The following is a 922,400-nucleotide window of genomic DNA, read 5'->3' on the forward strand; positions in this document are numbered from 1 at the left end:
ATGTTTCATATTTAATTAAAACATTCTTTCCTAAATGGATCTTTTCTACCTGTTATGAATTGTAATTAAAAATGTTTTGTTCAACAAAAAACGGTCAAAAAAATTTAGATTAATGGGAGATTACGGTGATTTTTTTCATTTTTAGTTTATAACTATTTAAGAAAACGGAAAAATCAGTGTAAAGTATTTCCAAGGTCTAGAACTGGTATAAATTGAGCAGCAAGATGCAACAACTCACCGAGTGCACGAACGTACGCGTTTATACTGGTCCGGCAGCAGTAAATGACCCAGAGACACTCACTGCTACTTGACTGGTATTAGATTACTTGAAAATAATCTTTAGAAACTTTAAACGCGTTTTACTCAAACTGTATATGTGACCTGGACAGTTAAAAGGGACCTGTTGTTCGAAAAAATTAATTTTTTATTGATTGGTGATTCTGATAGAAAAAAATTTTCTCTATCAGAAACACCAATCAATAAAAAATCGATTTTTTCGGACAAAAGGTCCCTTTTAACTGTCCAGGTCACATATTTTTAAATTTTGTCACACTTTTATTTTAAAACTGTTCAACCAATTAACTTCAAATTTAGACATGTGACCCTGCATGTGTAGTTTTCGTGTAAACTAGGATTTTTAAAATCCATTAATATTTTTAAAAGTTATAAACAAATTTAAGTTGCAAAATTCTTGTCGAAAAATTAAAAAAGTCTGCTTATCGTTTTTTAAAATAAATATTTCTGATTCTAGTTTACACGATAATCAAAATAGTACAGATTTAAAAAAATTTTGGTTTTTTCATTTGAGATTGAAGAGTATTTGAATTTGAATTGTATTTGAAGTGTATCACTTTTGACAGACATTTTTTAATAGATTATTTAAAAAAGAAATTGTTCTCGACCCTTTAAGATGTATATTTTATTATAAAAAATTGTAACTAATAAATATTTTTTTTATTATAAAAAAAACATTTTGAAATAAACCTCAAAATCACCGTAATCTGCCCTTAAGTATATAAATATAGGATAATACTTTATATATATATATTTCTAATACTTTATTATTTTATAATAATTATAAAAATTTTATATTAACCTCTTTATTTCCTGTTGCGTTTTTTACTGATATAACGGCATATTTTTCATATTGAATATTATCGTTATCATCGGAAAAATCTAAAGAATATTGATTATTATTCATAAATACTAAACAAATTAATTTTAAAGTATATGGAAAGACCGTCTACGTGAAAGAAATTTTTAACTTTTGTTTATAATTTTCGTTGTAGGAAAAATTTCGCTTCTGATAATATATGACAGAAAAGATTTGTCAAAATGCAATGTTTTTGCTATATATTGGAAAATAATTGAACAAAAAATTAATAAGTTATACGTATTCCAAAAAATGAAAAAATTCCTCCAGATTGAAAATTTTTGTCATAGGATGAGGCAACGTAGAGAATTAATGAGATAGGGGGAAAAATGATTAAAATGGACCTGAAGAATGACAAAAAAGGATGCAATATCTTAAAACTGCGATATCGAATCATAAATTTGAAATAAAAAAGCCTTTTGTGTCAATTTTTTAATCACGTTAGCAAAATTAAAATTTCCGATGTCTGTTTCCGTTTGAATAATGAATTTTTCTAAAAAGTTAAATAAATTTAATATTTATTTTTTTCATTGAAAACGACGTTTTTGATACATCTAATGGCAAAACAATAATTTTATAAGTCAGGGTTTAAGTTAGATGTGTTGCAACACTCCATTACTTCTTAAATGATTATTGAATTCATATACTCCTTCCAGGGTTAATAAAAACAAAATATTTTTTGCTTCAAAGCAAATAGAGAAATATTTGAAAATTGATTAATTTCAGGGTTATATAGAAATTTTTTTAATGGAATTTTTGTGAAAGTTTAAAAATGTTAAGAAAATAATTTTTTAAAGAAAGTTTTATTTTTTCTGAATGCCTGTAAAATTTTTTTTCAGATTAAATATAAGTATTATTATTTAAGGTAGTATTACAGTTTTCAAGCAGGAAAAAAAGAATGAAACAAAAATTTGTTTCTCGTTAATTACTTTATTTAAAGGAAAGAAACCTTCTGTACAATATTAAGAACAAATAGTTCTTCATGAAAAAATTTTATTCGATCTTTCTGGTCATCAGAGGGCACTGAAGTTTTGGTCAAATTTATTTATTATTTGGATGAATTGAACCCGAGTTATGTTGTCCGCCAATTTTAATAATATTGTTCCCAAAAATCGCGTTGATTTGAAAAATGAAAATTCAAGAAAAAAATCGTTTTATTTGTCGGTATAAAGTGTAATACTACCTTAAAAAGAAAATGTATTTGACATTAAAAAATATTCGTCAAATTATTTTCTCAAAATAAGAAAAGCTAATAAAAGCTTACCAGGTTCACTTAAAATTTCTGTATTTATTTTAAAATTTTTTTTCTTTTCTAATTTTGATTCAGAGTCACAATTTTTTCTCTTTTTTTGTTTTTTTGTGGGAATATTTTCTATTGAAGTATCTAAAAGTAAATATCTATTAGTGATTATCATTTAAAAAGCCTAATTTTTACATTACTAATAATATTGATGGTTAACCCACACGGAGAAAATTTGTTCCGGATATTTTACTGAATTTTAACTGAAAGTTGGGATATAGTTGCACAAAAGGAATTTTTCAAAATATTTTTTTATTTTTTGTAGTGATGATAGTTAAAACTTGATATGATATTTTAATTTATTACAAGCTAGTACTGTAAATATATGAAAAATTTGAATCATTAAACATTGGTTTATATTACGATAACTATAGCCAGCTCTCCTGAGTATTTCCTTTCTGTGCACTACATAATTCAAGTCCAGTTCGGTAAAACTTATGTACAATTCTAATCGTATTTGTTTTCAGGATTGAAGTACTTTTTTATGAACTTATACCTTGTATTTATATATATATATATATATATATATATATATATATATATATATTATTATTATTATTATTATTACACAGTCTTTTTTCAATTTTTTAGAAAACATAATAAAAATTATTTTAATTCATTAACTATTATTAGAGGTGAAATAAACAAAAAATTGAATTTTGCTCAGATGTATTTTCAAACTAAATCATATTTTTAAATTAAATTTTAGGGAAAATAATTTATTTTTAATATACAAAGAAAATAATTTTTTTTCATTAATTTGTTTCTATTTAAATCACAAATAAATTTTAAATAAAAATTTCAGAAAAAATGAATTAATTATTTAAAAAAATAAGTTTGCTTCCTAATTTTGTCATATGTAGTCTTAAAATTAGTTGTCATATTCAGAAATAATTGAATCTAAATTATTTTATTTTTTTTATAATAAATTGTTTGAACGTTTCTCACAAGCGGTAAACTAAAATCCTGGTTAATATATAAGGACAGGTCAAACCTTCTGAAGCAATGTAAAGCGAGCGATTATATATGTATGCGTTTAGTATGTATTACGTTAAATAAAAATGTGTTGCGTGTATTAGGTGTAAGGTTAACATGATGTACTGTTTCAATTCGTATATGTGAGTATCAAATTGTAAACCATCAGAGAATCATTAAAGTAGGTGAATTGAGATTTCCAGTAATGGTAATATTTATTTTTTATATTTCTGCCTGAAGTTTTACTGAACTCTTCATTAATAATTTAAATAATTTATGAAATTTCAATTCTGATTTATCAAAAACGGACCTTAATATTCTTAGCTATTGTTCTAGTTTATGTACTGCCAGTACCTTACGGTTTCCCGAACTGAACTTGAGACACTAATATATGTGTTATAATATTTTATGCTTTTGCATTACAGTTTTATGAAATTCATTTTACTGTACTAATTATTGAAAATTACCGTTTTGCTGTTTTATCCCAATTTTACCGAACTAAGTTCAGTAAAACTCTCAGAACAAATTTTCTCCGTGCACAATAGTATATTTCGATACAAGTTGCAAAACGTTCCTGAGCCCTGCTTAAAATGTCGGATAAGAACAGGACACAAAAGTCGGATAACATTTAAGACAGAACCACATAAAATAGTCTGAATTTTGTCCGCTTTTTTGAGGTTTTGTCTGTCTTTAATCTGGCTAAGAAATTTAGAATTAATTTATAAAAACGACATTTGAACGGTTTTGCACGAATCCTATCCGTCAGTAAAATTAAAAAAAGAGAATAAAACGATGCTCATCAGAAACTATCCGCAGTTAATACGTTCTTGCTCGAAAGCTATACTTCTTTTGTCCGAATTTTGAACGATCTTATCTGAAAAGTAACCAGACTTTTGTGTCAGTTTCTTATCCGAAATTTAAAGCAGGGAGGCTACGTGTATCAAACTATATATTTCATAATAAATGCAGGCATAACCTCGTTTGAAAATCACTTACAGCTATTCAAAATGTCCGACTCTCTCACACGCATGGACGATGAGCAAAATATTTTGCACACTGTTACATGGTGCGCAAAATGAGCAAAGTTGCTATTTTAGATAGCTGAAAGTGGTTTGCAAATAAGAGTTTTGCAGGCATGAATAAAGAAAATGAATTTTTTTGTCTTTCTTCAACCCTTAGTTGAATTTTAAAAGCAAGATTCATATTTCTCAGTAAAAAGCGAAAAACTAAAAATTGAAAATTTTTTCGAATTCTTCTGAATTGAAGTCTTTTCAATTGTTTTGTATCTATTTGGAAAGACTGAAAATAAGTTTAGTTCAATTCTTGTAAATTATAGGCCCCAAGGCTAGTATTTACTAAAAATACATCCAAGTACTTAGCTTAAATGTAATTCAAAAAGATTTAAAAATTTACTCCTTTCTATGGAAAGATAAAAATATTAAATTCTGTAAATTTCTCGTTTTTTACTGTGTTAATAATTATGATTATAATATTTAAGTAAGTATTTAAGTTGAAACATTTAAACTATAGTTATATTATTATTCATTTTACCATAACCAAATTCTTACCATGGCTAGACGTATCAGATAAAATATCCTCTTGCATTCCTATATAAAAATTAATAAGTAATTATTAAGCTTAGAAAAAGAATGATGGATAAAAAATTTCTGTGCGGCAGAAGAAAATACCCTACCCCCATACTTATATTTTGGTGTACTGAACATGAATCTGCAGTCAAATTTGTTCTTTAATATAAAGATTTTTAACATTAAAGAACATGGCTGATTTTATTCTCTACTGATGAATGTGTTTAAAGTTTGATGGATTTACATGAAAGTTAGAGTCTAGATGTTGTTTGAGGTCGCTGAACACGATTATAATGTCAGATTACGAATGTTTAAAATGAGGGTTCATACAGCGCGCGAGTTTTTTTTTAAATTATTATATTTTTAAAAAATTTAGTATCTACCTTGTGGGCAAAAAACCATGTTCGTTTAAAAAACGTTTCATGTCTGCCAAATAATGTTCTAGAACATTATTTGAACATCTATGTTCTTAAAATCTTTCAGAACGTTATTTGACAGACATGAAACGTTCTTAAAACGAACATGGTTTTTGCCTACTGTGTAGAAAAAGGCGATCTAATAAAATTTGATTATTTGAACTCCGGTATTATTTATTATTATTATTTTAACTCCACTCAGAAATAAATTATCCCAATTTCCTCTAGAAATAAAGGTTTATGAATGTAATTTTTTTGGTTTTTCAACCTAATTTTATTAGATTTCCATATTAATTTTAAAAAATTTGGCTTTAAGCGTAAAAGAATTAGACGTTCCTATAAAATCTGCCATGTTTTTCGAACTAAGAAAAATTCTGATGCAGTCGAGAGAATCTCACTTTTTATTGTTCTCTATACCATAATACTTGGAGTAGGATACTCTTCTCTGCATCGCAGAGTGATTTTTTTGAGACTGTAATTGTCAGAATTTTACAAATTTTTCATCCAAAGCGAATTTTAATGTAAAATATTGAAATTAAAGAAGTTGTTCTTTTATATAATTAAGTGTTAAATTCATACCATTATTTGGTTCAAAAGCATTGTAACCTCCGTGATCATCTGTATTACATTTTTTCAAATCTAAGTAATATTTGTTTATTAGTTATGGAAATTAAAACAGAAAAAGGGTCATGTCGTGAGATTAGCTTACTTTATTTTATTAGTTTTTCTGTGGATGTTTCCTAATGAACTTTGTCCTTAATTATCTACTATCGTTTTCTATCTTTGAATTTAAGTTACTTTAGAAAGCTACTTAAAGTATCTCAGATTAAGATGTATGTTGCGTTCCAAAATATTTTGTTAATAAAACACTTGTTTTATATACACTGAGAAAAATAATATCGTAATAATAAGAAAATAATTTAGTTAAGCATTTTTAGTTGGCCTTACTAAAGTATGGTTGGCACAACAGAAAAGAAAGTGGCAATCAATCGAAAAATTTAGTTTGCTCTACCAAAAAATATTTTTGAAGGTTTCATGTCTACGAACTAAACAGTTTGGTTCTCCGTACTAAATCGCTGGCACGCAGAATTGCGCACGCGCTGTTCTCGTAAATGTGGCGTCAGTCGTGGACCTCTTCCGCGTTATGCTTATCCGATCATTTATGTCATGTGTTTTTATTGTTCGGCTGGTCTATTATCGTAGCAGTGTCATTAAAGTTTTATAAATATATATTTTTTAAAAGTGTACTGAAAGTGTTTCTTTTATTTCGAAAGAATGGCTGACGAAGTGACAAAACGTTTGCTAAGAGAATGGGGGTTAGAATGCCTCGTGGCAACATTTAACATATGTTAAATCAGTATTTATTTAAATTTTTTTGGAAAATGGATTTATGTATCAACTTTTGAAAACTTGCTCCTCAATTTTATGCGATATCATTTTGAGATATTTCATGAAACGCGCGTAGTGTGTACTTACGGGAAGATAAATTATTTTTGTAATGTCTAAGCATAATGAATTTAATAAAGTTATATTATTAATCTCATCTCTCTTGAATTAAAATACCTTATTTTTTATGCAAAATCGTAAAAAAGACCAAAGAAACTATTTTAGATAAAATAAATTATTTAGTTATTTCTACAAAAAAATTTTTTTTAAACAACGAAAACAGTAAGTTGAAATAACTAAATTTTATTTACGTCAACAGCACATTTTTTTTCATTCTAATAAATGTATTTATTACGTAGACTAAATTATTTGGTTACACCTACTAAATAATTCAATTGAGCGAAATTTAACGGTTGGACAAAAAAATTTAGTACTCCCAACCAAACGGTTTAGTTGCACATATATCAAATAAAAAATTTGGTAGGGAAAACCAAACTTTGATACATGATACCAAACAGTTTTCTCAGTGTATAAATAACTAAATAATGGATAACCAAAAAAAATTTGTTATGAAAAGTATCCCGAGTCAAAATTTAAGCCCTATTTTGAACCAGAATTTTGAAAGTCCTTAAGTTTTCCATAGGTTTAAAAGTTGTAACGTAGGTTTTAACTTTATGGGTATGTGGGAATCTCCCACGTGACCTAGTATGGGAAAATGTGGTTTGGTAGTATACATCTTACTCTAAAATAAGAAAAGATTTTTGTCTAAAATTTTGAGGGATGATAGATTTGGGTACAAGGAATATCGCTGTTCTCCGAAAAATACATAATTTTGCGTTAAATTATTAAAAAATGAAGTTTAAAAAGTGTCATTTTTAAACGAAAATGAAAATAGACATGGCTGCGCATACACAGACGTTGCTTGAGTGTGTCAGTGCTTCATTAAATAGCGCCAATTTGAGTAAGTGGCCGCTGAATGAACTATGATAAAAAACATTATTTTACTATTTATTGCTTTATTTTTATTATTTTTGCGTTATGTTACAGTAAATAAGAAGAACAGCGAGATTCCTTGCACCAAACAAAATCATTTTTCCAACATATTAACCCGAAATTATTTTTTATTTTAAAGAAAGTTTCAAACCACAAAAAACGTCCTTTGCCCACATACCCTTAATGCAATTTAGATTTAGATACTTTTCATGAAAATTATTTTTTAGTTATCCATTTTTTTGTTTTTTTATATATATAAAGAAGTGTTTTATTAACTAAACATCTTGGGATTTGAAACATCTTCTATTTATTAAAAAAGGAGTTAATCATAGTGAATGTTCTAACATACATAGGTAAGTAAAATATAATGCAAAATGAAGAATTAATAAAAATTCTAATATTTTCCAGAAGAACAGTCCAAAAAAATTATAATTTATGGACTATTTCTGCATTAGAAAGAACTTAAAATACTGCAAAATATTTAGTAAAATCCATACAATAAGTTTTAATTGCAAAGTAATTTAAAAATTCCTTAACTTCCAGTGAAGAAATTTAATACTTAGTTATAATATTATTGATTATTTTAAACATTATATGTATAAAATTAAATAAAGAATCAATAATTATATATTATTTCAGACTTATCACACGATACAACCCCCTAAATAATGTAATTAAATTATTGAAATATGAGTAAAATTTAATATTGTAATACTGAAAGTATTGCATTTACACCAGTTGAAATTTTAAACTCTTTATAAAGTCTCCAAAGACCTGCTTTTAGCTTTTTTTATTTCATTTGGACAATTATTAGCCTTTTTATTACTCTAAATATACATATTCTAACCAGAATGGAAAACTGGGGTGGTTTGGAACCGCACGCAAAGTTTAAGGTGCGATCACGACCTAACCACTATTGTTTTTGGTTCGGAATCCTAACCATAATTCATTTTATACATCTGACAATTGATTTTGGCGGGTTAGAGCGATAGATATGTTTCTGGAAGTGATTGGAGCGTCATTTTTCCTTAATTTTCGTCGCTTAATTTTTTTTTAAATTTTATATTTTTAAGTAATGCAAACGTCAATATTTCATATTTAAAATGTCTCTATTCATCTTTTGAAAACTGCTGAATATTTCGAAATTTTAAAAGATAAATTTTGCAAAATTTTTTTTTCCTGTCTTTTTAGGTTTTTGCATCATTTTTATAATTTCTTTCCACTTTACTAGAAATGCATTATGTCATTGCCTTCCTTATTAAAAAACGAAAAAAATCTACTATATAAAAGTTGTTTTCATTAAAATAGAAACCTTACACACATGTTATAAATCTGGAGTGCCAAACCACCCCGTTTTTCCATAAGAGGGTAAAAAAATAATATTTCCATTTTACGGTTAAAAATATCTACTATATTCGAGGATAAAAATTGTAAAATAGGAGTCAAGAGACATGGTACCGGCTCGGTGGTAAAGTTGCACTAATACCGGTTCCGGCAATGTGGTAACGGGCCAGATACTGTAAAACGACCGGTATGATACCGGCTCGGTGAAAAAAATATTTTATCGGTGTCGATATACTGGTGCCGGGCCGGTTGAAAAAAAATAACTTTTAAATAACAGGTCCGATACTCAAGTTTGAATTTCTCTTTTATACCGCCAAATGAGTTAAGCCAAATGATGTATGTTTACCAGACCAATACCTGCCGGTGGATTATTAGTATCGGCCTGGTATCTCACCGGTGATGTAGCCAGTATAAACATGTATTTAGGCTTCATGTTATGTTTTAATAGCCCTGTAAAAGCTACAAATACTGGTTTCAACAAAACAATTTGGGAGAATACAAAATGCAAATTTTTAATTTTGTCTAAGTTTTTAACCCCCTTGTCAATCTGAAAACTACGCAGGAAACGAACTTCAAGCTACTCAAAATGAATCTATCGTGGTTCAAATCGAGTTTGCTTAGAAAAATTAAAAATATAGAATTTATTAAATTTTATTATACCAGAATTGTCAGCAAATTTTAAACTACTCGTCGAGGGAATTTTTTGTATTTCCCTGGAGATGGGATCATCGTTGTCATCCGATAATACAGAACTTTCTGTAAAAATGTATTTATATTATGAATAATTTTTGTTATAAACATAGTGGGGTATGTTTCTTAATGTTTAAGATAAACTTACTAGCTTCTCTAGTCGATTGTAGGAAAACAGAATTCTGATCTAATTCGGTTAATATTAGTATTGATTTAGCTCAAGAAGAGTAGAGATAGGGGAGTCAACTTCGGTATTTCTCCACAGGGAGCTTGGAGTTGCATTGTGATACCGCTTGGGTGTGACTGTATAGAAACCTATGCTGCGTCAAAAGCACTTATGGTTTCTGCGCAGTCTGTTCACGTGTGATCAGTGAATGACAACAACTTTCAGCTGACAGCTGTTTTTCATAAAGCGATTGAAAGCAAAATAATTGATCATTTTTAATCATTTTCAAAATATAATTTTAAGAATAGTGAAAATCCATTTAAAGTGTTGTAGAATGTTATTGTGAAATTAATCGTGAAACACAATTATTGTGAGTAATAAATAAAAATAAAGATCTCACAACAACTTTAATTAATTTGCAATTAGGATGACATGAAAACATGACTGTATATGTATATAATTTTTCACTTTTGCACTAAGTTTATATACACATGTAAATTGCACGTGTTACATGTTGCACGAAATTTCGAATTTGTATTATATGCGCAGAACGCCAAAACAAGGCATTAAGCGCAGGCTAGGTTACGAGATGCCGCCCAAGCGGTATTCCATTTCTAGTTCATCTCCACCCCATTACTTGACTCTCCTGTCTCTAGTCTTCTTGGTTTAGCTAAATGAAAAATATTGATATTAATCGATAAAATATGATGAAATAAAATATTAGAAATTATAACTAAACTTTTTGAGAGTTGATTTATGGAATAATTAGGATAAATTAAGACGTAATTAATTAAGAAAAAGTATTAACACTTTTATACATATTATTAAATAATTATTAATAGACTGTTCCTAATTATTGCAAAAATTAACCTCTCGAATATACATTCTCAATAGTTTATTTTACTGATTAACATCAATAATTTACCCAAGTAGCACGATATATCAACCAGATGTCACGGTGATATCACCGGGGAATGTCACCGTGACATCAGGAAAATGTCAAAATGTCCGCCTTACGGTGATATCACACGGTGACATCGAGGTGATATCATGGTGACATCAAGGTGATATCACAGTCATATCACGGTGATATCATGGTGATATCATGTTGATATTTTACAAGGACTTAAAATTTTTAAAAAATTATTATTTTTTTTTTTATTTTTTTTATTTATTATTATTTTTTAAATTATTAAAAATTTTAAGTCCCTGTAAAATATCAACATGATATCACCATGATATCACCGTGATATGAATGTGATATCACTGTGATATCACCTCGATGTCACCGTGTGATATCACCGTAAGGCGGACATTTTGACATTTTCCTGATGTCACGGTGACATTCCCCGGTGATATCACCGTGACATCTGGTTGATATATCGTGCTACTTGGGTACACTCAACCGAATATTGTCCGATTCAGTTCCCTTACAGCCTGGGATATCCCTGAGATAACCTACATAGGATATCTAAATTTCCGTTCTGTGTGACATCGCACGGAATATCCCTGAAATTTCCACACAGCTGACAAGATGTATACAGTGTAAAAGTTTCCGGATCGTCTTTCCAAAAATACTTAATGTAAATCATTTAAAATATTTATATATTTGATGGACAGAGAATTTAATAAAAAGTATTATGATTATAATTGTGCATTTCATAATTTTGTTATTTCAATTTTAGAAAATTTAAAAAGCTCAATTTATTTTAGATAGTCTTTATGAAATATCCAATGTGAGATATTCCGTTTCAAATACTGCGGTAAATCCCCTATAAGATATCCTTGGTATATACAGCACGAATTACCCACGGGATGGAAATTTTAATATCCGTGGGATATCCTTTTGATGTGTGGGATCAGAATTCAGTTAACACAACCTGCCACAAGTGCCATAGTTTAAGGTACTACACTGGAACGTCGCTCGAGCGGAATTCAGGGGTTGTCGGATCAAAACATAGCTTTTCTTCAACCTGTCACCAATAAAGTATTGTTGAGGTATTGGTCGCTCGTACGGACTACACCCACGAACATTTCGCATGAGCGGCGTTATAGTGTAATTAGAAATATAAAGTAACATATTATAAGGATTCATTAGAATTTATTATACCAAGATTGTTAGCAGTTCTTCTAAATTTGCTTGATGGGGGAGTTTTCTCAATTCCTCTGCAGCTGATATCATCATTATCGTTATCATCATTATCCGATGATTCAGAACTTTCTACAAAAATTTATTAATATTGTAAGCAATTTTTTTTGTAAATATTTCACAGAAAACTTTTTTAATTTCTAATACAAACTAACAAGTTTTCTATAATTAAGTATTTTTTGAATCTATGAAGTAGCTTCATAAAAAATCATTTAATTTTATGATATATATATATATACTAGGGGGGCTCCGCCCCCCTGCGCGCTTCGCGCGCCAACCCCCTGTTTTAATCATTTCTTTTTAAATTTTCCGTTGATCTTATTTTTCCAAATGAACCACCTATTTCAAAGAATTATTATTACAAATTCATTGAAATCTGAATAAATATTATTAAAATTAAAATTATTAAATTTTAATTAATAAATTAATTAAATTAATAATAAATAAATAATTAAATAAATTAAAATCGACATTAAGAAATTATTTTTAAAAATAATTTTAATGAAATTGCCTAAAAACCAATAAATTATTAAAAAGTCTTGAAACGAACATAACCTTTAAATTCAAGTCATTTTTGGCGGGAACTCCACCTCCATTTGCGGCTATATTGAAAGTCTTGAAATTTTTATAACCTCAAAAGTTATGTCATTTTTGGCGGGAAATACGGTGACAGTTTACCTCCATGAAGTTGGCGCCGACGCTCAGCGTTGAAAATTATTTTTTATGGGATCAAGAATATGAAATTTTATTTTTAAAAAGGTTTTGGGTCAAAATAATACTTTGAAAAATATTTCTCAAGGCATTATTTGGACCAAAAATTATTTTTTGAAAATAATTTTACATTTTTGGTCCTGTGAAAAACAATTTTCGGCGCTGAGCGTCGACGCCAACTTCATGGACGTGACAGTTGAGGGAAGGGGGAAGGACTTACTGCTTTATTCAGAGTCTTAAAGCAAACATAACCTCAAAATTTAGGTCATTTTTGGCGGAGGAGGGGAAATGAGAGGAGGGTGGGGGGACTTGCGGCTATATTTAGAGCCTTGAAACGAACATAACCTCAAAAATTATTTTCATTTCAAGCGGGGGAGGGGAGGGGACTTGCGGCTATATTCAGAGACTTGAAGCGAACATAACCTCAAAATGTAGGCCATTTTGGCGGAGGAGGGGAAATGAGAGGAGGGAGGGGGGACTTGCGGCTATATTCAGAGCCTTGAAACGAACATAACCTCAAAATTTAGGTCATTTCAAGCGGGGGAGGGAAGGGGGCTTGCGGCTATATTCAGAGACTTGAAGCGAACATAACCTCAAAATTTAGGCCATTTTTGCGGAGGAGGGGAAATGAGAGGAGGGAGGGGGGACTTGCGGCTATATTCAGAGCCTTGAAACGAACATAACCTCAAAATTTAGGTCATTTCTGGCGGGGGAGAGGAGGGGACTTGCGGCTATATTCAGAGTCTAGAAACGTACATAACCCCAAAATTTAGGAGGGGGGACTCCCCCCCCTCCTAGGTCAAAATTTCTGAAACAGCGGCGGCGAAATTTTATGAAAGAAAACTTTCTCGTCGTGCATCAATACACTGTAAAAATAGTCAACTCAGTTGATATCTTAAAGTAATATGCAATGTTGAAAAATTAGTATCTTCTATCTTAGAACAAGATGTTTTGAAATGTGTCTTATTAATATCTAAGATGTTTCATACAAGATGTTGAGTTAATAAGAAATTTGTGAATCATAAGATAGATCAGAATATTAATTCATTAAAGTACAAAATACATAAAGTAATTTACATAAGGCCCAATAATTAACTTTAATATGAGATATTTCAAATAACTAAAAAAGGACTATCAGAATGTCTTAAATAAGATACTTCTTTTTTGCAATGTAACGGCAACCAACCTGGTAAGAAGGAGTGAATTAAAATCGATAAACGTGAATTCAAATTGTTATGAAATTTAACACATTTTAATTCTAATGAATGTCGTTTTTGTCCAGTTTCATTTCAATTCATTTTCTGGTAAAACGACTGTTATCTTAATAGCGTAAACTGAAATCAGTTTAAAACCGTAGAGTTCTGTAAAATTACTACAAAAGTTAAAATTATTTTAATTCTTGTGATCAAAATACGAATTGTAGCAAAGAAATCTAATTTAATATTGAAATAAATTTTATGACATAACTGTAAGAGAAAATGTAATCAAATTAATCGCATTAAAATTGAGTTTGTTTTAATTGCTTTAAAAAAATAAGATAGAAAAAAGTATAGTAAAATCAACCACTAAATTTATGGTAAAAATGACCATGTTTGTCATTTCAAAGAGGAATTGCAGTATCACTTGTGTTGCGTGTCGTAGGGACATCGTGTTGTGTTTAGTACTTAATTATCAAAGTAAAACATTAAAACTCGAAGAATTGTCCTTAAAAATGAACACGTCGTGGTTAGAAATCGTGCTTTTATTACGTGAAATGCTTTTAGTAAAAGAATATTTTACCTTACTTTCTTTTGGTACATTGTGGAGTGTTTTTACTTGTTTTTTGCATCGGAGTGAAATAGTTTCTTAATTTTATATTTCAAATTAAAGAAAATAAGTCATTAAATGTTTATTTCGACTTATGTAAATAATTTATTTTGAATAAATACTGAAATACCTGAACCATAACTATAATATTTATTGTGACTCATTTTGAACAGGTTAATTATACTTATTTTTGTGGGTAGCATTTACCAAGTTTTCACTGGTATATCACCATTGGTATAGAAGTCGTTCTTTCACTGGGGATTAAATATGATAAATAATAAATATATAATATGTAATAAATTTAAAAAATATAATAATTTATGCATAATTATATTTTTTTAAGGATTAATGGTAACTTTTAAGAAATTTTAAATTAAATTTACAAATACTATTTGTACTCTATTAAAAATCCCTGTACAAGATCTTTTACAAGGAAGTGTACATGTTCAGCACCTGAACTTGTACAATTTCGGCACCAGACTATGGAACAAGTTCTTGTTCTTGCGCAATAATTTTTGGCATGCATCAGTAAAAGGTTTTAATGATTCTAAATTATTAAAATCTCAAATTTAAAAAAAAATTTTTAATGCACTTCTACAAGAACATGTACATTTTGTTGTATACAAATATTAAATTCTGGTGCTGAAATTGTACAGGATCGTGTACATGTTCTCACCAGAACAGGTACAAGTTCAGCTGCTGAACATGTTCATTTTCTTGTACAGGGTTTTTCAATAGAGTATTCTATTGCAATGACTGTTAGCATTTTAATGTCATCTAATTCCTGATTTTTCTCTATTTGGAATTCATCGGTTTGTGGACAACAACGACATTAAACTAGATAGAAGCGTTTCTCTCCTATTCAATCCACTCCTTTTTATCGGGAAACTATTTATCCAAACTGTATAATTACAGTATTTTACAAAATAAATAACACGAAATACTTTATTAATTAAGTAATGTTTGATGTAAAAATTTTTAACCATAGTCTATTATACTATGTGTTTCAAACCCTGAAGAAAAATTATAAGAACTTATGATATGAATTTTATTTTACCAAAATTGTCAGCAGATCTTTTTATTATGCTCGGAGAGGGAGTTTTTTCAATTCTCCTGGAGCCAGAATCATCATTGTCATCAGATGAATGAGAACTTTCTAGAAAAATTTATTTGTGTTATGAAAATAGACATTTTGACAACATTTTCGGACAGGGGAATGTACAACTACAGAGAACCACCATTTTATACTCTTCTTTTCTTAATAAATAATAATTTTATTATTACGTATTACAGTAGCAATACTGATACGCCAATACTAGACCAGTATTGGTTTCTAGTATTGCACGAACTGCGGCAACAAATATTGGTAAAACGTTGTCATCACAGTTTTCATGAAAGTATCAAATTGATACCGAAATTTGTATCAATTTTTTATTTCATCTACATTTTGGGTATCAATTTCTCTTTAGGAATCAGTGTTGGGTAAGTTACTTTTTTAGTAAGTAGTTACAGTCACTCTTATAAAAAAGTAACTACCCAGATAGCACGGCATTTTTCAGAAAATTTGTGGCAAATTTGCGGTGCAAAATTCGCATGTTTTCACGGCAAGTTTGCGGCAAATAGCAAAATGTCGTTGGGTGGCAAGTTTGCAATGCAAACTTGCGACAAATTTTAGTGGCAAAGTTAAATTTGCAATTGATGCGCAGTAGTTTTCTATGGCAGATAGGGCTGCGCAATAAATTTTGCTAGCTTTCCCTACGGCACAGCAATTCAGGTATCTAATTACATAAATATGGAGAACAAAGAAAATTTTTAATTTGCTCCGAAACTTTGCTGCAAGTTTTCTGCAAGTTTGCATTGCAAATTTGCCACCAAACGACATTTTTCTATTTGCTGCGAGTTTGCTGCAAACTTGCTAGAAACTTTCCTAAAAATGTCGTGCTATCTGGGTAGTTACAGTTACTTTTAAAAGAAGTTACTCGTTACTTTCAAATTACTTACAATTATTGTAGTACATGTAGGGTAGAAGTAGGGTAAGAGGTTTGGTTGTGGGCATCCCTGCGTAACTTTTGATAAAAAAATAAATGAATCATGATAATAAATAAATGACTGCAAAATTTGTTTGTAGGCACCTAAATTGATTTGGTTGTTTTTTTACAAATCGTAAAATATCGTCATAAGTAATTTTTTGTGCTTTAATAATGTTTTTATGCGTTATTAGCTACCAATGCCATTGAATGCATTGATTGCGATTTGTGTGTGCATTTAAAGCGTAAGAGAGTCTGTCAGGAGAACAGCCTAAGTACGATCGACTTTCCTGACGCAAGAAACACTATCTGCGGACAATCTAATAAGTTTACTTCTTCAATTTTTAAAAAAATTGCATTACAGTATACATTTTTGATTAAAAGTCATTAAAATGCGCTTTTTAATGTCTAACAAAAAAAGCCTACAAAGGTAAACCTCAAAAAACAAATCTACGTAGTTATGTTTCTTTAATTAGGAAATAACTGGTCAGTCGACCTGAAATCCTCATAAACTTGTAGATGTGTTGTAGATGTATTTTTATCATCAAGATTTGTTGGAAATTAATTAATTAAGATTAATAATTCTAATTAGCACAGAAAAATGCGTCTTTTTTTACGAATCTAACGATATAAAAAAATCATTTTCCATAAAATATATAGATAGTGTCTTTTTAAATCAGGACGGCAGAGTAGTAGCTACACATAGTGTTGTCAAATTATTTCAGAATTCTATAAATGTACATGGCTCATTTCATTTAAATTGTCATATTCAGCTTCCAAAAAAGTTGAGTTGGAAAATTTTGATTTTAAGGTTGAAACTCATTTTTTTATACAGTTTAAAATGTTAAATTAACAAAATAAATAGTGGTCACAAAATTAAAGTCATATATTTCTTATGGCAGACGGTTTTTTTTGTCAGAAATCGTCATATCTTATAAAAAAAATTTTCTGTCAATTTTTGATAAAATAATAATACTAAATATAATTCGATTTGACTGATGATAACTATACTAAGGTTTTTGGGGTCGCTGAATCCGAATTTAAAATATTCAAAATGGCGGACCCAAAATGGCGACCATGAAAATTTAAAAGTTGATTCGATTCGCTTGAAACTCGTTACTTAGGGGTTTTTGGGTCGCTTATTACGAATATGACGTCAGATTTTAAAAATTTTAAATGGTTTCTCGGGGGTTTTCGGGGTCGCTGAATTCGAATTTGATGACAGATGAACCCAAAAATCTTAAATACGATGAAATCAAATTTTTTTGGAAGCTCTGTTTAGAACCTTATTAGGCCTATAAGTGATTTTTAACTGGACTTCGAAGGGGTTAAAAATAATATAGGCAAAATGCAAAATTTATGTCCTTAAACATTATAAACATAAAACAAATAAACATCTATTTATTTCGCCGAAAAATTTTTTAAAAAAAATTTTCGGGGGGGGGTATATTTTATTGAAAAAAGTTAGAGGGGAGGGTTGCGTGTACCGGTCATGTACACGATTTAAGCTTTAATTGAAGACTTTTTTGAAGTTTTTATCAAGTCAGGTTAAAGAGTAAAATCATTAAACACCCATAAAAACACGTTTTTTGGGGTTTTTACCCCCCACTTTTTTCAAAATCCTCACATGCTAGGCAATTTTGAGACCCGGGATCGTGTTGAGCGCCCAAAAATACATTAGAAACCATTCTGATATCAAGATAAAAGAAAAAAGTTTAATTTTGTAGGCCTCTGTGATTTATTACGTTAACTGAAGCCATATATACAAATTTGCATTACACTTATGACCATTACACTGTTGACATTTTGCTCGTTTTTCGATTATAAAATGAAAACGGTTATACTTATATCAACGGGGTTGGTCTCATTCGAAAGAGAATCCAAAAATACATTAAATTTCATACCGATATAAAATTTAAAATATTTACTTTCCATTTTCAAGGCGTTACACTGTTGACAGAATTTCAATTACGAAATTGTTTCGGCTTCTTCTGCCTCCATGACAAACGAGCAGATTTATACTTATATCGTTTTTTTCACACACTTCGTTGTTGTGTTCTGCTGCTTATGCGATAGTAAAGAAATTTTTTTGCTCATAAGGTAATTTAAATAGCAGGTAAAAGTAGGAAATTCTTCCGGCAAAAAAAATACAAAAGTGAGAGCCACGTCATTTTCATTTTCTGGAAATTGTATAAAATAAAGTTTAATTACCAACACTTGATTTTCCTTAAATATAGGACTAATATTTCACGAAAATTTTTTTTAATCTTGTTTAAAAACTCTATTTTTGACATTTCATTCATTTAAACATTGAAAATGTCTCCGGGGACGCATTACACTTATGACATTTTGCCTGCTTTTTGTTCTGCCAATATTATGAAAATCACTTTTATGTCCTTGTAAGTAGAAAAATTATTGAAAATTATTGCATTTTACTGTATAAACAAATTAATTTCAACTAAGGTTATATTAAATAATTTTTTTTGGCAAGGGACACGAATATGACAATTTAAATGAAATGAGCCACATATGATGTAATTGTAACATCAGAAAATTTCATAATATCAAAATAAATCTGAAAGTGGCCAGAAACGGTGCAGTGACCACAAATGGTACATCTACTGAATTATTAAGTTTTCAAAGCAAGGAAAAAAGCACAAAGCAAATAACGAAATAATTTAAAGTTAAACAGTTACTAAATCGGATTCCCGCTTATATCGGATTTTATACCGTTCCCTTAAAATCCGATACTTGTGAATTTCACTGTATTAAAATAGTAACTCAGTTACGTTAAAAGTTAATTTTAAAAAAAGGAACTAAGTTACGTTATAAGTTACAAGTAACGTGTCTTTTTCAGTAACTAGTTACTACCCAACACTGTTAGGAATACAATATTAAAAATGTTTATAGTAAATTTATAAATTAACAACATTTTTACTTTGGGATTCTCTATTTCACAATGGAATTTTTTGACAAATGATTCTACTCGTGTAGAAATTGACATTATAGTCCCTGATATTAATAGGGTGCTTATATGGCCCGCAAGATTTTTCCTCAACAATAAAAATGTATCATGATCTTCCTCGGGCCCGATGTGGCTCAAATTAGTTGCCTAGATAACCTGATTGTGGCACATAATATAAACCTTCTGTAACGGTTCCAGTCAGCGTCGATAAAGTACCTAATCGTATACAACATAACCTTCGAATCTTCAAGATTTATTTTTCTTGTTCAACAGTATTATGAATTATTTCAATATATATATATATATATATATATAATTATATACTATTTTTAACTACTTGAATATTAATATTTATGTCCCAGTAAGTATCACATAAAAAATTTCAATTATATATGTAAGTAAATACGTATATGATTTTAATATAATTTTCAGTGTTAATATTGATTGTGTTTAATTTTAGAGTTTTTAATATCAAGATACTAATTTTTAACTAAATTGAATTCGAATATTTATTTATCGGTAAGTACACACAAAAAATTGAATTATCTACATAAGTATGTAAATCTGTATACGATTTCAACATAATTTTTGGCGTTAATAAAGTATGTGTGTAATTTTAGTGTTTTCAGTAGGGCCGAATGGGGAGTTGTGCACCGGATTTTGTTTCTTTGATCAAAACTATCCCAAATAGCACGGGAATATTCCATTCACATTCCTGGAATATTCCATTGGAACATTGGGAATATTCCAAAGGAATATTCCAGGAATATTCCGGGAATGAAAAAATGTCCGACTACTGGAACATTCCATTTTTACATTCCCGGAATATTCCAGTGGAATATTCAAAAATATTTTTAAAAAAACGAATATTCTCATAGAATATACCAAGAATATTCCTGTGGAATATTCCAAGAATATTTCTGTGGAATATTCCAAGAATATTCCTGTGGAATATTTCAAGAATATTCCTGCGGTATATTCCAAGAATTTTCCTGGGGAATATTCCAAAAATATCCCTACGGAAAATTCCAAAAAATATTCCTTTGGAATATACTAGGTATATTCTTAAGGAATGTACGAAGAATATTTTTGTAAAATATACACTAATTTTTTTTTCAATATAAAGATATATTAATATATTATATATTATATAGATATATAAGCATAGTTAAATATATGAAATTGTAATTATTTATTTTATTGTTTAATAGTTTTTCTTTTTAATAATACAAAATATAACAATGTATTATTTTTAATTTTTATAAAATAAGTTAAATAATAATTATCAAAATATTGAAATATTTAAATTTAAAGAACACAATTAAATTTCTTCATTCTTCATCGTCCGCATCGTTATTCAAAGGGGCTTGGCCTTCATCTTCGGGCTCATCCTCATCGTTCGAAACTTCGTCTTCGATTGCATTTTTTTTATTTCTGTTATACATGTAACGAAGTTAAATATATAGATATATACGTATTATATTTCTAACTTCCTAATATGTTATAATTTTTTTTGCAAAATATATATTTAAATTGATTTTTTAATTTAATTTCATAAAAATGACCAATTAATTTATTTAACCCTTTAAGAGATAAATTGTTTTTTCAACAATCATATTTATTACTTCAAAAATTTTTTATCTAAAGCTTTTAAATGAAGTTTGTTATTATAGAAATTTCTTTTACTAACTCTTCGCGATTCATTCTCTTTTTTGCGGCCGCAAACCATTTCGACACCAATTCAACAATTTCCTGATCTGTGGCTCTAGGCTTGTTTACACGAACTGCAGCTAAAAGTGATTCCAAGATTTTTGATTTTCAATTTATTGATAAATTAAAAAAAACTACGCGGTTATAAAATATTTTAATTTATCACAATTATTCAATTTTTAAAATTAAAATCAATTACTCGAGAGACATATAATTTCTAATTATTTACCCATTATTAATTTGTCCACATTCGTTTTCTTCAAAGGCAATTTTGGCTTTATACGCCCCGACCAGCTGTAATTTATAGCCACTGAATTACTGACTAATTTCTCGCAGATATTATTTGTTATACTTGCGAGATCTTTTCCTCCAATTTTGCCAAATGCATCAGCCTATATTGAAAATATTACGTAATAATAATAAATGTAATATTTCCCTAGAAATTTCAAGAATTTTTAATAATTTTTATCCTTATAAAAATTATTAAAAATTGCTAAAATTGATGGGGGAATACACCCTTGTATTTTTATAAGAAATATATAATTTTAAAAGACACGTACAGCTTTAGCCAAAAATCGTTTGCTCGTCAGTTTTTCGATCAATTCATCAAATTTCTCTTTGGTTGGAATTGGAAATTCCGGACACTTGTCAGATTCAAAAAAGTTATCAACATTGCTTGATGTTGGATTTATTGATAAGTCATCAAGACGTGCGACCACAATTTGTTGTGTAATGATCACTTCATTTACTTTATTTAACATCAATCGTTCGAAAGTTAAACCTATATTTATACGATTATTATTATTTTATTATTATTATTATTATTATTATTATTATTATTATTATTATTATTATTATTATTATTATTATTATTATTATTATTATTATTATTATTATTATTATTAGTTTTCATTATTTAATTTTTTATTTTTCTATTAAGACAAATAAAAAATAATGCCTCATATATATTTTATAAGTTTACATTTTGCCTACTCTCTAAATCTGAATAAGCGAAATTTCGCTGATTCAAAGCGATAAAGTATACCGCTAATAGCAATTAGCGTATATACGCTGAAGAATTATTGAAATTTCGCTTATTCAGATTTAGAGAGTAGATGATATTTCGGAATTAATTTTACCTGAATTATTATCACGCGCAGCCATTTTTGCCATACATTTATCCATATTAGGTTTAAGCGGTTTCAGCTTTTCTTTACTTTCTGCTGTGGGATTTAAAAAAAATTAAGAAAAATTTATTAACAACAGTTTTTGAATAAATTAAAAATTTTGTTAATGACAATAATTGAATTTTAAATTTAATTTTACTCGATTTTCTGTCATGAACAGCAGTGTTTGACGATTTGTCCCCATTATGTTTAATCAACTTCTTTCTCACACCTCCTTTACTTTCATCTGCAGAATCTTAAAAATCGAAATAAAATATTTGTACATTTATTCCAAGTTATGTAAATTAACATTAGTTCAAACTATTATTTTCAAAAATTATTTTTAATTAAATTTTATAAAAGCATTGGCAAGATATAATTTTGATAATTTTTTATTTATAAAAAATGGTTTTTTTATTTTATTTTTTATTTTTTATGATTCAAGATAAGTTATTTATAAACAATATTTGTTCACATTTATACCTTTGTCTATTTTACTACCATGATTAGTGCTCTGTTGTAAATGGACTGGAGCAAGATTACTTCCAACAGCTAAATTAATAATATTTTTAAAATAAAATTCTTTTTGTTATTTAATTAGTTTATTTAAAATTATTTAATTAGTAATTTTAGTTTGCCTGAATGTTTATCGCCTGGTACATTTCCTGTCGCTTGCAACCCATAGACATCATTAGCATTTTGTGAATTTACTGAATCTTCATTATCTATTTAATTGAAAATAATTATAATTTAATTACATTCTTTATAAAAAGAATGTCAATTATGTTAACCTTTATAGCTGCTAACCTGAATATTGAATATCATCTAATGCATTTCTCGATGCTTGCTTTCCAGAATTTCGTGAATGAACCGGAGCTAGATTTTCAGTTATGATATATATTTATTATTTTTTTAAATAAATATCATTTGTAATTTTAAAAATTCTACTTCATTAAATTACCTAATTGTTCTATTTCAGGTGATAAACTTTTCATTCGTTTATTTTCAGATTCAAATACTAAAAAAATTTTTTTTCAACAATTAGAATACAATATAAAATTAAATATCCTAAGCTGTTTATATTTTAATTAAAAATTTTTTATTACAACAAAATGAAACGCTTTTTGAAAATTTTTAAAACAACTGTACTTATAACACTTTTTATCTGTTTAAATTAAAAATATACAATATTTTTAATTTTCTATGACTCTAATTAAAATTTGTTAAAATTATTACCATTATTTTTCTGTATTACTATTTTTTCACTTTCTTCACGCTCTGCTGGTCGTTTGGAGCATGGAAATATCAGTGAATTGCATGCGATATTCGAAACAATCGTTGGTTTTCTGCTTTTAATTTGGCCCTTTTTAAAAACATAATTTTTAAATAAAATTTAACCATTAAGAACTCATATAGGAAATTCAAAACATTAAAAACATGTATTTAAACATGAAGGAATAAAAATAAATTCATTAGTTTATTTTAATTGTTCAATTTTTATAAAGTTTTTAAAATGTAAATAATAACCTATAAAAATTATAAAAAATATTTTTAGTTTCAAAATGAATTATTCAAAATAGTTGATGACGTATTTTTATATTTAAAAATAACCTGCAAATTTGGAAAGAGAGGATTGAACAGTGCAGTTGACTTTGATGGTCTTTGAAAACTTGGTCCTGGCATAGAAGGAAAGATAGCTGTCTCTGATTTTACTTCTTTCGAAATTGAAGTATTTTTAACAGAGTTTGGTGTCAAATTTTGGGATGCTCGATTTTTACGCGTTCGTTTCAAAAATTCTGTATCGTAGTCACTCATTTGACTGTCTATGTCTGAATGGAGGAGAGCTTCGAGCAGCTTATCTTTGCCTTTCGCAAAATCATCTGTTAAGAGAATTAGTTAATTAGTTAATAATAAATAATTAGTTAATTACTTTTTGACATTTAAAAAATTATTTGAGTCAGATGAGTGAAATTTAATTTTTAAATTTAGACAGCTCAATTTATTTTTCGACATTTAAAATTATAATGTATTTTGAACAATTAAAAAAATAATTATTTGTTAATTTTTTAAATAAAAATTTAAATTCTTAAAAAATAAAAAATTTAAACTTCTGATTCTTTTTATTATTTTTCACTATAAATATTTTATTCAAGTTTTTCATGATTTCTTGAAATTCATTTTTTCTTTAAACTTTTTATCATTTTTATTCATCAAGAATTTTTAAAATATTTTTTTCATGATTGTAAATAATAGATCGTAAATGATAAAAAAAATTTCAATTTTCCCTGAAAGCACTCAAATCTATAATCCGTGTAATTCAAGCTTTGGATCGAATAAGTAATAATTAAGTCAATTTAAGATTACAAAATAATTAATTAAAATCTTTTTAATGAATTCAATCCACTTGCACTTAAATTTAAATTAAGAAATTTTAGGCCAATAAATAATGTCAAATGAGAAGAAGAGAGAATATATACTTTCAAAGCATAGATAATTTTGTATTACTAAAGGTTATACCTGTCTGATACTTTATTTTCAAGACGAGTTTACTATTCCACGATTTTTCCACTTCTTTGAGCTTAAATAAAGCAGAGTTGAATTTCATTTTATCCTCATCTGAAGGCAAAAAGCAGTAAACCGTTTGGTCTTCGTATTCTACCATCCATTTGGAGACAACTAATCGTGGTTTGTCCTCACCCTCTAACCAAATCACACTATAATCTGGAGCAGATTTTTCCATGGCATCCAAATTTTTATAAATAAAAATAATACTGTCAACTATCAAGAAAACTTTTTTCAGATATCAGTAAAATAAAAATAAATTTTACTATAAGTGTCAGATATCAGCTTCTTTTTTAAAAACAAATGATACTATAGTAAATAAGAATTTGTTTAAATTGAAGTGTGTAACGTTAGCAACGAATTTTTTTTCAAATAGAAATGTCAATGGTAATTTTCGTAAATTGAGGTAACAGAATTTTTCGAAAAAATTCGACATTACGTTTTGTGTTTATATATATTATATTTTTAATTTCTATTTGGGAATAATTATGAAGATCATTTGTCAATGATGGATTCAATTTATAATGCGTGAGAGTCTTAAAAAAATCAAAATGTTTATATGTATAGTGTATCAAGATTTTTTCATTATTTGGTCGAAATAATATTTTCGAAGAAATAAATTATACAATTGTATTTAACGTGATATAGATATTGATTATGGAATATTTCAAAACAATATTATGTTCAAGGTAAGTGACATTTTTCTTTGTAAATTATGCTTAAATAATTCTAATAATATAATTGAAACCTTTATTTTCTTTTTTATAAAAACAAAAATAACTAATCCGAAATTTCTGTCTTTCAACTATCAATATTCTTTTTATTAAATTATTTATTCATGTTATTTCATTTTTTTCAACCTTTAAAAAAATTTTAAACAATATTTTTGTCTACTGTAGAAATTATATATTTTTCGGCAAAAAATTTTTATTGAAAAGTAATAAAAATTGCGGCCAAATATAAATTTTTAAAGATTCACTATTAAGATTAAAACTAATCATTTAGAGGTGATAATTTTTTAAAAATATTTTTTCAAAACTAGAAACAATTTTTTTTTCTAAAAAATCAGAAATTTTTTTTTATAATTTTTTAAAATATACGATTATTTGTTTAAAATCATAAAGAAAGTTTTTGAGATACAGGCAAAAGATAATAGAAACTAAAATGATGTTTAAATTTTGAAAATAATTTTCGAGTTTTATTACAAAAATGATTAAATTATTTTTATTTTTTTATATTATTCGTAAATTTGAATACTCATCATTATGAGAAAAAAGTGACACCCTAAAACATCGTAGATTTTGATAGGTTGAAATTTCACTGGTCCTTCTCAAAAATTTACTAAAACTTACTACAATATATTATATTTAAATTTTAAAATTAACATGTTTATACATTTTCAACAGATTTTCATCAATTAAACGCATAAGCAACGATAAACGTCGTTTTTATTTATGTCATGAACGGAACGTTTATCTACCATCAGAGTTACCAATCAATGTATAAATTTAAATATTATTGTAAGTATAAATACATAAAAACATTATTTTAAATTATCAATTACTGAAAATTTTTTAATAATCAAAAGTCGTTGATGTGTGACACGCCTCACATGTACAGTAAGGACTTAAAAAATTAAACAAAAATTTATTTCAATTATTGTGATAATTCCTGATAAGTTATTAAATTTATTTATTATTATTATTCATTTAACAAATATATTTTCAGAATATCCTAATTTCCCGATATCCTTAGGACTTTGATACGATATTCTGAATATCCCGATAAGTTTTGTGTAATATCAAGACTAAAAAAAATTATTTTACAGAGATACGAATTTATTCTTTTATTGATTGAAATAATGCCGAAGTTCAAATCATCTTTTTGTACAAGAAGACATATTCGTCGACTACGAGACGAGCAATCTAACTTAGATTTGAAGCTGCTAACTTCCGGTCATTTAACTGAAGAATCCAGTGATGATGATATCAGTGACGTAGAAAACAAAGCAAACGAAGAGGTGGATTTGAAAAATATTTTTCAGGAAATATTATTTGATGATTCATTGATTGAAATCGATTCGGATAATGAGCAAGATTCAAGAGAAGCAATTAATAAAAATCAAGAAAATCAACAAAAAATATTACATGAAACAATGATTGAAATTAATTCAGACAATAAACATGAAGATTCTGGTTCAAATCAAGATTATAATTTAAAACAGCAAGAAGATTTAACTGACGTTGAAACAAAAATTGAAGAAGAATCGGAAAGTGAGATAGAATTTGATTTTGAAGAAGAAATGATCAAAAATATAGATTCTGACAGTGATGAAGAAGAATTGAGCAGTTCTGAAACAGAAGAATCTGATGAAGAGTTTTCATCTGAAAAACACGAATCAAAATTCGTAAAAGCATTAAGAGCTTGGGCTTTGTATTATAAAGTATCGATTGTGGTTTTAACAGCGTTGCTTCTTTTGTTAACACAATTTACAAATTTTGTGTTACCCCGCGATGCTAGAACTATTCTGCGAACACCGCGAACTACACCTATAAAAATTTTATCTGATGGCGGCGAGTACCATCATTTTGGTTTAAAACGTGCTCTTAATTCAATGTTAAAGAATTACAAATTAAATCAACACACAGTTGAGTTAATAATTAATATTGACGGTTTACCGATATGTAAATCACCTGCTAAATCATTGTGGACAATCATGTGCTCAGATTTTAACACAAAAAATGTCTATTTAATAGGAGCATATCATAGTTCTCATCACCCTGGAGATTCCAACGAATTTTTGCAAGAATTTACCGATGAAATGACCATCTATTGCACCAATGGTTTCAATTATAAAGGTAGAAAATACAATGTCGATTTTTCAGCATTAGTGTGTGATGTACCTGCCAAGAAATTAATTTTAAAAATCAAAGGTCATACAGGCTATGATAGTTGTTCGACATGTGTGATTAAAGGAGAAGGACTTCGACCTAAAAATTGGAATAAAAAGAAGAAAAAAAAGAAAAAAAGAGTATGTTTTCCAGGTACGGGTCCTTTCAATTTGAGAACAGACGAAAAGTTTAAAAGTCATGGTTACAAAGGCAACTATCAAGAAAGCACGCAAACAATTTTAAACGACATTCCTAGATTTGGACCAGTATCCAATGTTCCACGTGACTATATGCATCTGGTATTGCTAGGGATAGTAAAAAAATTGATTTGGCTATGGATATTTGGTCCTAGTGATGTTAGACTGGGAGAAGAAAAGATAGATCGAATTACGGAAAAACTTTTAGAATTAAGAAAAACGCAACCATCAGATTTCAACAGGCAAGCTAGATCAATTCGAGATTTTCATAATTGGAAAGCTACCGAATTCAGGACTTTTTTACTATACAGTGGGCCAGTTGTATTGCAAGGAATTTTGGATCAACGAATGTATAACAACTTCTTGTCACTTCATGTAGCTATTACTATACTTTCGAGTCCGATTTACATCAAAATTGCCGGTAACATTGACTATGCTGATCAACTTTTGAAGTATTTTATAGAAAGTTTTCAAGAAATTTATGGTAAGATATTTATGTCTCATAACTTTCACAATGTTCTGCATCTCTGTCTTGACGTGAAGAAGTACGGACACTTGGATTCTTTTAGTGCTTTCCGATTTGAAAATTACATGACTACTATCAAACGACAATTGAGAAAAAAAGACAAACCATTGCAACAACTGGCTAGGAGATATGCTGAAATGGAAAGTTGTGAAAATATGAGTTCTTCTACGAAAGTTCCAAAACATCAATTAAAACGCGCTCATTCGAGAGGACCACTAAGCAACAAATTGGAAAATGTTAACAAACAGTATAAACGGATAGAATTAAAAGATTTCTCCATTGACTGTGACACGTCAAGAAATAATTGTATTCTACTTGAAAATGGACGCGGTGCTTGCATTGTTAACATTGTAGAATGTAATGATAAAAGTATTTTCCTAATTGGGAAAGAAATTTTGGCAACTGGAGACTTATACGAAGAACCTCTAAATTCAAGTTTGCTTAACATTCGATTAGTGTCAAAAGAAACAACTAATCTTTCACTCTGGCGTTTAGAGGAAGTGAAAGCAAAATTGTGGAGAATTAAAAGAAAAAACACGTCTATTATTTTTCCACTACTTCATACAGAATTGGAAAATTAATTTCTGTTTTGAAAAATAAGGTATTTACAAAACATTGCAAATATTTTTATTTAAAAGAATATAATATACTCTATCTACAATACTAATAATAATTACATACTGTTATTTATTTTACAGGCTGATCATTATGTAGCGAATTTCTTAAATTTTTCAAAATGATTTTTTTATGTTTAAAAACCGAGAAAAATTGAATTAATGAAAAAAAATTTGGAAATTCGAAACGCAATGTTTACTCTACATATTTATAAATTATAATTAATTATATTATAATAATCTTTATTCTTATTATTTAGCATAGATAGATGTCCTGTGATCTATAAATAAAAGGAAAATAATTTAACCCTACAAGTGTACAGTGAGCTGAAAATTAGTTTTCATGTGGTATATAAATGGAAAACAAAATATTTTAGCCTTAGAAGTGAGCTGAGATGAACTTCTGTCATCATATTGTAAATAACTTTTCTAGATCCACTGTATTTTATGTCTAAACTAACAAATAGTTTAATGTAATTCGTTATTAAATTTATTTTAATTTTTCAATACAATTAAAACAATGAAAAATATTTACTGAATTGTATCAATTAAAAACTCGTTATTACAATTTAAATAAACATAATAAAAATGTACATAAAAAGTTAAGAATAAAAATAAAAATAAATTCTTATTATTAGTTAATACGATCATCAGTCTTCCTACTATTATTAAAACATTTTTTATTTTGTTCAAATCTATAAATTAAACAAAGTGAAATATTACTGTTAAATTGTATAATTTTCAAGGTGCGTGCTTAAAAAATAATTAAAAATCATTTTCGTTATAAACAAAAAAGAAGTCTTTGTGACTCATGATAAGGTAATATTTTTCAAAATTCATAAAATAAAAATTTTTATAATTTCTAGAAATATATTCCTGGAATTTTCCGAGGATTATTCTCAGCTTATTCCACATGAGTATTCCTCGTATATTCATTATGAATATTCCTAGTATATTCCACAAGAATATTTTTTGGAATTTTCCATAGGGATATTCTTGGAATATTCCACAGGAATATTCCAAGAATATACCGCATGAATATTCTTGGAATATTCCACAGGAATATTCTTGGTATATTCTATGAGAATGTTCGTTTTTTTAAAAATATTTTTGAATATTCCACTGGAATATTCCGGGAATGTAAAAATGGAATGTTCCAGTAGTCGGACATTTTTTCATTCTCGGAATATTCCTGGAATATTCCTTTGGAATATTCCCAATGTTCCAATGGAATATTCCAGGAATGTGAATGGAATATTCCGTGCTATTTGGGATTATATAATTTTTTTTACTATTCTATTACATAAAACTTTTAGTACGCGTCCAAACACAACTTTTGGCATAATCAATTAATTGAAATTCAAAACGGATATAAAAATTTTGCTTATTTTCAGAAAATAATCATTTTATGACTTTTCAAAAAACGTGGGGAGTTATGCTACACCGTTGAAAATTGAAGAAAAAACAGATTGTTTAGAATATACTTTATTTAAATTATGAAATGTAAAAAAGTAAGATAATTTACATAAAATAAAGTAATTGATAAGATGATAAAATATTAATTTTAGATAATTTAGATAAAATTTAATTATTTTAAAAATAATTGAAATAAACTAATTGTAAGTAATTGACACATCGAATGTTTATGCGAAATTTTTTTTACGACGAAAAGTTATTAATTACTGCTAATTTTTATGCACCTTGAAAACATTAGTGGAAATGACACGAAGAGTAAAAAAAACTTTAAAAATGATTTTAACTCACCATCTGGAAAAACACGAAAAATGTTCGCAAAGATCCCAAGCAGCACGGTATATCCCCTGAATATCCCTTGAATACCACCGTGGAATATTCCCATGATCTTCCAGGAAAATCAAAATATCCGCATCATGGGAATATTCCACAGTGACATTCAGGGTATATTCCAGTGACATTGAGGGTAATATTAAAGGAATATTCCAGTGATATTGAGGGAATATTCCACGGTTATATTGAATTTTTTTAATGTTGAAATAATAGAAATATGTTATAAATTGTTATTTGAATAAGCAGGAAGATTAAAAACACATTTTAAAAAAAATTCAATGTAACCGAGGAATATTCCCTCAATATCACTGGAATATTTCCACAATATCACCTGAATATCCCCTTAATGTCACTGTAATATTCCATGAATGTCACCGAGGAATATTCCCTCAATGTCACTGGAATATACCCTGAATGTCACTGTGGAATATTCCCATGATGCGGACATTTTGATTTTCCCAGAAGATCATGAGAATATTCCACTGTGGTATTCAACGGATATTCAGGGAATATACCGTGCTGCTTGGGATGACGGGTACCACTTAAAAAGTTAGTTGTTAAGGAGAAAAAAATATGACCATAGTTGAAATTTGACATATTAATTGTCATAATAAAAAAAATTAACGTGGAACACGACTCTCCATGAGGCACAACTCTCAAATCTCCCTAATTTTTTTAGGTTATGAATCTATACAATTGACATTATAATACTCTTTTTGAAATATATTTTTCTTATTTTAATCCTTTATTTATTTTTGATTGTAAAAGCAATACGAAACAAGGAGGGGGTCCTTTATGTTTATTTCATAAACATTATGCTTCCTCATTGTGTGAAGCAAAAAATTCGCTTCCTCGTGAAGGAAGCAATGAATTTGTCCAATTCAATTGATTGATTTAAAAAATTTCGAGTTAAAAATGTTTTAAATTAATTAAATTTTTTGAAAAATAAAGAAAATTTTAATTAATTTTGAGTGTAACATAAACTTTATATATACGAATCGATTCGTTTTAATGCAAGGAATACAATTATTTTATTCATCAACTTGAATTTTAAAAAAAAACAAAATTTTTTAGCTAAAATATGAATTTTCGATTTTTCAATTTTTATTAATTCTCAAATTTTAAATCAAATCTATACTTTATATATACCAACCAATTCGTTTCAATGCAGGGAATAAAATTATTTCATATATAAACATGAATTTAAATAAACACATCATTTTTTAGCTAAAATGAGAATTTTTGATTTTTTAACTTTCTTTAATTCTTTAAATTTCAATCAAATCTATACTTTATATATATCAATCGATTCATCTTGACATAAAGAAGACGATTATATTATATATTACCTTAAATTTTTCGATTTAAAAATTTTTCAATTAAAAAAAAATTTTTGGAAAAAAGACGATAAAATTTTTTTTTTGGGGTATTTTTAAAAATCCTCTCGTCATTTTTGAGAGATTAATGTGTTAAATAAGCCTACCAAATTTTATCCAAATCCATTAAAACCTGTTAAAGATATCGTGTTCACAAAAACGATCCACACACACATACACACACACACACACACACACACACATACACACACACATACATACATCCGGACAATTGATCAGGATCTCATATAACATGTTTCTATATAGAGGAAAATTTGTTTTCACCATTTTTAAAAAGTTTATAAACGAAAGGACTACATAGCTTCCTCCACGAGGAAGCAAAATTAATTAAAGAATACTTTTAATGTTATAAAAATATATAATTAAAATAATTTTATCTAGTTGAAATGGATGGTGGTGAGATAATTAAGCGCAAGTTGGCTGATCAGGCTCGTATCATGATAAAAAAAGAACTCCGCACAAAATGTACAGAAAATGGATCCCTGTCGATTTTGATTAAACTTTGGGAAATTGTTGCTTTTGTAGTAGCAAACAAAAAAGTCTTATGACAAAATCCAAAAAAAATGGACAGATTTTTTGTTAATTAATGTTTAAGTTAACAATTCACAGTGTAAAAGTCGGTGACTCATTTGCTGGTCGTTATTAATGATACTTTCTTCAGTATAATAATATGTACGAATTAGTTTTTATTATCAGTTATCGATAGTCAACATTGGTTACCAATCCTTAATGACCATCATGACTATTGCTATTGTTTGTGTTTAATCATTTGCTCGTCGTTTACTGGAGTATCTTATTCCACATGATTTGTTGTTTTGAAAAACGGTAATTGGATTCTTAATCAGCGACCCCAAAAACCCCCGGGTAACGAGTTTCAAATGAATTCGATGAATTTTCAAAAAAGTCATACGCCATATTGGATCAGACATTTTGAATTTTCAAAAACGGATTTGAGATTCGTAATTAGGGACCCCAAAAACCCCCAAGTAACGAGTTTCAAGCGAATTCAATGAATTAAAAAAAACCATCCCCCATATTGTGTTCGCCATTTTGAATTTTTGAAATCTGACTGTAGACTCGTAATCAGCGACCCCGAAAACCCCCGCGCAACAATTTCCCAAAGTTTAATCAAAATCGACAGGGATCCATTTTCTGTACATTTTGTGCGGAGTTCTTTCGTTTGAGAAAAAAGAATGTAATTGAAGAGTTATCATTTTTCAATGGTAGTGATTCTTCCTCTTCGATTGATATTCTATCAAACAATGAAAATTCATATTCTTAACAACAGTATTTTTTCTTATGTCATTCAAAAATTTATATTTAATTTACAAAAATATTTGTCAATATTGTCGACAGTATGAAGTATGAGTGTGTATTGTAAAGAGTGGGGACTATTGCATACTCCTTTAAAACTAATGCATAAACAGGTATGGTCAGGTAAATTAGTCGCTACTTAAAGTGATAGCACGATTTGTATATTGTCTTCTACAAAGACTCAGTGAAGTTTTATAAGAATTGATTATTCTCTCCATAATTACGTAGTTGAGGAGAGAAAAATTGTGTGGAGGTTTTATCAGCTACACATTTTGAGAATTTAGAGGTACAAGTATTTTAAGAGTGCTAATAGGGTTCTAATTGGGGCCACTGTAATAACTAAGAAAATAAAAGGTGTATCTGTTACGAGCCACATCAATTTTCCACTGACGGTCCCTGCAATATTTTGGATAGTGAAACGAATAGGGGACATAATAAATCACTATATTAAGTCCCTAATAATATAAGGGCAAACATTAACGGCCTGCAATAATGCCACAATGCAATTTCTACACGGGTAGAAAAAAAATAAATCAAATCCATACCTAGACTGAGCACGTCATTATCTTCTTCTGAGAAAGGCATCTTGTTCTGTTTTGAAACTGTATAAATACATTATTAATTAATTATCAAAACTATAGCAGTAATTAGAGACAACCGCCGACGCTGAGGCATTTTTAACTTTTTCCTATTATTTTTATTGAAGGGCAAACTTTAAGTATTATAGTATATGGTTGTCAAAATGTAATGTTTTTGGTGTACATCGTAAAATATTTTGATAAAATGTTTAGAAGTTATGAGCATTTAAAAAAGTCTTGTAGGTTGAATTTTTTCCCCTAGGTTAAGTGGCCTTTTAGTCATTTTTAGTCATCATTTCATATTTATATTCATTAATGGGTACATTTTTGATATTCCTAATGTAAAAAAATCATTTTCTGTATTAAAACGCATACTAACAAATCAATGCAATCAAATCATTTTTAAAAAATTTTCTAGAAGCGATATAACAAAAAATTTACACTATGCAAATTGTATAAACAAATAAATATTCTAAATTTTATATTTTTTCTTGAAAATTGATATCTCATCTTTTAGATGGTGCAATTAATAATATTATTTTAATTTTTTAAATGTTAATTAATCATTGTTTTCTTGATGTTTGCATTTTCGTGGATAAACGTCCTTAAATCACTATATGTAACGTCAATAGTTTTCTGTATTGGTAATAAGTTTTCCCACCGAAAGAACTAAAAGCTCTAGTATGATAAAGCGAAAAAAGCGTTCTGATTCAACCTAGGGGATTCCCCAACGTAGGCGTTTCTCCCCTATTATTTTGCAAACATGCAATATATGTGTATAAAAGGAAGATAACTTTATTTTAAATTTTTTTAGGATAATTAAGTATTAATAATAATTATTTAATATTTTTAATTTATTAATTTAAATATTTATAAGAATGAGACTTTTAAATAACTAAACAGCAGTTTAATTATTTACTAAAAGACAATAATATATAATAATTACTAACAAATTATCCTGCTAAAGTTTTATTTCTCATAAGAGGCACTTTACACTGAAAACAAAGTCTTAAAATCCAGATAAGGTACTTTTAACCTTTGCCGCATTTTAAGAACAGTAACTTAATAAAAATCTTAAGAGAAACTACTTTTCAGCTCCTTTAAAGTCTGACAAACGGCATTGATGCACGCTTGCGCAATGTCTAAAATGCTTAATGGTTTTCAAATAGAAATACTTCTGCAAATTTTCGTTAACTTAAAATTTAGTGTAAAAGCTGATAATCTGATAATAAATATTGTACCGTTAGGGCATATTTAATAGCTTAATACTTCTAATTATATGAAAATTATATAATGATAAATATATTCGGATTTATGGTCTAAACAGTTTTGTGTAGCGAAATTTTGTTTTAAATTTTCTAACAGTGAGGGATAAAGATGTTTGTGAATAATTGTTTGTGCCTTTGGGTTTCACGAGTTTAGACTTTTTTAAGACTTCGTTTTACTTTGAAATAATAAAAATTACCAGAAATGCGCAGAAATTCTCATTAGTTTATGGTTTACTATGATAGTAAGAAAAATTACTTCATATTTTTTTCCGTGTATCGAAAAAATCATTAATGTTTTTTCAAGGTTACACTTCTGGTCCGTGCTACCATGTTTCATAAAACTAAAACTTTTACTTGATCCATTTTTGACCACAAGCAATAACAATAAAAAATCAAATAAAATTTATGTGCAAAATTTAAAAAAATTTTAATTATTGGAAATTGTAGTTAAAATCCTAAGTAAAGTATGTGATGTGTAATGTTTTATTTAAACTTGCCCTATCTCTATATAAATTATCATACTGTATTTCATGCAACAGTTTTTTTATTTCCATTAAATATAATCAATAAAAAAATTTTAACTATTGGATGCAGTATGTATATCTCTTTAAATTTAAATTTTTATAAAATTGTTTTATATCATTTTCCAGAAAATTAAAGTGACTTCTGTTTCTTACTCTCCAAAACATGAAAATTCTCCTGTAAAATTTGCTAATCTACAGCTGAACATGCACAAAAATTCAAAATAATTTAAATTGTACATAAAACTATGATATTCTATTTTTTTAAATTATTTTCACCAAATTTAAATGTATAAATGCTTTTAAATAAATTAGTTTCTTACCTATTAAATACAGTGCTATATATTTTAATAATTAATTTTTTATTTACCTATTTTATCATACTGTTCTTCTTCTTTGGCTTTCTCCAAAGCTTCAAGCTGTTTTTTCAATTCTAATATTTGTGCATCTTTACTAGCAGACTGTTGTTTTGTTAAATAACTCGTATCTGATACTGATGCCTTCTTTCTCATGAAAATATTTCTTTCCAATTTTTGTTTCTCTTTCGAAATAATTACATTCATAGCCTGTATTAAACATATACTATTCAGTAAAATTTTTAATGTTAACACGAGTTAGATTTTGCATCCTTTCAGAAATAATTTTTGAAATACTAAATTCAAATACAAAAGGGAAAATAATGTTTAAAGTGATAGAGGATGATAGAGAAATGTAAAGTGTGGTATACAGAAAGTAATAAAGTCAGATGATAATCTAAATAGCTTAAGTTATAAAAATAAACTTCTATATAAGTGAGGTTAAGTAATATATTCAGTTTGATCTAAATTGCTAGGATTAATGTACACAAGTTAATAAATATTGAAAAGTTTGATGACAGATATATAATATTTCATTAGTAATAATTATAAATATTGTTTGTTTTTATTTATTTTTATGATTATTTTTATATTGTTAGTATCAATATATTTATATTGCTTACAATATTTTTTATTATACTGTTTATATTAATAATTTTTGTGGTAATTAATTATTATCCTATTTATTTTGCATTATGTTATATAATGATTTTTTTTATTATTATATTGTTTTTATATTTATATTGTTTATCATATTGTTTTCATTATAATATTTTTAATAATTTAATAAAATACCTTATCTTTTAATTTCTTATTTTTTTCTTCAATTTCCATAATCTGTTTGGAATCTCTTCCTGAAGGAATGCTGTGTCTTGCGGGAGCAATAATAATGCGTTTATTTTTCTTTCTATAATCATCTAATTTTTTGTTAATTCCCTTTCGACTTCCTGTAAATAAATAGTCATATATCTCGTGAAGAACTGAGATGAGTTAAAATCTAATGTGTCATATGTTCATAGGTTAAAAATTTTAATAAAATATTTAATTCACAATAATCATTGCAGAATAATAAAAAATAAAATAATTATAATAAAATAAATAAAACAATAATATAATAAATAAAATGTTACGGAATGCAAAATTAACAAATTTTTAAAGATGCTTTAGTTAAAAGTAAATTATGTTTACTTACCAGCAAGAAACACAATTTGACCAGGATAATATTTACCGTCTTCCCACTTGACATTGTAAGTTTTCTCTTTCTGGAAGTCGTCAACATTCTTACACTGAAAATTTTCAATATTTTCTATTTTGCAAACATAAAATTGCTTGTCCAAAAATCGCACATAAGCATACGTAGCCATTTTTAGTACTGCTATTTGTTATTTTTCTTGTCAATTCATTTGTTGTTTCCAAGGAGAGTAAAAAACAAATGTGGATTGTAAGAATCTGTTTGATAAATTATAAATGATTGCAAAATTTTTTTTCGAGAAAAATTACATTCATGAATTAGGAAAAGAAAATAGTTTACTAAATAAAATGTAGATCTTAAAATTTTAATGTTTCATATTTGAAAGACAATTATTTTGATATCAGTTTTTCACAAAATTTATTATATCTTAAAGATTCTATTTACGAAAAAATAAATGTATATCATCAAAAAAGTATATTCTTTAAAACTGTTTCCTACCTCTAACAATAAAATACTGAAACTAAATTTACACTACAACAAAATTTCTCTTTTATCACTTTTTTTATTTGTTTGTGAAATAATATTTTACTTTATATCTTAGAAAAACCTAGATATCCCCTGAAAAATCCACGTAAAGGCCTAAGCATAATTGCTTCGCGAACAGGAAGCATAAGGGTACAGCCACAGCTTATTTATTTAAGGGTACGGTCACATCTCGATAGATAGCGAGGCAACCTGCACTCCTGGTCGTATATGCCTTCACTTTTTTGTGCTTTTCTAACTCACAAGTTGGCATGGCAATACATGCGTTAGAAAAGGACAAATATGTGTAGGTATATCTAGCCACGAGTGTCCCTAAAATATAAAATAACGTATAATGGAGCATTTACACCCTTTGGTAACAAAAATTTTTTACTTTGATTTTCCGAAATGCAAAAATCTGATTGGTTGTTCATTATCAATCACATTGTAAACAACCAATCAAGTTTGAGTATTTCGGAAAATGCAAAAAAAAAATTTTTTACCAAAGGTGTAAATGCTTCATAACGGTGAGAGAAATAAGAACACTTTTTATTTTTCTCATTCTTAAGGCACAACTGAGTGGGGTACGCAAGTCGAATATGGGATACGAAGTTCTCGCAACTGTCTTTATTATGCGTTAAAAAAACTGTTGCGATAATGTTCCCCGCAACCGTTTCTCAACGCAAAATTTAATACGGTTGCGGGAACTTACATATCCCGTATCCGACTTGCCTTGCTTTTATACGTTATATTATAAATAGGGGTTGGTTTCTATTGTTCAACCTCGCCATTTGTCATAATTCTCGTCAACTTCCGCCCCCTTCTTTAGTGAAAATTTAGTGACTTTATTGTTAAAATTAAAAGTTACTATAAAGTTACTAAATTTTCACTAGAGCAGGGTGCGGTAGTTGATGAGAATTATGTCATATGGCGAATGGGGACAATAGACCAACGTACAATAGGTTCGCGAACGAGATGCATGATATAGAAAAGGATACGAATATATCTCTGTCCTCTTCTAACTCATGTTTCACGTTCGCGAACGTCTTTCGCAAAGCTATTCTGCTTATGGCTAATGAAAACTAACCATGGGTAGCTTCGCTATCTATCGTGGTGTGACTACGGAAGCTTCTACGTGCCACCTTGTAACGAGGTGAAACCAACTTATGCTCGTTTCATATTTGGCATACAGAACATCCATGTTTCAATGCTCTTGTCGTAAAAAACACACAAGTTGGTTCGGTGGTTCGATGTTTCGATATTGCTCATTATAAAATCATTATAAGATGAAATATTTCTTACGTTGAATAATATGATTAAATTTTTTTATTTTAAATAGAGAGAATATCGTTATTTTAAAGTGAGTTGGATTCTTGTGTTTTTATATGATATAAAATAATATAATATATAGATTCATTTTTATATAAGGTTATGTTTAAATATATACAGGATGTTCAAAAAGTATGGAAACTGGCAACTTTTTGAACACCCTGTATATAAATTTATATTTATTCATTTACTTTAATATTTTTAATAATAATTATAGTTATATTAATATTAAATAATTCATTGCAATTATTATACATATAGATTATTTAAATACAACAAATTTCATCTTATAATTTAAAGATAAATGGATTTATCGAACCATCGAACCAACTTGTGTGTTCTTTACGACAAGAACATTGAAATATGGATGTTCAGTTTGTTAAATATGAAACGAGCATAAGTTGTTTTCGCTTCGTTACGAGGTGGTGCGTAGAAGCTTCCGTATGTGACCGTACCCTAAGGTCCATTCCACAATAGCTAAACACAAAGTTAAAGCGCACGCAAAGATGACGCGCGCGTTGGTTTGATTGGTTAGAACCAACGCGCGCGTCATCTTTGCGCGCGCTTTAACTTTGCGTTTAGCTATTGTGGAATGGACCTAAAGGCCTTTCTCCAATAGGATCCTAAACTCTTGCGTTGCGTATGCATTGCGTCGGTTGCTATTGGCAACCAATGCTAAAATCAACGCGTCAGTCACGCAACGCAAAAGTTTAGGTTCCTATTGGAGAAAGGCCTTAACGACCCTACTTAGGGTACGGTCACACCTCGGTAGATAGCGAGGCTACCTGTCTATCCTATAATATAACGTATAAGAGTGAGAGAAATAAAAAATTAAAAAAATGTTCTTGTTTCTCTCACCCTTATACGTTATATTACAGGATAAACAGGTAGTCACGCTATCTACCGAGGTGTGACCTTACCCTTAGATAGCTGTGTTGAGGCCGTACACTAAATTAGAAAAGGAAAGAAATATATCTTTAAATATATATGTCCTTTTCTATCTATTGTATTTCGTTCGCTAACGACTGTCGCAAAGCTTGGTCTTAACTAATCGCGCAATTCGATTTCTCGAATTTTTCGCAACTAAGTTCAGTGTTCTTAATTCTTTGAGAAGTTTTGAGAGATCTTCGTAACCTAGGTAACCTATAACTTTCAATTAAAATAACACTTTGCAATTAAATTTATTTAAGATGGAATCAGTTGTCGAAAGCGAGGTAAGAAATAATTATTTTTAAATTAACAAATTAAAAGTTTCATATTTTACTTAATTTAAATTCGTAGATTATTGTTACACAAAGTTAAAAAATTTCAAGTAAAGAAACCATTGATGATAAATATTTATTGTTTTACTGTGATTTTAATTAGAGTAAAAATAATGTCCAAAATACTTATACTATCAATTTTATATAGAAATTATATATTTTTAAATTGAATTCGAAAATATTTATTTTAATAGGAAAGTAATAAAGATGAATACATCAGATTTCTTGAAGAAAAAATAGGACAATTGGAGAAACAAAAAGTGGAGAAAACTGTAGATATTTTATAAAAATGTTAATTCTAATTTATGGAATTTTTAAAAATAGAATCAATAGTGATTATTTTTAAGTATTTATCAGATTAAAAATTTTTGAAACATGTCAACATTAACATTTTTTTCAATTTTAAAATTTGATCATCAATAATAATTTTAAAACTTGATGTCGAATTAACTGATGATTTTTCATTTGAAACAAATTATACTATTTTACATTTTTTAAAATCGTTACTGTTATTATTTATGTTTACAGACAAATGGCAATTTGTCGCAAATGAAAGGATCTGATAATAGTGAGTTTAAAACTTTAAAATAATATATGTATCTATAAAAATGTATCTACAAAAAACGAATTAAATTACTCAAGATTTTATTAATTTAGATGCAGAGAATTCTAGTGCTCCTGCATCTATGAAGTTGATTCCAGATGATTTTAATAAAGTAAAGAAAATTAATTCCAATATCAAAAAATCGCAAAATACTAAAAAATCTAGTGCTACTACTTTGAATCAAGCAAATCAAGTGGATTTAACTGGGTTGAATAAATATAACCTAAATAAAAAGCAATTGCAAAATGGTTAGTTAAAGATTTGTAAAAATCTTGATATTTGATCGAGAAATTTTAAGATATTTATGTTTTGAGTCTGAAAATCTGAAAATTTTAACGTAATTTTGTTTGACTACATGTACGAATTTCCGCGCGAAAAGGAAAAACATGTATATGCGATTTATACAAAATCCGCACGAATTTTCGCACGATAAAAATGCTACAAAAAGACACACTAATTTCAATCGAAGTTTTCTGCGAAATCTGCACTGTTTGATTGATTTGAAATCAGTAAAGATTTACTTATTGAATTGTCTAATTAAATGAAATAAATTTTCTTTTTACTGGAAATTTTAGAGCACTCTTCTTTTCAAAATTTTTTTAAAACCTAAATTCTCACAGCTCTAAAAAATAAATAATTTTTATAATAAATAATTATAAAATCTAATGCAGGCAATGGTGTTCATAAACAAAGAGCAGGAAGATGGGTGAAAGCAAGAAAGTGGCATGCAAAAGAAACAAAAGTAAAAAATTTTATTAGATTCCTCATGAGATTATCCGAAGAAACATACGGATGTAACAGATATCCCGGATACAGAGGAAATAATAATGTCCGACAGTGCCAAAATGGAAATGGACAATACCAAAATAGAAATTGGCTACGCCAAAGCCAAAATCGCCAAAGCCGTAATATATATCCGGATAAACGTCGCAGTCGAAGCAACTGCATTTAATAAAAATTAAAATGATTAATTTAAGACTTTTGCTTTATAATATTTGACTAATGCTTTAACAAGGTATTCATGTTGTTTTATTTATATTTAATAAATGTTAAATTTAATTATATAATTTATTTCAATGATTTTTTTTTAATTTACAGTTAAATGAGTTAATGTAATATGTAGTTACGATTTTTGAAAATAATACCATATTAACCCCATTATTTTAATAACCGTTAATTCAATTTTTTTTAAAAATTAGTTTTAACCTTATAAAGATACTCCATGTCTGAGAGGCGTACGGCGTTTAAAAATATTATTAGATATATCTTTTAAAAAAAAAGATCTAATGGAGTTGCCATTATTAGAGACATAGTTTCATGTGATGTTCGTTTTATTTATTTCTATTAACAAAATGTTTATTTATTACATCAACTTTATAAAAAAAATTAATACCATATTTTTAAAGAATTAACACAATAAACAGTGTAGCTTACGTCTTTCGCAAGCAGACATATAATAAATGTTAAGGGGGTACCTGAAAGCAACAGTGTGCCAAGTGCATTTTCAGAGTGTTTAAAAATTGTTTTAATTTAGTGCAATAAAAAAACCATTTTCATTGTATTATTTTTGGAAGAGAATTTTTAAAACAATATTTTATACTTTGAAAAATTTTATTGTCATCAAACAAATTTTTTATTTATTAAAAAATACATCAACGATGTAAGCCATTGAGTTTATAATCATACTTTTTCCGACGTTAACATCATTTTTGTTAAAATTCAAACAAATATTAATATTTTATTACTTTACCTCTCCTAAGAAGGGCAGAAATGCTGCTGCTATTATTATTATTTTTTAATCCTGACGCCAAGTCATCAATCAATAGTATACAACTTAACAATCAAGAAAAAAGTTAGTATGGCATTGACAACAATTTTTAAAAAATGAATATTGTCAACAGAAGGTTAATAATTAATAAAATTAAGTCTTCGAAGATAGACTGTTTTATTGTATAAAATAAAGTTGAAATTTTTAAGAAAAACTTTTAAAAAACTAATTTAAGTTTCTGTTTAATAAAAGTCTAATAACTTCTCTTTCATAAACTAATTTTTTTATTTATATAATTAAAAATACAATTTACTCAAAGAAGAAATCATTTAATTTATAAATCCAAAAATATTGTGTAAGTATTAGAAGAATCCTGCAAATTTTACTTCAAAATAAGAAATTACAATTTTTTTAAACTGTTGAAAAAAACAATAAAATTTCTTAACATTAAAAGTTAATACATTAAAAAATTTTACTTTTTATTTAAAAAAAGGTTAAAAAAAATGTTATTATTTTGTTTATTATTTCTTATTAAATAAGCAAGAATTAAATGCTAAATGATAAATAAGAAATTTTACAAGAGAAGATCATATTTTAATTAAATTTTTATTTAATTTTATTCTTTTCAAAATTACCATACTTAAATTATCCTGAAATTCGATATTATCAATCAATGTAAGATTCATTTATTATATTTTTTGACAGTTAACAAATGTCAGTTGGAGCAATTTAACATTCGTATGTATGTTGGATTTAAAAGTGAAAAAGATAAAAATAATTTTGAATATAGAACTTTTAATTTCTAAATATATTTGTATTTTAAATTAAAAGAACGCAAACAAATATATTAATAATTGCAAGAATCTAAAAAACGTTTTAAAAAGCCATAATTTAACGCTTTCTAACCCAATCTACAAATAGGAAACGTAAATTTGAATCAAGTAAATTAAATTAATAATTATAATAACTTTTTATTGATAATATTAAGAATAATAAAAATAATTGAACAAAAAATTATAATTTTAAAAAGTTCGTTATTATTAAGAACTGTTTTGCTAGAATAAATTATAAAAAAATAACTAATGTTTCTTTCTGATAATCAAGTTTAATGTCAATACAATAATCATTACACTTTCTTGATAACTTCATATGTTACCTTTTTAATTGAGAAAACTTTTAGTGACTTTTAATTATTTATGTAATTTAATTAAATGTTGCTCTCTTAATCTGAAAGAGTGAAAATTTTCATTAATTTCAATTCATTGATCCCGGGAGTTAGGTGTTAAAGAATTTATTAATTCTTATAAATTAAATTTATATATGATGTATTCCACGCCAAAGTGTAAGTCCATCTGCAATAGCATCTCCGATTTTTTGACATTTTTTTTCTTTTAGTACTAATTGAGACTAACTTCCATGAATTTTTTTTTTAATTTTTTTAGCAAGCCGTTTTCGAGTTATGAAAATGACTTTTAATGTTTGAATGCTCATAACTTCCTTAAAAATGCATCAATTTTAAAAGTCTTTTTTTGAAATGTGTGTTTTCAAACGTAGTATTTAAAAAAATCGAAAATTTTTTTAAACGATATTACTATTAAATTTTTGAGTTTTAATGATAAAAAGTCATTTTTCTCATTTAACGTACTGATCGATTTTTTCAAAATTTTTGGGTGTTGTCACTATGATTTTCGTAATCCGCGCATAAAAATACAGAAAAGTACGTAGTTTAAAAAAAACCAAAAATATTTTTAAAAAATTAAAAATTTTTTGAAAAATTTCGAAAATATTGTAAAAATTGGTTGCCCATTATCGGGCTAGGCTTAAAAGTTTCGTAAAAAGTAGTTTTTTTGAAAAAGTCGATCAGTAAGTCAAATGAGAAAAATGACTTTTTATCATTTAAACTCAAAAATTTAATAGTAATATCGTTTAAAAAAATTTTCGATTTTTTTTAAATACTACGTTTGAAAACACACATTTCAAAAAAAGACTTTTAAAATTGATGCATATTTAAGGAAGTTATGAGCATTCAAAAATTAAAAGTCATGAAAATTCTCCAATTTTCAAAATTCCATAACTCGAAAACGGCTTGCTAAAAAATGTGAAAAAATTCATGGAAGCTAGGCTCAATTAGTACTAAAAGAAAAAAAATCGGATATGCAATTGCAGATGGACTTACACTTTGGCGTGGAATACATCATATATATGTAATAAATAAATAAATAAATATTCTAAAAATATGAAATCAAATTTATTTAATAAAATGCATTTTATATTATGATCTTATTATTTATATTATTCGAAAAGAGATATAGTAGCAATTATTTTTGATCTGTAACTTAGTAATTGTATTTTAGAAAAATGTCAGAAAAAAGGAAAAGAGGCTATAAATTGTGGTTAGACCGTGAGGAGGAGGATATACCTAGTTCCAGCATACTCAATTATCGAAAAATGTCTCAAAAAATGGTATAAGATTTAAAAAATGTTGTGTTTCGAAAAAATTTTTTTTTATTTCAACTTGCACTGATAAGAAAATTTTTTTCATGAAAAATGTTGCAATAAATAGACATGGGTGAATATAAATTGATAAAATTTTTTATCACTTATTCAATGCTATAAAATTATAAAAATTGGATTATAAAATGTTTTGTACATTAAAGCACCTGATGAAGGCTGGAATTAAAAAGAATTAAAAATATCTTATATTAGATAAAAAATTAAATTTATTTAATTTCGAAAATTTCCTCTTTTTTAATACCCTCAAACAGATTAGAGTTTTGACAAATTTTATTCTTTTCTAATCCAAATGCAAGTTGTATTACATTTAGGCAAATATAAAATAAATTTTTAATCTCAAAAAATAATTGTTGATTCTTACACGGAAAAAAAAGAAAAAGTAATTTTTACTAATTTCGGAGTAAAACGGGAACTGTCTGAAGGTTTTGCGCATCTTTGGCAACTTTTACTCCAAAAATAGTAAAATTTACTCCAGAAATAGTAAAAATTACTAAGGAAACAGTAAAATTTACTACAGAAATAGACAATTTTACTAATTTTGGAGTAAAAGTTGACAGTGATGCGCAGAAACTTCGGACAGTTCCCGTTTTACTCTGAAAGTAGTAAAAATTACTTTTTATTATTCTCCGTGTATTTTCGTTAAAAGAAAAGATTCACGATTTTTTTTATCGCAAATAATTCCATTCCGAAATGGTGGATGTTAAAAAATTTCTTTTAAAAAAGTGAAATTGAGTGTAACTTTTTAATTTTTTTTATGTCATAGTAAAAAATTTCTGCCTTTCTGAATTATCGACACATGAGAATCAAAGTTTAATTTTGCTGACAGAAATATTTTTCGACTTTTTTCAATCCCGTTGATTGGTTACCTTTATAGACTTATAGCGATAAGACCTTGGTTTGATTCCTATTTTTCTTATTTTCCTTGAATGGGATTAAAAAAAAAGAAAAATTCATAAATTAAAAATAATTAAAAATTTTTATTTCCTTTACTTCCAGCCGTATTGACAAGCAACTATTCATATATTATCTAGCAGTTCTTTTAAAAAAAATAATTACAATTTTAATTGTATCAAAATGAAATAAATCAATTCGTTATTTCTTAATAAAATATTATCGTTTCTTATGAAAACAGTGCTAATTACATCAAATTAACATTACATTTTGACCTTAATGCAACCTAATGTACTTTCGTACTTTGATTAATTTCTATTATTTCCAAAAATAAGTAATTATTTCAAAGTAATTTCTATTCAATACATAAGTTTAAGCTTTCTATTGAATTTTAAAGAATATTTATAATTTTAATTTGGTAAATCAATGTTGATATCCTGAAAATGTCCTGTCCAAATATTGTCAAGATATTTGGAATTTGCGTTAAATATACTGAGAATGTCCTACAGATATCCTGAGAATGTCCTATTTATTCTAAAGATATGCTCAGGATAATAAAGAATTTAAAAATCACATGGATATCTATAGGATATCCTGAAGATATAGACATGGAGAAAACAAAGTTGAGACAACTAATACAATGGTTACGAATACCATTTTGATTAGTAAACTATACTGTTGCTAATTCGATGGTCAGAGTTACCATTTATAATAGTAAAAAGTTAAATAGTTGTCGTTACAATTTTATTACTAAGCTGGGTAACTTACTTTTGTTAGTACCAACAACTAATAATAATTATTGCAACAGATAGCATTTAGTTAGAGAACCTTACTAATAGAATTTAGGTAAGCTTACTAATAAAATAGGCAATTCAATATAAGGGGTAAAATACCTGCAGCGAAGTAAGTGAAAAAAAAAGTTAATCGGATAAAGCTGTAACTTGCACATAGTTTAGCCCTAGGGGTGAGTAATTTAACCACGAAGTGATGTTAGGTTTTTTCAAAAACTGTCGGAGAGGGAGGAGGTTGAATTTTTTTGAAAAATTTAAACAGTGAATTTTTGAAGACTTGTAACTTTTAAACAGAAGGAAGAAAAAAAATTGTCCTATATGTTTTCAAAAGGTTTTTTCCTGCTCTTTCGAATGGTGCAAAAAAAATTTCAAAAAATTTAAATTTTGACCCTTTTTTTGAAAATTAAAGCATTTTTCGAATTTTTTTTAACTTAGGTTCTTTTTATTTTTTTTATTTATTTTTTTTTTGAAAGCTAAAAATGTGTATTTTTACCACAAAAAATATTGAGATGTCCTTTTTTGTTATTTTCGAGATATTAATGAATTAATTAATTAATGTTAATAAAAAATAAAATATTTCACAAATAAATAATGTTTATTGCAAACCTGAAGGTACCAATTGAAAGCTGACGTAATTCCGCATGCAACGAGCCCTATATGGACTATTTTGAATTAGCGGATTTTTTATAAACAATTGCCATGTTAGCCAATTGTTTATTAACAATCCACTTACCCAAAGTACTTCATATAGGGCTCGTTGGATGCGGAATTTTATCAATTTTTATTTAGTAACGTCAGAATTACGATAATTTTATTTGTTTATAAAATATATCGTTTTTTATTAACCTTAATAGTTAATTAATTAACTAAAAATTGTAAATTTTATATAAGTAGATAAAAAAATGTTGACATATATGTTTTCTAAATGTTTTTTTGTGCTCTTTCGATTGGTGAAAAAAACATTTTCTTAAATTCAAAAATCAAATATTTTTTTGACTTTTTTTAAGTTTGGCCCTTTTAATTTTTTTTATTAAATTTTTTTTGAAAGCTAAAAATGTGTATTTTCACCACAAAAAATATTGAAATGTCCTTTTTTGTTATTTTTGAGATATTAATTAATTCCAAATTAGAACGAAAACAGCAGGAAAAAAGTATTATTTGTGACCTGGTCTATGAAAAGGAACCTTACGTACGAATACAAGTTTTCGAGAAAACAGCAGTTAAAGTTTAAACTTAGAAAAACCCTTGTAACTTTTTCAAATATTAATATTTTTTAATCAAGTTTAGCTTATTTTCTTCAGTATGGATTACAGTATCAAAATAATAAATATACAAATAATGAAAAAAAATTTAACATGATTTTTCGTATAAATTAATAACAAAATCCCCAAAAATAGAAAAAACAATCCAAGTTTTCCAAATAGCAACAAAATGTATAAATAAGTGATACATGTTTGTAAGAGTTTTTGTGGCCGCTAATTACTAATATGATGTCAAATTGACCAATTGACAGCTGTCAAAGAAACTGTCAATTTTTCTAAATAATAACGGTTTTTAACAAAAATGACAACAGGGTTTTCGGGGTCGCTGATTACGAATATGATGTCAAATTTGAATTTTGACAGTTGACGGCTGTCAAAAAATCTGTCAACTTTTCTAAATAATAACGGTTTTCAACGAAAAAAAATGAGAGTTACTTTAATTTGTATGATAACAAAAAAATCGTTCTTGTACTTTTGTTTCTCTTGACTTTAAACAAACTTTGAAACAACTTCTAAACAAATTATGACATTTTGGTTTTCACCACCTTAAAGAGCGTTTCAAGCTCGATCCGAATCAACAAAAAAGTGAAAAATGATTTTTTGACACATAAGGTCCCTTTTCATGGTTCAGGTCTCATTTGTATAATTTTGATAAAAAATATCAAAAATGAATTTAAATTCAATGTCATGGAGGTTAGACAATCATATAATGCAAAATGCTATTAAATAATTATTTAATCGTTATTAGACGTTCATTCTGACTTTTTCACATCTACTACTTCTAAAAATCAACTTTACTTAATTAAGCTAACATTCTTGGTTGGTCAATGACTGTTTTTTAAATGATCGCCGACTTTACCCCGCATTTCAGTGAAAAGTCGGCGACACTAAAAGGGCGTATAAATATTTTTCTGAAAAATAAATAAATTTTTTTATGTAATGATATTAAAGAAGAGGAGTGAGAGTTTATATATTAAAAGTATTAAAGTTATATTTTATGTTCTGCTTCCTCGTGGAGGAAGCTTTGTAGTCCTTTAGTTTATAAAATTTTTAAAAATGGTGAAAACAAATTTTCCTCTATATAGAAACATGTTATATGAGATCCTGATCAATTATCCGGATGTATGTATATGTGTGTGGATCGTTTTTGTGAACACGATATCTTTAACAGGTTTTACTGGATTTGGATAAAATTTAGTAGACTTATTTAGCACATTAATCTCTCAAAAATGACAAGAGGATTTAAAAAAAAAAACCCAAAAAAAAATTTTATCGTCTTTTTTCCAAAAATTTTTTTTTAATTAAAAAAATTTTTTAATCGAAGAATTTAAGCTAATATATAATATAATCGTCTTCCTTATGTTAAGATGAATCGATTGATATATATATATAAAGTATACTTTTGATTGAAATTTAAAGAATTAATGAAAGTTAAAAAATCAAAAATTTACATTTTAGCTAAAAAATGTTGTGTTTATTTAAATTTATGTTTATATATGAAATAATTTTATTCCCTGTATTGAAACCAATTGGTTGGTATATATAAAGTATAGATTTGATTTATAATTTGAGAATTAATAAAAATCGAAAAATCATATTTTAGCTAAAAAATTTTGTGTTTTTTAAAATTCAAATTAATGAATAAAATAATTGTATTCCTTGCATTGAAACGAATCGATTCGTAGATATAAAGTATATGTTACACCCAACATTAATTAAAATTTTCTTAATTTTTCAAAAAATTTAATTAATTTAAAACAGTTTTCAACTCGAAATATAAAAGTCACGACTTTTTAAAAAATCCACTTCATATTTGACCAAAATTTTAATCCTCTCTTTCCTCTACAATTTTTGATAAAAATTTATAAAAATGTATATATATGGGTGAAGTACTTATTCAGTAGAGCTTATTTTGATAAATAACTTTGAACTGATTCGAGCTACATCGTGGCCCACGAAGGATCATGATATAATAGAGGAAAATTATTGCGGACCATATAAACATAAAATTAAAATAAACTGACTTCAAGTGAAGTTAAGGTAAGTAGAAAGTGTCCGCCATTCGTAAGCTTACAGTGTAAGATTGTAGTCAGCTTATAGTTAAGCTTACTATAATTTTACTGCCTAAGCTTAATGTAAACTTCATTTAAAGTTACACTACTGTTAATTAATATTAATAAATATTATTTATTAATATTTAACTATTTTTTCACACCAAATAATATATATTTAGAAGTAGGATATACAACCCTAACGGGAATGGTTGGTTAACATCTACTACACAGACGTAGAAGCTATAATAAACCACTGCGCATGAATAATTGTTTAATTTATTTATTAATATTTATTAATAATAATGTAAGCTTACTATAAGCTGACACGAAGCTTACTGTAAATCTATAACTTGCGCTGCGTAAGCTTACAAATAGCGGACCTTAATCTCACCTTAACCTCACTCTGTAATCTTACGAATCTTAGATTCAATCTCAAGAGAAGCTTAAAGCAAGATGCCTGAGCTATTTTATGTTCTTCAAATGGAATTATAACGTTTCTTCTATCTAAGAATGAAAGTTACTTAGGAAAATCAGGCCTGATTAAAGTTTAAAATACACAAAGTAACTATCATAAGGCCCAATTATTATAGTTAACTTCAAAAAAATTTTCCTGAAAAATATGTACATCGTTGTTGCAAAGATACTAACAACATCTTGAAGTAGGATATTTCAAATAACTAAAAAGTGACTACCAAAACATCTTAAACTTTGAAATTTCTTTTAACAGTCTGCCAATTATTGACATGGTATAAATATGTTTGTACTGGTATTACACAAAAATAATATCGGCTTTATACTGCACCAGTATTTAATAAGATTTGAATAACTTTTTTCTACCTGGTTACTTATTATTATATTACATTTTTCTTGTGATATAGGATGTAACTGACAATTTTCAATTGATGGATTCAAATGAAGAGTCATATGATGAAGTTGAGGTAAATTATAGTGCTTTATATTTTTCCTTTGTTATTCTACACTGATAAAAAATATTATTGAAATATAATAGTTCACATATTAGCACACGTTCAAAAGCAAACGTAATTTACTTAAAGAGATATTTAGTTAATTTTATATCACTGCTTTTGACACAGAAAAGTCGAAAGAGAGAAAAAAAGGCGTCAAAGGTGTAAGTTTTCGATTTAACTGCAATGCTATAAAATTAATTACCCGTATAGATAAATCTTGGGAAACCGATAGGGTGCTTATCAGATCATCAGCCTTTAAGTCTGTTGCTAACCAGACTAAAAGTCAGTAGAATTTTACATGCCATGGTTTAATCAAACGAGTTATTTCTGAACTAAGCAACAGCGCTAGTAATATCAAAATTATCTTACTTAAAAATACACGACAATTATTATATTAAAAAATTTATTTTTCGGGTGTATTTATGGTCATATTTAGGATCCAAATTATAACCGTAATTATGACGGTAATTATTTAATGAAATATACTATCCTGTCATTTAATAGGCATTAAATTTTGTCAGATTTTTCGCACCAGAACTGTAATAAACCATACCTTCTATAGGAGCGACTCTAGACACGATCTAAAAATTACAAAATTAAAAAATTTAGTTATCAAGTACTTCTGGACAGTGCTACAGTTAGACCTTTTGGGCCAGCGACGAAAGCAACTGTCTGTCTAATATGTGAACAACATCATAATTGTGCAAACTAGATCTTCCAGACTAGAGATGCTAGACCTTTCACAGAAAAAAGTTGTACTCATATTTGTTGCATCTCAAAATAAATTTATGTTAAATGACATAGAACGTGGCGCCATCTTCCTGTCTCATTTTCGATGCGTATTAAATTGAGTATAAATTTTGTACTCAATTTGATATTAGGTTTTTTCTGTGTTCTTAGCTTGGACCCCACTTCATTCTAGATGTCCAAAAAAATTTCTACACTCTATGTTTGGGCCAATGGGGTAAAAAACATGTTTTTTCGCCATTGACATGAAAAAGTGTCTTTTTTGTGCCTGTTTTGGGCAGATAAAGTAGCACTTTTTAAGGCAGTTTGGGCCAACTGCCTAAAAAAGACTTTTTTAGGCAGTTGTTAATTTTTGCATAATTTTTTTTTGCTTTTATTTTATTTATCAATTTTTATTATTTTTTTTCTTTAAAATTGTTTCACTTTTTCATAACAATGGCGAAAAAAATAGCGTATGTGGCTCGCACGTAGTAATTTTTAGGTTCGGATGATTTCAATACTCGCTGTCTGTGCCACTTCGGTTCGACTCGGCTCGCTTTCGGCTCGTCTTCGTCTCACCTGCGTCGCACTAACGACAGCTCGTATTGAAAATTACATCCTCACCTAAAAAGTACTACTTTACGTGCTTGCCACATAATATACTATTCTATACAGCTTAGAATTTTGGTTAAACGTAGAACTGAAAACTTGCAATTTTTGTATAACAATAATCTCAGTTATGCATAATAAAAAAATGTTAAGTTAATTTAATACGTAGTTTAGAAACGGTAGAGCTTTTAAAGGTAAACAAACTTTGAAGACCCAAATTGTCCTTCCACAGTGAGCAAAAAAATCTTGTTCGTTCCAAAAACGTTCTTAAAACGTTATTAGAACGTTTCATGGCAGCCAAAAAATGTTCTTGAATATTATTTGAACATCCGTGTTCTTAAAATGTTTTAGAACATTATTTGGCGGACATGAAACGTTCTTAAACGTTTTTAGAACGATCACGGGTTTTTGCCCACTGGGTCGTGATTGAAAAAATAGGTGCGTGCTTCAAGGTTTAATTTGCGTTAGACAAGGTCAAATTTTAAAATAATTCAAATAAAAAATGTTTAATAAAATAAGTAAAAATTCATTTTTTTTTAAGAATGTAGTTATAAAATTATTTAAGGGGTCTACTACATTTAAAATCTTCAAGAAATCAATTTTTTTATTTTATTTTTTGAAAGTGGACGTATCATACAAAATTTTTGCGTTACAAATAATTTGCGTTTTTTTTTGAAACAGTGTTTTTCGACGCCTTGTTGATAAAATCTCCGAAAAAACCGATCCTTACCAAATTTAAAAAATGTTTGATTTTAACTATTTTTTCAAATTTTTCAAAAATCGTATGATTTTTGCTATTGCTATTAACATAGTGAATCTAATCCCGTTTCATTTTTTGTTTCTGACCATCCGATTCAAAGATTTTATTAACAGCGCAGACCCCTCTATTTTTGACTTTTTTCAAATACCATTTTTATATGTTAAATTTTTTTAAAAAATTTACTTCTAGAGTATGTTTATTAAGGGAGAGTGACACCTTTAACCGGAAAAAATCGATTTTTTTGCTTAAATGATACTTTATGATGTGTAGAATAGAAATTATATCATGAGAAGTGATTTTGAAGTTATTTTATGTGAAAAAAATCGAAATCTGCAGAAGGTGTCCAAGAGCATTTCAAGTGCTTGTCAAAACTTTAAACGTGTTTTTCTCGAAATGAAATTTTTCGAAACGGTGGGCAGTCTGGCTCGAACAGTTTTGATCGGATTGACTTAGCCCAAAGTTTTTTTGATCGTCATTTATTAATTCTTTAGAGTACGTAACGAATTTTTCTTGGTTTGTTTGTTTTTTTTCAAATAGATTTTTTATAAAAATTTCGCCCTAAAAATCGACTTTTACCTTCAAACAGCTGCCAAATTCATAAAAATGAATATTTTTAAAATATCCTACGCACTCTAAAGCTAAATCTATCACAGATTCAGAAAAACTTTAAATTTTTGTTATATATTAAACAGTCTAACCGGAATCATGCCCACCGATTTGCCCTGCAGAGAACCGAGACCAACATTGGCTCCCTCTATAGGCAACAAATTGAAACTTCTTTTAAGTATATATATACTCTCCCTTAAGTATAACACCTTATATATCAATATTTATAATTTAAAGCTTTCAAAAAAATTCACGAGAATAGCCTTTTTTAGTGCATCTAAATGTAGTAGACCTCTTAAAATGAAATACAATTTATGATAATTATATTATATTAAACTATAGATTGTAACTAATAATTGTGAAGAAATGGATGTCGTCACAAGAACCTCTGATGAAGATGAGGTAAAAAAATATTTTTTGAATTACTTTTTCTTTTTAAATCCTACCTTAATATACATTTTCATCACTTTTTTCATCGAAAACGTTATGTGATATATGGGAAGTTTTGACCCCAGATTATCGTGTTCTGTTCAACCAATTTATTAGAAAAAATTTCCTTTCACTAGAGAATTAATGTTCCTGAATCCTTCTGTACCAAACTTACGGAACAGAAAGTTTCAAATTAATAAAGAACAATTCTGGAGCTACAAGACCTGCTACTAAATTTTTTATAGAGAAATGCAATTTTGAAAAATGACCTTCTCGTGATTTTCGTCGACAATGAATTCATTATTAAGGTTCCGTACATCTTCGGTGTACGGACGGAACCCTTATATAAAGACTCATGCGTCTGTCCCAGCTATGTGTCCCTTTGCCCACTGGGTCAATTGCATGTTCTTTCCGGATCCCTTTTCATTTTACAATAATAATTATATATGAAGCTCATTATATCTTCCTAAACAATTTGCTATTTAAAACTTTTAATAATATTTATTTTTGAATGAGATATCCATGTTTGAAGTTTTCGTTTCAAAAAACTCTATAAGGTTTTTTTTAGATATCACAGTGGTTGCCAATGTAATTTTTTGTGCTAAACACGATGCCGGGTTGCAAAATTGTGTATCACGTCAAGATTTTGAAAAAGTGGAGGTAAATATCCCAAAAAACTATTTTTGACGGTTTCCAGTATTCCCTTCACGCAGTGAACCGAAACGGAACCCTTATGGTTTCACTCATGTCCGTCCACAAAATCCTGTCCCCCCTCTAAAATCTAGCCATTTTAACCGATTGGGCTCAAATTTGGTATACATACGTATTTTCGCGAGTAGATTAAAGGGAAATTATAGCGAACCCGATTGGAATTGAATTTAATATAGTTATAGTACAAGAACTCGAAATTTCGGAGAAGAGCGTGTCTCCCATTAACTTTTAAAGTTTTGGAGCTAGGATGTTCAAATTTGGTATACATACGTAATTTTTCAAGGAGATTAAAGAAAAACCGATTATAGAGAAACCGATTGGAATTTAATTGAATATTGTTATATTCCAAAAATTCCAAATTTCGAAAAAAACGTATCCTTCCCCGCTTTAACTTTTACAGTTTTGGAGCTAAGAAGCTGCAACTTGGTACACATATTTAATTTCACGTGGAGATTTCACGAAAAATATAGCCAACCCCTTTAAAATATTATATTTAAATTTAAATAATCGTGAACGGAACCCTGGGTAAGTGAGTGTAACTTGTACTTGACCAATTTTTTATCCTTAACCTGGCGGACTAGAGACTTCTATATACACGGAGAAAAAAAGAGCCTTTACAGCATAGACCTATGTTATTAGAACAAACATGGTTTTTTGCCCACTGGGTATACACTACCGTCGGAAATTGTCGGCACGGCTGACGTTCGAGGAGTGGAAATTCAGCGCTGACTTTAAAGCAAGATATTTCAAGTTAGAAAAATGTTAAAGACTTCTAACTTAGATGGTTGGAAAGCTGATAAAATTCTGCTTCTGAATGTACTCCCAGCATAATCTAGAATAATGTATGGAAAAATTTGATAATTTTACAACATAATCTTTAGAGTCTTAGCATTAATTTGCATTTTTGAAACCTAAAAATTGTTTTGTGGTTCCTGAAATATGTTAAAAAAGGTCCGAGCATGTTTTTCTACAACTCAGCCGTCGATCATCACTTTTCGCCGCCTCGCTGCTGGGTTGTTGAAACACAAACTTAAACATTTAAGATTTAATTTAATTATGCCGGGAGTCAAAAACATCAGTACGAAAGTACGAAAATTGCATAATTTTTTCTTGAAATCCTTTCGGTGTTATAAATACAAAAAAAAAAGAAAAAAATGTTCTTGATATACATTCAGAAGCAGAATTTTATCAGCTTTCCAACCATCTAAGTTAGAAGTGTCTAACATTTTTCTATCTTGAAATATCTTGCTTTAAAGTCAGCGCCGAATTTCCAGTCCTCGAACGTTAGCCGTACCGACAATTTCCGACGGTAGTGTATGTTATTGCATAAGTATACAATATGCCCTTTTTGAAGTGAAAAAGATGTCAAAGACAACCTCTAACCAGTGGACATAAGACTCGACCACTGCAAACAAACTGTAAAGAAAAAGACGATATTTGGCTACTGGCGAGTTATTAAAAATAGTCTAAAACGTCACACGGAAAAAATTAAATGACTGCAGATGTTAACTGATGATTGTTGTCAATTCCTTCAAAATTAATAACCACAGCCAACCCTGTGGGCAAAAAACCATGTTCGTTCTAAAAACATGTCATGTTCATGTCCGCCAAATAATGTTCTGGAACATTTTAAGAACATGGATGTTCAAATAATGTTCTAGAACATTATTTGGCGGACATGAAACGTTCTAAGAACGTCCTTAAAACGTTATTAGAACGAACATGGTTTTTTGCCCACAGGGAAGTTATTTGCTATGATAAATATGAATATAATGAGTATGATTAAAAAATTTAAATTTTCTGTCACAGCAAGCTTTTAGTCTCTTACAGCAAATTTGATCCCTGTCCATATTTTAGAGAACGTAATTCAATGTGGGAACAATTATTATGCTACCACAGCAAACTTTTCCTATGTGTGCAGTTGTAAAAATTTGAATTCTCATAAAATTTGAAGTGGTGTGTCTTGTCACTCCAACATTCTTATTTATTAATGTGGAATTAAACTTTTTAACTCAAACAGTGTATATCATTCATATAAACATTTTTCTTATGTTAAAATTAATAATGGAATTTTTTTAGACCTATTCCCACTCAGAAAATGACGATTCAATTGATGAAATTCCAAATGGCGATGCTGACATTAATGAATACAATGATTTACCCGCAGGACCTAACGAGGGAAATATTACTCATAAAGAATTGTTTAAAAAATTGCAATCTCCTGAAATTCGGAATGTTATTACAACACCGATTGTTGTAAGCGAAGGAGAACTACTATCGATGTTTCTGAAGTTCGCTATTTTTGCGGAATTAAGTCACACCGCAGTTACTGAATTATTCAAGGGCATCAATTGTATGTTTGCGTCGAATGTTTTGCCTAATACATCCTACTTCATTGACAAATTATTCTTTTCAACAGAGTTTGTGAATTATCATTGCATTTGTCCTCACTGTGACTCTTATGTTGGTACATTTGTACGATCTGATAGAGAAAAACAATGTAGTATATGTCAAAAAATAGTTCATGTCAATGGTAAAAACAATAACAGCTTTTTTGCAACATTTGATGTTAAGCATAATATCAAAACCTTGTTAGAAAAAAATGATCAATATTACAATCATGTAATGAAAAATAGAATTCATGAAGAAGGAATTTATAGTGATATTTATGATGGAAAAGAGTACCGTAACTTTGTGGAAAGTCTTCCCAATGATGAAAAAGAAAGTTATGCAACATTCACCTTTAATTGTGATGGAGCACCAACTTTTGAAAGTAGCACATACTCGATATATCCAATACAATTGATAATTAACGAATTACCACTGGAAGAAAGAATTCAAGAAACGATTGTATGTGCATTATGGTTTGGAAAATCAAAACCAGACATGAATGTTCTTTTAAAAGGATACGTTGATTGCATGAATGATTTAACAGATTCAGGAGTAGAATGTATCATAGAAGGTGAGACAAAGTTAGTTAAGCCTTATGCAATTTGCTGCTGTGTCGATGCAGTTGCTCGTGCTCCTATGCAAGGCCTTAAACAATACAATGGACATTATTCATGTCCTTGGTGTATTCACCCTGGTGAATACGTAAGAAATGATGCAAATACAGGAGGTTGTATTAAATTTCCTGTCATGGAAAAGACGCCTGAAAAAAGAACTGAAGAGCACTTTTTGAATTGCTTAAATTTTATATCGACCCTGGATTGCTCAACTGATATGGATCAAGGTCCTCATATCGAACATGACAATCCAGAAGATATTGTAGAAGTAGATCAAATTGAATCTGCAGATGAGAGTCAATTCGAAGATAATTCTAATTCTAAAAATAAAAAGAAAGAACGTGCGTTTGGACTAAAACACGTTTCACCTTTAAATAATTTATACAGGTTTAAAATGATCAAAGGATTTATACAAGAAGACATGCACTTTGCTAGATTAGGCCTCGGAGAAAGGTTTACAGATTATTGGATTAATAGTAAAACATCGCCTCTGTCTAAAACATTGTCTTCTGCAGATGTGAAGAATATAGATAAACTGTTAGAATCAATTTCGGTTCCACATCAAGCAATGCGTTTAACAAGATCTTTAAGTGACAGAGCCTATTGGAAAGCAAAAGAATGGGAAAATTGGATACTGTTTTTCAGTCTCCCATTGATGGAGCTGTATTTAGAAAAAAAATTATTCAGGCATTGGGCTCTTTTTGTTGAAGCATTTTACTTGTCATTGCAACCTATTATAAGTAGAGCGGACATAAAAAGAATTGATTCCCTAATGCAACAGTTTCAACTTTTTACGGAGAAGTTGTACACAAAATCAGCCATGACCTCTAACGTTCACACAGGAGGACACTGGGCAGACGGACTAGACGATTGGGGTCCATCATGGGCACATAATGCTTTTCCTTTTGAATCTGGAAATGGCTCATTATTAAAAATGATTAAAGCTGCTAATGGTGTAACCCATCAAATATGCAGAAAATTATCTATGAAACAGTGTGATTTACTTCTATCAAATCGCATACTTCCTGAATCATCACATCGTGTGCAAATGTATTGCTCTAACCTAGTGAATAAAACTGCACAAAAAACATGTAAAATTAATTTTGGAAGATATTTTGGAACTGCTAAAATTCCCAAAGCCGAATGGGTACAAAAACTTCAACTTTCACCTCACGCACTTTCTTACAAAAAATTAGTAAAAGATAAATGTCTTTATTCTTCAACTGTCAGGCAGAATGAACGATCAAATAACAGTTATGCTGAAACAAGCAATGGATCGTTTGTGAAGCTAGTAGAATTTATTGTAGATGAACATTTAGAAAAAGAATATGCAGTTGTTAAATATCTTATTACGGAGGACGCATACAGAAATAGGTGTCCATTTATTAAGAATGTTCTTAGATTGGAAAAAACTGTAAAGGCAATACCCGTAGAAAATTTAAAAAAGGTTTCAGTCTTCCTGCAAATAAAGAAAAAAGAATATATTTGCTCGGTACCCAATTTATTTTATTACTAGGTAGAAAATGCAATAGCAATGAAATGCTTTTAACAATAAATTCTTAGTAAATGAATCACGTTGAGTGAAAAATTATTTTCTACAATGTTGATAATACTTAAAATGTGAACATGGATAAGTTAGGCTTTTGAGCCACGTAACTTTTTATGAGATTTAAAGAAACAATATCAGATAATAAATAACTTTTTTACAAAACTAACCAAGCAAGTTCTGGTGTTTTAGTGTTACAAAAATTATTTAATATGACACTTGTATAACCAACGATTTTGCACACTTGTATCATTTCGCCTTCTTTTTAAAGTTGTTTATTCTAGAAATCACTTAAAAAGAAATTTTTCTTAAAGTATATTTAGCATATATAACATAATATATATAATTCATTTTATAACATTTTCCTACCATTTTTGTAAATTTAAATCTCATTTAAAGTGTAAATCGTACTATATTAAAATAAAAATTATATAAGTGCTTTATAGCCACGTATTTTTTATGGCATAGAACGTATTAAACTAAAAACTATTGAAATTGCTGTCAATTACAGTCACCCACACAGCACATTATCCTGCTGTAATCTGACTAATTTTTGTTTATACTTTCTATTTCATATAAAATGTAAATCGTTCCAAATGCAAATACAGTGCTTTATAGCCACGTAGGTTTGCATTACATACAAAGTAATATTATTAATAAAAATTATAAAACTTTATTTTTATATTTGAAAAATATGAGCAATATTGATACTAGTAGTGTAAAAGATTAGAATTCTTTTAAATCAATTCAATCTTTTCTAAAAAGGATACGGTTTAATAATTTTCAATGGCTTCATTACTTGAATGTTTAATGTTACAAATTCAATGTTTTCAAGTTTTTTTAATTTCAATGTGCTACCTTAAAAATTGATAGTCAAAATATTACTCAAAATCCAAAAGAAATTTCGCTGCTTTCAATAAAACTAAATAATATTTAATAAGTGGTTTTTCATTTTATTTCAAAATTACCTTTTATTCTCTTGACTCTGAGTAATGTAAAGTATTTTGTAAATCGCAGATGTACACTTTGTTCAGTAATTTTAAAATTAACAAAATGGACATTCTAGCGTAAAATGAAATAAAGAAAGAAAAAGTGCATTCAAATATAAAAAATTAAAAATTGGCTCAAATATGTCTGATAAATTTTTACAAATCAAAAATATGTATTTTTAAAAGACTAAATATTCTTTGGTTTTTAAGATGCTTATTCTTAATATATTTTGAATTTCAAAATAAGAGATTTGACACTAATCTCACAAAAACATACTTTTTCAATATTTAATATGTAAAACTTCACAAAAGTTCATGTTATCGAAAATATTACCAAGATGCAAATAACAAAATATTAACGGTCCACTTATAAAAAACATAAATTCAAGATGAAATGTCAGCTACTGTAATAAAACAAAGACAATTCATCTAACTAATAAAGGCATGCATGACAACAATTTTAAACTATGCATTTATTAAAAGCAAGAATTAAAGTGTTTTCAACCAAGAAAGATAAGACAATTTTGTCCAGCCGAAGGAGGTATAGATGAATATACGAATGCAGTAAATGAAAAAGTTTAAAGATCCATCGCAAAGTAACAAGACAAAATTTTCACCTGAACAATAATGATAAGATGGAACGTTTATTTAACTATTGAAGAAAGAATCATAATTTTACTCAGGCAATGAAATAAAAAAGAAACATCTACATCGACCTTGAAAACAAGACAAAAAATTACTTTGTACAATATAATCAAGATTGTCAATCTAATTAATGAAGACAAATTAAAAAATTTTAATTCTTAAAATATATAATCCTCTCTACATTTGTTAACATATTTCAATTTAAAACATTAAGAATAATTAACTAAATAAACCTAAGAATATCTAGTTTTTTGAAAATGTGCTGATTTTTAGTAATATTTATGTGCGACATTTTGTATAAATGTTGATTTTTATACTTGTATTCTCTTTTTGCTTGCACAATGACCCATAAAATGATAATTTTTCGGACTAAGAAACTTACTTTTAGTAGATATATTTTGGGTACACCCTCTAAAATTTAACACATATATTTTTAAAAAATACAAAACATTTCTATTAAAAATAAAAAATCACATATTAAATTTTTTTTCTTTCATATAAGCACAATAAGTTTTACTTCGATTAGCCTTGTCATAAAATGAATATGATATAAAGACTACATCAATATACAAGAATTCTTCACAAGCATTTGATTCAAAAAAATTGATTTAGAGAAAAAAACATTTACGTAGACAATTCACCTTTTAAACCTAGGTTTAAAATTTGTTAAAAATCAAGAAATTTATTAAATAAAAAAATAAAGACTTTGTATGTTCTGTAAAGTATAATTCGTTTACAAATTTTAAAAAGCTTTTTGGCTACGTAACTTATAAATTAATTGGAAAAGAAGATAAAAAATTTAGACACTTTTTAATACATCCAAAATTACAATTTATTTCACATATTAATATTAAAAATTAATATATAATGAGATCGGTTCTAATTAATTCATCTTTTTTATAATTTTTTTTATATATTCCAATTTCACTTACTTTTTAAGTAGAAATCGTACAAGATAACCATGTTCAAAAATTTTCCCAAGGCAATCCTCAGCTACTGGGCGGGTCGCAGGTGGCGGATAGCGAATGCCCTTACAGAATTATCATTTTATAAATATAATGTATAATAAGGACATAATCTCAAATTGTTAAATAATTCAATTATAACTTTTTAAAATTGTATTTTTTAATATAATTATTATAAGTATAATATAAATTCGTACTCAATAATATTAGTTTCATTAAGGGTTTAATACACTTTAGATGCTCAAAAAATATAATTTAGTAGTTCTTACGATTCCTAATGAATACATTATATAACTATTTTTTTTGTGCGCGGAACAAAAAGCAATGATGTCGCATATGCATAATAGAACAAAATTGAGAGAAATTTTTAACCGAACTGCACACCCAGCACTTTATATTTTCTAAATATTTCCCGAATATTTCATTGAAAGATTTAAAATATTTCAATGCAAGGTCTATGGAAAGTTGATGAAAACAGGAAAATGTCTGCCTATAAGAAATATTACCATGCAACTTTGCTGACATACTACACTTTCAAACTCCTGCAATATTACAACTTACTTACAAATTTTGACTAATGAAATGAATCATTATTTTCTAACATGTTCAACGTCCACCGGATCCTAAAAAACTGAAAACAACTGCGTAGCTGTACATGTCATAGAAAATGCAATCGACCAGTGCTCATCATTTAAGTTAAAAATTTCCAAAATATTTCAATGAAACACTTATTCAACGAACGCTGGAAAAATTTTAATGAAATATTTTATAAATATTTAAGAAATATTATGTGCTGTGTGGGTGCTAACTGACGTAACTTTCTTTTCACTAAATTTTTAAATTATTAAATTTTACATTAACCCTTACATGCGCATATTAATTTGAGATGACCAAAAATTGTTTAAAGTCTGTAAACATGTTGCTAAGGTTTTCTTTATGTTTTAAAAATTTGTTTTTTCTTTGGTACGAATTTTTTTTACATCTGGACTCGACAAATTACTGCTAACGACTAACTGCTTCCCAGCTGAATGTTTCTGTACAGAATCCTAAAAATATGCCTAGAAGTTCCTATATAGTATCCATAAAGGTTCCCTGAGGGAAAATTCCTATACATGAACCTCCACAGGATCCCATGCAGGAACCTTTGCTACTGAATGTTAACAACTTTACTTTTTGCGCATTAAGTTTCTATAGCTCTTACGTCTGCACAAAGGATTTTTTAATTATGTGCATAAATATATATTCATCACAAAATTAAAAAAACATTTTTATTGTACTTGAAAAAATACACCCTAGACCCTGCGTGGGATCCTCTTATGCTTCCTACAAATGTTCATTGGCATGAAAAGAAAGTGAAATATTTTCCTGTACAGAATCATACAATTGAATACCCGGATCAAATAACTCGACCGACGCTCGGACGCACGCTCTAATGGTAGTCGGGAAGCAGTGAGCCGCCCACAGGCTGTCACTGCTACTTGACTGGTAATAGAGCGTTCGTCCGAGCGTCGGTCGAGTTATTTGATCCGGGTATTCAATTATTCCTATGTAGGAACACGGAGAAAATCTGAAAGCACTAAGTATTTTTTCTCACAGCACTGGTTACTGTGTAAACCAAAAAATTAAATTCCAAAACACTGAATGTTCTCTGCACAGCACTCAATGCTCTGAAGAAAATAATCACTAATTTTTTGACAGTAATCAGAATTTCGGTTTATATTAATGGACAACAGAGTTTTCAAAGCTATGAATATAGCAATAAATTCTTCGCTCGAAATCGTGACTGCTTACCTCACAGCTCTGAGTACTGTGTAGAATTATTTTTTAGGACTAAAAAAATAAAAGAACATTTAACCTTTAATAAAAAATAAATAACAATTTAAAACAAGCGTTCAAGACAATTTTAATGAATTTTAGATGTTTTCTAATATTTTTATGAAAAACAGATTATTTGACTAAAATTATTTATATTTAATTAAATAAAAAGTAATAAACTTTAATAATATTAAACAAATTACTTTTTATTAATAAACGAAAGAAATAATAATTTTTTTTATTTCACGAGATAAATATTTAAAATAATAATGTTGAAACTTAATATTTTTTAATCATAATTATCTATAAATTTAGATTAGGTTGTAATTTGATATTAGCTAAGAAATCTTAAAATCTCAAAACTTGTGAAATAAAAATAAATATTCAAAATGTACATATAATAATTCATTTTAAAAATAATTATTTATTATTTCATTATTATATAATAACTTTATTTGCTATATAACTGAAAAATTTAAAAAAAACGATAGTTTTTAAAAAGACTTTCTAAAGTTTTCATTTCTTTACTTCTGTTATTCATTAACTGAATATAAACATGTCAATGAATATTTGAAAAAAATAACCATGGCTATCTTCTTTTTAATTGACGTTAAACTTTCCTTTGTTTTCTAAATTCTAAAAAATAATTCTACATAGTACTCAGAGCTGTGAGAACAGCAGTCACGACTTCGGGCAAAAAATTTATTTCTACATTCGTAGTTGTGAATAATCTGTTGTCAACTAATATGAAACGAAACTCTGATTACTTAAAAAAAAAAGTTGTGATTATTTTCTGCAGACCATTCAGTGCTGTGTGATTAACATTCAGAGTTTTGCAATTTAATATTTTGGTTTACACAGTAGCCAGTACTGTGAGAAAAAAATACTCAGTGCTTTCAGATTTTCTCCGTGAACCTTTGAATGAAATTATTTTTAATAAACTTTCTTGTACAGGAGTCTGCAAAGGAACCTTATCTTACAACGGGTCCTAGTGGGATCCTGCGTAGGATTCTCAACAAAATCCCTCAGGGAACCTTCAAGGATCCTGTGCAGGAATTTTTAATTGGGTTATTGTAACAAAAAACAAAAAAAAGCTGCAGAAATTTTGAAAAAGTGATCAACCAGCTGTTCTTACTATAGTTTCAACAATACCTATATATTCGATGAAATATGTGGTTAAAATTTTGTATAAGTAGTCAGACTAGTAGTTTTGAAAAAAATAATCATCTTGTTTTTTTATTTATATCGATACCTCCATTAATAACTGGTATCTGAAGATTGTAAAATTATTAATGGCGGTATCGATATAATATACATCTATAACTGCTTTTGTGTGTAATATGAACAGCTGTATATATATTTTTTGCCCTTCTGGTTTTATTCTGCGCATCGTTTTTAAAAAAATTTTAATCCGCATAACTAATTTTTATAAAACTTTCTTACAGTTTTTAAAAAAAATTTCTTTTTGCATCAGCGAAAAACAAAAAATCAAATTTTTGAAGTTGCCAAAATGTAATGAACCCTTAATATCTATTTTTTATTAAACTTTTTGAGCATTATATATATACAGCGAAACCCATGTATATCGGATTTCAAGGAACCGGAAAAAATCCAATGTAAGCGGGGATCCGAATTATGCGGGTCCGATATACGTAGGTTTCACTGTATAATATAAAATATATATAAATATATATTTATATAAATTTATATATATTTATATATATATATATATAAAATGTTACATTCTTTAGGGTAGCTGTGAATAAAAATAATTAATAAATTAATGTAATTATCTATATAGTAATAAAATTTTTTTGATTATGTTCGGTTACTTATCTTTTCACTGGTAAATTTTTTTTATTTTTGCAGTTTAGAAAAAAAAGTACGGAGAAAATGATATCAAACTGTGCGTCATTTATAAAGACGATTCTAAAATTGCCTTTATGTTAAAATATACTTTCATATTCTGAGAAATGTTCCACATTATATGTAATTTTTCATTGAAAAATGAACCTTATCAAAAAAATCATTTTTTTGTCTTTGTAGATGTAACATATAATTTTGCTAAACGATAAGTAACGCAACTATAAAAATGGCATTCTTTTCCTATAAAGATCTTTTCATTAATTTAAGAATTATTTCAATAAGCAGTCCCGGACCGAGGATTAATAGTATGTCTGTGATTGTAAGCAACGTTATCTCAATAATGTTAATTTTGTCGTAAATTTAGACTTAAAATATTGAATGAAATAATTTGAGAATTTATAAAGTCTAAATTATGAAGAGAAAAAATTATCACGATGCTTATAATATCGGTATATTGATATTCCTTGGAACGTCTTAACATCCATTATCCTCTCTAATATCCAGGTGTTAGGGAAATTAATTAAATAATTAATATTGATAACCATTAAACATTTATTATTATTATTGTAAATAATATTAATTGTAAATAATAATACTCTTACTTACTCACTACTTACCTACTTAATCACTTACTAATTTACTTACTGTTCGGGTGTTCTATCAATTTCTAAGTATTTTATAATAATTCAAAGAAATAAAATTTTTTGAATCTTAAAATACTTTTCCTATAAATTCTCAGATCAATAGATTCGATATTTAAAAACTAAAGTTGAGAACAAAATTGGCGTAATGATGTCACCTAACAATAACATGCTCTAAAAAACATAATTTTTAGTATTTCAAAAAATTTATAAAAAAAATAATAAACTTTACAGAGTAGACTGGGACGAGATAGAGAGCTTAGGTTATCTGAGAAATTAATTTATTAAATCACTGGTTGTCGGTACGGTAGAAGCACGGGCACAAACTGACTACATAGCACTATGTTCGCCTTTTCAATCAAATATATTATTGTTGATACGACGTTATTTCTTAACAGCGTAATTTTCTGTAAATAATTGTCTTATTTTGTCAGTGTTATAAGAAACAATTAAATTGCAACAAATAAACCACGTGAGTATATTCATACGTGGAATTCATAGCTGAAGACGAATATCGTTTGATATTGTCAATTTACTAAGTTTTCTTAAAAATCGTGAAATTCGCCCAAACTTTCGAGAATTAATACCGCTTTTTGTGTCAATTTAAAAATTTCGTGGATTCTTTGAAGATTTTTGAAAAACAGAAGAAAAAATTAAAGTAGTATGTCCTCGTGGATTTTTGAAAAACAAACAAAAAAAATTAAAGTACTAACTCCTCATGGATTCCCTGAGGATTTATGGAACTCAGACCAAAAAAATTAGAGTACAAAATTCTTGTGTATTCTGCAAGGATTTTTAAAAAACCAGACAAAAAGTTAAAGTGCAATATCATCGTGTATTCCGCGTGGATTTTTGAAAAACAGAAAAAAATAAAAGGGCAATATCCCCGAGGAATCTTCGTGGATTTTTGAAAAAACGAAAAAAAAATTGAAGTACTAAGTCCATGTGGATTCAGCGAGGATTTTTAAAAAATAGAAAAAAATTAAAGTGTAATATCCTCATGTATTCCGCGTGGATTTTTGAAAAACAGAAAAAAATAAAAGGGCAATATCCTTGTGGATTCCGCGAGAATTTTTGAAAAACAGATAAAAAAGTTAAAGTTCAAAGTCTTCGTGGATTCCCTGAGGATTTTTGAAACTCAGAAAAAAAATGAGAGTATTTTAAGTCTTCATGGATTCCCTGAGGATTTATGGAACTTAGACAAAAAATTAAAGTACTAAGTCCTTGTGGATTCCGCGAGGATTTTAGAAAAAAAGAAAAAAATTAAAGTGCAATATCCTCGTGGAATCCTCGTGGATTTTTGAAAAAAAGAAAAAAAAATTAAAGTACTAAGTCTTCATGGATTCCCTGAGGATTTATGGAACTTAGACAAAAAATTAAAGTACTAAGTCCTTGTGGATTCCGCGAGGATTTTAGAAAAAAAGAAAAAATTAAAGTGCAATATCCTCGTGGAATCCTCGTGGATTTTTGAAAAAAAGGCAAAAAATTAAAGTGCAATATCCCCGTGTATTCTGCGTGGATTTTTAAAAAAAGAAAAAAATTAAAGTACTAAGTCCTTGTGGATTGCGCGTGGAGTTTTGAATGAAAAAATATTAAAGTGCAATATCCTCATGTATTTCGCGTTGATTTTTGAAATACAGACAAAAAAAGAGGACAAAATCCTCTTGGATTATCTGAGGATTATTGAAATACAAAAAAAGTAAATTATAAAATCCTTATGGAAATCATAAAAAAGTTAAAAAAAATTTTGTATTATATTATTTTACGAAAAATATGATAAGAAAAAAATTCCAAAAATGTTAATGTTACAGTTGTTTGAAAATTAAAAAAAAAATTTGAGGAATTGTCGAGGATTCCTCGTTTATTCCCTGCCCAAATTAACTCGCGGAATCCTCGTGTAAGTACGCGAGGATTCCACATGAATTACACGCGGATTTCCTCGCGGATTTTTTTGATAGGGGATTTATTGGATTGATTAACTTTTACCGAAAAAGCATACCGAACGCGGCCCGAATGCGGGAACCGTTGAATTCCTACCTCCATGACTCAAAAAAGAATGATAAGCGTGAAGTTGTGTGGACTCCATTAGCGGAGGCAGCTTTTGAAAAGTGCCGTCATAGTTTAGCAAATGCAACTTTGTTGGTACATCCATCTTGCAACGCCCCAATTCGTGTCATTTCCGATGCTTCTGACACAGGAATGGGTGCATCCCTTGAACAGTACCAGAAGGGTACATGGAAACCCTTAGCTTTTTTTTCCCGAAGTTTTACACCCACGCAAAGACGTTATAGTACGTATGATAGGGAGTTGACCGCGAGTTTCGAAGCAGTAAATTTTTTTAGAAATGATCTCGAGTGTAGAGAGTTTCACATAGTAACGGATCATAAACCCCTGACATACGCTTTCACACAAAAATCGGACAAAGCCTCCCCTCGACAACAAAGACAATTGTCTTTCTTGTCACAATTCACCACTGATGTAAGATACATTCCTGGTATTGAGAATGTTGTGGCCGATAGTTTGTCACGCGTGAATATGATTCGAATAGCATCGGACATTAGTCTAAGTGAGTTGTCTGAGGCTCAAAATGGCGATCTGGAACTAGAATCTCTAATAAAAGATAATTCAACATCTCTAAATCTTAAACGCATGTTACGGGGTCCTGATCACACCCCAATAATATGTGATATTTCAGGAGAGATTTTTCGACCTTATGTTCCAATGTTATTTGGTAAGCGAATTTTTGATATATTTCATGACCAGTCACACCCGAGCGCGAAAATTACAGGAAGGATGATACGAAAGAGTTACGTTTGGATGAATGTAAATAGAGACATTAAGGAGTGGTGTCGGAGTTGTTTGTCATGTCAAAGGTCAAAAATATCGCGCCATAACATTTTGATGCCTTCACATTTTGTCGCCCCTGAACAGCGATTTTCACATGTCCACATAGACATTATTGGTCCGTTACCAAATTGTGATGGATATAAATACTGCCTCACAATTATAGACAGATTTTCGCGTTGGAGGGAAGCCGTTCCCTTAAAGAACATTGAGGCGAGAACTATTTACAGAGCGTTTGTCGACAATTGGTTATCCCGTTTCGGAACTCCTTCCAAAATAACAACGGATCAGGGTAAACAGTTCGAATCTAAAATATTTGCATCCTTATTACATCTTGCAGGTTGCCATCGTTTACGAACAACGGCATATCACCCAGCGTCGAACGGGATGATCGAACGTTGGCATCGAACGCTGAAGGCTGCCATCATCTGCCATTCGGGCGAGAGATGGATACATGTTTTGTCCACGGTTTTACTTGGTTTAAGGACGACTGTCCTTGATTCGGGCGCGTCTCCTGCCGAATATGTTTATGGTACCACCCTTAAAATTCCAGGTGAATTTGTCTTACCGGACGAATTTAGAGCAAATCCTCAAATTTTTTTAGAGGAGTTTCGAGAGCATATGCGCCTTGTAAAACCCGTACCAGTAACTCATAAACATAAAATTTCAATGTTCGGTCGGTAAAACAGTTTCCTACCTTATCGGTCGAGTTGAAATTTTTGTCAGATTCCTACCTTACCAACTGCTGATAAAGTAGAAATCTGCATTACCGACCGAGAAGTTACCGACTGCAGATACTTAGCCAAGATCAGAACCTGGGCCAAAACCCTCTTGCTATACTACTAATAAATGACGTGAACTTCAAATTAGTGCTTGTAAACTAAATTAATATTTATTTTGACAATTAGAGGTTAAATTCGTTGAAGAAATTTACAGGGAATAGGTATAGCTCGATTTTGTACTGGGAACAATAAAGTAGTTTAATTTCAAGCTTTTATTTTAACTTCCGTTATAAATTTACTGAGAAATGACTTGAACTTCAAATTAGTACTTGTAAACTTTTAAAATATTTATTTTGACAATTTTAATTTAAATAATTTGAAGAAATTTACAGAGATTAGTTAAAGCTCGATTTTGTACTGGGAACAATAAAGTCCGTTAATTTCAATCTTTGAGGTTAACTTTCGTTAAACATTTACTGATTAATGACGTGAACTTTAAATTAGTGCTTGTAAACTAAATTAATATTTTTAACAATTTGAGGTTGGTTTTGATTCTTTATACTTACTTTTTCCTCTCAACAAACTGAAAATTTTTCTGCTTCTTTTCCTTTTGGCGAACAAAATATGAAGGTGATTCCAAAAGATTTAGGAGAACAAAAACTAAGGAGCACAAACAACGAGTAGATTGAATCTCGGTTGACTTACGAAAGACGAATAAGGCAGATGATTGAAAATGGCTTGCGATAGAGAAGCTCCGCGTCGGTGGTCAAAATTCGTCCTAAATATAATGAATCACTTTTGTCCTTTTCACAGCTTCAGAAACATATTTTCTTCAATTAATGCAACAATTAAGTGTCAAAAAAAGGAATTGTAAGAAAAATTCAAGATAAATTGCTTATTTTGAAAAAGAAAAGTAGTAAAATTGGTTACGATCTTGACTCAAATGTCACGCGGAAGTGAAATTCATAAGGCGAAGTGGCGTGAAATATAAAATTCGGAATAAGTAGAAGATTTTTGTTTTAATTCCGTTTTATATCCATAAAAATATGAACAGATTAATTCCTATCTTTATTATTACCATACTAACAATATTTTTTTAGAGTGGTAAAATTACTTTTGTAGAATATTAATAAATTACAAATGTCAAATGTTTTTAAATTAAATGTTTAAATTATGAATATTTTTATTCATATCACAAAATAAGTGTTAAGTATAAATAAAAATTTTACTTAGTTAAAAAAGCGACTGTGAGTTAGGTAATTCACAAACACATTTTCCATCAGGATCTAAAGGCACTTGCACATCTCTAGTGATCAGCTGTTAGAGATGCGCGCGTTTTTTAAAAACAATTTCCTATATACAATGTTTTGACGTAAATATTAATTAAATTTTTATTTATAACTATAAATAATTGAATTTATCACTCGGTTTTCTTAGTTAAAGGAAGGAAATTGAATAAATCGATCACTCCGAGTCAGGCTTTAAAAATTAAAACAATTTCTTTACGTTTCGACAGCGCAGCTGTCATCTTCAGAAACGGAGAGAAACGAAAATCAACATCTATGTCGTTCAGCTGTTGATTTATAACGTTGTATTTAAACAAAATAATACATTTCATAAATAAATATGAAGAAGATATTTATTATTAATAAATTTTCAATTGTCGAATGAGCGTGCGCACTGGTTTGACCAGTGGTTGAGCTGCGGCATAGTAGCGTGTGTTTGTCTATCTGTGTGTATCGCACATGACTGTTTCGACTTGAGCCGAGTTTCTGCCTGCTGCCTGTTTTTTCGTATATGGTTAAATACATGGTTATTTATCAAAATTATGATATTTTGTGAATAGTGTTAAAAAAATTAATAAGAATAAGTGATAATAATTAAAAAAGAGGACTTAAAATTATAAATACACATACTGCCAGTTTCTCGTGTATTAAGAATGCACAGAACAACACGAATTTAATAAGGTAAGAAATTTACTATAATAAAGAATAGAATTTTTAATATTTTTCGAAAATATAAGAGAATTACCTAAAAATAATGAATTAAAAACATATAAATTTTATTTCTGAATCTTTTGTTTGTGTACATATCTGAACCATAACCTATAAATGTACTTTCATAATTATTTTTACGACTTTTCGGTATATTCTTACTTAAAGAAGGATTAACTATATAAAAGCGATAAAAAAGTGTTAGTATAGATTAGAAGTAAATATAAAACGAATTATTAAAATATGTATTTGACTTCTTTCAGGTTCATGTTCTCACAATCGCTTTACTCTTTTTCGCTCATTGAGCATTTCTTCGATTTTATGGACAAAGAAAATCGCATACAGTGTTTAGATGATTTGAGACTTAATGGTTAAACATCGTTGGACAATCAAATGGAGTTCGGACAAAGTTTAAATCGACCTGGCTAAATATACAAATTGTATTAATCGTATTAACGACAGCTTGAGATTTGGAAATTAATTTGACGGCAGTCAATCAGATGGTTATTTTCGATGCCAGTTGAGATCCTTCTATTCGCACGATTTGCATAGTATTTTTAGAATACATATAGGTAAGTCCTATTTATTATTTTGTATCAAATTTTTATCAACACCTATTACAGTGTATTAATCATATATTAAGTTTTCAATATTTCCATATACTTATTTTTTAGTGTGCCTTGCAAAATATTTATAATTGTACTAGATTTTTTTTCCATTTGAAAACCTAGAATTTTTTTACTTTAAAAATTTGGAATCATCTAGAAATTTAAAAACGAAACTTTGAATTATTAACATTTTATAAAATGGTATATCTTTTATTTTTCAGTTTTCCAAAAATAAATAATAAGATAAATATTTGTAATATTTATTTTTACCGAAAAGTTTATTGATTTTTATTAAATAGTTCTAATTTAATAAATTATTAATTAATCACTTTTAAATTGCAGTAATCCTTCTTACTTCTGCTTAAAGTTTTGGTCAGAACAAGCACAACATTTAACGATTCATGGCGAAAAGATGGATGAAAGAAAATATTTAAATCCGACAAGAGAAAAAATTTGGTTTACAGTAACCACGATCATGATTCTCTTTTGGAAAGTCAGGTTAGTAAATATATCTTCCAAATAATCTTAAAATATTTTTAAGTAATTAATTAATTATAAAATAATTAATTTTATTAATTAACTTTTAATTATTAACTATAATAATCTTGGTATTCATTCATTCATTCATTCATTCATTCCGTCCGGACCCCTGCTGGGTTTTCGGTGACAGAGAAAAGAACAAGTTATGGAGAGAAAAAGGTATATCTTTATTTTGCAAATGAGGGTTAGCTTGACCTGCAATCTGTTAAGAAGGATTAATTAATAACTCTGAGGACCCAGGTAATTATTTCTTTCTCCCTTTATCACGTGAAAAAGCTATAAAGAAAGTGTAAAACTGAATAGGTAACGCATACCTTTCTTTCTTACACCAAGAAATATAACATAAGTACTTCTTTGTTTAACATTGCGTTTCTCTATCTAGACGATTGAAAATGGCATAAGAACATCATTGTCTAAAATCTTAATCTTCTTCCATTTTTGTTTTAAAAATAAAAAAAAATATTCATTTATATGTATATATGTATGTAGGGGAGAGTGACAAACAGTGGAACACTTTTTTTCAAAGAGATATTAATATGTCAATTTTATATATTTTTGGACACTTTTTGGTACTACCATAAAATTTCAAGTTTTTGGAACTTGATACATTTTTCTTGTTTTTAAGGTTTGTGTTAAACAGTGGGACACCTATTATTAATTATTAAATAATGAATAATTGTTTCAATAATAATATTCTGCTTCATACTTTGTAAATACATATACATGTTTTGCATTAAATAACGTTAACAAATGTTTCAAAACACTCATAATTTAATAATATTTTAAATTTTTATAATTTTTTATTACATTTCATTATGTACTCCGAGTTAATCTTCATTAACAAAGGTTCTATTGGCCAAGGGTTGGTACATCTTTATTTTTGTATATAATAAATGTGAAAAAATAAATTATTACCTGGGTCCTCAGAGTTAATCCTCATTAACAAAGGTTCTATTGTCCAATGGTTGGTTCTTTTGTGGTATTTGTTCCGGGGTTTTAATACAGGTATAAATACGTATATATGTCATTTATAATGAACTACTGATTACTCATATAAGAGTGTCCTTTTTGCACTTAGTGGCTGATCAGTAGTTACTGATTCATAGTTACTCATAGTTCTCTCATTCTTTTGGATATTTGGTACTTTTATTGGATAAAAGGCAAAATTAATTATATTGGATTAAAGTAAAAATTGGTTATATTGAATTAAAGGAAAAATTAGTTATATTTAGTAAAAGGTAAAATTAGTTGTATTGAATTAAAGAAAAAATTGGTTATATTTAATAAAAGGCAAAATTGGTTATATTAGAGAAAGTGAGCAAAACGGTTAAAGATATTTAGATTTTCATGCATCAAAAATAAAACTAAACGAAGTATAATATGGCCAACATAAAAGAGTATGTTATTTTAAGTGATAAAGATTTAAAAATTATTGAAAATAGAAATAAATTGTTAAATTACATGCATATGTACAAATATGAAGATTTATTAAGAAAAGATTCCAATTCTTTTTTTAATATGCAAAGTGCTTTGTATGTACAAATTCTTGATTTTATTGTCCCAATTAGAGACGGTGATAAACATATTTAAATACTTTTTAGCGGTAATAACAATTATGGTCACTGAATTTATGTCTATTACTATAGAGTAAGGCTTTATATTTTTGATAGCCTTAATAAGGGGTGTTTAAATGTGCAGCAAATAAAATATTTAATTAGATTGTTCCCTTTTAAACCAACAGTAGTTTTTGAAGCTGTTGATCAACAACCTTTTGGTAGTGTTGAGTGTGGAGTACATGCAATAGCATTTGCAACATCTATATTATTTAACGTAATGCCAAACCGTGTAAATTATGAAACTGATAATAACAAAATGAGAAACCATTTTAAGTCAATGTTTGAAAATAATTGCTTAAATCATTTTCCGACAGTAAGAACGTCTCACAATAGGAATTCGATAATAGAGAATGATTAGAACCGTCTTTTCATAAATTGAACTCAGGAACATAAAAATTATATTTTAAACTATTGTTCTGTTTTTAATACTTTTCCCAGTAATAATATTAACAGAGTTCTATTAACACAAGAGTTAAAAATTAAACATTCTTTAAATGACACTAGTGAAAAGAAAATAATTCGTACAACTTATAATACTGTGAACAAAATTTTACCACATGAATATTTAACAATGAAAACTTTTCTGAGTAAAGAAAATGATAAAAAGATAAATCGAGCAATTAAAGAGAAGGGAAGAAAAAGGAAGGCAAGGCGCGAAGTTACATATGAGCAGTAAATAATAAGACAGGAGAATGAGAGATTGAGAAAACGTAATCGTAATAAAACAGAAATAAAAAAGAAAGAGCGCAAAAAAAATTTGACATGCAAAAAAAAGAAATTATCTATAAAAACTGAAGATGGAAAGAAAATACGCAAGGATAAAAATTTGGCATGTAGGAAAAGAAAAATATCAATGGAAACTCAAGATGAAAAGAAAGTGCGTCAAGAAAATAATTTGTCATGTAAGAAGAAAAAATTTTCTACGGCAACGGAAGATGAAAAGAATGTGTGAAGAAAAGAATTTGACATGTAAAAACGATAATCGGAATAAAAAAAGTGCAGGAGTTGCAATAATGTCTTTTGAAGATTTAGATGAAAGTAAAGTACCACAGAATTATTTAGGTTTAATAAATGTAGAATGTAAGTTTTGTAACGCGTTACATTTTTTGTGTGAAAGACCGTAACATAAATACATCACGGAGGAATGTCCCCGTGAAAAGGACATTATGATATGTTAATTATCTGAGCCAATAATGACAGCGCGATTCTGATAAAAGATATTAAAACACTTTAATGAAATGAAAAGAAACTTGTTTATTATTAGAAACATTAAAAATAGTACAAAAGCAAAAAAATACTCTCCGTGCGCACTCGTCACGAGACAAAACAGTTTTATAGATAAAACAATCGTAGTACAGAAACTACTTAGCGACGACAGCGCCACTGGCTGTTCAGTAAACTGATTCAAACAAATGACAAAATACTAAATTGCATCTTTTTCAACATGATATCGCCTGAATGTCACAAGAATATTCCCGGTTGATATCAGCTTGACATTCAAGGAATATTCCGTGCTACTTGGGTGGTAGATCCAATATAAAGAAATTTTTTTTTACATTTCTAATATTAAATTTTTTTGAAAAAAAATGAATAAAAAATATGGTTAATGCATACTAGCAACGTAGTCGACCGCTTGCGGACGACAAAGTTGCTAGTTAATTTTATAATTAGGAATTCAAAAAAGGGGTAAATTGAAACAATTTTGCAGCTATATCTTAGATTGAAGGAATTTTATTGTTACAGCCAATTAACACTTTTTACCATTTTTGATACATTAAAAAAGAGAAAATATATTTTAACATAAACCCAAAGCAAGAATTTCGCGATGATTATTACACTAGTTTTAAAGATATTAATTTTTAAAAATTGCACATTTTTGCAGATTAATGCAAATTGAATTAACTTCAACTTTATAAGATTGCCCGTATTATAACATGTAAAAAGTGTACAATTTTTAAAAATTAATATCTGTGAAATTAGTATAATAAGCCTCTCGAAATTTTTGGTGTGGTTTTATTTACTTACTAATTTATAATATTCTTTTATTTCTCTGCATAAAAGTTATTAATGTCCAAAACTTGCGAAAGTCATCCAAGTAGAAATTTTATACTCTTAATTTTTTATAAGTTTGAATTAAAAGAAAAATCGGACAAGTGCGAGTTACACTCGCATTAAAACCGAGGGTTCCGTAGCATTGAACCTAAAATTTAAGGGAGTAAAAGTGTGAAGGCAGGTAAAAAAATTCCAATTTTGCTTAATTTTTTCTGTAATGTGAGCATGAAAACACATAGATAGACACATAGTCACATATATCGAAAATTATCAGTTTTTCCTTGAAAACTCTATGATTATCAACTCCAATCATGCTCACTATGTTTCTTGTAAGCTACACGTAAAAATGTATAAATTTGAATCCCTTAAAATAAAATTTTCTTCTTTTTTTATTCGAAAAATCCATGATTTTTTCTAAAAATATGAGTTTTCCTTAAAAACAATATGATCATAAATTCCAATCGTGCTCGCTATATTTTTCCTGTAATCTATACGCAAAAATACACATGTATACCAAGTATGAATTGTCTTCCCGTGTGGAAAAATTTTGTGGAAGTCTAGCGTCTAGAAATAATCTTACCAGTCATAGGCAAGCCCGTCTAAACTAGTCGGTCTTGCTATTCGCTAAGAAGCGTTTCAATAGACGTAGTCGAGTTCGTCTTATCTAGACCGTTTTTCAAGACTCAAGCCAGCGACTTTACAGCGCTACTTGACAAACGTGTAGGTTATGGTCGTTTGCGGTTGTCATCGTACTTTTACAGTTGTTGCACTTTTGTGAAATTCTTTTCTTTGTAAAATGCTTTTGTAAAATGCTTTTGTAAAATACTTTTGTGAAATACTTTTGCGAATTACTTTTGTAATTGTGTACAAATATTTTTAAATAATATATTTTTTACAATTTTTACTAATTACAATTTAATATATTTTATAATTAGTAATTAATATTATTTAAATTATATTTATATATTGCTGTTAATTTCAATAAAAATATTCTTTTGTTTTTTTTATAGATTTTTGAAATTTATTTTTTTAATCGAAGAAAAAACTTTGTCACGAATTTATTTATTTTTATATTATATATCCATTTACATAACCTCAAACTAAAAAGTAGTTTTTAACAAAACTAAAAATATATTTAAAATTTATTACACCCAAATTCGACATATCCAATTGTACAATATATATTAATTTAAATAATATTAATTACTAATTATGAAATATATTAAATTGTAAAAAATATATTATTTAAAAATATTTGTACACAATTACAAAAGTAATTCGCAAAAGTATTTCACAAAAGTATTTTACAAAAGCATTTTACAAAAGCATTTTACAAAGAAAAGAATTTCACAAAAGTGCAACAACTGTAAAAGTACGATGACAACCGCAAACGACCATAACCTACACGTTTGTCAAGTAGCGCTGTAAAGTCGCTGGCCTGAGTCTTGAAAAACGGTCTAGATAAGACGAACTCGACTACGTCTATTGAAACGCTTCTTAGCGAATAGCTAGACCGACTAGTTTAGATGGGCTTACCTATGACAATAAAGGCAATGGATATGGCTTTTATATAAATAGAAATAATTTTATAATTATATTAAAAATATATGTAATTTAAGAATAAAAACATTTTGAATTTAGCATAAAGGCGCGCCAAAAACATCACCGATATTAACAGATTGTCGCCAAGTAGCCAGCGTGGCTCCGTGGTTAGCGTTGTAGGTTTGCGAGTGTTAGGTCGTGGGTTCGGTGCCCAGTGCGAGCGAGATTTTTCAAATTAGATTAGGTGTTATTTCCACAGGTGTTGTTAATTAATCTTAACTAATGAAACAAAAATTGTAAAAAAATTCGGATTAAATTAATTAAATAATAATAAATTTTTTTTGAAATTACTAATAATAATTAAATGAGGAGATAAGTTGTCTTGGCTTATAAGATTCCAATACAACTTATCTCCTTATTATTAATAAATTAAAATCATATTATTAATGAATACTAATGTTATTTTAATTTTATCTATAAATATAATAATACGTAATATTAATAGGATTATTATTATTATTACTATTATTATTAAGAATTATTGAATTATTGAATAATAATGAAAATAAAATTAGAAGCTTATTTTTTATAAATTTATAGACTTTATGTTCTACTTAATTAACATGTGCGTTAGTTATTAAAAACAAAAGAATTTTGCTCAATTTGTTCAATAATAAATTAATATTGACAAATAAATATATACAACGTTATAAAAACATATCAAATAATATTGTATAAGGATATTGTTTGAAATAAAAAGTAGTGGATGTGATTTATTTTACGATTTGCGACAGGATTTTTGACAGCTGAAATGTATTTCAGACATTTTATTTTATGTTCCGTCCTTTTCACAAAGAAAAAAAACTTATTTCTATTGATTGAAAATTAGAGTTTATAAAAACAGTGTATACGTCGCAAGCATATCTGAAAGATCAGATGTGTAAAAATTTTTTTATAACAATAGTCATATTTTCCATAATATGAAACTTGTCACGTATTTTCCGTAAATGTTTCAACCATATTTAAAAGGATTTATTTAAATTTTTGTAATAAACAGCTTACGTATTTATATAAACAATTATATGGTTGAATTATTAGAGGACGTTAATAAATGATTATAAAATTTGTCGCAGAATTCTTGACAGCTTAAAATTATTTCAGAATTTATTTATTTACTACTCTCTAAATTTGAATTAGCGAAAATTTCACTGTTTGAATCAGCGAATAAAGTTTTCACTACAAATCAGCGGTTACAGCTAATAAAATAGCGAAACACGAATCGGCGAACGTCGGTCATTTTCGTCGGAATATAAATTTATTTTAAAATGGAGTATTCCGCTGATTGAAATAGTTGTTAGTCGCTGATTCGCAGCTGCATACTTATAGCTTTTTCAATCAGCGACTATTCGCTGCCAATCAGCGGATTTTAGCTGATTCAAATTTAGAGAGTAATTGGTCCAGCTGTAAAGAAAACTAAAAATTTATGCCTATGCAACAAATAGCTAAACCTGCAGAATTTACGTGTACGGCTCATCTGTTTGCAATAGCATTAGAATTAATTACACTGTTATGTAAATGTAAAAATATTTTTCATCATGAAATTTTACAAAATTTAATAAAGTAAACAAATTTTAAAAACTCCATTGAAAGTTTAAAAAAGTAGAATGATAATTCACTTGAATGAACCAATTATTTACACTGACATTTAAATTAGAATTTACAAAAACAGTGTATGGGTAGCAAGCATTTCTGAAAAATATTAGATATGTAAATATTTTTTATAATAACAATCATATTTTCAAATAGTATGCAACTTGTCACGTATTTTCCGTGCACGTTTTAATCATAATGTCAAGAAGTTTTTTTAATTTATTCAATAAATAGTCATCATATTGTTATAAAAAATTGAATGGCTAAATGGAGGATGTAAATAATCTGTTACACGATTTTTCATAGAATAAGGATCCCCCGAAAATCAATAAATTTTTAAATTCTACACAGTAAAGTTCTAAATGAAAAACTCTCCACGATTAATTAGAATTTTTTAGATTCTACACAGTTAATATGGCAACTCTATTAACATAAAAAAGAGTTGCCATATTGACTGTGTAGAATCTAAAAAATTCTAATTAACCGTGGAGAGTTTCTAGTTTAGAATTTTATTGTGTAGAATTTTATTTGCAAAATTAGTGGTGTAGAATTATTTTATGTGCAATTTATCTTGTAGGATTATTAAAAATAATTTTTTTATTTTAGAATTTTATTCTGGTTATTATTAAGGTGCAGAATCTTCTTGTGCAGAGTTAATCGTGTAGGGTTTTCCTGAGTGCAATTTAATTTGTATGGTTATATTTTGTAGTATTTAATCGTTTAGAATTTTTATTATTTGTTTTAAAATTTTATTCCGCATATTATTGTGTAGAATTTTTTTTCATAATTAACGGTGTAGGGTTTTCCTGTGTGCAATTGAATGTGTAGAATAAAATTATGTTTGATTTAATTGTGTAAAGTAAAAAATTGTTAATTAATTTTATTTTGCTTATTGTCCAAGTGTAGGATTTTTTTTTGTAAAATTATCGGTGCGCAATTTTCTCGTGTAGGGTTTATTTGTGTAGAATCTATACCGCCCCATATTTTTAGAATTTTTTAAGTAAAATAAAAAAATATTTCTAAGCAAAAAATGCCTAATCATGTTTATTAATATTATTTTATTATTATTAATTATTAATAAAAACATGCATGATTATAATTTTATGATTTTTACAGGATTCTTGACGTCTGAAATATTTTCAAAACTTATAAATTTTATAATTTGTCTTATTGTCAAAGGAAAAATTTTTTTTATTTCTTCGAAAAAAATTTTTTACGCTGCTCGTCAATATTATAATTATTTATTTGCAATATTGAAATGTATAATACAGTATTACTGAATAGTAATTACTCTATTTTATATCATATATAATTTATTTATATACGTTAGTGTGCAAAAAAGAAATTTTATTTCACAATAAATGTGAGAAAATTCATCCTAATAAATCCACTGTATATATGTTACACTAACAACAAGAATTCATACAATATGTAACAATGGATCTAAAATTATAATTAAAATTCATCAATTTAGTGAAATGAAAATTTTCAGGAATGGACTTACGATAAAAAAATAATTAAAATTTATGATAGAAAAGATATTTAAAATTGCATTTGCGATTGATTGTCAAAATAATACATATATAAAATTATACACGAAAAATCCGATTTTATTTTAAATTTTCATAAGCAAAATCATCAAACTGTAAAAAAATATAAACAAGATAATTTTTATTTATAATTAGCAAATACAATCCCGAAAAAATAACAAAAAACCACTGAAATGTTTTGACAGGTGAGGTTATATTCTTTACTATAAAATGAAAAAATCAATCATTTTGACAGTCCACTTTTATTAGAATAAAAAACAAAGAAATTATGTATTTCTGGGTTTTGCACATTTCGCATTTCACACTAAGAAATTATATAAATAATAATCTGTCGTTCCCCTTTTGAGCGAATCAGAAGTCCCAGAGTGTGACTGTGTAAGTATCTGGAAGGAGCAGAAAAATGTGTTACCTGCACTAATTCGTAGTGAATAGAATTCGCAGCGCCATCTGACAGAAACGCACGAACAATTATCTACGTTGATTACTGTCGATAATCATCTATTATTTCTATTTCAGAAAAAATTATTATTTAATTATTTTTAATACTTACTTACCGTTTGTTGACATTTTCCTCAATAACAAGAAATTGTTTACATTCGAAAATGCACCTTGGACATAGCCTTAAGTATTATGAATAAGTCATATGTATAAGTCTTAAGTCGTAAGTTTTATGCATAAGTCATAAGTCGTAAATCGTAAGTCGTAAGTCTTAATTCTTATGCTTAATTCTTAACAGCGGTTCCACATGGGAGCAAAAGCGGTGCGACGAGGCGACTGCCTTACCCCCACTGCGCCATCTAACTAATGCTTTCCCCTTCGTGACGTCAGAAGGGGAAAGCATTAGTTAGATGGCGCGGTGGGGGTAAGGCAGTCGTCTCGTCGCGGCGATTTTGCTCCCATGTGGAACCGCTGTAAGTCTTAAGCATAAGACTTAAGACATAAGACTTCAGAACTACGGACGAACGCCCGTCTCTCGCTATAAGGCTTTCGGGCCTGGGCTACGAAACCCTTAAAATGAATTTCTCGAATTAAATTTGACATTGAAATAAATTTAAATTTGACGTCAGAATCAAATCAAATTACATAATCGACACACTGTATTTATTTTTTAACGTCCTTTTAACCCGGCATCATTGAACTTACGTTATCATACTCAAAAAATTGTTTCACTTTTAATATGGATTACTCCGAAAAACTATTGCCTTTAGAAATATTTATATAAAACACATAAAAGTTAAATATTTTATATTTAAATGAATTATTCTAATTTTCTAGTGCAAAAAAAAAATCATAAATTTAAAACAAAACGTTTTTGCTTCCTCGTGGAGGAAGCTTTGTAGTCCTTTCGTTTATAAAACTTTTCAAAGTGGCGGAAAAAAATTTTTTTCTTTATAGAAACATGTTATATGAGATCCTGATCAATTGTCCGGATGTATGTGTGTGTGTGGATCCCTTTTTTGTTTAGAAGATAACTTTAACAGGTTTTAATGGATTTAGATAAAATTTGATAGGCTCATTTATTATATTAATATCTCAAATCTGACCAAAGGATTTTGAAAAATACCCCAAAAGAAAATTTTATCGACTTTTTTCCAAAAATTTTTTTTTAATCGAAAAAATTTTTAACCCCTTGACTGTGATGGTACGTCTATAGACGTACATTCGAAAAAGGGCTCAGACATATACGTTTTCTAGGGTATTTTGAACGCTGAAACCGAATTTGGGGTCAAATTTTGAAAATTCGAAAACCAAAATCCAATATGGCTGCCAAAGAGTTGACAGTTTTGAAGGCTATTTTTAATAATTATAATCTCAGTGACATCCATCGTTTTCTTGAAACTAATTTCACAAAAAATGAAATCAAAGTGCTTTTGACATTGCTGATTACAAATCCTACGTTATATTTTCAAAATTCAAAATGGCGGACTATTTTTCCAAAATTTTAGAAAATTAACCCAATTGACTTGAAACTTATCACTTAGGGGTTTTTGGGGTTGCTGATTACGAATCTGAATTCAGATTTCCAAAATTCAAAATGGCGGATCCAATATGGCGGACTATTTTTCAAAAATTTTAGGAAATTAACCCAATTGGCTTGAAACTTATCACTTAGGGGTTTTTGGGGTTGCTGATTACGAATCTGGATTCAGATTTCCAAAATTCAAAATGGCGGATCCAATATGGCGGACTATTTTTCAAAAATTTTAGGAAATTAACCCAATTGGCTTGAAACTTATCACTTATGGGTTTTTGTTGTTGCTGATTACGAATCTGCATTCAGATTTTCAAAATTCAAAATGGCGGATCCATTATGGCGGAAGACATTTTGAAAATCAACTGCAATTTGATTGAAACTTGTTACTCGGGGGTTTTCGGGGTCGCTGATTACGAATTCGATTAAAAATTGGAAAATTGAAAATGTCGGACTTAATATGGTGGGCGAAAAATTGGGAAAGGGGTGATTAAAATTTCGTAACGAAACTCATGTAGAATAGATAAAAAATAAAGTATCTTTGGATTTTTAAGGTTCCTAATTAGGATTCTAAAACCAATTTTAAAAATTTCAAAATAGTGGGTCCAATATAACGACCAGCGACCCCGAAAACCCCCGAGTAACAAGTTTCAATCAAATTGCAGTTGATTTTCAAAATGTCTTCCGCCATATTGGATCCGCCATTTTGAATTTTGAAAATCTGACTTTTGATTCGTAATCAGCGACCCCAAAAACCCGCGAGTAACAAGTTTTAAGCAAATTCGGTTAATTTTTTATTTTTTTCGTCCGCCATATTGGATCCGCCATTTTGAATTTTGAAAATCTGACTTCTGATTCGTAATCAGCGACCCCGAATACCTAAGTCCACCCATTTTCACAAATTTTTGTCGTTAAAAAATTTCTTAACATTTTGGGCCCACATTCAAGATTTTAGTCCTCACAGCGAAGGGGTTAAATAGAAAAATTTAAGGTTATATATAATAAAATCGTATTCCTTACGTCAAGACGAATCGATCGATATATATAAAGTATACATTTGAAGTAAATTTAAAGAATTAATGAAAGTTAAAAAATCAAATTTCACATTTTGGCTATAAAATTTTGTGATTTTTTAAATTGAAGTTTATATATGAAATAATTGTATTCCTTACGTCAAGACGAATCGATCGATATATATAAAGTATACATTTGAGGTAAATTTAAAGAATTAATGAAAGTTAAAAACTGTATCCACTTCTGATTTTGACATCACACGCAATGAGTTTGCTAGAATGGACAATGAAAATGTCTTTGACAATGTTTCAATTCCACATGTTGAGTGAGTTATATAATATAACCAATATATTTTGTAATATATTCCTCAAATATTCTATATGTGTGACGCGTCGAGAAGGGACTCTCAGGTCCCTTTAATTTTCATTTGTTGCTTAAAAAATAGATTAAATTAAGAATAGATTCCCTTGGTACATTTTTAATTTTTAAATTTCAAACATGATAAAATTTTGAGACACTTAATGAGGTCACTTTCTTCGCGACGCGTCACATCCTTTGGATTTGAGAAAATGATTTCTGTAATAATTTTTTTTATCAAAAATTAATATTGTCATGACTTTCGTGATTTTATAATTTAAATTATGAAATAATTTTTTGCAGATTTGCACCGAATATAGAGAACACTTCGTCTCCTTTATCAGAAAATCTCTCTTTGTCCGAAGAATCATTCAAGTAATCATTATTTTTATTATAATTATTATATTATAAATAATATCATTTATATATATATATATACATTGTACAACCTCAATAAAATAATATCCAAATAATTTTTTTCCAGTAGGTAATAATTTAGACTTTTAGATAGATATGTGGATGATAGGAATTAAAATTAAAATTTTAATTAAGTTAAAACTAAAGTTACCAAGAAAAATTTCATGAAATAAAGAACAAAAGTTATATATATAAAATATAGTTTCACTTAGTAATAATTACCAATTTTAAATTATTTTAGTGACGACTCGCAGACAGAATATGACTCAGACGAAATAAAGGAAATTGAAAAAAACTTTGTCGAAAATTGCAAACTAGAAAAAAACGATTTAAAAAATAATGATGATATGGAAGAAACTCAAAATACCCTGCAAGAAAAGATTCGAAAGTGGGCAAACGAGCACGTCAGTCACATAACAAGAACTGCATTAACTGAATTGTTAAAAATCCTCATGGTCACTCTGAGTTACCAAAGTCCGCCGAAACGTTGCTAATAACAAAAAGGACAAAAGGGAAAGTGAAATTAGTCAAGTCAAAACGAGGAACAGATGGATCGTATATATATTGTGGAATAGCAAACACGTTAATGAGCATTTTTTCTAAAGAAATTACATTTCCTGATGATGTAATTCAACTTTTAGTAAACGTTGACGGCTTGCCTTTATTGATAAAAGTATGGCACATTCTTGTTCAAATTTTACAGCCGAATTATTATTGTAAGCCTTACTTAGCTGGACTTTTTGCGGAGACTCAAAGCCTGCTGACGTAGAAGAATTTTTTGAAGATTTTGTTCAAGAAGCTTCTGAAATAATTGAAAATGGAGTGGAGGTTGACAATAAAAAATATGACTTAAAAATTACAGGAATGGTCTGCGATACACCTGCCCGAACATTTCTTAAATGCACGAAATCACACACTGGATTTTATTCATGCGAAAGATGTGAGGTAAATTTGAAGCATTATATGTATTAATAAGTAACTAATGCATGCAATGGATGTATGAAATTTCTGTTGGAAAGGTGGCTTGGACAAAAAATACGAAAAGGAAAGCTCAAATCAGGTGCTCGACAGAAATTGATAAAAATATTATCAGAACTGACAGGCTCCATTCCTGCAGAATTTCAAAGAAAAACCTTTGATGGATCCGAAGTTTCAAAGTGGAAAGCTACCCAGTATAGGTCTTTTTTGTTATATGCTGGATTCGTAGTTCTTCGACTAGTTCTTTCTAAAGAACTATATTCAAATTTTTTAAAATTGTCCGTTGCTTCTCGCATCTTGTGCCACCCGATTTTAGCTCTTACTCATGTAAGCGAAGCTCGAAAGCTCTATAGAGAATTTTTCTCCAAACTGCCAGGATTATACGGAGAAGATGTCCAAGTTCTGAATTTCCACAACACAATACATATTGCTGACGATGTTGAAAAAATGCAAGTCCTGTTGACTGCAATTTCAGCTTTCCCTTTTGAGAATTTTTTGGGGTTAATTAAAAAATTGGTAAGAACACCAAAAAATCCGCTACAGCAAATAGTCCGCCAATTGTCTGAAGTGAGTACCCCAAATATTATAAAAAAAATTACACCAGTATTAAGGTAAAATCCTTTCACGTAAGCGTGAATTATCCGAATGATCTCGTGCAAATAATATCAGGTGACTTTGTGAAGATTCAGAGAATTTTTTGCAATTAATTGCAAAAACTCGTGTCTTCGAAACGTCTTATTTAAAGACATTAAACGTTTTGAAAACGTCTATACTAGAATAAATGTCTAATTTATCTGTCTTCAATATAAAGTGTCTAGAAATTTCAGACACTTTTTGCGTCTAATGAATAAAATCAAGTCACTTTAGTGTTTTATAATCTGAGACATAAAATGTAGACGGTAAAAGTGTTTAAATATAAGTCGTTTTAGCTCATTTGAGACATTTTCGCGTTGAGACACTTTGCAAAGAAGACGTTTTGTGGATTCGGGTAACCTCGGGAATATTCGTCTCGTCTCGATCGTCTCGATATTTGAATCTATGGTGGTCGCTGTCTAACATAACCTAGCTTTTTCACGTGGTTCCATCGTGAGAGTGTCACGAATTTTGTGATCTGTTTGTAAGCGATTGGATAAAACATATATCAAGATGAGTGAAAAAGTTGTGTATTGTTGTATAAACGAAAGGTGCAAAAAAATTAAATTTAAAACAAATAAACAAGATTCCAAATTAAACTGTTTACTATGTGAATTAAATAATTAAATAATGTCTGCAATGAAGACACTTCTGGCGTCTTGAAAAAAGTCACTCAAAGCGTCTTTCTAAAAGACATCCCAAAACGTCTTAAAATTGAGGACAAAAGTGTCTCAAATGAAGACACCCGTTTTTGCAGTGATTCTTCTGACAAGAGTAAAGTTTTTCTTCAGGGTAGAAAACTTAAAAAGGAAAATCTATTTGAACATCCAATGTCGTCGTCTGAATTGGGATTATTTATTCAGAAATCAGTACAACTTTCTTTAGACACTTACTCTACGAATGTAATTGCGAGAAAAGCCTTCTGTATGACAGTTAATGAAACTACTTTCTTGTTCAACGTTTTACACGAGTAGATATTTAAGATGTTCTTTTAACTTTTACATAATTTTAGAATAAATGACTTCTATTATGAAATAAAATTAATAAATATGTTTATATACATATAAACATATTTATTAATTTTATTTCATAATAGAAGTAAAGTAAAGTAATAGAAGTACTGTAAATAACTACATTTGTGAATTGTTTGTTGTAAATTGTATACATGTATACAATTTACAACAAACAATTCACAAATGTAGTTATTTACAGTGGGAAAAAAACTTTTTGGTCAGATAACATTTCTTTCATTAAAAAAATACAGCTGAAAATATCTAATTTAAAGAATTCGTTATTTGTTTCATAAAAACATTTTTATATTACAAATATATTTTTAGTTTAAAAAAATGAAAACAAATTCATATATTTATAATTATTATTTTATTATTATTATTAATTATTTGATTTATTAGCTCTAATTTAGAGTAAAAATAAATACAAAGTCAGATACTTGGGACGTTAGTGCGCCAATACTGGTACGAGATTCGGGTTAGTTATAGCTAAACTCGAGTAACTGAGAATCGGTGCCAATATTGGCCGAGTGATGGGCCGAGCTTCGTCTCGTTGTTGGCAATCTCAATTCGCCAGTATAGATCCGATACTTGGGACGTTAGTGCGCCAATACTGGGACGAGATTCCAGCCAATTCTGGCAGAGTAGAAAAATTGAGTGTTGGTGCCAATACTGGCACACTATTGGACGAGTTGTTAGCCAATATTGGTCCATTGCATACTTCGGCAGACATTACTGTACTATTATTGGGCCGTATTGGCAATCTTGGCATTTCGCACATGGGTGTAAGTGATTCAAAAACGAACAATTCTTTAAAAAATCTTAAGAGCATTTGAACCTTCGTGACGTCACAAATCATGGCGCATGACACGAAAACTTCTCAGGTATGTGAAAAGCACAATTTTGAATATTTTTTAAAAAAACCTTTTGGAAAATGTTCAGAATAACATAGACTCTGTCTGTTATGTGCGGAAAATTCAAAATTTTGCGTTTAAAACGTTTTTTAAACAATGTTAAGGTCACAAATCATGGCGCATATGACACGCAAACTTCTCAGGTATGTGAAAAACACAATTTTGAATATTTTTTAAAAAAACCTTTTGGAAAATGTTCAGAGAAACATAGACTATGTCTGTTATGTGCGAAAAATTCAAAATTTTGCGTATAAAAAGTTTTTTATACAATGTTTAAGTTGGTTGTCACAAGTAAGGAAAAATACACGAATTGCTTATATGTAGGCATTGTTTAAAAAACGTTTTAAACGCAAAATTTTGAATTTTTCGCACATAACAGACAGAGTCTGTGTTATTCTGAATATTTTCCAAAAGGTTTTTTTAAAAAATATTCAAAATTGTGTTTTTCACATACCTGAGAAGTTTGCGTGTCATGCGCCATGATTTGTGACCTTAACATTGTATAAAAAACGTTTTAAACGCAAAATTTTGAATTTTCCGCACATAACAGACAGAGTCTATGTTATTCTGAACATTTTCCAAAAGGTTTTTTTAAAAAATATTCAAAATTGTGCTTTTCACATACCTGAGAAGTTTTCGTGTCATGCGCCATGATTTGTGACGTCACGAAGGTTCAAATGCTCTTAAGAAAATTGTTCCTTTTTGTATTACTTACATTATTTGACATACAAAACTTCTATTTTTTAAACGTATGTTTTTATACCAAATAAGTTCGCTTCGTGTACGGAACCCTCGATTTGGCCTATTTTATTTTCAATTAAAATAAACATTTTCTTTAAAAAAAATGTGAAAAGAATATCGAATTAAAAAAGGAAGAATAGGAGGAAAAGAAAAAAATTAGAAAAAAATAAATAGAACAGAGAAACGAATAAAAAACTTATGGGAAATATCCACTTTTTTCAAAAAAAATTTCTTTTTCGAAAAAAACTTAATTAAAACAACTTCTTATCATGTTTTTTAAATTATTTCTATAATCTACACACAAAAATGCGCGAAAATGAATAAATTTTAAGCCCTTTAGATAAAATTTTCTTCGTTTTTGGGACAAAATTCATGATTTTTACATTCTCATCATAATGAGAAGGTATTACATTTGGGCGATTTTGAGCATTCTCTAATTTCAGTGAATCTCGACGTTTTGAGACTTTCTGATGCCGAAAAATGGGTCTTAAAAAAATGTTTGTCTGTATGTATGTCAGTATGTATGTCTGTAGACAAATTTTGTCCGACGATAACTCGAACAAATTTTAATGAATCGACTTCAAATTTGGTATACACTTTAAGTGTACCAAAATCTCGCCTGAGTTCGTTGGCCAAATGATTTCATCAAAAATCAACAAAATTATTCAAATTTTGAGTTTTTAAAAATTTCAAAAATTCGCATTGAAACATTTTTGACGCGATATTTTTAGCATTTAAATGTAATCTGAAGGGATAAGATTTGAAAAAATTATAAAAACTGAACAAAAATTCTAAAAAAATCTTTTTTTTAATGCTTGTAAATTGTTTATTTAAAAATTTTCGGTTCTTTTAGTACACTATTTGATAGAGCCTCAAAGTACCTGTAAAAATTTCGTTAATGGGTTAATGCATTTTCCTATTGTATGTTTCTAATTTTCGAGCGTGAAACGCGAGTACCGTGATGAGAATGTTATCCTTAAAGTCAAAGTACTTTAAGAAAATGAAATTTAATTTATAAAAACCGAAAATTTCACTTATATAAATTGTACAAAAAAATTTTTTTGAATAAGAACATGAGGGCAAAACCTCATATAATAAATTTGTTCCTTTAAAAATGCATTTAAAGTTCTTTTGCTTCCTCGTGGAGGAAGCTTTGTAGTCCTTTCGTTTATAAAGCTTTTCAAAGTGGCGGAAACAAATTTTTTTCTTTATAGAAACATGTTATATGAGATCCTGATCAATTGTCCGGATGTATGTATGTGTGTATGAGTGTGTGGATCCCTTTTTTGTTTAGAAGATAACTTTAACAAGTTTTAATGGATTTAGATAAAATTTGGTAGGCTCATTTATCATATTAATATCTCAAATCTGACCAAAGGATTTTGAAAAATACCCAAAAAAAAAATTTTATCGTCTTTTTTCCAAAATTTTTTTTTTTAATCGAAAAAGTTTTAATTAGAAAAATTTAAGGTTATATATAATAAAATCGTATTCCTTACGTCAAGACGAATCGATCGATATATATAAAGTATACATTTGAGGTAAATTTAAAGAATTAATGAAAGTTGAAAAATCAAAAATTCACATTTTAGCAATAAAATTTTGCTTTCTCCACGAGGAAGCAAATTTTTTTGCTGATCGTAAAGAGGAAGCAAAATGTTCATGTAATGAACATCTGAATTTACAACTTGTTTTTAATGTATTTAAATTTTCAATTAATTTTTTCTTTTACTCAATTGAAATTAGTTCGAAGCGGAATATCTTATTTTAGTAAATAATTTGGTTTGTCGATTTTCCTTAATTACAAAGACCTGGTCAATCCACGGCGCAAAATTAAGGAACAAGTTTGAAACAACTACAAAATCTCATTCTACCAAATGGATTCTTGGGTCATTCAACTACTTTCTGGTAGTATAATTAATACAATTTTTAAATTTAATTGAAAACTCAAACTATCGAGCTCCTACGCGCGAAGCGCGTGATGAGAATGTGGCCTCCCCCGCAGGGGGCTGCCGGATTTTTTTTTATTAGGGGAGACCGAGGAGGAAAGTAACAAAGCTTATAACTTTTAAACAAATTATCGGATAGACATGGTTCAAACATATTTTTAGTCGGCACTGTTCCCCCTTCCTCCTCCATAGTGTGTCCGAGCCTGACAGGAAAGGTTAGGTCTGATTCCTGTGTGACGTGCAGAAAAAACGTCAAAAGTAAGTTTTCGTTCAAATTTTCAAATTCTCGTATTTCTTTAATTTTATTGTTTTTCAAAATGTGCCTTTCGTTATTTTGTAGCCTTATTATCTGTCTTTAAGTTGTGCTTAAACAAACAATTTAACAGTTGTGTAGTTTTAACTTTTTTGTTGACATACAAGAAAAAATCGACCGAGGAGGAAAGTAACACGCTACTTTTCTCCTGTTGTCGATATTGTCCATGTTTTAATTAATGATTGAAGCAAATCGTATTTAATTTTACGAATAACAGAGATTTATTTAAGAAAAACCTGTGATCTAGGTAAGCATAAAATATCTTTAAGAAAAAAAATGAGCTAAATTCATAAAATGTTCGAAATATGTGCTAAATATGTCCCAAATATGTGCCAAATAAGTATAAAGTGTACTTAAACTTTTATGTGTTCCTAATAAAAATATTTCTAATTAATAATAGTCATTAGTCTAAAGAATTTTACATAATTTTATACTGTTACTTTCCCCCTAGGAGCTTGTTACTTTCCTCCTCGGGGGTGAGGAGGAAGGTAACAGATGAAGAGCTTGCGTAAAAGTTATACTGTGAACTGTCAATTTATTATAAATGTTTAATTCAAATTTTATTTAAAAGGTGAATGTCCAAGCTTTCATTTAATATATTGGACAAATTTATCCGACAAATATTTTTAATGCTAGCATAAAAAAACTGATTTTTGTTACTTTCCTCCTCGGTCTCCCCTATTATCAGTTCTTTCCTGACAGCACCAGGACCATCAACTCCAATCGTCCTCGCTATATTTTATTGTAATCTACACGTAAAAATATATAAAATTAAATTACTTTAGATAAAATTTTCTTAGTTTTTGGTCGAAAAATACATTTCTTTCCCTAAAATTATCATTTTTCTTTAAAAATTTGATAAAAATTAATCATTAACTACAATAGTGCTCACATCTTTTTCCCTGTAATTTTCACGCAAAAATACATTTACACACTAAATATGAACTGTCTGGGTTGAATATTGTGTGCGCTAGGGGGATAAAACCGTTTTTTTTCGAAATTTTTTATTTTTCTTTGACGACGCTATGTAAATCGATCCGAATGAAGTTCGCTATATTTTCTCTGTAATTTTCACGTAAAAATACATAAGTGTACCAAATTTGAGGTCTCTATGTCAAAAGATGTGGCTGCTAGAGGGGGGGGGGTACATAGTCATTTTTCTTAAAAATTCATGGTTTTTTCCATCCCAATCAAGTTTGCTATATTTTTCTTGTAATCTACACACGAAAATACATATGTCTACTAAATTTCAGCCCTCCAGATAAATTTGTGTGGCCGCTAGGGGGGGGGGGGGTATACGATTTAAAAAAAACTGATATTAATAGGGTTCTGAACCGAGTACGGAACCCTAAAATGTCAAAAATGTTTTTAAATTTGAAAAAGAGGAGGAAATTTTGAATTTTTTAAAAAAAATTTTGCACCATTCGAAAGAGCAGGAAAAAACCTTTCGAAATCATATAGGTCAAAATTTTGTTCATCCTTTTATACAATAGTTATGATTTTTGAAAAAATGCAATGCTCACATTTTGGCAATTGGATCACTTCAGGAATTTCGCCCCATATATATTTATAAGATTGTAAATAATATACAAGTTCAGTTTTATAACTTAAACAACAATTTTCTTTGCTGTTGTATTGACTGTTTTTATTACGCATGTTGATAGAGATTTGTACGCTTCCCCCTTGTCGTAGGAAATCACCCTCATGCTGTTGGTTTCCAAGACCCTCTAGCTACTTTACTCGTCATGGTAGCTTGCGCCATTTTGAAAGTTTTCTGACGCAGTGACCCACCCAGTGCTAGCAGCACAAATAGTGCTAACATTGCCAATAGTACCTAGCAGTAAGGCAACGTGATCGCGCCGGGGTAATTTTTCGTGATCAGACGTATGTTTTTTCATCAGTGATTGATTGTCGCTCGCAGTGGTAACAGACTAAATTTAAAACTACTTTATATAAAAACAGTTTTCGCATGTGGAGCTGAAATTTCTAGAAATTGACATTCTTTAAGTGAAGAAGTGTATGATAAGTTTTTCGTGAAAAATGAAAGAGATAATTAAGTTAGTTTTAGCGCTTGGATTCTTTATTGTTCAAATAAAGGTAACAAAATAAAAAAATATATTACTCAACTTTCAATATTAAAAAATCAATAAGCATTTTTCAGAAATGTTTTCTTTTTTTACCTTAGATTAGTGAATTATTTAATTCCTTAGATGCTCATTATTTTATCTGTAAATATTTAAAAAATGTAATTTATTTAAAATTGTTATTTTATACAAAATAACCAGAATTTAATTCCATTTGAGCTGTACTTTTTATGAAAAAATTAAAATATTTACACAACTAATATTGTCATTATTAGCAACATTATTTTTTATTGATAATATTTGCGTTATTAAAGTTATACTTATTGTTAAATTTCTAAGAATATAAATAAATTTTTTTTCTCGAGGACAACGTAGTCATTTTGAAAATCATCCCCTTTGAAATCAATAAGTCGGTTGTGGACTGTAGATGTTAGTCAGAAGTAAGAAATATTATTTAAAGAATGAATTGAATAAGTACAAAGTTCTCATAAAAATTATGTCATTTAATTTTCCAGTACCATTTACAAAAAATGTTTTTAAATACATAGCATGTGAATTTCATTTTATACGAATTTTTTTACAGCTCTATAAATATTTTTAATGTTACACTGAAAAAAAAAATTATTTGAAACAAGTAATTCAAGTTATTTGAAAAATAAGTTCTTGTTTCAAATAGGTACTTTATATTTGGATCCAAAAATATGTATTTGATTCAAATAACTTAAATTATTTCAAACATATTTCAACCAAATAAATCGTACTTAGTTCAAGTAAGTAATTAACTGAATCTAACAAAGGAATTTATTAAAAAAAAAAATATTCATAACTATTTATTTATTTATTTATTTGAAACAAGTATTTGATTTTTTAATACAAATAAAAATTATTTGACACAATAAATTTAATTTATTGATTCTAATACACTAAATTATTTAATACGAATAATGCATTATTTAATACTAATAGATTATATTATGAAAAAAAATTAAAAAATATTTCGATCAAATAAATATTTATTTGAAACGCAAATAGTGAGTTTTTTGAAACTATTCATTTATTTAATTCACTCAAATATTTGGTTTTATAATACAAATAAAAATTATTTGACACAATAAATTTATTTTATTAATTCAACTAAATTAAATTATTTATTTTAAATAACGCAGTATTAAATGCTAATTATTTATGTTACGAAAACAAATAAAAAATATTTGGATCAAATAAATTGTTTATTTATATGTAAAAATTATCAAAAATAAATATTTCCAAAAACCTTTTTTTCAGTAATATTAAAAAAAAATATAATTTCAACAATAATTTATTTTAATAATTATTAAAGCAATAAATAAGGCATTCTATCTCATACCTTTCCACCTTCAAAAGAAGATCGCTAGTAAGGCGTTTTTTTTAATTTAATTTTTTCATATAAAAAAGGAATAACACAAGCCTGCAAAATTTCGCTTCATTCTGTAACAAAAAAAGGGGAAGATGATTAATGTAGGTTTTTTCACGTAGAATCCGAATCTCACCTCCAAAATGGCCCATCACGTCAGGATTTTTTTATAATATTAGTTTAAGGGACTAAAAAAATGTCCATTTTCGGGAATTTTTTGTGGCTAACCAAATTTTTATTTCATTTTACGAAATTGTATCGTATAGTACTACTCTTAAGCTTCAAAACCTATGTTTGCAAAGTGTTTAATGATTTTTTTAAAAAAAGTTATGTACATTTCAATTTTTTTTCATTTCGTTAAGGGGACTTTCTTGTTTAAAATTGACAAAAAAGTCACGTTTGTTGTAAGAAGAGTATTAAATAAATTGCAAAAATTCTTTTTGGACATTGTTTCACATTACATAGACCAATAATATATAATAATATATGGGCATATCTCTAGAACTTTTAAACTTTGAGATATTAGAAAAATATATTTTTTTTTCAGGGCACATTCGTGAAACAAATTTTATTGTCTTCAGTATTGATCAAATACTATAAAAAAATTTGCGTAACTCATTTTTACACATTGTTACGCGACACAGTGGGCCTTATTGCAAAAAACATGCCCAAAATCTCTAGATGTGTTTAAAACTAACTGAAATTTGTTACTCGCGGATTTTTTTGGTCGCTGATTACAAATCCGACGTTAGTTTTTCAAAATTCAAAATGGCGGATCCAATATGGCGGACGACTTTTAAAAAAATTGATCGAATTTGGCTGAAATTTGTTACTCGGGGGTTTTTTGGGTCGCTGATTACGAATTTGATCTTAGTTTTTCAAAATTCAAAATGGCGGATCCAATATGGCGGACAACTTTTTAAAAAAAATTGATCCAATTGGCCTGAAATTTGTTACTTGGGGGTTTTCGTAGCTTAGTTTTTGTAACCATGTACATAAAATTTAAAGTTTCATTACTAATATTTAAAATGGTGTATCAAATATGTCAGAAAGATATTTTTCAATTATTCAATTTTTTAAAAAATTTTGTTTGCAATTTTGGATCCACCATTTTGAATTTTGAAAAATTAAGTTCAGATTCGTAATCAGCGACCCCATAAACCCCCGAGTAACAAATTTTAGGCCAATGGGATCAATTTTGTAAAAAGTCATCCGCCATATTGAAAAAACTAAGTTCAGATTCGTAGTCAGCGACGCAAAAAACCCCCGAGTAACGAATTTCAGGCCAATTGGATCAATTTTTTTAAAAGTCATCCGCCATATTGGATCCGCCATTTTGAATTTTGAAAAACAAAGTTCAGATTCATAATCAGCGACCCAAAAAACCCCCGAGTAAGAAATTTGAGGCCAATGGGATCACTTTTTTAAAAAGTCGTCCGCCATATTGGATTCGCCATTTTTAATTTTGGAAAATTTAAAATTCAGATTAGTAGTCGCAGTGACCCCAAAAACCTTTGAGTGAGAAATATCAGCCAGATTTAAACACATCTATTAGTTAATACTTACTTTTCTTCACAAACTATGCGTCGGACAGTTTAGGTTTATATTCATTATTAATTATAAAGTTTTAATGAAGTGTGCAAAGGTTAACGATTTTTCTGTAGACTTTTATAATGCATGAGAAGAGATTACAATGAGTTGGGAGCATTTAGAAGCAAAATTCAACATGTGCTTTCAAATATGTGGTTTTTTTATATGAGTTACGTTTTAAAATTTAATGTTTGAAGTCATTGCATTCTTTGTGTAAAGGAGGCACACATTCCTGTATGGGTTCAAATTACTTCTTATTAGGTAGATAATATAATCCCGTTGTGCTGTTACTCAAAAACCTTCGTTAAAAAAGTTATATTAGTTTAACTGCTAACTTGTAGAAATTTTGAAAAAGTTGTCTCGCAAGTTTGAAGCTACATAGTTTTTATTCAATTTGAGGCACATCATTGTTTCATGGATTTTTTAGTTCTTCACACTCCCACCTACTTCTATTGCAAGCCACAAGACACACAATGTTTCGTTAAAAAAGTTACAGTCTATAAACTAAAAAAAACAGTCAATATCACACACTAGAAACTGTCGATTTCACCACTTTAACTTACGTTCGTCATTTCCTACATAATTAAAAAAATTATATAACGCATGATACATTTAAAAAGCCCTATAATTGGTCAAATTATGGTATTGAAAAATTATTAAAAAAATTCTTAAGGTATCATAATGAGCGATAACATAAAGTTTAAAAGTTCTAGAGATATGCACATATAAATTCAAATTTCAAACGCAAATCTCTTCATAAGGGTTTATTATAGACAATAAACCTAAAAAACGATTTTTTAGAAGGTTTTTTTTTATTTTTTATTAACAATTTTTTCAAAAATTCGAAAAAACGCCTTGTTTTTGGGGCAATTTACTCCCGTATAAAAAAACAGGGGGTAGAAATATGAGATTTTAAAGGTTTAATCTCTAGTTTTTTAACTGAGGAATTGAATGGTTTTTGGTTTTTTAAAAACGGTTCAGTAGATTTCGAGAAAAGCCGTGCTCCAATTTGAAAAATGTGTTTTCGAGAAAAACGCGTTTAAAGTTTTCATAAAATAATACATTGAGCCAGGACTATCAAACAATTGTTGACTACAACTTTTGTTTTTTTACATATTTTTTAAAAAAAACGTTATGGGACAGTAATTTTATAATACTAAGGAACATTTTCAACCAAAAAAATCGATTTTTGTGGAATTCTGAACCAGAAAGTCCCCTTAAAAATTTACATATCAAACTATGAAGGCTGAGGTATACAACGGGTAATAATAAAACAATAACTCAATTTTTAATGAAGACACATATAATAATTATTTCTTACATTGCAAATTAATTGCAACAAAATATTTAAACAATTTTTATAAACAAATTAGGATACATAAATTTTTTTGAAAGACATTTATTACGTTATTCTATACGTATTAATACCAGAAAGACAGATATTACACTTGTTTTAATAATTCTTTTGGCATTTAAAAGAAAAATATAATTATATCTTCCTTTTTAATGTGCTTAACACACTATTTCAAAATTAACTATCTTTCAATTGGTTTTAACAATTTCCTTAATTTCTCACAATTTCATAAAAAAATTCCGTTTTTAAATATAAAACTCTTAAGGGGGGGGGGTATAGTTAATTCGGTGAAAATAATGCATACTTTTAAGAATTTTTTTTGGCGATACAAAGAAAGTTAATATATTTATTAAATTTTTATATAATAGTATAACATTTGAACAGTATTTCACCAAATTTTCATTACAAAATATTGCGAATTGAGCGAGTAAGAGCAAATCTCCTCAGGCGCTTGCAAAAAAAGTTATTTTACGGTGTACACTCTAACTCGCAACAGAATCATCTAAAACAAAAAAACCAAGATGCATTAGTCAAAGGAGATGTTTGTCGAGGTAACGCTGGGAGGATTTTTTTTTTTTTCATTTTTCGATTTTTCGTAACACATAAAAGCCAAAAAACCGATTTTCTCTATAAAAAATCGACGAATTTGTTATTGTAAAATGAGTAATTTTTTAAAAAACAAAAAAAGCTCCCAGGGTTACCTCGAGAAACATCTCCTTTGACTAATGCATCTTGGTTTTTTTGTTTTAGATGATTCTGTTGCGAGTTAGAGTGTACACCGTAAAATAACTTTTTTTGCAAGCGCCTGAGGAGATTTGCTCTTACTCGCTCAATTCGCAATATTTTGCAATGAAAATTTGGTGAAATACTGTTCAAATGTTGTACTATTATATAAAAATTTAATAAATATATTAACTTTCTTTGTATCGCCAAAAAAAATTCTTAAAAGTGTGCATTATTTTCACCGAATTAACTATACCCCCCCCCTTAATATCTTGTAACTTACGTGAAAATAAAGCTTAATTTTTCTATTATTTAAAACATTTGACACGAAGCATAAAGTTGAAAACAGCCTTCACGAGAGTAGAATTTCATTTTTTGAATCAATAATAATAACCTAAATGTTTCTTCCGATAATAATAATCGTACTTTATTTTAAACCAAATTAATTTGAAGAATAAATTTGAAATTAATAATATATAAAAATCACTTTAAAGTACTTTATTAGAATAAACGCTAATTTTTATTGTCTCTTTATAGAAAATTTTTATTCCTGTATAGGTTGTGGTCAAATTTTTCAAAAATACATATTTTAAATCAACTTTTCTGTAAATCCTGAAAATTGTCCATAATAAATCACACGGAATTGGAAACTAGACAAACTAAGCTTTCTTTGCACGTAAGTTACAATATTAAATTTCAAAATTGAATTTCTTTATGAAATTGTGAGAAATTACAGAAAATGTTAAGACTAATCGAAAAATCGTTAAATTTTCTTTCTAAATAGTGTAACATTATATAGATAAAAATTAACTCCTAAGTAGCACGATATATCAACTAGATGTCACGGTGACATTCCCCGGTGACATCAGGAAAATGTCAAAATGTCCGCCTTACGGTGATATCACACGGTGACATCGAGGTGATATCATGGTGACATCAAGGTGATATCACAGTCATATCACAGTGATATCATGGTTGATATTTTACAGGGACTTAAAATTTTTAAAAAATTATTATTTTTTTTTTTATTTATTATTATTTTTTAAATTATTAAAAATTTTAAGTCCCTGTAAAATATCAACATGATGTGATATCACCGTGATATGACTGTGATATCACCTTGATGTCACCATGATATCACCTCGATGTCACCGTGTGATATCACCGTAAGGCGGACATTTTGAAATTTTCCTGATGTCACAGTGACATTCCCCGGTGATATCACCGTGACATCTGGTTGATATATCGTGCTACTTAGGCTGAAAAGACGCTCTGGTATAGCGATCGTCCTTTGAAGGTGGAATTGTTTGAGATAGAATGCCTCAAATATAGGACTACTATTTTTTTCTATTGTGAGCAGATTAATAAAGTTTAATTATATGTAATTCGAAAATATGTCTTAATAATTAAGAAAAGCTTGCACTTCTTAAATCAAGTTAATTCGATAGCCATGGTTCTTAACCCTCAGGGAACTTATTATAAAAAAGTAACAAATGTTAATGTCTGGGTTAATCTAACCCCGTAATTTTGACCGACTGTATTTTGGACTCAAATTATTAAAAAAATAAATTTTTTTTAAATCGATCGAAAATTTTCTGAGAAATGTGATGGTTTTTTACTCGGGTACCTCTATCATTTCATGCATATAAATGTAGAAATTTCTATTAAAAAGTTATGAAAAATTACATTAAACAATTTTTATTAATTTTTATAGTAGGTAATGCACATAATTTTTTTATAAAATATGTAATTTAGTTACTATAGTTAAATAATAATATTCATTAAGAAATCAACAGTTTTTAACTTAAAAATTACCATAAAAATGAAGTTTAAATAGAAATTCTTAATTTGTATTAAAAATGAATTTTAAATAATAAAAAATAAATTTCTTACATTTTTATATTGTTATTTCATAAATAATCTGCCTAAATATGTGCCTGTTTTGCAATCGAGCAAAAAGTATATACACGGATACTATTCAATGAAAGATCAATGAAATTCTGAATGTATACAAAATACTTAATACGTAATGGACAGTTTTTTAATAATCAACTAATAGTTATAATTTTTTATTAGCAATGTTTATGAATTGAACTGCTCATTTTGATACAAAATTGTCAATAAATGAAAAACAGGTACCCGGGTGCCTCGTCCGGCCATAGAGGTGCTTTTTTCCTTAGTCCCATAAAGATTAAACAATTTATATTGTTTGTTTATGTTATACTCATTAATTTTATCTAAATGAAATGTTTTCTGCGTTATAAAAAATTTTTTTTTACGAAATTTGTGATAAATTTTTTGATAGAATTTTTTTTGCTTCATTAACCTTTATGGGACTGAGGAAAAAAACATTCTATGGCCAGACAAGGCACCCGGGTACCTATGTTTCATTCATTGAAGATTTTGTATTAAAATGAGCAGTTCAATTCATAAACATAGCTAATAAAAAATTACCATTATTAGTTAATTATTAAAAAACTGTCCATTACGTATGAAGTATTTTGTATACATTCAGAATTTAATTGATCTTTCATTGAATAGTATCCGTGTATATACTTTTTGCTCGATTGCAAAACAGGCACATATTTAGGCAGATTATTTATGAAATAACAATATAAAAATGTAAGAAATTTATTTTTTATTATTTAAAATTCATTTTTAATACAAATTAAGAATTTCTATTTAAACTTCATTTTTATGGTAATTTTTAAGTTAAAAACTGTTGATTTCTAATGAATATTATTATTTAACTATAGTAACTAAATTACATATTTTATAAAAAAATTATGTTCATTACCTTCTATAAAAATTAATAAAAATTGTTTAATGTAATTTTTCATAACTTTTTAATAGCTGCATGAAATGTATAGAGGTACCCTAGTACCTTATCCACCCTTTTAAGGGTGAAAAAACTTTGTTTATTACTTCCAAATAAATAAATAAAAAGGTACATTATAAATAATACTAAACCACTTTGTATGGATAAATTTGATATGTCAGAAAACCTTAGGTCGATATGATTTTAAAAGTTTTGAAAAAAATCAATTCGAAAATGCAAAAGGTACCTGGGTACCTCGTCAGTCCCATAAAGGTTAAACATATTTATTATGTTAATAATTTATCAAAAGGTTAAATTACAATAAAATTATTATTATTTTTCAAAATCGTGAAATTTCAATACATACGAGAAATTATGTCGGGAATAATGCGATCTCTGCTATTTCAATGTCAATATAACTTTAATATCTTAAAAAATATTGTAACTAAAATTTTTTCGTTTACACCTTTTAAAGACTAATAAAATTCTAAAAAAATTGCAATTTAATTTAAAAAAAAAAATTTGACCCAAGTTATACGGCTTGCTAAGGCTAAGGAAGAACGTTTACATAAATTGTTTTGAATAATATAAATTTTATGAAAAAATACAATTCCAATGAGTTCAAGAACCATAAAAAATATTTGTTTTTTATAGAGAAATAATAAATAGTAAAAACACTAAAAATTGGATTTTTTTAGATATCTAATTGAAAAATTAACGTTTTCTCTTTATCGAGATACCATTTCTTTCAAGATTTTATTAACATCGACTTTTTTAGAAATAGCATAACCATGGAGTAGTATAAGTAGCACTCAGGGACCATACTTTAATTACGTAACGCTTCACAGGGGACCCCATTAAAAATTCCTGTGAAGGAACACACATAGAATCCTATTTCAAGTTCCTTCGTAAGTTCCCTCGTATGTTCATATGTGGTTTACCACGCAGGATCTTTTACAAAAGGATACTGTAAGGAACTTGTGTGTGAACTATCATGATTTCCCACATGTTGAAAATAATTACAACAAGGGATCTCACGATTTTTCCTGTGTAAGACCATGTACAAGTTCTTTTATAATCAACTTTTAATGTAAGATCCTACGTAGGATCTGAAAGATGATCTTGCGTGTGTTTCTTCACGAAATCCTTTTTACGAAATGTTGTATAAAAGTGTTCCTTCGCAGTACTCTTAAAGTGTTCCTAAATAGATTCCTGCATGGTAACCTTAAAAAGATTATTTACAAATTTGTACGTACCTTTTTGTTGCTAAATCATGAGTGTTTCTACGTGGTATTCTTTGATGTTTCTTTCACAAGTTCGTACCTACAGTACTCTTTATTAGTGTGTTACTATGTGGTATCCTTTGAAGTTTCTTTCACAAGTTTCTACGTACCTTGCTCTTGGTAAACAACATGTGTTCCTACGTAGAAGCTTTTAAAGTTTCCTTAACGAGTTCGTTCTACATCGTTACTAGAATATATATTCCCACGTGTGATCCTTGGTATGTTGACCCTATTGAAAATTCCTATAAAGTTTCCCACATGTGATCCTTTAAAACGAATCTATTGGGATATAGTTTATATAGTTTCCTACGTAGGATCCTACAAAGGATGTCACAAAAAATAAAAATTAAAAAAAAATTTGATTATTTTTTTTTATTTATGTCATTGTTGAACATACGAGGAAACTTAGGAAGGAACTCGAAATAAGATCCTATGTGTGTTCCTTCACAGGAATTTTCAATAAGGGGGTGGGTCACGCTATTTGTTACATACAACAAAAAAATGGCGCTAATCCATACAAAAATCTGTTACATGGGGGGAGAGGGTTCAAATTTCAAAGAAAAAGCGTTACGTAATTAAAGTATGGCCCCTCACTGTTGTTAAAAACATAGCCTGATTTTAGGATAATTAATTGATCCGAAATTGCAAGTCACCGATTATGACGCCTCTAGCGGAAAAGCGGTGAACGTAGGACTTTCAAAATTAACTTTATTATTTTTTAACATTTATGGGACTGAGAGGGAGGACCCTCCAGGCTTTCTATGGCCGGACAAGGCACCCGGGTACCTATGTTTCATTTATTGAAGATTTTGTATCAAAATGAGCAGTTCAATTAACTTTAAGTGTAGTGGACGTTTTAATGAAAGTAATAATCACATAATATCAATATTCATATTATGTAAAAAGAAAGTCTTATTTTAAGGCCGAAAAGAGCCCAGCAAACACGTTCTATAAATGTTATATAACAGTGAGGACGCAGTATCATAGAACATTTGTTACAAGCTGGTTATGAATCTGTTATATAACCTCATTGTAACAGAATTCTAGAACATTGTTACAAGGGAGTTACCGATCTATTCTTTATTATGCTAACTTCACAGTTCTGTAACAATGTAATGTGCCAAGGCACGGAACGAAAACAAGTGTATATTCAGTTCTGCGCCGAGGCACGAAACGAAAATGGTTATATATTTAGTTCCGTGCCAAGGCACGAAACGAAACTGGATATATATATATATATATATATTCGGTTCTGTACCAAGGCACGGAACGAAAATAGTTGTATTTTCAATTCCGTGCCGAGGCACGAAACGAAAATATAGAGGCATTTATTTTCGTGCTATAAGCACAGAATGAAATTAATTATTTGAGAATTTTATTTCGTTCCAAATTCGTAACCAACAATAAATGGGACCAGATTGACGGGCCTGTTTACATTAAGTCTCCTTGCACACAAGGATATTATCTCACAAATTTAAGAAAATATTATTCATTAGATATAATATATTACATATTATATGTTATATATTATATATTATATATTTTATATTATATATTATATATTATATATTATATATTATATATTATATATTATATATTATATATTATATATTATATATTATATATTATATATTATATATTATATATTATATATTATATATTATATATTATATATTATATATTATATTCAAAGATTTCATAGGAATTGGAAATTTTTATATATAGTAAATAAATAAAATAAATAAATCGTATACAGTAAAAATTGTTTATCAACACATTGACAGTCTATTGGATGTTAAATAAGATTTCCGAGAAATTCAATTAAAATTAAATAGATATAGACTAAATATACAGGGTGTATCATAACCGGGTACTATCAGGAAAATATATAAATCATAAAATATTCTTGAACTTTTTACTCAATTATAATTCCCTAACAACATCCGGATATTAAAGATATCCTATGGACGTACTACAGACATCCACTGGATATTCTGAAGGTATCTATAGATATCTTGAGGCCATCCTAGAGATATCCAATTTTCCGGATATCTGTAGGACTTTCACAGGATATCTTGAATATCCGGATGCTCTTTGGGTTATAAATCACGTACATTATAGAAAATAATTAATATACAACAGATTTAATCAAAATATTCATATTAATAATGAATAACATTTTGAAAAATTATTCGCCATATTGGATCCGCCATTTTGAATTTTTAAAACTGATATCGGATTCGTAATCAGCGACCCCAATAACCATTAAGTAACGAGTTTTATGTAAATCCGTTAATTTAAAAAAAAATATTGGTTCCGCCATTTTGAATTTTTAAAAAACTGATATCGAATTCTTAATTATTGACCCAAAGAACCCTTAAGGGTATAATGATCTGTAAATTTTGTTCAGTAGAAAAATATGTGGGCATTGTTCTAGAAATTTTAAACTTTATGTTGTTGCTCATTATGATATCTTAAAAAATTTAAATATACCTAACTTTTCAACACCACAGTTCAACAAATTTTTGTTCGTTTTACATGTAACTAGTATTTATTACTTATTATGAATATGTAAAAAACAATGAGAGTAAATAAAAGTAGTAAATTTGCCTGTTTTTAGTGGGCGAACACACTACATTTTTTCAGTTTTAACGCTGAAACTTTTTTACAATTTTTTATGGTCTGTGGTTTTTTGTGGATGTATTTGGGGATGTAAACAAATGAAAAATCCTTAAATTAATTATGTGCCTCACCGAGGAATAAAATTATATACCTTCAAACTTGCGAGATAACTTTTTTTGTAGTTGACAATTCAGCAATCAACCTTAGATAATTTTTTTAGCATTGGTTTTTAAGAAACCACACAACAGGGGTACATTACCTATATGATAAGAAGTAATTTGAACTTTTGCCCGAATGTGTGCCACCTATACATAAAAAATGGGACCACGTCTATCTTTAAATTTCCAAGCGAAACTCATTTTAAAAAGTCGAATTTTTTAATGGCACATCTTCAATTTAGCTTCTAAGTACTTTTGAATTATTGTGATCCTTTCTCCTATCTCATGAAAGTATATAAAAAAATCGTTAACTTTCACACTATCTGTAGAAAGTATATAAGTGATAAAAAATATGATAAAAATAAAAAATATACATATTGTTACTGAAGAGAAACAATTAATACATTGACGGATTTTCTTGAAATTGACATTGTGTACGATTTTTGAGTTTTAATTACAAATTTTAAGTTAATGTGAAAAAATTATCGATAGACTATTGATAATTTTTGGAGAGTGACTATCGATAGTCACTATTGAAAAAAACGATAATTTATCAATAGTGCAACTATTGAAAACAATTAATTTTTTGGTAAACTCGTAAAACCTGTTTTTATTCTCTGCACATCCAGGAAGACTCAGGGTGTTCCTCCGATGTCCAGGACATTAACCAGCGTCTTCCTCGGGAAAGTTGGCCCTGGTTTTTGTCTCTGCACATCCAGGAAGGCTCCGGGCGTCCCTCCGATGTCCAGGACATTAACCAGCGTCTTCCTCGGGGAAGATGGCCCTGGTTTTTATCTCTGCACATCCAGGATGACTCAGTGTGTTCCTCCGATGTCCAGGACATTAACCAGCGTCTTCCTCGGGGAAATTGGCCCTGTTTATAACATTTAATAATAATAATTATAGTGTTTAATGTTTAATAATAATAATAATATTTTATTGAATATTGAATAATATCATTGAAAATTGCATTAAATAATTATAAGATTAATTTTTTGATGATTTTGATTGCATCTCTCGCAGTTTGCAACGAAGACTAGCTTTGACAGATTGGTTATTGTGAACTGTCCACTGTGCATGCTTTGCTGTTGCCCTGGCATATTCTGAAATATAATAGAGAATATAATTCTTTTGTAGTAAAATTTATTGTCTTTTCTATTCTGTAGAAAATTTAACAATGACATTTTTTTATAATTTGAGATACTGACAAAATTTTAAAAAATTTATTTTTTGAAAGTCGTATGTTCGTTTTAATTTTTCTCATATTCCAGAGATACCTAGCGTCAAAAACTCGACCAAATCGCAGTTTTGGACGCAAAATGTTATAAAAAACTATGTGTGGGGCATGGGTGATAATAAGAGATTCTCTACTCTTATGTGATTGCCTCACTCGCATCGATCGTGCGACAAACTCACATGAGTTTTGATCGCGCTACTTTTTGCGCCCTTACCACACAAAGTACTATTTTATTAAGTTTTAATTTATTTTTTAAAATTTAATTTATTTTAATTTTACTTACTTTTGAAGCAATTCTAATACATTGATCAAATTTCTGGTTATGCGCAGTGCCACGTCTGCTTTCTTTTCGATTCTGAATATAGCAGAATTTTCATATGACTCTTCATCTAGAGACTTCAGAATCTCTTTGCTGCTAAGAACATTTGCTTCTCTTTTTAATCGTTTTTCTAAAAATGCATAGGATTGTAATACATTAAATACATGAATAAATAAATGACATATAAACATAAATTCGATAAAACATCACTATATACCTTTTTCGCGTTTTCCTTCTTTTTCGACTCTTCATCCTCTTTGTTACCTTCCTTCAATGCTTCTGTTGCTTTCCTCTTTCTACTTTGACGAGTAGATACTTTTCTGTCTGTTCCATTGTCCTGTCATTCTACATTCTCTTTGTTTAATTCTGTTAGGTCTTCTTTGGCCTTCCTTTTCTTTCGAGAAATTTTACTCTCATTTAACCTTTTTTGTTGCAATTTTGTCAACTCTGATTCATTATCTAAAATCATAAGCAAGAAATATTAAACATTTTTCAAACAATATTTCAGAGTGCAATTTGTAAATTTTTTTTGAAAAAAATAATAATAATAAATAAAATAAATAACAATTATTTTTTCATTTTTTTTACTATTTAATTTAACATATTAAGTACATTTTTTTTTTATTCTTAATTATGACTTATTTTTTAAAATTATTTTTTTATCGTTTTTATTATTTTTTATACTGTTTATTATAAAGAAAATAAACATTATCAATATAAATTACAAAAGGCTTCCGTTTCCGGTACCGGTATAGAGTACACGCGGTTTTGACGGGATCTTAAATTTTTATTAATAAAGTAAAGTTAATAAGTAAAGGGAGGGCTGAGTGAATATAAAAGTGGATAAGTGAAGTGTATGGTTGTTTTTGGATATATTGAGAGCGAGTGAAATTGGAGTGAACAGGGCGAAAAAGGGCAGTGTGAAAGCGTGAGTGTTTGAAGGTTAGGCGAAAGTGGGTGGTATTGTGGGGGTGTTTGTCGAGTGAAAGAGGGAGTGTTAGGGTGAGAAGTGCTGAGGATATTTAAGTAAGGGTGGTTTGGGCATAAGTGTTAAAAAGATAAGAAAAGTTAAAGTGAAATTGAATAAGGAAATTGTATGTGTGATATATAGTTTACGAGTTGCATGTGATTAGAGTAGTGGGTGGATAAAGTAGGAATGGCTTTTGTGGTGAGATCGCCAAAGGAAAAACAGAGTGGGCTTGGTGGGAGTGATCGGCCGAGTGACAGTGTGATGACGGGGGGAGTAGTCGCGGAGCAAGAGGCTAGTGGGCAGCAGGTGACAGGGGAATGCAAGAGAGACGAAGAGAAGGAGGAAAAGAGAGAGAGAGAGGGCAGTCAGGGACGGACGATGATAGCGAGGAGGAGTGCTTTGGAACCCCGAAAGCCGGTAGAAGTCAGTCTTTGACTGACTGCGCGGATTTTAGTGCTCGGAGAAGGGTTGGAAGGCGGACAAATGCAGAGAAAGAGATAGAAAGGTTGAAGCAGAAAAAGGAAAAGTGGTTTATGGCTTCATGGCAGGATAAAGTAAGAAGGGCGAAAGAGGAAAAAAAGGGGGAAGAGGAAGAGATGACGTTGGACGGGTTGGCACAGCTCATGATTGGTCTCGGAGAAGAAACAAATAAAAAGTTAAAAAGTATGAGCCAAGAATTAAATGAGTTGAGAGAAGAAGGAAATAGAAAGGAGGAGGCAAGGGACAGAAAGTTGGATGAAATAAGAGGAGAGGTGGGAGAAATAAAGAATAGGTGGGAACAGTGGGAAGAGTCATGGAGAGGAGAAAAAGAAAGGATGATGTTGAAACTCGAAACATTAGAGATCAAACACGGACAGGTAGAAAGAGAGGAGAAGGAAAGGGAAGAAAGTTATGTGAGGTTAGAGAGAAGATTGGAAAAATTGGAGAAGAAGGAAAGGGATGAAAGGAATAGTGCTGAGCAGATAGTAGGAACGGAAAAAGAAAGGGAAATGGAGAGAAAAGTGGCGGTGTTAACGAGGCAGGTTGAGCAATGGGAAAAGGAGAAGAGAAAATGCGGAATAGTTATTAGAGGGTTAAAGGCAGGGAAGGAAGAGGGTAGGGTAAAGGTCGAGAAACTGCTATCAGACATAGGGGCTAAGGTGAATATCAGAAATGTAAGAGGTATAGAAGGAAGAGATAAGGAGAAGCCAATGACGTGGGTGGTACAGTTGAGCAGTGAAGAAGAGAAAAGAGAGGTAATGAGGTTAAAAAGCAAATTAAAGGGTCAAACAGAAAGGATAGACGAAGACAAAACGTGGGAGGAAAGAAAGAAGGAGTGGATGTTAAGAAGTAAAGCTTGGCAGGAGAGAAGTAGGGGCAATGTTGTCAACTTAAGGAGAGACTGTGTTTGGATAAATGGAGTGAAATGGTGGATAGAAGGGGATGAGTGGATACAGGCAGGGGTAGGTAGGGATGAGGGGTTTGGAGAAATAAGGCAGGAGAAAGAACAGGAGGAGATAGACAAAGAAAAGGAAGAGTAGGAGGGAGAAGAAGGACGGGAAGCAAGGAGGAAGAAGGAAAAAGGTCAATAAAAATAGGATATTGGAATATTGGAGGTTGGAAAAATAAAGATGAAGGATTTTGGAAGACGCTAGAGAAATGGGAAGTTATATTTCTAATGGAAACGTGGGTAGAAAGTAAGGATTGGAGAAGAATGAAAGGAAAGTTACCAAGAGGATATAAGTGGAAAATGCAAGGGGCAAAACGGACGTATGATATTGGAAGAAGCGCGGGGGGAATGATCTCGGGGGTGAAGGTGGGGATTAACGAGGGTAGGGGAATTGGAGGTATGAATGAAACAGATGGTTGTATGGTGAGAACTTTGAAAATTGGAAGAGAGAAAGTCGACGTGGTGGGGGTATATAGAAGAAGAGGAGAAGATGAAGGATGGGCGAACGTAGAAGAATGGATGGATATAGGTAGGGATAGAATGGTGCTAATTGGAGGGGATCTGAATGCATGGACGGGGGAATTAGGAGGAGGAGAATGGAATGAGGAAACGAAAAAGTATGAAAGGGTATCTAAACATAAGGAAGTGGATGCAGATGGAAGAAGATTGATTGAGATGTTAGAGGAGAGAGGATGGATGATATGCAATGGTAATACAAAGGGAGACGAGGGAGGGGAGTTCACGTTTGGTAAAAAGGGGGATACGGTGATCGATTATGTATTGGCTGAAGAAAAGATGAGAGAAAGGATAAGAAGAATGAAAGTAGGGAGAGAGACTGGGGCAGATCATTTCCCGGTGATAGTGGAAGTAGAAGGGATAAGCAGAAGGAAAAATGTCAGGGAGTGGAAGGAAAAAGAGGAGAAAATAAAAATGGGAAAGTGGGAAGTGGAAAAATTAATGGAGTTTGAAAGGAGAGTGCAGGATGAATGGACGAGGGGTAGTGAGAGTGAAAGTATAGATGAGAGAATTGCGAGAATGAAGAATAATATAGAAAGGTTAAGGAATGAATTGGGACAAGAAGGTAAAGAAAAAACAAAAAGAAAGGGATGGTGGGATGAAGAGTGTGAACGGAGTAAAGAATGGATGAGAGAGAATATCAAGGAATGGAGAGAAGGACGGATTAATAGATTGGAATATAAGAGACGGCAGAAGGAACACGAACATCTGATTGGAAAGAAAAAAGAGGAAGAGAAGAAGAGGTTCATAGAGGAAGTAGAGAAAGCGGTGAGAGAAGGAAGAGAGTGGGAGGTAATTAATAGAGAGAGGAAGAGAAGAGAGATGATAAATAGAAATATTAGCATGCAAGAATGGACGAGTTACTTTAAAGGCCTAAGTGGGGGGGTGGAATATAGAGTAGTGGGGGAGCAGAGAAGGGAAATTGAGAATGAAGAAGTGAACGAGATAAGTATGGAAGAAGTGGAAGGTGCAATTAAGAGATTAAAAAGGAATAAGGCGGCGGGGCATGACGGGATCGAGGCGGAAAGTATGATTTATGGAGGAGATGTGGTGAAGCATGAGATGTGGGTTATTATCAATAAGGTATGGAGAGGAGAAGGATGGCCAGAAGACTGGAAAACGGGGTTGATTGTTCCTTTGGCAAAGAAAGGAGAAGCAAAGAAGGTAGATGAGCATAGAGGGATTACTTTAATGCCGGTAGGTTATAAGGTTTATGCAGAAGTGATAAGGAAAAGGTTGGAAGAGAATGTGGAGAGAGTGGGAGGAATACCACATAATCAAGCTGGATTTCGGAAAGGAATGGGAACAATGGACCACATTTACACCTTGAATTACCTGATAAATAGGAATCTAAGTAGGAAAGCGGGTAAATTGGTAGGATTGTTCGTAGATTTTAAGGCTGCTTTCCCATCTGTAAATAGAGGAATATTGTGGAGAACCTTAAAGGAGAGAGGAATAGAGGACGGGCTCGTGGAGAGAATTAAAGAGCTTTATGTCGATGTGAGAGCCAGGGTGAGAGTAGGAGAACAATTAGGGAATTGTATATGGATGGGTAGAGGTCTAATGCAAGGGTGCCCACTTAGCCCACTCTTATTCAGTTTATTAATGGCGGATATGGAAGAAAAAATGGAAAAAAGAGGAAAAGGAGGGGTAGTGCTGGGAAAAGGGAGATTGTATTCTTTAGCATATGCGGATGATGTGGTTTTATTAGCAGAGAGTGAAAGTGGTATGAGGTTGTTAATGAGAGAATTTGAGTTGTATGCGAAAGAAAAGGATTTGTGGGTGAATGTGGGGAAAACGAAAATGGTGAGATTCAGGAATAGAAAGAGTGGGGATGAGGAAGTGTGGAAATTGAATGGGAGTGTGGTTGAGGAAGTAGATGAGTTTTGTTATTTAGGATTTTGGCTAAAGTATAATGGGGGTTACGAGTTGCATGTGAGTAAGAGAATTGAGAAAGCGGGGAGGATAATGGGGCAAGTGTGGGGAATTGGAAAGAGAAGGTTTAAGAATGAATGGAAAAAGAGAATGTGGTTGTTTGATGCGTTAGTATGGGCAGTGTTGTGTTATGGGGTAGAGATATGGGGATGGAAGGAGAGAGGAAGAGTAGAAAGAATGAATGAAAGGTATATGAGATGGACAATGGGAGTAAGCGCAAGTTGTCCTGGGTACATGTTGAGAGAGGAAATAGAGAGGGAGAAAATGGCAGTACGGCAGAGAGGGAGAGCATGGGGGTTTGAGGAGAGATTGAAACAAGGAAAAGGGAATGAATGGGCTCAATTGTGTAGAGAATGTATTAGAGAGAGAGAGAGAGAATAGGAAAGAATGTACAATCGAAGTGGGAAAAAGAAAGGACGGATGCTTTGGAATGTTGGGGAAAGAATGACAGGGGTTGGTATGGTGTAAAAGAGACATGGAAAGAAAGAGATGGTAAGGATAGATGGGAAAAAATTGGAGTGTCTAAGTATAATAGATGGTATAAAATGGTGAAGAATGTGGGACAGCCGAGATATTTAGAGAAACTGAGGAAAGAAGCGAAATGGCAAAGAATGGTGAGATATAAAATGGGGGAGGGAATGAGAGAATGTAGGTATTGGATGAGGAAAGAGGAGAAGCTGTGTAGAGTGTGCGAGTTTGATGTAGAGGACTGGGAACATGTATTAGAGAGGTGTGTGAAAGAAACGAGTGGGATGAATGAGGATTGGGGTAAAGAGGCTAAGGTGCGATGGATATTGGATGAGAATGGGCAAGGGGAGGAATGGATGAGAAAATTGGATGAAAGGAGGGGAGAAAAGATGAGAGGAAGAGGATTGAATGAGAGGTGAGAATGGAAATATAAGGGAAGGGCGTAATAGGGGACGAAGCCAGTATGGGCAAAAAAGAACTGGAAACGGAAGCCCGGGCACTGGCGGATAGAATTAGTTAAGTTAAGGTTAAGATAAGTTAGTTAAGATAAGGAAAATTGTATTAGTATTTAAGGATAGTATGTAACTAGGTTAAGAAAATTGTATTTGGTTCCTCGAACTTTGCCGTAGGCAAGGAGAGTAAAATAAAATTGAATATAAATTACAAAATTTATATTATAAAAAAAATATATTGTAAAAATCTCTCAAAATTAAAAAAAAGCACAAGATTATATTTATATTATATATTTGAAAATAAACATTTTAATTTAAATATAAACAAAATGTTATTAAATCTTAAAAATTCGAATTATTTGTAAAAATAATAAAAATGTTTTTTTAAATTGTAGCAAAAGGTTAAATTAAACAACAAATTAATGAAAATATTTATTATGTTTATCTCTTTTTTTGTTAAATTTTATTTATAATTTTTTTGGTGTTAAAACACTTTAACACGTGATTAAATTAATTAATATATAAATATATGTTTTTATAATAAAATTAAATTTTATTTTTGGATTTAACCACCTAATTTGATCAGGTGCTGTTGAAATAAAATAATAGTTTTAGAAACAGTAAATATTTAAAACAATTTTAAATTTTATGTGTTTTTTTGTACTTAAAAAGATAATAATAATGTAATTGAAATAAACCATATTAACCTTACTCCTTTTATTAATTATTTCAATTTTACATCGAAAAGAAGATTAAATTATGCATCAAGTACAATATTTTTCTTTTTTATTCAGACAAAGTTTATTTTATTAATTTCATGATATCAGTTCAGATATCATGATATCATGAGTTCAGATATCAGTTTCTTTAAATTGAAAATAATATGCATTATAATTAAATCGATGTTGCTGTTCCCGAATGGAATTTGAATTTATTCAAAAACATATATATATACATATATATTATATTATATATTAAATTAATTGAATCGTTTTTCAAAAAATTGCTTTAATTAAATAAAAAATTTTCTTAAATCAAAATAGATTTATTTTAAATAAATAAATATATTTCATTTCATTTTTTTATTTTACGTTATTTAGGATGAAAATTATTTACAATCAAATTCATCGTCGGAGGTTTTCTGGGATACTTCTTCATCCATTTCAAGTGTAAACGACGGAGAAGATGGATTTTTTGGCTCTTCTTTTGCTTCTTCATCAATTTCAAGTCATGACGTGCTTTCTGGTTTCTCATCTACTCTTTCATTCACTTCAAGTGTTAACTTTAATGAAGAAGATACAAATTGGGTACCACAGATTTCTTCTTCTTCCAACGTGTCTTCAATTTCAAGTAATAATTTTGTTGAAAGCATGGATGAGATTTCCGATTTCTCCAGCACTTCTTCCAGTTCAAGTTTAAATTTTAACGAAAATATGGATGACGATTCCAAAATAGAAAGGCTTTTTGAACCGCCCTACGTTGGATCAAGTAGTTTGAATGGGGATATTTTAGTTCAAATTCTCGATATTTTTGTAAACAGCGCTGTAACAAAACAGGCTCTCGATAAAACTATTAAACTCGTGCAATCTGTAACGCCACTGGGTGCGAGTAACTTTCCGAAAACAAGGTATTTCCTACTACAATTATTAAAAAAATTGATGCCTCATTCTTTTTCCGAAACGGTAATAAGACATAAGATTTGCGACCTCTGCTTTAGATATCTAGAAAAATTTAATGTAGAACCACCAATTACCGTTTGTGATGTTTGCTCCAATCCCGATTTAAATGGAATGGTTATTCAATTTAGTATTAGCGCTGCGTTACAAGACGCTTTCGAAATTTGCAGCATTATATTGACGAATATAAAATAGAACGTAACGTTAATCAACATGAACATTTAATATATGATGTCATTTCCGGAAGTGAATTTAAACAACTACAAGATACAGTTATGTTTGGAGATTACGATTTGTGTTTGCTCTGGAATGGGGATGGAATACAGACTGATAACGACAATGGTGAAATGTGGGCCATTCAGGCCCAAATCTTGAATGTTAAACCAAGAAGTAGACGAAGGTTTCAAATGCTTTGTGGCGTGTATTATAGCAATGTGAAATCCAAGCGTAAACCTGAAATGGCGGCGTTTTTAAAGCCATTTACGGAGGAACTAAGGAATTTGTCAATCAGAGGATTCAAATGGAAACAAAAAGGTACAGGTAATATCATAACATCTATAGTGATTGCTCCAGTCGCCACATTGGGTGCTCCAGCTAGATGCGTGGCACAGAATATAATGCAGCACAACGGAGAATTTAGCTGTTCAACGTGCGAACAACGTGGAGAAACTTGCTTCACTGGAGCGGGTCATAATCATGTTTTTCCCTTAGAAGAAGATTCTCCCCTAAGAACAAGGGAAAGGATGTTAAAACAAGGAAGAGAAGCTAATGATAAAGGAGTAGAGCATAAAACAGGTATAAAAGGCCCTTCCATAACAGCACAGATGCCTCATTTCGACACAGCAAAAGGTTTCGTTCCTGATTACATGTACGCCGTACTATTAGGTGTTGCTTTGACATCTTAAGTCTTTGGTTTAGTCCTTCAAGTAACGATAAAGCTTTTTACATCAAGAAATTGCTAAGGGAAGAAATTGACAAACTATTGCTGAAAGTAAAACCTCCGGATTACATCACGCGAGTACTAAGGTCAATAGATTTAATATCACACTGGAAAGCATCTGAAATTCGAGCCTTTCTTTTGTATTATGGTCCGATTCTTTTAAAAAACCGACTTCATGATCTTTATTACAATCACTTTTTACTACTGGTGAAGGCAATATATATATTATCCCAAGATGTCATCAAGCCGGGGGAAATCGATTTAGCTGACACTTTGCTTCGCATTTTTGTATCTGACGTGGAAGGTTTATATGGACTTGAAAAATGTTCTTTCAACGTGCACCAGCTTTTACATCTTGCTGCTTATGTTCGAATGTGGGGTCCACTTTGGTCCGGGTCTGCTTTCCCATTTGAAGATGGAAAAAGCTATTTAATAAGAATGATACATGGGACAAGAAAGTTAGATCTAGAATTGGCTAATACTATGCGCTATGTAAATGTATTACATTTAGTAAGCGATTTGATTAAGAATTCAGAAATTAACTTTCATTTTAATACGAGTATCATTCCTGTGCGCGACTCATACATTATAAAAGTATTACCAATCGAAGAAATTGAAGGCAAACTTTTATGTGTAGAGAATTACGTTTGCTTCGTTCCGAATCGATTTGAACGCAAATAAATTAAATGTTAAAAATATTGATCGGTTTAAAACATAAGTTTTTAATTTGTTATATTGAATCTTCTTAAAAATAAAACTTCTTTTCTGTAGCTGAAATGTTCTTTCACTGCATCTTTTATTAAAAACTTTAAAAATAATTACTACTTTTATAAAATGTTCAAAAATAATTTTTCAAGCAACTAAGTTACAAAAATTTCTTAAATTTTTTACAACTTTAATTTATTCTCTAATTCCATTGTTTAAACAGTTTACAATTCATCAAATAAGTTGTTGATAAGCGACTCTCATCATAAGAATTGTAGACAACATTCCGAAAATTACAAAGAAGGAAAAACTTACCGCAAATTTTGTGAAGAATACGATGGTGAATGTCCTGGCCATCAGAGGGACGCCCGGAGCCTTCCTGGTTGTGCAGAGACAAAAACCAGAGCCAACTTCCCCGAGGAAGACGCTGGTTAACGTAATGGACATCGGAGGGACACCCTGAGCCATCCTGGATGTGCAGAGACAAAAACCAGGGCCAACTTCCCCGAGGAGGACGCTGGTTAACGTAATGGACATCGGAGGGACACCCTGAGCCATCCTGGATTTGCGGAGAATAAAAACAGGTTGTACGAGTTTACCAGAAAATTAATTTTTTTCAATAGTCGCACTATTGATAAATTATCGTTTTTTTCAATAGTGACTATCGATAGTCACTCTCCAAAAATTATCAATAGTCTATCGATAATTTTTTCACCTGGCATGTACCACAATTAAAAAAACAAAAAAAAGATGTTAGTTAAAAGACTAATAATGAAAATAGTCAAATAAGAACTCGCTCTTCGACAAGAAATTCTACTCTGAGATAAAATGTTTCATTTGTAATTTATTTTATTTCTTATTTTTCATTTATAATTCTTGTATTTTTTGAATAAAACAAAAAACACACTTTTTCACAATAATAAAATGATTATTCCTTATAAATCGTTTTAATTTTTTGGTGTCCTTAATATTAAATCATATATTTGGATTTCAAATTTTAATGAAAAGTAAGTTTGCATTTGTAATCAGTGGCCTTAAAAACCCTAACACATCAAATTTTCTAAAAATCAAAGAAATTTTGTAAAAAAAGTCCCCCATATTTAATCCACTTTTTCAAATTTCAAGAACTAGACTTATAATTTTATAAACTACCTTCTAAAAACGAGGCCATAAGCAAAAGAACTAATTTCTTATATAAATTATACGTTACAAATCTAAAAACTAATTTTACGAGTAACGTAACACGTTATATTAAAAATAAAAATAACATTGTGTAAAAATGAATCACGCAAAGTTTTTTCTGCCATTTGATCAATTCTAAAGCCAATAAAATTAATTTCAAGAATGTGCCTCAAAAAAAAAATCAATTTTCTTCAACCTCAAAGTTTAAAAGTTCTAGAATAATGCCCATTTAACTGAAAGGGTTAATATTAAGTGTTAATATTATTAATATTATTATAATTCATTTATGATGTGAATATTCATTTATTGTTTATATAGTATTTTATTTAATCTTAGTAATGAAGTAAACTGTAGAATTAGATAAACATTCATTTCTCGGAATTCATGAGATTGTAATGTTTACATAATGTTGAATAGAGTGTTTAGAATCAAAACAAAATCCGAGTCTATTTAGTAACGTGTCAGGACACGTAAATGTATTACTATATATTTCTGGTTTTGAGCTTGGAACGAAATAAGATTTCTATATATTTCTGTTTTTGAGCTTGGAACGAAATAAGATTTATATCTATTTTTGTTTCGTTCCTCGACACGAAATATAATTACCTCTTATTTTGTATCGTGTCGGGACAATAAACAAATTCCTTAAAGCGCGTTCCACACTTAAACTTTTCGGGCGTCCGACACGACACACGTGCCCCCTCTTCTCCATCTACCAAATGCATTCCCCTCCTGACGTAGGAGAAGTTAGTATTGAAGAGGGGGTACGTGTGTCGTGTCGGACGCCCGAAAAGTTTAAGTGTGGAACGCGCTTAAGTAATTTAGTTTCATGCCTGTGGCACGGAACGGAACAAAATTATAATTAATTTTAGTTCCCTGTTTCTAAGGCAGCCTTGCTGAATTTACGCAATGCATTTTCCATTATAACTACTAGCACTGATTTTAAGACTTATCTTAAAATAGGATTTTCTTTTTACTGTGTACATAAACATTGCTAATGAAAAATTATCATTACAATTTTTTTGTATGACGTTTACAAAGGAATAAAAATTATTGTAGTAATATTAAACATTTTTAAAACGATGTACCACATGAACTGTAATCCTTCGCTTTTCTGCTAGGGTTGTTAGTATCGGCAATATGTAAATGTTTTTATTAAATACGAAAATGCTGAGGCAGGAATTTCCGAAACAGCCTATGAAGGGAGTGCTCCTTATACTACTTCATTAGAGATCCTCAAGGGAGAGTTGACGCAAGTCGAGCTGAACTGTGATTGGTAGAGGGTAACCGGAATCGGAAGTTAATTCAAAATTTATTTGATTGGTTCGAAATGAGCGCGATTGTTTGAAATGGTTTTTATTAAAGGCATTTTAATTTCACTTGAGTTACACTAACCCAGTCAGTATCCTGAGGGTTAAGTGCTTAGAGTTAGGTTTAGATTAGGATCGTTAGGGTTCAATCCCTGTAAGGTTCGAATTTTAATTTAATTTTTAGAAATTAATTTATTAATAAATTAAATAATTTCTATTTTAAGGGGACTTTCTGGTTTAGAATTTCAAGAAAATCGATTTTTTTTTTGCTTAAAAATGTTCCATAGTATCATAGAATTACTGTCCCAAAACGTTTTTTAAAAAATATGTACAAAAACAAAAGTTATAACAATATTTATGACGGTATGTATTTCAACAACAATCTACAGTTATCTTATTTACATATTTGGTGTTCCTCTTTTATTGATATTAGCTTGAAACATGTTACTCGAGGGTTTTTGGGGTCGCTGATTACGAATTTGATGTCAGTTTTTGAAAATACAAAATGGCGGATCCAATATGGCGGACGAAAAAATAAAAATTCAACCGGATTTGCTTAAAACTTGTTACTCGGGGGTTTTTGGGGTCGCTGATTACGAATTTGATGTCAGTTTTTGAAAATACAAAATGGCGGATCCAATATGGCGGACGAAAAATAAAAATTCAAGCGGATTTGCTTAAAACTTGTTACTCGGGGGTTTTTGGGGTAGCTGATTACGAATTTGATGTCAGTTTTTGAAAATACAAAATGGCGGATCTAATATGGCGGACAAAGATTAAGAAATTAATTAAATTTAGTTGAAAATGGTTACTTGTGGCCTTTTGAGATTGCTAGTTATGAATATAGGCACAAAACATTAACGTTCTAGGAACGTTTTAATTAATTAAAAAAGTTAATTTTTTATTTTGTAGTCCGCCATATTGGATCCGCCATTTTGAATTTTCAAAAACTGACATCAAATTCATAATCAGCGACCCCAAAAACCCCCGAGTGACAAGTTTTAAGCAAATTCGGTTCAATTTTTATTTTTTGTCCGCCATATTAGATCCGCCATTTTGTATTTTCAAAAACTGACATCAAATTCGTAATCAGCGACCACAAAAACCCCCGAGTAACAAGTTTTAAGCAAATTCGGTTGATTTTTTATTTTTTTCGTCCGCCATATTGGATCCGCCATTTTGAATTTTGAAAAACGGACATCAAATTCGTAATCAGCGACCCCAAAAACCCCCGAGTAGCAAGTTTTAAGCAAATCCGGTTGAATTTTTATTTTTTCGTCCGCCATATTGGATCCGCCATTTTGAATTTTCCAAAACGGACATCAAATTCGTAATCAGCGACCCTAAAAACAGCGGGATACGAAGTTCTGTTGTAATAAAAAGTTGTTTGATATTCATGACTCAATGAACTATGTTATGAAAACTTTGAACGCGTTTTTCTCGAAAACTCATTTTTCAAACTGGTACAGAGCTTTTCTCGAAATCTACCGAACCGATTTTGAAATCCCAAAAATTTTTCGATTCTTTATTTAAAAAACTGGGGCCTAAACCTCTAAAAACTCATATTTCTACCCCCTGTGTTTTTATATGGAGGTAAATTGACCCAAAAACACGGCGTTTTTGCGAGTTTTTGAGAAAAATGTACATAAAAAATAAAAAAACCTTTAAAAAAAATCGTTTTTGAGGTTTAGGCCCCAGAATAAATCCTTATGAAGAGATTCCCGTTTGGAACTTGAATTTATGTATTACAGGTTGCCCGGAAACTAACGTACCAAAAAAAAGGTATCTTTTGGAAGACGCCACCTACAGCTATGAAATTGAACTAAATACACTCAAACATATTTTTTAAATTTTCTCTACGCAATGTGCTACAATGTCCAAAAATAGTTTTTACAATTTCTTCAATACTGTTCTTACAATAAAAGTTTTAAAACCTTCCTTTTTTGTCAATTCTAAACCAGAAAGTCCCCTTAAATCAAATTTCGATTTATTTCGATCAAAAAATTTTTTGTTTTGATGCAAATAAATTGTGCACTTGAATTTAATAAAGTACTATTTTCCGCCATTAAAGAATCTTTAGTTTCAATTAAATCAATTACTCATGTTGAATAATTAAGCTGCAGCGTGCAATAACAACACCAACGCTCGGGCTGTGGGTCCCAATAACAATATTTATTTCCAATTGCGCGATGGAAACTAGAGCAGGCCAATAAGGCATGGTAAAAGCGTACGTGTTGTTATTGCACGCTGCGGCGCAATTGAAAATTTGGTTCAAGAATTTTTTTTTATTATTTCAAAGAAATATTTTCTTCATGCAAATAAGTATTTATTTAAACTAAAATTCATGCGGTATTGAATGAAATAATTTTCATAATTGATTTCAATTAATATTTATAAGCTTGAATTATTCCATATCTTTGATTTAAGTAATTTGTATTTGATACTAATTTCTATTTATTTGATACGATATTAAAACACTTGTCTACTAAATATTTATTATAAATAAATTATTTACTTGGACAAAGAAATTTTTATTTGATCCAAGTAATTATTTTTTACAGTGTAAATAATCTCTTGTACACGGAAAGAAAATCCTTTGCAATAAATGTTAAAAATCGGACAAGTGGGAGTTACACTCGCATTAATTCAAGGGTTCCGTACACCAACAATAATAAACTCTTTTTTATATGAATAAATAAAGATATATAAGGGTGATTCTCCGCGTAGCGCACAACTTGCTTTTTTTCATGTTGTGAAAGAAAAATCACAAATAATATTCACATAATATTTCGATTCCAATTTAAAAAGATAATATCTGTGACTACAAACAAAAACCAATAGTTATTTTTGTATTTAACATTATAATTTTTCGTGAAAAGTGGTTTTTAAGGCTGAAAACGTCAAAATTTCACCTGTCCCCACAGGATGTTTAAACAAAAAAGTTAATATTTTTAGCAATGTGCACTAATAAATACAATTTCTATTGCTATTTTAGTATTGTATATTGTAGTAGAATTGAATAAAAAAAACGTTTGAACAAAAAAAAAATTATTTTCTTTTTTTTTTGCTATTTATACTTGACTGCACTTTTGTGTGTTATTCTGCGTTTTATTATTAAACATTGAATTATTTAAATAAAAGTTAAATGTTAATATAGTTCTACTTTAGTAACAGCAAAAGTTATATTCCTTAAGTTGATCCATGAAGAAAATAATCAATTTTCTAATTGATTTATCCTTTTTTTACACATTTTAAGATTCAAATTTGTATAGGGCATCACAAAATCGTCACCACCGGCATCCACCGACCCTTCAATATTATTTAAAAAAATAGAATATAATTAAATAATAAAGGTTAAATAAAGTGTAGTTATATTATTTTAGTCTATATATATGTGAAACATATGAAACCGATTAAAAATAATTGATAATTTTCTCAAAAAAAAAAATTATTAACATCAGTTCCACCGGTTCGACCGACCCCAGCGTCTCCACCCGCCACAAAATTTCGACCGTCACTAGTCCAAGTTTAATACACAATGAAACAAACGAAATTAAAAATACTTATTATAAACTATCATAGCTCCGGTAAGTTTACTATAACTTACCAAATAAATTTCTATAAATTACCGTATAAATTTCCATAAATTACCGCATAAATTTCCATAAATTACCAAAATAAAATTTTTAATTGTCGTTCGCACTATATATATTTTTGTAAACCACGAAATTTTTCATAAATTACCGAAATTAAATTCTTTAATTAAGATTTATGCTTTAGGGTAAGTCCGGGGGAGTTGGCCATGCGGGAGAGATGGCCAATTCAAATATTTTATAGAATTTGCTGCTATGTATCGCTTATTAAAGATTAGTTCGCTTTGTTTTGTGGCAAAACACAATTAAAAGAAAAAACTTCACAAAAAATATTGAAAAAGTAAGTAAAAATCTGATTTGTTGTTTTGACTAGTTCGGAAAAAAGTGATGAGTTTACGTTTCTCACTGGTGTTATGTTATTTTATAGAATAATTTTGAATTTCATGTTTTTTTGTAAAGTACATGACCCAAGGTTTGTCATAACTTTACATTTATTCAAAAAATTTATTTATTTATTTATATTTTAGTTGTGTCAATTTGTCTCCTGACATTAGGAGAGATGGCCATGTTTTTTCGAGGTGAGATGGCCATACTGTTTAAGTTATTGGCACCCTTGAGATTCGTGTGTTCGCTAAAAAAACATTAATTCTGTAGCAAATGACATTTTTTATGACATATATTACAACAAGACACTCCAACAAAGATTTTCAAATTTAAATATGATCAAATAAAATAATCACTATTGTGTAATTAAATCTTAAAAACGTTTATAAACAATCATAACACACGTATACAAAATAAGACTTTTTTATATATGGGGCGCTCTACGTGAAGCGGACAACCCCAACCTTGTCATGTAAAAAACGTAATTTTTGAAATGCTGCTATTTCCATTAAAATGAATGAAATAAAAAAAAGTACGGGTGTATTTTGTAGTAAATTTAACGGTCTTTAAAGTAGTGGAGTTAGTTTTTAAAATAATTTTAATTTTCATTGAAAAAAGTAAAAATGAAATTTTCAAATTCATTTTTCACGACGTTCGACCATTTTAATTTTTTTTTAAATTGCTTAAAAAATTGTTTAAAGTATGTTGATTATGTGTGCCAAATTGCAGAATGGCATCTTTTGTCGTTTAATACTTATTTAATTTTAACAGTCGATGTGTTTCAAACAGAAAATTAGTGATTGTCGATTATGGGTTAGGCGACTTCAATATATGCAACTGAGTTCACGGTAGTGTTTAAACAAGTGACACAAAATGTAATATTTTGAATTTATTCTTTCAAGGTATAACGGTAAAAATATATATTTTTTAAAATGAAAAATGTAAACAAATAAATCGAGACTCTATTAAATAGAATTGAAGGACAACTACATTAAAAAGTTTTTACTAATTCAAGATTTTTAATACCGTGTTTTTTTACTAGAAAACAAAATAACCTTTATTTTTTTTAATCATTGAGTCAATTTTTTTATTTATAAGATAGATTTTAATTTTTTTATTTATTTTTTAATTTATTAAATTATTATATTTATTAATTAATTTCTTTTATTTATTTTTTTTTGATTTGTTAATTTTTTAATTAAGTTTGATTATTAATTGATTTTTAACTAATTTTAAAACAATACAGATTCAAAATTATAAGAACTACACGAATTAGAATATATAAATGAAACAGATTTTGTTTCGAGAAAACAGTTTAATTAACTTTAATACAAAATCGTCTTGTATTAATTATTGAAAGTACTGTAGCATTCGACAAAAAAGATTCTACTTAAAAACTTGCATCAGTTTACTCGTAGCGCTATTGATAGTTTTCTTAACTAGAATGCCATCCGGAGTTGGAATGAATGCATGGAACATCTTTGTACCGGGGATAGTTACAGCAGCATTGAAACGTGGCTTTAAATTATTTCTTTGCTGATCAATTTCTTCTTTGCTGCAAAAATAAACATTTGTCTCTGATAAAGACTTCTTTGCCCAATTATATAATCGTCTGGGAGTCGTGATCGCTCTTTCAATAGGCACCTGAAGACTTGCTCTAGATGCCAAACGTTTGAGATTGCCTCCAAGTCCGTCACATGGCCCTTTACCATGCGCAGTGGCGTGAAAATGAAATTCGACATCGATTCCAAAATCTTCCATATAGACCGAAAGATTTGCAAAGTTAAATCTATTTTTAAATTGCTGTGGTGCTCCATCTGTCACATAAATGATTTTTGAAATTTGCAAATCCTTGTCTCGAAGATGCTGGTGAAGAATTCGTTGAAAGGTGTAAAAACTGACAGTATCGTGTTTCAGATCATCAGAAATCATGACGATGCTTTCATGCTCTAATTTTTGTTCATTTCTGTAATAAAATACCGACGTCAGAAGAGTGGCTTGATCATTATTCCAATGGAACGCCTGTGCAGCATCTTGCACTACGAAACTGTAATTTTCAGCGAAATCGCATTGAACTATTATTTCCCCTTCACTGATTGTCTCTTTGAGATTCTTGAAATAAAGTGCTTGTTGATCAGCAATGTATGCGTGCGGTCTTAAGACGTCAAGGCTCTTGCAAAAACTATCTATAAAGTATAACTATCTTTTAGTCGCAATTGAAAAGCGCTCGTTGCCAACCCATGATTCAAATTGAACTGTAGAGATATTATTGACATCAAAGACCATTCTCAGGTGTTCTGCAAGAGCATCAGTTCCAGGACAAGAATTACAGCGTTCACTTGAAGGTGATTTTTTGGTCATCAAATGGCAATTTGGAGAGGGATTGGCACACATAATTTTTTGCAGACATTCTTTATATGATGGCAAGGGCATTTCGGTTTCGGCGGTAAGAGACGGAATATTTGCTCCTGTCAACATTAATTTTACATTTTGGTGATAGGTACAGGTACACACAAGATGTGTACCTGAATCACCAGCAAGTACACACTGCTTAGGTCGCAACGAATAAAATTTTGCTAATCCTATTTTTATTTCAGGGTACTCTTGCTTAAACAGTTCATAGAGCTCTTCAATGTTGCACAGGAGAAATTGTTTTTGTATATTACACCTGGTACCGTCTTCTAGTTTTACCGATACAAAATCTTTTTTTCCAGGTATCATTCGGCTATTATCTTCTCTAAGATAAAATGCTTTTACCAGGTTTTCAGTTTCAACTGATAACCGCTGTCCAATTCGAGGAGTTGGTGATGATAAAATGCCATATTTTTCAACTAATTTCTTTGCATTTTTCGCCTGCCTTCTAGATGTTCCAAACTCTTTGGAAAGTTTATTCTCACTCCAAGATTTAGGTGCACAAGTAAGAATCATTGTTTTTACACTTTTTGACGTAGTCGGGTCATTAAATTTTTCTTTGAGTTGGTCCAAAATTTCCGAATCTACTGTTATTGCCTCTTCAACAGTAAGCTTATCCCCCCTTAACTCAGGTTGATTATTCGTATTTTCGTCTCTCATTTCATAATCATTATTTATTAGATCATCAACTTTTGACTGAAGTGGTTCCCTTTGGAGTCGATTTCTACATGAAGAACACACGTAAACGTCCTTCAAAAAGTTCCATTTCATCGATAAATTCTTTGAAATCTTTCGAATCCCTATATAAAATATCGAATTAAGTTATAAATAAATAATTTCGCAGTCAAGGTTAATTTTTTTGAATTTTTTTCCAGAATAAAAAATTGTGTTGCATTAAATATAATTAACCTTAATTATAATTAACCATAATTAGATATAAAAAAATTAATAAATTTAATTCAATAGAAGAATAATATTTTAAACAAATTTTTTAGTTAATATGTAAACACATATAATTTTTTTTAATAAGATAAAACGTATTTTGAATATTTTGAAATACCCCTAGCTTTTCGATGTCGAGCTATGTGGAACGGATTAAAACATCGGTCACCTAGAGGCGCCATTTAGTTAATATTAGAATTCTTTATTTAAAATGATAAATATGAAATAATATTTATAATTAAAAGATGAAATTTAAAAAATAATACGATTTTTTGTGGTTATAAACTGAAGTAAATTCTTGTCTCTTAATTTAACAATAGCGTGAACTCAGTTGCATATATTGAAATCGTCTAACCCATAATTGACATTCACTCATTTTCTGTTTGAAACACAACGGCTTTTAAAATTAAATAAGTATTAAACGACAAAAGATGCCATTCTGAAATTTGGCACACATAATCAACATACTTTAAACAATTTTTTAAGCAATTTAAAAAAAATTAAAATGGTCGAACGTCGTGAAAAATGAATTTGAAAATTTCATTTTTACTTTTTTTAATGAAAATTAAAATTATTTTAAAAACTAACTCCACTACTTTAAAGACCGTTAAATTTACTACAAAATACACCCGTACTTTTTTTTATTTCATTCATTTTAATGGAAATAGCAGCATTTCAAAAATTACGTTTTTTACATGACAAGGTTGGGGTTGTCCGCTTCACGTAGAGCGCCCCATATATATAGCGGAGTGGTTTCCAATGAATTTTTGTGTGCTGAACCCGATTCCGGGTTCCAAAATTGCGTATCACATCAGGATTTTGAATAAAGTGGAGGTAAAGTCTCCAAAAACAGTGATTTTTAAGGGTTTTCATTATTTTTTTATTCCTTAACCAGACGTGCTAGATACTTCTATATATGCTTAAATTAAAGCTTAGATCGTACACTTTAAGACTCATTTACGCAGGTAAAAAAATTTGAAATTTTGAAAAAAATGAGGGTAAATACCCCAAAAATCTTTTTAGGTGACTTGAACCTAATTTTTTTTCAAAATTTCAAATTTTTTTTCTTTGCGCATATGAGTCTTAAAGTGTAAGATATAAGCTTTAATTTAAGCCTATATAGAAGTCTCTATCACGTCAGGTTAAGGAGAAAAAAATACTGAAAACCCTCAAAAACACGGGTTTTGGAGACTTTACCCCCACTTTACTCAAAATCTAGACGTGATACGCAATTTTGGAACCCGGAACCGTGTTCAGGACACAAAAATAAATTGGAAACCACTCTGATATCTCCAAAAAATACCTTGTACACTTGTTGTGTTGGTGAGACAGACAAACAGAGAGCGCTTATAGAAGACTGGATTCAGTGCAATGATTGTCACCTTTGGCTTCATGAAAATTGCACTGAATTTAATGATAAATGTTCGAAATGTGGTCAGAAGAAGAAAAGAAGACATTAATCACTTTAAATAAAGAATTCTGATAAAGCGAAAAGCCAAAGAATGATTTTAAAGTATTGGCCATCTCCCCCGTACATTCCGGGAGAGATGGCCAAACGTGTTTTTTTAAAAATATTAATTTTAAGATTGTTTACATTTAAAAAATTTATCATTTCTATTATTATTTGTAAGTTAAATGTTCAATGTTTAATTAGCAATAAAATTAATACATAAATCACTTTCTTCTTATTTTTACAAGCCTTTAAAAAAACTATGGCCAACTCCCCCGGACTTACCCTACATATTTTTATGAATTATAGTCAAAATTTCTATAAATTACCATAAATTACCGCATAAATTTCCATAAATTACTGAAATAAAATTTTTAATTGTCGTTCGCGCTATATATGTTTTTGTGAATTACCGCGAAAATTTCCATAAATTACAGCGGAAATTTCCGTAAATTACCAAAATAATAATTTTTAATTGTGATTTATGCTTTACATATTTTTATGAATTTTAGACAAAATTTCTATAAATTACCGTATAAATTTCCATAAATTACCTCGAAAATTTCCGTAAATTACCGAAATCAAAATTTTTAATTGTCGTTCGCGCTATATATATTTTTGTGAATTACCCCAAAAATTTCCTTAAACATTTTAAATCAAATTTCAACTATTTTATAGAATTCAACAAGCAAAGAATTTTTTTTTAATTTGTTTAAAAAAATTAAAAAATTATAAAAAAATTTTCCGGCCCACCATGGATATTTATTTCTTGACACTTTATCTTCAAAAATATGTATTGATATTTATCATTTCGATAAAAAAATATTTTTAAAGTTTCAGACACCAAATCGTGCGCTACGCGGAGGATCACCCATAAATAAAGAAACACATTTAAATATCTACTTTGTATAACATTTATTTCTGAGACTTTCACTCAATGTGAAAGGACCCCGCACAAAATACATTAACAATCCCTTTCGGTCAAATTGGTTGAAACTTCGTGACAGTGATGTTCAAGTGATTCTAAGCAAAAGCTCTCTGGGTCACAACCCCACTTTCCGGGCTAAATTACCCGCTACAAGCTTTTAAAGGTCAAAAGAAGTAAGTTACTTTTTGCAACCGTTATACCTGTAAAATGCAATCATGTGCGTCTACGCGCGTTTCTTTTAACTAGTGTAATATATTTGTGATCGCACTCTGCCAACTAAGTGCCACTGTTGGACGAAAAACACGGTCGTGCACAAATTAACATAGATCCTACTTTCAACCGACTTTGACGTTCTTGGTCTTGTTTTAAAGATAATAAAATTCTGCATAACACCTTTGATTTTGTTTTTTGAAAAAATCTTTTTTAAATTGTTTATTTAATGATGAAGTTGAAAATTTAGTTTTCCTCAAAAAAAAGGGCGAAAAATACAAACAAAGTATTCAAATCAAATAAATGGAATATTCAAAGGTAATAAATAATTATTTGAATCAGTTATGAAAATTATTTAATTTAATACTGCATGTTTTTTCATTAAAATAAATATTTATTTGCATAAATAAAATATTTATCTTGAAAAAAATAAAAATTTTCTTGAAATAAATAAATCTAATGCATGGGGGGGAATCGAACCTACGGACTATGAGTCTAACGCTTTACTATCTACGTTACGTGACATCAAATGTTAACTTCAACAAGACTAGAAACAGGAGGTCAAACTTGCCTGTTTCTACACAGTTAAAAGTTGGCATACTCAATCAGTGTTGCCAGACCGTATCATAATTGTGTAATCGTACTATAATTTGACCCTTTGTTCCACGTACCATCCATAGTTTGTCGTGTACCATAATTTTGAGTCAGTCATTATTTTCAAAAAAATCGAATAACACTGTGCATGCATGCAGAAACATTTGGCCGGTCACACTTCAACGAAATCTAGTGAATGTTTAGTAACTTTCTAGTTACAACTGAAATTTTTAGAAAATTACTAGAAAGTTACTAAACATTTACTAAATTTCGGTGAACTGTGACCGGCCAAATGTTTCTGACCGTACCCTCACTGTACATAAAATATGAAGGCCCCATCAGATGACAGCGTAAATTTAAAGTAAAAGAGCGTGAAACCAATAAGAACGCTCTATTAGAGTAACACAACAAAACATTTGAATGAAAATAAGGAATCTAATGGTAGTCAGTCTGAAAATGGGCAAACATGTGATATTACGTTTGATTCAAATTAGAATTTTCAATTTGTTCAATTTTAAGATTTTATATTACATTAAAAGATACTTTTTAACTCAAGTTGAACTAATTTTAAAAGTTTTGCCAATAAATATTTTAAGTTTAGAACTATCAATTAATAAGAGCATAATACTGTTAATTTATTATTAATATTTATTTTAAAAATTTGAAAATCTACGGAACTGAATTTTTTTTCTTTAAAAATTTTAATTAACAAGAACACAATATTGTTAATTTATTATTAATATTTATTTAAAAATGTATAAAAATAAAAACATTTTATTCTTGAGTAGCTGAGCATGCGCATTGGACCTCAATTTTGACAGATGAAAAGTGTGGTTATGCGATATACATATATGTCACAAAAAAAATCTTAGTGTTCAGTGTTTATTTCAGAAATTTTATTTACTATTGCGATATTGTATCTCCAAAATCATGTGTAAGTATATAATTATGTATGCTATTGGAATATTTAAAGTGTCAATAAATTGAAGTAATTATTAAAAGAATAATGGAGCCATAGTAATTATAAACATATTATTTATTATGTATGTCATGAAAAAGATTTTTCTTACCAAGAAATTATTAGTTTTCAATTTAATTGTCAAATATTAACACAATAACATATAACAATAACACATAACCCCTTCATCACAACACGCATGGAAGACTTGAGAAATATACGTCAGCCAGATCTCACTCGCACACTTTTTGCGAGAGAAAGAGATAGCACATGGCTAATGCGCATGCTCAGCTACTTTGGTGGTTGAGTAAAATGCAGTGAAACTGGCATTTATCGTACATGTTTTTCTGACATTTTCAGAAGCGCTACTACAGCAAGATCGGTCTCCTTACTATTCCTCCGTGCATAACGCATTTTCTCTTGCCTTGAAAAAAGCAAGGCCAGAAGAGAGGAAGAAACTCCACGCCTCTTTTTTTGTCACAATCTGACTTACCCCTACCACTGTAGTTTGACGGTAAACTGTGATACAGTACACATCGTGTCCAAAGTATAGCAAAGTTTTCGTGGTTAAATCGTTGAATCGTGAGTTGAATCGTGTATAGTTCGACAACGGTATATGAACAGACTCGTATTTCCTTGAAAAGTACCTCGGTATTCTTGTGCTTCTGGCACAATCGCCAACCGACTCGGCGCTACGCGTCTCCCGTCGGCCGTGCCGGCCATTTTGCTTGATTCAGGTATCGTTTTTATACAGTCTAATTATTATTTACATTGTCTTGGCATAAACATATCTTAAATGGAGGCTTAACCTCCTACTCATCGAGCATGAGTATGAACACAGGAGAGGGTTTTAAAGACCCTCCACTTCCTCCTTCATCGGAAACTCATATGGATGTTGTAGATGCTGCACAAAGCTTACTACAATTTAGCCCTAATCTTGCATCGAGCCAAGAAGACTTGAACTCGAATGCAAAAAAACACTGTTCTGAAAAACACAAAAATGACCAAATTTCAGCACACCACAACCCATCTTCTCAACAACAACAAACCAACACACAACATAAATCTAATGATCCAACAAAACAAACAAATCCTCTCAACCAATACGACGATTCCTTGAGATCCAATTGCACAGTTTTCTTACAGCGTGACCCGAAATCACCCGATGCAAAAAAAGACCTCAACAATATGTCGGTAGGACGTCTCCTTCATTCCACTTTTCCAGGTAAAATCGTTGATATTCACCGCAGCGGCTTCGCTAAAGTGCGAGTCATCTTGAACTCGGGCAGAGCTGCCAATCAACTTCTAAACGATCCGTCAATTCGAGCTAAAGGCTTAATCGCATTGATCCCGTCGAGTTTTGTATCCTGTCAGGGCGTTATGAATAACGTGCCTGTAGATATTTCAATCGAGGAAATTCTCGCAAACACTGAAATCTTGGGTCCTCAAGTCAGAAGCACTAAAATCCTCCAAGCTCGTCGTATGAACAAGAAATCTTTCGACGAAAACACTCAAACTGACAAGTACACACCAAGTACTTCCGTCCTTCTCACATTTTCAGGTACTATCCTTCCTCAAAGGGTAGCGATCTACAAAGCATCAAGCGAAATTCGTCCTTACATCACAGATCCTCGCATGTGCGCAAAATGTTGTCGATTCGGACATATTGCCAAGTTTTGTCGGTCCAATTCACGTTGCCAAATTTGTGCAACAGAGGTCGTCCACACTGCTACAAATCCTTGTCCAGGTCCTGGAGAAACAAAAAAGTGCTTAAACTGTCCAAAATCATCAAATCATTCAACTAGATCGAAGGAATGCCCGGAATTTATATTCCAAAAAAATCTCCGCACTCACGCTACTATTAACAAGCTCTCTTTCAATGAGTCGAAGAAAATTCTTCGCCCACCCAAAAAATCGAATTCAAATCCACAGAATTTTAATTTTTCCGGTTTTCCTGGATTAGGAGATGTTCCTGGTCCTTCTTTCAATGCACCCGATATCACTCCTGAACCTCTTTACTCTGAAGTGTCCAACGGCTCAAAGCAGTACCAAAGAAATTCAACTTCGCCTTCTGCAAAACCTAAACCGACGCAAACCCGAAAAAGATCTGCAAATAATTCTTTTTATGCATCTCAATGGAACAATGGAAGAGAGTATAACGCCTTTCCAAACGGCTCTGCTTTAACATCTCGTTCCACTCATCATCCTTCTCCAACTACCGATAACCAACCACCCTTAAACACCGATCCACTTTCAACATTCATCACCTGGCTTAGTGCTCAGGTTTCTCAAATTTACTCAGACAAAACTCCAGAATTTACAAAAGATATGCAGAACAACATTGCTAAAATCACAGAAAGTGTACACTCTCTTCTTAAACCGGCAAATTCTGATCATGGCCAACCTCGATAATTTGAACATAATGCAATGGAACTGTCGTGGTGTCACCAATAAGACACCCGAATTACTAAAATTATCTAATCAATTTGATATACTTCTCTTAAGCGAAACATTTCTCAAATCTAACAAAAGAGATAACCTTAATTCCCTCAAACAATTTAACATTATTAGATCCGATAGAGCAATAAATAAGGGTGGCGGTTTAGCTATTGCCATCCGTAAAAATATAACCTTCTCTAGAATCCAAACCATTTTTTCCCAAGAAGATGAGTTAGAAACACTTGCTGTTTCTATCAATTCATCTAGAGGCGAAATTTTAATAATTTCTGTTTACAGAGTACCTGGAAAACAAACTCCCACAAATCAATGGAAACTTTTCTTCGATTCAATAAAAAATTCAGGCATTAATTCAGTCTTTATAGGAGGTGACTTCAATAGTCACAACACTCTTTGGGGTAGCTCCCACAATTGCACTAATGGACACAACTTTTGCAATGAACTAGACAACTCTAACTTCATTGTCTTAAATGATGGTACTCCAACCCACATGGGTCGACCACCAAACCCCAATTCAGCTCTGGATCTTACTCTCGTTTCTTCAAATCTCTACCTCGTCTTGTCTTGGAATGTTCACGACGATTTAATGGGTAGCGATCATTTTCCAATTTTTACTTCACTAGGCATAACAATACCAATTTCTACTTTTTCTTCACACAAATATAATCTCAGAACAATGAATTGGGAAATATTTTCTACAAATCTTTGTTCATCAGTAGAATCCAATCTTGATCTTTTAAACACATCAGATCCGGTTTCTGATTATAACCATCTAGTAGATCTCATTAACCAGTCAGTCAATTTTGCTTGTCCTCAACGCAAATCTACTCAAAATCCACACCCAGCTTCCAAAACTTCTAGAGAACCTTTTGTTCCAGCCCCTTGGTGGAACAGTGAGTGTGATAATGTCATAAAAACTAGAAAATCAGCTTTATCTACCTATAGAAGAATACCTAACTACGAAAATTTTATCGAACTTAAAAAATCTGAAGCTATAGTCAAAAGAACTCTTAATGAAGCTAGACGTCAATCTTTCAGAAATTTTTGCGATACACTAGACAGAAATACCCCTCTCACCAAAATTTGGTCGGTAATAAAATGTTTTAAAAACCGATTCACGCAACCAACAACATCTTCCTGCTCAGCAGACAATGCAGTCATAGAAAAGCTCCATTCCTTAGTGGAGGAAACTTGCCCTCCTACTGCTCTCCATGATAACTTTCCGAATAATTTCAATCACGATACTTTTCTAGAATCCCCCTTCACTTTAACAGAACTCACAATAGCAATCAACTCTTCCAAAACAAAATCCTCACCCGGCCTCGACAAAATAGATTTTAATATTATTCAACATCTACCCAAACAAATTCTGCCTATTCTCCTTTCAATCATCAATAGAATTATCTCCAGCGGTGTTTTTCCGTCGTCTTGGAACAACTACCTTATCTTCTTTCTTCCAAAATCCTCACCCGGTAAATTTAGACCGATTTCATTAGCCTCATGCCTTTTTAAAATCGTGGAAAAGCTTATTTACAATAGATTGGTTTGGCTTATTGAACGAGATAAAATTCTTAGTCCCTACCAATTTGGCTTTAGAAAAAGCAAATCATGTGCTGATAACATAGCGTTACTCTCTACAGAAATTTGGACTGGCCTTGCTGAGCATCAATTTACAGGTGCTTTATTTCTTGATTTAAAAGGTGCATTCCCTAGAGTAATTCCTAACATTCTCATTGAAGATCTTCGTACAATAGGAATCCCCGAAACAATAGCAAAATTTATTTACAATTCATTTAAATGTAAAAATATATTTTTCAAAATTAACGGCGAAATAATTGGACCTCGAACAAGCACTGTTGGTCTTCCACAAGGCAGTATTCTCAGTCCAGTAAATTATGCAATCTATACTAGAGAACTTAATCTTTATATCCCTGCAGATTGTATTATACTCGAATTCGCAGATGACTTAACCGTCACTTGTCGTTCTCCTAACCTTAATCAAATAATTACCTCTCTTCAATCCTGCCTCGAAAATATTTCTGTCTTTTTGTCTAATAGAGGTTTGGATATCTGTCCAGAAAAAACTAAATTAGTCATCTTCAGTAATAAAAAACTAAATCTAGACGATCCAACTCTTACACTTTCACTAAACGGTACCACTATTAAACCATCTCCTTCAGCTACATACCTCGGTATTCAATTTCACCAATCAGCATCTTCCGATGTTCACTTTAATTATCTATGCGACAAGGGCAGAAAGATTTTAAATATTTTTAAAGTCCTTAGAGGCACATGGTGGGGAGCCGATCCTTACGTACTCGTTCGAATCTATGATTCTCTCTTTAGAAGTAAAATAGATTATTGTTCACAAGGTTCAAATTTTAAGTCCCACAAAAATTTTTCTAAATTGGAAAAAATCCGCAATCAAATGTTAAGATTAGCCGTAGGCTATAGAAACAGCACACCTATCAACGTAATCTTGGCTGAGTGTTGCGAATCTCCTCTAAGAACTAGATTCAATTTTTTAGCAAAAAAATACCTTATAAAAATTTATTCGAACTCCTCTCACATTTTGCCGGACAAACTCTCAACTCTTTCTTGTCTTACTATCAACTCTAATGTGAAATACAATTATCCATTGCTAATTGCATATGAAAAATCGAAAAATTGCAGCGAACTAATCAGAAAAAGGGAATTTGATCCCTTTTTCGAATTCCTTTATGATGATCATATATTCACTCCACAAGTTATCCCAGACTGGGGACTTTTAATACAAGCTTCACCAAATCCATCACTCTTGTTCAACGATCTTGCAAACCAGGACTTTCCTAATCACACATACTTCTTCACTGATGGCTCCAAATCAGATTCAGAACATCTGGCTGGATGCGCAGTCGTTTGCCCCTCTTTAAATGTAACATTAAAATATAAAATTTCAAACTTTTCTTCTATTTTTTCGCTTGAAGCATTTGCCATATTATTTTCCTTAGATTATATAATTAATAATAAACTACCCAATACAGTTATTTTTACAGATTCACTCAGTGTCCTAAAAAACCTAAAATCCAAAAACATCTACAAGATTAAATCATATATAATCCTCGCAATTAGAAACCGATTAAGAATTCTCTCCGATTTGAACTGTCCAACAATTTTGGCCTGGATCCCTGGTCACAAGGGCATTGATGGCAACGAACAAGCTGATGAAGCTGCTAAAGATGGCTCTTCTAATTCTGAACTTCTTGACATTGAACTTCCTTTTTCAGATTTTTTCCCTCTCGCTCGCAAACAATTAGATGAAAGTTGTGCTTCATTTTTCCGTGAGGTCGGCAAAAATAAAGGTTCCCACTATAAACAAATTTACTATAAACCTAGTAGAAAGCCATGGTTTGCAAATTTCGTCGCTCGTAGAGAGTGGATTGTATCCATTTGCAGAGCAAGAAGCAATCATTATAATCTCAATGCCAGTTTGGCCAGAAAAAATTATATAACTTCCGGTAACTGTCCTAACTGCACCGGTGTTGAAGAGGACCTTGACCATATCCTATGGTCATGTCCCAGATTTAATGCGTTTCGTCCTAATTTACTAAAAGCTCTTACAAGAGCTCTAAAATGTCCTGCACCATTCTGCAGCGTCCAATTTCTTACAAATCCCTCTCCTAGAATCATTTCTCATGTTTTTCGCTTTTTAAAATTAGCTAATATTAAAATTTAAAATTAACTTATTTATTTATTTATACGTAATATGTTACTCTCTTTTCGCGCATTCTTTATATACTTGAATCTATGCTTTGGCTTTCGGGAATATTCTCCGAGAGCAAATGTGAATCGAGCTTAAACGCTCGCCAATCTATAACTTTACCTGGTCATGGCCGGATATACAAGAGCGCAACGCCAGTATAGTGCCAACGAATAAATATAATACTACTACTACTACTGTAGTTTGACCTCCTGTTTCTAGTCTTCTTGGTTAACTCCTTGATTCCCTTTAAACTTGCAAAATACCTAACTCAGAAAAGTGCTTAACATCATTTAGTTAAAGTTCAGATATTAAATTATATTTCCCAATTTATAAAATATAATTAATTATATGCTTTATGATTATCATGAATCATCCCATGTGAATTTTCAAAAAAGTGTAAATATATTTTTTTTAAAAGAACGTTTTTTGTTGTTCCTAATCATTGTAAACATTAATTTCTTGTTGATGAAAAAATATTTGACTTTTGGACTTAGAATATTAAATAATATATATAAATATATATGAATAGTATCAAATAACTCATTATTCTCAATACACTTAAATATTTAATTGATCAAAATATTTTATTATCCTTTTATAAAATAGTGTATTAACATTAAATTACCCCAAGTAGCACGATATATCAACCAGATGTCACGGTGATATCACCGGAGAATGTCACCGTGACATCAAGAAAATGTCAAAATGTCCGCCTTACGGTGATATCACACGGTGACAACGAGGTGACATCAAGGTGATATCATGTTGATATTTTACAGGGACTTAAAATTGTTAAAAAATTATTATTTTTTATTATTTTTTTATTTATTATTATTTTTTAAATTATTAAAAATTTTAAGTCCCTGTAAAATATCAACATGATATCACCTCGATGTCACCTTGTGATATCACAGTAAGGCGGACATTTTGACATTTTCCTGATGTCACGGTGACATTCCCCGGTGATATCACCGTGACATCTGGTTGATATATCGTGCTACTTGGGACGGATTATTTATATCAAATAATTTAGTTGATTAGAATCAATAAAATAAAGTTATTGTATCAAATACTTTTTATTTGTTTCAATAAAACGAAATATTTGAGTGAAATAAAGAAATGAATAGTTTCAAGTAACTCATTATTTGTATTTATTAAATTCAATTAATTATTTACTTGAACCAAATACGATTTATTATGTTCAAATAAGTGTGATTCAAATAATTCAAGTTATTTGAATTAAATACATATTTTTTGAATCGAAATAAAAAATATTTTTCAAATAACTTGAAGTATTTGAATCAAATAAATTTTTTTTCAGTGCAGTGGGACGAAAAACACGATCGTGCACAAATAAACATAGAGCCTACAAATTTCAACCAAATTTTGACGTTCTTGGTCTTGTTTTAAAGGTATAAGGGGAAAGGCACGATTTTCATTGTCCCCTCTCGCAGCCGAAAATTATTTGCATGCGCAAAAACGCTTTAAACGTTTAAGCGTATTTTCTGTAAAGGCACTTATGATTTTCAACTGTAAATGATTATTTTGTGTAAATATTTTTTTTTAATTGTGTAGTTCGTGTTATAAAGATTTATTTCTTTTTCCTAATTTTTTGTTGACAATTTTTTTTAAAGTATTGTTTATATTACAAAGTCAATTTACTTATTTATTTATCTTTTTTGATAATTAATTTCTTGTGTTTGAAGAAATTCTTTTTCTGGATTAAAATTGTTATTTTTAAAGCAGGTAACAGAATTTTTGTAATTTATATATAATTATCTACATATGTCTATAATTTCATGAATTATCTGAAATTTATGAATTAAGAAATCCTGTCGAACAAAGAAAGGTATGTCACTTTAAGTAAAGAAGATTTTAAAATTATAGAGGATGAGAAAGGATGGTTTTAATCCGCCACTTTAAGCTTGAAACTTTAAAGACGGAAATCGTGATTCTCTATCTCGGAATCGTAATTTTAGAGAACTACGGTTGACTACATGTATGAATTTGAAAAATTGTTGAAAAGAGTTTCAAATTCGACATTTAATATGCAATGTACTTTTTTTATATATGTATATACTTTTGAGTGGTAATCGCATTTGTGTTCATTGGATTTGTACATATTTCGATAGAGAAAGACTATATTTTTGTTAATCTAAATGATATACCAAGTTTATCCAGTCAATTATTTCTACGAGGGGCGAGGGTCCCAAAATGGAAAGAGCCATTTTTATTTCAGTTAGTAAAATTATCTAAATTTTTTATTTCAAATTGAGATTGTCAGCCTAGTGACTTTTACCTACTTTGTCAGACATTTTGGTTTGTATTCTCTTTCTATTGTGTTAATTAAAGCAAGGCAAAAAAGGAAAATGGTTGTCAGAAGTACCCAGTAAAAAATAAAAGATACAAGAACGGCAAGATTCCGGTTACAAGCTCAATAGCTTGTAAACGAATCCTATTCATGAGAATCTCGGATACAAGCACTTTTCGGTATCCGACATTATAATAAGCTTGTAAATGCACTGAAACGGACATCCGAAAGAACGTGAAAAATAAGCAACTTTTCTCTTCTCAAATTTTTATCCGACCACATGTTTTTGCAAAAAGTTACCCCTATTTTTTCTTTTTACAAAATAATTTGTTTATGTAATATGTTTAAACAATTTAATAAAATTTTTTTGATTTTTATAAAACTAATATTTCCATTCGAAAGAACGTGGAAAAATAAGCAACTTTTCTTTTTACAACTTTTTAATCCAGCCTCAATCTTCTGCAATAAATAATTGTAAACAATTAGCATGACTGAAGTGCCTTTCAGAGCATGCTAAGCTTATCTTGTTTATTTTTCATTTTATTTTTTTAATTTTTATTATTGATGCATGTTTTGAATCGATGACATTAATGTAGTTTATTTTTGATTTTCGTTATGCCCTGCGATATATGGGCCTCTTTGTTCATAATTATTTACTGCAAAAAGGTGTGGTCATATAAAAAAGTTGTAAAGAGAAAAGTTGCTTATTTTTTCACGTTCTTTCGAATGGCTGTATTCGATTTTTAAAAATCAAATTTTTTAATTAAATTGTTTAAACAAATTATTTTGTAAAAAGAAAAAATAGAGGTAACTTTTTTTCGTTGATGCTATGAACCCAATACTTAGTTTTGATTTTTTTCCAATTCTCAGAGCATAGGCTAATTGCTAATGCTTGCTTGCTTTTTTGCTAATTGTTTATAATTATTTATTGCAAAAAGGTGTGGTCATATAAAAAAGTTGTAAAGAGAAAAGTTGCTTATTTTTTCACGTTCTTTCGAATGGCTTTATTCGATTTTTAAAAATCAAATTTTTTAATTAAATTGTTTAAACAAATTATTTTGTAAAAAGAAAAAAAAAAGGTAACTTTTTTTTCGTTGATGCTATAAACCCAATACTTAGTTTTGATTTTTTTCCAATTCTCAGAGCATAGGCTAATTGCTAATGCTTGCTTGCTTTTTTGCTAATTGTTTATAATTATTTATTGCAAAAAGGTGTGGTCATATAAAAAAGTTGTAAAGAGAAAAGTTGCTTATTTTTTCACGTTCTTTCGAATGGCTGTATTGGTTTTGTAAAAATCGATTTTTTTTATTAAATTGTTTAAACAAATTAGATAAACAAATTATTTTGCAAAAACAAAAAATAGGGGTAACGTTTTTTTCGGTTATGCTATGAATCCAATAATTTTTTTCGATGTTTTTGCAAAACCCAGAGCATTGGCTGTATCGATCTTTTTTTTACTATTTGTTTATAATTATTTATTTGCAAAAAGGTGTGGTTGGATATAAAAGTCGTAAAGAGAAAAGTTGCTTATTTTTCCACGTTCTTTCGAATAGAAATATTAGCTTTATAAAAATCAAAAAAAAATTTATTGAATTGTTTAAACAAATTATTTTTAAAAAAGAAAATAGGTGTATCTTTTTTTGGTTATGCTGTGAATGCAATAGTTCGTTTCACGTTAGGAACGTTGTGTAACCTATGGGCCTTAATGGGTTAATCAAGAAAAAGCAATTAAATGGATGCAGAAACGATGAGAAATTAAATTAGAAGCAAAAATAAATAATTATTTATTAAAGAAACGTTCATTAAAACAAAAAACAATTATTCTTACTAATTCTAACTTTTGCATTAAAAACATTGTAAAAACAGTTTTTTGTTAGTAATTATACCTTGCTATTCGGAATATATGGTTTTCTACCTTACCGACATTGGATATTAATTTAACGCGGGTTTTTCGATTTTCCAATTGTACTTCGCTGCCTCGTCCTCAAGATCAAATATGTGTAGTTCGCCAGTACTATCCGTTCCGTCACAGTTTTGTTTAAATTCAAAGTTTTTTCCCTCCCTTTTCCGCGCGTGGCGTCTCATCCGTCGTCTTCCGGTAGCCATCATGGTTTAGTCATTACGTCTTTGTGTGCGTTCCGTGACAGATCACAAACGAAAACGAAATCGCGAAAAGTGAAAGAAATAGAAAATGAGTTCATCCGAATCCGAGCCCAAAGGGAAGAGGAAGAGACGACACACATCCGAGGAAAAAATATTTAAAACTTTTAACAAGTTAAAGCGTAAAATTAAAAAAAAGAAGAAAAGTCGCAAGAGAGACAGGTCCACATCATCGTCTTATTCCAGCAGCTCTGAAAAGTCACCCATACCACGCAAATCGCGCAGTCGTAGCAGAAGAAGACATGAAAGATCCAATACCTACGATAGTGATCGTTATATAAGGCAAAGATCTAATAAGTCACCTTTTAACGGAAGTGTTGAGCGATCTGCGAGGCACGTCTCACGAAGTAATAATCCAGTCACAAGGAAACAAAGACTCTGAGGAAGGCGTCCTTACTGAGTCGGTAAGGAAGAGCGCTGTGAATAACCCGAAAACTGTTGATAAAGAAGATTCGATAATTGAATTGATCGGCGGAGATCTTTTTGCAGAATCCGTAGATAAACAAAAAAATAAACGAAACTCTTGCGCAAATGTGGACTAAAATTATTTCGACAGGTCTCTCCGAACAAATTCGAAAGGAGTTAATAGAGAAATACCCTCCATCGGAAAACTGTCCAACAATGAAAGCACCAACAATAAATCCAGAACTTAAATCGATTATGGGTATAACTGGTTTAAAAGGAGACTCTTACCAAAATGCAACACAAAATCAATTAGGTGCAGCATTAAGTGCACTTGGTCAAGGCTTGACACGTATGTTAGAAGAGAAAAAATCAAAAAGGAGCATTAAAAACTTGCTCACATTCTGAAGGCGAGTTTCTTTCTCCTTATTTTCTGAGAGAAAAAAGCAACGGTGATGACAGATTTATCTTAAATTTAAAAGGCTTAAATAAATTTATAATTCCCTTGCATTTCAAAATGGAAAATATAAAAACCGCTATGAAGTTCATGTCCCGCGGATGTTTTCTAGCATCAATAGATTTGACAGATGCATACCTTCTAATCCCCGTTGCTAACGAATTTTGAAAATATTTGAGATTTTCATTTGATAAAACTTTATATGAATTTACCTGCCTTCCCTTCGGGTTATGCACAGCACCCTACCTATTCACAAAACTCCTCAAGCCAATTGTCCGTGAACTTAGAGAACAGGGAGTAGAATTGGTTTACTATATCGACGACATGTTACTACTAGCAAAATCGCAAGAAGAATGTGAGGCAAATGTTAAACTGGTTATTAAAATAATGGAATCACTAGGATTCATAATAAATGAAAAAAAGTGCCCTTACACCATCTAAAAAATGTAAATTTTTAGGTTTTTTACTAAATAGTGAATCTTTTTGCATAAAACTCCCTACAGAGAAAAAAGAAGTCATTAGAAAATTATCAGAAAAATTCCTTAAAGTAAAAGTATGTAAAATAAGAGAGCTTGCTCAATTCATTGGCACTTTAGTAGCTGCTTGCCCAGCAAATTGCTATGGTTGGGTACATATTAAACAGTTAGAGAGAGAGAAATTTCTTGCGTTAAGAAAACATGACAATAATTTTAACAAATATTTAATACTTTCCGATAAAGTCAACGATGATTTGCAATGGTGGATAGAAATGTCAACTTTATCAGCTAATCCAATCAAAGACTCTAAGTACAAGCAAACTATCTTTACTGATGCTTCTTTATCTGGCTGGGGTGGTTACTGCGAAGGTAAAAAAGCCAACGGATGGTGGAGTGCACAAGAAAGAGAATTTCACATCAACCAGTGCTTTGCCAGTGATCTCCAAAATTGACAAATTTTAATGCGTATTGATAATACGACTGCAATATCCTACATCAATAAGATGGGAGGAATTCATATATCCTAACTTGAATCAAATAACTAGGGATATTTGGAAATGGTGTGAACAAAGACATATTTGGATCCACGCCTCTTACATACAGTCAAAAGAAAATAAAGAAGCTGAATTCTGCCCCCTGAAACTGAGTGGGAATTAGCAGATCATTCACTTCAACAAATTGTTGAAGAATTTGGGATTTTTGAGATCTATCTGTTTGCATCAACTCTGAACAATAAGTGTCCCAAATATGTCTCTTGGAAAAGAGATCCTAACTCCTTAGCAACTGACGCATTCACACTAGACTGGTCCGATCTCAATTTTTACGCATTTCCACCTTTCTCCTTGATTCTGCAAGTTTTACAAAAAATTAGAAAAAGCGGAAGGCAAAAACACTTTCCCTGGTTGCAGCGAAACTATCAGGCAGTCATACATCGCAAGGGGAATTACAGCGGAAGCAGCAGAAATAATGTTAGCCTCTTTATCTGAAAAAACAGTAAAACAGAATAAAAAAGGACTAGAAAAATGGTAGCAATTTTGCCAAGTAAATAAAATCCCTGTCTTCAGCAATTCAAACACAAAGATCTTACAGTTTTTCACAGAGGCTATGACACATACAAAATCCTACAGTGCACTCAATTATATAGAGCAGCCATCTCTTTAATTATGGGTAATGAACTTGGATGTGATGCTCAGATCTCCCGATTTTTTAAAGGAGTCTCAAAATTAAGACCTCAGAGACCGAGATATCAATCAACCTGGGATCTAGAACCAGTCCTTCAATATCTGGAATCATTGCAGTCAAACAAAGAGATGTCTTTAGAAAATCTAACGAAGAAGCTGGTAACTATTCTAGCACTCTGCACAGCTCAAAGAGCACAGACGCTTTGGAATATCGAGATCGACAATATAACTGAAACCGAGAACGTTGTGGAAATAAGAATCCCAGCTCCTACAAAAACATCAGGCCTCAATAATCACCAACCGATTCTCAAATTGACTGTATTTACTCAACGTCTAAATCTATGCGCAGCATCAACACTCAGTGAGTATATTAAAAGAACACCGGAAATTAGAAAAAATGAAAAAAAACTGTTTCTTACAATTAAAAAACCACATCAACAAGCGTCAATTCAGTCTATTAGTCGATGGAAAAAACAAACTCTACAGGAAAGTGGAATAGACACAAACAAATTTTTGGCCCACAGCACAAGACATGCCTCCACATCTGCAGGCGCTACGAAGTGAATCAGTATAGAGGTGATAAGACAAATAGCAGGTTGGAGCTCGAATTCGTCTGTCGTTGACAGATTTTACAACAGGCCAATTGACCAGTAAACTGGTTTTGCAGCCGCAGTATTCGACGCATAACACAAAAAAAAATCTTTAATTTCTTTAATTATTAATTTTAACTGTGTTCTAATTCTAAAATAAAAATTCTCTAAACAATAATTTTGCTTTCTTTTCAAATTGAGCTCTTTAAACATCTACACATATTTGATCTTGAGGACGAGACAGCGAAGTACAATTGAAATATTGAACGAACTTACCTGAAGTGAAATTCAATCTTAATTGTGCGAGCTGCCTTGTCCCAAAAGATCAAACTCGCCCATCCCAAAACCTATGAAACACAATTTAAAAAGAAAAAAGCTTTAAAATACAATGACTGAACCATGATGGCTACCGGAAGACAACGGATGAGACGCCACACGCGGAAAAGGGAAGGAAAAAACTTTGAATTTAAACAAACAATTTAAACAAAACACAAACTTACATTTTAATTTGGTTGAAGTAAATCTGTGATTTTAGCAATTTATTTATTTATAACAAAAATCTTAAATTGTAAAAGTAAATTGTAAGTTGTAAAAATGACAGATTTAATATTTTCTAAGTTGATTTTTTTTGTTATCTTGCGATACTTTTAATTAGTAATCTTAGTGAAATTTAATGATTTTATAAGAAGTAAATAAAGTTTTCAATGATAAAATTTTAAGGTTATGTTTTGACATTAAACGGAAAAAGAGAATGTTTATAATAAAAGACTAATATTATTTTATAATTAATTGTATAACATTTTTTACAAAAAGACGTCTTATTGTGAAGCTATTTGAATATATAACATTTATCAAATTCTTTTGCACTTGTGTGAAATTTCTAGAACCGCTGATACTGTGTATACAAACCAACTTGTATAAAACAATTTTGAAAAATGTCTATGTGCTATTTTACATAGCCACATGATATCTTTACACGTGCGAGAACCCATTCGCATGAGTGAAACCCTAATGTTAATCACTATACATGCACTAGTGCAGCCATCACTTCGTGAATGCGATATGCGTCCGTGATAACACGCATTGACTGACTCGCACGTCAAGTGCGTAATGTGCGTCGCACGATTGTTATATGGGTCAATACTGTATTTATAAATAACTTTTATTGGCGTCCAGAGACTGGTGTTATTTGTCCTAAGATGGACAGTTTAGTTTTTTGTTTTCCAGTCAAACGAAATAAACTTCAATTAGTTATTCAATTTGTTTAATGTTAAAATCTTGCGTTATGGGGTGTTGTGGGGTGATGTGCAACCTTCTTTTTATTAATCGGAAAACACCTTTAAAAATTAATTTTTTAATATGTTATGGTTCTATTGATTAGAGGAAGTGAAATACTGTAAATCTGAATTATAAGATTTTCAGAATTTTGTTTTGCCCTCAAGTTTTTTCGAATTTTCAAAATCGTCCGTTTTGTCATTTTCAAAATTTTTTTAGGTGATGTGCAACATAGGTAAAATTTAAGTTAAACTAGGTGTTCATTTCATGACCATTTAGCTACCTCATCATGATACACTTATATTCAAGATTAAAAGAAAGATTGCAACTAAAATAGCGATCAATTTTATAAATATTAGTAAATGTGAACTTTATATACCTCAATCGATTCGTTTTTATGCCAGGAATACAATTTTGACAAGAATTAATTAAAATTTTTATATCAGAAAAAGTTATTTTAAAAAACACAAAAAACGATTATTTTCAAAAATTCAAAAAAATGATTTAATCTATAGATTTTAGTAAAATATGAACTTTAAATAGGCTAATCGACTCATTTTAATGCAAGAAATAAGTTTTTTTACTCAACAAAATTAAATTTACAAAAAAAAAATATTAAAAAATTTTTTTTTTTTAAATTTTGAAAAAATTGTAAAAAATAAAATATTGTGAATATATTCGGAAATCCATCTGTCAAATTTTAGGAATTAATGATTACAATAAGCATATAAAATTTCAGGATAATCCGTTAAAACGTTTCTGAGATAATTTGTACACAATATTTTATGACATACACACACACATACATCTGGACATTTGCTCAGGATTTCATATATATTATTTCTAAATGAAAATGAGTCCATATAACCCAATTTTAAAAAATCGAAAAACGTCACGAATGCAAAGCTTCCTCATGAGGAAGCAAAATGAATAACTGTCGAAATAATTCGCATTAAATGTTAAATTTGGTCATCTAAACTTACAATGAATTGAAATCGAGTAAAAAAATTTAATATTATGTAACTGACAACTGAAAATTTAGAAGTTGATTAGTAGAACTCTTTGCTCTCTCCTATGTCTTCGAATAAACCAAGTGTCGGTTCTATGATCCAGCTTCTTAATTAAAAATTCCATACAAGAAAATCTTTTTTTACTTGATTTTTTATTTATTTTTTTTCTTATACACAAATTAAATCACAAAATACCGATAAATTATCAAAAAGAGAATGTTGCACATCCCCTAAACACGCTATTTTGCTCGGTAGTGCGTGACACCCACATATTGTAAATAAATCACAAAATCTTTTCAGAATATCAAAAAAACTTAAGAAACTAACTATGTAAATATATTTAGCTATAAAATGATTAAAAACAATGCGTGAAATACCCACGAATGTAAAGCGCAAAAAGAAACTTTCAACATGAGAAATGTCACTCGCCTTTCGTATAGTAAACCAGAGGGCGTGTTATCTCGTGTTATATATAAAAAACAAGCTTCTAATCTTCTTAGAGGAAGACAAATCTTTCATTCAATTTTTAAATTTCCTATATTAGTAAATAAAAATTTAACATGCAATATAAGTGGAATATCAAAACACGCTGAACATTTGAGAAGTGCCAAAATTATTTGCAATAAAATGACAATGGCTTTCACAGGATCTGATTTCTGATGGAAATTTAATTGAAGAATTATATTTATATATATAACTCATTTCATTTAAATTGTCATATTCGTGTCCCTTGCCAAGAAAAATTATTTGATATAACCTTAGTTGAAATTCATTTGTTTATATAGTAAAATGCAATAATTTTCAATAATTTTTCTACTTACAAGGACATAAAAGTGATTTTTATAATATTGACCGAACAAAAAGCAGGCAAAATGTCATAAGTGTAATGCGTCCCCGAAGACATTTTTAAGGTTTAAATAAATGATATATTGAAAATATAATGTTTAAACAAGATTAAAAAATGTTTCGTGAAGTATTAGTATTTTTAGTATTTTTTTTATTAGTATTTTTCTCTTTAACCTGACGTGGCCCCCCTAATTTTTTTCAATAAAATATACCCGCCCTCACAAAAAATTTTTTTAAAAATATTTTTGGCGAAATGAGTAAATGTTTATTTGTTTTATGTTTATAATGTTTAAGGACATAAATTTTGCATTTTGCCTGTATAATTTTTAACCCCTTCGCAGTCCAGTTAAAAATCACTTATAAGCCTAATAAGGTTCTAAACAGAGCTTCCAAAAAATTTGATTTCATCGTATTTAAGATTTTTGGGTTCATATGTCATCAAATTCGAATTCAGCGACCCCAAAAACCCCCGAGAAAAAAATTTCGACCGAATCCCATCATTCTTGAAATTATCTGCCATATTGGGTCGCCAAATTAAATACACCATTTTAAATTTTGAAAATCTGACGTCATATTCGTAATTAGCGACCCAAAAAACTCGTAAGTAACGAGGTACAAGCGAATCGAATCATCTTTTAAATTTTCATGGTCGCCATTTTAGGTCCGCCATTTTGAATATTTTAAATCTGATTTCAAATTTGGATTCAGCGACCCCAAAAACCTTAATATACTAATCACCAGTCAAATCAAATTATATTAAGTATTATTATTTTATCAAAAATTGACAGAAAAAATTTTTTATAAGATATGACGATTTCTGCCAAAAAAAACCGTCTGCCATAAGATATATATGACTTTAATTTTGTGACCACTATGTATTTTGTTAATTTAACATGTTAAACTGTATAAAAAAATGAGTTTCAACCTTAAAATCAAAATTTTCCAACTTAACTTTTCTGGAAGCTGAATATGACAATTTAAATGAAATGAGCCATATATACGTAGATATAATTTCTTATAGGTAATATTCATCCATTGGATTTAACCACAATCATACTCGAAAATTGTATTTAATTTGTCAGAATTTGACGGTATGTAGTTTTTTTCACATCTGAAATAATTTATTTTTAAAAAACAAATAATTTTCCATTCATTTATATAATAAGAGATTATTAATTCTGATGAGGAAACAGGTACCAGTTTCGAAACGTTAAAGATGTTTTTTATATATCTTTCCTATGTCCTAAAAAATTGCCAAAATTTTAAAGAAATTATAATTTATTATTAATTGGGACAAGACATCAATGAAGATATATCAACATATCTAAATAATGTATTAGTATACTCAGCATGTATTCGTTCTTTAACTAACTCTGAAGTGCTAGATATGAATAAATGTATTGTGTCGAAATAAGAAGTTCAAGTAGTAGTATATTATATTTTTAAAAACGCCCTATTAAAAATTCCTGTACAAGATATTGTACAAGAAAATCGACGTCTCCTAATGATAAAGTGTTTATTTAAATTTCAGTGTAATAAAGTGTTAACTCAGAGAATTGGGTTATATGGTGTCTATTGAAAATTTCGTGCAATATAGTTCTTATTCATTTGTTTGTGGAATATAGTAATAGTACAAGTTGCAAGTAATAAAATGTTTATTTAATTGTCAATACAATATAAAGCTTATATTCAAATAAATTTTTATTTTATTATTGAAACTGTTTAAAAAACATAATAATATTATAATTACATGAATTTCTAAAATTGAATGAATAATATAAGATCCTTTATAGAAAATATGTTTATAAATTATTTGAATAAGCTATATATTGAATTGACGATTAAATAAACATTTTATTACCCGCGAACTGAAACTATGACTATATTCCACAAACAATTGAATAAGAACTATATTGCACGAAATTTTCAATAGTCACCATATAACCCAATTATCTGGGTTAACACTTTATTGCACTAAAATTTGAATAAACACTTTAACGTTAGGAGACGTCGAAATGTACCTGTTTAGCACCTGAACTTGTAACAGTTCTGATAAGAAAATGTACAATTTTAGCAGCTTAATTTGGAACAAGTTCTTGTATTAGAACTTCTTATACAAGACAACATAACAAACAAATAACAACTGAGTTTCTTAATGCGTACGTGCATGGTTTTTAATTATCCTTAGTTTAATGTGCATCATGATGCTCGATGGACACTAAATAACACTTAGTAAGCTTAGTAGACTTCGGTTAAAATTTTATCACATTTGTAATTTTCATTCGTGTAAATTGTTTTTTAGTTTTCATTTGTTCGTTAACGATACATACACCAAATAAAACATCACTTACGTAATACAAAGCTTAAGTGTAGTCCATTGTTTAATCTACATTTTACTAGAAAAAAAAACAAGTTGTGACGAAGTAATAATGTCAAAATGCAGTTTTTCGACTTACGTTGGTTTGGAGTTTTGCGCGACGATTGTAATCAGTTGATTAAATGATATCGTTATAAAGTATATCAAAAATTCCAAATGTAAATTAAACGCGACAAATCATGTATTAAAAAAAATTTAATGTTCTTTCTAGTAATGAAAAAAAATGTAAATGTATAAATTTCATTTTAAATGTTATGCTGTAAATAAAAAATGCTTAAAAAAATATTGCGAGGTTAGAGAAAAAAAAGAAGTCTGGTTGCTTTAAAAGGACATATTAAGAGCGGTTCTTTTACATGACAATCGCCAGAATGGTTTGTTTGGAATGGAAGTACCGATGTATATTTTAAATTTCTAAATTTCCTTAAACTAATTAACCTAGCCTCTTTTTCGGAAAAGTTTGCAAGAACTACACGAGATAATAAAATACGATTTGTTGAAATTTATTCTAACACTTAAACTCTAAAAATATAGTTTTAATTAATATTAATACACACGCGACCTTAATGCGTTCTTGAGTGCGAGCCCACAATAATTCTGCTACCAACTTTTTGGTAAGACTTTTTCAATTTGAATTGCCTGAATCATAAGAATTAAATATAATTTTATGTGTTATTACAATCTGTAGATATAGACACGAGCTTTTTTAAAAAAATTAAATATCTCATTTTAACAATCTTCCTTCTAAAAGTAATTTACTTTTAATTATTTTTTTGAGCTTATAAATGTAGGGGAGATGTATGCAGGTTGAGACGGGTTTTGTTTTTTGGGAAAATTTTTAAACCAAAAACATTTAACAAAATGTCTTATATGCCGTTCAAAAAGTACTGTCCAGGGCTACATCTTTGCCTAAGAAAGTTGTAATTTTTTTCAAAAATAAAATGTTTACGTCTGATTTTCCGAATATGGTATTTCTGTCCATAAAGTAATTTGACATGCAGGTTGAGACAAACCTAGTAATTGTGAAATGATTAAAAGAAAATAAATAACCAGGTCATTTTTTAAAAGTTTCTTATTTATTTATTTGTATTAAAGGTATTGAAGAATAAAAAAGTTTAAAAATTTATTAATTTTTGTCAAAATTGGCATCTGAGTGACAATTTTGTCTTAAAATTTTCTAATATCCTCGGTGCTTATAAAAAATTTTTTAGTTAAATTGTCCCACAGTTTCTGCAAATTTATTCAAATGTTTAGTAGAGCCTGTTGTCATTTTTTATTTTTTTTTCTTACAATTACTAATATTTTACCTAAACGTTCATTAGGGGATGATTGTTAGTGGTTGATTTTGATCCTATTGGGGTTGATAGTAATTGGAAAGTATTCTTAAAAATTTGTAATGTCCTCCTCATAAATAAAATTTAGTTTATTTGTTTCACCGTTACTGACAATTTATTAAAATGTTTAGTGGGATGATCGTTAAGGGTTGATTTTTATCCTTTTCGGGTTGATAGTAATTGAAATAAATTCAACGAGATTTCTAGTATTTATGGAATTTAATAAAACTTTTAGTCTTAGAATAACTGCCAAGTTGTCGAAATAAAGTCTAGTGACTCTCCGCGTCTCAACCTGCATGTCCGAATGTGTCTCAACCTGCATACATCACTGTTATATTTTGATAACATGAAATTTTTTTATTGGTGTTAAGGGGTTACACTTTAATTACGTAACGCTTTTGAGAGCTAGTTTTAAACCCCTCCTTCCCCATGTAACAATTCGTAACACAACAGTAAAACCCCCTCCTTCTGTCATTGTACGTAATTATTTTATTAAATATTGCCTATTATTCTATTAAAAAAATAAAGATTAGAATAGGTTAAATATAGGTTTACACGATATTTTTTTTATTTTTATGCTTATCCTTTATTTCTGTTTATATTAATATAAAATTTTAAACATAGGTTTATTTAATTTTCGTATATATCTTCCGTCCAAGGTGTATGCATCCAATGTTCTAATGAAGAAATAATTGGAATTTGGGTTTCTTGACTAGTTGTGCTTTCATTACTAATTTCCTCAGTCTCAAAGTTATCTTCAATATTTTCTATTTCTACCCATTCCACTTCTTCGCCAAAATGTAAATCTAAGCGACAGAGAAATTCTTTTTCTCCACGTATAATTACGCATCTAGGTCGAATTTTTGAAGTTTCAAGAGGTTCTCTTTTAGGATGCATCGCTTTACAGTGTTTTTTTGCACCATTTTTTGAAGACATATAAAAGCCACAATGTTCGCATACTCTACTTTCCAGCGTAGATCGAACTAATGGACATTAAAAGTCAAATGGGAGAATTGGAAATTGATTTTGCTCTGGTCTCATATTTAACAAAAGCCTTAATAGTAACGGTGCAAATTTTGTATCATCTTGTTCTTCAGCTAGAGGTATTTGAAAACCTGAGAAACTTTGTTTCAATGGAAATGGCGGCGGTAGGAATTCTTCCTTGTGGAAGAATTTTTTCAAATCACTTCTGGATTTTGAGCAGAAATTAATGTTTTCACATTTTACAATCTAAAAAATTTGTTTTATAGTTTGAAAAATAGTTATATGTTAAGAAAATAATAAATAGTAAAGTTTACATTTTATTTTTGTCAGACTTATTAATTTTACCTATTTTTGTTTAATTAAATTTAAATAATGATTAAATTACTTGTATCATTATTATTAGGATTATTTACAAACCTGCAAATAGTACTGGCTCTCAAAAACATGTCGTCAAAACCAATTTGCACTCGGAAGCTCTGTAGAACTTGTTAGTTCATTTAAAGGAGAAATATATTCTGCATGCACTGAGTATCCATCAATTTCTACACTATTCCACACTTCACATAGAACATCTCCTGCGTATTCGAAATTGTTTAATTCTAAGTCATGATTCGTTAATTCATTTGCATCATTTAAATGTGATCCAAAGTGATCATTAAGTAAAAATCAGGCCAGAGAGTTCTTTACTTAAAGGAGCCATCCTTCTCTCCACACTATTAAAAGCACTTCGTCCGGGTGCATTTGTGAAGATAAACAGTGCATCTAAGTCATATTTTTGAAAATGCCTTATTGCCTGAGATATTACTTTCTCGTATCTACAATATTTTTTAAATTATAAAAAGCATATTTTTATCTTAATAACAGAAGTCATTAATATAATTTCAAAACGAATACTTTATACTGATCTGATGAAAAAATATTATTTAAGAATAGAATTATTACCTTGGATTTTTATCAGGACCTCCGTCAACTGATATCATCCAAACAGGTTTTGGTTGTCCATTGTAATTTTTCATAACAGTTTGAAAGCTTCAGAGTTCCAAGAGTCGTTCCACATCAGTAGCATGACTTGAAGCTGTGGAGAAGCTATGCTTACTACTTCTTAGAGCCATATAAGTAGGACCTGAATACAAAACGTCATGCACATCTCCAATACTATCATTTTTTATGACGATACCTGCATACACGGAATGGATCAGAACTAAGAAGTAATTTCATAATTATGGCGCATTATCATTTAAAGAGTCGACTGTATTATATTAAAATATTGTTTTATTTTGTCATTGATTCAAGTTATAAACATTTATCTGATCAGGTCCGAGGATTGAACCTAAAGTCTCTAAACTTCTTATTGTAGCCATACAAAAATTTTGATCAATGTGACTTTTATGAAGATCTGCTTGAGGTCAGAAAGTTTTTTTTTAATTTTGCATACTTTACCTAATAAACGAAAAAAACCATAAATTTTGGGAATTTTTTATGATTTTTACCATAAAAATCAAATTATTGGGTATTGTCACTGTGATTTTCGTAATCAGTGTATCAAAATACATAAAAGTATGTAGTATAAAAAAAACCAAAAATATTTTTAAAAAATTCAAAATTCACAAGTTTTTGAAAAATTCCGAAAATATTGTAAAAATCGTTTGCCCATTATCGGGCAAACGAAACGAAGTTTTGTAAAAAGAAGTAGTTTTTTTGAAAAAAAATCGATCAGTACGTCAAATCAGAAAAATGACTTTTTATCATTAAAACTCAAAAATTTGATAGTAATATCGTTTAAAAAAAATTTTCGATTTTTTTTTAAAAGTACCTTTAAAAACACACATTTTGAAAAAGAAGACTTTTAAAATTGATGCATTTTTAAGGAAGTTATGAGCATTCAAAAATTAAAAGTCATGGAAATTCTCCAATTTTTAAAATTCCATAACTCGAAAACGGCTTGCTAAAAAAATTTGAAAAAATTCATGGCAGCTAGTCTCAATTAGTACTAAAAGAAAAAAAAATCTCAAAAAATTCGGAGATGCAATTGCAGATCAATTGACAGGATATATACTTGAAACAATCAAGAAGTAGTAATAATAATTTTCTTCTTCCCACTGATGATGGGTACTTCAATATAATTCAAACGAAGATTCGAGAGTTTATCTGTTATCATTCAAAAAGAAATTCTACTAAGAATTTTAGATACAATTGAATTGTTTCAAGGCAAAAGAGACAAATAATAAATGTTTGATTCTCTTAGATATTATAATAACAAATTTTTTTAAAGGATTTTAAGTAAAACTAACCCAAATGTCTATGAATAAATGTTTAATTTCTTCTGATACTTTAAAAAGTGTTTATAATTTTTCTTGCGTTTTAAAGCTTTTTAAAAGAAAACGTCCAAGAAGTTTTGGAATGAATGTTTCATTCTCCGCAATGTTCAAGTCGGAAGACCAATTAAACTTTTATTAAGTTTTTTAATATAAAACTATAAGACAAAAATATATATGGGGTAAAATTCCTGTAGCGTACTAAGTAAAAAAAAGTTGATCGGACCGGGGTTGAATTTTTTTTGAAAAATTTAAACAGTGAATTTTTGAAGACTTGTAACTTTTAAACAAAAAGATGAAAAAAAATTTGACCTATATGTTGTCGAAATGTTTCTTCCTGTTCATTTAAATCGTACAAAATTTGTTTTAAAAAAATCAAAATTTGACCCTTTTTTTGAAATATCAAAAAAAAATTTGACTTTTTTTAAGTTCGATATTTTTTTTAAATTTTTTTATATTTTTTTGAAAGATAAAAATGTTTATTTTCACCACAAAAAAATTGTGATGTCCTTTCTTGTTATTTTCGAGATTTTAATTAATTAATTAATGTTAATAAATAATGAAATATTTTACAAATAAATAAAGTTATTGCAATTCTGAAGCTATCAATAGAAATCATACAACGAGCCCTATATGAACTATTTTGGATTAGAGGATTTTTTATAAACAAATTCAATGTTAGCCAATTGTTTATTAACAATCCACTAACCCAAAATAGTTCATATTAAGCTCGTTGGATGCGGAATTACGCCAGCTTTCAATTAGTAGCTTCAGAATAGAAATAACTTTATTTGTTTGTAAAATATTTCATTTTTTATTAAGATTAATTATTTAATTAATATCTCGAAAATAGCAAAAAGAGACATCTCAATTTTTTTGTGTTGAAAATACACATTTTTAACTTTCAAAAAAAATAAAAATTATAAAAAAACCGAACTTTAACAAAAATTCAAAAAAAATTTTGATTTTCAAAAAGTCAAATTTTGTCACTGACACTCAAAACAGCTGAAGTTGTGAAGCTACTATTTTCCAAATTTTAATTATCACTTTATGACTCCAGCAGTAATTGTCAACATCAAAATATTTCGTGTGACACGATAATTCTCGAGAAAAAGTAAAGAAAGATCTTCCTGAATAAATACCGGCGAATTTGATAGAGCCCAGTCGAAAATCCTACGCTATGTTAAGCTGAACAAAAAGTTGTTTTGAAGTATTGAGATAACCATTAGAGAATTGTGAGACAGTAGATAACTAGCTATAGAAAACTTTCAGGAAGCCTGTTATGGCCGATTTTTCGCTTCCACGGAAAGCTTGAAAATAACAAATTTTGTACGTTTTAAACAAAGCATTCAAGTAGCTTTGAGAGAGTTATCAAAGAGTTGCAGGATTTTGCATATATAAAAAGAAAGCGTTCAGGTGGCGAAAATTAAATGAAGCGTCATGGATGTTTCAGGAAACAGCGGAAAAATGACAATGATCAAAAATTAAATTTAACCTTTCTTTCCATCTTTATTTATCTCGTAAAAATATTATGTATTAGATTATTATATTTAAATATTGAAGAATTAAAGAAAAATTATTTACGTCAGACTCGGTATTTTAACTTTTAGTACATTGTTGTCAACCAAAATTTGTAAATAAAAATACGCTGTTAAATTCATTTTCATAAATTATGAAATTCTAAAAGAATAAAGAATATATTATTTATAAAAAATATTCATAAATATCAAGTATAAAAATAATAATCTTTTTTTTAAGGTAGTATTACACTTTATACCGACCAAAAAATCGATTTTTTTTTTTTGCATTTTCGTGTTCCAAATCATCTTAGGAGGGTAATCCTCAATTTCCAGATCAAAATTTGAAAAAATAAAAAAGTTGCACAACAAAATGTAGCGCAATGCACTTTTGCGCTCAGTGCAAAAATTTATGTATTTTGTTTAAAAAACAAGTGTCATTTGTTTATTTAAAATTTTCAACAATTTTTGTTTACACCATTCGAAAGAGTATTTTTTGGCACACAAGAAATGTCTATTCCAAAATTTTTTTTATAGATTTAAAGTGTAAAAAGCCAGTGTCAAACTCTGACAAAATTGTTTGCTTTCGGAAGATAAATGTTTAATCGAGTTTTTCTCGAAACGTTGTTTTTGAAACTGGCGGACAGCATAACTCGAGTTCTAATGAACCAATTTTTTTGAAAAAAATATCATTTTTTTCGTAATTAAATTCTTTAAGCATCCCCCCTAAATCCAATTATCTATTTCTTTTTGGATTTTAGCTACAATCCAAAAACTAACCAAAAAAGACCTAATTTTTGACATTTTTTTTTAAATCGCTGCCATTTCGTTAATTTTCAATATTTTTTATCGGGGTTAGGGGGGATGCTTAATGACATGTCTCAGATTCAAAACGGTTTTTTGTTTTTTTAGATCCGATGTCCCTGAGAGGCTGTAGCCTGTCCGCCGATTGCCCAAATTTTTTTTTTGCCTTGACTTTAAGGCCCTCTAGTGACCAAAGAGAGATAATAAAAAAATTTTATTTTATTTATTATAAAAGTTTTAATGCCATATAATGTTATAAAAAAAATTTGTTCCTTTAAATAAATTAAGAAGCGAGAAAATTTTTTTTTTCTAAACCCGTTTTTTACTGCTTGAAAAGTGTAATACTACCTTAAATATTAAATATTTTGTCTTTTTTTTAAGAAATTGTATTCATTATTCAATATAAAAGGTTTTCACCGTGTTCGTATTCCTAACCCCAAATTTTGCTCAAGTTATATATAATCTTCTTCGTATATAATTTAAGTGTTTAAAAATAAACGTTTTCTTTGAAAAGTAATTTTTATATAATATATAAAGAATAATTATTAATTGTATAAAACGGATTTACAAATTACTATAGAATTTTTATAATTTTTCGATTTAGTTTAATTTAATGAAATTATTCTAGTTTTCAGGAAGTGTAAAAAAGGTAATTAAATTACATATTAATTTGCAACTTGTGAAAAGCAAATAGAATTGCTTTCTTACACATTAAACCAGGCATTAGGAAAGCATTCACCAAGCAAACTGGTAGACCTTTTGCTAGAAGCTGTCCACAGATATTCAACAAGCTGTAGAAAAAGCTTCCGGTTAAGAAGTCAGAAAGCAAATATCACAGAATTTTAGGTCTAATGTATAAATAGTTGCCATGAAGCTTTTGAAACCTTCATAACAGTTACCTGAAGGCCATGTGAACCCTTTAGGGAAACTTACGATTTTCGACTGGGAGTGAAGGAATAAGTGAAATTAAAATAATAAAGCGACAAGATTGATAATAATTATCGCTATGAAGCAATTTTGTAATTCGAAAATGTTTGTAAATTCGTGCATCATTAATGCATGTATTAGAAAATTTTGTAGGTTAGAAAATATTTTTCTTTTCTTTCTCTTGAATTTCATTAATGTAATTTAATTGTGCTATCAAAATATTATGTAAATAATTTTCAAAATATATTCGTAAATAAATATTAGGGAAATATAAGAATTTAAGTAAAATAGATTTTTATCATTGAATAATGTCTAAGGTGTTGTTATTTTCTCTTGTTTTTTAGCTTTTTCTGTAGTACTTTAGTGAATTTTCTTCGAATCTTATTAGCAGTTATCGTAAATAATATAATTAAATTTATTTTTAAAAAGAGTAATTTTTATGTACAATTTTTAATAAAAATAGATAATCAAATATTAAATTAAGATAGATAATAAATTCACTTTTCAAAAACGTACTTTTTTCTAAAAACTAATTTTTAAAAATATAGAATATATATTACTTAAATAGTTTTTTTATACATATAGTATAATAGTGTAATAATTACATTAATGTATCATTGAAATACATTTTTAAAAATGAACATATTTAAAGTAAGAAATGGTATAATAAAAATGAGATAATATGTATGACAAGAAAAAATAATTTATGTTTAAAGGTGTTTAATAAATTATTTGGCAATAAGTTTTAATGTTATTATTTCTTCTCAATATTCATTAAGTTAGTTAATATTTAAAAATATACAAATAATTTATTTCCAGCTTGAAAATATTATATTAATTAAGATTTTATTAAAAAAATAATTTCTTGTAATTACGTATAATATTTATTCGCATTTAGTCGCATTCATGTCAATGTAGAGTCAGCTTGAGATTGTCTTACGTCGCGTCGACTTGTGAGTATGCGTTTGGCTTGTCGATGATCTGCATCCAGCATACTGCTCCGTCTTTTTTTATGCGAGTACACATAACCCTAGTATGGAAAACTGGGGTGGTTTGTAACCCCACGCGAAGTTGAAGAACGCGATCACTACTTAACCACTGGTGTTTTTGTTCGGGATCCTAACCATAATTCATTTTATACATCTGACAACCAATTTTGGTGAGTTTGAGCTATGGATATGTTTCTGAAAGGGATTGGCGTGTCAATTTTCTTCGCTTAATTTTTAAAAAAATTTTATATTTTCAAGTAATGCAAAAGTCAATATTTTATTCTTAAAGTGTCTCTATTCATCTTTTAAAAACTGCTGGATATTTCGAAATTAGCCATATTGTTCCTTTTTGTATCACTTATATTATTTGTCATACAACACATATTTTTTAAACATTTGTTTTTATACCAAATAAGTTCGCTTCGAGTTCGGAACCCTTGATTTCAGTGCGAGTTCAACTCGCACTTGTCCAATTTAATTTTCAATTAAAATAAACATGTCCTTTAAAAAAAATTTGAATAGAATATCGAATTAAAAAAGAAAGAATAGGAGAAAAAGAAAAAAATTCGAAAAAATAAATAGAATACAGAAACGCTTAAAAAGCTTATGGGAAAAGTCCACTTTTTTCAAAAAAATTTTCTTTTTCGAAAAAAAACTTAATTAAAACAACTTCTTATCATGTTTTTAAAATTATTTCTATAATCACTCTATGTCAAAAAAGATGTGAAATAATTTAACCGATTATTTTTAAAACTTGATTTCACCCTGCATTAAGACTTTCAAAAATATGAAGCCTTACTCCATCGTAATAGACACAAATCCAATTACCAAAATCTCATTATCGCTACAAACTATTTGAATATGTTTATTACCTTCTCTAATATAAACAATTAACTGAAGTATTTGTAAATACAGATTTTCAAAATTTTTTTAATTCAAAATGCTGTATCCAATATGGCGGACAACTTCATTAAACAAGGAGGGGGTCCTTTATGTTTATGTCATAAACATTTCGCTTCTTCATTGTGTGAAGCAAAGAATTTGCTTCCTCATGAAGAAAGCAATGAATTTATCCAATTCAAATGATTGTTTTCGACTTGAAAATTGTTTTAAATCAATTAAATGTTTTGAAAAATTAAGAACATTTTAATTATTTTTGGGTAAAACATATACTTTATATATATAAATCGATTCGTTTCATTGCAAGAAATAAATCTTATAATAAGTCTATTACGATGGAGTAAGACTTCATATTTATTTATTGTTATTGTGTTAAAAAAAAACTATCCGCACACATACATACATACATTCGGACAATTTATTAGGATCTCATATAACATATTTCAATATAGAAGAAAAATTGTTTTGACCATTTTTAAAAATTTTATAAACGAAAGAAATACAAAGCTTCCTCCACGAGGAAGCAAAATCGATTCAATCCGAAATATTGGATACACCATTTTTAATTTTGAAAATCTAACATCATATCCCTAATCGACGACCTCGAAAACCCCCGAATGACAAATTCCAAGCGAATCCAAGTATTTTATAAAATAGTTGTATTTACGAACAGTTGTGAGTTACTTTTTATGCTTGACAACTTAAAAAAACCATTTTTGACAGCTCATTTATTTTGTTGTTGTGAATATCGATATATCGTCGTAAAGTATAAGGTTCAAGCTTTCATTTGACTCCTATGACAAGTCACTAGCACGTCGGATTTACCCCGTAGAAATTTTCAAAAACTTACAAAAACGTGAATCCGCATGCTAAAAATGTCCTAGAAAATCAGTAAATTTTCGTTTTCTTTGTTTTATTGGATTTAGACTATTCAATATTGATATATCAAGTCACGGAGGAAAAGTAAGGAGACCGATCTTGCTGTAGTAGCGCTTCTGAAAATGTCAGAAAAACATGTACGATAAATGCCAGTTTCCCTGCATTTTACTCAACCACCAAAGTAGCTGAGCATGCGCATTAGCCATGTGCTGTCTCTTTCTCTCGCAAAAAGTGTGCGAGTGAGATCTGGCTGACGTATATTTCTCAAGTCTTCCATGCGTGTTGTGATGAAGGGGTAATGTGTTATTGTTATAGGGTGCAGTTCCGAATAGCACATACCTCTGATTTCGATAAAACTTGGTATCCCTACGTAATTTGGTGCGCTGATTACGAAAATCATAGTGAAAATTGGCGGAAATTTAATTATCATGGTAAAAACCATAAAAAACACCATAAAATCATGGTTTTTTTCGATTATCTCGTAAAAAACAAAAAACTTCGAAAAAAGTTTTAGACGAAAGTTGTAGATCTCTAAAAAACACACATTTCATGTTTTATGCATTTTTTACCAAAAGTCATTATTTTTCGAGAAAAACGCAAAATAGTAAACACGGCCTTCGGCCGCGTAAGGTACTGCTCGCTTCTCTTTTTAAGAAATCTTGGCGAGAGGGGGTGGATGTGTCCGAAAGTAATTTGCAGAAATTATCATATTCACCATTACTCAGGATCCAACGAATTCCGCAAAATACTTTCGGCCATATCCACCCCCTCTCGCCAAGGTTTTTTTAAAAAGAAAAGCGAGCAGTACCTTACGCGGCCGAAGGCCGTGTTTACTATTTTGCGTTTACCGCTGCTGTAGACTCCACCCCACAATTTCTGCAAATTACTTTCGGACACATCCACCCCCTCTCGCCAAGATTTCTTAAAAAGAGAAGCGAGCAGTACCTTACGCGGCCGAAGGCCGTGTTTACTATTTTGCGTTTTTCTCGAAAAATAATGACTTTTGGTAAAAAATGCATAAAACATGAAATGTGTGTTTTTTAGAGATCTACAACTTTCGTCTAAAACTTTTTTCGAAGTTTTTTGTTTTTTACGAGATAATCGAAAAAAACCATGATTTTATGGTGTTTTTTATGGTTTTTACCATGATAATTAAATTTCCGCCAATTTTCACTATGATTTTCGTAATCAGCGCACCAAATTACGTAGGGATACTAAGTTTTATTGAAATCGGAGGTATGTGCTATTCGGAACTATTACAAAACATGTTGTTAATACTTGATACACGGAGGAATAGTAAGGAGACCGATCTCTGCGTTTGAAAATGTCAGAAAAACATGTACGATAAGTACCAGGTTCAGTGCATTGTACTCAACTACCAAAGTAGCTGAGCATGCGCATTGGACCTCAATTTTGACAGATGAAAAGTGTGGTTATACGATATACATATATGTCACAAAAAAAACTTAGTGTTCAGTGTTTATTTCAGAAATTTTATTTACCATTGCGATATTGTATCTTCAAAATCATGTGTAAGTATGTAATAATGTATGGTATTGGAATATTTAAAGTGTCAATAAATTGCAGTAATTATTAAAAGAATAATGGAGCCATAGTAATTATAAATATATTATTTATTATGTATGTCATGAAAAAGATTTTTCTTACCAAGAAATTATTACCCTATTGAAAAAAACACGTATAATTATACGTATAATAATACGTATAAATATACGTATAATAATACGTACTATTATACGTATAATAAGACATACGAATTTGAAACAAGAATTGGGTGCAGTTCCGAATAGCACATACCTCTGATTTCGATAAAACTTGGTATCCCTACGTAATTTGGTGCGCTGATTACGAAAATCATAGTGAAAATTGGCGGAAATTTAATTATCATGGTAAAAACCATAAAAAACACCATAAAATCATGGTTTTTTTCGATTATCTCGTAAAAAACAAAAAACTTCGAAAAAAGTTTTAGACGAAAGTTGTAGATCTCTAAAAAACACACATTTCATGTTTTATGCATTTTTTACCAAAAGTCATTATTTTTCGAGAAAAACGCAAAATAGTAAACACGGCCTTCGGCCGCGTAAGGTACTGCTCGCTTCTCTTTTTAAGAAATCTTGGCGAGAGGGGGTGGATGTGTCCGAAAGTAATTTGCAGAAATTGTGGGGTGGAGTCTACAGCAGCGGTAAACGCAAAATAGTAAACACGGCCTTCGGCCGCGTAAGGTACTGCTCGCTTTTCTTTTTAAAAAAACCTTGGCGAGAGGGGGTGGATATGGCCGAAAGTATTTTGCGGAATTCGTTGGATCCTGAGTAATGGTGAATATGATAATTTCTGCAAATTACTTTCGGACACATCCACCCCCTCTCGCCAAGATTTCTTAAAAAGAGAAGCGAGCAGTACCTTACGCGGCCGAAGGCCGTGTTTACTATTTTGCGTTTTTCTCGAAAAATAATGACTTTTGGTAAAAAATGCATAAAACATGAAATGTGTGTTTTTTAGAGATCTACAACTTTCGTCTAAAACTTTTTTCGAAGTTTTTTGTTTTTTACGAGATAATCGAAAAAAACCATGATTTTATGGTGTTTTTTATGGTTTTTACCATGATAATTAAATTTCCGCCAATTTTCACTATGATTTTCGTAATCAGCGCACCAAATTACGTAGGGATACCAAGTTTTATCGAAATCAGAGGTATGTGCTATTCGGAACTGCACCCAAAATATTGACAAGTATAATTATACGTATAAATATACGAATAATTATACGTATTATTATACCTATAATAGTACGTATAATTTTACGTATAACAATACGTATAATTATACGTATTATTATACGTATAATTATACTTGTCAATATTTTATAATATTTAGGTATATATTAATAAACAAAAATATATTCCATATTTATATATTCCTAAATATTAAAAATTATAGACACGTACAATTATACGTATAATTATACGTATAATTCTTGTTTCAAATTCGTATGTCTTATTATACGTATAATAGTACGTATTATTATACGTATATTTATACGTATTATTATACGTATAATTATACGTGTTTTTTTCAATAGGGTAATAATTTCTTGGTAAGAAAAATCTTTTTCATGACATACATAATAAATAATATATTTATAATTACTATGGCTCCATTATTCTTTTAATAATTACTGCAATTTATTGACACTTTAAATATTCCAATACCATACATTATTACATACTTACACATGATTTTGAAGATACAATATCGCAATGGTAAATAAAATTTCTGAAATAAACACTGAACACTAAGTTTTTTTTGTGACATATATGTATATCGTATAACCACACTTTTCATCTGTCAAAATTGAGGTCCAATGCGCATGCTCAGCTACTTTGGTAGTTGAGTACAATGCACTGAACCTGGTACTTATCGTACATGTTTTTCTGACATTTTCAAACGCAGAGATCGGTCTCCTTACTATTCCTCCGTGTATCAAGTATTAACAACATGTTTTGTACATTTTCTAAATATCAATTATTGCATTAAAATTCGTCTGCACTAGAATCTGAGGTTTAAGGCCAGGTCCAAGTCGTGTCAGCTGTTCCATTGAAACTTCAAAGGAACAGCTGACTCGACTTGGACCTGGCCTTAACCAATTTTCTTCAGGCGATCACCAATTTCTTGGTCAATTAGCTTTGTTTTCTATATATAATTACGCACCATTATGTATATCAACCTAAAAAGAACAATTAAACTTTTTTTTATAATTTGCAGTCGCATTAGCAGGATTTTATCGAACCGTAATAGCTCTAACTATCCCAGGGACTTTTCTTAAATATAATTTTTTTATTACAAAATTTATTTTATTTACTTCAAACTTTTTATACCTAAAAGAACTATTAAAAAAAATTTATTCCTTATTTATTATGGATTATCTTGCTGTCATGGTCGCCTGAAAATACCCCTACTTGTGATTGGCGGACACGATATTTCCAATTCAGGTCATCGAAAAATAAAATTTTTGATATTTTCATGAAAAGTAAGCTCGTTGCAATCGTCGAAACTACAATCAACCAATTTCAATAAAATAAAACAAAATGGCGGACTTTTTTATTTTTGACCTTGTTTTTTTCAACTTAAATTGTTTAAAAAAAGGTTAAATGAGGAGCTGGAAAGTAAAACTCGCTCTCCGCTCGGATGGACTCCGTAGAGCCAGTCAAACATTTGAAAAAGTGATGAAAATTGAAATTCAAAATTTTGAATTTTGAAAAGTACTACATTATAGGAAATTAAAAGGCGCATCTTTTTTTCCTTTGAAATTTTTTTATAAAACGAATATTTTAGTTTCTAGAGACCAAAAACTGAGAAATTTAAATTGTTAAATTTAATTAAGTTTTAAAACATAAATCATCGTATCTCCGACAATTATTAATGAATTTGATTCAAATTTGAAAGTTCCCTCAGACTTTTTGTCGATGAAAGTAAGAAAACGTTATTATCAACTGGTCACAATTTTTATTAAAAAAAATTTAAACAATTAATGATTTTTTAATTTTTCATTATTTTGTCGCCTTTAGTAGACCCTATTACGTGTACATCTCAAATTTGAATCAAATTCATTAATAATTGTCGGAGATACGATGATTTATGTTTTAAAACTTAATTAAATTTAACAATTTAAATTTCTCAGTTTTTGGTCTCTAGAAACTAAAATATTCGTTTTATAAAAAAATTTCAAAGGAAAAAAAGATGCGCCTTTTAATTTCCTATAATGTAGTACTTTTCAAAATTCAAAATTTTGAATTTCAATTTTCATCACTTTTTCAAATGTTTGACTGGCTCTACGGAGTCCATCCGAGCGGAGAGCGAGTTTTACTTTCCAGCTCCTCAAATATTAATGAAAAATTATGATTCTTGTTCTGACGATAGCGGTATACGTGTAGAATAAGACATAAAAATTTGAGCTTAATCGGTGCAATATTTTTTCTATTATGATGTTCGCCTGATTAAAAAACGTTGTTTTGAGAAAAATCGAATTTAGGAAAACATGTCCTTTTTCAGAAAATACACCCTTACTCGATAGGATACATTATATAAAAAATAATAAATTCCTGTAGCGAACTAAGTGAAAAAAAAGTTGATCGGATCGGGCTATAACTTGTACATAGTTTAGCCCAAGGGGTAAGTAATTTAACCATGAAGTGTTGTTAGGTTTTTTCAAAAACCTTCAAAGAGAGAGGGGGTTAAATTTTTATGAAACATTTAAACAGTGAATATTAAAGACTTGTAACTTTTAATCTGAAAGAAGAAGAAAAATTAGTCCTATATGTTTTTGAAAGGTTTTTTCCTGCTTCTTCCAATGGTACAAAAAAATTTTCAAAAAATTAAAAATTTGACCTTTTTTTGAAAATTAAACATTTTTTCGAATTTTTTTTTTTAAGTTCGGAATTTTTTATTTTTTTATTTATTTTTTTTTTGAAAGATAAAAATGTGTATTTTCACCAAAAAAAATATTGAGATGTTCTTTTTTTGTTATTTTCGAGATATTAATTAATTAGTTAATTAATGTTAATAAAAAATGAAATATTTCAAAAATAAATAAAGTTATTGCAATCCTGAAGGTGCCAATTAAAGCTGACGTAATTCCGCATCCAACGAGCCTTATATGGACTATTTTGGATAACAGGATTTTTTATAAACAATTGACATGAACAATCCACTAACCCGAAGTACTTCATATAGGGCTCGTTGGATGCGGAATTATGTCAACTTTCATTTAGTATTGTCAGAATTACGATACCTTTATTCGTTTATAAAATATATAAATTTTTATTAACATTAATTAATTAATTAAATAATATCTCGAAAATAACAATAAAAGGACATCTCAATATTTTTTGAGGTAAAATTGCACATTTTTAACTTACAAAAAAAATTAATTAATTAAAAAAAAGACTGAACTTAAAAGAAAGTCAAAAAAATTTTTGATTTTCAGAAAAAAGTGTCAAATTTTTAATTTTTTAAACTTTTTTTTTCACTAATTGCAAGAGCACAAAAAAATTTTGGAAATCATATATGGGTGATTCTCCGCGTAGCGCACAACTTGCTTTTTTTCATGTTGTGAAAGAAAAATCACAAATAATATTCACATTATATTTCGATTCCAATGTAAAAAGGTAATTTCTGTGACTACAAACAAAAACCAATAGTTATTTTTGTATTTAACATTATAATTTTTCGTGAAAAGTGGTTTTTAAGGCTGAAAACGTCAAAATTTTGTAGTGGAATTGAATTAAAAAAACGTTTGATCAAAAAAAAAATTATTTTCTTTTTTTTTTACTGCACTTTTGTGTGTTATTCTGCGTTTTATTATTAAACATTGAATTATTTAAATAAAAGTCAAATGTTAATATAGTTCTACTTCAGTAACAGCAAAAGTTATATTCCTTAAGTTGATCCATGAAGAAAGTAATCAATTTTCTAATTGATTTCTCCTTTTTTTACACATTTTAAGATTCAAATTTGTACAGGGCATTACAAAATCGTCTCCACCGGCATCCACCGACCCTTCAATATTATTTAAAAAAATAGAATATAATTAAATAATGAAGGTTAAATAAAGTGTAGTTATATTATTTTAGTCTATATATGTGGACGTCCAAATGAAAAGGTACCACTTTGTCGGTTCTAGATTCCGAGATAATCGCGATTTACTAATTTCGAAGGAAAAAATCGAATTTTTTTTATTAATCTACAGGGTCTTACCTGTCGAATTATGTAGTTTTCATAAATTTATTGCTACTTTAAGTATTTTATTTCATCGTTTGAAAAAAAGAGAAAAGGTACCACATTGTCGGTTATACGTTATTTTCGAGGTTATTTTAAAAATGGAGGGGGGGGGAATTCTAAACCTATTGATTTTTCATCTTTAAGGTGTTCTTGAACTAAAACAACTCTCATCTGAATAACTTCCCAGAAAAACCAAAGATATTCGCATTATAGTCTTCAATTTCGTTTTTATGAAAATGATAATTTCGATATTTTTTAAATTTTTTCATAAATAAGTCAGTTAAAAAAATTTTTTTTGTCTACTTTTTCTTTTTTTTTCTTTAAATGACTCAATAAAGTGACACACAATTATTAACTTAAAAAAAATCGATTTATTAATTAAAAATCGTATTTTTAGAAAAGGTACCACTTTGTCGGTTATGCATTATTTTGAAAATGGAGGGGGGGGGGGAATTCTAAACCTATTGATTTTTCATCTTTAAGGTGTTCTTGAATTAAAACAACTCTCATCTGAATAACTTCCCAGAAGAATCAGAGATATTTGAATTTCAATCTTTGATTTCGTTTTTCTCGAAATGGTGTTTTTGGCACTCTGAACTTTAAAATTCTGTAACTCAGCGAATTTTGCACCAAAATGGACGTAAGACCCCTCAAAATTTTCCAAATTTAACCACTTGAGCGTCATGGCGTTCCAACTGGCGTCGTGCGCGGCAGTGACAGAAGCGTCAAAAATGCATAAATGGCGTTCCTACTTGAATTCAATTTGTAAAGTCTGTAGACATAATTAACTAACTATAACTTACTTTTTATATGTTTTGAGATTAAACAAGACGTATGTGACACGAAAAAATTATTTTTTTAAACATTCAAACAGTTTTTTCGAAATTTAAAGTCGACAATTTTTGGTATTTTTTTGCGAATGGCGTTCTAACATTTACTCAATAAAATTATATTTCTGCTTCCAAAAACTGTGCAAACCACCCAAATCTTGTTACTCGGGGATTTTCGGGATCGCTGAACATGAATTTGATGCCAATTTGACAGTTGACAGCTGTCAATTCAACTGTCAACTTCTATAAAAAACAATTATTATTTATGAAAATAACTGTATAAGAGTTTTCGGGGTCGCTGATTACGAATATGAGATCGAATTGACAATTTGACAGTTGACAGCTGTCAATTCAACTGTCAACTTCTATAAAAGACAATTATTTTTTATGAAAATAACTGTATAAAGGTTTTTGGGGTCGCTGATTACGAATATGAAATCAAATTGACAATTTGACAGTTGACAGTTAAATTGACAGCTGTCAATTCTCAAATTGTCAATTTGACCACATATTCGTATTTATCGACCTCGAAAACCCTTATACTATTATTTTCATTAAAATTAATCACTTTTTATAAATTTGACAGTTGATTTGACAGCTGTCAAATTGTCAATTTGATCTCATATTCGTAATTTCGTAATTGTCGACTTTAAATTTCGAAAAAACTGTTTGAATGTTTAAAAAAATAATTTTTTCGAGTCACATACGTCTTGTTTAATCTCAAAAAATATAAAAAGTAAGTTATAGTTAGTTAATTATGTCTACAGACTTTACAAATTGAATTCAAGTAGGAACGCCATTTATGCATTTTTGACGCTTCTGTCACTGCCACGCACGACGCCAGTTGGAACGCCATGACGTGCCAAAATGGTACCTTTTCATTTGGACGTCCACATATATATGTGAAACATATGAAACCGATTAAAAATAAATGATAATTTTCTCAAAAAAAAAATAAAAATTATTAACGTTCGTTCCACCGGTTCGACCAACTCCAGCGTCTCTACCCGCCACAGAATTTCGACCGTCACTAGTGCAAGTTTAATACACAATGAAACAAACGAAATTAAAAATATTTATTATAAACTATCATAGCTCCGGTAAGTTTACTATAACTTACCAAATAAATTTCTATAAATTACCGTATAAATTTCCATAAATTACCGCATAAATTTCCATAAATTACCAAACTTAAATTTTTAATTGTCGTTCGCGCTATATATATTTTTGTAAATTACCACGAAATTTTTCATAAATTACCGAAATTAAAATCTTTAATTGCGATTTATGCTTTACATATTTTTATGAATTATAGCCAAAATTTCTATAAATTACCATAAAAATTACCACAAATTACCTCCAAAATTTCCGTAAATTACCGAAATAAAAATTTTTAATTGTCGTTCGCGCTATATATATTTTTGTGAATTATCCCAAAAATTCCCATAAACATTTTAAATCAAATTTCAACTATTTTATAGAATTCAAAAAGCAAAGAATTTTTTTTTAATTTGTTTAAAAAAATTAAAAAATTATAAAAAATTTTTCCGGCCCACCGTGGATATTTATTTCTTGAAACTTTATCTTCAAAAATATGTATTGATATTTATCATTTCGATAAAAAAATATTTTTAAAGTTTCAGACACCAAATCATGCGCTACGCGGAGAATCACCCATATATCAATATTTTTTTTGTTTACTTACATAATATTTACAATTTTTAGTTAATTAATTTACTACTAAGGTTAATAAAAAATGATATATTTTACAAACAAATAAAGTTTTCGTAATTATGACGTTACTAAATGAAAGTTGACATAATTCCGCATCCAACGATTCCTATATGAAGTACTTTGGGTTAGTGGATTGTTAATAAACAATTGACTAACATGGCAATTGTTTATAAATAATTCTCTAATCCAAAATAGTCCATATAGGGCTCGTTGGATGCGGAATTACGTCAGCTTTAATTGGCACCTTCAGGATTGCAATAACTTTATTTATTTTTGAAATATTTCATTTTTTATTAACATTAATTAACTAATTAATTAATATCTCGAAAATAACAAAAAAGGACATCTCAATATTTTTTGTGGTCAAAATACACATATTTAGCTTTCAAAAAAAATAAATAAAAAAATAAAAAAGACCGAACTTAAAAAAAATTCGAAAAAATGTTTAATTTTTTAAAAAAGGGTCAAAATTTGAATTTTTTAAAAAAAGTTTTGCAGCATTCGAAAGAGCAGGGAAAAACCTTTGGAAAACATATAGGACAAATTTTTCTGTTTCTTCCTGTTTAAAAGTTACAAGTCTTCAAATATTCACTGTTTAAATTTTTAAAAAAAATTCAACCCCCTCCCTCTTCGACAGTTTTTGAAAAAACCTAACAATACTTCATGGTTAAATTACTTACCCCTAGGGCTAAACATGTACAAGTTATAGCCCAATCCGATCAACTTTTTTTTCACTTAGTTCGCTACAGGAATTTTACCCCATAGGTATATAATTAAAAAAGTATACATTGTACTCGCGAAGAGTACTCTCCATGAGAGCGTGACTTTTACATTGTACCCCGTTTTTCGGAATGTTACCGAAGTTTCCAACCAAAGTAATAGTTTCCATAGCATTTCTACATATATCTACTTCAAGACTATGCAGTTTTTAGAAAATCGATTTTCTTGAAAAAAGATGTGGTACTAACCCCTTATTTTGAAAATAAATACGATATTCGTGTTCAGTAGAAACTACTACTCCGGAAAATACTTACGAAAATGAATATTCGGAAGTACTAATATAGAAAACAATATGATAAAAACTACGTTGACATTTTAGCAAAACAGACTTTTTACAAAACTAAACTCCTGACTCTGCAAATGGTGGCAGATTGACTTCCAATTTTTACTATCATCTATTGGTGTTAAGACGCAAATATACCATGAATGACGCGATTTTTGAGCAAGCCGTCTAAGCATAACAGCAACTAACATCCATGCCCCATCCTCCCCTACAAAGTGAAAAATGAGTTTATGTATAGTAAATAATTAAGTAGCTGGATGATATAAATGGATACGTGCCACGTTAAATAAATGGCGCCTATTTTTTATTTAAAACTAAAAAATTTTGTTTCTAATAAAAATTATTTTTGTAGTTCCAAAAGAAATTATTTTATAAAATATTTAGGGTAAATATACTACACTTTGAATACGTTATATTTGTTTATTAATAAGTGGTTAATAACCGCATAATATTATATAAATCAACTTAAAAATTAATAATATATATTTCTTGATAGCAATTTAACCAATATTTCAATTATTTTTTGCAAAATATTGGCTCAAACCCAAACAAACCGACAGTTGACCGAGCTCAGTCAACTTCTAGGTTCATAAAATCCACCAGGATAAGAAAACAAGACTCATCCATGTAGGATGCCATGACACCTTACGTGTCTTAGGCGTGTATCGCTTATTTTTGAAACTCTACCAAATAATGTAAACTATTTATTTTGTTTTTATTAAATTTAAAAGTGTAATTAATAATAATAATGATATTTAATTTATAATTTTTTTTATAAAAAATATAATTTACTATATAATTTCACAATAATATCAGTGAATTATTACCAAAAATAACCAAGAACAAATTTAAATTAATTTATTTATAACATGTTTTTATTAAATAATTGGTTAAATGCTACCACATTTACATGAAAGATATTTATTATAACTTTTTTTACTATTCTGTGCATGTATTGAAACTCAATTTACAAGAGCAATTTGTTGTTGACATATTATTTTTAATATTGTGATTATAGAAACATAAAAATCGTGAATGTAAAAATATCGAAAATTTAAGGACAAAGTTTAGTGACGTTTAGTAAACAATAAATAAACAGTATAGAATAAACCAATACACATAAATGTAAAAAGTCTAATAATATTAAAGATTACATTAGCAGATTTTTGCTTTTTTAATAATTTTTTTTTAAAAACAGATAAAAAAAGTACAATAACTGGGTGGGGGACATGACACGGTAGTGACATTTGAGGACTGTTTTATGTGATTACACTGATAATCTTAAAAATAAACAACTTTCTTATGTGGGTCCACTCAGAATAACGAGTCCAAAATATAGTCCATATGATGCAGAACGTTAATTTTTTAATACGCAACTGATATACGTTAGGGGCATAAAAATCACAGTTTGTGGAAAATCACCCAGTGGGGTGAAAAAGACACTTTTTTTTAATCTGTAAAATCGATATTAATTTTTTTTTTCGAAATTCCAATTAGTTCTGAAAGTTTAGTTCTTCAGCTTCCAAATCCTCGTCGGACAATCTTCGTATCCTATGAAAGGATAAAGTTATGTAACTTTTACCAGAGCACTGCAAATGGCTTTTTTACACCACTGGTGGGGTAAAAATCAACTTTGCGATTCGAGCAAAATATATTAACATTTTTTATTTTTTCAAGTTTTTTCTTCATTTATATAACAAATAATGTTATTTTAATAAATTTTAAAGAATATTAATATTAAATCTAATGTAACAATAATATAAAATATAAAAAAAAATTTACCAGTTTTTGAGGTTAAAAAAAGACGACGTTACGAATACCAGAAAACAAATGAATATTATAAATACGATGGTCAAACTAGAATCAAAAGTTGCGTATTACCTAATTAAATTTATATTCTAAATGGCTGATAAAACTGTTTAATAGTTTTAATATAAAACCCAAATGGATTTTTCTCCCCTGGCTTTTTCACCCCACTCTACTCTCTATATAATATATAATCCAATAATAATGAGAAATTTCAAGTGCAAGTAATTGTAAATCTTGGTTTTAATGCAATAGTTATTTTCAAACACATAACGTCTTCAAGGCAATACTTTTTTGTATCGAAAACTTTAAACGTGTTTTTTGCACGCCGTGCAATGCAGCTCTAACATTTTTTAACCGATTTTCATGAAATTACCAGAAATCTTCTTTAACTTACTGGCTATTGCAGGACCAGTTGTTTTAAAAAAATTTAAACAATATGATTGTAGATTGTTTATAAAATTTTTTTTTTTACAAAATAGTTCTAAATGAATATTCGTGTTAAAGACGGAAGTGAATTAACAAAATAAAATAAAATAGGTAATTTGACGAGAAAATAATAAAGATAGAAATAATACTAATTTTTATTATTAACAATTCCGCTTATTTGGAAAGCGTAAATTGCTCTTCGCTAACAAAGTTAGATTAAGGTAGTGGACTGTCACTTAGAATATTATTTATTCAATAAACCCGGATAGACGGTATTTTAGTGAAAATGATCAAAAAGCGAGATATAATATAGACATCGAAAAGGTGATTGAGTAAATAGAAACGTAATTATCACAACAAAAGAAATCTGTTTATTCATTCAACCCCCAAAGTATTTACATTCAATTCCCCAATTGATTTTTAATAAAAATGTTTACAATTAAAACGGCTATTACGTTAAGCTACTTGAATTAGCAATTCAAGTCTCACAAAAATATCATTTATTGCAAGCACAATAAAGAGATCAATAATAAAAGAAAGATTTTAACAACAAGAAAATAATTCGTTTATTTGAAGTAAGTGTGATAGTGTTTGGTTTATGAAATTCTGTAATTTTCAGATAGTGTATATAAATTCAAAGAAACTCACCTAAATAATAATAATTAAAATGATACAGCAAAGTATCAAATTACTTTTCTAATTCTTAGGAGTTTAAAAACTCTTGTCTGTCATACGACTCTGAGGTATGCGGAAGTCGTTCTTTTTACCTTCCTTTAATTTATATTGCTTCCTCGTGGAGGAAGCTTTGTAGTCCTTTCATTTATAAAACTTTTCAAAGTGGCGGAAACAAATTTTTTTCTTTATAGAAACATGTTATATGAGATCCTGATCAATTGTCCAGATGTATGTATGTGTGTGTGTGTATGTGTGTGTGTGTGTGGATCCCTTTTTTGTTTAGAAGATAACTTTAACAGGTTTTAATGGATTTAGATAAAATTTGGTAGGCTCATTTATCATATTAATATCTCAAATCTGACCAAAGGATTTTGAAAAATATCCAAAAAAAAAAATTTTATCGTCTTTTTTCCAAAAATTTTGTTTTAATCGAAAAAATTTTTAAATAGAAAAATTTAAGGTTATATATAATAAAATCGTTTTCCTTACGTCAAGACGAATCGATCGATATATATAAAGTATACATTTAAGGTAAATTTAAAGAATTAATGAAAGTAAAAAAATCAAAATTTCACATTTAGTCTATAAAATTTTGTGATTTTTTAAATTGAAGTTTATATATGAAATAATTGTATTCCTTACGTCAAGACGAATCGATCGATATATATAAAGTATACATTTGAAGTAAATTTAAAGAATTAATGAAAGTTAAAGAATCAAAAATTGACATTTTGGCAATAAAATTTTGCTTTCTCCACGAGGAAGCAAATTTTTTTGCTGATCGTAAAGAGGAAGCAAAATGTTCATGTAATGAACATCTGAATTTACAACTTGTCTTTTCTGATAACACACTTGTATTATTGCCCCACACAGCACAACATCTTACACCAGGCCTACAGCAGGCTTACATGTAAGGTTTGTAAGGTAACATCGTAAGCCCATAGTAGACTTACAGTAAACCAAAAATGTCCGCCTTACAGTAAGCTTACATGGTAGGGTCGAGGTAAGCTTACATGGTAGGGTCGAGGTAAGCTTACACGGTAAGGTCGAGGTAAGCTTACACGGTAAGGTCGAGGTAAGCTTACATGGTTGGGTCGAGGTAAGCTTACATGGTAGGGTCGAGGTAAGCTTACACGGTAAGGTCGAGGTAAGCTTATAAGTAAAGGCTGTGGTAAGGTTATTATTAAGTTGTAAGGTTGAGGTAAGGTTGTGGTAAGCTTACAAGGTAAGGCAAGTTATATTCAAATAATAATATTAATAATAAATAAATATTCAATAAAAAAATTTTTCTTTTGCCTTATTCTATTTTGGGAACCTATCATTTCGCAGAAAGTTTTGAAAACAAATTTGGGAGGAGTAGGATTCGAACCCGGGACCGAAGTATATACCTAACAACCTAACCAACTGAGCTAAACGGGGAACTGACAATGAGAAAAGTAATCTTACTTTTAAAGTGGAACCAAGAAGATAATCAACTCCTTAAAAGCAAGATTACTTTTCTCATTGTCAGTTCCCCGTTTAGCTCAGTTGGTTAGGTTGTTAGGTATATACTTCGGTCCCGGGTTCGAATCCTACTCCTCCCAAATTTATTTTCAAAACTTTCTGCGAAATGATAGGTTCCCAAAATAGAATAAGGCAAAAGAAAAATTTTTTTATTGAATATTTATTTATTATTAATATTATTATTTGAATATAACTTGCCTTACCTTGTAAGCTTACCACAACCTTACCTCAACCTTACAACTTAATAATAACCTTACCACAGCCTTTACTCATAAGCTTACCTCGACCTTACCGTGTAAGCTTACCTCGACCCTACCATGTAAGCTTACCTCGACCCTACCATGTAAGCTTACCTCGACCCTACCATGTAAGCTTACCTCGACCTTACCGTGTAAGCTTACCTCGACCTCACCGTGTAAGCTTACCTCGACCCTACCATGTAAGCTTACTGTAAGGCGGACATTTTAGGTTTACTGTAAGTCTACTATGGGCTTACGATGTTACCTTACAAACCTTACATGTAAGCCTGCTGTAGGCCTGGTGTAAGATGTTGTGCTGTGTGGGTGATTGTCTTTGAACAATTATTACAATATTTCAAATTCTGTTTATTAAAAATTCAGAATGTTGGGTTCACCAAACCTGAATTTTTAAACAGTTAAGTTGAGATATCAACAATTGTGTTGATAATAAATACTTTTAAAAATAAGAAAAGATTCTGCACTTTTTACATTTATAACATTTCAACCCTTACTGCGGGGAATAAACAATAAACTCAACCACTCTCAGTGAGAGTAAAACTTAATAATCATCCGCCTTTTTGCGGGAAACACATCCGCTCTGCGGGAAAAACAAATTAAGACTCCCCAAAGAATAATTCGGTGGCAACGATCACACCATGTTTGTATGTTATTTTAAATATTGGGAGGGTTGATTTTGCAATCAACACCTCGTTGTTTCCATGCGAGTTTTAGCAAAACTTGCATTTTAATCGTGGAGTGATCGGTTCAACCACCTGAGTTACCTTTGTAATTTATATATATTTCCTAATTTTCCAGACTAATGTGGCAACTTCCATACATTGTAAGTCCCACAAATAGCGAAATCGATCCACTATTTAGTTCGTGTTATTTCGCAATATGAAGTTGAATAATCTCAAATCATTTGCGAAATAACCATTTATTTCAAAATTAAAATAAATGAAAAATAAAATTATAAATAGTTATTAAATTAATTTGAAATATTATTTGAATATTTTAGTATCAGAAAATTTATATGTGTGTGTGTTGTGTATGTTGTTGATGTATAATTTACAACATTTTTGTAGTATTAATTAACAAATATTGTTTGTAATAAATAATATTTAAGAAAACAAGTAGGGTGTCCTTTATGTTCATTTCATGAACATTTTGCTTCCTCATCCCTGTTGAAAATTCCGACCTCGTTTACGACGTCGTATTCTAAGTAGTTTGTGACGTAGTAAACGACGTAGTAAACGACGTAGAAAACGACATAGTAAACGACGTCGTAAATGAAAGCGGAATTTGGGATAGTAAATGACGTCGTTTACTACGTCGTTTACGATGTCGTTTACTACGTCGTTTACGATGTCGTTTACGATGTTGCAAAAATTATTTTAATATTATTTATTTAGTAATTTAGTAAGTCCAATATCCAATATTAAAAATTTGAATAATAATTTAAAAAATCAATAATTTAAAAAAAAATTTATTTTTATTATTTTTTAATAGTTATTATTATTATTATTTTATTTTTAATATTTAAATTAAAATAAAAAAATGGTCATCAAAATATTAGTGAAACCATTTCTTCCAAAAAAGAATTTGTCTCAAATCCAATAAATAGGTAGGAGAGACATCGGGCAGAAAAAAATTTCGACAAGAAAAAAATTTTCGATCACTGCTTATATACCAATCTAATGGCACCTCAACTGCGAGAAACAGTTATGATGTTCGCCCTCCCTGTGGCGTTGAGCGAACTTAAGTCCAGAGCTGAGCCATCAGCGCAGCGCGGAAACATTTGAAAAATTTGATTTTATTAGATATTTTATTTTATTTTAAATATGACAAATAATTAACTTAATAAATAACTAATGTCATGAATAATTATTAATAACATAATGTCATACTTAATAATTCGTTAATTAATTATTTTTAACGAAAATTTGACAAAAAAAAAATTGTTGGCCAAAAAAAATATTACCATTAAAAAATAATTTTTTTGTTAAATTTTTGTAGTAAAAAAAATTTTTTCAAGACAATTATTTGTGACCTAAAAAAATATCACGATGAGAATATAATTAACAAAAAAAATTACTCGTAGCACAGAAAAAATTTCACCATGAGAAAATAATTTTTTTAAAATTTTATTTGTAAAAAATTTATTGGTAGCTCAAAAAAAATATCACGATGAGAAAATAATTTTTTGTCAAATTTTCTCTGTAAATAAATTAATTAACTAAATAACGTACCGTAAAACAGGGTTATTTCGCTCATTGCGGGTAAATTCGCTCACCCACTTTTATGCTTTATTTCAGCATTAAAATAAAGTTTAATACCTTTATTACCAGGTTAAAATGTTAAATTTGTTAATAGAAATACTAAATTTTAGTTTAAATCAAATTTAAAGCAAAAAAATGGGTGAGCGACTTTACCCGCATTGAGCGAAATAACCCTGTTTTACGGTAATTATTAGTTACTTCATTTTTTTACTACGAAAATGTAACAAAAAAATATTTGTAGCACAAAAATAATATTAAGATGAGAAATTTAATCAGTTTTAAATTTTCTCTGTAAAAAAATCTTTTGTGGCCTAAAAAAATTATCACGATAAGGAAATAACTTTTTTGTCATATTTTCTCTCCAAAACAATTAATTCACTAAATACCGTAATAAATCGTTTATTATTTTTACTACGAAAATTTACCAAAAATTTATTCGTAGCACAAAAGAATATCAGAATAAGAAAATAATAATTTTTTTCAAATTTTCTTTGAAAAAAAAATTCGTGTTTTTAAAAAAAATTACGATGAAAAATAATTTTGTTGTAAAAATTTCTCTGTAAAAAAATTTAACAAAAAAATTATACGTAGCACAAAAAAATATTACGATGAGAAATTTACTTATTTTTAAATTTTCTCAGTAAGAAAATTATTTGTGGCCCAAATAAAATATCAAGATGAAAAAATAATTTTTTTTGTCAAAATTTCTCTGTAAAAAAAATTAATTAAATAGTGAGCTTAATAATTAGTTAATTAATTTTTTTACTACGAAAATTTAACCTGGTAATAAAGGTATTAAACTTTATTTTAAAGCTGAAATAAAGCATAAAAGTGGGTGAGCGAATTTACCCGCAATGAGCAAAATAACCCTGTTTTACGGTACGTTATTTAGTTAATTAATTTATTTACAGAGAAAATTTGACAAAAAATTATTTTCTCACCGTGATATTTTTTTTGAGCTACCAATAAATTTTTTACAAATAAAATTTTAAAAAAATTATTTTCTCATGGTGAAATTTTTTCTGTGCTACGAGTAATTTTTTTTGTTAATTATATTCTCATCGTGATATTTTTTTAGGTCACAAATAATTGTCTTGAAAAAATTTTTTTTACTACAAAAATTTAACAAAAAATTATTTTTTAATGGTAATATTTTTTTTTGGCAACAATTTTTTTTTTGTCAAATTTTCGTTAAAAATAATTAATTAACGAATTATTAAGTATGACATTATGTTATTAATAATTATTCATGACATTAGTTATTTATTAAGTTAATTATTTGTCATATTTAAAATAAAATAAAATATCTAATAAAATCAAATTTTTCAAATGTTTCCGCGCTGCGCTGATGGCTCAGCTCTGGACTTAAGTTCGCTCAACGCCACAGGGAGGGCGAACATCATAACTGTTTCTCGCAGTTGAGGTGCCATTAGATTGGTATATAAGCAGTGATTGAAAATTTTTTTCTTGTCGAAATTTTTTTCTGCCCGATGTCTCTCCTACCTATTTATTGGATTTGAGACAAATTCTTTTTTGGAAGAAATGGTTTCACTAATATTTTGATGACCATTTTTTTATTTTAATTTAAATATTAAAAATAAAATAATAATAATAATAACTATTAAAAAATAATAAAAATAAATTTTTTTTTAAATTATTGATTTTTTAAATTATTGTTCAAATTTTTAATATTGGATATTGGACTTACTAAATTACTAAATAAATAATATTAAAATAATTTTTGCAACATCGTAAACGACGTAGTAAACGACACCGTAAACGACGTAGTAAACGACATCGTAAACGTCGTAGTAAACGACATCGTAAACGACGTAGTAAACGACGTCATTTAATATCCCTAATTCCGCTTTCATTTACGACGTCGTTTACTATGTCGTTTTCTACGTCGTTTACTACGTCGTTTACTACGTCACAAACTACTTAGAATACGACGTCGTAAACGAGGTCGGAATTTTCAACAGGGATTATATGATGCAAAAAATTTGCTTCCTCATGGAGGAAGCATTAACACTGAAATTAATATACATAAAAAAATTGTGTTTGTTTAAATTCAAGTTTAAACATAAAATTATTGCATTCCTTGCATTATAATAAATCGATTGGTATGTATGATATATATTTAAATTATTATTATTATTTAAATTGAAAGAGTTAATGAAAGTTTAAAAAAAGGAATACAATTATTTTATATTTGAACATGAATTTAAATAAACACAAAATTTCTTTGTTAAAATGTAAATTTTTTATTTTTTAACTTTCATTAATTGTTTTAATTTAACGCAAATGTATACTTTATACATACCAGTCGATTCGTTTCAATGCAAGGAATACAATTATTTTATGTTTAAACTTGAATTTAAATAAAAACACAATTTTTTAGCTAAGACGTAAATTTTTTATTTCTTAAATTTCATTAATTTTTTTAATTTTATTCAAATGTATACTTTCTATATACTAATTGATTTGTTTCAATGCAAGGAATAAAATTATTTCATATATAAACTTGAATTTAATCAAACACATCATTTTTTAGCTAAAATGAGAATTTTTGATTTTTTAACTTTCCTTAATTCTTTAAATTTCAATCAAATCTATACTTTATATATATCAATCGATTCATCTTGACATAAAGAAGACGATTATATTATATATTACCTTAAATTTTTCGATTTAAAAATTTTTTCAATTAAAAAAAAAATTTTGGAAAAAAGACGATAAAATTTTTTTTTTGGGGTATTTTTAAAAATCCTCTCGTCATTTTTGAGAGATTAATGTGTTAAATAAGCCTACCAAATTTTACCCAAATCCATTAAAACCTGTTAAAGATATCGTGTTCACAAAAACTATCCACACACACATACACACACACATACATACATCCGGACAATTGATCAGGATCTCATATAACATGTTTCTATATAGAGGAAAATTTGTTTTCACCATTTTTAAAAATTTTATAAACGAAAGGACTACATAGCTTCCTTCACGAGGAAGCAAAAAAACTAAAAATTTACGGAAATCCGTCCGTAACAATTCGAAATTCAAAAAATTTTCTTAATTTTTTTAAAAAACAATAATTTTTGTTCTTTAAATAATAATAATAATATAATATAATATATATTATATAATATAATAAATATAATAATAATATAATAAATATAATAATAATATAATATAATATAATAATATATTAATAATAATAATAGTTTGTAGAAAATTTCTGTTGAAGGATTAAAATTTTAACCCGAATTTTATTGCTTAAAAAATTTATAATTTTAATAACTCAACTTTAAAAAATATATATTGAGATTCGTTAATATTTCCAGATTATGAATATCTAAAATTTATCAAAAAATAATTACATTTAAAAAAGTTATAATTTATCTCGTATACCTTAAGTTTGACAAAAAAATGGACTTAATTTTTGAATTTAGCTGACAAAGAACATAAGTGCATTAATTACGACGAGAGCATCAATTACGGGTCGTTCATAAAAAATAACTATTATTACTATTATATTTAAGGGGGCACTCGCAGTTGTAGCGCCAAACAATAGACATTTGTCATGAATTTTTTTCTCGTAAACCATTAAGTGTTTTTAAAATATCGATTTATTAACTAAAAGTACATAATTTAAACTTGAATTTAAAAAAAGATAAAAATATTGAATATTTCCAAAATTATGTTTCGTCAAAGTGACGTCCATCTAAAAAACGTGGTTTGCGGTGACTAACACTATGGAAATCTGATTCGTCTTAAATCAAAAATTGAAACGGTTATACATTTACTGAAAGATTATCTAGTCTTTAATCGAAGGATTTAAAAAAAATATATTTGACAAAATGGCGACCTGTCAGAGTTGAACGTTCGTTTTTCATTTAAAAAAACGGTCGTTTTTCAGCTGTAAAAAGAAAAGTTTTGCATCCTTCGATTAAAGACTAGATTATTATATATTGAAAAAGTATGTTAAATTGCAGGACAATCGGTTCAGTAGTTTTTAAGTAAGAGTGGTCACCGACTTCGAAAATTTAGTTTTGAGAAAATCGTGTTTAAAGTTTTAACTTACATTTACGTAAAAATGAAATTTTTTTGGAAATCAGATAGAATCATCAATTCCGGGTCCATATAAAAGTTCTTTAGCAGATGAAGCTGCTTCGAAAATCCCAATTCAAATATAAAGGTATAAAGACCCACACGGCCGTTAGCCTGTTCTCGACCGACCTGACGCGGCTCCCTTTCTGCCAGTATATCTCATTTAATTTTCACCGCATCATTTTAAAATTTTGTAGACACATTTCTGACAACATATACTCTAAGAAAACGCAAGACAAAAAAAATCGATTTTTTGAAAGTTACAACTGCGAGTGCCCCCTTAATATAACTGTTGCAAAATGATTAAAAATAGTTATTTGTGTGGCAAGGGCGGAAAAGTAGGGGAATCGAGACTGGCGTGACACGAGTCGAGATTCCCCTATTTCCGCCCGCACAACACACAATATTTTCTGTAAACAGGAGCGTCAAAAACAAGATAAATACAGAATCAGTGTCAAAGAGAAAAAAAAGCCAAACTCAAAATATTAATTAAATTTACTTACATTTACAAGAAAGCCATGATTTTCGTAAAAAATTTTTTTTACGAGGGAAGGGGAAAATCTTCATAACCCTGGAGGCCTACTTCCAAGTCATTCCAGGTATCTGCAGATACCTGGAGCCCGTACTCTCAGTACCTTTGCTCTCAGTCCTAAATCCTTAACTGAGTGCCAGCGCAAGAAGAAGGAGAGCCAGTTAAGGTCTCCCCCGTCTTGCGCGTGCACCCAGCTGAGCAGCAGGATTTCTCCAAGTTATCCTCCTCATTCGTCCTCATTATTTTTGTAATGAAGGACTCGACGCTCCTCCAAGAGTCAGTGCTCTGCAACATAACAGAGACCATGTTTTTAGCTATGACTTCAATGCCCACAACCAAGAACATGGTTTGCCTAAGTTCACGCCAGTGCCCGCAGAAAAAGAGCGTGTGCTCTGCATCGTCAGTGTGTATTGCTTCGTCGACGCCTGAACCTTTGTAATACACACATCTCACGTCTGCTTCCATTTTAAAACGATAAACGTACTGTCCAAAACAACCATGACCTGACAACGCTTGTGTAAGGTAGTAGCCAACTTCACCATGTTTCCTATCTAACCATGTGGCGAGGAGGGGAATCAGGCGGTAGGTCCACCTACCTTTAGACTCCCCATCTCTCCTGCCATTACTGAACGAGTCTACTTCTGGACACTCTGCGTATCGCTATCCTCTGAAGTACCTGCCAGATCTTTGTTAAGATGGAAGATCTCCTTCCTTTCCATCGCCAATAAATCTATTGGCGGTAATCCAGCGAGTACCAGAACAGCGCAAGTAGACACCGTTCTGAAGGCTGACACAATTCTCTGTGCCGGGTCTCTCTGGACCGCGAGGAGCCTGTCAGAGATGCTGTGGAACTTTAGGGCCGAAGCCCAAACAGGGTCAGCATAAAGCTGCTTTGATTGAACCACAGTCGCCACTAGTCTATGTTTCTTTTCCTTGGGGCCACTGATATTGGGCATCATCCTCGAGAGGTTTCCCATGCATTCGGTGGCTTGGAGTGACGAGATGTTAATATGTTGGCCAAAACTCAAGCGTTTGTCCAACATCACTCCCAGGTGCTTCAGTTTTGTCCCCCTGAAACTACAGATCCTCCAATTTCTAACCGCGGGAATCGGAAGTCTCTCCGGTCTGTGACGAGCATAACCTCGGTTTTCTCGGCAGCAATTTTCAGGGCATGTCGGTCCAACTAAAACCCTATTCGTCGCAGACTATCATCGAGTTTTATCTGTAAAAGTTTTATCTCGTCCGCACAGCACACCAAAATTACGACATCCGCGAACCCGGTTAGAAACGTATCTTCCAGTAAGTCCAACCTCAGGAAACCGTCATACATGACGTTCCATATGGTTGCACCCACTTTCGATCCTTGGGGAGCTCCGCATGTACCAGCCCGTCAGTGATCACCCTACTTATAAAAGAAAATAATAAATTTCTCTTTTTAAAAACGTAAATAACAATATTATTTCAAATGTTTTGAAATTTCTTTTAAAGAACACGATAAATATAACTTATTTAATTTTAACTTTGGACGAGGAACTGAACAAATATAATTTTCTATATTATAATATCCGTGAGAATCCATGTTTATAACGTTTAATATTTGGTTTTTTACTATCTTAAACCACGAACACAAACTACCTAAGCCTCGTGCATTTTGTTTCGGTATAATTACAGAAGCAGATATCTTACTGTACTCGATTTTTTCTACTTATTCCAGTAAAGTAGCTAAAAGCTAAAATTCGGTCAATTACTAATGAATCATCTTCGATACCGCCACCTATGGCAAAGTTGTTATACTTCGGCATCAACTCCCGCGCTACATTGGAATTAGTGTTTAAAATTTTTACTTATTTTAACATTTTTTGGTTTGATTTTCTTTAAATTTTTTAAGGTATTACACCATAAAACCACAATATTACAAGTATTACATGGTATTACACAATAATACTTATTATTACAAGACATTACAAAATATTACAGGTATTACCGAGTATTACCTGGCAAGTGTACACTTGACTACCAGAGTAAATTCCCCTCGCATAGTGTGTAACATGACCTTTTCATTATAAAATTAATTAAAATTGTAATATTTCGCGGAAAATCACTGATACAAACTAATTTCCATGATTAGTTTTCTAAATTAATTTAATTAAATTTTAATAAATTTACTTATTTTGTTTTATAGGGCATTTCGGAGAGGCTTGAACTAGCATCTGTCGGAGGAAGGTTTGAACCACAGGTGAGTCGAAAAAGTTGAATTTAATTTAAAGAAAAAATACTGCTAAGTATAAAATTCGAGCTTCTACTCTACAATTTTTTCACTTTGTAAGTACTATTAGATTGAAATAATGAACTATCATTTTTAACATCAGGAATCCAAAAATAATATTTTTAAAAAATGTTATGCCGTATGTGAGTTTATATATGTCGTACGCCTTTACAACAATCTGCTGTATAGCAAAATGGTTGTGCTCTGATGGATACACACACGCTTTCTATATGTAACAGCAGAAGCAAAAGTTGTTGTGGATTAAAGACAACGAAGTGAAGTCATCCACACACATAGGGTGTACACCATTAAAGATTTTAGTACACGCTCGAGTTTGCCGCATGGAGACAATTAACCTAAAAATTAAATAATTCTCTTAACTTTTTCGTGCATAACAATGTTTTCGTCTGATAGTTTCGCAGATGAAGAGGAAGTTTTTAGTATTTCTGTGTTTCAATTACAGGTATTTTCAATGCATGCCCACGACCAGCAACACCCGCTTCTCTCGTGCTGGCAAATGTCGGGTAACCATCGATAAAAATCTTTCTGATTGTAAGATAGAGATAGAGAAAACTATAATGCTTTGCGAGTGTCCGATTGGCGATTCAAACAGCTACACTAGCGCCACAGTTGAACTAACGTAAGCGTGACTCGCTCTAAAGCAGTCTCTGTTTTGACAGTTTATTTCAAATTATTTAATTATTCTGATATTTTTATTGCGTTTGTAAAATAATTTTTAAGCGTTAAATAAAAAAAAATAATTTAAAACACATGGAGTGCTACACAGCGAGTCATGCTTAAGTTAGTTCAACTGTGGCGCTAGTGTAGCTGTTTGAATCGCCAATAGAGGAGTTGAAGCGAGGATCAAAAGGTTAACATATCCGTCAATAGTAACTCGATTGCAATGTTTTAAATAATTGAATTAAGGTCTCTTTTAAACCTGTTTTTCATGACTTATTTCATTCGACTTTATCAGCAAAGTGACATCTATTAGATGTCATTTAAACTCCTTGGTTCGGAGTTAGGTGTTTCATGTGATAATTATATCGATATTATTTGTCGACAAGTAATTATCAATTTTTGAATTAATTTTGATCTGAAAAAATAAGCTGATAAAGTCGAATTCTTCAATTTCGTATTTTTCAAAATTCTTAATCAGCGAAAAATATAGTATTTCTATATAAAATATATCTAACATTAACTATAGCTCTTGACTAGTTATGGGCTTGATCTGAGAATATAAGAGGCTTGGTCATTCAGGCTGTGTGGGCATGGTGCATTAGTCGGCAGAAGTCCCGCGTTAGGCAGCAACTAAGGAGGTTTGAGTCCTCACAGATGCACAGTGTACTCGAGCACGCAGCTTATTTTTTCAGATCAAAATTAATTCAAAAATTGATAATTATTTGTCGACAAATAATATCGATATAATTATCACATGAAACACCTAACTCCAAACCAAGAAGTTTAAATGACATCTAATAGATGTCACTTTACTGATAAAGTCGAATTCTTCAATTTCGTAATTTTTAGTAAATTTATTATTATAAGTATTAGTATTGAGATCCATTTTTTCATCCTCTCCTCTACTAGTTTCGTTTGTACATGCCTAAAATATTTAATCTTTATATACCTAACAGAGAAAAATCCCGAAACGCTGGGATTGAACGCACGTCCCTAACATTCGCAAGCCGACAACTTAACCAACTAACCACGCACGCACGCTAGGATGGCTTGCATGATATTTGAGGACATCCTTGTCACTATCCAGTTAATTTTACTATCAAATGTAAATTAAAAAAATTATTAATATTTTATCCAATGTAATTTGCTACTTTTAATAGATATTATCTTCTTTTAATTAATACTTCTCAAACTTTATTTAAATTTTTTTTTTTGCGCCATCGTTCTGAAAAATGTGTCAATACCGTGGTAACTATGCAGAATTCCATACTTAGGGAATTTAACAGGAACCCATAAGAAAATTTAGTAATAAGAAATAAATTATTATTTAAAATCGAAATCATTTAACTAATTTACAATAACATTTTTGCGAAATGTTAACTTTAAATACTTAATTAGTTTTAATTTTTTTAAACCAGGAAAAATGAAAAAGCCCTTGACCAGGACATATATGGAATACCCTAGTAGGGGTTTTGGTCGGGAATTCTGGTCAAAACACTAAAATAAAAAAATATCTAAAATTATTGTAAAACGATTTTATTTTATTGTTAATAACACTTTATGAACGAAAAATTTAATTTGTTCACATTGTACTCAAATAGGGAAAATTGATAAGGCTGTTACCAATGCCTTACTTTAAATAGGGCAAAGTCAGGCAATTTCTGCATGGGATTTGTTAACTTTTTAAGTTTACGAAAATATATTTGTATTTAAAAAAAGTTTCAATTTGTTGTCTATAGAGGCCTCTATAAAAGGGAAAAAGACGATTTTTATGGAGAAATTTTTTCAAAAAAACTATTGACAAAAATATACAAACAAACCAAAAAAAATCCGCTACATACTCCAAAGCATTAGAAAATGACGATCAAAAAAAACTTTGTCCGAAGTCAATCCGATCAAAACTGTTTAATCTAGACTGTTCACCGTTTTGAAAAATATCATTTCGAGAAAAACGCGTTTAAAGTTTTGACATATGAAAACTTATAAAAAAATGAACTCAACGTTAATCTATGATGCCAGCACCGTATAATTCGCCTTGTACATTAATATTGGCTTCAACTTCAGCCAATTGAGCGGCTATGAGCGTAAAAGAACGCACTTATTATTACGGTAAAAGAGAAAATAGCGATAGCGCTGTTAGACACCTACTGCATATTTCGGTTTTATTCACATAAAATAACTTCGAAATCGCTTTTGATGATATAATTTCTATTCTACATATCATAAAGTATAGTTTAAGCAAACAAAAAAATCGATTTTTTCGGGTCAAAGGTGACACTCTTCCTTAATAATAGTATATTATAATACTAGGCCAGAAAGATGGATTTCCTGGCGGGCGTAAATATACGGCCGAGGCTTTATATATTTCGCTCACCAGGGTATACATTTTTAGGTCCGTGTCTCCTATATAATTTTTCTTTATCTCCAACCGAAAGTCCATTACATTATTGATATTTATTAATAAAATTGCATTAGAACGTATAGCTTGCGCGTTCAACCATCTAATCCTTTTAACACCTGTGTCAACCTACTCGAAAATAAAATTCGATTGAATGAGAATTTTGGTAAATTAAAATTCGATTTAACCCATTAAGCCCCAAATGCACTGAAATTTTAGTCTAACTTCAAGGAATGATATATAAACAATTGTTCTGACAGCTATCAAGTATATAAATCGTACACTCGATTGTTAAACTTCAAAAAAAGAAATATTCCCCCTCTTCTCCAGACTTTTATTTCTCCAAAATGGTATCGAATAGTTCAAGAAATCAATTTGAATGTGCCAAATTTTTTAAGCTGTGTCCAAATTAGCTGAAAATGTTTACTCGGGGGTTTTCGGGGTCGCTGATTACGAATTTGATGTCAGAATTAAAAAAATTAAAATGGCGTATCCAATATGTCGACCAAACATTTTTAAAGTCGACGAATTTTAAAATTTTTTTTTGTTTTTTTGAAATATTTTTTTTTTCTCTGGCGAGAAAACCCAATGACGGGTGGTTCAGGCAAATGCGAGTACTCCTATCTTCGAAAGTCGCACTGTAGGCGCATTAGGTTAAAAATTTGCAAAAATTTGTAAAATGGTTATGCTTCATCCATAAAAAGTATTTCTCGGGGACTCTTGTCGAGTGCGTAATATGCCAATAGGGCAGGAGTATAAACGAAAAAAAAAAAAAAAATTTAATAAATTAAATTAAAAATAAATAATAAATTAAAATAAATAATAAATAAAAAGAATAAATAAATAATAAATTAAAATAAATAATAAATAAAAAGAATAAATAAATAATAAATTAAATTTAATTAAATTAAATTAATTTCTTTAAAATTTTAAAAAATTGTGAATTTTTTACATTTTTTTATTGTTCTAGTTGGAAGACATAGTTAGCGTTTGTAAATAATAATATTAATGATAATATCTACCGTTTACGCAAAGTTTCAACTAATTATCTTTCAAGCTGTGAGTGTGCAATAAAAAATTACCGCTGAAAGCACAAAATGAAAAAATCTCTGTAACTTTCAGTTATTCAAAAATGTGAGTGACACTTTTTGAATTGTTGCCATTTGGATTTAATTAAGTGCACATGTTTTTTCGGATTGTAATATATTTTTCATCATCAAAATTTTCATTTATCATGAGTTTTAGATGATTTCCTCTTACGCTGAAAAAAATATGCTCATGAAAGTCGAAAAAGTTACCACAATAACAAGTCGAACTTGACCTTTTAAGCTCTTAAATGATTTTTTATTTCACAAGAGCAGTATGAAAATTATGATTTTAGTAGCTTTTTCTGTTAAATATATTATGAAAAAGATATTGATGCCAAGAAAAAATTATATAATGTGATTAAAATAATTTAAACCAGAAGTAACATGAAATCGTACGGTTCCGTGGATTTGCCCATATATATATATATTATATTAATAATGTTATTAAAAAACGAAAAGCAATTCACAACATCTAAGTATTATCATAACTATTACTTTAAAAGTGACAAATGAGGTATATTTACTTTTATAAGCAAAAGTGAGAAAAATTGTATTTGTTTCATTTTCAAATTTGAAAAACTACTGGTTTTTTTTATTTTTTATTTTGAGTGCTTTTGTTTAATTTTTAAAAATGTAAATTTGCACAAAAAAATATAACATCACAAGTTTGTGTACTTATACATTATAGAGTACTTTTGTTGCTTTCAAAGCGGGTCCATTTTCTTACCTACTTGGAATCTCACACAAAAGCAATTTAATTTTGTACTATTACAACGTTCTGTTCTTTTACCACTAAGAAAAAATTGTATTCACCTCTATCCCCGAAATTCTCTCACATCCCTGCTTAACCATTCCTAATTAAGCTAATTAATAACTAATCTTAATTAATAAGTGTGATATATGGTAATAATATTATTATATTAGATTACAGTTTGTTAATATAATATGTTACAAATACACATATGTATATGTAATATATTACATATTGACTATAAGTTAACAATATAATATTATCCATATTAAACACACACACACACACACATATATATATATATATATATATATATATATATAACATTATAAATTACAAATAGATTATAAATAATTATAACAATAATATTCATAATTAACAATTAACAAATTATAATTGTTGCAATAAGAATCATAATTAATAATTAGATAATAATAATTTATTATGATATAATAATTATTTATAACAATTATAAGTTACATATGATATATAAGGTTTTAAACCACATCTAACTTCGAACATAACCTTTTATTTAAATAAATAATTGAAAATTCGACTTGGAAAAGTATCCGGCGAACAGGAGGTTAAAAGAAGTGGCGCGAGGAAAGCACAGGGCCTGTTGCGTTGAGAGTGGGAGGTGTAAGGTTGAATGGAAATGGGCCGTGCGGCGAAAGTAGGGAGAGCGAATAGGGAAAAGAGTGGAAAGCGTGGAGTGAAAAGGGGTGCGCCGATAGGATATTTGGAAAAGTGTAGAAAAACACGTTACCAATGACTGAGCTAAGGACAAGAATTCATGAAGATGTAGCAAAGTTTTTGCATTCTTCATGAATTCTCGTTACCCCATCAGTGACTTCATACATATTAATTCTAGATAAAAATTAGTCCATATAACCCAATTTTAAAACATCGAAAATCTTCATGAATGCAAAGCTTTCTCATCAGGAAGGAAACAACATTTTTCGTGATTTTTACTTGTTTTACAATTGTTTATTAGTTAAAAGTACTAAATAATTATTTATTACTTAACCAAACATCATTGATACCTGTAGAGTGCGAATAATAATATAAAAGAATTTATTTTACAATTTAAATAGAAAATTTAATTTATTTTATGTTAAGTTGATCACGATACAAAGTATGTGTCGCTGACAGTGAAGGGGTTAATGGCAATTTCCGATTAGACAGTTTTCTAGTATTATAACATAACATTAACTAGGTTATGAAATAACAAAAATGTATTATATCATGAATAATAAAATATTATTCTGTTAAGGTTGCTACTTTGTGTGAATCTGATGACGTCTATATGGCTCAACACATGGGAGAACAAGGAAGGTGGATTTCATCAAATGATCAAACAAGTTGTCTGAAGAGTAACTTAGAAATACTTAAATACTGCAAAAAGGTGAGTCTATTAAGGAAGAACTCTCCCTGCATAGTTAGTCAAAACAACAATCATTTAAGTTTTCATTTAAACAAATCAGTACTTACGCAACGCTTAACAACATTGTATTCGTTTCTTCCTCATTTTTCTTCGTGTCGTCTGGAAATGTTTTGATTATCATATTAGAATTGAATTTATGAGAAAAAAAATTCTGTAAAATCATCAATTAATTACTATTGGAAGGGTAAAAAATTTACCCAAAAAGTTTATAAGAACCCCTATAGGCTGCAGGAGGTAGGAAAAAACCTTCGTCTTATTTATGGAATTAGAAATAAAGAAAGAATCTAAAACTTAAAAATGAATACAGTTGACAGAGTGAAGGCAGACGAAAAATTATTCCTCTGAAAAGCTTATCGGAACAATTGTTTTGTGCTTAGTAACTGCTAATTCATAAAGAAGGTGATTTTTATACAAAATAATTAAATTTAATGTCTCATATGTAAGGTCCGACAATTTTTTGGAAATTATTTAAACATCGATTATTATTTCATACATGAGAGATTCTTTTTCAATCGCCCCAGCCCAAAAAGTCAATGTTCTGGGATTGGCTTCATACTTTGGTAAATTCTTGTCCTATATGATAGTAATAAATAACTAAAATATAAATTCATTAAAAAAATATTTGTAGAAAGTAGAGGGGGTTGAAGTTTTGACGTTAAGGGTAACATTGTCATTTTCAAATACGTATAACTATGAGAAAAGTTAATGGATTTTAATTTATCTATAATGAATTTTAATGCATTTTTCACGTACTTTTCAAAAATGTATACGAAATTAAAAAAAAAATGGGTGTACTTCCGAAAAGGTCCCCCCTTTAAATTTAATAAAACACGGGTATTCTTACGTATTTTGGTGCATAGATTACGAAAATCATAGTGAAAATTGGCGCAAATTTGATTATCATGGTAAAAACCATAAAAAAACCCATAAAATAATGGTTTTTTACTATTATCTCGTAAAAAACAAAAAATTTCGAAAAAAGTTTTAGACAAAAGTTGTAGATCTCAAAAAAACACACATTTTATGTTTTATGCATTTTTTACCAAAGGCCATTATTTTTCGAGAAAAATCCAAAAAACGAAAAACACCATGATAATGAAAACATATACAGCAGTCATGGTTAGACATATTATTTGACTCGTATATAGTATCATATTCACCATTAGTCAGGATCTAACGAATTCCGCAAAATACTTTCGGCCATATCCACCCCCTCTCGCCAAGGTTTTTTTTAAAAAGAAAAGCGAGCAGTACCATACCTGGCCGAAGGCCGTGTTTACTATTTTGCGTTTACCGCAGCTGTGAACTCCACCCCACAATTTCCGCAAATTACTTTCCGACACATCCACCCCCTCTCGCCAAGATTTCTTAAAAAGAGAAGAGAGCAGTACCTTACGCGGCCGAAGGCCGTGTTTACTATTTTGCATTTACCGCTGTTGTAGACTTCACCCCACAATTTCCGCAAATTACTTTCGGACCATTTTTCTCGAAAAATAATGAATTTTGGTAAAAAATGCATAAAACATAAAATGTGTGTTTTTTGAGATCTACAACTTTTGACTAAAACTTTTTTCGAAATTTTTTGTTTTTTACGAGATAATCGTAAAAAACCATTATTTTATGGGGTTTCTTATGGTTTTTACCATGATAATCAAATTTGCGCCAATTTTCACTACGATTTTCGTAATCTACGCACCAAAATACGTAAGAATACCTATGTTTTATTAAATTTAAAGGGGGGACCTTTTCGGAAGTATATCCAAAAAAATTTTCACCACCTTTTTTTCAAAATCAACCCTTATTTTCCGATTTTCACCCCTTCGGGTATTTTTTTTATTTTCATTGGAAAGCTGAGGTTTTTTCCCATGAGCTATGTAAATATGAAAGTGGGACAACAATCATTTTGTGAGAAAAATAATATTAAAGTAGGCGGTGCCTACCTAAATCCCCGAAGATGATCTCCAGGTATACCCGTTATCGGCACCGCCTACTTTAATATTATGTTTCTCACAAAATTATTATTGTCCCACTTTCATATTTTCATAGCTCATGGGAAAAAACCTCAGCTTTCCAATGAAAATAATAAAAAAAAATACCCGAAGGTGTGAAAATCGAAAAATAAGGGTTGAATTTGAAAAAAAAGTGGTGAAAAATTTTTTTTTTAAATTTCGTAAACATTTTTGAAAAGTACGTGAAAAATGCATTAAAATTCATTATAGATAAATTAAAATCCATTAACTTTTGTCATAGTTATACGGATTTGAAAATGATAATGTTACCCTTAACGTCAAAACTTCAACCCCCTCTACTTTCTACAAATATCTTTTTAATGAATTTATATTTTAGGGATTTATTACTATCATATGGGCATATCTTTGAAACCTTTAACTTTTCAATAAGAAAAATTTTTTTTTTTTTTTTGAGCACAGTATTGAAACTTTGTCTACATAAACTTAAAGAACTAAGCTTTCCAATTATACAAGGGGACAGATAAAACAAGTTGTCTTCAAAAAGTTATAAATATTTAAAATTGAGAATTATTTTTAACCTGTAACAAAAAAATATTCAACAGGTGTTTGCTTTTTAGGATAAAAAACAGTTGAAGGGAATTTTCTAAGGGGTTATAATTTTAAAAAGCAATAAAATTCGTTTAATATTTTCAATATTTATATGAATAATAAAATATTGAAATAATGCACTGGGTATAAAAGCATGTGTCAAAAATTAACTAGATATATAAATTTTTTATTTGAATATTTACATTACATTTTAAAATAGATTTTTATTATAGTGAATTGTTTTAAAAATGTAAAATTGTAATTTTTAAAATTTACTATACGATTTTCATAGACTTTTTTCTATTTAAATTTAATATTCGTAAACTTTCCAATTTCTTTTCTCTTTTTTCCTTTTCTATTTTTCTTTTCTCTCGCATCTTATCTTTTTTCAGAATGAATTTTTTTGGATCCATTTTTGTGTCTCGAAATAATCATTAAAACTTAACCTTCAGGTTTTAATAATTAATGACAGTTTCCATAAAAAAAATTATAATCGGCAACTTCGTACATAACAATTTCTTTCTAAAAAATTTCGGTCGATTACGGTCGACCATAATTGATGAATATTTTTTTACATTATCTTTGCAATAAAGTATTTTTTCTCGAAGCACATTCACGGGATGTTAAATGGCACATGTGAAAATATATACAAGTACTTTTCGAATACTTTTATATGATTTTCATGAAGTATCACTCGTATTACGGTTGTTTTCAAATTTTGTCCACGCGTGTTTTCGTTTATTTAACTTATAATAGTTTTTTGAAGACATGAAGCACATCAATTTATTATGTCTCAAAATAATTATAGTAACTTGATCTTTGATTTCCCATAAGTTATTTTAACGTGCCGCTTGTCTTATAAAAGAAAAATCATAAATACGATGATTACGGTCGAAAAGGTTAAAAGTGAGGGACAACTTTTAAAAGCTTATAAATTTTTTCACAATTAATAAAATATTAATTTCCCAGCGAAAATGTGTTCACCGATTAATTAACATTGAAAAACCATATTTCAGAATTAGTAATTTTTATTAAATCTAAAACTATATCGTTTAAAGCATCAGAAAATATGGTTAAGGACAAGTAGACATTGTTAAAAATCGCGTATTAAAATTGAAATAATTATTTATGTATTTAATAAATTAAAGTGGAATCTTTTGGAAATGATAGATTGTATCAAGCATTAATATTTCCAACAAAAACCAACGAAAAATTTATTAAAATTACCAAAATATATGCGAGGGACATTAAAGTTAAAAGTTCTAGAGATATGCCCATATAGGACAAGAATTTACCAAAGTATGAAGCCAATCCCCGAACATTGACTTTTTGGCTGGGGAGATTGAAAAAGAATCTCTCATATATGGTTTATTTAAAAAAAACATGTTTAGTTAAATGTGTGGGTTTATTAGAGCTAGATCTTTTTTTTGTTCTCTAATGTCGAACAAAGGGAAAAGTAACTATAATTGATTGACGTCAAGCTCTGGTTTCTTCAAAAAACTTGAATTTTTCTCTACTTAATTTTGCCGGAAGTGTGTAGCCACTTGGGCAAGTGAGTGGGTTTATACAACGATATTGTTTAAATTACGGAAATTAATTTTTAAATTAGACTTTGAACGCTGAGTGAAGGTCTTTTAAAAAATAACACAAGACCACAAAGGGAAATTGAGATGGACATGTTCTAAGCGTAGGTGACAGTTATGTTTTTGGGGTCGCTGATGACGATGCCGGTGTCCGTATGACGCCATCACGTCAGCATGAATGTCAACTTAAGGTCAAACACCGTAATTCAAAATATGTAATTGGAAAATTAGGCATGTCGTGTTCCTTTTCTTGCAAAAGATCTTTTGAAAGATTTTCTTTTGTGTACATTTGATGTATCTCTTTTGAATGACTTTTGTTTGACTTTTCTTTTGTTCTTCTCCTTGTGGACTTTACCAGTGACTCGTTGCCCGCCGTCACTACATGGAGATGCCTTGGGAGTAGGCCCAAATATGTCACTTCAAGATAAGTGATGCATGTAAACGAGATATCGTCTTAACAGGTCTCTAAGAAATTAGAATATCTTCCACTCAGCGACCACAAAATCATTAAGAGCAGCTGTTCTAAAACCAATTCCTAGCTAAAATTCTGGCCGAAAAATTAAAAAAAGGACCTCTAGATGACCTAGAATTGACCTTGAAATGTTGGTTCATAAAAAAAGTATAAACGTATTCGAAAGTAAAATTTTTCGTTGTTTTTAAAACTAGGGTCAAAAAAATTAAATATTTAAAATTAAGGTGTTTCGACCTTGAAGCTGACGTGATAGGGTAATACGAACACCGGCATCGTAATCAGCGACCCAAAAAACATAAAGATCAACTGTTCAAAAACTCATTTCCAGCTAACCCTCACAACAAAAGGATATTCAGGATATCCTTGGGACGTCCTGGGGATATCGATTTGTTTTCGGCGGTTTGGATATCCCTGGAATATCTTAGAGATGTCCATGGATATCCAGAGGATATCTTAGGGATATCCGAATCGCCAAAAGCAAATGGATATCCCCAGGACGTCCCAGGGATATCCTGAATATCCTTGTGTTGTGAGGGAACATTCCGGCCACGAGATTAAAAGATTTTTACCTTGTAACATAGGTTACATAATTATGGGCCTGACAGGAATCTGACGATTGACACCGGAACTATTCGGAAGTTCCCGAAGGGCCAATCGTCAGATCCTCGTGCAGGCGCCGCACCTGTTTCTTGTCCACGCTTATAAATTGTACGCTGCGCGACAACTTATTATATTATCCCATCTTTATTTCTTTTGTATTTAGTAATACCGGAAAATTTGCGGAAACAGATAGTAATCGAAAATCATCATAACATAAGGGCAGGACACTTAGGTATAGAAAAAACATACCATAGAATATCAGAAAAATATTTTTGGCCTGGTATGTACTCGGAACAAACCGAAAATTGGACTGATGGGTAAGCGAATTATTAAAGAACCGTGGACGATGGTTGCTTCTGACATAATTGGTCCGTTACCTTTGTCAAAAAGTAGAAATAAATACATTCTAGTTTTTATTGATTTAATCACGAAATGGTTAGAAATAATATCGATAAAAAAAACCTGATGCGAAAACAATTCAGAGCGAGTGTCACAAAAAGATTATTTCGAAATGGGGTACATCTCGAATTTTGATTTCCGATAACGGAACCGAATATGCGAACGAAATTATTCAAGAATTAGCGGAAAAATACGGTATTAGGCTTTCCTTTACTCCTAAATTAATATTTAGCAAGCAAATCCTACTGAAAGATCAAATAAATTAATTAAACCCGCTCTAAAAGCGTATTTGAACAAAGAACAAAATCTTTGCGATCAAAATATCGACGATTTTCAATTTGCATTGAACACATCCAAACATTCCTCCACAGGGTTCACCCCAGCCTTTTTAAATTTAAAAAGAGAGCTTCAACCCTTTCAAACCCTTAAAAATGATATTGAAAATCCCTACGAATTTCAGTTTCAAGAAGTAGATAAATGGACAGAAAGATTATGAAAGTTACAAGTAATTAAAGACGAGGTCCAGAAAAATCTTGATTTAGCAAGCAAAAGGCAAATTAATTATTATAATGTACGTCCGAAAAATTTTGAATTTTCAGTAGGCGATTTAGTGCTAAAAAAAGATAACTCTTTATCGAATAAAGATTTAGATATCGCGAAGAAATTGAAAATTCATTGAAAATCGATGGGCATTTGTAATATAAATGATTTGCGAAAATATATAGAAAATTAATCGAAAATTCAGAAAATGAGTTCGAAAACAAACGCAAAAATTAAGGAAAATAGCTGAAAATGTTAGAAAATTTAAACAATTTGAGTAAAAATAGGGAAAGTTATGAAAATTATAATAAAGTTATTTATAAAAAATTAGCAGAAAATTGGTGACAGAACGACAAATACGAAAAATCCTTTCATTGACGTAATGAAGGAAAAGACTTAATAATTATTTTATTTTTCAGAAAATGTCTATAAACAAACAGTGAGAAATAGATATAATAGATCGATTAATGAGCAAACAAAAAGGATTGAAAGATAAAATTGATGAAGAACTGGACAACTTAAGAACGATGAAAAGAGAATATAATGAGAGGAAAAATTCGATTCAAGATTTATATAAACAACATGCGAAACTTGAAAAAAAATTGGAAACAAGAAATTTAAAGGAAATTGAGACAAGAGGAAAATGAATCAGAGACAGAATCAGAATCAAAACCGAGAAAGAAATAAAAAAGGAGGAACAAAAAGCAGAAAAAGAAAATATTAACTTCTCACAAACAAGAGAAGAAGCGTGAGAAGGGAAAGAAAAACTAAAAATAAATATTGCCCGATCAAAGAGCAAGAAATTTTTCTAAAAACCAGAAAATGGATATGCGACGGAGAAAAATAATGAAGGAACATACGGCAGAAAAGGAAAGGCAGGACAGAGAATGAAAAGAAGAGCGAGAAAAGAGAATGAGAGAATTGGAGGAATATATGAAAAAATTACACGATAAACAATAAAAAAAATATATCCAAATTAAATAAATACAAATTTCTATTTTTTCAAAAAATAATTTATGATTTTCTTTAGTGAAAAAATCATTATGTTCACAATTTTCTATATTCAAAAAAAAATTTTTTTGTTTCTTCTTCTTATTTTTATTTCACCTTAAATTTGTAATTTTCCTTCTTAATCGTAATTTGTAAAATGGCTTCATCCAAATAAAACTACTTGAAAATAAAATAATAAAAACTTAATAAAATAAAAAGCAAATTGACTATTTTCTTTCTAAGAACTAAACAATAGATAAAAATTAAAATAAAATGAAGGAATAATTTGTTTTCACTAATAATATTTGTAGAATTTCGATTAGTATTTTTTTGTGAATTTTTCAAAAAATGGAGCGAAATACTTGGACATGTCGTTTTTGCAAAAAGGAAATTAAAAAACCATGCTACAAAATTCTCGATAAGTTATGCTACCAACGGGACTTGAAGAGCAGAATAGCTTACTGCGAACCAGCGAAAAATGGAAGAAAATACCTCAGAGCAAATTGAGATAATCAAGGGAAAAATTGAAGGAGTTTCTAAAATTCAGTATCGTGGAAAATACCAGGGAAAATCAGCAACCTGAAAAGGCGAAAATGAAGATGGGTCAGAAGTGTTAGATTTAAACACTAATTACGATAAATTGTCGGAAAATTGAGGTTCTTATTTTGCATCGGTTTACACTTCGTCCCAAAGAGGAGAAAGGGGGTGTAACATAGTTACATAATTACGGGCCTCACAGAAATCTGACGATTGAAACATTGAACTATTCGGAAGTTCCCGAAGGGCCAACCTTACTGTTAATTCCCATATCAGATCCTTTATAAGATCGCTCACGGTTTCTTATATGAGATTCTATACGAAATCTTACAAGGACATCTCGTAAGAAGAATCTCGTCAGTGTCCATACAGGATTCCATATAGGATCCCATATGGGGTCAAAATTTGAAAAATAAAACTTGTGAATATCTCAAAAACGGTAAGAAATACGCAAAATCGGATAAAATTTTTAGTTCATTTTATATAAAGCAAAAATATTTTGTGTTTAAAACCTAAAACATGTCTCATTTAAAAAAAAAAATAACTACCACATATTCCCAAGTGGGATCCTATGTGAGATCTCATATAGAATTCTATATGGACACTTATGAGATTTTTCTCATGAGTTTCCATATAGAATGGTCGTAAGATCTCGTGTAGTGTCTGATATGGGAAAACAAGTGATCTTATACGGGATCTCATACGGGAATTTACAATAAGGAATTGTCCAGTGTTGGGTAAGTTACTTTCTTTTAAGTAACTCGTTACATTTAAGTTACTTAATGAAAAAAAGTAACCAGTTACTGTTACAGTTACTTTTATAAAAAAGTAACTCGTTACAGTTACTTACAAAGTAACTTAAGTTACATTTCAAGTTAATGAAAAATTATTTTAAAATTCGTCTTATCTAAATTCAATTTTTTTTATCAAATAGGAATCAAATTAAAATGTGAAATATAATTGTAATACATGTATTTATTCAAGTTCTTCACATAGATTTGGTCAGAATTTTTCAAACGGATCACGTAAAATTCAGAAATTTTTTTTTAATCAAAAATAATTTTTTTTGACTCCTTACATGGTAAAAATAAGTCCCTCAAATTTTTAAGTCAAAAAAAATTTTTTGTTAAAGTTATAAACAATTGAAATTTTTTGCAGTCTTATTTTAAAAAATTTTTTTCTCGAGTTCCTGTTCACCAATTAAAAAAAAAAGTTTTTCTCGTCTTAAAATGTAGTTTCTAAATATAATTTTTATTTTGAAAAAAGTTCATATTTAATAGATTTTTATATTATTTATTTATAAAATGTTATCAAAAAATAGTGTTCCTGACGTCCTACAGAAAATTAAATTTTTTTTTTGAATTCCCCACACAATTTTGTGCAAGAAACCGTTGCGAAAAAAAATGAGACTCATTTAGAAAAAAAGTTATTTATTAATAATTGCCGCTGTGCGATGTGCAACTCTGGTCGCGCGTGCACGTCCCTATTGCACTAGCGCTACGTATCTACACAGTTTAAATCATTAGGTAGTTCAGTTAACATGAATAATAAAAAAGCAAAGTTTTTAATTAGTTAACAAAATTAATATTTTTTTTTAATAATCTTGAACTATTTAAAATTATACATAATAATATTATATATATATATGAGGCATTTCATATGAGAATACGGGGTCATGTCTCAGACTTTTCACAAAATTCAATAAATTGTAGTGATAGTGGTGCTAAATAAGTGTACAAATTTTGAATTTGAATTTTTTAATATTATTCGAGATATTTACAATAACAAATTTGAGCAATATTTTTTTGCTTTACTTATAACTGTTTTCCTATTAAAAATAGAGAAAAATGTTGTAAATGTTTTTTACGCGAATGATATTATTTTAAAAAAAAATTAATTTAAAAAAAAATTAATTTTTAAACAATTTGTTTAAAAAATAAAAGTTGTTTATAACTTTTAAACATGTTCTCCCTCATTTAGAAGCGCGAAAAAAATCATGAATATTATTTAAGTCATAATAAATCGATGGTTAAATTTTTGAGATGGCATTATTTTTTGTTTTCGAGATATTAATTAATTAACTAACAAAAGTTAATAAAAAATGAAATATTTTACGAACAAATAAAATTAGAGTAATTTTAAAAACACCATTAGAATGCTTATCAAAATCCGCATCCAACGAGCTTTATATGAACTATTTTGGATAAACGGGTGTTTAATTAATAATAAAAATTATTTAAATAATTAATAACGTTTAAGGAAATGAAGATAAACCATCAATTCTTTTTTTATTTGGAAGATCATCTAATTCTGTGTCAAAAAAAGATTATTAAGTATTACTAAGAATCAAAAATTAATTATAAAATGTTATTTAGAAAAAGACTGAAAAATACCATGCCGAGTAGGTAGGCAGCCCCCTCCAACTTTTGTCGTAGGGTGCGGAAACCTCAATTTTCAATAATCATCTGTTAATAATTTAGATTTGCTAAAAATGTTATTTACACTGGTTTTATTTAACACAGAATTAGATAATCTTCTAAATAAAAAAGAATTGACGGTTTATTTTTATTTTCTTAAACGTTTTTAATTATTGAAATAATTTTTATTATTAATTATTAATTAAACACCCGTTTATCCAAAATAGTTCATATAAGGCTCGTTGGATACGGATTTTGGTAAGAATTCTAATTGTGTTTTTAAAATTACTCTAATTTTATTTGTTCGTAAAATATTTCATTTTTTATTAACTCTTGTTAGTTAATTAATTAATATCTCGAAAAATATTAAAAATTTCAAATTCAAAATTTGTACACTTATTTAGCACCACTATCACTACAATTTATTGAATTTTGTGAAAAGTCTGAGACATGACCCCGTATTCTCATATGAAATGCCTCATATATATGGGCAAATCCACAGAACCGGCCGATTTTTACTTATCAAGATGAAAATTTTCCAAATAGCAAGCACACCTTTTATTTATGGTTTACTTTCTTTAAAATATATTCAAGAACAATTATCTTCTTGCGTGATTCATTTTATTTTAATGCCGTTTGAGTTAAAAGCCAAAAACGAAAATATTATTTTTCTTCTGGAAATTATAATTAAAAATGGCATTTCTTTGTTTTTTTTTATATATTATTTGAAATATGTGCAAAACATTTTGAATAATAAAATATGATAAAATACAAATAATTAATTTTTTAATTATCAAAAATAAATTATTTATATTTTATCATATTTTATTATATATTTTATTTATTAGCATTTAATTTTTTATTTCTGTAAATTAAATTGTTTACTTACTAATTTTGATATTAACTATTTTAACCAACAAACTGACATTATTGACATCGATTTTGATATAACTTTGAAAATAAAACAAATTAAAGGATAATTCATTTTTCACGATTAACTAGTTAAATTTCGATAAATTTTTTTTATTTTTAATTTTTAGACGTTATAAATTGAAAATATAATTTGTCGTTTGCATACAAGAATTATAATAATGTCTTTATATAATCACACATGTTTTCAACTCATCATATTTTATCCTGTAGTTGTGCTACTGAAAAAAGGCTAAGTTGAAAATGGTTCACGCTTAAACATAGAGTGATAATTATTGGAATATTTTCTTTAATTCTGATTGCACTCTATTCTATGATACATACATTTGTTCGTCTGTTCACAAGCAATAAGCTCCAATTTGAAAAATTCAAATCGAATAATCGCCGCAAAAGATATTTACAAAAATGTATAGACATTTCATTATTATAAAATAATGAGTAACGCTACTTTCAACGACTATCATTTCTTTTTATTTAAGAACACATATTTTTTATTACTTTCAAAACATTCTTCAATAAGTAAACTATAATTCACCACAGTTTGGAATTGTTCGGATCTATGCCGAACAAGTTATACCTATAAGAATTAAAATTTATACCTGGAGTAACACCGTAAATTTCATTTTTTAAGTTACTTAATTCGATTTAATTTTTTATAAAAGACTAGAAGGTTCACATTTATTCAATTTTCTTATTTCAATAGGTTCTCAGAGATATTACAAAATGGTTGAAGTATGAAAATAATTAATATAATACTTCTAAAATAGAAAAATATGTGAGTAACATGAAATCGGCCGGTTCTGTGGATTTGCCCATATATATAATATTATTATGTATAATTATAAATAGTTCAAGATTATTAAAAAAAAAATTAATTTTGTTAACTAATTAAAAACTTTGCTTTTTTATTACTCATGTTGACTGAACTACCTAATGATTTAAACTGTGTAGATACGTAGCGCTAGTGCAATAGGGACGTGCACGCGCGACCAGAGTTGCACATCGCACAGCGGCAATTATAAATAAATAACTTTTTTTCTAAATGAGTCTCATTTTTTTTCGCAACGGTTTCTTGCACAAAATTGTTTGGGGAATTCAAAAAAAAATTTTTATTTTCTGTAGGACGTCAGGAACACTATTTTTTAATAACATTTTATAAATAAATAATATAAAAATCTATTAAATATGAAATTTTTTCAAAATAAAAATTATATTTAGAAACTACATTTTAAGACGAGAAAAACCCTTTTTTTAATTGGTGAACAGGAACTCGAAAAAAAATTTTTTTAAAATAAGACTGCAAAAAATTTCAATTGTTTATAACTTTAACAAAAAATTTTTTTTGACCTAAAAATTTGAGGGACTTATTTTTACCATGTAAGGAGTCAAAAGAAATGATTTTTGATTAAAAAAAAATTTCTGAATTTTAGGTGATCCGTTTGAGAAATTCTGACTCATTATCATTTTTAGAAAATTAGTTTTTATAATCATGGATTTTGTTTGCCATTTTAAGAATTAATTTACAAATCAATTAATAAGGTACAATTCATTCACATTTTCTTAGCACTTAAAATTTCTCGTTATTATTAGATTATGTATACATATATAGGGTGTCCCAGTCCTGGGTGTACATATTAAAGGTACATATTCTTCGGGAAAAATAAGACAAAAAGTCTTCTACAGTTTTTCAAAATTTTTTATAGTTTTTGCGGAAATTTTAACTACTCTTTTTTTTACTTTGAAAAATACATAATGTATGAATTTTCCAAAGGATTTTTTTAACTAATCGCGTAAACTCTACATGCCCACGACTGGAAAATCAGAATAGTTCCGTCGCGCTATGCCTCGCCCACCAGCCCACTGAGATCGCGCGGCCAATCACCACGAGTAATTATTAAATTTTCAATTGCAATTTACGCAAAAACTATCAAAATTTTTGAAAAACTGTAGAAAACTTTTTGTCTTATTTTTTTCCGAAGAATATGTAGCTTTGATATGTACACCCATGACTGGGACACCCTGTATATCTTTGCTTTGATAATGAGGGTTCTCGAGTATTTCTACTTGCAATTTGTTTCGTCAAAAACAGCCTTCGGTTGAGGGTTTATTTTCTATTATTGTTTATATAAGATGGTCGATGATCGTTTAATGACTGTCCTGTAAGGGGAAGTGGTGTCCCTCATCTTATTAGCCGCGCCAGAGTTATAACCATGTGCTTATACTGGAGAATTAAAATGAAGTAGAAAATCTTTGGTGCCAGCACCTTTGGGTTAAATTGGTTTAAAACACATCGTATAGGTTTATTGTACCAAAATTATAAAACTTTTGAATATTAACATTTATATTTGGAACAACATATGCTCGTAATCGTGAAATTCTGAGAAATATGTTAAAATAAATTAAAAAATGTTTATATTTAAAAATTTAGATGAAAAACTCATTGAGCGTTATAAAATAATATTGTCATTAAGCCTGAGAACGCCACACAGGCCCCCCGCTGTAATTGACTTACTTGAGGTCCAAGCTCGGGTCAAGCCTATTGAGCAGGAGTACACCAGTTCCCTTTACAGGACGCAATCCGTGATCGCCCGTTTTATCCACACAGCTTTGGGTTGAGGGAAATTTGTTTTCTATTATTGTATACGTGACATAGGTGATGACCGCTTAATTCAGGTGAGTGGAAGTGGTGAACCCATACTTTACTTACCAATGGCTATGCCCGATTACGCCACTCAGGCCTGCCGCAATGTCTGCCTTATGCGAGGTCCTAAAATAGGCCCAGTCCAGTAGGAGTATAGGGGTATAACACTTTTCCTCACAGAAGTGGAACGGCTACTAAAGAAAACTTGTATATATACTTTTTATTCCCAGTAAAAAAAAATTGGGAGTAAGCGAAAAGAATTGGTGGTAACTTAAGCTGAATTCGGTTTGGCGAAAAAACTGAATTGGAACGTTACGAAGAATTATTTTTTTCTTACCGTGAATTCTTTTCTGTTGAACATTTGATTTGATGTTTGTTTATTTGAGTTTGGATTATAAATAAATAGAATAAATGTTTCGAAGTGTAAAAAAGTCGATTTGGACTAAGAAATATATAATTTTTTAAAAAGAAATAAAAGCGAAGTGTGACAGATCCTCCGACAATTTTATCAAGTGTGTAGTGTTCATATGATAAATTTATCATATTATATTATCATTTATTTATCATATTTAAGTCACATTTACTGTGCAATAATAGGTATTATATTATTATAACACCATAATGTTGAAATAGTAATACAGTAACGATTTCAAAAATAACATTATTAATTTTGTGAGATCAAAATTCCAACTTTTTATCAAATAAAAATAAATTTTAAATTTTTTATAAAAAAGTATAGATACCACGCGCGTTTCTTTTAGCTAGTTATTTTTATAAACTCTTAAATAAAAGTCTATATAAATCTTCCGAATACAAATAAATTAATTAATTAAAATCTTATTTTAAAAAATATTGTACACTGTGTAAATTATGCAGTTAAATCCCCTATATTGCAACAGTAAACCAAACGAATACGATGGAACACGAGCACATGAAAAACAGAATGTAAACACTCGGTACAATGCGCAGCATGTGAGCGCAGAGGCTATGTTCTTTTGCTATCACTTTGCGCGCTTTTTTTGAAATACGAAATTATTAAGTTTTTAAAGCAATAAAAAAGTGCAAAGAAACTAATGAAATAACTTAAAATTAAAAGTTACTATTAAAATAGTAACTAAGTTACGTTACAAGTTACTTTTAAAAAAAAGTAACTTAGTTACGTTATAAGTTACAAGTAAAGTAACTTTTTCAGTAACTTAGTTACTAATAACTAGTTACTACCCAACACTGGAATCGTCAAATCCTCAAGTCGCGAGAAAGTTATTATCCTTCGCCTATTTAATCATCTGTGATTGTGATCTCGCTGCTTCTCTTAGAGTTTTATACACATCCAGTGAATCATAACATTTTGGGATTATCGGCGTTCTTCATTTATTGTAAGTTAAATAAATTTTAAGTTAAACTGACTATGTTAAATGATTTCCCTTTCCGCTATTCCCATTTTCTGTATAAACAATCAGCAATTATTCGGGGCCGCTGGTTATACACTATATGGTTTACATTAGATTTATCAATACAAACAAAAAATAATACTTGTATAATTTGAAAAAAAAAAAAAAATGACAAAAAAATAGGTAAAGTAGTAAGAAGGAAGAAAAAATGTGTTAGAAAAAAAAAATAAATAAACAAAAAAAGGATATTATCTTAATTGTAAGATGCATTTAAGTTACGCAAACTGTCAACTTAAAAAAATTGTAAATAGGCATATCTATATTCGTTGGCATTAAAAAGGTTGACCCATGAGTCGGTCATTTTTTAACTATATTTTGGGGATTTTTTTTGAAGAGCGATTAAACCTTAGAACTTTAAATTTTTTACTATATATTTCCGGTCAACTGAATGATCAGAAATCAAAAAGCAAAAATGTATTTTAATATGTGTCACTGTAGCTACAAGATGAACTAGGATTATTTTAAAATATTGAAAAATAAAAATTTTACACCACTTTGAATTTTTATTTTTAAAAAATCAATTTTGAGCCTACTTTGTTGTATAAAATAAAAATGATGTGACCTTTTTTAATTATCCTAGTTCAGCTTGTTCCCCCACATGTACTGAACATACCCTATAAATTTCAAGGCGATCGGTGAAGTCATTTTTGAGATATCATGGCGACCAGTTGAAAAAAGTGATTTCGAGAAAAACGCGTTAAAAAGTTCAAGTACGAATCACATCTTTGTCTTAATTATTGATTGAGTTAGCTTAGTTTAAAGATAGGTATGTTTTCTATTGTGCTCGGTGTCGCCGTACCGACAATTTCCGCCGGTAGTATATGTATATGAGAGATTCCTTTTCAATCGCCCAAGCCCAAAAAGTCAATGTTCTGCGATTGGCTTCATACTTTGGTAAATTATTGTCCTATATGATAGTAACAAATCCCTAAAATATAAACTCATTAAAAAAATATTTGTAGAAAGTAGAGGGGGTTGAAGTTTTGACGTTAAGGGTAACATTGTCATTTTCTAATCCGTATAACTATGACAAAAGTTAATGCATTTTAATTTATCTATAATGAATTTTAATGCATTTTTCACGTACTTTTCAAAAATATTTACGAAATTAAAAAAAAAATTTCACCCCTTTTTTTCAAAATCAACCCTTATTTTTCAATTTTCACCCCTTCGGGAATTTTTTATTTTTTTATTTTCATTGGAAAGCTGAGGTTATTTTCTTTTATTTTTATTTATTTTGTATATTTTATTATTCTTTTATTTAAACAATATATTCTCATTCTATATTCAGAGTCTTGAAACGAACATAACCTCAAAATTTAGGTCATTTTTGACGGAGGAGGGGAAATGAGAGAAGGGAGGGGGACTTGCGGCTATATTCAGAGCCTTGAAACGAACATAACCTCAAAATTTAGGTCATTTCTGGCCGGGGAGGGGAGGGGACTTGCGGCTATATTCCGAGTCTTGAAACGAACATAACCTCAAAATTTAGGTCATTTTTGACGGAGGAGGGGAAATGAGAGGAGGGAGGGGGACTAGCGGCTAAATTCAGAGCCTTGAAACGAACATAACCTCAAAATTAAGGAGGGGGACCCCCCCTCCTAGGTCAAGAATTCTTGAAAATGCGGAGGCGGCGGCGATATCTTTTTGTAATATAGGAAGATATATAATATATAATATGTAATATATAATATAATTAAAAATTTGATTATTGGCAATCTTTTTGGAACTCAGTAAAAGACAAAAACATATCTTTGACGTTTCGAGATCGGTACCGAACTCCTCATCAGAATTTATTAGTCTAGAATACAATATAATTCACTAAATAATATAATGCAGTTACACTTTAATAAAAAGAAAGATAGAAATTTACATACCAATTGATTCTGATCATAACTCAAATATTAATCCTTAGTCAGACTACGGCTACGCTATAATGATAAGATATCTATAAAGAAGTATATATTGAGTATTGTTAGAAAGGATGAGAGTTATTATAAATTTTGTTTTAAACTATTACCTGTTCATTAGAATTATTCTAAAAATTAAAAATGTTTTGAAATTAAATTCTAATGAAACCATCATTATAAATGGCAATCGCTGACTGACAGCAGTAATTTCATGCACTTGACCCAGATGGCAGGTTCATTGCGGAATCAAACTTAACAAAACGAAGAATCGCTGAAATGTTTTACATAAAAAAAGAACAAGAAAAATGTATAAACAAAATGACAGATTTAGAAAATTTAGATTCCTCGTACAATAAATTAATTAAATTATTATAAAAATTTTTCTGTAAAATTTAAAATTAGTATATGTCGGTAACTCACGTTTGATTTTATGTATCATTACGCCAAGTTGTGAATTTCGTCCGCAATGAACCTGCCATCTGGGTCAAGTGCATGAAATTACTGCTGTCAGTCAGCGATTGCCATTTATAATGATGGTTTCATTAGAATTTAATTTCAAAACATTTTTAATTTTTAGAATAATTCTAATGAACAGGTAATAGTTTAAAACAAAATTTATAATAACTCTCAACCTTTCTAACAATACTCAATATATACTTCTTTATAGATATCTTATAATTATAGCGTAGTCGTAGTCTGACTAAGGATTAATATTTGAGTTATGATCAGAATCAATTGGTATGTAAATTTCTATCTTTCTTTTTTATTAAAGTGTAACTGCATTATATTATTTAGTGAATTATATTGTATTCTAGACTAATAAATTCTGATGAGGAGTTCGGTACCGATCTCGAAACGTCAAAGATATGTTTTGTCTTTTACAGAGTTCCAAAAAGATTGCCAATAATCGAATTTTCAATTATATATTAATTGGAACATCTGAAATATTTAGTAATATATAATATTATATATTTATTATTATAATTACATTTTTTTTTTTGCTTAGGGACTATTGGGAAAATCTGTATACAGATACCTTGGCTTCCGCATGCCAAGGCTATGTGGGGTTGGTAAAAAAAGGAGAACAATAAACATGTAACGAAAGTATTTTATTTAAAATATTAATTTGAAACGAAAGTATTTTATCAGCATATTATTTCAAATTATTACAATGCTCTCAGCTCGACAGCCAGGAGGAGAGTACCGAACGCGCACACTTTGCCGCGCAGCACGTGGCCTCTCTCACTTCGCGCCATAGCTCCCTGTAGAAACGTCAAGCGCTATATACTTGCTTGCACGTACAGTTTCCTCAGTTCGCCGTCGACCGGACTCGAGGCACGTCTCGAGGCTGTACGACAGCAGCTCTCTCCTTTCCTCCTACTCTCTTCCTTTCGAATCTATCGCCGAGGGTGAGGTACGTCTCATTCCCGAGGAATGAGATCATCCTCCCCAGGGCAAGCGGACCACAGGTACATCTGTGCTGCTAGCCCTGCCTACCTCATCCTCGAGGACGGTATCTCAGGTACATCTGGGGCCGACCTGGTGGATGTATTCCTACAGAAGGAGTAGTACTCAGGCACCTTGCTGCAGTAGTAACTCCCTTCGCATTCCATCTTCTCTTACCTGCCGCGCATGGTCTGACCAGGGGTACATCCGTGGAAGGCTGACGCGATCCTGACCCGCCATTCCTGGAGAACCGACCCTGTGAAGACGAGGTACATCTCGCTCTTCGCCGAGTTGATGCACCAGGTATTATTCTTCAACTCGAGGTACATCTGGAGGGAAGAATAACCTGTAACTTTCCTCTCTCTCTCTTTCCGCACTAGCTTCGCGTAGAGTATGAATGTCGTACGGAAACGGCATCTAGAAATATTGATTAAAAATAATCACTAGTCGTGCACGAAACCTAGTTTTCGCTCGTCTCGTAGCAAGGGGCGAAATTCTAGAATCTCCCTCGCGGAAATAATTATTGAGCATTCCACTCGAGGAAAAATACAAAATGGCGAGAACTAAATATTGTTTCTTTACAGTATTGCGGCGGATCAAACTCAGCACTAGTGCAGCACCACAGCGGCGTACCGTCTCGTTCTTTTCTCTCTCATTTCTTTATTCTCTATTCTTTTATTCTTCTAAATTCTTCTATCATCTTACTTCTTTTAAAATTCTTTATTCTTTTCCACTTCTTTCATTTACAATTAAGTTAGTTAGTTAGTTTCGCATTTATTTTATTATTGTTAATTTAGTTAGTTTAGGATTTCTTTATTTTTGTATTATTATATATTTTTTGAGAGTTATCGAGCAGTTTGATTTTAGTCATTTATTTTATTGTTATTTTCTTTTATATTGTTTATTATTTCTTTTCTTTACATTTGTTTAAATAAAAACTGCTTTCGAAGGTTTAAATCATCGCCTCGTTATTGACTTTACCTACCTGTATATCGCGATAATACCATTTATGTTGATGATGGTTCCCTGGCTACCCCGCGTACGAAGTCCTCTGTCGGGTTGAGGCAGCCCAAAAAAAGATTAAAAATCTCGACTCATCTTCTTAAACATGTATTCCCCGACATGATCGTCGGTGAAGACCTAGTTGCTCAGAAAAATAGTATTCTAAAACTATCTAAGGATGAGCAAAAAGATTTCCTAGAAACCTGCTTCTATAATCGTCGCCCGATTGACCTCGGTACCCTGACGAGTATTGTATGTAGTCTAACTCAACCCTATGATCGTACCAAGAACTGTTGGCGCTGCGGTCAACGAGGACATCGCCGGGTAGACTGTAAAAACCCCCAAAAACAATTCTGCTACATCTGTGGTGTCGGCCCTATTTGGGCCCGATACTGCTGCCTAAGGGAAAGAAAATAAAATTTTTTTTCTTTTCTCTCTTTTTTTCCCCCTTTTCTCTCTCTTCTCGGGTAAGGCTAGACGCCCTAATACCCTTCCACCTCCATCTTCTGGAAGGAGTAGGGAGCGATCAACTAGTATAAGAAGAGCAACGGATCATCCCTAATCACATTAATTCACTTAAACTCACTGAGTAAACACCTTAACAAAATCTTACGCTTCCAATTTCTTTTAACCATTCAAAATGGGAGTAAAATGGATATACGGTTTGTCAAAGAGCGACTTAATCGCGCAGATGGAAAACTACATGATCGATACCAGAGGAACACTAGCAGAGCTTCGACAACGCTTTGTAGCCTTTGTAAAAACACAACCGGAACTGCTGCATAAAACGAAGGATCCAGAAAGATACAAATAAGATGAAGATATCTCTCGAGACACCTCTGCATTAGAAGATCCTAATTTGATTAACGACTTCGCAACCGGCTCGCAACATCAACCTACAGCACCACCACAAGATCAAATAGAACAGGTAGACGTCGAACTAAATCATCAAATTCGACTACCTAGAACATCTAGAACATCATCACCACATGAGGGCTATTCCGATACCTTTGTGCTGGAAAGGATGAGAAAATGGGGCTGTCAGTTTGATGGCAAAGATGTCTACACATTCTTAGAACGAGTAGAAGAATTGCAGGCCGCATACGGATTTACGGACCAACAACTGTTGAGAGGATTTCCGGAATTGTTGAAAGACGATGCCCAACTTTGGTATCGCAACGAGATAAGATATATTAGAACCTATGAAGAATTAAAATCAGCTCTTAGAAAATGTTATCTCTCTCCGAGCGAATTCAGACACCTGGAATCGCAAATAGTGAGGAAACTCCAAACTAAATCAGAATCTATAAGAGAATTTTCAACTGCCTTGAGGACCATGATGAGGAGACACGGAGGTTACGACATTGTTCGTGAGCTAGATACCATCTATTGGAATATGCAACCAAGGTATAGATTGCATATAAGGAGACACGAACTAGACTCTGTGAATACCTTAATTCAGAGAGTTGAAGAAATCTCGGAGATTCTACAAGCAGTCAACACCAAAGAAGTAGTTTATCATCCAGTAGCAGAGATTTCCAAGCCTTATGATCCGAAAAAGGATTGCTGGCGCTGTGGGAAATCAGGACATCGACGCATGAGCTGCAGGAGCAGGCCAAAGAAGTTCTGTTCATTCTGTGGAAAGGACAACGTACTAACCAGAGATTGCCAGTGTGAGAAGCCGGGAAACGCAAAAAAGGTCGAACAATCGGAGTAAGTTAGACCTCATCATCTCCCGACTCCAGAATCTTCATCAATTGTAAATGTGAAGATTTAACCATCCCAGCCCTAGTGGATACAGGAGCAGCAGGCTCATTCATAGACATCCACACAGCAAATAATCTAATTGCTCAAGGGGGAGTCGCAAACTTAGAAGAAATTATTGTGGCCTTGGCCAATGGCACACAATACACAGTTAAAACAAGTTTTGACATGAAGATCGCAGCAGGGAAAACTAAGGTAAAACATAAGTTCTTGGTATTACCTGGTTTATCACAACCAATGCTCATAGGTATGGATTTGTTAAAAAAATTCAACTTTTCTCTGCTAATTAACAATCAAGATATACGATTGTTAACTAACTCGTTTAAAGTTGATATTTGCGAAATTGGAACATCAGGATTAACAACATTGGACAAGGATCAAGAAAAGGAATTAAACACCTTTATTGAAAAACAGAAACTTTTATTTGCAAACATAAAAGGACAAACTCCACTCCTGAAACACGAAATTCGCCTTGAAGAATCCACACCAATTAAGCAACGTTACCAGCCAAGAAATCCAGCAACACAGGAACTTATGCGTCAAGAAGCCCTGGAAATGTTAAAACAAAAAGTAATTAGAAAATCTCGAAGCCCTTGGAGCTCACCAGTAGTGCTAATTAAAAGGAAAAATGGAAAACTACGATTTTGCATTGACTTTCGCAAACTAAACAAAATTACAAAAAAAGATGCTTACCCCCTCCCCCGCATCAATAGTATATTGGACCAATTAAAAGGTGCCAAATACTTATCTACGCTTGATTTAAAGAACGGGTATTGGCAAGTTGAGTTAACCGAAGATAGTGCGCCCCTTACAGCCTTCACAGTACCAGGATTGGGATTATTTGAATTTGTAGTCATGCCCTTTGGACTACATTCCGCACCAGCAACATTTCAACGACTCATCGATCTAGTAATTCCCGCTGAACTAGCTCCAAACGTCTTTTCATATCTCGATGATATCGTTATTACCTCAGAAACGTTTGAATCACATCTCAAACTCCTGGAAGAAGTATTTGTAAGATTAAGTGAACCTAAACTAGTACTTAACTGGGAAAAATGTTTTTTCGCCAGAACCCAACTCACTTACCTCGGACATCTAATAGATAAAGATGGACTGCATCCCGACCCCGATAAAGTCGACGCCATTTTGAAACTACCACCTCCAACCAACCTGAAAGAGTTGAGAAAATTTTTGGGTATGGTATCGTGGTACCGTCGATTTGTTAAAGACATTTCTGTATTAATGTCCCCCCTAATTGATTTGTTGAAAAAGAAGACAACTTGGCATTGGAATGAAGAAAAACAAGCAGCTTTCGACAAGATAAAAAAAACATTAACTGAAGCACCTGTATTAGCCTGTCCCGACTGGTCGCAGACATTTTATTTACAAACTGATGCCAGCCTGGAAGATCTTGGAGCGGTTTTGACTCAGAAAATTGGAACTTCTGAAGTTGTTATCGCCTACGCCAGCCGAACTTTAAAATCATCTGAAAAAAACTACTCAGCGACGGAGATAGAATGCCTAGCTGTAAAATGGGGCATTTGGAAAATGAGACACTATCTAGAAGGCTACCATTTTATAGTTGTCACTGATCATCAAGCTCTCAAATGGCTGAATAGCATCATCACTCCGTCAGGAAGACTCGCAAGATGGATTATGGAATTGGCACAATGGGACTTTGAAGTTCAATATAAGAAAGGCTCCGAAAATTGTCTCCCAGATTACTTGTCAAGATTGCCCCTAGCAGTTTCTACAATTGACAAACAACCATCTTGTCAATGGTATCAACGCCAATTTAAAACAACCTCCGAGAATCCAGAAAGAAATCCAGACTACAAAATTGAAGATGGAAAATTATTTCACCACATACTTCACTCGCTGGACTTCAAAGACACACCCTATGAAGATCAATGGAAGTTGTGTATCCCGAAAGAAGATAGAGAGAAAATCTTACACAAAGTACACGACGAAACAACAGCTGGACATTTGGGCGTTGCTAAAACCTTAGCTAGACTTGGAGATTTTTTTTTCTGGCCTGGAATGCTTCGTGATGGAGCCGAATATGTAAAAAACTGCCAGAATTGTCAACGTAATAAAAGCACACAACAGGCTGCAGCAAATTTAATGCATGCAACCTTCGTAGATAATCCGTGGGAAATGATTTCTATTGACTTCGTCGGACCACTGCCTAGAACAACTTCAGGAAACTCAATTCTTTGCGTAATACAAGATCGGTTTACGAAATGGATTGAATTGAAACCGTTAAGAAAAGCAACTTCAGTATTAGTTATTTCTATACTAAAAGAAATGTTCTATCGTTATGGTTGTCCCAAAACAATTGTCTCGGATAATGGTAGACAATTTATTAGCAAAGAATTTAAATCTTTCTTGGAAGATTTTGGTGTAATTCATCGCCTTACGCCACCCTACTCACCACAATGTAATCCAGTAGAAAGAGTAAATAAAGTAGTAAAGACGATGATTAGACAATACCTCGACGCCAAGAAACCAGACTGGGACCGCCATCTGTTGGAACTTCAATTTGCTTACAACACGGCCAAGCACACTTCGACCGGTTTCACACCTGCCTATCTTACCGCCGGCCGAGAGTTTCTCCCACCAGGCTTTCAAGACACGCACTTGAATTCAAACACAACCACCGCTTCAAAGACAAGGATAGAAAAACTTCAAAATGCCCTCGAATTAGTTAGAATTAACCTTGCCAAAAGTTTCAAAACTCAACAAAAACACTACAATTTACGAAAAAGAGAATGGAAACCCAATGTAGGAGATAAGGTTTTAAAAAGAAATTTTCATTTGTCAAACAAAATGAAAAAAGAAAATGCGAAATTATTAGAAAAGTTTAGTGGCCCATTTACAATAAAGAAAAAAATTTCTCCAGTAATTTATGATGTTGTAAATGAACAGGGGAAAATTTTGCGTCATGTTCATTTAAAGGACCTGAAGAACTTCGTTGACGACATTTCCAACCAATAATAAAATTTTCCCCCCAAAATTCTAAAGTCAAAGACCTCTAAAGAAAAATAAATCTTATTTCTTAGAATTAGGAGTATAGTTCCTCAAAGTCACCCGCGATGGAAACATTGAAACGTTTAGCACAGCTCGAGCGCGAGAAAATAAAAGAAGACGCGTTAGACCTAAATAATTTAAATATTTCCATCTACGAATTCGACATCGCTTACCAAAAAATGTTCGACGAGAAAAAATCGGTTGTAGATATAATTAAACCAGAAAAAACTATCGCTCCATTACAACCGTATTCAGGACGAATCACCGAAAAATGTAAAGTCCTAGCTCCAACACAAAAACCACCACGTTTTCAACTCGAAAGAAAAATTGTTGAAATACCGCCGTCCATCCATAAAGGAAATTTCGAAAACACCATGCTGAATATCTGCAAAAAAGAAGAAGAGAGGATTAATATTGAAAAGTACGAGAAAATTAAGAAAAAAATTCAAAATTCAAAACTACCTATTTTAAGCATTCCAAAGTTAGTTGTACCCGCGAAACCTACCCCCAAAAAGAGTGGAAAAATTACCAAGCGAACCCCAACACAATTATCGTCGATGAAATTAACAGCAAAAAAGAAAATAATGAAACAGATGAAAAGTCCGAAGAAAATTAACCCGCTACACACTGCACCTAAAAAAGAAAAATTACAAATTATTAAAAATAGAAAAATTAACAAACCAAATATTATTTCCGACGTTTTACTTACAACTCCAATAATTGTAAAGAAAAACAAACCTTCTCCAAAACCACTATCTTCAGATTGCCCGAAGTCGTTTGAAGAATTATTCAATAGTCTGCAAAACACCATCAACGAAGTCGATCTAAATAATAACACTGCCGAAAATTCTAAGGAAAATCCAATTCCTCTAGTAAAGGAACTTTCAAAACTTCCGTTCAAAATTTCTAAACTTCCTGGAGGACCATGGATTAAAGTTCCGATTGGCCCCGCTCGTTATCGGTTGCCCGTCAACGACGGCAAATGGATCTTAAGACTGGATAGAACCAACGGATTCATCAAAAAAGCCAGAAAAATTTTGTAAGTGGTACTGAAAATCTTTTTTTTTTTTTATATATATATTTTTGTATATTACATTCCCCTAGACGCTCATTAGAATTCGCTTTTTTTAGTAGGGGGGATGTAACGAAAGTATTTTATTTAAAATATTAATTTGAAACGAAAGTATTTTATCAGCATATTATTTCAAATTATTTCAATGCATGAATATATATCTATACGGTTGAGCTCTCAGCTCGACAGCCAGGAGGAGAGTACCGAACGCGCACACTTTGCCGCGCAGCACGTGGCCTCTCTCACTTCGCGCCATAGCTCCCTGTAGAAACGTCAAGCGCTATATACTTGCTTGCACGTACAGTTTCCTCAGTTCGCCGTCGACCGGACTCGAGGCACGTCTCGAGGCTGGACGACAGCAGCTCTCTCCTTTCCTCCTACTCTCTTCCTTTCGAATCTATCGCCGAGGGCGAGGTACGTCTCATTCCCGAGGAATGAGATCATCCTCCCCAGGGCAGGCGGACCACAGGTACATCTGTGCTGCTAGCCCTGCCTACCTCATCCTCGAGGACGGTATCTCAGGTACATCTGGGGCCGACCTGGTGGATGTATTCCTACAGAAGGAGTAGTACTCAGGCACCTTGCTGCAGTAGTAACTCCCTTCGCACTCCATCTTCTCTTACCTGCCGCGCAAGGTCTGACCAGGGGTACATCCGTGGAAGGCTGACGCGATCCTGACCCGCCATTCCTGGAGAACCGACCCTGTGAAGACGAGGTACATCTCGCTCTTCGCCGAGTTGATGCACCAGGTATTATTCTTCAACTCGAGGTACATCTGGAGGGAAGAATAACCTGTAACTTTCCTCTCTCTCTCTTTCCGCACTAGCTTCGCGTAGAGTATGAATGTCGTACGGAAACGGCATCTAGAAATATTGATTAAAAATAATCACTAGTCGTGCACGAAACCTAGTTTTCGCTCGTCTCGTAGCAAGGGGCGAAATTCTAGAATCTCCCTCGCGGAAATAATTATTGAGCATTCCACCCGAGGAAAAATACAAAATGGCGAGAACTAAATATTGTTTCTTTACAGTATTGCGGCGGATCAAACTCAGCACTAGTGCAGCACCACAGCGGCGTACCGTCTCGTTCTTTTCTCTCTCATTTCTTTATTCTCTATTCTTTTATTCTTCTAAATTCTTCTATCATCTTACTTCTTTTAAAATTCTTTATTCTTTATTCTTTTCCACTTCTTTCATTTACAATTAAGTTAGTTAGTTAGTTTCGAATTTATTTTATTATTGTTAATTTAGTTAGTTTAGGATTTCTTTATTTTTGTATTATTATATATTTTTTGAGAGTTATCGAGCAGTTTGATTTTAGTCATTTATTTTATTGTTATTTTCTTTTATATTGTTTATTATTTCTTTTCTTTACATTTGTTTAAATAAAAACTGCTTTCGAAGGTTTAAATCATCGCCTCGTTATTGACTTTACCTACCTGTATATCGCGATAATACCATTTATGTTTTTATAAGAGCGCAATGAACTCAAGAGTTCCTAAAATTTAAGACCCGGACTCATCCGGCGAGCAAATCTTTTGGCTTAATAAATTCAGATCATTACAAACAAAATAAGCTGGCGAACTACTACCAGCCCCGACCCACCAAAAACCCGTCAACCCTTCTTGGGAGCCCTTTTATCCACCCTCGGTACTGTCGTGAAGACTTTTGCCTTCGAGGGTGGCGCTCCAACTCTGTCGCAAAAGCGACTTTGTCCATTCCTGCGGACATCCTGCGTTATCAATTTTAAAATAAAACTATAATCAGTGTCAGGCGTAATCAACAGCACACCAGAAAAGAAAACAATAAAAAGTCAAGAAATAAAATAAAAGTAAATTAAACAAAGTCAAAGATAAAATTGTAAAAAGACAGATGAACAAACAAAATATAACATAAAACTGTAAAAAGACTAAAATAAATAAATAAATAAACAGAAAATTGTAAACAGACAATAAAAGGACAAAATAAATAATAAAATGAACAAATAAATAAATAAAAAATAAAAACTTTATGCTGTTAATTACGCCTTTCTGCGGCCATCGAGATCCTTTCTTATCATAACAGAGATGATAAAGGACTCGATGAGCCGCTAGTTTTCCTGGGACTGGATCATCAGCGCTACCATGTTCTCCGGTGTAACTGTAGCGTTTACACCGGTGAACATGGCCTGCCTCTCCAAGTCCCATCGACTGCAGGCGAAAAGGGTGTGCTCTGCGTTGTCCACAGGGAACTGGCAGTAAGCACACTCCTCGCTGTCTATCTCTTTAAAGCGCTGCAGGTACGAATTAAAACATCCGTGACCTGTCAGCGCTTGTGTCAAATAGTAGGAGACCTCTCCATGGTTCCTACTTAACCAAGTGGCGAGTGTCGGTATAAGGCGATAAGTCCATCGACCTTTTACCTCCCCGTCCCATCTTTTTTGCCATTTTTCGACGAGCCTGTGCCTCGCTTCGAAGCGGATGCGGTCCTTGCTGGGTCGATCTTCCTCTTCAGAGGAATTCGCCTCTTTGAGAAGGAGGATAATTTCCTCCCTCTCAAGCGCCAAAAGATCTGCTGGCGGGACACTTGCAAGGACCTGCACAGCGCTCGTAGATACTGTCCGATAAGCAGAGGCGATACGTGAAGTAATGCACCTCTGCGTGGACAGCATCTTTTTACAGATGGTTGAACATCTGTTTGTTCTCAGGGAGGGGGCCCACGCTGGTGCTGCATAAAGCAGCTTAGCGTGGGCGACACTCGCCACCAGTCTCCTTCTCTTCTCACGGGGGCCTCCAACATTTGGCATCACCCGTGTTAATTTAGCCGCACATTCGATCGCCTTGTTTGACGCCGTAGCCATGTGGTAATGGAAGTTTAATATTCCATCCAGTTCCACACCAAGGTACTTTATCTGTCTCCTCCACTTGACCTCGAATTCGTCTATCACGATTCGTGGGGATTTATAACCACGTCTGTCTGTGACCAGCAATGCTTCGGTCTTTTCCAGGGCCATTTGAAGACCTCTGGTTTCCAGCCAGCATTTTGCTAGCCGCAGACATTCGTTCACCAATGTCCCGAGAACTTCCGCCGAGTCGGCAGCGCACACGATCAACTTTTAAAGGAGAAATTTGACATTACTTTTAACAATGGTATCATAACGTCACTTAAGTCTTCCGTAAAATAGAGTCGAATTAATGAATAATGCCGCACTAGATATTTTTACGAAATGTAAAGAGACTAAATATTTTTAATGTTAAAATAAATTATCACTGATAAAACAGCGTCAGCCGAGAAACGTAATTGCATACTGCATCCTTTGCTAATATTTTCAATTCGTGTCTTTTTCAGCGTCAATCTCCAAGAATATAACACAAGACTCTACTCTCTTGATTCAGATTTTTAAAAAATAAAAGGTTGTAATTTAGATTAAGTACCGGGTATCAATAACTCGAACCTCAGCACAAGAATATCTCTACTGAGTAGAATAAATAGCGAAGTAATACTCCAACAAATTTTATTTTTAATGCACCATCTCAAATATTATCAGAATTGGAAAAAATTTTTCTTGAGGTTTTGAGTAACATATTAAATTTTACAAAATAATCTAAACAACTAGATTTATCATTATTTATTAATAAAAAATAAATGTTCAGTTGGTAATGAAGTTTTGGAATGACTATTGACATAACATTTTAATAATTCTTCTAATCTGTGTCTTATTGTCTGTTTTAGGCTTATCCAAAAAGGGATATTACCAATATTGTAGAATCGTCTCATTACATCAGAATAAGTGGGTGGTGTAAACCAGGAAAATCCAAATGCAAATTATCTCGATGGATAAAGCCTTATAGATGTCTAGGTAATAAAAAAATAAATATTTAATTATTTCTTTAATTCTTGCATTAATGTCGGATTACAACATTTCAGGATGTCCGCAAAATCTCATTTTCAAAATTCCCTGATTTTTCCCTGAATAATTTTTCTTATTCCTTAGTTAAAATTTTTTTGAACAATATAAAACAATCTCTTACTTTCCCCCCAAAAAAAATAACAAACAAAAAAATAATTTTTTTAATATTAATTTATGTCTAGGCTGATTAATACTAATTAATAATGTAATTTACTAATAAGGGCTTATTATAAAATTAATAACAAAATAAAAGAGAACTTGCTTTCTATTATTTAATTAATTCCTGCTAATTAAAAAAGAAAATTTTTATATATTTTATTAAAAAATAAAAAAGCATCGTACTTTAGTGGCTTGGCGGGTACGTTAACCATCGAAAGGAAAACAACCTCACAAAATAAACAGAAAATTAATTTATTTTCATCTTTCCCTCTTAAGCGGGTCAGATCAAGTAAGATAGTTTCTGGCAGCTTGGTGCCTCTGACAACCATTTAAATTTTATTCCTTTACCTTCACTACGAATAAATGGACAGACATTAAAGAGGGAAATTAATCTTTGTTAAACAAAGAAAATAAAGGTTCAATTTTATCTGGGTTTGTAACACTTATTATTTTTAATTTAGAGAATTGTTGCTCTCATACATTGTAAATGATTTTTATCTGTAACTTGCATACACAGTTTATTCCTAATGAGTGAGTACTTTAATCACGAAATATTATTGGGTTTTATCAAAAACCCAATAGGGGTTGAATTTTTGAAGAGTTATTACTTTAAAAAATATTTTGTTTATATAAAATTGTTATTAAAAAAATAAAAATTATTTAATTAATTTTTCATTTTCTTAAATGTTATAAAAAAATTATATTTCAAGAAACTTAAGAAAAACCAAATCTGTAACTTGTAAAAACAGCGGTACGTGTATTCGTTAATTAAGGGTTGTTTAAAAAATGCTATGTGTAAAAATTAATTAAAGTAGGTATTAATCGTTTACCTTGACTCGCACAATATATCATTAATTTCGTAATTAGGAACTGAAGTCGATGAAATGGATTATAAAAATTGTTTAAACAATTAAAAATCATTAATTTATAATAACTACTGAACTGGTAATTGCTTTTGGATCACAAATACAACAAATTATGTATGTGGCTTTCAATTACTAAAAGTTAAAATCAAACTATTTGCAATTAATCGGGTTTTGAACAATTTTATTTTTTTTTAAACTTTAACATTAAATAAACAATTGGAATTTTTTTTGTAAAAATAAAATCAGAGGTGTTATGCAGAATTTTATTATCTTAGAAACAAGACCAAGAACGTCAAAATCAGTTGAAATTTGTAGGCTCTATGTTAATTTCTCCACGGCCGTATTTTTTGTCCCACTGTGCGCCGCGTCATGAGCTACTCATATAACTTGTGCGCGTTGAGACTAAAAATTCCGTAACTTCTAAAGTTAAAGAGGATCCCACTTTTTTATTTTTTGATTGGAATCATGAAAAGTCCCTCTTCATAATTCTATTAAAAAATTGACAAAATCGATTGTGAACATTGTTTATTTATAAAATTAACAATTAAAAATATACTTTGTTTAAACAAATTATACTTTTTATGTTCTATAAATTTATGAAAAGTACGTTTCCTTATCTTTCACGAAACCAGTTTTATTGGAATTCGTTCAGCCAATTTCAGGATATTCAATTTTTTCTAAATCAATGCAAAAAAGTTCAATTGTTTATAACTTTTACAAAAATTAAAATTTTGAAAAATTGTTTGGGGGTCTTATTAATGATATAATTGACAATCAAAATATATATAGTATTGTTTTTTTTTACCTAAAAATAATTAGAGGGCCACTTCAGGAATTCTTACCCTTTTATTACTTTATTTATCAATATTTAAACTAATGTAAAATGATATTTCATTTATATATTATTTATTTTTTTGTTAGTATTTTTTTATTATGTTATATTGATTAAATTTGTTCTTCCTATACTCTTTTACTTTTTAGAATTTTTATATAGTTTAGATATTTACACATATGATGTATTCCACGCCAAAGTGTAAGTAGCAAGCCGTTTTCGAGTTATGGAATTTCGAAAATTGGAGAATTTTCATGACTTTTAATTTTTGCATGCTCATAACTTCCTTAAAAATGTATCAATTTTAAAAGTCTTTTTTTCAAAATGTGCGTTTTTACACGTACTTTTCAAGAAAAAATCGAAATTTTTTTAAAACAATATTACTATCAAATTTTTGAATTTTAATGATAAAAGTCATTTTTTTTAATTATTTACGAAACTTTTAAGCCTAGCCCGATAATGGGCAAACGGTTTTTACAATATTTTCAGAATTTTTCAAAAATTTTTGAATTTTGAATTTTTTAAAAATATTTTTTTTATACTACGTACTTTTATGTATTTTGATGCGCTGATTACGAAAATCATAGTGACAATATCAAAAATTTGATTTTTATGGTGAAAACCATAAAAACGTCACAAAATTTATGGTTTTTTTCGTTTGTTGGGTAAAATATGCAAAATTAAAAAAATGCATAAGATATAAAAAATGTATTTTAATAAGGTCTATAACTTTTGTTTGAATGTTTTTTTTTAGTTTTCATATTTTACCCAATAAACGGAAAAAACCATAAATTTAGGGACTTGTTTAATGGTTTTCACCATAAAAATCAAATTTTTAGGTATTGTCACTATGATTTTCGTAATCAGCGCATCAAAATACTTAAAAGTGCGTAGTATAAAAAAAACCAAAAATATTTTTAAAAAATTCAAAACTTAAAAATTTTTGAAAAATTCGGAAAATATTCTAAAAATCGTTTGCCCATTATCAGACTAGGCTTAAAAGTTTCGTAATAAGTAGTTTTTTTTAAATTTTGAAAAAAATCGATAAGTACGTCAAATGAGAAAAATGACTTTTTATCATTAAATCTCAAAAATTTGATAATAATATCGTTTAAAAAATTTTTTAGATTTTTTGTTTGAAAAGTACGTTTAAAAATGCACATTTAAGAAAAAAGACTTTTAAAATTGATGCATTTTTAAGGAAGTTATGAGCATTGAAAAATTAAAAGTCATGAAAATTCTCCAATTTTCGAAATTCCATAACTCGAAAACGGCAATATTAATTAGAAGGTTTCGTATGAATTTTATATCCACTGTCGGTAAGGTAGAGCAACTTATGTTCAGAAGAAGCATTACCGATATAACATTTTTCATTGCTTCCATATTTCATGAATAAAGTTGCAATTCTTTAGAAAAATGTGCACTTCTCTTATTAAAAATGCTTTGTTATACTTTTTAAATAAGTTTTAATTTACTTTTATGTCCATTTAAGTGTTTTTTTATCTTTAAATAACTCTACAAATGTCGTCAGTATTACAAGCTTCTGATAATTCCATATACCAGTAATAGCTGGTATATGAAATTATTCACATTCCATATACCAGTCATCGAGCTGGTATACTGAAATCAGGAGTCTTGTATATAATCTTTTTTACTGTGAAATTAATTCACGTTATTCCTTAAAATTTAGAAAAAACTGAAATATGGGCTCATGGGGCAACAATAGTTAGAGCTATTACGGCTCGATACAATCCTGCTAATGCGACTTGTTAATACTTGATATATCAATATTGAATAGTCTAAATCCAATAAAATAAAGAAAACGAAAATTTATTGATTTTCAATGACATTTTTATCTTTCGTATTCTTTTAACTATCTTTGCCCCGGTACTGGGGCAAGGATAGTTAATTTTTTTTTTACTTTTTCATTCGTATCTCGTAGTGATTTCAGTCTACAGCAAAATAATACATAGCAAAATTATAGCCAAAAAACCAGGCTTTCCAAAAATACTACTCGTTTGCAGATACAAATTCAGGTTTGGTCGCTAGATTCGAAAACTTCTTACCTAACTATTCTTGCCCCATTCTCCCCTAGTATTGTCAACTTGACCTTTTAAAATTTACTCGATTCAAATACGGCAAATTAATTTTTGAAAAAATATTTTATAAAATTCCCTGACATTCCCAGGTATTTTCTGACCGTAGAAACCCTGGTTTATATCCCAAGGGGGATAGAGTGAAATTTTATTTATTTATTTAATATTCTTTATTTTATTTTATTATTATATTTGTTTTATTAATATCAGTTTCGAAAGCTTTTTTGATGCTCTTTGGATTGGTAATATGCATTTTTGAAAAAAAATATTTGTCAAAAAAAATTAAACTCAAAAATTCAGCTTTCGGTTAAAAAAACATACCTTTCACCCCAAAAAAGTTTAATTTATTTTTGAGTTTTATGTTTTTGGTCAAAATTTTTTTTCAAAAATGCATATTACTAATCAAAAGAGTATCAAAAAATCGGACAAATGCGGAAATAATAATAAAATAAAGTAAGTATTAATAGTTTTTATGGTAAAATCATTACATATATTTTAAATTGATGTTATTACAAATTAAATTCGTGCATAGAGACTTTTGTTTGGTTTTATTTTAAAAAGGGGCTTCTGATTTCAAATTATGGGTCGTGTGCGTCCCATCAGGACTTAAAAGTCCGGAAAAGCAAAAGTTGCAAGGTAAATGAAATTCTTTATTTTATTGTTTTTATGCATACCACCTGAAACCAGAATAATTTTAAAAGCAAAATGCATTTTTGTTCGTACATTTTTGTTATTCCACTGAAAAAACTATTCAAAAATACTAACTCAGAATATTATTTTAAAAAACAAGAAAATAAAGGTATGTTCTATTTTTAGTAGCTATTTTTAATAAAAACTTCATAAAATATACACTGAAAAACTATTGGTTCAACAGCTGCCCCAAACGAAAAATTTCTACATCCAGTTAACTTTACTCATATAAAAACACATGGCAAATATTAGGTGTTAAGTTAATTAAATATAGAAATTTTTCGTTTGGGGCAGCTGCTGCACCAAAATTTTTTCAGTGATATAATTGTTGATTTTTTTAATTTCTGCAACGACTGAAAATTTTTACCCCAAAAGACCTTGTGGGACTTCCAAGTTCCATAACAAAAAATAGTAAATTTAACGTTTTTATTTATTTCCAACAATTTTCCTCCAAATCCGAAGCATAAAGTAGATAAATTAAAACCTTAAAAAAATTAAATGATAACTTGAAAACACTCGGCATTAGAGGGTTAAAATCATAAACAAATACATTCAAATATCTGCTTTGCATAACATTTATTTTTAACACTTCCACTTAATGTGAAAATTGTGTTACAAATTCAGCCCGAAATATTGTTTCCTATAGTCATGTAGGCTGATTACGAATCTGAAGTTAGTTTTTAAAAATTCAAAATAGCCGATCCAATATGGCGGATTATTTTCTAATAATTTATCGGATTCAACTAATAATTCTTACTCGGGGGTTTTTGGGGTCGCTGATTACGAATCTGAAGTTAGTTTTCAAAAATTCAAAATGTCGGATCCAATATGGCGGAATATTTTTTAAAAATTTATCGAATTTGGATTAAATTCTTACTCGTGGATTTTTGGGGTCGCTGATTATTTTTTTATTTTAAAATCGGTTAATATTTAATGGTGCCGCCAGGGCTTTGAAGTTACCCATGTATGTTATATGGGAAAAAGCTGCTTTTTCGTAAAATTGTAATAATTTCGTTAAAACTTAATATTTTTTTAATCGGTCTACGATGTTTCTCTTCAGGAGTGTTCAAATTATGAAGTTCTAATAATTATTTAAAAAAAATTAAATTTACTATTTTTTACAAGGCAGCAAAAAACCCCATAAATGTAAAAAAAGGTAAAATACATGTTTAAAAGTGTTTCAAATGATTTTATCGATATTTTTCGCAAAGGTTATTTTTTTTACTGAGAAAAAATTTGTTAAAACCAAAGTTGTTAAAAAAAATTGTTTAAACAAATTATTATTTTTTTCGAAATATAGATACAAACTTGCATTTTTTTCTGAATATTAAAACTTACCTTGTTGACTGCACCATACAACCAGTAGAAAGTGATTATCAAAAATTAACAATAAGATTTGTTTAAAAAAATTATTGTTTTCATTTATTTAATATTTAAAATAACAGTTAAAAAACTAGTTGTTTTTCCTGAAAGTTAAATGTTTTCTGACTACCATCACTAAAACAAATTAACTCCAAGTTCATAAGTTTATGTTTAAAAAATGAATAAATAACAACAAGTTAGGTGTAATTTACAGAAAAAACTGCAGTTTTATATCTTTATTTTGAAAAAAATACCAATAATTTGTTTAAACAAATTTTTTTAACAACTTTGGTTTTAACAAATTTTTTCTCAGTAAAAAAATAACCTATGCGAAAAATATCGATAAAATCATTTGCAACACTTTTAAACATGTATTTTACCTTTTTTTGCATTTATGGGGTTTTTGGATACCTTGTAAAAAATAGTAAATTTAATTTTTTTTAAATAATTATTGGAACTACATAATTTGAACACTCCTGAAGAGAAACATCGTAGACCGATTAAAAAATATTAAGTTTTAACGAAATTATTGCAATTTTACGAAAAAGCAGCTTTTCCCTATATAAAATACATGGGTAACTTCAAAGGCCTGGCGGCACCATTAAATATTGACCGATTTTAAAATAAAAAAATAGGGATTTCTTTTTTTTCCATTTGGAACAATTCTAGATTGCGGCAGCAAGAAAACTATAAAAAACTAATTTTCTTGTGTATTTTTGGGCCACCCTGATAAGAACAGATAATTTTTGAGATTAAAATATTACGAAATTGCGTTCTTTTTCAGGTATGTGGATTTTTTTCATTCAAACCGTATACATCAGTTGTTTTTCAAGACAAACAAATAATAAAACTTTAAAATTATATCAACCAGCCATTTTCAAGGCTAAAAAAATAACACTTTAAAAACTATATAAATTGTCCTTTTTAAAAGCCACAAAATAATAATATTATTATTATTTTTGAATTTTTAAAAACTAACTTCAGATTCTTAATCAGCGACCCCAAAAACACACGAGTAAGAATTTAATCCGAAAATTTTTTAAAAAACATTCCGCCATATTGGATCCGCCATTTTGAATTTTTGAAAACTAACTTTAGATTCATCATCAGCGACCCCAAAAACCCCCAAATAAATAGTTTTAACTGATTTTGAGCATTTTTTAAAAATTTCGTACACGAGATTGTTATATTAAAAAATTGCCTTTTGGTCAAAATTTTTCATCCGACATTTTGAATTTCAAGCAAATAAGCTTCACCATCTGAAAGCTTGAACATTTTGGACGCGATATTTCAAGGTTTTACAAACTTCTTCGGACTCAGTGCCTTCGAAAAAAAATTCATTTTCGAAAAAAAATTTCCAAAAACAGCGTTTTTTCCAAAAAGAAGCGGTTGTAAGTTTTTGAATTTTTTTAATTTTAAATAAAGATTTTGAAAAAGCGATGTCCAAGACGTAAGAAATAGCTCTCATGAATTTTTTAAACCCCTGGTCGAGAAAATTAGAATCAAAAATTGTCTCTAAAATGTGTCTGTCCCGTCCTTAAAAGTAGATAGGCTAGGGGAGTTCTGGATAGTAGGAATCTTTTACCGACATTACCGACACTTTTTTAGCGAAAAAATTAGGGTTGCGGAATTGAAAGGAATGCTTAGTATTTCCTGTTTGTCATTTTTGGAGGGTGCATTCTTTATCGATGACGTATTTCAGGTTCTTTGTTATCACGTATTAATTGTTTAAACATTTGCGCGATTAGAAATGTTATAAACAATATGTTGACAAGTTTATAACTTCCTGCAATCTTTATCTGTTTTTGTTTCCTTTTTTCTCAGAATTTTTTTTAAAAAGTATCCCTTGTATATTGAAATAAGAGTATATGACGTCATTTGTTATTACTCTACCTTTTGCTTTTTATAGATTATGATGATTCATAAGGGCATTGTTTTGGTTAATTATAGTTATTGTCTCATCATGTTGGAATTTGATGAGTAATTTTTCGGTATATAAGTTGTGTTCTCCATGGGTTTTTTAATCAGTCTTGAATTAAATTTTGAAAACGATTCAAATGCCAAACAGTGTAAAAAGAGAAGAGTTACATTTTCGAATAAACAGCCTTTTGAAGGAAATTCAAGGAATAAAACACAGCATTGAAAGTGTACAAATATCTCGTCGTTTAGAAAGAGATTTTGAAAAATTAAATATAAGTAAAAATGAGCTTCGCTAAATTAAACAGTGCTGGTGAAGCAAAAAGCTTTCTTCCAACAAAGAAATTAAGTGAATTGGGAGAGAATCAATTGTACAACGTTTCGAATGTGAAAAAAGTGCAAACCAGATTTGGACTCAGGGTTGTCGTCGAATTTGAAAAGTAGTTTCAAGCGTTTTTACCGACGAGAATTGCGGATGTGATTAGTGAAGAAGACACTTTATTGCCATATTTAAAAGAATTAACGGCACAGCAAAAATTGGCTATTAAATACTTGGGAGGGCCTCATAATTTTATTGAATTTGTCGAACTCTGAAAAAAGTTTAAAATGGATTGTGTGCCAAAAAATCATCTAATTTTCTCAAATTCATTCAACCTGAATTCATGTTTCACAAAACAACTGACAATAGGAGTCGAATTTTCAGCAACTGGAGAATTAATCAATGTTGTAAAATTTGTGTCAAGTAATCCGCGAAGTAATATTTCTTTTGATTTTGAAGATTGGAAAATTTTGAAACATCATATTAGGATTATAGGAGCATATTTTAATGGTGAAGAAACTCCTCGAGAAATAAAATGCGGTAATTTTCACCTACGATTTGGAATTTTATATGGAGAAAATGCAGTTGCACTAGAGGATAGAAGAGACAGACAGTTTTATTACCCGTTTATTTTTAAAGAAGTATCTTTTAAAATTTTTGAGAATCTTATTCCATGTGTTGATCAGCGACTTCAATATTTATTTTCTATGCGTTTAAAAGAAGTGTACAAGTTAATTGTAAAATCTATTGTGGAAATTTTATTTTATAGACATATTTTAAATGCAAAAGAAATTGTAGTTTTTATTAAAAAAATTATAAAGTGTTAATGATAAGACTTGAAAGAAAAAATGACTTTTCATTCAGTTTAGAATTTAAGACTTTATTTGTTGATATAATTACTTTTAATCTGAAACATTTGTCAAGAACTATTTGTGAAGTTATTCGTAGAGTTGGTAGCATTGGACATAGTGTAATATAAACAACTTGTGTAGAGGCAGGCTGCAAAGAAGTAAGTGAGCTTGATGTGTGAGATGATATGTGAGATGACGTCATTACATAATACAGATATATTGTACTTGATTCGTGAAAAACTAATTGATTTGAATTTCAATCTATGGAACGATGATGATTACGATAAATTAATGTTAGCTATAATCTGAAGCATTTTCTTTGCGGTATTTGAAATCAGATTTAAAATTTAAAAAAAAATTATACCTGACGATTATTGTATTTATTCATTAATGTATAGTGATTATAAGTTTTCGAATCATTTTTTAGAATTTTTTCAAGAAATTTTTGATTGGACAACAATATGTTGTTTTGAATTGAGAGATATAGATAAGGATCTTCTGATCAGAATTTCACCTGACAAATTAGAATGGCAATGTTTATGTAGTGACTTACAATTGTATGAAGAACTATGTAAAAAAATGTAAGAATGTGAGAAGAGGAAAAATAAATGTGAAGTAATGAAAAATCAGCTTTTTTATTTTTTTAACCTTCCTTTATTTATAAAATTTTATTAAAATACATTATAAATCTGAATCATTTATCCAACTATTCTGAGTATTATCAAAGCCTAACCATTTTAAAAATAATTTTTTACCTTGTTTTTTAAGTATTTTTTCTACTAAATAAATATTTGAATATTTGACTTTTGAAAGTTCCTGCTCATAAAAGCTACCACTAATTGGATTTTCTTGGTAATCTTTAAGAAGGTAAGTTATGGGTTCTGTATTTTTTATATGACTAACAGTAAAAATTTCTGTAGTCCAATTCGGAGTATATCCTTTTTCAAAAACATGCTTAAATTTACTTATACGCACTTTATCTCCTACATTAAATTTGAATTTTTTCTTTATTACAGAAAAATTTTTCTTTTTGTAAATATTAATTAATAATTGTTTTTCATTTTGTGCAGTTACATTTTTTGGTTTCATTTTTATAGTTTGATGTTTAGTATTATTGTAAGAAGATATTAAATTAGATAATATATCTATCCACTTGTAATTACCGTGCAAACTGAATTGCATCCACATTTTATTTTTTAAAGTACGATTAAACCGTTCACAAATTGATGCTTTCAAATTGCTATAAGTAGAGTACATATGAATATTATAATTTTTCATAAGATTTACAAAATGTGAATTATAAAATTCTTTTCCTTTATCTACTTGTAAATTTTTCGGTACGCGTTTTTTACTTAAAACATATTTCATTGCCGCAGTCACATCTTCACCTTTCTTGGACTTTACTAAAACAGCCCAGGCAAATTTGGAGAATACATCAATGATGGTTAACATATATTTGTAGCCTTTATTTTGTCGCTCATATGATTGCATTTCAACGAGATCAGCTTGCCACGTCTCGTCGATACCCCGAATGTCGACATTTCTTCGTTTATAATTTTTTCTCGCTGGTTTGTGTAACTCTTTCACCAACTGTAGTTTTTCATTTTCCATTTTTATAAATCTGGATTTCCTACTGGTGTTTGCAATCTGCTGTCTAATCGAGAAATAATCTATTCATATATAACAACTTTTCTTCAATATGCATTTTAAGATTTTCAAAATTTCTTGTTGTAGTATCTTCTAATGTTGAAATTCTTACATTATTGTCAGTTCTTAAAGATTCTATTATATCATAGATGGCGCTTTCTTTAGTTTCTATAAATTTGTTTACCGTATTCATATTCACTGCATCACCGTTACTCAAGTCCTGGAGGACCGCGATTTGGAGTTTCTGCACTCCTAAACTGACGACCGAATATATCGATGCTCATCTTGCAAATGATATAAAATTAAATATGTTAATGATTAAAAAATAACTCTAGCCTCCCGTAATTCTTCAATAATTGATAATATCTCATTATTATGGCTAGGATTTCCAGCAGCTTTAGAAGCTAAAAGTAATCTTAAACGATCGACTAATTCATTAGGATCATCCCAATAAATATAATCAATATTTTTGTCCTTTCGATCAATCATATAATGTGGAATTAGACCTTTACCAGAATGTGTGTCTATTAATTTTCCTTGAGTTAATTTCCTAACACCATATACATTGTCTAAGTCCTTTTTTTGTTATCTAATAATTTAAGGTACACATTTATGATATTTTCTTTTAAAAAATTTTTTGGAGAACTTAAATCTTTTGACGTGTTATATTCAATATTTTTATTATCAGCTGTTCTAAATGAAATGTCATTATCATTATCTTCATTTTTAATTTGCAAATTTGCATAAAAATCGTTATCATTGTTTACATCAATGAAATCAGAATTTTCTTCATTCAATTCTTGTTTGTATTCATCTTTTGTTTCTACTTTTGTTGGATGAATATGTTTCACTATTTCAATATCGTCTACTAACTTTTGAATAGGTGTTACTATTGGTTTAAAAGTATCATTTAAAGACTGTTCAATTTGTTCCCTGCCTAATTTTAGTAATCTATGTTTCCGTCGAATCGCTTCACTCGCTTTAGCAATTTCTCCAAGAATATTTTTTTGCTGTCTTAAATTTTCTACTTGTACATAAGGCATGTTGTTAGTTCAATGATTAAAATTATACTGTCGTTTCATGGTATTAATCTTCTAATTTTATAAAACAATCAAAGCATTTTCTGTATCTCCCTTGATTAAATTCACGATCTTTGTCAATAACTATGAAATCATGTATATTTTTCCAACAAGAACTACACATTTCTTTAAATTGCGTAAACGTCATGTCAGTATTTACATGAGCATCGTAAATGTGCTTAAGATTCATTTCATCTTGCCTAAATAATACTAATAAATTAACATTATCACGAATTAAATGTTTCAGAATTCGCGCGTAAGTTTGGCATAAATAAAAACAGTCAACTGCTTTATGTCTTCCCATAGCAAAAAAGGCCTTAATATTATCTTGTTTCTCACAAGCTACATCATCAAATATAAATATTGAATTAGGTCGCGCATCGTTTGGTGTTATAACATCTGCATGCTCATTAAATGCAAAATATTCAACGCCATCTACAGGTCGCAGATACTTTCCAAAAATTTATATTTTGGTTGATATAATGATTTTGAGTAGATATATATATTTTCAAATCTTAAACCGTTTGGTTGTATTAACAGTGCAAGTAATGCATTTGTTTAACCACAATTAGACGGTCCACAAAATATCGCTCGCACACTATTTGGTAATAAATCCCTATGACGCTTTTCTTGTTTTTTATCACACTTTTGAGTAAGAGTGTCAAAATTAAAAACAGGTAGTTTAGAAGACTGTTCTTTAAACTCCATCTTGATATATACTGAGTTAAAAAATTATAAATAATAGGTTTTTATTAGTTTTTGTGTCAGTTCATGTAAAGCTTTTAATGGCGTAGGTTGTCCAATTTTTTTAAAGTGACGTCTGTAATGTGATGTCAATTGTTAATTCTTTCATACTTTGTGCAAGGTCAACATTCGACTTTGGTTTCGGGAGATTCCCATTAGAACCGACTGTAGGAGGCTTCATTTTATCCGTCCGTCAAATTATTAACTATTAGCTTCATAACAGGTTGTGTTAATTCGCTATTGCTGCTGCTGTTGTTGTTGCTGTCAGTGGTTGCCTATGAACTGACGGAAAACTGTATAAATACCTTGCTTTTATACATTTTCACATTAGTCTTAAAAGTTGTCTTCATAAAGAATGTATGAAATATTGTATTGTTTTTTATACTTTTTCATTTTATTCTACAAAATATCAAAGCAAATATTTAAACATGCCTATAAAGAAAAAATCAAACAGTTGTAAGAAGCATGTCAAACGTGGCAGAGGTATCTTAAATAAAATTATCAACAATTTGCCTGTTGAATTACATATTCCTGGCTACCAATATTGTGGTCCGGGGACAAAGGTAGCAAAAAGAGTATCGAGAGGTGATCCTGGAATCAATCCTCTTGACGCAGCGTGTAAAGAGCACGATATTTCTTACTCGAAAAATAGGGGAAATATTGGGGCGCGAAACGCTGCAGATAAAGTTCTTCAAGAGAAAGCTTGGCAACGTGTATTTGCAAGAGACGCTAGTGTTGGTGAAAAGCTTTCTGCTTACGCAATAACTAACGCAATGAAGGTAAAATCAAAATTTGGAATGGGATTGAAAAGAAAAAAAGGTATGAAAAAGCGGAAAAACAGAAAGAAAAAATCTACACTGAGGAATATTCTAGCGGCTGCTAAATCGTCTATGAAAATAGGTTCAGCAGCACAATCAACCATCAAATCAGCTCTTAGAGGGGAACGTATAGCTGTAAAAAACGCTGGTGGCAAGCGTAATATAAATAAGCCTCGAATTTTACCAATATCTTCTAAGGTTGGAGGTGTTTTACCTTTTCTTATACCTTTGTTTGCGGGTTTAAGTGCTACAGGGGCATTGGCAGGAGGGGCAGCGGGAATTGCAAAAGCTATAAATGGTGCAAATTCCGTAAAACGTCAGCTTGAGGAAAGTAAACGTAACAATGAGACAATGGAATCAATTGCCTTAGGAAAAGGACTGTACTTGAAACCATACAAAACTGGACTAGGACTTTATCTCAAACCCTATAAAACAGGAAAAGGATGGAAATCAAAAAACTTAAAATGAAACTACCACACCGAGCCTTAACAGATTTAGATTTAATAAAATTTGCAAAACAGTTAAAAATTCCATTTTTTCGAGGAGTTTTTATGCGGAATGAACTACCTATTCATGGATCTAATAAAAATGAATCTGCAATAATTAATTTGGATGATTAAAATGGTCCTGGTACACATTGGTGTGCTTATAAAAAAAATAATAATAAAATTATTTATTTTGATAGTTTCGATAGTTGATAGTTTGATAGTTTTATTTTGATTTTTTCTTTCTAATCTTCGACCACCTTTAGATTTTATTAAATAATTCGGTGTTGGTAGCATAATGTATAATTATGAAAAATATCAAAATTATGATTCATTTAACTGTGGTCATTTATGTCTTAAATTTTTATGCAATCAGTGCAATCATGCAAATATAAATGATAAATAAATTAAATATTCCATTCAGTTAATACTTAGATTTCAACATGGACGATTCACTTATATTAACATTATCAGGAAATAGTTCCATCTTAGAATCTCAATTTTTCCCCCCAATTGAGTTGTCTCATTTTAAAAATTATTCTCTGGGTCTTGTTGAATTTTTAACTTTTAATTCTATTCCTAATATAGATGTTGGAAGAAATAAGTTTCATGTTGATAATGAAGAAATTATTATACCTACAGGAAGTTATGAAATTAGTGACCTGGATCAGGTTTTGCATTTTATTTTGAAAAATAAAGGAATTACTTTCAGAATTAAACCAAATAACAGTACTTTAAAATGTACAATTTATTGTGATAATGAAATTAATTTTCAACCTAAAGATTCCATAGGTAGTTTGCTTGGGTTTTCTGCACGAAAATTAAAAGCTAAAGAATACCATGAATCTGATCAACCGGTATCCATTATTAAAATTAATTCCCTAAGAGTAGAGTGTAATATAACTACTGGTTTATATATCAATGGGAAAAAAGTGCATACAATCCATGAATTTTTTCCTGTTGTGCCACCAGGATATAAAATAGTAGAAGTGCCAAATCACGTCATTTACCTGCCAGTCGCTGTCAAGACAATAGATCTTATTCAGCTAAGAATTGTTGATCAAGACGGACATTTGATAAATTTTCGAGGAGAAACCATTACGATTAGACTTCATATCAAATCTTCACAATAATGGGCATCGTTTTTGATAATAAAAAGAAAATAATTGGTTTTGGTTATAAAAATAATACACCATGCCAAAATCAAATCAGTCAGCGACGAATCCTGAAGAGGCTAACACCTCAAAACCTACAATTATTCCAAAGTCTCGGTCTAAAAGTCGTAAAGAAAAAAGGATAAAACGATTTAAGATCTTTTGCAATTGTATTTGTATATTTGTCTACCGACGTATTATTTGCCATGGAAGGGGAAATTTTAAATATTGATTCACCAATCATTTTTGATGAATCAATTGCTCATTACGAAGTGCATGCGCAGCAGCCATATACATCATCAACGTATAATAATAGTGATGAAATACGTATAACTGTTCAAAATCAGGATCATTGTCTTCTTCCAAGCTAAAGTTATATTCATGTGAGCGGAAAACTAATAAAAAATAATGGAAACGCAGTAGAGCGCACAAAATTAGTTTCTAATGGCATTTGTCATTTATTTGATGAGGCGAAATATGAACTGAATGGTGTAGAAATAGATAAAAATAAAAATGTCGGTCTTACAAGTTTAATGAAAAACTATGTTTCTTTTGATGCAAGACAAAATAAATTTCTTGATAATGTTGGTTTGTTAGAATTTGGTGATAATCCAACATTAACCAATAATAATGGTTATTTTGATGTTTGTATACCGCTAAATATGATTTTTGGCTTTGCTGAAGATTATCATAAAGTTATTATTAATGCTAAACATGAGCTCATTCTAACCAGATCAAGAACTGATTTAAATGCAGTTATACAAACAGCACCTCTTGAAGAATTCAAAATAGTAATTGAAAAATTTGATTGTGTGTTAGGTTACATAAAATTATCAGATGCTCGAAAATTTAAACTGTTAAAGTATATTGAAAAGGATCCATCTATTCCTATCAGTTTTCGAACTTGGGAATTGTATGAGTATCCTTTATTACCTGTAACTCCTAAGCATATTTGGAGTGTGAAAACTTCAACACAACTGGAAAAACCTAGATTTATTGTGTTGGGGTTTCAAAGAAGTAGAAAAAATAATACAACACTAAATTCAAGTTATTTTGATCATTCTAATATCTCTGATGTTAAGTTATTTTTAAATTCTCAATGTTATACATATGGAAATATGAATCTCGACATTGACAAAAACCAATATTCTACTTTGTATGAAATGTTCACTAATTTTCAAGCTACATATTATGGTAAAGAATCACAACCAATCTTAACAAAAAAAGAAGTTTTAGAGTACGCTCCTTTAGTTGTAATAGATTGCTCAAAACAAAATGAATCACTGAAAAGTGGACCTGTTGATATCCGCTTAGAATTTGAATCAAAAGAAAATTTCCTTGCAAATACTTCCGCCTATTGTTTAATTTTATACGATAGAATTGTTGAATATAAACCAATTAGCGGAATTGTGAGAAATATGTGTAAATTAAAAAAAATTTATTTATTATAATTCAATTTTTTCCCAATAATTATTAATTATTATTAGTATTAAATTATAATTATTTATAATTAGTACTAGTAATAATTTATAATTATTAATAATTAGTACTAGTAATAATTTATAATTATTAAAAATTATTACTAGTAATAATTTATTATTATTATATATATAATTATTATTAATAATTCATAAATATATATTATTACTAGTTATAATTAAATTGCATATGAATAAAATTGTATTTGAGAGAGACAGTCACTGCAGCCCACTCAACCTTGTCAAGAATTTGTACTAGATCAGTTATAAGAGGCTCATAAAGAAAAATTCGCTTAATTCATTGACACGTGTAAGAGTGGAAGTTCCCCCCTTCCCCCTTCAAAGCTAGTGCCTCGGCTGTGTGAAAGAAAATACACTTATGCATAGCTTTTACGCTCTACATTTATTCCTCTTTTAGAATAATAATTTTGTAGATTCCGAAATGCAGTACATACTAGATGTTCAAGGATTCAAATTGCCAATTAATGAATTTCTTTTAAAAGAATTGGCTATAGTTTCTATAAATAATAATGATTCCCATCCAGTGCATATGATTTTTCAACCTCCGTGTCCGTGGAATTGTATTTCGAAGAAATACAAGAGTATTAATCAGTGGTTAGAAAAGAATTTCCATAGTATTTCTTGGAATGCCGGTGATGTGTCGTATATTTATATAAACGAAATATTAAAAAATACGCTTAAAGAAGCGAGCAAAATTTATGTAAAAGGATACGAGAAAAAAAAATGGTTACAAGAATTAATTGATGAAAATGTTACTATAATTATCGATATGGATAATTTGAACTGCGTTTCAATAAAAAAATTAAGAGATCAAGCTTTTGTAGTTACCTGTTTACATCATTCAATTAATGAAAAAACTTTTACTTGCGCTCTTTAAAATGTAATGAATTTAAAAAATTGGTTATGTAAAATAAATTACTGTATAACAATATTTTTTAAATAAATTATACATATATTCTAATTTCAGTGTTTTATTTACTGCATCTACCCTGCTTTATTTTTTTTATTTATAGTTTTAACATAAAAGTAAATCTTTTTTAATAATGCAAAAAAATTAGTATTAAAAATTATTTTTATTTTTAAAAATATCATTAAAATTTTGTATATTATAAATTTTTTTTTAATATTTACATGTTTTAAAAATAAAGGATATAGGATGGAGTGGCAAAATAAGCATGATTTTATTCTTATTGATAAAGATCGTGAAATTAATCAAGGTAGATATAGAAAATGTTTTGACTGCTTTATAAAATTAAAACATTAATATAATAGAACAGTAGTATAATTTTAAACATTGAACTAACAACATGCCATCTATACGAGTAGAAAATTTGCAACAACAAAAAAATATTCTTGGTGAAATTGCTAAAGCGAGCGAAGCGATTCGTCGTAAACATAGAATATTAAAATTGGGCAATGAACAAATTGACAGATAACACAGGCACACACAAAAAAAAAAGTTGTCTGTTTCTTGAACTAGACATATATTTCCTATAGTATTTTGGGCCGCTGAAACCGAATCTGAGCTCAGAATTGCTCCATCACCCTCAGTTTTTTTTTAAATCGACCAAAACCACCCTTAAACGGACAAATTCACACTTCGGAGATAAAAAACAAATCAACTTAATTTTTAAAAAAACCGAATTTTACATCTACGAAACTTTGCTCCACTAACTCAAAAACAAAGCCGGCATTGATCCAGCACCCCCTGAATTTTTTTAATTGAAAAAACTACCCCTAATCTGAAGAATCAAATTCAGGAGATAAAACAATAAAATAACTGATTGACAAATTTTATAACCAGAAATTTTTACTCCAGCAAGGCAGAAACAAAGCCAGAAATACTCCCTCACCCTCTAAATTTTTTTTAAATCGAAAAACCACCCTTAAATAGTAAAATTTAAATTTAAGAAGTAAAAAAATATTATATTACCGGCTTTTTTTAAATACAGAACCTTACATGTATGTAGTTTTGCTCTACTAACTCAAAAAATAAAGCCAGCATTGATCCATCACCCTCTGAATTTTTTTAAATGGAAAAAACTACCCCTAATCTGAAGAATCAAATTCAGGAGGTAAAACAATAAAATAACTGATTGACAAATTTTATAACCAGAAATTTTTACTCCAGCAATGCAGAAACAAAGCCAGAAATGCTCCCTCACCCCCTAAATTTTTTTTAAATCGAAAAACCACCCTTAAATAGTAAAATTCAAATTTAAGAAGTAAAAAAATATTATATTACCGGCTTTTTTTAAATACAGAACCTTACATGTATGTAGTTTTGCTCTACTAACTCAAAAAATAAAGCCAGCATTGATCCATCACCCTCTGAATTTTTTTAAATGGAAAAAACTACCCCTAATCTGAAGAATCAAATTCAGGAGGTAAAACAATAAAATAAGTGATTAAAAAAGTTTATAACCAGGTATTTTTACTCCAGCAATGCGGAAACAAAGCCAGAAATGCTCATTGCTGGAGTAAAAATACCTGGTTATAAACTTTTTTAATCAGTTATTTTATTGTTTTACCTCCTAAGTTTGATTCTTCAGATTAAGGGTAGTTTTTTTTATTAAAAAAATTCAGAGTGTGATGGATCAATGCTGGCTTTTTTTTGAGTTAGTAGAGCAAAACTAGTTACATGTAAGGTTCTGTATTTAAAAAAAGCCGGTAATATAATATTTTTTTACTTCTTAAATTTGAATTTTACTATTTAAGGGTGGTTTTTCGATTTAAAAAAAATTTAGAGGGTGAGGGAGCATTTCTGGCTTTGTTTCTGCATTGCTGGAGTAAAAAATTTCTGGTTATAAAATTTGTCAATCAGTTATTTTATTGCTTTATCTCCTGAATTTAATTCTTCAGATTAGGGGTAGTTTTTTCAATTAAAAAAATTCAGGGGGTGCTGGATTGAAATTAATTATTAATTATTACACAGGCACACAAAAAAAAAGTTGTCTGTTTCTTGAACTAGACATATATTTCCTATAGTATTTTGGACCGCTGAAACCGAATCTGAGCTCAGAATTGCTCCATCACCCTCAGTTTTTTTTTAAATCGACCAAAACCACCCTTAAACGGACAAATTCACATTTCGGAGATAAAACATAAATCAACTTATTTTTTAAAAAAACCGAATTTTACATCTACGAAACTTTGCTCCACTAACTCAAAAACAAAGCCAGCATTGATCCAGCACCCCCTGAATTTTTTTAATTGAAAAAACTACCCCTAATCTGAAGAATTAAATTCAGGAGATAAAACAATAAAATAACTGATTGACAAATTTTATAACCAGAAATTATTACTCCAGCAATGCAGAAACAAAGCCAGAAATACTCCCTCACCCTCTAAATTTTTTCTAAATCGAAAAACCACCCTTAAATAGTAAAATTCAAATTTAAGAAGTAAAAAATATTATATTACCGGCTTTTTTTAAATACAGAACCTTACATTATGTAGTTTTGCTCCACTAACTCAAAAACAAAGCCGGCATTGATCCAGCACCCCCTGAATTTTTTTAATTGAAAAAACTACCCCTAATCTGAAGAATCAAATTCAGGAGATAAAACAATAAAATAACTGATTGACAAATTTTATAACCAGAAATTTTTACTCCAGCAAGGCAGAAACAAAGCCAGAAATACTCCCTCACCCTCTAAATTTTTTTTAAATCGAAAAACCACCCTTAAATAGTAAAATTTAAATTTAAGAAGTAAAAAAATATTATATTACCGGCTTTTTTTAAATACAGAACCTTACATGTATGTAGTTTTGCTCTACTAACTCAAAAAATAAAGCCAGCATTGATCCATCACCCTCTGAATTTTTTTAAATGGAAAAAACTACCCCTAATCTGAAGAATCAAATTCAGGAGGTAAAACAATAAAATAACTGATTGACAAATTTTATAACCAGAAATTTTTACTCCAGCAATGCAGAAACAAAGCCAGAAATGCTCCCTCACCCCCTAAATTTTTTTTAAATCGAAAAACCACCCTTAAATAGTAAAATTCAAATTTAAGAAGTAAAAAATATTATATTACCGGCTTTTTTTAAATACAGAACCTTACATGTATGTAGTTTTGCTCTACTAACTCAAAAAATAAAGCCAGCATTGATCCATCACCCTCTGAATTTTTTTAAATGGAAAAAACTACCCCTAATCTGAAGAATCAAATTCAGGAGGTAAAACAATAAAATAAGTGATTAAAAAAGTTTATAACCAGGTATTTTTACTCCAGCAATGCGGAAACAAAGCCAGAAATGCTCATTGCTGGAGTAAAAATACCTGGTTATAAACTTTTTTAATCAGTTATTTTATTGTTTTACCTCCTAAGTTTGATTCTTCAGATTAAGGGTAGTTTTTTTTATTAAAAAAATTCAGAGTGTGATGGATCAATGCTGGCTTTTTTTTGAGTTAGTAGAGCAAAACTAGTTACATGTAAGGTTCTGTTTTTAACGAAACCGGTAATTTAATATTGTTTACTTATTAAATTTGTATTTTTCTATTTAAGGGTGTTTCTTTCGATTTAAAAAAAATTTAAAGGGTGAGGGAGTATTTCTGGCTTTGTTTCTGCCTTGCTGGAGTAAAAATACCTGGTTATAAAATTTTTTAATCACTTATTTTATTGTTTTACCTCCTGAATTTGATTCTTCAGATTGGGGTAGTTTTTTCCATTTAAAAAAATTCAGAGGGTGATGGATCAATGCTGGCTTTATTTTTTGAGTTAGTAGAGCAAAACTACATACATGTAAGGTTCTGTATTTAAAAAAAGCCGGTAATATAATATTTTTTTACTTCTTAAATTTGAATTTTACTATTTAAGGGTGGTTTTTCGATTTAAAAAAAATTTAGAGGGTGAGGGAGCATTTCTGGCTTTGTTTCTGCATTGCTGGAGTAAAAAATTTCTGGTTATAAAATTTGTCAATCAGTTATTTTATTGCTTTATCTCCTGAATTTAATTCTTCAGATTAGGGGTAGTTTTTTCAATTAAAAAAATTCAGGGGGTGCTGGATTGAAATTAATTATTAATTATTACACAGGCACACAAAAAAAAAGTTGTCTGTTTCTTGAACTAGACATATATTTCCTATAGTATTTTGGACCGCTGAAACCGAATCTGAGCTCAGAATTGCTCCATCACCCTCAGTTTTTTTTTAAATCGACCAAAACCACCCTTAAACGGACAAATTCACATTTCGGAGATAAAACATAAATCAACTTATTTTTTAAAAAAACCGAATTTTACATCTACGAAACTTTGCTCCACTAACTCAAAAACAAAGCCAGCATTGATCCAGCACCCCCTGAATTTTTTTAATTGAAAAAACTACCCCTAATCTGAAGAATTAAATTCAGGAGATAAAACAATAAAATAACTGATTGACAAATTTTATAACCAGAAATTATTACTCCAGCAATGCAGAAACAAAGCCAGAAATACTCCCTCACCCTCTAAATTTTTTCTAAATCGAAAAACCACCCTTAAATAGTAAAATTCAAATTTAAGAAGTAAAAAATATTATATTACCGGCTTTTTTTAAATACAGAACCTTACATTATGTAGTTTTGCTCCACTAACTCAAAAACAAAGCCAGCATTGATCCAGCACCCCCTAAATTTTTTTAATTGAAAAAACTACCCCTAATCTAAAGAATCAAATTCAGGAGATAAAACAATAAAATATCTGATTGACAAATTTTATAACCAGAAATTTTTACTCCAGCAAGGCAGAAACAAAGCCATAAATACTCCCTCACCTTCTAAATTTTTTTTAAATCACAAAACCACCCTTAAATAGTAAAATTCAAAATTAAGAATTAAAAAAATATTATATTACCGGCTTTTTTAAATACAGAACCTAACATGTATGTAGTTTTGCTCTACTAACTCAAAAAATAAAGCCAGCATTGATCCATTACCCTCTGAATTTTTTTAAATGGAAAAAACTACCCCTAAAATCTGAAGAATCAAATTCAGGAGGTGAAACAATAAAATAACTGATTAAAAAATTTTATAATTAGGTATTTTTACTCCAGCATGGCAGAAACAAAGCCAGAAATACTCAAAAAAAAGCCAGCATTGATGCATCACACTCTGAATTTTTTAATAAAAAAAACTACCCTTAATCTGAAGAATCAAACTTAGGAGGTAAAACAATAAAATAACTGATTGACAAATTTTATAACCAGAAATTATTACTCCAGCAATGCAGAAACAAAGCCAGAAATACTCCCTCACCCTCTAAATTTTTTCTAAATCGAAAAACCACCCTTAAATAGTAAAATTCAAATTTAAGAAGTAAAAAATATTATATTACCGGCTTTTTTTAAATACAGAACCTTACATTATGTAGTTTTGCTCCACTAACTCAAAAACAAAGCCAGCATTGATCCAGCACCCCCTAAATTTTTTTAATTGAAAAAACTACCCCTAATCTAAAGAATCAAATTCAGGAGATAAAACAATAAAATATCTGATTGACAAATTTTATAACCAGAAATTTTTACTCCAGCAAGGCAGAAACAAAGCCAGAAATACTCCCTCACCTTCTAAATTTTTTTTAAATCACAAAACCACCCTTAAATAGTAAAATTCAAAATTAAGAATTAAAAAAATATTATATTACCGGCTTTTTTAAATACAGAACCTAACATGTATGTAGTTTTGCTCTACTAACTCAAAAAATAAAGCCAGCATTGATCCATTACCCTCTGAATTTTTTTAAATGGAAAAAACTACCCCTAAAATCTGAAGAATCAAATTCAGGAGGTAAAACAATAAAATAACTGATTAAAAAATTTTATAATTAGGTATTTTTACTCCAGCATGGCAGAAACAAAGCCAGAAATACTCAAAAAAAAGCCAGCATTGATGCATCACACTCTGAATTTTTTTAATAAAAAAAACTACCCTTAATCTGAAGAATCAAACTTAGGAGGTAAAATAATAAAATAACTGATTAAAAAAGTTTATAACCAGGTATTTTTACTTCAGCAATGAGCATTTCTGGCTTTGTTTCCGCATTGCTGGAGTAAAAATACCTGGTTATAAACTTTTTTAATCAGTAATTTTATAGTTTTACCTCCTGAATTTGATTCTTCAGATTTTAGGGGTAGTTTTTTCCATTTAAAAAAATTCAGAGGGTAATGGATCAATGCTGGCTTTATTTTTTGAGTTAGTAGAGCAAAACATACATGTAACATACATGTAAGGTTCTGTATTTAAAAAAAGCCGGTAATGTAATATTTTTTTACTTCTTAAATTTGAATTTTACTTTTAAATGGTGGTTTTACGATTTAAAAAAAATTTAGAGGGTGAGGGAGTATTTCTGGCTTTGTTTCTGCCTTGCTGGAGTAAAAATACCTGGTTATAAATTTTTTTAATCAGTTATTTTATTGTTTTACCTCCTGAATTTGATTCTTCAGATTAGGGGTAGTTTTTTCCATTTAAAAAAATTCAGAGGGTGATGGATCAATGCTGGCTTTATTTTTTGAGTTAGTAGAGCAAAACTACATACATGTAAGGTTCTGTATTTAAAAAAAGCCGGTAATATAATATTTTTTTACTTCTTAAATTTAAATTTTACTATTTAAGGGTGGTTTTTCGATTTAAAAAAAATTTAGAGGGTGAGGGAGTATTTCTGGCTTTGTTTCTGCCTTGCTGGAGTAAAAATTTCTGGTTATAAAATTTGTCAATCAGTTATTTTATTGTTTTATCTCCTGAATTTGATTCTTCAGATTAGGGGTAGTTTTTTCAATTAAAAAAATTCAGGGGGTGCTGGATCAATGCCGGCTTTGTTTTTGACTTAGTGGAGCAAAGTTTCGTAGATGTAAAATTCGGTTTTTTTAAAAAATAAGTTGAATTATTTTTTATCTCCGAAGTGTGAATTTGTCCGTTTAAGGGTGGTTTTGGTCGATTTAAAAAAAAACTGTGGGTGATGGATATATTCTGAGCTCAGATTCGGTTTCAGCGGCCCAAAATACTATAGGAAATATATGTCTAGTTCAAGAAACAGACAACTTTTTTTTGGTGTGCCTCTGTTATTATTATTTTTTTTATAACAAAAATGTTACGGTGACGTGACACCTCCCCCCAAATCGAGCATGGTTGTGAAACGAAATGCAACAACATGGTCGACAATTTTGTTTACATATATTAGAAGATTTTTTTTTAGTTTGTTTACATAAATTATTTAAATGAAAGTAAGTATATTCGTAGATTTATTAATTACATTGTGATCGTGATTAAATTCCTTTTTTGTTTTTCTTTGTTTAAATGAGCTTATAAATAGAGATGAGTCCTTTCATATCGAAGTACTAATTTAGAGAAGTTTTACATTAATTTTTTGTTTAATTTTAACCATACATAATAATTAGGTAACGATGTTACTAATATCTAAACATTTTATGCAGAGACATCGTAATTTTATTTGATACAGAGTTATAAATTTTATGTTATTACAATATAAATTTGCCTGTCTTGATAATCTATCGTTAATTCAATATTATGTATATGAAAAAAATATTATCCATATTATTATTATTCGTTTTTTAATGAGAAAAAAAAATTAGAATTCTTTTTAAATTTTATCTTTAAATAAATGTTAACCTTTTTACTTCAAATTGAAGGTTTCTATAATTGTAAATTAATTTTGAAGTTGCAACGAAATATTTCGTATAATTTTTAATTTAGAATGGCATTTTATTTTATTTTTTTACTTTTTATTATGTTATTTATGTATTTATTTATATTTTAAAAAAAATTTTTTTTTTATTTATATATTTTTTGTGTTTTTCTTCAAATTATTATAATCGATGAGTGATTTGAATGTAGGGTGATAGGTGGAATATCTAAAATATATATTCGTGCATATGTTATTGAAATTAAATAATGGCAATATATGGATTCCCTGTCAAAAACCCGAAAACATGTATGAGTGATATATATTAAAAAGGCTGTTTTTCATCCATAATATTGTGATTTTGGTAAGTATTTATTTTCATTATTTTATTGAGTAACATTTTTTTATTGTTATTATTGAATTTATTACAGTATTTTTAATTTATTTCGGAAAAAAGGCATGTTTGGATGACTGTATTTTCAGTAAGTTTGTAAAGAATATTAGGAGTTGATAATTAAAAGATTTTGATAGTAAATAAAAAATAATGTTACCATAGAGAAATTTATCCTCTTTTTTTGTTTGGTTTTTCTGAAAAATTAAATATATTTTATATTCCTTTTCTTGATTACCTGGCAATGGTAAATCAAGTTATGATGGTGTTAGCCTAAACTAGAACAGAAAATTATATTAGTTTTTATTCTGTAATTTTGATTTTGTAAGTCTGTTTACGTGTACTATTTTGGGTTATTTTTTATTTCAATTTTAATATTTCCTTTTCCTGGGATTTCTAAAACTTAATGGGGTCCAGTATATTGATCATCAAATTTCTTTGTTTTGTGTCCGCTTAATAAAAATACTTCGTCATCTATGTTGAAATTTTGTGGGTTTATTTTTTTTGTCATAATTTGATTTTGATTTTTCTTTTGCGGTAATTAGATGTTCTCTAGCTATTCCTCTGATTTCATGTTAACGAGTTATTATTTTTATTAAATAATCATCGTATGTTTTAAGTTTTTCATGATCTGCTGGAGATTCACTAGATGGTTGTCTGGCTAATTTGCCGAAAACTAATCCGTAGGTGGTGCAACGTGTTCCTTCATGAATACTAGTATTAAACGAAAAGGTCGCTAATTCAAGCCAGTCGTCCAATTGAGAATTTTTATTTACAAATTGTTTTAAATATTCGGCAAGAACATGATGTGATATTAATTTTTTAATAATAGCATCTGCTATTGTACTTGCTAGTTGATTAGGTAGTGCTATAGCTTAAGCTAAATATTATATAATAATATAATATAATGTAAGGTGTATACCTTATACATTGCGTATGTATGAGTGTCTGTTTGTGTGTCTGTTGACGATTATGTAATGAGTCAGATAGTCAGTCTGTACTCGGGTGTGCGTGGAGAAGGTTCAACTTTTAATAAAATATAATTTTAATTGTATTTGTATTAGTCTACCGCTCATTTACCATCCTCTCACAATAATATATAATATATAGCTATATAATAATATATATAAATAATATATATAAGCTAATAGCCAAAGAATATTTAGTAAAATTATCTTGTATAGTTAATATATATATATTCATTTTCTTTTTCTGTTACAGGTAATGGCCCTACTATATCCATGGAGACCTTTTCAAACGCTGTACCTGGAGTATCTGTGATAACCATAGGATTTTTAGTATTTACGCGCACCAATTTTTTTATTTGGCATTTAAGACAAGATTGTATATATTTTTGTATGTCAAATTTCATATTTTGCCAATAAAAATTTTGACGAATTCTGTTGTACGTTTTTGATACTTTCTTATGTCCTCCTAACGCTGAAGAATGTGCTTCTTCAATCAAATCTTTTTGTTTCTCTTTGGATGGGAATTGGGTTATTCGCAAACAATTAATAATTTTTAATGAAAAATCGGAAAAAACGTCATTTATGATATTTAAAATTTCATTCCAGGATATATGGTTTATTTCTGCAGTTTTTGATATACTGATTGAATGTAATTTTAATTCTCCCGCTTTTACATATAATGAGTTTATAGCTGATTTAATAAAATTTAGTTTATATGTAAGGTTTAGTTTTATATTTGAATCAATTGGTAATACTAAGTGATATTTATTACCACGGTGATATTCCTTGACTTGTCCTAAGGTTAAATTTTGGCAATTCGTTTTTTTGAAAAAGTAATTTTGATCCTGTACCTCTAGGTTCACCTGTTATCGAAGTAAAATAAGCGTAATTATCTTTTCGCATTGTAAGTTGGTCTCTACATTCTATCATGTTTCGTTTTTTAGGTAATTGTTCGACCGACGGAATTTCTTGAGAAGGAGGTGCACTGAAAAAGTCTTAAGCGATCAGCAGTTCCAACAGTGGAAATGCAGTAGCTCTTTGCTTTGGAGTGTCTGGAGCATGATTTTGAGCAACCTCTATGCTAAATGTTGGGCGAGCAGATGTTCCACGTTATTGTTACCAAGATTTGGTGATGCTGCAGCATCAGACTTGGGCACTCAGAGCACCCAAGATGGGAAACAGTTAGCCCCACAATGAAGTTGTGCAGAATCTCTTTATTTGGTGCTTCTCATACATGCGTTGGGAATTCTAAACGCCCAAGACTTTTTCAGTGTGGCTCCGGTGGGGGTCGAGATTTATTATCTGTTGCTTGATGTTTTGTTTTTTTCCATTTCTGGATTAATTTTAGGTAAAAATATTTCTTCTACGGACTCACTTTCGGTTTCATCTGTAAAAAATTCTTTGTCACTGGAACTAGTGTCATAATTTTCTTCATTTTTATTAATATATTCTGGGTCAGAAGAATCATTGCATTTATTTTTTTCATGATTTTGTTTCTTGGGTCTCCCTCTTTTTCTTTGAAGGGGAGCTTTTCTTTTAATAATTTTTGTTTGTTTTTTAGTATTTTTAAATACTTCTACAGATTCACTAGTTTCTCTTCTTGTCTTATTCTTCTTTTTCTTAACATTTTTCCATTTTATTTCTTAATTGAATTCAATTTTCTTATTTTCTTCGAGATTTTCATTATAATTTTTCCTTGCCTAACATTTAGAAAAATGTTGAAAAAAACTAAAGGTGCCGTTTTTTCAAAAATTGATTTTTAATTTTTGAAATTTTCAGAAAAAAATTATTTTTCACTATTTTTTTGTGTGTTACTTTTAATCAAAAATACACTTCAAACGAAAGAATTCCTTTTTGAGAATCTAAAATAGGTTAATTAGAACTAAAGTTACATATCTTTAAAAAAAGTGAAAAAATTTTCAAAATGACATATTTTCGTTCATTTAAAAAATTTTTTAAAAATATTTGGGGAAGATGTTAGTCACTGCTAAAGTAATGAATTAACAAAAGTACAGCCAAATCCCATTTAATTAAAAAATTAGCGTGATGAACGAACGTGGAATCCACTATTTACCTCAGCTTAAACTTCGTCTATGTATTTATGTCATTATATTATGATTTTAAATAAATATAATAAAATTCAAACTTTTACTTCCAGAAGGACCGTTTCAAAGTGATGCTCTACTTGTTCCGGAAGGATGTCTTTTTGATCACCTTCATAACCAAACAAAATGTTGGGAATCCCATAGGTAAAATATAAGTGTAATAATTTTAATCTATATATATATAATCAGACTTTTGTCTGTACACTGCTCAGAATTCAAAATTTTTTGTATATTTTTTCTTATTATACACTAAAAAATCCGAAAATGACAAAGAAAAAAAATGTCTAGATATGTTTGTCTGTCTGTCAACAAAATTTTCACCGCGCATCACGCGTAAACGGTTTGGTCGATTTACTTGAAACTTGGTAGAATTTTAGGTGTTGGTTCAATTTAAAATCCTAAATTTACAGAACTCAAAAATATTCAAAAGAACCGGAATATTACGAACGAATTTCGTAACTTTTTAAAATTTTCAATTTTAAATAAAAGATACTTAAATTCAATTAATAATTGTAAGATTTAAACACGGAGAGAAGTAGATAGTCGATTGAACTCAGCGCATAGTCATGACATTTTCGTTCAACAAAACAAAGAGTAAGCTTCACTAAACGGCCGTTTAGTTAGCAGGACTGCCAACGTGAAACGTATCGTTTACGATATGAACTGTAACAGCATTTATGTCAGATTTAAATAAAATGTGAGAAAATAACTTTAATAATTAAAATAATAATAACCTAAAAATAAGTATCATAACAATTAAAGTTTTGAAAATTGATATTTTATCTCGATTTCGTTTGATTTTTTTGATAGCATAGAATAATTGTTTAAAAATTGTTTTACACTATAGTTACTTAAATTAAACATTGTCAAATTTGTAATGTGATTGAAAAACATTATAATTTTTTGAAAATAAATATTTATTGATAGTTATTACGCTGACATACAAATACATAAACATAATCAAATATGATTTCGCAAATTTCTATAAATTGAATTAATTACACAGCATATCTGACTGCAATAGCATCTTGACCGTTGGGGAGACGATAATGTATTACAACATGTGGGTGCAACAAATTTTCAATTGATAAAAACGTAATATCATTTAAAAATAAAACTGTGTATGCCTGAAGCTCTGAACTAAATGATTCTGCTTTGGCCTTCTCACACACAAAAAATATTTTTTGATTTTCGCTGATCTCGATATTCAAAATTTTTCCGAATTATAACCATCGCAATCTACGTCTAGGATGATAAAGGAGTTAGATTTGTATTTAACTCCATTAAACTTTATCCATGAAACATCTAAGCAAGGTCCTGATAATAACATACTAGGAAGGGATTCGCAATGTAATATTTCATTTACAGACAGTGAAAAAATTGATTCCAAACTAGAAGTTCCTCCATACTCAAAATCAGAAACGAGTCCTTGGTTTGATAAAAATCGATAACATAATCGTAGTTGTTCTTTTATGGCGATTGTATGGCACGGGTTTTTTCTAGATGTTGTGGACAAGATCATGGTCTTCAATACTCGATGCTTGGATTCAAATCGTAGAAGACTGAGATGAGACAAAGGTCCTGACATTCTGATAGCGAGCGAAAAATGTTTTATATTGTGAAACTTCGGTTTTAACGTGTCGTTGAAAAGTTTTATATACAAATCATGGTGTCGAGTCACAAGCGTATCCAAAAGATCCAATGTTTCTATTCTCAAAGATTTGGCAAAACATATATCCATAATCTGTCTTAATAATGCGAAAAGCTGCCAAATTCCCTTCTTCATATCAATTCCACCCTTAATTAAGTCACTGCAAATAATTGGAAAAATTAAAATAGAGGTACGCATTTCGCTGGCGCTCATGTGTAACTTTTTATTCTTCACTTCGTCAGCTTTTATAGGAGGTGGCTTATTGGTAAATCCATTTTTTTCATAATTGAATGACAATAATTTTTCATTTAATGCATCAAGATTCAACGATTTCTCTTTTCCATAAATTAATTCATACAAAATATGCTGCATGTCATATTTGCAGACGCCTTCAAGAAGATCATGGGCTAAATCGAAAAAGAAGTTGTATACAATGTGGAACAGCAAGACGAGATTATAAATTGAATTTTCTTTTACGCCTGTCTCCTTTGGGTTTTGAAAACCATCCTCTTCGTATTGTTGAAGAGTTCGCAAAAGGTCATCTCGAAGGGGACAATTCTTGTGATTTTCAGCTTTCGTCATTTTACATACTCTGCAATAGCGTATCGCATTGGGACCTTCCTGGAAACCGCCAGAACTTTTAAAAGCTTCATTATCACCTAATAACAAACCTAAAACAAAAATCTACTTTAGTAATTGGTCCTTCTACATTCAATTCAACTTCACTTTCAAAAAGGAAATTCAACTCCTCTACGACTATCCCAAAAACTGTATCATTCCCTTCCTGAAGAGATTTTCTGTCATTTGCGTTAAATAAACCAGTTGTAAAAATGTTTTCAACCTTTCCACGAAATTCAGGAGGAAGACACGGTATTGAGTAATAAATGACTCCAATCTTGTTTACTCCAGCATGAGAACTTAGGGGATTGTTAATCTCAAAATCGTCATAATAGACAAATAATGGCAGAACAAATTTGTCACCAAAATCTTTTTTCTTTTTGTGCCATAGTTCGCCTTTTACAAAGTTTGATATTATGCCACTTTCTTTTTCTTCTTCAAGGTACTTCAAGTAATCTGTAATTTTAGGTAATACATCTGGCATTGACAAAAAATTTTTTAAAACATCTCCTATTGGGATAAATTCAGCTGTAACACTGGTCCTCTCTTTAATGACTCTGCCTTGATGGAAAATATTTTCAAAGCGATCACCGATAACATAATCTCTAGCTTGAACATATTTTTCTGTTTTTTCAATGGCTCGCATTCTCAGATATTCAGTTGACAAAGTGCTTTGAAATGGTTTCATTACTGCATCCGTGACTTTTTTAAAATGCAATTCATACTTTTCTGGATTTTCTGTCGATTTTAAATACGGTTTAATCGTAGAAAAAATATTTGTTAATAGTTCGCTAATTTCTTCAACTTGTTTTTGAACGTGGCTACGATTTAATTTTGGATCAGCGTACAATTTACAAACATAATTTAAAGCAATTTTTTCTACTGTTTTTTCAATATCTAAAGAAAAATCAGTTGGTAACGAAGTCTCTAGCCTGATGGGAATGTCGTTTTCTTTTTATTTCGGAAGACACATTCTACTTTGGAGAAGTGTACATTTACTGTGGGCTCAAGGTTTTCTTCAACTAAATGGTCAGATTGAATTTCAGATTTGTGGTCTTTTATCAAGTGCTTACGAAAATCTCCCCAATATTTATAAACTCGGTAACAATCATTCTCTTTACATTTGAACAAATCATTATAATTTTTATGAAATATCTTCAAATGTAACTTTAAACTATCAACAGTTTGTTTTGTTTCTTCGTAAATAGTACACCGTGGCATTTTCAACAAACGAAAAAATTAAAATAGAATTAAAAATGAAAACGTGATTAAAATAAATCTTAACCAAAATAATCGAAATTTTTGAGTAACTTTTCGACTGCGCTGCTGGATGGATCCCATGGGGTATTTATTCCATAAACAACTTTTTGGAATAGAAGCCAAATAGGTCCTACGATGATTGCAAAGGGCGAGATGTGTAATTTATTAGCTACAGCTCGATTAATCAGTCTGTCAATCTCAGTCTTAAAAGAATCATTACTCTGAAAAAAATATTAATTATCAAATTTAAAATATTGACAATCATAAAAATCTGTATTAAACATTATCTTAAAAAGAATTTTTTTCAAAATTTACTTTCACATGGAGAATGAAAACTTCTTTCATTTCTTCGCTATTTGCAACCCACGTTTTGCAAACTCGCTTGGACTTCTGTACTGATGTAACTATGTTACAGAATTTTACGAGTACCTCTCCATCACTAGAATCTGAAAAAAGTTAAATTAGAACTAATTATATGAATAAATTTTGTAATTTAATGTTATGTTTTTCATTTATATTTTATTTTACTGTTGATTTTATATTATATATTTTTTTTATTATGTATTATTTATTTTAGCAACTAATTAAAATTTTTTTCTTTAAAATAATATGAGATTAGAAAAAATTATTAAATTACTGGTTTCATTAGTTTCCCCAGATAATTGAAGAACTTTTCTTTTAAAATCTGTCCACTTTTCAAACAGTTTGTTACTATAGGCAGGATACTTTGTCAAAAAATCTTCTTCTAACTATAAATAATTAAAACTTGTAACAACTTTTTCAATAAAATATATTTTAACAATAATATTTCCAGCAAGTGTCCTCCCGGTTGCCTTAAAAATGGATACTTGACAAAGTAATTATTAAGGGGACTTTCTGGTTTAGAATTGACAAAAAAGGAAGGTTTTAAAACCTTTATTGTAAGAACAGTATTAAATAAATTGTAAAAACTATTTTTGGACATTGTAGCACATTGCGTAGAGAAAATTTAAAAAATATGTTTGAGTGTATTTAGTTCAATTTCATAGCTGTAGGTGGCGTGTTCCAAAAGATACCTTTTTTTTGGTACGTTAGATTCCGGGCAACCTGTAATACATAAATTCAAGTTCCAAACGGGAATCTCTTTATAAGGATTTATTCTTGTGCCTAAACCTCAAAATCGATTTTTTTTAAAGGTTTTTTTATTTTTTATGTACATTTTTCTCAAAAACTCGCAAAAACGCCGTGTTTTTGGGTCAATTTACCTCCATATAAAAACACAGGGGGTAGAAATATGAGTTTTTAGAGGTTTAGGCACCAGTTTTTTAAATAAAGAATCGAAAAATTGTTGGGATTTCAAAATCGGTTCGGTAGATTTCGAGAAAAGCTCTGTACCAGTTTGAAAAATGAGTTTTCGAGAAAAACGCGTTCAATGTTTTCATAACATAATTCATTGAGTCATGAATATCAAACAACTTTTTATTACAATAGAACTTCGTATCCCGCTGTTTTTGGGGTCGCTGATTACGAATTTGATGTCCGTTTTGGAAAATCCAAAATGGCGGATCCAATATGGCGGACGAAAAAATAAAAATTCAACCGGATTTGCTTAAAACTTGTTACTCGGGGGTTTTTGGGGTCGCTGATTACGAATTTGATGTCCGTTTTTGAAAATTTAAAATGGCGGATCCATTATGGCGGACGAAAAAATAAAAATTCAACCGTATTTCATTAAAACTTGCTATTCGGGGGTTTTTGGGGTCGCTGATTACGAATTTGATGCCATTTTGTATTTTCAAAAACTGACATCAAATTCGTAATCAGCGACCCCAAAAACCCTCGAGTAACATGTTTCAAGCTAATATCAATAAAAGAGGAACATCAAATATGTAAATAAGATAACTGTAGATTGTTGTTGAAATACATACCGTCATAAATATTGTTATAACTTTTGTTTTTGTACATATTTTTTAAAAAACGTTTTGGGACAGTAATTCTATGATACTATGGAACATTTTTAAGCAAAAAAAATCGATTTTTTTTGAAATTCTAAACCAGAAAGTCCCCTTAATCAGGCATTGTCCAGATCTTCTGATGATCGTACCGCGTTGAATTTGATCATCGAGCAGCAAATTTAATCTTTGCCTCGAGGTTTTCTTCCATCTCTGTTTTACAGTTTCTGTAATCTCTCTTTGTCCTTCTAGCCAAAGAAGACATCCATTTACGGACTCAAGACCAGCAGTAGCTGTGAGCAAAGAAAAAAAATTAATAATAATAAATAATATAAAATAATTTCTGTACTAAAAGGAAAATTAATCAAAATTTTAAACTCACATTGATTCGAACTGCTTGGTACTGAAGTGTTTTTTCGTGTTGATAAGCGCAATCCGTCACGTCTCAGAGTTTTACAAGAATTTGTATATTTCCACCACTGTTTTCCTTTGGCGCTATATTTTTTAACTACTTTTCCGTTTACTCTTACAGAAGAATAAGGAACATAATAAATTCCCTGTAAATATCCAAAAATTTGAAAAATTATTTAAGTATATTACACTTATTTCAATTCAAAGACGATTTATTCTAACCTGCTTTTCATTAGAAAATATTTGTTCTATAAACTTAGCTAACTGCTTCAATCCAGAAGTATTAATCCTACAAGCACAATAAAATAATTATTGTTATTTTTTAAAGAGTAGCAAATGTTAAACAAAATAGTCAAAATCAAAAAGAATAATTACTCAGTGTTAGCAGTTTTCAACTCATTATCGATTATTAATTCCGCTAATAAACTTTGATTATATTCGTCCAAATACTGCTTTTCAGGTGGTTTACCATTTGTTTTAATTTGTCTAAATTTAAAAAGGAATCTGTTAAGTTTTAAAATAAAAAAATTGAATTACACAATTTAACAAAGATTTAAAATTACAAATTAAAAAAAAAATTAATTAAAAAAATTTTTAATTAAGAAAAAAATTTAAATTATGCTAACAAAATTAATATCAAAATAATAAATTAAAAATTATCAGTAAAGTCGTCGAAGTAAAAAACTTTATTCATTTGAAAAGAAACAGTTAATAGTTGTACCTATTTTCCAAATTTAAATATATCTGCAGAAATAGAATTTTAATATTTTTTGCTCATAACTTTCTGACAATTCACCTTGAGTCAGAAAAAATTCTTTTTGACAGTAACATTTTTTAAATTAGATTTTTGCAATCAAAAATCATAAAAGAAAAGTTATAATATTTAAGATTGAGAAGTAACAAAATATTATTAGGAAACATTACCTAGTTAGTCATAAATTTGAGGTTAATATTATTTTTTCAAAATTAATTTTTGTTAAATTTATATTAAAAAATTAGGTTTAAATAATTAATGTTTTAATACTGACATCCGCTGGCACATCGATTTCAGTTGGTACTGAATTTGAGTTTTCATCAGGAGTAGGATTCGCAATTATAATTTCAACTGGGTTTGGATCTGTCAAAGGTTTCGGAATGGCGTTAAGCAAAGAATTATCAGCGATATTGTTAAAATCTTGATTTTTGTCTACTTCATCAACAAACACCTGAGAATTATATGAAAATTTATTTATATAAAACATAAAATTTTATTAATATACTTATTAATTTTTTTACTTACTTGAAACTTGTTCTGTAATTTAGCAACTTCATGCAAAAATTTTATCCTTTCTCCTATGGGAGAAATTAACGAACCCAAAGTGTCAAAAGTTAATAATGGCAAGGAAAAGGAGTCAATTTTATTTGCTGAAAAATATAACAAAAATATAAATAAATGCATATTACTTTAAAGTTTAATTTATACAATATTATGTTTACGTGGTATCTGTTTTAAATATTGAACCTGAAATTACACGTGCTTTTGTAATTTATTACGAACTTACCTTCAAAGACATGAATATATTTCACGAGCCCACAACTTTTTAACAGTTGTTTAAGATCCATCTCGCACATTTTAAAACACAGATGTCAAAACCATGTTAAGATTGACGGCAAGAACCGGTATAGTTTGCTTTACTAAGCAGACAGTTTAGGGTTGCTTAAAGTGTTGATTGTAAAAGAATTTTCTCAGTGGAGAAATCCTTTTAGTTGGATTGAATCATTGATTATTGAGATATTGATTACACAGGCACGCAAAAAATAAAAAGCTGTTTGGCCGAGACACTACACTAGTCTATTTCCATGTATTTTTTCACGCTGAATCCGAATCCAAAGTCAGAATTATCAGATTGGCTTTTATTTTTAAGATAAACTCAAAAATCTGCTCAGAAAGAAAAATAAAATCAAAAAGTTAAAAAATTTTTGAATGTCACTGCGATAGTGTAATTCCATGTATTTTTTGTCGCTGAATCCGAATCCAAAGTCAGAATTGTTATATTTGCTCAAATTTTTGAGATAATTGTAAAAAAACGCAAGTAACAAAAAACTCAAAATACTCAAAATCAGTTTTTTGGAATTATCTTCAAAATTTGATCCAATCTGTCAATCCTGACTTCGAATTCGGATTCAGCGTGAATAAATACATGAAAATGCACGATCGTAGTGTTTCGGCAAAAAAAATTATCTGTGCGCTAAAATCGCCAAAAACTGATAAAAATTCTGAATTAGGGGCACAGATAATTTTTTTTGCCGAAACACTACGATAGTGCATTTTCATGTATTTTTTCACGCTGAATCCGAATTCAATGTCAGAATTGACAGATTGGATCAAATTTTGAAGATAATTCCAAAAAACTGATTTTGAGTATTTTGAGTTTTTTGTTACTTGCGTTTTTTTTGCAATTATCTCAAAAATTTGAGCAAATCTAACAATTCTGACTTTGGATTCGGATTCAGCGACAAAAAATACATGGAATTACACTATCGCAGTGACATTCAAAAATTTTTTAACTTTTTGATTTTCTTTTTCTTTCTGAGCAGATTTTTGAGTTTATCTCAAAAATAAAAGCCAATCTGATAATTCTGACTTTGGATTCGGATTCAGCGTGAAAAAATACATGGAAATAGACCAGTGTAGTGTCTCGGCCAAACAGCTTTTTATTTTTTGTGTGCCTGTGTTATTGAATATTGATTTGTGAAGTATTGATTCGTGGAGTATTGAATTATTAAATATTGGTTTATTTATTATTGATATGTTGAATATTGATTTGTGATTTATTGAATATCGATATATTGATTTATTGAATATTGATTATTGAATTAAGGATTATTGCATTTTGGAATATTTAATATTGATTATTTAATCTACCGAATATTGATTGATTATTTAGGAATGTCGATTTGTTATTGATTTGAATATTATTAATTTGGTTTAATTCTAAATGATAGAATGGTCGTAGAAGGTTTTTTTTTTGTTTTATGATTGATTTCTATAAAAACCTAAAACCTTTTCCAATCATATTCTAACCCTAACACACAGATACGTTATTTTTTTTAAAAATGCTAAAAATAAAAAATTTTTCATTTTTTGGTAGATTGTTACTAAATTTACCTACTTTATCAGCGCCACTATGCCGCATTTTAACATATTATTTTTGACGTAATTACTGGTAGATCAAAAGAATTTAAAAAATTTAATTTTTAAACTTCACAAACTTGTGAAATAAATATTTTTTAGATTGTCAATTAAAATTTTATAGAATTAATGTATATAATCCTTGATTCACAATATTTTTTTAGAATTATAAAATAAAAGTAAAAATCTACATATGTGACACAATAATTCAATATTTTTTGAAATTGAAATGGGATTTTAAGCGTTTTGTAATTAATATCTCAAAATACCAGTAAAAAATACAGATAATATTAGTGGAAATTATAGTGAGTTTTAGAAAAAAAATAAAAACTGTATATTATAATAATAGATTTAGTTTAAATTCATTTAATTAAAAGTTTTTAATTTTTGTTTGAGATGCACGATTGGTTACCTCCACTTTGTCGTCTTGGAACCAATGTCCTTGAAAATTTTTTAAGAATTTAAAATTTCAAATTATAATTGGCTAAATACTAATCTAAATCATTACATTTAATATTTCAAATCCGGAACTAATAGAATGACAATCTTCTATTATATTAAGTTAACAAATTTGCAAAAGTGACACCGACAACGTGACCTCGACACCGTCCTTGGAAAATCTATTTTCACTTATTTTCAAACAAATCAAAATACTTTGCCATATGCTTTTAGAAAATCTTACATACTTTTTTTTGTAACATGTTTTTTCAATTTTAAACCGAAAAAGGGTTATTTTGCATTTTCATCCCAAAACGGGTTATTTTGCAATTTTATGCAATTTTTTACGAATTTTTGGATATATACCTTTAAAATTACTCTATTTTTAAAAAGTTACTTATAAACTATTTTTTTCAATTTTTTAACCCAAAAAAGGTATATTTTGCATTTTCATCTCAAAAAAGGGTTATTTTGCAATTTCATGCAATTTTTTTACGAATTTTTGGATATATACCTTTAAAATTACTCTATTTTTAAAAAGTTACTTATAAACAATTTTTTACCAATTTTTATGGTTTTTTTATTATTTATTCTTGTTTTTTAAATTTTTAGTTAGGAACCTATAATATTGTGCCTAATTTTAAAAGTCATTGAAATCAATTCTTTTTAAATTAATAATTTTAACATTTCTTATTTTAAAACGAAACATCTTCTATTATATTAAGTTAACAAATTTCCAAAAGCGACACCGACACCGTCCTTGGAAAATCTATTTTCACTTATTTTTAAATAAATCAAAATACTTTGCCATATGCTTTTAAAAAATCTTACATACTTTTATTTGTAACATGTTTTTTTCAATTTTAAACCGAAAAAGGGTTATTTTGCATTTTCATCCCAAAAAAGGGTTATTTTGCAATTTATTCAATTTTTTTTACGAATTTTTATCTGCTAGGTGGCTACTTCTGAACACGTTTTCGCTTGTGGCTCAGTATACTTTTTTAAATAAATTTTTCCGAGTTTGGTTCGGCTTGAGTGTTTTCGGTCAATCTGGTTGTTTGTTTTGGTGCCTACAATTTGTTACTGTTTTTATTTATTTTGTCTTTCTCTTAATCATTGAGGACCGTACTTATAGTTTTCTAACCTCAAAATTGACTTTCATATAAAATGTGTGACTCAAAATTAAATACTGGTGATAAATTTTGTGTTCGTTGTGGCAAAAAAGTTGTAGACGCTATCAAAGAGTTCATTGGTTGTCATGCTCCGTACCACTCCTCATGTGCATCCAGGTCAGTGCTGCTAGAAAATGGTTCTTATTCGCGATGTTGTGGCCCACCACGTGCGAATTCACGCATCAGCCTTGATGTTCCCCCTCATCTTCTCAAGTGCAAACTGCAGTTACTGTATCTGATATTGAGCGAATAGTGAATAATGCAATGTCTGCCTTAAACAATAAATTAGACACAATGTCTGCCTCAATAAAAGATATAAAAAACGATATAGGAAACATCACTTCTGATGTACATGATATAGTTGAGGATTGGAACGCCTTGCACACTACAGTTGGTGGCACTGTCAAAAGAGTTGACAATTTGACTGAGAGAGTTACGATTATTGAAGGTAATTTACACGATTTATCGAATAACACATCTACAAAATTAGATCGCTTTTCTCAAATTAATAATTGTTTATCTGAATTTGAGGACATAATAAAACGAAAATGTAATCTAATACTGTTTGGGCTTTCTGAATCGAGTGTCACTACTTGTGACAATGATGATAAAAAAACTGATGAACTTAATACACTCAAACTTATTTCAACATTTTTGGATTCTTCCTCAATAGCTGGTACTAATATTCATAGAATTGGGAATTTTAAACAGGGCAACCAGAAACCAAGACCAATAATGCTGGTGCTGAAAAACGAAACTTTAGCGAAGTCACTTCACATAGAATTTATAAGAGCAAAGAAGGCTGCACTGGACAACACACTACAAGGGATATCACTGCATCCAGAAAAAACGAAAAAACCAGTTAGAGGAATTAATATCACTGAAAAAGCAGTTGGAACATCGAATTTCCCAGGGAGAGAAAGATCTCCATTTAGATTCCCTGTCATTTCCCCGAATGCAAGTTCCCCGACAACCGTTTCCCCGAAGCCGATTCCCCGAAAAAGGATTTTTAATAATTCCCCGAAAAATATTTAGTAAATGTACAAAATTTAGAAGATTTTGAATGTCTATCGTTGAAAAAAATTAAAACTGATTTGTTAACATGTACGAATCATTCTCTTTATAATGATAATTGTGTTGTAAAAAATGTAAAGATTCTTCGCGATTGATTTTTGATCCTCCAAATCAATAGATAAGTGCTATTGTTAAAGAAACTGGTGATGAAGTTGATCCCACGTTTACTAATTTAAAATCTTTTTATGAAAATTGTGAATATATTTAATAAGTTTTTTTAAAAAAATAAATATTAATTTTGAATTTAAATATAAGTCTCTGTTAAGTTTAAGAACCCTATCCCTTTAATATTTTAATTAATTTAACCTTTATGGGACTGAGGAAAAAACACTTTCTACTGGCGGACGAGGCACCCAGGTACCTATTTTAAATTTATTGAAGATTTTGTATCAAAATGTTTAATTAACTTTAAGTGTAGTGGACATTTCAGTAAAAGTAATAATCACATAATATGAATACACTGTAAAAAGAAAGTCTTATTTTAAGGCCGAAAAGAGGTCTTATTTTAAGAGGCAACATTTTTAAGACAGCTTTGCTGAATTTACGTAATGCAATTTCCATTATAACTACTAGCGCTGATTTTAAGACTCATCTTAAAATAAGATTTTCTTTTTACTGTGTACATAAAAATTACTAATAAAAAATTATCATTATTAGTTGATTATTAAAAAACTGACCATAACCTATGAAGTATTATGTATATATTCACAATTTCATTGATCTTTCACTTAATAGTATTCGTGTATATACTATTTGATAAGTTGCAAAAGAGGTACATATTGAGGCAGATTATTTATGAAATCAAATATAAAAATGTAAACATACTGTCTAAATTTTCAGTTAATTGGTTGAATAGTTTTAAAATGAGAGTGTGACAATGTTGAAAATATGCAGTTTTCAGAACAACGCGTTTAAAGTTTTTCAAGTTTTTTAAGCAAAAAAAGTGATTCTTACTCAATAGGCGATACCGCCTACATACATAGACCCTTCTTTGACTTCTAGAAGATCATTTTCAAGTAATCTATTGCCAGTTAAGTAGCAGTGAGTGCATCTGAGCCGTTTACTGCTACCCGACCGGAATAAAAGCGTGCGTTCGCGCGCTTAGTGAGTTATTGCATGTTGCTACTTAATTTATATCAGTTCTAGACCATGTAAATACTTTAGACTAATTATTCCGTGTTCTTAAATAGTTATACTGTGGGGAGTCCGCCTTTAGGTCGTCGTAAATATTGTAAACTAGTAGCAAACTTGTGATACCGTCTTAAGGACTTCTCCCGCGTACCTCTTGAGTGACGCTAGGTAGAGAATCCCCGAACGTGAGAGAGTGCGGACGTACTTATTTGTTGCTATTCGACATATAGTTATTTATCTGTGATATTATATATAACAATAGAAAAAATATACCAATTTATATATTCCTGACATAAGTGTCCAGTGTTTATTTAACCTGACCTAATTAGCACTTATTTTAATCCTTCTGAAAGGCATGTTGGAAGCCTTGTAGTCTCACAATACTTGGAGTCATAATTCCCGCCTAGTGCAGCTACTCAGTATTTCCACACTGGTGACCCCGAAACTACGCAAAAAGTGCTAAATAAAAACCGGGATAAAAAGTATCACAGTGAAAAAGTGAAATTCCTCAGTAAAAACGTGAACTTTCACTACACCAAAAAGGCCGGAAAGCGTCGGTCACTAAACGACGCCATATCGATTAGTGTACGTCCCACGTTATATCTCATCAAGTTCGATATCTCTCCGTTGGGAAACAATTTGAGGTGTTTCACTATTGCACCTCAAATAAAAAGATTGCCAAAAACCATTCAGTCATCAACGAGAAGGAAGTCGAGGAGCAGCCAGTGAACCTGCCGGAAATAAGGGGAAAAATCAGCAATTTAAGTGTTGGGAAAAGTGTGTGAAAGCAAGCGGAAAATTCCAGATCCCGCCAAAAACAGCGTCACACCCCCACCAAACATCTGTGTGCGGAGCTCAGCAGCAAAAATTCAGTGCTCGCCATATTGGATTTTAACAACCCCCACCGCAGTGCCAAGTAGGTAGCAGAGGACAGTGCGCAGCTCAACTCGACACCCACTCAGCGGGCTGGTTGCCCAATATAACGAGAGGTGAGACAGATACAGGAACAACGCGCAGGTGCGTGTCAATCAACCCATCTTCAGTACAGCGGGCTGGTTGCCCACCAAATACCGCTCTACGAAGAGATCAACTGATAGCGCGCAGGAGCGCAACATTCATCTCACCCCCCGCACAGCTGGCTGGTTGCCGGCAAAGGACGAGAGAAACAAGCAACTCAACGTCCAGAAATTCTCCAACGACCAGAAAATAATTGTATGTAAGTCTGAGTAAAAAATTATGTTTGTGACAGAAATGTCATGTATTGTAAGTGTATGTATACTTGTCTGTGTATGTCCCATATTATGAATCAGATTATGACACATATCTTTGAGATAACATTTGCAGTACTTGCTTATGCAATTTAATAACAATAAAATATTTTTCTTCTGTAATAAAACAATTATTTTAAGAAATGAATTTTAAATAATTTAAAGCTGAATCTTGTGTCATTCCGGGTACGGTCATTGAAGTGAAAAAATTTTCTCTATTTTACATTTTATCAATTTCTGAGTTTAAAAAATAATCTTAAAATAACCCGAAAACAATAATCTTGTGGTGGTGTTTCCCCGGCGGTTACGTCGCGTGAGTAATGGTAGTTACCCGCGGTCAAGAAAAAGGAAACGAGTTTAAAGGATTCCCATCAACAGCAAATCCAACGAGCGACTCTCAATCAACAAGTGGGGAAAGCCCGGAAGAAATTTCTGCCGAATACGACCCCTCGAATACCGAACCGTTACGCAGATCAAACAAAACCGCACGCACCCCACCCAAAAAATTACCAACCCCAGAACCGCGCTCGCAGGACAATCTTGAGGGGAACTCACAACCAAGCTTGCTTGACACGTTTAACGAATATACCATTCACGGGAGTGGAACAAGTGTATCTAACTCCGCGACATCAAGTGAAAGAAGTGACACCCCACCAGTAACATTAACTCCTGTGTCACAAACGAGTCACCTACCCCCGCTAGTCACTATGTCTCAAGATGAAAAACAATTCAATCGCAATTCGGTTATTCGGTTACCCCCATTTAATAAAAACGATCCAGATTTAAGATTTAATCAGGTTGAAAGACTTTTAAATAGACATAAGGTCGAAGTAGAAAAGGATAAAGCCGACGTTTTAGTGGCCGCGATCGACTCAGAAATTTTAACTTGTGTTCGATGCATAGTTTTACTAGACCCTCCACCCGAGAATGTTTATTCGCAAATTAAAAAAGGTATTCTCGAGAATTTCGGCACGAGTAACGAACATCGCCTGCGACAATTATTAAAAGGGGAAGTTTTAAACGGCAAACCTTCGTTTATTCTTAGTCAAATGCGTAATACCGCGAACGGTCAGTGCAGCGAGGAAGTATTACGTTCCCTATTTATGGAACATTTACCAACGTTACACCGACAAATTTTAACTCTAAGTTCTACAAAGGATTTAGCGGAACTCGCGAAAATGGCAGATAAAATTACGGAAGAAATGCAAGGACAAGGAAAAACCGAGCAACCTACCAGTATCGCTGCGATAGAAAATTCCACCCCCGAGATTTTAACGAGAATCGACGCGATCACCGCAGAATTAGCGAATTTACATAAAAAAATTAACAACGCGAATAGAGGACGGAACCAATTCCGAGGACAAAAACGTAATAAATCACAAAATCGGTCGCGATCAAATTCACGTCGTGAGAAATCTCGAAATCGACCCCGTTACGATAACTCGCAGGACGTGTGCTGGTATCATTGGAAATTTCAGGACAAATGCCTTCCAAATAAATGCACAGCACCATGCAACTGGGCAAAGAAACAGGACTCGGGAAAATAAACAAGCCTCACCGAATCGACGCAATTGGTGACCCAAAAGGCTCGAAGCGTCTTCACGTTTTTGATAAAAACTCGCGTTTAATGTTTTTAATCGACACGGGGTCCGATATTTCTATTATTCCACGTATCGGAAATTTAAATGTCACCCCGGCGGAACTAACTCTTTTCGCGGCAAACAACTCTCGCATTCCAACATACGGTACTAAACGCCTGAATCTCAATCTCGGATTACGTCGTGACTTCGCATGGGAATTTTGTGTAGCGGATGTTCCATACCCCATTATTGGTGCAGACATGTTAGCCCATTATGGACTCCTTGTGGATCAACGCGCCCGAAAAATAACAGACTCATGTACAAATTTGCAAATTAACGCAACTCTCAAACATGCAAATTTTCGCAATGTCAGCCTCATAGATCGCTCTTCAGAGTAGGCAAAAATATTGGACGAATTTCCGGAAATCACCAATCTTCAAGACTCGACAAATATATCGAACTGCAGCACGGTGCACCACATAATAACAACCGGATATCCAATAGCACAACGTGCACGGCGACTAGACCCAGAAAAACTAAATATTGCGAAAACGCAATTTCAACAAATGATTGAGGCAAAAATTTGCAGACCATCCAGTGGTTCTTGGGCTTCACCCATTTTAAGGAAATTAAAAAAAGATGGAACCTGGAGGATATGCGGAGATTTCAGACGCGTTAATGCGGTAACGGAACCGGACAAATTCCAAGCTTTGGGCGATCTAGACTATGTTTATGCATACATCGATGACATCCTGATAGCATCAAGGGATCCGGAAGAACACAAAAAACATTTGAGAGAGGTTTTCAGTCGTTTAAAAAAATTCGGTCTACGTTTAAACCCATCAAAATGTCAATTTGGACAACCCGAAATTGAGTTTCTAGGTTTCGTGATAAACAGCGAGGGATCCAAACCAACTCCGGAAAAAATCGAAGCGATCACAAAGTGGCCCAAACCGGTTATGAACAATGATCTCAGACGTTGGCTCAGACTGGTAAACTTTTATCGGAGAAGTTTACCACATGCCGCGAGATGGCAAGCACCTCTTCACGAACATCTTCGCGACGTACGCAAAAATGACAAACGAAAAGTCGCGTGGAACGAAGAATCGGAAATCGCATTCGAAAAAATCAAACATGATTTAGCTTCAGTGGTCACATTGGCTTATCCATGCAGCGATGCCGAATTGCGCCTAGTTACGGACGCATCGGACACCGGAATGGGAGCCGCATTGGAGCAAAAAACAAAAGATCACTGGGAACCGCTGGGATTCTTCTCAAGAAAATTCACACCCACGCAACAACGTTACAGCACGTACGACAGCGAATTAACCGCGATTTACGAAGCGATAATTCACTTTAAACATTCATTGCAGTTCAGGGAATTTACTGTGGTAACAGACCACAAACCCCTCATCTACGCGTTAACTCAAAAAGCCGACAAAATTTCGAAGAGACAACAACATCAGATCAGCACAATCTCTCAGTTCACAAATAGAATCCAGCATATATCAGGTGAAGAGAATGTGGTCGCAGACGCGTTGTCTCGCGTAGATACAATCAACATGCCCACTGCAATAACATTTGAACAAATTGCGAATGAACAACGTAACGATAATGACTTGAAACGTATCCTCAAATCGGGTAGTTCATCTCTAAAGTTGCGGAAAATAAGTTTAGGCGACGAAAACGCGGAAATCTGGTGTGACACATCCGAAGAAAATATTCGACCAATCATCCCAAAAAATTTAAGATTCCAGGTGTTTCAGTTGTTCCATAACCCATCTCATCCCAGTTCCAGGGCAACAACTCGCCTAATCAAGCGGAAATACACATGGCCGTCTATCAATAAAGATCTCAAATCGTGGGCAAGAGGCTGTCTACAGTGTCAGCGTGCCAAAACGGGGAGACACGTTCACATGCAACCCGCAAATTTTGCACTCCCCTCAGGTCGTTTTAAGCACATACACATGGACATAATAGGACCACTGCCCGATTGCGAAGGATACCGCTACTGTCTCACTCTTATTGACAAGTTTTCGCGATGGCCCGAGGCAATCCCCCTAAAAAACATCAGCGCCCAGACAGTTTGTCGTGCGTTTGTGGACAACTGGATCACACGCTTCGGGAGCCCAGAAACATTGACAACCGATCAGGGCACACAATTTGAAGCTAGATTATTCTCAGAACTCAGGCGCGTGATTGGCTGCGACAGAATTCGAACAACGTCTTATCACCCCGCATCGAATGGTCTTGTGGAAAGGTCACACAGGACATTGAAAGCCGCAATAATGTGCCACGCGGAAAACGACTGGATTCACGTCATTTCAACAGTGCTTCTGGGCATGCGAATTTACGTTACGGACAACGGAGCATCACCGGCCGAATATGTGTACGGTACGACTTTACGCATACCGGGCGAACTAATTGTCCCCGAGAACGAGTCAGCTGACCCCAACCATTTCCTTCTGAGTTCCGTCGCCATATGCATCAAGTGCGTGCAGTGCCGGTGGAGCGCCACGACAGGAGAAAAGTTTTCGTTCATAAAGAACTGAAAGACTGCACTCATGTATTCTTGCGTGCACCCCCAAACAAAAGGTCACTTCAATGCCCGTATTCAGGTCCGCATAAAATAATCAAACGAGTTTCCGAAAGAGTTTATGAAATAGATGTAAACGGGAAAAGCAAAATCGTTTCGATAGAAAATGTCAAACCGGCTCACTTTATTCCACAAGAAGAGTGGATAATGATACGCGGTAACGATAACAAAAAAACGGTCAACGAAAGAACCAATGTTAAAATATCGAACAAAATCGGTCCAGCGCTTACCGGAAACCCAATATTTAACATCGAAAGATATGCAACGCATATCGGGAATAACTCGAACAATTCGGATAATTCGGCTCAAAGAAACGTGATTCAGCAACCAGAACAAATAAATTTAAATTTAGGTAACTTTGAAAACCCAGACGAACCAAGCACTTCGAATCGCGATATTAAGGTTAAAATTTCGACTAAAGTAAACAAAACTGTGATAATTCCAAACGAGCGGATCGAGAAACGCGTGAGGTTTGTCCAAGATAATCTAATAAGTTTAAATAAAAATTCTCAAAAATCTAGTCAAAGTACTGCAAATGTCCGAGAAAGGAACACTTTCGCGGATATTGTCAAAAAGCCCAATAATGAGGCACAAAGTCAAAAACGCACTAAATTCATACCAGCAATTTTGCGTAGGAACATGAATCCAAATAAATAAAATAAAAAAAAATCTTGTTTAATAAAGTGCGAACCTACAAGGTTACAGTAAAAAAAAAAAAAAAAGACAAGTTTGTAAAATACTTTTCAATGACAAGTTTGATTCATAAATTCAAAAACTCAATATTGATTAATCGTTCCTTCCTCGAGAAATCTCGTTGTCACTTGGGGGGGAGTGTGTGGGGAGTCCGCCTTTAGGTCGTCGTAAATATTGTAAACTAGTAGCAAACTTGTGATACCGTCTTAAGGACTTCTCCCGCGTACCTCTTGAGTGACGCTAGGTAGAGAATCCCCGAACGTGAGAGAGTGCGGACGTACTTATTTGTTGCTATTCGACATATCATTATTTATCTGTGATATTATATATAACAATAGAAAAAATATACCAATTTATATATTCCCGACATAAGTGTCCAGTGTTTATTTAACCTGACCTAATTAGCACTTATTTTAATCCTTCTGAAAGGCATGTTGGAAGCCTTGTAGTCTCACAATACTTGGAGTCATAATTCCCGTCTAGTGCAGCTACTCAGTATTTCCACAATACTAACCAAAAATGAAAAAAAAAATAATTTCGATTTTTTGAAAAAAAATCACCGTAATCTTTAATTTAAAACTGACGATTTCAAATAAATACTATACATAAATACTATACTATAAATACTATTATTTAACTGTAGTAACTAAATTACATATTTTATAAAAATTATATTCTATAAAAATCAATAAAAATTGTTTAATGTAGTTTTTCGTAATTTTTTTAATCGAAATTTCTACATTTATCTGCACGAAATGTATAGAGGTACCCGGGTACCTTGTCCGCCTTTTAAGGGTGAAAAAACTTTGTTTATTATTTCCGAAAAAATAAAAAAAGGTACATTACAAATACTATTAAAACACTTTGTATGGATAAATTTGAGATGTCAAAAAACCTTAGGTCGACACGATTTTAAAAATTATGAAAAAAATCAATTTGAAAATGCAAAAGGTACCCGGGTACATCGACAGTCCCATAAAGATTAAATTTTATTTCATATTTCCTGAAAATAAAGTTCTTCTATTTCATAAAATTAACTTATATTAAGTAAAAGAATATTATATATTAACAATTTTTTAATAAATATATATACAATTCTTTATTTCAAAAATTGAAATTCAACAATATTGTATGTTCCTCCAAGATATTTCATTTGAAACTGCTTGGCTATTGCCGCTTTCTGCATCATTTCCAGAGAGCTGGGTTCTTCTTTAAAGTGTTTGTCGAATCTTGATAATAAATAGGTGATGAAACCAGCATTCACTTCTACAATGATTCTCGGTCCATATTTGGTTTGCACCTTCTTCATTTTTGTAACATAATTTAGCCCATTCTTTGTCATCTCGGATAGAGATTTCGTCGGCAAGTATCTTTCAAAACGTTCAACTGAGTTGACTTTTTCAAGATCTATTTTTTAGTAGCTGTTGTAGAAAAGAAAACCTAAATAAAAATAAAAAATCTAAAATTAAAATATAAATCTGCAACAGAAAAGATTAAAGAAGTGAAAAGAATAAGACCTGAAAAAAACAAGGCCTAAAAAGAAAACAAAGCCTGAAAGAGAAAATAGCTCGAAGAGAGAAATTCACCTGAAACGCTTGGAGATAAAAGGAAAAATGACTGTTGTGGCTGGCGTGCTGTACTCTATACCAGCGATCCCCACTACAACGCGCCTTACTACTCAAGCGACGCGCGCAACCAATCAGGCCTTCCTCTGCACGCTCCGCTGTAGGCATGGCAAAGAGTTCCAGGCTGAGCTCACATCGATGCGGTGAGAAACGGAACTTTGCATATGAACCCGGCGCGGGCTGCGGGATAGACGCAGCCAGAAAGGGGGAACCGTCTCGATGTTTTTTCCATACAGGTTCAGATAAAAACATATTCTATTATATACATTGAAATTTTAAAATTTGAATTAACTTTAAATTAGGTAAAAAAATAATTGGCGCCATCTTGCGGTGGCAGCCGGAACTAACTCAATCGGTAATTTGAGTGGTAAATTTAAAACCCCCACTCCAAAACACTTTAAATTGTTTAATAATAATTTTCCATATTGAAAGCCATTTTAAATTTAGCGCGAAAATAAAGTGGCGCCATCTAGCGGTGACAGCCAAAACTAACGCGATCGGTAATGAAGAAAACCAAGCCACTTTAACATAAAAATTTTTAATTCCCGCCAAGAGGGTTTGAGTTGTTCGGTAATCGTAAGTGACGCCATCTATTGAAGACAGCCTAAACTAACTCGGTCGGAAAAGAAGAACGCCAAGCCACTTTAAAAAAAAGTTTTAAAAATTCAAACTTCCCGTAAAGCGGGTTTAAATAGGCCAAAAATTAATAAATTTTTAAACTTTTTTATTCTTTAATACATTCAATACAAATAAATAAAAAACTTTGAAAAAATGACGTGGTAATTATGAACGTTGCTCACAAGAAAGAACGAAATTTGTACCAACGTTGATACAATGGCAATTGCAAGTGAGAGGAAAAGACGCAAAAATGCAGAGAGAATCAGGAGAGAAAAATCGAACTTACCAGTACATGGATACGCAAAGAGAATCCAATAGGCTGCTCTCGTAATGTTCGCTTGAATATAATGAAAGTACAAACTGCAAAAATGTCTTTAGGTTAACGAGAAATAAGTGCTGTGTCCACGCGGTCTTGTCGTCTGCTTGGTCGACTACCAAGTGCGCCATCTACGACATTCACACGGGAATGTTCAAATAACATATATGTAATAATACTAATATGAGGGACGAGTAGTAAAGATATATTTAATTAAATAAGAGTAAAAATAATTTTTGTTAATCGTTACACATTTTACAATCACTAGATGTGTCTCACCTGCATGTCAAATCATTTCATGAACAGAAATACCATATTCGAACAATCAGACGTAAATTTTTTATTTTTAAAAAAATTACTACTTTCTTAGGCAACATTGTAGCCCTGGTCAGAACTTTTTGAACAGCATATAAAACTTTTTGTTAAAAGTTTTCCCAAAAAACAAACATCGTCTCAACCTGCATACACCTCCCCTATTATTATTTTCCCCAATTTATCTTATTTATATACTTTAATTACTTCAGGTATTATATGTTTGTCATATTTTTCAATTTAATAATAAAAATTTTATTAACTAATAGAATTTCTGTTTTTGATTTGAATATTTTATTCTTTTCCCAGAAACAAAAATTTTAAATATTGCGTGCTCAAAACTTTGACACGCGAAATGCTGTGTTACCAGACGTTGCAAGTTGTCCTCTCTGTATAGTCTTTAAATATACAAACTTTGATCAATATCTCTTTGTTAAATTATTTGTAGTTCGAAAATATAGGTGTGTGACAAAGAATCAATGGCAAACAGTGAAAAAATAAATCGAACATAACTGTTATTTCAAGACCCTACAGGTCTAAAAAACTTAACTACAAATTTTAGAAGTTTTATCTAGTAGTACACCAAGTTTTGTCAAAATATGTTTGTTTAATCGATTATTAATAGAACTTCCTTAAAAATATTGTAAGTAACACGGATCCAAAGGCAACCAATTGTTTACGTTGACGTTTGTAATCACTTGTTAAGTCTCGACTATTACTCGTGTTGCAAACGTCAACGTAAACAATAGTTGCCTTTGGACTTTTGTTGTTTAATATACTATTTATTTATAAAGTAAAATATTTTTTGACAGCTTGATCGGATAGATGCTTTACAGTTAAAATTTAAAAAACTGATATTTGGTCTTTGTTTCCGCCGCAAGACATCTTTTTTAGTATTTTAGTATGTAAATAATAATATGATATTTAATAATACAATAGAATATATTTTTTTGTGCGACAACTACAAGCTGAGGTAATTAATATTTTTTTAGGTGGAATTCTACAGCAGCAGATACTTGCAATGAACGAAATATGAACTTAAGAAGTTTTGCAATGTTACTACCTTGTGGAATATCACTTTTTGCAGGAGTTGAGTTTGTGTGCTGTCCAAAATACCCTGAAGGTAGTACGATCTTTTTATTTTACTGCATAGTAAGAATATTTGGTTCCAAGCTCCTAAAATATATCTATTATATTATATTACCTATGATATATTTTCTTACAAACAATAATACCTTACACTAAACGCTATTCTTAAATTAAGCAGACTCCTGTAGAAATGTTGCCATAGCCCAATCTTGGCCAAATCTGGTTAATTAAGTGGTTACATACCTTTATATTGGTCAAAAAATCGATTTTTTGTTATTGCATACATCAAAAGTACATACTCTTGAGATTGTTTTAATCCGCTACTTCTCAAAACAGAGAATATATGCTAGAAACTTTAAAGGGATTTTTATGAACTACCGTTACAGTGACTACGATTTTTCCAAAACCGCTAAATCGATCGGGCTGAAATTTTCAGAGATTCTTTATACAATAGCTAGTACGTGAACGAAGGAATCTTAATTTGATCCAAAATTTATGTGATTTGTTTATTTTAAATTTGAAACTAAAATCACGATTTTTAAGGAAAAATCATCGCCATTTCTAGAAAAATTTTTTTCCCAAAACCCTTCATTCTCGCACGGATGATGTAATAACTGAGGCATTTCATATGAGAATATGGGGTCATGTCTCAGACTTTTCTTGAAATTCGGAAAATTGTAGTGATAGTAGTGCTAAATAAGTGTACAAATTTTAATTTGAAATTTTTAATATTTTTCGAGATATTTACAATAACAAATTTGAGCAATATTTTTTTGCTTTACTTATAACTTTTTTCCTATTAAAAATAGAGAAAAATGTTGTAAATGTTTTTTACGCAGAAGACCTTAAACTTTTAGAAAAAAATTATTTTTTTAAAAAAATATCAATTTTTAAACAATTTGTTTATAACTTTAAACATGTTCTCCCTCATTTAGAAGCGCGAAAAAAATCATGAATATTGTTTAAGTCATAATAAATCGATGCTTAAATTTTTGAGATGGCATTATTTTTTGTTTTCGAGATATTAATTAATTAACTAACAAAAGTTAATAAGAAATTAAATATTTTACGAATAAATAAAATTGGAGTAATTTTAAAAACACCATTAGAATGATTATCAAAATCACCATCCAACGAGCCCTATATGAAATATTTCTAATAAACGGGTGTTAAATTAATAACACAGGCACACAAAAAATAAAAAGCTGTTTGGCCGAGACACTACACTGGTCTATTTCCATGTATTTTTTCACGCTGAATCCGAATCCGAAGTCAGAATTATCAGATTGGCTTTTATTTTTGAGATAAACTCAAATAACTGCTCAGAAAGAAAAATAAAATCAAAAAGGTACAAAATTTTTGAATGTCACTGCGATAGTGTAATTCCATGTATTTTTTGTCGCTGAATCCGAATCCAAAGTCAGAATTGTTAGATTCGCTCAACTTTTTGAGATAATTGCAAAAGAACGTAAGTAACAAAAAACTCAAAATACTCAAAATCAGTTTTTTGGAATTATCTTCAAAATTTGATCCAATCTGTCAATTCTGACTTCGAATTCGGATTCAGCGTGAAAAAATACATGGAAATAGACCAGTGTAGTATCTCGGCCAAACAGCTTTTTATTTTTTGTGTGCCTGTGTAATTAATAATAAACAATATAAACATTTTGAACATTTTTCTCTATTTTTAGTAGGAAAAAAGTTAAAAGTAAATAAAAAAAATATTACTTAAATTTGTTAGGTATAGTAAATATCTCGAAAAATAATAAAAGTTTCAAATTCAAAATTTGTACACTTATTTAGCACCACTATCACTACAATTTACCGAATTTTGAAAAAATCCGAGACATGACCCCGTATTCTCATATGAAATGCATTAACTAACAAAATTTCTGTTTTTTAATTTTAGTTCAAACAAATAGCCATATTTTTGAAACGGCTTGCTTGTTTGGAAATCCTCACGGTGAAATTGTAGAAAATCATTTTCTGAAGAAAATAAGTCATATTTCATTGAAATCGAATCATTTCCCTGGCGGATTGCATGATGCGAATGTTCCACCAAATTCGTGGAACATGAGGTTGGAATTAAAATTTTGTGTAAAATCTGTAAAAAATGATGAATTTGATAGTTTAAGGGGTTAGTACCACATCTCAGTGACTTTTCTTAAACATTTTTTTTATTACAAAATTTATTTAAATTACAGTACAAGTCCGATAAGTTTCCGTCCGTTAAGTTCCCTTCCCTTTATCCCGTTCACTCACACTCACACTTGATTTTTAAATTTACCAGCAAATGCAGATGGACCAATTTAACCACGAAGTATTGTTCGGTTTTTTCAAAAACTGTCGAAGAGAGAGGGGGTTGAATTTTTTTTTAAAAATTTAAACATTGAATTTTTGAAGAATTTTAAACACTTTTAAACAGAAAGAAGAAGAACAATTTGTCCCATATGTTTTCGAAAGGTTTTTTCCTGCTCTTTCGAATGGTGCAAAACTTTTTTTAAAAAATTCAAATTTTGACCCTTTTTTTGAAAATTAAACGTTTTTTCAAATTATTTTTTAAAGCACGCTTTACTTTAATTTAATAAACTTTACCAGTTTTTTAAAAAAAATTCCTGAAAAACGTGCATTTAAACCAGTTTCTCCCCTTAAATAACTTAGCGAGTGGAACAATTTCTTTAAAAGATATATCTCTACTTTCAATTTGACTCGTAACAGAATCTTACGTTCCAAATAAAGCCATAAGATTATTTACAGAAAATAAATTTGTTGATATATATGAGGCACTCCACGTCAAGTGATCCGGGTCTAAATTTTAATTACCTGGGATCAAGTTTAAAGTTTGCTTAAACTTTAGTCCTACTAGATACAACTTCAAGTACCAAAGATTATTAATTTATTTAAACAATTGTAAAAAGTGGAGGGAGTCAAAGTTTTAATTTTTTGCTCTACATCGTATATTTCAAAAATCTGCATTTCCTTTAAAACATAACAAAAGAATGTTTATTATATATGAATTTATTTGCATTTTTTACGCACTTTCTAATGGTATAAACAATTTTTCGAAAAAAAATTTTTTTGACCTTGAAAAAATAAAATTTTGATTTTTGAAAAAAAGACATCTTTTTTTAACTTTTTTATTTTTTTTCATAAAGTTAAGATAATTTCCAAAAAAAAATATATAGGGCAAAAAGTGGGACGAGAACTTTTAAAGGGTAAAATTTAGCGATGATTTCTGCGGTGCGACATTGTCGTGCCCTGACAGTGTTTGCTTAGTTTTGATATAGTTCTTTCTGCATCCGCTAGGTGTCGACAAGAATGTATATGTGTGGGGATTTATGTACTTCGACGTTGCCCCCACATATAGTAATTTTAGTTATTTTTGTATTTCCTCTAGGAGTCTAGTAACCCTAATTTGGTAATGTGTTTCCGCGCGAAAAGAGATAGAACTTATTTGGCTGTAATAGAGTGTAGTCATATTTGTCTTACCTCATAAGTGTAATATGGAAAATATATTGAATTTATATTATTAATATTATCTTGAGTTGTCCGTTATTTAGTGACACGTAAAAATATGGGAAACCTTCTGGAGTCATAAATAAATAAATTAATTATAATTTCCCATAGTGGTGACCCCGACGTGATTTTTCGCGTCGGACATTGAGGTTTTCTTAGTGCAAAAAAAATATATATATATTATCCGAGAAAATCCGTCGTAATATTTGCAATCAAAATGCAGTTTTAATTTTATTTTGTTGAGAAAATTTTTCTCTTTTAATCCTCGTCATTTTCGTTTTGAAAATGGTTGATTTTATTTCAACTTTATGGAAATGAAAATTTTGCCATGCGGTGCTTATACACGAGGTCGACATAATGGATTTCTCACCACTCTTAAAGGATTAAAATATCAGCCAACAATTTGTCAATTATTACTCCAAACGAGAGGAAGTTTCGACAAGAATTTTATTTTAATGACGATACTTCGAGGATTATTTGTTGCTGCGATTACTTTCTGCATTGACTTCTTACCGGTTTCGTGACAGCTAGGTCACTTTGATTGCAGTCATCTTGTTTTTCAATGCTTTTTGAAACGGCGCATAGGCATATCACTCCTGCCTATGCAACAGGTATGCGTATTTTCATTCCTGTGTGCAAATTAACAGTTTCTGGACTTTTCTGTCCCTTGATGAATTTTTCTTTTTTTTTATAAATTTACATCTGGTCTATGAGAGTTCATCGTTCTGATTTTTTCCTGTTAACTCTGGATATTGACCAATTCTTGGGAAATTCATCTTAAATTGCGAAAACGGATGGAGCTGTACATCACACTCACCGGTTACATAGTCTATGAAGGATGTTTCATCGCCTATACATGTTTTATTATGTTTGTTTGTTTTTTGACATATCTGTTGTCATAAAAATTGTAAGTCATTTTCTTTTATAATTTATTTATATTAATTAATTTTTAAAAAATTGAACTCAAAAGTTAATTTTAGTTTTGAATAATTTTAATAGTAATTGAGAAGCATATTTATATTGTGTGTTTACGCGCGCTATTATATTACATGTTTTGAACGTAAGTCATTATAAAGTATATATTTTGAAGGTTAAAATCTTATATTAATAGGTTTTAGAAATTGAAATGATTTTCTTTTATAACTTTTAAATATTTTGATTCTGTCAGATACTTTGATTATCGACAACTTATAATGTGATTATTTTTACTATGAAGATAGTTTTAACTACTCCTTTGTGGGTTGACAATTTGATTTTTTTTGTATTGATTTACGTAATTATGTTACTATTTCGTTACTTTACGTCATATGTTTAAAAGTGACAAATTCTTTTATTATTTCACTTTTTATTTTTTTGGAGTGATATTGACTATAATATTAAGTAAATTTTTTTTTGTCGATTTGTCTTATTGTTTGACATGTGTGGAATTTCGAGTGATATCTCGACTTCTTGTTTCGGTCATGATTATTATTGATCGTTAAATTTCGAAATTTTTTATTCGTGTGTTTTAAAAAATTTTTTTTTTGGCATATCCTCTGAGGTTCTGAATATATATATATATATATATATATATATATATATTTATAATATAAAATTTTTTATTGTATAATTGAAATATTCATTTTTCGCTTGTGTTTTTGTTTATCATTTTTCACAATGGCTACTCAGGAGCAAATTGATAATTTAAAGGTTGAGCTTAATGAGGCCGTCGCGCTTATTAACGAGCTTCAGAGCGAGAATAATCGGGTTGATAGTTACCGTGTTCCAAAAATTCCAAAATTCTTCATGAACGATCCAGGATTATGGTTCATACAGCTGGAATCAGCTTTTTCAAATGCGAGAATTACAAATGATAAAACTAAAGCTAATTATGTGATAGCAGAATTAGACCATGAAGTTATTATAAGCATTTGTGACTTACTTAATACTGTACCTCGCCCGGATGATTTTTATGACAAAATTAAAACCCGAATAATGGATCATTTTTCTGTCTCTTCCGAATCGAGTTTACGGCAGTTATTGAAGGGTGATGTTTCTTCTGCAGGGAAACCATCGCAAATTCTAAGTAGACTAAATAATTTAAATGATAATCGGTGTAGTACAGATATCATTAAATCTATTTTTCTAGACCAATTGCCAATTCAACATCGTGCTATTTTAATAGCTACTCGGATTGATGATCTGCCTACTCTTGCCAATATGGCTGACAAGATTTCTGAAACAGTTGAATTGACAACCGTTAACGCGATTTCGTCTCAGGTTGAAGGGATGCATACTTCGAACCTTGAGAAGAAAATTGATTCTTTAATAGCTAGGATTGCTTCAATTGAAGGTCATTTCCGGGGGTTACCGTGAGAGTCGTTCGTCTAATCGATCTAGATCTAAATCACGCCAGAGAAATCATTCAAAGTCTTCGAAATCTGATAAGAGATGTTTTTATCACAAGAATTTTGGAAAGAAGGCTAAGAAGTGCGTTGAACCGTGTTCATGGGTTGACTATGGGAAAAGCGAGAAAGAGAGTGTATCGGAAAACTAAATTCCCATCTTCGTGAGGAGACTATCGGGATGGGGGTTCTTTCAAAACGTCTCCATGTTGTCGATGTTGAATCTAAAGTGAAGTTTCTCATTGATACTGGTTCTGACATTTCTCTTTTGCCTGTTGACAAAAAAATTAAAATTGAACCTTCAAAGCTCGTTTTGTTTGCCGCAAATGATACTCGAATACCTACATTTGGGAAAAAAAACTTAAAATTAAATATTGGTTTAAGACGTGTTATTTCATGGAATTTTTGCGTAGCAGCAGTTCCTTACCCTATTATAGGGGCAGATTTGTTGTCTCATTATGGTTTGGTGGTAGACTTGCGTCGTCGTAAAATAATTGACCCTCTTACTCAAGTTGAGACTGTTGGTTTCTTAAAAAACGCATCTCTTTTTGATATTGCTACCACAGATCGTAAATCATCTTTTTCAAGCATTTTATCCGATTTTCCTGAAATAACCGGTTTGTCTCAGCCTCATCGACTATCATCTTGTGACGTATATCATCATATTATTACTCAGGGTCAACCTGTGTTTTCTCGTGCTCGTCGACTTCCGCCTGATAAGTTTAAAGCAGCTAAGTCTCGTTTTAAACAATGGGAGGAGTCTGGAATTTGCCGTCGTTCTTCAGCCAATTGGGCATCCCCAATTCATATGGTTCCGAAGGGTTTTGATGATTGGAGGATTTGTGGTGATTATCGTGGTCTAAACTCGATCACCGTCCCTGATAGATACCCGGTTCCACACCTCCACGATTTTTCGGTTCATTTGCAAGGGAAAAGAATTTTTTCGAAGCTTGATTTGGAGACTGCATACCATCAAATCCCAGTTGCACCCGAGGACATTCCAAAAACAGCAGTCATTACCCCATTTGGACTCTTTGAGTTTTTGGTAATGACTTTCGGGTTGCGTAATGCTGGTCAAACCTTTCAGAGGTATATCCATCGTGCTCTTGGTGATCTCGAATTTGTTTTTGCCTACATTGATGATGTACTTATTGCATCCACATGCAGGGAAGAGCATGAAAAACATCTTAGGATTGTATTCCAGCGTCTTAAGGATTTTGGGCTTCGGATTAATTTCTCGACATGTGTTTTTGGCAAAGAAGAACTGGAGTTTCTTGGGTATTTGATCTCTGATCAGGGTTCTAGGCCTATTCCGGAAAAGGTTAAAGCAGTCATCGACTTTCCTAAACCAAAAACTATTATGGAGCTTCGCAGATTTTTGGGACTCGTCAATTTTTACAGGCGCAGTCTTCCTGGTGCTGCTCGTGTTCAACAGCATTTAAATTGTTTCTTGAGGGATTCGAAGAAGAATGATAAGCGTGTTGTTCCTTGGAATTCTCGGGCTGATGAGGCATTTGAGCAGATAAAGCGGGATCTGGTAAACGCAACTATGTTGAGCCATCCTTCTTCTGATTCAAAAATACGTTTGGTTGCAGATGCATCAGACATTGGAATGGGTGCAGCTCTCGAGCAGTTTGTCGACAATGAGTGGAAGCCTCTAGCATTTTTTTCGCGCAAGTTTAGCTCTGCACAGATGAATTATAGTACTTATGACAGAGAGCTGACTGCTATTCATGACTCTGTCAAGTACTTTCGAGATTTTCTTGAGGGTCGTGATTTTTGCATTTTATCAGATCATAAGCCACTCGTTTATGCTTTCTCACAACGTTTGGATAGGGCATCTCCTCGTCAGCGACGCCAATTGTCTTTTATATCTCAATTCTCAACTTCTATCGAGCATCTTTCAGGTAGTGAAAATGTTGTCGCTGACGCCTTGTCTCGAGTTGAGTCAATAATAATTCCAACTCAAATACAGCTTTCTGAACTTTCTGAAGCACAGGGGACGGATGAAGAATTGAAGGCTATTCTTCAATCATCTGATCTTTCCTTAAAATTGCAGAAGCTTTCTTGGGGTCCAAATGGTTGTGTGATATATTGTGAGTTGGGAGGTGGAACTCTTCGTCCATTTATTCCTAAGGTCTTTAGGCAGAGGATTTTTAAATTATTACATGATCCTGCTCATCCCGGCTCGAAAGTCACAGATAGAATTATTAGGAAGCGCTATGTTTGGCCAAAAATGAGTAAGGATATAAAGGAGTGGTGTCGGACATGTATTGAGTGTCAGCGCTCGAAGGTCTCGAGACACACAATTCTCAATCCAGCTCAATTTGTCGCTCCAGAATCTCGATTCAGGCATGTCCATATGGACATAGTTGGTCCTCTTCCTCTTGATAACGGTTATCGTTATTGTCTCACTATCATCGATCGCTTTTCGCGATGGCCTGAGGCGGTCCCGTTGAAGGATATTGAGGCTAACACAGTTTGTCGAGCTTTTGTTGATAACTGGGTTGCTCGGTTTGGATCCCCGGAAACTTTGACAACCGATCAGGGTAGCCAGTTTGAGTCAAAGTTGTTTCAGGCTCTCCTTAAGCTTACTGGTTGCAAGAGAATTAGGACGACTGCTTATCATCCTGCTGCCAACGGTCTGGTTGAGCGCTGGCACCGATGTCTTAAGGCTGCGATAATGTGTCACTCTTCTCGTGAATGGTCTCGAATTTTGTCGACAGTCCTTTTAGGGCTGCGAAATAATGTTTTGGAATGTGGTTCATCTCCTGCTGAGTTCGTTTATGGAGCAACCTTACGTATTCCTGGCGAGTTTGTTTTGCCTGATGATTTTTCTCCTAACCCTCAAGTGTTTCTCGAAGAGTTTAGAGAGCACATGAGGGAGGTCCGTCCGATACCTGTTGAGCATAAGCATAGGCGAAAAGTTTTTGTTTATAAAGAATTACCAAGTTGTAGTCATGTTTTTCTTCGAGCTATGGCTCGGAAGTCGCTTGAAAGTCCATATTCTGGACCTCACAGGATTGTCAGTAGACTCTCAGATCGTGTTTATGAGATCGACGTGGATGGTACTCATCGGAATGTTTCAGTCGAGATTGTAAATAGACAGCTTGGTTTGAGAACCTATTCTCGTAAAAAGAAAGAAGTTACTTTTGCTGTTTAAATTTTTATGTATTTATATTTATACGTAGTATCAATTATGTCGTCTATATTTATGTATAATAGTATACGATAGAATATTTTACTTTTACTGCATTTTCGAGTTAAAAATTTTTTTGTACGCTATGTTTATTAATTTTAGATTTTATTGTAATAGAGAATGCTTAAGATTATGAATGATTGAACGAATTTTTGGGTTAAGGTTTTCAGCCAAATTTTAAAGATAATATTTATTTTTCATACAAAGAAAGTATTATTAAAATAATTATTTTTTTTTTCTAAGCATATATCGGCATATCTCTAGAACTTTTAAACTTTGAGATATTAGAAAAATTAATTTTTTTTCAGGGCACATTCGTGAAACAAATTTTATTGTCTTCAGTATTGATCAAATACTATAAAAAAATTTGCGTAACTCATTTTTACACATTGTTAGGCATCACAGTGGGCCTTATTGCAAAAAACCTGCCCAAAATCTCTACATGTGTTTAAAACTGACTGGAATTTGTAACTCGCGGATTTTTTTGGTCGCTGATTACAAATGCGACGTTAGTTTTTCAAAATTCAAAATGGCGGATCCAAAATGGCGGACGACTTTTAAAAAAATTGATCGAATTTGTCTGAAATTTGTTACTCGGGGGTTTTTTGGGTCGCTACCACCTTTAAAATGATTTAATGCTACAGTTTCGAAAATTTTATGGCCTATTGCTTATTAAGTCATAAGTAAATGTAGTTTATAACAATTTTTGAATTTTTAAAAATTTTTTAAAAAATTTTGTTTGCAATTTTGGATCCACCATTTTGAATTTTGAAAAATTAAGTTCAGATTCGTAATCAGCGACCCCATAAACCCCCGAGTAACAAATTTTAGGCCAATGGGATCAATTTTGTAAAAAGTCATCCGCCATATTGAATCCGCCATTATGAATTTTGTAAAACTAAGTTCAGATTCGTAGTCAGCGACGCAAAAAACCCCCGAGTAACGAATTTCAGGCCAATTGGATCAATTTTTTTAAAAGTCATCCGCCATATTGGATCCGCCATTTTGAATTTTGAAAAACAAAGTTCAGATTCATAATCAGCGACCCCAAAAACCCCCAAGTAACAAATTTGAGGCCAATGGGATCACTTTTTTAAAAAGTCGTCCGACATATTGGATTCGCCATTTTGAATTTTGGAAAATTTAAAATTCAGATTAGTAGTCGCAGCGACCCCAAAAACCTTCGAGTGAGAAATATCAGCCAGATTTAAACACATCTATTAGTTAATACTTACTTTTCTTCACAAACTATGCGTCGGACAGTTTAGGTTTATATTCATTATTAATTATACAGTTTTAATGAAGTGTGCAAAGGTTAACTATTTTTCTGTATACTTTTATAATGCATGAGAAGAGATTACAATGAGTTGGGAGCATTTAGAAGCAAAATTCAACATGTGCTTTTCAAATATGTGGTATTTTGATTTGAGTTACGTTTTAAAATTTAATGTTTGAAGTCATTGCATTCTTTGTGTAAAGGAGGCACACATTCCTGTATGGGTTCAAATTACTTCTTATTAGGTAGATAATATAATCCCGTTGTGCCGTTACTCAAAAACCTTCGTTAAAAAAGTTATATCAGTTTAACTGCTAACTTGTAGAAATTTTGAAAAAGTTGTCTCGCAAGTTTGAAGCTACATAGTTTTTATTCAATTTGAGGCACATCATTGTTTCATGGATTTTTTAGTTCTTTACACTCCCACCTACTTCTATTGCACGCCACAAGACACACAATGTTTCGTTAAAAAAGTTACAGTCTATAAACTAAAAAAAAACAGTCAATATCACACACTAGAAACTTTCGATTTCACCACTTTAACTTACGTTCGTCATTTCCTACATAATTAAAAAAATTATATAACGCATGATACATTTAAAAAGCCCTATAATTGGTCAAATTATGGTATTGAAAAATTATTTAAAAAATTCTTAAGGTATCATAATGAGCGATAACATAAAGTTTAAAAGTTCAAGAGATATGCCCATATATGTTTATATATTGAAATACTTATTTTTTATATATAATATGTTTTTATTTTATGAATGATACAAAGTTATGAGTTTATTGTTAAAAATTTTTTTTTTAAGTAAAAAATGTTTATACTCCGGGGGGAGTACTGTGGGGATTTATGTACTTCGACGTTGCCCCCACATATAGTAATTTTAGTTATTTTTGTATTTCCTCTAGGAGTCTAGTAACCCTAATTTGGTAATGTGTTTCCGCGCGAAAAGAGATAGAACTTATTTGGCTGTAATAGAGTGTAGTCATATTTGTCTTACCTCATAAGTGTAATATGGAAAACATATTGAATTTATATTATTAATATTATCTTGAGTTGTCCGTTATTTAGTGACACGTAAAAATATGGGAAACCTTCTGGAGTCATAAATAAATAAATTAATTATAATTTCCCATATATGAAATTCTCTTGCTGGTGAGATTGAAACTAATAAGTATAAGTATAGAAGACTAAGAAAACCAATTATTTTAAAATCAAGAGTCTTCTATACTTATACTTATTAATTTCAATCTCCCCAGCAAGAGAATTTCATATACATTCTTGTCGACACCTAGCGGATGCAGAAAGAACTATATCAAAACTAAGCAAACACTGTCAGGGCACGACAATGTCGCACCGCAGAAATCATCGCTAAATTTGACCCTTTAAAATTTCTCGTCCCACTTTTTGCCCTATATATTTTTTTTTGGAAATTATCTTAATTTTATGAAAAAAAAATAAAAAAGTTAAAAAAAAATGTCTTTTTTCAAAAGTCAAAATTTTATTTTTTCAAGGTCAAAAAATTTTTTTTCGAAAAATTGTTTATACCATTAGAAAGTCCGTAGTATATTTTGGGGCACCACAGCTCCCAAAATCAAATTTTAGGGCACAGATTCCAAATTAAAATTTTGGGTCCCCACAGATCCCAAATTAAACTTTTGGGGCACCACAGATCCAAAATTCGAATTTTGGGCAAACATAGCTTCCAAATTCGAATTTTGGGGCACCACAGATCCCAAATTCGAATTTTGGGCAAACATAGCTTCCAAATTCGAATTTTGGGGCACCACAGATCCCAAATTCAAATTTTGGGGCCCCACAGATCTAAAATCTCCATTTACTGAATGGACATTTTCCCGAATGGACATTACGTGAATGGATATTACATGTCCCATTAGTTAACATGCCCCTACAATTGACATGTCCCAATAGTTGACCTGTCTCAGTAATTGACATGTCCCAATAGTTGACATGTCGCAATAGTTGACATGTCCATATAGTTGACATGTCCAAGAGTTGACATGTCTTAATAGTGGACATTATCGAATGGACATTTTACCTAATGTTTTAGGTAAATTTATAAAATAAATTTTACTATTTATTTTTAAATTATTTATTTTTAAATTATTTATTTTTGATTTATTTTTTTTTTAATTAAAATTTAAAGCGCCACGAAACCCTAGATGTAGGCGCAATTGCGCCTAGTTGTTTTCCTATTTTTGAAATATACGATGTAGAGCAAAAAATTAAAACTTTGACTCCCTCCACTTTTTACAATTGTTTAAATAAATTAATAATCTTTGGTACTTGAAGTTGTATCTAGTAGGACTAAAGTTTAAGCAAACTTTAAACCTGATCCCAGGTAATTAAAATTTAGACCCGGATCACTTGACGTGGAGTGCCTCATATAATGAAAAAAATTAAAGAAAATAGTAATTAATGTTATCATTCTAATTTTTATCTTGTAATCATTCTTGGTAATAAAATTGATATAAAAAAAATTAAATATTTGCAAAAAATTATGAAAAATAAAAGTAGAATTTAATGTGCTGGATTTTCTTATAAATTAAATTTAAAGTTTGAAAAAAATGATGGCACACCATCAATATTATATTTAGACTTTTATAAAGAGACTGTAGGATCTAATAGTCGTCGCGCTTATAAAGAATTTATGGTAAAAAGTAATATAGCACCAAATCTGGTTCCCATAATTAAATCTTCAGTTCCAATTAATATAAATGAAAGAATGGGAATAATAAGAAAACAATTCCCTTTAATTCCGGCTGAAGCTATAACCGTGCATAAAAGTCAAGGCCAAACATACAATGAATTTCAAAACAGTTATCGACTTACTAGATCTATGATTTATGTTGCACTTAGTAGAGTCTGCCATTTAAATAATTTGTATATTTTAGGCAATTTGAATTTTTTGAACAACTTAAAGAAAGATGAAACTTTAAATTCTGAAATGCATAAACTGCGAACAAACAAAAATTTAAAATTGTCTTACATAAATAACATTGATGGAGATCTCAAAATTATATATCAAAACGCATGTTCTTTAAAAAAGAATATTAAGCATATAGAATGCGATACATGGTATAAACAAGCCGATGTATTAATTTTTTCATTCAAAAGAATAGATGATTCTATTAAAATGCGAGTCTTAGACACAAGTCGGTGGCTAGAAGATATTGAAATTGATATTTTCATGAATATAATAACTTTACAAGCTGAATATACCCCTATTACAGTTTTATCAATTCAAAATATTGATGGAATAAAAGGAATTATTGATAACAAAAAAGATATTCAAATTATAGGTGGACTAATTACATCACCACATTGGCGTTGTATTTATTTTGACGGAAATAACTTAAAATTATTTGTTTATATAATTTGCATAGGATAAAACTTTTCTGTCATATCGCTTCTACAGAATTTTTTAAAAATGATTAAATTTCAATGTAATATGGCTTATTTTCTTCAGAAAATGATTCTCTACAACTTTACCGAGGGGATTTTTAAACAAGCAAGCCGTTTGGAAAACATGGCTATTTGTTTAAAATAAAAATTTAGATTTTTTTAAACAAATACTCATATTTTCCAAACGGCTTGCTTGTTTTAAAATCCCCACGGTGAAATTGTAGAGAATCATTTTCTGAAGAAAATCCAATCATTTTTAAAAAATTTTGCACGGAATTAAAATCCTTTGCAATAAATGTTAAAAATGATACAAAAATTTAGTATATTCTTTAGCAAGTCATGGAAACTAAGGCTATTTATTAAAAATTAATATATTTTTAGCAAAAGCTTTGTAGAAACAATTTTAACAGAAATTAAAATTACTATTCCAAAATTCATAAGAAAGTTTTCTTATTTTTACTAAAACTATATGAAAAAGGGAAGCGGAATTAAAAAGCGCGCATTTCGTTTGCTAAAACTATACGGAAAATTGAAAACGACGTTAAAATTAAAGAAAAAAATTTTTCATTATTTGCAACCTGTCAAAGGATTAGGTCATCGCTGTTAATTGTTCTCTATTGTAGCTTTATATACACAACTACACACGCACGCAGGTTCGCTTTGATTTCCTTAACATATATCCCTACCTCACTTATCGAAAATACGCATATACAAAAACGCAGAATATCGCAACGCAGAATATCGTATATTATATACATGTTTCACGAAGGTAGAAAATTTCCTTATATACTAAGAAAATAGAATTTAATGCACTTGCGAGAAACGCTTTATTTATTAGTTTAAATTATATGCGCTATTATTTTTTAATATTCATAAGAAAACAATAACTAACTTAAACTAACGTTTAAGAGGTCATTTTTTTAAAGTAACAATGATCATGAATTTCTTATGATTTCTTATAAAATTCTTGATAATCTAAAAAACCAGTACTCCTAATTTAATTAGTTAGTGAATTAAGTAAATATTTAAAACTTTATTAGCAAATTTTGAGAAATGTTTTTACTTTTAAAAATTAATTACTACTCGTTATGTAAACTTTTAAGTTGCTCGGTTATAAGATTCACATTCAATTCAGTTTAATCTTATTAATGATTAAAGAAATACAATACATATTTTACATAAATTCGAAAAACAAATCATTTTAATAACTATAACTGAAATAGAATGAATGGAAAAAATAGCCAAATACAGGAGTAATCATCGTGACTTTTTGTTAGCAATCTTTTCTGAAATTTTCGTATCGGCTATACCAAAATATAAAAATATTGAAGCAATTAACGTAATCATTTTATAATGATATTTCTAAAATTCTTAATAAAAATTGTCATTTGAGTTTCCTATAGTAAAATTTTAATTTTTCAAATAACTTCAATAATTTTTATTATCTAACTATATTTTATAATATTATTTTTATTTCAGGCTTTCTTAAAAGTGATAATAATAATTAATGAAATCCGTTAGTTTCTATTACATGCTACCGACTATAGTAAAAATTGATTTAAAAATATTATTAGAACTAGCAACTTTGTCGTCCGCAAGCGGCCGATTACGTTGCTAGTGTGCATTAACCATATTTTTTATTCATTTTTTTTCAAAAAAATTTAATATTAGAAATGTAAAGAAAATTTATTTATATTGGATCTACCACCCAAGTAGCAAGGAATATTGCTCGAATGTCAAGCTGATATCAAGCGGCAATATTTTTGTGACATTCAGGCGATATCATAATGTCCTCTTCACGGGGACATTCCTCGGTGATGTATCTATATGATCTATGTGACGGTCTTTCACACAAAAAATGTAACGCATTACAAAACTTACATTCTACATTTATTAAACCTAAATAATTCTGTGGAACTTTACTTTCATTGAAATCTTTAAAAGACATTATTGCAACTCCTGCAGTTTTTTTATTCAAATTATTGTTTTTACATGCCAAATTCTTTTCTTGACGCACTTTCTTTTCATCTTCCGTTTCCGTAGAAAATTTTTTCTTCTTACATGACAAATTATTTTCTTGACGCACTTTCTTTTCATCTTGAGTTTCCATTGATATTTTGCTTTTCCTACATGCCAAATTTTTATCCTTGCGTATTTTCTTTTCATCTTCAGTTTTTATAGATAATTTCTTTTTTTTGTATGTCAAATTTTTTTTTGCGCTCTTTCTTTTTTATTTCTGTTTTATTACGATTACGTTTTCTCAATCTCTCATTTTCCTGTCTTATTATTTTCTGCTCATATGTAACTTCGCGCCTTGCCTTCCTTTTTCTTCCCTTCTCTTTAATTGCTCGAATTATCTTTTTATCATTTTCTTTACTCAGAAAATTCTTCATTTTTAAATATTCATGTGGTGAAATTTTGTTCACATTATTATCAGTTGTTCGAATTATTTTCTTTTCACTAGTGTCATTTAGAGAATGTTTAATTTTTTAATGTTGTGTTAATAGAACTCTGTTAATATTATTACTGTGCAAAGTATTAAAAACAGAACAAGAGTTTAAAATATAATTTTTATGTTCCTAAGTTCAATTTATGAAAAGACGGTTCTAATTATTCTCTATTATCGAATTCCTATTGTGAGACGTTCTTACTGCCAGAAGATGATTTAAGCGATTATTTTCAAACATTAACTTAAAATGGTTTCTCATTTTGTTATTATCAGTTTCATAATTTACACGGTTTGGCATTACGTTAAATAATACAGATGTTGCAAATGCTATTGCATATACTCCACACTAAACACTACCAAAAAGTTGTTGATTAACAGCTTCAAAAACTACTGTTGGTTTAAAAGGGAACAATCTAATTAAACATTTTATTTGATGCACATTTAAACACCCCTCATTAAGGCTATCAAAAATATAAAGCCTTACTCTATCGTAATAAACATAAATTCAGTGACCATAATTGTTATTACCGCTAAAAAGTATTTGAATATGTTTATCACCTTCTCTAATTGGGACAATAAAATCAAGCATTTGTACATACAAAGTACTTTGCACATTGAAAAATGAATTGGAATCTTTTCTTAATAATTCTTCAAATTTGTGCATATGCATGTAATTTAATAATAATTTATTTCTATTTTCAATAATTTTTAAATCTTTATCACTTAAAATAACATACTCTTTTATGTTGGCCATAGTATACTTCGTTTAATTTTATTTTTGATTGATGAAAATCTAAATATCTTTAACCCTTTTGCTCACTCTCTCTAATATAACCAATTTATCCTTTTATTAAATATAACCAATTTTGTCTTTAATTCAATACAACCGATTTTACCTTTTATTAAAAATAATCAATTTTTCCTTTAATTCAATACAATTCATTTTACCTTTTACTAAATATAACCAATTTTTCCTTTAATCCAATATAACCAATTTTTACTTTAATCCAATAAAACTACCAAATATCCAAAAGAATGAGAGAACTATGTGTAACTATGAATCAGTAACTACTGATCAGCCAATAAGTGCAAAAAGGACACTCTTATATGAGTAGTCAGTAGTTCATTACAAATAACATATATATGTACGTATTTATACCTGTATTAAAACCCAGGAACAAATACCACAAAAAAACCAACCATTGGACAATAGAACCTTTGTTAATGGGGATTAACTCTGAGGACCCAGGTAATAATTTCTTTTTTCACATTTATTATATAGAAAAATAAAGATGTACCAACCCTTGGCCAATAGAACCTTTGTTAAGGAAGATTAACTCTGAGTACATAATGAAATGTACAGTAGGTTTACATTGACATCGGCACGTCCGACGTCTCGAAATTTTTTCCGTGTATTATCACAAGGAAATATAAAGATAAAAGTCAAAAACTGAAGAGGTAATGTATATCTTTCTTTCTCACATCAAGGAATATAACATATAATTTTCATTTAATATTGCATTTCTCTATCTAGAGGATTCAAAATAACATAAGAATATCTTCGCCTAAAAATCTTACTCTTCTTTCTTTCTGTTTTAAAAATAAAAAAAATATGTATATACCAGTATTAGACTCTCAGAACAATTACCACAAACAATACCAATCCTTGGACAATAGAGCCTTTGTTAATGAAGATTAATTCTGAGGGGCCAGGTAATAATTTTTAAATTTTTTTATTAAAATTTTCTGGGGCTCTAATACAGGTAGGGGAGAGTGATAAACAGTGGGACAGTTTAAACAGTAGGTCACTTTAATTTTCTGAAAAACTACTTAAAGAAACTCGACCAAAATTTAAATGTAAACCATGTTTATGACAACACACTATCTATACGCATGCGCATTTATACTTACACAGCGACTAAAAATGTGATTTTTTTATGCTAAAAAACATTAAAAAATTCAAAATTTATAATTATTACAATTATTGTTCGGCAACATTTGAAAAATAACACTTGATCAGAGAACGACTATTCAAATTTTCCTCCAAATTGTTTTTATGTTATGACCAAATTATGACGTATGATCAGCAGTACTGTAAACGTAAAAAAAATAATAACAATTTTTTATATGAAACTTGACATCGTATTATAAAAATGTAAAATATTATTAAAATATAAGTGTTTTGCAACATTTGTTAACGTTATTTAATGCCAAACATATATATTTATAAAGTATGAAGCAGAATATTATTATTGAAACAAATATTCATTATTTAATAAATAGGTGTCCCACTGTTTAACACAAACCTTGAATACAAGAAAAATGTATCAAGTTCCAAAAACTTGAAATTTTTCTATTTAATCACAATATAATTTAAATAGAATATATAATTATGTGAAAAAGAGTTCAAACTTTATGGTAATACCAAAAAGTGGACAAAAATATATAAAATTGAAAAAAAGTGTTCTTATGCCATTTTGAATTGTCTAGATAGAGAAACGCAATGTTAAACGAAGAAGTACTTATGTTATATTCCTTGGTGTAAGAAAGAAAGGTATGCGTTACCTATTCAGTTTTAGACTTTCTTTAAAGTTTTTTCACGTGATAAAGGGAGAAAGAAATTATTACCTGGGTCCTTAGAGTTATTAATTAATCCTCTTTAAAAGATTGCAGGTCAAGCGAACCCTCATTTGCAAAATAAAGATATATCTTTCTCTCTCCATAACTTGTTCCTTTCTCTGTCACCGAAAACCCAGCAGGGGTCCGGACGGAATGAATGAATGAATGAATGAATGAATACCAAGATTATTATAGTTAATTTTTCTTTTCCGTGTGTAGAAGCGATGTGACTGAAAATTTTTATCCTATGCAAATTGTATAAACAAATAAATTTTTTTCTTGATAATGGATATTTCTTCTTTCAGAAAGTACAATTAATAATATTATTTTAATTATATAAATGTAAATTAATTTTTTTCTGGAGGTCTGCAATTCCGTGGATAAACGTCCTTAATTTTATCAAAATTATTTACAAAATTGATGCCAATTCGGAGAAAATAAAAATTTTAGCATTTCTCAAAAAAAGCGTGCAACTTAAAGACAAAATATGACAAATATAATTTGTAATTTTTATTACAAAATAATTATAAATTTTATTGTCTATCGATTTGAAGGAGATGAAGATGTTGATACAACAAATCCTTCTCATTAAAACAAGTACTAATGAAAGTTAATTGTTTTATTTTATTATTCACAGAGAATGTTAAATCAAAACAGTACTATGAAGTTCCAATTTCTAGAAGTTTTGATGAAGATCTCACAGATAATAATGATGATGAAGACGAAGATGATGATAATAATGAAGAAGATGAAATTGATGGTCAAGATACATTAATTCCTGGCAATGCTGAAGACTCTGATTCCAGTTCTGTTGCAGAGATAGGAATGGAAGACATACTTAGTGACCAATCTGATGATCCAGATAGTGAAGAGTATTTGGAAGATTACGATACTGTAACCAGGTAATAAATAAAATTACATTCAAGAATAAAAAACTATTTATTTTGTTATCAGAAAGTGATTTCGCGAATACAGTCAACCATCCCAGTAATCCCTCTCTCAGTAAAGCCCACTGCTATACCGAAAAACTTTCCGGCGCGCTGCCATCTCAGTGGTCGTAGCGCTACTTTCTCTTACGTAAAGTAACACTGCGCACCCATTGGATCATGCTGCACATCGGTTCTCGGGCTCGCTGCCAGCTTTCGAGAGCTGTCAGTGATCCCGCAGAGACGAGAAGCTGGCATGCCCACATTTTGAGATCGATGCGAGCTTGCTGTCTGCTTTCGTGGGCGCGCAGCATGCTCTCGAGAGCAAGACGCCGAACCGAGGAGCGAGAACGCAGCTGCCATCTACTTTGGTTTGCTGCGAGCTTCACCGGTCAGGCAGCGCGCTGGAAAGTTTTTCAGTGTAGTGTCTCTCAAATTTTATATACTTTGATGTCAGTAGTGCCTGGGTATATTAGACATTATTACCAGCGAGTCGAAACTGGGGGAATCCCAGTTCTTGGAAAAACATTGCTCCTTTCCGCGTTGACCGGATTTACTGAGATGGTTGACTGTATTTCATTTAGATATTATAAAAAGACTGTCATTTTAATGAGAAAAAATTTTATGTTTGCTTAGATTTGTAAAAAATTTTTAAATTTCACGGGGGTGGAGGTTATAATCTCAAAACCTTACTATGTTACTTGTGGGGGGCATGTAAATGTGTCCCCTAGATTCGCGACAGAAATTATAATACAATAATAAACTTCTTTTCGCTATTTTCATTTTAAAAATGTATTTTTAATGGCGAAAATATTCAATGCTTATACACTTTAACCCAAAAGTTCTTTCACTGTAAAATTTCTTTTATATCTTAAATCTGGACACTTTTCTGAGAATTTTGTGAAAAAATTTAAAATCTTTCATCGAGCCGTTTTTGAGAAAATCGATTTTTTAGGTTAAAAATTGAATTTTTCGATTTCTTTGAGAAACATTATGTAATTTCATAACGTCCTGGAAAATTACACAGCCACACAAAAGAAGAAAAAAGTTCTGGCCTGTAGTTCTGACTATGTTCACTGCACGTTTTTGGGGTCGCTGAATCCGAATCCGGGGTCCATTTGACCCCATCACACCAGGAATTTTACATAACCTCAAAAAACCAATATGGCGGACATTTTATAGAAAAATTCATCAGATTTTCTTGAAACTTCTTACTCGGGGGTTTTCGGGGTCGCTAATTACGAATATGATATTATTTTTTCAAAACTCAAAATAGTGACTCGAATATGGCGGAAAGTTATTGAAAAAAATCATCGGATTTGCTTGAAACTTCTTACTAGGTGGTTTTCGGGGTCGCTGATTATGAATTTAAGGTGTTCTAATTCCAATTTTTAGTTCACCTGGAATTACCCTATATCTTGTGTGTGTCTGCATCCAAGGCACCTCTCCGTGATGACGGCGGGGAACGGAGAAAACCCGTGAGCCGGTTAAGTCCCTGGATGACGGCTTTAATGCCGTTATGGCAAACACACGTAGGAAACGTTTTACGATGCAGGGTTTCGGATCCCTAGTATCGGCCGTTAGTCAGGGTGCGAAAGCGGGCACGCAGTCGTCGTCATCCAACGACCGCAGCTCTACATTGATTTGTGACTTGGCTAATGTGGAGTTTAATGCTACAAAAAAAAAGACAAACACGTCTCACAATTACATAACTGTGATTCGGATCGTAACATCTTTTGTTACAATTGCTCGAAATTCCAAGTTAGTTCTTTGCGGAAAAAGGTCAATGATGATATTCGTGAAACTTACAAAGAAATTTTTAATTTGAAAATGGATAACCCTGAAAAAATTAACTGGGTTCCCAATATTATCTGCAATAGTTGCAGAAAGATGCTGAATCGTTGGAAAAAGGATAAAGATACAGAGCATACCAAAAACTCTGTTCCAACTATTTGGAGACGTCCTCGCTGTAAAAAAGATTGCTTCTTTTGTTGTAATCAAGTTAAAGGTTTTAACGCTAACAATAAAAACAAAATCGTTTACATCAGTATTGTGTCAATAACTGCTCCCATTTTTTTACCAAGAGAATTGGTATCGCAGCTTGAATTAAATGATCTTATACGAAATTTAGGTTTACCTAAAGACGGTTCCGAGTACTCAGCTTCATTTTTAAACAGGAAAATTCTTCAAGAGCCGAATACAAAAGTATCTATTTACCGAAATAGAGAATCACAATATCGCAAATACTTTATGAAAGATCCAGATTCATCTTCAGTATTTTGCACTGAAGTTGAAGGTCTTATTAACGAATTTAAAGCGAATTGTTATGATGCCAAAGATTGACAACTTCTTGTAGATTCATCAAAACGAAGTATAAAAGCTGTTTTACTGCATAATACTAATGTATTTGCCCCAATTCCACTCTACAGTGGAGATTTAAAAATATAGCGAACATGATTCGGATCGATTTACATAGCGTTGTCAAGGAAAAATCAAAATCAAAAACCACAAACGACTTGATCTAGCGAAACGGCCAGACATGTGAATTTTTTTTGGGTCCCAGTTTCCAAATATATTGGATTTTTTTGTGGGTCCAAAATCGTGTCGGACGGTGTAATATTTATTATTTCAAAAAATGTTTGCTTTATGTTTTATATTTATATATTTTTTTATATTTTTTATATTCTTCCCCAAAAGTATGGCTCTTTTCTTTTGGAACCTAACACAAGTTCACATTTTGTGGCAATTTTTAAATTATGAACCAATGAAAATTATAGTTTCAACACTGAAAAAAATGATATCGGTACTGTTCCTATAAATATATTGCTGGATAAATATAAGTACGTTTGCAATACGTTAATGGGGGGAAACTGGATTGTTGTGATATAAAAATGGTTTAGCTATTAGACACAGAAAATTTATGAGAAAGATTTAAGACTTCTGGCTATACTGTCTAGCAGTCTTACTAATACAGTTTCACATAAACAGTTCTGGTAGAAAGTTTGGGTGACATGGCTATATAGTATTATACTGCGCAAAATCACTGCTACGGTATTAGTTTTCCCGCTTTATAACCTATCAAACCTATCATACAAGCGTGTTGCAAGCGTGGGCAAAAGCGAGTTATTTTCCAATGTTTTTCGACTTCAGTTTTATTATATTAAAAAAGCAGTTTGTGCAATAATGTTTGATGAAGATGTTCTAAATCTTAAGGACGTATTAATTACGTGGGGTTTAGATGAATAATACGACAGATTTTGCGGTAAGTACAATTTCTTTGTAAGTTGATTATTTTTTATTATAGCTTAAAAAAAGTAAAAATTTCAGTTTATCATAAGTAGTGTATATAAAAATTTCATATTATAAATAACTTTATACAAGATTTATGTTTTTATGGTTTCTCAAATGCATTTGAAATAGCTTTGAAAAAATTGTAGGTTATGTTTGTAATTAGAAAAATCTATTCTATAATTATATTATTTTGAATTCAAAATCGGCACATCTTCTATAATTTATTTAGAAAATATATATTTATTAAATTTTTTAGCTCAAAAAATTGATTTAGATGAATTAAGCCAATTGCATTTACCTGAATGGTCAGGAGTTTTAGAAAATCTAATACCTGTGGCAGGTCACAGGATTAGATTTGTAAAAAAAAATTACAGAGCTATTCGCACCTGATAATTTATTGAAGGTAGGTTTTTTACAATAAATTTATAAAATTAAAACTATGTAACAAATTTACAATAAATATAAAATACAAAAATTAAAAATAAAATTAATGTTAATTCATTTAAAGAAGAATGAAAATTTATTTTATTTTTAAACTTAAAAATTTTTGTATTTTAAAAATTATTTAAACATAAAAAATTTAGAAACTTAAAAATTCCAGACATTTTCTATGATTTTCTAGGCCTCGAATTGTATTATATTTTCGATTTTTGTCAGTGAATGCGACTTTTTTGATTTATTTTAATAAAATGCTACTTTTCAATTTATTTAATATAAAATGAGATTTCATTCGGCTTTTAGGGCGTAAGAAATAAAAAAAATTATGAGTTTAAAATCTGAAAATAATTTCCATAAATTTACTTTAAATCAATAAATAAACAAATAAGTAAGATTTCAAAAATTGTTAAGAAAAAAGAATCTTCCAATTTTTTTAAATCTCAAATCTAAAATTTTTAATCTAAACCTTGAAAATATTTTACAGTTTAATAACAGTTTAATATCAATAAATAATAATAGTTATTAATATATTTAAAACGCTTTATAATAGTTAATAAAAAAATTATTATATAACCAATTAAATCTGTAAAATTACAAAATCGACATTTTCGATTCTTTTTGTAAAGTAATACGACTAAAGCGACTTTTTTATGTTTTCAAGTCGATTCGAGGCCTGTTTCCAGAAACTTTTAATAAACTTCTATACCTTTTCCATTATTTCCAGATTCTATCAGATAACCCGAAAGATTTTATTGGAATTCAATTATATTATTTTAAAATAATTAAAAACATGTTTCTTTTTTCATATCAGGACTTGCGCAGTCTTTTGAGTAAATCTGGTAGGGGTAAGCGGTACAGTTGTTGCCCCCCTCACAATGATTGCCACCATTACATTACAAACAGAAATAATAACGAAATTTACATATAATATTTTGTTTTATTTATTTATATAAATTCTGCAGAATTTTCTGCTAATAGTGTAAAAAGATTTTTATTCTTCGACTCACTATTATGAAAATAATAGCGCTTTTCGAGAACAGTATCCTTAGCTCTTTGAAATTTTGTCAATTTAGTTGTAAATTTGCAAGGTTAGTGGTGATACTTTCTTTGACTTTTTAACGAAAAAATTATACATATCATTATTATTTTTTAATTATATGCATGAAAATAAGTTTAATAATAAGTAAAAAAATTTGTTTTAACGTAATTTGACTCGATTTACCGAATATTATAGAGAACAACTACTATCTTGCAATTAATAACAAATAACAGTCATTGCCCTCCCCGGACAATGTTTAATTTTTGGTTATTATGTCATTTTTCAGTGATTAACCGTTTATTTTCAAGACTTTTTTGAGATAAGTATTTTTAATTTTTGGACGTTTTTTCATATTTGGTGAATTAATTTTTTAAAATAAAGATGTAATTAGAGCCGCAGCATGTATTAGAATGATTTGTAATATTTTATTAACAATTTTTTAATATGAAGTATGATTTTAGGCTATCGAAAAAATGCCGAAGGTAAAAAAAGGTGTTTCGTATATGCTTCTTTAAGCAATGAAAAACTTCAAAATCATCTAATCATTATATCAAATCAAAATAGCCAAAAATAATTTTTATTTTTACAATTGAGTCAGATTCGACAATTTTCCAAATTTTTTAGGTTAATAGTATTATTTACACTTAAAAGTCATATTTAATGAATCTTATTATTCTTAATAAAAGAAAATTATTTTAAAAATTACTTCTTCTTTATTAATTTCAAATTATATTCATTCATTAATAAATTATGCAAAATTTATAATTTACATTACTATTTTATGTCCAGTGGGCAATCATTGTAAAACACAGGCACACAAAAAAAAAAGTTATCTGTTTCTTGAACTAGACATATATTTCCTATAGTAATTTGGCCCGCTGAAACCGAATCTGTGCTCAGAATTGCTCCATCACCCTCAGTTTTTTTTAAATCGACCAAACCACCCTTAAATGAACAAATTCACACTTCGGAGATAAAAAAAAAATCAACTTATTTTATTAAAAAATCGAATTCTACATCTAAGAAACCTTGCTCCACTAACTCAAAAAAATAAAGCCAGCATTGATCCAGCACCCCCTGAATTTTTTTAATTGAAAAAACTACCCCTAATCTGCAGAATCAAATTCAGGAGATAAAACAATAAAATAACTGATTGACAAATTTTATAACCAGGTATTTTTACTCCAGCAAGGCAGAAACAAAGCCAGAAATGCTCCCTCACCCACTAAATTTTTTTTTTTAATCGAAAAACCACCCTTAAATAGAAAAGTTTAAATTTAGGAAGTAAAAAAATATTAAATTACCGGCTTTTTTCCAAAACAGAACCTTACATGTATGTAGTTTTGCTCTACTAACTCAAAAAAATAAAGCCAGCATTGATCCAGCACCCCCTGAATTTTTTTAATTGAAAAAACTACCCCTAATCTGCAGAATCAAATTCAGGAGATAAAACAATAAAATAACTGATTGACAAATTTTATAACCAGGTATTTTTACTCCAGCAAGGCAGAAACAAAGCCAGAAATGCTCCCTCACCCACTAAATTTTTTTTTTTAATCGAAAAACCACCCTTAAATAGAAAAGTTTAAATTTAGGAAGTAAAAAAATATTAAATTACCGGCTTTTTTCCAAAACAGAACCTTACATGTATGTAGTTTTGCTCTACTAACTCAAAAAAATAAAGCCAGCATTGATCCACCACCTTCTGAAATTTTTTTAAATCGAAAAAACTACCCCTAATCTGAAGAATCAAATTCAGGATGTAAAACAATAAAATAACTGATTAAAAAATTTTATAACCAGGTATTTTTACTTCAGCAAGGCAGAAACAAAGCCAGAAATGCTCCCTCACCCACTAAATTTTTTTAAATCGAAAAAACCACCCTTAAATAGAAAAATTCAAATTTAAGAAGTAAAAAATATTATATTACCGGTTTCTTTAAAAACAGAACCTTACATGTATGTAGTTTTGCTCTACTAACTCAAAAAAATAAAGCCAGCATTGATCCACTACCCTCTGAATTTTTTTAAATTGAAAAAACTACCCCTAATCTGAAGAATCAAATTCAGGAGGTAAAACAATAAAATAACTGATTGACAAATTTTATAACCAGGTATTTTTACTCCAGCAAGGCAGAAACAAAGCCAGAAATGCTCCCTCACCCACTAAATTTTTTTTTAATCGAAAAACCACCCTTAAATAGAAAAATTTAAATTTATTAAGTAAAAAAATCTAAAATTACCGGCTTTTTTTCAAAACAGAACCTTACATGTATGTAGTTTTCAATTTCAATTTCATTTATTAACGGGACATGTCCTTTCGTACAAAAGTGCTCCTAAATTCTAATAGTTACGTAAGTAACAATACAAAATATAAAATATTAACTAAATCTAGGTAGGCGCTATAATGGTTAAAGTTCAGTATAAGTTTGTACAGTAAAGAATAACATAAATCAAATCAAAGGAGAAGATTAATTTTGATAAATTGAATCTGCTTTACTATTATATCAATTAATTTCAAAAATAATTGTTTTTGTTCAATAATACTGATTTTCTCTAAATCACAATGTCTACATTCCTTAAATCACTTTCATAGATAGAAATAAAATAAGTTTATCTCAAGGAAGGGACACAACCTTGGGCACCAAGTGGGGAAATCACTATAGATTCTCCTTACACGCATCTATTTGGACTGTAAGAGTCGATGTGCGATTTCTAGGGGGGATTTTAATTATGGTAGGGATTCCACGCCGGTAGACCATTGACACATTCATTTCTCCGTCTAATCGACGCGTCTCTAGTTCCTCCCTCACTCTCTTAATCTCCTCCCTCTGCATAACCGTCCTGTCATTCGACATCCAAAGATCTTCCAACTCCCTTGAACGTGTTGAGTCTCTTTTGACACTTACAAATTTTTTTAAAATTACTTGTGCCTTCTCTTCCGTCTCACATACAATCTTAACAGGGCGAGGCTTACGAGAAACCTGCGCATTAGAACCAATTCTAAATGTGCGTATATTTTCAAGATCATCTGTTTGAATGAATTTTTTTAATTTAGTCGTAACCACAGATTTTAAAGAACAACTATTATTTGACGAAGTGTCATATTCTGGACACACTTGGCTTCAAGTAGATTTAGGTTTTGCAAAAATGGTGACGAAATCGGGAAGTGGCATGTTATTCCTCTTTATTTAAAGGTTTAAAAAACGTAAAGACCAAAATCTTAGCTGATCCTTTTCTCAAGTTATTGTCAAATTAAAATTTTTTTAACGAAATTTATAAAAGATAATAAGAGAATAATTATTGCACATTAGTTTAATTAAAAAATTTAATGTTTTAGTAACAATTAACTATCTTAAAAATAACAACGAAGATATTTTTCTTAATTATTTTAGTTTTAATTAACAAATTTAACACATTGGAATCATCGACAATTTTCTCAAAGGCGTTTTGAAGAGAACTCGATTACTGCTTTTTTGAATCGAATTAAATAGGTAGGATGGTCAATCAAATTAATTTTGTAACGCTCCCAAAACTTTAAAAATTCTCGGTGAATTGATTCACCAGCTTGTTCTGACCACAAATCTAAACCACGATTTCCTAAAAAACTCAAACTTTCTTGAATGTGTGATGTTTTTGCAAAACCTAAATCTACTTGAAGCCAAGTGTGCTTCGGGTACGGAAGCTACCGAAACTTTAAAAATCCATGTCGCAGTATCACACATTCAAGAAAGTTTGAGTTTTTTAGGAAATCGTGGTTTAGGTTTGTGGTCAGAACAGGCTGGTGAATCAATTCACCGAGAATTTTTAAAGTTTTGGAAGCGTTACAAAATTAATTTGATTGACCATCCTACCTATTTAATTCGATTCAAAAAAGCAGTAATCGAGTTCTGCCGTCCCAACAAGAGTAGCAGTAACTACATTTTGGTTAAGTCACTTATTGGTGGCAGTGGCAGTGGCAAGTAGGTGACTCATCCTAAATGCAGATACGGTTATTCTTGTTGGGGCGGCAGAGTTCTCTTCAAAACACCTTTGAGAAAATTGTTGATGATTCCAATGGGTTAAATTTGTTAATTAAAACTAAAATAATTAAGAAAATATATCTTCGTTGTTATTTTTAAGATAGTTAATTGTTACTAAAACATTAAATTTTTTAATTAAACTAATGTTCAATAATTATTCTCTTATTATCTTATATAAATTTCGTTAAAAAAATTTTAATTTGACAATAACTTGAGAAAAGGATCAGCTAAGATTTTGGTCTTTACGTTTTTTAAACCTTTAAATAAAGAGGAATAACATGCCACTTCCTGATTTCATCACCATTTTTGCAAAACCTAAATCTACTTGAAGCCAAGTGTGTGGAAGATTGAATAAAACAAGATTATTCTTTCTTTCATTACGATCAACAAGTTCATTTATACAGACATTAGTTACTGAATTAGAATCAATCTTTGTAGAACCATTTGCCTCAGATTTATCAAGTCTCTCTTCGACAACATTAAGACGCTCTGTCAAATCAACAACTCTGCTTTCCATATTATTCAGCCTACACAGTGTGTCATCGAGTTTTTTGTTGATATCTGACATGTTTTCAGTCATATTGGCAAAATTATCAGAAACTGTTGTTGATAAAACCTTAATAGCTCTCAAAATACTATCCAAGTTAACAGAGGTTTGTGAAGATTGAGAATTATTTGAAGGAGACAATGACCTAGGTTTACAACATTTGCTGAACGACCCATCAGGCAAAGTAGACAGCTGTAACGCACAGCTGGGATGATAAGGAAGATTACACTTCCTACACAAAGTAGGAATAGCACGTGTAATATCTTTACCACATTAGTTGCTCTACTAACTCAAAAAAATAAAGCCAGCATTGATCCACCACCCTCTGAATTTTTTTAAATCGAAAAAACTACCCCTAATCTGAAGAATCAAATTTAGGAGGTAAAACAATAAAATAACTGATTAAAAAAGTTTATAACCACGTATTTTTACTCTAGCAATGCGGAAACAAAGCCAGAAATGCTCCTGCACCGTCTAAAATTTTTTTAAATCGAAAAAACCACCAAAGAATCAAACTTAGAAGGTAATTTAATATAATTATATTGTGTTACCTCCTATGTTTGATTCTTCAGGTTAAGGGTAGTTTTTTTGATTAAAAAAAATCAGAGGGTGATGGATCAATGCTGGCTTTGTTTTTGAGTTAGTGGAGCAAAACTACAAACATGTAAGGTTCTGTTTTTAAAGAAACCGGTAATTTAATATTTTTTTACTTCCTAAATTTAAACTTTTCTATTTAAGGGTGGTTTTTCGATTAAAAAACAAAATTTAGTGGGTGAGGAAGCATTTCTGGCTTTGTTTCTGCCTTGCTGGAGTAAAAATACCTGGTTATAAAATTTGTCAATCAGTTATTTTATTGTTTTACCTCCTGAATTTGATTCTTCAGATTAGGGGTAGTTTTTCGATTTAAAAAAATTCAGAGGGTGGTGGATCAATGCTGGCTTTATTTTTTTTGAGTTAGTAGAGCAAAACTACATACATGTAAGGTTCTGTTTAAAAAAAAAGCCGGTAATTTTATATTTTTTTACTTCCTAAATTTGAATTTTTCTATTTAAGGGTGGTTTTTTCGATTTAAAAAAAAATTTAGTGGGTGAGGGAGCATTTCTGGCTTTGTTTCTGCCTTGCTGAAGTAAAAATACCTGGTTATAAAATTTTTTAATCAGTTATTTTATTGTTTTACATCCTGAATTTGATTCTTCAGATTAGGGGTAGTTTTTTCGATTTAAAAAAATTCAGAGGGTGGTGGATCAATGCTGGCTTTAGTTTTTTGAGTTAGTAGAGCAAAACTATATACATGTAAGGTTCTGTTTTTAAAGAAACCGGTAATTTAATATTTTTTACTTCTTAAATTTGAATTTTTCTATTTATGGGTGGTTATTTCGATTTAAAAAAAATTTAGAGGGGAGGGAGCATTTCTGGCTTTGTTTCTGCCTTGCTGGAGTAAAAATACCTGGTTATAAAATTTGTCAATCAGTTATTTTATTGTTTTACCTCCTGAATTTGATTCTTCAGATTAGGGGTAGTTTTTCGATTTAAAAAAATTCAGAGGGTGCTGGATCAATGCTGGCTTTGTTTTTGAGTTAGTGGAGCAAAGTTTCGTAGATGTAAAATTCGATTTTTTAAAAAAATAAGTTGATTTATTTTTTATTTCTGAAGTGTGAATTTGTCCATTTAAGGGTGGTTTTGGTCGATTTAAAAAAAAACTGAGGGTGATGGAGCAATTCTGACCTCAGATTCGGTTTCAGCGGGTCAAAATACTATAGGAAATATATGTCTAGTTCAAAAAACAGGCAACTTTTTTTTTGTGCATGTGTAATGAATTGTTTATTTAATATTAGTATAAATTTAAAAAAAATCTTCACATGACAGAAAAAATAGTCATTGTCATTATTTTTACAGTAATTGACCATCAATTTTACAATGATTGCCCACTAGACATAAAATAGTAATGTAAATTATAAATTTTGCATAATTTATTAATGAATGAATATAATTTGAAATTAATAAAGAAGAAGTAATTTTTAAAATAATTTTCTTTTATTAGAATAATAAGATTCATTAAATATGACTTTTAAGTGTAAATAATACTATTAACCTAAAAAATTTGGAAAATTGTCGAATCTGACTCAATTGTAAAAATAAAAATTATTTTTGGCTATTTTGATTTGATATAATGATTAGATGATTTTGAAGTTTTTCATTGCTTAAAGAAGCATATACGAAACACCTTTTTTTACCTTCGGCATTTTTTCGATAGCCTAAAATCATACTTCATATTAAAAAATTGTTAATAAAATATTACAAATCATTCTAATACATGCTGCGGCTCTAATTACATCTTTATTTTAAAAAATTAATTCACCAAATATGAAAAAACGTCCAAAAATTAAAAATACTTATCTCAAAAAAGTCTTGAAAATAAACGGTTAATCACTGAAAAATGACATAATAACCAAAAATTAAACATTGTCCGGGGAGGGCAATGACTGTTATTTGTTATTAATTGCAAGATAGTAGTTGTTCTCTATAATATTCGGTAAATCGAGTCAAATTACGTTAAAACAAATTTTTTTACTTATTATTAAACTTATTTTCATGCATATAATTAAAAAATAATAATGATATGTATAATTTTTTCGTTAAAAAGTCAAAGAAAGTATCACCACTAACCTTGCAAATTTACAACTAAATTGACAAAATTTCAAAGAGCTAAGGATACTGTTCTCGAAAAGCGCTATTATTTTCATAATAGTGAGTCGAAGAATAAAAATCTTTTTACACTATTAGCAGAAAATTCTGCAGAATTTATATAAATAAATAAAACAAAATATTATATGTAAATTTCGTTATTATTTCTGTTTGTAATGTAATGGTGGCAATCATTGTGAGGGGGGCAACAACTGTACCGCTTACCCCTACCAGATTTACTCAAAAGACTGCGCAAGTCCTGATATGAAAAAAGAAACATGTTTTTAATTATTTTAAAATAATATAATTGAATTCCAATAAAATCTTTCGGGTTATCTGATAGAATCTGGAAATAATGGAAAAGGTATAGAAGTTTATTAAAAGTTTCTGGAAACAGGCCTCGAATCGACTTGAAAACATAAAAAAGTCGCTTTAGTCGTATTACTTTACAAAAAGAATCGAAAATGTCGATTTTGTAATTTTACAGATTTAATTGGTTATATAATAATTTTTTTATTAACTATTATAAAGCGTTTTAAATATATTAATAACTATTATTATTTATTGATATTAAACTGTTATTAAACTGTAAAATATTTTCAAGGTTTAGATTAAAAATTTTAGATTTGAGATTTAAAAAAATTGGAAGATTCTTTTTTCTTAACAATTTTTGAAATCTTACTTATTTGTTTATTTATTGATTTAAAGTAAATTTATGGAAATTATTTTCAGATTTTAAACTCATAATTTTTTTTATTTCTTACGCCCTAAAAGCCGAATGAAATCTCATTTTATATTAAATAAATTGAAAAGTAGCATTTTATTAAAATAAATCAAAAAAGTCGCATTCACTGACAAAAATCGAAAATATAATACAATTCGAGGCCTAGAAAATCATAGAAAATGTCTGGAATTTTTAAGTTTCTAAATTTTTTATGTTTAAATAATTTTTAAAATACAAAAATTTTTAAGTTTAAAAATAAAATAAATTTTCATTCTTCTTTAAATGAATTAACATTAATTTTATTTTTAATTTTTGTATTTTATATTTATTGTAAATTTGTTACATAGTTTTAATTTTATAAATTTATTGTAAAAAACCTACCTTCAATAAATTATCAGGTGCGAATAGCTCTGTAATTTTTTTTTACAAATCTAATCCTGTGACCTGCCACAGGTATTAGATTTTCTAAAACTCCTGACCATTCAGGTAAATGCAATTGGCTTAATTCATCTAAATCAATTTTTTGAGCTAAAAAATTTAATAAATATATATTTTCTAAATAAATTATAGAAGATGTGCCGATTTTGAATTCAAAATAATATAATTATAGAATAGATTTTTCTAATTACAAACATAACCTACAATTTTTTCAAAGCTATTTCAAATGCATTTGAGAAACCATAAAAACATAAATCTTGTATAAAGTTATTTATAATATGAAATTTTTATATACACTACTTATGATAAACTGAAATTTTTACTTTTTTTAAGCTATAATAAAAAATAATCAACTTACAAAGAAATTGTACTTACCGCAAAATCTGTCGTATTATTCATCTAAACCCCACGTAATTAATACGTCCTTAAGATTTAGAACATCTTCATCAAACATTATTGCACAAACTGCTTTTTTAATATAATAAAACTGAAGTCGAAAAACATTGGAAAATAACTCGCTTTTGCCCACGCTTGCAACACGCTTGTATGATAGGTTTGATAGGTTATAAAGCGGGAAAACTAATACCGTAGCAGTGATTTTGCGCAGTATAATACTATATAGCCATGTCACCCAAACTTTCTACCAGAACTGTTTATGTGAAACTGTATTAGTAAGACTGCTAGACAGTATAGCCAGAAGTCTTAAATCTTTCTCATAAATTTTCTGTGTCTAATAGCTAAACCATTTTTATATCACAACAATCCAGTTTCCCCCCATTAACGTATTGCAAACGTACTTATATTTATCCAGCAATATATTTATAGGAACAGTACCGATATCATTTTTTTCAGTGTTGAACCTATAATTTTCATTGGTTCATAATTTAAAAATTGCCACAAAATGTGAACCTGTGTTAGGTTCCAAAAGAAAAGAGCCATACTTTTGGGGAAGAATATAAAATATATAAAAAAACAAGGAGGGGGTCCTTTATGTTTATTTCATAAACATTATGCTTCCTCATTGTGTGAAGCAAAAAATTCGCTTCCTCGTGAAGGAAGCAATGAATTTGTCCAATTCAATTGATTGATTTAAAAAATTTCGAGTTAAAAATGTTTTAAATTAATTAAATTTTTTGAAAAATAAAGAAAATTTTAATTAATTTTGAGTGTAACATAAACTTTATATATACGAATCGGTTCGTTTTAATGCAAGGAATACAATTATTTTATTCATCAACTTGAATTTTAAAAAAACACAAAATTTTTTAGCTAAAATATGAATTTTCAATTTTTCAATTTTTATTAATTCTCAAATTTTAAATCAAATCTATACTTTATATATACCAACCAATTCGTTTCAATGCAGGGAATAAAATTATTTCATATATAAACATGAATTTAAATAAACACATCATTTTTTAGCTAAAATGAGAATTTTTGATTTTTTAACTTTATTTAATTCTTTAAATTTCAATCAAATCTATACTTTATATATATCAATCGATTCATCTTGACATAAAGAAGACGATTATATTATATATTACCTTAAATTTTTCGATTTAAAAATTTTTTCAATTAAAAAAAAATTTTTGGAAAAAAGACGATAAAATTTTTTTTTTGGGGTATTTTTAAAAATCCTCTCTTCATTTTTGAGAGATTAATGTGTTAAATAAGCCTACCAAATTTTATCCAAATCCATTAAAACCTGTTAAAGATATCGTGTTCACAAAAACGATCCACACACACATACATACATCCGGACAATTGATCAGGATCTCATATAACATGTTTCTATATAGAGGAAAATTTGTTTTCACCATTTTTAAAAAGTTTATAAACGAAAGGACTACATAGCTTCCTCCACGAGGAAGCAATATATAAATATAAAACATAAAGCAAACATTTTTTGAAATAATAAATATTACACCGTCCGACACGATTTTGGACCCACAAAAAAATCCAATATATTTGGAAACTGGGACCCAAAAAAAATACACATGTCTGGCCGTTTCGCTAGATCAAGTCGTTTGTGGTTTTTATGAGTGGAAACAACCCCTAAATGAAAAGTGACAAGACATCTTTTAAACTAGGTGTTCATTTGATGACCATTCAGCTTCGTCATAATGATACACTTATACATATTCAAGATTAAAAGTAGGATTTCAACTAAAATAGCAATCAATTTTATAATTATTGGTAAAAAGTAAACTTTATATACACATCCATCGATTCGTTTTCATGCCAGGAATTCAATTTTGACAAGAATTAATTAAAATTTCTATACAAGAAAAAGTTATTTCAAAAAATACAAAAAACGATTTTTTTTCAAAAAATCCAAAAAATGATTTAATCTATAGATTTCAGTAAAATATGAACTTTAGACAGGTTAATCGATTCGTTTTAATGCAAGAAATAAGTTTTTTTTACTAAACAAAATTAAATTTACAATAAAATAAATTTAAAAAGAAAATTTTTCAAATTTTAAAAAAGTTGAAAAATATGGGAATATATTTGGAAATCCTTATGTCAGATTTTTGGTATTAATGATTACAATAAGACTACAAAATTTCAGGACAATCCGTTGAAACGTTTCTGAGATAATTTGTACACAATATTTTGTGACATACACACACTCATACACACACACATACACTTGAATTTTGAAAATTTAACATCAGATTCGACATCAGCAACCCCAAAAACCCCTAGGTACCAAATTTTATAAAAAATTAATAACTTCTTAAAATTTTGACCGCCATATTGGATCCGCCATTTTTAATTTTGAAAATCTGACATCAGATTAATAATCAGAGACCCAGAAAACCCCCGGATACCAAATTTTATAAAAAATTAATAATTTTTAAAAGATATTTTGTCACTTTTCATTTAGGGGTTGATATCACCCCTAAAGACCACAAACGGCTTGATCTAGCAAAACGGACAGACACGGGTAATTTTTTTTGGTTCTAGTTTCTGAAAATGTATGATTTTTTTTGGGTCAAAAAAAAGTTGAATTTTGTCGGACGATGTTACAAATAAAGATGTGAATCCATTAAAAATATAAATAAACTTTTAAATTGATGCGAAACGCTTTCGTCAAGATTGGGTAGCTACTTTCATTTAAATCTTTTCTTCAAGGCGTACTTTTACCATTTTTGCTTCCTCGTGGAGGAAGCTATGTAGTCCTTTCGTTTATAAAATTTTTAAAAATGGTGAAAACAAATTTTCCTCTATATAGAAACATGTTATATGAGATCCTGATCAATTGTCCGGATGTATGTATGTGTGTGTGGATAGTTTTTGTGAACACGATATCTTTAACAGGTTTTAATGGATTTGGATAAAATTTGGTAGGCTTATTTAACACATTAATCTCTCAAAAATGACGAGAGGATTTTTAAAAATACTCCAAAAAAAAAATTTTATCGCCTTTTTTCCAAAAATTTTTTTTTAATTGAAAAACTTTTTAAATCGAAAAATTTAAGGTAATATATAATATAATCGTCTTCTTTATGTCAAGATGAATCGATTGATATATATAAAATATAGATTTGATTGAAATTTAAAGAATTAATGAAAGTTAAAAAATCAAAAATTCTCATTTTAGCTAAAAAATGATGTGTTTATTTAAATTCATGTTTATATATGAAATAATTTTATTTCCTGCATTGAAACGAATTGGTTGGTATATATAAAGTATAGATTTGATTGAAAATTTGAGAATTAATAAAAATTGAAAAATCGAAAATTCATATTTTAGCTAAAAAATTTTGTGTTTTTTTAAAATTCAAGTTGATGAATAAAATAATTGTATTCCTTGCATTAAAACGAATCGATTCGTATATATAAAGTTTATGTTACACTCAAAATTAATTAAAATTTTCTTTATTTTTCAAAAAATTTAATTAATTTAAAACATTTTTAACTCGAAATTTTTTAAATCAATCAATTGAATTGGACAAATTCATTGCTTCCTTCACGAGGAAGCGAATTTTTTGCTTCACATAATGAGGAAGCATAATGTTTATGAAATAAACATAAAGGACCCCCTTCTTTTTTATAAGTCCAGCCATTTTTTGTTTTTATCATGTTGTTTCGATTACAGTTTCCAGTTTATATAATCACGAATGTCTAGAAAAAAAAAATTTATACAACATATGCATAATTTGTTGGTGATTACAGTGTTATCAATATTCATGATAATTTTTTTTAGAAAAAATTGAGAAGAAACTAATTCTATTTAATGACATATATTTATGACTTTATTTAATTATTTTATAAAGAGTCTAGGTAAAAAATGCCCCTTTTTCGTACATCGAATTTTAAAACTTTTAGAAAAAAATTATTTATTTAAAAAAATATTAATTTTTAAACAATTTGTTTAAAAAATAAAATTTGTTTATAACTTTTAAACATGTTCTCCCTCGTTTAAAAGCGCGAAAAAAATCATGAATATTGTTTAAGTCATAATAAATCGACGGTTAATTTTTTGAGATGGCATTATTTTTTGTTTTCGACATATTAATTAAATAACTAACAAAAGTTAATAAAAAATGAAATATTTTACGAACAAATAAAATTAGAGTAATTTTAAAAACACCATTAGAATGCTTATCAAAATCCGCATCCAACGAGCCTTATATGAACTATTTTGGATAAACGAGTGTTTAATTAATAATTAATAATAAAAATTATTTCAATAATTAATAACGTTTAAGGAAATGAAGATAAACCGTCAATTCTTTTTTTATTTGGAAGATCATCTAATTCTGTGTTAAATAAAACCAGTGTTAATAACATTTTTAACAAATCTAAATTGTTCACAGATGATTATTGAAAATTGAGGTTTCCGCACCCTACGACAAAAGTTGGAGGGGGCTGCCTACCTACTCGGCATGGTATTTTTCAGTCTTTTTCTAAATAACATTTTATAATTAATTTTTGATTCTTAGTAATACTTAATTATCTTTTTTTGACACAGAATTAGATGATTTTCCAAATAAAAAAAGAATTGATGGTTTATCTTCATTTCCTTAACCCCTTCGCAGTCGAGACCTAAATCTCATAAGTGGGCCCAAAATGTCACTAAATTTTTAAAAAACTAAAATTTGTGCAAACGAGTAATATATATAATATATTATATATATTATTATATTATAATAATTAATATATTATTAATGTATTATATAATATATTTGAGGTTGCTGATTGCCAATCTCATATCAGATTTCAAACATTCAAAATGGCGGATCCAATATGGTGGACGAATATTATTGAGGTGTCATCACGAATATAATGTCGATTTTCAAATTTTTAAAATATCAGATCCAATATGAGAACTAAAATATTTGAAATTTGACTAGATTTGTTTGCATTTTGTTAGTCAAGAGTTTCTGAATTTTCAAAAACTGTAATTAATTTCATAATCAGCGACCCCAAAAACCACCGAGTAACAAGTTTCTATTGACTCAGATAAATTTTTGAAAGGTAACATCGGATCCGTAATTAGCGACCCAGAAAACACCCAAGTAACAAGTTTTAAGTGCATCCAATCAATTTTTGAGAAAGTCGTCCGCCATATTGGATCCGCCATTTTGAATTTTTTAAAGGTAACATCGGATTCGTAATCAACGACATAGAAAACCCCCAAGTAACAATTTTGGGACAAATATGTTGGTTAATCTAGCCAAAAATCTGCTTGCGTGTATACACGTCATCAACAGTTGGAGCACACTTATTTCATGACGTGTACACACGTCATCGACTGCCAGGGGGTTAAACGTTATTAATTATTTAAATAATTTTTATTATTAATTATTAATTAAACACTCGTTTATCCAAAATAGTTCATCTAAGACTCGTTGGATGCGGATTTTGATAAGCATTCTAATGATGTTTTTAAAATTACTCTAATTTTATTTGTTCGTAAAATATTTCATTTTTTATTAACTTTTGTTAGTTAATTAATTAATATGTCGAAAACAAAAAATAATGCCATCTCAAAAATTTAACCATCGATATATAATGACTTAAACAATATTAATGATTTTTTTCGCGCTTCTAAATGAGGGAGAACATGTTTAAAAGTTATAAACAAAATTTATTTTTTAAACAAATTGTTTAAAAATTAATATTTTTTTAAAAAAATAATTTTTTTCTAAAAGTTTAAGATCTTTTGCATAAAAAACATTTACAACATTTTTCTCTATTTTTAATAGGTAAAAAGTTATAAGTAAAGCAAAAAAATATTGCTCAAATTTGTTATTGTAAATATATCGAAAAATATTAAAAATTTCAAATTAAAATTTGTACACTTATTTAGCACCACTATCACTACAATTTACCGAATTTTGAGAAAAGTCTGAGACATGACCCCGTATTCTCATATAAAAAAGAACGTGCAATATTATCGAATAATAATGTTAAACAAAATCAGACGAAATGGTTCCATCAAGATTTTCGTCTGCTGATTACGAATTTGAAGTCCGTTTTCAAAAATTCAAAATGACGGATCCAATATGGCGTAAAACAATTTTAAAAATCCATCCAATTGACTTGAAAATAGTTACTCGGGGGTTTTTGGGGTTTCTGATTACGAATATAAGGTCCGTTTTTAAAAATTCAAAATGACGGAAAACAATTTCAAAAATCCATCCAATTTACTTGAAAATTGTTACTCGGAGGTTTTTGGGGTCGCTGATTATGAATCTATGGTCCGTTTTTAAAAATTCAAGATGGAGGATCCAATATATCCAATAAAGTGTACACGGAGAGAAATAATTGGTTAGGCTATGCTAAGTATTGGATAAGGTAGCAATTTTTGTTAGGCTCTATAGCGCGATCAAATTAGTTTGCTGGTGCAACTATTTCTGTTGCATACTCTCAAGTTAGATACTGTAACAAATTTCGATAGCTAGTATATACATTCCGTTGAATGCCTCATCCATCTATCTTGCGCACAGTTACCTTTAATTTTGTTAGTACAACTATTTTGATTGGTAGGATACCCTGTGGGCAAAAAACCATGTTCGTTCTAAAAACGTTTTAAGGACGTTCTTAGAACGTTTCATGTCCGCCAGATAATGTTCTGGAACATTTTAAGAACATGGATGTTCAAATAATATTCCAGAACATTATTTAGTGGACATGAAACATGGTTTTTTGCCCACAGGGTATCTATCCCTTTTTTAATAATATTTAGAAAAAAATAGATTTAATTTAAAAAAAATATCTTTCATACACAATACGATAACAAATGTTTTTTTACTATAAAAACAAACATTTACTTGACCGGATATGAAATTTTTTTATTTGATTCCATTTATATAGTCACTTATATGGTAAATAATAATTCATTTATAGACAGCAGTGAAATTATAATAAGTGAAAATTTATTTTCATTTCTCTTTTATTATATACTGAATAATGTAAACATAATAATGGCGTTAAATATATAAGAAATCGTATGGAAATCAATTTATTCAAAAATAATAATTTGGGAAAATAAAGCTGTTTCTCTCACACGATAATTCGATAACACAAGACATGCTGTTTATATATCAAGTCACTCGAATGAAAACTTTCTTAAATGCTATTTTTACGAAAAGCAAATTCTTGAGAATAAAATTTTCAGAAAAAGAATTTCTACCAAATAACATTCATAAAATAAATACAATGATAAATATCATTTTAGATAGATGTTACAACAAATTCTCTGTTATTCAATAAAAAATGGATGCATTAGACAACCATTTTTCTCCGTGTAGATGTAATGCCGAATCCAGCTTGCAAAGGCAAGATGTGATAATTCAACCAACAAAGGTAAGATGGAATAATGTAAACAACGAAGACAAGATGTAATCTGCAACCCGATCAACAAAGATAAGGTATAATGATCCAAACGACAAAGGTAACACGTCGTAATCCAACCAACAATGTCAAGATGTAATCGACAACCCGATCAGCAAAGATAAGGGATAATAAAAATTTCAGACTATTAAAACTAAAATTAGTTTTCTTATATCACATTCTCAAGCTCACATTCAAATAATAATAATAAACCAAAAATGATTAGTGCTTTTTAATGTGAGTTCACAATCAGATTTGGGTTCACCGATCTCGAACACCCCTAATTTTGAAGCTAATTATATAGTTTTAAAAGATAGTCATCCCCCATTTTGGATCCGCCATTTTGAATTCTTAAAAACGGACCTTAGATTCGTAATCAGCGACCCCAAAAATCCACGAGTAACGATTTTCAAGTAAATTGGATGGATTTTTAAAATTGTCCACCATATTGTATCCGCCATTTAAATTTAAGAAAAAGGACCTAGTTTTCGTAATCAGCGATCCCGAAAACCCCCGAGTAGGCATTCTTAAGTGGATTGAATTAAATTTTACTTTTTTGTCCGCCATATTGGATCAGCCATTTTGAATTTTTAAAATATGATAGCATTTTCGTAATCAGTGACCCTGAAAATCTCCGAGTAGGCATTTTTAAGAGGATTGACTTATATTTAACTTTTTTCTCTGCCATATTGGATTCGAGGTACGAAAAAGGGGAATTTTTTGCTTGGGGCTTGCCGAGCCTCTTTCCTGACACTAATCCCAGTGGGCACACTTGTTCCCAAGACGTCCTGAAGATGTCTTTTTGCGGACGTTTTTTGGACTTCGATTAAAGACGTCTTTTGGACGTCTTTAATTTGGCCTCGTATGGTATATCTTAACAACGTGAATAATATGTATGAGTTACGTCCAAAAAGGTTCTATATCTGTTCATAAAGATGTCTTTATCACGTCTAAAAGACGTGTTTTTCATATTTTGAAAATAGAAAATTTTTCATAAAAATAACTTTTATATTTGATTTTCTAAGTTCAACGTAAAGATCGAAGTAGTTTAAGATAAATGTTATAAAAAATTTTTAAGTTCGATTCATTTCATTGAAAAATAAATTCGTAAACTTTGTAAAGGATTTTATCTGTCTCTGATAGCTCAGACGCTTAAGGCATTAAGTTTGAACCCAACGTATCGCAGGTTCTATCCCAGGTCCGGGAGAATTTTTTCAATCCTGGTTTCTGTATAAGGCAGAAAAGAACAAATACTGAATTAAGAAAAAAAGTTTAAAACTGTTATGACTACTGCTATTTGAAGAGAAGGACCTAAATAAATCTCTAAAATACGTTGTTACGATCTTTATAAAATTATTATATTATCTTTATATAATTATTGTTTAATGTAAAATAAATGTTTAATATTTTTTCGCCTATACAATGACCAAATCCGTTTAAATCTTGGTACACGGGGGTTTTTGGGGTCGCTGAACACGAATCCGGTATTAGTTTTTAAAAATTCAAAATGGCGGATCCAATACGGCGAACAACAATTTTAAAAATTCATCCAATTCACTTGAAAATCGTTACTTAGGGGTTTTTGGGGTCGCTGATTACGACTAGGGAATCAGTTTTAAAAAATTCAAAATGGCGGACAACTATCTTTTAAATCTATTTAATTGGCTTCAAAATCGTTAATTAGGGGTTTTCGAGGTCAGTAAACCCAAATCTGAAGGTGAACTGATATTGAAATAATCCCTTATCTTTGTTGATCGGGTTGTCGATTACATCTTGCCTTTGTTGGTTGGATTATTATCCCTTATCTTTGTTGATCGGGTTGTCGATTACTTCTTGCCTTTGTTGGTCGGATTACTACCTATTACCTTTGTTGTTTGAATCATTACACCTTATATTTGTTGATCCGGTTGCAGATTACATCTTCGTTCTTGGTTGGGTTATTCCATCTAGCCTTTATTGGATACAATACCGATCTCGCGCTACAGCGCGCGTGTTTTGCCCCTTTGTTAAGCAAATATAAATTTACTTGATATATAAGAAACACAGAGCTTTACTTCACTGTTCATTTCATCCACATCAACATTTCGTGCAGACAATAGTGCATCTTTTGCTAAATCATTGTATTTTCGTCTCGTTATTAATTCTGTGAAAATTGTATGTACTAAATCATTATTTTGTACGCAATGTTCTGGAGCAACTAAATTATTATTACTATCATTTAAAAGTACTGTCTCCAATTGCTAATAAGTATTTTGCAATTTCAACTTCTTCAGGTAAAATTCGCATAAGTTGTGATAATGTAAAAGTTTTAAAATAATTTCATAAAGTACAGATTTTAATAGATAAATTAATATGACAACATTTAAAATTTCATCAACAATATCCTCCTGATTATAATTCAACTGAAAATATTGAATTTCACCAATGTCTTTATGCTGCTGCAATTAAATTTTGTTATTAATATCATTATCCACAACAATATTTATATAATTTAATTGTGGCATTTTCTTAAAATTTGGAATATCAGATCCTTCATGACGAAGAAAATTACATATTTCAATATATGCTCTTTCATAAGCTTCAAAAGATGCATAAGTTCGTCGAAAACCATAGTTTATTTGGGTTAACTGGATGACAGTATATTAAAATGCGTTCAAATAAATGTTTTAATTGACGGGCATCATCCATACTTCTCCTTCAGTCAAAGCTCGATCCAATTCTCTATCTTCTTCGATAAGACCTAACGCCAAACATGCAATTCGAAAAGTTTCATGGGTTCTGTTATCAACTGTACACAAATGTTTAAAACTTGTAGCACCCTTAACTACTATTAACAATAAACGGAGATGAAATAGTTCAGCTTGACTAATACTAATTCTATTACTAATAGAATAAATCCGTCTAATGCCAATAAAAAATTTTTCATGTCATAACCATTTGAATGTACTTTCACCACGTTCCTTCTTGAAAACATAAAGACTTGGAAATTCTGCATATGTAAATTGCCTCGCTTCTGCATCACGTTCTTTTAAAGCAAAGTATTCTAATAACATTGTCCTCTCCTGCAAAGCGGATCTTATAGCACCGTCATTAGCTTCTTCGATAATAGTAACGATATGTTCATTACGTAAATGAACATGTAATCGGGTAAAAGAATGACTTTTATTCTATATTGTTCTTCCAAAAATTCTATCACACGCTTCAAGAAGACTTACATATCGAGTTTCAAGGAAAATTCGAATTTCATCACATTCTACAGAAGTTGCACTACTCACTGTCGGTTATTACAATGGCAGCAGCATCATGTCTCTTAGAAATATATTTATACCGTTATTTTGTTGATTTAATGCTAGAAACAACTTCTACATTAATATGTCATTTAAATAGTAGTAATAATATAGGGTTGTATGGAACAATGTACTAATTAGCTGCTGCTCCTCCATTAGGTCGATTCAATTTTCCGGTATTGCGACGACGATACGTCGACTATCCATATTGCAAATTTTTAGTCCTTTTATTATACAAAGTTACGTATGATTCTAGAATATTACCATCTGCAGTTGTAGTAAAAATTGCAGCAACTTCATTAACGTTTTGTACATTGTATCGTCTACAATCCATCCCAGGTTTCAATGAAAATAATAATTGCATCTCAGGCTCAATGGTTATGTTATTTTCAGTAATTGTTTTTTATTTCTTCATGCATTATACGGTAGGATTGTGCGAATATGTTACAATCCATAAGAGAATTGTCAATTGCATTAATAATATCCCAGTTTAATGTCTGAAATTGTATACATCGAATGTCTGTGGATTCGTTTAGATCAACGATAAATAATTGAGGAGCTGATAGTAAAAGAGGGTTTTAATTTAAATGTGAGTAAAAATGGGGTAAAAGCCTTGCAAGCAAAAACGGGTTAAAATATTTTGATTAATTTATCCATTTGGAAGGGATATTGATGATCACTTTTCTTTTACAATTATTATTTAAATAAACATTATAAACCTGAAATTACTATAAAAAAGTATAAATGTTTTTACTAAATAGATTAATTAATTTTAATTAAAATATTTTAACCGATTTTTGCTCGCAATATTTTTATCCCACTTTTGCTTGCACTTAAACTTTAACCCGCTTTTGCTATCAGCCTCTCAATTGTCTAAATGAATGACTATCGTTACCTTTTGCATATAAAGATGTATTCATTTGATAATATATCTGAGCATGTATTTTAAAACAAAAAGGTCCAAGACGTGTATTATTAAAATCTACTAAATTTACATTAAAAGATGCAAATGCAACTGAATTATTCTAACATTGAACACGTTGATAAAAATGATTTTATAGTTTATGTGTTCCATACAATAAACTCTACAATATTGGTGGTAGCTTAGGGAAATCTCCCAGAATAACTTCACCATGCTTACAACAATCATTAAACGAATTTTTATCTTCCCAATAAGCACGTAATATTACAATAATATTAAAACGTCCGCCTCATGGTAATATTACTGGTTAATATTACGTGCTAGTTGGGCTTAGTTAGTTACCTATTACAAATTTCTAGAAAAAGTAAATATTGCATTTTCAAGCTTATAAACCAACGAATCTCATGCGTTTTATCTGATTGAGTATGATATTTTATACCTGATATATTTATTTTTTAAAAATATTTTAACACAACACAACAATTACAAGCACTTAAAAGAAATTTTTCAATAACAAAATACAGTCTTCTCTTTTTTAATAATCAAACAATTTTATTATAATGCAATTTTACATTTTTAATTTCACTTTCATTAATAAAATGAAAATTATAACTTTTTTTACTATTCCTTTTACAGAAATAAAATTGAAATATTATTTTTAAAAAATAAAAATATTATTGCTAATCGATTTTTCACCAAAAAAAGAAATATGACATTCAGTTATACACATTAGAGTAAAAAGACAAATGGTAAATGTGCTTTTTCACTTTCATCGCATTTATCACTATTTCACTATTTTTTTTTAAAGAAAAAGAATTTTAAAAATATGATATAACAATTGTCACATTTTCCACTATTTCTTTCTGTACTGACACAGAAGTGTACAAATATTATTTTTTCGCGATTTTACAAATATGTGTTATCAAAAATTGTCGCAATGGCGTAATACAACTAATAGAAAAAGTGCCTCTTCAAGAAAATATTTATATATTTTAATAATGAAAGATATCTACACTTGAAGTTAGCTGCAATTTACCAGTCGTTATTTCTAACAAATCTGATTTCATGAATTTGATTTTAACCCATTAACGGCTGAATGCACTGAATTTTTGGTCTGATTTCAAAATCTGTTATTTCTTTAAAAACTAGACTAGCTTTTTTGGAAACGACTATTTTTATGTATTAAAGGGTCCTCTATCCAAATATGTTGTCAAAAATTGAATAAAAAATTGTTTAACAATATTTTTTGGCATATAATTAAAAAATTGCTCGATTTTTTCATGACTTTTTATTAAAAATGCTTAAATTTCTACAGCAAAAAAATTTTTTCAACAGCTGGCAAGCTCATAAATCGTGCACTCGATTGCCAGACTATAAAAAAATTGCGACTTTTTGAATATAAACTTTTTTTTTCAAAATGGCGCATGAAAACTCAAAAAATTATGAAAATTTTTAATTCATGGTTCGATACATAATTCTTTAGATAAATTTGTCTTTAAATTGATTTCTCGGGGATTTTTGAGGTCGCTGAATACGAATATGCTATTGGATTTTAAAAATTCAAAATGGCGAATCCAATATGGCAGACAAAAAAGTTCAATTTCATTCAATCCTCTTGAAAATGCCTACTCGGGGGTTTTCAGAGTCGCTGATTACGAATTTGATGTCAGTTTTTCGAAATTCAAAATGGCGGATCCAATATGGCGGACAAAAAAAGTTAAATGTTATGAACATCTTTAGCCATCAGTTGCTAAACTGATGTTTCGAATTCTCTCCGTGTGGAGGTAGATGATCAACGAGAATCTTATTTTTTTTATTTTTGTTTTAAATTTTTTTGTTTTTTATTTTTTTTTGTTTTTAAAACTTTTTAAATACTTTACGTTTTATAAACTAATAAATTAGATTGATGTGATGTTTGAAAATTGTTAGTTCGCCTCATGTGCCTTTTTAAAGCATTTATCATAGAAGTATTTAAGACAGGTTCTACAAAATTTTCGGGCTCTTATAGAACAATCATTTTTAGAGCAATATTTTTGTAAATTATTTCTTTTTAGAATAGGTTTCGTACGGTTCCTGTTTAGCAAATAACTCTTGCTAATGCTTATAGCAAATTCTTTAATTTCCATTTTTTTGGATTCACTGTTTACAGTGTTGCTTAAAATTACCGCATTCGTTATGGCGAATTGAATTAGTCGCTCAAATATTACCCAACTCAATTTTTTCTATCTAATGATAAGTAATACGCGACTGTAATACTAGTCGTGAATATCAACACCCCTCATGAATTTATTATAATTGCTAAAAGTATTAGGAAAAGAGATGTCAACCTTTTCTTTTACCTCTTTACTGTAGCGTCTTACTGAATTTAAAGGAGTTACTTCTGTCGCTGTAGATAAAATTGCTTGCTTCGAATCTTGTACCGTAATAAAATTTATCCCACTGTTTTGCTTCCTCGTGGAGGAAGCTTTGTAGTCCTTTTGTTTATAAAAATTTTCAAAGTGTCGGAAACAAATTTTTCTCTATATAGAAACATGTTATATGAGATCCTGATCAATTGTCCGAATGTATGTATGAGTGTGTGTATGTGTGTGCGTGGATCCCTTTTTTGTCTAGAAGATAACTTTAATAGGTTTTAATGGATTTAGATAAAATTTGGTAGGCTTATTTATCATATTAATATCTCAAAACTGACCAAAGGATTTTAAGAAATATAAAAAAAAAAATTTATCGTCTTTTTTCCAAAATTTTTTTTAATCGAAAAAATTTTTAAATAGAAAAATTTAAGGTTATGTATAATAAAATCGTATGCCTTACGTCAAGACAAGTCGATCGGTATATATAAAGTATAGTTTTAATTTAAATTTAAAGAATTAATGAAAGTTAAAAATCATAAATTCACATTTTGGCAATGAAATTTTGTGATTATTTAAATTTAAGTTTATAGATGAAATAATTGTATTCCTAGCATGAAAACGAATCGATTGGTATATATAAAATTTACATTTGAGGTAAATTTAATAAATTAATGAAAGTTGAAAAATAGAAAATTCACATTTTAGCTGAAAAATTTTGTATTTATTTAGATTCAAGTTTAAATACAAAATAATTGTGTTCCTTTCGTTGAAACGAATCGATATAATTGTAAATATTTATATATTATTTTTCATTAATATTTAGAAATTTTGGGTAAAATGTGAATTTTTGATTTTTTAACTTCCATTAATTCTTTAAGTTTGAGTAATAGTTTCTTAAGTATAGGTACTGAAATGTTTATATTATTATATTACTAGCTAAAAGAAACGCGCGTAAACGCGCGAGATATCTGCAATTTTTTATGAAAAATTAAAAATTTATTTTTATTTGACGGACACTTTTTGGAATTTTGATCTTACAAAAATAATAATATTATTTTTGTAATCGTTACTGTATTACTATTTCAACATTATGGTGTTATAATAATATAATACCTATTATTGCCCAGTCAATATGACCTTTAAATTTTGTACTCAAATAAAGATTATACAATGCTACGATCGTCGAATTGTCAGCAATACATTTAAATGACCCATCTCAGGATCCATGCAGGGTGAATTCCTATTTTGTTTACCACAAGGCCCATGAACTTAAAATCGCTTTACAATGTTAAAAAGTTCTGGATTCTTTATTTCGTCTGTGATTTCAGCACATATCATTTTATTTAAAGTTTCTGAATCGCAAATTTGTGTACGTAAACAAATAGTTAAACGCACATGTGTCAATCCACGCTTTTTTCTTCTCTATGAAAGACGATACATATAAAATTGTAAATGAATAAAATTACAAGTACCTTGAGTATGCTTAAGGTTAACAGTCCATCCAGGATCACCATAAGGAAACATTGTAGGATATGTCATAGGATCAAAATTTTCCCTAACAATAAGACTAGAAATTATTTTCTTATTATTTTCTGTTGTGCATACTGAATTTACATCAACATGTAAATCCCTCTTCAATTTCTGTAGATAATTTCTTCATCTTACAGGACAAACTTTTTTCTTTGGGTATTTTCTTTTCATTCTCAGTTTCAGTAGACAGAACTCTGTTGTCATTTTTACTGGGAAAAGTCTTTAAAAAATATGAAAGGTTTAGTTCACCATTTTGAACTTCTTTAGCTCGATTTATGAAAAGACAATTCCAATCATTCTCTACAAATCGAAATCCTAATATTAGACATTCTAACTGCCGGAAAATTATTTAATTAATTGTTTTCAAAAAATGATATCAAATGCTTGCTCATTATATTATTATCAGTTTCATAAATTAATCTTTTAATTTACACTGTTAACCAATACAGATGTTGCAAATGCTATTGCATTATACTTTACACTTAACTGTACCAATCGGTTGTTGATCAACATCTACAAAAAATTCTGTTGGTTTAAAAGGGAGCAATCTAATTAAATATTCTATTTGGTGAATATTCAAACACCCTGCATTAAGGCTATCAAAAATATAAAGTCTTACTCCATCGTAATAAACACAAATCCAATGACCAGAATTGTTATTACCGCTAAAAACTATTTGAATATGTTTAACTCTTTCTCTAATTGGAACAATTAAATCAAGCATTTGTAAATACAAAGTACTTTGCATAATGAAAAAAGAATTTGAATCATTTTTTGATAATTCTTGAAATTTATACATGTGCATATCATTTAACATTTCATTTACATTTTCAATAATTTTAAAATCTTCATTACTTAAAATAAAATACTCTTCTATGTTCGACATGGTATCCTTCTTCAACTTTCAAACTGTTGATAAAGCCAATTTTCAAAACAAATCGTTTATTTTAGTTTATTGCTTTAAAAAATTTACTTACATGTGTTTCACCTATAAAATATTGCATTAACTATAATTCAGCTAACTAATGCAACAATGATAGTCTTTTATGAACGTGAATTAGCGTTGTTTAATCTTTTTCCACATTACATCATTTTCGATAATGATTATTATTGAACTTATTTTCCTCTGCACTTTTTATTAATATTCAAATCAATATTCAACTCACAAACTATTATTTAACCCTTCAAACAATATTCAAACCTCTTTCTATTTATTTAAATACTTTTCCAAAAGCCAGCATCCTCTATTCTCAAACAGTCAATATTTTTTTTTCAATATCGAAATATATTCAATGCCAATGTTATCCAATATCATATTTTATTATCCTCAAAATCCAAATATCTTTAATGCCAAAATTACCCAATACCAAAAAATTTTTCCAAAAGACAGCTTCCACTATTATAAAACAATCAATATTTTTGTTGCATTATTAAAATATATTCAATACTAATGTTATCCAATATCTTTCTTTATCCTCAAAATCGTAATATCTTTAATGCCAATGTTATTTAATACCAAAAAAACTAAATGGATTGAAGTATTTTTTATATGAAACATTTAAGACAACCAAAAAAAACAAATATCTTCAATACCAATATCATGCCATATCCATATTTATCTTTAAAATACATAAATAATTATTAATACTATACAAAAATAGGAATATATTTTTTGGGCCCAATACAAAAATGAAAAAGACAAATATAATATAAGAAGATTCAACACCTGCAGTAAGTTATTGATCGACAAATTGCAGAAAAATATTATAAACTTTATAATAATCAAGTTAAGTTACCTGAGACTATTAGAATCTTTTTTTAGCAACACTACTACAATGTTGTTGAAACGGTAGTCGGTTGCTCTATGTTTATCTTACATCAGCAGTAGCCGTTTCACTCCATTGAGGAGAAGTGTTATACCCCCACTCTACCAATCTGGGCCTATATTAAGTTCTCGCGAGTGGCAGATATTACGGTAGGCCTGAGTGGCATCCTCGGGGATAGGTGTTGGTAAGTTAAGTATGAATACACCACTTCCACTCACTGGGATTAAACGGTTATCATCTATATCGCATATACAATAATAAAAAAATTTCCCTCAACCCAAGACTGTTAGGACGAATCGAGCGATCACGGATTGGGTCCTGAAAAGGGAAGTGGTATATCCTCACTCTATCGGCCTGTCCCGGGCTCAGACCTCGAGTAAGTCAATTACAGCGGGGGCCTGTATGACGTTCTCGGGCTTAATGACAATATTATTTTATGACGCTTAATGAGTTTTTCAAAAAAATTATAAAATTTTTAAATATAAACACTGTTTAATTTATTTTGACATATTCGTTTTCCTCAGAAGTTCACGATTACGATCATATATTGCTCCAATAATAACACAGGCACAAAAAAAAATTCAGTTCCCAAAAAACACAACCCCATATTCCTATGTTTTTGGGGTCGCTGAAACCGAATATGACCATTAACAATTTTTTTGACGACCCATTTTCCCGCAACCACCCCTTGCACCTACTCACGGGGGTTGGAGTTTCAAATTAAAAAAAAATTGAGTATGGTGTCTATTCCAATGTTTTTTTGGGTCGCTTCATCCCAAAAACACCATTGAAAACAAATCCTTTCTTTCCTTAACCCCGTACAACCCTCTGGGAGGGGGTTAAAATTTTAAATTTCACAAAAAGTCAAGTTCGGTGTCTAATCCTACGTTTCTTGGGGCGCTGAAATCAAAAAACACCACCAAAAACAAATTATTTACCCCCTTAACCCGCTAGAACCCCTGGGAGGGGGTTGGAATATCATTTTTTACGGCGCTAAGTGTAGAAAAATAAATTTCCTTAAGACTTTGTAGGTGCGTATTTGTGTAATCATAGGTAACTTTCTAGAAAACTTTATTGTTGGTGATGTTTTTTGGTTTCAGCGACCCAAAAAACATAAGATTAGACACCGTACTCGACTTTTCGTGAAAAATGAAATTCCAACCCCCTCCAGGGGTTGTAGGGGGTTAAAAGGGTAAAGAATGTGTTTTTGTTGGTGTTTTTTGATTTCAGCGACCAAAAAAACATAAGAATAGATACCGTACTCGACTTTTTGTAAAAATTGAAATTCCAACCCCTTCTCAGGGGGTTATAGGGGGTTAAGGATTTGTTTTTAGTGGTATTTTTCGGATTAAGCGACCCAAAAAACATTGGAATTGACACACTACTCGATTTTTTTGTTTTTAGTGGTATTTTTCGGATTAAGCGACCCAAAAAACATAGGATTAAACACCGTACTCGACTTTTCGTGAACAATGAAATTCCAACCCCCTCCAGGGGTTGTAGGGGGTTAAAAGGGTAAAGAATGTGTTTTTGTTGGTGTTTTTTGATTTCAGCGACCAAAAAAACATAGGAATAGATACCGTACTCGACTTTTTGTAAAAATTGAAATTCCAACCCCTTCTCAGGGGGTTGTAGGGGGTTAAGGATTTGTTTTTAGTGGTATTTTTCGGATTAAGCGACCCAAAAAACACCGTACTCGACTTTTCGTGAACAATGAAATTCCAACCCCCTCCCAGGGGTTGTAGGGGGTTAAGGATTTGTTTTTAGTGGTATTTTTCGGATTAAGCGACCCAAAAAACATTGGAATTGACACACTACTCGATTTTTTTTTTTGAAACTCCAACCCCCGTGAGTAGGTGCAAGGAGGTGGTTGCGGGAAAATGGGTCGTCAAAAAAAATTTTCATGGTCATATACGGTTTCAGCGACCCCTTTCATTACAGTATTTAAAAGGTCATCGACCATCTTATGAACCCTCAACCAAAAGCTGTTTTGACAACAAAAATTTCAGGTAGAAACCGTCGAGAACCCTAATTATCAAAGTAAAGATATATATGTATATATAATCTAATAATAATGAGAAAATTCAAGTACTAAGAAAATGTGAATGAATGACGGAATGAATACAAAGATTATTATACTATAATTTTTGTATGTTTATTTCAATGTTAATGCTTTCTCCATGAGGAAGGAAATTTTTTTGCTGATCGTAAAGAGGAAGCAAAATGTTCATGTAATGAACATCAGAATTTACAACTTGTTTATCATGTTTGGCATCGTGCGTTCCTCTAGAGGCATTTTTCGGAATATCATTTTTTTTCTTTTATTCTGTTATCCCGGACTGTACCAGTTGCACGAAGAGCTGCGTTTTTTAAGTGCCCCAGTAAGTCGGGACAACAGAACAGGTGGTCAAAATAAATATGATAATTTAATAGTTTTTTTGGAGAGATTTTAAATAAAAGAGGTTCAAGCATCTGAAGAACCAAGCGACTCTTCAAGGCACAATTTGACAAAACCTCATTCTTACTCAAATTTTTCCCACAACAGATGTCACAGTTAAATAAATAACCAGATGCACTGCACAAAGCCTACATTTTAATTCTAAATTTAATGGGTTTCGTTTTAATGAATTGTTTTAGAATACTTCTGCCGTAGTATTTGAGCATCATTTCATTAATTGATACAGCTGTGGAAAAAATTCCGAATTGTACCAGGCTTTTGCGGAATATTTTAAACATTGGTCGCACTCTCCAGACTCTATCATTTTTGTTATTTGAATCTTCAGGCTCATGATATTTTATTTCTGATTTGATTCTTTCAAATCAATCTCTGCTCATTGCAGATGGAATAATATCAGTTCCTCAGAATGAATCCTTCGACTAATAATCTCTTTGAGATAATCTTTTATTGAAAGTTGTAAAGATAATAATTCCTACAAATTTATCAAATTCTTCTGATGATAAATCTAATCCATTGGCAATAGTACTTTCAATTATATAGTTTTTTAACGCTTTAGAGAAAAAAAATTCAAAAATTTCCAAGGGTGTATTTCCTAATATTTTCTTTTTATCATTATCTAATAAAAGTATATCATTTTCTTAAGTTTTATTATAGTTTCTCTCACCCTTTACCCAATCATAAACATGATTAATTTCAAGTTTTTTTGTGAAATAGAATAACTGCCGTACTTTTAGAAATAAGATGTGTCCTCTTCACAACTTTCATTATCACTTAAATCAACCTCTTCATCATTGACTTCATTTTCCGATTCACCAGAATCATATGCCTCAAGAATAAAAATCGCGTCAAAATTGTTTTCAGCTTCTTCAAGTTCAATAGATTCTGATATATTTCGCATTAAGCGTCTTGTTCTTCGCGACGGTAACAGTGAATTATCCGAGGATACAACTTTTTTTCTTTTTGAAGGCATTATATTACAAATTTTAAATTGAAAAAAATACAACAAAAAACTAAATGGAAAAAAAGAATTTATACTTACCTTTGCAAATACCTTTCAAAAATTTGTAATGCTTTAATCATAAAAGTCTTCTGTTCTCATATATTTCAGAACGCGTCTTATTAGTGAGAAGAATGCGACTTCGCCACCTTGCGGACAAAAAGCAAACTATAACGAAAGCGCGCGAATTTGTCAAAACTATAAAAACTGTACATTTAACAAAATGCAAAATTAAATTAAATTAACATCACGGAAAAACCTAATTTCAAATTGAGTACGTAATTCATACTCAATTTGATACTCATCAAGAATGGGATTGAATGAAATTTAACATTTTTTTCCGCTATATTGGATCCGCCATTTAAAATTTTTAAAATCCGATAGTATATTCGTATTTAGCAACCACGAAAAAAAACCCCGAGTAAGCATTTTCAAGAGGATTGAATGAAATTTAACTTTTTTGTCCTCTATTTTGGATCCGCTATTTTGAATTTTTAAAATCTAATAGCATATTTGTATTCAGGGACCCTAAAAACCCCCCGAGAAATCAATTTAAAGCCAAATTTATAAAAAGAATTATGTATTTCTTTACGGGATCCTTTTTACGAAATCTTGTATAAAAGTGTTCCATTACAGTACCCTTAAAGTGTTCCTAAATAGGTTACTGCATGGTAACCTTAATAAGATCATTTACAAATTTATACGTACCTTTTTGTTCCTAAATAATGAGTGTTCCTACAAGGTATCCTTCGAAGTTTCTTTCACAAGTTCGTACGTACTTTGCTCTTGGTAAGTAGTGTGTGTTCCTACATGATATCCTTTGAAGTTCCCTTTATTAGTTCGTACCTACAGTACTGTTTATTTGTGTGTATCTGTGTGGTATCATTTGAAGTTATTTTCACAAGTGTCTACGTACATTGCTCTTAGTAAGTAAAAATGTCATTGTTACCTACTTGTTTTAATTTTTAGTATTCTGGAGAAATATTTAAAAATAAATTTTGAGGGACTAGAGATTGAACTCGGGTTCGATGCGCGCTAGCTAAAGACCCTATACACTAACCTAAACACCGACTACAGCTGAAAAAAAAATCTTTTTCATACGCTGCAATCTATAGTTTCTACTTACAGAGTATGAGGAAGATTTTTTTTTCTCTCCAGTCGGTGTTTAGGTTAGTGTATAGGGTCTTTAGCTAGCGCGCGTCGAACCCGGGTTTAAACCCCAGTCCCTCTAAATTTATTTTCAAATATTTCTTCAGAATACTAGAAATTGAAAAAAGGCAACAATGATATAAATAAAAAAAATAATCAAAAATGTTTTTTATATTTATTTTTTGTGACATCTATTGTAGGATCCTACGTAGGAAACTATGTAGAAAACTATATGAACTATATCCTAATAGATTCGTTTTAAAGGATCACACGTGGAAAACTTTATAGGAATTTTCAATAGGGTGAACATACTAAGGATCACACGTAGGAATATATACTAGTAACGATGTAGGAACAAACTCGTTAAGTAAACTTTAAAGTTTCTACGTAGGAACACATTTTTACTTACTAAGAGCAATGTACGTAGACACTTGTGAAAAGAACTTCAAATGATACCACACAGTAACACACAAATAAACAGTATTGTAGGTACGAACTAATAAAGGAAACTTCAAAGGATATCATGTAGGAACACACACTACTTACCAAGAGCAAGGTACGTACGAACTTGTGAAAGAAACTTCGAAGGATACCTCGTAGGAACACTCATTATTTAGGAACAAAAAGGTACGTACAAATTTGTAAATGATCTTATTAAGGTTACCATGCAGTAACCTATTTAGGAACACTTTAAGGGTACTGTAAAGGAACACTTTTATACAACATTTCGTAAAAAGGATCCCGTAAAGAAACACACGAAAATCTTGAAGGAACGATTTCGTCTGATTGTTTTTAACATTATTATTCGATAATTTTGCATGTTCTTTTTTTTGACATGTTCCCCTTTGACCCTTCGTATTTCCGAAAGGGGCATATGGGCATATCTCTAGAACTTTTAAACTTTATGTTATCGCTCATTATAATACCTTAAGAATTTTTTTAATAATTTTTCAATACCATAATTTGACCAATTATAGGGCTTTTTAAATGTATCACGCGTTATATAATTTTTTTAATTATGTAGGAAATGACGAACGTAAGTTAAAGTGGTGAAATGGACAGTTTCTAGTGTGTGATATTGACTGTTTTTTTTAGTTTATAGACTGTAACTTTTTTAACGAAACATTGTGTGTCTTGTGGCTTGCAATAGAAGTAGGTGAAAGTGTAAAGAACTAAAAAATCCATGAAACAATGAGGTGCCTCAAATTGAATAAAAACTATGTAGCTTCAAACTTGCGAGACAACTTTTTCAAAATTTCTACAAGTTAGCAGTTAAACTGATATAACTTTTTTAACGAAGGTTTTTGAGTAACAGCACAACGGGATTATATTATCTACCTAATAAGAAGTAATTTGAACCCATACAGGAATGTGTGCCTCCTTTACACAAAGAATGCAATGACTTCAAACATTAAATTTTAAAACGTAACTCATATAAAAAAATCACATATTTGAAAAGCACATGTTGAATTTTGCTTCTAAATGCTCCCAACTCATTGTAATCTCTTCTCATGCATTATAAAACTATACTAAAAAATCGTTAACCTTTGCACACTTCATTAAAACTGTATAATTAATAATGAATATAAACCTAAACTGTTCGACGCATAGTTTGTGAAGAAAAGTAAGTATTAACTAATAGATGTGTTTAAATCTAGCTGATATTTCTCACTCGAAGGTTTTTGGGGTCGCTGCGACTACTAATCTGAATTTTAAATTTTCCAAAATTCAAAATGGCGAATCCAATATGGCGGACGACTTTTTAAAAAAGTGATCCCATTGGCCTCACATTTGTTACTCGGAGTTTTTTGGGGTCGCTGATTATGAATCTGAACTTTGTTTTTCAAAATTCAAAATGGCGGATCCAATATGGCGGATGACTTTTAAAAAAATTGATCCAATTGGCCTGAAACGCGTTACTCGGGGGTTTTTTGCGTCGCTGACTACGAATCTGAACTTAGTTTTACAAAATTCATAATGGCGGATTCAATATGGCGGATGACTTTTGACAAAATTGATCCCATTGGCCTAAAATTTGTTACTCGGGGGTTCGTGGGGTCACTGATTACGAATCTGAACTTAATTTTTCAAAATTCAAAATGGTGGATCCAAAATTGCAAACAAAATTTTTTAAAAAATTTTTAAAAAATTAAATTTTTAAAAATTCAAAAATTGTTATAAACTACATTTACTTATGACTTAATAAGCCATAGGACATAAAATTTTCGAAACTGTAGCATTAAATATTTCAATATTAAATTACACATTTTGATTCTTAAAATTTTATTTTATATTATAATAATATATTTGGGTTTTAAAATAAGTTCAGATTCGTAATCAGTGACCTCAGAAAACCTTAGGCATAAATTTTTATAAAAATTGAATAATTGAAAAATATCTTTGTGACAAATTTGTTACACCATTTTAAATATTACACTGAGAGACCTTTTGCACCGTAACAGACTTTCGACAGACGGCTGCGGAGCATTCTAGCGGTCAGCTATGAAACTACGTTTTTGGTCTGCAGCCGTACAATTTTTGGAGCGTAGCTGTCCAAAAAATTGACGGCCGAAAGGTTCATTTTCATTTTTGGGCAGTCACGATACAAAATTTAGAATGCAGCGCACCAAAACCTATAGTGGCGCTGCAGTCACACACGTAGTTCTGATGCGGTGCAAAAGGTCTCTCAGTGTAGTAATGAAACTTTAAATTTTATGTACATGGTTACAAAAACTAAGCTACGAAAACCCCCAAGTAACAAATTTCAGGCCAATTGAATCAATTTTTTTAAAAGCTGTCCGCCATATTTTATCCGCCATTTTGAATTTTAAAAAAGTAAGTTTAGATTCGTAATCAGCGACCCAAAAAACCCCCGAGTAACAAATTTCAGTCAAATTCGATCAATTTTTTTAAAAGTCGTCCGCCATATTGGATCCGCCATTTTGAATTTTCAAAAAATAACGTCGGATTTGTAATCAGCGACCAAAAAAATCCGCGAGTAACAAATTTCAGTCAGTTTTAAACACATCTAGAGATTTTGGGCAGGTTTTTTGCAATAAGGCCCACTGTGCTGCGTAACAATGTGTAAAAATGAGTTACGCAAATTTTTTTATAGTATTTGATCAATACTGAAGACAATGAAATTTGTTTCACGAATGTGCCCTGAAAAAAAAATTAATTTTTCTAATATCTCAAAGTTTAAAAGTTCTAGAGATATGCGCATATGCTGATCTTGAAATTTTGCAGGGATTATTGGTCATCATATGTTACCATTTACCATAAAGAAAGTTTAAAAATTCGAGGTACGAAAAAGGGGCATTTTTAGGGTTCCGTACACTTTCGGTGTACGGACGGAACTCTTATGAAAAGACTCTTGCGTCAGTCCCAGCTTTGTGTCCCTCCCCCCTACATTTTTGTATATGAAGAACTGCAATTTAGTACACTTACGTATTTTTACGTGTAGATTACAAGAAAAATATAGCGAGACAGATTAGATTTGATGGCAACGAGCTAGAAGAAAAGAAATCGGTTATTTCGAAAAAATTGCAAATACTAACACTGCCCCCCCTGAACTTTTACATTTTTGTATATGAAGAACGGTAATTTAGTACATATACGTATTTTCACGAGAAGATTACACGAAAAATATATCGAGACAGATTGGATTTGATAGCAACGATCTAGAAAGGAAAGAAATCGGTTTTTTTTCGAAAAAATTGCAAAAAATGACCCTACCCCCCCCCCTGAACTTCTACATTTTGGTATATGAAGAACAGCAACTTAGTACATATACGAATTTTCACGTATAGATTACAGAAAAATATATCCAGACAGATTGGATTTGATGGCTACGATATAGAAAGAAAAGAATTTTTTTCTTTAAAAAAAATTGCAAAAAATGACCATGTCCTCCCCTTTAACTTCCACATTTTGTTATATGAAAAACTGCTGTTTAGTACACATCCGTATTTTCACGAGTAGATTACAGGATAAATATAGCGAGACAGATTAGATTTGATGGCCACGAGCTAGAAGGAAAGAAATCGGTTTTGTTCGAAAAAATTGCTAGAAATGACCATGTCCCCCCCCCTTAACTTCTACACTTTTGTATATGAAGAACTGCAATTTAGTACACATACGTATTGTTAGCTGTAGATTACAGGAAAAATATAGCGAGACCGATTAGATTTGATAGCAACGAGCTAGAAAGGAATGAAACCGGTTTTTTCGAAAAAATTGCAGTAAATTACACTTTCCCCCCTTAACTTCTACATTTTTCTATATGAAGAACTGCCATTTTGATGATAGAAAGAAAAAACGAACCATTTTGTGAATTGTGACACCAGAATTTGGATTCAGCGACCCAAAATACGTGAGAAATGACTAGTCTTGTTCGCCGGACAAAAAATTTTTTTGGTGGGGCTGTGTTTTTTTTTCATACTCCTGTGGTTGAAGTGGGCAAATTCGGTAGCGCGGATAGACACCCGTCACAAAACTGAAATCGTCCGTTCAAATTTACAAAAGTTGTTGTAAGTCGGTTAATTATTAACTGATTTTAATCTTTTTTTTTAATTTCATGGTATTTTTTCTCCTGTTTTCAAAAAGGGAATTATATTTATAATAAAAAAATTTTTTTATCAATATTTAAACAATTTTTTTATAATAACAAAATTTTCTCATTAATTCAAACATTTTTATACTTTTTCTGTTTATTGTTTAAATATTGATAAAAACATTTTTTTATTATAAATATAATTTCCTTTTTGAAAAGAGGAGAAAGAATACCACACGGAGAAACTTTGTGTATCACTTTTTGTTAAACTCATATGTATTTTTAGTAAATTGACTACTAAAGTGGGGAAAAAACGGGAAAAAGACGAAATTTCTTATTTAATACCCATGTCAAGAAGACTAGAACCAGGAGGGGAAACTCCGTTGTAAAGATGCGGCGTGACAAACAAGCCACTAGAAGGCGTGGCTTATCGTTCGTGCTTTGCTATTCAGACGAATTTCAGTGTTCTGCGCATACTTTCTTGACACTGATATTTGAAATGTAGCAGACGCTGTTTTTAAGTTTCTGTTTATGCGGTTATGGCAAATGGTTTACCCATAAATTTTTTGATGCGATTATATTTAATTAATTATATTTAACTAGCAAAAATAAACGCGCGCAAGCGCGCCAAATTGAGTGTTTAATTGTTTGTTATAAAGAAATTAAAGATTAATATTATCAATAATAATTTAATTTATTAGAATATTATTACATATTAAATGATAATAATGAAAATTATATGTTTACAAGCCTCGGATTATACGACTTTTTCTGACTTTTTTCAAAAATAAGACTTTTATCGACTTCTTTTAATAAAATGCGACATTTTTTTTAACATTTGAAAAAAATGTAAATAAAATACATTTTTCTAGTATAAAATGTAGATCTTCATCATATCTTCTTCAATTAAATTATTTAACAAATTTTAAACTAAAATGATTCTTCACTACATTCATTATTTTTAATAATTTTAATGAAATACATCACAAATTTAATTATATCAAAATTATTTTTCAATTAAAATTTTTATGAAATTTAACAATTGTTTATAATTTTTAAAAAAAAATATCACAATAAAATTTAATTATTTTTTAAAAATTTCAATTCAAAATAAACTAAAATTCAATTATTACCCAAAATTTTAATTCAAAATCAATTAAAAATCCAATAATTATCCAAAATTTTCAATTTAAAATTTAATTATTTACCAAGTTTTCAATTTAAAATGAAATAAAATTCAATTATTTTCTAAAATTTCTATTCAAAATTAATTAACCAAATTTTCAATCAAAAATGAACTTAAATTAAATTATTATCCAAAATATCAATTAAAATTTAATTATTTACCAAGTTTTCAATTTAAAATGAAATAAAGTTCAATTATTTTCTAAAATTTCTATTCAAAATTAATTATCCAAATTTTCAATCAAAAATGAACTTCAATTAAATTATTATCCAAAATTTCAATTAAAATTCAATTATTTCTCAAAAATTTTCAATTTAAAATCAAATATAATTTCATTATTCTCAAAATTGGAATTCAAAATTAATTGAATTTTCAATAATTTTAATTTAAAAGCATCTAAAATTTAATTATTTCTAAAATTTTACATCGAAATTTTTTTTTTTTGAAATTTAATAATTTTAATTATAACTCTAAGGAAATTCAATTATTTTTAACTATTTTAATAATATTCTTTGAAAATTCAACTATCTGAAACCATTTTTCAAATTATTGTATTTTGTCCGCATTTTCTAATAAATTTTTAGTGAAATCATCTAAAATTTTAATTACAAAACACTTAAAGTTTCAATTAATTTCAAAAATCTCAATTTTAAATCTTTGAAAATTCAATTAAATTTAAATAATGTTTTCCAAAAATTGTTTGATAAATTATTTTCAGTTCTGGAAAATTTAATAATTGTTTGAAAATTAACAATATCTTTGAAATTTAATTATTTCTAAAAATTTCAATTTTAACCCTTCGAAAAGGATTATTATTAAAAAAAAAAAAAAATTTTATTTAAAAATCTGTAAAATATTTTTGTTAAAATAAAAAACAAATCCACTTTTTTTTGGAATATAAATCGACTAAAACGACTTTTTTGTGTCTTTAAGTTGATTCGAGGCCTGTGTTTTTATAATTAATATTTAATAGGTATTCGTTGGCCCCTGGTACCTTAAAAATTAATTTTTAAAAATAAATGTTTTTCAAATTACTATCTTATACGAAATTTCCTGGCGCATCTTTTTTCTCATCATACATTTTTTGTACAATTTTTGAATCAATATACAACTTTAAAAAGAATTTCGTTGGTAAACGTTGTGTACTTCAGCTTCGTGAATTGAATTTTCGAATTTGGAATTTTAAAGAAACTTATTCCGAAATTTGGAAACACAATTATACAACTTTGGCAAAAATAAGAAAAAGAATTGTCAAAATTTGACACGTCATAAGATTACTATTCAAAAAACACGTGAAATCAGAAAAGGCCAACTTCAAGTTAGGACAGAAGGACAGACCAAGCATTTTATTATTATATAATTTACCTAACCAAGCAGACGCAAACATTTGCAGCTGCTTGCTACGAAATTTCCCCTTCAAAACCTACATGGATAGTATGCGCAGAATTCGTAAATTCGTTCTATTAGCAGTGCACGAACTTAAACGACACGCCCACCGTGTGCACGCTTACCATGCCACTACTCACTGCGGTAAAGCGTGGAAGTTTCACCTCCTGGTTCTAGTCTTCTTGACCCATGTGAAAGGAATTCCGGAAAATTTCCAGAAGGGACGTTTTTGAAAAATTTTCAATTGCTTTCGGAAATTCTTTGAAATTGACAGCTTTTGCCTGTTATTTATGGTTAAATTTTTCGAGGAATTCAAATTCATTGTTATTTTTAAAATTCAAAGTGATTTTTGAGGAATATTATTTAACGAAATTTAAAAATTTTTTAAATCTGAATAAACTGATCGCTCAGGGATTTCTAAATATTGTGGTCTGAGTCACAGTTAGACAACTCACAGAGAAATCAGTTAGTGTTACTAGACGTTGTTTATAAAAAGTAGGACAAATAACTCCTAAAAGAAGACAATGAAAATAAATTTTATTTTAAAAAAAGATTAAGAGCAGATTATTATAAATTTGCATTTTAAAAAAATATTAATGTTCATAATTAACATTATTAAAATAGTCTTATTAATCCCAAACATTAATTTTACACTTTTAAACACAAGTTGTTTAAAAAATTTCAATTGTATCATTATATAAAGGAGAATAAATACTCTGCAGCATTGCTGTAAACAACAAATTATAATAATGCTATAACATTTAATTTTTATGGTAAAAAATAACAAACAATCAATGGCAAATTATATTGTACAATTTATCATGCTTTTAAGATTTAAAAAAATCTAAATTCTTAATTTTTAAACTCTGCAGATGTCACAGTAAATGAAAATGAATACAAGGTTCCACAAATCACAAACTCGGCTGGGGTTGTGTTTGCTACGTGTTAAAATAAAAAAAATTTAAATTAGTAATTTGAGTATTCGATACATTATGTATATTTTCTTTTTATTAATCAAATTTGCCGTTTTAAACATCCTTTTTATATTAATTTAACGATACTTACATAAATAATTATCAACTCTATATAATAGTAAATATTTGCAAGTAAAAATTCAGATAAAACAATATATCACTAATTAATATAAAAATTACAAATGAATATTATACTGGAAATAATATTAAAATTTCAAATTAAATTGTTAACGTTTCATAAATAAATTTCTTATATATTTTAACATGCGTGATTATTTTTTTTTTTAATTCAGTCATTTTTTACGGAGACTCCCCAGCAAACACTGTTATATATCTGTTCTAGAACTGTTACAAATTTCTTGAGAACATGTTCTGTAACTGGTTAAGAACGTGTGAGTCACTGGTTACGCAAAACGTCGTACTCAGCAGGTATGTTCAGATATGTAACAAATCTAGAACGCGGTTACAAAGTCATTTGTAACAGTTCTAGAACTGTGTTGTAACAACTATGAAAAGTGGTATGTAACCAGTAAGGAACAGAGTTCTGTATTTGTTACATAACTAAATTACGTAACAGGGATAAAAAAAATATTATGAGGCATTTTTTGTCAACGCGGACACCCCCCTCTCGCCCAAATTCTTTTCATTTTAAATTCATGTTTAATGGCTTAAATTTTAGTTAAAGGAATATACTTTTGAAATCTGAGTGGCATATTTCCAAATACAAAGGGCTAAAAAGGCCTCAAGCATTACTTTTTGGATTGTTCAAAATGAATTAGAGTAACTTTTTATTGGTAAATTTAAAGAATAACCTTTATATTGGATCCTATATTTTGTTTTTGGATATTTGCCACTCAGATTTCAAAAGTATATTCCTTTAACTAAAATTTAAGCCATTAAACATGAATTTAAAATGAAAAGAATTTGGGCGAGAGGGGTGTCCGCGTTGACAAAGAATGCCTCTATATATGTGTTACGTAAACGTATCACAGTGTAGGAACAAAAATCTATATTTGTGACATAACATTGTTTCAGTATGAATATATATCATAGTTCTTTAAATGAGAAGAACAGTAACACAGAAAATTAAAAGGTATTAAAATAAGCTGCAACGCTTCTTATTTTAATCCATTTTTACTTATTTTAATACCAAAATGGATTAAAATAAGAAGCGTTGCAGCTTATTTTAATACCTTTTAGTTTTCTGTGAATGTAACAACGATCTAGTGTTGTTATACATGTTGTCCCGAAATTTCCAAGACATTTGGGTATTTTGTAACGATCTTATTTTTGAGAAAAAGAAACTTAAATGAAAGATTGTTCAGAATAACAAAATCAAAGTGCACATTTTAACATATTTTGCTATTCTGAACAAATTTTTAAATTTTTTTGTCAAAAAGGCTATTATTACGAGATATCCAGACATCCCTAAAATTTTAGGACACCCTGTACTATTGTGGTGCATAATAAAGTTGTTATTAAGTTATATAATTTATATTTAACACATTCTTATGTCATTAAAAAATTAAATGTAAATGTTTATATCGAGTTAATTTGATTTGACTTTATATATTATTATTATTATATTATATACTTTATATATATTTAAGACAAAGGACAGCTACATAACATTGTTCCTACACAGTTCTAGAACTACGTTGGAACATCACTTGCAGATCATTTGTGACTGTCGTGTTATAGACATGTTACATAACATTGTTATAGAACTGTGACGTTATCATAATATAGAACAGTTCTGTCACTCTTTTGTAACAATGTTCTAGAATTCAATGACAATGAGGTTATATAACAGATTCGTAACCAACTTGTAACAACTGTTCTGTAAAACTGTGACATCACTGTTATAGAACATTTATAGAACGTGTTTGCTGGGTCTCCTTCACCTGGACATCATCATGCACTTTCCAATTTGATTTCTTTGCCGTGACACGGGCAAAAGCTGTAAAAGGAAATATGGTTTCGGATTTATTCACTTTTTTTATTAAATAATTAAGTTAATATCGATTATTCAAACAGTTCTCAAATTTAGATTGAATTAGTTGAGTGCCCTACTGAAAATCCTCGTACAAGACGTACAAGATCATGTTCTTACGTATGATCTGGTACCAGATATTTTACAAGAATTATCAGAAAGTTGATAAACGATGTGATTTTTATATATGAAATAATTCATTTTTTAATAGTTTCATTTTAATTACAGTCAACTCTCGACAAAACAAACTCAAAGGAAGATCAAAAATATTTTGAGTTATCGAAAAATTTGAGTTATGAAATATTGAAATTACCTATAAAGAATGGTTAAGACCCAAGAATTACATTGAGTTACCAAAAAATTTGAGTAATTGCGCTTTGTGTTATTGAGAGTTTACTGTATTATTATATTGTTATTAAATTAATAATTTTAGTTTTACTCAAAATGGTATCAACTGCAGTCTTTGGAAGAAATGGTAGGCTGTTCGATTTATGACCTTTTCCACTCAAACTGTGCTCTACCAGAGCTTTTTCTTTAAATACCGCAAGTAGAAGAGATCGTGCCAATGATGTATGAGTATTTCCCCGATCAGATTTGATTGCTTTTAAAGTTGCCTTGTCGACGTACACTTCACTTCCCTGAATTAATTCAACTGTCTAAAATTAAAAATTTTAATATATTCTTGGTTATATAATTTTTTATAAATAAAAATAATTTATCAGAAAACTCATAAATATGGATGTAGAACTAGTGGTCAAACATAATAGCTTCCAATAGTGAAACTTTTGGATAATATAGTAAATTTATTCATTGAGTTATAAAAATAATGTGACACATAGGTCTTTAATTTTTTCTAATCTTATTTTCAAATTAAAATTTTGACCATTATTTTTAAAAATTAGAAATAGTTTTGATTTTTTTTAAATTGACAATTTTTGGAATTCTGTATTTAAATATCGCTTAAAATGTGTACAATACAGAACTTCTAGAATATACGTGAAATCTGCAAAAAATGTAAATATTAGCACAATTATAAATACCCTGTTTTCTGGGAAATATCAGAGAATATTTCTGAATCTCAGAAAATTTTTTAAATACATCAGGGTGACCGCAAGTCAAGAAGTAACGAGAAATCAGATAAATGCCAATAAAGAAAAAATAAAACAAAAATTAAAAAATTTTTTGAGTGAATTAAAATATGCTTAATTAAATATTGAAATTTTAACCCAGTTAATATTATAGGAGAATTTCAGACGAATCGGTTAAGAACTATGGGCTCCAGGTGTGAGAAAATATTTAAAATTCATAAATTTTTGTGTTTTTTCAGCCTAATTTTCTTTATTTATTAAAAACATTAAAAAATTTTTAACAAAAGTTATTTTTTTGATATTTTTTACTTGACAAAAGAAGTTTAAATGAAATAGATAAAGAACTTTTTGAGATATCCAATTTTGATCGAAAAATGCCGAAATTTTGAGAAAATATATTCGCAGTTTGAAAAAGTTACTTGGCGTCGATTCTCTAGCGCGAATCTTGACTAAAATGTGAGTTAACGACATTCAATATTAAATTATACTCTCTAAATTTGAATCAGTGAAATGTCACTGATGAAATAGCTAGAATTTAGCGACTTAAGCAATCAGTGAGTTTTTCACTGAAATTCAGTCATATCTCACTGAAAATCAATGAGATTTATCTGCTTTATCATTGAACGGTAAAGCAGATTTGACTGTTTCAATCAGTAGAATTTACTAATTTTCAGTGAAATATAACTGAATTTCAGTGAAAAACTCACTGATTGCTTCAGTCGCTAAATCCTAGCTATTTCAACAGTGAAATTTCACTGATTCAAATTAAGAGAGTAGAAAGTTTAGTAGCAATATGTCACAAATTGAAAAATTTCAGTTTCCGATTTTTTGAATTTTTTGAAATCTATTTTATTATTTATTATTTTCAAATCTATTTTGTAAACCTAACTTGAATTAATATCTCACATATTGGAATGTTTCATTTAAATTGGTTATTCCGCTTATGTGTGAAGGGCATACTAAGTTTTGTGACAGATATATAGGTACAAGGAAATTTTACTGTCAATTTTGGAGTCCTTGATGTTTTAATGACTATTTCTGTAGAAAATATTGAAGTTTTGAGCAATGACCTGACAAGAAGTCTGATTTTATTTATCTAAATAAAATAAACTTACATCACTGTTTTTTGAAGTTTGAAATATTTCATTATTGGTTGGTCCAGTTTGAAGTCTCTCTCCCTCCTCGTTTGCCACAGTGTTCAAATTGCTGTTGTCATTTTGGTTCGCTGCTGTTTCTTCTTCGTTCACGGTCTGTTCCGAATAAGTGAAACGAAAAGGTTCTCCTATTACTTCTACCGGCTGTGTGTCTAGTGTTGATCGCATTGGTGAATCATCAAGAAGAAATTCCAGGTTTGGATTTAGCAGGATAGTAGCCACCGATTCCAAGTTTGGAACTCTAGTTTCGGGAAGGTCTATTTCATAAATTTGTGTATTAATCCTTTTTTCTTCATTATTACCTTCTGGCTCAACGGCAGTATGTTCAATAGCTTCTGTCCATTGACTTGGATGTTCCAAGATCTAAACCAATTTAATATTTTATAAATTCTTTACTTTGAATTTAACGTTCTTTTAAAATGGAATATGCAAACTTTAAACTTTGTTCAAATTAAACATTTTTTAACTTATAAATTTATTTATTACCCATAAGTAATGAGAAACATTTCTAAAAAGATTTGCTGTTGTCTTGATGACTTTATTTATAAAAATAACTTGTTTATTCAAAACAATACGTTTTTTTTTAATTTTTAAATCAAAGTGTTTATTATACATACTTTTATTTTCTCACCTTCAAGTATAGTGTGGAAAGTGAAATAGTAAAAAGTCCTAGTAGTTAGAAACTCTTTAGTTTAAAAAATAAGAAAGATAAAAAAAGTATTCTTTAAAAATATATTATTATTGAATAAGAAGTTTTATTAGGGTCACTCTAAAACTTATGCTAAATATTTTAATTGCTTTTAAGTAAGAAACAAAGCTAACAAATAAAAAACACACAAATGAAAAAATGAATTTGTAAATTAATATAATAATATTATTCTTCTTAAATAAAAAGCTAAAAATTTTTTTTTAAACATGTAACATTCAAAGGAAAACAGAAGTTTTTTTTACGTAAAATTTTTCAAAATAAAATACTTTAAAATTATAAATTATTGAAAATGTCTAAACTTTTAAGAAGTGTAAATTTTGAAAATTTGAACATATCTATAAAAAAAATAAAAACACGTACACCTTTTTTCTATACGGAACAAACAAAATGTTTAGCCAAAATACGAATTACATTAAAAATAAAAGAAATTCTATCGTAAATTATTTACTAACGTCTTTTAACTCCAACAACTTGTTTTTTAACGCATCATTGGTAACTAGAACCTCATCTACTTTTTTCAACAAAACTCCTGAGGCAGAAATAGAAAACAGCTGCTTCTGTATAATAATGATTAAGAGAGGTTAAAAAGTTATAGCCTTCGCAAAGTAAATTATTTATATTTATAATAAATAATCATTGTGACGCGATTGACAAACATATAAATTTCCATTAGCTTTAACAAAAAAAATTTTGTAATCAAATTATTAAAAGAAGTTTATTTTTAGGAGGAAAGAAAGTGATTTTACGTTGAAAAATAATTAGTTATTAAATGTTAGGAATAAGAAAACTTGATTATAATTGTTTGTTTAATTGTATTAGTGAATTATTTTCTATACGTGACTGACATAATTGTATCATACTTTTATTAAAAATTTTTATATTAAAACAAAATAAAAATAATTTTAAAGACACTTACTAACAATTTTAATGACTTGTTTTTTTTATTTTTATTTTATTAATATATGTGCCTAACCTTTCTTGAAGATTCATCACCTGCTGTTTCATTCTTCTCATTTGATCTTTTCTTGCTTCTTCTTGCAGCATTTTTTTTTCGGCTCGTATTTTTGCCAATTCGTTTTCATCAGCTTATTGAAAAATAAAAGAATCAATATATTAATATTTTTTTAAGGCAAATTATTTTATATTTTAAAAAATTATAATAACACATTACAGATAATTAATAAAGAAAATATAGTTTATATACTCACATGAGATTGCTATTATGGTACCAGTAAAACATTTTTTTTGAGCACTGTCTTCTGGCTATAAGTATTCAATTGATGATCCAACCTTTAAATTCGGCATTTTTGAATTGAATTTTATTGAACTTTTATAAAGAATTGTGTAGCAGCCATCCCCTTCAATTAAAACTTGTTCTTCACTCATGTTTTTAGAAAAATTTGATTACTTTTGAAATATAACTCGAATGAATAAATTTTAATGTTTTATGTTGTCATAACAACGAGTATAAAGTGAGATAAAAATTAAACTTTTGTTTTATTTATTTTTAATCTTTTGCTTTACAATTTAAATTCTAGATAAACCTTTATTTTTAAATTAAATTTTATTTTTTATTTATTAAAATTATAATTTTTATTAAGAATGATGTAAACGGCCCTACTACAAATCCTTAACCTTTTGAAAATCCTCGTACATGATATGGTACAAGTTTATGCGTAAAAATGTGAACAAAAAAAGGAGACATACATACTTATACACGTACCCAAATTTTTGAATTTTGAATAAAGAACATGTACAAGAACATGCACAAGTTAATGCAGAAGCAAGTGGCGAGTTTTTTTGATGAATTAAAGTTCCCGGTAATTTCCTGTTAAATTTTCTTGATTTTTTCTAAAAAAAATTTGTTTAATTTTTAATGACACGATGTATTTGTATAAAAAATTTTTCTTTATAGATTCAATAAATTTTTTTAATATCCAAAAAAATTCACACATTAACGATAATTTTCTCGGTTATTTATTAATTTTAGAAACCTGGTAACTCAACACTCGGGCAAGTTAACAAGTAAAAAATTTCTTTCTTGTGTATACATGGAAAAAATAAGTCAGCAAAACTTTCATAAACTAGTATTTCACTTTTGGACGGGAACGAGAGTTGTTCAAAAAGTATAGACACAGTTTATTAAGAAAACAAAACTAATTATAAAAATGTGAACTGTGTATACGAGCCGATGCTCAATGTGCTCTGATGTTTCGGAATCAGTTTATCAAACTTTCATAAACTCTCAGCTAGAACTTAAGTACGTGCACCAAAGATTTCGTAACACTTATATGCATAAAAATTCGACGACAGTCAACCAAACGCTTGTAAACTCACAAAAAATTTAGAAAAATTAAAAAAAATTTCACATTCAGGGGTATTTTTTGGTATTTTTTACTTAATTTGTACATCACTTGAAACACAATTATTAATATCTTATATACGCACTATACACAATTTTATTGACATTAAAATTCGGAATTCGCTTCCGCGGGATTCGAACCTACCTAATCAAGATATATAACGCATTTTGTCTTAGCAACTAACCGCCGCGGCTATCGAGAGCCACGCGAACGAAGAAGTTAATTTCACTGATCAACACTGACCAAGCTACTAACTGCGCATGTTTGGAATTTTAGAAAAAGTCTACGATTCTTTCGTTGACTGCTGTCTTAACTACTCTCTTTTATGTTTCAAACTTTCGAACCTCAATTATTACAATGTTGTAAAACTTTTTATAGAAATTCGACAATCTTTAAACAATATTATTAAAAACTGTTCAATATAGATTAACAAACTGATCTTTCTATACAGTTTGTAAATAATTTCTTGACTCTGTTTCACTTTTTCGGTAAAGTTTATGCTTCATTACTAAAAAGTGTATGAAACGTTTAAAAATTTGTGCCCCGTCCAAAAGTGAAATACTAGTATACGAAAGTTTTGCTGACTTATTTTTTCCGTGTATAATAAAAATTTTAAAAAAATTTTTCAAGTGTTTATAATGGGGAAAAAATTATGACAGAGGCATGAATCAACGTATGACACTCCGTAATTTGTTTTTAGTCAATAAAAAAAAACGAAAATTTGAACCATTTTTAGAAAAACGCGATTATCTCGGAAACTAGACCGGACAAAGTGGGAAATTTTCATGCTGACATCTACATATATATTTTATTCAATATTTTGCATAATTATAATAAAGATTTAAACATAAATATAGATTGTACTGTCTTTGTTTATTTTAACACCAAATCGCAAATGTAAAATAATAGATTTGTGAAACTCGTTCGTGAGCATAATGTGAAGAATCAAGATGATTCGTACAAAATAGGGATCTAATTAGTTAACTTTTTAATTGAGTCCGCGTGACGAGATATTATTTGATGATTTCTTCAAAAAGCATATAACATTTTAGAAAATTAACTCTTTATTTATATTTTTTACTATTATTAAGCTCATTTTTTGGAAAAAACGGTTTTCAAAAAATTGAAATTAAAAAATTTTTAGTAAACAATAAAAAACATATAATACCTATATATTATGTATACTTGCCTGATTCCATTATAAGTTCTCCTTTTCGAATTTTTATTTCTCCCTTTTTGTCAGGGAATTCAAATTGCATTAAAACTCCCAGTTTAATTTCGGAATCGTCAGTGATTAATAACGCCTTTTTATCAATAATATAAAACCATCCGTCCTCAGTAAAAGCATCTACTAAAAATTTTCGTTCTTGATCTTCATCGTTTGACATTTCTTTAAAAATAACCAATTAAAAAACCAATAAAAATAACCATAACCAAGTCGGATAAAAATGAGTAGAGATAAAGCACCCAGGTGACACGGCCTATGTTACCAAACGAAAAAAATGGAACGACTATTCAAAGTGTTTATCGTAGCGCTAGCAGTACTTTGGCCTGCTAAATTGAGAACATAATTTTTATAAAAATACAGATACACCACAAAATGTCTATATAAATAAATCAGGATTTATTAAATTTTTTGTTTTATTCATATTTTACTTCTATTTATCGTCGTTTCATTTATTTCTCTTTAACATTTTATTTTCAAGTCAGGCATACTTTCAAGTATAGGGATCTGAAATCGCAGAGAATTATGGGAAAATTGAGCCAGTTGCGTCAGACATCTTGGTTATCTATCTCTTTTCTGAACGTAATGTTAAAAAGAGACAGAACGAAAAATGGCTGACACAACTGGGTCGACACCAGATGGCGTATCGCAGTTCTGCAGTTCCCTATACCTTTAACAAGTATGCAAAAATCCCAATTCAGAAACGTCCTAATATGTGACGCCGCAGGAGAAAAGGGACCTATCGCCAAAATTATGAAATTTGAGTTATTGATAATATTTAATAGATTTTTTATTGCCCTTTCACATAAAAAAGTCAAATTTTGTTTATATCTATTATTTTTTGTGCAATTATTTATTAAACATGGTCATGTTTTGTGTTTACAAAGTCAGCTGTGAGGCAGTCAAGAAAACCGGCCCCTCTACTTCTCACACTATTGTATTCACTATGTCCGTGTGACTCGCTTTTTTCGTTCAACTTCGGTTATGTCCGCTCGCTTTGTTTAAGGCTGGATATTCACGAAAATCTCTCGAATATAACCAAAGTTGCACGAAGTAACTTTATCTGAGTCGATCTCACGAATATGCGCAAATATCGGGGGTTTTCGGCAGCCGCTTAAAAGTGTTCCAGAACATTTTGTAATTGGCTGGATCCAGTAGAATCATAATGGTGATTGGATACTTGAGGGTTCCGGAACACTTTTTAGCAGCTACCATCAATGTAGTAGTGAGGTAGTAGGGATGAATTTCGATGGATCATCTCCACCAATCAGAACGTCCAACTTCAAATGCCTTTCCTGTAATATTCATGGTTTATAGGCGATAGGTCTCTTTTCTCCTGCGGCGTCACATATGTGAAGGAGCTTCTACAATAGGTCCAAGAGGCAAGTCCAAATCCAACATCCCTTGGAGTTGGATACGCGCGCAATGTATTCTCAGCTGTTGAATTTTTTAATGATCTTAATTACTCATAATTAACAAGTTTTAATTACTAATTATTAATAAAATAATTAGTAAATAGGTTATTAATTAATAATTAGTAATTAAAACTAATGAATTATGAGTAATTATAAGTTTATTGAAAAATGCAAAAGTTGAAAATACATTGCGCGCGCATCCTACTCCAACCGACTTGGAGTTGGACTTGGAATTGCCTTTCGGAGTTATTGTAGAAGCTCCTACATCCGCACTAGGGGAATACGTGGCTCTGCGTTACGAATACGTTGGGTCGGTTGCTATGGGCAACACATGCTAAATTTGACGCAACGCATTAGCAACGCAGAGCTTAGGCTGCAGTTCCATGTAAGCGTTTTGTCACAAGGCCCCTCCCCCTAAACCTTATTGGGACACGTGGTTTAAACGTTTAATTTTATTTTATATTGTCGAAGCACTGTACATATACGAATATCAGTATTTAATTTTTACATTCTCATCATATTAAGAAAGTATTACATTTGCCCGATTTTGACCAATCTCTAATTCTTGTAAATCTCCACGTTTCAAGACTACCTCATGCCAAAAAATAAGTTTTAAACAAATGTCTGTCTGTATGTAATTATTTAATTTAATTTGCACTTTAAGTACACCAAAATTTCGCCTAAGTTCGTTGGACAGACTATTTCGTTCAAAAACAAAAAAATTATTTAAATTTTTAATTTTCAACAATTTTGATTTTTCAAGAAAAATTTTTTTTCAATTTTGTTTTATTTGTTTATTTATTTACAGGACTTCAAAAATAAAGTACCCTTTAAATACAAATTGTATAATATACCTATATGTATAACGCTGCTATTTAGGTAAGAAAGAAACTAATTATTAAATAATAGATTACGCAGTGATGTACTAAATGCGTCTAACTTAATATTTAAAAAATCAATGTCATTAGCAACCTCATTCGCTTTTATAGATAATCTGTCAATGACAGAGTTAATTCCGTAATTTGTACGATGGTATTGTATTTGAAACAGTACATAATGTCTGGAATGACGTTTTGGAATAGAAAATTTAATGAGTGATAGTAGGGGGGGCAATCAATGTATCCCGTTAAAGATTTAAAAAAGAAAAGTAAATCAAAATAGTCAAATCTAGATGTAAGTCTGGGTATGTTTGACAATGAACGTAAGCTGTCATATTCATATCAAAATCTGTAAAAACGAACATTAGTTTGTCTAGAAAAGAACCGAAGGAAACGATTTTGAACTCGTTCGATTCTAATAATGTGAAGCACGAGCTAAAGCCAAGCCTCGAGCCATACGTAAGCCTTGAGCCTAACGTGATCCTCGAGCCAAACTTAAGCCTTGAGCCATACATGAGCCTCGAGCGAAACTCTAGCCTTGAGCTTAACGTGAGCCTCGAGCCAAACTCAAGCCTTGAGCCTAATGTGAGCCTCGAGCCAAACTTAAGCCTTGAGCCATACGTGAGCCTCGAGCCAAACTGAAGTCTTGAGTCTAACTCAAGCCTTAAGCCAATGCCAAACCATGAGCCTAAAACTTAGTTTTTTTGTCACTTTTTAAGCTTTCAACATGGTGTAGCTCAGAAGGACTTGATTCTTGGAGGTTTTGACCTCAATATTTTTTGTTCTGGAGGTGATAATCTACAAAACTGCAAAGTTTAAAAAAATTTGACTGAAAATTTTTTTTTCCTATAGCGTGTGCGGGGTCCTTTAGCCGACCGTCGGCCCGACTTGAGCCGACCATTAAGAAGTGGGTTTCTTAATATTTTGGCTGCCACAGTTTTATTAATCACCATTTTGTTTAAAGTATATCCCAACTGTGATTGCTAAATCACAAGTCATGTCAACCGACGATCTCATATTCGGCCCAAATAGGGCGACCAAGGTTGGCCCAACTGTGGCTGCCCAAGTCATGCCGACCATTGTCCCTCAAAGTTGGCCCAACTAGGGCTGCCGACCGTCGTGCCGGATGGTTGGCCCAACTATGGCAGCCACAGTTGGCCTGACTATGGGGGACTATGCTGACTGTATTTTTAGAAATTTTAAATAAGAATTAAAATTTTAATTATCATAAATTAATATAATAATAATAATTAATATTATAGTATTAACAAAATAATTCTTTAAAAAAATTACCTATTTCAAATTATTTAATAAATATTCTATTTTATAATAAAATAATAATGAACAATTTATTTCATATCGAATCACTTTGGCGTTGGCAAAAAATTATTATAAAAATAAAACTTATTTAGATAAGAAAATTAATCAACCGTCGTCTCCAACGGTTGGCCCAACTATGGCAGCCTAGGTCATGCCGACCATAGTTCCCCATAGTCGACCCAACTGTGGGTGCCTTAATCATGCCGGCCATTGTTTTCCATAGTTAAACCCACTAGGGCTGCCAAGGTTGGTCTAACTGTGGCTGCCGACCGTCGTGCCAGATGGTCGGCCCAACTAGGGCTGCCGACGTTGGCAGCCATAGTCGGGCCACCTTTGCGTGACAATATTTACCATGCTCGGCCCAACTAGGGCGGACGACTCTCGTGCAGCCCTAGTTGGGCCGACCATGGGCGAACCAACCATCGGGGTTTTTGGAGTCTATGAATCCAAATTTTGAATTTGTTAAATCTGTCCTTAAATTTGTATTCACCGTCTCCAAAAACCCCATATCACCGAATTTTGAACGAACCGAATCAATTTTAAATTTTTCTGTCATGTTGGGTGGCCATATTGTGTCCACCATTTTGGTTTTTTTAAATCTGACCTTAAATTTGGATTTAGCGACCCCAAAACTTTTAATACAATGATTTGATATTTTTTGGAAACTTTTTTTTTACTGTTTTGGGCCCACAAACGATTTTTCTACTAGAATTTGAATGGTTTAAAATTAAAATAATTTTTTAATTAATTTAGGAGTCTGTTCTAGACTAGAATTTTTGTCATTGTGTTTTTTTATATTTATTCAAATTACTTTGAATTAACACAAATAAATATAATTCACTCAAAAAATTAGAAATTTTTTTTGGCGTGTTTTTTGTACATAATAATTTACAAATAAATAAAGTTATCATATTTCGGAAGTTATCAATTGAAGGTTTACGTGCGAAAACAAGATTTTGAGAAAAAGTTAACAAGTTAATATTGATAATCAAAATTTTTTTTAATGCATTTGCAGACAAAAAAAATTCAAATAGTAGGAGGTGTCAGGGAAAACTCATAAAATTGACCATTTTCTATCTCCCAAAATTTCAAAAAAGTCAAAAAATTTTTTGGGGTGATTTTACTATCTAGAAGGACAACAATTTCCTTAATTTTCACTTTTTTTTCGAGAAATCAATTTTTTAACTCAGGACATTACACGTAAAATGCCTCTTACATAAATTGTACGAGAAAATTTTTTAGGAATAAAAACATGAGGGCGGAACCTCACATAAATTAAAAATTTTTCATAATTCATTTACTTTAAAGTTATTTTTTTTAAATTTTCAATTATTTTTTTCTTTTACTCAATTGAAAGTATTTCGAAGGGGAATAACTTATTTTATTAAAAAAATTTTGTTCGTTGATTTTCGTTACCTAATTACAAGGTCTAGACAATCCACGGCGCAAAATTAAAGAACTAAGTTTGAACAGCAGTAGCGCCGCTTTTCTCTTTTTTTGTTGAATAAAAAATGTATTTTAATACATTTAAGCCTTGTTTATATAATTTAACTCATTTTTATAAAGACTATTAGATCTACTTTCTGATAGTATAATTAATACAATCCTTTAATGTAATCGAGGAATTTTTTAATTATACAGGGTAGATAAAAAGTAATTAATGATACTAGGTTTTTTAATTGTAATAGACAAACGGAGCGCGTAGCGCGACGTTACGACAATGTGCGCGAAGCGCACATTAATATCAAACCGCGAAGCGGGGCGACTGTCCTTCGCGCGCCCCTGGGCGCTCTCAAACTAGCGAGCGAAGCGCGTGATGAGAATGTGGCCGCCCCCGCAGAGGGCTACCAGATTCTTTTTATTTTAAGTGAAGAGTGCCGGTTGTGGGCACCCCTACATAATTTTTGACAGCAAATAGATATTGCTGATCTGAATATAGTCAATTTTGAAACAGTGAGCAGAATCAAAATATCTTGAAAAAATGAAGGAAAAAGTGATTTTCTACTTTTTTTCAAGTGTGTTAAATAGGTGTAAATTATTAAAAAAAAGGTGAATGCAATTTTTTTGTTCCCTCGCACACAGCACATAAAATTTCCTGAATTTGTCCTGAATATTTCATTGAAAGATTCGAAATATTTCAATGAAAGGTCCATGAAATTTTGATGCAAGCAATGAAATGTCCGCCTATAAGAAATATTGCAGTTTCGATTGTGCGAAAAATTTCAGCGAAATGTTCAGGAAATGTGAGGATGAAAAATTACTGACATATTATTTTTTAATTTTTGCAAAATAAAAAAATGAAATACGTTACAAATTTTTAAGTGAAATATTTTGAAAAGATTATTCATTAAAATTCTAGAAATATCGAAAGGAAATTTTTCTAAATTGTTAAAAATACATATTTAGGCAATAAGATCCGGATATATTTGTGAAAAATATAAAAATGAATTACAGAAATAAATTGCGGTAGTGATTGTGAAAATATGTGACAAAATTAGTTGACCGATAGTAAACCTTTGTAAAAGAAAAAAATTTTCGATAATGATGCCTTAAATTATAACTTACAAATGAATCTTAAATTTAACATATCTCAAAATGTCTTAAATCGACGTATGCCGTCTTTCCGGCGATCGGTTCATATGTACATTTTGTCATTTGCAATTTTAGACAAATTAAATTTTAAACATTTGAATACTCTGAAAAATAGAAATGTTCTCAAATGACAATTCTGCGAAACAAATTTTTTGTTCAATAATAATTATGCAGTAAATTAAGAATTCAATTAAAAAGTTACGAATATTGAAAGTCTAGTCAAGTAAAATTTGTAACAAATTGACTTTTATAGTATATTCTTGCGTACCTCAGCGGATCTTATTTATTTTAAGTATTCTATTTTTATACTTACTGTTCATATATATTAATTCGCTTGTTGCATCTTACGTGTAATAATTTCTTTATAATAAATAAATTGTCACTATTTAACTAAATAAACAAATTTTGTCACATATTTTCACAATCACTACCGCAATTTATTTCTGTAATTCATTTTTATATTTTTCACAAATATATCCGGATCTTATTGCCTAAATATGTATTTTTAACAATTTTGAAATATTTCCTTTCGATTGTAATGATTTTCACAATGAATACAAGAAATAAATGCGATTAATCAACCAATAAATTTACTTTGATAATAATTAATCTTACTAAATTGTTTTTACAATTTGTATAAAAATTTCATTTAGAATTTACCTATAAGACATAAAATTATCTGACTGCCAATCCTTCCATTTACTAAATTTAAACAAAGTTATACAATTTCATACACATACGCACACATTGATAGACACACATAAGACAAGACCCAACGCTTTAAACAGTATATATGCGAATTTCGTCAATAAGTATATATATAGCAACTATGCGCACCTACGCATATCAATGCTCAAGAAAATAATCAAATTATAATTATTCCTTCTCACCACAAAGTTAAATCGAGCCGATGATCGCTCGCCAAATTAGTGGTCCTATTTTTTACTCCTGGAATAAAATAGCGCCACGATTTTGGAAATAGGAATGGTTGTAGTTTATCCTTCCTTAGGCGATACGGATGAATCGATGAGCAGATATTTAATTTTTCGTTCACCGATAAAAATATTCAGCATCGATTATCCGTCCACTTAATTCTTAATTCCAATTGCAGCACTATCCAACTTTATGCTGGATAAGAGAATCATGGGGATTCAATTCTCCCTTTTATCCAAAGCGTAACAAAAAAACCACGCTGCAACATAACCGCTGCGTTAAATATTATAATTTAAATATAAAAAATTCAATTAAACGCTGATTTACCTAATATCGTGGTTGTATACATATAAGGTGCTAATCGCTGTCCTCAAATAATTATCAATATCACATATATATCTAAACACTTATAACGGTCTTTACTATAATCTTTTCAATTTTATACTGCCACTCGAATTAACAAAATTCACAAAATTTCTTTTCTCCACTTAATTGAATCCCCACTTATACTAAGCACACTCATTCATACCTTCACACATACATTCTAACACTCACATACATTAATCTCGCTACACGATATTTCTAGAATTTTAATGAATAACCTTTTCAAAATATTTCACTTAAAAATTTGTAACATATTTCATTTTTTTATTTTGCAAAAATTAAAAAATAATATGTCAGTAATTTTTCATCCTCACATTTCCTCAACATTTCGCTGAAATTTTTCGCACAATCGGAACTGCAATATTTCTTATAGGCGGACATTTCATTGCTTGCATCAAAATTTCATCTTTCTATCGAAGAAGAGTCATATAAAACTATCCTTTACAGCTGATCCAGCCCGGACAGTATAAACGAATGAAAGAATTCAAAGATTATTATAGTAATTTTGTGGTTTAATTTTGAATTTTACCAAAAAATCAAAACCACATAAATTGTTGGTCTTTTTAAAAAAAAGGTGCATGTTCCGGTTGTGGGCACCCTTGTTTTTTTCAATTAATGCAGTTCAAAAATTCCATATATTTTTTATAATATTAAGTTCATAGTGCAGGTATGTGCTTTACAGGGATTGTAGTTGTAATTTAAAACTAAAATTAATTCCAAGAAAATGGCTCTATCAAATTTTCTTTCATTGTTAAAAATACTCAATTATTGTCAATAACGCGAGTTTTCTTATCATTTGACCTCTTTTTCTCAAAAATAATAGCTTAGGATAACTTTTAATTTATGGATTTAAAAAAATCTTAAAAAGATTAAAAATTAAATCTTCCATAAATAGATTCGACACTTTCTGCACAAAAATCAGTGCTCTCCTATGTAATCAATAAAAATATTATAATTTTATTCTTTAAGTTTATTTGAGTTCTCCTTGGTCGATTTTTTCTTTTATGCTTTTAAATAATTGAGGTATCATTGAAAAAATATTTAAAAAATTGAAAGTGAAAAAACTTTTGAATTGGACTGAGTTAAAGCTCATTATGGAGAGTAATATTTATTTTTTCAGGAAAATTTCAACGTCAGTTTCATCAGTAGAAAAAAAATACTATGAGACGACAGTACTGTTTCCTGTAAGTACAGTTATTTCAACGACTCCTCAAATACAAGGCACTCAGGACCCATACATGACTAATTTTGATCCAAGATCAGAACATAAAAGTTACAAACAGGCGCAAATGAGATTAGAAGAGGTTCATAAAGAAAAAGTAACTAAGGTAATAAATATATGTTTTTTGTTAAAACTGGTTGTTGAGCAACATTAATAAAATGAAAAGGCTTAGAACATTTGTTTGTGATTTTAAATTATATTGTGACAACACTACGCGAGATTTTATATTAATAATCATAATAATTGTTTTTACGTGAGTACGATTCACGAAGGAAGCACATTTAATGGTCATAACTAAGTTAACCCCTTGGGTGTCGATGACGTGTATACACGTCATGGAATAGGTGGGCTCAAAGTGTCGATGACGTGTATATATACGCACATAAATTTTGAGAACAATAATAAGACGGAATTGGCCTAAAATTTGTTACTCGGGGGTTTTTGGGGTCTCTAATTCCGAATTTGATGTCAGAATTACAAAATTTCAAAATTCAAAATGGCGGATCCAATATGGCGACCAAAAATTTTGAAAATTGACCATATTCGTTTGAAACTCGTTACTCGGGGGTTTTTGGGGTCTCTAATTCCGAATTTGATGTCAGAATTACAAAATTTGAAAATTCAAAATAGCGGATCCAATATGGCGACCAAAAATTTTTAAAATTGACCATATTCGCTTGAAACTCGTTATTCGGGGGTTTTTGGAGTTTTTAATTCCGAATTTGGTGTCAAATCGGAAAAATTACAAATGGCGTATCCAATATGGTGATCAAATATGTTGACAATTGACCAAATTTGTCTGAAACTTATTAGTCACAATGTTTTGTCATTCATTTTGTTTATTCTTATTTATGTCATATTCGCTTAACGTGTTTGTCAATTGTTTTATTATCAGCACTGTTTAAGTGATGACAGTCTTTTTATTTCGTTTCCTTTTCCTTCAGAGACCATCAGTGCTCTGTTTTACGCGATTAGTTAGCAATTGTTTTTTCTCATCTCCATCCCGGCTTGTCCTGTTATTTGGGTCTTGCCTCCAAAGTACTGTCACTGTCATTTATGTTTAACGCGATTGTCAATTGTTTTATTCTTTACGCTGTTTAAGTGGTGACTCTGCCATATTGGCTCCGCCATTTTGAATTTTTGAAATCTGACTTTAGATTCGTAATCAGAGACCCCAAAAACCCCCGAGTAACAATTTTTAAGTATTTTAAAATCATTTTTGCCATTTTTTGAAAAATCGTCCACATTGGCTCCGCCATTTTGAATTTTTTAAATCTGACTTTGGAATCGTAATCAGCGACCTTAAATACCATAGTATACATATTTGTACAAATTTTGGTCATTAAAAAATTTACTGACATTTTGGGTCCACTTATGAGATTTTGGCCTCGACTGCGAAGGGGTTAAAGGTCAAAGAAAAAAAAAATATGGGTCATTCCATGTGAAAAGGCAAATGGATTTGTCCACTCGTGGTTTAAAGCAATCGCAAAGTCTTAGGGCTTAAAATTTAGCATTTTTTATGTAGAATCGAATACCGAGTGGCTGATTTTAAAATTTTCAAAATGGCGGCCACCACAGGCTGGAATGTGACGTAAAAAAAGCTTTTTTTTATTTAAATTGGAAAAACTTTTACATTTTCAGAACAAAATTATTCAAAACAACTACTTTTCATATTTGTGAGTTGACAGAACACAAACATATGGTCAGAACTAAAAAATCCAAAATGGCGGAACCAAGATGGCGGATTAATTTTTGAAAATTCAATAAATTCAACTGAATTCAGTTGAATGGTGTTAATCGGGGGTTTTCGGGGTCGCTGATTACAAATCTGATGTCAGAATTGAAAAATTCAAAATGGCGGATCCAATATGGCGGCCGAAATATAAAAAAATGAGTCAATTCGCTTGAAACGTGTTACTCGGGGGTTTTCGGGGTCGCTGATTACGAATCTGAAATCCATTTTTGAAAATTCAAAATGGCGGATCCAATATGGTGTACGAAAAAATTAAAAATCACTTGAATTGAAACGAAATTCGTTACTCAGGGGTTTTCGGGGTCGCTGATTACGAATCTGAAGTCAGAATTAAAAAATTCAAAATGGCGGACCTAATAGGGCGTATGATTAATAAAAAAAACCATTAGAAATGTTTAAAACTTGTTACTCTGGAGATTTTTAAGTTGTAGATCACGAATTTGTCAGCGGAGATTAAAGAAGAAAAATATTAATTAAAAAAAGCGCTGAATACGAATCAAAGGTCGGAATTAAATAATTTTAAAATATCGGATCCTATATGGCGGAAGATTTTTTCAAAAAATGGCTAAGGACTTTGGCTTAATACTATATTTATCAAAAGAAAAGTCCTGAAAAGGACTGATTAAAATTGGTTTTAATGCTATTTCTCAAAATAAAAGTCCTAAAAAGGAATGATTGAAATTGGTTTTAATGCTATTTATCAAAATAAAAGCCCTGAAAAGGACTGATTGAAATTAGTTTTAATGCTATTTATCAAGATAAAAGTCCTAAAAAGGACTGATTGAAATTAATTTAAAAATTTTAGACTCTGCAAAAGTTTTTAAAATTCTTTAGAATGTAGAAAAAAATTTATTAAAAGAGAAGACGAAAATGAAATAAAGATATAAGGAAAAATAAATGAATGAAAAGGAATTAAGTAGATTCTACTGTAAGTATATCGGATCTAGACTGTATTTATTAACGTTGAGAAAAAGTATTTTCTAGTATGGTGATAACTGCACAACCGTAGTCGTAGTGAGATAGTAATAGTAAATAGTTTGATGTTCTGTCCGTCCTCTGTAGCTCCGTGTGGAGGGGGCAACTGCATGATGGCGTCGATTAGAGGGCTGATTGGCTCAAGCTATCACGTGAGAATCGCGCAGGCGCACAGTGGTAAGGAATGCAAAGTTTTGTACAAAATTCTGCTGACAATAGAAATCTTGACCATTTTCAATTTTTTTCGAAATACTGAAGAAGGATTTTGCTACAAGCCTTTTGCAACATAGCCTCATAAAATTGATTTAATATCTTGAATAATCAATCCTACCTAAAAAAGCATGATCAAGAAGTCACGATTTAAAGAATTTAATACTCTCGAAATTTTTTTTTCTAGGTCAGAAATTAAAGAGGGCTTAATGCTCTTTAAGATTTTACCATTGTGAATTTTTATTATAAATTTTTAATAACCAGCGTATATACCCGACCGCATCAGAAAACCATATTTTTAAGAAAGTCCGTTAAAATTCGAATTTGGCGATCCCCAACCTACGAGAAAGAATATTCATTTTTTTAGTCATTTTTTGAAAAAAGTTTCCGCCATATTGGATACACCATTTTGAATTTTTTATTTCTGACCTTTGATTCATATTCAGCGACCCCAAAAACCATTGAGTAGCAATATTCAGTTTATTTAATCGATTTAAAAAAAATCTTCTGCCATATTGGATCCGCCATTTTGAATTCTGACCTTTGATTCGTATTCAGCGATTTTTTTTATTAATATTTTTCTTCTTTAATCTCTGCTGACAAATTCGTGATCTACAACTTAAAAAACTCCAGAATAACAAGTTTTAAACATTTCTAATGGTTTTTTTTATTAATCTTACGCCCTATTAGGTCCGCCATTTTGAATTTTTTTAATTCTGACTTCAGATTCGTAATCAGCGACCCCGAAAACCCCCGAGTAACGAATTTCATTTCAATTCAAGTGATTTTTAATTTTTTCGTACGCCATTTTGGATCCGCCATTTTAAATTTTCAAAAATGGATTTCAGATTCGTAATCAGCGACCCCGAAAACCCCCGAGTAACACGTTTCAAGCGAATTGACTCATTTTTTTATATTTCGGCCGCCATATTGGATCCGCCATTTTGAATTTTTCAATTCTGACATCAGATTTGTAATCAGCGACCCCGAAAACCCCCGAGTAACACCATTCAACTGAATTCTGTTGAATTTATTGAATTTTCAAAAATTAATCCGCCATCTTGATTCCGCCATTTTGGATTTTTTAGTTCTGACCATATGTTTGTGTTCTGTCAACTCACAAATATGAAAAGTAGTTGTTTTGAATAATTTTTGTCTAAAAATGTAAAAGTTTTTCCAATTTAAATTAAAAAACAGCTTTTTTTACGTCACATTCCAGCCTGTGGTGGCCGCCATTTTGAAAATTTTAAAATCAGCCACTCGGTATTCGATTCTACATAAAAAATGCTAAATTTTAAGTCCTAAGACTTTGCGATTGCTTTAAACCACGAGTGGACAAATCCATTTGCCTTTTCACGTGGAATGACCCATATATATAATTCTTGGTTTACCCAGGTCGACCTAGTTCAAAAATCAAAATTTGAATTCTTAGTCCTCAAGTCATTTCCGGGAACTGCTGCACAGCCTCACTTAGCAGCGTGAAACTCGACACCCACACAGAATGAATTTTGAGACGTCTGCTGTGCGGACGCTTCGAGAACTACGTGGCATGGGATGTCCCTTCACTATGCACATGTGGTGTGCATTTTCGAGACATCAAACGTTCTGGTTTCGGCGCAACTGTTAGTTCGGGCCTATGCTCACGTGGTGTCTTTCTACTCGGTGACGCAAACGCACGATCCTCATGCGAACGAAACTTCTCTTGTCTTGACTTATGCACATGAGACGTGCATTTTTTCGAGACAGGTGATATCCCCCACTTTCATACATCTGTTCGCGCGATTCCTGTATATCAGGTGACTGGGACTAGAAGTACAAGTCATGCGCGGTAAGCGACATAGCAGACGTCTCGAAATTCTTTCCGTGCATATTACATTTAATAAGTCAGCAAGTCATTAAACGTTGAGTTTTGACTCGACCTAAGTCGAATATAAACTATTATATTTATATGTTATTTTCTTTCTTCCTTTACTTTCCTCTCTTTCCATTCTTTTCTTTCCTTTTTGCGGTCATATTTGTTAAATGGCGCAACATATTTGCAGCCTCTTCCCGATTTATATAAAATATATGTGGTGCCATAGGCGACAATTCTTAATAATGAATCATTTTCTCTTATGAAAGTACCGTTAAACTGTTAAGGGGACCTTGCGGCAATTTTCCCAATCAAAAGAGTACACACAGTAACTGCCAACACTGTAAGTGTTGCAAGGGCATGAGTAACTAGAGTCTAAATTTTTTTTATGCCTATTTGTTTTGATTGTTAATCAGAAGAGAGCGTAATATGTGTGAAGACGAAAATGTCATTATGACCAAACGCAAAATGTCAAAAGGAAAATCATTATATGCATTGGATGGAATGACTACTTGGGAATTAGATAAAACATGATTAAGCAAATATCTCGAGCCGTGGGTCCAATATGTATTGGACGGTAATGGTAATATACGCACTAAGGGACTCTCCGTCTCTGAGTACTAATATAGCTATGAGGCCTGTGCTACGGACACACATGCAACCTATTGTACGCAACAACGTTACACCAACACATCGCATGCCTCCACTTGTTGCATTGGTTTTCTCTCTTCCCCTCTCCACTGAAAGCTACCGGCCTACGGACTACAGCGTTTGAAAACAAACGCACGTGCGTTCAAAACCGATAACTTACTGCTGGTACATAAATGCACTATGCCAAAATGTATGCTACGAAATAGACATTAGCCCAAAATAATTTAAACTTTTATTGCAACTCCCAGTTGACAATAAAATGTCGGAGGAATGTGAGTTGCGGGTATATTCAATATAAATGTGTACTTGTAACTTACATTAATACAAGTGTGATTCGTATGATCACATTAAATTAAAATATAACAAAAAAATGAGCCACAGTTGTGAATTAATAAAATACATGATATATTGTGGTTTATAATTTAGTGGAAGAATAAATACACAAAATGTTAGTTTCTAGTAGCATTTCCGTTCCTACGGAGACCAGAGTGAGATTCAAAAACGTCAGCAAAATGCGACGTCCAATGAGCCGCGTGCATCTTCCCTTTTCTCAATTGTTTAGTACCCCCAAAGTCCTAATTATCTCACCTAGACCATAAGGCAGGGACTAGAGGCATGTCGCGAAATTTCCATAAATGTAGCCCATAACTTGGGCTACACACTTTCGATTAACTTTAAATTTTGTCAGCTTGGTGCCTCCCCTAACCTCAAAATTGATAATTTTACTTTAATTAATTTTCCGGTTTGTAACAGTGTGCTGTTTCGAAGGAAACATTTACAACATGACAAAATATATTTAGAACATCTAGCTTAAACAGTTATTTTATTGCGATTTTTTGTATAATTTTTTTGTGAAGCATACGTTTTTCTTTTTGAAACATACGTTTTTTATTCTCAATTTACTCAATATGTTATTCGAAATATTTTTTCCAAAATATATTACTGAAAATAAATCGAATAAAGAAAATTTCATTTTAAAAATATTTTATTACTTGACTTATAATTCTACAGACGTATTGTAGGACTGCTAAGGAATCTTAAAATGTGATGCTCCTACTTTAAATTTTGCTTATTTTGATTTTGCTCATCTCTTCCCTGTCTGTGTTTGTTGTCACTTCTCTGAATGCTAACATCTGAATGGTCACCTTGGTTTCTAATGAAATGTAGGATAAACATTATACAGTACTTAAGCTTCGTATTATGTGAGTTATGTTTTATTTGGTGTATATATCGTTAATAAACAAGCGAAAACTAAAAGAAAAAATTTACACAAATGTAAATTACAAATGTGATAATATATTAATCGAATAATTAATAATATATTAATAATATATTATTTATATATAAGAAAATTTTATATTAGATAATTATTATTATCCTCGGAAAACTTTTTAGCCCTAGGAACTGCAATTATTAAATAAAAATAAATAAAATATTAATTAATATATTATATTAATTATTACCTGTTTACTAAATGTTATTTAGTGACTATCATTATAATAAATATAATAATTTCTTAGAAGATATTCAGAAGAAGTTCCTTAAATAGAATTATAGTTTTTAAAATCGATAAAAGATAGCCGTTTCGCGGTCAAGATTACAATAAACTATGTTTGCGTTTTAGTTATCTTGTGAATAAATAAATTTGAGACCCATTTAATAGTTCAAAAAAAATATATTTTGTAAGAATAACATAAACATAGAAAGGCGCCTGCAACAAATTAAATAAATGAACAAATACATAACTTAAAAAATTAAATTTATTTAGTAACAAAAGAAATTGAACCTTAACACTCCTCCTTAATTAATTTACTTCGTAATTTGATAAAGATTTTACGAGTCAGGGGTTTTGCGAGGATGTCGGCGAGTTGATCTGAGCTTTACACATGTTGCAGTTGAACTGTTTTTCCAATGTGTTCTTGAAGGAATTTTCTTTGTATTTCGATGTGTTTTATACCTTTTGTAATTTTTTCTTCGTCCGTATTTTCCAACATGTGTATTGAGCGAATGGCTAGGAATGGGACACAAGCGGTTCCTTAAGTAACAGTTAGCAAGCGATATACCGTAGGTGGATTATCAGGAAACGGAGACCACAGTATTCGTTGTAGATCCTGATCTTCCGGGTGTACAAGAATCTGTCGGAACATCTTAACAATGTTTGCGGTACATACAAAACGATTCATTTCATTTTCCTTTGTAGAAACTGGCGCCATTTTGTAAGACTTTTACCTTAAGTACATAGAAAAGTTATGATTTAAAACGATGCGGAAAGCCAAATTATTGTATTACAAATATTAACGGAAGACGAAACAACTTTGAACACGCGAGTCACTCGGTGCAAATAATTAATAATTTTTAAAATAAAACTCGAAATTTTCAAAAACTAAAACTTTAAACTTCTGTCACAATTTTTATTATTTTTCATTGATGATTTTTTAATACACTTTCTTCAAGATTCTGAACAATCAACCTTATGGATTTTGAAAAATTCTATTTTTTAAAAAATAAAATTTTTGTAAAACAAAAAAAATGCAGTTAAAAATAACATTTTTTCATAGTGAAATATGATTTCAGGTTTTAAAAAAATTGTTACCCCTAAACCAAACCAATTATGTTTGGTTTCAATTTGATCCTTAAAAATTCAACTTTATCCCATTCCAACAGCACAAGGATCCCTAGGAAGTGGTACCCGAAGGTCCTACATCAGGTAGGATTATGTCTAACTAATTATCGACGACGATCAACGGACCTATCTCCGGTTCGAAGAGGAAAATTGGAAGGGATGCCGATCAACTGCAGCTTTTCATGCTTGCCATGTTAAGATTAATGTAACCGGAGTAGGGATGATGAAGTTAGTCCCAGGATGTTCCGTGCAGACCAAAGATGTCACCATTCCATCTACATCGCAGCAGAGAGGTCAAACATCACTAATTTATAAAACTGAGTTGCACGTAGACGTCATGCAGGTTTCACCCATGCTGACCTCGCAATAGCTCTCGAAAACCGGCGAGTAGAAGAGAGCAACGCTGAATCAAAAATGTCTAATTTCGAAGCTACCTCGAAAACACTTGATGAATTGAAACAAGAGCTACAAGACTTTCCTATTCAGAGGTAGGCCACGGACAGACAAACGACCCTAGTCTATGAGTCGTACTGTGGCTCGATGCTGATCATCATATGCATCTTGGTGTACCTATGCCGAAATCCTATTTCGAGTGGAACCAGCCGTCTCTCAAACATCCTAAGGCCTAAAAAGAAGCAGCGTGAATGAGGTAGCTGCTAATTGCCGGTTCGAGTCAACAGGAAACTATGCTGTGATCTCAAGTCCCAAGGTCAACTGCTCGGCATCATCTCGGTGTCCTACCATCAACGAGATCAAAGATTCCACAGTAAACTGTGCAGGATCATTGAAAGAACATCATCCAATCGACATGGGGTCTTGTGATACCCCACTGTCTTCAACATCACGACAAGCGGAATTACAATTAAATTCAGTACGAAGAACATCTTGAGCAACGCTAACGCCGCCAGCAGCAACCCCGAGACCAGGCGTTCCTTTACCGACGCAACACCTACAACCATCGTAGCAAGTTAGATTAGGGTATAAAGCGATTAAGATTACATAACGGTACAGTAAACAAGTAACAATGATTTTGTGCCGGAGAGAAAAATCCGCAACTTGGAATATTAATATCCCATAAGTAATAAGAGGAACATGCGAAGGTCTTAACGATAAACCCTAAGGGTTTATTAATGGGTTACACCACTTTGACCCGCCCAAAAAATACGTTTTTTCAACAATTTTTATTGAACAATAGAAATTTTTTTAAGAAAATTAAAATACAGTAGAGTATTATACTACTCTTGAACTAAAAAAACATTTGTTTTTGTTGTTTTATCAAAAATGTCGGTCTAATAAATGATATAGCGAAGTGCTTCAAAAATGGATTGTAATCAGCTACGCCAGGTGCAAATAGCATGTCATTTCTATGCCTATAAGGTGTACTTTAAGCAAAAAAAATTTTCTGATTTTTTAAAAATTTCAAAGTGGTGTAACCCCTTAACGTTACTTAGTAATAAAATACTTGAAAATAGTTAGAAAATGTGGGGTTAGGTGCGCCAGATTTTCTAACAACTTTATACTTTTTGTTGACGAAATTCAGGTGAAATGAAAAGCACACTAAGTATTTAATAGAGAAATCTAATGTAATCAGAAAAAAGTAAATACAAAAGCGTACAACCAAAAATGGTAATGCACAATTCAAGAGACAAAAGACTGACTGACTGACTTGTGTGAATGTGTAAGTGTATAAAGAACAGTCTCTCGCGGACACCACCTAGCGCCGAAGGCTAGAGGTTGGATCAAAATTCGTCATAGATGAATTCTCAACACTTCCCCTTGGGACAACCTCTGATGCTCCTGATCCTTCCAATCCCAAAGAAAGAATGCATCGCTGATGTTTTGGTTTGGTCAGAGCCTTGGTGAGAATATCGGCAGGCATATGCTCCGATGACATGTGCTCGAGTCGAATCTCCCCTGATTTGATGACCTCTCGTACAAAGTGATGCCGAACATGAATATGCTTCGTTCGGCTGTGGAAGACTGGAAACGTTGCCAACTTTTGTACGCTGAAGTTGTCGATATACAACTTAATGGTCGACAAGTTTAAATGCCCGAGTTCTTTCAAAAATCGGCTCAGATGAAGTGCTTCTTTGGCCGCTTCGCTCAAGACCATGTACTCTGCTTCGGTGGTCGATAATGCGACGGTCTGTTGCTTCCTCGAATCTCATAGTATGGCACCGCCGCAAATCGTGAAATCGAATCCAGTAAATGATCGTCTGTCGTCAATAGATCCCGCCCAATCCGCGTCCATATGACCCATCACTTCTTTCTTGTTATGAGTGAGGAGAATCCCGAGATCGCCAGTTCCCTTTAGGTACCTCATTACTCTCCTGGCTGGATTCCATTCGGCAACTCCATATAGACCTCTTCCTCCAACTCACCGTTAAGGTATGCAGTCGTCACGTCGTATTGGCGAATGAACATTCCTGAGCTGCTACTGCAATCATGGTGCGAATGGAACAGAGATGGGCCACTGGTGCGTAGGTTTCATGGTAATCTCTTCCGTACTCTTGAGTATACCCCTGGGCAATAATTCGGGCCTTCCTTCTTTCCAATAGACCGTTCGAGCCGTACTTTTCGCCAAGTATAAATCGACTGCCGATTGTTTCCTTTGTTTCCGGTCTCTTCACCAGGTCCCAAGTATTTTTGTTTAGGATTAATTTTACTTCTTCTCCCATGGCTGACATCCACTCGCGGGATTCCGGAGCAGTTAATGCACGTTTAATTGGTATTTCTGTCAAGAGAGCAGTATCATCCTCGATTGCATTGTTGACTGCCAGGTAGGCTTTTCGCGGTCTGCCTGGAAGTCCGGTGCGTATTATTCGTTTTCTTTCCCGTCGTGGTCTAACTTCAGCTTCCCCTGGCGAAAAACCTCGGAAATCTTCTTCGTCTTTGTCATCGCTCGTTTCTCCGGTATTTGAATTGTCGCATAGATCGATTTCGATGAATGGTTCCTCGTTGGGTTTTTTCTCACAATTTTCCGAAATTGAATGTATTTGTAAAGAGACATATTCGGGAAATGGATTTTTGTCTGCTTCCTTGCAGGGAAAATAATTCTTCTGGATGAACTTTACGTCCCTGGATACGTCAACTTTTCTCTTCTCTGACACCCAAATCCTGTAGGCCTTCGATTCTTCACTGTATCCCAGAAAGATCCCATGTCCAGCTCGCGGTTCGAGTTTCCCTTTTCCTGGCTGCCTGTCCATGATATAAACCTCATTTCCGAAGCTTTTGAGATTGCTGAGATCTGGAGCACTTCCATGTCAAGTTTCATATGGAGTCAGATGGCAGTTCGTCGCGGGAGGACATCGCACATCTGAAATTTTCGAAGCTTCCTGTAAGCTTCCCAAATCATCAAGGCCAATAGATCCTTATTTGTCTCCACTGCCATTTCTTCTAGTTTGTCCACCAGGTCAAAGAATGATCGCATGTGTTCCCGTGCATCCTCACCATCGTGCATTCTCCAGGACATGAGTGTGTTCAGTAATGCAGCTTTCCGCGCCGGGCCATTGGATTGATAAATCCCTTCTAATTTGGTCCAAATCGCGCGGGCAGTTTCGCATCCTTTTATCTGCTTCATTTCCGAGGGGTTTATGGCAAGTACTATATCTGATTGTGATTTTAGGTCAGCTTCGATCCACTTGTTCGAAGCTTCCGCCGAAGCTGCATCGCCTGCCACCACCGCGGGTTTTGCGATGTTGCCACTAACATACCCCCACATCATCTACCTTTAATTGGTTATACCGTCTATGTCTTCGAGTATTAGGCATCGTGCCGAGTCCATCAGTTTCTGTTAGACAGTCGTTGGAAGTAGACAGTGAATACATTTAGCCTCATTCACTTTAAAAAAAATGTACTTTTTAAAAGGATTATATTGTATATTATACTGAAGTATGGACCATCTAGGGTTAATAACAATTTGTAAAAAGAAAGTAGCGGTATATTTTCCAGTCTCTTCTGGAAAATATCGGCAATTAGGACGGAACGATCCCATAAATTCAAACAAGGTTCTTCAGGCCTTTGCAGTTTGGACTTTCGAGAACCTCTGAAATTTAAGCCATCTTAAAAGCCCGGTGTGTTGTTATAATTATTTTTAATAATAATTATCTCAAAATAAATAATGTATTTTACATTCTTTTGCATTTATGAAGTTTTCTGTTGCCTCGTAAAAAATAGTTAATTTAATTTTTTTTAAATAATTATTAGAACTGCATAGTTTTAATAATTCTAAAAGGCGGCAGCAAGAAAATTCCAAAAAATTTATTTTCCTGTGCATTTTTGATTGGTAGACAGTTTTCCCATGGACATTTTTCCCAAAAACGAGTCGTTTTTCCCAATAAGAAATTTTCTTACAAAAGCTAATGATAAAAAAATACATCCATAAGAAAACGAATCACAAAATAATTTATTATTGTGATTAAAAACATGCAAATAAAAAAGTGTAGATGTTATGTAGTTAGTATTGATAAATTTTGAAAATAATGTCTTAATTGATTTAAAGTTTTATGTAGTGTACTATTGTTTTTAAATAACTAAATATGTTATCGCGTTGTGCATATTCGTTGTACTGTTCCACAATGTTTAAAATTTTCTCTTTTGTTTCCCTTCTTCACTTATCTAATCCTTTTCTTATTCGCTGTCCAATTTGTAGTTGACGCAGCATGATTTCCGTGTCTGCCTGTTCTTTTCGTAATTCATCGAAAAAAACATACATTGTCAAAAAAATACACATTCGTCCTTCTTTTTGCAGTTCCAATATATTCGACCGAGTTTATAATTTGTTGAATGTTTGTAGTACAAAAATCCCGAAATACTAAGTCTGACACATCTATTGGTAGTGATTATTTGTAAATTTGCTTCAGCCATAAAATAAAATTTAATTTTTTTCACTTGAAATTTTGATAGAAGTTTAATCCAACGCAACGGTTATGAATAACAAATTACTTTCATTATACAGGGTGTTCCAAAAGTATGGAAACTTGCAAATATCTCGAAAAGTACGAATTTTTGTAAAAAATGATCAAGACAAAAGTTGTTCCAAACAAAAAGATGTACATCTTTGAAACCAAAAAATTGGGCCGGGAGCCCAATGTTGGGCCCTACAATGAAAAAAGTAGTTTTCTTAAATAAGACCACTAATTTTCAGTATCAAATTCGTAATCCCCATGAAATTCTGCGTTCAGACATGTGGTATAAGTGCCCAAAATATTGGGCCCAATCCAAGATATTGGGTCCAAAATTTATCAACAGATAAATAAATTTTAAAAAATCGCATCTTGGAGAGATTTTGAGATCACAGGATTAGAAATTGGAAGCTAATTTTCAAATTGGGCATAGAGCCCAATGTAAGATTCCGCCGCCCAATGTGAGGGCCCAATATTTTTGGAATTTGTACCACAAGTCTAAGCCCAGAATTTCAGAACGATTACGAAATGGAAGGAAACTAATTTTTTTACTGTAGGCCTCACATTGGGCTGCGGAATCTTACATTGGGCTATGTGCCCAATTTGAAAAGTAGCTTTGAATTTTTAATCCTGTGACCCCAAAAACTCCAAAAGATGCGATTTTATAAATTTATTTATTTGTCAAAAAATGTTCAGCCCAATCCCAGACATTGGGCCCAATATTTTTTGGCTTTTGTACTACAAGTTTAAACCCAGAATTTCATAACGATTCTTAAATGGATACTGAAAATTAGTGGGTTTTATTTAAACAACTAATTTTTTTTAATGTGGGCCTTACATTGGGCTCTATGTCTAATTTGAAAATTAGCTTCCAATTTCTAATCCTGTGATCTCAAAATCTCTCCAAGATGCGATTGTTTAAAATTTATTTATCTGTTGATAAATTTTGGACCCAATATCTTGGATTGGGCCCAATATTTTGGGCACTTATACCACATGTCTGAACGCAGAATTTCATGCGGATTACGAATTTGATACTGAAAATTAGTGGTCTTATTTAAGAAAACTACTTTTTTCATTGTAGGGCCCAACATTGGGCTCCGGGCCCAATTTTTTAGTTTCAAAGATGTATATCTTTTTGTTTGGAACAACTTTTGTCTTAAACATTTTTTACAAAAATTCGTACTTTTCGAGATATTTGCAAGTTTCCATACTTTTGAAACACCCTGTATACAATAATGAAGTTAGTCTTGGAAACGATTGCAATTGTTTATTGTGATAAAAAATTTAAAAATTATTCTCATTGGGAAAAATGTCCATTGGGAAAAAATTTTTGAGAAAAATGACCATTGGGAAAAATGTTCATTGGGAAAAACGGATTGGGAAAACTGTCCCCCTACCGCATTTTTGAACCACCCTATTACCCATATTGCATGCGCCATTTTGAATTTTGAAATAATAACTCCAGATTCATAGCCAGCGACCCTAAAAACTCATGAGTAACGATTGTCAAGCGAATATGTTTAATTTTTAAAAATTCTTGAGCCATATTGGATCCGCCATTTTGAATTTAGTAAAACGGACACCAGATTTTTAATCAGCGATCCCGAAAACTCCCGAAAATAACTCTTTTTACATAAAACTTTTTTTCTGAACATGTTTAAGATTTTTTAGCGAAGCAACAATAAATATGCGACATTTACCTTGATTTCACAAATACTACGAATACCACAAATATGAGAACTACAAAATAATGTATTAGAGCGAGTTGTACATAAAAAATGCTTCCATATTGTTAAAAATATACGAACCGTTCGCTGGAAAAACGGCTTAAGTCGACTTAAGCCGTTTTTTTTAAATTGTTTCTATCGTGTTATTGATTATATAAAGTATAATAATCAATGAAAATTGTTGATATACTAATCATTTTAAAGTTTTAATTCGTATTTCAAACTACGCGCCGACTGAATGTCGCGTTGCAGCTTACTACTGTTACATATTTATAAAATATTTGAATTAATAACGTGAAAAGCGAGGAAACTCACTCTAAAAAAAACTCCCGAGTAAGGAGTTTAAAATCGTACTGCAACTATTTTTAGGGAAACTGCAGACGTCTCTATTGACTACACAAGCCTGCAAAAAAATAAAAACCTCCCATCGCGTCAGGATTTTGAGAAAAATGGAGGTAAATGTCCCAAAATTCACGTTTTCAGCAGTTTTTTGAACATTTCTACCTGGTAAATCTGACGTGCTAGAAATTTGTCATGGAATTTTTATTAAATCTTTAACCCTGTACTCTACGACGATATAGCGGTATTGACAACAACAAAATAAATTAGCTGTCAAAAATGGTTTTTTTAAATTGGTAATCATGAAAATTTACTCACACTGTTCAGAAATATAACTATTTGAAGAAATACTTTGATTCGTTTGGAATTTGTCACTCGGGGGTTTTCGGGATCACAGATTACGAATTTGACTCCATGACAAGTCTCTATCACGTCGGATTTACCCGGTAGAAATTTTCAAATACTACCGAAAAAGTGATTGTTGGCACATTTACCCCCACTTATCTCAAAATTTTGACGTGATGGAAGGTTTTCGTTGCCAGATGCGGATTCAGCGCATCAAAAACTAGTGGAAATGACTTCTCGATCTCTGACAACAGAAATTTTATTTTTTTGCAGGCTTGTGCTGTTATAAATAAATAATTAATAAATTTATTTTAATATGTAATAGAAATTAAATGACATTGATGATATTTTACAATGAATCCGGGAAAATATTAGCTGCGGGGGCACTTTTTGCATGCATGCAAAAAGTGCATAGGGTAAAGGGGTATAGGGTATAGGGGGTTAAGCATGCTTAACCCCCTATACCCTTTGCTATTTTCACTAAAATCGGTGCGTTTTTTTAAAATAAATAATTGCAAACGAAAGCTGAGGTTTTTTTCCGATCTTCGTTTAGGCACCCCGTGACCCTTTATGTTTAATTATAGAAAATCAAGGTCAAAATTAAAAAAAATCATCATTGGAAAGAGCATGAAAAAACCTTCAAAAAACATACTTGCCAAAATTTTTTTATTGCATTTATAGACAGAAAAAAATTCAAATAGTAGGCGGTGTCAGGGAAAACTGATAAAATTGACCCCTTCTATCTCCCCTCAAATTTCAAAAAAGTCAAAAATTTTTTTGGGGATATTTTACTATCAGGTAGGGCAGCAATTTCCCCAAGTTTCACTTTTTTTCGAGTAATCAATTTTTTAAGTCATGACATTACACGTAAAATGCCTCATATGCATTGCGTTAGTGACGCGCTGTCTTTTGTGTATATTGACATTTGAAATATAGAGCATTATATTGATTAAAAATATTAGCATTCAAGTTATTGTGATGAATACGTCTTCTAGTATCACAACAGAAAGAAGTTCATCTTTATCAGGATGTACCGGATTAAAAAAACGTGTGCGAACCGATAAATGGAAAAAATAAGAAGAAAATAAAAAGAAATCAAAGAAGAGGTTATGTTTCAAGTGGTGGAAATAAAATTTCTCGTAAAATCTTTAAACGTATTACTTACTGCTGTAAATGTAACTATCGTGAAAAATTTAGTCGACAAGAACAAAAGGATGATTTTCAAAAGTTTTGGACTCTTCTTTCAAAAGCAGAACAAGACACGTTTTAACTTCGTTGTGTGCTTCGAAAAAATACTAAAACTACAAAAACTAATCCTATAAATAAAAATAGACAACATTCTTGGAAATACTCAGTAAGAAAAGCCGGTTCAGATTTATATTATTTGTAAATTTTTTTTGGAAAGATGGATGCAGATTACTGAGAGAAGGTTGAAAACTATTCATCAGTATAGCAATAAAGGTTTTTCGTTTTATTATTATACAACATATTGACTCAAATATAAAAAATATATTTACTAATCTAAATATTTTTATTGTAGTTTCCAATTTTTTTATTTAAATAAAATTTCAAGTTTTCTTGTTGCTATAGAAACTCATGGAATAGCACCAAGCCCTAAAAAAATACCAAACGTTGTGTGGGTATCAGTAAAAGAACACTGAGGTACCTCACAAGACATCATATTATAAATGTCAGAATACGAAAAGGAAGTTTTTTGATAACACAGAACTTACCATTTTGAAATTACATTCAGAAGAAAACAGAAATTCGGCTTGATTTGATTGTTTCAGCTTATCAAGAATATCATGGTAGTCCAAAAAACTTTCAAGTCTTTAAATCTTCCACCAATTGGGATTAGCGATACCAAGAAGAAGGATCTTTAGTCTCTCTCTCGTTTTTTAAAACCAATCACTGGAAGGTTTTATGAAAAAATTTTGAATTCTACGGATATTAATAATAACAAAAATTTAGACACGACAAGCGATGAATATTAATTAATTTATATTAACTTTTTATATAATGTCTTGTAAAACCTTGTGTTAGCGCAAAATCTAACACTTAAACTCACAGGGCTAAATAAAAGGGACACACAAATAAAAGATATAAGAATTAAGTTTATTCAGAAAGTTTTATATTAGACTAGTCCTCTCAAGAACACTATACTGAGATTATAGAGAGTAATTTGCCACTAATGGCCTAACAAAAGGTAACAATTCCGATAACTACAAATCCATGCACATGACTATCTTTTGACCGACCAAAGCCAACTGCCACATTCAGCATCGGCGTAACGCTCGCCACACACGGCACTATTGCCAACCCAATTTACTAGGGACAAACCCGACAATTGCGAAATCCCTAAACAATAATTCAAATTACATATGTTCCTAATACTCGGCCATCCTACGCTTTACTTGGTCTCCAAGTAACAAAGATGCTCTGAGATCCATAGTCGTATATAAAAAAAAATAAAATAAAAAAAAATTGTTATTATCAATTAAAGTGATCATTCAGTTCACAAAACACACAAAAAAATTACGTTATCAACTCACATCATAAAGAAACAAACTCAATTGTAATTCAGCTTAACAAAAAAAATTATTTGGAGTAATTAACTTTCACAGTTGGCTAAATGTACTCCCAATTTTTATACAAAAAATTCGTTGAAGCGTTGTGGTTTCTGACGTATTCTATTGCTACGTCTAACTATGTTCTCGTCTTGATTTATCGAAGAATCGTTCTTATTTATTTTTACAACGTCGTTATGGTTGTCTAGTTCGCTATCGTCTTCCGTCTGGTCCTCACTGTCTTCGTCGCTATCATTGTTTTCATATCCTTTCCAGATTCGGAGTTGACTCACGTGCGCTGTTGTTTTGGTCCGAGACCCACTGCCTTGAAAAGCCAATCCTTGAACACGATAAGTATCCGACGGAAGGATTTGTGTGATTACGAGTGGCCCTTTATTACGGGGCTGTAATTTTGTTGACTGACCTGTGCTTTCTGAATTTTTGTTCATAAATACGATATCGCCTACATTGTATTTTATATTCTTTAACCGGTTTGCGTCGTACCTATCTTTTGACAATCGTTGTTCAGTTTCAATTTTTTCTCGCGCTTCTATCCAGAGTTCTTCTGGAAGACGGTAACTTTCTGAGTTCTCTGTTAATTGCCTAGCAAGACCCTCGCGGAATAGAGGAATATAACCAAAAACCATCTCAAATGGAGTGCGACCGGTGCTTTTGCAAATGGCAGAATTTAAATCACGTTCTAAATCTTTTATTTCTAGGTCCCAGTGATGACCCTGTAAATCCGACAGATTTGACATTAACGCAGGAAGAATGGTTCTATTTAGCCTCTCCACTTGCCCGTTCGTCAATTTTTCGAATAGTTGTCGATGATTTTTCGTCACGAACTGGGAACAAATTTAGTCAAATTACAAATTAGGGCTAAGATATATTTATTTCCCTTTCTCGACGAAATGAAAATGAAATGCTAAGAGGCATTCTACGCACGAATCTATGTGTCGTTTGATATATTTTCGCATACCGGGAAAGTAGTAAAATTGAGCAATACGGTTCATTGTTCTCTCTACACTGAAATGACTGTCAAGGTCATGGTTTTTAATCACGACCGCTTTACGCATGACCTTTGGAATAACATATCGTTCATTATCGTCGATTTTTTTAAACAACAATCCATCGCGTAAAACGAAATCTTTAATTTCGCCAATTTCTCTTCGAGAACGTTCATTTACTGGTTTCTTCAAAATCGAAATTTTTCGCGCTAAATTTTCGTCACTATACTGAAACATTAATATTTCGTCTTCTCTTACTGTCACATTAAAAACCGAACCGATATCGATGTCTTCATCATTCTCGACTGAAGCACGTGACAATGCGTTTACGTGTTTCATCCGCTCTTCTTTGCGATGAAAAATGTCAAAATCAAATTCAGAGATTGAATTTAGCCAACGAATGATTTGGGGATTTTTTGTGCTCATCGTACGAATGTAGATTAATGCTTGGCAATCAGTGAAAACCACGAAATGTAATCCTATCAGAAATTGTCTCAGACGATCCATGGCCCAAACAATAGCAGTCAGTTCGAGTTTACTCGAGTGGTACGCTCGCTCTACATCAGAAGTTCGCCTGCTGATCGCATAGACCAAATGTAATTCGCCTGACTCGTTTTTCTGAAAGAGCATCGCGCCCAGCCCGTCCGACGAGGCATCGGTGTGTAACTCTGTATGTGTCGCTTTTGGGTTATAATATGCTAGAACTGGACGGACGTCAATAATTGTTTAATTTTTTCAAAGGCTTCAGTTTGTCGTTATTCCATGAGAATTTGCCATTCTGTTTAAATAATTCTATTATTGGTGCCATGATCGCCGCGAAATGGGAAATGAACCGCCGAAAATAACTGGCCAACCTGTGAAATCTTCGTGCCTCGTGAAGGTTAGTTGGAGTTGGAAACTCCTCGACTGCCCGCAACTTTCGCATACCGGGGCTCATTCCATTTCCTCCAAAAACAAATCCCAAGTATTCAACCTGATTCAAACCGAATTTGCATTTTTTAAGGTTTAAAATTAGACCCGCATCTTTAAGTAGAATTAAAACTTTTTCTAGCTTACACAAAAGCTCTTCCCATGAACGCGCATGTATGAGAATGTCGTCGAAGTACGTTAGTGCTAAACTGGGACCGAAAGGGCCAAAAATCATTTTCATCAATTTTGCGAAGTAGAATGGGGCATTTATTAGGCCGAACATCGTGCGCTCAAATTGGCCAGTTTCGTCCGGCGTAATGAAAGCCGTCTTCTCCTTGGCTCTCTCTGTGAGAGGGATCTGAAGATATCCTAACGCCAGATCAAGTATAATGAAAATGACTGCACCGTGCAATTCTTCCAAACCATCGTCGATGTTAGGGAGTGGAAAATTTATTCTGACAGTATTTTTGTTTAATCGTTGAAAATCCGTGACCCTGCGATAAGTGCCATCTGATTTCGTAACTAATAGACAAGGGCTCGCGTATTTACCGGTTGTAGGTTTAACTATATTAGCTGGTCTCCACTCGCTAACTTTATCTTTCATTACCTCTCTACGTTCCGCGTTTGTTTTATACGGTTTTGCGAAAACAGGAGCACTGCCTGGTTTCTCTTCGATGTCCATTTCGATTAGGTGTGTACATCCCAACTCGGATAAGTTCATATCAATGCAAACGCGATATTTATTTAAAAGTTCTAACAGTTAATCTCTTCGCTCTTGACTAATTGATTCATGAGTCACGAAATCTTCGTGTGTAATAGGGATTCTGCGAGGCTCTAAGACAGGCACACTTCCTTCAACCGACAATATTACATTATCTAATTTTTTTCCGCTTTCAAGCTTCGCATCAAATTTATCATTTAAATTTCGAATTGGCAATTCAAAAAGACTTTCGTAAATCTTGACTTGAACGAAATTAATAGTACCACGGGGGATATTAATTGAATTCATTATTTCCGCTTTTTCAAAACTAGGCTTTTGAGTTTCTACTAAAGGGTAATTTTGAAAAATAAAGTCATTTTTGTAAACAAACTCTAAACGATCATTAATTTTAAAATACACAATTTCGGGAAGCTCGGTAAAATTGCGTCCTACGATAATGTCACTCTGCTGTGCGTCGTCTGGTACGACTCTAAATCGAATTTTATCAACACAACAAACGTCGACTTTAAGACTTTCATGAATAACTCCACTTGAAATAGTTTCGCCCCCACCGAAACCCAACAAAACACTGATTGCCGGGGAAAATTGGAATCCGTGACTCAATACAGCTGACGCCTTGATTAAGCAATCGGAACTGCCTTGATCGATAATTGCAGAGAACTCTTTGTCACCTAAAAAAATTTTTTTAATATATTTTGCATTCGAATTGTCATTTATAATATCCGAATTTATTTTATTAATTTCGGCTTTCGGCATAGCCTTAGGTTTAATACAATTTCGCGCTATATGTCCCACAGATTTACAATTAAAGCATCTTACCTCTCTTTTTTGAGGACAATCCTTTGCGAGATGTCCTATATTTTCGCATCTATAACACTTACGATCTTTATAAACAACATTAATGTCCTTATTTACTGACGAATCTTGCTGGCTAGTGGTACTGCTTCTTGTTGACAGGTTTCGATGCTCTCCTTCTTTGGAAAATGGTCGACGCTCCTTTGGATTTTTCATCTCTCTTGATTGGCTGATCCGCTGCTTTCTTGTTTCCTCCAAGGTTTCCAGTTCTACGATGCTCCTTAACAATTCGTCTAAGTCGAAATAAGTACGAGTTGAAACGGCTGTGCTAATTTCCCTAGACCACAGGCTTACTGCAATTTGTCTTTTTGTCTCGTCCAGGTCCATGTTCAAAGCTTTGCATAACCTAACTTTGTCGAAAAAAAATTCCTTAGTATTCTCGCCAAAGCGGTGCACTCGATTTTGCATATCCTGCCACTTTTCTGTTAAGGATTTTTCTACCATAAAGGTGTTCTGAAAGGCGTTTCTAAATGATTGCCAGTCGGAAATTGTGTCCACATTCGCCAAGTACCAGTTCTTAGCGGCCCTGGTTAAGTGGCTTCTAGCAGTCTCAAAGGCTATTGCTACAGTCCATCGATGGAGGTTTGCGGTAGTTTCTAGTTGCTTCAACCATACTTTTGCGTTAGCAGGACCTGACAAACCGTCGAATTCTGCAATATTGTGTGAAAATCAAATCCTTAAACAATAATTCAAATTACATATGTTCCTAATACTTGGTTAATTCAAATAAAAAATTGTTTAGTTTTATAAATTTTAAATAAAGACTATATGAAATCAACAAAAAATTATTTGTGACATATTTATTTAACCTTTATGGGCATTTTCAAATTGATTTTTTTCATAATTTTTAAAATCATATAGAGCTAAGGTTTTTTGACAACTCAAATTTATCCATACAAAGTTTTTCACAAAACTGAATATTTTCAACTTTGTCACACACTCATTTTAAAACTATTTAACCAATTAACTTCAAATTTAGACAGTATGTTCCTTGCATGTGTAGTTTTCGTGTAAACTAGGATTTAAAAAATCCATTAATATTTTTAAAAGTTATAAACAATTTAAGTTGCGAAATTGTTGTGGAAAAATGAAAAAAGTCTGCCAATCGTTTTGTTTTCAATAAATATTTCTCATTCTAGTTTACACGATAGCCAAAATAGTATAGATTAAGAAAAATTTTGGTTTTTTTATTTTAGATTAACTATTCCAGAGAAAAAGTTTGACAAACTTTTAAAATGTACCACTTTCTGCAGCCATTTTTTATTAGATTGTTTAAACAGAAAAAGAAACAAAAATTGTTTTCGACTCTTTAAAATGAATATTTTATCATAAAAATTGTGACTAATAAATATTTTTTTTACTTTAAAAAAAAATCTTTTAAAATAACCTCAAAATCACCGTAATCTTCCCTTAACTTAAAAATTACCATAAAAATGAAGTTTGAATAGAATTAATTTGTCTTAAAAATGTATTTTAAATAATAAAAATAAATTTCTTACATTTTTATATTTGATTTCATAAATAATCTGCCTAAATATGTACCTGTTTTGCAATCTAACAAATAGTATATACACGGATACTATTTAATGAAAAATCAATGAAATTGAGAAAATATGCATAATACTTCATTCGTAATGGGCAGTTTTTTAATAATCAACTAATAATGGTAATTTTTTATTAGCAATTTTTATATACACAGTAAAAAGAAAAATTTGTTTTTGCCATTTTGAAAATTTTTATAAACTAAAGGACTACAAAGCTTTCTCCTCGAGGAAGCAAAAAAGATTTAAATTAATGAAAAGTTGTAAATAAATTATAAATAAATAGGTCATACAATTTTATTTTTTAGTTAATATTTGATTTACATTGTGTAGAATTTAAAAATAAATAAATAAAAAAAATTCAATAATTAAATCTTAAAGTTAATTCTTTAACTCTTTAAATCTACATTAGCTAAAATTTCTTGTATCGATTAAATAAAATAATAAAACATTATTTTATTTAAATATATTTTTGTTTCTTGCATCGAAGTTAACAAAATAAAAATTTTACAAACGAAAGTCAGCTTTTTTTCATTAAAGTTTTGATTTTTGGCGTTAACGAACAGTTAACCGAGGAGTTAGGCCCCATTAAACACAGAATTGAATTATTGTTCAATCGGTTTCGATGTTTTCGGATTATTAATAAGCTTCTCGAGAAAAGTCGTTCTGAATGAACGGACGATGCTGGAATAGACAAAAATCTCTAGACATGCGAGCAACTTTAGGATACTGCATTGCATGGTCCTTCCGCCACTTTAAGACGTCAGTATATTCGAAGATGCATCGTCTTCTAAATTATACATTAATATTTCTTTTTCCCAAGTGTTCTCTTTGAACTCATAGAAGACTCTTCATTTTGCTTCCTCGTGGAGGAAGCTTTGTAGTCCTTTCGTTTAATCTCTCAAAAATGACGAGAGGATTTTTAATAATACCCCAAAAAAAATTTTATCGTCTTTTTTCCAAATTTTTTTTTTATTTGAAAAAATTTTTAAATAGAAAAATTTAAGGTTATATATAATATAATCGTCTTTCTTACGCCAAGACGAATAGATTGGTATATATAAAGTATAAATTTGATTAAAATTAAAAAATTAATGAAAATTAAAAAATTCACATTTTAGATACAAATTTTGTGTTTATTAAAATTTAAGTTTGTATATGAAATAATTTTATTCCCTGCATTAAAACGAATCGATTCGTATATATAATGTATTTGTTACACCCAAAATAAATTAAAATTTTCTTAATTTTTGAAAAAATTTAATTAATTTAAATCAGTTTTTAACTCGAAATGTTTGAAGTCAATCAATTGAATTAGAGAAATTCATGGCTTCCTCCACGAGGAAGCAAATTTTTTGCTTCACACAATGAGGAAGCAAAATTTTTATGAAATAAACATAAAGGATCCTCTCCTAGTTTATTATATAATGATAATATATCAATAACACCGTCAGTTTCCAAAAATTGCTCTGCTTCAGTTAAAACTGGGTTATATTTATAAATATGTAAAATATTTTATTATTTTGTATTGCACACTTTTTATACTAATATTCTAATCTCTGTTTTCTTGAAAGTATTAAATTCAACAAATTGACTACAAAATTTGAAGAAAAAAAATTATTTATAAAATATTTTATATTTGAAAAAGCACTTATTTCTGCAATGTTAATGACTATTTAATTTATTATATTTTAACTTAAATTTTGAACGTTAAGAAAATTTCAAAAATGATTTTAGTTAACCTCCTGTGTTGAACCTTCATAATACTCATTTTTGAAAATATTTTTAACCTTTATGGGACTGACGAGGTACCCGGGTACCTTTTGCACTTTCAAATTGATTTTTTTCACAATTTTTAAAATCGTATCGACCTTTTATATTTATTTATTTAGAAATAATAAATAAAGTTTCATCACCCTTAAAAAGCGGACAAGGTACCCGGGTACCTCTATACATTTCATGCAGATAAATGTAGAAATTTCTATTAAAAAATTATGAAATATATCATTAAACAAATTTTTTTTAATTTTTATAGTAATGCACATAATTTTTTTTTTAAATATGTAATTGAGTTACTATAATTAAATAATGATATTTATAAGAAACAGTCAGTTTTGTTGTTGTACAATTGTTGTATAATTAATTTGTATTAAAAATGTATTTTAAATAATTAAAAATAAATTTCATACATTTTTATATTTGATTTCATAAATAATCTGCCTAAATGTGCACCTGTTTTGCAATCTAACAAATAGTATATGGCTCATTTCATTTAAATTATCATATTCGTGGCCCTTGCCAAGAAAAATTATTTGATATAACCTTAGTTGAAATTAATTTGTTCATATAGTAAAATGCAATAATTTTCAATAATTTTTCTACTTACAAGGACATAAAAGTGATTTTTATAATATTGACAGAACAAAAAGCAGGCAAAATATCATAAGTGTAATGCGTCCCCGCAGACATTTTCAAAGTTTAAATAAATAATATGTTGAAAATATAGTGTTTAAACAAAATTAAAAAAATGTTTCGTGTAGTATTAGTTCTATATTTAAGGAAAATCAAGTGTTGGTAATTAAACTTTATTTTATACAATTTCCAGAAAATGAAAATGACGTGTCCCTCACTTTTTTATTTTTATGTTTTGCCGGAAGAATTTTCTCCTTTAACCTGCTATTTAAATTACCTTATGAGCAAAAAATTTTCTTTACCATCGCATAAGCAGCAGAACACAACAACGAAGTGTGTTAAGAAAACGAAAACAATATAAGTATAAATCTGCTCGTTTGTCATGGAGGCAGAAAAAGCCGAAACACTGTCGTAATTGAATTTCTGTGAACAGTGTAACGCCTTGAAAATGGAAAGTAAATATTTTGAATTTTACATCGGTATGAAATTGAATGTATTTTTGGATTCTCTTTCGAATGAGACCAACCCTGTCGATATAAGTATAAACGGTTTCATTTTATAAGCGAAAAACGAGCAAAATCTCAACAGTGTAATGGTCATAAATGTAATGCAAACTTGTATATATATGGCGTCAGTAAAGGTAATAAATCACAAAGGCCTACAAAATATAACTTTTTTCTTTTATCTTTATATCAAAATGGTTTCTAATGTATTTTTGAGCGCTGAACACGATCCCGGCCTAGCATGTCAGGATTTTAAAAAAAGTGGGGCTTAAAACTCGCAAAAAACGTGTTTTTATGGGTGTTTAATATGATATATTTCTTTAAACTGACGTGGTAAAAATTTCAAAAAAGTCTTAAATTAAAGCTTAAATCGTGTACATGACATGACCCCCCTAATAAGGTTCTAAACAGAGCTTCCAAAAAATTTGATTTCATCCTATTTCAGATTTTTGGGTTCATCTGTCACCAAATTCGAATTCAGCGACCCCGAAAACCCCCAAGAAACAAATTTCGACCGAATCGCATTAGTTTTGAAATTATCCGCCATATTGGGTCGCCATATTGGATCCACCATTTTAAATTTTGAAAATCTGACGTCATATTTGTCATTAGCAACCCAAAAAACCCCTAAGTAACGAGTTTCAAGCGAATCGAATCAACTTAAATTTTCATGGTCGCCATTTTATGTCCGCCATTTTGAATATTTTAAATTTGATTTCAAATTCGGATTCAGCGACCCCAAAAACCTTAGTATACTTATCACCAGTCAAATCAAATTACATTTAGTATTATTATTTTATCAAAAATTGACAGAAAAAAATTTTTATAAGATATGACGATTTCTGCCAAAAAAAACCGTCTGCCATAAGAAATATATGACTTTAATTTTGTGACCACTATTTATTTTGTTAATTTAACATGTTGAACTGTATAAAAAAATTAGTTTCAACCTTAAAATCAAAATTTTTCAACTCAACTTTTCTGGAAGCTGAATATGACAATTTAAATGAAATGAGCCATATACAAATTTGCATTACACTTATGACCATTACACTGCTGACATTTTGCTCGTTTTTCGCTTATAAAATGAAACCGTTTATACTTATATCGACAGGGTTGGTCTCATTCGAAAGAGAATCCAAAAATACATTCAATTTCATACCGATGTAAAATTCAAAATATTTACTTTCCATTTTCAAGGCGTTACACTGTTCACAGAAATTCAATTACGACAGTGTTTCGGCTTTTTCTGCCTCCATAACAAATGAGCAGATTTATACTTATATCGTTTTCGTTTTCTTAACACACTTCGTTGTTGTGTTCTGCTGCTTATGCGATGGTAAAGAAAATTTTTTGCTCATAAGGTAATTTAAATAGCAGGTAAAAGTAGAAAATTCTTTCGGCAAAACATAAAAATAAAAAAGTGAGGGACACGTCATTTTCATTTTCTGGAAATTGTATAAAATAAAGTTTAATTACCAACACTTGATTTTCCTTAAATATAGAACTAATACTACACGAAACATTTTTTTAATCTTGTTTAAACACTATATTTTCAACATATTATTTATTTAAACCTTGAAAATGTCTCCGGGGACGCATTACACTTATGACATTTTGACTTCTTTTTGTTCTGACAATATTATGAAAATCACTTTTATGTCCTTGTAAGTAAAAAATTATTGAAAATTATTGCATTTTACTATATAAACTAATTAATTTCAACTAAGGTTATATCAAATAATTTTTCTTGGCAAGGGACACGAATATGATAATTTAAATGAAATGAGCCATATACGGAAGTGAAAGCAAGGGTAAGATCAGGAGAAGAATTAGGAAACGTATTTTGGATGGCTAGAGGTCTCATGCAAGGATATCCGTTGATTCCGATGTTGTTTATCATTTTAATAGCAGATATGGAGGAAAAGTTAAATAAAGAATATAAATTTTATGTCATTTAATTTAATATTTATTTTTTATAAAGGTTATTTAATTCATTTCATTATAAAAAATATATATATGTAATTTTCATTAGGAATAATTTACTTTTTATTTATTATTTTTTGTAGTTTTATTTAATTTATTTCATTATTATAAAAAATATGCATATAATTTTCATTAGGAAAATATTCAAGTTACCGAAAGCCAAAATTTGAAATAAATGCTATAATAAATTTAAAAAATATATTTTAAAGCAACTTGCTTTATTAAAAAAATAATTATTGTGTTTCTTAAATAATGGATAAATATAATAAAACGTCAAAGTGGACTTTTAATTTTTTATTAAATATTAGTTCGTATTATTATAAAAATTATTAGAGCCAGTCATTTTAATAGTTTTTATTACAGGAGGATTTTCTAAAAGACAAAGTTTGCATTTTTCCATTAGCAGTTAGTATTTTTGTTTACGCTAAATTCAAATTATTCATGGAGAGGTTTTCCATTACACTTTCTGCGTTTACCTCGAAAATTAACCTCTTCAAGATTTAAACTAAATACGGTTATGTATTAAATTTTAATTATACAATAATAATTTAAATTTATACTATAAGTAATTGACAATGAATTTACTCAATAAACTGCCCGTTTTCTTCTTCGTTTTCATCCACTTCTTAGAACTAATTAATAAAACTATTAATATAAATACATTAATAAAAATATAAAGAATATTGATGTAACAGCGAGCAGAGTGAAACTGTCGAGACGATTAATGACGATAAATAACAAAAGAATGTACGAAAACCTCGGATCGACAAATGCTCGATTTTCAAACAAAATAATACGATATTCACGATCATCTCGTATCGATGTAAAACTCTAACTAAAATCAACTTAAGCCGTTTTTCTAGCGAACGGTTTATATATTATAGCATCACCATGTCTTAATGGATAACATTTTTTTAATAATATTTTCTTGAATTGAAGTACATGTTGAGAAAAGTTGTTTTGGTCCGAGGGTCTCAGCTCAGTCAATTACGTACACAAAATAATGTATTAGAAAGAGTTGTGCATAAAAAATGCTTACATATTGTTATAATAACGATTTTGAAATAATATTTTCTTAAATAAAAGTTGATGAAAAAAAAAACTTTCTGGGACCGAGGGACTCAGCTCAACCACTCAAGGGTTAATCTTCCTCCCATTCATAAAAGTTCATCTTCTTTAAGAAAGGGAGTTAAAGATAATATCTTGATTTTTTATTAATATATATTTTACCACGGAGAGCTTTGATTTCTTGATTAATAGCTTCTCTTTAAACAACTTTTTCTTCATACCTCGGTCGAAAGTACGTACTTCCCGCCTCGAATTCGCAGCAGAAAGTTTCTGATTTGTGCATTGCTTCATGCACATGCGCGCTATCTGTTACGGAGGGATCAAAAGCTGTTCTGCATTAGCGGTGGAGAATTTAAAGCGCGAGTTCTCCTCACACTTACAAATTTTGACGCATTGTCATTGCGACAGTTAACCAAACAGTTTATCGCCCTAGTGAAAATAAACACGTGTAATTACACATGTCGATTTAGACATTATTGAAATATACAAAATAATTTATCCTTTTTGTTATATATATATGTAGACGATATACGTATGTATATGTGCCACGTGCACTTTTTCAATTTTTGTTTATATGAAGCCGATAAGGTCCGACTCAAGGAGTCGCCTATGGGATGACGAATACGTTAGTCCCTTGCCTGCTCTTGTCTTATAAAGACCTGCTCTAAATACATTTTGACTTTATATTAAACTATAATTAAATATTGTTTTCTTATTTAACCTTAACTGCTTCCTTTTTAAATGAAATCCAGTAGGTTATGGGCCCAGGCACATAATTAGTGACTTTAAGTGCTTTTGGGTAATTAGTGATTTAAGTGACAATATAGTGTTAGTGCATTATTGTCTAAAGCAACTTTAACGACAATGAGTACGGAAATAATAAAAACGAAACGAAATATCAAATTGTTTGATGGTGAAAAATACAGTATTTGGAAATTTCGTGTTCGTGCACTAATTGCTGAAGAAGATGGTGCTCGACAAAGAAATACCAACAAAAATATCGGAAGAATGGAAAAAACGAGAACGAGTCGCGAAAGGTTCAATCATTCAACATCTTAGTGATTCCATGATTGGATTCTCAACTGAACAAGATACCGCGCGACAAATACTTAAAAAACTCGATGAAATATACGAGAGAAAGAGCCTGGCAACACAACTGGCAATTCAGAAAAAATTGCTAAGTTTTAAATACAAAGGGGACTCATCATTGGCAAAACATTTTGTCGAATTTGACGAGATTATCGTCGAATTATCGGCGGCAGGAGCAACATTAAATGAAACCAGTAAAATCGCGAGAATGATACTCACTCTTCCAAATTCTTATGATTCTGTGGTAACCGCTATTCAAACTCTCTCCGACGAAAATCTATCTCTCGCGTTCGTTAAAACTCGATTACTGGACTACGAAATAAAATTAAAAAATGAAAGTGGAGAAACCAGCGGAAAAGTTCTACAAGCAGTGACACAACAAGCTGATAAAAAGCCCAAGGAATTGACGGGCAATCAAAGAAAATGGAAAAATCGCAAATCGAACTTAAGAGGAAAATCACATTACAAACGCGAATATAACCATTCAAAGAATTCACATCATCCAAAACATGGAAATCACAACAGACACTACTCTAAAAAATGTGATATTTGTGGGAGGAAAAACCACGAAACAAGGGATTGTTACCATAAGAAAAATCCTCAAAACGAAGAACGCCAACGTACTATTCAAACGGTTCAATTAAATGACAGCGACAACAGTTTTGCATTCGTGAGTGTAACCGAAAATACCGCGAATATCGCAACGAGTGATTCGAATAAAATTACATTTTTATTGGACTCTGGTGCTACGGATCACATTGTAAATCAATTGGAAGTATTTACAAACATCACAGATTTGACACAACCTCTCAAAATATCTATCGCCAAGAAGGAGGCTTCTATCACCGCTACAAAAAAGGGGACGATCGACATAACGACAAATCTGGGATTCACAGGGCAGCTGAAGGACGTCTTGTATGCACCTGAAGTACCATACAATCTACTGTCCGTACGTAAAATCCAGGAAGCTGGAATGCGTGTCATTTTCTGCGAAAACGGAAAAGTAACTATTGACAAAGACGGTAAGACGATTATCATGGGTGAGTCCAGAAACAATTTAATATGTGTAAATTTTATTATAAATAAAAATGCATGTAATCAAGCCAGTATTGATAAAAACGCACATAAAAACACATACGAATTATGGCACGCACGTTTAGGCCATATAAATAAATCAAAATTTTTAGAAATAAAAAGAAACAATCTTCTTTCCGTTTGCCATGAATTAGAGTCCATAAATCCCACGAACGAGGTATGTGAAGCTTGCGTGTATGGAAAGCAAGCTCGTCTACCTATTTCAAAAAGTAGGGACAGAACCCATGTCACAAGACCACTCTTTGTAATTCACACAGATGTTTATTTACTTTCCTATAAATCGGAAGTTTTTACAGTTTTTCAAGATTCTGTCGCTAAATGTGAAACACATTTTAATCTAAAAATTGCTCATATGTATTGCGATAATGGGAGAGAATATCTCTCAAACGAGTTTAAAACGTTCTGCGTAAATAAGAGAATACAGTACCATTTAACTGTACCACATACTCCATAACAGAATTCTGTTGCGGAGCGCCTAAACAGGTCATTGACCGAAAAAGCTCGTGCATTAATACACGGCGCAGAATTAGGAAAAGAACTCTGGGTCCGCCATAGCGGACAGTAAAACACCTTTTGAACTTTGGCATAATAAATTGCCAAAATTAAATCATTTAAAAATTTTTGGCTGTAATGCTTATATCCATAATAAAACGATGAAATCTAAATTTGATAAAAAATCATTCAAAGGTATTCTCGTAGGATATGAACAAAAAAAAAATAAGGCCGCTAGGTGGCAGCTACTAAACACGTGTTCACATGTGTCTCGGTTGATTTTGTTTAAATAAAACGGTTTAAGTTTGGTCTGTTCTTTTACAACCTTATAGTTATAAACATTATTTTGTGCTGGTTTTTAGTGGAAGTTTTTTATTATCTGCACCATTTGCCTTAACTTGGCTCTCTGATTTGAATTTTTCTAACCTAACATTGGACTGATATACTTGTGTGAAGTTTTTTGTTTATGTAACTTAAATTGGAACTGCTTTCGCTCAATTTACTTTTTATTTTTATTTGAACGATTATTTGTGTGCAAAAATGGCCTCTAGTGTTGAAAATTGTGCAAAATGTGGTAAAGATATTACACGTGCTATTCCTACTTTGTGTAGGAAGTGTAATCTTCCTTATCATCCCAGCTGTGCGTTACAGCTGTCTACTTTGCCTGATGGGTCGTTCACCAAATGTTGTAAACCTAGGTCATTGTCTCCTTAAAATAATTCTCAATCTTCACAAACCTCTGTTAACTTGGATAGTATTTTGAGAGCTATTAAGGTTTTATCAACAACAGTTTCTGATAATTTTGCCAATATGACTGAAAACATGTCAGATATCAACAAAAAACTCAATGACACACTGTGTAGGCTGAATAATATGGAAAGCAGAGTTGTTGATTTGACAGAGCGTCTTAATGTTGTCGAAGAGAGACTTGATAAATCTGAGGCAAATGGTTCTACAAAGATTGATTCTAATTCAGTAACTAATGTCTTTATAAATGAACTTGTTGATCGTAATGAAAGAAAGAACAATCTTGTTTTATTCAATCTTCCAGAATATGACACTTCGTCAAATAATAGTGGTTCTTTAAAATCTGTGGTTACGACTAAATTAAAAAAATTCATTCAAACAGATGATCTTGAAAATATACGCACATTTAGAATTGGTTCTAATGCGCAGGTTTCTCGTAAGCCTCGCCCTGTTAAGATTCTATGTGAGACGGAAGAGAAGGCACAAGTAATTCTAAAAAAATTTGTAAGTGTCAAAAGAGACTCAACACGTTCAAGGGAGTTGGAAGATCTTTGGATGTCGAATGACAGGACGGTTATGCAGAGGGAGGAGATTAAGAGAGTGAGGGAGGAACTAGAGACCCGTCGATTAGACGGAGAAATGAACGTGTCAATGGTCTACCGGCGTGGAATCCCTACCATAATTAAAATCCCCCCTAGAAATCGCACATCGACTCTTACAGTCCAAATAGATGCGTGTAAGGAGAATCTATAGTGATTTCCCCACTTGGTGCCCAAGGTTGTGTCCCTTCCTTGAGATAAACTTATTTTATTTCTATCTATGAAAGTGATTTAAGGAATGTAGACATTGTGATTTAGAGAAAATCAGTATTATTGAACAAAAACAATTATTTTTGAAATTAATTGATATAATGGTAAAGCAGATTCAATTTATCAAAATTAATCTTCTCCTTTGATTTGATTTATGTTATTCTTTACTGTATAAACTTATACTGAACTTTAACCATTATAGCGCCTACCTAGATTTAGTTAATATTTTATATTTTGTATTGTTACTTACGTAACTATTAGAATTTAGGAGTACTTTTGTACGAAAGGGCATGTCCCGTTAATAAATGAAATTGAAATTGAAATTGAAAATGGCTATAAAGTTCTAAATGTGGAAACAAATAAATTCATCACCGCCCGTTATGTAATTATTGATGAGGTTAATTATAAAACTTCACGACCACCTTTTATATAACAAAGAGATTGAATCAGAAAATCTCAGCGCAAAAAGAACGAAAACTGATATCCGTGAAATCAGTAATAAACAAGAGAGTAAAATTAACAAATCTGTCATAGAAACAGATAAAGTTAATGAGTCTCAGAACTCGAACGTAAACTCTCAAACTGACTCGAATCAAAACAAACCGCGTCGAAGTGCACGAATTCGGGACTTAGCTCCTATTTCATACCAAGAAAACGATAATGTTACCAACAGCCTTTACATGTCCGCTCAGTCCCTCGTTTGTGACACTCCAAATTCGTATAGCGAGATAAAAGACCGTGACGACAGACTCAAGTGGGAGATGGCAATGAGGGAAGAGATTGACTCTCTTTTACAAAATAACACGTGGACTTTAGTACCTTGTCCAGATGGTAAAAATATTGGTGACTGCAGATGGACATTCGTATTAAAATACGATGGCCACGGAAATCAGTCAAAATATAAAGCAAGGGTAGTCGCAAAAGTTTTCAGTCAACAATATTTATTAGATTACGATGAAACCTTTGTACCAGTCGCGCGAATAACAACTTTCAGAGTATTCATTGCCATTGCTAATCAATACGATTTGTTAATCCACCAAATGGACGTAAAAACAGCTTTTCTTAACGGTTCATTAAAAGAGGAAATTTACATGCGCGTTCCTAAAGGGGTTAAATCTAACAGCAATGAAGTTTGTAAATTAAATAAAGCAATATTCGGCTTAAAACAATCAGCACGATGCTAGTTTGAACGTTTTGATCAAGTTTTGAAAGAACACGGTTTTCAAAATTCATCTGTAGATCGTTGCTTGTATATTCTCGATAAAGGACACATTACTAAAGATATTTACGTAGTCTTGTATGTTGACGATCTAATAATTATCACTTTTGATAAGAAAACCATGACAAATTTTAAACATTACCTAATAAAACATTTCTCCATGGTCGATATGAACGAGGTTAATTTTTTCTTGGGAATTAAAATTGAACGGAAAGAAAATACAATTACATTAGATCAAAGTGCATATTTGCAAAATGTTTTGCAAAAATTTAATATGAAAGATTGTAATGCAATTAGCACTCCGTTACCACCAAAATTAAACTATAAAAATTTAAATTCAGACGATCATTATGACGCACCATGTAGAAATGTTATCGGTTGTTTAATGTACGCGATGTTATGCACGCGTCCCGATTTATGTGTTGCTATCAATTTCCTAAGCCGCTATCAAAATAAAAATAATAAAGAACTTTGGCAATGTTTAAAAAGGGTTCTAAGATATATTAAGGGGACATTAAATCTCAGATTGACTTACAGGAAATGCGATTACAAAGAAGTATTGATTGGCTATGTTGACTCTGATTGGGCAAGCAATGAAAATGACCGAAAAAGTACAACCGGTTATATTTTTAAATTGGTTGACCAAAATACTATTTGCTGGAATAGTAAAAGACAGAACTCAGTCGCTACGTCATCGACGGAAGCTGAGTACATTGCCCTTTATGAGGGTGTAAAAGAGGCTTGTTGGCTAAAAACTCTTTTATCAAGCATACACATGTAAATACACGAGGAAAAGTTTTTACACGTGTAATAAATTTTTTCTTATGTGTATATGTATCTACACGTGTATTTACATGTCCAAATCGACACGTGGAATTACACGTGTTTATTTTTAATAGGGCGCAGTTTATTTCTTGGTGCTTTCTTGAAAAAATCGTTTAAATATGAATCCTATTGTTTCTTCGGATGATTCCGCGGATGAAGAAGAAGTGTTAAGAGATTTTTGACGCAGAGGCGCGATTAATCATTAACACCGAGACACTGCCGAAAAAATCTGCAAATAGGTATCTCTTGGTGTATGAGGCGTACAAGGATTGGGAAAAAACCCACAAAAATTCACTTTCGAACTCATCTGAAAGTAATTTAATTGTATACTTCAAACATCTGAGTACAAAATTGAAACCAACTACATTGTGGAGCATCTGATCAATGATAAAAAAACCTTGAATGGGAGAGAAAACATTGACATAAGCTCATTCCACAATTTGAACAGTCTCGTAAAAAAAATTCGAAGGGATACAAACCGAAGAAATCATTGATTTTAAAATGGCCGAAAATAATGGAGTTTATTAACAACGCAACAGATTTCATTTATTTGGCATCAAAGGTTTTTATAAAAATTTATTTCCTTAAATTTGTATATTTATTTTTTATTCGTATTATATTTATTTATTTATTTCAGGTTATCCTTATTTTCGGCATTTGTGGAGCTCTTAGGTGTGATAAAATCACGAATCTGAAGGTTAATGATATAGAAGATTTTGGAAACAAACTCCTGGTTTCAATTAATGAAACGAAAAATGATGAAACTCGACAGTTTATTATTGGGGAACTGTTTTACGGAAAAGTAAAGCAGTACTCTGCATTGAGACCAAAAGAACCGTTCACTGACAGATTTTTTATTCAATACCAGAAGGGTAATTCTTCAACAGGTAATTGGTAGAAACAAAATTGGTAAAACGCCTCGGAAAATTGCATCGTTTTTAAACTTACCGAATGAAGAAAAGTATACTGGGCATTGTTTTCGGAGGGCTGGAGCAACCCTTTTATCGGATTCAGGAGCGAACGTCACAATGCTGAAGCAATTAGGCGGATGGAAATCCACTAATATTGCGCAAGGTCACTGATTTATTTAATTAGTTTATAAATAATATTTATTATTTACAAATAATGTAATTTTAAATTTGTTTAAATTTAATACTCCATTATCTATAAAAATAATACTTGTATTTTAATTAAATAACTTATTTATAAATAATAAAATATTTAAAAAATTAACATATTTACAGGTTATGTCAAAAATTCCTTAAAAAATAGGGAAAACATTTTTCAAAGCATAACACATGCAGAAGGATCCGATTATAATTCCAATCCATCAACGAACAAAAGATGTTCATTAGAAAGAATCGACAAAACCGAGAACAAAAATAAGTCTACACATACAGCAGGAAATGGAAATCACTTGTTTGATGACTTCGAAATTACCGATAAGGAACTAAGTGCAATTGATGAACTAAATCAAATAGAACGATCCGAATCAACGACGCCTCAGTTTGAAACGGCTAAAAACACGAAATTTCCTGTTCCGTGTAACGAATCAAAAACACCTGCACATTTTCTGTTAAAACCACCGCTCAAAGTTGCTTTCAAACAATCACAAAAAGAGCCACCACAAAAAAAATGAAAATCGACAAAAAGGATGATAATAGCAACGAATTACATTCTCACGTAGAGAATGATATCTATTCTGATGTCAATACTTCTGCTATTAAATACGTAAATTGCGTTTTTCATGGCAACATTAAAAATAATTTTTATACGCGAACAGATTCTGAAAAATCGAAAAAGAGAAAATTAAGAAGAATAAGAATTAAGAATTGATAACAACAATTCCTGTATTAAATACGTTAATTGTGTGTTCTATGCATTATAAACAATTTATATTCATGAAAATTATAAAAATAATTAAAGTAAATAAATTAATGAAAAAACTTAACAAACAATTTTATACATCATAGTTCAAATTAAAAATTAATTTTTAACTGATAATTCATTTCTCTACAAAAATATAATAAATGAATAAAAAATAAATATAACATAATAGAAATTTTGTAGTTATTTTTGTATTTTATTTCCTTTTTTCGAAGACTGCCCCCGAAGTTTTGTATTTTATTTCCTTTTTTTGATGCCTGCTTCGCTCGTGCAGCAAATGTCGGGGCACGCATCGAAAAAAGAGAGAGACAGAGAAAACAAGTTTTAAATTCAGATGTTCATTTCAGGAACATTTTGCTTCCTCTTTACGATCAGCAAAAAAATTTGCTTCCTCGTGGAGAAAGCAAAATTTTATTGCCAAAATGTGAATTTTTGATTTTTTAACTTTCATTAATTCTTTAAATTTACCTCAAATATATACTTTATATATATCGATCGATTCGTCTTGACGTAAGGAATACGATTTTATTATATATAACCTTAAATTTTTCTATTTAAAAATTTTTTCGATTAAAAAAAAATTTTTTGAAAAAAGACGATAAAATTTTTTTTTTTGGGTATTTTTCAAAATCCTTTGGTCAGATTTGAGATATTAATATGATAAATGAGCCTACCAAATTTTATCTAAATCCATTAAAACCTGTTAAAGTTATCCCTATTGAAAAAAAACACGTATAATTATACGTATAATTGTACGTATAATTATACGTATAATTGTACGTATAATTATACGTATAATTATACGTATTATTATACGTATAATTATACGTATAATAAGACATACGAATTTGAAACAAGAATTATACGTATAATTATACGTATAATAATACGTATAATTATACGTATTATTATACGTATAATTATAATTCTATTAAAAATAGAATAATAGAATAGAATAATAATAGAATAATTAGTAGCAAAATTGCGCTGAAAATTTTTAGAAATTTTAAAATGCAAATTAAATTTCACGAAAAAAAATATCGTCGAATGTCAATTCAAGCAGTCACCCATCCAAGTACTAACCGCGTCCAACGTTGCTTAACTTCTGTGATCTGATGAGAACTTGTTCCTTCGCCTTGGTGTTTCCGCTGTCTTGTCTTGATTAATAACTTTGTCGTATAAGTATCACTAAAAGTGAGGTTAGGTGCGATACAATACTTATACGACAAAGTTATTAATCAAGACAAGACAGCGGAAACACCAAGGCGAAGGAACAAGTTCTCATCAGATCACGGAAGTTAAGCAACGTTGGACGCGGTTAGTACTTGGATGGGTGACTGCTTGAATTGACATTCGACGATATTTTTTTTCGTGAAATTTAATTTGCATTTTAAAATTTCTAAAAATTTTCAGCGCAATTTTGCTACTAATTATTCTATTATTATTCTATTCTATTATTCTATTTTTAATAGAATTATAATTATACGTATAATAATACGTATAATTATACGTATTATTATACGTATAATTAATTATACGTATTATTATACGTATAATTATACGTATAATTCTTGTTTCAAATTCGTATGTCTTATTATACGTATAATAATACGTATAATTATACGTATAATAATACGTGTTTTTTTTCAATAGGGTATCTTCTAAACAAAAAAGGGATCCACACACACACACACACACATACATACATCCGGACAATTGATCAGGATCTCATATAACATGTTTCTATAAAGAAAAAAATTTGTTTCCACCACTCTGAAAAGTTTTATAAACGAAAGGACTACAAAGCTTCCTCCACGAGGAAGCAAAATGGAAAAATGGCTGTCAAATGGAACACGATTGTCAGGTTTTCAATAAGCAAATTATTGAGTGTACTTTCAATCGTAAATAAAGAAAAATAGTATACATTACACGGGCAGAAGTTCGAAAGCCCTAAACAGCGCGATGATGAAATTCAAGGCCCCGGAAAAATGATAGACTTTCGCTTTGAATAATCCTTTAAAAAAAATTGCTAGGAAAAAACGAAAACAATATTTGTAAAGCTTAGAATCTCACAAGCTTGTATACTTCAGGCCGTTTCTCCAAAAAAATTTTTCTTTCCGACAGACGCAAAAATAGATCAAAATGCACAATATTTTTTGTTACTTTAGAAATTACATGACTTTGCATGACACTTTTATATGACAATCTTCATTGAAAAAATTTGCAAAAAGTATCATTTATTCATTAAATCCTTCGGAATATAGCCATTTTTGAATTTTTAAAAAATATTAATTATTATTGTTTTTATTGTAAAAAAAAGAAGACAGTGTTATATCTCGATCTACTGGGCCGATTTTAATGAATCAAATTTCTGTGCATAAATATTAAACCCAACAATTAATTCAATTTGTTGGAAAAAGTGTAATTATCGTTCTTTTCGCGATTTTGGTCATTTCTGTAGACAGTTTTTTTTCTAGTAACAGGTGAAAAAGCCCTGGCGGATTTGATTTACCTAAATTCGACCCAGCTGGGGCGAATCTAAGTCGAATTTAGGTAATTATCAAAAAAAGCTTTAAATTGATGAAAATTTATAAAAATTAGTATTGTGAGGTTAAATGAACATTTATAGAGTTAATTTTTGTAAGAATTTTAATTATTAACGTGATAAATAATAAATAATCACTTGATATGTGCAAGTGGTAACTGTAGATTTTAACTCGTTGTCAGTTTCCATAATATTTTCAAGAAATTAGTGTAAAATGTGTGAAAAAATAATTTATATTTAATAGAAATAGCAAATTTTATTAAATTATTTTATTATTTATCGAGCACAGTTTAAAATAATTGCACTTTAATTTTAAAAAAAAGTTTTCTTAAAAGTGATAAGAACTCTACTATACCGACAGCAAGAGGATATTTTCAGGTAAGTAAAGTTATTGTAGCGTGTAGTTTTCTTGTGACTAAAAGATGTCGCTTTAGTTTCTATAGTGATCAGATATAAGATAAAGATATAAGATAAAATTTGCTATTTCTATTAAATATAAATTATTTTTTCACACATTTTACACTAATTTCTTGAAAATATTATGGAAACTGACAACGAGTTAAAATCTACAGTTACCACTTGCACATATCAAGTGATTATTTATTATTTATCACGTTAATAATTAAAATTCTTACAAAAATTAACTCTATAAATGTTCATTTAACCTCACAATACTAATTTTTATAAATTTTCATCAATTTAAAGCTTTTTTTGATAATTACCTAAATTCGACTTAGATTCGCCCCAGCTGGGTCGAATTTAGGTAAATCAAATCCTCCAGGGAGGGTAGCGGTAGGCTAAATTTTCTTGAATAGAACTATTAAGCCTGACATAAAAAAGATCCCGGCCAACGCCTTTGCCTGTACTTAGAATTTTTTTCACGAAATATTATCAGTGCTGTATATATGTTGTGACTAAGGGCCCAAATGACATTTATTTTTTAATAATAATTATTATAATAAATACAAAAAATAATTATTGATAATAAATTTTTTTATAACAATTAATACTTAAAGTTTATTACACTACCAATTAAAAATATTTTTATATTTATTTATATATATTTTATATTTATTTTATATTAAATATTTTAACCATATAAAATTTTTACTTATTTAAATAACTTGAATTAATGAATATTTTCTATAAAAATTATTATATTGTTTTCCGATGTCACATGATTTACAGAAAATATTCGTAAATAGTTTTTGGAAAAAAAATCCTTCCACAAGGATGTTAAATTACTATTATAGTAATATTAAACGGTAATGCCAGCATGAGGCGGACATTTTATTATTTCCTTAATATTACGTGCTACTTTGGACGACAAATTGTTATTTTTGCATTTTCATGTTCACGTTCAAATAGTATCTATTTATAATTGTCATATTTTTGTATATTTGCTCGTTTTTAAGTAATAGCAATGTTAGGAAATTTGTAAAATTATGTTGTAAAACTCTCTGATAAAGATATACCCATTAGCGCAGACCCTCGCTGTAATTCCTAGCTCCCAAATATGTTTTAACGATCCAAGGATATCCACGGGATATTCACGGGATATACCGATCTTACCCAGGATTTACAAACATATGACTGTGTTTAAAGATGCCAAACAAGGCTTAAAGAGTTTACGTGTGGGAAATCGCGTCGTTTAAATTCTTTCCTTTTGACTGCTTTTGGGAGTTAAATCAAGTAATTTTGTGTGTTTTCATTGAATTATAAATAAATATAATATATGTAATAGATATTTTACGTACCAAGCCCGAAATTGTACCAAGCGCGGAGTGTAGAAAGATTTTTGTGCAGACCGCGAATGGTACAGTGCATTTTGTACAAAGCTGAATATCCCGCTCTTCGTACAGATATTTCTGTACTGAGCGAGCTTGGTACAATGCGTTTTGTACAATGTCACCGAATGCCGTTGCTGTGGTATACAGAGTCGATTAAAATTTTGTTTATTATTGATTCTTACTACCAGATTGTAACAAGAGAATGACAACTCATTAATGAATTCGAATCTAATTTAGTATTGTAGAAGCCTTACTCAGTACACTTTATCACGATTTAAAGACATCATGGTTTCGAATGAAATGAAAAACAATTTTGAAAAAGAATTAAGCATGTTAGATTTTGCGGAAAACTCGGTTGCAATAAGTGACGAAATAGTTTACACCGAAATAATTGAAAAAGTTCTTGACTCAAAAAATAAGAAGATAAAAAATTCAAGTGATTATCGGCGTTTGAAAAAATATGACGTGTTAACAATTGGAGACGAAAAAAAATTAATAGTTCCGTTAAATAATAATGTCAATGGAAGTGTTAAATATTTTGTGCACAATGGTGAAATTTTTGAATTATTAAAATCTTCTCATATTTCGACGGGCCATGGCGGTGTGCACAAAATGTACAATAATTTAATGGTCAAATATGCCAATATTGCTCGGCATATAATTTCATTGTTTTTAAGTGGATGTGAAACATGTATTAAAAAAAGAGCTTATCCAAAAAAAAGGTGTTGTCGTAAAACCGATTTTAACGAATGACGCTTATGGACGAGGTCAAGTTGACCTAATCGACATGCAGTCCAGCAAGGATGGAGATTATAAATTTATTTTCAACTACCAGGATCATTTGACGAAATATACGGTTTTGAAGCCCCTCAAAACAAAAACAGCTGTGGAGGTTTGCTACAATTTAATCGATGTATTCTGCACCTTCGGTGCTCCAGCGATCCTGCATTCGGACAATGGACGGGAATTTGTGAATTGAGTGATTAACGAGCTAAAAATAATGTGGTCCGGTCTGAAGTTAATACATGGTAAACCTCGCCATTCACAAAGCCAGGGTAGTATCGAAAGATGTAATCGAGATGTTGAAGACATGCTTAGGGCTTGGATGATCGACAATAATACGTGTAAATGGAGCGAAGGTTTACGTTTTTGTCAGTTCCAAAAAAATAACAGTTTACACGCCGGAATTAAACAAACACCATTCGAGGCTTTATTTGGGAGAAAAGCATATGTTGGATTGGCAAGCAGTAATTTGCCAAATTCAATTATTGAGACGTTAAATTCTAAAGAGGATTTAGAAAATGTGACATTTGCTGCTCTCGAGAGTGAAGATAATTGCGAAGAAATTGTGAACTCTGATACTGAAAACGCAACAAACGTTGAACTAAGTAAACTGCATGAAAATATTTTAAAAAATCAAGAATTGGCTGCTGATGGACTTGAACAACAAGCGAAGCGAATGAAGATAGCAAGTGATGCTCGATATTTACCTTTGAAAACAGGACACAATGTCACTATTCCGATACCTGATGTTAACAGAAGTAAAACTGATCTTCGAAATCTCATTGGTATGTTTTATATAGTAAACAAAAAAGTAAATGTAATAAACAAACATTATAATAAAGAAATTAAAAAATATAAGAATAAAATAATAATAAAAGTAGATAAGTAATATTGAATAAAATAATAATAAAACCAATATCTATTCTATTTATAGGTGTTATAATTGATGTGACTGACGACAATTACTACAAAGTTGGTACGAGGGACGGAGTTCTTGCTCAAATGTTCACCAGAAACCAGTTAGCACCAACAACTAATCATTTTTTTAAAATTGATGACATGCCTGATGTTACCATCTCTGTACGATCTGCAAATAATAAGGCTTCAATAACTGGAGGACAAGGTTTTGTTAAGTGTTCTTGTTTGATAAAATGCAACACTAACAGATGTGCATGCAAAAAGAAAAACGTTTTATGCAATTCAAGATGTCACAACTCAATGAGTTGTACAAATAAATAGGAAATTATAAAAATAGTAAGATTAAATTTGTAATTCTTGAAATTAATACATTTGTGATTTAAAAATAATATTTTGTAATAACAAAAACAATTATAATAACAAAACATTTTATCAAGGAATTTTTTAAAATTGAATAAAATCAAAAATATTAAAATTAATTGAAATAAAAAAATGTAACAACATTTTATGCAGTTTTCTAATCTCAGGGAAAAATTAGGGACATTGAAAAATGGATTATTGTGGCAACTCTGATTTTCTAATTTTTTAATAATTATTAAGGTATTTTTCAATCGACTCTGTATACCACAACAACGGCATTCGGTGACATTGTACAAAACGCATTGTACCAAGCTCGCTCAGTTCAGAAATATTTGTACGAAGTGCGGGAGATTCAGCTTTGTACAAAATGCACTGTACCATTCGCGGTCTGCACAAAAATCGTTCTACACTCCGCGCTTGGTACAATTTCGGGCTTGGTACGTAACAGATATAAAATATTCATCAATTCAAGTTATTTAAATAAGTAAAAATTGTATATGGTTAAAATATTTAATATAAAATAAATATAAAATATATAAATAAATATATAAATATTATTAATTGGTATTATAATAAACTTTAAGTATTAATTGTTATAAAAAAATGTATTAACAATAATTATTTTTTGTATTTATTATAATAATTATTATTAAAAAATAAATGTCATTTGGGCCCTTAGTCACAACATATATACAGCCCTGATAATATTTCGTGAAAAAAATTCTGAGTACAGGCAAAGGCGTTGGCCGGGATCTTTTTTATGGCAGGCTTAATAGTTCTATTCAAGAAAATTTAGCCTACCGCTACCCTTTTTCACCTGTTCCTAGAAAAAAAACTGTCTACAGAAATGACCAAAATCGCGAAAAGAACGATAATTACACTTTTTCCAACAAATTGAATTAACTATATTATAAATAATAATTAATATTTTTTAAAAATTCAAAAGTTGCTATATTCCGAAGGATTTAATGAATAAATGATTCTTTTTTCAAATTTTTCAATGAAGATTTTCATATAAAAGTGTCATGCAAAGTCATGTAATTTCTAAAGTAACAAAAAATATGGTATGCATTTTGATCTATTTTTGCGTCTGTCGGAAAGAAAATTTTTTTTGGAGAAACGGCCTGAAGTATACAAGCTTGTGAGATTCTAAGCTTTCCAAATATTGTTTCCGTTTTTTCCTAGCAATTTTTTTTAAAGGATTATTCAAAGCGAAAGTTTATCATTTTTCCGGAGCCTTGAATTTTCTCGCGGATAGTAGTCATGTATTTCTTTTGATTTCTGTAGGACTGCTTAATTGAATATTTGCAGTTAGCTATTGGTCTTCGATACTTTTAAGAAGTTACATGAGTCCAAAAATTATAAAAAATCTAATTAAAAATTTTTTTTTATTTGAGTAAAAAATAACATGTCAAGAATATTTTCCCAAACTTTTAAGATAATTTGAGTACAACTCTAAAAAAGAGAGAGAATTTTCGAAAACGCTTTTTGTTTCGACCGTCACCTAGTACAATTGATTTTTAATTAATTAGTCCGCCATATTCAATCAGCTTTTTTTAATTTTGAAGAACTGACAACAGTTTCGTAATCAGCGACCAAAAAAACCCAGAGTAAAGATTTTCAAACGAATCCGATGAAATAAAAAAGAAAATACAATCATTCAACTTTGAATGCTGTTTTCTTAAAAATCTATTTTTGAAGTCAGTAGCCACGATTTCTCAATAACTAATGCAATGGTTTTTTTTAAAGGCACACTTCCTTTAAAAAGTATTGACTAGTGATTGAACGACGAATTTTTTTCTGTTTATTACAACCGATTTTATATTGTCGAACAGTCCTAAAAATAGTAATTTGTAATAAAAACTGACAAAAATTAAAATTTTAATTATTTTAAAAATCTTTTGTTCAATCATCAGGGTGTCGATTATGTAATTTGATTTGATATTGACGTCAAAGTCATATTTAATTGGTGAAATTCAGTTGTTGATTTGACTTTGAAGTCAGAATCAAATCAAATTACATAATCAACACTCAGCTATAGGGTGTTTTCGGCATTCACTCAGAGTTAACTCTAGAGTTAGCAGTGGTGCTCAAATTTAAATTTTGATTTTCAGTTCGTCTGTTGGTTGTGAACGTTGTTGATTGGCAATTTGGCATAGACGATTCATTTTGATTGGCGCAGGGTTTGCAATTGTAACAACATGTGAAACGGGCCTTTTATTCTAGTAATGTAATGTTAAAATAAAATTTTTTGTTTCTAGATTTCATAAAAGTCCCCAAAAATTTATTACTAGATGACCCAGAGTTAACTCTGTTTTCTTGCGAGAGTAAAGAAAAAGGGTCAGTCCTAACCTTTAATGGCCGACAAAATTTGTGAACGGATTATTTGTTTTGAAAAGTGTAAATTGAAACATAATAATTTATTTTTATTAAAAATTATTTTAACTTTTTATTTATAAAAAACAACTTTAATTAAAATAAATAATCTAGTTTCTTAATCAATTCAGATTAATTAAAGTTAGGGAAATAATGAAAAATTTGAAAATTATAAACTTTAAAAAAATAACACGTTTATGGGTAGCAAAAATATGTTCCATTTTTAAATGAAAAACAAAAAATACGTATAAATTAAAAAAAAGTAAGCAAACAAGGACAACTAACTTCAAACTCAGGGTGATGAAAATGGAAAATCAATTATTTTATTTAGGTAAATAAATTTTCAAAGATAATATCATTGAGCACCACTGTTAACTCTAGAGTTAACTCTGAGTGAATGCCGAAAACACCTCGGAAAACACCCATACTCTCCTACTACTAAATATCGTAGCTACCGCAAAATTGTTTTTTTGGAAGAGGTATTTATGGATCTGATGTTGGTGTCAAAAATTCATAAAGTTCAATAATCATCGGATTATCCTCAATCGTTTTTCGATTGAAATGTAGAAAATTTAAAAATTTAATTCTTCACAAAATTCTGACCATGTATGAATTCATTCTAACCTAATTTTGCTTGCTAAATATTTTGCAATATTCCAAGCAACTTCGTATTAATGCTCTATACACTGTGAGAAGAATTAAAGGGTGAGCACCCCACCAAACTCCTCTCAAAACATTTATGATATTTAAAATTTTAAAAAGTTTTCTATAAGAAAAAATGTAAAGTGGGAGTTAAAGATAAATTTGTAGTTAAGAATAATTCCAAAAAAGGTAACTTGTGTAGAAAGCAAAATGTCAGCTTAATTTATTCTGAGTTGAAGACTGGGATTTTATAAATTAATTTATTAAAAAGTAGTAATGTTGTTTTTTCATGGTAATGATACGAGACTGAGGTGTAGCACGTGTGTTTTGCTTGCTCCACAATATATTATAAATATTCTTTTTAAAATTATTTTTAGTAATAAAAGTGTGACATAAATGTGTGTTAAAAATAAGTGAATCATTAAGGATATTATTTACTATGACTGAGTTTCGATTAAATGAGTTTATTTAAACTTTTAAGTTTTCCACGTGCAGAAGTAGTAGCATTTCTAAAAATATTGAACTTCTGAAATACAGTGTTACTTTGTTTGTTATTTTGAGTCACATGGTCTGTAAAATTTGATTTGAACTTTTTGAAAAAACAATATTGCCTTATACACTTGTGCAAGTTTTTTAGTGCCTTAATTGTTTAATTCTTTTTCTAAAGACTTTATCAATGGTGTTACCATAATGCCAATTTGTACCGAGTGTCTCAAGCAAATTGTCAGATCGGAAGCAGAAGTTATATCATGTTGCAAATGTAATGTAATTGCACATTTGGCATGTGTTAATGTCAATATAACAAAGAAACATTTCGAAAAGCTGAAAAAGGGCAGTGAAAATTTTATTTGTTATAAGTGTAGAACGGCGTCTAACAATGCCATCTTGCAGCGGAGAGGTTCTATTACTGAACAACCCGAAAAACTTTTAAGTGGTAACGATAATCAAAGCACATCACCTACTGTTACTGCTTTATCGCCTGCTTTCCTAAAACAGGATATAGGGGGGGGGATAAGGGATATGGGGGATAATTCTAATAGAATTTCCTCCTTGCAAGATGAAACAGTTAAACAGTGCGAGTCGTTAAATCATTTGAAAATTGAAAATGAAAAACTTCGAGAAAAAACTGATACTCTTCAACGTAACCTGAATTTTCAAGAACAATAAGCGCTTCAAAACACTCTTGAAATACATGGAGTGCCAATAAAAGATAATGAAAATCTTTTTTCTATTTGTTGCGACATATTCAAAGCATTAGATTTAACCATGACGATTAATGATATTTCCAACGTCTATCGTTTGCAGAAAAAGAATGCTCATAATAACTCGGCTCGTCCTCCAATAATTATTGTAAAGTTATCAAGACAAATTTTACGTGATGCGATTATCAATAATCGCAAAATTAAATCCGACTTTACCACAGTTTCTATTGGTTGGCCTACAAGTGAAAAAAGCATTATACGTATTCGCGAATCACTTTCTACAATGAATCGTCGAATTTATTCTGCTGCATTCGAATTGAGAAAAAATGGTAAGATAAAATACCTTTGGATTGCGGGTGGAAAAATTTTTTACAAACGTGAGGAAGGATCACTTCGACTGCAATTATTTAATTTGGATGATGTTGAAAAGCTCAAATAACAGTGAAAGAAGAGAAACTTGCTTAAACTGTAACTTTTTTTTTTTTTTTTTTTGATACGATCAACTGGTATGCTGTATTGCTTTGGTTAAAAAAAGATTAGAATTTCTTTTTAATTTTTGATTAATATTACAATTCTATTTTGTTTTATTTATTCATTTATTTTATTTTTTTTATTTCCTTTTCTAAATATTGCACTTGTATACGATGTTAAAAAGCAAGGCTACCAATTGTTTGTTATTGTTATTTAGAGTTTTATTTTTGTTTTATCTTATAAATACCACAGTAGTTCTATGTAATGTATGTTACTTCTTATTTCCTTTGAATTTAAAAAAAGAAAAAAAAAGATTATTTTGATCTGCAATGATATATCACTTTTTTATAATTTGTCTTCGCATTCTCAAATTTATTTTGATATATTTTTTGTTTTTTTTACATTTATAAGAATAGATTATGTTATCATATGTTTGTAATCTCGGAGTCTGGTTTAATGCAAGTAAAAATAAAAAAAGAAAAATAAAAACAAAAAACAGTCTAAAAAAATTTGATGGTTTTCTAAGTTCTAAGAATGGATAGTTTATCTATATGCCACGTTAATGCTCAGTCATTACCTGCTCATTTTATGGAATTCAAAAATTTTTTTATAAATAACACTTATGATATAATTGCTGTTACAGAAACCTGGTTTCATCAAAACCTCGGTAATAATCTGTTTTCATTGGATAATCATATACTTTTTAGAAATGATAGAGGGAGGTATAGAGGCGGAGGAGTCTGCCTTTACATTCGAAAGGGTCTTGAATGCTCTCTAGTTGCTATGAGTAGTGAGGGAGTGTATCCGACTGCTGAGTACTTATTTATTAAAATTCAATCACCTTATGACAATATTCTTGTTGGAGTTGTTTACAAACCACCAAATGCTTCTTTTGGTACTGACTTAGAAGATGAAATTTTTAGTTTAATACCAAATTTTAATAATGTTGTTGTCATGGGTGATTTTAATTGTGATTAAATATTTCCTCGAGTATTACTAATTATCTTACATCTATGGTTTACTCAGCAGGTTTGAGTTTGGTCCCTCATAACTCAACTCACCACCTACTTCATTCTAGTACTAAAATTGACGCTATGTTTGTTACTGGCTTGGAGAGGGTGCTTGAACGTGGTCAACATGCTGTGTCTTTCTTGTCCAGTCATGACTTGATATATAAAATATGAATTCGAATTTGATAAGTCTAAACTAAATCAAGAACCTAATCTTTTCCATAATTTACGCAATATTAATAAAGATGACTTTTATCACATTTGTCTGGACATGACTGAGCAGGAATTTTTTCTGAACCTAATATTAATACAAAAGTGTATAAACTTACACTTTATCTAACCTCATCATTTGATGTGTTTGCCCCGCTCCATATGTCAAAAACAAAGAAGAGATATTCCCCATGGATGAACGATGATATACGAGCTCTAATCCGGAAAAGAAACAAACTTCGTAGTAAAGCTAGAAAAACCAAAAGAAGTTGACGGGTTTTTAGTGGGTCGGGGCTGGTAGTAGTTCGCCAGCTTATTTTGTTTATTGTTCTCCTTTTTTTTTACCAACCCCACATAACCTTGGCATGCGGAAGCCAAGGTATCTGTATACAGATTTTCCCAATAGTCCCTAAGCAACAAAAAAAAAAAGTCTCATAACATTTGGCATATTCTAAAAAAACTTAATTTAATTTCAACTAAAAAAAGTGCATCTGGCTATGGTTTCCCAGCTAACGAATTTGTAAATGTTTTTGCTCAAAAATCAATTATCTCTCCACAACCTACTTCTACTTCTGTGTCACATGTTTTAAATTCATTTGATGAAAATAATTTTTTCTTTTCTGATATTACTTATATAGACATATTAGAAACTTTGGCTCAAATTAAAACGAATGCTATAGGACCTGATTCAATTTCTATTGCAATGATTAAATTTTCCCTTCCTGTTATATTTCCTGTTCTCCTGCATATTTATAATTCTCTCTCCAAACTGGTAAATTCCCTGATATATGGAAAACTAGCATTATACGACCTATACCCAAAATTAAGAATCCAAAAACACCCAGTGACTTTAGAGCAATATCTATCATTTGTGCTTTGTCAAAGCCGCTAGAGAAGATAGTTTGTAAACAAGTTACTGCTTACTTATCTGATAATAAATTTTTTGAATTATTTCAATCTGGTTTTCGAGCAAAACATAGTACATGTACAGCAGCTTTAAAATTTACTACAGATATAAAATTGGCAATGGACCAAAAGTATATTACTATTGCTGTATTTTTTGATTTCTCAAAAGCCTTTCCATCAGTACACCATGGGCTGCTGTTGAATAAGTTAAGGTCCTTTAACTTGTCAAAATCTGTATGTGACTGGTTTGGGTCTTATGTTGACTCCCGATTTCAGAAAGTTATTGATGAAAGTGGTGTTTTCTCAGATTGGGATAGACTGGAGTGTGGTGTCCCTCAAGGTGCGGCCCTTTCCTCTCTTCTCTTTAATATTTTTGTTACTAATCTTGGTAAAAACCTTCAATTTTTATATTCGAAAGCATATAATTTTTAAAATATTTATCTTTTTAGGTAATGAAGGACTGGAGCGACTTAGAAGAGAGATATCAGGATATTCGAGCTCGAGATCCAATTAAAGCAGATGAGTTCAAAAGATGGATGACAACTAAGTTTCAGGAAACTGTTGCAGCCTTAGAAGCAAGTGGAACTGCTGAAAAGCACCAATTAAGTGCTTTACATCAACAACGAGTTCAGGTATTTTTTTATTAACGTACTTCTGTTGCTTATTTCCTGAAGGATTTCTATCTCAAAAGAGAGTTATAAGAAGTAGAACTCTCACTTGCGCAACATTAAAGATCGCCGAAATATTAAGTGTTTTACAGGGAAAAAAGAGACGTTTGCTTTTCACTGAACGGTCAATACGTCGAACGGACAAAATATCGAATCGCAAATACGTCGCATGGACAAAATATCGAAATACGTCGAACAGACAAAATATCGAAAAGCCAAAACATCGACGTATTGGCTTTTCGACATTTTGTCAGTTCGACGTATTGGCTTTTCGACATTTTGTCCATTTGACGTATTTGCTTTTCGACATTTTGTCTGTTCGACGTCTTTGCTGTTCGATATTTTGTCCATTCGACGTATTTCCGATTCGATATTTTGTCCGTTCGACAACTTGCCATTCGACATTTTGTCTGTTCGACGTATTAACCGTTCGGTGAAAAGCAAGCGTCTCGGGAAAAAAATTTACGACGTGGATTAACTATTTTTGGAATATAATTAGTATGATGAACGACACATCCAACGCTGTTAATTAAGTTTCACCGCAATCGACGAATGTTTAGCTGAGTTCGATAAAGTAACATCGTAACATTACTACTTTCTACTAAACTAAACGCTAGGGATTTAACGCACGACCCTAACATTCGCAAGCCGACAACTTAACCATCTAACCGCGCACGCACGCTATGATGGCTTGCATGATATTTGAGGACATTCTTTCAACTACACAAATTGTAAAAGTAACTAGAAATTGAGTTTTTTTCGATTATTGTAAGTGAGAAATGAAACACCAAATCACTTGTTTGGCAACGTTTCCGTGTCTTGGTTTGACACCATCATCAGGCCACTTTATTGAACAAAATTAAAACAAATTAATCACTCACAAACTACATAAAACTTTTTATAACAAAACATTAAAATTATAAAATTCTTATTTTTATATAAATAAAAAAACAATTACCTAGTTAAATTAAATTAGTTACATTAGTAACAAGTCAAATTGTATGACAAAAATAAAAACAAATTTTGAAGGCAAGATATCACCCATCGTAAAGCAAGTTAAAAACTGAAATAAGAAGGTGACAATTTATACTATATATACTACACGTGGAGTCAATGAACTCGAAACAAAACAAAAGAGACAAAATAAAAGAAACAAAATCATTCTTTCAATTTCCATAATAGAGGGAAATAAGTATTGCTAAGAAATTGAATGTCTTCCTTTTTATTAATTGTCAAACCAAGACACCGAAACGTTGCCAAACAAGTGATTTGGTGTTTCATTTCTCACTTCCAATAATCGAAAAAAACTCAATTTCTAATACAAAATAATGGAAGAAAAAAATATTTAATATTATAAAAATAACTATTTTAAACACTTATTTTAATTACACAAAACAGTAAGTCTAATGGTTTTACTGCATCTAAGAAGAAATGGTTTCTTTAATTACATAAATTATAAAAATAACTATTTTCAACACTTATTTTAACTACATGAAAACAGTAAATTAAATTTTTTTCTGCAACTAATAAGAAATGTTTCTTTCATCTACAAAATCTTAAAAATAACAATTTCTAACAGTAGATTTAAATATTAAAATGTTGTAAAACCATTTAAAATCACATGACAGTTATTTCAACTACAAATATTAGCAACTAGCAAAATTACACGCGCGCAAGCGCGCGTCTAACTTTGAATGCAATGGTTGTTTTAAAATAATAATAATATTAATAATAATAATAATTCTGCATCAGTGGAGTATTAAATTGATAATAGGTATATTTCTAATTTTCACGTTATCACTTATTTATACACAGAAAAAAATGAGTTTGATGTTATATAAATAGTGATTTTTTAGTTAAGCCAGCTCATAATTAGTTAATACAGCAAAAATAATTTAGCTAAGTTAATTTTTAAATTTAATAAACTTATAAAACTATTAGTTCGATTGTTGACGGTAACAACAATGAAAACCCAAGAAAAAACCTATCGAAAAAGTGATGATAAGAAAAACATAAATTAAAACTAATAGTTATAATTGGCGGTGTAAATGTTGATAAATCAATTCTAGTATCGCCAACATAACCGCCGCCACTTGAAATGCCGAGAAAAATTAATTATGTTGTGACAATTATGATTAAAATATTCTTTGTCACTTATATACGAAATATCATATACGAAAATAAATATACGAAAATATATATACTTGTATACGAAAAGGCAGAGATTGTTGGGATAAAAGATATTACTGACGAATGGATTTTCTTATTGACAGAATGTATATAACGAGTAAGATCATTTTTTTATGAATTGATAGTAAAAAAATAAGATTGTTAAGTAAAGATTTTAAAATATAAATATTAAAATTTAAGAAACAAATATTTTAAAAAAATAGTTTTGCTAAATATTTTTTTGTATTTTCTATAAATATTTCGTTGCAAATGAAAATTTTAAATTTATGTTTTTTTCAAAAAATTTAATTTATTGATAATTAATAAATATTAAAAAATTATGTAATCAAAAAGAAAATTAAATTAACTGAAAATTATTAATTATATTTTAAAAAGTATTAAGCAATTAAAACATATTTAAAAATTTCGAAAAAATTAAACCTAAAAAAAACTTTGTAATGTTTTAAACTTAAATTAAAAATTTAAATCATATTGAAAATTTTTTAAAAAGCAAACTATTTTTATATTGTTTACAGATAAAAAAATATAACAATTTAATAATAAATAATAAAAAAAAATTAATAATAGGGGGGAGTGGTCCTATGTCGGCCCTGTGGGTAAAGTCGGCCCCCCGGGTTTCTCAGAGCTGGCATTCGCGTCGAATTAATAATTTTGTGGTGTGACATATTAATAAACACTAAAATAATTATTTTAGTGTATGTAAAAAAAGAGTTTGTTTAAAATTATTAATTCGACGCGAACGCCAGCTCTGAGAAACCCGGGGGGGGGCCGACTTTACCCACAGGGCCGAAATAGGACCACTCTCCCCTAATAAATTCATGAATAATAATATATAATAAATAATAATGAATAATGAAAAAAAATAAAAGAAATAATAATTATAAGTTAAAATGTTCTAATTATCTGTAATAATCATTATATTTAAAAAAATGTATATAATATAATAAATTTATTAATAATAATAAAAATTATATTATAATTGAAACTTTTTTTTCTATAAATACCAAGTAGGAAATATACTGGTGCTGCACACAATGAACAATATTTTTTTTTACTTTAAACTGTCACTTAGTACATGACTTAATTAAGGACGATGAATAAAAATATCCGTCGCGTTAACCATAAAATATTACGAAATCAAGAATTGTCAAAATTTTAGAAAAACAAAAGGAACAAAATACGACTAATTTCAAGTGTGGACAGACGGAATGAATGAATGAATAAATACGGAAATTATTATAGTTAATTTTAACTAAGTGAAATTGACTACTAAAATTTAGTACCACCAACTGTCTGAGTTTAGTTTAAATGGTTCTGAATATGGTACTTTTAACTGCTTTTTTTAACTACACATTTTCAGTCATTTTTACCAATGCTATTTTTTTGTGTGTAATCATATTAAAAATATTTTAATTGAAATTTATTTTTATATTATAAAATTATTACTTTTCTTCATTGCAATGAAAAATATGTGATACAAATAATCAAATTTATATAAACATTTATTTGAAAAAAATTATTATTATTTGAGTTCAATAGTTATTAGATCCCTGGCGGATTGGGAAAACCGAGTAGTAACCGAATTGGGTTACGATTCAGTTACGTTTCGGTTCATTGTGAAATATTATCGTTAATCGACGAAATATGTAATAAATAACTATTAGGAATGGTTAATATACATTTAGAGTGCTTATTTATGCAATAATAATAATAAATTAAGATATAATTAATTAATAATAAGTGTTTTAAGTGTACAGTGCATACAGTTGTTGAATTATCATATATATATGTATATTACCATCAGCGGCAGCTGTGATACGCGCGTTAAACCCTAGATGGCGTTAAGGATAACTTTGTGAATAAATTTCTAAAATTAAGCTCTTGAGTATCAAATGTGTAAGTGAATATATAAGTTTTAAAAAAATAGATCAATTTATTAAAACAACTTTTTTGATTTGTACAAATATAAAAAAAAAATTTTATAATGAACAAAAATTTTTTTAATGAGAAAAAGGTTTTTTTTGTGTGAGAGAAAAATTAATTTGGACACAAAAAAAAATTTTCTCATTAAAAAAATTTTTGTTCGTTATAAAAATTTTTTTTTATATTTGTACAAATCAAAAAAGTTGTTTTAATAAATTGATCTATTTTTTTAAAACTTATATATTTACTTACACATTTGATACTCAAGAGCTTAATTTTAGAAATTCATTCACAAAGTCATCCTTAACGCCATCTAGGGTTTAACGCGCGTATCACAGCTGCCGTTGATGGTAATATACATATATATGGTAATTCAACAACTGTATGCACTGTACACTTAAAACACTTATTATTAATTAATTATATCTTAATTTTTTATTATTATTATTGCATAAATAAGCACTCTAAATGTATATTAACCATTCCTAATAGTTATTTACTACATATTTCGTCGATTAACGATAATATTTCACAATGAACCGAAACGTAACCCAATTCGGTTACAACTCGGTTTTCCCAATCCGCCAGGGAAACTAATTATTTTTAATTGTTAAAACAAATTTTATAAACAATTTTAATGATTTCAGTTCCTTATTACGAAATTGATGACATATTGATTGAAATGTACAATATTATTAATCAAGATAAACGATTAAAACTTGCTTTAATTAATTTTTACACACAGCATTGCTTAAACAACCCTTAAGGGGTTAGTCTGGTGTTTCGATGCCTTTTTAGGAGCTTATTTCAGGATTTTTTTTTATTATGAAATAAAATATAATCACACCAAATCTTTTTACTTCGTTTTATTCTAATCATGAAGTGTTGAAAAAAATTATAATCGATTATTTTTTACTAGATTTTGTTATTTATATTTAATATTAATGTTTATAACAAAAAAATGCTGGCGCAGATGATTTACAAAAATCTATCCGACCGATTGCTCTAATTTTTTTATAGCTTATTCTACACAAGCATGGCTCTGGCCCGTACTAGTACAGGTCACAGCCATACTTGTGTAAAATAAGCTAAAAAAAATTAGAGCAATCGGTCGAACAGATTTTTGTAAATCACCTGCGCCAGCATTTTTTTGATATAAACATTAATATTAAATATAAATAACAATGTCTAGTAAAAAATAATCGATTATAATTTTTTTCAACACTTCAAAAGGAGAATAAAACGATGTAAAAAGATTTGGTGTGATTATATTTTATTTTGTAATAAAAATAAATTCTGAAATAAGCTCCTAAAAAAAGGCCTAAACACCAGACTACCCCCTTAATTAACGAATACATAGCACCACTGTTTTGACAGGTTTCAGATTCGGTTTTTTATAAGTTTCTTTAAATATTTTGCATTTTCATAATATTTAACAAAATCAATAATTAATTAAATAATTTTTACATCTTTAATAACAATTTTATATAAATAAAATATTTTTTTTGTTATTTATATTCTCTTTATAGCTCTATTCTATATTTTTACATTCTCATCATAAATGAGAAAGTAATCGTTTTGGTTGATTTTGACTTTCTTCTAATTTCAGTGAATCTCCACGTTTTGAGACCTCCTGATGCCAAAAAAATAGGTTTTGAAGACCTGTCCGTCTGTCTGTCGTCTGTAGTCTGACCGTAGACACTTTTTTGTCCCCACGATAACTTGAACAAATCTTAACCCCTTCGCAGTCGAGGCCAAAATCTCATAAGTAGGCCCAAAATGTCAGTAAATTTTTGAATGACCAACATTTGTGCAAATGTGTATACTATGGTATTTAAGGTCGCTGATTACGATTCCAAAGTCAGATTTTAAAAATTCAAAATGGCGGAGCCAATGTGGACGATTTTTCAAAAAATGGAAAAAATGATTTAAAAATACTAAAAAATTATTACTCAGGGGTTTTGAGGGTCGCTGATTACGAATCTAAATTCAGATTTCAAAAATTCAAAATGGCGTTACCAATGTGGCAGATAATTTTCTAAAAATTTAAAAATTAATTAAAATTACTTAAAATCTTTTATCCAGACTAACTATATTCGCCATATAAAGATCGCTGTATACAAAGCAATTAACAGTCCTGTTAATCGAATATTACAGTGACAGTACTGTGAAGGTAAGATATAAATAACAGGACAAGCAGGAATGGAAATGGGAGAAAACAATTGCCAACTAATCGCGTAAAACAAAGAAATGACATTAGCTGAAGGATAAAGAAACGAAATAAATGGCAGAGTCACCACTTAAACTTAAATAGATGACATTGACAGTACTTTGAAGGCAAGACCCAAATAACAGGACAAGCCGGAATGGAGATGAGAAAAACAATTGCCAACTAATCGCGTAAAACAGAGCACTGATGGTCTCTGAAGAAAAAGGAAACGAAATAAAAAGACAGTCATCACTTAAACAGTGCTGATAATAAAACAATTGACAAACACGTTAAGCGAATATGACATAAATAAGAATAAACAAAATGAATGACAAAACATTGTGACTAACAAGTTTCAGATAAATTTGGTCAATTGTCAACATATTTGATCACCATATTGCATACGCCATTTGTAATTTTTCCGATCTGACACCAAATTCAAAATTAGAGACTCCAAAAACCCCCGAGTAACAAGTTTCAATTGAATATGGTCAATTGTCAAAATTTTTGGTCGCCATATTGAATCCGACATTTTGAATTTTGAAATATTGTAATTCTGACATCAAATTCGGAATCAGCGACCCCAAAAACCCCCGAATAAAAAGTTTCAAGCGAATATGGTCAATTTTCAAAATTTTTGGTCGCCATATTGGATCCGCCATTTTGAATTTTGAAATTTTGTAATTCTGACATCAAATTCGGAATCAGCGACCCCAAAAACCCCCGAGTAACGAGTTTCAAGCGAATATGGTCAATTTTCAAAATTTTTGGTCGCCATATTGGATCCGCCATTTTGAATTTTGAAATTTTGTAATTCTGACATCAAATTCGGAAGCAGCGACCCCAAAAACCCCCGAGTAACAAATTTTAGGCCAATTCCGTCTTATTATTGGACTCAAAATTTATGTGCGTGTATACACGTCACTGACACTTTGAGCCCACCTATTCCATGACGTGTATACACGTCATTGACACCCAAGGGGTTAACGAATCGCTTTGAAATTTGGTATACTCTTTCCACATGTAAAAATGAAGCCTGAGTTCGTCGGACAGACTAATCCGCCTAAAAATTCAAAAATGATTCAAATTTTGAATTTTCAAAAAATTCAAATTTTTCAATTTTTTTTTTAAATTTTCTACTATTTTTCCCTGAAAATACTCCTAAAATGAGACTTTTTTTTCTTTAACACTTTTCAATAGAGGCTACAATATAAAAGTTACGATCAAAAAATACAAAAAATCGAATTTATAGTGGATGAAGCAATGGCGAATAGAAGAAAATATTCAAAAAAACAAATCGAATATATTTTTTTTCTGACTTAGATACTTATTAGAATAACATCTAAATAACATAAAATAAAAATCAACTCAATTTTTTTTTTTATATAAGTTCTGACATTTTTTTCCATTTCTTGGCGTAAAATGAATTTTGATTTACTTCATTAAATTTTATTATTTTAGTTAGTTTTTTTATGTATCATTTGGGTTTTATAACATTGAAAGTAACAAAACTTTTAAATTATTTTCATTCGGTCAGTTCCGTAAAAAACGATATTAAAGTGTCAAAAAATCCCTTTTTTTAGCACTTTTTGAAGCACTGTAAATTGAAAACTTAACATGATAAAAATCTCCACGCGGGCTTGAATGAAAGCTTAAACCTTTAACTTTAAGTTCCAAAACTGAATGATAATCGCGCAGAAACTTATTTTTCATGTAATCGCTATTTCAAATAGTCAAAATAGGTAGGATAGAGAGCACTTGTTAAAAATCGATTTCCGTAACCGGATATATTTGGATCTTGTCACTTGGAAGTTCATAACGTTTTTATTGACGTATCGAAAGTTGGATTTAAAAATAATCAAAATGGCGCTTTTAAAATGGCGTTCCAAGTGACAAGTTCCAAATAAATCCAGTTACGGAAATCGATTTGTACCAAGTGCTCTTTATCCCAGCTATTTTGACTATTTGAGATAGCGATTACATGATAAACAAGTTTCCGCGCGATTATCATTAAGTTTTCAGCTTTGGAACTTAAAGTTGAATGTTTAAGCTTTCATTCAAGCCCTCGTGGAGATTTTTATCATGTTGCGTTTCCATTTTACAGTTCTTCAAAATGTGCTAAAAAAGCTATTTTTTGACACTTTAATCTCGTTTTTTACGGAACTGACCGAATGAAAAATTTTTTTTTCGTATATTCTTGTTCAGTGACACCTTAACTTTCAATAAGCACAAAAAATTTTAAATAAACGCGACTTGACTATTTTTTTGTAACCCATTGTTATTCATGCAACATTTTTTCTACTATAAAGAAATCATTGTGAAGTGAAACAAAAATGGTTATAATAACCCTATTGAAAATCCGTGTACAAGATCATGTACAGGGTTTTTTTCTCGATTAATATTATCAGACTTTCCAATTGAAAGAATTTTTATATAACAGAATCCTTATTTAACAAAAGTTTTATTCAAAAAATTTCTATATACTACCTAATTTTTATTTAATGGAATTCTAAATTGTAAATTAGATAATTTTTAATTCGATACTACAAAAACTGTTACTGTGACATGTACATTTTACTCTTTATAACTCAACAAAATTCTACTATATTTAGATAACAAAAAAATTTTTCTAATTATTAAATAATCACAAAATTATAACTGTCTTCTCAAATAAATCAGAGTCTATAGGTCAAAACAAAAGAAGCAATTTTTTTCCTCTTGAAAATTCCACAAACGTTGCGTACTTCAGCATCGTTTTAATATAATTTGTATGATGCCCGATTCACTTTTCAATTATATAATTGATAACCACATTGAAATAACTTTTCTTGTAAATATTGTATTTTTATAACAAATTATATAGTACTCGCCTTTTAAAGTTAGAAAATCCGGAAATTAATATAACGTAAGAAATTTTTTAAAATGCTCCTTTCAAATTTTCAATAAGATTCATATAAATAATATGAGATATCAAATAGGTTATCTCTGATTTGAAATATAAAGAGAAATTTATCAAACTTTAAAAAAAAACAATTATTTTTTTTAGTTATGGCAAATTTTCCTGACTGTCACTTTTTCACGGCGCAGTATGCACGGTTTAGAACTGTTCTATAACAAAAAGGTAACAGTGTTCTAGAACAGTTTTTATCATTTTGTTATAGAACAATTCTAGAACTGTGTTATAGATTTGTTCTGTAACATTTGTTCTGTATCTGTTCTGTAATGCAATGTTCTAGAACATTAGTTCTAGATTTGTTCTAGAATTGTTCCTGCTTTGTTATAGAACAGTTCCATTGCGAAAGTTCAAGAAGTGTTTTATAAAATAAAAGTAACATTGTTTAAGAACAATTGTTTTCTGGTATGTAAAAAATGTGTGCCTATAAGAAGTAAAGATAAATAAAGAAGATAGTGAAATTCATAGGAACAAATATTTATTGAATATAAAAGTTTTACTATGTTTTACATTTGAACAATAATGAGGCTTGATGAGCTAACTCTATTAAGGCTAAAGATAATTATTATTAATAATAATACTGTTCAAACAAATACTGTTAAAATCGTAAAAAAAATTTTACGAAAAAATTATTTTAAATAAGTCATATATGTATATATATATATATGGGACGTTCCACGTCAACAAGGACAGGCTTCTGCCCAAAAATGGTTTTGACGGATTTCAATGTTCTAGGGATTAAAAAATTCGTAAATTTCTATACTTTCGAATGCCGAGTGGCGTTTTTCAAAATTTTAAATGGCGGCTCCATTATGGCGCATAAATGGCAGTAAGTTTGAAAATTTAAAAATAAATTTGTGAATTAAACGTCTTAAAGAATTCCATTCAATCTAAAACACCTCATACAACAGTTTTTGGGGTCGCTGAATGCAAATATAATGTTACTTTTCCAAAATTCAAAATGGCGAATTCAAAATGGCGGTAAAAATTTTAAAAATTGATCAAAATGGCTTAAAACTTATTTCTCAGGGGTTTTTTGGGTCGCTTATTATGAATTTAAAGTTATTTTTAATAAATAAGCAAAAATAAAATAAATTTTAAAATGGTGGATCCAAAATGGCGGACAAATTTTTTTAAAAACGCTCGAAATTAATTGAAACTCTATTCTAGAGGGTTTTCTTGGCCGCTAATTACGAATTTAAAGTTATTTTTAATAAATAAGCAAAAATAAAATAAATTCCAAAATGGCGAATCCAAAATGGAGGACAAATTTTTAAAAACGCTCGAAATTAATTGAAATTCTATTCTAAGGGGTTTTCATGGCCGCTGATTACGAATTTAATGTTATTTTTATTAAATAAGCAAAAATAAAATAAATTCCAAAATGGCAGATCCAAAATGGCGGACAAATTTTTTTAAAAACGCTCGAAAATGATTGAAACTCTTTCCTAGGGAGTTTTCCTGGCCGCTGATTACAAATTTAAAGTTATTTTTAATAAATAAGCAAACATAAAATAAATTGCAAAATGGCGGACAAAGATTTTAAAAACGACCAAAAATGATTGAATCTCTATTCTAGGTGGTTTTTCTTGCCGAACGTAAAAATGAAAACAAAGAGAGCCGTACATAGTATTTTATGCATGTTCATCTTTCTTTGGAACTTGAAATTTTTAAAAATTAATAATTGTCGAATAGTATTATTAATAATAGAATATAATGAAATTAATTAATAATAAATTATTGATAAACAAAAAAAAATACAAATTTATTTTTCCGGTTATGTATATGAAGTACATCGGGCACAAAGATCCTTTTAGGTATACGTTACTGACAGACACTGCAGAACCTCACTATGCTCTCTACTTTTCCTAGTTTGCAACCGAAGGAAACAGTCTTATCGAACCGGAGCTTGTCGATCTGGCTTCAATTGTAATTTAATGATTTCACATATTAATAATAAAATAATGGTAATTAAATTTTTTTAATAATATTGCCAGTCACAAAGTAAACCTATTGATCCAGTTTTATTCCACAATTAGTCGCTTCTTATATGACCATATATGGACATGTTCTAGAAATCATGTGACTCGGGCGGACCAATCAGCGCGTTGCTGGGTCCTACCACGCCGCGTATCCCCACCACTGTAAAAACTATCCTAGCTCGTTCACATTATTTTGGCTTTAATTTAAACTACAATCAGTCTTTTTCAGGACTACAAGTTAGCATAATTCCAAAATCGTTAATTTAAACTACAATCAGTCGTTTTCAGGACTACCAGTTTGCATAATTCCAAAATCTTCAATTTAAACTACAATCAGTCCTTTTCGGGAATACCGAAAAGTTTTAATTAATCTCAAGCGTTTTTTAAATTTTTGTCCGCCATTTTGGAATTTATTTTATGTTTGCTTATTTATTAAAAATAACTTTAAATTCGTAATCAGCGGCCAGGAAAACTCCCTAGGAAAGAGTTTTAATCATTTTCGAGCGTTTTTAAAAAAGTTTGTCCGCCATTTTGGATCTGCCATTTTGGAATTTATTTTATTTTTGCTCATTTAATAAAAATAACATTAAATTCGTAATCAGCGGCCATGAAAACCCCTTCGAATAGAATTTCAATTAATTTCGAGCGTTTTTAAAAATTTGTCCGCCATTTTGTATTCGCCATTTTGGAATTTATTTTATTTTTGCTTATTTATTAAAAATAACTTTAAATTCGTAATTAGCGGCCAAGAAAACCCTCTAGAATAGAGTTTCAATTAATTTCGAGCGTTTTTAAAAAAATTTGTCCGCCATTTTGGATCCACCATTTTAAAATTTATTTTATTTTTGCTTATTTATTAAAAATAACTTTAAATTCATAATAAGTGACCCAAAAAACCCATGAGAAATAAGTTTTAAGCCATTTTGATCAATTTTAAAAATTTTTACCGCCATTTTGAATTCGCCATTTTGAATTTTGGAAAACTAACATTATATTTGCATTCAGCGACCCCAAAAACTGTTGTATGAGGTGTTTTAGATTGAATGGAATTCTTTAAGACGTTTAATTCACAAATTTATTTTTAAATTTTCAAACTTACTGACATTTATGCGCCATAATGGAGCCGCCATTTAAAATTTTGAAAAACGCCACTCGGCATTCGAAAGTATAGAAATTTACGAATTTTTTAATCCCTAGAACATTGAAATCCGTCAAAACCATTTTTGGGCAGAAGCCTGTCCTTGTTGACGTGGAACGTCCCATATATATATATTATTTTAAGTTTTTATTATTAATAATACTTCTTTTTATGTAAAACTATTTTTAAAAAACAATATAAAAATATTTAAAATAAAATGAGTTACAAACAAATTTCGAGTATTCGACGCAATCTGGAGAAAAAAAGTAGTAATGCTCCGAATTAGATTGTATGAATTATACATAAGTTTTTCATTACTTTTAAAAATTGTTTTTCAAATTTATATTTAAATTTACTATTTGTAAAAAATCAAAAATAATTTTTAATGTGTGTTAGAACTGATTTGAGGATTAACAAATGTTGAGTTTTATGTAAATGTATAACAAATGTTTTTCTTATTTTATTCAAGCAAAAAGATCATTTTAAAAAAATTTTGTTATGTAATTATTATGGATTTGTTCTAGAACACTGTTCAAGAACTGTTACAGATTCTGTTCTAGAACAAACAATTTTCCACTCTTTAAAATTAATTGAGAAACAGTCACATTATATCTAAAAAGTCAAGAGTTTGTCAAAAGCATGGAACCATTAGGGTGTTAAAATAACACTCACAGGTGAAAATTTGTTGCGTGTAATTTTAACACCAAATTTGGTGCTAAAAAAGCACTTTTTTTCCTGTGAGAACACGTTTATTTTTTAACTTGTTTATAAAAAGTTTTTTTTATAACAAATGAAAAGTTTCAAAATTGTAAAAATTATTTTTAAAAAGTTTGTAATTTCAAGAGTAATTTTAAAAAAAGAAAACAGAATTTCGTCAATTTTTGTCAGAGTTATACAATTTTGCAAAATGTTATGCATAAAATTTCAATTGTTTATAAAAAATAAACAAATGAATATTTTTCAATAAAATTTAGGGGATGTTTTTAAATATATTGGAACTATATTTTTGTGAAGTTTCTATAAAAAATTCCGACCTTTGGCAAATCAGGAGCCTCTTCAGGAATTCTTACCCTCGTTTAATCATTTCATTCTCGTTCACTTGTTCGTTACATCGTTTTTTCTTCGTGCATTTGATTCTTTTTCCTTTTCTTCCACTAAGTTTCACACGGGGCTGTATCCCGCCTTGGACAACTTGCTTTGATACAATAATACGAACAATTACACGTAGAAAAGAGGGTTCGAGAGAGAGACTACTTTCGATTCCCCTTCTTCAGACCAGGTTGGAATAAATAGAAACGTGTTAGAGAGAATTCCGAGAAGCTCACGGATACATCATGAGTCTTGCATGATATTCGAACAAAATAAAACGCCAAACAGTCTTATACGCAATGTTTGAAGATAATAAATTATTATTATTATTATTATCATTTAATCTACCGCCTCCAATTGCTAATAACGTCGCTTGGGGGAAGAGTATGCCAACTCAGGTTAACGACGAAAAACATGCCATTTGACGCGATCGGTGAAAACTGTGCCTTTTCGTGCAAGCATTGAAAAACGTAGGGGAGAGCGGGGCAAAGCCGCTGATGTAACATTTATTTATAAATATTTTTGTTATTACACCTTCAATTGACGTGATTTTTTTTTCTATTTCATCTAAAACTAATTAATAACCAATTTCAATAGTAATTATTTAATTTATTATAAGCTTGATTAATTAATTTAATTATTTTAAAAGAGATGCAAAAAAACGGCTTTGCCTCGTATGGCGGGGCAGCGACGTTTTGGCTTATATTTTTTAAAAGTATAAAATTATAGCCGTTAAAACTGTACAAAGTTGCAGTAAATGACCTAATATCTTTGAAACATAAGTATTTTATACATTTTTTAAAGAGTTTTAAGTTATTTTATAAAAAATATCAATACTTGTATTTTTAACCTCACATTTTGAATTTAACTCTTCACTTTTTCGTTCAAAAGTCTACTTTGCCGACTGTACAAATTCAAAAATAATTTAAATAACGGCGCGAAAATATTATGAAATATTAATATTATATTTACATAAAATTTATCATTTTTTTAATGCTAATGTCACGTCCCGAGCTAAGGTAGAATTTATTTATTATTTATAATAATAAATTAGAGACAAGTTGCTGATTAATCAGGTTGGTAAAGCCTGATTTTTATTTTTAATGTAGGATCGTGTCACTTTGTCAAAACTAAGGGTTTTGTGTCAAGCGATTAAAGAAAATATTCCTGTTTACGATTTTCAATATATTAATAACAATATACAATTACAATAGTACTTACAATTGATTCGTTGAAACTTAGTAATGTAACAAGCGGCAATCAGGATTACAAATATGTGTCTCTGGATGTGTTGTTATACAAATCATAAATTGTTACACTTATACAATTTAGATTTTATACGACAGTTAAGAATTATTTAACTCGAACAAAAGAATTATATTGTTTAAAATAAAGAGAAACTTGTTTCTCTTTTACAAAACTTTTGTAAAACTCACTAAACTCGCGGGTTTAAATAACGAAGTTTAAACAATTACAAAACTGAAGGGCCGATTCTCAGACACTATTCGGGCAGAAGCTCGTCCGATTAACTGACATTTTGCAATAGAAAAACTGGGGTTATTTTATTAGATTTTATGTTCTTTTTCCTTTTAATTTTTTGTAAATTTTGTATGGAAAACATCTGTTTTATCTAAACTACGTCTCATATTTTATGTGTAACTTGTTTGTCTTTCTTTTAAAACCGATAACGAGACAAAGTACTTTCAGTAGTCTTTACTCTTGGGATGCACTTTGAAATTTGGAAAATTCAATATAGATAAGAATATAGCTATCAAATCTTTTAGAAACTCTAAAGTGCATCCTTCCAGCTGTTGACTGCTGGGGTCTTTTTCATATCTTATCACTTTCCCACGAAAGTCCAAGAGTTTCTACCATCAAATTACATCTGTTAGTCATAAAACTATAAAAAATATTAGGATACAAAGTCTGTTGTATTTCTATTTTTCTAAATAATATCTCACACGTCGAATTAGTAAATTTTTAATAATTCTTAAAAATATTTTTTTTAATTTTTAGTTAAGTTTTAATATTAATGTTTGGAATTTCAAATTAATTTATTATTTATAATTATATATTCAAATTACTAAAAAAATAAAATTAATTAAATCTTAATTAACAATTTAAATTAATATTGAAAGTTTAAACATTATTATGAAAATAATTAATCATTTACACTATAAGTAACAGAAATTTTACATGTTTCTTTTTTAACTATTGTCATTTAATTATATATAATTAATTTTACTTAATTATCTTTTATATTTATATATATGTATAAAAAATTTCATAAATAATTTTAAGAATTTTTGTACTTTTGAAAATTCGTTTAAAAAGTGAATTTTGGCTCCATGTTTTAAAAATAGTGTAAACTATAGTTCCCCACTTTTTCGAAACACCCTAATTTTAAAGATACGCCCACGCAAAGTCATCCCTTGCAAGGCTGGGCCTGAAAGATCCAATGACATCTTTCTTTTAGATAAGTTTTTCATAAAAAATCCAATCACTGATCTTTTTAACTTCCCACTCTATAAAATATTCATCTCCAAATTTCCACCCAACTAAAAAATTTAAGGAGGGATAATAATATAAAAACTGAAGATTTGAATTAAAAAGACAGTCAAAATTAGTCAGTCAAAATTAGTCAGTCAAAATTCTCAAGTCAAAATTCTCAAGTCAAAATTCTCAAGTCAAATTTCTCAAGTCAAATTTCTCAAGTCAAATTTCTCAAGTCAAATTTCTCAAGTCAAATTTCTCAAGTCAAATTTCTCAAGTCAAATTTCTCAAGTCAAATTTCTCAAGTCCAATTTCTTAATTCTTAGTGCAATCAGTCAAATTTCTCAAATCTCAGTGCCTTTAGTCAAAGTTCTAAGTTCAATTAATTCAATTCTTAATTCTTAATCACGAAGCCAAGACCCAAAATTCAAATTTAAACGAATTTTCAACGAGCTTCAGCATTTATAAATAAAACAAAAAAAAGTAAGTACTTTTATTGCATAATAAATTACTTTTCTCCTCATATCTATTTTTTTTTCTTGTCATACTTCTAATTCCGAAGGACGTGGTGCGATTAAGTTGCGCATTTTTATTCCTTCATTCCTTAAAAGATTTGATCGTTATTTTTTTATTAAACACCTTCCAAAAAGATTTTGGTGTATTCAGTGCATCATTATCTTTTCAATCCTTTTAAATTCTCCTTCAAATAAAACGAACCAATTTGAAAGTTTCCCGAGTTGTGGACAATGCGTCTAGACTCAAAAATAAATTAAAATTTATTAACTATGTTGCGTTGTCGGACGTAACAAGGTGATGTAAGATAATAACAATAATAAAAAATAATTAAATTGAAATACGTAATTTTTGAAAATAAATAAAAACAATTATTTAATATCATTTTATTTAATATTAATTTATTAATTTTAATTTAATAAAACTACAATTATAAAAAATATATATTTATATTCAAAATATAAATAACAATAAGAAATCACGAAAAAATACTTACATGTTTTGGTTAAAAAATCAGGTTAATATTTGTTGACACTTGATTCACGTGAAGTTAAAAAACTTCAAATATGATGGTAATGCAGATTTTCATTTTCAACTGTTTTTACGAAACAGTTTTTAAACGGCTTTGCCCCCAATGACATGCATTTTTTATTTTTAAAATTTAATTTATTTAAATAAAAAATAAAACCCAAATTTCATGAAGATCGTGTAGATAAATGTTTCATTTATTCAAGCAAAAAGTTTTTAAGACCTAAGTGCTTAAAACAATTTTTTAAATTTGAATCTTCAATCAACGAAATTTTCATCTCTTCTTTGCAAAAACTATTTTTATGTTATATTTCCTCATATATTTAATATTTTTTAGCTGTTTCTTTTCCAATCTATTGCTTTAATCGTATTAATAATAAACTGTTAACGGAAATGGTAATAGATTAGAAAGAAAGAAGATATTTCGAAAAACGCCTTTGCCCCGCATAGCGGCTTTGCCCCGCTCTCCCCTACCTGTTCGGACGAACAGTGAAGAAAGTGCCTTTTCAGCGATTCGAAAATTTGTTTCTTTCATTTAGGTTGGCATTACAATGACGAGAAGTTGTTCATTAAATATAAATGTTTTTAAAAATAATTTTAGAACTAAAATTATTATTTTTTACTATTTTAATTAATTCAATTTTAAATGGTATTACGGGAAAGATGTTTAAATCTTTATGCAAAATATTCTGATAAAATTTATAATAATTTAAATTTAAAATCTTTCTTAAAAATATTATCAAATTTGTTAAATTGTTTTTACGAAAAAATTTTTTATTGACTTTTTATTTTTAAGATGTAAAATTATTATTTGGTTAAAACGAGAAGAAAATATCTTATTAATAAAAATTCATTTTCCATCCAATAATATAAATTTTATTTAATTAAGCAATGTCGTACTACAAATATTATTTGAATTTAAAAAAATATGTAAATTTATTTTATGTTTAGATAAATAAAAAAAATAAATGCACTTTTTTATAAAATAATAATTTATTAAACTTTTTGGTAATTATTATTGTAAGTAAGTATAATATAAATGCATTAATACTAATAATTAATTTTAAAAACAAAATATTTGCTGTAAATGTACAATGCATTAATCTAATACTCCTTTATAGAAAGCGTGATATTTTTCTGGAATTAATCCCTTTTTCATCAATGAATGTAAATCCGTCTTCTTGGCATCGTCAACTTTTAATTTTGTTGTGTAACATTTATTTAACTGAGCATTTTCATCAACAGTATCTTTTATTTCTTTTTCACTTTGTGCATAATCGTATTTAATTATTAGTCTTTTATCCGGAAAAACTTTAATTTCACTGATGTGAGAAGTTCTTTTATTTGTCCGAAATTTTTTGTCGATGAGAGCAGACAAGTCAAGGAAATCGACAAAATTCATTTCTTGGACACTATAGACTGGATTTTCAACTTTTGCAGTTTTCATTATGTCGCATCATTCCTCTTGACTAAGGTAGATTTATCTTTTGCTGCATTTTCAATTGTTGCATGCATGGAATCCCCACTAGTCTGCGTGTGCCCTGTCACTAAATATCTGAAAAGGCGCACAATTCTAATTTCAAAATACATAAAGATGAAAATTTTCCCAACCAAAAATTTCAGTATTATACCGGAGTTCACTACTGTCGCAGTACTGGTTCAGTATTGGCTGCCGAGACTGGACCGGCTGTACTGAATCAGTACTGGTTTTTTAATTGTATCAGTACTTTTGCAGTACCATCCTCCCAGTACTGAGCCGATATTGAGCCAGTACTGGGTCAAATAGATTTTCTTTTTGTTTAATACTAGTTTTCAAAAAGTTCTTGAGTGAACCAGATGAATCTTTTTGTTTAAATACTTTGTTTATAAAAATAATTGTATAATTATATATACATTATAATTATTTTATAAACATTTTTATTTTTACTGAACTGTATTTATATATTATAAAAACTTTGGTCTTAAAATAAACATATTTTTATATTCATTTTTTGATTTTTTAAAATAATAATTTGCAATATATATTATAATAAAGAAAGAAAAATTCTTGATGTTTTCGATTTTATATAATAAAATATTAATTAGTTAGTTGACTAATTTAATTAATATTTAATTTGTGTTGGGTTACTAAAAATTTCAGAAACTTTTTCCTAAGTATACAATACTGAACCAGTAGTGGTTACCAGTACTGGTGCCAACTCTGGTAGCCAATACTGGTAAAATGTTATCATCCCAAGGTTACGCCAATACTGGGTGCTAGTACTGCGCCAGTTCTAAATTTTTGAATGGGTAAGGACAATTGTGTGTTTTTATTATTTTTTTAGTATATATTAAACATATTAGAATGTAAATTTTGAAATTATAATTAGGATTTAATAAATATTAAAAAATTTTATACCTATGTGTAATAGTAACATGATAATCTGAAGCGGCTTTAATATACATAGAAAATAATATCTTATTTTTATTTTGGGACGCACAATTATTGCTGATAAATCGGAATTATTTTACTCCTATTTGGATTTTTTCGATTATAAATTTGCATAAGCAACTAGAGATTTCATTTGCTCCTCTGTTTCCGGTTGTCTCGTTCCAAACATTACAAATTCCCTCTTTGCTTACCATATCAAAAATTGTGAAATTATAAGTTGATAATTTCCTACTATAATACATTTTCGATATTTGTGACCGTGGTGTTGACAAAACCTTTTGCATATCAAGCGATGCGCACATAATTGAAGGGACGTTCATAGCTGTGGTTTTATCTATGTTCATCAATTCACGAACTAAATTTTTCGTTGAAATGTGCTCATCGTATATGTCTTTAAATTCTGGTAATTCTTTCTCTTCATTAGTCAAGAATTTTAATGTTGCACATTCGTCACACTGGTCCTTCTTCGGATGGTGAAAAGATAAGTTGAATTCGCTATTAAAAATGTGTCTGTAGCGATGTTCGGTTGCGATTTGAGTAAGATTATTTTCTAGCAATGATTCTTTATACATAGAATACATTTTGTTAATATTCAGTGTTTCATCTAAATATTCGCGAGATGAGCTAGCTCTACAATAATGAGATTCTACTTTTTCGAATGAGTTTATGTGATCACGCACAGATTCTAAAACGTCGTTTGAAATTTTTGTCGGTTTATTTTGATGCTTTCCTCGATTATCCGTACCGATTGATTGACCTGATTTTGAATTTTTCTTCAATAGTCTTCAATACAGTTTTCGAAATGCCTGTTCGAATAAAAATTTTAATTTTACTATAAATTGGTTTATTTTATTTATTGAGAAAAATATTATAACATATTTGAAAGTATTATTTACTTATTAAATACAAAAATAATTGAAAAATTTTAATGTAATTTATTTGATTAATCTTATTTATTTCACTTTTTAAAGCAAATATTAATTTCTGAAAATCTTTATTTTTTAAATTTAATTTAGACAAATTATTTACCAAAGGTATTTAAAAACATTGTCCGACAGACTTTTACTTTTCGTGATGGTAAATAAAAGAAAAAGTTTTTTGATTTTTGCGTTTTATCCAATTCATTTTCGACATTTTTATTTTCCATAAATTTATCAAGAAAATTCCATTGACGTGAGTGATCGCCCAATTTCCAATAATCTTTAAACATATTTAATCGTTCTTGACCTGTTACCTTTTCATTGCAATGAAAACGACAGTTCGAACATGATGGACCAATTTTTCTTTTACATACGATTTCTTCATTATTTAATTCATACGACATTCCTAGATTCCGAGCTTTTTTAGCACAATTTTTTATAGAATTTTCTGGATTTGCTTTCCTTTTTCGCCATAGCTTTTTCTGAACTAAGTTCACATTTGATATTACAGTAGATTCCTCTACTGTAAACAATTACAAACAAATTTTTTAAAAGAATTTCATTTTATATTATTGCTTAATTATTAAGTTCATTTTTACGTCAACTATAAAAAGTGATTCATCTTATTAAATTTTTAAACTTTTTTAAGTGTTACAAATGAAAATGTAGGAAAATTATTTTCAATTCTGTAATGCAATTATGGCTTAAAATAATTACGAGCAATGGACAAAATAAAAAATATTCCATCCTTATGTCAAAACAAGTTCTGTTAAATTTTTATAAAAAAAAAATTAAAAAATATAATATTTAATCGATTATAGCATTTGAAATAATTCAATACCGATAATACTGTCATGTCTTTCATTTTCTGTAAACTGATCATCAGCATCAAAATCATTTGCTTCAAATTGATCATCAATAGCAAAATTATGAGCAGATTGTTGTATGGATCTGATGTTGCCTCTTGTGTTAAAGGAAGAAGATCTTTTGCAGTACTCTGTTGCAATTGTGGCTCAAAATAATTTCGATCTATTGATAAAATTTAAATTTTTTTTGTGTCAAAAGAGAGGTTAATTAAAAAACTTTTTGAAAAAATTTTAACTATAAACGTAATAAGTAATCTAAAGGACACTGATGGTCGTACGAAACGTTTAAAATAATAAAAATGTCAAAAAAAGATTTATTTTAATTGGAAAAATAAAAGGAAACATTTAATTAATATTTAACCTGAGAATTCATCACATAGTCGAAGTCGAAGATTAATTTAAGATTCTAGATAATATTTAAAATGATTTAATACCGTTTTCATATTTTTCACCTGCTATAAATTGACCACTAATATCAAAATGATTTGTACAAACCCTAGCGGATGGGTCCAACGCGATTTGAACGGAATAGCGTTGAAACACCGTTGGGAACAAAACGGTCACTAAAAGTGTTATTTAAACAATAAAATATAATAAAGTATTTATTGGGATTTGTAGAAAAAGTGTTCATGAATAATTTAAAACCTTATTTGTATCAATGTAGTACGAAATAAGTGAAATAAAATATAAAATATGGAGCACTGTTATATTAGGGTATTCTGTCAGATTTTTATATAATTCAATAAAAAATGTTTTAGATATGATTTTTTAATAATAGAAAAACAGTAAAAAAGTATTAATTTATTATTTGAAGCATTTAAAAGGGTAATAAATAGTGAAAATTAATGTGTTTATTGTGTGATATTTGCGTGTATTGGACAACGTTTATCGACAGCAAGTTACAGGTTACACCGGTGAACGCTAGATGGCAGCACAGTAAACAATTATGTGGGATTTTATTATTTAAATATTACTTTATTAGGTTGAAAAGAAGTTCAGAAGGGAATCCACACAGATATACGTGTTCAAGGTGATAATTAATAATTCTAAGGCACTAATTATATATTAACTAATTTATTAAATTCAACGCAGGATAATGCGTGTATTTCAAATAGTGGTTCCAGACCGACTGTACAAATCAAGCGATGCGGTTAAAAGCGCGCGCATCTTCCTTCTCACTCGTTGTGAGAGAGAAGTATTTGTAGTCTTATCTCCTTCTACGCAAGAGAGAGAAACATTAAGGAACACTGCTATATCATGCTACGATCCCCACAGTACTCCCCCTAAGTGTAACGATCAATTTCAAAATTTGGAGGAATACGAATTCAAAAATTTAATTTTACAATTTAATAATTACAGAAAAAAAAATTTTTAAATTTAACATTTTAAAGTGAAAAAAAAACAAATAACAAAGTAAAAATTTAAAGTTTGAACTGTGAGATCGTAGATGATTTTTAAATAGAAAAAATATTGTGAAAGTGTAAATAGTACAAACAATAAAAGGCTTAAAATTATAACGTCGATCGACTAACTTCTACCATGGTAAGTCATAAATACATTTTAAATAATTAACAACATCTAACTTCGCCAAAATAAATTAATACAAATGTATAAAATTCTAAAATGAAAAGAGATATCGCTTAATTTCTAATAAAAAAAATATATCGCAGTCATATCAGTCTTTCTGTTTCTTTTTTATATAAACTTAAATTTGATAAAAAAAATCTTGAATATTTTACGTTTTAAAAGAGACCTTTTTTTTATTTACATAAGTGCGTAGCACTGGTCTCACGTTATCAATATTTTGCGAAGTCTTTGGTGCAGAGTTTTTCTGCTCAGTCGAAGAACGATCCGCATGTGCATTGCTCGATTGTTCGTTTGCAATAATATTCTCACCGCATGCAAAAAACGCGGGTTTTAAATTTTCGACCGAAATTTGTTTCCTATTTCCATTTATTTCTACTTCAAAAACTCTGTCTGAGGTTCGTTTAATTATTTTGTGAGGCCCAGAGTATGGGCATTCTAATGATTTTTTAATCATGCCAACTTTTACAAAAACATGGGAACATGAATACAAGTCTTTAAAGAAAAATATCCTCCTCTTATGCCTATGCACCACCGGCACCGGTTTCACCATTTTCATGTGCTCCCTGAATTCTTCCAGGAAAATTTGTCTGTTCGCGGAAAAATCTTCCGGAAGAACAAATTCTCCTGGTATTGTAAGAGTGGTACCGTAAAGATATTCGGCCGGCGACGCCCCCGAATCCAAAACCTTGTTGCGTAATCCCAACATTACGGTAGATAAAGAATAAATCCATTTGGTATTGCTATGACACATAATTGCTGCTTTAAGTGTGCAATGCCAGCGTTCTATTAACCCGTTAGCCGCCGGGTGATACGGGGTAGTTCTGATTCTATTACATCCTGTCATACTCAATAGCGCGGAAAAAAGTTTCGATTCAAATTGACTACCCTGATCCGTCGAAAGAGTTTCCGGTGAGCCAAAACGAGCAATCCAATTGTCAAAGAAAGCGCGACAAACCGTCGACGCTTCTATATCTTTGAGCGGAATGGCTTCCGGCCATCGCGAAAATCTATCTATGAGTGTCAGACAATATTTGTAGCCGTCGCAAACTGGTAGGGGACCTATAATGTCCATATGGACGTGTCGGAACCGACTATCAGGTGCGACAAAGTGAGAAGGCAAAACCGTGGTGTGTCTCGAAATTTTTGCCCGTTGGCAGTGCAAACAAGATCTACACCAGTCTTTAATATCCTTATTCATGAGTGGCCACACGTATTTTTTTCGAACCAATCTATCCGTTATCTTCCCCCCAGGGTGGACGTGGGATATACGGACGAATATTTTCTTCCGAGATATCACAAATGAGTGACACGTTGTGCCAGTCAAACATTTTCAACCTCAATGATAAATTGTTGTCCTTGGCGATTTGCTTTAACTCCTCGTCTGCAATTTGAGCTTGAGAAAGCTCGGCTAAATTTATTTCCGAAGGGAAAGTTATCGCATCGGCGCGGGATAACGCGTCAGCCACCACATTATCCATACCGGGAAGATATTCGATAACTGAGGTAAATTGAGAGAGAAATGAAAGCTGTCTTTGTTGCCTGGGAGAAGCTTTTTCACTATTTTTTTGAAAGGCATAAATTAACGGTTTGTGATCCGTACATATTTTAAAATCGTGACCTTCCAAGAAGTATCGAAAGTATTTGACTGCTTCGTAAATAATAGTTAATTCGCGGTCATAAGCGCTATATTTACTTTGGGCAGAATTGAACTTTTTCGAAAAGAATGCTAGAGGCTGCCAAGTATTATCCAACCATTGCTCAAGAGATGCCCCCATCTCTAGATCCGAAGCATCTGTTACCAGACGTGTAGGTGCGCTAGGAGATGGAAAGGCGAGTACAGTTGCATGTGCTAATGTCTCTTTTACTGCCCTAAAAGCTTTTTCGGACTCAGGAGTCCAAGCTATTTCACGCTTGTCATTCTTCCGAGTGTCGTGTAAATATGCGTTTAAGGGTTGTTGGATATGCGCCGCATGTGGTATATTTCGACGATAAAAATTAGCTAACCCTAGGAAGCGTCGAAGATCATGAATGGTGCGAGGTTTACCGAATTCAGTAATGGCTCGAACTTTTTCCGGGGTAGGTCGAAAACAATCCTTGTCGATTAAATGACCCAAAAATTCAATTTGGTTTTGGCCGAAAATACATTTTTTTAAATTCAATTTGAGAGAAAATTTCTTTAAGCGGGTAAAAACGATATCGAGATGTTTCTCATGTTCCTGTACGTCCGTGGATGCTATGAGAATATCATCAAGATACACGAAAATAAAATCCAAATCTCCCAAAGCCTGGAACATATACCTCTGGAATGTTTGTCCTGCGTTCCTCAAACCAAATGTCATGTACAGAAATTCAAACAATCCAAAAGGAGTTGTAACAGCAGTCTTCGGGATATCTTCTGGAAAAACAGGAATTTGATGATATGCCGCGTACAAGTTTTGAAAATATTTTTTTACCATTTAAATTAATCGCAAAATCATGTAGGTAAGGAATTGGAAATTTGTCCGGAATTGTTACTGTGTTTAGAAGTCTGTAATCTCCGCAAACTCTCCACTGACCGTTACTTTTTAGGACCATGTGGATGGGAGAAGCGTAAGCTGCACTAGAAGCTCGACATTTCCCAGAATCCGTCAAAGCTTTAAAGTGGGCTTTTGCCACTATCAGCTTGTCGGGCGGAAGTCGACGAGGCCGTTGGGCCACTGGTGGACCTCTCGTCACTATGTGATGAAAAACGTTAATATTGGAGGGTGCCTCTAATTGTGCTTCGTTAAAAATTTCCGGATATTTAGCGATGATTTGATAAAAAGATGACGATTTATCGATAGAACTGATATCAGTGACAACAGCTTTTTTAAAATAACAAATGGCATTACAGCCTGAATTTAAATCTATTATTTTGCAATTTTTCACATCGACCGATAACCCGAAATGTGAAAGGAAATCTGCACCGATAATAGGATAGGGTACCGAAGCTACGCAAAAAGTCCAAGATAAATTTCGACCAAGCCCTAAATCAATGGATAAATTGCGACTTCCGCATGTATTTATTTGCGAATTGTTCGCAGCATAAATTACATAATCGGAAACGTCCAATTTTTCTTGGGAATTTACTGGAATTATTGACATGTCTGAACCGGTGTCTATTAAAAAATTAAGTCCTGTCCTACGGTCTCGAATGTGTAAGCGTTTAGAAAAAGCGAGATTATCTATTGTATCGACTTGACGCGGCCATTTTAGTTTCCCGAAGACGTACCAGCTTGCCAAACGCATGGCGGAACGCACTTAAGTGCTTTGTCTTCAAACTTGGCATAATAAAAACAAAGTTGCTGATCATTATTATTATTTCTCGGGTAATTATTTTGATTATTATACTGTTTTTTAGAATGGGTATTTCTATCGAATTTATTATCATTATTATTATTAAATTTCCGATTGTTAGACGATTTACTTCTGTTTCGACTGTTATAGTTACCGGAACGCTGGCTCGGACGAAATCTGTTTGGAGCGGTAATGGCGTCGACCTTAGCTGACAATGCTTCGATCATTTTTAACAATTCGCTGTTAGGATTATCCGAAGCAACTGCAGCAACTTAAGAAAAATCGTTTGGAACAGACGCCTCCATAAAACGATCGGCCAATAGTGCCAATTTGTCGATCTCTGTAACTTCGCTCAAAGCCAAAGCTGATCGGCAATTGCTGGGTAACTGGTCTAAGAAAACCGTCTTAATTATGTCATCGCTGCATTTACCCTGCCCGAGATTCTTAATACGGTTCAATATAAGTGAAGGTTTACCTTCCCCCGATAATTCTCCTTTTAAAAGCTGCCTTAACCGAGATTCAGACGAAACAGAATAATTAGAAATAAGCCGCTCTTTGATTTGATTATAAATATCGACCGGTGAAGGGACGCTAGTGATTACGTCGCTTATTGTCATCACTGTTTCGAAATCCAACGCCGCCAGCACTGCGCCAGCCTTGGATTTTTCCGTATTCACTCCCGCATAGTCGAATAGTAATTCAATTTCCGCAAACCAAACCCCCGGTTCCCTATGATAAAAACCTGGTAATTTTAACATTTGCCGAAATCTGTTGGTATTCCTGCGAACGGCGCCGGCCGCACCTTCGTGATCGAAACCATCATCGGTTAAAAAATCATCACTACCGACGCGCGACATTATTATCCCAGAACCACGAGCCAAGACAAAAGAGAAAAGAAAAAAAAACCATCCAGTCCAGCCAGGCGATAAGAGAACAATATCAGTAATTTAAATTTTAAGCTGAATTCAAAATCAAGAATAAAAATATCTTCATTGAACAAAAATGAGAACCAGGAAATAAAATATTTACTGAATTTTGAGGTTAATTAAAATTATATGTGGTTATTTAACGCAAACGAGCAATGCACACGCAAATTAAACTATCACATAAGACATCAAAATAAATATCAACAACACTTTTAAAATGTTGCATACGTATGTAGACGCTTTTGTAAAAAAAATAAAAAGTTCCTGGCAGTTAAATTGACAGAAGGTAGCACCAAAAAAAATGTTTATTTGTTTTCCAAAAAAAAATAAAAGAAAGAGATAAAAGAAAATTAAAAAAAAATTTTGGATGGTGCCAAGGGAGCAGCAAAAAAAAATAAATTCATTTATTTTTCATAAAAACAATAATAGATAAATAAATTTAAAAAAAGAAAAAAAATATATGTATATATATACGTGTATTACATGAAATTTAAAAATTGTTAATTTGTGTTATAGAAAATCGCTATACCGGAGAAGGTCGGGAACCACAATACTCACAAACGACTAAAATTTCCCGACAAAATAACGAATGATGCCCTTGAAGAGTTCCGTTTTCCTTGGTCCTTAGAAATATTTGTAGAAAACTTTGACTGGAAATGCTGCATGCCTGACAAGCCTTTTGGTGCCAAATGGCTTGTTCCAAGAAAGGTAACCAGAGTTGAGGCAGGATTCGAGCGTGTAAAAAATTTTATTTAATTATTTGGAGGAAAACTGTTACTGCAAAACAACAGGAAATGGAAGCGTTACGCACCTGTTGCATGGGCTCAGAGTAGTCTGCCCATGCGCCGTTTTCCAAAGCTTTATAAAAAAAATCCCAGCTCTCACGTCAGTGCATGCAAGTACTCTACTCCGTGTCAGGAACTATTGAACTGCCCCAGGAGGTGACAAAAGAAAATGGCTTCCTCCGTCAAAAATAAAAATCGCCTTTGGAAAATCACGCTGACTGATCATCAGTTGTGGATTATTAAAATTGTTTGGCGTCTTGCGGTAGGAACCACTGCGAAAATTTAATAATAAGTGACCGAACAGAAAAAAAATGTCATGAGAAAAAAATATAAGAAAAAAACGGAAGAAGAGAAAAAAATTTCTCCTATCATTATTTTTTCTTTTTATTTTTGGAAAAAAAACATGGGATCCGGGAATAAGATTTAAATTTCTATGAGGAATTGAAATAAAGGAAAGGGCAAAAGAAAATTTGCTGCCGTCTCCAATGCCGTGCAATGGCGTGGCGTCAGTCGAACATGTGCTCCGAAATATCTCGTGCTGGCGACTAAGTATTTTTCACAAATTTTTGAAAATTCTTGGTAGCATAATTTTCGTAAATTTTTGCTAAATGTTTATCACTGCCACTAGCACTTTATTGTCCCGGATCACTCCGATTTTTACGGATTCTTTTTCCGACCGCGTGCGACGAATCACGTCGGGGTCACCAATGTGGGATTCTATTATTTAAATATTACTTTATTACGTTGAAAAGAAGTTCAGAAGGGAATCCACACAGATATACGTGTTCAAGGTGATAATTAATAATTCTAAGGCACTTATTATATATTAACTAATTTATTAAATTCAACGCAGGATAATGCGTGTATTTCAAATAGTGGTTCCAGACCGACTGTACAAATCAAGCGATGCGGTTAAAAGCGCGCGCATCTTCCTTCTCACTCGTTGTGAGAGAGAAGTATTTGTAGTCTTATCTCCTTCTACGCAAGAGAGAGAAACATTAAGGAACACTGCTATATCATGCTACGATCCCCACAATTAATAAGACTTTGACAAGAAAAATAGTTAAACCACTGAACGTCGATGATGCATCTAGACACAAATTAAAAAAAATGCTAAAGACTTATTGAATATTCATAAAAAATGTCACTATCGGGTTTTCGGGGTCGCTGATTACAAATTTGATATCAGATTGCCAAAATTCAAAATACGAAATAAAATATAACGAATAGAAAAAAATTAAAACATAATCAAATTCTCCACCAGCTTGTTACTCGGGGGTTTTTGGGTTCGCTGATTACGAATGTAATAACATATTTTGAAAATTCAAAATGGCGAAACGAAGAAATTAAACTTAAAACAAATTCCCTGGAAGTACGTGACTCGGGGGTTTTTTGGGACGCTGATTACGAATCTGATATTGAATTTTCAAAATTCAAAATGGCGGATCAAAAAAATTAAACACTTATCGAATTCTCTGAAAGCTCGTTACTCGGGGGTTTTTAGGGTAGTTGATTACAAATATAATAACAGATTTTCAAAATACAAAATGGCGGATCAAAAAAATTAAACATTAAGGGGTTAAACCACTCTAGAATTTTCAAAAAATCAAAAAAATTTTTTTTGCTTTAAAAGGTGCCTAAGGGTGTATAGAATAAGAAACAATATCAATTATAAGTCGAAACACTTTTTAATTTGGAAGGTCAATTATACGGCGCAGGCATTGCAGATTGAAGGTATATCCAAAAAGTCGTAAGTAAAACTTTAAACTCGTTTTTCTCAAAACTACATTTTTTGTGCTGGCCGGAAACATAACTTTTACAAATCTCAACCGATTTACTTAAAAATTAAACTGTAGCTTCTCAATAACATTATCTAGAGAAAGACGTACGGATTTTTTTTATGTTGCATATTTTTTTTGTTATAAACAATTTAGTGTCAATTTTTTAAGTAAAAAACTCGGTTTTTCCTTAAAATGTTCGCCATTTTTGCAAAAATCAATTGAAAAAAAATCCCCTACGTCTTTCTCTAGCTTTTAAGATGTAAAAATAGAAAGAAATTTGTTTTTTGTTCTAGGATGAAAATTGGAGCTAAAACCTTTCCGGCCGCGACGTGATTCCTCTTAGAAAGGGTTCCTATCACGTACCTGTAAATTTGATATTTAAAAAAAAATAAATAATGAAGTATATTTTTTTTCTCTTTAAAGTGTACCTAATAAAGATATGTAAACATATTTTTCAGTACATTTAAACTTTTCTTGAAAAAAATTTCTAAAGTTAGGCCTTTTTTTGACGCTCTAGAGTGGTTTAACCCCTTAATCGAATTCTCTGAAAGTTCGTTATTCGGGGGTGTTTTGGGTCGCTAATTACGAATCTGATATTAAATTTTCAAAATTCAAAATGGCGGATCAAAAAAATTAAACACTAATCGAATTCTCTGATAGCTCGTTACTCGGGTTGTTTTTTCGGTCACTGATTATGAATCTGATATTAGATTTTCAAAATTCAAAATGTCAGATCAAAAAAATTAAACATTAATCGAATTCTCTGAATGTTCGATACTCGGGGGTTTTTGGGTTCGCTGATTACGAATATAATAAAAGATTTTAATAATTTCAAAATGGCGAATCCAATATGGCGAAACAAAAAAATTAAACTTAAAACAAATTCTCTGGAAGTACGTTACTCGAGGGTTTTTTGGGTCGCTGATTACGAATATAATAACAGATTTTCAAAAATCAAAATTGGGGATCAAAACAGTTAAACAATAATCGAATTCTCTCGAAGCTCATTACTCTTAGGTTTTTGGGGTCGTTGATTACGAATATAATAATAGATTTTCAAAATTCAAAATGTTGGATCCAATATGGCGGATGAAAACAATTAAACACTAATCGAATTCTCTGAAAGCTCGTTACTCTTGTTCTTTTTTCGGTCACTGATTACGAATCTGATATTAAATTTTCAAAATTCAAAATGGCGGATCTAATATGTCAGATCAAAGAAATTAAACATTAATCGAATTCTCTGGAAGCTCGTTATTAGAGGGTTTTTGACAATTTTACAACATAATCTTTAGACTCTTAGCTTTAATTTACATTTTTGAAACTTAAAAAATGTTTTGAGTTTCCTGAATTATGATAAAAAAGGTCCGAGCATGTTTTCCTACAACTCAGCCGTCAATCATCACTTTTCGCCGTCTTGCTGCTGGGTTGTAGAAAAACATTCTCGAAAAGTGATGATTGACGGCTGTGTTGTAGGAAAACATGCTCGGACCTTTTTTTAACATATTTCAGGAACCACAAAAAAATTTTTAAGTTTAAAAAATACAAATTAAAGCTAAGAGCCTAAAGATTATGTTGTAAAATTGTCAAATTTTTTCATGCATTATTCTAGATTATGCCGGGAGTCAAAAAACATTAGTAGGAAAGTAGAAAATTGCATAATTTTTTCTTGAAATCTTTTCGGTGTAATAAATACCAAAAAAAAGAAAAAAAATTTCTTGATATACATTGAGAAGCAGAATGTTATCGGCTTTCCAACCATCTAAGTTAGTAGTCTCTGTTTTTTTTCTAACTAAAAATATCTTGATTTAAAGTTAGCACCAAATTTCTACTTATCGCTCGTTAGCCGTACCAACAATTTCCGACGGTAGTGTAGTTTAAATTAAAGTTTTGTTGTTTCTTCAATAACCTTACGTTTACTGTTTATTAATAACATGTATTTTAAATATTTAGTCATCATAACGAAATGAAATTAAATAAAAAACCCTAAATACTCAAAACAACCTTTAAGCTTTTATTTAATTTGCTAAATATAAAAAGATTAATACAATTTTTTAATCCGCCATTTAAAATTTTAAAAATCTAATATCAGATTCGTAATCAGTGACCGAAAAAACACCCCGAGTAACTAGCTTTCAGAGAATTCGATTAGTGTTTAATTTTTTTAAAACGATATTTTGAATTTTGAAAATCTAATGTCAGAATTGTAATCAGCAACTTCAAAAACCCTCTAATAACGAGCTTCTAGAGAATTCGATTAGTGTTTAATTTTTGTGATCCGCTATTTTGAATTTTGAGAATCTAATATCAGATTCGTAATCAGTGACCGAAAAAACACCTCGAGTAATGAGCTTTGAGAGAATTCGATTAATGTTTAATTGTTTTCATCCGCCATATTGGATCCAACATTTTGAATTTTGAAAATCTATTATTATATTCGTAATCAACGACCCCAAAAACCTCCGAGTAATGAGCTTCGAGAGAATTCGATTATTGTTTAATTGTTTTGATCCCCAATTTTCATTTTTGAAAATCTGTTATTATATTCGTAATTAGCGACCCAAAAAACCCTCGAGTAACGTACTTCCAGAGAATTTGTTTTAAGTTTAATTTTTTTGTTTCGCCATATTGGATTCGCCATTTTGAAATTATTAAAATCTTTTATTATATTCGTAATCAGCGAACCCAAAAACCCCCGAGTATCGAACATTCAGAGAATTCGATTAATGTTTAATTTTTTTGATCTGCCATTTTGAATTTTGAAAATCTAATATCAGATTCATAATCAGTGACCGAAAAAACAACCCGACTAACGAGCTTTCAGAGAATTCGATTAGTGTTCAATTTTTTTGAATCGCCATTTTGATTTTGTAAATCTGATATCAAATTTGCAATTATCGGCCCCGAAAACCTTCTAGTAAAATTTTTTATGAATATTCAATAAGTCTTTAGCATTTTTTTTGTTTGTGTCTAGATGCATCATCGACTTTCATTGGGTTAAATATTTTTCTTGTCAAAGTCTTATTAATTGTTTAAATACTTTATCATATTTTATTGTTTAAATAACATTTTTAGTGACCGTTGTGTTCCCAACGGTGTTTCAACGCTATTCCGTTCAAAACGCGTTGGGCCCATCCGCTAAGGAAGATCTGTGAATACTAAATTTTTCTCTGGTGATGGAATAGAAAAATCTGTTTCAAAGATTTGTTGCGCTTGTAGTTGATCAAACAAAAAAATTGTTCTATTTAAAAAAAATTTCATAAATTTAATAATTTTTAAGTTAAATAATGAATGCATAATTTTTACTTACAATCCATTTTTTAAATTATATTTTCTGTTAACGAAAATTCAAGGAATTAGTGACATTTTAACATGAAAATAAAAGAAAAGACAGTAGTTTCTGTATTCTCAATTTCTTGACACTGATATTAATAAAAATTGGTTAATTTTGTTTTTCAAAAACAAAAGAGAAAAAATGTCATAAATAGATAGTGTGTAAAATTTAAAATTTTTTGGGAAGTTTATAATGATATTTTATCTTAAAACTTTTATTTATCTTCATTATCAGGAAAAAGAATAATTTCCAATTTACATTAAAGTAACGAAAAATAGTTTTATAAATATAAAAAAAAGTATAGCAAATGAAGAATATAATAGTATTAATGGCATTGCAAATTTATATAAGAAACCGATCATATGATTCAACTTAAATTTTTTTCACTGTATGGCTTTGAAAAATAAATATTACTTATATTAATTAGTTATTAATATAATTGTATTATATTACTTACCCAAAATAATAATTACAAAAGCGCATTATAAATTATTATTTTTTAGAAAAGTACATTTAGTTATTTTTATTTATCTAAACATAATAAAAATTTTATCATAATATTTTGCATAAAGATTTAAACATGTTTCCTGTAATACCATTTAAAATTGAATTAATTAAAATAATAATTTTAGTTCTAAAATTATTTTTAAAAACATTTATATTCAATGAACAACTTCTCGTCATTGTAATGCCAACCTAAATAAAAGAAACAAATTTTCGCATCGCTGAAAAGGCACTTTCTCCACTGTTCGTCCGAAAAGGTACGTTTTTCAAAGCTTGCACGAAAAGGCACAGTTTTCACCGATCGCGTCAAATGGCATGTTTTCCGTCGTTAACCTGAGTTAGCACACTCTTCCCCCCAAGCGACGATAAATATTTTGCAAATTCAACTTCTTCAGGTATAGTTTCCATATTTTGTGATAATGTAAAAGTTTTAAAATGATTCCATAACGTACTAAATTTAATGGATAAATTAAATAACTTACTTCTAGTTGCATTAACTTTAACAGGTAATAATGATCTGAAATAATCACCACCACGGTAAGATTGGACTAAGTTCAACCCAAAAGTTCTTGCTCATACAATTTTTTTTCTAATATCGTTTCAGTGATGCCACGCTATTAATTTAAAACCAAAACGAAATTTACAACTTTTCGACGTTTTACTTGTAAATTTAACACAAAACTGTACAGTGTCAATGCTTGGATCAAAGTTATTAAATTGACAACAAAATCCTACCGAAGACATTTAAAGTTTCAACAATAAATATAGGAAAATTTGTCACGAATTAAAATACGCAATTCAATCAGAATATACAAACCCAATTAAACGACAAGTTGCAAATGAAAACGAAGAAAATGAAATTTTAAAAAAATACATGATGAACATTTATTGAGACATAGGATTGCAGATAAAGGCTCAACGACCGCTAAATTTGAATGAAGCTCGAATGCATGCCATGGAATTAGAATTATGGTTTAAGGAAAGTAACGTGCAAAAAAAACAAGTTACGAATAAAATTTTACCAAGATTTACAATTAGACCTAATACATTAAATGTACCATCTAAACCTTCAACAAATTATAGACAGTTGACAAACAAAATAAATACACCTGCAGCACAAGAGTCAACTATAAGAACGGTGTCATGTTACAAGTGTGGAAAGACTGGACATATGACAAAGGAATGCACAACATCAGCAAATTTTCACAAAGGATAGTTACAAAAGAGACCCCCGGAAACAATCAGAATATCACGCGAAGATCAGGAATTTTTAGACTCTTAGGCAATGACAGCAGAAGAAATTCAACATTATCTTTTTTCATTTATAAGGTTAGGTTAGATAAAGCTATCACCCACTTAAAAAAATACGATAAATACGAATTGTCAACCGATTTAATAATAATAAAATTAGTAGGATGGTTATTTAACTAACAGCTAAAGTAATTGTGTCTCTTACAATTGTTGATAATATAAGTGGATATAAGTGTAATTTTTTGTAGTTGCAGTTAAAAGTTTTTATTCTTTTTAAATTAATTAATTAATTTTAAGTCACAAATAAACATTTGTGTAGTATTAAAATGAAGAGTATTGGAATCCAATACTGAAAAAAATTTATCAAATAAATTGAAGAAAAAAATTAAAACTGCATAAACATTAAGGGGAGATTACGGTGATTTTTTTCAAAAATCAAAATTTTTAAGAACTATTTAAGAACACGGTAAAATTAGTCTAAAGTATTTCCAAGGTCTAGAACTGATATAAATTGAGTAGCAACATGCAACAACTTACCGAGCGCGCAAACGCACGCGTTTATACTGGTCGGGTAGCAGTAAATAGCCCAAAGGCACTCACTGATAGTTGACAGACATTACATTACTTGAAAATGATCTTTTAGAAGCCAAAGAAGGATCTATGTATGGAGCCGTTATCGCCGATTGAGTAAGAATCACTTTTTTGTTTAATTTCTACTTAAAAAACTTTACACGCATTTTTCTCAAAACTGCATATTTTCAACTTTGTCACACTCTCATTTTAAAACCATTCAATCAATTAACTTCAAATTTGGACAGTATGTTCCTGGCATGTGTGGTTTTTGTGTATACTGGGATTTTTAAAATCCACTAATATTTTTAAAAGTTATAAACAATTTAAGTTACAAAATTGTTGTTGAAAAATGAAAAGAGTCTGCCAATCGTTTTTTTCGATAAATATTTCTCATTCTAGTTTACACGATAGCCAAAATAGAAAGAGAAATAGAATTAAGAAAAATTTTGTTTTTTTTCATTTTATAAATTATCATCTACACTTTTAATCGCAATTTTTCGTTCACATCTTTTAATCACACACTTTGAAAGACTTTTGTTCTTTAGGAATTATTTTTTTTGATTTTGGAAATTTTTTTGTTTGAAAATTTTGTCCTTTGGAAATTTTGGAAAAAATATACTTTGGAACTGTCAAGTTTTTGATATTTTTCTTAGCAAATTTAGATTGGCAATTTTTTTTTGACATTTTCGTACCTCAATCTTTCTATAAAGGTTCATTGACTCAGTATTCTGTAAATTATATGAAAATTATCACCTCTATACTAGTATGAATAAACAGTTACAAGAACCATATTCGTGATTTCTAATTAGTTAGTTAGTTTTTTTCAAAAACTGTAAGAGAGGGATGGGGTTGAATTCATGTGAAAAATTTAAACAGTGAATTTTATTTATATGTTTTCCAAAGATTTTTTCCTGCTCTTTCGAATGGTGCAAAAAATTTTTCTAAAAATTCAAAATTTAACCCTTTTCAAGTCAAAATTTGTTTTTGACTTTTTCTTAAGATCGGTCTTTTTTTATATATTTTTTTTTTGAAAGTTAAAAATGTGTAATTTCACCCTAAAAAATATTGAGATGTCCTTTTTTGTTATTTTTATTGATTAATTAATTAATGTTAATAAAAAATGAAATATTTTACAAATAAATAAAGTTATTGCAATTATGAAGCTACCAATTAAAAACTGACGCAATATCGCATCCAACGAGCCCTATATCAACTATTTTGGATTAGAAGAATTTTTATAAACAATTGAAATGTTAGCCAATTGTTTATTAACAATCTACTAATTCAAAATACTACTTTATATTGGGCTCGTTGGATGCGGAATTAAGTAACGTTACATTTAGTAACATCAGATTACAATAACTTCATTTGAAAACATATATGTCAATATTTTTTTTTATCTAGGTACTTATTGTTACAATTTTTAGTTAAGGGGACTTTCTGGTTTAGAATTTCAAAAAAATCGATTTTTTTTTGCTTAAAAATGTTCCATAGTATCATAGAATTACTGTCCCAAAACGTTTTTTAAAAATTATGTACAAAAACAAAAGTTATAACAATATTTATGACGGTATGTATTTCAACAACAATCTACAGTTATCTTATTTACATATTTGGTGTTCCTCTTTTATTGATATTAGCTTGAAACATGTTACTCGAGGGTTTTTGGGGTCGCTGATTACGAATTTGATGTCAGTTTTTGAAAATACAAAATGGCGGATCCAATATGGCGGACGAAAAAATAAAAATTCAACCGGATTTGCTTAAAACTTGTTACTCGGGGGTTTTTGGGGTCGCTGATTACGAATTTGATGTCAGTTTTTGAAAATACAAAATGGCGGATCCAATATGGCGGACGAAAAAATAAAAATTCAAGCGGATTTGCTTAAAACTTGTTACTCGGGGGTTTTTGGGGTAGCTGATTACGAATTTGATGTCAGTTTTTGAAAATACAAAATGGCGGATCTAATATGGCGGACAAAGATTAAGAAATTAATTAAATTTAGTTGAAAATGGTTACTTGTGGCCTTTTAAGATTGCTAGTTATGAATATAGGCACAAAACATTAACGTTCTAGAAACGTTTTAATTAATTAAAAAAGTTAATTTTTTATTTTGTAGTCCGCCATATTGGATCCGCCATTTTGAATTTTCAAAAACTGACATCAAATTCATAATCAGCGACCCCAAAAACCCCCGAGTAATAAGTTTTAAGCAAATTCGGTTCAATTTTTATTTTTTTTGTCCGCCATATTAGATCCGCCATTTTGTATTTTCAAAAACTGACATCAAATTCGTAATCAGCGACCCCAAAAACCCCCGAGTAACAAGTTTTAAGCAAATTCGGTTGATTTTTTATTTTTTTCGTCCGCCATATTGGATCCGCCATTTTGAATTTTCAAAAACGGACATCAAATTCGTAATCAGCGACCCCAAAAACCCCCGAGTAGCAAGTTTTAAGCAAATCCGGTTGAATTTTTATTTTTTCGTCCGCCATATTGGATCCGCCATTTTGAATTTTTCAAAACGGACATCAAATTCGCAATCAGTGACCCTAAAAACAGCGGGATACGAAGTTCTGTTGTAATAAAAAGTTGTTTGATATTCATGACTCAATGAACTATGTTATGAAAACTTTGAACGCGTTTTTCTCGAAAACTCATTTTTCAAACTGGTACAGAGCTTTTCTCGAAATCTACCGAACCGATTTTGAAATCCCAAAAATTTTTCGATTCTTTATTTAAAAAACTGGGGCCTAAACCTCTAAAAACTCATATTTCTACCCCCTGTGTTTTTATATGGAGGTAAATTGACCCAAAAACACGGCGTTTTTGCGAGTTTTTGAGAAAAATGTACATAAAAAATAAAAAAACCTTTAAAAAAAATCGTTTTTGAGGTTTAGGCCCCAGAATAAATCCTTATGAAGAGATTCCCGTTTGGAACTTGAATTTATGTATTACAGGTTGCCCGGAAACTAACGTACCAAAAAAAGGTATCTTTTGGAAGACGCCACCTACAGCTATGAAATTGAACTAAATACACTCAAACATATTTTTTAAATTTTCTCTACGCAATGTGCTACAATGTCCAAAAATAGTTTTTACAATTTCTTTAATACTGTTCTTACAATAAAAGTTTTAAAACCTTCCTTTTTTGTCAATTCTAAATCAGAAAGTCCCCTTAACAAACTAATTATTAAGGTTAATAAAAATGATATATTTTATAAACAAATAAAGTTATCGTAATTCTGACGTTACTTAATGAAAGTAGACATAATTCGGCATCCAACGAGCCCTATATGAAGTACTTTGGCTAACATGGCAATTGTTTATAAAAAATCCTCCAATCCAAAATAGTTTATATAGAGCTTGTTGGATGGGGAATTACGTCAGTTTTCAATTGGTATCTTCAGAATTGCAATAACTTTTTTTGTTTGCAAAATATATCATTTTTTACGATCACTAATTAATTAATTAATGTCCCGAAAATAATAACAAGAAGGGATATTTCAATATTTTTTGTGGTGAAAGTACACATTTTTAACTTTCAAAAAAAATAAATAAATAAAAGACCGATCTTACAGGTTAAACTTCGTGTATGTGAAACGATTCTACGGAAACTACTCCACGGAAATTCCGTAAAAATTTTATACGGAATTCCGCAAAAATTTCCGAAAAATTTTTGAAAGAAGTTCTTTTGTAATTTTGCGAATTTTTTATAAGAATTACACACATAATCTCTATACAGAATTGCAAAAAATTTTTGTTAGAATTTCACAACTGTACACTGAAAAAAATTTAGCCGAAATCCTCAACTACCTTTAGTTAACTGAGTTGAAAGTAGTAAAAGTAACTACTTTTTTGGTTATTTTAACTATGTGCGTGTAGTCAATTTAACTATTTTTTATGGAGTTAAGAATTAGTAGTTAATTGTACTTAACAAAAGTAGTTAAATCAACTTCAAAAATTAGAACAATTACAAAATCTCCTTGACCCAACTAAATTCTTAGTTCTTTTAACTACTTTTTAATAGTTTATACAACTTTTTAAATTCAGTTAAGGACCTATTGAACTATGCAGGGTAGTTAAAAAGTAGTCAAATCTACTAGTTTTTTTATTGAGTGTATTTTTTACTGATTTTTTTGTAATTTTAAAATAACTGCTGGTGGATACATTGAAAAAAATTAGTCGAGAAATTCAACTACCGTTAGTTAGTTGACTGAAAAATAGTAAATTTCTTTTGGAAAACGTTTTATTGACCTCTCAAATAAGTTCGACTAGATATTAATTAATCTATCATAAATTCTATATTATATCCACCAGGAACATCATTGTCGACTAGTTTTCGTTATAGTAGCAGCAGTTATTTTAAAATCACAAAAAAATTAGCAAAAAATAATGTTGTGGAATTTTATTGAAAAATTTGTGCAATTCTGTATGGAATTCTTCCAACAAAATTCGCAAAATTACGAAAGGAATACTTTCAAAATTTTGCGGAATTCCGTATAGAATTTCCGTGGAGTGATTTCCGTAGAATCGTTTCACCTGGGTAGCGTACTAAGTGAAAAATGTTGTTCAGATCAAGCTGTAACTTGCACATACCCAAGTAGCACGTAATATTACAGTAAGTTTATAATGTCCGTCTCGATGCGCTATAACCAGACTCAACCCAAAAGTTTTTGCTCAGTAAAAATTCTTTTTTCTCGTGAAAGTATATGGAAAATAGAAACTTTTCTCAAAAAAATCAAAATAATCTATGAAGCTGTTTTTGAGAACGGTCCCATTGAATATATTCACTATTAAAAATATATTTCTTTGAATGAAAATAGCGAAAAAAAGTTTATTATTGTATTACAGTATCAGACGTGGATCCAGGGGGCACATATACATGCTCCTCAAGAAACATAGTGGGTAGTTTTGGGGTTAAAATCATAAAATCTTTCCTAAAACTTCTTTTTTGCCTACGCCCCTGCAAAAAGCAAATGAACTTATAATAATTATCAATTATAATATAATTGATAGTTACAATAATAACCATCAAGGCCTCAATGGCTCTGCGGTTAGAGCGTTAGGTTCGTATTATGCATTTAGAGTTAGGTTAGGGTTTTCGAATCTCGGCGTCGGTTAGGATTTTTCAAAATGTTCGAGTTGTGCGTTCAATTGCGTTTAAGATAGGGAAAAAAAATCATGTATGTGGAATCTACAGAAAATAAAAAATAACACTAAGTTAAACTTAATAAATTCAATAAATTTTTTTTTACTATTTTTTTAAATTTAATGTTGGAATCCAATATTAGATCGAGGTTAAATTTCAGTATCGGGCCAATGTCGGATTCCAATATTTACAATATTGGAATCCGACATTGGCCCGATACTACCCGATACGGTGTAGGAAAACAGTATCGGTCCGATCTTACATTCCAACATCCTTTCGATACCGAAACAGTACCGAATATCAGTATCGATATGACATTGGTATGTCGAAATTCGACATCGGTCCGATACTGATCCGGCATGAAAACCCTCCTTGGGTTCATATTGTATGCGTGTGTGAATTAAGAAAATATTAAAAATGTCCAAAGATCATACGTTTACGCATGCACTGTATAAAGTAGTAAAGAATTTTAACTGTTTGAAATAGGGAGCGATTATTACCCACTTATAATGTATCACTTTACTTAACCCATATTGGACCGAACAAACTGTTCGACTAGTCAAACACTAGTTTTCACATTACAAATAAAATATTAGAATATCATACATTATTATATCCCAAAACCCCACTATGTTTCTTGGGGGGGGGGCTTGTAAATGTGCCCCCTGGTTTTGTGACAGAAACTGTAATACAATAATAAACTTCTTTTCGCAATTTTCATTTTAAAAAATGTACTTTTAATGGCAAAAATATTCTATGAGACCGTTCTTAAAAACGGCTCCACAGATTATTTTGATTTTTGTGAGAAAAGTTTGTATTTTTCATATAGTTTCACTGGAAAAAAAATATTTTTCCTGAGCAAAAACTTTTGGGTTGAATCTGGTTAAGGCACACCGTGCCGCCTCATGGTAATATTACAGTAACATTACAGTAATATTACTGTAATATTACGTGCTACTTGGGTAGTTTAGCCCTATGGGTGAGTACTTTAACCACTAAATATTGTTTGGTTTTATCAAAAACTGTAGGAGAGGGAAGGGATTGAAATTTTTTGAAAAATGTGAACTGTGCATTTTTGAAGAGTTATAACCTTTAAACAATAATATGAGGGAATATATTAGGGTAATGAGCATTTCTCTCACGATCATGTGACATAACATAAAAAAGTCTATTTCGGGCGTATTCTACAAGGCCCTCGAAATCGCATTTCCCGTGCAGATATTAAAGAAAATATTTTTAAAATACAAAGATTGAAAAGATAGAAAATTGTGTTTTTCGTGTAAAGACAAGATTTATTTTTTGCAGGAGTCAGTAAGACAAAGAAATGAAGATGCAATGTCTTGTTATACAGCATCTTTGAATGAAATCCCTCCAAACGTAAGTGCACTATATTACATTTTTAATATTTCTGAATCAGGTTACTTTATTAAATTATGTATTATTTTCCAGTGAACCAGCATTTAATCTCTATTTACTATTTGACCGAATAACGACGGGTTGTTAATATCCAAAAGATCCACATTGTAACAATCACCAGCAGTCCCTAAACTTCGTTTAATATACATTTTGTAAAACAAATTAATTTGAAATTTTATAATATGGTTACAGAACGAAATTTTATTATAAGTTTTTCAAGTTTGAAGAGATTGGTCAAGCCCTATTTACAAAGGACCACAACATTTTTTTTTTGACTCATTGTCAGTGAACCTGATTATGCATTCCTAAAGCATTTTTGGTCGCTGAATCTGAATCCGTTGCTTTTTTTTCTCTATCACGATTAAATTTTTATAATAACAATTTTCAGGCATTTAAACAAATTATCTGTAATTTACGTAAAAGACTTATTTCTTGATAAAATAAAAATAAAAAAAAATTTTTGGTACAAAGCCACCTATATATCACCCTGTATTGTAGATATCAACTCTTTGGATCTAATACTAACCTACATAATATCAAGATTTCTTTTAAGTCTTGTTTAAAATGTAGCATTGTTCCAGATGTAATTTATATTTCTTCAAATAGATATAATCCAAAGCTACCACTAGATAACAACCCACATGTTAGATATCAACCATTTAGCTGATTTTTTATCCAAAAGAACCCCCATCTAAAATGTCAAATTTTTAACACAAATACTAAAATCTCTATTTATACCGGATCTACTAGCATTGGGATTATACTATAAAGTTGTTTTTTAATTCAGTATGTAGGTAAAAGAAATTTTACCTAAAACAATATACATAAAAGAAAACGAGAAAGTTATCAATACACAGGAGTTAATTTTTAAATTTAAATGAATTCAAATTCAATTCCAACAGAAACCGCTTGTGGTTAACATAACCAAGAAGAATAAACACGTATGTGAGGCAATGTCAGCTACGTATTAACCTTTACGGGACTGAAAAAACACCTCCTATGGGCAGTTGAGGCACCTGGATACCTATGTTTAACCTATTGAAGATTTTGTATTAAAATAAGTAGTTCAATTAACTTTAAGTGTAGTGGACGTTTCAATGAAAATAATAATCACACTGTAAAAGAAACTATTATTTTAAGGCCCAAAAGAGGTCTTATTTTAAGGGGTGCGCCTACTTTAGAAGGTCAAAAAATGAGTAAATTTCAGAAATTTTTTTTCTCAAACACATTGAAATAAATTAATGCGAGATTTTGTGGATATTTTCTTATATATATATATATAATTGCCTTTGAAATATAATTTTTTCATTAAAAAAATTAAATTTAATAATAAAATAAATGTCATATATATAACGCCTCGCTGCTGAAATTTTCTTATTGCGTCCAATCTAGAGTCCACAATTCTTATCAAAAACAAAAAAACAAAATTTTTTCTTCGATCGTACATTATTATCTTCTATATGAGTTAAAAGATTTCTATAGAAAGTAAAAATTAAAAATTGTACATGACTTTAAAAAAAATTTAATAGATGCATGCAGAAACCTTGGCAACAGGACCATACGATAGAGCTATTGAACCATATCCAGTTTTTGACCCTAAGATGATCCAATTGCCCTTCTGCAAACTCAAAAAGTAGTGCAAAACCTACTACATTCATACTCTAAGTGCTTTCTTCAAATCAGCTTCTATTTCAGAATCACTCCTAGATATTTAACCGAATCGGAAAAAGGCACTTCCTTCTCATAAAATACAGGTTTTCTCACAGTGGGAATCTTGTATTTCCTAGTAAAAATAACTATATCCGTCTTGTCAGGATTAACAGAGAGGCCAGTTCATTCACACCATCTCTTGACGATGCCTAATGCCCTCTCTGTCAATTCTAAGAGTGTATCTAACGAGAGACCTCTTACAATAATCAAGAAGTCGTCCGCATAGCTTTGCGTATAAAATACCTGGCCGTTGAGTTCTACTAATAACTCATCGGCAACTAAGCTCCACAATAGAGGAAATAAAACCCCGCTTTGAGGGCAACCATAGGAAACTAGGCCATTTATTGTGGCCTCTCCATACTCTGCTTCCAGGGCTCTATTATGGACCATACCTTTAATTTACCTAATCATTGGATCTGGTATGCCACATCTTTTAGCCGCATTGCATATTGCTTAACTACTGCTGTTAGGGAAAGCACCCTCTATATCTAGAAAATTGTCTACTGCATAACCCCCTGAGTCTAACTCTTCCTCTATACTGCTAGTCGCTGAATGAAGGGCTGTTTCTACAGAATAAACACTACCCTAATCATTTCCATACCTCAGGAGTGTAGGCTAGACCTATACTTGCTCTCATGATTCTAACCAAGGGTAAACGAACATACCGTAGTCCTTTTTGTAAGAAAACCGGTTATATGCCATCTCTCCCTGGTGCCTTAAATGACTTAAACAGGCCTAAAGCCCAATCAATCTTTTCCAGAGTCACAATGTCGGATGCAAGTTTTCAGTGTTCTCGTCCAGGACGACATTTACGTGAATTCCAATCCCCACTGCTCTGCTCTGATTCTCTAAAGTCTGCGAAATTAATTCCCATAAGATGCCTCAGGCACTCAGCTCTGTCACGGGCAAAACGTCCCTTAGGCAGCTTTATTGAAGACAGCTTAGCTGTAGCATCTCTGGCAAAAATTTTATGAAGTCTAGATGCTTCTGGTATCTTCTCAATACCTTCGCAAAAACTCCTCCAGCCGGATGCTCGAGCCTTGTCTATCTCTTTTTATAGGAATTATGAGCGTTATGGTACAATGCCCATGCCTGTTGATTCCTATTTTTCTTTGCTTTATGAAGCAACTTTCTCACCTTACCCTTAAGACTTTCCAACTCAGCATTCCACCAAGTAGTTTTCCTGCTAGTTTCAAGTCTTTTTGGGTTACAGTTTCTCTCAAAAGCGGAAATAATTGAATCCTGCAGAAAATTTGTTGAAAGTTCCAACTCCTCTTCTGTACCATAACTAGTAGGAAAGCATTTTATGGAGTCACTAAGGTCTTCACAATATGAAGCCCAATTGGTACTTCTAGGATTACGACCACTCTTATATTCACGAGCAGCTGACTCTATTCTGAACGTTATAAGTCTGTGGTCTGAAAGTGAGTCTTCATCCGACACTCACCAATCCTGCACTTCCTTCCTTCCTCCTGTTTTTAGTAACAAAGATAGTCTCGTTTCCTTGATTAAGGAAATCTAGGTCTGTATCAACTAGAAAATCCAGAAGTTTCACACCTCTATCATTGATGTCTGTACTACCCCAAGTAACATGGTGTGCATTGGCATCACAACCCAGAATGAGAAAAAGTCCCTCCTGATAACAGTACACCTGAGGCAAAATTCCTGAAATGTCCGAACAAAAAATTAAAAGTTCTCGAATTTAATCCATACTTTTCTAAAATGTTGTTATTGTTGGTAAAAGTCTAAAAATCAATTATTATTGAATTTAATAAAATAGTTTTTAAATTACAACGTTTTTAATTTTTGACTTTTGAAAAAAAAAAATTTTTTCAATGTACAATATTTATAAGTAGAATGCATAAAAGTTAACATATATATAATGATTTTTAAAGCTTTTTTGACGAGCTACACGCTGTTAATAAAAATTTTTTTTTAAATAACATTTGACCTTGAAATTCAAGGTCAAAATGTTAATTTACATTTATCTCAAAATCGGATTTTTTAAAATTATTTTTAACTATCTCAATGGAAAGCTTGACTAATTTCCTACAAAACATGTAATTTTCAGAGTGGGATCTTTTAAAGTTTTTGAGATATTAATTAATTAATTAATTAATGTTTATAACAAATGAAATATTTTACAAACGAATAAAGTTACCGTAATTCTGAAGTTAGTAATTGAAAGTTAACGTAATTCCGCATCCAACGAGCCCTATATGAAGTATTTTGGATAAGTAGATTGTTAATAAACAATTAGTTAACATTGCAATTGTTTATTAACAATCTACTTATCCAAAATACTTCATATAGGGCTCGTTGGATGCGGAATTAGCTTAACTTTCAATTGGTAAGTTCAGAATTACCATAACTTTATTTGTTTGTAAAATATTTTATTTTTTACTAACAAGAAGCATCCAAAAGCCCTATATGAAGTATTTTTGTTCAATTTTAGTTAAATAACAATAAAAAATGAAATATCTTACAAACAAATAAAGTTATCGTAAATCTAAACTTACCAGTTGAAAGTTAAGCTAATTCCGCATCCAACGAGCCCTATATGAAGTATTTTGGATAAGTAGATTGTTAATAAACAATTGCAATGTTAACTAATTGTTTATTAACAATCTACTTATCCAAAATACTTCATATAGGGCTCGTTGGATGCGGAATTACGTTAACTTTCAATTACTAACTTCAGAATTACGGTAACTTTATTCGTTTGTAAAATATTTCATTTGTTATGAACATTAATTAATTAATTAATTAATATCTCAAAAACTTTAAAAGATCCCACTCTGAAAATTACATGTTTTGTAGGAAATTAGTCAAGCTTTCCATTGAGATAGTTAAAAATAATTTTAAAAAATCCGATTTTGAGATAAATGTAAATTAACATTTTGACCTTGAATTTCAAGGTCAAATGTTATTTAAAAAAAAAAATTTTATTAACAGCGTGTAGCTCGTCAAAAAAGCTTTAAAAATCATTATATATATGTTAACTTTTATGCATTCTACTTATAAATATTGTACATTGAAAAAAATTTTTTTTTTCAAAAGTCAAAAATTAAAAACGTTGTAATTTAAAAACTATTTTATTAAATTCAATAATAATTGATTTTTAGACTTTCACCAACAATAACAACATTTTAGAAAAGTATGGATTAAATTCGAGAACTTTTAATTTTTTGTTCGGACATTTCAGGAATTTTGCCTCACCTGTAGGTGTCTTATCACCTCGTCTGGTGGTGAGGGTTCATTTTCAGATCCCGGAAAGTAACCAGAGGATTAACTCATCAACCAAGAATCAACTCTTTGTTACTTCCATTTTTATCTCGATACATGACTTTTATAACTGCCAGATTTCGACTAGTTAACTCTAAAAGAGGAAACGAATTTACTCCCTTATATGCTATATACGCCCTGGGTGCCAATTCCTGTGGTGAACACACTAATTCCCCAGTTACTCAGTCCTCTAAGCTTAACCTTGTAAACATCAAGGTTCTTAAACAAAGGCAATAGCTGTGTGCATCGCTGTCAAGCTCTTAGCTAGAATCGCTGTTGTACTTTTACAGTGATGGAAGTTAATCTGCGAACATTGAATTCCGTGGCCCGTCAAGTTTAGGACAGACCCTCGGAATCCTTCGTCGCTTACCTACGCATGCTTTGCCCACCACTCTCCGGGTCCGTTCTGTGGTTACTCATTCGAAGAGTGATCTGCCTAAGACCGAGACACAGTTTGTAGTAGAGAGACTTGAGCACACCCAGCTGAGTCTCTGAAACACCTACCACGAGAGTCCAGACTACAGCCGTAGAAACTACGCCTGAGTCTGTTGTCTCGCCACTCGAATACAACCTCCAATTGGTTATATCCACCCCAAGATTCTGTCTCCTGAGGTTAGTCAGGATTGCAGCTGGTCCACCTTTGGATCTGATACCCAAGCAGCCGCCCTGACCCTCTTTATTAGGTTGGAAGGATCTATCACTTTAAGTGACACACCCTCGATTGCCTGACCAATTTTCGGTACGTGGACATTTAACCACTCCCGAGAATCAGAATCAAGGCATTCAATTAAAATCGCCCCTCCTGAGAGGCGAACTTCACCAAAACGAGGTGCAGGCTCAGCCGTGGATCTCGTGATTTCATTGAAGATAGATACACTGAAGAGGACCATCTGATCCAGAGTGAGCCTAACCTTCGGGTGCCCCTCCGCAATAATCGCTCCTGAAAAGGACGATCTTGCCACTTGAGAGAATGAGGCGGTTCCTACCATGGGTCCCTGACTCCTTCTCTTCTCCTGCTTTGGGCAGGCGTCTGAGTCTTGTCGGCGCGAACGCTTTTTCGTGCCCTGACCAACAGACCTAGCTTTACTGTTAGCAGAAATAGAAGTCGTGGAAGAAGCAGGTTAAGACCCTTGCCGGTTCTGCTTCCTAAGCCTCTTCAGCCTCCTTCTTACACTGCCCCTGAGCTTTTTACCACTAAGCTCGCCATTAGGACTTCAGACACAGGAACAGTGGAACCTTGGGATGGTTCTGAACTGTTCTGTATCAGAGCCTGAGAACTTAATGGTTCCCTTTCAGGTCCCGTTTAATTCTAAGGCGAAATTGCGGAGGATGAAGGTAACGTTGAAGGTGCACTTTCTTCCTAGCGCAATATCTCCAGCTATGAATACTGACTCTCCGAACAGTGTTCGTTATTCTCGGGCGAAACACATTTGTTTGTATTGTCTGTAGTCTCCATTTCGATCCCACGAATAAAGAGAACGGAAGGTCCGTCCTCACAGAGCCCTTTATGCAAGGATAAAACTAAATACTGCTGAGAATTCGTCTGGTGTCTAAGAGTCTCCGTTTGCGATACCTCCATCACGACACCGCAGAGCGCCAGAGCATCCACACATCGGCATAGTCGACCTCGAGCTTTACGAGTGCCAAACCTGTGCAAGATTAAAAGCTGATCTCCGTCCGCGCCAACCATCCACAGGGGCGAGATGAATTTGTTAACCCTGGTACCATTCATCCATCGACACGGCGAAAACATCTGGGGTTGGGGGGGGGGGCTAGAAGACTCGCGCCTCCTTAATCCAGATTCCTCGCCCCTCAAGAAACTGAAGGGGCCGTTTCTCGGTTGAATCTACACGAGCACTTATCTCCTCCGTTTCCGGTGGTGGTCATTTCTGACCACCAAGGGTCGCTTCCTCTTCATTCAATTTCCTCTAACTTCCGGACGGTCCCTCCCTCACGAAAGCAGACCTCCACAGAATAGCGAGGAAAAGAATGGGGTCCGGAGACTGTGCTCGAATAAATTCATAAGCCTCCCCACCAACAACAAGGTTCTACGGCCCCTAGGGGAGGAAATTCGAATTAAAAAAAAAATTTATTCATATAGAAGGCACTAATGTACGATTGAAGAAAAATTTTTGTTTTTGATCAGAATTGTGGAACCTAGATTGGACGCAATTGGAAAATTTCAGCAGCGAGTATATAACGTTTATTTTATTATTAAATTTTATTTTTTTTAATAAAAAAATTATATTTTAAAGGTTTAATTATCTAAGAAAACATACACAAAAACTCGTATCAATTTATTTTAATGCGTTTGAGAAAAAAATTCCTGAAATTTACACATTTTTTGACTTTCTATAAAGTAGGCGCCCCCCTTAAGATGCAACTTTTTTAAGGCAACTTTGCTGAATTTACGCAATTCAATTTCCATTACAACTACTAGCGCTGATTTTAAGACTCATATTAAAATAAGATTTTCTTTTTGCTAATAGAAAATTATCATTATTAGTTGATTATTAAAAAACTGTTCATTACGTATTAAGTATTTTGTATATATTCACAATTTCATTGATTTTATTGAATAGTATCCGTGTATATAATATTTACTAGATTATTGCAAAACAGGTACATATTTAGGCAGATTATTTATGAAATCAAATATAAAAATGTAAGAAATTTTTTTTATTATTTAAAATTCATTTTTAATACAAATTAATTCTATTCAAACTTCATTTTTACGGTAATATTTAAGTTAAAAACTAACGATTTTTAATGAATATTAGTATTTAACTATAGTAACTAAATTACATATTTTATAAAAAAATTATGTTCTTTACTATAAAAATTAAAAAAATTGTTCAATGTAATTTTTCATAATCTTTAAAAAAAATTTCTACATTTATCTGCATTAAATGTACAGAGGTACCCGGGTACCTTGTCCGTCTTTTAATGGTGAAGAAACTTTGTTTATTATTTTCGAATGAATAAATAAAAAAGGTACATTATAAATAATATTGAAACACTTTATATGGATAAATTTAAGATGTCAAAAAACCGGTACGATTTTTAAAATTACGAAAAAAACCAATTTGAAAAAGCAAAAGGTACCCAGGTACCTCGTCAGTCCCATACAATACAAATCTTAAATAATAAAATATATTTGATTATTTTTGAGAAGAAATTATACGTACACAGACGGCACTGAAATGTGGAACATAGGTGTGACTTAAGCCCCATGCATGTTCAATCCACAGTGGTCCTCAAGCATTGACAGGTTCGACTAAAATGGATCCAAAAATTGACTGAACAAGCTTTTAGAAGACTATTCGTAAATATAAAAACTGGTATTCATAAAATCCTAGCTGATCGTTTTGTCGAAAAAAGTTAAAATTACATTTTTCGAAATGTATTTTTAGCATTGTATTATATACTGTTCAATAATCAACAATTATATCTGTAATGTTCATTGGTAAACCATTTTAGTGTACAGTACGTACTCACTAAGCATTAGTATATTTAACATATAGTAAAATACATACAAAAGCTTGAAGAATAGCTCATTATATTACTCTTTATAGACGCTAAAACAGCTTTGTCCAAAATCAGAACAAATTTTTTCGAAATATTTTTAAACTGCGTTTTACAATAATTTTTCATATTTTAAGATTACCATTAAGCTTAATTTACCATTTAAGCTTTATTTATCTATTTATATTCAAGTTGAAATTTCATTCATTCATCCATTCATATCAATGTATTCGTGCATTAGTTTTGTAACTTCTTGTAACAACTGACTGATTAACTTATAGCTTGCGCGCAAGACCAATTGCTTTTTCTCCATTTTAAAATGAGTTCACATGAGGAGAACCGGAAGAAAACATGTGCACAATGCGGTCGGAAAATTGCTTTTGGAAAGGTTAAACCAGAAAAGTTTCTTATAAACGAAAAGTTAACTAATTTAATTAAAAAATTTGTCAATAATAGACTGCATGGTGCGCATATTTTCTTCCGGTTCTCCTCATGAGAACTCATTTAAAAATAGGGAAAAAGCAATTGATTTTGCGCGCAAGCAATAAGTTAATCAGTCAGTTGTTACAAGACGTTACAAAACTAATGCACGAATACATTGATATGAATGGATGGAATTTCAACTTGAAAAAGCTAAATTAAGTTTAATAATAATCTTAAAAGATGAAAAATTATTGTAAAACGCACTTTAAAAATATTTTGAAAAAAATTGGTTCTGATTTTGGACAAAGTTGTTTTAGCGTCTATAAAGAGTAATCTAATAAGCTATTCTACAAGTTTTTGTATGTATTTTACTATAAGTTAAATATGCTAATGCTTAGTGAGTACGTACTGTACACTAAAATGGTTTACCAATGAACATTACAGATATAATTGTTGATTATTGAACAGTATATACCGTGGATGTCCCAGTTACCGTCCACCTAAGACCTAGTTTCCGTCCAGTTTAATTTTCAAAATAACATTTATAAAAAAATTATTTTCTTTTACTTGTCTACTTAAACTAATAAGTTGATTGCGTGCCAAAAGCAATAAATTATTGTTAAAAAATAATTTAAATTACTATACGAGATATTTGTAAAATGGATGGAAACTGGGACATGGACGGTAACTGGTACATCCACTGTAATACAATGCTAAAAATACATTTCGAAAAATGTAATTTTAACTTTTTTTGACAAAACGATCAGCTAGGATTTTATGAATACCAGTTTTTACATTTACGAATAGTCTTCTAAAAGCTTGTTCAGTCAATTTTTGGATCCATTTTAGTCGAACTTGTCGATGCTTGAGGACCACTGTGAAGCTTGGAAGAGTGTGAAATTTTTTAGACAATCACGGTGCGTCTGAACTATATTTAAATTTAAAATCTTTGAAAATCAAAATTTCTTTTTGACATTGAATCAGTAGTGTTCCCTGATCAAAAAAATCCAATAACTAAAATAATCCGCGGAGGGCTTTTCGAAAAAAGTGACTTTGAATATTTTCACATTCGAAATATATATGGGTAAAAGTTCCTGTAGCGAACTAGGTAAAAATAGTTGATCGAATCGGGCTGTAACTTGCTCATAGTTTAGCCCTAGGGGTGAGTAATTTAACCACGAAGTATTGTAAGGTTTTTTCACGAAGTAGTATAAGGAGACCCCACTGCTATATTAAGCCCACGAAAAGTTGAAGCTGATTTTCCCGTTTCTCTTACAATTAACGGAGGTGTCGAATCTATCGGAAAAGTTGGGAACTAGTTATCCACACTGACACAAAATGTGTACATACAGTTACTAACACATTGAACATTCGCAAAGTGGCTGCCGTGACATAACCTGCATAAACTGATCGTTTTTATATCGGTTTGTTTTTTTCTGGATTTTGTAAATAATTCGAAGAATAGTAAGGAAATATGATTAGTGGTTCCATTGAAGGTTGCAAAACAAATTGTGCTAAAAGCAATACAAAATATAAATATATTTACAAAACTGTTTTCAATGCAATCCAAATAATAATGATGAGTTTCATTTTAAATATATGAGAGATTTATTTTTCAATCGCCCTATCCCAAAAAGTCAATGTTCTGGGATTGGCTTCATACTTTGGTAAATTGTTGTCCTATATGATAGTAATAAATCCCTAAAATATAAACTCATTTAAAAAATATTTGTAGAAAGTAGAGGGGGTTGAAGTTTTGACGTTAAGGGTAACATTGTCATTTTCAAATCCGTATAACTATGACAAAAGTTAATGGATTTTAATTTATCTAAAATGAATTTTAATGCATTTTTCGCGTACTTTTCAAAAATGTATACGAAATTAAAAAAAATAAATTTTTGACCCCTTTTTTTCAAAATCAACCCTTATTTTTCGATTTTTACCCCTTCGGGAATTTTTTTTTTCTTATTTTCATTGGAAAGCTGAGGTTTTTTCCCATGAGCTATGTAAATACGAAAGTGGGACAACAATAATTTTGTGAGAAACATAATATTAAATTAGGCGGTGCCTACCTCAATCCTCAAAGATGATCTCCAAGTATACCCCTTATCGGCACCGCCTACTTTAATATTCTGTTTCTCACAAAATTATTGTTGTCCCATTTTCATATTTACATAGCTCATGGGAAAAAACCTCAGCTTTCCAATGAAAATAAGAAAAAAAAAATTCCCGAAGGGGTAAAAATCGAAAAATAAGGGTTGATTTTGAAAAAAAAGGGGTCAAAATTTTTTTTTTTAAATTTCGTATACATTTTTGAAAAGTACGTGAAAAATGCATTAAAATTCATTATAGATAAATTAAAATCCATTAACTTTTGTCATAGTTATACGGATTTGAAAATGACAATGTTACCCTTAACGTCAAAACTTCAACCCCCTCTACTTTCTACAAATATTTTTTAAATTAGTTTATATTTTAGGGATTTATTGCTATCATATAGGACAACATACCAAAGTATGAAGCTAATCCCAGAACATTGACTTTTTGGGCTGGGGCGATTGAAAAAGAATCTCTCATATGTAAATACGAATTATCTTATTAAAGTATATTTTTATCACAACCATAATTAAAATAAAATATAAACAGTTTAATAATTTATATTCACTTGCAGTTACTAATTTTACTTCGTTACTGTGTTTTTACACAATATAAATAATTATATCATGTTTATATCAATGGAGATTCTCCATGTTTACATCACTCATGTCACTTTTAGCAGACGAAATTTCGGAGTTATCAAATTTTCCCGTTAGGGTTCGACACCTCCATTAATTGTAAGAGAAACGGGGAAAACGGCTTCAGCTTTTCCGGACAATGGGATCTCCTTATACTACTTCGTGGGTTTTTTCAAAAGCTGTCGAAAAGGCAGGGGGTTGAATTTTTTTGAAAAATTTAAACAGTAAATATTTGAAGACTTGTAAACTTTTAAACAGAAAGAAGAAGAAAAATTTGTTCTATATGTTTTCGAAAAGGTTTTTCCAGCTCTTTCGAATTGTGTAAAAAAAATTAAAATTTTGACCCCTTTTTTGAAAATTAAACATTTTTTCGAATTTTTTTTAAGTTCGGTTCTTTCTATTTTTTTATTTATTTTTTTTTTAAAGCTAAAAGTGTGTATTTTCACCACAAAAAATATTGAGATGTCCTTTTTTGTTATTTTCGAGATATTAATTGATTAATTAATTAATTCATGTTAATAAAAAATGAAATATTTCACAAATAAACAAAGTTATTGCAATCCTGAAGGTACCAATTGAAAGCTGACGTAATTCCGCATCCAACGAGCCCTATATGGACTATTTTGGATTAGAGGATTTTTTATAAACAATTGCCACACTGAAAAAAAATTTGGCGCCGTGACGTCCTAGTGGTGGTAACGCTGCGATCTCTTACTCAAAGAAGCACTGATGTTCGGTTTACGGGATCGCAGCGGACTGGCAGTGGTGCAGCAGCTATCCCACACTATGGGAAAGCTGCGCGACTTGTATGTCGAGAACTATGCGGTCTCTTATAGAAAGTAAAGAAAGGTATTGTATGCAAGGTATTAGGAAATATTTTTTATTTATTTATGTATGTATAGATTTGTTTTCTTACAACTTAAAAGAATATAAAAATTTATTTTTATAAATTTTTATGTTTTGAGAATTAAAATTTAGCATTTAGGCAATACCTAATTTCTGATTTAAAATTGATAGAATGTTAAAACTTTTAATGTATTTAGAAATATTAAATTCATTCAAATTTTGTTTTGTTTAACCTTTAAGATCAAAGCTCTAAAAAATTTTTTTTCATATTCAATAAAGATTTTTTTACAGAAAGAAGTCTAATTCTGAAAAATATAATTGAAAATTAAATTTTATTTATTTTATTTTCTTACAAGCAACATGATTATATTAAAATTTATTTGTTGTACAATATTTAAAAAGTCTGATAGTACAGTGATGGAAATAATTTATTAAACAAATGCGAGAAATAAATCGCATTTTTTACTACAAAAAAGTTACACTTTATTAAAAGTTGTCAAAAAATTACATCATACAAATTATAATAAATAATCTGTTACAATGAAATGTATGTCGTTCTTAAAAATATAATAAGCAAGGCACAATTTTAGGCAAATCCTTTTGATTTATAATTTTAAATTAATCAGTGCTTTCGTCAACAAAATAAGCATGACTATATTCGTCGAATGTTATTTCTTTATATATTTTAACCTTAAAGGAAATATTATTATCTATTCTAATAATTTTGACAATTTGTCCAAATTCCTTCTCAATATTTTGTAAATTAATTACAACAAAAGTTCCAATTTTGTACGAAACATTACAAATATTTATTTCTTTATAACATTCTTCAAATGAGTCATTTAAGCGAGAACCTAAAACAATCGATGTTTTACAATCGAAGGTCTGAAGCATCGAGCGAAATTGTAACATTTGTTTCGTTGCAATTGTAATCAATAAATTTTGCTAACAATTTGTTGACTGTGCATTTAATTTTATATCCCTATGACGAGATTCAAACCTCACACACCAAAAATTAATGAATGGACCATTCTCTAATAAAATCCTAGGATAATGAATTAAATTATGAAACTTTGGCTTTAGGGGACCAAATAATTTACATACAATTCATTGTGTTTTTTTACTAATATTTTTAAGTACTTGGCATCGGACGAAATTACACGCGGTGAACAAAGTATATCTATAATTTGTCTTAGATATGTATATAATTTCCAGCATTTATCATTCTCGTCAGTAATTAAATCTCCAGCAATAAGACCATAGAATCTAACTAAGGACAACATTTCCGATGCTGACATTTTCAACCGATTTTTACTACTCAATCTTATTAAGAAATTTCTGGTGGTCTATTTGAATTATCTTTAAAAGGAAAATTTTTTATTCTACAGTTCAATTTTTCTAAAGTGAGATACTTTTTTTTTAAAACAAATTTAAATAATATAAATGTCAATACATACACGTAAACGCCTTCTAACACATCGAGCATTAAATTCATGCTTAAATTTTCTGCAATATGAAAATTTAATATTTCAGGAAACGCGCATGACTCCTTAATACCATTGGTCAATAAATTTGTTTCTTCTTCGTATTTTTGTTTGTTTCTTAAGGTGGAAGGGTCAAAATCACAAAGTGTACGGAATCGTGTAAAACTTTCAGCAAAATTGAATAACATATTAATGCACATTATTGTTAAATATGAGCAATTTTTATCGTACGGTTTTCAAGATATTGTCGTCCGAAATTCACTATTTTTCTTATTACTTAGCATTGTGCTTATGGCCGCTGCGAACGAAAAACTGACAACTCGATATATATTACTTCATAACTTTTTATGCTCAATAAGGATTCATCTCAAAATTAAAGCAAAATTAATTTGAAATTCAAGGATCATAATGCTTCAAGTATTGTACAATTTACTGTTTAGTTACCGAGTATTTTTAATCCAAAAATTAAAGTTGGATGTAATTTTTTCTATGACACGAGAGACACAGAGAACGTGGCAACAGCGCAACTTTTGTGAGGGAGAAATTGAATGGCGGGAAGATTTAAATATATCCAAGTATTTAGAACATATTGCTTTACTTATCTTTTTTTCAAGAAAGTTAATGAATAAATTCTTGTAACTCATAATTATTTATTCTTGAAACAATTCATTATATTTTATTTTGATTTAAAATAAGTTACGTAGAAATTAGCTGTGTGCTGTGTGCATCAGCTGTTCTGCAGTGACTGCAGTGTTGCCACGTCTCGCACGGCGAAACACTACATTGTTCAAAATATTACTATTTTTTTTTTTAATTTTAATTTTTTACAAATTTGTACGTTCTAACATAAAAAAATTATTTGAAAATATGATTTTTTATTTTACATAATAGAATTTACTTTTTTTTTCAACTTTTAGAAAAAAAAAGTTTGCTTTCGACTTACTGCGTGGGCCCTTCCACCTTAAGAACGATTCTTTTTCTTCTGCTAAAGATGCAATAATATCTGAAGACGCTTCACAAATGCGACACCAATTTGATCCATAAAAAGATTCAGTAAATCCAAAAATCCTATTTTGACCTAAATTATCTCCAATAATTAACATTAATTGAAAATGAATGTGCCACCTAACACCATCTACAGTAATATAAATTCCTTCTATTTGCAAGAAATTAATTTTTTAAACCATTCTCCATTACTACGTTTCACTTTATCTTTAACAAATATAATATTTGCAAAAATGATGCTCTCAAGTCGTGAGACAATATGATTAGGATGACATACTATGGGCAAATCCACAGAACTGGCCGATTTTTACTTATCAAGATGAAAATTTTCCAAATAGCAAGCACACCTTTTATTTATGGTTTACTTTCTTTAAAATATATTCAAGAACAATTATCTTCTTGCGTGATACATTTTATTTTAATGCCGTTTGAGTTAAAAGCCAAAAACGAAAATATTATTTTTCTTCTGGAAATTATAATTAAAAATGGCATTTCTTTGTTTTTTTATATATTATTTGAAATATGTGCAAAACATTTTGAATAATAAAATATGATAAAATACAAATAATTAATTTTTTAATTATCAAAGATAAATTATTTATATTTTATCATATTTTATTATATATTTTATTTATTAGCATTTAATTTTTTATTTCTGTAAATTAAATTGTTTACTTACTAATTTTGATATTAACTATTTTAACCAACAAACTGACATTATTGACATCGATTTTGATATAACTTTGAAAATAAAACAAATTAAAGGATAATTCATTTTTCACGATTAACTAGTTAAATTTCGATAAATTTTTTTTATTTTTAATTTTTAGACGTTATAAATTGAAAATATAATTTGTCGTTTGCATACAAGAATTATAATAATGTCTTTATATAATCACACATGTTTTCAACTCATCATATTTTATCCTGCAGTTGTGCTACTGAAAAAAGGCTATGTTGAAAATGGTTCACGCTTAAACATAGAGTGATAATTATTGGAATATTTTCTTTAATTCTGATTGCACTCTATTCTATGATACATACATTTGTTCGTCTGTTCACAAGCAATAAGCTCCAATTTGAAAAATTCAAATCGAATAATCGCCGCAAAAGATATTTACAAAAATTTATAGACATTTCATTATTATAAAATAATGAGTAACGCTACTTTCAACGACTATCATTTCTTTTTATTTAAGAGCACATATTTTTTATTACTTTCAAAACATTCTTCAATAAGTAAACTATAATTCACCAAAGTTTAGAATTGTTCGGATCTATGCCGAACAAGTTATACCTATAAGAATTAAAATTTATACCTGGAGTAACACCGTAAATTTCATTTTTTAAGTTACTTAATTCGATTTTATTTTTTATAAAAGACTAGAAGGTTCACATTTATTCAATTTTCTTATTTCAATAGGTTCTCAGAGATATTACAAAATGGTTGAAGTATGAAAATAATTAATATAATACTTCCAAAATATAAAAATATGTGAGTAACATGAAATCGGCCGGTTCTGTGGATTTGCCTATATGTGCATACACTATTCCGAATTTATTTTTACCAGCATGGATTCCTAAAGCATTACCAACTTCCAAATCGTCGTAGAAAATATTGAAGGGTAAAACTAATTTACCTTCTTCATTTTTCGAATATTTTCTTTGCCAAAGTTTTTCCTGCATGATGTTTGTAATTATAATTTTTTATTTTTTTAATTTTTCAATGTGCTGCAATATTTCGTTAAACATTCCTGGAATTTCTACAAAAATTTGAAACTTTTCCTTAAATGTACATTTAAAGCATGAAGTATTTCTGGAATTAATCTCAGGTCGTTATTTATATATTTTATGATAAAAGAAGAACCTATTGAGAATAATTCATAATCAATGAAACCTTTCGGCCTTAGTAATCCAAATCTTAAGTGTTTCGTTCTAACTTTATTAAAAACATCACCATGATCATTAAAGCACTTCTCTATTTCATTCTGCAAACAGCAGGGAATATCGTGTTTTGAAAGTGTTTGTAAAATGTCTTTTTTTAAAGATGGTAAATAAATGGTGTTATTAAAGTCAATGATAAAATTGACAACTTCTTGCACAATTTTTCAGGGATAATTTGGATCGCCGTATAAAAATGAAAAAAACTTAAGTATATGGTCAAGAATTGATTTAACATCCATTTTATTTTTCAAAATAACTTTATGTTTTTCTAACAAATACACAATTTGTATAGTAAAAAGTAATATATCTATACAATAATACTTAAAATATCAATTTCAAAGAAAGATAAATATTCAAACTTTTTAAAAGTTTTCAAATTACATTGGAATTTCTGTTTCGAGTAACAAAGGTTCAATTAAAACTTCGCTTCTATTTATTTCCACGTTACGAACTGTTTTAGATTTATTTTCAATTTCTATTTTATTTAATTCAACAATAAATTTAGTTACTGCTTCATAAGACTTCTGAGATTGTAATCCATAAATGTACTTTCCTATAAAATACCATAAGTGGTCACATAAATATGGAAATGATCTAAGTGCTGTTAAACATTTGAAGCACGTCTCTAAAGCCTTAATTGGATCAGAAATGAAATAATTATCCCCATTTAAGACAACAATTGAAATGGATATGTTGTTCAATTTTCCGCATAGAATTACTTACGGATAAATTACTTGGTAATTATTTTTTAACCATTCCTCCTGATTTTTTTCTCCACAGTTAAGTTCCCTGGATCCTAAAATTTTACAATTTACAATTTGTAAATAAATATTCAGAAGAACAAACTTTTGATATACATATGTCATAATTTACATTTACAACTACAAATAAAAAATTTAATAACATTTTCTTCGTAATAACTATTTTTTAAAATAAATTTATAACTTTAAATTTGTACTATTTTTTACCTGAACGTGAATATGAAAGATTTAAAAATCTTGTTCTTACTAAATTATTTAGTAACTTTATTTCCAGTTTTAGAAGTCTTCGATACGGTTAAATAAAGGGAAAGTAAAAACAGTGAAAAAATCTTGTCATAGGTTTCTGAAAAAAAATTTATTTGATAAGTAAATATTCAAACAATTTTTTAAAATAAAAGAAAAATTTCTTTCCCAAGAACTATAAAAAATTATTGAAAATAAATTTTTAAAAAATCTTGTACATAACCATTACTGTGTAATTATTAAGTTAGTAGTCCATTCACGAAATACATCTACCGATTGGAGTGATTGATTTTCATCAGTTAAAGAATTAAAACTTTTATCTAAATAAAAAAAAAATATTAGAACTTTTTATTAAAATTATTATAAACAAATGTATACCTTCTATGCTCAAATTATCCTTTTTCTAATTAGATTGTAATTTCAAAATACCAGTTAAACGTAATTTTTGCCATAAAAACTTATAATAATTATATAAACAGCCACGAGTACTTCTACTTTCTGTACCGTCAGGTTTGAAAGGAACGAAAAACATTTCTTTGTCCTCTGTTGGGAACAGTTCAACAATTTGATCGGTCATTTTTAAAAATTGATCGGATGCTATTCTGCATTTGTAAAAAAATTTGATGTTACATTCAAAAGTATAAAAAAATTAAAAATAAAAATTCGCAAAATTATGAAACTTACTTATAATCTATTGGATCAAGCTTTAATTGTCTGACAATAAGTAATTCCTTCAACCGACTGTGGTCAAGTAATTTTGTTTTAGCATATTGTGATAAAATAATCTTGCCGAAAAAGTTTTCTGGATCATTTAAAAAATGATACAACTCATTTTGTAAATAAGTAAAGTCTGAAAATTTTTTTTATAATCACAATTGTATTAATATCCTATTTTTTAGTTAACAAAATTTAGGCAAAAGCTATTTCAGTTGACAATTTAATTTAAATCTATCTATTTTAAAAAGAAGTGTAAGATTAATTATTGTTTAATATTTTTTTTTTCTCGAAGTAGTTTTTAGTAATTGAATATTAATTATTATTGTATTTCAATTAATATATATTAATATATAAATTGTAGAAATTTTTATTATACTTTCATTTTATAAATATCTATTTTATTTATAACATTACATTTTTTATTTTTTAAATTAACCGTTTTCATTTAATTTAAAATAAAAATTTTGAAAATATAATTATAGTTACTTTCAGTCAACGTAAATTTATATTTTCTCTCGATATTGACATTTCAATTTCACTAATACTGCTGTTTTTATTTAGTGTTGCAGACATTTCAATGTCATTCTCATCGGGACAAATATTTCCTTCACTAATTTTTTTTTGAACAATAAATTCTAAATAAAAAAAGAATAATTAAATAAGAAATTACACACATTCGTAAGAAAATTTAATTTAATTGCATAAAAATAACAATTATAATTAGAAATTTTTGTATTTATTAAAATTGTTATGTGGATATATTCAAAAAAAAATTTTATATTTTATTTTTAACTTTACGATTATGTACAAGATGTAAAAAAATAAAATTAGTAACATTAATAATATAAATATATAAATATAGTTTCATTACTTACTAAATTCTGCAATATGCAAAAATAGATTTTCTAAAAATGAAACAACAATAAAATATTACGTCTAACCACATTCACTGACAAACATATTTTATTTCGTATACTTCTCCCGCCCTGGTTGAAAGGTGTGCTGTCGCGCGAGTTCAATAAGCCCGATGCTTCTCGCTGTGGGTTACCTGCGATCCCACAACGAGAACTCAGCCGATCCAATGAAGAGGTCAGCAGCTACACTTCATTTAGGACTCGCCGGAACAGCATGTCACCCAAATTTTTTTCAGTGATATTAGCCAATTGTTTATTAACAATTTATTAAGCCAAAGTACTTCATATAGGGCTCGTTGGATGCGGAATTATGTCTACTTTCATTAAGTAACGTCAGAATTACGCAACGCAACAATTTATTAACATCATATGGAGATGTCCTTTTTTGTTATTTTCGAGATATTAATTAATTAATGTCAATAAAAATTTATATATTTTATAAACGCATATGGTTGAAAGGTGTGCTGTCGCGCGAGTTCAATAAGCCCGATGCCTTCTCGCTGTGGGTTACCTGCGATCCTACAACGAGAACTCAGCCGATCCAATGAAGAAATGAAAAAAATGCGTTTATAAAATATATAAATTTTTATTGACATTAATTAATTAATTAACTAATATCTCGAAAATAACAAAAAAGGACATCTCCATATGATGTTAATAAATTGTTAATAAGCAATTGGCTAATATGGCAATTGTTTATAAAAAATCCTCTAATCTAAAATAGTCCACATAGGGCTCGTTGAATGCGGAATTACGTCAGCTTTCAATTGGTACGTTCAAGATTGCAATAACTTTATTTATTTGTGAAATATCTCGGAAATATCTCATTTTTGTTAACATTAATTAATTAATTACTATATTTCGAAAATAACAAATAAGGACATCTCAATATTTTTTGTGGTGAAAAAACACATTTTTAGCTTTCAAAAAAAAAAATAAAAAGGACCGAACTTAAAAAAAATCGAAAAAATGTTTAATTTTCAAAAAAAGGATCAAAATTTCAATTTTTTAAAAAAAGTTTTGCACCATTCGAAAGAGCAGGAAAAAACCTTTAGAAATCATACAGAACAATTTTTTTTCTTCTTTCTGTTTAAAAGTTACAAGTCTTCAAAAATTCACTGTTTACATTTTTCAAAAAAATTCAACCCCCTCCCACTCCGACAGTTTTTGAAAAAACCTAACAATATTTCGTGGTTAAATTACTTACTCCTAGGGCTAAACTATGTGCAAGTTACAGCCCGATCCGATCATCTTTTTCTTCACTTAGTTCGCTACAGGAATTTTACTCCAATAATATAATAATATAATTATATATATAATATAATATATATAATACATGTTTGAACATAATAATAATAAATTCACATTATCGTGCATAAGTTACATATGATAATATCTAGAGTTCCTCAAGGGGGAGTTGACGCAAGTCGAGCTGAACTGTAATTGGTAGAGGGTAACCGGAATCGGAAGTTAATCAAATTTAATTGGTTCGAAAAATGAGCGCGGTTGTATGAAATAGTTTTTATTAAAGGTATTTTAAAAAATCCTGCTCAATTTGACCAATAGTATATCATATTTTTTCATCACTTCCGATTCCGGTTACCCGCAAAAGTAGTAAAAGGGGAAACATGCATCAACTCTCCTTTGAGGATCTCTAATAATCTCTACACACTACTTTCTGGCAAAACGAACCTCTCTCATGGGGAGATTCCGCTAAGGACGGTAGTTAATACATGAACCGCGACCTGAGATTTTTATTATATTTTTTTAATTATATTTTATTATATTTTTTATTTATTTTTTATTATTGTTTTATTTATTATTAATTATTTATTATATTTTTGTAATAATAATAATAATAATAATTTATTTCGTTGTATGTCCTTTTCAAGGACCTTTACAATTTCCTTTTCACTACATATTTGAACTTTTTTTATTTTTATTATAATATTTTATTATACCTATAGAAAATAATACCAAAAAGTAAATTAAACAAGTTGTAAATTCAGATGTTCATTTCATGAACATTTTGCTTCCTCTTTACGATCAGCAAAAAAATTTGCTTCCTCGTGGAGAAAGCAAAATTTTATTGCCAAAATGTGAATTTTTGATTTTTTAACTTTCATTAATTCTTTAAATTTACCTCAAATATATACTTTATATATATCGATCGGTTCGTCTTGACGTAAGGAATACGATTTTATTATATATAACCTTAAATTTTTCTATTTAAAAATTTTTTCGATTAAAAAAAAATTTTTTGAAAAAAGACGATAAAATTTTTTTTTTGGGTATTTTTCAAAATCCTTTGGTCAGATTTGAGATACTAATATGATAAATGAGCCTACCAAATTTTATCTAAATCCATTAAAACCTGTTAAAGTTATCTTCTAAACAAAAAAGGGATCCACACACACACATACATACATCCGGACAATTGATCAGGATCTCATATAACATGTTTCTATAAAGAAAAAAATTTGTTTCCACCACTCTGAAAAGTTTTATAAACGAAAGGACTACAAAGCTTCCTCCACGAGGAAGCAAAATGTTTAAAAAAATATAAAAAATTAATTTAATTAGTTAAAAATTATGGTATATTGAAAAATAACGGCAATTAATACTAGAAATTAAAATGATAAGTAAAGTAAGTATATAATAAGATATATAAATATTATTATTAAATTAACAAATGTTTAATACATTTAAAAAATTTTATTCATCTTTTCAATAATTATTTTCATATTTTGAATAAATTTCATAAAATATAACAATAATAACATTGATTAATTAACAAATATAATATAATATAATATAATATAATATAATATAATATTATATTATATTATATTATATTATATTATATTATATTATATTATATTATATTATATTATATTATATTATATTATATTATATTATATTCTATTATATTATATTATATTATATTATATTATATTATATTATATTATATTATATTATATTATATTATATTATATTATATTATATTATATTATATTATATTATATTATATTATATTATATTATATTATATTATATTATATTATATTATATTATATTTAAGGACATTTTTTCACCTAGCAATCAATTAGTCGAATGTAGTATCAATATAAAATGTCATATAAAACATCATTATACTACTGTTTTATTAACAGAAAATAATTTAATGATTAAAACAAAATAATCAGCGCGCGAAAGTCTAGTATATTGAAGGCAGTGTCCAAGAAACATTTCCGAAATTAAATACATATGGGCAAATCCACAGAACCGGCCGATTTCATGTTACTCACATATTTTTATATTTTAGAAGTATTATATTAATTATTTTCATACTTCAACCATTTTGTAATATCTCTGAGAACCTATTGAAATAAGAAAATTGAATAAATGTGAACCTTCTAGTCTTTTATAAAAAATAAAATCGAATTAAGTAACTTAAAAAATGAAATTTACGGTGTTATGTGACGGGTTTTTATAATCTTGAATTTAATTAATAAATATTATCAAATGATAAATTATCCGTAGATAATTTATTATTTATTTATTAATTAATTACAAGAAATAAGTAAATTATAATAAATTATTCGTAAACAAAGTATTATTCTTTATTTATTAAAATGAGCGTAATAATGCCACGTTCTAAGTCCGTAGATTTAGATACGTGTCTCTTTACAAAGTCTAAGATTAACACTAGTGGTTCTGGGCCTTGACAGAAGTAAGGTCCCTTAGGATGTATTTAGGGTGCGTGGGAGGGATGGTTCAGAGGATGGTGAGTGGGGGAAGAAAAGGTAGAATTGACGTGGATTTCGTTACACCCCCCAACTTAGATTGACCTTAGTCCCTAAGGTCGAAACCTTATAGATAGAGGTTTGATTTTTAGATGTTCATCTAGTGGTGTTGGTGCCGTAGGGGCACTTGTATACTGTACATTTGGTATATTGTTTACATTTGTTTTGACGCAGAATAAATTAATACATAGGTTCGTAGGAAGTAATTTAGCAAATAGTTTACAAACTCCCGATTTATAAAGTAAGTAAATTGTTAAAATGACTAATGATGTATATCCTAAATATTGTAATATATCTGTGCTTTTTTCCACCCATGTTTTGGTTCTACGAATATTTTTTATACTTTGAATCGAAGCTTCCATAGTGTCTATACTACGTTTTAGAGAATTAAATTTTTCTCTATGTAATGATTCTTGTATTACGGGTAGTTGAGAGCTTAATAAATTTAAGTCGCTTTGACTAATTGCAAAAGAGATATTTTTTTTGAACTTGATATCGGAGTTATGTTCGATTGATTTACGTAATTTTAATATTGATTTTGGAGTGTGTAATATACAATCGGAATTACTGTGAATTAGACTAGGTTCCTTAATGGTTGTAATTTCATTTTTGTTGTTACAAACAACGTTCAATTCTATTTCATTTTCTGGTATTACAATAAATTGGTTTGGATCTTGAAGAGGTATAAATGCTAGTTCTGCTATTTTAAAAACAGAAAATTCACAGTATTTATCGGAAATGGATTTGTATCTATGTTTAACAATACTAGTTTCACAGTTTTCTACTTCGCTGATAAGAAAAGTTGGTTGTACCCTTTTACAAATAAAAGTGTCTTCTAATATTTTACAATTTCGCATTGTCTGTGTGTCAGAAGGGACATAAAAAGTTTTTTCTGGATTAATGAGTAGGATTTCGTGTGATGGGATTGGTGCAATGAATCCTGTTCCATGACGAATAGGTATTGGAATTAAGTGTAAAGTTTGGAGGACTGGTTCTTCTAATTCTGGTACTTTAAGAATGTATATTAATTGTTTGTGTGTAATGCTTACAGTTATGTCGGATATGTCAATAATATGTTGATAATTTTGCGGTATCAATTTAATTGGATATTTGGTGTTAGTTTCTTCTTCGATGAGTTGTAATTCTCGAATTAACATATTTGATGTAAGAATTTGAGGATGTACAATACCATGTTTCCCATCGTTTATAGCATTTATTATTAAATTAATGTCTTCGCTGTATTCACTGATTGCTATTGTACAGACAGTAAGCATATTGGCGATTATAGTGTTTTTTGCGTTAGTGTTTGACGAATTTACTAGTTTATTAAGTTGATTAATCAAGGATCCTGATTCTTGGTTAAGAAGCTGTAGATCGTGAGAAGCTGTGTTTAATAGTGTTTTAATTATCCTAGTTTGATTCCCTATTGTCTCTGTAATTATTTTTTGATCTGAATATACTTTGTCGAATTCTTGATTAATAATCTCTCTATCATTCTCATCGAGAGTACCGAAAAGTGTCTTAGATATGGATCCTATGATATTTAAAATTCCTTTCTTTGTACGAGAAAATCCTAATATTTGACGAAGTGTAACCTGAAGATCTGCCATTCTTAGTATGCGATTGTTAAGTACATTAATTTCAAATTCTTCTGCACATTCGTGGCATAATGCGACTGCCTTTGTATAGGCATCCTGAATTTGGATTAATCTACTATAGATACTACTAGTATCCACTCCTATAATTAACTTCCACGTTCGATGATAAAGGCTTGTAGTGCCCAAGTTCTCTGCGAATATTGCTGTATTCGTAATAGGTTTAAATATGATGTTGGAGTATACAATGGTGAAGAAAAAAGTAGTCGTAAACAGTAGTTTCTGCATTTTTTTTTTTGAATTTTATCTCGAGCTTTACCGATATACCTTTCGTGTCTTTCCTGCCAAAGTTTAACAAAATCAGGGTATTTTAGACTTGGAGTAGTTGATAGTACAGAAGGTATGTTTGCATTTCGACCGAAAGTTAGATGAAATGGGCTAAATCCAGTTCCCTCATGTAACATTGTATTGTAAGCCATTGATATGAATTTAAGTGTTTTGTCCCATTCAGTATGCAAATCTGTCATAGCTGTCCTAATTAAATCCTTAACTGTACTATGTGCTCTTTCTAAACTACCATTACTCTGCGGATGAAAAGCTGTGGTTTTAATGTGTTGGATTCGGAACAAATTTTCGAAGTTCTGCATTAATTCAGATACTAAATTTTGTCCTTGATCAGTCAAAATGTGTTTCGGTGATCCAAAAATGTAAATATAATGATCGAAGAGTTTTTCTATTATTGTTTCAGAATGAACGTCCTTTAGAGGGATTAGTATGAGATATTTCGTCAGCATGTCTTGAATAGAAAGTATATATTCATTAGATTCTAAGGTAACGGGTAAAGGTCCAAAAATGTCTACTGCGATTTTATCGTTTGGTTCAACCGGAGTATCGGGTATTATTGCTTCGGATTTTCTTTTAATTCTTGTTAACTTTTGAGTTTGGCACGTATGACATTTTTTAATGTAATCTACTATTTCATTCTCCATATTTTTCCAAGTCCCTAATTCACGTGCTCTTTGAATCGATTTATTTTCGCCAAAATGTTGAGTCATTATAGATCCATGACTTTCTTGGATAATCTGTTGTTTTTCGTCCTTTGATAATTCGGTGGTTGAATTAAAACAGGTGTGTATCTTAATTTGAGGATATTTAAAGCTAATGAAAGATATTAAAATTTTTAACTTTACTCTTTCTGTTGATGTAATAGTGGGGTCATTAAAGTGCATTCTTAAAATAGTGAGTTTTTTTGAGATTGTCCATCTTGCAGTGTTATCAATTATTCGGAGCCAATCTTTTTCACTATACGGGGGTAAGACTTTAATATTGGGATCATCGGTAAAACGTTTTCGAAATTGTTTCCATAATTTTCCATTGGCATTCGGTTTTTCTACCTCCCTAGTTTCTGTTCGATTTGCGAACCACTTATAATACTCTTGGTACAACTGTTGATCGTCTAATCTAATAGGTGTTGAATTTTGAGGTTGTGGTTGTTCGTTTTGAATAAGTTCTAGATCTAAATTTGGTGATGGATTTGTAAAGTCAAAATCATTTAATTCTATCTGATCGGTTGAATGTGTGTCGTGAGAGGATGATTTTACATTATTGAATGGTGTCGGTGTGTTAAGATCTCGTTCCAACGGTACATCTAGGATCTCGATTTCAGGTAACTCGGTTTGTAAATCAAATTCGATTTTGTTTGGTTGTACCGAATTATTTTTGCTAGTAATATGGCATATGCGAGAAAGAGCGTCGGCTGCAGTATTTTAGGAACCCTTTTTATATTGAATTTCGTATTCATATTCTTCTAATTTAAGCCTCCATCTCATTAATCGCGAAGATGCATCCTTTACGTTAAATAACCACTTTAACGCTTGATGATCGGTTAGGATCTTAAATTTGCGACCTAGAAGATATTGTCTGAATCTTTGAACTGCCCATACAATTGCAAGGAGTTCTTTTTCAGTTGTTGTGTAATTGAGTTCGGGTGCATTAAGAGTTCTTGAAATATAATAACAAGGATGACCATCTTGACTTAAGATAGCTCCTAACCCTACATTAGATGCGTCTGTAATTAAAACAAATTCTTTTTCAAAGTCTGGATATTTTAATACCGGTGCATTGCAAAGGGACATTTTTAATGAATCAAAAGAGTTTTGGCAAGTTGGAGTCCAGAGGAACTCTTTTGATCCTTTAGTAAGTTCTGTAAGTGGTTTGGCAATTGTGGAATAGTTCTTAATAAATTTCCTGTAATATCCGGAGAGACCTAAGAATGATTTTAGAGTGGTAAGGTTATGTGGAATTTTAAATTCTGATACCGCTTTGGTTTTATTGGGGTTAGGTTTAATTCCATCTTTAGTTACTAAGTGTCCCAAATATTCTAATTCGGGCCTCAAATATTCACATTTATCAGGTTGTAATTTGAGTCCAGTCTGGCGCAGTCTTTCAAAAAGTGTAACTAAATTTGTATTATGTTCTTCTATAGTGGAGCCATAAACAACAATGTCATCTAAGTAGACCATACAGATTTTGTTAATGAGACCATTCAATGCAGTGTTAATCATTCTTTGAAATGTGGCAGGAGAATTCTTTAATCCGAATGGCATTCTTTCAAACTCGAAATGTCCGTCAGGTGTCGAGAAGGCTGTAAATTTTTTTGAACTTTCTTCCATAGGTACCTGATGAAAACCTGAGCTAAGATCGAAAGCAGAGAAATATTTAGCGTTGCCTAAATTATAGATAATATCATCTATTACTGGTATTGGGTAAGAGTCTTGATCTGTGATTTCGTTAATTTTCCTAAAGTCTATCACTACGCGCCATTTTTTCTTACCAGATGCGTCTGATTTTTTAGGTACAATCCACACTGGTGAATTGTAAGGCGAGTCAGAGTCTCTCAAAATACCTTCTTTACGCATTTCTCCCACTTGAGTGCACACTTCATTTTCATGGCATTTTGGTGGTTGATAAGATCGGGTGTTAATTATTTTATCCTCTTTGAGTGTAATTTTATGGTGCGCAAGATGTGTACCAGGTAATGGGTCGCCTGGTAACCGAAATATGTCATGATATGAGTGAATTATTTTCAAAAGGTTTTCTTTAAAACAGGTCTCTACGTGGTTCAGTCGTGTATTATCATTTAGCAGTTTAATTCTTTTTGATAATTCATTCGCTGGAATGTACATAATTCCCGGTTCCGGCACGTTAGATGTGATATATTTATAATTAATATCCTTTAAATTCAGGTGTTTACTTGTAGGAGAATTGTTACTAATCGGGACAGTGACAGTTTGGTCTTGTATGGAGTAGATTGAATCTGGAATAAAGGGGTTATCAAAAATCCCTACTGTTCCCTTTTTCTTTGTTACAGGAATGCGAATTAATTTAATTTGATTTGGTGGTATTACAATCCCATCTTCAATTAACTGGTGTTCATGTTCATTCAAGCGCAATGTTTCATTTGACAATCGATATAAATATTGCTGTAAAAATGGTAACCCTAAAATACCGTCTTCTGGTAATGGAAAATCGTCAGGAACTATGTGAAAAACATGTTTTTTGTCTAAATAATTTACCTCTACTTTGTACTCAGAGGTTTGAACGTCATTTCCCATTTTGAACTGTTTTGCATGGAACTCTTTGGGAAGATTTTCTAGAAAATTTGATTTTTTAATTATATTTATAGAAGCTCCTGTGTCCACGAGGAGTCGTACATCTCGTTTGAATTCGCAAGGTCGTACATATATTGATTGCAATCTTCCGGATATGCAGCTAATTCGGTCTGTATATTCTCCGACGTTTCTGTTCCGTCGCCTGTTTCTTTGTCGTGTATTTCTTCCTCTGAGGAAATCTCTTTTGTATAGTGAACTCGCCCCGGGGGTCTTTTTTGATTCTGGTTTGTGTGAAAATCAGAGTTCAGTCTATCGCGGCATTGAGAATAAGTGTGACCAATTCGTTTACAAAAGTTACATGTCATAGTAGAGCGTTGATTTAAAGGTAGGTTATGGTTAGGTGGGTCAGATTGGTTAAATTTGTTTGAAGAATTCTGAACTGGAAAGGGTTTCCGACCGGAAGTAACATTTTTTCCGAAATTTGGTTGTGAGTGTGGTCTAATGGTAGACAGTACACTACTCTTTAGTTTTTCGCGATACCACGTTTCAGCTTCTAAAGCTTCTTCTTGTGCTTTAATAATGGATGTAGGTTTTAATGGTCTAACTTGAGTACCTATTTCCTCCCGAAGGTTCATAATATATCTTTTGATGGCTGATTCTTCTTCAATTTGAAGAGCAATTTTTCGAGCCATTGTCCCGGAGTGTTTTGATTGAATCGCGTATTTAAGTTCATTAAATAATTGTCTATATTTCTGATTATATATTTGCACCGTGTCATTATTTTGTTTGCAGTTGTCTAGTTTAACCCTGCATAGTTCTACAGATGTTTCAGAAGAAAGGTTTATTTTAAGAGATGTAAATAGATCTTCAAAACTATTTGTAGGACAATGCCGAATAGCACGTTTGGCATTTCCTTGTATTTTTTCTGCCTTTACAAAATCTAATAAAAGGTCAGGTTGTGAGCATTTGTAAATAGCGCGTTTCACGTTTAAGATAAAGTCTTGAACACCTGCATCGTCTTGGCCATTTAAAATTTCTATAGTTCTTATAATGTCCTTTGCAGGAAAGGTTTCCGTTGTAGCCACTCGCTGTGGCAGGGAATGCGCGCCGCTTACACTTGTGGCACTGATCGCCCGCTGTGAGGAGGGTCCGGTATTATACAATTCTGGAAATTCTCTATAAATATTCTTTTCACTATCTTTGGGTGTTTCATCTAATTTTGGAGGAAAATTTTTATGTTTCCGCTCTATTGTCTCCTCTTCGGTGTCGTTCTCTTCGTCTTCGGTTAAAAGCAGGTTTTGTTTATGAGCAAGAAATTCTATTTCATCCATTCTTTTAGCATTTTCCGAATTTAATATTCTTTGATTATTTTCAAGTAATGTCAATTTTTCTAAAATTAATTTTAGAGTGTCTTTGTCATCATCTTTGTTAATAGTATTGTCTTTAACTTTGTCAGTTTCGTTCGTCATTGTAATATTAATATTGTGATTTTCAGGTGTAGGAAGAGATGGAACAGAATTATTAATTAAAGAATCTTGATGAATATTCTCATCAAAACTCTTTAAAAATCTCAAGTAAGACTTTAAAGCCAGATTTTTCTTTTTTTTTTTTTATATATAAATTGTTTCTAAATTTCGAGTGTCGGGTGTATGTGTACCGAACGCGTTACAAAGTTTTTCTAAGTATGTGTGTTTTTAAAATCCTCACTTGTACAATCCGTCTACATGGAGTACATACAAGGTTAATTCGGATTCAGGTTTTATTTTATTAACGGTGGCAGTGCTCTGGAACACCAGGAGAATACCAACGACTACTCAAAATTACAAAATTCTCAAAAATTTATGTATATATATATATATATATGTATATATATTTGTCGTATATTTATTTTTTCACTTGCCTCCTCTTTCTTGATGGATGATGACAATGGTCCAGTGGTGTTCTTCTTTCCTTCTTCTTCTGGGTTTTACCGCACTGCTTAGCGTTCCCGAGGTCTTATCGTCTAGATCGACGAGCCCTTTTGAATATTCTTTTAGATTAGTGGTTTACGTAGAATAGGGCCTACTTCAATTCAGCCACTAATTTTACCCCAATTTAAAAGAATATTTATGTATATATTTTTGTTTTCTTTATCAAAAACAAAACACTTCCGTCACTATTCACTTAAATTTTACAGTAAGTTAACTGCAGGTTCGTATCAAGATACGGTTTGTAGAGTTAGTAGCGACTTTCCGTAAAAAGGTAAACTCAACACGTATCCTGGCTCAGGATCGCCATTTTTGTGACGGGTTTTTATAATCTTGAATTTAATTAATAAATATTATCAGATGATAAATTATCCGTAGATAATTTATTATTTATTAATTACAAGAAATAAGTAAATTCTAATAAATTATTCGTAAACAAAGTATTATTCTTTATTTATTAAAATGAGCGTAATAATGCCACGTTCTAAGTCCGTAGATTTAGATACGTGTCTCTTTACAAAGTCTAAGACTAACACTAGTGGTTCTGGGCCTTGACAGAAGTAAGGTCCCTTAGGATGTATTTAGGGTGCGTGGGAGGGATGGTTCAGAGGATGGTGAGTGGGGGAAGAAAAGGTAGAATTGACGTGGATTTCGTTACAGTTACTCCAGGTATAAATTTTAATTCTTATAGGTATAACTTGTTCGGCATAGATCCGAACAATTCTAAACTGTGGTGAATTATAGTTTACTTATTGAAGAATGTTTTGAAAGTAATAAAAAATATGTGCTCTTAAATAAAAAGAAATGATAGTCGTTGAAAGTAGCGTTACTCATTATTTTATAATAATGAAATGTCTATACATTTTTGTAAATATCTTTTGCAGCGATTATTCGATTTGAATTTTTCAAATTGGAGCTTATTGCTTGTGAACAGACGAACAAATGTATGTATCATAGAATAGAGTGCAATCAGAATTAAAGAAAATATTCCAATAATTATCACTCTATGTTTAAGCGTGAACCATTTTCAACATAGCCTTTTTTCAGTAGCACAACTACAGGATAAAATATGATGAGTTGAAAACATGTGTGATTATATAAAGACATTATTATAATTCTTGTATGCAAACGACAAATTATATTTTCAATTTATAACGTCTAAAAATTAAAAATAAAAAAAATTTATCGAAATTTAACTAGTTAATCGTGAAAAATGAATTATCCTTTAATTTGTTTTATTTTCAAAGTTATATCAAAATCGATGTCAATAATGTCAGTTTGTTGGTTAAAATAGTTAATATCAAAATTAGTAAGTAAACAATTTAATTTACAGAAATAAAAAATTAAATGCTAATAAATAAAATATATAATAAAATATGATAAAATATAAATAATTTATTTTTGATAATTAAAAAATTAATTATTTGTATTTTATCATATTTTATTATTCAAAATGTTTTGCACATATTTCAAATAATATATAAAAAAAACAAAGAAATGCCATTTTTAATTATAATTTCCAGAAGAAAAATAATATTTTCGTTTTTGGCTTTTAACTCAAACGGCATTAAAATAAAATGAATTACGCAAGAAGATAATTGTTCTTGAATATATTTTAAAGAAAGTAAACCATAAATAAAAGGTGTGCTTGCTATTTGGAAAATTTTCATCTTGATAAGTAAAAATCAGCCAGTTCTGTGGATTTGCCCATATAGGTATTTCCATCAGTTTTTGTATTTATCGCTAATCGTAATATTACAGTAATATTAAAATGTTTGCGACTATTTTGAAAATGTAGAAAATGGGAAGTTATGCTCCAGCGTTAGTGGGAAGTTGTGCATCACACTATATTTAACAGTTTTTAATCCTAATACGCCTTTATACATCTAAATGAAAAAATGGGCATGCAAGAGAAGGAAAGGACGTTAAAAAACAGAAGAAAAAAAATATTTCCGTCATTTGGACGTGGGAGAGGTCATAGTCATGAGAAATAGGGATTAGGTTTCCTATGACATGACACTAACGTCCCCACACCATTACTTGAAAAGATGAGTAATTTATAAAGAAAAAAATCTGAATATTAGGTGTTTTGAGCCACCAATATTTCATTTTTAAATGCTTTCCTGTTCTCCTTTTAAAATTAATGTTCGATAGGCCCATAGAATAACGCATCGTAACATTAAAATTATTTTTTATGTCTTTAGCATTAAATTTCATTTTTCTATCACTTGCGTGACGTTTTATATGATAAAGGATCGGCACCCCACCCTCGTCAACCACAAAACCATGTCCGTCAAGATAAGTAAATGTCTCTGGCACCAGGATGCCATGTGACACTAGATCTCTCAGTTTTCTTTCTTCTTTCAAAAGGGAGCACGTTACCAGCGGATTATTATGATTAATCGTAGCTCTCGCGATATAATCACGGATGAGTCCTACGATGAAAATATCAATTCTGGGGATACCCGCTGCATCGTACAATCTTTTGGTTGCAATATACTTTTTAAATCCAGTGCCCGGATCCCTGTATAGCCCCAGACAAGCCCTTAAACATTTTCTCTCAAACATTCTGAGTTGTTCCATGGTCGAGGGCGCGATCCCGAACCAAATTTGACAACCATAAGTTAATATCGGCCTTATCAACAATAAATAGCAGATTACCTTTACTCTAAAATTTATTTTGAAGGAATAGAAAAGTCTTTTGTAATTAAAATTTTCATTTTTGGCCTTTTCTAGTGTTTTTTCTATGTGCCCAACGAACTTAATTCTATTATCAATTTGAATTCCTAAATATTTAACTGTATCTTTATGTGAAACGAGGGGGAATATACTCAGGTAGTCAAGTGTACACTCTTCCTGTAATACTTGTGTAATAACGTGTAATACCGTGTAATTATGTGTTATTACGGTGCTGTAATAACGCAAAAAAATCTGTAATAATGTGTAATACTCTGTAATAACGTGTAATAACTTAGTAATAAGGGTAATATGAGGTGTAATACCGGTAGTCAAGTGTACACGTTTTTAACTAGTAAATTCCCCCTCGATGTGAAATATGCTCGTCGTCACCCTCTCTCGCCTTGATTTTGAACTCTTTCCAACCCACTTTATTTCCCGTAGATATTTCTTCAATTAGCAGGCAAAAGAAAATTTAAAAAGATTTTAAAATATGTGACTAAATCATCAGCGAAACCTATACTTCCACGCTGAGGTGAAATATTAAAATCGTACCTTTTAAGTACTCCACTCATATACAAATTAAAAAGGAGGGGAGAATTTACGGCTCCTTGTTGGAGACCATCCTTCAAAATATATACCTTACTATTAATTTCATTTGATAAACTTACATACATTTTCTTATTTTTAATCATATTCCAAATTATCATTAAAAGATGGTTTGGTATTTTTTGTGTATCTCGGACTATGTAACTCTCTGGCTCTTTTCAATTTATGAATTTGTGATATTAAAACTCCTTTTAGCTTTTGTAATTCTAATATTTCCTTATCGACGCCACCCGATGATAAAGTGTTAAGTCAAACTCCAATGCAATAAAGTGTTAACTGAGAAATTTGTGCTATATAGTGTCTATTCATTTGTTTGTGCAATATAATATCAATTCAAATTGAGTTGAATAAAATGTTAATTTAATTTTCAGTTTAATATGATACTTATTCAAATAATTGTGCAATATAATTTTAATTCTAGCTTTTACACAATGTAAGGTTAAATCATTATTTAAAATATTATTTTCTTTATAATTTTACGAAAAACAAAGCACGCACCTGACGGTATATTTACGTTAATAATTGTATAATTTACATTAGGAAACATATATTCTAAAATAATTCAGAACTATAATATTGAATTAAAAAATTAATTCTCCTGCTGATAAACTATTTTGAAGGGTTTATAAAAAGTAAACTAAAATTTAAAAGGCTAAATATAATTTAAAAAAAAATTAATAAATAACATAAAAATATATAAAGCTTTGTAAAATATATTAATTTATTTAAACATTTTATATTGTTTAACATATTGTACCTATAGAATAAATAAGTAAAGAGTAAACAATTATTAAAAAAAATAAAATTATATTAATGTAATGATAACTTAAATTAATAAATATTTAAAATAATTCAATTGTTCTAATAAAGAAAGTAGTGGACGGCAAAATGGGGTTATTTTGCTCATTTTTGGGTAAATTCGCTCACCGGTTTTCTTGCTTCAAAGTAGCTTTAACAAAAAGTTTAATACTTTTATTAACAAGAAGAAACATTAAATTTGTTAATAAAAATGTCCAATTTTAATTTGAGGCTAATTTGAAGCAAAGAAAAAACAGCGAATTTACCCTTCATAAACGAAATAGCCCCATTTTACGGTATTGATTTTATTAATATTATATTAATAACATTTATTTAAACATTGCTTAAACAATTTTAGAGAAAATAAAAAAAAAATAAAATTAATAACAACAAAATTAGTCCCAAATAATTCTTTTCAATCTCTGCTTCAGTTCTCATCTTCACTCGCTGTTGAATCGCTAACGTTTGAATTTTTTGTACAAAATGAATCGTAATATTCGTGGTATTTGTCTGGAATTATATTTTTTTACACAGAATCTTCAAATCTTTTAGCTTTGCTGCTGGTATTGCTTGATAACTTGAGTAGGCGTTTTTCAGAGTGTATTTCTTCACATTCACGAAGTCTCTTTCTGGTCTAGTCACAAGCGTAATAAAATCTTTATCAAAAGCCGTTTTGTATTCAAGCAGATTAGTTTTTTTCTTTCGAGACGGATATTTGCTTCAATTCTGAAATTTGCACAGTGACAGATCGGCTTCTATTGTTCTGACTTATTACTGTATTTGACCAATTCATTTTCGATGATAAATCTTTGAAGTCATAAATCATATTGTAATCAGCTTTTATGACTTTGTAGCAAGGTTTTGTCAGTTTAGCACTTTCTATTATTTGGCACCATTCATCCAAAGTGTAAATTTTTCTTCCCTTGGCATGTCTTTCAATTGTGGAGTGCATGGTGTCTCCTTCGTTTTGTGTATGCTCAACCTCTTGAAATGAATGCATGATGTTCACATTGTATTTCCATGAGGCATAGACATACATGGCATAAACATGCCTATTTCTGTTCTGACCAGCACAATTATCCGACCATAAGTGAAAGTCCTCAACGCCCTCGGAAGCTCTTTTCTCAATGTATTGAAGCAAACAACTCGCAACTTCATCCGAACCTTTTTTTGCTTCATTCTCGCTCCTAACGTAACAAAACCCTTCGTGCCTTGAAGCATCATAAATTGAAAAATTATAAACAGAAAGCTTGCGTTTATAAGTAGTAGGGCTGTGCCAGTTCTAAAACACAGGTAATGCAGGTATCTACATTACAGACATATGGTAACTCTACGTTACCCTTGGCGGATGTTACCGACCGTTGTCACGAGATGGCGCTGTTGCTCGCGAGAATTTTTGAATTATAACCCTTTTGGCTAGGTTGGTGTCACCGACCGTTGTCGCGTGATGGCGCTGTTGCTCGCGGGAATTTTTGAAATTTTTAACCCGTTTGGTCCAACTTACCACCAACTTTCCACCCTCTTGGTCATCAACCACCCCCCTTATTTGCATATGATTTTTTAAATTTTAACCCTTTTGGTCGCCTACCCACCCCCATAATTTGCATATATGTCTTCTCTATGTATAAACATATACGGTCCCAAAAATTCAAAAATCATAATTAGAACCTCGAGGAACAAAGGGTTCGCGAGATACCGCGCGGGACTGTGAGTGGTTGGGAGTGGGTGGCGCACAGTGGTGACTCAAAAGTGAAAGGTGCGCGGCAGATTTGCGCGTACCACGGAGGAATAGTAAGGAGACCGATCTCTGCGTTTAAAAATGTCAGAAAAACATGTACGATAAGTGCCAGGTTCAGTGCATTGTACTCAACTACCAAAGTAGCTGAGCATGCGCATTGGACCTCAATTTTGACAGATGAAAAGTGTGGTTATGCGATATACATATATGTCACAAAAAAAATCTTAGTGTTCAGTGTTTATTTCAGAAATTTTATTTACCATTGCGATATTGTATCTCCAAAATCATGTGTAAGTATTGGGATCTCTTGTACTGTAAGACGCTCTCTGGTGAAAATTTTTGTAACCCTCGAGAGTAGGTCGTTTTGTCTAATTTTGTCCAACTTCCACCAATCAGCGTAGGTTTTTAACGCGGTGTCGAAAAATGGTACCACTGAGTGGAGGTTAAATGATTAAGCCACGCCCCACAAGAGATCCCAATATAATAATGTATGCTATTGGAATATTTAAAGTGTCAATAAATTGAAGTAATTATTAAAAGAATAATGGAGCCATAGTAATTATAAATATATTATTTATTATGTATGTCATGAAAAAGATTTTTCTTACCAAGAAATTATTAGTTTTCAATTTAATTGTCAAATATTAACACAATAACATATAACCCCTTCATCACAACACGCATGGAAGACTTGAGAAATATACGTCAGCCAGATCTCACTCGCACACTTTTTGCGAGAGAAAGAGACAGCACATGGCTAATGCGCATGCTCAGCTACTTTGGTGGTTGAGTAAAATGCAGTGAAACTGGCATTTATCGTACATGTTTCTCTGACATTTTTAGATGCGCTACTACAGCAAGATCGGTCTCCTTACTATTCCTCCGTGGCGCGTACGGTCACCGGGGCCTGTTGGTAGTCCATGCGTCAAGTGGGGATGGAGTTCAGTGGTGGGATGTTGTGTATGGTGGGGACTACATGTACCTCAGGCGATTCCCGTGGCAAGGAAAGTCATTCTGTTTCAGCTTCCAGAATCAGCAACATCAGACCTCTGGCACTAGTCGTATATCTACAACAATCCTCTTTAGAGGTCTCATTCCAGTACAAAACTTTGTTGAAGAAGCAGTACCAAGAGCATCAGCGTGAGTTAATCTTAGTCTTATATTCTTATACATAAATTATATCAAATTAATCATAATCCTTTTTTCTGTTTTAGATTCAAGAATATCAAGTCAATCTTCCTACAAGAGACAAACATTCATTTGCATTGCCAAATTTTATAACAGCATTGTAAGTTTACTCAAATTATATATCTTTGCATACATTTCTCTTAACATTCATCAATTTGATTATAATTCTATTGCTGTTTCAGATATACTAAAAGTAGCAGGGTGAAGCTTCACAACATCATCTTCGGGAGACATCTTTAAAAAGCGTTTGTCATCGAGCACTACCCCCACACCTTACCCCTTCACCACCACTACTTCCTTTCCAACTTGTTCCAAATTTTTTTGATAGGTTCTTCAGATTTTTTTAGGTTATTTTCAGCATTTTTTAGCCTTCTTTTTAGCGTTCTTTTCAGTATTATTATCAGCGTTCTTTTCAGATTTTTTCAGCTTTTTCCTCATTTAAACCTTTTCAGAATTTAAAAAAAAATGGCTAACCATAGAAATATCGAAACATCTAAACCATACACCTCTATTGATAGTTTCAATGAGACTTGTGAAGCCTCAGACAGTTTCATTGATGCTGCCAATATAGAGTTATGCTCTAGAAAATCCGGTGACTATCGACTCATTAGTGCGTTTCAGTGGCATCACAAGTCTAGACAAAATTATGCAATTTTAATTAAATTTTTTAGAAAATATAGCTTCTCAGTTCCTCAAAAACATAGGATCTTAACGTTATTACATCTTATAAATTACTTGAAATGCCACTTTGATTCGCTAATGAAGCACGGTGCAGGACTTAATCAAACAAATGAAAAAATTAAATGGGCTCTAACTGATTCGACTTTTAATAATCGATTACAAACCGGTACAGTCATTAACTTAAGTCACTTAGATGTTAATGAATTTTTAGATGATGCCTTTGTTCATTTTGAAAATCACATTAAAACTTGCTTAGACACGTTCGGTCCGTTGAAAGTATATACAGTATTCAATGCAAAATATAAAAAACTTTTACCTGACGGCACTACAGAATTCGATATAAAATATTTCATTAATAAGTCAGAGTCAATTTTCCCTTTAACTGAGTTACGCGATTGGTATAATGATTATGTAAAGCAGAAAACCCTTAAAGAAATTGAAGATTTTCAAGATAAAGAATCAAATTGGCAACTCTATTCAATCCATAGATTAGATGTCAATATTAACAAATACAATCCTTTGCGTGTTGGTTCTTTTATTGATCTACCGCCATCTATTAAAGCGAAACGTGCCTGTGTCAATGTCAGAAATGAAGAGGATAATGAATGCTTCAAGTGGGCAATATTATCAGCATTGTATGAAGCTTCGTCAAATCCATCTCGTTTGCAAAACTATGAAAATATTCAGCATCATTTAAATTTTACAAATATTAAATTCCCCGCAGCACTCAATGACGTTGCAAGATTCGAAGTGCTTAACAATATTTCAGTAAATGTTTATTGTCTTGTTAAACGAAAGGGGAAATTCACCGTCTCGCCAATACACCTAATCTCTCAGAAACGGTCGCAACATGTTAATCTTCTACGTGTTGATGATCACTACATTGATGAGGATGATGATAAAGAAGATTCTTCAATTTCCAACAAATATCACTATGTTTGGATAAAATCTTTATCGCGTCTAATAAATAACCAAGTCTCAACAAATGGGCATGCGTTATTTATTTGCGATCGTTGTCTTCACTATTTCAGAAGCAACGATAAACTTACCGAGCACGTTGAGGATTGCCAGAAAATGAATAACAGCAAAATCATCTTACTGAAACCCGGATCTAATAGCATTCAATTCAAGAACTTTAGTAATAATGAAAAAGTACCATTCATCATATATGCAGATTGCAAGAGTCTACTAGTTCCAGGGGAGGATTCTTCATCTATGGGATGTCGCACTGAAGTAGTTCAACAACATCAACTTCATAGCATCGGATTCTATTTAAAGAGTTATGATGACTTTTTAAATGAATACAGGGCATCACCCAAGAATGAAGAAGATCCGGCGAGATGGTTTGCAAAAGAGTTGAAAAAGTTGGCGGAAGAAATTGAACCTACATTTATGGTAAATATTGCAATGGATACTCTAAATGCAGATCAAAAAGCCGCATTTAAAGTTGCTAATATTTGCCACATTTGTATGAAAACTATCAAGCATGGAGAAGTAAAAGTTAGAGACCATTGCCATCTGACTGGGGTGTATCGAGGTGCAGCCCATACAGATTGTAATGTCAATTATCAAGATTCTAGAATAGTTCCTGTAGTCTTCCATAATTTAAGTGGTTATGATGCACATTTTATTATTAAAGCAATCACGAATGAGTTTGAAGGTAAAGTTGACGTTCTTCCCATTAATAAGGAAAAATATATTAGTTTTACAAAACATGTTGAAGCAAGTCTGATTAAATTTAGATTCATTGATTCATTTAGATTTATGGCATCATCTTTAGACAAATTAGCATCATATTTAAACGAATATAAAATTGTTAAATCAAACTTTTCAACCTATAGCGATAATAAAGTTAATTTGTTAACCCGAAAAGGAGTTTTTCCTTACGAGTATCTCGACTCTAAGGAAAAACTCGAAGAAACTCAGTTACCCCAAAAAGAATGTTTTTATAGTACATTGAATGATTCAAATATATCAGATCAAGAATATTTACATGCTCAGTAAGTATGGTCAGAATTTAATTGTAAAAGTCTTAGTGATTATGTTTATTTATATATGAAAACTGACATCTTACTGCTTGCTGATGTATTTGAAAATTTCCGTAAACAATGCTTAAAAGCATACGGGTTAGATCCTGCACACTATTACACGACACCGGGTTTTACTTGGGATGCTATGTTAAAATATACAAATGTAAAACTAGAACTGCTCACTGACATTGATATGATAATGTTTATTGAACGTGGTATAAGAGGCGGCATAAGTCAATGTACAAATCGTTATGCCAAAGCAAATAATCAATATATGAAAGAGCACAATGTCAATGAGGAGACTTCTTACATTGTATATTTAGACGCTAATAATCTGTATGGTTGGGCCATGGTACAGTCTCTTCCCTATGGTGATTTCAAGTAGGTTTTAAAATTTGACAATAGCTTTAATTTTAACGTTGCAGATGATGCAACTATAGGTTATATTTCGGAAGTTGATTTAGATTATCCTACAGAACTACATAATATGCAAAATAATTTCCCATTTTGTCCTGAACACTTGAAACCACCAGGGTCAAACCAAGAAAAGCTTCTAACTACTCTCCAACCTAAACGAAAATACATTCTCAATTATCGTGCACTTAAACAAGCATTAGCCAATGGGCTTAAATTGGTTCACATCCACCGCATTTTACAGTTTAAACAGTCAACTTGGCTTAAAGATTATGTCGATTTCAATACTAGTCAACGAACAAAGGCTAGTAATGAATTCGAGAAAAACTTGTTTAAATTAATGAACAATGCGGTGTATGGGAAGACAATGGAGAATGTACGTAATCACGTAAACGTAAAACTCGTGACAAAGTGGGAGGGTAGGTATGGGGCAGAAGCTTTAATTGCTAAACCTAACTTCCACACGAGAGCTATCTTTAGCGAAAATTTGATAGCTGTGGAACTTAGGAATACTGAGGTGTACATGAATAAGCCGATTTATATAGGTCTTAGCGTTTTAGATATTTCGAAAACTTTAATGTAAGGGAGAGTCGGTAGTGGCGAGACACGTTTTGTTTTTTTGTTATAGCACTCACATTTTCAAGAACATCAAGTCTGTATATATATCCATGGACAGGTGTGACTCTATACTGCAAATTTAAGTTATACAGTTACAGAACAGATAATGGAAAAAAAAGTTATTGCCGATTTACGATAATGTCTCGCGACTACCGACATAAAAAATCGTCCGTAGTGGCGAGACACTATCTTAAAATCAGAGTCTTCATCGTTCAAACGTCACAAAAACAAAGGAATCAAAGAGAAAGAGTATAATAATTGATGCCTTTAAATCATAATATTGTTTCATTCAATCATAAAAATACAGGCAAATATTTTTCTCATTGTGAGCCGCTAATCCATGTCACAGTTATTAAAAACATATAAGCTTTTCTTCCTGTTCATCTTTTTCAATTTAAACTATAGTTATGAAAAATATTGTCGACAAAACGTACAAAAATTATATCAAATTCATTAGGACATGTACAATATTATTAGATATAAAAAAGCCACTGCCGACAACAAGTGTCTCGCCAATGCGGAAACAGCATGTTTCGGTAATGACGATGTACAATCCTATGCATCGAACAATAATTCATAGTGCTCTGGAAATTTTGAAGGAAACTTAAATACTAAAGACTCAAAACATTTAACCCTTCAGAAAATTCCGGAAATTTTTATATATTATCACTTATACCGATGGGAAATAAAACTTTTAAAATATCTTGAAACTGTTATTAACAGTATAGCGATATTTCGTACATCAAAAACGTATGTATCATATTGAAAAGTTAAAGCACAATAAAACTTGACTTTCAGACCAGAAGTGCCAGCACAGTCAGTTCAGCTGTCTGAAATATCCTAATGTCTCGCCACACCGGCTGTCTCGCCACTGCGGACAACGCCTTACGATTTTCACTATGATTATTTGAGGAAAAAGTATGGAAACAACTGTAAACTACTTTATACTGACACTGACAGCCTTATTTATAATATCAAATGTGAGGATGTCTATTCTGATATAAAAGCAGACATTTTCAAATTTGATACTTCTGATTATCCCATGAATAATGTATATGGCATTCCGCAAGCCAACAAAAAAGTGTTAGGTCTTAGGAAAGACGAATGCAATGGGAGGATTGTCACTCAATTTGTTGGTTTGCGTAGTAAAATGTATAGTTTACGTGTAGATAATCAACATTTCTTAAAAAAGGCAAAAGGTGTAAAGTCTAATGTAGTTAAGAAACATATAACTTTTAATGATTACATTTATTGTTTAAAAAATATTAAAATCCAATCTCGAACTCAATATTCCATTCGCTCCAAACTCCACAAGGTCCTTACTTTAAAACAGAAAAAAATAGCCCTAAGTCCCTACGATGACAAAAGATTTTTATTGAAACACAACACTGACACTCTTGCATGGGGTCATTATATTATAGAAAGAGATAAAGTCATAGAAAACGATGTAGAAATGATAGAATTATAAAATAGAATTTAAGTATTTATTGTAATAGAATATAAGTATTATATTGTAAATAGAAAAGAAAAATGTGATTTTATCTATATTTATGAATATTTATTGATGTTATTTATTATGTATATTGATCAATATTTTATAAATGTTGTTATACACATGGGTTTTTAAATAAATGAAAAATTTTTTCTATATACTCTGAAACTTTGTCTACCTTTATTTAATAGAACCTTAATATAGTTTAAAAATTAGGAAATAAAGAAATTCACTAAATAGTTTACATTTTATACAAATTTTATTTTAAAATAACTTCAATATAAATACAATACATTATTACATTTTAGATTAACATTACTTCAAAGTCAGTTTAACTTTTCTTTAACTTTTTCAAAAGTTAACTTTAACTATTTCAAAAGTTAACTTTAACTTTTCTAAAAGTTAACTTTAACTTTTCTAAAAGTTAACTTTAACATTTCTAAAATTTTAAATTTCTGATTTATTTATCCAACTATTGTGAGAATTATCGAATCCAAGCCATTTTACATAGACTTTATTATGACGATTTTTAAGAACTTTCTCTACAAGATAAACATCTGAATATTTGACTTTGGAAATTTCTTCTTCATAAAAACCACCTTCGATGGGTTGATCTTGATAATCCTTCAGCTTGTATGTTACCGGCTTTGTTGATTTTACTTGATTTTACTTATTCTTGCTAACTCGCACTTTATCACTTTATTTAGAATTTTGCTTTCTTAGATAAAATTTTCCTTTGTTTGGATATGTGTTTCAACTATCCCGGAGGATAGTTTCAAGCAAATCCATACGATTTTTAAAAAAAAATTCGGCAATGTTGAATCCACCATTTTGAATTTTGAAAAACTAACGTCGGATTCGTAATCAGCGACCCCGAAAACCCCCGAGCAACGATTTTCAAGCCAATTGCCAAAATTCCAAGGGGGCGAAATATAGGCCTTAGGGGCCCTCCTCCTTTCTTTGTTAATTTATCAGAATCTTCTTCTTCTTCCATAGTATCAATCACATTACTTTCATCTTTAATATCATACATGCCTTGCTCATGAAAGTCATCATTAAGTATATTATTATTTGGCTCATTAGTAATAATATTATGATTCTCTTGATTTGACAATCTGTCAATTATATTTTCTTTTGATAAATTTTGCATGTCTTCTTCTTCTTCATAAATAGGATCATAAAACGTTACATCATCATTATAAATAGATTTGTTGAAAGGTGTATCTTTACTAATGGCAGTCTTAAAAGATGATTCAAAGTCTTCTTCTTCTTCTTCTTTCTTTACATAGTTTTGAAAATTATCAATCTTTATAGGATTTTTAGTTATATTCACTAATTTTTCTAAAGGAGTAACTAATGGTTCAAAGGTTTCTTTCAATATATTTTCAGCTGACTCTCTGCCACTTTTAAGAATACGATGCTTTCGACGTATAGCATCACTTGCTGCAGCTATTTGATGTAGTGTCTCTCGCTCCTTTCGAAACATGTTTATTTATGAAAGTCTCAAACTGAACTAATGCAATTCTCTTGAAATGCTTAATATTTATAACTGAATAAAGCAATCAAATCCCTTCCTATATCTTCCATCATTTATATTTCTGTCTTTATCAATAACTACAAATCCATATCTGTCAGAGTTCCAACATACTGAACATAATTCTCGAAACTGTGTAAAAGTCATATCTGTATTCACATGATCATTATAAACATGCTTCAGATTCCTTTCATCTTGTCTGAATAGCACAAGCAAATTAATATTATCTCTAACAAGATGTTTTGGAATATGAGCATATGTTTGACAAAGATAAAAACTATCGACGTTAACATGTCGCCCCATACAAAAAAACGCTTTAACATTGTCCTGCTTCTCACAAGCGATATCATCAAAAATGAAAATTGAATGTATAATCAGAGAAAGAAGTGCATTCGTTTTTCCACAATTTTAAGGGCCACAAAAAGCTGCTCGAATACTATTTGAAAATTAACTTCCATGTCGTTTAACCCCATTATCTTTAGTTTCAATGAGGTTATCCACATTTGCAATCGGGAGTTGTACAGCTTGTACCTTGAACTGCATCTTGGAATTGACTAACGAAAAAAACTATAAATACCCCACTTATATAGTCGCCTTCAATCAGTTGGTTATAGACCATTGTCGAGTGAGGAATGATTACTCACGATAAAGTGAAGAAAAATTCTTGCAGTGGTCAAGGATTTCTCAATACTTTAATTAACAAATTACCATTCGAGTGTCTTGCACGAGGGGATCCTGGTATAAATCCTTTGGATACGGCTTGTAAGGAGCATGATATAGCCTATTCAAAAGATAAAGACGTGGCTGCAAGAAATACTGCAGACAAAATACTAGCTGAAAAGGCGTGGGAACGAGTAATTTCCAAGGACGCTAAAATTAGTGAAAAAGCAGCTGCATTAGCTGTAACTAATATAATGAAAGCTAAATCTAAATTTGGGATGGGTTTAAAAATTAATAATTACTAGCGATGTATCCTCGCTTGCTCGGGAGAATTTTTGTTATCAATTATTAACCTAATATTTTGTACTTATATTAAATGTATCTTTTAATATAATATATGATAGTGTAAATGTGTGTGTATGTTATACAAAACATTATTATGTTTTTTTTATTTATGTTTATTATTATTATTTATAGTGTTATGTCTATGTGTGTGTGTATGTGAATGTATGCGTATATTTTTATAATATTATTTATTGTTATATGTTATATTATATATGGGACGTTTCACGTCAACCGGCCCAGAGCTCCATCCAAAATTCTAATCAACGAAAATCAACTTATTACGGCTCAAAATAATCGTCAGCTCATACTGCTTCGAATAAAAAGTGGCGAATTAAAAAATTAAAAATGGCGTCCTTACTGTACCATGTTTTGCAAATTTTTTTACTAACTCAGCAAACAAATGTATTAATTACCTTGAGAAAATAATTGAAACTTGTTTTATAATGGGTCACTCTTATGTTTTTGGGGTCGATGATTACAAATCTGAAGTCAGATTTAAAAATTTTCAAAATTCAAGATGGCGGATCCAATATGGCGGACATTTTTATTAAAATTTGATCAGATTCGCTTGAAACTTGCTACTCGGGGGTTTTTGGGGTCGCTGATTACGAATATAAAGTCAGATTTTAAAAATTCAAAATGGCCGATCCAATATGGCGACCACATTTTTTTTAAAATTATCAGATTTGTTTGAACCTTGTTACTCGGGGGTTTTTGGGGTCGCTGATTACGAATCTAAAGTCATATTTTAAAAATTTTCCAAATTCAAAATGGCGGATCCAATATGTCAAAAAATTTTTTTTAAAAATAATCAGATTTGCTTGACACTTGTTACTCGGAGGTTTTTGGAGTCGCTCATTACGAATCTAAAGTCAGATTTTAAATATGTTCAAAATTCAAAATGGTGGATCCAATATGGCGACCAAAAATTTTTTAAAAATTATCAGATTTGCTTGAAACTTGTTACTCGGGGATTTTTGGGGTCGGTGATTGCGAATTTAAATCTGGATATTATAAAATAAAATTGGTGGTTCCAAAATGGTTAATAAAGTATTTAAAAATTGGATGTATTCGCCACCCTTAACTCCATAAACCACCCCTTTCACATTATTCAATTAGTTGTTTTAAATTTTTCTTCCATACAAATTTAGGCTTCATTTAAAGGATCTTAAATATCATAAAAGTAATTTTTCAAAATACTACCCTTAATCCCCAAAACTACACCTTAAAATAGAAATTTAATATTTTTTAAAATTTACTCTACATAAATCTTTTATAATTTTTGCTAATTTGAGGCATTTTAATAGCCTTAAATTAAATTTTGAAAAATCTACCCTTAACTCCAAGAACCTCGTCCTTTAAATATTTAAATTACTTTTTTAAAATTTTTCCTTTCCTTTATAAAAATTTCCTCTATATCATTTTTTTACAATTTAAGCACAACTGAAACTTTCAAATATTCTCAAATTGAATTTCAAAAACTGTCCTTCACTCTAAAAACCTTAACCTCAAAAATCAGCCTCATTACATTTAAGTTTATAAATGCAAACAAATTTTACTATTTCAACCGCCATATTGGCTCCACCATTTTGAATTTTTAACAACTTTTACATCAGAATCGATATCTGCGACCTGATTTTTAAAAGTTGACGTAAGATTCGTGATCATCGACCCCAAGAATCCCCGAGTAACAAGTTTCAAGCAAATCTGATAATTTTTAAAAAAATTTTGGTCGCCATATTGGATTCACCATTTTGAATTTTGAACATTTTTAAAATCTGACTTTATATTCGTAATCAGTGACTCCAAAAAACCCCGAGTAGCAAGTTTCAAGCGAATCTGATTATTTTAAAAAAAAATTTTTTCGACATATTGGATCCGCCATTTTGAATTTGGAAAATTTTTAAAATATGACTTTAGATTCGTAATCAGCGACCCCAAAAACCCCCAAGTAACAAGGTTCCAACAAATCTGATAATTAAAAAAAAATTTGGTCGCCATATTGGATCCGCCATTTTGAATTTTTAAAATCTGACTTTATATTCGTAATCAGCGACCCCAAAAACCCCCGAGTAGCAAGTTTCAAGCGAATCTGATCAAATTTTAATAAAAATGTCCGCCATATTGGATCCGCCATCTTGAATTTTGAAAATTTTTTAAATCTGACTTCAGATTCGTGATCATTGACCCCAAAAACATAAGAGTAACCCATTATCCAACAAGTTGCAATTATTTTCTCAAGGTAATTAATACATTTGTTTGCTGAGTTAGTAAAAAAATTTGCAAAACATGGTACAGTAAGGACGCCATTTTTAATTTTTTAATTCGCCACTTTTTATTCGAAGCAGTATGAGCTGACGATTATTTTGAGCCATAATAATTTGATTTTCGTTGACTAGAATTTTGGATGGAGCTCTGGGCCTGTTGACATAAAACGTCCCATATATATATATGGGTGATTCCACGTTAGATTTTAGTTCAAATTTTAAATTCGTCCAAAACTATTTTTTTTCATTCTTCATAGTTAAAAAACGTATACGTATTTTTTTTTTTTTTGGTGCCCAAATTTTTGAGTTATGAATTTTCAAAATCTTGGTTTTTGAAAAGTAGACCTATTTTCAACGACCTACAACTTGAAAACTATTGAATTTAGAAAAATTTCATTAAGAGAAAAAAGTTTCGATTTTTTGTCGACTTTTTAATAATGTCAAAAAAAAAATTATTTTTGAATTTTTATTAAAAAAATAATATTTTTTTATAAACAAATTCAATTTTTTTCAATTTGGACATTTTTTTTTTTAATTTTTTTTTTCATTAGATACCTTAAAATAATAAAAAACGCTTGCACAAAGTTTTGGAGTGGGCCTGATGAGTTTAATGGGTGAAAATGAATTTTTAAACTCTGCGTGCAAGTTGAGCGCGCGACGTACAATCCGAATTTTGCTATTTTAAGTAGGAGTGTTTTTTTAAAGTTAGTTTTTAATTTGTTTTTTTTATTTTATAACATATCTATTACAATTAATACTTTAAAATAATAATACTGATAATATAATTATTATTTTCTTATATATATTCAGTTTATGTTTTTCGTTGAGATTTAGTTGTTTACTTATTTTTTGTTATTCGTCCAGATTTTGTCGTTCGCGGAGATTTTCTTTTTCGTTGAGGTTCAGCAGTTACGAAAAAACCAGATCAAAGAATTAAAAAAGTCGACAAAAAATCGAAACTTTTTTCTCTTAATGAAATTTTTCTAAATTCAATAGTTTTCAAGTTGTAGGTCGTTGAAAATAGGTCTACTTTTCAAAAACCAAAATTTTGAAAATTCATAACTCAAAAATTTGGGCACCAAAAAAAAAAAAAATACGTATACGTTTTTTTACTATAAAGAATGAAAAAAAATAGTTTTGGACGAATTTAAAATTTGAACTAAAATCTGACGTGGAATCACCCATATATATATATATATATATATATATATATATATTATATATATATATTATATATACATATATATTATATATATGGGACGTTCCACGTCAAGCGGACCAAAGCTCTGCCCAAAATTATACGCAATATAAATAAACTTATAATATATGAAAATGTTCGTACACATGTAAAGTTTCAAAAAATGAGTGGCAAATTAAAAAATTTATAATAATGCTTTTGTTATAACAATTATATACCATCATAAATGGAAATGCGAAAGTAAAAAAATTTCTCATTTAAAGACAAAAATTTTAAATTCCAAAGTCATAGTTGTTTTTAATGTTTTCGGGGTCGCTGATTACGAAGCTGATGTCAGACTTGAAAAATTCAAAATGGCGGATCCAATATGGCGTCCGAATTTGAAAAAAATCATCCAATTCGTTTGAAACTTGTTACTCTGGGGTTCTCGGGGTCGCTGATTACGAATCTGATGTCAGACTTGAAAATTTCAAAATGGCGGATCCAATATGGCGGCCGAATTAAAAACAAATCGTCCAATTCGCTTGAAACTTGTTACTAGGGAGTTTTCGGGGTCGCTGATTACAAATCTGATGTCAGAAATAAGAAATTGATTATGTGGATACTTAAACAAAGAGGGGATCCTTTATGTTTATTTCATAAACATTTTGCTTTCTCATTGTGTAAAGCAAAAAATTTGCTTCCTCGTGGAGGAAGCTATGAATTTTTCTAATTCAATTGATTGAATTAAAATATTTCGAGTTAAAAATTGATTTAAATTAATAAAAATTTTTGGAAAATTGAGTCGCCGGAAAGTAAAACCACACATAAAATTCTGATGGCCATGTTAATTCAATGGGAGTCAGAATTTTATGTGTGGTTTTACTTTCCGGCGACTCAATTAAGAAAATTTCAATTCATTTTGGGTGTAACATATACTTTATATTATATATACGAATCTATTCGTTTTAATGCAAGGAATTCAATTATTTTATTTATTAACTGAAATTTAAAAAAACACAAAATTTTTTAGCTAAAATGTGAAATTTTGATTTCTTAACATTCATTAATTCTTTAAATGTGACCGTCCACGACAAAACAAGGCTTAGCTTCCAAAAGTAAATTTCACAGGGCAAGCGATTGAAGTAGAAGCAGAAACAAGGAACACGCTTGACATGCCCGTCTTTAGAACGTTATAGTGTCAAAGGTAATTGACATAAACAATTTCTGATTTTTGCATGTGAAAGAGCAACTTAAAATCTATCGATTAGCATCAAAAACTCAAAATTGATTTTTTGGGAGCTAAGCATTGTTTTGTCGTGGACGGTGACAAATGTCAATCAAATCTATACTTTGTATATACCAATCGATTCGATGCTATTTTGAATGATACTAGTCTATTTACATGGGCTAGAGAGCACATTAAAACGACACGATTTATCTATTATACAAAACAAGACCATGAAAAAATTAAGCGTTCATATAATAAAAAATTTTCCAAAGCTCCTTCTGTTACAAAAATCCAATCAGCACACTCATTCATAGTTACTTCATTCAAGAAGCATTTCCATTTATGATGGTTTATAATTCTTATAACAAAAGCATTATTATAAATTTTTTAATTTGCCACTCATTTTTTAAACTTTACATGTGTACGAACATTTTCATATATTATAAGTTTATTTATATTGCGTATAATTTTGGGCAGAGGTTTGGTCCGCTTGACGTGGAATATCCCATATACATATATATTATATATATATATTATATATAATAATATTATAATTCATAATCTAAAAAAATATATATAGTCGATAAATATTTAAAAAATATAATAATAAGCCGTCAAAGAAAATGAAGAATTATTTAAATAAATAATAAATAATTATCAATGGATAATAAGACAATAATAATTACTATATAATATATTATATAATATTATTATTATTATATAATTATTATAATAATAATAATTATGAATTCATAATTAAATTAAATTAAATTAAATTATTTCAGGAATAAATTTCATATATATAAATTCATTTAATACCTATACATTATTTTCAAACAATAATAATAATTATTATTATATAATATATTATATAATATTATTATTCTATAATTTTTACAATAATAATTATTAATTCATAATTCAATTAAATCGGTATAAATAAATATATAAACAAATCAAGACAAATAAGTTATAATAATAAGGAATACAATTCAAACATACATATCCTTTCTTAAAAAAGACAGTTTGAGAAAAGTCGAATATATCGAAATAAGCACTGACAATGTAAAAGTGAATAGAAGGATGAACTCACATTTCTAAATGAAATGTAGTACCTTAAAAACTCACATATACTTAGAAGATGGAGCTGCAGTCGCTCTTTTAAATGTCATTGGAGTTCGTAATTTTAATTTAATTTCAATTAACTTAACAATTTAGAAACTAAATGAAAATTAAAGTATAGTTAAATAAATCATATTAAATATATAATACAAATTTTTCCTTTTTTAAAGGATTGTGTGAAAAGATCGAATATTAATATCGAAAATAAGAAATTAACATTGAGATAATTAATTCAGAATTGTGTAAAAACATTAACATTGAGCATAATTAAGTTATAATATAAACAAAAAATAATATATAGATACTAATTTAATAATATTTCAATTATTGATAAAAATTAATATATAACGCTTTTTGTTAATATATATATATATATATATATATGGGGCATTCCACGTCAACGAGAGACCCCCCGCCCCCAGAATAGATTTAAATGAAAAAAGTTCAAATACGGCTTAAAATTTAGGTAATTACATCTACTTTAAAATGCAAAGTGGCAAAATAAAAAATTCAAGATGGCGGATCCAATATGGTGAAAAAAGTAAAAAAAATGCTTGAATTCACTTGAAATTTGTTACTCGGGGGTTTTTAGGGTCGCTAAACACAAATATGAAATCAGATTTTTAATATTAAAAATGGCGGATCCAATATGGTGGCCGATTTTTAAAAATTTTAACAAATTTCAATAAAACGTATCTTATGGTGCTTTGTAGGGTTGTAAAAAGTTCTAAAGGTTTTCAATTTAATTAGAAATTTAGGTAATTACTCCTACTTTAAAATGCTAAGTGTCAAAATAAAAAATTCAAGATGGCGGATCCAATATGGTGAAAGAAGTAACAAAAAAAGCTATAATTCAATTGAAATTTGTCACTCAGGGGTTTTTAGGGTCGCTGAACACTAATCTGACATCAGATTTTAAATATTCAAAATGGCGGATCCAATATGGCGACCGATTTTTAAAAATCGAAACAAAGTTAAATAAAAATTGGATTACGAGAGTTCGTAGGGTTGTAAGAAATTCCAAAGGTTTTTTATTGAGATAGAAATTTAGGTAATTAGACATACTTTCAAATAAAAAATGGCCAAACACAGATTCCATAATGGTGAACCTAATATGACAGAAAAAGTAACAAAAAAGCTTCAATTCACTTGAAATTTGTCCCTCGGGAGTAAGATAAGTAAGTTACAGCCAATAAATCCAGGACTAGTATTGAAATTTAGGTACCAACTAGTAAAAGTAAGAAACGTTATAAATCCAACTAGTAAAAGTAAGACACATAGCTTCCAAGCAATTGAGGCAAGGCCAATGTAGGTACCAAGTAGTAAAAGTAAGAAAGGGTAATAATCCAACTAGTAAAAGTAAGAACGGTTATAAATCCAACTAGTAAAAGTAAGACACAATAAAAATCCAACTAGTAAAAGTAAGACATAGGTTCCAACTAGTAAAAGTAAAAAAGGGTAATAATCCAACTAGTAAAAGTAAGAAACAATAAATATCCAACTAGCAAAAGTAAGACACATAGGTTCCGACCAATTAAGGCAAGGCTAATTTAGATACCAACTAGTAAAAGTAATAAAGGGTAATAATCCAACTAGTAAAAGTAAGAAACAATAAAAATCCAACTAGTAAAAGTAAGACATAGGTTCCAACTAGTAAAAGTAAGAAAGGGTAAAATCCAACTAGTGAAAGTGAGACATATAGAGTCCAACCAATTAAGGCAAGACTAATTTAGGTTCCAAATAGTTAAAGTAAGAAAGGGTAAAAATCCAACTAGTTAAAGTAAGAAAGGGTAAAAATCCAACTAGTAAAAGTAAGGCCTACTTATCTTAGTCCCGAGGGACAAATTTCAATTGAATTGAAGCTTTTTTTGTTACTTCTTCTGTCATATTAGGTTCACCATTATGAAATCTGTATTTGGCCATTTTTTATTTGAAAGTATGTCTAATTACCTAAATTTTTATCTCAATAAAAAACCTTTGGAACTTCTTACAACCCTACGAACTCTCGTAATCCAATTTTTATTTAAATTTGTTTCGATTTTTAAAAATCGGTCGCCATATTGGATCCGCCATTTTGAATATTTAAAATCTGATGTCAGATTAGTGTTCAGCGACCCTAAAACCCCTGAGTGACAAATTTCAATTGAATTATAGCTTTGTTTGTTACTTCTTTCACCATATTGGATCCGCCATCTTGAATTTTTTATTTTGACACTTAGCATTTTAAAGTAGGAGTAATTACCTAAATTTCTAATTCAATTTAAAACCTTTAGAACTTTTTACAACCCTACAAAGCACCATAAGATACGTTTTATTGAAATTTGTTAAAATTTTTAAAAATCGGCCACCATATTGGATCCGCCATTTTTAATATTTAAAATCTGATGTCAGATTAGTGTTCAGCGACCCTAAAAACCCCTGAGTGACAAATTTCAATTGAATTATAGCTTTTTTTGTTACTTCTTTCACCATATTGGATCCGCCATCTTGAATTTTTTATTTTGACACTTAGCATTTTAAAGTAATTAGGAGTAATTACCTAAATTTCTAATTCAATTTAAAACCTTTAGAACTTTTTACAACCCTACAAAGCACTATAAGATACGTTTTATTGAAATTTGTTAAAATTTTTAAAAATCGGCCACCATATTGGATCCACCATTTTTAATATTAAAAATCTGATTTCATATTTGTGTTTAGCGACCCTAAAAACCCCCGAGTAACAAATTTCAAGTGAATTCAAGCATTTTTTTTACTTTTTTCACCATATTGGATCCGACATCTTGAATTTTTTATTTTGCCACTTTGCATTTTAAAGTAGATGTAATTACCTAAATTTTATGCCGTATTTGAACTTTTTTCATTTAAATCTATTCTGGGGGCGGGGGGTCTCTCGTTGACGTGGAATGCCCCATATATATATATTATATATATATATTTATTAAGTATCTACCATCCAAATATTGTAATGGGCTTTTCAGTAGATTTGAAGAAAAAGATTAAAATAAAAAATCGTTTTAATGATGTGAGTGTGAGTATATGTGTAAGTATACATGTGTATGTACTTTGTGTATATGTGTGAGTATACATGTGTATCTACTTTGTGTTTTTTAGTGTGAGTATACATATGTATGTACTTTGTATGTATGTGTAAGTATATATGTTGTGACGCGGCATTTTATGCTCGTCACAATATTCCTTAATTTTGATAGAAAACTAGTAAAAATATTCCAGGGTGGGAATCACCATCATTTCTAAAAAACAAATAAAAATCAGTATGTTTGTCAAAAGTAATAAAATAACAAGAAAAATGTAAAAATTATAAATATTAAATTAAGCAATAGTTGAATAACATTAAATATACCTGCTGACTCGCTAGATCGATTCAATGGAAACAGTAATTTGTTGCCCACATTATCATCTTTATTTTTCTATTTCATGAAAAAAAATGGACATTAATGGGAGTAATTCTCCGATTCAACAAAATGAGTCAGTTTTTCCACATTATTAATGATGCTCGATGAACCACCTATTTCAAAGAATTATTATTAAAAATTCATTGAAATCTGAATAAATATTATTAAAATTAAAATTATTAAATTTTAATTAATAAATTAATTAAATTAATAATCAATAAATAATTAAATAAATTAAAATCGACATTTAGAAATTATTTTTAAAAATAATTTCAATGAAATTGCCTAAAAACCAATAAATTATTAAAAAGTCTTGAAACGAACATAACCTTTACATTCAAGTCATCTTTGGCGGAAACTCCACCTTCACTTGCGGCTATATTGAAAGTCTTGAAATTTACATAACCATAAAATTTATGTCATTTTTGGCGGGAAATATAGAGAGAGATGAGGGAAGGGAGAAGGACTTACTGCTTTATTAGGGTTTTAAAACAAACATAACCTCAAAATTTAGGTCAATTTTTGGCGGAGGAGGGGAAATGAGAGGAGGGAGAGGGGACTTGCGGCTATATTCAGAGCCTTGAAAAGAACATAACCTCAAAATTTAGGTCATTTTTGACGGAGGAGGGGAGGGGACTTGCGGCTATATTCAGAGTCTTGAAACGAACATAACCTCAAAATTTAGGCCATTTTGGCGGAGGAGGGGAAATAAGAGGAGGGAGGGGGGACTTGCGGCTAAATTCAGAGCCTTGAAACGAACATAACCTCAAAATTTAGGAGGGGGACCCCCCCTCCTAGGTCAAGAATTCTTGAAACAGCGGCGGTGGAGGCGGCGGCGATATCTTTTTGTAATATAGGAAGATATATATATATATATATAATATTTTACAAAATTTAAATATTCTTAAAATATATATACATATTTTTCTTGGAATTAAACCATTTCTCTTTTTTCTATATTTTGCAATACAGAAAAAAAGAAAATTATTATTATTTAAAAATATATTTATAAAAAAAAATTATTTATAAAATAAAAAAATTATTTTTATTAATAATTATTTACTATGATTTTTGGGTTCGGTTCTTTTCCGAACCCATGGTAAAAGTGTGCTGCATCTCCCCAATGGGATTGCAGCATAAGTTGTCGCAACAGCCGCTGCCGCCATGACGTGTCGAGATCTTTTTGACGGTGGCGGCAGCGTTGGGACTCGTCCTGGTGATGCTGGTGTCAAGGGTTGAGGCGCATTTTTTCGGCCCCATGGAATTATTGTGTTACGCTTCCCCAACGGTATGGCGCCAAACACAGCAGCAGCAGCCGCCATGGCATCACCAGATCGCTTGCGTTTCACAGATATTGTTGTAGGCGATGATGAATTCTCCACCAATGGCCCCCATCTCGTTCTCCTAACCCTCTCAATTGTAGACTCAGCTGTTTTTTGAGTGTCAATTACGGGGCTCTATAAATAAAATAATAATTTTTTTAAAAAATTAAACATTTTTTATAAGAATTGTGAAAATTAAATAAATAAAATAATAATATTTAAAAATTAAACAATTTATATAATAATTTTAAACCCTGCGTCCATTCTCCATTCGCGGATCCTTCACTTTTTCATTTTTTGATTTGATATTATTATTATTGACTGCTGACATTTTTTTTTAACTTTTTAATTATTTAAAATAATTAATAAAATGAGAATTTTTGAAAAAATTGAAACTTTTTATTTCGTATGGGGAAAAAAAAGAATATACACCAAAACGTGTTGCTCAAATCGTGAAACTTTTAAAAGTGACACCCTTATATAAGATATTGGTGAAAAATCTTCGTAAAATTAGGGGGAGGTAAAAAAAGTGAGGGAAAGTTGTGGAAAAAAGTATGCAAATTTTAAAAAATGTGGAATATAGCTAGAAATTTTTATGACAGGGTATAGGTAGGTATGCAACAACCTTGATGCAAGATGTTACAGATGTCAAGAAATAAGAAGTTGGAGAAGAAAAATATTTCTAACTATGTTGAGTTAAGGAAAATATTTATTTTAAAAACTTAGATTTTTAAATATTCATATATAAAATAGTTATATATAAATTAAATATATTTAAATATAATATTCCATGAAGAGAAGGGTTAAATTCAAAAATTCCCACCAGTAGTGGCGCCCTCTCTTAATATAGGTTAATAACATCAACCCATGGTAATGTAGAAACTTATCCTTCATTGGTAGTTGACTGTTGCATACCATACGTAGCTCCCCCACTGAACACTCACGTTACGTTGCAACCGAACGCGCATCATGCCCAACGCATTGGGTCCTCACACACTATCCACAGCCACCCACTCCCAACCACCCACAGTCCCGCGCGGTATCTCGCGAACCCTTTGTTCCTCGAGTTTCTAATTATGATTTTTGAATTTTTGGGACCGTATATGTTTATACATAGAGAAGACATATATGCAAATTATGGGGGTGGGTAGGCGACCAAAAGGGTTAAATTTTAAAAAATCATATGCAAATAAGGGGGGTGGTGGGTGACCAAGAGGGTGGAAAGTGGGTGGTAAAAGAGGTGACCAAACGGGTTAAAAATTTCAAAAATTCCCGCGAGCAATAGCGCCATCTCGCGACAACGGTCGGTAACACCAACCTAGCCAAAAGGGTTAAAATTCAAAAATTCCCGCGAGCAACAGCGCCATCTCGCGACAACGGTCGGTAACATCCGCCAAGGGTAAAGTAGAGTTACCATATGTCGGTAATGTAGATACCTGTATTACCTGTGTTTTAGAACAGGCACATCCTTACTACTTTTATAATACATGCAACTTGCCTCTGTTTTAGGAGTTGCTAGGACCTTCTCAAAATCAAAACAAATCATGCTTGCAGTCTTCTTGTTTTTAACCAAATTTTTCTGTTCTTCTTTTACAATTCTCGATGTTTCTTTATTTGAAACATGAATCTTCTAAGCCACTTCCAGTTTTTCTTTTTCTTTCCCTGAATCATTTTTGTAACCCTCACAGGTATCGCACAAATCTTTTTTTGGCTTAAAAAAGCCAATATTAAATTTTGTGTTAAAAATATCGCAGTAGTGATGTTTTTATGCAGCTGGTTTTTCGATCTTTTTCATGTACTCTACATACAAGGTGTACATTTTATTCAGGCTTAAAGTCTCTTCTAGGTACTCTCGACTGGAGTCTTTTCTAACGTAATGTGATTCTACTCTCTGAAATTTATTGACGTGATCAATAACGCTTTGAGTTTTTTCCTGATCAACGTTTCTTAGTGTTGTCTTTGAACGTCCTCGCTTATCAACTAAATTTGAATCTCCGCTTCGAATTTTTTGAAATGCAGTGTCTATCATTTTGTTACTAATATTGAGGGTATTCACAAACATTAATTTACAGACTTTAATATTTTTTCCCCTTTCATTGATGGTGTAGCATCTTTTGAAAATTCTCTTTTTTACTTTATTTGTAGAATCTTCACTACACTCACCATTGCACTCTTCATTGCACTCTTCAGATACATGTCTCAAAAGGAAATCAGATTTTCCCCTGTGTTTGGGAATGCTTCAAAAGTCGGTAAAAAATGCCTCTCTCTCCGTTTCAGAAATTTTTTCCTCACACTTAAATCTGCAGCCGGGTCCACATGATCTTTGCATAGAGCAAGCAGGAACAATTTTCTTTGTTGATAATGATGTATATTCCATTCCAAGGTTAGCTGAATTTTTAGCAATATTTCTTTTCCAATTATCACGTTTACATAATCTTTTCCTTGTTAAAGTTTCTTTTTCTTTACTTCTACTTCTTCTCTTTCGACCATGCTCTGTAGGAGTCTTTTCGATAACAATATTAGTAGAATCATCGTTTTCTTTTTCTTCAGAATCGGATATATTAATTTCATCGTCTGTTGATTGAAAAGCTTCTTCTTCCCAGTGTTGCCAAGTTAGTGGTTTCCCCACTAAATTTAGTAAGATTTTGGTTCTTCAGTAACATTTTTAGTGAGAGAAATATTTTAGTAGGAAATTTAGTATCTTTTTTTTTCTTTCGTGATTTTTTTTAGTGTTTTTACCTAAATGGCATTTTTTCTACGTAAATTGTATCTGAAGTATTAAAAGTGTGGTCACTAAGTTTAAACTATTCAAGTGAATTTGATTGTTTATACTGATGGAGATTGAGCAAATGTTCAGACTGGGCCAATCAAAATTAGTCACACACACTGAAAAAAAAATTTATTTGAATCAAATAAAAAGCATTTGATCCAAATACATCATTTACTTGTCTATTATCCAATAAATATGTATTTGAACCAAATGCACATTTACTAAACCTAAGTATTTTATTTTATCGTATCAAATAAATAGTTATTTGAATCAAATACAAAATATTCAAATCAAATAAATGGGATATTCAAAGCTAATAAATAATTATTTGAATCAATTATGAAAATTATTCCATTCAAATAAATATTTACTAGACATAAGTATTTTATTTTATCGTATCAAATAAATAGTTATTTGAATCAAATACAAAATATTCAAATCAAATAAATGGAATATTCAAAGCTAATAAATAATTATTTGAATCAATTATGAAAATTATTCCATTCAAATAAATATTTACTAGACATAAGTATTTTATTTTATCGTATCAAATAAATAGTTATTTGAATCAAATACAAAATATTCAAATCAAATAAATGGTATATTCAAAGCTAATAAATAATTATTTAAATCAATTATGAAAATTATTTCATTCAATACTGCATGTTTTTTGATTCAAATAAATATTTATTTGCATTAATAAAATATTTTTCTTGAGGTTGAGTCCACAATAGACAGCGTTAAAAAGATTTGGACTACTGAAGGAGCTCTTAAGCAGAATTTAGCATGGGTTTTATCTCCTTAAATAGTTCAAATCTCTTTAACGCTGTCTATTGTGGACTCAACCTGAAACAACTAAAAATTTTCTTGAATCATATATTTGATTATTTGTCATAAGTAATTGTTTTAATTGAAACTAAAACCTCTTTAATTGCGGCAATTATTATTTTATTTGTTCCAAATACATAATTTATTTGCATAAAATGTAAGAATTTTTTGATTCAAATAAATCAAAATTTGAATTGAATAAATAACATATTTATTTACTAATTCTTCCATTTCTAAATTAAATTCTTACTCAAATAAATAAATTAAAAAATATGTAATTTCTACATACTATGATCGGATATTTTCATTTTTCAACTAATTCATACATAGAATTAATAATTAAACGCAAACCTGCGAAATAAATAAATCTAACGCATGGGGGGATTCGAACCTACGGCCTACGGATTATGAGTCTAACGCTTTACCAACTACGCTACGCACTCTATGTGAAAACGAATGTTAACTTCTTGATGTCATTTAAATTTGCAAGAGACCTAACTCAGAAAAGTGCTTAACATCATTTAGTTACAGTTAAGACATTAAATTATATTTTCCAATCAAATGCAATTTATAAAATATAATTAATTATATGCTTTATGATTATTATCATGAATCATCCCAGGTGAATTTTAAAAAAGAAGTGTAAATATATTTTTATTAAAAACGCGTTTTTCGTTGTTCTGAATCATTGTAAACATTAATTTTTTGTTGATGAAAAAATATTTGACTTTTGGCCTTAGAATATTAAATAATATATATAAATAAATGAATAGTATCAAATAACTCATTATTCTCATTACACTTAAATATTTAATTGGTCAAAATATTTTATTTTCCTTTAATAAAATAGTGTATTAACATTAAATAACGCATTATTTATATCAAATAATTTAATTAATTAGAATTAATAAATTTATTGTATCAAATACTTTTTATTTGTATCAAAAAAATGAAATATTTGAGTGAAATAAATAAATTAATAGTTGCAAGTAACTCATTATTTTCGTCTCAAATAAACATTTAATTGATTGAAATATTTTTTTATTTGTCTTGATAAAATAGTGTATTACTATTAAATAATTTAGTTTACTTGAATCCATTAAATAAACTTTTTGCATCAAATACTTTTTACTTGTTTCAATAAAACAAAATATTTGAGTGAAATAAATAAATTCATTTTTTCAAGTAAATCATTATTATCGTTTCAAATAAATATTTAATCGATTGAAATATTTTTTTATTTGTCTTGATGAAATAGTGTATTAGGATTAAATAATGAATTATTTGTATTAAATAATTCAGTTTATTTGAATCAATTACATAAATTTATTGTGTCAAATACTTTTTATTTGTATCAAATAAACGAAATATTTGAGTTAAATAAATGAATGAATAGTTTCAAGTAACTCATTATTTGTATTAAATAAATTCATTTATTTAATTCAATTAATTATTTAATTGAACCAAATATGATTTATTTGGTTCAAATAAATGCGATTCAAATAATTCAAGTTATTTGAATCAAATACATATTTTATTGATTCAAATAAAAAGTATTTGAACCAATTAAATATTTTTCAAATAATTTGAAGTATTTGAATCAAATAAATTTTTTTTTCAGTGCAGTTCTATAAGAAAGGATGCTCTTCTACGTGCCAAGCCCTGCACTGCTGTTTAGTACAGTTTATTTGTGAAGTTTATTTTATTTATGCAATGTCTATTCCATGTTCTTAAGTTTATAAATTTTATAAATAAATTTTAACTGGAATTAATATTTAAATAAATGAAATTCCAAAAAAATGTCTATCATTATTGTAATATATTTATTACATTGAACTATATTAAATTTTATTAAACGATTGTCTAAGTTTAAATAACTTTTGCATAATTAGTGTCAAAAATTTTAAATTTTGCGTTGAGTTAAAGATTTTTACGTTTTCTATTTATTTATTTTTATTTTTCTAGTGAAAATTAAGAAAAAAAATTTTTAGTGGAAAAAATTTACTTTTAGTGGAAAATATCTAGCGATCTAGGGGGAAAGCGTCATAGGCATCTGACAACACTGACTTCTTCCACAACAGAAGCGAAAAATGAATTATCTGAACGATCAATATTTTCTGAAAATTCTAATTCTTTTTCGGTGATTTCATCTATATCAGAATTATTTAAATCATCTGGAAAATTTTTTTAATCGTGGTTAATCAATTTTATAAATTTTAAATATTATAAAATTTTAAAAATCAAAGACAATTTAGCCTTACTCATAAGCATTGTATCACTTGAAACGGAATCATAGGTTTGAAAATCAGTTACAATTTTATTTGCTGTTAACGGAAAACTTTCGCCATAATTTGATAAAACACGTGTTTCGCAAGTATTATTCGTTGTTACCGTGTTCCCTCACAACACAAGGATATTCAGGATATCCCTGGGACGTCCTGGGGATATCCATTTGCTTTTGGCGATTCGGATATCCCTAAGATATCCTCTGGATATCCATGGACATCTCTAAGATATCCCAGGGATATCCAAACCGCCGAAAAAAAATCGATATCCCCAGGACGTCCCAAGGATATCCTGAATATCCTTTTGTTGTGAGGGTTGTCAAAGATCTTATTCATTTCTGTTGACAAATCTGTGTCAAGTATGATTTTATTAAATTCATAAAATATTTTTCAAATGCATTTATTTGTCTAATTTAGTCCAACAATGAATTTTAAATTAAAAGAAATTATAAAAATTCAAAATAATTAAATATTAATATATTTTAATAACAATTAATAATTACACAATAATTAATAATTTGTTAACTACTCAAAATTATTGTCAATCAACCTTAGAAAGGATAAATCAAATTTATATGTTTTAATAAAAATCCATACCTCTTGCAGTAGATGATCGCGACTCCATTACAATAAAATCTAATTTTTAACTACCCGTGTGGAAAAAGCCACGATCTTGCCCTCAAGAGTTCGGGGCCCCCGGCGGGGGCCCATGAGGGCTGATCCATATGGCGAATCCATGAGGGGCACCGTAGGGGCCCCGCATGGATCGCCCTCATGATCGATTAACAAAATTTTCTAAGTCCAAAAATCAAATATTTTTTTATCAACAAAAAATGAATGTTTTCAATGATTAAAAACAACGAAAAACGTGTTTTTAATAAAAATATATTTACACTTTTTTGAAAATAACACTCACACTTATGGCAAAATAGATGAGGGCCACCGTAGGGGCCCGCATGGATCGCCCTCATGATCGAATAGCAAAATTTTCTAAGTCCAAAATTCAAATATTTTTTCATCAACAAAAAATGAATGTTTTCAATGATTAAAAACAACGAAAAACGCGTTTTTAATAAAAATATATTTACACTTTTTTGAAAATAACACTCACACTTATGGCAAAATAGATGAGGGCCACCGTAGGGGCCCGCATGGATCGCCCTCATGATCGATTAGCAAAATTTTCTAAGTCCAAAAATCAAATATTTTTTTATCACCAAAAAATTAATGTTTATAATGATTCACAACAATGAAAAACGCGTTTTTAATTAAAATATATTTTCACTTTTTTTGAAAATAACACTCACACTTATGGCGAATCCATGAGGGGCACCGTAGGGGCCCCGCATGGATCGCCCTCATGATCGATTAGCAAAATTTTCTAAGTCCAAAAATCAAATATTTTTTTATCACCAAAAAATTAATGTTTATAATGATTCAGAACCACGAAAAACGCGTTTTTAATAAAAATATATTTACACTTTTTTGAAAATAACACTCACACTTATGGCAAAATAGATGAGGGCCACCGTAGGGGCCCGCATGGATCGCCCTCATGATCGATTAGCAAAATTTTCTAAGTCCAAAAATCAAATATTTTTTTATCAACAAAAAATGAATGTTTCCAATGATTCAAAACAACGAAAAACGCGTTTTTAATAAAAATATATTTACACTTTTTTGAAAATTCACCTGAGATGATTCATGATAATAATCATAAAGCATATAATTAATTATATTTTATAAATTGCATTTGATTGGAAAATATAATTTAATATCTTAACTTTAACTAAATGATGTTAAGCACTTTTCTTTGTTAGGTATTTTTGAAGTTTAAATAGCATCAAGAAGTTAGCATTCGTTTTGAAGTAGCGTGCGTAGCGTAGTTGGTGAAGCGTTAGACTCATAGTCCGTAGGTCGTAGGTTCGATTCCCCCCATGCGTTAGATTTATTTATTTCTCAGGTTTGCGTTTAATCATTAATTCTATGTATGAATTAATTGAAAAATGAAAATATCCGTTAATAGTATGCATAAATTACATATTTTTTAATTTTTTAATTAATTAATTTATTATTACTTTTAATTATATCCGACAGTTAATTAATTAGAACGTTAATTAATAAATTCAATTTGAGTAAGAATTTAATTTAAAATTGAATAATTATTATTAAATAAATATGTTATTTATTCATAACTTAAGCTTATTTATTATTAATTAACTTTTATTATTAATATTATTGATTAAAAAACATTATGGCAAACTTGAGGGCAAGATGAGGGCAAACGTGAGGGCCCATAAGGGCGCCCGTAGGGGCACCCTCATGGATCGCCCATGCGGGCGCCCTCATCGATGAGCATGTCGTTTCCATGAGGGGCCCCTATGGATCATCCATATGCGGCCCTCATGGCATGAGGGCGATCCATAAGGGCCCCCGCTGGGGGCCCACATCACTTTTCCACACGGGTATCTAATACTTTATAAAATAAATTCATTGTGAAATTGTTACGAAATGTCATCGAAAAATATAAAAAATGTTGCGAATCTGTCACTTGAACTATAACCAAGAAACAATTATCTAATAAACAAATTAGTTAAATACATTGAAGTTGCTTCTCTTAACTGTTAAATGTTTCATTTTTTATTCGTAAATTTATAAAGAGAATAATATTTTAAATGATTAAACCTTACATTGTGTAAATGCTTGAATTAAAATTATATTGCACAATTATTTGAATAAGCATCATACTGAACTAAAAATTAAATTAACATTTTATTAAACTCAAATTGAATTGATATTATATTGAACAAACATACAAATAGACATTATATAGCACAAATTTCTGAGTTAACTCTTTATTGCACTTGAGTTTGAATTAATACTTTATCATCGGGGGGCGTCGTTATTTAGATACCTTTGTATTGAGTCATTATGTATATATTTAGATGTGGTTAATTGCAGTTCGACAAAGATTTTTTCTGTGACATCTTTCAAATATTTTTAAATTACATTATTTTGCTTCCTCGTGGAGGAAGCTTTGTAGTCCTTTCGTTTATAAAAATTTTCAAAGTTACGGAAACAAATTTGTCTCTATATTGAAACATGTTATATGAGATTCTGATCAATTGTCCGGATGTATGTGTGTATTTATTTAAATTCAAGTTTAAATATAGGGTAAGTCCGGGGGAGTTGGCCATGCGGGAGAGATGGCCAATTCAAATATTTTATAGAATTTGCTGCTTATTAAAGATTAATTCCCTTTGTTTTATGGCAAAACACAATTAAAAGAAAAAACTTTACGAAAAATATTAAAAAAGTAAGTAAAAAATTGATTTGTTATTTTGACTAGTTCTGAAAAAAGTGAAGAGTTTACGTTTTTCACTGGTGTTATGTTATTTTATAGAATAATTTTGAATTTCATTTTTTTTGTAAAGTACATGACCCAAGCTTTGTCATAACTTTATATTTATTCAAAAAAAATTTATTTATTTATTTAAATTTTAGTTGTGTCAATTTGCCTCCTGACATTAGGAGAGACTGACCTGTTTTTTCCAGGTGAGATGGCCATACTGTTTAAGTTATTCCCACGTGAAAAGGTTCCCGGAATTTTTGCAGAGTGACTCTGGGAGTAGTTCCCAGAACATTCTGAGAACATTCCCGGAATTTTTTTGGTTTTTTCCCAGAATTCATGGAATTTTCGTTTCAATCAAATAATTGATACTCCGGGATGACTCCAACGTACATCCAGATATCCAGGAGTCAATTGGACAACTTCTTCAGGGAAGTTTAGCTGTAATCAAACCATCAATACTCCAGGATGACTCCAACGTTCATCATGATGACTAGGAATCAATTGGAACACTTCTCCAGGGAATTTTAGCTGTAATCAAACAGTCGATACTCCAGGATGACTCCAACGAACAACATGATGACTAGGAGTCAATTGGACAACTTCTCCAGGGAATTTTAGCTGTAAACAAACAATCGATACACCAGGATGACACCATAGTACATCATAATGACTAGGAGTCAATTGGACAACTTCTCCAGGGAATTTTAGCTGTAATCAAACAATCGATACTCCAGGATGACTCCAACGAACATCATGATGACTAGGAGTCAATTGGACAACTTCTCTGGGGAATTTTAGCTGTAATCAAACAATCGATACTCCAGGATGACTCCAACGTACATCATGATGACTAGGAGTCAATTGGACAACTTCTTCAGGGAATTTTAGCTGTAATCAAATAATCAATACTCCAGGATGACTCTAACGTACATCATAATGACTAGGAGTCAATTGGACAACTTCTTCAGGGAATTTTAGCTGTAATAAAACAATCGATACTCCAGGATGACTCCAACGTACATCATGATGACTAGGAATCAATTGGACAACTTCTTAAGGGAATTTTCGTTTCAAACTGATTCTCAATAATTAAAAGAATTATAAACTTGGATTTAATATTTATGATTATTTAATATTAGGATTCTCACAAAATTATTGTTGTCCCACTTTACTTTACCGAAGGGGTGAAAATCGAAAAATAAGGGTTGATTTTGAAAAAAAGGGGTCAACAATTTTTTTTTTTAAATTTTGTATACATTTTTGAAAAGTACGTGAAAAATGCATCAAAATTCATTGTAGATAAATTAAAATCCATTAACTTTTGTCATAGTTATACGGATTTGAAAATGACAATGTTACCCTTAACGTCAAAACTTCAACCCCCTCTACTTTTTACAAATATTTTTTTAATGCGTTTATATTTTAGGGATTTATTACTATCATATCGGACAACAATTTACCAAAGTATGAAGCCAATCCCAGAACATTGACTTTTTGGGCTGGGGCGATTGAAAAAGAATCTCTCATATAAGAGATGTACATGACATGATATATTTTTTTGGGGGGTTTCATAGACTAGCTCACATGTGCTCAGAAGAGTACTTGATGTTTTAAGCGCCCCTAACTTCATAAAAAATGTATTTTCAATGTATAATCTAACCGGATTGTGAAATTTTAAACACAGGAAAAGAAAAATAACCTATACATTAAAGCCTCATTAATATTATTTATAATATAATTAAAAGTTAATGAATAATTGTTGCTAATTAGTCGGGGCTTCATCTAACCCTTTTAAATTACGACACTGTCCACGTCGAATTTTTCTTAACTTGACTACTAAATATTGAAAAAAAGAGGTCATATATTGTTAAAGAGACTTCTATTAAATAAGAAATTTCGTCTTCTTCTCGTTTATTCCCCACTTTAGTAGTCAATTTACTAAAAATACATATGAGTTTAACAAATAGTGATACTTAAATTTTCTCCGTGTAAAATTCTCTGAAGAAGTTGACCAATACACTCCTGGGTATCCGGATGTACGTTGGAGTTGTCTTAAAAACTCGATTATTTGGTTGAAACGAAAATTCCCTGAAGAAGTTGTGCAATTGACTCCTAGTCATCATGATGTACGTTAGAGTCATCCTGGAGTATCGATTATTTGAGTACAGTTTAAATTCCCTAGAGAAGTTGTCCAATTGACTCCTAGTCATCATGATGTACGTTGGAGTCATCCTGGAGTATCGATTGTTTTATTACAGCTAAAATTCCCTGAAGAAGTTGTCCAATTGACTCCTAGTCATTATGATGTACGTTAGAGTCATCCTGGAGTATTGATTACAGTATCGATTGTTTGTTTACAGCTAAAATTCCCTGGAGAAGTTGTCCAATTGACTCCTAGTCATCATGTTGTTCGTTGGAGTCATCCTGGAGTATCGATTATTTGATTACAGTTAAAATTCCCTGGAGAAGTTGCCCAATTCACACCTGGGTATCTGGATGTACGTTGGAGTTGTCATAGAAACTCGATTATTTGGTTAAAACGAAAATTCCCTGAAGAAGTTGTCCAATTGACTCCTAGTCATCATGATGTACGTTGGAGACATCCTGGAGTATCGATTATTTGATTACAGCTAAAATTCCCTGGAGAAGTTGCCCAATTGACACCTGGGTATCTGGATGTACGTTGGAGTTGTCATAGAAACTCGATTATTTGGTTAAAACGAAAATTCCCTGAAGAAGTTGTCCAATTGACTCCTAGTCATCATGGTGTTCGTTGGAGTCATCCTGGAGTATCGATTATTTTATTACAGCTAAAATTCCCTGGAGAAGTTGTCCAATTGACTCCTAGTCATCATGATGAACGTTGGAGTCATCCTGGAGTATTGATTGTTTGATTACAGCTAAAATTCCCTGATGAAGTTGTCTAATTGACTCCTGGATATCTGGATGTACGTTGGAGTCATCCCGGAGTATCAATTACTTGATTGAAACGAAAATTACATGAATTCTGGGAAAAAACCAAAAATTTTCCGGGAATGTTCTCAGAATGTTCTGGGAACTACTCCCAGAGTCACTTTGCAAAAATTCCGGGAACCTTTTCACGTGGGTTGGCACACTTGAGATTCATGTGTTCGCTAAAAAAACATTAATTCTGTAGCAAATTACATTTTTCATGACATATATTGCAACAAGACACTCCAACAAAGATTTTCAAATTTAAATATGTTCAAATAAAATAGTCACTATTGTGTAATTAAATTATCTTAATAGTAGGAGATCCCACTGCAAGATTTCTACACTCATCTCTTTTATGGATGAAATTGATTTGAAATGAAAGATTTTTTTATCCTGTTTCCGAAACGCATAGGGTGCCTAACCTTTTATGGTCCATTTTTTTGATACAATAAAAATTTCTGTGAAAATTTGTTGAAATGTTTCACTCATAAGTTTTATGGATGAAACTTGTATTAATGGAAAGAACATGAAAAAAATAATAAATAAATGATAGGTTGCCTCATTTCCAATGGTCTCGTTTCCTGGCAGCCACTTGAAAATTTCCCACTTTCTGTTGAAATATTTCATTCATAACTTTTATGAAAAAATCCACCACCAATGTAAAGATTGATCATTTTTCTACACGATAAGAGTAGGTTGCCTAAAAGAATATGGTCCAGAAAATTAGTTGCCACATATTAAAATTGAAAAATTTATTCGAAAGTTGAGAAGAAATTGCGCAAAATATATACGTAAAACAGGTGACAAAAGACGAACGTATCATAAATTGTTGATACGTAGAGGTTATTTGATATTAAAAATTTGTCAGAAGATAATGAATAATGCAAAATGAACGTATATAATAATCAAATAAAAAACAAATTGTTTTTCAATAATAAAAAAAGCAAAACTGTTTATAATTAAAGAATCATATTAAATTGCGATAATAAAATCCATATATTGTCGTTTGTAATTATTTTAGAAAGTCTTGCATATTACTAAATGCAAAGACATATTAAATTTATAATTATTAAATTTTATTTAAAAGTGGTAATTGCTGATTAATATTTTCGGTAATCATTTCATGAATTGTCAACGAATTATTTTATTATTTATATACGTCAAAGAAACAAATCAACAGCGTTCGTGTCATCTAGTTGCGCGGTTTTTCTCACCATTCAAATAAATTTTTTAATTTTTAATATGTGGCAACTAATTTTCTGGACCATATTCTTTTAGGCAACCTACTCTTATCGTGTAGAAAAATGATCAATCTTTACATTGGTGGTGGATTTTTTCATAAAAGTTATGAATGAAATATTTCAACAGAAAGTGGGAAATTTTCAAGTGGCTGCCAGGAAACGTGACCATTGGAAATGAGGCAACCTATCATTTATTTCTTATTTTTTTCATGTTCTTTCCATTAATACAAGTTTCATCCATAAAACTTATGAGTGAAACATTTCAACAAATTTTTACAGAAATTTTTATTGTATCAAAAAAATGGACCATAAAAGGTTAGGCACCCTATGCGTTTCGGAAACAGGATAAAAAAATCTTTCATTTCGAATCAATTTCATCCATAAAAGAGATGAGTGTAGAAATCTTGCAGTGGGATCTTAGACTATAATTGTCGGAGTGGTTTCCAATGTATTTTTGTGTGCTGAACACGATTCCGGGTTCCAAAATTGCGTATCACGTCAGGATTTTGAGTAAAGTGGGGGTAAAGTCTCCAAAAACTGTGTTTTTAAGTGTTTACAGTATTTTTTCTCCTTAACCTGACGTGCTAGAGACTTCTGTATAGGCTTAAATTAAAGTTTAAAACGTACATTTTAAGACCCATATGCGCATAATAAAAAAATTTTGAAATTTTGAAAAAATGAGGGTAATGACCCCAAAAATCTTTTTAAGTGACTTGAACCTAATTTTTTTTTAAATTCAATTTTTTTTATCTTGCGCATATCTGTCTTAAAGTGTAACATATAAGCTTTAATTTAAGCCTATATAGTCTCTATCACGTCAGTGGAAGGAGAAAAAAATATTGAAAATCCTCAAAAACACGGTTTTTGGATACTTTACCCCCACTTTACTCAAAATCCTGACGTTATACGCAATTTTGGTACTCGGAATCGTGTTCAGGACATAAAAATACATTGGAAACCACTCTGATATATCAAAAAGAAATATCTTGTAACCTTGTTGTGTTAGTGAGACAGACAGACAGCGCTTATGAAAATTGCACTGAATTAACTATAATAATTTCCGTATTCATTCATTCATTTATTCCGTCTGTCCACACTTGAAGTTAGTCGTATTTTGTTCCTTTTGTTTTTCTAAAATTTTGACAATTCTTGATTTCGTAATATTTTATGGTTAACGCGACGTATATTTTTATTCATCGTCATTAATTAAGTCATATACTAAGTGACAGTTTAAAGTAAAAAAAAATATTGTTCATTGTGTGCAGCACCAGTATATTTCCTACTTGGTATTTTATACTTTCATTATTTTTTCATTATTCATTATTATTTATTATATATTACCTATTATTCATAAATTTATTATTATTAATTTGTTTTTATTATTAATTACACAGCCCCACAAAAAAAAAGTGTCGTGCGCGGCAGACCAGACTAGTCATTTCCCATGTATTTTGACGCGCTGAACACGAATCCGAAGTCCGTTTTGCTCCATCACGTCAGGATTTTTTTCTAACCTCCAAAAACCTGTCGGATTTTGAGAGGTAGGCTATTTTTTTAAAAAATTGATGGATTTACTTCAAACTTGGTATCTAGGGGTTTTTTGGGTCGCTGATGACGAATTTGCAGTTAGATTTTTAAAATTCAAAATGGCGGCTCCAATATGGCGGACGAATTTTGTAAAAATTGATGGATTTACTTCAAACTTGGTATCTAGGGGTTTTTTGGGTCGCTGATTACGAATCTGAAGTTAGATTTTCAAAACTAGAAATGGAAATTCTTATATACATAAGTAAGGTATTCACGTCTTTTATGGTAGCGCACTCTTTTGTCCTCAAAGGATCTGTGTAATGGTTTTCTTTTCAAATTGGTGCCTCCAGGTACAATATCCCTTTTCAGCATCCAACAGTAGTCGGCCATCATATTTTACATCCCAGCTTCCTTGATAACGACGCTCAAATTCTTTCAGATCTTGATGGAATCGTTCTCCTTGTTCTTCACTGTAATCTCCCAAATTTTCAGGGAATTGATCCCGATGCGAGTCTAAGTAATGCAACTTTATGCTCATTAAGCATCCTAACTTACCAAAGTTTTTAATCATATCACTAACTATTTGCTCTCAATTTTCACTCTTGTGATTACCCAGAAAATTTCCGACAACTGCTTTGAAACTAAGCCATGCGGCTTTCTCCTTTTTATTCATCTTGCCCAATGGGAAAAATACCATTGGCGTATTAATGGCCCAATAATGGGAGCCAGGGATGCCAATATAATTTCAATAATGGCACCCAATAATGGACCATTATTGGTAAAGTCATGGGCTGTCCACGCCGATGCCAATAATTGGCAACCATCATTGGCAAATTATTGGCAACCAATAATTAGCCAATATTAAAAATTTTAATAATAATTTAAAAAATCAATAATTTAAAAATAAAATTTTTATTTTTATTATTTTTTAATAGTTATTATTATTATTATTTTATTTTTAATAATTAAATTAAAATAAAAAAATGGTCATCAAAGTATTAGTGAAACCATTTCTTCCAAAAAAGAGTTTGTCTCAAATCCAATTAATAGGAGAGACATCGGGCAGAAAAAAATTTCGACAAGAAAAAAATTTTCGATCACTGCTTATATACCAATCTAATGGCACCTCAACTGCGAGAAACAGTTATGATGTTCGCCCTCCCTGTGGCGTTGAGCGAACTAAAGTCCAGAGCTGAGCCATCAGCGCAGCGCGGGAACATTTGAAAAATTTGATTTTATTACATATTTTATTTTATTTTAAATATGACAAATAATTAACTTAATAAATAATTAACTTAATAAATAATTAATGTCATAAATAATTATTAATAACATAATGTCATAATTAATAATTCGTTAATTATAAAATAAAATATGTAATAAAATCAAATTTTTTAAATGTTCCCGCGCTGCGCTGATGGCTCAGCTCTGGACTTTAGTTCGCTCAACGCCACAGGGAGGGCGAACATTATAACTGTTTCTCGCAGTTGAGGTGCCATTAGATTGGTATATAAGCAGTGATCGAAAATTTTTTTCTTGTCGAAATTTTTTTCTGCCCGATGTCTCTCCTATTAATTGGATTTGAGACAAACTCTTTTTTGGAAGAAATGGTCTCACTAATACTTTGATGACCATTTTTTTATTTTAATTTAATTATTAAAAATAAAATAATAATAATAATAACTATTAAAAAATAATAAAAATAAAAATTTTATTTTTAAATTATTGATTTTTTAAATTATTATTAAAATTTTTAATATTGGGAAAGAAAATTACCACCGCGGGCAGAATGGCGCTAGCGTTTAAAAACAAACATGGCCGACACGGGTGTACACATTTAAATCAACGTTTACTTGTGAAGTGACGTCTAGTCTTTAATATTAATTAGTTTTTTAATAAAAAAGCAAACAATGTTGACACTGCCACTAGATAGTATTTATAGATTTACAGAATCGAATAATTGTTCTCGAAATCTCGTGGAAGGTCAAATTTGTTTAAATTCGGGTATGATTATAATGTGTGGTACTACAAAAGTTGAGAAGGATCGCATAGAATTATTCTCTTTGTGCTTACAAACAAGTGCTTTAACAAGTGACCCTCATGAAATAACAGGTGTTTTATTAGTAACAACAGAAAATTGTGACATTAAGGTTGCAATTGAGAAAATGCATTGCTCATGTAAAGCTGGCGCGAGTCAAAAATGTAAACACATAGTCGCAGTGTTAATATTTTGTAGCAGGTAATGGTATACTGTCAGTCAAAAAGTTCATTTTGTTTAAATTTAATATCATTAAAAATGCTCTCATTAACAGGTTAGACATTCAAAAATTAGAACAAATTTCTTCAACAGAAAGAAAATGTCTATGGAAAAAGCATAAAAAACCAGTGCTGGAGCAATTTGAAGCTCAACCTACAAAAATGTTTTGTCACGTAAATCAGGACAGATTACCTAAACTTCCTGATAATGATTTGAAGGATATCAGAAAAACATTAATTGAATGTGATAAAGAGACTGCTGTAGCTAAACATTTGTAGGTTATGTATGACAAATGATTTATTTATTTATAAGTTTTTATCTACTTTTTATCATTGATAAACGAAGTGAAAATTTGTTGATTATTATTAATTAAGTTTACTTACAGTTTTAGAAAAAGCAATGAAGGAAAAGGTGGTCGAATTCCACTGCAAAGTATTGAAAACACAAAATTTTTAACTAAAAATTCAAAAGATCAGTATATTAAGTTGATTATTAATAACTCATTAGAATCAGAAGATATATCGTCGTTAACAAAAATTGTTTTTACGATGAAGGATTGCTGTCAAACCTTTTATGATTCGAAAATTGTATGTAATGACGTATTTGAAAAGGAAAAAATTACAAAGAGATCTATAATTGAATGGAAAAATGAGAGAAAATTTAGAATTACTGGTAGCAGATGTTATAACCTTTATACATATTCTAAACATGATTGGGAAAATAAATCTATTAAATATTTTTGGCCAACAGAATTTAAAACTAAAGCAACAAACCACGGTAATAAATTTGAAGCTGAAGCTCGAGAAGCTTACATGAATGAATGTTTATTACATGTTGAAGAATGTGGACTAATTATTTGTAAGAACGAGCCATGGCTAGCATATTCGCCAGACGGAGTTGTCATCAAAGATTCGAAAGTATACCGACTTTTAGAAATTAAATGTCCGTTAGATTTGCAAAACACAGAGCGAGGAACTTTACTACAAAAATGTAAATATCTGAATCAGAAGGAATTCTCTTTGAAAGAAAAGCACCAATATTACGGTCAAGTGCAATTAGGCTTGACCTTATTAAACTTGAAACAATGTGATTTTGTTATTTATTCGAGTGAATCGAAAACATTGGAAATTATAACTATTGATTACAACAAAGAATTTGCGACTAAACTATTAAGTACTTTGAAAAAGAATTATTTTGAAAACATGGTGCATAATGTATGCTTACATTCAAGAGTATTGTAATTTTAAGTAAAATCTATTTTTTTGTTTCGTTGGAATGTTAATATGTTATGCTATTTACTTTATAACTTTTAAACCAAAAAAGTATTCCAAATGAGTATTTTTTAAGTGTATGTTCTTCATAAAAATGTAACGTTATTGATATTGTTGAAAAAGTTACAAGTGAAATTATATTTATATTTTATTAAAACTGAAGTATTATTATGAACTTATAAGATAAGGATACTTACACAATGTAAAAAAATTTATGCTATTAAGATTGTTGAAAAAAGTCACAAGTGAATTTATATGTTTATAATATTGAAACTTAAATATTATTCTTATATAATAATAATAAGGAAACTTTAAAAGTGTAATTATGAGGGTATATTAATAAATAAATTTCAATAGATTTATTAATTATAATTTATTGTTTTGTTTATGAAAAAATGTAATCGAAAACTGTACAGGTTAAAATTTATCATCTGCGAGTATGGGTGTTCCCAAGTTAGCTAACCCACAACAAATACAAAATATATCATCTACATAATTTATTAGATGCCATGGTAATTTGTTATTTAAAATATTAAATTGCTTTATGCGTTGGTTCATTCTCTCGATATGTACTCGAGCACTAGCAATTTTACGGTTTATATTTGCTTCATCTTCAGGTAGTTGCTTTTGATTTCTCACAAATGGTGGTCTTATCAGATTAATTCTTTTATCTTCACACTCACCTTCAATAAGAAAACCTTTGTCAACCATTACTGAATCTCTCGTGCTTTCTAAATCATTAAGAATTTGTGTATGGTTAAATATGCATTTATCTGATGCTCGTCCCCCAAATGATTCACTGACAACTGTAATAATCCCTGCTGGAGTAACTTCAGTCATGAATTTGACGGTTAAATCGCCTTTATAATGTGAGTAAAATTTGATTCTGCATTTTAGACATTTAGGTTTTTGTATTTTTATTTCTGTGCAGTCGAGAACTGATGTAGTAGAAGAAAAGTCTTTAAAACATTTTGGCAAATTTTGCTGAATTTCTTCCTTAGGTACACGAACTAGTAAAGATTGTAAAATGCTTGATAACTTTTTAACATACTCATAAAATACATTTCTAATTGTGACATCACTGATGTTATAAAAAAATACTGCAAGTGCCTGAAAGGATATATCCAACTTCAATTTTGCAGTTGTCAAAACTATGCATTCTGTGGTATTTAATAATCTTTTTCTTGTGGGATAATATTTATCAATCAGTTCTGCTAAATTCTCTAAGATTTTAAAACTTTTAATATTACACAAGGTCATTAAATCTTTTTCAGTTTTAATGAAAGATTTAAGAGTGTAAGTAAAATCTCCGCTTGATACTTGAACTCCAATATCATTAGTACAATTTTCTTTACAATTCTGTTTTTCAACATTGTAATGTTCTATATTTTCCTGACATTCATCCATAGTTGTCGACATTTGTAAATCGTATAATGCATCTTCCCCCATTTCACAATGAGAGTCATGTTCATTTGTCTCATATGTTTCATTCTCAAAATCTCCATTAGTTTCTTCAAAACTGTTCGTAGGTTGCACATTTTCTTCCAAAGACTTTTGCACTTCGTTTTTTTCCTCTGTACTTTTTAATTTCGATGGTAATAATCTTCTCATCATCTAATGCAAAATATGTAACGTTAATTAACTTCAAAATATGAACAAGGCATTTTTTATTTATAATTATTTATATTAATTTATATATTTATCTATAATTATTTATATTAATTTATATATATTTATTTATAATTACAAATAAAATCAAAGTTTTTACACATCTATAAATTAATATTTGTATTGAAACATACCATTCTTTCTTGCCTTTTGAGTTCTGACATTATGCTGTCAGATTTTTTCACTTCTTTTGGTACGGCATTTTTTTTCAAAATACGGTTTTGCGTTTCTAAATCTAAAAAAAAGGTTTTCTTAACGTACATGGAAATTAAAAAAAACTAAACTCAAAAATCTGAGAAAGCAAATGTATGTCAACATAACCTTACCTGGATAAAGATAATCTTCTTTGGTGAAATGTTTCGAACAAACAATAAGATATTTTTTGTCTTTAATGTTAAGAAGCTTTAACCACTGTGTCCGTTTATCAACAAACTCTTCTTTCCCAAAAATATTTATTCTTGAGACTTTACATTTTCCAAAAGCTGGTATTTTGTGGAAACTCAAGTTCATATTTTTGCACACTTTCGAGTCACAACTTTTTACACAACAAACACCTCGATTTTTCACACCCTTTCGGTGCTGTGAATCGAATTCCATGATTTTTAACAAACTTTAAATCTATTTGTTTAATATTTATATACTTATTTGCATGTCAACAACAGTATTATGTACACCCACGGCGGACATGTTTTTTAGTTTACTTTATGGACACTAGTATCGCATTGCAATTTTAAATCCTCAATTGGCTAATTATTGGTTGCCAATAATTTGCCAATGATGGTTGCCAATTATTGGCATCGGCGTGGACAGCCCATGACTTTACCAATAATGGTCCATTATTGGGTGCCAATGGTTTTTTCTTTGGCTCCCATCATTGGGCCAATTAATACGCCAATGGTTACTCGTGGCAGTTTCCCATTGGGTGGTGATAAATTGCTCATCTTTTAACAATTTGCGAATACGTGGTCCGTCGAAAACCCCTTCTTTTAGTTTCGCATCAGAGATTTCTGTAAACTTTTGTTCCAGGTATTTGAAACAGTTTCCTTTTTTATCTAAGGCTTTGACAAACTGTTTAATTGCTCCTAGTTTCGTGTGTAAGGGCGGAATTATCACCTTTGAAGGGTCGATATCGTCAGCCATATTGGAGCCGCCATTTTAAATTTTGAAAATCTAACTTTAGATTTGTAATCAGCGACCCAAAAAACCCCTAGATACCAAGTTTGAAGTAAATCCATCAATTTTTACAAAATTCGTCCGCCATATTGGAGCCGCCATTTTGAATTTTAAAAATCTAACTGCAAATTCGTCATCAGCGACCCAAAAAACCCCTAGATACCAAGTTTGAAGTAAATCCATCAATTTTTTAAAAAAATAGCCTACCTCTCAAAATCCGACAGGTTTTTGGAGGTTAGAAAAAAATCCTGACGTGATGGAGCAAAACGGACTTCGGATTCGTGTTCAGCGCGTCAAAATACATGGGAAATGACTAGTCTGGTCTGCCGCGCACGACACTTTTTTTTTTGTGGGGCTGTGTTATTAAATTGTTATATTTTTTATCTGTAAACAATATAAACATAGTTTGCTTTTTTAAAAAAATTTCAATTTGATTTTTTTAATTTAAGTTTAAAGTTTAAAACATTTCAAAGTTTTTTTTAGATTTTATTTTTTCAAAATTTTTAAATATTTTTTAATTGCTTAATACTTTTTAAAATATAATTAATAATTTTCAGTTAATTTAATTTAATTTAATTTAATTATCAATTAATTAAATTTTTTGAAAAAAAAACATAAATTAATTTTCATTTGCAACGAAATATTTATAGAAAATACAAAAAAATATTTAGCAAAATTAATTTTTTGTAATTTCAAAGATTATAAAAAATCATCGAACATTGACTTTATCAAAAATATTTATTTCTAAAATTTTAAAATTTTTACTTAAAAATCTTATTTTTTTACTATCAATTCACAAAAAAATTATCTTACTCGTTATATACATTCTGTCAATAAGAAAATCCATTCGCCAGTAATATCTTTTATCCCAACAATCTCTGCCTTTTCGTATACAGTATACATAAGTGACAAAGAATATTTTAATCATAATTGACACAACATAATTAATCTTTCTCGGCATTTCAAGTGGCGGCGGTTATGTTGGCGATACTAGAATTGATTTATCAATATTTACACCGCCAATTGTAACTATTGGTTTTAATTTATGTTTTTCTTATCATCACTTTTTCGATAGGTTTTTTCTTGGGTTTTCATTATTGTTACCGTCAACAATCGAACTAATAGTTTTACAAGTTTATTAAATTTAAAAATTAACTTACAATTAGCTAAATTATTTTTGCTGTATTAACTAATTATGAGCTGGCTTAACTAAAAAATCACTATTTATATAACATCAAACTCATTTTTTTCTGTGTATAAATAAATGATAACGTGAAAATTAGAAGTATACCTATTATTAATTTATTACTCCACTGATGCAGAATTATTATTATTATTAATATTATTATTATTTTAAAACAACCATTGCATCCAAAGTTGGACGCGCGCTTGTGCGCATGTAATTTTGCTAGTTTAATGATAAATGTTCGAAATGTGGTCAGAAGAAGAAAAGAAGACTTTAATCCCTTTAAATTAAAAATTTTGATAAAGCGAAAGCTAAAGATTAATTTTAAAGTTTTGGGCATCTCACCCGTACGCCTATGGACATCTCCCCCGTACATTCCGGGAGAGATGGCCAAACGCGTTTTTTAAAAAGTATTAATTTTAAGATTGTTTGCATTTAACAAATTTCTCATTTCTATTATTACTTGTAAGTTAAATGTTCAATGTTTAAGTAGCAATAAAAGTTAATATGTAAATCACTTTTTTTATTTTTACAGACCTTTAAAAAAAACTGTGGCCAACTCCCCCGGACTTACCCTAAAATAATTGTGTTCCTTGCATTGAAATGAATCGATATAATTGTAAATAATTATAAATTATATATTCTTTTTTATTAATTTTTAGAAATTTCAGCTAAAATGTGAATTTTTGATTTTTTAACATTCATTAATTCTTTAAATTCAACTCAAATCTATAGGTACTCAAATGTTTATATTATTATATTATTTTTGTATGTTTAAATCAATGTTAATGCTTTCTCCACGAGGAAGCAAATTTTTTTGCTGATCGTAAAGATTGAGCAAAATGTTTATGTAATAAACATCTGAATTTACAAGTTGTTTTTTTATATTGCTAGGAATGTTTAATTTCAATTCCGATAAATTATCTTTAAATTTTTTCCAATTAGTTTTATTATAATTGGATGTATTGTTATGATTTTGTGTAAACAAAAAATTATCTAAATCTACAATTTTTATACAAAGGAATAATGCTTTGTGATCGCTGTCGAAAGGCAATACATCACAACGGTTATTAATACTATAAGTTATCACAATGCGCGTGTCATGGATAACTAGATCAATGTAAGAATTTCCTGCGGTGAATGTAGGTTCAACTGGTCCTAAGATTGATGCTCAATATTTTAATTAATTTTCAAACAGTCAATTATACAGTTCTATCTATTATTTAAAGTATGGTCGCCCCAGTACTGGTGTCTGGCATTAAGATCGACCGCCAATAAATAATAATTATTAATTACTTCCAATTTTAATTCTTTAAATATTACACTAATGTCGTCAGCAAAATTGAACCTTATGCTTCCTGGTGCATAAGCACTTAATAGTATCAAATTTTTATTATCCGAACGTGGTATTTTAATTATTGTTGTTTCAAGAGTTTTTATTCTTGTTTGGCAAGCAAGACTAATATATTCAAAATTTATTAATTTATGGCTGAAAATTTCTGAAATGAGCCACTAATTTTTAGATGGGGAGATATTATATGTGATATCAATAATTTTATAGTATTTTGGAATCAAAATAAGATCCTAAAGTTGTTTGGCAAAATTTTAATTTTTTTAAGAGTTATTGTTTAAACAATTTTTAAGTATCCAATTAGTAAAAAAAGCTTTTCTACGGTTCTACTTGATGAATCTTCCTAAAATTTGGTATGAGTAATATACAATAATCATGCTTTCAAACAAAAAAATTTGTTTAATTTAGTTTATAATTTGTTTAAAATAGCAACAATTTATTATAAACAAATGAAAATAAAATAAACTTCTGCGCCTAATTCCGTATTTTTTCTTGTCAATTATGAATCCCTCTTTTGTCACGAGTATTTCAAAAAAAAGATACTTGTATCATACGAGTATGTTGTGCTTCCTATTTTAGAAGTACAACGTACTAGTATTATACTAGTTTTACACAAGTACAAAATAATTATGTATGTACGTACCAGTGCGGTACTAGTATAATGAAAGTATGTCGTACTGTTAGAATTATAAAATGTGAGTACTCGATAAAAGTATGGTACTAGTACAATACCAGTACATCGTACTTCTGAAATAGGAAGCACAACATACTCGTACGATACAAGTATAATACTGGTACGTCGTAAGGTGACTCTTTGCTGGTAATGCCAACCCAACTTCACTTTCTTAACAGTTGTCAAATATGAACGCGTTACAGAAAACGGTGCAATAATGGAGAACGTATCATATTTCTCCAGGTACGGATTATTAGCTTTCGCGTATCGATTGGTGCATTGACTTACTCCGCCTCTTATTCCGCGTTCAAAAAACATTACCATGTCGATGTCCGTGAGAAGTTCCAATCTTATATTCGTATACTTTAACATGGCATCCCATGTCAGTCCTGGTGTTGTATAATAATGCGCAGGATCATGACCGTACGCGAGTAAACACTAATCCCTGAAATTTTCAAAAATATCCGTGAGTAACAATACATCGGTTTACATATATAAATAAACATAATTACCAAGATTTTGACAATTAAACTCACTCCACACATTCTGCGCATGTACATAATCTTCATCTGAAACATTTGAATCGTTTAAAGTACTATACATTTTTTTTCAGTGATAATTGAGTTTAGTCGAGTTTTTCTCTTGAGTCAATATACTCATAAGGAAAAAATTCTGTTCGCGTTAACTATTGGATTTTATTGTCACTGTAATTAGAAAACACTAAATTTACAATTTTATATTCGTCGAGATAGGATGCTAATTTATCCAATGATGATGCCATAAACTTGAAGGAATCTTTAAAACGAAACTTGAGGATACTTCTTTTTACATTTTTAGTAAAACTAATATTCTACTCTTTATTTATTGGAAGTACATTACATTCTTGATGTGCTACACCCCAAAACTTCCCTGTTAGCTGACAATGGTCTCTGACATTCATATCCCCATGCGCAATTATCTTTCAACAAATATGACAGGTATTATCATTTCTAAAATCTACAAGCTGCTGTGGGCTTACTGCTTGCATTGGTTTAAAAATTTTTTAAATCTGTTCTACATGCTCTATCTTGTTCTTTAATTTCGTTGAAAACCATTTAGCAGGAGCTTCTTCATCTTTAAGGGCCGTCCATAAACTACGTTACCACTTCTTCATTCTTTTTAGACCCCCTCACCCCCCTCGTTACCATTGCGTTAAATGCATTTTTTTAGAATTTTTGACCCTCTCCCCCCCTAAAATAGGTAACGTAGTTTATGGACGGCCCCTTAGGTGATGCTTTGTATGAGGATAATAAGTCATCAAAATCACATTTTAGATAATAACCAATACTGAGCATCTTATGATTTTGAAAGACCTCAGTATTGCTTACTTCTTGTGGTGCTTCTGCTGGAATTAACAGACTCTCGCAGTCTGCATAAATAATGAAGGATACACGCTCCTTGTTTTGAAAATTTTTAAATTCAATAGTATTTTTGCCTTGTTGTGGAAGTCTAATTTTCATGTCATTTATTTTGGCAAATTTTCATCATGTTCTACAAGCTTCTGTTTCTCGGAAAAGTAGTGTAAGCAACGATCACAAATGTACTTCTTATTATTTTTGACAATTGTGCACTCACAAGCATTGATAAGTCTTTTACCCAGACGTAGTGATACTTGAACAAGATAATATATATGTCCTCATCTTCTTCATCTGCTTCTTCTTTAAAATTTTCGTCAATATAATGGTCTTCGATACGTAAGAAATTAACATGATGTACCCTCTTTTATGTAAAGAGAGGACAACAATCAGCTCCTATTACCACACATCTCTTCCCCTACCACACGCCGCCCTCCCACTAGTCCTTGGTGAGTGATTATACCTCGCTCGCTCAGAGTTATTTGTCAGAACGTTCTCCGCTCGTACTCGTGGCACTTTTCGGAGCTAGTGGATGCGGCCTCACGCCTGGAATACTCTATTTTCGGTAGACGTACTTCTCTTTGAATACAAGTATACATAAGAGGGCGTACACTGGACTATAGGTACTTCTGTGTGCAGTGAACTTCTCTGTACCAGAGAAACACCTTTCTTAGGCTGTATATTGTAGAGATATTTCTCTCATTGTCAGTATATAGGTTCCTAGAGAAGATTGTACACTAGACTATAGGTACTTCTGTGTCTAGTGAATATCTTGGAAACTTAGTGCCAATCATCCTCCCCTTCTCAGACTCTTCTACAGGTACTTTTGTTAAGAAGTCATCTTTCATATTCGTTTCCTTGCAACTGGATTCCAGATGAGTGCAGGTATCTCCTGTTTCATCTGAACCATAAGATTGATCCTATATTTCAGGATATTTCCTGGATAGAGGTGAGATCTTGTGGAAACATTATTCTCAGTATTTCGCGTCGAACATGAACATCAGGTAGCCTCATGATGAATAGTCCTCTGATTGATCCTTGATCAATCTATAGTGTGCACGAAATCTAGATTCGTTCGACGACGTAAATCCAGAAGTAAATTTCTAGAATACCTTCGAAGAATAGTCGGAAAAATAAGGCAAAAGGGAATTGAATTATTCTCAAACTAGACTGGGTCTAAAAAAATTAACAAAAAATTGTTAATTTCATTTCACATTTTAAATTCTAAATTCTGTTATATTTTTTTGTTTAATCTGCACCGACAGTTTAAAAACGAAAACTACGATAACTTTATTTGTACTTTTTTACATTTGTATTGCTTTATTTTATTATTACAATACAAGTCTTAATAAAATAATGTTTTGATTACTTTAAAATCTAGTAAAATACTTTATTGGAATACTCTGGCTCCAACCGGCGAGCAAATCCTATATGCTAAAAATATACGATCATTACAAGTTGAAATGACTATATAACTTGAAAATAAATTATAAAAAATTCAAATTTCCCACCAAGCAGGTTTGAATTGACCGATGGCGGCCGGAACTATCTCGGTCGGTAAAGAATATTTCTACATCACCGACCGAGGTCGGTAACTGGCCTGATACCAACCTAGTATTCGAAAATTTTTTTGTCGATTTTTTGAATAAATTATGCAAAAATCAGAATTTAAGTCAACAGACATGATAAAGTTTTAGTACATTAAATAAAAAAATATTAAATAGAATTTCTTTAAAATTAAAAAAAAAATTACAATAATTTAACAAATTAATAATTCATTATAACAGAAATTTAACAATTTATCCTAAAGGCCCCAGTTTGGGTTATTATTTATTGTTATTTAATATTTAGAGTTAAAGATTTAAAGTTAAACAACCCCGCACCCCATACTTGGGAACTTGGGGTCCGGGGAAATTTCTTGTAATATTGTAATTTTTGACCTCCTGAACAAAAAATGTAAATAGCAAAAATCAAAAAATGGATCGATTTTTTAATAATTAAGGTTTAAATTTAAAAAAATAGTCTTAAAAGCGAAAAAAATTCAGGAATGTGTTGAACCAAAAAAACTAAATAAACTTTTTTAATACTCGTTACTCGGGAATTTTCGGGGTCAGTGATTACGAATTCAACAACAGTTTTTGAAAATCCAAAATACCGGATGCAGTCTGGCGGAAGTATTTTTAAAAATTATTTTTAATAATTCTTCCGCCATATTGCATTCGATGTATTTTAAAAAAATTTGTGGGACATATTGCATCCGCCATTTTTGATTTTCAAAAACTGAATTTGAGTTCGTAATCAGCGACCCCGAAACTTTCAAGTAACGTATTTTAAGAAAGTTCATTTAGTTATTTTTGTTTTACTCATTTTTGATTTTTTTGTTTTTAAATAAGCCAAAAGTATCGAACATTCTAATGAAAAATTTTTTTTTGCAACTTCTTTAAAAACGAATTTTATTATAAAATATTATTTTTAACATCTAAAAATAAGTTATTAATTTAATAATTGTTTAATTTACTATTTTATTTTACATTGACATCATAATTTCTAATAATTTATTGATTGAGAAAAATATTTCGTTCATTTGAACGTTCAGAACTTTTGGCTCATTTTTCTAACACTTTTTTTTAAACTTAAACCTTAATTATTAAAAAATCTGTCCATTTTTTGATTTTTGCCATTCGATTTTTTGTTCAGGAGGTCAAAAGATACTAAATTACAATCCATTTTTCGAAAATTCGTATACAAAAGTAAATTTTGTCGTAAAATAAAGAAACAGTAAATAAATACATTCAAATAATGTTATTCTAAGGATTCGAGTTATCGAGGTTCAATTATATTAAAATGTTTATATCTATACTGTATAAAAAATTTCTAATTAAGGTAGTTGGATTATTTAAACAAAATAAAACTTTTAAAAATCATCATTCTTTCCAGATGCATCGTATTCAGAAATGTCTACAAAAGTTACTTCGTGCACTTCATAAGGATAGACACCACACAATTGCTCATTATAAACATCTGCTAGACAGCAGTATTGAACAGGCACAAAGAGAAAAGTCATCTACTCTAGAGCACTTAGCAGAAATTAATAAAGTAGCCAATCAAAGTATCCTGATGTTAGAACGGTAACTTGTTTAATTAAAATTTATAATTTATAAAAATTATTTTAATCATTCAGAAAGCAATTAGTTAGTAATTTTGTAACTACTAAAACCATTAATGTCAAATTAGTTAGTTTAAGAATTTAATTGTATATGATGAGGTTTTTTACTACAAATATATATAGTAGAAAAAATGGGACAAGAATATTTAAATATTGAATAATAGTAAAAAACGATTAAAAGTGGTCGTAAAAAGCAAAAACTGTTAATTTTCAATATTTAAATATATGAGGCAAATTTCCTAAAGTGATCCAACTTTAAAATTGAAGGTTTCGTGATCGCCCTGAAATTTGCACAAACTTTAGTACCATAGGTAAGTACTTCACCCCCAAATTATTATTAAGTTTTATGCAAAACTTTAGAGGGGATTCAAGTTTTTTAAAAAATCGTAACTTCTATATAAGGCTCATTTCATTTAAATTGTCATATTCAGCTTCCAAAAAAGTTGAGTTGGAAAATTTTGATTTTAAGGTTGAAATCCGAATTTGAAATCAGATTTAAAATATTCGAAATGGCGACCATGAAAATTTAAAAGTTGATTATCAAAATTTAAAATCGTGTATCCAATTTGGCGACCCAATATGGCAGATAATTTCAAGAATGATGGGATTCGGTCGAAATTTTTTTCTCGGGGGTTTTAGGGGTCGCTGAATTCGAATTTGATGATAGATGAACCCAAAAAAACAAATAAACATCTATTCATTTCGCCGAAAAAATTAAAAAAAAAATTTTTTGTGGGGGCGGGTATATTTTATTGAAAAAAAATTAGGGGGGAGGGTTGCGTGTACGGGTCATGTAGTAGACAATTTAAGCTTTAATTTATGACTTTTTTGAAGTTTTTACCTCGTCTGGTTAAAGAGAAAAATCATATTAAACACCCATAAAAACACGTTTTTTGGGGGTTTTAAGCCCCACTTTTTTAAAAATCCTGACATGCTAGGTAATTTTAAGACCTGGGATCGTGTTCAGCATTCAAAAATACATTAGAAACCATTCTGATATCAAAATAAAAGAAAAAAGTTTTATTTTGTAGGTCTCTGTGATTTATTACGTTAACTGAAGCCATATATACAAATTTGCATTTCACTTATGACTATTACACTGTTGACATTTTGCTCATTTTGGTTTTGGTTGGTCTCATTCGAAAGAGAATCCAAAAATACATTAAATTTCATACCGATATAAAATTCGAAACATTTACTTTCCATTTTCAAGGCGTTACACTGTTGACAGAAATTCAATTACGAAAGTGTTTCGGCTTTTTCTGCCTCCATGACAAACGAGCAGATTTATACTTATATCGTTTTCGTTTTCTTCACACACTTCGTTGTTGTGTTCTGCTGCTTATGCGATGGTAAAGAAAATGTTTTGCTCATAAGGTAATTTAAATAGCAGATAAGAGTAGGAAATTCTGCCGGCAAAACATAAAAATACAAAAGTGAGGGACACGTCATTTTCTGGAAATTGTATAAAATAAAGTTTAATTACCAACACTTGATTCTCCTTAAATATAGAACTAATACTTTACGAAACATTTTTTTAATCTTGTTTAAACACTATATTTTCAACATATCATTTATTTAAACCTTCAAAATGTCTCCGGGGACGCATTACACTTTTGACATTTTGCCTGCTTTTTGTTCTGTCAATATTATGAAAATCACTTTTATGTTGGCAAGGGAAACGAATATGACAATTTAAATGAAATGAGCCATAAATAGATGAAAAAAAATTTTGACTTATATGAACTTATATGTATTTAGAAGCTCTTTCATGAAAAAAATTTTGAAAAAAAATGAAAAATTTTAAGTCGTAGTCATAGTCATTTCAGACCCTCTACGGGCTAAGATATCTGCTTCTTCATTTCCTCTGATTCCCGCTTGTCCTGGTACCCAGATTAATGAGAGCTTATTTTTCAAACTTAGTTCGTCCAATACCTTTCGACATTCCCAAACTAGTTTTGACTCTATAGTCGGATTACTAAAGGCGTTCAAAGCCGCCTGACTATCGACACAGATACACGGAAAGAAGGTTACACCTATAATCTTGGTGTACGAAGTGACAGGTAGAAACAAAATGTAGATCATCGAGAAAGAAATTGCTAGGCACGTGATTTTGCCGTGCATGCTTCTAAAATTTTGGTGTTGCGCATGGCACGGAAATACTCTTACCTCTAGCTCTCCATTTCCCCTGTGCTTGAAGTCTGGTCATTGTGAGAGCAGCCTTCTTAACCGTTAAAATGTGTAGGGGTTCCTCCGCCATTAAGAAACCTAACGCAGATGTTGGCGTAGTTCTTATTGCTCCAGTAACCCCTCTAAACACCATTGCTTGTAGTTGTTCATGTTTCCATTTCACCGTTTTCAACTGGCTTCTAATTCACCAAAAAACTGATGCATGCAGAAACCTTGGCAACAGGACCATACGATAGAGCCACTGAACCATATCCGGTTTTAGACGCCAAGATGATCCAATAGCCCTTCTGCAAACCCAAAATGTAGTGCTAAACCTACTATATTGATACTCTAAGTGCTTTCTCCAGATCAGCTTTTTATCCTGAATCACTCCTAGATATTTAACCGAATCGGAAAAAGACACTTCTTTCCCATAAAATACAGGTTTTCTCACAATGGGAACCTTGTATTTCCTAGTAAAAATAACTATATCCGTTTTGTCAGGATTAACAGAGAGGCCAGTTCGTTCACACCATCTCTTGACAATGCCTAATGCCCTCTCTGTCAATTCTAAGAGTTTATCTAACGAGAGACGTCTTACAATAATCAAGAAGTCGTCCGCATAGCTTTGCGTATAAAATACCTGGCCGTTGAGTTCTACTAATAACTCGTCTGCCACCAAGCTCAACAATAGAGGAGATAAAACTCCGCCTTGTGGGCAACCATAGGAAACTAGGCCATTTATTTTGGCCTCTCCGTACTCTGCTTCCAGGGCTCTATTATAAAGCATACCTTTAATCCACCTAATCAGTGAATCTGGTATGCCACATCTTTTAGCCGCATTGCATATTCTTTGACTACAGGTGTTAGGGAAAGCACCCTCTATATCTAGAAAAGTGCCCACCGCATAACCCCCTGAGTCTAACTCTTCCTCAATTCTGCTAATCGCTGAATGATTGGCTGTTTCTACAGAACAGCCTGCTCTATACGCGTGCTGTCCCGGATAAATGGTTGATCCGTCAGACATTCCTGTCTGATAAAAGTATCTATCAGTTTCTCCAACGTCTTAAGGACGAATGAGGTTAAACTGATCGGTCTGAAGTCTTTGGCTGCTGTATAACCAGCACGCCCAGCCTTCGGAATAAACACTACTCTGGTCATTTTCCATGCCTGAGGAGTGTAACCTAGAGCTTTACTTGCTCTTATGATTTTAACCAAAGGTAAACGAACATACCGCAGTTCTTTTTGTAAGAGAACCGTGTATATGCCATCTCCCCCTGGTGCCTTAAATGGCTTAAACCGGCCTAAAGCCCAATCAACCTTTCCAGAGTCACAATGTAGGATGCAAGTTCGTCCAGGACGAGATTTACGTGGATTCCGATTCCTATTGCTCTGCTGTAATTCTCTGAAGTCTGGGAAATTACTTCCCACAAGATTCCTCAGACACTCAGCTCTGTCACGGGCGAAACGTCCGTTAAGTAGCTTAATTGAAGATAGCTTAGCTGTGGCATCTCTGGCTAGAATTTTATGAAGTCTAGATGCTTCTGGTATCTTCTCAATGTTTTCGCAAAAGCTCCTCCAACCGGATGTTCTAGCCTTGTCTATCTCTTTTTTACAGGAATTACGAACGTTATGGTACAAAGCCCATGCCTGTTGATTCCTATTTTTCTTTGCTTTATGCAGCAACTTCCTCACCTTACCCCTAAGACTTTCCAACTCAGCATTCCACCAAGTAGTTTTCCTGCTAGTTTCAAGTCTCTTTGGGTTACATTTTTTCTGTCAAAAGCGGAAATAATTGAATCCTGCAGAAAATTTGTTGCAAGTTCCAACTCCTCTTCCGTACCATAACTGGTAGAAAAGCATTCCATGGAGTCCCTAAGGCCTTCACAATATGAAGACCAATTGGTACATCTAGGATTACAACCCCACCTATATTCACGAGCGGCTGACTCTATGCTAAACGTTACAAGTCTGTGGTCTGAAAGTGAGTCTTCATCCGACACTTTCCAATCCTGCACTTTCTACCACAATGACCTCGAACAGATAGTAATATCCAAATCCTCCCTCCTGTTTTTAGTAACAAAGGTAGGCTCGTTTCCCTGATTAAGGAAATCTAGGTCTGAATCAACTAGAAAATCTAGAAGTTTCACACCCCTATCATTGATGTCTGTACTACCCCAAATAACGTGGTGTGTCTTTGCATCACAACCCAGAATCAGAAAAAGTCCCTCCTAATGACAGTACTCCACCAGTCTTAACACCTCTTCTGGTGGTAAGGGTTCATTTTCTGATCCCGGAAAGTAACCAGAGCCAAGAATCACCTCTTTGTTACTTCCATTTTTATCTCGATACATGACTGAGTCCCACGCCTGAGTCTGTTGTCTCGCCACCCGACTACAACCTCGAATTAGTTGTATCCATCCCAGGATTCTGTCTTCTGAGATTAGTCAGGATTGCAGCCTGGTCCACCTTTGGACCTGGTACCCAAGCTGTCGACCTGACCCTCTTAATGAGGTTTGAAGGATCTGTCACTTTAAGTGACATACCCTCTATTGCCTGACTGATTACCGGTACGTGGGATATTAACAACTCCCGAGAATCAGAGTCCAGGGACTCAATTAAGATCGCCCCTCCTGAAAGGCGAACTTCACCAAAACGAGGTTTTATTTATTATTATTATTTTCTCGTTAAGAACTAACTTTTTAAGTGGTACCCGTCATCTTTGGAAGCATTTTTCGTGTCTTTACAGATAGTGAGTTAAAATTTTGTTCTAAAAGTTTTTTGTCTCTTTATGCTTAGGTCATTTCCACTAATATTTTCAAAGTGATCACAATGTTTAATGCATAAAAATTAGCTGTCATTAATAACTTTCGACGTACAAAAAAAATTCGCATAAGCATTCGATGTATTAATTATTCTATGACTATTTTGAAAATGTAGAAAATGGGGAGTAGTGCTCAATCGTTAATGAAGAGTTGTGCCTTACGTCATATTTTACAGTTTTTAATCTTAATACGCACTCTTTATTTTTGTTTTGCATTATTTATGAATAATTAGATTGTTTTATGCAATTTAAGTATTGTTGTTTAGTAAAATGAGACTTTTTACATCTGTTTTCACTGTAAATGAAATTAATTACCTACTTTCATTCAATTATTTTTACAATAATTTAATAATAATAATAAAGAATAATAATGATAATAACAATAATTTTATTTTACCTAAATTATCTAATATTAATTTTTTATTATCTTATCTATTACTTTATTATATGTAAGTTATCTTACTTTTTCACATTTCATAATTTAAATAAAGAATATTCTAAAAAATATGTCATTTTCTTCAATTTTCAAAGGTGGATCACAACTCCGCACTGTTTTTTTCAAAGTCATAAAACCAGTTTTTTCGATAAACAAGCAAAATTTGTTTTGAATTTTAATTGATCAATTATGCAAAAAGTTGTGTTTGTACGTGTACTAAAAGTTCTATATAATACAGTAGTAAAAAAATATGTAATAGGTATGATCGAAAAAAAACGTGGAGCACAACTCCCCACTTTCCCCTACTGTTTTATACTTTTGGTTAGTCATGTTATATCCGGCATATTGAATTTAGTTAGTGTTGTTTACACTAAGCGATGTCAAATCCCTAACAGTAAGCATTTTCATCAATATGTGATAGAATATTGTATTAAATTCTATAATATTCGATATTTAACAACTTGACCGACATTTCAAAGCCCGCCATGCTTAATTTTGAAATCGGTAAATACACTTTATGTAGCTCAGGACTTGCGAAAGCGATATTGAAAGTGTACATACATATCCTGATGCTGTAAAACCACAAAAAATCATTTACGACGGATAAGGCGTTGTCCGCAGTGGCGAGACATTAGGATATTTCAGACAGCTGAACTGACTGTGCTGGCACTTCTGGTCTGAAAGTCAAGTTTTATTGTGCTTTAACTTTTCAATATGATACATACGTTTTTGATGTACGAAATATCGCTATACTGTTAATAACAGTTTCAAGATATTTTAAAAGTTTTATTTCCCATCGGTATAAGTGATAATATATAAAAATTTCCGGAATTTTCTGAAGGGTTAAATGTTTTGAGTCTTTAGTATTTAAGTTTCCTTCAAAATTTCCAGAGCACTATGAATTATTGTTCAATGCATAGGATTGTACATCGTCATTACCGAAAAATGCTGTTTCCGCATTGGCGAGACACTTGTTGTCGGCAGTGGCTTTTTTATATCTAATAATATTGTACATGTCCTAATGAATTTGATATAATTTTTGTACGTTTTGTTGACAATATTTTTCATAACTATAGTTTAAATTGAAAAAGATGAACAGGAAGAAAAGCTTATATGTTTTTAATAACTGTGACATGGATTAGCGGCTCACAATGAGAAAAATATTTGCCTGTACTTTTATGATTGAATGAAACAATATTATGATTTAAAGGCATCAATTATTATACTCTTTCTCTTTGATTCCTTTGTTTTTGTGACGTTTGAACGATGAAGACTCTGATTTTAAGATAGTGTCTCGCCACTACGGACGATTTTTTATGTCGGTAGTCGCGAGACATTATCGTAAATCGGCAATAACTTTTTTTTCCATTATCTGTTCTGTAACTGTATAACTTAAATTTGCAGTATAGAGTCACACCTGTCCATGGATATATATACAGACTTGATGTTCTTGAAAATGTGAGTGCTATAACAAAAAAACAAAACGTGTCTCGCCACTACCGACTCTCCCTTAATGTTTAAAAAAAATCATTTTTTTGGAAGAAAGCACTTATATCTTTTTTTTCTTTGAAGCTATTTCAATTTTTATTGCAAAATCTGAAAGAGCAATTCTTGAAATATTATTTTACGCCATGCTCAAATGCTTTTAACATCAAACAGCGGATTAAATATATATTTTTCGGAAAATAATGGAATTCGGTACTTTGTGTGACAATTGCAATCTCTAGAAATTATTTAAAAAATCTGAAAAAATTAGAAAATTTTTTTTTACCATGTAAAAGAAATTGAGCGGGTAAAACTTGGAAAAATTAAAAAAAAAAATTTTTGGATCACCCTAGTTAGTATTTTTGTATATAGTGTCTTCCTCGGTTATAGAAATTTCACGGTGGTCCTTAACATACTTTAACTCAAAAGTTCTTTCACTGTAAAGTTTCTTCAATATCTTGAATCTGGAAACTTTTCGGAATATTTTGCAAAAATATTTTAAATCTTTCATCTAGCCGTTTTTGGGAAAATCGATTTGTTAGTTTAAAAAATAGAATTTTTTGTTTTCTTTGAAAAACATGTAATATCCCGATAAAAATTTACATAAAACATAACTTTATAAAGAATACGTATTATTCAAGCTGTCTTAATATTTTTTTCTTGGAATAATAGTGGAATTTCTTTTTTTAATTTTTAGTTGATGAATGGAGATGAATGAATAAATATATATATATAGAAAGATGTAATTTAGTTTGTAACGATATAGCCTATATACGTCACTATAGCCGTTAGTAAGAGAGAGAACGATAATCAGCTCGTATTACCTCTCTTTATTATCACCTCTCTTCCCCACAACACGCCGTCCTACCACTAGTCCCCAGCGAGTGATTATACCTCGCTCGCTCAGACTTTTTAGTCAGATTGTTCTCCGCATGGTCTCGAGGCACTTCTCGGAGATAGAGTCTCACTCCTGGAATACTCTGCCTTTAGTAGACGTACTTCTCTCTGAATACAGATAAACAGAAGAGGACGAACACTGGACTATAGGTACTTCTGTGTGCAGTGAACTTCTCTGAACCAGAGAACCACCTTTCTTAGGCTGTATATTGTAGAGGTACTTCTCTCAGTATATAGCTACCTAGAGAGGATCGTACACTACACTATAGGTAAAAGGGAATTGACTTATTCTCAAACTAGGCTAGGTCTAAAAAGATTAACAAAAAATTGATAATTTTATTTCACATGACAAATTCTAGATTCTGTTATATTTTTTTGTTTGATCTTCACCGACAGTTTGTAAAAGAAAACTACGATAACATTATTTTTTTTTTACTTTTGTATTTGCATTATTTTATTATTACAATATAAGTTTCTTTCGAAGGTTTAACCCTTTAAAGACCAAATGTACAAAAATTTTGCCTAAAGTTTGGCAATTTTTTAAACCAACTAAACGCATTAAGCAAAAAATTCGCAATACACGTTTCTTATGGTCCAGGAATCGCTCTTTCAAGTTATACATTTAAAAAAACCGTAAATTTAAAATTAAACAAATTACAGATAATTATTTATAAAAAAAAATGAATTTTCAAGGTTTTTTTTACTTAAGAATTTTTTTGAACTGCACTGAAAAAAAATTTATTTGATTTAAATACTTCAAATTATTTGAAAAATATTTAATTGGTTCAAATACATTTTATTTGGATCAATAAAATATGTATTTGATTCAAATAACTTGAATTATTTGAATCGCATTTATTTGAACCAAATAAATCGTATTTGGTTCAATTAAATAATTAATTGAATTAAATAAATGAATTTATTTAATACAAATAATGAGTTACTTGAAACTATTCATTCATTTATTTAACTCAAATATTTCATTTATTTGATACAAATAAAAAGTATTTGACACAATAAATTTATGTAATTGATTCAAATAAACAGAATCATTTCATACAAAGAATTCATTATTTAATCCTAAAACACTATGTCATCAAAACAAATAAAAAAATATTTCAATTGATTAAATATTTATTTGAAACGATAATAATGATTTACTTGAAAAAATTTTAATTTATTTATTTCACTCAAATATTTTGTTTTATTGAAACAAATAAAAAGTATTTGATGCAATAACTTTATTTAATGGATTCAAGTAAACTAAATTATTTAATAGTAATACACTATTTTATCAAGACAAATAATTTAATGTCTTAACTGTAACTAAATGACGTTAAGCACTTTTCTGAGTTAGGTCTCTTGCAAATTTAAATGACATCAAGAAGTTAACATTCGTTTTCACGTAGCGTGCGTAGCGTAGTTGGTAAAGCGTTAGACTCATAATCCGTAGGCCGTAGGTTCGAATCCCCCCATGCGTTAGATTTATTTATTTCGCAGGTTTGCGTTTAATCATTAATTCTATGTATGAATTAGTTGAAAAATGAAAATATCCGATCATAGTATGTAGAAATTACATATTTTTTAATTTATTTATTTGAGTAAGAATTTAATTTAGAAATGGAAGAATTAGTAAATAAATATGTTATTTATTCAATTTAAATTTTCATTTGTTTGAATCAAAAAATTCTTACATTTTATGCAAATAAATTATGTATTTGGAACAAATAAAATAATAATTGCCGCAATTAAAGAGGTTTTAGTTTCAATTAAAACAATTACTTATGACAAATAATCAAATATATGATTCAAGAAAATTTTTAGTTGTTTCAAGAAAAATATTTTATTAATGCAAATAAATATTTATTTGAATCAAAAAACATGCAGTATTGAATGAAATAATTTTCATAATTGATTTAAATAATTATTTATTAGCTTTGAATATACCATTTATTTGATTTGAATATTTTGTATTTGATTCAAATAACTATTTATTTGATACGATAAAATAAAATACTTATGTCTAGTAAATATTTATTTGAATGGAATAATTTTCATAATTGATTCAAATAATTATTTATTAGCTTTGAATATTCCATTTATTTGATTTGAATATTTTGTATTTGATTCAAATAACTATTTATTTGATACGATAAAATAAAATACTTATGTCTAGTAAATATTTATTTGAATGGAATAATTTTCATAATTGATTCAAATAATTATTTATTAGCTTTGAATATTCCATTTATTTGATTTGAATATTTTGTATTTGATTCAAATAACTATTTATTTGATACGATAAAATAAAATACTTAGGTTTAGTAAATGTGCATTTGGTTCAAATACATATTTATTGGATAATAGACAAGTAAATGATGTATTTGGATCAAATACTTTTTATTTGATCCAAATAAATTTTTTTTCAGTGTGTGTGACTAATGTTGATTGGCCCAGTCTGAACATTTGCTCAATCTCCATCAGTATAACCAATCAAATTCACTTGAATAGTTTAAACTTAGTGACTTAGTGACTTAGTGACTACTTCAGATACAATTTACGTAGAAAAAATGCCATTTTGGAAAAAACACTAAAAAAAACCACGAAAGAAAGAAAAGGTACTAAATTTCCTACTAAAATAGTTTTCTCACTAAAAATGTAACTGAAGGACCAAAATCTTACTAAATTTAGTGGGAAAACCACTAATTTGTCAAACACTGAGCTATTGTCAAATAATTTTAAAACCCATCGGAAGTTATTCGGGGGTTTTCGGGGTCGCTGATTACGAATCCGAGGGCAAATTTTAAAAAATTTTATTATTGAAAATGGCAGATCCAATATGGCGGACGAAAAATTAATAATTCATCAGATTCACTCGAAAACCGTTACTCGAGGGTTTTCGGTGATTTTTAGTGTTTCAGATAATACAAAATTTTTCTTCTTAATGTTTTTATTTCTAAACGGTGTGTTATACTGTTCCGAAAAGTCTGACCATGTTTTTATAAGCTTAAAGTATATTTACTACGTTCTTCAGCCATCAAATTGTCTGAAAGTTATCCAATTCTCACCGCGTGGAGGTAAACGTAGATTGGAGAGTCTTTTTTTTATTTTTTATAATTTTCTGAAAAATAACTTCAGATTCGTAAGCAGCGATCCCGAAAACCCCCAAATAACGTATTTCGAGTGGATCCGATGGGTTTTAAAATTATTTGACAATAGCTGCTTATTTGTTATCAAAATCTCAACTTTAATTAACAAATAGCAAAACATGCGCGCATATTTTATGAATGAAAAAGAAGAGCAGTATGTTGGGATCTACAGTACTTGTATGAAAGCGAGCTCCTGCTTTCTTATTGAGCAGCTTGATTTTATACTAGTCATAGCAACTTCTTAATTTGTTAGACATTTTACCTTGTGAAGTAATGATGTTAGTAACGTCGATCTTTGGAGCAAGATTAAACATATTCATTGGTACTGGGGTAAGATTAACATTTATGTATATTAGAGTAAAAAATCGGACAAGTTCGAGTTACACTCGCATTAAAACCGAGGGTTCGGTACCCCTAATCCTAAAATTTGTGGCGTTAAATGTGTGATGGCCGATGGAAAAATTCCAATTTTGCTTAATTTTTCCAGTAAATGTTGAAGATAAAATGATCATTTTTCCTGGTCTAACATTCTCTTCTTTTGATTTATTATTAATAAAATCCATTAGTCCACAATACAATTCTGCTCGAAGCTTTTTTTTGTTGTAAACGAATATATTTTAAATGCTCGCCCTCTACTTTCGACCAAACATCAACTACATATTGCTGAGTTAATTTCCCTAATGCAAAACATAGATTAAATGCTCCTCTATATGAAAGACGAAACATGTAATATTGTAAGGCAGTAATATTGGAATCTTTAAGATTTATACATATATCGCGTTCAATAGGAGATTCGCCATCTTCGCCAACAAATACAATTGCTACTTTATTATAAGATGGAACATTAAACTTGTTTTGATCTAAGAACCTGTCGCGTTTAATCCACATTTCAATATTTCTTACAGACTTATTTGATGATTTAGCTTGTTCTTCTTCTTTAATCTCAAAATCTCGCATCATTTTAAATACTTTAGCATATGGATTAATCTCTCTAAGTCAAATATCAATTTCCGATAATAATTTCATCAAACATTTATTATTATATTCGTTATTTAATCTTTCTTTTACAGCTGCATTTGAATCAATTATATACAATTGACCATATTTACGACTATCGTCATCATTTGGATGAAGAGAGTATGTACAATGATATATTTGTCCATGAATGCAGGAAACATACGGACCTTTTCCTTTTGGAACTTCTAATTTAGCTCCTATGCTAGCAAAAGCAAATGAACTGTTAGTCGAACGAATATTTTCTCTGTAATTTTTACCCACAGTAAATAAACATAATAAATTGGTCAAATACTCAGGATAGGGAGTTAAGTCATTTAACTTTACTTTCTCTTTGTGACAACAACTATTAAAATTATTATCTGAAGACCTTTCACCCAAATAATTTTTAGAAATATTTTTTTCATCAAATTCATCTAAAGATATAATTGCAGTTCCTAATGTTTTTAACTGCTTAGTATTCTTTTTATTTATTTATTGGTTAAAACTTTTTCTTGACGCTCTTTTTTATTAACCTCCGTTTCCATTAAAAATTTAATATTCTTACATACTACATTCCTTTGTTGGCGATCTTTTTTTCAACCTCTGTTTTTGTCAAAATTTTTACATTTTTACGCATTAAATCATTTTCTAGATGCTTTTTCTTTTCGATTTCTGTTTCTAAAAACAATTTTTCATTCTTACATTATAAATTCCTTTGTTGGCGCTCTTTTTTTTAATCTCTGTTTCTGTCAAAATTTTTACATTTTTACGCATTAAATCATTTTCTAGACGGTGCTTTTTTTTGATTTCAGTTTCTAAACGCAATTTTCTATTCTCACATTCTAAGTTCCTTTATTGGTGCTCTTTTTTTCAACCTCTGTTTCTGTCAAAATTTTTACGCATTAAATCATTTTCTAGACGCTGCTTTTTTCGATTTCTGTTTCTAAACGCAATTTTTTATTCTTACTTTCTAAATTCCTTTGTTAGCGCTTTTTTTCCACTTTCTGTTTCTGTTATAATTTTATCATATTTTCGTTTTAAATCGTTTTCTAGACGCTGCTTTTTTCAATTTTTTATTTCTAGTAATTTTTTTTACATAGCAAATTTCTGTTTTGACGCTCTTTCTTTTCTATTTCTTGTCGATTACGTTTTCTCTGCCTATCCTTTTCTTGTCTTTCTATTTTTTGTTCTATTGTTTCCTGAAACGTAGTCTTTTTTGTTTATTTATCTTTTAAAGTATAAGGTCTTTTTGTTTATTTTCTATGTACAGTGGAAATTTTAAATCTAATTGCTCCTTTGATTGAGGAAGAAGGGAAAAATTCGGATTTGAGCACTTCAATTCTTCGCTGTGGACAATAGAAAGTCGCTTTTAATCGTTTTCAATAATTAAGTTTCTAGTTTCAGACGTTATTTTTGCAGGAAAAGAAAATAAACAATTCTTTTTAAACATTAAGCATAAATGCTACCTCATTCTGCTGTGAACGTAATCAAGAGTATTCGGTATTATATTAAAATATAAAGATCTTGCAAATGCTATTGCAAATATTCCACAATCAACACAATTCGGTTGTTGATGAACTTTTGAAAAAACTACGGTTGGTTTAAAGGGATATAATCTTTCTAAATATTTTATTTGAACCTCATTTAAACAACCTTTATTAAGACTATCATAAATATACAGTCTTAATCCATCATAATAAGTGCAAATCCAATGACCAAGACTACAAGAACCGCTAAAAAGTATTCGAATATGCTTTTGATTTCTGTTAATCGGAATAACTAAATCAAGAATTTGCAAATACAAAGAGTTTCGCATATCGAAAACTGATTGTGATACTCTTTTTGCAATAGTTGTGCAAATTCATTAATATGATTATCACTTAAAATTTCTCCTTCAGTATCTATAATGCTAAAATCTAGAGCACCTTAGCAACCTTTTCTTTCTGAATTTGACATTTTTTTATTAAAATAACTTGCATAAAAAATCTTTTCTTAAATAAAATAAATCACCACAATAAGTTTTCGTGTTCGAAAAAATCATTTAAGAAAAATATTTCCTTTTTAAATAATACACCTACCCAGTCGAAAATCCTACGCTATGTTAAGCTGAACAAAAAGTTGTTTTAAATATTAAATATTTTGTCTTTTTTTTAAGAAATTGTATTCATTATTCAATATAAAAGGTTTTCACCGTGTTCGTATTCCTAACGCCAAATTTTGCTCAAGTTATATATAATTTTTTTCGTATATAATTTAAGTGTTTAAAAATAAACGTTTTCTTTGAAAAATAATTTTTATATAATATATAAAGAATAATTATTAATTGTATAAAACGGATTTACAAATTACTATAGAATTTTTATGATTTTTCGATTTAGTTTAATTTAATGAAATTATTCTAGTTTTCAGGAAGTGTAAAAAAGGTAATTAAATTACATATTAATTTGAAACTTGTGAAAAGCAAATAGTATTGCTTTCTTACACATTAAACCAGGCATTAGGAAAGCATTCACCAAGCAAACTGGTAGACCTTTTGCTAGAAGCTGTCCACAGATATTCAACAAGCTGTAGAAAAAGCTTCCCGTTAAGAAGTCAGAAAGCAAATATCACAGAATTTAAGGTCTAATGTATAAATAGTTGCCATGAAGCTTTTGAAACCTTCATAACAGTTACCTGAAGGCCATGTGAACCCTTCAGGGAAACTTACGATTTTCGACTGGGTACTCTGAAATTTAATTTTTAAGTCATTTTGTCACTTCTTTTCAAATTATTTTTATCTTTATTCTTTACAAGAACAATTTAACACTTTTTTTCAATTTAAAAAAAAAATTAATTATTTAAAGAAATAAAAATTGAATTAACTCTGTAAAAAAAAATTTATAATGAAAAAAATTTTTTCATTTGAAATTACAAATAAAAATAATACGTATACAAAATATTTTCTGATAAATATCACCACAAATACACCTACTTTGAAAATGAATCTCTTATTATTTCTCAGAATAATTATTTTTTTTATAATTTTTAAACACTTAATTTAAAAAAAAATCACTTATCTAGTCTTCATTTGTCACCCAATTTCTTCTCAAAAGAACAATTTAACAGTTTTTTTAATTTAAACAGAGAATTAATTACTTAAAGAAATAAACATAGAATGAACTCCGTAACAAAATATAGTTTACAACAAAAATATATTTTGTTTTGAAAATACAAATCGTAGAAAATTTACTTCAAAATTCGAAATCTGAAACTTCACAAGAATTTGCGATTAAAAACTGTAGTTCACGTTATACCCAGAGAGAAAGAGAAACAGAGAGCGCGAGAAAATGTGATGAGCAAAAAAGATGAAACAACCGAAGTCATCGATTGCGTCCTGTAAGGGGAAGTTGTATAGCCCCACTCTACTAGCCGGGCCATAAACTCGGAGCTCGAGGGACGCATGCACCGAGCGGTGCCTGAGCGACGTTCTTGGGCCTAATGACATTTTCTATTTATGGCCCTTAAGGAGTTTTTCACGAAAATTATAATATTTTTAAATATTAGGGGAGACGGGGGCAAACCGGACATGTTAACAGTTGTAAGGCTCTAGTAACTAAAGAAACTAATGAAAAACCTTCTATAACAGCTTGTTGGAAAGGTCATCTAATTGCGCAACTTTTTCCTAGAGACACATGTACCTCAAAATGTATTGTTTAGCTGCTGCATTAATTTTAAAAAAATTTGCAAACTGTCCGGTTTGCCCCACCCCTGATGTAAACCGAACACCCCTCTGGGGCAATCCGGCCAGTTTATATTTTTTTGTTTGTTTAGAGAATTAATTGTAAGGAAAACGTCACTAAATATAAAAAATCAATAAACAATCTTCCCAATAAGAAAAATAATAAGATAGGATTAAATTTTAATTAAAGAAACATCTTATTTATTATAAAACAAATATTTTCAACTAATTGTTGCCGTTCACGAAGAAACGTCTGTCGGTGAACTTTGTAAAACTTCGTAAATCTCCGTAAAGTGGACAAAGATTCACGAAACCGTGCACGAAGTTTTCTAGCCGAAAAATGTCAATATTTAAAAATTTTATAATTTTCATGAAAAACTCATTAACGGCCATAAATATAAAATGTCATTAGGCCCAAGAACGCCGCACAGGCCCCCATCGGTGCATGCGTCCCTTGAGCTCTGAGTTTATGGCCCGGCCGGTAGAGTAGGGGTATACAACTTCCCTATAAGGACGCAACCGACGATCGCCCGAAACAACATGAAACGTACCTGCTATGGGATTCCTTTTAGCAACGGCGCTAAGTAGCGCATTGCATTAATTAGCACTAAAAAATTAATTTTTTTTACAGACTTATTGTATATGATAATCAAGATCAACTCCCGTTTGAATTTTGTCAAAAAAATTAATTAGTGGCGTGTAAGATAAAAAACAAAGTCTATCGGCGCTACGAGTTAGCGAATTGGTCAAGATTTTGTTCCAAATCGCTACGGTGTAATCGCTTCGGAGCGTAGCGCAAAGTCACTAGCTATAACACAAATTGAAATTCACTTAAGAGGAGAATACACTGAGTTTTTTTCAAAAAATCAAATTTTTTTTAGTTTTCGTTACCATAATTATTTAAGATAGCGGTAAAAATTGTTTACAATGTATCCAAGGGTTATAAAAGGGTTAAAATAAATGTTTATGTTAAGCATGGAGATGATTGTTCGTTTTTTTTAAATTGTAATATAAGTACTGTACTGTACTGTACTGTACTGTACTGTACTGTACTGTACTGTACTGAACTGTACTGAACTGTACTGTACTGTACTGTACTGTACTGTACTGTACTGTACTGTACTGTACTGTACTGTACTGTACTGTACTGTACTGTACTGTACTGTACTGTACTGTACTGTACTGTACTGTACTGTACTGTACTGTACTGTACTGTACTGTACTGTACTGTACTGTACTGTACTGTACTGTACTGTACTGTACTGTACTGTACTGTACTGTACTGTACTGTACTGTACTGTACTGTACTGTACTGTACTGTACTGTACTGTACTGTACTGTACTGTACTGTACTGTACTGTACTGTACTGTACTGTACTGTACTGTACTGTACTGTACTGTACTGTACTGTACTGTACTGTACTGTACTGTACTGTACTGTACTGTACTGTACTGTGTTGTGTTGTACTACCCTGTTTTTAAGTTGTTTTTTAATTAGAAGAATCCGTAGAGTAGCTAAGCGTAGCGTAGCGTAGCGTAGCACTACTTAGCGCCGTTGCTAAACGGAATCCCATAGCTGGTCTCCTTCCTAAACCAATAGCAAATTCTTACTGTCGAACTGTAACGCCTTTTTTCTTTTCTCTTTCTATCCGAAAAGAGTCATATAAAATTATCCTTCACAGCTGATCGAGCCCGGACAGAATGAACGAATGAAAGAATTCTAAGATTATTATAGTAATATTACTTAGACATTGAGTTTTTTTTAAAATCTATGTCACCATGTCAAAGGTTGAACATTTTTGACGCTATATTTGTACCTCGGGAAGATATTTTAAAATGGTACATTGCCCAAAAAAATTCTTAAGTAAAAAAAACCTTGAAAATTCATGTTTTTTAGAAATAATTATCTGTAACTTGTTCAATTTTAAATTTACAGTTTTTTTAAATGCCCCACTTGAAAGAGCGGTTCCTGGACCATAAGAAACGTATATTGCGAATTTTTTCTTAATGCGTTTAGTTGGTTTAAAAAATTGCCAAACTTTAGGCAAAATTTTTGTACATTCGGTCCTTAAAAGGTTAACTAATATTTTATTATAGACTTTTTCTCTCCTATCAATATTACAGTTAAATAAGTAAGGTTACTAAATAAAAGAATGTTTTGATTACTTTAAAATCTATTAAAGTACTTTATCGGAATACTCTGGGCTCCACCCGGCGAGCAAATCCTATTGGCTAAAAACATACGATCATTACAAGTTCAAATGACATCTAGCAGATGTTATATTGCCAGCAAAATGTAAAATTACATCTTTCTGTAAATATATTTATTCATTCATCTCCATTCAGGAACTAATAATTAAAAAAAGCAATTCCATTATTATCCCAATTAAAAAATATCAAGATAGTTTGAATAATACTTATTCTTTATGAAGTTAGGTTTTATGTAAATTTTTACCGGGATATTACATAATGTTTATCAAAGAACACGAAAAATTCAATTTTTTAACTTAAAAAATCGATTTTCCCAAAAACGGCTGGATGAAAGATTTTAAATTTTTTTGCGAAATACTCAGGAAAGTGTCCAGATTCAAGATTGTAGGGCCTGTTTACATTAAGTGTCCTTACACACAAGGATATCATCTCACAAATTTAAGAAAATATTATCCATTATATATTACATATTGCATGTTATATATTATATATTATATTCAAAGATTTCATAGGAATTGGATATTTTATATATAGTAAATAAATAAAATAAATAAGTAGCATACAATAAAAATTGTTTATTAACACATTGACAGTTTATTAGATGTTAAATAAGATTTCCGAGAAATGCAATTAAAATAAAAAATAGATATAGACTAAATATACAGGGTGTATCATAACCGGGTACTATCAAGAAAATATATAAATCATAAAATATTCTTTAACTTTTTACTCAATTATTCTTCCCTAACAGCATCCGAATATTCAAGATATCCTATGGACGTCCTAGGGATATCCAAATTTCCAGATATCTTTAGGACATCCACAGAATACCTTTAATATCCGGATGCTGTTAGAGTTATAAATCACTTACATTATAGAAAATATTTAATATTCAACAGATTTAATCAAAATATTCATATTTTGTTTTGTAGAAAAATATATAACTGAAAGGGTTAATATTAAGGGTTAATAATATTATAATTCATTTATGATGCGAATATTCATTTACTGAAATTTATAGAGTATTTTTATTTAATCTTAGTAATGAAGTAAACAATAGAATTAGATAAACATTCATTTCTAGAAATTTATGAGATTATAATGTTTATATAATGTTGAATAAAGTGTTTAGAATCAAAACAAAATCCGAGTCTATTTAGTAACGTGTCAAAACACGTAAATGTATTACTATATATTTCTGTTTTTGAGCTTGGACCGAAATAAGATTTCTATTTATTTTTGTTTCGTTCGTCGGCACGAAATATAATTACTTGTTATTTTGTATCGTGCCGGGACACTAAACAAATTCCTTAAGTAATTTAGTTTCATGCTTCTGGCACGGAACGGAACAAAATTATAATTCATTTTAGTTCCGTTTCCGGGCACGTCCCTGCTTTAGGCTAATGCGATTTATATATTTATTTACGGGTATTCTCGGTCAAACAACTTTACTTCCGTAAAATAGTTTTTTTTGACAATTTAGTCTTTTTTTATAAAGAATCAAACCTTGTTTTATTTTGAATATTTCAAGTGGTTGTTTATTGTAATTTGGTTATTGGATTTGAAGATTACGAGATTAGTTTATTAATTAAATGCATAAATTAAGTTGTCTAATGATTAGAGGAGAATCTTTTACTTTATTTTTTCATTTTGTCCTGACTACACGGAGAGAAAAAACGAGCCTTTACAGCATGGTCCTCTCTTCGTACGCGCCTCTATCGTCCATCTTCAGTACCACCTCTTGCTGTAGTAGCTCGGCTCGTTACTATTTTAGTACGGGCACGTGAAAATATAGCATAAGGTCGTACCGAAGATGGACGGTAGAGGCATGTACGAAGAGAGCATATATAGGTCCATGCTGTAAAGGCTCGTTTTTTCTCTCCTTGTAGTAATAAATTCGAGAGATTATATTGTTTTTTTCTAAAAAGAATTTAATTAATTAATTAATTAATTAATTAATTAATTAAATATTAATTTGACGTTAAAACTTCGGGCTTCTTATTGTGGAGTTTTTCATGTTTTTTCTCTTTCCGATTTCAAATTATTTATAGGTTTGCACAATGCATTTCCCCTTTTCTGAGGATAAGTGTATCCTCAAATTCAATCTTTCTTTACGTTTCAACAGCACGGCTTTCCTCCTCAGAAACTATAATTTATTAAACATATTTTGTATCATTTATACAATATTTTAGAAAACAATTTGACAAAATACACAGTAATAATTACCATAGAAAAATTAAATTTTTTTACATAATTAATTAACAAAAAATATATTAAAGTAAGGGAAAGGAACGTCTGTCTTTTAGTGAGAACTAAAATTTTGAAATTCACCTTAAATTAAAATGTGAATCGATGAAGACGTGTTGAATAACCCTTCAGCAAAACAGAAACAGAATAAGAGAATTGTCAAGGTAATAGAATCCAACTCGCACAACAATGTTAATAAAAACACTTCTGTATATAAACTACACCCGAAAGTATTTTTGCCTTATGTTCCTAATCTTTATGAAAAAACTTCAATTATTTTAAAAAATTAAAATATGTTAACCATTCCCAATGATAATAAAAAACTGAGTCATAATCTAATTATAAAAGCTAACGATAAAAACAAAAAACTGAAAATACAAACACTGTCTATAAAATCAATTGAAAAACTTTACTGACTCTTATGCAGGTCAATCAAAAAGAAGGGTAGGAGTCTGTATAAAAGAACACAAAACTTCCAAAACAAATGTCTTTGCCAACCACAACGATACGTTAAAACATAGCTTTGATTGGGACAATTTTTTGATACTTGATAAAGAAGTTAAACGTTTGATTTCCGAAATGGTTCATATAAATTTTCAAAATAACCCGGTTAATAAAAAAGTTGACACACAAAATCTCAATAATCATTATATTCACATTTTCAACGAAAATAAATTCTCGTAACTTATCTGCCTTGTTTTTACCTTGATAAATTCTCTTACTCTGTTTTTGTTTTGCTGAAGGGTTATTCAACCCGTCTTTATCGATTCTCATTTTAATTTAAGATGAATTTCAAAATTTTAAATAACATACAAGCCCATCTTCTTCATCTCAAAACTAAAAACATTAAAGTAGACCTGTGCTGGATTCCAGCCCATCAAGGAATAAAGGGTAACGAGAAAGCCGACATTGAAGCAAAAAACGCAATCAATTCAACACTAATACATCCTATACCAGTTTCACTAAGTGAAATGAAAAAATGGATAAAACTAGAAATACAATTAAAATGGAATCAACAATGGCAACAACTTGACACAAAACTCCACTATATACGATCCAACGTACTCGAAAAAACTCCGTCATCTTCAAATCGACAACTGGAATGCTGCATCACTAGACTACGAATTGGCCATGCTAATTTTAGTCATATTCATCTCATTACCAAGGAAGACCCTAGATTATGTACCAAATGTGGGAATGAACTAACCGTCTTTCATATCCTACAAGAATGCCCAGGCTACCAACCAGAGAGATCAAGAAACCTACAAAAAAAAAGTTTAAAATCAATCCTAAACAATTCAAACGAAACGAACCTTATTATTAACTTTTTAAAAGAAATAGATATGTTCAATAAAATTTAAACAATACTTAGACTATTGTATAAAACTATACTTGACAACCATTGTATCATTGCGGTCGCTTAAGACCATAGCTGTTCAACAGCGACCTTAAATAAATAAATAAAAAAAAAAAAAATTTTAAATAGTGTCTGTTCCTTCTCATTAAGAGACAGACGTTCCTTTCCCTTACTTTAATATATTTTTTGTTAATTATGTAAAAAAATTTAATTTTTCTATAGTAATTATTATTGTGTATTTTAACAAATTGTTTTCTCAAATATTGTATAAATCATAAAAAATTTGTTTAATAAATTATAGTTTCTGAGAAGGAAACGTAAAGAAAGGTTTTATTCTTTTTATTTTATTGTCTTGACTCGGAGTGATCGTTTACTTCATTATTTTAATATTTTGTCGACCGAGTGATAAAATCATTATTTATATACTTTTTGCTTCCTCGTTGAAAGCTTTATAGTGATGACAATTTTCGAACTTCCTAAAATCAATTATTTTAATAAATTTTTAACTAATATAGTTATATTTAGACATGAGGAACAAATGTCCGGATGTATGTGTGTGTGTATGGCACCGCTTCTTGTGTTTAAATTATCTCAAACAAATGTTGACGGATCGCCCTGAAATTTTGCATGCTAATTCTACTTACTAATACCAAAAATCGGATAAAAGGATTTCCAAAAATATCCACACAATTTTTTTTGGAACCATTGTTTCAAAAAGTCAAAAATACATTTTTTGATAAAAAAGCTTTTTATTATCAAAATTTCACTTTATTTATTTTAAAAACGTATTCTTAATAAAAATTTTCAAAAATTTTACGCAAAATTGAATTCCTTACATAGAAATTAATTGATTGATCTACCTATTTTATCTAAATTTATAAAATTTTAAATATAAATTAAATTGAATATTTTCTGCGAGAAAGCATAATGTTCGTGAAATGAACATCACATTTATGTAATATAAATGTTCACCCCTTCTTGTTTATGTTAGTTGTAAAGTTATTAATTTAAATTTTATTTTTAAAAAATTCCTTTTTTTTAAATTTTCTTTTGTTTTTTTCAATTGTAATTAGTATCGACTCTTAAAGTTATATTTTGATATATATTTTTACGTATTACGTATATTACATTTATATATTGGTTATAGAATGTTTTTACTTTTACGGTCCTATTTTCCTATTTTATTACCTAGTTTACTAATTTGACAAACTCAAGTTTAAGATATGCATAAACCTCTTTTTATTCTATATCGATGGTTTTGGAAATGATTTTATTTTTTTTTACATTATTTTTAATTACTAATTTTAATGCTAGTTTGAGCATGCGTCTTTTTTTACAAAAATTGCCATCGGTATAAATGTGGAATAATCCTTTTTATTCATAAAAAAATTCTTTGTCATCGTTTTATCATTAATGCGCTCGTTTAACCTGCTCTTTGCTTATACATAATCTTTTTCTTTCTGCATTACTTAAATTCACGTTGTTTTTTTCATTTATTTTCGCAATTTTATAGGAGCCGCGACGGTATGGTGAAAATTTCTTTGTTCTATTTTCTTCTACCTCGTAACTATTTTCGAAAACGTCCTTTTTTAGTATGGATTTTTCCACTGATGTCGCTTGTTTGGTTAGAAATTAATTCTTTTCTTCTTTTGTTTTCTTGATTTAATTGTACTATTGTACGTAGGAATTCTCTTTCTTTTTGTTACGAATTCCTTTTCTGTAGAGGAAAAAACCAATATCAAAAAAGATATTGATTCAATAGGCTTGGATGATGATATTAAAATATTTACAAAAACATCTATACGTTCTTTTCCATCCCTTAAATATTGTTTTCTGAGTACTCCGTTTGCATTTATGGGAAAATTTTCACCTACTACATGAAAAACGTGCTTGTTATCTGCTAAATCTATTTCTACAGTTCCCAAAGTATGTATTCAATCTAAGGTTACTCCAGTTATATGGCTCATTTCATTTAAATAGTCATATTCGTGTCCCTTGCCAAAAAAAATTATTTGATATAACCTTAGATGAAATTAATTAGTTTATATAGTAAAAAGCAATAATTTTCAATAATTTTTCTACTTAATAGGACATAAAAGATTTTCTCTCTGATAAAATTGATTTTCATAATATTCGCAGAACAAAAAGCAGGCAAAATGTCATAAGTGTCCCCGGAGACATTTTCAATGTTCAAATGAATGAAATGTCGAAAATATAGTGTTTAAACCAATTTAAAAAAATGTTTCGTGAAGTATTAATTCTATATTTAAGGAAAATCAAGTGAGGTAATTAAACTTTATTTTACACAATTTCCAGAAAATGAAAATGATGTGTCCCTTACTTTTATATTTTTACGTTTTGCCGGCAGAATTTCATACTTTTACCTGCTATTTAAATTACCTCATGAGCAAAAAAATTTCTTTACCATCGCATAAGCAGCAGAACACAATAACGAAGTGTGTGAAAGAAACGAAAACGATATTAATATAAATCTGCTCGTTTGTCATGGAAGCAGAAAAAACCGAAACACTTTCGTAATTGAATTTCTGTCAACAGTGTAACGCCTTGAAAATGGTTAGAAAATATTTTGAATTTTATATCAGTATGGAATTTAATGTATTTTTGGATTCTCTTTCGAATGAGACCAACCCCGTCGATATAAGTATAACCGTTTTCATTTTATAAGCGAAAAACGAGCAAAATGTCAACAGTGTAATGGTCATAAGTGTAATGCAAATTTGTATATATGGCTTCAGTAAACGTAATAAATCACAGAGGCCTTCAAAATAAAACTTTTTTCTTTTATCTTGATATCAGAATGGTTTCTAATGTATTTTTGGGCGCTGAACACGATCCCGGATCTTAAAATTGCTTAGCATGTCAGGATTTTGAAAAAAGTGGGGGTAGAAACCTCCAAGAAACATGTTTTTATGGGTGTTTAATATGATTTTTCTCTTTAACCTGACGTGGTAAAAACTTCAAAAAAGTCTTAAATTAAAGCTTAAATCGTGTACTACATGACCCATACACGCAACCCTCCCACCTAATTTTTTTCAATAAAATATACCCGCCCCCACAAAAAAATTTTTTTTTAATTTTTTCGGCGAAATGAATAGATGATTATTTGTTTTATGTTTATAATGTTTAAGGACATAAATTTTGCATTTTGCCTATATAATTTTTAACCCCTTCGCAGTCCAGTTAAAAATCACTTATAAGCCTAATAAGGTTCTAAATAGAGCTTCCAAAAAATTTGATTTCATCCTATTTAAGATTGTTGGGTTCATCTGTCACCAAATTCGAATTCAGCGACCCCGAAAACCCTCAAGAAACAAATTTCGACCGAATCGCATCAGTCTTAAAATAATCCGCCATATTGGGTCGCCATATTGGATCCACCATTTTAAATTTTGAAAATCTGACGTCATATTTGTAATTAGCAACACAAAAAACCCCTAAGTAACGAGTTTTAAGCGAATCGAATCAACTTTTAAATTTTCATGGTCGCCATTTTAGGTCCGCCATTTTGAATATTTTAAATCTGATTTCAAATTCGGATTCAGCGACCCCAAAAACCTTAGTATACTTATCACCAGTCAAATTAAATTATATTTAGTATTAATATTTTATCAAAAATTGACAGAAAAAATTTTTTATAAGTTATGTCGATTTCTGCCAAAAAAAACCGTCTGCAATAAGAAATATATGACTTTAATTTTGTGACCACTATTTATTTTGTTAATTTAACATGCTAAACTGTATAAAAAATTAGTTTCAACCTTAAAATCAAAATTTTCTAACTCAACTTTTCTGGAAGTTGAATTTGACAATTTAAATGAAATGAGCCATATATGATTTTTCCCTTTCATTTACTGGAGCACAGCCATTTAGTGCTGAACCTTTAATGACATTTATATCAGCGCCTGTATCTATGAAAAATTTTGTTGTTTTGTTACATAAATAATCCCCTTGTAATTTGGCTACAGGTGATTCTTCCGGCATTTTAGTCATTGTGTAAAGAGTTGTTTTCCGACGAACTTGTGCCCAGTTTAAATACTTTCTTTAAAAATGTCTTGCTGCAAATCTAGGTCTATCATGTGCAAAGTTGTAGTCTCCATAGTCGTATAAATTTCCGTCGTATTGCTCGGTCCATTTATTTCCACTTTACCCATTGTTTGTATCACGATTATAATTTCTTTTATATTGGTTTCCAAACCCTAAATCGGTACGATAGTTATATAACACTCCTCATATCATGTAAATTTTCTGCCCTATTATTCCAGGGTTTCTACACGGAAAGAATTTCGAGACGTCTGCTATGTCGCTTACCGCGCATGACTTGTACTTCTAGTCCCAGTCACCTGATATACAGGAATCGCGCGAACAGATGTATGAAAGTGGGGGATATCACTTGTCTCGAAAAAATGCACGTCTCATGTGCATAAGTCAAGACAAGAGAAGTTTCGTTAGCATGAGGATCGTGCGTTTGCGTCACCGAGTAGAAAGACACCACGTGAGCATAGGCCCGAACTAACAGTTGCGCCGAAACCAGAACGTTTGATGTCTCGAAAATGCACACCACATGTCCGCACAGCAGACGTCTCAAAATTCTTTCCGTGTAGGGGTGCTCTATGCTGAGGCTCGTACGGCGTTTTTATATTTGGTTTGTTACCCGATTCGAATAAAAAAATCGTGAAAAGAAAACTATTATCTTCGCGATTCAAAAAAATTATTGAAGAAATTTTTTTATATTCCGAAATTTGTGAAATATTCGTCAATTAAGGGGTGTGATATCTAACGGTTTCCTCCTGCAGTTTTCCAACCTATATATACCTGTACGATGTAATCGTTCAATAACGAAGAAATAAACTTCTTGATCATCAATTTCTAGTTCTATTCCCCGATAATATTAACTTGCTGTCCTAAACGGTAAAATGTTTTGTTATGATTATGTCGAATTTCTCGTAATGTTTATTTCCTCATTCCCGAGTTAGCTGAGTTGTAACATGACCCAGTATCGCGTTACCTATATACCGAGTTTAAAGACCTACTCTACTATTCGCAAGGTCTCTCGTTCTTTGCGTAATCTTTTAATGACACGAAATATATTTCATTATATTTATTCTCTTTTTTGAAGAAATTAATTTTTAATATATCAAATCTGCAAAATTTTATGAGTTAAATTAGCAATTTTTTGTATTTAATTCTCTCACTTACCCAAGTGGCTACACACTTCCGGCAAGGTTAAGTCGAGGACATTTCCATTTTTTGAAGAAACCAGAGATTGTCGCTACAAGGGTAGTTACTTTTCCCTATGTTCGACGTTAGCGAACCAAAAATCTACCTAATAACCTGCACTTTAGCTAAACAAAATACAAAAGATATACATATGAGAGATTCTTTTTCAATCGCCCCAGCCCAAAAAAGTCAATGTTCTGGGATTGGCTTCATACTTTAGTAAATTATTGTCCTATATGATAGTAATAAATCCCTAAAATATAAACTCATTAAAAAAATATTTGTAGAAAGAAGAGGGGGTTGAAGTTTTGACGTTAAGGGTAACATTGTCATTTTCAAATCCGTATAACTATGACAAAAGTTAATGCATTTTAATTTATCTATAATGAATTTTATTGCAATTTTCACGTACTTTTAAAAAATGTTTACGAAATTTAAGAAAAAAAAATTTTCACCCCTTTTTTCAAAATCAACCCTTATTTTTCAATTTTCACCCCTACGGGTATTTATTTTTTTTTTAATTTTCATCGGAAAGCTGAGGTTTTTTCCCATGAGCTATGTTTATATTAAAGTGGGACAACAATAATTTTGTGAGAAACAGAATATTAAAGTAGGCGGTGCCGATAACGAGTATACCTTGTAATGATCTAAATTTGTGTTGCCAAAGGATTCGCTCGCCGGATGGGGACCGAGTCCTTGTGTTCACTTAATTTTTACTTGTGGCGTGAAGCGCCATCTATTTTATCCTTATGAAACTATTTGCGTACTATGATTAAAAGGAGAGGTATAGTCAATAACGAGTCTTTATTTAAAACCTTCGAAAGATTGATATATTGTAACAAAAGGAAGTTTAATGAAGGTACAAAGAATATATGTATATAAAGAATATAAAACAATATATAAAAATAATGAATAAACAATTGGCTCGATATAATGCAATAATAACTAGGATGAGTAGGTCATCCGGAGGTCTCGAGTGACTCGACAGCACCGCCCTCTACCGTATTGTTCTGGCCAGTTTCTTTTCTGAAATGATACAAAGTACCTTTAATAATCGCGATCGCGTTCACCAGGAGTTAATCCCGTATAAATCCAAAATGTAAGTTAAGCAATTCACGGCAAACGTAAACTAGAACGTGCACTCTGAGATAATCGTTTCCAGAGAAAACTAGAAGGGAAACGATTGGGTTGAAGAATCAGGTATGTACCTGATACTCTTGCCTGACGTGAACTAGGAACATTAAGGAACATCTCTGGGCAATATCTTAGACCAGGGGGCACCCTGAGTTAAAGATACGGCCCTGAGCTTCGCATCCAGGTGATAGAGATTGCCCCTCTACTCACCTGGGGCGGTGAACGAGAAAGGAAGTACCTATCTCTACGTCCTCTCGCGGGAGCACCCACAGAGAAGTCGCGAAGACGATACTCTAGGTTTGGTAGTGACGTCATACTCGCATCTTCTCGCAGGAGCACCTACAGAGAAGTCGCAAGGATGACGTTCTAGGTACATGAAGGTATCTTCTCGGTCTCTCGCAGGAGCACCTACAGAGAGTCCAAGTTGATAAGGAACAAGGAGGTAAAGTAAGGTTCACTTGACACGGAAGCACCCATAGTCAAGTGTACCATACCTTGCATTACCTGAATTCAATGAGGAGCGCCTCAATTGAGTCCAGGTAGCCAGGAACTAGGAGTGAGATCGCTTCCATCTAGCCAGAGGTGCACCTCAAAGCCAGTCGGAAGACGAACTGAGGAAAAAGGTGCGAGCCGCCAGGTATATACTCTCGCTAGGTAGCCAGAGGCGTTAGCGCGAGGTGGGGGAAGAGAGAGACGCTGCTACTTACGCCGTCTACTTTCTCTCTCTTCGCCGGGCGAGTATTCTTACGATACGCCTATCGTTACAACCTGGAGATCATCTTCGAGGATTTAGGTAGGCACCGCATAATTTAATATTCTGTTTCTCACAAAATTATAGTTGTCCCACTTTCATATTTACATAGCTCATGGGAAAAAACCTCAGCTTTCCAATGAAAATAAAAAAAAAAATACCCGAAGGAGTGACAATTAAAAAATAAGGGTTGATTTTGAAAAAAAAGGGGTGAAAATTTTTTTTTTTTAATTTCGTATACATTTTTGAAAAGTACGTGAAAAATGCATTAAAATTCATTATAGATAAATTAAAATCCATTAACTTTTGCCATAGTTATACGGATTTGAAAATGACAATGTTACCCTTAACGTCAAAACTTCAACCCCCTCTTCTTTCTACAAATATTTTTTTAATGAGTTTATATTTTAGGGATTTATTACTATCATATAGGACAACAATTTACCAAAGTATGAAGCCAATCCCAGAACATTGACTTTTTGGGCTGGGGCAATTGAAAAAGAATCTCTCATATGTACATATTAATGTAGGTTGTGTGTAAAAATGTACCCAATGTAAAAAAAAATTTTCTTAATTCCGTCTTTCCTTTTTTCAAATAAATTTTCAAAAAAAATATGGAGGAAGTATCTCATCAATATTCATTAACTCTGTATTCTACAAATCGGTATTCAATAATTCAATATTCCACAAATCAATATTCAATAAATCAATCCACAAATCAATATCAATCAATATTACAAATCAATTCGATAAAAACCAATATTTTAATCAAACTAAAAGAATTTCTCCCCTGAGAAAATTATTCCACAATTAACACTTTAAGCAACCCCAAACAGCGGGTTATAAACACTGTCTACACTCGAGACCCGTCTGAACTACATTATACTCTGAACAACCCTGCTCTAAGGAGTTGTTCCACCCGTCTCACTCGGAGACTTCATTTTGAAGACTTCGATTTCTTATTAACAATTGGTTTTATTAATTGAGGAAAAGAGTGGGAAAAATAAAATGAATTTAATTGTCGCCAAGTCTCTTCTTTCAACCTTGCAATTTTGGGTAGTGGCGTGATTCACCTTCGATGTAGTAGGCAATTATGTTGCTCAATATGTACATTGATTTATGAACTGATTAAACTTTATTTACGAAACTTTTATTCAAAATGAAGTCCTTTATTTTATATTGAGGTTCTTTACCTTGTATTTCCTAATATTCTCAAAATTTATTTAGCAATACTAAAATAAGGACAGTTACTTGTTTCTTAATTATTTATAAATTAATTTGAAAAACTGTGTTTGTGTTGAATGTTGTTGGATGTTACACAGTAAAAACAAAATCCTCTTTTAAGCTTATAAGTTGTCTTTTTTCAAGATGTAAACGGAAGTAGATCATATTGACTGAAAATCAGTACTCAAAAAATGTTTAAAAAGAATACCCTTATCTTACTATAAGTAAGATGTCATACGAGCTGAAATTTAGCTCTAAGCTTGTTGAAGAACTGAAATTCAGTTAGGTTTTAGACTATCATTTAGTCTTATGTTAAAAGAGGGCTGAAATTAAGCTTCCTTACAGACTGTCTTTCAGCGTTAACCTGGTGTGATAATAATCCTAAATTATGACTTAAAAGCATATTAGAATTTTGATATATATATATATATATATATTTATATTACTTATAACAATTTTTTCTAATTTATAAATTTGCATTATTTAAATGAAAATGACGAGGAACTTTTATATTTAAAAAAATCTTGTCATTTTCATTTTCAATTCTGCAAACTAAATTTAAAAAATAACATTATACGTAATATATATATATATATATATATATATATATATATATATATATATATATATAAAGTTAGGAATTAACAGTTTAGAATAATTTAAGCTCTTCCAACAAGTTCCACACAGTTTTGTACTTTTGGTAATATTTAGCGACTTTTTTTCTAAATAGTATAGCTGAGACAAAGGTGAAAGATATGCGTGCTTTGCTGGAATATTCGATATTAAAAACCCAGTAAAAAAACCCATTCTTGTGAATTATAAATGAATAAAACCAAAATTAAAACACGAGAAAATCATTTCTCAACCACGCTTCACTGTACGCGTACGCTATGGCGTTTTCACAACAGACGTTTTGCCTGTGACGTCACAACTACCACTTTAAGACTCGGCGGACTGACACCCAGCTCAAGTAAAGACTTTTAAAAAGTCACTGTCGTCTTTTTTTTACTTAAGACCAGTGAATTAAATATCAGTCGAATTATAAGCTTATTTATAGTAAGAGAACCACTAACTCTTATTTTAAGCTAATTTTCATTATTAAATAAAGTTTCTTGCTTAAAATAAGTTAAAAATTAAAGTAAGCTTACATTCGGTTTCAGATTTTGTTTTTACTGTGTAAAATACATTTATTAATAGTGAAAAAAAGATACATGAATTAAGAGACTTGATACGACATATTAATCATGCCATGGACATGAGCAAGTCAACTGAACTGGGAACGGATGATGCGCATTTATTTAGAATAATATAAAGGATAATCGAGAGCACGAATAGATTTGGATTTCCAACATAGCATTTCGATCTTTCGGTAACATTTGGCTAGAGGTTTCGTGAGTATATCTGCAAGCATAAAATCTGTCCTAGTATAATTTATTGTTATTTCTTTATTTTCCACTAACTCTCGTGTGAAGTGAAACCTAATGTCTATGTGTTTACTTCTTTTGTAAAACATATAGTTTTTCGACAATTCGATAGCACTTTGATTATCACAGAACACTCTAATTGGAGATTCCGCACGTTGATTAAAACCCATATCACTTAAAAGTCTTTTCACGTAAAACACTTCGCAGGAGACTTCCGACAGGGCTATATATTCCGCTTCCATGTTGGATAGTGCGACTGATGCTTGCCTTTTTGATTTCCAACTAATAGGTCCTCCCGATAAAATTACTACATTGCCAGAACATGATTTTCGGTTGTCGATGTCGCCAGCCCAATCTGAGTCCATGTAAGCTTGAAGGTTTTCCTCGTCTTTAACGTAGGTGATGCCAAGATGAGAAGTTGCTTTAAAATACCTTAAAACGCGCTTTGCAATAATCCAGTGCTCTTTTCCAGGATCGGAACAATAACGACTCAAAACGCTGGCCGCGAATGTAATGTCTGGTCTCGTTAAGACCGCCAATTAATTCTCTGTAAGGTTTGTTGCGCATCTCGCTCCTTTCATCATCCGTTTTTGGGATCATTTCTTTGGAAATTTTTGTAGATAGATCATTCGGTGTCAATACTTCTTTTGCGTTTTGTATGTTAAATTTCTCGATTAATTCTTTAACATATTTCTCCTGTGACAGGTGCATTTTCCAGTTGATCCTTCTCGTTCCACTTTGATTCCAAGAATAGTGTTAATTTCACCCAAATCCTTCATTTTGAATCTTGACATTAATTTTGCTTTAATCGCGTTCAACATATCGATTTTTTTGCTGCTAGTATTAAGTTGTCAACGTACACGACAATAATGACTCTGTCTTCGCCTTTATCGAAAACATAAACACATGGTTCCACTGCAGTACGCTTTCCACCGATTTAAAAAAAAACTGCCAAGTTCACTTTACCACTCGTAACTCGATTGTTTTAAACCGTAAATAGATTTGAGTAACTTGCACACTTTTTGTTCTTGTCCAATTTGAATGAACGTTTCTGGTTGTTCCATGTACACTTCATCATTTAGGTGACCTTGAAAATAAGCGGAGATTACATCTATTTGGTAAATGAACATTTCTTCACTTACAGCTGTTGCGAGTAACGTGCGGATTGTTTCGTATCTTGCTACGGGTAAGAAAATTTCGTTATAGTTCACTCCTCGTTCTTGTGAGTAACCGCGTGCTACCAACCTTGCCTTGTGTTTTTCGATTTCGTTATTTTGATTAGTTTTTGTTTTAAATACCCACTTACTTGATAACAGGTTTTTATTTTTAGGTCTGTCAACAAGGATCCAGGAGTTGTTTTCTTTTAAAGAATCGAATTCACTTCCCATGGCGGTTAGTCGTGAGTTTTTGTCATCTTGTTCCAAAGGCTTCACTTAGGGTTCTGGGGTCACAGCTCTTAGATTGGTAAACCTTCTTTGGTCTGCCAGGTTTTCCTGTCTTCTCAAATGTCGGCGGACGACCCACTCCTCGCTTTGGTTCAATGATTGCCGCTTCATGATTTCGAAGGTTTTCTTGTCCAATGTTGACTTCGTTTTGGTCTTGGATTTCTTCTTGAGAAATTTCTTTGTCTTCGTCCTGACTTTCCGCTCGAGAATTCTCTTCAACTTCGCTGTCGATTTCTTGGTGGGAATTTTCTATGTTTAAGTTTTCGACGGTGATTTGATCACTTTTCTCGTTATCGGCTTCCAAAGGCGATAGGCTTTAGATTCATTAGAGTAACCTACCAACACATATTCGTCGCCTTTCTGTTGGAATTTTCTTCTTTACTTCCTATTGTTCTAAAATATCCGACGTATGGTTTTCGATAAGTCTATACTTCCAAGGGGGTAATGGCATTAAGACATTTCGTAGCACTTCTGTTTCTGAGATATGTAGCTGACAAGTAAACCTACCCAAGTGTCTCTCACCGATCTTAATAAAACTTGGTATACTTGTTAAGCATCGAAAAATAGTAGATACATGTTTTTTTATAAGTGCCCATATGTCGATTTAAGGGTAGAAACCACCCTCACAATGTTTAAAATATAATTAATTTGCCTAGTAGTAATAAGACGAAGAAACTCATTAAATAATAAAATTGACTTTTCTATTCATAGCCAAATCAAAAAACATATATTTATATAACTTACTGAACGTAGTTTTTGACATTCTAAATTGTTTAAACAAATAAACAAAAATTTCAAAAAATTTTAAAACTATTTATGCTATTCGATTCAGCGACAAAAATTAAAAAGTTTTTGTATCTGTCACTTTTTTCTATAAATTTTATTTTGTTTATAAAAAAGGTTATAAACAAATTACAAACTATTCAAGAACCTTAATTACCAGAATTTAGTGCAAGCTTTTTAAGTTTAATTAAGTACTAAAATCACAGGTACGGAATAAAAAATTTACATGTGCCGTTTTTTAAATTAATATTTCTAGATATTGTTTAACAATAATTGTTTAAACAAATAAACAAAAATTTCAAAACTATTTATGCTAATCGTTTCAGCGACAAAAATTAAAAAGATTTTGTATCGGTAATAAAATTCTGGTAATTAAGGTTCTTAAATAGTTTGGAATTTGTTTATAACATTTTTATAAACAAAATAAAATTTATAGAAAAAAGTGACCGATACAAAATCTTTTTAATTTTTGTCGCTGAATCGAATAGCATAAATAGTTTTAAAATTTTTTGAAATTTTTGTTTATTTGTTTAAACAATTCAGAATGTCAAAAACTACGTTCAGTAAGTTATATAAATATATGTTTTTTGATTTGGTTATGAATAGAAAAGTCAATTTTATTATTTAATGAGTTTCTTCGTCTTATTACTACTAGGCAAATTAATTATATTTTAAACATTGTGAGGGTGGTTTCTACCCTTAAATCGACATATGGGCACTTATAAAAAAACATGTATCTACTATTTTTCGATGCTTAACAAGTATACCAAGTTTTATTAAGATCGGTGAGAGACACTTGGGTAGGTTTACTTGTGAGTTGATCATTTCGGCCCACAACGAATTTGGGAATTTTGCTTGCAGCATTAGACAACGTGCCATTTCTACAAGCGTTCGATTGGCCCGCTCGGCCACTCGGTTTTGTTGCGGCGTATATTCAACACTTAACTGGTGAATAATTTCTTTTCCTTTCAGAAAGTTCTTAAACTCGTTTGACAAATACTCTTTTCTGTTGTCTGTGTGTAACTTTTTAACTTTCTGACTAGTATGTTTTTCAGCTCGGTATTTATATGATTTCGTTTCGTTGCAGTAACTGCCGTAGAACCGTCTTTCCTATTTATAAAAGCTCGATTTTTCTCAAAAGTGACTGTATAGTCGTTTCCAGTAACACTCGAAACTGATAATAAATTGTTTCGGAGATCAGGAACGAATAAAGTATCTTTCAATTTCACGGAATTCACTGTGCATGTATTTACTTTAGTATTCAAGTTCACATCACCAGCTCCAGGAGATTCAACCACATGTTTTGAAGCTGTGTGCACTTTTGATTTGTTATTTTCGTTCAGGAAACAAAATTTTTGCTCGTTATTACACATGTGTTTTGTTGCGCCACTATCGAGGAACCACACTCCAGATTTTTCTTTGTATTCAGCACTGCAAGCAATTGCAATCATCGCATGACTCATATTTGTTTCAGAACGGTTCGATTTTTCTCGACAAAAACTACTTTTATGCCCGAATTCACCACAATTAAAACACCTAACATTAAACTTGCGCGCGTTTCCTTCAAAGTTATTTTCATTTGAACTATAGTTTGGTTGTTTACCTTTTCCGAAGTTATGTCGTTTCGATAATAATGCGTCACTTTTATCTTTCTTATCGTTTGTTTTCGAATTTTTATCATTTTGTCTACCTTCCTCTTCAATAAGCTTCACTTTTAAATTTTCAAGGGATGGAATGTCGTCTGGCGACTCAATTGCAATACAGAAGTTTTCAAATTCGTCTGGTAAAGAACCCAACAACATTATCGACAGTAGTTCAGGATCAATTTTAATTCCTGCTTACTCAAGTTGCTTTGCTTTATGGGTAAATTCGTTAACATACTGCGTGATGCTGTCACTTGGTCTTTTTTCTAGTCGTATTAACTGTTTGTACAAAACAGCTTTTCTCACGGGACCTCGAGATTCATACACTGACTTTAGGGAGTCCCATGCTTCCTTCGACGCTGCAACTCTTTTTACGTGATTAAGCTGGCCATGAGTAATGCTCAGAGTTTTCAATGATTGTGCTTTAGCATCCTTTTTGACCCAATCTCCGGCGTTTTCCGCTGGCCTCTCTTCGGTGCCGTCGACTTATGACCACAATTCTTTGTTGAACCTAATTTTCACTATTCACAACTAATATGCGACCCTGGGCCCATAAACTGTTGGATAAATAAGGATTTCGATCGGCCATAAACTATGAAAGGACGATTTCAGGTTAAAATACATTTATTAATAGTACAAAAAAGATACATGAATTAAGAGACTTGATACGACATATCAATCATGCCATGGACATGAGCAAGTCAACTGAACTGGGCACGGATGATGCGCCATCTATTTAGAATAATATAAAAGAAAATCGACAGCACGAATAGATTTGAATTTCCAACAGAAACTGACTGACCCATTTATCCCAAGATTTAGAAAATTTCCTAAAATTCGGGGTAAATGGGGACAGCATAGTTTCTGAAAAAGGTTTAAGAAAAAAGTTTTCTTAAGTATATTACTGTATTAACACGAACTACCGAAAATCGTGTATACCTAGAAATAACATCCAGTCATTTTATCCCATGAATCATTTATATGTTTTTTTATTACAAAATAAGTATAATTCCACGTATATAATCATTGTTTATATACTTTTTAATAACTATACACAATGATTAATATTAATTACTCTGGCGATTTTGATTTACCGAAAGTTAACCCAGCTGGTTTAAGTTTCGGTTATCTTTTGGTTTCTTCAAAAAAGTCTTGATAAATCGACTAAATATAAAGGAAAAATGCATTTTGATGCGTAAATAGATGATTATAGAGTTGATTATTATCAAAAATACAATATATAATGTAATAAATAATAAAGTTAAAGATAAAGTTTGGCTTAACTTTTTAACTAAGCTAAAATCAAGCTATTCTAATTTTTTCATTACCGTATGCGGTCGGTAAGGTAGTTTTTTTTCAACTTTTCAGGCAATATTAAAATTCAACAAAATATTAATTATTTTTAACTAATTAAGTACTAATAATAATTGCAATTGATATGCTTTGTATTTCTTTATTAATATAAACTTATTTTTAGTTCAGATTATATTGATTAAGAGTGTTCAACGGTCTCTGAAATTAGAATAGCTTGATTTTAGCTTAGTTAAAAAGTTAATATTAATTATTTTTAATTAATTAGTACTAATAATAATTGAATTTAATGTACTTTGCATTTCTTTATAAATATAATCCTTTTTTTTGTTCAGATTATAATGATTAATGTAAAATTTAAAAAAAGTCCATTGAATACTAGATGAGAATTCATAGGCCAAACTTTATCTTTAATAAATAATTATTTATTACATTATATATTATAATTTTGATAATAATCAACTCTATAATCATCCATTTACCCCTCAAAATGAATTTTTCCTTCATATTTAGTCGATTTATCAATTCTTTTTTGAAGAAACCAAAAGATAACCGAAAGTTAACCGAAACTTAACTCAGCTGGGTTAACTTTCGGTAAATCAAAATCGTCAGGGTATTATTAATTACCATGGGACTAAATGTCCCGTCAGTACTTCTAGTGTTAAAGGATGAAAAATCTTGAAACAAATATGTAATATGGCGGACGAACTTGAATATTTTCTTATAAATTGATTCAATTGACATATTTTATCACGGATTTGAAAAAAATAGTCTTAAAAATCATACAAAATTTTTTTTCTTATTCCTTATGATTTCCATAACACATATACATTTGAATTTTTTATTTTTGTCAATTTGGTTAATAATAACAAGCTGTCCCCATTTACCCCGAGTTTTCAAATTCTTAGGGTAAATGGGAAATTTTGTTTGATTTTTAAGTTTGTTTTATTTCAATTTAATTTTGATTAATGGAAGTTAAAAAAATACAAAAAAAATCTTCCACTACTCCAAAATGTATGAACCTCTTTAGATTTACTAAGAGTGGAGTATAATTTTGAAAAGAAATAGTAGGAATGATTGTCTCGTTTATATAGTTGCGATTGAACTTTTAAATTACTTGTAGGACAAACACTGAAGCTAAAGGTACTGTTAATAGCGCATTTATCTTTTATACATATACAGAATATTTGACATTACTTTCAAATATCGCTTACAAATGTCAGATACTAATTTAAAATTACTTTGATATTAAATGCACGGTTTTCTAAACTTAGAAATTGTAATTTCAATTGTAGACAAAAATTATTGATTTGAATGTAACTTTGCATCTCTACACTGAAAAAAATATTTCGTTAAAGCCCTTAAATTAAATGCATTTACTTCAGATACTTTTGTTACCCTATTTAATCTGAGAAATAATTTTTTTTCCTTTACATTTGTTCTCGCCATTTACAAAATTCATGGATTAAAAAAAATTAGCTACTACTAATATTGGCTAACTATTAGCTTCGCTATTAGCATTGACCTTTTATTCACTTCAAGTGACATATCTTTGAAGCGTTAATGTGCGCCTTCTTTCTGTAACATATGGCTTTCAAATCGTGTGTTGTGCATCAAAAAATAAGACGATTTCCTACGTTTTAAGGGGGAGTGACACCTTTGACCCGAAATAAGATCGATTTTTTGCTTAAATGATATTTTATGATGTGTAGAATAGAAATTATATTATGAGAAGCGATTTTGAAGTTATTTTATGTAAAAAAATTGAAATATGCAGAAGATGTTCAAGAGCTATAGGCATCAAATTGAAACTTTTTTAAAGTATAAATATATTTTCGTGAACTTAAAAAGTTAACTAATAAAGTCCCTGAAACCAAATTTTGTTTACTTTATTCCTGTGTCATAAAAAAATTCATGAAAAACAGGTTGAAAAGAGACCTCAAAGGTGTCCCCCTTAAGCATAATTGTGCTCGCATAAGAAAATACAATTTCCTCTATTTGTATGTGGAACTGCTGTCCAGTGTCGGAAAGATTCGGACTCCTATTGGGTGCTGACATGGAGACGTGTCCTAAAGCAAAATGGCGTAATTTGAATAACACTTTTAGTGATTTTACACGGGGGACAGTATAGAAAAACATGCATAAAAATATAAAAGAAATCTTATTATTGTACAAGTTTCTTTCTCAAATCCAGGTACTGCGCTACATGTGCAACAAATTGGTTGTATATTTTTTATATGATGATATGATATGATAATTAACAATGAGAGTTTAACTATACTTGCAACTGATACAATCAGTTATCCAAAACTAGTTACATTTTTCAACTCCAGAAGGCATATCTTTGAATGTCAGATCCCAAAACTGGAGCTAAAGACATCGTTCTATGTCCAATCTAATATGGAAGAGGGGAGAACCCATTCTACTACTTTCGTGTTGGGATAGTAGCGGTTAACATAGTTGCAAAAAACTCAATTATTCCTTTCACTTGACTTTTATTAACATAATCTATATGTTAATAGGTATCCAGAACTAAGTGCAAAAATTGGACAGTTAATGGATAATTATGTATTGGCACTTCGAAGTAAGGATGAAACACCAGGATTATTTTTAGCCATGCCTATGGAAGCAGAAGCAGCAATTTTAGATAAATTTCAAGCTGAAGTTACTAGTAAACAACAAGGTAATGTACCTATATATACTACTGAATATTTATAATATTTTGTGTTACACTTGCTTCTAGGTTTAAGCCTATTGGGTAAATTACCTGTTAAAGACGGATGTTAATTAACAAAAAAAAATAAAGATAGATAATTTAAAGAGAAATAATAAATATTTAGAAAGAATACTAATTTTTATTATTCAACAATTCCGCTTATTTGGAAAGCGTAAATTGCTCTTCGCTAAACAAGTTAGAAGAAGGTAGTGGACTGTCACCCAGAAATATTATTCGTTCAATAAACCCGAATAGACGGTATTTTATTGAAAATGATTAACAAAAAGAAATGAGATAAAAACATATAAAGGTGATTAAATAAATCGAAACTTGAATTAACATAAAACCAGATTACATTTATTCACTCAACCCCCAAACAGTTTACATTTAGTTTCCCAATTGATTTTTAATAGAAAAAGTTTACAATTTAAATAATATTTACTTTAAGCTACTTGATTAACAAAATCAAGTCTCACAAAAATATCATTTATTGCAAGCACAATAAAGAGTTCAATAATAAAAGAAATGATTTTAACAGCAAGAAAATAATTCGTGTATTTGAAGTAAGTGTGATAGTGTATGTTTTATGTATATAAATGTATATAATTCCAGAGAAACTCACCAAAATGATAATAAAATAAATGATACCGAAAAGTATCTAATTACTTTTCAACGCTTGAGAATTTGACCTTCGTATTTTATATATATGATTCACAAACATGCGGAAGTATATTTTTTCTTTCTCTGTTCTCCTTAAATTTCCTTTTATTAAACTTGTAATAAATATTGACTTGAAAACAATTATTTTAATATTTCAAAAATCCGCTTATTAAAAATTCAGAAGTTTGGGTTCACCAAACCTGAATTTTCCAAACAGTTAATTTTGAGATATAAACAATTGTTGTAAAAATAAAAGAATCACTTTCTGAATTTAAATGTAATTTGCACTTTTAACATTTATGACTCTTAAATAATAATTGAATATTTATATTTTTCTTTTCTTTTTAAAACGATCTTTTATAATTCAATAGATTTCACTAATTGTAGAATATCTACTTGTATTTTATTGATAAATTCAACACTTTCAACCCTTACTACGGGGAACAAACAGAACCTCAACCACTCTCAGTGGGAGTAAAACTTAATAATCATCCGCCTTTTTGTGGGAAACACATCCGCTCTGCGGGAAAAACAAAATAAGACTCCTCGAAGAATAATTCGGTGGCAACGATCACTCCCTGTTGGTATGTAATTTTAAGTGGTGGGAGGGTTGATTTTGCAATCAACACCTCGTTGTTTTTAGCAAACTTGCATTTTATTAGTGGCGTGATCGGTTCAACCACCTGAATTACCTTTATGATTTCTTATGTTTCCCAATTTTCCAAATTAATGTGGCAACTTTTATACATGTAAGTCCCACAATTAGCGAAATCGATTGACAATTTAGTTCAAATTAATTCGCAATATTGAGTTCAATAATCTGACATCATTTGCGAAATAACCGTTGATATAGGAATTAAATAAATAAAAAAAATGAAGTTATAAATAGTTGTTAAAGTAATTAGAAATATTATTTGAATATTCTAGTATAAGAAACTTAAATATGTGTGTGTGTTTGTGTTGTATATGTATTTGATATATAACTGACAAATAGTTGTAACATTAATTAAATAAATATTATTTTAAATAAATAATATTTAACAAAAAAAATTTTAAAATTACGGAAATCCGTCCGTAACATTACCAAATAATAAAAAGTGATCAGGAATCATTTAAAAATTTAAATCTATACTATTTAAGTGAAAAGAGAAAATCTTCGACGAAAAGAGACAATGATAGTCTAGACGCAAATTTATTTCATTAAATTAAGGACCGCAGCCAAACTACTATAAACAGTAGCCATTTCTTCAGGGAAAAAATAGCCTGTAATCTGCTGACGTTTCCTCAGGAATGAGGGTCAGCTACAGAGAATATGAGGTTTCTACTTCCTCTTCACATTTTCTACATTTTGAATCATCAGGAAAATCCATTTTATGTCTGTGATAGCGTAAAGGAGCAGTCACAACACGACTGCATGCGGGAAGATGGGTAAGGGGCGGCAAGAGTCTAAGCAAGAAGAAAAACATGAATTTTCTTTTTCGCTCACACTTATCCCGCCCCCTTGCCCCGTTTTTCAGCAAGCAGGCAGGTGAGCTGTGACTGTACCATTAGTCCCCGTGATGGGTTAAAAGGCCAGTAATAGTTTTTCTCATATTTCCTATTGAGTGTTTGAAATTCCGACGCTATTGTTAGTTCTATATTATTTGCACTAAGTGTCTTGATGATTATTCGTCATATGTGTTTAAATCTCGGATGGATGGATGATGTAAATTATCTGCCACGTCTCGTTGATGTTAAACGTACCACTTTTATATCCAAACTAAGCATTCTTAATCTACACAGGGCTCTCAGTCCCCAACTTCCCTCACTTGGGTAGTCAATATATCGGAATCAATGGCTGTCCCACATCCTTTGTTATAAACAAATGGCTTTTTAAACCTAATGGCTTAAGGATTATAATTGCCTTCTTATCTGGCTCTCTTGTGTATATAACTTTCCTTATTGAAAATTAGAAAAATTATATCTAATATAATATTCAAAGTTAGGAATATTTATTCTAAACTAATCTTATATTTTTATTACTCTTATTCAAATGCAATTCTAAACAATATGTTTTAAATTATTTCCACTGTTAGTCTTAGTACATATCGTCGCAGCTTTATTATCGCATTTTAAAGTCGTCGGGAAAAAACTTCCCTTATAAAGCAAACATTTATTTATTGCAATGATTTCCGGACAAGCTGACTCATTGCCGCCACGTATTTGGCTTCATAGGTTGACAAAGCGGCATACGTTTGATTATTTGCTCACCAAGCCATCGTGTCAACAAACAGACGTAACAAATAACCACAAGTTTTTAGTCGGATCAATCTCATATGTAACAAATTCATTTAACGCGTAAGCTATATCTAGTCGAGCAGCTTCAGGTAGATATAAGAGCTCTTCCAATCGTTTCTCTATAACGAATGTCAAAGGATTTTTCGTTAGTTTCGTAACTATCGTATTCGAGGGGAAATTCACTTCAGAAATTACGATTTCCTGATTTTAGAATTAAAGGAATAGTTTAAGAAATTTTCGAAATCTATTTATTGATTATTCTATTAATGATTAGTATTTCATAAACTATAAATATTATAGATTCTTTAGAAGAATAAAAATGATTTAAAAAATTATTTTTTAAATGCGCTTTCAAATAGTGCGTGATTGTTATTGATATATTTAATAAACTTATAAACATAAAAAGTCAATCAAAATCGATTTTTTACCAAGCTAATACAAAATTTCATTTTAATATACACTAGCGATAATTCTGATTTTATTCTACAATATTTATTGTAAATTGTTTCTCTTTTTTCAATTGCTACTAAATTCTATGTAAGGAAAACTGGTGAGGTCCTTACCACTTTTCCTAACGAATACCCTACTTTTTAAAATCATATAGTATTCAAATTTGTAAATCTAAAAATATATTTTTAATTGAATATAATTAATTAGTACTATTAATTGATTATTTAATTAAATATATAATCGAACTGATCTTCGTATTTATCAAAGCCAAAACGAATGTTAAATCGTTTCAGCGATCTCCGTAATCAAACATTTAAAAATCTAAACCGGTTATATATTCGGAAATGTGCATTGATTGAGTGCATTTTTGTAAGATTGGGAGTGACATGAGATGCTTTATTCTTTGTTTTTGAGAAAAATTGTCACGAATTTATAATTAAAAATTTTTATGTAGTATGTATGTATGTTTTGCTCTACTAACTCAAAAAAAAGCCAGCATTGATCCATCACACTCTGAATTTTTTTAATAAAAAAAACTACCCTTAATCTGAAGAATCAAACTTAGGAGGTAAAACAATAAAATAACTGATTAAAAAAGTTTATAACCAGGTATTTTTACTCCAGCAATGAGCATTTCTGGCTTTGTTTCCGCATTGCTGGAGTAAAAATACCTGGTTATAAACTTTTTTAATCAGTTATTTTATTGTTTTACCTCCTGAATTTGATTCTTCAGATTAGGGGTAGTTTTTTCCATTTAAAAAAATTCAGAGGGTGATGGATCAATGCTGGCTTTATTTTTTGAGTTAGTTGAGCAAAGTTTCGTAGATGTAAAATTCGGTTTTTTTAAAAAATAAGTTGATTTATTTTTTATCTCCGAAGTGTGACTTTGTCCGTTTAAGGGTGGTTTTGGTCGATTTAAAAAAAAACTGAGGGTGATGGAGCAATTCTGAGCTCAGATTCGGTTTCAGCGGTCCAAAATTACTATAGGAAATATATGTCTAGTTCAAGAAACAGACAACTTTTTTTTTGTGTGCCTGTGTAATAATTAAATTCTTAAATCATAACAAGTCTTATTTGTAACAAAGTCATTAGCTACGCCATAATTACAGTCATGTATGAAATTATTAACATTTTTTTCATTTTCTATTTCCATTTTTTAATATTACATAATAAAGGAACCCAAGCAGCACGGTGTATCCCCTCAACATCCCTTGAATATCACCGTGGAATATTTCCATGATTTTCTAAGAAAACCAAAAAATATATATATATATATCCAAGTAATATTGGGAGAATATTCCAGTGATATGGATGAAATATTCCACGGTTATATTAAATTAATTTTTTTTAATCTTCGTGATTATTTAAATAACAATTTATAACACAATTCCATGATTTCAACAACTTTAAAAAAGTGGTTCATTTCATGACAATATTTAGCTTCTTCATCTTGATTAATAGCACTTATACTATTAGTTTTAACAAATTAAAAAATTAAATTTTTTGTGAAAAATAATGCCAGCAATTCAATTCTGACAAAAATCAATTAAAATTTCTATATAGGAAAAAGTGATTTAAAATATTTCAATTAAAAAATAAGGAGAAATGTAAAACATATCGAATTAAAAAGAAAAAAATTGACAAAGATGGTCAGTTAAAAAATAAAATTAAATGTAAGGAATATCGTAAAAGTATTTAAAAAAATTAAAAACGATGTGATGTTAAAAATTGAAGATAAGAAAAATGATAAATAATTGCAATCAAAAAATATGGATAAATGTAAAAGATATCGAAAACTGAACACGGTGCGCCTGAACTGGATTTGAATCAAAAGTCTTTGCAATTGAAAAATTCTTTTTGATTATGAATCAGTAGTGTTCCCTGATTAAAAAAATCCAAAAACGAAAATCATCCGCGGAGGGCTTTTCAAGAAAAGTGACTTTGAATATTTCAGTATACGGGATGTGTATAAAATTTCTAATTAATAATATTACTATATCGAATTTTGTCATTCTCAAAGCGCAAAAAAGTGAACAAAAACGTAAGAAAAAAACTCGCTTATTTTTGGAAATGATTTAAATTATTTCGATTATTTGAATTGATTTAATTAATTAAATTAATGAATTCAAACATGTAAGCTATTATAACTACAAACAGACCGCAAAAGCTTTTCAGAGTAATCTGGATGATTTACAGAAACTTTGTTTTTTTCCCAGGTTGTCTTGAAATCAAAGTGCACAGACTCCATTGCCTGCTCGCTAAAAAATCCTAAACCTACGCCTTTTATTGCGCAAAACTGTTCGATGTGAAAGAAAACGGCATGAACTTTAGGTGTTACATTGACACCTGAATACACGTAACTTTTTTTGAAAGCTTGTATACACTCAGAGTAATCTTCTTTAAGGTCATTTCCAAAACACGCGGATGTCACTCTTCTGAAGTCATCAAAGACTTTCACGTATTTCATCAACCCTAAATTTTTCTTGCCACGTAGAATGTCCACGTTTTCGAGAAGTTTTTTACATGAATTTCCCTTAAAGGCGGGACTGCCGTGTGTGATTTCCCGTTGAACATAACAAGCTTCTGCCCAGGCCAAAGATTCAGTTTCAAACTCTTTGAGTATATGAGTAAACACTGTATTGACCACACCAAGCAATAGGTGTAACTCTGGTGGTGGGATAATTTCCAAGAAATCTTTATCTTCAGTAGTTGTAATAAGCGGGGGATGGATGCAATTGAAAAAATTTTTCGCTTGATCTTTCAGGGCTCCTGCAGCACGCCATTTCTCTTAGTTTTCTAGAACATTTCTAGAGGATCTCATATGCCCAGAGACGTGAAGACTATCCTTTTTTGCGTAACACCATGTGCATGGAAACGAACTGCTGTGCGACATGATTCCTACCAAAATATTTGCCAACTTTAAATCGGTTGCGATCGTACCATCGAAGGCTGAAATATTCAATTTGGTCCAAAGTTGAGATATATTTTCATAGTTTTCCTGAGAATTGGAAGCTAATGCCAATATGACCAATTTCTTGACGCCAGAATCCTTGAATCTTTTCGCAGCCACCCCTTGATCATATTTTGAGCGCCCAGTCTTGCACACCATGTTGACATCAGACGTAGCTTGCACTGAAAGACATATCTTTAAGAAACCACCTCCCCCATCAATACCCAATTTTAGATGCTCTTCTGAAACGTGTCGTTGTTCTTTTATGTGCTGAATAAAAGTAGGAATATCATTACAATAAATAAAAGAGATAAATGTGAAGCTGTAGTATCTTCATTTTCGTTAAATTTTTGTTTAATTACAGACGATAGGATTTGGCTCTGCATCTTTGAAGGTGTTTGTAATATACAATCTGTGAGATTTTGAAATCGAGACTCTGCATTGCAGTTGTGTGGTTTTCCTCTAGCAATAACACTGAAGCAGAAATTGCACCGCTTTTCAGCAAACGATTCTTTTGTAGATTGGTCTGAAATAAATATATAGAGAAAAAAAATATAAAAAGGCTTTTATAATGATTAATCATTTTTTCTAATTTTTTAATCTCACCAGAAACTGTGTTCTTTGGAGTTTTACTAGAAATATTGATCGGTTGGCTTCGTCCTATTTGGAAAACTTTACAATCGCAATTCACGTTATTATTTAACCTTGTATTTTTCTTTAGTGGTGGAAATAATGACAAATCAGGAGATTTGATTTCCATTTCGCCAGTTGTAGCTCGATGTATGTTTCTCATGCATGAATTACATAAAGATGCAGGGAACCGTTCCTCATCAACGTAATTGTCGACAAGCTTTTCCATATAAGATTTCAGCATGTTTTTGATAACAAACATTGTATTTTTTTTTTAACACAGAAAACATACCTTTTGACGATTTTCATCGTGCGTACAAGCTTTATGTGGCATTTTAGACTTATTATAATCGATTACAATTTTCTTTACGCTGATATCGACTTAAAAATGTCATGTCACTTCGCTACATATATGAACATCGCAACATCTGACAGTTGAATTAAAAACAACTTTCTTCTATTTTTTTGCACAACCAACGCACCTTCAATTACCAAGGCGTGTATGTAAAATTAATTAATTTAATTGCAAGAAAATCTCTATCGAAATTAATTTTGACAGTTTATGACAATGTATTAGTTGATTTATGAAAATATAACATAGATACTAGTAGTATATGACTCATTTTTTTCTATATTTTGACATTAGTATCATCTTTTTTCAAAATTTCGAACGCAAAACTGTTCAAAGTCACTTTTCTTGAAAAGCCCTCCGCAGATGATTTTAGTTTTTGTTTTTTTTTAATCAGGGAACACTACTGATTCATAATCAAAAAGAATTTTTCAATTGCAAAGACTTCTGATTCAAATCCAGTTCAGGCGCACCTTGTGAAGAAACAAATTAAGAATGAAGAAATAAAATTGCAAAATATTGAAAAATGTAAAGAATATCGAGAAAATTGTAGAAAAAGAAAATTAGAAGCCCATAATCTATGTTTGAAGTTAGCAAATAATATAGTAATTTGTCAGAATAAAGTTAAGACAACAAACAACAAAAACCTTTTAAATATATTGCAATGACCAAAGATGAAGATAGAATTACAGAAATTATTTTAGGAAATTTGAATGTTATTTGTCAATTTTGTACAGCTAAGCATTTTCTTTTAGAAATGCCAAAGGATAAAAAGTTTGTTAACTGAAGATCCATTATACCCTGTAGAATTAAAGGAAATAGTTTGTGGGCAAACTGCAATTAGTAAACATTATAAAAAATGTATAAGAAGCTACAACAATACAATAACGTTCGCAAGCTTTGGTGCAACATATGCTCCTCTACAAAATACTGCCGTACGATGTAAAAACTTAGGTAACCGACATTGTCGCTTTGGTCGAAATTTCAGTAGTAAGAACGCACTAAAATCACCCTAAGCGACAATATCGGTTACCTAAGTTTTTACATCGTACGGCAGAATAAAGGTCCTCAAGTCTTTAAAATTTGTGGTCAAATTTATCATAACACATATTTATTACATCCCAAAGAAAATGAATGCAGAAAGTATGGTCAACTGTATATAATTGACAATTTATGAATTAGCTACACAAAGTCGTAAAGATATTAATAATAACTGCAGAAATGATATTTTATCTAATTTAGATAAGTTGATCAGAAAAATTAACCCTTATGCTAAAGCGTACAAAATGATGTACGAAGTAGAAAAAGAAGAATAAGAATTTGCTACTAATAATAATAATCTACCTCGAGAAATTAAAATGATTATGAAAAGAGATATTAATTTAGATAAACACCGATATAACTCTCCTGTTACAAATGAAGTTGCTGTTGTATTTGTTGATGAAAATGGTGAACCTTCAATAAAACGCGATTTTTGTGTATATTCTAAATTTGATAAACCAATTAGCATCCCTGCAATAAGTAATAAGTAGACATGTAGATCCAATGACATATCCTGCAGGAGGAAATGCCGAAATTATTATCAAAAGATCGAAGAAACAATATAACAGCTTTACAGTTTTACTCATTTAAACTTAGTATTAGAGATGAGTTTAGTCCATTTCTTAATTTAGGTAAATTAAGCCAACAATTTATTGTGATGCTTTTGTAAAAATTGAAGGTGGAAGATTATATTTCATAAAGAAACAACAACATATTTTGAGAACTGAATTATACTCTGGATTAATGGATTATTTACATAAGAGAAAAGAAGAGAAGAAAAATGTTCAAATTGGTAAAATGTTTATATTGCCATCTAGTTTTACTGGTCGTCCTAGAGCATTACAACAAAATTTTAGTGATGAAATTTGTTTAGTTCAAAAATATGTTAAACCTGATTTGTTTGTAACTATGACATGTAATCCTAAATGGAAAGAAATTACAGATAATATTGAAAAAAATGAATATGTAATAAATAGGCCAGATATAGTTGCAAGAGTATTTAAACAGAAAGTAAAAGAATTACTTCATGAAATTACTGTGAAAGAAATATTTAGTACTTATGTTGCTTACACATATGTAATAGAATTTCAGAAGAGAGGATTACCGCATATTCACTTATTACTATATGTATTTACATAAAGATGACAAAATAAGAACAACAAACGATGTCGACAACTTTCTTTCAGCAGAAATACCTGATGAAATAACTAATCCACGTTTATTAAATTTAGTAAAGCAATTTATGATTCATGCACCATGTGGCAAACAGAACTTAAGGGGGTAGTCTGGTGTTTAGGCCTTTTTTTAGGAGCTTATTTCAGAATTTATTTTTATTATAAAATAAAATATAATCACACCAAATCTTTTTACATCGTTTTATTCTTATCATGAAGTGTTGAAAAAAATTATAATCGATTATTTTTTACTAGATTTTGTTATTTATATTTAATATTAATGTAATGTTAATATTTAACAAAAATATGCTGGCGTAGATGATTTACAAAAATCTATTCGACCGATTGCTCCAATTTTTTACAGCTTATTCTACACAAGCATGGCTCTGGCCCGTACTAGAATTACGCAATTTTAATGATAACTTTTTTTTATTTTTAACTTTTTGTCAATAAAGAAGAGACAATTTTTGAATAGTTTTGCTTACATAGTCCGCTATTTTGTTATTTATTAACAAAAATGTATTATTCTAGTACGGGCCAGAGCCATGTTTGTGTAGAATAAGCTGTAAAAAAATTGGAGCAATCGGTCGGATAGATTTTTGTAAATCATCTACGCCTGCATTTTTTTGTTATAAACATTAATATTAAATATAAATAACAAAATCTAGTAAAAAATAATCGATTATAATTTTTTTCAACACTTCATGATAAGAATAAAACGAAGTAAAAATAAGCTCCCAAAAAGGCATCGAAACACCAGACTACCCCCTTAACTTCTTCTTGTTTGAACATAAATACAAACAAGTACACTAAAAATTATCCTAAACAATTTATTGATAATACAGAATTCAATAATACAGGATATCCTATCTATAGACGACGAAATAATGGTAAAAAAATAATATTCTCAAAAAGCAGAATTGCGGATAATAGTTTTGTTGTACTGTACAATCCTTATTTACTTTTAAGAATGTATGCCCACATTAATGTTGAACCAATATGTTCATCGTTACATTCAATTAAGTACCTTTTTAAATATTGTTATAAAGGACATGATTGTGCTTTAATTAAAATGAAATCTATTTCTAATAATAAAATTACAGTCGAAAAAAAGGAATGCAATCATGATAATAGTGAGGTAAATAATATGGAGTATGATGAAATAAAACAATATGTCAACACAAGATATGTATGTCCTCCTGAAGCAATGTATAGAATATTAGAATTTAAATTGCACGACATATCACATACGATTTACAGATTAGCTGTTCAAAGAAGCTTCAGAAGAAATTTGTTTAAATAAGAATGTAAATACGACACTAACTGCATGGTTAGCTTTAAATAAGACAGATATAGGAGCCAGAAGTTTATTCTATTCGGAAATTCCACAACATTATGTCTTTAATAAAAGCAGTAAGACATGGAATAAAAGAAAGATGTCTAAAAAGCCTATCATAAGTAGAATGTATGTAGTTAGTCCACGTCAACGTGAAAAATTTCACCTAAGATTATTACTATTGCATGTAAAAGGTGCTAAATCTTTTCAAGATATAAGAACAGTTAATGATGTTGTGTTTCTGACATTCTTCGAAGCTGCGAAAGAAAGGCAACTAATTGCAACTGATGGTGAATAGAAAAAATGTCTTAACCCCCACAGCACCGAAAATTTCCTGAAAATTTCCTAAAGATTTATTTGCAAACTTCGGAAACTTTAATTGCAAAGTTCAGAGAAAATTGTATAAAGATTTAAATGTCCAAAATGAATAAATGTTTGGCGTAAAACTTGACGGAAGATTTATATTAAATTTCCCAGAAATTTTCGACGCGAAAATTGAGTGAAGATTTAAATTAAAGTTTCGTGAAATGTTTGGCGTAAAGGTTGACTAAAAATTTAAATTAAATATTTATTAAAAATTTATACCGAAAGTTGAGTGAAAATGTAATTTAAATATTCAGTCAATTTTTGTGACGAACATTTCCTAAAAATTTAAATTAAATTTTCAGAAAAGGTTGGACGAAAATATTTGTAAAAAATACAAAAATAATATTTAAGAAGTATTAATATTATTATTAATATTAATAATAATAATAGATAGATAGATAGATAGATAGATAGATAGATAGATAGATAGATAGATAGATAGATAGATAGATCATTATTATTATTATTATTATTATTATTATTAACAATAAAAAAAATTTACTATCTGGGATTAAAAATAAAATAAATAATATACAAACATTGTTGCTCTGCTTTGATTCACATTGAATCAAGCACTGCATGCTTGTTGAGCAAGAACTTTTGAAAACAAATTATGGGGTGCTGGGGATTGAACCTACATTCGCCGCGCGCTAGCTAAAGACCCTAACCACTACACTACAGATATCTGGTTGAGAAAAAAAAATCTTCCACAGGCTCTACAACTTGCTGATAGACAAGTAATCCTACTTATCGACTTAAAAGGGCGGGCTCATTTAAAAGGATTTTTCACGGAGATATTTGAATATTCTGAATATTCACATTGCAGGTGAATATAAAAATTAAAAGTGTATTGAAATAATGCTGTAAAACCATAACTGAAGGTTATGTGAAGAGGTTATTATAAAATTAATTATTTTTTTAAATATTATTTATTAATTAAAAATTCACAAATTTGCAAAAATTAATTTTAAAGTTTTTTATTTATTAATAAACAATTATATTAGATTAAAATTTTGTATTTTTCATCCAGTATATATAATTAATATATTAATTTTACAGGACTAAGACTGGAAATTTACTTTTTATAAATATTTATTAGAGTCGTTTCGGCAGCAACGTTGCTACCCTCTTCAGTTCATATAAATTTATCAAACCCTATAAACTTAAACTTAAATTAAAATTATAAAAAGGTACATGTCTTCGGAGGAAGAGCTTTTTTTCATAACCTGTTTTTGACTTGATTAAATTAAAAATCAGTCAACATGTAAAAATTTAATTTTAAAAGGACATTTTCTTCCTCCGAAGACATGTACCTTTTTATAATTTTAATTTAAGTTTAAGTTTATAATGTTTGATAAATTTAAATAGACTGAAGAGGGTAGCAACATTGCTGCCGAAAAGTCTCTAATAAATATTTATAAAAACTAAATTTCCAGTCTTACTCCTGTAAAATTAATATATTAATTATATTAGTATTGTTAAAGACAAGAAAAAGCGTTTTACAAATAATTAAGAAAATAATTTCAATATATTAAAATAAAAAATGAAAATGAACATAAAAATTCTATCTTTTAAACATTTAAATCAAAATTATTATTCAAAAATTATTTATTATAATTAAAAATGTATTAATTAATGACAAATTAATTTTTAAATATTTCGTTTTTTATAAAAGATTGTGGCCTTTACAAAATGGTTCTTAAAGTTGAAATAAAATTTTTAAAAAATTAATATTTCGATGCGAAATAAAATTGATTAAATAGACAGAAAGAAATTCTTGTAATATATTTATTTGTGAAAATTTGTAAAATTTAAGTATTTTCAAAATGTTGAATTACAATTCTTTAAAAATTCGTTTTTTAAAAATTTTACTAAAATTAATTAAAAATTAATTATTTTTGGAAATTCAAATATTTTGAAAAAGAATCTAATTTTTTTAAATACCTACTTTAAATAAAAAAATATTTAATAAATACAAAAAAATTATCTTACTTAAAAATAGGATAAGTAAATTAAACAATTAATATAATCACATTTATTACAAGATTTAATTAAACACAAATACATATAATATACATAATTCTGTTTGACAGAAATAAATGTTAACTGACAAAAGAAAAAAGGGGCACTACCACATCTAAGCATTTTAAAAAAAAATTTACAACAGAATTTATTCTTTTTATTAATTTGAAACATTTTTTAATACATATTTATTTATAATAAATAATTTTTGAATAATAATTTTGATTTAAATGTTTAAAAGATAGAATTTTTATGTTCATTTTTTATTTTAATATATTGAAATTATTTTCTTAATTATTTGTATAACGCTTTTTCTTGTCTTTAACAATACTAATATAATTGTTTATTAATAAATAAAAAACTTTCAAATTAATTTTTGCAAATTTGTGAATTTTTAATTAATAAATAATATTTAAAAAAATAATTAATTTTATAATAACCTCTTCACATAACCTTCAGTCATGGTTTTACAGCATTATTTCAATACACTTTTAATTTTTATATTCACCTGCAATGTGAATATTCAGAATATTCAAATATCTCCGTGAAAAACCCTTTTAAATGAGCCCGCCCTTTTAAGTCAATAAGTAGGTTTACTTGTCTATCAGCAAGTTGTAGAGCCTGTGGAAGATTTTTTTTTTCTCAACCAGATATCTGTAGTGTAGTGGTTAGGGTCTTTAGCTAGCGCACGGCGAATGTAGGTTCAATCCCCAGCACCCCATAATTTGTTTTCAAAAGTTCTTGCTCAACAAGCATGCAGTGCTTGATTCAATGTGAATCAAAGCAGAGCAACAATGTTTGTATATTATTTATTTTATTTTTAATCCCAGATAGTAAATTTTTTTTATTGTTAATAATAATAATAATAATAATAATAATAATAAAGATCTATCTATCTATCTATTATTATTATTAATATTAATAATAATATTAATACTTCTTAAATATTATTTTTGTATTTTTTACAAATATTTTCGTCCAACCTTTTCTGAAAATTTAATTTAAATTTTTAGGAAATGTTCGTCACAAAAATTGACTGAATATTTAAATTACATTTTCACTCAACTTTCGGTATAAATTTTTAATAAATATTTAATTTAAATTTTTAGTCAACCTTTACGCCAAACATTTCACGAAACTTTAATTTAAATCTTCACTCAATTTTCGCGTCGAAAATTTCTGGGAAATTTAATATAAATCTTCCGTCAAGTTTTACGCCAAACATTTATTCATTTTGGACATTTAAATCTTTATACAATTTTCTCTAAACTTTGCAATTAAAGTTTCCGAAGTTTGCAAATAAATCTTTAGGAAATTTTCGGTGCTGTGGGGGAATGAAGCTTGTGAAATACAATATTCAACAGCAATATGTGAACTTTTTGCCTACATATGTGTATATCATAATCCAATTAATGCCCGCGAATTATACGATAAATATAAAATGCATTTTTTTTTCTAAAATGCAACCTAAACAAGGAGAAATATGGGCTCTACAAATAATCAATAACATTTTAACTATGAATACTTTTTCTCTACAAGATTTCAATTTACCAACATTAGATAATGAAATACATTTTCAAGTGTCTTTTTCAAATTGTAACTTACATTCATCTATTATATGGGCAAATCCACAGAACCGGCCGATTTTTACTTATCAAGATGAAAATTTTGCAAATAGCAAGCACACCTTTTATTTATGGTTTACTTTCTTTAAAATATATTCAAGAACAATTATCTTCTTGCGTGATTCATTTTATTTTAATGCCGTTTGAGTTAAAAGCCAAAAACGAAAATATTATTTTTCTTCTGGAAATTATAATTAAAAATGGCATTTCTTTGTTTTTTTTTATATATTATTTGAAATATGTGCAAAACATTTTGAATAATAAAATATGATAAAATACAAATAATTAATTTTTTAATTATCAAAAATAAATTATTTATATTTTATCATATTTTATTATATATTTTATTTATTAGCATTTAATTTTTTATTTCTGTAAATTAAATTGTTTACTTACTAATTTTGATATTAACTATTTTAACCAACAAACTGACATTATTGACATCGATTTTGATATAACTTTGAAAATAAAACAAATGAAAGGATAATTCATTTTTCACGATTAACTAGTTAAATTTCGATAAATTTTTTTTTATTTTTAATTTTTAGACGTTATAAATTGAAAATATAATTTGGCGTTTGCATACAAGAATTATAATAATGTCTTTATATAATCACACATGTTTTCAACTCATCATATTTTATCCTGTAGTTGTGCTACTGAAAAAAGGCTAAGTTGAAAATGGTTCACGCTTAAACATAGAGTGATAATTATTGGAATATTTTCTTTAATTCTGATTGCACTCTATTCTATGATACATACATTTGTTCGTCTGTTCACAAGCAATAAGCTCCAATTTGAAAAATTCAAATCGAATAATCGCCGCAAAAGATATTTACAAAAATGTATAGACATTTCATTATTATAAAATAATGAGTAACGCTACTTTCAACGACTATCATTTCTTTTTATTTAAGAACACATATTTTTTATTACTTTCAAAACATTCTTCAATAAGTAAACTATAATTCACCACAGTTTGGAATTGTTCGGATCTATGCCGAACAAGTTATACCTATAAGAATTAAAATTTATACCTGGAGTAACACCGTAAATTTCATTTTTTAAGTTACTTAATTCGATTTAATTTTTTATAAAAGACTAGAAGGTTCACATTTATTCAATTTTCTTATTTCAATAGGTTCTCAGAGATATTACAAAATGGTTGAAGTATGAAAATAATTAATATAATACTTCTAAAATAGAAAAATATGTGAGTAACATGAAATCGGCCGGTTCTGTGGATTTGCCCATATATTAATAATATAAATACTTTAACCGAAAATCAAAAATATATATTTGATTCTATCATAGATGCCATTTATAATAATAATGCAAATAGAAATTTTTATACTAATGCTGCTACAGGTTGTGGTAAAAGTTACTTACATAAAGTATTAATTGAATACTTCAATATGAATAAAATTCCAATTCTTCCTGTAGCATGGACAGGAATAGCAGCAAATTTATTAATAAATGGTAAAACTGTACACACAACATTTAAACTACCGTTAACAATGAATGAGGAAGTAACGTGCAATATAAAACCAAACACAATGGACAGCAATAAAATTAAGAATTGTAGTGTCATACTTTAGGATGAAATAACGATGACCTTAAAATATGCTTTTGAAGTAGTAAATAGATTATTAAAATATTTATGTAATAAAAATAAAAATTTTGGAAACACAATAATGATTGATTCTGGACATTTTAGACAAACATTACCAATTGTTAAACATGGAGGTAGATCACATACTGTAAATAGCTGTGTTAAAAAAAGTGAATTGTGGTTAAATTTTGAATGTTTAACATTTACTGAAAATCTAAGATTATCAAATATTGTTATAAATTTTAACAAATGGTTGTTATATGTAGGTAATGGAGAATTTAATAATAAATATGAAGAATATAATGATGCAACAAAGTTACCAAATGAAATAATTTGTAATGAAGATATAATTACTGAAAATGGAAATGTTATAGATTCCGATGAAGGTGACTTACATGAAAAAGTAATATTAGCACCACGAAATAATGTTGTATTTAAATTAAATAGAGAAATTCTAGAAAGAATGAATAGTGAAGTTAAGGAATATTTAAGTGTGGATTCATCTGGAGCAAGTGAAGATAATGACACATTATATACAATAGTACCAACTGAAGTTTTAAACAGCTTAACTCCAAATGGACTTCCGCTTCATAAGTTGCAACTAAAAATTGGAAGTTTTGTAATACTTTTAAGAAATATTAATTTAGAAAGGGGACTCTGTAATGGAACACGATGAAAAATAATTAAATTAGCAAGTTATTCTATTTAAGCACAAATAATTACTGGAACTTATAAAAATGAAAGTGTAATTTTGCCACGAATAACATTATCACCTTCTAATGAAGAAATACCATTTCAAATGTCAAGAAAGCAATTCCCAATACGTCTGGGATTTAAATTAACGATTAATATAACTCAAGGTCAATCGTTTAAAAAAGTAGGAATATATTTACCATCACATGTTTTTGGGCATGGACAACTATATGTTGCATTTTCAAGAGTAACTTCTAAACAAAGTTTGAAATTGTTGTTAACTAATGATTCACAAATAATAAATAGAGATAACAAAAAGGAAGACAGTAAAGGAGAAATTTATATAAAAAACATTGTTTATCAAGAAGTTTTAGATTAAAACATAACTTCTGTTTAAAAATTATAAATTAATTAATAATTTCAACTGTAAAGAAAGTAAATAATTCAAAATAATAATAAAATGCGCTTATCATTAAATGCTGCACTTTACGCAAAAATTATAATAAAAAATAAAAGGCTGCGCTAGAAATTATCGGGTGCGCCTTTCAAAAGTTAAAAAAAATACAAAGCTGCGAGAAACAAGAGCGGCTGCGCCTGTTAAAAATTTTAAGAAAAAGTAAATGGTTGCGGTCAGAAACAGCGGCTGCGCTTTACAAACAAATATAAATATAAAATGGCTGCGCTGGAAAATAGCGGCTGCGCCTAAAATCAATGTCATAAAAAACATTGAAATATTAATTTTTCTAGATAGGTTACTTTTAGTTAAATAATTACTATTCATACAATTATGTAAATTTTTTATACTAATAAAAAGACAGTTTCTAAATGAATTTAATAATTAGTACTTTTACTTAATTAATTACTTTTCATACATTTATGTTTTTTTTAATAATAGAAACACATTATTTAAATGAATTTTATAATTTTTTTTAGCTTAGATTTAAAATAGTGACGTATTTTATGTGCTATTAGCGTAAAAAAATAGGAAAATTTTTTTTTTCAAAAAATCGCGCAAAAAAATTTGGCATTTTTTTTTTTGAATAGACATGTATATAAGGCATGTGATTTTAAATTTTAAAGGAAAATTGTAAATAATTTATAAAAGAAAACGAAAAATTTGGTTTTGGTACAATACTACTCTTGAACTATAAAATATATATATAAATTCCTTTTCATCACACATGCACGATTTAGTCAGTTTTACGCCCCTCCGAGCGAGCTTAAACTCCAGCTTTTCGAGCGGCGTGCGCGGGTGCGTTTAAATTAAAAATTTACACTCTAGGGAGTAAAAACGTGACGCCACACACAAGAAACAAATCATTTACACACACTTTTACGTCTGTCTTTGTTGCTGTGCGCATGCTCCATACCGGCGCATGCAGGTTAATGTTTTCTGTGAGACAGTACCTGCATGTCTGCTAGATATACTAATCGGAATGTCATTGGAACCGACTCAAAAACCTGAAGTTTAAACTCGCTGGACGGGGCACTAAACTGTCGAAATCGTGCATTCGTGATAAAAAATATGTTGCATAACATGGGGAAGGAGCGATTTATGGAGAGGACTGAATTTTTAGCACTTGACGAGCACTGCGAATCACTCAGCATTCACCCTCGCGCCTTCGGCGCTTGGGCTACGACTTCGTTCATCTCAGTGCTCGACTCGTGCTAAAAACATTCGCCCTCTCCGTAAATGGGTCTGTCTTCCCTATGTTAAGCAATATACTATTGTAGCGTACTAAGTGAAAAAAAAGTTGAGCGGATCGGGATTTAACTTGCACATAGTTTAGCCCTAGGGTTCAGTACTTTAACCACGAAGTAATGTTAGTTTTTTCGTAAACTGTAGGAGTGGGAGGGGGTTGAATTTTTTTGAAAAATTTAAACAGTGAATTTTTGAGGACTTGTAACTTTTAAACAGAAAGATTAAAAAATTTGACCTATATGTTTTCTAAAGGGTTTTTCCTGCTCTTTCGAATGGTGCAAAATTTTTTTTAAAAAATTCAAAATTTGACCCTTTTTTGAAAATCAAAAATTTTTTTGACTTTTTTTTAAGTTTGGTTGAGATGTTCTTTTTTGTTATTTTCGAGATATTAATTAATTAATATTAATAAAAAATAAAATATTTTACAAACAAATAAAGTTATTGCAATTCTAAAGCTACCGATTGAAAGCTAACGTAATTCCGTATCCAACGAGCGATAACTTTATTTGTTTTTAAAATATAAGCAATACATTACCATCTCTGCCTACAAATAATTTCTCAATTTTTCCCAAAGGCCAGTCTATGCGCTTATGATTATCGTCGCCTATAATGACACTGAAGACATTTCTTCGATTAAATCGCCATTTAATCTGTTTTGCTGAACAATATTTACTTATACATTCCCAATTTAATGACTTTAAGGCATTGTTCGCGCCAACAAAATTCAACCCATTATCGCTGTACATAATAGTTGGTCGTCCTCGATGACTGATAAAACGTCGAAAACACTCTACAAAAGCATGTGATGACAAAGAGGTTACTACTCTAAATGAATCGCACGATATATTGCGCTAGTAAAAAACAGATCCAGCCCTTCTACCGACCTCTCAAAAATAAGGGACTGCGAAATCTACACCAGTAACTTCAAAATCATTTGCATCTCTAACGCAATGAATCGGCAAAGGAGCTGGAACAGTTTGCACATGCTTTGAATTAAATCTTATGCAACGCGCACATTTGGAAATTACTGATTTAATAGTTCTTCTCATGAAAAAATACAAAATTTCTCTCTTAAGGGGTTATGTACCACATCTTTTTTCAAGAAAATTGATTTTCTAAAAACTGCATATTCTTGTAGTAGATATATGTAGAAATGCTGTGTAAACTATTATTTTGGTTGGAAACTTCTGTAACATATCGAAAAACGGGGTACAATGTAAAAGTCACGCGCTCATGGAGCGTACTCTGCGCGAGTACAATGTATGCTTTTATATATATATATATATATATATGAGGCAAAATTCCTGAAATGTCCGAACAAAAAATTAAAAGTTCTCGAATTTAATCCATACTTTTCTAAAATGTTGTTATTGTTGGTGAAAGTCTAAAAATCAATTATTATTGAATTTAATAAAATAGTTTTTGAATTACAACGTTTTTAATTATTGACTTTTGAAAAAAAAAATTTTTTTCAATGTACAATATTTATAAGTAGAATGCATAAAAGTTAACATATATATAATGATTTTTAAAGCTTTTTTGACGAGCTACACGCTGTTAATAAAATTTTTTTTTTAAATAACATTTGACCTTGAAATTCAAGGTCAAAATGTTAATTTACGTTTATCTCAAAATCGGATTTTTTAAAATTATTTTTAACTATCTCAATGGAAAGCTTGACTAATTTCCTACAAAATATGTAATTTTTAGAGTGGGATCTTTTAAAGTTTTTGAGATATTAATTAATTAATTAATTAATTAATGTTTATAACAAATGAAATATTTTACAAACGAATAAAGTTACCGTAATTCTAAAGTTAGTAATTGAAAGTTAACGTAATTCCGCATCCAACGAGGCCTATATGAAGTATTTTGGATAAGTAGATCGTTAATAAACAATTAGTTAACATTGCAATTGTTTATTAACAATCTACTTATCCAAAATACTTCATATAGGGCTCGTTGGATGTGGAATTACCTTAACTTTCAATTGGTAAGTTCAGAATTACCATAACTTTATTTGTTTGTAAAATATTTTATTTTTTACTAACAACAAGCATCCAAAAGCCCTATATGAAGTATTTTTGTTCAATTTTAGTTAAATAACAATAAAAAATGAAATATCTTACAAACAAATAAAGTTATCATAAATCTAAACTAACGAATTGAAAGTTAAGCTAATTCCGCATCCAACGAGCCCTATATGAAGTATTTTGGATAAGTAGATTGGTTATAAACAATTGCAATGTTAACTAATTGTTTATTAACAATCTACTTATCCAAAATACTTCATATAGGGCTCGTTGGATGCGGTATTACGTTAACTTTATAATTACTAACTTCATAATTACGGTAACTTTATTCGTTTGTAATATATTTCATTTGTTATAAACATTAATTAATTAATTAATTAATATCTCAAAAACTGTAAAAGATCCCACTCTGAAAATTACATGTTTTGTAGGAAATTAGTCTAGCTTTCCATTGAGATAGTTAAAAATAATTTTAAAAAATCCGATTTTGAGATAAACGTAATTTAACATTTTGACCTTGAATCTCAAGGTCAAATGTTATTTTAAAAAAAAAAATTTATTAACAGCGTGTAGCTCGTCAAAAAAGCTTTAAAAATCATTATATATATGTTAACTTTTATGCATTCTACTTATAAATATTGTACATTGAAAAAAAATTTTTTTTTCAAAAGTCAAAAATTAAAAACGTTGTAATTCAAAAACTATTTTATTAAATTCAATAATAATTGATTTTTAGACTTTCACCAACAATAACAACATTTTAGAAAAGTATGGATTAAATTCGAGAACTTTTAATTTTTTGTTCGGACATTTCAGGAATTTTGCCTCATATATATATATCTACCTATATTACAAAAAGATATCGCCGCCAACGCCGCCGCCGCTGTTGCAAGACTCTGAATATAGCCGCAAGTCAAGAGAGGGGGGGGAGAAGAGAAGGGAGAGGGGGGGACTTGCGGCTATATTCAGAGTCTTGAAACGATCTTAACCATTAAATTTAGGGTGGGGGGAGGGGAAAAGGAGGGGAAGAGAGGAGGGGGGATGGGGGTTGGCGCGCGAAGCCGCTGTTCCAAGACTCTGAATATAGCCGCAAGTCAAGAGAAGGGGGGGTAGAAGAGAAGGGAGAGGGGGGACTTGCGGCTATATTCAGAGTCTTGAAACGAACATAACCTTTAAATTTAGGGTGGTGGTGGGGAAAAGGAGGGGAAGAGAGGAGGGGGGATGGGGGTTGGCGCGCGAAGCGCGCAGGGGGCATAGCCCCCTAGTATATATATATATATATATATATATATATATATATATATGTTTATATTTATATAATACCTATATTATAAATATAAATATATATCAAAGTACACATATATTTATATAAAAGCATATATACATGTATATATTGTATTCTGTCGTGTAAGGGGGTATTTTCTTGAAAAAGGACATGTTTTCGTAAATTCGCTTTTTCTCAAAACATTGTTTTTTGACCTGGCGGACATCATACAAAAACTATTGCACCGATTAAGCTCAAATTTGTATGGCTTATTCTACACATATACCGCTATCTTCGCAACTAGAATCATAATTTTTCATTAATGTTTAACCATTTTTTAAAAAAATTTAAGTTGAAAAAACAGGGTCAAAAATGTAAAAAGTTCGCCATTTTGTTTTTTTTTCATCGAAAATAGTTTATTGTAGTTCCGACGATGGCGACGAGCTTACTACATTTTACTACATGACGATAAGGTAAATAATGAGCGTCTTCATTAATCTCACTGTCTGGTACCATTTCGTCAATACCCTCATCCATCCACTCATGAATAACTTTATTATATTCCTCAAAAAAACCATCAGTTATCAACTTCTTTGTTAGATTATTTAATCTTGTTGTCGCAACACTAAAATTTTACGAAACGGGAGCATGATTCTCAGTCTAGAGCATATCCACAGTATAACGATTGTTATCTTTTAATCTAATGGTATTTAAAAAATTTTCTTTGACACGTTTTTCTTTTTCTAGACGATCTATTTTCTCAATGGGGTCTCTAATGCCGATTGTATCCAAAATCCATAGGTCAGAAACTTTTGCTTCAATAACAAACAACGTTTCGTCAGTCATAGCAATATTTTTTACTGTCAGACACTCTACCCATTACTGTCCAACCCAATCGCATCTCGAACACTGTTAACCCGTTCGGACTATCGTATTTATTACCTGTTATTAATTTGCGGACTATATCAGCCCATATAAGCAAATAAATGGACTTTTCTAATTTTTGTGAACTCGCGTTATAATCAGATATTGACATTTAACGCTACCAAGTCCTCAGGATTTCCTCGGGAAGAGAAGACTCGACCAATGGATACAGGATTGTGGCGCACTTATCTGTCGTTACACCAAGCGACTCCAAAGCACGTATATGTCCAGATTATGCTGCAATGAGGCATCAATGCTGGGGTCATGCCTTTGTAAACCCAGATTGGATTTGCAACCTCTCGATAAAAGAGTTACTGGACTTTTGGAATAGAACAGAACTCTAGGGAGGGAGACTGGGTTCGAGCTTGCCGGGATAGGTGCAATGGATCTTGCGACTTAAGTGCCAACACTCGTACTAGGGGACTAAGGCATAAGCTAGTTTTAGATTAGATAAGATTAGAAGCTTTGGATATACTTGTCGGAAATTTACTTCCGATAACGCCGACAAACAATTTAGATAATTCAACACACTAGCTCGGTCATTGCTCGGTAAGAAGCAAATAATTGAAAAGAATTCAAAGTTCTAATTCTTTTGAATGGGTGAATTTACGTTTTTATTCAATTCCTTGATGCAAAAAAAAAGTAAAAAAATCTATTCTTCTTAATTGACTTGGCCAAAATTTATACTCTAAATATATATATATATATATATAATATAAAATATATTAACGAAAAGAAAATTTTAATTTGTTTATAAAAAACAGCAAATTGTCATAAACAAATTAAATTTTTTTAAATTTAGGCGCGATTTTTTTTTATTTTTTCTTATTTTTACACACATGAAAATAAGAAGAAAATTTTGTAATAAGTTTTAGAGTGGGCATGATAATCCTTTTGTTTAAACAATTTGTTTTAAAAAAAATTTTACATTTTTTTAGTTTTTTTTTTATTTTTCAAAATAGAAAGTGTTTTAATTTGCTTTTTTATGAGTTTACTAGTTGATACTAGTGTCAAAAACACTTTCTATTTTGAAAAATAAAAAAAAGTAAAATTTTTTTTTAAAACAAATTGTATAAACAAAAGGATTATCATGCCCACTCTAAAACTTATTACAAAATTTTCTTCTTATTTTCATGTGTGTAAAAATAAGAAAAAATAAAAAAAAATCGCGCCTAAATTTAAAAAAATTTAATTTGTTTATAAAAAATTGCTGTTTTTTATAAACAAATTAAAATTTTCTTTTCGTTAATATATTTTGAAAGCCGATGAAAAACTGAAATTTTTTTGTGTCTTGGTCATAATTCCTAAATTCAATACTTTTAGAGTTACATGTCATTGAAATTAGGTGTATTTCAAAAAAACTTGAAAAAATCAGATTTTTAAAAATTCATAACTCGAAAATTTGAGCACTTATAAAAAAATACGTAAACTTTTTTTTCTACAAAGAATAAGAAAAAAATATATTTAGACGATTTTAAAAGGTCATAGGTAAATCTCATGTGGAATCGCCTATATGCAAAATGAAATTGTTCAAAAAAGTGAGTATTCATCACTCACTCTTGGATTTTCCGACGGGTTGACTCTAAGACTCGAACCCTCGACCATCATAGCTCTCAACCGCACTGGGAGTGCCTTAATGCGCTCGACCAGGGGAGGCTACGAAAATTTTTGAGAAAATGTCTCTTATGACGAACAGATTAAACAGATACTTATATTATTTTGTAAAGTCCCTGGCCCTTTATTCTTGAACACCATGCGATATCATCAAAACTTTGCGACACTTCTGATTGGTGAGTGCTTGTCAAATCTTTGCAACGATTGGTCTAAACCATTCGATTCAAACTTCCGTGCACGAAAATCATTTTAAGATGATTATTGTTAAATAATTATACAAATTCAATGTATTTAGTAATTCCAACCTATTACAGTTTATTATCAACATTTGTCGATAAAACAATAGAGACGCGCTTTTTAGCAGGTAGGTGGCAGCACTCTTTTTTCTTTTTAAATTTTTTTCTCTATTTTTTTTATTAAAAGCAAAACTCTTATTTATTATTGTTACGGACGGAATTCCGTAAATTTTTAATTTTTTTTTGTTAAATATTATTTATTAAAAATAATATTTGTTAATTAATATTACAAATATGTTGTCAATTATACACCAACAACATACACACATATAAATTTTCTAGTGTTAAACATTCATTTATTATTTGAAATTAATTTAATAACTATTTATAATTTTATTTTTCATTTATTTTTAATTCGAAATCAATAGTTTTTTCGCAAATGAATTGAGATTATTGAACTTCATATTGCGAAATAACATGAACTAAATTACAAATCGATTTTGCTAATTGTGGAACTTACAATGTACAGAAGTTGCCACATTAGTTTGGAAAATTAGGAAACGTATAAAAATTACGAAGGTAATTCAGGTGGTTGAACCGATAACGCCACTATGAAAATGCAAGTTCGCTAAAACTTACATGGAAACAACGAGGTGTTGATAGAAAAATCAACCCTATCACTACTTAAAATTACATACAAACAGGGTGTGATCGTTGGCACCGAATTATTGTTCAAGTAGTCTTAATTTGTTTTTCCCGCAAGGCGGATGTGTTTCCCGCAAAAAGACGAATGATTATTAAGTTTTACTCCCATTGAGAGTGGTTGAGTTTATTGTTTATTCCCCGCAGTAAGGGTTGAAATTGTTAAATTTATTTATAAAATACAAGTGAATATTCCACGATTAGTGAAATCTATTGAGTTATAAAAGTTGATTAAAAAAGGAAAATTAATTATACAAGTATAAAGAGTTATAAATGCAAAAGTGCAACATCCCGTTGAAATCTAAAAGTGTTTTGCTTAATATCGCAATTATTTATATCTCAAATTAACTGTTTGGAAAATTCAGGTTTGGTGAACCCAATACTCTGAATTTTTAAAAGGCAGATTTTTAAATATTGAAATAATTGTTTAAAGACAATATTTAATACAAGTTTATTGAAAGAAAATATAAAGAATAAAGGAAGGTAAAAAGATTTCCGCATATTTGAGAATCGTATATTAAGTACGAGTGTTAAACTCTCAAGAGTTCGAAAAGTAATTTAATACTTTTCTGTAACATTTTATTTATCATTATTCTGGTGAGTTGTTCTAAATATCCATGCATTAATGGAAACATATAGAATCTTAAAAAGAAAAACAAACATTATCACACACATTTCAAACACACAAATTGTTTTCTTGTTATTAAAAATTTCTTTTATTTGCTCTCTTTGTTTTGCTTGTAATAAATTATTCTTGTGAGACTTGATTTTCAGTCAAGTAGCTTAACATGAATATTGTTTTAATTGTGAACATTTTATTAATGATAAAATGGGGAACTAAATGTATACTTTCGGGGGTTGAATGAATAAATGGATTTCTTTTATTGTACTAATTCCGTTTTCATTTATTTAGTCACCTTTTTGATGTCTTGATTATATCTGTTTTGTTGATCTTTTTGTCTAAAATACCGTCTATCCAGGTTTATAGAATTGATAATATACTAAGGGACAGTCCATTACCTTTTTCTAACTTTGTTAGCAAAGAGCAATTTACGCTTTACCTAGGTGCGGAATTGTTAATAGTAAAAAATTGTTATTAATTCTAAACTTTATTATTTTCTCTTTAAATTATTTATTTTATTTTTGTTAATTAACATCCGTCTTTAACAATTATACGGAAATATTGATAAAAAATGTATTATTTTATCAAAAAAATCAATATTTTCATGAAAAATGTTGTTGAAAAAAATGTACTATTTCATCAAAAAGATTATTATTTTTGATAAAACAATTTTTTTCATAAATATTTCCTTCAAAAAATAATCTTTTTTCAGACATATTTTTAAAAAAAGAATTCATTTTTTCACCAATATTTTTGATAAAAAAATTTTTTTTTCAGACATAGTTTTGATAAAACAATTATTTATTCATGAATATTTGCTTTAAAAATTAATCTTTTTTTGGCCATATTTTTGAAAAAAATTTTTAATAAAAAATTTGTTTTTTACGTATCTTGGGGGTTTTTGGGCTCACAGGATTAGAAATTTGAAACTAATTTTCAAATTGGGCACAGAGCCCAATGTAAGATTCCACGGCCCAATGTGAGGCCCACAGAAAAGAAATAAATTTTCTTAAATAAAATCCACTAATTTCCAGTATCCATTTCGTAATCGTTATGAAATTCTGGGTTAAGACGAATGCCAAAAATATTGGGCCCAATATTTTTGGAATTTGTACCATAAGTCTAAGCCGAGAATTTCATAACGATTACGAAATGGATTGAAACTAATTTTTTTTACTGTGCATCTCACATTGGGCCCCCAAGATAGGATTTTTTTAAATTTATTTATTCGTTTGTCAAAAAATGATGGGCCTAATCCCAGACATTGGGACCAATATTTTGGGCACTTATACAACATGTCTGAACGCAGAATTTCATAGGGATTACGAATTTGATACTGAAAATTAGTGGTCTTATTTAAGAAAACCATTTTTTTCATTGTATGGCCCAACATTGGGCTCCGGCCCAATTTTTTGGTTTCAAAGATGTAGATCTTTTTGTTTGGAACAACTTTCGTCTTGAACATTTTTTATGAAAATTCGTACTTTTCGAGATATTTGCAAGTTTCCATACTATATAATGGACGTGAAAACTAAGATGCACGCGTCCCGTCGCGCCGCACGGGACGTTTTATTTTTTTTCTCGCAAAGTTCTTGCTGTCCCATTATGAAAATTAGAGAAGTTATTCTTAACATCATAGGCAATACGTAGAAAAAATAATTTTTGAAATCGAAGAGGTAGTTTTTTCAACAATTGAATGCAACAATTTATTTTAACTTTTTTGAGGGCAAAAAAAATTTTTTTTATGAACTATTTTTTTCTTAAAATACCATCTTATTGTGAGAAATTTGAAAAAAATTGATCTCATTTGGATAACAAGAAAAAAAGTTACATGGTTTTTTTAAAAGAATGACATAAATTTTTAATTAGAGATATCTCAAAAAATTTTGAAAAATTGTTTGTTGGCTTTCATTCTGTACAAATAAAGGAACATATTCACATGGTTTCAATAAAATTGCTCCAATCATCAAAAATTCTTGTGATCACATCCCATGGAATTGCTCAATGTAAAAAATCCGATTATTTTCGTACTTAACCGGGTTATTATTCAATAATTGCACACAATCGGACTAATTCCGGATTAGGACTATCTTCGTATTTGTCCGGACTAACCGTTGATTCAATAATTGCATACAATTGGACTAACTCCGAATTCTGTCAAAGTAATTTCGGATGCACTACTTATACTTAAACCATATTGATTTCAGTTTTAACCGGACTTATTCTGGATGACAAAAACCTTATCATAAATCGGATTATTTCGGAATTGTTCCGGATTTACTAAGAAGAAATAACTAATTAATTCCGGATTTGACCGGACTAATCTCAGATTAACTAGTTGCGTACAATCGGACTAATTCCGGATTAGACCAAACTATAATTGGATTCACTAGGTATTCACAAACAGTATTGTTTTCTGACTTAACCGGACCAATTCCAGGCGACAAAACCAGAGCATAAACCGTATTGTTTCAGACTAATCACGGATTAGTCCGAAATCAGTCGGATATTTTAACCAGGGATGTAAGTAATAATATAAAACAAATTACAGGCAACAACATTAACACTGGCACACAAAAAAGTGTTTTGGCCGAGACACTACACTAGTGTATTCCCATGTATTTTTCGTCGCTGAATCCGAATCTGAAGTTAGATTGGCTCTTGTTTTTGAGTTATACTCAAAAAGTGACTCAAAGGACTAATTAAAATCAAAAAAAATTTTTTTATGTCACAATAGTATATTCCCATGTATTTTTCGAAAACATTTTTTTCCACTGAATTCGAATTTAAAGTAAGAATTGTCACATTGGCTCAAAATTTTTAAGAATTTAAAAAACTGCTCAAAGAACAAATTAAAGTCAAAAGAGGAAAATTTTTGTGCACCCGGTAAGAAGCGAGAAATAGAGAAAGATTGAAATTTTGCATATAATAAGCATAAGTTGATCATTTTTCCCGGTAAGAAGCGAATAATTGAATAGAATTCAGAGTTCCAATTCTTTTGAATGAGAGAATTTAGGTTTCTATTCAATTCCTCGATGAAGCAAAAAAAAGTAGAAAAATCTATTTTTCCTAATTGATTTAGCCAAAATTTATGCTCTAAATTATACATATAACCTGACGCAGACAATTGTAAAACAAAGCAATGCCTCATTTATTCTACACATTTTCTATTCCTTTAAATGCGCTCCAAATTGGTTGACATATAGTCAATTCATAGAAATAACCACATCTACATCACTTTTCACATTTCTTATTCCTTTTAAAACGCTTTGTGAAATTTTGTAGCAGGCGATTAAAAGGAATAGACATTTAAAATTTACTCTACAAACATTTAATTTTTTTCTATTTGCTGCCAAAAAGTTTGGAAATAAAAAACTTTGCCCATTAAGAAAAATAAGAAATTTGAATTCTTTTCTATTGACTTATCTGTACTGGGAATAGAAAAGAATTCATTTTTTTGATATTTAGATGTTCACTGGGGAATTGGGTAAAGTAGATAAGCTATGGGAGTTCTAGATAGTAGAAATCTGTTACCGGCATTATTTTTACTAATTATGTATGGCAAATGAGTCAATATTACGTAATCAAGTTAATTCTTGTTTTTAGGTTTCAGGGTGTATTTTTTATGATGACGTAATTCATATTCTTTGTTCTTTAAGTCTTTGTTTTCATTTTATATATTCGTAGAATTTGTTTAATTATATTAATTCGTAAATTGTTTTTGATGATTAGTCCTATAGCGGCTTGAGGTAAAAGAATTCTTTTCATCTTAGCGCGGTTAGATGCTTTTCTAAACAATTACTATCTTATTGCCAAATATTATATTCTTTCGGGATGGAGAGCATTGTAATATGATCTGCCAAAACTGGAAAATGTTTTGATTTTCGAAAATAATCTTATGGAATGTCCGAATCACAAAGAAGCGGAAGTATTTTACACTGATATGACAATTTAAGGGCCGATTTCACCAACGCCGATTAAAAATTAATCAATCATTAAATCCTGAATCGACCAATCATGAGCTGTTAAACTGACTTTAATCATTGATTAACTTTTAATCGGAGTTGGTGAAACTGGCCCTAAATATTGATTATCAGCATGACTTAATTTTATTAGATCGTAAGAAAAGAATTTTTGATTTATAATGTTTATTTAATATATTTCTTTCTAGGAATTATTTTCACCAATTTACCCTTTTATCAATATAATTAATCTTAAAAAATAGTATAAAAGGAGGTTATTTTTGTCCATATTAATCAGTTTCAAATAAAAATATTGGGTGGTATAGTGGAGAAGTGCATGTTTTAAACAAAAAATTATTTTTAAATAACAAAAAGTAAAATAATGGATTCAATAAATTTTAAAAAACTCATTAACATTATGGAAAATGCTTATATAATAGTGAAGAATATTAAAAGTAAAAAAAGATTATTATTTGAATCGGAAAAGTGGATTAAATTGGGAGAGAGAAACATTCGTCTGTTAAATAAAATTTTGAAAGCTAAATCGATAACAATAAACAAAAGGAAAAGAATTTTAACAATTGTGGGAATTTTAGAAACCATAAGTGAAAAATTTAAAGAAATCCGAAAACATGGTGGTGGAAATAAGGGGAAAGAAGAGAGAAGAATAAAGTGGAAAAATTTAGAGTCAGCATTTGCAAAAAGAATTAGAACAGGAACAATTGTTAATTTAAAGCATACAATACAATTCTTAACGAAATAAGTGAATATATACTTAAAAAAGTTGAGGAATTTTCCGGGAAAAAATCAGGCTGGTCATTAAAAGAGATTTTAAATTTAATGGTAAATATTAACAGATACGCGCCCATTCAAGTAGGTTGTTCTGAAATTATAAATTTGCCGAAATTTATCATAGACAAGCATGCTGTTGTAAATATAAAAAATACTGATGATTATTGCTTTCTTTGGTCAGTAATGGCAGCTTTGTTTCCTGTAAAAGATAATGCAAATTTGACTACTTCTTATCCAGATTTTAGCAACGTTTTGAAATATGACGGAATAAACTTTCCTATAAAATTAAAAGATATTCCTAAATTTGAAAAATTAAAAAGTTTGAAAATAAATGTCTATGGATTAGAAAAAGTTGATAAAAATAAAGAAGAGATTGTTCCTTTTTATGTAAGTGAAAATTCGTCTAAAAAAGATACAATTCATTGTGTTGTACGCTGATATTGAAAGTCTTTTGGAACCTGTCAATGATAATAATAATTTAATTTCTGGAACATATAGGAAACATATAGCTCACAGTGTTGCATTTTACTTTAAATGCGATTTTGATGATTCTTTATCGATATTTGAAACTTACCGCGGGGTTGATTGTATTTCATGGTTCATTAAAAAATTAATAAATATTGCCGATTTAGTTGAATCTTATTTTAAAAAAATAGTTCCAATGGTGCAGCTCATCAGCATTGTAATGTAAATTATCAAAATTCTCATTCAATTCCAGTAATCTTTCATAATTTGTCTGGTTATGATGCACACTTTTTTATAAAAGAATTGTGCACTGGTTTTGAGGGCAATGTACAACTGTTGCCAATAAATAAAGAAAAATATATATCATTTACAAAATATGTAGATGGTAAAAATGTATGTTTTAGATTTTTTGATTCTTTTAGGTTTATGCCCAGCAGCTTAGATAAATTAGCAAGTTTTTTAGATAATGAGGAAAAAAAATTACTGCTGTCAAATTGCATTGACTTGGCAGTCGTACTAGATTTTTGCATACTTGCTGCCGGTGTACGCCGATACAATTTATTTAATGATTTTCCCTCAATGGGGGACCAATATTATCTGGAGCACCAAGGAATCGTAGTCGAAATAAAGAAAGTGGAGGACTTTAAATTTCTTCTATTGAGGAGGCCGGACATCCCTACATTATTCTCCCCCCAATTCGATTTTGACATTATTAACTGTCCAGAGGAAGAGTCCCATGAAAATGGGGATGAGGGGGATGAATGGGAATGAGCCTTCTGGTCTACTTCAAATAGATTTTAGGCTACCCATCGAAGAGGAGTCCCAAGAAATTGATGAGGAGGAGGAGTCCCAGGAAAATGGTGTAGAGGGGGAGATATTGGTAAATGGAGGAGGAGAGGGAGAGATGCAGGAAAATGCTGTGGTGGTGGGGCAAGAAGTAGAGCAGGATTCTGGACTAGAAGAGGATGCCGTTGAAGGCCGTTCCAATAATGAAGACGAGCCTTTAGATTTATCATTAAAAAAACAAAATTAATTATTTAAAAACTTAATTATTTCAACATTTTTAAAAACTATTTTTTTATAAAACATAATATAAAAAGTAAAATAATAAAAAAACCTTGTCTTTTTAATGCTTGTTTCATTTTAATATCCCTACATTCCTGTATTTTTTCCCAAGTTTTTGATAATATATCTTTCAATTCTTTTGATAATATATGTATAGAGATATCAGAAATAACTGCAAATTTTGAAAAATATATTAAAAAAAAATAAAATTATCATTACATTTTATATGAAAATAAAATTTTGTTTTTGTAAAATATCTTAATTTTCAAGTTTCTATTAAAGAAATTTTTTTTATAATAATAAGAACAATAATAATAATAATTTTATTAAAAAAAATGAAATAAAAATTAAAAAATTTAATTATAGAAAATAGAAATAAAAGAATTCTTTTAACTACAGTTTTATTTCAACAATTGAGGGTTCACATACAATAAGGGGAAGCGCAGGATTGTTAAATAATTCCTAAAAAAAAGTAATCATAAATCCTTTAATTGTTTTGCCTTAATAAATTAATAATGTTCAAAATAATTTTTTAGTGAAAAAAATTATTCAATTAAATAACTTAATTTTTTTTATAAAAAGTCGTAAATAGAAAAAAATGCTTAAATATTTTACTAAAAAATATTTTGTTTATTTTTCAAATAATTACATTTAAAAACATTTATTAATTACAAAACTAATATTTTAAATTAATACAATTTTGTAGAGCTCAAAAAAAGTTTTTGTTTTTAATCAAATCTTCAGTAGATGGTTTATATACAAAGATAAGAGGCCTGCCACATCTGGCCTGTCGTACAGGGCACTTGCTGTATATTCCATATCTGGTATATTTGTCACAGCTTCTAGAGTAGCACATAACTGACCTGCGTCAAATTCCTTGCAAGGTCAAGTGTATACTATTGAGTGACTTTTTATTACTATAATTCATTCTTATTTTGAGAATTATACAATGTTTTATAATAATAATATTAAATAATAATAATAATAATAATAATAATAAATTCTATTATTATTAAAAATATTATATTTTTACAATGTTTAATTAATTAATTAACTAATAATAAATTTTCAATTTTACACAATTTTTTTCACAATTCTATCATGCAATATTAAACAATAAGCTGAAGTGTTTGTCGGAAAATTTTCATTCGATTCAAATTCCAAACGAATGTCAACTGGTCCACTTTTTAATAACTCATTTTGCTTGGAACAATCTATTACAACTAAAGAAGCGTATCTCAAAAATTCCTTTTTCGTTAAAATTGGTTGAGATTCTTTATTATAATAAGACGCTTGGAAATTAGTAAACATTTCGTATAAAGTAGAATACTGATTTTTATCAATATTAAGATTCATATTACCGTAGGGATAACATTGTGAATTTAAAAACAACTTTACATCAGATAATTTACAATGATCAAAATAACTTGAATTGAGAGCAGTATTACTTTTTCTGTTTCTTTGAAAACCTAAAACAATAAACCTAGGTTTTTCTAATTGACTTGAAGTTTTTACACTCCAAATATGCTTAGGAGTAACTGGTAACAAGGGATATTTATACAATTCCCAAGTTCTGAAGCTTATTGCAATGGATGGATCTCTTTCAATATATTTTAGTAATTTAAATTTTAGTGCACCTGACAATTTTATATATGGCAACAGCCAGTCAAGTTTTTCAATTACAATTTTAAACTCTTCGAGAGGTGCTTCTTGTAAAACTGCATTTGAATCAGTTCTAGATCTAATTAAAATAAGCTCATGTTTAGCATTAATAATGATTTTTTGGTAATCTTCAGCGAAACCAAAAATCATATTTAACGGTATACACACATCAAAATAACCATCATCATTAGTTAATTTTGCTTCGTCAGAAAGTTCCATCCAACAAACATTTTCGAGAAATTTGCTCTGATTAGCATCGAAAGAAACATAATTTTTCATAAGACTAGTAAGGCCGACATTTTTATTTTTATCAATCTCTACACCATTTAATTCATACTTTGCTTCCTCAAATAAATGACAAATGCCATTAGATACTAATTTTGTGCGCGCTAAAGCTGTTCCATCAGGTTTCACAACTTTTCCGGTTACATAAAGCGAAATTTTGCTTGGAAGAAGGCAATGATCCTGATTTTGCACAGTGATTCTTATTTCGTCACTATTATTGTACGTTGATGATGTATGTGGTTGCTGCGCATATACCTCATAGTTAGCAATAGATTCATCAAAGATGATTGGTGAATCAATATTTAAAATTTCCCCTTCCATAACAAAAAACTATTCGCCTAAATACAAATACACAAATACAATTAAAAATTCTTTTTATCCTCTTTTTTTCACGATTTTGAGGCCTAGACTTTTTAGTAACTGTAGATTTTGTGGTGTTAGCCGTCTCAGAACTCTTCGTTGACTGATTTTCTTTTGTTATGGTGTGTTATTTTTATAACCAAACCAATTTTTCTTCTGTTACCAAAAACAATCCCCATTATTTTAAAGACTTTATGTGAAGTCTAATTGTTATCGTCTCTCCACCAAAATTAACCAACTGTCCGTCTTGATCAACAATTTTTAACTGAATATGGTCTATTGTCTTCACTGCAACTGGTAGATAAATGACGTGATTTGGTACTTCTACTATCTTGTATCCTCGTGGCACAACAGGAAAAAATTCATGAATTGTATGCACTTTTTCCCCGTTTATATATGCTCCTGTAGTTATGTTACATTCTACTCTTAAAGAATTTATTTTAATAATTGATGCTTAATTAATTTGCGCGGAGAAAATCCTAGCAAACTGCCTATAGAGTCGTTTGGTTCAAAATTAATTTCTTTATCGCAATAAATTGTACGTGTTAAAGTATTATTATTGGGTTTAATTCTCAAAAAATACCTTTATTTTTTAAAATTAAATGCAACGCTTGATGAATGTCACTAATTTCATAACTTCCTGTAGGAATAATAAATCCTTCTTTGCCTACATAAATTTTATTTTTTCCAATATCAATGTTAGGAATAGAATTGAATGTTAAAAATTCGACAAGACCGAGCGCATAATTTTTTAATGGTGATAAGTCAATGAGTGGAAAGAATTGAGATTCTAAGATAGAAGAATTTCCTGATAATGTTAATATCAGTGAATCGTCCATGATAAAATCAAACTATTAACTAAATTGAAATTTCAAATTATTTGTCTTTTATATGTATAGAATACATATCAGGAAAATTTAACTGATTAAATAAAAATTTAAGACATAAATGTCCACAGACAAATGTGTCATAATTTTGATATTTTTCATAATTAAACTTTATGCTACCAGCACCGAAATATTCAATAAGATCTAAAGGTGGTCGAAGATTACCGAAGCTATCGAAATAAATAATTTCATTTTTATTCTTTTTATAAGCACACCAATGTGTACCCCGACCATCTTTATCATCTAAATTTATAATTGCTGATTCATACTTTCTAGGGCCGCTTACAGGTAGTTCATTTCGCATAAAAATTCCTCTAAAATATGGAATTTTCAGGCGCTTTGCAAATTTAAGTAAATCTAAATCTGTAAGGGCTCGGTGAAGTAGCTATATTTTAAGTTTTTTGACTTGCAACCTAATCCTTTTTTAAATGAAAGCCCTAATCCTGTCCTATATGGTTTCAAGTAAAGCCCTTTTCCTAAGGCAATCGACTCCATTGTTTTATTATGACGTTTAATTTCTTCAAGTTGACGTTTTGCAGCGCTTGCATCACTTACAGCTTTCGCAATTCCAGCTGCCCCTCCTGCCAATGCCCCTGTAGCACTTAAACCCGCAAATAAAGGAATAAGAAAAGGTAAAACGCCCCCAACTTTAGAGGGTATTGGTAAACTTCGAGGCTTATTTATATTACGCTTGCCACTAGCACTTTTTACTGCCACACGTGCACCTTGCAAAGCAGATTTTATAGTAGACTGTGCATTTGTACCTAATTTCATTGCTTCTTTAGCTGCAGTTACAATTTTTCGCAATGTTGATTTTTTCATTCTATTTTTTCGCTTTTCTTATATTTTTTTTTCTCGACTTAATTCCCATTCCAAGTTTAGATTTTAGCTTCATTGCATTTGTTATTGCGTAAGCTGCAGCTTTTTCACCAACACCAGCGTCTCTAGCAAAGACACGATTCCAAGCTTTTTCTGCAAGAACTTTATCGGCTGCGTTTCGTACTTCTATATTTTCCCTATTTTGCGAGTAAGCAATATCGTGATCTTTACAAGATGCGTCAAGAGGATTAATTCCTGGATCGCCTCGCGCAACTCTTTTTGCTACTTTTGTCCCTGGACCACAATATTGGTAGCCATGAATATGAAATTCTACTGGTAAATTATTGATCAATTTATTTAGAAAAACGTGTCGGATTATCTTCACGCAGAAACAAGCATACAACAAACACAAACAATGCAAATCTCATTTGAAAATTCTTAGCAATCAAAAAGTACAAATTTTCAAAGTTAAGAATCGTCAAATCTTTGAAAGTACAACCTACTTTATTGTCAGCTTTTCATGAACTGACGTTTATACTATAAAAGTATTGCATTTATACTTTTTCAACTCAGTATTTAACAAGATGGAGTTTAAAGCACAATCTATTAATTTTCCTGTTTTCAATTTTGACACAATTACTCAAAAGTATGATAATAATAAAGAAAGTCGTCACGGTGATTTACTACCAAATAGTGTTCGAGCAATATTTTGTGGACCATCTAATTGTGGCAAAACAAATGCTTTACTTGCACTATTAACACATCCAAACGGATTAAGATTTGAAAATGTATATGTCTATTCAAAATCATTATATTTACCAAAATATAAATTTCTTGAAAGCATATTAAAACCGGTAGATGGTGTTAAATATTTTCCATTTAATGAACATGCGGATGTTGTGGCACCGAACGATGCGCGACCTAACGCAATATTTATCTTTGATGACGTGGCATGTGAGAAACAAGATAATATTAAAGCGTTCTTTGCTATGGGGAGACACAAGGCCGTTGACTGTTTTTATTTATGCTTGACTTATGCGCGGATTCCTAAACATTTAATACGTGACAGTGTTAAATTGTTGATATTATTTAGGCAAGATGAAATGAATTTAAAGCAGCTTCAGATGAAGATATTAAAGATAACATTCCAATAATTTCTGATTCACCACAAAATTTAAAAGAGAATATTTCAAATGTGTATCTACAATTATTGGATGAAAATAAAAAGGATATAGACAATATATATATGGTGTAAGAAAATTATCTAAATGGAAATTAATGATTGGTGATTCACCAATAAATTTTGATAAAAATGACATTTTTATCAAAAATTCAAGTTATCCATCAACAAGAGGTTTGCTTGAGCTTTTATTTAAAAAAACACCTGAAGAAAATTATATAGATTCAATAGATAGAGAAAACTATAAGACTATAATTTTATCAACAAATGCTCATAAGAAATATTTCAAGGCAGATGGAGCAATTCATGATAGAAAGAGTTTAAAATTTCAAAATTATATTACTGTACATACTGGTGAGGGTTTAATTCCCAAATATATGATTCATCAGGGAAAAAAAAATTGATTATGTTTTTTGGGATGATCCCAACGAATTGGTTGATCGTTTAAGGTTAATTTTAGCATCTCAAGCAGCAGGTAATCCTAGCCATAATAATGAAATATTATCAATAATTGAAGAATTGCGTGAAGCTAGATTTATTTATTAATCAATAGCTTGTTGAAATATGTATCATTTTCAAGATGAGTATCGTCATATTCGGTCGTCAATTTAAAAGCGCAGAAAGTTCAAACCGGGGCCCTCCAGGACTTGGTTTTAAGCTGACATCTAAAGGAGATTTTAACATGAAAAATAAAAAATTATCCAACATAGCTGATGCTGAGAGCGATGGTGATGCAGTTAATTTGAACCTTGTTAACAAAATTATAGATACTAAAGCAAACGCCATCTATGATGTAATAGAAGCATTAAAAAGTGACAATAATGCAAGAATTTCAACACTAGAAGATACTCCAACAAAATTTTTCGAAAAACTTAAAACACATATTGAAAGAAATATGGAGTTGTTGTCTATGAAAGATGTTATTTCTCAATTGAACAGCAGACTAGAAGCAATTGAATCTAAGGAAGGAAGGGAAATGGACGATTTGTGAAAATGGAAAATCAAAAGCTGCAGTTGGTAAAAGAATTGCATAAGCCAGCAAGAAAAAATTATAAGCGAAGAAATGTTGACATTCGAGGTATTGATGAGACATGGCAAGCTGACCTCGTTGAAATGCAAACCTATTCACGAGAAAATAATAACTACAAATATATGTTAACCATCATTGATATCTTTTCCAAGTTTGCCTGGGCAGTTTCTGTTAAGTCTAAAAAAGGTGAAGAAGTTGCTGCCGCAATGAAATCTGTTCTTATAAAAAACGCGTACCAAAAAATTTACAAGTGGATCACGGAAAAGAATTTTATAATTCACATTTTGAAAATCTAATGAAAACTTATAATATTAATATGTATTCTACATATAGTAATTTAAAAGCGTCAATATGCGAACGATTTAATCGAACTTTAAAAAATAAAATGTGGATGCAATTTAGTTTTCATGGTAATTACAAGTGGATAGACATTTTAAGTAATTTGATATATGAGTATAATAATACTAAACATCGAACTATTAAAATTTTAAGTAGTGACGTCATCTTGCATACATCCATATAAGTTGTTTATACTTTACTGTTGTCAACACTATTTACTTTAGAAATCAGTTCACAAATTTGTTTTGATAAATATTTTAATTGAAAAGTAATAATATCAACAAATAAAGTTTCAATTTCTAAACGCGATGTAAAATTATGTTTTTTTAAAAGTTATATCATTAACTTTTTATAATTTTTAAGCACAAAAACTTCAATTTCTTTTTGATTTAAAATATTGCTATGACATAAAATTTCCACAATATTTCTCACAATTGAATAATATGCTTCTTTTAAACGTCCAGAAGATAAATATTCGAACCGTTGATCGATACAAAAAATGAGATTTTCCAAAATTTTAAACGATGCTTGCTTCAAAATATACGGATAGTAAAAATTTCTGTCTCTTCGATCCTCGAGGGCTATTGTATTTTCTCCATGTAAAGTTCCAAATCGAATATGAAAATTTCCACACTTTATTACTTGAGGAGTTTCATTACCTTTGAAATATTCTGATATAATGTTAATGTATTGTTTAAAAATTCTCCAATCTTGAAGATAAAGTGAAATATTGCTCCGTGGATGACTTGACACAAATTTTAGAACACCAATTAATTCTCCGGCTGATGAAAATTCTGCGCCTATTGTAATTTGCTTCATAAATGATTAAATCAAATTAAATGTTGTTGAAAACTTTAAATGGTTTTTTGGCACACAATTCATGACACTTTTTTTACAGTTCTACGAATTCAAAAAAATTTTGTGGTCCTCTCAGATATTTAAAATTTATTTTTTTCTTTAAATACAGTTCTTTTAAATGTGGCAATAAATTTTCGTCTTCATTAATGACGTCCACAATTCTTTTCGGTAAAAACACTTGATTTTGGCTTTCTCATTCTACAACAACTCTCAGTCCAAATTTTGTTTTCATAGTCTTCAAGTCTGAAATGTTATATTGCTGATTTTCCACTAATTCACTTAATTTCTTCGTAGGTAGAAAGTTCATTCCTCTTCCAGCATTGTTCAATTTAGAAGAACTCATTTTTTTATATTTTATATTTTTTCAAATTCCTTAAGTAATCGGCGATAAGCTTCCAAACTTTCAATGCAGCTCTTTAATTCTTGTATCTGCTCCAGGAGATTGTTCATTCGACACTTTAACTCTGCTTTCTTTGCACTATCCAGCATTCTTTGTTACGAATTTTTAGAACTGAATAAAACCCGTAAATAATGCACCTTATATATACCGAAAAAATTACTCATAAACATTCCAACATAATTAAATAATAACTTTTTAGGGAAAAAATAGGTATGTAGACTAAACAAATTAAGTCATACACTGTACCTTAAAGCACTTTCGGCTTTTTTGTTAATAACAATTCCATGAATTAATAGTATATGACAAAGAAAAATTAATCATTTCATAAAATAAACTTGTCAAAAAGAAAATTATTCTTTATGAAAATTTCAAAGGCGCTTAGATCAAAGACTTGCCGCCAAAGGATTATCCATTAAAAACAATTCTATGAATTAATATAATACTAGGAATTTTAATTACATAAGATGAGCCATTGATCTCATTGTTGTCATGCATAATAAGCAAAGTAATGATGGTAATGCCGGTAACAGATTTCTACTTCAAGAACTCCCATAGCTTATCTACTGGGTAATAACGTAAATTCGCCTATTCAGAATAATTGGAAATGATCAACTTATGCTTAATATATGCAAAATTTCAATCTTTCTCTATTTCTCGCTTCTTAACGGGTGCACAAAAATTTTCCGCTTTTGACTTTAATTCATTCTTTGAGCAGTTTTTAAATTCTCAAAAATTTTGAGCCAATGTTACAATTCTTACTTTAAATTCGAATTCAGTGGAAAAAAATGTTTTCGAAAAATACATGGGAACATTGTTTATAAAAAAAAATTTTTTAGTTTTCTCTTCGTCATTCAAAAACGTATTTGCGTATTTTAACGGTAAAAATGATTATTTTTAATTTTAGTTGAAATTTGTGACCTGTAGGCTGCACGGCGCAAAATCAAAGATGCAACTTTAAACGCCTGTAACGCCGCCGCTACTTTTTAATATTTTTTAATAAAAAATTTTTTTTATAAAGCTTATATTGTGTACTTTAAAGAATACTTTACTTTAATTCAATAAATTTTACCAGTTTTGTTTAAATTCCTGAAAAAACGTGCCTGAAACACTTTACTTTAATTCAATAAATTTTACCAGTTTTGTTTAAATTCCTGAAAAAACGTGCCTGAAACACGAGTTTTCCCCCTTAATTTGTTTAAATTAATATTTAAAATAATAATTCTTATTAACTTAATCATTACATTTAAATTTAAATTATATAACAAAAAAATAACAATAATTAAATAAATATATTTTTATTGATTTATTTATTTAATTTGTTATCATGAATATGAGGCAAAATTCCTGAAATGTCCGAACAAAAAATTAAAAGTTCTCGAATTTAATCCATACTTTTCTAAAATGTTGTTATTGTTGGTGAAAGTCTAAAAATCAATTATTATTGAATTTAATAAAATAGTTTTTAAATTACAACGTTTTTAATTTTTGACTTTTGAAAAAAAAAATTTTTTTCAATGTACAATATTTATAAGTAGAATGCATAAAAGTTAACATATATATAATGATTTTTAAAGCTTTTTTGACGAGCTACACGCTGTTAATAAAATTTTTTTTTTTTAAATAACATTTGACCTTGAAATTCAAGGTCAAAATGTTAATTTACATTTATCTCAAAATCGGATTTTTTAAAATTATTTTTAACTATCTCAATGGAAAGCTTGACTAATTTCCTACAAAACATGTAATTTTCAGAGTGGGATCTTTTAAAGTTTTTGAGATATTAATTAATTAATTAATTAATGTTCATAACAAATGAAATATTTTACAAACGAATAAAGTTACCGTAATTCTGAAGTTAGTAATTGAAAGTTAACGTAATTCCGCATCCAACGAGCCCTATATGAAGTATTTTGGATAAGTAGATTGTTAATAAACAATTAGTTAACATTGCAATTGTTTATTAACAATCTACTTATCCAAAATACTTCATATAGGGCTCGTTGGATGCGGAATTAGCTTAACTTTCAACTGGTAAGTTTAGATTTACGATAACTTTATTTGTTTGTAAGATATTTCATTTTTTATTGTTATTTAACTAAAATTGAACAAAAATACTTCATATAGGGCTTTTGGATGCTTCTTGTTAGTAAAAAATAAAATATTTTACAAACAAATAAAGTTATGGTAATTCTGAACTTACCAATTGAAAGTTAAGCTAATTCCGCATCCAACGAGCCCTATATGAAGTATTTTGGATAAGTAGATTGTTAATAAACAATTGCAATGTTAACTAATTGTTTATTAACAATCTACTTATCCAAAATACTTCATATAGGGCTCGTTGGATGCGGAATTACGTTAACTTTCAATTACTAACTTCAGAATTACGGTAACTTTATTCGTTTGTAAAATATTTCATTTGTTATAAACATTAATTAATTAATTAATTAATATCTCAAAAACTTTAAAAGATCCCACTCTGAAAATTACATGTTTTGTAGGAAATTAGTCAAGCTTTCCATTGAGATAGTTAAAAATAATTTTAAAAAATCCGATTTTGAGATAAATGTAAATTAACATTTTGACCTTGAATTTCAAGGTCAAATGTTATTTAAAAAAAAAATTTTTATTAACAGCGTGTAGCTCGTCAAAAAAGCTTTAAAAATCATTATATATATGTTAACTTTTATGCATTCTACTTATAAATATTGTACATTGAAAAAAATTTTTTTTTTCAAAAGTCAAAAATTAAAAACGTTGTAATTTAAAAACTATTTTATTAAATTCAATAATAATTGATTTTTAGACTTTTACCAACAATAACAACATTTTAGAAAAGTATGGATTAAATTCGAGAACTTTTAATTTTTTGTTCGGACATTTCAGGAATTTTGCCTCATATATGTTATCTTAAATAAAATTTTATTTATGTTTACTTGTTTTACCTTCATTATATTAGCACAATAAAATAAAACTTCAAATCAATTAAACTTATTATTTGTAATATAATGCTTACATAATATAAAAATAGCTAAAACATATATGCACGTCAAAGATTGTCAAAGAGTGAATTCGTCTTCTAGCTAGTTACTTTAGCGAATTCAGTGACACCTGCTTGACGGACATATATTAATTTTTCATGACGATATTCTAGGCCGCATCTTGGTAAATTCTAGACAGCCTACTGTACGAACTTGTACAAAATTATCAAGTAAGCATTCTAGACAATAACTAGCTAAATTCTAGAAAGGCTACATATCTAAAGAAATAAAGAGAAAAATGTATAAAAACTGCACATGATCTTTGATGGGCCATTGCAGTTATTTGAGACACTAGCTATATTTGTTACATATGTGATATATAAGATGTTGTTACTGGATTTAAAAAATTTGTAATTGATTTATATAATCGTTACATGTCTGTTATAAATCACTAGTAACAGTGTGATGTATTTGTTACATATCTTTTACAGAGATCAGAGCTGACATTTATCGTAACTTGCTTGTAACATGCTGGGCATTGACTGAACATTGTACGTGAATATTTATAGTGTAATATTCCCTCAAAGTTTCGTGTAAATATTCTTTTCATGTGGACATTTAAACATCGACACAAACTTGTATGAACCTTGCCACTGAAGTTCCCTAACCTCCCCGAGTGAGTTTCTGTCAAGTTTCAGGAAATTTTTGGTGCTGTGTGGGTATATACATAGAAATTATAAAAGCCATTAAGATTATTTGCTAGATAAATTTTATCATTTAAAATTTTATTTTTGTTTAAAAAATGTCTCAATTACTTGTGAATTTAAATTGTAATATGATTATCAATATTAAAAGTTCGAATTTTATAGTATATTCTTTATTTTAAACTTTCCTCGTAGCATCCAAAAATACAGATAACCAAATATCCTTAGGATATCACAATGACATCTAAAGGATTTCCTGAAATGTCCGTTATTATGAGGGTCATTAGTGTTATCAAATGTCACATCAATAATAAAAAAGTTAATTGTACATTTTTCAACACAAATAATCGTTGCTCACCAAAAAAATTATCAACAAAATAAATAATTTTTGAAACTCAAAAAACTGTTTGGAATTTTCTAAATTGCATTTCCTTGCATTGACAGTTATTTATTTCTAGTTGGTTGTTTGAAATTCAGTGAAAAGTTTTACAACATTATTGACTAATTTCCAAAAAAGATATTGCGCTTTATTTTTGCATCAATGCAAAGGATTTGATTTGGATCAACCATTATTGCACAATACATATTAGGGGTCTTCTATAAACCACGTGGCCCATTTAGGAGGAGGGGGAGATGTCAGTAAAATGCTACTCTTGAACACGAGAGGGGGGAGGGTTTTCACTTCGGAACACGTGGCTTTGAGGTTTTACATCTCTTTTCGAATTTACGGGGACTAATCGCGCTTATGCGCATTGATAAATATAAACTTAAAAAAAACAGTCTTTTAAGCTTTATGAAATCTAATTTTTAGTATTCTTCTTTTTCACTATAGTAAGGGAATAGTTCCGGTTGTTGGCACCCTTTTGATTATGGCTCATAACTTTTAACCAAATACATATTATGCGACTTGTGTGTATCAATGGCAATCTAGAGGCCTTAGGTAACTGTAAAAAAAACTAAATTGATTCCTTTAATTGGAAAGATTTTATTAAGAATTTAGTGAAGTGATCACTTTTAGTCGAACTTACCGTCAGCTCAACCGTGACTGCTGACAAATTTCTACTCATGAAGTATATCATATTCACAAATCCCAGTCGAACTTATCCTAAGCTCAACAGTGACTGCCTGCCGACTTCTATCAAATCCAATCGGTCTCGCTATATTATTCCTATAATCTACGCGTAAAAATACGTATGTGTACTAAATGGCAGTTCTTCATATACAAAAATGTAGTAGTTAAGGGGGGAGGTCAGGGTCATTTTTTGTAATTTTTTCAAGAAAAAACAGATTTCTTTCCTTTCTAGCTCGTAGCCATTTAATCCAATCTGTCTCGCTGTAATTTTCCTCCAATCTACGCATAAAAATACGTATGTGTACTAAATTGCAGTTCTTATATACAAAAATGTAAAAGTTAATGGGGGACATGGTCATTTTTTGCAATTTTTTCGAAAAAAACTAATTTCTTTCCTTTCTAGCTCGTAGCCATCAAATCCAATTTGTCTCGCTATATTTTTCCTGTAATCTAAGTAGTATTGATATACCATTACTAAAGCATAGTTCCCGCAGCTGCCGCTAGATGGCGCCACTGGTATGTTCCCCACGGTCGATAATACCCTCTGTCGGTAATGCAGATTCCTACGTTATAGTCAGTCGGTAATGTATATCCCTGTTGGTAATTTTGGTTCGGTCTGTAAGGTAGGAAACTGTTTTACCGATAGATGGGCCAATTGGACTACCCTTACGGGGGAACTTTGAATTAATTTACCATATTGGTTTTGGTAAATTTGAATTTTTGCGCCGAAGGTGGGAATTGTCAACTACCCATGCGGGGGAACTTTGAATTAATTAACCTCTGAATATTTGTTTTGGTGAATTTAAATTTCGCGGCAAAGGTCGGTATTGTCACGCATGCGCAGTGAACATTTTACTTTTTTTTTAGTGTTGGGGACATTTCTAGGGACTTTTATAATAATTTACCACTGAATATTTCTTTTGGTAAATTTGTTTTTTCGCGCCAAAGCTCGGTAATGTGTTACCATCAGTCGGTGCAGATTTCTACATTATCACTTGTTGGTAAGGTAGATTCCTGACATAAAATTTTGACTCGATCGGTAAGGTAGAAAACTGTTTTAGCGACCGAGTGGGTAATAATTAATCTTTAGTTCCTAAAAGTACCAAGTGCTATGGGTGCGTGCGCATATTGCATATGTGTGTATTCATGTGATTGAAAGTATAATTTGGAGCTGAACAGAGTAGAGACATTAGAACCAGCTTCTTCAATTGTACCGTATCTAATACCACAATCGTCAGTAAGCAAAGATCATAAAGGAGAGAGGGAAGTAACTTGCAGAAAAGGATCACAGAGTGCAGCCCACATAGTTATCAGTGTTTAAGGAGTAAGTGTCCGCAGAAGGCAGCACTATTAAAGGGGCCATTTTGAAAAATATCAAAAGTATGATTCTGTTTTTAACATTTAAATGGTTTTTTAAGGGAAATTAATGCTTATAGTGATTTTGAATATTTTGTAGAATGGCTGGTAGACGGTGTAGAGCTCCTGATATGGACAATGAGGTTCCTCAAAAGTTGAGGAGGATTAATGCATCACTTCTGGATGAATACCAATCTCTTCTTAAAACTACGGAAGATGCAGCGAATTTATTGGACTTGATAAAAACCGATACCGACAGAGTTCAATTTGTGACCAGATGGATGATTACGTGTGACAAAAATCTCGAAACATTACGAAATATGTTAGACAATCTGTACTGTTCGTTTCAAAGAAAAAGATGTTTAAACATGATTCAACAATTTGTTTGTCTTCATACCAAGTTGGAGGTTTCTTTAAAATAAGGAGCTGGAGTTGTTCAACCTAAAGCCAATATTCCTGCTGTTGATAAGAAGGGAATTACAGATCCTGTACGCTTGGCTAATTGTCAAAATGCTTTCAAAAATCGCCTTCAGACGAGATTCATTATCAACCTGGTGCACATAGATCTCAGTGCTTTTTTGGATGATGAGAGGATACTGTTTGAAGAATATATCCAATCTGTATTAAAAAGACATGGTTCACTAAAAGTGTATGCAGTACTTGGCGCGAAGTATAAAAAAGTTGCTAATGATATGGAGCAAGTTGAATTTAAATACTTTAATGTGAGGAGTGTAGTAATTTTCGAGAAAACTGTTTTAACAGACTGGTACTATGATAACATTAAGATGCCGATACTGAAGCTTGTAGAGGAGTTTGCGAAAAAGGAACCTCAGTGGACATTGCATTCGATTACGAAACTGGAGATCAACGTTAACAAATATAATCCAGCACGAGTTGGTTCCTACATTGATTTACCACATAAAATTAAAATGAAAAAAGCATGTATCAACGTTAAAAATACGGACAACAAGTGTTTCATGTGGGCAGTATTATCAGCTTTATATCCAAAAAATAGGGATGCTGAGCGGGTTTCGAGTTACTATGAGTTTCAAAAAGAATTGAATTTCAATGGAATCAACTTTCCTGTAACGTTAAAGGATATTTCAAAATTCGAGAAACAAAATGACATCTCTATCAATCTTTATGGCCTTCGTTTAATGAACAAAAAGTTTATTACTGTTCCATTACATCTGACTTTGGACAAAAAAGTGAGACATATTAATTTATTAAGAGTTGAAAGTCTCTATGAGAACGAGGCTGACAGTAATGATGAAGATACTTCTGATGTTGCCATTCCTGCTGCAGCTGATATTGCCGTACCAATAAATTATCACTATGTTTGAGTTAAGAATTTATCCAGGCTTATAAATTATCAAATCTCATCTGATGGACATCGAAAACACATCTGTGATCGATGTCTTCATTATTTTGCCACAGAAGAGAGATTAGCCAAGCATGAGGAGGAGTGCCAAAATTTAAACGAGTGTAAAATCAACCTTCCCAAACCTGGACAAAATTTTATCAGGTTCAAAAGTTATGAGAATAAGGAAAAAGTTCCGTTTGTAATCTACGCTGATTGTGAGTGTTTGCTAAATCCTGTTGAAGATCAAGAGTTAACTTCTAATACTGAAGTCATTCAACAGCATAAAGTATTGGTTACTACGTAAAGTGCAGCTACGATGACTCATTATCCGGATACTATTCCTGCCCAGAGGGAGCAGATTTAGCCAAATGGTTTGCCCTGGAGTTGAAGCAGTTGGCTGAAAAAGTGGATACAATCATAAAAAACCTTATTCCAATGGATAAACTGACACCAGACGAGATTGAAGCTTTCGTGGATTGTACAATCTGTCATATTTGTGGAGGTCAATTTTTACTACATGAGAAGAAAGTTCGAGATCACTCACACTTAACAGGTAAATACCGAGGCCCTGAGCATGAAAAATGTAATTTGAATTACCAAAACTCACTTGTAATAACTGTTGTATTCCATAATCTGAGTGGGTATGATACGCATTTCATAATTAAAGACATTTGCTTAGAATTTAAGTCGAAACTTGGTATGGGAGTTAGAAGAAAAAAGAAGAAGACAAAGGTGACTTTAAAGAAACGAACAGCACTAAGAAAAATTGTAGACTCTGCTAGAAAATCTATAATTCCAGGTAATGATGCTCAATCTACAATTAAAGCTGCTATTGAAAATGCTCGAAAAACTATCAAAAAAGCAGGAGGTAGAAAAAAAATTTAAGCTCCTCGAATTTTACCAGTACCTTCAAAAGTTGGAGGTGTTTTACCACTAATTCCAATTTTTGCTGGATTAAGTGCTCTTGGAGCTCTTGCCGAAGGCGCTGCTGGAGTAACAAAAGCAGTAAATGATGCGTGTTCTGCTAAAGAACAATTAAAAGAAGATCATAGACATAATAAAAAAATGGACGCAGTTGCAATTGGGAAAGGACTACATTTAAAACATTATAGACAAGGATTAGGACTTCATTTAAACCGTTTCTCCAAAGAAGCAGGACTTCACTTAAACCCCATTCAAAAGGTGCGAAATGAATTACCTAAAAGAGGACCTCGAAAAATTGAATCAGCTATTATTAATCTTGATGATAAAAATGGTCCTGGAACGCACTGGGTTGCTTATAAAAAAGTCCAGTTAAATATGATGATTCACTAGCACACTTTGAGATTCATACTCATCCACCTTATCTTTCATCAGCATTTAAAAATAGCGATAAGATTCGAATTGCTGTTCAACATCAGGATTTGTATATTCTTCCCAGTGAAAGTAACATTATTGGTTTTGTTTTTAGCTTTGTTTGTAGTTTCTTTTCTGTTACTGGCTTTGTTTTCAGTTTTGTTTTTTTTGTGATGTATTTTCTGTTTGCGGTTCTGATAATCTTATTGGTTTTGTTTGTTTTGGGCAAAGAAATGTTGAAGATGTTTCGGCAGGAAAAACGGGATGAATTTCTTCATTTTTCTTTGCATGTACCTGCATACATACTTGCGGAAATTGTTGTCTATCCTGCGAAAAAAAGAAAGAATTTAAAAAAACAAGAAATTAATCATGAATTATTATGTAAAAAACTCTTATTATAATTATAGTGTCCGCTTCACTGCTGGACTGCTGCATTGTCAAGTGCTTCAAATTCACCAAAACAAATATTCAGAGGTAAATTAATTCAAAGTTTCCCCGCGAGGATTTGAAAAATGACATTTTCGGTGGTTGAGCTTGATGATGGAGTCGTTCTCATTCTAACAAAATGGATTTGTGTTTTGAAAATGGAGAAAATTATTGCTGCTACCCTCCAAAGACTGATTTGCGAAAAGTTAACGAATTTGTGAAAAAATTAGTTGATCCAGAACATGATTGGGAAAAATATCCCATTGTGAAAAACTTAAAAACAACAGGTAAGTTTTAAAAAAATATAATGAAATTTGTATATTAAGGGGTAATACCACTCTAGAGGCAGAAAAAATAGACCTATCTGTGATCATGTATTTTGGGAAAATGAAAATAGGAATAGGATTCCTTTTTAGAGGGCTTATTAACTGCATATTGAAGTGTAAAAAAAATTTTTTTACTTGAAATTTTACTTCAAAATGGCGGCGATAGATTTCATATATTATATCGACTTCTCTTTTTTCAGACAAAAACGGGCGGTAAGGTTTCTTGAGCACTTTAAGACCTAGAACAAAAAACCAAGAAATTTCATAATCTATATTCTATTAGTATAATCTAAGAAAAAAATCGAAAAATTTACTAAAACGTTGTGCCATTTCTATAAAAATTGATATAAAAAAACCCATATGTACTTCCAAAGATAATAGAGTATAAATTATGAAATTTCTTGGTTTTTTCTTCCAGGTCTTAAACTGCTCAAGAAACCTTTCCGCCCGTTTTGGTCTGAAAAAAGAGTAGTCGATCTAATATATCGCAACTATCGCCGCCATTTTGTAGTAAAATTTCAAGTAAAAAATTTTTCTTACACTTCAATATGCAGTTAATGAGCCCGATAAAAAGGAATCCTATTCCTTTTTTTCATTTTCACAAAATACATCATCACCATTTTTTTCTGCCTCTGGAGTGGTCTAAATGATTATCTAACCCAATTTTAATAATAATTATAATTTATTGAAACTTCAGTTTATTGTCAGAAGTGGACTTGGTATATACTTTATTCTTATACACAAATTCTTCTACTATCACACCCTTTTTATAATACTCTCTTTTATTCTTTTTTTTAATCATATTTTTCTTAATTATAATTTTTTTCTTTTTATAATTTTTTAACTATACTAACCTTTATGTACATTGTTATTATTGTTAGTAGTTAATTTGAACAATGTTTTCTTATTAATGTCGCCAAATTCAACGTAGCATCTTTCTAATCCAAATTTAATAAATATTTAGTCAATAAATATATTTACAAATGATTACAGTACAAAAAGTCCAAAATAAAATGCTATCTTACAAATAAATAAAAATTATGGTAAAAAATCGAAGTAAATATTTAAAAATATTCTATTTTGTGATATAAAAAATATATTTATTTATAATCAATAATAATAACAATAATTAAAAAAACAAAATCAATAAAATAATTTTAAATATTATAAATAAATGATAATAAATAAATTATTAAATAAAATATTAAAATTTAAAAAATAATAAAATTTTTTAATACCTATTAATAAATGTTTTTAAATTTAGTTATTTTTTATAAAATGAATTATATGCAATCATCGTAAAATTATAAAAATAGTGGTAAGAGAATTAAAAAATTTTATTACAATATAATATTTTTTCAGAATATAATTAAAATAAAAGTAAATAATTAATAATTTTGTAAAAATTAATATGTGGGTGATTCCACGTCAGATTTCAGTTAACTTTTTAAATTCGGGCGAACATATTTTCTTCGTTCCATAGAGAAAAAAATTTATTTTTTAATTTTTTTTTGGTGGCCAAACTTTTTTTACAAATAAATTATTTAAACAAGAATTTTCATTAGGTCCACTCTCAAACTATTCTTATCATTTCCAAGACTGAAATAAAGCAAAAAAAATTAAAAACGTCTAAATTGAGAAACATGAATTTGTTTATAAAAAATTATAATTTTTTCATAAAAATTCGAAAATTAAAAAAATAAATAAATACTTATACTTTTCTTTCTATAGGGAACGAAAAGAAATATGTTTGCCCGAATTTAAAATGTGAACTGAAATGTGACGTGGAATCAACCATATACCTATTGCTCTAAGAGTAACCCGATATTCAGGATATCTTACGGACGTCCTAGGGATATCCGTAAATTAGGTTCTCTATAGGATGACCCAGGAATATCCGTAGATATCCTTATTTTCGCATATGAACAGCACGTCCGTAGGATATCCTGGAATATCCGGTTGCTCTTAGGGTGATAAATTTTTAATTATGCATGAAGTATTTTTATTATATTGTTTTAAAACAATTTATTAATATTACGAACAGATACATTGTAAAAAGCAAAAAAGAAATTGCTGGAATCAATAATATTATCAAAGATTGATAGTGATATAAGGCGAAAAATTATGATGAAAATTTGAAAAAATCTAGACAAGATAGGGCTAGAAGATTTTCTCCAGAACGCGACGAGAAATCTGTCTAGTCCACTGTTAAAAAGAATACAGGAACAAAACCAAAAATGATTGGAAATGTAAAATTCGAATCAAAAATAAAGATACCGAAACCTCCTTTTAAACGTTTGCATATATAAATCATATAAATCTAAACCTAAATAATTAGTGCATTAAAATATTTTAATTTAATTTATTTTCAAAAAATAGTCTGGATGATTATTTCAAAATTTGAATTAAACTTTAATTTAATTTTACTTAAATTATAAAATTTTTATTAATTTAAAATTAAATTTAATAATAATTTTGCTATACATTATTTTGCTGTAGACTGCAATCCCTACTAGATACGAATGAAAAAGTAAAAAAAAATTTTTAACTATCCTTGCCCCAATACCGGGGCAAGGATAGTTAAAAGAATCCGAATGCTAAAATTGTCATAGAAAATCAGTAAACTTTCGTTTTCTTTATTTTATTGGATTTAGACTATTCAATATTGATATATCAAGTATTAACAACATGTTTTGAACACTTTCTAAATATCAATTTTTGCTTAAAAATTCGTCTGAGCTATAGAATCTGAGGTTTAACCAATTTTCTTCAGATGGTTACCAATTTCTTGGTCAATAAGCTTTCGTTTTAGCAAAACAAACTTTTTACAAATATAAACTCCTGACTTCGCAAATGGTGGTAGATTGACTTTCAATTTTTACCATCATTTATTGGTGTTAAGACGCAAATATACCGTGAATGACGCGATTTTTGAGCAAGCCGTCTAAGCACAACAGAAACTACCTATCCTTGCCCCATCCTCCCCTAATTATTAATTAATTAATTAATTATATTCATTATTAAATTCCTTACATTTAATATTTTGTCTGATTTCCTTAAAGCTTTTTTAAATTTAAAATATTTATTTTCAATTTATTTTATTCAATAGGTCTGACTTATGAAGAGTTCTCTTTAGCGAAACTAAATGAAATTATATTTTTATTAAGAAATCTACATTTGCAATCATCGCGTGCTAATAATGCAGCATATGGACCAGTTTCTTTTTTTGATTCAGACGATTGTCCAGATTTACCACTTAAATCAAAGGATGAATTGACAACATTAAACAGAAAAAAAAATCCCTGAAAAGGAGAATGGTTAAAATTAATTTATCAAGGTACTTATTACAATCTAATTTCTATAATAGCACATCAGGGTTGCCAAAAAAAATTTAATTTGTTTTTCCCAGACTTTTTCCTCATTTCCAGACCCAAATTTATTTTTTTTCCTGAACCAAGTAAAAAAATTTAAAGATATTTTAACCTTTATGGGACTGACGAGGTACCCGGGTACCTTTTGCATTTACAAATTGATTTTTTCATAATTTTTAAAATCGTATCGATCTAAGGTTTTTTGACATCTCAAATTTATCCATACAAAGTGTTTTAATATTACGGGCCATCCATAAATTACGTTTCGCTTGAAGGGGAGGGGGGTCAAGAATTTGCAACATTCAATAGAAAAAATGTCGCTAATGTATGCAAAATGTGCCCCTTATTTATAATGTACATTTTTATTTATTTATTCAGAAATAATAAATAAAGTTTCTTCACCCTTAAAAGGCGGACAAGGTAGCCGGGTACCTCTATACATTTCATGCAGATAAATGTAGAAATTTCTATTAAAAAATTATGAAAAATTACATTAAACAATTTTTATTAATTTTTATAGTAGGTAATGCACATAATTTTTTTTATAAAATATGTAATTTAATTACTGTAGTTAAATAATAATATTCATAAGAAATCGTCAGGTTTAAATTAAAAATTACCATAAAAATGAAGTTTGAATAGAATTAATTTGTATTAAAAATGTATTTTAAATAATAAAAAATAAATTTCTTACATTTTTATATTTGATTTCATAAATAATCTGCCTAAATATGTACCTGTTTTTCAATCTAGCAAATAGTATATACACGGATATTATTTAATGAAAGATCAATGAAATTGTGAATATATAGAAAATAGTTAATACGTAATGGACAGTTTTTTAATAATCAACTAATATGATAATGTTTTATTAGCAAAAAAAATTTTTATTTTAAGAAGAGTCTTAAAATCAGCGCTAGTAGTTATAATGGAAATTGCATTGCGAAAATTCAGCAAAGCTGCCTTAAAAGAGTTGCCTCTTAAAATAAGACCTATTTTCGGCCTTAAAATAAGACTTCTTTTTACAGTGTATTCATAATATGTGATTACTACTTTCATTGAAACGTCCACTACACTTAAAGTTTATTGAACTGCTCATTTCGATATAAAATCTTCAATAAATTAAACATAGGTACCCGGGTAGCTGGTTCGCCCATAGAAGGTGTTTTTTCGGATATAGTTCCGAAAGCGTCTCACCTCCGATCTTAATAAAACTTGGTATACTAACGTATTTTTATGCCCTGATTACGAAAATGATAGTGAAAATTGGCACAAATGTGATTATCATAGTAGAAACCATAAAAATCACCATAAAATCCTGGTTTTTTGCGATTATCTCATAAAACGCAAAATTTCGAAAAATGTTTCAAATAAAAGTTGTAGGTCTCAAAAAACACACATTTTATATTGTGTGCCCTATTGAAAAAAAACACGTATAATTGTACGTATAATAATACGTATTATTATACGTATAATTATACGTATTATTATACGTATAATTATACGTATTATTATACGTATAATTATACGTATAATAAGACATACGAATTTGAAACAAGAATTATACGTATAATTATACGTATAATAATACGTATAATTAATTATACGTATAATAATACGTATAATAATACGTATAATAATACGTATAATTATACGTATTATTATACGTATAATTATAATTCTATTAAAAATAGAATAATAGAATAGAATAATAATAGAATAATTAGTAGCAAAATTGCGCTGAAAATTTTTAGAAATTTTAAAATGCAAATTAAATTTCACGAAAAAAAATATCGTCTAATGTCAATTCAAGCAGTCACCCATCCAAGTACTAACCGCGTCCAACGTTGCTTAACTTCCGTGATCTGATGAGAACTTGTTCCTTCGCCTTGGTGTTTCCGCTGTCTTGTCTTGATTAATAACTTTGTCGTATAAGTATCACTAAAAGTGAGGTGCGATACAATACTTATACGACAAAGTTATTAATCAAGACAAGACAGCGGAAACACCAAGGCGAAAGAACAAGTTCTCATCAGATCACGGAAGTTAAGCAACGTTGGACGCGGTTAGTACTTGGATGGGTGACTGCTTGAATTGACATTCGACGATATTTTTTTTCGTGAAATTTAATTTGCATTTTAAAATTTCTAAAAATTTCCAGCGCAATTTTGCTACTAATTATTCTATTATTATTCTATTCTATTATTCTATTTTTAATAGAATTATAATTATACGTATAATAATACGTATAATTATACGTATTATTATACGTATTATTATACGTATAATTAATTATACGTATTATTATACGTATAATTATACGTATAATTATACGTATAATTCTTGTTTCAAATTCGTATGTCTTATTATACGTATAATTGTACATATAATAATACGTATAATTATACGTATAATAATACGTATAATTATGCGTATAATTATACGTATAATAATACGTATAATTATACGTATTATTATACGTACAATTATACGTGTTTTTTTTCAATAGGGTGCATTTTTTACCAAAAGTATATATTTTTCGAGAAAAATCCAAAAAACCATAAAACATCATGAAAAATGACGGAAAAAACAGTGAAAATTAAAGAAAACTGTGAATATATAGAGATGACCGTATATGTATATACATTAAGTGTACCATATACAAATAATGAATGTCAATGAAAGTAAATGTACAAAAAAGTCAGATGGGATCATTAGCAGCCGAGGGGGAATTTACTAGTAAAAATTGTGTACACTTGACTACAACTACACATATTACCATTATTACCTTAGTATTACACTTTTTACAAGTATTACATACTACTACCAAAATATTACTGTATTACAAAGTATTACACATGTATTACTGAGTATTACACATGTATTACTGAGTATTACCCTTTATTACAAAAAGTATTACACGTCAAATAGCACTTTCTCATACGTAGAACTTTCAATAAAATTATTATTTAAGAGCAAAACTTTAAAATAAGAAATAGAGAAATAAATAATTAAATATTTATAAATATTAGGGTAAGTGCATCAATTACAACGATAGCATCAATTACGGCGCGTTCATAAAAAATGACTATTATTACTATTATATTTAATATAACTGTTGCAAAATGATTAAAAAAAATTATTTTAATTTTTTTTTGATACAATTACTAATGAATATTTAAACAATTATTAATTAAATTATTTATGATCAAATTTTTTCCCTTGCCGTAATTGAGACATTTTGCTTCCTCGTGGAGGAAGCTTTGTAGTCCTTTCGTTTTTAAAATTTTTACACGGAGAGAAAAATCATACCATATTCACATGGGTTGTGTCACTCATTATTCACATCACTTGTGACGTGCTTCTTTTAGACAAAATTCATGAGTTTATAGGGTCGTAGATTTCTATGCAAGAACAGTTTGGAACATGTACTATATTTGCTTCAAGTCCATGTCGTCAATACTCTCCTCCACTCAATGCGAAATTTGCTTGAAATCCATGCGCTTTTCGGATGGATTTCTTGCAACAGAGATAGAAATGATAGTGCGCATGCGTGACTTCCGAAATGGAAATGGTGAAAACAAATTTTCCTCTATATAGAAACATGTTATATGAGATCCTGATCAATTGTCCGGATGTATGTATGTGTGTGTGGATCATTTTTGTGAACACGATATCTTTAACTGGTTTTAATGGATTTGGGTAAAATTTAGTTGGCTTATTTATCACATTTATCTCTCAAAAATGACGAGAGGATTTTTAAAAATACCCCCAAAAATTGTCTTTTCCAAAAATTTTTTTTAATTTAAAAAAAATTTTAATTAGAAAAATTTAAAGTAATATATAATATAATCGTCTTCCTTACGTCAAGGCGAATCGATTGGTATATATAAATTGTAGATTTGATTGAAATTAATAGAATTAATGTAAGTTAAAAAATCAAAAATTCACATTTTAGCTAAAAAATGTTATGTTTTCTTAAATTCATGTTTATACGTATATAAAATAATTTTATTCTCTTCATTGAAACGAATTCGTTGATATATATATAAAGTATAGATTTGATTTAAATTTTAAAAATTAATAAAAATCGAAAATTTATATTTTAACTAAAAAATTTTGTGTTTCTTTAAATTCAAGTTAATACATAAAATAATTGTATTCCTTGCATTGAAACGAATCGATTCGTATATATAAAGTATATGTTACACCCAAAATGAATTAAAATTTTCTTAATTTTTCAAAAAATTTAATTAATTTGCGAGTTAATTTGAAAATGTTTTCAACTCGAAATTTTTTAAAACAATCAATTGGATCGGAGAAATTTATATAGCTTTCTTCACGAGGAAGCAAATCTTTTGCTTCACACAATGAGGAAGCAAAATGTTTATGAAATAAACATAAAGGACCCCCTCCTTGTTTAATGTTTCCATTGGCTCTAATTTCGGTGTGTAAAGTATTTTCAAAACACACGTAATTTTGGTCTCCGAAATCGATATACAAACGCGCCGCCATAGAAAATTACGGTATTATTTTTAATTTCTCATATTTGTTTAAATCATCGATTTTTATAAAGTTAAACATTTTTTTAACATCTAAATAACATAACCTATGAGTTTAATAAGTTTTAAATTGAGTTTATACAATAGAAATGTTGAATTTTTTATTTCAAAGGTGTTTCGACTTGAATCGCGTCGCAATTAGTGCATTTTTCCTACTTATAAAAGAAAATAATAAATTTCTCTTTTTTAAAACGTAAACAACTATTATTTCAAATGTTTTTAAATTTCTTTTAAAGAACACGATAAATATAACTTATTTCTTTTTATTTTTGGACGAGGAACTGAACAAATATAATTTTCTATATTATATTATCCATGAGCATCCATGTTTATAACGTTTAATATTTGGTTTTTTGCTATCTTAAACCACGAACACAAACTACCTAAGCCTCGTGCATTTTGTTTCGGTATAATTACAGAAGCAGATATCTTACTGTACTCGATTTTTTCTACTTATTCCAGTAAGGTAGCTAAAAGCTAAAATTCGGCCAATTACTAAAGAACCATCTTCTAATTTGATTCTGTAAACACTCGCTACCGCCACCTATGGCAAAGTTGTTATACTTCAGCATCAACTCCCGCGCTACATTTCAATTAGTGTTTAAAATTTTTACTTCTATTAACATTTTTTGTTTTGATTTTCTTTAAATTTTTTAAGGTATTACACCATAATACCACAATATTACAAGTATTACACAGTATTACATGATGTTACACAATAATACTGAAGAGTTATTCCAATAGTCAAAAAATTGTATTTATTTAAATGCAAATAAAGGAAAATGTAGAGTACTATATAATTTCAAGAATATAACGTTTCATTTTGGTATATATATATATATATATATATATATATATATACATGGGTAAAGAAAAATATAAGAAAGAAAAATACTGTTTTCATGAGTACACTTGCACTCAGGAGAATGAGTATATATATATATATATATGTATATATGTGTGTATATGAATGTCTAAACTATACAATAATATAGAAATTCTAAAAATGTAAAAGTGCATAGGAAAAATAAATTTAACGTTTAAATATTATATTAAATAATTAATAATAAATAAAATACTTTTTTAACATTAACTTAAATATTGATAAATAAAATAATAGAAATTGTTTTATTTTGCAAAATTTTTATAAAAATAATTGAATATTTAAAGAAAAGTTATAAATTATTTACAATAAAAACAAAAGAAAAATAAATTTAAATAAAAATAAATAAAAATAAATAAATAAATTTAAATCTGTAGAAATAGAATTTCAGAAATAATAAAAAGAGATAGAAGACATTCATAGATAACACTATAGACAAGTATACACGAGAAAAATAATAGTAAGAGAGGAAAGATATAATTTCGAATATAAAGAAATTATTAATTTAATTCAAATTTAAAGATTTTTTATTAACAAGATTAAAAATAAATACAAACCATAATTAAATTAATTGACCATATTTTTCACTTTTTATATAAAATAATACAAATTATTTTATTTGACTGCTTAAATTAATAATATTAAAGTAAAAATTATATGTCACATAAAAGTAAAAATTATTTAAAAATTAATGGTAAAAGTAAAATCTTTGTCAAATTATTATTTTTTAAGATATTAAAGATTTAAAGAAACTATATTAATAATTGAAAAATGATTGACAGCTGGACAATGGCATTGTTCTATGTATACGTTATAACGGAACTAGAAAGAGAGAAATCGCTCTGTCCTTACCAAAATAATTTAAATATTATTGGCTAAGAAAATAGGACGCTGCGAAAAATGCGATTAGAGGGAAAATTTGGCGGTAAGAAATATACAGCAAAAGTATACGAAGAAAGGTAGGAAGGGAAAACCGCGGATTTTCAAGTAATCAGCTGTTAGAATTTCTCTCACACACTTACCAAATTTAAATCTACACAAGATAGAGAGAAATTTGGGGGATGAAGCGCCTTCTCGAGTTAATAAATAGATAAGGAGACCCAAATTTGGACATTCTCTGAAATTTATTCAAGCGAGCAAGTATATATTATTGATATACTGAAGTTTTGACAGATAGTTTTTTTTGTAGAGTGATATAATATTTTTGTGATTGGATTTTATGACATAAAAGTAAGTTCGAAAAAAAATTAAGAACAATTGCTCAATATAAAATCTTTTTATTATTTAAAATATCATTTTTTTATTATTTATATTTTTTATTTATTTTTTAATATAATCTTACATAATATCTGAGAGGCTGGTTTAACAACTGTTCCAACTCAGAATTATATAAGAAACAAACGTTTTGAATAAATTATGAATTCAATATTAAAAGTCAAGATTAGGCAAGTAGAAGAAACAAAAAGTGAATAATTACTTTAACTCAAACCATATAATCTACAAAGTCAAGCCATGGTGAAAGACTTAAGGGGTTTCTGATAACTAGGAGTACCACCTTATTATCTGGATCCTTAAGTGGTTCCAAAAGCAAATCGTAAGTCTCTTGAAGATACATATATCTCAAATTCATTGCAATAGGCGATCAATTTGTTAATGTGTAAGATTCAATTGATTATGAATCCCTGCCCTCCAATTAATTAGTTAATTTAGGGAATAAATAATTTACTTAAATTATTTATTTAGCAAATTTTTAGAGAGGTAAATGACTTTTTTATTTATTTTCCATTTGACTTTGATAATTTTAATGTGTTGTAAATTAAATAACATATTAAATAAATCTAAGTCTGAGGAAAGTACTTGCAAAATTAATTTACTTATGATAGATTAACTAATTTAGGGAATAGAGAACTTGACCTTGATAGTCGATAGGAATTGACAGGTTTCTTTTATTTCTGTAAAATTTTATTTTATATATTTTTTTTATAGAGATAAGCCTGCGAGATAATTTTGAATTTCGATTGAGGAAAAGCAAATTCGTTAAAAGAAATCAGATAAAAGGTGAAAAATTTAAGTTAATTAATAAAATTATTTCATTTAATTTCATTCAGAACGAACTCACAATTAACTATTCAAACTTAAATAATAAATAATCATACTACATGATTGATTGTATATTTTATTTTTCTATTAATAATTAATATTTATTTTTTTTGTAAAGTAAAAATATTCAACTTCGAAAAGATATATGACATTTATTCATATATAAAAGTAGAAGTGAATAAGAAAATAAACAGCTGATCTACCGAATAATTATGGGAAAGATTCCTCTAATTTGGTAAACAAGCAACAAGTTTTCTAAAAACAAAATAAATATTTTCTTTCAAATGTATCTATAGAAATAATAAATTTAAGAATTGATCTAATTTAAATAATTCTATTATATTATTACAATCATATCTGTTGATATAACTGGCACGTGTCCATTGTATCAAATAATTAAATTTGAAAATACAATGTCCCTTTAAATTTAGACAATAGCCATTCTTTCTTTTGTATAACTTACGTAATGTGGGTGATCATCATCTAAACATTTATGTTTACGGTCATTTAACCATTTTTGAAATTATTAATTTCTCAGAACCGAAGCAAATTAAGGCCTAGATTGATAAGAAGGTAAACATATACACGTATAATAGTATATATCCCCGGTGTGAGAGTTAATAATGCTTCAATTCTTATTATTACAAGACATTACAAAATATTACATGTATTACCAAGTATTACCAGGCAAGTGTACACTTGACTACTAGAGTAAATTCCCCCTCGGGTTTTTACTATGATAATCACATTTGTGCCAATTTTCACTATCATTTTCGTAATCAGGGCATAAAAATACGTTAGTATACCTAGTTTCATTAAGATCGGAGGTAAGACGCTTTCGGACGTTTACCCTTTTTTTCCTCAGTCCCATAAAGGTTAAAAAAAATTTCAATAAAAATTGAGAAATTTTTTTAGATATTTTTCCAGTACTTTTATTAAAATTCCCTGACTTTTCCTTAATTTTCGTGACCCGTTGAAACCCTGTACCTCATTAATTGCACGCATCAATGATAAAATTTTATCTAGTTTATGATTTTTAAAACAATGAATTTTATAATGAATATATTAATGATAATTTAATTTCATAAGACCTTTAGCCAAAATATTGATGTTAAATTAAATATCTAGTTTATATCCCGTGCAGAAATTATGGTCTGGGCCTCCCAAGGCCCTTTCCAGTTTGCCAGGATTCTGGCAAGGGCCTGACATGGCAAACTGGCAAGGGCCTAGTAATGGCTTGAAATGGTTTTGCAAGGATTTGCCCTACTTAGGGATTAACTTGTCAGGGCCATGAGAGTTTTCCTGGGAATTACCCTATATTTTATGACAAAAATGAGCAATCAGTGAAAAGTGTACTACAGGTTTATAATCAGTTATAAAAAGTAATTGATTGAATTAGTAAATAACAAAACTTATATACTGATACAATCAGAAGAATGCACAATTCTAGCCCGACGAATAATGATCCCAAAATCGACCCAAGAAACATATAAGTCAATATTTTAATTTTTTTATTTTATTAAAACTTAGAAACATAAGTTTTTTTATTATCTAAAATATAGATAACATATTAAAAAAAGACAAATAAATTTTAGTTTCTGTAAACAAAAAATCACTTATTTCTTTTGAGTTGCTGATAAAATTCTTAGATTAAAATTGTTAAATTAAAATTTGTGCTAAAATTTTTTTTTTTAAATTAACCTTATTAATTTTTTTTATATTTTTAAAAAATTAATAATTTTAATAAATTAATTATTTTAATTAATTAATTATTATTTAATTAATTTAAAATTTATAAATATTATTATTAAATAATTATTAATTGATAAATTATTTTGTATAGAAATTTAATTTTATTATGGTGTTAAAAATTACTTTTTATTTTGAGGTTATGTCATAAAACCGTGGCAAGACCGAGTTACTCTAGGGAATGCCATACTTGTGGACAAACTGGCAAGGGCCATTTTTATATTGCAAACATGGCATAACCAATTAAATCTTGTTTAATCTGGTAAACGCCAGACTTGTGAAACAACTGGCAAGGGCTCTCTAGCTTTACTTAAAATAGAATTAAGTAGGGAAATTTCTGCACGGGTAATTTTTAAAACAATGAATTTTATAATGAATATATTAATGATAATTTAATTTCACAAGACCTTTAGCCTATATATTGATGTTAAATTTTCGAATTTTTTATTTTCTGAAAATTAATAATTTATTAATTAAATTAAATATTTAATAATAATTAATTAATTATTTTATAATAATTTATTAATTAATTATTAATTTAATTAATTAATTAATAATTAATTAAAATTAATAATAAAATATCAATGAATATATTAATAATTAGTTTTAGATCTAAGCTCTTGCTTCCATTGGAGGAAAAGATTTAAATAACGTGGTTAGCAATGTTTGCAGTAAGCTTTTTTGCGAATGAACTGTCTGTTCTTTATAGCTGGTCGGGACAAAAGAAACCAAAGGACTCTCTAGGAGACACAAAATTTGTCAGCTTGATTATCAGTAAGTCACAGTATATTTTAAATGGAAAAATATTATATACAATATGGTCAATTAATATATATATAGTTAGCTACGTTATTATAAATTAAAATTTGTTAATTCAGTAAAAACATTTTTAAAAAAGTCTGCAAATATTAAATGACGTTTTGTCAAAAAAAATTGTAAAACAGGAATCAGTAAGAGGAATTCAAGAGTTCTCTCCTGGAAACTTTTCAACTCATTAATAAACACTTTATGAAAGTGATTTTTTCAGGTGGCGTAAAAGCTCATAATTCAAAATGGGGGTGTTTATAAACTACGTAGCATGTTTAGGGGGAGGGGGGTTAAGCGAAATTCTACCTTAGTCTACGTGGGGGAGGGGGGGTGTCGACTCTAACTACGTAATATATACTAAAATTAATTTCTTTGCTTTTTTAAAATTGCGCGGGAGTTCGAACTTCTAATAAAAAAGACAGAGGGAGCTGCGAATTAGACCGAATTGTCTCGAAGTACAACGAGTGGACGCGATCTTGTTACCCGTGGCCATTGTTGTTTACATGAGTGCACGTTTTAACGAGATTAGAAAAGCCGGTATCTGCAGCGCCCAAAAAAATTCTTTCAAAGCGAAAAAATGAATTACTCTGTGAGCTGGACATGCCGAAACCAGTAATAGAATGGTTTCTTGAAGAGGACGTGGAAATAGGTGCATACGATATACCTATTGACACAGAGGAAGAACAATTTCCCGTAATAACGGACTTACACGACTGGTTAGTTTCACCGTTTACCGAAGATCTCTAAAAAAAAAAATTTTAAGAAAATTTTAAAAAAATGTTATCTTTGTATTAAAAGATTTTTTGTACTTGATGATTTTAAACATTTCTATATGTAAATAATAAAATATTTTATTCAGATTATTTACTGTTTTTAATTGACTTGTTTGTATAATATTCGAATATAATTAAATATGTAGTAAAAATGCATATTAAAAAAACTACGTGAAACACGGGGGAGGGGGGGTTCATCAAAAGTCTACGTTAGTCTACGTGGGGGGAGGGGGGTGTCAAAAAGTCACAAAAATAGGTCTACGTAGTTTATGAACGCTCCCAATATTCTGACGAAGAGATTAAATCAGCTGGTTCAAAATGGTTTTCTCAATCAAAAACATGAATAGAAAGAAGTGGGTAATCAAATTATATCATAAATTAAAAATAATTTTTTATTATTATTGTTATTCTTCTTATAAATTAATTATTTTTCATCTATAGAGAAAAGCAAAAAGGGAATGAAAACGAGGACGATGAAAATAAAAAAGACGACGAAAATGGGAATGACGAGAATCGAATTAATGCTGACGACGAAGATGATTAACCTAATCTGAATTCTTCAGTTTGAATTAAAATTTTTTTAATTTATAATCTTATAATTATTAATATTATTCAACTCGTTATTGATAACATTATGTCTGTATTTAAATTAATAAAAACGAACAATAAAATTATTTATTCAATACTGCAAAAATTCTTATAATATGCGACAGCTGTCGCATTAAATTAAATTAAAATTAAAATATCAATTGATGTTTCAGCATACTAGTATCCTGAAACATCCTAAAACTTTAAAAACAAGGATATTGCAATGTTACTCTAAAATATTTTTGAAACTTTCAAAATAAGAATGTTGCAATGTTGCTAGAATGAACCAATGTTCTTGAAATATTGTTCTAAAATATTCCTACAATATTGCTGACTTAAAATTTCAAAAATGAGCTACTAATTTTTCGATGGCGAGATTTTTATATGTCATATGAATAATTTTATAGTATTTTCGAATCAAAATAATATCCTAAAGTTGTTTTGCAAAATTTTAATTTTTTTAAGAGTTATTGTTTAAACAATTTTTAAGCATCCAATTAGTAAAAAAAGCTTTTCTACGGTTCTACTTGATGAATCTTTCTAAAATTTGGTATGAGTAATATACAATAATCATGCTTTCAAACAAAAAAAATTGGTTTGATTTTGTCCATAATTTGTTTAAAATAGCAACAATGATAATAAACAAATAAAAATAAAATAATCTTCTGCGACTAATTTCGTATTTTTTCTTGTCAATTATGATTCCCTATTTTATAACGAGTATTTGAAAAAAAAAGAAAAGTCAGTACATTGCATTAGGTCAAAAGTTATTAATATATTTGTGATCGCGCACCGACAACTACGTGCTACGCCGCCGCAGTAGGACGAAAAACACGGCCATGGACAAATTAACATACAGCCTACAAAGGGTATAGCTGGATAAGTATAGATGAATTGCCCCAGCTCGTATTTTATTCATATTATTACTATATGTTCTCACCCACATGAATATAACTTTCTGAAATTTTCAACTCGAAAACTACTGGATGGATTTTAATGAGCTTTGGATATGTTACAGAGACAAGTAAAGCGATTATAAAAAAAATTGTCAACATTTTTTTTCAAAATAACTCAAAAATTTTTGATTTTGAAATTAAAAAATTTTTTTGGGGTTCCATTCAATTGGTATACCAAGATTTGTTTCCCCATTTTACTCTACCAAGTGTCCCACTTAATAAAAAAATTATGCCTGACTTGATTTGAAGGTGTGTCATCGTGTAAAACTCAAAAAACCTTTCCTGGTACATGTTTATGTAGTATATGACTGTCAAACTTTTAGAAATCGATCTATTTTTCAAAAATCTATTATGTAGAGAGCCAAAATAATTTTTTATAAATCATTTTTTCAATTGCGGGTAGGTCCTAGTAATTCAGCACCCTCTATATCGAAATTAAAATTACGGATAATTTTTTACAGTCTTTACTTGAAAACAAGACAATAAAATGCTTCGTCATTTTCCAAATAGCACAGAATATTCCATTCACATTCCAGAAATATTCTATTGGAACATTCGGAATATTCCTGGAATGTGAATGGAACGTGATAATGCCTTACCTCAGGAATATTCCAAGAATATTCCTTTAGAACATTGAAAATTTATTTTGAACATGGCATGAATATTCCTATGGAATATTCCTTTGGAACATTAAAAATTTTTTCAGAACATGGCATGAATATTCCTATGGAATATTCCAGAAATACTCCTGTAGAATATACCAAACACATACTTCTATAATCAACCAGGAATATTTTCTCAAACGCTACCTAGAATCTTCCTATGATTTTACACTAGGAACGCTTATTCTTTATATTGACAGTATTTTTTATTAATAATGACTTAAGAAGTCATGAGATTATTCGAAAAACTTTTAAATATTTAAAAAACTGTTGATGTAAAATTGTAACTAAAAATGTAAATTATTACGATTTATTTTTATGTAAGTATATCGGCCAGAATATAGATGTAAATTGAAACAAGAAAAATAGTACGTGAATACAAAATAAAATATTAAAAACATGTTTTCTAATTTAAATAAAGTATATGCGAGTTATAAATTTATTACATGAGAAAGCATTATTAAAAATATACATCGTGATAAGTAACCAAGAAAAATTTTTTTATATTAACGATTTAAATAAAATAAATAAAAATAACAGTCGTATTTACGTACAATATGTAAAGTATTAACAATTTTTTGTCGTTTTTTTTACTCTGAAGTGGAATAAAAATGCCAGTTGCTTCACTGGCATCATAAATAACTCATCTGAATCGCTGTATTTCAGGAAAAATATTTATAAACTTATTGTTTAATTACTTACCATTGAACGAACAATTTTATTTTATCACTATTTAAACCTCGTTTTCTGTGTGAAGAATTGGAAATATGACTGAAGACCTGTTTTTCCTTGTAATCTGCCACAACTTTGCTTTTACCTCTTCTAAGCGCCAAGTTGACAAATTACTGCTTTCTTTCGATACTAATTGAATGTTCAGGGCACTTGAATTTAAAGGTTCATGTTATAAATCTCCTTCTGATGTAAGCTCATTCCCAATAAAAAAGACGTCTCCATTATTACATTCTACGATATTGAGAATGCAAGTGATAGATACATTTTCTAATAATACATAATTATTATTTGAAGTGTTGCAGTCAATACTGAAAGTCTTTAGTTGTATTTTTTTGTACTGTCTTTTAATATTTTTGATGTCATTACTCAATGGTCCTCTGGCATGACCATTTTTCAGGGGATTTTCTGAATTCGGTATTACAAATTTCATGCTCTCCTTACCTTCCATTTCAGCATATCCTCGAGCTAGTTGTTGTAAAGGTTTGTCCTTCCTTCGCAATTTTCTCTTTATTACGCCCATGTAATTTTCAAACCTGAATGCGCTGAAAGAGTCTAAGGTTCCATATCTCTTTACATCTTCACAGGTATGTAAAGCATTGTGGAAATTGTGTGACATAAATACTTCTCCATAAATATGTTCAAAACTTGATACAAAGTATTTCAAAAGTTCATGATCATAATCAATATTTTCTGTTATTTCAATGTGAACTGGACTACACAAAATAGTAATAGCTGTGTGTAAAGCTAAAAAATTATTGTACATGTCTTCAGGCAAAATGTCTTGCAGTACAACTGGTCCGGTATAAAGTAAAAAACTTCTGAATTCGGTAGCTTTCCATTGTTTAAAAGTTCGTATTGATCTTGGTCGTCTATTAAAATCCGATGGTTTTGTGTTTCGTAAGTATTGAAGTTTCTTATCAATGCGATTTATTTTTTCCTCACTTAGCCTATTATCTGGAGGCCCGAAAAACCAGAGCCAAATTAACTTTTTAACTTAACCCAATATCACTAAATGCATGTAATCACTCCTTTATAATAGAAGCCATTCTCACAATAGTCAGACATTTCATCGGCAAATTCTTGCAAGTACTCGTTAGAATCTTGAGGATGCTTTAAACCGTGATATGCACCTACTAAATAAACGTTTTTTATTTTAAAATCTGAACACATAATTGGCCATAACGCTGCAGTAGATGATTTAGATATTGGTAAGCCATCGATATTAATTATTAAGTCAACTGAATCTTGATTACCCTTGCGATTTTTTAATATTGATTCAATAGCCCGCTTCAAACCAAAATGATGGTACCCTCCACCATCAGACATTTCTCTTATATGTGTATATTGCGGTGTTTGTAGTAAAGTTCTTGCGTCACGTGGTAAAACGAAATATGTGAATTGTCTAATTATGAGAAGTAATGCAGTTAAAATCACAAGAATTATGTTAAAGTATAGTGCTCAAGCTGTTAATACTTTTTTAAACTTCGATTCTTTCTTCTTAGCAGAAGATTCTTCATCTTCAGATTCTTCGGATGATGAAGAAGAATCACTTATTTCTTCATCACTGTCAAAATCAATTTGTTCAAAATTTTCCTCTTCAAAATCGAATTCTGATTCGCTGTCTGTTTCATATTCACTGTTTGTTCCAAATTCATTTTCATTTATTTCATCAAATTTCAATTCATTATCTTCATTACTTTCGGAATATTTATTATCTTCATTACCTTCACTTTCACAATCTGAAGACATTTTGATTATTATGTCATTGAATAATTCTTTTCTTAAAGCTTTTAAATCATCCTCGTTCGCATTATTTTCTTCGTAACAATTTTCACTACCGCTCAAATCATTTCTTAGGTGGGTAGTTATCAGAAAATTTAAATCAATATTTGTTTGGTTTTCACTTAAACGAAGAATATGCCTCTTTGTATAAAGAGATGATTTTTCTTTCGGCATGATTTTTCAAAATTTTAAACTGAACTTCTTTTTTTCTGAAAAAAGTATCCCATATTAGTATAAAAGTTAAAAAGTTTAAACAATAACTCTCAAAAAAATTAAAATTTTTCAAAATTGATGCATTTTTAAGGAAGTTATGAGCATTAAAAACTTAAAAGTCATGAAAATTCCCCCATTTTCAAAAAACAATTTAATAAATAAATGTATATAATAATCTTTAATATTCATTTTATAATCATTTTTTAATTGATCTAATTACATTAGTATGTGTTATTTAATTTTTCATATATTTCAAATAACAATAGTGAAATTAAAATAATATACAAGTAATATTACACAAAGAACAATAGTTTATTTAAGAAGAGATGTCCAGGAATTACTTTTCGTGACCTTGTAAATTTTAATTATAAATCACTAAGCATATTTTCTACTCAAATGCTTAATTTAATTAGTCATTTTGTTTAATTTCTTATTCAAATAGAAAAGGAGCATCAAAAGCAACTTGAGCGCGAAAGAAAAGAACAACGAAAGGCAGAACGAGGAGTACAAAGATCTGATAAAGAGAAACATAATGTAACCAAACCGGATGTTGTTAAAGAAGATGTACTAGGACAAGTTAATGAGGAATTGTCTCAAGTAGCTGCAGTGCACAGTGAGGGTGTTGTTCGTGCATCTCATAACATGCTACATGACATTTCTCATTCAGAATCAGTACGTATAATTATTTTTATTTTAAAACACAAAGTTTATCACATTAATAAATTCACATCAAATCAAAAACGATTTATTTTATATTAAAAATTTTTTCTTATGCATATAGTCCCTTAATTTTAAGATTAGAAATTGTAGAGGCCACCTAATTGCAAGATTATTTAATAAGTGTCGGTTTTACGGGTCGACGATTATCATTAATAATATATTCAGCAACAAGGGTACAAAGGCAGCCATTGTTTACGTTGACGTTTGCAGCCCGAGACGTGAACGAGTACTAGCAAACGTCAACGTAAACAATTGGCTGCCTTTGGACCCATGTTACTTACGATACTTTTTATTCCAAAGGCACAAACGTCACGCTTTTAGGTTATCTGACGGCCGGGTGAAAAAGCCATTAATTTGTTCTACCGTTTAAAAATGGCGTCCATTTTTACCCTAGGGCAAAAATAACATATGGGCCAGCTGTTCATTTTTTTTACCCGCTCCCCATGGTGCATCGGTAGTGAGGAGGCTTGCCAAATCAGCGCCGTTTCACCATGCTGGTAGTGGTTTCGCGGGAAAGTCATCGGGAGTATAGTCCTTAAGGACCCAGGAATCCCAGTCGGCCTAGCCGACTCTAGCGCAATTCTGTTCATTTTTACCCTAGGGTAAACATGGACGCCATTTTCAGACGAGAGAACAAATGATTGGTTTTACACCCGGACGACAGGTATCTTAAGGGGTTAAACCACTCTAGAATTTTCAAAAAATCAAAAAAATTTTTTTTGCTTTAAAAGGTGCCTAAGGGTGTATAGAATAAGAAACAATATCAATTATAAGTCGAAACACTTTTTAATTTGGAAGGTCAATTATACGGCGCAGGCATTGCAGATTGAAGGTATATCCAAAAAGTCGTAAGTAAAACTTTAAACTCGTTTTTCTCAAAACTACATTTTTTGTGCTGGCCGGAAACATAACTTTTACAAATCTCAACCGATTTACTTAAAAATTAAACTGTAGCTTCTTAATAACATTATCTAGAGAAAGACGTACGGATTTTTTTTTACGTTGCATATTTTTTTTGTTATAAACAATTTAGTGTCAATTTTTTAAGTAAAAAACTCGGTTTTTCCTTAAAATGTTCGCCATTTTTGCAAAAATCAATTGAAAAAAAATCCCCTACGTCTTTCTCTAGCTTTTAAGATGTAAAAATAGAAAGAAATTTGTTTTTTGTTCTAGGATGAAAATTGGAGCTAAAACCTTTCCGGCCGCGACGTGATTCCTCTCAGAAAGGGTTCCTATCACGTACCTGTAAATTTGATATTTAAAAAAAAATAATTAATGAAGTATATTTTTTTTCTCTTTAAAGTGTACCTAATAAAGATATGTAAACATATTTTTCAGTACATTTAAACTTTTCTTGAAAAAAATTTCTAAAGTTAGGCCTTTTTTTGACGCTCTAGAGTGGTTTAACCCCTTAAAGCGACATGTTTGTGCCTGAGGGATAAAATATATTATAACATGTCATTTATCAAAAACAAATTATAATTAAATAACACATTGAAAGATCGGGAAATCCTCAACTTTTGACAGATTATAAAGGCGAACTATTTATAGTTGAGAGCGCCTGGCCTAATTAAAGAAAATATTAATATTCAAAATTAGCCATATTTAGTAAAAGAAATAAATATATCTTTTGTTAATAAGCCAGGGAATGGGTTCATGGAAATTAACCTATTTTAATTTTAGAATGAATAGAAATAAGTTCTTTAAAAATTTATACCATTTATTATAATAAAATTCACAGAAAAAACATAGTAAACATAAAAACTCTTATATATACAAATTTGCATTACACTTATGACTATTACACTGTTGACATTTTGCTCGTTTTTCGCTTATAAAATGAAACCGGTTATACTTATATCGACGGGGTTGGTCTCATTCGAAAGAGAAACCAAAAATACATTAAATTTCATACCGATATAAAATTCAAAATATTTACTTTTTATTTTCAAGGCGTTACACTGTTGACAGAAATTCAATTACGAAAGTGTTTCGGCTTTTTCTGCCTCCATGACAAACGAGCAGATTTATACTTATATCGTTTTCTTAACACACTTTGTTGTTGTGTTCTGCTGCTTATGCGATGGTAAAGAAAATTTTTTGCTCATATGGTAATTTAAATAGCAGGTCCCACTTATTTCTATATTAAATGTAAATAATTTCATACTATAAAAGTTGCTAAAATGTTCTAGGATATTAATTAATTATTCAAAAAACCATTGTAACTCAACCATTTTTAAGTAAAAATTTAGCTTTTATGCATTATTAAAAACAATTAAGTTGCTTTGATCAAAAATTTCATTTTTCCTTCTTATTTCTATATTAATTGTAAACATTTTTATACCACAAAAGTTACAAAAAAGTTCTAGGATATTAATTAATTATTCAAAAAACAATAGCGGCGAATCGATTTTAGAATAAAAATTCAACTATTATGCATTGTTAATAACAATTAAAATGGTTTGATCAAAAATTTAATTTTTCTTACTTATTTCTATATTAATTGTGAATAATTTTATACTATAAAAGTTGAAGAAAAGTTCTAGGATATTAGTTAATTATTTAAAAAACCATTGTAACTCAACTATTTTTGAGTAAAAATTAAACCTTTATGCATTATTAATAACAATTAAATTGCTGTGATCAAAAATTTTATTTTTCCAACTTATTTCTATGTTAAATAGGAATAAATTTATGCAAAAAAAGTTGAAAATAAGTTGTAGGATATTAATTAATTTTACAATAAAACCATATTAGCGGAATGATTTTTGAATAAAAATTAAACTTTTATCCATTGTTAATAAAGATTAAAATGTTTTGATCAAAAATTTTATTTTTCCTACTTATTTCTATATTTAATGTAAACAATTTTATGCCATAAACTATGAATAATTAATTAATATCCTAGAATTTTTTGCAAATTTTACTGTATAATATTATTTATATTCAATATATAAATAAGAAGGAAAAAAATTGTTCATCAAAACAACTTAATTGTTATGAACTATTTAAATGATAAATGTTATAATTTATATTATGCGCTTTTTTTTAAGTAAAAGTTAGTTGTAGTAATTTTGGTAGCGGCATAGACCAAATATTAAAATACTAATTTGACTCTGTTAGAAGTGCGAAGGAGATCAAATAAATATGGCAGATTTATTACAATATACTTTATTTAGGTCCACAATATAATTGGCATGGAGGTCGCGATGACACCTCCTTATACGTCACACACAACCCGTATCCACAGCTCAACGGTACAGTCGTTTTCTTGCGAGTCAGACTTCTAACTCCGTAAGAGCGGAGAGGAGAGAGAGGAGAGAACCTAAAGGTGCATCCCCACACACTCCACCCCGAATGTCAACCAATTAACTATTATTTATTTTTATTATTTTTCTTTGGTAAAATTTTTTCATTCATTCTTACAAACAATTTATAAACATTCTTCCATACATGCGAACCTCCATGAACTACATGTAATTCGTTGTTATATTTAATTAATTTTACTTATTTACAATGTGAGTCTGTTTTTTTATTTAAAATAAAATTTTATTGTGGATAACATGTTGTATAATAAATAAATTCAATGTACATCAAAAATTGATATTAAAAAGAATATTACATTTATATATTTATTATAGCGCGCTTTATATTTTTATTTATTTACAATGCATTTATTTTCCGTCAACGGTTAATATTTCCATTAGTGAGAAAACTTGGCATTTGTGGTATTTAGTGCTACAGCTAAAAAATCTTAAATTTCATTATTCAACTAATTGATTTATTTTATTTTCATTAATTTTGTACAATTTTAATTTCATTTTTTTTCAAATCGTTGCTTTAATATTAAAATCCCGAGGTGATCAGTCTCGCAATTCAATGAGCAAATCAATTCTGTAAGGAACTGTCTTTGCATCTGATGCAACCATCTATATAAAAAGTGACCTTCTTCGATACCTTGCGCAGAATCGACTCTGACATTTTACGGGTAAATCTAAATTATGTACATTCACGTCTAAAGACGGTGGTTTATCAAGATTTTCTTTATTTTCCAGACTTTCTTGATTTTTTGTTATCGGCTTGCGTCGTAATATCGCATCAATTTCGCGATTTTCGAACTGTTCCTTTGGTTAGATTTTTCGGTTCTAACATCGATAATTATTTTTTTTGAAATATTGTGCGGGATTTTTTCCGGATTAACAGGTTTTTTGGGTTCTTGGTTGGGTAAAAAGTACGCTGGTTTTAAATTTTCCATAGAAACGCTTTTTTTTACCATCTGCTTCAATCTCGAATACTCTATCGGTAACCCAATTTAGCACCTTAAAAGGACCGTTATATGGTCTCTGTAAGGATAATTTCACGCCACCAACACGCATAAGAACGTGTGTACAATTGGAAAGATGAGGATGTACAAAAACTTTTCTCTTATCGTTATGGGTGACTGGTACCGGTTTTAATTTGTCCATGTGTTCTTTATACTTCTTAACGAATGAATTATGAATTCTCTAGGAATTTGAAGGTTTGTACCATACAGATATTCAGATGGTGAAAAACCACATTTCATGACATTGATTCTGAGTCCAAGAAGAACTGTTGGACCCAATGACTGGGTTCACGATTGACTTGAGTGGCACATCAGTGCTGCTTTCAAAGATCGATGCCAACGCTCTATCATGCCGTTCGATGCGGGATGATTGGCGGTGGTTCGAATCCTTCGTCATCCCAGCAATTTCAGAAGACCTTGCATAATATGACTTTCAAATAGGACTCCCTGATCAGTTATGATTACGTCTAGAACTCCGAAACGGGAGATCCAATTGTCGTAAAAGGCTTTACAAACAACCTCCGCAGTCATATTACGCATGGCTAAAACGAGCTTGAGGAGCAACAAAATGGTTCGGATTAATACGAGTGTGTTTAGTAATTTTTGAATTTTTGGCAATCAATTCAAGATTTTGTCCATATAACAATATCCTTATTCATTGATGTCCACAGGAACTTTTGTTTTATTTATTTATTAATATTTCTTAATATATATTATTAATATTTATTAATATATATTATTAATATTAATTTATAATATTAGTATCGCAAACGATTAGAATTTTATTCTCCCTAAAACTTAATTTTTAAAATTTCAATCCTGTTTTACTCGAATTCGTATATTTTAGAATTTCATCGTCTATTTCTTGAGCATGAGCGAGATCTTTAAGGGTAAAGTTCGTAGGGGTTAAAATTGCTTCCACGCGGGACAAAGAATCAGCAACTAAGTTGTTCTCTCCAGAAATGTGCTCAATCCAAGTTGTGAATTGAGAAATAAAAGATATTTGATTTCGATGTCGAGTATTAACCTTCCCAGACAGCACCGTTTTTCGCAGGGAGTTCGCGGGGAGTTCCCCGTGTTAAGTTCGGAAACTAAGTTGGGGAGGTTCAGGGGAGCTCTATATGTCCTCGGTTTTATAACTCGCGGTGCGAAGTTCAGGATAGTTATCCGATTAAGTTTGCCGAAAAATTGTGGATAAAAGTTTAGGAAATATTAAATTTTGAGTTTTACAGAAATTTGCTTTGTGAATTTCATTAAAACTATCTCCGGAAAGTACTCTAAAGATATATAGACAAATTTCCTGTAAAATTAAAATGCAAGTTTTCAGTGAATTTTATAAGGTAAGTTTATTATAAATGTTTTATAATATTTATTAAATAAAAGTAAAATTAAAAAAATTTATTTTTCCCTTATTGCGCTTTCTTTTATTTTTCCCCAACATTAACGGCGCAATTTTCGGAAATAAATTTGGAGGAGCTGGGGATTGAACCCGGACGCGCAACACAACAGCCAAGAACCCTAACCAACGACCTGAAGGTGGGTAACTTTCGGGTCTTTTTAAGCTGCAAGCCTTGTCGTCATCAGTTGACACGAATGCCGGGAAAATTTAAAAATGTTTTCAACGAAATATTTTTAAATTCTATTATTAAATTAGTGTCATAATTAAAAGGGCATTGAAATAATATTGCAATGTTAATATTAATATTATTTGTGAAACTAGCACACAGATGTCTGGAAAGTAAAAAAAGTTTGCCTACGATGCCAAGAAAAATCATTGTTACCTGGTGGTTCCTTAGCACCCCCTGAAACGAGAAAACTTAACCCAAAAATCATAGCTGTTCATTTAGAGAAGTTTCACCCCTTTCTAGGGGTGATTTTGAAATTTTTCCAAAAAAATTGTTTTTTAAGGGTCAGAAATAAGTTTTAAATTATGTTAATGATTTTTATTTATGTCAATGTGTTTGTAGGACCTCATTTTCTAGATACAAGCCATTAAAAAAATTTTTATTAATAAAACTAGAATTCGTAACTTTTATTTTATATAGGTGACGATTTTGGATAATTTAATTAACAGTGAATTTTGATTTTTTGGAATGTTAAAAATGTGTAGTTTCAATACAAAAAATATTGAGATGTCCTTTTTTGTTATTTTCGAGATATTAATTAATGAACTATTTAATGTTAATAAAAAATGCAATATTTTATAAACAAATAATGTTATCGTAATTTAGCGTTACCAATTGAAAGCTGACGTAATTCCGCATCCAACGAGACTAATATAAACTATTTTGAATTAGAGGGATTTTTATAAACAATTGCAATGTTATGCGATTATTTATTAACAATCCACTAACCCAAAATTCTTCATATAGGGCTCGTTAGATGCGGAATTACGGTAGCTTTCAATTGGTAACGTCAGAATTACGATAACTTTATTTGTATATAAAATATTTTATCTTTTGTTAACGTTAAATAATTAAATAATTAATATCTTGAAAATAACAAACAAGGACATCTCAATATTTTTTGTAGTAATAATACACATTATTAACTTCTCAAAAAAATCAAAATTCACTGTTCAAATTTTTCAAAAAATCCAACTCCTTCTCACCTACAGGCAGTTTTTGAGAAAACCTAACAACACTTCGTGGTGGAATTTCGCCCTATACATATAAATTCATTAACACGATTTATTCATTTACTAATTAAATCATCCAAAATCGTCACCTACATAAAAGAAAGGTTACGAATTCGAGTTATTTTTTATTAAAAAATTTTTTAATCACTTCTACCTAGAAAATGAGATCCTACAAACACACCCACATAAATAAAAATCATTAACATAATTTAAAACTTATCTCTGACCTTAGAAAACAAGTTTTTTGAAAAAATTTCGAAACTTCTCTAAATGAACAGCTACGATTTTCGGGTTAAGTTTTCTCGTTTCAGAGGGTGCTAAGGAACCACCAGGTAACAATGATTTTTCTTGGCATCGTAGGCAAACTTTTTTTTCTTTCCAAACACCTGTGAGCAGCTATACAGGGTAATTTTTATGTTCTGGACCCCCAAAATATCTTGAAAGGAAATAGTTTTTGAGAAAAATGTTGTATACAAAAGTTGTCAGGTTGAAAAAAATCTATTAAATTGTATAATTAAAAAACGGGCCCAGGGCCTTATGTGGGCCCTACAGACAAAAAAGTAAATTTTTTAAATGGAACCAAGTATTTTCAAACTCAGATTCTTTTAGCCAGTGATTTCCTCTTTTCAGACATGTGGTAACTTGTGGGCCCAAAGTTAAATTTGGGCCCAAAATTCGATTTTTTGTGGTTTTAAAGGTGATTTTAGTGTAACTTAGTTCCAAGGGGTTTTCGGGGTCCCTGATTACGAATATGAAGTCAGTTTTTAAAAATTTTCAATAACGGACCCAAAATGACTAATTAAAATTGAAAAAAATTAAGGAAAATTATGAAACTTCTTATTTTAGACTTACTTAGCCTGCTAATTGTTAATTCAATGTTACTTTTATTGCTCTTAATTTAGTATCATAAAACTTGAGGTAAAATAATTAATAGATTTTTTCAAATTTTAATATTTAGGGGCTTATAAGGCCCAAAATTAGATTTTCTTTGGTTTTAAAAGTGATTTTAGTGTGACTTAGTTTCGAAGGGCTTTTCGTGGTCCCTGATTACGAATCTGAAATCAGTTTTTAAAAATTTTCAATAGCGGACCCAAAATGACTAATTAAAAATGAAAAAAATTAAGGGAAATTATGAAACTTCTTATTTTAGACTTATTTAGCCTTCTAAATGTTAATTAAATGTTACTTTTATTGCTTTTAAATTAGTATCATAAACCTTGGGGTAAAAAATTAGATTTTTACAAATTTTAAATGTAGGGGCTTATAAGGCCCAAAATTCGATTTTTTGTGATTTTAAAGGTGATTTTAGTGTGACTTAGTTCTAAGGGGTTATTGGGGTCCCTGATTAGGAATCTGAAATCAGTTTTTAAAAATTTTTAATAACGGACCCAGAATGACTGATTAAATATGAAAAAAATGAAGGAAAATTATGAAATTTATTATTTTAGACCTATTTAGCATTTTACTTGTTAACTTAATGTTACTTTTACACAGCTCTAAATTTACTATCCTTTGGGGGCAAAAAGGAAGATTGGTTTATTTTTCAAATTTAAATTTTGGGGGCTTATGGGTTCCAAAAGTGGAACTTCTGTGGTTTTAAGAGTTATTTTAGTTTCAGGGAACTTTCTAATCTAATTTTTGGCCTTATAAGCACCTAAATTTAAAATTTGTAAAAATCTAATTTTTACCACAAGGTTTATGATACTAAATTAAAAGCAATAAAAGTAACATTGAATTAACAATTAGAAGGCTAAATAAGTTGAAAATGAGAAGTTTCATAATTTCCCTTAATTTTTTTAAATTTTTAATCAGTATTTTTGGGTCCGCTTTTTTGAATTTTAAAAAACTGATTTCAGATTCGTAATCATAGACCACAAAAACCCCTTGGAACTAAGTCACACTAAAATTATTTTTAAAATCAAAGAAAATCTAATTTTGGGCCTTATAAGCCCCTAAATATTAAAATTGGTAAAAATCTAATTTTTGACCCCAAGGTTTATGATACTAAATGAAAAGCAATAAAAGTAAAATTGAATTAACAATTAGAAGCCTAATGAGTCTAAAATAAGAAGTTTCATTATTTTCCTTCATTTTTTTCATTTTTAATTTAATTTCTTTATTATAAAAAATATGAAAAAACATTGCGTTGTATAAAAAATTTTGATTTAAAGAATGCAAGAAATTTATTTACAATTATTATAAATAATTTATATTATTATTGACAAATAATTATAAATATTTATCATAAAATGCAGATACTTTAATTTTTAAATTAATTTATCAAATTACAAATTGACGATTTAAATGTCCACCATACATCTCGGTAAATTTAATTAATTAATTAATGATAAAAGCCATAAACATACGTTGATAAATGTTCAAAAAGTTTTTTTAATTAAGTTACTTTTAATTGAATAATAATTTAATAAAAATTTGACAAGTCCAGAATTTTTTATAACGAGATTCAGTATTTAATAAATTTCATTTTTAAAGAATTACCTTAAATCGTTTTATATAGCTGCTAGTTTCACAAATAATATTAATATTAACATTGCAATATGATTTCAATGCCCTTTTAATTATGACACTAATTTAATAATAGAATTTAAAAATATTTCGTTGAAAACATTTTTAAATTTTCCCGCCATTCGTGTCAACTGATGACGACAAGGCTTGCAGCTTAAAAAGACCCGAAAGTTACCCTCCTTCAGGTCGTTGGTTAGGGTTCTTGGCTGTTGTGTTGCGCGTCCGGGTTCAATCCCCAGCTCCTCCAAATTTATTTCCGAAAATTGCGCCGTTAATGTTGGGGAAAAATAAAAGAAAGCGCAATAAGGGAAAAATAAATTTTTTTAATTTTACTTTTATTTAATAAATATTATAAAACATTTATAATAAACTTACCTTATAAAATTCACTGAAAACTTGCATTTTAATTTTACAGGAAATTTGTCTATATATCTTTAGAGTACTTTCCGGAGATAGTTTTAAAGAAATTCACAAAGCAAATTTCTGTAAAACTCAAAATTTAATATTTCCTAAACTTTTATCCACAATTTTTCGGCAAACTTAATCGGATAACTATCCTGAACTTCCCCTGAACCTCCCCAACTTAGTTTCCGAACTTAACACGGGGAACTCCCCGCGAACTCCCTGCGAAAAACGGTGCTGTCTGGGTTATCATTTTTTTTTGCGAAAATGCATATATCAACGGTTTGTGATCTGTGAGGATCTTGAATGTACAACTCTCCAAATAATTTTGAAAGTACTAGACATCTTCATGAATGGCGAGCAATTCCCTGTCATATGTACTATATTTTTTTTGAGTAGGTGATAATATACGAGAAAAGAAAGCTAATGATTCTCACACATTTTTGTCATTTTTATGTTCCACGACGGCTCCTATTCTCGTATCAGACTCGTCGGTCACGAGTCGAACTTGAGCAAATTTATTTCGATGAACCAACAACGCAGCATTTGTAAGTTCGTTTTTGACGATTTCGAAAGCATTCTCCGAAGTCTCGTTCCATGGAATAATTCGTTTTTTTTATTCTTTTAGATATTCCAGGAGAGGAATCTGAGAATGAGCTGCATGAGAAAGGGATCGACGATAAAAATTTCTCATCCGAAGGAAACGACGAAGATCTGAGACAGTTTTTGGTTTCGGAAAATCTAAAATTGCCCTGACTTTTTCATTTGTTGGCTTAATGCCCTACAAGCTAATTGTATAGCAAAGGAATTCTATTTCAGATTTTTTGAACTCGCATTTAGTTGGATTAATGCGTAATCTTTATTCTTTTAATTTTTCAAAAACAGCGCGCAGGTGTTCCACCTGTTCTTTCTTATTTACAGAAGCTATTAAAATATCGTCTATATATACATAAACAGACTCGAACTCGCCCAAAGCTTGATATATATACCGCTGGAAGGTTTGTCCGGCATTTCTCAAACCAAATGTGGTTGAGGTGTACTTGAACAAACCAAATGACGTGATGACCGCGGTTTTAGGAACGTCTTCCGCACTAATAGGAATTTGATGGTATGCCTTGAAGAGATCAATTTTAGAAAAATTTTCTTTCCGAATAAATTTGCAGAAAAATCGTAAATGTGGGGTACCGGATATTTATCGGTGATGGTTTGCGCATTTAACCGTCGATAATCGCCACAGATGCGCCATGAACCATCTTTTTTCTTTTTCATAAGGATGGAAGTAGCCCAAGGACTACGTGAAGGTCTACAAATACCCAATGGGACCATTTCACGAAACTGATCTTTCGCGATCTTTAATTTGTCCGGTGGTAATCTGCGAGCACGTTGTGCTGCGGGGGGGGGGGTTCAATGGTTTTAATATGATGATATACCTCCGAATTTGGTACTATAAAGTTTTGTGTCACACAGTCGATACTTGTTGTGTAATTGTAATCAAGTATGGTCATTCACTGCGTTTACATTGTTTGGAACTAATTACTTTTGTAATCATTTTTATTTACTTCTAATTATTTTTCGATCTTATTGAAATTTCATTTCTATTTGATTCTTTTTAAATAAGCAATTCGCATATTTCAGGGAGAATTATAATATGATAATGATAGATTAAGAATAATGATGGTAAAAATAATAAATAATCAAGTAATAATTAATTACGGAAATAATATTTGAATAATAAAATTTCTTTTGCATGACAAAAATTTTCGATTATTGGTCGCGCAATTAAAATAACATTTTATCTGATTTATAAAATTTACCCGAAACTATAGTGTTACCCTATATAGTACAACAAAAGATTTGAATGAAATTTGTCATTTATCAAAAATAATTGGAGAATTGAGTAAAACTCAATATTGGTTTGACAATTTAATGTTATGCGGTAACATATTTTTTTATATATAAAAAAAAGAACAAGACTATAATTTTTATCGTATACATTAATGATTTATTATCATAATTTATTGGAGCAGTGATCATCCTCGCATTTTAATGAAATTTTACATTTAGTTTTGATGATAATTTGGTAGATTGTTTTGATTTCGATCTTCTGCGCAAACTCGGTGGTTATGCACATATTTTTATTAAATCATTTAATTGCAAAATATTTTAAAGATTAAAATTCAATCAAATTTATTAAATTTTGATTAAATCTGTATAAACAAAATGGTAATTACAAGAGATCAAATGCGTCAGGGTAACCCCCCACCAAACGCACAACCAAGTGCAAACAGGACTGATCCTGAAGGAACAGCAAATCCTAATCCCAAAATAGAATGGAAATTCTTTATGAACGCGAACGGAAACTTAATCAAAGAATGGAGGAATTTAATCAATGCGAACGCGAATTTGAGAATAATATTAGAAACCAACCTGATCGAATTCAGCAAAATCCAATTAACATAAATCCAGTTAATAAATTAAACGGACAAAACTTTCCGGTAAATAATAGTAATAATATAATTAAATTACCAAAATTTTGCGAAAGCAATCCTGTACTATGGTTCGCTCAAATAGAATCGATTTTCGAGAGATTTCGAATTGTTACCGAAGAAACATAATCTCAAATTGTTTTGTCACAAGTAGATACTGATATATTAAATTGCGTTAGGCATATAGCCATGATTAACCCTAGGCCAATAAACTATTACACTAAATTAAAAAGAGGTTTAATTTCTCATTTTGCGGTTTCAGACGAGACACACGCTTTTCAATTAATACACGGCGACGTCACTAATAATGGGAAACCCTCTCAAATGCTTAGTCGATTGCGAAGTCTAAACGCTGTCAATTGTAATGACGATGTTTTAAAAACAATATTTTTGGCTAAACTCCCTCACCAACATTAATTGAGGCACCCAATCGAACAACCGGTCGCGAGCTCGGGCCGGACGCTCGGAAGCCAGTCAGCGTACGAAAATGTCAATAAAATTGAAATTCAAAATTTTAATTTTTTAAATATATTACCTTATAGAAAATTAAAAGGCCCACCTTTTTTTCCTTTAACTTTTTTTGCATCTTTTTTTCTTAATAAGAAATTTTCCATCTTTTTCCGTTTTCGAAATATAAGAGAAAAACTGTTTTTAAAAAAAAGAAAATTTTAATTGTTTTTTTGACTTCAACTCGCGACAGCTCAGACAATTTTACGAATTTCTTAATGAAACAAAAACGAAAATACGTGTTATTATATTCTACGAGTGACTAAAAAAAGAAAAAAGTTGTTTTGATTAAAAATAAAAAAGTTATTAATTTTTTAATGAGACATTGCAAAATTCATGAACTGCAATTTTCACCCTGTGAGGAATTTTCGTAAATTTTCACCAGCAACAAACTTCCAGTGAGAAAGTTGTTCATTAAGGTCCAAAGAAGTTTTCTGGAAAGTTACAATGCAATTGAACAATTAATAACAAAATGGTGAATGTTTAAACTTTAAAGTTGCGCGAGCGGCTGAACGTTTGGCGTGCGTTTGCTACGTAATAACTTAATTTCTTATTAAGAAAAAAAGATGCAAAAAAAAGTTAAAGGAAAAAAAGATGCGCCTTTTAATTTTCTATAAGGTAATATATTTAAAAAATTAAAATTTTTAATTTCAATTTTATTGATATTTTTGTACGCTGACTGGCTTCCGAGCGTCCGGCCCGAGCTCGCGACCGGTTGTTCGATTGGGTGCCTCAATTGTCGTTTTCAGCTTGAAGTGGTATAACGGTAAATGAATTAGCTTCTCAAGCTGATAAGATGGCTGAGGTAGAATTGCCACAGCTTCCAATGCTGCTGTTTGGAACGAATCACCTTAACCTTCAGGTGGAGATAAAATCGAGGTTCTCGCTACCATATTGGCAAATTAAAATCCAAAATTAAAGAATTAAACGGTCGTAAGTCGCACGATCCTCAAAGATGCGAGGGCGGAAATCCTTATCGTGGAAGAGGCAGAAGTCGTCCATTTGGGCGTGGTAATTACTATTATAGAGGGCGTGGTCGTGGCAGAGGTAACTATCGGAGCAATAGTTATGGTAGAGGCTACAATCAACATAAAAATCAATTTCAACCTAATCCCTTCCATAATCATTTTCGAAGTTCCAGTCCGTATTATCGCAATTCTCATCATCATCATAGCACTAAACATTATTCTCCTGAACCATGTTGCTCCAAACAACAAAATTCTTGTTGTAATCAGAGCCAATCGGGAAAATGTAATGCCGTCAATTTATAGAGACGAACTCTGTCGGCGTCTTCTCTCATCGTCTCCATATTCGCGATCAATTGAGGGTGTGAATGCTATAAGGGGATACGCTCGGATTCTCGCGGAGAAGTATTGTCCAATAGGTGAATTTTTTATGACAATTGTTTGTCATAATTGTTTTGAAATTTTTGTTTATTTGTTTAAACAATTATTGTTAAACAATATCTAGAAATATTAATTTAAAAAACGGCACATGTAAATTTTTTATTCCGTGCCTGTGATTTTAGTAGTTAATTAAACTTAAAAAGCTTGCAATAAATTCTGGTAATTAAGGTTCTTAAATAGTTTGTAATTTGTTTATAACATTTTTATAAACAAAATAAAATTTATAGAAAAAAGTGACCGATACAAAATCTTTTTAATTTTTGACGCTGAGTCGAATAGCATAAATAGTTTTTAAATTTTTTGTTTATTTGTTTAAACAATTATTGTTTAAACAATTTAGAATGTCAAAAACTACGTTCAGTAAGTTATATAAATATATGTTTTTTGATTTGGCTATGAATAGAAAAGTCAATTTTATTATTTAATGAGTTTTTTCGTCTTATTACTACTAGGCAAATTAATTATATTTTAAACATTGTGAGGGTGGTTTCTACCCTTAAATCGACATATGGGCACTTATAATAAAACACGTATCTCCTATTTTTCGATGCTTAACAAGTATACCAAGTTTTATTAAGATCGGTGTGAGACACTTGGGTAGGTTTACTTGTAAGCTTTAATTTACATTTTGATTTTTCAAAAAATACCAGAAATTAACTGAACAATCACGAGTTGAAGTAATAAAACATTGAAATTCTTTGATTTTTGAAAATGTAGTTTTTGCTCATTATCATGAAAAGAACAAAGAATGGAAAAAATTTTATACCAGAAAAAAGATGTAGAATTTTATTCTCCACAAGAAACAATTGTCATAATTGCAATTTGAAAAACTTCAAAAAATTCACCTATTGGACAATACTTCTCCGCGAGAATCCGAGCGTATCCCCTTATAGCATCCACACCCTCAATTGATCGCGAATATGGAGACGATGAGAGGAGACGCCGACAGAGTTCGTCTCTATAAATTGACGGCATTACATTTTCCCGATTGGCTCTGATTACAACAAGAATTTTGTTGTTTGGAGCAACATGGTTCAGGAGAATAATGTTTAGTGCTATGATGATGAGAATTGCGATAATACGGACTGGAACTTCGAAATCGATTATGGAAGGGGTTAGGTTGAAATTGATTTTTATGTTGATTGTAGCCTCTACCATAACTATTGCTCCGATAGTTACCTCTGCCACGACCACGCCCTCTATAATAGTAATTACCACGCCCAAATGGACGACTTCTGCCTCTTCCACGATAAGGATTTCCGCCCTCGCATTTTTGAGGATCGTGCGACTTACGACCGTTTAATTCTTTAATTTTGGATTTTAATTTGCCAATATGGTAGCGAGAACCTCGATTTTATCTCCACCTGAAGGTTAAGGTGATTCGTTCCAAACAGCAGCATTGGAAGCTGTGGCAATTCTACCTCAGTCATCTTATCAGCTTGAGAAGCTAATTCATTTACCGTTATACCACTTCAAGCTGAAAACGACAATTAATGTTGGTGAGGGAGTTTAGCCAAAAATATTGTTTTTAAAACATCGTCATTACAATTGACAGCGTTTAGACTTCGCAATCGACTAAGCATTTGAGAGGGTTTCCCATTATTAGTGACGTCGCCGTGTATTAATTGAAAAGCGTGTGTCTCGTCTGAAACCGCAAAATGAGAAATTAAACCTCTTTTTAATTTAGTGTAATAGTTTATTGGCCTAGGGTTAATCATGGCTATATGCCTAACGCAATTTAATATATCAGTATCTACTTGTGACAAAACAATTTGAGATTATGTTTCTTCGGTAACAATTCGAAATCTCTCGAAAATCGATTCTATTTGAGCGAACCATAGTACAGGATTGCTTTCGCAAAATTTTGGTAATTTAATTATATTATTACTATTATTTACCGGAAAGTTTTGTCCGTTTAATTTATTAACTGGATTTATGTTAATTGGATTTTGCTGAATTCGATCAGGTTGGTTTCTAATATTATTCTCAAATTCGCGTTCGCATTGATTAAATTCCTCCATTCTTTGATTAAGTTTCCGTTCGCGTTCATAAAGAATTTCCATTCTATTTTGGGATTAGGATTTGCTGTTCCTTCAGGATCAGTCCTGTTTGCACTTGGTTGTGCGTTTGGTGGGGGGTTACCCTGACGCATTTGATCTCTTGTAATTACCATTTTGTTTATACAGATTTAATCAAAATTTAATAAATTTGATTGAATTTTAATCTTTAAAATATTTTGCAATTAAATGATTTAATAAAAATATGTGCATAACCACCGAGTTTGCGCAGAAGATCGAAATCAAAACAATCTACCAAATTATCATCAAAACTAAATGTAAAATTTCATTAAAATGCGAGGATGATCACTGCTCCAATAAATTATGATAATAAATCATTAATGTATACGATAAAAATTATAGTCTTGTTCTTTTTTTTATATATAAAAAAATATGTTACCGCATAACATTAAATTGTCAAACCAATATTGAGTTTTACTCAATTCTCCAATTATTTTTGATAAATGACAAATTTCATTCAAATCTTTTGTTGTACTATATAGGGTAACACTATAGTTTCGGGTAAATTTTATAAATCAGATAAAATGTTATTTTAATTGCGCGACCAATAATCGAAAATTTTTGTCATGCAAAAGAAATTTTATTATTCAAATATTATTTCCGTAATTAATTATTACTTGATTATTTATTATTTTTACCATCATTATTCTTAATCTATCATTATCATATTATAATTCTCCCTGAAATATGCGAATTGCTTATTTAAAAAGAATCAAATAGAAATGAAATTTCAATAAGATCGAAAAATAATTAGAAGTAAATAAAAATGATTACAAAAGTAATCAGTTCCAAACAATGTAAACGCAGTGAATGACCATATTTGATTACAATTACACAACAAGTATCGACTGTGTGACACTATTTGTCATGCTAAATGTATAATTTAGTAATCGAAAAATGTGTACACCCTTGTTAGTGATTTCAAATTAAAATATCACATGCATTTAAAAACCAAAAACCCGGAATCTGATATCTTTTTATGTTAGATAATTTTAGTAAAATTTTGAAACTGAAAATATTATTATTTTTATTTTATTATTTACAATCTGATTTTGTTGAAATGAATTATTATATTAATAAGAGAAAGAATATATATATAATGACAATTTCCGATTATGGTTGCGCTGTCGTTGTTCTCACTACTCACACATTATATGTATATGGGCAAATCCACAGAACCGGCCGATTTCATGTTACTCACATATTTTTATATTTTAGAAGTATTATATTAAATATTTTCATACTTCAACCATTTTGTAATATCTCTGAGAACCTATTAAAATAAGAAAATTGAATAAATGTGAACCTTCTAGTCTTTTATAAAAAATAAAATCGAATTAAGTAACTTGGTTAAAATAGTTAATATCAAAATTAGTAAGTAAACAATTTAATTTACAGAAATAAAAAATTAAATGCTAATAAATAAAATATATAATAAAATATGATAAAATATAAATAATTTATTTTTGATAATTAAAAAATTAATTATTTGTATTTTATCATATTTTATTATTCAAAATGTTTTGCACATATTTCAAATAATATATAAAAAAAACAAAGAAATGCCATTTTTAATTATAATTTCCAGAAGAAAAATAATATTTTCGTTTTTGGCTTTTAACTCAAACGGCATTAAAATAAAATGAATCACGCAAGAAGATAATTGTTCTTGAATATATTTTAAAGAAAGTAAACCATAATTAAAAGGTGTGCTTGCTATTTGGAAAATTTTCATCTTGATAAGTAAAAATCGGCCAGTTCTGTGGATTTGCCCATATGTTACGGTAAAAGTACGATATTGGTAAATGTGGACAGTTACCGGTAAATGTGCACATTTACCAATCTGGCTGGTATCTAGCTGGTAAAAGTGATTAATCTCAAAAAATTACGTACATTTACCAAGAAAGTTGGTAAATGTGCACATTGACCAGCGCGAGTTGGGAAATGTAGATAGTTTGTTTTTATTTCGCTCAGATGTATAACGACAGAAGGTGATGAGCCTAGTGAAAGACTTATTAAAAGTAGTGAAACGTTTTTTAATGTAATTGATATTATTATTGTGGACATATTTACAAAATTCTTTATTCTTTATTCGTTACTAATTGTTTTCTATTATTTATTTGAACAAGGACCACTCCCGTGACACTTTGAATTACACGACAGATTGTCTGCTTTGCAACTGCATTTCCTTGTATCGCATTGACCTTTGCAATAACATCTCCTGTATCCCTGTCCGCCAGTCAATGATTGCAAATTCACGGTTTCGCGCAAAGACATTTCCACATCAGGAACTTCGGTAGGAGACATAAATTTTTGCTTGAAAACAGTAAACTGATTTCTTTTTTTTGTTATTTTCGAGATATTAGTTAATTAATTAATTAATGTTAATAAAAAATTATATATTTTATAAACAAATAAAGTCATCGTAATTCTGAAGTTACTAAATGCAAATTGACATAATTTCGCATCCAACGAGCCCTATATGAAGTTCTTTAGATTAGTGTATTGTTAATAAACAATTGTGTAACATGGCAATTGTTTATAAAAAATCCTTTAATGCAAAATAGTCTATATAGGGCTTATTGGATACGGAATTACGTCAGCTTTCAATTGGTAACTTTAGGATTCCAATAACTTTATTTATTTGTGAAATAGTGTCAGTTGGGATAAAAGCTTGGCAATACTCAAAACCTGTTGCAGGTGATCTGAGGTTAAAATATTGACGTTGAACTTAATGTTGACACTCTAAATTAAGCTTAAAACCTTCTCGTACAGAATGCATGAACTCATGGGAACACCTCGCCCACGTCAAGTCCATCCTGTTGCTTCGAAAACGGGCTCTGCATCTGGGACTCGAACACGTGCCGTGCCGGAATTCACTTTCGATGCTGCTCCAACGAAGTTCAGTTGATCGATTTTATTATTATTTTTCTATAAGTTTCGAAAAAAACAATAAAGAAATTTTGTTGAGCCTCCTGGAATTTTGCTCAACGAGGGTAAATGAGAACGGTGTACTTAACTCTTGTGACTATAATTTGCAGGTTATGTTTGTTAGGAAGTAGTAAAATTGTGAAAAAGTGCAGAACTTTTGGTATAAAATAGTATCAATATTTTTGTAATATTGCTTTTGATGTTCATAGATGTAAAACATAAATGATATAGTTGATGTTGTTGGATGAAAATGCTTGCCATGTGGTCGATAACAGCCATGTTCAAATTCGGGGTCATCAATGTACAGGCAATCCCCGCAACCTGCATATTTCGCAACTTGACCATCCCCGCTACTTGACCATTTCGTAACCTCGCAACCTGACTAAGAAAAGTGTCAGTTCTCGTACGCGAACAGTCATGTATCTATACATAGTGTCCAGTGGTCAAATTTTAGTGGTATCAATTTTATATAAATTTATTAAAACGAAAATATTTTTGAAAATTGAGTATTTTGTTTAATGCAAATATAAAAGTTCTAATTAATAATTACGTAATTTTAATAAAAATAAATTATTAAATAATTATTTATTTAGTTATTGATGTTTAACAGTCAAAAAATAATTCATTCTATTTTTATTGATAGAAAATAAATATAAAATAAATATAAAATATTAAGAATTCATTTTTTGTCCATTTTGTTATAATTTTTTATCAAGCTAATATAATGAATATTCACTAACATTGTAATTATTAATTATATATGAATTACAGTATAACTTCTATATTGTATATCATATTCATATAATGTTGTGGAGAATATTGTTCCTCTATGAACTATAGTCAAAGTATACAGTCCTGAAATTATTAGTTTTTAGTGGTGGGGAAATATGATCAGGTTGCGGGGATTGCCTGTAGTAGTATTGCCAGCGGCATTTACCAAATATTAAAATACTAAGAGCGAAGGAGATCAAATAAATATGACAGATTTATCACAATATACTTTACTCATTTCCACAATATAGTTGGCATGAAGGTCACCATGACAGCTCCTTATACGTCACACACAATCCGTCTCCACAGCTCAACGGTACAGTAGTTTTCTGGCGAGTCAGACTTCTAACTCCGTAAGAGCAGAGACGAGAGAGGAGGAAGAACTTAAAGGTGTATCCCCACATAGTATTTTTATGTTTTTTTTATATAATGTTTTTGTCATATATTTAGTGTGATTTATTTAATTCTTTAGTATTATAGCATTTCAATTATTGCCCATTTGCGACGCCTACGCAATGTTGCTTGCGTGGCACTGTGAGCGTTTTGTGAGACGAATTGAGACGTCTCATACTTCAGCTATTTCAGTATTAGCTACACACACGATAACGTGTACCGCGCTTCAATATTAATTGTATTATTTTGTACGTTTGAGTAAATACTCGGGGGTTTTTGTAGTCGCTGAATACGAATCTGAGGTCAGTTTTTGAAAATTCAAAATGGCAGATCCAATATGGCGGACAGAAAGGTTAAAAAATTAACGGATTCTAATGAAACTTGTTACTAGGGAGTTTTTTGTGCTGCTGATTATAAATCTAAGGTCAGTTTTAAAAATTTCAAAATGGCGGATCCAATATGGCGGACAGAAAGTTTCAAAAATTAACCGATTCTAATGAAACTTGTTACTAGGAGGTTTTTTGGGTTGCTGATTACGAATCTGAGGTCAGTTTTAAAAATATCAAAATGGCGGATCCATCATAAGTTAAGATGTTTGAAATGAGTTTATGAAAATTTCATGTAATTTTCGAAAACTTAAAATAGTGGACAATTTTCATTAATTTTTATAAGAGTTTAATTTTAAAAATGTTCAGGGTTATTTTTTATTATTCCGAAAATAAATTTTAACAACTGAAATAGGTTTGATTTAATATATCAAATTTGTTTCGAATAATTATTTTATATGTGAGCATGAATTTTTTAAACTCACTGTCCGCCATATTGGATCCGTTATTTAAATTTTTTGAAAACTGACCTCAAATTCGTAATCAGCGACCCAAAAAACCCTCTAGTAATAAGTTTCATTAGAATCCGTTAATCTTTTAACTTTCTGTCCGCCATATTTGATCCGCCATTTTGAATTTTGAGAAACTGACTTTTGATTCGTAATTATTGGCTCTAATAACTCTTACACAGTTATCAATGTGAGTCTTTAAATGTATTATGGAATGTCAGTAAACATTTTTGAAATTTTTCAGCGTTTTTCTCCATTTTGCGTTACTTAATTGAAGTTTCAGAACAAAGTTGCAAATAGTGGCAGCTAAATTTGCTTTTACATGATTCTGTAACTATTTACTTTAATTTTTATCATGGGTAGAAAGTGGAGAATCATGAAGCACAAAACTTATTGAATTATTATGATAAAATAATTTATCGCTGGCATCGATTTTGTCTGAATTCTTGGAAGGATTAAAAATAATTATCCAAACCAATTAAATCGACTTAAAATAGAAATTCGTAATGTATATATACTTCTAGGATCAACCTTCATATTACACAAATGCCAAAAAAAATTCCAAACAAAAGTAGTGGGCACTTCAACAGAAGTAAATTTTTCTTTGCTTTATAAATTTTTTCCTGCTGTGCTGACATCTCCATTTTGACGTTCTGTTTCAACGAAACTATGCATTTTAGTGACTTGTCCTTTTTATACTGAATGCACCAAGTATCCAACTAACTGATCTTTAAGTGAAACTTGCAATTTTTAAACTTTTTTTTGAGGTTTTTTACAGCTAAATCAGGGTTTCAGACCACTGTGCGAGGCATCGCTCGTCGCAGCTTCCAGGACCTTGTTTGCCAACATACGCAAATACGTAGTGGAAATCTCGTAGATGTGCTACCGATACAAGTCGGACTCACGTCAACTAGAAAACTTATTAAACTACCCGTTCTTTAAATAAATCTCGTGTCCGGGTTGTCACAAAACTAAGCGTTTAACTTCATATGTAAACCATGGTAGATAGTTATTTCTTCTGATTCTTTTAAGTGGTACAAAAAGATTAAAAGCTAAATAGAGTTGATTGTAAAAATATTGCCAGTTTCTTGTAAATTTGTTGTATTAAATAAAGAATTCCAATCAGAGTCTTTTCCAATGTATTTTTGTGTGCTGAACATGATCCTTGCTTCCAAAATTGCGTATCACGTTAGGATTTTGACTAAAGAGGTGGTAAAGTCTCCTAAAACAGTGTTTTTGAGGGGTTTCATTTTTTCTCATTAAACAAACGTTCTAAACACTTCTATATAGGCTTAAATTAAAGCTTATACCTTACACTTTAAGGGGGAAATTCGTGTAAATGCACGGTTTTTCAGGAATTTTTTTTAAAAACTGGTAAAGTTTATTGAATTAAAATAAAGCATGCCTTAAAGTACAGAATATAAGATTTATAAAAAAAATGTTATTAAAAAATATTTCCAAATTGCGGCGTTACAGGCGTTTGAACTTGCATCTTTGAGTTTGCGCCGTGCAACCTACAGGTCACAAATCTCTACTAAAATTAAAAATATAAATTTTTACTGTTAAAATACACAAATATGCTTTGGGGTCGTCCATAAATTACGTAAGGCATTTTTCTTAAATTTTGACCCATGTACCCACGTCTGTAAGGCTCCGTAAGATTTGACCCACCCATCCCCCCTATCTTACGTAATTTTCTTCTCATATATTTTTTTACGGGAATTTATATTTAAAACTTTAAAAACATTGAAAAAATGTGTTCAATTGAATATTGATTTGAAATATTACTTAATGTTTGGTGTTTAGTTAATTCTGTATTTATTAAAAGATATTTTTATAAACATTTATGTAAAATATATTAAAAAAAAGTTTTACTTTGGTAAAAACAATATTATTTTATATTTTAACTTAGTAATATTTACATTTACACATCATTGGTACTTATAAATATAATACGAAAATTTTTTACTTATAAACTTTTCGTAAGATGTTAATATTAATATAAAATTTTTAAATCAGGTGAAACGTAAATATATTGAAATTAATAATTTTAAATCGAAGTCCACGTGTTTAAAAGCCATTCTGTTGGTGAATCCAAAATTGGAATGGACCGTGAAGCTTTTACAGCTGATCTTGTTCTACCAGAAACCGGTAAATCCTTATCATCGATTTCTGTTTTCGGAATCCATTGAGCGTTTTCTGTTTTAGTTTATTCTTCGTATAGAATACAAAGAGCTCAGCTTCAATGCGAATAAGTTTCTCTTTTTTTTAAATGAATGATTATTTAATGGTTTGCCTGCAGAAATTATTGCGATTTACGCACATGCGTAAAATACCAATCATCGCTGATATCCCCAGGCTCATCAGAACTAGTTACAGGTTCTAAATATTCAGCAATCACAGGATATAAATCAATTATCATTTCAGACCAAACGCTAACTAAAGTTGCTTCAGCATTTGCAAAATTTTTTCGTTCTAAATCTTCGTCTACAGTTTTCCCATTGCTATCAGGATGAGTGCCGCACGTATCGTAACGAAGAATAAGGCCTGCAAGTGCATTACTAAGAGGAGCCATCTTCCTTTCCCCTTTGTTGTACGCACGGCGGCCTGGTGCATTTGTGACAATAAATATTGCGTCCAAATCAAATTCTTCGAAATGTTGAATCGCATGGGAAATAACTTTCGGATATCTAACATAATAAAAATATTTTATCCGAAAAATAAGCGTTTTTTTAAATAGCTAAAATTGAAGAAAGGCTCGAAAATCGACTTAGGCTGCTTTTCGAGCGAGAACGGTTTATTTACAAAAATTGAGAAAAAATTTAATTTTTATAATACCTTGGATTCTCATCTGGTCCTCCATCAACAGTTATAATAACGATTGGTTTCACACGATTTTCATGTTCCATTATAACGTCAAATTCCGGAATTTACAATAAGCGTTTGAATTCAGTTGAATGACAGGCTGCATTTGACGAATCATGTTTACCACTTCTGATGGCAATGTACGTAGGCCCAGAGTAAGTGATATTTTCTGGATTTCCAAGACCTTCAGGCTTTATAATTATGCCCGCATACACTGATGGAATGAGCTTATGTCGCTCAGCTATGACCCACTCATCGTGAGGAAGTTGAATACGATATTGAACGTGCATCACCATTGGGGATTGCTTTTGTGCCGCTGTCATACCTATCGGTACTCTTGCTTTATCGTCCTGCGATAAAAAAGCAACTTCTTGTGGTCCTAGAAGAGATGCCAATGATTCTACATTTCGTATGGAAACTAAAAAATCGACCATCAGGATAAGCTTTATGACAATCATTTTGAGCTTTGCAAAGTCGTACAGGTGCAGTTGTGACGTGCCTTTTTTCTTTAATTGAAGCGAAGTTTTTAGGGAGAAGTCGTAAGTAAGTAGCTAATCTAGATATTTTATAACCCCCTTCTAACAGTTTTGCGTGTAAATCGTCTAGAGTCTTACAAACTCTCAATTCTTCTGTTCGCCGTCGGTCTTGTGCAGCCGCACCAAAAGTGACTATATCCACAATGACTTTCAAAATCTCAGGCTGATCTACTTCAACTCTTGGCCTTCCAGGATTGTTATTGTTCTGATCTTTTGTTCGAAACTGATTTAACTTTGTTTTTACAGATAATCTGTATTTTTTTTGTTGTGTTGCATTTAATTGCTTTTTCTTAAGTTCTTGTTTTGCTTTTTGTAATTCCCATTTAGTTTTTTCAACCTCACTCTGAGATGATTCACCTCCCAAGGAATCCCTGGCAAGAATTTGACTATTTAATCTGGACTTTAGAACTTGGATTTTTAAAGTAGTTTTTTCTTGAGCGGGCTTTGGATAAGTTTTATTCAAAATGTTTGACGCATCGGGTGGAATATCATCTTCAGATTCCAAACAATCTTCTTCATTTTCAAAAGTCTTGCTCGCAGTTGCTGAAGGTTCGTTTGTCATTACCGAAATTGTATGACCTGAGCTCGATGGAACTAAGGCATTTTTATTTCCTTCATTTTGAATCTAGATTAAATTAAATATAATTTTTTCAATAAATTATACAAACTTAAAAACAAATTTATTATAAAAACGTAATCAAATTTTTGAAAATATTTTCCACATTTTGAAAACAACCCAAAAATCTGTCTTACTATTCATTTAAAAATTTTGTAAGTACATTATTAAAGTTGATAAATTTAAAATCTAATGTTTAAAGTCAATATTTTTATTAAAATATGAAAAAATATGAAAATAAAGTGTAATACTTTGCCTACAATATTAAGCTTCAGTTTTAATTAAGATTAGTTAAATATAACAGTCTAAAAATGAAAATTTTACATAAAATTAATTTCAAATTAAAGTTTGTTTAGTTAAAAACTTTAAAAACTGAAATATATATGGTTGAATGTTTTCGACAGATTTGTTAAAGTTTTTAACTTCAAAATAGTTTACATAATATTTTGCAGAATACTTAAACTTACAGATTTTCTGAGAAAAGTTGAAATATCTACTGTTTTCTTTGCACTTTTAATATTATATTAAATTATAATTATATTTATAATTATATTTTCCATTCTTCAGCAGCCTTTCGTTGTACATTCTCTGAACGTAAATTCGAATATACCAGTTTTAATGACTTGTAATACTTTATATAAAAATCACCTTGTTGTGACATTTAAAAATAAGTTGGGGGAATAATTGTTTTCAAATTTCCGAAATATATCTTACGTAAGAAATTTGTTTAACCAGGTACCCACCCATGTAAGTTAGCATAGGAAAATGTTCTACCCCCCCCCCTAGCAAACGACCTTACGTAATTTATGGACGACCCCTTTGCATGACAAAGAGAAAACTAAAAAAAAAATTTTTTTGAAAATTTGGGACCATTTTGAAAAAAATCACTTTTTTTAATAAACAATGTTCAAAAACATTTTTTAACAAATTTTTTTTTTTCAAAAAACCCGGCAGCCCCCTACGGGGGCGGCCACATTCTCATCACGCGCTTCGCGCGTAGGAGCTCGCTTCGCTCGCATAATTGAGCGCGCCCCGGGGCGCGCGTAGGACGATCGTCCCGCTTCGCGGTTTGATATTGATGCTGACTCTACATTGGCTGCGCAAACGTGTACGTGAACGTGCTGACGTCACAATGTTATTCAAGTCGGTTCTACAATGGGCACGTTTGTACGTGAACGTATACGTTCCGTGCTGACGTCACCCATTTGCAGAACATTGTGACATCAGCACGTACACGTTCACGTTCGCTTACAAACGTGCCCATTGGAGAACCGACTTCAAATGGGTGACGTCAGCACGTTCACGTACACGTTTACGCAGCCAATGTAGAGTCAGCATAATGCGCGCTTCGCGCGCATTTTCTTACGTTGTGCTACACGCTCCGTTTGTCTTTTACAATTAAATAACCTAGTATCATTAATTACTTTTTATCTAAATTGTATAGTTCAAAAATTCATGAATTTCATTTAAAACTTGTATTAATTATTCTATCAGAAAGTACTTGAATGACCCAAGAATCAGTTTGGTGGAATGAGATATTGTAGTAGTTTCAGATTTTTTAGTTCATTTAACTAAATATTGAAGTGAGACGTGTAATAGAAAGAAATTTTTTTTATTAATTTTATTAAAAAGAGTAAATTTAATTACACACAGAGTTTAAATAAGTACAAAAGTAGTTACTTTAAGGTGGAAGCTTTATGTAAATGACCTGTTTTGTATAATTTATTAGGAAGAACTAGTATTTTATATTAAAATGCGCTGAATTAAATTATACAAATAGGTAAGGTTTAAAGGTATTAGAATAAATTTTTTATCGAAAAAAAGGGCGGCACTGCAGCTGTTCAGACTTAGTTCGTTAATTTTGCGCCGTTGATTGGCCAGTTCTTTGTAATTAACGAAATCAACAAACCCAGATTATTTATTAAAATAAGTTATTCCTCTTCAAACTAATTTCTATTGAGTAAACGAATAAATTAATTGAAAATTTTAAAACATTTTAAAAAAATAACTTTATAGTAAATCAATTTTTAAAGCAACAACAAAATTTAATTTTATAGGAGGTATCGCCCTTTTTTTTAATTCCTAAAAAATTTGTGTACAATGGATGTAAGTGAAATTTTTTAAACATTTAATTTTCTTAAAGTACTTTGACTTTAAGGATAACATTCTCATCACGGCACTCGCGTTTCACGCTCGAAAATTAGAAAAAAGCGATAGCAAAACTTGCAGATTTAGAGGAATTATTAAAGAAAATTCAAAATAGCATAAATCTAATCTTAAAGAGAAAAAAAATTCTTGATAATGCTGTTATCATGTCGAAATTTTTGGGGTGCATGAGGCCAATGGTGTTTGCCAATATTGCACCATTATAAAAACATTAATCTAAATTTTCTTCATTAAAATACCAATCTTTTATTTACGACGTGCACAATATTAAACAAAAAAGGTTCAAAAAAATAGTTTAATCGATATAAACCTTCACTTTACATATAATATAACTGAGCTAGCTATGATAGTTAAAATGTTGTACATAGAATTTTAATCCGAAAATTTTGATATATTTTAACGAAATTTGGATAATTTTATTGTTTTTTTGACGAAATCACCTGGCCATCGATCTCAGGCGACATTTTAATACACTTAAAGTATATACCAAATTTGAAGTCGATTCATTAAAATTTATTCAAGTTATCGTCGGACCAAATTTTGTCTACAGACAGACATTTTTTTAGGACCCATTTTTTCGGCATCAGAAAGTCTCAAAACGTCAAGATTTACTGGAATTAGAGAATGCTTAAAATCGCCCAAATGTAATACTTTCTCATTATGATAAGAATGTAAAAACAAATTTTTCATTAAAATTTAAAAAAACAAAAATTCCGTATTTTATGAGTAAGTTACTGTAATATACGTTAATTTAAGGTGATTCAAACAGAAATAATACATAGTTGAACATAGTTTTTCAAAATAAAGTAATTTTGCTCTGCATTTTACCCATTTTTCATCCGTTTTTGTCATTTTTTGTCTTTTTTTAAAAAAGTGGTATAACTTTTTTGTTTTAATCGCTATTAAAAATTGTCAAAGGAAGAAAGTGTTTATTTTTAGTCGTAATTTTCGAAAAAAAATTTTGTTTGAAAAATGCGAATTTTAGGAATTTTTAAAAACTCAAAATTTGAATAATTTTGTTGATTTTTGACGAAATCATCTGGCCAACGAACTCAGGCGAGATTTTGGTACACTTAAAGTGTATACCAAATTTGAAGTCGATTCATTAAAATTTGTTCGAGTTATCGTCGGACCAAATTTTGTCTACAAACATACATACAGACAGACATTTTTTTAAGACCCATTTTTTCAGCATCAGAAAGTCTCAAAACGTCGAGATTCACTGGAATTAGAGAGGGCTCAAAATCGCCCAAATGTAATACGTTCTCATTATGATGAGAATGTAATAAGGAGCTAGTCATGCATTAGCCAGTAAGATAAAGAAGATTTGTGGTGGGTTTGAATAAAATGGGTTAAAAATTGGCTGAGTTACATTGCACGGCGCGCCAAAAAACACGTTTCGAGAAAAACGCATATAAAGTTTTCGATACATAAAAGTAGTGTTTTAACTATTACCTTGAAGACGTTATGTATTTGAAAATAACTATTGCACTAAAACCAAGATGTACTATCACTTGTTAATAGTGCTTGCTGATGACAATATTAATAAAATTATATTGACAGGAAACCGAAAGAATAGAGGGATCTCGTGCTCATAGGTAACTATGTATTTGGTACCATCTGAAGTGCTAAACTTATGATTACTATAGACATTTATACATCTAATTATAGATTAGTAATATAGCATTATATTCTACAGATAGTAAACTAATTTTTAAAACAAAAAAAATTGTAAAAAAATTTTGTTTTACACGAGTTTCCCCCCTTAAGACCCATATATGAGAGATTCTATTTCAATCGCCCCAGCCCAAAAAGTCAATTTTCTGGGATTGGCTTCATACTTTGGTAAATTGTTGTCCTATATGATAGTAATAAATCCCTAAAATATAAACTCATTAAAAAAATATTTGTAGAAATTAGAGGGGGTTGAAGTTTTGACGTTGAGGGTAACATTGTCATTTTCAAATCCGTATAACTATGGCAAAAGTTAATGGATTTTAATTTATCTATAATGAATTTTAATGCATTTTTCACGTACTTTTCAAAAATGTATACGAAATTTAAAAAAAAAAATTTTCACCCCTTTTTTGCTTCCTTGTGGAGGAAGCTTTGTAGTCCTTTCGTTTATAAAACTTTTCAAAGTGTCGGAAACAAATTTTTTTCTTTATAGAAACATGTTATATGAGATCCTGATCAATTGTCCGGATGTATGTGTGTGTGTGGATCCCTTTTTTGTTTAGAAGATAACTTTAACAGGTTTTAATGGATTTAAATAAAATTTGGTAGGCTCATTTATCATATTAATATCTCAAATCTGACCAATGGATTTTGAAAAACCCAAAAAAAAAAAATTTTATCGTCTTTTCTCCAAAAAATTTTTTTTAATCGAAAAAATTTTTAAATAGAAAAATTTAAGGTTATATATAAAAAAATCGTAATCCTTACGTCAAGACGAATCGATCGATATATATATATATATATATATAAAGTATACATTTGAGGTAAATTTAAAGAATTAATGAAAGTTAAAAAATCAAAAATTCTGACATCTGCTAGATGTGATTTGAACTTGTAATGATCGTATATTTTTAGCCAATAGAATTTGCTCGCCGGATGGAGCCGGAGTATTCCAATAAAGTATTTTACTAGATTTTAAAGTAATCAAAACATTCAGTGCCGCTTCTGCCAAAATTGTTAATTCGTAAATTATGGGACAATAAAATGGGTTGGATTACAGAAATTGAGAGTGGTCATCGGGAGTTATTACGCTGGGAGAATCTTTTGATGTTAAAACAGATAGAGATTCCTCGCAAATTAGAACGTGGCGATTTAACATTGCACGCTTTCGGAGATGCGAGCGGGTTGCCCTATGCTTAAGTAGTTTTTGCACGTGTAGAGTACGAAGGTACAATTTCAGTTAGACTAGTAAATGCAAAATCAAGAATGGTTTAAAACCACGGTTTTAGCGTGGATAAAACGGGACTTACAGTGGAATACTTTAGTGTACAACAGTGTTAATGAGATCCGATCTAATAGTAAGTGTGAGGATTGGAAATTTGTACTCAGGGAATTAAATCCCGCAGATTTACCGTCGCGAGGATTTTGTCCGTCAAAATTGGTTGAATCTTAGTGGTGGACAGGGCCTGAATGGCTTTACAAAACAGAATGTAAGTGGCCCGCGGGAAACGCAGAAATTGAAGAGATAAGAGTCGAAATAAAAAAGGGCCTTTAATTCAGATGGCCAATTTAGAAAAAGATGAATTTAGTGTAGGAAAATATTTCGAGTCTTATTCTCGCCTTTGTAAATTTCTAGCATGGATGAAAAGGTTTTTTGATAATTGACGAGCATTATTAGAGAGAAAGGAAAACGATAAAGATTTTAGTGTATCGTACTTGAGCGGGACAGAACGAAAAGAGCTATGGTTGACATCAGAAGAAATTACAGTTGGGGAAAAGAATTTGTTTCGATTTTTACAAAAAGAATGTTCTCAGGCGACAACGGAAATCAGCTGTCATCGTTTAAGATGCTTTTAAATGAAGACGGTATGTAAGTCTTAAAAACGAAAATTGTCAATAGAATCGATAGTTTTCAATTCCGATGTCTCATTTTGTTGGACGGAAAAAATGAAGTTGTTCGACTTTTAGTTCGTGAAACCCACGAAAGATTAAGACATGCAGGAACTTTAATGATTATAAGTTACGTAAAGTGATAAGAACTATTTTATCGAATTGCATAATGTGCAAAAAACACCACTCAAAGCGCTTGGAATGTGAACCGCCACCTTTACCTCTTAATTGGGTGAGAGATGCAGCCGCATGTGAAGTTTTAGGCGTTGATTTTGAGGGTCCTTTATTTGTTAAGGTGGGAGGAAAGGCATGGATTTGCATTTTTACATGCGTGGTATATAGGGCGGTTCATTTTGAATTGGCAACGTCGCTTTCTGTAGATGGGTTTCTCGAGTGTTTTCGTAGGTTCATAGCAAAGCGAGGACGACCTAGAGATGTTTATAGCAACAATGGCACAAATTTTGTTGGTACGAATAATGCTTTTATACAATTGGATTGGCAAAAGAGCGCAAATCAAAGCGCGTTATCAAAGATAGAGTGGCACTTTAGTATTCAGAATTGTATACGATACTGTGCGATGTGGAAGCTATTGTCAATTCGAAACCATTGACGTATGTTTCCGAAAACCTTGATGACCTTATTCCTTTATCTCCATCTGTTTTTTGATAAGAAGCAAAGTATAGATTACAAATTTTGAAAGATTTACGTATTAGATTTCGAACCGAGTACCTGGGTCAATTAGTAATAAAAAAGGGAAAAGAAGAATCGCGGAAAATAAGAACAGGTGACATTGTGTTGATTGGGGACGATTTGTACAGACGGTTAGACTGGCCTCTCGCGAGAGTCATAGAAATATATCCGGGTCGTGATGGAAATGCTAGAGTGGCACTATTAAAAACCAAAAACACGTTGCGTAAAAGAGCTTTGCAAAGAAATTTACCATTAGAAGTTGCACAGAATGACACTGAATGTGTGCGAAATTTATGTAGAAAGGCAAATTGTACTGTAAAAAAGGATATTACTGTGACTGATAATAAATCTGTACCAAAGAGTGCGAGTAGAACAAAAGATTGTAATTTGACAAATTCGAATAAGAATGAAATATGTAAATCGGGTAATAAATGTGACGAAAAGGGTTCGATTTTGTTGTAAGCAGAAGTGGTCGTCGAGTCAACAAACCGAAGTATTTTAATTCTTGATAGAAAAGAGGAAATTCTCGTCGAAGAGGGGAGGATGTTAAATGTAGTGTGAATCTAGTGCGAGTGCCGATAGCTACAAATATGATAATTGAGTTTGCGCGGCATTTCTGGAGGGGATTAGGAGAGTAAATTGGGGGTCTATTATTCAGTAGATTTATTATGGTAGAAACTAATTTCATAATTGATTTTTTGCGTTTACACCTTTAAAGCTCTAATTTTACATGGAGAATCACAGAATCTTTATGAAAAAGCCTTCACATATTTTATAATAAATTCACTAATTATCAATATTTTCTGTTAAATAAAGTGTAGTTGTATTAATTATTTAGCCAGTATAAATGCCGTGAATACGAAACAGACGGATGTTAAATTGTAAAAATATATTTTGAATAAAAGCAATAACTAAATTATACGCTACGCGGAGAATTACCCATAAATTCATTACTGCTCGCTCAAAAATATCAAAAGCTAGAAGTCATGAAGAAAATCCGTACTGTGTTTGCTTTTTTTGTTTTGGAATAAGGTCAACAATAATTCTAATTGAAATATAAAGGTGAATTGAACGATCACTCCGAGTCAGGTTTAAAATAAAACAATTTCTTTACGTTTAGGCAGCGTAGCTGCCCTCTTCAGAAACTATAAATTTATTAAATAATTACTATTAAAACACGTTACATATATATATTATTGTAATGATTATAGAATTTATATAAAACTTAATTACCAAAGTAAAATGAGACTATACGTCTATGTCATAGCAGTTGATTTGACACTGGTAAAATAAATACAAAATTTTTTCGAAATACATAGCATCAGTCGTGATGGGGTGAATGACCACATCAGTAAATAGAAAATAAAGTAAGAGAAATATCAAGGTATATCAAATCACATAAGAGAGTTATGAATATTTCTTTTCATTTAAAATTGAATATAATAATTATTGAGATTTTGTATAGGGTCAGCCGGGGCAAATCTGAACGCTAATTATTTCAGCTTAATTAAAATTTTAAAAAATAAGTTAGACATGAGAATTTTAACCTCAGATCCTCTTCAAGAGATTCTAAGTATTATCCCATTTTTCGTTTGTTAATTAGCAACAGCATAAACAAAGATAACGAGTATTGCAAAAAAGATTGAAAATCAAAGATGACATTCTTTCAGTATTTTGTCTCGTATTTGAAGAAAAAGAAGCTTAAAAATTTATTTTATTATTTATAATTGTTTGTTATGAATACTAGAACAGAAACTATTTTTGATTTTTGCCTCCTGTAAAATTTTATTAATAATAATTAATTCAGGATCTTAATAAAATTTGGTATTCTAGGGTTTTTGGGGTCGCTGATTACCAATTTGAAGTCAGTTTTTCAAAATTCAAAATGGCGGATCCAAAATGGCAGACGAGAATTAAAAAATTCATTGGATTCGATCGAAAATTGTTTGATTTTTGTATTTATATATGATGCATTATTACATAATAGGTTTATTATTGTATTTTTTGAGTTTTTATATAAGTTTAACAATTGCAATACTTTAAATGTATTTTCCCTAAGATTTTTCTGAAATACAGTGGCGTTCGTATTTACCCCGGTGTTTTAGGAATGTTGCAAAGTATCGAGGTAAATACGAACGCTAAGTTTCCTGCGATTGTAATTTATCAAAAAATTTTGCTATCTCATAAAATTGTTTTATGGAAGTAAAGTAACAACTTCATGCACCAGAATAAACACAATTTTGATTGGAATAATTTTAAAATACTAGACAGAGAAAGCAACTACAAAAAACGTTTCATATCAGAGATGGTACTGATGACTGTATGTGATGCTATGTACTTCGAAAAAATGTTGTACCTTTTTTACCAGTGTCAAATCAAAACTGCTATGACATAGACGTATAGTCTCATTTTTCTTCGGTCATTTTTTGCACCTTTAATTGAAATCATTATAGACGTTTTTCCGAAACAAAAAAGGCAAACACAGTAACGATTTTCTTCAAGACTTCTATCTTTTGACATTTTTGAGCGAGCAGTAATAAAATTAGACAATTTTATTACAAAACATTGAGTACTATTTCTGACAGTTTTAAATTTAATACTTGACAACTTCATAAAGAATTGATTTATGATTAGAAATCAAATTGATTAATATTCAACTGTTTCAAAATAAAAAAGTACTGTAAAAAGTTAAAAATACAGAAAAATCGACTTCATTTGTAAATCCCTCTACCGATTTTTCTCATTTTAGGTTCAAATTACTCAGAAAATAATGTGGAATTAATATCTAAAGAAAGCCGAGATGGTCCAGTACTTTTGGGTTAAAGTTAGTCCAAGCCCACTGTGGATAATGACCTCAATAATTTTTTTAGGTGACTTGAACTTAATTTTTTTATCTTGCGCATATAAGTCTTAAAGTGTAAGCTATAAGTTTTAATTAATGCCTATATAGAAGTCTCTATCCCGTCAGGTTAAAGAAAAAATAATACTCAAACCCTCAAAAACACGGTTTTTGAAGACTTTATACCCCCACTTTAATCAAAATCCTGACGTGATACGCAATTTTGGAACCCGTCATCGTATTCAAGACACAAAAATACTTTGAGAAGCACTCTGATATGTCAAAAAAATACCTTGTAGACCTGTGTAACCATCCATAGGTAAATCCATTAAATCAAGAATAGACCCATGAATGTTGACTAACGTATTGACTTGTATGGTAGGAGGAGACATGATTTTAGGTTAGGAAATATCGATCCAGAAAATCACAATAGAAATCAAAAATAGCTTATCCACAACCGATTTATATATGTAAAGAAATTTTAAAATTTATTAAATAACGTTAAAAAACAAACACATATAGTAAATGTCAGTAAAAAATATGTAAAACAATTATAAATTAGAGACCGTTATTGTGCATTAATTTTTCATAAATTTAAAATATAACATTTACAAAAGTATTAAAACGTTGATTTATTTATTATAAATAATTATTTATGGGGGAGTGACACCTTTGAGGTCTCTTTTAAACCTTTATTTCATGAATTTTTTAAGACACAGGAATGAAGTAAACAAAATTTGGTTTTGAAGACTTTATTTGTTAACTTCTTAAGTTTACGAAAATATATTTATACTTCCAAAAAGTTTCAATTTATTGTCTATAGAGGCCGCAAAAGTTGGTCTCGTTTCATTGCTGGGCAAATCGGTGGGAAAGATTCCAGTTAGACCGTTTAATGTAGAACAAAAATTCAGAGTTTTTTTGAATTTGTAATTGATTTAGCTTTAAAAAGTACGAAGAATATTTTAAAAATATTATTTTTTGTGTATTTAGCAGCTATTAAAAGGAAAAAGTCGATTTTTATGGCGAAATTTTTTCAAAAAATCTTTTGCCAAAAATATACAAACAAACCAAAAAAAATCCGCTACGTACTCTAAAGCATTCGTAAATGAAATTAAAAAAAAACTTTGGCCGAAGTCAATCCGATCAAAACTTCAGCCAATCGAGCGGCTGTGAGCGTAAAAGAACGCAATTGTTACCAAGGTAAAAGTGAAAATAGCTGATAGTGATAACTATCACTTAAAGCGCTTTTAGACACCTTCTGCAGATTTCGATTTTTTTTACATAACATAACTTAGAAATCGCTTTTGATCATATAATTTGTATTCTACAAATCATAAAGTATCGTTTAAGCAAATAAAAAAATATTCAGGATTTCCTAAGGAAGTCCTAGCAATAACCGGAAAGCAGGATATACATAGGATGTCTTAGGGATATCCATAGATATTCTGAGAACATCCTAGAGATATCTAAATTTCCGGATACGGATAGGACGTCCATAGGATGTTCTGAAATGTCCGTTGCTGTTAGGGTTCCTGTTGTACTACTGTCGGGAATTGTGCGACCTCTGCGTTTTCGATAACTATGAAACGGCTTAAATCTTATAAAATAATAAATCTAAAATTCTTTTTTTTTATTTTCTAAACACTTATAAAATCCTGAAAAAATGGCATCCTGACAAAGAGAATATGTTAATTTTTCAATTAGATATCTAAGAAAAAGTCAATTTTCAGTGTTTTTGCTATTTTTTATTTCACTATAAGAAACAAATATTTTTTAACGTTCTTGAACTCATTGGTTTTAGTTTTAATATTTTTTTAAATTTTATAGTATTATTGTCATCAAAATAGCAGAGGTCGCATAATTCCTGACGGTATGGGTATGTATTGAAATTCGATTTTTAAAAGTAATAATAATTTTATGGTAATTTAATCTTTTGATAAATTATTAACATTTTTTGACATAATAAATATGTTTAAACAATTTATGTTGTTTGTTTATGTTATACTCATTAATTTTATCAACTAAAAGATTTAACCAAGCTTGAATGAAGCTTGGATTGAGCATAGGTTTCCAATCATGAACCAATACTGACTTGATAATGGTATAAAGGCTGTATCCAGGCTGGGTTACATACGATGGGCGCCGAGCCTAGAATTAGCCTTCAATTCATCGTCAGCATTGGTTTTTCTCGCCTAGGATTATTTGCCCTTAATGTAAAAACCTATTTTTATTTAACCCTTTCAGTCACAGCGTGACACATATGTCAAAAAACATAACTTCCTTAAAACTGAACAGATCGACTTCGCTGAGGTCTCATTTTGAAGAGGAGATGGAGGGCAACAAATATATGTGTATGCCACTTTCAAAAACCCTCCCCTTTTTGAAATACACCCCTTTAAAGAAGGACAAAAAATAAAATTCGAAAAACCTGTATAAATTTTAGACGCAATCTTTTTGCTCACATTTTATTATTACACAATGTTAAAAAAATTGAAAAAAAGAAAATAAATTTCAAAAATTCACCCTTTACGTAAAAAAATTAACCAAAACTACCCCCATATAACCGAAAATAAAAAAATTGACAAACATTGCTTGAAACTAGTTACTCGGGGGTTTTCGAGGTCGCTGATTACAAATCCAATGTTAGTTTTTGAAAATTCAAAATGTGGATCCAATATGTGCTCATTGTAGTACAAAAGCTGACCAAAAGCGAACGTCCTGGATTTGTAAAACTTGCAATGTTGATCCAATATGGCGGACGAATTTTTGAAAACTTAATGCGATTCGCTTAAAACTTGTTGCTCGGGGGTTTTTTGGGGTCGCTGATTTCGAATCTGATGTTAGTTTTAAAAAATTCGAAATGGCGGATCCAAGATGGCGGACAACTTTTTTGAAAATCGATCCAATTGGCCTGAAACTTGTTACTCGGGGGTTTTTGGTGTCGCTCTCATTACGAATCTAAAATCAGTTTTTAAAAATTCAAAATAGCGGATCCAAAATGGCGGACGACTTCTTGAAAATCTAATACAATTCATTTGAAACTTGTTACTCGGGGGTTTTTGGGGTCTTTGATTACGAATCTGAAGTCAGTTTTTGAAAATTCAAAATGGCGGTTACAATATGGCGACCGAAAATTTTAAAAATCCACGAAATTTGCTTAAAACTTGTTACTCGGGGGTTTTCGGGTCGCTGATTACGAATCCAATGTTAGTTTTTCAAAATTCAAAATGTGGATCCAATATGTGCTCATTGTAGTACAAAAGCTGACCAAAAGCGAACGTCCTGGATTTGTAAAACTTGCAATGTTCCACTCTGCCTATTACCAGCAAGAAATCGTCCGCCATATTGAATCCGCCATTTTGAATTTTTAAAAACTGATTTCAGATTCGTAATCAGCGACCACAAAAACTTCCGAGTAACAATTTTCAAGCGAATTGCATTAGGTTTTCAAAAAGTCGTCCGTCATATTGGATCCGCTATTTTAAATTTTTTGAAACTGACATCGGATTCGTAATCAGTTACCCCTAAAACCCCCCGAGTAACCAGTTTCAATCAAATTTGATCAATTTTTAAAAATTTCGTCGACCATATTGGATCCGCCATTTTGAGTTTTTGAAAACTGATTTCAGATCCGTAATCAGCGACCCCAAAAACCCGCGAGTAACAAGTTTCAAGCAAATTTAGTAAGATTTTACAAATTATGTCCGCCATATTGGATCCGCCATTTTGAATTTAAAAATTTTTTAAATCTGACCTCAAATTCGTAATCAGCGACCCCGAAAACGTTCTAGACATCAGGTTTTGAAAAATTTCGGCCTCATCCTTAATTGCGTGACTCAAAGGGTTTAATAAAGTTTTGAATTTTATTTCACAGTTTTGAAGAATAGTTCTAAATTTTTTGAAAACTATTAATTAAATTAAAAATAGGCATCTAACTTTTATGTGTTTGTATAAATTTGTCAATTGGATATTTTATGAAATAATAAATGTTACTATGGTATAAACGTAGGTGATAATTCTCATAAATTTATTCTTTTTCAGAGTTACTCTGTAAGGCGTGAAATTATTCATAGAGAAAGTAGGTCTCTATACTATACTTTAGCATTTGCTGGAATTGCATTAACGGCTGCAGTTATAGTTGGAGTTGCCATTTTTAAAAGGCGCAACGCCAGAAATCCACATCGACAAGTGAGTAATATTTTTATGCAATGCGTCAACGTAAATTTGCCAAAGAAATGCAATTCATTTAATTGATGACAATAAATTTCATCAGAAATAATTTTTTTTTTAAATACCCGTGTGGAAAAAGCCCGAATAGAAGTCTGTCTCTGGTCAGGGGCTAGAAAGGCTCATATTTCACGTAAAAGAACTATCAGATCTAGTTGGAAATAGGTCGGGCTCAGTTTCTTGAAAGCCAAACTAGGAAATTCTTTAATTCTGGATAGTTAAATTTCTAATTCACAAATTAAAATTTTTTTTGACATAAAAATAATCTCTTTTAATCTGTCATTTATTTCTTTACATTGGTAAAGTTTTATGGTATGGCTGAATCTGAATCTTTTTATGTCAAATTCTAGATTGCTGAATTCGAATTTTTCAATAAAATTTGAAAATGGTGACTTTGAAATGTCAACCAAAATTTATGAGTTAAATAATCTGCCTAAAAATAATTACCCGGACGATTCAAGATCGCTGAATCCGAGTCTTTGAACACAATTTAAAAATTTTTATCATGATTTTTTTTAATGCAATGTTTTTGAGCAGCCACTTTACTCCAAAAAACCGAATTAAAAATTTCCATCCTTTTTTAGGGTTCCGTACCCGAAGGGGGAACCCTATTAATGAGACTAGTGAAGCAAGGCATGTACCCCCCCCCCCTAGCGGCCACACGAATTTATCTAGATGGCTGAAATTTGGTATACATATGTATTTTGGCGTGTAGATTACAGGAAAAATATAGCGAATCTCATAGGAATTAATTATCATAGCGTTGTCAAGGAAAAACCATGAATTTTTACGAAAAATCCCTAAAAATGACTATGTACCCCCCCCCCTCGTTGCCACATCTTTTTACATAGAGAGCTCAAATTTGGTACACTTATGTATTTTTACGTGAAAATTACAGGAAAAATATAGCGAACATGATTCGGATTAATTTACATAGCGTTGTCAAGGAAAAATCAAAAATTTTGAAAAAAAGCGATTAATCCTCCTAGCGCACACAATATTTGACGAAGGCAGTTCATATTTGGTATACTTACGTATTTTTGCGTGTAGATTACAGGAAAAATATAGCGAGCACAATTGGAGTTGATGTTCATATTGTTTTTAAGGAAAACTCATATTTTTAGAAAAAATCATGGATTTTTCGAATAAAAAAAGAAGAAAATTTTATCCTAAGGGATCCAAATTTATACTTTTTTACGTATTTTTACTTGTAGATTACAAAAAAAATACAGTGAGAACGATTGGAGTTAATTATCATAGTGTTTTCAAGGAAAAACTGATAATTTTCGATAAAAATCATGATTTTTCCTCAAAAAACGAAGAATATTTTATCTAAAGAGTTTCAAATTTATACACTTTTACGTATTTTTGCGTGTAGATTACAAAAAAAATATAGCGAGAACTCCAATTGTGCTTGCTATATTTTTTTGTAGTGTTTTGCCATTCTTTATAATTTGCCATTTTTGCCATTTTCTTTTTTTTACCATTTGCTATTTTTTTTATCTTTTGACATTTTTTATTTGTTGATATTTTTATTAATTGGTGAAATCTAAAAAAATCATAAAATTGAAAATGTTAAATGATAAAAAAATTAAAAATTTTTTAAAAACTTATGATATGTATTTCCATGCTCACATTACATGAAAAATTAAGCAAAATTGGAATTTTTCCATCGGCCTTCACACTTTAAACCCCTCAAATTTTAGGATTAGGGGTACGGAACCCTCGGTTTTTATGCGAGTGTAACTCGCACTTGTCCGATTTTTTTACTATTAAACTTATATATTTCAATTGATATTTTGAAGCCGCACATTTTTGTCATAAAAACTATATTAACACTGCATTGTTAAAAAAATTAAAGAACAAGAAATTATTTTTTAAATAAGATAAGTAAATTAATATTTTTAATTATATTTTATTAAATATTAATTTTAAAATATACATCAATTTTTAATATAAATAAAGGATAAAGAGTGAAATTTGTCAATTTAAATGAGATAAAGATTAAACAATTTTTTATTTAAATCAAGAACTAAATTCCGTGTCTTTCATTCTCCCAATGATTCTCATCTTCAGTTTCATCATCTTCGTCATGACTCTCGTCTTCCTCATTTCCCTTTTCTTTTTCATCTATGATTTCCTTAGCACTCTTGCTAATTCTTTTTTTTCTATTTCCTGACCAATCTTTTGAGTTGCTTAAAACACTTCCTACAAATGTTCTGAACTTAGAATCGTTTATTTTGTTCCCACTTTGGTCTTTGTGGGTTTCGACTATCGCTCCTATAAAAAAGTATTAATTAGAAAACTTTTACCATCTTTTTCAAATAATTTTATTTTAGATTTTATGCATAAAAAAATATTATCAAATCAGGTACATCGCTTTGTACGCTTTACAGTAACAAGATAAATATGTGACCTGGACATTTAATAAGGACCTATTATCTCCTAAGTAAAAAAATCAATTTCTTTCGAACATATAGGACCCCCTTTAAGTTTCCAAATCACCTATATATTCCCCAAATTTAATTAAATTAAAATTTTATATTTCTTTAATTTTATTTTAACTAATCCATTATATATTTTTTAATCAATGAAATTTACCGAAAAGCATTGTTAGTAAAAATTACTAAGTCAAAAAAATTATAAAAGTTTATATATTATAATTTATATAATAAAATATATTATAAAAATTAAAATTTATTTTGGTTTCAAAGCCTATAATCAATTAATAAATTAAATAAATTAATCAATTAATATTCTTATGAATAAATAAATTACCAGTATATAAAATGAAATTTTAATAATTGTGATAAAATCGCTTTCATATTGACATGAATATCAATAACTATTCGTAGAATTGTGCCTCTTTAAATCCTTCTGAGATGGAGCTGATTGTTCCCATAAGCGTCGAATTTCTAAAATATATTATGTAAATTATTTATATTTATTTATATATGGCTCATTTCATTTAAATTGTCAAATTCAACTTCCAGAAAAGTTGAGTTGGAAAATTTTGATTTTAAGGTTAAAAATAATTTTTTATACAGTTTAGCATGTTAAATTAACAAAATAAATAGTGGTCACAAAATTAAAGTCATATATTTCTTATTGCAGACGGTTTTTTTTGGCAGAAATCGACATAACTTATAAAAATTTTTTTCTGTCAATTTTTGATAAAATATTAATACTAAATATAATTTAATTTGACTGGTGATAAGTATACTAAGGTTTTTGGATCGATGAATCCGAATTTAAAATCAGATTTAAAATATTCAAAATGGCGGACCTAAAATGGCGACCATGAAAATTTAAAAGTTGATTCGATTCGCTTGAAACTCGTTACTTAGGGGTTTTTTGTGTTGCTAATTACAAATATGACGTCAGATTTTCAAAATTTAAAATGGTGGATCCAATATGGCGACCCAATATGACGGATAATTTCAAAACTGATGCGATTCGGTCGAAATTTGTTTCTTGGGGGTTTTCGGGGTCGCTGAATTCGAATTTGGTGACGGATGAACCCAAAAATCTGAAATAGGATGAAATCAAATTTTTTGGAAGCTCTGTTTAGAACCTTATTAGACTTATAAGTGATTTTTAACTGGACCGCGAAGGGGTTAAAAATTATATAGGCAAAATGCAAAATTTATGTCCTTAAACATTATAAACATAAAACAAATAATCATCTATTCATTTCGCCGAAAAAATCTTAAAAAAACTTTTTTGTGGGGGCGGGTATATTTTATTGAAAAAAATTAGGTGGGAGGGTTGCGTGTACGGGTCATGTAGTACACGATTTAAGCTTTAATTTAAGACTTTTTTGAAGTTTTTACCACGTCAGGTTAAAGAGAAAAATCATATTAAACACCCATAAAAACATGTTTCTTGGAGGTTTTTACCCCCACTTTTTTCAAAATCTTGACATGCTAAGCAATTTTAAGATCCGGGATCGTGTTCAGCGCCCAAAAATACATTAGAAACTATTCTGATATCAAGATAAAAGAAAAAAGTTTTATTTTGTAGGCCTCTGTGATTTATTACGTTTACTGAAGCCATATACACTGGAGTCTCCCAAGAGAGGACTTCTGAAGAGAGGACTAAGTAGTGACGCAGCGCGGTAAGGAGTGAGGGGGGAAGAGATGGGCGGGATCAGAAAGAGGAACGTGAACTCAGGAGCGTCTGTTCTGAGTGTAGCTTTGTCGCGTAGTGTTTTACATACGTAACAGAATGTATTCTGTTAAAAAAAACACATCTCTGTGATACGATATACGGCCCTGGAGTGTTTACAATTTTCGGCGTCAAGGACGAATTCCGTAGAGAGGTCCAAGACTCTTTCTGTCCTCTCTTCGGAGACTCTAGTGTATACAAATTTGAATTACACTTATGACCATTACACTGTTGACATTTTGCTCGTTTTTCGCTTATAAAATGAAAACGGTTATACTTATATCGACGGAGTTGGTCCCATTCGAAAGAGAATCCAAAAATACATTAAATTCCATACCGATATAAAATTCAAAATATTTTCTAACCATTTTCAAGGCGTTACACTGTTGACAGAAATTCAATTACGAAAGTTTTTCGGTTTTTTCTGCTTCCATGACAAACGAGCAGATTTATACTTATATCGTTTTCGTTTTTTTCACACACTTCGTTATTGTGTTCTGCTGCTTATGCGATGGTAAAGAAATTTTTTTGCTCATGAGGTAATTTAAATATCAGGTAAAAGTAGGAAATTCTGCCGTCAAAACGTAAAAATATAAAAGTAAGGGACACGTCATTTTCATTTTCTGGAAATTGTATAAAATAAAGTTTAATTACCTACACTTGATTTTCCTTAAATATAGAACTAATACTACAGGAAACATTTTTTTAAATTGGTTTAAACACTATATTTTCGACATTTCATTCATTTGAACATTGAAAATGTCTCCGGGAACGCATTACACTTATGACATTTTGCCTGCTTTTTGTTCTGCGAATATTATGAAAATCAATTTTATGTCCTAGTAAGTAGAAAAATTATTGAAAATTATTGCTTTTTACTATATAAACAAATTAATTTCATCTAAGGTTATATCAAATAATTTTTTTTGGCAAGGGACACGAATAATTATGACTACTTTAAATGAAATGAGCCATATATTATATTTATATTATTGCAATATTACAATAAAACAATTTATTCAAAATAACTTTTTTATTTTATTATTTATTTTATCAATAAATATATTACCAGTAGTTGGATTTGACTTTTTCACTTTATTATGAATTTTATCTATCGAATTTTCCGTTAAATGGGCAGATAAGTTATCACTTGCAAAAGTAAATCTTTTCACTGTCTTTGGTGAATGAGTTCATTTTTCATGGAAGCCTTTTCGTTCTAAAAAATATGAATAATAATAAATAAAATGTTTAATACTTACTACATTTGTCATACACTTGTCAAAGTAATTTTTACTTAAATTAAAGATTAAAATGGAGAAGGTCTCAAATTTGTATGCATAACTATTTTTTCTACTTTTTGTTCCAAATAAACTTTTTGTTTTTGAAAAGTTTTCAGTTTATCTGCATTACTTTGTGCATCATTATTGAAAAAAGAAGACTTACTGTTTTTACTATGCAACAATGAAAACAACAATAATACAAATTAGTAATTAAATATTACATAATTATATTGTATTATATTTTTTTGTTTTTAATTTTTTAATTTTATAAAATTTTAATTAAAAAATATTCAACTATTTCGAACAAAATATTTGTCATTCAAAATATTTCATTCAATTTAATTGAATATATTTATATATTTACCTTTGAGTTTTGATGTACCAAGTTCTAAAGTGCTGGGCTTTGAAAAATATCCAGAATTTACACTTTTTAAATATCGGTCAGAAGAATCAGCAGTTTTCTTCAAGACTTTTTTTTCTTGACAAGTTGCAACATTTTCTTATTAATTTTTCCTCCTGTAGTTATTACTGTTTCCTGTACTGAATGTTTGTCAGAATAATAATAATAATGTTTATAATAAGTCAACAGAAGTAAAATGTTAAAATAAAACTTTCTAGTGAAGTATTCTTATAGCGAATACTTTTTTAGTGTTGTTTTCCGAAGCGATGGATAATTTTACAATTTTATTTTTAATTTCATTGATTGGACGAATAACGATTGTATTAGTTGGATTGTTTTTCAATTTCCACATTTGTAATTCGGATGAATCACAAGGATAATGATAAATTGATTTGTCTTTTTTCGAAACGTTACCCCTATTTGCAACGATTCAAGGCTGTTCCCCAATATTTTTTTAATTTGAATAATTTTTTGATTATTTAAAACTACAATGTTGTTCGGAGCAGATGTGGTTAATGTCAGTTCTTTGTATTTTATTTCTTTTATGGTTCCATTTCTTAAAGTTTTCTTTATTTTAATCAAAGCAGGTACATACGATTTATTTTTTTTTAAGTTTTTCTCTTCGTAAAGTCTACGACATAATTGAGCCAATGGTCGATATTGGGTTCGAAGTTATTTTTGTAATTTTCCTAATAGATTTTCAAAAAGAAAAGCTGTCACGGAACTCAAACTGCATTTCATAGAAATAACGTCATCTGCAAGATGTAATAAATCATGCACGTTCAAAACTTGTGATTTCAAGTCATATAAATTTATCATTTAAATAAAAAATATCTTCAAGTAATGCTTTGCATTGTTTACATATGTTGAACATACTCTTCCTGACCTTAAGATTCTGCAACCAGTGTGAAACAGAAGAAAGTGATTATATAGTTCACCCTTAAGCAAACCCTTTAAAAGTACAGAACCCGAATAAAGCAATAGGAATCTAAACTCGGTAGCTTTAAACTTTAAATATTTCTTGAGTCCTCTTGTTTTTCTTTGAAATTCGCAAGGAATTTCTGATTTAATGTCTTCGATACTTTTTGACAACCGTTTTCTTTCGTCAGCAGTCAGTTTATATTTGCGGTTAGTTGACATCCAATATTCGAGTAATTTTTTCATGACACTTGACAGCATAAATGCATGAAATCTAGGACGAAAATGGAAATTATATTTATAGACATGACTATTCTCAAAAAAGGAGACGGGCCGTGATGGTGCTCTGGTTTCTCGAATTTGCGAAAAGATTCATCAGATCGTTCAGATTTATCAACATCTGGAAAAACCGTTGTACCTTCAATTGACTTTCCTTCTACAGTATATCTTTCACAAGCGAATTTAGATTTATGTCCAACCGTATTCTTTAAATAAGCTCGAGCTGGAGTGTCACCATTTATACATTTTTTGCGAACTTTAAACGTTTTGTCAAACATGTGCAATCCGCTTTTATATATGCTATTAAACTCATTACGAACTGGTCCAAAAATAGTTGAGGAATTTTTGGTTTATTTTGTCCTTGAAAGATAGCAATTTCAAAAGGTTTATGGTATATACATCTGGCTCATAGTGTACCTTCGCTGATAACACCCAAAAACTATCAGTTCCAGATTTCGACACAGGCATGCCATCGGCATGAATTAGTAATTCTATGATATTGTCTTCTTGCAGTTTTTCATTAACGCAATTTCTAAGTCCATTTCCCAAGTCTTAATAAACGAATGAACCAATTCCTCCTTCTGCGTCTTCCATTTCAACTATCTGGTATTTTGCATCTGTAGTTCTTAAAAATGTTTTTGACGATTTCGGTAAACTAAGCCTGGATACCCATAGCCTGGATCTCAAAATACCTAACAGCTTATCTAAATCATTCTGCCATTCTTCTGAATGATTTCTCTTTTCAGATGATGAATTGGACATACCTAAAAAAATATAATAATTAAAAATTGTTGTAAACCCTTCACTGTTATATTCTGATATTAAAAAAGTAATGGTTAAAAATTTTTACTTTCGAGAAATTTTTTGATTTCTTTGTATAGTAAAAAAATACATTTTTTAACCTTAAAAAATTTTATTAGCTTCAGTCAAACAATATAGTGCACAATAAAATATTGAAAATATAAAAAAATATATAAATATAAAAAATGTAAAAAAAATATGAAAGAAATTTATAGAAAATATAAAAAAATAAAATTTTGAACCTTACAAAATTAAATTCTTTTCTGTCTTTTCTTTCAGGTTTATAATAAAATATATAAAATTAATACTAATTCCGTTTATCAACATTTATTTTATATTAAAATGAAAAAAATGCGCGTAAACTTTAACAAAGTAAAATTCAACTATGTAGAAGGTTCAATAGACTTTAAGATTACAAAAAAATTGTATAAAGTTTGTGTATAAATTATTTTTTTACCTTGACATATTTCTTTGTTCGAAAATTCTTTACATATTCTCTTTCTTGCCAATGACAATGCTGTCCTTTTTCTGCTTTTAATTCTATTTTTCTCCTGACCATTCATTATTATAAACAAGATGACTGAATGTGACCAAGGTTTTTAAGTCTCAAAAATGACATTCACAAAAAAATATGTGAATAATTTCACATGTCATTTCCCAATTTCACGTTGTTATCGTAACCTTTTTTACCAAATTTACAGAAATCTAAGACAAACAATTTTCGAATAATTTGTTAGGTACTTAATAGCTTATATATATTTATTTTAATAATCAAATTGAACGATTAATTAATTTGATTAAAAAATTTATTTTCCATATGCTCTTATAATATTAGTCGGGCACTGGAAAGTCGCTTTGATATTTTTCCCAGATAGCCACCGAATAAGTTGGGGTGTCGTTTCTGGCTGGGACCCAGCTAAAAGCCCGAACAGAGCCCGGGTTAAGTCTGAGCTCCCTTCCCATAGCACGGCCAGCGACCAACTTTAATGCGCGTTCCACACTTAAACCTTTTGGAGATCCGACACGACGCGACGTACCCCCTCCAGTGACTCTGCGCGTAGGGGAAGTGAGTGTTTTTCAATTAAATGCTTCTCGCTTTAAATCATCTTTAAGTGTTTACAAATGTTTTTCAACCTTGTCAATTTCTTACGAATGTCAATCTGTAGTCATATTTATAATTTTTTCAAAATAATTAATTTGTTTACTTATAAGTATATATTACCAAATCTATTTGACATTTAATCAAGTATTAATTGATAAATTTTTTTAATGGAATTAATTATTATTGTTTAAAAGAACATTTGTTTCAATTTATCGTTAATAATGAATTTTCTTTTTTAAACATGTATTTTTCATAAATTAATTTTATATACATATAAACAGTAATAAATAATATATTAGGTAGGCGTTTTATAAATATATGTATAGGTGGCCTTCAATAAAAATAGCGTTATTTATTTTTGATTTTACGGAATTTTCATTTTACTGTATTTAAAAATGAATAGTTTTAAATTTCAGAAAAAATATTACATTTCGACATAAATTATTTTTATTTTTACATTTAAATTTTAAAATGAAATTATTCTATTAATTTAATGTTACTTAATAGAAGTAAATGTTATTTGTTTTAAATACAAAAATAAATCGGTATGAATACAGTTAATTTATTATAATAGTTAATAATTGGTTAAAATAAATAATTACTTAATTCAAATTCCCAAAATTTTCTGAAACATATTAAATCTTTTATATTTAACATATGATTTAATTGTTGTTATAAGAATAATAATTTACTTTTTATATTAACGATGATTAAAAGCGAGAAGCATTTAACTGAGAATCACTCACTTCCCATATGCGCAGAGTCACTGAAGGAGGCACTTCGCGTCGTGTCGGATCTCCAAATGGTTTAAGTGTGGAACGCGCATAAGTCGGGCTACCCGGCCATGGCACGGCTAGCGCCCAGATTCATTTTCCACACGGGTAATTTATTGAATAAACTTACCTTAATTTTGCAGATTCATAGTCAATGATATCCTGATAAATAGTATTAATAATACAAAATTAGACAATTTTTAATTCACTAAAAGGTAAATAGTATATTAAGAATACTAGATGTGAGAGATCTAATTGAGCATACAAATTTTTGAAAAAAATATTTATTTAAAAAATAAAATTTATTTTTAATTTTTATCGGGCTCCGTTTAAGCTGAAAAAATTCATAAACATTTCTTAAAAGTGTTTATCCACAGAAATGCAAACCTCTAGAGAAAAATAATTAATTCAAATTTAAATAATTAAAATATAATTACCTATTAATTGTATTTTCTGAAAGATGAGATATCAAATTTCAAGAAAGAAATTCAAAACCTGCAGAAGGGTATAAGCCGAATAAGCGTAGAAAAATTGCCCCCGCACGTATTTTTCTCATATTATTATTACACTGAAAAAAATTTGGGTGGGCAGACGTCTCAGCGTTGAGAGCGCTGCGTTTCTTTGCTCAAAGTATGACTGAGATTCTTTTCGGGGAGCGGTGTGCTACCTGTACAGGAGAAACAGATGTCTTATTGACAAGGTAAGGCTATGAAGCTACGGGTAGTCTGAGCTCCCGCAACGGGATGTTAGCTGATCGAAGAAGGGGTCGTTAGCGTTCTGCGAATTGATAGAGCAGCTGTACTTGCTGGTACTGCTGCTTACCCGAATTTCTTTCAGTGTATATTGGCAAATTTTGCTAAATTATATACAAAGTAACATTTATGTACAGTATTAGAACAAAATATTTATTTGAGAATTAGTTTTATACGTTAAAAAGTGAAAAAATGCTTATATTTCATTTGCAACTCTTAAAAAAGTTAATATTCTTAACGTTTTTATTTTTGAGGCGTGTAAAATATCACATCAGCTACTATGGAAATATCTAACAGACATATTTTCTCAACAAATTTTCACTATATCATTAGTGTGCCACCACTGAAATTAAAGATACGAAGGTTTGATTGAGTGGTACCACTTTTTAAGAAAATTCAATTGAACGTCTACTTATGAAAATATCTATTACGGTGTTGGATAAAAATAAAAGTTCAATCATTTTCTAAAAAGATGAGGAAAAAAACAAAAATTTTAAGATTTTTTCAATGATGTGCCTCTAATTGTATTCCTGTGGCAACAATTTAAAGATGATAATAAAAATCGTGATTTCATTTAAATTTATACATTTTTGAAAGGCATAACAGCTATTTTGCTTTAAACAAGTCAATCTATGGTGTGATCGAAACATTCTCACACATATATTGGAACACAAGATTTTGAGTGAAATAAATTTTATTAAGTTAAGAATATGCTGAAAACACTTTTTTGGAGTCTTTACCCCCTTTTCTCAAAATCCTGACGTTCTAAGCAAATCTGGGTGACAGAATCGTGTTCAGAGGACGAAAATACTTTAGAAACCACTCCGATATCAAAAATAAAAAAAGTCTAATTTTTCAAGTTTATATGTAATTTATTAACATTAAATAGTTTAAAGAGTTAAAAATTGAGGGCGTAAGCTAAAAATGAAACACGCATATGAATTTGTAGTGCTAAAATGTACTTAAACATGTATACATAGTGACATCAATGTGCCTGAAAATTAAAAAAAGAAATTATTTTTTCTTGAAAGTTAAAAGTTTCGTAGGTTTGCCCATATATTCCCACCCACATGAATATAACTTTTTGAAATCTACTCAAAATTTTGCGTATTTTGGGAGTTCTGGAGGGAGAAAGAAAAATAAAAAAACGCATTTTTCTCAAAAACTACTGGATGGACTTTTATGAGCTTTGGATATGTTACAGAGGCAAGTAAAAAGATTATAAGAAAATTCTCAAAATTTTTTCAAAAAAACTTAAAAATTTTGGATTTTGAAATTTTCAAAAATCTTTTTTGGGTTTCTATTGAAGTGGTACACCAAATTTTTTTAACCATTTTTCTCTCCTAAGTGTCCCACTTAATAAAAAATCACACCCTACATGATTTCAAAGTGCGTTACACAGTGGTACAAATTGCGCATCTATCTGGACAAAATTCAAAATTTTTGTGTCTTCAAAAAATATAAACGCTATAGGAATAGTATGTTCAGTTGTTCAATATTAATGTATGAATGTTCGTTTTTTAGAAAAATAACATTCTTTATTTAAAAACAATTTAAACATTGACATGCAATGCAAATCTTAGTTTGCTTAAAAATTACAGTCAACACATATCTTCTAAATCATACAATTATGCAATGCCTTTGAAACTAATAAAGTAAAATTCTTTTTTGGAGTAAACTAGAGGTATTATCCTGCATGTAAAAATTATTTTAAACATTTTTACTTAATATTTTCTGTATCTATGATCGCTATGTATAATGGACAAAATTATATAATTTAAAATTTATTTTATTTACTTCGAAGGACCAGAACTTTTGGAGCCTGTGCTGGACCGTTGTAAACCTATTTTTGATGTCTCAAGTACCTATTATGGTGTTATATTATGCTTTGTTTGTACCCATCTTCAGCCACCTTTTTTTAAATTTTCAATTTGAACTTCCGGATGTCTGATATGGTTTAAATGTTAAATATCTTTCTAGCATATCTACTGACTTAAATAATCTGATAGTTGGTACTCATGAGAATTTTTAGTCGCTGATTACGAATCTGATGTCAGTTTTTAAAAATTCAAAATGGCAGCACTAATATAGTGGACGATTTTAAAAAAAATGTTTAATTTCTATGAAAGTCGATATATCTAGGGTTTTTGGGAATCGATGGTTATGAATATAATGTTAGTTTATAAAAGGCAATACAAAATAAAAAATATTTATTATTAATTATTATTTTTAAAAATGTACAGAATGATTCTATTGTTTACATTTAGTTGAATAGAAATTATATGTGAAATCTACCCAAAAACTCTTAGGTATTTAGTTTTATGGAAATCGAACAATTTTGTTTTAAAAGTCCGACATTTTTAATTTTTAAAAAGCGACATTAAATACGTAATGAGTTATATCACATAAATATGATTGGAATATTTTTTGGAATATTCCTGTGATATACAACGTAAACCAATACCCCAATAATTAGCAGTATTAAATATAAAGCGTGGTAAATACGGGACAAGTCTTCATGGGACATTCTTCCCTAATAATTAGCAGTTTAAAGTAGCGTGTTCTGACGAGACATCTTTCCCCAATAAAAAATTTTTCAATAAAACGTGGTAATGGTGGTAGAGACATCATGTTAGATGAGAATTAAAATTATAAAAAGTTGTAAAAGTTTAATTTTATGTGATGAAAAGTATTTTTTATGGTGCTTTGAAATAGAACATAATTTTTTTTGTATGATGCGATAAAAACAAAATTTTTTGTTTAAATATCAATATAAATAAGTTAACAACAAATTTTTTGTTACCTTAATTATACCCGTGTAGAAAAATCTTCTAGAACGCCTAGAGTCAAGCTTGGCGCAACCTAGAAAGCGTCTAGAATCGCTAGTCTGGAAGATCTAGCTTGGCCCAGTTCTGGTGCTACTCAGACACTAGTCAGACCCTGAATAGCGTCGCTAGTCTGAAAAGTCTAGCCAGACCTAGATCTGATGTTAGACAGAAACTCTAGATACCTAAAAAATTTTATTTTGTAATTTCTAGACTGTGTCTACCAATGCTGGTTCGGAAAGTCTAGTCAAACCCAACTCTGGTGCTGGACAGAAGTAATAGATGACAATAAATATTTATTTTGTAATTTTTAGACTATGTCTAGTGTTACGTCTCAAATAGAGAAATAACTAACGAAATAATACTTTATTTTATTTATGGCCGCTCGGTGATTCAGTGAATTCCTGTTTCATTTACAGAGCAGAAGGCTCTAAACTAAGGGTACAGGAAAGAAAGAGAATAGTAATTAATTTTATAATTAGGTTACAATTTATTTAGACAAGTATTTTTAGTTACAACAATTCGTTCTTATGAGAGAGAGGGAATCTTAAACCAACCAATCCAGGAAATAGAGAGTTCAGCATTCAACTGAAATGAGGAATGCAAGGGTGACTACAAATATACGACAAGTTTAGAAAAGTTAGGAGTGAGACTATAAAACACTTACTTTAAAATTCAGTAGTAGGTGTGTTGAAAGAAAAAGGACCACTGCTGTGTCCTTTGTTGTCACAGGAATAGAGCTGGTACCAGCGTGAGTTTATGACGTCCGGAAGGTTGACGGGCCCAGGTATAACCGCAGGTCCGGAGTTCTATTAGGCGTGATGAATCTCCCAATAATGAGTCTCTTCCAAATAAAGGAAGAATAGATAATTGCCCAATGTAATAAGAAGTAATGATCCTCGTTTAATGTAGAGGGTTTTGACACTTGATTTTCACTTTCGTATAAGAGAATTATGCACTTGAACTAGAAGACGTCGACTGGTACCAAGAATGAGGTTGATGTTATACGTATGAAGATGAATTGAGAACTGATCTCTCCATGAAAATGTAGTCCTTTTATACTGAGTTTTCGTAAGAGAATAGATAAAATTTTATTGTCGTACTATATATTTTTCGCCCTTATTTTGGAAGCCAAAGTTAAGTCCTTCTCTCTCAGTTGTACGTAAAAAAAGGGGGTGTTAACCATTCTAATACAAGATAGAAAGAGTACGACTACGGTTATTCGCAGCTGTAGAAGAGTGTTTATGGTCTTCTAATGTGGTGATACCACAGGGGTTCGTCACATTGGAAAATTAGAAAGAGAGCATATATTACATCGTCTGATTTTAGCACATAGGGAAAATTAGAAAGAGAGCATTTTGTTTCGTGGGGGTGTGAGCTCTTCTAGTGTCATAAAAGATTTCTCGCTTCTATTTGTATGTTTTAGAAATACAGTATATAGACGTAGAAGGATACAAAACGCAGGGGTCTTTTATATATAAAAGAAAGATGTTTAGTTGCGCTACAAAAGGGCGGAAATTGAACATTTAAGAGAATAGTATTTAGATGCGTAACAAAAACACGGGTGTTTGTCGCAGAGACATACAACTCAGTATTGATTAAAAGAATTCTTATAATTATGAATGTAAAAGTTACGGTGACGTGACACTAGCGATGCTGGTCTGAAAAGTCTACACTGAAAAAAATTTGGGTGACATGCTGTTCCGGCGAGTCCTAAATGAAGTGTAGCTGCTGACCTCTTCATTGGATCGGCTGAGTTCTCGTTGTGGGATCGCAGGTAACCCACAGCGAGAAGGCATCGGGCTTATTGAACTCGCGCGACAGCACACCTTTCAACCAGGGCGGGAGAAGTATACGAAATAAAATATGTTTGTCAGTGAATGTGGTTAGACGTAATATTTTATTGTTGTTTCATTTTTAGAAAATCTATTTTTGCATATTGCAGAATTTAGTAAGTAATGAAACTATATTTATATATTTATATTATTAATGTTACTAATTTTATTTTTTTACATCTTGTACATAATCGTAAAGTTAAAAATAAAATATAAAATTTTTTTTTGAATATATCCACATAACAATTTTAATAAATACAAAAATTTCTAATTATAATTGTTATTTTTATGCAATTAAATTAAATTTTCTTACGAATGTGTGTAATTTCTTATTTAATTATTCTTTTTTTATTTAGAATTTATTGTTCAAAAAAAAATTAGTGAAGGAAATATTTGTCCCGATGAGAATGACATTGAAATGTCTGCAACACTAAATAAAAACAGCAGTATTAGTGAAATTGAAATGTCAATATCGAGAGAAAATATAAATTTACGTTGACTGAAAGTAACTATAATTATATTTTCAAAATTTTTATTTTAAATTAAATGAAAACGGTTAATTTAAAAAATAAAAAATGTAATGTTATAAATAAAATAGATATTTATAAAATGAAAGTATAATAAAAATTTCTACAATTTATATATTAATATATATTAATTGAAATACAATAATAATTAATATTCAATTACTAAAAACTACTTCGAGAAAAAAAAAATATTAAACAATAATTAATCTTACACTTCTTTTTAAAATAGATAGATTTAAATTAAATTGTCAACTGAAATAGCTTTTGCCTAAATTTTGTTAACTAAAAAATAGGATATTAATACAATTGTGATTATAAAAAAAATTTTCAGACTTTACTTATTTACAAAATGAGTTGTATCATTTTTTAAATGATCCAGAAAACTTTTTCGGCAAGATTATTTTATCACAATATGCTAAAACAAAATTACTTGACCACAGTCGGTTGAAGGAATTACTTATTGTCAGACAATTAAAGCTTGATCCAATAGATTATAAGTAAGTTTCATAATTTTGCGAATTTTTATTTTTAATTTTTTTATACTTTTGAATGTAACATCAAATTTTTTTACAAATGCAGAATAGCATCCGATCAATTTTTAAAAATGACCGATCAAATTGTTGAACTGTTCCCAACAGAGGACAAAGAAATGTTTTTCGTTCCTTTCAAACCTGACGGTACAGAAAGTAGAAGTACTCGTGGCTGTTTATATAATTATTATAAGTTTTTAAGACGAAAATTACGTTTAACTGGTATTTTGAAATTACAATCTAATTAGAAAAAGGATAATTTGAGCATAGAAGGTATACATTTTTTTATAATAATTTTAATAAAAAGCTCTAATATTTTTTTTAATTTAGATAAAAGTTTTAATTCTTTAACTGATGAAAATCAATCACTCCAATCGGTAGATGTATTTCGTGAATAGCAAAGCAGTATCTACGAACGTTCGAAATTATTATTACAAAAAAAAATTATAAATCCTATATCGAAACATATTTACAAAGTTTCCGATGTATAAAAGATCCAATGCGAATAATTCTGGTAATGATTTGTCATTATTACTACATTTCCATTGAATCTGCATAGATTTTTTAAACTCATAAATGAAATTTTTTTAATAGCTGGAATCAGATTTTATAAATCTAATTAACGAAATGGAAAGAAACAAAAAAATTATTAATCATAACTCTTTCATCCCCTATAAATCGAAAATGATAAGCACGTGGGATTGTACTTCAAAAAAAATTATTAAACATTGCAAAAAGTCTAAAGTGAAAGAAATCAAAGAGTTCTATAAAAATAATAAAAATTTATTGGATACAGGTTGTACTTTAGAATAATAATATTAAAAGATAATATACTAACTTAATAATTACACAGTAATGGTTATGTACAAGATTTTTTAAAAATTTATTTTCAACAATTTTTTATAGTTCTTGGGAAAGAAATTTTTCTTTTATTTTAAAAAATTGCTTGAATATTTACTTATCAAATAAATTTTTTTTAAGAAACCTATGACAAGATTTTTTCACTGTTTTTACTTTCCCTTTATTTAACCGTATCGAAGACTTCTAAAACTGGAAATAAAGTTACTAAATAATTTAGTAAGAACAAGATTTTTAAATCTTTCATACTTCACGTTCAGGTAAAAAATAGTACAAATTTAAAGTTATAAATTTATTTTAAAAAATAGTTATTACGAAGAAAATGTTATTAAATTTTTTATTTGTAGTTGTAAATGTAAATTATGACATATGTATATCAAAAGTTTGTTCTTCTGAATATTTCTTTACAAATTGTAAATTGTAAATTGTAAAATTTTAGGATCCAGGGAACTTAACTGTGGAGAAAAAAATCACGAGGAATGGTTGAAAAATAATTACCAAGTAATTTATCCATAAGTAATTCTATGCGGAAAATTGAACAACATATCCATTTCAATTGTTGTCTTAAATGGGGATAATTATTTCATTTCTGATCCAATTAAGGCTTTAGAGACGTGCTTCAAATGTTTAATAGCACTTAGATCATTTCCATATTTGTGTGACCACTTATGGTATTTCATAGGAAAGTACGTTTATGGATTACAATCTCTGAAGTCTTATGAAGCAGTAACTAAATTTATTGTTGAATTAAATAAAATAGAAATTGAAAATAAATCTAAAACAGTTCATAACGTGGAAATAAATAGAAGCGAAGTTTTAGTTGAACCTTTGTTACTCGAAACAGAAATTCCAATGTAATTTTAAAACTTTTAAAAAGTTTGAATATTTATCTTTCTTTGAAATTGATATTTTAAGTATTATTGTATAGATATATTGCTTTTTACTATACAAATTGTGTATTTGTTAGAAAAACATAAAGTTATTTTGAAAAATAAAATGGATGTTAAATCAATTCTTGACCATATACTTAAGTTTCTTTCATTTTTATACGGCGATCCAAATTATCCCTGAAAAATTGTGCAAGAAGTTGTCAATTTTATCATTGACTTTAATAACACCATTTATTTACCATCTTTAAAAAAAGACATTTTACAAACACTTTCAAAACACGATATTTCCTGCTGTTTGCAGAATGAAATAGAGAAGTGCTTTAAGGTATTAGTCGCGTAAAATCATTTTCGTCAGATATTTTTTAAATTTTGCATGAGTGTTTCTGACATAATTATCTACAAAATAAGACCATTCCCATCGATTTTGACCGTTCCTAAGCTTTAAAATATCATTTCAAAGTTGATACTGTTTACATGGACGGAGCACCTAATGCATGTAAGGAATTTGCTTTATAATTATTTAAATAAAAACCAGTCGTCAGATTTTAAAATAAAACTACCACATAATACATTCTCATGAAACGAATGCATACAAAAAAACTGAAATTTTTTGACCGTACCAAACTAAAAATATATTAGGAGAAAGTTTACAAAATTTTAAATTATATGAAGTTCCACTGCTGGAAAGCAGTACACTTGGCAACGCTGTAGCGCGCGAATGCATACAAAATTCAAAATCATGCAAAGTACACAGTTAGAAAGTAGGAATATCTCATAGAGTAGAATAAAAAAATAATATATTTAAAATTTCACAACATAGATTAGTATTAAATAATTCTCAATTTTTTAAATTAAATCATATATTTTAAGAAAAATAAGAATGAGAAACGTTAAATTGGTTGGTTATATTTCAACAGTTAAGAAATAAAAACATTTTTTGATGAAATATTTATTTTTTACTTTATAAACCAATTTATAATACATTATTGATGTAAATATTAATTATAAATAATTAAAAATTAGTTTTCAAAGAAGCATACTTGAATTTTTTTTAATAATATTCACATCTTTAATTATTAATTATTCTTAGTAAGTCTCATACTTTTAAAAAGTTTAAGCATTTATATACATAATTATTAATCATAAATAATTCAAAAATAGCTTTTAAAGAAGCTAAACACTTTTTGTGACTCTAACATTCAGTAGCACTGGTACATTCAGATTGCGACGTTGCCGCGATCAAAACTTTAGTTCTACACGTACGAGAACGCGGCGCTCTGAGTGAAACTTACCTGTACCCTTCAAAAAGTTTGACTCAGAACTATACCTCTTGCTAAGCACAGACTGAGTCAGACTCAAGACAAACTTTTGGTTAGAGCCGGCGCGCGACTAATACCTTAATGATCATGGTGATGTTTTTAATAAAGTTAGAACGAAACACTTAAGATTTGGATTACTAAGGCCGAAAGGTTTCATTGATTATGAATTATTCTCAATAGGTTCTTCTTTTATCATAAAATATATAAATAACGACCTGAGATTAATTCCAGAAATACTTCATGCTTTAAATGTACATTTAAGGAAAAGTTTCAAATTTTTGTAGAAATTCCAGGAATGTTTAACGAAATATTGCAGCACATTGAAAAATTAAAAAAAGAAAAAATAATAATTACAAACATCATGCAGGAAAAACTTTGGCAAAGAAAATATTCGAAAAATGAAGAAGGAAAAATAGTTTTACCCTTCAATATTTTCTACGACGATTTGGGAGTTGGTAATGCTTTAGGAATCCATGCTGGTAAAAATAAATTCGGAATAGTGTATGCACATATAGCATGTCTTCCTAATCATATTGTCTCACGACTTGAGAGCATCATTTTTGCAAATATTACACAGGCACACAAAAAAAAAGTTGTCTGTTTCTTGAACTAGACATATATTTCCTATAGTATTTTGGCCCGCTGAAACCGAATCTGTGCTCAGAATTGCTCCATCACCCTCAGTTTTTTTTTAAATCGACCAAAACCACCCTTAAATGGACAAATTCACACTTCGGAGATAAGAAATAAATCAACTTATTTTTTTAAAAAATCGAATTTTACATCTAAGAAACTTTGCTCCACTAACTCAAAAACAAAGCCAGCATTGATCCAGCACCCCCTGAATTTTTTTAATTGAAAAACTACCCCTAATCTGCAGAATCAAATTAAGGAGATAAAACAATAAAATAACTGATTGACAAATTTTATAACCAGATATTTTTACTCCAGCAATGCAGAAACAAAGCTAGAAATGCTCCCTCACACACTAAATTTTTTTTTAAATCGAAAAACCACCCTTAAATAGAAAAATTCAAATTTAAGAAGTAAAAAAATATTAAATTACCGGCTTTTTTTTAAAACAGAACCTTACATGTTTGTAGTTTTGCTCTACTAACTCAAAAAAAACCAGCATTGATCCATCACCCTCTAAATTTTTTTAATCAAAAAAACTACCCTTAATCTGAAGAATCAAATTTAGGAGGTAAAACAATAAAGTAACTGATTAAAAAAGTTTATAACCAGGTATTTTTACTCTAGCAATGCGGAAACAAAGCCAGAAAAGCTCCCTCAACCTCTAAAATTTTTTTAAATCGAAAAAACTACCAAAGAATCAAACTTAGAAGGTAATACAATATAATTATATTGTGTTACCTCCTAAGTTTGATTCTTCAGGTTAAGGTTAGTTTTTTTGATTAAACAAATTCAGAGGGTGATGGATCAATGCTGGCTTTATTTTTTTGAGTTAGTAGAGCAAAACTACATACATGTAAGGTTCTGTTTTAAAAAAAAGCCGGTAATTTAATATTTTTTTACTTCTTAAATTTGAATTTTTCTATTTAAGGGTGGTTTTTCGATTTAAAAAAAAATTTAGAGGGTGAGGGACCATTTCTGGCTTTGTTTCTGCCTTGCTGGAGTAAAAATATCTGGTTATAAAATTTTTTAATCAGTTATTTTATTGTTTTACATCCTGAATTTGATTCTTCAGATTAGGGGTAGTTTTTTCGATTTAAAAAAATTCAGAGGGTGGTGGATCAATGCTGGCTTTATTTTTTTGAGTTAGTAGAGCAAAGCTACATACATGTAAGGTTCTGTTTTAAAAAAAGCCGGTAATTTAATATTTTTTTACTTCTTAAATTTGAATTTTTCTATTTAAGGGTGGTTTTTCGATTTAAAAAAAAATTAGTGGGTGAGGGAGCATTTCTGGCTTTGTTTCTGCATTGCTGAAGTAAAAATATCTGGTTATAAAATTTGTCAATCAGTTATTTTATTGTTTTATCTCCTTAATTTGATTCTTCAGATTAGGGGTAGTTTTTTCGATTTAAAAAAATTCAGAGGGTGGTGGATCAATGCTGGCTTTATTTTTTTGAGTTAGTAGAGCAAAACTACATACATGTTAGGTTCTGTTTTGAAAAAAGCCGGTAATTTAATATTTTTTTACTTCTTAAATTTGAATTTTTCTATTTAAGGGTGGTTTTTCGATTTAAAAAAAAATTTAGTGTGTGAGGGAGCATTTCTAGCTTTGTTTCTGCATTGCTGGAGTAAAAATATCTGGTTATAAAATTTGTCAATCAGTTATTTTATTGTTTTATCTCCTTAATTTGATTCTGCAGATTAGGGGTAGTTTTTCAATTAAAAAAATTCAGGGGGTGCTGGATCAATGCTGGCTTTGTTTTTGAGTTAGTGGAGCAAAGTTTCTTAGATGTAAAATTCGATTTTTTAAAAAAATAAGTTGATTTATTTCTTATCTCCGAAGTGTGAATTTGTCCATTTAAGGGTGGTTTTGGTCGATTTAAAAAAAAACTGAGGGTGATGGAGCAATTCAGAGCACAGATTCGGTTTCAGCGGGCCAAAATACTACAGGAAATATATGTCTAGTTCAAGAAACAGACAACTTTTTTTTTGTGTGCCTGTGTTATATTTGTTAAAGATAAAGTGAAACGTAGTAATGGAGAATGTTTTAAAAAATTAATTGAAGAAATTAATTTCTTGCAAATGGAAGGAATTTATATTACTGTAGATGGTGTTAGGTGGCACATTCATTTTCAATTAATGTTAATTATTGGAGATAATTTAGGTCAAAATGGGATTTTTGGATTTACTGAATCTTTTAATGGATCAAATTGGTGTCGCATTTGTGAAGCGTCTTCAGATATTATTGTATCTTTAGCAGAAGAAAAAGAATCGTTCTTAAGAAACAAACAAAAATACGAAAAAGAAACAAATTTATTGACCAATGGTATTAAGGAGTCATGCGCGTTTCCTGAAATATTAAATTTTCATATTGCAGAAAATTTAAGCATGGATTTAATGCTCGATGTGTTAGAAGGCGTTTACGTGTATGTATTGACATTTATATTATTTAAATTTGTTTAAAAAAAAAGTATCTCACTTTAGAAAAATTGAACTGTAGAATAAAAAATTTTCCTTTTAAAGATAATTCAAATAGACCACCAGAAATTTCTTAATAAGATTGAGTAGTGAAAATCGGTTGAAAATGTCAGCATCGGAAATGTTGTCCTTAGTTAGATTCTATGGTCTTATTGCTGGAGATTTAATTACTGACGAGAATGATAAATGCTGGAAATTATATACATATCTAAGACAAATTATAGATATACTTTGTTCACTGCGTGTAATTTCGTCCGATGCCAAGTACTTAAAAATATTAGTAAAAAAACACAATGAATTGTATGTAAATTATTTGGTCCCCTAAAGCCAAAGTTTCATAATTTAATTCATTATCCTAGGATTTTATTAGAGAATGGTCCATTCATTAATTTTTGGTGTGTGAGGTTTGAATCTCGTCATAGGGATATAAAATTAAATGCACAGTCAACAAATTGTTAGCAAAATTTATTGATTACAATTGCAACGAAACAAATGTTACAATTTCGCTCGATGCTTCAGACCTTCGATTGTAAAACATCGATTGTTTTAGGTTCTCGCTTAAATGACTCATTTGAAGAATGTTATAAAGAAATAAATATTTGTAATGTTTCGTACAAAATTGGAACTTTTGTTGTAATTAATTTACAAAATATTGAGAAGGAATTTGGACAAATTGTCAAAATTATTAGATTAGATAATAATATTTCCTTTAAGGTTAAAATATATAAAGAAATAACATTCGACGAATATAGTCATGCTTATTTTGTTGACGAAAGCACTGATTAATTTCAAATTATAAATCAAAAGGATTTGCCTAAAATTGTGCCTTGCTTATTATATTTTTAAGAACGACATACATTTCATTGTAACAGATTATTTATTATAATTTGTATGATGTAATTTTTTGACAACTTTTAATAAAGTGTAACTTTTTTGTAGTAAAAAATGCGATTTATTTCTCGCATTTGTTTAATAAATTATTTCCATCACTGTACTATCAGACTTTTTAAATATTGTACAACAAATAAATTTTAATATAATCATGTTGCTTGTAAGAAAATAAAATAAACAAAATTTAATTTTCAATTATATTTTTCAGAATTAGACTTCTTTCTGTAAAAAAATCTTTATTGAATATGAAAAAAAATTTTTTAGAGCTTTGATCTTAAAGGTTAAACAAAACAAAATTTGAATGAATTTAATATTTCTAAATACATTAAAAGTTTTAACATTCTATCAATTTTAAATCAGAAATTAGGTATTGCCTAAATGCTAAATTTTAATTCTCAAACCATAAAAATTTATAAAAATAAATTTTTATATTCTTTTAAGTTGTAAGAAAACAAATCTATACATACATAAATAAATAAAAAATATTTCCTAATACCTTGCATACAATACCTTTCTTTACTTTCTATAATAGACCGCATAGTTCTCGACATACAAGTCGCGCAGCTTTCCCATAGTGTGGGATAGCTGCTGCACCACTGCCGGTCCGTTGCGATCCCGTAAACCGAACATCAGTTCTTCTTTGAGTAAGAGATCGCAGCGTTACCACCACTAGGACGTCACGGCGCCAAATTTTTTTTCAGTGTAGCCATACCCAGCTCTGGTGCTGTCCAGAACTAATAGATAACTAAAAAATTTTATTTGTTGACATGACAATAAAATTAAGATTAATCGGATTTTTCAATTTTTTTTTATTTAATTTAAGCTTACATTTTATTTTTTTAAAAAAGAAAATTTTATATTAAACAATTCAATTACAAAATTATTAAAAATAATCCTTCTAACTTATTTTATAGTAAAAAAAATCGGACAAGTGCGAGTTACACTCGCATTAAAACGGAGGGTTCCGTACCCTTAAACCTAAAATTTAAGGTGGTTAAAGTGTGAAGGCAAGTGGAAAAATTCCAATTTTGCTTAATTTTTCCTGTAATGTGAGCAGAACAACACATAGATAGACACATAGTCACATATAACGAAAATTATCAGTTTTTCCTTGAAAACGCTATGATAATCAACACCAATCGTTCTCGCTATATTTTTTTGTAATCTTGACGTAAAAATACGTAAAAATGTATAAATCTGAATCTCTTAAGATAAAATTTTCTTCTTTTTTTATTCGAAAAATCCATGATTTTTTCTAAAAATATGAGTTTTCCTTAAAAACAATATGATCATCAACTCCAATCGTGCTCGCTATATTTTTTTATAATCTATACGCAAAAATACGTGTGTATACCAAATATGAACTGTCTTGGTCAAATAGTGTGTGCGCTAGGAGGATTCAACGCTTTTTTTCAAAATTTTTGATTTTTCCTTGACAACGCTATGTAAATCGATCCGAATCATGTTCGCTATATTTTTCCTGTAATTTTCACTTAAAAATACATAAGTGTACCAAATTTGAGATCTCTATGTGAAAAAAGTGGCTACCAGGGGGGGTACATAGTCATTTTTAGGGATTTTTCGTAAAAATTCATGGTTTTTCCTTGACAACGCTATGATAATCAATTTCTATGAGATTCGCTATATTTTTCCTGTAATCTACACACTAAAATACTTATGTGTACCAAATTTCAGCCATCTAGATAAATTCGTGTGGTTAGGTATAGGGTCGTGAGTTCGATCCCCGTGGGTAATAAATTTTAATTTAATTCTTTAAATTTAATATTAGACGTGCAAGTGTACTGAGTTAATAAGAATTGTGGATAATATTAATTTTTATTGTATGCGCAATTTTTTTAATTTCAGAATATAACGAATTGTTCTTATAAGTTAAATCAATTAAATTCAATAGAAAATGCTGGTCATCTATCCAGCGCCATGTCACACCGTCTGACTAGACCGTCTGATCGCTTCTAGCATTACACTTTTGTCCAGCTGCTGGCCAGAGTTTCAGAGCAGCTGCTAGTTTGGAAACTAGGCGGTCGTTTTTTTTTCTTCCTCAATTTAAATTATTTAAAACAATTCATGTCCACATTCTTCCCTAGCGTATGCAAACCATGAAAATTGGCTCAAAAAAGTCAAAAAATTATTATTAATATTTTAATAACAAAAAATGATCAGTGAAGTATGTAAATCTTAAATTTACGTACATAAATCAGAGAAGTTTGAGATGATCTATTTACTTGATTTTTAAACATTACATTTTGTTGTAAAATTGAATTTTAATTTTTTGACTTCTTTTGAGCCAACTTTCACGGTTTGCATACGCTAGGGAAGAATGTGGACATGAAATGTTTTAAATAATTTGAATTGTATAATAAAATACGATTCTAATAAGCCCAAGAACGTTTAAAAATATCAATTTTTGCCAAAGACATAAAACAAATAGTAAAAACATTAAAAATTGAATTTTTTCTTAGATATCTAATTAAAAAATTAACATATTCTCTTTATCAAGGAGTCATTTCTTTCAGACTTTTTTTAGCTTTTATAAAATAAAATGGAAAAAATTTTAGTTTTAATATTTTTGTAGATTTAAATCACTTTATAGTCGTCAAAAAAGCAGAGGTTGCACAATTTCCAACGGTAGTGTAATCGACCCTCTGGTTTTCCATCTTTTTTAACTTGGGTTAATTTCCTCGTAGAAATTGACCAAAATTCACATAGACCGTCGACATTAATCAAAAGTGACCTTAACACCTAATAGACATTTTGAGAATTCCTCGTTTTCCATTTTTGTTAATTCAGCTTAATTTCCCTGTATAAATTCGACAACATTGACCCAGAAACCATGATATACTTGGGTCATTTTTTTGATAAGAAATACAAATTTTCCGGAAATTTTTCCCAGAAGTTACCCGGGTACTTTTTCACGTGGGGTGAAGAAATGCTTTATAATAAAATTCGATCTCATAGGAATACTATAACCAAATAACAGTTGACGTAACCATTCTAAATTGTAAATATGGATCCTACAGACTGGTTTGTTACTTGAACACTGAAAAACTCTAAGGTTGCCATTTTTGCGCAAACTAATCTGATTTGCTATTCTGTATTACAATATTTTTACCAGGACAGTGTTAATATGATACTGATTTGACAATGTATATTATTGCATAACCTGAAAACGTCGTTTTAAACGCAAACTTTCTTACCAAGATTTCTTCTTAAAGATCCATATTGAAAAATAACTTACTTTTTTACAACTGGTGTGAAGTGCGATAATGGCAGTATATGTACAAACTGTGACTGTCAGACGACAAATTTAACATTTTTACGGTAACAAATCATTTTAAAAACGGTAACATTCTTCTTAATGCACAAAATTCAAAACAATTCCAAAACTGTCGGTATGACAACCTTATTTTTTTCCGAATGTAGGTGCACCTACTGCCTGCTAGCTTTAGGTATAGCTAAAAGTAATAGATTCATATTCAGCGATCCAAGTAACAATTTTTAGATGAATCGGTGTAATATTTTACAACGTCAACCTTTCATATTTGATCCACCGTTTATCATTTTTAAAAATTACTAACACGAGATTCGAAATCAGCAATCCCGAAAACCCCCAAGTAATAATTTTGAAGTTAATCCAATGAATGTTTTTTTAATCAACCGCCATATTGAATTCGCCATTTTGAATTTTAAAAAATCGGATTCGTAACCAGCCACCCCAAAAACTCCTGAGTAAATATTTTCAAGCTAATCCAAGGAAGTTTTTAAAAAAAGTCCGCCATATCGGATCCGCCATTTTGAATTTTGAAAAACTGACGTCAGATTTGTAATCAGCAATTCCTTACCCGATTGTTTATATCTCAACCAATTTTGGAGAGAGAGGGCCTCATATCTATATATTTATATCTATATATTATATATATTAGAGATATAAACAATCGGGTAAGGGATTGCTGATTACAAATCTGACGTCAGTTTTTCAAAATTCAAAATGGCGGATCCGATATGGCGGACTTGTTTTAAAAACTTCCTTGGATTAGCTTGAAAATGTTTACTCAGGAGTTTTTGGGGTGGCTAGTTTTACTTGGGGTTTTCGGGATTGCTGAGAGAGAGAGAGGGGGGGGATAGTAAGGAGACCGATCTTGCTGTAGTAGCGCTTCTGAAAATGTCAGAAAAACATGCACGATAAATGCCAGTTTCACTGCATTCTACTCAACCACCAAAGTAGCTGAGCATGCGCATTAGCCATGTGCTGTCTCTTTCTCTCGCAAAAAGTGTGCGAGTGAGATCTGGCTGACGTATATTCCTCAAGTCTTCCATGCCTGTTGTGATGAAGGGGTTATGTGTTATTATTGTTATTATTTTAATAATTATTAATAATGTTTATTTCATATACTTACACATGATTTTTGAGATACAATATCGCAATGGTAAATAAAATTTCTGAAATAAATACTGAACACTAAGATTTTTTTTGTGACATATACGTATATCGCATAACCACACTTTTCATCTGTCAAAATTGAGGTCCAATGCGCATGCTCAACTACTTCGGCCATTTGAGTACAATGCAGTGAACCTGGGACTTATCGTACATGTTTTCCTGACATTTTCAAAGGCAGAGATCGGTCTCCTTACTATTCCTCCTTGATAGTACAATTCTTTCTCCTCTTTTATCAAAAGGAAAAAACACAAGCATGTCCTATACATATATATGGGAAAAGTTTAACGCTTTTGCACTCTTTGTAATCAAGGTAGTTTACTATAATTGTATCTTTGTTCAATCTTAGGAATCAAAAATTTAACGCTTTTTACACTCTGTTTCATCAAGGAAGTTTACTATAATTGTATCTTTTTCAATTTTAGGATTCATAAAAACGCATCTTGTACTCTTTCTTATCAAGGAAAAGTACTATAATTTTATCTTTGTTCAATCTAACGCTTGTCATACTTTATCTATCCAAGGAATAATAACATAAGACAGTCTTTTTCTTACCTAACTGATTTCATAAGTAGGATTAATAATAAAAATTATTTAAAACATTAATAAAATTTGAAGGAATAAAGATAGTAGGGGAGCCCATGATGCTAAATGGGGATTTACTCGAGCGTCATGGGGACGAAGATATTTTGTAGTTTAGATAATAAGGAAAATAAAAGGTTCTATAAAGTTTTCCTTTTTAGTGGTGGGGGAAGCGTCTATAAATTTTTAAAAATGTAAAAAAAAACAATTACATGGAAATACTCGAGCGTGTCAGATATTAGTAGTTTAGATACTCCAACGTGACTCTGATACCAGAGGTATGTTCATCTGACGGTTTGCGTGGTGGTGTTGGCTCTCCGGATGGATACAAAGTAAAAAAAAAATTTTTTCTTCGAGCGCGTCAGATATTTACGGAAGATGTTAAATGAACCTTAAAAATGCTCCCATTCAAAAAACTGACGTTTCGGAAGTGACGCAAGCTCGTAGCGAATTGTTGAAAATGCAAAAAAAATCGCCATCTTGAAATACTCGAGCGTGTCAGACTTTTATACTGATGGTGCAGCTTGATGCTGCAGTCATGATAGCCGAAAATCGGACGATTATTTTGAGGAATATTGTTAATCTGGCAGCTGTTTTGTGATCAGCTGTAATAGTGTCTTGGCGACGGAGAGCAGTGTCAGAAATCGAGATGGTGCGAGAGAGTCAGAAATAGGAAAAAAGTGAAACGGAAGATGAGGCACGGAGTGGGGAATGCGTGTTGTACTCGAGATGCGCGCTTTAATCTCCATAGACGATTTTCATTACTTCGGCTTCTGGAAATCGTCAGATTATATTTTATTCGTGATTCTTATGTTATTTCCTTCAAATTAAAAAAAAATTTAACCGCGCTCGAGAATGTCAAGTCAACGTTTTTTTTCAAATTTATAACACTCCCTTACGTTACGCTCAAATCGTCAGATTTTTTAAATGTACATTTTTTAGCTAGTAATTAACCCACCTTCCCTTAATCTGACGCGCTTCAATATTTCCGACGATCGATTTTTTTTACTAATCTGATGAGCTCTCCTGGTCTCACGTCTTGATAAAAAGAGTTAATACTTGGAAGAGGTACTTAACAATATGCAAGGTATCTCCCCCTGTGTTCATCTGCCGCGCTCGAGTTAATCCCAAAAAACATATTGGGCTCCCCTACTAAGATAAACCCTTAATTTTTTTTATTTAGAAGATCATCATATTCTGTGTTTAAAAAAAGAATATTACGTATTATTGTGAATCGAAAATTCATTATAAAATGTTATATAGATAAAGACTGAATAATACCATACCAAGAAGTTAGACTATCTCTGCCAAATTGTGCCGTGGGGTGCTGAATATATTACTATTTACACTGGTCTTATTTGACATAGAATTAAATGATCTTTCAAACAAAATAAGAATTGACGGTTTATCTTTACTCCTTCAAATGTTATTAATTATTTAAACAATTTTTATTACTAATGATTAATTTAACACCCGTTTATCCGAAATAGTTCATATAGGGCTCGTTGGGTGCGGATTTCAATAAGCATTAGAATGGTGTTTTTAAAATAACTCTAGTTTTATTTGTTCGTAAAATATTTCATTCTTTATTATTAATTTTATTAAAAAAATTATTTTTTTCGGATATAGTTCCGATTAGCCCAAACCTCCAATCTTTTTGAAACTATGTATATCCACGTATTTTGGTGCGCTGATTACGAAAATCATAGTGAAAATTGGCGCAAATGTGATTATCATGGTAAAAACCATAAAAAACACCATAAAATTATGATTTTTTGCAATCAACTCGTAAAAAACGCAAAATTTCGAAAAATGGTTTAGACAAAAGTTGTAGGTCTCAAAAAACACACATTTTATGCTGTATACATTTTTTACCAAATGTGATTATTTTTTGAGAACAATCAAAAAAACCAATAAAAAACATGAAAAATGATGGAGAAACAGTGCACATCATAACTAGAGATAAATTTGGATCCCACCCGACTTTCTCTGCAGAATACTTTCGACCATATCCGATCCCTCTCGCCTTGGTGTCTTTAAAATACATGCGAGCAAAGTTATTCACACATATCCAAACCCTCTCGCAAACACTGTAAAAAGAAAGTACTAAAACAGTACCGATTTTAGGTATCAAAATAGAACCAAATGACAATTTAGTATCAGAAGTCGGTATTAAATTAAACCTTTCTTTTTACAGTGAAGGTATCTTTAAAATACAAGCGAGCGAAAACGCAACGTGGCCGTAGGCCGCGTAACTTCCTCTGTCGCAGGATACTTTCGCCCATATCCAACCCCTCTCACCTTTGCGACAGGGGTTGGATATGTGTGAATAGATTTGCTCGCATGTATTTTAAAGACACATTGGCGAGAAGGGTCGGATATGGTAGAAAGTATTCTGCAGAGGAAGTCGTGTGGGATCCAAATTTCTCTCTAGTTATGATGTGCACTGTTTCTCCATCATTTTTTATGTTCTTTATTGGTTTTTTTATTGTTCTCAAAGAATAATCACTTTTAGTAAAAAAAAATATGGATAAAGCATAAAATGTGTGTTTTTTTGAGAACTTCAACTTTTCTCTAAAACATTTTTCGAAATTTTGCGTTTTTTACAAGTTAATTGCAAAAAACCATAATTTTATACTGCTTTTTATGGTTTTTACCATGACAATCAACTTTGCGCAAATTTTTACTATGATTTTCGTAATCAGCACATTAAAATACATACAAATACCAAATTTCACTTTACTTCTGATGTGCACTGTTTTTCTATCATTTTTTTTATTGGTTGTTTTGATTGTTCTCAAAAAATAATTACATTTGGTAAAAAATTTATACAGCATAAAATGTGTGTTTTTTGAGACCTACAACTTTTGTCTAAAACATTTTTCGAAATTTTGCGTTTTTTACGAGTTGATTGCAAAAAATCATAATTTTATGGTGGTTTTTATGGTTTTTACCATGATAATCACATTTGCGCCAATTTTCACTATGACTTTCGTAATCAGCGCACCAAAATACGTGGATATACCTTGTTTCAAAAATATTGGAGGTTTGGGCTAATCGGAACTACACCCTTCTTTTCTAAAAGTTTAAGGTCTTTTGCGTAAAAAACATTCTGAACATTTTTTTCTATTCAGGCTTCGCACTCATTAGTCAGTAAAAAAAATAGTAGCAAAAAGTAGCCTGAAAAGTAAAAAAAGTAAAAAAAAGTAGCCTACGGAAAAAATTAAAAATATGTGTAGTTTATATATTAAATTGTATTTAATTTTAAAAAATTAAATTTCAACACTTAATGTACATAATAATTTGCATAGGGTAAGTCCGGGGGAGTTGGCCATGCGGGAGAGATGGCCAATTCAAATATTTTATAGAATTTGCTGCTAGGTATCGCTTATTAAAGATTAGTTCGCTTTGTTTTGTGGCAAAACACAATTAAAAGAAAAAACTTCACGAAAAATATTGAAAAAGTATGTAAAAATCTGATTTGTTATTTTGACTAGTTCGGAAAAAAAGTGATGAGTTTACGTTTCTCACTGGTGTTATGTTATTTTATAGAATAATTTTGAATTTCGTGTTTTTTTGTAAAGTACATGACCCAAGCTTTGTCATAAATTTATATTTATTCAAAAAATTTATTTATTTATTTAAATTTTAGTTGTGTCAATTTGTCTCCTGACATTAGGAGAGATGGCCATGTTTTTTTCGAGGTGACATGTCCATACTGTTTAAGTTATTGGCACCCTTGAGATTCGTGTGTTCGCTAAAAAAACATTAATTCTGTGGCAAATGACATTTTTTATGACATATATTACAACAAGACACTCCAAAAAAGATTTTCAAATTTAAATATGATCAGATAAAATAATCACTATTGTGTAATTAAATCTTAAAAACGTTTATAAACAATCATAACACAGGTCTACAAAGTAAGACTTTTTTATATACAGCGGAGTGGTTTTCAATGTATTTTTGTGTGCTGAACCGGATTCCTGGTTCCAAAATTGCGTATCACATCAGGATTTTGAATAAAGTGGAGGTAAAGTCTCCAAAAACAGTGTTTTTGAGGGTTTTCATTATTTTTTTATTCTTTAACCAGACGTGCTAGACACTTCTATATATGCTTTTTTTTTTTTTTTGCTTAGGGACTATTGGGAAAATCTGTATACAGATACCTTGGCTTCCGCATGCCAAGGTTATGTGGGGTTGGTAAAAAAAAGGAGAACAATAAACAAAATAAGCTGGCGAACTACTACCAGCCCCGACCCACCAAAAACCCGTCAACCCTTCTTGGGAGCCCTTTGATCCACCCTCGGTACTGTCGTGAAGACTTTTGCCTTCGAGGGTGGCGCTCCAACTCTGCCGCAAAGCGACTTCGTCCATTCCTGCGGACATCCTGCGTTATCAATTTTAAAACAAAACCAAAATCAATGTCAAGCGGAATCAACAGCACACCAGAAAAGAAAACAATAAAAAGTCAGTAAATAAAATAAAAGTAAAATAAACAAAAGTCAAAAATAAAATTGTAAAAAGACAGATGAACAAACAAAATATAACATAAAAGTGTAAAAAGACTAAAATAAATAAAAACAGAAATTTGTAAAAAGACATTAAAGGACAAAATAAATAACAAAATGAACAAATAAATAAATAAAATTCTATACTGTTAATTACGCCTTTTTGCGGCCATCGAGATCCTTTCTCATCATAACAGAGATGATAAAGGTCTCGATGAGCCGCCAGTTTTCCTGGGACTGGATCATCAGCGCTACCATGTTCTCCGGTGTAACTGTAGCGTTTACACCGGTGAACATGGCCTGCCTCTCCAAGTCCCATCGACTGCAGCCGAAGAGGGTGTGCTCTGCGTTGTCCACAGGGAACTGGCAGTAAGCACACTCCTCGCTATCTATCTTCTTAAAGCGCTGCAGGTACGAATTAAAACATCCGTGTCCTGTCAGCGCTTGTGTCAAGTAGTAGGAGACCTCTCCATGGTTCCTACTTAACCAAGTGGCGAGTGTCGGTACAAGGCGATAAGTCCATCGACCTTTTACCTCCCCATCCCATCTCTCCTGCCATTTTTCTACGAGCCTGCGCCTCGTTTCAAAGCGGATGCGGTCCTTGCTGGGTCGATCTTCCTCTTCAGAGGAATTCGCCTCTTTGAGAAGGAGGATAATTTCCTCCCTCTCAAGCGCCAAAAGATCTGCTGGCGGGACACTTGCAAGGACCTGCACAGCGCTCGTAGATACTGTCCGATAAGCAGAGGCGATACGTGAAGTAATGCACCTCTGCTGCGTAAAGCAGTTTAGCGTGGGCGACACTCGCCACCAGTCTCCTTTTCTTCTCACGGGGGCCTCCAACATTTGGCATCACCCGTGCTAAGTTAGCCGCACATTCGATCGCCTTGTTTGACGCCGTAGCCATGTGGTGATGGAAGTTTAACCTTCCATCCAGTTCCACACCAAGGTACTTTATCTGTCTCCTCCACTTGACCTCGAATTCGTCTATCACGATTCGTGGGGATTTATAACCACGTCTGTATGTTACCAGCAATGCTTCGGTCTTTTCCAGGGCCATTTGAAGACCTCTTTTTTCCAGCCAGCATTTTGCTAGCCGCAGACATTCGTTCACCAATATCCCCAGAGCTTCCGCAGAGTCGGCAGCGCACACGATCAACGCGTCGTCCGCAAAGCGGACGATCACCGCACCTTCGGGCAGGTCCATTCTCAGGAAGTCATCGTAAGATACATTTCATAAAAATGGTCCTACCCTCGAGCCTTGAGGGGCCCCACGCTGCATCTCTTCCTTGAGAATGCAGGTGTCTCCCTCGTAAATAACCCACCTGTCGCTTAGATAATTATCCATTATCCGCAACAGATAGGGCGGTATACCCTTCTGTATCATCGACTCGATGAGATCTTCCCATCTCGCGGAATTGAACGCGTTCCGTAGGTCGATTGCTACCAACGCGCAGAATCTCTTCTTTTTATCTGGACCCAATTTGTTTTTCCCTTCTCTGGCGAGGTCCACAACTGCCTTTATGGCATCAACTGTAGACCGACCTTTGCGGAATCCAAATTGGTTATCGGATAGACTATTCTCTCCGGTCAAGTGAGATTGCATTCTCTGCAGAATCATGTCCTCTAGAAGTTTGCCCATCGTATCCAACAGGCATATAGGCCTGTAGGATGAGACCTTATCTAGAGGTTTGTCTCCCTTTCTTAGGAGGACCAGCCTTAGCCTCTTCCAGTCTGGAAAGAACTCTCCTCTCTCTAGGCAGCGATTGAAGATGTACAGCAAAATCTGGGGGGAAGCAACAATCACCTCTTTTAGGATCTTGTTGCTTATCCCATCGATTCCAGGCGCCTTGCCTGTCTTCAATCTTCTACTTGCTGCTTCCAATTCTTCAAGAGTAAAGAGCAAGAACTCCAGTCCTTCCTAAGCCACGGCTCTGCATGAGGAAACAGGGCTTTTATTACCTTTCTGACCCAATCGGGATTGTCCAGGCCGGGGGTCTTTTGCCTCGTTACTAATTTCTTAGTAACGATTTTAAAAGCCAGACCCCATGGGTCCTTCTCGACGTCCTCGATTAGGTCCTTCCAGCTACGGCGTCACGACGCGCGGATCTCTTTGCTGAGGTTCTTTTTGGCCTCCTTGTATGCTTCCTTGAGAAAAGGATCTCCCTTAGATCGGGTATATGTCCTTCTTGCTCTAAAACATGCCTTTCGCAAGGAGGCCAACCTTTCTGACCACCAGTGCAAGGATCTCTTCTTGGGGAATGTGCCATTGCGACGCGGCATTGACGCATCGCAGGCGGTGACGATTATATTTCTCACCGCCCGCACTTCCCCATCAAGACTGTTCGGCCTCCTTACCCAGCCCAACTCTTGAATTAAGCAGGCTTCTAGAAGGGACTGGCCGAACTTCTCCTTGTCGAGTCTCTTAGTGTTCCACGAGGGGCTTTTTCGACTAGGAGCTTCCTGTCTTCTGCCTCCTCGTGTGTCTCCCACTGAGACTGAGAACTCGATGTACTGGTGATCACTTGCGGTATATTCCTCAGAGACCCGCCAGTCGCTTATGCGGCTAATCAAATGAGACGATGCGATCGTCAAATCTACAATTGATCCGATCGTGTCTCTTCTGAAAGTCCACGACTTTCCTTGATTGACAACTATTAAATTGTTCCTGGAGACCATTTCTGCAATCATTATATCTCTTTTATCGAGCCTAGTCTCTCCCCACTCTGGAGACTTTGCATTAAAGTCTCCTGTGACGAGGACATCCAGCCTGGATTCCCTAAGGCTCGATTCTAGGTTATCAATGTCTGCTTCGAAGTCCGACAGTGGATCGTTCGGAGAGAAATAGCAGCTATACATTCGTATTTCCGCCACCTCAACCCAAACAAATCCACTGTTCGTCTCCAGGAACCTGTCAATCCTTAATGCAGGATTGCACACCTGCACAGCTGCCCTGCCAGACCTATGCTGGTACCAAGGAGCGAGATTGTTCTTTCTATGCTGCTCACTGCAGAACAGAACATCCACTCCCTGTTCCCTTGCTGTCTGCATTAGAAGGGACTGTGCGTCCCTACAGGTATGCAAATTGACCTGCAGAAACTTTTCTATATATGCTTAAATTAAAGCTTAGATTGTACACTTTAAGACTCATTTACGCAGGATTAAAAAAAATTTGAAATTTTGAAAAAATGGGGGTAAATACCCCAAAAATCTTTTTAGGTGACTTCAACCTAATTTTTTGTTTAAATTTTAAATTTTTTTTCCTTGCGCATATGAGTCTTAAAGTGTAAGATATAAGCTTTAATTTAAACCTATATAGAAGGTTAAGGAGAAAAAAAATACTGAAAACCCTCAAAAACACGGGTTTTGGAGTCTTTACCCCCACTTTACTCAAAATCCTGACGTGATACGCAATTTTGTAACCCGGGATAGTTTTCAGGACACAAAAATAAATTGGAAACCACTCTGATATCTCAAAAAAAATACCTTGTAGACTTGTGTTGGTGAAACAGACAAACAGAGAGCGCTTATCGAAGACTGAATTTAGTGCAATGATTGTCACCTTTGACTTCATGAAAATTGCACTGAATTTAATGATAAATGTTCGAAATGTGGTCAGAAGAAGAAAAGAAGACATTAATCACTTTAAATTAAGAATTCTGATAAAGCGGAAAGCCAAAGAATGATTTTAAAGTATTGGCATCCCGTTTTTAGAAAATATTAATTTTAAGATTGTAAGACTTACCCTAATACTTTGTTTTTAGGGTATAAAAAATTTAAATTATACCATAAAAGTAAAGAATTTTCGAACATTTAAATGGCAAAAGAGGTAATTACAAATTTTTGGCTCAATCCATTATATTTTATATCAAAAGTCGTTAAGGCCTAATTTTTTTTAAAAAATAGATACTTTCCGAAATGATTCTGGATGATATTTAAAGTACGAAATAAAAACAATTAAGTCAAAATTTTTATTATTTATCTTGAAATATGAGTTTAAAATGGAGAAGATATGGAAAACTCACTTTTTTAGCAATTAGAAAGATTATTAAAAATATTGACAACTCTTTTAAAATGTACAATGTATTTTACTGTCTCTTGTTCAGAATTAATTAATCTATTATCTTTTATTGACTACACAGCCTCAGAAAAAAAATTAATTTTGTCCGGCGAAATAGAGTAGTCATTGTTACATCTTAGTTCTTAGAGATAATCGCAAAAATCTGATAAAAATCCTGAATTAGGATGTGTTATTTTTGTTGCGGGTAATTTTCTCCAATGCTAAAACCCATAAGATTTAACCCAGATTTAGGGTAAAATTTGTTGCGTGTTTGTTTTTCCTGTCGACAAAGATAATTTTTTGCCGAAACACTACGATATTGTATTTCCATGTACATTGTACTTTTTTCCACTGAATTCGAATTCGGAGTCAGAACTGAGAGATAAGCTTAAATTTTGGAGATAATGCCAAAAAACTGATTTTGAGTTTTTTTGAATTTTTGTTTATTGAGTTTTTTGCAATTATCTCAAAACATTTCAGCAAATCTAACAATTCTAACTTTGGATTCGGAATCAGTGGCTAAAAATACATGGAATTACACTATCGCAGTGTCATACAAAAATTTTTTCACTTTTTGATTTTTTTTCTTTTTTAAGCAGTTTTTTGAGTTTATCTCAAAAATAAGAACCAACTTTTAAATTCTGATCCCGGATTCGGATTCAGTGACCCAAAATACGTAAGAATGACTAGTCTATTATGCCGGACAAAATTTTTTTGTGGGGGTTTGTTAATTAAGTGAAAAAATGAAAATAATAGATAAAATATGTTTTCAAAGTTGGTCTGTGAAAGTAAGTAAGTTTAAACAGCAAACAAAAATGACACAAAAATTAGATCTATAAGGTGCTAAATATCTTGCGGTTACTTTAACCTAGCGCATTTACATTTTTGTAAAACTGTGAAAAATAGCCGGTTATATATATATTTCGGTTTTGGGGATAAATCACTCTATTTTCTAAATTTCTAGTTTTTTATTTATATAGTTTATTTTTATTTAGATATTTATTTTGTTCTGGTTTTTTTATTTTCTTCTAATTTCTAGAAAATTTTAGAATCTTTAAGTTTTTAATTAATATTTATTTAGGCATATTTGAAATTTAAAGAACTGATTTAATACCAATTTTTCATAAATTTAAATGGGTTAAAGTAACCGCAAGATATTCAGCACTTTATAGATCCAATTTTTGTGTGCTATTTAAAATTACTTAAAACCATATACAGGTTTTGAACTCATTAGTCAGCAAAAAAGTAACAAAAAGTTGTCTAAATAGTGAAAAAGTAGCTTTTAGTAGCCTAAGGTTGAAAAAAGTAGCCAAAAAGTAGCCAACCATCAAAAAAGTAGCAAATAGTAGCTTTTAGTTGAAGAGTGTGAAGCCAGCTATTTTTACTAGGAAAAAAGTTATAATTAAGCAAAAAAATATTGCTCAAAGTTATAGTAAATATCTTGAAAAATATCAAAAATTTAAAATTTGCGCACTTATTTAGCACCACTATCACTACAATTTACCGAATTTTGAGAAAAATCCGAGACATGACCCTGTATTTTAATATGAAACTAGCGATGTGTCCTCGCTCGCTAACGCTCGCTCCGGTGATATTTATTTTTTTATTTGCTTAGTTAATTTTTTCTATTTATTTTATGTATAAATATATTATTTATTTTTATCTGAAGTGCTTATGTACTTAGTCCCTTAGTAGTTAATTTTATAATTAATAATGTTACGAATCAAGAAAATTATTTAAACTTTAAATTAACCAATAAAACTAATTTAATTAAAATCGGTGGACTTTCGAGATGGTCCTAAATTTATTGGTTCTCAGAGGTCCAAACTGCCAAGGCCTGAATAGACTTGTTTTTATTTATGCAGATCGATATGTCTAAATGCTGATATTTTCAATTCTCATGCGCTGTAAAATGCTAGCTGCATACTTATAACAATAAAATGTTCTGTAATAAGTATAATAAAAAACTGCGCTGTATAATAACGGCTGCGTCTGATAAAAAATTAATAAAAATTTTCTAAAAGATATAGGATACGCTGAATAATATTGGCTGCATAGCAACCATGTAACGTACTAAAAAATTATCATAAAAGGCAGCGCTGTATAACATCGGTTGCGTCTTTTTAAAAAATAAAACAATTAATAATTAGTAAACAACGTTATTGGAACAAATAATGAAATGATATATGATAAATTATTTATATTATTTACGTGTAAGTAAATGTGAAATTGTTAATAATAATACATAACATAAGCATAAGTAATAGTTGGTTTTATTTAAAAATAAAAAAATTTGCCTGAATGGTGTCGGTCGGTCGGTCGGTCGGACTTTGTTTTAATATAATAAAGGATTTTAATACAATAAAGGATAATAAAGGATTATTTTATATCAATGTCATATGTATATATGGGTCATTCCACGTGAAAAGGCAAATGGATTTGTCCACTCGTGGTTTAAAGCAATCGCAAAGTCTTAGGACTTAAAATTTAGCATTTTTTATGTAGAATCGAATACCGAGTGGCTGATTTTAAAATTTTCAAAATGGCGGCCACCACAGGCTGGAATGTGACGTAAAAAAAGTTTTTTTTTAATTTAAATTGGAAAAACTTTTACATTTTAAGACCAAAATTATTCAAAACAACTACTTTTCATATTTGTGAGTTGACAGAACACAAACATATGGTCAGAACTAAAAAATCCAAAATGGCGGAATCAAGATGGCGGATTAATTTTTGAAAATTCAATAAATTCAACTGAATTCAGTTGAATGGTGTTACTCGGGGGTTTTCGGGGTCGCTGATTACAAATCTGAAATCCATTTTTGAAAATTTAAAATGGCGGATCCAAAATGGCGTACGAAAAAATTAAAAATCACTTGAATTGAAATGAAATTCGTTACTCGGGGGTTTTCGGGGTCGCTGATTACGAATCTAAAGTCAGAATTAAAAAAATTCAAAATGGCGGACCTAATAGGGCGTAAGATTAATAAAAAAAACCATTAGAAATGTTTAAAACTTGTTATTCTGGAGTTTTTTAAGTTGTAGATCACGAATTTGTCAGCAGAGATTAAAGAAGAAAAATATTAATAAAAAAAATCGCTGAATACGAATCAAAGGTCAGAATTCAAAATGGCGGATCCAATATGGCAGAAGATTTTTTTTTAAATCGATTAAATAAACTGAATATTGCTACTCAATGGTTTTTGGGGTCGCTGAATATGAATCAAAGGTCAGAAATAAAAAATTCAAAATGGTGTATCCAATATGGCGGAAACTTTTTTCAAAAAATGACTAAAAAAATGAATATTCTTTCTCGTAGGTTGGGGATCGCCAAATTCGAATTTTAACGGACTTTCTTAAAAATATGGTTTTCTGATGCGGTCGGGTATATACGCTGGTTATTAAAAATTTATAATAAAAATTCACAATGGTAAAATCTTAAAGAGCATTAAGCCCTCTTTAATTTCTGACCTAGAAAAAAAAATTTCGAGAGTATTAAATTCTTTAAATCGTGACTTCTTGATCCTGCTTTTTTAGGTAGGATTGATTATTCAAGATATTAAATCAATTTTATGAGGCTATGTTGCAAAAGGCTTGTAGCAAAATCCTTCTTCAGTATTTCGAAAAAAATTGAAAATGGTCAAGATTTCTATTGTCAGCAGAATTTTGTACAAAACTTTGCATTTCTTACCACTGTGCGCCTGCGCGATTCTCACGTGATAGCTTGAGCTAATCAGCCCCCTAATCGACGCCATCATGCAGTTGCCCCCTCCACACGGAGCTACAGAGGACGGACAGAACATCAAACTATTTACTATTACTATCTCACTACGACTACGGTTGTGCAGTTATCACCATACTAGAAAATACTTTTTCTCAACGTTAATAAATACAGTCTAGATCCGATATACTTACAGTAGAATCTACTTAATTCCCTTTCATTCATTTATTTTTCCTTATATCTTTATTTCATTTTCGTCTTCTCTTTTAATAAATTTTTTTCTACATTCTAAAGAATTTTAAAAACTTTTGCAGAGTCTAAAATTTTTAAATTAATTTCAATCAGTCCTTTTTAGGACTTTTATTTTGATAAATAGCATTAAAACCAATTTTAATCAGTCCTTTTCAGGACTTTACTTTTGCCAAATACCATTAAAACTAATTTCAATCAGTCCTTTTCAGGACTTTTATTTTGATAAATAGCATTAAAACCAATTTTAATCTGTCCTTTTCAGGACTTTACTTTTGCCAAATAACATTAAAACTAATTTCAATCAGTCCTTTTCAGGACTTTTATTTTGATAAATAGCATTAAAACCAATTTCAATCATTCCTTTTTAGGACTTTTATTTTGAGAAATAGCATTAAAACCAATTTTAATCAGTCCTTTTCAGGACTTTTCTTTTGATAAATATAGTATTAAGTCAATTCTGACATCAGATTTGTAATCAGCGACCCCGAAAACCCCCGAGTAACACCATTCAACTGAATTCAGTTGAATTTATTGAATTTTCAAAAATTAATCCGCCATCTTGATTCCGCCATTTTGGATTTTTTAGTTCTGACCATATGTTTGTTTTCTGTCAACTCACAAATATGAAAAGTAGTTGTTTTGAATAATTTTGGTCTTAAAATGTAAAAGTTTTTCCAATTTAAATAAAAAAAAAGCTTTTTTTACGTCACATTCCAGCCTGTGGTGGCCGCCATTTTGAAAATTTTAAAATCAGCCACTCGGTATTCGATTCTACATAAAAAATGCTAAATTTTAAGCCCTAAGACTTTGCGATTGCTTTAAACCACGAGTGGACAAATCCATTTGCCTTTTCACATGGAATGACCCATATATATATTCATATGTGTGAGTATACATGTGTATGTACTTTGTGTATATGTGTGAGTATACATGTGTATCTACTTTGTGTATATGTGTGAGTATACACGTGTATCTACTTTGCGTATATGTGTGAGTATACATGTGTATCTACTTTGTGTATATGTGTAAGTAAATGTGAAATTGTTAATAATAATATATAACATAAGCATAAGTAATAGTTGGTTTTATTTAAAAATAAAAAAATTTGCCTGAATGGTGTTGGTCGGTCGGTCGGTCGGACTTTGTTTTAATATAATAAAGGATTTTAATATAATAAAGGATAATAAAGGATAATATAATAAAGGATTATTTTATATCAATGTCATATGTATATGTATATATATATATGTATTCATATGTGTGAGTATACATGTGTATCTACTTTGTGTATATGTGTGAGTATACATGTGTATCTACTTTGTGTATATGTGTAAGTAAATGTGAAATTGTTAATAATAATATATAACATAAGCATAAGTAATAGTTGGTTTTATTTAAAAATAAAAAAATTTGCCTGAATGGTGTTGGTCGGTCGGTCGGTCGGACTTTGTTTTAATATAATAAAGGATTTTAATATAATAAAGGATAATAAAGGATAATATAATAAAGGATTATTTTATATCAATGTCATATGTATATGTATATATATATATGTATTCATATGTGTGAGTATACATGTGTATCTACTTTGTGTATATGTGTGAGTATACATGTGTATCTACTTTGTGTATATGTGTAAGTAAATGTGAAATTGTTAATAATAATATATAACATAAGCATAAGTAATAGTTGGTTTTATTTAAAAATAAAAAAATTTGCCTGAATGGTGTCGGTCGGTCGGACTTTCTTTTAATATAATAAAGGATGTCTCAAATACATGTTTGTACCAAATTTTTGCTCTTCATGTCAAATACTGCAGCCACTATGGGTAGACACATATACGGGACGGGCGCAAGAGTCTTTCCAGAAGGTATCCTTCGGTACATTGAAGGTGTACAGAAGCCTTAAAAGGAGCGGATTATGTTCAACAAGAATTAAACTCCTAGATAAAAACAACTATGATACCTGGAAATTGCTAATGCTGAAATAAAATTGCTTTCTTAGAAAAGGGTACTTGTGGGTCATAAAGCATTTAGTTTCGTGCCTAGTCACGGAACGAAAGTTAATGGGACTTTCGTTCTGTTCCAAGACCAGAAACGAAAATCGATGGGACTTTTGTTCCGTTCCAAGACCAAAAACGAAAATCGATGGGACTTTCATTCCGTTCCAAGACTAGAAATGAAAGTCGATGGGACTTTCGTTCCGTTTCAAGATCAGAAAAAACACTGAATTCAGTGTCACACGAAACATATATCTATCCATTTTTTTCTGATCTTGGAACGGAACGAAAGTCTCATCGACTTTCGTTTCTGGTCTTGGAACGGAACGAAAGTCCCATCGAATTTCGTTTCAGGTATTGGAACGGAACGAAAGTCCCTCTGTACTTTCGTTTCTGTTCTCAGGCACGGAACAGAACAGAAGTGATTTTTCCTTTCTGTTCCGTTTCCGGACACATCCCAGATGTAAATGGAGATATTGTGAAGCCTGAAAGAGAAAAAGAAGCTAAAAATGCAGCTAGAATAGAACTTTGGACAAAAATGATTTAAATCAAGATCAAATATAATAAAAATTGTGAAACATCGAGGGAAATGTGGCTGAAACATCAAGAAATTTACAAATCTCAAGTACCCGCTGGAAAAGCTACATTATTAAGAAATTGACATATTGCTAAAAATGACAGGAGGAAGTGACATCTGAAAACATTTTAATGGCTTTATTGATACTGTCTATGAACATGGAGATTAAAATTAGTGAAGCATTAGGTACAATAATGTTATTACGAAGTAGCACATTAAAAACTCCAGATAAACCAAATGATCAAAACTAGAATGAAAAAACTGAAATTCTATTTTTCCAGGTTGCTTAGTTACCCTGGTTGGGAATCTTTATTTTTCTGAAGTACCAATGAAGAACGTGATATCAAGTTCCGATGTCGAAAAATGGTGCCATGTTATAGCATCTGAAATCAATTCAATAATTAAAAATCGTACAGGTGCGAATTACACAAGCATGGAAATCAAGGATTCCGTACCCATAAACCTATTGAAATACTTTTTACTTGTATTATATTTGTTAGACACAGCAACAGTCTTAAAATTTAAAGGAAACAAAGTATGAAGACAGATGCACAGTGTGTCGAAATGCAGAGTTTTGGAAAAAGTAACATTCACATTAAATATCTGAATCAATTTAAACGTTCTTGGTCTTAAATAAAAATTTACAAAATTTCGTTTTTTTGGCAACTAGAGACATTTTGAAAAAAGTTGATGCATAATTTTTTATTTTACAACAAAAATGAAAAAAAACATTTCAATTTATCTTTGTTGACAATTTTTTAAAACAAATTAGATTTAACTAATTCTTGATGGAATAGTAGCGCAAACTTATCAGAAACAAAACTTTTTGATACTTTTTTCCTCAAAAAATATTTTTTTCAGCAGCATGAATAAATACAACAAATTTTCTTCACAATTAAATGTTTTTTATAACTAAACCTCTATTGACTATAACAATTTTTAATACAAATATAATGTCAGGACATTTTTTTAAAAGTAGTTTTTTGCTTTTTAGGGTTCCGTAAACGCAGTGAACCGTCACGGAACCCTTATGGTTTCACTCAGGTCCGTCCACGAAATCATACGTATTTTCGCGAGTAGATTAAAGGAAAATTATAGCGTATCCTATTGGAATTGAATCGAATATAGTTATATTCAAAAAACTCAAAGATACGGAAAAAAGCGTTTCCCCTCCTTAATTCTTACAGTTTTGGAGCTAAGATATTTAAACTATGTATACATACGTATTTTCGCAAGTAGACTATAAAGGAAAATTATAGCGAACTCGATTGGAATTGAATTTAGTTATATTTCAAAAACTCGAAATGGTAGCTGGATAAGTATGAAAAAATTATCATCGCACATCGCATTCATATCATTACTACATTACCCACATGAATTTAACTTTTTGCAATTTTCAATTCAAAATTTTGCGTTTTTTGGGAGGTATGGAAGGTGAAAGAAATATCAAAAAACGCATTTTTCTCGAAAACTACTGGATGGATTTTAATGAGCTTTGGATATGTTAGATGCAAGTAAAACGATTATAAAAGAAATTGACAACATTTTTTTTCAAAAAAACTCAAAAATTTTGGATTTTGAATTTAACAAATTGTTATTTTGGGGTCCTATTGAATTGGTACACCCAATTTTTTTGCCATTTTTCTCTTCCAAGTGTCCCACTTAATAAAAAAATTATGCCCGACATGATTTCAAGGTGCGTCATGGTGAACAACTCAACAAACCGTACTTGGTACATGTTTATGTAGGGTGTTTTCGGCTCTCACTCCGGACAGACTCCAGAGTTAACAGTGGTGCCTATCCATATTTTTATAGAACTTTGTGTATTGCACCTCTGAATGAGGCTTAAGTATTTAATGCTGATCATTAATGGCGGAAGGCACGTTGTCAAAAAAGTAAATTTCTGTTTGCCTGGAATAAATTTGTTAAATTATGAAATTAAAAATTAATTTGAAAAATCTAAATAAAAATAAAGAAAATGAATTTTAAAATAAATGGATTGGTTTTTTCCGAAAAGGACAATAAATTAGTGAAAGAAGGTACTCAAATTTTGTGCAACGTCACAAATGCCGATACAAGTAAGTATAATTTTATAGTTTCAATAATTTAAAATAATATATATATATCGCATAACCACACTTTTCATCTGTCAAAATTGAGGTCCAATGCGCATGCTCAACTGCTTTGGCCAGTTGAGTACAATGCGCTGAACCTGGTACTTATCGTACATGTTTTTCTGACATTTTCAAACGCAGAGATCGGTCTCCTTACTATTCCTCCGTGATTATTTCGAAGTTTTGTTTTAAGCGTATTGACCTGCAAATTTGGGGTTTGGAGTTTGTGGAGAAGCTGGAGACAGAATTGCGCTTATTATCATGCTCAAGGCAGAGATCTGATACCTGGGTCCTTAAGGACTATAACTCCCGATGTTATTAAGCATATCAATCTCTCTAGCGAAAACACTACCGGCATGTTGAAACGGCGTCGATTTGGCAAGCCGCCTCGCTACCGATGCACCATGGGGAAAGAGGAGGGAAAAAGTTGCCGTTGTAAGGTCCTTAGGGACCAAAACGGCGAAGAAGACCGGGTGCCCTTCCAGGAGGAGACGGTTAGCATTGATTCCCTTCGCCCGTGCAAGTAGAACTTGAGCGGAAGAAGGGAATCAAAGTACCCAGCGGGGATCTCGTGGAGGTTCCGTCTCCGAGCTAAGCTCCACCCACCGATGGTCTGGTAGGTCACACACACTCATTCACACACACACTCATACAATAGGGTGCCCAATGAAATGGCGGAACGGTTAGTAACATTCATCTTGGACCCGATAACACCCCAACAGGAGTGGGCGTGAGTTAGCGAGGACAAGAATCCTGCACTTCCAAACGGGGACCACGTGGAACATCCGCTCCCAGACCGAAGTGTCAGACCGCAGTCTGAAACCACAACGGTCTCACCCTGCCTCCGGACGAGGAGGCGTACTGCGTTCAAATTTCCCTCTTTAGTCGACTCGTACGACACGCGATGGGATACGGGAAGACAAATTCTCCGGCCGGACTTCCAAAGCCACCTTGCACGGGGGGGTCCCATTTCACATGGTGAATTCCTGGCAGGCGTAGTGCGTTCATACATCATCGGTAATGTCCCATCTCAGCGTCTCCGTCGAAGCGGTACTTAGCTAGATGGGTACAACCCTCCGCACCCATTTTAGTCGCCTTTTACGACATGCAGTGGACTACAGGCGCCCTATTCTGAAGCCGGGAGCGCCACGGCGAAGAAGCTGGAGACAGTTCAGTTGTCGTTCTTAAAGAGTTTACCTCTTTATTAAGAGCGAATATCCTTTCGAGAGCGTTAAGTTGTGAAACAGGTGCTCTCCCGCTATCTTACACAATATTGAAACTCACCCTTTCTTGGATTAAAAAGTTGCACACCATGGATCAATCAAGATACACGAGAATTTGTGCTGATGAATTAGTGACACAAGCTCAATTGAACCAAGGAAACAAAAGAAATGGGTATAATCAAGCGACTTATCAAGCGAGATAAGCGACTCTTACTCTATTGATCAATTGAATGAATTCAGATTTGATTCTTGATTCATACAGTAAAAGCTTGCAAGAGCATGATGAGGGTTATATCGCAGTCTAAAAGTTTGCAATTCTGGCCTTATCTTACTTTTGATTATCCGGAAAATTCATATCCTCAAAAAATATTACCTATTTTTATTAAACGTATATATGCTCAAGTTCGGTTATTAAATATTTATAATCTTCGAATAAAAAATGAAAAATATATTTTAGATTCTAAATTTATCTGTCCACTGTGTTTCTTAGAGCCTGAGAATCTTATACACATGTTAATGTTATGTCCAGCCTATAATAATATTAGACATACAAATCCTCGAATTTTCAATGTCAATTTAAGTACTCCAGAAACTTGGTTAAAGAGTATGAGTTCAAAGGATCCCTCTTTTATTAAATGCTTTATCCTGGTCATTTTAGAAATTTTGCGTTTGAGGTCCGAGTTGTGTATGTTTTTGTAGTGTGCGTGAAACAAGACGATTTGCATATTTTTCATTTTTTGTATGCTTATAGTAGCACTCCTATGTATGGGCCTATTTTTGGCCAAAGACATTAAACAAATCTAATCTAATGAAAAAATTTATGTTTTAAAGAGTTGTAATCAAATTTTTTTATAACAGTAAATATTAGTAAGTAATAAATTAATTATAGTAAATTAATAAATAGTAAATTAGAAATGTATCTTTTTCAAAAATATATAAATTCTTTGAGAATTATAATATTAACATATAATAGGGATTAATTTTAATTTGGAATTAGTTCAAGTACATAAATAAATAAATTCTCGAAAAATCCAATTTATATTTTTTATAAATTATAATAATTAATTATAGGGTTTATTTGTTTTGCTTTAATAATGTTTCAAGTTAACATTATTTTATTTTAATGATAGTATTAATCTCAAATTTCAGTTATTACATTGAAAATCGAATCCCGTACGTAAAATTAATATGTCAATAAAATTTAATTATGCGGTAAACAGGAGTAGCTTCTAATAATTATTTTGTTTGTTAGCAAGTGAACCTAGCAAAAATTGAATCAACTAATCTGAGATAGCCTGATATTCGTAAAAAACCACCGGTTATTTCATAATATCTAAATGAAGACTCTGATGTATCCAGACCATCCAAAAATGATATGGACGGCCACCAGCTTCTAACTGGTCAGGCTTCTGACACAAAACAAAACAAAATAATTCAGACAAATGCGAAGATAATCCAGGATGTAGTCAACACGCCATGGCTGGAGATAAAGCCCAAATTGGTAAAAATTTACCTGTCCCCAATATTAAACATGAAGGTTGTTTCTTGTTACATTTTAGTTTAACAAATAAAGTTTTTCATATAATTTTAGACAACACGTCATGTAATAAGATTTTCATAGAATTATAAAGAAAATAAAAAATTTCCTGAAATCTAATGCAATTTTTAAAAATAACAAAATGGAAGTTATTATTTATTTGTCTTTCTCTTTTAAACAAAAATATCATTTTTCTTAAAAATACACTTAATATGAAAAACTTTCTTCTTACAATATCATGTGATGTAGGAGTAATTAATCATTGCTCATAATTGTTTCCTTTATTAATTACCCTGGCGGATTCGATTTGCGTAATGTCTACTTAACTAAGCGGACTTTAGGTAGACATTAGGTAGACATGTAAAAAAACGTATAAAAAAGCTATTAATTGACTTATTATGATAAAAAAAAGTTGATAAAAGGGTAAATGAATGTTTATAGAGTAAATTCGTACAAAATTTGTAATTAATAAAGCAATAAATAATTAATAATGAATGGAAATGTGCGCGAGGTACCTGATCAGTTCAGCTGTACAATTATTTTCGTGCTATTTTCATGAAAAGAATATAAATTAACTGCAAAGCAATTGATATTTATAAAAAAGTGTAAAATTGATTTAATTTTATTGTTTGCAATACGAATTATTAAATAATAATTAATTTTTTATCAAATGTGAATAGTGTTGTGAAAACCTGTGAAACCTAATGAGTTACTACATTACCGATCGCATATGATAATAAAAAGTTCTCGATGAGTGTAACAAAAAAGCTGCAATCATGTCCGTAATTTTGGACGAGAAACAATTATGAAATCAATAATTATTTGTATAACTTTATTCTGCATTTTAAAATTCACTTTTTATTTTCTTTCAAAGTAAAAGCTTGGAAGAAAACATGCTCGCACTGTATTGTAAAAACTGGTGGCGCCATCTCTCATATGCGATCGGTAATGTAGTAACTCATTAGTTTTCACAGGTTTTCACAACACTATTCACATTTGATAAAAACTTAATTATTATTTAATAATTCGTATTGCAAACAATAAAATTAAATCAATTTTACACTTTTTTTATAAATATCAATTGTTTTTGCAGTTAATTTATATTCTTTTCATGAAAATAGCACGAAAATAATTGTACAGCTGAACTGATCAGGTACCTCGCGCACATTTCCATTCATTATTAATTATTTATTGCTTTATTAATTACAAATTTTGTACGAATTTACTCTATAAACATTCATTTACCCTTTTATCAACTTTTTTTTATCATAATAAGTCGATTAATAGCTTTTTTATACGTTTTTTTACATGTCTACCTAATGTCTACCTAAAGTCCGCTTAGTTAAGTAGACATTACGCAAATCGAATCCGCCAGGGTAATTGCTGAATAAATATCAATCCTTCGAAATGTTCTTTAAAAAGAAAATAATATTAATTAATTCGCAGGGATTTTTAAAGGATTTTATTTATACTTTTTTTTAAATTAATATATTTTCTTTTGACAGATTCTAAAACTTCTGGATCTTGGGATGATTCTCAAACCAGGACTTTATTGGTATGTTATCCTGAAATAGAAGAAGTAACAAGAGACGGAGATACTCTATTGAAAGACTTTTCAATCCGTTTCAAAAACCTGGATAGAGTGTAAGGAGAAATGGATTAAAGCCGCACGTATAAAACTAATTTGGTTAAAAAAACAAAACAGAAGAAGTTCCTGTTACATGGATCTTTTTTGATATTGTGCACGATATCATGTACAAGAAGCCACAAGTAAATCCTGTTGCTATTGCTTCAAGCATAACCGGATATAAGAAACGCATCGAAAGAGACGTCGAAGATGTGTAGAGAGACGATAAGAGAGCGAAAAAAATATCTAAAATAACGAAAAAGAAAGAACCGCCACTTTGGTGGCAGGAGGAGACTCAAAAAATAGCAGAAAGATACACAGTATGAACTTCAAAATAAAGTGGTGTCAACATTCGCCAGTTTAATAGAATTAAAAAAAATATACGAAAATGAAGAAAAAATTGAAGTCTAAAAAGTAATGAAATTGATAAATTCATTATTAATTAATTAATCAAATATTTCAGCAATTAATATCGGAAATAGTCTTACTCATTTGTTGGAATTTTTTTCATAAGCAAATGAAAAAAACTATATGATAAATAAAATTATAAACACATAACACAAGTTATTTGCCTTTCATTAACCTATCAACGCCCATGCTTAGACACATGGGGTGTTTTCGACAGTCAACGGGTGTTAGTACCCGGTGTCAACAGTGGTGCTCAAATACTTTTAATCAAAAATGGCAAATTGCAACATGTGAATAGGGCTTTAATTTAAAATTTGGTATCTGCTACTGTCACTCTCGCTAGATGCACGTGTTATTTTCAATTAAAACGAAAATATATTTTAGAACAATTAAATTTTATGTTATATTAAAAAGCAAATAATATCAAAAAATTTATGCATTAATTAATCATTAAATACGAAAAATTACAAAGAACCTATTTAAATTGAACTAATACATAACAAGAAAGTTATTTTTATCGATAATATTAATTTACACTTTTTTACTAAAATGTTAACAGGATAAAAAATATTTAAAAATAAAACAATAACATAAATCAAATTTTAGTTATATAAAATTCAATTTTTTCAAAAATCTGACATTTTCAAGGAGCTTCTACAACAACTTGCATAAGTACTTGTATCTGCACTTGCTTTGTATTTGATCTTGTATGTGAGCGCGCACATCAATTTCCAGGTATCGAATATAGAATTAATTAATTAATGAATTACTAATTAATTACATTTAATTAATTATTCATTCATTAATTAATTTAATATTCCATAACTGAAAATTGATGTGCACACGCACATGCTGTAGCAAATGCAATGCAACTACAGATACAAGTACCGATGCAAGTTGTTGTAGAAGCTCCTTCACTGCTTGACACCTTCGAATGACACCGCTATCAAAACAGAGTTAACACCGGAGGTCGTAGTGGAATTTTTTTAGGGAATATCACTAAATTTCCCAAAAAGTAGGTTTTACTTTGACGTAATTTCCCTAGAACCTAAAGTGCGTTTCATAAATTGTCGCAAGTTTTGAAATTTTGCGCCATTAAAAATGAGAAGCTTACGGAATTGGCCACTCAAAACAAACACCCAAGATTTATGTGAAAATTTAGGTTGAGCACAACTGTTGACACCGGGTGCTAACACCCATTGACTGTCGAAAACATCCATAGAAATATTTCCAATATCAAATTTGGAAACCGGACTGCGGTCCAAACAATGACTTTATACGTTAAAAATTGTTTAAAAACTAATATGTTTAAACAAATTGTTATAAACAAATGGAAAAATTTAATGAATTTTAAAATTCTAACAACGCCATTTGGTTCTACGCGAAAAATTACTAAAGGAACATGTATGACTTTTTCAAAATTTTCACTCTATTTGTTATAAATAATTTATAATCAAAAAATACACTGTGGTGCACCCATCAGAACCCATGATTTGACACACGGAAATATTTGCAATATCAAAATTGGAAATAGGACTGCGGTCCAAACAAGGACACTTGAAATTAAAAATTGTTTAAAAAATAATTTCTTTAAACAAATAAATTTTTTTTTAAATTCATTAATTTTTTTCATTTGATTATAACAATACTTGTGTAACTTGAATTTGAATATTCGAGTGTTTGTGAGCTATTCACTATTTTTTCATGATTTTGTAATTCACAATTTGCATACCTTTATCAATTATACATATTATATATATATTTTAATATTAAAAATATATTACTATAAGTTCATAAAATGATTTTTCTTTCATACGACGCATTAGCAATAATAATTCGTTTAATCTCTGGATTAAAAAGTGGATTTTCCGGTAACATTCCTTCTAATCGAGCTCCATCTTCATTGTCAAAGTGTTTATTATCACAGTTGTTCTCAGCATTCTCAATTTCATCCTCATTAATCATATTGTCTAAATCTAAACAAGTATTATGAAGGTCGCAACAAGCTAAAATAATGAGCGATGTATATTTCACGTTCTGATTGTAAAAATATTTTAGTCTACGAAAACGACTTAAAAGCAGAGTTGCCAATGACCTTACCTAAACGCCACTGCGCTTGCGCTACGACAACTCTCTTATAGGTCGAAAAAAGCGCGCTTATATAAAATGCTTAATAATAAGAAAACTTCAATAAAGCAATATAAAAATATTTTCACTATTTAATTGTTTTTTGTTAATTATATTGCTTCCGAATAAAAAAATACTAATTTCCTTAATATACTTAAGTATACAATAATAATAATAAAAATAATAATAATAATAATAATAATAATAATAATGATAATAATTTTATTATATTTATATCGTTATTGTCATTATTTTTTAAATAAAATATTCATAATCTATTATTATTATTATAATCAATATAATATTTATTAATTAATTATTATATTATTTATTATTATTATCATTATTTTCAATAAATTATTATTAAATATCTATGAATGTATTACATCTATATATTTCAAAAAAAAGAACCGAATTTTTTTTGTACTTTTTTCACAATTCAAATTTTTCTCATAAAAAAGTACATAAAAAGTTCGCCAAATTTTTCAAAAAATATATGAGGCAAAATTCCTGAAATGTCCGAACATAAAATTAAAAGTTCTCGAATTTAATCCATACTTTTCTAAAATGTTGTTATTGTTGGTGAAAGTCTAAAAATCAATTATTATTGAATTTAATAAAATAGTTTTTGAATTACAACGTTTTTAATTTTTGACTTTTGAAAAAAAAAATTTTTTTCAATGTACAATATTTATAAGTAGAATGCATAAAAGTTAACATATATATAATGATTTTTAAAGCTTTTTTGACGGGCTACACGCTGTTAATAAAATTTTTTTTTTTAAATAACATTTGACCTTGAAATTCAAGGTCAAAATGTTAATTTGCGTTTATCTCAAAATCGGATTTTTTAAAATTATTTTTAACTATCTCAATGGAAAGCTTGACTAATTTCCTACAAAACATGAAATTTTCAGAGTGGGATCTTTTAAAGTTTTTGAGATATTAATTAATTAATTAATTAATGTTTATAACAAATCAAATATTTTACAAACGAATAAAGTTACCGTAATTCTGAAGTTAGTAATTGAAAGTTAACGTAATTCCGCATCCAACGAGCCCTATATGAAGTATTTTGGATAAGTAGATTGTTAATAAACAATTAGTTAACATTGAAATTGTTTATTAACAATCTACTTATCCAAAATACTTCATATAGGGCTCGTTGGATGCGGAATTAGCTTAACTTTCAATTGGTAAGTACAGTATTACCATAACTTTATTTGTTTGTAAAATATTTTATTTTTTACTAACAACAAGCATCCAAAAGCCCTATATGAAGTATTTTTGTTCAATTTGAGTTAAATAACAATAAAAAATGAAATATCTTACACTAACAATAACAACATTTTAGAAAAGTATGGATTAAATTCGAGAACTTTTAATTTTTTGTTCGGACATTTCAGGAATTTTGCCTCATATGTGAGGCATTCTTTGTCAACTGAAGCCGCCTTCTGCCCAAAAATAGTTTATATATAGAAAATCGGGAATATGCTTATTACTTCAATAAAAACAAATATTTTTCGATGCTCTGTGACGTTTTTGAAAATTCAGAATGGCGGATCCAATATGGCGACTAAATTTCATAAAATTAATTAAATTCACTTGAAAATTGCCACTCGGGGGTTTTTTGAGTCGCTGATTACGAATCCGTGGATATTTTTCAAAAATTAAAAATGGCGGATCCAATATGGCGACTAGATTTTATAAAATTAGTTAAATTCACTTGAAAATTGCTACTCAGGGGTTTTTGTGGTCGCTGATTACGAATCCGAAGATAGTTTTCAAAAATTCAAAATGGCTAATTCAATATGGCGTCCAAATTGATGGCAAATGGTTTCTCAAGCAAAAACGTCTATTACTTCTAGGTTAACACTAGATTTGTAATCAGCGACCCTAAAAATCATTAAGTATCAAATTTCTGAAAAATCTGAGTAAATATTGAACATTAATCCATCAATATTGGCGCCATATTGGATTCGCCATTTTGAATTTTTGAAAACTATCATCAGATTCCTAATCAGCGACCCCAAAACCCCTGATTATCAATTTTCAAGTGAATTTAATTAATTTTATAAAATCTAGTCGCCATATTGGATTCGCCATTTTGAATTATTCAAAACTATCATCGAATTTGTAATCAGCGACCCCAAAAACCCCCGAGTGGCAATTTTCAAGTGAATTTAATTAATTTTATAAAAGTTAGTCGCCATATTAGATCCGCCATTTTGAATATTCAAAAACGCCACAGGACATCGAAAAATATTTGTTTTTATTAAAGTAATAAGCCTCTGCCCGATTTTCTATATTTAAAATATTTTTGGGCAGAAGGGGACTTCAGTTGACAAAGAATGCCTCATATGTATATATCATATATAATTAATTCATAACAATTTAATGATAATAACAAAAATAAAGGATACTTGAAATCCTGCGCTAATAATGCGCAAATACTGCGTTTGGGCAGTTCCGGAGCTACAAAATATTTGCCACTTACATATGTTATTTGAAATGGCAAAAAATTAAGTTTTCAATGGTTTTCAAAAGGGCCAACATAACCGGGCGCTAGATAGACAAATTACACGAATGATTTTTTACCTGAAACAAGTTCCGGAACTACAAAAATTTTTGTTCTCACATATGTTATTTCGAATGGTAAAAAAATAAGTTTTCAATAGATTTCGAAAGGGCCGACATAACCGGGCGCAAATTAGGCAACTGAAAACACCGATATTTATCTAAAACGAGTTCCGGAGCTATAAAAATATTGCTACTCAGATATGTTATTTCAAATGGTAAAAAATTAAGCTTCCAATAGTTTTTAAAAAGGCTGACATAACGGGGCCCTAGTTAGACATAATAGAATACTGAATCCTTTCTCAAATCGAGTTGCGAAACTTCAAAAATTTTTTAACTCCCATATGGCATTCGAAATAACATATGTGAGTAGAAAAATTTTTAAAGTTCCGCAACTCGATTTGAGAAAGGATTCAGTATTCTATTATGTCTAACTAGCACCCGGTTATGTCGGACCTTTTAAAAACTATTGGAAACTTAATTTTTTATCATTTGAAATAACATATCTGAGTATCAAAATTTTTGTAGCTCCGGAACTCGTTTTAGATAAATATCGGTGTTTTAAGTTGCTTAATTTGCGTCCGGTTATGTCGGCCCTTTCGAAATCTATTGAAAACTTATTTTTTTACCATTTGAAATAACATATGTGAGAACAAAAATTTTTGTAGTTCCTGAACTTGTTTTAGGTAAATAATCATTCGTGTAATTTGTCTATCTAGCGCCCGGTTATGTTGACCCTTTCGAAAACCATTGAAAACTTAATTTTTTGCCATTTCAAATAACATATGTAAGTGGCAAATATTTTGTTGCTCCGAAACTTCCCAAACGCAGTATTTGCGCATAATTAGCACAGAATTTCAAGTAACCAAATAAATAATATATTACATAATTAAATATTAAATATTAAATTGATGATAATAATAATAGATTATATATTTTATAAAAAAATAATAACAATAATGATATAAATATAATAAAATTATTAATATTACTATTATTGTTGTTTTTATTATTTTTACATACTTCATTACATTTGATTTATTTATTTTATTTATTAAATTGTCGGGACAAGCCCTTTCGTACAAAAAGTACTCCTAATTCTAAGTATTATTTAAACAATAATAACATTATATAAAAATATTAAATGCTAGGTTGGCACCTTAAGAGTTCAAGTTCAATATAAGTCTTCGTAATGCTAAGGTGAATCTGATTAAATTATCATCAAAAAAATCAATATCTCGAAAAACCAAATTCGCTTCTCTACTGAGTCTATTAACCTTTAGAGGGCCGGCATTTTTTAATTGAAAATCACCATGTTATAAACTGAAAATTTGACTACTTATGAAGTCAATATAAGGTAGAAAAAACCTGATACCGGAACTGGCCACTATAGTGGCCACCCCGGCCCTCTAGAGGTTAATTAGCGCATTATTACCATAGTTAGTTCTATGGAATAGTACAGAGAACAAAAAATAATATCTAGTAGCTCTTCTAGGAACCGAAAAATTGATCAACGATAATAAGGGAGAACATTTAACAATTCCACCTATTAATTTATACAAAAAAATCATATCTGCGAAGAGAAATCTCGATGACAATAATGGAATGTTCAAAATAGATGGTAGTAAATTATAATCATGGGTATATCTGTCAAAAGGCAGATTAAGTTGTCGCGCAGCAAATCTCAAGAATCTATTTTGGACACGTTCAATTCTTATTATATTGAATACATAAAATGGTGACCAAATTATAGAAGCGTACTCAAGTATCGTCCTGAGAAGTGAAAAATACAACATTCTCAAAGTTCCTGAATTATGGAACAATGATGCACATCTCATTATAAATCCCAACGTACGTAATGACCGTGAGATAATTTCTGAGATGTGTTCATTAAATGAGAAATTATTAGTAAATAATATACCAAGGTCACGTATTTTAGAAACCCTCTCCAGTTCCTGGCCATCAATGGTGTAACAATACAATAATTTTCTACCCTTTGAGAAAGAAATTACATAGGTCTTATCAATATTAATTGGCATGTGATTATGATTGGACCAAACTGACAGACGATTCATATCCGATTGCAGATCTGAAGAGCTCTGACAGGGGTTAGACGAATCAATAATCATATAGAACTTGAGATCATCAGCATATAACAGAAAGAAAGAATTAACAAAAACAGATTCAATATCATTCATATATAAAACGAATAAGAGTGGACCAAGATTTGATCCCTGTGGAACACCAGAGGTAGCCAGGAACGGGTCAGAATATTCATTATCTATTTTAACAGACTGATACCTCTTAGAGAGGTAGCTTTCAAAAAAAGATACCAGATTTTCAGACACACCCATTGATTGCAATTTTTTTAACAATATACAGTGATCAACTTTGTCAAACGCTTTAGAGAAGTCAGCATAAATCACGTCAATTTGACACCTTAGTTCCAAATTAATACTTAAGAAATTAGTAAAAACTCCAAGGTTAGTCACTGTTGAACGTCCCTTAACAAATCCATGTTGTTCATCAATAATAATGTCTGAGACAGACGCATACAATGAATCATAGATCAAACTTTCAAAAAATTTTAGAAATAACATTTAATATCGTAATAGGCCTATAATTTTTAACATTACTCTTATCATCAGACTTGTATATAGGGGTAATATTACCCTTTTTCCACTCAGATGGAAAAACGCTGGATTTCAGTGACTTATTAAACAAAATATATAATGGTTCAACAAATGAGTAACCAGATAATTTAATAATAGAAGGAGGTATTCTATCAGGTCCCGCTCCCTTATTTATGTCAAGATTTTTAATTTTATTAAAGATGTCATTTCTAGAAACAAAAATAGATTGAAGATTCACCTCAACACTAGGATCGAAAGATAAATCTGGCGCTCCAGATGGAAAAGCAGTATAGACTGATTTAAAATGTTTCGCAAAAAGGTTTGCTATTTCCAAGAGACAGTCACCAGATTCATCCCCCAAAAACATAAGACTAGGTATAGGTTGGTAACGACGAGTAGATTTAACATAGTTCCAAAAATATTTGGGATTTGTAGTAATTGCATTTTCAGTGTCTGAGATATATTTAACATAGCATTCTCTAGACAATTCCTTACACTCCGATCTCAAATTTGAAAATTTATCATAATTAACAACACTTTTTTGTCTCATATAATTCAAATGAGCAGTCTTCTTCGCAAGGACAAGTTTCTTTAAATCAGCAGTAAACCAAGGTGGAAAATGCGATGTTTGTATAAATTTTAAAGGAACGCAAATGTCAAAAATTCCGTATAAACAATCATAAAAAATACCGACCATTTTGTAAATTAATATTTTTTTTATTAAGAAGCAATATAATTAACAAAAAAATAAATTCAATAGTGAAAATATTTTTATATTGCTTTATTAACGTTTTCTTATTATTAAGCATTTTATATAAGCGCGCTTTTTTGTAACCAAATTGTAGTTCCTTTGAACTGTAAATATATTGCCATAATCTTTATATGCAGGTAACAAATTGAACTCAGTTGGATAAATTTTATCTCCTAAGATATGAGTTTGCATGGGAAAGTAATTATCATAATTGCGCTGACTTTCCTGTTTAATATCGCTCATCTGACACACTCTTGCGTCGTTTACGCTTCCAGGGCAACCAGCAAAGACATTTATAAATTCCCTTCTTGCGTTACAAATTTCCTGCATATTGATAGAATAGCCTTTCCCGTTTATATAGCTTGCTGCATTATTGTGAGGCGCACTTTTTTCAATGTGACACCCATCTGAAAGTCCAATAACTCCCGGAAATCCAGCTATTTGTCGAAAATCTCGTTCATTTCTTTTACTTTCTGCTCCTCTTGGCCAATGAATGTAATGCTGCACATGTGCGCAGAGAGTAGTTGCTACCTTCATCGTGCATTCCCATGCCGTGGATTTACTGACATTAAATCGATCAGCATTAGATTTTAAAAGAATACTCTTTTTCAGCAAAAGACTACTACCACATTGTTACGTTGAAAAAAAACATTAAATGCACAAAGTTTTAATAAATTATAAATATAAATAAAAAATTATTACAGACAAGTTGCACTTAGCAGAATTTATACCTAGACTAAAGTGATGTAAAATAAAATAAATAATAAAAAAAAATAAATGTATGTGTGAACACGATAATTTTAACAGGTTTTAATGGATTTGGGTAAAATTTGGTAGGCTTATTTATCACATTAATATCTCAAAATGGACGGATTCGGATACAGCACGTCGAAAACCTTCACAAAAGTATTGTCTGATTCTTAGAAAGTAAATCTTGTTGGCCAGTGTTACGAATTTGATGTCAGTTTTTATAAATTCAAAACGGCGGATCCAATATGACACTGAGAGATGAGATTGGTTGGGGTTACCATTCTTGAGGTGACCATTTTTAGTTAATAAACTGTACTGCTATTAATTTATTAGTTGTGATTACTATTTTTATTAATTGGCGTAACTATTGTATTAGTTGATTTAACTAATTAGTTTCTTGGAATAACTATTTAATTAGTTACCATACTAACTAAATAGTTAGGCTGATCAACTAAATGGTAGCAGTAACTAAAATAAATTAGCAAAAATACACTTACTCACAAAATGGTAATCGCAACTAATGGTTTCTCTCAGTGTAGTGTCTTTCATACTCCAAAACTTTATACTCCTTCTTTAGACTCCAAAAACACTAGATATTGAGTTTCATAGAAAAACAATTTTTTTTAACATTTATGGGACTGACGAGGTACCCGGGTACCTTTTGCATTTTCAAATTGGTTTTTTTCGTAATTTTTAAAATCCTACCGACCTAAGGTTTTTTGACATTTCAAATTTATACATATAAAGTGTTTTAATATTATTTATAATGTACCTTTTTTATTTATTTATTCGGAAATAAAAAACAAAGTTTCTTCACCATTAAAAGGCGGACAAGGTACCCGGGTACCTCTGTACATTTCATGCAGGTAAATGTAGAAATTTATATGAAAAAATTCAGGAAAAATTACACGGAACAGAATAAAATAATAAAATGGGTCCTCAGGGTGACACAAAAAATTTGGACATTTTACAAAAGGTTACGATGAGCGAGGGCAGAAGTCACACTCGCTTATAGAACAAAACTCAGAACGAATCAGGATTAGAACAAACTTCGAAGAACACTTCAGAGAGCACGTGGTGGAACGAACGGTTTAATCAAAAAGCTTATAAAGTTGCTTTCAAAAGCAGAACAAATCATATGGAAGTCGCATCATATGAATTCACAATACAGAACTTGGCTAAAAATTGGATTATATATACATATATATCTTTGCTTTGATAATGAGGGTTCTCGAGGGTTTCTACCTGAAATTTCTTTCGTCAAAACAGCCTTTGGTTGAGGGTTTGTAAGATGGTCGATGACCGTTTAATTACTGTCCTGTAAGGGAAAGAGGTGTCCCTAGCCCGGCCCGAACAATCATCATGTGGTTATACACGGAGAGAACAATTGGGTCAGAATTTCTCAAACGGATCACCTAAAATTCAGAAATTTTTTTTTTAGTCTCATTTTTTTTCTCAACGGTTTCTTATACAAAATTGTGCGGGAAATTCAAAAAAAATTTAATTTTCTGTAGGACGTCAAGAACACTATTTTTTAATAACATTTTATAAATAAATAATATAAAAATCTATTAAATATGAAATTTTTTCAAAATGAAAATTATATTTAGAAACTGCATTTTAAGACGAGAAAAACAAAAAAAAGTTTTTTTTTACCTATAAATTTCAGGGACTTATTTTTACCATGTAAGGAGTCAAAAGAAATGATTTTTGATTAAAAAAAAAATTTCAGAATTTTAGGTGATCCGTTTGAGAAATTCTGACCCAATTAGGTTGCAACAACCGGAGACTCCGGTTGAATCTACTTGACCGACGCAGGCGTGAACGCAAGTACCGACACACAAGTCAGTACAATTTGGTAGTCAGGCAGTTTTGGCCTGGCTGTCTCAAGTAGTATCAATTGAGCAGGGAAAAGCTTTTTCGGTATCGCCTGAGAACACCAGTAGCTGCAATTAAAGACCCAAGTCAAAACAGCTTGGCTTCCTGGTTATAACTACTTGACTTTATAAGATCAACATGACGACTTAAAAGAAAGCAGTTGGAACTTTTTTTTTCTCTCCGTGTACTGGAGAATCAAAATCAAGAAGAAAATCTTTGTTGCCAGCACCTTTGGGTTACATAGGTTTAAAACACATCATGTAGGTTTATTGAATTCTAGATTGAATTGAACCAAAATTATAAAACTTTTGAATATTAACATTTATTATTGGAGCAACATATGCTCTTAATCGTGAACTTCTGAAGAATACGAATATGTCCTCGAATATGTCAAAATAAATTAAACAATGTTTATATTATACAATGTTTATAATTTTTCTGAAAAACTGATTAAGGGGAAATTTGTTTTCTATTATTGTATACGTGATATAGGCGATGATCGTTTAATTCCCGTGAGTGGAAGTGGTGAACCCATACTCTACCTACTTACCAATGGCTATGTCCGATAACGACATTCAGGCCTACCGCAATGTTTGCCTTATCCGAGGTCCTAAAATAGGCCCGGGCCGGTAGAGTAGGGGTATAACACTTCTCCTCACAGGAGTGGAACGGCTACTAAAGAAAACTTGTAATAGTCCCAGGATACACATATATAAAAAAATACTTCCTTACATTTAGTTTTTTCATATTCCCAGTAAAAAAAATAATTGGGACTAAGCGAAAAGAATTGGTGGTAACTTAAGCTGAATTCGGTTTGGCGAAAAAATCGAATTGGAACGTTACGGTGAATTATTTTTTTCTTAACGTGATTTCTTTTCTCTTGAACATTTGAATTGACGTTCGTTTATTCGAGTTTGCGTTATAAATGAATAGAATGAATGTTTTGAAGTGTAAAAAAGCCGATTTGGACTAAGAAATATATACCTTTTAAAAAAGAAATAAATGAGAAATGTGACAGATTTACCGACAATTTTACCATGTGAGTAGTACTCATATAGTAAATTTATCATGTGAACACTACACACTTGATAAAATTGTCAGTAAATCTGTCACACTTCGCTTTTATTTCTTTTTAAAAAATTATATATTTCTTATTCCAAATCGTCTTTTTTACACTTCGAAACATTTATTCTATTAATTTATAAAGCAAACTCAAATAATCAAACGTCAATTCAAATGTTCAAGAGAAAAGAATTCACGGTAAGAAAAAAATAATTCACCGTAAGGTTCCAATTCGGTTTTTCGCCAAACCGAATTCAGCTTAAGTTACCACCAATTATTTCACTTACTCCCAATTATTTTTTACTGGGATGGATAACATTGGCATTAAGTATATTATGAAAAAAATATTGATTGTTTTATTTTTTAAGGTTTAAATAATAATTTGTGAGTTGAATATTGTTTTGAATTTTTTTTGGTAGTGGATAAGATTGGTATTAAAGATATTTGGATTTTGAAGATAACATTGGTATTAAATATATTTTTATATTGGAAAAAAATATTGATTATTTGATAATAGTGGAAGCTGGATTTTGGAATTTTGTTATTGGTTAACATTAGCATTAAAAATATTTGAATTTTGAGGATAAAATTGGTATTAAATATATTTTGATAAAAGAAAAAAATATTATATGTTTGATATTAGTGGAAGATGGCTTTTTGAAAATTAATTAAATAGAAAGTGGGTTGAATATTGTTTTACGGGTGAAATTATAGTTTGTGAGCTGAATATTCATTTGAATATCAATTGTTAATTTGAGAGACAAAGAGATTTAAAGACGTTAGAAAACTTGATTTAATGAACCAAAAATTAAGAGGGCAGAGGAAAATAAGTTGAATGATAATCATTATCGAAATTGTTGTAATGTGAAAAAAGGTTAAGCAATGCTAAGTCACCTATATAAAGTATTATCCTTATTGCATTCGTTAGCTGATTTATAGTTCATGAAATATTTCATAGGTGAAACACATGTAAATGGTTGATTCTCCCAAAAAGGAGAAATCACGCGTGCTCGATTTTAGACGGTGTTTGTGTAAAAAAAAAATTAATTTCAATTAATAAAAATTCTGCCAGCCATACAATAAGATTTAACAAATTTTCAATCGGATAACTAATGGAAATTTTAAATATATGTCAAGTAACTGAATTATTCCGTCCACAAAATCATGTCCCCCCCTCTAAAACCTATCCATTTAAACCGTTTGAGCTCAAACTTGGTATTCATACGTATTTTCGCAAGTAGATTAAACGAAAATTATAACGAATCCAATTGGAATTGAACTGAATATAGTTGTATTCCAAAAACTCTTAATTTCGGAAAAAACGTGTCCTCCTTAACTTTTACAGTTTTTGAGCTAAGAAGCTGAAACTTGGGATTTATTTAATTTCACGTGTAGATTTCACGAAAAATATAGCTTTCCCTTTTGAAATTGACTTAAATGTTGGTCGCTGCAAAAACTCAAAATTCCTTTTTATCTTAACTTTAACAACTTTTTAGTCAATCATCTCAAACTTTGTACATATATATGTACATATTTACAAGCAAATTGAAAAAAATTATTTTTTTTAAACATAAATAAATATTGAAATAATCGTGAACGGAAGCCTAAGTAAGCGAGTGTTACTCGCACTTGACCAATTTTTTTGAATTTTTCTTTAATGATTCGATTCAAAATTGTTAAATCTTAACGTATGACTAACAGTATTTTTAATAATTTCAATCAATTTTACTATTTTTGAACAGATTACCATGAAAGCGTCATTAGTCCTTTTTGAGAGAATCACCCAAATAAATTTTTTAAAGCAGTAAACTGAAATAGAAGATTTGTTTTGAAAAGTGACTTTTAAAACATAACTCGTCGTAAGTTAGAATATTTAATTAGATTGTTCCCTTTTCAAACAACAGTAGTTTTTGAAGCTCTTGATCAACAACCGATTGGTACAATTAAGTGTGGAGTATGTTCAATAACATTTGCAACATCTGTATTGGTTAACAATGTAAATTAAAAGTTTAACTTATGAAACTGATAATAATATAATGAGCAAGCATTTGAAATCATTTTTTGAAAACAATTGGTTAAATCATTTTCCGGCAATTAGAATGTCTAATATTAGGAATTCGATTGTAGAGAATAATTGGAATTGTCTTCTCATTAATCGAGCTAAAGAACTTCAAAATGGTAGACTAAACCTTTCATATTTTTGTAAAATTCTTCCCAGTAAAACTGACAACAGAGTTCTGTCTACTGAAACTGAAAATGAAAAGAAAATACGCAAATAAAAAAATTTGACATGTAAGATAAAGAAATTATTTACAGAAATTAAGGAGGGATTCACATGTTGATGTAAATTCAGAATGCACAACAGAAAATAATAAGAAAATAATTTCTAATATCCCCCACAGCACCGAAACTTTCCAACCGATTTCATAAAGATTTATTTGAAATGTTCGGAATATTTAAATGCCATGTTTAGTGAAAAATGTGTAATGATTTGAATGTCCCACTTGAATAAATGTTTAGCGCAAAACTTTCCTGAACATTTCACAAAGTTTCACACTAAACATTTATTTAATCGGGACATTTAAATCTCTAGGAAAGTTTCGGTGATTTGAGGACTTATTGTTAGTGACTGTTAACCTTAAGCATACTCTAGGTACTTGTAATTTTATTCCTTTACGATTTTATATGTATTTTCTTTCATAGAAAAGAAAAAAGCGTGGATTGCCGCATGTGCGTTTTATTATATTTTTACGTTCACAAATCTGCGATGCAGAAACATTAAATAAAATGATATGTGCTGAAATCCGAGACGAAATAAAGAATCCAGAACTTTTTAACATTGTAAAGCGATTTTAAGTTGATAGGCCTTGCGGTAAACAAAATAGGAATTCACCCTGCGTGGATTAGGAGATGGGTTAATTAAATGTATTGCTGACAATTCGATGATCGTAGCATATAATCTTTATTTGAGTACAAAATTTAAAGGTCATATTGACTGTGCAATAATAGGTTATAAAGATGATAATTAGGAAATGCAATATGATGAAATTAAACATTATTTAAACAGACCTTATGTATGTCCACCAGAAGCTATGCACAGATTATATTTACAAATTAACTAAACTATTATATTATAACACCATAATGTTGAAATAGTAATACAATAACGATTTCAAAAATAACATTATTAATTTTGTGATATAAAAATTCCAATAACTTTTCGTAAAATAAAAATAAATTTATAATTTTGCATAAAAAAATTATAGATATCACGCGTGTTTCTTTTAGCTAGTTTAATAATAAAATAAACGTCATATACTCGATGCTGAAATTTTCCCATTGCGTCCAATCTAGGGTCCACAATTCTTATTAAAACAAAAAAACAAAATTTTTTCTTCAATCGTACATTACTGCCTTCTGTATGAATAAATTTTTTTTTTAAAGTCGAGGGGAAACTCGTGTAAATACACGTTTTTTCAGGAATTTAAAAAAAAACTGGTAAAGTTTATTGAATTAAAGTAAAGCACACTTTAACCCTTTAAGGACCAAATGTACAAAAATTTTGCCTAAAGTTTGGCAATTTTTTAAACCAACTTAACGCATTAAGAAAAAAATCGCAATATACGTTTCTTATGGTCCACGAACCGCTCTTTCAAGAGGTGCATCTATAATAACCGTAAATTTAAAATTAAACAAATTACAGATAATTATTTATATAAAAACATAAATTTTCAAGGTTTTTTTTTACTTACGAATTTTTTTAGGCAATGTACCATTTTAAAATATCTTCCCGAGGTACAAATATCGCGTTAAAAATGTTCAACCTTGGTCATGGTGGCATAGATTTAAAAAAAACTAAATGTCTAAATAATATTGTTAATTAAAGTTGAGATTTTAATAACAAATACGCAGCTATTGTCAAATAATTTTAAAACTCATCGAATTTACTCGAAAATCGTTACTCGGAGGTTTTCGGGGTCGCTGATCACGAATCTGAAATCGATTTTCAAAAATTCAAAATGGCGGATCCAATATGGCGGACGTCAAAATTAAAAATTCATCGAATTCACTCGAAAATCGTTACTCAGGGGTTGTCGGGGTTGACGGAGGAATAGTAAGAAGACTGATCTTGCTGTAGTAGCGCTACTGAAAATGTCAGAAAAACATGCACGATAAATGCCAGTTTTACTGCATTCTACTCAACCACCAAAGTAGCTGAGCATGCGCATTAGCCATGTGCTGTCTCTTTCTCTCGCAAAAAGTGTGCGAGTGAGATCTGGCTGACTTATATTTCTCAAGTCTTCCATGCGTGTTGTGATGAAGGGGTTATGTGTTATTATTGTTATTATTTTAATAATTATTACACAGCCCCACAAAAAAAAAAAAGTGTCGTGCGCGGCAGACCAGACTAGTCATTTCCCATGTATTTTGACGCGCTGAACACGAATCCGAAGTCCGTTTTGCTCCATCACGTCAGGATTTTTTTCTAACCTCCAAAAACCTGTCGGATTTTGAGAGGTAGGCTATTTTTTTAAAAAATTGATGGATTTACTTCAAAATTGGTATCTAGGGGTTTTTTGGGTCGCTGATGACGAATTTGAAGTTAGATTTTCAAAATTCAAAATGGCGGCTCCAATATGGCGGACAAATTTTGTAAAAATTGATGGATTTACTTCAAACTTGGTATCTATGGGTTTTTTGGGTCGCTGATTACGAATCTGAAGTTAGATTTTCAAAATTTAAAATGGCGGCTCCAATATGGCGGACGAATTTTGTAAAAATTGATGGATTTACTTCAAACTTGGTATCTAGGGGTTTTTTGGGTCGCTGATTACGAATCTGAAGTTAGATTTTCAAAACTAGAAATGGAAATTCTTATATACATAAGTAAGGTATTTACGTCTTTTTATGGTAGCGCACTCTTTTGTCCTCAAAGGATCTGTGTAATGGTTTTCTTTTCAAATTGGTGCCTCCAGGTACAATATCCCTTTTCAGCATCCAACAGTAGTTGGCCATCATATTTACATCCCATCTTCCTTGATAACGACCCTCAAAATCTTTCAGATCTTGATGGAATCGTTCTCCTTGTTCTTCACTGTAATCTCTCAAATTTTCAGGGAATTGATCCCGATGCGAGTCTAAGTAATGCAACTTTATGCTCATTAAGCATCCTAACTTACCAAAGTTTTTAATCATATCACTAACTATTTGCTCCAAATTTTCACTCTTGTGATTACCCAGAAAATTTTCGACAACTGCTTTGAAACTAAGCCATGCGGCTTTCTCCTTTTTATTCATCTTGGTGATAAATTTCTCATCTTTTAACAATTTGCGAATACGTGGTCCGCCGAAAACCCCTTCTTTTAGTTTCGCATCAGAGATTTCTGGAAACTTTTGTTCCAGGTATTTGAAACAGTTTCCTTTTTTATCTAAGGCTTTGACAAACTGTTTAATTGCTCCTAGTTTCGTGTGTAAGGGCGGAATTATCACCTTTGAAGGGTCGATATCGTCCGCCATATTGGAGCCGCCATTTTAAATTTTGAAAATCTAACTTTAGATTCGTAATCAGCGACCCAAAAAACCCCTAGATACCAAGTTTGAAGTAAATCCATCAATTTTTACAAAATTCGTCCGCCATATTGGAGCCGCCATTTTGAATTTTGAAAATCTAACTTCAAATTCTTCATCAGCGACCCAAAAAACCCCTAGATACCAATTTTGAAGTAAATCCATCAATTTTTTAAAAAAATAGCCTACCTCTCCAAATCCGACAGGTTTTTGGAGGTTAGAAAAAAATCCTGACGTGATGGAGCAAAACGGACTTCGGATTCGTGTTCAGCGCGTCAAAATACATGGGAAATGACTAGTCTGGTCTGCCGCGCACGACACTTTTTTTTTTTTGTGGGGCTGTGTTATTAATGTTTATTTTAAAATGTCGTGCTGTGTGCCAGGATGTAAGAAAAATCTTTTTCATGGCATACATAATAAATAATATGTTTGTAATTACTATGGCTCCATTATTCTTTTAATAATTACTTCAATTTATTGACACTTTAAATATTCCAATAGCATACATTATTATATACTTACACAAGATTTTGGAGATAGAATATCGCAATGGTAAATAAAATTTCTGAAATAAATACTGAACACTAAGATTTTTATTGTGACATATATGTATATCGAATAACCACACTTTTCATCTGTCAAAATTGAGGTCCAATGCGCATGCTCAACTACTTTGGCCAGTTGAGTACAATGCACTGAACCTGGCACTTATCGTACATGTTTTTCTGACATTTTCAAACGCAGAGATCAGTCTCCTTACTATTCCTCCGTGTCGGGGTTGCTGATTACGAATCTGAAGTCGATTTTAAAAAAATTTTATTATTTAAAATGGCAGATACAATATTGGGATCTGACATTCGTATACATGACATCTGGTGTTGAAAAATGTAACTAGTTTTGGATAACTGTTTGTGTCACTTGCAATTGTAGTTCCGCTGTCATTGTTAATTATTTTATCATTATGAATGAAGCTACATTTTTACCGCATGAGAAATCTTCCTGCAGAATTAAGTGTTCTGTGAGAGGCTGTGGCAGTACTGTAGCGAAAAATTTAAGCGTAATTTTCCATAAATTTCCGAAACCAAAACAACGAGTAGTGGATGTGAAAAATACGTTCGATAATTTTGAAAAAGTCGATCAATTAAAGGCCTGGAAAAATGCTTTAAAAATAAACAGTATAAAGCCTTCTATGAGGGTATGTTCTCTGCATTTCAAAAGAAGTGATTACATTTTGCCAGGTAAGTTTAAGATTTTAAAATTTGGAGGTTATATAATCTTTCATATTACCCGTGCATGTGAACATTTTGAAAGTTAATTTATCACTGTAAAAACGGATAAATAAATTTTTTTTCACTTCTTGTTAACAGACTTTTACAATGAAAAATGAAATACATACATTTATAAATTTTCATATAATTACATGAAATATAAAGGAAAATACAATACTTTTCTTGCACATATATCGCTGGATTTGAGAAAATAATTTGTATAAAAATAAGATTTCTTTTATATTTTTATTCATGTTTGTAAATAGGAATGTAAATAGTAATTTTGTATTAAAAAAATTCACTTATACATTTATTAAATTAAGCAATATTTTTTAAACGATTTTGTTCTATTGCATCCCATGTTATTCCCATATAAATTCACTAAAAGTGTTACCCAATTTACGCCATATTGCTTTAGGCCCCGCCCCCATGTCAGATCCCAATAGCGGATGAAAAATTAAAAATTCATCGGATTCACTCGAAAAGAGTTACTCGGGGGTTTTCGGTGTCGCTGATTACGAATCTGAAGTCGATTTTAAAAAAATTTTATTATTTAAAATGGCAAATCCAATATAGCGGACGAAAAATTAAAAATTCATCGGATTCACTCGAAAAGAGTTACTCGGGGGTTTTCGGGATCGCTGTTTACGAATCTGAAGTTATTTTTCAGAAAATTATAAAAAAAAGACTCTCCAATCTACGTTTACCTTCACGCGCTGAGAGTTGGATAACGTTCAGACAATTTGACGGCTGAAGAACGTAGTAAATATACTTTAAGCTTATAAAAACGTGGTCGGAACTTTTCGGAACAGTATAACACACCCTTTAGAAATGAAAACATTTAGAAAAAAAAATTTTTATTATCTGAACCACGAAAAATCACCGAAAACCCTCGAGTAACGGTTTTCAAGTGAATCCGATGAATTTTTAATTTTTCGTCCGCCATATTTGATCTGCCATTTTGAATAATAAATTTTTTTAAAATTTGACCTCGGATTTGTAATCAGCGATCCCGAAAACCCCTGAGTAACGATTTTTGAGTGAATCCGATGAATTTTTCATTTTGACGTTGCCATATTGGATCCGCCATTTTGAATTTTTGAAAATCGTTTTCAGATTCGTAATCAGTGACCCCGAAAACCCCCTAGTAACGATTTTCGAGTGGATCTGATAAGTTTTAAAATTATTTGACAATAGCTGCGTATTTGTTATTAAAATCTCAATTTTAATTAACATTATTATTTAGACATTTAGTCTTTTTTTTAAATCTATGCCACCATGTCAAAGGTTGAACATTTTTGACACGATATTTGTACCTCGGGAAGATATTTTAAAATGGTACATTGCCCAAAAAAATTCTTAAGTAAAAAAACCTTGAAAATTAATGTTTTTTTATGAATAAATTATCTGTAATTTGTTTAATTTTAAATTTGCGGTTATTTTAGATGCACCTCTTGAAAGAGCGGTTCCTGGACCATAAGAAACGTATATTGCGATTTTTTTCTTAATGCGTTAAGTTGGTTTAAAAAATTGCCAAACTTTAGGCAAAATTTTTGTACATTTGGTCCTTAAAGTGTTAAAGTACACAATATAAGCTTTATAAAAAAATTGTATATTAAAAAATATTACAAAATGTGGGCTTTATAGGCGTTTGAAGTTGCATCTTTGATTATTTTTTTACCGTTAAAATACGCAAATTCGCTTTGCATGACGAAAAGAAAACTAAAAAATTTTTTTTTTTTTGAAACTTCAGATGCTACCAAATGCAAGTAACTATGAGCACAAGATCCCTCTATTCTTTCGGTTTCTTGTCAATATAATTTTATTAATTGTCAATAGCAAGGACCATAAGCAAGTGATAGTAAATCTTGGTTTTAGTGCAATAGTTATTTTCGAATACATAACGTCTGTATGGCAATAGTTGAAACACAACTTTTATGCATCGAAAACTTTATATATACGTTTTTCTCAAAACGGGTTTTTTCGCGCGCCGTGCAATGTAGCTCAACCAATTTTTAACCGATTAAAATCAAACTTACCACAAATCTTCTTTATTTTATTGGCTATTGCATGACGAGCTCCTTTTTTAAAAAAATTTTTTAACAATTGTTTTCGAACATTGTTTATAAAAAAATGAATTTTTTTTCAAAATGGTCCCAAAAAAAAAAAATTTTTTTTTAGTTTTCTCTTCGTTATGCAAAGCGTATTTACATATTTTAACGGTAAAAAAAGAATCAAAGATGCAACTTCAAACGCCTATAAAACCGCCATTTTTTCATATTGTTTAAAAAAAAAATTTTTTTATAAAGCTTATATTGTGTACTTTAAAGTGTGCTTTACTTTAATTCAATAAACTGTACCAGTTTTTTTTAAACTCCTAAAAAAACGTGCATTTACACGAGTTTCCCCTCTTAATACAAAATGTTAAATTCGACTCTAAAAAAAAAATTTTATTCATACAGAAGGCACTAATGTACGATTGAAGAAAAAATTTTGTTTTTTTGTTTTAATAAGAATTGTGGACGCAATGGGAAAATTTCAGCAGCGAGTATATGACGTTTATTTTATTATTAAACTAGCTAAAAGAAACACGCGTGATATCTATAATTTTTTTATGCAAAATTATAAATTTATTTTTATTTTACGAAAAGTTATTGGAATTTTTATATCACAAAATTAATAATGTTATTTTTGAAATCGTTATTGTATTACTATTTCAACATTATGGTGTTATAATATAATAGTTTAGTTAATTTGTAAATATAATCTGTGCATAGCTTCTGGTGGACATACATAAGGTCTGTTTAAATAATGTTTAATTTCATCATATTGCATTTCCTAATTATCATCTTTATAACCTATTATTGCACAGTCAATATGACCTTTAAATTTTGTACTCAAATAAAGATTATATGCTACGATCATCGAATTGTCAGCAATATATTTAATTAACCCATCTCCTAATCCACGCAGGGTGAATTCCTATTTTGTTTACCGCAAGGCCTATCAACTTAAAATCGCTTTACAATTTTAAAAAGTTCTGGATTCTTTATTTCGTCTCGGATTTCAGCACATATCATTTTATTTAATGTTTCTGCATCGCAGAATTGTGTACGTAAAAATATATTAAAACGCACATTCCTGAAAAAACGTGCAGTTACACGAGTTTCCCTCCTGAATACAAAATCGTCAATAAATTAAACATGGGTACCCTCAGTCCCATAAAGGTTAAAAAAACGTTTGCCATATTAGCGACATAAATCGTCCTGGTATTAGTACCAGGAAGGGTTTTCTCAGGTTTTCACTGTGCCGCATCTTGAAATCATATCGGGTGTATTTTTTTTATTAAGTGGAAGACTTGGTGGAGTAAAATGGTAAAATAATTTGGTGTACCAATGTATATGTTAGAATGATATTTAACATTTAAGCCATATCAGTCATCCGGAAGTTCAAAATGAAAATTTATAAAAAGGTGGCTGAATGTGGTTACAAATAAAGCATAATCTAACACAATAATAGGTACATTATACGTCAAAAAATAGTTTTACAACGGGCCAGTTCAGGCTTCAAAAGTTTTAGTTCTTCGAAGTAACTAAAATGAATGTTAAATTATATAATTTAGTCCTATATACATAACGATCATAAGTACAGAATATTAAGTAAATATGTTCAAAATATTTTTTACATACAGGATAATATTTATAGTTTATTTCAAAAAAGAATTTTACTTCATTAGTTTCAAAGGCATTGAATAATTTATAAGATATGTTTTCATGGTAATTTTTTACGAAAACTAAGATATGCCGTTAATGTCAATGTTTAAATGAAAAGCGTTATTTTTTCCAAAAAGATAACTTTCATACGTTAATGTAGAACAACTAAACATACTATTCCTATAGTGTTTATAGTTTTTAAAGACACAAAAATTATGAATTTTGTCTAGCTAGATTCGCAATACCACTGTGTGACGTCCCTTGAAATCAAGTCGGGTATAATTTTTTTATTAAGTAGGACACTTGGAAGAGTAAAATGATAAAAAAAATTTGGTGTACCAATTTAATAGAACCCAAAAAAAAAATTAAGAAAATTTCAAAACCAAAATTTATGAGTTTTTTTGAAAATTTTTTTTTATTATCGTTTTACTTGTCTGTGTAACATAATCTAATGCTCATTAAAATCCATCCAGTATACTTGGTATACATACATATTTTTGCGAGTAGATTAAAGGAAAATTTTAGCGAACCCGATTGGAATTGGATTGCAAAAACTCGAAATTTCTGAAAAAAACTTAAATATTGCTTCGCTACAAAAACTCAAAATTCCTGAAAAATCTCAAAATTTCTTTTTATCTTAACTTTAACAATTTTTTAGCCAGCAATCTCAAGCTTTGTACAAATTGTAACGCGGAATTTTGTCGCGTACAAATAACCTAAAAATAATAAAGTTAAATAAATATTTTTTTTGTTAATAAACGACACCAGGGAGGGAATCCAGCCATAATGTCTGCAAAATATTATAAAAATTGTTTTTTTTTATACTCTCTTCATATTGTTGAAATAATAAATTCTCTTATTAACAACCAACTTGCCGAAGTCGTCAGGGTAATAGTTGACTAATAATAATTAAGTTTGATTCTAATTCTCCTTTCGTTCTGTCATAAAAACTCTCGCGAGGTATTGAGGATTCTCGCTGGGTCTTAAAAACGTTGCGGACATCACTAATTATAATTAGAGTTAGAAGTCACCAAGGGAAGAGCTTCCTAGTGTATATATGAGAGATTCTTTTTCAATCGCCCCAGCCCAAAAAGTCAATTTCTGGGATTGGCTTCATACTTTGGTAAATTGTTGTCCTATATGATAGTAATAAATCCCTAAAATATAAACTCATTAAAAAAATATTTGTAGAAAGTAGAGGGGGTTGAAGTTTTGACGTTAAGGGTAACATTGTCATTTTCAAATCCGTATAACTATGACAAAAGTTAATGGATTTTAATTTATCTATAATGAATTTTAATGCATTTTTCACGTACTTTTCAAAAATGTATACAAAATTTAGAAAAAAAAATTTTTGACCCCTTTTTTTTCAAAATCAACACTTATTTTTCGTTTTTCACCCCTTCGGGTATTTTTTTTTTTTTTTTTTATTTTCATTGGAAAGCTGAGGTTTTTTCCCATGAGCTATGTAAATATGAAAATGGGACAACAATAATTTTGTGAGAAACAGAATATTAAAGTAGGCGGTGCCGAGAACGGGTACACCTGAAGATCATCTTCGAGGATTTAGGTAGGCACCGCACCGCCTAATTTAATATTATGTTTCTCACAAAATTATTGTTGTCCCACTTTTATATTTACATAGCTCATGGGAAAAAACCTCAGCTTTCCAATGAAAATAAAAAAAATAAAAAAAAATTCCCGAAGGGGTGAAAATCGAAAAATAAGGGTTGATTTTGAAAAAAAGGGGTGAAAAATTTTTTTTTTTAAATTTTATATACATTTTTGAAAAGTACGTGAAAAATGCATTAAAATTCTTTATAGATAAATTAAAATCCATTAACTTTTGTCATAGTTATACGGATTTGAAAATGACAATGTTACCCTTAACGTCAAAACTTCAACCCCCTCTACTTTCTATAAATATTTTTTTAATGAGTTTATATTTTAGGGATTTATTACTATCATATAGGACAACAATTTACCAAAGTATGAAGCCAATCCCAGAACATTGACTTTTTGGGCTGGGGCGATTGAAAAAGAATCTCTCATATTTGGATGAGGGTCCCGAATATTCAAGAACACCAGGAAGACGAAATTGCTGTCTAGTTGACAATCTGTCAAATCAATACTGGCAGTCAATTTTCATGGACTTCTTGTGTTAATCAACTCTACATAGGATAGTTCCGGAATCTGCGTTACCGACGGTCGGATATCGATCGTATAATATCGCATTTCGATCGTGGGTAAAATAAACTATTGAAATTGATTAATCCTTGTGATTCGGCCTTCTGCCACTTTTTTATAATTTAATTTTTCAAATGAAGTGAATATGATCTAGTTTTTCTAAACTAGTCTGGTAATTATTAAAAATTAAATTTTATTAACCTTTAGATATTTTAATGTAAAATATTCTGGGGCTTAAATAAACTATTCACTTCAAATAAAAAATAAATAAAATAACGTCAAAGTGTAGACAACGTTTTTTCGATTAATCCTCGAATCATTAATCAATTAACCTTGTTATAATAATAATTGTTAAAATTTGTTTTAAAAATAAATAATTAAAAATATGTAATGGAAATACGAAAAACGTTATCATATATACGGGCGATTCCACGTGAGATTTATAGTCAAGGTTTAAAATTTGGGTAAATATATTGTTTTCTCATTCTTTGTAGAAAAACATGAAATACATATTTTTTAGTTTTGAAATATCGGCCAAATTTTTTAGTTATGAATTTTTAAAATTTTGGCTTTGCGAAAGTAGACATTTTTTTAATGACTTATATCTCTGAAAATATTGAATTTGGTAAGTGTTTCCAAAGAATAAAATTTTGTTCTTTCTTCAAATTTTAAAAATTTAAGAAAAATTATTAAAAAATTTTTAATGAAAAAAAAAATAATTTTTTCTAAACAAATTAATTTTTTTTTAATTTGGGCCCTATTAAATTTTGATTTTGTTATGATTTACTCATGCCTGAAAATATACAGAAGATTTTGCAAAAAGAGCTGGAATTTGGCATGATGAGTTAAATAAGTTTAAATCAGGGACTTGCCCGAATCATTCGTGTCATTTCCGTTTCTGTTCTGTACACAACCCATTTACACATTGACTAATGTGTTGTGTCCGGACACGAAACATTTCTACATTGACTAATGTGTTGTGTTTTGATACGACACATTTCTACATTGATTATCGTTACGTGTTACAACACGACACATTTTCTCATCGAATAATGTTTCGTGTCCGGACCCGACACTTTTGAAATAAAGAAATGTTTTCGTGTCCGAACACGGCACATTTTCTTGTCGAGTAACGTTTTGTGTCAGAACACGACACATTTTCTCATCGAATATCGTTTCGTGTCAGAACACGACACATTTTCTCATCGAATATCGTTTCGTGTTTGTATCTGACACTTTTGAAATAAAGAAATGTTTTCGTGTTCGGACCTGACACATTTAAAATAATAAAATGTTTTGTGTGCAGACACTACACATTTTCTCATTGAATAACGTTTCGTGTTTGGATACGAGACATAATTCTTTTTTAATGTTTCATGTCTAGTCACTGAAACATTTAATTAATTAATTTAATTTAATATTAATAATTTATTATTAATTTAATTAAATTTGTAATCTTTGTGATGGGAGAGGGGAAGGGGATGGGAAAGGAGAGTTGCTAGCTTTTGGGATCACTGAATCCAAATCTAATTTCAAAAATGAAAAAAATCAAAATAACGGATCTAATATGGCGTAACAAGTAAATTTGGTCATTCTTTAAACAATTTTAATGATTTAAGTTCCTCATTACGAAATTAATGACTTATTGAGAGAAACGTGCAATATTACACCATCCGACAAAATTCAACTTTTTTTTTGACCCACAAAAAAATCCAACATTTTTGGAAACTAGGACACAAAAAAAAAATACCCGTATCTGGCCGTTTTGATAGATCAAGTCGTTTGTGGTTTTTAGGCGTGAAAACAACCCCTAAATGAAAAGTGACAAGATACCTTTTAAAAATTATTAATATTTTATAAAACTTAGTATCTGGGGATTTTCGGGGATTCAATATGGCGCTCAAAATTTAAAAAAGTTATTAAATTTTTTTTAAACCTTGATATCTAGGGGTTTTTTGAGTCACTGATGACGAATCTGATGTTAAATTGTCAAAATTCAAAATGGCGGATATAAAATAAAAAATTAATAACTTTTTAAAAATTTGATCGCCATATTGGATCTGCCATTTTGAATTTTGAAAATCTGACATCAGATTAATAATCAGTGACCCCGAAAACCCCCAGATACCAAGTTTTATAAAATATTAATAATTTTTAAAAGATATCTCGTCACTTTTCATTTAGGGGTTGTTTTCACCCCTAAAAACCCCAATGACTTGATCTAGCAAAACGGCCAGATACGGGTATTTTTTTTGGGTCCTAGTTTCCGAAAATGTTAAATTTTTTTGTGAGTCAAAAATTGTGTCGGACGGTGTTATTAGTCAAGGTAAACGACTAATATTTACTTTAATTAATTTTTACACACAGCATTGTTTAAACAACCCCTAATTAACAAATACATAGTACCGCTGCTTTTACTTGTTTCAGATTTGGGTTTGCTTTAAGTTTTTTAAAAGATAATGTATTTTTATAATATTCAACAAAATCAATAATTAATTAAATAATTTTTATATATTTTTATTAACAATTTTACATATGAGGCAAAATTCCTGAAATGTCCGAACAAAAAATTAAAAGTTCTCGAATTTAATCCATACTTTTCTAAAATGTTGTTATTGTTGGTGAAAGTCTAAAAATCAATTATTATTGAATTTAATAAAATAGTTTTTAAATTACAACGTTTTTAATTTTTGACTTTTGAAAAAAAAAATTTTTTTCAATGTACAATATTTATAAGTAGAATGCATAAAAGTTAACATATATATAATGATTTTTAAAGCTTTTTTGACGAGCTACACGCTGTTAATAAAATTTTTTTTTTTTAAATAACATTTGACCTTGAAATTCAAGGTCAAAATGTTAATTTACATTTATCTCAAAATCGGATTTTTTAAAATTATTTTTAACTATCTCAATGGAAAGCTTGACTAATTTCCTACAAAACATGTAATTTTCAGAGTGGGATCTTTTAAAGTTTTTGAGATATTAATTAATTAATTAATTAATGTTCATAACAAATGAAATATTTTACAAACGAATAAAGTTACCGTAATTCTGAAGTTAGTAATTGAAAGTTAACGTAATTCCGCATCCAACGAGCCCTATATGAAGTATTTTGGATAAGTAGATTGTTAATAAACAATTAGTTAACATTGCAATTGTTTATTAACAATCTACTTATCCAAAATACTTCATATAGGGCTCGTTGGATGCGGAATTAGCTTAACTTTCAACTGGTAAGTTTAGATTTACGATAACTTTATTTGTTTGTAAGATATTTCATTTTTTATTGTTATTTAACTAAAATTGAACAAAAATACTTCATATAGGGCTTTTGGATGCTTCTTGTTAGTAAAAAATAAAATATTTTACAAACAAATAAAGTTATGGTAATTCTGAACTTACCAATTGAAAGTTAAGCTAATTCCGCATCCAACGAGCCCTATATGAAGTATTTTGGATAAGTAGATTGTTAATAAACAATTGCAATGTTAACTAATTGTTTATTAACAATCTACTTATCCAAAATACTTCATATAGGGCTCGTTGGATGCGGAATTACGTTAACTTTCAATTACTAACTTCAGAATTACGGTAACTTTATTCGTTTGTAAAATATTTCATTTGTTATAAACATTAATTAATTAATTAATTAATATCTCAAAAACTTTAAAAGATCCCACTCTGAAAATTACATGTTTTGTAGGAAATTAGTCAAGCTTTCCATTGAGATAGTTAAAAATAATTTTAAAAAATCCGATTTTGAGATAAATGTAAATTAACATTTTGACCTTGAATTTCAAGGTCAAATGTTATTTAAAAAAAAAATTTTTATTAACAGCGTGTAGCTCGTCAAAAAAGCTTTAAAAATCATTATATATATGTTAACTTTTATGCATTCTACTTATAAATATTGTACATTGAAAAAAAATTTTTTTTTCAAAAGTCAAAAATTAAAAACGTTGTAATTTAAAAACTATTTTATTAAATTCAATAATAATTGATTTTTAGACTTTTACCAACAATAACAACATTTTAGAAAAGTATGGATTAAATTCGAGAACTTTTAATTTTTTGTTCGGACATTTCAGGAATTTTGCCTCATATGAGAGATTCTTTTTCAATCGCCCCAGCCCAAAAAGTCAATGTTCTGGGATTGGCTTCATACTTTGGTAAATTGTTGTCCTATATGATAGTAATAAATCCCTAAAATATAAACTAATTAAAAAAATATTGGTAGAAAGTAGAGGGGGTTGAAGTTTTGACGTTAAGGGTAACATTGTCATTTTCAAATCCGTTTAACTATGACAAAAGTTAATGGATTTTAATTTATCTATAATGAATTTTATTGCATTTTTCACGTACTTTTCAAAAATGTTTACGAAATTTAAAAAAAAAATTTTTAACCCCTTTTTTCAAAATCAACCCTTATTTTTCGATATTCACCCCTTCGGGTATTTTTTTTTTTTTTTTTTATTTTCATTGAAAAGCTGAGGTTTTTTCCGATGAGCTATGTAAATATGAAAATGGGACAACAATAATTTTGTGAGAAACAGAATATTAAAGTAGGCGGTGCCGATAAGGGTGCCGTTAAGGGTAACATTGTCATTTTCAAATCTGTATAACTATGACAAAAGTTAATGGATTTTAATTTATCTATAATGAATTTTATTGCATTTTTCACGTACTTTTCAAAAATGTATACGAAATTTAAAAAAAAAAAATTTTAACCCCTTTTTTTTCAAAATCAACCCTTATTTTTCGATTTTCACTCCTTCGGGAATTTTTTTTTGTTTTTTTTTTATTTTCATTGGAAAGCTGAGGTTTTTTCCCATGAGCTATGTAAATATGAAAATGGGACAACAATAATTTTGTGAGAAACATAATATTAAATTAGGCGGTGCCTATCTAAATCCTCAAAGATGATCTCCAGGTACACCCCTTATCGGCACCGCCTACTTTAATATTCTGTTACTCACAAAATTATTGTTGTCCCATTTTCATATTTACATAGCTCATGGGAAAAAACCTCAGCTTTCCAATGAAAATAAAAAAAAAAAAAAAAAAATACCCGAAGGGGTGAAAATAGAAAAATAAGGGTTGATTTTGAAAAAAAAGGGGTTAAAAATTTTTTTTTCTAAATTTCGTATACATTTTTGAAAAGTACGTGAAAAATGCAATAAAATTCATTATAGATAAATTAAAATCCATTAACTTTTGTCATAGTTAAACGGATTTGAAAATGACAATGTTACCCTTAACGTCAAAACTTCAACCCCCTCTACTTTCTACAAATATTTTTTTAATTAGTTTATATTTTAGGGATTTATTACTATCATGTAGGACAACAATTTACCAAAGTTTAAAGCCAATCCCAGAACATTGACTTTTTGGGCTGGGGCGATTGAAAAAGAATCTCTCATACGTATATTACCATCAACGGGAGCTGTGATACGCGCTTTAAACAGTAGATGGCGTTGAAAATTACTTTGTGAATGAATTTCTAAAATTAAACTTTAGAGTGTCAAATGTGTAAGTGAATATAAGTTTTAAAAAAATAGATCGATTAATTAAAACAACTTTTTTCATTTCTACAAATATAAAAAAAAAAATTTCTCAATAAAAATTTTTTTTCTCAATGACATGAGAAAAATTAATTGTGACACAAAGAAATCTATTTTTCCCTAAAAAAATTTTTTTATTAATAATAATTTTTTTTTCTCAATAAAATAAAAAGATTAATTTTTACACAAACAAATTTTTTTCTTAATAAAAAATTTTTTTTTTCAATGAAATGAGAAAAAGTAATTGTGACACAAAAGAAACTTTTTTCCTCAATGAAATAAGAAATATTAATTTGGAACAAAAAAATTTTTTCTGAATAAAAAAATTTCTTTTCTTAATGAAAGGAGAAAGATTAATTTTGACAGAAAAAAAATTTTTGTTCCTAATAAAATTTTTTTTATTTGTACAAATGAAAAAAGTTGTTTTAATAAATCGATCTATTTTTTTGAAACTTATATTCACTAATACATTTGACACTCAAGAGTTTAATTTTAGAAATTCATTCACAAAGTAATCTTCAACGCCATCTAGTGTTTAACGCGCGTATCACAGCTGCCGCTGATGGTAATATACATATATGGTAACTCAACAACTGTATGCACTGTACACTTAAAACACTTATTATTAAGTAATTATATTTTAATTTATTCTTATTATTGCATAAATAAGCATTCTAAATGTCCATTCCTAATAGTTATTTACAACATATTTCGTCGATTAACGACAATATTTTACAAGGAACCGAATCGTAACCCAATTCGGTTACAACTCGGTTTACCCAATCCGCCAGGGTGTTGGGCTACGTTTTGATTTGTGGTCATAACTTTCTTTCTAGGCTCAATTTCAGATGTTTTCACATATGTTGGAAAGATCTTCTAAATTGCAATGTTTTTTCTTTAATATCCGATAATGATTGTAACAAAAGTGTAAAAGTTAGACATAAAAAGGAACATTTTGTCGTTACGGTCGCCGACCAGGACTTTACGGTTGGATCGCGTTTAAAATCAATGTTATATGAAAAAAAATTATCCTTAAATGACAAAAAACTACTGAAATTGAGTTAAAAATGACAAAATCTAAAATTGAAATAAAATATGCCCTGTGGACCGAATTTTGATTACTTTTCGCTTTTCGCAAAATTGGTCTGAAAAAGTTCAGAAAAATTATCAAATTTTATTAATACATACATTTTTTAAATAGAAATTTTTATATACAAAAATGTACTTTCAATTTTAGAACGTATTACAATATAGTAAAGACGGCGGGTAGCCCATCCATGACACACGGTGTCGTGACCATCAACGCGTTGTATAAACATAATAAAAATGATTTCAGCATTTATTTACGTTTTATTGAAAAATTAAGTATTTATTGCAATTTCACTTTACTGGAACTGACGTGAAATGTTAATTGCCATTACTAACAAGTATTTGCATGCAATAATATAGGGAGCCAGTGTAATAAAACAAAATAAACCGTGGTGGCCCAACCATGTTGACTCTCCCCTTCAGTAATATATACGTAAAAATAATAAAAATGGGTTTTCTCGAAAAGCCCTCCGACGATCATTTTAATTTTTCTTGTAAAATAAATCTCAAGACATGAAGATTTAGAATCCGCAAAAACAATTGCAGTTACTAAACTTTTCATTTAAACTTGATTGAAGCTCACCGTGATTGGTTCTTAAAGTATTTAAGATTATTATTATTACTAGCTTAAGGAAACGCGCGTGGTATCTATAATTTTTTATGAAAAATTAAAAATTTATTTTCATTTGAGGAAAAGTTATTGGAATTTTGATCTCACAAAATTATAATGTTATTTTTTAAATCGTTACTGTATTATTATTTCAACATTATGGTGTCATAATAATATAATACATATTACTGCACAGTCAATATGACCTTTAAATTTTGTACTCAAATAAAAATTATATGCTACGATCATCGAATTGTTAGCAATATATTTAATTGACCCATCTCAGGATCCATGCAGGGTGAATTCGTATATTGTTTACCACAAGGCCCATGAACTTAAAATCGCTTTACAATGTTAAAAAGTTCTGGATTCTTTATTTCGTCTGTGATTTCAGCACATATCATTTTATTTAAAGTTTCTGAATCGCAGATTTGTGCACGTAAAAATATAATTAAACGCATATGTGTCAATCCCCGTTTTTTTCTTCTCTAGGAAAGACGATACATATAAAATTGTAAATGAATAAAATTACAAGTACCTTGAGTATGCTTAAGGTTAACAGTCCATCCAGGATCACCATAAGAAAACATTGTAGGATATGTCATGGGATCAAAATTTTCACTAACAATAAGACTCGAAATTATTTACTCATTATTTGCTGTTGTGCATACTGAATTTACATCAACATGTAAATCCCTCCTTAATTTCTGTAGATAATTTCTTTATCTTACATGACAAATTTTTTTCTTTGGGTATTTTCAGTTTCAGTAGACACAACTCTGTTTTCATTTTTACTGGCAAAAGTCTTACAAAAATATGAAAGGTTTAGACCACCATTTTGAAGTTCTTTAGCTCGATTTATGAAAAGACAATTCCAATCATTCTTTACAAATCGAAATCCTAATATTAGACATTCTACCCGAGGCGAAATTTGAATCCTCTTTAGCTTCCCTTAGAACCTAAATAGGCCCTCTTTACGATCTTGTAGACTCCCGTAGGCCCTCCTTTGAATCCAAACGTGGAAGAAAGGTAAATTTGCGACTGGTTGAGGAAGCTAAAGAGGGTCTAGTTCGATTAAAAAAGTACAAAAAAATGCAAAAAAAAACTCTTTTAATTATTTTGATTAAAGCAAAATGAATTTTTTCTTCACACAATATTTCTTTAATTACCCTTTAAAAACTGGAATTAACATATTTTGAAGCGTTTTCAAAAAATTAATAGAATTAGAGCAATTTCAAAATTTTCAATATTTTAATCAACTTTTAGACCCTACTTTAAATCCAAACGTGGAAGAAAGGGAAATTTGCGACTAGTTGAGGAAGCTAAAGAGGGTCTGTTTAACTCTACTTTACTCCTTGTAAATTAGGGCTTAAATTTCGCCTCGGGTAACTGCCGGAAAATGATTTAATTAATTGTTTTCAAAAATTGATATCAAATGCTTGCTCATTATATTATTTTCAGTTTCATAAATTAATCTTTTAATTTATACTGTTAACCAATACAGATGTTGCAAATGCTATTTCATATACTTCACACTTAACTGTACTAATCGGTTGTTGATCAAGAGCTTCAAAAACTACTGTTGGTTGAAAAGGGAACAATCTAATTAACTATTCTACTTGGAAGAACATTCAAAAATATAAAGTTTTATTCCATCGTAATAGACACAAATCCAATAACCAAAATCGTACTACCACTAAAAACTATTTTAATATGTTTAACTTCTTCTTGAATTGGAAAAATTAAATGAAGCCTTTGTAAATACAAAGTACTTTGCATAATGAAAAATTAATTTGTATCTTTTCTCAGTCATTTTTAAAATTTATACATATGAATATAATTTAAAATTTCATTTACCTATTCAATAATTTTAAAATCTTTATTACTTAAAATAAAATACTCTTTTATGTTCGACATGATAACCTTCTTCAAATTTCAAGCTCCTGGTAAAGTCGCTTTTCAAAACAAATCTTTCATTCGTTTCCCGCTTTAAAAAATTTATTTGGGTGATTCTCTCAAAAAGGACTAATGACGCTTTCACGGTAATCTGTTCAAAAATGATAAAATTGACCTAGGTTTCCGTTCACGATTATTTAAATATTTATATATGTTTAAATAAAATAATTTTCATGTAATTTTCTTTAAATTTTTTAATTTATTTTGACATATTTCTCAGAATTTCACGATTACGAGCATATGTTGTTCCAAATATAAATGTTAATATTCAAAAGTTTTATAATTTTGGTACAATAAACCTATACGATGTGTTTTAGAGCAATTTAACCCAAAGGTACTGACACCAAAGAATTTCTTCTTGATTTTGATTCTCTAATATAACCACATGGTTATAGCTCGGGTACGGCTGATAAGATGGGAGACACCACTTCCCCTTACATGACAGTAATTAAACGATCATCGACCATCTTATATAAACAATAATAGAAAATAAACCCTCAACTGAAGGCTGTTTTTGACGAAACAAATTGCAGGTAAAAACCCTAGAGAACCCTCATTATCAAAGCAAAGATATATATGAGGCAAAATTCCTGAAATGTCCGAACAAAAAATTAAAAGTTCTCGAATTTAATCCATACTTTTCTAAAATGTTGTTATTGTTGGTAAAAGTCTAAAAATCAATTATTATTGAATTTAATAAAATAGTTTTTAAATTACAACGTTTTTAATTTTTGACTTTTGAAAAAAAAATTTTTTTTCAATGTACAATATTTATAAGTAGAATGCATAAAAGTTAACATATATATAATGATTTTTAAAGCTTTTTTGACGAGCTACACGCTGTTAATAAAAATTTTTTTTTTAAATAACATTTGACCTTGAAATTCAAGGTCAAAATGTTAATTTACATTTATCTCAAAATCGGATTTTTTAAAATTATTTTTAACTATCTCAATGGAAAGCTTGACTAATTTCCTACAAAACATGTAATTTTCAGAGTGGGATCTTTTAAAGTTTTTGAGATATTAATTAATTAATTAATTAATGTTTATAACAAATGAAATATTTTACAAACGAATAAAGTTACCGTAATTCTGAAGTTAGTAATTGAAAGTTAACGTAATTCCGCATCCAACGAGCCCTATATGAAGTATTTTGGATAAGTAGATTGTTAATAAACAATTAGTTAACATTGCAATTGTTTATTAACAATCTACTTATCCAAAATACTTCATATAGGGCTCGTTGGATGCGGAATTAGCTTAACTTTCAATTGGTAAGTTCAGAATTACCATAACTTTATTTGTTTGTAAAATATTTTATTTTTTACTAACAAGAAGCATCCAAAAGCCCTATATGAAGTATTTTTGTTCAATTTTAGTTAAATAACAATAAAAAATGAAATATCTTACAAACAAATAAAGTTATCGTAAATCTAAACTTACCAGTTGAAAGTTAAGCTAATTCCGCATCCAACGAGCCCTATATGAAGTATTTTGGATAAGTAGATTGTTAATAAACAATTGCAATGTTAACTAATTGTTTATTAACAATCTACTTATCCAAAATACTTCACATAGGGCTCGTTGGATGCGGAATTACGTTAACTTTCAATTACTAACTTCAGAATTACGGTAACTTTATTCGTTTGTAAAATATTTCATTTGTTATGAACATTAATTAATTAATTAATTAATATCTCAAAAACTTTAAAAGATCCCACTCTGAAAATTACATGTTTTGTAGGAAATTAGTCAAGTTTTCCATTGAGATAGTTAAAAATAATTTTAAAAAATCCGATTTTGAGATAAATGTAAATTAACATTTTGACCTTGAATTTCAAGGTCAAATGTTATTTAAAAAAAAAAAATTTTATTAACAGCGTGTAGCTCGTCAAAAAAGCTTTAAAAATCATTATATATATGTTAACTTTTATGCATTCTACTTATAAATATTGTACATTGAAAAAAATTTTTTTTTTCAAAAGTCAAAAATTAAAAACGTTGTAATTTAAAAACTATTTTATTAAATTCAATAATAATTGATTTTTAGACTTTCACCAACAATAACAACATTTTAGAAAAGTATGGATTAAATTCGAGAACTTTTAATTTTTTGTTCGGACATTTCAGGAATTTTGCCTCATATATGGGGTAAAATTCCTGTAGCCTACTAAGTGAAAAAAAGTTGATTGTATCGGGCTTTAACTTGCAAATAATTTAGACTTATGGGTCAGTTTTTTAACCACGAAGTATTGTTAGGTTTTTTTAAAAACTGTCAGAGAGGGAAGGGTTTAATTTCTTTGAAAAATTTAAACAGTGCATTTTTAAAGACTTGTAACTTTTAAACAGAAAGAAGAAAAAAAATTTGTCCTATATGCATTCGAAAGGTTTTTTCCTGCTCTTTGTAAATAAAAAAAAAATTTTCAAAAAATTCTTACTGACCATTTTTTCTGAAAATAAAACTTTTCTTTGACTTTTTTTTAAGTTCGGTTCTTTTTATTTTTTTTATTTATTTTTTTTGAAAGCTAAAAATGTTTATTTTTATCACAAAAAATATTGAGATGTCCTTTTTTGTTATTTTCGAGATATTAATGAATTAATTAATTAATGTTAATAAAAAATGAAATATTTCACAAACAAATAAAGTTATTGCAATCTTGACGGTACCAATTGAAAGCTGACGTACTTCCGCACCCAACGAGTCCTATATAGACTATTTTGGATTACAGGATTTTTTATAAACAATTACCATGTTAGCAATTTTTATTAATGTTTAATTAATAATTAATGTTAATAAAAATATATATATGAGGCACACCACGTCAAGTGATCCGGGTCTAAATTTTAATTACCTGGGATCAGGTTTAAAGTTTGCTCAAACTTTAGTCCTACTAGATACAACTTCAAGTACCAAAGATTATTAATTTATTTAAACAATTGTAAAAAGTGGAGGGAGTCAAAGTTTTAATTTTTTGCTCTACATCGTATATTTCAAAAATCTGCAATTCCTTTAAAACATAAAAAAAGAATGTTTATTATATATGAATTTTTTGCATTTTTTACGCACTTTCTAATGGTATAAACAATTTTTCGAAAAAAAATTTTTTGACCTTGAAAAAATAAAATTAAAAATAAAATTTTGATTTTTGAAAAAAAGACATCTTTTTTTAACTTTTTTATTTTTTTTTCATAAAGTTAAGATAATTACCAAAAAAAAATATATAGGGCAAAAAGTTGGACGAGAACTTTTAAAGGGTCAAATTTAGCGATGATTTCTGCGGTGCGACATTGTCGTGCCCTGACAGTGTTTGCTTAGTTTTGATATAGTTCTTTCTGCATCCGCTAGGTGTCGACAGGAAAGAGCAGGAAAAAACCTTTCGAAAGCATATAAGATAAATTTTTTTTTCTTTCTGTTTAAAAGTTACAAGTCTTTAAAAATTCACTGTTTAAATTTTTTAAAAAAATTCAACCCCCTTCCTCTCCGACAGTTTTTGAAAAAACCTAATAATACTTCGTGGTTAAAGTACTCACCCTTACACGGAAAAAATTTTGCTGCACCGGTTTTCTGGTTAGTTAAAAAAATTTTGTACTTTAAAACCAAAAATTTTTCCGTGCAGGGCTAAACTATTTGCCAGTTACAGCCCGATCCGATCAACTTTTTTTTCACTTAGTACGCTACAGGAATTTTACTCCATATACAAAATATTTTTTTGTTATTTTTACATAGTCTCTTTAAATCTCTTTTCTCTATTTTTAAATTATTTTTCCCTTTTTTTTATTTAATGTAAATACTAGCAATATTGAAACTAATGTTAGTTAACAAATTTACAAAATTGTTGCTATCAGACATTGTAAATTATTTTAAAATACTTCGTGGTTAAAACACTAACCCATAAAGTTAAACTTTTTTTTTACTTAGTACGCTACAGGAATTTTTCCCCGTATATAAAAATGATTTACATTGGCTAATAGCAACAATTTTGTAAATTTGTTAACTATATTAGTTTCCATTTTGCTAGTATTTACATTAGATAAAAATATGAGAGTAATAATTAAAAAATAAAGAAAAGAGATTTAAAGAGACTAGGTAAAAATAACAGAAAAATATTTTTTATAAGAAATTGTTATTAAAAATTATTTAATTAATTTTTGATTTTGTTGAATACACTAGAACGTCAATCGAGAACACGTCAGTCGAGAACAGAGCAAGGGAACACTTGAAGGGAAGTGGGGAAGCGGGTAGAATTTAGGTTATGACTGACGCCAAAGTCGTACTTGTGATTTTTAAATTTAAGGTGGATTCAGTGCCCCACTAGTGAAAATCCCCTAGATAGAATTCACATTGTTGCGTAAGGCCCTTCATACGGCCCTGAGTGTTTTTATTTTCGAGCGATAAAAATCGCGTCAATCGAGAACAGCACTGCACATTCGTCTGTTCTCGATTGACGTTTTAGTGTATTATAAAAATACATTATCTTTTAAAAAACTTAAAGCAAACCCAAATCTGAAACATGTAAAAGCAGCGGTACTATGTATTTGTTAATTAAGGGTTGTTTAAACAATGCTTTGTGTAAAAATTAATTAAAGTAAATATTAGTCGTTTATCTTCACTAATAATATTGCACATTTCTCTCAATACGTCATTAATTTCGTAATGAGGAACTTAAATTATTAAAATTGTTTAAAGAATTAAAAATTTATTTTTCAAAAAACATAATCAAAGACTTTGTTGCAGAATTATATTTTCTTTAAAATAGGACCAAAATCGTTAAAATTGGTTGAAATTTATAGACTCTATGTTAATTTGTCCACGGCCCACTGTGTAGCGTAGCGCGCGTGGAGCTTGCACGCAATTTTTAAAAATTCATTTAAACTTATGTAACTCATCATGCCCATTCCGGCTCTTTTTGCAAAATCTTCTGTATATTTTCAGGCATGAATAAATCATAAAAAAATCAAAATTTAATAGGGCCCAAATTAAAAAAATTAATTTGTTTACAAAAATTAATTTTTTTTTATTAAAAATTAAAAAAAAAATTTTTTCTTAAATTTTTAAAATTTGAAGAAAGAACAAAACTTTTATTCTTTGGCAACATTTACCAAATTCAATATTTTCAGAGATATAAGCCATTAAAAAAAAGTCTACGTTCGCAAAGCCAAAAATTCATAACTAAAAAATTTGGCCGATTTTTCAAAAATAAAAAATATGTATTTCAGGTTTTTCTACAAAGAATAAGAAAAAAATATATTTACCCAAATTTTAAACCTTGACTATAAATCTTATGTGGAATCGCCCATATCTGTATATTTATAAGCAAGTTTTATTTTTTTTTGAAGGCTAAAAATGTGTATTTTCACCACAAAAAATATTAAGATATCCTTTTTGTTATTTTCGAGATATTAATTAAATAGTTAATTAAGGTTAATAAAAAATGAAATATTTCACAAATAAATAAAGTTATTGTAATCCTGAAGGTACCAATTGAAATCTGACGTAATTCCGCATCCAGCGAGCCCTATATGGACTATTTTGTATTAGAGGATTTTTTATAAGCAATTGCCATGTTAGCCAATTGTTTATTAACAATCCACTAACCCAAAGTACTTCATATAGTGCTCGTTGGATGTGGAATTTTGTCAACTTTCATATAGTAACGCCACAATTACGATACCTTTATTCGTTTATAAAATATATAATTTTTTATTAACATTAATTAATTAACTAATATCTCGAAAAAAACAAAAAAAGACATCTCAATATTTTTTGAGGTAAAAATGCACATTTTGAACTTTAAAAAAAATAAATAAATTTAAAAAAAAGTCAAAAAATTTTTGATTTTCAGAAAATAGTGTCAAATTTTGATTTTTTTGAAGTTTTTTTTCACCAATCGAAAGAGCAGAAAAAATATTTGGAAAACATATATGTCAAAGTATTTTTTATCTACTTATAAAATATTTACAATTTTTAGTTAATTAATTAACTATTAACGTTAATAAAAAATGATATATTTTGTATACAAATAAAGTTATCGTAATTCTGACGGTACTAAATGAAAGTTGACATAATTCCGCATGCAATGAGCCCTACATGAAGTACATTGAATTAGTATATTGTTAATAAACAATTGGCTAACATAGCAATTGTTTATAAAAATTTCTCTAATCCAAAATAGTCCATATAGGGCTCGCTGGATGCGGAATTACGTCTGCTTTCAATTGATACCTTCATGATTGCAATATCTTTATTTATTTGTCAAATATTTCATTTTTTATTAACATTAATTAATTAATTAATTAATATCTCGAAAATAACAAAAAAAGACATTTCAATATTTTTTCTGGTGAAAATAAACATTTTTAGCTTTCAAAAAAAAATAAATAAAAAAAATATAAAGGACCGAACTTAAAAAAAATTTCGAGTAATATAAGTGATACGAAGAGGAACAATTTTCTTAAATTTTTTTAAAAAAATTGTTCCTTTTTGTATCACATATATTATTTAACATACAACACATATTTTTTAAACATTTGTTTTTATACCGAATAAGTTCGCTTCGAGTACGGAACTCTCGATTTCAGTGCGAGTGTAACTCGCACTTGTCCGATTTTTTTAATAAATTTATCAAAAATTTGATAAAAATTGATCATCTACTCCAATCGCGCTTACATTTTTTCCATGTATTTTTCACGCAAAATTACAGTTTTACAGCAAATATGAACAGTTCGGGTTGAATATTATGTGCGCTAGGGAGAATAAATCATTTTTTTCGAAATTTTTGATTTTTCTTTGACAACGCTATGTAAATTGATCCGAATAAAGTTCGCTATATTTTCCTGTAATTTAAACGTTAAAATACGTAAATATGCCAAATTTGAGCTCTTTATGTCAAAAGATGTGGCCGCTAGAGGGGGGAGGTACACAATCATTTTTATGCATTTTTCTTAAAAATTCATGGTTTTACCTTGACAACGCTATGATAATCAATTCCTATCAGGTTCGCTATATTTTTCCTGTAATCTACACGCGAAAATACATATGTGTACCAAATTTCAGACCTCCAGATAAATTCGTGTGGCCGCTAGGGGGGGGGTACACGATTTAAAAAAAATTAATAAAAAAAATTAATAAAAAGGACCAAACTTAAAAAAAAATTCGAAAAAAAGTTTAATTTTCAAAAAATGGTCGAAATTTGAATTTTTTGAAAATTTTTTTGCAACATCCAAACGAGCAGGAAAAAACATTTCAAAAACATATGGGACAAATTTTTTTTGTTCTTTCTGTTTAAAAGTTAAAAGTCTTCAAAAATTCACTGTTTAAATTAAAAAAAAAAAAAAACCCCTCCCTCTCCGACAGTTTTTAAAAAAACCTAACAATACTTCGTGGTTAAATTACTTACCCCTAGGGCTAAACTATGTGCAAGTTACAGCCCGATCCGATCAACTTTTTTTTCACTTAGTTCACAACAGGAATTTTACCCCATATATAAACATTTAAATAATTGTGAACAGAACCCTATGTAAGGACTAATTTTTTTGTTATTTTTGAGTTATTAATTAATTAATTAATGTTAAAAAAATGAAATATTTTACAAATATATAAAGTAATTCCAATTCTGGAGCAACCAATTGATAGCTGACGTATTTCCGCATCAAACGGACTATTTTGGATTATAGGATTTTTTATAAACAATTGCAATGTTAAGCACTTATTTATTAACAATCCACTAATCCAAAATAATTCATATAAGACTCGTTGGATGGGGAATTATGTCAACTTTCATTCAGTAACGTCAGAATCACGATAACTACAGCTTTTGAGAAAAGCTAAGAATAGTTCCTCACCCCTAGAGCTAAACTATGTGCAAGTTACAGCCCGATCCGATCAACTTTTTTTCACTTAGTACGCTACAGGAATTTTACCCCATATTTGTATATACATGTACAAGCAAATTAAAAGAAGATTATAGCCAATCGCATTTAAATTAAATTTTATGTTATTAGAAAAACTCAAAATTCTTGAAAAAAGGGTATGTGTCCTCTTAATCTTTATAGTTTCTGGGTTAGTAAGATTGATCAGAGTACTGTTACGTCTCAAATAGTGAAATAATTAACGAAATGATATTTTATTTTATTTATGGCCGCTCGGTGATTCAGTGAATTCCTGTTTCATTTACAAAGCAGATGGCTCTGAGTTAAGGGTACAGGGAAGAAAGAGAATAGTGTTTTTTAATGACAAGCTTACAAATTTATTTAGACAAACATTTAGAGTTATAAAATTGATCTTTGAGAGAGAGAGAGTATCCTGAAGCAACCATTCTTGAAATAAGGGGAAGTCAGCATTCCACTGCAACAAGGAATGTACAGGTTACTACAAATTTTTATAAGGTGGAAGGATTTAGATAAAAAGTATCGACTTAACTTGAAAATTTAGATGTAAGTTGTATGAAAAGGACCACTGATATGTCTTTAAATATAAGCAGGAACGGCTGGTAGCAGATATCGTTTAAGAGCTCACAGGAAGGTTGACGGGCCTTGGTAATGACCACAGGTCTGGAGTTCAGTTGACCGCGATGAAAACCCAAATAATTAAATTCTTTCAGAAAAGGAAGAATAGATGATTTCTAAATATTATGCGAAAGTCAAAGCCTTAAGTACTTGGATAAGTTTTTCTTGACGTAGAAACTTTTAATACTTGACACAGAGATTCTACTAAGTTCAACTTGAGTATAAATTGGGCAGAGAACTTCTGCAAGATTCTGTACTGATGTTACGGGTTTCGAGACAATTTCTGAACTGAACTAGCAGGTACGGTGGCAATTTCTGAACTGATCTGAACTGATTTTCGTAAGAGAATAGATAAAATCTTATTGTCTTGTTTTGCTTTTTCCACCCTAATATTAGAAACCGAAAGATGAGATCTCTCTCTCAGTTGAACATAAAAAGAGGGTTTGTGCCGTTCTATTTCAGAATAAGAAAGAGATTATTTCTATTTCCCAATCACAACTGTTGAACAGAGGTGTTAGAGCGGTGGTATAGAGAGAGAAAATTTTGTTTCCCATTCGTAGCTGTAGAAAAGAGACACTAGATGGGTTCGTAAAATTTTAGTACATAAGTATTATAGGGAGAATTAGAAAGAAAGCATTTCTATTTCTCGTTTATGTCCTTTTAGGGTAATAAAAGGTTTCTCGCTTCTATTTGTATATTTTTAGAAATACAGTATATGACAATGGGGTGGGAGTTTCACATTTAAGAGAAAGGTGTTTAGACACTTAACAAAAGCGTCTTCAACGAAGGGAAACGCAACTCGGTATTGATTAAAAAAAAGAATTCCTGTAATATGAACATTAAAGTTACGGTGACGTGATAGTATAATTATGTAATTTCGCTAGTTGAGTTAATTAGATTACTTACTAAAAATATTTAAATGATAATAGTAATAATAAGTAATATTTTTTAAATATATGAGGCAAAATGTTATTTAACTAAAATTGAACCAAGATACTTCATATAGGGCTTTTGGATACTTATTGTTAATGTAAAATGAGATATTTTACAAACAAATAAAGTTATCGTAATTCTGAACTTGCCAATTGAAAGTTAAGATAATTCAGCATCCAACGAGCCCTATATGAACTATTTTGGATAAGTAGATTGTTAATAAACAATTTCAATGTGAACTTATTGTTTATTAACAATCTAATTATCCAAAATACTTCATATGGGCATATCTCTAGAACTTTTAAACTTTATGTTATCGCTCATTATAATACCTTAAGAATTTTTTTAATAATTTTTCAATACCATAATTTGACCAATTATAGGGCTTTTTAAATGTATCATGCGTTATATAATTTTTTTAATTATGTAGGAAATGACGAACGTAAGTTAAAGTGGTGAAATGGACAGTTTCTAGTGTGTGATATTGACTGTTTTTTTTAGTTTATAGACTGTAACTTTTTTAACGAAACATTGTGTGTCTTGTGGCTTGCAATAGAAGTAGGTGAAAGTGTAAAGAACTAAAAAATCCATGAAACAATGATGTGCCTCAAATTGAATAAAAACTATGTAGCTTCAAACTTGCGAGACAACTTTTTCAAAATTTCTACAAGTTAGCAGTTAAACTAATATAACTTTTTTAACGAAGGTTTTTGAGTAACGGCACAACGGGATTATATTATCTACCTAATAAGAAGTAATTTGAACCCATACAGGAATGTGTGCCTCCTTTACACAAAGAATGCAATGACTTCAAACATTAAATTTTAAAACGTAACTCATATAAAAAAACCACATATTTGAAAAGCACATGTTGAATTTTGCTTCTAAATGCTCCCAACTCATTGTAATCTCTTCTCATGCATTATAAAACTATACTAAAAATTCGTTAACCTTTGCACACTTCATTAAAACTGTATAATTAATAATGAATATAAACCTAAACTGTTCGACGCATAGTTTGTGAAGAAAAGTAAGTATTAACTAATAGATGTGTTTAAATCTAGCTGATATTTCTCACTCGAAGGTTTTTGGGGTCGCTGCGACTACTAATCTGAATTTTAAATTTTCCAAAATTCAAAATGGCGAATCCAATATGGCGGACGACTTTTTAAAGAACTGATCCCATTGGCCTCAAATTTGTTACTCGGGGTTTTTTGGGGTCGCTGATTATGAATCTGAACTTTGTTTTTCAAAATTCAAAATGGCGGATCCAATATGGCGGATGACTTTTAAAAAAATTGATCCAATTGGCCTGAAATGCGTTACTCGGGGGTTTTTGCGTCGCTGACTACGAATCTGAACTTAGTTTTACAAAATTCATAATGGCGGATTCAATATGGCGGATGACTTTTGACAAAATTGATCCCATTGGCCTAAAATTTGTTACTCGGGGGTTCGTGGGGTCACTGATTACGAATCTGAACTTAATTTTTCAAAATTCAAAATGGTGGATCCAAAATTGCAAACAAAATTTTTTAAAAAATTTTTAAAAAATTAAATTTTTAAAAATTCAAAAATTGTTATAAACTACATTTACTTATGACTTAATAAGCCACAGGCACGGTGCGCGGGAACGAGCTTAGAAATTGACAAAAATGACGACAAAATCTGATAGTGCCATCTTTTTTATCACTTAAAATTATGTAAGAAAATGTTTTTCCCAAAATCTAAATCGCAGAGTTTCGCGTTTTTTAAATCATTTTGTAAAAAAAATAACTTTTTAACACTAAATCTTTTTTAATGATTTAAACTTTTTTATATATAGATGATTAAGATTAATTATTCTTATTGTAGCATAAATTATGAATTTGGTTATAAAATACAAAAGTTAAACTTTTTATAGATGACAAAAGAGATCATGAGCTACTGCTCAAATTTAAACATAAAAATTGAATAATTGAAAAATATCTTTGTGACAAATTTGATACACCATTTTAAATATTACACTGAGAGACCTTTTGCACCGTAACAGACTTTCGACAGACGGCTGCGGAGCATTCTAGCGGTCAGCTATGAAACTACGTTTTTGGTCTGCAGCCGTACAATTTTTGGAGCGTAGCTGTCCAAAAAATTGACGGCCGAAAGGTTCATTTTCATTTTTGGGCAGTCACGATACAAAATTTAGAATGCAGCGCACCAAAACCTATAGTGGCGCTGCAGTCACACACGTAGTTCTGATGCGGTGCAAAAGGTCTCTCAGTGTAGTAATGAAACTTTAAATTTTATGTACATGGTTACAAAAACTAAGCTACGAAAACCCCCAAGTAACAAATTTCAGGCCAATTGGATCAATTTTTTTAAAAGCTGTCCGCCATATTTGATCCGCCATTTTGAATTTTAAAAAACTAAGTTCAGATTCGTAATCAGCGACCCAAAAAACCCCCGAGTAACAAATTTCAGACAAATTCGATCAATTTTTTTAAAAGTCGTCCGCCATATTGGATCCGCCATTTTGAATTTTGAAAAAATAACGTCGGATTTGTAATCAGCGACCAAAAAAATCCGCGAGTAACAAATTTCAGTCAGTTTTAAACACATCTAGAGATTTTGGGCAGGTTTTTTGCAAACAAATGTGGCCAGAATTGCAAACTCTTAGATACTAACATATTCTCTGTCCTTCTCCCTTAAGATATTTTCATAATTTTTCAAGATTTTTTCTGAGTTATCTACTATTATTTCCAAAGAACAGGTGTCCCATATCTCTGAGAAGTTAGCAACATCGTAATAATTTCTGATTTGTTGAAACCAATTATTATTTACTATGTCTGTATTTAATATTTTTTTCTTTTTTGTTATTCTCATCAATTCTTCCACGCAGAGTCTTGGGTAACGTGATTGATCCATTTTATTTAATTTTTTAAACCAAGCAAGTGTTAATTTTAGTAGTGTATATGACAGAGGGAGAGTTTTTGTTTCCCATCTGACTGCTATTGTCGGAGAATTTAAGGGCAAATGTAAAAGTTTTTTTAAAAAAGTTATCTGTATTTTTTCCAATTCATCTATGTAATTTAGACCCCAAACCTGTATTCCGTATGTTACTATACTTATAACAAAATTTCTAAATAATTTTTCATATGTATTCCAGTTTTCAGCTTTTGAATCCTTTATAATTTGTAAACTAGATCTAATTGCTAAATTAGCTGAGCTGATCATTTTTTTTGTCATACTCTCAAAACCCAACGTGTTAGAAATGATGAGTCCTAAGTATTCAAATTCTTTTACTACTCCTATAGTTTCTTCCTCATATTTAAAATTTTTAATTTTAATGTTACCGTCCCCATTGCATTTGAAAATCATAATTTTTGTTTTAGCGGTATTTACTTTTAAGTCATACTTTTTACAATACATTGACAACGCTTTTAACTTTCTGGAGCATTCTAGAGGGGTGTCAGCAAATATGACGAGATCATCCGCATATGCTAATAAAAATATTTCTTTCACTTTATTAATGACAATTCCCCTACATCCCTCCTTAATCAGAAATTCCTCTAGGTCGTTTATAAATAATAAAAACAATAAAGGGCTAAGCGTCTCACCCTGTAAAACACCTCTAGTAACAGAAACATTATCTGACAATTTTCCATTCACTTTTATACATACATTTGCTTTTTCATAAAAATCGATTAATACATTTATTATTTTTGAACTGATTCCTATCTCTTTTAGTTTCTGCCATAGCAGTTGATGATTTATCGAAGGAAATGCATTTTTAAAATCAACGAAGATCGAATACAAAGCTCTATTTCCCCTACTTGCATGGATTTGCAATAAAGATATAATAGTAAACAAATTATCCATGCAGCCCCTTCCTTTACGGAAACCTGACTGAAATTCCGAAAAAAAATTATTTTTTAACGCCCATTCAATTATTCTATCGGAGATGATATGAGTAAAAATTTTCGTAATTGTATTTACTAAAAAAATAGATCTATAATTAAGGGGATCTTGCGTATCTCCTTTTTTGAGTATCATAACCGCTTGTATATTGTCCCACCCCCGTGGAACTCGTTCCTCTTCCATTTAGTTTTTTTTGGAATTGAAAGTATATATCTTAAGCTTTATTTTTAGGGTAAAAAAAAGAAAAAAAGTGCCCTTTTGAAAAAAAAATCAAAGATATTTTTGATTTTCAAAAAAAGAGATCAATTTTGAATTTTTGAAAAAAAAGTTTTTCACCATTCGAAATATGAGAAAAAAACCTTTCGAAAGCACATAAGTCAAAGTTTTTTTTATTCATTTATATAGAAGTTACTATGTTTTTAAAAATACACTGTTCACATTTGACGAGAAACTTGAACCCCCTCCCCCTCTACAGTTTTGCATAAAACTTAATAATAATTTATGGGTGAAGTACTCATCTATAGTACTAAAGTTTGTCCAAATTTCAGCTTGATCCGAAAACCTTCAATTTTAAATTTGAATCACTTCAGGAATTTTGCCTGATATACATAATTATTTAAATAATCGTGAACGGAACCCTAGGTAAGCGAGTGTAACTCGCACTTGACCAATTTTTCTTTATCGATGAATTTCTCTATTGCTGGTAAATTTTCGTAAATAAGAATTTTTTGATCAAATCTCTGTGTAAAAATAGCTACAGTTTCTTTACCCGGTTTAAATTTAAAATTGTATATTTCTTTCTTTACTGTCACTGAATTTATTTTTAATTACAATATTTTATATTCTTTTACTTTTTTAAAAATTTCTAAGGTTTGCAAGTCTGCTGTAAAACGAATCTTCTATTCTGTTTATCGAAATTTCTCTTACTTTATGTTGGCCTTCACTTAATTTTCTTGCATTAAATTCCTTTCTTAACTCCAAATTTAACATATACTCAAATTTTTTAGTCTTCAATTCAGACTATAGAAAATCTTCAAAAACCTCAATCTTAGAGTCAGTGGTTAATTTATAATTTCTGAAAATTCCAGCATCTTTAAAAATTTCTAATTGAATTTTTTCTAACAAATTATTTAGTTTTGTTTCGGTGGATAATTTTTCTTTTAAAATATTATTTACTTTGGATTCTATATATTTATCTATATATGTTATATTTTTATTTTTATATGCATTTTGAGAAATTAAATTGTCTGTGACACTTACCTTTTCTTGTTGGTCTTTTAAGACATCTCTCTTACCATCAGGAGCATTCCAATCATTCGATACTTAATAAAATCTGTCATTGTTTGTTTTCTCTTTGAACAGAACAGATTTGGGTGAGATTGAATTTTTAGACTTCACACTTTCTGGTCCTCCTGTTTGGGAGGAGTATTTTCTTTCATCTCTTTATTTAAATGTTTTCTGCGATAATCAACAGACACCTTTTCGTTTTTTATAATCACAGGTTTTTGTTTTACTCGAATTTCTTCCCTTTCTTCTGTTTTTTATTATCAGAAGTCAAATTCTTATCAATTAAATTATTTCTCTCACTTGAATCAGTACTCTCTTTTGGAATCTCTTGAATTTGCACAATAGATACTTTAGTAGCAGTTTCAATTCTATCGATTACTCTAATTTCTAATCACTGCTTGACTCAGACAATTCATTAACAATTGCACAGTTACTAGTTGTGTTATATTTATCAACTTGTACTCTTCTCCGCAATTGTTCGTTATAGGTTTAGTTTGTGTCTCTTATGAGTTCCAATTATTTTTTGGTCAAGTATTGGTTAAATTTACAATAACTGTTGAAGATATGTCAAATACCAGTACACTGTTTCCCAATTTAGTATTTTTACTCTATTTGGCTCATGAGTTTATCAGCAAACATCTAATTCTCCATTCTCTGCAGAAAATTTATCTGATTTTTTTATTATATAATATTATATTTTTTAATTATTTCATACGTTTCTCTTTTTCTCTCACTTTTCACATTTTTAAATTAGGGTAAGTCCGGGGGAGTTGGCCATAGTTTTTTCAAAGGTCTGTAAAAATAAAAAGAAAGTGATTTATGTATTAACTTTATTGCTAATTAAACATTGAACATTTAACTTACAAAAAATAATCGAAATGAAAATTTTTTTAAATGCAAACAATCTTAAGGACGTTCATCCACGGAAATGCAGACCTCTTGAAAAAAATAATTAATTAACATTTAAATAATTAAAATAATATTATTAATTGTACTTTCTGAAAGATGAGATATTAATTTTCAAGAAAAAAATTTAAAACTTGCAAAATTTATTTATTTATACAATTTGCATAGGATAACATTTTTTTGTTGTATCGCTTCTACAGAATTTTTTAAAAATGATTCGATTTCAATGAAATATGGCTTATTTTCTTCGGAAAATGATTCTCTACAACTTCACCGTGGGATTTTTTAAACAAGCAAGCCGTTTGGAAAATATGGCTATTTGTTTAAAAGAAAAATTTGAATTTTTTAAACAAATAGCTTTGTGAATTTCTTTAAAACTATCTCCGGAAAGTACTCTAAAGATATATAGACAAATTTCCTGTAAAATTAAAATGCAAGTTTTCAGTGAATTTTATAAGTTAAGTTTATTATAAATGTTTTATAATATTTATTAAATAAAAGTAAAATTAAAAAAATTTATTTTTCCCTTATTGCGCTTTCTTTTATTTTTCCCCAACATTAACGGCGCAATTTTCGGAAATAAATTTGGAGGAGCTGGGGATTGAACCCGGACGCGCAACACAACAGCCAAGAACCCTAACCACTAACCTAACCAACGACCTGAAGGTGGGTAACTTTCGGGTGTTTATAAGCTGCAAGCCTTGTCGTCATCAGTTTGCACGAATGGCGGGAAAATTTAAAAATGTTTTCAACGAAATATTTTTAAATTCTATTATTAAATTAGTGTCATAATTAAAAGGGCATTGAAATAATATTGCAATGTTAATATTAATATTATTTGTGAAACTAGCAGCTATATAAAACGATTTAAGGTAATTCTTTAAAAATGAAATTTATTAAATACTGAATCTCGTTATAAAAAATTCTGGACATGTCAAATTTTTATTAAATTATTATTCAATTAAAAGTAACATAATTAGAAAAACTTTTTGAACATTTATCAACGTATGTTTATGGCTTTTATCATAAATTAATTAATTAAATTTACCGAGATGTATGGTGGACATTTAAATCGTCAATTTGTAATTTTATAAATTAATTTAAAAATTAAAGTATCTGCATTTTATAATAAATATTTATAATTATTTGTCAATAATAATATAAATTATTTATAATAATTGTAAATAAATTTCTTGCATTCTTTAAATCAAAATTTTTTATACAACGCAATGTTTTTTCATATTTTTTATAATAAAGAAACTTATTATTAATTTTTATATCTATAAATTAATTAAAAATAGTAATTAGCTACGATTATTTCATTTATATTTTTAACTATTTAATATTATTTAAGTATTAATATTTAATATATTATTATTTAATAAATATTTACCTATTGAGCAATGTTGTGAATTGACCAGGGAAAAACAGGAAAAAGCTTTATTGCTGGATTTTAAGACGGTTACGAGAAACACTTGTCTTTTAGACATAATAAAACATAAAGAGATTAAGACGTAATTTTCTAAGATTAAGACTTTCAGAAAATTGTAAAAACAATTGTATTTCCAAAACGGTTCACAGTTATTTGAAAAAACAATTATCCCACAAAACTAGATTTTAATACTTTTTTTTAAATCTAATAAAAGTGACTGGATGAGTTAAATCCTTCTATAATTAAATTGATGTTGGTACAATAAAAAAATCCTTCCTTTTTTATTTAAATTTTGAATCAATTTTTGTAAATACATAAATTTTTTTTAAATTACTATATATATTATACGACTTGTTACAGTGTATTTTGTGTTTTAATACAGATATGTTTTTTTATTATAAAAAATATGAAAAAACATTGCGTTGTATAAAAAATTTTGATTTAAAGAATGCAAGAAATTTATTTACAATTATTATAAATAATTTATATTATTATTGACAAATAATTATAAATATTTATTATAAAATGCAGATACTTTAATTTTTAAATTAATTTATCAAATTACAAATTGACGATTTAAATGTCCACCATACATCTCGGTAAATTTAATTAATTAATTTATGATAAAAGCCATAAACATACGTTGATAAATGTTCAAAAAGTTTTTCTAATTATGTTACTTTTAATTGAATAATAATTTAATAAAAATTTGACAAGTCCAGAATTTTTTATAACGAGATTCAGTATTTAATAAATTTCATTTTTAAAGAATTACCTTAAATCGTTTTATATAGCTGCTAGTTTCACAAATAATATTAATATTAACATTGCAATATTATTTCAATGCCCTTTTAATTATGACACTAATTTAATAATAGAATTTAAAAATATTTCTTTGAAAACATTTTTAAATTTTCCCGCCATTCGTGCAAACTGATGACGACAAGGCTTGCAGCTTATAAACACCCGAAAGTTACCCACCTTCAGGTCGTTGGTTAGGTTAGTGGTTAGGGTTCTTGGCTGTTGTGTTGCGCGTCCGGGTTCAATCCCCAGCTCCTCCAAATTTATTTCCGAAAATTGCGCCGTTAATGTTGGGGAAAAATAAAAGAAAGCGCAATAAGGGAAAAATAAATTTTTTTAATTTTACTTTTATTTAATAAATATTATAAAACATTTATAATAAACTTAACTTATAAAATTCACTGAAAACTTGCATTTTAATTTTACAGGAAATTTGTCTATATATCTTTAGAGTACTTTCCGGAGATAGTTTTAAAGAAATTCACAAAGCAAATTTCTGTAAAACTCAAAATTTAATATTTCCTAAACTTTTATCCACAATTTTTCGGCAAACTTAATCGGATAACTATCCTGAACTTCGCACCGCGAGTTATAAAACCGAGGACATATAGAGCTCGCCTGAACTTCCCCTGAAGCTCCCCAACTTAGTTTCCGAACTTAACACGGGGAACTCCCCGCGAACTCCCTGCGAAAAACGGTGCTGTCTGGGTAATTGTTTATTAACAATCTATTTATCCAAAATACTTCTTATAGGGCTCGTTGGATGCGGAATTACGTTAACTTTTAATTGCTAACTTCAGAATTATGTAAATTTATGTGTTTGTAAAATATTTCATTTGTTATAAATATTAATTAATTAATATCTCAAAAACTTTAACAGATCCCACTCTGAAAATTACATGTTTTGTAGGAAATTAGTCAAGCTTTTCATTGAGATAGTTAAAAAAAATCCGATTTTGAAATATACGTAAATTAACATTTTGATCTTGAATTTCAAGGTCAAATTTTATTTTTAAAAAATTTTTTCTCACCTTCGTATAGCCCGTCAAAGAAGCTTTAAAAATCATTATATATATATGTTAACTTTTATACATTCTACTGATAAATATTGTACATTGAAAAAAATTTTTTTTTAAAAGTTAAAAATTAAAAACGTTGTAATTCAAAATTATTTTATCAGATTGAATAATAATCGATTTTTAGACTTTCACCAACAATGACAACATTTTAGAAAGGTATGGATTAAATTCGAGAACTTTAAATTTTTTGTTCGGACATTTCAGGAATTTTGCGTCATATATATGTACATATTTACAAGCCCTGGTGTTTTCACTGTGATCGATATATATCAAGCGGGAGGTTTGACGTCAAGGAGGTGTTTGTACATTTGTGATGATTATCCAAATATACATTTACAACTCGATTGTTAATAAACCGGCGTTGCTCAGGAGAGGTTTTCTGTAGTTTTTCTCTCCCCTGGCTAAAAGTCCAGGCAAATGCGAGTACTTCTAATAAAAGTCGGTCTTCAGCCGCAAAAATTTAAGGCGTACTTGCGTTTGCGAAGACAATTACAATTAATTTACAATTTTTCTTAACAGACATTTTAATATAAATTTAAAAACTTTTTTTTATTCCTAAAAATAAATTATTAAAACAACAAAAAGCAAAAATTGTTAGTAACAAATGAAATATTTTACCAACCAACCAACGAGCCTCATATGTACAAAGTTTGAGATGGTTGGCTAAAATATTGATAAAGTTAAGATAAAAAGGAATTTTGAGCTTTTTTCAGGAATTTTGAGTTTTTCGAATATAGCTATATGCAATTCAATCGGGTTCGCTATAATTTTCCTTTAATCTACTTCAAAAAATACGTATATACACCAAGTTTTAGCACCCTTGCTCCAAAACTATAAAAGTTAAGGGGGGACACGCTTTTTTCCGAAATTTAGAGGCAAATATTGCTAAGGACATTTTTTGCCTAGCAACGGTTGCTAATGATTAGTGACCCTGGCGGATTTGATTTACCTAAATTCGACCCAGCTGGGGCGAATCTAAGTCGAATTTAGGTAATTATCAAAAAAAGCTTTAAATAGATGAAAATTTATAAAAATTAGTATTGTGAGGTTAAATGAACATTTATAGAGTTAATTTTTGTACGAATTTTAATTATTAACGTGATAAATAATAAATAATCACTTGATATGTGCAAGTGGTAACTGTAGATTTTAACTCGTTGTCAGTTTTCATAATATTTTCAAGAAATTAGTGTAAAATGTGTGAAAAAATAATTTATATTTAATAGAAATTGCAAATTTTATTAAATTATTTTATTATTTATCGAGCACAGTTTAAAATAATTGCAATTTAATTTAAAAAAAAAAGTTTTCTTAAAAGTGATAAGAACTCTACTACACCGACAGCAAGAGGATATTTTCAGGTAAGTAAAGTTATTGTAGCGTGCAGTTTTGTTGTGACTAAAAGATGTCGCTTTAGTTTCTATAGTGATCAGATATAAGATAGAACAGAGATGAATATTCATGAATATTTTATCATGAGATTCGATGTTCCTGTCTGATCACTATAGAAACTAAAGCGACATCTTTTAGTCACAACAAAACTACACGCTACAATAACTTTACTTACCTGAAAATATCCTCTTGCTGTCGGTGTAGTAGAGTTCTTATCACTTTTAAGAAAACTTTTTTTTTTAAATTAAATTGCAATTATTTTAAACTGTGCTCGATAAATAATAAAATAATTTAATAAAATTTGCAATTTCTATTAAATATAAATTATTTTTTCACACATTTTACACTAATTTCTTGAAAATATTATGAAAACTGACAACGAGTTAAAATCTACAGTTACCACTTGCACATATCAAGTGATTATTTATTATTTATCACGTTAATAATTAAAATTCGTACAAAAATTAACTCTATAAATGTTCATTTAACCTCACAATACTAATTTTTATAAATTTTCATCTATTTAAAGCTTTTTTTGATAATTACCTAAATTCGACTTAGATTCGCCCCAGCTGGGTCGAATTTAGGTAAATCAAATCCGCCAGGGTCACTACTAAACACCACAATTCGACCACCAATTGATACCAAAAAAATTTTTTTTAAATAATTATTTTTGAAGTGCTAAATTCACGTCTGCACTGCACTTTTTTAAAAAATTAGAAATATTTCGAAAATTGAAAGATAATTCATTTCTAAAAATTTTAACGAATTGCGCGAATATGAATGCGCATGATCTTCTGGCGGGAAAATTCAAATTGTTAATTATAACTATCTCATTATTTTCTTAATTTAATTTGAAATTTCAATTTCAATTTTTCAAAAAAAGTGCAGTGCAGACGTGAATTTAGCACTTCAAAAATATTTATTTAAAAACATTTCTTTGGTATCAATTGGTGGTCGAATTGTGGTGTTTAGTAGTGAACTTTGAGAGATTGGTAAAAAAGTAAAAAACGATTTTCAAATTTTTCTTAAGATATGTGGGTGATTCTCCGCGTAGCGCACAACTTGCTTTTTTTCATGTTGTGAAAGAAAAATCACAAATAATATTCACATAATATTTCGATTCCAATGTAAAATGGTAATTTCTGTGACTACAAACAAAAACCAATAGTTATTTTTGTATTTAACATTATAATTTTTCGTAAAAAGTGGTTTTTAAGGCTGAAAACGTCAAAATTTCACCTGTCCCCACAGGATGTTTAAACAAAAAAGTTAATATTTTTAGCAATGTGCACTAATAAATACAATTTCTATTGTTATTTTAGTATTGTATATTGTAGTGGAATTGAATAAAAAAAACGTTTGATCCAAAAAAAAATTATTTTCTTTTTTTTTGCTATTTATACTTGACTGCACTTTTGTGTGTTATTCTGCGTTTTATTATTAAACATTGATTTATTTAAATAAAAGTCAAATTTTAATATAGTTCTACTTCAGTAACAGCAAAAGTTATATTCCTTAAGTTGATCCATGAAGAAAATAATCAATTTTCTAATTGATTTATCCTTTTTTTACACATTTTAAGATTCAAATTTGTACAGGGCATCACAAAATCGTCTCCACCGGCATCCACCGACCCTTCAATATTATTTAAAAAAATAGAATATAATTAAATAATAAAGGTTAAATAAAGTGTAGTTATATTATTTTAGTCTATATATATGTGAAACATATGAAACCGATTAAAAATAAATGATAATTTACTCAAAAAAAAATAAAATTTATTAACGTTCGCTCCACCGGTTCGACCGACCCCAGCGTCTCCACCCGCCATAAAATTTCGACCGTCACTAGTCCAAGTTTAATACACAATGAAACAAACGAAATTCAATATATTTATTATAAACTATTATAGCTCCGGTAAGTTTACTATAACTTACCAAATAAATTTCTATAAATTACCGTATAAATTTCCATAAATTACAGCATAAATTTCCATAAATTACCAAAATAAAATTTTTAATTGTAGTTCGCGCTATATATATTTTTGTAAATTACCACGAAATTTTTCATAAATTACCGAAATTAAAATCTTTAATTGCGATTTATGCTTTACATATTTTTATGAATTATAGCCAAAATTTCTATAAATTACCATATAAATTTCCATAAATTACTGAAATAAAATTTTTAATTGTCGTTCGCGCTATGTATGTTTTTGTAAATTACCGCGAAAATTTCCATAAATTACCACGAAATTTTTCATAAATTACCAAAATAATAATTTTTAATTGTGATTTATGCTTTACATATTTTTATGAATTTTAGATAAAATTTCTATAAATTACCGCATAAATTTCCATAAATTACCTCGAAAATTTCCGTAAATTACCGAAATAAAATTTTTTAATTGTCGTTCGCGCTATATATATTGTTGTGAATTACCCCAAAAATTCCCATAAACATTTTAAATTAAATTTCAACTATTTTATAGAATTCAACAAGCAAAGAATTTTTTTTTAATTTGTTTAAAAAAATTAAAAAATTTTTCCGGCCCACCATGGATATTTATTTCTTGACACTTTATCTTCAAAAATATGTATTGATATTTATCATTTCTATAAAAATAGTATATTGCTTAACATGGGGAAGACAGACCCATTTACGGAGAGGGCGAATGTTTTTAGCACGAGTCGAGCACTGAGATGAACGAAGCCGTAGCCCAAGCGCCGAAGGCGCGAGGGTGAAGGCTGAGTGATTCGCAGTGCTCGTCAAGTGCTAAAAATTCAGTCCTCTCCGTAAATCGGTCCTTCCTCATGTCATGCAACATATTTTTTATCACGAATGCACGATTTCGACAGTTTTGTGCCCCATCCAGCGAGTTTAAACTTCAGGTTTTTGAGTCGGTGCCAATGACATCCCGATTAGTATATCTAGCAGACATGCAGGTACTGTCTCACAGAAAACATTGACCTGCGTGCGCCGGTATGGAGCATGCGCACAGCAACAACGACAGACTGAAAAGTGTGTGTAAATGATTTGTTTCATGTGTGTGACGTCACGTTTTTACTCCCTAGAGTGTAAATTTTTAATTTAAACGCACCCGCGCACGCCGCTCGAAAAGCTGGAGTTTAAGCTTGCTCGGTGGGGCGTAAAACTGACTAAATCGTGCATGTGTGATGAAAAATATTTTCAAACTTTCAGACACCAAATCGTGCGCTACGCGGAGAATCACCCATGTACATTTTTTTATTAGTATTTTAAATTATCATATGATATTATATGAAATTCATATACATTAAATTGTAAAACACTATTTTTCAATAAATTTACAAGTGAAATTAGGAAAAATATTAAAAATTTTAAAATACAATTTGAATTATCGCGCTAGAAGATCATTCGTGCACTTTGATATAAGTTTTAGAAATGAATTATCTTTTATATTTTCGACTACCAAACCTCCAGAATTGACTACCAAACGATACCAAAAGGAATTTTTAAAAAATATTATTTTTTGCAGTGCTGGTGTGAAAATAGCACTCAAAACTTGAAATTATTGTAACTTTTTTAATTTTGACTACCAAACCTCCAAACTTAGATACCAAACACCACCAAACGATTTCATACAACAAAACCTGTTTTCGTTGCACTTGGTGTGTCAACTTCACGGGGCTTAATTTCATTTTTACCGTGTGTGGTCAGTATAATAGAGTTCTTGTCACTTTTAAGAAAACTGTTTTTTAATTTAATTGCAATTATTATGAACTGTGCAACAATCTTTCATTGTAAGATTGCGGCAACCTTTTTTTAAAAGCTTGCGGCAACCTTTCATTGCAAGCTTGCTAGGGTGGGACATTTTGTTACTTGAGGCACTCTTGCTGGAAACTTGCCGCGTAAGCTTGGGAACCTGGCATTTTTATAATGCTGCAAGGTTGTTGCAAGTTTCTGTGCTGTCTGGGTTTTAATACTTATTTTTAAAAATTTTTATCAATTAAAAGCTTTTTTTGATAATTACCCAAATTCGACTTAGATTCGTCCCAGAAAGGTCGAATTTAAGTAAATAAAATCCGCCAGTGGCCAAAGCGCGCGTTGGTCTAGTTGTAAAAAAATCTAGATTGATGAGTCATAATTGTTACTCGCAAAAAATTTCAAATTTTGTTTTGTTTTTTGTTACCTCAATGAGAACCTCTCCTTGAGTATAGAAAATTAAATATGTAAGTATATTTAATTTTGTTATTTATTACAGGGGTTCATTGAAGTCGATCAAGCTGCAACACCTGAAGAAAGACATGTGGCAAATATGCAGATAAACGGTTACGAGAATCCAACTTATAAATATTTTGAAGTTAAAGAATAATATTTCCTAATCTTCAGTTGTTAACAGAATGTTCTTTACGTTTGTCTTTAATTAATTAGAATATATGACATTTAAAAATTCTTTAAGTAATTAGGCATATAATTGCGTCGAAAAGAGTACATATCTTTAAAGAACAGTGTTTTTTAATGTAATCATTTATTGAATTTAATATCCTTTTTGGGAATGAAATGGAATCAAACATTTAATAAATCTGAACTGTTTTACTAATGCCCAAGTTTGATTCTCAAATGAAAAAGTAATAATATTTTTTATCAGATCCGTATTTTTAAATTTACCTAACTGCTCATATGCATATTTTTTTAAAAAAATTTCATAGGTTGGGTCAGTTCTTGTGAATTGAGAAACTTACTTCATTTTAAAATATTTACTAACAAAAATAAAAAAAAATTCATTTACATATATTAAAACATAACCCATATTACAAAAAATATATTTTAATTGACAGAAATGTTTAAATCTTTTCATTGTTTACTATGTAGTGATTATATTTTTCTGCATTTCCGTTTATTCAAGAAAAAAATTTTTTTCGCACTTGAAGAGTTGGTGCCATATGAATAGTAGTACAAACAATCAAGAATTTCGTAAAAAATTTTTTTGAAAATAACTGTATTGGATGAACTTGATTGAAGGTTCGATTCTAAACTTGACCTTCAAAGTTGAAATTTTCTTTTACGCTTCAACAGAATTTTTAATTGTCACTATTTATTATTATTATTATTATTATTATTATTTAATAATAAAAGTGAAATTAAAAATAGTGTTACTACTTACTATAGACATTGCATAATTATAGTTAAACTTATATCGTTTGTGATTATTTTTTTGATTTCTTTTAGTTTTAAAAATGATTGTAAAATGTTAATATTTATTATTGACATCTATTTAAGGTATTTGTCTCGTAGATTTGCTTTCGTCAGATATTTTTGAAAATTAACTTGAGTATTCTAAAGCTATTTATCAATATAATAAAACCAAGCTGCTTAAAATTGACCGTTTGTAAGTTTAAAAATTGTAAATCCAACTTTATAATTTACATGCTTTTTGTGCCAAACCCATAAATAATGTAACATTTTATTCTTTAATTTTTGAAAGAATCGTCAAGTTTTAATAAAAATCTAATATACGGGACATTTTGAGGAAACAATTGCATACGAATTTTAAAAAGAAAGAGTAGAGATATTTTAAAATTGGTCAACACTGTATAAAATTTGTTAATAGGAAATAATGTTTTTCATAATTTTGAAGCTTTAAATGAAAAAACTTTTTTAAGGATTTTCGAACATGACATCATCGCGACAAATACCTTAAGTAAAACTAAATTTATGCAAAGATAACTTAAAACTACATATATTATTCTGTATGTAAAATTGTGTACTGTATAAACGCATTATAGAATTTTTGTATTTATCTTAATTTTATGTTTCCAAATAAAGTTTTGTATAACTTTCTAATTTACATTTAAAATTAAATACTCTTCGTTTAACTTTATTTTAATAAGAGAAAAACATTCGCATTTGCTATTAATATTATATTATTATTGACAGAAATTGTTGTATTTAAAATTATTTTAAATTAAAATCATCTAGTGTTGAAAAAAATTTTTTAAACACACGGAGAGAAATTTCTCACTTTAAAAGTACCAATGCTATACTTGCGATTTTCGTATGTCCATTTTCTTAACAAAAACGCTCAAAGTTATACTAAAATATTTCCAAAAATTAACATGCGTTAAAAGTTGTCAAATAATCGCTCGACGTATGACGCTATATTAGTATATGCCTTGAACGAAATTCGCATGGCAGGATAAAGAACTATATTCACATGACTCAATAGTTAATTATTAAAAAGAAATATTATAAATTGACAAATCGAATTTGTGATCAGCGACCCCGAAAATCCCCGAGTAATCAGTTTAAGGGGGGAAACTCATGTAAATGCACGTTTTTTCAGGAATTAAAAAAAACTGGTAAAGTTTATTGAATTAAAGTAAAGCATACTTTAAAGTACACAATATAAGCTTTATAAAAAAAAATTTTTATTAAAAAATATTATAAAATGACGGCGTTACAGGCGTTTGAAGTTGCATCTTTGATTTTGCGCCGTGCAGCCTACAGGTCACAAATCTCAACTAAAATTAAAAATCAAAATTTTTACCGTTAAAATGAGTAAATACGACTATTTTGGAAAAAAGTCAATTTTTTTATAAACAATGTTAAAAAACAAATGTTAAAAATTTTTTTAAAAAGAAAGGATCTCGTCATGCAATAGCCAGTAAAATAAAGAAGATTTGTGGTAAGTTTGATTTAAATCGATTAAAAATTGTTTGAGCTACATTGCACGGCGCGCGAAAAAACACGTTTTGTGAAAAACGTATATAAAGTTTTCGATGCATAAAAGTTGTGTTTCAGCGTTAAGGACGTTATGTGGAGTAGTACCGACAGAAGTAGGCCACACTTTGGATTTTAGAATGTTAAAAAAATTGTAATTTAGCAAATTTTTTACGTCTATTTGTAGAGAAAGGAATTATCTGACGTTTTTCAAGCATAAAGTTAAAACTTAAAAATTTTAACATATTGCGCGGTGTGCCTTAACCAGACTCAACCCAAAAGTGGGGGTTTTGGGGTTAAAAACTCTACCCCTGTGAAATTTTGAATTTTTTTGTGAAATCAAAGCAAACATAAATTCCCAAATCTCCGATGATATTGACACTTTCAATGTAGGTAATAATAGTACCAACTTTTAATGTAGCAAAATAACTAATGACTGAGAAATTACAGCAGATGGGAAAATTCTCATTGCCGAACGTAAACTTACCATGTTTAAAATAGCAATTATTTGGGAGGTGGGAATTTTCTTTTTATCAAATCAAGGAATATTGACATTTTTAATATGGTACAATCATTTGTTTAACCCATATGGGACAGCTGTTCGACTAGTCGAACACTAAAATTCCAGACGCACTTACAAATGTAAGTGGCATAATTATTGTAATTGTTTATTAATTTTGGTTCTTTAAAAATTTGAAAGTAAACTACTTCTCGATGTTAAAAATATAGATGCATAATAATGTATGATATTCCAATATTTTATTTGCAATGTTAAAACTAGTGTTTGACTAGTCGAACAGTTTGTTCGGTCCAATATGGGTTAAGTAAAAGTGATACATTAAAAGTGGGTAATAATCGCTCCCTCTTTCAAACAGTTAAAATTCTTTAATACTTTATACAGTGCATGCGTAAACGATCTTTGGACATTTTTAATATTTTCAAATTCACACTCGCATACAATATGAACCCCAGGAGGGTTCTGATAGCGGATCAGTATCGGACCGATGTCAGATTTCGACATACCAATGTCGTATCGATACTGATATTCGGTACTTTGGACATTTTTAATATTTTCAAATTCACACTCGCATACAATATGAACCCCAGGAGGGTTCTGATAGCGGATCAGTATCGGACCGATGTCAGATTTCGACATACCAATGTCGTATCGATACTGATATTCGGTACTGCTTTGGTATCGAAAGGATGTTGGAAAGTAAGATCGAACCGATACTGTTTTCCTACACCGTTACAATATTGGAATCCGACATTGGCCCGATACTGAAATTTAACCGCGATCCAATATTGGATTCCACCATTAAATTAAAAAAAAAAATAGTAAAAAAAAATTATTGAATTTATTAAGTTTAACTTAGTGTTACTTTTTATTTTCTGTAGATTTCACATACAAGATTTTTTTCCCTACCTTAAACGCAATTGAACGCACAACTCGCATATTTTGAAAAATCCTAACCGACGACGAGATTCGAAGACCCTAACCTAACGCTAAACGCATATTACGAACCTAACGCACTAACCGCAGAGCCATCAAGGTCTTGATAGTTATTATTGTAACTATCAATTATATTATAATTGATAATTATTATAAGTTCATTTGCTTTCTTCAGGGGCGTAGGCAAAAAAGAAGTTTTAGGAAAGATTTTATGTTCGCTCAGATTTGTAAAAAGAAATTCAAAATTTCACGGGGGTGGAGGTTTTAACTCCAAAACTACCCACCATGTTTCTTAGGGGGGCATGTATATGTGCCCCCTGGATCCACGTCTGATACTATAATACAATAATAAACTTCTTTTCGCTATTTTCATAATATATTTTTAATAGTGAAAATATTCAATGGGACCGTTCTCAAAAACGGCTCAATAGATTATTTTGATTTTTTTGATAAAAGTTTCTATTTTCCATATAGAGAAAAAAAGAATTTTTACTGAGCAAAAACTTTTGGGTTGATTCTGGTTAAGACTCACTGTGATTATTTTACATCATTATGTAAAAAAGAGAAATTAGCGATTTCATGATTTTGTGAACAGAAGTAGGCCACCCAAGTTTTTCATCTAAAATAAGTAAAAGTATCAAGAATTATGATTGATATGTTAAATGATTAATTTTTCCAATAAATGGCTGTTGAAAACTTGATCGGGTTATACCGTCAGTAATACAAGCAGCGCGTTCCGAAATTTTCTTAATTTTTTTTGTTTTACAGCAACAAGCAATTTATCGAAGTTGATGGACTCATAGCCAGTCAGTTTATCTATCAATAGCTAGTGGCCCACTTCTGTCGAAGCTACTCTATTCGAAAATAACTATTGCACTAAAACCAAAATTTACTATCACTTGCTTATGGTGCTTGCTATTGACAATATTAATAAAATTATATTGACAAGAAACCGAAAGAAAAGAGGAATCTCATGCTCATAGTTAACTGCATTTGGTAGCATCGGAAGTGCTAAAATTATATTTACTATAGACATTTATACATCTAATTATAGATTAGTAATGTAGGATCATATTCTACAGATAGTAAACTAATTTTTAGAGAAAAAAAATTGTAAAAAATTTTTTTTTACACGAGTTTCCCCTCTTAATTTAAGGGGTTACACCACTTTAACCCAACCAAAAAATACGATTCTTTAACAATTTTTATTGAAGAATAGAAATTTTTTTTAAAAAAATTAAAATACATTAGGGTATTTATTATACTACTCTTGAACTGCAAAAAACTATTTAATTTTTTATAAATGTCGGTCTGACAGATGATATGGCTGAGTGCTTCAAAAATGTATCGCCGTGCGGTGAGCACTATAACTCGGTCCAGATTTGAGCTAGATCAAAATAAATAAAATCGGACAAGTGCGAGTTACACTCGCACTGAAATCGAGGGTTCCGTACTCGAAGCGAACTTATTTGGTATAAAAACAAATGTTTAAAAAATATGTGTTGTATGACAACTAATATAAGTGATACAAAAAGGAACAATTTTCTTGAATTTTACAAAATTGTTCCTTTTTGTATCACTTATATTAGTTGTCATACAACACATATTTTTTAAACATTTGTTTTTATACCAAATAAGTTCGCTTCGAGTACGGAACCCTCGATTTCAGTGCGAGTGTAACTCGCACTTGTCCGATTTTATTTTTTAAAAAATATTTTACTAAAAAAATATAAGAAACATAATTTTATTTCAACTCGCAATATTTTTATTGTATTTACATTTTAAAAATATATTGAATATTAAATTTTATCATTCTAAGTCAAAAAGAGATAAAACTTAAGATATTGATATAAGGCTAGTAGCTGCTTGTCAAGGAAAAATCGAAAGTTATCTAAAAAATAAAATTTGTTTATTAATTCCAGAAAAATCAACTCCAATCATCCTCGCTATATTTTTTTTGTAATCTACACGTAAAAATACGTCAAAATATATAAATTTGAATCACTGTAGAAAAACTTTTTTCGTTTTTTGCGGAAAAATACATTTTTTTCTGAAATTTATCATTTTTCTTCAAAAATTTGATAAAAATTGATCATCAACTCCAATCGCGCTTACATTTTTTCCCTGTATTTTTCACGCAAAAATTGAGTTTTACAGCAAGTATGAACAGTCTGGATTGAATATTGTGTGCGCTAGGGAGAATAAATCATTTTTTTCGAAATTTTTGATTTTTCCTTGACAACGCTATGTAAATTAATCCGAATCAAGTTCGCTATAATTTTCCTGTAATTTTCACGTAAAAATACGTAAGTGTGTCAAATTTGAGCTCTTTATGTCAAAAGATGTGGCCGCTAGGGGGGGGTACATATTCATTTTTAGGTATTTTTCGTAAAAATTCATGGTTTTTCCTTGACAACGCTATGATAATCAACTCCAATCATTCTCGCTATATTTTTCTTGTAATCTACACGTAAAAATACGTTAAAATATATAAATTTAATTTCCTTTAAATAAAATTTTGTTCGTTTTTGGTGGAAAAATACATTTTTTTCCTAAAATTGTCATTTTTTCTTGAAAAACTTGATAAAAAGTTAATCATCAACTCTAATCGTGACCGCTTTTTTTCCCCTGTATTTTTCCCGTAAAAATACATTTGTATACTAAATATGATCTGTCTGGGTTGAATATTGTGTGCGCTAGGGAGAATAAATTATTTTTTTCGAAATTTTTGATTTTTCCTTGACAACGCTATGTAAATTGATCCGAATCAAGTTCGCTATAATTTTCCTGTAATTTTCACGTAAAAATACGTAAGTGTGTCAAATTTGAGCTCTTTATGTCAAAAGATGTGGCCGCTAGGGGGGGGGGTACATAGTCATTTTTAGGCATTTTTCGTAAAAATTCATGGTTTTTCCTTGACAACGCTATGTTAATCAATTCCAATCAAGTTCGCTATAATTTTCCTGTAATCTACACGCGAAAATACATATGTGTACTAATTTTCAGCCCTCCAGATAAATTTATGTGGCCGCTAGGGGGGGGGGTACACGATTTCAAAAAAACCGATATTAATAGGGTTCCGAACCGAGTACGGAACCCTAAAAAGAGCATTAGTTTCTGCAGTTCAAAATCTAGCGAAATACGTATCCGTTTTAAAAAATGCTTTTTTCGCAAAATGGCATTGATTTGAAAGAAAACTTTATTTATTGCCAAAATTGCGTTACTTAGAGTTGTCTAGAAAATTTGAATATTAATATTTCAAAAAATCTGTACGTATTTCGCTAGATAATTATATCATAAACAAAATAAAAAAAACTAAGAGGATCGATTGAAATTTGTGGTAGCTAGAGTGCCCACCGATTTTTCAAATGTAGTTTTGAGAAAAACGCGTTTAAAGTTTTCTTAATAGTTTGGTTCTGATTAACAATGATTAAATTTAAAATTACCTTTAATCAGCTACGCCGGGTCCATATAGTATATCATTTCTATGCATATAAAGTGTACTTTAAGCAAAAAATTCTTTTTTGATTTTTTAAAAATTTCAAAGTGGTGTAACCCCTTAAATTAATCAATGCTTAAATAACAATTCGTTTTTATAATTTGTTTGTAACAATTTACTTATGGGTCTATTTTAATATTCTACAATTCAGAGATCCAGGGTCGTAAATTTAAGTACCTAACGATAAAAACTTTCCATTTTTTTAAAAATAAGTGTAATATGTAAAAAAACTCGTTTCTTTAATTTGTTTATATAATAAATATAATTATTTGTGCAATTTGAAAATCAAAAATCCGGCAATCCCCTGTGGGGGTGGCCACATTCTCATCACGCGCTTCGCTCGCTAGTTTCAGCACGTCCCGGGGCGCGTATAGGAGGGTCGTCCGCTTCGCGGTCCAATGTTGTTGTTTTTGGCCCATTGTCGTTAGGTGGCGCTGTGCGCTCCATATTTCTGTTATATTAAAAATAATAGTAGAATTAAATACTTTTTAACTACCCTGTATAATTCAAAAATTCTTCAATTAGACTGAAAAATTGCATTAATTACTATCAGAAAGTGGTTAAGTAATTTCTCCTAAAGATGGAAAAAAATCCAATATTTATTTTTGATGATATTGCCTGTGAGAAACAAGATAATAAACGGGCTTTCTTTTGAGGCTTTCTTCTCTCTCTCTCTCTTTCTTTCTCTTCCAACATGTTGATGTTGATTGTTTCTATCTTTTTCAGACATATGCAAAAATCCCTAAACATCTAGTGCGAGATAATGTTAATTTATTAGTTCTCTTTCATCAAGATCAAAAAATTTGCGACATGTATATGATGATCATGTTAATACTGATATGATATTTAATCAGTTTCGAGAAGTATGTTGAAGTTGGAAATAAACGTCTTAATGTGGGGGTTATTATAACCACTGGGTTATTTGAACTTTTATTTCAAAATAAACCTGAGAAATCATATATTAGTGAAGAAGATGAAAAGAATTATAAAGAAATTCTTATCGCTTCCCATGCACTGTAACGCGGTATTTTGTCGCGTACAAATGACCTAAAAATTAATAAATTTAAATATATTTTGTAAATAAACGACACCAGGGTGGGAATCCAGCCATAATGGCTGTAAAGTGTTAAATTATAAAAACTGTTTACTTTTGACACTCACTACATTTTGTTTAAATAATAAATTCATTCAATTCAAACCAACTTGCCAAAGTCGTCAGATTAATAGTCGACTTGTAAAATATAAATTTGATTCTGATTTGTCCTTTCGTTCTGTTATGAAAAATCTCGCGAGGCATTGAGGATTCTCAATGGGTCATAAATACGTTAAGGATATCCGTTAAGGTAGGGAGTCAAAAGTTCCAAAAAAAAGTTCCAAGCCCAAAAGTTCCAAAAAGTTCTTTTTCCCAAAAGACATGTTTCCCAAAGTATTAAAAGTTCCAAAATTGTTCAAAAAAAAAAAAATAATAATAATAGTGCAAACCGATACTCAGCTAATCTCATTGGCATCATTCAGTTGTTTTTACAGGAACATTTTAGTGTCAAATTTAGAAGTGGATGGATTTTTGTATTACAAACACTCGGAGGCGAAATCTGTGTATTGGAGATGCAAAAATAAAAAAACGTGTGATGCTCGAGCAATTACTGTTAGCGATGGCGACGCATGTTGCGGCAACTTAGTCTCGGGCAAAAAATTAAGAAAAACCGCACAGATCGTCAACAACGTATAGAAGATAGAATTTTCAATATAGTCTCAAATTATCAACAACGCATCCAAACCGATGAAATTATTGATTACTTAAGAGCGATTGGTCACAATTTACATTTTTAAATATTTTTACACTTTTTGGAACTTTTATTAAATTTTCTGTTGTAACTTTTCTCTTGGAACTTACTTTTTGGAACTTATGTACTTTTGGAACAAACTATTCTTGGAACTTATCTATTGGTACTTTTGGGTTGGAACTTTTGTACCCCAATCCACTAATTACCATTGGAATTAGAAGTCACGAAAGGAAGAGCTTCCTGGTGTATATATTAGAATGAGAGTCCCGAATATTCAAGAACTCCAGGAAGACGAAATTGCTGTTTTGTTGACGATCTGTCAAATCAATACTGGCAGTCAATTTCCAATAGACTTCTCGCATAAATCAATTAACATCGGATAGTGTAGGAATCTACGTTACCGACGGTCGCACATCGGTTATCGATCGTGGATCAAATACTATATTGGAAACTAATTAATCTGAATAATGACACCGAGAAGAGAGGGCGCTGTTTAGCGACGCTTTTGAGTTCGACTCGTTAGCCATTTTTACTCTCATTCACATCCTGGTGTCAATTCACAGTGGTTGTGTTTTCCCCCATTCTTTATTTTCTTTGTGAACATAAAATTAAAAATGTAAAATTTATAAATTATGCGACGAGGCGACTTAGTCGTCGTTAACATGGACGATGAGTCCCCAAAATATTTATTTGAGTCGTTCTCCTTCCGATTTGATCTCATTATTGATTTAAAAATAAATAATTAAATAAAAATATAAATCTTGTTTAGTGGGCATTCTTACACTTTTATAAAATTTAACCTTGAAACTTGAAGTGAATATTAATAAATTATGTTATTGTTAAATTCTGTTTCAATAATGGTGTTTCTCCTTATCCACCTTCACCGCGGTCTATTTTTGCTGTTAACTAATGATGGAATTCCTGAGCTGGTTTATTTTTTCCTAATTAGATATATAAATAATACTTTTCGGGCTTTTTTACTATTTTTTGGTTTAGTTATTTTTCATAAAATAACTTGGCGGCATAATTAATAATAATTAAAAATTAATTAATTAAAATTAATTAATTAATAATAAAAATATTAAATTATTAAAAATTTCATTAAATTCAATTAAATGAATAAAATACACGTTACAGCACATAAAAAGAAATATAGTTCCACCAATTCGTACAGATAAAAGTTTAAAATTTATGAATTTTTTATCTGGACTGTTCCCTCAAAGAAAAGAATAGTGGTAGTTAGTGGTAGTTCACTGCCCAAATTTATGATTGTAAACAGAAATTTTAAACCAGAGTATATATCTATTGGGATAACCCGAATAAGTTGGTTGATCGTCTTCGGCTTCTCATGGTATCTCAATCAGCTGGCAATCCTAGTCATAATAATGTCTATCATTGAAGAATTGCGAGAAGCTAAAATAATATATTAAGACGTGTTTCTACAAATTTCATTCATTTTAATTATGAGCATTCATGTATTCGGACATTCCTTCAATCGAGGAGGAACTGTAATTGCTAAGAGAGGTCCTCCTGGCACATCTAGAGTTGGTTTTAAAATTCATTCGCAAGGTAACTACGATGTTGAAGGTAGAAAAATTTGTAACGTTGCCGAAGCTGAAGAAAAAAACGACTTGGTTAATTTAAGACTTGTACGACGAAGTTAAATTAGTATATCAAGTGACATCTTCTTTACGATTAGAGTTAGGAAATTATAATTCATTGTTAAAAATTCTTGAGGATTTTACAACAAAAAATTAAATAATCTTGAAAAAGAGATTAATCAAGATCTATCATTTCGAAACCCTGACATTATTAGCGAATTAGATGTTCTAATATTGAAAAGGGTCGAGAATTAGAGTTGGCCAATTAGATTCTAGTTTAAGAGTTCTCGAAAATGGACAGCAAAAAGTTGACTGTAGTGAGTGAACTGCATACACAAGCGAGAAAGAATATGAGGTCAGATTTACGAAATTCAAAAAGGCGGAACCAATATGGCGGATGAAATTTGAAAAAACCTTTTAAATAATTATGAAACTCGATGTGTCTAGGGGTTTTCGGGGTCGCTGATTACGTATCTGAGGTCAGATTTACGAAATTCAAAATTTCGAAACCAATAGGGTTGATTATTTTTTAAAAAAATTGTTAGATAATCATTAAACGTGTATTATTTATAATTAAAATGTCTGCGGTTTGCCTACATAATCTGTAGTTTCTAGGGTCTACCACGAGGAGGTAGTAGTACGATTTTAGACACCTCGTGGTGCTTTTTTATGTAAGTCCCCCTCCTTCTTTAAATTATAAATACCAAAATTAAAAAATTTTGAACGTGGGGAATAGAATGCGTAAAGGCCTTTACAAAAGGTGTACACGGGAAATCTAAAAGAATAATTAAAAAATTAAAAATTAGATAATTTCCACATAATTCAAAATGTGCTTCTGTAACACTTTTATTAAGTGTTTAAACAGAGAATGTACAATAAAATGTGAGGTTTCTATGTGTTTCTTTTGTGTTATAAACACAAAAGAAAGATAGATATAAAACAAAAAGGAGCATCAATGTACGTGGACCAAAATATTTCGTTGTAAAAAATGATTTTCAAGGAAAAAATTTTCACCTTATTTTGTATATGGCTCATTTCATTTAAATTGTCATATTCAGCATCCAGAAAAGTTAAGTTGGAAAATTTTTATTTTAAGGTTAAAACTAATTTTTTTATACAGTTTAACATGTTAAATTAACAAAATAAATAGTGGTCACAAAATTAAAGTCATATATTTCTTATTGCAGACGGTTTTTTTTGGCAGAAATCGACATAACTTATAAAAAATGTTTTCTGTCAATTTTTGATAAAATAATAATACTAAATATAATTTGATTTGACTGGTGATAAGTATACTAAGGTTTTTGGGGTCGCTGAATCCGAACTTGAAATCAAATTTAAAATATTCAAAATGGCGGACCTAAAATGGCGACCATGAAAATTTAAAAGTTGATTCGATTCGCTTGAAACTCGATACTTAGGGTTTTTTTTGGGTTGCTAATGACAAATATGACGTCAGATTTTCAAAATTTAAAATGGTGTATCCAATTTAGCGACCCAATATGGCAGATAATTTCAAGAATGATGGGATTCGGTCGAAATTTTTTTCTCGGGGGTTTTCGGGGTCGCTGAATTCGAATTTGGTGACAGATGAACCCAAAAATCTTAAATAGGATGAAATCAAATTTTTTGGAAGCTCTGTTTAGATCCTTATTAGGCTTATAAGTGATTTTTAACTGGACTGCGAAGGGGTTAAAAATTATATAGGCAAAATGCAAAATTTATGTCCTTAAACATTATAAACATAATACAAATAAAATCATCTATTCATTTCGCCGAAAAAAATGTTAAAAAAATTTTTTTGTGGGGCGGGTATATTTTATTGAAAAAAATTAGGTGGGAGGGTTGCGTGTACGGGTCATGTAGTACACGATTTAAGCTTTAATTTAAGACTTTTTTAAAGTTTTTACCACGTCAGGTTAAAGAGAAAAATCATATTAAACACCCATAAAAACAAGTTTCTTGAAGGTTTTTACCCCCACTTTTTTCAAAATCCTGACATGCTAAGCAATTTTAACATCCGGGATCGTGTTCAGCGCCCAAGAATACATTAGAAACTATTCTAATATCAAGATAAAAGAAAAAAGTTTTATTTTGTCGGCCTCTATGATTTATTACCTTCACTGAAGCCATATATATATACAAATTTGAATTACACTTATGACCATTACACTGTTGATATTTTGCTCGTTTTTCGCTTATAAAATGAAAACGGTTATACTTATATCGACGGGGTTGGTCTCATTCGAAAGAGAATCCAAAAATACATAAAATTTCATAGCGATATAAAATTCAAAATATTTACTTTCCATTTTCAAGGCGTTACACTGTTGACAGAAATTCAATTACGAAAGTGTTTCGGCTTTTTCTGCTTCCATGACAAACGAGCAGATTTATAGGGGAATAGTGTCAGGGTTGGACACAGTTTTGGTTTTCTGTTTATAAATATTTTGTTTAGATAAATTCAGTCAATTGTGGTATATGGGTGGAAAGATCTACAAAAGAGGAACACTTTTGCTGTGGACCGTAAATTGATTGGTCCAAAATTAAAAAAGTTATAAACATTTAAAAAAAAAAAAAAATCTAGTCAGGGTTGGACTTTTCAGTCAGGGTTGGACACTTTTTGAAAATCGAAACGCATTATTGGTAAAAACGTAAAATAACATTTGTAATGTTTTTTATTCTTATTTTTTCATGTTTATCTTTACTTATTGTTTACAAATTGTAAAGCTTCATGGGTTTAAAAAAGGAATGAACTCAAATTATAAAAAATAACGCTTTATTGTTCCCAATAACTCAATGAAATGATGAACAAAATTTATACAATTTAAGTATTATTTTTCTAATATCTTTGGCACAATTTTGCACTGAAATATCAATAAAATAAAATTTATTTATAAATTGTGTCAAATTCATAATTAATATGGGTGTCCAACCCTAACTGTATAAAGTGTCCAACCCTAACTAGAAGCATCATTTTCGAATTGTGCTAACCATAACTAGACATGTGTCGCGATTCGATTTTTCACTTTTTTTCTTCTTAAATTATGTACCCCACAATACATTCAATAAGCTTATCTTGCCGAATTCTTGCTTTTTTTACACATTTTTTAGGTTTATTCACAAGTCAAACAAAACTTTTTTTGTCTCTTCGATTGCACCGAAGTCACAAGAGACGCTACTTTTGATTCTCCAAAAATGTAATGCCACAAAAAGTTAGGTTATACTACTAGAAGATTCGTCACGTACGCACACAGGTGGCGCTAGTGTTCTTATTTAAAAAAAGCCAAGTGTCCAACCCTGACAAGTGTCCAACCCTGACACTATTCCCCTACTTATATCGTTTTCGTTTTTTTCACACACTTCGTTATTGTGTTCTGCTGCTTATGCGATGGTAAAGAAATTTTTTTGCTCATGAGGTAATTTAAATATCAGGTAAAAGTAGGAAATTCTGCCGGCAAAACATAAAAATATAAAAGTAAGGGACACGTCATTTTCATTTTCTGGAAATTGTATAAAATAAAGTTTAATTACCTACACTTGATTTTCCTTAAATATAGAACTAATACTTCACAAAACATTTTTTTAATCTTGTTTAAACACTATATTTTCAACATATCATTTATTTAAACCTTGGAAATGTCTCCGGGAACGGATTACACTTATGACATTTTGCCTGCTTTTTGTTTTTTGGCAAGGGACACGAATATGACAGTTTAAATGATATGAGCCATATAACTCCACCAAATTAAAAAATGGGCAACTTTAATTGAAAGTACATTTAATTAAGAAGAGATTTTACGCTTATAGTGACCTTTATATCTTGCGGAAGTAAGGAGAACTAACAAACAATACCAAGTGCATTTTAAAAAAATTAACATTTTCGATGTTAAATGTGCTTTCTTTTTTACAATATAGAGTCATTTTAATTTAATATTTTTCAACATAATACATGTCATTTAAAAGAAATAAAATTTAAAAGTCAGAAAAAAACATTTAAAAAAAATTAATGAATATTTAAGAACAGTTTCCTTTAAATTTTCTAACAAACATACGATCACCGCAATAATCTTTGACAAATAACTATAATATTTTACAAAAAGTTACATAAAATAGGGCATTATGGGGTAAGGATAGTTAGGTAAGACATTTTTAGATCTAGTAGCTAAAATTCAACAGACATCGGAAAAAGAATATTACGTCGATTGAGGGCAGAAACACGCCAATTCAGGCGAATGTTGAGAAACATGACAATCTAAAAAATATTAGGGAAACCTGCCATTCCAGTGAAGATTTAAAAAACATGCCATCTCAGATGTCAAATTTTTGTTGATTGTTTTAGGTTGGTAACACTTTCTTGAGAATGTTATATTATAGTTAACAAAATTTTACTCTTGAAATCAATATTAAAAATTAAGAAAAGTATAATTATTAATAATAAAATTATTAAAGGTTCTACCGACTTAGCCATAAATATTCAACAAAATATTAATTATTTTGACTCATCAATTTTTCGTTTACAGTGTTAACAACTTAAAAAAATCAATAAAAATTTGACACCTGAGATGGCATGTATTTGAAATCTTCACTGGAATGGCAGGTTCAAATTTTTCTTGACGTCTTTTGGTATTAAAACAAGTATATATGATGAATAGTTCCCTTTTTGAACAAGCCGTGTAGGCAATAGAGCCACTAACTATCCTTGTCCCATCCTCCCCTACTATAGATTTAGGTTATTAGATTTAAAATTCTAAAGTCGACTTTTGGCCGCTTTTGGATGCGTTCTGGCCCACTGTGCGTTGACATGATCAGCCCATTTGAAACCACCATATGGGAGCGCTTGTGCCATTGTCCAGCCATACAAATTATTGGCATCGAAGATATTTTTCACATTTCTAGGAATTTATGAATGTTGATCACAGATAACGTTAGTTACACAGAACACCTACCCTCACGCAATTTAATTACCGCGCATTATTTTTCCTTATTTTTTGGTTGAGAATTGAAATTGGGGAACATTACTATAAGAATACTATCTTAGAATTCTTTCATTCTGTCCGGGCTCGATCAGCTGTGAAGGATAGTCTTATGTGACTCTCCTTAGGTAGAAACAGAAAAGAAAAAAGGCGTTACAGTTCAACAGTAAGAATTTGCTATAGGTTTAGGGAGGAGCCAAGGTACGATTACTTTATAAACAATCTTTAATAATGACAAATACTAACTCAACATAATATGTGCTGTTAATGTGAACCAATAGGAAAAATTTTATTCCTTTTCTCTTTCTGTTTAAGAAAAGAGTAACGTAAATTGATGTTTTATCTTTTTTGCTCATCACATTTTCTCGCGCTCTCTCTTCCTCTCTGGGTATAAGGTGAACTACAGTTTTTAATCCTATTCTCTTGTGACTCCCATAAGAGAAATTCACTTGAATTTTTTATTTTTGTTAATTTGGTTAATAATGATAAGCTGTCCCCATTTACCCCAAAAATTTGAAAACTCAGGGTAAATGGGGATAGCTTGTCATTATTAACTAAATTGACAAAAATCAAAGATTGAAGTGTATTTCTGTTATTGGAGTCATAAGGAATAAAAAAAAATTGTATGATTTTTAAGTCTGTTTTCTTTGAAATGCGAGACAAAATACTGAAACAGTTTGACTTTGATTTTATTTTGAATTTTTTTTGTTATGGAGTTCATTTAATTTTTATTTCTTTAAATAATTAATTCTTTGTTTAAACTGAAAAAAGTGTTAAATTGTTCTTGTAAAGAATAAAGATGAAAATAATTTTAAAAGAATTTGTGTGACAAATGGCTTAGAGATTAAATTTCAGAGTAGGTGTATTATTTAAAAAGGAATTATTTTTCATTAAAGAATTTTTTAGAATTTATTGTGGTGATTTATTTTTAACAAAAGATTTTTTATGCAAGTTATTTTCATAAAAAACAAAATATTAATAATATACTAAAATTATTATTAAATAAATTATAAAAGTATTAAAGTGATAAAAAAATTAAATTGTATAAACAATTTTGGTAAACTAATTTTTACATTTATTATATTATTGCAATTATAAGGTATATTAAGATCTTAATTATTTTAAACTAGCAACTTTGTCGTCCGCAAGCGGCCGACTACGTTGCTAGTGTGCATTAACCATATTTTTTATTCATTTTTTTTTCAAAAAAATTTAATATTAGAAATGTAAAAAAAAATTCTTTATATTGGATCTACCACCCAAGTAGCAAGGAATATTGCTCGAATGTCAAGCTGATATCAAGCGGCAATATTTTTGTGACATTCAGGCGAAATCATAATGTCCTCTTCACGGGGACATTCCTCGGCGATGTATCTATATGATCTATGTGACGGCCTTTCACACAAAAAATGTAACGCATTACAAAACTTACATTCTACATTTATTAAACCTAAATAATTCTGTGGAACTTTACTTTCATTGAAATCTTTAAAAGACATTATTGCAACTCCTGCAGTTTTTTTATTCCAATTATCGTTTTTACATGCCAAATTCTTTTCTTGACGCACTTTCTTTTCATCTTCCGTTTCCGTAGAAAATTTTTTCTTCTTAAATGACAAATTATTTTCTTGACGCACTTTCTTTTCATCTTGAGTTTCCATTGATATATTGCTTTTCCTACATGCCAAATTTTTATCCTTGCGTATTTTCTTTTCATCTTCAGTTTTTATAGATAATTTCTTTTTTTTTGCATGTCAAATTTTTTTTTGCGCTCTTTCTTTTTTATATCTGTTTTATTACGATTACGTTTTCTCAATCTCTCATTCTCCTGTCTTATTATTTTCTGCTCATATGTAACTTCGCGCCTAGCCTTCCTTTTTCTTCCCTTCTCTTTAATTGCTCGAATTATCTTTTTATCATTTTCTTTACTCAGAAAATTCTTCATTTTTAAATATTCATGTGGTGAAATTTTGTTCACATTATTATCAGTTGTACGAATTATTTTCTTTTCACTAGTGTCATTTAGAGAATGTTTAATTTTTAAATATTGTGTTAATAGAACTCTGTTAATATTATTACTGTGCAAAGTATTAAAAACAGAACAAGAGTTTAAAATATAATTTTTATGTTCCTAAGTTCAATTTATGAAAAGACGGTTCTAATTATATTCTCTATTATCGAATTCCTATTGTGAGACGTTCTTACTGCCAGAAAATGATTTAAGCGATTATTTTCAAACATTGACTTAAAATGGTTTTTCATTTTGTTATTATCAGTTTCACAATTTACACGGTTTGGCATTACGTTAAATAATACAGATGTTGCAAATGCTATTGCATATACTCCACACTAAACACTACCAAAAAGTTGTTGATTAACAGCTTCAAAAACTACTGTTGGTTTAAAAGGGAACAATCTAATTAAACATTTTATTTGATGCACAATTTTCTGGGGCTCTAATACAGGTAGGGGAGAGTGATAAACAGTGGGACAGTTTAAACAGTAGGTCACTTTAATTTTCTGAAAAACTACTAAAGAAACTCGACCAAAATTTAAATGTAAACCATGTTTATGACAACAAACTATATATACGCATGCGCATTTATACTTACACAGCGACTAAAAATGTGATTTTTTATGCTAAAAAACATTAAAAAATTCAAAATTTATAATTAATACAATTATTGTTCGGCAACATTTGAAAAATAACACTTCATAAGAGAACGACTATTCAATTTTTCCTCCAAATTGTTTTTATGTTATGACGAAATTATGACGTATGATCAGCAGTACTGTAAACGTAAAAAAAAATAATAACAATTTTTTATATGAAACTTGACATCGTATTATAAAAATGTAAAATATTATTAAAATATAAGTGTTTTGCAACATTTGTTAACGTTATTTAATGCAAAACATATATATTTATAAAGTATAAAGCAGAATATTTTTATTGAAACAAATATTCATTATTTAATAATAGGTGTCCCACTGTTTAACACAAACCTTGAAAACAAGAAAAATGTATCAAGTTCCAAAAACTTGAAATTTTTCTATTTAATAACAATATAATTTAAATAGAATATATGCATTATGTGGAAAAGAGTTCAAACTTTATGGTAATTCCAAAAAGTGGACAAAAATATATAAAATTGAAAAAAAGTGATCTTATGCCATTTTGAATTGTCTAGATAGAGAAACGCAATGTTAAACGAAGGAAGTACTTATGTTATGTTCCTTGGTGTAAGAAAGAAAGGTATGCATTACCTATTCAGTTTTAGACTTTCTTTATAGTTTTTTCACGTGATAAAGGGACAAAGAAATTATTACCTGGGTCCTCAGAGTTATTAATTAATCCTCTTTAAAAGATTGCAGGTCAAACGAACCCTCATTTGCAAAATAAAGATATATCTTTCTCTCTCCATAACTTGTTCTTTTCTCTGTCACCGAAAACCCAGCAGGGGTCCGGACGGAATGAATGAATGAATGAATGAATGAATGAATGAATACCAAGATTATTATAGTTAATTATAATTTTGGGTATCATATTATTTTGCTACATTATACACAAAGTAACATTTATGTACAGTATTACAACAAAATATTTATTTGACAATTATAGTATAATAATCTTTGTATTCATTCCGTCATTCATTCACATTTTCTTAGTACTTGAATTTTCTCATTATTATTAGATTATATATACATATTATATCTTTACTTTGATAATTAGGGTTCTCGAAGGTTTCTACCTGAAATTTTTGTTGTCAAAACAGCTTTTGGTTGAGGGTTCATAAGATGGTCGATGACCTTTTAAATACTGTAATGAAAGGGGTCGCTGAAACCGTATATGACCATGAAAATTTTTTTTGACGACCCATTTTCCCGCAACCACCCCCTTGCACCTACTCACGGGGGTTGGAGTTTCAAAAAAAAAAAATCGAGTAGTGTGTCAATTCCAATGTTTTTTGGGTCGCTTAATCCGAAAAATACCACTAAAAACAAATCCTTAACCCCCTACAACCCCTGGGAGGGGGTTGGAATTTCATTGTTCACGAAAATTCGAGTACGGTGTTTAATCCTATGTTTTTTGGGGCGCTGAAACCGAAAAACGCCACCAAAAACAAGTCATTTCCTCCCTTAACCCCCTACAACCCCCTGAGAAGGGGTTGGAATTTCAATTTTTACAAAAAGTCGAGTACGGTATCTATTCCTATGTTTTTTTGGTCGCTGAAATAAAAAAACACCAACAAAAACACATTCTTTACCCTTTTAACCCCCTACAACCCCTGGAGGGGGTTGGAATTTCATTTTTCACGAAAAGTCGAGTACGGTGTCTAATCTTATGTTTTTTGGGTCGCTGAAACCAAAAAACATCACCAACAATAAAGTTTTCTAGAAAGTTACCTATGATTACACAAATACGCACCTACAATGTCTTAAGGAAATTTATTTTTCTACACTTAGCGCCGTGAAAAATGATATTCCAACCCCCTCCCAGGGGTTCTAGCGGGTTAAGGGGGTAAAGAATTTGTTTTTGGTGGTGTTTTTTGATTTCAGCCCCCCAAGAAACGTAGGATTAGACACCGAACTTGACTTTTTGTGAAATTTAAAATTTTAACCCCCTCCCAGAGGGTTGTACGGGGTTAAGGAAAGAAAGGATTTGTTTTCAATGGTGTTTTTGGGATGAAGCGACACAAAAAACATTGGAATAGACACCATACTCAATTTTTTTTTTAATTTGAAACTCCAACCCCCGTGAGTAGGTGCAAGGGGTGTTTGCGGGAAAATGGGTCGTCAAAAAAATTGTTCATGGTCATATTCGGTTTCAGCGACCCCAAAAACATAGGAATATGGGGTTGTGTTTTTTGGGACCTGAATTTTTTTTTGTACCTGTGTTATTATTGAAGCAATATATGATCGTAATCGTGAACTTCTGAGGAAAACGAATATGTCAAAATAAATTAAACAGTGTTTATATTTAAAAATTTTATAATTTTTTTGAAAAACTCATTAAGCGTCATAAAATAATATTGTCATTAAGCCCGAGAACGTCATACAGGCCCCCGCTGTAATTGACTTACTCGAGGTCTGAGCCCGGGACAGGCCGATAGAGTGAGGATATACCACTTCCCTTTTCAGGACCCAATCCGTGATCGCTCGATTCGTCCTAACAGTCTTGGGTTGAGGGAAATTTTCTTATTATTGTATATGCGATATAGATGATAACCGTTTAATCCCAGTGAGTGGAAATGGTGTATTCATACTTAACTTACCAACACCTATCCCCGAGGACGCCACTCAGGCCTACCGTAATATCTGCCACTCGCGAGAACTTAATATAGGCCCAGATTGGTAGAGTGGGGGTATAACACTTCTCCTCAATGGAGTGAAACGGCTACTGCTGATGTAAGATAAACATAGAGCAACCGACTACCGTTTCAACAACATTGTAGTAGTGTTGCTAAAAAAAGATTCTAATAGTCTCAGGTAACTTAACTTGATTATTATAAAGTTTATAATATTTTTCTGCAATTTGTCGATCAATAACTTACTGCAGGTGTTGAATCTTCTTATATTATATTTGTCTTTTTCATTTTTGTATTGGGCCCAAAAAATATATTCCTATTTTTGTATAGTATTAATAATTATATATGTATTTTGAAGATAAATATGGATATTGCATGATATTGGTATTGAAGATATTTGTTTCTTTTGGTTGTCTTAAATGTTTCATATAAAAAATACTTCAACCCATTTAGTTTTTTTGGTATTAAATAACATTGGCATTAAAGATATTACGATTTTGAGGATAAAGAAAGATATTGGATAACATTAGTATTGAATATATTTTAATAATGCAACAAAAATATTGATTGTTTTATAATAGTGGAAGCTGTCTTTTGGAAAAATTTTTTGGTATTGGGTAATTTTGGCATTAAAGATATTTGGATTTTGAGGATAATAAAATTGATATTGGATAACATTGGCATTGAATATATTTCGATATTGAAAAAAAAATATTGACTGTTTGAGAATAGAGGATGCTGGCTTTTGGAAAAGTATTTAAATAGATAGAAAGAGGTTTGAATATTGTTTTAAGGGTTAAAGTTGTTTTATGGGTTAAATAATAGTTTGTGAGTTGAATATTGATTTGAATATTAATAAAAAGTGCAGAGGAAAATAAGTTCAATAATAATCATTATCGAAAATGATTTAATGTGGAAAAATATTAAACAACGCTAATTCACGTTCATAAAAGATTATCATTGTTGCATTAGTTAGCTGAATTATAGTTAATGCAATATTTTATAGGTGAAACACATGTAAGTAAATTTTTTAAAGCAATAAACTAAAATAAACGATTTGTTTTGAAAATTGGCTTTATCAACAGTTTGAAAGTTGAAGAAGGATACCATGTCGAACATAGAAGAGTATTTTATTTTAAGTAATGAAGATTTTAAAATTATTGAAAATGTAAATGAAATGTTAAATGATATGCAAATGTATAAATTTCAAGAATTATCAAAAAATGATTCAAATTCTTTTTTCATTATGCAAAGTACTTTGTATTTACAAATGCTTGATTTAATTGTTCCAATTAGAGAAAGAGTTAAACATATTCAAATAGTTTTTAGCGGTAATAACAATTCTGGTCATTGGATTTGTGTTTATTACGATGGAGTAAGACTTTATATTTTTGATAGCCTTAATGCAGGGTGTTTGAATATTCACCAAATAGAATATTTAATTAGATTGTTCCCTTTTAAACCAACAGAATTTTTTGTAGATGTTGATCAACAACCGATTGGTACAGTTAAGTGTAAAGTATAATGCAATAGCATTTGCAACATCTGTATTGGTTAACAGTGTAAATTAAAAGATTAATTTATGAAACTGATAATAATATAATGAGCAAGCATTTGATATCATTTTTTGAAAACAATTAATTAAATAATTTTCCGGCAGTTAGAATGTCTAATATTAGGATTTCGATTTGTAGAGAATGATTGGAATTGTCTTTTCATAAATCGAGCTAAAGAAGTTCAAAATGGTGAACTAAACCTTTCATATTTTTTAAAGACTTTTCCCAGTAAAAATGACAACAGAGTTCTGTCTACTGAAACTGAGAATGAAAAGAAAATACCCAAAAAAAAAGTTTGTCCTGTAAGATGAAGAAATTATCTACAGAAATTGAAGAGTGATTTACATGTTGATGTAAATTCAGTATGCACAACAGAAAATAATAAGAAAATAATTTCTAGTCTTATTGTTAGGGAAAATTTTGATCCTATGACATATCCTACAATGTTTCCTTATGGTGATCCTGGATGGACTGTTAACCTTAAGCATACTCAAGGTACTTGTAATTTTATTCATTTACAATTTTATATGTATCGTCTTTCATAGAGAAGAAAAAAGCGTGGATTGACACATGTGCGTTTAACTATTTGTTTACGTACACAAATTTGCGATTCAGAAACTTTAAATAAAATGATATGTGCTGAAATCACAGACGAAATAAAGAATCCAGAACTTTCTAACATTGTAAAGCGATTTTAAGTTCATGGGCCTTGTGGTAAACAAAATAGGAATTCACCCTGCATGGATCCTGAGATGGGTCATTTAAATGTATTGCTGACAATTCGACGATCGTAGCATTGTATAATCTTTATTTGAGTACAAAATTTAAAGGTCATATTGACTGGGCAATAATAGGTATTATATTATTATAACACCATAATGTTGAAATAGTAATACAGTAACGATAACAAAAATAATATTATTATTTTTGTGAGATCAAAATTCCAAAAAGTGTCCGTCAAATAAAAATAAATTTTTAATTTTTCATAAAAAATTGCAGATATCTCGCGCGTTTACGCGCGTTTCTTTTAGCTAGTTAGTTTTATAAGTTAAAAATTGAAAAAATGTTAAAAAAGTTTTTATTTTTGCGGCGTGTAAAATATCACTTCAGCTACTATGGAAATATCTAACAGACATATTTTTTCAAAAAATTTTCACTATCCCATTAGCGTGCCACCACTTAAACTAAAGATACGAAGGTTTGAGCACATCTAAATAGATGGTGAAAAAACAAAAATTTTAAGACCTTCAATGATGTACCTCTAATTGTATTCCTGTGGTAACAACTTAAAGATGATAATGAAAACCGTGATTTCATTTAAATTTATACATTTTTGAAAGGAACAACTGCATTTTTGCTTTAAACAGGTCAATCTATGGTCTAATCGAAACACATTTATTTTCTCACACATATATTTAAACACAAAAACGCCGCTTAAGGATTTTAAGTGAAATAAATATTATTAAGTTAAGAATATGCTTAAAACATTTTTTTGGAGTTTTTACCCCCTATTTTCTCAAAATTCTGACGTGCTATGCAAATCTGGGTGCCAAAATTGTGTTCAGAGGACGAAAATACTTTGGAAACTACTCCGATATCAAAAATAAAAAAAGTCTAATTTTTCAAGTTTATATGTAATTTATTAACATTAAACCCTGGCGGATAGGTTGTGCGCTTAGCCGACGTTTAAACGTCGAGGAGCTGACGTTTTGATTATTTTTACAGTTTAAATATAACAATAAGGTTGGGTAAGTATTAGAATATATAGAAAAAGTGTTCATGAATCAATAGATACCCTATTTATATTGGATTATTGAAAAATAAGTGAAAAAAAGTAATTTAAAGTAAAGTATATTTTTATGAAACTGGTAAAGATTTTGTCTGTATATAAACAAAAAGAAAAGTAAATGTAGAGAAATAATATGTAAAAAGTAGTAAAAAATAGTGGAAGAATGTAATTCTATTATTAAAAAGTGAAATTACCATTAAATAATTATTAAAATTAAATGATTAATAGTTCTCTAAAACAATTTATACTGAAACAGTATATACCGACAGCAAATTGCAAGTTGATGAAGTGCACCCACAGATGGCAGTGTTCGAGACATTTAAATATAATTATTATTAAGAAATAAGTCGAATAATAGAACTGCTTTTAAGATTTTAAACAAAAAAAATAATAATTAATGATCAATAATAAATAATTAATAATAATAATAATAAATTAACTACATTATAATTATTATTAGCGGTTAAAATCAGTAATTTTTAAAAAATTCAATTCATTACTTTTAAACTTATTACTAAAGGTTTATAGAGAGCGCCGATTTTAAATTTTTTAATCACTCAATAATTAAAAATGGCAGATGAACAATTTTACAAATTTGATTAATTCCATTAAAACTGATTAGTAGGGTGTTATAGAAGGCGCTGATTTCAAAATTTTTATTCACTAAAAAATTCAAAATGGCGTATGACAAATTTTGGAAACTCAATTAAAGGCCTAGGCAGAATAGCTTCGCGAAAGACGTTCGCGAACGTGAAACATCAGTTAGAAATGGACAGAGATTTATTTGTATCCTTTTCTATCTCATGCATCTCGTTCGTGAACGACTTTCGCGAATTTATTGTGCGTTCACTAAAAAATGCAAAATGGCAAATAACAATTTTTTAAAAATAAATTATTTTTATTGAAACTCATTACTAGAGGGTTATAGGGGGCGCTGATTTCGAAATTTTCATTCACTCAAAAATTCAAATAGGCGGAAGACAAATTTTAAAAACTCGATTAATTTCATTAAAGCTAATTACTAGGGCGCAGATTTTGAATTTTTTATTCATTCAAAAATTCAAAATGGTGGATGGCAAATTTTGAAAATTTGATTAATTCCATTAAAAGTCATTATTAGGGGGTAAAATGAGGCGCTGATTTAGAAATTTTAATGAATTCAAAAATTCAAAATGGCGGGTAACGAAGTTTTAAAATTCAATTATTTTTATTGAAACTCATTCCTAGGGGGTTATAGATGGTGCTGATGTCGAATTTTTTATTCACTTAAAAATTCAAAATAGCGGATGACAAATTATTAAAATTCAAGCATAAAGTTCCGATTAACCCAAACCTCCAATCTTTATGAAACTGTGTATATCTACGTATTTTGATGCGCTCTCACTATATCTGAATATGTGAAATTTCACTTAGAATGTTTCAAAAGTCTTCCACGTAGAAAAATGAATGTATATGCAATTAAAAATAAATGATTTTCACTCAAAAATAAGTAAAGTTTTACTTAATTTTAAGTGGATATACGGCTCATTTCATTTAAATAGTCATATTCGTGTCCCTTGCCAAAAAAAATTATTTGATATAACCTTAGATGAAATTAATTTGTTTATATAGTAAAAAGCAATAATTTTCAATAATTTTTCTACTTACTAGGACATAAAATTGATTTTCATAATATTCGCAGAACAAAAAGCAGGCAAAATGTCATAAGTGTAATGCGTCCCCGGAGACATTTTCAATGTTCAAATGAATGAAATGTCGAAAATATAGTGTTTAAACCAATTTAAAAAAATGTTTCGTGAAGTATTAGTTCTATATTTAATGAAAATCAAGTGTAGGTAATTTAACTTTATTTTATACAATTTCCAGAAAATGAAAATAACGTGTCCCTTACTTTTATATTTTTACGTTTTGCCGGCAGAATTTTCTACTTTTACCTGCTATTTAAATTACCTCATGAGCAAAAAAATTTCTTTACCATCGCATAAGCAGCAGAACACAATAACGAAGTGTGTGAAAGAAACGAAAACGATAGAAGTATAAATCTGCTCGTTTGTCATGGAAGCAAAAAAAGCCGAAACACTTTCGTAATTGAATTTCTGTCAACAGTGTAACGCCTTGAAAATGGTTAGAAAATATTTTGAATTTCATATCGGTATGGAATTTAATGTATTTTTGGATTTTCTTTCGAATGAGACCAACCCGGTCAATATAAGTATAACCGTTTTCATTTTATAAGCGAAAAACGAGCAAAATATCAACAGTGTAATGGTCATAAGTGTAATGCAAATTTGTATATATATATGGCTTCAGTGAAGGTAATAAATCATAGAAACAAATTTTGACCGAATCGCATCAGTCTTGAAATTATCCGCCATATTGGGTCGCCATATTGGATACACCATTTTAAATTTTGAAAATCTGACGTCATATTTGTAATTAGCAACACAAAGAAACCCCTAAGTAACGAGGTTCAAGCGAATCGAATCAACTTTTAAATTTTCATGGTCGCCATTTTAGGTCCGCCATTTTGAATATTTTAAATCTGATTTCAAATTCGGATTCAGCGACCCCAAAAACCTTAGTATACTTATCACCAGTCAAATTAAATTATATTTAGTATTAATATTTTATCAAAAATTGACAGAAAACATTTTTTATAAGTTATGTCGATTTCTGCCAAAAAAAACCGTCTGCAATAAGAAATATATGACTTTAATTTTGTGACCACTATTTATTTTGTTAATTTAACATGTTAAACTGTATAAAAAAATTAGTTTCAACCTTAAAAAAAACCATTTTCTTCTATAATAGAATTAAATGCTTTTAATAACAATAATCAATAATATAAAACCAATATAAATTACATTCAAATATTTTCTAACTTTCTAAATATGCTTCAAATAGAACAAATGATTTAAAGAGAATGTTTTTGAATCAAATTATTCTAATAATATAAATAATCAAGTTGTAAATTCAGATGTTCATTACATGAACATTTTGCTTCCTCTTTACGATCAGCAAAAAAATTTGCTTCCTCGTGGAGAAAGCATTAACATTGAAATAAACATACATAAATAATATAATAATATAAACATTTGAGAATACAAAATTCTTCAACTAAAATGTGAATTTTGGATTTTTTAACTTTCATTAATTCTTTAAATTTAAATCAAATGTATACTTTATATATACCGATCGATTCGTTTTAACGTAAGCAATACGATTTTATTCTATACTTACCGCTAGGTGGCAGCTACTAATCACGTGTTCACATGTGTCTCGGTTGATTTTGTTTAAATAAAACGGTTTAAGTTTGGTTTGTTCTTTTACAACCTTATAGTTATAAACACTATTTTGTGCTTGTTTTTAGTAAAAGTTTTTATTACCTGCACCATTTGCCTTAACTTGGCTCTCTGATTTGAATTTTTTCTAACCTAACATTGAACTGATATACTTGTGTGAAGTTTTTTGTTTTTCTAACTTAAATTGGAACTGCTTTCTCTCAATTTACTTTTTATTTTTACTTGAATGATTATTTGTGTGCAAAAATGGCCTCTAGTGTTGAAAATTGTGCAAAATGTGGTAAAGATATTACACGTGCTATTCCTACTTTGTGTAGAAAGTGTAATCTTCCTTATCATCCCAGCTGTGCATTACAGCTGTCTACTTTGCCTGATGGGTCGTTCACCAAATGTTGTAAACCTAGGTCATTGTCTCCTTCAAATAATTCTCAATCTTCACAAACCTCTGTTAACTTGGATAGTATTTTGAGAGCTATTAAGGATTTATCAACAACAGTTTCTAATAATTTTGCCACTATGACTGAAAACATGTCATATATCAACAAAAAATTTGGTGACACACTGTGTAGGCTGAGTAATATGGAAAGCAGAGTTGTTGATTTGACAGAGCGTCTTAATGTTGTCGAAGGCCAGACTTGATAAATCTGAGGCAAATGGTTCTATAAAGATTGATTCTAATTCAGTAACTAATGTCTGTGTAAATGAACTTGTTGATCGAAATGAAAGAAAGAACAATCTTGTTTTATTTAATCTTCCAGAATATGACACTTCGTCAAATAATAGTGGTTCTTTGAAATCTGTGGTTACGACTAAATTAAAAAAATTCATTCAAACAGATGATCTTGAAAATATACGCACATTTAGAATTGGTTCTAATGCGTAGGTTTCTCGTAAGCCTAGCCCTGTTAAGATTGTATGTGAGACGGAAGAGAAGGCACAAACAATTATAAAAAAATTTGTAAGTGTCAAAAGAGACTCAACACGTTCAAGGGAGTTGGAAGATCTTTGGATGTCGAATGACAGGACGGTTATGCAGAGGGAGGAGATTAAGAGAGTGCGGGAGCAACTAGAGACCCGTCGATTAGACGGAAGAATGAAAGTGTCAATGGTCTACCGGCGTGGAATCCCTGCACGGAGAGAACTCTCTTACGAATATTGCACGACGGGCTGTTACTATTTTTCCAACAGAATATGTTTTGGAAATATCGCTTGAGACTGGAGTTATTTTTTCACGAATTTATGAGTTTATAGAAAAACGGTGCTGTGTGAAATATTCGTATAAGTCTACATACTAATTCTACAACAAGTGTATGCAACAAACGCTCCAGAAACATGACGAAAATGCACAACGCCTTTCTTTGCTACATTTGCTCGAAATCCATGAAAAATCAGCATGGATTTCTTGCAAATCGAGCTGAAACGTAACGCGCAGGCGTCGTGAATTTCGTCAATGAAAGAAATCGAAACGCATAGGAATAGAAATTCGTCGCGCACGCGCGTTACGTTTTTCCTCGGTTTGCAAGAAATCCATGCTGATTTTTCATGGATTTCGAGCAAATGCAGCACACAGAGGTGTGGAGCGTTTGTAGCAACAGTTGAGTGGAGAATTTGTACGTGACTTTTACTATTCGCGCACTGAAACTAGTGTTGCACTTAACGCATGAATCTGACCTAAATTAGCAAGGCGCTTCTGTTACGAAAAGCGAATAGCACCTACTTGTGCGTTATTAGTAACAGAGTTCTCTCCGTGTAGCATAATTAAAATCCCCCCTAGAAATCGCACATACACTCTTACAGTCCAAATAGATGCGTGTAAGGAGAATCTGTAGTGATTTCCTCACTTGGTGCCCAAGGTTGTGTCCCTTCCTTGAGATAAACTTATTTTATTTATGAAAGTATGTTCTATGAAGTTCTATCTATGAAAGTGATTTAAGGAAATAGATACAGAACTAAATGTAGACATTGTGATTTAGAAAAAATTAGTATTATTGAACAATAACAATTATTTTTGAAATTAATTGATATAATGGTAAAGCAGATTCAATTTATCAAAAATTAATCTTCTCCTTTGATAATAATGTAATTTAATTTATGTTATTCTTTATTGTATAATCTTATACTGAACTTTAACCTTTATAGCGCCTACCTAGATTTAGTTAATATTTTATATTTTGTATTGTTACTTACGTAACTATTAGAATTTAGGAGTACTTTTGTACGAAAGGGCATGTCCCTTTAATAAATGAAATTTGAAATTTGATATATCACCTTAAATGCTATTTAAAAATTTTTTCGATTAAAAAAATGTTTTTTTAAAAAGACGATAATTTTTTTTTGGGGGCATTTTTTAAAATCCTTTCTTCCATTTTGAGATATTAGTGTGATAAATAAGCCAACCAAATTTTACCCAAGTCCATTAAAACCTGTTAAAGTTATCGTGTTCACAAAAAAGGGGTCCACACATACATACATCCGGACAGTTGATCAGGATCTTATATAACATGTTTCTATACAGACAAAAATTTGTTTTCGACATTTTTAAAAAATTTTATAAACGAAAGGACTACAAAGCTTCTTTCACGAGGAAGCAAAATAATTAAAAAGTAATTAAAAATATTATTATTAATTTTAGACAGACTCAATACTGTAACCCAAAATAATTTTTATATGTATTATCAGTTTCTAATTTTTTGTATAGTGTTTAATATAATTTATTATAACATATAAATTATAATCGTGTTAAAAAAATGATTCTCTCTTGAAGATGTAATTGAAAAACACAACTACTTAAATTTTGTATGATTGAAAACAAAATAATGATATCAGCAAAAATTGTATCATCCTTCTATTATAAATGAAATTTGAGATTTTTTTCTAAATTTGCAAAATATGTAACGTATTTACAAACAAATATATTAAAAATTTATAATTTTTTTTGGGATTTTGGAAGGGTACCTATATTGTTTCAACTTTCTTTCAATTTTTTGGAGAACGCCGAATAACCAGAATATTTCTATTATTCTACAGTAAGTTTGATACAAGAATGCGATAGAATCAAAAACACCTATATCTATTCTTTGCAGAAGAGGTTTACCGATATAGTTTTATTACGAAAATTATTGCTTTCATCCAATGAATTGGAATGAATTGAATGAAAAAATAAAATGAAAAAAAAGAAGAATTGCATAAAGTACAACATTATTTTATCATACACATGCCTTTCTACGTGGAAGACAAGGTCTTTGAAATGAAAAATCGAATTATTTATAAGTAAATGTGTTTAACTTATTGTGATTTTTAGATCGTGGCATATATTAAATGTGCAATTAGTAAAACTTGAAATTTCACTTATTCAAATTCAGAGTAATTTTTGAAGATGTTATTTTTATAGAAATTCTTAATAAATAATTTAATGTCCATCGGAATGACAGTACCAGCATCAGAAGTATTTCCTTGCAACTCCTTTAATGGAGATGAACGTAGATCTTGTGTGAGAATATCGTCGTCACTTAGTACTAAATTCTCAGGATCAATTAATTTCACACCATCATCAACAGCGTAATCATCAGAAAGTGTAATTTGACCAGCACTTGTAGAAGGTCCTGAATCAATAGTCGAAACTGTGTAATTTAAAAATAAATTAAAATATTGAAAGCATAATTAAGATTTTATAGTTATAATACTGTAATATAAATAAGAGAATTTTTTTAGAAAAGTTAAGAATAATAAATATAAATTATTATCGCAATCATATAATAAACTATTATTAAAACAACTAACTGAATTAGTTACATGAAGTCTTAGAAATATGTAAAAAATACAATAATTGTTTATGCCCTTAAGAAATGAAAAATTTACGTCTTGTAAAATTTAACTTTCTTCTAGGAGATTTTTGCTTTTTCAAATCTTCGTTTACAATTTCTAGGTCTATGACCTTTTCTTGAGATTCTCATAATTGCTGCTTAAGCAATAGTATTTCATTATTCAATCTTTGTGTTTCTGACAATTCAGAGAGAAGAGAATGTGACTGATACAATTTCTTTCTTTGATCAAAACTTTTTTGGTCCATCATTTTTTTAAGACTTCAATATCTTTGCTTTTGCTTCCTCGTGGAGGAAGCTTTGTAGTCCTTTCGTTTATAAAAATTTTCAAAGTGGCGGAAACAAATTTTTCTCTGTATAGAAATATGTAATATAAGATCCTGATCAATTGTCAAGATGTATGTATGTGTGTGTATGTGTGTGTGTGGATCCCTTTTTTGTTTAGAAGATAACTTTAACCGGTTTTAATAAATTTAGATAAAATTTGGTAGGCTCATTTATCATATTAATATCTTAAATCTGAACAAAGGATTTTAAAAAATACCCAAAAAAAAATTTTATCGTCTTTTTTCCAAAAATTTTTAAATAGAAAAATTTAAGGTTATATATAATAAAATCGTATTTCTTACGTCAAGACAAATCGATCGGTATATATAAAGTATAGTTTCAATTTAAATTTAAAGAATTAATGAAAGTTAAAAAATCAAAAATTCACATTTTGGCTGAGAAATTTTGTATTTATTTAAATTCAAGTTTAAATATAAAATATTTGTGTTCCTTGCATTAAAACGAATCGATATAATTGGAAATAATTATAAATTATATATTATTTTTTATTAATTTTTAGAAATTTCAGCTAAAATGTGAATTTTTCATTTTTTAACATTCATTAATTCTTTAAATTCAACTCAAATCTATAGGTACTCAAATGTTTATATTATTATATTATTTTTGTATGTTTATTTTAATGTTAATGCATTCTCCACGAGGAAGCAAATTTTTTTGCTGATCGTAAGGCGGAAGCAAAATGTTCATGTAATGAACATCTGAATGTACAACTTGTTTTAGCCTGTATTTATAAAAATCTTACTTTAGGTAATTAATTGATCACAGTTATAACGAACAGAAATTTATTTAAACTTTTAAAATAAATCTTAACATTATAATACTAACTCGAAGTATTTTAATTTTTTTAAAAAGTGTTTTAACCTAGGTGCGAGTTGGCGGTCGGCCCCAAGTTGGGCCAAGCATGTGCTCAGTCGGCCCACCTTGGGCAGCCAGAGGACGGGCCGACTAGCGAATTGATAACGTCAACCGACCTATGGTCGCTTCAGTTGGCCCAACTATGGCTGCCAAAGGTTGGCCGACCTTGGCATTAAAATTTTTGACGACCAATAAAAAATAAAATATAAAAATTTGTTATACGGATAACATATATTAGTAATTGAGGAGCCGGGAGGAACAACTCGCCGAGCGCTCGGCTGGATGCTCTAAAGCCAGTCAAACGACCCAAAATGTTGGAAAAATTGAAATTCGAAATTTTGATATTTAAAACGTATTACCCTGTTTGATATAAAAAGGCGCATCTTTTTTTCCTTTGATTTTTTTCATAAGACAAAAACCTTGGATATTAAATGGAAAAAAATGAAAAAAAAATTTTCACGAATTTCAATAAATTTTTAAACTTAAATGGTCGTATCTTTAACAAATTTTAATAAAATCACTTGTCATTTCGTATACACACTTATCAGGGTACATAGAAGACGATAGGATGATAAAAAATTAAAGAATTATTTATTTTTTAACAATAATTAATTATAAATACTGAACGGTCGGTAATCGCGTTTTCTAACCTTTGACGAAAAAAAGTCTTTGGGAAACTTTAAAATTTTTTAAACTTCCAGTGAGAAATTTGTTTATCATAATATAAGGAAGTTTTCTGGAAATTTTCAAATCGATTCATTTATAAGTTTTAAAAGAAAGTTATACATATATATATATATATTATATATATATATGAGAGATTCTTTTTCAATCGCCCCAGCCCAAAAACTCAAAGTTCTGGGATTGGCTTCATACTTTGGTAAATTGTTGTCCTATATGATAGTAATAAATCCCTAAAATATAAACTCATTAAAAAAATATTTGTAGAAAGTAGAGGGGGTTGAAGTTTTGACTTTAAGGGTAACATTGTCATTTTCAAATCCGTATAACTATGGCAAAAGTTAATGGATTTTAATTTATCTATAATGAATTTTAATGCATTTTTCATGTACTTTTCAAACATGTATACGAAATTTAAAAAAAAAAATTTTGACCCCTTTTTTTCTAAATCAATCCTTTATTTTTCGATTTTCACCCCTTCGGGTATTTTTTTTGTATTTTCATTGGAAAGCTGAGGTTTTTTCCCAAGAGCTATATAAATATAAAAGTGGGACAACGATTCATATTCGAATTTTGGGAGAAACAGAATATTAAAGTAGGCGGTGCCAATAAGGGTGCCGTTAAGGGTAACATTGTCATTTTCAAATCTGTATAAATATGGCAAAAGTTAATGGTTTTTAATTTATCTATAATGAATTTTAATGCATTTTTCACGTACTTTTCAAAAATGTATACAAAATTAAAAATAAAAATTTTGACCCCTTTTTTCAAAATCAACCCTTATTTTTCGATTTTCACCCCTTCGGGTATTTTTTTTGTATTTTCATTAGAAAGCTGAGGTTTTTTCCCATGAGCTATGTAAATATGAAAGTGGGACAACAATAATTTTGTGAGAAACATAATGTTAAATTAGGCGGTGCCTACCTAAATCCTCAAAGATGATCTCCAGGTATACCCCTTATCGGCACCGCCAACTTTAATATTCTGCTTCTCACAAAATTATTGTTGTCCCACTTTCATATTTACATAGCTCATGGGAAAAAACCTTAGCTTTCCAATGAAAATAAAAAAAATACCCGAAGGTGTGAAAATCAAAAAATAAGGGTTGATTTTGAAAAAAAGGGTCAAAAATTTTTTTTTTTTAAATTTCGTATACATTTTTGAAAAGTACGTGAAAAATGCATTAAAATTCATTATAGATAAATTAAAATCCATTAACATTTTTCATAGTTATACGGATTTGAAAATGACAATGTTACCCTTAACGTCAAAACTTCAACGCCCTCTACTTTCTGCAAATATTTTTTTTATGAGTTTATATTTTAGGGATTTATTACTATCATATAGTCAACAATTTACCAAAGTATGAAGCCAATCCCAGAACATTGACTTTTTGGGCTGGGACGATTGAAAAAGAATCTCTCATATGACATTAATCATTAATATTCGTAATTCGATTACTATGAAAACTATTTCGAGTTAGACTGAAGGCCCGCTTTACTGAGTCTTGCCTTTTCTTTCGTCCATGAGACGTCGTATCAACGCCACTCGGTATGTGTCGCCAGGCTTGGGAATCCCCAAGCGTCAGGCCCGTACTACAGCTGCCTGGACCTTTTTCTTTTTAAAACAGTCAAACGACGCCTCCTCTATTTTTGCTTCTCATGTCCCCACCACATGGTCAGTAACGACCGTATGACACATGTAGTGCGACTTTTCTCAGACCCCAGCTACCTGTCCAATTGCTCATCGCGCCCTATGCGAACCATCACAGCTCGTAGTTACGACTACAGTTTTGGACCAGGCAGTGCGGTCTTCTTCTTCTTGTTCTTCTTAAATGACTTTAGGCGATGCCAACTGTCAGAACAAACCCAACTGTCAGAACAAACAGGCATTGCGGTCTCTAACCCATCAATGGTTGTTATCACTTCTGCAGGCCCAATCTCTGGGCTTCTCTCTGCAGAATCCATTTCATTGACATTCAAGTCAACACTCTCTTCGTCATCAGCGAAGTCTAACTCGACTGGAATGCTTCCATCTGGCATTTTCCTTAAACTGTCGTGGCTATAATTGTAAGTTCTACTACCATTTAAGGACTTTATGGAATACCGATCACCGTCAAGGACCTCGGTCACCAAAAATGGGCCCCTAAACTTAGGAGAAAGTTTTGTTTGATTTTTTTCTTCATTTTTGATTAATACAAAGTCTCCTACTTGGAGTCTTTTTATTTTAGCTTTATTTTTGTCATATCTAGATTTATCGTATTTCACACTAATTTCAATATTAGCCTGTCCGAAAGGCCGTGCCACTTTACGGATTAAAAACTCTAATGGGCTAGCTTTAGTAACTCGATTGGTTGTACAATTCATTGCCAACTGCATTTCGTTTACAACATTCTGCCACGAACTTCCATTCGTTTCAGCTGCGGTAAACATATTCTTATGTGTGCCCATAACGCGTTCTACTTGTCCGTTAGCCCTGCTAGCCCTCGTGGCTACTAGATGCATTCTTATGTTTTGGGAAGCGCAAAACTCTCGGAATTCTTTTCCTGTAAAACATCTACCCTGATCAGCTATTATACGAGTCGGAGGACCGAAAAGGGATATAGCCTGCCTTAAGGCCTTAATGTTATTTAGTGAGTCGATTTTGCGTGTGTGATACAGCAAAACATACTTAGTGAATGCATAGATCAGAACGATAATATAATCTTTGGCGTCGTTCTTGCCACTCAATTTACCTGTTATGTCTAGGTGCACAGTATGCCAGGGTACACTATTCTTTGGTATAGGGTGTAGTTCGGATAGTACTTTCCCTGAGCTTGACTTCGAGAGTTTACAAGTAAAGCAATTTTCAACGAATTTGCGAACATACTTGAACATACATACTTGAAAGAAAGTCTGCATGAGCCATGCGTTTGCCTTCTCTATACACGATATCAAAATAAAAAGATTGTAAATATGCCCACCATCTATATACCCTAGGCGTTAAGTCAGCTTTCTTTCGGGAAGATTTCAGAGAGTTACAATCAGTTATTACTGTAAATTTTCGTCCATGCAGATAATGACGGAAGAACTTAACCGAGTTGTGTACCGCTAAAGCGCGTTCCACACTTAAACTTTTCGGACGCCCGACACGTGAAACGTGCCCCCTCTTCAATACTAACTTCTCCTACGTCAGGAGGGGAATGCATTTGGTAGATGGAGAAGAGGGGGCACGTGTGTCGTGTCGGACGCCCGAAAAGTTTAAGTGTGGAACGCGCTTAACGTCTCCAAATCGTAGGTGTGGTATTTTGACTCAGCTGTACTAGTCGCCCTACTATAATATTCGACAACCCGCTTAGAACCATTAGCTTCTTGCATCAAGACGCCGCCGTATCCGTCAGAGCTAGCGTCTGCGTACAACTCGACCAGAAGATCTGGGTTGAAAATAACTAATACTGGTTCGTTGGATAGTACTGAAATAATTTTTCTACGAATGCTTTCGTTTGTTGGGGACCAATCAATATTTCTTTTGTCGCCTGAGGTTAGTGTGTATAATGGCTTCATTATTTGTGAGAAGTTGAGGATAAATTTTCGAATGTAGGATGCAAGGCTTATGAATTGTCTCAGTTGAGTGACTGTCTGTGGTGGACGCAGTTTAGTTAAAGCCTCGATCTTACGAGGGTTAGGCCTGATTTCACCGGCCTGTACTTCGTATCCGAGATAGTGTATCGAGGTTTTCAGGAACGAACACTTCGAGAAATTGAAAGAGATTCCAGCTTTGACGAGGATACCGATTACTTCTCGGTTTCTTTCTAAAGCTTCCTCAATAGTGGAGGCAATAATCAAAATATCGTCCATATAGACAATGACATAAGTATATGCGAGCTTTCCTAAGGCTTTCATAATGGCTCGTTGGAAAACGGCTGGTGCGTTTTTTAGCCCAAAGGGCATTGTTAAGTATTCATATTGGCCATCGGGTGTAACAAAAGCGGTGTGCTCAATAGAATTTTGGTGGACAGGGATTTGATAAAACCCATTTGCCATGTCGAGGCACGTGAAGAACTTTGCATTACCTAGCCGCGCGATTTGGTCAGCAATAAGGGGTAGGGGAAATTTATCAGATACCGTATTATCATTTACTCCACGATAATCTACACACAAACGATAAGTACCGTCTTTCTTGTTGGTAAGTATTACTCGACTGGCATCAGGAGCACAGCTGGGACACAGCCTATCTCTCTTCAGCACTAAAACGAAACGGTCGCATTTGTACTATTAAGTTGGGGTTTTGTAATCTTATTTCTAGTTCTGCCGTATTTACGCAAGAACGTGGGAATCCCTGAAAAAAAATCAGTAAACTCCTCTAAAATAGAAATAAGCATGGTCTTACTGTCGCCTGCTACATCGGTGTCAATATTTTGTAAATCGATTTTATAACCCGACACTAATTTATCATACGCGTTAACCGTTTTCTTTCTAGACAATTATAATCTATCTGAGGTTATGTTAACATTAATTCCTTGACTTAGAATTTCACGACCAATCATTATTTCGCTTTTTAAATAATTATCTGGAATAATGTGAAAGAGAATCTCCAATGTGTGCCCCCCGATCGCTACAATAGATAAAATCTGCAGTGTACAATTAACATTAACGTTTCCGATACCCCTTAATATTATTAAGTTATATTCTCTCGTTCCCGTAAATCGGGAAGCGACACTTTCTTTAATTAATGAGCATTCCGCTCCTGAATCAAAACAAAATGAAAATGACTCACCACGGTGGACCAAGAGTCCTGATGCAGCTGCCACAGCGCAAAAATCAATCCGGCGTTCGTTATTACCACCGCTCTTATCGCTGGTAGACGACGTGCATTTGGACGCGATATGTCCAACCACGCCACATTTGAAGCACGTTACGGGCTTACTCGTTGTGGTTGGCTTCATTGGCGTTGCTCCCAATTTCTCCTAGTCGGTGGATGTTCGGCAATTTGCTTTCTTGTGGCCCAATTTTCCACAAGAATGACATTTTACATTGGACGATGTTCTAAATCGTTTGTAATCAGTTGCTGCCTTGTCTCTTTGATCAGGTGCTGGCCTCTTTTTGTTGTAGGAAAATACCTTTAACTCATTTTGAAGTTGCGAGCTCGTGATTTTATTTCTGTTGTAATTGCTAAGCTCTGGAGCCGGTTGTCGGCTACACTCAAATTTTTCCACCTTGACGTGAAGGATGACAAAAGATGAGTTGCATAAACTGACAATCATCATCACTGACATCATTTGGGCGATTATTTTTCAAATTGATCAAGGTAGCTGCCGGAGTTTCAATATCGCCAAATCTCGACAGAAACAGATCCTTAAATTGAACCCAGGTGATTCCCGGGTGACACACTTGCGATAACCACTGGGAAGCTGTTCCTTTCAAGGCGGTGCTAAGTGTGATGATAAGTGCACTTCCTTCCATTGGACTTTCCACTAAACACATGTCCACTGTAGAACACCAAGCGGTGGAGTCCGCACTTGAATTCTCGGGGTTGTAGTGTGGTAGGCGGAAAATTTTTGGAGTTGGCTGTGGTTGTGTTACGGCTTTCATTAATTCCAAAAGGTTGCGATGTTGCGCCTCCAACAAAAGATTCAACTGCTCCGTAGACAGTCCCGTTGATGATCCAGAACCCACTTCTGATGTCGAAGCGGTGGTCCGAAGTGGGGAAGTCGTCCCGTCTGTATCGTCATACCCCATTATGTCTTTCCTTTTTAATTAATTAACAAGTAAATAGTTTACAAATAAATCACTTATATAATAAAATAATCAACTAACTAGAACACAACAAGGTAACACCACTATATCTAATCATTAATATTCGTAATTCGATTACTATGAAAACTATTTCGAGACACGCTTTCTACACTAGGGTTCGAGTTAGACTGAAGTCCCGCTTCACTGAGTCTTCCCTTTTCTTTCGTCCATGAGACGCCGTATCGGCGCCACTCGGTATGCGTCGCCAGGCTTGGGGTTCCCCAAGCGTCAGGCCCGTACTACAGCTGCCTGGACCCCTCTTTCTCCGACATATATATATATATATATATATATATATATATACTAGAGGGGCTACGCCACCCTGCGCGCTTCGCGCGCCAACCCCCCTATTTTTGGCGGGAAATGCAGAGAGAGATGAGGGAAGGGGGAAGGACTTACTGCTTTATTAGGGACTTAAAACAAACATAACCTCAAAATTTAGGTCAATTTTTGGCGAAGGAGGGGAAATGAGAGGACGGAGGGGGGACTTGCGGCTATATTCAGAGCCTTGAAACGAACATAACCTCAAAATTTAGGTCATTTCTGGCGGGGGAGGGGAGGAGACTTGCGGCTATATTCAGAGCCTTGAAACGAACATAACCTCAAAATTTAGGTCATTTCTGGCGCGGGAGGGGAGGGGACTTGCGGGTATATTCAGAGCCTTGAAACGAACATAACCTCAAAATTTAGGTCATTTCTGGCGGGGGAGGGGAGGAGACTTGCGGCTATATTCAGAGCCTTGAAACGAACATAACCTCAAAATTTAGGTCATGTCTGGCGCGGGAGGGGAGGGGACTTGCGGCTATATTCAGAGCCTTGAAACGAACATAACCTCAAAATTTAGGAGGGGGGATTCCCCCCTCCTAGGTCAAGAATTCTTGAAACAGCGTCGGCGGAGGCGGCGGCGATATCTTTTTGTAATATAGGAAGATATATATATATGAGGCAAAATTCCTGAAATGTCCGAACAAAAAATTAAAAGTTCTCGAATTTAATCCATACTTTTCTAAAATGTTGTTATTGTTGGTGAAAGTCTAAAAATCAATTATTATTAATAATTGATAATATATAATTAATTATATATTAATTATTATTATTTAACCGATGGTCGGTTAAACTGCGGCAGCCGAAGTTTAAAAATTAGAATTTCCAATAGTCGGGCCGACTCTGGCCAAAGTCGGGCCGATGGTCGGTTAAACTGCGGCAGCCCGAGTTCAAAAATTATAATTTCCAATTGTCGGGCCGACTCTGGCCAAAGTCGGGCCGATGGTCGGTTAAACTGCGGCAGCCGAAGTTCAAAATTCAGAATTTCCAATGGTTGGGCCGACTCTGGCCATTGTCGGGCCTATGGTCAGTTAAACTGCGGCAGCCGGAGTTCAAAAATTAGAATTTCCAATGGTCGGGCCGACTTTGGCCGAAGTCGGTCCGCAGTTGGGCCGACCATCATATTCGTAAAGTAAATTTCTTTACATTCATAGCCAAACTAAAAAATTTTTGTGACATTTTATTTAACTAAAATGGATTAACTAAAAAATTACAAGGATTATCTGATTTATTTTTCATCATGAATTACAAACTGGATTTTTCTGAAGTTGGAGCTTATGAAATCATTTTTGTCCTTAGACTTTCATGTAAGCGTGGCGTAATGGATAGCGTGTTAGACTTTGGTGCGTTAGGTTGCGGGTTCGATCCTTGCGAGCGATAAATATTTTTAAAATGTATGTATGTATGTGTAAGATTGTCTTAAGTGTTAATGTGTATGCAATAAATAAATGATGAATTTCAGACTATACCCAATATATGTTAATTATATAATTAATAATTTTTACATTTTTTCCAAAGGTCGGCCTAACTTTGGCAGCCATAGTTGGCCCGACTCTTTTAGCCATTGGTCGGTCCAACCATTTCTACCAAAGGTGGGCCAACAATGGTTACCAATGTGAAGCCGACCTTCATTGTTTGCCGACATGGTCGGCAAAACTTTGGCGTCCATGGATGGTCCGTCTTTGGTACCAATGGTCGGTCCAACTTTGTCAGCCATTGGTTGGCGGATGTTATCAATTCGCTAGTTCGGCCGACCATCGGCTGCCAAAGTCGGACCGAACATTCACATGGTTGGCCCGACCATGGCCCGACCGACAATTCGCACCTGGGGAGATAAACGTAAATTAACAATTTGACCTTGAATTTCAAGGTCAAATGTTATTTAAAAAAAAAAATTTTATTAACAGCGTGTAGCCCGTCAAAAAAGCTTTAAAAATCATTAAATATATGTTAACTTTTATGCATTCTACTTATAAATATTGTACATTGAAAAAAAAATTTTTTTTTCAAAAGTCAAAAATTAAAAACGTTGTAATTCAAAAACTATTTTATTAAATTCAATAATAATTGATTTTTAGACTTTCACCAACAATAACAACATTTTAGAAAAGTATGGATTAAATTCGAGAACTTTTAATTTTTTGTTCGGACATTTCAGGAATTTTGCCTCATATATAATATATTATATAATATATAAATATATTTTCTCCTAATGAATAAGTTTAAACGACACGTAAAATGAAAAATGAACAGTTAAAAACGTTTGTTTACATTTAAGGTCAGCTTAAGGACAACACAACATTTGTACAAACATAACACTATTTTAAATGTTATACTTCTTAAAATTCCAATTTTATAATAAAACGAAAATAATATTAATTTATCTATTTCAACTTATTTTATTTCATATTCAAAAAGTTAAGTACATATTAATAACACGTTCTTTCAAGCGATTGTAAATGATTCGCTCCGCGTGGCATCTTGCTAACGCGTCGCCGCTTTTTGGAAAAAAAACTTACTTTTCAAAACTTATAAATGAATCGATTTGAAAATTTCCAGAAAACTTCCTTGTATTATGATAAACAAATGTCTCATTGGAAGTTTTAAAAATTTTAAAGTTCCCTACAGACTTTTCTTCGTCAAATGTTAGAAAACGCGATTACCGACCGTTCACTATTTATAATTAATTATTATTAAAAAATAAATAATACTTTAATTTTTTATTATCCTATCGTCTTCTATGTTCCCTAATAAGTGTGTATACGAAATGACAAGTGATTTCAATAACATTTGTCAAAGATACGACGATTTAAATTTAAAAATTTAATGAAATTCGTGAAAAATTATTTTTCAGTTTTTTGCATTTAATATCCAAGGTTTTTGTTTTATGAGAAAAAGGAAAAAAAGATGCGCCTCTTTATATAAAACAGGGTAATACGTTATTAATTTCGAATTTCAATTTTTCCAACATTTTGGGTCGTTTGACTGGATTTAGAGTGTCCAGCCGAGCGCTCGGCGAGTTTTTTCTCCCGGCTCCTCAATTATTCTAAATTCATCATACAATTATTTTAGGTATTTCAACACTAAACGCAATCAAATATATACATTCATTTTAAAAATATTTATCACTCGCAAGGATCGAACCCGCAATCTAACGCACCGAAATCTAACACGCTATCTATTACCCTACGCTTACATGAGAGTCTAAGGAAAAATTTTTCTCATAAGTTGCATCTTCAAAAAAATTTAGCCGTCTGTCGGCCCGACTTAGGCCGACCATTAAGAAGTGGGTTTCTTAATATTTTGGCTGCCACAGTTTTATTAATCACCATTTTGTTTAATGTATATCCCAACTGTGATTGCTAAATCACAAGTCATGTCAACCGAGGATCCCACAGTTGACCCAACTGTGACTGCCGACCGTCATGCCAGATGGTCGGCCCAACTGTGGTTACCCAAGTCATGCCGACCATTGTCCCTCATAGTTTGCGCAACCAGGGCTGCCGACCGTCGTGCCCGATGGTTGGCCGAATTATGGCAGCCACAGTTGGCGTGACCATGGGGGACTATGCCAACTGTATTTTTAGAATTTTTAAATAAGAATTAAAATTTTAATTATCATAAATAAATATAATAATAATTAATATTATAGTATTAACAAAATAATTCTTAAAAAAATTACCTTTTTCAAATTATTTAATAAATATTCTATTTTGTAATAAAATAAAAATGAACAATTTATTTCATATCGAATCACTTTGGCGTTGGCAAAAAATTATTATAAAAATAAAACTTATTTAGATAAGAAAATTAGCCAATTTGAAATAAATTTTACGTTTAAATCATCATGTATTTATATTTAAATTATTTAAAGACCATTATATCCCACAGTAGGCCCAACTATGGCGGCCAAGGTTGGCCTAACTGTGGCTGCCGACCGTCGTTTTCAAGGGTTGGCCCAACTAGGGCAGCCACAGTTGGCCCGACTGTGTCAGCCAAGGTCATGCCGACGATAGTTCCCCATTGTCGATCCAACTGTGGGTGCCCAAGTCATGCCGGCCATTGTTCTCCATAGTTGGTCTAACCGTTGGAGACGACGGTCGTGCCAGATGGTCGGCCCAACTGTGGCTGCCCAAGTCATGCCTACCATTATCCCCAGTCGGCCTAACTATGGGAACCATGGTTGGCCCAACTAGGGCTGCCGACGTTGGCAGCCATAGTCGGGCCACCTTTGGGTGACAATATTTAGCATGGTCGGCCCAACTAGGGCGGCCGACTCTCTTGCAGCCCTAGTTGAGCCGACCAACCATCTCTGGCGGCCGACCGAAATTTGCACCTGGGAATAAATAAATATTTTAGATAAAAATTTGTTACATTATTTAATAATTAATTAAATTAAACAAATGATTTTTATATCCTTCTTTTTATAACGTTCAATAAATAAAAATTGACGAATTTTAAACTATAAACTTAGAGAAATAATCGTAATCAGCTGTGTCAAGAACGTTATAGACAATTATTCAAATTTTTAATATTGTTGGTTATTAGTTACTAAAAAATATAAACAATAATTAAAATATTTGTTTTTAAAAAAAAGTAAATATTAAGAGATGGAAATCTTTTCTTCTCTCTTTTCCTTCATCTGTTCTTCGATGATATTTGCTTCTAATGAACAATTTAAATTAGTTAGAGTTGTAATCTTCAAACGAATATTATTTTCTTTATGATGACGAATTGTTAGAAATATGCCCAATAAAGATTGAAAATAATTTTTTTGTAATAAGAAATAGACCCAAAGGTAAGAAATATATTATAATATAAAAAATTATTTTACATATTAAATAGTTATTTTCTGTAAACAAAATAACAATTTTGTTTCTACTGAAAGTGAAATAAGTTAAATTTTGCATTTAGTGAAATTTGAATCAATTGAAGGTTAAGTAAAGTAAATTTGGAGTTTGTTTAATTAATAATAAATTTAAATAAGTCAGATTGAACATCGATTGAAATTTCTATAATCGAAGTAAGAATAACAGAAATTTGGGATAATTACAAAAAATATATACATTTTTAATTAATCAATAATAATATTGATTATTGAAAAATAATATGGATTTAAATTAACTTAAAAAACAAAGAATTCAAAAATATCAAAAAATGAAAATTTTCTACTTTAAATTGATATATATAAAAAGAATATCTCAAAATACACTAAAAAAATAAAATAAATTAAGGTTAAATTACGCTCGTTAAAATAAGATCATAAAAAATTAACTTTTTTATAATAATATTAGAAAAAAGTTACAGGAAAATTTAATTTAAAATTTAAATTATTGTAAAATTATATACCTATAACAAAAAGAATATCCAAAAATACACTAAAAAATTAAATTGAATTAAGGACATGTTATTCAGTGGTCACGTGATCCAGGATGAATTTTTTTTTTGAAAATTAAATAGAGATTAATAAAAAATAATTAAAAAAAATTAAATTTTAATTTTACAAAAAAAATGAATAAAAACAATAAAAAAACAATAATTTTTAAATAAAATCTTCTCTCTTGATTTATCCTCTGGGCAACAATTTCTATACATCAACTGTAGAGTGCGGTGAATGTATAGTCCGCTGCTTACTGCTGTTACGAGCTGAATTGTATATTTAGCGCGCAAGCTCCAATTTCGCACTTTGATTCGCGGATTCAACCTTAGTTAAATTCTTTAAGAAGAAAGCGGGAAGTTTAAATAAAAACAATTGAATTACCGTTTGAAACGGAGGAAAAACCTAACGAGAATAAAAGACCAATTAATGATTAATTGATATTAACTAATTATTGATCAATTAATCTCAAGAGGAAACCTTTACTAAATTTATTAAAAGTCTTAGAAAATACATAAACGTTAGATAGGAGTAAGCTTAAGTATAAGCAACCTATTCGGAACGGAATCTGGATTAGAACTAACTCTAGTTGAGTGGAGATCTACGTCTCTACTCTAAGTTCATAAAAGTCTTCTTTGCGCATGTCTCACTATAGTCTGCTGTATCTATGAGACTATGCACTACACTGCACTTCACTAGGTATGTTTACATACCATATTCTACACTGTACACAGTACTATATCTATTCGTACATCATACTTATTTATTATATATATATATATATATATATATATATATGGGTCATTCCACGTGAAAAAGCAAATGGATTTGTCCACTCGTGGTTTAAAGCAATCGCAAAGTCTTAGGACTTAAAATTTAGCATTTTTTATGTAGAATCGAATACCGAGTGGCTGATTTTAAAATTTTCAAAATGGCGGCCACCACAGGCTGGAATGTGACGTAAAAAAGCTTTTTTTTAATTTAAATTGGAAATACTTTTACATTTTAAGACCAAAATTATTCAAAACAACTACTTTTCATATTTGTGAGTTGACAGAACACAAACATATGGTCAGAACTAAAAAATCCAAAATGGCGGAACCAAGATGGCGGATTAATTTTTGAAAATTCAATAAATTCAGTTGAATAGTGTTACTCGGGGGTTTTCGGGGTCGCTGATTACAAATCTGATGTCAGAATTGAAAAATTCAAAATGGCGGATCCAATATGGCGGCCGAAATATAAAAAAATGTGTCAATTCGCTTGAAACGTGTTACTCGGGGGTTTTCGGGGTCGCTGATTACGAACCTGAAATCCATTTTTGAAAATTCAAAATGGCGGATCCAATATGGTGTACGAAAAAATTAAAAATCACTTGAATTGAAACGAAATTCGTTACTCAGGGGTTTTCGGGGTCGCTGATTACGAATCTGAAGTCAGAATTAAAAAATTCAAAATGGCGGACCTAATAGGGCGTATGATTAATAAAAAAAACCATTAGAAATGTTTAAAACTTGTTACTCTGGAGATTTTTAAGTTGTAGATCACGAATTTGTCAGCGGAGATTAAAGAAGAAAAATATTAATTAAAAAAAGCGCTGAATACGAATCAAAGGTCGGAATTAAATAATTTTAAAATATCGGATCCTATATGGCGGAAGATTTTTTCAAAAAATGGCTAAGGACTTTGGCTTAATACTATATTTATCAAAAGAAAAGTCCTGAAAAGGACTGATTAAAATTGGGTTTAATGCTATTTATCAAGATAAAAGTCCTGAAAAGGACAGATTGAAATTGGTTTTAATGCTATTTATCAAAATAAAAGCCCTGAAAAGGACTGATTGAAATAAGTTTTAATGCTATTTATCAAGAAAAAAGTCCTGAAAAGGACAGATTGAAATTGGTTTTAATGTTATTTATCAAAATAAAAGTCCTGAAAAGGATTGATAAATTAGTTTTAATGTTATTTGGCAAAAGTAAAGTCCTGAAAAGGACAGATTAAAATTGGTTTTAATGATATTTATCAAAATAAAAGTCTTGAAAAGGACTGATTGAAATTAGTTTTAATGGTATTTGGCAAAAGTAAAGTCCTGAAATGGACTGATTAAAATTGGTTTTAATGCTATTTATCAAAATAAAAGTCCTAAAAAGGACTGATTGAAATTAATTTAAAAATTTTAGACTCTGCAAAAGTTTTTAAAATTCTTTAGAATGTAGAAAAAAATTTATTAAAAGAGAAGACGAAAATGAAATAAAGATGTAAGGAAAAATGAATGAATGAAAAGGAATTAAGTAGATTCTACTGTAAGTATATCGGATCTAGACTGTATTTATTAACGTTGAGAAAAAGTATTTTCTAGTATGGTGATAACTGCACAACCGTAGTCGTAGTGAGATAGTAATAGTAAATAGTTTGATGTTCTGTCCGTCCTCTGTAGCTCCGTGTGGAGGGGGCAACTGCATGATGGCGTCGATTAGGGGGCTGATTGGCTCAAGCTATCACGTGAGAATCGCGCAGGCGCACAGTGGTAAGAAATGCAAAGTTTTGTACAAAATTCTGCTGACAATAGAAATGTTGACCATTTTCAATTTTTTTCGAAATACTGAAGAAGGATTTTGCTACAAGCCTTTTGCAACATAGCCTCATAAAATTGATTTAATATCTTGAATAATCAATCCTACCTAAAAAAGCATGATCAAGAAGTCACGATTTAAAGAATTTAATACTCTCGAAATTTTTTTTTCTAGGTCAGAAATTAAAGAGGGCTTAATGCTCTTTAAGATTTTACCATTGTGAATTTTTATTATAAATTTTTAATAACCAGCGTATATACCCGACCGCATCAGAAAACCATATTTTTAAGAAAGTCCGTTAAAATTCGAATTTGGCGATCCCCAACCTACGAGAAAGAATATTCATTTTTTTAGTCATTTTTTGAAAAAAGTTTCCGCCATATTGGATACACCATTTTGAATTTTTTATTTCTGACCTTTGATTCATATTCAGCGACCCCAAAAACCATTGAGTAGCAATATTCAGTTTATTTAATCGATTTAAAAAAAATCTTCTGCCATATTGGATCCGCCATTTTGAATTCTGACCTTTGATTCGTATTCAGCGATTTTTTTTATTAATATTTTTCTTCTTTAATCTCTGCTGACAAATTCGTGATCTACAACTTAAAAAACTCCAGAATAACAAGTTTTAAACATTTCTAATGGTTTTTTGTATTAATCTTACGCCCTATTAGGTCCGCCATTTAAAATTTTTTTAATTCTGACTTCAGATTCGTAATCAGCGACTCCGAAAACCCCCGAGTAACGAATTTCATTTTAATTCAAGTGATTTTCAATTTTTTCGTACGCCATTTTGCATCCGCCATTTTAAATTTTCAAAAATGGATTTCATATTCGTAATCAGCGACCCCGAAAACCCCCGAGTAACACGTTTCAAGCGAATTGACTCATTTTTTTATATTTAGGCCGCCATATTGGATCCGCCATTTTGAATTTTTCAATTCTGACATCAGATTTGTAATCAGCGACCCCGAAAACCCCCGAGTAACACCTTTCAACTGAATTTATTGAATTTTCAAAAATTAATCCGCCATCTTGGTTCCGCCATTTTGGATTTTTTAGTTCTGACCATATGTTTGTGTTCTGTCGACTCACAAATATGAAAAGTAGTTGTTTTGAATAATTTTGGTCTTAAAATGTAAAAGTATTTCCAATTTAAATTAAAAAAAAGCTTTTTTTACGTCACATTCCAGCCTGTGGTGGCCGCCATTTTGAAAATTTTAAAATCAGCCACTCGGTATTCGATTCTACATAAAAAATGCTAAATTTTAAGCCCTAAGACTTTGCGATTGCTTTAAACCACGAGTGGACAAATCCATTTGCCTTTTCACATGGAATGACCCTTATATATATATTCATACTTATATACATACACCATACTATCATACTTATATTATCATTATAATACAAGAATCAATTATATAATAATTTATATTCAGTATAAATTATATTTGAGTATCGTAATATCAACTATAAAAAATATATAATAATTAATAATTAATTATTGAATATCATTAATTATTATTATTATATAAAAGCCATACCTATACATTTCTACACATATACAAGCATACATACGCATACATTATTACATATTGTTTAATACTATATATTGGTAGATGATGATTGTATTCTAATATTGTTTATGTGAATTTAGAATGCAACGTAAAAAGTATTTCATAGCGGATATTTTATCTATTGTTTGACCAGTACGTGACTTTTCTCGATTTAGCGAGTTATGTCTGTATCTGGTCAACATGTGTTTAGTGTCCCATGGAGAAATGTTTTATAACGTTTTCAAGTGGTATATTTTTTATGATCTTTTAAGGGTTTTATATTTCAGAGTGAAGGAAAGTTTTAGAATTATATTTTCTTTTCTATTTTACTTTATTTACGACAATTCTGAGAACTGTTTATATTATTGAGATATACTCAAACGAGAATTTCAGAAGTATTAAAGCGTGAAGGAAATATTTTACATTCGTCATGCTTTTTATAAACATCTTTATATTTTCCTTTAGAAGAAGTAAAATAACAAAATGTTATGTTAACTTAATTGTTTAACAATTTAATATATTTAAATTTAGCGCGATGATATCTCGTTAGTTCGAGATATCGAAAAGTAATTCGAGCGAGAATATAGTCGCTCGTTACACCTTCCCCCTAGGAATGAATTTTTGTTAAAAAATTATTTAATTATTAGTATATAATTATTAAAACTTATTTTATATATATATATAAATTTTATTTATTTTTTATTTATTTATTTTTATTTTTTTTTATTTTAAAGTATATAAAATAATATGATAAAAATATAGAATACGTAACATCTAATGATAAAATAGTTATGAGAATTTAATAGTCATTTTATGTTATTTACAATATTTACATGTTTTTGTTTTTAAAATTCAAACTTTTAGCGCGCGCACGCACATGTGAGGATGATGCTTAAAGCATTCTGGGCTTTACCGTCGATGAGCTGCGCTTGTGTACTGTGCTTAAGTTGGTTTGTTTTGAATGTAGGTTATGTTTACAACATGACAGATGTTTTGAGGTGTCAAGTAGTTGTATGTTTTTAAACAAAAATTTCTGCAAGTATTTGTTTTAATTTATATAAGTTAATGTTTTAAAGAGGATAATATTGTACTTGAGCAAGATAAATAGTTGCTCAGCACTCACTCCTTCCTCAGAAAGAAATTTAATTGTGTCAAAGTGTATTCAAAATATTTTCATAACCTGTGGCCTGAGAAGGTTAGTATGAACAAGTTTAGTTTTATTTTGTGATTTTTGCAGTTCAACGTTATTTTCATCCAAAATTTTTATTATTTTATAGGGACCCGAATAATCTGAATCTAGTTTAGAGGTTTTGTTATTTTGTTGTAAATAAACAAGGTCATCAACTTGGTAATTTTGAGAATTGATTTTTAGATCATAATGTTTTGATCTTTCTTTAGCAGCGTGAAGTTTTTCTCTAGCTGCAGTTTGTGAATCGATTAACTTTTCTGCCAATGTTTTCAGAAACAAGTCATATGTAAGGGTGAGCTTCCTTTTCGCAAATTCTGACGGAATATTGGCGTTTTTACCGAAAATAAGTTCGTGTGGTGTGAAGCCTGTTCCTTCATGTTTTGACGTGTTGTAAGAAAATATCGCGTAAGGTATCCATTTATCCCAATTATTTTTCTCGAAAAAATTTTTCAAGTATTGTATTAATACGTGATGACTTCTTTCTAGGAAACCTAAGGACTAAGGATGAAAAGCTGTTGATCGTAGCTGTTTGATTTTGAAAATTTTGCAAAAATTTTCCATCAGCTTACTTGTGAAGTCACTACCTTGATCTGTGTGTATGATCTGTGGACAACCAAACTGGGCAATAAATTTTTCCGCAAGGGCATTTGCAACAGAATAAGAATCTGTCTTTCGAAGAGGTATGGCAAGCGAATATTTTGTTAAATTATCCTGAATCGTCAAGATATATTTATTGCCATTTTCCGTTTCCGGAAGTGGACCGACAATATCCATTTCGATTTTTTCAAAAGCTGCAGAGGGCGTGTCAGTAATGGACATTGGTTGTCTAGTTTTGATTCTCACAAATTTGTTTAATTTGCAATTTTCACAATTGCGAACGAAATTTCGAATTTGTTCCCGCATATTTCGCCAATAAAAATGTTCTCTAATTCTCTGAAACGTTTTAGTAGCGCCTTTATGACCGCCACATGTTGAAGTGTGGTACTCTTTGATTAAATTATCAATTTCGTTTGGATTAGGAATTTCGATTTCTGCGAAGCAGATTGTTATTTTGAAATCATCCTTACCAAAAATGTTTCGAATTTCAGATTCGATTTGGGGCCAAGAAATTTGATTGAGACCATTTGCGACTCGAGAAATGCTAATTGAATCGATTTTTAATTGGGTCATGAACATCTGTAAGGTAGAGAGGCTCGAAACTACATCGGAGTAAGTTGGTTTTGAATCAAAAGTTGGTTTTACAATTAAACAGAATATATAATACTGTTCATATTTCAATGCAATGACGTCACCAAGTAACAGTCTACTGTCGTCTACGTTAAGTAGTTCTTGTATGTTAATTCTGTTTTCAGTAATTAATTTTTTATTTGTTTCTGTAGTGAATTTTCTGTCAGCTGGAATGAATATTGCAAGATTGTCGTCTCGCATATACAAACAATCTTTCGAAAATTTAATGCAAGAAAAATCAGGATTCTGAGTTAAGTTGTCGTTTGTAAGTACTTGTCGATTATTGTTTTTACTTGAAATGTTTGTATCTAATGGAAAACAAGAAAAATTTGAACTATCTTTATAGCGAAAAAGTAACATTTTATGGTTGTCTGCATTTGAAATTTTTGATTTTATTTTAGATTTTCCATCCAATTCAAGATCACTCGATTCTTCATCACTAGAAAAATTTAATGTTTGACGAACAGAATTCTCGACTTCGAAAGGATTCCCACCGCCCAAATTACTAATAGATTTACACACTTTATCGCGATCGTTTTTGCTCGCAGTATAGTATACTGTCTCTTCATTGTCCAAGTGATGAATATCATCACATATGGACCTAACATAGGCACCCTTGGCACTATGTTCATGGCATGACAAGAGATTATTTTCTTGTTCTGAACCAAAAATGTAATTTGTCGGACTTGATATTGAAGTCCGATAAGCGGTAGTAAGTGTGTCATTTGAATGCCTTTCTTTGTCATTATTACATGTTAAATTCTGTTCCTCATCGTCGCGAAAGTCATTACAGCGATTATCCCAGTGAATGTTGAGAAAAACAGCTTCTATTTGTAAGTCATTTTCTATTTCGTCTAAGGTTTTTAAAGGATACACAGGTGTCTGTTGCACCTTATGTGATGGTTTAGGATCAATTTCTATGGGATCGACTTCGTCATTTAAGGTTATGTCATGTTTTAAGGCCTGCTGCGTTTCCTCAATCATGTCACATGGATTTCGCGACAATGCATCCGCGTTAGTGTTTGTTACACCCTTTTTGTACGTTATTTCATGATCATATTCGCTTAGGCGATGTCGCCATCGAATTAACCTTGAATTGGGGCTTTTCATATTATGTAACCACACGAGTGGTTGATGATCGGTTTCAAGTTTAAACCTTCTACCAAACAGATAGGGTCTAAAAGTTTCTACCGAAAATAGAATTGCGAGCAATTCTTTTTCAATAGTAGAGTAATTAAGTTCGGCTTCAATAAGTGTCCTCGAAGCGTATGCTATGGGAAGAATTTTCCCGTCAAAATTTTGACTGAGAACACCGCCGATTCCATACTGAGATGCGTCAGTAGATACAATAAAATCTTTACTAAAGTCAGGATATTGAAGTAAAGGTTTTGTGCATAAAATATCTTTAAGCTTGTTAAATGCTTCATCCTGAGCTTCAGTCCATTTAAATTTTACATCTTTTTTTAGGAGGTGAGACAGCGGTTTGGCAATTGTTGAGAAGCCGGGGATGAATCTACGATAGTAGCCGGCGAGACCTAAAAATTGCTTTATATTTTTTGGAGAACGAGGTCGAGGAAATTTTCTCACGGCTTCTACCTTTTTAGGATCTGGTTGAACGCCGTTTCGTGATATTACATGACCAAGATAAGTAACCTCTTTTCGCAAGAAAAGACATTTTTCTGGCTGTAATGTGAATTTAGCCTTGTCAAGGCGTTTTAAAAGATTTATAAGCTTATATGTGTGTTCTTCTAGGGATTCTGCATAGATGACGATGTCATCCATAAACACGAAGAGCTCAACATTCTGCAGTCCCGACAAAACACGGTCCATTAATCTTTGGAATGTGGATGGGGCATTTTTAAGGCCAAAGGGCATTCTATTAAAATGATAATGCCCAAAAGGAGTGGAAAATGCAGTTTTTGCCTTGGAATCAGGATCCATTTCTATTTGATGGAAACCCATTGCAAGATCGAGAATTGAAAAATATTTTGCCCCCCCCCCAATTGATCGAGGATTGTTGAAATGTGGGGTAGTGGATAAGAATCTTTTATTGTTTTGTCATTTAAACGGCGGTAGTCCATGACCATACGCCATTTTCTTTTTCCGTCGGGACCAGGTTTTTTTGGTACTATCCAAACGGGAGAATTAGAAGGTGAATCTGAGTCCTCAATAACTTTCCTATCTAATAAATCTTTTGTTTGTCTGAAAATTTCTTTGCTTAATGTTTCCGCTGGTCTGTACTGTTTTTGAAAAATAGGTACGTCATCTGTTGTCTGTATTTTATGAGTCACTAAATCGGTAGCGTTGAGAACGTCTCCTTCAACATAGAATCTATGTGAAAAGCGAGTGATAGGTTCAAGTAAACTGTTTTATTCTTCTTCATTCAGTCCGGAAAAATCAAAGAGTTCCATTAATTTTTCCATTCTTTAGAAGGTTCTAATTTTTCTATTTCTAGTGGAAGATTGTTAGGGTCAAATACATCAACTTCTTGAAGTTTAACTGGCGGTAAGGATATTTGAATGTCTTGCATGGTTGTATTAATAGCATATACTTTAATATAACCATTGACAGGTGTTACAAGGTTCTCTCCCAGAATAATTCCATCTTTGATGTTAATTCTTTCGAGATAACCTTCTGAACAATCGAATTTTTCTATTGGTAGTGTGACTAATGTTTTAGCTCTGGCAGGTAAATGAATTTTACAAAATGTTGTTGTATCGGAAGATGGTAATTGTAATGTTAAACCTTTATTATCAAAGTTGAGAGAAGCAGAGTGTTCTGTAAGGAAATATGATCCAATTATACCGCATGTAGTGATTGGAAAAGAGGAGGGAACTAAATGAAAAATCGAATATCTGTCAAAAAGTTTCAAACGAACACTTCCGAGTGTTTTATGTGATCCTTTACCAATACCAGTAAGATGAAAAATTTCTTTTTTGTTAATAGTTGGTTTCTGTTTTAGACAACAAAGCTTTATGAGGTTCAGTTCACTTCCTGTATCTATAAGAAAAGATGCGTCTGTATTGTGAAAATGTTCATTATAAGCATGAACAATTGGTTTAGATGGATATTCGTTTTGATTGATGGAGAGCACTACCTTTTTAACTGAATCTAATTGTTACTGCTCTGAGGAGTGCTCGGGCAGAGAGCAGTGTTCGAGTTTAAATTAGAAGAATTTGAAACTACACAAACGGATTGAGATTTTTCTAGTTCTTCAATTCTTCTTAGATAGCATTTGTCTGTGGAGTGACTCTTTCCCCCGCAAAATGTACACCCTTCTTTATTATTATTATGTTTTGAGTTATTTTTATTTTGTTTATTAAACCCGTTTTTATTATTATTATTTTGTTTGTTATTATTATTGTTACCGTTATCGTTTTTAGGGTTCCGTACTCGGTTCGGAACCCTATTAATATCGGTTTTTTTGAAATCGTGTACCCCCCCCCCCCTAGCGGCCACATAAATTTATCTGGAGGGCTGAAAATTAGTACACATATGTATTTTCGCGTGTAGATTACAGGAAAATTATAGCGAACTTGATTGGAATTGATTAACATAGCGTTGTCAAGGAAAAACCATGAATTTTTACGAAAAATGCCTAAAAATGACTATGTACCCCCCCCCCCTAGCGGCCACATCTTTTGACATAAAGAGCTCAAATTTGACACACTTACGTATTTTTACGTGAAAATTACAGGAAAATTATAGCGAACTTGATTCGGATCAATTTACATAGCGTTGTCAAGGAAAAATCAAAAATTTCGAAAAAAATAATTTATTCTCCCTAGCGCACACAATATTCAACCCAGACAGATCATATTTAGTATACAAATGTATTTTTACGGGAAAAATACAGGGGAAAAAAAGCGGTCACGATTAGAGTTGATGATTAACTTTTTATCAAGTTTTTCAAGAAAAAATGACAATTTTAGGAAAAAAATGTATTTTTCCACCAAAAACGAACAAAATTTTATTTAAAGGAAATTAAATTTATATATTTTAACGTATTTTTACGTGTAGATTACAAGAAAAATATAGCGAGAATGATTGGAGTTGATTATCATAGCGTTGTCAAGGAAAAACCATGAATTTTTACGAAAAATACCTAAAAATGAATATGTACCCCCCCCCTAGCGGCCACATCTTTTGACATAAAGAGCTCAAATTTGACACACTTACGTATTTTTACGTGAAAATTACAGGAAAATTATAGCGAACTTGATTCGGATTAATTTACATAGCGTTGTCAAGGAAAAATCAAAAATTTCGAAAAAAATGATTTATTCTCCCTAGCGCACACAATATTCAATCCAGACTGTTCATACTTGCTGTAAAACTCAATTTTTGCGTGAAAAATACAGGGAAAAAATGTAAGCGCGATTGGAGTTGATCAATTTTTATCAAATTTTTGAAGAAAAATGATAAATTTCAGAAAAAAATGTATTTTTCCGCAAAAAACGAAAAAAGTTTTTCTACAGTGATTCAAATTTATATATTTTGACGTATTTTTACGTGTAGATTACAAAAAAAATATAGCGAGGATGATTGGAGTTGATTTTTCTGGAATTAATAAACAAATTTTATTTTTTAGATAACTTTCGATTTTTCCTTGACAAGCAGCTACTAGCCTTATATCAATATCTTAAGTTTTATCTCTTTTTGACTTAGAAAGATAAAATTTAATATTCAATATATTTTTAAAATGTAAATACAATAAAAATATTGCGAGTTGAAATAAAATTATGTTTCTTATATTTTTTTAGTAAAATATTTTTTAAAAAATAAAATCGGACAAGTGCGAGTTACACTCGCACTGAAATCGAGGGTTCTGTACTCGAAGCGAACTCATTTGGTATAAAAACAAATGTTTAAAAAATATGTGTTGTATGACAACTAATATAAGTGATACAAAAAGGAACAATTTTGTAAAATTCAAGAAAATTGTTCCTTTTTGTATCACTTATATTAGTTGTCATACAACACATATTTTTTAAACATTTGTTTTTATACCAAATAAGTTCGCTTCGAGTACGGAACCCTCGATTTCAGTGCGAGTGTAACTCGCACTTGTCCGATTTTTATTATTATTATTTTTATTGTTATTATTGCCGTTATTGCCATTGCCCTTTTTATTTTGATTATTATTACCGTTATTATTATTTTTTTTTATCGTTACTTGCACCGGCGCGATGCCAACAATTTCTAGAATAATGACCGGGTTTTCCGCAAACATAGCACGCGTCTTTGTTATTTGATTTATTATTTTGTTTATCAATATTATTTACGGTTTTTTCCTTTTTCGTGGGTGGTTCATTGTTTGTGTTAGATCTATCTTTTTCACCCATATTTCTATTTGTCAATAGTGAAACTAGATTTTCTGCTTGAAGAGCAAATTCAATTGCTTGTTTTAAATTTGACGGATTTTTTGTGTTGACACGGTGTTCGATGTCTGGTAATAGTCCGCGACAAAAAGCTTTTGTAACATGTTTATCATATTCAGATTGTTTTGATGATAATTGAGAAGTAGATCCTTCTTTTCGCGCAAATTCATTTAATTGAAATAAAAATTTTCTTGCTTTTGCTGCATAAGCGTAAACCGATTCTTTTGACTCTTGCGTTAAAGTCGCCAATTTCAAAAAAATAGTAGAAAAATCATAAGAGAAAGAGTATGGTTCCTGTAGTTCGCTGAATAATTGCTCAATTGTTTGGATTTGAGCATGGGATATATAATCCGCGGCTTTCCCTTTTATTTTTCTAATAATATATTTTAATAGTAAGTAGTGATTTTCTGGGTCTGTATTTTCTGCAGTGTCGCGACATTCACTAATGAATTTTTCAATAGAAATGTTCTCACCGTCAAATTCAGGTATAAGATCAATTGAATGTTTCAAAGAAAATGCTCTGTTTGATTTTAGTGAAGAAGTTTTGGTAATATCAATAGTTGGAGGATTAAAAAATCTTTTTGATGAATTTGAAAAAGTTCGCGGTTCGCTAGCTCTCATATGCTGTGAAACTATTTCTGTTATCGCGATCACGTCATTTTCCGAGACTCGGGACATTACATCGTGCAACTGATTATTTTCAGTTTGATTTGCATGCTGCGTATCATTAACACGATCTTCATATCCTTGAATATCAGAAAATTGTAACTCTTCGTCTAAATATTCTTCCTACATTTCATCATCATTTGCTGGACCCGTTTCTCTAAAATTATCCATCTTTTATTTATTAATTTATTATGAACGGTACAATTATTAATTATTAATCAAAATTTAAAATAATCGTAATGCGTATATTTAGAGAGAAAGAAAAAGAAAAATATTAAGCATTTACAATTAAACTCCCGAATAATAATAAAATTTATTTAATTCAAAGATGGAAAAATTTTTTAAAACGAGGATCCTGTTACCAATATTAACATTTGTAACATATTATATATAAACACCGTTTATTGATTTTAGAAAAGAAAAAAAATATTTATATTTATTTTTTTTGAAATTGATATTGTATTATTTTAATTTATAAGCTACTCTAGTCAAACCTTTATGTAGATTGTATGTTTGTAGATTGAAACACAAAAATCGATGCACTAAATACGGAATTGCTCATAATTTTATCCTCTTAGAGGAATAACTCCCGCACAGCACTACACTAATTCGTAGACCTGGTACGGAGGACAGCAATCAGGAACATGAAGATGAAAAGTCAGCGATTGAATCATCAGGATTGAAAAAAGGCCATAAGATGAATTCAGTAAAACAGGGATATAATATATTCACTCAGGAACACACCTTTTTTTATTTCACAATTTATTTAAAATAATTAGATTATTATTTATTTTGTATTGTTTGTTTTTTTTTATCAATAAACTTTTTCTTTATTAATAAGAGTAATAAAGTTTAATGTTCACTTTGAAAAAAATTTTTTTTTAATAATGTTTATAGATTTAAGTCATAAAACTGTCACTTTTTCATCACTTTTTTTTTAAATTTCAATTTGTAATTCCCGCACTAAGGAACGGACGAGCCCCCAATTTTGTTACGAGCTGAATTGTATATTTAGCGCGCAAGCGCCAATTTCGCACTTTGATTCGCGGATTCAACCGCGAATTAAATTAATTAGTTAAATTCTTTAAGAAGAAAGCAGGAAGTTTAAATAAAAACAATTGAATTACCGTTTGAAACGGAGGAAAAACCTAACGAGAATAAAAGACCAATTAATGATTAATTGATATTAACTAATTATTGATCAATTAATCTCGAGAGGAAACCTTTACTAAATTTATTAAAAGTCTTAGAAAATACATAAACGTCAGATAGGAGTAAGCTTAAGTATAAGCAACCTATTCGGAACGGAAACTGGATTAGAACTAACTCTAGTTGAGTGGAGATCTACGTCTCTACTCTAAGTTCATAAAAGTCTTCTTTGCGCATGTCTCACTATAGTCTGCTGTATCTATGAGACTATGCACTACACTGCACTTCACTAGGTATGTTTACATACCATATTCTACACTGTACACAGTACTATATCTATTCGTACATCATACTTATTTATTATATATATATATATATATATATATATGGGTCATTCCATGTGAAAAGGCAAATGGATTTGTCCACTCGTGGTTTAAAGCAATCGCAAAGTCTTAGGGCTTAAATTTAGCATTTTTTATGTAGAATCGAATACCGAGTGGCTGATTTTAAAATTTTCAAAATGGCGGCCACCACAGGCTGGAATGTGACGTAAAAAAAGCTTTTTTTTTATTTAAATTGGAAAAACTTTTACATTTTCAGACCAAAATTATTCAAAACAACTACTTTTCATATTTGTGAGTTGACAGAACACAAACATATGGTCAGAACTAAAAAATCCAAAATGGCGGAACCAAGATGGCGGATTAATTTTTGAAAATTCAATAAATTCAACTGAATTCAGTTGAATGGTGTTACTCGGGGGTTTTCGGGGTCGCTCATTACAAATCTGATGTCAGAATTGAAAAATTCAAAATGGCGGATCCAATATGGCGGCCGAAATATAAAAAAATGAGTCAATTCGCTTGAAACGTGTTACTCGGGGGTTTTCGGGGTCGCTGATTACGAATCTGAAATCCATTTTTGAAAATTTAAAATGGCGGATCCAAAATGGCGTACGAAAAAATTAAAAATCACTTGAATTGAAACGAAATTCGTTACTCAGGGGTTTTCGGGGTCGCTGATTACGAATCTGAAGTCAGAATTAAAAAATTCAAAATGGCGGACCTAATAGGGCGTATGTTTAATAAAAAAACCATTAGAAATGTTCAAAACTTGTTACTCTGGAGATTTTTAAGTTGTAGATCACGAATTTGTCAGCGGAGATTAAAGAAGAAAAATATTAATTAAAAAAAGCGCTGAATACGAATCAAAGGTCGGAATTAAATAATTTTAAAATATCGGATCCTATATGGCGGAATATTTTTTCAAAAAATGGCTAAGGACTTTGGCTTAATACTATATTTATCAAAAGAAAAGTCCTGAAAACGACTCATTAAAATTGGTTTTAATGCTATTTCTCAAAATAAAAGTCCTAAAAAGGATTGATTGAAATTGGTTTTAATGCTATTTATCAAAATAAAAGCCCTGAAAAGGACTGATTGAAATTAGTTTTAATGCTATTTATCAAGATAAAAGTCCTGAAAAGGACAGATTGAAATTGGTTTTAATGCTATTTATCAAAATAAAAGTCCTGAAAAGGACTGATTGAAATTAGTTTTAATGTTATTTGGCAAAAGTAAAGTCCTGAAAAGGACAGATTAAAATTGGTTTTAATGCTATTTATCAAAATAAAAGTCCTGAAAAGGACTGATTGAAATTAGTTTTAATGGTATTTGGCAAAAGTAAAGTCCTGAAAAGGACTGATTAAAATTGGTTTTAATGCTATTTATCAAAATAAAAGTCATAAAAAGGACTGATTGAAATTAATTTAAAAATTTTAGACTCTGCAAAAGTTTTTAAAATTCTTTAGAATGTAGAAAAAAATTTATTAAAAGAGAAGACGAAAATGAAATAAAGATATAAGGAAAAATAAATGAATGAAAGGGAATTAAGTAGATTCTACTGTAAGTATATCGGATCTAGACTGTATTTATTAACGTTGAGAAAAAGTATTTTCTAGTATGGTGATAACTGCACAACCGTAGTCGTAGTGAGATAGTAATAGTAAATAGTTTGATGTTCTGTCCGTCCTCTGTAGCTCCGTGTGGAGGGGGCAACTGCATGATGGCGTCGATTAGGGGGCTGATTGGCTCAAGCTATCACGTGAGAATCGCGCAGGCGCACAGTGGTAAGAAATGCAAAGTTTTGTACAAAATTCTGCTGACAATAGAAATCTTGACCATTTTCAATTTTTTTCGAAATACTGAAGAAGGATTTTGCTACAAGCCTTTTGCAACATAGCCTCATAAAATTGATTTAATATCTTGAATAATCAATCCTACCTAAAAAAGCATGATCAAGAAGTCACGATTTAAAGAATTTAATACTCTCGAAATTTTTTTTTCTAGGTCAGAAATTAAAGAGGGCTTAATGCTCTTTAAGATTTTACCATTGTGAATTTTTATTATAAATTTTTAATAACCAGCGTATATACCCGACCGCATCAGAAAACCATATTTTTAAGAAAGTCCGTTAAAATTCGAATTTGGCGATCCCCAACCTACGAGAAAGAATATTCATTTTTTTAGTCATTTTTTGAAAAAAGTTTCCGCCATATTGGATACACCATTTTGAATTTTTTATTTCTGACCTTTGATTCATATTCAGCGACCCCAAAAACCATTGAGTAGCAATATTCAGTTTATTTAATGGATTTAAAAAAAATCTTCTGCCATATTGGATCCGCCATTTTGAATTCTGACCTTTGATTCGTATTCAGCGATTTTTTTTATTAATATTTTTCTTCTTTAATCTCTGCTCACAAATTCGTGATCTACAACTTAAAAAACTCCAGAATAACAAGTTTTAAACATTTCTAATGGTTTTTTTATTAATCTTACGCCCTATTAGGTCCGCCATTTTGAATTTTTTTAATTCTGACTTCAGATTCGTAATCAGCGACCCCGAAAACCCCCGAGTAACGAATTTCATTTCAATTCAAGTGATTTTTAATTTTTTCGTACGCCATTTTGGATCAGCCATTTTAAATTTTCAAAAATGGATTTCAGATTCGTAATCAGCGACCCCGAAAACCCCCGAGTAACACGTTTCAAGCGAATTGACTCATTTTTTTATATTTCGGCCGCCATATTGGATCCGCCATTTTGAATTTTTCAATTCTGACATCAGATTTGTAATCAGCGACCCCGAAAACCCCCAAGTAACACCATTCAACTGAATTCAGTTGAATTTATTGAATTTTCAAAAATTAATCCGCCATCTTGATTCCGCCATTTTGGATTTTTTAGTTCTGACCATATGTTTGTGTTCTGTCAACTCACAAATATGAAAAGTAGTTGTTTTGAATAATTTTGGTCTTAAAATGTAAAAGTTTTTCCAATTTAAATTAAAAAAAAGCTTTTTTTACGTCACATTCCAGCCTGTGGTGGCCGCCATTTTGAAAATTTTAAAATCAGCCACTCGGTATTCGATTCTACATAAAAAATGCTAAATTTTAAGTCCTAAGACTTTGCGATTGCTTTAAACCACGAGTGGACAAATCCATTTGCCTTTTCACGTGGAATGACCCATATATATTTATATATTCATACTTATATACATACACCATACTATCATACTTATATTATCATTATAATACAAGAATCAATTATATAATAATTTATATTCAGTATAAATTATATTTGAGTATCGTAATAGCAACTATAAAAAATATATAATAATTAATAATTAATTATTGAATATCATTAATTATTATTATTATATAAAAGCCATACCTATACATTTCTACACATATACAAGCATACATACGCATACATTATTACATATTGCTTAATACTATATATTGGTAGATGATGATTGTATTCTAATATTGTTTATGTGAATTTAGAATGCAACGTAAAAAGTATTTCATAGCGGATATTTTATCTATTGTTTGACCAGTACGTGACTTTTCTCGATTTAGCGAGTTATGTCTGTATCTGGTCAACATGTGTTTAGTGTCCCATGGAGAAATGTTTTATAACGTTTTCAAGTGGTATATTGTTTATGATCTTTTAAGGGTTTTATATTTCAGAGTGAAGGAAAGTTTTAGAATTATATTTTCTTTTCTATTTTACTTTATTTACGACAATTCTGAGAACTGTTTATATTATTGAGATATACTCAAACGAGAATTTCAGAAGTATTAAAGCGTGAAGGAAATATTTTACATTCGTCATGCTTTTTATAAACATCTTTATATTTTCCTTTAGAAGAAGTAAAATAACAAAATGTTATGTTAACTTAATTGTTTAACAATTTAATATATTTAAATTTAGCGCGATGATATCTCGTTAGTTCGAGATATCGAAAAGTAATTCGAGCAAGAATATAGTCGCTCGTTACACTGCACTGATTCGAGCGCCGCCAATTGGGTCCGTGCGGCTGCTTGAAGAAGTGTTTTGACATCACTAATTGTGGCGGTAAATTTCACAATACATTCAAAAATATATTTTGAAATTTCGTAACAAAAATTGAAATATATTTGATGTGGACGATATTATTTATAGTATAATTTATGTTTTTCTTTATAAAAAAACAATACAAAATAAAAAAATAGTAAGAATTTTATAATATGCTGTAGTGATGTCTAAATTTTTTTTAATATTTTAAATTAATAAAAAGTAATAAATCTTTTTTCTCAAATAACTCAAAAAAACCAAAAAACCTTTTTTCTCAAAAATCACAAAATTTTAGAAATTTGCAAAATTAAAAAAAATTTCAGTGTCAAAAAAACCAAAAAACTTTTTTTCTCAAAAATCCCAAATTTTTAGAAATTTGAAAAATTCAAAAAATTTTCAATGAAGTGTCATATTCATAATTTGTGACTTTGTACTCTGAAATTAAAGACAAAATTTCTCGCTGCTGCACAACGTCATATTCATAAGAATTCTTAACGTTGTACTATGAAAATGATGTAAATTTCCCTTGCTGCTGCACAACGTCAAATTCATATGAATGTGTGACGTTCTACTCCAAAATTAAAGACAAAATCCCTCGCTGCTGCACAACGTCATATTCAAAAGAATTCTTGACGTTGTACTCTGAAATTAAAGACAAAATCCCTCACTGCTGCACAACGTCAAATTCAAATGAATTTGTGACGTTGTACTCTGAAATTAAAGACAAAATCCCTCGCTGCTGCACAACTTGACAAGTATATGACTTATATGATAATAACAAATACCACCCACTTCCGCCCACTCTGTTGTATATCATTGCTTCTTACAAATTTCAGAAGACTGATAAAATTTTCTTTGCTATATATATAATTAATTATTGAAAACTCCCTCGCTGATTACCATCATATTCTTAGGACTTTGTGACTTTAAACTTTCAAATAAAAGAAAAATTACACGCTGCTGCAAAACGTCATATTCATAAGAATTTTTAACGTTGTACTCTAAAATGAAAGACAAAATCCCTCGCTGCTGCACAACGTCAAATTCAAATGAATTTGTGAAGTTGTACTCTGAAATTAAAGACAAAATCCCTCGCTGCTGCACAACTTCACAAGTATATAACTTATATGATAACAACAAATACCACTCACTTCCGCCCACTTTGTTGTATATCATTGCTTCTTACAAATTTCAGAAGACTGATAAAATTTTCTTTGCTATATATATAATTGATTATTGAAAACTCCCGCGCTGATTACCATCTTATTCTTAGGAATTTGTGACGTTGTACTTTGAAATAATAGAAAAATCCTTCGCTGCTGCACAACGTCATATTCACAAGAATTTGTGACGTTGTACTCTGAAATTAAAGACAAAATCCCTCGCTGCTGCACAACGTCATATTCATAAGAATTCTTGACTTTGTACTATGAAAATGCTGTAAAGTCCCTCGTTGCTGCACAACGTTAAATTCATATGAATTTGTGACGTTGTAATCTAAAATTAAAGAAAAAATTTCTCGCTGCTGCACAATTTTACAAGTATATGACTTTTATGATAACAACAAATTCCACCCACTTCCGCCCACTTTGTTGTATATCATTTCTTCTTACAAATTTCATAAGACTGATAAAATTTTCTTTGCTATATATATAATTGATTATTGAAATCTCTCTCGCTGCTTACCATCATATTCTTAGGAATTTGTGACGTTGTACTTTGAAATAAAAGAAAAATCCCTCGCTGCTGCACAACGTCATATTCACAAGAATTTGTGACGTTGTACTATGAAAATGATGTTAAATCCTTCGCTGCTGCACAATGTCAAATTCATATGAATTTGTGACGTTGTACTCTGAAATTAAAGACAAAATCGGTCGCTGCTGCACAACGTCATATTCAAATGAAAAAACTTAAAAAGTCTGCCATTTTGTTTTTTTTGGTGAAAATATTTTATTGTAGTTCACACCATAGCCAATGTGATACAGATTAAGAAACCGTTTTGATTTTTGCTTTCAGATAATTCGTTTTTGAGTTATCCTCTCACCCACCAACACGAAGAACGCGTTTCGGCAGCGATTTTAGGAGCCGCCATTTTGAAAAAATAAGAACAAAAATTTTTTTCAAGTAGTACTTTTATAAGTCTTTTAATTTATAAAAACTTTGATTTATAAATATTTTTTGTAATATAAATAAAATTTGTTTGAAAAAAACACGGTTTTTGGAGGAGCCTGGCCTTAAATCGAAACTGAAGAGGAGTCAGAGAATGAGAGAGAGGATTAAAATTTGTCTATCAAATCAGTAAATGAAACAATGCTTTCCTTGGTCATTTTTTCAAAAAATCATTTGTTTCAAAGCTATATTGGAGAAACTGAAAAATACCGAATTTTGGCTAAAATCTTGAAAAAAATGGGTTTATTGCGGAAGCTATATCTCGGTCAATTTTGGAGCTACAGGGTTCATTTTTTATCAAATTACTTAGAATTTTATACACTTTCTTTTTTATGAAAACTATTTTTATGCTAAAATATCATGAAAGGCGGCAATTTAAAAAAAACCGATTTTTTGCACCTATTTTTTAAAGAATTGTTAGGTTCCGGTAGAAGTTCGAAGTACTAAATTTAGGTAGTACTTTATTTATACCCCAAAATAAAGTTGTAATGATCTGAGTTTGTATTGCCAAAGAATTTGCTCGTCGGATGGAGTTCGGGTACCTATTTTAACTAGTTACTTTAAATCTCGCTAGATGGCGTGAAGCGCCATATATGTTTCGATTAATTTCGGAACTATTTCTTACCATGATGTAGAGGAGAGGTTTAGTCATTGACAAGTCTTTATTTAAACCTGTGAAAGCCCTATCAAAAAAATCCGCGAGGAAATCCGCGTGTAATTCATGTGGAATCCTCGCGTACTTACACGAGGATTCCGCGAGTTAATTTGGGCAGGGAATAAACGAGGAATCCTCGACAATTCCTCAAATTTTTTTTTTAATTTTCAAACAACTGTAACATTAACATTTTTGGAATTTTTTTCTTATCATATTTTTCGTAAAATAATATAATACAAAATTTTTTTTAACTTTTTTATGATTTCCATAAGGATTTTATAATTTACTTTTTTTGTATTTCAATAATCCTCAGATAATCCAAGAGGATTTTGTCCTCTTTTTTTGTCTGTATTTCAAAAATCAACGCGAAATACATGAGGATATTGCACTTTAATATTTTTTCATTCAAAACTCCACGCGCAATCCACAAGGACTTAGTACTTTAATTTTTTTCTTTTTTTAAAAATCCACGCAGAATACACGGGGATATTGCACTTTAATTTTTTGCCTTTTTTTCAAAAATCCACGAGGATTCCACGAGGATATTGCACTTTAATTTTTTCTTTTTTTCTAAAATCCTCGCGGAATCCACAAGGACTTAGTACTTTAATTTTTTGTCTAAGTTCCATAAATCCTCAGGGAATCCATGAAGACTTAGTACTTTAATTTTTTTTTCTTTTTTTCAAAAATCCACGAGGATTCCACGAGGATATTGCACTTTAATTTTTTTCTTTTTTTCTAAAATCCTCGCGGAATCCACAAGGACTTAGTACTTTAATTTTTTGTCTAAGTTCCATAAATCCTCAGGGAATCCATGAAGACTTAAAATACTCTCATTTTTTTTCTGAGTTTCAAAAATCCTCAGGGAATCCACGAAGACTTTGAACTTTAACTTTTTTATCTGTTTTTCAAAAATTCTCGCGGAATCCACAAGGACTTAGTACTTTAATTTTCTTGTCTAAGTTCCATAAATCCTCAGGAAATCCATGAAGACTTAGTACTTTAATTTTTTTTCTTTTTTTCAAAAATCCACGAAGATTCCTCGGGGATATTGCCCTTTTATTTTTTTCTGTTTTTCAAAAATCCACGCGGAATACATGAGGATATTACACTTTAATTTTTTTCTATTTTTTAAAAATCCTCGCTGAATCCACATGGACTTAGTACTTCAATTTTTTTTTCGTTTTTTCAAAAATCCACGAAGATTCCTCGGGGATATTGCCCTTTTATTTTTTTCTGTTTTTCAAAAATCCACGCGGAATACACGATGATATTGCACTTTAACTTTTTGTCTGGTTTTTTAAAAATCCTTGCAGAATACACAAGAATTTTGTACTCTAATTTTTTTGGTCTGAGTTCCATAAATCCTCAGGGAATCCATGAGGAGTTAGTACTTTAATTTTTTTTGTTTGTTTTTCAAAAATCCACGAGGACATACTACTTTAATTTTTTCTTCTGTTTTTCAAAAATCTTCAAAGAATCCACGAAATTTTTAAATTGACACAAAAAGCGGTATTAATTCTCGAAAGTTTGGGCGAATTTCACGATTTTTAAGAAAACTTAGTAAATTGACAATATCAAACGATATTCGTCTTCAGCTATGAATTCCACGTATGAATATACTCACGTGGTTTATTTGTTGCAATTTAATTGTTTCTTATAACACTGACAAAATAAGACAATTATTTACAGAAAATTACGCTGTTAAGAAATAACGTCGTATCAACAATAATATATTTGATTGAAAAGGCGAACATAGTGCTATGTAGTCAGTTTGTGCCCGTGCTTCTACCGTACCGACAACCAGTGATTTAATAAATTAATTTCTCAGATAACCTAAGCTCTCTATCTCGTCCCAGTCTACTCTGTAAAGTTTATTATTTTTTTTATAAATTTTTTGAAATACTAAAAATTATGTTTTTTAGAGCATGTTATTGTTAGGTGACATCATTACGCCAATTTTGTTCTCAACTTTAGTTTTTAAATATCGAATCTATTGATCTGAGAATTTATAGGAAAAGTATTTTAAGATTCAAAAAATTTTATTTCTTTGAATTATTATAAAATACTTAGAAATTGATAGAACACCCGAACAGTAAGTAAATTAGTAAGTGATTAAGTAGGTAAGTAGTGAGTAAGTAAGAGTATTATTATTTACAATTAATATTATTTACAATAATAATAATAAATGTTTAATGGTTATCAATATTAATTATTTAATTAATTTCCCTAACACCTGGATATTAGAGAGGATAATGGATGTTAAGACGTTCCAAGGAATATCAATATACCGATATTATAAGCATCGTGATAATTTTTTCTCTTCATAATTTAGACTTTATAAATTCTCAAATTATTTCATTCAATATTTTAAGTCTAAATTTACGACAAAATTAACATTATTGAGATAACGTTGCTTACAATCACAGACATACTATTAATCCTCGGTCCGGGACTGCTTATTGAAATAATTCTTAAATTAATGAAAAGATCTTTATAGGAAAAGAATGCCATTTTTATAGTTGCGTTACTTATCGTTTAGCAAAATTATATGTTACATCTACAAAGACAAAAAAATGATTTTTTTGATAAGGTTCATTTTTCAATGAAAAATTACATATAATGTGGAACATTTCTCAGAATATGAAAGTATATTTTAACATAAAGGCAATTTTAGAATCGTCTTTATAAATGACGCACAGTTTGATATCATTTTCTCCGTACTTTTTTTTCTAAACTGCAAAAATAAAAAAAATTTACCAGTGAAAAGATAAGTAACCGAACATAATCAAAAAAATTTTATTACTATATAGATAATTACATTAATTTATTAATTATTTTTATTCACAGCTACCCTAAAGAATGTAACATTTTATATATATATATATATAAATATATATAAATTTATATAAATATATATTTATATATATTTTATATTATACAGTGAAACCTACGTATATCGGACCCGCATAATTCGGATCCCCGCTTACATTGGATTTTTTCCGGTTCCTTGAAATCCGATATACATGGGTTTCGCTGTATATATATAATGCTCAAAAAGTTTAATAAAAAATAGATATTAAGGGTTCATTACATTTTGGCAACTTCAAAAATTTGATTTTTTGTTTTTCGCTGATGCAAAAAGAAATTTTTTTTAAAAACTGTAAGAAAGTTTTATAAAAATTAGTTATGCGGATTAAAATTTTTTTAAAAACGATGCGCAGAATAAAACCAGAAGGGCAAAAAATATATATACAGCTGTTCATATTACACACAAAAGCAGTTATAGATGTATATTATATCGATACCGCCATTAATAATTTTACAATCTTCAGATACCAGTTATTAATGGAGGTATCGATATAAATAAAAAAACAAGATGATTATTTTTTTCAAAACTACTAGTCTGACTACTTATACAAAATTTTAACCACATATTTCATCGAATATATAGGTATTGTTGAAACTATAGTAAGAACAGCTGGTTGATCACTTTTTCAAAATTTCTGCAGCTTTTTTTTGTTTTTTGTTACAATAACCCAATTAAAAATTCCTGCACAGGATCCTTGAAGGTTCCCTGAGGGATTTTGTTGAGAATCCTACGCAGGATCCCACTAGGACCCGTTGTAAGATAAGGTTCCTTTGCAGACTCCTGTACAAGAAAGTTTATTAAAAATAATTTCATTCAAAGGTTCACGGAGAAAATCTGAAAGCACTGAGTATTTTTTTCTCACAGTACTGGCTACTGTGTAAACCAAAATATTAAATTGCAAAACTCTGAATGTTAATCACACAGCACTGAATGGTCTGCAGAAAATAATCACAACTTTTTTTTTTAAGTAATCAGAGTTTCGTTTCATATTAGTTGACAACAGATTATTCACAACTACGAATGTAGAAATAAATTTTTTGCCCGAAGTCGTGACTGCTGTTCTCACAGCTCTGAGTACTATGTAGAATTATTTTTTAGAATTTAGAAAACAAAGGAAAGTTTAACGTCAATTAAAAAGAAGATAGCCATGGTTATTTTTTTCAAATATTCATTGACATGTTTATATTCAGTTAATGAATAACAGAAGTAAAGAAATGAAAACTTTAGAAAGTCTTTTTAAAAACTATCGTTTTTTTTAAATTTTTCAGTTATATAGCAAATAAAGTTATTATATAATAATGAAATAATAAATAATTATTTTTAAAATGAATTATTATATGTACATTTTGAATATTTATTTTTATTTCACAAGTTTTGAGATTTTAAGATTTCTTAGCTAATATCAAATTACAACCTAATCTAAATTTATAGATAATTATGATTAAAAAATATTAAGTTTCAACATTATTATTTTAAATATTTATCTCGTGAAATAAAAAAAATTATTATTTCTTTCGTTTATTAATAAAAAGTAATTTGTTTAATATTATTAAAGTTTATTACTTTTTATTTAATTAAATATAAATAATTTTAGTCAAATAATCTGTTTTTCATAAAAATATTAGAAAACATCTAAAATTCATTAAAATTGTCTTGAACGCTTGTTTTAAATTGTTATTTATTTTTTATTAAAGGTTAAATGTTCTTTTATTTTTTTAGTCCTAAAAAATAATTCTACACAGTACTCAGAGCTGTGAGGTAAGCAGTCACGATTTCGAGCGAAGAATTTATTGCTATATTCATAGCTTTGAAAACTCTGTTGTCCATTAATATAAACCGAAATTCTGATTACTGTCAAAAAATTAGTGATTATTTTCTTCAGAGCATTGAGTGCTGTGCAGAGAACATTCAGTGTTTTGGAATTTAATTTTTTGGTTTACACAGTAACCAGTGCTGTGAGAAAAAATACTTAGTGCTTTCAGATTTTCTCCGTGTTCCTACATAGGAATAATTGAATACCCGGATCAAATAACTCGACCGACGCTCGGACGAACGCTCTATTACCAGTCAAGTAGCAGTGACAGCCTGTGGGCGGCTCACTGCTTCCCGACTACCATTAGAGCGTGCGTCCGAGCGTCGGTCGAGTTATTTGATCCGGGTATTCAATTGTATGATTCTGTACAGGAAAATATTTCACTTTCTTTTCATGCCAATGAACATTTGTAGGAAGCATAAGAGGATCCCACGCAGGGTCTAGGGTGTATTTTTTCAAGTACAATAAAAATGTTTTTTTAATTTTGTGATGAATATATATTTATGCACATAATTAAAAAATCCTTTGTGCAGACGTAAGAGCTATAGAAACTTAATGCGCAAAAAGTAAAGTTGTTAACATTCAGTAGCAAAGGTTCCTGCATGGGATCCTGTGGAGGTTCATGTATAGGAATTTTCCCTCAGGGAACCTTTATGGATACTATATAGGAACTTCTAGGCATATTTTTAGGATTCTGTACAGAAACATTCAGCTGGGAAGCAGTTAGTCGTTAGCAGTAATTTGTCGAGTCCAGATGTAAAAAAAATTCGTACCAAAGAAAAAACAAATTTTTAAAACATAAAGAAAACCTTAGCAACATGTTTACAGACTTTAAACAATTTTTGGTCATCTCAAATTAATATGCGCATGTAAGGGTTAATGTAAAATTTAATAATTTAAAAATTTAGTGAAAAAAAAGTTACGTCAGTTAGCACCCACACAGCACATAATATTTCTTAAATATTTATAAAATATTTCATTAAAATTTTTCCAGCGTTCGTTGAATAAGTGTTTCATTGAAATATTTTGGAAATTTTTAACTTAAATGATGAGCACTGGTCGATTGCATTTTCTATGACATGTACAGCTACGCAGTTGTTTTCAGTTTTTTAGGATCCGGTGGACGTTGAACATGTTAGAAAATAATGATTCATTTCATTAGTCAAAATTTGTAAGTAAGTTGTAATATTGCAGGAGTTTGAAAGTGTAGTATGTCAGCAAAGTTGCATGGTAATATTTCTTATAGGCAGACATTTTCCTGTTTTCATCAACTTTCCATAGACCTTGCATTGAAATATTTTAAATCTTTCAATGAAATATTCGGGAAATATTTAGAAAATATAAAGTGCTGGGTGTGCAGTTCGGTTAAAAATTTCTCTCAATTTTGTTCTATTATGCATATGCGACATCATTGCTTTTTGTTCCGCGCACAAAAAAAATAGTTATATAATGTATTCATTAGGAATCGTAAGAACTACTAAATTATATTTTTTGAGCATCTAAAGTGTATTAAACCCTTAATGAAACTAATATTATTGAGTACGAATTTATATTATACTTATAATAATTATATTAAAAAATACAATTTTAAAAAGTTATAATTGAATTATTTAACAATTTGAGATTATGTCCTTATTATACATTATATTTATAAAATGATAATTCTGTAAGGGCATTCGCTATCCGCCACCTGCGACCCGCCCAGTAGCTGAGGATTGCCTTGGGAAAATTTTTGAACATGGTTATCTTGTACGATTTCTACTTAAAAAGTAAGTGAAATTGGAATATATAAAAAAAATTATAAAAAAGATGAATTAATTAGAACCGATCTCATTATATATTAATTTTTAATATTAATATGTGAAATAAATTGTAATTTTGGATGTATTAAAAAGTGTCTAAATTTTTTATCTTCTTTTCCAATTAATTTATAAGTTACGTAGCCAAAAAGCTTTTTAAAATTTGTAAACGAATTATACTTTACAGAACATACAAAGTCTTTATTTTTTTATTTAATAAATTTCTTGATTTTTAACAAATTTTAAACCTAGGTTTAAAAGGTGAATTGTCTACGTAAATGTTTTTTTCTCTAAATCAATTTTTTTGAATCAAATGCTTGTGAAGAATTCTTGTATATTGATGTAGTCTTTATATCATATTCATTTTATGACAAGGCTAATCGAAGTAAAACTTATTGTGCTTATATGAAAGAAAAAAAATTTAATATGTGATTTTTTATTTTTAATAGAAATGTTTTGTATTTTTTAAAAATATATGTGTTAAATTTTAGAGGGTGTACCCAAAATATATCTACTAAAAGTAAGTTTCTTAGTCCGAAAAATTATCATTTTATGGGTCATTGTGCAAGCAAAAAGAGAATACAAGTATAAAAATCAACATTTATACAAAATGTCGCACATAAATATTACTAAAAATCAGCACATTTTCAAAAAACTAGATATTCTTAGGTTTATTTAGTTAATTATTCTTAATGTTTTAAATTGAAATATGTTAACAAATGTAGAGAGGATTATATATTTTAAGAATTAAAATTTTTTAATTTGTCTTCATTAATTAGATTGACAATCTTGATTATATTGTACAAAGTAATTTTTTGTCTTGTTTTCAAGGTCGATGTAGATGTTTCTTTTTTATTTCATTGCCTGAGTAAAATTATGATTCTTTCTTCAATAGTTAAATAAACGTTCCATCTTATCATTATTGTTCAGGTGAAAATTTTGTCTTGTTACTTTGCGATGGATCTTTAAACTTTTTCATTTACTGCATTCGTATATTCATCTATACCTCCTTCGGCTGGACAAAATTGTCTTATCTTTCTTGGTTGAAAACACTTTAATTCTTGCTTTTAATAAATGCATAGTTTAAAATTGTTGTCATGCATGCCTTTATTAGTTAGATGAATTGTCTTTGTTTTATTACAGTAGCTGACATTTCATCTTGAATTTATGTTTTTTATAAGTGGACCGTTAATATTTTGTTATTTGCATCTTGGTAATATTTTCGATAACATGAACTTTTGTGAAGTTTTACATATTAAATATTGAAAAAGTATGTTTTTGTGAGATTAGTGTCAAATCTCTTATTTTGAAATTCAAAATATATTAAGAATAAGCATCTTAAAAACCAAAGAATATTTAGTCTTTTAAAAATACATATTTTTGATTTGTAAAAATTTATCAGACATATTTGAGCCAATTTTTAATTTTTTATATTTGAATGCACTTTTTCTTTCTTTATTTCATTTTACGCTAGAATGTCCATTTTGTTAATTTTAAAATTACTGAACAAAGTGTACATCTGCGATTTACAAAATACTTTACATTACTCAGAGTCAAGAGAATAAAAGGTAATTTTGAAATAAAATGAAAAACCACTTATTAAATATTATTTAGTTTTATTGAAAGCAGCGAAATTTCTTTTGGATTTTGAGTAATATTTTGACTATCAATTTTTAAGGTAGCACATTGAAATTAAAAAAACTTGAAAACATTGAATTTGTAACATTAAACATTCAAGTAATGAAGCCATTGAAAATTATTAAACCGTATCCTTTTTAGAAAAGATTGAATTGATTTAAAAGAATTCTAATCTTTTACACTACTAGTATCAATATTGCTCATATTTTTCAAATATAAAAATAAAGTTTTATAATTTTTATTAATAATATTACTTTGTATGTAATGCAAACCTACGTGGCTATAAAGCACTGTATTTGCATTTGGAACGATTTACATTTTATATGAAATAGAAAGTATAAACAAAAATTAGTCAGATTACAGCAGGATAATGTGCTGTGTGGGTGACTGTAATTGACAGCAATTTCAATAGTTTTTAGTTTAATACGTTCTATGCCATAAAAAATACGTGGCTATAAAGCACTTATATAATTTTTATTTTAATATAGTACGATTTACACTTTAAATGAGATTTAAATTTACAAAAATGGTAGGAAAATGTTATAAAATGAATTATATATATTATGTTATATATGCTAAATATACTTTAAGAAAAATTTCTTTTTAAGTGATTTCTAGAATAAACAACTTTAAAAAGAAGGCGAAATGATACAAGTGTGCAAAATCGTTGGTTATACAAGTGTCATATTAAATAATTTTTGTAACACTAAAACACCAGAACTTGCTTGGTTAGTTTTGTAAAAATGTTATTTATTATCTGATATTGTTTCTTTAAATCTCATAAAAAGTTACGTGGCTCAAAAGCCTAACTTATCCATGTTCACATTTTAAGTATTATCAACATTGTAGAAAATAATTTTTCACTCAACGTGATTCATTTACTAAGAATTTATTGTTAAAAGCATTTCATTGCTATTGCATTTTCTACCTAGTAATAAAATAAATTGGGTACCGAGCAAATATATTCTTTTTTCTTTATTTGCAGGAAGACTGAAACCTTTTTTAAATTTTCTACGGGTATTGCCTTTACAGTTTTTTCCAATCTAAGAACATTCTTAATAAATGGACACCTATTTCTGTATGCGTCCTCCGTAATAAGATATTTAACAACTGCATATTCTTTTTCTAAATGTTCATCTACAATAAATTCTACTAGCTTCACAAACGATCCATTGCTTGTTTCAGCATAACTGTTATTTGATCGTTCATTCTGCCTGACAGTTGAAGAATAAAGACATTTATCTTTTACTAATTTTTTGTAAGAAAGTGCGTGAGGTGAAAGTTGAAGTTTTTGTACCCATTCGGCTTTGGGAATTTTAGCAGTTCCAAAATATCTTCCAAAATTAATTTTACATGTTTTTTGTGCAGTTTTATTCACTAGGTTAGAGCAATACATTTGCACACGATGTGATGATTCAGGAAGTATGCGATTTGATAGAAGTAAATCACACTGTTTCATAGATAATTTTCTGCATATTTGATGGGTTACACCATTAGCAGCTTTAATCATTTTTAATAATGAGCCATTTCCAGATTCAAAAGGAAAAGCATTATGTGCCCATGATGGACCCCAATCGTCTAGTCCGTCTGCCCAGTGTCCTCCTGTGTGAACGTTAGAGGTCATGGCTGATTTTGTGTACAACTTCTCCGTAAAAAGTTGAAACTGTTGCATTAGGGAATCAATTCTTTTTATGTCCGCTCTACTTATAATAGGTTGCAATGACAAGTAAAATGCTTCAACAAAAAGAGCCCAATGCCTGAATAATTTTTTTTCTAAATACAGCTCCATCAATGGGAGACTGAAAAACAGTATCCAATTTTCCCATTCTTTTGCTTTCCAATAGGCTCTGTCACTTAAAGATCTTGTTAAACGCATTGCTTGATGTGGAACCGAAATTGATTCTAACAGTTTATCTATATTCTTCACATCTGCAGAAGACAATGTTTTAGACAGAGGCGATGTTTTACTATTAATCCAATAATCTGTAAACCTTTCTCCGAGGCCTAATCTAGCAAAGTGCATGTCTTCTTGTATAAATCCTTTGATCATTTTAAACCTGTATAAATTATTTAAAGGTGAAACGTGTTTTAGTCCAAACGCACGTTCTTTCTTTTTATTTTTAGAATTAGAATTATCTTCGAATTGACTCTCATCTGCAGATTCAATTTGATCTACTTCTACAATATCTTCTGGATTGTCATGTTCGATATGAGGACCTTGATCCATATCAGTTGAGCAATCCAGGGTCGATATAAAATTTAAGCAATTCAAAAAGTGCTCTTCAGTTCTTTTTTCAGGCGTCTTTTCCATGACAGGAAATTTAATACAACCTCCTGTATTTGCATCATTTCTTACGTATTCACCAGGGTGAATACACCAAGGACATGAATAATGTCCATTGTATTGTTTAAGGCCTTGCATAGGAGCACGAGCAACTGCATCGACACAGCAGCAAATTGCATAAGGCTTAACTAACTTTGTCTCACCTTCTATGATACATTCTACTCCTGAATCTGTTAAATCATTCATGCAATCAACGTATCCTTTTAAAAGAACATTCATGTCTGGTTTTGATTTTCCAAACCATAATGCACATACAATCGTTTCTTGAATTCTTTCTTCCAGTGGTAATTCGTTAATTATCAATTGTATTGGATATATCGAGTATGTGCTACTTTCAAAAGTTGGTGCTCCATCACAATTAAAGGTGAATGTTGCATAACTTTCTTTTTCATCATTGGGAAGACTTTCCACAAAGTTACGGTACTCTTTTCCATCATAAATATCACTATAAATTCCTTCTTCATGAATTCTATTTTTCATTACATGATTGTAATATTGATCATTTTTTTCTAACAAGGTTTTGATATTATGCTTAACATCAAATGTTGCAAAAAAGCTGTTATTGTTTTTACCATTGACATGAACTATTTTTTGACATATACTACATTGTTTTTCTCTATCAGATCGTACAAATGTACCAACATAAGAGTCACAGTGAGGACAAATGCAATGATAATTCACAAACTCTGTTGAAAAGAATAATTTGTCAATGAAGTAGGATGTATTAGGCAAAACATTCGACGCAAACATACAATTGATGCCCTTGAATAATTCAGTAACTGCGGTGTGACTTAATTCCGCAAAAATAGCGAACTTCAGAAACATCGATAGTAGTTCTCCTTCGCTTACAACAATCGGTGTTGTAATAACATTCCGAATTTCAGGAGATTGCAATTTTTTAAACAATTCTTTATGAGTAATATTTCCCTCGTTAGGTCCTGCGGGTAAATCATTGTATTCATTAATGTCAGCATCGCCATTTGGAATTTCATCAATTGAATCGTCATTTTCTGAGTGGGAATAGGTCTAAAAAAATTCCATTATTAATTTTAACATAAGAAAAATGTTTATATGAATGATATACACTGTTTGAGTTAAAAAGTTTAATTCCACATTAATAAATAAGAATGTTGGAGTGACAAGACACACCACTTCAAATTTTATGAGAATTCAAATTTTTACAACTGCACACATAGGAAAAGTTTGCTGTGGTAGCATAATAATTGTTCCCACATTGAATTACGTTCTCTAAAATATGGACAGGGATCAAATTTGCTGTAAGAGACTAAAAGCTTGCTGTGACAGAAAATTTAAATTTTTTAATCATACTCATTATATTCATATTTATCATAGCAAATAACTTCCCTGTGGGCAAAAAACCATGTTCGTTCTAATAACGTTTTAAGGACGTTCTTAGAACGTTTCATGTCCGCCAAATAATGTTCTAGAACATTATTTGAACATCCATGTTCTTAAAATGTTCCAGAACATTATTTGGCGGACATGAACATGACATGTTTTTAGAACGAACATGGTTTTTTGCCCACAGGGTTGGCTGTGGTTATTAATTTTGAAGGAATTGACAACAATCATCAGTTAACATCTGCAGTCATTTAATTTTTTCCGTGTGACGTTTTAGACTATTTTTAATAACTCGCCAGTAGCCAAATATCGTCTTTTTCTTTACAGTTTGTTTGCAGTGGTCGAGTCTTATGTCCACTGGTTAGAGGTTGTCTTTGACATCTTTTTCACTTCAAAAAGGGCATATTGTATACTTATGCAATAACATACACTACCGTCGGAAATTGTCGGTACGGCTAACGTTCGAGGACTGGAAATTCGGCGCTGACTTTAAAGCAAGATATTTCAAGATAGAAAAATGTTAGACACTTCTAACTTAGATGGTTGGAAAGCTGATAAAATTCTGCTTCTGAATGTATATCAAGAACATTTTTTTCTTTTTTTTTTGTATTTATAACACCGAAAGGATTTCAAGAAAAAATTATGCAATTTTCGTACTTTCGTACTGATGTTTTTGACTCCCGGCATAATTAAATTAAATCTTAAATGTTTAAGTTTGTGTTTCAACAACCCAGCAGCGAGGCGGCGAAAAGTGATGATCGACGGCTGAGTTGTAGAAAAACATGCTCGGACCTTTTTTAACATATTTCAGGAACCACAAAACAATTTTTAGGTTTCAAAAATGCAAATTAATGCTAAGACTCTAAAGATTATGTTGTAAAATTATCAAATTTTTCCATACATTATTCTAGATTATGCTGGGAGTACATTCAGAAGCAGAATTTTATCAGCTTTCCAACCATCTAAGTTAGAAGTCTTTAACATTTTTCTAACTTGAAATATCTTGCTTTAAAGTCAGCGCTGAATTTCCACTCCTCGAACGTCAGCCGTGCCGACAATTTCCGACGGTAGTGTATACCCAGTGGGCAAAAAACCATGTTTGTTCTAATAACATAGGTCTATGCTGTAAAGGCTCTTTTTTTCTCCGTGTATATAGAAGTCTCTAGTCCGCCAGGTTAAGGATAAAAAATTGGTCAAGTACAAGTTACACTCACTTACCCAGGGTTCCGTTCACGATTATTTAAATTTAAATATAATATTTTAAAGGGGTTGGCTATATTTTTCGTGAAATCTCCACGTGAAATTAAATATGTGTACCAAGTTGCAGCTTCTTAGCTCCAAAACTGTAAAAGTTAAAGCGGGGAAGGATACGTTTTTTTCGAAATTTGGAATTTTTGGAATATAACAATATTCAATTAAATTCCAATCGGTTTCTCTATAATCGGTTTTTCTTTAATCTCCTTGAAAAATTACGTATGTATACCAAATTTGAACATCCTAGCTCCAAAACTTTAAAAGTTAATGGGAGACACGCTCTTCTCCGAAATTTCGAGTTCTTGTACTATAACTATATTAAATTCAATTCCAATCGGGTTCGCTATAATTTCCCTTTAATCTACTCGCGAAAATACGTATGTATACCAAATTTGAGCCCAATCGGTTAAAATGGCTAGATTTTAGAGGGGGGACAGGATTTTGTGGACGGACATGAGTGAAACCATAAGGGTTCCGTTTCGGTTCACTGCGTGAAGGGAATACTGGAAACCGTCAAAAATAGTTTTTTGGGATATTTACCTCCACTTTTTCAAAATCTTGACGTGATACACAATTTTGCAACCCGGCATCGTGTTTAGCACAAAAAATTACATTGGCAACCACTGTGATATCTAAAAAAAACCTTATAGAGTTTTTTGAAACGAAAACTTCAAACATGGATATCTCATTCAAAAATAAATATTATTAAAAGTTTTAAATAGCAAATTGTTTAGGAAGATATAATGAGCTTCATATATAATTATTATTGTAAAATGAAAAGGGATCCGGAAAGAACATGCAATTGACCCAGTGGGCAAAGGGACACATAGCTGGGACAGACGCATGAGTCTTTATATAAGGGTTCCGTCCGTACACCGAAGATGTACGGAACCTTAATAATGAATTCATTGTCGACGAAAATCACGAGAAGGTCATTTTTCAAAATTGCATTTCTCTATAAAAAATTTAGTAGCAGGTCTTGTAGCTCCAGAATTGTTCTTTATTAATTTGAAACTTTCTGTTCCGTAAGTTTGGTACAGAAGGATTCAGGAACATTAATTCTCTAGTGAAAGGAAATTTTTTCTAATAAATTGGTTGAACAGAACACGATAATCTGGGGTCAAAACTTCCCATATATCACATAACGTTTTCGATGAAAAAAGTGATGAAAATGTATATTAAGGTAGGATTTAAAAAGAAAAAGTAATTCAAAAAATATTTTTTTACCTCATCTTCATCAGAGGTTCTTGTGACGACATCCATTTCTTCACAATTATTAGTTACAATCTATAGTTTAATATAATATAATTATCATAAATTGTATTTCATTTTAAGAGGTCTACTACATTTAGATGCACTAAAAAAGGCTATTCTCGTGAATTTTTTTGAAAGCTTTAAATTATAAATATTGATATATAAGGTGTTATACTTAAGGGAGAGTATATATATACTTAAAAGAAGTTTCAATTTGTTGCCTATAGAGGGAGCCAATGTTGGTCTCGGTTCTCTGCAGGGCAAATCGGTGGGCATGATTCCGGTTAGACTGTTTAATATATAACAAAAATTTAAAGTTTTTCTGAATCTGTGATAGATTTAGCTTTAGAGTGCGTAGGATATTTTAAAAATATTCATTTTTATGAATTTGGCAGCTGTTTGAAGGTAAAAGTCGATTTTTAGGGCGAAATTTTTATAAAAAATCTATTTGAAAAAAAACAAACAAACCAAGAAAAATTCGTTACGTACTCTAAAGAATTAATAAATGACGATCAAAAAAACTTTGGGCTAAGTCAATCCGATCAAAACTGTTCGAGCCAGACTGCCCACCGTTTCGAAAAATTTCATTTCGAGAAAAACACGTTTAAAGTTTTGACAAGCACTTGAAATGCTCTTGGACACCTTCTGCAGATTTCGATTTTTTTCACATAAAATAACTTCAAAATCACTTCTCATGATATAATTTCTATTCTACACATCATAAAGTATCATTTAAGCAAAAAAATCGATTTTTTCCGGTTAAAGGTGTCACTCTCCCTTAATAAACATACTCTAGAAGTAAATTTTTTAAAAAAATTTAACATATAAAAATGGTATTTGAAAAAAGTCAAAAATAGAGGGGTCTGCGCTGTTAATAAAATCTTTGAATCGGATGGTCAGAAACAAAAAATGAAACGGGATTAGATTCACTATGTTAATAGCAATAGCAAAAATCATACGATTTTTGAAAAATTTGAAAAAATAGTTAAAATCAAACATTTTTTAAATTTGGTAAGGATCGGTTTTTTCGGAGATTTTATCAACAAGGCGTCGAAAAACACTGTTTCAAAAAAAAACGCAAATTATTTGTAACGCAAAAATTTTGTATGATACGTCCACTTTCAAAAAATAAAATAAAAAAATTGATTTCTTGAAGATTTTAAATGTAGTAGACCCCTTAAATAATTTTATAACTACATTCTTAAAAAAAAATGAATTTTTACTTATTTTATTAAACATTTTTTATTTGAATTATTTTAAAATTTGACCTTGTCTAACGCAAATTAAACCTTGAAGCACGCACCTATTTTTTCAATCACGACCCAGTGGGCAAAAACCCGTGATCGTTCTAAAAACGTTTTAAGAACGTTTCATGTCCGCCAAATAATGTTCTAAAACATTTTAAGAACACGGATGTTCAAATAATATTCAAGAACATTTTTTGGCTGCCATGAAACGTTCTAATAACGTTTTAAGAACGTTTTTGGAACGAACAAGATTTTTTTGCTCACTGTGGAAGGACAATTTGGGTCTTCAAAGTTTGTTTACCTTTAAAAGCTCTACCGTTTCTAAACTACGTATTAAATTAACTTAACATTTTTTTATTATGCATAACTGAGATTATTGTTATACAAAAATTGCAAGTTTTCAGTTCTACGTTTAACCAAAATTCTAAGCTGTATAGAATAGTATATTATGTGGCAAGCACGTAAAGTAGTACTTTTTAGGTGAGGATGTAATTTTCAATACGAGCTGTCGTTAGTGCGACGCAGGTGAGACGAAGACGAGCCGAAAGCGAGCCGAGTCGAACCGAAGTGGCACAGACAGCGAGTATTGAAATCATCCGAACCTAAAAATTACTACGTGCGAGCCACATACGCTATTTTTTTCGCCATTGTTATGAAAAAGTGAAACAATTTTAAAGAAAAAAAATAATAAAAATTGATAAATAAAATAAAAGCAAAAAAAAATTATGCAAAAATTAACAACTGCCTAAAAAAGTCTTTTTTAGGCAGTTGGCCCAAACTGCCTTAAAAAGTGCTACTTTATCTGCCCAAAACAGGCACAAAAAAGACACTTTTTCATGTCAATGGCGAAAAAACATGTTTTTTACCCCATTGGCCCAAACATAGAGTGTAGAAATTTTTTTGGACATCTAGAATGAAGTGGGGTCCAAGCTAAGAACACAGAAAAAACCTAATATCAAATTGAGTACAAAATTTATACTCAATTTAATACGCATCGAAAATGAGACAGGAAGATGGCGCCACGTTCTATGTCATTTAACATAAATTTATTTTGAGATGCAACAAATATGAGTACAACTTTTTTCTGTGAAGGGTCTAGCATCTCTAGTCTGGAAGATCTAGTTTGCACAATTATGATGTTGTTCACATATTAGACAGACAGTTGCTTTCGTCGCTGGCCCAAAAGGTCTAACTGTAGCACTGTCCAGAAGTACTTGATAACTAAATTTTTTAATTTTGTAATTTTTAGATCGTGTCTAGAGTCGCTCCTATAGAAGGTATGGTTTATTACAGTTCTGGTGCGAAAAATCTGACAAAATTTAATGCCTATTAAATGACAGGATAGTATATTTCATTAAATAATTACCGTCATAATTACGGTTATAATTTGGATCCTAAATATGACCATAAATACACCCGAAAAATAAATTTTTTAATATAATAATTGTCGTGTATTTTTAAGTAAGATAATTTTGATATTACTAGCGCTGTTGCTTAGTTCAGAAATAACTCGTTTGATTAAACCATGGCATGTAAAATTCTACTGACTTTTAGTCTGGTTAGCAACAGACTTAAAGGCTGATGATCTGATAAGCACCCTATCGGTTTCCCAAGATTTATCTATACGGGTAATTAATTTTATAGCATTGCAGTTAAATCGAAAACTTACACCTTTGACGCCTTTTTTTCTCTCTTTCGACTTTTCTGTGTCAAAAGCAGTGATATAAAATTAACTAAATATCTCTTTAAGTAAATTACGTTTGCTTTTGAACGTGTGCTAATATGTGAACTATTATATTTCAATAATATTTTTTATCAGTGTAGAATAACAAAGGAAAAATATAAAGCACTATAATTTACCTCAACTTCATCATATGACTCTTCATTTGAATCCATCAATTGAAAATTGTCAGTTACATCCTATATCACAAGAAAAATGTAATATAATAATAAGTAACCAGGTAGAAAAAAGTTATTCAAATCTTATTAAATACTGGTGCAGTATAAAGCCGATATTATTTTTGTGTAATACCAGTACAAACATATTTATACCATGTCAATAATTGGCAGACTGTTAAAAGAAATTTCAAAGTTTAAGATGTTTTGGTAGTCACTTTTTAGTTATTTGAAATATCCTACTTCAAGATGTTGTTAGTATCTTTGCAACAACGATGTACATATTTTTCAGGAAAATTTTTTTGAAGTTAACTATAATAATTGGGCCTTATGATAGTTACTTTGTGTATTTTAAACTTTAATCAGGCCTGATTTTCCTAAGTAACTTTCATTCTTAGATAGAAGAAACGTTATAATTCCATTTGAAGAACATAAAATAGCTCAGGCATCTTGCTTTAAGCTTCTCTTGAGATTGAATCTAAGATTCGTAAGATTACAGAGTGAGGTTAAGGTGAGATTAAGGTCCGCTATTTGTAAGCTTACGCAGCGCAAGTTATAGATTTACAGTAAGCTTCGTGTCAGCTTATAGTAAGCTTACATTATTATTAATAAATATTAATAAATAAATTAAACAATTATTCATGCGCAGTGGTTTATTATAGCTTCTACGTCTGTGTAGTAGATGTTAACCAACCATTCCCGTTAGGGTTGTATATCCTACTTCTAAATATATATTATTTGGTGTGAAAAAATAGTTAAATATTAATAAATAATATTTATTAATATTAATTAACAGTAGTGTAACTTTAAATGAAGTTTACATTAAGCTTAGGCAGTAAAATTATAGTAAGCTTAACTATAAGCTGACTACAATCTTACACTGTAAGCTTACGAATGGCGGACACTTTCTACTTACCTTAACTTCACTTGAAGTCAGTTTATTTTAATTTTATGTTTATATGGTCCGCAATAATTTTCCTCTATTATATCATGATCCTTCGTGGGCCACGATGTAGCTCGAATCAGTTCAAAGTTATTTATCAAAATAAGCTCTACTGAATAAGTACTTCACCCATATATATACATTTTTATAAATTTTTATCAAAAATTGTAGAGGAAAGAGAGGATTAAAATTTTGGTCAAATATGAAGTGGATTTTTTAAAAAGTCGTGACTTTTATATTTCGAGTTGAAAACTGTTTTAAATTAATTAAATTTTTTGAAAAATTAAGAAAATTTTAATTAATGTTGGGTGTAACATATACTTTATATCTACGAATCGATTCGTTTCAATGCAAGGAATACAATTATTTTATTCATTAATTTGAATTTTAAAAAACACAAAATTTTTTAGCTAAAATATGATTTTTCGATTTTTATTAATTCTCAAATTATAAATCAAATCTATACTTTATATATACCAACCAATTGGTTTCAATACAGGGAATAAAATTATTTCATATATAAACATAAATTTAAATAAACACAACATTTTTTAGCTAAAATGTAAATTTTTGATTTTTTAACTTTCATTAATTCTTTAAATTTCAATCAAAAGTATACTTTATATATATATCAATCGATTCATCTTAACATAAGGAAGACGATTATATTATATATTAGCTTAAATTCTTCGATTAAAAAATTTTTTTAATTAAAAAAAAATTTTTGGAAAAAAGACGATAAAATTTTTTTTTGGGTTTTTTTTTTTAAATCCTCTTGTCATTTTTGAGAGATTAATGTGCTAAATAAGTCTACTAAATTTTATCCAAATCCAGTAAAACCTGTTAAAGATATCGTGTTCACAAAAACGATCCACACACATATACATACATCCGGATAATTGATCAGGATCTCATATAACATGTTTCTATATAGAGGAAAATTTGTTTTCACCATTTTTAAAAATTTTATAAACTAAAGGACTACAAAGCTTCCTCCACGAGGAAGCAGAACATAAAATATAACTTTAATACTTTTAATATATAAACTCTCACTCCTCTTCTTTAATATCATTACATAAAAAAATTTATTTATTTTTCAGAAAAATATTTATACGCCCTTTTAGTGTCGCCGACTTTTCACTGAAATGCGGGGTAAAGTCGGCGATCATTTAAAAAACAGTCATTGACCAACCAAGAATGTTAGCTTAATTAAGTAAAGTTGATTTTTAGAAGTAGTAGATGTGAAAAAGTCAGAATGAACGTCTAATAACGATTAAATAATTATTTAATAGCATTTTGCATTATATGATTGTCTAACCTCCATGACATTGAATTTAAATTCATTTTTGATATTTTTTATCAAAATTATACAAATGAGACCTGAACCATGAAAAGGGACCTTATGTGTCAAAAAATCATTTTTCACTTTTTTGTTGATTCGGATCGAGCTTGAAACGCTCTTTAAGGTGGTGAAAACCAAAATGTCATAATTTGTTTAGAAGTTGTTTCAAAGTTTGTTTAAAGTCAAGAGAAACAAAAGTACAAGAACGATTTTTTTGTTATCATACAAATTAAAGTAACTCTCATTTTTTTTCGTTGAAAACCGTTATTATTTAGAAAAGTTGACAGATTTTTTGACAGCCGTCAACTGTCAAAATTCAAATTTGACATCATATTCGTAATCAGCGACCCCGAAAACCCTGTTGTCATTTTTGTTAAAAACCGTTATTATTTAGAAAAATTGACAGTTTCTTTGACAGCTGTCAATTGGTCAATTTGACATCATATTAGTAATTAGCGGCCACAAAAACTCTTACAAACATGTATCACTTATTTATACATTTTGTTGCTATTTGGAAAACTTGGATTGTTTTTTCTATTTTTGGGGATTTTGTTATTAATTTATACGAAAAATCATGTTAAATTTTTTTTCATTATTTGTATATTTATTATTTTGATACTGTAATCCATACTGAAGAAAATAAGCTAAACTTGATTAAAAAATATTAATATTTGAAAAAGTTACAAGGGTTTTTCTAAGTTTAAACTTTAACTGCTGTTTTCTCGAAAACTTGTATTCGTACGTAAGGTTCCTTTTCATAGACCAGGTCACAAATAATACTTTTTTCCTGCTGTTTTCGTTCTAATTTGGAATTAATTAATATCTCAAAAATAACAAAAAAGGACATTTCAATATTTTTTGTGGTGAAAATACACATTTTTAGCTTTCAAAAAAAATTTAATAAAAAAAATTAAAAGGGCCAAACTTAAAAAAAGTCAAAAAAATATTTGATTTTTGAATTTAAGAAAATGTTTTTTTCACCAATCGAAAGAGCACAAAAAAACATTTAGAAAACATATATGTCAACATTTTTTTATCTACTTATATAAAATTTACAATTTTTAGTTAATTAATTAACTATTAAGGTTAATAAAAAACGATATATTTTATAAACAAATAAAATTATCGTAATTCTGACGTTACTAAATAAAAATTGATAAAATTCCGCATCCAACGAGCCCTATATGAAGTACTTTGGGTAAGTGGATTGTTAATAAACAATTGGCTAACATGGCAATTGTTTATAAAAAATCCGCTAATTCAAAATAGTCCATATAGGGCTCGTTGCATGCGGAATTACGTCAGCTTTCAATTGGTACCTTCAGGTTTGCAATAAACATTATTTATTTGTGAAATATTTTATTTTTTATTAACATTAATTAATTAATTCATTAATATCTCGAAAATAACAAAAAAGGACATCTCAATATTTTTTGTGGTAAAAATACACATTTTTAGCTTTCAAAAAAAAAATAAATAAAAAAAATAAAAAGAACCTAAGTTAAAAAAAATTCGAAAAATGCTTTAATTTTCAAAAAAAGGGTCAAAATTTAAATTTTTTGAAATTTTTTTTGCACCATTCGAAAGAGCAGGAAAAAACCTTTTGAAAACATATAGGACAATTTTTTTTCTTCCTTCTGTTTAAAAGTTACAAGTCTTCAAAAATTCACTGTTTAAATTTTTCAAAAAAATTCAACCTCCTCCCTCTCCGACAGTTTTTGAAAAAACCTAACATCACTTCGTGGTTAAATTACTCACCCCTAGGGCTAAACTATGTGCAAGTTACAGCTTTATCCGATTAACTTTTTTTTTCACTTACTTCGCTGCAGGTATTTTACCCCTTATATTGAATTGCCTATTTTATTAGTAAGCTTACCTAAATTCTATTAGTAAGGTTCTCTAACTAAATGCTATCTGTTGCAATAATTATTATTAGTTGTTGGTACTAACAAAAGTAAGTTACCCAGCTTAGTAATAAAATTGTAACGACAACTATTTAACTTTTTACTATTATAAATGGTAACTCTGACCATCGAATTAGCAACAGTATAGTTTACTAATCAAAATGGTATTCGTAACCATTGTATTAGTTGTCTCAACTTTGTTTTCTCCATGTCTATATCTTCAGGATATCCTATAGATATCCATGTGATTTTTAAATTCTTTATTATCCTGAGCATATCTTTAGAATAAATAGGACATTCTCAGGATATCTGTAGGACATTCTCAGTATATTTAACGCAAATTCCAAATATCTTGACAATATTTGGACAGGACATTTTCAGGATATCAACATTGATTTACCAAATTAAAATTATAAATATTCTTTAAAATTCAATAGAAAGCTTAAACTTATGTATTGAATAGAAATTACTTTGAAATAATTACTTATTTTTGGAAATAATAGAAATTAATCAAAGTACGAAAGTACATTAGGTTGCATTAAGGTCAAAATGTAATGTTAATTTGATGTAATTAGCACTGTTTTCATAAGAAACGATAATATTTTATTAAGAAATAACGAATTGATTTATTTCATTTTGATACAATTAAAATTGTAATTATTTTTTTTAAAAGAACTGCTAGATAATATATGAATAGTTGCTTGTCAATACGGCTGGAAGTAAAGGAAATAAAAATTTTTAATTATTTTTAATTTATGAATTTTTCTTTTTTTTTAATCCCATTCAAGGAAAATAAGAAAAATAGGAATCAAACCAAGGTCTTATCGCTATAAGTCTATAAAGGTAACCAATCAACGGGATTGAAAAAAGTCGAAAAATATTTCTGTCAGCAAAATTAAACTTTGATTCTCATGTGTCGATAATTCAGAAAGGCAGAAATTTTTTACTATGACATAAAAAAAATTAAAAAGTTACACTCAATTTCACTTTTTTAAAAGAAATTTTTTAACATCCACCATTTCGGAATGGAATTATTTGCGATAAAAAAAATCGTGAATCTTTTCTTTTAACGAAAATACACGGAGAATAATAAAAAGTAATTTTTACTACTTTCAGAGTAAAACGGGAACTGTCCGAAGTTTCTGCGCATCACTGTCAACTTTTACTCCAAAATTAGTAAAATTGTCTATTTCTGTAGTAAATTTTACTGTTTCCTTAGTAATTTTTACTATTTCTGGAGTAAATTTTACTATTTTTGGAGTAAAAGTTGCCAAAGATGCGCAAAACCTTCAGACAGTTCCCGTTTTACTCCGAAATTAGTAAAAATTACTTTTTCTTTTTTTTCCGTGTAAGAATCAACAATTATTTTTTGAGATTAAAAATTTATTTTATATTTGCCTAAATGTAATACAACTTGCATTTGGATTAGAAAAGAATAAAATTTGTCAAAACTCTAATCTGTTTGAGGGTATTAAAAAAGAGGAAATTTTCGAAATTAAATAAATTTAATTTTTTATCTAATATAAGATATTTTTAATTCTTTTTAATTCCAGCCTTCATCAGGTGCTTTAATGTACAAAACATTTTATAATCCAATTTTTATAATTTTATAGCATTGAATAAGTGATAAAAAATTTTATCAATTTATATTCACCCATGTCTATTTATTGCAACATTTTTCATGAAAAAAATTTTCTTATCAGTGCAAGTTGAAATAAAAAAAAATTTTTTCGAAACACAACATTTTTTAAATCTTATACCATTTTTTGAGACATTTTTCGATAATTGAGTATGCTGGAACTAGGTATATCCTCCTCCTCACGGTCTAACCACAATTTATAGCCTCTTTTCCTTTTTTCTGACATTTTTCTAAAATACAATTACTAAGTTACAGATCAAAAATAATTGCTACTATATCTCTTTTCGAATAATATAAATAATAAGATCATAATATAAAATGCATTTTATTAAATAAATTTGATTTCATATTTTTAGAATATTTATTTATTTATTTATTACATATATATGATGTATTCCACGCCAAAGTGTAAGTCCATCTGCAATTGCATATCCGATTTTTTTTCTTTTAGTACTAATTGAGCCTAGCTTCCATGAATTTTTTCACATTTTTTAGCAAGCCGTTTTCGAGTTATGGAATTTTGAAAATTGGAGAATTTTCATGACTTTTAATTTTTGAATGCTCATAACTTCCTTAAATATGCATCAATTTTAAAAGTCTTTTTTTGAAATGTGTGTTTTCAAACGTAGTATTTAAAAAAAATCGAAAATTTTTTTAAACGATATTACTATTAAATTTTTGAGTTTAAATGATAAAAAGTCATTTTTCTCATTTGACTTACTGATCGACTTTTTCAAAAAAACTACTTTTTACGAAACTTTTAAGCCTAGCCCGATAATGGGCAACCAATTTTTACAATATTTTCGAAATTTTTCAAAAAATTTTTAATTTTTTAAAAATATTTTTGGTTTTTTTTAAACTACGTACTTTTCTGTATTTTTATGCGCGGATTACGAAAATCATAGTGACAACACCCAAAAATTTTGAAAAAATCGATCAGTACGTTAAATGAGAAAAATGACTTTTTATCATTAAAACTCAAAAATTTAATAGTAATATCGTTTAAAAAAATTTTCGATTTTTTTAAATACTACGTTTGAAAACACACATTTCAAAAAAAGACTTTTAAAATTGATGCATTTTTAAGGAAGTTATGAGCATTCAAACATTAAAAGTCATTTTCATAACTCGAAAACGGCTTGCTAAAAAAATTAAAAAAAAAATTCATGGAAGTTAGTCTCAATTAGTACTAAAAGAAAAAAAATGTCAAAAAATCGGAGATGCTATTGCAGATGGACTTACACTTTGGCGTGGAATACATCATATATAAATTTAATTTATAAGAATTAATAAATTCTTTAACACCTAACTCCCGGGATCAATGAATTGAAATTAATGAAAATTTTCACTCTTTCAGATTAAGAGAGCAACATTTAATTAAATTACATAAATAATTAAAAGTCACTAAAAGTTTTCTCAATTAAAAAGGTAACATATGAAGTTATCAAGAAAGTGTAATGATTATTGTATTGACATTAAACTTGATTATCAGAAAGAAACATTAGTTATTTTTTTATAATTTATTCTAGCAAAACAGTTCTTAATAATAACGAACTTTTTAAAATTATAATTTTTTGTTCAATTATTTTTATTATTCTTAATATTATCAATAAAAAGTTATTATAATTATTAATTTAATTTACTTGATTCAAATTTACGTTTCCTATTTGTAGATTGGGTTAGAAAGCGTTAAATTATGGCTTTTTAAAACGTTTTTTAGATTCTTGCAATTATTAATATATTTGTTTGCGTTCTTTTAATTTAAAATACAAATATATTTAGAAATTAAAAGTTCTATATTCAAAATTATTTTTATCTTTTTCACTTTTAAATCCAACATACATACGAATGTTAAATTGCTCCAACTGACATTTGTTAACTGTCAAAAAATATAATAAATGAATCTTACATTGATTGATAATATCGAATTTCAGGATAATTTAAGTATGGTAATTTTGAAAAGAATAAAATTAAATAAAAATTTAATTAAAATATGATCTTCTCTTGTAAAATTTCTTATTTATCATTTAGCATTTAATTCTTGCTTATTTAATAAGAAATAATAAACAAAATAATAACATTTTTTTTAACCTTTTTTTAAATAAAAAGTAAAATTTTTTAATGTATTAACTTTTAATGTTAAGAAATTTTATTGTTTTTTTCAACAGTTTAAAAAAATTGTAATTTCTTATTTTGAAGTAAAATTTGCAGGATTCTTCTAATACTTACACAATATTTTTGGATTTATAAATTAAATGATTTCTTCTTTGAGTAAATTGTATTTTTAATTATATAAATAAAAAAATTAGTTTATGAAAGAGAAGTTATTAGACTTTTATTAAACAGAAACTTAAATTAGTTTTTTAAAAGTTTTTCTTAAAAATTTCAACTTTATTTTATACAATAAAACAGTCTATCTTCGAAGACTTAATTTTATTAATTATTAACCTTCTGTTGACAATATTCATTTTTTAAAAATTGTTGTCAATGCCATACTAACTTTTTTCTTGATTGTTAAGTTGTATACTATTGATTGATGACTTGGCGTCAGGATTAAAAAATAATAATAATAGCAGCAGCATTTCTGCCCTTCTTAGGAGAGGTAAAGTAATAAAATATTAATATTTGTTTGAATTTTAACAAAAATGATGTTAACGTCGGAAAAAGTATGATTATAAACTCAATGGCTTACATCGTTGATGTATTTTTTAATAAATAAAAAATTTGTTTGATGACAATAAAATTTTTCAAAGTATAAAATATTGTTTTAAAAATTCTCTTCCAAAAATAATACAATGAAAATGGTTTTTTTATTGCACTAAATTAAAACAATTTTTAAACACTCTGAAAATGCACTTGGCACACTGTTGCTTTCAGGTACCCCCTTAACATTTATTATATGTCTGCTTGCGAAAGACGTAAGCTACACTGTTTATTGTGTTAATTCTTTAAAAATATGGTATTAATTTTTTTTATAAAGTTGATGTAATAAATAAACATTTTGTTAATAGAAATAAATAAAACGAACATCACATGAAACTATGTCTCTAATAATGGCAACTCCATTAGATCTTTTTTTTTAAAAGATATATCTAATAATATTTTTAAACGCCGTACGCCTCTCAGACATGGAGTATCTTTATAAGGTTAAAACTAATTTTTAAAAAAAATTGAATTAACGGTTATTAAAATAATGGGGTTAATATGGTATTATTTTCAAAAATCGTAACTACATATTACATTAACTCATTTAACTGTAAATTAAAAAAAAATCATTGAAATAAATTATATAATTAAATTTAACATTTATTAAATATAAATAAAACAACATGAATACCTTGTTAAAGCATTAGTCAAATATTATAAAGCAAAAGTCTTAAATTAATCATTTTAATTTTTATTAAATGCAGTTGCTTCGACTGCGACGTTTATCCGGATATATATTACGGCTTTGGCGATTTTGGCTTTGGCGTAGCCAATTTCTATTTTGGTATTGTCCATTTCCATTTTGGCACTGTCGGACATTATTATTTCCTCTGTATCCGGGATATCTGTTACATCCGTATGTTTCTTCGGATAATCTCATGAGGAATCTAATAAAATTTTTTACTTTTGTTTCTTTTGCATGCCACTTTCTTGCTTTCACCCATCTTCCTGCTCTTTGTTTATGAACACCATTGCCTGCATTAGATTTTATAATTATTTATTATAAAAATTATTTATTTTTTAGAGCTGTGAGAATTTAGGTTTTAAAAAAATTTTGAAAAGAAGAGTGCTCTAAAATTTCCAGTAAAAAGAAAATTTATTTCATTTAATTAGACAATTCAATAAGTAAATCTTTACTGATTTCAAATCAATCAAACAGTGCAGATTTCGCAGAAAACTTCGATTGAAATTAGTGTGTCTTTTTGTAGCATTTTTATCGTGCGAAAATTCGTGCGGATTTTGTATAAATCGCATATACATGTTTTTCCTTTTCGCGCGGAAATTCGTACATGTAGTCAAACAAAATTACGTTAAAATTTTCAGATTTTCAGACTCAAAACATAAATATCTTAAAATTTCTCGATCAAATATCAAGATTTTTACAAATCTTTAACTAACCATTTTGCAATTGCTTTTTATTTAGGTTATATTTATTCAACCCAGTTAAATCCACTTGATTTGCTTGATTCAAAGTAGTAGCACTAGATTTTTTAGTATTTTGCGATTTTTTGATATTGGAATTAATTTTCTTTACTTTATTAAAATCATCTGGAATCAACTTCATAGATGCAGGAGCACTAGAATTCTCTGCATCTAAATTAATAAAATCTTGAGTAATTTAATTCGTTTTTTGTAGATACATTTTTATAGATACATATATTATTTTAAAGTTTTAAACTCACTATTATCAGATCCTTTCATTTGCGACAAATTGCCATTTGTCTGTAAACATAAATAATAACAGTAACGATTTTAAAAAATGTAAAATAGTATAATTTGTTTCAAATGAAAAATCATCAGTTAATTCGACATCAAGTTTTAAAATTATTATTGATGATCAAATTTTAAAATTGAAAAAAATGTTAATGTTGACATGTTTCAAAAATTTTTAATCTGATAAATACTTAAAAATAATCACTATTGATTCTATTTTTAAAAATTCCATAAATTAGAATTAACATTTTTATAAAATATCTACAGTTTTCTCCACTTTTTGTTTCTCCAATTGTCCTATTTTTTCTTCAAGAAATCTGATGTATTCATCTTTATTACTTTCCTATTAAAATAAATATTTTCGAATTCAATTTAAAAATATATAATTTCTATATAAAATTGATAGTATAAGTATTTTGGACATTATTTTTACTCTAATTAAAATCACAGTAAAACAATAAATATTTATCATCAATGGTTTCTTTACTTGAAATTTTTTAACTTTGTGTAACAATAATCTACGAATTTAAATTAAGTAAAATATGAAACTTTTAATTTGTTAATTTAAAAATAATTATTTCTTACCTCGCTTTCGACAACTGATTCCATCTTAAATAAATTTAATTGCAAAGTGTTATTTTAATTGAAAGTTATAGGTTACCTAGGTTACGAAGATCTCTCAAAACTTCTCAAAGAATTAAGAACACTGAACTTAGTTGCGAAAAATTCGAGAAATCGAATTGCGCGATTAGTTAAGACCAAGCTTTGCGACAGTCGTTAGCGAACGAAATACAATAGATAGAAAAGGACATATATATTTAAAGATATATTTCTTTCCTTTTCTAATTTAGTGTACGGCCTCAACACAGCTATCTAAGGGTAAGGTCACACCTCGGTAGATAGCGTGACTACCTGTTTATCCTGTAATATAACGTATAAGGGTGAGAGAAACAAGAACATTTTTTTAATTTTTTATTTCTCTCACTCTTATACGTTATATTATAGGATAGACAGGTAGCCTCGCTATCTACCGAGGTGTGACCGTACCCTAAGTAGGGTCGTTAAGGCCTTTCTCCAATAGGAACCTAAACTTTTGCGTTGCGTGACTGACGCGTTGATTTTAGCATTGGTTGCCAATAGCAACCGACGCAATGCATACGCAACGCAAGAGTTTAGGATCCTATTGGAGAAAGGCCTTTAGGTCCATTCCACAATAGCTAAACGCAAAGTTAAAGCGCGCGCAAAGATGACGCGCGCGTTGGTTCTAACCAATCAAACCAACGCGCGCGTCATCTTTGCGTGCGCTTTAACTTTGTGTTTAGCTATTGTGGAATGGACCTTAGGGTACGGTCACATACGGAAGCTTCTACGCACCACCTCGTAACGAAGCGAAAACAACTTATGCTCGTTTCATATTTAACAAACTGAACATCCATATTTCAATGTTCTTGTCGTAAAGAACACACAAGTTGGTTCGATGGTTCGATAAATCCATTTATCTTTAAATTATAAGATGAAATTTGTTGTATTTAAATAATCTATATGTATAATAATTGCAATGAATTATTTAATATTAATATAACTATAATTATTATTAAAAATATTAAAGTAAATGAATAAATATAAATTTATATACAGGGTGTTCAAAAAGTTGCCAGTTTCCATACTTTTTGAACATCCTGTATATATTTAAACATAACCTTATATAAAAATGAATCTATATATTATATTATTTTATATCATATAAAAACACAAGAATCCAACTCACTTTAAAATAACGATATTCTCTCTATTTAAAATAAAAAAATTTAATCATATTATTCAACGTAAGAAATATTTCATCTTATAATGATTTTATAATGAGCAATATCGAAACATCGAACCACCGAACCAACTTGTGTGTTTTTTACGACAAGAGCATTGAAACATGGATGTTCTGTATGCCAAATATGAAACGAGCATAAGTTGGTTTCACCTCGTTACAAGGTGGCACGTAGAAGCTTCCGTAGTCACACCACGATAGATAGCGAAGCTACCCATGGTTAGTTTTCATTAGCCATAAGCAGAATAGCTTTGCGAAAGACGTTCGCGAACGTGAAACATGAGTTAGAAGAGGACAGAGATATATTCGTATCCTTTTCTATATCATGCATCTCGTTCGCGAACCTATTGTACGTTGGTCTATTGTCCCCATTCGCCATATGACATAATTCTCATCAACTACCGCACCCTGCTCTAGTGAAAATTTAGTAACTTTATAGTAACTTTTAATTTTAACAATAAAGTCACTAAATTTTCACTAAAGAAGGGGGCGGAAGTTGACGAGAATTATGACAAATGGCGAGGTTGAACAATAGAAACCAACCCCTATTTATAATATAACGTATAAAAGCAAGGCAAGTCGGATACGGGATATGTAAGTTCCCGCAACCGTATTAAATTTTGCGTTGAGAAACGGTTGCGGGGAACATTATCGCAACAGTTTTTTTAACGCATAATAAAGACAGTTGCGAGAACTTCGTATCCCATATTCGACTTGCGTACCCCACTCAGTTGTGCCTTAAGAATGAGAAAAATAAAAAGTGTTCTTATTTCTCTCACCGTTATGAAGCATTTACACCTTTGGTAAAAAATTTTTTTTTTGCATTTTCCGAAATACTCAAACTTGATTGGTTGTTTACAATGTGATTGATAATGAACAACCAATCAGATTTTTGCATTTCGGAAAATCAAAGTAAAAAATTTTTGTTACCAAAGGGTGTAAATGCTCCATTATACGTTATTTTATATTTTAGGGACACTCGTGGCTAGATATACCTACACATATTTGTCCTTTTCTAACGCATGTATTGCCATGCCAACTTGTGAGTTAGAAAAGCACAAAAAAGTGAAGGCATATACGACCAGGAGTGCAGGTTGCCTCGCTATCTATCGAGATGTGACCGTACCCTTAAATAAATAAGCTGTGGCTGTACCCTTATGCTTCCTGTTCGCGAAGCAATTATGCTTAGGCCTTTACGTGGATTTTTCAGGGGATATCTAGGTTTTTCTAAGATATAAAGTAAAATATTATTTCACAAACAAATAAAAAAAGTGATAAAAGAGAAATTTTGTTGTAGTGTAAATTTAGTTTCAGTATTTTATTGTTAGAGGTAGGAAACAGTTTTAAAGAATATACTTTTTTGATGATATACATTTATTTTTTCGTAAATAGAATCTTTAAGATATAATAAATTTTGTGAAAAACTGATATCAAAATAATTGTCTTTCAAATATGAAACATTAAAATTTTAAGATCTACATTTTATTTAGTAAACTATTTTCTTTTCCTAATTCATGAATGTAATTTTTCTCGAAAAAAAATTTTGCAATCATTTATAATTTATCAAACAGATTCTTACAATCCACATTTGTTTTTTACTCTCCTTGGAAACAACAAATGAATTGACAAGAAAAATAACAAATAGCAGTACTAAAAATGGCTACGTATGCTTATGTGCGATTTTTGGACAAGCAATTTTATGTTTGCAAAATAGAAAATATTGAAAATTTTCAGTGTAAGAATGTTGACGACTTCCAGAAAGAGAAAACTTACAATGTCAAGTGGGAAGACGGTAAATATTATCCTGGTCAAATTGTGTTTCTTGCTGGTAAGTAAACATAATTTACTTTTAACTAAAGCATCTTTAAAAATTTGTTAATTTTGCATTCCGTAACATTTTATTTATTATATTATTGTTTTATTTATTTTATTATAATTATTTTATTTTTTATTATTCTGCAATGATTATTGTGAATTAAATATTTTATTAAAATTTTTAACCTATGAACATATGACACATTAGATTTTAACTCATCTCAGTTCTTCACGAGATATATGACTATTTATTTACAGGAAGTCGAAAGGGAATTAACAAAAAATTAGATGATTATAGAAAGAAAAATAAACGCATTATTATTGCTCCCGCAAGACACAGCATTCCTTCAGGAAGAGATTCCAAACAGATTATGGAAATTGAAGAAAAAAATAAGAAATTAAAAGATAAGGTATTTTATTAAATTATTAAAAATATTATAATGAAAACAATATGATAAACAATATAAATATAAAAACAATATAATAATAAAAAAAATCATTATATAACATAATGCAAAATAAATAGGATAATAATTAATTACCACAAAAATTATTAATATAAACAGTATAATAAAAAATATTGTAAGCAATATAAATATATTGATACTAACAATATAAAAATAATCATAAAAATAAATAAAAACAAACAATATTTATAATTATTACTAATGAAATATTATATATCTGTCATCAAACTTTTCAATATTTATTAACTTGTGTACATTAATCCTAGCAATTTAGATCAAACTGAATATATTACTTAACCTCACTTATATAGAAGTTTATTTTTATAACTTAAGCTATTTAGATTATCATCTGACTTTATTACTTTCTGTATACCACACTTTACATTTCTCTATCATCCTCTATCACTTTAAACATTATTTTCCCTTTTGTATTTGAATTTAGTATTTCAAAAATTATTTCTGAAAGGATGCAAAATCTAACTCGTGTTAACATTAAAAATTTTACTGAATAGTATATGTTTAATACAGGCTATGAATGTAATTATTTCGAAAGAGAAACAAAAATTGGAAAGAAATATTTTCATGAGAAAGAAGGCATCAGTATCAGATACGAGTTATTTAACAAAACAACAGTCTGCTAGTAAAGATGCACAAATATTAGAATTGAAAAAACAGCTTGAAGCTTTGGAGAAAGCCAAAGAAGAAGAACAGTATGATAAAATAGGTAAATAAAAAATTAATTATTAAAATATATAGCACTGTATTTAATAGGTAAGAAACTAATTTATTTAAAAGCATTTATACATTTAAATTTGGTGAAAATAATTTAAAAAAATAGAATATCATAGTTTTATGTACAATTTAAATTATTTTGAATTTTTGTGCATGTTCAGCTGTAGATTAGCAAATTTTACAGGAGAATTTTCATGTTTTGGAGAGTAAGAAACAGAAGTCACTTTAATTTTCTGGAAAATGATATAAAACAATTTTATAAAAATTTAAATTTAAAGAGATATACATACTGCATCCAATAGTTAAAATTTTTTTATTGATTATATTTAATGGAAATAAAAAAACTGTTGCATGAAATACAGTATGATAATTTATATAGAGATAGGGCAAGTTTAAATAAAACATTACACATCACATACTTTACTTAGGATTTTAACTACAATTTCCAATAATTAAAATTTTTTTAAATTTTGCACATAAATTTTATTTGATTTTTTATTGTTATTGCTTGTGGTCAAAAATGGATCAAGTAAAAGTTTTAGTTTTATGAAACATGGTAGCACGGACCAGAAGTGTAACCTTGAAAAAACATTAATGATTTTTTCGATACACGGAAAAAAATATGAAGTAATTTTTCTTACTATCATAGTAAACCATAAACTAATGAGAATTTCTGCGCATTTCTGGTAATTTTTATTATTTCAAAGTAAAACGAAGTCTTAAAAAAGTCTAAACTCGTGAAACCCAAAGGCACAAACAATTATTCACAAACATCTTTATCCCTCACTGTTAGAAAATTTAAAACAAAATTTCGCTACACAAAACTGTTTAGACCATAAATCCGAATATATTTATCATTATATAATTTTCATATAATTAGAAGTATTAAGCTATTAAATATGCCCTAACGGTACAATATTTATTATCAGATTATCAGCTTTTACACTAAATTTTAAGTTAACGAAAATTTGCAGAAGTATTTCTATTTGAAAACCATTAAGCATTTTAGACATTGCGCAAGCGTGCATCAATGCCGTTTGTCAGACTTTAAAGGAGCTGAAAAGTAGTTTCTCTTAAGATTTTTATTAAGTTACTGTTCTTAAAATGCGGCAAAGGTTAAAAGTACCTTATCTGGATTTTAAGACTTTGTTTTCAGTGTAAAGTGCCTCTTATGAGAAATAAAACTTTAGCAGGATAATTTGTTAGTAATTATTATATATTATTGTCTTTTAGTAAATAATTAAACTGCTGTTTAGTTATTTAAAAGTCTCATTCTTATAAATATTTAAATTAATAAATTAAAAATATTAAATAATTATTATTAATACTTAATTATCCTAAAAAAATTTAAAATAAAGTTATCTTCCTTTTATACACATATATTGCATGTTTGCAAAATAATAGGGGAGAAACGCCTACGTTGGGGAATCCCCTAGGTTGAATCAGAACGCTTTTTTCGCTTTATCATACTAGAGCTTTTAGTTCTTTCGGTGGGAAAACTTATTACCAATACAGAAAACTATTGACGTTACATATAGTGATTTAAGGACGTTTATCCACGAAAATGCAAACATCAAGAAAACAATGATTAATTAACATTTAAAAAATTAAAATAATATTATTAATTGCACCATCTAAAAGATGAGATATCAATTTTCAAGAAAAAATATAAAATTTAGAATATTTATTTGTTTATACAATTTGCATAGTGTAAATTTTTTGTTATATCGCTTCTAGAAAATTTTTTAAAAATGATTTGATTGCATTGATTTGTTAGTATGCGTTTTAATACAGAAAATGATTTTTTTACATTAGGAATATCAAAAATGTACCCATTAATGAATATAAATATGAAATGATGACTAAAAATGACTAAAAGGCCACTTAACCTAGGGGAAAAAATTCAACCTACAAGACTTTTTTAAATGCTCATAACTTCTAAACATTTTATCAAAATATTTTACGATGTACACCAAAAACATTACATTTTGACAACCATATACTATAATACTTAAAGTTTGCCCTTCAATAAAAATAATAGGAAAAAGTTAAAAATGCCTCAGCGTCGGCGGTTGTCTCTAATTACTGCTATAGTTTTGATAATTAATTAATAATGTATTTATACAGTTTCAAAACAGAACAAGATGCCTTTCTCAGAAGAAGATAATGACGTGCTCAGTCTAGGTATGGATTTGATTTATTTTTTTTCTACCCGTGTAGAAATTGCATTGTGGCATTATTGCAGGCCGTTAATGTTTGCCCTTATATTATTAGGGACTTAATATAGTGATTTATTATGTCCCCTATTCGTTTCACTATCCAAAATATTGCAGGGACCGTCAGTGGAAAATTGATGTGGCTCGTAACAGATACACCTTTTATTTTCTTAGTTATTACAGTGGCCCCAATTAGAACCCTATTAGCACTCTTAAAATACTTGTACCTCTAAATTCTCAAAATGTGTAGCTGATAAAACCTCCACACAATTTTTCTCTCCTCAACTACGTAATTATGGAGAGAATAATCAATTCTTATAAAACTTCACTGAGTCTTTGTAGAAGACAATATACAAATCGTGCTATCACTTTAAGTAGCGACTAATTTACCTGACCATACCTGTTTATGCATTAGTTTTAAAGGAGTATGCAATAGTCCCCACTCTTTACAATACACACTCATACTTCATACTGTCGACAATATTGACAAATATTTTTGTAAATTAAATATAAATTTTTGAATGACATAAGAAAAAATACTGTTGTTAAGAATATGAATTTTCATTGTTTGATAGAATATCAATCGAAGAGGAAGAATCACTACCATTGAAAAATGATAACTCTTCAATTACATTCTTTTTTCTCAAACGAAAGAACTCCGCACAAAATGTACAGAAAATGGATCCCTGTCGATTTTGATTAAACTTTGGGAAATTGTTGCGCGGGGGTTTTCGGGGTCGCTGATTACGAGTCTACAGTCAGATTTCAAAAATTCAAAATGGCGAACACAATATGGGGGATGGTTTTTTTTAATTCATTGAATTCGCTTGAAACTCGTTACTTGGGGGTTTTTGGGGTCCCTAATTACGAATCTCAAATCCGTTTTTGAAAATTCAAAATGTCTGATCCAATATGGCGTATGACTTTTTTGAAAATTCATCGAATTCATTTGAAACTCGTTACCCGGGGGTTTTTGGGGTCGCTGATTAAGAATCCAATTACCGTTTTTCAAAACAACAAATCATGTGGAATAAGATACTCCAGTAAACGACGAGCAAATGATTAAACACAAACAATAGCAATAGTCATGATGGTCATTAAGGATTGGTAACCAATGTTGACTATCGATAACTGATAATAAAAACTAATTCGTACATATTATTATACTGAAGAAAGTATCATTAATAACGACCAGCAAATGAGTCACCGACTTTTACACTGTGAATTGTTAACTTAAACATTAATTAACAAAAAATCTGTCCATTTTTTTTGGATTTTGTCATAAGACTTTTTTGTTTGCTACTACAAAAGCAACAATTTCCCAAAGTTTAATCAAAATCGACAGGGATCCATTTTCTGTACATTTTGTGCGGAGTTCTTTTTTTATCATGATACGAGCCTGATCAGCCAACTTGCGCTTAATTATCTCACCACCATCCATTTCAACTAGATAAAATTATTTTAATTATATATTTTTATAACATTAAAAGTATTCTTTAATTAATTTTGCTTCCTCGTGGAGGAAGCTATGTAGTCCTTTCGTTTATAAACTTTTTAAAAATGGTGAAAACAAATTTTCCTCTATATAGAAACATGTTATATGAGATCCTGATCAATTGTCCGGATGTATGTATGTGTGTGTGTATGTGTGTGTGTGTGTGTGTGTGTGTGTATGTGTGTGTGGATCGTTTTTGTGAACACGATATCTTTAACAGGTTTTAATGGATTTGGATAAAATTTGGTAGGCTTATTTAACACATTAATCTCTCAAAAATGACGAGAGGATTTTTAAAAATACCCCAAAAAAAAAATTTTATCGTCTTTTTTCCAAAAATTTTTTTTTAATTGAAAAATTTTTAAATCGAAAAATTTAAGGTAATATATAATATAATCGTCTTCTTTATGTCAAGATGAATCGATTGATATATATAAAGTATAGATTTGATTGAAATTTAAAGAATTAAAGAAAGTTAAAAAATCAAAAATTCTCATTTTAGCTAAAAAATGATGTGTTTATTTAAATTCATGTTTATATATGAAATAATTTTATTCCCTGCATTGAAACGAATTGGTTGGTATATATAAAGTATAGATTTGATTTAAAATTTGAGAATTAATAAAAATTGAAAAATCGAAAATTCATATTTTAGCTAAAAAATTTTGTTTTTTTTTAAAATTCAAGTTGATGAATAAAATAATTGTATTCCTTGCATTAAAACGAATCGATTCGTATATATAAAGTTTATGTTACACTCAAAATTAATTAAAATTTTCTTTATTTTTCAAAAAATTTAATTAATTTAAAACATTTTTAACTCGAAATTTTTTAAATCAATCAATTGAATTGGACAAATTCATTGCTTCCTTCACGAGGAAGCGAATTTTTTGCTTCACACAATGAGGAAGCATAATGTTTATGAAATAAACATAAAGGACCCCCTCCTTGTTTCGTATTGCTTTTACAATCAAAAATAAATAAAGGATTAAAATAAGAAAAATATATTTCAAAAAGAGTATTATAATGTCAATTGTATAGATTCATAACCTAAAAAAATTAGGGAGATTTGAGAGTTGTGCCTCATGGAGAGTCGTGTTCCACGTTAATTTTTTTTATTATGACAATTAATATGTCAAATTTCAACTATGGTCATATTTTTTTCTCCTTAACAACTAACTTTTTAAGTGGTACCCGTCATCCCAAGCAGCACGGTATATTCCCTGAATATCCGTTGAATACCACAGTGGAATATTCTCATGATCTTCTGGGAAAATCAAAATGTCCGCATCATGGGAATATTCCACAGTGACATTCAGGGTATATTCCAGTGACATTGAGGGAATATTCCTCGGTGACATTCATGGAATATTACAGTGACATTAAGGGGATATTCAGGTGATATTGTGGAAATATTCCAGTGATATTGAGGGAATATTCCTCGGTTACATTGAATTTTTTTTAAAATGTGTTTTTAATCTTCCTGCTTATTCAAATAACAATTTATAACATATTTCTATTATTTCAACATTAAAAAAATTCAATATAACCGTGGAATATTCCCTCAATATCACTGGAATATTCCTTTAATATTACCCTCAATGTCACTGGAATATACCCTGAATGTCACTGTGGAATATTCCCATGATGCGGATATTTTGATTTTCCTGGAAGATCATGGGAATATTCCACGGTGGTATTCAAGGGATATTCAGGGGATATACCGTGCTGCTTGGGATCTTTGCGAACATTTTTCGTGTTTTTCCAGATGGTGAGTTAAAATCATTTTTAAAGTTTTTTTTACTCTTCGTGTCATTTCCACTAATGTTTTCAAGGTGCATAAAAATTAGCAGTAATTAATAACTTTTCGTCGTAAAAAAAATTTCGCATAAACATTCGATGTGTCAATTACTTACAATTAGTTTATTTCAATTATTTTTAAAATAATTAAATTTTATCTAAATTATCTAAAATTAATATTTTATCATCTTATCAATTACTTTATTTTATGTAAATTATCTTACTTTTTTACATTTCATAATTTAAATAAAGTATATTCTAAACAATCTGTTTTTTCTTCAATTTTCAACGGTGTAGCATAACTCCCCACGTTTTTTGAAAAGTCATAAAATGATTATTTTCTGAAAATAAGCAAAATTTTTATATCCGTTTTGAATTTCAATTAATTGATTATGCCAAAAGTTGTGTTTGGACGCGTACTAAAAGTTTTATGTAATAGAATAGTAAAAAAAATTATATAATCCCAAATAGCACGGAATATTCCATTCACATTCCTGGAATATTCCATTGGAACATTGGGAATATTCCAAAGGAATATTCCAGGAATATTCCGAGAATGAAAAAATGTCCGACTACTGGAACATTCCATTTTTACATTCCCGGAATATTCCAGTGGAATATTCAAAAATATTTTTAAAAAAACGAACATTCTCATAGAATATACCAAGAATATTCCTGTGGAATATTCCAAGAATATTCATGCGGTATATTCTTGGAATATTCCTGTGGAATATTCCAAGAATATCCCTATGGAAAATTCCAAAAAATATTCTTGTGGAATATACTAGGAATATTCATAATGAATATACGAGGAATACTCATGTGGAATAAGCTGAGAATAATCCTCGGAAAATTCCAGGAATATATTTCTAGAAATTATAAAAATTTTTATTTTATGAATTTTGAAAAATATTACCTTATCATGAGTCACAAAGACTTCTTTTTTGTTTATAACGAAAATGATTTTTAATTATTTTTTAAGCACGCACCTTGAAAATTATACAATTTAACAGTAATATTTCACTTTGTTTAATTTATAGATTTGAACAAAATAAAAAATGTTTTAATAATAGTAGGAAGACTGATGATCGTATTAACTAATAATAAGAATTTATTTTTATTTTTATTCTTAACTTTTTATGTACATTTTTATTATGTTTATTTAAATTGTAATAACGAGTTTTTAATTGATACAATTCAGTAAATATTTTTCATTGTTTTAATTGTATTGAAAAATTAAAATAAATTTAATAACGAATTACATTAAACTATTTGTTAGTTTAGACATAAAATACAGTGGATCTAGAAAAGTTATTTACAATATGATGACAGAAGTTCATCTCAGCTCACTTCTAAGGCTAAAATATTTTGTTTTCCATTTATATACCACATGAAAACTAATTTTCAGCTCACTGTACACTTGTAGGGTTAAATTATTTTCCTTTTATTTATAGATCACAGGACATCTATCTATGCTAAATAATAAGAATAAAGATTATTATAATATAATTAATTATAATTTATAAATATGTAGAGTAAACATTGCGTTTCGAATTTCCAAATTTTTTTTCATTAATTCAATTTTTCTCGGTTTTTAAACATAAAAAAATCATTTTGAAAAATTTAAGAAATTCGCTACATAATGATCAGCCTGTAAAATAAATAACAGTATGTAATTATTATTAGTATTGTAGATAGAGTATATTATATTCTTTTAAATAAAAATATTTGCAATGTTTTGTAAATACCTTATTTTTCAAAACAGAAATTAATTTTCCAATTCTGTATGAAGTAGTGGAAAAATAATAGACGTGTTTTTTCTTTTAATTCTCCACAATTTTGCTTTCACTTCCTCTAAACGCCAGAGTGAAAGATTAGTTGTTTCTTTTGACACTAATCGAATGTTAAGCAAACTTGAATTTAGAGGTTCTTCGTATAAGTCTCCAGTTGCCAAAATTTCTTTCCCAATTAGGAAAATACTTTTATCATTACATTCTACAATGTTAACAATGCAAGCACCGCGTCCATTTTCAAGTAGAATACAATTATTTCTTGACGTGTCACAGTCAATGGAGAAATCTTTTAATTCTATCCGTTTATACTGTTTGTTAACATTTTCCAATTTGTTGCTTAGTGGTCCTCTCGAATGAGCGCGTTTTAATTGATGTTTTGGAACTTTCGTAGAAGAACTCATATTTTCACAACTTTCCATTTCAGCATATCTCCTAGCCAGTTGTTGCAATGGTTTGTCTTTTTTTCTCAATTGTCGTTTGATAGTAGTCATGTAATTTTCAAATCGGAAAGCACTAAAAGAATCCAAGTGTCCGTACTTCTTCACGTCAAGACAGAGATGCAGAACATTGTGAAAGTTATGAGACATAAATATCTTACCATAAATTTCTTGAAAACTTTCTATAAAATACTTCAAAAGTTGATCAGCATAGTCAATGTTACCGGCAATTTTGATGTAAATCGGACTCGAAAGTATAGTAATAGCTACATGAAGTGACAAGAAGTTGTTATACATTCGTTGATCCAAAATTCCTTGCAATACAACTGGCCCACTGTATAGTAAAAAAGTCCTGAATTCGGTAGCTTTCCAATTATGAAAATCTCGAATTGATCTAGCTTGCCTGTTGAAATCTGATGGTTGCGTTTTTCTTAATTCTAAAAGTTTTTCCGTAATTCGATCTATCTTTTCTTCTCCCAGTCTAACATCACTAGGACCAAATATCCATAGCCAAATCAATTTTTTTACTATCCCTAGCAATACCAGATGCATATAGTCACGTGGAACATTGGATACTGGTCCAAATCTAGGAATGTCGTTTAAAATTGTTTGCGTGCTTTCTTGATAGTTGCCTTTGTAACCATGACTTTTAAACTTTTCGTCTGTTCTCAAATTGAAAGGACCCGTACCTGGAAAACATACTCTTTTTTTCTTTTTTTTCTTCTTTTTATTCCAATTTTTAGGTCGAAGTCCTTCTCCTTTAATCACACATGTCGAACAACTATCATAGCCTGTATGACCTTTGATTTTTAAAATTAATTTCTTGGCAGGTACATCACACACTAATGCTGAAAAATCGACATTGTATTTTCTACCTTTATAATTGAAACCATTGGTGCAATAGATGGTCATTTCATCGGTAAATTCTTGCAAAAATTCGTTGGAATCTCCAGGGTGATGAGAACTATGATATGCTCCTATTAAATAGACATTTTTTGTGTTAAAATCTGAGCACATGATTGTCCACAATGATTTAGCAGGTGATTTACATATCGGTAAACCGTCAATATTAATTATTAACTCAACTGTGTGTTGATTTAATTTGTAATTCTTTAACATTGAATTAAGAGCACGTTTTAAACCAAAATGATGGTACTCGCCGCCATCAGATAAAATTTTTATAGGTGTAGTTCGCGGTGTTCGCAGAATAGTTCTAGCATCGCGGGGTAACACAAAATTTGTAAATTGTGTTAACAAAAGAAGCAACGCTGTTAAAACCACAATCGATACTTTATAATACAAAGCCCAAGCTCTTAATGCTTTTACGAATTTTGATTCGTGTTTTTCAGATGAAAACTCTTCATCAGATTCTTCTGTTTCAGAACTGCTCAATTCTTCTTCATCACTGTCAGAATCTATATTTTTGATCATTTCTTCTTCAAAATCAAATTCTATCTCACTTTCCGATTCTTCTTCAATTTTTGTTTCAACGTCAGTTAAATCTTCTTGCTGTTTTAAATTATAATCTTGATTTGAACCAGAATCTTCATGTTTATTGTCTGAATTAATTTCAATCATTGTTTCATGTAATATTTTTTGTTGATTTTCTTGATTTTTATTAATTGCTTCTCTTGAATCTTGCTCATTATCCGAATCGATTTCAATCAATGAATCATCAAATAATATTTCCTGAAAAATATTTTTCAAATCCACCTCTTCGTTTGCTTTGTTTTCTACGTCACTGATATCATCATCACTGGATTCTTCAGTTAAATGACCGGAAGTTAGCAGCTTCAAATCTAAGTTAGATTGCTCGTCTCGTAGTCGACGAATATGTCTTCTTGTACAAAAAGATGATTTGAACTTCGGCATTATTTCAATCAATAAAAGAATAAATTCGTATCTCTGTAAAATAATTTTTTTTAGTCTTGATATTACACAAAACTTATCGGGATATTCAGAATATCGTATCAAAGTCCTAAGGATATCGGGAAATTAGGATATTCTGAAAATATATTTGTTAAATGAATAATAATAATAAATAAATTTAATAACTTATCAGGAATTATCACAATAATTGAAATAAATTTTTGTTTAATTTTTTAAGTCCTTACTGTACATGTGAGGCGTGTCACACATCAACGACTTTTGATTATTAAAAAATTTTCAGTAATTGATAATTTAAAATAATGTTTTTATGTATTTATACTTACAATAATATTTAAATTTATACATTGATTGGTAACTCTGATGGTAGATAAACGTTCCGTTCATGACATAAATAAAAACGACGTTTATCGTTGCTTATGCGTTTAATTGATGAAAATCTGTTGAAAATGTATAAACATGTTAATTTTAAAATTTAAATATAATATATTGTAGTAAGTTTTAGTAAATTTTTGAGAAGGACCAGTGAAATTTCAACCTATCAAAATCTACGATGTTTTAGGGTGTCACTTTTTTCTCATAATGATGAGTATTCAAATTTACGAATAATATAAAAAAATAAAAATAATTTAATCATTTTTGTAATAAAACTCGAAAATTATTTTCAAAATTTAAACATCATTTTAGTTTCTATTATCTTTTGCCTGTATCTCAAAAACTTTCTTTATGATTTTAAACAAATAATCGTATATTTTAAAAAATTATAAAAAAAAATTTCTGATTTTTTAGAAAAAAAAATTGTTTCTAGTTTTGAAAAAATATTTTTAAAAAATTATCACCTCTAAATGATTAGTTTTAATCTTAATAGTGAATCTTTAAAAATTTATATTTGGCCGCAATTTTTATTACTTTTCAATAAAAATTTTTTGCCGAAAAATATATAATTTCTACAGTAGACAAAAATATTGTTTAAAATTTTTTTAAAGGTTGAAAAAAATGAAATAACATGAATAAATAATTTAATAAAAAGAATATTGATAGTTGAAAGACAGAAATTTCGGATTAGTTATTTTTGTTTTTATAAAAAAGAAAATAAAGGTTTCAATTATATTATTAGAATTATTTAAGCATAATTTACAAAGAAAAATGTCACTTACCTTGAACATAATATTGTTTTGAAATATTCCATAATCAATATCTATATCACGTTAAATACAATTGTATAATTTATTTCTTCGAAAATATTATTTCGACCAAATAATGAAAAAATCTTGATACACTATACATATAAACATTTTGATTTTTTTAAGACTCTCACGCATTATAAATTGAATCCATCATTGACAAATGATCTTCATAATTATTCCCAAATAGAAATTAAAAATATAATATATATAAACACAAAACGTAATGTCGAATTTTTTCGAAAAATTCTGTTACCTCAATTTACGAAAATTACCATTGACATTTCTATTTGAAAAAAAATTCGTTGCTAACGTTACACACTTCAATTTAAACAAATTCTTATTTACTATAGTATCATTTGTTTTTAAAAAAGAAGCTGATATCTGACACTTATAGTAAAATTTATTTTTATTTTACTGATATCTGAAAAAAGTTTTCTTGATAGTTGACAGTATTATTTTTATTTATAAAAATTTGGATGCCATGGAAAAATCTGCTCCAGATTATAGTGTGATTTGGTTAGAGGGTGAGGACAAACCACGATTAGTTGTCTCCAAATGGATGGTAGAATACGAAGACCAAACGGTTTACTGCTTTTTGCCTTCAGATGAGGATAAAATGAAATTCAACTCTGCTTTATTTAAGCTCAAAGAAGTGGAAAAATCGTGGAATAGTAAACTCGTCTTGAAAATAAAGTATCAGACAGGTATAACCTTTAGTAATACAAAATTATCTATGCTTTGAAAGTATATATTCTCTCTTCTTCTCATTTGACATTATTTATTGGCCTAAAATTTCTTAATTTAAATTTAAGTGCAAGTGGATTGAATTCATTAAAAAGATTTTAATTAATTATTTTGTAATCTTAAATTGACTTAATTATTACTTATTCGATCCAAAGCTTGAATTACACGGATTATAGATTTGAGTGCTTTCAGGGAAAATTGAAATTTTTTTTATCATTTACGATCTATTATTTACAATCATGAAAAAAATATTTTAAAAATTCTTGATGAATAAAAATGATAAAAAGTTTAAAGAAAAAATGAATTTCAAGAAATCATGAAAAACTTGAATAAAATATTTATAGTGAAAAATAATAAAAAGAATCAGAAGTTTAAATTTTTTATTTTTTAAGAATTTAAATTTTTATTTAAAAAATTAACAAATAATTATTTTTTTAATTGTTCAAAATACATTATAATTTTAAATGTCGAAAAATAAATTGAGCTGTCTAAATTTAAAAATTAAATTTCACTCATCTGACTCAAATAATTTTTTAAATGTCAAAAAGTAATTAACTAATTATTTATTATTAACTAATTAACTAATTCTCTTAACAGATGATTTTGCGAAAGGCAAAGATAAGCTGCTCGAAGCTCTCCTCCATTCAGACATAGACAGTCAAATGAGTGACTACGATACAGAATTTTTGAAACGAACGCGTAAAAATCGAGCATCCCAAAATTTGACACCAAACTCTGTTAAAAATACTTCAATTTCGAAAGAAGTAAAATCAGAGACAGCTATCTTTCCTTCTATGCCAGGACCAAGTTTTCAAAGACCATCAAAGTCAACTGCACTGTTCAATCCTCTCTTTCCAAATTTGCAGGTTATTTTTAAATATAAAAATACGTCATCAACTATTTTGAATAATTCATTTTGAAACTAAAAATATTTTTTATAATTTTTATAGGTTATTATTTACATTTTAAAAACTTTATAAAAATTGAACAATTAAAATAAACTAATGAATTTATTTTTATTCCTTCATGTTTAAATACATGTTTTTAATGTTTTGAATTTCCTATATGAGTTCTTAATGGTTAAATTTTATTTAAAAATTATGTTTTTAAAAAGGGCCAAATTAAAAGCAGAAAACCAACGATTGTTTCGAATATCGCATGCAATTCACTGATATTTCCATGCTCCAAACGACCAGCAGAGCGTGAAGAAAGTGAAAAAATAGTAATACAGAAAAATAATGGTAATAATTTTAACAAATTTTAATTAGAGTCATAGAAAATTAAAAATATTGTATATTTTTAATTTAAACAGATAAAAAGTGTTATAAGTACAGTTGTTTTAAAAATTTTCAAAAAGCGTTTCATTTTGTTGTAATAAAAAATTTTTAATTAAAATATAAACAGCTTAGGATATTTAATTTTATATTGTATTCTAATTGTTGAAAAAAAATTTTTTTAGTATTTGAATCTGAAAATAAACGAATGAAAAGTTTATCACCTGAAATAGAACAATTAGGTAATTTAATGAAGTAGAATTTTTAAAATTACAAATGATATTTATTTAAAAAAATAATAAATATATATCATAACTGAAAATCTAGCTCCGGTTCATTCACGAAATTCTGGAAAGCAAGCATCGAGAAATGCATTAGATGATATTCAATATTCAGGTTAGCAGCTATAAAGGTTAACATAATTGACATTCTTTTTATAAAGAATGTAATTAAATTATAATTATTTTCAATTAAATAGATAATGAAGATTCAGTAAATTCACAAAATGCTAATGATGTCTATGGGTTGCAAGCGACAGGAAATGTACCAGGCGATAAACATTCAGGCAAACTAAAATTACTAATTAAATAATTTTAAATAAACTAATTAAATAACAAAAAGAATTTTATTTTAAAAATATTATTAATTTAGCTGTTGGAAGTAATCTTGCTCCAGTCCATTTACAACAGAGCACTAATCATGGTAGTAAAATAGACAAAGGTATAAATGTGAACAAATATTGTTTATAAATAACTTATCTTGAATCATAAAAAATAAAAAATAAAATAAAAAAACCATTTTTTATAAATAAAAAATTATCAAAATTATATCTTGCCAATGCTTTTATAAAATTTAATTAAAAATAATTTTTGAAAATAATAGTTTGAACTAATGTTAATTTACATAACTTGGAATAAATGTACAAATATTTTATTTCGATTTTTAAGATTCTGCAGATGAAAGTAAAGGAGGTGTGAGAAAGAAGTTGATTAAACATAATGGGGACAAATCGTCAAACACTGCTGTTCATGACAGAAAATCGAGTAAAATTAAATTTAAAATTCAATTATTGTCATTAACAAAATTTTTAATTTATTCAAAAACTGTTGTTAATAAATTTTTCTTAATTTTTTTTAAATCCCACAGCAGAAAGTAAAGAAAAGCTGAAACCGCTTAAACCTAATATGGATAAATGTATGGCAAAAATGGCTGCGCGTGATAATAATTCAGGTAAAATTAATTCCGAAATATCATCTACTCTCTAAATCTGAATAAGCGAAATTTCAATAATTCTTCAGCGTATATACGCTAATTGCTATTAGCGGTATACTTTATCGCTTTGAATCAGCGAAATTTCGCTTATTCAGATTTAGAGAGTAGGCAAAATGTAAACTTATAAAATATATATGAGGCATTATTTTTTATTTGTCTTAATAGAAAAATAAAAAATTAAATAATGAAAACTAATAATAATAATAATAATAATAATAATAATAATAATAATAATAATAATAATAATAATAATAATAATAATAATAATAATAATAATAATAATAATAATAAAATAATAATAATCGTATAAATATAGGTTTAACTTTCGAACGATTGATGTTAAATAAAGTAAATGAAGTGATCATTACACAACAAATTGTGGTCGCACGTCTTGATGACTTATCAATAAATCCAACATCAAGCAATGTTGATAACTTTTTTGAATCTGACAAGTGTCCGGAATTTCCAATTCCAACCAAAGAGAAATTTGATGAATTGATCGAAAAACTGACGAGCAAACGATTTTTGGCTAAAGCTGTACGTGTCTTTTAAAATTATATATTTCTTATAAAAATACAAGGGTGTATTCCCCCATCAATTTTAGCAATTTTTAATAATTTTTATAAGGATAAAAATTATTAAAAATTCTTGAAATTTCTAGGGAAATATTACATTTATTATTATTACGTAATATTTTCAATATAGGCTGATGCATTTGGCAAAATTGGAGGAAAAGATCTCGCAAGTATAACAAATAATATCTGCGAGAAATTAGTCAGTAATTCAGTGGCTATAAATTACAGCTGGTCGGGGCGTATAAAGCCAAAATTGCCTTTGAAGAAAACGAATGTGGACAAATTAATAATGGGTAAATAATTAGAAATTATATGTCTCTCGAGTAATTGATTTTAATTTTAAAAATTGAATAATTGTGATAAATTAAAATATTTTATAACCGCGTAGTTTTTTTTAATTTATCAATAAATTGAAAATCAAAAATCTTGGAATCACTTTTAGCTGCAGTTCGTGTAAACAAGCCTAGAGCCACAGATCAGGAAATTGTTGAATTGGTGTCGAAATGGTTTGCGGCCGCAAAAAAGAGAATGAATCGCGAAGAGTTAGTAAAAGAAATTTCTATAATAACAAACTTCATTTAAAAGCTTTAGATAAAAAATTTTTGAAGTAATAAATATGATTGTTGAAAAAACAATTTATCTCTTAAAGGGTTAAATAAATTAATTGGTCATTTTTATGAAATTAAATTAAAAAATCAATTTAAATATATATTTTGCAAAAAAAATTATAACATATTAGGAAGTTAGAAATATAATACGTATATATCTATATATTTAACTTCGTTACATGTATAACAGAAATAAAAAAAATGCAATCGAAGACGAAGTTTCGAACGATGAGGATGAGCCCGAAGATGAAGGCCAAGCCCCTTTGAATAACGATGCGGACGATGAAGAATGAAGAAATTTAATTGTGTTCTTTAAATTTAAATATTTCAATATTTTGATAATTATTATTTAACTTATTTTATAAAAATTAAAAATAATACATTGTTATATTTTGTATTATTAAAAAGAAAAACTATTAAACAATAAAATAAATAATTACAATTTCATATATTTAACTATGCTTATATATCTATATAATATATAATATATTAATATATCTTTATATTGAAAAAAAAATTAGTGTATATTTTACAAAAATATTCTTCGTACATTCCTTAAGAATATACCTAGTATATTCCAAAGGAATATTTTTTGGAATTTTCCGTAGGGATATTTTTGGAATATTCCCCAGGAAAATTCTTGGAATATACCGCAGGAATATTCTTGAAATATTCCACAGGAATATTCTTGGAATATTCCACAGAAATATTCTTGGAATATTCCACAGGAATATTCTTGGTATATTCTATGAGAATATTCGTTTTTTTAAAAATATTTTTGAATATTCCACTGGAATATTCCGGGAATGTAAAAATGGAATGTTCCAGTAGTCGGACATTTTTTCATTCCCGGAATATTCCTGGAATATTCCTTTGGAATATTCCCAATGTTCCAATGGAATATTCCAGGAATGTGAATGGAATATTCCCGTGCTATTTGGGATAGTTTTGATCAAAGAAACAAAATCCGGTGCACAACTCCCCATTCGGCCCTACTGAAAACACTAAAATTACACACATACTTTATTAACGCCAAAAATTATGTTGAAATCGTATACAGATTTACATACTTATGTAGATAATTCAATTTTTTGTGTGTACTTACCGATAAATAAATATTCGAATTCAATTTAGTTAAAAATTAGTATCTTGATATTAAAAACTCTAAAATTAAACACAATCAATATTAACACTGAAAATTATATTAAAATCATATACGTATTTACTTACATATATAATTGAAATTTTTTATGTGATACTTACTGGGACATAAATATTAATATTCAAGTAGTTAAAAATAGTATATAATTATATATATATATATATATATATATTGAAATAATTCATAATACTGTTGAACAAGAAAAATAAATCTTGAAGATTCGAAGGTTATGTTGTATACGATTAGGTACTTTATCGACGCTGACTGGAACCGTTACAGAAGGTTTATATTATGTGCCACAATCAGGTTATCTAGGCAACTAATTTGAGCCACATCGGGCCCGAGGAAGATCATGATACATTTTTATTGTTGAGGAAAAATCTTGCGGGCCATATAAGCACCCTATTAATATCAGGGACTATAATGTCAATTTCTACACGAGTAGAATCATTTGTCAAAAAATTCCATTGTGAAATAGAGAATCCCAAAGTAAAAATGTTGTTAATTTATAAATTTACTATAAACATTTTTAATATTGTATTCCTAACAGTGTTGGGTAGTAACTAGTTACTGAAAAAGACACGTTACTTGTAACTTATAACGTAACTTAGTTCCTTTTTTTAAAATTAACTTTTAACGTAACTGAGTTACTATTTTAATACAGTGAAATTCACAAGTATCGGATTTTAAGGGAACGGTATAAAATCCGATATAAGCGGGAATCCGATTTAGTAACTGTTTAACTTTAAATTATTTCGTTATTTGCTTTGTGCTTTTTTCCTTGCTTTGAAAACTTAATAATTCAGTAGATGTACCATTTGTGGTCACTGCACCGTTTCTGGCCACTTTCAGATTTATTTTGATATTATGAAATTTTCTGATGTTACAATTACATCATATGTGGCTCATTTCATTTAAATTGTCATATTCGTGTCCCTTGCCAAAAAAAATTATTTAATATAACCTTCGTTGAAATTAATTTGTTTATACAGTAAAATGCAATAATTTTCAATAATTTTTCTACTTACAAGGACATAAAAGTGATTTTCATAATATTGGCAGAACAAAAAGCAGGCAAAATGTCATAAGTGTAATGCGTCCCCGGAGACATTTTCAATGTTTAAATGAATGAAATGTCAAAAATAGAGTTTTTAAACAAGATTAAAAAAAATTTTCGTGAAATATTAGTCCTATATTTAAGGAAAATCAAGTGTTGGTAATTAAACTTTATTTTATACAATTTCCAGAAAATGAAAATGACGTGGCTCTCACTTTTGTATTTTTTTTGCCGGAAGAATTTCCTACTTTTACCTGCTATTTAAATTACCTTATGAGCAAAAAAATTTCTTTACTATCGCATAAGCAGCAGAACACAACAACGAAGTGTGTGAAAAAAACGATATAAGTATAAATCTGCTCGTTTGTCATGGAGGCAGAAGAAGCCGAAACAATTTCGTAATTGAAATTCTGTCAACAGTGTAACGCCTTGAAAATGGAAAGTAAATATTTTAAATTTTATATCGGTATGAAATTTAATGTATTTTTGGATTCTCTTTCGAATGAGACCAACCCCGTTGATATAAGTATAACCGTTTTCATTTTATAATCGAAAAACGAGCAAAATGTCAACAGTGTAATGGTCATAAGTGTAATGCAAATTTGTATATATGGCTTCAGTTAACGTAATAAATCACAGAGGCCTACAAAATTAAACTTTTTTCTTTTATCTTGATATCAGAATGGTTTCTAATGTATTTTTGGGCGCTCAACACGATCCCGGGTCTCAAAATTGCCTAGCATGTGAGGATTTTGAAAAAAGTGGGGGGTAAAAACCCCAAAAAACGTGTTTTTATGGGTGTTTAATGATTTTACTCTTTAACCTGACTTGATAAAAACTTCAAAAAAGTCTTCAATTAAAGCTTAAATCGTGTACATGACCGGTACACGCAACCCTCCCCTCTAACTTTTTTCAATAAAATATACCCCCCCCCGAAAATTTTTTTTAAAAAATTTTTCGGCGAAATAAATAGATGTTTATTTGTTTTATGTTTATAATGTTTAAGGACATAAATTTTGCATTTTGCCTATATTATTTTTAACCCCTTCGAAGTCCAGTTAAAAATCACTTATAGGCCTAATAAGGTTCTAAACAGAGCTTCCAAAAAAATTTGATTTCATCGTATTTAAGATTTTTGGGTTCATCTGTCATCAAATTCGAATTCAGCGACCCCGAAAACCCCCGAGAAACCATTTAAAATTTTTAAAATCTGACGTCATATTCGTAATAAGCGACCCAAAAACCCCTAAGTAACGAGTTTCAAGCGAATCGAATCAACTTTTAAATTTTCATGGTCGCCATTTTGGGTCCGCCATTTTGAATATTTTAAATTCGGATTCAGCGACCCCAAAAACCTTAGTATAGTTATCATCAGTCAAATCGAATTATATTTAGTATTATTATTTTATCAAAAATTGACAGAAAATTTTTTTTATAAGATATGACGATTTCTGACAAAAAAAACCGTCTGCCATAAGAAATATATGACTTTAATTTTGTGACCACTATTTATTTTGTTAATTTAACATTTTAAACTGTATAAAAAAATGAGTTTCAACCTTAAAATCAAAATTTTCCAACTCAACTTTTTTGGAAGCTGAATATGACAATTTAAATGAAATGAGCCATGTACATTTATAGAATTCTGAAATAATTTGACAACACTATGTGTAGCTACTACTCTGCCGTCCTGATTTAAAAAGACACTATCTATATATTTTATGGAAAATGATTTTTTTATATCGTTAGATTCGTAAAAAAAGACGCATTTTTCTGTGCTAATTAGAATTATTAATCTTAATTAATTAATTTCCAACAAATCTTGATGATAAAAATACATCTACAACACATCTACAAGTTTATGAGGATTTCAGGTCGACTGACCAGTTATTTCCTAATTAAAGAAACATAACTACGTAGATTTGTTTTTTGAGGTTTACCTTTGTAGGCTTTTTTTGTTAGACATTAAAAAGCGCATTTTAATGACTTTTAATCAAAAATGTATACTGTAATGCAATTTTTTTAAAAATTGAAGAAGTAAACTTATTAGATTGTCCGCAGATAGTGTTTCTTGCGTCAGGAAAGTCGATCGTACTTAGGCTGTTCTCCTGACAGACTCTCTTACGCTTTAAATGCACACACAAATCGCAATCAATGCATTCAATGGCATTGGTAGCTAATAACGCATAAAAACATTATTAAAGCACAAAAAATTACTTATGACGATATTTTACGATTTGTAAAAAAACAACCAAATCAATTTAGGTGCCTACAAACAAATTTTGCAGTCATTTATTTATTATCATGATTCATTTATTTTTTTATCAAAAGTTACGCAGGGATGCCCACAACCAAACCTCTTACCCTACTTCTACCCTACATGTACTACAATAATTGTAAGTAATTTGAAAGTAACGAGTAACTTCTTTTAAAAGTAACTGTAACTACCCAGATAGCACGACATTTTTAGGAAAGTTTCTAGCAAGTTTGCAGCAAACTCGCAGCAAATAGAAAAATGTCGTTTGGTGGCAAATTTGCAATGCAAACTTGCAGAAAACTTGCAGCAAAGTTTCGGAGCAAATTAAAAATTTTCTTTGTTCTCCATATTTATGTAATTAGATACCTGAATTGCTGTGCCGTAGGGAAAGCTAGCAAAATTTATTGCGCAGCCCTATCTGCCATAGAAAACTACTGCGCATCAATTGCAAATTTAACTTTGCCACTAAAATTTGTCGCAAGTTTGCATTGCAAACTTGCCACCCAACGACATTTTGCTATTTGCCGCAAACTTGCCGTGAAAACATGCGAATTTTGCACCGCAAATTTGCCACAAATTTTCTGAAAAATGCCGTGCTATCTGGGTAGTTACTTTTTTATAAGAGTGACTGTAACTACTTACTAAAAAAGTAACTTACCCAACACTGATTCCTAAAGAGAAATTGATACCCAAAATGTAGATGAAATAAAAAATTGATACAAATTTCGGTATCAATTTGATACTTTCATGAAAACTGTGATGACAACGTTTTACCAATATTTGTTGCCGCAGTTCGTGCAATACTAGAAACCAATACTGGTCTAGTATTGGCGTATCAGTATTGCTACTGTAATACGTAATAATAAAATTATTATTTATTAAGAAAAGAAGAGTATAAAATGGTGGTTCTCTGTAGTTGTACATTCCCCTGTCCGAAAATGTTGTCAAAATGTCTATTTTCATAACACAAATAAATTTTTCTAGAAAGTTCTCATTCATCTGATGACAATGATGATTCTGGCTCCAGGAGAATTGAAAAAACTCCCTCTCCGAGCATAATAAAAAGATCTGCTGACAATTTTGGTAAAATAAAATTCATATCATAAGTTCTTATAATTTTTCTTCAGGGTTTGAAACACATAGTATAATAGACTATGGTTAAAAATTTTTACATCAAACATTACTTAATTAATAAAGTATTTCGTGTTATTTATTTTGTAAAATACTGTAATTATACAGTTTGGATAAATAGTTTCCCGATAAAAAGGAGTGGATTGAATAGGAGAGAAACGCTTCTATCTAGTTTAATGTCGTTGTTGTCCACAAACCGATGAATTCCAAATAGAGAAAAATCAGGAATTAGATGACATTAAAATGCTAACAGTCATTGCAATAGAATACTCTATTGAAAAACCCTGTACAAGAAAATGAACATGTTCAGCAGCTGAACTTGTACCTGTTCTGGTGAGAACATGTACACGATCCTGTACAATTTCAGCACCAGAATTTAATATTTGTATACAACAAAATGTACATGTTCTTGTAGAAGTGCATTAAAAATTTTTTTTTAAATTTGAGATTTTAATAATTTAGAATCATTAAAACCTTTTACTGATGCATGCCAAAAATTATTGCGCAAGAACAAGAACTTGTTCCATAGTCTGGTGCCGAAATTGTACAAGTTCAGGTGCTGAACATGTACACTTCCTTGTAAAAGATCTTGTACAGGGATTTTTAATAGAGTACAAATAGTATTTGTAAATTTAATTTAAAATTTCTTAAAAGTTACCATTAATCCTTAAAAAAATATAATTATGCATAAATTATTATATTTTTTAAATTTATTACATATTATATATTTATTATTTATCATATTTAATCCCCAGTGAAAGAACGACTTCTATACCAATGGTGATATACCAGTGAAAACTTGGTAAATGCTACCCACAAAAATAAGTATAATTAACCTGTTCAAAATGAGTCACAATAAATATTATAGTTATGGTTCAGGTATTTCAGTATTTATTCAAAATAAATTATTTACATAAGTCGAAATAAACATTTAATGACTTATTTTCTTTAATTTGAAATATAAAATTAAGAAACTATTTCACTCCGATGCAAAAAACAAGTAAAAACACTCCACAATGTACCAAAAGAAAGTAAGGTAAAATATTCTTTTACTAAAAGCATTTCACGTAATAAAAGCACGATTTCTAACCACGACGTGTTCATTTTTAAGGACAATTCTTCGAGTTTTAATGTTTTACTTTGATAATTAAGTACTAAACACAACACGATGTCCCTACGACACGCAACACAAGTGATACTGCAATTCCTCTTTGAAATGACAAACATGGTCATTTTTACCATAAATTTAGTGGTTGATTTTACTATACTTTTTTCTATCTTATTTTTTTAAAGCAATTAAAACAAACTCAATTTTAATGCGATTAATTTGATTACATTTTCTCTTACAGTTATGTCATAAAATTTATTTCAATATTAAATTAGATTTCTTTGCTACAATTCGTATTTTGATCACAAGAATTAAAATAATTTTAACTTTTGTAGTAATTTTACAGAACTCTACGGTTTTAAACTGATTTCAGTTTACGCTATTAAGATAACAGTCGTTTTACCAGAAAATGAATTGAAATGAAACTGGACAAAAACGACATTCATTAGAATTAAAATGTGTTAAATTTCATAACAATTTGAATTCACGTTTATCGATTTTAATTCACTCCTTCTTACCAGGTTGGTTGCCGTTACATTGCAAAAAAGAAGTATCTTATTTAAGACATTCTGATAGTCCTTTTTTAGTTATTTGAAATATCTCATATTAAAGTTAATTATTGGGCCTTATGTAAATTACTTTATGTATTTTGTACTTTAATGAATTAATATTCTGATCTATCTTATGATTCACAAATTTCTTATTAACTCAACATCTTGTATGAAACATCTTAGATATTAATAAGACACATTTCAAAACATCTTGTTCTAAGATAGAAGATACTAATTTTTCAACATTGCATATTACTTTAAGATATCAACTGAGTTGACTATTTTTACAGTGTATTGATGCACGACGAGAAAGTTTTCTTTCATAAAATTTCGCCGCCGCTGTTTCAGAAATTTTGACCTAGGAGGGGGGGGAGTCCCCCCTCCTAAATTTTGGGGTTATGTACGTTTCTAGACTCTGAATATAGCCGCAAGTCCCCTCCTCTCCCCCGCCAGAAATGACCTAAATTTTGAGGTTATGTTCGTTTCAAGGCTCTGAATATAGCCGCAAGTCCCCCCTCCCTCCTCTCATTTCCCCTCCTCCGCAAAAATGGCCTAAATTTTGAGGTTATGTTCGCTTCAAGTCTCTGAATATAGCCGCAAGCCCCCTTCCCTCCCCCGCTTGAAATGACCTAAATTTTGAGGTTATGTTCGTTTCAAGGCTCTGAATATAGCCGCAAGTCCCCCCTCCCTCCTCTCATTTCCCCTCCTCCGCCAAAATGGCCTAAATTTTGAGGTTATGTTCGCTTCAAGTCTCTGAATATAGCCGCAAGTCCCCTCCCCTCCCCCGCTTGAAATGAAAATAATTTTTGAGGTTATGTTCGTTTCAAGGCTCTAAATATAGCCGCAAGTCCCCCCACCCTCCTCTCATTTCCCCTCCTCCGCCAAAAATGACCTAAATTTTGAGGTTATGTTTGCTTTAAGACTCTGAATAAAGCAGTAAGTCCTTCCCCCTTCCCTCAACTGTCACGTCCATGAAGTTGGCGTCGACGCTCAGCGCCGAAAATTGTTTTTCACAGGACCAAAAATGTAAAATTATTTTCAAAAAATAATTTTTGGTCCAAATAATGCCTTGAGAAATATTTTTCAAAGTATTATTTTGACCCAAAACCTTTTTAAAAATAAAATTTCATATTCTTGATCCCATAAAAAATAATTTTCAACGCTGAGCGTCGGCGCCAACTTCATGGAGGTAAACTGTCACCGTATTTCCCGCCAAAAATGACATAACTTTTGAGGTTATAAAAATTTCAAGACTTTCAATATAGCCGCAAATGGAGGTGGAGTTCCCGCCAAAAATGACTTGAATTTAAAGGTTATGTTCGTTTCAAGACTTTTTAATAATTTATTGGTTTTTAGGCAATTTCATTAAAATTATTTTTAAAAATAATTTCTTAATGTCGATTTTAATTTATTTAATTATTTATTTATTATTAATTTAATTAATTTATTAATTAAAATTTAATAATTTTAATTTTAATAATATTTATTCAGATTTCAATGAATTTGTAATAATAATTCTTTGAAATAGGTGGTTCATTTGGAAAAATAAGATCAACGGAAAATTTAAAAAGAAATGATTAAAACAGGGGGTTGGCGCGCGAAGCGCGCAGGGGGGCGGAGCCCCCCTAGTATATATATATATATCATAAAATTAAATGATTTTTTATGAAGCTACTTCATAGATTCAAAAAATACTTAATTATAGAAAACTTGTTAGTTTGTATTAGAAATTAAAAAAGTTTTCTGTGAAATATTTACAAAAAAAATTGCTTACAATATTAATAAATTTTTGTAGAAAGTTCTGAATCATCGGATAATGATGATAACGATAATGATGATATCAGCTGCAGAGGAATTGAGAAAACTCCCCCATCAAGCAAATTTAGAAGAACTGCTAACAATCTTGGTATAATAAATTCTAATGAATCCTTATAATATGTTACTTTATATTTCTAATTACACTATAACGCCGCTCATGCGAAATGTTCGTGGGTGTAGTCCGTACGAGCGACCAATACCTCAACAATACTTTATTGGTGACAGGTTGAAGAAAAGCTATGTTTTGATCCGACAACCCCTGAATTCCGCTCGAGCGACGTTCCAGTGTAGTACCTTAAACTATGGCACTTGTGGCAGGTTGTGTTAACTGAATTCTGATCCCACACATCAAAAGGATATCCCACGGATATTAAAATTTCCATCCCGTGGGTAATTCGTGCTGTATATACCAAGGATATCTTATAGGGGATTTACCGCAGTATTTGAAACGGAATATCTCACATTGGATATTTCATAAAGACTATCTAAAATAAATTGAGCTTTTTAAATTTTCTAAAATTGAAATAACAAAATTATGAAATGCACAATTATAATCATAATACTTTTTATTAAATTCTCTGTCCATCAAATATATAAATATTTTAAATGATTTACATTAAGTATTTTTGGAAAGACGATCCGGAAACTTTTACACTGTATACATCTTGTCAGCTGTGTGGAAATTTCAGGGATATTCCGTGCGATGTCACACAGAACGGAAATTTAGATATCCTATGTAGGTTATCTCAGGGATATCCCAGGCTGTAAGGGAACTGAATCGGACAATATTCGGTTGAGTGTACCCAAGTAGCACGATATATCAACCAGATGTCACGGTGATATCACCGGGGAATGTCACCGTGACATCAGGAAAATGTCAAAATGTCCGCCTTACGGTGATATCACACGGTGACATCGAGGTGATATCATGGTGACATCAAGGTGATATCACAGTGATATCACATTCATATCACGGTGATATCATGGTGATATCATGTTGATATTTTACAGGGACTTAAAATTTTTAATAATTTAAAAAATAATAATAAATAAAAAAAATAAAAAAAAAAATAATAATTTTTTAAAAATTTTAAGTCCTTGTAAAATATCAACATGATATCACCATGATATCACCGTGATATGACTGTGATATCACCTTGATGTCACCATGATATCACCTCGATGTCACCGTGTGATATCACCGTAAGGCGGACATTTTGACATTTTCCTGATGTCACGGTGACATTCCCCGGTGATATCACCGTGACATCTGGTTGATATATCGTGCTACTTGGGTAAATTATTGATGTTAATCAGTAAAATAAACTATTGAGAATGTATATTCGAGAGGTTAATTTTTGCAATAATTAGGAACAGTCTATTAATAATTATTTAATAATATGTATAAAAGTGTTAATACTTTTTCTTAATTAATTACGTCTTAATTTATCCTAATTATTCCATAAATCAACTCTCAAAAAGTTTAGTTATAATTTCTAATATTTTATTTCATCATATTTTATCGATTAATATCAATATTTTTCATTTAGCTAAACCAAGAAGACTAGAGACAGGAGAGTCAAGTAATGGGGTGGAGATGAACTAGAAATGGAATACCGCTTGGGCGGCATCTCGTAACCTAGCCTGCGCTTAATGCCTTGTTTTGGCGTTCTGCGCATATAATACAAATTCGAAATTTCGTGCAACATGTAACACGTGCAATTTACATGTGTATATAAACTTAGTGCAAAAGTGAAAAATTATATACATATACAGTCATGTTTTCATGTCATCCTAATTGCAAATTAATTAAAGTTGTTGTGAGATCTTTATTTTTATTTATTACTCACAATAATTGTGTTTCACGATTAATTTCACAATAACATTCTACAACACTTTAAATGGATTTTCACTATTCTTAAAATTATATTTTGAAAATGATTAAAAATGATCAATTATTTTGCTTTCAATCGCTTTATGAAAAACAGCTGTCAGCTGAAAGTTGTTGTCATTCACTGATCACACGTGAACAGACTGCGCAGAAACCATAAGTGCTTTTGACGCAGCATAGGTTTCTATACAGTCACACCCAAGCGGTATCACAATGCAACTCCAAGCTCCCTGTGGAGAAATACCGAAGTTGACTCCCCTATCTCTACTCTTCTTGAGCTAAATCAATACTAATATTAACCGAATTAGATCAGAATTCTGTTTTCCTACAATCGACTAGAGAAGCTAGTAAGTTTATCTTAAACATTAAGAAACATACCCCACTATGTTTATAACAAAAATTATTCATAATATAAATACATTTTTACAGAAAGTTCTGTATTATCGGATGACAACGATGATCCCATCTCCAGGGAAATACAAAAAATTCCCTCGACGAGTAGTTTAAAATTTGCTGACAATTCTGGTATAATAAAATTTAATAAATTCTATATTTTTAATTTTTCTAAGCAAACTCGATTTGAACCACGATAGATTCATTTTGAGTAGCTTGAAGTTCGTTTCCTGCGTAGTTTTCAGATTGACAAGGGGGTTAAAAACTTAGACAAAATTAAAAATTTGCATTTTGTATTCTCCCAAATTGTTTTGTTGAAACCAGTATTTGTAGCTTTTACAGGGCTATTAAAACATAACATGAAGCCTAAATACATGTTTATACTGGCTACATCACCGGTGAGATACCAGGCCGATACTAATAATCCACCGGCAGGTATTGGTCTGGTAAACATACATCATTTGGCTTAACTCATTTGGCGGTATAAAAGAGAAATTCAAACTTGAGTATCGGACCTGTTATTTAAAAGTTATTTTTTTTCAACCGGCCCGGCACCAGTATATCGACACCGATAAAATATTTTTTTCACCGAGCCGGTATCATACCGGTCGTTTTACAGTATCTGGCCCGTTACCACATTGCCGGAACCGGTATTAGTGCAACTTTACCACCGAGCCGGTACCATGTCTCTTGACTCCTATTTTACAATTTTTATCCTCGAATATAGTAGATATTTTTAACCGTAAAATGGAAATATTATTTTTTTACCCTCTTATGGAAAAACGGGGTGGTTTGGCACTCCAGATTTATAACATGTGTGTAAGGTTTCTATTTTAATGAAAACAACTTTTATATAGTAGATTTTTTTCGTTTTTTAATAAGGAAGGCAATGACATAATGCATTTCTAGTAAAGTGGAAAGAAATTATAAAAATGATGCAAAAACCTAAAAAGACAGGAAAAAAAAATTTTGCAAAATTTATCTTTTAAAATTTCGAAATATTCAGCAGTTTTCAAAAGATGAATAGAGACATTTTAAATATGAAATATTGACGTTTGCATTACTTAAAAATATAAAATTTAAAAAAAAATTAAGCGACGAAAATTAAGGAAAAATGACGCTCCAATCACTTCCAGAAACATATCTATCGCTCTAACCCGCCAAAATCAATTGTCAGATGTATAAAATGAATTATGGTTAGGATTCCGAACCAAAAACAATAGTGGTTAGGTCGTGATCGCACCTTAAACTTTGCGTGCGGTTCCAAACCACCCCAGTTTTCCATTCTGGTTAGAATATGTATATTTAGAGTAATAAAAAGGCTAATAATTGTCCAAATGAAATAAAAAAAGCTAAAAGCAGGTCTTTGGAGACTTTATAAAGAGTTTAAAATTTCAACTGGTGTAAATGCAATACTTTCAGTATTACAATATTAAATTTTACTCATATTTCAATAATTTAATTACATTATTTAGGGGGTTGTATCGTGTGATAAGTCTGAAATAATATATAATTATTGATTCTTTATTTAATTTTATACATATAATGTTTAAAATAATCAATAATATTATAACTAAGTATTAAATTTCTTCACTGGAAGTTAAGGAATTTTTAAATTACTTTGCAATTAAAACTTATTGTATGGATTTTACTAAATATTTTGCAGTATTTTAAGTTCTTTCTAATGCAGAAATAGTCCATAAATTATAATTTTTTTGGACTGTTCTTCTGGAAAATATTAGAATTTTTATTAATTCTTCATTTTGCATTATATTTTACTTACCTATGTATGTTAGAACATTCACTATGATTAACTCCTTTTTTAATAAATAGAAGATGTTTCAAATCCCAAGATGTTTAGTTAATAAAACACTTCTTTATATATATAAAAAAACAAAAAAATGGATAACTAAAAAATAATTTTCATGAAAAGTATCTAAATCTAAATTGCATTAAGGGTATGTGGGCAAAGGACGTTTTTTGTGGTTTGAAACTTTCTTTAAAATAAAAAATAATTTCGGGTTAATATGTTGGAAAAATGATTTTGTTTGGTGCAAGGAATCTCGCTGTTCTTCTTATTTACTGTAACATAACGCAAAAATAATAAAAATAAAGCAATAAATAGTAAAATAATGTTTTTTATCATAGTTCATTCAGCGGCCACTTACTCAAATTGGCGCTATTTAATGAAGCACTGACACACTCAAGCAACGTCTGTGTATGCGCAGCCATGTCTATTTTCATTTTCGTTTAAAAATGACACTTTTTAAACTTCATTTTTTAATAATTTAACGCAAAATTATGTATTTTTCGGAGAACAGCGATATTCCTTGTACCCAAATCTATCATCCCTCAAAATTTTAGACAAAAATCTTTTCTTATTTTAGAGTAAGATGTATACTACCAAACCACATTTTCCCATACTAGGTCACGTGGGAGATTCCCACATACCCATAAAGTTAAAACCTACGTTACAACTTTTAAACCTATGGAAAACTTAAGGACTTTCAAAATTCTGGTTCAAAATAGGGCTTAAATTTTGACTCGGGATACTTTTCATAACAAATTTTTTTTGGTTATCCATTATTTAGTTATTTATACACTGAGAAAACTGTTTGGTATCATGTATCAAAGTTTGGTTTTCCCTACCAAATTTTTTATTTGATATATGTGCAACTAAACCGTTTGGTTGGGAGTACTAAATTTTTTTGTCCAACCGTTAAATTTCGCTCAATTGAATTATTTAGTAGGTGTAACCAAATAATTTAGTCTACGTAATAAATACATTTATTAGAATGAAAAAAAATGTGCTGTTGACGTAAATAAAATTTAGTTATTTCAACTTACTGTTTTCGTTGTTTAAAAAAAATTTTTTTGTAGAAATAACTAAATAATTTATTTTATCTAAAATAGTTTCTTTGGTCTTTTTTACGATTTTGCATAAAAAATAAGGTATTTTAATTCAAGAGAGATGAGATTAATAATATAACTTTATTAAATTCATTATGCTTAGACATTACAAAAATAATTTATCTTCCCGTAAGTACACACTACGCGCGTTTCATGAAATATCTCAAAATGATATCGCATAAAATTGAGGAGCAAGTTTTCAAAAGTTGATACATAAATCCATTTTCCAAAAAAATTTAAATAAATACTGATTTAACATATGTTAAATGTTGCCACGAGGCATTCTAACCCCCATTCTCTTAGCAAACGTTTTGTCACTTCGTCAGCCATTCTTTCGAAATAAAAGAAACACTTTCAGTACACTTTTAAAAAATATATATTTATAAAACTTTAATGACACTGCTACGATAATAGACCAGCCGAACAATAAAAACACATGACATAAATGATCGGATAAGCATAACGCGGAAGAGGTCCACGACTGACGCCACATTTACGAGAACAGCGCGTGCGCAATTCTGCGTGCCAGCGATTTAGTACGGAGAACCAAACTGTTTAGTTCGTAGACATGAAACCTTCAAAAATATTTTTTGGTAGAGCAAACTAAATTTTTCGATTGATTGCCACTTTCTTTTCTGTTGTGCCAACCATACTTTAGTAAGGCCAACTAAAAATGCTTAACTAAATTATTTTCTTATTATTACGATATTATTTTTCTCAGTGTATATAAAACAAGTGTTTTATTAACAAAATATTTTGGAACGCAACATACATCTTAATCTGAGATACTTTAAGTAGCTTTCTAAAGTAACTTAAATTCAAAGATAGAAAACGATAGTAGATAATTAAGGACAAAGTTCATTAGGAAACATCCACAGAAAAACTAATAAAATAAAGTAAGCTAATCTCACGACATGACCCTTTTTCTGTTTTAATTTCCATAACTAATAAACAAATATTACTTAGATTTGAAAAAATGTAATACAGATGATCACGGAGGTTACAATGCTTTTGAACCAAATAATGGTATGAATTTAACACTTAATTATATAAAAGAACAACTTCTTTAATTTCAATATTTTACATTAAAATTCGCTTTGGATGAAAAATTTGTAAAATTCTGACAATTACAGTCTCAAAAAAATCACTCTGCGATGCAGAGAAGAGTATCCTACTCCAAGTATTATGGTATAGAGAACAATAAAAAGTGAGATTCTCTCGACTGCATCAGAATTTTTCTTAGTTCGAAAAACATGGCAGATTTTATAGGAACGTCTAATTCTTTTACGCTTAAAGCCAAATTTTTTAAAATTAATATGGAAATCTAATAAAATTAGGTTGAAAAACCAAAAAAATTACATTCATAAACCTTTATTTCTAGAGGAAATTGGGATAATTTATTTCTGAGTGGAGTTAAAATAATAATAATAAATAATACCGGAGTTCAAATAATCAAATTTTATTAGATCGCCTTTTTCTACACAGTAGGCAAAAACCATGTTCGTTTTAAGAACGTTTCATGTCTGTCAAATAACGTTCTGAAAGATTTTAAGAACATAGATGTTCAAATAATGTTCTAGAACATTATTTGGCAGACATGAAACGTTTTTTAAACGAACATGGTTTTTTGCCCACAAGGTAGATACTAAATTTTTTAAAAATATAATAATTTAAAAAAAAACTCGCGCGCTGTATGAACCCTCATTTTAAACATTCGTAATCTGACATTATAATCGTGTTCAGCGACCTCAAACAACATCTAGACTCTAACTTTCATGTAAATCCATCAAACTTTAAACACATTCATCAGTAGAGAATAAAATCAGCCATGTTCTTTAATGTTAAAAATCTTTATATTAAAGAACAAATTTGACTGCAGATTCATGTTCAGTACACCAAAATATAAGTATGGGGGTAGGGTATTTTCTTCTGCCGCACAGAAATTTTTTATCCATCTTTCTTTTTCTAAGCTTAATAATTACTTATTAATTTTTATATAGGAATGCAAGAGGATATTTTATCTGATACGTCTAGCCATGGTAAGAATTTGGTTATGGTAAAATGAATAATAATATAACTATAGTTTAAATGTTTCAACTTAAATACTTACTTAAATATTATAATCATAATTATTAACACAGTAAAAAACGAGAAATTTACAGAATTTAATATTTTTATCTTTCCATAGAAAGGAGTAAATTTTTAAATCTTTTTGAATTACATTTAAGCTAAGTACTTGGATGTATTTTTAGTAAATACTAGCCTTGGGGCCTATAATTTACAAGAATTGAACTAAACTTATTTTCAGTCTTTCCAAATAGATACAAAACAATTGAAAAGACTTCAATTCAGAAGAATTCGAAAAAATTTTCAATTTTTAGTTTTTCGCTTTTTACTGAGAAATATGAATCTTGCTTTTAAAATTCAACTAAGGGTTGAAGAAAGACAAAAAAATTCATTTTCTTTATTCATGCCTGCAAAACTCTTATTTGCAAACCACTTTCAGCTATCTAAAATAGCAACTTTGCTCATTTTGCGCACCATGTAACAGTGTGCAAAATATTTTGCTCATCGTCCATGCGTGTGAGAGAGTCGGACATTTTGAATAGCTGTAAGTGATTTTCAAACGAGGTTATGCCTGCATTTATTATGAAATATATAGTTTGATACACGTAGCCTCCCTGCTTTAAATTTCGGATAAGAAACTGACACAAAAGTCTGGTTACTTTTCAGATAAGATCGTTCAAAATTCGGACAAAAGAAGTATAGCTTTCGAGCAAGAACGTATTAACTGCGGATAGTTTCTGATGAGCATCGTTTTATTCTCTTTTTTTAATTTTACTGACGGATAGGATTCGTGCAAAACCGTTCAAATGTCGTTTTTATAAATTAATTCTAAATTTCTTAGCCAGATTAAAGACAGACAAAACCTCAAAAAAGCGGACAAAATTCAGACTATTTTATGTGGTTCTGTCTTAAATGTTATCCGACTTTTGTGTCCTGTTCTTATCCGACATTTTAAGCAGGGCTCAGGAACGTTTTGCAACTTGTATCGAAATATACTATTGTGCACGGAGAAAATTTGTTCTGAGAGTTTTACTGAACTTAGTTCGGTAAAATTGGGATAAAACAGCAAAACGGTAATTTTCAATAATTAGTACAGTAAAATGAATTTCATAAAACTGTAATGCAAAAGCATAAAATATTATAACACATATATTAGTGTCTCAAGTTCAGTTCGGGAAACCGTAAGGTACTGGCAGTACATAAACTAGAACAATAGCTAAGAATATTAAGGTCCGTTTTTGATAAATCAGAATTGAAATTTCATAAATTATTTAAATTATTAATGAAGAGTTCAGTAAAACTTCAGGCAGAAATATAAAAAATAAATATTACCATTACTGGAAATCTCAATTCACCTACTTTAATGATTCTCTGATGGTTTACAATTTGATACTCACATATACGAATTGAAACAGTACATCATGTTAACCTTACACCTAATACACGCAACACATTTTTATTTAACGTAATACATACTAAACGCATACATATATAATCGCTCGCTTTACATTGCTTCAGAAGGTTTGACCTGTCCTTATATATTAACCAGGATTTTAGTTTACCGCTTGTGAGAAACGTTCAAACAATTTATTATAAAAAAAATAAAATAATTTAGATTCAATTATTTCTGAATATGACAACTAATTTTAAGACTACATATGACAAAATTAGGAAGCAAACTTATTTTTTTAAATAATTAATTCATTTTTTCTGAAATTTTTATTTAAAATTTATTTGTGATTTAAATAGAAACAAATTAATGAAAAAAAATTATTTTCTTTGTATATTAAAAATAAATTATTTTCCCTAAAATTTAATTTAAAAATATGATTTAGTTTGAAAATACATCTGAGCAAAATTCAATTTTTTGTTTATTTCACCTCTAATAATAGTTAATGAATTAAAATAATTTTTATTATGTTTTCTAAAAAATTGAAAAAAGACTGTGTAATAATAATAATAATAATAATATATATATATATATATATATATATATATATATATATATATAAATACAAGGTATAAGTTCATAAAAAAGTACTTCAATCCTGAAAACAAATACGATTAGAATTGTACATAAGTTTTACCGAACTGGACTTGAATTATGTAGTGCACAGAAAGGAAATACTCAGGAGAGCTGGCTATAGTTATCGTAATATAAACCAATGTTTAATGATTCAAATTTTTCATATATTTACAGTACTAGCTTGTAATAAATTAAAATATCATATCAAGTTTTAACTATCATCACTACAAAAAATAAAAAAATATTTTGAAAAATTCCTTTTGTGCAACTATATCCCAACTTTCAGTTAAAATTCAGTAAAATATCCGGAACAAATTTTCTCCGTGTGGGTTAACCATCAATATTATTAGTAATGTAAAAATTAGGCTTTTTAAATGATAATCACTAATAGATATTTACTTTTAGATACTTCAATAGAAAATATTCCCACAAAAAAACAAAAAAAGAGAAAAAATTGTGACTCTGAATCAAAATTAGAAAAGAAAAAAAATTTTAAAATAAATACAGAAATTTTAAGTGAACCTGGTAAGCTTTTATTAGCTTTTCTTATTTTGAGAAAATAATTTGACGAATATTTTTTAATGTCAAATACATTTTCTTTTTAAGGTAGTATTACACTTTATACCGACAAATAAAACGATTTTTTTCTTGAATTTTCATTTTTCAAATCAACGCGATTTTTGGGAACAATATTATTAAAATTGGCGGACAACATAACTCGGGTTCAATTCATCCAAATAATAAATAAATTTGACCAAAACTTCAGTGCCCTCTGATGACCAGAAAGATCGAATAAAATTTTTTCATGAAGAACTATTTGTTCTTAATATTGTACAGAAGGTTTCTTTCCTTTAAATAAAGTAATTAACGAGAAACAAATTTTTGTTTCATTCTTTTTTTCCTGCTTGAAAACTGTAATACTACCTTAAATAATAATACTTATATTTAATCTGAAAAAAAATTTTACAGGCATTCAGAAAAAATAAAACTTTCTTTAAAAAATTATTTTCTTAACATTTTTAAACTTTCACAAAAATTCCATTAAAAAAATTTCTATATAACCCTGAAATTAATCAATTTTCAAATATTTCTCTATTTGCTTTGAAGCAAAAAATATTTTGTTTTTATTAACCCTGGAAGGAGTATATGAATTCAATAATCATTTAAGAAGTAATGGAGTGTTGCAACACATCTAACTTAAACCCTGACTTATAAAATTATTGTTTTGCCATTAGATGTATCAAAAACGTCGTTTTCAATGAAAAAAATAAATATTAAATTTATTTAACTTTTTAGAAAAATTCATTATTCAAACGGAAACAGACATCGGAAATTTTAATTTTGCTAACGTGATTAAAAAATTGACACAAAAGGCTTTTTTATTTCAAATTTATGATTCGATATCGCAGTTTTAAGATATTGCATCCTTTTTTGTCATTCTTCAGGTCCATTTTAATCATTTTTCCCCCTATCTCATTAATTCTCTACGTTGCCTCATCCTATGACAAAAATTTTCAATCTGGAGGAATTTTTTCATTTTTTGGAATACGTATAACTTATTAATTTTTTGTTCAATTATTTTCCAATATATAGCAAAAACATTGCATTTTGACAAATCTTTTCTGTCATATATTATCAGAAGCGAAATTTTTCCTACAACGAAAATTATAAACAAAAGTTAAAAATTTCTTTCACGTAGACGGTCTTTCCATATACTTTAAAATTAATTTGTTTAGTATTTATGAATAATAATCAATATTCTTTAGATTTTTCCGATGATAACGATAATATTCAATATGAAAAATATGCCGTTATATCAGTAAAAAACGCAACAGGAAATAAAGAGGTTAATATAAAATTTTTATAATTATTATAAAATAATAAAGTATTAGAAATATATATATATAAAGTATTATCCTATATTTATATACTTAAGGGCAGATTACGGTGATTTTGAGGTTTATTTCAAAATGTTTTTTTTATAATAAAAAAAATATTTATTAGTTACAATTTTTTATAATAAAATATACATCTTAAAGGGTCGAGAACAATTTCTTTTTTAAATAATCTATTAAAAAATGTCTGTCAAAAGTGATACACTTCAAATACAATTCAAATTCAAATACTCTTCAATCTCAAATGAAAAAACCAAAATTTTTTTAAATCTGTACTATTTTGATTATCGTGTAAACTAGAATCAGAAATATTTATTTTAAAAAACGATAAGCAGACTTTTTTAATTTTTCGACAAGAATTTTGCAACTTAAATTTGTTTATAACTTTTAAAAATATTAATGGATTTTAAAAATCCTAGTTTACACGAAAACTACACATGCAGGGTCACATGTCTAAATTTGAAGTTAATTGGTTGAACAGTTTTAAAATAAAAGTGTGACAAAATTTAAAAATATGTGACCTGGACAGTTAAAAGGGACCTTTTGTCCGAAAAAATCGATTTTTTATTGATTGGTGTTTCTGATAGAGAAAATTTTTTTCTATCAGAATCACCAATCAATAAAAAATTAATTTTTTCGAACAACAGGTCCCTTTTAACTGTCCAGGTCACATATACAGTTTGAGTAAAACGCGTTTAAAGTTTCTAAAGATTATTTTCAAGTAATCTAATACCAGTCAAGTAGCAGTGAGTGTCTCTGGGTCATTTACTGCTGCCGGACCAGTATAAACGCGTACGTTCGTGCACTCGGTGAGTTGTTGCATCTTGCTGCTCAATTTATACCAGTTCTAGACCTTGGAAATACTTTACACTGATTTTTCCGTTTTCTTAAATAGTTATAAACTAAAAATGAAAAAAATCACCGTAATCTCCCATTAATCTAAATTTTTTTGACCGTTTTTTGTTGAACAAAACATTTTTAATTACAATTCATAACAGGTAGAAAAGATCCATTTAGGAAAGAATGTTTTAATTAAATATGAAACAT

At 30.0% G+C, this 922,400-nt stretch overlaps 1 protein-coding gene and 2 long non-coding RNA genes across 4 annotated transcripts; 2 read left to right on the forward strand and 1 right to left on the reverse strand.

Moving 5' to 3' along the window:
• Positions 1 to 94,208: 94,208 nt before the first annotated feature.
• LOC127290437 (amyloid-beta-like protein) lies at positions 94,209 to 788,941 on the forward strand. Of its 2 annotated transcripts, none has more exons than XM_051318992.1 (15): positions 94,209 to 94,556; positions 185,210 to 185,263; positions 191,485 to 191,616; positions 220,708 to 220,834; positions 249,548 to 249,635; positions 272,350 to 272,480; positions 291,957 to 292,221; positions 353,073 to 353,280; positions 403,951 to 404,133; positions 445,919 to 445,990; positions 530,786 to 530,976; positions 569,979 to 570,139; positions 639,743 to 639,972; positions 678,638 to 678,784; positions 787,359 to 788,941. In XM_051318992.1, exons 1-15 carry the CDS (start codon positions 94,500 to 94,502, stop codon positions 787,467 to 787,469), a joined length of 2,157 nt encoding a protein of 718 aa, XP_051174949.1. In that variant the 5' UTR covers positions 94,209 to 94,499; the 3' UTR covers positions 787,470 to 788,941. The 2 variants fall into 2 exon arrangements, with proteins under 2 accessions (XP_051174949.1, XP_051174948.1); XM_051318991.1 differs by having other exon boundaries at positions 94,212 to 94,556; positions 249,545 to 249,635.
• Positions 463,574 to 465,704, reverse strand: LOC127290438 (uncharacterized). The gene is made up of 3 exons (XR_007844339.1): positions 465,583 to 465,704; positions 463,955 to 464,090; positions 463,574 to 463,782 (listed from the first exon to the last, which is right to left on the reverse strand). It is a non-coding gene; the product is annotated as an uncharacterized LOC127290438 (long non-coding RNA).
• LOC127290439 (uncharacterized) lies at positions 692,335 to 696,084 on the forward strand. The gene is made up of 3 exons (XR_007844340.1): positions 692,335 to 692,395; positions 693,547 to 694,071; positions 695,994 to 696,084. It is a non-coding gene; the product is annotated as an uncharacterized LOC127290439 (long non-coding RNA).
• Positions 788,942 to 922,400: the final 133,459 nt, after the last annotated feature.

The sequence above is a fragment of the Leptopilina boulardi genome, unplaced genomic scaffold (genome assembly GCF_019393585.1).
Source record: "Leptopilina boulardi isolate dan_hultmark-lab unplaced genomic scaffold, ZJU_Lbou_2.1 LbouV2_66, whole genome shotgun sequence".
Classification (NCBI taxonomy): Eukaryota; Metazoa; Arthropoda; class Insecta; order Hymenoptera; family Figitidae; genus Leptopilina; species Leptopilina boulardi.

Excerpts from the sequence above, each read along its gene's own strand:
- LOC127290437 (XM_051318991.1), top strand. The coding sequence starts at position 94,500 with ATGAAAGAGATAATTAAGTTAGTTTTAGCGCTTGGATTCTTTATTGTT. Across the intron at positions 249,636-272,349 it reads AAATGTTGGGAATCCCATAG|GTGGAATTCTACAGCAGCAG; the intron begins GTAAAATATAAG and ends ATATTTTTTTAG. Across the intron at positions 678,785-787,358 it reads CCAGAAATCCACATCGACAA|GGGTTCATTGAAGTCGATCA; the intron begins GTGAGTAATATT and ends TATTTATTACAG.